General features: G+C 40.0%; 28 protein-coding genes, 1 long non-coding RNA gene and 6 pseudogenes across 55 annotated transcripts in view; 13 read left to right on the plus strand and 22 right to left on the minus strand.

Annotated features, from left to right (window-relative positions):
• The window catches only part of ttc7b (tetratricopeptide repeat domain 7B), a 28533-nt gene extending 12421 nt beyond the window's left edge, over positions 1–16112 (plus strand). Inside the window, exons 13-23 of one of the 5 annotated variants that reach the window (XM_086273846.1) lie at positions 219–276; positions 588–660; positions 834–994; positions 1088–1204; positions 2894–2995; positions 3692–3789; positions 6413–6463; positions 9077–9217; positions 10635–10837; positions 13815–13888; positions 14328–16112. In XM_086273846.1, the coding sequence (XP_086129972.1) occupies positions 219–276; positions 588–660; positions 834–994; positions 1088–1204; positions 2894–2995; positions 3692–3789; positions 6413–6463; positions 9077–9217; positions 10635–10837; positions 13815–13888; positions 14328–14475 (1226 nt within the window). In that variant the 3' untranslated portion in view covers positions 14476–16112. Of the gene's footprint in view, positions 1–218; positions 277–587; positions 661–833; positions 995–1087; positions 1205–2893; positions 2996–3691; positions 3790–4075; positions 4355–6412; positions 6464–9076; positions 9218–10634; positions 10838–13814; positions 13889–14327 lie in introns of all 5 variants that reach the window. The other 4 variants (XM_086273850.1, XM_086273847.1, XM_086273848.1 and 1 more) reach the window with 4 other exon arrangements.
• A 5605-nt stretch (positions 16113–21717) lies between these two features.
• On the minus strand, positions 21718–29904 carry calm1a (calmodulin 1a). 2 transcript variants are annotated; one of them, XM_086273869.1, is made up of 6 exons: positions 29683–29904; positions 24145–24175; positions 23907–24050; positions 23691–23797; positions 22878–23013; positions 21718–22765 (listed from the first exon to the last, which is right to left on the minus strand). In XM_086273869.1, the coding sequence occupies exons 1-6, from the start codon at positions 29887–29889 to the stop codon at positions 22737–22739; spliced, it is 654 nt and encodes a 217-aa protein (XP_086129995.1). In that variant the 5' UTR covers positions 29890–29904; the 3' UTR covers positions 21718–22736. The 2 variants fall into 2 exon arrangements, with proteins under 2 accessions (XP_086129995.1, XP_086129996.1); XM_086273870.1 differs by lacking the exon at positions 29683–29904 and adding an exon at positions 24697–25331.
• A 6778-nt stretch (positions 29905–36682) lies between these two features.
• Positions 36683–38101, minus strand: LOC147306731 (uncharacterized). The gene has a single exon (XM_086275895.1). The coding sequence runs from the start codon at positions 38099–38101 to the stop codon at positions 36683–36685; it is 1419 nt and encodes a 472-aa protein (XP_086132021.1).
• A 224-nt stretch (positions 38102–38325) lies between these two features.
• Positions 38326–39144, minus strand: LOC147306732 (uncharacterized). The gene has a single exon (XM_086275896.1). It carries the CDS (start codon positions 39136–39138, stop codon positions 38326–38328), a length of 813 nt encoding a protein of 270 aa, XP_086132022.1. The 5' UTR covers positions 39139–39144.
• A 2060-nt stretch (positions 39145–41204) lies between these two features.
• Positions 41205–53682, minus strand: nrde2 (NRDE-2, necessary for RNA interference, domain containing). The gene is made up of 19 exons (XM_086275054.1): positions 53582–53682; positions 52105–52210; positions 51739–51921; positions 51499–51639; positions 50058–50332; positions 48782–48999; positions 47701–47925; positions 47370–47559; positions 47144–47277; positions 46668–46788; positions 46231–46403; positions 45965–46136; positions 45659–45879; positions 45102–45570; positions 43791–44182; positions 43527–43666; positions 42921–43062; positions 42522–42593; positions 41205–42104 (listed from the first exon to the last, which is right to left on the minus strand). Exons 1-19 carry the CDS (start codon positions 53640–53642, stop codon positions 41979–41981), a joined length of 3561 nt encoding a protein of 1186 aa, XP_086131180.1. The 5' UTR covers positions 53643–53682; the 3' UTR covers positions 41205–41978.
• Positions 53683–55506: 1824 nt separating this feature from the next.
• LOC147306734 (tubulin beta-4B chain) lies at positions 55507–60824 on the plus strand. Its single transcript, XM_086275055.1, has 7 exons — positions 55507–55765; positions 55925–56033; positions 58117–58227; positions 58501–58745; positions 58827–59149; positions 59232–59576; positions 59658–60824. The coding sequence occupies exons 1-7, from the start codon at positions 55709–55711 to the stop codon at positions 59803–59805; spliced, it is 1338 nt and encodes a 445-aa protein (XP_086131181.1). The 5' UTR covers positions 55507–55708; the 3' UTR covers positions 59806–60824.
• A 4132-nt stretch (positions 60825–64956) lies between these two features.
• On the minus strand, positions 64957–92327 carry LOC147306735 (zinc finger MYM-type protein 4-like). 2 transcript variants are annotated; one of them, XM_086275053.1, is made up of 29 exons: positions 92055–92327; positions 86212–86836; positions 83910–83962; positions 83688–83837; positions 83121–83184; positions 82639–82835; positions 82384–82508; positions 81413–81647; positions 81089–81304; positions 80648–80798; positions 80355–80470; positions 79904–80257; positions 79669–79819; positions 79142–79317; positions 78873–79044; positions 78565–78684; positions 78202–78245; positions 77280–77412; positions 71646–71758; positions 71445–71556; positions 71107–71358; positions 70664–70740; positions 70102–70234; positions 69869–70020; positions 69658–69772; positions 69213–69470; positions 69007–69118; positions 68857–68925; positions 64957–68532 (listed from the first exon to the last, which is right to left on the minus strand). In XM_086275053.1, the coding sequence occupies exons 1-29, from the start codon at positions 92091–92093 to the stop codon at positions 68382–68384; spliced, it is 4665 nt and encodes a 1554-aa protein (XP_086131179.1). In that variant the 5' UTR covers positions 92094–92327; the 3' UTR covers positions 64957–68381. The 2 variants fall into 2 exon arrangements, with proteins under 2 accessions (XP_086131179.1, XP_086131178.1); XM_086275052.1 differs by having other exon boundaries at positions 71646–71761.
• A 3347-nt stretch (positions 92328–95674) lies between these two features.
• On the plus strand, positions 95675–101006 carry adprs (ADP-ribosylserine hydrolase). The gene is made up of 6 exons (XM_086273843.1): positions 95675–96029; positions 98024–98120; positions 98730–98937; positions 99027–99214; positions 99539–99639; positions 100315–101006. Exons 1-6 carry the CDS (start codon positions 95840–95842, stop codon positions 100692–100694), a joined length of 1164 nt encoding a protein of 387 aa, XP_086129969.1. The 5' UTR covers positions 95675–95839; the 3' UTR covers positions 100695–101006.
• A 317-nt stretch (positions 101007–101323) lies between these two features.
• On the minus strand, positions 101324–130061 carry LOC147306737 (b(0,+)-type amino acid transporter 1). Of its 3 annotated transcripts, none has more exons than XM_086273841.1 (6): positions 129254–130061; positions 104114–104247; positions 102471–102600; positions 102255–102379; positions 102052–102139; positions 101324–101975 (listed from the first exon to the last, which is right to left on the minus strand). In XM_086273841.1, the coding sequence occupies exons 1-6, from the start codon at positions 129953–129955 to the stop codon at positions 101745–101747; spliced, it is 1410 nt and encodes a 469-aa protein (XP_086129967.1). In that variant the 5' UTR covers positions 129956–130061; the 3' UTR covers positions 101324–101744. The 3 variants fall into 3 exon arrangements, with proteins under 3 accessions (XP_086129967.1, XP_086129968.1, XP_086129966.1); XM_086273842.1 differs by lacking the exon at positions 129254–130061 and adding an exon at positions 107537–109352; XM_086273840.1 differs by lacking the exon at positions 129254–130061 and adding an exon at positions 106202–107516.
• Positions 109416–110517, minus strand: LOC147306738 (b(0,+)-type amino acid transporter 1 pseudogene; annotated as a pseudogene).
• LOC147306739 (b(0,+)-type amino acid transporter 1 pseudogene) lies at positions 110531–111460 on the minus strand (annotated as a pseudogene).
• LOC147306740 (b(0,+)-type amino acid transporter 1 pseudogene) lies at positions 120043–120944 on the minus strand (annotated as a pseudogene).
• LOC147306741 (b(0,+)-type amino acid transporter 1 pseudogene) lies at positions 121050–121921 on the minus strand (annotated as a pseudogene).
• Positions 123346–124491, minus strand: LOC147306742 (b(0,+)-type amino acid transporter 1 pseudogene; annotated as a pseudogene).
• LOC147306743 (b(0,+)-type amino acid transporter 1 pseudogene) lies at positions 124616–125709 on the minus strand (annotated as a pseudogene).
• A 7419-nt stretch (positions 130062–137480) lies between the features above and the next one.
• On the minus strand, positions 137481–147981 carry utp25 (UTP25 small subunit processor component). 3 transcript variants are annotated; one of them, XM_086274259.1, is made up of 12 exons: positions 147809–147981; positions 146786–146825; positions 145289–145499; positions 144979–145206; positions 144730–144818; positions 143603–144013; positions 143272–143488; positions 142988–143190; positions 141753–141935; positions 141472–141581; positions 141098–141343; positions 137481–137958 (listed from the first exon to the last, which is right to left on the minus strand). In XM_086274259.1, exons 1-12 carry the CDS (start codon positions 147907–147909, stop codon positions 137703–137705), a joined length of 2295 nt encoding a protein of 764 aa, XP_086130385.1. In that variant the 5' UTR covers positions 147910–147981; the 3' UTR covers positions 137481–137702. The 3 variants fall into 3 exon arrangements, with proteins under 3 accessions (XP_086130385.1, XP_086130387.1, XP_086130386.1); XM_086274261.1 differs by lacking the exon at positions 147809–147981 and adding an exon at positions 147384–147781; XM_086274260.1 differs by lacking the exon at positions 147809–147981 and adding an exon at positions 147288–147781.
• Positions 147982–150115: 2134 nt separating this feature from the next.
• On the plus strand, positions 150116–150745 carry grxcr1b (glutaredoxin and cysteine rich domain containing 1 b). Its single transcript, XM_086274683.1, has 2 exons — positions 150116–150550; positions 150704–150745. The coding sequence occupies exons 1-2, from the start codon at positions 150116–150118 to the stop codon at positions 150743–150745; spliced, it is 477 nt and encodes a 158-aa protein (XP_086130809.1).
• Positions 150746–153487: 2742 nt separating this feature from the next.
• Positions 153488–158048, plus strand: LOC147306746 (transmembrane protein 151B-like). The gene is made up of 2 exons (XM_086275431.1): positions 153488–154120; positions 155615–158048. Exons 1-2 carry the CDS (start codon positions 154043–154045, stop codon positions 156743–156745), a joined length of 1209 nt encoding a protein of 402 aa, XP_086131557.1. The 5' UTR covers positions 153488–154042; the 3' UTR covers positions 156746–158048.
• A 2033-nt stretch (positions 158049–160081) lies between these two features.
• On the plus strand, positions 160082–167564 carry LOC147306747 (transmembrane protein 151B-like). The gene is made up of 2 exons (XM_086275307.1): positions 160082–160573; positions 163745–167564. The coding sequence occupies exons 1-2, from the start codon at positions 160496–160498 to the stop codon at positions 165152–165154; spliced, it is 1488 nt and encodes a 495-aa protein (XP_086131433.1). The 5' UTR covers positions 160082–160495; the 3' UTR covers positions 165155–167564.
• A 746-nt stretch (positions 167565–168310) lies between these two features.
• On the plus strand, positions 168311–171644 carry mtres1 (mitochondrial transcription rescue factor 1). 2 transcript variants are annotated; one of them, XM_086274888.1, is made up of 4 exons: positions 168311–168377; positions 170061–170505; positions 171113–171185; positions 171259–171644. In XM_086274888.1, exons 1-4 carry the CDS (start codon positions 168311–168313, stop codon positions 171439–171441), a joined length of 768 nt encoding a protein of 255 aa, XP_086131014.1. In that variant the 3' UTR covers positions 171442–171644. The 2 variants fall into 2 exon arrangements, with proteins under 2 accessions (XP_086131014.1, XP_086131013.1); XM_086274887.1 differs by lacking the exon at positions 168311–168377 and adding an exon at positions 169029–169147.
• Positions 171645–171902: 258 nt separating this feature from the next.
• On the minus strand, positions 171903–179478 carry bend3 (BEN domain containing 3). The gene is made up of 5 exons (XM_086274886.1): positions 179195–179478; positions 177916–178098; positions 175697–175751; positions 175400–175578; positions 171903–175320 (listed from the first exon to the last, which is right to left on the minus strand). The coding sequence occupies exons 1-5, from the start codon at positions 179378–179380 to the stop codon at positions 173095–173097; spliced, it is 2829 nt and encodes a 942-aa protein (XP_086131012.1). The 5' UTR covers positions 179381–179478; the 3' UTR covers positions 171903–173094.
• A 10873-nt stretch (positions 179479–190351) lies between these two features.
• Positions 190352–224638, minus strand: pdss2 (prenyl (decaprenyl) diphosphate synthase, subunit 2). Of its 2 annotated transcripts, XR_015126514.1 has the most exons (9): positions 224110–224638; positions 215094–215228; positions 207620–207818; positions 199675–199749; positions 196800–196973; positions 195029–195160; positions 193984–194019; positions 191366–191661; positions 190546–190680 (listed from the first exon to the last, which is right to left on the minus strand). XR_015126514.1 is itself a non-coding variant. In XM_086276008.1 (8 exons), exons 1-8 carry the CDS (start codon positions 224358–224360, stop codon positions 190525–190527), a joined length of 1158 nt encoding a protein of 385 aa, XP_086132134.1. In that variant the 5' UTR covers positions 224361–224636; the 3' UTR covers positions 190352–190524. The 2 variants fall into 2 exon arrangements, 1 of the variants encoding a protein (XP_086132134.1); XM_086276008.1 differs by lacking the exon at positions 191366–191661 and having other exon boundaries at positions 190352–190680; positions 224110–224636.
• sobpa (sine oculis binding protein homolog (Drosophila) a) lies at positions 224017–286024 on the plus strand. 5 transcript variants are annotated; one of them, XR_015126513.1, is made up of 10 exons: positions 224017–224350; positions 229749–230061; positions 247903–248023; positions 249484–249693; positions 254742–254893; positions 268931–269011; positions 269985–270080; positions 279056–281081; positions 283729–284226; positions 284322–286024. XR_015126513.1 is itself a non-coding variant. In XM_086276003.1 (9 exons), exons 2-8 carry the CDS (start codon positions 229966–229968, stop codon positions 281078–281080), a joined length of 2781 nt encoding a protein of 926 aa, XP_086132129.1. In that variant the 5' UTR covers positions 224017–224350; positions 229749–229965; the 3' UTR covers position 281081; positions 283729–286024. The 5 variants fall into 5 exon arrangements, 4 of the variants coding, with proteins under 4 accessions (XP_086132129.1, XP_086132132.1, XP_086132133.1 ...); XM_086276003.1 differs by having other exon boundaries at positions 283729–286024; XM_086276006.1 differs by lacking the exon at positions 229749–230061 and having other exon boundaries at positions 224025–224350; positions 283729–286024.
• Positions 286025–298927: 12903 nt separating this feature from the next.
• On the plus strand, positions 298928–343006 carry rock2a (rho-associated, coiled-coil containing protein kinase 2a). Of its 5 annotated transcripts, none has more exons than XR_015126375.1 (33): positions 298928–299811; positions 320433–320514; positions 321063–321163; positions 322236–322373; positions 322560–322820; positions 324063–324207; positions 324297–324435; positions 324895–324986; positions 326165–326324; positions 326456–326507; positions 327363–327451; positions 327571–327619; positions 328027–328162; positions 328958–329049; positions 329329–329575; positions 331349–331455; positions 332147–332306; positions 332506–332666; positions 332849–333033; positions 333131–333200; positions 334198–334301; positions 334486–334672; positions 334909–335002; positions 335086–335180; positions 335323–335514; positions 335624–335792; positions 336618–336688; positions 336773–336861; positions 336965–337043; positions 337151–337418; positions 337538–337751; positions 340205–340345; positions 341662–341797. XR_015126375.1 is itself a non-coding variant. In XM_086274668.1 (33 exons), the coding sequence occupies exons 1-33, from the start codon at positions 299713–299715 to the stop codon at positions 341925–341927; spliced, it is 4425 nt and encodes a 1474-aa protein (XP_086130794.1). In that variant the 5' UTR covers positions 298928–299712; the 3' UTR covers positions 341928–343006. The 5 variants fall into 5 exon arrangements, 4 of the variants coding, with proteins under 4 accessions (XP_086130794.1, XP_086130791.1, XP_086130792.1 ...); XM_086274668.1 differs by having other exon boundaries at positions 340314–340345; positions 341662–343006; XM_086274665.1 differs by having other exon boundaries at positions 340205–340258; positions 341662–341787.
• A 3865-nt stretch (positions 343007–346871) lies between these two features.
• slc66a3 (solute carrier family 66 member 3) lies at positions 346872–355721 on the minus strand. The gene is made up of 7 exons (XM_086274673.1): positions 355443–355721; positions 350610–350692; positions 350120–350189; positions 349958–350015; positions 349478–349598; positions 348261–348302; positions 346872–347333 (listed from the first exon to the last, which is right to left on the minus strand). The coding sequence occupies exons 1-7, from the start codon at positions 355589–355591 to the stop codon at positions 347233–347235; spliced, it is 624 nt and encodes a 207-aa protein (XP_086130799.1). The 5' UTR covers positions 355592–355721; the 3' UTR covers positions 346872–347232.
• A 2603-nt stretch (positions 355722–358324) lies between these two features.
• LOC147306754 (tripartite motif-containing protein 16-like) lies at positions 358325–359961 on the minus strand. The gene has a single exon (XM_086275897.1). It carries the CDS (start codon positions 359846–359848, stop codon positions 358325–358327), a length of 1524 nt encoding a protein of 507 aa, XP_086132023.1. The 5' UTR covers positions 359849–359961.
• A 738-nt stretch (positions 359962–360699) lies between these two features.
• On the minus strand, positions 360700–362183 carry cimip5 (ciliary microtubule inner protein 5). Its single transcript, XM_086274674.1, has 3 exons — positions 361901–362183; positions 361340–361376; positions 360700–360958 (listed from the first exon to the last, which is right to left on the minus strand). Exons 1-3 carry the CDS (start codon positions 362035–362037, stop codon positions 360779–360781), a joined length of 354 nt encoding a protein of 117 aa, XP_086130800.1. The 5' UTR covers positions 362038–362183; the 3' UTR covers positions 360700–360778.
• Positions 362184–364535: 2352 nt separating this feature from the next.
• On the plus strand, positions 364536–407543 carry LOC147306756 (CAP-Gly domain-containing linker protein 4). 3 transcript variants are annotated; one of them, XM_086274671.1, is made up of 16 exons: positions 364536–364753; positions 368821–368967; positions 369881–370020; positions 370511–370604; positions 370850–371011; positions 373696–373814; positions 382603–382851; positions 389461–389596; positions 390090–390221; positions 394751–394846; positions 396048–396230; positions 396348–396482; positions 398824–398947; positions 403802–403866; positions 403976–404054; positions 404380–407543. In XM_086274671.1, the coding sequence occupies exons 2-16, from the start codon at positions 368841–368843 to the stop codon at positions 404744–404746; spliced, it is 2208 nt and encodes a 735-aa protein (XP_086130797.1). In that variant the 5' UTR covers positions 364536–364753; positions 368821–368840; the 3' UTR covers positions 404747–407543. The 3 variants fall into 3 exon arrangements, with proteins under 3 accessions (XP_086130797.1, XP_086130796.1, XP_086130798.1); XM_086274670.1 differs by lacking the exon at positions 364536–364753 and adding an exon at positions 368196–368339; XM_086274672.1 differs by lacking the exons at positions 364536–364753; positions 394751–394846 and adding an exon at positions 368196–368339.
• Positions 407544–416372: 8829 nt separating this feature from the next.
• alk (ALK receptor tyrosine kinase) lies at positions 416373–842384 on the minus strand. Of its 2 annotated transcripts, none has more exons than XM_086273707.1 (29): positions 841111–842384; positions 691703–691813; positions 663394–663549; positions 595073–595277; positions 514889–515022; positions 486759–486890; positions 479587–479721; positions 478556–478659; positions 476286–476458; positions 473178–473272; positions 466705–466821; positions 454683–454848; positions 453142–453289; positions 449583–449693; positions 448225–448366; positions 445782–445949; positions 445260–445352; positions 439234–439392; positions 438035–438148; positions 435632–435818; positions 434837–434927; positions 433810–433874; positions 433591–433720; positions 431990–432087; positions 428834–428926; positions 424469–424570; positions 424087–424221; positions 419895–419985; positions 416373–419311 (listed from the first exon to the last, which is right to left on the minus strand). In XM_086273707.1, exons 1-29 carry the CDS (start codon positions 841853–841855, stop codon positions 418235–418237), a joined length of 5277 nt encoding a protein of 1758 aa, XP_086129833.1. In that variant the 5' UTR covers positions 841856–842384; the 3' UTR covers positions 416373–418234. The 2 variants fall into 2 exon arrangements, with proteins under 2 accessions (XP_086129833.1, XP_086129832.1); XM_086273706.1 differs by having other exon boundaries at positions 663382–663549.
• Positions 643577–646222, plus strand: LOC147306758 (E3 SUMO-protein ligase ZBED1-like). The gene is made up of 3 exons (XM_086273708.1): positions 643577–643788; positions 644051–644312; positions 644665–646222. The coding sequence occupies exons 1-3, from the start codon at positions 643607–643609 to the stop codon at positions 646066–646068; spliced, it is 1848 nt and encodes a 615-aa protein (XP_086129834.1). The 5' UTR covers positions 643577–643606; the 3' UTR covers positions 646069–646222.
• A 94681-nt stretch (positions 842385–937065) lies between the features above and the next one.
• wdr43 (WD repeat domain 43) lies at positions 937066–958785 on the minus strand. Its single transcript, XM_086274000.1, has 18 exons — positions 958508–958785; positions 957475–957609; positions 957157–957278; positions 953677–953797; positions 953364–953482; positions 953151–953253; positions 952796–952860; positions 948418–948577; positions 946264–946350; positions 945984–946109; positions 944261–944407; positions 943909–943995; positions 943500–943531; positions 942811–942874; positions 942229–942342; positions 940366–940435; positions 938337–938395; positions 937066–938077 (listed from the first exon to the last, which is right to left on the minus strand). Exons 1-18 carry the CDS (start codon positions 958712–958714, stop codon positions 937943–937945), a joined length of 1953 nt encoding a protein of 650 aa, XP_086130126.1. The 5' UTR covers positions 958715–958785; the 3' UTR covers positions 937066–937942.
• On the plus strand, positions 946277–964671 carry trmt61b (tRNA methyltransferase 61B). 4 transcript variants are annotated; one of them, XM_086274003.1, is made up of 8 exons: positions 946277–946381; positions 961169–962019; positions 962115–962217; positions 963148–963338; positions 963464–963555; positions 964108–964310; positions 964386–964457; positions 964550–964671. In XM_086274003.1, exons 2-8 carry the CDS (start codon positions 961267–961269, stop codon positions 964582–964584), a joined length of 1449 nt encoding a protein of 482 aa, XP_086130129.1. In that variant the 5' UTR covers positions 946277–946381; positions 961169–961266; the 3' UTR covers positions 964585–964671. The 4 variants fall into 4 exon arrangements, with proteins under 4 accessions (XP_086130129.1, XP_086130130.1, XP_086130128.1 ...); XM_086274004.1 differs by having other exon boundaries at positions 946302–946381; positions 961196–962019; XM_086274002.1 differs by lacking the exon at positions 946277–946381 and adding an exon at positions 960977–961112 and having other exon boundaries at positions 961196–962019.
• spdya (speedy/RINGO cell cycle regulator family member A) lies at positions 964652–967870 on the minus strand. Its single transcript, XM_086274006.1, has 7 exons — positions 967713–967870; positions 966837–967098; positions 966688–966746; positions 966522–966607; positions 966207–966378; positions 965775–965985; positions 964652–965165 (listed from the first exon to the last, which is right to left on the minus strand). The coding sequence occupies exons 2-7, from the start codon at positions 967048–967050 to the stop codon at positions 965107–965109; spliced, it is 801 nt and encodes a 266-aa protein (XP_086130132.1). The 5' UTR covers positions 967051–967098; positions 967713–967870; the 3' UTR covers positions 964652–965106.
• A 748-nt stretch (positions 967871–968618) lies between these two features.
• Positions 968619–973796, plus strand: pcare1 (photoreceptor cilium actin regulator 1). The gene is made up of 2 exons (XM_086275221.1): positions 968619–972311; positions 973258–973796. Exons 1-2 carry the CDS (start codon positions 968980–968982, stop codon positions 973379–973381), a joined length of 3456 nt encoding a protein of 1151 aa, XP_086131347.1. The 5' UTR covers positions 968619–968979; the 3' UTR covers positions 973382–973796.
• An 18921-nt stretch (positions 973797–992717) lies between these two features.
• On the minus strand, positions 992718–999115 carry LOC147306763 (uncharacterized). Its single transcript, XR_015126478.1, has 3 exons — positions 999058–999115; positions 992983–993146; positions 992718–992849 (listed from the first exon to the last, which is right to left on the minus strand). It is a non-coding gene; the product is annotated as an uncharacterized LOC147306763 (long non-coding RNA).
• Positions 999116–1110319: the final 111204 nt, after the last annotated feature.

Below are 1110319 nucleotides of genomic sequence, written 5' to 3' on the forward strand. Positions count from 1 at the left end.
TGGGTATGTGTGCTGTCAGGGGACTCTTTTTGTTTGTGATGAGTATGATGGCAGATCTCTATAGAGCGCTTGCTTACATGAGGCGATGCATCATCTGTTTCTGTTTCTGGCCCGGATGTTTTTGCAGTATGAAAAGAAGTGTGCAAAAAGCTGCAGTGATTCATAATCAGTGTTACTGTAAAACCCATCGGTGTGTTTGTGTCTCTGCATGTCTTTAGCGTCATTGCGGAGCACACAGGAGGAATACCAGAGGAAAGCTTTGGGAGCCTTCCAGAGGTTCGGACTGAGCTATGATGCTCTGTTTTCTTTTTTACACTTTAAACTTACCACCCTGCCAAACCATTACATTATGCTTTTGACTCATTTGAACCTTCGTGCTTGTGCTATGACTAATCTGTGCGCAGTGTTTGGCTTTGACATTATTTATTCCCATAAATATGGTCAGCATTTGCTTCCCTTTTCCATCCGTCTTGCTGCAGCGCTGACCTTATTTTTCCACTGGGATCTTTAAAGTTTTATCTAACCTTATTTAATTTTTTATTTGCTGCCTCTTGAACACAACATCTCCTTTCTCTTCTCATCTGTAGAGCTCAGAGTCTGTCTCCAACTGACCATTTGGCAGCCTTCTACTTGGCGCTGCAGCTTGCCGTGTCCAGACAGGTAATGCAATGTACAGTCGTAGCAAGAGAAAAGCAACACAAGTGTTTGTGACACTAAAGGCAGACGTCCAAAATCAAAACTCTAAGGAGTTGCACATATTTAACAAAGTGCTTTTTATCCCAAATGTTGTGAAAACCTGTAGTTTGTGTACATATGTGTGTGTATGTGTGTAGATCCCCGAGGCGCTAGGCTATGTTCGACAGGCACTGCAGCTTCAAGGAGATGACGTCCACTCCCTTCACCTGCTGGCCCTGCTTCTCTCTGCCCAGAAACACTACCACGATGCTCTCAATATCATAGAGATGGCTCTCTCCGAGTACCCTGAAAACTTCAAGTGAGCTCACAGACCTCACACTGAGGTTTTTTTTGTTTTGTTTTTTAATTTAGCTGGATCAGGCTGATTGTGAGTTTGTGTGTGTCTGTGTAGTCTGTTGTATACCAAGGTGAAGCTGGAGGCTATGTGTAGAGGACCCGAAGAAGCTCTGCTCACCTGTAAACACATGCTGCAGATCTGGAAGAGCTTTTACAACCTTACCAACCCAAGGTATGCACACACTCCCCCTCGATAAAAACACTACTATTTCTACTACTGATAGAAAGTGGTAGAAATATGGTAACAGTGATGATAGAATTTACAAAATGCAGACAGGCAAAACTAGTATACCATCAACACCAAGGTGCAAGATGGATGACAAACCAGACACCAGATGGTTAAAACCATCATGTAATAGAAGGTGGTCACAGATTTTTGTGAACGTCATCTCGTCAGGCAGGTGGTTTCAAATCCAACGGGCCTCAAACTAGCAGCAGATGTAAGTCTTAACTTTGGAAGTCGAGGATCTAAAGATCGATGAAATGTTCAAGTCATACATAAATATTACAAAACACGGAGCCTGTGGCTAGAAGGCAGGATTGGTGTCATGTGTTCTAGCAAAACCAGTAAATGTCCCCAAAAAACCCCTCTGCTCTATGTCAGCCCCTCCCAAACTTAAGAAAAACACTGCACATGGGAGTAAAGTCACAGCGGGAGGTACTCGCTTTCTGTGAGTCGTCCTTTTAATATTCAGTGTGTTCCAATTTTGATTTTTGATGATGATTATCCAGTAACGCCTCCACCAAAGTCAAGAGAAATAAAATAGTTATTATTTGGTCAGATAAATGAACAATAACACATGGTTCAAATCACATGGCTTTGTTTTATTGTTGTTTCCTTTTTATAGTCCCTTAAATTTTGAGAATCACTGCTTCTCTTGTTTCTGGTGCCGTAACAAAACAAAGAGTTTGATCTTTTTTATTTGTTTGCTTTTATTTTAAATAATTAAGATATGGTGCCAATAAAAAAACAATAACTATACCTGATTTAAATGTTACTGTCCCCTTTAAGGTAATATACTTCCAGATTATTACTTGTGATCAGCGGTTTAAAACCAAACAAAGTGCATCAGATGTTGAGCACCATGATGTCATCCCCCAGGGTAAAACTGGGCGTCTAATCTAATGTCTTGAGGAGTTGGAGGGAGAGCATTTGTAACCGAGGCAGGTGGCTGTGATTTCTCATTTCTCCTACTCTTGAGATTGAGCTCCCTGCGGCTTTGACCTCTATTCCAAAATAATATTAAGGTTGACGGGTCGCTGCTGTGAAGATCTGAAGATGCAGCCCTCGTCCTAAATAAGCACCTTCGTGTGGTCATAATGGGACCGGTGTGGAGCTCTGAGATAGGTGCAGAGGTGTGCAAGGAGACTACCTTGAAGGATCTGGCCACCAAATGTAACATTTTTAAGACTTTTAAAAAGAATTTAAGACTCTAACTTTGTGAAGACTGGATTACACTGAACTACCAACTGAGCACTTTCATGGAGAAGCATTTAATTCATTCTAATGGTCTTGGCATTTAAAAATGCTATAATTCCAGGCATGTTTGGTGATGTGTACTAAATAGCTTCTGTGGACAAATATTAGTTAATAACATAAACGGTCAATAAAGTTTACTGTTTATGTTAACCTGATGTTAGGTTTGTTTTTAATTTTAATCAAAACCTCACTATGTGAAAACATAAGCTGGTATTAGTTTATATTTATGATCCTGCAACTCTTGCCCTAATTAAATGTCCATTTAGTAAAAAATTTTTAAAAAAATGTTTTACACGCTTGTTTTTGCAAATTTTCTGAATGGATTATCACATAATTATGAAATATAAGACCTTCCCCGACTCTCTCTGTTGATTCTGACAGTCTGTGGAGTGACTTCTTTGTGAAGAACTTGGGAATTTTCTGCAAATATCCAAAGGATGTGGCATTTACGCCCGCTCCCGAGTGCCGCTCCCAGTGCCAACAGTGAGGAAGTTAACATTAGCTTATGAATGGTGTCCACTAATCACTAATGTCAACAAACAGGCACAACAGGAACACAAAAGAAAAAGGAAACACTGATGTGGCTTTACATATGGCATTTAATCCATAGTTTTCCAGACTACAGATCACTTTAAGCCATCTTTTTTTTCTGGCTAATGTTAGCCAATGCTAGTAATATGCCTAATTTCTTTGTTTTTTTTTGTCTGTGTGCATTTGTCCCATTTAAATGTTTCAATCATCAAACAGAATTTAATACAAGATAAACATAACCAGAGTAAATACAAAATGCACTTTTTAAATTATTTCATTTATTAAGTGGGGAAAAACCAACCCAAACCTGCCTGTTCCTGTGTGAAAAACTCTTCGCCCTCTAAATCTAATAACTGGTTGTGCCATCCTTGGCAGCAAGAGCTGCAATCAAGCATTTGAATAACTGGCAATGAGTCGTTGTCTCTTCATTAATAACACAGTTCCCTTGAAGCTTGATCTAACTAAGAAAACAAAAGGTAACCAAGGCACTAAAATGCTTTATCTCCTTGTTTTGGAGGTCATGTTTGCTCACCAGCTCAATCCCAGGCTCTGTGTGTGTGTGTGTGTGTGTGTGTGTGTGTGTGTGTACTTGCATGCGTGCGGATGTGCTTTTTCCCTTTGTTTACATCCACGTGTGTTTCGTGGCAGTGATTCGGGGCGTGGCAGCAGTCTGTTGGATAGAGCCATAGCAGACAGGCGACAGCTCAACGCTATGACCTTGCCTGACTTCAGTGACCCTGAGACTGGTAGGTACAGACACCTGAAATCTACGTGCTCAGCGTTCATCAGTAAACATGGAGTCAAACTTGTTTAATTATTCTCTCTCCTCTAATGGTCATCCTGATGTCTTTTTTACAGATAGCAGAGGGAAAAGTCTATAAAAGAATCTGATTTCTTTTAACTTAATGTATAAACTTTAAAAAATGGGAGCATTTTAAAAAATGTTGTTTGAGAAAAGGTCTTTTTGTTTCTATCCTTTCTTTAATCCTTCATTAATTTCACTCATTTCTGTTTTATTTCCTCCTTTTTAAGTCTCAGGTTCTTCCTCTTCGCTCTCTGGTTTCGAACCAGTCTCCCCTACCTCCCCCTCCACCATGTCCACCGTCTCCTCCCCGCTGTCTTCCCCTTCTTCCCCTGTCTTCATCTTCCAGCCTCCCCGTACTCCTCTGCCTCCACTCCGAAAACCATCTTTCCGCTCTCCTCTTCCTTCCCTTCCCCCTGCCCTTCCTCCTCCTCCTCCACCTCCACGCACAAAGACCAGGACTCACTCCTTCTGCAACCACGCCATAGTCCGCCAGCTGTCCTCCAACTGTAATCCTCCTCCACGTCCGCTCTGCCTGTAGCACGGTGTGGAGACTGACCACAAACAGATGTCATCACTAGTTACTTTTGCCTGTTTCTGTGATTTTTGAGCTACATATGTTGTGACTGCTGTTAGTTATAACATCATAAAAATTTATGTCCAGAAACACGAATAGAATTAAAGATCCAAACTATATTATGAAGCACTTCAGCCTCCTGAGAGACCAGTTGGATCTCTGTCATGCTCATGAAGTCATGAAATTTCCTGTACTGCAGAGTACTGTCAGGCCAAGCTGTATTACTTTAATAATGCTGAGAAATTCACTGATATTTAAAACTATTTAACTATTTAAAAAATATTTTAAAATGACAGGGGCAGCACCATTTCCTGACACATTTAAATCCTCCTGGATGTGGTTTTAAGGCAAAAGAAAAATCTTAAAAGTTAAAAAATGCTTCTGTATTTTTTGGAGAAGATATTAATTACCTGCTTTGCAATTATTTTCTTACTTAAAGGCATCACTTGTTAGTTCCTGGCTTAATATAATGTGCCCATAAACCACCAGCTATCTTTGAACTCTTCGATATCTAAGAAAGCTCCTCTTATGAGCAGCCACATCCTTCTTGTGCTTTCACCCGCACTGATGCTTGAGCGGATCGTGAATTAGAGAGATTTGTTTAAGCCTGGACAAAGAGACTAAAGAGACTAACCATTTTGGAGTTTTGGCAGAGACAAACTCCACAGAGCTGCTGTAAATCCTGGCATGTTTGCAGAAACTTTGATGTGGATTGAGTTGAGTTTTGATGCATTTGCTTTGCTTATTTTGTGACTTAAACATGCGCGCACACACACACACACACACTCATTTTATTTAGCTAAAATTTATTGATCAGATGGGGGGGAGGCAGTTTATGTTATAAAGGATTTTTTTTCCACAGATCGCAGCTGCACTTTCTCTGCACCTCTGTTTTTGTTTTTAATAATTTTCAGTGTTTCCATCTCAGCCAGCATTAATTTGTCGTGCTTCCCAGTTTCGATGTTGTCTGTCCTTGTTGCCATCTCTCTTACTAATGATAATAATAATGGTAATGGTTGTCTTTTAGATTATTTTTCCCCGCAGGCCACAGAACGGTGACAGCTAGTCGATCATCATGGTTACTGAAAATATGATACATTTACTTTCTTTAGGAGATTTTTGAATGATTAGTTCATTAAAAAGCTAATTCAAATATGCAGGCGCACCACATCATGAGGTGTAAAATATAATGTTCCTCACCAATTTTTGAAACAAAAAACCTGTCATGACTTGAAATATGGGCCTTCTCGACATTTTGGTATTTAAAAAACTTTATGGCACTAACTACTTAATAGGCCAGTGGGTGTGCATTTATGGAGGACTGACTCTGCCAAACGTTTAAAAAAAAAAAAAAAAACAGAAAAAAAAGAATGAATGACTCAGTAAAATGAAGTAATTTGCCAATAAGCAAACAAACTAGAACATAAATAGTGTTTTATAGCACATAAAAATTAGCTTTTACCTACAGTTATTTTAAGTATTCCTTTTAGTGCATTTATTCCTACAAATAATCGTTATTTACTGATTATTTTTTCTTGACCTAAATATTTCAGTATTTCCACACATACTGATTTTTTTTATTTTTTTATTTTCTATACATATTGTTTTTTTCCATCTATGCAAAGAAACAGCAGCGCTCTTATTTTGAAAGTTCAGTTACTGCTAATTCCATGAGAATTCTTTTTACTTTTTTTTTTTAATGTAGTTATTCACAGTTTGGTCTGTTTCGGTCCTCCATATTCACATGTTATTCACATCAAATTTCTGTCATTAGAAAGGGTGCATGAGTGGAAGCGGCTCGCCTGCTGTCATGTGGTCTAAAAGTGACTGTGTGAAGAATGAAAACCCCGCGGGGTGCTGCAGTCTACCCTCTGTGGATTCTTTTGTTTTTTTTCCTCATCGTGCTTTGGATATTTCTTCTGTCTCTTCCTCTCTTTCAATCATTAACAGTCGTCTTTCTGTTTCTTTCCATCCCTTCGTTTTATTCAAGGCGGCCTTCAGGACGCTAACACACTTGGTTTTTCCTCCATGTTTTCTGTTTGTAAGTAGCCATCTAACCTCCATCTTTTCTTTTCTTTTTTTCCCCCCCTCATCCATTCTTCCGTCATTGCTCCCCCTTTGTCCCAAGAGGTCCAGATATGTGCCATATTCATATGACGAGAGTATGTGCAAATATCTTCTGCTTTAAGGTGACATCTGCAAACAGTTTTATTTTGTTTTTTAAATCATGCTGGTGGCTGATCCAAATGCCCACAGTGAGTTAGAAGGAAGAGCTCAGGCATCTTTTGCATGTTGTCACATTAAAGCAGCATGAAGGTGTTCAGGAAACAACTTGTTTGGATTGTTTTAGAGCACAATCCAGATGAGGGTCTTATTTTCCAGCACACAGATGTTATTTCTGATGCGTTTATCCTTTTCGGTAACGTGAAAGAGAACAAAAACTCACCAGGAAGCAGTTTCCTTCTCACGAATGTGATGGTAGTTGTGACAGTAACTGTTACAACAAGCTCGAGGCAAATTGCTGACAGATGCTCAAGTGTTGTAATCAATTTACTTCCCACAGCGGTTTGTGGGAAGTTGCACAAATGAGGAAGTGGTGCAGTTTCTCATGAAAGGCATTATCAGCTCTGTACAGCTGATATCCTTCTCTGTATTCTGACACTTAGGCTAACGATCGCATCTTTCACATGATGTCAAAGTACCGCTTGTGTCAAATATGGGTCTTTGCAAATTTTTGCGTTATTTCAGTGAGTGCCTTCTGCCTGACGCCCTCAAAATCAACTTTGTACCATAACTTACAAGCTAAGTTTAACCTTCATACCATGGAATTTGGCACTATTTTGGTGTTTGTTTATTTTTTGATAACTGAAAAGCACATTTAAGTCCAGAAGGAAACACGGGTTGAAGGTGAGCCTGTTATCAAACTGAGGATAAAAAGAAGACCTCGTTTTGAGCAGCCACATATCCCACATGGTAATCTGACCCTTGCAAATTTAGCCAAGTTTGTTTTTTGGGGGTTTTAAAAAAAAAAATTTTTATATGGATCGAACAAGCTGTATCGAAATATTGACTTACACCGATCAGCCTGCCCCAGCCTACTACTCTACAAACCCTGATGACAAAACCTCAGTGACCAAGTAGGGCGTGGACTCTGCAGTGTTTTTTACCAGAGGAGTCATTAAAATACTTATTTAAAGAGGTGGCAGCAACACACCACTGGAAAACATTCAAACACACCCTGACATCTTCGTAGAATCACAACAAGCATAACGTGCAACAATAAACACTCCACGAATGATGTAAAGTCCAACACAAACAAAGAGCAGCACACACAAACAGTAAGACCTGCGGGTAGAAACAAAAAAGAAAACGGCAGCTGGAGGAGGATCGGAGGAAAGGAGGTGCACGGGAGCATAGTAAGCAACAGATAGATGATGGGGAGGTCACAGGGTGACAGATCTGAAGAATCTAGAGGCAGGGAACACTTTGGGCTTCATGTAATCTGTAGATCTATAATTCAGTGTAATTCTGGCGTATTTAATACATTCATTCGTGCAGACCTCCCTCTCACTGGCCACCTCCTCCAGCTCTCTAGGGATGGAGGTGTTCACTGGCCTTCCCTGGGCCTTATACATTTAAATCATCTTTATACACATCCAAATGTGGATTTGGGTAAAAATCCATATTTGCCATTTTGCAGTACAGAAACAGGCTTGCAGACAGACGATGTACAGAGAAAAGTGAAACAAAGTAAGACTAAAATAAATCAAATAAAGCTTCAAATTACCGAAACAAATTCCACCTGCAGGCTGAAGGTGTTTATTCGCCATCATCGGCTTAATTTAGGGAGCGCTACACGCCATCCTGCCCGTGTTGTGCTGCGTTCGGCTGGGCTGCTGCATGGTGGCGTCTAATAAATTACTCCACAGCAAACAGGATTCTCAGCTGAATCGAGACATCCTTTTGCCACGTAGTCCCCTCTTAGAAATCGTTAACATTCAAATCTTCTCCTTTTTTAAAATATTTTTTATTATTCCTTCAGTCAGTGAAGGGGACGGATCAGATTAAAGCAAGCTGTGTTCATTTTAAATTTAGAAAAAGACTCTAAGAGGCACGTTTTATTCATTTTTAATCCCTTTAGGTTGCAATGCATATGACAGTTTAGCGAAACAAAACAAGACAAAGATCAAATTTTGTGATGTGTAAGGGGGTCGTTCTGTGTAGCGTTGTGATACGTTTGGCTTTTGTGGACCTGCTTTTCCTCCCATGCTGACCCCTGTAATAGTCCGCGGATACGCAGACCATCACAGCGACGCTTCTTTTAGTTACTAATGAGCAGAGTGATGCAGTTTTATGCATGATGGTGACACTAATTCGTTGTAACTCAGGGCCCTAACACTGTGTGCCGCCGAGTGCTGAATGGCGTGGACTTATTTTAAGGCTTGAAAAACTGTGTGCCAGTGTGGACTCCAACTGTTTACTGCAACCAAACACTGCAGAACCACAGTAATCAGTGGCCTCTGCTGTTGTTTTGTTCAGTTAAAATCACCCTGCATTGTGGCACATGGCTGCCTAACACTGCTGTTGTAGTGGTTAGTCACAAAATTTGGAAGATGGTGTATTCGTCTGTGATGGTTTGATTTCCACCCTCCAGGTTCGGTGCACGCTACCTCAATAGCAGCCAGTCGTGTGGAGCAGGCTCTATCCGAAGTCGCCTCCTCTTTGCAGAGCAGTGCCCCCAAACATGGACCCCTGCACCCCTGGATGACCCTGGCTCAGATCTGGCTCCATGCAGGTATCCTCTTACTCATTCGCAGCGCATGCATGAAAGTTATTTTATGCCTTAATAATTAATCATTTTGTAACTGGCCGTCAAATACAGCAGGGCACTGTCTGCTCACCTCTTGTGGTCGATATTTGCTTCATCAGAGAATCAGATATGAGGTCAGAGTGAGTGCACTGGCATCAGCCTCCAGGACTTTATTGAAGAGCAGTTTGATTAGATATCTACTGGATATATTAGATTTCCCCTCACTTGAGCTCAGATTCTGATTTCAGCGACCAAGACAGACTGCGGTGTCCACACAAACAGACACACACACTCGGGCTGAGGTAGTTTGTCCGCCTGTTTATCTGTCCAGCTGCTTCCTGTCAGGGTTGGCCATGTCCAGCCCGGTGATATGGCTAATGTAATCAGCCAGTTCAGGCTCATTTCCTCCGTCTCTACTCGTATCATTCTGTCTTCATCACACCAGCGCAGTGAAAGCCTCAGCTGGGCATGAAGTGAAGAAGTCTTTTTTTTTTTTTTTTTTTTTTTTTTCTGCTCATGCAGCTTGAAGGGAAAAATGTTTTTATCCTTTCTTATTTTCTGCATCATGTTAAGAGTATCGCCGTGTCCGTGCAGCAAAAGCAGTCCAAAAGTCACATTTAATTAGTCGTTCAAACAAACAAACAAACGCACATATGTGCAGGACATATATGATGACGGCAGGCCAGTGGCGAGATATAGATTACACGTCAGGCATCAGCTCTGAGCCCCTTTTTGTTTGCAGTGGTGATGGACAGGCTAACAGATGAGGTCAGGCAGGAGTCTCTGTGGACGATGATGGACTTTGAGAGTAGGGAGCAGGTGGAGGAAAGTCTGGGGAGGTGGAGGTATGCTCTGGAGTGAGGAGGAATGGAAGTCAGTAGAAGAAAAACTGAATATATGTGTGAGAATGAGAGAGAGAGAGCAACGGGTGTAATAGTGAAGCTGCAAGGAGTGTAGGTAGAGAAGGTAGATGAGTTTGGAGACAAAGTTAGGCTGAGATCGTTTTTTGGACATGTGTGGAGGAGGAGTAGCGGATATACTGGACAAAGGGTATTGAATATGGAGCTACCAGGCAAGAGGAAAAGAGGAAGACCACAGAGGGTCAGTATGTCAGTAGAAGATGCTGGGATAGGGTGAGATGCAGGCAGACTGTAGCCAGCCCCATAGGGAGCAGAAAAAAGAAGAAGATGATGAAGAATGTCACATTACATCCACAAAAGATCAACAGATACGAGAGATCATATATCATCAATATGTGTAAACTTGCACCGAATGGGCTTCGGGTGCTTTGAGGAAAAACATGGAACAAAAATGATCACAGTTGGAGGAATTTGTTTTTTAGCCCTGGAGGTTCACAGTGTTTCTATCAGTTTGAAATTCTGCGTGTGTCTCTGTTGAACAGCTGAGGTGTACATCGGCATGTCAAAACCTGCTGAGGCCACGGCTTGCACGCAGGAAGCCGCCAACCTCTTCCCCACGTCCCACAACGTCCTCTACATGAGGGGGCAGATAGCCGAGCTGAGGGGCAACATGGACGAAGCCAAGCGCTGGTACGAGGAGGCCCTGTCCATCAACCCGACTCATGTCAAGACCATGCAGAGACTGGTAAGACACTCTGTCCTCCACCTGCCTGCCTGCAGTGCCCTCACACCCTGACGGGTTTTGTGTGTTTTTATGTAATTACCTACAGTCTGCCGGGACGGTTAAACCTCACCTGAGGAGAGCAAGTTTGTTTTTTGTTTTCAGTCTGCTCCGTCTGCCCTTGTCACTCATTCACTCATGTTGGCAGGCCAGAAACGAACAGACCTGCTGATGGAGAGAGTAACACACAGAAATTCTCTCCAGTGACAGCACGGCAATGGCACCTGAAGGCGGATCAGTACCTCAGTAGTCAGTGTGTCCATCTGACCCGAGTGCAGATTAAAATGTTTTCATGCATTTGGAGGCTTTTGACAATTTGTGTAGTTGGTATTTTAGCTTGAAAACTGGATTTTGTCTTGGTAATTGTGGGGAAAGTTTCGAGCTTGCATGTGTGTCTGCAGGAAAAAGATGGTGTAGTTGAACATGCCTATAAAGAAAATTGGCTTTTTCTCCAATTTATTCAGCTTAGTTAATGTTAAGTGATAATAGGGCTGCCACGATTAGTCGACTAGTCACGATTATGTCGACTATTAAAATCGTCGACGACTAATTTAATAGTCGACGCATCGTTTGAAGCTTTGTAAGATCACAAAGGACGCAGGAATGAGTAGTAGGATTTAAGAGTGTAATAACGGACTGAAACAGAAGATGGCAGCACTGCATGTACAAGGATGCCAACTGCCGTTAAACCCCGAAGAAGAAGAAGCTGTGTCCCAGAATTCATAGCGCAGCCCAGCGCAGTTGTCAACAATGGCGGCAGCTAGTTAGTTTTAACTTTACTCTTATTATTCTTTCTGGGTCACAAAATAAACGTTTAACATATTTTCAGGCGAGAATGTAGCTGTGTAAACCTCAAATATCTGCTCAGTTTATCAAGACACCACATATTTTCAAAAGCGCTCCGACGTTTTCGGAGACGTCTGTTACCCACTAGCTCGTTAGCTAGGCGGGGGCAAGGCTAACTAGAGCCGTGAGAACACCGGACTCCCGGCAAATCGTTTTCAAACCCACCGCCGTCTTTCGCTAGTCAGGTTAAACATATATATAAGTCACTTAGATAACTTAAAAATGTTATTGTTTGGCTTTCTTTAGTATTTTATTTGTTCCTGAGTAAATCTGTTTGGCTGAGATTAAAGTTATAGTTTTTGCACAGCTAAAACTGTCAAGCAGACAGCTGATTATCAGAAGTGTGAGACGCTGGAGAATATACTCCGGTGTCCTGTTATATTTTAGAAAGCAAGGAGTTTATTAAACTTCACCGAAACAATCTGCAAATTTCATTAAAATTAATAAACTACCATCTTGTCTTTATTTTTAGTTAGCACAAACACTTCAAGCTGTAAGCTAATGATAGTTATATAAGACCAGATGCTGCTGGTGCAATAAGCTGTACGCTGTACGTCCAGTGGATGATGATCTGATTAGTCGACTAATCGCAAAAATAATCGGTGACTAGTCGACTATCAAAATAATCGTTTGTGGCAGCCCTAAGTGATAATCTAGCAATAGATGAAAAGAGTGAAAATAATAAAAGTGAAATAAAGAACTGAGCTGACTGACCCACGGTGGACCATCAGTCTGCAAAAGTTAAATCAGGTAAATCAAAGGAAGTAAAAGCCGAGACTAAAACGAAAAGCACATGAAGAGTACTAAAAAGAAAAGGAGAAGAGATTAAAAGTCCAGTTATGGAACAAAGAGAAGAAAAAGAGTAGGTTGGAAAAAAATATGATGCAACCTTAAGTTAAGAGCAACTAAAAACAGGAGGAATTCATGTTTATTTATGAAAGTTAAAAACAACAGGAGTTCAGTCAGAGTGTTTTCCAGTCACGAATAAACAGAAATAATCCGGACAGGATTCTTGGTGTGCCTGGCATCGTTATTAGTTTAAAGGGTCTCCTTCCGGGCTACTCTGCTTATACTCACTTTTTGATAATCTGCGGAGGTCATGAGGCAGTGAAGCAACCCCAAACCAGATGATTTCATCACCTGCAATGACGCCAACTTACAAAGAAGAAGAAACACTTCCCTCATCATACTCACTCACACTACTGTAAAAAAATGGACGGCAACCTCTTTGTGACTGGAAGAAGTCGGAGATTGCCAGTTGTGGTGATCACTGGGACACCCTCGATCTTCGACCGCTTTCGATTGGGGTCGCCTTTTGGGAGGCAACCTGTCTCCAGACTTGCACCAACTGCAGTCATGTTCACAAATAATTTGGGTCACGCTGTGGTCTCCAGCCACTGTTTTCCATTGTTCTGTTTCCATGGGGTTAAAATTCTGTTAAGACACGTGGTTGACAATAAGACGCACAAAAAATGGTGGGTGGCACCGAAAAGCACAGGTGTCAAACGTAAGGCCCGAGGGCCAGAATCGGCCCGGCGGAGCCTGCAAGAGTTTTATTTTTAGTGGACAGTCTCAGGAATAAACTACCAAAAGATGAAAGTTGGCTGTACGTGGCCACCCGTGTAAAAGCAGTTTGATATTGCTGCTGTAAAGACCAAGTGGCCACTCGAGGAACTGCACATTTTGGCACATTAGCTGTGGAGGTGGCTGTCCCTCAATAATACCCTGTTGAAGATTACTTCCATTAGTTTTTCCCATTTGCTGAATTTGATCTCCATAGCTCTCATGCAAGGAAAAAAACGGAGTAGAGAGCTCAGACCCAATGAAAATCATCATCTTATAACTGGAAGTGTGTAAAATACGGCAGGTAGTTTGCGGTAGAAGATAAATGACACGGCGCACTGTGTAAATTTGAATCTCTGGTTTAAATTCTTCATGAATAATAAATGTTAAAAGTGAGAGGAGGGTGGCTGTTACCGATATTAAATGTAACTTTAGAGCTTCTTTTTAAATAAAGCCAACTGCTGAATCATTGATACACAGCATGATAAAAAAAGGGGGATGTTCTCTTCTTCTCTTGTTTTCTCTGTTGCAGGGTCTGATCCTGCACCAGCTGCAGCGTTACAGTCTTTCGGAAAAGGTGCTGAGAGACGCCGTGCAGGTGAACAGGTGAGTTTGTTTGTGTTTAAACAAGGTAATGTTTGTACGTTTTCTCCTTTAAGGCACCTGTGGTTCAACATTTTTCTATTTCCTCACTTCTTCCTCTTTCCTTCCCACTTCCTCTTACATCCCTTTAATTTCTCCTCTTCTTTTACTTCTCCTCCCTCTTTCTATGCTGCTGTTCTCCTCTCATCCTTTTTTCTTCCTCTTCTTTTTTCTTTGCTTTCCTCTCCTCGTATTTCCCATCTTCTCGCTTCCTCACTTCTCTCCTTGCCATCCCACTTTCCACCCATATCCCTCTACTCTCATCTCTTCTTCCTCCACTTCTTTCCTTCTCATCTTCCATGTTTTTCCTCTCCACTATACTCTTTCCTCTACTCTTCCTTCCCCCCTTAAATTTGTTTCTGTTCTTCCTCTTGTGACCTCTTCATCCCTCTGTCCTCCTCAGCACGGCTCACGATGTGTGGAACAGTCTTGGCGAGGTGTTGCAGGCTCAGGGAAACACCGCCGCCGCCACTGAGTGTTTTCTCACCGCCTTGGAGCTGGAAGCCAGCAGCCCCATCCTGCCCTTCACCATCATTCCCAGAGCGCTATGAGAAAAACACAACACAGAGCATGCCTGCATGCCACTTCACAAACACACACACACGCACAGACCTGTGAAAAGGTGTACTGCCAAACCCTCACACACACATAAACTCAGAGTGTATATAGAAATGCAAAGAGTACAAATAAACAGGCTTCCCTCTGTCTACCCGTGCTTCCCACAATGCCTTTCTTGTGGCCACGTCTACGTGAGTGTGCGTGTCTCTTTCCCGCGCTGCGTGTTGTCTCCTTCGTCAGATTCCGTTCAAATCATTATTCTCAGAAGCCTGAAAGTTGTGTTTACATGTTGTTTAGTCCAAATACACACATACACTCTGAGCAGTTTTAACATAAATGGATTAGATTTCCTTTAAAAGCCAAATATGCATTTACTTGGTACTGTTCACATCGATGCAGCAGAAAACACTCTTTCAAAAGTGGATGCAAGCGCCAAAACCTGTCCGTCCCACTCCCTTCCTGTTTTTTTGTTGTTGTTTTTTTTTTCTTATGATGATTTACGGAGTTCAGCAAGGTGAGAGAGCACCATACAATTTAGAGCCACCAGTGGACCCTGTTTTCAGTGGGTTCATGTCTTCATTGTTAATCCCTCTCCCTGCCCTGCATCTTTTCTGCTTTCTGATAATTCATCAGATAAAACTCTGTGTAGTCTCTGTGTTCTGCCCTCACCTGGTTTAGTCAGTGATAAATATTGCTGTATGTATATGCTTGTGTTTTTTTGTTTGTTTGTTTGTTTTTTAACACTACAAAAACTCAATCCCATTTTATATGCACGCACAAACACTATAGATCAGCAGCAGATCGAGCTGGGGGTCAAACCACTGAGTATTGCCTTCACTGTACTGTAGCCTTGCACCCGTGTTAGCATTGTTAAAATTTGAAGACAGGAACCCACTGTAGTAAATTCAGACTTCTGAGTGGTCAATGGTGTTTGACTCGACACTAAGATCATTTTCCAAAAGTATCTGTTACACTTTTTGGTGCTTGTATCCACTCAGGAAAGATGCTCGTGTAATGTTATCTGCATCTGCATGGAGGGGGATCGTTGTTACTGTATACCTGGCTCAGGATCAGCCAGGTCTTTAAGGTATCCAGCGGAGCATCGACGGACTTTCACTGAGAAATAAATCGGTGTAAATGCCAAACCTCGGGTTGCATTCGTCCTCACGGGAAATCTGATTTCCTGCAGCTGATTTTAAAGTGGTTTTGTGAAGTTTTTAAGTGAAAAATCAAAGTGCCACCTGGAGCAACTCAAACGGCAGCAACGTATAATCAGCGGGAAACTGTTGGAATCTGTGCCACATCTTTCCTCCAGAAATCAGATTTTCTTGTTGAGCGCAAATGCACCCGCAGTGATTGTGTTGTCTTTGTGTCCCATCACCAGATTAATATTTTTATTTCGTTTTTGATTATAAATACAAAGAATTATTGCTGTATATTTCATTGTTCCACTAGTGTATTATTATTTTAGAGAGTAAATTATAACTATTTTCTGGAGAATGATGTTGCTTAGAGAGAGTGAGGTATGAAAGGACATCCTCCTGAGCTCAGGCAGTGAGTCCTTTGTGCTGTAAATGAATGATTATGAAGACCAAGATAATAAAAGTGGATAAAAAGAAGATGTCCGATGCTCTCTGGTTCTCGTGTGTGTGTGTGTGGGGGGTACTCCTCCTGGCAGCGACCTTGGGGTCGGCGGTGTGTGTTACTTTCTCAGGTGTGTGTCTGTCAGCAAATCGACGCGTGCTCCTTTGTGTGGTTTTTATCAGAGGATTACAGCGCTGACAGGTTTTGTCCTGGAGTGCCAGGAAGCCCCCGCTCGGTCTCTCCCGCCCGCCCAGTCCTGAGGTCTCTGCTGGACTCTCAGGTGTCACTAGAGGTTAATCTCTCATAAAGGTCATCACCAGGGTCCAGGTGTAAACGTTTGCACAATTCCTGCAGTTACTGCCACAATTTCAGTTTAAAAATGACACAAAGTACTTGTTCACTAGGGTTTCTTATTATTGGCTAGTGCACAAAATGAAGCTGGTTGTAATTCGTTTCAATTGTCCAAAAATGAAACTGCAGTCCCTCTAATGGCCACGTGAGGCTGGCTCCAAATGTGAGTCCATCAACAGGAAAATAACTAAATAAAAGCGAATGCATGAGGGCATAACGCACTGATGCTTTCATCAATGAATAAAAGCAAGATGACAATATTCTCGAATGACGAAAACCAATCTAGAACTAATTAAGTTGTGTAGAAAGGCGGGACAAGTTTGGAAGTGGTCCAATCAGAAATAATCTCTATGTGCATTAAGGTTAGGCAGCAGCAGATTTGATCTGCTCCTGGGAAACAGTACAACAGGCCCAGTGTTTCTCATGAAAATACAACAAAATGAACATTTAAGGAAAATAAGACTCATTGTAAACCATGTGGAGCAATTGATAAAGACACAACAAACTTTACACTCACATTTAGTCTGCTATAAACTTATCATGTTTATTCGGCTAAAACTGAAAGAATTTAGATGCCTAAATTATAACTAAAACTAAATCAAAACCCCCCGGCAACCACAGGTCACTAAGAAAAAATGTGTACTCTTCGACCAGTTGCCAAGTGGTTGCTAGGTTGCTAGGTTGCCACGGTCACCTGCAGTCTGCGTGAGTGATGCGAACTTGTCTGCAAACACCGCTGCAGCAATCACATTTCTAAAGGAAGGGCGTTTACTTTGAAGGCGAATGATCTTTTTCCAAGGTTTGCTGCCACTCAGAGACTAGTTGGCAAGTGTTTGGAGGTAAAGTTAAGCCAATCTACTAGCAACCAAAGCAGTCACAAGGAAATAAGCCAGCAGCCACTCCCCAACCAGTCAGGGGAATACACATTTTTCCCTAGTGACCAGAAGTTGCCAGGAAGTTGTCATCCGGTTTGACTCGCTTCTGTAGTCAGCCTCTAGTGGCCACTAGAAGAAGTCCAGTTGCTGGAAGTTGCCGCAGCTAGTCTGAGGCTTTAGGAAGGGCTGAAGCAATGATGCTGAAACTCTGCACAAGATAGGAAGTGAAATGTGATGCTTTTTATTTTTTGCATGCAGCTGTGAACAAATAAAAACATGATTATGGTTCAGTGCATTGAGTTGTTGCTTTTACAAACATTTCTTGAATGCAAATGTGCAATGTGTGTGAGAGTGTGTGTGTGTAGGGTGTCAGAGGGACTTTTCCAGATCGCCCAGAATGTCTTGTCTGCAGATGAAGAGCTGTTGCTAGGCAACAGAGCCAGGGACAGGATGGGCAAAACAGAACAAGAGGAGGGAGCAGAAAACTGTGGGAGCTGGAGGAAAGAGTGGGAGAAGGAATTGGAGGGGGGAGGGGGGCAAGGCTGGACTGGGACAAAAAATCGGCCCGGGCATTTTGACTAGAGACCGGCCCACCAGGATAAAGATTGAAAATGTGACGTCATTCAGGGGTAAAACCGCAAAGGATTCTGGGAACTTGTGGCAAGAGGTACTGGCGCACGCAGGCTTTCAATTGAACTCAGTTACACAGCGATAAAAAGAAACCCAAAAAATGGCAAGAAGCTGTTGTATTATTAACTGCAATAGCCGGTCACATGACAGCCACGGGAAGCCGACGGGTAAAGAGATCTTTTTTTTTTATCGGATTAAGTCGTTGAAGAGAAATTTTTTAAGCCATGTTTCCGAAGTAAGAGCCAACGGATGGTCTGGATATACCAAATATAACGTCTCAGAACACTCCAGCTCACATGTTAGTCTGCTCCAAGCATTCCCACAAAGGTCAGAGTTTTGTAGTAGTTAATACGTCATTTTTCTTAACATAATTGGTGATATAGGTTACAAGCAAGTCTGGCGCTGAACAGAAATTGTTGCGCTATGCTCCTTTGTTTATTGTGTTTATTGTGCATTAATAGTGAATTGTCCTGACACAATATTGCGTTTCACTTCTGTTATTACCATGGTACATTGACAAAAATATATACTTTTATTCACAGGGTAAAACAGTTGTTTTGTATCACTAATTGTCCAGTGCGATTACAGCATACAATATTATTGTCACTGCTACATTTCTGTAATGCTACCAGAAATTATTTCCACTACTAATTAATTACCGTTGAGCTCAAAGGTTATATTAATAAACGGTTAACGAATGTGTATGTATGAGACGATTTGTGAGACTGGTAAACTTACCTTTGTTCCTACGATGGTCTTTCGTTCTACACGGTGCATTTCAAGGTCCTGTACCCATCCGTCGGTAAACTGTACCTGGGCTTGTTGCAGTGACCTGAAGTTACTAAACTTCATGCACTCACTCCAAGAACCGTATAATTATAAATATGAGCGTGGTGAAAGTTGGGCAGCACGCTAACGTCTTTTGTCCACTCTGTGTGCTCGTAAGGGTCTGACCCTTTCACTCCTTTGATTTTTTCCTCGAATCTTTTCTTTGTCTTTTCGTCGAGTCTGTCTTTGTACGGACCGCATTGTTCTCCTTTTGTTTTTGTACATTCCTTTTTGTGCGTCAAAGAAAAAACAAGAAGGCATTGGAACCGGAGAATGAACGTTTTGCTGCTTGCATTTGATGCGGTACTTGGATTGTTTTGCCACGAGTTCCCGGCATGCAATGCGCGAAAATCACGTGATTGCTAAACAAGGGAGAGGGTGCATCCGGCCTCCTCGGCTGTAATTGGTCCAGCCCAGAGTCGATCATGACCAATCCGGTTGTTCAGTGATGACGCGACGAATCCTACTTCCGGGTCTAAAGTTGTCTGCGTTTAATATGGCTTTTGTGCTGTTAACATGTTTAATGTTATGTATTTTCTTCTATTTGATCTCAAAAAGCTCCTAAAACAGTCAGTGATCACTGTTGACCTCCCTCGACTTTTATTACCGCTAATCATTTATTTAAGCTCAGTTTTTAAAACCTTAGGATGTAACTACAGCCCAGCCCATGCAGCAGTATATGAATGACTAACCTCGTATTGTGGATGGATTATCTCAGTTGTTCTCCTGGTTGAAGTTTGGTCCTTTTACAGCATCCTGCCATGCGATTACATTTGTTCCTGACCACCGAGAACACTCACGTTAACTTTTATCGAGTGGAAAAAAAGTTAGCTTGTTTATATTATGCTAACATACCTGTGTCGCTAGCGGTCACGTAGCACATCATTATATACCAGCTAGCCCAACTTCAGTAACCCTACAAACGTCACTGCTGTTTAGTTTTCTGTCTTCATTTATGCTGGAAGTGATAGCAGAGCTGTACGTTTTAATTTGTTTCCAAAACCCCGCAGTCAGGACATGCTATATTGTATTTAGATAGAAGCTAGCGAGCTAACTCCCTGCTAACTTCTAACTCCGTTAAATGTCATAAATTCCGTTTTCATGGATGCCTTGATGCCAAACTCAATTGTTACACCTGGTAGAGCAGAACGCTGATCATTTTATTAAAGATGAAAGACTTTAGACAGTTTTTCAACTCTCAGTAATGCCATAGTGATCGTTTGATATATGGACCTGCAGCGGAGTTTAGACCCAGACACGGCTAGTGACGTCAGACTGAACAACAGGATTGGCCAATCCAACACCTTTCATTATATATACCCTTCCTAAAAAAAAAAAATAAAATCCAAAAAATCGCCAGCGGCCCACCGGGCAAATGCCCGGTATGCCCGATGGCCAGTCCAGCTATGGAGGGGGGGGGCTTGAGCCATGATGAAGACGACTTGTATGAGGAGGTCAAAATGAAAAGCTTCATCTTGAATATTTAAGACTGAGGTGGCGATTGTGGGATTGCAGAGGAGCAGACAGGGGGACGGGGAAGTGTAGGAGGTGTTGGATGTATCCTCTGTCACACACAGAGTTAGTAGCTGGAGTTATGTAACAGTCTGAAGTGTATTAATACATCTTGCTGCTCTTTGCTTGCTATTAGTGAGCTGCCACTCCAGCATTAATAACGGGCTTTCCAGTGCAGAAGATTCTCCCCTCGCCTTCAGCTCTGCTGGCTCCAGATTGCTCTCATAAATATTTCAGCCTTTCACCTGACAGCCAGAAGAATGTAGTGAGGAGCGAGTGTCTGAGGGATTTACTTATATGGGGGTACTGCAGAAGACGAAGATTTTACTCACCTACCCCTCAGATGGAGGTTTAATCATTTAGTTCCCATTTTTGATTTTGTTTGTTTTCTTAAATTTCTGCTACATTTACAGGATTATCGTGGCCAGCTGATCACAACTACTCTGTCATTACCAAAAAAACAAAACACATTTTTGCCAGGCACATCAGGCGGTGCTGTGATTTGCTCATACATAGAGGTCAGAACTGTTATTTATATGATTATTTCTGCTCCTAAGTTGGGGATTTTAACATGAGTATCTATGGTCTTGCCTTGTGTTTTGCAGCCTAGTCTATAGCCTATGGTGCCATCTGCTAATCTGAGTTACTAAAAAGGAGTGACAGTGCCCTATGAAGCATTTAGATTGGAAATGGCAAATAAAATCTCCCTATAGTACCCAGAATTGATCAGTTATGGTAAAAATAAACACAAATGTTTTGGTCAGGGCTAATACCCTCCATCCCTTAGAGTGAGATGGAGGGTATTAGCCCTCAAACATTTGGTAGTCCTCATATCAGAGCTGGCACCGGGATGGACCCTGGACAAACTGGAGAGATAACATGTGTCAGCTAGCCTGGAAACACCTCTGTATTCCCCTGGATCAGCTGAGGGAAGTAGGACCTGGCCCAAAGAACTGGTAGATGACTGAATGGATGGTTCACTAGTGGATTTGTAAAATATACATTCATTAACAGTTGATTTTCTTAGACTTTATTTACCTTCAATGGTCTGGCAATAAATGAATGTGGGTTTACTAACGAGTCAGTGAAGTAAGACTGAAACAAAACATCACAAACTGAAGCCAACAGCTGACGTGACTTTCTAGCCAATAATGGAAGTGTAAGTTGATAAACCCACCCTGTTATCGATATATGGCTCCCAAACACCATCTTTTTTTATACAGTCCATGGTTGCATCCTTTTATCACAGTCTTGTGCTTTCGCAGAAAGTAGTTTTTGTTAATCTCATCCCAAAATATGTTAGGTGGGTTTCAGAGTCTGTGCTCACAGTAAGACATCACACCGATCACCAATGAGTCATTTTAAAGCAGTACGTCCCCCACAGAGTTGCAGGAAAACACACAAGTCAGCTTTTAAAAAAAACAAAACAAAAAAACCCACACACACAAAGTGGCATCTCAGTTCATGTTTGTGTTTTTATTGGAAAAACAAAATGTAAAGACGAGCATGTACATCTTGGAATGCAGATCAACTGAACCAAACAGAACAGCTGGACTGGGCCGGGCCTCGCCGCACCCATACACACACCCACACACACACGCACGCACACGCACGCACAAACAGAAGATAGAAACACCGCAAAGCACCGACCCCCGTCCCCACTAAAGTGAACTTGTGTACACACACAGCATTTGAGGCAATGACATTTTATTCTTTCATCACTTCCTGTTAATCTAAAACCATTTGTTTACTCAATGTTGCGTCAAAAGCTGCTTGTGTATGTCGATCATCTTTAACCAACCGCCCTGAAACCCTACGACACACTCGCCGCCCAACATGGCTCAAAATCGTCACCCTGCCTTGAACAAAAGGTGAACACACGAAGGAAAAGTGACATGCCCGAAACACAAGATCTAAAATGACTTCTTATTTATTCTATTTTTATGCTTTTCTTAAAAATATCTGACTTCACTCAGGTAAGCAAACTGTGAAAGCTTCTTCCTTCGCTCAGCTAACCAACACCTCCTAGGCCGACCTGAGGACCACCGACTGCTTTCTCCTGCTGTGCTCTCGACGCTAACCCACGAAAAGCCTCATGCATGAAGAACAGAAATGAAAGAAGACAGGAAGTCGAGGAAGAAAGGCGATCGGCCGTCCCGAAACATCGCAGTGACGTCAGGAAGCCAGCTGCGCGGCGACCGCTCGGCTGTTGAGTTGAGATCTGATTGGGCAGCTCGGCGCTGAGATGGGAGAGGGGAGTGGGACAGAGAGGTGGGGGTACAAGCCAGTACATGCAGATTCAGTTAGTTTTGTTTTTTTTTCCTTTTTGTGAACTTGTTTAATATGGACAGATCTGAGATTTTGAACATTCAGTTTAAGTTGTTGATACAGAACAGTATGATTAAATGTAGATTTTTGCAATAAGAGGTAAGTGAAACTTTTGACAGATTCTTTGTCTTTAACGCGAGCCCAGTTCACTTGGCGGTCATCATCTGGACAAATTCTGTGGAGAACGAAGAGGCGGAGAAAGAAAAGCCATCAGGAATTATAACACAGCAAGCCTCAGGACCAATCAGAGCTCTGGAGCTTCTAATAACACTCATGACCAAGCTCACCTTCGTAGTTGACCTGTCCGTCCCCGTCGATGTCTGCTTCCCTGATCATCTCGTCTACTTCCTCGTCTGTCAGCTTCTCTCCCAGGTTAGTCATCACATGACGCAGCTCTGCTGCACTGATGTAGCCATTTCCATCCTGACAAAGAGATGGGGAAAAGTGATCAGACCAACACGCGTGCCATTTCAGTGTTTCTCCGCATATCTACTCTGGATTTGTGAGGCAGGAGGTCAAATCCAAAAAAAGATCCCGTTTTACTCTTCACCACATCCTCCAACGAGGAGCACGCTGGATTAGTTAAGAGTCATTTACAGTGAGGAGCTGTGGCTTCATATCAGAAGTGTTGTTATGAAAAGGGAATTTTATTTTGAAAACTGACTGGCCACTTCCTTCATTCCTATTTCTGACTTCCTGCTTTGAATATGACATGAGGCGAGTCAGTTTCCCCACACAGACTTAAGTCGAGTCGTTTAAATGCTTCAAATGCATCGGGACGAGTGCTGAGAACACACCGAGGGCTCGTATGGAAGTTTTTTTTCCCACAAGAATTTACCAGCTCTTTTCTACTCTTCTTATCAACAGGACGTCTATAAAGACCTACGCAATTTCTCTTGTTTCCAGTGACTGGAAATGGCTAGGAAAAGCAGCATAGTATGCCATCTTTCATAAATTTCCAACCATCAGAAATTAGACCGCGAGTGCCACCGATTGTTGGAGTATTCTGATACCTTGCAAAGTGCCTTGACGCAGCTGTTATACTGACTGCAGCATTCATACGTCAAAATATGTATGAAAAACACTTAAACCAGGCCCACCTTATCAAAGACTCTGAATGCCTCCCTGATCTCCTCCTCACTGTCAGTGTCCTTCATCTTCCTCGCCATCATTGTCAGGAACTCGGGGAAGTCGATGGTCCCGTTGCCTAGGAGTAGGAGGTAAATATGACTCATCATCGATAAAAGGGTTATTTAAAAAAAGACAAGTTAGACAGATGAATCCTTCCCCCGTGTCGAGGGAGGACAGCAGCGTACCATCAGCATCCACCTCGTTGATCATATCCTGGAGTTCTGCCTCGGTCGGGTTTTGACCCAGTGACCTCATGACAGTGCCCAGCTCCTTCGTGGTAATGGTACCATCTCCGTCTTTATCGAACAGGGAGAAAGCCTCCTTGAACTCTGAACAGGCAAACGAAGAGAAGAAGAAAGGACATTTACACTGCAGCTGTAAAGACGCGAATAAAATTAGAAGTGTTTTATGGCATCACCTTACCAGCAATCTGCTCTTCTGTTAGTTGGTCAGCCTAAAAAAACAAAACAAAAACACCAAAGAGTGAATTAATATGCTATGTTATTACCAAGATTGATTAAGAAAAAAAAAAAAGAAATCCAATACAATCGTTTTGGTTCAACAAACTAAGCATTTTTTTTTTCTTTTAATGAGACTTGATTATCTTTTAAATTGAGATTAATCAGATCCTGCCTCATCAGGCATCACAAACAGTGGTGAGAACTGCTTCTGTAAGCACTTTGTTGTGGTCGACTTGTGACATGCAAGCTTTGCCTGACAGAACTCTTCATCTTCGGTCATCATCTTCACAGTTTACCATAGCTTACTGCTTTTACTGTCATTTAATGATCTAAAATTTCCTTATTTCGAAAGGCTCATTTTAAAACTCCAGGATTATGTTACTTTGAAAGAGAGAAAGAAAGACAAACTCCTCACAACATCAACAAAAACACTGACAAGGCTTCAAGGCTTTTGATAATGACATTAGGAAGCAAATGCGGGGATTAATCAGGGATCTCATTACTTGAATCCAACCTTTATATCATCAAAGTGGATATCTGTTAGGTCTGCCACCAGCTTTGCTGCTTTTGGTTCTGTTTTTTTCACATCCCTGCCTCCACCTCCTATTCCTCCATCCAGTCTTAACCCTCCAGGCCCTCTGCGCTGCTTCAGATCCACACCTCTTCCTGCTCCACCACCACCTCCTCCTCCAGTTTTTATGGTCAGCCCATCGAGCGCTCCCCGCACCATCACCAAGCCCTCAGCCAGGCACTCAGCCTGCTTGCTGGTCTGGACGCCCTGCTTTTTTACTTCAGCCAGCTCGGCTTTGGTTCTCTGCAGGCAGTTCCTCAGGTCCTGCATCTCTCTGACAAGGCCATCCATGCGGCTTGATGACGAGTCCATCAGCATCTGCAGGAAGGCCCTGTAGCTCCTCTCCTGCTGCTGGATCAGCTCTTTATAGTAGTGCTGCTGTTCGTCCAGGAGGTCATAAACGGTGGACAAGCTCACCAGCTCGTCTTCTGCTGGGTAGACGGCGATTTTCTTGGGCAGCATGACGAGTGGGTGATAGCAGGAAGGGCAGGAACTGGGAGGAATGGGTGGATGAAAAAAATGGTTAGACATCTATCCGTCGCTTCTGATTGGCAGAAAGGATGGAAGGAGGAGACTTTGCCATGTTTCTGAATAGTTACATATTCAGGAACATGGATTATAAGATGCTAAAAGATGTTTTTAGTTGTCCTGGATGGGCAGACGGATGCATCAGTCGTCTCGTCTTTCAGTCATTCCAGTGTAGGTGGATGACAGAAGTTTTCCCCAGAGCAGAAAGAGTCAGCAGATTGGCACTGACCAGCCAGGTTGATGGAAAAGTTGCTCCACCTGTTGACGTTTTCCTGTGTGTCAGTCTCTCAGCCAAGCTTTCTATCCAAGTGACCAGGCACTGTTCTACCCTGGCTTCAACTGCCTCCAACAACTTTGGAGAACCCCTCTCTTAGCAGTGTTTCAGCCTCCCCGACACATGGACATTCAAAACCTCCTGCGGAGGCTCAACACATGAAGAGCAGCGGAACAAAGAAATCGAGGCTGGAGGAGGTCAGTGAAACTTATCAGTAAAATTGACATTAGGTGTGTGAGAGTAACGGGGTCCAGACCAGGGGGGAGGTCATGAGAGTTCAGTGTGTGTGTGCGTCTCCACATGTATATGCTAATCTGTCACCTGTCATCTCACTGCTACATTTGCAGCTCCCAGGGAGGATCGGTTGGCTAGTCATCTGACCTCCTGCAAAGCATCATGGTTCACACCAGGTGGACCCCTCGGGAAGTTCCCCTTTCTCCACTTACTAATTTGTCCCCAAAGCAGGCCAAACTTACACCTTCTCCTCAATGCAGATGTTTGTTTTTTTTAATTTTCAGTTTGTTTCTAGATTAAACTTACTACAAAAACTGTCTAAGGTGCCAAAACTATCAAAATCTATGCAGCTTTAGGGAATTCAGTTGCACTTTTGAATCACAAGGGTCATAAATAATGATAAGAGTGCCTGTAATTGATTACTACGTCTTCTACAATGAACATGTAGCTTGCAAAGGGGGAACAACAATAGGACATGCATCCTGTTCATTTGTTTAGTTTTCCATTCCATTAATATGATACAGGTATTGGGTTAATAAGCTATAATCCTCACTGGGAAGACAATATCAAGCCTGACCTCATCATTGCTTTGCTCGTGAAAGATCTTATCATCTTTATATTTGTTTTTGGATGAACTTTATTGTGTTCATGGGAAGAAATGGTAGTTTAGATAAAAGCTATAGAAATACAAAAATATTATCATGATATTACGGCCCTAATTATTTAGCACAATTGCAGACTGGTTAACTAATTAGAAATCTATTTTTTAATAAAGTAGATTTCCTTGAACTTTGTGGATATGCTCAAAGGGAAAGCGAGAGGTCGGGCACATTAACAGCACTATCTACATGATCCTGTTTTAATAATAAAAACTGCCGGAAGCCAAACCTGAAACTGAAACTAAAATGGTAAAATGATCAATTACCTGATATCTGAATCAAAATATGCTGTGTACTCATGTGACCCAAGGGAAAGGCGGACACTAATGACGGCACTGATCTGTGTCAGGCCGAGCGATGGTTAACAAGCTGCTAACACCTCTAATATCCAGGCCAAATTCCTCTCAAGGCGCCTGGCAATAGAGCCGCGTCAAGTATGAGGGCTCTATGATTTCCTTCTACAGCACCCATGGGTATTATTCTGAAATGTAAAATTAAACTCCGTGCAGATGGCTTTGATTAAAGCCGAACACAACAGCTTCTGTTCCCTGTACTTTGACAGTTAAAGTGAACTCATGATGGACATGTCACGCAAGACAAGTCTGTCTGCTTTTAAACGAATCCTGCATATGTAAGGAAGTACAAGGAAGTACAGCTTCAGCCTACTTCCTGTGTCAACTTTCTCACGTACGTAGCTATAGCAACCACAAACTAACCACAGGGTAATTTCCCCCGCAGGAAATGGCCTTGTAAAGCAGCTTTTAGAGGTCATTATTAGGTTCGGGGACTAGATAATTAAAGTACAAACTCTGGAGCTTGAATTACATCAACCAATCAGAAGCAAGACTGAAACAAACATTAACAATGTCAAATCTAAGATAAAGCCAACAGTCTTCACTGGGGGTCATTCGACTAACTTGAACCATTCAGGACCTGAAGTGATTTCCCCCCTCAAATTCTTTCTTAGAGGGTTGATCAGCGCCAGGTGGGCAGCTTGAAATAACAGGTGTGCACCTTGAACCTGAAGGCTGTTGGTTTGTGTTCCTTTTCAGATGCAGGCATCTCTCAGATGACTAATTTTTTTGGACATGATCTCACAATGACAAAAATAAACATTATGAAGAACAGCCAGAGTAAACTATATTCTGATCTACAGGCTGAAGAACGCCAGTCAACATCTGCACGCTTGTTCTCTATATGTCTAATACAGTAAATACACACACAGATACAGAGCTTTACATCTCCTGTGTCAAAACACTTTTTTTTTTTAAAAACAAACACTACTAATTAATCCATTATGCAGCCCTAATAAAAACAAGCTGAAAAATCAAACGCTCCCCTTCTGTAAGGAGTTGTTTTTCTGCTTATTCCTACAGAAAAAAAAAAAAAAGCCAAGTTCAGAGCCCTGTAGCCAATCCAAAAAAATTCAAATAAGAGAAGCTCCAACAACAATTATCTAACACTAACTTTAAATGTGCTACTGCAGAACAAAAATATGAAACGTAAGGCCAAGAAACACTCAAAACCGGCCCACTCAAGTAGGGCATAAACCTCTCCCAGTCGATGTGCAATGAGTTTGACTTCCCTGCTGCAGTGCTAACCAGGACAAAAGCTGCTACAACAGGTAAAGTGGAACTTTAATTACCTGGGACTGCTGTTTGCACTACTGTTAAGAGTCTGGGGTTTTTTGTTTTTTGCCCCTCACATAATTATATCATGCATATTTATATTTTTAGGCAGCAGTTTATGGTTGCATGTATTTGACTTCCTCTCTTTGAAGCCTAGACACATGCTAGCTTTATTATAGACTTTACACTGGGAAGTTCCACACCTTAATCTTATTTGTAGACATAATTTTACCTGATCGGACCGATATGTAAAGATTCACACTAGAAACTACAGCCAGAGTCATAAAAGAAAGAAATGTTTACAGTTTTATTTTAAATATGTTATTAAGTATCATCAGACTACCTGGTTAGGTTAAGGTACTGTTTTAAGGTCAGGTAGTAGTACCTGGTTAGTTACCAGTTAGGTTATGGCACTCTTAAAAACCACCTGGTGAAGTTATGACACCAAAGAGAACTCTGTTAGGTTTAGGTAATAAGGGGTATTTGGTTAGGGTATGCAGTAAAAACATAACCAGGCAAGTTACAACACTAAAAGCCACGCAGAGAGGTTTAGGTGCATTTATGTGCTTTAACCAAAAATGTTTTTTCAGTAAATGTTTTTTAAAAACATGACATCAAATACACACTGAACAAAAATATGAACTACAAAAGGATCAAATTTTATACTTAACAATAGGGTCCTGAATGTGTAAACGCAAGCAACTCCCTCCACAAGCTATAAACGACAAACCTGGGTGGGATGCTACCACTCCCCTGGAGACTGGCACAGTGCATTCATGGACACACAACCCAGGAACAGTGGTGTATGTGCGTGTTTAAATAGTATAAATAGTGTAACATGGTGATTGCAGTGTGCATCCACTGCAGATCAGACTTTTCATCTAGGATCATCAATCTGTACTTAAAAATGTGACGTCAAAACAGGTCAAACACGTTTTATTCTACGCAAAGCGTATGCATGTATGTACACCATAACCTCTGGCCTAATTAGGACTATCAGCGGCTTTTACAATGGTTGCACGTTGGACTTTGACAGCTCTTATCTACAACTGTTAAGCTAACGCCTATGATAATATGCACCCTTACATAAATGGTCTGAACATGAAGGGCAGATGTGCACCTTTATTTTACAGCTCCATGTCTCAGAATAATCAGCAGAGAGAGGCAACTCTCCTCCTGAGAAAATTAGCCATCCTTACATCCTTACTAAAAAACAGAAGAAAAGAAACCACCGGAAAATCAGACTATCGGCGAGGGGATCACTGTTAGCTGTGATGCTAACCAGCCAAAAGCTCCACCACAACTACCAACTGTGGCCACCTGTAACGAGTACTACCTCTCAGTTCTCAGTTTGTGAAGGTGCTTACGGCACCAAAATCTGCTGCAATTTCACAGAGTGGGCTCTTAAAGAGGGGGGGGAGGAAAAAGCCGCGGTGGTAATAAACTGCTCCGCCCGCAGAGTCTCTGTCTAGTACCGCCACAGTATTAACATTCGTCCCTGAGCGCTCTAATACGGAGATATTTCAACCCCGCATCTGGCTTCCAGTCAAGTTCACACAGCTTAAATCCACACACATCTCAAGGCACGGCTGGTTAAAATACTCACCATGTCTGTGCGGAGTTCCAACAGCGGGTCTGCTAACGCTACGGGGGAACAGAGGGAAATGGACGGTCGCCACAGAGCAGGAGGGCTGGCTGCTGCTTGGGGGCGGGTACGCAGGACAAAGCACCGCCGCACAGCTCTCACGGTATTCCTCCGCAAAGACCAGTGAGTATGGCTCCCGCGCTCGCTGCACGCGTTCATACGCACCATCTTGTCATTTTTAATTTAAATCCAGAGAAGTTAGGAGTTGGAATAACCGCACTTAGTTAGAAATCAGGAAGGTAATCAAAGTGGAACTGTTTTTCAATTGAATGGTAAGGTCTATATTATTACAATGCTTGGGTAGGTTGGTGGTGTTGGGAGTACATATACTTTAGGAAAGGATGTGATACAAGAGGTCCAGGCTTCGTTTCTTTTTATTTTGCCAGGAAAATAGGAAACGGCTTCGGAAATTTAATGAAACATGTGCAAATATGCACAAAAATATAGTACACAAGTCTTGTCCTGTCTTCCTCCATTTGCCACTAGCCAGTCATGGCAGATGGCTGCCCCTCCCTGAGCGTGGTTCTGCTAGTGGTTTCTTCCTGTTGAAAGGGAGTTTTTCCTTCCCAAGGTCGCTAAATGTTTGCTGATGGGGGGTAGACACTCACTGTTGTACTCTCTATTCTGTATATATTGACAAACACTCCAAAAGACCAGTTGTGTAATTTTGTTCTGGTTCTCTTCATTAAGAATAACTTCTTGACAGCCAATCTTCCACAGAGACCGTTTCTGATAACGCTTTAATGAACAGGAGATGGATCTACTGAAGCTCCAGATGCATCTCTCAGGTCCTGTGTTAGGTCTTTACTGGATTTTTTGTTCCCCTGTTTCTTAAATACTTGACTCTTGGATATGGTTCATCTGCTGTAGATATTTTTTAAGGTCGGCACTTCTTCTCTTGTCTTTGACTTGTCCCATTCTCTCATTATTTTCTAAGGAACCACAATGCTGAGATGCCTAAAGATACAAATGATCTGTAGACACAACACTGGTCTGGTTCATCCTGTGAGTGAGGTGCCTTTTCATCCTTGAATGATTCACTGCTCAGTATTGAGTGGCTTGATAAACAAGTAAAATATGTTATTTTGAAAATGGTCGGGTACAAACAGCCAATGTCCAAAGAAAACAAGAAAGATCTTCAGAAACTCTGGAGAACTATAACTTCACTGTCAATGTAAATGTGCTTTTGCAGAACATTTGCTGCTTGAGTTTCAAAATTTAAATGTAGGAATAACATAAAATGTTGCTTTTTAAATGACTATAAGGACTTTTTTTATGTATTTAAAACATGAATGTGAATGACAAATATGCTGTAGGCTTTAAATTTTTTAAGTGGGACACCTGGTCACCCTAGTTGCAGGAAATGTTGAGCTTTAAGTATCCATCACCTGGACATGGTATGTTATTTCACCATTTTTGACAATGTGGTGGAGTCGGGGGATCATAGCACTGAGCTTACATCATGGTGGATGACCCACTCTACCTGTTAAACCACAACCACTCATATGCTGCTCTCACACCACATTTCTTATTGTGTGACAAAAGATCACGCTCCAGGAAATAGGGGGGGAAAAATGCTACAGCCTGAAAAGAAATGGTAAACATAGATAGATGTAGCTTCCGGCTCTGCAAAGTGGTGTTCTCATGAAGTCCCCCAAAACCATTCTTTCATTATACTGGCCACCAGGGCGGGATACCTGTGATTGACTTAATATCCCATTTCGGGTCATCACTAATAAAACGTTTGGTCAATTTTTGTAAAGTTTGGTTACTCTGAAAGGAGGATTATGCAGTACATTCTCATGGACATTAGCAAAGGCAGTGCCAAAATGCCTTAAACATTTTGCAATGGTCACCTACTGGAAAAGTTAGAAACATCTTCATGGCCTCAGTTGCTTTTTTCAGGTCACAATGAAAAAAAAAAAAAGATTTTGGAAACTTTAAAGATTACCAGGATGATTATCCACAACATGAGTTTGCAGTGTACCTGGTTTACACTCATATCTACCGCTCGGGTGTCACGTCTGATTTCAACACACTAACATGTTCAGATTACCAAGTTTAGAGGAGAAATAAACATATTTACCGCACAATACAGACCATCAAGTCTTAATTTGGGATCTAATTAATTAAATGTAATTAATTACACATGGTGAGGTTAATGTTAACTAGTGAAACCAGCAGGACTGGCCTCATGTGTCAGTCAAGCTTCACTTTCCTCCCATTAGTTATTGCTGTAATACTAAAAACATTTAAATCAGCATGTTACCTGCCCACTTTTTGCCATCGCCACCAAATACAGGTTAAGGTTTAATTATTATTTTTTTAATTGCAGTTAAAAAAAAATTACAAAATAACATTGCTCACAAGCATAGCATGGTATGTGTTTTGGTGTTGTTTATGGCCATTAATTATTTTCTGTATTTACTTTAGGGTTAGATGGAACAATGGCGCTTACTTAATTTTCCAACAGCTGGTTACGTGAATATGTGGATCTTATATCGTTTGGCTTTAAACATTAGTCTGCCCACTGCACAAAACTTGCAGTTTCACTCTGTACAATTTGACTGTTTAAGAGCATCGACAGTCCCATTAGGTTGAGGCATCAGTTGGTGAGTCAGCCCAGACATTTCAAATGTCATCTGTCGCGAGAATAATGAGAGGAGCTTTCTGAATATGGTTTGCTGTTTTCAAAATGTAAAAAAGGCTTAAAACATTAGTTTTTTCCTTTTATGCTGAAGCCACTGGAATGATTTCTACATATGGTTTTGGATTGCTCTGTATTTATTGGTCACATTAACACATATTAAAGTGATTAGGAATAGTACTGCAGGTTATGTATATGCAGAAATAATATACTTACATTTTCATCACATAATTTAGGAGCTGCCAGCCTACATTTTTGGCTTTGAGAAACTCTCTATTAAACCTTATCCAGTCTAAGTATCCATGATAAAGTATCATTTTAAATAGAGTGCTGTTACCTGTCAGCACCTGTCCACTCTCCAATTAAATAAAAACCTCTCTTTATGGCGTCCGTTCAATCTCAAGGTGGTTTCTCTTTTATATATATTTACATTTAAGGCTAAATTAATGTCATCTGGCGATCCATTGGCGTCATTATGTTTCATGACAATTAAAAATATTAAAAAATATATCAATATCAATAATTATTATGACCTCAATAACGCGACACTAACACGCTAGCGCGGCCGCGCAGAAACTGACGGACTACTTTGTGTAACGATCTTTTATACAGGCGGAAGGATACGCTCTAAACAGCGCGGCTGACGGCACTGGGTACAGTTGCAGTTTTGATTTTGAGAGCCGGATTCTGATTGGACAGCGCGGACCCGCAATGTGCTGCATGCTGTAAGGAGGCTGCTGATTGGCAGGAGGGGATCTGCAATGCGTCAAACCACAACGCGTCTCCACCGCAGTTGTAGACAGACCGGAAGGCGGGTAAGATCTGCCAGGTAGTTTACAGGTGTGTGGCAAGCAGAAATTAAGACGTGTTATCCTCTTTTTATTTAAAATTGCACTTTTAAATGTATTTGTAACAAAGTTTGTTGTACAATTGTTGAGTAATAGAATAAAACTGATATCCACCTGAAAGTTAAAACTGTCTGCATGAATGTTTTGTTTGTTTTCTGACTCTGTTTGAAAAACTAATTGCCCCCTGCTTTTAAATCATGAATTAACTGTGATTAACAACACAAGTTAAATTTTACGAACCACACTCAAGAGAAGTAGACTAAAGATGTCAAAAATATGTATTGGTGTCACTTTCCCATATATTTATCATCATGTCACATTTTAAAGAAACCAAGTAACATACATCTATCAGTCTGGAAATAGTTATAAAGTTTATAAAGTCTAAAAATTTTTGGACTCCAGCAAACGCCGGAACAAGTCTTCATAAGTTAGATAGTATCTTAGCCCCAATATCAGGGGCTAAGACTCTGCACAGGTGCGTTTACTGCTGCTGTTGGAGTCGTTTTAAAGGTAGAAATGCCATTAGAAATCAGAAGAGAGCAGTTAATACTGAACTACTGGGACATGGTCAAGATCTTTCAACAAAAACTATTCTCCAACCCTGCTGGGAAAAAGAGAAAAGAGAATTGAAGAGCTTTGGGTGAACAGTGAGGCAGGAAGCAGCTGAACTTAATCTGAACAACATCAGAATGAATCAATCTCTACCATTACCTGTAATACCACAATGGATACTCCCTGATGCTGTAGCAGATTTCAAACTATTGGACAAAAAGAACAAGAATAGGGGTTTTATATTAAACTCGCATACAATGCAGACATACAAGTTATGTCAAAATCTACACAGATGCATCAAGGAATTCATCCAACCAAAGCGGGACAGTATTTATTGTTCCTGAGTTTAATGTCAAAGTAAGGAAAAGGATCAGTGACGGACTATCAGTGTATAGTTTCAATACTGTTAGCTGTCCAGTGGATTGAAGATGCAAGACCACTAAGATCTGCGATATGCTCAGACTCGAATTCAAGACAGTCACTCAGCATATCGAGAAGAAGAAACAATAGAGCATGTTTTAATGCACTGTCAGAAACATGATGCCAAAAGAAGACAACTGATCAAAAACCTTGGTGATATGAAAGTGAAACTGGACTTAGTTGATTTATTTTGTAAGAAGTTGAAAAGTGAAAGTTATCAGGCCTTTTTTTTTTAAGGCAGACTAATTTGTTTGGGGGGGATTTGAATTATCGATTTTTTAAATGTTTTTTTTATATATATATTTTTATTATTTTTTTTACTTTTTCTTTCTTTTCTTTTTTTTTTACATTTTGGTCCACGCTCCACACCAAATGGTGGCGGTAATGCAACATTTTGCTGTTTGCCAACCCCCAATAAATAATATAGAGAAGAAGACTAGAAAACTTCAGTGGGATGTTTTTGTCCACAAATGGAGAAAACTTGGGACCGTGGTGAACCTTCCCAGAAGTGTCCAGTCCACCAAAATTACTCCAACATGGACAGCTAATCCAGGTGGTCACAGAAGAACCCATAGTAAAATCTGAAGAACATCTAATGGGGGAGTTTCATGGCAAAAAGCAGTGCTGACCAAAAAGAAGACAAAAATTCATCTCACATTTGCCCAAAAAGATCTTCAAAATGTACGAGACTTTGGGGAAGATATTTGGTAAAATCTGAGGTTTTTGGAATGGTTGAATCTCATTACATCAGACACAAATCTAACAAAACATTTTATCACAAGAACACAGCAACAGTCAAACATCGTGGGGATAGTTCAGTGGTCTGAGGCTACTTAAATGGTTCAGGACCTGAACAACTGAACAACTTAATTGATGGAGTCATGAATTCTGCTCTCTGCCAGAAAATCCTAAAGGAGATCATCATTTTGTTTCCTTATGCTCATAAACTGTGTTACCCTGCAAGAGTAGTAATGGGTAGATGACGTCTCATGGAGTGTATGAAACCTTACTGTGTCGACACTGTGTTAGTGTGCTGCTCAATAGCGACATCTGCTGGATATTAAAAACAATCCCATGCAGCTCGGATTCAAAGGAGCTTGCAAAGAAAGATCGGATAAAAAAGTATGGAGAGACTGAAACAGCTAACTGTAAAAGTATGTCAAATGTAGATTTTACAGAAATCTTTGTTGCAAAGAAATGTAAGTAAAAAAAAAAGTGAAATAAAAGTGAGTTTTGTTGGGAAAAATACATGCTTGTGACAGTGGGAGTGGTTGTGTACTTGTAAGTGAGGGGTAAAGGCACAGTTTACACAATTTTTATTAAAAATGTGACGTTTTTGTAATATGTTGGGACCAAGGTGAAAGTGGTTATACACACTTTACATCTCTTTCTCATACCTTTCTGAAAGGGAAGGTCAAGGAGGTGAAGCAGCTTCTGAACCCCTCATCTTCTATAAAGTTATGCGGCTGACAGTATTTAATGATCATGTTCAGCACAGCCTGCTTGCTTTCTAGAAATTTATACCCCAAAATGGAAATATATGTCTCCCAATCTACAGACTTTAAACACCATTTCTGCACACACCCTGTATCACACTCCTCTATACTCAGTTCTATGTATCAGTCCATTACAGGATAGTGGTCACCTCCTACAAACACCTGCAAGTGAATCTGACACTAATGTGTGATTGTCCTTCCAAAGAGACGCCAGATCTGCTTGACCACCTGAAGATTGATGATCTTATTAAAAAAGAAACACCAGGCATGTTGCCAAGGGACTGTAAAAGATGCCCTGGGCAACATTCAGACAATGCCTGCAGGTGCTGGGGTTAATGGCATCTTTATTGGCAATCATGCCACTAGGTGGACTGCATATGAGGGAGCGTCAGAGATGGGTTACATCACTGAACCTTTGCCAAAAGCGCCACATCAGAGTGACAACAGACTGCGCCGCAGCACTTACACCACTGGAGAAATCCCACAACCAGGAAGGTGGAGACTATGCCTGTCTCATGGGCTGGAGAGCCACACATGAGGGTAGTTAAAAACAGAAATTATCTGATATATGACGCTAAAATTTACAGCAATCATTATAAACGTTAAACTTTTCTACTGTGAACAGTTGAGCAGAAGGTTTGGTTTTGACACAGAATGATCACTATATCAAATTATACTGTAATACATTAAAATACAAGTACTGATGACCAGAGTACACATATGCTACACTTTTTTAATTTGTGGTTGACATCAAGAAAAGACAACAAAAGTCACCTTGTTTTTAATTTTGATTTCTTTTTTTTTTTATTTCATGATAGTGCAAATTAACTTGGATGAGTGACAAAACGTTTCTCCCACAAAACGCTACGTCCAGATGAACAGAATCAACTTTTGGAGATTTACTTTCCTGGATGATTGAAAATGCATCAAGACCAGTTTTTGGATAATTTCTGCTTCAAGATTTTGAGAGAAGCAAGGCAGTGGAAAAGTCAAGGTCTTTAGTCATCGCTGCCCTTAAAACAGCATCTGAAGGGATACATAATAGCTCTTCCCACTGCTCCAAAGAACCTGGCAATTTTGGACTTTTGTGGAGGACTTGTGAGGACACCCAAATTGATTTTCAAATGCTTCAAAATAGCCTCATCAAATGAACTATCACCTGCCCAAGCAGCATTCATGACCTGTTCTGTGGAGCCAAACTCCTTGATGAGTCCTTTAAACAATTTTTTGGTCAATTGACTCACATTCTTGTCCAGATTTGTTATAGATTCCTCAATGCTGATTTCAGGTTGCACCAAGTTCTTGACATGTTCAATAATGTCTTCTAAGTTTTTGTTAGCTAATGAAAGCAGAGGCTTTTTTAGGCTCTTTTTGTACTGAGCCATGAGTCTAGCTATTAGACACATGGCAAGGTACTCGGCTGCTGCCTGAGATGACACTGACAATTCTGAGAGTTTTTCCTCTAACTTTTCTGAGGGTTTCTCTTTAGACATTTCAGACAGTTTTTCCTCTAACTTTTCTGAGGTTTGCTCCTCAGACTTTTCCGAGGGTATGTCCTCTGAGAATCTGTCCTCTGACTTTCCAGACATTTCCTCCTCCATCCTCTCGAGAACTGGTGTTGAACTTGAACAAGAGGATGTTGAGCGTTTCTCTGGTGACTTGACCTGCTTTTCCAGAGACGCTGGTCTAGAAGGACAGGGTTTTTTAGATTCTCTGCCACTTTTCTGAGAATAGTCTGATTCTGTGTCTCTTGCCCGTTTCTGTCCCTTTGCAATGACCTTTTGGATCTCTTCAACAGCATCAGACACTTTTTCGCTCTGAACAATTTCATCTATTGTTTCATCATCAACCAAAAGCAGAATATTTTGCAAAAACTTTCCAACTGCGTCTTCTATGATTACATAGAGGACTTCAGGAGAAAAGAAAACTCTCGATTCAGCTACTTGCTGTGGTGTCCTGGAGATGACGGAGTCTGATAGACTTCTACCCATAACAATTGTGGGAATTTGGTATACACGACTTATCACTAAATGGTCGTACAGTTTCTCTGTCAATTCTCTCGAGAAATTCTTCACTTTCTCGCTTATGTTAATGTTTTCGAGCCTTTCTTGGATAATGCCATGTTCTTTCTCCTTTGTGAACTCGCTGTATATGTCACTAAGTTCAGATTTGATGACATTAAAGCTAGTTGGAGTAGCAGATTTTATCATGTTTCCCAGAGTAGATGAGCTTCTAGAAGGGGCACGGACAGACATGCTAGAATTTGAACGAGGAGTTTCGCATGCTGAACCTGGGAGGCTGACACTCATACTGTCATGGGAACCTATTCTCTCAGTTTCAGGGGAGTGGGTTACCTTTGACAGACTAATAAAATAGTCTTTGCTCTTCTTTGCTGTTGTTTTCAGCTCCCCTTTCATCTTTTCAAAATGTTTTCCTGCAATCTTGGAAAAATGCAGTTTGCGTGATTTTTGCGGTGCGGAAGGAGCACGTGAGGTAAAAAACTCTCTCACTTTATCAAAGATGATTCCCCCGTTGAATCCAGATTTGGGTGAGGTACATTTCTCACTGTGACAAGAATAATCAGTGTCAGTGCACTGGAGATTGTCAAGTACAATATTGACAATGTCAGCTGCAATTTTTTCTACTCAGGTGGAATACTTTCTGCCTGCCTTTCAGCTTCTGCACATTCCCCACTTTCTGAACTTTCTTTCTTTTCTGAAAGTTGCTCTATTTTAGCGGGTGGCTCACTTTCCATATCTCTGTCATCATCCGATAATTCATCATCTGTAAAATCTGAATCTTGACACCAATTGGTCAGAATCTCACTAACCTCCTGGGTGGCTGATTTGACTGAGATGCTGGACTCAATGCTATCTTTGCTGGACTCAGACTTACTTGAATCGCTTTCCTTTCCCATGCACGGGCATTTCAGTTTACTTGCATATCTTTTCAAGCATGAGAGAGCATGGGAAACCATGACACGCAGTTTTCTAATATTACGAATTGCCCCACTGACGTAAACAGCGGGGTCTGATGGTAAATTGAAGTGCTCTCTGACCAGGGTGACTATCAATTTGACCTTATTTGAAATCTCCTCCTCAACCATCTTTGTCAGCTTTTTAGCACTGTCACATATCTGCTTTGGGATGTTGAGCAGGTTTGCAATAGTGATTGAGATGGAGTCACAAAATGATGGATTTGTTTCTATTTCTGCAGATGCATCGCTCTGAATGACGGGAAGAGCACGTCTCAAAATGTTGGCTGAGGTGATCTGTATGATTTCAGAAATCATATCAGCCAAAACTGCTTGAATATCAGAATCCCAAGCTCCATTTTCTATTAAAGTCCACTGTGCATCAGAGAGCGTGTTGAAGGCGTTATTGATAATCGGTAACAGCTCATCTGGTGATACGACCAGTGGGGTTTGAGTATTATAATCTTGTGTTGCAGACATTGTTATTTCACACGGATTCTCTCTGTGAAAATCTTCCTGAAATGCTAAACTTTCTGAATTGAAAGAGCGTGGTAAGTTTGACATGTAACTACTGTCGAGGGGGTCTCTGGTAGTGATAACGTTTTGACTTGGCTCCTATTTAAGGACTCCCGGATCAAAGGAAAACCACATTAAAGGACTTCTTTGACGTAACACATCAAAATCTTCTATGACTTAAGTCGTTCAAATGCACGAGAATTCGCGCATGCGCAAACGCGTTAAGCTCTTTTTCTTTTTAACTTTATTTAACAAACAATGAGTATACAACATACGAACAGATGAAGTATACAAAACAACCGAACATGAACACAAAAAGCCAAGGGTAAAAGAAAAAGGTAACAATTATAAGAATACACGCAAAGATTCACATACATATATTGTTTTGAGAGCCTTTTCGTTGGTGGAGTCTGATATTGATTGTATGTACATTTCCACATCCTTAAAATAATGACAGAAATATGGTGTTTTGTTAGTAAATTTACATTTATGGATAAAAAATTTAGCTAAAAGTATTAACAACTTTATCATAAAAAACATTTATCATACTTCTTGGGGAACTTAAAGAAACAGAATAAAACATTTTCCCAATGTAAAGAAAACTTCCTTAAAATATGGACAATAACAAACCTGCTAAATTCCTTCCAGAATCTCTGTGTAAAAGAACAGTACCAAAAAAGATGTGTCACAGTTTCTGGATGATCCCCACAGAAAGTACAATTAGTAGTTATGTCCCTTTTAAATTTTACCATGTAGTGACTGGCTGGATAACATTTATGTAGAATTTTAAATGAGACTTCTTTCACCTTATTTACAATCAAATATTTATGGGGGACCATCCAGACTGTCTTCCACTTGATATCTGGAACATATCGGTTCCAATAAGATGTTATATATGGGAGAGAGACGATATCTTCTTGGAATAAACTACATATTCTCTTATTGCTGTTACCAAGTTCCTGTGAAAAGCAGATTTTTCCTATTGGTGACTCAGCTGGATCAGGGAGAGTGACTGAGGTAGATATTGAGCTGTCAGTGTTTTTATATAACATTAAAGACCCTGAGGGTATGGCACCAAGCACCATTGAGAATTCCTGAACACTGATTGGAAAATTATATAGTGCAATAAAGTCGTTGTAAGCAAGTAGTTTTCCCTCTTTACTAACCAGCTGAGCCACCAATAGGATCCCATTCTGGACCCAAGTTTCCAGGAAAAGTGATTTATTTTTATATAAAATATCTCTGTTGTTCCAGATAAGCTATTTGTGAGGTGAGAAGTTGTGTTTATAAATGAGGGTCCACGCTAAGAGGACCTGCTTATGGAAGGATGAAAGCTTTACAGGGAGTTTCTCAACATTGTAATTACAATTTAAAATAAAATTAAAGCCACCAAAACGAGAGAAAATATAATATAGTATAAAGTTCCAGATAGAGGTAGGGTTTTTAAGAAAATGTTTAGCCCAATTAATTTTGAAAGTGTTATTTAAAGTAGAAAAGTCTAAGACGTTAAGCCCACCTGATTCGTACTTATTCATCACAACAGTTTTTCTAATATAATGCGTACGGTTTTTCCATATACAATTAAAGAGCATACGGTCAATATCTTTACAAATTTTCTTATCCAGATGTAAGGAGAGAGCAGCATATGTTAATCGGGATATCCCTTCTGCTTTAGTAATTAACACTCTACCTTTCAAAGACAAGTCCCTTTGCAGCCACTGGTTGAACTTTTTTAGGGTTTTCTGTATAATTGGAGTGAAGTTTGAAGAGCATCTTGATTTTTGGTCTTTGGATATTAACAGTCCCAAGTATGTGACTTCTTGTTTAACAGAGATATTACAGATAGTATTTGCAAGGCAGTCTTGAATTGCTAGTAACTCATACTTTTTTAGATTTAGGCATAAACCAGAGGCCTCAGAGAAGCCCGCGTTAAGCTCGTAACTCGGATGCGCATGGCAGAAGAAATCGCACGGAAATCCATGTTCTGTCAATGAGAAACTGTTTTTTTTTCTCAAACCTTTACTTAAACATCAGTACAATACAAAATGGAATTAAACAGTACCACAATAATGGTGTTGTATTTACAAAAGAATTGTATGCATAATAATTGAGTTAAGATACTGTACAAGTTCAAAGGAGAATACATAAAAAGAGAGATGTCGTCCTAAACATTTGGACTTGTAAATCAATGAGAAACTGATCCAGTGAGCTCTCACGTGTTCGGCTGCGGTCATGTCGGCCGCACTTTGAATTTTGTTGCTCTTTTTCTCTCCATAATACGGTTACTCGGAAACACAGCAGAGTTCGTCTTTTTTTTATCCTGCAAGTTTGTCCCCATTTACTCCGCAGTGCAGTAGATGTTTGTTAACAAAGAAAATAAAATATAATCCTTACTTGATTTATTATGATTAAAAAAAATATATTAAAAACTCTTTAAGAGGTGGCAACATGGTAATATGCTGAGTGGCAGCGTTTTCCTTTCTCACTTCCACAGAGTTTTTCTTAATAAGTTGGAATGTAACAACTTCCGGTATAAATTTTACATGTTTTATTAAGGCATGTCACATAGATCAATCTTGTATTTATTGACAATATCAAGTAAAAGAAATACAGTTTTAGTGGTTTGTTGTGGCAATTAAAGCATTTTGTGTCACTTTATACAAAAAAACCAAACAAACAAAACCCAGCTCTTTTCTCAAATTACTGCAGCTGTATATGTGTCGAGTTTGCCTTTGTGCTTGTCCTTTTCTTCCCATCAAATTTGACAATTTGAACACACACTTGAATTAAGATTGTGTGTGTGCTCAGTCTTCCAGCAGTATGTCCAATTCTTCTAAAGGCAGTCGCACTCGCAGTTCTTTCTCTGTCAACAGGTCTACAAACTCCTGCAGGTGATCGGGGAACAGCTGCGCTGCGTCCATATACAAACCCTGATCTCTCACACACACACACACACACACACACACACACACACACACACACACACACACACACACACACACACACACACACACACACACACAGAGAAAGAAAAGGAGGGAGAATTTTATGTACTAGCAACATACATACAGCACTGATGTTGATTTAGTTTGCAATGATGACTACATGACACAACAACAGGGCGATAAGTTTAGTTTGGTAATAATATGCTGAGCAAGGCAGCATATTGATCAAGTGGCAACATCTTTAATGAAATCATATAACAAATAGTGTTGCCTACTGTGTGGCTAATTGTACTAACTTAGTTTCACTCGTACAACAACACCTGACGACTCTGCAGGGACTCAGCACAGAACTACAAATCAAGCTTTGGGAAATATCACTTTCACAGTATATGTGTGCCTCACCTTACACCAGGGGATATTCTGTAAGGCCTTGTAGAAGATTCCTGTGGCTTTATCCACTTTTCCTTCACACACCTACAAATTCACACGTACACACGTTACACGCACAATATAAGCATGGATGATATTGGTGTATCCACATGCACAGAAGCACTTCTACACTTTTGTTTCCATGTTTAATATTTTTTTTAAAAAGAGGACATTTTAGTCCTTATTCCTAAAATGCACATAATAATATTCCTAAAATGTTTTTTTTTTTCCTTTTTAAAAACGACACTAAAGCTTTCAGATACAAAATTTATTTTTCTCATTCAAGCAGGATCGGGTCTCTACAATCTTCCTAAAACTTTTAGTGCTCCAGGGCAGAACAGCATCAATGTGAGTTTGTATGACTGGTCTCACCAGGAAGTAGATGTACATTCTCCAAAGTAAAGGACAATGAGCCCCAGTTTCTGTTGCTATGGCGTTTTCAAACAGTCCACGGATGCGGTTGCTGAGGCCATTCTCCGGCAGGATGGATAAGGGATCATCATGTAAACACGATCTATAAATACCGCAGACATGTACAGTTTAATGTGCAGTAAGTGCTAATTATCAGTTGATAATGTGCAAACTGTTTCTGTTTCTATAAAAGCTGCATTAAGTAAAACTAAAAGCGAGACTGCAAATCACTTAAATCTGCATTTAAACAACATGAAACTTTTTGAGATGCTCTTTTTTCATCATGCTACTTATGAATCGCTTTTGTGTTGTGATGTTCCATCAGATGGATTTATTAACGTTTTTGAGCATTAAACAACTTTTATACTCTTTGTTGTCCTTCACTGGACTTTTTTGAAACGAGCAATTTAAATGTAGTTTTTGTAAATACTTTTGAAATCATCACCTTCTGTTTTTATTTGTAGTTTACATGGCATTTTGCTTTTTTGGACACAAGGATGTAAATGATATGTGAACTTTGATGTGATCCTGCTGTCTGATGTTTGTGATCATCTTTTGTCGTTTTACCTCTGAGCTGCATCTACCAGCTGCTTCCTTTGCTGTTCAGCAACAATGGCAAAGAGACGCGGCACCACGCTGCTGCAGTTTCTGGTTACAGAGTGAAAAAACCGGCGTGCACGGCCAGCGGTATGGTAACGGTTCTCCACCTGAAGCACACATCACATGGAAATGTCAGTCAGGCCAAAATAAACAAATAAGGTTAGGGCTCAAAAGGCTTTGGGAAACATATCTAGAGAAGAATGGGGGAAAATGTGCTTTTATTAGCCTGACCTGTACATAAATGCTCCAGAGAGGGACGCTGGTGGTCCAGACTGGGAGGGCCGATGTCAGCGTTTGCCTCAGTGTCACCAGAGGAAACACAGCGACGGTGTTGTGGTACTTGAGCAGTGCCGCCTGCTGCCAGGCCAACGCCTCACACTCAGCAGCTACTCTGCTGACACAGGGCCTGTTTGAGTCAGTGTCAGCTCTTGCGAGCTTACCCTCCTTGCTGCTGTTCAGCTGCTGTTCAGCTGTTAACGTGCGGTGTAGTTCCTCCATCTTCTCTCTAACCTGGGTGTAGACTGCGTTGGCTGCTTGCACGCTCACCGTGAGGTACTGGAAAAGAGCGTAGCAGCCAACCAGACCTCTCAACCTCAGCTTCTCTGCCATCAGGTCATCTTGGACTGGAGAAGACAGGATAAGACAAAAAGCTCAAGCACAAAAAGAGAAGGGGCTCATTTTTAACTACTCTTACATTTTCAACAAGATATATTAGTTTGGAAGATGGTTTCCACCAGAAAAGCTTGGTTCAGGTGTATCCAATAGGTAACAAGAGAGTTCACATACAGCAAAAAGCATGACCCAGTCAAGCACAACGCTCTCAGCTTTTAGGACAAGAGCAAGCTAAATGAATGAGTGAAAAAATATTTTGGTTAACTGATATGAAATAAATTAAAAAAAAAAAAACCCTGGATGTTTGTTTTCTGGATATTTTTTCTGGAAATAAAAATATCCAGAAAATCTCTGATCTAGTCAAATCTGTAAACAACCAGGCGGAGGAAGCTTTGTCTCAGATATTTAAGACTTCAATGTCCAATGGAATCAATGCATTTATAGCACATCGCTTTGTCCCTGACTACTGGTTGCTACAGGCTCTGGCTGCCTATGTAACCCTCTAATGTATTTACCATCCTTTCAAATTTAAAACAATTGTATCCTCCACTCTCATTGGCAGCTCCGATGTTGAGAAAAAGTTCAACTCGGGAGCCATTTCACATTTGTTGCTTTAACTCGCTGAACGCCATTATCTTTGGTTGCTACGTTGCTTCCTGTGTTTGTCATGTTTCATTTTATTATTATTATACTGTTCTGCCCTTCTTAAGTAATGATAAATCGTCTAATAAATATGCCAAGCACTTACTAAATTAAGCAAAATGAAACACAAAAAAAAATAAAGTGGAGTAAACTAAAAAGAGAAAAAATTAAAGAGAAAATACAAAATTACTACTACTCTGATTGTGCAGTGAGTGCGGATTTATAGTAAAAATGTTCACGGCAGGTCTCTGAGAAGTTAAACAGTTGGAAACGGGTCAGAAAACAAACCTTTACTGTTTTGGTCCAGTGCTGATAAACTGGCAGCCAGAGTCTGGTCGTACGATTTTCTGGCTTTCAGGATGGAAACCGTGGAGAGGGAGGATGAAGTGGACGATGCAGAGGTTCCTTCTGCTAGCCGGGTCAGTACAGACACAGCCGGGGATGCTGTTACATCAGCCGGTTGACCCCCTCGCTCTTTCGCTCCATCCTCCAACTCCAGCTGGGACCACAGCAGGCAGAGATCACACAGAGCGAGACTGCTCAGCCCTTTGGTTCCCCCAAGCGCTGTTGCAGTGGAGAACACTTTGCGGGCCTCATCTAGGTTGCCCAGTAGCCATTCCAGGTGGCCGTACTCCCGCCACAACACTAATGATGAGCGATTGTCTGGTTCTTTGAGCAGCCGCTTGGCAACTCGCTTGCTGCTCTTCCCCTGAGAACGAAGGCGCTTTTTATTTCCGCCGTGCAAGCAGCGCATGACCTGACGCAAACACCAAGAACCAGAAGAGTGTAAGGGTTAGTTTGACCTCACTTTGAGTTTGAATGTAGTCAAATGAACCAACTCCTACCTTGAGTTTCTCGTACTGGATCCAGCTGAGTGACAGGAAGGCTCGGTGGTGGGGCGGAAGCACAGGCTGAAGCATATTGAACAAGTTCGTGAGGAACTTCTCACCCTGTTTCCCAAGCCCCACCCACTTCCGTGTTCCTTGGAGAGTGGTCATGTGACCGACAGAGTTAATGCCACCATCAGCTAAATCATAGGAGGTCAGAGGACGCTGGGGAGCATTACCTAGGATGGAAAAAGTTGCTTTTTTTAAGACTCCTCTCACCTCAGTGAGATTTGAAAAAATTAAAGCTTGTTTAGACTGTTTTACCTTGAGTGAGCAGAGAAAGGTTCTCCAGCAGCAAGCCAGGCTGACCTGGGGAAACCGAGAGCACTGAGTCCACAGGCAAACCCAAAAAGCTCAAGAAACGGAGAAGCAGGCGGAGATGGAGCTCTGGCGAAGACAAACAAATCAGTGACGGGCCAATGTCATCAAACAACACCTGGAATTAGAGATAGAGGTCAGCAGAGAGGTCAACCTACATGGTAAAGTTCAACAAAAAGAATATTTTGTCTTAAAACAATCAAACACATCACCTGTCTGTCAGGATCCTCACAGTCCTCCTCTGACTGGCCCTTGGCTTTGTCGGGTCTCCAGGGCAACCAGTCTGTGGCTTCACGAGATGACTCCACATCCAGCCAGATGGTACCTCTGGGCTGGGTCCTGTCCTTCACCTCCTCTTCATCCTCTTCCTCTTCTTCCTCCTCTTCTGTGGAAACAAAAAGAAAGATTAGATTAATTACATCCCCATAAAGAGAGCTTGGATCACACAAACTGCAATAACTCTTCACAGACAGAATTTGTAGGTGCAGTCATATAGCAGAGTTTCATCTTCTTTGGTCTCAGAGAGAGAGGGAGGTCTGGGGATCTCTGCTTAAACTGTTGGCTCATGAGCCAAACCCAGATAGACAGTATAAAATTGATGGATAAATGAAATGGCACGTGCACTGTAAAGTGTGTGTGTTTTACCTACCTGCAGTGGGTTGTAGCCAACCTCCTCGCTCTTGTTGGAGCATCCAGGCTTTCCAGCCTCTGGCGTCCAGCTCCCCGATCCTTGCTTCGCCGCTGTCCCAGAACGGCTCAAAGAAGTCAACCTGTGGACACAGAGGCAGAAATGTAACTACACGAGGTTAGAATTTATTTTTTTTATTATTTAAATGACCAGCCAAGGCCACTTCACTGATCATCACATTCAACTCTGAGCAACAAATACAGTGGCTTGCAAAAGTATTCGGCCCCCTTTTACTTTCTGCCCACGTGTACACCACTTTGTGTTGGCCTTTCACGTGGAATTCCAATAAAATTGATTCATGTTTGTGGCTGTAATGTGACAAAATGTGGAAAAGTTCAAGGGGGCCGAATACTTTTGCAAGCCACTGTATAACTCCTGAAATGTCACACAAGTCCTCTAAGAGTAGATTACAACATTAAAACTCAGCGAGAACATACCTGCTGCTTAGTGGACAGCTCTCGCACGCTGTCAGGCTTGAAGAAAGTAAAGTCGATCATTGCCTGAAACATGGCAGTCGACTTCTCCGAATGACCACACTGACGCAGAAAGTGACACTGCTGCATGAAGATATCTGGGCAGAAAGTAAAAGGATGTGGGATTTGTAGTCATACAAAGCAAGCAGGACTGAATAATGAATGAATCTCATGCTGAAATGTCTGTTACCCAACATATCCTCCTCTATTCCTGGCAGAGCCGGGTGAGACACCATGCTGCCGTCTCGGACAGCACTGAGCGTGCTCAGACACTTGCCGTACGCAGCGTTGACCTTGGACACGGTGAAGCTGCTGAAATAGCTCTGGGTGAAGAGCAGATACTCCCTCCACAGGGGGGTGCTGTTTGGGTGGAGAAACACCTGAAACACAACAAATAAAGAGCAACTTTGTTACTTGTATGTGACATTTATTTTTTTTGATAGAAGCAGTAAGATTCCGACACTCTTGAGGGTTTCCTCTGCATTTTAGGGACTTGTTGTGACCTTCATACATAGACATACCAGTTTCTTCCACTCTTTAGCCAGAGCAGAGGGCTCCCAGAGCTCCTGGCAGATGCGGAGTCTCTCGAGTTGCAGAGCTATGCAGAGGGGGTTGGTGGCCACGGCGCGCTCTGCAATGCTTAGCTTTTTCTCCAGCACTGCCCTGTAGGAAGACTTGCGGCGCTCAGCAGCATCACTGCCCTGCTGCTCCTCCTCGCCTTTGAACACAGCTGCACTCGCCTCATCCTAGAGGATGAAGTAGGCGATGAAGTACCCAAACCTTATCTGATAAGCCAAAGAGCATGTTGGAGGAAACTCCGTGCTTCTTGCTTTTCTGTGACTGATTGAGGGCTTTATGCACACAAGAAGACTTTGTGAAACTTGCAATGAAAATGAAATGAAAGCATATCAATTAACTAATTATGTCTGTCCCCTGTTGTGTTGATTTCCTATTGCGGCTAGTAGTGACACTGAGTTAGACTCCTGGTTTGACTTATGTGTATGATTTAACCAGCGTAAGCCTTTACCAGCACATCTCTAAAACTTTAGAAGCATTTTGAACAGTTGCTGCAGGCAATTTAGATGAATGAGCCTCTGAGGAGTTCATCAAATCTACTTCTGAATTACCTAAATGGTTCTTCAGTGGATGAACGTTATTCAAGTAAATCAACCCTCTTGTACTTTCATTGCTGTTTTGGTAATAATAAAGAACGTCAAACACTAAATATTCAATCTTTGTGAGAGTGTTTTGGAGCACCAGTGTGAGGAGTGCAGTTTCAGAGATGCAGAAGGAGCCCACGCTGCAGGATTTCCTCTCGGTACAGTGAGTGATCACTTGCCTCAGAGAAACATTCCTCCTGAAAGTTCACTGGCACTTTCAGAGTCCAGGATAGGAGTAGAGGGAAGGTTCAGATGTCAGACAATAAAATGCTGTCAGTCAGAAAAAAAACATTTCCACTGTCTTGATGCATTTGATTACTGCTTCTTGTGATGTTCTCATGAGAGGTGAGCACACATCAGGAGTCCGTAAACTTTTGTTAAAAGAAAGCACGTTCTGAAGCCCTGACATTCCTGCAGCAGTATTATAAAGCAGCGTGTGTACCTGATATCGTATGAACTCTATCCACAGCTGTGTGTCTGCTGGCTGCTCTCTCAGCCGCCTGTTGAAATCTTCGGTCCTGCCACCCAAAAGTGCAGTGCCCTCCTCTGTGTGAGCGTCCTCCTTTTGCTGGTCTTGCTGTCCTTTCCCCTGCAGCCAGAGGGCCGTCGAGGAGTCATACACACCGAGGGGATTCACCGATGACGTCTGCCCTATGTGAGCTAAAAAGATAAATACATTTTTAAAAATCAGTTACATTTTAAGGAATAAATGTGGCACAGTGATGTTACATCTTTTTAAGCTTAGCACATTTTATACCAGCCCGTTTATACAGATGTCCCCTAAACACATCACAAGTTTTGAAAAGAAGAAAGCTATAACAATACACTCGCTGAATATGTGAGCTTGTTTTATCATACCAGCATGACAAACAAAGGCAATTACTGGCTTTTAACACACTTTGACCAAAACATTTTGGTTTTAACAGCCTTAGTTGTCGTTTTAGTTGTTTTTATTGAGTTATTTTATTTATTTTTTTCTATATTTTACTGCATCATTATTTTACATTTTATTTGTTTTAGTGGCATTTTACATTCTTAAGCATTTTGTGCAGCATGGACTGTTTGGAAATGGGCTATAGAAAGAAACTTGACCTACTGGTTTTAGTTCATCAGAGTCTCAAAGCTACATAAAATTGAGACCATTTAATGTTTCCACACCCATTAAAGGTCTGTTTGGGGGTTAAAGGATGAGTGTTAAGCGTTTTTTTGTTTTTTGGATGATTTAACTTGGGGGTAAGAAGATTGGGACATGGATGTGCATGCAGATAAAGATCCTAACAAAGCCACACAAAAAAACCCAAAAGCATAACTGTGTGACTACTAATACATATTCTAACAGAGAAAATTATTTTAGCCAAAAATATGAGAACTGACAACAGCCAAACAACCTCAAACTCACTGAGATCTCACTCACTCAGATCTCCAAAGTTTGAGGGAGATGAGATAAACAGAAAAGTCAAAGAAATGTCAAACAGACTCATAATTTTCTCAAATTAGTGGTTCCATGGCCCGTTAAAAATGTGAAGGTCTAATCTTGTTTTCTTTCCTTGAGACAATCATCAAACGCTGCTGACATTTTCTGGATTAATCTGCTTCTTCTTGGTCACTTGCGCAAGTCTAAATGAGACTTTCAGTTCAAAAAGGATCAGCACTATAATGGCACATTAAGCATGAAGTGGCTGAATTCTTTCTTTGCCACACCCAGCTAGACCCCGTACCTTTCTCCCCTTCTTTATTGTCTGCCTCATCATCACACAGAGGGAGGAAGATTGCAGAACTGGTGCCATCGCTACCATCAAAACTCGCTGGTAATGCAGGAAGAGCAGGCGCTGCCTTCAGCAGCTGTCGACTGACTGTAGAGTAGTATCTGTCCGCTGCCTTCTTCCCGTCGCCGCCTTTCTTCTTCTTCTTATTAGTCACCTCTGAGTCCTCCCAGCTGACCCCCTGCTTGTGAAAGTCCAAACCCAGAGCCGAGCTGCCTTTCCTTCTATACCTGGAACACAAAAATAGTGCAGCTCATCTCAGATTGTAGCTTTTATTCTGTACTCAACTATACAGTCCATGTAACTTTATAATTTGGTTCAAAATAAAACCTTCAGCCAGTCATTTATAAGTAAAAAACAAACAAACGGATGAATCCCAGGTTTTGGGAGCATGGTTTAACTACAGACATTACAGTCTCAGCTCTCCTTAAACTGTATGAGGATTCCTAAAAGACACATCTGATGGACAGAGGAGAAAGGAGAGAGGAGGCTTATAGGAAGAGCACAAGTGTATCCTTTGCAGAAGTGTTTTTACCTTCAGAGTATAAAAAAAGGCATCTCACATGGCTGGAAAATACAAACCACCCCTTGAACAAAACTCTTTAAACAACTCATCCTTTTTATTCTTACACTGCTTCATTTATTGAAAGTGATCAAACTTTTTCCCCTTTTTCTTTGTGAGATTAAAAAAATAAAGTATAATGTCCTGTCATATTGCACCATGTTGGGAAACTATTCAAACGCAGTCTTAAATGTGAGCATGGCTACACCTGAGATCAATTTAAGTTAAGTTTAAAGAGTTAAGCTTTTAAAGACCAACGTGGGAAAAATCAGAAGGTGCCAGGGATATTTCAGTCCACTTAAATCCTGGAATAAATGTGACACCGTGATGTTACATCCTTTTAAGCTTAGCACATTTTTTACCAGCCCGTTGATACAGACGTCCCTTAAACATGTCACAAGTTTTGAAAAGAAGAAAGCTATGACAATAAACTCGCCGAATATGTGTGCTTGTTTTTATCATACAAGCATTACAAACAAAGGCAATTACTGGCTTTTAACACACTTTTACCGAAACATTTTGGTTTTAACAGCATTAGTTGTTGTTTTGGTTGTTTTTATTCAGTTATATTGTTTATTTATTTATTTGTTTTTTTCTATATTTTACTGCATCATTATTTTTGAATTGTATTTGTTTTAGTGGGATTTTACATTGTTGAGCACTTTGTGCAGCATGGACTGTTTGGAAATGTAGACACAGTTGGGCTATAACGACACTGTTTATGATGTAATTGTGTCAAATGTTTGCATAAACGTCACTTTCTTTGTGTCTCTTCTTGTGTGCAAGTCTTTTCTGTGAAGGGCTAAAAAGAAAAAAGAGTCATGTGTCTTTTACCTGGCTACGTCTCCTCTGTACAGAGACTTGTAAGTCCAGTTGGCGGGGTCTGCTTTTCGGTCCACACAAAACAGCTGCTCTGTGGGCAACTGGAGGTCATCCAACCAAGAGAAATGGCTCGCTAACTGAGGAGCCTCCTGCCTGTTTCCCACAAACATAATTACAGAACAGAAGCGAGGTTATACTCAGTGTATAAAATTACAAGTGTATGCCTCAGTGATGTTAAAGATGTTTGTGTACCTTTTGGCTTCTTGCTCCTTTTTGAGATCACTCGGGTAGATGGTTTCAGAGTCAGATGCGCTGCTGTGCGAATACCTCCCACTCTTTTTTTTGTGCTTTTTCTTCTGTTTCTTCTTCCTTTTCTTCTTTCTGGGTGCCACACCATCCTCTCTGTCCTCTTCAGAGCTGACATCTCTGCTGACACTGGGAGTCAATGAGGAAGAGAGGAAGAGTTTGATTTGGCAGATTTTTAGAGCTGGATGCTCTTCCTGACATAACCCAAAGGAGGTTTGTGTCTCCTTCTGCGACTGAACTGGGCAGCGATGAATTTCTAAGGAAGAACCAACACATTTCACAGTTCAGTGATCAGAGTTGTGATTCTTTTACCTTGGTTCCTTCTTGTTTTGCTCCTCGCTGGTCTTCTCTAGAAATCGACCGTGAAGAGAGAGCGCATCTCCTGTCTGAAAACTCTTATTCTTCAGCCAATCAAACTCTGAAAATGAGAGCAGACAAGACATAATTACAAGATAATCAGGAGGACTTAGAAATCATGAACAATGCAATCTGTCTATCCCAAGTAGTGATACTGCACTGTGCGAAGGTTTTGGACCACAACACGTCTAACAGACATAACATGGCATTTTTGCGCCAACAACACGATTCTTCCCTAAGGGGCATTAGCTGAAAATATGGCATATCTCTGGATGTTGTGCAGGGAAAACTGAGGGCAAAACTGAGGAAACTGGACGAATGGAGAACAAAAGTAACAGGCCTAAAAAAAACTATCTGCAGATGAACTGCATTTTGCCCAGCAGTATTGAAGATCTTGTCAAAGCTGATGAAATTATGAACACAGAAGTACCATCAGATTCTCACCCACCATGTAATACAATCTGAAAAATGTATGACTGGCAACAGCTTTCTTTTTAAGCACGACAATCATCCCAAACTTACTGTGAATGCAGTTAAACTACAACTGGGTAGAAAAACACACAATGAAACACTATGAGTCATGGATTGGCTGCCCCAGAGCCAAGACCTCAATTATTGAAACAGTGTGGGGTCATCTAAACGTGGCCAACATTAAAAGAAGAGCTTTGAATGTCCTTCAAGAGGCCTGTAAAACTATTCCTAAAGGGTACTTAAAGAAATTACAAGAAAGCTACCTCAGAGACATGTTTTCTAAATGTGAACAAACTGAGTTTTTACCATATATACTGTACCTCCATGTATTTTCCCACATATTTCAAGAAATCACTCAGTCTATTTTCCATTTTTAAAGCAGAGAAATATCAAAAACCAAGGGTGGCTCAAGACTTTTATACAGTATTATAATTTTTTTTGAAATACCAACTCTGAAAATATTCATAGTAGTAAGTCAAAATTTCGTCCTCATTCATTTTTTATTCATTAAATAAAAAAAGTGAAATGAGACAAAAAAAAAATCCTCTAGAGAGGGGAGGGAGGGAGGCACTAAATGATTATTCATTAAATGAACCCCGAAGCTTCAATACGTCAATAAAACGTTAGTGTAATGACACGAGCAGGATGGGTAAAGAGTATCTAAAGATACTGACAAGTCGTTTAGATTATAAAGACGTAAAATCGTCGCTGTTTTAGCTAAAAGATAGCGAGTTTCTTGGACTTCCAAGAGGAACACGTATCGTGAAATGAGAGATAAAGCTAAAAGAGGTTAAGATGTTTTGTGTCATTCAGTTCCAGCGACGAGCGGCTGATCTGACATTGAATATCAGGTCGTTGTTTCGGTCAGATTTTAGTTTTCGGCAGACTGTCAGTCTAACAGAGCGTCCAGGTGACTGCTAACTGACATTAAAAACCGTGTATTACAGGAAGCCGGGATCACCTGTGGAAGAATCTCTAACTTTGTTGCTCGCCTCTTCTGCAAACGCTGGAAACAGCGCCATGATGCTGCGTCACTTAGAAACAGGGCGCAGGGATATGACGTCACAACGGCGTTTGGGCTCGCCAAAGTAAAACATAATGCTGTTTGGGGATTTTTCAAACGTTAAAAAATTAAAATCCCATTTCTGTTGAAGCGTATTATACTCACTTAATTTTTTTTGTCTTGTGTAAACATATAATACATTTGGAAATAAGAAGGAAAAACTTCGGATTTTATTTTAATGTATTATTTTCTCATTTAAAACGTTAAAAGAGCCCCTGTTGGCCTGAAAGCTCGAATTCATGACTGCGTTGGCAGCTTTGGCTATTAGTTCACAAATATAATCTCTCCTGCCCACGTGTACTTAATATAAAATAATCCAGTGGAAAATAATACTATTCAAACTGTACAGCACTGGCACAGATGGTTGGCAAGGGAGAGTTGATTTTTTCACTTCCTGTTACTAAATAATGTGGTAAATTATGGCTTCTCTGGCACTTCACTGAAATTGTTGCAAAGCTATTTGACAAATCATAGGCAGACTATCAATGATAAGGCATTTAACATGTGGAGTACCTAGCTGTTTGGGGAAATTATTATTTTCAGGTCGTTTTTATGAGCTTTCATTTGTTTTAAAAATTGGCTCAGATTCTTTTGTATACTGATGACTCACCAGTATATGGATCTGAAACCTCAACTGATCAATTAAGCTTATTAATGCTTAATGAGTGACTGAACGCTGTAAAAGATGCGTTTATAATATTCCTACTAAAAAAAGAGGAGGCAAAACTGTTATTATTATTAGTGTATTCGTTGCTTTTAAAATAAAATACGTATATTGATAATACTGTAAGTAAAATAGGTAAAGGTCTGTCAGTGATTAGAAGAAGTGTACAATTAATGACACCAGAGTTTATAAAGGAGGTTCTAAATGCATTAGTGTGATTATTGCTATGTAATCCGTTCCAGTGCTTCAGCAAAAGAAATTTTAAAAAATGAAATAGGTTGGCACTTTTTACAGTTTATATTGCACATCCGATAACTAAAGAAACATATTTGTTAAAATCGTATTAGCAAAATCAGTATGAACTTGGCTAAAAATTGTTTGGATAGTGAAGACAGCTGACAGGCAGTCTGTAAAAAAAAATATTTGCCCCTTTCCAGATTTTTAAGTTACCAGTTTTTTTTCTTTTATTTTTTGCATATTTGTCACATTTAAATGTTTCAAATGCTTATCCTATTTTTAATATTAGAAAAAGCTAAAACTCAGTAAATACAAAATGCAGTTTTTAAATGATCAGTTTCACTGACTCGTCTGAAACTGAGTGAAAAAAGAGCCAATGTCCAAATAAAATTTCCTCCAGAAAGCCTGGAAATGTAATGCTCAAGATGACTTTTAGAAACACACAAATGCCTGGCTCCTTGGAAGCAAAGTATAAAAAAATGAGGGATGACTCAACACCTTTCCACAGTACTGTCAAAAATAAAATTAGAAATGCTCCCACATCGTCATAAAACCTGGTATTTAAATTTGAATTACTTCCGATTGAATGACTGAATGCACATCGCACTGTAATTTTATATGTAAGCCAGAAGTTAGAAAGTGCTCTCGCTGACTCTAAAATATAACGACTATGTCACATGGTAACTACAAACGATCGCCTCGTTTGGCGTTAAGATTCAGTCTCCATATTAGGTTTCATGTCGTGAGCTCGTGTATCGGGTAGAAAATGAAGTTGATTCTGAAAAGTCTTTCCTGGGTTTGTTATTCAAACCTGAGTGACGCGCACGCAGAGCTTTTGCGCGTCTCCAAGAGACGCGTTGTGTGCTGAATGTGTGCGCCGTTCTCTCCGTGTTACCGAGGTAACGGACCTCCTGGGATCGCTATCCAATCAAAACCCGAAAGCAAGGTGTTTGGGCCAATCCGATTCCCAGTCTGTTTTGTTTGACACTTAGTTCCTCCAATTGCCTTCTCGGTGTCTCTATAGCTGGCAACGCTCCTACCTTCTCAGGTTAGTCCGTTGTTGGTTGAACGCTGGATCAGTGTCTACGCTTGGCTGTTCCGAAGTTTTTCATTTCGACCAAAAAATGAGGGAAATAGTTCATCTGCAGGCCGGCCAGTGCGGCAACCAGATCGGCGCGAAGGTGAGAGTGATAGTGGTTTTAAAGTTGAGTTTGAGTGTTTGAAGTTCGAGTACGCGGGCCACTAAATTAAATTAGCGCCAGAGCTAATCATAGCGCTGCTGAGTTTGACTGAGCCGACTGATTTAATCGTTTTATTCCGTCCCTGTGTGTGTGTTCTAGTTCTGGGAGGTTATAAGTGACGAACATGGCATCGATCCCACCGGGACTTACCACGGAGACAGCGACCTACAGCTGGAGCGAATCAACGTGTACTACAACGAGGCTACAGGTTAACTTCACACTGCACAGTCTGATCTAATTTCTGGGTGAGCTGAGGTAATTCAATAGCCAGCAGAAACCTGGTTAATACAGCCACCGTCCAGTAGGGGGGGCATTAATCAACCCCCCTTTCAGAGTCAGGGGGCTTTTTCTTGGCTCTCCTTCCTGGTTACCGTCACTCAGTTTCCAAGACAAAACAACAAAAACAAACCCTTGCCTAGCAATGGTGCCCACAAATTAGACTGTTCCCGCTTTAAGTCACACTTCGGACTGGGATAATATTATCACTAAGTTAAAGAGGCAAAGCATTGAGTATGTTCATGCAGTTTATGACAAAGTAAAGTTTTTATAGTTAAGTACAGTAAGTATGTGTATACTAGTTTCTGCAGTGGGTTTGCTCATGTCATAGTCTGGGTCATTCTACGGTGACGTCTGTCTCTGCCCCACCCCCGGCCTTTGCAGAAACATTTTAGGGTTACAGTTTGTTTCTGTGTTTAAAATAAACATGTTATTTAAACAGTTCCTGAGCTATCAGTTTGGCAGTGTTCGTTTTTAATCTGTCATAGAGTGGCCCAAGCACCACAGTCAGCTATAGCGGCTAAGCGCTGTGATTTCACATAGTTCAGAAGTGAATGAATGAATGAATGAATAAATAAATAAGTTATACAATAGACACAATACACACATAGAAATGTAAGATATGTAGAACAAATATAAAATGTATAAAGAAAGTAATGATCCTATGAAGTTGCCTCACCGGTGTTACTGTGGAAAAACGGCCTATTATGAGTTCACTTCCTATTACTAATTTCCTTAAGCTCTGTAAAGAATTCATCATACCACCTCCCAATTTTGTGAGCACAATATGACAACGTGGATTTTATGAAAGGGACTATTAAAAACAGCCATTACTTACTCAGTAACACCAGTGGCTCCTATGTTCAGAGGAACTTTTTGCATAAACTATTTGTATTTTATGCAAATGCTAAGTTTTTTTTATCATAATGAATCCTCTTTTTGTCTGGTATGGCTTAACTGAGTAGCATGATGATTAATACGTCACTGGTGTTACCGTATGGGGTTTATTATTTCTGTCACATCAAACTGATATGATAATAATTTCACATCAATTGAATTTTGTTACAAGTAAGAGTTAAGATATAAAGGATTACATCACTTCTCATTTTTAATTGTTCTTCAAATTATTTTTATTGTTATAGCAAATAAACAATTCCACGAATGGACAAATATTGGGTCACATTTTAACAAACAAAACTGATAATAATAATAATAATGACAATACTAAGAGATAATCCCCAGATCCATTATTATTGACATTCTTCTGTCTGAAGAGAATTGGGACCAAGTATTTAATTAAAGCGTTTTAAAGCAGTCCAAAGAAATGTTCACATACCTTCAGAAAACCTGGAAAATTGAAACCGCTTTTACCAAAGTTGCTCCTTTGGCAAACACCACTTACAAAAGAATTCAAGTAGATGTAGATAAAATATATATTTTTTAAATCAACAAACTGTCTTTTGATTTTTTTTAAATTCATAAATGAGCAAGTTCTATAATGTGGTTTAGGGTTAAATATTTTAAAATAAATCAATTTTAAGATCTTGCGCTATCTCAACATCAGACATTTCTGTAGAAGGACCCCTCTGTTTCTTTTTACTTTTTTCTTTTTTTATAAAGATTACACCAAAAGAAGCGTTTTCTGGGTTGAAGATTTGAGAAATTTAGATGGTTACTGGTAATTAAACATATCTGTCTTGATTTGAAAAAACAAATTAACAAATTGAAACTGAACATGTTTTGGTTTTTGTTAGTTTTTCTAAATCATAATATCTTCTGGTTGTTTTTGGTGTGATTTTCACCTCTTGTTAAAGTTTTTTTTCCTCTGTAGTTACCTGTGATAATTTGGGCTTTTTTAGTTTTTGTATTTATTTGCACTTCGCGTAGTTTGCTGATAGAGCTCGGAGGATTATTAAGGATTTATAACTGATATTAAACAGGTGCCCTATCCCTAAACTAATTATATAATCTTGAAGTTAAAAGTGTGGCTTTTTTTGGTCATCTGTCTTCACCAGGTGGGAAGTATGTCCCTCGTGCGGTCCTGGTGGACTTGGAGCCGGGAACAATGGACTCTGTGAGGTCCGGCCCCTTCGGTCAGGTGTTCAGACCTGACAACTTTGTCTTTGGTGAGCCTTTGAAAGCTGAACATTCATTCATTCATCATCCTGGCTTTAGAAAAGTAAAATGGAAAGTATTTTGACCAAAGGAAAAAAAAAAATCTGTGTTTGTTTGTTTTAATTTGTCTGTATGTACTTATTTGTTTGTTCAAAAAAAACCAGTGGAATAGTACGTTTTCAAGTGATGTTTCATGTTTGGCTGCTCACTGTAAGTAAATTGTATTTTAAATATGGAAATGGAGTCAGTGGTGTCAGATGCCTATATTTGCTTGTGACACACAGGTCAGAGCGGGGCAGGGAACAACTGGGCTAAAGGCCACTACACTGAGGGGGCGGAGCTGGTGGACTCAGTCCTGGATGTGGTGAGGAAGGAGGCAGAGAGCTGCGACTGCCTCCAGGGCTTCCAACTCACGCACTCCCTGGGCGGAGGTACGGGCTCCGGCATGGGCACGCTGCTCATCAGCAAGATCCGCGAGGAATACCCGGATCGCATCATGAACACTTTCAGCGTGGTTCCCTCCCCCAAGGTCCGTATTCGACATCCACATCATTCCAGATTAACTGTGTGGGGCCCTGCCCGCCCTTAATGGCGCCTTCTCCTTCTTCAGGTGTCCGACACGGTGGTGGAACCATACAACGCCACCCTCTCCGTCCACCAGCTGGTGGAGAACACGGACGAGACTTACTGCATCGATAACGAGGCCCTGTACGACATCTGCTTCCGCACGCTGAAGCTCACAACGCCCACCTACGGCGACCTTAACCATCTCGTCTCGGCCACGATGAGCGGCGTTACCACCTGCCTCCGCTTTCCAGGCCAGCTCAACGCAGACCTGAGAAAACTGGCCGTGAACATGGTGCCGTTTCCCAGGCTGCACTTCTTCATGCCGGGCTTCGCACCCCTGACCAGCCGTGGCAGCCAGCAGTACAGGTTAGAGCAGCCGAATGCTGTTAGCAATGCCTATTTCGAGTTTGAATTATATCTCAACTAAAATATCTGTTCATTTTCCTAGGGCGTTGACCGTTCCCGAGCTAACCCAGCAGATGTTCGACGCCAAGAACATGATGGCAGCATGCGACCCACGCCACGGGCGCTATCTCACAGTTGCTGCCATTTTCCGAGGCCGCATGTCCATGAAGGAGGTGGACGAGCAGATGCTGAACGTGCAGAACAAGAACAGCAGCTACTTCGTGGAGTGGATCCCCAACAACGTCAAGACGGCCGTCTGCGACATCCCGCCGCGCGGCCTCAAGATGGCTGCCACATTCATTGGCAACAGCACGGCCATCCAGGAGCTGTTCAAGCGCATCTCTGAGCAGTTCACCGCCATGTTCCGCCGCAAGGCCTTCCTTCACTGGTGAGAGACACCCCGGTCCGTTTGTAGCCTGAGTGCATGCCCTCATGCGACGTGTTAATCACCTCACCGCTTCTGTTTCAGGTACACGGGCGAGGGCATGGACGAGATGGAGTTCACGGAGGCCGAGAGCAACATGAACGACCTGGTGTCCGAGTACCAGCAGTACCAGGAGGCCACGGCCGAGGAGGAGGGAGAGTTCGAGGAGGAGGGTGAAGAGGACATGGCCTAAAAATCAGCACGGCTCTTCTTTTTCTCCCTTTTCTTCTTTCTATGCAACAGTTTCAGGTCAATGCGGTTCAGACGTCAAGAAGTTAAACAACTTTTTTCTTTTCTTTTCTTTTTTTTAAGAACAAAAGTTGTTATATATCACCAAGTTATTTAGAGCGTACAGGTGGTCTCCATGCTTTTATGTGTTACATGTTTGCTTTTGTTCCCCATCTTTAAATATGAATGTTTTCAGCCTGTTCTTTCTTTTCTGGTTAGTATCACCTCATCATTGCGCTGTTTCTAAATGGATGGTGTTATTAAAGGGAGCCTGACGCTTATTACAGGAGGTGTGATCAAAAAAACTCCATTAAAAAAAAGATGTAGCAGTAAATAGAACACTAAATAGAACACTAAGCCCACTAAGCCCCGGGCGCCTGCTTAGTGGGCTGCCCACTGCTTCACTGAGTGAATGGGTCAAATGCAGAGAAAAACAAGTAATTTCCCCATGGGGATCAATAAAGTATCCATTATTATTATTATTATTATTATTAAATGTCCTGTTTGTGTAGATCACTTACCCTTTGCACTGTTTGATGTCACCACAGATTTTGAACATGACCCAGCTCCAGCTTTAACATGTACTAATGAGAGAATGTAACACTGACTAATTCATGGCACTTTCTTGCGATTTTTAACACTTAACGTTTAATGTAGAATATAATTATTTTATTTTATTTTTAAGTGAAATTAAATATTTAAGATTTATTCTAAATGAAAGAAAACACTGAGAGCGTCAGGAACTCATCACTCCCACCTAACTTTGTGTGCTTGTTCTGATTTTGTAGAAGAATTTAAATAAAGTTTGTCTTTTTTTTTTTTTTTTTGTAGAGGGGTTCAGTACAGCCATGATATTTTTACATTATCATGAGCCATCTTTCTGCTCATATCCCTTCTATCCTAGCGTGTGACATCCAAAACTTCCTCAATCTGAAATTGCGAATTCCCTGTTGGGGTTAATAAAGTTTGGTGCTACATATGGTGGATTACTTCTACTTTTGTCTTTTTGTCTACTTAAAAACAAATGAGTCAGACGTGCTCTTGGCATGATGAGTGCAGGTGTTTGTGCAGTAGTACAGTGGGGGTAAAGATGAGCCATATTTGAGTTCACTTTTAGCAAAGAAAACATTTAATATTCCGATTTTTTTTATACACACATGGGTGCTGACTAAATTCCCCTTTTTTAAAAGGAAAAAGCTAAGTTAAATTTAAGGTCCAATGTGAAATATGTGTGTATTTGATTCTGACCTCTCTAATTACTGGTGGCTCGTTTTAAATCATAGAACTAAAAACAATGGATATATTTTACAGATAGATATATTTATGATTTAGCATTACCTTTCCCTAATTTTTAACAAATTTCATCATTTTCACAGAATGCTGGATAATTGTAGTTAAATGTTTATATCTGAATCACTGGTTAGCCTGATGTGGCCAAGTCTGCTCATCTCCTGCTGTCAAACTTAAGGGGTGGAGTGAGGAACAAAATGCAGACGGGGGAACAAAGTGGATGTAATTAAGAGGAGATGATAGCAGCAGTGAATGAGGAAAGAAGCAGAGAGCTTGGACATAACCAGAGAATGCAATGAGTTGAAAGCTCTCTATGTAACATCTTACTTAGCCTTTCCAAGGCAGAAACACCTTCCCGTCTGCTGTGCTCTGGGAGTTGGACACTCACACACATCCTGAGCTGCTATGTCAAGGCCCTTGGGGACGGTTGCTATGGGTCGCTCCCCAGCTGTGACAATAAACAGGCTCTGCTGTCCCCTTAGGAAATACGTAACATTTGTCAAAGTGGGAGAGCAACTGAAACTGCTGCAGGTCTACTTTCCATCATGAACACTGGCAGGTAATGGTAGACTTGAGCCAGGGACTTCAAAACAGATTTCTTTTGAAGCATTTCTGTCAGCAATCTGGGAAGATTGTACCGAGCAGGCGTTTCAAGAGGAAGCTGGCCAAGTACCAGGGGCTTCTGGAAGATCGCAGGAGACAGAACAACTAGAAAACCCACAGATCAAAACACCTGGTGCAGCAGGTGTAACTTAAATGAGACATTTCATCCTGTCTGTGTAAATGTGGTCAGAAGTTTATATCATGGGTGTTGAACAACTGCAGATTTTTGCATCATCAGTTCAACCAACTGTACATAATTTGATGTTATCCCTGCCATGAACTGGAAACTGCTGGAACTCCTGCATCTCTGTCCACAGAGAAGCGAGTTTAAAATCTCCATTGATGGAGAGGATGCTGGAGAAAGGTTTTATGATCAGGCGAGACAAACGGAGAGCTTTTTGGCCACTGTGCCAAGTGATATCTTTGGAGGCGTAAGTGAGGCTTTCAAATCTAAGAACACTGTGAACTGTCAGGCATGGTGGTGGTAGCATCATGCCAGTGGTACTGGTACATTACACAATAGGTATGGAATAATGAAGGAGGATTACCTTGTAATTCTTCTGTTTCACTTTAAATCAACAGCTAGAAATAAAATCTTGTTTTACATCATGTATGTTTTATAACATGTATGCTGCATAATCGTTACAGAAATCTATAAAATCCCCAAAATAACACGACATTCACGCTCATGACAAGTGGATGTAAACTTCAGACCACAGCTTTATATATGTCAGTCAGTTTTGGTGCAAAAGATTTCCCTGCAACATTCAGAGGTCTTTTTTTGTTCTAAACTACGGCTTGACCCATGTTTTTAGGTTCATACTCAGATATTTTACATCAGGGGGAATTTTGCATTTGGCGATAACCTCTGGTTCAGATCTGTTCATGCAAAATAAAAGCTGCTTATGTGAAATTTGTTTCCTCGTCCTGTCCGGACATGCCACAGATTTGATCTTTATCCACCTTCATCAGTATAATGGCTACTTTCCTTTAACCTTTGTCCAGCTGCACAGCCACACAGCTAACAATAGCATGTTTTTGTGCGTGTTTGAATAAAGCTCAGTGCAAACACTCATCCATGTCGGTATTTGACTTCATCTCTCAGTCTGCTTAACCTGCTATAATTATTATGGCCAGAATAATGCACCACTGTGAAAAGTTTACAGGAAATTTTGCAGTGTGTCGGGTAAATTAGAGTAAATATAATGAAAGACTGAAGAGAACAAGACAAAATTCAGATTTGCAAACTGTTTCTTTTGAAAACTGGGGAAATCTAACTGCATTTGATCATGAGAAGATTTTACATCTAACTAATTCAAAGGGATTTATCAGAAGCCATCGGAGAGAACAAGAACCTGCCGATTGCAGATGAAGGGAAATAATCCACCATTTCTCGCTTTTCCTCTCCAAAAAAATGAAATGTACACGCATGCAGAAGTTGCAGTAACAGCAGAGGGAGATATTTTATTTCAACCAACATGAAAATAATCATGAGAAAGTTTTTAAACAGACATTATTAACACATTTACATGTATATACATATTAGCCCCCGAGCTAAATCGATTCTAAAGATTAAGGATCCTGGTATGTACTTCATACTTTTCTTGCTCACTACCGACTTTGTGGATTTAAATACATTATCCTGAATATTTAAATGACAGATAACAAACAAATGTCATTATGATTGGACACTTCCTGGTCCCGTTTCTTTCCTTTACATGGAACTAAAAAAAAGAAAATCAGCAGCATGCACATCATTTACAAAGTTCTCAGCTCTCAGTCCACAAACTGCTCCCCTTTTTTCCTCTGGTGTGCCTGTAGTTTCTGCTTTTTATTCATATATACACAGGAATGATCATGAATGCTTTCAAACCTATATAAGATGATATAAAGATAAGTTAGAGCATTGTTTTTGAAGTCAAAGTAAAGCTGACTGTTTGTTATCTAATGCACTGAGTTTATTTGATCTTTTTCCTCTCGTCTGTTTTTTTTTAATCCAGTTTTGGGATTTATCAGCCGTTAAGGTGTCTGCCTCCTCTTGAATAACAGGAATGCCTGTTTTCCAGAAGTCATGAAACTGCGACTCCATTATGCAGCTGACCCATGACACAAGGATTTAGTAAACATTAATCGACCTTCTGTGCCTTACCTTATTTCCTGCCGTGTGTATACCAAACAAACTTGAAACAGCAGTTTCACATACAGACACTACTAGTCGTGCCTGTTTTGTTTTTCCATATAAACCACACTGATAAGCCACATATGTACGCTCACCACTCACTTTCTAGTACTTGCTTGGACACCGTTTTGCCAGGGCCACCTTAATTATTCGTGGCATAGATTCAACAACGTGCTTTTTGGTCCATGTTGGCACAACAGTGTCACACAGTTGCTGCAGACTTGTCAGCTGCTCGTCCATGATGGGAATCTCCTGTTCCACCACATTCCAAAGTTTCTCTATTAGATTGAGATCTGGTGACTGCGGATGAAATTTGAGTACAGTGAACTCATTGTCATGTTGAATGAACCAGTTTGAGAGGAGTTGAGCTTGAGTTTTCCCACCGGGTGCAGCCATCAGAAGATGTGTACACTGTGGTCATAAAGGGACGGTCATGTTCAGCAGCAATACTCGGGTAGGGTGTGGCGTTTGAATGATGCTCAGCTGATACACAGCGTGCCAAGAAAATAGCATTACACCAGGCAGGATGGATCCATGCTTTCATGTTGTTCACATCAAACTCTGACCCTACTGTCTGAATCCGTCCATCCATCCATCCAGCAGAAATCAAGACCCATCAGCTCCAGTAACATTTTTCTAATTTCCTAGAGTCCAATTTTGGTGAGGCCATGTGAAGTCTCACCTCAGCTTATATTTCTTAGCTGACAAGAGCACTGTAGCGTGGTCTTCTGCTGCTGTAGCTCATCTGCTTCAAGGTTGACGTGTTTTGTGCATCAGAGATTCTTCTGCATACTTAAGTTGAGTCGAGTTACTCCTCTGACCTCTGGCATCAACAAGAGATTTTCACCCAGAGAACCGCTTCTCACTGGGTATTTTCTCTTATACAGACCATAAAACCATGGAGACTGTAGAGCCAACACGTCCCAGCAGATCAGCTGTTTCTAAAATACTTAAATAAAAATAAAAATACTTGCATCCACCTGGGACCAACACCCAAGTCACATGTCCAAAGTCACTTAAAGAAATAAGAATAAGAAAGAAATGTGATGAAATATGATGGATTTTGTTTTATTTGTTGTCATTTTTTTTAAATACTTAATGGCAGTTCAGCATTTTGTGCATGACATAAAACATCACACCATCTTTGGGCCTCTTCTCACTGAAAAATCATGAAGAAATAAAAAGAAATAAAAAAGGAGGTTTCAGACAGCAGCTGTAATATTGAGACAGTAATATTTCATTTACACCAGCAATGGTGACAGTTATGCTCTGTGTGTGTTAATTCACCATCAGTAAACACTGTAAGTGCTGGAAAATGTCAGCGAGTGGCTAGTTTACACCGCAACATCCATCCATTAACAAAAACAATATGAGTAACAACGAAGGCTGTACGAATGCAACTGCTCCCCGACGTCCACAACGAGAACGAACAAATTCATATTTTCATTAGGTCAACAGAGCAACACACCCCAGTTTATCCCAGAGGTTTTCCCTAAGTTCCTGCTCAAACAGCAGAACTGTGAACTGCTCATGAAAGGAAGAAGCAAAATACAATCAAAACAATTGGGTTTAGGCCTAATAACGTCCAGCATGTGGGGACACGCCTGGGTGTGGCAACAAAGATAAAACAACCACAGAGTTCATTCCTCATCAAAAGTCTCTCACAGAAAACCGGAATGACTCCAAACAAAGAAAAGCACACATAGAGTTTAAAATACAGAAAACCTCTGGTTTAGGAGTTAGTAAGAGTATTGTTTTTATACTTTTGATTTGTCTGCTGCTCTTCTAAAATCTGCCAACTCCTTAAGTTGGGAACCAGCTGGTGGGAGTGAAAAACAAGAAGGACAGAGGGGATAAAGTGGAGAGGAAAGAAAGGAGACAAGGGAAAGTCAGCCTCGGGGTTTGAGAATTTAGCCGATTGTATACTCGTAGTGAGCCGTTCACTACAAGAAGGAGACAGAAAATATCAACGGATTCTCCTACAGCACGGAAAATGGAAAGTTCATAGCAGTGAAATAAGGCCACATGGGACATATATCTGAATAAATAAAGAAATGGGGGAACTATATCATATCTGATAATTCATTAAAAAAAGAAGAAAAGATGAGAGGCACTGTGCATTTTTTGCTGTTAACAGAAGGATTACACTGATCAATATTAAAGGGGACCTATTGTGCTCTTATAGGGTTTTACAGTAGCGGGTTATTATTTTAACGATGGCCAGTCTGTGTGTGCAAGATTACGAACCCAGTGAGAGCAGAAAGCTCTGACACAAGCTTCTGGCTGTGAAAACAGAAACTCCGCCCACTTTCTCTTTACAAGGAGCTGCCAATGAGAAGATAGCTGGGCTAAAGGGGGAGGAGCTACTTGAGCAAGAGATGGCTTATTTCAACCTGATATCACGGTCCACCATTTCTCGCTTTTCCTCTCCAAAAAATGAAATGTACACGCATGCAGAAGTTGCAGTAACAGCAGAGGGAGATATTTTATTTCAACCAACATGAAAATAATCATGAGAAAGTTTTTAAACAGACATTATTAACACATTTACATGTATATACATATTAGCCCCCGAGCTAAATCGATTCTAAAGATTAAGGATCCTGGTATGTACTTCATACTTTTCTTGCTCACTACCGACTTTGTGGATTTAAATACATTATCTCCCCCTGCTGGTAATGCAACTTCTGCAGGTGTGTCCATTTCACATTTTGGAGAGGCAAAGCGAGAAATGATCAAGGTGGTCCAGTGTCTCTATTACATGTTTTGCTTTGAAACTGGGTTGCTTACTTTGAACCACGAATCATGCAAAGCTATTTTAGTAAAGGAGCAGAATAGGTTCACTTTAAAGTTTTAATCAGATCTCAACCATTAAGAGTCATCCACATCCAAAGTGATGGGTATGATGCGGGATTTACACTCGACATGTAATGCAGTTTAACGGATTAAAATACAAGGTGTGAGTAGAAGGTCTGTCCATAAAATATATTAAAAAAACCACACCTGACATTTGGCCCATCTGCCCTTCAAAGTTTGAATTTTGGCTTTTCTTGGATCTCTCCCTGGAAGTCCCGTTACTAGCTTTGGGAGACCTCGAAACTTTTGTGTCAAAATGAGTTGTTGAGGAGAGCTCGGTGTTCAGGTACAGCCAATTTTCAGCTGAAAAATGAACGCATCAGGTCAGGAGCGAGTTGGACTTTTTAAGGCAGAGATATTCACTGTGAACTGCGAATAGTTCACACAGCCGCTGTAGACTTGTGGCGGTGTTTGCAATGGGCCTAAATTTCATTTATTTTCTCTAAATTTTGCTATTTTTAGTATAGCACATTTAGTACATTTCACAATTTCTTCTGGAAATTTTTCCATTTTTGGGACATTAGGGGCTGAAATAATGCATAAAATTAAATTTTAATCCTAATAATCACCTTTCTGTGAGTATTTGGGATGTCAAGGTAACACCTCCTAGGTGAGGTGCGCCAGGCATGTCCTATCGGGACGAGGCTGTGGGATGGACCCAGAACACGCCCCAACTCCAGTTAAGCTGGAGGAAGTGGCTGGAGAGAGGGAGGTCTGGGTTTCTCTGCTTAGGCTGTTCCCGCCACAACCCGGCCCTGGATAAGAAGAAGAACGACAGATGGCACTACAACCAGCTGCTTTGAATACGGCGAGTATGTTTTTTTTTTGTCTAGTAGCAGGTGTAAATAATTATTTTAGGGATTTAGCATGTGCACCTCCAACCAGTTTCTGTACAAATGGATAAACACTTTCCAGGTGGACTGGGACCATCTTTTTGCTGTAGATCTGTATCAGATGTGGTAAAAATATACCTCATAACGAGAAGAAACAGTTGCAGAAACTTCTGGATAAATCTGAAAGCGAGTGGCATCAATCACCAGTCACGCCAGCACAAGCTTTGCTCAGCATCCGCCCTTGTCGTCACACCCGGCGCTCTGTGACTTCATCATCTTCCTCAAAATTAAGTTGTAGGGTCACTGAGGGACAGAACGGGGCTTCCAGGGAATGATCTGGAAAAAGCAGCCCCTTTAACTGAGGGGCAGCAGTGCACAAACACACAACAGTATCTGCTCAAAATGCTGTTATCGATCATGTGACGTGTTGCCAGAAAGGCAACCTTCTGCGTCGGGTTCACTATTCTCCACAAAAAGGGTTGAAGCAAAAAAAGGTGACACTAATAAGACAACTCAGATGGGCGTCACCTTTCACCAGTCTGTATCTGAAATAAAAAGCACATCTGACGTCCCGGGCACTGAAAGCTGTGTGAGAGATTCCTGCCTAATAACATCAGATGTTTGTAAACTCGTTGTGCGTTTCTGTGACTGCTGCTGAGGTAACAAACCCGAAGCGTCCGTTCATCGCGTCTCTGTTCGCTCCGTTTCCCTGTCAGCCTCCGTCCGATGTGACCGATGAGCACAGTTTTAATTTAATTTTAATCCTGACGCCGCTTGGCATCACTGTAAGCCGCCACATTCGGCAGGCGCAGACGAGGACGCGAGAACCACTGCTTCCTCTTCCTGCTGAACCTCTCTGACAGCCAAGATGCGAGTGAGCATGCTCTGTAGAGTGGCAGCATCCAATGGCTGAGAAGTGTACCAGTGGGGACTGTTGAGGTTAAAATGGAAATGATAAAAAACATTATTTTCACTTTACAGTGTCAACATAAAGTTTTTTCTGTTTGCTGATCTTTGTGAAATTTTATGGACAGAAAATTTCACATTTTTTCACCTCAAAAAAATTATGGGAAATGACAAGGAAATTCTGTGTCGTTAGCTTGTGTTGATCACACAGCATTGAAATGCTTGCTGAAGTGTTACTTTTGTAGAAAATACAGAAACAAAAATAACAAGACACCCATAACCAATTCAAGAAGCAACGCCTACACGAATGGTTTCACAGCTAAGCTCGGGGTAATAACGACGCTCTGACCTGTGTGTGTGGACGTTCTGTTCGGGCTGCAGGTAAAACATGTTGGTCTTTTTCTTCACAGACTCCGGGCTGTGGTGCACAAAGAAAGTAATGCGCTCAGTTTTCATTCCTGCAGCAGTGATTGCAAGTTTGTCTGTGTGTGAGTCTCACCATCTGGAGAGGTAGAACTCATAGAGTCGGACAGGACAGTGCAGAGGGTTGGTGACGTTCTCCATCATCTCCAGGTCCCCCTCGTTCTCCGTCTGCCTTTTTCTGAGTCGTTCTGGACATAACGGGACACAAAAACCCAGCTGATCTCTACTTCTGTGCATACTTTAGTTAAAGTCATTCACATGATTTCAGTCAACGACGCCCACCTGTCTCTTCAGAGCTGGGCGCACTGGCACTGCTTCTCTGGAATTGGAGGTAGTAGACTTTGCCGGCTCGGCTGCAGGGTTTAGAGTGGCGGGTGAAGTTGGAAAAAGACAGGCGCTGGTGCTTCTCCACGGTGTTGAAGTGGAAGTATTTGGTGCAGAAGAAGAGCAACGTGTTGAGCAACACTATGGGTGAATAGGCGCCCAGCTGCTTACACTCCCACAGGTAGGACTCCTCGACACGGGAGGAAACAACGCCACCTGGAGGAAGAGAGATGTCTGGCTCTTTTTGTTTGCTGGTTGGTGCTTAAAGCAAGATAAACATACTGTAAATATGTATCAAGATAATACCCTAGAGTGAATTAATTCGTAGTTTTGCTACAATGCTATGTCCATTAAAGAAAATAGATGAGGAATAATTGAATAAAATCTATTTTATTCATCGTACCACTAGGTAGTAGTTTTGGTTTCCAGAGTTGAAGCATCCCAGAGATCTCGGAGGCAAACTGATTGTACAGCTGGTCGGTGAAGATGTTCTCTATGCGACCCATCATAAACAGATGCTGTCCAAACAGAGAGGGTGGGGGACGGAGAGGGTTGTTTTAGGAGAAAAATAAAGAAACATGATGGAAACCAGTTGTGCAGTTTTTTGTGGGCACCTGTTGTATCCCCAGACAGAGGTAGAAGATGCTGTCCGGGCTGTAGGGTGCTCCGTTGGGCCGTCGCACTTCTTTGATGAAGCAAGACAGACCGAAGCTCAGCTCAGCGGAGTTGCAGTCAAGGACGTCTTCTTTCACTTGAACTGGTTCGGCTGTTACGGGGAGAATGAAGGTAAAGCGCAGGCAGTGCAGATTAAACAGAAAATTAATCAAGAACGAGGAAAAAAACTCACATTTTTGTGGCTGCTTGTTGCGTTGCTGGACCCAGCTTCTCCAGGCTTTAACCCCATACAGGTGGTTCAGTTTGGAGGTAGCAGAAAGTGCCATGGTTGTGCCACGCTCCAGAGAACCAGTCCTCCTCCGACCCTGGATAGTTGATGGGAAAAAAGCTTTTTATGGCCAAATTAGGTGCATTTTAAACATCATAACAACATAACATGGAAGTACAGGGAAGCATTCTTTGTTTTGAGTCCTGGTTTTTGGATCAGTAGGAGTTTTCAGCAACATAATCAGACAGGGTATGGGGAAATAAACCCCGCCCCCATCCTGATGGGTTCTCTGCCCAGTGCCTCCACATTTAAAACAATTCCCTAAGCACCCTTGACTGGCAATAGTGGAAATAGAAGCATGGAAGATTTGTTATGCTCTTACAGTATAATTCAAAAGATAAATGATTAAACATAGCTTAGGTGATTTTTTGTTGTCTTTTAAAATATACAAGTAATAAAATAAGCTGGCAAATTCCAAAGTCCATCATAGGGGGAAAAAAGAGACTCGTGATCAATTATGTCGTACCCGTTTCCGGCCAGACGAGCCCTCTCTGGGTCTCTTCACTCCTCGCTGTGGAGCACATGACTTCTGATGCAGCGACTCTGCAAAAACAAACATTTCCAATTATCCTGCTTCTGTTGTTAGTGGATGATTTTCATCTTTCCTCTGTATTAATTCTATTCTTTTATTAATATCTATTAATCATCCACAATATCTAGTGGCTTAATGTTCACCTAACAAGCACAGGATTCCTGGTTTGAGTCTGGAAGGAGAAGCAGCTTAAAAAACACAAGAAAAAACCCTCCAAAATCAAACTTATGGAGCTATCATACTGAGAATTTCTGTTTTTATATTTTATCTTGTCTGTCTGGATTTCTTCTTGAACTTAGCATATACTGCTAAAGCAAATCTGAATCAAGTATATGTTATGCTTTCTTCAGCTGACTATCAGTGATGTCACATCTCACTAGAAGGGAAGTCATTTTCCAAGTCCATCATCGGGGAGGTTGGTGGTTGATCGTCAGCACAGCTGGCAGGAGGGTCGGTTGTCATTTGGCTCGTCTCTGGCTCTGGATCAGCTGCCTCTGGATTCTTCTCTGAAGTCTGAGTAAGTGGTAGGTCAGCTCGGTCTTCTTCTTCCCTCAGAGTTTCCCCGTGATGAGGGATTGTGGGAGCGACCACTTCAGACTTCATGTCTCCACTCTCAGAGGTGTTCTGGTCTAGAGCAGTCACATACAAACCCAGAGGATCATGAAAACACTGCTGGAAGTGTTACATCTATTAAACCCAGGATCAGAACGTTCACCTGCACCGGACTCATCTCTCTGCTTTTCTTCCTCCACCAAAGAAGCCTCTGACTGGACAGCTGCATCTTTCGTGTCCTTGTTCAGTGGTGGAACCATCATGGGTACTGGAACCTTAAAGAAAAAAATGGAAAGAAGTGTTTGATTTACTGAAACGATTATTTAAACCTTATAGATTGTGAATATAAAGTAAGAGGACCTACAGGCATGGGCATAGGCAGTGGAACAGGTGTGTGCTGGGAATACATGTTCATAGGCACTGGAATGAAGACCGGCACTGGGACTGGAACCATTAACACCTTCACGTTCTCCTCTCCTGCTGCCAGAGGAGGATGAAAGGGAGATAAAGAAAGAGTTAATCTTGTTTTTATGTGAAGAAAATGATTTGAAGAAGAGGAAAATTAAAGGTGAGACACAGGGGTGGGTCACTGTGACATCACAGGTCAATTAAACAAACTTTATAAGAGACCAAAAAGTGACAGTTTGGGGTTAGCCAAGAGGAATAAAAGTGGACCCCTTAATACTTCCCAGCTCCACGTTTTTATTCCTGCACTCTACTCGAGTAGTTTTCCCATGATTCAGGGTTTGTAATAATCATTTTTAATCTTAGTCGGGGCCTCATCTTAACCAGCTGTTTGTGCTCCTGTCTGATGAAATTGATAAAAAAAGCTACCATTAATTTTTACTGTTTCCCCATACGATACTCATTGCACAACTAATAAAAATTAATCCTCTGAGATTACTGAGCTTACAGTCACAGTCAGACTCTAAGGAGCAGCTGTTATTAATTCACTCCAGAAAGGGATCAGAAGTAGGTGTATGTGTACAAAAAGGTGGCATTTATTAATAAAAACATGTGAATGAAATAAAAGGAAATCCTGCTGGTGCCAACATTACTAGCTGCTCTGGACCTAACCAAACTGTCTTTGCTACCAGCTGATCATTAGGATTATAGGTGATCCACAGAAACCAACAGCAAAAACCACCCAACTGATGGAGTCGGCTACAAAAATAACAGAGAAAATCTGGGATGTGGACACAGGGAAAAGCGGAAAGAGAGATTCCTTTCACAGTCTTATGGTAAAAGGTAAAATGCTACCAATGTGACACCAAAAGATCTGCTGTTTGCACAGTCTTCTGATTTATTGGAACAGCAGTTTTTTGATTTTTGAACAAACATGTGGCCAGCAGATGTCGCCACTGAGATGTGACTAACTTTTCTGATGGAGTGTCAGGTCACTCCATCAGGAAAATTTGATTTCTCATCACTGCTCCTGCATTTTTGAACCATCAGGGATGGCAAATAAAGCCAGCTGCCTCATGTCAGGACTCAGCTGACATGCATTTATCATCAGACTGAAAAAAATCCCAGACAGCAATAAACCTTCACATAATCACAATAAATGTAAGACTTTAAAACCTTTCTTAATATCACTTCAATGATTAAATTGATTTGGAAATAAACCTCAAATGTTCAAATGATCGTTCTTTTGGTTTCATTTCAGAAAAATGTCCAAATGTTTATATTTTTATTAAGAAAATAAGACCATCGTGAAGTCCCACCGCTTATTAAAAAAACCTCTGGCGAGCATGGTTTGCTTCACTGACATTTATCATTATTTTGGCATCCTCACATATATGCAGACTGTACTTTTTAGATGTTTAAGATGCATATTTTATCAAGACACTGTTACTGCTGATTGTTTTATACCTGAAAAACAGCCGAGAGGACCCAAATGTGCCGAAAGGACGAAAACAAGAGACCTGTAAGTCACCTGCAGCCACCTCATTAGGTGGAGAGGAGTGTAGGTATTTCACCTGAGTCAAATATCAGATGCTTTGTGGCATTTGGGCCACAAAACACCTCCTGTAACACATGTCGATCCCAGCAGAAGACTTTGGGCTCTTAAAACTATTAACTGCCTTAACTGAGCCACAATGTTAAGAGTCTGAGCTCCATCCTGATCATTTTGTCAGCATTTGTTGGCAAGAGGCCGAGGTGAGGGTCAAATATGTCTGTTATCTTAAATTTGTACATGTCAATAAAAAAAATAATAAAATAAACCATCACAACTGGGCTTTTTTTTTCTTTTCGCAAATATAATTTATTTGCAGTCCTTGCTTTCAACCAAAACTTTCAAAAAACAGAGAAAATGAGGAGGAAATGAAACATGCAGATGCACATACAGCAAAGTGGAATAAATATTAAAAATAAAACAGTGTACAATGGGTCATTAAATAAAGTTCAGTAATGTTACACACAGCTGGAATCAGTTCGACTTCAACTCAAGTCAGAATTGAAACCAAACTTGGTTCGCGAGACTGCATCAGTAGTGAGGTAATTTTCATGAATCACACATTCATATCAAACAAAGTGTAACAGGATATAAAGTTAGACTGACATCAAATAAACGAATGAATGAGGTTTGCCAGACTCGAGACCGGTCAGACATTGAAGTGAGCGCAAGTTTTACCCTCAAAGATGAACGCCTACCTGAGGTTTCAGTTGGGGATTTACTAACCTTCAACTGCTCACATACTCCAGCTGGATTTTAATAGATTTCCTCACCTGTAAAAGGGGGATCTGTTGTTTTTATAATTCAAGTATTTAATGCCAATGCTTTAAAGCAGATGGTTGTAGATTTTTACTCCGAGACTCTACCAAAGTAGCTTTGCATGATTCACAGTTGAAAATAATCCCCATTTATCTTTTACTTGGCCTGGCTGCAGCCCCTCGCTCTAGCATCCCTCAGAATGTAGCCGCTTTAGCCCCTCCCCCTCCCCTGTGATCTTAACAACAGGTGGGTGGGGTCTGTACAGAGCTGAGAGTTACCAAAAAAAAAAAAAAAAAAAAAAAAAAGCCTGAAACTTAATGTTTCTTAAGAGCAGTCTGAAGCCGGATGTTTTACTTGCAAATAAACTGAAGTCACGGGCTGTTTTAATTGTGAGCATCCACAGTTGTTACAGTATATATAGAAAAGGGTAATAGGTCCTGTTTAATGCAGTCACCATCCTACACAATAAAACCACATGCCTCCAAATGGGGTATCATCTTCATGAGAAGCTTATTGAGAAGCTAGAAGACTTTTAAAAAAATGACCTTTCAGCTTATAAAGAAGAAAAAAAACCTCTCACATCACAGGAAATGGAGGAATAGTAGTATGGATGAGGGGCCATCATGAATAATAATTAAAAAAATGAAATTAAATTTAATAACAGGTTTTAATCATTTGACACAATTCTTCTTTCTTTTTCTTTTTCTTTAAACAAGTAAGGTCAGTGACTTGTCTTTTGTGGATCTCTTGCAAATACCCACCATACAAACTAAATACTCATAGCGGAAAGAAAATACTCAGCCATATGATTAGGTCATAAATATTGCTGTCTTTACTTCATATAAAAATACACAGAAAGCCCCTTTAAGTGCATCGTTTCTTTGTAGTGCCAGATTACAAGTATGAATTCACAAAAGTACTGAAATGAGGTTTTTTTGCCTTTGTTCTTAAGGCTCTGGAGGTAATCATAAACAACAAAACAATATATATATGAAGTAGTGTGGAAACATCAGTTAAACCCTGTAGTTTTCAATCTGTGTCCGAGCTCGGGGGGGAAAGGGGAGGAGGCGGAGGAAGAGGAGGAGAGCGTCTCACGTTGGCAGATCAGGAGGCTGTGGAGAGAGTAGATCACTCGGGTGACACACTCGACCCTCTCAAGAAGTCAGCTAGAAAATGCAAATTCATTTCAACAAATCACGCAAGCACAACATTAACAGGTTTAAAAAAAACAAACAAACAAACAAAAAGGGCTGTAAGTTGTTGTAAGACTCACAAACATTCACACATGCTGAATGCACAAGCTTTATTCTTTACATGTTATAAAGCAGAAGGGAATTTGTGTATGCTCGGAAAACTCACCTTCAGTTTCCAGTTCGGGAATCACTTTGTAGATCAGTCGGGTGTGATAGAGCTCGAAACAGGGCACGGGGCAGAGGCTGGGCTCTCCTGAACACGTCTTACAGTAATACGACGTCTGCCTGCCCGACAGCTCGCTCCTGCTCTCACAATCTGTCTTTTCAAGCTGCTCCTCCTCCTCTTCTTCTTCTTTTTTCTCCATCTCCTCATCCTCTGCCCTCTTCTGCTTCTTCTCCGCTCCCTCTTCTTCCTCCACCCTCTTCCTCTTGTGCTGTCTGCAAACCTTGCAGTCTGAGTAAGTCTCTCTCTTGCCCAGGAAATGGCGCCCGGTTAGACGCGCTGGCAAGCCATCACACAGTTGCGTTTCTTCCTGACATTTTGGGCACGGTTGCGGTGGCGTGGAAGCTTGAGCTGACGGTTGGTCAGACTGCGAGGAGCTATCTAGCAGAACTGGTGCAATTGTTAAAAACAGCTAATTGTGAGCAAAGATTGAAGAACAAAAAAAATATCAAAAAAGAAACACCAGCTGTGGACTGCGGGAACGCTGCTGCTGAGCATAGGATTCATTTTTATTTTAGGTGCATGGTGTTTAGATGGAGCAGTGACTGATACACATAAAATGTCAACTCTTAGTGAATGATGGCACAAATGGTAGCAAGTCTATCAGAATATTAGCCCACTGAGCTAAACTTTATATAAATCTAAATAAATTAAAAACAAAGAGGAAACTATAATAGTTTTAGTCTGTCTGATGATGCTTCAGGGAAAGTGTTTGTTGAGACTTGTCTCAACGTCTACAACACTTTGAGTTTAGTGTTTTTATTATAATGTCCGTGCCGCCTCTCATACACTGAAGGACTGAAACTGAAACAATAAAAACTAAACCCAAACTAAATATTTACAACAATAAAATCTATAAGAAAATCAGCCAACCTACAGTGGCCCTGAGAGGTCGAACAGGAACTTAAGAAAACACCAGCAAACAAAAATGTTGCAAAACAACACAATACACAGAAAAAAATAGAAAAAAAATTCACATTGGGTTTTTCTATTTCCATTGTGTTTTATGTGATTTTGTGCCATTTGCTGGTGTTTTCTTAACTTGCAGTGTATTTGACGCCTCAAAGCCACTGTACGGATCCACTATCGAAAACTTGCAGAAATGAAATAAAACTGAAAGCACAAAGTCAAAAACATAAGAGTAAAAACTAATTAGAAAAAACCTTGGTGCACTCACAGTAACAGCATTAAAAGAACATGATTATTTTTAATATTGTGAATAACTTTTATATTATTTATCTTGATTCCCTTTTTTAAGTTTCACTAGGGAAAACAATTTTATTGAGTCATACTGGTTTCTCTTTTTTGTTAACATTTCCATCTTACAAAGTTGAGAAAATTAAGCTGAGACCCTGATGTTGACTTATATAAAATATTCGTTTTATGTGAGGCAGACGTTTAATACATAAAATATTGATTCTCTGTCTGTTGTTGGCTGACAGGAGGAATAATGCTGATAAATTTAACACTGGTAATGCTAATGGAACAGTTTTCCAGTAAGAAGTAAGGACACTGGGATTCATAAATATTTAAATATATGGAAAAACATCTTTTAAATTATCTAATCATTGCTGTTGATACAAACATGCAAAGCTGTGACTTGTAAAACACCCAAAATAAACAAAGACAATGTAGTAGGTTTGTGTAAAAATCAACATATGTCCATTTAAAAACTTCCAGAAATTATAATTTTTTTTAAAGGTGCATTACCGGTACATGTTTGTTAGTGCACTGTGTATTCAGCAGGTGTTTGTAGCTGTGCTGTACTGAGTTTTACTGTCAGGAAGTTACTGAAAGTGGTGCAGCTCAGCTCCCAAATCTCACTAATCAACAGGCAAAACATGTTGAGGTGATTCCTGCAATTACCTCCTGATTCAGTGGAAGGCAGCTGGCACATGCTCTCTTGGTCCATGGTGAAGGGCCTGCAGAGAACGGACTTGTTCTTCATCTGACGCCGACGGGATGAAGGCACACGCATGGCATCGGTCTGGGTACTGGCCTGCATATTAAGTATCAAACAGTAACAATAAACGAGGCGGATCTGACTCATAATCATAAATTTGTTACAGTGGACAGTTTCTCCAACAGGAATCATTTGAATGTCAAAAAGGGTGCCATTTTTTTAGCAGTCTGTGCTGTTTGACATCAGAGATGTAAATCTTGAGGCCACCTTAATGTGAAACTGCTCTCTGCAAGTCCAAAGATCAGGTTTCAGCCTTTCTGAACTACAGCTCTATTAAGAATAACAATGGATACTGGGGCACCAGTTTAGCTCACAGGTTGAGCAGATGACCCTCTGCGTGTCTTCCCCACTCTCTCCCCCCTCTTCACTCACTGCATCATTAAGAATAGGAATGGATACTGGAGTCACTCGGATTGCATACTGACACTTAGTTGTACAGTGTGAATACATATTGTTTGATCTGTGGACTCTCTTTACACAGCATGCTTGGGTGAAGTATCTAAGATGCACCATTTGGAGAAAATCTTCAGGTAGTTTCAACAAAGCAGTTTTTATTTATTCTCTTTTAGATCTTTGAGGTCAATGAAAAATGCAAGTGACAGGTGATGTCGCCGTGGCTACGGCCATTTTTCATACAGAGTCTGCTGAGGTTAATTGCGATCTTTGCAACGTGCTCGTGAAGTTGACACTTGAGTACAGAATGCCACAGAGTAAAGAAAATAAATTAAAATGGACCCAGTAATATACACAATTGACCCTCTATAGTAATGTCAGGCAAAATCATCCAACCCTTTGAGAACAAATACACACAGAAACAGTACATACGTGGTCGAGATTCTTGCCGTCTACATTGGAGGTCGGTAGAGCTCCTAAAACAAACAAACAGACAAACAACAAAACCCCAATAATATGGTTATAATTAATAATATGATAATATGAGATCTGACATCACAAACACAAACCTAAATGACTAAATATTATCAGTTGCTTTAGCGGTAGCTATCTTTATTAAATATCTGTACTGTGTTTATTACAGAGAAAACATTTACATAAGAGAGCTTCTCACTTATTGCAAATACTCACTCTAGAAAGGATCAAATGTTTAAACACCAAATCTAAAGACACTAAATACACAAAAAATATTAGAATATTAGGACACTGGTTTTATGGATGTGTGCATGTACTAACCAGTCAGAGTGGTATCTGCTGACACGCTGGGCTGTGTGGCGGAGCCGTTGGCCAATGAAACGACGTCAGCTATGACTGGATTCATCTTTGAGGAGTGGTGGGGTTGGGTTGGAGCTGGAGCTGGAAGTAGAGAGTGAATGCAATCCCTTCACCCAGATGCTTCAGTGTTTACCACGCAGCCCTTACTTGGTTTGTTTTGATTTAAACACCATTTGAGAAGCAGCTCTGTAGCTTTCTAAATTTTTGCAGATTTGAAATAATTACTGCGCGTGTTCATGTGCAGCTTTACAGTTTTGAACACCGTTTACCATATGGTGTCTGTGGCGCCGTCCCATTACTGCTGCTGTGTTGGCTCGTCTCAAAGTGAAGGTGGCAGTACTGCTGTAGGCAGGGCAGGTTGCAGAAGTTACGCACCGAACCCAAACACTGCAGCTTCTCCGTCATGTAGCCCTGCTTCCTGCAACTGTCACACCGACCCATCTGCACCAAGACATAGGAAGACACGACCACATTCAATACGCTGCAAGAGGCATCGTGTGGTTCGGTGTATAGTGCAGTGGGGCAGCCGTATTCTCACCCCGTAGTAGAGTACAGTGTACTGGGACATGCAGTGGGGTCTGCAGAACTCCTCCAGCTTGCCTCCGTAGTGACTGTGCAGCATCTTCTGTGCAATGCCAGAGCAGTAGGTGCAGGGACGCCAGACATGCTCCTTGCTACGAGAAGTCAGGTCATGCTTGAAGAGCAGCTTACAGTCTGGAAAACACAGCAGGAGGGGTATTACCTCAGCACTACTGCAAACACAATTAAGCAATCAAATCTGGAAATTAAAACAGAGAGAAAAGCTAGAGAGAAAATTCAGATAGTTCCTAAGAGATAAGAATTATCTTGTACTTTCAAAATTACAAAAAAAATCCAAGTAGATTGTGAGTTAGAGTTTGAGGGTCAAAAATAATAACCGAGATGACCTCTGATGAGAAGGATTTGCAAAGGATCACAGCAATAGAGCGGCACATGGCTGAATTATGTTTAGTAACCAACACGACGAAACTTGACTAGCATCAACAGTGTAGAACAGGATGAAGGCCATCTTTGAGCATTACTCACTTTCACTGCAGAAGACCAGGTCCTGCTGGTTGTAGACGATGGTGTCAAAGATCACCTTATCCTGCTTACACCACTCGCACACAGCAAGGATATTTTTCTGGGTTTTATACTGCTCACAGCACATCTTACTGCAGAACACAGAAATTCGACCCTGCAGGCAAAAACAACAACTAGTATATTCCTTTTTTATGGTGCGGCACTGGTCATGCAGAAGGATATGAGTGAGTTTACTTACCTGGTGGCTGAATAATAGCGGCTTGGTGTTGAACTGTTTGCTGCACTGGTGACAGGTCAGTTTGGAGGTGTCACCTAGCCGGCCCTCTGCCAGTTTCATTGGCTGACCGGCCTGCGTTTGTCCTGGCACAGAAGGGGAGGAGGAGATGGCCGGATGGGGAGGCACTAGTGGGGGCACTGAGGTATGACTGGGATGATTGCCTGGATAGGGAACTGAGGATGGGTAATCCTGAGGGACGGGAGGGACTGAGCTGGCTCCGGCAGAAGGCCCCGGTTTGGGGGCATCTCTGACAGAGGGGTCCCTGAGAGAAGAGGCTCCATTGGTCAGGTCTGGCTGGGATATGTGGCCAGATTTCTATGAGACATTAAGGGAAAAGAAAAAAAAATTACAAGACGGCTTAGACCATCAATGTGTGCCATCTTTAAATTTATTAATGCCACTGTTGCTTTACCCTAAAGATAGTCACACAGGTGTAGGAGCAGAAGTTACGTATAGTGCCATCCACCATGGCAAGGTGATACTGAGGAACGGCGGTCACTTTACACAGGGAACATGGGAATGGAGTACCTGCAAAAAAATAAAACAGTCATTAAAAACAAAAACTTGAGATTCTTCCTCCAATGGAGCCAGGAGGCTAACTAATAATTTTCTATTCTGCATGGTATCTTAATTTGTAATAAATATACTGCTGTAAACCCTGTGCTTGTGACATGACCCTGACACATGTGGACGCGTGTGTCATACCAGTGAGATTATGCTGAGGTGGTCGACTCTGTTCCACGCAGACCACAGAACAGTAAAGCTGAACTTTTCCCTTCTGGTCTCGTTCCATGATGGTTGTGGACACGACCACTGTCTTGTGACAGTACGCGCACTCTGTTGTCTTTCTACAGGTCTGTGGAGGAAACGATACGAGGGTGCCGAGCATGATTTTTCTGACATAATGAATAATGAGAACAGATGCATGCATATATGCACACAGAAGCAGCTGTGCTTGCGAGGAGAGTCTGTGCTGCTCCCATTTTGCTCAAAGAGACTGACTATAAAACATTTTGTTATGAAAAACACTTTTTTAAAACTAAGAAGTTGGATCGATTATTGTAACTCCTGTAGAAAAAACTTCACACTGACTAATAAAGGTTATCTTATTTTATCTCATCTCAACTGATACAAGGATATTTATACCTGTTTGTAGGTGCTAATGCAGGTGGGACCACAGAAGTTGAGCTGAGACTTCTCGATCGTGAGCGTCTGACAGGAACCTGATTTGGTGTTACAGTAAAGACCGCAGCCTTCGCAGCAGTTCATAGCTAACTGACGTATCTTGCGCCAGGTTACAAAGCAAGCGTCGCTGCAGAGTCTGTGTAGGCGGCCTTGATGGGTGACCTCGTGCTCAATTGGCTGTAGAGATGATCACAATCAAAACGTGGAGAAGCAATAAATACAACCAAAATGAAGAGACGCTGACCTAAAATTGGATCTTTATGTTACACACGTGAAGTCTTTTACCTTGTTGGAGACTTTACAGACACTACAGAAGGGTCTGTCAGTCTGGAGCTCTGCCGGTTTCTCTGGCGGCTTCTCTGGCTTTCTCTCCACTTGTTTATCAGCCCATTTGTCAGGAACCTTGTCAGTCTGTTTCTTCTTGTGTCTAAAGACGGACAAACAGAACTGGCCGCAAAAGTGCATGAAGGTGCGGTCGTCTGCTGGGATTGTGATCATGTCCCTGGGCTGAACAATCTCCCTGCAAAGAGTAAAACAAGAACTAAAAACAACACAGACTCAAAATATCACCCATGCATGTACACTGTCATAGGGCCTGAGTAGTCCTGCCATTGTGGATTGCTAACAGAAAGTTTAAGCTGTTTTGAAGGTCAGTGCATGAGCTGGACAAAGCATACAAAATATACAAACAAATTGCATAAAATATAACAGCATTCATATGTAACCCTCAAAAACTACTGCTTATAATGCTGCAGAAAAATGAGGATTCAAAATTCTGACATGTGGATCCCTGTGCTGGTTTAAATGGAATAAATCAAATCTTTTGATTCACAGGTAGCACGGGAAGCCCTTTTTTTGCCGGCTTGCTGTCCAAATCAGAACAAGGACTATCACTGCCACCTAAAATCATAGATTGAGTTTTAAGTTTATCCGATAGCTGAATGACATCAAATGAAACTGGAGTAGCAGACCCACAATGACCAATGAGACTGGACGGCGCAACAACTGAAATTTTAAAATAAAAGTGAGGGGAAAACCAGCTGCTCCAAAGCAATGTGAAAATAGAGGCAAAGGGAGAAAGTTATGCTATGCACTAAAGGGTCTCACATTTCAGCGATATTTAAAAAATTTAAAAGTAGATCATGTAAAATAAAGTAGCATTTCGTTAAGACTCTCAAGTGACCATCCGTATACGGTTTTCATAGCACCACAAGGCAGCGAGTTCATATCGATGCCCAGTGGAAACAAGTGTGTACCTGTTGCACTGGAAACAGCATCGGTTTTTAGTGGGCAGAGGAAGATGGCCCGTCAGACATACAGTGGAGCAGAAGAGCTGCGTCGATCCTTTTCTCTGGAAAGCCGTTTGACCTTTCAGCAGAACCTGAAAATGTAAAGTCACATCATTGTACATATTCTCAGCAAATAACAGCATTAATAAGTTAAATACAGAGTTACGTGAAGCTTTTCAAATTGTAGTTTTCCTTTAACAATGTGCATTTTTGCATTAATACCTTAGAGCAACCGCTGCAGCGAACGCTACCAGGAACTGGGGGTTGTGGTGGGCGCGGCGGTATTGGTGTCAGAGCTGGTATTGAAGTTGGGACTGGAATTGGAGGTCTGACGGGGAGGGAAGCCATGGCTTGTATGACAGCTCCTCTACCAGGGATAAAAATGGCAGTCGGAGTCGGGGCTGAAACCGCTGCTGGCACTGAGGTGGACAAGAGGTTAACAAAGCTATCAGGCAGATTTATTAACCCTTAGATAATTCGCAGATTTTTCCTTTCTGCCACTAATCCGTGGTTTATCATTAGGTCCAATTTCAGGCCAATTTTCACACCAAGATCTTCTTTGGTTCACTGAAACTCTATGGTGCATTATTACCAGGACTAATAATAATAACACAATTTGAATTCTTGTTATTACAGTTAAAATCAAATAAACTACAACATAGTGTATAAGACATCACCACTAATGTTAAAACAAATGCACTCACTGGTAGGAGAGGTGAAGGTGTTGCCTCCACCTACGGAGAAGACAGAGCTGATCCTCAGCTCCTCCTGCAACAATAAAACAATAAGAAATCAGACTGCACATTTCTGTCTGTCTTTCACACTGCTATAAATCACATCAAAAAGGTCAAAAGATCATTTATTTAAAAAGACCCTCAGAATCAGCCATTTTTGGTACAATAACTTCAGTATATTTAATGAAGGCAGGTAAAATTTGATCTTCGTGCTGTGACTATATAAGAGGATGGCATATTGCTCCTATGCTCCAAAATGCTGAAAAACATGACTTAAATTTAAAAGCACACAAATTTTGAACCCACATCACTGCACTTCAAAGGCCTGCAACTGTGAAAATATTAACATGGTGTGAAAATAAAATTTGACATGTTATTGTGCAAAAGCAATCGGCTGATTCTGAGGGGACTGGGTGGGATATTTTTAAACTTGATGACCGAAATAATGAGTCTAAATTGTTTCATAACAATGCATAGTCTGTTAGCAGCTTCAATCCAAATACAGTGAGGTAATCTTTAACTTCTCTCTATACCAACCTCCTGGTGTTCGAGCTCCTCTTTGATCTGTCTGATGGAGCTCTGAGGCAATAACGCAGCATCGTAGCCTTCATCAATAGGCTCCTCTTTTATATTCACACTCGGAGAAATCGGGGGATTGCTGTCCTCCACCGGAGCTGCCTCTGACGTCTGAAATAATAGAAAGCGTCCATAACTACCCAAGCTGAAAAGGCAGTTAACTGAGTGTTTTCCAGCCCTCACCTCTCCCTGCTGACTGTCTTCTGTCTCCTCTGTTTGGTTCAGGACGCCTGCATCTGAACATGGATAGGGGAAAAAAGCAAAACAAAAAACGACATGTATTATTGTTTTCGTTATTTTTTTAGTAAACACTTTAAATAAGTTGGAACAAATATGATCTGCAGAGGAAATAGATGACAATCAAGATCCTTTCCAGATGGTATTACATCCCTTTCTGCTTTTGTAATCAGTCCCAACACCACTGTCTGACAAGCAGCCTGACGGAGCCTCCACTGTGTTTCACAGATGGCTGTAGACACTCTGCTGTACCTGTCTGATGATTTGAGCTAAAAACTTCAAATCTGGATTCATGACAGGTTCTTGTTTAACTTCTCTTCTTTCAGAATGGCTTGTTGACCGGCAGTACTTCCACTGAGCGCTTCTGTCAGTGCATTACCCGATACCAACAGATGCTAAATTCTAAGATTTTCTGAGGAAAAAAAACAAACAAAAAAACAAACAAAAACAAAAAGGGAAAAAAACAAAAACAAATTGAACAATAAAATGCATGCTTAGATTTTCATTAAACCCCTGGAACTTCACAAAAATAACAAATTCTGATTCATGTGGTATTAATATTGATATTACATTAAATCGATATGTTGTTGGTCACACACAGGAACTGACTGCCACTTATTCTAATTGTAGCATGGACATGCACTTGTTAAATTAATGTTTTAGCACTTTTTTACTCTCTATAAGGTTACATTTAATTCAACTGAATTATGGCACCAAATCACAACGAGTCAGCTCCCCGGGCGCTTTATATTGTAAGGTAAAGACACAATAACACAAAGAAACAAACTCTTTTTAACAGGAAGAAAAGTCTGGCAGAACCAGGCTCAGGGAGGGGCAGCCATCTGTTGCAACGGAGTGGGTTTGATTGGAAGAAGGAATTCAGTATTCATATTTTTCATATGTACGTATTTGCACTGTGTGTACTTCACGGGGTTTTTGTTTTTAAATCTGTGACACCTTTTGAAACCATTTTCACTTTTCTTTCAGGACATGTGCAGGTTACAACTTCTAATGGCTCAGTGGATCTTAAATGATGATCCAAGCAGATGGTAAACATATTTATTTTAGTCCTTTACCTCACTGCACAGATATTTCCCAAATTCTAAATCATTTAGTAGAATTAGAAAATAAAGTGAGTCTGAGCTAACCTCATTCCTGTCTTCACATTTCTGAGGTACATCTGCAGAGCAGCTCGCCGGGATTCAAATCATTTGTCTCTTGGACTAAAAGAAGTAGGCTTCAAGGAGAACATCCTGCACTTATAAGGCTTCTCTTCATTCTGTCCTCTTTAAAGAAATAGCTGGTGTTTCACTCCTGCTAGCTGCAGACCTGCAGGCTTAACAGACTTTTCTGTGCTGGTAACAGGTAACCTCTGTTGCTTTCACCACTTTTCGGCCTCAAAAGTCCCCAAATCACTCGAAGTTAGTGAAGGTTATGAAAGTTGGCTGCTTCTACACTTGAGAAGCCCCATCCATGTGCTGTTAAAACAGTCAGTCTGCAAGTAAAATGTTTTGATTTCAAATAGTCAATCTATTAAATTTCAAATGCTGCCATTCATTCTTGTTTAATTGTCAAGTTTTGTGACGTAATCAGACAGTGCTGCCAGATTGTGAGCTTTTCCCTCCCCTTGTTATTAGAAATGTGTGTGACATGACATGAGCCTACAAATCACTGTATTTTTATTTATGTCCTTTGCTTCGACTAATATTTATATTCTTCTAAAAAGTATTTATTTAGGACTACCTTTTTAAATTTGTAATGCAAATACTACAGCCTCACTTTAATGTTACTATTTTGCTTGTTTTTTTTTTTAGGTTTCTCGTTTTTACTAAGCATACTATTTATATGGTATTTTAAATTACTGAATATTTGTTTGCTTTTCTTACTTGTTCTTCTAATCATCTGCTTATAATTGCTTCACAGATGAAAGACATCTAAACTGACCTGCATATGCAGTAATAACATATTGTTATTGTACCTTACACTATAAAGTGCCTTGAGGCGACGATTGTTGTTATCTGGCGTTCCACAGATAAAGCGGAATTAAATTGACACCATTGTGACTTCATGAGGGTTGTTTTTACTTTTATTAAGCTCCACCCTCGACTCAAAGACTGTTTTATGAGCTGAATGGTACGCTCTGTGACTAACTGTATAAAAACAGTGGAGTAGAAATTAAAAAAAAAAAAAAAAAAAGCAAACAGATGAGTCACTAACTATCGTGTCCTTCAAAAATAAGCAGCGTTACCTCTGCTGTTGTCTTGTGACGAGTGGAAGGTGTTGGCAGAACCGGTGCTCCCTGCCCTCTCTTCTTGCTCCTCCTCCTCTTCCTCCTCCTCAGCCTCCCCTACTTTTGGCTCAGAACCAAAGGTATTGCTCGGAGCTTCGCTGTTCTCCTGCTGCCTACCTTTCCTGCCGGCCTTATCCACGTCTACATCCTCCAGGGTGCCCATGGGCAGGGCAAAGTGCCAGTCTTCATCATCTTCCTCCTGCCCAAATGAAGGAAGGCCATCCAGCGCATCATCAAAAGCCGCTGCCCCGCTTCCTCCTCGTCCACCTCCCCCTTCGCTGGTCCCCATTTTAAAAGAATCCTGTGGGTCAGAGGTGGGCGAGGCAATGCGAGGAGGTGATGACTCGCCCGCCCCTTTGTCTATCTTTTCTTCTTTCCTGCTGCTGTTGCTATCCTCCTCCTCTTCCTCCTCCTCCTCCTCCTCCTCCATTGGTTGTTGTTCCTCTTGTCCTGAGGTTTGGTCCACTCCCTTCGTCTCATCCTGTCCACCACTCTTGGAAGATGCATTGGAGTCCCTGGAGGAGTCGGCGAAGTCTCCCAACCCCATCACCTCGTCAAACACCCTGGACATGTGCTCCTCATGCTGCAGAGGAGAGAGATCATTATTATTTCTCATTTCACATCCATATACAACACAACTTTTGACAGATAAGGGCCAAATATGTTCAGTGGAAACATAAAATACATCCTGGATACAACCCCAAATTGGATAATTAGTTAAGAAACTTGATACACACAATCAAAGATATAATTAAGGCATCAAGTGCCATTTTAGTTTAACATACACCAGTTTTCTGACTAAAAACACATATTCTAGAGATAACCAAACACGTAGCATGACTGGCTGCTGGTGTCTTAGTCGAGTTAATGCATTTTTCTGTTATTTCTGCCAATCTTGAATAAAGCACAAAGATGTTTTTATAATTCATTAATCTAAAAACATCTAGCAGGGAGTCAGTCCCCAGAGACTCCCATGGTAAGAAAATAAACTCTTGATTATGACTTTAAAAAAGTATGAATTTCTGTACAATAGACAATAAAACATCCAAGCAAATAACAATCATTTTAAAGAAAAATACAAAAAAATCAACGAAAACCTGCCTAAGATGATAACACAGACACATAGGTCAAAATTAAGACCCAAAAAGCATATGGGCACCCAGTGGGACCCTCAGAAAACCTGGCCATGAAATCAAAAGTTATCAGACCCGTGGAGCTGTAGCCCAAATCTGATAATTTTACCTTGTAACTGGGACGAAATGTAAAGCTTGATTTTCAGACTTCGCTGGTTTTGTTGGTAAAGACCATAAGACACTTTACAGCACCCACTGAGCCAGCAACTTCTTGACAGCAGTATCTTACATTCACCACAACCAGTGGCCTTTGTGCGCACACACAGGAGCTTCTGTTGTAGTTTGACTATGCCTCAAAGAGCTACCTATTGTATGGAAACACACATCGTCAAGGCAGCATGTCCCATTTTTAACCGAGTGTTATGGGTTTGTGGGGGAAAAAACAAAACAGCCTTCCCTGCAAGACGAGCTTAAGGACACGTGCCGTTTTATTTCAATTACATATTATCAAAACTATTTTTCGTAAAAATTTACATTTCAACTTTTTAACTAGAATCAAGAGTAAATCATTATATTCTGGAATGAGGATTATGTTGAGCACACCCTCTGCTGGGCTCCAGGCTGAATTGTGGCACATTTCTGTAAATAAAATAACAGGAACTGAAATGGCTCCCCTACACTGGCAGAGACGTTTTATCTAATCACTCTTAAAAATGCAACCTTCTCATCACTCTTTCTCTCTGAGCAGAGATTTGACTCTCTGAGGGTTTTCTTGATGTTACTCACAGTTATGGACCTTGTCCTGGTCTTTCTGGGTCTGCCCGAGCGTCTTCTGTTCTCAATAATGAGGCCATCATTTTTGAACTTTCTGATAATATATTGAATTGTGGAGGACGGGACATTGATTTGTTTGCTAATCTGACAAACAGAGTTTCCCAGTGTGTGCAAATAAACAATGCTTATTCGTTTCTCTGCGCACACCTCACTCATTTTTACCATAATTTTCTTTTTGTTAAATGGGAGTTGCTGACCAGTTTCATGGTAGTTTATAATGGATGAACAAGGCCAATTAGCACAGGGTATAAACACCTGGCTCTTGCAGAACAACCACGGGTGAAGATGATCACACTGATGATGGACCACACAAACAAAACTTGTTCAAATACTTTTTCCAAACTGAGGTCATGTTTCTTTTGTTCCTAAAAGAGGAGGAAATGTCTTAACCTTACTTTAAAGGTATTATTTAAAAGCAGTCTTAAATATTCTAAAAAATAAGCCTTAACAGCAGCTTTTTGAAAAAACATTTAACTACAGTAGGGGAGTTTACATCCACTCATCATGGGTGTGACTATCATGGTAATTTGGGGGATATTAATGATTTCTTATTTTTGACAGGGTTGAATAATTGTACAGCATACATCTTTAATGACTTGAATGAACAAGAACACAGAGTGCACAGTTTTGAATGAATTTTTGATTTTTTTCTTAGATACACATCCACTGGAATGTGTTTAAACGTCTCTTGGCAAGCTGCAGTTCTAGTAGATGCTTTAGGTAGTCATCCACAAGCTTTTTTATCTGACCTCTCTTCTTAGCAGAATTGGTAGAGTTAATTTAAATGTGCTGATTTGCTGGCACAAAACCTGCTTTTTAAGTGTAGTCCACAAATTTCCAATAGGATTGAGCTCAGGGCTTTGGGAAGGCCATTCCAAAGTTTAATATTAGCCAGTTTTATCAATTCTAAAACCAGTTTTGATATGTTTAGGATTGTTGTCCTGTTGGAGTTTGAGCTGTCTAGCGGTTGAGTTGAGATGAAGTTGAAGACTTTGGAGATAGTTCTCCTCCTTCATCCACTGTTTATGTAATGTAGAAGTAACTATATAATTAATTGCCCAACAATGGTCATTATATACTGTATTTTGCAGACAGAGTTACAGGACTCTCTCCCAGACCACAGACTCATACTACAAGTCTAAGCTTTATAAAAAAAAAACAAAAAAACAACAACAACAAAGTGGTGTTTTCAAAATTGGAGTTAAAGTTATTTTTACTTACTTTTTACTTCCAATAGTGTTAACATACTACACAGGTCATGAACAAGATCTTTTTAAATTTTCATTGTAAGTGGGTTAAAGCACTTAAAAGTAGTCTAACATAAATGTAAATGCTGTAATTTGATTATTTTAATAAACCATGTAACTTGGTTAGATTAGATGCTGGCGTGACCAGAGTGCACACGTCTACTGTTGCTCACAGTGGTCCAAGGGACCGCTCAGGGAGTTTGTGTGTTCGCTCAGACACGTGAAAAATTAGAGGGAACATCGCACCGGAGTATATTCTCGAGCATCTCACACTTCTGATAATCAGTTGTCTGCTTAATGTTTATTCAGCTGTGTAAAAACTATAACTTTAATCTGAGCCAATTTACCGATTTACTCAGGAGCAAATAAAATACTGAGAAAGCCAAACAATAACATTTTTAAGTTATCTAAGTGACTTATATATCATGTTTAACCTGAGTAGCAAAAGACAGCGGTTGGTTTGAAAACGATTTGCCGGGAGTCCGGTGTTCTCACGGCTCTAGTGAGCCATCAAGCTGGTGGGTAACAGATGTCTCCGAAAATGTCGGGGGGCTTTTGAAAATATGTGGTGTCTTGATAAACTGAGCAGATATTTCAGGTTTACACAGCTACATTTTCACCTGAAAATATGTTAAAAGTTTATTTTGTGACCCAGAAAGTATAATAAGAGTAATATTAAAACTAACCAGCTGCCGCTATTGTTGGAAACTGAGCAGGGCTGCGCTATGAATTCTGGGACACTGCTTCTTCTTCTTCGGGGTTTAATGGCAGCTGGCATCCTTGTGCTTTTTATTTGTTTTTGTTTCTAATGTCTCTGTAAAGCACTTTGAATCACCTTGTTGTTGAATTGTGCTATACAAATAAACTTGCCTTGCCTTGTACATGCAGTGCTGCCATCTTCTGTTTTAGTCCGTTATTACACTCTTAAATCCTACTACTTATTCCTGCGTCTTTTTGGATCTTACAAAGCTTCAAACGACGTGTCGACTATTATATTAGTCGTCGACGATTTTGGTAGTCGGTGTAATCGACACACAGTTGTAGTCAATCACGTATACCAATGAGAAGTTAACAAACATTGGCCATGTCAAGATAAGAACCTTCATTTATAGAACCTTCAGCACCACTCACTTAAAAGATGGAAGTGAGTATATGTATAAATTTGACCCTGAATGGATTAGAAAAAAAATCCAAAACACATTAAGCTTGTGCACCCAATTCTTGGTTTTTAAAGTCATTAAAGATGTGTGCTGTACAGTCATTACATGCTGGAAAAAGAACAGTTCAAAGAAATACTTAAAAATCCCCAAAATATCATGAAATATATGCCCATGATGAGTCTATGAAAACTTGTGACCACAATTGTATATGTGGAGTTTACAGGTTGTAGGGCTAACTTAAGTCAGCTAACTTGGGCTACATCCACGTTGGAAGCCATTTGCTCTGTGTTTGTAGTTTTGAAGCCTACGCCTGGTTGCTTGTGGACCTCCCCCTAGAGTTTGACTGATTAGGCATCCATCAAATGTAACAACCAGGTCACTCTTCAAACAGGAGTATCTTGCACTCACTGGTTGTCACTTCAATCGCTCGCCGGGAAGTTGATTTAAGTCAGTTTTGGATTGTGCCTACAACGTATAGTCAGTGGTTATTTCTCCTGCAGTCATGAATGTCATTCAAATTCCTGCTGCAAACTTCTTCCAGTTTAGACATAGCTTTAGTTAACAAGCTGCATTTATGTCATATAACTGCTAATGACCAGTTCAATAACTCTGGTTAGCTAAACCTGTTGGGTGGCTATACCCTTAACTCCAGTATCCAGGTGGAAAAATACTCTCTGTAGCACTTTCTTTATTGAGAGGCAAACTATGTACAGATGCAAAAAAACATGGAGTTCATGGCTCTTTCGAAGGCGGCCTCAAGTGGCCATTAGCGGAACTACAATTTTTGTCATGTGGCAATCAAAAAAATGTACCAGAAAATCCCCGAAGAGTACCAATGCTATAACTCTGGTACCTGTATATAAATGTAATAATATTTCCCTGCTTCTAATCTTTTAATTATACAAATATCATTAAGACTAATATGAGTTAAACGTTAGCTTTCACGTTTTAGTGCCTTTTTAAAGGCTCCAGGCCTCATGTTGTATGAAAGAAGGGGGGGTCCCACCAAACTCCATTTAAAATTCAGCCATATTCTGAACTCACTCATACTTTTGAGTTCAGACACACCCCAAAAAATAATGTTGGTGATGGCTACACTCCTCACGCAAAAAACGGCTTTAATGTAGCCACAGATAATTTCAATACACCCCCCACTTCTCATTATTCTCAGCAGTCCTGGCCGATGCTACGTGGACACTGCTGCAACCCAAAAGTTGGTCTGCGGCTGGCTTAATAACAAGCTCCCGAGGTGCACATCAAAGGCTCGTGGACACAATGTTCTCAACATGTTCGTTTGCTGCTCCGCAAATTCTCGGCATGCATCAGCACTGAATAGCAAAGCAGCAAGCTAGCCGCTAACACTAGCCTGAATGTGCGAATCTCGACCGGCCCACAACAACTAAACACAGTGTGTAGCTGGATCAGCTAATCCGTTTAGCGTCCAGTTGAGTGCCGCTATAACTACAGCCTGGTTGTGAATGCCTTACCTTTAATCGTTTAAGTCTATATTCCTCCGAGTCCGCCATGTTTTAATTATGCTGCAGACGCCGCGCTTCGCACCCAGCCGCCTACCTCCTCTCGGGGTTATGGGTCATGTATGTATGCAGAGGATGCTGCAGTTCACCGAGGAAACGAGCGGACCGACAACAGACGCAGAGGAGTTCACTTCGTAGGGAAAAAACTTGTATATTAGGCTACTTTTAAAGTGAATCCAAAGACTACTACAGAAGAAACAAAAGTACTTTCATAGAAGAGATGTGGGTTAAGATTACCTTAATGACTAGATAAGCGTTCCCTTCTTTTTACTCCTGAAACTGTAAGCATCATAAATGTCAAGTAGCGCTGCGCAGCCTTTTCTTATAAGCACGTCTTGAACTTTAGTTTTTAATACTCAAACTCACACATCAAACACTTGCTTTTTAAAAAAGCAGTCTCCATGGCCAATTTTTGTATTGCTGCTATTTTGTGGTCATTACGGTAAACCCTGTTTGTAAGTCACTATGAAATGCTGCATTTCTTACTGAAGATAAATGACAAGCGTTTGTTTCATCATTCCTACGCATCCTCCATATTCCTTTCCCCCAGTTTGGTAACACAGTGGATATTTATGTGCATGTGTCAGTATACTGTCAGGTGGGTGACAAATTAAAGAACCTGATCCTTACAGTGCAAATCAGCGCAGAGCTGTTTTGATTGATCACCTATTATTAATGGAGAATCACTCCCAGGATTACATAAACATGATGTGAATGATGTGCCACGGCCTTCAGTCTCCAGCTGTCAACCCAGTTTTACATTAATAAGAGATTTTGTTAGAAAGCCCTTTCGACCACCATCATCAAAACACCAAAAATAAGGAGATATCTGTGGAGGAATGGCGTGAAATCACTCAGATAATTCTCCACAGACTTGGACAGTCAGTCCCCAAAGGAGCACCGAGGCTTATCTGGAGGTGCACACCTTACTATAACAGTTCTCTCCTTAAAGTTGCCCTCTGCAGTTCATCCTTTCAGAGGTTGCGTCTCCTGTCCGACAGGGTCGTGCTATTTAAATGTACGACCCTACCGTAAGTATTAGTGTGTTTGCGCAAAATATATATGTAAATATATATATTTACTGCAGTAAAAATAATAACGGTCCTTCCATCTGGTAAAGAACAGCTGAGATTGTGTAGGAGTGTGATATTTTAAAGTGTGGATGTGGAGTTGTACAGTCTAATAGCCACAAGTAGAAAAGATCTCATGGGCTAGAGTGAATTGTTCGTGATGCTGAGGAGATTCTTCAGCATCCTCCGCTCAGACACCTCTACCATCTCAGCAAGGCTGGACTGGGACAAAAAATCGGCCCGGGCATTTTGACTAGAGACCGGCCCACCAGGATAAAGATTGAAAATGTGACGTCATTCAGGGGTAAAACCGCAAAGGATTCTGGGAACTTGTGGCAAGCGGTACTAGCGAACGCAGGCTTTCAATTGAACTCAGTTACACAGCGATAAAAAGAAACCCAAAAAATGGCAAGAAGCTGTTGTATTATTAACTGCAATAGTCGGTCGCATGACAGCCACGGGAAGCCGACGGGTAAAGAGATCGTTTTTTTTTTTATCGGATTAAGTCGTTGAAGATAAAATTTTTAAGCCATGTTTCCAAAGTAAGAGCCGACGGATGGTCTGGATATACCAAATATAATGTCTCAGAACACTCCAGCTCACATGTTAGTCTGCTCCAAGCATTCCCACAAAGGTCAGAGTTTTGTAGTAGTTAATACGTCATTTTTCTTAACATAATTGGTGATATAGGTTACAAGCAAGTCTGAACAGAAATTGTTGCGCTATGCTCCTTTGTTTATTGTGTTTATTGTGCATAAATAGTGAATTGTCCTGACACAATATTGCGTTTCGCTTCTGTTATTACCATGGTACATTGACTTTTATTCACAGGATAAAACAGTTGTTTTGTATCACTGTCCAGTACGATTACAACATACAATATTATTGTCACTGCTACATTTCTGTAATGCTACCAGAAATTATTTCCACTACTAATTAATTACCGTTGAGCTCAAAGGTTATGCTAATAAACGGTTAACGAATGTGTATCTATGAGACGATTTGTGAGACTGGTAAACTTACCTTTGTTCGTACGATGGTCTTTCGTTCTACACGGTGCATTTCAAGGTCCTGTACCCATCCGTCGGTAAACTGTACCTGGGCTTGTTGCAGTGACCTGAAGTTACTAAACTTCATGAGTGCATGCACTCACTCCAAGAACCGTATAATTATAAATATGAGCGTGGTGAAAGTTGGGCAGTACGCTAACGTCTTTTGTCCACTCTGTGTGCTCGTAAGGGTCTAACCCTTTCACTCCTTTGATTTTTTCCTCGTATCTTTTCTTTGTCTTTTCGTCGAGTCTGTCTTTGTACGGACCGCATTGTTCTCCTTTTGTTTTTGTACATTCCTTTTTGTGCGTCAAAGAAAAAACAAGAAGGCATTGGAACCGGAGAATGAACGTTTTGCGGTGCTGCAAATGCTTGCATTTGATGCGGTACTTGGATTGTTTTGCCACGAGTTCCCGGCATGCAATGCGCGAAAATCACGTGATTGCTAAACAAGGGAGAGGGTGCATCCGGCCTCCTCGGCTGTAATTGGTCCAGCCCAGAGTCGATCATGACCAATTGGCCAATCCAACACCTTTCATTATATATACCCTTCCTAAAAATAAAAAAAAAAAATCCAAAAAATCGCCAGCGGCCCACCGGGCAAATGCCCGGTATGCCCGATGGCCAGTCCAGCTATGCATCTCAGGTACCACTCTCAGAACTAAACCAGAACTTTCCTAATCGTTTTGTCTATGTGTACTTCTAGATTTCAACCTCCATCAGTGATACAGCCAACAACAGCAGAGCTGTCCAGAAATCTCTGTAGGTGGCACAAGTCTGATCTGTACCTTGAGTCTGAGGTGTAGTAGGTGAAGGGAAAAGGTGATTAGACAATTCTCAGTGGTGCTCCTGTGCTGTTCAGTATGTTGCCTGAGCCTACTGATGCAATCTTATTATACAAATGCATTTTTAAAGCGGTATTTATCAGGAAAACTAATAAATAAAATAACTGTAATAAATTAAATGAAAAAGAAAAGTGAGCAGAGAAAATGTTGTTTTCTGTAGCTATAACTCATGGCAAAGCCTGTAAACTTTGAAAGCATTTTAATAATTAGATCTAGCTTTTATGTCCTGGTAAGCCCCAATAAGTATCTAGAAGTTTTATTTAAAATTTTGATTTGATTATGATTTTCACTGTTGTTAATTTCTGTATTTTTAAAAGGCCAGTTCTACTATTGTTAATGTCTCGCTCACGTGGCTGTTGTCGGTAGTGTCAGGTGTCTCTTCTGTGAAGTAAATTGCGAGCAAAAAGACACGGACCAATTCTTTGTGAACACATGCTTGGTCAATAAACCTGATGCCGATTAAGAAAAATATTGTATAAAGTTCATGCGCATTTATTATAGCAGTTTCGGTATACATTGCATAGAAATATGTGAACTAGATCAGGCTCAATGCTGTCGTTTAATGGAGGTCTTCTCTGCTTGGCTGCACTTCTATGTGCGAACTTTCACCGGGGGTCAAATGGTGATCTGAACGTTTTCCGGAAGCCGTGCAGAGAGAGCTTCAGGTCGACGTTTGTTGTTGTTGTGGATTGCTTTGGATCCGCTCGCCAGCTGTCTGGGAGTAGGGTCAGCGGAGAAACGAGCAGGCTGAAGTCATTTTCCCCGTCGGATGAATGGCAGTCACGGCGGTGAGAGCGGCGGCAGCCGCGGGAGGTCCCGCGTCTTTGTCCCGCTTCAGGGGAGCGCTGGTCGCGGGTGTGCTAGGAGACTGTATCGGAGGAGAGTTTGAAGGGGCGGAGGAGGTTCCCATGGAGAGTGTGCTGCAGCACCTCAGCAGCCTGGACGACGAAACTAAAGGAACAAGTCAGTGAGAGGAGGAGGTGGTTTCATAACAAGCCCACTGCACCGTGAAGCAAAGCTGGCATGCAGAGTAGCTTAAAGGGATCAAAATGGTTTGAAACTACTAAAGAAAGAAAGAAAGGGAAAAAAAGATCACGTCTGAAACCGGCAGGGGTCTCTCCAAGGGGGGGATGGGGAGGCACTAGCCCCCCGAAATGAAAGTTGCTCTATAAGACACATTTGCTCTTACATTGTTTTACCATGTTTCCTGTATGATTATGGTTCATAAAATAAATCCAACCTATTCTGGCTAACTTGTCAACCAATCAGCATTCAACTGATAAATAGGTCATCTGTGTCTACCAATGTGCAGTTGGAATTTTGGAGGACTGCATGAGGGCATGTTTGGGGAAGCTGTCCATGTAGAAATCTGTATGGAAACTCGCATACCCAATACCGTAAAATATGCATAAGGTACCACCAGAAGCAAGAGCCATTTCCCGCAACCTTCTATAGAATACGAAGTCTTTTGGAAACTCCAGGTATTGCCCCTGGTGGCTGTTAAATAGAGTGCAGGGTTAAGAATGGGTTAAGGTGTCTCTTTTTAGACATGGAACCTAATCTTTGTGCAGACAGATAGGTGGTTAACTGTCAATTGAATTAGCTTGCTATCCTATCTGCTGCTTCACCATTTCATCTGTCATTACTGTGAAGATAAGGTGAAGAATGAGACTTTGAGATATTCCTCAAGCTTCTGAAACCAATAATGCATAGCTTAATTATAACAATTTTCACAAAAATCAGATCTGGACTGGCTGGGATGAGCTGGGAACAAACAAACTACAAAAATAATAATAATAAAAAATTACAGGGTGTAAATTGTGCCGGCTAAATCTTCTTGTCCTTAGCGGGCGACCAGTGGCGGTGGTCTGCCGCGCAACCAGAATGCTGCTGTATGTAGGTGCCGCAGGTTCTCTTGCTTGACCAACGATTATCTTCCACGCTTTTCGATCTAAGGCGATGGTTCTTGCCTGCTCGAGGTCAAGTCGAAGGGCCTTCAAATCATCCTGGATTTGTTTCATCCATGTCTCTTTGGTGCATTTCGATGGGGCGGGTCAACCAGAGTAGGCCATGGGGGTAGCGGCTCGGCGGCTAAATAGTTACTTAAAAAAAAAACTTCAATGTTATACCGTGTAACATTCAGATGAATATGCTGCGGTTAGATTGGAAAAGAACACTTTAAATACCCCAGCTCCCTTCAGAAAAAGGCCTTAATGTTGGCAGACATGACTTTAAGTAATTAAATAATCTATATTTCCAGCAACAAGTGATATACACATTAATGAATCTATAATTATGATCCAGTAATATTAGATAATCAGGATCATGATGTCCACTGGATTATTTATCCTTCAGAAACTGGGGCTATTACTTTTTCTCATCATCTGTTTACAGGCACAAAAATCTTTACTACTTGATTAACGGGCTCAGCGAAGAGTGCTGAGTCCATCGACGTCTCTGCTCATCTCATCAGATCTCAGAACAAATGCTGTGTAAAGCCCCACTGATTGGGCCTTGTGATTCCTGTTTAGGCTGTTGATTGTCTCTTTAGGGAAGGAAGTGAGATGAGACCATGTTTTGCATTAAGGTATTCTCCTCAGTTTTTTTGTTGTAGTCAGGATTCTTTGAGAAAGTAGCAAAAATACATCCACACTGTATTTCTATAAATATGCTTGGTTATAGTTCATTTAAATCTTATATGAGTAACAGGGTAAATGAGTAAATTAAACTATTAATTTTTCCTGTGTAAACAATCACCATCTGTAGATATGTTCATTTTATTATCCGCAAATTATATTGGTGTCTTTGTTGGCTAAGGATTCCAGCCAGTCCACTAGATTAGGCGATAAAGTGATTACAATTTCAGGATGATTAAATTGGTGTTAGCTATTTATTTCCAGTGCGGAATTACTGTTATTATTTGTTAAAATGTGTGTATTTATGTTTTTGTGTTTTAGGTATCCTTGAATACAGTGATGACACAGCCATGGCACGCTGTGTGGCTCAGTCTCTACTCACCAGGACTGGCTTTGATGAGCACGACATGGCTCGCAGGTAGAGGAATCATCATCATCTTTATCTAAAATAAGCCTAAAATCACTTCACCATCATCTTCTTCCTTCCTTCTCCTGCATTAAGCCAACTTTCCTCTGATTGGTTGTTCCTTGTAAACCAGGGGTAGGCAACGCCAGGCCTCGACACCTGGTATCCTGCAGGTTTTAGATCTCACCCTGGGTCAACACACCTGAATCCAATGATTAGTTGATTACCAGGCCTCTGGAGAACTTTGAGAAATGTTGAGGAGGTAATTTAGCTATTTAAATCAGCTGTGTTGGATCAAGGATGCATCTAAAACCTGTAGGACACCGGCTCTCGAGGCCTGGAGTTCCCTACCCCTGTTGTAAACAAAAGGTTTAAACAGCAGAAGGGTGGGTCTTCTGTGTACACAGCCAAGAGTAGAAAAATAGTCTCACAGGCGTTATTTGTATTGCAACAAATTAATTTTTGGAAACTTTGCACATGTTTAATGTGAGGCTCCACATTTGGAGCAGTGTGTATATATGATAGAAAATAAGGAAAAGGATTTAAGGAGTTAAATATGGATCCAAAGGCTCTTTGGGTAAGCTGATGATGGTTCCTACCTCGGTGACTCACCATTTTTAGGTTTGCAAAGGAGTACAGTGCATCCCCACATCGTGGTTATGGTGCTGGAGTGATCCAGGTGTTGAAGAAGCTCTCATCCCCCCAGTTAAATGACGTGTATCAGCCAGCGAGGGACCAGTTTAACGGTCGGGGCTCCTTTGGAAATGGAGGGGCCATGAGAGCAGCTCCCTTTGCCCTGGCCTTTCCGGACTTGTCTGATGTTAAAGGGGTGAGCAGGGGTCTTTTGAATGTTGAGTTTTCTCTCTCCAATGGATCGGATAGAAACAACATCTTTAAATTTGCTCTTTTTCTCTGCAGTTTGCCCATCTGGGCGCCATGCTGACGCACTCCTGCTCGCTGGGTTATAATGGGGCGGTGCTGCAAGCGTTAGCTGTGCACCTGTCTCTGCAGGGGGCACTGGACTTGCCTCACCAGTTCATCAGCAGGCTAATTAAAGAGATGGAGGAAGTGGAAGGTGATGAGACTGCACGCAATGATGCAAGAATGTGAGTAGACTGGTCAGAGGCAGCGAAAGCGAACAGGGTTTTTCCTCCAAAGGAAAACATTGTAGTTTTTCTGTAACTTATGTTTTTTATTTGAGGTTTTATTCCCTGAAGCATAATAGACATTTATCTTACAAGTCTTTGTCATACAAGGTAACTCAGACTCAATTACTTTTTAAATTAAACTTTCACATCAAAAGGCTAATTCTGAGTCAGAAAAAACAACCGTAGGAGGGATTTATGTCTTTCAAAATGTGTTTTTAAAGGTTGAAACATCCCTTTTCATGCTGTGTGAGATGTATATATTTTTAATGTATGCTTTTGCAGTTTAAAAGAAGCAGAGAAGCCATTCTGTGAACGTCTCCACCGAATCAGAGACCTGATGGACAGGAGCAAAGTTAGCATAGAGGAAGTCATCTCTGAACTGGGTCAGTATGATTATTTATCGCTGATGAGGAGGGGTATGTGATCGAGTTTGTTTGTTTTCAGGATTACGGAAATGTTTATTTAAAGAATTCCATAAGAAAGGTTTATTGACAGATTTTGGGTTTGATCTAAAATTAGAGGTGACTTTAAGAGTCAATCTGAATCTGGATCTGGGTTTTTTTAGGAAGTGTACATGCAAAATTACATTTAGATTCATGAAGCCTGCCCAGTTTTGTTCATACCACCGTGCCCCTGTTACAGAATCAGTCATTCAAAACCACCACTCTGACTATTACTGCCATCTGCCACGCCCACAGTGAGACTGCGTTGGGAGCTGAATATCAGAGGGGGAGCAAAATTTAATACAGAGGGGTTATTACCAACTTGGTTGAATAAGCCATCATCAAATAAACACTGTAAAGACAAAGAACATGATAAAAAAAAAACCCCACCATTACTATATATTTTTAAAATTTTAGATATATTTCTCCTGATTTATTCTAAGTAAATTTCCCCATCTTATTTATCTTTTAGTATATGAGGAAGTATTAATGGGGGTTAGGGAGCAAGCCACATGTGCAATAAGGCCCCGATCCACTTCCTTTTTTACATGACATTTCCTGTTTCTCTTGACTGCCACCACAAAAACACGCCCCTCTCTTTGTGACTTTTACCAGGTAATGGCATTGCAGCTCTTCACTCCGTCCCCACTGCAATTTTCTGTGTGCTCCACTGCCTGCAACCCCGGGAATGTCTCCCAGAGAGCTACGGCGGCGTGGAGAGGACGATAGCGTACAGCCTGGCGCTGGGAGGGGACACTGATACCATAGCCTGCATGGCTGGGGCCATCGCGGGGGCCCACTACGGCATCGAGACCGTCCCTCAGTCCTGGATAAGGTGCTGTGAGGGGGTGGAGGATGCAGACCAGTATGCAGAGAGGCTTTACAAGCTGTACCACCAGTCACCACTGGGGGGCAAAGGCGAGACAGGCGAGCAGAGTGGCGAAAACAGGTCAACTGCTGCTAATGGCACAGAGAAGAAAACTGGAGTAGAGTGATGGATCAGTCAGATTGTCATTAAAAGACTTTCACACACATAAAGAACGCGTAAAAAAGACTTTAAATTTTGTTTTGTTTGGAAAAGCTTTTTTTTTTTTGGATCTTAATGGTATTAAATAATTTAAGCTTTGAGGAAGAAAGTGATTTTTCCAAACTGTCAACATGAAATTTATTAAGTATCTGAAAATTAGAGCTGAAGAAAATTTCCAGTCTTAATTTTGAGAATGTGGCTTTTACACAAACTGCCAAACTTCTCTGAACGCCAATCCAAAAGTGGTCTAAATATGAATAAACAGCATATTCATACACGCTCTCTTTTCCTTGCTTTCCCCTGATTTATGTCCTGTCTCGTGAAAGTTGCACTATAAATTGACAATGTCTTGTTTTAGCAATTTGGTGAAAAATATTTAATAAACTTTTTATTTTCTTTTTAATTCACACATCTGTACGAGTGTTCTCAGACCCAAAAAGCACATCTACTTCATGAAGATCTGCTCCATTCAGATGCTTTTGTGATGCTTATTCACGCAAACTTGTAGCGAGTACAGACGAATACAAACAGAATCTGAATATTGCAAGAAATCAGGAAATGTCAGGAGCACTAAGTTCGCTGATATGTTTGAAATACTTTATTTTTTTGTTGATTATAAAGTGACAGCAAGGTATGACTGACATGCAGTAAATGGCAGAGCTGTAAGGTCCCCTGCAATGCTGAATTATAGCGTGTTTTAGTGTTTATTGTATTAAAAAAAGATAATCAATGTTTTTCAATGACAAATATGGATTTGTGTCCCCCTGTAAATCTTAATGAATTTTGAACTTAAACATCTTGCAAACGATCTTTTACAATGAGCTTAAATGAAAGTTGTGAATTTACAATAACATCAATTTAAAAATGCAAGTAAAACACTTTAAATGCACCTTTAAATAAAACAGCAACACTGCATTATCAGATGTAATTTAACATGCAAGGATAATTCATGGAAAAAGGCTTATTTTATTGGTAGCTTTCAGTTATCTGCATGTTATCCATGTGTGTTCAGTAGAAATTACAGGTTTTTGTCTGCAGGGGCGACCTCTAAGAAGAGCTGCAAGAACACTGTTAACTTGTCCAGCACTCTTGGGCAGAGCTTGTAATGGATGAAGGGTATGTAGACTACAATGCCACTTGAGATAAATAAAACCACGTAGAGGTACTCAATCTGAGGATTGTCTATGATGGGTGCCAGCACGAGGAATATCGCTGCAATGAGGACCAGTATAGGAATTACAATGGGAACCTGTGGGGAGAGGAATAACCAGGCGTGAGGACAAGATGTTATTGTCATGTAATGTGAAAACAATGATGACACTAACCTTGTACGACCTTGGGAGGTCCTTCTTCTTGATTTTGAGATAGATGAGCCCAGACAGGACAATAGCATAGAAAAACCAGGCACTAAAACTGAAAACGGCAGAGGAAGAGAAATTAAAGACAAACAAAAAAAGCAATGTGTGCTAAAAAAAAAAAAAAACCCCAAACAAAGTAGAAATGGAGCAGAAACAGAGTCAGCCTTCACCTGAAGTAGTTGACGATACTCTGAAAGTCTCCAGGAATCAGCACCACCAGAGAGATTATTGTGGTGAAGATCAGCGCCGGAGATGGAGTCAGTCTGTGGACGTGGGCCATGGACAGAATATCTGGCTGCAAAACCAGCACTGGTCTGTGTAAAAATCTGTACGTAGCTTTATTTTAAACAGGTGTGTGTGTTCTTATAAGACAGAGAGACTGTTACCATGTGTCCTTCCCGGGCAGCAACAAAGCACACACGGCTGCCGCTGAAGAACGTCCCGTTTAGAGAACCGAAAGCTGACAAGGCTGCGGCCACAGACATGACCCAGCCCCAGCTGCCCAGCACCTTATTCCTGCATGAAAACCGTTTGTATTATAAAAAATCTTGTAGTGCATATCAATCAACCCTTTTCTATATACATTTCAGTAATTTAACAAATTAAATCAAAAACATCTTCTGTGGACATATTTAGGAATAAACCTTTTGGACAGGATGTGATGTCACCTCAATGTAATATTTGTCTTGAAAGGTGTTGAATGGGGCCTTTGCTGGTGTGACCAGGTTTAACACTACAAACATCTGTTCTGAGGCCCCTTCTGCCTATATAACAATAATATTAATAATAATGATGATAATACATTAGATTGTAAAGCGCCTTTCAAGAAACCCAAGGACGCTTTACAAAACAGAATAAATAAAAAAGGCTTAGAGATCGAAGGTTTTATTGAAGAGGTGAATTTTGAGAAGTTTCTTGAAGGACTCCAGTGACGGGTTGTTGAGAAGTTCATATGGGAGAGAGTTCCAAAATGACACCCAGATTGCAAACGTTGAAGGAAGGCCAGATGAGGAAACCATCTATATCAGGGGTAGGCAACTCCAGGCCTCGCGTGCCTGTGTCCTGCAGGTTTTAGATCTCACCCTGGGTCAGCACACCTGAATCAAATGATTAGTTGATTACCAGGCCTCTGGAGAACTTCAAGACATGTTTAGGAGGTAATGTAGCCATTTAAATCAGTTGTGCTGGGTCAAGGACAAATTTAAAACCTGCAGGAAACTGGCACGCGAGGCCTGCAGTTGCCTACCCCTGGTCTATATCAATAAGTAGATGGCCAGTCTTCTGGAGTAGGGCTTTAGGGGCCTCAACCAAGACCTCTGCGTTATTACTGTTGAGCTTGAGTAGGTTAATTGACATCCATATTTCTATTTCATGCAGACGGTTGAGAAGTGATCGTGGGGGAGCAGGGTAGAGGGTTTAGTACAGAGATAAAGTTGTGTATCATCAGCATAGGAATGGAAGCAGAGACCATGGCGGTGGATGATCTGACCAAGGAGGAACATAGAGACGGTGAAGAGAAGGGGTCCAATATCTCTTGGTATTTGTGTGACACCAGAAGTGAGCACCTAACTGTAGTGATGCTCTTTGCTGCCATTCCTTCTATGTTTGAAGTGTTTGGAGGCGACTCTTAAGTAATTTTCCTTACAGTGGATTGATGAGTCTTGCGAGAAATCACATCAACTGTGTAAGATAAGTTTCATAATTACTTGCACAGTGGGCAGATTTAAATTGCCTATTAATCACCTATTAATCCCACTGGATGATTTAATCTCTGGTATCAACATGGCAGGGAGCTAAAATGCTAATACAGAGGATTCAAAATGGAGACAGGATTGCAACATCCATCTTTAAATACAGTTTGTATTTTCAACTTACAAAAGCCCCATTTGTTTGACCATCAGTAATTTTAATGCACATATCAAATGATTGTACAGAGAAGAGGATTTCTTCAGGTTTGCTTCCTGTTCTATGGGAGAAGTAATAAAAAAAAAAAAAGATCTTATCAGGTTGAGAACAGGTGTTGTCTTACCCCCAGGTAACTGCTACCGCGCTTGAGGACACGAGCTCTTTAGGCGTCATTACTGCCAGATAGCTCACATTCACCAGCAGGTACAAAGTAGTCACAAGAGAAATGGCTATCAGCACCGCCCGAGGAAGATTCACCTGTACAAAAAAAGATATGACATGAAATAAAATGTCATGACATGACATGGTTGTAAAGTTTGGCTAAACCTTGATTACACATATTAACAAAGCAGTCTCTCATGACAAAACAAAGCCTCATTGAATATTTACTTTTTTAATACTTTGCCAAACCGTGGGGGGAAATGCTCCCCAAGCAACACCAAGCACCAAGTTTCATGCAGTCAGGACAAGCTGGAACTGCAATTACAACAATCCTAACAATGCCAACTCGTGTACCTCTTTAGTCACCTCAGACACTTTAAACACTGATTTAAGCATTGTAGGGGTATATGTTGGTACAAAGTCAATGAATTACCTGAAACACAAATTCAGAGTTTAGGGGGGAAAAAGGTAAGTGGTCATTTTTCTCAGGATAGCAGCAAGAAAACAATCATATTTCCCAGCAGAATCTTTATCAAAGATTATAAGCTGTATTTTAAAAAATTTAGAATTTAGTCTGCTTGTCCAGAGTTGGTTTTTTCTTAGGTTTCACATTAACAATGAGTTATTTTAGGTTCTGCTCTATAAAACACAGTTGGAGAAACGAAAAATTCAAAATGGAAATGAAAAATTCAAAATAGAGACTATTTTGAATATTTCCAGTCTCCTGGAAATGTCCCTGCAAGCCAAGTTGATTCTTCTGGTGTCCTCAATTCTTTCTCTGGTGTTTGTTCATATTATGTATACTTGTGTCTGGATCTACGTGACCTACATGAAGATTAAAAAAAAACCCTGTACTTTCAGTAAAAGATTAGACAGGGCCTCATCTGAGTGAAGAAAGTAACAGAGTATCTGCATAACAATGTTATCAGAGGAAGGACGTGACTTGACCTGGTTCTCCCTTGTGCCAGTTTAAGCAGTCCAACAGAATAACATAAAACTAAGTTGAATATTTACTTTCTTTAATACTTTGCTAAACCATTTAGTTGTATGGATGTAAGTCCCAAAAAAATGAATTTTGGAGCTGAATCTGAATGATGGAAGTGAAACTGAAATTATTCGAGAGCTACACTTTTAAAGGATAAAATACAGTTTCAAAGTAAATGAATTCATTTTCAAAATATAAAATTCAATTTCAATTTAGTGACGATAATTTTCAAAACTGTACATTGAATTTCAAATTAGACTGATTCAAATTCAGTTTTAAAAAGCATTTATTCAAGTTACAATTCAGGTTCAGTTTCTGATGGCACAAAGTTCTGCCCATACTCTTCTTTTAATTAAATTGGACTCCAGTATGATATAATAGAAAAGAACACCAAGCACCAAGCTGCAAAAAGCAGTCAGTGGAAATGGGTTAATTATTATGAACCGGCGTGAACAAAAAGGGACGATCACACTGAAGTTTCAGTCATTTAAGATAAGGATAAATTAAGTTTGTCATAAGTTGAGAAATTCTTTAAAAATATTAAATTCCTATTTAAACAGTAATATTATTATATAAAATGCTGTAAGGAGCTGCAACTAAAAACAAAGTATATGTTCTGGAAAAGCTGGAGATACAGAAAAATGTTGGTCAAAATGCTTCTTGTTGTCAAAATATATTCTGATACTTGATCCTCATATATTATATTCACCAAACATCTTTATATACAGTCTTTGAGATCTAGGAGTCACACCTCATTGGAGTTAGGACTGAAATGATAGCAAAGCAAACATACTCTACTCTCGTGTACATTTATTATCGCCATACAACACCTCAGACACTTTGATCACTGATTTACAGAGTGTTATATACATCCTGTGTTAGGACAAAGTCAATAAATTACCTGAGGTACAAATTCAGAGTTAAGGAAGAAAATATAGCAGCATATAGGCATCTTTTGCACTAATGCATCAAATCATTCTTGACAGGTTTTAAGCTGTATTTAAAAAAAAATTAGCATGAATAAATGCTACTATTTCAGGTCATTTCTGACCCTTTCAGCCTCACCTCTGGTTTGTTCAGCTCCTCAGTCACATAGTTTAAGTTGTACCAGCCAGCGTAAGACCAGAGGCCTTGATAGAAAGCCATTCCCAGAGTGCCCACAGAATACTCTGTGCCTTGAAAAGCATTCTCAACATTAAAATTTTCCTCGATCACAGTGCTGCTCTGTATGACTTTCACTAGCCCTCCAATTACAATGAAAGTGAGTGAAAACACTTTGGCCACCAAGAAGATCACCTGCACTCTCAGAGCAAATCGGACATTCAGGATGTTGGTAATGGCAACTACCAGAATACTAAAAGCTGCAAAGCATTTCACAGCCAGCTGAGGAGGTGGGCAGCCTGGGTAAAAGGGAGCCATGGCATACTGTGCAATGCCCATTGCCATTGCTGCAATGCCGAAGGGTTTTACAAGCAGGATGAAAGTGATTGCTGCAAAGAAGGCTGGGAATGAACCATAGATCCTCAGGATGTAAGTAAATTCCCCACCGGATTCAGGAATAATGGTCCCAAGCTCAGTGTAGGAGAGAGCTGCAAGCAAAGCTACAACACCTGAAAAAAACCAGATTAACATGCTGGCCCCAGGACTTCCCACATACGCCAGGACATACTGTGGGGACATGAAGATACCAGATCCAATCATGGTTCCAGAAACTATTGCTACTCCACCAATCAATCCAATTTCCCTCTTCAGTTGCAGGCCTTCGTTTTTTGGGGTTTTGTCCACCATGTTGAGAGAGAGCAGGGAGCACAAAACGACACGTCTACAGAGCAGACTGAGAAAGATCACAAAGAATTCAGATGCTACAAACTGCGTAGAAAAAACTTTCAGTGTTATCAAGGGATTGTAAAACCTAGTCGTTACCCTCATTTAAATATTAACTCTACCTTTTTTTTTTTTTGCTCTATAGCAAAAGTGCTAACCACTGAACCAAAGGGCCAACAGGCTTGGGTTATCATATCTAAAAGTAATATCAGTTTTCTTGTTACTTTGTCCAGTCCACTCATCACTCATAACAAGATAAATTATATACAATCCTGACTAAAAAGCCAAAGTCTTGGATCGATTTGTCTCCTTTTTTTGTATAATATTAAACACAAACAGTAAATGTTCAAATTCTGACTTTTTTGATGTCTTAAGAACATTTTACCTGTCATCCCTGAGGCTTCTAACGTTCTAAAAACAAAAGGTGAAGAGTTCCAGGTATTTAAACCACAGTTGTTGATCTACTATTAATCATGTGTGTCATCACATGAACCATATTGTTAAAAAAAAAGTACCAGTTTTTGAAGCTCTTAAGACTACCATGACTTAGATTACTGCAAACCCACGCAGACTTACTTCTGGATGTTTCACCTCCTCAGTTAAATAATTTAAAGTGTTCCAGCCATCATACGACCACAAGCCCTGATAGAAAGCAATGCCAATGGAGCTGATCCCTGCATTGGTTCCCTCAAATGAGTCCTCAAAGTTCTCAGTGCGGCCCTGGAAAAGCATCACAATGCCTCCCAGGATGATCACCACCAGGGCCACCACCTTCACTGCCATGGTGACCACCTGGATGCCTGTGGCCAAGCGGACGCTCAGACAGTTGATTATAGCCAGCACCAAGATTGATACAGCAGCCATTAACTTCACAGCCAGCTGTGGAGGAGTGCAGCCACTGTAAAAGGGGGCCACAGCATATTCAGCAAAGATGAGAGCGACTCCTGTGCCACTAGCCGGCCTCATGACCATGATGAAGCTGAAGACGAACATGAAGGCCACCACTTTCCCTGCAGTCCGCAGTATGTAAATGTACTCAGCTCCAGACTCTGGTATGATAGTGCCCAGTTCAGCATAGCACAGACCCCCCAGCATGGCTATCAGTCCACAGCAGGACCATATAATGAAGCTGGCCCCTGGGCTCCCAATAGTGGAAAGGACGTACTGGGGAGAAATGAAGATCCCAGATCCAATCATGGTTCCACCAATGAAGGAAACTGCTCCTATGAGCCCCACTTCCCTCTGCAGATTGAGTCCATGTGTGTCATGTCCCATGGTCAGAAAGCTTTTGTCTTCTCTGAAGCAGCAGCGAAGAACAGACGTGCAGTTACAAAACGCTGCCTGTTGCCCAATAGGAGGAGTGCACAAAATTAAACTGCTATGAAATTAAAATGAGGCTACTTTTAAGCAGATTTTAAGAATGTCTGCTTGTCCAGAGTTGGTTTTTCTTAGATTTCACGTTAACGATGATTTATTTTAGGTTCTGCTCTATAAAACACAGTTGGAGAAACGAAAAATTCAAAATAGAGACTATTTTGAATATTTCCAGTCTACTGGAAATGTCCCTGCAAGCCAAGTTGATTCTTCTGGTGTCCTCAATTCTTTCTCTGGTGTTTGTTCATTTTATGTATACTTGTGTCTGGATCTACGTGACCTACATGAAGATAAAAAACAAACAAAAAAACACTGAACTTCCAGTAAAAGATTAGACAGGGCCTCATCTGAGTGAAGAAAGTAACAGAGTATCTGCATAACAATGTTATCAGAGGAAAGCCATGACTTGACCTGGTTCTCCCTTGTGCCAGTTTAAGCAGTCCAACAGAATAACATAAAACTAAGTTGAATATTTACTTTCTTTAATGCTTTGCTAAACCATTTAGTTCTCCAAAGTTGAACTCTACTTTTAATTAAATAGGACTCGAGTCTAAAATAATAGAAAAAAACACCAAGCACCAAGTTGCAAAATGCAGTCAGTGGAAATGGGTTAATTATTATGAACTGGCATGAACAATAAGGACAATCACACTGAAGTTTTAACCATTTAAGATAAGGATAAATTAAGTTTGTCATAAGTTGAGGTATTTTTAAAGAATTCACCAAGTCTTTAAAAATATTAAATTCCTATTTAAACAGTCATATTATTATTGGTGCTGTCAGCGTTAATCTCGTTAAAATGACGTTAATGCCATAACTGCATTAACGCGGCAAATCTCCGTTACCGCCGTGTGCGTGGGGCTGCATGGTGTCAAACATTAACAAGCTAACTGCACTGATTTACAGAGTGTTATAGACATCCTGTGTTAGGACAAAGTCAATAAATTACCTGAAATACAAATTCAGAGTTAAGGAAGAAAATATAGCAGCATATAGGCATCTTTTACAGTAAAGAATCAAATCATTCTTGACAGGTTTTAAGCTGTATTTGAAAAATTTAGCATGAATAAATGCTACTATTTCAGGTCACTTCAGACCCTTTCAGCCTCACCTCTGGTTTGTTCAGCTCCTCAGTCACATAATTCAAGTTGCTCCAGCCACCGTAAGACCAGAGGCCTTGAAGTAAAGCCTTTCCCAGAGTGTTCAAAGAAAACTGAGTTCCTTGAAAAGCATTCTCAATGTTAAAATTTTCCTCGATCACAGTGCTGCTCTGTATGACTTTCACGAGCCCTCCAATTACAATGAAAGTGAGTGAAAACACTTTGGCCACCAAGAAGATCACCTGCACTCTCAGAGCAAATCGGACATTCAGGATGTTGGTAATGGCAACTACCAGAATACTAAAAGCTGCAAAGCATTTCACAGCCAGCTGAGGAGGTGGGCAGCCTGGGTAAAAGGGAGCCATGACATACTGTGCAATGGTCATTGATTTTGCTGCAATGCTGGAAGGTTTCAAAAGCAGGATGAAAGTGATTGCCGCAAAGAAGGCTGGGAATGAACCATAGATCCTCAGGATGTAAGTAAATTCCCCACCGGATTCAGGAATAATGGTCCCAAGCTCAGTGTAGGAGAGAGCTGCAAGCAAAGCTACAACACCTGAAAAAAACCAGATTAACATGCTGGCCCCAGGACTTCCCACATACGCCAGGACATACTGTGGGGACATGAAGATACCAGATCCAATCATGGTTCCAGAAACTATTGCGACACCACCAATCAATCCAATCTGCCTCTTCAGTTGCAGGCCTTCGTTTTTTGGGGTTTTGTCCGCCATGGTGAGAGAGAGCAGGGAGCACAAAACGACACGTCTACAGAGCAGACTGAGAAAGATCACAAAGAATTCAGATGCTACAAACTGCGTAGAAAAAGCTTTCAAAAGAAATCACGTGGTGTAAAATGTACTTGTTTTGCCTTCAATTAAATATTAACTCGTCAGCTTTCTAACTGTGGAAAAAGTGCTAACCACTGCACCAATGAGCCACCAGTTGGTTTGGATTATTATATCCTAAACCAATATCAGTTCTCAGGTTACTACAGTTTGTCCTGGCCTACTCATCTAAATCTGTAAGAAGATTAAAAAAAATGCACAATCATGAGTGGAGACGCACAGTGTTGGCATGCTTCATCTTTATTTTGACTTTCTATAAACTACTAATAGTAAATATTGAAAATCTCACTTCTGGATGTTTCACCTCCTCGGTTAAACAATTTAAAGTGTTCCAGCCATCATACGACCACAAGCCCTGATAGAAAGCAATGCCAATGGAGCTGACCCCTGCATTGGTTCCCTCAAATGAGTCCTCAAAGTTCTCAGTGCGGCCCTGGAAAAGCATCACAATGCCTCCCAGGATGATCACCACCAGGGCCACCACCTTCACTGCCATGGTGACCACCTGGATGCCTGTGGCCAAGCGGACGCTCAGACAGTTGATTATAGCCAGCACCAAGATTGATACAGCAGCCACGAACTTCACTGCCATCTGTGAAGGAGTGCAGCCGCTGTAAAAGGGGGCCACAGCATATTCAGCAAAGATGAGAGCGACTCCTGTGCCACTAGCCGGCCTCATGACCATGATGAAGCTGAAGACGAACATGAAGGCCACCACTTTCCCTGCAGTCCGCAGTATGTAAATGTACTCAGCTCCAGACTCTGGTATGATAGTGCCCAGCTCAGCATAGCACAGACCCCCCAGCATGGCTATCAGTCCACAGCAGGACCATATAATGAAGCTGGCCCCTGGGCTGTAACTAACAAAGGGGTGAAGATTTTGCAGAGGGACACACCGGCCTCGTCTTCCCTTCTAGAAGTGCATGCTTAAATGAAGATGAATAAAGATGAATAAAGATTTTGTGAAATAACTACTGAGTTCCGGTGCCGTCTCTGGATGCCTCGACGAATAAAAGAACCGGGGTCAAACTGATTTCGCAACAGCTCCCAATAGTGGAAAGGACGTACTGGGGAGAAATGAAGATCCCAGATCCAATCATGGTTCCACCAATGAAGGAAACTGCTCCTATGATCCCCACTTCCCTCTGCAGATTGAGTCCATGTGTATCATCTCCCATGTTCAGAAAGTTTTTGTCTTCCTAGAAGCAGCGGACAAGAACACCTGAAGTGTTGTTTGTTACATAAGAGGCGGAGCACACTTAATTATACAGCTACGAAATGAGGCTACTTTTAAGCAGATTTTAAGAATGTCTGCTTGTCCAGAGTTGGTTTTTTCTTAGGTTTCACATTAACAATGATTTATTTTAGGTTCTGCTCTATAAAACACAGTTGGAGAAACGAAAAATTCAAAATAGAGACTGTTTTGAATATTTCTAGTCTACTGGAAATGTCCCCGCAAGCCAAGTTGATTCTTCTGGTGTCCTCAATTCTTTCTCTGGTGTTTGTTCATATTATGTATACTTGTGTCTGGATCTGAGTGAAGAAATGGACAGAGTATCTGCATAACAATGTTATCAGAGGAAAGCCATGACTTGACCTGGTTCTCCCTTGTGCCAGTTTAAGCAGTCCAACAGAATAACATAAAACTAAGTTGAATATTTACTTTCTTTAATGCTTTGCTAAACCATTTAGTTAAAAATGCTCTCCAAAGTTGAACTCTAACTCTAGTTGAACTTTAATTAAATAGGACTCGAATCTAAAATAATAGAAAAGAACACCAAGCACCAAGTTGCAAAATGCAGTCAGTGGAAATGGGTTAATTATTATGAACTGGCATGAACAATAAGAACAATCACACTGAAGTTTTAACCATTTAAGATAAGGATAAATTAAGTTTGTCATAATTTGATGCCTCAAAGGCATTTATGTTATTTATCTTTAATGTTTGCTTTAAAATAATTCTTTTGTATGTATTTAAGTTAAAAAGAACAGTAAAAAGAGTTAAAAATGTTAAGAAGCTTTAATTTTGAAGGTGAACTTGCTAATAACCTCACTTCCTGGTGGTTTACCTGGTGGTTTACCTGTATTGCTTCATTTCCTGTTTAATTCCTCTTCCTGGGGAGAGGGACATGCGGTCTTGCTCTGAGGCTTATCCACAGCCATCCACTTGGGAACATTGTTCAGGCAACGCTGTAAGTGTATATATTTCATGATGAAGGTGTTAAAAAGGCATAAATAGCGGTATTTGTTAAAAATTATATTTTGTTTGTGATTCATGGAGGTTGATTTGTACATGTTAAGAAAGGCAGTTTTGATGATCATTACTGTTGCTAAAGCTAACACGAAGGTGTAAGGTCACATTTTGAGTTATTTCGTGATGCAATATTTATGTAAACGATCATTTTTTCTATTCTGTATTTCTTTTCAACTACAGTTTTCACCGCTTGTCAAATGAAGATTCTGAGTAAAAAGTCAACTCTACTCGGACTCGTGTATTCATTGACAGAGGTTTAGCTTGGTGTTTGATCAGAGTTGCTACACTCTGCAACAGAACACTACAGTGAAAAGGCGGCACTCGATGGTCCTACGTGTTCGTGATGGCAGCAAGCAACAAGTCATCGGTATCAAATACCAGGAGCAACGTGACATCAGCATCATCTGCAAGTGCGGCTCGCGCCAGAGCTAAAGCAGAAGCTGCTAAGGTACGAGCATCATATGCTAGCCAGGAGGCTAAATTAAAATTGGAAAAGGCTGCTAGAGAAGCAGAAAGGAAAACTAGAGAAGCTCAAAATCAGTTGGAAGCCGCTAGAATTGATACAGAGCTGGAAGTGCTAACATTAAATCGTGAAGCAGACGCAGCCATCGCTGAAGCACAGGTGTTAGAAGATGTAGCAGAAATGCATGGAAATGTAGAAAATGTGAAATCTGAGTCAGAAGACAGGCTTAGATTGCACCGTACTAGTGAATATGTTTGCTCTCAAAATGATCAGAATCAGTCTACCTTCGCACCAGTATCTGTCCCACCTGTTAAATCTGTAGACCGTGCAGAATCACAAGACAGTTTCAGAACATGGCATCCACCTGTAAGCTTAGCGGAATTCCAACATAGCAATAGCAAGCCCAAGCCTGAAGTGGATAATGGGACGTATCCACCCACAACAAACCTGTCTAAACTGACCAGAGCTGAATTGAAGACCGACGTCGAAAGAACAAACCCTCGCACGTATATAGGTGCTCAATCACAAACACCCCGGCATATGCGTCCAGTGAGCGTGTCACAACCACCTGACCCTCTGGCACAATATTTGGCGCGACGTGATCTCGTTACGTCAGGACTGTACCAATTTGATGATAAGCCAGAGAATTTCCGTGCATGGCGGTCCTCATTCACTAATGCTGTGGCTGAGGTTCAACTTACAGAAACACAAGAATTAGACCTCATGACCAAATGGTTAGGAAAAGAGTCTGGACAGCAAATAAGATGCATACACTCAGTGCATGTGAATAATGCTGGTTTGGCTCTGCGCAAGACATGGGAGAGGCTGAATGACTGCTATGGTGCTCCTGAGATGATCAAGCAGTCACTGTTTCAGAGACTTGACAGTTTTCCAAAAATTGCAGCCAAAGATCACATCAGATTACGTGAACTTGGGGATTTGCTTATGGAGATACAAGGCGCCAAGGAGGATGGATACCTCACTGGGCTGTCATATCTAGACACCTCCAGAGGTATTGGACCCATAGTAGACAAGCTCCCATATGGGCTCCAGGAGAAGTGGGTGTCATCTGGGTCGTGGTACAAAGAAGAGAATAACGGCTGCTTCCCTCCCTTTAGTTACTTTTGTAACTTTGTCTGTCATGAGGCAAAGAAGCGAAATGACCCCAGCTTTATTCGTCAAAGCAACGGCGCAAACCCCACAAAATCAGAAAGATTACCTATGAAGAGCTTTAACACCAACAAGTCTATCGCAGTTCACAAAACAGATGTCTCTACAATCAACAACGACCCTAACAAGAACTGCGCATTGCACAATAAACCTCACCCACTTAAAAAATGCAGGACATTCAGAAACAAGTCCATCGATGACAGGAAGGCCTTTCTAAAACAGAAAGGAATATGCTTCAAGTGTTGTTCTTCAACTTCACATGTTGCCAAAGACTGCAAATCTTCCGTGAAATGCTTAGAGTGTGAAAGCATCTATCATGATGCAGCTATGCACCCTGGCCCACAACCTCAACTCACCAAGGCTCCTCCACCACCACAAGAGAACGGCGGGGAGGGAGAAGATGACTCTAATGTAACTGATGTTAGAACCAGCTGCACAGAGGTTTGTGGCCCCGGCCAGTGGGGTCGTTCTTGCTCTAAGATCTGCCTTGCAAAGGTCTACCCCAAACATTCAAAACACAAAGCCATTAAAGCTTATGTAATTCTGGACGACCAGAGCAATCGCTCATTAGCCAGGCCAGAGTTCTTTGAGCCGTTTGGTGTGGAGAACAAACCACTCTTATACCATCTCAGAACATGCTCCAGCGTCATCGAAACGTATGGCAGGAAGGCAGAAGGATTCCAGATAGAGTCGTTGAACGGCAACGTTCTCATACCTCTTCCACCACTCCTTGAGTGCCCAGAAATCCCTAACAATCGAGCTGAAATCCCAACACCAGGTGCAGTTTTGCATCATCCTCATCTCCACCATATAGCCAAACACATCCCTGATCTAGACCCAGAAGCAGAGATACTCCTGCTGCTCGGGAGAGACGTGCTTAGAGCACACAAGGTCAGGCAGCAAATTAACGGGCCACACAATGCTCCCTTTGCACAACGTCTCGATCTAGGCTGGGTGGTGATAGGGGAGGTGTGCCTAGTTAATGTGCATAAGCCAACAGTTGACACATTCAAGACCCATGTGCTAGACAGCGGTCGCCATTCCATATTTCAGCCCTGTGCAAGTTTCATGCAGGTCAAAGAAACACAGCCAAGCTTCAACAAGTCTAACAAAATGCCAGAGAGGATGCTAGGACACACAGTGTTTAACCAATCTGAACATGATAACAAACCTGCCCCATCAATAGAAGACATCCTCTTCCTAGAGATCATGGATACAAATGTCTACAGAGATGACACTGGTAGTTGGGTTGCTCCATTGCCGTTCAAAGAACCACGGCAACGTTTGCCAAATAATAAAGACCATGCGGTTAAGAGGTTTGAATCCTTGCAACGCCAATTCAGGAAGAAACCCGAGATGCAGAAGCAATATGTGGCATTCATGGAGAAGATCATTGCCAACGGTCGCGCAGAGGTGGCACCACCCTTGAGGGAAGATGAAGAGTGCTGGTTTCTTCCATCATTTGGGGTATACCACCTACAAAAGCCCAACCAAATCAGGGTGGTTTTTGATTCCAGCGCTCAGTACTGCGGGGTCTCCCTCAATGACGTGCTTCTGACTGGTCCCGACCTCAACAATTCTCTCTTGGGTGTCCTTCTACGCTTTTGAAGGGAGAGAGTAGCTATCCTCGCCGACATCCAACAAATGTTTCACTGCTTTTTGGTCCATGAAAGGCACCGCAACTTCCTCTGGTTTTTGTGGTATGAGGACAACGACCTCACCAAGGCAGTTATTGACTATCGCATGAGGGTTCATGTCTTTGGCAACTCACCATCTCCGGCTGTGGCCATCTATGGTCTGCGAAGAGCCATTGCTGAAGGTGCCCAGAAGTACGGTGCCGACACAGTGAAATTTGTGGAAAGGCACTTTTACGTGGATGATGGCTTGGTGTCTCTCCCATCTGAAGCAGAAGCAATCAACCTTCTCCAACGGACTCAGGCTTCACTTGCTGAATCAAACCTCCGCTTGCACAAGTTTGTGTCGAACAGTCCAGCAGTCACTGGAGCTTTCCCGCCAGAAGATTGTGTCCCGCTCATCAAGGATCTGGATTTGAGCGGAGAGACAGCATCCATGCAGCGCAGCCTGGGTTTGCTTTGGGAGATCAGAAAAGACACATTCACATTCTCTGCATCAACTATTATCAAACCTTTCACCCGACGTGGAGTCCTCTCTACCGTCAATAGTGTTTTTGATCCAATGGGTATGCTGGCACCCGTCACAATCCAGGGACGAGCTCTTCTTAGGGAACTTAGTTCGGAACTGACTGACTGGGATGCACCTCTCCCAGAAGACAAGCTGAAGAAATGGGAAACCTGGAGAGATTCTCTTCGAGTCCTAAAGGAGCTTCATGTGCCACGTGCATACACATCAACCTCGCTCACCAAAGCTGTGCGCACAGAGTTGTTTGTATTCTCAGATGCCTCAACTATGGCCATTGGGGCTATCGCTTACTTGAGAGCCATCCAGGAGGATGGAAAAGTGGAAGTAGGATTTATTATGGGCAAAGCCAAATTAGCACCCCAGTCTGAACCAACAATCCCGAGGCTCGAACTCTGCGCTGCTGTCCTTGCAGTAGAAATGGCGGATCTCATCCGGGAGGAGCTGGATCTGAAATTGGATGCTGTCAGGTTCTACACGGACAGTAAGGTGGTACTCGGGTACATTTGTAACACGACAAAACGCTTCTACACATATGTCCATAACAGAGTCCAACGTATCCGACGATCTACCAGACCAGAACAATGGCATTATGTGTGCACGGAACCAAACCCTGCGGACCATGCATCCAGATCTTTGCCTGCATCCCATCTGACACAGAGTTCTTGGTTCACCGGACCTTCATTCCTGCATCAGTTATCTGCAGAAACAACACAAACCAGTGAGACGTTTGAGCTCATCGACCCGGGAAATGACTCAGAGATTCGACCACAGGTACGCACCTACACTACTCATCTGAAGGAACCTGTACTTACCCCTGATCGCTTTCGCCGTTTCTCCACCTTTACCTCTCTACTGCGAGCAGTGGCTTTCCTTATCCATGTGGCAAGATCTCACAAACATTCAAACCAAAACAGCAGGTGTACAGGATGGCACACATGTCGCTTACCTCGTACTGTGGATGAAATAGCTCAAGTAAAACATGTCATTCTGCAAGCAGCACAAATGCCAGCCTTTGCCAAGGAACTGTCAGCCCTCCAAGCAAACAAAGTGGTGCCCACAAACAGCCCGTTGCATAAACTCAGTCCAACTTTGGAGAGTAGTCTCATCTGCGTTGGAGGCAGACTGAAACATTCTCAACTAACGTGTGAAGAAAAGAACCCAGTAATCCTACCCAAGGACAGCTACGTTTCCTTACTGCTCGTACGACATCACCATGAGCAGGTGAGACATCAGGGTCGACATCTCACAGAAGGTGCAGTAAGGGCAGTGGATTTTGGGTGGGAAGCGACTAATCAATTCAGTCCTACACAAATGCGTAATCTGCCGGAAGCTGCGTGGGAGACCGGAAGAACAACGTATGGCTGACTTACTGCCGGAACGTCTCAAGGTTTGCCCTCCCTTCACATACGTGGGGCTTGACGTCTTTGGACCTTGGTCTGTTGTAACCAGACGCACCAGAGGAGGGCAGGCAGAGAGCAAACGGTGGGCCATGATGTTTAGTTGTTTGAGTTCAAGGGCCGTCCACATTGAGCTGATTGAGTCTATGGACACATCTAGCTGTATAAATGCTCTCAGGCGGTTCTTCGCTCTCAGAGGCCCTGCAAAAGGACTTCAGTCTGATTGTGGGACCAACTTCATTGGAGCTAGCAAGGAGTTGGAGATGGATAATACTGTACAGGGGTACCTCAGCAAGCAAGGATGTAGCTGGAACTTCAGACCTCCACATGCTTCCCACATGGGAGGCTCATGGGAACGGATGATAGTTCCCAAGATAGTTCTATATTGTGTATTTTGTTGTACAGTTATTTTATTTTCAACTTTAATTTATATATTTTATCTTATTCTCCCAGTTAAATTTACCCTTCATTCTAATTTGTGTTGTACAGTTATTTCATTTTTAACCTTAATTTATATTTTATTCCTTCCTAGTTAAATTTACCCTTTTTAATTTTTCATATTTATTTCCTATCTTATTCATAGCCTTTTCCTTTTTTGTTTTCTTTAGGTCACGAGCAGTTGTCCAAGCATTTCACTACATATCGTACTGTGTATGACTGTGTACGTGACAAATAAAATTTGAATTTGAATTTGAATTTGGATGATTGGTGTTGCCAGGAGAATCCTTGATTCAATGCTCTTGCAGCAAAAGAGTCGCCTGACCCATGAAGTGCTGTCAACGCTAATGGCAGAAATTACAGCCATCATCAATGCACGTCCACTCCTACCTGTGTCTACAGACCCACACCAACCTTTCATTCTTTCACCAGCCATGCTCCTCACACAGAAATCAGGAGTTCCACCTCCTCCAGGAGATTTCACAGAGAAGGACCTCTTCACAAAACAATGGAGGCAAGTTCAAGCACTCGCGAACCAGTTTTGGGCCCGTTGGAGCAAAGAATACTTACCAACCTTACAACAAAGACAAAAATGGACAGTGACACGCAGAAACCTTCAAGTTGGGGATCTGGTCCTCCTCAGGGACAAGCAGACCATCCGCAACTACTGGCCCATGGCCATAGTCACAGCAACCTTTCCTGGGAAGGATGGACATGTGAGAAAGGTTGAAGTAAAAACGACCGACCAAGGTGACACAAGAACCTTCCTTAGGCCAGTTGCAGAAGTAGTTCTTCTTCTGCCTAAGGACTGATTTAAGGACTGTTGTTTGGACTCATTCAAGTTCATAGTGGCCTCACATAGGCCAGGCGGGGAGTGTGATGCCTCAAAGGCATTTATGTTATTTATCTTTAATGTTTGCTTTAAAATAATTCTTTTGTATGTATTTAAGTTAAAAAGAACAGTAAAAAGAGTTAAAAATGTTAAGAAGGTTTAATTTTGAAGGTGAACTTGCTAATAACCTCATTTCCTGTTTAATTCCTCTTCCTGGGGAGAGGGACATGCGGTCTTGCTCTGAGGCTTATCCACAGCCATCCACTTGGGAACATTGTTCAGGCAACGCCGTAAGTGTATATATTTCATGATGAAGATGTTAAAAAGGCATAAATAGCGGTATTTGTTAAAAATTATATTTTGTTTGTGATTCATGGAGGTTAATTTGTACATGTTAAAAAAGGCAGTTTTGATGATCATTACTGTTGCTAAAGCTAACACGAAGGTGTAAGGTCACATTTTGAGTTATTTCGTGATGCAATATTTATGTAAACGATCATTTTTTCTATTCTGTATTTCTTTTCAACTACAGTTTTTACCGCTTGTCAAATGAAGATTCTGAGTAAAAAGTCAACTCTACTCGGACTCGTGTATTCATTGACAGAGGTTTAGCTTGGTGTTTGATCAGAGTTGCTACATTCTGCAACAGAACACTACACATAAGTTGAGGTATTTTTAAAGAATTTACCAAGTCTTTAAAAATATTAAATTCCTATTTAAACAGTCATATTATTATTGGTGCTGTCAGCGTTAATCTCGTTAAAATGACGTTAATGCCATAACTGCATTAACGCGGCAAATCTCCGTTACCGCCGTGTGCGTGGGGCTGCATGGTGTCAAACATTAACAAGCTAACTGCACTGATTTACAGAGTGTTATAGACATCCTGTGTTAGGACAAAGTCAATAAATTACCTGAAATACAAATTCAGAGTTAAGGAAGAAAATATAGCAGCATATAGGCATCTTTTACAGTAAAGAATCAAATCATTCTGGACAGGTTTTAAGCTGTATTTGAAAAATTTAGCATGAATAAATGCTACTATTTCAGGTCACTTCAGACCCTTTCAGCCTCACCTCTGGTTTGTTCAGCTCCTCAGTCACATAATTCAAGTTGCTCCAGCCAGAGTAAGACCAGAGGCCTTGAAGTAAAGCCTTTCCCAGAGTGTTCAAAGAAAACTGAGTTCCTTGAAAAGCATTCTCAATGTTAAAATTTTCCTCGATGACAGTGCTGCTCTGTATCACTTCCACTAGCCCTCCAATTACAATGAAAGTGAGTGAAAACACTTTGGCCACCAAGAAGATCACCTGCACTCTCAGAGCAAATCGGACATTCAGGATGTTGATAATGGCAACTACCAGAATACTAAAAGCTGCAAAGCATTTCACAGCCAGCTGAGGAGGTGGGCAGCCTGGGTAAAAGGGAGCCATGACATACTGTGCAATGGTCATTGACATTGCTGCAATGCTGGAAGGTTTCAAAAGCAGGATGAAAGTGATTGCCGCAAAGAAGGCTGGGAATGAACCATAGATCCTCAGGATGTAAGTAAATTCCCCACCGGATTCAGGAATAATGGTCCCAAGCTCAGTGTAGGAGAGAGCTGCAAGCAAAGCTACAACACCTGAAAAAAACCAGATTAACATGCTGGCCCCAGGACTTCCCACATACGCCAGGACATACTGTGGGGACATGAAGATACCAGATCCAATCATGGTTCCAGAAACTATTGCTACTCCACCAATCAATCCAATCTGCCTCTTCAGTTGCAGGCCTTCGTTTTTTGGGGTTTTGTCCGCCATGGTGAGAGAGAGCAGGGAGCACAAAACGACACGTCTACAGAGCAGACTGAGAAAGATCACAAAGAATTCAGATGCTACAAACTGCGTAGAAAAAGCTTTCAAAAGAAATCACGTGGTGTAAAATGTACTTGTTTTGCCTTCAATTAAATATTAACTCTTCAGTTTTCTAACTGTGGAAAAAGTGCTAACCACTGCACCAATGAGCCACCAGTTGGTTTGGATTATTATATCCTAAACCAATATCAGTTCTCAGGTTACTACAGTTTGTCCTGGCCTACTCATCTAAATCTGTAAGAAGATAAAAAAAAAAGCACAATCATGAGTGAAGACGCACAGTGTTGGCATGCTTCATCTTTATTTTGACTTTCTATAAACTACTAATAGTAAATATTGAAATTCTTACTTCTGGATGTTTCACCTCCTCAGTTAAATAATTTAAAGTGTTCCAGCCATCATACGACCACAAGCCCTGATAGAAAGCAATGCCAATGGAGCTGACCCCTGCATTGGTTCCCTCAAATGAGTCCTCAAAGTTCTCAGTGCGGCCCTGGAAAAGCATCACAATGCCTCCCAGGATGATCACCACCAGGGCCACCACCTTCACTGCCATGGTGACCACCTGGATGCCTGTGGCCAAGCGGACGCTCAGACAGTTGATTATAGCCAGCACCAAGATTGATACAGCAGCCATTAACTTCACAGCCAGCTGTGGAGGAGTGCAGCCGCTGTAAAAGGGGGCCACAGCATATTCAGCAAAGATGAGAGCGACTCCTGTGCCACTAGCCGGCCTCATGACCATGATGAAGCTGAAGACGAACATGAAGGCCACCACTTTCCCTGCAGTCCGCAGTATGTAAATGTACTCAGCTCCAGACTCTGGTATGATAGTGCCCAGTTCAGCATAGCACAGACCCCCCAGCATGGCTATCAGTCCACAGCAGGACCATATAATGAAGCTGGCCCCTGGGCTCCCAATAGTGGAAAGGACGTACTGGGGAGAAATGAAGATCCCAGATCCAATCATGGTTCCACCAATGAAGGAAACTGCTCCTATGAGCCCCACTTCCCTCTGCAGATTGAGTCCATGTGTGTCATGTCCCATGGTCAGAAAGCTTTTGTCTTCCTAGAAGCAGCAGCGAAGAACAGACGTGCAGTTACAAAACGCTGCCTGTTGCCCAATAGGAGGAGTGCACAAAATTAAACTGCTATGAAATTAAAATGAGGCTACTTTTAAGCAGATTTTAAGAATGTCTGCTTGTCCAGAGTTGGTTTTTTCTTAGATTTCACGTTAACAATGATTTATTTTAGGTTCTGCTCTATAAAACACAGTTGGAGAAACGAAAAATTCAAAATAGAGACTATTTTGAATATTTCCAGTCTACTGGAAATGTCCCTGCAAGCCAAGTTGATTCTTCTGGTGTCCTCAATTCTTTCTCTGGTGTTTGTTCGTTTTATGTATACTTGTGTCTGGATCTACGTGACCTACATGAAGATAAAAAACAAACAAAAAAACACTGAACTTCCAGTAAAAGATTAGACAGGGCCTCATCTGAGTGAAGAAAGTAACAGAGTATCTGCATAACAATGTTATCAGAGGAAGGACGTGACTTGACCTGGTTCTCCCTTGTGCCAGTTTAAGCAGTCCAACAGAATAACATAAAACTAAGTTGAATATTTACTTTCTTTAATACTTTGCTAAACCATTTAGTTGTATGGATGTAAGTCCCAAAAAAATGAATTTTGGAGCTGAATCTGAATGATGGAAGTGAAACTGAAATTATTCGAGAGCTACACTTTTAAAGGATAAAATACAGTTTCAAAGTAAATGAATTCATTTTCAAAATATAAAATTCAATTTCAATTTAGTGACGATAATTTTCAAAACTGTACATTGAATTTCAAATTAGACTGATTCAAATTCAGTTTTAAAAAGCATTTATTCAAGTTACAATTCAGGTTCAGTTTCTGATGGCACAAAGTTCTGCCCATACTCTTCTTTTAATTAAATTGGACTCCAGTATGATACAATAGAAAAGAACACCAAGCACCAAGCTGCAAAAAGCAGTCAGTGGAAATGGGTTAATTATTATGAACCGGCGTGAACAAAAAGGGACGATCACACTGAAGTTTCAGTCATTTAAGATAAGGATAAATTAAGTTTGTCATAAGTTGAGAAATTCTTTAAAAATATTAAATTCCTATTTAAACAGTAATATTATTATATAAAATGCTGTAAGGAGCTGCAACTAAAAACAAAGTATATGTTCTGGAAAAGCTGGAGATACAGAAAAATGTTGGTCAAAATGCTTCTTGTTGTCAAAATATATTCTGATACTTGATCCTCATATATTATATTCACCAAACATCTTTATATACAGTCTTTGAGATCTAGGAGTCACACCTCATTGGAGTTAGGACTGAAATGATAGCAAAGCAAACATACTCTACTCTCGTGTACATTTATTATCGCCATACAACACCTCAGACACTTTGATCACTGATTTACAGAGTGTTATATACATCCTGTGTTAGGACAAAGTCAATAAATTACCTGAGGTACAAATTCAGAGTTAAGGAAGAAAATATAGCAGCATATAGGCATCTTTTGCACTAATGCATCAAATCATTCTTGACAGGTTTTAAGCTGTATTTAAAAAAAAATTAGCATGAATAAATGCTACTATTTCAGGTCATTTCTGACCCTTTCAGCCTCACCTCTGGTTTGTTCAGCTCCTCAGTCACATAGTTTAAGTTGTACCAGCCAGCGTAAGACCAGAGGCCTTGATAGAAAGCCATTCCCAGAGTGCCCACAGAATACTCTGTGCCTTGAAAAGCATTCTCAACATTAAAAATTTCCTCGATCACAGTGCTGCTCTGTATGACTTTCACTAGCCCTCCAATTACAATGAAAGTGAGTGAAAACACTTGGGCCACCAAGAAGATCACCTGCACTCTCAGAGCAAATCGGACATTCAGGATGTTGGTAATGGCAACTACCAGAATACTAAAAGCTGCAAAGCATTTCACAGCCAGCTGAGGAGGTGGGCAGCCTGGGTAAAAGGGAGCCATGACATACTGTGCAATGGTCATTGACATTGCTGCAATGCTGGAAGGTTTCAAAAGCAGGATGAAAGTGATTGCCGCAAAGAAGGCTGGGAATGAACCATAGATCCTCAGGATGTAAGTAAATTCCCCACCGGATTCAGGAATAATGGTCCCAAGCTCAGTGTAGGAGAGAGCTGCAAGCAAAGCTACAACACCTGAAAAAAACCAGATTAACATGCTGGCCCCAGGACTTCCCACATACGCCAGGACATACTGTGGGGACATGAAGATACCGGATCCAATCATGGTTCCAGAAACTATTGCTACTCCACCAATCAATCCAATTTCCCTCTTCAGTTGCAGGCCTTCGTTTTTTGGGGTTTTGTCCACCATGTTGAGAGAGAGCAGGGAGCACAAAACGACACGTCTACAGAGCAGACTGAGAAAGATCACAAAGAATTCAGATGCTACAAACTGCGTAGAAAAAACTTTCAGTGTTATCAAGGGATTGATAACAGGGCAGCTGTGGCTACAACTGTAGCTGCCTCCACCAGTGTATGAATGTGAGAGTGAATGAATAGTGGTATTGTAAAGCGCTTTGGGTGCCTTGAAAAGCGCTATATAAATCCAATCCATTATTATTAAAACCTAGTCGTTACCCTCATTTAAATATTAACTCTACCTTTTTTTTTTTTGCTCTATAGCAAAAGTGCTAACCACTGAACCAAAGGGCCAACAGGCTTGGGTTATCATATCTAAAAGTAATATCAGTTTTCTTGTTACTTTGTCCAGTCCACTCATCACTCATAACAAGATAAATTATATACAATCCTGACTAAAAAGCCAAAGTCTTGGATCGATTTGTCTCCTTTTTTTGTATAATATTAAACACAAACAGTAAATGTTCAAATTCTGACTTTTTTGATGTCTTAAGAACATTTTACCTGTCATCCCTGAGGCTTCTAACGTTCTAAAAACAAAAGGTGAAGAGTTCCAGGTATTTAAACCACAGTTGTTGATCTACTATTAATCATGTGTGTCATCACATGAACCATATTGTTAAAAAAAAGTACCAGTTTTTGAAGCTCTTAAGACTACCATGACTTAGATTACTGCAAACCCACGCAGACTTACTTCTGGATGTTTCACCTCCTCAGTTAAATAATTTAAAGTGTTCCAGCCATCATACGACCACAAGCCCTGATAGAAAGCAATGCCAATGGAGCTGATCCCTGCATTGGTTCCCTCAAATGAGTCCTCAAAGTTCTCAGTGCGGCCCTGGAAAAGCATCACAATGCCTCCCAGGATGATCACCACCAGGGCCACCACCTTCACTGCCATGGTGACCACCTGGATGCCTGTGGCCAAGCGGACGCTCAGACAGTTGATTATAGCCAGCACCAAGATTGATACAGCAGCCATTAACTTCACAGCCAGCTGTGGAGGAGTGCAGCCACTGTAAAAGGGGGCCACAGCATATTCAGCAAAGATGAGAGCGACTCCTGTGCCACTAGCCGGCCTCATGACCATGATGAAGCTGAAGACGAACATGAAGGCCACCACTTTCCCTGCAGTCCGCAGTATGTAAATGTACTCAGCTCCAGACTCTGGTATGATAGTGCCCAGTTCAGCATAGCACAGACCCCCCAGCATGGCTATCAGTCCACAGCAGGACCATATAATGAAGCTGGCCCCTGGGCTCCCAATAGTGGAAAGGACGTACTGGGGAGAAATGAAGATCCCAGATCCAATCATGGTTCCACCAATGAAGGAAACTGCTCCTATGAGCCCCACTTCCCTCTGCAGATTGAGTCCATGTGTGTCATGTCCCATGGTCAGAAAGCTTTTGTCTTCCTAGAAGCAGCGGACAAGAAGACCTGTAGCTGTAAAGTGTTGTCTTTTACATAAGAGGCGGAGCACACTTAATTATACAGCTACGAAAGTAAGGCGAGGCTATCATCAGCATGGCTGTTTAAAGTTCTTCTTTTCTCTTAGGTTTCACGTAAGCAGTAATTTATTTTAGGTTTTTTATAAAACACTGACAGGGAAGTAAAGCATTAAAAATATACATGTTTTAAATCATTTCAGTCTTGCTTTTCTACAGTAAAAGTCCCTGCAAACCGAATGCATTCTACTAGTGTCCTCAAAGTCAGAGAAAGACTGTCTTCAGTCCTCAATATAATGTTTTCTTGTGTCTGGACCTACATGAATAGTTTGGAGAGCTGTACTGGCAGCAGAAAAATACCTAATCTGAGAGAAGACATGAACATCTGCTTAACAATGTTAACAATGTTATCATAGAAAGGACATGGCCAAGTAAAGACACCAAGTTATTCTTTGCCTCACAGCTCAGTCTGTCCTCAGTGTACTTTCAGAACTGATAAAACCTGGTCAATAAAAAGCAGAGTGCACATTTAACGATTAGATTAGATTAGATTAGATAGAACTTTATTAATCCCTCGGGTGGGTTCCTCTGGGAAATTCGATTTCCAAAAAAGCACAGCACCGACAGAAGTTACAGAGTTACAGAATATTATATATATATATATATATATATATATATATATATATATATATATATATATATATATATATATATATATATATATATATATAATACACACACACACATATATATATATATAAATACAGAGACAATATAAATAAAATATACGAAGGGGATAAATAGAATAAATAGGAATAAAAAATAAAAATACAAGTGAATTGCACATTTCAAGTATTGAGTCTATTGCACCGTTGACTATTTACAAAAGTATTGCACAAAAGGTATTGCACAGTGAGGTGAAGAGGCACTACAGCTTAGTTGTTCCCCCCTCCTTTGTCCTCCTGTTTCCCCTCCCTCTCCCCTCCAGGGAGGAGTTAAACAGTTTGATGGCGTGTGGGACAAAGGAGTTTTTAAGTCTGTTAGTTCTTGTCTTTGGGAGAAGCAACCTGTCACTGAACAGACTCTTCTGGTTGTTTATGGCCGTGTGCAGAGGATGTCTGGCATTGTCCATAATGTCCATCAGTTTCTTTAATGTCCTTTTCTCTGCCACTGTCACCACTCTGTGTTTTTTCTCTCATTACTCAACTACTTAAACATAAGCTTTTCAAAATAAAACAACTTATAAATAAAATACAGGCGGTCGGTATCACCATCTGTATATGAAGAAATGACTTCAATGTTCAGTTCTGAATTATAGGTGTTTAATTCACGTGTTTTACCTAGCTCCGCGTTATTAGGGCAGGGATAGCTCAGTAGGTAGCTTGGTGGCCCCATGATCGGAAGGTCGGGGGTTCAACTCCGCTGAACGGCTACCCTGAGGTACCCCTGAGCAAGGTACCGTCCCTACACACTGCTCCCCAGGCGCTGCATTGGTGGCTGCCCACTGCTTCACTGGGTGAATGGGTTAAATGCAGAGGAACTATTTCCCTATGGGGACTAACACATACACACATTAGTTATAGTTTCAAAAATATTTTAATAGTTACTATGTACTTTAGAAAAATATAAAAACTAACTAAATATTTTGGGGGTACAAAAATATATGTATATATACTAGAAATACCCATACATTTGTAATAAGACAGTAACATTAAATGGTAAAAATGGTAAATGGCCTGTATTTTTACAGCGCTTTACTTAGTCCCTAAGGACCCCAAAGCGCTTTACACTACATTCAGTCATTCACACACACACATTCACACACTGGTGATGGCAAGCTACACTGTAGCTTAACAAAAATAAATGTATAACTATGCAATGAATGAATAAGTGAGAATCTTAAATAACCACTCCCACTCCAGAAACTAAAAAGCTAAAAATAAAAATACGAGAAAAATAAAACTGCTTAGCAATATGCTCTCATGAACAGCACGAGCAGTTCTGCATGACTTAGCACAATCCTAACTACCAGGTTATAGCGCTGTAAAGCCTGCAAAACCACAAACTCTCCAGTGCAAACTGTGGGTTGAGATGAGATTTTTGCATTATGAACCGTTTAAAGGCACTCAATTTCTTGCTGCGAGATGCCCCAACTAACACACAAAACACCAGATTTAAAGTTGCCGTTGCACTCAAAAATATTTATTTGGGGATTTTAATCCTGAGCCACATCTTATCAGGAAACCTGATAAATATAAATATTTGTCTACTCTGGGATAAACTAGTGTGGACCAATAGATTAGGAAAATGAGTAACTATTATTCTGTTATATTCTGAAAGGGAAAAGAGATTTTCTTTTTATAGGGGAGAAATAATTATTTGATCCCCTGCTGAATGTTTAGAAAGAAAAGAACAGCCTCTAATATTGTTAGAGCAAGATTCTTGTTCATTGTCTGATGTTGTGTTAAATGTCTTTTCTATTGCTTTTGCTTGACTTGCTGTTTGGCTAACTCTGACATATTTACATAAAGATGCACTGTCCCGTTTAAATAAATACATTAAAAATATAATAGAGCCGAATAAACTAAATAGATAAATGCAAACGGATCTAAGCCTGAACACAGGAGCACAGAGTGAATCTGGACTTCAGGAGAAAAACCCAATAATCATTTAATGGGCTCATGTTACCAAATAAATGAATCTATCATTCAACATCTGGGCTACATCCATCTTTGTCAGACATTAAATCATTAAATTATTCTCAAGGTCAACTTAATAATTTATTGAAAAGCTGACTCTTAAAGGTACCAAGATTTAAAATGTGTCAGAAATGAGTAACAGCTTATAACCGTTTAAATACATAACAATGTGATACATGTACAATGTTCCTTAATAAGAGAAAAAAATATATAAAAGTGATCATATTCTTTTTCACTTGGTCTTTATTACTAAACAGAGATTAATTTGACCAAATCATTCAATCAACGCCTACTCCGACATCGTATTGCATTTACAAACTTGGGCGTCTACGTCGCCTGCCCGCCTGTGTGATGAATACCTCATCTGCATTTTATGGCTAAAAGGAAAAAAAAAAAGTAGTTATACTCAAATAATGTTGTTTATTAAAATGGGTTTCAACAGAACAAGTTTTATGATAAGAAACTATTGATTTAAGTTTAGGGTCTTATTATGCTGCCGGAAGATTAGAAATAGGAAGAATATCAACAGAAAAAAAAACGTTTTTCTTTATGTGATGTTATAATGCACACTAGTAACAGATAATCTTTCTGTTAGATCTAAAATTAAACCGTTTATTTATTTATTACCTCTGTCGCTACTGTACTTCTGTGGCCTCAACATAAAAGTCTCAGTCGGTTATAGCTCAAAGTTCACGTTAAACATTTGTAAATTTCTCAGCAATAAAAATAAATTATTTTCTCCCTGCAGAGAACCCATTACTTATTTATTCGGGGTGATTGTGTTTTACAGTCAGGGCATGGGTCAGCCTCTGAAGGCCCTCCCACTTACCTCGGGACGTTTTAACTCTTCAGTCACTGAGTTCAGATTGTTCCAGCCGTCGTATGACCACAGCCCCTGGTAGAAAGCAATTCCTATTGAATTGACGCCAACATTTGTGTTCTCAAAGGAGTTTTCAAAATTCTCAGTGTGGCCTTTGATAAGCATCACCACACCTCCTATGATAATCCCTGCCAGAGCCAAGACTTTGACTACAGTAAAGAAAACTTGGATTGACATTGCAAAGCGAACTTTCATGCAGTTCACGGTGGCGAGCGTGATAATTGCCGCTGCGGCCACGCACTTCACCACCAGCACCGGAGGGGGGCAGTCTCCGTAGAAAGGAGTCACAACATAGGCAGCAAAACTCAGTCCTATGCCAGCAATGCCTGCAGGTCTCACAAAGAGCACAGAGCTAAAGATGAACATGAAGGCAAGCGCTGGACATGAAGTCCTCAGAATGTAGATGTACTCGCCCCCTGATTCTTTTATAACTGTGCCGAGCTCGGCGTAGCAGAAAGACGCCAGAATCGCCAGCAGGCCGCAAGACGCCCATATAACCAGGCTGGCACCGGGGCTCCCGATGGAGCTGATCACCGTCTGTGGGGTCATGAAGATCCCAGATCCGACCGCCGTCCCCACGATGAGGGACACGGCTCCCAGCATCCCCAGCTCCCGCTTTAGTTTGAGCTTCTGCGGCTTTTCTTCCGTCATCACTGCAGTTAAACAGCTGCCTACAACCTGACACCTTTAACAGCGGAGAAAACACTATAATAGCGTGACCAAAGTCACTATTGCATCAACACAAGGAGTTAATAATTATGTGGGCGGCTCATACAACCACCTGTTTTGCTTGGTATTCTCACACGTTTGCTGGGCTTCACTGATTGGCTGCTTCAGGGACGACAGGGATGCCCAGCACCTAAGCAGCCCTGAGTCAGAAATATGTAAATCAGACCGCAAAGACTCTCTTGTACTCCTCCATTGGCCTTGAGATGTTATGTTACCCGCTAATAACATATTATCCCAATAGAGCATATCACGATGAGACTGCAAAATAGGAGGTAGAGCCTTCCGCTTTCAGTGTCCTCTAGACAAGGGCTGGTTTCACAAACACACTCTAGATCAATTTTTAGGGTAAGACTAGACGTCATTTTGTGCATTTGTTATTCGAATGGAAGTTAGACTGTTTTACAAAAAGACCAATTCAAAGCCCTAAAATAGTCTCCTTACCCGCAGGACAGCTTAAGCCTTGGACTTATCAGCGCTTTGATCAGCTGCATTTAATAAAAAGAGGAGAAAAATGCTCATAATCTATGGTTCACCAGTATTTTTACACATTTCTGCATGCATTATCTTTTGTGTTGTCTCTTTAATGTATTGTTTCAATTAATAGTGGCCTCTATATACTCCTCCAGCTCTCTTTGGTTCCCTCATGCCCCAAACCTGATGTAATAGATTGTTACCCCTCCACTAGCCTTACTTTGCTGGGGTTTCTTGATGCTTAAAGACGGTTATTATCTCCCCACCTTTGCTTGTTTAGTAGTCATAAAACAAGAGCAAAATGGAATTAAATAAACAACCTGTAAAAATAGTGTTCACCTTCAATGACCTGTCTGAAATGGGGGTCTTCTCCTAGCTTTGAACCCTCAACATCAACATTTACATGTTGAGTTTGTGAGTTTTAGTCTCTCCACATTTATATCCATGACGATCATGGTGACATTAAGGTTTTAATCTACACTGTCCTTGTTTGAGTTTTATGAGGATTAATCTGAACTATAAATCATGCAAAGCTACTCTCGCAGGTTGTTTTGGCTTGAAATTCTCATAAGATTACTGCATTATCACCTCATGAAAACTATTATGCAATTATTTTGGCACTTCATGGCCGTGTTAGGTCACATTTTGCTATGCATGAACTTTAATCAAGTAAAAGATAAGGAAAGTTTTTAATAATAAACATCCAACTCTTCTTATCAGTGACAAGTTAATAATCTCTTTACAAATGAAAGGAATGTTGTTGCAGGAGACCATAAAACAAAGCCAATAAACATGTTTTCTGGTGCATTTGGAAACTTTCCTGATTATTAAGCATGGTAAACACCTATGCTCAATTTACTCCAGTGGTCCTTTTCATATTCATCCAGTGTCATCACACATTTTTGTCTTCCCCTCCCGTGACAAAGAGGTGAACAGCCTTGTTGGAGTTCAGCATCTGTCCTGCTCGCTGTGCTCCGGTGATGGCAGCCAGTTTGTGAGCGTCGTAGCGCGAGTAGAGTGCCGTGCAGGTCCAGCTGGCCTCCTCCCCCTGAGTTGCTGTTGCCAGCATGTTACACACCTCGCTATAGAAGTGTGGGAAGGAGGGCAATCCATAAAATATCAGGTTCTGGATCCCTTTGATTGTGTACCTAAAAGAAGCATGTCCGCCATTAAATAATGAAGTTTATCCACTACTAACAAATAAACCCTCTGGGTTGCAGGACAACAACTTAACTTCAAAAAAAAAAAAAAAATCACAACCAGTGATAACACGACAAATTTAGTGGTTAATAAAAGTCAAATTGTGACATGTTTTCTTCTGATTGATTAATACAAGTGATTACTGAATGAAAGAAAATTCCATTTTTGTGCTTTAAACATGATCTTAAGAATTTTAACATGTACCTGTGTTGTCCTGTCAGCTTGGTGGGTTATGAGAGGATTATATGGTGAGAAAAAACAAAAAAAGGGGGAGAGAAGGCTGACACAGGGCCTGGTCCCGTTGTTTTTCCCCTCTCTGAGTAACACAGCCAATACAACATGATTTTCCTGTTCGTTTGTTTTTGTTTTTGTTTTGTTTTGTTTTTTCTCTTTATGCTTGATTACAGGCTGCTTTGTCGGCCCGGAAAAGCCGAGGCTGACCCTGGACTCCTGCTCTCCCCTCTACCATCGTTGCTCTCTCCTTTACCGTCTTCGATGTGACTCTGACCAAATGCTAAAGCAGCTGGACCCACAACAACTTGAAACTGTCAACAGTGCTGCAGGAAAACGATCTCAGGCAGCAGAGACGGAGAGAGTTAAATCCAAGGCCCGTTTCACTACACGGGAAGATTTCCGTCAGCGTCTTTTCTTTCTGAGAAGACTGAGAAAGGCCCGGCTCCCACCACCGATTCTGACCACCTTATATAAAGGAATTATTGAGAGCATCCTGAGCAGCTATATCACTGTCTGGTTCGGGAACAGCACCATGCCGGACAGACAAGCTCTACAGAGGGTTGTGCAATCAGCTGAGCGCACCATCCGCTCCGAGCACCCTGACCTGCACTCAATCTACAGCAGGCGGTGCTGGACCAAGACCAGGAAGATCGTGACCTCAGCCATCCCAACAACAGACTGTTCTCTCTGTTGCTGTGTACGTGACAAATAAACATCTGGATTTGGAAAACGAGGAACTCGCAAAGCCACCAGCATTGTGCCTGATCGGACACACCCCTCTCACACACTCTTCACACTCTTGCCATATGGAAAAAGACAGCTTCAGCTGACAGAGCTGTGACGAGACGCCCATTAAGCCCAGATGAAAAGTGAGGCCGAGCAAAACCATGCTGACCTTAACCACTCTGCATTAAAACTGTGCAGGACAGTGACGGACCAACAATGACCATCGGGCAGCAAAAAGGGCGTGCCAGAGACAGGAGGAGTAACTGAGGTCAGGAGGCACCTCAGAATGGACAAAACACCAGGAGAAAATAAGCTGAAGGCACAGGTGTCGGGGCTCGGCCAGGAGCTGACCTCTGAGAAGGGCCGAACAGCAGAGCCGCAAAAGGCCGTGGAGCAAAGCAAGGAAAACATCAATGGACTTTAATCTGATTTCTACGGAAAAGACTCTGAGGTTTCTGCCCTCAATAAGACCTCGAGGCATCAGAGCAGAAACTGAGCATGGCCCAGGAGGAGCTAGCTGAAAATCGAACCCATCAGGCTTGGAGTCCAAGACACCGGACTTGAAATCAGGCCGGAGCATCCTGGAGCTAGATGAGCAGTGTGATTTGTCCGGTCTGCTATGGAGCAAACGTTAGGGGGATGGCTTCCTGTCGCCTCTGCCGTCCTCCGATCGCTCAGCGTCCTGGGCTGCCCAGCTCCGGACTGAACGCTCGGGCCGAGACACCCAAACAACCATGGACTCCATTCCCCTGGAATGGGACCACGACTACGACCTGAGCCGTGGGCTTGAAAGTGCAAGCAGGGATCCCAGAGAGCCTTGAGGCCTGTGTTAAACTAACAGAACAAAGATTGAGGTCTTCCACTGGGGAGGTGGAAGCTGCAGACTCTCCTATACACCTTCTGGATGTCAGCCGTTCCACCTGCAAACAAACGGACAGCAGTCGCACTTCTGCAAGCAACAAACGGACATCCAGACAATTGAGCTGCGTATCAAAACCCTGAAGGAAGACCGAAGCAAAAGGGTCAAGTTAAGGAGGAGCGAAATAAGGAGAAGATGCTGGACACTGGAGAAAAGGACTGCCTCAATTGGGGCCAGAACCAGTATGGACAGAACTCTGAGCAGCAGCACCAATGGATGCAAACAGACTGAAAAGGAGGAGGGCAGGACCCAGGGCACGCTTCAGGCCGTGGTTTACCCAGAACACTACAACAGGAAAGTGATGAACACAAACACCCACACAAACACACACATCTACATGCACCGACTCAGAGTGAAAAGAAACATACATATGAACATATGCACTCGTTGATTGAGGGAGAAATGACACACACACACACACAAATTAAAATGTTGATTCAATGAACTGAGAAGTGATCCACACACACACACGCTGATGCAATGAAGAATGCTTTACTAACAAATGCTGCACACAAACATCCAAATACGGAGTTGGTTACAACAGCAAGAACTGATTGATTATTTATTGCTTAAATGTATTTCATGCCACGCAGAGGGCATTTGTGTAGATTTAGAGGACATGGTCTGAAGCACTTTGATAATGAAAACAATGTCTGTGCGTGATGTCTGTTTATGGCTCAAAGCCTCCACTGAATTGTTTACTGTGCTTCACACAGTCTAACAAGGAGCAGTGGTACAGAGCGAAAATGATGAATGAATGGTGTGAGTTTTATTTCGAAGAGATTATGAAAAGGTTGTGTTGATTCAACTTAGTTGTTTACGTTTTTGCCAAGGTAAAGAGTTGGTGTGTAACTAGTGTCCACTATTGAGTCAAGTAAATCCAACATGTTTTGTTGGTGCAAAAAGGGGTTGGTGTGACCAAGGTGTGGTTTGGCTTGTTGTATGTATATTTGAGATCATATGGCTCTGGATGGACCAGTTACCAGGGCATGGAAGGAGGACAGACTCATTAAAGGAGGAGAAGGCATTTCCTGGGATTGGAGATCCTCTGGGTGAGTGGTTGATTAAAAGCATGCATAAAATAGAAGTTATCTGTTGTTATTGATTGGTAATAGATTGATAATTGGCCACATTTACAGCTGTATTGACTTGTTGTGGACGTAGTCGACTTCAGGTTTAAACACTCTCATTAACAGGTTGAAAATAGTGACATTAAAGGAAGAGTATGCAGCGCCACCCTGTCAGACGCCAGTGATGGTGGAGCTCACTGATGAATCAGGTGAGCTGGATTCATGGCTGATTCAAAACTAAGATCCCCCTGCTGTGGTCAGTAAGGGGAGAAAAGGGGGAAATAAAATCAAGAATAAAAGAGGCATTTATAAACGTTTAGGTGTCAAGTGAAACGGGACAAAAGGGGGTGTTTTACTGTTATTTTAATGTCAGCATTATTATTGTATGAGAATCATGCAACAAGCATTGCATCGATGATCATTTATTGAAGCTTTTGACCTTATACTAACATCTGTGTTCCTGTGATTGTTATAACCTCTGATGAATCTTCTATTTACAGGTGTTAGGATAATGATATAATTTTTCATTGCAGGTGTAACCATGATCATTTTCATACATATTGCAACTTGTTGCTCATTGTAGAGTTGTGCTCAAGTTAATAAGGGTTAAAAGCTACAGTCAGCGCGAATGTCTGACTGATCTATTGAGGGGAAAGGCTTCGAGCATAGAAGGCCACACGCGCTTACATAACATTGATATCATGTTATTCTTTGTGATCTTTTCTTCAATTATGTCTTTAAGGTTAGTTTAAATAGTGGCAGTTAATTAAACGACATTTATTAAAATATTAAATACCTGAGTCAGAACGTTACACGCGGATCACCTTAAGAGTCTGGGAAACTTTGTAGCTGCCTAACTTTTTTTTTTGAATGTTCTAGCTCCGTTGATTTGACACATTGGAATGTGTCAAAAAAGGGGGGGAAGGTTGAGCTTTAACATCAAACAAGGATTATTTGAACAATTTATAACTTCATTTGTGTCTTTAATAATTTAGGAATGGTAAAACTTAAGCTAATAGCGGTCCGAGAAGACGGACCTTTTAGAGAATCAGTGAAAAAGCATAAACTATCACTTTCATGTTTAATCATTACTCATTGAAATGAACTGAATAGCGCTTAGAAGATTTGTTAATTTCTTTGTCTTTGTTAAAAAGAGGGGTTTCAATAATTTTCAGACACACCTTGCAAATGTGCTTATAACGAGTTGGCACTCGGCCTTTTGAAGGTCAGAAGCTTCGTTCGGCGTGACTGTCCGGACTGATAAAGTGTAGGAAACGCCTTGAGTGCAGAGGGCTAAATGCAAACACGCTTACACACACATAAGATATGATTAGAATAAGTCCCTGGGACATTCTGAATGTTTTAGACCAATTTTGAATCACTAGAAGGTCAGTAGATAACAACATTAGATTATTAGGGTTAGGAAGAGAGGTGTTTTGGTTTTCTGTCTCTTACAGAGAAAGGAACAGACACCAGACGAGGCCACAGAGATACGAGGGTCCTTCGCAGCAGAGACAGATACAGTGACTGCCGAGACACCAACTGGGTCCAAGGGTCATGGCGTTTGGGCTCCAGCTAGTCACTTCAAAAGGATGAATCCCATAAATACAGCAATAACCATGAAGGGGTTGACGGAAATCCGGAAACACCAGACCAACGAGGTTCGAGAGGCTCTTGGGCAAAAGGGGGACGCCTTCCTGTTCTTTTCTGGAGGATACACGGGAGACACAGGACCCGAGGATACACAGATCGTTGTTTGAAATAGGGGCAGAATAATCCCCTGATCTGTGTCACGACTGAAGGGTTGTCTAACCCCTGAGGTTGAAGTAAGAAGAACAGAGGATCACGCAACTGGACGACACTGGTAGCTGCAGCAATAAAATAAAGGTTAAGAGCTCTTCGGACAGAGGTTCTAGTCTACGTCTGAATGGTATAAGGGAACACCAAATAAAGCTGTGGGAGAACAGGGGAGTGTCATCTGGACCTGCTATCCTTGTAGTAATAGTTTGTCTTGCACCTGACTTGCGCAAACACAGAGGTCATCTTACATATGGTTTGCCCGTCAGGGGGACAAAGGACCTCAGGAGTGAGAAGAGATGAACCCGGCCACACTGGGCTACAGGGTGTTTGTGAGGTCATTATTCTAATGACCTCATCAGGGGGAATTGTTAGATTATGATATTATTTTATGCCATGTTAGACCCCTAATTAAAGATTGTGAATTATTATGTAGTTTTAGTTTGCATTATTCTCCTGAATTAGAAGAAGCTGATAACTATTGCACTAGTTAAACTGATTTGCATTACATTAAACTGCTGACTTGTTGTGAATGAATGATATTGTTTTATGATGCATTATACTGCTGAGTTATAAGAAATCTAATTTGTCTGAGTAGAAGAGAACAGAGTGTGCTGGAGTTTTCTGCCCCATTTCAGCAGGAGCAGATAAACAGGGAGCCAAGGTCGTAGCTTAGGCGCTGTGTGAGAGAAAGCATGTGAATGTTTAGGCTTTGTATGATAAGGTGGAGGCACCAGAGGCTATAAAAGTTTGAGCAATGCTCCACCATTTTGAGATTTTGAGGCTGTCTGCATCAGTGTCCATCTCCCACGCGTGTGTTCATTAAAATCATCGTTTGACTCAACCCGGCCGGACCAGTGTTGTTATTGTGGTTTTTTCTCTTGTCTCCATCCCCAATATTTTGAACCTTAACAGCTTGAAATTCTCATAAGATTACTGCATTATCACCTCATGAAAACTATTATGCAATTATTTTGGCACTTCATGGCCGTGTTAGGTCACATTTTGCTATGCATGAACTTTAATCAAGTAAAAGATAAGGAAAGTTTTTAATAATAAACATCCAACTCTTCTTATCAGTGACAAGTTAATAATCTCTTTACAAATGAAAGGAATGTTGTTGCAGGAGACCATAAAACAAAGCCAATAAACATGTTTTCTGGTGCATTTGGAAACTTTCCTGATTATTAAGCATGGTAAACACCTATGCTCAATTTACTCCAGTGGTCCTTTTCATATTCATCCAGTGTCATCACACATTTTTGTCTTCCCCTCCCGTGACAAAGAGGTGAACAGCCTTGTTGGAGTTCAGCATCTGTCCTGCTCGCTGTGCTCCGGTGATGGCAGCCAGTTTGTGAGCGTCGTAGCGCGAGTAGAGTGCCGTGCAGGTCCAGCTGGCCTCCTCCCCCTGAGTTGCTGTTGCCAGCATGTTACACACCTCGCTATAGAAGTGTGGGAAGGAGGGCAATCCATAAAATATCAGGTTCTGGATCCCTTTGATTGTGTACCTAAAAGAAGCATGTCAGAGATCAAACTCTTTTAAACCAAGGACAACATGGTCCATCATCTTCTCACGTTTTTTCCAGCTAAAAACCCTGGCTTTATACTTGGAGGAGCTGACTGTCATCCAATCTGCAAGCTGGATTTCTGATGCTGATGCAAACCAAGCTATGGTAATACAAGGACCAAATTCCCTGGAATAATAGGCCAGTTCCCTTAAAGTCCACAAAACACATGTAGACTGGTTGGATAAACTTCAACACACATTTGAATGCCCTTGAGAAGATAAAGGCCTCGTCCAGTGATGAAAAAAAAGCAGTGAAACAGTTTTACCTAGAAAGATGCCAAACTGAGGGCAACCTGGGTTAGACTAGTAAGATTTAGTAATAAGATTCTATTAAAATGAATAGTCAGCAGCTTGGATACCCAAGTTGGTGCTGATCTTTCAAAGGTTTAAAAAACAAAAAACCCGACTAACTACAGACGAGCAATTGAAGTGTTGCTAAAGGCAACGGAAAGTGCATTAAAGTAGGCCAGGTGCATTATAAAAGCATGACTAAGACATTCATTAAAAAAAAAAAAAAAAAAAAAGCTTAGAGCCACCAGCAGTGCTTTAAGGGAGCTGACATAGTTTCTTTTTATTGGCACATAAATTACGGTGTCATCTGCAATTAGTCCCATAGGGAAAAATAAAGAGAAGAGAATTGGCCCAAGAATTAAACCCATTGGACTCCACATGCAAGAGTGGCTGAGGAAGAAGTCTGTCACCAAAACGAGCCGAGAAGGTTCTCTGTGTTTAAACCACCCTCGATGCCTTAGTGTTCTACACGGGACAAGAAACTTGTGTGGTTCACAGCATCAGAAGCATCAGTAAGATTTAAAAGCACAATAATAGTGAAGTCATGCAATTCACAAAAACATGGATGATTTTCAGAACAGACTAGAAAACTTCCAAAATACTGTAAAAAGAACTGCCGTTTTAAAAGTACAGTTTTCTCTAAAACTTTAGGTATATATGGCAGTTTTTAAATAAGTCTAAAATTAGAGAAAACCAAAGCATTAGGATTTGTGTTTTCATCGGCAGGAGTACCACAGCTTATTAACATCAGTCTGAACGGCCTATTTATTTTAAACAGTGGTCTGAACGATTGGTCCAATAGTCTTCCAGAGCTCTTTAAAACGGATCAAGGGGAGCAAATTAATGGGACAAGACACTGGCTAAAGCCGAGTGATTATTCTCTTTAAGCGAGAGGATAGAACTGATATAAACTGTCCTTTATTATCTCCTACAGCAGAGGATATACTAAACCAGTTTCTATAACAAGAAACGTTATAAGTACATGCATTGCTGATGCGATTTGACTTTTCAACAGCCTGTTTAACCCGCAGCTGAACTATCACGCCGAACGATTACACTATCACGCTGGTGTAATAAAATCTTATCAAGGTGTTACCTTGAGAGCATAGATTTATATAAGCTTCCTAAATTGAGATCGTGAGCTGTATTAATTGATCAAAGTGCATTCAAGGATTTAATGTAACTTAATTTGCTTAGTAATAACTGTTGGAGTAGCTGCAACCTTTAATTTAAATAATTTTCATTTCGGATCGGCTGGAATAAGCCATGAATGCAAGGCTCTTTTTTTTTTTACGTTGCAGTAATTGTAAACAAGGAGGAAATTAGTTGGATAAATCTAGCAGAAAATGGCTTCATGTTTTCTTTTGAAATATTTAGGAGTTATTCCATGATTAGACATTTATGTGCTCTAAATTACAAAAAGAAAGAAAGAAAAGAAGCATCAAAGCAACAACAAGATGAAAACACCTGACAGTACTACAATTCTTCTTCTGACTGCTCCCCTAAGAGGTTACCACAGCAGATAATCTGGCTCCATTTCAGCCCAGCCCTCTGTTACACCAAACCTCTGCATGTCCTCCTTCACTTTATTCACAATTCTTCTCGAGGTCTTCCTCTTTGCCTCCTGCCTGGCTTCTCCATCCTTTGTCGAATATATCTCATATTCTTTCTCTTCACATTTCCAAACAAGCTCAGCATTGGCTCTCTAACGTTGTTTTCAAACTGAGCTGTCCCTCAGATTACTTATTTCCACTCTTGTCCAGGTCACTCCCAATGAAAATCCTACCATCTTCAGCTCAGCCTCCTGTCTTTTTGTCAGTACCACCACCTCACAAACCACACATCATAGCAGCTCTCACTACCATCTTGTAAAACTTCGCTTTCACTCTTTCTGCTATTCTTCTATCAGGTATTTAAAATCTGCCTGTTCACCTCTTCACCTGTTTCCCCCAGAACAGACTAGAAAACTTCCAAAATCTCCCCCTTATTCACACACACATTCTGTCCTGTCATCTGCAGAGACTCATGCTTGACCCCGTCTGTCAACCTGTTCATCGCCAATGCAAACAACAGGGGGCTCAGAGATGATCCCTGATGCAATCCCACCCCCACATTCATGCCCTGTACCAGGCTCACATACTTCTCTGCCACTTGTGACTTCATCATACAGTACCATAGTTTCTCTCTTGGCAACTTGTCATATGCAGCTATCAGGTGAGTGCAATAAAATGGATTACAAATATATATCAGTTATCTGGTGACGTTAACTCTAAAGATTTCTTTTGGCTTTACTAAACTTTAGAGATTCAACTGTAAGAGAACTTATATCCGTCGCTTCTGTCGGCTGTGAAGGCTTTAAAGGCACTAAAGTGTTACAAGCTGAACAGGTAATAAGCGACCAATTGGTAAAAGCTGGTACAGTCTTGTTATTGAAACTCCCACAACAGGGATGTTTTTTTGGCTTTAGATTGTGACACTTTGAGTGGGTATAAAATTTATTTGGTTGCTGTTTGAAAAAAACAAACAAACAAATTAAAAATCCAAACCAGATCTTAAATGTCTTTTTAAGGCCCCGAAAAACATTAAACATTAAACAAAGCTACATTTTGACCACCCTTTGCACCCTGAGGGTCTTTAACTTAGGAAATTCCCACCATATTTAACATACCAAAGTTATTGTACAAAATAAATCAGATGACTCAGAGGTGGTCAGGTGGGTTTTTTTTCTTCAGATTTGTTTGATTTACTATGGAAAAGGCCCACATGACAGGGCATTACAAAGAACTGACCTCTTGTAGAAGTGAAAGCGCTCCGTAAAGAGCATGAACTGTTTCTCCCCCTTTTGGAAAAAGTGGCGTGCTCGGGACACCTCGGATTTGCTGGAGTACTCGCAGACGCTGGCAAAGTTCATCTCCTCTTTCTTCATGTAGTTACGCAGCCGAACGTAGTCGAAGTAAGACGGGATGTAGATCAGAGTGTGTGACATAACCGAATCCTTGTACTGCGGCAGCACTTTGTCTATAAAGAACTGAAACCTATACACAAAATCGGAGAAAACAACCAATCAGCTGCCAGGACCTATATCGTAGAATGCTGTGAGAGAGAAAAAAAGAGCACTAATGTCAGGAGACAGTTTAGGGTGAAGGTACACGCTGGACTTTACCGAGCATCGTGGTCGATGAAGCTGGCGGAGGAAAACATCTGGAAGACATGAGGCAGCTGGACCAAGACCTGGCAGATGGAACCAGTTTTTGGTATGTTCTTTATGACAATCTGAGCCAAAAAACACACAAAGAAAACAAAAGAATTAACACCTTAGTTAAAACCAAATCAATATGAACCTGCAGATATTTCCGAGCCTTGTTCTGAAAATGTTACACGATAAAGGGTGTACATCCACCACCTCTCTCTCTCAGCAATAGTAAAGTGTGAAGTGTGGCCTACCTGTCCGCGGTAGTTGGCGCAGTGCTTGGAGAGGATGTTGTTGATCTGTGGGTCCTGAATGGAGCTGAAAACCAGCGTCTGCCTGTAGTGTCGGGCCCAGTTGTTCAGATTCCACATCCTCACTCTGGAAAAGTCGACACCGTGGGAGTCCAGCGGCTGCAGGTTCATGTGCTTCATCACATGCTGGTGACCATAACGGGGAAAAACAAAAGGAAGGAAATAATAACATTATGAGGAATTATGGAAGATAAAAGCTCAGAATTTTCCTGCTATTCATTTAAATCAGATCTGAAAAAATACATTTAGAGGAAAGATTTCCCTGATTTCGTCGTTTTTGCTTCTCCTATTAAAAACGATGTAATGTGGATTTTTAAATGTGCTACATAAATGAATGATTATTATTGTTATTACATCCAGAGTACTTTGTAAGTAGCATCTGCTAATAGCTGATCCAACATAGTTTTAATGGTACCAACTTGTTCAAATGTTAAATACTAAGGACAGTCACCATGTTTTTCAACCATTTCCGGGATTACTATGCTACTATGTGCCAGACACTAATAAACAGAAGTGAAGAACACATTAAAAGCATTAAAATGAAAATCAGGGCTTGTATAAAGCTAAAATGTCATAACTTTATAACAGCTATACATACTGATTTAAAGTGAGGGTGCAGGGGAAGTTATGCTTAAGAACGGGTGAAAAGGTCTTAGTAAATACTAAATAACGTTGACGCCTATCCCTACATAAAGGCTTAAAAGAAAGCTTAACTCAGCTCATGAATTATTCTACAGGTTGGCATTCTCGTAATGGCTTTTGTTTCCTTTATAATCACTCAATTAGGTCTGTAAGCTTTTTGTTTCCATCAAATTTGTAAAAAAACATAATGAACTTCCTCCATTATCACACTGAAGTTTAATTATTACACTGCGCAGATAAGAAACAGGATAAAGCAAGATAATTTTCCAACTAAGATTAAAAAGTACATTTCATCACTCTGGATGGGATTTAAATTGCAGCAGTAATAATAATAATAATAATAACTCAAATGCACTTTGGACTTTGATTGTGATAAATGAGTAGAGCAGGTAGCAGTAAAAGCATGAGTGAAGTAAATCTGGTCAGAATGAGTCTTAAATGAAGCTTTCATCTCATGTTTGCATTTAAAATGCAAACATGTTTGTTGTTTATGCCCAAAATTGCTTCCTAGACAGCAGAGGGCGCTACGTTCTTACCAGCACGTGCTCCCAGTTCTGCATGAGGAAGACGTCTGCCTGATCCACCACTAGCAGTTCGATAGAGGACAAGAAATCAAAGTCTCTCTTGCGTTCTCCTTCTGCTCCCAGCACAGTGCGAAGGCCCAGAGGAGACGTGATGATGATGTCGGATGAGTAGAAGGGGGCATAGAGGCGCATGCTGCCCTTCAAAATGGAGACACCTGGAGAGGACAGAGCAGGAGAAGGTCAAAGAGACAAACTCGGGTTTTTAAAGAAGCTAGGGTTCTTTTTTCAGAGCGTACCTATCCTGAAGTGATCGTCCACGTTGCCTGTAAAGATAGCGTTATAGTCGTCTGGTCTCTGCAAATTGGGCGGCTTCTCATCCTCGTCCTCTCCAAATTCTTCCTTGAACTTCTTCTTGTTGCTCACCATCACTTTCTTGCCTTTAGTCTCCAGCAGGCTGATGAGCGTATGGACGACCTGCAGCGCGCTTCCCCGAAATGGAACGAGGATCAGGACCTGACAGATTCATCAGGGCGATGACAGCAGGTTAGCAGATACTCAGCAATACTGATATGTAAGTAAAAAGAACAAGAACAAAAAGAAGAATAAATGAACATTTCTGTGGATTACTTTTGGCCTGGTGAGTCCTTGGTCTCGGAGTTCATCCTGTGGCTCGGCTCCGGCTTTAGTCCGACTCTTCTGCTCTTTCAACTGTGAGTTATGAGCCAGGACCTGAGAATTAGCCTTCAGTACATGGTTAAGCACATGGAGGCAATATGCACTGCGCACATGTGGTCCCTGCTTGACAGGGCATGTCTCCGGGTAGTACAGATCTTTATAGGAGCCCATTAGGGCCAGCAACTCCAGCTGGAGAGGGCTGATCTCTTCGGCCTGCCCTTTATGATTGAACGTCTGGTTCAGATCCCTCCAGCGTGTCTCCACAAGTTTATGGAAAACTGGGAGGTTTGTGTCTGTCTGGGGGCCGATAGGGCCAAACTTCTCCAGGGGATTGGTGCAAAGCAGAGTTCCCAGCTTTGGCCACTAAGAAAGAGAAAGGCAAAGGCTGAAACTTTACGTTTTGTAATATGATAAGAGCGGCACTTCAATTTCAACTTTTATATTCCAATTCTTGGGAATATTTCTGGATATTTATATATTAGAGTTATTTGTATTAGAGCTATTCTTTAACGTATTATTTGTATTTTAATTTGTTTGTTAATGTTCTTATTGTCATGGAGCAACTGAGACCACACAACTTCCTCTGGGATTAATAAAGCATTTCTGATTCAGATTTTATGACCTATCATGCTTTTACTTCTTTTATGTGATATATACACGTATACAATAATGGATGCCAATATTAAACATTCCCAGAACATGTGCAAGTTGCTCCCGTGAGCCAGAACCTCAGTTTTAGGCTTCATATTTTACTTATGGCTCCGTGTGATGTCACTGAGCACAAATACGCTTAACACAATCACCTCAGGCACATGGCTTGGGACTAAAAGCACATAAAGTCCACCCCTCCTTGCTAATCAAACCCTATGTTTTAGAGGTGGAACCAATCTGAAGAAAGTTTGGGGGGGGGCCTTAAAGGAGAAGGGGCTAACACGGTTTTTGTCAGGCAGAGGAATATAAAATGAGGGGCTGCACCAAGGATCAGCAACATAAAGCTACTCTACGACTAAAAAAATGCAGCTGTCGATGAGCATTAGAAGTCTCCTTTAATGAAGATGTATTTAATGAGACTGGTGTACCGTAATCTGAGTCTTTGATTTGCAGCCCGATGTTATCTTCTGCACGTCCTCTTCGTCAAGCTCTGTGTCCAAATGCTGGACAAACATGTCTGTAAACAAAGAGCAAAACTATAAGACACACCATACTCGTATCTAGAGCTGATAAAACAAATGTACAAGAAAACATTTAAAAATCTGTTTTTTAAGATACTAAATAATTCTGCTAAAGAATTCAGGAGATCTTTTTTTCCCCTCCAACCCTTTAAGTACCTTTACTATCTTCGTCCCGTGTTTCCTCCTGTTCTCCTTTTCCCGTGAAGTTGGTCTCCAGACAGAACTGGGACTCATGCTCTTTGTCTACAAACTCATCGCCCGGCTCCTTCCTGTCATCCTCCCCATCTCCTGCTTGCATCAAAGCTTCCTCTCCATCTGCAGGTTCTCCTTCTCCCTTTTCATCTTCATCACCACCCTCACTTCCCTCCTCAGCATCAATCTCATCTGAGATGGAAAAAACACAAACACATTCAGTGAAATCCAAAGTGGTTGTTGAAATAAAGAGCTCTGGAAACAAACAGCTCACCTTCACCAAGAAGCTCCTCCTCTTCTTCCTCCTCCTCCTCCTCCTCCTCCTCCTCATCTGTGCTGTCCTCCTCTTCGCTCTGAGCTTCACCTCTTGGTTGGCTGAGAGTTGAAAGAAGTTTCTGATAGGCTGTTTTCTGCTCTGGTTCCTCCTCTTCTTCTTCTGGTTCCAGCTCATCGGCCTCTGACTCAGATTGTTCTGGACTTGACGGCTAAAAATTAAAAAAGGTAGCTCATGAATCCATTTATTATCGCTGTGTTGATGCTGTTCACGATTATTGCTGTTCACTGAATGTGGCATCATCGCTTTGTGTATAATAGTGAATACTGAACCTAAATCTAACCTCAAAACTGGATCAAATGTGATGGTTTATGCAAGGATGGGGTGTCATAGATATTAAAAAAAGTATATTACAGATTAATTATTTTAAAAGTAACTATTTATTTACTCACTTTACTGTCTGAAGAAGGTAATTTGATACACGACATTACTTGTTCATTACTTCAGATGACCTGAGATGCTTGGAATGACAAATTAACAATGTAAACCTTAGGCTAAAGCAGCCACTCCCCAAGTCAAGAGTGTGCAGCCCACTTACTCTTGTTAAGAATGCAACAGAAATATTGTATTTCATTAAAACATGTACTCAGAACCCATAAACCACACAGGCTTTAGGTTATACAGTCATATGCGAACACTAACGCAAGTGACCCACCTGCCACTGGGACACAAACTTACTTACTTATTAAATTTAGCCTTAGGTCACAGTAATGTCACAAACTACCACCTCATACTACCAGTTTTGTTTCCCTTTTTATATAAATAAATACATTTATACAAGTCTGTAACTGAACATACTAGTAAGTAATTTCAAACTGAATTTCTGTTATTACTCTGGCCCACCTACAGTTCCTTAGGCAGCCCACCAGGGGGGCCCTAGCCCACCCTTTGGGGATCAGTACTAAAAAGCTTTGATTTTGTTCCGTGGTCTTTCCTGTTACACTTCTTTGAAGACCACCACCTGGAGCGCATGCATAGCTGATCACAAAAAACAGGCAGGCATGCAGCCGTCCGCACGGACCCTCGGGCTTGCCGTGTTACGATAAAACTTAAATCAGTCTAACCTGAGAGGACTCATCAATGTGGAAAGTATAATCAAGGCTTTTTTGGAAGACACTCACACAAGACATTAAGTTTTAAAACAAGTCTGACAGCAGCGTTGGTAAAAACGAGCCCAAACTGATAAAATAAGACATTTTTAAATTTCATGTATTAGAGGAGCCAAAACAATAAATACCACCTATTATTACATACTTTAAGTAAAGCATTACAGTGCAATACAATGTAAAAAAGGAAAAACAAAGGCACAAAATGAAACAGAATTTTTTTTCCAAACTGTATTTATAGAATCATATACAGGAAGTCGGGGAGGAAAAGTAGACTTTGACAAGCCACACACTTTTTACAGCACTAAACTGTTTAGGACTTTCTACTCACCAGTTCCATTACTTGAGTTTTTTCAGGTCTTTCATTAACTCTGTAAAAAAAAAAAAAAAAAGACAGAGAGAAAAAGAGAGAGAAAATTAAATGAAGCTGCTCAGAAAACATATTTGTAAAAATATTGAAATTATTAGGACAAAGTAAAGCTTTGTACTAGTTTTACAACAATGATTAATAATCTGCCACTTATTGTAACCAGTAAGTGCAGTTTATTATATATATATATATATATATATATATATATATTATCTGCATATGTAGATCAGAGATGGCACCAGAGCTGACCCACCAAAGGATAGAATTCAACCCACTGGATGGCTTTCAGAATTACATGTAAAAACAGCAGTCTGACAGCTCCCACAAGATGTGAGCTCCTCCTGCCGTCCGCATGGAGTCTTATTCACAGTTTAGGCAGAAAATAAACGAGGTCATCATTTAGAGCTTTAGCGGTGCTCCACCAGTTTCTAATCACACAGAGGAGCAGATAGCAGTGCTGCACCGGTGCCGATGCCTTTCTGCGGCTCTGTCCAGCTCTCCTTGTGTAACAGTCCATCTCCTGAGCTACCAGTAGAAAAAAGTACCACCAAATGCAAACCTATAGAACGATCAGCCAGGAGGTATTAGAAGCGACGTTGTGCTGTTGTTGCCTCTCCGGCGTACCTGCGTCACTTTCCCCAGGGTAGAAGAAACGGTTCTTACTGAAGTTAAAGTGTTAAAGTGTCCCCTTAAAATGCGCCATTCTTCTTCTCTTGTTTCGGCTTTACTAGGGGCTTAACTCACTGATAGTTTCTAATATTAAAAATCCATGTCATCAGGTAAACATCAGCACATTGCCCTCCTTAGAAAAAGTAAATTTAAGATGTTTGCTACATTTCTGTTTGTACTTTACACCGAGATAATACGGGAAAAACTACAGTTACATTTAAAAAATGGAATGAAAAACTAGAAATTAGCAGCCTTGCTAATATAAAGCAGCTTCTTCCTTTAAACCAGACCGGAAGTTGCTGTCGTTCTGCTTACACATCGTGAAAAGGATGTTCCTCTCCAAACTCCTTCAAGTGCTTCTTCTGTTTTTTGGATAAAGTAGTTAGAAACTGCTTATTTTGTTTTCTTTTGCCCATGTTGACACTCTGGTGCAGGAACACGTGTGAGGTCTGCTTCTTCCTCCTCTTGCTGTGCGCCAGCAGCGGGCGCTTCCTGCCATCTACAGGAGCGGGGTGGAATTACAGGCTGGGGACTTTATGATCCGTATATTTTATTTGGCCACGAATTTGCCCGATCCCTGCATTAGGATCAACATTAGGAAATGCACTCGCTAATGAGTTGCATGAGAAGAATGGAGAAGAACTTAACTAGTACATATTTTCCTTTGATCCTAGCAACACTTAAATGACTGGAAAGTTGTTTAGTACAATACAAAAAAAGCAAAACAAAAAACAAAACCCTCACAAACACCTGATTGATGAAAAACAAGGTTAGGTATAAAAACAACCTGCCAGAGAGGCTTTCAGAGGCAAAGATGAGAATTTTGTTACCATTGATAGTTTAAAGACAAGCAGCTACATTCTCAGAAAAAAATAAAAATAAAACTGCAGTTCCTGCTGTGGCCACTTGAGGCTGGCTCGAAAAGTCGATGAATCGCCACAGATTCTAATTCTAAAATAATCAACTTTGTAGTCGATATGAACATGATTACAGCCGAATAATAATAATAATAATAATAATAATAATAATAATAATAATAATAATAATAATAATAATAATAATAATAATAATAATAAAATAATCCTGGTCTCTGTGGATAGCTTCCCATCTTATTTAATAATAACATAACATAAAAAAAACTCACCATCTTCAAATCAAATCAGTTTATTTCTATAGCACATTTTAAAAGATTAGTGTAGATCAAAGTGCTTCACAATAATACCGCAATGCGGGCAGAAACAAGAAACAAATAGTACAATTTCAATTAAAATGTACAATTACATGGTGTAGTGCAGGCCAAGTGAAAGTCAAACTAATTTGCTTCAAAAGCTAAGTTGAACAGGTGGGCTTTTACAATTGAAACAATTGAATAGATTCCGATGTACGGATATCAACTAGGAGATTATTCCAGAGTCTAGATGCAGCAATAGCAAAGGCATGGTCACCTCTGGCTTTTAAACGAGACCTTGGTTGTATTAGGAGCAGTTGGCTGGAGGATCTTCGTGCTCTTTTTGGGTTATACAGGTCAAGGAGATCAGTTAAGTACCCACTAGCTAACTTGATGGTGGTAAGGCTTAAAGTTTTGCCTCTGGCTCTGTTCATTACTTTGTGTGACTTAACTGAACCTACTGTGTTTAGCCTGCTGCAAAGTGCAGAGGTTGCAAAAAGTTGGAAATAAAACTAGGACAAGACACAAAGGAAAAGTCAACCTTCAAAATAAAACATGAAGTAACTAAAAGGCAAACAACACTGAAACTGAAAACAAAGAAACACAACAAAACAAGCTATCACAACAAGAACCAAAATACAAAGCAATAACCTTCCACACTGACTGAAAGGACACACAGTGTATTTATGAGCATGTCATGATTTGTCATGACTCCCACTGCTGACTTGTATCAGTGGAAGCGTGAGTTACAATACAGTGGTCCTTTTCCAGGTGTAGGGAGAGAGATGAGACAGGGGTTAATCCTAGTGGTCCAGATTTTTCCAAGAAAATATTTATGAGATGAATTGAAAGAGTGAGCTTACTGAGGTTCCAGCGGAGAGGCTCTCTGGAGAACCACCATCCGTCATGCCATTTGTTCTTTCTTCATCTTGATCATGTCTACATGCCTAAATGCACTGAGCTGCTGCCATGTGATTAGCTGATTGGATATTTGTGATCAGTTGAACAGATGCATATAATAAAGTGGCCAACACAGAAAAGAATAATCTGCCTACTTTGGTTTTCGAGTCTGCGCTCTCGTGATAACCTCGGGGTCAGACAAACAAAACGGGGGCCACAGAAAAGGTCACCGGAGGTTGTCTGGTGTTTCCTGGGTAATTCATCCTTGTTGCTGGCCCAGTCGACCATAAAGGATCACACACTTCTGTAGCTGTTTGAAAACTAACCTTGATTAATTATTGAACATGGTAATATCAGTTTACTGTTTACCTGTTTTAGCGGTTACCATGGCAGAAGCTCATTAATTATTAACCATCTGGGTGTCTAGTTTTTGTACTCAGCTCATTTTGACACATCAATGAGGATATTATTGTTTGATAATTGCGCAGCACTGAGAGAGCGCGTCTGGCTTTTCTGAATGGGATGTAAAACATGTGAGACATTCTTGTATTTCAATGGAGAGGCCAAAACTGAAACAGGAGAACGAGAAGGCTGGGAAAACAGTCAGGTTTAGAGTAGCGTCTGCCAACAGTGGCCGGGTCTTGGCGGAGGTGTTCAAGGATGAGAGAGCCTGGTGCGGCTTGGTGGAGGACTCGGTGGAGGACTCGGTGGAGTCTGACTCGACCAGCAGCCCAGAGGCAGAGCAGCAGGGCGGCTCTCTCCCCACCAGCGAGACCAACCGCCACCTGAACGGTTTGGTGGTGGAAGCAGCCGTGGACGAGAACGGCTGTGAACCCGATGACCTACTTTTGTACGCCAGTGCCAAGAGAGAGATGCTGTTTAGCAACAAGCGGATCAATATATGCAGCAAGAATGGGACCGTGAGAGGAGTGAGGAACAAAGTGAGCGCAGGCCAAGTGCTTTTCAACAACCTCTCCAACATGTACTCCGTAAGTAGCTGAGTGCATCATCAGAAACAATTTTAAATAAAGCTTTATCCTCTTTTATTAACATGTATGAAGTCAGACTGAAAGGTTATGGAATATATCTGATCATGAAGAGATTTCCATGCACTCATAACCCTTATTTACTTTTCCTTTTAGGGTTCCCTTCGTCACCAGAAAAGGAGACCCTGGGAAAAGTAGTGAACAGCGTGGGATTTCACACCGTGGGCACATCAGGGAGGAGCAGTCCTGAGGAAGCTTTGCCTCCACCCTGAATCCCTTTCAGTGACTTCTGTTTCTTCACGTGACGTGGAGTCATTCACGATCCCAGCCTCATATTTACATGTGCCTTCAGGATATTTTTGACCACAAATATTTTTGATTTGACTTCTTGTACTACTTTTCACAGCTGTTTATGGGCAACTAGGAAACTAAACTGGATAGAGTTAATATTTGTACAGACATTGAACACTACAAACGTTTATTTTATTGCAATTTGGAATTTATTGGTGTTTATTTCATTACAACTTGTTGAAAGTAACAACCTGTCCACATATGATTCTATCAAACAAATCTTAAGTTTTAAAAGTTTTCTGGTTTACTGACAGAGAAAAAATGTTTTGTGTGAAGAAACAAAGAAGGATTGTCCAATTAAATGCGATTTTGTTCATACAATTTCATTTTAACTCCTTTTTGCATTGAAAATGGAAAAAGTGATTGTTGAGGATTAAAAGAAAGTTTTAGTAGAGATTGATGCTTTGTTTGAATCCACCCTGTGGCCTTTCTTTGCATGTTCTCCCCGAGTCTCTGTGGGTTATTGACTGTAGGCGTGATAGTGAGGATGGTTCTATGTCTCTGTGTTAGCCCTGCGGCAGACTGGCGACCTGTCCAGGGACCCCACATGCCTTCGAATCGAATATGAGCAGAATAAAATGGATGGATGAACAGCCCTTCAAAAATGTTCCACAATTTTCCGACATGTGCTTCATGTGTTTCAGTACAGATTTAAACCAAACAGCTGATAAACAATTTTACTCACTGCTCTGAGATTTAGAGAGTTTCTGAGAAGTAAATTGTATTTTTTAAATTGTGAGTTTATTTGTGCCCTAGAATCTGACACGATTTTGATATTTCATGGAGTCTTTCATGAATGAATAGGTCTTTTCTGTTTGTAAAGATTTTGCATTCATTTCTAGATTGAATGTGCTTCATATCATCTCTGAGACCAGATTCACACAAATACAGTGAACTGTAAATATAAAAGCCTTTATAATAATTGAATGCATTTTCATACTGCAGGTTTTATGCTTGACAGTTTCTGGAAACCCTTGTTAACTAGATTTATTTTGGACTTATCAAGATTTTTGAAAACATTTGACATAATATATCATTTGCAACATAACTGATGTTACTGGTGGAATTCATATTTAAAATTAAACAGGCAAATCAGTAAAAATGTATCTTTTACCAACTCTTTGTACTTCACTGCTCAGCAGGAAAACTTCTAGAGTTTCCAGACACAAGGAAACATGACTGTCAAAAATAACACAGGAGGTAACTAAACACAAAGGAAATGTTAAGAAAATTAAGAGTCTAAAATAAGTAACCTAAAGCAGAATCCTAAATGAAATAAGCTGAAAGTTTCAACCAAAAAATAAATATTAAATAAAATAATTAACAAAAATCCACAAACTGAAGAAACCCAAAACTTCTTTGCGGCTTTGTGTTTTCGTGGGTTTTAGACTTTTGCTGATGTAACAGACTCTTTAATAAAGATGAAAACATGACTATAAATATCCAGAGGGCTGATTAGGGAATAGAAACAGAAGAGGAGGAAATAAAACCCAAAAGAAGAGAGAAGAGGAAACTATCAATTAGAAAAAAGGAAATGACCAATCAAGGAGACATGAAACAAACATTCTAAATATTATTGAACTATTTCAGGAAGGAACATGGTAGGAAAACATCATACAGACCTACACAGGGAGAAGACAAAACAAGATTTGTTATAATTGTCACGGGTAATGGGAAAATACGGACTCAGTCGTGGAGGTCTGGATGCAAAGTACACAGTGCGTTTATTTACAGTGCCCAAAAACAGTTTCAAAACACAAAGTGAAGTGCAAAGTCCAACAGTGATCTTCTCCAAACTCGCAGTGGTGCGCAGGTGAGTTTCCAAAGTGATTATCCGAGTGTGTGTTCTCCTCCAATAGCTTAATCCCACGGGCTCCTTCTCTCCAACCTCCAGCTCTGCATCTCTTCCCCCTACAAACGAGCAAAAACAACAGGTGAGGAGGCTAGCCGGCTAAAGCTAAGCTGCAAGTCACAAAACACTCTTTACTACCGCGCTTCAAGTACAATCCAGCGTCGACTGCCATCTGGACACACAGTTAAATACCTCAGCCCACAACGAAGGATGATCAGTGACAGCTGGGTGGCAAATTAGGTGCAGGTGTGTCAGCCACTGGGTGGTGGAGGAGGAGAGAGAGAGAAACACACAAATACACACACAGGCAGGTCACCCCGGGAAGGACCGTCCGACCATGACAATAATGGTGGAAAACAAAAACACAGAAATCTGAAATTCACAGGATCAAAACCAAAAAACTCAATATAACAAAACTGGAAAATCATAAAGTTAAAAACAGGAAACAAAGACTTGATGATGTCTTAAACTCACTAGCAGAATGATAATAAAAAAAAAAAAAAAGAGTTTTAAAAATAAGAATTCAAATGTATTAAGAATGAAAAACTCTCAAAGAACACAAAAGCCCAAGACCGTGACTAAAAACCCCGAATCCATGAATGCAAAAACTTAAAAAAAATAAAAAAAATAAAAAAATCCTCCACAACAGCACTGAAGTCAAAAGTCATGAATATGGAACAAAACCCTGGGACCATGACACCTTGACCAAGCGGATGAGCCGGCATATCGACAAGGAACCTTTAAGTGTCACCGGATTACTCAGTTAAAGCGAAAATCTCTGTTTTTCCTTCCCTGCATTGAAAATCAGCGGAGCTGCACATTTTAAGACTCGCTTATGGTCGGACTTTCCCTTTAAGTGATTTATGCAACAGCATCTCCCGGTACCTCAGTCTACCTCAGTCAGCACCATGGACAGCGACCCCGCCAGCTCTCCGGCCGCCTCCTGCGCACCCAGCGGGCCCCGAGGGGCAGGGCACGCTCCTTCAGTAACGACGACCAGCTAATATCTCCCATCATGTTACTGCGGCACTGACAGCTGAACCGTAGAAAGCAGGATGCGGGATTTCCCATAGAAACACCCTCGCGTATTGTTTTTCTTGTCTTAACCCGTTTCCCAGCAGCTGGAAGGTACAGATGCTCTTTTTTGGCCGATCACCGGCTGTAAATGCCTCTAAACGACAGCAGATGTGACGAGTCTCATTTGAGGGTCGCTGTGGAGCAAAGGTGGTGAAATCTCTCGCTCTTCCTCCTCCTTCACGCCCTGTCATCACTACCAGTAGCTGCCCAGCACCATGTCTTCTCCACCATCGGCTGCGACAGCGAGTGAAAGCAGCACCACCACCGTTGTCGAGGAGGACACCAGAGAGGAGGTAGAATTTTCTGGCAATCCTTTTTTTTTCTTTTTCTTTTTTCTTACTCTCTCTGTGTTGTTGATTTTTATTGTGTCCGCGCGCGTGCTGTGCAGGCTGTGACACGCTGCAGGTGGATGATCTGACAGGTGTCATCGGTGTAAACTTGGACACGGGAGTGCGTGAGGCAGTGGCGATTCACTCTGCTTATCCTCCTGTTTATTTAGTTTTCCACTTAAGTTTCAATTTTATTTATTAATTTGTTCATTTTATTTAAAACATGTTTTAAGTAATGTTTTCTCACAGCTTCTCGTTTTTATGAATTATTTTTGAGATATAGAAATAAATGAAATGAGAGAAAATGTAGATCAAAAAGGGTAAACATAAATACTTTTAATTTCCTATTTTGTTTTTTACAAAAAGAATTACAAAACAAATGACAGCATATTAATGTCTGTTCTCTTCAACCAAATTAATGTCTGCTTTTATGTATGTTAACTTTAAATCATAGTTTTATTACTCAAATTGAGCCATTTTTGTCCTCCATACCATGAAACTTGTCTTTACAGCAAGTACATATAGAAATACTTGTCATGTTCCTCATTTGAAACATGAAGTTTAGAGTTTTTTTAACTTTGAATTCTTCATTATTAATCTCTGTTTTTTTTTCTTACATTGTAGGATTATTGTGTTTTACTGTAACACCTCTGTGGCCAATTTCATTCTTTTCGAGTTCGTGTTTAGAGTCATGTTTGAGTCTTTGCTTGTTCCAGACTTCCTCTTCATCCTCTTGTATATTTTTGCCAAGTCTATTCTTCTTGGCTTTTGTGCCTTGCTTTTTAGTTTTTCTTTACCTTTACTATTCACACAGGACCACGCTCAAGTTTGTTTTTTTGCTTAATTTTGATTGGCTTTAAAAAAAAATTATATCTCATTGTTTTCACTGCCTTAATGAATTGTAAACCTACAAGGATTTCTGTTTTTTTCCCCTGTATTTTCTGTGCTATATAAATAAAATCGCCTTTATTTTTCTTACCTCGTTATCTAGATTCTGTTAACATGTGCCCAGTTTCTGCCCAGCTGTGCTCACTCCCCCTGATTAGCCCTGATTAGTGTTTTTACCCTGTAAGATACCATTGCATTACTCTGGCCAGACTGTTGTTAAGTTTGTTTGAACTTTGGACTTTTGAAGTTTGCCTACCATGCCTGGAGTAAAAGTAGGTTTTACACCTGCCAGACTCATAATCCTGCATTTCAGTCCTAAACTCTGCAATGTTGTGCAGTCTGAATGAAAATACAAACTGTTCTCTAAAAAAGCAAACCTCTCCTTCCAAAGTTGCATAATGCAGGCTGGATTAGTATTTGCAAAATGCTGAATTTTGTCCACGGGACCTGAGGACTTGTACAATACACCATGAGATTGTGGATACTAAGAGTTTAGGTGGTTATAGGATTATAAATATGTCCTGATCAGTTTTTAAAATGTTTCTTCTTATGTGTGCTTTCACTCAACAGCAAAGACCGCTGAAGCAATCTCTAAGCAAGTCCTTATGTCGGGAGAGTTTCTGGAAATGCCTACTCCTGTCCGTTCTCATGTATGGCTGCATGGGAGCCATGGTTTGGTGTCACATCACCAAAGTGACTCGTTTCACCTTCGACAGTGCCTTAAAAGGAAAATCCAAGATGTACCATGACAGCCCCTGTTCTGATGGCTACATCTACATTCCCTTGGCCCTACTGGGCATCCTCTATTTAGTCTACCTGTTGGAGTGCTGGCACTGTCACGTGAAGAATGAGTTGCTGCACAAAATGGACGTGGAGGGCATCTATGAGCACATCAAGAAGATGCAGCAGGCTAAGCCCTGCATCTGGTGGAAGGCCTTCAGCTATCACTATGTGCGCCGAACTCGACAAGTCACGCGCTACCGCCGTTATACTTGCACCCAGGTTTACCATGAGCGCCTCGACTCCCACGTGGCAGAAGCAGAATTTGACTACAGCCACTGTGGTGTCAAAGATGTTTCCAAACAGCTGCTGGGCTTGGAGAAGTCTGTGCTTACAAAGATGCGCTTGACTAAGTGCTTCAGTTTTGCCAACGTGGAGTCCGAGAATTCTTATCTCACACAAAGGGCGAGGTTTTTCACCGACAACGAGGGCCTGGATGACTACATGGAAGCCAGAGAAGACATGAATCTAAAGAACAATGACCTGAAGGAGTATGTCTTGGTGCTCTGCAACCCAAAGCACCACCCTTGGTATCTGTCCCACTACGTCTTCTGGTTTGCCTCCTTCCTCACGTTCTCCTGGCCTCTCAGAGTCTTCACGGAGTATCGCACTGCATACGTCCACTATCGCGTTGAGAAGGTCTTCGGGCATGATTACCGACCTGTGTCGCCATGTGTTGATCGACGATACTGGTGTCGTATCCCTCGAGTTAAAAGCACTGATGTTACAGAACTGGAGTGGCACATTTGCTCCAACCAGCAGCTGCTTACCCAGAGGCTGACCTCATGGATCTGGCCCAGCGACCGTCCAACTTCAGCGAGATTCATCAGAACTGTGAGTGCTGCCACAGAGTCATCATCTGATCCTCAGTGTTCTTTAGAAGCCCCCTCAGCATCTGCACTTGTGCCAACATTCCTTTAAAGGATCCCAACATCGACTTTGTTGTAGTTTTGTCACCGTCAAGAATCCTTTTCTGTAATTTTATGTTTCTTTAGCCTTCAGGTGACCTGTGTGGAGTCATTTATGACCCCAGCCTTATATTTATATGTGCCTTTGTGATATTTTTGACCATAGAACTATTTCTTGCCAGGATTTTTTCCACCTTCTTCTTATTTTATCGTTATAGGCTTTGATTTTATTGTGGTTTGTGACTTGTTGGTAATAATGTCATATTTACGAGTCCAATTTTGACCATTATTATTTTTAGATATTTTAGTAATCTGGGAATTTTGAGTGTTTCTGCTAAAAGAATCATATAACACATTAACACGCAGATTGAGTTTGAGCCTGGGAGTAACAAAAGATGAAAAACAAACCTCCTGACTGTGATAACTTCACTGTAATTTGTCGGTGATCAAAGTATTATTGAGTCACCATTTCATAGTTCGGTGTTAAATGATACATAATCTGCTTAAAAGTATATTACATATACTTACATACATATTTTTCTAGTGTTATTGAAACAAAGAAAATTTGTTTTGTGAGAAAAATTATAGGATTGTCTAAATAAAGTGTCATTTTATTTGTGCAACTCCTCTTTGCAGTGAAAATAGTAATAGACGAGTTATTTGAGGGTTAAAATGAAGACTATTTTACTAAAGACTGATGCTCAGTTACATTTATACAGTATCAAGTAAAGAAATAATGTACTGAAATGCTGTTAAATGTGCTGTTACATTTTAATAGCACATTTAGTCATTTAGTAACACCACAACCCTTCCAAATGACCCATAAGATTTTCCAACATCCTGCTGAACTGATGTTCTCCTTGTTTCAGTAAAGAGAAATTAGAACCAAACAGCTGAACAGGCAGCTTTAGATCATACATAACACAAACATTACTTTTGTTGTGAGTTGTAAGTTTAATTGTGACCCAGAATGTGATATAATTTTGATGTTTCATGTATCCCAATTATGTGAAGAAATGTGCTTTTTGGTAATAATGCCAGCATTAAATGTGCTTCATATCATGTATGACACATGACTCGCACACAGGATGAGCTCTACTTACAAATATCTTTATTAGACTTAAAGAAATAAGAGTTTTCATGCAGTAGATTTGATGCTTGATGGTTTCTGGAAACTTTTGCTCCCGTGTTCACTACATTTCTTGAACGCTTATTGAGGTTCTTGAAAACATTTTACACATTGTATAACAGATGTAACATTAGTAATGTGACTGATGGTATTCATATTTAAATTTAAATATGTAAATCAATAATAAAAAGTATTTTATTTTTACCATTTCTCTTTGATGACTCCAGAATAGAACAAAGAAACAGAAGTGAAAATAAAAGTGGGGAAAACCACATCAAAAAGACATAAATTAGTTAAACAGAAAAAAGAAATGCCCAGTAAAGATAAATTTAATGAAGCTGAATATACAAAAGTTGAGAAAAGCTAGAAATGGAACTAATTTCTTTTCAAAGAATGTTTAATGTTTAGAGGGTCCTGGAAAAAAGTAGGTATACACTTATATACACTAGGTTATCTACAAAGAACAATGATTAAAAATGCACAGAATAATAGTGAAACATGACACAGAGGGAAACAATCACAAAGGAGGCAAAAGGCGGACACAACTACACACAGTAAAACAAGTAAAACAAGAAATAACCAAAGGAAAAATGAGACTGGACGAATAAACAGACACAGACACACTAAGGAAACAGAGGGTGTTTCAGTCTGTGTAATAAAATCTACCTCATAACCCAGAATTAGAAAACCAAGACAAGGACCCAAAACACAACATCAGAAAACATCAGGTTGAATGTAGAAGTTAGGAGCCAAATACAAACACAGAAAGCAGAATATTTGTTTAACAAAAAAAAAATCACTAATCCAAGCCAATTATAGGTTAGAAAGAGGAGGGGAACAAGACACAGGTGAGGATAATCAGACAGAGAGACACAGGGGAAAACGGTCAAAGTATAACAGGAAATGAAATAATTAGATATGAAGCATGTTGGAACTGTAATTAGGTCAAGTTGACAACTTCAAATACTGGAGTTTAATATCCCCAAACAACACAAAAACTAAAACACATCAACAGAATAACCATAAAAACAAAGCAGGAACCCAACTCAATTCAATTTTATTTATACAGAGACAAATCACAACAGGAGTTGCCTCAAGGCACTTTATATTGCAATGTTGACCATACAATAATACAACAGCGAAAACCCCAACAATCACATGACTCCCTATGAGCAAGCGCATTGGTGACAGTGGTAAGGAAAAACCCCCGTCTAACAGGAAGAAACCTCCAGCAGGACTAGGCAGAGGGGCGGCCATCTGACCGGTTTGGGTGAGGGGAGGAAGACAGGATAAAAGACATGCAGTGGAAGAGAGCCAGAGATTAATAACAAGTATGATTCAATGCAGAGAGGTCTGTTAACACATAGTGAGTGAGAAAGGTGACTAAAGAAGAAGCACTCACTGCATCATGGGACTCCCCCAGCAGCCTACACCTATTGCAGCATAACTAAGGGAGGAGTCAAGGTCACCTGATCCAGCCCCAAAAATTAAAGTTTTAAGCCTTTGGAGATTGTGTCTGTCTCCTGAATCCAAACTGGAAGCTGGTTCCACAAAAGAGGGGCGTGAAAGCTTAAGGCTCTGCCTCCAATTCTACTTTTAAATACTTTAGGAACAACAAGCAAGCCTGCAGTTTGGAGGTCAAGGCAATGCAAACCAGGGCAAGTATCTTGTTAGAGGGCATATTACTAAGATTTTCAGGGCCAAGTACAATAACCTCAGTTTTAACTGAATTTATAAGCAGAAAATTAGTGGTCACCCAGGTCTTAGTGTCTTTAAGACATTCCTGCAGTTTAACAATTTGGGGTGTGTTACTTGGCTTCATGGACAGATAAAGTCGGGTGTCATCTGCATAGCAGTGCAAATGTATACTGTCTTCTAATGATACTGCCTAAGGGAAGCATGTTTATGTGAACATAATTATACATGCTTCCCTTAGGCAGTATCATCAACAAACAACAAATCAACAAACAGGAGAATCCAAAACTTCAATAAAATCAAAAGTCATTCATAGTAAGTAACCAGAGATCACAACGTCACAACAACACTACGAACAATTAAGCCGTCCAAAGAAAACCGTTGGTTAAGCCTAAAGAGTGACCAGATTACTTTGTTAAAGTAAAAATAACTTTATTTTTGCTCCATATGTTGATAATCAGTGAGGCGGCACATTTTAGGTCGGACTTTCCCTTTAAGTGATTTATGCAACAGCATCTCCTGGTACCTCAGTCTACCTCAGTCAGCACCATGGACAGCGACCCCGCCAGCTCTGCGGCCGCCTCCTGCGCACCCAGCGGACCCCGAGGGGCAGGGCACGCTCCTTCAGTAACGACGACCAGCTAATATCTCCCATCATGTTACTGCGGCACTGACAGCTGAACCGTAGACAGCAGGAGGTGGGAGTTCCTGTAGAAACACCCTCGCGTATCGATTTTCGTTTCTTAAGGAAGGTACAGATGCTCTTATTTTGTCTTTCACCGATCAGCCGGTCCCCGTCGGCTCAGCTCTAAATGCCTCTAAATGACAGCAGATGTGACGAGTCTCATTTGAGGGTCGCTGTGGAGTAAAGGCGGTGAAATCTCTCGCTCTTCCTCCTCCTCCACGCCCTGTCATCACTACCAGTAGCTGCCCAGCACCATGTCTCCTCCAGCATCGGCTGCGACAGCGAGTGAAAGCAGCACCACCACCGTTTTCGAGGAGGACACCAGAGAGGAGGTAGAATTTTCTGGCAATCCTTTTTTTTTGGCACAGTAAATGCCTTTTGTTACGGTCTGTTTGTCAGAGCTTGTCGCGGAGCTTTAATTTGTCCATGTGCGTGCTGTGCAGGCTGTGACACGCTGCAGGTGGATAATCTGACGGGAATTTGGTGTTACAGATATGCCACTGTTCCACAGTCTGATATAGAAAGGAATTCAATAATCTTGTAGCATGCATTGATTGTTTTAGAGGAAAACTGCAGGATATGTGATTGGGAATCAGCCAGCCAGCGTCTGTACCTGTTTTTCACCTCCCGTGTGCCGCAGCGGGCCTGTGAACCTGACCACGGACGGAATATCCTGTTATTCTTATTGTTTGCGGATTGATTTTCTTTGCACAGAAATGTCTGATCCGTGTGTGTTTGACCGTTTTGGTGATACTTTTATGCAAAACATCCACAGACGTTGCAGTTATCAGTCAGCAGAGATGCAGGTCAGCTGCAAACGAGACAGTGACCTAATAACATCCATCAGTTTGGCTGGGATCCGTTTAGGGTTAGAGTTAACATCCATTCTTTCTTAAGGAATTTTCATCCAATGCAATAATTACATAATTGCAAGCCCAAATGCATGGACGCTCACAGAAATGAAAACACAAATTTCTGCCCCTAAAAGTATAATCAACACACATCTGCACCCATTAAGCTAATTATTAGACTTCAAGATAACTATATACCTTTTTAAGGATCAAAAGGGTGCAGTACTGTTTAGTGGTTGGCCCCTCAATGGTTTCTTTTTCTATTTTTGAATGTCTCAGCTCACCAAATACATTTTAATATTAGACAAAAATAACCTGGCTAAATGCAAAACGCAGTAGTTTATAGATGATGATTTTATTTATTAAGAAAAATAAGCTATCCAAACCTGCATAGCCTTGTGTGAAAACTAAATCTTATGGCTGGCTGTGCCAGCTTGGCAGAATCAAGCATTTGTGATAACTGGCAATGAGTTTTTCATATCACTGTGGAGAAATTTTGGCACTGTTGTTTTAATTCAGCCACATTGAAGGGTTGTTTGAGGTGGACTTGCTGGTCTGTTGCAAATCACTGTCATGCTGGATGACCCAACAGTGATGGAGTTTCAGGGCATGAAGTCATGGCCGGACATTCTCCTTCATCTTTTCTTGTTCCATCCATTACAACAAGTCTCGTTAGTCCAGAGAATAATTTTCCCCAAAGTCTTGGGGATCATTAATGGGTTTTTTTGTGAATGTGAAACAAGTCCTTGTGTTTTCTCAGTGCTTTTCTCCTTGGGCTCTCTCAATTTTTCCCAGTCTCTTTCTTATTGTTGATTCATGACCTCTGATCTTAACTGAGGAAAGTGAGACCTGCAGTTATTTCGATTTTCTTTTGGATTCTTTTGTGACCTCCTGGATGAGTCGTCACTGGACGCTGGAGGTTATTTTGGTATGCTGGCCACTCCTGGGAAGGTTCACCACTGTTCCAAATTCTCTCTATTTATCAATAATGGTCTTCACCGTGATTCACTGGAGTCCCAAAGCCTCAGAAATGACAATGTAACCATTTAAGACTCACACATGTCAATGATTTTTTTTCTCAGTTTCTTTAGATCGTGGCACAATGTGTTGCTTTTTGTCAACTTTTAGCCTACTTTACTTTGTTGGACAGGTTCTGTTTAAGTAAATTCTTGATGCGACAGGTTGGACAGTAATCAGGTCTGGGTGTGATGAATGAAATTTAACTCTTCTTTATGTCTTTTTTCTGTGTGTCTTACTTGGGTTATCTTTGTCTAATAATAAAATCAGATAATTTGAAACGTGCTAGTGTGACTGTTTCAGAACTAGGTGAAATATATAATTTACTCTTCCATTTTAAGATTTAAGGTTAAAGGTGCAGAATTGCAGAGGACTGTCACCTGTTCTCCCTGTTTCTGGGAGCCTTATGTGCACTTATTGACACCAGATGTGCAAAGGGTGTAAAGAAGTCTCCCCCGCACTCTGCACCTCAGAGGATAAAGCCTCAATGATAAACCTCTGTACCACTAAAAGTAAAAAGCAAAAAGGCACTTTTATTGTCAGAAAGTGTGTGGCAACATTTTCTATATCATGTAAGTGCTGCATACTTCATCTGACAATTTACATAATTATCTTGTTGTTCTTTTCAACCATAACCCCAGTGCTGCTTGCAAGGGTTTGCGACTCCTTTGTTTATTTTGGTCTAATTATGCGAAAGATTGAACAATGTTGCAGTTATTAATCAGCAGCTGCAATCAAAGCATGCAAAAACACTGTAAAGCAGATCAACTGACAGGGGGCTACACAAAGGACTGACTGGGGGATCAAGACACAATTAGGAAACACGAAGGAGGAAAGAAGTGGAAAGGAAGGAAGGAAAAGCCACAATAATACACATGAGATAACTGAAAAAAGCACAAGCTGGCTAAAAGAGAAATAACTCACAGTGGCAACATAATTTATTTGTTGCCACACAAACCAGAAACACAAACCCAGCAGATACGGACGACGCCAGTCAGGTTCACTGAGGAACACAGTTAGAAATGATAAAGGCCAGGCTTTTACTTTATTTACACATTTTAATTTAATCGGAAATTCCTCTTTTCTAAAGCTTTTCGCCTACGATTAAAAAATTATTAACGTTTCTGATATTTAACCTAACAAAATTAGTCAGATAGCAAACGACCAAAACACAATCCTGCATTTGACAGCTACTGGTAGTCTGTGGTGTTTACATGTGGAGGACTTAAACTTCAACATAATATTACCGTATTGTGTGTGTATAACCTCTTTTTAAGTTTTGTGGATATTATACATGGTTATGCTGAGGATATGTCGGCCAATTTCCACTGGAAATGCCTTTTGGTTAAACTGTCAGCAAGGAATTTGCATTTGCACTGTTAAATTTTTATATGACTTTAATGCACATAAAAAACAGCTGCTTGTTTAAGTGAAAATACATCGATGTTTTTTTTTTTTTGCACTAATAAAGTTATGGAGTTGTAAAGTATTTTGTCTAGTGTCAATTATATCGTCAGTTATATCGTTATTGCAAATTTTCAAATGTATATCGTGATAAATATTTTTGGTCATATTGCCCTGCTCTACTGATCAGTTTTTAAAACGTTTCTTCTTATGTGTGCTTTCACTCAACAGCAAAGACCGCTGAAGCAATCTCTAAGCAAGTCCTTATGTCGGGAGAGTTTCTGGAAATGCTTCCTCCTTTCCGTTCTCATGTATGGCTGCATGGGAACCATGGTTTGGTGTCACATCACCAAGGTGACCCGCCTCACCTTCGACAGCGACTTCAAAGGGAAATCCATGATGTACCATGACAGCCCCTGTTCTGATGGCTACATCTACATTCCCTTGGCCCTACTGGGCATGCTCTATTTAGTTTACCTAGTCGAGTGCTGGCACTGTCACGTGAAGAATGAGCTGCAGCACAAAGTGGACGTGGAGGGCATCTCCGAGCGCATCCAGAGGATGCAGCAGGCTAAGCCCTGCATCTGGTGGAAGGCCATCAGCTATCACTATGTGCGCCGAACTCGACAAGTCACGCGCTACCGCAATGGAGACGCCTACACGAGCACTCAGGTTTACCATGAGCGTGTCAACACCCACGTGGCAGAAGCAGAATTTGACTACAGCCACTGTGGTGTCAAAGATGTTTCCAAACAGCTGCTTGGCTTGGAGAAGTCTGCGTTGACAAAGATGCGCTTCACTAAGTGCTTCAGTTTTGCCAACGTGGAGTCCGAGAATTCTTATCTCACACAAAGGGCGAGGTTTTTCACCGACAACGAGGGCCTGGATGACTACATGGAAGCCAGAGAGGGCATGCACCTGAAGAACATTGAACTGAAGGAGTATGTCTTGGTGCTCTGTGACCCGGAGCACCACCCTTGGTATCTGTCCCACTACGTCTTTTGGTTTGCCTCCTTCCTCACGTTTTCTTGGCCTCTCAGAGTCTTCACAGAGTATCGCACTGCATACGTCCACTATCGTGTTGAAAAGCTCTTCGGTCACGATTACCTCCCTGTTACCCCTTGTGACGATCGGCCTTATTGGCGCCGTATCCCTCGAGTTAACACCATTGACAGCACAGAATTGGAGTGGCACATTCGCTCCAACCAGCAGCTGGTTCCCAGTTACTCAGAGGCTGGCCTCATGGACCTGGCCCAGTGCCCCTCCAGCTTCAGTGGGCTTCGTCAGAACTGCGAGCGCTGCCACAGAGCCATTAGCTGCTCCTCAGTGTTCTCCAGAAGCGCCCTCAGCATCTGCACCGGTGCCAGCTCCCGCATCCCCTTCAGCAGCAGCCGCTTCTCCTTGGCCCGGCGCTATGGCTCCCAGCGCAGCTGCTTCTGGAGGAGCGGCAGCCTAGACGACCAGGTGAGCCCCAGTGAAAATACCCGCTGCCTATCGGAACGCCTCACCACAGATGACGAGGAGCCCCCGGACTACGAGGATGCACTTTGTTACCCGGTGCTCATTGTCCACTGCAGTGAGAACTGCCACAACCACAGATCTTTCCACAGAAATGGCTCCTGCGTGGAGACCTCTTTATGATATGCAGTCACAGCGGCATTTCTGTAGCATTTCAAAAACAGGGCGTAGTGGATGCTGTAAGAAACAATTGCCTGAATCCTGAATGTGTGAATCACCAAAGCAATAACAGCGGTCAGTGAGTGGAGAACAAAGTGGCATCTCATGATAAGCTCACACACACAAACAAATCATATCTGCTTGGCTTCCAGGAAAAACCAAGAAGACGCAGACTGTTACAAAGCACACCATCGCTACAGCTTTTACAGTGCATGTGAAACTAAGGCTGCAGATACCTCATAGGAACTTTCTCAGAGGTCACACATGGACAGGTTTAAACATCTCACGTTCATTTAGTGAGTCATTATGGAGCAGCTTCTACAAATTTAACTTCTAACTACAGCAATAACTGTGAAAATAAATCTCAAATGGAGGATTGCCAGTTTGTGCTGGTGCACATCCCAAAGTGGAAACCTCTGACTTCAAGTGACAATTTAAATCTTGGACATTCTCACTTACTGTTAAACCATATCTGTAAATTCTTTTTAAATCATCTGTTTTTTCCTACATTATCCAGAATGCCTTTTATTAACTCCAGACAACAGGTATAAGCTTAATTTCAGCAGACAGTGACCTAAGGATGTTAGAAAGCGTGAGGCATTTGTTCAGACTGAGAGAAGTTCAGACTCATGCCCTACTAACAGCCGGTCCTGTGGTTTCGTTGCATCCTGGTGCATCTCTGCTTCTTTTTCTTCTTCTTTAGTGGATTTCTTTGTAATTGACTGTTGGGCGTTGGTGCTATGTGGCAGCTCCAGACTGTTGTGGATGTTGAGTGACTGACACATTAACATGATGTTTACAGTTGGTGCTTTCCTTCTAACCTCGGATGTAAATGTTGGAATTAACAGTTTGGCCATCTTGAAGAAAATAAGAGAGAAAACAGAATCAGGTGGACTTTTTTTTTTTTCCTTTAGTGGCTTTAACATGCGATTAATTTGTCTTGACTGACCCAGAAAATGAAAAAATGTGGGCGCACTAACACTGTCTAGTCCTATGAGCCTTTACCTTGACAGACTAAAACGCATCATGAAAACTCAATCAAGCATTACGCATAAAATTGGACTTTTCTGCTGCCTACTGCCATGATGAAACCTGCCGGCAACTGTGGTACAAATACACATCATTACATCCATCATTGGGACATAAAAGATAGAGACTGGTTTATCACAGTACATGTGAGCAGGTGAGTGTGGATTTAGCTGCAAAAAAAGATCATAAGATCATCAAATCCATGCCTGTTTTCGCATGATTTCCTCCTGCTGAGACACTGTGGTAAAACCATATCCATGAATGTAAACCACCAGCATATACGATATACTCTGTACCATTATGTGTTGATAGTAAAGGAATAATTCTCCATTTTTCATCTGTAAAATGGTGATCTCGCTGTCCAGCATGTACTGATATGCCACCATGTTACTGAAAGACTTTGGATGTTGTCATGTGGAGGATATGTGACTCTTCTGAGTTTACAGTTAGTATATGCAAGGATGTAAATGTGCTTATGTTTACACATTATACAAACTTTATAATACATGCTTTTTTTAAATATAAAAAATGTTGTATTCAATGTGCCACAATACAGCTTGTTCCCTATGGAGGACCAAAACAGCCAAAAATTTAAAATAAATTACTTTTTAAATAAATTCATATGCCATTAAATGCCTCTCAAATAGCACAAGTTACTTTAAGCATTAGTTGTGTTTTTTGTTTTTTTACCCAAACGACTGTATTGTTGTATTCTCTTTTCAAATTTCTTTCCACATTTCTGCTTTCTTTTGCAAATAAGTTGGCTATGAATTAAAACCAGTCATGAGGTGAACCTTTTACCTTTGTAAATAAATGTTTAAATAAGTCTTAGTCACTAAAGATTTAAAATAGGTCAGCTAAGCCCTCTTATATGTACAATGAAGCAGAAATGCATAAAAAAATGTAAAAACACAAAATGAATGTATTTGGGGGGAAATAAACATATTAATGCATAAATTATTTTAATAAAGAAAATGTAAAATTAACATAGGATCAAATAAAAAAAAAAAATCAAAAATATAAAAAAATTTTTTGTGGCATTTAGTGGCATATTTACTGATTTTTAAATTTATTTATAATTTTAATCCTGTCAGTTTTGGCCCTCCATATTCATACATTGTTTTCAATAATGTAGTGACATTCATATTATTATGCACTTGATGGAAGTGACACTATAGACATTATGAATTGTAGTGGAGCTGAATGTTGGTGTAAATTACCTTGTAGAAAAAAGTGTCATAAATGTCACTATAACCAAATGGGCTGAATAAATAACTTAATTACTTTTTAGAATATGTATTTCAACTTATCTTATGCTGGAAAAATAAAAGTTGCAATAAATGTCTGGGTCATACCCATGTACAGTTAAACAAAATGTTGCTTTCTTGTATCCTCAGATCCATTTAATCCTTTGCCTGCCCCCCCTCCTAGCTGTAGAGAGACAAAACTGTGAAAAATCAAGAAAAGAAATAAGGTTTTGTTTCAATAACTATAGTTATTGAAACAAAACAAATCCTTTTAAAAGCTCCAGAAATAACAAATAATGAAGCTATTAACTAATTCATAAAGTGTAACAAATTGCTACTTATGTTTATCCATCCTTGTGATAAAACCCCTGTTTATTTAAAGTTGCTTCAGTTTCAATTTTATTTAATAATGTGTGAATTGCTGGCAAAGCAGACTGGCTGATAACCAAAAGATGGGCAAATTGCCAAAATGCAAAAGTTGAATCTTCAAAAATCTGGTTAACTTTAGAGAGACTACATCCACCTTGTACATACAATCACTACTACACCTGTTCAACTGCTTGTTAATGCAAATATCCAATCAACCAACCACATGACAATACCTCAGTGCATTTAGGTATGAAGACATGAAAACGACCTGCTGAAGTTCACATTGAGCAACAAAATGGCGAAGAAAGCTGATTTCATTGATTTTTACAGTAATTAGTGCCGGACAGGCTGCTCTGAGTATTCCAGAAACTGCTTATCTTTCCGCACAGTCATCTCCTGGGTTACAGAGAATGGTCTGAAAAAGAGAAAACATGCAGGAAGAAAACGCTTTGTTGGTGCCAGAAGATGGAGGACAATGGCCAAACTGCTTCGAGTTGAGAGGATGGCAACAGTGACTCAAATAACCGCTCATTGCAATAAAGGTTTGTAGAAAAGTAACTCTAAATGAACAATACATCAAAACCGGATAGGCTACAGCACCATAAGACCACACTAGAAACTAAGACTAATTCACACAGAATCACCAGAACTGAACATCAAAGACGGGAAAACCTGCCTGCTCTGATGAGCCAACAACTGCAACATTATGACAATGCCTTCTATTTATAAGAGACATCTAAGTTGTTGTGGTAAATTACACATTACTGTTATATTTTAGGAGAAGCTGGAATGTCTTTTACTGTTATTATATCAAAAAAGCAACTGAGAGTGGCTTCAGGGTTGATTAAATGGAGCATAAATGTCTTCCAACATGCCCAAATTTGAGTTTTGCAAGCAGTGGTGCACAGTGTTTGGTGAGTAATCAAATCCTCATTGGCCGAATTTAGGACAGAGCTGTATGGTCTACTTTAAGAATGCCACATATCACAAAACGATGTCTATATTCTTTTTATTAAATGAATCAAACTTTAATATTTAATTAATTTCATGGTTACTCATCCCAGAGTTGTTTGCCTAAGTTTTTCATTTTTAAAATATAAATCTATAGATTCCTGAAAAAAAGGACACGTGATCTTTCCCAGATTGAACCATTTTGCGTTTAAATTCCTTCACTGCCATTTGCCTCGGCCATACATGTAATAATCCACCGGTGCCGTAGGAGGCAGTATATTTAAATCGGCGACCACACGTCTACTCCACGGCAGCGGAGACGACGAAGTACAGTAAGAAGCTATGAAAGGTTATTCCATAGGTGAGTGTCCTGCAGCGTGTTAGGAAACTCGTAGTTAAGTTTTCATTCGATAAAAACTGTTTGTGCCACGTTTGATGGTCACGAAGCTCGGGCTGGGTCACGCTTAGGTTGAAGTAATGAGTCCACGAGCTCAGCGGAGAAAAGTAAAGGGCTAACGGCCCGTATCTGCGTCCGCTTGGCTTCAACTTTAACCTCAACATTGAGCGGAGACAGCAACCGGTAACAATTATGACATAAAAGTGTGTGAAAAGCAGGAGATGTATATAAAATGTGCCCGCTTTAGTGAGAACGTAACACATCCGAGGTCAGCAACGACCAAAGAACGTCCTTACTGAGTACTTCCGGAATAAACAAACGCATGTCGACTAAAATAGTAAAGCTTAACCATTGCTTTTAATCCGGTCAGTTAGTTCAAGAAGAAGCATTTGATCCTTTTCTTGTATTTATTAAACTAAAATAATTGAAATTAGTTTTTTTTTTTTTTTAGCCGAGCCTGAAATAAATTGATGCTTTTATTCTGAAGATTACAGTAAATCCAGCTGATCTAAACTTATGTTCAGCAGTTTAAAAAAAGTGTGTGTAAAATTATGGATCAGGTGAGGAGGCAGATGTTCTGCTGTGTGAAGATGATAACACAACATATGCAGCCTGTCAGCCTCCCTAAACTTGTCATTATTCTAACTGAATTTGCAAAGATGATCCAAAACACACAAAAAATAAAGATGAATTCAAAGTGGTTCTATTTTTGTTTTCTAAATTTAATAGATGTTGTGATATCACATGATCATGAAGTAAAAAGACAGAAATCGTGAGTCCTGTTCTTGAACCGTGGCTCTTTATATTGAATCCATATTAATTAATTAACTGAACCTTTTTGTTGTTGTTGTTTTGACAATCTCCTCCTTCCTTTCAGTGACTGGGTGGAGCACAAACATGCAGAGTTTGGTGGTGCAAGCTCTTGCCATGAGGCAGCTTGGAAGGTTGAGCCCTCGCCACCTGCTAGCTACTGGATATGGTCTGAGGCAGACCGAATGGTGTCCCAGGACCATTCATACACGCCAGCTGTGCGGCTACTCGGTCTTCCCTGTGACACCTGGCTGTCACCGGCCTGCTTTCCGTGGAAGAGACGCTCTCAGGTGTTGGTCTGCTCATCATTTGAGGTTTAAAAGCAACAAGAAGAAAGGTGCTTCAAGTGCATATGATGAGGAAGAGGAAGATGAGGATGATAAAGATGCAGAGGACAGTGATTATGAAGATTCGGACCCAAATCTACCCAAGGACTATAAAGACATTGAGAAATATGTTCAGTCCTTCCGCTACGATGTCATTATAAAAGCTGGCCTGGATATGGCACGCAAGTGAGTCAGCATAAGAATCTAAGGCTGGGTGGGTGTTGATAAGTGATTAAGTTGCTGCTAAAGATAAACAGGATTTTGCCCTCTTTCCTCCATACTTCATAATCAAAACAGGAAATAAGGAAATGGCGTGGAGAATCAGTGCCAGGGTGCTCTCAGTGTGCCACAAGCTGTTCTAGTGGCACACTGTGAGCTCATCAAGAAACTTTGTTTTTCCCTTTAACCACTGTAGCAGGTTCCCCATAGTATCCACAAAGAGGGGACGACTTTAGTTCTACACAGTTAAATTTGCTTCATCGATTGCCCAGCAATTGAGCATTACTGCCACTGTGCTTCACTCTTTGTCTTCCTCCTTCTCCAGTCTCACAACTACTATATAAGAAAAGAGAATAATTGGCAGCCACACGCCAGGTGTGCCTCTCTCCCCAAACTGGTCCCCCAATCTCAACCATCCAGCTCCACCTTTCCCTCGTGCATCTGAGGCACAGACCATACCTCGATGCCACAATCGCATAGAAAGAAGGCACACGCACAAAACTGCAAACAGTAGGGACTTCACAACATTTGTCACCATTATACCAGAGTCTAACGTGCTTCTGTCTTGTCACAGTAAAATTGAAGATGCGTTCTACAACAACAAGCTCAGATTTAACGGACAGAAACTCATCAAGAAAAGTAAAACGGTGAGTGCTGCTTGCTTACGACAGTGCACGAATTAGGTAATCCAGTGTTCCTCATATTTTGTTCTTTTCTCAGGTAAAACTGGGGGACACCCTGGACCTGGTCCTGTCAGAGAACCCAGAAACAAACACTGTTACATTGATGAGAGTTATCCTCAGAAGGGTTTTTACTGACCCTGGTAACACTGAAAAGCACAAAGTTGCCATAAGGCGCTGGAAATGTCTTGAGCTTCCCAGGGAGGAGGCCTTTAAACCTTGAATCTGCCTAAGACCGTACTGACTGTAATGCCATTGGCCTGTGAGGTCAACAGCACTGAGTGGCTCTCCAATGAGGTGGATGTAGAATGGATTACAAAAATGTTGTGCAGAGCTCACAACTCTCACTGTGCTTAAATGTGTACTTCGCCCTTCTATAGTGTGACACTCCCCCAATAAAGGTGCACTGTGAGGGTTTAGACTTCACCATTTGTGTCCTGGTGGATTTTTTTTTTAAATTCTTTTGGAAAGCTGTGTGGTGTTTTTCATGGTTTCAGAACTGAAACTGCCAACACTTAATATACAGGAATAAATAAATAACTTTAAATTTCTATTAAATATCCCCAAATATTAATAAGGAAATGTTATTGTATATAATATACAATAGATATTTTTTTTTTATAAGCATGAGTAAGAAATATCCGGCTTTAATCCTGTTGGCTGGAAAAAAGCACTTTATATGATTCTTAAAACAGGACCCCTTATTTGTACTTTTGGAGCTCTAATTTATTCTCTCTAACCTGAAAAAATGAGAACTAAAACTGTCTCATGCACATCTCAACATTAATTTAATGGAATAAAAGTGCAATTCATCTGATTCTCTTATGTTAATGATGGAACTAAGAGCTGGATGCCTGTGGCTCAGGAGATGGAGCACCACCTGTCGCCCACCAGTCAGAAGGTTGGTGGGCGATAAGTGGGCTGCAAATCAGTGTCCTGGGGCAATGTTGTGAACCCAGTCCAAGACACTCAAGTCTATTAACTTATAAAGTTGACATTTTGCTAATGTTATTAATACAGCAAGTCTTTCTGACCAAAGCACTTAAAGTGCACACATTTAATAGCGCTCTCTCTCTCTCACACACACACACTGCTAATTTGTCTGCAGAACTTGTGTTGCTTTCAACCTTAAATCACATTTTTATCTATAAAAATCAGTCATCTGCTAACAGACTTAAACATGTCTCCAATGTCATGTGATTGGGTTGATTTTTCAAGTTGATAATCACCTTCAAGGGACCTCTTAGCCTAACGGGTAAGTGAAACCAGATAAAGAAAGGCTATGCTCTGTATGTTGAACTTGCTCTGGTGCGATTATGTAAAACATTGTGATTGTATGTCACATTTATAACTGTGGTTTTATTAGAAACTGGTTATCATGAGCCATTGTCATGTTAAATTATCTTTATAATATAAACTTCTATAAGAAGGCTTAACATAAGCACATAGTTATTAAAACAGTGGTGGCACGATGCTACATCAGTAACTGCGATGGAAATATATCACGTCCTTGTGATTTGATTTCTGTTCATAGAGCAAATGTGTGATCTATGCTGTTAGCTACTATCATTATTATTGTTATAAGGCTACAACATTTATCAACAGAGTATGTTAGAGAAGCTATGACATGTTTGGCTTATAAATAGGAGCGGTTGTAACTTTTATCGAACAATAATAAAGACTACATAAACTAGAACATGTACTGCTGTAGCCAAAAAGGTAAAATATGAGTAAGAATACTACTAAAGAAACTCGCAACAGCTTGGCTTCTTCCTACAGAGGACAGTGTGTAGAAGTTCAACAATGCGATTTCAGCTTATATACTGTGCAACTGTTTTTATGACAGAAAGTGTTGGGTAACTGCAGAGTACTATAACTAGGACACAGTGCTTGACCTCTTGGCCTTTTTAAGAATGTCACACTTCTTGCGATTGGGGCGCCGGCAGCGTTCGTCAATGCTTGGCACACATTCGTAGTGCCACACCTCCTCCATCTTATCCACAGGATACACGGCTTCCACGTAGTGACGGATCAGTCTCAGTCGAACAGGGTCAAGCTGCTTCTTATTGCAGGCGCCTGAATGGTTGTACTGCAGCCGCAGGTTCTCGTGGGTGAAGAGCTCGGGGAAGAGGCGCACCAGCAAGCGGGCAGCAAAGTTCCCAACAGAGAGACTCTGCTGGACAATTTCCCGTACCTCGGTATCAGAGAGTAGGTAGACGGAGGGAACAGGGAAATCTGGTTTGGACACAGTCAGCTCATCAAGGGGGATTTTGCAGAAGTCTTTGCTACTTTTCTCGGGAGGTAAAGAGGGAATATCTGGATCCTGTCTGCCGTTATCGGGATGGAGCTGGTTCAGCTGGCAGAGAAAGTCCTGCTCTGTCTCCTGACCGTACACTTTGCGCTGCTGCAGGTAGGATCTCCTCTGCTCCGTGTCACGTCTCCTGCACCGCTCGTCAAGTTTGCCAACAAATTCCAACATCCACACTCTGTCGTTCTTGGCCCGGGGGTAGACCAACTGCACGTAATGACGGATCAGGTTTACGCGAACGGGGTCGAGTTGCTTTTTCCCAAGAGAACCGCTACAGTTATACTGCTTTCTAGCGTTCTCGTAGGTAAAGAGCTCAGGAAACATGAGCACCAGCAGCCGAGAGGCAAAGTTCCCAACGGACAAGCTACATTCATAGTTGCTCTTGAGCTGTTCCCTGGACAGGATGTATTCCTGGGGAACAGTAAAGTCAGGCAGAGGAATCTCCAGATTGTCAAAATCTACAGGCGTGAGCAGCGACTTTTTAGACTTGCGACTGGGTCTTTCATATTCACTCACTTCTGGAACCTTGATAATTGAAACATCTTCAGGAAAACTGGCCAGTTCGTAGCCCTCCTCATTGATGTTGTCCGGTTCACTCCCGTTGCCATTACTGTGAGGACCCTCAAGTGCGTCTTCCATATGCTGAATGCACACCTGCAGCCAGCTGTCCTCAGGCACATCAGGGAAATTCGCTTCCATATACTTTCTAATTATGTCCATCTTGTCAGAGTCGAGAATTAGCTGTCCCACGCTACTAAAATTGCCACAGTCTTCTGGTATTTTCCCCTCTTCAAAAACTTCAGGGAAGAGACGGTGAATTAGGAAAACAACAAAGTCTTCTGGGGAGGAGAACTCATCCAACTCCTCTGTGGCTTGTGTACCAAACCCGACATCTGAACCAGCCAGGCTGCCCTGTTGGTGATCTAGAGATATGTGCTCCTCCTGACCCTGTTCATTAATGAAACGAAAGGTTTGAGGCTGCTCAGCTTTTACGCCACCAGCTGTGCCCGCCTGCTTCCTGAGCAGCCGGGCACTTTCCATGTCCCTCTGCGCCCAGAAGCGATTAAAAAAGTCATTAATCTGGAGGAGGCACTCTTCCTGCCACACGCTGTTGTTTTTAACCGTGGGGTAGCACACCTCGACATAGTTTCGAATAAGCTGCAGATGTAGAGACTCCAGCGTTCTCTTGCTCGCCATGCAGTCGTGAGAGCACTCCCTTGCTTTGAACAGCTCCGGGAACAGATGCACAAGCAGTCGACAGCCCAGTTCCCCAGCACTTGACGTCTGCTCCATCAGCTGATTCAATTCATCGCTGGTTAGCAAATACTCGGGGGGAGGCTGGAACTCTGTCACCATCTCAGCCGGTTTGATCTGCTTCTTTATCCTCATGACTTCCAGCGTCAGCAAGTCCACTTTACTGTGCAGCTGCGTCATGCTTGAATTCAGAGTGTTGAGAATGAAAAACATTTTCTCAATCAGTGGATAAAGGCTGGAGTCCGCTGTGGAAGCTTGGCCTAAAGTGTCTGTGGAGGGGATGGGCTCTGCTGGGCCATTTTGCTCTGGATTTTGGAGCTTGGATGAGAGCATATTGTTGAGCTGATTCAAGCTGCCAAGACTTGCCTGCTGCTCCAGATTCGGGGTGGTCCTCTTCTCCGAGATTCGGTGGGAGATGCTGAAGAGAGGCTTTCTGTAGGAGACTCTAGATTTCTCCTGGATGCAGTCTCTCTTCTCTCCGGTTGTGGTGAGGCAAAGAGGTTCAATCCTGCTGCTCTCGTCTATCAAGTGCCGCCTCATCTAGACACAATAAATGTCAGTCAAGGATGTGTAATAACATATAAGGTATTGTTTTAATCATGAGTTGATCTTCATTTACCTCACTAGACACCCTGACTCTCTTGCTGCTAGTGGACTGGTCTGTTTCAGGTCCCATCTCTGCAGATGACCGTTTCCCAGCCTCGGCAGCTCCAGAAGATCCCCCTCCATGTACCTGAGGTTGTTCACTAATAGCAATGTCCTCTGTCTCCTCCTTACAATCTTGGACATGCTTGTGTTCTGCAAAATAATGCAGAATTTATTTTACTGCATACACTACAAAAATAAACCAAAACATACTTTGTTAATCTGTGAATTTTTATTGCTGTAGCTGCAAAGACAACAATGCAGAACTTGCCTTTTTCAAGCATTGCTTCATCTGAGATTTCCCCATGCTCATGGGAATTCATAGCCTAGATAAAAAATTCAGAAAGTTACTTAATATGCACACACTTAATACATCAATGGGAACAATGTGACAGTAATGTGTGTAATACACATATTCTTAGGTTTGGATAAATTACATGGAAAGGTTATTAACGCTAAAATTAGCTAATGTACCTGTCCAACTGTTGTTCATATCTTCTCTTTACAATTAGCAACCAATCAGATAAAAGTGTACTAAAAGAGACAGGAAGATCTAAGGACAATTGTAGCTTTGCAGATGAGTAAATTGCACTGTACGATTGTTTAAACAATTTACTCATATGGGTTATCACTTTGCAAAGTCTGGAAGAAGGCCCAAACTGTCATCCACAGATGAGAGAAAATTGGTCTGGATGTTCAGGAACAACCCGGAAAACACTGATGCTTAAGCCTGCCATGAACTGCAAACACTAGCAACACTATCTACAGTGAAGCCACACGGACTGAGAGGGTGCTGAACAAGAAAGAAGCCCCTCCTCCAAAAACAGACACCTTCAAGCTTGACTGTAACTTGCAGCTGCCCAAAATATCTTCTGGAGAAAAAGTTTAATGATCCGACGAGACAAAGATTGAGCTATTTGGTCACAATGATAAGAGGTATGTTTGCAGGAGTAAAGGTGAGGCTTTCAAACCTAAGAGCACTGTACTAAATGTCAATTGGTGGTGATAGCATCATGCTGTGGGGCTGTTGTCCTGCCAGTGATACAGGTATTTCATTGAATTACAAAGTGGATAGAATAATGAAAGAGGAGGACCATCTTCCAAATTCTTCAACTTCACATTTGTGTAATGAAAATCTTTGGATTGTGCTTCAAAGCTCGGTCCATGCCAGGAAACCAGTCTAAATGACCTCTACCGATCCCGCCAAAAAGACCAGTCAAATATGCAAAACCAGAACAAAACTATGCCAGACGCATATTAGTAGTGGTGTTTTTATATATTAGAGTCTGTATATGTATACTTTTTTGTTTTGTGGGATACCATTCAAATAAATTCGAAGAGTTCAAAGAAATACTTGAAAGCCCAAAATTATCACGACATTCATGCCCATGACTGGCTCTAAACTAAAGAGCAAAACCACTAAACCACTGGCTCTGTCATTAATCTGCCCATTGCAGATCTTCAGTATGTTTTGTTAAATTTAAGAAAGCACCAGAAATGCTTTTGATGCACCTAAGCCATTTACAAGCTCCCTGAAAAGTTATCATCACAAAATTGTTTTAAATACTTCAAACTCTATCTGGATGGTAAAATCCTTTAAGCTCCCTGTGGAGAAAATTAAAACAGAGGTGGTCCACGTTGGAAGAGAGCAATATTAAATGTAGTCTACTACAATGGACACTTGGTTACCTCTGCGGTTTTCTTACATGTAAACACAATGCTCTATAACTGGAGTAATTAACTATCTGTAACCGTTCTTGCACATGCTTCTTTTTTAAAAATAAAAGATTTAATGATGATTTTTTTTTGAGCTGTGAATCATGCAAAGCTATGCTAGTGGAGTCAAAGACTACAAACATGACGCCTAAAATGAGCTTGATGATTACTACTTTGATAACTGCTTTATAAACTACTGCTTTTAGTTAAAATACATACATGTTGTGGCTGGCGTATCACCCTTATAGCAAACACCATGTGACCGGTTGCAGCCTCGTAGCTAATCACACACACACATACACACACACACCTCTGGGTTTGCCTGAGTATTTTATCCCAGGCTCGTGAGGCTGATATAAACGCGTAGTTAATGCCCGCACAGCTCTGACCCCCCTGTTACCTAAAGTCAGCCCGTTTTAGGTGCATGCCTCCATACAGAGTTCCCTCCCAGCTCCCCTCCAGCGTTCATAACCCGCTACTTCCTCATTCTTCCGCCCATGAACCCTTGAACCACAACACGAGCCGAAGCCGCCGTGTGGGCCGAACTCTTCTACAAACTTGGTGTTTTTCAGAAACACTGCGCGTCTTTACGCTTCGTTTCTATAACACCGCCACATTTTGTTTGTGAATTTTAATGACGCGGCAACGTTTGCGTGGACGACTGCCTGCCTTACTGCCCCCACCTTCCCTCCTACCCCCGTCCTATTCCTCCTCCTGTGTCCCGACTCTCGCTAAATTAACCGAAAACCCGCGTGACCAGCGGTTTGAGCTCACCTTCACTAGTCCATGCCTCCCCCCGGGACCGTCAGTGACATGTCCGCGGACTATCACGGCAGTTTGTTCCGCAGGTAATAAAAGAAGGTAATTCTTCTTGTTGGTGTTTTTTTCTCTCGCTCGGCTCCTGTGCTTTCTCGCGTGACGTGACGGGCGCGCGCCTGCTGTGTCACTTCCGCACAGCTGTGGAAGAAGAGACGGGTGAAAAAAAAAGAAAAAGGACCACAGTTACAGTTTTACATTGTAAATGCACAGGGCTGCCGTTACACTCTTTGACTTGTATTTAACTGAGAGTCCTCCAGCTAAAGAAGGGTTTGAATAAATAACCGAATAATAAAAAAATAATCCTCAACATGCTGAGCAGCTGTTAGCCCACGCGAAGGACACAATCACGAAACGTTATAAAACATATCCCATGAATTAACACACACACACACACACACACACACACACACACACACACACACACACACTGGACACTTTTATTCAACTGCTCTGAACTCATATTAGTTATAATAGTTTATAATATAATATTAGTTTTGCATTTTCTAATTAGTTGTTATTTTTCATTCATTTTAATTTTTTGTTTTTACTTCAGTATAGTTTCAGTTTTGTTTCAGTTTTATTATTATTTTTTATTATTATTACTGTACGGAGGACATATGGCAGAGGGAAGATTTAGGAAAATGAGTACATGCTTACAATAAAAACACAAGTTTTTAAAGGCAGTTGTCTTGTGGAAGAAATATGCTCATTTTGCAAAATTGTTTTTGCATCTAACTTAACTTTTTTAATTTAGTTTTAGTTAATTATAATAACCTTGCTAACCAGCTAATCACATAGCAGGAACTGAGTGCATTTAGCAGTGTTGGGAAGGTTACTTTTAAAATGTATTGCATTACAGAATACAGAATACATGCCCCAAAATGTATTCTGTAACGTATTCCGTTACGTTACTCAATGACAGTAACGTATTCTGAATACTTTGGATTACTTAATATATTATCATGCTTTTTACAACAACGTGAATGTACTATTGCTGTGTGATTTATTACTATTACTGAAGGTCCGCGACTCCGAACTGTAGTAAAGGGACCTCTGACTAATACGGCGGGGTCCTTGTCGGCTCGTAGCCGAAAAATAGCTTTACTTTGTTGTGTGGGTCAACTTTTCTTGCGAGAGACAGAGAGAGGCGTTGAAAGACTGCTCCAACGGAACTTATTGTTTTAGGAGGAAAACACGAACACGGTGTACAGTCGAGTCTTAATAGCTTACTTACAACTGGGCTCCTCAGGCACTCTTCTTGGCTGAAGTGGTTATTATTATATTTACATGCTTCCAGCTCCCGTTTTTCCTCGATGACAACTCCTACCTTTCCACTCCCCTTTTTCTCCCTCCTCGCGCTCACAGACCCATAACGTGTATGGCAGTCCATTCTCCCAGCAACACGGACTACACTGCCCATGATGCTACATTCTTTAGAGCTATGCTTGTAGCATTCTGCCTGTTAGCTTAGCACAACAACAACAACAACAACGAAAAGGCGCTCTCTCACCCAGGAAACACACAGTCGCAGAGAGAGAGAGAGAGAGCGTCGCCCTGTAACCATGGCAACCGTAACGCTTCCGCCTGGAACAACAGAACGTAGCTGTCAAACAAAACCCAAACAGTCCTGACCTCCGACAAAATGAAACGGGAAAGTACCGCAGTGTAATCCATTTATTTCAACAAAGTAACTGTATTCTGAATACCACCTTTTTAAACGGTAACTGTAACGGAATACAGTTACTCATATTTTGTATTTTAAATACGTAACGGCGGTACATGTATTCCGTTACTCCCCAACACTGGCATTTAGACATGTAAACATGCTCAAAATGACCTATTGGAGTTCAAGCAGAGCTTGAATATGACATGGACTAGTCTGAATACTGGGATCTTCATACACAAGCATCTCCAGGGTTTCAGGAGAATGGTCTGAAAAAAGAGAAAATTGGTGTATGAAAACAAGGGATCCATCCTGACTTATTTCAAAGGCCCAGGCTGTAAGCACATACAAGAGTAGAAATACAATTACAGAGTAGAAATAGAATCTATACAATAAATACATTAAGTCATATCAAAAAAGCCACACATACAGCAAAGTACAAGGCCGAGGCTGTAGTACAATGAAGCATGAGAAAAAAGCTGCAGATTATTAATGACAGCAGTACTGATTCTTCTTTTAAAGGGATTCAGTTTAATTAAGTAAGAAATACTACAAGTTGAGCTCCTATAGAAAGCTCTTGAGTTTTCTATTTCTCAAGAGGACAATGATCACCGAGAGAGACTAATTATATAAGCACTTATAAATACATTTAAGATGAGCAAATGTAATAAAATTATAGAACCTGGCACATGTAAATTCTGAAGTGCATGGAAACAATGTGTCTCATCAGCTTCCTCTCCAGAATGTTGATTGCATGATTGTATATCATCATAAGAGGCTTGATTGTTGTAGATGCAGCTTGTGACCGAGAGGTTAGACAATAACTTAAAATGTTTAAAAAAATAAAATAAATCACAGCATGCACACAACCCTTTCTTTTATTTAAAAAAATACTTGTGAAGGCATGATTTGAAATATCCAGTTTGTAATAGCAAAGAATCCTTCAAATAGATCCTGCATCCAGAGCTGGATCAATTTATTATACAAATCTTTTCATCCAGACCAAAAAAAAAAAAAAAAAACAAGACCGAAAGAGTAAATGAGGGGCTATTGTCAGCACCACTTTGGCCACTAACAGCATTATTTGTCTGTTTCATCTTAACATAGGCTGCTTGCTCTCAGGAACCCTTCTGTTAAAGTAGTTTATTTTACTTACTGAGATTTTTTTTTTTTGATTTTTTGTGTATTTTACACTTTTGCCAAACAACAATTTTTAATGCAGGACTTTTTTGAGTAATGTTTTTTTTTAAAGCCGACTGTTTCTCCTCATTAGAACAAATTATCAGCACGGCATCTCTGTGTCACTGTTAAATAACATGTGAGCACATTCTGTGATAAAGGCTGCAGCTAGCAAGAGAAGTCATGTTGTATTGAACTGTATGTTGTGGTGTCTCTTCAGTATTTTTATATTCTGTTCATAGATACATTTATTGTTCTATTCTATATTGTTCTATAGGTCAATACAAGATTTACTATTTTCATCTATCTATCTATCTATCTATCTATCTATCTATCTATCTATCTATCTATCTATCTATCTATCTATCTATCTATCTATCTATCCTTCCTAATGTAACTAATCCTATATTATACTAGGGAGGGATGGTTATAGGCCTAATACTTCCTGTGTATTTGCAGTTCCTTAAGTAGCTGCCATATTGTTTTGCTAGCTATCAAAATTACTTTATGTTTAGTTCTAAAAACCTTGCCACCCATGCAGGCAGGATCTCTGTGAAAATAAAACTACAGAGCCAACATCATGTGGACAAGATCGCCCTCAAGTGGAAAAAAGCAGCAAAACCACGTGAATCCGCTCTGTGTGTAAAACAGGGGGACAACGTCATTGTTTAACTTAACATTACATTGTGTCGATGATACGGCTGCTTTCTCCTCCAAATATACTGATTTGTCTTGATTAGTCCTCCAACTTTCTTTTAAACGATTGCTGACTGTCATCTTGTGTACTCATAAATACTCTGTTTAATACCCGTTGACCTCTGATGGCTGCCATCATTCTGCATGTGATATGCACTGTGGCTTAACAATGTATGCTGGGTACACTTATGATGTCATGGAGTATACATAATATTAAAGAAATAGTGCATTATGCTGTTATTGGTTGTAATTTCCAGACAGAAAATGAGAAAAGCAATATCAATCTCTATGGCTTCTAAAAGAGCAGCTGGTTACAAGAAACAACTAAAACCAAAGGGCCAGCCTACAATTTTCCACCACATGAAGTATAAATGTCCTCAGACAGAGAGTGAAAATGTAAGAAATGTGAAAGGTGAGGAGTATCAGATGCTCTCATGCCAGACAGAAAACCATCCCTCCCTAAAAGTGAACCACCTGTTAGATTGATGTAGGAAGCAATAATGTGCTCAGCGGTCTTTAAGCGTTCAGTGTTCTCTAAGTAAGATGATGAAGCTGCTCAGACCTATCAGATGCAGTCGTAGATGTGTGGCCAGCAGATCTGCACAGCGTGTAATTATGCACCATGTTTACGCGTGTGAACAGGAAATGTATTTGGACAAAAAGTGGAGTAGCACTACATGATTATAGTGGATGCTGAAACTACCGTTAGAGGAATATATTTACCCATGAAACGATAATTCGATCCACATGCTGAGCTCTTCACAACAAAGTCTCTGCTTCTCAGTTGGCACAGAGAAGAAGTCACGCCAACAAGTTTGCCCCACTTTTTGCCTCTGTGATCAGCTTCATTCTGAGCCACTGTTTGAAAAATGTCCCATGGTTTTTGTTTTTTCCCCCCTTGGTTTTGTTTCACTCAGATTCAAGCTGAAAATGGTGGAAATGCTCCCAGCCCATTGTATATAGTGTATTATCTTACTTTTTTCATTGATTGTACTTAATTGTATTTTTGTATTTCCTTCATATATCTGTACCTGAGCTGAGGTGACGCAAAATTTCCCCGTTGTGGGATCAATAAAGTCTTATCTTATCTCTTATCTTATCTTAAAAAGCTTGAGTGGGTGCGTCATTGCATTCATTTAGCATCACTATCCAGACTGAATTCAGTTATAACCAGAAACTCTTTTTGCACACAAGAGAAAGGGCAAATTTTATAAAAAACAAAAGCAATTCAATTCAGTTCAGTTTACATAATGCCAAATCACAAAAGTTGCCTCAAAGTACTTTTTATTGTAAGGTAAAGACCCTACAACAATACTGAGAAAACCCCAACAGTCAAATGATTCCCTCTGAGCAAGCACTTGGTGACAATGGGAAGGAAAACTCCCTTTTAACAGAAAAGAACCTCGGAGAAAGAAGAAACCAGGAACAGGGAGGCGGCAGTTATCTGCAGTTGAAAGTCGGGTGGTTATGTTACGGTTAGAGATCGCTAGGTCTACTGTAGAGCTAACACAGTGACAGACAGCCATTCACATTTACACCTATAACCAATTTAGGGTCACCACTTAACCCACTGTGCGTGTCTTTAGATTGTTGGCGGGAGACTGATAAACCCAGCCGAACTACACTGTAGAGATGGCCTACTTGAAAAGAGAACTGATGTATGAGAACAAAATGCTGTGGTATCTAAAATACCGTTTTGCCTCATTCACTCTGTCGACCAATGAAATTCCAACAACAGTTTGTCCATCAGTAATAACAGAATCAAATGAAGGCCTGGGTTTAAGATTGCAAGGTCAAAACTGCAGAGAAATATTTGTAACACACAGCTGGTGGCAGCAGAAAGAAACTGTGGGAAATGATTAATAAGAGAGGGAAGACAAATGGAGGTATGCCATATTGTTGCAATCAGGAGAAGATTTTGATTTGTAACGGGCAGAAGCTATTAAGCAGCACTGGCTTCCTCAGAAGTCACTCAGAGATGAACAGAAGACCTCACATAATTCACATAATTCTATCTTAATCATCGGCACACAATGTTCTGTCCTCAGCCACAAATATGTCGATACCGAGATGATATAACAAGACAACGTGTGGCTGGTGTGGTTCTCATTATTCGACTAATGAGCTGTCTCCTTGGCAGTCTGATCTGTCAGCCAATGAAGCGAGTAGGCCCTGTGCAGGGGGAAGAGCACAGCCCAGGGTCAGCCAGGCGGCGGCTTGCGACGAGGGGCCGGCGTGCGGCACTTAACACGGGGAAGAGCTCGTTAAAGTGTCATTTTTGGTCAATATGCTCGTCTGTGTGGAAGAGGCCAATCAGCCATACTGTTCCCATCTCAGGAGAATGACTTTCATCCATCACCGTCAGCTATATGATGATATTAGCAGGTGTTTACTGATAGCCCATTCAGAGGAAGACAAATGGAGATTCTAACATCCTTCCACGCTTACATTCACTCAGTCATTTTACATTCAGGCTCACTCGTAATAGGGTCACATAGAATCAATCCTGGTGTGGATAAAGAAGGGAGGCAGGGAAATATTAGGTCACAATCACTGGTGTGTAGCCAGAGACTCTGACATCTATGTCTGTGAAATTGAACCCCGTACTTAGAAACATGGAGACCAAATGAAGCCAAAAAGCTTGAAATATTTATGTCATTTTTATAGTGTAAACACCTACATTCATCAGCAGTATGAAGTGTGCACAAGTATTGGTTGTTATGTTACTCTCCTTAGCATCAGGCTACTTTTTCACTGTAACAAGTGTTAGTTTTCCATTTAAAGCAATTAGTTATTTCTTCCTTTTATGGTAAAAGAGAGAAACCCAGGAGATATTTATAGCGTTTCTGTCTCCAGCTTGCTTGCAGCCATGGACAACCTGTTGTTGTCAGTCAAGTTCAATTCAATTCAATTCAATTTTTTTTATATAGCGCCAAATCACAACAAAAGTTGCCTCAAGGCACTTCATAGATACAGAGAAAAACCCAACAATCATATGACCCCCTATGAGCAAGCACTTTGGCGACAGTGGGAAGGAAAAACTCCCTTTTAACAGGAAGAAACCTCCGGCAGAACCAGGCTCAGGGAGGGGCGGGGCCATCTGCTGCGACCGGTTGGGGTGAGAGAAGGAAGACAGGATAAAAGACATGCTGTGGAAGGTTGTTAAGGTTGTTAATTTTTGCTGTGAAGATTTTGAGGATTTTAACACCTGGGTTTATTGAGACTGATTCAATTTACAGTCAACATAAAATAGGCGTTTGAAGAACTGCAGTTTTGGGCACTTCTGCAATGGCTTCATGGCTTTTAGTTCATCTAAATCTGCTGATTTTAGGGCCACTTTTAATCCTTTTTGTGGCACCGATTTGAAAAGACGTCTGAACCCTTGCTCTGAGATTTCCATCTATATAGACCAGACAGTATTACATGTGTTACAGCTTTGTTGACAGGCTCTTCCTAAATGCACATCTCTGACTTCACGCCACCGTAAAGGTAACGGAGTCTTAATGTGCTATTAGATGATGGCTACACTGTGTTCATGACGGGATAGAGATGGTCAGTAACAATACTCAGGTAGGCTGTGGTGAAAACTGGCAAAAAAACAAAAACAAAAAAAACCCTTCGAAACATTCGTTTAAGTATTGAAATATAGTACATTTGGAAAAAAAACCCTGAGCTTATTGTACTGAAAACCTTTGAAACATGGTGTCTAAGCAGATATTTACTCTGGATGTCTTTAACCTGGCCTCTGGTAACACTGTCATTTATGACCAGGCTATGTCCTTCAACACTACATTAAACAAATGTGCTGGACTGCTTTCTTTCATCTGAGGAATAAAAATGAGAAACATCCTGTTTCAGTGTGAGGTTGGAAACTAGAAGCTTTTCAGGGAGATAATAAAGGATTGCAATAGTCCACACATTCGTTATTTCTAGGCTGGACTATTGCAATCCTTTATTATCTCCCTGAAAAGCTTCTAGTTGATTCAAAAATGGTGCAGCAAGAGTGCTAAGAGGCAAGTCGAGCAAATTATAGGACTTTATTTTAAAGATCATTTGATCCTTTGGATCGGCTTATTAGACATACATTTTAATAAACAGCTATCAGGTGTAATTATTAAATTTATGTATCAGAATTTAGAAACTAATTTCCACTTTAGGCCTAATGAAGATTTTTTTATGGTCAAACTCATGAATGTACAAAGCTTTTATCGTTTTTATTAATAGGCAATGAAGCTTGTGAATTCATGACAATCAAGAATTCATTATTGTTTAAAAATGAATTAACAAGAAATTAATGTATGTTATGTACAATAGCCCAAATCATTAAAATCCAACTGAGAACAACTAAGATCAAAGAAAGAATGACCAAACCTAAAACAGCTGCTACTACACTTCCCAAGATGCATTGTCGGCTGCATCTTTAAGTAGGCCCTCACTGGTAAATACCCTAATCTTCCAAACTCTCCAGACTTGGTTTGTCACACAAGGATTGCCTTAAATGTTTAAAGGCTCCCCCACAGCTATAGCTGATGTGTTTCCCCCCACAGGCTTGAATAATAATCCTCATTATAAGTAAACTGATCTTCACGTGTAAAGCAAACTCAGTTAAAAGTGTGGACGTGTGGATGTGAGAGTGTATGGTTCTCTGTATCTCTGTGATGAACTGGCAGGCTGTCCGGTCTGTGCCACGCCTCTCGTCCTGTGGTAAATGAGGCTCCAGCCTCCTGCAACCTTGAACTAAGTGATTAAGAAAATGGATGGATGGACGGTAAGAGGCAGGTTCTCTTCATCAAGTCAATGGAATTGCCTTCCCATTAAAAAAATACTGCATTTTTTTCCCCACAACAACAACTGGTTGTTGTTGTTGTAGTCTTTTAAAAATATATTTATTCTGTTATGTTTATATTTATTAAATATATTCTATCAAATTCTGACCCTACTATCTGAAAGTGGGTTTGGTTCATCTCCTGTTCTTCTAAAATGTGTAATAATGTATCCATCTACTCTTACTTTGGAGATATCAGCTATAGAAATATCTGCCATACTTTGAATATAATGGAAATATAACGAAAAGTGCTTTTGGAAATCAAAGCACAAGGACCAATCCATCACTTTTAATCTTTTATAAAGTACAGTGAATGCAGTAATGAATAATTAACCATTAATAAGGCATTTATATGTAATAGTAGGCCTCATAATTCAGTGTTGTAATTTGAAAGTTAATTTTCTCCTGTCTTCTTGTGGCTTTAAATACTTTCCCTTCTGTTAGATTGACTCCCTCCTCCTGTTTAATTTCAGCTGTTTGATCACTTTGATCTTTCCATCAGCCAATAAAGATGCTTATGTCAACGTGCTGCATTTGAGCCTTCGCTCCAGCAATTCCTAATACTCCTAGGAATCGAAAATAAAGTTGTATTTCTTTTAACACTGCAAATCAGGGAATTTCTAATTTAACATTTATATCATGTTTTAATTATTGAATTTGGCACTTAAAAAAATCCAGAAATATGTTTTCAGACAACCGTAGATCTAACAGTCACCGTTCCCAGCTTCCACAGCAGTGTTCCAGTGTTTGAGTGTGTAATGGAAATTTGTTGGGCTGCGCTGACCTGCTCTCTCCACTGGACTCTGCTGTAATTACACCACTCGTCGCCTGGGCTGGGCACACTAAGGCCTCTCTTTCACACTTCATGTTTTGGATGTAAACTTATAGCCTTGCCAAGTCTTCCTTTTCATGAAACCCAAGACTCCCAAACTGGAAACTGTAAGCAAACATAGCGTCAAGTTGCTGCAGTGCAGGATAGAAACTTGACAAAAGCCCCTCACCTTCCTCATTCTGCTCTTTGTTTGGGCTACGAGGTATCAGAAAGATTAATACTGGCAGCAACAATGTTGTCAGGGAAGGAAAAATGCTATGATTTCTGTTCGGCATTAAACATTCAGCTTTACCACTGAAAAAAAACTTCACCCATCAAGTCTTCTTCTGCTGTGCTTGGCTGATTTCTGCTGGGAATGTCTATGCAACAGTTTCATTGCTTAGGCCAGACCTCATCCTCTGAAATAAAGTTTTGTTTAGCAACTATATTTGTCATTCTGGCAGTGCCATGGCCTCTCTCCTTGTTTGGTCCTTTTAACTTTCCGTGTAACTTTCCTCATGTCTCCTCACGGCGAGGATAAATATTTCATGAAGTGCCTGAGGCTTTCCCTGGCACATGCAGTACCTCTCTGTACGCAGGAAGCCCAGGCAGCGGAAACCAAAACAGACGAGGAAGTGGACGAACAACCCAGCAACAGAAATGAGCTTGTTTTTCAAACAGTTCGCTCCACATCACCTCCTCTTGCACTTCAACCCCACCTTCTTCTTTTATATCCTATCATCTCCTATTCCCTGCTCCTCATCCACCACTCTGCTTCTTCTTCCTCACCTCAGGTCCCTTTCCCCACCAGTGCTACTCTGGTTTCAAAGCCGTTACTATCTGAAGTTTGGGATCAAATAATTACAACCAACATGTAAGCTCTAAAAAACAACACCACTCCCAGCAGGTAACCTTCGAATGTAGTTTTCTTCCCCCCACTCCAAATAGCTCACAGGTTTTTCAGATTAGACAGGACTAAATAACCATTTTCTCACTGATCACGCTGCTGTGTTGGAGTTTTTTTTCTTTTCTTTAGGGAACCATCAAAGACTTTAGACTAGAAGCTCAGTGAGACTGTGTTTAAACACACTGGCGTGATGTTACTATATTCATATCACCGGTACCAAAACTGAGGAGCTGAAGTGTAAAAGCCAAAGGGTCCTAAAGGACATTTACAAATTCATCCTCCACAGTTATTCCCACAAAAAAACAAAAAACAAAACAAAAACAAAACTATTTTGTCTAAATTATTCATTAATTAATTTGAATGTTTTAGTTTTTGTTAGCAGAAGTAGAAAATTTGCAACATCATTATAAAACTTTGTTACCTGTACGGAGGACCAAATCTGCCAATATAAAACAAATAAATACATGTAATTATATAAATAAAACAACAAAAATAAATATAGATTAATTTATACAATTTCATTTTTTTAAATTAATATCCCATTAGTTATTTAAAGTGACAATAGACATCATGTTTGCCATTCATTTTTATTACAAAAACTGCTGTGTGTGTGTGTGTTGTCTTTAAAATGTTTTATATTATTAAATTCCTCATATAAAACAACAGGCATACAGACAAAAATCAATGACACTAGAACAGGGATTTTTTTTTCTGTTTACTTCCACACCAACAAATACCTCTGCTGTGATCTTCATTTCACTATGTGAAAGCAACATAAATAATGGGAAAAACAACAGCGGTGCTTATTTCATAACACACTAAAAAACTGATGACATGGATAATGCTGGTGGTTGCTTAGTTATGAGGAAAACTACGGTTGTGATTACGGTATCATAACTGGTCTTTGCCATTTCTTTTTCCCTTTAATTTTTGAGGTTGTCAATATTGGGCCTTTTTAAAAATGAATATGAATCTCTCTCTCTCTCTCTCTCTCTGAGATTCATTTTACTAACTATCACTAATAGTAAAGTGATTTATCACCATTTCCATGACACGCGGGGTCCTCCATACAGGAATTTCACAATTTGTTTTAAATAAAATGATTTCTTGTTTAATATTTAATTAATTTAAAATATTTGTGACAGGTATATAATTCCATGTTGGGATTATTAAAATTCTCCTGATTCCTGAGAAGCAAAAAAGGTCCTGAAAAGATGCAGCTTACAGGCCACCATTAAATAACATCACCAACAGGACTAATAGAAAGTCTTTTATTAATGATCTTTCCTAAATATATTTTTTAATTTAAAAAATGTAAAGGATGTGACTATAATACTCCTCCCAGTGTCTTCGGGTCCTCTCACATGATACGAAATTAATTTTGAGGTGGTGTTTGCGTATTTGTTAGTTAATTTTCAATTCCTCCTCGTCACAATCTGTGTACCTTCAGCCCCCTTTCTTTCTCGTCCCGTCTTCGGCCGTCTGTCCTTCAGGTGTGGCCTCGATGTGACAGACAGCTGCCAGTGGTGGCCTGGTTTCACACCTTGGCTGCCCCCCCGCCGCCTCCCTCTGCAGACAGCAGCCTGGGAAACCACAGGCCACCAGGCTGGCGCCAGCCTGTACGGCTTAGAGCAGGGCAGCCGGCCCAATCAATACCTCTGCATTTCCTGTCCATTTGCTCAGGTCTCTTCATTAATAATTACTGCTTGGCGGAGCTTCAATGCGCTCGCTGGCTGGGCCAAGGGGAGAGGCTGGGTGACCTTTCCCCGCCCCTGGCTTGACTTGGATCACACAGACAAACACGGGGAGAGACATAATAAGGCAACACAGATGACATTACCCCTGATTCATGCCGGTTCCTCCTCTGTAGCGAAGAGCACGCCAAATGCTATTAAAAAAAATACATTTTTTTTGCAGCTGTGCTTATCAGCAGTGGTACACACCAGGTAGAACATGACTTTGAGACATTTTTACAACCAGTTTGGTGCCGCTTTTCAACTTGGCAAACACCCACTAAATCCAGCAGCTATGATTTCACCATCATCTGTGCCGTGCAGCGGCAACCAGGAGGAAGCTATTCTTAAAAGTAATTTTTGAAAAAATAAGTGCCGCTCGGTGTATCATTTCCTGTTCATGGTACATTTTCCAGATGACAATAACAATTCTTCAAAACATCTTAAATTACGTTCTGCCTGGGATGTGCTTTCGCTGATAAGCAAAGCAACAATAAATGCCAGGTTTGAAACTGCAGCAGCCCGGTGTGATTATTTTCTCCAGGCATGAGAGAAAACAAAACGCATGACATGATGCTGAAGTAATGTGGGGTTTTTAAAAAAAACTTTTTTATTTAATGATGACCAGAGAGCAGAACAGTTTCTCAGCATCTGGATCAAGTAAAACAAAGTTAATCTGTTCTCGTTCTTTGGCCTCTGCAGACAAAGACCCCTCCAGGCTGTACAGGAGTGTGTGTGTGTGTGTCCAGGTCAAAATTTGGTGACGGCAGAGGCGATGTTCTCCAAGGCGGATCGAGCCTCGGAGGAGGGGAAAGCCTGGATGGCCTCCAGAGCCTTGTTGCCATGGTAACAGCACAAGTCCATCGCCGTGCTCACGCCTTTCTCCGATTTAACCGCTGCCAAAAGCTGCAGACGGATGAAAACACGCATTAGTTTGTCATGTTTGTGTCACTCTCGTTACTATCCAGCTGTCAACACAATAAACTGTTAAGAGGCAGCGAAAGTTAGCTCGCTGTTAAAGCGGGCCCGAGGGGTAAAACGGGAGGAAAGATGCCTTTTAATAACCCCTCCCCAAAAAACCCCAATCACAATCACGTCTGTGCTGCCAGTGGTACCACTGAAGGCAGCTTCCCAAATTTAACTACAAGAGGAAATTTTCAGACTCATCACTGTGAGTTAGGCTTTAAAAATTTGGCATTTGACAATGAGAAAGGAAATGCCCTGAATCGTGTTTCTCTGCCAGTGCTAATTACGTAGCTCACAGCTTTTCTGTCTTTCCACTTTACTAATGAAGGCACCGGTTTTTCTGCACGCCAGGTAATGAACTGAACAAAGGATTTCCGTGAAGACTGTCCGTCACAAAGTCACGGATTGTTGGATTTTTTTTAACACATTGATTTCTGCTCCTATATTCCAGAGAGCACCTCATGCACCTTACACAACTTACACATTTCACGCATGAGGAAGCAGAGGCCATCAAATCAAATCAACTCTAACATCAGCTTTAAGTACACAGACTGAGTGAATTTGTGCACCTCCCTGTGCTTTACTGCTGCTGTGTTGGGACATCTTTTTGCTGGAGGCGTTTTACCTGATGAATTCTGGAGGTGGAAAACCCCGTAGGCCTTTCTTCTCTAAATCACCAGCCAGGGTGATGCTGAGTTCGACACCTGCAGTTCTTTATTATCATTTTTCTTCTTAAATTTAGAAAAGACTATATTTCCTGGAACATTTCGCGCCATCTTCTCCGTTAACCTTCTTTAATTCGGCATTAGTTTTTAACGTTTCCTCTCTCCCTCCTCTGTTTGCGCGTTATGTTTGGTTCCACATCCTGTTCTTTCTTCATGCTCCGAACAAGATTTGTCTGTCTTTGCCGCCTTGAGTCTCCTGATCTCATCAATATTCACATGCAGCACGTGAGAAAAAATTAAACAGGACAAGTGAGCATGATAGCTGACATAATTCAATAAAATATGATCAGGTTAATTCATTTTTCAAAAGTAATGTACACTGAATATATTAAACATCATTTAATAAAAGATGGAGTTAGTTTTTCATCTGAAAACGCCACTTTGTCAAGATTTAGTATGAAACGGTGAGTTACCCCCGTGTAATTAAATTAAAAGCCAATGAGAGACCCTGAGCAGCTCCTGAAGCACCTGTCCACGATATCAAGGCTTGCTCTGTGGCTCCTGATTACTGCTGCAACTTTCCACTGATTATAAGCCAGCCCATCTTCTAGAGTCCTTTTCTATGCTTTTCAGGTCCTGGTAAGTCTGTGGCACATAATGTAAATTGTGTAATGCCAAAAACATTACAATTGCTCTTGGCAACACAAAATAACTGCCCACAGGTGATACCAAGATGGCTGCTAAATGGCAAGACACTGAGGCCATGTCCACACTAATACGTTTTTGTTTGAAAACGCATCTTTTTCTCCCCGTTTTGACCTTCCGTTCACACTGAGACGGCGTTTTCGGTCAAGGAAAACGTGTTTTGAAAACACTCTCCAAAGCAGATACGTTTTCGCATCGCAGTGTGGACAGCGAACCCGGAGCCTTTTCGAAAACGATGACACAATTTAGTCATGTGATACAGTCATGTAACCAATGAAACTAAGATAGCGGAGGGCATTATACAGCAGTTGTTTTGTTTGCTCTCAATTTTGACAGCCCTATTAAAGACTAATATCAGTTTGTACATGCTCCAGATAGTTTTTCTTCAAATTTTTTAATTCTCACTCGCTTTTGCAACTTTGTACTTTTGTGTTACTCGCAGCAACAACTCCACCTCATTGTTAGTCCATTTAAAAAACTCAGTGCTTTTCCTCGACCTTGTGCCGCGACGTTTCAAAGAGCCGAAAAGTAAATAAACGGCAGACAAAAATGAGGCAGGTCGAATAGTCTTGCCTTTCACGCATCCGCAGTACTGGAACCTAAACGTTTTCGGCCGTTTCAGTGTGGACGCAGAGCGTTTTCAGACGAAAACGCCGTTTTCAAATTTATCCAGGCTAGTCTGGACGTAGCCTGAGAAACATTTAAATACTTGGAAAAATTGGAACTTACACAGAATAAAGTTGGTGTTTCTGCTTAATGTTTGTTTTTAATCTGGTCAAGATTTAACAACATAATAAACCCTGATCAATTTAGCAGACATGTTTAACTCTCCATATCTTCCTCCCTTGCTGCTCATCATCACTATTCAGCCAATCACACTCAAACTTTCTGCAGGGTCACCATCTAACAGCTACACAGCAATGACAAGTTATATAAAAAACAGACATTTCTTTTTATACAATCCACTGATTAAAACCTGACCATGCTTACTGAAGGTCACAATAAATTGTGCGTTGAATGGTGAGCACACATCCTGAGTAGCTGAAGCAGCTCCTCAGGCTACAGCGAGTCATCCTCACGTCTTTTCTGTACTCAGATTTTCTTAGATGATTAAAACCAAAACATAAGTGCCTACAAATAAAACTTCTGACTGATTTTGTGTGTGTAGAGCTACTGGGGAACAAAAGACTAACAGTCAACACGAAACTCTGCTTGTCATTTTTCAGTTAATTCATGCTGGTTTTAGCTATTACAGGTTCCTAACTTTGTGCTGAATCCAAACTTTAACGTTTTCTCACCCCCGTGTGCTGCTCTTAGTTTCCCTCCTTGTGTCTCCTCACCTCTCCTTCCCCTCAAACTTCTCTCCCCTTTTCAGCAGCCCTGCTGAAGGAGATTCTCTCACAATGCCACTGTCTCAGAGTCTCGGTGTCTCCTCCGCAAATAGGCCTCGGTAACTAATCCTTCCTGCTCTTGTTTCAGGCGAGACCAGATAACACCCCCCTCCTCCCCTCTTCCAACACCATCGGACCCCCCCTCCTCTGTAGCTTCGCTCTTTTTTTGCACCCCTATCGGTCCCCTTCTATGCCTCACACATTGACTTTGGAAAGCTTGTTTCCCAACTTTGATATAAGTTACAGTGAAAAGACATCCTGTTTCTCTTTGCCGTCTTTGAGGGCAGACAGTAAGGAGGTAAAAACTGTGAAATACGGCAAAGGAAAATTGTGGCCATCTAACAAACTTGTAACAAAAGTGCAACTCAAAGATAACAGAATAAAACTGAACTTTGTGTCACACTGTGAAATAACATTAAGAGTTCATATCTCACGGAACGGGCAGATTCTGGATAAAGGCATTCGTAAAGCTGTGTGCTTACCTTTGAGTAATCCAGCTGGTTTCTCAAAGTTTTTGCCTTGAAGAATAAAAGAAAAAGAGATAAAGCAGGCATGTATCTCTGGCTTCTAAGGGTAAGCTTTAGAAATTTCTCCAAGGCACAGGGAATATTTCACTGTCTATTTCCCCACCTACACCTACAATAGTCAGAGGACAAAGCGTGCTTCTTCGTTGTTACAATTTGCACAATAGCAAATACAAAATAAATGCATAAAACTAAAGCAAAGAGTCAAGCAAGCAAGTCAGATGCAATAACAACTGAAGCTGAATAGTGAAAAAGTGACACCTGGAGTAGTTGTTGCAGTATGTACTACAATAAAAACGACTTCCACTGATTCAGAGGGGGTCAGGGCAAAACTTTTTCAATAAGGAACAACCCTGAAGTCTTAACTTTCCCGATGATGCTCTGCCAGCCTCACTGCTATTGTTCCCTGCCTGTAGGGGAAGTTATTTTTACCTGAGGCCTGCAGAAGCACTAGAAGCACAGTGTTTTTAAATTATACTCAAAACAGCAGCAGTGTGAGGAGACGCTGGGGGTCTGCTTCTCTGGTTGCAAACCCTCTTTTGGCCAGGCCATCCAATCACAGTGGAGCAGGGGTGGGGTAAACACTATTCTGACCAACCATCAGGTCCTATTTGATAAGACTGCTGCGTATGGCTTTACCAAAACACATCCCCAAAACTTTTTCTGGACTCAGTGACTGAATTTGTTCATTCAGTCACTGAGTGAATGGAGGGCAGGTCAGTCGGACTGAGATCAGGTGAGTTTTGTTTCAGCAGTATGGAGAAATTTAACAGCTTTCTCTCTCACCTTTGTTTTAGACCTCAGTTTGATCTTCTTTACTCATCACAGTAACAGATACTGTGAATTATATTATAAAGTAAGATTCATTCAACTTTTCAAGTGGTTGCACGCAGCTCTTTCAGATCTGATGCAAACCTATTTAAATTAAAGCTGATACTCCTGCTAGAAACATAAAGGCAGTGAATCCAGCTGGCCCTGGTGTCATGGACCATCCTTAACGTACCTGCTGCAGCTGATGATGCCACGTCTCCCGGCCCATAATTTGACGGTGGAAAACGACCGGGGCGGCGCTCAGACTAAATGACAGCGGCTCTCCTACTCTGCTCTTCATAAACGGCTGCAGGTCAGAGTTCAGCTGCAGAAAGGCAGAGAACATTCGTCATTGCGGAGCTTCTACTTTGTAACTTTCAGCTTATCAATTAAACCAAGTCAGTGGTGAAAACAGTCAAGGTTGCATTTGCCTGCCTACACTCTGAGCTGACCCTGTTAATGAACAGACACAGCTAGCCTGATGAGGACGGTTCTCCTTCAAAGACCTCATTTTTGGTTCCTCCCATGCTGAGATTCCCTGTAGCCACTGAGGCCTGCAGGCAGGCAGCTACAGGGAGCCCCAGCAGGAGAGGACGCACTAAAGCAGCAATGAGAGTGGGATCATTATGAATGACTTCTACACCAGCGCCAATAATATTCAGCTGAAAATCTCTGAACCTTGGGAAAAATAACTGAGCAGCTGCATTATTTACATCTTAATGACATTCTAGCACATAACAAATCAACCTTCTTCCTGTTTCCACATTTTTATGCCCCTCTCTGATACAAGAATAATAAGACAGACAGGCACTTAAGTCTAATGTTTCCTATGTTTCGTTTGCACTTTTTGTAGTGCCGATAAATCACTCTGCTCCCTTTAACGTCACGCTTTTATGTATCAATTCAGCTACAGTGTGAAGTATTTGATAAATAGACATAAAAACACTTTTGAAAAGAAGGGCAATTATTCATACCGAGGATGAGAGAGAAAGAAGTCAGACATTACTAGAAGCCAGATTTTTTTCTTTACTTTGAATTAACTTGATCACAGAAAGTATGTCAGTCAGGAGGTCCAAAACTTTGGCATAAAAAAAGATCAAAGACTAAATTAGAACCGCCAGAAAACCTCCACATTTTTAATTTAAGTACTGACATAACTCTATTTTTTTTCACTGCACATAACAAAATGCAACAATCTATGTTGCCTCTTCTCTCTAAAAAGAACACGGCTGCACGGCTTAGGTTTGCAATGTTACATCTGAAAAAAGCGCAAGACTTCTGGAACGATGTCTGAACAAAATGCACAGCTCCACATTTGGCAATAACCAAACATATATCAGCACGGCGGTGGAGGAGTGACGATTTGGGCTTAGTTTGCAGCCACAGGACATGGGTACCTTGCAGTCATTCACTCAACCACAAACTCCTCTGTATACCAACATATTCTAGAATGAGTCCTTCTACCCGACAGTTAAAGTTTGGCTGAAATTGGGTCAAGCACCAGGACAGCGATCGACACATAGCATGGCTGACAAAGAAAAGAATCAAGCTGCTGCAGCAGCCCACTCGAAGTCTAGACCTCATGCCTAAAAACTTCAACATACTGACATCCTTAAGCTGCTGAATTATGGAGGACTGGGACTATGCTCCTGAACCATCCATATTCATAGAGACAAAAATCCCGGGAATTACAATATTTTTTCTGTTTCCATGGAACTAATGACAGGAGCGACTAGGATCCTTCTCTTGGCTTTTTTCTAAGACAGTCAGGCGTTTATTACATCTTTTTTTAAATCTCTTGTTTAAATTATCAAAAGAGTTTGTTCTTCTTGTATCTAATCCCTTGAAATCCAGTTGGTTTCCCGCTAAAAAAGGCATCGTGATGATACGCTGATCAACCATTATAGATTTATTGCTCAGACAACCTCCTTTCTTGTATATGTTACTTGCTGGATTCGCCTCACCTTGTGGCCCAGCGACAGGTGTTTGCCGTACTTGTAGGCCAGTCTTTGAGACTCTTTGTCGTGTTTGGCGAGCTCCATCGCAGCTTGACAGCTCTTGGCTAGCAGCGCCCCATGAGACAGGAACGTCTGCTCCTCCCACGCCGCCACGTCGATGCCGTCGGTGAGGCCGTTCTCCTGCAGAGCAAACAGAGGCAAAGAGCATGTGTGAGCAGGCCTGAGCTTCCTCCGCTTTTAAGTTCCCACAGAGCACCTCGCTGCTCCACCAAAACAAGCCTTCCTTGCTCTTTGACTTTATTTCTCAGTGTGTAATTCGTGAGGCCTCAGCGAGGAGCAGCACACAGTTATTTTCCACAAGTTCCTCAGTCATTTTAAAGGAAGAAGGAAACAGTAACAGCAGAAAAACAACTGAGAGTTTGCTTTTTTTAATTTGCAAATTTAAGTAAATCATAAGAAATATACACAAATGGAAACAGGTTGTTATTATTAGAAACTATTAAATAAATTCTAAATTTCTGGAAAATAGAGAATAAAAAGCCATTGAAACACATCAATTATGTGTATGACATTTTCTAAAATATATAAAAGTAATAAAATAAGTAAATTGTGTCAGAGTTGGAGATGTTTTTTTAAACTACCTCAAATTAACTAGTTATAAACTCAGCACATAACCCACAGATTTAGATGAGTTAAAGAAAATTGTTGCTCACTGGTACCTCTGATTACTGTGGACTATTTAGGAAAGAAAGCTGCTTATTACTATTATTAGTCTTATTCAGTTATTGTTGGCCACTTTCACACAGAAGCATTACTAACCTTTCTATGCTGCTCACAGTAGGTGTTAACTATTTAATCTAAAGGCAACCAAACATATTATCTTTGGTTTCTTGAAGGTTTTAACTGAATCTGAGTAAGCTTGTTTTTGCAATAGTATATTTCTTAAAATAAGGATGCTGGTGTTACTACATGAAAAAAGTACATAACCTAAAGCATTTTTCTCTGCCTCTCAGTACTTTCTGATTTTCTGACATTATACCCAAATTTTTTCTACGGATGATTCAGACATTTCAAAAGAGGCTATATGACGTTTTTCTTTGTTCCTAAAAAGGTCATTTCCATGAAGCAGTCAGGCACTAAAGCTGTAGCAGGCATTGTATTGGTGGAGGGAACCTACCCTTAAAAGGCTAAAGGTGGGGCATACCCTGGACAGTTTGCCACTATATCATCTAGAAACACCATTCACATAATGACATAATGACCAATTATAACCTTGTGCATGTCTTTGGACTCTGGCTGGAAATGTGGGTGTTTCATGAGAAGCTACTCAGGCACACGGAGAACATGCAAACTCCACTCAGAAAGGCCCCAGCCAGTGGATTCAAACCCTGGACCTTCTTGCTATTAGGCAAATGTGCTAACAACTACACAGCCACAGCAATAGTTTACATTACTGAGCACATGTTCACCATAAACAAATTGCCAATTAACCTCTTTATTAGTAGTAAATTAACTGTTTGTGAGCAATTACAAAACCTGACCATGCTCTACTTCAACTGAGAACTTTCTGCTCAATAACCTCATAATTACTGCTTATTAATAAAGGTAGTTGCACATAAATTATGAGCTTGATGTCCTCTGCTCAGTATAGTCCTAATAATGTGGCAGTAACATAAAAACGGACTTTAGTGAGGTCTACTAGAAGAGCTTTTACTGATTCACTGTTGAGATTCTGACCTTATTTATCATTTCCTGGGCCTTGATGCTGCCCCTCAGTTCATCCTCTGTCTGAAATAAACCGTTTTAGCTCTTCAGCTCAGGTCATCGTCACTTTAAGGCCAACTTTCTTCTGATTGGCTGCCCATTGTAACCACAAGGCTTGAACAGCAGGTAGGTGGGACTTCTGTGCTCACAGACGGAGCTGTGTGGCCAAGATGAGGATAGCAAGGATATCTTCTCTATTTTAAACTTTAACCTTGTTTAAATTGGCATAAATGATTGGAATGGTAGGTCTCCCGCTGTTGAATGGCCTTCTTATGTATCTCTGGACCATTCCTAGTGCGTCAGTGTACGTTGTTTCATGTATTTGTGCCTTGTGTCTTAGCACTATGCCTCCTCCAATGTGTCAGAATTCTTCAACTTGATCTTTACTTTTGGGAAGCAGATGAAATCGCAGTGATGTAAAGCGAGCCGGGCAGGTCAAAAAAAGGTGTCATAATAATGTAATGAACTGAATGTTCTCTCAGACAGCTTAGGATGTTACAGCACAGAGAAGTTCACCCTGTCAGCGCTTACAGCCATATATCCTTCTCATCTGATCTCAGAAGCTAAGCAGGGTTGTCCCTGGATAGGACTTGGATGGGAGACCACCTGGGAATACCGGGTGGTGCGAAAATAGAGCAGGTTGGCTATTAATCGGAAGATTCCTGGTTCACCCAGTGTGCATGCCGAAGTATAGGCAAGATGCATTCATCAGCGTGTGTTTATGTCATGCATAGACAAAAAAAACCCCAAACCTGTTTATGTGTGAGGAGTGCTCAAAGTGAGAAAAAAGCACCATCTAAGTACAGTCCATTTAAGCCTTGTGAACAGAGGTCTCTTCAGCAGAAAACTGCTCAGTCATCATAGCTGGAGACTCATCTCTCATCACTAGACTGAAATGGCACATGCAAGTTTCTACACTTTACAATTGCGAAATTGCAGAGCGCACAGTATGGCCAGAATGACGCTTCCACAGAGAGACCTAAACACTGCAGAGATACAGAGAAGATTACCTTGAACAGGAGATCAACCAAATTTAATTTGAGTAAGGCATTGGGATATTTCAAGGTCCAGAGAAAACGGATAAGTATGCATTGTATGGGAAGAAAAGATGTTTTACCTCTGTATTGTGGGAATTCTCATAATAGACTCCTTGAACCAAATCACCAATGGCACTGGAGATCAATTCAACGACCTGTCGAAGACAAAATGAAAGAAAAACACGTTGAAGATGTTTGTTTCAGATTAGGACCTGAAATTTTCGTATTCACGCTCATTTTACTTGATATCATTGACTCCAAAATATAATAACTGTATCAAAACAGGAATTAAAATCAACAATAAATCACTTAAAGACCGACAGGAATTTCATCAGAAAGCATGTTAAACTTTGCAAAAAAGATTTGTGATGACCAAGAAGAAAAGCACAAGAAATTCAACTGTGAAACCAAAGCTAGGACGCACAGGTGTCTGCATGCTTGGTCCCAACAGTGAAGCCTGAACCAGGAGCAGTGAAGACCTGCTTTATACTGAGTGGGATGACCTCAAATAAACCGCCAGCCGCTGTAAAGCCATCTCACCAAGAAGCAGAGTGCTGCATCAGTTTACTGGTCCCCCACAATCACCAAACCTAAACCCAGCTGAGTTGATTAGGGATGAGCTGGATCACACAGTGAGGGAAAAGCAGCCAACAATTCCTCAGCACATGTGGGAACTCCTTTCAGTCTGCTAAAAAAAAAAAAAAAAAAAGCTTCAGGTGACGACCTCATGAAGCCGCCTGAGAGGCCAAACAAAAAGCAAAAGGTGCCAAAAGGTGCATATCTGAGCCAGAGATTACAGGTTTGATTCACACAGCGGTCAACATGTGCAGCTACTTGACCTCTTCAAGTGTCCCCAGGTCAGGTACTGCACTTAGCCTCTCCCTCCTCATAAATCACTAACGCTAACAGCGCTGATTAAACTCCTAAAATGTCGATGTAAATGAGGCTGATCACAACCGACACGCTATTCGGTTCATCTGTGACATTTGTAATTAAAAACCACAATCCCCCCCCCCCACACCCCCTCCCCCTTGACTGAAGAGCGAGGAAACGGTATCTGAACAGCTGGTTTGGAGAATTAATCGGAGGTGAGATGTGCTGGAAGCCAGGTGAACTGCAACTCGGCTGCTCATTTTCGCTCCGTAGGGGAGCTCCTGGCGATTTCACGAAGCACATCCAGGCTCGCCTTCGTTCATTATACTTTGTATTTATAGAGGAGTCCGGTTTGAGAGAGCCGGCTCGGGTGTCTGTCTGGTCTGAGGGGCTGAAATGGAGCTAAAAGGCAGATGGTGAGACAAAATAAGGTGGTGTCCAGAGAGCAGAGGGGTTAACAAGGTTTTGAGAGTGATGATCTGACCTCCGGGTTCTCTTTTCTCATATTCCCTCATTATTCAAAGATTTCTTACGCTTTGTACCTCTGGGTTTGCCTCATTAGTATACAAGGTTAGGATTCTGCAAAAACATTGTGAGTCAAATGGAAAAGGAAAATGAGCCTTAAGTCTAAATAACCACTACATCTGCAATCAGTGAGCCATTAAATATGCTTTGTATACATTTTTAAAAACCAAACTAAGACAAAACTTAAAGATGAGGCTAAAATGGGCCTAAAATGGGTGTTTTGTTTGCTTAAGAGTGCAGTTGCCCATTTCCCCTTACAGGGGGCATGCATGCCTACATTTTAGCTTACAGAAACCCTACCAGCCTCTCATCAACCACCAGATAAGAGGCTGTATCTTTTAAAGTGGTTGTTTATGTCTGGATCTATTGAATGAGTAAAAGAAAAAAAAAAAAAAAGGCAGACCATGTCTCCGTCCTTCATTCACAGCCACAGAACAGCGTGGACAGTGGAGACGGGGCCACGCCTGTTACAGTTCAGATGAATGAGGTTAAATTTAGAGCTCCTTCAGCTCATCCCAGACATCCTTGGTTCATCAGAAAAGTCTGGTGACGCTGGCTGCTCCGTCAGCCTCGCAATGTCCTTTGGGTAACTGAATCCACTAGGGGAAAATATTGAGGAAACCTGAGCTTCGCCCACAGACCTGGAAGGACAATGTGCCTACAGTATTACCAGATGTGGTGTCTCTGCCTGGCCTGCGTTGGGAAGTGGGGGCCAGTGGGGGGCTTTTTTTGGAAAGTATCAGATCATCTCTCCCCCTGCCTCCCCCTTACTCCATTCCCAAATCTAGCCAGATCGTGTTTTGCCGACAGGTCTGCGAGGGGGAAGAAACCGGAGCTCCACGGGAAGATTATTTTACAGTTTATACAAGTAGTGGCATAGGTTTTCTCTCAAGGCCACGACATATAATCTCCATCGCTCTCAGTGCCTTAAAAGAAAAAGCTGGTTTATGAGAAAAACTTTAAAAGCTACAGGAAACACTCATCTGTTACCCTGCACCTTCAATATTTAACAACAGACTCAACTGCACAGTTTAGCTGTTAAAGGGCTGTAAATATCCGGCTGTTAACAGATTTTAACGGTGAAAAGCAAAATGTCTTATAGCCTTCACTGCATTAGCCTTGGAGTAATTATAAGTTTGAAAATGCAACAGCATATTTGTTAGTTTTTTTTTTCTTTCAGGTAAAACAAAGAGGATACAGGATTAAGAGTAAATCTTTACAAACTCTACAAAAAACAGGAAAAATATATGCAAAAATGAAAATGTTAGAGTGGCAATTCTCATGCCATTTTCTAGAAATACGATACTGCGTCTCTCCTGTACAACAGTTCCAACTGGGTTTTTTTTGCAAATTCCAAAAACTGCAGTTCCTCAAATGTCCTCTTGGGGCTGGCTCCAAAAGGGAGTCGATCCACATAGATTCCCATGTTAAACTGAGCACTTTGCAGCAGAAGTAGACATGATTAAAACCTGCAACAACCATAAAACAGTTTCAGCTAACTTACACTTTCATAACAAATTTATTTCATAATTCATCCATTTAAACTGTATCAGTGCTTAATGTTTGAAATTTTGGGTGTTGGGGTTACTTTAAGTGACAGGTTGGCACCGTTAGCTTTCTGCGAGGCTTTACCTCCACTCTCACCAATCTGAATTACTCAACAACGTTTGTTGCATTTGTGCCTTTTTGAGCATTTTAGTGCAGTTATCTGATAACAGCATAGCTTGCTGTCTGGTTAATTGCACTAACAGAGTGGCCAGGCAGATTAGTTCTAAAGCGTATAGTCAGATTTATATACGTGACATGAATGTTTCAGCTCCTATATGAACTCACAGCACCTGCTGCAGTTTTCCGTTAGGATTTAATGTATTATACTGTTCACGACAAGCAGTGCTGATGAACCTATTAAAAGTGGACTTGCATTTACTGTGCATCCTTCTAACTCACAGTTCTAATCATACGAATCATTTATATTATAATACAACAACTAATAACGCACAGCTGACACTAATCAACAGAGTAAATCCGCATTCATGGAATTACACAACCAAATGGTATAATGGGTATGCTAAATGGTCAAGTGATGCTCCAGAGTAACTTGCGACAAATAAAAGGAGCTGTTTCGGATTTAAAGAATGAGATTCATTTAGCTTCATTGCTTGTGCTCTCGTCCCCTCAGACTGAGGCAGCTCCTCACACACAGCGACAGGAAAGCAGGTGAGGTAAAGATAACACGTTACTCGAGGCTAACAGGTGTTTTTCCTGACAACAGAATAATTTGTGCAACAAATGCTTTAAGAATAAGTCAAAATTTTGTTTGTTTTAAAGCTGTAGCTCTGCTCTGGAAACATTAATGCTAACGAGACAGATGTTGGCTTTGTGCAACAGCTGCTGCACATCCAAATATAACAGGCAGCATTTTAAGTAATGCCTCTATAGGCCTGTGCCAAATATTTTATTTTTCTTAATAAAATTTGAGGGATTAGTTTTAGTTGAGTATTTTATTCATGTTTTATGTCTTTTTAAAGTATTTTGGGGGCTTTTTGTGCTTTAGGCTGACCCCGGATGTTGGATGGATTCAAACTTGGGCCTCTGCTAAAGCCTTACAGCACATGGATCACCTGCTCAACCCGATGAACTGAGCTGGCTTCTCGTTTTATGTATTTATTATGATATTAAATTACTATTTTTTAATTCTAGAGACTCTTGATACAGAAAAGTAAATGTAAACATATTTAAAGACCAATTTTGCAAAAGAAATATTTAATAATAATAATAATAATAATAATAATAATAATAATAATGTGATATATTGTGGAACAGGTTAGCAGGAAAGACCAGACCTCCCTCTCCCTAGCCACGTCCTTCAGCCTATCTGAGGAGACAGTGACGTGCGCCCAAGCCAGCTGTGAGATCTCATGGGCTCCACCAAGTAGGAAAACCCAGAACACCTTACCAAGGAGGCCCCAGTCAGATTCCTGAACCATGTGGAGGAGTAGCAGTGACTCAGTAGTAGTAGCTCCTCCCCCTATTGCTAAGGGAGAGTCCAACAACCCTTCATAGGAAGTTCATCTGTAATCATGCTCTTTAGGTCACTATGCAACTGAGCCCTGACCTGGACCTTATTCCTGCTGCTTCACTCTCAGGTGCAAAGCAGCAAAGTATGAGGGCGTCACATGGTGAGGGCAACAGAACCACATCATCCACAAAAATGAGAGACTCGATTCTGAGGTCACCAAAGTTTCAACTTTCTACACTTGGCTACATTTGAAATTCTGCCCATAAGAATTATGCACATGGAGCAGCAAAAACCATTAAAAAATACACAGATAACACAGATTTTTCTTTTTCACCAGTGCTGATTTAATTAAGTATAATTAGGTGGACTTGGAAGTCATTTGAGTAGTAGAAACCACTCAAATAAATGCATAAAACGATGTATAAACGTAGATGCACATATGTATAAAAGTAAAACAAACAAACAAACAACAACAATCTGATATAAAAACATCAGACTAAGGATGTAAAAATTTCTTCAGGTAAAAATTACAGTCAAAGAAATTAACTGTGCTTTACTTTTCCAATAAATTAAACAGAGCAGAGCTCAACACCAAAATCCAGCCCAAACTAAACCACATTTCTGTACCTTCAGCTCAGCATTATGGACTCATCTCTGCTGTTTACAATAATCTCATTTCCACTGTGTTCCAACCAGAGAAAAAGGCTGAAAATATGAGCATCAGTGCATGCTGTGGTGTGGTTTCCCCTTGGTTCATTTTGTTTTGCTAACCTTTTCAAACATGAGTAACTGTGAGCTATCAGATGTCCATCTCCTTATTACCTCTAAAAACTTCCACTACGGGGGATGCTTCCTGTGGTTGCTTCAGATTGCAGGCTTGTTTGGGAGAAAGAAAAAAAAAAAAAAAAAAAAAAAGGTTAATACTCTCCAGCATTGCTCTGTGGTAATTTAGTGCTAGCTGAGTATGAATGGCATTGTTCTCACCTTGAAAATGAACAATGCTAAAGGAAAATGTGCTGTAAGCGTTCAGTTTAATCAATGCCAATGTGCTTGGCTTGAATGCACGCTTAATAGGATTAAATCATCGTTAGTTTGAGTCATCAGCAGATCTGCCATCATTTCATTCTCACTGTGTTTTTCTTCATCTTCCAGGGAAACAACAATATCAGTTCCATTACTGTAATTTGTAGCTTAGCCACAGAGTGTCTATTATCTCTTAGTATTGTTACAGAGCCAATTAGCACTATTAAGGAAGCACCACACCTTTAGAATTATCTGTAACTGATCAAGGAAAGGTTGGTTTATAACTCCCTCTGTGTTTCTTATACAACAAGCACTACTGGGAACCTACAACATATGCCTGCGTGTGCTGAAAAAGAAGCATCAGGGTAGGCGGCAAGGGCTGGTCCGGTTGATGGCACGGGAGGGGGAGATGGTTATTTTGATCCACTCAGGCAACTGCATTCTGAGGCAGCAGCGTGGTGACAGCATCTGTCAACGAGGGGTTACCAGGCTACGCAGCAGATATGATCTCAGATGCTCTCACAAGGCTGCCCCCACACCAACGTCAAAAGATTAAAACTATAACTAGTTTATATGCTTGATAACCTCGTTACCAGCATGTAGCAAAGACTGACACTTGCACCTCAAATATGCTGCTAGGAAGATCCATGTTTGAAGGAGTTTGAGGATGAAAGCCCCTCCAGGTGGCCAGATGATTACCGTGTGAAACATGACGTTATTAGAATAACAGCTGAATTGTCAAGAAAAGGGACCACCTGCTGAGAATCTAGGAACCAGGAAAAGATCAGGTCTCACCTGTGTCTCATCACACATCCTTGAATTTCAAAACTTGTCATGCTTGCCAAGCAGTGTCTGCTCACTAAAACAATGCTATGAGAAAGTGTTACCATTAGCCAAGTTGTAGTTGTAATAGAAGTTATTCCTCCACTTAAACTGCTGGAGTGCACGCCCTCTTTCTTAGCCTGCAAAAACTGAGATGAATTTCTTGAAATTTGTTGGAAAGTTGAAGGATGTGTCAAAGAAAGACAATTAAGTCATTTAATTCTGTTTCAGATCTTCAAAATGACAAAAAAGCCCCCCCCCCCCCCAAATTAGCAGTGAAGAACCGTTCTATCCCACTATGTCTGAACCAAAGCTTTGGTTTTCTAGAACCATTTAACCCCAGGGTGCCAAAAACGGCCCGCCAAAGGATCCAGTCTGGGTTTGCAGCGCTGAAAATCACAGACGGAGGAAAAAAATGTGGAAGTTTTTCCAGTACTTTGCATCATCACTAGAACGACTGAAAGACCTCACATATAGTCTGCTACACTGCACACAAGTGATGTGGTTAAGCCAAGAACCAATGCCAGTGTATTTTATTTTTAAATAACTGGAATGACTCAAAGTGGAAAAAATGCATATTGTTCAAATTGCTCTTCGTGTTTTGCAAATAAAAAACAGTTCATTAAATGTGAACATTTTCACATGGACCTTTACATTTAAACAAAAGAGGAAAATCTGAAGAAGTCTGCGGGCCCTGAACTAAAATAAATTTGACAGCCCTGATTTAACTAAAAGGTGCCCGATGGGTAAACCACTGTCTTTACGATTATCGTTTGTGTCACGTCAAACAAACACATTGAACACATTTCATCTCACAGTTGCAAAGCTCTGATATTTAAAAATAGAACGTTCACTACACTATGCACATGTGTGCACACAAAAAAATCTAAATGAACAGTTGTTCATTTAAATGCTTGAAATCCTTAGGCATATGTCCTATGATGCAACTTGTGCTGTAGCTTGAAGTGAACTATAGAAATATAGCTTCGCATTTTGGCAACGCAACCATGACTGTGATGGATCCGCTTGCTAGTAATACGCCATGTGAGCAGTCTACTGAAAAGCAAAAGCAAAAAGCTTTTTTCCTCTCATTTCTTTTGCTCTAGCGATCTGGGTTAGATTCAATTGATTTTGAGTCGTTTCTCTCTCTCCAGCTCTTCAGTAAAAGGGAATATTCTGTAATATTTATTAGTTCCATGTCCAACATGATCTGCTCTGTTTTGTCAGCCCAGGTTCAACACAGGACTACAAATCAAGCTTTTTTCAGGACTTTTTTCCTTTCCCATTTTCTTTAGTTGACAAACTCTTCTCCGATTGGTATCTGATTCTTCAACTGATAATGCTGACATTAATCAAAAACAATATTAGGAGATGATTCAAAAGGTCTGGGATGAAGCTAGGCTTTCTAGGCTTTCAGGCCCTAACCCTGGGATAGGATGTAAAGGACTATAGGAAAGGAACTGGGAGCAGTAAGCAGGCAAAATGAAAAACGTGACATTAAAGCAGATTAACACAAATAAATGAATATCAGGATTGCATCACCTTGAATAAGAATTAGCAAAACTGCTAAAAATGTGTTTTATTGAATACATTTCATGTCTACAAAGAGATGACTGAGAGAAAAGATGTTGGTATGAAGTCTGGCACTGATACGTGAGGCTCTCGGGACCTCGAAGGGCTCATACTGAGCAGCCCTTCCCCCTGAAATCAGTCATGTCAGGTCAAATATTTCTCAGGAGAAGTGTTAGTGACGGACAGGATACCTTAGTGTTGTTGAGCTGGGCCAGTCCCGTGCAAGCATTGGCCAGCAGAAAGTCGCCGCTCAGAACAGCCATCTTATTCCCAAACTGCATGTCCTTCAGCGGGCCGTCTGAGTCCGTCCACTCCTTCAAGTTAACAATCCCACGATGCACCAGGAAGGCTGTGTGGATCAGCTCTGTGATTTCTGCCAGGTTCCTCTGACTGTGAGACAGAAATCCCCCCACCAAAAACAACAATAAATCTAAAAATCACAGCTTTGTCGTCAGCAGCTTTTAAAATAGGCGTTCCTGAGGTTTGACAGTTAGAGAGCTTTTTGACAGAAACATTTTTATTGTCTTCGAGTCGGCAAAGTTTGAAAACTCATTCAAGCATTACCGCAGAGGTATGCTGATCACAAAGAAATCGGTCAAAACAAAGGACTTATGGGTTTCTTGATCTTCCACGTTCAGAAAAGGAAAACCATCTATTCAACCAATAAAGCGCCAATATTCAGGAGCTGCAGTCCTTTCACTTCAATCAAACACTTATAAAAAGAGAGGGTCTCTAAAATGTGTCAAACCATTAAATGGGACGAATTTTTAAAATGTGCCATTACCCATTGATTTGGATGTGCTAAGTCCAAATAAGATGATTAAAACAACTGACTGCAGATGTTGCCCAGCACTTTCACATCTGTTGCATTTTTAATGTTATTTAAATAAAGCTGACTTGATTGGCTATTAGATGAGTTTTAATCATAAATTACAAGCATATGTTTTCTCATCTGTTCTTTATTATGTAACAAATTAAGACATTTGTGGAGAAAAATGAATAAAGCCCTATATTAGCAGTTTAGCTTAGCTTTAGATCCACTGATAAAAAACTGTACTGAATTTAATAAAGGATGTGTTTGCAGTCACCACAGTGATTGCATTGTCGGCTACGACTCTGAACTCCAATACAAAGTCAGACGGGCACCACGCAGATATTTGGTAAATTAAAAAGCCAATATACCGGCTCACATGTTTTTCCTTTCAGACACACAGAAGTTTGTTAATCATTAGTCTGTACTTAGACAAATTACACTAAGAAGGTCGAATCCAAGGTCTGCGTCTTTTCTGGTTGTAGTTATGAGCTTTTGGTCTTACACCCGACCTGGTAGCACATCATGAAAACCAGAGCCAGTGGTCCAATATTAGAAATGTTTTATTACGTATATTTCTGAAACATTTTGGCTGTAGACCACCAAGATTTGAAACCCACGAGGAACTGTGGGAGATACATTTTCCCATCGGCTTCTATATTAATGGACGTTTTGGAACCATAGGAGCCCCCCTCCCCGCGCTGGTCATCAAAAACAACGCAACTTTAAGTACTTCTTTTATATACAGTCTACGTCAGAAACGAGCCTTTTCAGCCTTCTTCCTTTTCCCTTTAAGCCACTATTACCCTGATTGGTTGCCCTTTCTGTTCAGTGTGCCAGAGACGAGCAACGATATTAGGTACATCTCCCGACTTCAACAGCCTACAGATCCAAATGCAGAAAAAAAAAAATGTCTGCATACGCTGATCTTATTATATGAATCTTTGGCCATGTTTAATACGAGCATCCACTGTTGTAGCTGTATAAATATATGACATAAATTATGGATAAGTATAATAGGTCCCCTTTAAAATCGGAGTCGGTATCCTCAAGGGCATAAAGCAGCAGATATGTCAGACATTTTGCTGCACAGCACGTCAGTGGTTGTGTTAAAAAAAGAAATTAGGCTTATCATTAGCAAATAACAGCCTTTCTTGATTATGAGAGAAAAGACATAAACGTGGTCTTTGAATAGAGCCTTTCAGCGCAGCCTTGGGGAGGATATAATCAAATGTTGATTCAGTCATTGGTGGGGGATAATTAGGCCCCTCTCCATATGGAAGGAGCTCGCCATGCTGTGACAGGAGGGATCCATCCAGACAGGGTCGGGTGCACTGATAGCCACTTACGACCTTCTTTCAGCCGCCATGAGGACCTGATGAGCCGGTCGTCGGCTTTGAGCTTCAACTCCTTCCTAAAGACACACTCACACACACACACACACACTTGTAGCCAGGTAATTGCCGTGTTCGACGACGGTGAAGGAAAAGATGTGATTAAAATTCAATAATGTCATCTATTTTGCCTCTCAATCACACCCATTGTCTGGTTGGTTTCTCTGCTCGGTGACGCAGAGCAACAACACAGAATGAGAAGTTAATAAGTTCAGGGTTTAAATAAGAGGAAATTAACAGATTGACAGGCTCGTGTTCTCAAGGTGCCTTGAAGTGATGGCTACGCTCGGTGGGCTGCACGAGGAAGACTCATTGTTTCAACAAGAGGAACAAGAAAAAGAGCCGGGGCTGATTCTGGATCGCAAAAACAACAGGCTAAAATTTATTCCAAGTCATCTTACGGTGACCCTTTTCTTTGCTTTTTCACTTGAACTAAGAGAGAGCCAAGAGACCGTCTACTCAAGCTCCACAGGGATACAGCAAAATAATATACAATACCCGACAAATGGTCATTGACACAGAAAAAAAAAAAGCAGCCCCTTTAGCCTTGGTTAAATCAATATACAAGAGTTTCTCTGCTGAAACCGGCTTTAAAAATGTCACTTTATGATTCTCACTTCAGAGCCTATTTGGCCAACCTTAAAGTGACTTTATTTAATGAAGCAGCTCATTTTATGCTTGTTTATGAATAAAAAATCCAGACAGCAATGTCAGTTTAAGTCTACTAAGTTAAAAAACAAACAAACAACAACTTAGCAATCGAGACACATTACAGTTTTTAAACAGAGTGACATTTTTGTCAGAGCCGTTCTTTATTTTGAAAACACTGAAACAAAACTATTTATGAATTTATCATTTATATTTCAGTGCATAATTGTTTCAAGTAAAGTAACAATCTGGGAAAAATTTATTTTATCAGATTTTCCGAAGTACACTACACAAGAAAAAAGAAAAAAAGGGGCAAAAAACAAAACAAAAAACTCCCATCATGTTAATACGTGAATAAAAATTTAAGTCTTAAGTTTTTCAGAAAAACATATTATGCTCATTTTATTTCCTAAACAGCCAGCAGGGGGCGACTCTCCTACCTAAAAAAACAGTAAAAGGATGTAGAGGTCTGCAGGCAAAACAACCCCACTTTTTATTTTACTTCCTGATTACTTGAAGTTTATGGTCTTAATTGCTTGTCTTGCAAATTTTTTCATGATAATGCTCATTTTGAAAATCGCTGCCCTATTTAGAGTAAAAGAGCTGATTTGGGTTGTTTTTTTATTCTTCAAAAATCCACAAATATTATATCAAGCTACGGCAACATTTTCAGTACTTACCTAGAAGTCCTTCAAGTTAAATCACCTGTCAGTGGAGACCCAGACCTGGGCATGGATTGGTCCCCCACTTTGTCTCACATCCCCGCAGCAGCATTTTTCATTTCTGCTACATTGACCGTTACAAAAGGCCTCCACCAGTGGACAAGTTGCATGATGGTGCAGGTGTGAGTTTAGTGAACAAAAAGAAAAAAAATAATGTCTATAAATCATGCAGTATTTATCCAACCCAGGTATTTTCTCCAAATATTCTTGATGTTTTATTCATGGAAGTAGAGCAGTTTTTTAGTTTGTGCTTTTTTGTATTGGTTTGTTTCTGGATGCTTATTTTGATTATATACATAAAAAGGTTGCTGGAAGAAAAAACTATCTATTTATATTTTAAGGCCAAACAAGAGATCTTTGAAAAGGTGAAGGGAGTCGCTAAAAAAAGAAAATATAAAAGATTTGAATCTGGCAGATGATCGATCAGATTGAATTAATGTAGATAATTAATTTCCCAATGTGGTTCAATGCAAAATGTTTAATTGGTGAGAATTCATTTTTTTCTTTTAGAGATAATATTATTATTATTATTTATCGTTTTAACTTCTAACAGCAGTGGAAGAAAATGAGGAAACCCAAAATGAAACTCCTGCACAAAGTACCAGAACCCCCCCTGTCAGTCGAACTCCGGTGCATACAAATTCCCACTCTCCACTCTGCCAGACCTGATCAGCAGCAGTAGAGCTTGGGGAGGAAAAAGGGGGACAAGGGGGCCGATGTATAAATAGCTTTGGTGCCCAGTTGCATAGCAACCGATGCCATCTTGCAGAGGTGTAACGCCCCTCACCACGCCCCTTGTCCTGACTGTTCTGTTCAATTTCCTCCCTCCGCAGTCTGCCTCGCCATCAAACACTGCCTTGCAGATCTGTGTGCGTCCCTGTGTGCGATTTAAAGAGGTGGCCTGTCCATCACACGGCCTGCATGATGCACAGTAGCATGGTTTTCATTTGTCACAAAAAATTAAGAGGTGTGGTGGGTACAAGTTGGACTGTACATGTATGTGCCTGTGTTTCTATCCATCTATCTATCTATCATGGTGGTGCTCTGGTGAATCATCAGTGTCAGGCAGCAGAGTGGGAAATGTTTTACAAATGCTGCCTGTCAGGAGGGAGGAGACCATCCCCCGGAGGTTTCAATCACCCCCCAAACCCGCCCCACCCTGACTCCCTCCATCCTTCCATCTCGCCATCAGCAGAGGTGCTAATGAGCTCATGAGAGGTGGGGGCAGAGAAAGAGAGAGAGAGAGAGAAGAGGCAAAATAGTGCAAATGAGGTGATCAAGTCATGCTCTGTGTGTGTGTGTGTGTTTGGGTTCGGACCATCTATCACGCAAGTGAGAGAATGCAGCATGTTGGATTCGGTGATCCGGTGTCACAGGGATGTAACACGAGGTGACTGTGTAGAAACTCGCGGCCTTGCAGACCAAACGGGGCTGGGCTCGAGCTCCTCCACAACGCCTGGCTTATTTCAATTAGTTCTAATATTAGGATGTTTCTGCACAGACGCGGCTCCACTGCACACATGTGCCTGGTGCCAGCTTGCAGTAAGAAAGGAGGCTTTCAGGCTCCCAGCACATAGCCACGCCAAACACAGCAGTCACTTCTGGAAACCACTTGGCACACACCCACACCCCTGTTCTGAGCTGCATGCTGCTAGTTGGATATGTGTGTGGAAGCCTGAGAGGACTGTGGAGCACTGCCTAAAGTATTTTAGCATCAGAGCATCAACACCACATTAAACACTTTTTATTTAAATATGTAAAATAAACTGCTGTGTTAAGTTTGTGATTTTGTTGAGCCATTTTATTGCATTTACACCATATTTAGACTTAACAGTCTGCAGCTGCTCCCTGAGGCTTTATTGCTCATTTTAAAGAACTCTAAACAACTGAGACTGAACACCTCCAGTCTGGAAACCAAGGCTGAAACTCCCTCCATCTCAAAGCAGTTTGCCAGAGTAATTGATGGCATTTTGTTGAGAACATGAATATGATGATTTCAGTTTAATACGTATTTGCGAAGATATGCCAGATTCATACTCTGGGGAGCAAATTTATACGAATCGTGTACCAATCTTAGTTTAATACTAAAATTTAACTTCTAATTAATGCCGGAATTATGGACGTCTGTAACATTTTTTAAAGCTATGACACTCAAATGGCTAACAGTGGCAAACCAACCCAATGGGGATGACTGGTTAGAGTGCATACAACCTGGGTGCAAGGTGGTAAACCCAGAAGCTCCAGCAGCCAAGAGGATGGAGGATTTGGTCCAAGCGCTACTGGAATATGATATTATTATATACTACCTGGGCTGTGGCATATATAAGCCTAAAAATATAATCTTCACCTCTCATGACCAGTGACAGCGGGGAGTTTCAGCCCAACTTAATAAGCAGACATAATAGAGCTAAAACAGTAATACTGAATAATCTTTGCACCTGTTCCCTTTCTTAAAAGCTTTAAAATTATTTATAGTATTAGCTGTTCTTCTAAATTTGTTAGTCAAGTCCGGTTGTGAAAGCCTCACACCGCAAGCTCATTGGCTATAAACTGGCATTTGCTATGTTGCTAGCCAGTAAGCATACCCATAATCCTCTTTTTCTATCGAGCAATGACGAGCTGGTCCTGGTGTTTCTTTCTGGGGTTTTTTTTCCCTGGTCCTGGTGTCTCTAAACCAGGAAAGGAAGAAATAGAGATTCTGGGTTCATCCGATTCTCAGGAAGCTGTATTACGAATGCTTTTGCAATATTTCAGGATGTGTGAGCTATTGTTTGCAGAGTCTAGCTGTGTGTCCGAGGTAAACCAGTAATATTTGACTATTTCCATGTCATTGTGTGTTCAGTACCAGTACGTCTGGTCCGATTGGACAGATCTGTTTATTTGGGTTTGAAAAATTTGAAATGAGCTTGGTTTTTTAGACACACCTATTCTTATCTTAATTAATCAGTTTTTACAAATAAATTTTTTAAATTAAATTAAAAAAAATAATATTTGCACGAATTTTACGTGGCCGGTGTGTAAAGACCTTAACAATGACCTTTGTTTACATAATGGGCTTCATGGCTTTTTTTCCCCAGTACACCGTGAAAAACAAACAAACAAGAGACTAAGCCTCAAATTTACTGAGGTCACAGTTTCTCCTCAGACTTCCATACAACCAGAAATCTTATTACAACTAGTGGAGTCTCCCCCTGTTGGGCATGAACAAGAATGCAGGTTTAAGGTATTTCAGCAGTGGCTTCACTTTTCAGTCCCAGGAGCTGCGTCTCTCTTTTACACCATCTATAGTTTCAACTGATGCCTGGGAGGCCGCTGAGCTCGTGATACACTGACTGAGAAGTGATCGTGAGCCTTTACAGAATTCCCCTTCCCTTCTTTGGCCACATTTCTTGTCTATCCCTAGACCAAAAAAAAAAAGTACTTTTTTTTTATTATCAAATTTTCATCAACAAAAGTTTTCACACCTCATGTACATTTTTCAGGCTAAAATTTCTCCCTAATGTATTTCCCCTCACAATTACCCGGAATCTAAATATAACCGAATACAATACAAAACACTTGATCTTGCAACTGCGCCTGTATTGTCTCCATATTTCATCATATTCACAGGATGATGTAGTGCTTCATTTACAGGAATTGATATGGAGGATAACCACAGAGGACGAGATAGAATTACCTGACACGAGGATTTTATTTCACTGTTTATCCTTCAGCAGCCATGTAGCAGGGACAAAAGTGGCATCGCCTTTCTCGCTCGGCTTGCCACGCACATTTATGGCTCTACGATCCATCGCTACAGATGTTCACACTGCCCACTGTTTTCCCCCCGAACAGCACATACATGAAAAGTGAAAGCCTGGCTGCCTGTGTGTGGTTACAGATTTGATTTAGCAGCCATGCAACTGCAAATGAAGGTGGAACATTTAACCTTCAATGAGAAAAACAACCAGCTGCAGTTTTCATGTTATGTATTATAAAGAAAAAAATAAAGCAGAGACGAGTGTTTTAATTGATATTTGCTAACCAAATCTAATTACTAATAAGCAGAGACATAATTATCACAACAGTATCACGATTTGAGGTGATTTACCTGGGGTAGATGCCACTGACCATGTCTTGGGCTAGGAGATCGGAGGCGGCGTGGCTTGGCCCTGCGGCTTTAGACAGCAGCAGGACAACCAGTCCCCTCATCTGAAGGTTGTTCTTACTGTCATAGACGAAGCCTCTGCAACGAAACAGCATCAGCATTAAAGCGCTGCCTCTCACATGCAGCACTCTTCATTGTGTGTAGTGACAACAAAAGCAGCAATGTTTTGGCAAAGACACAGAGTGTGAAGTCAGGACCAGCTGGAAGTCTATCACAGGGCAGACACAGCACAACCATTCACACCCATTTTTACACCTATGGCTAATCTAGAATCACCAATTAATACATGAATTTGGGATGAAGCCAGAGCGCTGGGAGGCCCCACGCAGGCAAAAGTACATCCAAAAAAGACCTCTGCCAACCAGCCGTGTTTAAACTCACAGGAAGATGTAGCAGGTACCACTTATGCTTACTCCACTTACTGATGTTTTGCAGACATGTGACCAATAACCACGTGATGTCAACTTGCCTTACATTTTCGACATGTGACAATGATGAGTGAAAAGCTCCGATCAGACAAGCCTAAAAACCTATCCTAAACCTAACCTATCTCTCTCTAATCCTAACCTCTGAGTTGGACACAAACCAGCTGCAGGCATGAGGCACAACTCCGCAGGTGAACCTGCTCCATTTTTGGTTTGCAACACAATTTTTCCACCTTGGATAGTAGTTAGTTTTTCTGCAAAATACTATGGGCAACTGTGGCAATCTGCTGGCAACCCAAAGCAATGACTTTTGGTGCAACACCTTTGAATTCGATGCCACCCAGAGGAATCTGGCAAAGTGCACGTGGCGCCATCTGAATGACCTCAATATCTGCTTCACCACCACCTCGGTTTAATTCTTAGAAGGCAGTGAAAGCTAAAGTTAGGGAATATAAAGCATCATGTTCCACTGGCATGGGATGGTAATACTTTTATAAAGTTACAGTTAATAAACTTTTAATTTAAACAGCTAAAACAGAGCAGTAATTGTCTTATTATCTACTGTAATAAAGCAGATGTGCATGAGTCAGAATAATCAACATTTATCTTGGTATTTCTCTCAGTTCATCATTTGTCTAAAATAAGATGTTTTAGCTCCTCCTCCTTCTAAGATCACACTTCTTCTGATTGGTTGCCCTGCAAAAACAGTAGGTCTGCTCTCACATTCAGAGATGACCATATTTTTGATATCCCTACTGTTAGACACCCATACATGCAGCATATTTGTTTCTCTGATCAGAAGTGTTATTTATCCAACAAAGGAGCTTTTCAAAATATTGCACATTGCATGCAGCAGTAGTATCGCACTTCTGCATATTCATTTAATGCCATGTTAATTTATAGTTACTGCTAAACTTTATTCCTGAACACAGAAAATAACAAGAAAAAAATGATAATTTTTTTACTGCAGGACTTTTTTTCTTTTGGATTTGAAGGGTTGTGGTGATGGAGGTGGTCGTGGTATTCCCACCCCCTTCACCAACAATCTTCTGAGGTGTTCACAGAGGCACACGCACACCCACGAAGACACACACACAAACACACAGAGGCCAGTGGTAGCTGCTTGTGTGGTGGGCAGATTAAATATCTTTTTAGTCTCTCTGGGGAGCGGTTAGACAGAGCACCTCTAATCCTGTCCCTATGGGAGCCCCTTGTGCCATGAATCACGCTCTCGTTAGGGGCTCCGAGGCAGACGAGCAGCCACGCCCCCCTCTGCTCGAAGCCCAGACAGCGGCCTTACCAACCTCGAGCCCCCACCCTCTCTGACCCACCCCTGCGCCACAGAGGGGGGGGGGGGGGGGGGGGGGGCGGTGGTGGCGGAGGAACCCTAGACAGATAGTGGATGTGAGAGACGGAGCATGAAGAGAGGGAGGGGACGGAGGGAGATGGAGGGAATAGAGGCCAGACAGAAATGGGAAAGCGTGAAAAGATGACAGAAGAAAGAAAGAGGAGTGATTCACAGTGTTGTGCTACCAGGAGGAAAAATGCCCCCGAGCTTTGCCCCCCCCTCCAAAAAAAAAAAGAAATAGAAAAAAAAACCCCAATCACATAAAACACCTCAGTTTCCAGAAATTTATGATGACACTGTGCAGGGCTGTCTTTCATCGCAGCTCAGAAGATTTATTTATGGCTACTTTAAATTTCTACCCAGTTGGAAAATAGTTGCTGAGACCGGGGCGCTGATGAACGCAGCAGCACGGCCCGTTGAGCTAAACCGACCAGAGAGCGAAAATTATGAAGCTGTGGAGTCCAGGGAAGCCTGTGGCCTGAGGGTGGCAGATGATTAATATTTATGTCACCATCCGCACCAGCATACATCAATCAATCACAAACGCCCTCCTGCAAAGGGTGCAAAGGGGGTGGGGCAAAAAGATGATGTGGTAGAAGAGAGCGGGAGCAGAAAGAGAGAAATGGGCTGCTGTCATTTTAAAAGGGTTGCGAACAGGTCACCACGCCTTCTGCTCTGCTACTGCAGCCCAGGAATTCGGGAACTTTAGCCACCGTCCAGTACCGGCAGGGATTAATGCATGCAAATGTATGACCTCACATGTGGCGTCGTATTGATCCCGTGTCTGCCTTATCCCCCCCAGTTTGCCAGGATTTAACAGATTTTATGCAATGCATCCGCCTCTACAGTGCACAGCAGATACATTAAGATGATGATATGTTTAGAGTATTGACTAACAGTTTAAACCGGTTTCCAGGATTTGACTCATATTTCCATAAAGTCAGGTGTACAGCAGGCAGTTCCTCACTGTAAAGCACAATGTGTAGCTGCTTTTAATAACACTGAAAGGATCCACTGATTCTTCGACTCTCTGTGATCCACGGTCCTTCTGCATTTAGTATTAAGAAAAAATTCTTTAAGACATAAAGTGGTTTGATCAATGTGACATTTTCAAACTATTGTGTGTATCATTTCAATCAATATGACCACCTATGCCACATGCTGAAACTACCATTTAAAGTTGAACCAAACCATAGCGTTTGAGGTTTTCTCCAATATTTTTTAAGAAAGAGTACCAATCCTTTTTCTGTTTCTTCACACCAATTTTGGCCCATCTTTATATACTTTTTAGGTCGGCACTTTTGTAAATACTCACAGTATGAAAGTGAAATATCCTAAAGCTATTGTGCAAAAACTAATAACAATACGTTTCTAAAGGGGCCAGGTAAGAGGCAGTTGTCGATGTTTTATTTTCTCTTCTCAGTAGTTTAAAATTATCATGTAGAGCAGAGAAGAATTAAAAACTGATTCTCTTGCCAAGTTATACACAACCAAACTTAATGGATAAAAATAATAAGGCAGATTTCAATGTTTTGTCACATTTCACAGCAACTAAGCGCACCATCTCATCTTCATTTTATTTGTCATTTTGCATTTATGTGTGTACATTTTAATTCATTTAATTAGTCCAAATTTGTAATTCTAAATTGACTATAGGTATGAATGTTAGTGTGAATGGTTCCCTGTGTCTATGTGTTAGGCCTGTGACAGATTGGCGACCTGTCCATGGTGTACACTTTGATAGCTGAGACAAGCTCCAGATCCCCTGTGATGCTGAATTGGATAAGTGGAAGAAAATAAATTAATTGCAGTGCTGGAACTGGATGCAGAGTGGTAACAGCATAGACTGTATATAAAAAATGGACAAAGCCTGCATAAATGCTAAAGTTGATTTTGGACTCAACGTTAGCATTTTGGGGGGTTTTAGAGTCAGAAATGATGGTATTTGGATGACAGAGTGAAGCTAGTGAAGCAAGTTATCAGCTAGTTTTATTAACACTATTCTTAGCCTTTCTGCTAATTTATCCCAGTGGGCACTTATGATACTGCAACAAACAGAACAGAACAGAAAAGAAAAGAAAAGAAAGTGCTGCTGCAAAACGATCAGTCACTAGTCCTTGTTTAACACATTATTCCATCGAAAATCTACAGCCTATGCAAAATGGAAACTAGCCTCTTTTTTCTAATTTAACACAAATTAAAGTCTTTTTTTATAACACATTTGAAGGTTAAACACTGGCAGCAGCTACTTGTTCACATATTTGCTATTGGGAGTGTTTTTGTCTCTTCAGCAGTTCTTGTCTTGCTCTGGACTATTCAAAAGACCTCCGCCTATCTCATCTATTCTTTTGTACACTATGTTATAACCCTTCAGTCATGCCCACTGTGGGGGCTGAAGATCACATGCAAAGAGTAGAAGCCAGTAGAAGGGAGTTCTAGTCGAAGTCAAACTCTCAAGGACTGTCCTTAAAGCAAATAAAGTTTCTTCTCTCTGGGCTGCAGGCCTCTCGCTGTAACTCCACACTTTGGGGTGAAGTTAGCTGAGCTGCAGTTTTTGAGAATGAAAGGAAAGGAAAAACCGAAACCCAACTCCACGAGGGTCTGCCTGTCTGCTATTGTGGATATTTTTATCTGCCGCGCGTCTATGGCGGAGACACAGAGGGAAATACGAACCAGCCAACCCAAGCTGACAGTGAGGAGTCAGACTGTCAAGAGGTCTGCTACACCCCTCCCCCCCCCACAGCCTCCCCACCCCCTGCTGCTACAACACCCAAATGGATTGTCATATCAGATTTAGGTGTATAGGTTATTACACCCTTGGGTTCCTGTTTCCAACACACCCGTCCGCATGGCAGGATTGAGTTCGAGGACTCTTCTTGTTTTCTTTCCTTAGTGCTGTTCCTGATTTCTTTTGATAAAGCAAAGTTCAGGTAACTCCCCGGATAAAGTTCAGGGATAATAATGAGTGCCGAGCATTTTTAGTCACTTCCTCTAAAATCTTTCACTGGACGTAAATGAAGGACAAACATATTTCTGAACTTGCTTTTGCACCATATAAACTGTTGCAAAAAATTAAAAAAAGCTTTTGGACTGTGAACTGAGAATATTGTCTGCAGTTCATCTACAATAAATCTTTATTATAGACAGACACATAAAGTTGCAAATCACACAGTTGTGATTTTTGTGTCTTTATTGAATTCACTGGTTGGAAAAACAGAGTCAGTGGGTCTGCATCAACGAGTGCCCAGTGGAGAGAGTGGACAGCTTCAAATACCTCGGAGTTCACATCACGCAGGACCTGTCATGGTCCTGTCACATCAACACCGTGGTGAAAAAGGCCCGACAGCGTCTCTACCACCTCAGACGCTTGAGAGACTTCCAACTGCCCTCCAAGGTGCTCAGGAACTTTTACTCGTGCACCATAGAGAGCATCCTGGCGGGAAACATCTTAACCTGGTTCGGGAACAGCACCATGCAGGACAGACGAGCTCTACAGAGGGTTGTGCGGTCAGCTGAGCGCACCATCCGCTCCGAGCTCCCTGACCTGCACTCAATCTACAGCAGGCGGTGCTGGACCAAGGCCAGGAAGATCGTGAAGGACCTCAGCCATCCCAACAACAGACTGTTCTCTCTGTTGAGGTCAGGAAAGCGATTCCGCTCCCTGAAGACCAACACAGAGAGACTGAGGAGGAGCTTCTTCCCGCAGGCGATACGGTCTCTCAATCACACCACCACACAGTACTGACCCACACATACAGTTCTTACACACACACTGGACTTTCTGGACTTTGGTTTTGCACAACACTGGTCACTATATTCTTCATTTCCGGTTAATACTTGTACAGCTGCTGTTATTGTGTATATATTTATTTATATTTAGATTTCTTCATACATTCTTATATAGTTCTATATTGTGTATTTTGTTGTACAGTTATTTTATTTTCAACTTTAATTTATATATTTTATCTTATTCTTCCCAGTTAAATTTACCCTTCATTCTAATTTGTGTTGTACAGTTATTTCATTTTTAACCTTAATTTATATTTTATTCCTTCCTAGTTAAATTTACCCTTTTTAATTTTTCATATTTATTTCCTATCTTATTCATAGCCTTTCCTTTTTTGTTTTCTTTAGGTCACGAGCAGTTGTCCAAGCATTTCACTGCATATCGTACTGTGTATGACTGTGTACGTGACAAATAAAATTTGAATTTGAATTTGAAATGTCTTGATTGAACAGCCCTCTTCAGAACAGGACTCTGATTCTTACTCTAAAAACAAGTTTCTTTTGAACTTTGGATCATTATCCTCTTTCCTCACTTAGACAACCTCTCCTAAGCTTCAGGTCATGGACCGCTTTCCTCTTCTCCTCCTTCAATAATTACAAAGCACAACACACATCAAGTAGCAAAGCTGACCCTAACCTGGATGGTTCCACCACCATGCTTCACAGTTTGGATTAAGCTTTTGTCCTGCAGTGGCATTTTTCCATCGATCCATTCGCTTCCGCTTATCCTTTTCAGGGTCACGGGGGGCCCTGGAGCCTAGATCAGCTGTCATAGGGCACGAGGAGGGGTACACCCTGGACAGGTTGCCAGTCTGTCGCAGGGCCACCACACAGAGACAGACAACCATTCGCACATTCACACCTATGGGGCAAACCCCCCCCCCAAACCCTCCTTTGAGCAAGTGTTTTAGCAACAGTGGAAAGGAGAAACTCCCTTTTAACAGGAAGAAACCTCCAGCACAACCAGGCTCAAGCAGGGTTTCAGTGCTGTAGTTCTGTCTGTAACCAGACTGAAATTAAGCAAAGATACTGTTTCCTTCAACAATCTGGAGCTGACGAGCAACAGCTTTGGCCAAGGAGTTTGGAAATAAACAAGAGTTTGGAAATTGGCCTCGAATTATTGTTTCCCTGGATGTTTTAAAGTAATCTGGACTACAGCCAGATGAAAGGGATTGATTGATAATAGTGTGAGAATATATCCAAAAGATCTGGGGAAGAAACTGATTTGAACTTGGACAACAGAACTGGGTGAGAGACTTGGAGTGGTTGAAGAGGTACAGACTCACAACACAAACTTCTTTCTTCCTGTCTATACTCTTAAAAGTTTTTATGGAGGTGTTTGTATATAAAAAAATCACTCTGAGCTTTATTTTTGAGCAATGTTATACCTAAAAACCTTGTAGTAATTGACTTTTTTTTGCATTTCTGATTCATGCGGTGATACATTTGTAAAAATCCTTGAATTAAACACGTTAAAAAACTGGAAAAACAACTTTTGCACCTGATTTATGTTCTACAAAATTATGTTGGTGCAATAGTTGCCCTTACAATTTTAGCAAATTTGTAATACAAAGATATATATCCTCTGTTTAGGTAACCAACCGGGGAGTTTCGGGGTGATTTCTATTAGTTTATATCTTTAACATGTTTAATTGTAGTGTTGCACCTTAAGTCATCAAAGAAATCCTGCTCATTCCAAATATTTCTTGCAACTAAATGAACCAAATTCAGCCCAAAAACACTTTTGTACAAGAACTCAATCTTTATTAAATCTCAGCCAGTGGCCCCATTCTCTTCACATACAGCAAATTTTCTGCTGAATTGTTATGAGGGTTAATTTGTTTCTTCCTGCAGAGAGCTCCACACTTCAGAGTCAAGGCTAGTGCCAAACTTCTTAGCAGAAGAGCCTACAGTTGCTATCATGTCACATGTAGCTAATACATGTTATTGTAAGACAGAACAGCAATCAGAGTAATGCATTTAGTATCGGTTTATACGTTTCCTCGCATCTGCCAGTCTTGCAGTCAAAGCTGGGAAATTAACAGGCTATTAGCTGGCTTTACTTATGATATTATAGTATTCACATCAAACTATGGACACTTTCAAACACTTGACCACAGACTAAAGTGAGTCCTCCCTGTACCCCTGCATCAAAATGTAAAGAATGAAGCACTGAAATTTACGTGTATGCACTTTTCCAAATACACATAATTAAACTCCACTCTCAACGCATCGGCTGTTGCTTGACTCAAAGAAAAAACAACAACAACAACAAAAAAAAACCCCAAACAATAACTGCTGGTTGTGGTCAGCTGTTCTGTAACCTGACGGTGACAGAGTAATGAAAGGATATACGAGGATAAATGAGGTCAAGTGCAGTTGTACAGTTGGCTTGGACTGTCCTATCATTATTTCATGGCAAACTAATGAAATAAAATAAAATCTCTGGATTAGATTTAATGTCTAAGACCACAGAAGAAAGTCGAAGAGGACAACTGATGAATTTCCTTGGTTCAGAAAAACATCTTCTCAACATCTGAGTCAAGAACACTCTGGAGGACATGTCACAGTCTACATTCAAGACTACATTCATGAATGAAAACAGAGGATTTACAGCAAGGTGCAAACCACCGGTTACACGCAAGAACAGGCAAGCCATTTTAGACCTTAACAGAGAACACCTAAAAGAACCTGCACCGAGATCTGAAGCATATCACATTTGTCAAACATGGTGTAGACGTGGGCATGTATGCCTGCCAGCACCACAGGTAGAGTTTACAGAAGAGAAGCATGACCTCAGAGGTGTACAGGGCTACACTCTCTGCTCAGATTCAGCCAAATGTTGCAGACAGAGCTCCACAGGGGAAATCAATAATCAGCCGACGCACACTGCAAAGGCAACCCAAGAATGGAATATTCTTCAATGACCAAGTCAGTCACCTGATCTCAACCCAAGAGAGTATGCCTGTACAGTTATTAAATACAAAACGGAGGGCAGTGAGACCCATAAACAGGCAGTAAAGCATCTAAAGGAAGGAAATGCTGTATATGGTGATTTCTATGGGTTCTAGACTCCAGCAGGTCATTGACTGCCAAAGATACGACAAGAAAATAAACAATGCTTTTATTTAAAGGTATGTTAGTTCGTCTAAATACATCTGAGGCTCTGAAATAGCTGTAACACCTAAAGTAGTAATGCAGAATTATTTTTAAACCCCTCAAGTTAAAACTGAAATTACGCACTTTATTCCCATATTTCCCTAAAAATCAAGTTTTTAACGTATTTTAGCTAGCTGCATTTTCTAGATGTTATTTTTTTATTTTTTGCAGTTATCTATAATAAACTCGCTATCTTTGTGTTTCTTTGTATTTATGGGGACCTGGTGAACCCGGTGTTTACCTGGCAGTGTTGAGGAGAGGGTGCTGAGTGCCGACCAACTTCCTCAGGTGCATGGCAACGTTACTGAGCTCGTCACTGAGGAAGCAGCGGAGGCTCATGAAGGAAGTCGGATATCCCACGATCTTCTCAGCATCGGAGACAACTTTGCTCCAGTTTGAGGATCCAGAGCTGGAGAACAGACTCAGCGTCCTCAGACATCCTCGGCTGGACAAAGCCACGCAGGACAGTCGTGACCAACAAGGTGAAAACATCTTCTCTCCTACTTAAAAACACTCGAGTAGCCCACAGCTGCTTCTGACAGCAGCTACTGCAAGTTTAAACCGCTCATTCAACCGCTAATGCTGCCACATGTCATTGAGCCGAACCGCGTTTAAAAATACGTAAAAAATAATCTCGAAACTAAACAAACAGAAAGTCAAAGTCAGAATATACAGTTGTATTTCACTACCCACGACCTGCCACTGCAAGCCGCCATTTTTACACACGTGATACGTTACGTCGAAATACGTAGTTAGGGCTGTTATCACATTCCGCCACGCCCCTGCTCCGGAGAGCACGCCCAACCAAACTCCTTTTTAAAAAAGGGGTATTTTAAAAGTTTGGGGCGGTGTTTTAATCGAAATATCACAAGGTGAGTATATATATCATAAAAAAAAATTTATTTTTTATTTTGACACAGTTTATTCAGCGGCAAGACCCTACATGTGACGACAGTAAAATATTAGTGACAGCGCCATATTAGAGTCACTGAATTTGTAGATATGTGAGATTTTCTTTCCCAACCTAACCGTACAAAATGAACTGTATAGAAGCTTCTGCCTCTGCCAGGCAAAGGTAACTCCAGTCAGTAATGTTTTACTTTTACGGAGTATGTTCAATTTTCAACTTCCTTTTGAGTAAGTTCAAATTCATAGAAATGTAACTCAAAATTTAGACCTAGTGAGTCAGAATTTTGAGATGCTCACCTGAAATTGGCTTATGGGCAGCAAATAAATAAATAAATAAATAATGAAAACACCAAAGGTCGGTTGCGGGAAAAAAATCCATATTGTTCATTGACTAAAAAATGTTTTAGTTTTTACTATACATGTGTTGAGATTATTTTCATTTAACACTTTTGTCTCACAAATTTGCTATTTTTTATGGTAAGTTTGTCATGGTTTTTCCTCCTAAATTTAATACTTTTATTTTATATAAGCATGCAGAGGTGAGCTATTATTATTATTTTTATTATTATTATTGTTATTGTTGTTATTGTTGTTGTTATAGTGTAATTAATAAGCTAATCTTTTTTTGGTCACTTGTTAAAAACTGCTGTCAGCACCAGCTTTTTAAGAGAAAATGTTTTATAATCCAGGATCAGAAAAGCAGGTGAGTAAACCAGTAAATACAGACCTTCAGAGTGTTGGTAGGAATCAAACTGGAATGTATGCTGGCGCCAGTGAAACTGACCGACGTAAATGAATATGTTATTTAGTGTCTTTCCACAAGTCTGAATGAAGACACTGAAGCAGAATGGAGTAAAATATAAATACTGACCAAATAAGGAAAAAAATGTGTTTTTGATTTAATCAAAACTAAACTTTAACACCTAAACTAAACATCTATCGTCACTCTCCACAATGATAGCTCAATATTTTGTGGGCTGTTTAACCATAAAAGCCTCCACACACATCAATGACAACAGCACTCACCAACAGCAACAGCCTCTCAGAGCAAGACTGCAAAACATGCTCATTAATGGCTTGATGAACATATCAAAGACCACGTGGTGTTGACCCATCCACCAGATCTCCCCAGATCACATCAAACAGATGGATTTTTCTATTTGGAGGAAATCAAGCTAGTACAACCATTCCTGTTTATCTCTGGATTTTTGAAATGAAAATCCAGAGGTTACAAATGACTTAATTAGTTGAGCCTGAAACAATGTAAGATAATTTACTAATATATAGAAACAATTATTTTAAAACAAGCAAAACTGTAAACTGTCAAAATGTTAAGTTATCATTAACATGTGTTATCCAGAAGTGAGCAAAGATCAAGAAAGGTCTCTGCATAGCAGAAAGAGAAGTGTCTGTGGTCTGCTAATGTGAGGGCCCATCTGCTTTCCATTTGAGTTGGATGTTATTACATACACATTTGTAAAGCTGCTGAATGAGGGCAGCACTGCTCTGTGATTTAATGTGTTTTATATGTAATGTGTGATCATTAGAGAACATCAGTTCTCCTCAGTTTTGTAAAAAAGCAGCCCTCTTTCTTTCTTTCTTTCTTTCTTTCTTTCTTTCTTTCTTTCTTTCTTTCTTTCTTTCTTTCTAACTGACAGTGACATTATTTTGCTCCTGCTTCAAACAGCTGTGAGTTTCATATTCAGTCAGATTACAGCAACTTAAAGACATACTTCCTGAGATTTTAGGCCACTATGCACTCACTTTTGGTTAAATTGTGGTTTAGGCCTTCCCTAACTTATTATGTGTTTGTATTCAGGCAAATGTCAGATAAGAAAACCATGAATTTTAATGTCATGTCACATACTTCAACTAAGGAAAACCCCTTGAAAATATCAACTGATTTCAAACTGTAATAATGAAAAGTGAGCGTCCTCATGTTGCAGTTCATGTAACCCAATCTTTGTGACTATATAACCGTTCCACAGTGTGATAAGGTAATGCCCTCACAGCCTCAGTGGTTTAACAAAGCTTTCATTGAATCCTCCTCCATCTGCTTATAACAGGACTGCAGAGAAGTCTGTCAAGGACAGCTTACACAACATAGAGCTGCATCCTCTTTTACTGTAGCCACTTACAAAACACACACAGATACAACGTTCTTGTGTTTAGGCAGTAGGAAAACTGCACTTTGTAACTGAGCCATGTATTCCTTTTGGTGATTTTGAGCAAAGAAGGTTAGGATCAAATTTAGTTTTAGCAAATTTGTACCAGAATTCTACTGATTCATGTAAGATTGCACACTCTGAGAAAATAAAGTACATTATTGTATCTTTAGAGATGCATTTGGGCTGTACCCTCTAAGGTACTTCTCTTTTACCCTAGACAGGACTTTAAAGGACCTTGAAAAATCTGGATAAGATACTTTATCTAAATAAAAGTCTAAATGAACTAAAAGAATATGATTTAAAAAGCTGAATCTAAGACACTATGAAGTCAGTAAGTCAGTGAGCTCAGATATGAGTGGACGGTTCAGACTGATAAAGAATTAAACTTGTCAGTTGTATTAAATGTTTTTATGCATCTTAAATAAAGGTATAATTTTAAAATCCAAGACTAGAAGTTTTACAGAATTTTGGTTTACATTAGGCCAAACACAGACCAGATGTTGAAAGACCTTAAAATTATACACATGTACCCTTAAGTCCAGTAATTTGCTTTAGGGTGTACACAGGTGTGGATTTTACATGTACGATCAAAAATTCACTTCGACTGTAGCCCTTTTTCAAAGTGTTAGATTTAAATTACACTAAACCAGACTGCTGTAAACCTGGGGGAGCACATTAAAGAAAGGGCTCCTGTCATGTAGCTGAGCTGCCACTTTGCAAGGCATGGCAAGAGCATGTAACACACAAGTCATCTCACCCTGACCCCACATCACGGTTCACAGCTCCTGTTCCTGCTGATTTTCCGGCTCAAATGGGTGTCACTATGCCACAAGCAGCCTCAGCAGCAGCAGCAGCAGCACTCTCAGCAGCTTCCCTTATTGTAATTCCACTTTAAGGCAGAGGGATGCATGAACCTCACGGCCTTGTATTCAAAGAAATATCACAGAGTAAAGGGCAGCTGGATCAGTTTTGTATGACACAAAGAAAATGATGCATTTTAGACATGAGGAAAAAACACAATTTATAAACATTCAGTCACATTGTCTTGTTTAAAGAGCTTTGCAAGACCAGCATGTACCGGCATGAATGTACAGTATATGCGATAATGTGTATACTGAGCTGATACATGTTTTCCTCCGGAACAATCAGACTCAATCAATATGGCCTACCATGATTTATTAGGACAGATTTTTTTTTTACTGTAGAATATTGGATGGTAATGGAACAACTGCAGTAAACAGGATTGATCAGTATAGTGGAAACCACATTGTATAGATCAGCTCTGGAATTGATTTACATTTAAACTGTTGGACTCGTGCTCACAGTTGTATTGGAAAGAGAAATGTCCTGTAGGACTTCTGTAGTATCACTCTCATGAATCTTTCAAGTCTCTGCAAACAGGTGTAATCAGAATAAACCTCAAACTAAGTAAAACTCTGTGCTCATCTTGTCTTTGAGTTGCAGCACATTTCCACACTTCCCCGAGCTGGCTTCTGGCTATACCACCACTATCGCCAAGCTCTGCTTGTAGACCATCTGACCATTGGGGGGGATAACTGCTGCTTTGCTTTGCTATATCCATGCATCTATCTATCTAATTTGAATTTGAATTTGAATATTCTGGAGCATATCCCAGCTGTCAGTTAATGAGGCAATTCAAGGATATCAAAGATATATTTTAAGAATTTCCCATAAGTGCAATGGGCATTGAACACTTCTTCAGCTACCGTGCAGCTCACAGTTTGGGTTCAGGAGACAGACACTCTTTCTTCTTTTAAGATTAGGCTCCAGTCTTTCCTTTTTGATAAAGCTTAATTAGGATTGGATTTGTTTACCCTGAACCAGCTCTAATTTATGCTGCTTAGGGTTCAAGTTGCTGGCATACTTCGCATGATGCACTGAAGATTTCTCGAGCTCTCCCCATCTTTTCTTTCTTTAAGTTTGTGTTTGTGTTTTGTCCTGTTTGTTGTTTGTGGCCTCTCTCTCTTTCTCCTCACACCCCAACCAGTCGTGGCATGTGACTTCCTCCTTTGTGAGCTTGGTTCTGTTAAAGAGGAAGGGAGATCTTAATATTATAGAGTCACATTATAAGGCCTCTTGAGATGGCCACTTTTGTGAACTGTTGCTATATAAATAAAAGTAAATGGAAATGACACAGTTCGTGGCCTCAGTTGGTCCTTTGCATGTTGAGAAATTAGTGAGAAAAAGCAACACTGTGAGGGCCAGATGGAAACTTAATTTCAGGCACGCTGCACTTCCCTTCTGTCTGCACACGCGCGCGCGCACACACACACACACACACACACACACACACACACACACACACACACTTTATTTATGCACCTGCTCCACACTTTTCTCTAAAATTCTCTTTGCAGGGAAAATCAAAAAGACATAGTTTCACTGAACCCCTGCAACACTGGCCGACCTACTGAAGCGCCACAGAGCTCTCCACCCACTGTACTTGCTCACTTCTTCCTACGCACTGAAACTTTGATTTCGTGGTGTTAAATGATTGAAGGAGAAGGGTTGGGAACTAACAGCATGATTAAATGTTGCTATGACCAACAGCAGGCTCCCCTGAAAAGGCTGGAGGACTGTGTGGGGGCACCTGTTTGCTGGTTACAGACTGTCACCATGAGGAAGCACCGCTAAGTGGATGTGACTGCTCTGATTGCACTCCATGGGAAAGCGAGAAGAAATAGCCTACCTCTGATCATCAACGCGTCATATAATGTTTCAGCGGACGCCCCTCCCCCTGTCTCGTTTTTTCCCCTCACTCAACCTCTCCTTTGACTCACAGAGGCGGCTCACCACTGGCGCACGGACCGTGGAGGATACGGGCAGAAGATGGCTGACTTAGCCGGGCACCGCAAGCCCTCGGCGGCATCACCAGCGTCACACGGGCCGCTGAAAAGCTGCAAGACACCCGCCGTCTGGCGACTGTAAACAGCTGCCTCTCTCAACCCCTCCTCTCCCCTCCTCACCGCAAATATTGACAGAAGTATCACAGAGAAAACATGGCAGAGATGGAAAAAGAGGGCAGACCTCCGGAAAATAAAAGAAGCCGAAAACCAGCTCACCCAGTGAAAAGGGAAATAAATGAAGAGATGAAGGTAAAGGGGGATCTGTGCCCAGCTGCATGTGATTACGCGTGGAGTGGCTGTGAGGAGCGTGCATGTGTGTTGAAGCACTAGCCAGGCAGTGAAAGAAAATACGATGCACTGAAGTGCAATTGGCTGCGTGATAGTGAAACTTTAATTTATGATGTTTTGATTTATCCAAGTTCTATTGTCACATCCACGCTGAACGCCAGGCTCTAAGCGCAGCCTGCCAATACCGCCTTGCACAATGGATGCGGCACCCATTCACAGCTACTCCTCTACTATTAAGTTTTGAGTCAGTGGAGGAATACTGTCGCTTCAATTCATGGCATAATCTATCCGTTTGTGTGCCCTGCCTTTCATGGCTCACCCAGAGTTAATGGAAAATCCAGTGCGTCAGTGAAGGCGTCAACAGAGCTTCTACTATTACTATTAATACTGCTACACTACAGCGCAGGGGAGAGCGGCCAATGTGCATAATTAGTGTAAATCAATGGGGGAACACTGGTTTCCCCGCGATGCTTTTGTGGGTTTGTCTCTGACTGGAGATGTTTTTGTATGCCTGCGTTTGTGTGTGTGCTTTTGCTAGTGTGTTGACCAGCTGCCCAGAGGCGTGTGATCCAGATGTGCGTCTGTGAGCTTTACGCACCCGACAAGAGCACATTGTCTCCCGGGATCGACCTGCACGATTCTCCCCCGTCGACATTCAAACACACGTTGTTTCTATTCCTGTGTTTTCTATTTTTTTCTTCGCTCGGTACACATTGTGATATTTGAGCCGCGAGCTCCGTGTGGTTCATTATGGAGCAAAAAAAAAAGAAAAGAAAAGAAAGTGCTCGTGGCGTCTGTGTGTGTGACAGAGGCAGGCTGCGTGTCCGCTTTGTCTACATCTCCTCATTGTTTGTACACATCTGGCCGGAGACGCAGAAGCACCCGGTGTTTTCACGGTTATGGGATGAATGTGCAGGTGATCACACCGAGAATAACTGCGGCAATTGTAAATTTTTATTCTTAGGTTGTCAGAGGAGATGCGAGGGTGCTGGCGTTGAGCGAGTCCTGAAACAACCCTGGAATAAAAATAAATAAATAAAAAAGAGCTTTTTTGTATGTAGACCCCTCCAAAATACCCCCGCGTTCACGTGTCACTGCTTCACTTATTTATTTGTTATTATTTTTAACTGTACAAAGAGGGTAATGTGCACTTTACTGATAACAAAGCAGCTGTCAAAGATGCATAAGAATGGAGCAGTAAACTGTAATAATTTTGCACAACTTCAAACCAGTGCAATCTACTGTTATTGCCAGCATTTGCTTGAACAGATGCATGCCTTCACTTTTAATTCTCAGAGTCCTTGTTTGTCAGATAAAATTCATTGTAAGCCTAGAGGAAGGAGAGTCCACGCTGTAACAGAATTTTAATTGAATGCACATTTTTTTGTGATGAAATGAGACCCATTTTCTCAGGAAGAATAAAGTTAACCCATCTTTCTCACTCACTCTCTCTCTCTCTCTCTCTCTCTCTCTCTCTCTCTCTTTCTTTCTCTCTGTCTGGTCCTGATGGCAGAAGGGAGGGATGCAGGGTTGTGGTGGTGGTGGAGGCGGGTGGGTGGGTGGGTGGGGTGTGTGTCAGGCAGGGTTTTCTCCATGGAGAAATTTCCCTAGTTCTAGTACTAAAGGTGTTCTCAGAGGAGCTTTTAAAATGTGCCCAATGTTTCCCAGCTGCCTTTTAGGCAGAAGGAGGTGTCTTCCTGTCAAATTCTGTAGCACAAGTCTAGGTTTGATTTTTGTCAGTTCTGTCATTATTTCAGACGTCAGCTATCAGGCTAAAAATCTATTCGCAAAAGACACAAATTAAAAAAAAAAATCACACTGAATGTCTCATCTGATAATTTATCACTTTGACCAAGTAATTATATGATGCCAGTCATCAGTCAGAAATGATGTTTTATTTGCAGGTCTGTGTTTTGCTGTTAGATGACAGATTTTGTGACACGGGTCATCATTCAGGATTCAGCAGAATTGACATCTCTTGTATGTTTTGGAGAGGTGTCATGCCCGTTAAACATCTCATTTGAATGGCAGCAGCTTAATTTGTCATCACTTTTATTTTTTAAATTTTGAATATGTGAGCAAATAAAGCTGTCAGCAGCTTGTGGATTTTAAGATATGACAATAAATGCGTACGGCAGTGCAGTGGATACACTGTAGAGCTGTGCCGATGGTGTGGAGGGAAAAGTGATGCCGCCTCGTGACAACTCCAATATCTCCATCAATACCAGGGGAAGCTACTAAAGGGAGTAGCAGATGTGGTTAAGGTGTCAAAACACCTTTAAAAGGCTAAACAAGTTCGATTGCAGCTCCTTACACAACCTTGGATTTCAACTCTCATTACATCACACAAGCTGTTGTCTATACACAATTAATTTAAGACACTGATCCAGTGGTAGAAAGTTCCACCTGCGTGCAGCCTTCACTTTAAATACCATGATTAATAAGTGTAATTTGGCATATGCAAAACCTGGATTCAGCTTTCTGATGCTCCCTGCAGAGCTGCAGTTAATTAATATTATGCTGCAGAGTTGCATGATGGTTGCCTCCTTCAGAACACCAAGTCCTGAGTTTAAAAGTATTGATTTTCTGCAGAAAACTTTTAGGTTCTTCTGTTCAGAACAAAAACAGACCTGATTTGTTCCCGTCTCCTCTTAAGATTCCCTCATCTTCAATAATACAAACCAAAGCTGGAGGAAAACACAGAAGGAGAGAGTGAGGCACACAATGTGCCCTTTTGAGGGATCATACTCCTCTGAAAAACTAAACAGTCTGACAGTGTTTCCTTCATCTGGCTGCTTAATGTGCGCCATGGTAAAATAAGCCTCGGTGAGTAATCTAGGAGAAGGAGGAGTGGGCTTGGAGGGGATATGAAACGCTGGAGAGTGGGGTAAGAAACAGGGGAGAAAGGAATGTATACAGCACTGGGCTGGCTGAGCTGTAAAAACTGTAACCCGAGCGTCTCCGCTGTATCACATATCAAGGAAAGTAAAGGGAAATGAAAGCAGAGGAGAGGGAGCATGGGAGTGGAAAAGTGGAGAGGAAGGAGGAGGCAAAGAGGAAACTTGGCGCGTGGATTCAGGAATTTTATCATGGTGTATTGTGTCCTGCTCTGGTTTCCACCCGCAAGGTATCCAGTTTCCACCATCATCATTACCACAAGCCCTACTGGCCATGTTTGGGTCTTACTGGAGGGGAAACAAGGGGGAAGACAGGCAGAAGCAGGGTCAGCTGCTGAACTTGTGACAGAGAAGTGTCAGCTTGTGAGGCGAAAGTATCAGGAGTAGGTCATCAATAAGCTGCTAATTATCCTGCAGATTTAAGTGAAAGCTTGTAAGAGTCCCTGTGAAAAGGGTATTTTACTGCAGATGGTTTCCAATTATTGACTGTGTCAATCTGGGGTAGGCAATTAATTTTCCCAAGGGGCCACATGAGAAACAATAGGCCACACCAGTAGGCTTCTAGAGAACTAAAATTAATATTGAGCAGAACTAAGTTCCGCTTATTGGTGGCCTTTGGAAAATGAATTGCCCACCTCTGGTATAGATAAATACACTTAAACATCATAAACATACTGTGTGACCCATAACCTGTAGAGCACAAAGAGGACATCAGAAATGGCAAGGATTTACAAAAACATTTGGAACTGCAACTCAGACAGTGAAACCATAAAAATCCATGACTATAGACTGTATATAAAAGATAGAAATAGCCGCCGTGTCACCAGTTTGTCACCATGTTATTCTTTAGTAACTATATTTGAACGAGAGGGTCGACTATTTGCTAATGCTGGCAAGCTTGGCGAGCAAGGTACCACCCGTATGCAATGCACACTTGCTAATAAGCACTACAATTTAACTTACTAAAAGCAGTTGCACTGACTCATTAGAGTGCCCATTGATACGTTTAATTGCACCTCTCTCAAATTAGCCTAGCATTTACCTGTTGGTCTTATCATCTGCATCAATTAAATTTTTAAACTGGGATTAAATGTTTGCTGTCCGTGAGTCCTCTTGGGTCTAAGTCAGCGGTTCCCAGCCTTTTTTGTACCACGGACCATTTTATGTCCAACAATATTTTCACGGACCGGCCTTTAGGGTGTCGCGGATAAATAAAACCAGTACCGGTACCAAACAGAAGAAGATTTATCCATAACACATGGGAAAAGACCCAAGGAAACCGAGTTAACGATAAAAACAATGAAAAATAACAATATAAACTGAGAAAAACCCTGAAAACCATAAATTTCGCACCCAAGCCTCAACTCTCACGGCCCGGTACCAACGACTCACGGACCAGAACTGGTCTATGGCCCGGGGGTTAGGGACCGCTGGTCTAAGTGACATAAAAGAGTAAGCATGAGGGTTGGTGCACGTGTCTGCATGACTTCTCAGACTCATCCGTGGAGAATTTACATTACAATGCACCAGCTAAGCATGAGCCCTAGGCAGTCCAGCGGTCCGTGTCTTGTCAGGAATTGAGTATAATCTAAGCCTCAATAAAATAAAATATTCAAGTCTAAGGGTGAGTCAACCTCAAGTGGGCATTTGAGGAACTTGAATTTTTCACACGTTTATTTTGGCTTCATTTTTTAAGCCCTCTATGTTGCAACTTGACGGGCATATAAGAAATAACCTTTAAAAACGCTCAAATCCACATCTACAGGGTCACAGTGACCCTGTAGATGCTTCAACACCTCTTTGATGGATTGTCAACTGCATATGATAAGCTTCATAAATACAGTCCTGAAGTATTAGATTGCACTGGATGAAGGTGTCTGCAGTAATGTAGTGGCCTCTCAGTGTTAGAGATGGCAAACAGTAGCATCTGCTCTGACAGCTCAGTAGAGGTGCTGTCGCTGTAAGTCACTGCGTTTACAAACAGTCTATGTTTATGTACTATTGTGCCTATTTGTGAGTTTTCATAATTTATCTTTAATGTTTCCTTAATACACTATATGGCTTTGTCTTTGTTTTATCACTCTCATGCTTCCTGCTCTCATCTGTGCTCAGAGGGTTTTGCATCTTCAGTTTTCTTTAATTGTCTATAAATGCCATCTACCTGCCTGTGACTGTAGGTGAAAATTGTCCTATATTTGCATAACCCGACTTCACTGCTCACATTAATTAACACGCACAGTACCTTTGAAATAAAATAAATGTAGACCATAAATAAACCATTTTAGGAGAAAAGTAAAGGCGAAGAGCTTGAATTAGAGAGGCAGTCAGCAAACACAAGCAATACTTACTTCTTAGAGTACTTAGTACTTGGAGTACTTAGTTCTCCACCCATCACATGTTAGCAGAGAAGGATAAAAAAAGCAAGCGTGCTTCATAGGTGTTGTATTTATACTGTATATACAAAGACGTTTAGTGTTATAATCCCCCCAATGAATCATGGAAGGCTGGCTGTATCCGTTTAAATCTATGTTTTTGTTACATTTCTCATTTCTTTGTTTACTTGAAAGCGACAGAGCTCATAGATTAACAGAAAAATACCTGTAAATGAGCCAGCTTTAGACTTATGGGGTAATTTTCATTTACTGCCCTTGGTCTGTTCCTACAAGAGCAACAAGAATATCAGTGATCATTCCAAACTGGATTTATCAGGTTTTCCAGTGACTTAGCTTCTAGAGGTTGCAAGTAGCCTAGAATGGCTGTTTCTGGATTATAAGGAGATAAAGTCCATAATAGTGGAGATACATTTTACATACATACATCATTTTTTCCGCAGCATTGCAGGCATTTTAAATCAGGATAATGATAAATGCTTAAATCTGAAAGCCTGCAAGTCAACAAACCGATTCAGTAAGTCAGCTTTAGCGTCTGTTCCTGTCCACAGTGGGCTGACATTAGCCACTCGTGTACTGGTCGTAGCAGACCAACTCAACTTTTTTTGGTATGAATTCAAGCCTCACTGTAAAAGAAGGGTTATTCTATTTCTTCTTTTGTTTTTAAATACAGCGTATAATTATCTTTGGTCATTTCATGGCTTTTTGAAACCGCAGTTCTAGAGCCAGCAGTCAGTCCCTGCTGTCGTTCTTTCTCTTTACTGCTTCACTGACAAAAGAGCACATGGGTAACAGCAAGTAAAGTTGTAGCTTTCACTTCACCTCTTCACCATTGCATGGAGAAACCAACACAGTGATGAATGTTCTGTCTTACCATCAGTCAGCATGAAAAAAAACATATTTCAAGGTCGATGTCGTGTGAAGGTCCCGAGACTCTGAGACATCCACGGGGCTTGTTAAGTCGGGCTGAAAGGGTGTGCTGAGGAAATTTAAAGGTACTTTTTGTCATTTCCATCACCAAATTTTGAGGAAAACTTTAACTACCAGAAGGTTAAAGGGAATAGATAATGCTACTTTCAGCTGCTCCATCATTCACGGAGGGTCGCCACAGTGGGTCACTCCACATCTTTGATTCGGCATAGTTGTTTTAATGCCACACGCCCTTAGTGAAGGCAAGACCAAACAGGGTTTGTGTCTCCTCCCGGGATCAAACCAGATGTGTTTTTCTTATTATGTGAATTTTCTCACTGCATCTTCTGCTTGTACAAATCGATATTACTTGAAAGTACCTGCTGGTCCTTGTTCAGCTTCGATTGATAGGTCTTCCGCACAATGTAAAAATAAAGTAATAGTGGTTGTTTTAGTATTGCTATAGTTTATTTAAACATTGGAATTTTAACAATAAGTTCCTTTAAACAGATAATCCACCTTATTCTTTTGCGTTTTCCCACGCAGTCAGAGGTAGTCTTCTAACTGATCAGAGGTAGTCTTCTAACTGGCTTTTACCTTCAGTTCTGCATTCATTATGTCGGGTTGCTGTGTTTGCTCTGTGGAGCTAGCCCAGTTTCACAGCACTGTTGCAGAACCTCCTGCTGCTTTCGTGTTTGATGATCCCATTGGAAAGATGCACGAAGTCCAGAAAACTTGTTCTTGACCAGGCTTTCCAGGGAGGCACCGTCCCCTCTGAATAACTCAAAACATGAGGCAAAACACATGCAGTTAGTCATTTTTTCCAGTGAAGAGCTTCTTTAAAATGAATCCATTGTTTTACTTCACCAGTGAGTAGTTTATAGTAATATCCCTCAGCAGGTTGTCTGCAAGGCATTATAAGTTATAAGTTTTTTTTAAAGGCTGTAAAAGAGAATCCACCTTAGAGAAACACCAATTTCCTCTGATTATGAGCAAAGACTTCAGCAATTGGTAACATCACAGGCATTCACAAAAGCTTTGGGAAAAAGATTTTGCAGGGACTTTAGGCTGAAGGTAGAATCGCCTTTATTTCTCTGTCTGCACTGCAAAAACTGGAGACCATCATGGTTCTTAGAGCCTCCTTTAAAAGTTCATTTTTTTACCTTTATCGTTTTACAGCATTGGCAACCACCATCAAAACCAAGTCCAAATGCTGGGTAAAGATAAGCCGTGTAAACAACATCTGTTGATGCAAAACTAGAGAAAATGAACTGACAGGGAAGTCCAAGATTTATGCAAGGGAGGGAGTAATGTGCAAGTTTGACTCCTCAGAATGAGATATGAACTTTCTTGAGATCAGCCAAAATCAGGAAATCAGCAGGAAACACACTTTGACCTCAGTTTTGTCCAAGGCTCTCGGAAGCCTTTGTGCTTATTACAGCAGATAAACAGAGATTTTGTCCATTATGAACCAGATAAAAAGGCTATACATCCAGTGTAACATACAGATACCTGCAGCTGCCCTTCTGCCTCTTGCTCTCCGGCACATGCGGAGCCAAAGTTGGTGCCGCTGCTTTGATGAGCCGCCAACAGGGATTAGGTTCCCCTCTTAATAACGCTCCCCCTTTCTCGAAGTAGTGGGGTGACTTAGAGGACAGGATGGTAGGAAGGAAAGGGAGACACAGAGAGATGCTGTGTTTTTGTCTTGGTGATGTGGTTATTTTACAGCTACATCCGTTTACTCAGGAGTACATTCAGCTTGGGTTATGCTCCATCTCGTTTGTTCAAAAGGAGGATTTTCTCCTGGGTGATTTTGTTCCTCCCGAGGTTTCATCCTTGCAGTTGGGCTAATTGCTGCACTTGTGCCTGCCAATTTGTGCGCTTCGAGTCTGTCAGCACTCTTCCTCTTTTCAGGTTATTGTTATGTAAGTTGCCCATAAATCTTCCTCTCCATTAAGGTTTTATTAATTATTCCCATAATTTTAAAGAGGCCATAGTGGGCTGGTTTACAGCTTTTTAATTTTATTTTTAGAATTTTACTGGAATATTATAGACTTCTTAATGTTCAAAAAAACAGACATTATTTTAAAAATAATACTCTGTCGTAGGCATGTTGTAGCACAGCTTTGAGTTTGTGTAGCTAATTTTTAAAAATTGTAATATTTAAAAAAAATATCACCCTTTTAAATTCTGTAAAGGTTTATTAAGACTTCACACTAGTAGGAGAATAGCTACTTTGACAGGTGGCTTGTATTTTATTTGTATTTTCTGTGTCTTAAAATTAACATTAGATTATTTTTATACGTATCTGAGGCATGCATCCATACATAGAATAGGTACATCTTGCTAGCCATGGTTGCTAGTGTTTGTCCCAAGTCACTCAGGACTGCTCAGCAACCCCCTGACAAACACCAGTTGCTTTAGAGAAATGTGTATTCCCCTATTAGTATGCAAGTGGTTGCTGGGAGTCACTAGGTGAAACTGGTCACTAAGAAGTATACGTTGGTATATGGTGTATATGTGTGTATAGGTGTATGGTCCTAAACTGAAACTGAAATCCTTGCGATTGCTTTGGTTGCTAGTAGGGCTGGGTATCGTCACTGATTTCTAGAATCGATTCAATTCCGATTCACAAGGTCCCGAATCGATTCGATCCACGATTCGATTTAATTCGATTTAATTCGATTCGATTCGATTTAAATCTGGGAAATTTTGACAGTCAGAAATATTATAATTCAGATCAGTACATTTACATATTTTTGTATCAATAAAAAGGAAGCTGACACACGCAAGACTTTATCACAGGTGTGAGCGTCACAGCAGATGCCTTTGTGTCAAAGTAGCTGAAGATAAAACACAGAAAAACATGAAGGTGATTTTCCTGTCCTGGGATTTTATAAAATATTCTGCAGTACATCAAAAACGAAAGAAAACCATTAATCAACATATGAACATTACCTCTGAAGTTACAGCGGTTTTATTAGAGACACAGCGTTTTGCATTTTGAATAATTTCAAAAAGTTTAAATTTGTTCAGTATTGAACAGCAGAAATTAGGTTTTCTTTTCGGAAGAATGTAAAAGGGAAAAAAACAGCGGCTGACAGCCTGTAAACAACAGTAGACTTGTGCGTAACAAGCAAGCGAATAATGAAGAAAGGGAAACTGTTCTTGAAGTACAGAGAGAGAGAGAGAGCTGTGCATCGCGGTGGAAGCAAAACAGCAAAAGTCAGAGTGAATACATGACGATGTTTATGTGAAGCGTTTGGATCTTCTTTTGCTGCTGGTTCGGTCAATATTGTTTGGAGAGAGATCAAACTAACAGCTTTAGAATCGGCTCATAAAGGGCGTGAACACAAAGCGTGGACCCGCCGACAGATCAGAATCAGCGAGCTGTCGGCTTTCAGCCCCGACCGTGAGAAAGGCGACATCTAACTGATTCTGATCCGCGGGTCGCGCTGTGTGTTTAAGTCTATGTGCAGAATCCGTGTACCTGCTCTCATTTACTGTCTTAACTGTTTGGTGGTTCTTGAAATTTTGTGAGATGTCACCAGAGATTCTGGCATTTCGGGCAAAATAAATTTATATTAAAAAAATCGATTCAGGATTTTAATGAATCGATTTTACGTTATCCAAGCCAGAATCGATTTTAATCGATGAATCGATTATAAAAACCCACCCCTAGTTGCTAGCAGATTACATGGAAGACAGATTTTTCTGCAAATATCTTCCAACTACTCACTAAGTGATAGTGAAACCGAAACGTATCACATGAAAATGCTTGCTTAAAGGAGCTGCTCCTTTTAAAATGTCTGTTGCAGCAGTAAGGTGAATATTCTGTGTTTCAGGATTGCGCCATACTCTTTCAGATTTCTTTCATCCAAACATGTGACCAATTTCACCTAGCTACAGCCAGCAACTTCTCACCAGCTGGTTGGGGAATACAAATTAAGAAATTAATAAAACATGTTTAGTTAAAACTTCAGGAGGCGAAATTGTGACTATTTAACGGATGTGGAATGTGTTCACAGTGTGTCTTAGTGGGTGACAACAAGGTTATGTATTTAGCTGTCAGCACCTAACTTTAGCTCTGCTCAGGACGCAGTACTAAATCTGACTCCCAGGAACCTTCAGGCAGAAAAAGCACTGCTGTCACTCATCATTGTTCAAGCATTAGCGTCGTTACATCTGCACACATGAGCTGTCCTCATTAACAGCCTTCACTGCTTTAACCACCATTTTTAAAAAGCTCTGTGGCAAAAAAAAAAAAAAAAAAATGCAGGCTGCGATTATGAATGTTTGGATTAGACTTTAATTACTGTAAATAATCACTGCAAATCCTTTCATTGTTGATGGTGATGCTGTCTAACCTTGATGCACACAGAGCTCCAGATGTGCGCTCACATGTGCTTGCATGCTAGGCCTGCAGGTATGTCATGCACATGGATGTTGTGCTTTGACTTCACCTGTTATTGATTTAAACTGTGCCCTGCACCTTTGTGCCACGCACTACCCACTGACCACCCCACCACAGCGGTATTTAATAACAGACAGATCGATAAATACTGTCATTCTTCATTAATAAAGCCATCCCTACATTTTGGCTTCTTTTAACTGCCACACAGGTCTTCTTGCACAGCACTGCAGAAAAACTATAGGCTCTGTGTGAACACAGCCAAACTGAGGTAAAACTGAGCCAAGAGTGGTGCTACTACTCTGTGGTACAAATACAACACATTATGAATTTCTCCATAAAATGCTTAGAAATGGCCCAAATGTGCTGATGAAGCAGGAGAAAATCTGCCTCTGTCACTCCTGTGTGTGCCACAGTGTCTCAAATATGCATGCTACAGTGAATGTTGTGTGTGTGAGAGCTCATTCCCACTTGTTTTTTTCCCATGATATAATACATATAACACCACTGTAAGCAGTATTCAAACTGCAGTTATCATTGGTGATTGAGTTTGTATTAAGTAATTAAGCCGATGCATCTACCTGTTTTCTGCAGCTCCATGCACACCAGGCCACACTGTGTCAGAAGCCATCAAAGCAGACTCTTTCTTTTCTTTTCAAGAGCTGTACAGGGTATTTTATTGTGAAAGTACACCACCCTGCCTCCACCGAGATCCTCCAAATTCATTTTCTTTCCCAAATTAAATTCTACCCTTGGATACGGTCACTTTATCACCCACAAAAAAACACAAATTGATGCTGCAGAGCTGCCTCCATGCTACTCTCTCCGGATAAATCTGGACTTGCCTAACTTTCTCTGTCTGATTACTTTGGTGTGAAACAACACAGGTCAGCATAGGCTGGTCAACACGAACCAATGAGCTGCAATGAGCTGATACCTCATCTTTCTACACCACCACAGGCTGTTGGAAGTCAGATGTTATTCAAGTGCATTTTTATTCCACGTGAGCCTTTCATGTACAGCTTTGTATCGAGTCTGAATGTGTTTTCCAGATCTGTGTGCGCCAAATCTTCCATATCAAAGCATTTCTTTTCTTGGTTTTGCACAGGTGGTTTAAAAAGCAACATAGTGACCTTAAAAAGGTCATTAAAATGAACTCAAGACAGACAAGTTTTATTACAAGTCACATGAACTTCAATAGTAGATGCCAACACTGCAGTATTGTTTGGCCTGTTGATATGATGCTTTTAAACCACAGCTGCATAAATGCAAAAGATTCAAGGCAGCACGATGATGCTAATTGGTAGCTGAGCTCCTGATCATGGAGGAGGACAAATAAACAAACTCACAAGACATTTCATGCATTATACTAAGATATATAATGTAGAAAAGACAGTTATTCATTTTAATATGAAGGTATACGTGGACAAAAACAGAGCTCAGGCTGTGACCCATACACCGCACAGTTAGTAGCCTAATTTTCCCATAAACTACATTCCCATCCAACAAACATCTAAACAAATGAACTAAAATAATGATTGCAACACTCCTTAGTTTAGACTTAAACTTTATCATTAATATTCTCATTACTCGAGAAGAAAACAAAGTACTGATTATTAAATCCTTAGCAGTGACCCTTATGACCTTTCCAAATCTAAAGGTGACCTTTCGCCATCACGCCCCTCAGCTTTTTGAACCACCTGCCTGAGGAGATAAAGCTCCATGACTTCCTTTATATCACTTATCAAAAAATTTTTTAAAGCTTTGTTTGACTTGTCTTTTATCAGCTCTTATTTTTAAATTATTTGAGCATTTTTCTGCTATAATTACTGTATTGCTTTTATTCTTTTAATGGTATTTATTAATTATTCTGGCATTATTCCACTTTTGCTTATCTGTCAGCCTCCCTATTTACACGTGCTTCTTAAATAATATTGTTATTATTAAAAGTAGAGTTACCTCATAAGAAAGTAATGTTAAGTTAAATGCACTAATCGCACTAGCTGCTGCATTTTTTTTTCATCCATGTTGGTAACAATTGTGCATAATGTGAATTAAGGCTGGCTGTGAATGTCAGATGTGCTGGGTGGCACTGATTCACCCTGACATGATCGCCCTTGCTGTGTCGTATCGATAGGAGCTGTTTGTAATTGACATTTAACTGCTTGTTGTAGTGATTAATGAGTGACGCCTGCTGCCATGATGAAATCATATACAGAAAAATTGCAACTGACCATTAAATAATGAACCAGCACCTCTGATTGAGCATGTGGCAGTGCACCTCACAGTACTTTAAACTTTGAACTTAAAGTTTTTATTGTTATGAGAACATATGAATGCATTACCCTCACTATTTGGAAATAATCCCTTCAAAGTGCCAGCGTTCCCTCTATGCTGATAGTTTAGTGACCTGTGACTAATATCTTATCGCCAAGTCCAAAGAATTATGGCGGCTTTATTCTCGGTCACTGCTGAAGTCTGTTTCTAAAGGAAGAACATTTTCATCCATGTTTAGAGTCAATTGAAAGCTGAACCATTTACAATAGTTTACGGTTCAGTGATCAGACGCTTCTGGGACCGTTCCAGCTGAGAGGTGCATGGTGATAATGGGCTGTATGCATTAGCGGGGTTATGATTTTGTTTTGAGTATAGTGCTTATTGACTGTGTTGTGAGAGGATGTTATGGAGGAAATACTTTTTAATGTTTCACCTGCATTGAGTTTTATATATTCATATTCACACTCTCCCTGAATTACATCACAATTTGCTATGTCTGCGGTGACTGTTAGAACTTTATTGCTATGCTCAAATCAAGTTGGGTGACACTATGTCACAAGATGCAACTTATATCATTTACTGGACTGGACATTAACTGTGAAGTGTTATTTTCTGCTGTATTAATTGACTTAGTTTGTGTTTGTCCAGCACTTGGGAATGCACAGAGAATCTCCTTTGTCTATGTTGTTTGTTGTTGTTCTTTGTCTATTGTTTCAGTCTTGGATTAGCCAAAGTTTCGAATACTGAAGTCAGTGCATTTTAAAGGAATCCATTTGCTCGTTTAACACAGCGTTTAACACAATAGTGCCCTGCAGACTGTTCACAAAGCTGAGGGATCTGGGACTTAACAGCCGTCTGTGTGCATGGGTGTTGGACTTCCTCACTGGCAGAACTCAGGTGGTGAGGGTGGGCAGGTGCTTCTCCAACAGCATCACCATCAACACAGGAGCACCTCAGGGATGTGTCCTCTCGCCACTGCTCTACTCCCTCTACACTTCAGACTGTGTGGCCACCCATGGCTCCAACACCATTGTGAAGTTTGCTGACGACACAGTGGTGTTGGGTGCCATCTCCAACAATGATGAGATGGCCTACATGGATGAAGTGAAGAATCTGGCATCGTGGTGCCAGGACAACCACCTCAAGCTGAACGTCAGCAAGACCAAGGAGCTGGTGGTGGACTTCAGAAGGGGTCAGCACAGAGACTACAAGCCCATCATCATCAATGGAGCTCCAGTGGAGAGGGTGCAGTCCTTCAAGTATCTTGGTGTCCACATCTCCTCAGACCTGACATGGGCTGCCCACATTCAGGTCCAGACCAAAAAGGCTAGGCAGCGCCTGTATCACCTACGACAACTGAGGAAGTTCAGGGTCTCTCCAAAGATCCTCAGGATTTTCTATACAGGCGCTGTGGAGAGCATCCTCACACAGAACATGACATCGTGGTTTGGGAACAGCTGTGTGAAGGACCAAAAAGCTCTCCAGAGAGCTTCAGGACACCTACACCAGGAGATGCCGGACTAGAGCAGCGCAGATACTGAAGGACCCGTCCCATCCTGGCAACAAACTGTTCCAACTTCTGCAATCTGGTAGAAGGTTCCGCATCTTCCGGGCAAGGACAGAGAGACTCAAGAGGAGCTTCTATCCCCAAGCCATCCGTGCCCTAAACACACACACCCGCCCTCTCACATCATCTATAATTGACTGAGACAGGACTCTTCCAGACACTAAACCAAGGCACAATGTACATTTCAATTCCTTTAATTTTAAATATGTTTATATTGTCTATCCTGTAAAATAGTCAGATGTCTATTCATATTAATGTACAGAATTCACCTGCTTCCTGCTACTACTGCACATTCACCCAGTGTATATACTACATATATATATACATATATATATATACATATATATATATATATATATATATATATATATATATATATACATATATATATATACATATATATATACATATATATATATATATATATATATATATATATATATACATATATATATATATATATATATATATATATATATATATATATACATATATATATATATATATATATATACATATATATATATATATATATATACATATATATATATATATATATATATATATATATATATATATATATATATCCATAGGTCCCTCATCCTATTCATATCAGCCACCTCCTCTATCTGCACGGTATGTACCACCGGCAGATAGAGGAGGTGGCTGATATCCAGAAATCCTACCAGTGGCTGGACAAAGCTGGACTGAAAGACAGCACAGAGGCACTAATCATGGCAGCACAAGAACAAGCTCTGAGCACAAGATCCATAGAGGCTGGGGTCTATCACACCAGGCAAGACCCCAGGTGCAGGCTGTGTAAAGATGCCCCAGAGACAATCCAGCACATAACAGCAGGGTGCAAGATGCTAGCAGGCAAGGCATACATGGAACGCCATAACCAAGTGGCCGGCATAGTGTACAGGAACATCTGTGCCGAGTATAACCTGGAAGTCCCGAGGTCAAAATGGGAGATGCCCCCAAGGGTGGTGGAGAATGACCGAGCTAAGATCCTGTGGGACTTCCAGATACAGACGGACAAAATGGTGGTGGCTAACCAACCGGACATAGTGGTGGTAGACAAACAGAAGAAGACGGCCGTAGTGATCGATGTAGCGGTTCCGAATGACAGCAATATCAGGAAGAAGGAACACGAGAAGCTGGAGAAATACCAAGGGCTCAGAGAAGAGCTCGAGAGGATGTGGAGGGTGAAGGTAACGGTGGTCCCCGTGGTAATCGGAGCACTAGGTGCGGTGACTCCCAAGCTAGGCGAGTGGCTCCAGCAGATCCCGGGAACAACATCGGAGATCTCTGTCCAGAAGAGCGCAGTCCTGGGAACAGCTAAGATACTGCGCAGGACCCTCAAGCTCCCAGGCCTCTGGTAGAGGACCCGAGCTTGAAGGATAAACCGCCCGCAGGGGCGTGCTGGGTGTTTTATATATATATATATATATATATATATATATATATATATATATATATAATGTTTTTCCTCTACACCCCCCCCCCCCCCCCCCACCTCTGTTTTCAAAGTAAATGGATCACAGATTTATATTAAAACAAGCCAGTATTGATCTTCTCATCTATCTCTTGACAGGAAAGAGGATGTTAAATGTGTCCTTTATCAGTCTTTATACTCTCATGCTAAGGACCAAAACAGTGTTCAAGGGCTATAAACTATCCATCCAGTCAATTTTGAGATATGGAGCCAGCTGTCATGGGTGAGGCAGGATACACTGTGGACAGGTCGTTAGCTTGTCGCAGGGCTAATACACAGAAACTGACCATTCAGTCTCACATTCACACATCCGGTCAGTTTAGAACAACCAATTAATAATCCAATGCATGTCTTTGGGCCGTGGGAGGAAGCCAGATTACCCAGAGAGAGCCCACACAAGCATTGGGAGAACATGCAACATGCACAAAAAAAAGGCCTAAGCCTGGATTTGGACCAGGGACCTTCTTTTTACAATAAGAAGATCCACTCGGCCACTGGCTGCCAATTCTAAAAGGCGGCCTTTTCCCTAAACCAATCAAAGAGCAAGTAAAACTGTGTCTGATAACAAAAACAAGGTGAAAAAATTTAATGAAAAGGGTACTACAGAGGGCACAAACCCCAGCTTCCTGGGTTAAAGTGTTGTGACTTTAACATTCATGCCATGGATGAATGCACAGAGGTAGGCCTCTGCTGCCTCAGTCTGGGTGATAGGTTAAAACTTTCCATCTGGCTACTGTCACTCCAAAAACCAATGAGTAAGAGTGCATTTGCATTCATATGTTTCTGCAGAGCCAAAAAGAAGGAGACACAGTGTTTTGGTACTTTTTGATTTGCAAATTAATTTACCGGGTTGAAAAGGGTCGACTAAATCACCACTGCAGATATGTTTGTTGAACCCAATCAGCCTCGTAGTGCAGCACCAACAGTGATCCAGGTAAATAGGTTAAAATAAGAGACCAAGAAAGAGCAAGGGAGGTTAACATTTTGATGTGAGACTGGGTTGTTTGAGTGTAAGTGAGGTTCCTATCTCCAAGGAAGACTTATTTTTGGGTTTCTTAGCATTGAATGACATAACTGAGGGAATCAAGAGCCATTTAAGTGATGCGGGGAAGCTGTTTTAGCTGATCAGAAAATCTCAAAGACCAGCAACAGCATAAAAAAACATTAGTCTGTCCCTTATCTGCACTGTTACTGTGTCTTTACTGTACTGTACTGTTCCAGTTACTGTAAATTGATACATTTTCTATGCTGGTTACCATTCTGTGATAGGGTTCCCATTCTCTTTATTACACTCTGATAAGATCCTCCTCTTTTATTGTGCAGTGATAGAGGCTATTAGTTCAGCTGGCTGCACACTGCAGCGTTTGGACAGGAGTTTGCCCCAATTAGGTTGACCTGTACTTATGAAGAGGACATGCAGTGAAAACTCCACATTGCGGTTTTCTCTTGACACAGAGTTAAAATTTTGAGTGGGATCACAATGTCTCTCCTTAATTAGCTGAAGAAATGTGGACAAATCTAAAGAGCGAGTCAAGGTCTCAAGAGAGGCGCAAAAAAATGCAACAAAATACCAGATTGCTGCATTAGCATTTGTAACAAATGACCTCAAACCTCATTTATCTTCTTCTTGTTCCAGCTTGGGTAACATTAATATTTCATGTGAAAATTTACTTTTTTTAAAAAAAGAAAAAAAAGAAGAAGTTTCTGACCTTTAACTTGCTATTATTTGACTTTTACTATATCGCTGCTCATTAGTATTGTATCACTGTGTATAATTAAAGCGGGCTGACAATTATTTTTTAAGCCCGACTGTCCCTATATAAAGAGCTTTGTTCCTTCTCTTTGTGTTGCAGAGTTTTGCAGAGAACACCATGAATGAGCTGCTGGGCTGGTACGGTTATGACAAGGTGGAGCTGAGAGACTCTGACAGCCTGGAAATAGGGGAGACACCACAGCACATCTCTGTCCTCAAAGGTATACAGCTTTAGTGGAAAATATGATCAGATCATGTTTCATGATCTGATCATACAGGCATGTTGTTTCTGTGTTAACAGGCAAGCCTTATTATGGAGCCATCAGCAGATTTCTGTACTTACTTTTGTCCTTACTGGATTTTGGTGCCATATAAATAAAACTGAATTGAATTCAACTGAAATCTAGTCAATATAACCAATATAGCCTGAATATAAATGATGGGTGTAATCTCTGGTTTCTGTGGTCCCTTTCTAAATACCTAACTTTACTTTATTTCCTGATTTTCTGGAGAGGTCCAGTTCAGTGAGCAAACAGCTGGTGAGCAAATCACCTTACACTCAAAGTGTCTTTGCCCCTAATTCAATTCAATTCAATTCACTGCCAAATTACAACAACAGTCGCCTCAAGGTGTTTTATATTTTAAGGTAGAGACTCTACAGTAATCCAGAGAAAACCCCCAACAATCCGCTCACTCTCTACGAGCAAGCATATGGCAACAGTGGGGAGGAAAAACTCCCTTTCTATAGGAAGACACCTCTAGCAGAACCAGGCTCAGGGAGGCGTGGCCATCTGCCACAACCAATTGGGGATGAGGGGAGGGAGACAGGACAAAATACTCTTCCCTGTGGAAGAGAGCCAGAGATTAATAATAAGTAATGATTCGAATTCTGTATAAGTGAGTGAAATAGTTGAGTGAAGAAGAAACACACAGTGCATTATGGGAAGTCTCCATTAACCTAGGGCTATAGCAGCATAACTAAAAGACGATTCACCCGTGATTTGATCCAGCATTAATTATATGCTTTATAAAAAAGGAAAGTTTTAAGCCTATATAGAGTTTTACAAGGCTGTAAACAGGTTTATTTTAGCTTTCAAATCATACTTTTAAGGATTTCATCCTATTGGAACTGAGTCGCCTTTGGAGCCAGCCTCAATTGGCCACTAGAGGAACTGCAGTTTTTGGCACTTCCACTTTGGCTGCTTTTTAATGGGTTGTCATATTTACAAGATGTTTAAACTCTTTTAATGTCTTCTGAATATCTACTTGCCAAATCTTTTGTGCAGCATAATCTTTTAATCTGCTACATGTGCTCAGAGCTGAATAACTTTGTAAACTTTTAACTGCTGTTTGGTGCTGTGCAGGTTGTGCACTTTAGGTTTAATGCAGCTTGTTCAACCTGCTGCAGCCTGAAAAGAGAAATCACACTAAAACAAACATTAAAGTTGTACGTTTACAACCAAAACAATGAGCTGAGTGATGCTACGTCAGTTGATTTCAGAGAGGTCTGGATTTAACTTAAAATCCAGTCATTTTTGAGTATTTTTGCTTCTACATTGGTGGAAAATATTGAGTCATAATTTAGGTGAATCCTGGGCATTTACACTCAGAGTATTTGCAGCAAATGCTGCTCATTAGTTGGTCAGTAAATGCTTTATTTTACTTAACTTTTCCCATCTAGAAAACTCGTTGCCAAAAATCCCAGCTTCAACAGAGAACAGTGAAGGCTCTCCGGATCGAGCCAACAGCTTTCATTCGTTGCCAGCCTCCAGGAACGGACTCACAGAGACCTCCACCACGCCGTCCACCTCCACGCCCAGCACCAAGGAGCATGGCAACCTGCCCATCATGGTCCCCATGATCCCTCCGCCACTGATCAAGCCCCCTGCAGGTACAGAGCACTAATGCCATTTTGGAGAGATTAATGCAGCAGATTAATTGATAAAGTAGTTTAGACTTGCATGTAAGTATGCATGCATGCATGTCCTTGATTTTTCAAGAGCAGTAAAACGTGATGCCTTCTAGAAATAGGAAAAAACAGTTTAAAAGTTGGCACACCAGCTACATCACAGCTTGTGTAGAAAGTTACAACTGTTTTCTGCTTTTATGTTATGAGGAAGGTTACTTATTAAATTTTCAAAAAGATCAAGGTCATTTTCAACCCATCGCTGATTGCTAATATATTCACTCAAATGCCTGAAAGCAAGCAAACACACACACACACACACACACACACACACACACACACAGAACAGTTGTGTCTCCAGTCTGAAAGAAGAAATGTCATAGACTTAAACCACACCTGCTTTCCAGACAGACCGGGTTGCAATGAAGATACCTAAATGCTGATTCTCCAGCACTTAGCATGGAAACTCAGGATTTATGCAGTTATGAAGGTTTCGGTTTGTGCAATGGTCTGAAAGCCTTCGTATCAGAGCAGAGGCAGGCGACTAATGAGCTAGCTACCTGCTGTACACCTTGTTTTTCTCCACCTGCCCAAGTGTCAATATTACCCCATCAAGTCTCTGAGGAAATGTCCACGTTACTCGGCCAGACAGAGGGCTTCATTATCCCTTGCGTCTGCTGTGGACAGGAGGCTGGTACGCCCCGGCGAAGGGAGCAAGCCTCCTTGGCATCGCCCAAGAGGAGTCCCCGCTGGCCCTGCCTAGGCGGGGAAACAGATGGTGCGGTCCCACTTAAAGCCCACCAGCACCAACTAACTACCCGGCCAACACCTCCCTCAACTCCCCCACCCTCCAGCTCCACACATACACTGAATTATTCATGTGCCCCCGCAAAATCCGACAAAGGACCTTTTGAGGTGCAGGTACGGCGAATGACGGTGGCATTTAGTACGGAGGCTGCATAATTACTGGCATGTTTTTTTTCCCTGCTCATGCAGATGTGAGTGTTTTCAGATGAGCTTGTAGGATGTGCCAGGATGTGGGAAGGCGAAAACAACTCCACCTCAAGATGTCTCTTTGTGTGAAAATGTTGAGATACTGTGAAAGATGTTGTGATTTCATATTGGCCTTCGATCCTGATCATTATGCTGCGGTGCATGCATTTTTTCGAGCAACGTACAAACCCTGATCCACCCACTCAGTCAGCTTAGAATTAAGATATTTTGTCTTTTTTCTCTAATCGCTGCAGTGGGCAGCTATTCAGATAGACACAAAAAGGCAGAGAGAGTATAGGAATGAGAGCAGAGGGGAAGCTAAGCCATAAAATATGCATGTTGGGTCTGCTATGCTGTCTTTAGTGCCCCAGGGAGTTATTCCTTTAATTGTGAGTTAGTCTTTACTTAAAATCTGATGGCCCTGTAGATCCATTAAGCTCCACAAGAGGTGAAAAGCCTGGCCAGCGTGCGATAGGGAGGTGAACAGAGGTGAAAGACTAATGGGCCTGCGTTTTTTCGCCCTCACACCCACGTATAGTCATAATGTGATAATTGGGAGATACTGGAGGGAATCTCGGAGGATCTCTCTCATTTCAGCAGCAGCGGCACTAAAAGCCCGCAGCTCATCATCAGCAGTCACAGTTTACCGCAGAAGAGGCATTTCGCTGTCACTGAGGGTCTGTTAAAATAATTTGTTGACCACACAGCAACGCGGCAGCTGCATGCAATACAATTACATTCACGGTTAAACAAGGGAATACATTTGTTGTTGTCATAAACATGATTTCGAGAATTAAAAGGGGAATGTGAGGGGGTCAGCTGCAGCTGTACTGTTTCATTTTCCTTATTTTCTGTCATATATACTGTAACAATGCTTGGTGCTCATATTAAACACGCCAAACAGCATATATCCTGGAGTCCTATGAGCCAAAAGCTCAGGCTTCAGAATATTCTTAACCCTCCTTTTTGTTCTCTATGCTTGCATCTAAATGATGTCATAGAGATGTGATTTTTCTAATATGATTGACTGATTATGATTGATTTCTAATGATAACTGTGAATGCAGTAGCTCTACTCACCAGCAGTTCAAGTCATCAGTTTGCGAGAGGCAGCCAATCAGTAGAAAGTTAGCCTTAATGGGAAAGGAGCTAAATCAGCTTCAGCCAGAGAATGAACTAATGTGCTGCTCCGAGGCTCTGTATGAGATAAACGAGAACTATTTTGAACTATGAATTATGCAAAGCTACTCTACTAGAGTCCAAGAATAACAATACCTAGAAATTACCATAACGGGTCCCCTTTACCAGACAGATGAGCCCTGGATACCTTTTAAAAATCCTTTTTTTTAAATCTTTTTTATCCCAGAATAAGCAGAAGTCAAGATCACTATATCTCACTGTAAACTGTGGTAGGCTGTTAAATGTGGCCTAAATCCACACACTTAAAATAATACTTTATTTTTATTTATGAGTCAGTCCCAGAACAGAAATTTTCATTATGTGCTAATATAATGTAAAAATGCTGCATACTACTGTAATTATCACTATGTAGCACCTTAATTCTGCCTGTTATTTTTTTATCCCCATGTGGCCTACATGTCCCTGCCTCTACTATTTGTTTTTTAGCCCCAATGGGGCTCAAACAAAACATCCTGAAACAGTCTACACTGCAAATAATAACAAAGTCAGAAAGTGAATTTCACTTGTAGCACTCAGGACAACTTACACAACTGCTATTTCAACATGAAAACTACCACTAACTAGATAAAAGGCAAATTCAATTCAGTCTCATTTATATGGCACCAAACCAGAAAAATGATCACCTCAGTGTGCTTTTTATTGTATGCTAAAGACCCTACAATATTAAAAAGGAAACCCCAACAATCACTTATGAGCAAGAACTTGTAACTAACGTCAGGCTCAGCTGGGGGAAGTCATCTGCCACAAACCGGTTGGGGGTGAGGAGAAAGTGAAGTGTCAAACACATGCCTGATCAAACTTCTCTACAAAGGTCAGATCTGCAGTTTATTATTTCAGCTTGTTGAATTGCAGTTATGCATCATATCTGCTGTCTGTGCAGTTAGAAAGCCTCGTCTCTAAATGAATTGTTACATGCAGTTTGTTTGCAATTGATATTGCAGTTGCTGTGATGGACGGATAGAGAAGATCCAGCCACACTCATATATGAAAAGATAAGCTCTAATCTGACCATGATTCACTGCATCGCTCACAGTTAGATCATGCGGCCTGTGGTGCAATAAAGCATTATACAAAGCTGATTTATTTTTACATGTTTATTGACTCTTATAAAAGTCTGCTGCTGATCTCAGTAAATGGAAATGGATGTCCCCTTCCCAGTGTGGATACAAGAGGGCGACACACTGCTGACAGTGCTCTGCAGGAAATGCAGAAAAAAAGTAACATCAAACAGATTGTTTTCTTCTACTAATCTACTGTGGTGTCATTTTCATTCATTCGTCCTTTAAACTGACAGTATTTTTGTGCTGTTGCATACTAGGAATATAGCGCATATTAATGTCATTTAAAAAAATATATATTACAATGTTATTGTAAACACTGTGGTTATATTTTTAAGGGCTGAACTCCATTAGTTAAAGTGTATAAATGTTACAATGAGAGCAGTAATAAATTCTAAGTATTCCATAAGGCTTCAGAGTATGTAGGATTTTTCTGGCTCCTGAATTATTTTTCTGAGGGGGGAGAAAAAATATCCCACACACCATCCAAATGTGAACGGTGAAAGGGTTCAAAGAAGCCAAACTAGTCTTTGTTACCAGGCTGTAAGCATGTTTATTTCTCTTGTAAGGTTCAAGATTGACTCACTTCTGTGAGACATTAGAGGAACTGCACTTCCATGTTGGCTTTGTTTCTTGCGTGTCCGCTTGGAGAGAGCGTAGTCGGCAACACACATAACCCAGAAGTGGTACCTTGAATAGCGCTTTTCTACTATAAGTGAGCACTCAAAGCAAACCTTATGCATCGAGTGACACACATTCACTTTTTTCCTGTACATAAGACCAACAACCTTCTGAATGGTACCGTACTGTACAAAGTCCCAGAAGTTCATTTCTTCCTGTCTAGATTTCAAATGCTACACATTTCAAAATGAAGACATATCAGTGTGGATACGGCCCAAAGTGTGCCTGTTTATTTAGCAGTTAACAGACATCCTATAGCTCCAGTCTTTGCTGAAACACCATAACCTTAATCTTGTTGTGAACCTGTAATGTGAATATATGTTTATCACAGCGACTGTCCTTGTGGGCTAAATTTGTATATGTATTCAGTTTTTCCCCTCATGTTTTTTAATTTTGTTCTTTTTCTTCCTTTCCTCTGCCCTAAAAGTGCTCTCGTCATGAATAATTTGGGAATTACAAAAATAAAAATAAAGTGTGGTTTCACATTAGGTTTTACTGTTTATATGGAGACGGTGGAAATCAGGCTTGTGTAACACGGAAAACTTTTAACTCATGTGTTCCATTTGTGTGAAACACGCCTCACCAAACTTACACCTTTGATGGCACAAACTATCAAGAGGACGCTACACCTCACAGAGACTCCTGCGTCATCTTCAGCAGCAGCAGAATACATGCTTTTGTCCCTTCAAGTTCTCTAATACCCACAGAGCACAGCCATAAACAAGCATTTTCCCATATCCCAGGCTCATCCGTTGTGGCTACATTTATCCATGGCAGGGCTTCATTATAAATCCTGCAGTGGTTTTGTGGCTTGAGTCTTGAAAAGTTTTATCCAGTTGAGCAGCTGGGCTTCATCAGTGGAATTAATGCCTTTATGGTTTGTGTGTTTAATACGTGTAGTTGCATACTTTGTCCCTGCTGTGCACTTTTTACCTTCCATATAGGATAGGTTGTAATCAGTATCAGGCTCACTTTGATTACAGAATTTGAGAATTGTACCACAAGGTTATTTTATTGGACATCGTATTAGAATATAGTAAAAGCCCTTGGTGTAAAGAGCACATCATAATGCTCATTTCATTACCTCTCCTTTTCTCTGTAGACGAGGATGCGTCCAATGTGCAGATCATGTGCGCCTGGTGCCAGAAGGTCGGCGTCAAGCGCTATTCTCTGAGCATGGGGAGTGAGCTGAAGAGCTTCTGCAGTGAGAAATGCTTCGCTGCCTGCCGCAGAGCCTATTTTAAGAGAAACAAGGTAACATCCCTTCCTTGTCAACAGCTTGACTCTTTAATATGATGTATTTTAGACACTTTTCAGAGACTTTGTGTTACAAATCTACTGGTGAGACCCAGAGAAGAAAGTGAAATCCCCTCCCCCCAACAAATATCGCGATAGGTCTGCAATTGTTAGTATGATAGGAATGGTTACTGGGTATAGTGTGAATTGGTTTAATAGTGGTCATCATCTCAGAATGTGTACATGTTCCACTCTGAACAATACTGATGCTTGGTCAGGGTACCAACCCCCCCTCCCCTTTAGCCTCATTTTCTCACAGTATCATTTCTCCTTAAAGTGAACTAAAATTTGAAGAAAATGTGTATTTCCTGGCCAAGTGGTTGCTAGAGGTTGCTAGCAGTCACCATGAAATCTTAGACTTACCCCTATTCCTGCAGGCTTAGAGTGACATCCTTAATAACTGTTAGTCGTTAGGAAAAACAGTGTTTTTCACAGCCATTTGGCAAGTGGTTGCTGGAGGTTGTTGGTGGTCACAAAGAGATTTACTGTGCTGCACTGAAAACCTCTTCAGTAGTTTTTGCAGGTTGCATGGTAAAAGATGCCAACTTGTTTGCAAGCACTAAACTACTTGCAAGCATTAATGAAACTGCAAACTTCTTCAAAGTAAAAGTTACCCTTTTAAATTAAAACATTTTACTTTGATAGAAAATCTTCTCCATTTCAGTTTTGGTGCAGCAGTTTTTGTTACTAATTTCCCCCAGCGACTGCCAGCAACATTTTGCCAACAGGCTGAGGAATAAACACTTTTCCCTAGCAACTGGAGGTTGCCAGAAGTTTACCAACCAGTCTCCTGGCCTGTATGACTTGCAACCTAACATCTTGATTCTATTCACACATTATGTATCTGTTTTACTGTTAGAAGCAGAGTATCAGCAATTAATATGGTTCCCAAAAACTAGAATATCACCCATCAAGCCTTTCATCTTATTAACACACCATATTCTGCCGTATGTGAAAAGCTTCATCTTATCAACCTAAATTGTGACTTGGTGCAACAAAAGGTTAAATCTTGTTTAAAAATGGCACATTTTTGGCTACAAACCACATTAGCAAATATCAAAGTTGTTATTGTGTTGCCATCCCTCCCCCTCCAGTTACTGTAGTTAAATACTCTCCTTTCTCTCTTGTACCAAAGCTTGGATTTATAAGGAATTATACCGTGAGTATGATGTTTTACTCTCCTGCTTGTCTGTCCTAAAATCATTCAAACATAATCACTCTTCAAGCACTGCACTGAAGCAGGAACCATAGGGGAGCACTTAGACTACGTCTCTTCATTTCAGTTAGTGAGATTCAAATTTTTTTTTATGACACTTTTTCCCCAAAGCATGACAATCAAATTGAGCCTTGCATCTACTGTACTGTTGTATGTTTTTAATTTTTTACCTTTGACACTTCAGCTCATTTGCTTTCATAGCGAGTTTGTAGTTTTCATTGTACTGAATGTTGATTCTGTTGATGTCAAGGAGTCTGACGTGGTGAATCCTCGCAGGGGAATATGTGACAGTTACAAAAAGCTATGAGTCTTTATATCAGATCAAAACGCTTCTTTTGAACTGGTTTTATTTTGATGTCTGAGCTCCAGAGGAGGCCAGAAAAAAAGCACGTACAGGTATGTGTCACGTGGTATGCAGCAAAGTAGGCGAGGCAGCTTCATATCTATCAGAGCTCAATCAGAGAGGCTGTAAACAGGACATCAAATACAAGATTCATCGCTGTGAAGGAAGCCCCCTGCTATGAATCAGTGGGAGGGGGCCTTGTGTGAAATTATCCAGAAATGAAAGGCAGTTTATGTAAAGTGTACATATACATCAAAGAAACAGAGTTAATAGAAAATATAGTTTGCACACGCCCCATATAATACATTTTGGAGGCCTCGGTAGGTTTTGTAATTCCGGAATATCTCCTCTGTCAGACTGCTCAAAAGAAAATGTCCAAAATACAAATTTAAATCTTACTTTACACTTTGGAGGTTTATGCAAATTAGTGCATGTTTAATGAGATTAGACCACATTTGCAAATGTAACCTTCAAGTGACCAAGTGGAGTCATTTATGATCCCGGTCGTATAGTTATATGTGCTGTTGTGAAACGATTCCTGACGTGACTTTGTCAGTCTATTGTCAGCTCACTGGTGTGGCAAAGATACCGGAAAGTCGTGTGAGGTCATTTATAGCCCAGGAAATACATGCACTAAAAAAAAACTATTGTAATACTCCACTTCTGATCACTACACTGTAATCTTTTGCAGTGAACTCTGGATAACAGACTGTGAGTAGAAATATCTACAGCTGCAGGAGGAGCAGTAGATCTCCCTTGAGGTAGATAATTAATAACCAAAGCGATGTTAAAAACTGCTTAATTTTATAAAGCCTTTGCATAAAAAAGGCTGAAAATCAAAATCATTGCATTAGAACATTTTAGAGCATGAGTCATGGATAAAGTAAACAAAGGCGTGAATGAAATATAATGAGACTGTAAAATCACTCACTAATACACACTCACTGGCTACTTTGTTAGGTTGAATTGATCGTTATTGCAAATCTCTAATCAACCAATCACATGCAAGTAATTCAGTTCATTTAGGTAAGCAGACATAATCAAGACGACCTTCTGAAGTTCAGGCTGAGCATCAGAATGGGGAAGAAAGGTGATTTAAGTTACTTTAAATGTGTTAAAGCCAGGTGGGCTGGTATGATCATTTCTCATATTGGTGACTTACTGGGATTTTCCCACATGAGCATCTCTATTGTTTACAGAGGATGGACCGACAGTTTTCTGATTAATGGAGTAATGAGAAGGGAAAGGTCTCAATTCAATTCTGTTAAAACCTTTAACTCTAGTATGTTTACAAAATTAAACAATTTGGACTTCATCCAAAATGTTGATATATGTTCTGGAAAAGTACACACATCAGGTAAATGTTGGCTGTTTACGTTTCCAATATACAATATACAAGACTAATGAGCTCTGCATTACATTCTGACCTTATCAATGACATTTTTGAACAAAGCGGAGCTGAAATGTATTGTGATGTGTGTTGAGAACAAATACAAAGAAGCAGCAGTAGTCTTTCCACTTCTCTGCCAGCTCTCCCCATTAACCTGCTCCAGACTTCTGACAGAAATTTTCAAAGCATGTCGTACGAGTGCGGTGACAGCTCCTCATGCAATTAATAGTTTTAGAAAAGTTCAGACTTTAAAACTCAAAGTGAGGGGAGGGATAATATTAGTCTTGGAAAAAATCTTTTACATTACGAGTTCTCACAGTCAGCCTCTTGTTCTGCTGATGCTTCAACATGCCCTTGATTATAATAACAATACTATTATACACTAATATTGTACATTTCTACCCCTCAGCTGCAAAATGATTCATCAGTGCAATCAGTCGGCTGCTTCTTCAAAAACACTTCATGAACTCGACTGCTTGATGCGATAACATTTAATTAAGTATTCCACTTTAGCCTAACAAAGCACACAAGCCTCTTCTGATATTTGGCCTGTTAAAAATTAAAGGCATGTTTTGTATGGAAGTCAATTTCTGCCAAATGAATAACAAAAGAGGCAATATCTCAACGTCCAACTTTGAGCTTAAAGTTTAAGTTCTGCATGACTTTTAAACCCAGACTCTGCATTATTTATTTATTGGTTTATTTTATATGATGTAACTCATATAATCAGGAACATTTAAAGCTCCCAATAATATGAAAAAACAGAATAAAAACCCCAAACAAAACAAATTTCCAAGATATTTCTCAAGAAATACCTCTGAAAGACCACAGCTTGGCCTCCTAGTTTACTACTTACAGTCCTACTTACAAGGCTATGAACTGATATTAAAGTAAAGGACAAACCAACATAAAGTGCTTTAGTAAGGTGCTGCAGCATTAAATGCTTGCAGAACAGCATCAATGCACATTGGCAATTATTATGTTTTGGGAACTCTACTACTGGAGTGCCAACCCAATATCTCTCACAGGTATTCGTTTAGATTGAGATCTTGTCTCTTCAAACTGTCCATTGAATCCTCGTGCTCTAAAGATGGGTGGCTTTGTAAGTTTGTAAGTGATGACTCAAATTGGGATAAAAATATATCATCGTAGGACAAAAGCAATGACTCAACACTACTTTATGACCTTTTCCTTTAACACGTACTCACCACCAACGCATGGAGAGTCAGTTCACTAGCGATGCCTTTTAAGGATGCTCAAATATCATTACAGACTGCATCTAAAGAGTGCTCCTCAATTTTTTATGGTAGCCAGTTCCATAGACACCAATGCTAGTGGTTCTAACTTTGGGGTGAGCGTTTCTGTGATGGAGATCCAAGTGTGGCACTAGGTCCAATAATATTCAGCTTTTTTGTTCAGTGGAAATGTATTGTATGTTGGAGGTTATAAGTGGACCCATCCAAAACAAAATCCACTACAAGATTAAGTTGTTTCCATGAGTACTTGAGTACTAATTAGCAAAACTGAAAGTACGTGCGATGCCTGGTTAGCCAGCCTGTTTCTATAGTTTTCCAGGTAGATAAACAATAAATGTGTAGCTGTCGTCTTTTGTTTGGCAGTTAAGTAGCCAAATCTAGAAAATAAATCTTGCAGCTGTCATAGTAAAATCCAACCTAATGTAGCACGCATTATTACTTTATAAATGCTGATTTATGGATATTTTTAAATCTTAAGCTGTGCATGTCACAGTTAAGGGTTTTTGCTGAGCACTTTTCTCTTATCTTTGCAGCAGCAGAGAAAAAAATATACAAACATAGTCAGTTATGTCATGTGTAGTTTAGTGCACATCATGCGTAGTTTATGGTAATATGTTCATTTATATACATACAGCGTGTTCTCAGCCAGTCAGACATGTTGGGAAAAGGCCTGCTCTACCACAGCAGCTCAGATTCTATATTTTGTCTGGCTCTTGCACATTCATGCAGGTCATTTGTGTAAATGATACCCATGTGTTTCTTTTCTCATGCACCCACAAGGTTGGCCACAACAACACAGCCTCCAGGCTTTTTTTTCCTGCTTAAAAAAAATGTCATGGCTTGAAAAAAAAGAGTATCTTATGTCTACGTGTGCTTTGGCTGGAGGAGCGGAGACATGGGGGAAGGAGAGGGGGGATGCAGGGGGTGGGCAGCGGCTCTGGCATTATGTTGCATGAAATATCTTCAGCTGCCTCATCCATGAAACCCAATCCCCTCCTAGGGTGACTATGGCTGCTGCTTTCTCACATCTCTACATAACTCCACATTCTGTAGTGCCTATTTGAGTGTGGCGAAAGATGATTGATAGTTTAACTCAGGCTAATCACTTATGTGCCTGTTTACTGTGCGCCTTAAGCTCCTGGATTAGTTTGTATGGAAGGTGCAGCTTCCTCCCCGCTCGCAGCACTCAATTATTCTGTCTGTCACCTCACACTGTCTGCTCACTTTCATTCTCTTTTTGACCATTCGCTATTGATTCAGAGGCACCACTTGGCTCTTTTTCTTGTTTGGTAATTCGCTGCAACCTAGTCCCTTCCCCGTGCGCACATTATGGCGGTTTGCGTGGTGTACGCTGCACAAACCAAATCTGAGTGGAAAGATGCCAACCAACGGAAAAGTTCACCGAGTTTTCAGCTCCAATCTTGGACAGTTTGGAGGATTAAACTAGAATTAAGGGTGGAGTTTCAGCTGGAGGTAAAAGCTGCTTAACTGTCACACTTTTACACGCAGCTGTATGTTTTCCTACTTTATCTGACACCCACACATACGCCGATAAACAAGCTTTCTCATTGGACACAGTGCCAAGATTAAGTTAGGCAATTAGCAGTGATGGATTACGCTCCGTGAGTGTGAAAAAAGGTGGAATGAGAGCAGGCTCTGCTTTGCATGTACGCGAAACACATTGTCTACAAATCATTTAGGGCTGGATTTTGAATGCAGGAAGCTGTAACAAATGCTTTGCTGTGGCATCAACTGTGATGAAATGTTGCTTGTTGCTGTTGCAATAGCTCCAACAATCTTTTTTTTTTCTTCCATCCTCAGCTGGCTTTGAGTTTCTCAGCTTGAGCTCCTCAAAACACAGTTGGGCTTTAGTTTGTAATTTTGCATCTACTTCTTATCTTTTAATTTTGCATTTGTACAAAATAAAGAAATATTGCTCGCATGCTTGAAAGAAAGCAGGATTTTTGCTTATATGCAGGTTTATTTAAAAAGTTTAACCTATTTTAAAGCAATGAAATCATTTGATTAAACCTTAAACTGCAATATTTGCAATTTCTGTGACATTATTGTACATTTTTGAGATAATTACACCAAATTTCTAAAATAGCTGGAATTATTTGATGGATTTGCTTTTACTGTACTTATTTCTTTTGTTTTCTCTATCTCAAAGCATCAAAGTAAAATCATCAGTGTTAGGTTTCCACTTTACTGTAATCATATTACACTTTACTGTTTGACTAATGTCATACATTACTAAGTTAAATTCAGTAAATTTCATTACACTTACTAATCACACTTATAGTTCTTGTTCTTGATTGCCATTAGAAAAAAATAACATCAAATGTGCACACATCCTGTCAAGAGCTGAATTTTCAAAGGTAACAAAAGCAAGTGACTCCATTTCTGCCCATTAATGTTATTGCAGTAGAATCACTGTGGTCACAGGCCACAGCATGTTTCTGTTACGTGCTCTTTGAGCTGGTTTTCTTCATCTCGGCATTTGGCTTTGTGTTGATACCCAAACACTGAGACAAAGATCTTGTGCATTTCCTTGTTAGAATAAGGATTTGTGCCAGTGTGTGGGACTGTAGCATAAGGTTTGTATTGTTAGCTGGCAGTTATGTGACAGTGTGACTCAGGCTACCCTGCTGAGTATTGCAAAAGTAATGTAGTGAGTGCTGTAATGAATTACTTTAATCAGAGAGAAACAAGAAGCGAGTTACGGCCCAACGCTGGCAGTCAAGTTTTAGGCATGATGAGGACATTTTTTATGCGAAATTCTTGGAAAACACTTTGCTACCTGTGAAGTAATCATTCTTAGTGTTTGCAAAGGTTGTAGGGTATTAGGGTAAATGCCTAAGATCAGATATTAATTGTGTATGTCTTTTTTAAGCCATCATATGCACAATACTCCATCTAATTATCAAAATCTGCCAAACCTACAGGTTTAAGTCATGAGATATATAAAACATTTATGCAAAGCAGTTATAAAAATTTGTGAATCTGTAAGAGACAGAATGCAGGAAGTCCAGTGCTTCCCAGCACTGTTTTGTTACTGAACTACTGCACTTAATAGGTCAATTTTTTGGTTTGTGTGAGGTATTTTAGTACAAATAGTCTACGTGTTTTGTTCTTGACAGTGCTTTGCGCATTCTTTCCTTTTTGTTTCTTCTGTCTAGTGCAGTTTACTGTGATGCATGAACATATTTCCCCCTCAATATACATATGAATGTTCTCTCTTCTTTAAAAAGTAGAATTTTCCTTCCAGGCTAGAAGTCAGCATCTAAAGAGTGTTCACTTTGGTACAGAACAGCAGTCAGGCATGCTTCCACAAATAATAATCTGGTAAATAGACACTGAAAACAAGACATTGTGGAAATTAGAAGATGAGGATCAGTGTCATCCATCCATTTTCTTAACTGTTAGGGCTGTGGGAGAGCTGCAGTCTATTCCAGTGTACGCCCTGGGTAGGTGACCATTCCCTCTTACAACCATTCACTCTAGAACGATCGGTTAACCCAACAAGCATGTCTTTGGACTGTGGGAGACCCATGCAAACACCAGGAAAACATGCAAACCGGCATGTTGCTCAGTGATCATTGCACCACCATGCTGCTGGAGTGGACCATTATTCTGGCAAAATACTATATCTAAACACTTTCACCCCTCTGGTTTGCAGAAAATGAACTTTTCACTTTGGTGTCACTGACATATTCAGGTTTGAAGGTGAATTATAGCCTTTTTCAGCTTATCTATATCGCTTTTTTGAACTTATGAACTGCTTTGCGAGTTTTATCTTTAGACGTGAGAACTACAAAACTATGCATGCTACACATGCTGCACATGTCTCAACTTCTAGCAAAAAGATCCTCAGCAGAACCAAATGCAGAACATTAGGAGTATGTGGTGTATATTTTAAGGATTTATGGAAACGTGACAAAAATGCACTGCAGGTCGTTTGAAGAGCTTTCTAAATTGAGACAATTAGAAAAATAACAAATTTCTGCCAAACAAATTGAACAGGAAAAGGTTTATGAGGTTTATGGCACAGAAAACCAGAACAGCACCACAAGCAGAGAAAAGTGCATGAAAAATAAATAATCAAATAAAGAAAAAACAATGAGTGAAAGCAGTCGATTACAAGGAGCATAACCTGACACAGGTGGGGAAAAAAAGAAGGAGAAAAAGGGAAAAACGGGACGTTGGGTACTGGAGATATGCAAAGAAAGGTAATTACCAAAATAAAACCGGAGTGGATGTAAGGGAGGAAGGATAGGACAGAGGAAGGCAAAGAGACGGAAGAGCTGGAGACACATGAACATAGAAATATCAAAAAGAATAGCAGTAAAATTAAACAGGGACCAAACTCAACTGATGCGTACACTGAAGACCACGACAGCATGACACATTGCATTGAAATGTATGTTACATTATCTTTGCGTTTGTGCTGGTTTGGTTGTTTTTATGAAGGCTTCAAGCATAGGAGTGTGCAGGGTGATGGTCTGTAGAACCTGTTACTGTGTGAGATTGCTTGTGAGGAATAGATCAACTAAAACTTATATTAGAAATATAAATATAAAATACAAGTTAACTTCTTTGGGTTTGCAGTGAATATTTCTTCAAGCAAAATTGAAATCATGCAGTCTTTCTTGTATATATAATTTCATTTTTTCTTTATAAGTCTTTATGAAGAAAACAGCAAAACTGCATGCACGTGAGCCACATAATTCGTAAAAGCATGAAGCGGCTAGGGAGGAAGCCTCCAGTTTGTGTCACACGGGTCGTTTCTGTTGCAGTGCGAGGCTTTTTGTTCACACCATGAAATGCCCCCCCTGGAGACCCCAGACCTCCATCAGTGTCTTTCCCTGGGAGCTCCCTCCAGGCGCGAGGGGGCAGAGTGCCGCTTCATGTCAGCCCAGAAATGTCACATCACCTCAAACACGCACACGTCTGCTTCCACACAGCCCCGTGGTTGCCTCCCCGCTCCGGCAATTTGCTTTTGCATCTCCACCGCCTGCCGAGGAGGGCACGCGCCCAGGAGAGACGCGTAGGGGGGGCGAGGGTGTGTGAGCATGCACGTGTGTGTATGTAACTGCTCCTTCTGCGTGTACGAATGCAGCTCCTTGTGGAAATTTTGAGTGCGCGATGAAGTGTGTAAAGTGTCTAGCAGTTACGAAGCCTTGAGGCCTGCCTGACACAGCTGCAGGGCACAAAGAGGAAGGTGATTATCTCATAGCTGCCAGCTATTCAGCTCAAATAAAGACAAAAGTAACTCCGACTAACTAGGAGACTAAAAGTGAAGCCACGTACATGAACTTAGAATGTGTTGGTGTCATTTCTAAAACTTGCACTCAACTCACATGAAAAGTGCAATAAAATGTACTTTGTGTTTTATTTGCAGGTACAGTGGCGATGTGCAATTTAGCATTGCACAGCTCACAGCAGATATATTAAGATGAGCATTTGCTGCATTAAAAAATAGAGATTTAGTAGAAGGAAACTGGCCTGCAACATTATATATGCAAAAGTTACATTTAGAGCCACATAAATGTTCAAGAGAGGAACATTGATGCATATGTTGCTGTAAAGAAAGTGACTGGAGGGTTTTTCTTGTTGTTTTTTTTTAACCACTTCCCACTTGCACACCCTTGTAAAAATGTAAGTGTAAAGATCAGAGCCTCATGCATGCATAAATCTCCAGTGATGCTTTGCAAACAAAATCGAATGGTTTGTCTTTCCAAGGTGCAGAGAGTAGAGGCAAACTTGTCTTTTGATTTGGGGGGGGGGGGGGTGCGCCCGTTCACTTCCTTGCCTGACATTTGCATAGTGCCAGGATTGCACCTTCATTTCAGGATTTGGGATGAGCTCTAGTGCGCGCGGCTGTGTTTGTGTTTGGATTTGGAAAAGCCTGCCTACGAGCGCCTTTCTTTGGGAGGTGATGGGCACACACACCTGGACGTGTATGCATGCCCAGATGGAGGCTTGCGTGGTGGCAGCTGGTGTGACGTCCCGTCAGGACAGTGGAGCCGGCAGAGAGGAAATCAACGTGCGATGTCCTGCACTAACTAACTAACTATCAATCTATTTATTCGTCTATCTATCTGTCTGTCCATCTAGCCATCTATCCATGTCTATCTGTCTGTCTAGCTATCTATCTCAGTCCCATCCCCTTTATCTGTGTGGCTCCCTGTGTGTGCCTCACGCCTCGTTCGCAGTGCCAACACCTCATTAGTACAATATGCAAATGAACTGGCGCTGGGCCAGAGGGTCAGAGCACAAACTGGAGGCAGAATAATAGCACAATGGTGCATCTTTTTGTGTATCAGAGAGAGAGAGAAAGAGTGTGTGTGTGTGTGTGTGTGTGTGTGTGTGTGTGTGTGTGTGTGTGTGTGTGTGTGTGTGTGTGTGTGTGTGTGTGTGTGTGTGTGTGTGTGTGTGTGTGTCCAAATGCCTGCCTAAAATGATGTGATTGTTTATGTGTGGTTACCTGACTTTGAGTCAGTGCGATGTGTCCGTACCCAAACTCTGGAGCCATATGTAGGTCAGCCTACACCTCACAGCTTCTAAATAACCATGACCTCATAAACCCTGTCATGAAAGGTTGGAGAAAACAAAATCAAAGTAAAAATACCCCCCCAAAAAATGTGCCTGTTATTTTGTAAATTCTCACAAAACAAGGTTTTCTGTCAAATCTGTACACTGTGTCGTTTCTGGTACAAACAACAGCATGCTTCGTGACTCAAGACAGCAGTATCTTTGCACCAGGCTTGGAATGGGAAACCCTACCTGGAGGTGATGAAAGCAGATGGGAGTGGAGGCAAACTCAATCAGTCTCTGGACTAAAAATGTAAAATATACGCCAGAGTTGCCCTTTGGTATCATCGAGAGATGAAGAGAGCTGGAGGCCAAATTACCCATGACAAATCAAAGGTTGCAGGGAGCAATTTAAAGGGAACATAATATGAAAGAGCGCTACTCAAATCAGCGGTTCTTCTGTCAGTGCACGGGCTCAATTTGAAATGTCAGCTTCGGGGCTGCAAACGGCATGATGTACATGTCTAATCGAGGTTAAATCTCAATTTCTGATAACAGTGTCTCAGCACCCCTTGGCTGTAAAATATGAACTAATTTGATCACACTGGGGTCTACATTATATAAAAGTGCATTTCATTTAATGAAACACAATGGAGCCATTGGGCACCGTGCCAGACAAAGCTTCTCCAATAACCTCTTTGTAACAGAATTGCCCACACCTGGCACAGCAGCACTGACTGCCTCAGTTTTCACACTGCACATAATGAATGACTCACAGGGTGCAGGAGAAGGTGGCTCCTTTTCCAGCTGGCGCAAACATGTAAAGGAAGTTTGTATTTTAAAAGCATTGCCATGGAAAGTAAAAGCACAATAGCTATTCGGGCAAATTAATCACATTATCGTTATTTGAGGTTGTATAACTAATAGATAGGTTACTGTAAATCCTACAGTTTAAGCCCCAGTATCTTTCTAATCAGCTTTAGCATATTTGGAGTCTGCAGCATGTTCAGATGCATTTAACCTGAGCTAATCTGATTCATGAAGAATGTGTGCCCATAAATATGGAGTAATTTGTGTATGCACTGAATGTTTAATGCACAAATCCCAGATTCATCATATTTTATTTACGTTTATAGCATCCTCAGCTCACACACGCTCACACACAAATGAATAGCTTAAGAAAATAAGCTAAACCGCCATCATTACCGAGGGAAAACATTAGAGGTTTGCCTTTTCTGGCGTCACATCTTTCCCCCGCCGTATCCTTCAAGGTAAACGTGTTTCCTTATATAGCAAAATGTAGCCGTGACAGTATTAAAATTACACATGGAGGTTATGCTCCTGATTCTGATGGTAAGAACAGACTTGGCAGGGACACCAGTTTTTCTAAATGTTTTTTATGCCTGTTGGGAACATCTCTTTGGTTTTGTTGTCCGGTTAGAGCGTTAGCTCGTTTTTGTCGAGGTATGTTTCCGCCTATTGAAACCCGAAGATCAACAAATTATATATTTTTTATGAACTCCTGTGTGAGTCTCTGTGTCATTTTCTTCCATTCTGAGATGATTACACTTAGCTAGATTAGGAATGCTGACACCATGAGTGAAGTGAGTAGGTGGATCGTCTGCTCGGTGAAAACAAAAATAAAACTTGTAAAGTTATTTTCCATCTTTCTCGTTAGACAATTTGCAAGATGGAGGTTATGCAGATCTTTTCGCAGTTTGACACTACTTATGTTATAATTAAATCAACAATGGTAGGACTAATAAATGCTAAGTTTAGCAAACATAAATACACACAAATCACATTTTCTCAGGTCAAGTTAGTTTCATTCAGTAAAACATCTTTTTGCCTTCTTTGTTGAGTTCTGTTAACTTTTTCTGGCTTAAGGTTTATAAAAAACTAACGAGCTTGCTTTCCGCCATTAAGATTATCAGCAGAAGAGGAAAGATTGATTTCAGCCACTTGCGGGAAAAAAAGCAAAAACATATTTTCATTGAAATGCATGAACTGATATCATTAGCTAGCATAATGGCTGTGTGGGTGTGAGCAGATTGTACTTGCACGACATCTCCCTCGCTCTTTGGGTTAGTTAGCTCGTGGCACCTGTTAAGGTGGACCACCCTCCACCTTCCAGTACAGTTACGCCAACCTCATGTTATGTCATTCAGTCATTACAGCAAGCAGAGTGGAGGGAGCTCTTTGAGGTTGTCTTTGTTATCATTCCAAGCCAAATATATCAGAAACTTTAGCAAACGGCCACACCGAAATTTAACTCCCTAATGACTCAAATTATTGACACTTATTGTTCTTGCTGCCTTGGAGCAAATGTGACCACATAGTTTTCCTTGGAGTAATAAAGTATTCTGATTCTAATAGCTGGTTTTGATTTTAAGCTAAAACACTGTATATGTGCCCTAAAACCAGTGACCACAACAAGGTCACAGACCACACCTTTACTATATTAAAGTCTGGACATTACAGCTAAATTTAAAAATGTTGGATAGAAGAGTAAACCTGGGAGGAGGCAAAGGATTATTCCAGGAAAATCCAAGTAGCTGACCTGCAAGGTGAAAACAATATCAGCCTCAGTGCTGCAGTTGGCAGTATATTCAAAGGGACAAGCTATTAAGCAAGTAATGGAAGCAAGTTATTCATGTAGAAAAAGTATTGGCTGAAATGTCTTTCAGACATTTTTGGTGTTGTTGTTTTTTTTTCTTAAATTAAAAATTGGGTTAAAATGAGGTGAAATGTATGGAAGCCCGTTTCCACCACTTAGGGACAAAAAAAGGATCCATAACTCGAAATTTTGAGAAAAGTAACTCGAAATTTTGAGTTAGCACTGCCAATCAGTAATCTACGTGAATGACCTCATTTCCTTGTTACCCAGAAGCTGAAGCCCTCAGCTACAAATGCTACAGCTAAGCTACCAGTATTACATCCAGTCATGAATGCACAGATTGCTGAGTATTTTCAGCGTGGCTTCAAAAATGATGAAATCCTTGTGTTATTAGCTGAATCACATGGCGTTACTATCAGCCAACATACTCGCGAAAGAGCCAATTTGTTGCGATCCTGTTTTTAGTGCGCGTTACTCTGCGCCATATGCTTCCGGGTAACAAGAAAGTGACCTCATTCTCGTAGATTACTGATTGGCAGAGCTAACTCGAAATTTCGAGTTAATAACTCGAAATTTCAAGAAAATAACTTGAAATTTTGAGTTATGGATACATTTTTTTTTGTTTTGTTGCTTTTTTAGTGGCGGAAACGGGCTTCCATAGAAATGAGACAACGCTTCAACCTTCAACAAGTCTCTGAATCTCCTGAATCATCCTTCAAGGTAGGATCAAAAGATTCTGAGAACTGAGCTCCATAAAATTTTAAAAGCTTGCCTGTTTTAAATTTGACTGATTTCCCATTCAAGGTCATCTTCTCGGGTATGTCCTGGCAGTTTTCAGCATGAGTGCTATTTCAGCATTTCTCAGTGTAAGTCCAATTTGGGCCCCTTGCAGGCTGAACAGTGTGAACATGAACTTGGGAATTTCATTTGGAAGATCATTGACAGAGCTGAAGAGTGCATAGTTTCAGATTCTAAAGGCAGAGCGTCAGGTGAGGAGCAAGACTGACGGCATGCACCCTGAATTCAAGTCCCCGGATTGAGACATCAACATGGGGTTTAGCTGTAATGTCCTGAGGTCTCAGGAAGACCAGGGAGTGAGTCCTTTTTGGCCACATGAGCACAATCCTTGCTCTCCACCTGGACATGTCACTATGATATTTGTTCACTGAAAATCAAGTTGAAGGATTACACACCAACTGGAACGGTACAGGTGTGAGGGGACACAATGGGAATAGCACTCACTGAGAGATCTAAACATAAAAGCTGAGGTGCACAAGAAGATGTTGTTGGAGGGGGGATCACCCAAAATTCAAATCAGATAAACCTTTTGATTTTCATTGACCTGTTCTCAGAACTTTTTGATCACACCTTGTATCTTAGATTGATGGGTGTTAAATAGGCACAATTGTTTGCAGCATTTTAACTGCCTAAACTAAATGTCTTGCACACGCGAACTGCACATACACACCTGCACACTCACTCGCTGTTTTGTTTCAGAGGATCCTTAACCCCTCACCCCTCGCCCGCCCATTGGTTTGATCACAAACCAATGGCTTTTCACCCATTTTACAGTCACCATTTCTGTTCATCTTTCTCATTGTTTTTTTTTTTCCCATTTCTGTTTCCTTGTTGCCTCTGTTCACGTGTTTATTTTGTCCATTCGTAAAAAGAAGCCATTATTTCTCCCCCCCAGGCAAGAGACGACGATGGCCTCGGTGGGAAATTACCCCTGCACAGCTTTGCTCAGGACACGCCCAGGCTTGTCTTCAAGACAAACAGCGATGTGCTTGTAAGGACCATACCCATTTAATGCCAGACAAGAGTTAAGCTTAATGGCTTCTGCACAAATATGTTTTGATGTTGTTCTTTGTTTAAAAATATGTAATTTTCAAGTCATGTCTGAAATGTGCCTGGGCTGGTTTGTGTTTGAGAATTACTGTCAAAGTAAAGCAGGCTCTTCCTCAAACCTCTCCAAACAAGATGCTGCACAAGATGCTTCACTTAAACGTTTCCATTTGTTATGTTCTGAACTTTTTTCATGCTTTACCATTTATTTTGCCCATTTTCATTTTTCATGTAGTGAGCTGTGTCAGTCTTTTTAGGAGCTGTCAGACACATGCAGTCTCACAGTTAAAGCAGGTGTATAATATTGCAATAATAGCAGTGAAGCTAAGTTGGCTTTACTGAATAATATTTATTGGAAATGTTGATATACCTGTACATTTTACAAGTACATGCCCATATCCTGCTCTGCCATAAAAGTGCCATTTCAGTCCATTGTTAGGTAATTGCCAGGCAATGTGATGGTGCCAAATATATCTTAGAGGAAGGATCATGGTCAGCAAGAACACTTAAGTTAGTTGTGACATTTAAACAATGCACAGCTAATGCTATAGAGACTCATGGGACCAGGCAACAGTTTTCCAGTCTTTTGTTGTGCCGTTGTGTTGAACCCATATGAATTGTAACTTCAGTTTCCTATTCTTGACTGACAGAAGTGGCATCAGGTGTGGTCTTCTGCTGCTGTAGCTCATCTGCTTCCTAGTTGGATGTCTTGTGCATTCAGAAATGCTATTCCTCATCCTTACCTAGATTGTAAACAGTGGTTTTTTGAGTTACTGTCACTTTCTTATCAGTTCAGGGCAACCATTCTTCCCTGACCTGGCTGGATCAGGTGACCCTGAATCCTCCCTTAGTTATGCTGCAGTAGTAGTTATGCTTCCCATGATGCACTGAGTGTTTCTTATTCACTCACAATCTGTTTATACACCTCTTTGCATTTAAACATGACTTGTTATCAATGTTCCCTCTAATTTTTCACGTGTCTGAGCGAACACACAAACTCCCTGAGAGGCCCCTTGGACCACTGTGAGCAACAGCAGACGTGTGCACTGTGGTCACGCCAGCATTGAATCCATCCACGGTTTATTAAAATAATCAAATTACAGCATTTACATTTATGTTGGACTACTTTTAATTAACTGCTTTAGCCCCACTTACAATGAAAATTTAAAAAAATCTTGCTCATGACCTGTGTAGTATTTTAACACTATTGGAAGTTAAAATAAGAGAGTCCTGTAACTCTCTTTCTCTGCAAAATACAGTATATAATGACCAATGTTGGGCAATTAATTCTTCAAAAAAAGTATGTTATGCAAAGTAGTTATGCAAACAACAAAGTTTTTTGCAGCTATTTACGTAAAAATGCAGCCAAGGCGTTTTTTAAAATAAACATTTCAAACTATTCACAGAACAATCAGCTGTTCTGCATCAAATCTGATGCCACACAAATGATTTGTGCCACTCCAAAAAATAATTTCTGTCCACTATGAGATAAAGGAGAACAACAGCCTGATACCTGCAGGCCTGACAACAGGAGATGTATCACTGCTGTAACATTCAGCAGTCATCTCATTGTTCTGACACACACAACAAAACTACTGACTACACTACACACTAACTACACAAGATTTGCGCTAAAAGTCTCAAATCTCTCATATCTCAAAACACCTCCGTCACTCCTGAAACTTCCTCCCTTCCTAAACAACTAAATGCGATGTTACCATATCATTTTTAATTGGTCGACATGGTACATTTTTCCACCAATAGGAAAGGGTGGGGTTTTTTGGTTTTGTTTTTGCTCACAGGCTTTCGAGTGTTTTCCTTATAAAATGCCGCTTTTACCGTTCCTTCCCACAGTAAATATAAACAACGACAGTATTCAGGAAGAAAACCAAACATTGCACATATTTTTATCATAACTCTGGTTTTATGTGGCCTATCAACACAATTTAAAAACTGGTATAAAGTCCGCACTTTTTCTGTCAATTGTTCCGTCTGTCCTTCATTACCGTGGCTTCACTCCACATCAGCCACGCCGCTTTGCTTGCTAAAACACCGGTGTCGGCACATAAGGACGCTGTCATAGCCTGTCAACGACATTGATTAGCTGCGTGTATACGAATGTGAATCACATCATTGGCTGGACTATGGGATAAGGTGGCATCGTTCTAATCCCATACGGAAGCAGCCAGTCACTTACTGACTAACACTGCAAAACAGAATTGTTAAAGTATTAATTTTAATTTCAATTCAGGTTAGATTTTTTTTTTTTTGTGCGCAACGCAGATTTTCTGTGCACAGAGACCGTGCCAGCAGTGCGCAATTGCGCACGTGCGCAGCTTAGAGGGAACATTGCTTGTTATTAGTCTTTGTCCCTCTTCAGCAGTGCATTTTTGTCCCCTCTTCCTCCCCTCACCTCCCAACCACAACAGCTGGCTGCCCCTTCCTGAGCCTGTATCTGCTGGAGGTTTCGTCCTGTTAAAAGGGAGTTTTTCCTTCCCACTGTCACCAAGTGCTCGCTCAAAGGGCATCATTTGATTGTTAGAGTTTGCTTTCTGTTATTGTAGGGTCTTTACCTTACAATACAAAGCGCCTTGAGACGACTACTGTTGTGATTTGGCGAAATAGCAGTAAAATTGAATTGAACTGATGTCTGACATCAACTTTGTTGATGACGCCCATACAATATATTTTTCTCTTTTTCGGACCATTCTCTGTAAACCCAAGAGATTGTTGCGCGGGAAAATCATAGTAGATCAGCTGTTTCTGAAATACACAAGTGTACCTAACAAAGTGGCTGGTGAGCATATGTTGCAATATTCAAGTTTTGTGGATATAAATGAGATGTTATTATCAAAAAAAAAAGTAAACAAAAACTGTATGTTGTCTTCTAAAATCTTCTAAAAAATTCTGCTAAATATAAATAAAAACTATTTGTAAACTTAGTGGGCTTTCAAATTTATCACAGCTTCTGTCACAGCTTCTATATATATCTATATGTCTGTTGATAACAGTAATGTTATGTTTCTAGGCAGCTAGAGTGTACCGAGTTTGAACCTATGTGTAGAACACTGGGAGCTCCAGCTTCTTCCACAATTGAAAAGTGTGTTAGGTTAATGCCCAGGACATTGTTGCAAAGGAGATTCTTTAATCTCGAGAATTTCACGTGTTTGTAATGCGAAACAGGTGTACTCATTCATAATATTTTATTGGACAATCTTCCAGTCTCCCATTCCAGACACGTGGAATCATTTTTTAACTTTTGTATGTTCAGGTTTTGTTTCCTAACGAATTTATTTTATGTTGACCAACTAAAGGCTATAACATTTACTTTAATACAACATGCTTTTGCCTACACGACATCAGCTACTCAGTACCAAAGTCTTTGCATAGTTTATAATCAACTAAAACCAAAGGATCCAGTTACATCAGAGCAAAGTGTCCATCTGCAAGATTCAGTCTAGCGCTGATCATACAGGACTTGGTCTTCAAGACACCAAATTTTCTCTTTAAACTCTTGTTTTATAGAAGCGCCAACTGTTTATGTATCTACAATGCTGTCTGACAGACTGTCTGGAAAATGCAATATTAAATATTACTGCATCTCCACTCTCCCTCTCTGTGACAGCTGGCTTTTCCCTCCACCCCTCAGTCATTCAAAACAACCATAAGAACTTCTGACTTCAGACATGGCCAGACGTATACCTCTGAAATTGGCTTTTTGATAGGCTGATCAGCACTACTTACGCTTGCTTACCTGACGAAGAAGCTATCCTGAGTAGCTTGTTAGTTAGGCTTGAAAATGGAGGTAACAGGCAAAATAAAAGTAACTTCTCCTCACTGAGAAGCAGTCTGATGCCAGTTCTTCAGATTAGGAAGATGTTGATGTTTAGCTGTTAGATTTCGAGATGTATGCAGGGTCACCTTAAATATTTCCACTGATTAGCATTCAGTGACTACACTACATATGACTGGTGTATAAGTGTGTAATTTTCTCATGACTGAGAGGCATTCACACACTCACCATGTCGCTTACTTGGATCTCACTGTCCATAGCTGACAAGGGAAGGACTTTGAAGACATGTTTGACAAAAAAGGAGATGAATGAATCTGTGCTTGTCCAGATCCAAATGAATTTATGTATTTAAGGGTGTGGAAATGTATCTCCTGTCGGTAAACGCCTCAAAGTTAAACCTTTCCCCTGAAGAGACTCTAGTGAACTGTTCACCAACAGCTTTTTCTCCAGTTTGTTGTCTCAGTTTGCTATGTGCAGGCTCTAGCCTCAAATTCATCACACAGATATTACAGCAGTATTGATTTTTCCCAAACCCTGCAAAAAAAAGAAGAAGCATATAACTGTGCTTTCTATGGAAAAGCACCGAGTAGATATCTCATCTCATAGATCTCCCGTCTGCTGCATTGACATTCAAACACAATCCGCCAGGTCTGCCTCGTCTCTCTTGCAGCTGAAGTTATTTTACTCGCCGTGCGTGCGTGAGCGTGCGCTGTGAAATATAGCACAATTGAGCTTCACCTGGCCAAGTGAGAATGGCCTTTGTGTGTCACATCTATAATGACTGATGGGATGGCTGGCTGTGAAAAGAGCCACCTCACAGAGAGTGCAGTTCTCCTGCGTCTTGGCTTTTAGCTGCAGTTTAAAACTTTTCATCCATTCAGGTTTTGATGGAGAAGTCAGGTACACTATGTAGTCAGTATAAAACACTGGGAGAGGATCTGTACCAGATATGTTTCCTCTTTTGTAAGCCAAGTAATTATAACCATTGCAACAATGAATGAGGCAACTGGAAACTGATAGTTTGGTTAATCATAGTAATAAGTCCACATGTTGCAGATGGTCTTTAAAGCCTTGCCAAAGTTTAATTTTCTTGTGTAAACATCAGTGTAAGCTTTACACTGTTTTCTTCTTCCAGTGGACCAGGTGCTTTAAGATGGCAGTCTGTTGCAACATGATCTAGTTTTTGGACTAAATCCACAGTACAGCCAGCTCAGTGTTTCTGTCCGCCTCTTCTCAGAATCTCTGATGAACCCAAGCCGTCACGGGTGGATACTTTGCTGCAGATTGTTTGGAGTGTAAAATAACAAAAAATCCAAGCCCTGCTTCAAGCACCTGGTTCATTTTCATGTGTTTAATCTTTGTGTTTTGCACTTTGTGATTGTGGAAGCAATGTGAGAAGTGTCAAAAGAATCGCATATCGACCTTAACAGGGCGGGATACCCAAGCCTGTCCCTTGATGCACTTTTCTTGCTTAAACCTCCTCATTTTCAGCGAACCTCTTCATCATACATATAAAACCACTTCAGGCACCACAACCTCTTATGAAACCTTACAATCTCTGCACCGTCTGAAACTCTCCAGCCTCTTAACCCGCTGCCACCTCCTCCTTCGCCTTCCTCTTCATCTCCTAAATCCTACGTATCCTTAGAAATCTGAAGCCCCTGCCTTATATGGAGAATCCAAACTGCCAAAATCAATAATAATTTTTTTAAAGCCCTGGCAAAATGAAAAATTTCACAAATTATCTTTAAAAAATGTGACGTAAGTGGATATTTTTTATTTAATTTGCCTCTGTATGTGTTTTTCTTTGTATTTATTCCTTTCGTTTTAAATTTTATACATATTTCTGTTTGATGAAAGGAAAACAAAGTCAAAACAAAACCGAAACATATACAGCAATAGAAAAATGTTAAAGAGTAAATGTTAATAGAGATTAATAAGTAAATAAGTCAATAAATAACATGGTAAACTAAACGAGGAAGCAAGTAAATATGAAGATTCTTACGTTAAAGATGATAATTCAATTATAAATATGTCACAGTTTATAAATTTGTGGATTTCTACATTTATTTCTAATATTTTGGTGCATTGCATAATTGCAATAAATTTCTATATTTTTAATATTTCGGCAGTTTTTGTCCTCCACAGAATTAACCTTTTCTATTGGGTCATTCTCTTTGAATGCAGCAAACTAAATGCTGTTTATTTATTGCTCTAACCTCTGAGAATGTCTCAAATCCCCTCACAAATCACCTCACCTTATGTGTTCATTTTTTTCTTATGCACTAAAACATGTCGCTGACTAATGTGGGAATTCCTAAAATTCCTAAAATTCCCTAGACTCTGGATTGGGTCAGAGAGTCAGAGGAGGGAGAACATGTCGACCACTGGGGTGCTTGTTTAGAAGCCGGATAATTGTTGTAATGCAAACGGTTAAACTACACCGCCGATGCTGGTTCGTTGGCCACGATGGAAATAAATGACCATAATTACATTCAACTGCAAACATCTGTGTGCAGGAGCCGGGAGAGAGCGAGAAAGAGAAAGCACAACTCCATTAGCGTAATGCGCAGTGAAATTTCACTCACGGTGCAGAAAGTCGTTAAGTGCTCTCCATCTGTCTTTCTGAGTCGAGGAAATTTTCAGCACATTTATTATTTAAAATATCCTGGGCATACCATTATCAAACTCAACTTGTGAGAGCACCTTTTTGACTTTTACTCAGTCGTGGCTCATTGAATTAGTGAGGACTAAATGGGAAGTTAAAGCATGTAGAATTCAAGGGACTGACATCCGAGCGCTTCCAGCGCCGTGTAGTTCAGTCTCTGATCTGTTTTTGCTGCTCTCCGGCTGCTTCTCTCAAACTCGGTTCAGTTTTTAAGTTAGAGTGACACTCTCTAATGACTGTCAAATGCAGACTTTTGCCCTTTTCGTGAATGCCTCTGCTTCAACCAGTTCACCTCTGATGTAAAGCACATAATCGAGGCAAGCAACCTGATGTTTTACACATGTTGCAGTTGAAGGACAGCACACTGTGTTTTCTTTTTGAAATCCTGGCCAGTGCTGCAGTGCATCTGCCCAAAAGCCCATGTGAGTCCACTGTCTTTCAGCTGCTGCCAGACACTTTCCTGCCAAATAATCCAATGTTGCTATGCAGCTTGCAAAAGGAGTTTATCCACCTTCCGGTTGCATCCCTCGACTTATTAACATTCAGCAGGGGGGCTTAAGGGTCTGTGTGATGGATGGATGTCGTTGAAGGGTCTGACAACTGATTAATGCCTTAATTATCTCCAGCGAGGACCTGCCACTCCTCCCAGAGCTGACAGAGTGAGCTGTGTGTGGCCTGACGAGTAACTCCGTGTTCAGGGCTCGCCCACTGCTATCTGCTCTACCAGGGTCACATTCATTTTCCTCCCCTCAAAAAATCTGCACGTTTTGCACTAAAAAAGGTGTATAACGTTGATGAAACAGTGCAGCAGTGCGTTTTGGGATCTTTGCCATTGCGGTGACTAAGAAAGACAACTTTTCAATTGAGCCTCCACATGTTTGGATCCAGCCCAGGTTTGCATTCTGCATACAGAAGCAATCTCTGAAGTCGAGTCCATTTTTTGAATGTAAAATGTTACTGTTGACTTACAAGGCTTTATGCAACCAATCCACCTACTATATCAAGGAACTATTAACCCCTTTATAGCCATGTTGCCATGTTACATCAGCTCTGCTTTAACCCTTGTGTGGTGTTCGTATTTTTGTTACTCAGCCAGTGTTCATGGGTCTGGTGGACCCGCTAGAGTTTTGGCTTTCCAAATTAACACTATCAAACAATTTTATGTTAAATTACTCAACAGATGTTTACTTCATCCCAATTACAAGACATATGAACAGCAAACATGGTTAATTTTTTCCCTTTACCTTTGTTAGATCACATTTATGAATTAATGTGCTTCTCGTTTTTCTTTTATATAAAATGTTATAAATAAATCAGTTATAATCAAGTGGAGTGAGTGGAAAGACACAACACATTTACACGTGAAAAAATAATTAATTGTTTAATTTTTCTTTTGAAAAAAACTGAACACGGGTCTCACAGACCCGAACACCATACAAGGGTTAATAGGTAGAAATCTCAAGTAGAGCCATTTTGGCATCTGATGCTGCTTTGTGTGAGTAAGAAAGGAGTCAAGAGAAAAGAAAAAAGAGGGGAAACAAACAATACAACATAAAACACCTGACAGGAACTGGTGGCAGAAATCACAGATCAGTTACATGCAGCTCTGGAGGTACAGCAGAAGGGTCCAGGGAGAGAGGAGGATGCAAAATTATGCAGTATATAAATATAAAAAAGGCATATGAATGCATGGGTCCCAAAAGAAATACACACTTTTCACGTGTAGCCGGCTTTACTTGATTAACTGATTTTAACTGCAATCTTACTAATATTGCAGTCACTTTAAGTAAATAGTTTTCAGCAAACAACTGTGGCTTTTAGCCAAAAACCTCAGAGCTCGACTGAGAAAAATAATGTTAGAAAATGTGAACGTTTTGCACCAAGCTTCAGCCATCACCTGCAACCTATAAAGATATTTAAAGTAAAACATTTCACCACCCAAAGAACAGCACAAAATTCTGTTATTCACCCATTTACCCATTACACCAATATACAGTGGTCCTTCTACCGTTTAACCTGATTTGACTTGTTGACCCACAATTCAATACCAGTGTGAGGGAAATCGTCTTTTTGTGTTGTGCTTCAGGCGCTGGTCTTTATAGCCAACAGAAGGTGTAAATGGGCATTTCTTGTTAAGACAGAAGGTTAAAGGCAAAGTCACTTCAGCAGCTGAACGCCATTATGCGAGCATAAGATAGAACACATAAATATGTCGAAAGCAGAACTTCAATGTTAAATGTTTCTTTTTTTTTCAGCAGATCTGTAAAAGTATTTACAATCTACATCAGCTTCCTTAAAAATAATCTTTCTCTAATGAGCTTCTCTACAGATGGTGTGGAGACTAAGCGTCTTCCCCACATTTTTCAGAGAATATTTTGTAGTGGATCATCAAAAACAGATCAGGAGTCCTTTGTATGCAGGCTGACAGGTGCTTATATATGTGTGTTCCTTTTTGCAGGTGTGTGACTGGTGCAAACATATTCGCCATACTAAGGAGTACCTGGACTTTGGTGCTGGTGAGCGGAGGCTGCAGTTCTGCAGTGCCAAATGCCTGAACCAATATAAGATGGACATTTTCTATAAAGAGACCCAGGCTGCCCTTCCTGGAGCACTGTGTAACCCAGGACACGGAGCTGGAGGGGAGGGTAAGCCGGAGTGCAGTTCAGGAGTGCAGCTGCTCACTCCTGAATCCTGGGGAACGCCGCTAACGGACCTTCGACGTAAAGCTCCCTCACCTGGAGGGCCTTCCGCCACCTCAGTTTTGGCCCCTTCCACATCTTCAGCTGCCTCACCCTCAGACACTGCAGCTGTCTGCTCCCCATCCTCCTCCTCTTCAGTCAAAATCCCCACACCCAGACCCCATGAGAGCCCCTCACTTCCCCCACCACCTGTTCCTGCTCTTCACCCACCAGTCGGGGTCCCCTCTGGCAGCCCTCCCATGGTGATGACACCCCGGGGACCCATGCCCCTGCCTCTGTTCATGGAGCATCAAATGATGCAGCACATCCGCCCCCCATTTCTTCGCACCTCTGCCCACCCAGGAGGACCCAACAGCCCGCTGTCAAACCCAATCATTCCTGGTATTGGTCCACCACCACCTCCTAGGACCCTTGGTCCTGCATCAAGCCCCATGCACAGGCCTCTGCTATCTCCACATGTCCACCCTTCATCTAATCCCAACCCTGGCATGATTCCCCCACACCCTGGAATCCCCATGCCGGGCCTACCGCCTTTTCCCCCAGTCAACATGATGCCCAATGGACACATCCCCCTGCCCCCAATGATGAACTTTGGCATGCCGTCCTTGGCTCCATTGGTACCTCCCCCAACTCTCTTGGTCCCTTATCCTGTCATTGTACCCCTCCCGGTCCCAATTCCTATTCCAATCCCTATCCCCTTCAACCCCAAATCCTCCAGGGACCGACCTGAGAGTACTGGTTCTGTCCGAAGTGCTCCAGAGTCCTCAGAAGCTTCAGCTTCTAGGCCCCACTCTCCAGGCTCCTCTGGAGGTGATAGAGGGAGCCAGAAGATAGAGCCAGCTGGAGGGCGTGTCTCTCCTGTGCGGTCAGAGAGAGGAAGGACAGTGGAATTGACCGTGAAGGCAGAGGACAACTCAGGCAACCTTTGTCTCAGCAGTGGCCCTGGATTGATGGATGGGGTTATTGATCTAACAGTGGGCCAAAGATCATGCCAGCAGCAGGTAATTCACAGGATTCTACCTGGTGTCCAGGTCAAAGTAGAGCCAGAGGCAGATTCAAGATCTCCACCAGCTGCTGAGCTGGGCAGGGAAGGGAAGAGCCATCGTGATGAAGGTGAAGGGGCTCTGCTCTCACAGGAATTCCTCAGTGCTGCGGAGCCAGAAGGGGCCACACACCCTAACACACTGGAATCATCAGCCCTACCTTCCAGTGCTCCCAGCAAAGCTTCAGTGAGCCAGAAGAGTCCCCACTATTCTAACCGTACAACACCACCCTCACCAAGTACAGTACGGACCCAGCCCCCATCTTTACCCCAGCACCAGACTAGCCCTGCTGCCCCATGTAATGTGATAGTCAATGGTACAGGATGGCATCCACTTCTCACGCCTGCGTTCGAATCTGACCGAAGGGGAGAGGCAGGAGAAGGAGAGGCAGAGAAGCACCCAGCTAACGGTGAGCTTGAGCGTGAGGCGCTTAAAGAGAACAATTGTTCCGTAGGTGAATGGGAGCCAGGGAAGCGGGTCTCAGCACAAGATGAGATGGGTAACACGGTGGAGGGTAAGCCAGATCCTGACTCCAACTTGGAGGAGGGTGAGCATGCCTACGCCCTACCGCTGCTGTCGACCGGAGGCTGTGTTGTCATACAGCCTGTGCCAAAGCCCGCCGCCGACAAGACAGCCATCCTCTCCTGCTCCATCAGCGCACCGCTATCAGCCGCTGGGAGTCCTGAGCTCGAGCCGCCGCTGAAGAGGAGGTGTCTGCGAATTCGCAATCAAAACAAATGAGGTGAGTGTTTTCCCACAACCGACTTGAAATATAAATTCAAACATATTTATTCAGTGACATTTCATAATTCACAGTCGGGGGTTTATCAAATTAAGAGTTGGTTTTAAAAGTCTCTTACTCCCGAGGGTGCATCTTTAAACTATTCAAAATGACTCCCTTCAGTTGAAAATGTTCTTTAACAAGCTGTTTCATATTTATAATCTTCACATCTGGAAATCTCTGGCAACCGGATTATTTTGTATTTTGTCATTTTGAAAAGACATAATAGGGTTGATCACTTAATCAGAATTTCAACAATGTGATGCTTGATTCAAGGGCAGACTCGGTGTGCCCTCGTGCAGTCACAGTGGAAAGGGTCAAACAAGCATTAGTTGAATTATTACCTCCAAAATAATGCCAGAGTGCAGGTTCCCTGGCATTAAATCCACTGTGACAGACGGACTGCAGGTGATGTATGAGATTGTCACCCGGAGGGGCACTCGCAGGGACTGGCACTGAAAAGACTCTAAAAGGGTTAGTGAAGCAGGAGGGAACCTGACACAAAGCCCATTTGTGAAAAGATTAAATGAACCAGCACACCTACAAGGTGGTGTTAGTACAAGCAGGCTGTGCACAAGGAGGGCCTTGTCCTCTTAATATACAGCCAAACCATTCTGAAATAAAACCTTAAGACTCAGCAACATCACATAAACAAATACATTTATCCTAGATGTTAGGAGCATTTGGAGTCATGTGATTAGCCAACACTCATTTACCAAACATACATTTCCACATGAGCTTGCGCCTTGATGTCATTTTACAAGAGGAATACCCGTCTTTGCTTTACTGTGACTGGCAGTATATGAGCTTCGGAGTTTGAATGAGGAGCCTTTTATGCCATTAATGCCAAATTTAATGATGCAATCCTCGAGTTATTAATTAAATGAAATTGTATTCAAGAGCAATTGAAGACCAATTCAGGTTGTGGTAACATGAGGCGAGTGCTCTGAATAAGATTAATTGGTAACGACAAAAGATGGAAATCAAGCCCCCTGCACACTCAGCGCTGCTAAACGCCAACCAGCAGCTGAAATAAACAGAAGTGATGCGCTGCAATCTGCAAGTACTGATACAGTAGCAAAAATATGGAGGATCAACAGTGCCTCCCCCGCTTGCTTTCTGGTAAATGGTTGCGCAAAATAATAACCAACAAAAAAATCATTTAAGTTTTTTTTTTTTGTTTTTTTTTTTTTTGTTTTTTTAAAGTTAGAAATTGATTTGTATTTAATCCCCGAGCAAAACATGACTTAGTACTTGGTGGAAAAACTCTTGTTGCTAAGTACAGTAGTAAGATGTTTATTGTAGTAGCTGATCACCAAGTTTGCACGTGTCTCAGTAAGGATTTTGTCTCACTCCCCAATTAAGGAAACTCTAAATCCTTTAGGTTTCTTGACTGCTGCTTGGCAACTTAAAGCTTCAGCCCCCTCCATAGATTTTCTGTAGGATAGTGGTCTGGAGACTGGAGACAAGTTCTCTTTCCTTTGCTGGAAGAACCATGACCCATCTTTAGTGTTCTGGATGAAGGAAGGGAGTTTTTGTCCAATATTTTATGGTACATGGCCCCATCCAGTGTGTTGGGGACCCTGTACCCTTAACAGAAAAAATAGCCCCAAAGTCCCAAACACAGCAGGCACATTTAATGCCTAAGAGATCGATTTTAGTTTCATCCGACCACAACACTTTCTCCCAAGCCTTGTCTAAATCACTCATTTAAGTTCTGAAGAAAAAATGCAATCAGGTAAATCCATTATGCCTACATTTATTTTAATACTCCTTTTTTTTTTGTTTTTAAAAAGAATAACAAAGTACCACAAAATCTATTTATTTTACTCAATATTTATTTTCCCATTTGGTTTATTATTTATATTACTTTGATTTTGATTATTTTGTCCGTTTAATTTATTGATTCTTTTTTGGGGGAATTTAATTTCACTTATTTTTAAAGTTCCATATTTATTTCTGCATTATTTTCCCTTAGAATTTATTCTCCTCTTGTTTCTCCCAACCTAAATGAATGACTCCGTAATTAAACAGAGAAATTCCAGCAAATAAAAAATAGAAGCTAATTAAATTCTAAATATTAATTCATATATTTCTCGAATTGATTTATGCCTACAATAGTTTTTTTTATATTATTTTAGTGCACCTGATTGCATATTATTTTTAATAAAGTCATGTATTTATTTTTTATATATATTTATTATTTATCTAGAGGGTTTTGGTCCTCCATAGTGTGCAAAATGTGGAATACCATATCTCACCTTGCCTGCAACATCACAAGGCATTCATTATGAAATATTTAACACATTATGTAAAATTTATTCCAATAGAGACGCAGAAGCTGAATGTTTTATTCTTTATTTGCCCAAAAGTGTCCTCAAGCTGATTCTGATTGCTGGGAGAATAAACCACAAATTAGGAAGTGCTGTTAAAAATCTGCATGTTCCTTAATTTGGCCCTCAGTAGTTTTAACACCAAAACTGTCTTTGCTCTGAGCATCCTCCACTCTCCCACTTACCTTCAAATGAAAATACCTTGAATTCATGCATCAGCTTTGCCCGAAAACAGCTCTGACTCCGTCTAATTCTCCTCCCACTCTGCTTCACAGATGGATGCTCTGAGGACCGCAGTGCCATCAACGACACTCACTTGTCCACCCCCCACCTCCAAATCACACACACACACACACACACACACACTGTCCTCATCCTTACCCATCGTCCAGTCTACCAGCACCACAAATCGCCTTTGATGACCGATGAGTCCAAACAAACATGATGATGTGTATCATAGCCAAGTGGACTACTGTTGTCTGTGCGACAGACACTCTGATGGCCACCAGGACCGTTTGATCCCTGAACTGAAGTCAGTATATTCCTGCAACAGGAGGAATTTACCCCACTGCTCCTCTCCTCATTTAGAGACTCTCAGCCACACTGCCCCTTTAGACTTCAACCCACCCTCCCCTATCGAACAAGTACTCTCTGTATTGTCTTTTTACTATGGAACGCACTGTAGTGTCCGATATTCAAATCTGCTGCTTGAAAATTACTGAAGGAGCCCCTAAAACTGAAACGCTTCAATCCAACTTTGTGCCACACCACAGGTATAAAATCTCTGCTCCTGTAAGTCTTATTTTTATCACTTGTCACTGAGCTGTAGAGGCATTAAAAATCAACTTGGCATTTGCTTGTTCACCAGAAATGTTTGCACATAGATGCCACACCGGTTGCTTCAGTTCATGGAATGATGAGTCAAAGCAGGCGCCATATTGCTGAGGAGGAGCCAGACTTTTTAATGCACGTATGTCTATGGAAGCAGTAGATACACAATTAAATACCAGGATGATTTAATGAAATTTCAAACTGATTTTCAAGCTATTTGATTTGTCATTTCCCCAGATTTTCTGTTGATAGTTCCAAAGTATCAGATATTAAGATTACAAATCTGCAGCTGCTTTTCTGTGATGTTCTGACTCTGAAATGTAAAAACTGATGGGATTATATCATTTTCAAGAGTTTACTGTCACCTTGAAATATGAGCTGGAGACGAGTCATTTGGCTCAAGTGCTGCTGTTCGTGAATGCCTTTTATCTTTTGGGAAGGCACACACACACAAAAAGTCATTCTGAATGCTCTGAATGCTTCTGGAATGACAATTCATGCACACTGTAAGTCAGTTTAAAAGAGAGTTGCACAAAGCAGCACAAAAGTTTTCACGTTACACAGGAATGGCTAAGAACACATAGTGAGTTCCCCCGAGCATGATGGTGGCTGCAGAGATGCATCTCTCAAGCCCAGATTTGGTATCTGTGTGTTAATGCACGTGCTTGTTCACAGCCAGCAAAAATGTCCTTGCCAACCTTGTCACAAAGTTCTGGGTGAATCCAATGGGATTAAGAAATCTGGGAAATCTTTTTTTTTTTTTTTTAATGGATGGGGGCATAAAACCACCTTCACATATGTTGAGAAATATTCTGGAGATAACCTTCACCAGCAAGTAAGTGTGTGGGTGGAATCGTGCATCTCTGCCATTTTCCGTTGGCATCTGTCTGTTTGCTCTCCACTGAATTCAGTTTTAGTGTTACACAAGGATAAGATGGAGCTGTCCTGATAATCATTCCTATTATTGACATTTTCTCTACCCTCTGGAATGCTGCCCGTGTGCTTAAACAGTAATCTTTGCTAGTAAGAGTAATAACAGAGAGCATTTCAAGGCTTACTTGCACCACCAAAAGAACTGAGATGGCATGGCAATGTGGAAGCATCCTCCAGCCTGCAGTGGGTACTCGCTTCCGCAGGCTAGTACTTAATCTTTTCTATAATACATTACCAGTGATGTTTCTGTCATGGGTTAGTTTGAGACTGACTGCACTGAATTTTGAGGGGGATGCAGGGGGAAGCCAGCTCTTTCATAAATTATTCTTGTGGGACTGAAGGGAAAACTGCTGAAGTAACACAACAGAAACATTTGAACAGTAAACACACAGAGGACAAATTCTTTATGGCAATATTTTGTCCACTAACTCTGCCAAGTTGGTTCTTTTTTTGCCAATTCTTTTTTGTTTTAAGAAAGTATTTTCAGCATTTGTAGATCCTACCGGGAAGATTGAGTAAATGCAACACAACTATCACCCATCCAGTTTGATCTGATCCAGTTACACATCGGCTGTGAGCTGGGACGCCATCAGACAAAGCCAGCATTTAGTTTACACTCCTATGGAGGAGGTGCACTGTACCAGTGTGAGACAAGGTATTATCACATGCCAAAGGCCTCTGGTGTGTTGAAACAAAACATGTCACCTAGTTTTTAGTGGAAATGGGATTTTAAACTGAACATTTGACTGGATAATTTATAGCTGCCAAAATAACAAGCACTTATTTTGAAAAAAGAAAAGAAAAGAAGACCCAAGAGAAGAGAAGTGGATGTCAAAAGCATCATTACTATTATACTCTTTTCGGTTTAGACCTGTGATATGTCACAGTAAGCGTGACATAGAATCTGTCTTAAAATGACAAAGTGATCTTCAATTATCGTTTGTCTTGCACCCTGATTTTCTTTAAACTATTAGTATAAAAGTAAAAAATTATTTTCTACACTGTAAAGACCAGACTGAGCTTTTCCTTACGCCCGTATTCACAAGCATACATACTCATGTGGCACAATGCACATAGTAAATTTAACTTTGTGTTTGTGTGTGTGGGGCAGGTGCAAGCAGAGAGCCCAGCTGAGATTACAGAGTGTTGACTCAGAATAAGCAGTGTGCAACTCTATCTGTCGCCTCTTAGTCAGGCATTTAGGCTTAGCTCGCCTCTTGCCAAGGCCCAGCTTTGGTGTCACTTTAAGCTTTTCCTCGTCTCTGCTTCAATTCTCTGCAAGCGGAGCCAGTCTTATGAAGCTCTTGTCTGCCTTTTGCTGTATTGCACTTAAAGAGACAGACTAAAATACGCATCTAGTGCTGTTATTTTTGGTGTGAGCTGCTGTAGTTTTGAATATAGTGATATAATGGAATTAAATCACATTGAGCTGCAGGAAATATAAAGGAATGCAGTTCCCGGATTGGCCACTTGAGGCTTTTTCCAAAAACAAAGAAGTTCAGTTAGCTTCCTTTGTCAAAATACATTAAAAAGAGCATACAACCATGTTTTACAGCCTGGCACAAAAACAGTTTTTGGAGTTTCCCCTTTCATAAGAACAACACTTGGTTTAGGTGTTGGTGTCTTTTACAACATTTTTAATTATATTTTCAGACAATTAATATGCCATCTATCAGCCCACTCAAGAGGTTTGTGCTTTAATTTTGGTGAATGAATTATAATATTTTATTAGTCTGTTACTTAAAGCTCATTAGCAGGCATGTATGTGTGGTGCTTGCTAACCAAACTCACAAGTGTTAGCACCCTTTCATCCAGATATAGTCACTTATGGCTCCAGCATGGAAACCAACGTTGCGCAAATGGCCCAAACAGCCCAAGCACAAATGGTCAGTGGGTGACGGCACGGTGGCTTAGTCCATCTTAAATACACAGTCTGTGAGTGACATTTGCATGTGTGTTTAAAGTGCTAAAACAGATTTGAAAAACTCAACAGTAATGCCCATTTCCAAAATCATGATCCATTTACTCTTCCTACAGAACTACACCCGTGACTGTGCAGAAGAAACCTTTCATTTTCCCATGACAAGAGCAGACATTATTTGGAAAATAGTACATTAAAGGTTTCTGAATTAAGTGGGCCCTGCTCTGCCGAGTTTTTCAAATCCTAACCCTAACCTGTTGCACACAAATATTTAAGAGACGTTTAGTTCCATTATACCGAAGAGACGAGAAGGCAAAAATCTTTACAGCCAATACACAAGATAGGAATGGAGTGAAAGCATGGCAGGCCACAGGGAAGATGTGCAAATGTGATTTTAGGGTGACTTATTCCTTTAAGTAGAGCTACTTCTTTCTGTAATACTTTCCCAAAAAATACAGTTTACATCAGAAGAATATAAATTGAAATTGATTTAATTTCTTCCCCAGAGAATAACTCTGTTTGTTTTATTGACCTTTCCCTGACCTTTCTTGTGGCGCCTTCAGGAAAATTTAACAAATTTATTCCTAGGATGGAAAACCCCAGATATCTTAACCAGTACTTTCATACTGATTTAAAATGTTGAGAGGGCTTGATTTGATGAGGAACTTACTGCAATCCGTTGTTATGTCTGTTTTCACTCCTGCTTACATAGAGACGCTTACATACAGAGACTACAGCAACATGCCCAATTGTGTCTGTTTCTAATCTGCACCATGCTGTGTTGGCGTCACAAGCAGTATACTATCTGTGCCTGAGACAGACACCGAACATGCGAAAGCCTGACTCTCGTGGGGAAAACCTGGACCACCGAGTCAGTCTTTGTGATGGCAACCCGACTCGTGACAAATATCCAGCATTCCTTTTTTGGCGATGGACTACAGGCCTGGTCAGCAGCCTTAATTATGCAATGACAACCAACTCCAAAACTGCTAAAAACAAGTGGTCCACAGGCAAAATAAAACATGATTCAACTTCATGTTACTTTTCAGAAACAACGGAGAAGTTGCCTTAACTCTTGCTTGTATAATCTCTCCAGTTAAGACAATGATGCTCGCTTGTAAAGAAGACTCTCCCTTCTTTGTACAAAATGAAATATACCAGAAACAACAACTTTGTTATCTTGCTAGTGTCAATGTATAGATGATCAGCTTTTTCTGTAGCTTGTATGGACCGTCACATTTTTGCTAAGAAGAGAACCCCCTCACCCCACCCCACCCCTTCCAGACTTTCTCGTTCCTAATCATCCAAACTGTTTTAACTCGTGGTGGACTGTCAATCTTTTTTGTGTACATTTTATAGTATTATTTATTGTTGACAAGTTTTGCATTTGCAAATAAAAAAGTAAAGGTGGTTTGACCTGAGCATTTGATTCCAATGTAAATGCTTGGTGAACAGTGACATGCTTTTTCTTTTCTTTTTTTTAATCATTAAAAAGGAGGACACAGTGATATGAGGAGGCCTTTTTATTATGTAGTAACATGTACATAACATGTGGCCAAAATTGCTTTTGGAGAATGGTCATTTTTTTGTGTTGTAACAGTATTTGTTTTATTCAGTGAATTGCCCATGAAGACAAATAAATAAGAGGCACACACAACTCTGTTTCACATGTGTTATATTTGTTCTTACACACATACAATGAACAAAAAAGTGACTCAACTAAAATGAGACAAATAAACAAATTACTAATAATGCTTATCATAAATTAAATAACAAAAACTGTGGCAAGAATTGACATTTCTAAAACAAAATTAATAAAATGAATCCGGAAATTAACAATGAACACATTAAAAAGCTACAGAAATAATTAGAAGGATGTATAAATGAATGAAAAAATTTACAAATAAATAAGGAAAGATGTAAATAAATTCATGCAAAGTCAAATGAATATTAATTCCTCCTGAGGTCTATGTGCAATGGTATAAAATAGTTAATCCCTACATTATTTTGAATAGCATTTTGGTGCATTCACAGGCATATACATTTATTGATTTTGGTAGTTTGTGTACTCTGTAGAACATTAACACTCAGAGAACTCACAACTGTGTTAATTCTTCATGACATGGATTCAACAAGGTGCTGAAAACTTGCACAGAGATTTTTGGTCCATGTCAGCTTGATAGCATCACACAGCTTTTGCAAATTTGCCAGCTGCACATCCTTGATAGTCATCGTGGAGATTGTCCGAGTACAGTGAAGCCATTGCCATGTCCAATAAACCAGTTTGAGATTATTTAAGCTTTGTGACATGGTGTGATGTCCCGCTGGAAGCAGCCATCAGGAGATGGGTGCACTGTGGTCATAAAGGGATGAACACGGTCAGGAGCAATGCTCGTGTAAGCTGTGATATTCGAACGATGCGCAGTTGATACTAAGGGACCCCAAATCTGGCAATCACACCAACTTGAACAACTTATATATATAGCAGGACAAATCAATGTTTTCATGTTGTTTACACCAAATTCTGACCCTACAATCCAAATGTTGCATCAGAAATTAAGAATCATCAAACCAGATTTTTCCAATCTTCTATTGTTCAATTTTGGTGAACCTGTGTAATCTGTAGCCTCAGTTTCCTGTTTTTCTTTGTTGACAGCTGTGGCACCTGGTGTGGTCTTCTGCTGCTGTAGCTCATCAGCATCCAGTTTTGACAAGCGGACATTCAAAAGTTCTCTCCTGTTTGGTTGTATCGAGTTGTGGTTGCCTTCCTATCAGCCTGCAGCAGCAACAGTAAGCGACAGTTCTCACAGAGACCTGCCACTCACTGGATATTTTGTCTTTTTTTGATTACTCTCTATAAAGGATATGTGGGATCAGTATTAGTAGACTAACAGTTTCTGAAATACACAGACCAGTACGTCTGGCACAAGCGACCATGCCACATTCAAAGTCACTTAAATCACCTTTCTTTCCCATTCTGATCCTCAGTTTGAACTTCAGCAGGTCGTGTTGACAAAGTTTACGTATCTAAAAGCACTGGGTGGTTGTCACATGATTGGCTGATTAGATATTCACTTTGATGAGTTGCAACTTGTTTTTGTGTATATATATATATATATATATATTTTTTTTTTTAATAGCCAATATTAAACCATAAAATCTGCATGAGTGGAACATTAATTAGCAGAAAATCCACTATACAGTGGGGCAAAAAAGTATTTAGTCAGCCACCGATTGTGCAAGTTCCCCCACCTAAAATGATGACAGAGGTCAGTAATTTGCACCAGAGGTACACTTCAACTGTGAGAGACAGAATGTGAAAAAAAAATCCATGAATCCACATGGTAGGATTTGTAAAGAATTTATTCGTAAATCAGGGTGGAAAATAAGTATTTGGTCAATAACAAAAATACAACTCAATACTTTGTAACATAACCTTTGTTGGCAATAACAGAGGTCAAACGTTTACTATAGGTCTTTACCAGGTTTGCACACACAGTAGCTGGTATTTTGGCCCATTCCTCCATGCAGATCTTCTCGAGAGCAGTGATGTTTTGGGGCTGTCGCCGAGCAACACGGACTTTCAACTCCCGCCACAGATTTTCTATGGGGTTGAGGTCTGGAGACTGGCTAGGCCACTCCAGGACTTTCAAATGCTTCTTACGGAGCCACTCCTTTGTTGCCCGGGCGGTGTGTTTTGGATCATTGTCATGTTGGAAGACCCAGCCTCGTTTCATCTTCAAAGTTCTCACTGATGGAAGGAGGTTTTGGCTCAAAATCTCACGATACATGGCCCCATTCATTCTGTCCTTAACACAGATCAGTCGTCCTGTCCCCTTGGCAGAAAAACAGCCCCATAGCATGATGTTTCCACCCCCATGCTTCACAGTAGGTATGGTGTTCTTGGGATGCAACTCCGTATTCTTCGTCCTCCAAACACGACAAGTTGAGTTTATACCAAAAAGTTCTACTTTGGTTTCATCTGACCACATGACATTCTCCCAATCCTCTGCTGTATCATCCATGTGCTCTCTGGCAAACTTCAGACGGGCCTGGACATGCACTGGCTTCAGCAGCGGAACACGTCTGGCACTGCGGGATTTGATTCCCTGCCGTTGTAGTGTGTTACTGATGGTGACCTTTGTTACTTTGGTCCCAGCTCTCTGCAGGTCATTCACCAGGTCCCCCCGTGTGGTTCTGGGATCTTTGCTCACCGTTCTCATGATCATTTTGACCCCACGGGATGAGATCTTGCGTGGAGCCCCAGATCGAGGGAGATTATCAGTGGTCTTGTATGTCTTCCATTTTCTGATGATTGCTCCCACAGTTGATTTTTTCACACCAAGCTGCTTGCCTATTGTAGATTCACTCTTCCCAGTCTGGTGCAGGTCTACAATACTTTTCCTGGTGTCCTTCGAAAGCTCTTTGGTCTTGGCCATGGCGGAGTTTGGAGTCTGACTGTTTGAGGCTGTGGACAGGTGTCTTTTATACAGATGATGAGTTCAAACAGGTGCCATTCATACAGGTAACGAGTGGGGGACAGAAAAGCTTCTTACAGAAGACGTTACAGGTCTGTGAGAGCCAGAGATCTTCCTTGTTTGAGGTGACCAAATACTTATTTTCCACCCTGATTTACGAATAAATTCTTTACAAATCATACCATGTGAATTCATGGATTTTTTTTTCACATTCTGTCTCTCACAGTTGAAGTGTACCTCTGGTGCAAATTACTGACCTCTGTCATCATTTTAAGTGGGGGAACTTGCACAATCGGTGGCTGACTAAATACTTTTTTGCCCCACTGTATGACTTTTCTTATAGAATGTCCCAAACCACATCTGAAACATATGAATTTAGCTATTATTCATAAACATAGCAACATGAACTGAGTTGCAGGTGAATTTTAAAGATTTCATATTTTTCATTGAAAGCTTTTTTTAATCAATACAACCTGAAGATAAACATTGGTGGGGAAAAAAGGTTTAAAACCCAAAAGAAATGAATGTTGTGCAAATTTAATGACGAATTCGTCTTCTTTGTTTTTATGGCCTTCAATTATACATAAAGAAAGATTAGTATTACTTTGAGTAATTGTTATTGCTCTTTATGGACATGATGTAGGCTCTGTCTCTCTCTCTTCTTTTTGCCCCCATTAAAAAACAGGAATGTCATAGGTCATACCAGTCAGATATATTTATACTGACAGTCATGCTAAACTGTTTTGAATAATTAATGCAAAAGCAATAAAGAGTTTAACCACATTTTAGAACACTGAATCATTCATAAATAGCTAGGCCTTGGTTATAGTATTTCAATATCCATGAGCAGTATATGGTTGATTTTAAAAAAGGAGAGTGCAACAAGAATTAGTTCAGTAAAGAGAACTTACAGGCAATTATCTAACAGATGATGCTTTAGTAATGATAATTATGACATCTATTCATAAAAGATAAAGTGTTGCTTCCTAAACTCTGCACATGTGATATTATATGTTAAAGAAATATACAGATTTTCTAAATACTCCAACTGTTTTTAAGTGGTTTCTTTATGTCTTTTAAATCAGTCTGGCTTCCTGATGCTCGCTGATGCGCGTGTGAATTGTAGATTCAGTGGTCTCTAGCGCCATCTTATGGTTTCTGTAAGTAATGACTGACTCACTAGGCCCGGAGGTACAATAAAATTGAATAAAATAAATAGAAAAATAAAAAGTTTGATTTTCCCATAGAAGTAAAAGTAAGCAAGCAGTGACAAGAATTTTAAAATGTATCATAATATTAACAATTGTAGTTTTTCTGTTTTTTGCTTAGTGATTGGGCATTGTTTATCATCCCCTGGACAAAATAACATGAACACCCCATATAAAATGATATTTTTGTTATAGACAATACATTGTTATACCTATATTATTCTCATCACTTATGTAATGATTACAGCTAAAATATTATTTATATAACTGTCTATATTCATTTAATAACTGGGGGCACAGATAAAGTGTGTCGTCCCCAAAATTTTGCTTTTGGGTGAAATTTTAAGCACCCATTTTGTTTTTTTCTACATTTCATGGTGGAAATATCTTAATTTATGGTAATGAAGATACAAATCTTAGCCACCCGGTGACTTTAATATCTAATCATAATCAGAGAAACTTCAAGAATCCCAGAGGGAAGTTAAGTTGTCATAGCAGCAAATATACAACAAACAACAAGCACTCGTATAAAATGAGTGTAGAAACAGAGTTATGATATCAATATAATATAAATATTATGTCACTGTGTAGGAGTTTTGGGATACTGAATTGTATATTTAAGATGTTCTCTGTTTGATTCTTTGTTCATTATTTACAGAAATGTTGAGCCTTTAATTCATAGTTCTAGTTTATGTTAGTTTATTTTGTATCTTTAGTGTTTTCTATCTCATCCTCCTCTGTCTTTTCTCCCCGATGTCGTGTTTATTCATGTTCCTGTTTTACTTTGTTAGCCTTTGTAGTCATCTTCTGTGTTTTGTGTGTCATTTTTGCTGTCTCATTGTCCTTGATTCTTATCATCTGTGTCTTGTTACCCTCCTGTGTGCTGTTCCTTGATTACCCTTTCATATATAAATAGTGGTATCTTCCCCTCCGCCTTCCTCTCAGGGTCTGTTCAGCCTCCCAGTGTGTTCCCTCCCTGCTTTGGATTCAGTTTGCCTTTTGCCTGTGGATTTTTGTGTTCTGACTTTGAATCAGCCAAAATAAAGGCTTGCTTTTTTTATTTTTCCTTCTGTCTTTGAGTCTGCATTTTGGTCCTAGTTCTGCAATTTTTATGACATCTGTCCTATTCTGTGTTTGCTTGGCTGCATATGGCGGAGTTTGTGTAACAAGTAAACAGCTATGCTGATACTAGGCCACTTTTGTGTCTTTGACTTTGAGAAGTAAACTCTTTAAGTGTGATTAAAGCACCTGTTCACATCAATGACTAAGTGAACTGTTTCTTTAAAACAAGTGACCTGTGTTGTGTGATCATTTGTATGTACTGTGTACTTCTTATCCAGTTGGAAATTGCATTGTCACTGAAGTCTACACCCACTTCAGTGGAAAGGGGAATATTTTTGTCATAGTCCAAATAATGCAATTGAGGATAATTTGAGAGTCATAACTCCACTCCAAGTTATCTTATGTGTGTAATAATAAATATACTAACCGCTGTCCCGTATCAATAGACCTTCATGCTTTAGTAGACTTTTTTGACCTGTGACAACAAGAAATAAATGTGTGTAAATAAAAAAATAAAAACATATAGCTGCTTCATTCTCGGGCAGCACACTGCCAATAACACAACACAAACCAATAGTGCCTAGTTCCTAGGAATTTAAAGCTCTTTATTAAGATGATGCAGCTGCAAAACAAAGAGGTAATCCTAGCAACCACAGGTAAAGTCTGGCCATCCCACACAGCTGATAACAAAGCTCATTTGATAGCTTTTTCCATATGTACACATTCATGTAACAACTACACATATATGTAGTGAAATTAGCCTCAGGATGTTTGCAGATGAGCATCATATGACATGTTACGTGATCTGTGCATTTAAGGGAATTTATGTATGCATTAAAAATTCTTGATTTGCCTTTTGAAAGCAAAGATGATTAGATATGTGAAGCTAAATGTGAAAATGTGTGCTTAAATTATCACTTTTCATTCCAGTTTTGATATGCATGTTTGTAAAATCTGTGTTCAAATTGCTTTGGATTTGTGTGTGGTTTTGAGCACACATTTGTGGGAATTCAGAATTTACAGACAAATCATTGTACACAGCTATCTACCTTTTCAGACTAATTTCACTCCATGCACATCTTTAATTGTTATTTTCCTGAATCCCAGGTTTCGAGTTCAATTCTGCCCTGATGAATATGTTTGCTAGTGTGAAATTTACTGAGAATCTTCTCAGAGATGAGTACAGCCAGCTTGAATGCAGCTTACGTCTGATTGCTGCTTTGGGAATATTTCAGTTTAGTGTGCATCATGTCTCTCACATCCTATCATCAAAATAACAGTAAGTGGTAATTCTTATTCAATTTATAACATTACTTGAAATATCCTTAAATAGTCTCCACCTTTACACATAAACACCACCTATATCAACTAAAAACTGCCCATGTGTTTATGACTGTCATATTCAGGTGAGTGTGAGCCTCTTAAAATGTGGTCAAAATAACTGAGATCTATGTTTAGTACAAGTGAAACGGCATGGAGTTATGATTCAATAACATTTACAAAGAAGCACAAGGGTCTCAGGATGGCACATCTTAGCCTAGTGCTTTACTGTGAGTGATGAGACAAGCTTATTAAAACAAGAAGTAGATCATTTTGAGCCTGTATCGTCGCTGTTATTTTGGACTGCATTTCCCAGACATCCCCTGTCAAACAGACAATAAATCTGCTGGTATGAGTGCTGTTTCCAAGAAACATTCCTGTTTCTGCAGGTGGCGTTTGTGTGTTTATCTGCTCGCCTGTCTGTGACACTCTCATGCAAACTGACTGTTCCAAATAAAGAAAATCTAAAAAGCATCACTTCCTGCTACTGTATGGGAAATTGCACACATACACATGCAAGAGAGAGTGGAAAAAACTTTATTGTGACATTTAGTTTGAGCAAAGTGAAGGTACATCGATGGTTCGATTGCCTCTTTATTTCTTTAAATATAATAACGCAAACACTGAGACTTATTATAATAACTGATATTGAAAAACTGATCATCAAATTAATTCTGCTATAAATAATATATTCAAGTGCTTGTTAAAGTTAAACTCTAATTAGAAGTGCTATTGTAATTTTAAGACCTGGTAAGGAGTACGTTTTTTATGTCCCGTTGAATTTTAAGGGTATACTTTCTTTCTTTTTTTTTTTTTACCAATATTTATTATTTATCTGTGTTTTTATATTATATTATACAGCATCTTTATTTAAGTAAAGCTCTGCCAAATTGCATAAGCAGTGTGTGACTAAACTAAGTACACCCCATGATTCAATAGCTCGTAGAAGCATGTTTAGGTAGGGCTGCTCGATTATGGCAAAAATGATAATCACGATTATCTTCACTGAAATTGAGATCACGATTATTTGACGATATTTATTTAACCCTTTAAGACCTACCATAGAACCAAGTCCACCAGAGCTTATATATATATTTTTTTTTACATGCTGTAGTGCCATTTGTGGGAGCATTTCAAGTTGCTATACATCAATACAACTGTTATAGCCCATATTTTAATAATATGTATGCATTAAGTCCATAGTAATTACATAAATTGCAAAAAAGTGCAATAAACTACAAAAAAATTGAAAATCGCTTTTGTTTTGTTTACATATATTTCTACTTGGAAAAATTTAAGAGGTTTATCCCTCAAAACTTTAAATACAATAAAGTTGCAAAAAAATAGTTTCCCACCACAGGAAATTTATTTTGAGTGTCTTCATAGTTTTATTTTGGAGATACAGCAATTTTTATATACTGCAGGAAAAACAAAAAACAATCCTATGATGCAAATTTGCAAAGAAAACAGCATGTGCATCATTTCACTGTGGGAAGTGTTACGAACAGCTGATAGGAACGGCAAAGCGTGTTTCTGGAATATTATGTTTTTGTTCCTGCAAGCGCTTTTTATGCAATTTTTGCAAAGCTATATGTGGAACGAAACCGTGACCGAGGACAAGCTGATGGCATCAGATGTAAGTACAACTCCTCCGGTTTCATATGCAAAACAAATTATTGCGCTAGCTTACACGGTTCAGGTTCTACAGGGATTTAAAAATAGTTACACAAAACGGAGCTGCTGCTCTGACCGGCTTTAAAGGGTTAACAATGACTTTAAAAAAAATAATATAAAATAGTGTGCAACACCACTGAAGTTTTTTTTTTTTTTTAAACTCTCTTTTCAACCAACGGCAGTCACTCTCCAAATAACTTCTGCTTAGCTTTCCGAGCTTCCCTCGGGTCCTCTTAATCAGCGGTCTCCACCCTTTTTTGCGCCACGGACGGTTTATGCCCGACAATATTTTCACGGACCGGCCTTTAAGGTGTCGCGGATAAATGAGGGAGGGGCTAATAATCGGCTCAGTCATTTTTAATGATCGTTGAAAGCCCAGATCGTAATCGTGATTAAAATTCGATTAATTGAGCAGCCCTATGTTTAGGGTCAATCTCACATCATTGTGGAGAAATTTTGGTCACTCTTTACATTTTTGTTTCAGTTCACTGAGCTTTGTTTAGTCACAGCTCTCTTAAGGCTCCACTTCAGCATTTCAGTCAGGCTGTGGTCTGGACTTTGACTGGCCCATTGCAACACCTTCATTCTTTTTGTGGTCAGTCACTCTCTTCTAGATTTGCTCGTGTGCTTGGGATCATTGACACAGTTTAAGCTAAAATTTAGCTGTCAGGCCTCACATTTGACTCTATACAGAGGAGATCATGGTTGACTCATGGCAAAGTGCCCAGATTCTGTGGCTGCAAAACAAGCCCAAATCACAAGCTCTCCACCACCATGCTGACAGTTGGTATGAGGTGTTTGTGCATTATGGCCAAACATCTCCACTTTGGTCTTGTCTGTCCAAAGGACATTGTTCCAGAGGTCTTGTGATTTGTTCATGAGCAACTCTGCAAACAAGGTACATTTGTTCAGTGTTTTTCTAATCGTGTTGTGAACTTTAACATTTAACATGGTAACTGAGTCCTGCAGAGTCCAAGATGTAGCTCTTGGGTAATTTCTTTGAGATGTGCATGCTCTGACCTTGGGGTGAATTTGCTGGGACATCCACTCCTGGGAAGACTGTCTCTATCACTGTAGAATGATGGACTTTAAATTTCTGGGAAATAGCCAGATAACCGTGCCCAGAATGATGAGCAGCAGCAACTGCTTGTCTAAGATCTGTGCAGATGTTGTATCTCTTTGATATTGTGTTTGCACACACCTGAATGGTGCAGACAAGGAAACTGCTAAAACTTCTGCTTTTATAGAGGTACTCAAAATAATCAAGTGGATTTGATTATCGGCATCAGGCATCGAATTATTTTTAATTTTTTTTTGTTATGCCAACTAACCGTGTTCGGTGCTTTCCAGAAAACAATGTATTGGAGTGCATCACGAAGTATGACATATCTGCGCGGCATGTCAATCTTTCTGTCGTGGCAAAATTAAAGTAAACTGAGGACCTCTCCATCCAATTCATTTATGAGAAACCTGTATCCTGCCAAACTTGTTACATATCCTCCATCTTGAGTGTGGACTGTCACCTTCAGATAGAAGATATAAAGTCCTAAAATGCAGACTGGATTACTTTAAAAAGGAATTTGTCATCTTATCTTATTCACTCTTTGCAAAGACAGCTTCTGTGACAGCACTAGGAATTCCCCTAAGTAGTATATTGTATTGTGTTTCAGCTTATTTTGTGCGAAATAAATAAAGACATGGTGTAATATGTCATGTTTCCCAGTTCATCTGAAGCTGTATTGCCAAATTCTAAAATCTCAGACGAGCTAGTTATTTTTATTATATAAAACCTTAGGATTTGAAAAGAGTGTACTTTCTTTTGATCATCTTTGTGGTTGTCTTGCTCGTACTTATTGTTAAAAATATAAACTTATTACAGTTATGAACTACACAAAGAATGGATACTTTTGACCTACTAAAGAGAAGAGTTAAAGTTTTTGATATTAAAAGATTACACGAGAAATTTATCTCAAGCTATATCCAGGTTGGAGGGCAGGACTGATGGATTATGGGTAATTGAGTCCTCGGTGTGTGTGTGTTGATGTCAGGGGGCGGAGAGTGCGAGAGTACAGCCTCCGTGTGTGTTGGTGTGTAGATGTGAGTGTACGGTGAGGAATTCAGCTGCTGGATGAGTTTTTTCTGCGAGAGAAACTTATTTTTTTTGGCGTCCACGTCTTGAAGCGAGGAGGACAAATGCGAAAATGCGAGAAGAAATCCAGGAAGAGGCGAGCGAGTGCTTATTAAAAATTCAGCGCGGGAGAACAGACGTTATTACCCGTTCGGAGGACTTGTGGCAGCACCGAGGATAAACTCCACTTCTAACGGGCTAAAGCGTTGTTGAATGGGGTGAAACGAAGCGGATTTTTTCCCTCCTAAAGATAGCAAGTCCAGGAAGAAAAAAAAATCCAAGCGGTCGAAACCCAGAAGGAAAGGGGAGTAAAAAGGGGGCAAAGAAAACGCCCTGCTTTGCTGCCTGTTGCTGGTAAATTCAAACTTTATCGCCAAGTTTAAAAAATGCATCTTCCACTTAACGAGAGGTGATAGTTCAAGTCGTCATTCCTAGCTTAAAGCCGGGCGGGTTTGCTAACTGACGGCCCCCTCTCACTTGGCAAGTTTTATGTTTTTGGAAGCATTGGGAATATTTTCTCCTCGTTGTGCACACCATTCCTGTTGGAAGCGATTTGGGTGGGCTGGGAGCCCAAAGGCTGCTCCGCCAGGCCTGCGGCCATTAGCCAGGAACAAAGAGGGTTCACATGTAAACTCAAACAGTTTGGAAAAGCCTCTTCATTAGTTTTTAAAACCCAACTTTTAACCACCAACGACGGCGCAGTCATGTCGCTGGGCGCCGAGAGGAGGATGGAAACCCGGCTGAAGAAGCTGGAGGACATGATCAGAGACCCCAGATCTGCCATAAACCTGGAAAGTTTACTGGTGAGTCAAGTGGGATCCACTTCATAGGTTATTAATGATGTTGTCTGATCGCTGAATGGCTAGGCACGCATGCACGCCCTCAGGTGAGCTAATTGCATTTAAACACCTTTTCATGTTAAAACGGTGCCGTTTATGATTTAAGTGTTATCGCCTGGTGGAGACACTGTAGACAAGCCTGATTAATAGTTAAATCTGGGTGCAGACAGAGCAGTTTGGGGCTCTTTGAGGCCTGTCTACAGATTAGGATTAACTACTTGAGATAGCTCCCCTGGGTGTTTTCATGGAGACTAATATTTTTAGATAACATATGGGCCCACCAAGCCACTGTAGTCCTATCAGTCCCAGATGTAACCACAGAACCATTGCAGTCTTCCTACACTGGTATGCAAATAGGATGTTGGCTATGGAGGACCCAGTCTGCCAAAAATCCAATAAACCATATTGGCAGCAATTAATATCAGAAAATATATATAATAACAGTGTTTAGAATTAAATTAAAAGTTAAAGTAGAAGAAAATATGAAAATTTGTCTCATACTCCTGTACCACCTAACATTTATCTATTTTAATGAGAAGAAAACAATTAGTATGAAGTTGTAAAACTGCGTATCTCCTACTGTTTCAACCACTCAGGTAAATGTGTAGATTTTTATCTGAAGTTCCACTTAATTATTATTTAAATTGTATTCATCTTCCATTTGTTTTTCCCCTTTGACCTCCCGAATATAAATAAGTGACAAGATAATAAACGAGCAATAGTATTAAGGAAAACAAATATATAAGTTATTGGAAGTGTTAGGTTATATCATGTCAGTGTCATGAACAATGTGAGAATGGCTTACTTTTTTGTTTCTGGATATTGTCTAAATCGGTTCTCTATATTTGCCCACCAGCTTAATTCATTAATTTAATTAATTAATTTTACAGTTAATTAATATAGTCTTCTGGAAACTGGAGTTTTGTCCCTTAGTAGTAGTAGTAGTAGTAATGATGAAAATCATTGAAGATTAGTTTCATGATATCTTTGTAGCTGAAGGAGAAAAACTAACTTTAAAGAGGTAAAACAGTGAGTATGTGTTTAGTCTATTGTACTCTCAGCAGCTGCTATTAGATTCTGACTGGAGATCATTTTGATTTGAATATTTCTGTTTTGTAGGGTGGGATTTTAGTACGCTCTGGTGCTTACATATAGCATTGCATTTGATTAGAATTGAGAGGCATGTAAAATCTATCATGTTTGTCTTTCTCTGACAGCTATCTTACCCCCCCATTTGAATATTGGCCTCAAATTTAAGATAGCCTCTGTGTGTGTGTTTATACATACATGAATGTAGCATGGGAAGAGTCATGTCTGGTCATTGTCCAAAAGAGCTTTTTCTCAGATGTAGCAAACAATGGGAGATTGTCCAAGCCAGATGTGTTCTTACTGCTGGAAATAATCTATGTAGTTTGACCATGACAACCACTCGCTTGCTGTTTTCTCTTTGGGATAATCAGACTTTTCTCGGACTTTGACCACTTGGGAGCTGACAGGGTAACCATCATTTGATGCCAACTGATTTGGGTATTTGTGGTTTAATATCTCCCTCGGGTGATATCTGCAAAAGTCTCCCTGTTCATTTCTAATAATGTGTCATTTGTCTGATCCCCTTTTCCCCCTTGCAAGCTTTTTTCTTTTTCTTCAAGTTGGGTGACTACTTCTTTATTTGCTTTAGCTTTGTTCTTTTAATAAGTGCCAAAGTGGCACCACAAGAGGAAGTGGCTGAGTAAGACCACATAAGTTGTTTTTGGATTTCAATGCCATCACAGCAAACACAGTTGCTTCGTGGTGGTCATATTGGTGCAAGTTTATGGAGATTTTTCCATTTGAAGAAAAGAAAAATGTAAATATCATAAACTTTCAATTTGCCACAGAGCTTATTTTCTGTGATAATCCAAAACCCTTGTGGTATAAATGTCAGTGCCTTTTTGTTGAGCGATCTGGGATGATGTTCCAGTTTGGCCATTGGTTCTTGAAGTTTTCCCAGCACACCCCACTTCAGAAGCCAGAAGAAGTTCACACCGCAGATTCCACATAACTAACAATAAAAAAAGGAAATTTGAACATGCTGTGTAATATCAGCACAGTAGCATCTGCATACTCTTGTTTATCTTCCCTTAAAAAAAAATCATACCAGTAATCTTTGTTTAATCTGGTTGTCCGTGTGCTGTTACATCAACACGCTGGTTCTTATTCACCTACAGCCTGGCAACCATTTCTATTTTGCTTTCCTCGGGAGAGGGGAGTGAGACGGTGCATTCCCTGAATTTTTTTCCTCAGAGGTAAAGTGGTCAGAAGTTATGAGATTGTGAACGATGTCTCAGGTCCCTGTGTTTACCCTGTGCGGGGATGAGTCAGACCTGTTTGTACAGCCGCTTATGTGACGTACAATTGAAAGATTTTTTTTTTTTTTTTTTTTTTTTTGGGCCAACAGACGATGGACTTGCCTGATTGCAGACCTTTCATTAACCACCCACATCTGGTGATTTCTTTAGCAGCTCAGTGATTGTCAGGGTATGGACGATGGCCCAGAAGTAATGGATGTTGAGCCAAATAAGGATAGCGTTTGCAATTATTGCCATTGATACAATCAAATAACTCTTGCTTTCTAAGTTGGCGAAGGACTGATGTATTAGAATTGAAACTGTTTAAATGTGTCTGTCTTTAAGTTTTGTGATGACCTAACGTTGCATAAGGCAGTGGAAAAATTCTTCCATTACACCAGTGTATATCACGACTTTGGGCTTAAATGGGAAAAGAGGTCTTCCGACAATTTAGATCAGCTCTGTTCTCCCAAAATAAATTTAGATCTCAGTTATTTTCTGGACCCTAGGAAAGCTGGAATCCCAAGCTATTTTCAGACCTATTAACTGTAACTTTTAGCCAACATTGTGTGATGTTGCCTACTTTAGCTTTAAAGTTAGAGGGTGGTGTTTGAATTTCTGGGGCCCCTAACTGGATGTGACAGAGTGCAAACACACTGTCAGCTCTATCTTAAAAAGCATCACCTCACCCCTTTTAATGGGCCCCTTCTGACTCAGCCCACCCCCCCTTTCCCATACATCCCTTCCCCTGGGGTTCTCCCGCCCCCCTCCATACAACTTGAGGCAATCCTGGTCAAGTCCTGAGGAAGAATTCGGCATAACTTGACCACCGGTGGTGTTTACTTCCTGCACATGAGCTGGGGAGAGAGAGGTGTTGAGTGTTTGAGACAAAAGTTGAGTGGGAAGCATGCGTAGGAGAGAACAGGCTGCGGTTTTCCATTTTTAGCAGCCTCGGTGCTGTCGCTGGGATCAAGAAGTTTTGCTGCTCGGTGTGTTCAGACACACGCATGCACACAAACAATAAATGCTAAGATATGTCTTGTTTTTGTTTGGGTTTTGGGGGTGGGGGTGGGGGGGGGGGTTGCAGGTGAAGGAAAAACATGCATACTTAAAGTGCCTAGATAATTGCTCACAGGCTCATATTTGGTAAATAATGAATCACAAATCCCCTGTTATTGTGGCATGGCAACGGTACCAGAGGGAGCCACATTGTGTGGACCCTTTATTTATTCTTCTCACTAACAGCTTAGTGAAGGAAACTCGGTAATTAATTTCAGGTTTGTGCTTTTTTTCCCCTTTCCTTTTCTTTTTTAAGTGATCATGAAGGTAATGCATTTAAGGAGCAGTGGGCAGGCTTCCCTTAGGATAAGGAAAACTGACGTGGAGGAATGTGCAGCATCTGTCAGGGAAACTCGGTCACCTTCCTTAGTCAATCTTCAACTCTTGTGATGAGATGGGGCAGAGCTGCTGCTATCTGTAAATCCAGCCACAGAACAGCCAGGGGAAAAAATAATACTTAAATGATGCGTTAATGCCGCCCCACTCTCTGGTTATATAAACTGTAGATCACTATATTGCCTCTATCAGCACTCGATCAAGCGTAACCTCAAGTCTCAGCAACCTTCCCCTTGTGCAAACGGTAGGGATCGTTATTTGGCAGGACACCACTGCTGACTGAAGTGCAGGACTTAACTTGGCAGCTCCAAGTACAGGCAGTGATTGTTAAGGAGCAAGCACAAGATGGGGCCTTTCCCGGAATTAAAGAAAAAGACAAAACTAAAATATGGACAGGTTATTTGCAAATCACTCAAGTTTCTGCTGTCCTAAAGGAAATGACCTCACTGAGTAAATAGTTGGCAGCCATACATGGGGCTCAAAGTTCCATAGACTTCTGTCCTGCCTGCACTTTCCCCGTTCGCTTTCTAGCCTTATCTCTTTTCCCTGGCCCTACTTTTCTCTCAGCCCCTCCCCTCAGGCTTGTTAAACACACTGCAGGTATGTTAACTGTGTTTTCATACTTTTGCAGGCCCAGGGCGTGCAGATAACTTAATGCACAGCACTTATGTGTGAATGATATGGGAAATAGAGCTAAAAGCTTGTATGATGCCTTCCAGTTTATCTCTGGGGGGCAATCCCTGTCCATTTCTTTTAAGATCATTTGGAGTGATGCTCTTTTTATTCAGCATTAGTTGGGAAAGCCTTTTAATACATATGCTGTCTCTTTTGCTTAGTACTGGTTATTCACGCCCTTTTTTTCTCTCCCTATTCCTACTCGTATATGCTTCATTTTGTTTTGTTTTTTTCCATTAATTTTTTTGTCTTCTCATCTCCCATTTTCTTCAGCTTTTTTCTTTCTTCCCCTCCCCTTTAACTTATTGTCACTCCACTTCTCACCTACACTAGACTTTCTTCCTCTGTAGCTATTGGGATAAATGATATCCCCTCTTTGTCAACCTGAGTTTTGGCTTCTTCTCTGGAGTGTAGTTGAGTTGCTCTCAGGCAAACAGCAGCAGCAGACCAGACCCGGCTTCAGTGTGCTAGCTGGATAGAAACACTGCCTTATAAGGCACTGGGGATGGTGGCCCCAGCCAATTTTTTTTTTTCCTTCAAAACAAGCCGGTCTCTCGGCTCCACACCACCTCTGGTGAGTCGGCCGGGCCTCTCCATGGTCTTTTTTTGGTTTTTCGCTCCACTCCAGTGAAGAAGACCCGGCGTCTTCTGGGTGTGCAAACCCTCAGCAGTCTCAAAATGTCAACCTTCACTTCAGTTATGCAGCTCCTGGTCTCCTTTAGTGGTCAGAGCTAGGAAACATGATAAGGGTTTTCCTTGTTTATTAAAGCCATACATGGCCCACCAGAGGCTTTTTTGGAAATAAAAAAACACTTAAGGCCTGTAAGAAAGAAAAAGAGTAGGGGAAATTTAAAAATGTATTTATTTAGGTCAGTATTTTAATTCTGATTATTTATTCATTGGCTTAGCAAACATCATCTAGTTGCTGAACTTAAAAGCATATGCCTTTACAGGGGATTTCCATAAACTTAAAAAATAACCCAGGAGTAGGACAAATATTGATGTAGGGAACTGGGTCGTCTGGTAGTTGAGTTCTGATTGTTAGGCGTGGTGTTTAACCGCAAAGCTCATCTTGCAAGGACACACTCTGGTCTCTGCTGGCTTTCTGCCACCGTGGGATGTCTGCAGGCGCAAATCGGGGAGTAGAGGGGTCCTCTACTTAATTATAATGTGTATGTCTTGCATTACAACACGGATGTTTGGCTGGTTGTCAATGTTGCATGTTTACCTGCAGAGATCATTAATACCATAGATCGTAGCTTAGCACAAAAGCAAAATAAGGGCAAAAACCAACACCTGCCTTTTTTACACTAATAAAGCTAACTAATTGACATGTTGCATCTCATTAATTTTGGTGATTAAAGTAATATTATGCTGGTTGTTAAAGATTTACGTGTCAGACAGGTGGTTTCCTGTCAGCTACACTCTGAGAACCCCAGGAAGTTACCCAACCTGGCCAAGAATGAACTTTTGTCCAAAATGAACCTCCTTGTTTCCTCATTTGCTGTTTCCTATACATTGGACACTCAATGGGTTGCTCTACATTTGGGAGCAAGTTTAGATTTTGGAAAAATTATTATTGTTTTGTGTTGCACAGCATGTATTTTGAATACAACTTTATACATCTTTGTGTTGATGTTCACTTCTCAGTGTTGCCCTATCACAGGTAAATTGTTTTTTGCTTATATAGTGTCCCATATACAATTTCAAACTGTTATTTTTTTTTTTCACTTGCAGTTCAGATATGATATGCCCAGTGTGACCATTTTGAAACCACTGTAAACAGCAGTTCATCAAAGCAGGCAGTGGGTTGAGTCAGACTGTGTTTTTAAGCTAAATTGCAACATTAGTGCAAGAAATACAACAGAGAGTTGATAAAAAGTGACACAGTCATTTCCCTTAACATCATAAGTCTATAACTATATATAATATGTTCTTTGCAGTTGATGCCAGATCATATTTGAAGATGGATCTTTGCCCTCAGTACTGTAGCTAATTAATGATCACATTTGTACCCCTGCTCTTGTTTTTCTCGTGTTACAGTTTGTTGGACACATTTTTGAGAAAATCTCTAGTGAAGCAGCTGCTCTCAAGTCGAAAAGATTAGAGCTAATCTTGGACAGCAATCACCTGTTTTTCTGTAACTACTTACAAAAATCAAAGTCCACACCTTAAAATACCCACACATTAATAAACACCTAATTCTCAGCACCTTGATTTTATGTTATATAATGCCTCAGACAAATGGAACAAGATATGAGTCAGGAGCTGTCCAACAGGGATGTGAGAAGAAAGTTTAGAATGAGGAAGAATGCAAGCACAAGAATTGACTTTCTCAAAATTTACATGGAGATTTTCCAATTGTGGCATTGGAATGACCCCCCTCTTTGCATCAAACATGAGGGCAGGAAACAGTACTAGTTTCCTGAGTTGTGTTGTGTTACAGGAACTTTGTGTTATTTTCCTGCGTTTCTGTCTTCCCTGTGTCATCATCCATGTGATTTGGCTCTTCTTCTGTGGACTTTGAGCCTACTCTAAACCAGAATTGGAAGGACTTTGACACTATGGCCACACTCAGTCAGCCTCACACACACACACATAACAAAAGACGCTGGTAGTGATTGGGCCAGCATGCCAGTTTTGTCATATTTTTTGAGTCCACATTTCCCTCAGTCACCACAACAGAGAATATAAAGTTAACATGACTCTTCCAGACACAATATTTAGAAGTCTGCCAGGTTGAAATAAACCAGACTTCTCCTTAATATGACACTTGGACTAGAAGCAAAGCTGAAATCTGAGATATTGATGTGTTTACGGTGGTGTAGGGTTCTCATGTATGCACACAGAGATTTCACCTTAATCTCTTTGCTGTTTTTGTCTAGACATAAAGACTGTGGTTGATATTTTAACTTAAAGTAGGATTTGGTTATAATGCAGCACTCAGGTTCTGTGACCTTCCTGCATAGTTTTTGAATCTTACTGCTCTGCAGGAAGACTTAACTTTTGAAGAACTTTCAGTTCCCACACCGATCAAAACTGTAAAGGTCATGAACTCAGTTATGCAAATGGCTTTGTGGTTAACAGTGACGGCAAAAATCCTGTTGTTGACTTTGTTGTCATGCTGTGCAAAATCTTCCCCCGGTGGCGCGAGCATTGAGGAGTTTAATACCTGAGTCTTGGTATATTTTTAGTTTCAACTGAGGGTGTGAGTGAGAAGAGCAGAGAAGAGAACAGGAGGCTCCCACGCATAACGCACAATCCATCTGGCCTCAGCCTTATCATTCCATCACAACCTGCTGGTGAAACACAGCCTCCTACACGCATACACAAACTTTCTGTCATGCACACATGCTTATGCACAGGCTCGGGCACTCATAGATACGCATTAGTGTCCATTTTCACAAGCAAACAACATTTATTCAGTTGATCTTAGCAACACACAGCCTGCATTGTGTGTAGCCAGCAGCAACAATAGAGCTATACAGCTCATTACCAAACAGCTACAGATTGTCAGTGAGTTCACTGCCTTTAGTAAACACAAACAAGGACATTCGTATGTTCGCACTCGAGTTTAGACCGGGAGTGTTTGTGTTGAAGCTGGCAGTTATAATTGAAATGGTTTGTGTCTATACTAAAAATATTTATATACAAATGTACTCATAGACATGCCAAAGGATCGAAACAAAATCTAAGCCTAATGATGTCATCTTAGTGCTATGTTTTTGTTTTGTTTGTGTGTGTGTGTGTTGTAATTTAAATTTGCCTCATATTGGGTGGTATGGTTGTGCAGTGGTTAGCACAGGCAACTCGCCTCATTTGAACCCTGCTTCCTTCTGCAGTCCAAACACATGTATGGTTTGGCTGTGGGTGTGTAGTAGATTAAGTACTTGAAATGTATAGAATAACACACTTTATGCACAGCTAGAATGTAACTTGTAGCCTAAAGAGGTTAGAAAAGGCCAGAAAAGCATTTTATAAATGTGAGAACATATGGAAATAGCCACCACGTTGTCACCGGTTAGCTTCTGAAGAGCATTTTTTTCACTGTTGCCATCCTGCTGTTTCCTGCTCAAACCAGATGTGCTGAATGCGTGGTGGCTTTGACTGTCGAAAGCTGTTAGCCAGAGAACATTTTACTCAGTATGGCACAAAACATTTACTACTTATAGATTTTTGTAAGTAATTTTTGCAACTGCAGGCATCACATCCTGCTGGCATTAAAAGGAATGCAGGTTAAGGAAACTTCTAAGTTGGCTTCACTTCTTAAACTAAGAAACTATGTCTGTCTTTTATACAGTCTGTGGCAATAGACTTAAAATAAAGGAATTTCTGAATTCTAAGGAAAGGGTTCGGTTTCCCTCTTGGATTGCTTAATTAGAGGAATTTTTTTCAGAGACTTGAGGCCCAACAGTTTGCTGGAAAATGGTAGCCATTAACCAGGGCAGGCTTGATGTAATCCTTGGGTTAATTGTCAGTAAAAACAACATTTTAGTATGAATTGTGACAGGTTGCCGCCAAAATGAAGTGTGCCTTGCACAAATGCAGTCTTTGTGCTCAATGGATAGAACATGACTTTAAATGTCAAACAGCAGAATGGCTGGTTGACAGAACATCGTTATTATAAGATTTGAGATTAAGTTTTTATGTGCAAGCAGTCTTCCCTTGCCCCTTTTTTCCTGGCACATTCCTCAGTGTACTTAATAATAAAGCGTGGGGAGGGCGCAGGAGCATGAGACAAAAATATGTCAAATTCAGGAGCAAGAAGTAATTGTTATTCCCAGTGGAGACATTAGCTGCGCTATTTGTGAACCCAGGATTCCTGCTGTTGTCTTTCTCGAAGAGTTTATGGGCTCTGCCTGGCAAGGTCCCCTCGCTCTGCCCGGCTGGCCAGCCCACCATTTATCCACACAACTATTTTTAAAACTGCTGGAATTCTATCAAAACATCAACTTTCTGCTCAATCCTTTTAAAGCTCAGAGCAGTGCTGCTTGTTTTCTGTTCCACATGCCTAGTGATGAGACGGTTATGAGGAGAGGAAGAGTGGTGGGGGGGAGTGGACTAAAAGTGGAGCAGAGGGAGGTTGTGACTTTTAATAGTTAGGGCTATTCCTTTTCTGCTTTTAGCTTCTTTCAGGTTAACATCATTGCATTCTTGACTGGTGGATCCACGTGGCTTTTTATAGGGTGATAAAGAATGGAAGCAGGCGAGGGGAGAACAACCGCTCTGTCAGCGGCAGGTTGGGTAAATAAAAAGGGAGAAGAATAGAATGTGCCGAAACAGCGCTCTTATAAAATGCCTGCCTCCTGCGACTTCAACCAGTCTCAGCTCTTTGTATTTTGCAGGAGTTGCTATGCGACGAGCCATAACCCACGGGCTGGATTACAGTATAGCAGAGATAAAGAGCCATCTAATAGATACATAGCAATTCATACTGATAAGCCTGACTGGGAAGATACTCCTATCAGCTCAAGGAGACTGTAAGGATGTTAATAACTATACAAGGAAGTGTAGCCCACTATATATCAAAGTGTGCTAAAGAAACTGACTGGATAATCTGTAATTATTCACATTCATTATTACAGAAATAAACATTCCCTTTAATTTAAGCGAAGCCAACACTACATTAGTTATCCGAAAGGGCTATATATACAGAGGACCAAAACGTCCAAAATCATGAATGTAAAAAATAAACATGTATGATTTTAAATGCAGTAAATTTCCACAGCATGTCTTTTATCCTGTCTTCCTTCTCTCACCCCAACCGGTCGCAGCAGATGGCCGCCCCTCCCTGAGCCGGAGGTTTCTTCCTGTTAAAAGGGAGTTTTTCCTTCCCACTGTTGCCAAAGTGCTTGCTCATAGGGGGTCATATGATTGTTGGGTTTTTCTCTGTATCTATGAAGTGCCTTGAGGCGACTTATGTTGTGATTTGGCGCTATATAAATAAAATTGAATTGAATTAAATTAAATATTAAAAATAACTTAGTGACTGCAAGGCATCAGTCACATAGCCCTAGAGGCCAGTCAATAACCCCATTGGCTACTAGATGTTGCTAGGAGAAATTGCTGGCAAAGAGGGTGCTGCACCAAAAACCTCTTTGTGATTACAATTGTTGCTAACAATTGTAATCACAACAACAAAAAAGACGTAACATAAACCAAATGGAGACTGTTCACCTTTACAGTAAAAGTTATGCTTTATTTCTATAACCGGGGGCTACTGTGGCAATCTCCTAGTGACCAAAGGAGTTGCAAGGATGTTTTTGGTGCATCACCCTCTTTGTGACCTTTTTTCTCAAGCAACCACTTGCCAGTCAGTCAGGATATACACATTGTGTTTTCAGGTGACCCTCCTGTGTGTGACTGAACCGTCTTCAGGACCCTTATCGGAGCTTTAGCAAATGATATTGCAGAGACAGTAACCATTTGCCAAAAAGTTGGGGAACAAACAAATTGCCTTTGTTATTGGTGGCTGGTAGGAGGTTGCTGACTGGTTTCTAGGCCTGTGTACTGGACTTAAAACACATTCCTGTTTTAAGGGGGGGGAGACGACTAAATGAAGACCAGAAATGGCAGTTTATGTCACATTTTAAAGGAATGAGGAACGAGTATTGTCAGTATTTTGTGGTTTTAGTGACTGTCATTATTAGTAAGGTTATATATTTACCTGTTTATTGTTTATTGTCTCAAATTCATTGAAGTTAAAACTATTGATGCAGCTTCGTTCCCCCAGAGACTTAACCACTTATTTAATATTCAAGAAATGCTGCTTCCACAGACTTCCAGTCGCCTTTGCATTTACATTTATTTTATTTTATTTTATTTTATTTTTTTTATAGTAATGGAAGTTAATTGAAAGAGCTATTTGCAGTCATTTCCCTTGTGTAACTCCAATGCACTAAATGGCTTATTATGCATGACCTTTGAGGTTACTGCTAATCCTGCAGTGTAAGAATTACTATAAATGTGGTTCAGGAAAGCATTTTGAAGTGGACTGGTGCAATTAGCAAACAAAATAAAATAAACCAAATGCGTGTCTACCAACATAATATCACTCTCGCTGTGGAGCCTCTCATCATCACCATGGTAACATTTATTTGTACCTCCCCCACACTTGATTCATCTTATTTAAAGGAGGGATACAGAAAGGACAAGGATAAGAAAAATATATCACCATGAGGTCCAGCTTGTAAATGGGGAATGTTTGCTATGTGCCTGCAGCCAGTCCAAGCGTTACCAGTGTTTACTTTGCATTTCTCGTGGCAACTGTCAGCAAACAGCTTTTGTCAACTTTTTCATGTCCAAAGTTGGAAATCTGCAAAACTGAATTCCTTCTCCATTCGATCTTTTACGGTGTGCTGGCTTGGGTGTAGAGCTTTCTCTCTCCAGTCTTCTGTTTGAGCCGTTTCACTTTGACAATATGTGACAGGTTACTGGCAGTTAATTTCTGAACTTGTGAATGACACTTACATTCTGCTTACTTTGAAGATGTATCGTGCATGTTTGCTTTCATTGCATGGACAGGAAAAAGGATGCATCTCACGTACATTTGCTGCATGTGTGGCCTTTTCAGGCGTGTGTCCGTCTCTGGTGGAAAATGCTGAGCAGTGCTGCTTGTTTTATCATAGATAGCCGGCAGGACTGATTGTAAGTCACTTCACGGAGCCTGTCGTGGTTTTGTGGGCTGTTCTTTCGCCTTTGAAAATGACTTAAGCTATGCACACAGTACCCTAAATGAATACACTTGATTTGTTAACAGACACTAACATATTCCAGCCTGCATGCTCAGGCAACTGCCGTTATCATAAAAGTATCGTATGCAAGAAAATTATGCTTTCTGACAGTTTTGTTGAAGAATTTAAATTTGTGACAAATCTATAATCGAACAATAGGCTCATCTCAAGTGAGGCTCTTGGGGTTTGACGCTGCAGACTAGTATTACTAATGTTTATCCGGTTAACAATGGTGTGAGCTTGTCGCATGTCTCCAGCAGTTTCAGATTCTGGTTAGAGTGGCCTGACAGAGAGAATCTATCGCCAGCTGCAGTCCAGAATACAGAGTCAGTCTGTACAGTGATCGAGAGAGACTGTGCAAAGCATCAACAGTGAAAGGTGAACAAGCTGGTAGGGAATATCTGCTATCTGCAATGGCAGCCATGACTTTTAAAATAAAATCAATGGGATTGTCTTCCTGTACATCAGCCACATATGGTGTCATATTTTGTTTTGTATTTAAAAATGGTAAAAGAATTCTACAAAGCCGAATTAAAATGGCCTCAGTGAACACTTACATCATGGGAATGAATCAGTGGCCGATGGTGCATTCCAGTTGAAGTTGGAAGTTGGAATTTCCGAGATGAAGTCGGAATTTTCAACTCGGAAAGTTGGAGCCGCTCCACAAACCCCAACTTAATGGGGGCTGTGCGGCTGTGAACACAAGCGGTAGTAAAAGTGCAAAATCCGTGCCACCACTGCAGTGTGTTTGTGACTCTAAATAAATAAGCCATTTGCAAAGCATTGACTGGGTTCTATCTGTGAACGTTGTGTAGCTGTGCAATAAACAAGCACTATGCTGTTGTGTTGCTAATAATGCATCAGTGGCTCCACCTTGCTAAGGGGCAAAATAAATCCTGCTTCTTTTATTTTTGTTTGTTTGTTTGCTACATCATGTTACTATTTAAACACACTCATCTCGATGGTAATGTCACTCCGACATCTGACTTCCAAGACAAATGGAACACATCAAAAGTGCCAAGAAATTATGTTTGGTTACTCTGAAAGTGTTTTTTCAAACAAATCAGGAGTGTAATGCACAAAACTCACTCTCACTCTCACGCACACACACACACACACACACACACACACACACACACACACACACACACACACACACCAGTACCTGCCAGGCACGATCCCTAATAAACCCCCACTAAACGGCAAAGACTAATCTGAGAGATTTACTTTAAAAACATCAATCAGCAGAATTTCGTGATCAAGACATGTACTCGGGCAGTGTCTGATTAACTTCTGATAAATATGTGTTATATTTAAAATACTTTTTGTTTCTTTTTTATTATACATACAATATGGACTAAATCAAATTTACAATGTGACACAAAGACGATTTATTATATGAAAATATGCTTGGTTGTTGGATTTTTGCTGTTGATTCATTGAGCTAATTTTGGACACTGCTACTATGCATCCATTATGTGTTTTTCATTGTCTCTCACCGCCTGACGAATATAGAGCTGCAGTAGCAGCAGTAACGGTGCCTCAGAGGAAATGACTTGCACACAGGGACTGGCTTCATGACACAGTGAAATTATCTGCCAGCCCTGGGGTGGGGTGGATCATTTCCTGTATTGCCATGCTCGCGCATGTGTGCATGTAGGTATATGTACACGCACGTGCACGCACACAAACACGCACCCGACAAACCCTCTCCACCCCCACACATGTGTGTATTTTTTTCCCTTAAATAGTAGTTTTGTGAGAGGTCGGTCCTTTAATGGGGAAGTTGAGTTGATGAAACAGAGTGCTCCGCTCGCTCGACGTAAGCCGATTTCATCCGAGCGGAGAACGATGGAGAGAGGAGGACGGGTAGATAAGTCTGAGAGGCTACAGAACAAAAAAGTGGAGAAGCCTAGAAAGGAAGTGATGAAACTGATTGTATCACAACGCCTAACAGCGCAATAATGAAAGAAAAAGAAAAGAAAAAGGAAAGTGACAAGTATGCAGCGTATGCACTGCGTCGTGTTCTCATGTTCTCATTTGGCTCGGTCCAGTGTTACGAACTGCTCCTTATTGACCGTTGAGGAATGCATAGCTGACAAAAGTTGATAGATGACTTCCTTACTGTTACACGCTGTAACGATTAGAGGTTAGCAACAGTCCGTCCTTTGCTTATTTAATGGTTTCCCTGCATTGCCCTGGGTCATACTTATGAAATGTCTGCGATACTGCAGTACAGTGCCCAGCTTTTCTTCCTGTCGGGGAAAAATAAGAATATAACAGGACAACACGCATCACAGAATTTTTTTTTGTTTTGTTTTGTTTGAGGTAATCAGATGTCACAAGAATAACTGAAATACATCTGTGAGTAATAATGTACTGGCCACTGTTTAGTTTGGGGTAAATACTCATCAGCTGCTTTGTTTGTTGCCTGCCACACATTTTTCAGGAATGTCCATGAATCAGACTGTGTGTGTCAGAGGAAGAACAAGAATGAGTGTGTCTAATGTTGGGTTTGTTTTATTCAGCTGTTCACACACTTTCTCAAATACCTGTAAGTGGTAGAGCTGCTACACAAGATAGGCGTGTAGTGCCAGCATGGGGTGACTCCTCTTGTTCCTATTTCCTCAGAAATTTGGTTGTATAGAAGCCTATTGGAGGGGGGGACAAACCCATGCCCCCCTTACTTTATGACATTGGTAAATACTTTCCTAATGGCCTCAGTCACTGAATATACCTCTCTTTAAATTAGTCTCTCTAATTTTCTCGAAGCAACTACTCTGAGATTCTCACAGCCTTTGTCCCAACCAGTATGAACAAGAGAATATGCATATACGAACATGCAGTTAGGAGGAAAGGAACCACTTGAGAGTGGACATCCAAACACTTATGTCCATGGAGTCTAGACTTAAGGAAGTCATCGGCCGCTAAGGACTTTTATCCAACTATTGGAAACGGTCCCCATATTTAAAATTGTAGTCAATTTTTTAATCACAGCTGAGACTCTGTAAACAGGTATGAATTTATATACTGTAGGTTGGGATGTGTCTTTGTGTGAATTTTCAAAAAGTTGTGAAGCACTTTGTATGCTATTTACATGCTGTATGTCTGTGAGGCGATTAGAGGATCATCAGGGGGTCCTTTTGTCCCTCTGTGGGGGGTTACTCCCACTAGGTTATATCTGGGACTCTCCACCATTTGACCTTAGAACTGAAGAAGCTTCTCGGATGAAAGGTGAAACGTCTTCAAGCAACTTAAAGAAGTCCAGACGCTTTTCTTTGCAAGCTCCTTTGACTTTACATGCTGTAATAATAATAATAATAATAATAATAATAATAATAATAATCACATGCCTATAAATACTATGAGGGTGTTCAGCACTATGAGTGTGGTAAATGCAGGTCTGAGCCTATGACTGTGGCGTGTATGTGGAGGTGACTTTATCTCTGGGACCGCCTCTTTTCCAAGGGTTATAGAAACAGCGTGTTCATCATTTATCAGAAGAATATCAGAGAATCAAGAAGGCAGCTGCTGATGGAAAAATGAGTCACTGCTCCACAGTCTGTCTCTCTCGAGGAACACAGCTTTCAGTTAAAACACTTTTCTTCTGTATGTAGTTGCTGTTTGTGTATCCAGTCAGTCAAGTTGAGCACTGTTGTGTTGAATGAAATGCTGAGGGGAAGTTGGCCCTTTTCATTCAGACTCGCTGGGTTGCATTGATGTGGAACTGTTTTCGTTCTGTGCAGTGGTGAGAAAATAGAACATAAACTGTCCTTAGAAAGGCGGTCAGTGGTCTGTAATGTTGAATTTGGATTTGCTTTAAGTTAGCATGTTGCCTTTATTGGAATGGAAGATGCTTGAAAAAAAAAATTATTTATTTATTTATTTTTAGAAGCTTTCCAAATAGGATGGATGCTCATTAGCTGCTTATTTAGGTCATGTGAGGTCCCTCTGAGGTCCCATCTCAGCCTAGCCTTTTGGTTTTGCTCCCTTAGGTTTAGTAAATGCTGTACAAATGATTTTCAGATTAATGTGCTGCTGGGAAACAAAACCATGGCTTTAAAGGGCTTACTGGACGGCCTGAAAGATACTAATATGGATCTCCTTAAAACCCTTTCCGAAGAACCTGGGAGTTATCTTTTAACACTTTTGAAGGCGAAGGAGTTTCTTTTCAGAAATTTAAAAAGTTGTTAATTAGTAGTCATCAGAGAACATGTGAACTATCCTGCAGTCAAGTTCGGTTATTATCTGTGCCGGTTAAACAAACAAATAAAAAGCCCATTGACCAAGAAAATTGTTGTTTTTGGATATTCTTTAAGTCTTTGAAAGGTCAAAAATAATTCACGAAATATGTGAAGTGGAACAAATACCCTCCTCTCTGAGAATTTCAAACAATAAAAACCAGAAAACATTGGGGAAATGGACATCCAACTTTGAGACTGTGGACTTTCACTTATTTTTATTATCTTATTTTTATTCATTTGTTTGTTGAACTCTGCTCACTATATTTACATATGCTTTTTTCTTTTTCTTTTTTTTATGGAACAAATCTCTGGAGTAATCTGCCCACAGATGTGACTCATAAGGTCTTTTTTTTTTTTTTTTTTTTAAAGTATAATGGACAATGGATGAAAGAACTGCTGACCTTTATGCTGTAATGTAATATATTCCTTTTAGTTTTTTCTACCTTTATTTTTATTTATTTATTTTTTTTACATTACTCATTCTTATTTTGGTTGTTTTATGCTCCTATTGTTTAAATGTTTGTTATTTACACACAAACTCAGATGCATTGTAGCATCTCTCTGTCACAAATTTAGATTCAAAATCCAAAACAATCAAAAATACAGTTGGCTTTTGGCTTGCAGGGGAAAAAAAACATTTTTAAAGCGATTGCTGATGAATATTTTCTATTTACTATCAGTGTGGGTTACTTTTAATTTGATACATGTGTGCAAAAGCAGTTAGGCAATACTAACAATGTATCATTTCATAATGCACCCAAAACAGCATATTATTGCTAAGGAAGTAAAAAATGTAAAGCACCAAATAAAGAAAACAAAAGATACTCCATACAGGTTTTTTGTTTGTTTGTTTGTTTGTTTAAATTGCTCAGGTCCAGATTCCCTCATGAATTTATGGTCTCCCCTACATTAGATACATTTTTATTTTTTAATTTTGAAACTAGATTTCATATTTTTAATTTTGTTTTATGGTTCATCTTTCGGATTAATTCATTACCAGTGGCTGTGTCGTGATGATAAGGGGATAAAAATAAGCTGGTATTGACTGATTATGACACATTTCTTTTATAGTTCATACTTCCTTAAAATAAGTGCAGCCAAATGACTTATATCTCAGTGAGGAAAAAGGAAAAAAAAAACTGGTAAATGGCAAATTATGGAAATTTTGAATGCACTTTTTGTTTTGACACCTAATCTGTGAGTGCTCACACGTCACATCATCTGCATCATGTGTGAAAAATCAGTGCTGATGCAAACAACAGACTTCCTGGCAGCTCATGACTACTTGTCTCATTTCATGCAAAAACACAGTGACTTGCTGTGTGACGCAGCCTTTTACCATCCATGCGCCGTTTATGATGGCTTGATTTGTTTTGCAACAGCACTGTGACTAATGTTTCCATAGAGGTGACAAGTTTGAAAATGCTGTTGCTGAGGGGAGGAAGGACAGACAGCATGCCACCATATCCTGAATCCTAGAGCTGGGCGATAGAACGATAACGATATGTATCGCGATATAACTTTTACTCGATAGAGAAATTAAGCTATCGCGATAGACTTCGCCGCTCTTGTCCTCAAAAAAAAAAAAAAAAAAAAAAGGTCAGCCAATCCAAATTAAGTAGCGCAGAGCCGAACCAATCACAGCCGCAGCGTCACGTCCGCGTGACTTGTTACGTACAGCACAAGTGCCAAGCCGCACGTGTGTTTGTTTGGGAAGCAGCCAGCGGGTAATGGAGCCAGCGGGTAATGGAGGAAATGAGTGTGCCGACTAGAAAAATCAACCGAGCGTGACCGAAGAGAAAACAGATGATGGTTCCAATGCCGGAGAGATTGTCGAACAGAAGAGCCATAGACGTTCCGTAGTGTGAAGGTATTTCGGCTATTTCAAGTCTGACAAAAAACAGAGTAGCATGCACTGTAAATTGTGCCGAAAGCAAGTCTGGAAATACAATAAACTGGTGCATGCGTCACACTGTGCGCCACGTTATTGTTTCGGTGAAATGGATTTCTACAATACTGTTACTGTTAATTCTACTCTCTGCAGTGTTTAAATGCTTACATATACACACAGTTACTGTCCCTCCACACATACGACTCTGTTCTGCTTCTATGCCCCAGCTTTGTTTACTTTTTCCCACCGAGGCTTCTAGACTTCTGATTGGCCAACATTTCGGCACGGTTAGGAATCTAGCTCCACCTGCTGCTTTGGCATGTTCATAGCAGCGTTTTCCTTCATTTCTGCCTTTATGTGTGGACGGGATTATTTTTTAAAACGAAAACGGAAAATCTCCGTTTTCAAAAATACCCGTGTACGTGTGGACGTAGCCTCAGTCTCTGACTGGAAGCGCTAATTCGTCATTCGGCTTTTGTCAGACTAAAGTAACTGTTAAAACTGTTTGAAAAGCTCAGCTATACAACAAGGAGAGATTGAGAATTTCCTTTTAGTTCTCAGTTTATTTGATATTGACAAAGGTTAGTCAGTTTTGTCTGTTCTTCTGTAAAACAAACTGAGATTTATTTTTAGAATTAATATTTTGTTTCTAAGTGGAATTGACAATTTAGTCTGTTTTGTTTGTTCTATTTTGAAACTTAAACGCTTTAGCGGCTGCCTTTTGTGTAGTTTGCAATATTTGCCTTTATTTATCTGAAAAAGTCTCATATTCCTTAAGTACATCTACCCTGTTGAACTTATTATGGGAAATAAATATTTAAATAAAAACAAGCTGCTGATTATTTCACATTTTACTTGTGAGCAACGGCACATTTAAATCTTACAAATATAGTTATTTGGCTTATATCGTGATAGATATCGTTATCGCCTGAAATGAAAAAAACATATCGTGATATAAAAAAATCTCATATCGCCCAGCTCTACTGAATCCCATCCGGTTGTTCAGTCTGACGTCACTAGCCGTGTCTGGGCCTAAACTCCGCTGCAGGTCCATATATCAAACGATCACTATGGCATTACTGAGAGTTGAAAAACTGTCTAAAGTCTTTCATCTTTAATAAAATGATCAGTGTCTGCTCTACCAGGTGTAACAATTGAGTTTAACATCCAGGCATCCATGAAAACGGAATTTATGACATTCAACGGAGTTAGAAGTTAGCAGGGAGTTAGCTCGCTAGCTTCTATCTAAATACAATATAGCATGTCCTGACTGCGGGGTTTTGGAAACAAATTAAAACGTACAGCTCTGCTATCACTTCTAACATAAATGAAGACAGAAAACTAAACAGCAGTGACGTTTGTAGGGTTACTGAAGTTGGGCTAGCTGGTATATAATGATGTGCTATGTGACCGCTAGCGACACAGCTATGTTAGCATAATATAAACAAGCGAACTTTTTTCCCACTCGATAAAAGTTAACGTGAGTGTTCTCGGTGGTCAGGAACAAATGTAATCGCATGGCAGGATGCTGTAAAAGGACCAAACTTCAGCCAGGAGAACAACTGAGATAATCCATCCACAATAGAGATTGACAGACCACGTGACTTTTGTGCATTGCATGCCGGGAACTCGTGGCAAAACAATCCAAGTACCGCATCAAATGCAAGCATTTGCAGCACCGCAAAACGTTCATTCTTCGGTTCCAATAAATTCTTGCTTTTTCTTTGCCCCCCAAAAAGGTATGTACAAAATGAAGGAGAACAATGCTGGTCCGTACAAAGACAGACTTGATGAAAAGCCAAAGAAAAGATACGAGGGAAAAAATCAAACCAGTGAGGTTAGTCATTCATATACTGCTGCATGGGCTGGGCTGTAGTTACATCCTAAGGTTTTAAAAACTGAGCTTAAACAAATGATTAGCGGTCATAAAAGCTGAGGGAGGTCAACAGGGATCACTGACTGTTTTAGGAGCTTTTTGAGATCAAATAGAAGAAAATACAAAACATTAAACATGTTAACAACACAAAAGCCATATTAAACGCAGACTACTTTAGGCCCGGAAGTAGGATTCGTCGCATCATCACTGAACAACCGAATTGTTAATCCTCTAGATAATCATGTGACCCCCTCGAACTGCTTCAAAGCACATTAGTGCCTTTGCTGTACATTTGTTGATTTTGATTTATTTAACAGTGCAGTGTCATTGTGGTTTCATAACACCTTCCTGCAAAGCATTTCCACTGTGTTGTGGAGGGTTTTTTTTATAGATCTCTTAGAGCTTATTATTAATGTTTTGGGGTTTTTTTCTCTTTTTTTGCAGGACTCCATGAATGCGCTGGTCTTAGACTTGGGCTACCCTGCACTACGAAAGAACAAAAACATTGAGACCTTCTTAAACAGATGTGAGTAGCTTAATGAGAGATGATTATCTAGAAGGTGAACAGCTCAATTATTCAGAAAAGGCTGATTATCAAAACCAGTCAAATCATCACTTTATGTAAAAGGTTCGGTATAAAATACTGCCTCTTTGCTGTATTAATCAATAAATGCCTTCCTAATGAGTTTGTTCTTGATTGCTACTTTCAAAGGTTATTTAACATAAGATTATGTTCATTTTGTAAATTCTAGTAGTCATTAGAGTACTATTGTCTATGAAACTCGTTAGACAGAGAATAGTAAAACTGGATATACTTCACAGGGTCTATCATTTTATGGATCAGTCATTATCATGTGAATCAATGGGTGATAAAACCGTGGCTATATCTATCTTTATATATGTCTTCTGGGAAGTCTGAGCATCTCAGCTTAAATTGTTGGAACATTACCTGGATGAGTAGTAAGAAAATGGATGGATAAATATATAGAGGATGTTCACTTAAATAATTGCGTTGTATTTACAACACTAATGCACGTTCATTTCCTCTGTCCTGTCAATAAACTTTTGCTTCAGATGAGAAAGTCATTGGCCAGATTCGAGATCTGCAGATGAAGTCTGAAGACTTTGACAGAGTTAAAGTGATTGGCCGAGGAGCATTTGGTGAAGTGCAACTGGTAAGTACTGATCATATGAACAGGTAACACTGTTTTTGTTTTTATAGTTGCTTTATAAAAGCAACTATAAAAAAAACAAGTGGTATAGTCGTCCATCAAGGATCCATCATACCATCAAAACGATTCTAACTTTGGAGAAGTGCATGTCAAAAGTATCTACTGCTTGTATTGCCACAGTCATGGTTAGCACTGTTACCTCATAGCATGAATGTTCATGGTTTGAATCTCCTGCATAGTTGAATAGTTCTGTGTGGAGTTTGAATGTTCTCCCTTAGCCTATTACCTCAAGTACCCTGGCTTCCTCCCACAGTCCAAAGAAGTACATGTTATGTTTATTTGTGATTCTACATTGTCTGTGGATGTGAGGCAGATACAAGTGCTCGAAGTGCATGAATGTGCGGTTAATTGTGGCTTGTATTCTAAAAGACTTTGAGTGGTTAGTAAGATCAGAAAAGAGCTTTTTAAATGCCTGTTCACTTCCATAATCCTTTTCTCTGCATGACGAGGTTTGCTGTGCAAACTGACACCGTAAACCAGTCATCTACCTCAGCTGCTTATGCTGAAGGGAGAGTGGACGGTGAAAAGATGAACACTTAGAACCAACAACCAAAAACACAAATTATGTTCTGTAGTGGTGTCATATGAATACACGGAGAGGCAATGGGTTCCCTCTACAGCTTGAGCCTATATCAGCATAACCAAAGGATGCAACCCTACACATAAGCTTTATCAAAAAGGAAAGCTGAGTCTTTAAAGTAGAGGGCATGCCTGTATCCTGAACTCACACACTGAGCCGGTTCCACAAGAGAAACCTGATACTTGAGGCCTCTGCCCCCATTTTACTTTTGAAAACTCTACAAACCACAACTAAGCATGCACTCTGGGAATAAAAAAAAAAAAAAAAAAAAAAGAGTCTACATTAATTGTATTGTAATCTGAAAGTGGCACATGTACTCATGAATTATCTGTTGTGATTGTAATTGTATCTTTTCTTGTACATTTCATCAAACTTTTCTCATAGAGTAAGATTAGACTTTGGAGAATCTCTAAACTTTATCTTCCTGTTGTTCAGGTCAGACATAAAGCCTCACAGAAGGTCTACGCAATGAAGCTGCTCAGCAAATTTGAGATGATAAAACGCTCAGACTCAGCATTCTTCTGGGAAGAGAGAGATATCATGGCTTTTTCCAACAGTCCCTGGGTTGTGCAGGTACAGCATTTAAGTTGCTGATCAGCTTTTAAAAAGCTTTCGTGTGCATTAATTGGAATATTCACTGGGAACGTGTTGCCAGTTGGATTACTTTGGATCCTTTGTTTTACTTAGAACAAAGAAATACATTTTCTGCAAAATATGTGTTTTATATGTTAATTTATTAAACCTCAAAATTGTTTTTAGTTGTGCTCTGCCTTCCAAGATGACCACTACCTCTACATGGTGATGGAGTACATGCCAGGAGGCGACCTGGTTAACCTCACCAGCACCTATGATGTACCGGAGAAGTGGGCCAAGTTCTACACAGCGGAGGTGGTGATGGCCCTGGACGCCATTCACTCCATGGGCTTCATTCACCGCGATGTGAAGCCAGACAACATGCTGCTGGACAGACTCGGACACCTGAAGCTGGCTGACTTTGGCACTTGCATGAAAATGGACTCGGTGAGTAAAAGTGTAAAACCTGAGTCTCTGCTGCCAGCAGAGTTTCCTACCAGGTTACAAACACAACAAATGCCAAACTAGAAATGCTTCAGTTTAGACAAGTAACCTCTAGATATGGCCTGAGGCTTATTGCATATGATGGAAACAAGTAACGATTCAGTAGTGTAACTACAAGGGTACCTGGATGGGGCGTGCGTCAGACAGCACAAATGAAGCTCACTTTCTGCTCCATCATACTATCACCTGCCCTTTTCTTAAGTGGAGACATTACAGCAGCTTTGCTCAGAGAGCTGGCAGGTTAAAGTCCGCTGCGACTGCATTGAACATTTTTGTTCTCACATGTGGCTCCGTGGGTGAAGCCGTGAAAGGCCCAGGGCTGCATTTGGTGCAGCTTTTTAATGATTCTGAGATGCTTATAATGATGTAGTGAAGCCCAGTTAATAAATGTTTTTTTTTGTGCATAAACCAGTATATTAGAGCAGACTATTTTGGCAAAGATAAGAGTTGGATTTATTTTGTTTTGTTTTGGTTTGGTTTTTTAGGCCCATACTTTATTTCAAAGAGGAGCTGTTGATGACTTCTCTTTTTAATGTGGTGTTGCAGTGGTAGATTATCATCATTAAAATGCTTGAAAATACTGATGTCAGTGTATGAGATGGATAGATGCTGTGCTGACACTTGGAGTAGGATAATGAATAATAATAATACAGTTTATAATAAAAAGACAGTCAAAGTGCTATAGACGCATAGTTGAGGGCTTTGTATTGTGAGAGTGCAAAAGCGTTATATATAAAACACTAATAAAAAATCCAAAGAGAAGAAATAAAGCTAAACCTCAGACTTTGGATTGCTATAAATGTTTAGCTTCAGCAGTTTTCTTTTCTTCTTCTCTCTACTCTCTATGATGTCTGTGAAAAACAATATTTTTATGTGATCATCTCAGGGACCCCCTGCTGTCCAAACTGTTTCTTTGGCTGAAGAAAGTTGGCTTAAAGAGAGAGGGGAAGGGGTTAAAATGGCTTGATTTAGCTACTCTAGTGTAGTCCAAGAATAAAAATATAACAAGTCCACTTTAATAACTAAGCTGTTACAGTGAGCTCTGCTTCTGCCTTCACCTGGAAGGATTAGTTTTTAGTAGTCTCTTAAGTTTGGATCAACACTCTGCTTTAGCTTATGCCCATATAAATCAAACCATACCTGTAGGGTACTAAACATATAATGATCTCTGGATTTATGTTGCAGACCGGCATGGTGCACTGTGACACAGCTGTTGGGACTCCAGACTACATCTCGCCAGAAGTGCTAAAATCCCAGGGAGGAGATGGCTATTATGGGAGAGAATGCGACTGGTGGTCCGTAGGGGTCTTCATTTACGAGTTGCTCGTCGGTCGGTGAACATTTCATAAAATAATTTAACTCGTATGTGTTGATGTTTATGTCTCTCAATTTATTTCAGTGTTGCTTGCTCACTTTTAGGTGACACGCCGTTCTACGCAGACTCTTTGGTGGGAACATACAGCAAAATCATGGACCACAAGAACTCCCTCAATTTTCCAGATGATGTGGAGATCTCCAACAATGCCAAGAATATCATCTGTGCCTTCCTGACTGACAGGTATGATCTTACAAGAAGAAGATGTCAGGGGGTTTGACATTTTGGAAAATGCACCTGTGTATTTTCTTGGAGAGAGTAACAGGGGGAACCTCAATAGCACTCTTATGTTATCTCTCAAACTCTTCCTCTTATACACAACTGTCCATCTCCATCTGTCTGTCAACCCACAAACCACTTTGTCCTTCATGGGGATGTTTTTTATATATATATATATATATCTAAGCTGTAGTTTCTTCATGCTGGTCCCAGACGTAAGCACAAGGTTTCTTTTTTTGTGTGGCAATACTTAGAGATTACATAATATGTTGATACAACAGCACACTTACGCTTATCTGTGTGTTTGTCTCTTAATATTTAAGGTTATAAAGGTTTGTATGACTTAGTTGATTTATTCCCAGTCACCTCTAACTAAGGACAAAGGTCCAATTCAATCAACTCATTGTCTGCTTTTGTTTTGAGGGAGGTGCGATTAGGCAGAAACGGCGTGGAGGAAATCAAGCGACATCCTTTCTTCAAAAATGACCAGTGGACCTTTGACACCATCAGAGACAGTTAGTATACAACCTTTGTTCTGCTACCTATGATCATTCATTATGATACATGTTTTAGTTTTTTCTCAATATGAAGTGTATTTCGTTTAGCACCATGTGTTTGGTGGTTGGGTAAGTGCATGCGCAGATCACATGGGTATTTTTATTTGCAAAGTACTTGTACAGAGCAGAACTAGACCTCCACCTCCTGCAGGTTCTGGCTTGCTGCAGATGTCCAGAGCAGGAGGACTGCTGTCACCAGCAGCAAGTCCAAGACTGTTGAGTTTGAGTCTGTCTGTCTGCAAGAAAAAGCAGCTTAATTGCATCAAAGGCTGCCATGACAATGAACTGCCCAGCGTGCCGGCCGTTGGGAAGTGAGAGGCTAGATGGTTAACAGCGACTGAACTTTTAAAATAAGAGCAAGTGGATTTTCCACTACTAAATTGAAGAACAGTAGAAATGAACGTAGAATATACTGTAGATGAGTGCTCAGCTTCCAGCAAAGCCCATTGTGCACTTTCCAAAACAATTTCAAAAACCATTACATTTAAATTCTGCACAATACTTTATTTTGTTCTCCTACATCTAAAATCAAATTTCACCTTTCCTTCCACTTTACTCTGTGTGCAGAGTAACACCTCTGAGTTGTTTACCTTGTGGATATCTCTTTTGGGCACAGCAGATTTTGTCTTTCTTTGGCCATACCTGCCAGAAATGCATCAAGCATACAAAATTATCATTCCTAAGTGTAATTCAGGAGAAAGTCAGAATTTGTGACCAAATATAGAACGCAGCTCCCGCAGATGAGTAATTTTTGTTGTTGTTGTTGTTGTTGTCCTGTGAGAGCTCTTAAATTTTATCAGATGTACTCCAATTTTTTTCTGGCATGCTCTACTTCAGAAGCCAAAAACGGTCACACCCTCAACTCACAATTTTTATCAATCAAACAACATTAAAAAATATCAAAATTAGATTTAAATGAAATATAATTCAGCATAACAGCACCTGCAAACCTTTTCTTTAATCTTGATCGTCTTTAATCTAAAACTTTAGCAGGAATTCCTTCAGAACAGCAGCTGGATCAGAGAGCACATTAAAATGATTTATTAGACTGACATATTTTTACACAGTGCTTCCTTTTTCCACCAATTCACTCTCACCTTTTTCCTGTCTCTCTCTTTATCTCTCTCTCGCCTCAGCGGTTGCCCCTGTGGTCCCAGAGCTGAGCAGTGACATAGACACCAGCAACTTTGATGAGATAGAAGACGACAAAGGCGATGTAGAAACCTTCCCCACACCTAAGGCATTTGTCGGCAATCAGTTACCCTTTGTTGGCTTCACCTACTTCAAAGAAGACCAGTAAATCATCCCATTCTCTTCATTTCCCATGATTTTAGGGACCTCCGTGGTTCCACGAAGACAATTTATAGATTTATTTTTGGCTCTAGTGTCCTTGACCTTGGGCTGATTTTATTCATTTCCTCCTTCAGGTTATTAAATGCTTCCAACAACTCAGTGGCTCATGAGAATTCAAAAGGGGAGGTAAGTACTTTGACTCCCACACGCAGTAACTGCCAGGTGCACCTTTAGCGACTGCATTAATACCGGACCGAGCTCCTCAGGAAATAAATAAGTCTGGTATCAGTTTACATGACCACACAGAAAAGGCCTGTTGACATTGTGATCAACTTCACATTGTAAGACATCAAGGATTATGATGGAAATGACTCACAGGGGGATTTCTTCCCTGATCCCATGATTTATTTGTACTTTGTTAGAATTTCAGTGTTCTCAGCCGCACACAGAGACTTAAGCAGCTTTCAGTATAAGTGGCTGAGCCGAACGCTAATCTGAAGAACTTTTATTGACTTCAGTCCTAAAAGACTGCCCCCATTACGAGGAACAAAACAAACCCTATGTTTTACTTTCGCTTTGTTTCTAATCAGTTGCCTAAATATAGGTGATTAAAGGTATAGTAAGCTGTATTTCAATACTGACCTTTAAGTGACTAATGTGGTGGTTTAAGGTTGTTGTGATACTTCTAATTGTAAGAATGTTTATAGTCCTAAAAGACTGCCCCTAAAAACTGTACACCATTAACCATGAAAATAGTTTCTGTGCTATTTTGACCAAGGACAACAACATTCAAAACATGGTTGAAGGGTGTTTCTGTCGTCTTTTCTTGACTTTTAAATTTATTTTAATTATCGGCCTTATAAAGGCCGATAGTTCCTATAAAGGAGCATCAGGCGTTCTGCCAGTGCTCAGACAGTGTGCGTGTCACTGCAAAGTCTAGCTAGCTATTGATGTTACATGTCTTCTTACCCTGTGTGTGTTAAATTATGACTTTAGTGTATAGCGCATAAATTGGAAGTCTTTCTTTCTTTCTCTCCTTAGTCAGCAGCACTGCAGAAGAAACTTCGCCACCTAGAGATGCAGATGAATAATGACAAGCAAGTCAAAGATGATCTAGAGCAAAAATACAGGTGGGTGATCTGTAGGGAACATTGTGTATGAGGAATAAGAGCCGCATCATGTTGCTCCACTTATTTGCTTATGCGCGGTGGCCAAATTATTATTTTTAAGCATTTGTATTTTTCTGCAGGGCCACCACCACTCGTCTGGAAAAGCTCTCCAAAGAACTTGAGGAAGAGGTCAGTTAATCACAGGGAACATCCAATTACCTGAATATTTCTGTGTCTGTCTGGCGTCAATATCTGCTGGTTCACGACCCCTCTGGGATTTTAGAAGTTCTTTCTTCCTCACACATTTTAATGGGCGTTTCCCAAAAACTCTATTATTTGAGCCAGAATAATGATTCTTATTATCCACACTTGTCCACTTTCCGGTTGAATACCAGCGTCTCGTATCCAGGGAGGTTCAGCTGGAGCGCCTGCTGAATTCTAACGGCCACATTAAAATGTCTATTGTGATTGAATTTGTGTTGAAGCCCATTTGGATTCTGGGGATAATTTCTCATAAAGTGAATTATGGAATCACAGTAGCATGAAACCATCCCCGCAGGAGATGTTAAACAAAGGCGTTTATGATTGATTTTTAGGTGAGCAGCAGAAAGAACCTGGAGTCGAGTCTGAGGCAGCTGGAGAGGGAGAAGGCTCTGCTGCAGCACAAAAGCCTGGAGAGCCACCGCAAGGCTGAGAGCGAGGCCGACAGGAAGCGCTGTCTGGAGAACGAAGGTGACACGAGACACACTGGATTCTGCAGCAGAGCTGAAAAGATTTACTTCTTTTGTACAGGAAGTTAAACACCAGTTATCAACTGGAAATGATTACATTTCACAGAAAAATATATTTTCTAGTAAGAGACGTTTCTCTTAAGAGACAACTTTTAAAGCTTTTTAACTAGCTTTTAAGTAAAAAAAAATACAGCGGCACACATTCTCGGTTTATTTGTGTAACATCCTTCATGCAGGTTAGCTTTGTTTAAGGTGATCGATTACATGAACTGAAAAGACAAAACATTATAATACTTCTATCATGAGTGAGAAAAATGAGGCTGATTAAATGCATTTGTTTTAAGAAACAGATTCAAACTCGACAGCAGTGATGCATTAAAGCAAGAGAATAAAATGAACACAGGAATCCAGTAAAAATCAACCCCCCTCTTCTTGTGTAAAGTCAGAAACTTCTTACGTTTTCTTTTGGCTTTGCAATGATATAAATTCATGGTGACTTTACTGAGATAAAGTGGGTAATACTGCCATCACCTGGACAAAGACACTGATACAAACACATCAGGTCTACTCTCTTCTGTGCTCTGGCTTTTTTTGTAATATTCATATTGTATAACTTTTGGTTCCAGCGTCTTTATTAAACCAAACTAAAGCTCTGTTTCCATATTTCATTTGCACAGTTTGTATATGAAGAACTTGGTGCATTTAAATAAACTTTATCAGTTTTAAATTGTGATTTCACTTCTTGAAACACACTTCATCATAATAATTGTTGTCTTGGTTCTTGGGATCTGTGCAGTCAACAGCCTCAGAGACCAGCTGGATGACATGAAGAAGCGAAACCAAAACTCTCACATTTCCAATGAGAAGAACATTCACCTCCAGAAACAGGTCGGTTACCTACCTTGATGTATGTTTGGTGAGGTTGGGGGGGTGGTCAGCATGGACGATGAGCTCTGTGACATCAGATTACAAGCATATAACATAAAAAGCCTTGAATAGACGTAAAACCAAATACATTAACAGTCACAACAGCTGAAAGTAAAAGCTAATATTTGATGTCCAGCCAGACTGAAAAGATCACTGTGATCTTGTCAAGTCACCTTGTTGGACTCGGAGTCCTTTAAAGGGAAAATATTGGTGTGATTTGTGTACGTGTTCTTCTCTTAGCTGGAAGAAGCCAACACGTTGTTGCGGGCCGAGACGGAGGCGGCGACGAGGCTCCGCAAAGCCCAAACTGAGAGCAGCAAGCAGCTGCAGCAGCTGGAGGCCAACGTGCGCGAGCTGCAGGACAAATGCTGCCTGCTGGAGCGCAGCAAGCTGAGTCTGGAGAAGGAATGCATCAGCCTGCAGGCTGCGCTAGAGACGGAGAGGAGGGAGCACAGCCAGGGCTCGGAAACCATCACTGACCTGATGGGTGGGTGAAACAGCACACGAAGATTTCTTTGTCAAGTCTGCAAACAGTTGTCATTTATGTGCGTTATTTGACTTAATAAAAGTGATACCAGGAATATTACATGTTGTATTCATCGGTGTATCTAAACAGATCTTACAGAATGGTGTTTGTAAAAAGTGAAACCTACTTCTTTACAAACCTATAAAATACTAAACCAATGAATAGGGAGTTGGAGCATCCTCAGTTTAGCAGTTTTACATGGAGCACCAAAATGTCTTGTATTAGTTTTTCGCTCATGCTCCACCAAATTTGACAAAATTCGTCTCGCAATCAGAAAAAGAAACTGCACCTCTGTTCTTGGTTCTCACCTTAGCATAAAGAAAACCAAAAGAATAGATTTGTGCAGAATTTCAGGTTGGATGTCAGTATAAGTCATAATTCTAGGCACATCTGTAGCTGCTGATATGTTTACCTGTATTTTTATGAGGTGGAAATGTAATTACATTCCTCTGAAAGAAGTTCAGTTTCTGTTTTCTTCCTGCTTGCCTTGGAGCTTATATGGCAGGTTTAATAAAGGGGCAGCTAGATGAGGAACAGCAATGTGCCACCCAAATGCTGAGGGCAGTCAAGAGGCTTTTCAGGACTAAATAACTCTGTGCTGTTTGCTGAATGGATTCTGACTCCAGTTCAGTCACACTGTGTGTGTTTGAGAAAGGCTGATGTGAATTAGTAAAAATAAGTTTGTCCAGAGGTGTCAGATAAAACCTTGAACAAATATAGCTGATGTTTTGAAGACAGAAGGGTCAAAGCGGCCTGTTTGCTCCAGTGCGCCTGGACAGTTTGTAATATTTGTGTAACTGTAGGGAGTGTGCTTACATAAAGGCTAACAATTCACCCATAATCTGATTAAAAGCAGCTCTCGGGCTACTTAAGCTGTCACATAAAACCTCTTATCTGACTGCGTTAATTAGGACGTGGGCATCACAAACCATGAGTTCTGCCTTATGAATGTTTGTAGGTCTTCGGATGCAGTGACTTGAGTGTTGCATTTACAAATAAAACACAGCGCAGTATAATGAGCTACTTCCTCTAGTTGGTCCAAGAGCTGAAATTCATTTGAACTATGTAAATATTTGTATTAATATAAATATTGCCCTCCGTTGCTTACTACAAGTAACTGGGGGATGTATATGTGTGTATAAATAACCCATTGTGGCACTGTTGGAACAACTAAACATACACTCTTGGTAGTTGCCCTGAACTGCCCCGAGCTTGCTGACCAGAGTCATTATATGAACAACAGGCAAGTAACTTGTATGTGTAAAGTACATTTAAATCAGAGGGAGTGCTTTTTAGTTGAGGTCAGGGGATTAATAATGCTAGTTTACAAGTAAACCTGGAATAAACAAACCAGACCTAAATTAGAAACTCAAAACATGAAAATAAATACACAAATTAAAGGACAAATAATAAAATAATAGTAACTAAAATTGAAATTACAATAGAAACAGCAGACGGACCTCAGACTGAGCTTTAATGAGGGGATAAAATTGACGTTAAGAAAGATTAAAGGACTTACGTATACAAGTTGAGACAGGAATAATGTATTGAAAATGGAAATAAAGATTCTTGACGACTGTGTACGTTTACAGGCTTTAGGGTCCTTAGGGACCAAGTAAATCACTATACAAATACAGGCCATTTACCGTTTGCCATAGTTTGCTGTTGGGTTAAGCTTTATGTGATCTGTACGTGAAATGTAACTCTGAGGATTCTCGCGGGCTTATCTTGCAGGACGCATTTCTGGCCTGGAAGAGGAGGCCCGTCAGCAGAAACAGGCTTTATCCAAAGCTGAGACTGAGAAGAGGCAGCTTCAAGAGAAACTCACTGATCTGGAGAAGGTAAATCACAAAATCCTGACTGGAAACATTTTTTGCTTTGAGATGCAGTTCCTGGAAATTTGACTTGAGCCTCACGTGTGATCCAAATTAAGTAAAAGTTATGTTAAAAGTAGTATCATAGTGTTTCTTGGAAACATCTGCATCAGGATTTGAGGACAGCATGATTGGACTGTTTGTTCCAGGTCATTTGACATCAGTGAGAAATTATTATTTTATTAAAGCAATCGTGAAAGTCTTTTGTTTTGATTAAAGTGACAAATAATTGATTTACAGCAGCTATTTTCAAACTCAAGCCCACTGTAGGCCAAATAATTATTTTAAAAGACTGCCAAACCTTTAATCACAACTCCAGTCGACACGGGAAGATTAATACAAAGTATTTGCTTTGTTTTGTTTTCATAGATTAATATTAAAAATTGCATAACTGCCTGCTTTTTGACTTTAAAATATCTTAGAGAAATTGAGAAGAAAGGCCTAATTTATTGCAGCACTGTAACTGACCTGTTTCAGAAACTGTGTACTTATTGATTTACTGAGTATTTCTAACTGCACTTCCTTAGAATATACATATAAATGTGAACCACCATGTAGTGACACGACTTTCTGGGCTTGGTCTCAAAGCGTTTGGTGTGAAATTTTCTGACTAGATTTTACTCTGGATGTGACATCTCTGTGTGTGTGTTTTCTACAGGAGAAGAGCAACAAGGAGATCGATTTGACCTACAAGCTGAAGGTGCTGCAGCAGGAGCTGGAACAGGAGGAGGCCTCTCATAAGGCCACCAGAGCAATGCAGGCAGACAAGAGCAAGATCAAGGTCACCATCGAGGGCGCCAAGTCAGAGTCCATGAAGGGTAAGGGCTCTGATCTTTTGTTTCCACAAGGTTGTTCTTTCACAGTTTGTACCGAGTTCAGGGTTCGAGCTATATAATTTGGGGCTGATCGACAGCTCTGAGTTCACAGATTGCGACAAGATGTACAGAATGAGAAATTTTATTGATTTAACTTTTCAGAAGGGAAATTAAATAATATAAGTGAATAACTCTCATTCAGAGTTGGAGCAGAAGCTGGCAGAGGAGCGAGCTGCCAAACTGCGGCTGGAGAACAGAATACTAGAGCTGGAGAAGCAGAGCAGCATGATGGACTGTGACAACAAACAGGCCCTGCAGAAGCTAGACGAGCTGCGCAGACACAAGGATCACCTTACTGAGGAGGTGAGCGTTTCTGTTCTGCACAGGAGACCAGTGAAGTTTGGGTTTAGCTGTCAAATGTCACCAACAGGAGCTACTTCAGCAGCTAATGTAAAGAGTGTCATATCTGAAATTGGATAGAAGGATAATGAAAAAAGAGCTGATGCGAGTAAAAAACTTTTATTAAATTCATTTTGTTCTTTCAGGTGAAGAACCTGACACTGAAGATCGAGCAGGAGACCCAGAAGCGTAACCTGACTCAGAACGACCTGAAGGCTCAAAACCAGCAGCTCAGTGCTCTGAAAACCTCCGAGAAGCAGCTCAAGCAGGAAACTAATCACCTGCTGGATATTAAGCGCAGCTTGGAGAAGCAGAACCAGGAGCTGCGCAAGTAAGTTTCATTTTGTTGTAACACTTTCCCAGCAGGCACACTGCAGGCTCCTTATGCGGTCAAATTATGAATCATCGACTCATTTTTCTTTTCACAGAGAAAGACAGGACACAGATGGACAAATGAAGGAGTTACAAGACCAGTTAGAGGCTGAGCAGTATTTCTCAGTAAGTCTGATATCTGATCACAGATGTGGATGGGAAAATGAAGACACTTTCATTTGGCATTTTAGGCTTTTTATAGTTTCATTCATCTGACTGAGCGGCCAAAAACTGCTGATTGATTTGCTACTGAATAGTCCCCTCTCTCCTTCTGGCTAAACAGCTTTTCCCTGCCGTGTCCACATTGTGTTTCACTCCTTTCAGCCTGATCAGGGCGCTGCTGTGGCAGTTTTTAAAATATTCAGCTGCCTGTGAGTCAGAGACTCATTCCAACTCTGCTGCCTATAACTGCAGGTGCTCTGAATTGTTTAGCGCTACAGTTGAAGTCCAAGCTGGAGCTTAACTCATTGTAAAGGCAACTCACTAAATGTTTCAGTTGTGTGTAGGGGTCTAGCAATTCTTACGTCCACAATATAGAGGTGCTTTGATATTTATAGAGTAGAGCTACAGGGGCTGCTCCAGACTATACTGTCAAATAACAGTCAGCTATATTACACTGGAGTGACATCTTCCCATATTGTAATGCATTGCTGTTATTTCCTAGTTCAAGCGTAATAATCCAGTAATGTTTAAAGATGATATAGGATAACAAGTAATGTATTTTCCATAATGCACTTAGAAAATAAAGTAAATAAACCGTAGCACAGTCTTATTCTACGGGAACGTAGGCTGTTAAAATCAGAGGGTTCCTTTTATTTCTGTAGCCAATGTATGTTATGCATTTCCAAGAGCTGAATGATGGTGAAGACTTCAATGGGCATCCATTAGCTAATGTTTTTGTACAATGTCAACAGTATGTATCAAAGTGTGTATGCAACATGAAGCCTGAGTGATTCTTTCCTTTACCATGTTCATTATCAGTCAGGAGGAGCAGCTTGTTGTTAGGAAACTTTCTCACCTCTCTGGCCCTCCCATTGGAGATTTCGGCATTAAAGAGTTATCTAGAGTTTTGTTGTTGATGTATTAAGTATGGGGCGTATTTGACCTGTTACCTTTTCTCCAGACTCTCTATAAGACCCAGGTTCGTGAGCTGAAGGAGGAATGTGAGGAGAGGAACAAACTCTACAAAGAAGTGCAGCAGTCTCTGCAGGAGCTGCAGGAGGAGAGGTGAGAGGTTTTTCAGTTTGAAGATACAATTTGAAATAAATTCATCCACTTTAATCTTCGAAAAATGATTAGCAGAAAAACGGTGATGATGAATGTAAGGCTCGGTTCATTTATCTCCAATAAGAGACTCGGGTGGTTTGTGTGGTGGGTTGCTCAGGCTTGCGTTTCTTTTTATTCCTCTCAGGGACTCTTTGGCAGCACAGCTGGAGATCACTCTGACAAAGGCTGACTCGGAGCAGCTGGCGCGCTCCATCGCTGAGGAGCAGTACTCCGACCTCGAGAAGGAGAAGATAATGAAGGAGCTGGAGCTGAAGGAGATGATGGCTCGCCATCGCCAGGAGCTCTCTGAGAAGGACATCACCATCAGCTCTGTGAGATTTTGAGTTTGCGTGAAATAAAGATGATCGAGTTGAGGTGAAAGTCTTTGTATCGTTAGACGTTTAAAGGCTGTTAAATAGAATAACTCGCCACAGTCCTGGAAGTATCACGACGTGTAAATGCAGTGCATCTCAAGCCCAATAAATATGCTCTGAAAATAGTGTGAGATTAGGTTGAGTTTATAGTTCCACAAAAGAGCAGATATGAAAGTATTTGCTGTCCATTGCAGCTGGAAGAAGCTAATAGGACCCTGACGAGTGATGTCGCCAATCTGGCCAATGAGAAGGAGGAACTGAACAACAAACTGAAGGAGGCAATAGAGGGTAATTAGAACATTTAAATGTTTATTACAAGAATTATATATTTTGGTGTGGGTACATAATTTATTTTTTTTTGTTCTCTTCAGAAACTGAGAAGTCGAAGGACTGGGAGCAGCAGATAAGCCAGATGAAGCAGGCATTTGAGAAGCAGCTGCAGTGCGAGAGGACGCTAAAAACCCAGGTCGGTGTTTTTAAAGCAATAACTCACAAGATGAAGAGACAGACTTTCAAGACTAATCCTCCCCTTCATTTACAAATTTTTTTTTTACATTTTTTCCCATCATTTTTCTTAAGTTAAGATTGAATCTTATCCCCATCCGCAGGCCGTCAATAAGCTGGCAGAGATCATGAACAGGAAGGAAGTGCGTGGCGGAGGCAGCCGCCGTGGTAACGACACAGACATGCGGCGAAAGGAGAAGGAGAACAGGAAGCTGCAGCTTGAGCTCAGGTCAGAGAAGGAAAAGCTGAACAGCACCATCATCAAATATCAGAAGGAGATCAACGAAATGCAAGCAGTAAGTGAACAGCTGAGTTTTCTTTCCCTTGCAGTGAAACGACACTCTGCTGCTGTATCTCTGACTACGACACTTACAATATGTTATTTCTTCTCATTTTAATCTATAGCAACTGGCAGATGAGAGCCAGATGCGCATTGAGATGCAGATGGCTCTGGACAGTAAGGACAGTGACATTGAGCAGTTGAGAAATCTCCTGCAGACGCTCAGTGTTCAGTCGATGGACTCCGCCAGCGTCAGCAGCGGGCCCGAGTTTGATGCTGATGATGCGTACACAGGTAAGAGCTCAGCCACTAAACAAAGAAAGTATTTCTGACAGTTTGTCTTCACCACAGCTTTAAGGTTTAAGGTCACTTACAAACATCTTCTTGTACAATGTTTACGTTCACTGGCTACGTCACAAAGTGCACCTGCTCAATTATGCCTTTAATCCTACAATCACAAGGCAACAGCTAAGTGCACTGAGGTATGTAGACACGGTTAAGACAACCTGCTGAAGTTCAAATGGAGCATCGGAAGAAAGGTCATTTGAGTGACGTGGCATGGTTGTTGGTTCCAGGTCTGCGTATTTCAGAAACTGTTGTTCTACTGGACTTTTCCCACACAAACATCTGGAAAAGAGAAAACATGCATTGTTTGTCCCTGTGTGAAAATGCCAGGTCAGAGTAATGGAATAACCCTAATTTCTGAAAGTTTCAGAAGAAAGACGCTATAATTCAGCTCAAATTAAGTACTTTCAATCCCAATACAGTCATTTTATCATTAGTGTGTTATGCACAGATTAATGACGATTGGTGATTTGATCCCTGGCTGCTCCAGCGCACATGCCAAAGCATCCTTTGGCAAGATTCTGAACCCTGAGTTGTTCTCGAATACTTTCATCAGAGTGTGAATGTGTGTGGAGGTTGGATGCAAATCACTTAGATGTAGAATAAAGAGAATGGGGGAATGAGGCGTGTTATATAAAGTGCTTAAATGCTCAAGTAGAGCATTTTTATAAAGGTGCATAATGTCTGACTAGAATATTTCACTTTAATGTGATGTGATTTTGTTGATTTCTTCAAACCAAACCATAATGATCTAAATTCTCTTTCTGCCCTCAGAAATGAGGCTCGAGGGCTGGCTGTCTCTCCCCGTCAGAAACAATACCAAGAAGTTTGGATGGGAGCGAAAGGTAGGACTAAACCATTGAGACTGCTTTGACCCTGCAAAACAGCGTGTGACCTTTTTTCTTACCACCTCTGTCCTGTCAATGCAGTACGTTGTAGTAAGCAGCAAGAAGATTCTTTTCTACAACAGCGAGCAAGACAAAGAGCAGTCCATCCCCAACATGGTGCTCGATATAGAGTGAGTATGACACCTGAAGGCACCTCTGCAAAGAAAACAGCTCAGTTTGTATTAACACGTTCTATGCTTTAAACAGAAAATAACACTCCTTTCTGTCACACAGTAAACTCTTCCATGTGAGACCTGTTACTCAGACAGATGTGTATCGAGCTGACTCCAAAGAAATTCCCAGGATATTCCAGGTCTGCCCTAGCTCTACTGAAAATGTTCTATTTCTTTGAGCATGTTGATTGTTTAAAGAGTTGTTGAAGGCTGAAAAAGTTAGATATGTCCTCTTTCCGCTCTCCAGATTCTTTATGCCAATGAAGGTGAAAGCAAAAAGGAGCCAGAGTTTCCCGTGGAGCCGCATCCCATTGGAGAAAAGTCCAATTACGTCTGCCACAAAGGCCACGAGTTCATTCCCACCCTCTACCACTTCCCCACCAACTGTGAGGCCTGCACAAAGCCACTGTGGAACATGTTCAAGCCGCCCCCTGCTCTGGAGTGCCGGCGTTGCCACATCAAGTGCCACAAGGACCACATGGACAAGAAGGAGGAGATCATCGCCCCCTGTAAAGGTAGGACGCTCCTGTTGTTTCTATGAAAGCTGTGTTTCGATCTTACTTACAATTGGTGGTTTTTTAAATGTTTGTGAATTGGAGTGTTACTGAACATTTCTCTTCTCTTCTACCACCAGTGAACTACGACATTTCTACAGCCAAGAACCTGCTCCTGCTCGCCGTGTCCCAGGAGGAGCAGCAGAAGTGGGTGAGCCGGTTGGTCAAGAAGATTCCCAAAAAGCCTCCACACCCAGAACAGTTCGCACGCTCCTCACCGCGGACCTCCATGAAGGTTCAGCCCAGCCAGTCCATGAGGAGGCCCAGTCGACAGCTCCCCACCAGCAAGAGCAGGTAGACTAAAAAGCTGATTTTATGTAATAGACACCTATAGGTGTGATTTTGGATTCATCTATGTTAGCTACGACAGTTAAAGTGGTGTGCAGGAGGTAAACAAATAACAGTTTATGGATCTCCAGGCTAGATTTCTAATGATTTGAGGTACATACAGTGTGAGTGGAGTGACCTATATAATGCAGGCTGACTAAAAAGCCTCAAAACTGAAATTTTTGTGTATTTGATTAACATACTACATCCAGAAAGTTTAATATTTATTTATAGTATTTAGTATATATTCTGCATTTTGAGTGTTGTGTGTAGGGCTGCTCGATTATGGCAAAAATGATAATCACGATTATTTTCACTGAAATTGAGATCTCGATTATTTGACGATATTTATTTAACCCTTTAAGACCTACTATAGAACCAAGCCCGTCAGAGCTTATATTATTTTTTTTTACATGTTGTAGTGCCATTTTTGGGAGCATTTCAAGTTGCTATATATCAATACAACTGTTATAGCCCATATTTTAATAATATGTATGCATTAAGTCCATAGTAACTACATTAATTGCAAAAAAGTGCAATAAACTACAAAAAAATTGAAAATCATTTTTGTTTTTTTTACATATATTTCTACTTGGGGAAATTTAAGAGGCTTATCCCTCAAAACCTTAAATACAAAAAAGTTGCAAAAAATAGTTTCCCACCACAGGAAATTTATTTTGAGTGTCTTCATAGTTTTGTTTTGGAGATACACCAATTTTTATATACTGCAGGAAAAACAAAAACAATCCTATGATGCAAATTTGCAAAGAAAACAGCATCAAAATAAACTATTTCCAGCTGTGCAGTTCGAGTTCTAAGCATCCCAGAAACTATTCAGAAAATTCAAACATGACTTATAAAAACACCAGTATAGGCTTTTAAGGCCTACAAGTAAAAAAAAAAACTACATTTTCCGTGAAAATGACGTCACTTCCTGTTTCGGGCAGGAAATGGCGGCCATGCGATAGTTCGCGCTGACGTCTGTTTCAATGTGGGAAGTGTTACGAACAGCTGATCGGATCGGCAAAGCGTGTTTCTGGAATATTATGTTTTTGTTGCTGCAAGCACTTTTTATGCAATTTTTGCAAAGCTTTATGTGGAAGGAAACCGTGACCGAGGACAAGCTGATGGCATAAGATGTAAGTTTCATATGCAAAAAAAATTATTGCGCTAGCTTACATGGTTCAGGTTCTACAGGGATTTAAAAATAGTTACACAAAACAGAGCGTGCTGCTCTGACTGGCTTTAAAGGGTTAACAATAACAATGTATTGAATAATGACTTTAAAAAATAATATAAAATAGTGTGCAAATACTGATAACCGTGCAAATGTTTGCAATATAAAAAATAAATAAAAAATGTAAACATCTATGTTTAGTGAACTTTGCAGTGTTGCTCTGTGGTGCAGCTATGACACCGTAGCAAAGTTTACACATTATGTCTACTTGATCCACGTCTGACTCCGCGAACCCATAATGTTTCCACACCACTGAAGTTTTTTTTACCTCTCTTTTCAACCAACAGCAGTCACTCTCCTCTCCAAATAACTTCTGCTTAGCTTTCCGAGCTTCCCTCGGGTCCTCTTAATTGTTGTGATGCGTGTTCGAAATGCAGAGAGGTGCGCTCGATTTGCCACACGGAGCAGCGCGAGAGTAAAGCACGAGGGAGGGGCTAATAATCGGCTCAGTCATTTTTAATGATCGTTGAAAGCCCAGATCGTAATCGTGATTAAAATTCGATTAATTGAGCAGCTCTAGTTGTGTGTCACAATTAATATGACTGTTTCTCCATAATGGCCTGCTGACTGACCACAAAAAAAACCTTTAGGCAACTCTTGCTTTAAAATCACTGACTGAAAGTCCCGTTCTGACCACTTATAATAAAGTGCCTTCAGTGCACTCTACATCTCATCCACTCTTGTCAAAACAGCACATCATGTGCACAGGCTACAAATGCAACTTCAACAAGCAATCTTAAAAAAGCGACTGATGATCTTGAAGGAGAAAAATTAGCGTATTGATTATTCAGCTTTGGTAAGAACTCTTTTTAAGGTGTATTGAGGTGTTGTGTTAACCTGTGAGGCTTTGTTCTTTATGTACAATGCGTGTCCTGCAGAAGTTGAGGAACTGTTGTCATTGTCTGTCCTGGTCCAGTCCAGTTCTATGTCTCAGGATTTGCCCTCATACAACCCCACAGAACAGACTTGAGTTGTGTGCAGTAACGATTACACGGCCATGAAAACTAATCTCCCCTTTCAGATTGGAGGACTCCAGTCTCCAGGACTGGCACTGGGCGTTGGATGATATAGATGATGACTGTTCCTCTATACATTTCTGATCACCACATTTGGTAACACTGTGTGCAATGTGTGCTGTGCAGTGCCTGCCATTTAAAAAAACCTTAAAAATGTCTGACCTCAGCCCTCGCAGGTCAAATGGCTTCAAAATAAAGCGAGAAGATTCCAGCAGTACCTGGTACAAATGACAGCTCCTTCCTTCTCCTCCTCCTCCTTGTTCTTCTTTTGACCAGATGTTTCCCTGTAAACATCTCAACTTCTCAGTGTGTGTATGTTTGTTTGTTTTGGGTGTCACTGAGGTGGTGCAGGTGGTGAATATACTCTGTATTATGGACCTTGAGCCACGTAGTTTGGGTGGATTTGCTCTTTTAAGAGTTGGGATCACTTGGGCACTGGGTGTTTTGAACTGGACAAAAATAAATTGACACATAAACTCAGGAGAATAAGTTCTCAGGTTTGTCTGAAGTTGCCCTTTCTCACACAACAAGAGATAAGACAGGACTTTTTCTCACGGCTGAAAAAATTCAAGTTTTAGCGAGGCAGCACTCTGCTGCGACTCGCTTGAACAATTCGCTGCTGTATTCCCGCGCAGACTTTCGATTATTTAATGTTGATCTGTCCTCAGACTGTGAATAAAATATGATGACCTGAGAAGCGAAGCCAATCTTGGAACCACATCAGCTAGTCTGCCGATTTGGCCTCTTGGAATTTTGGACAATTTGTTGGGATGTCTGGTTTAGTTAGAAGAAATCCAAGCCAAGATTTTTCATTTCTCATGTTCCAGGCAGTGTCTACAAATGCAGATAAACTGGAATGAACTGAAATTAATTTGGAGCAAACCTCTTTTGCTCTCCACACAGGCTGTGCAGTGGACGACAGTAAGAAACCAAAAGGTTTTCAGGACCAAAATCATGCAGATGCTCTTCATAGAAATTAATTCAGAATTGACTTGCCGTCTGTCTCATGGCCAGCAGAGAAAATTACTAAGGCTCACGCGAACACCTCAATCAGCACTTTTTTTTGGTGAACTTATGGATCAAATCAGTGGTTTCATTTATTACAGCATGTTCTCAATTTAGATAAATATACTGGTTTAGGGTAAGACCATCTTGTGACTGACAGTTCGTCACAGGATGAGTGTGGAGTGTCGTCACCCTTAAATCATAAAATGTATAAGGAAAATAATAATTGAAAAAAACAAGATGGCAATGGCTGAAATGTTCTGCTCGGTGGCTATTTCCATCTTTTATATACAGTCTGTGGACATAGGACTTGCTTAAAATCCAAATTAGGATCATTGTATATCTTGGTAGGACTAATGCATGCTTAGCCAGTTTGTTTACTACAAAGACTTTTAAATCATTTGAGTTTTTTGCTGAGATAAAATAAATGTAGGGTAACGATTAAAAATGCAGCTTCTTACATTCGGTCTGAAAATCAGCCAGGTCCTTGATTTGGTAATTGTATGAAATGATGCCTTCGCTGTTCCATTCAAATCACAGCCCAATCTTTTAATCTTCCTGACATCTCGCTGCATATTTGCTGAGATTAACTTGCATCTGTTTCTCTCTCTCCCTCCAGTTAACCTTGCCCGGGAGTGTGGTGCATCGACGAGGTGGTGGGAAGAGTTTCTTCCTAAATCAAAGACTCTATACAAAGCTCCGTTTGCAGATCAGCACACTGGACTGGTTTCTCCACTGCCCACTCCACCCTGTCCCGTTTCAGCCTGCGAGAGTTACCAAGTCTGGCATTTTCCATTTTTATTCAGCTTGTTTCCAAGCCACTTAGCAAGCTCACCTCAGCATCTGCCGTCTTTACAGCAAGCTGGGCGTCTCATAAACATATAACCCAAGTCCTCTCCTGGGTCCTTGGCGAGAGCACTTGTGCAGCTCTTGGATGCTGGAGTAGCTTGTTCGGCTCCCACACAATGGAGGATAGCTCTTATGAGCCTGACCAAGGCTGACAAGAACAGGGGAACACTTACCTTAACAGTTCTCTCCAGGACAGACAGTTCTGTCTGATTGAAGCAGCCAGCAGGAAACCACCTCCACACCACCTTTGAGGATTCTCATGGCCAAAAGAAAAAAAAGACAATCTTGTGTTTAATGATTGTGAACAATATGAAGGGTTTAATGGGGGAACACTACACTCAGAAGAGTCTGTATTTTTGTTGGCTTATGGTGTCTGTACTTTCAAACTCTTTAACATGATTGTAGCTTCTTGCTTTTCACAGCTCTGCTTTCAGGTGCGTGTCCATGGGGAATCTTGAATAAGGTACTTAGGAACCAAATGAGCTGTGACTTCATGGAAAGTCATTAAGGCAGCAAATGAAGCCCAGCTTCCTCTCGGATATGAGCAAATAATTCTCAGAGTGCCTCTTATTCAGATTTCTGACTCATGCACACGCTGAATCATGGGTTTGACGTCAAACGACTACAAAGGGAACAGAATCCTGCTTGAAATGGCATTAGATTAAGACATGAAGTCCTCACGATCCCATAATCTCTGCAAACCTGCACTGTCAGTTCTGAGGGTTAATGTTTACTGAATTCAAAGGGGTGCACCGTTAATGCTTTCTGATCCGAGCTCGGCTCCTTCTGTTGTTTTTGAATGTACATCTGGGCTTCACCAGAGACGACACACAGGCATTGTATTATCCAAGTATACTTGACTGAAGCCGCGCCTTTCATCACAAACTACTCTGAGTGAACTTGCATGCGTTTGCTTTTTCACCCACATGCCTAGTCATTTTTAGTCAGTACCAAAAGTGAAAATGAGGGAAGTTAACCAATAAGAAGCCGAAATAATGAAGGTATCCAATCATATCCTGAAACCATGAGTGGAAATACTGAGCAGCACTATTCCATTGAAGTTTTTTCTAAAAGTGTTTGTCCTTATTTTTGTATTAAAGGAAACCAAACTCTGAGTTTGGGCACATTGTCGTATGTATGTGACTTAGTTAGCAGGTGGAGAGTAAACTGAGTGTGTGTGTGTGTGTGTGTGTGTGTGTGTGTGTGTGTGTGTGTGTGTGTGTGTGTGTGTGTGTGTGTGTGTGTGTGTGTGTGTGTGTATGTGCACTCTCCTTTAACCAAGAAGCATGTTTTATACATATAAATATACACAGTATATATTTTACATGCCATACAGTGCACATTATATTATTTATACAGCCTTGTCAACTTTGTATTTAAGGGTTCTACATCCAGATTGCATGTTTGCTATCAAACAGCTCTATGATAATAACCACTTCAACAATAAAGACATGGATGTGCCTTCTGGTTTTGGATCGTTTTTCTGTTTTAAAAATGTTAGACGTTGTCATTCTGCAGAGGTGTACAACTATGGTGAACCAAAAGTGCCAAAATAAAAATGTGCCACAAAAAATATTAAATAGTAAGCAGTTTTGTATAATAAATATAAATTGTGACAAATTGATATTTTTGATTTTATTCCACTGTTTTTTGTTTTTGTTTTGTTTTTTTAGGCATATGGAATCCTCCGTATTCTGATATTGAGTCCAACACAAGCTGTCAGTCATACTCAAACTACTGAAACACGAAAGAGAAACACATTAAATAATACCGAAATCTAAAAAAGAAAATTCTTGGCCTTCAGACAATAATTCTGAGTGCTACAGTGACGGACTGGACAGGCAAAAAGAAAATTCTTTGTGGCCGAGCTGTCATTCCCAATCGCTTCTGCTTTGTCATGACGCCACTAACTGGAAATTTAGTAACAAGGAAATTTCACATCTGGACTTGTTCCACAGGTGGCATCCTGTCAAGGTACCACACCTAGGTACTTGATTTTATACACATGTAGAAGTGATAGGAACACCTGGATTCAATGATTTGGATGGCTGAGTGAATACTTTTGGCAGTAAGAAACAATTTTAAATGGCTCTACAAAGTATTATCACTTTAACCTTCCGATTACACTATTTTTCTTGAAGGATATGTCAGAGGTCAAATTTGATACTTTAAATCTTTACACAGTACTTTCTATATGTTGCAAAAATGACCACGGTAATAAGAATCATAAGTTCTAAGGGTTTTTTTTTTTTTTTAAATCAGTTTTCTAACAATGAAGCACTGAGTTGACCTCGGTGAGTATAGGCCAAATTTCAATGGATTAACATGACACCAGTGACCTGGTTCCTTACATTCTCGTACCATGACAGCTCATCTGTTCTTTCTCTTTTAAATGAGACATTGAGTCTCAATGTCTACCTGACTACCTGCATAAATGAAGGTTAAATCAAATCTGTCCAAATATTTTTTTCAGAACTCTGCAGGTTCTTGTAGATGTTATCCCTTAATGTTTACGCTGGCCTTTTGATTAAGTGTCGCTGAGCTGGCAAGTTTGTTCATTTTCCTTGTGTCTCTGGTTTAATTTGGTGTATCTGGGAAATGATGGCGTCCACTCATCTTTTACTGGCGCGCAATATAAATATTATATATACATATATATCCCCTGCAAGTTTAACAGTTGCAATCAACTCCAGGTGTTTTATCCTCTTAATCTGTCATGGAATAATGAGGGAACAAGTCTCACCTGGGCATGGAACTGCTCGTTAGCTAGCTGTCCAATTAATTTTGAGCCTCTGAGAGGACCTTGAATACAAATGGCCTGAATACCAAACAGTCTCTGCAATACTTTTGTTAAACCATATTGATTAAAACTGAAAGTCTGCACTTCAGTCAAATCCTGTTTGATTTGAAATCCACCGTGGTGGTGTCACAATCACAAGAACTGTGTCTTTGTCCAGAAACATGGTGAGTTACAATAAAGTAGTGATGGCCAAATGAAGCTTTCCGAAGCACTGAAGCTTGTATTGAAAAACGGTTCATTACTCGAAGCTTTTCAACACAGTCCTCTCCGGTGACATCTGGTGGTGAAAATTTTGAAGAGCAGCTTGAATCTGCAAAATAAAACGGACTGCTCAATCATCGCTGCTCACTCAAGAGTGGAGTTCTCTCTGATATTGGGCCACCGTTCCGTTGCTTTGAACATGTAATTGGTTTTGTTTTCTCGATTGGGGGGCTGAAAAAAATGTAATGCGTATTTGCGTAATACATTTTGATCAATAAACTTTCCCTATTTAAACATGCACTATGGTGTGGCCTTTCTTTGCTCATAACTCCTTGATGTTGGTAAATACAATAAGTGAGCAATATATATAATATACATATGAGAATGCACAGCACATTATGGAGTATGCCCCTGCTGTGAAGTCCTGCCTCCATCTACTTGTCGTTTAATCACTGGACAGCTGGACAGGTTCATACAAAATATTAGATGAGGCCAATTCCTATACATATTTTTGACCTAGGGGTGGGATTGATTGTGAACTGGAAAGGGAAAATGCTTAGGGAGCTGAGTAGGGCTGCATCGTCACTGATTTGTAGAATCATTTTTGATTCGATACAGGATCCGATTCAATTTGATTGGAATCTGGAAAGTTTTGCCTCAGTCAGAAATATTACAATTCTGGTCATGTATCAGTATATATCCATAATTTCGTATCTATTAAAAGAAAGCTGACACATGTGAGACTTAATTAGAGATGTAAACAGAGAGTTATGAAACCTGCAGCTGCAGAAGCCAGCGGAAAAAAAAAGAGGCAAACACAGCGCGGACCCGACGACACACCAAAATCTGACTCTGACGCGTCGGGTCCGCGCTCTGTGTTCACGTTTGTATGCAGAATCCGTAAACCTGCTCCCAGTTACTGTTTTAGCTGTATGGTGTTTGACGACATGTTGTGAGGTTTAACCTGAGATGCTGGCGTTTCAGGCATAATAACGTTAATTTACAAATCGACACGGGATTTTAATGAATCAATATCACTTTATTCAATTTAGCATGGATTGTAATCAGAAAGGCGATAATCAAAACCCACCCCTAATCAAGAACTTGCAAAGTAAAAACATGCTCTATGTCAGGTAGCCCTTTTGTTATTTACATTTAAAAAGAGGATTAGTGTTACTGTGCGCTGGCTGAGTCTGTTTCTTTTCTTAGAAATAGTTTCTCCTGCCCTGGAGAAAATCCACTTGCATGGAACAGAAGAGGCTGTGGAGTGCAGGAACTACACTGCAAGCTGGTAGATATGCAGGTATTCCTGGGTCCTGCAGACTATCACCTAAAAACAATAAACAAAATGATTTTCTAAACTGTGTAGCAATGTAATGTACGTATAGTGTCAAATACATTGTTGTAGTCTTCATTAGCTTTAATTCACATGGAAGTGTTCCTAAAGTCATATGCTGTAATGATATTTACATTATGAAAACATGATTTTGGACATTTCAAGTTTTTCACTTCGGCAGATAAAATGAATTGAGCAAAATCAACTCAAAATATTCCCACACGCCAGAACGTCCTCTCTTCCTCGCTGGCTCCATATCTGTCAGTGGAATGATCACCTCGTCGCTATCTGTCACCATCAACACACTCCACGAATCCCGTGGATGATTCACTTCCTTATATCCGTTTGAATCAGGTACCGAAGCAGTTACGTGCGTAATGAAGCTTCGGACGTCACTGGTCACGTGACTTTTGCCAAACGAAGCAAGCCTCGACACAGTGCTTCTGAACCAGTGTGTTGTTTTTTTCGACACACGCTCCGGAGCGTCAGCTTCAAGCGGGCCATCACTACTGTAAAGCAAATTAAATCACATCAATCTGAGATTGAATTTGTGGCATATTTCATGCAATGTTTTGTTTTGAATTTTGGCAGTGTTGAGCTCCCATACTCAACTTTCTATTTTAAATTAAATGACCTCACTGTAAAAAGGTAGAATTTGGTTTATTGAAACAGTTCAGAAAATAACTTTACATATACAAAAGCTTTTCCAAAACAATTTACCCGGAATAGGATCGTTTCACATATACGTGGGGTCGTGTCTAACAATAGATTTTTTTTTTTCACAGACTGTATGGCAAAGCATTGGTCTCTCTTCCTATCAACAGATTTTTACAAACTGGAATGTTATTCAAACAAATGTGTGGCTTTAACAGGGAAGACAGACTATATAAAAAATCATCTCTCTGCTGATAGACCTCTTGTTACCCGTCAGTTTCATTTTACAGTATTGGTTGTGCCTAAAGTGACCCAGCTGTCTTTGATCTGCAGAATCCAGTGTTAAACACTTAGTCTTTCTTCTTGGAGCTGCTGCCGCGTCTCTGATAGTGGAGCACAGTGAGCAACACCCACAGGTTCAGCAGGGTCATCGCTATGAACCGCACCAGAACTGTTGCAAAGAGAAAAGATGATCAGAAACACGGAAGCTGACAGCGACGTCTCTGAATCACACAAGGACAGCAGAGCTGGAGTTACAAATGGTGACTACTCGGAGATACTCCAGGTAAAAGATGCCTGAAATCCTTTGGTCTTATAAGAAACTGCAGGTTTCCGGTGATGTGTAAATTTGTATGACAGTCCTGTTACTGACGTTCATTATTGTAAAGAAGCAGCCCTTTAGACCTGCCAGTTTAATTAATTATGACTGAAAGTTAGCCATTAATACTAACCAGACTCCGGTTCTCCTCCTCCTATCCTTAGCATCCTCCTTGTGTCCTCCACTACATCCCCAAACCTTCTGTGTGGTCTTCCTTTTTCCCTCCTGCCTGGCAGCTCCACATTCAAAATCCTTTGTATAGTACATCCACAATCTCTGCTCTGCACACGTCCAAACCATCTCTCCCTGATATTCTCATTTCTAATCCTGTCCATTCTGGTCTCTGCCAATGAAAATCTTACCATCTCCAGCTTCACCTCCTGTCTTTTTGTCAGTGCCACCATCTTCAAACCATACATCATAGGAGGTCTCACTAATGCTTTGTAAACCCCACTTTTACTCTTGCTGAAATATAGAAGTATGATGCATTACTGATAGATTACTGAACGGGCCCGGGTGGCCTCATCCGCACTAACGTCCCTTTTTGTTTTAAAGCAGTCTAATCTAAACGAATTCGACCGCTAAGTATAAAACAAAGTCACTATTCACTTCCTTGTGGTTTTTATTTATTTAGGATATTTCCCAGAGAAGAGCACAAAAAATGCTCGTTTTAAATCTACGATGGTTATTTAGAAAACAAATCATTTTTCCTTGAAGTGTTCATTAAAAATTCTGGGATGCAACACCTCTCACAGTCATTAGTAATTCAGACAGACTTACCCTGCACGTCTCCAGTTGTCACTGTGGTGGTGTAAATCCGAGCTGAAACAAAGAGGAAGCAGAGTTAATGACATCCCTGTTACCCGACAGAGCGTCTGATCATTCATTAATGAAGCGTTGGATTGCTCATTTATTAAATTGGGGGCTGAATAAACACTACCGTGCATATTCATGAAATGAAAGAGTAGACTTGTTACTTTAGGGAGGGGGATTTATGTGAACTGATAAAAGTGCTTAACAGGATTCAGTTTGACAGCGATAGGACTGCAGTATGAAAAGTAGCAACAGTATCCTTGGCACGTTTTCATGCTGCAGTTTGTTACAATTTCTGATAATCACACCGTATTTGCTTTTTCTTTTTTTTTTTTTTTTAAGCTGAGTACAGAAACAAGTTTAAGTGATCTACTGAATATAGACTCAGGGCTCAGCTTTAATTTGAGGAGTTAAATTTAAAGTGATTCCAGTTGTTGTTTCTACCTTTAATTTTAAAATGCAACTCACTGGGTTTTGAATAGGTGATCGACTCGCCTACTATAGAATATTCCACTTAACTTTCAGATCCCCTTGAGGTGATTTTGCAGTAAGTCTTTGCTGCATTTGTATGAATCTGAGCAGTTTATCCCCATGAACAGCGGTTATGTAACATTTTTACAGAGTTGGATTATGAAACCTCCACATTTCTTTTCACAAGTTGATCTTTATCTATCAAAAGTCTTCTCTTGATGATGACCTTTGTGAATGGTTTCTTCTTAATCATGGAAAGGATCCTGGGATCATACACCAATATAAACTGTGTACATCCAGGTTGTAGGGCTCACTAGCTCAATTTTCCTCTCAAATCAGCATTAATGTGTTCTTGCTATCTTTTGCTTGTATTTGGCTTTCAAATAAAATTAGCAGTAGATCTTTTAATTCCTAAAGTTATTATAATTTTTGAAGAAATTGCTGAGACTTCTCCACAAAGACTACTGAATTACTTTTTAACGTATTATGAATGAATGGTAAAATCCTCAAACTTAACCTCAAAGTTTTTATTTTAAACTAAGTTATAATACTACAACTTCAATGTCGTTTGGTACACAGCTAAAAAAGAGAAATTTTTTTCAAAACTGTGCCAGTGACAGCTACGAACTTAAATGTATATCTAATCATACAGTGGGGAATGCAACAACAACAAAAAAAAAACACAGCGAACACTGTTGGCTGGTTAAACTCACCCATACACGTGTAGGTAGCTAGAGCCCAGGAGAGGGCACTAACCTGCCTGCCGTCCTTTGACCTCCACAGGCATTGCAGCTGGGCAAACTTACTGGCTGCACTAATAAATGTGCACAGGCTCTGAGAGGAGAAGGAGGTCAGATTTCATGTGATAACAAGCTGAACATGGAGCTGAATTTCAAAAAGTTTCAAACACCTTCTGCTGCTTCGGTCAAACTTTAAGAGGAAAGGATGTGGAGGGTTCGCTGCTCTCACCTATTTAAATGCAAAACGCCCTGAGACATGTTCATCTCATTAACCAACCGGGCCATTTGGCATTTATAAGGTCTGGGTGAGAAACACCGGGTGAAATGAGGTCTGTATAAGTTTCTTCTCAAAGCTCCACCTCATTGCCCCTGACTGATGACATGCCATCTCTTTGCTGACTCTGTCTCTCACGCACACACTGACTTATGATTGATTTTAAACAGGTTTATTACCATAGCCAAATCTATGATCCACTTCTCCAGAGTCAGGAGCCTCCAGCCTCCCACAAACCTGAGCACAAGTACGTTAAGGCAGGGACACAAAAGTCTAATGGGTCATTGATTTCTGCACAAATTGAACGAACACATCAATTGGTGCGATAAGTGAAAGGATACACCACGGCGTAGATGAGGCTCTGCCGCAGGCTGCCGTTGTAGTGAAGAATCAGGAGGAGGAGGATGACGTCTGAGGACACACGACGGGTTATAACTTGCACCATTTACAGCTCTGTTTGATTTCCATTTCAAGGGCTGCTGATATTTGCAGATGCTTCAGAGTGTATTCAGACTCCTTCTGTTTTTTCCAACTTTATTTTGCCCATCTCTCTACCCTTAATTACACTTAATGAAAAGTCTTAATTTCCTCCACCACTGCCACGGGCATGAAGTTGCCAATCATATGTGCAGCTTTACTAAACAAGATACGTTAATATGACTGAGCTCCTTTTGAATGATCTCAATAGACAGAGACTACAGAGAGCAACGCGAGGCATTTAAGACTGAATGATAAACTAATTAAGGAATCTGGATCTAAGGCAAGGTTGAAAAAAAGACACTTGCGGAGATAATTATAAGCAGAGGAAATTTATGTAACAGCATAACTTACCTTGAGCAATGAGGATGGGATATTCCAAGTAGGTTGGCGGTGGGTAGTCGTAGTACATCTGATATGTTACAAAAACAATGAACCTGTAAAGCATATGGTGTCAGGTTATTAAACTGGAGGTGTTTTGTTATATTCAGTACTGATTAAAATGAGAAACAATGCTCAGGGGCAAACGAGCCAAAGAATCAGTGGCTGCTTAAAACTTGATGTTGTGGGAAGGGATTCACACGGGGAGTCAACAAGCAGTTTCTGAGCCAAGCGGCGGCATGATGATCAGTTCATTCACTCTTTTATGAGAGCAGCTCGACTCGGTGTGCTCAGCAAACACGATGAATCAACAGTGGTAGCCTTCAGCAGGAGAAGGTCTCCTCTATAGAGGGCTGAACTGACTGCAATCAAACCGTAAAGAAATCAAGATGCCATTAAATGTGCCAATAGTTGGTTTTTTTGTTTGTTTTTTAAAATCAAATGAACTAATATACACTCAACAAAAATATAAACGCAACACCTTTGTTACTGCTCCCATTCCCCATGGGATGGACGTAGAGACTTAAAATTCATTCCAGATACACAATATAACCATCCCTCCCAAACAGTGGACACAAATCAGTCCAAATGTGTGGTAGTGGGCACATCTGCTATATTGAGATAATCCATCCCACCTCACAGGTGTGCCACATCAGGATGCTGATCTGACATCATGAGTAGTGCACAGGTGTACCTCAGACTGCCCACAACAAAAGGCCACCCTGGAATGTGCAGTTTTGTCTCACAGCAAAATGCCACAGATGCCACAAGCAATGAGGGAGCGTGCGATTGGCATGCTGACAGCAGGAATGTCAACCAGATCTGTCGCCCATGCATTGAATGTTCATTTCTCTACCATAAGCCGTCTCCACAGGCGTTTCAGAGAATATGGCAGCACATCCAACCGGCCTCACAACCGCAGACCTCGTGTAACCACACCAGCCCAGGACCTCCACATCCAGCAGGTTCACCTCCAAGATCGTCTGAGACCAGCCACCCAGACAGCTGCTGGAACAATTGGTTTGCACAACCAAACAATTTCTGCACAAACTGTCAGAAACCGTCTCAGGGACGCTCAACTGCATGCCCGTCGTCCTCATCGGGGTCTTGACCTGACTCCAGCTCGTCGCCGTAACAGACTTGTGTGGGCAAATGCTCACATTCGATGGCGTCTGGCACGTTGGAGAGGTGTGCGCTTCACGGATGAATCATGGTTCACATTGTTCAGGGCAGATGGCAGCTGAGAATGTCCCAGTTCTTGCATGGCCAGCATACTCACCGGACATGTCACCCATTGAGCATGTTCGGGATGTGCTTGACCGGCGTATACGACAGCGTGTACCAGTTCCCACGAATATCCAACAACCTCGCACAGCCATTGAAGTGGAGTGGACCAACATTCCACAGGCCACAATTGACAATCTGATAGACTCCATGCGACGATGTGTTGCACTGCATGAGGCAAATGGTGGTCACACCAGATACTGACCGGTTCTGGGTCCCCAGACCCCCAATAGCGCAAAAAACTGCACATTCCAGGGTGGCCTTTTGTTGTGGGCAGTCTGAGGTACACCTGTGCACTACTCATGATGTCAGATCAGCATCCTGATGTGGCACACCTGTGAGGTGGGATGGATTATCTCAATATGGCAGATGTGCCCACTACCACACATTTGGACTGATTTGTGACCACTGTTTGGGAGGGATGGTTATATTGTGTATCTGGAATGAATTTTAAGTCTCTACGTCCATCCCATGGGGAATGGGAGCAGTAACAAAGGTGTTGCGTTTATATTTTTGTTGAGTGTATAATTTTTTTATAATTTGCTTCTATATTTAGCTACCTTTATATCGATTAATTTTCCATTTTGTTTATCAGTGTATTATTTTTCCCATTCAAGTATTTTCCTTTGCTTTTCCCCCTAAACATCTATTATTCCATTTTCCTTTTTTTATTTTTCATCTCTGCTAAATTATGCAAATATGCTTGCAGATTGCAGTGGTTAGAAATGCATAAAGGAACGTAAAAAGACAAACAGAAATGTTTGCAGAGATAAATGAAGGGAAAATGAAATGGAAATAAATACAATGTCAGCGCTCATGAATGCAAAGATAGGGTGAGGAGCAAGTTAAGGCACTTTAGGAGTCTGACTTGGAAGACTTGGATTTTATAGATAAAGAAAGAGAGCTCTGTGTAGACCCAGGAACCAGGAGAGAGATTACAGCTGTCAGTTGGCTGAGGACCACACTGGCATCACCTCCTAACTAGGGAGAGGGAGGTTTGAACTCCTCTGCTTAGACTGTTGCTCTTACAGCCCAGACAGGCAGCACAAAAGCGGATGGATGGATGGATGGATGGATGTACTGAATACATCAAAAATTTAAAAAGAAAGCAAATGAACTGAGATATTCATGCAAAGACAAGTAAATAAAAAAAGCAAGTAAAAGCATCTCAATTCATGTCCCATTTTATAAAATACATTTATACATACAGTTTACATTTGGGGCATTTGATGACATAATCCATTTTTACTTCTGCACTAATGAGTTTGTTTTGATTCTGGCAGGTTTGAGCCTCCCAGCCCTGTTATGCAAGCCACCGTACAGATGCATACATGTGCACACAGAGAGATTCCCACAGTGTTAAATAAACAGTATAACACAATAACATCATATGGTGAAATCAATAGCAGATTAACCTATCCACTCTCAGATAGGCTTTATTGTGTTGGGACTTTTTTTTTTTGTTCCTAGGAAGAGGTAGTGATCAATAAAGCCAACTGCCAGTTAATATAATCTAGAATAGAGCTATTTAATATTGGCGTGTGTGGAAATGATTTTCCACTAGTGACAAAACCGTTCATGCCGAATGACAAGAGTGCTTTTCTTTGCTGCTTTGTAGCCATGCTGTGTAGATTACTACTAACTACATAAACGTCTTCACTGTTTCAGCGTGGCATGCACAGTGACAGCAAGCTAACGCTTACCAAAACAGTGGGGACATTTCAGACAGTGCAGCCACTACCAGGCACCAAGGAGAGAGAGAAATTACGCAGACTTACAGACACGGTCTTTATCCGTCCTGCTCCAACAGTGAAGGTAACCACAACACTTCCTGTTCAATGCATAAGAAGCACTTCAAGCTCTAATCTGCTGCACTGATTCAACAGCAGACTGCACAAAGCTTCACACAGAGCCAGCCGAGGCTGACTCTTACCCCGTTTTTAATCATTTAACCAAAATCTTCAGCTGTGCAAACAAAGCACAATTGTTCAGTGTTGAGCCTTCGCAGTAGGATTATATTTTTCATTTTAAGGTACTGTAGTTTTTCAGCTGTTAGGAACACAATCTCTTTGTGTCCTATTTAAGTTTTAATCTGTAAGAAATACTCATTTCTTTTATCAAAGTGAAAGTGGTATTTATGCCAAAATGTATTGCTATACATCAGCGATTCTGTAGGAGTTTTAGGATGGGGGTGTCAAACCTGTTCTCCATGAGCTGCCCAACGGATCCAGTCTGACCCCCTGGATGGCTTTAGTCACTCAACTTTTATAATGAAATGCACTGCTAATCCTGCAATCTGGATACTATACAGGAGTAATACATCTATATAAATGGAAATACAGAGTACTATTATATTGGAGTATAACTTGTGTGTTTGGTTCCAAAAGCTTATCATCTGAAGGCAGTTTTGGTCTTTAGCAGACTTACTGTGAACAGTACAGTTGATTTCACACAAAACAGAAATATTGTTAAAATGCTAAAATATGTCTTAAAAGCTCTCAGTCCGTCTCTCCATAGATAAAACATGGACAAAAGTACATAAAGCTTAACTATGGCAAAATGTGTTGACTGCAATGCTGAGGATGTTACATGATAACCATTTTCAGGATGCTACTGAGGCCTAATGTGACAGAATTTTTTATACTGTAATGTTAGCTAATGGAGAGCACTTTGTCTGCAACAGTTTGAGGGTGTGTTGGAGTAAGAAAAGAAATTTCTTTAGGGATGAAGTTTGCACTTTTTCTCTGTACCTGCATGGGTTCCTTCCACAGTCCAAAGAAATGCAAGTAAGATAGCACTGTGTTATACTGAAAATGCAGGATAGGTATTGCCGATACTGATACTTATGACGTATAAAGGCAGCTTGTGTTGGGGAGACCAGTGTCATGATTTATGATCAATCATCAATTTGAAAATTATGTACACATCTCAATGAGCAATAAAATCAAACGTTTCGGGTTTTCATGTATTTTGAAGCTGATTTTTTTCGGGGGAGGACACCTGAAACTTGCCTCTCTCTAAAGCACTTAGTCAACTTCTGTTGTATCAATATGCTGTAGAACTAAGTATCGGTCCTATCACGCTAGTATCGAGTCAATACCAATACCAGCGATTCTATCACCTGTACTGTAGGGTTACGCGGTGATTGTAACATTCTGACTTACTGGTAACATTCAACGTTGTTAGAATGTTACCAGTAAGGTGGTAACTTTTAAACATCGTTTATCCAGCCTTTAAGGAGTAAGAATTTTGGTAACAAAGACAACACCAGAGCTTTTAGTGTTGAGCGTCTCGCAGCGTTTTCAGAAGAAGCATTTGTAGCTGCTCTCTGACAGGATGAGTCCGCCTTTACTGCTGAACACCAACCACAAGTGAGGAAGAGGAAGACGTCCCATCATCACAGCAGCTTGAAGTTACTAAATTACATGGATACTCGCACACGTGAACAGATTATGTAACAAAATTTAAGAGCAAGAAACAACAACAAAAAAAAAACATCCCAGAAGCGGGACAGCAGCCTACCCGATCAGCTCCAGCAGAAGGCTGTTGAGGCTCACTCCGGTCGTAGATTTCGCTCGCATCAGTACAAAGATCTGCGGGAACTTGAGCACCATGCACACAAACAGTGTGCTGAAATTCGCGATGTGCAACAACGTGTCGACCTGCTGCATGTTGTAAAGAGAGGGATTACAAAATGTAAACTTTAGATTGACAGATCTATGCTAATTTCTATCAAAAAACGACCCGCAGGACCCTACTGCTCTGCCTCCACAATCAGACTGCTCGAATTTACAAAATACTTCCGCTTTGAACTTTCAAAATAAAGGTGACTGTGACTATGTGGAAAGCGTTAGAACTTTTAGGCTATAGTCTGAAACTTAAAGAAAATAAACAATTATATGAATGTGTGTAAAAAGTAAAAAAAAAACAAACGTCTAACACAAATCTATTCATAGAATGATAGAGACTTTCTTTTATTTTGAAAGTGCACCTGTTTCACCTCCTCTTCTTAGCCGTTAGCTTGGCAGGTTCCCGTCAGACGGCATCTTTTCTCACTTCCGTACATCCACTGAACGCTGATTGGACGGCACACAGCTTCGCCCGGAGTATTTGAAATCTGTACTTTCTGAGCACGGAAAATCATTTCCTCTCATGAGTCTGGGCCTGCGCTGTAGTTTTTGTTTTGTTTTTAATATTTTCATACTTTGCTTTTCTAAAAACATCACAGAAAGCACCAACGTAGGAACTGTTACCATGTTACAGGCAAACTCCTCAATTGTTGCCTTGAAATATTGAAGTTGGTGCCAAAGATTCACACCTGCACCTTGAAGCATCTTGATTCTTCAGACATTGGGGCCCCAAACAGAACAGGACGACATTAAAGAAAAGTTGAAACAGAACGTTTCCGTGCCCTTTAGGTGGGAAATCACTGTGAATCAGCTTGTCTCTGATAGCAAAAGGCATAAATTTAAGATGTTTTCAAAGGTTTACAACAGGGATGTATACAGGGTGCTTTGTTTTTAAGTGGGTGACTACAGTGATTGCATACATGATTACATTATTATAAAGATATAAATTTTTTGTCACGGTCTGTATGGTAGACCGTGGGGATGGGGGGAAGTAGGACCCAAAATGCAGGATTCCTCGCAGCAAACAGCGCGTTTATTTACAGTGCAATAAATGACAATAAATCCCCGTGCTCTCCCTTGACTGCCGCATCATGTCTTCCCCAAAAAGTAAGTGTCCGTGTGCTCTCCGCACACATCCACCAGGCCTGATGATGCCTGAAACTCAGTGATTTGCCACACCCACACACACAGCCACTGATACACACAAACAAGGAACAACAGCAACACATGTCCATGAATTATTCAAGAACCCTTTTTCCCCAGACCTTTAATTCAAAAGAGAATTTTTTTTTTCTGTGAAAAAAAAAATATTTCTTACGTAATTACTTTGGTGTAGTATTAATAAGGGGGATTTGTTATCAATAAGAAAAGCTGTAAAATCAATGTAAATACAGCTAAAAGTTAAAAATCTATCTGAGATTTTATGCTTGACACCCCTGGTTTAGAAAAATCTGGAGACGGTACAAAAGCAGTCAAATAGCAATCACAGGAGGATTATTGTTCATAAGATCTTAGCCAACAATTACAGAGGAATGCATTTCAGCTGTTTGGGGCTTTTGAAAGAGGCCTGCTAAACAGAAAAGACAAGTAAGTAAAAAGATAAAGAAAAAACTAACCAGTGTTTATTTAAACTAAGGGCAATGACTGATTTCTGTGAATGATATATTACCAAATGAATGCTTCAGTTGCGTGAATGTGTGCACTCACATATCCAATTTAAATTCATAATATTGTAGCGGGCTAGGGGGAAGGGCCACTGGCCCAAGGTCTTATGGGACTGTATACCTGATGTTAACGTGTTGTAAGTTGTAGGGTTATAACGGCAGTTACAGTTATCAGGTGTTGATTTGCCATTTTTGTGTTAGTGTGTAACATTAGTCCTGCTGTGTGTTCTGTGTTTGGTGTGGCTGGTGGAGCACAGTGAGTTAGACGGCTGTGTCCATTTACCACCTCTCACTGCTGTGTGTGTGTGAAGGGGTGTTCCTAATAAAAGATTGTGCTCCCTGTAGCTTAGTATAACAGCTAAGGCAGAAATAGCAAGTTAAAACAGAAGTTTCTGTCTCCTACTTGTCTGAGCTTGCCACAATGTTAAGATTCATCCAGAGAAAAAGAAGAGAAATCTTCTGTTCAAAACACAAAGCTTCTTTTTCAGGTGTAAGACTCTCAGTTATGCTTTCATGTTGCTTTTGTTTTTTGGCCATCAGGTTTGTACAGTAACCTGGATTTAAGACAGGAGACATTTGTTTATTTGTTCAACTTTAATAACTCTGTAAGGCTTCAGTTTATTAACATAATGAGTAAAGTGTGGACATCTCGCTTCTTTAGTCAAGAAAAATCTCACCAACTGATTCACAGTATCAGCTGTTTACAAGCAGATAATCACCAGTGATCAAAGAGGTTGTAATAATGATAATGTAAGTCTAGGTTCTTTGTCTGTACATTTATTTGAACAACTTCTGATCTATTAAAACAGAACCTAAAAAAACAAAAACAAAACTGACCCAAAAGGACAAAAGATTAAGTCAGGATAAAAAAAAGTTGTAGCAAAGACCATTAAAAAAGTATGCCTTAACATATTTCTTGAAAATATCATTAATCAAGACACTATTATAAGTCAGCATAGATAAATGCAGCACAAACATAGCAGTAAAATAGTTCTGAAATATACCCATACATGAAAACTGACTTCAAAATTAATTCTCTACTCAATAGAAAGTCTGCATTGGCATTCTGCGAACATGCATTTTAACTAACTGTCCCTTACATGACCTCTCTCTATTTGAGTTTCCTGAACTCAGCAGTATCTCCATAATCTGAAAGCCGAAATCCAGCATGAAGCGGGTGAGTGAACGTGGTCTGGACTCTGTGGAGGAGAGTCATGGTTTCAGAGACGTTATAAAAACACAGAATACCGGCACTGTGATCCAGGTACACTCCTACTCTCCCAAACTGAGGACCTGAGACAGCCTTGTGAGAATTGTTGTGCACAAATTTAAAACCATTTCGGTCACAACATAATGCCCACGATGTCCTATTGAATCCTAATCCGCATTCATCTGAGAGCAATGATCTGCTGGTACTCTTGTATGCGACTGCTATATAAACCTGTTTCCCGCTCCACTCCACCTCCCAGTAACAACGTCCAGTCAGACTCTCTCTACTCATGACTTGACACCATCCAGTGAATCTGTCTGGATGACTAGAATATGACTGCTGTTCTTTCACAGCTGTGGTTTTTCTACCCCCCTCACATAATAACACTGATGTGTTAGCTGTGTTCAGATCCATTCTGATTTCACGTGAATATCTTAGGAATCCAACTCTGGTCTTTGGCACTGGTTCTGACAGCAAAACATCCACCTCAGTGACTGTCAGTGAGATGTTTGTCCATTTCTCTTTCAGAACATCCTGCAGTTTATCACTGACCTCTTTCACAGCTGCTGTCAAATCCTCAAAGTACCTCAGAGGACGGATCTCGATGCTGGATGAGTCTGTAGACTCATTAAGTGCTGACAGTAAGGAGTAGCTGTGTAGAAATTGGTTGTGATCCTCTGTGCATGACAGCTGCTCCAGCTTGGCGTCATTTCTTCTCAGCTCAGCGATCTCCTGCTCCACCTTCTCCTGAAGCTCTTTGACTCGACCCACTTCAGTTTCCTGCTGGGATCTGATCTGCTGCTTCAGATCTGAGCTTCTATTCTGCATGAGACAGATGAGCTCAGCAAAGATCTTTTCATTTTCTTCCACTGCTTTATCAGCAGACTGATTGATGGACTCCACCTCCTGTTGAAGAATCGTCACGTCTTTCTCTCGGTCACGGAGTCTCTGCTTGAGTTTTTGTCGACTCATTTCCAGCTCCTTCTGCTTCTTGGTCCTTTCTGCTTCAACTGGGACTGTTTCGTGGTATTTATGGCCAATCAGTTTGCAGTGACTGCAGATATGCTGCTGATCAGTACGACAGAAAATCTTCATCGGCTCATCATGACTAGAGCAGATGTTTTCCTGGAGCTTCTTGCAGGGCTCGACAAGCTTGTGTTTCTTCAATGGAGCCGCATTATAATGATCCTGAAGGTGTTTCTCACAGTATGATGCCACACAGACTAAACAGGACTTGAAGGCTTTCAGTTTTCTCCCGGTGCATACATCACAGGGTACATCTTCAGGTCTAGCATAGCAGTGATCAGCAGGAGCAGCTTGGAGTCCAGTCTTCTTTATCTCCTTCACGAAATTTGCCAACATGGTGTTTTTCACCAGGGCAGGTCTCAGTGTGAAAGTCTTCCTACACTGTGGGCAGCTGTGCATTCTCCTCCCCTTTTCATCCCAGTGGGTTTTAATACAGTTAATGCAGTAATTGTGTCCACAGGGAATGGTCACTGGGTCCTCGAGATGATCCAGACAGATTGAACAAGAGAAGATTTCCCTGTTCAGCTGAGCTCCTTTTTGTGCCATTTCTCCTCTCACTGTCAGCCGCTGTGTGAGTTTTCACTTCTATAGAAATGAAACACGTCCAAGATCTAAACAGAAACTTAGGAACAGGTTAGAGCTTGTTGCATTTCATAGCTGGAGGAAGAGGGAGGGAGGAAGAGCTGGGCTTGAATTTCATTAATAGTCAGTGCTCTCCTGTTACTCTGTATAATGCCCCAGTTATCAGTTAATAAAACTTTTTGTTTAATCCACCTATCTTCTAGATCCTATTGCATCTTTGTACTGGGTGTAAACACATTTGGGTTTAATAGCTGATGATGTGTCCCAGCACATCCGTGAGATATACCCGTCATCTTTATGAATTTTTGCCTAGTGGTAATGAGAACCGTATCGGTACCAAAACAGAACCCTGTGGAACTCAATGAATAATTTTTATGTGTGAGGAGGATTCCTTACATTACACTTACATGAAAAAACGCGGAATCTATAGGAAAATTACAAGTGAACCTTATCAGTGAGTTTGATTAAAATATCAGGACTTTATAACAATACTGTTTCCAGAATTGTATTTTCTTTCAACAATGGCAATAGAAAAATATGAGTTAAAGTTGTATGACATCTGAAAACATGAAAATATAAAACAGACATTTAGGGGAAAAATACACAAAAAAAGCACAAAATTCTCAGCTCTTAAATTCTTTAAAAAATCCCTTTAAACATGTGCTACATTTTTTGGTTTAAGTAGCTTTATTCCTGCTTTGAAGTTGATTTGTGCTTGATTCTTCAACTCCGAGTGTCCAGAGTAGCCTAGAAAGGCAGCAGCTCTGGGTCTGGCTTTTGTTTGCGTTGGCCTGCTGGCCAGAGTGTCAGCCTTTCCTGTCTAAGAAGTTCATCTCCCAGTGGAGTGTTCAATCTGCTACCATACACTTGGTTGGTAGTGTTGGGAATGCAATCAGAGAAAACTGAAAGGTTGTTCGGAAAAGGTCCCTACAAACAAATGGGGGAGTAATGTAACAGAAGGTCACGATTCAAGCTGCTTTTTTCATAATACTGCAAAATCTTTCATACCTAGTTAATGTACCATTGTAAATGTTTCACATTTTAGTTTATCTCCGAAATTTCACAATGGTTTCGATACACTTTCTAGTTTGTTGCAGAAACATCTTTAAAATAAAAAAAAAGCAAAAATCTTTTATCAAAGTTAAATCTAACAACTTCATCTTCCATAAATCACAATCAGTGGTAGTTTTTATTTGACGACCTATTAGTCCTTGTGTTCATCACTTATAACTGGTTGTGTTCAAAGCGTAAAGGGGAGTACATCTGCACTTTTTTTATACAATGTTGCATTACATGCATTTTTCTTACCATGTGATGAATATCCTTGATATCCAAGGTTTCCTCCCTGTGGAACAGATTAAGTTTGTTTCACTGATTTTTGAATGAACATGATCTGCCACTACTTGTTACTGAACCAGTGGTGCAATGTAACTTAGTACTGCATATTTGTACTTTAAAAAAAATGACTTGTTATGCTACATTTTAGAAGATTCTGTGAGAACGTGTTGTGGAATATTACATAAAAGCTATGAAGCATGAATAAACGAATATGATACAATGATACAATATACATGTGACTGTATTTCTGACGTATCATTTCGAGTTTTTCTTATTTAATGCCTCTAAATACTTGTTTCAACACTTACAGAAATGATTTAACACAGTAAACTCCAGTGCAGTGCTGATTTTCATATCATGCTTTCTGTATGAAAGTCATCCTTAATGTTTTTCCGTACACTTTTATCAATTTATTATCAAATATTCTAATCAATTTCCTGTGCCATCCCCGCCTGCTTCTTCGTGGTTCTTATTAGAAAAATCCTGGCAAACTCGCCTGATAATTTAGACTACTTTTCAAACCATGCTCACCATTCCATTGCTGATTTCCTCTCTTTCCGTACCCTCTCTTTCCACAACTGGTCCTGTTTATCGGGATGGACCCGTGTCGTGTCGGCCAGTCGCTCAGCCCCAGCAGAGGACGCAGGCCTATTGGGATTCAAGCCCATCGTGGTAGCTAGATTAAATATAAATACTGTTTTGTTGCATAAAACTGCACACAGGCCACAAGCTAATGAGAGTTAAAGCACCAGTCAGCAGAGCTTGTGAAAGAACTGCCCGGATCTAAGCGATTGTTTTCATTTCCATGGAAACAGTCCTCAATACCGGCAGAATATGTCTGAACGAAATGAAATTATGTCAGTACCCCCCCCCCCCCCCCCCCCCCGAAAAAAAAACAAAAAAAATAAAAATAAAAATAACCTAACTTACTTACAATGACCAGTTCACCAGTTCAAACTGCAGCTGATCAGTGTCTGGACCTTCTCTTCATATTTTAAATAGACAGCTACTCACCTTCTTAACAAAAGCAAAACAAAAACAAAAATCTCCTACTATGCGCTCTGAAATAGCTCCTCTCGTTTCCAATGACATCTCATTGGTTAGGTTGCCCATAGATGTGGATATGAATGCTAGCTGTGTTAGCGCTGAGCCATACTGGCGATCTGCCCAGGGTGTACCCCACCCCAAGGTAGCTGAGATGGGCTCCTGGTGGTACCTCGGTCCAGGTTGAGGACCAAAGGAGAATTTGCTTTTGAGGCTGTTGTTCAACTGGCTTTTATTGGACTTAAGATTTGTGGACACTTTTGGTACCTTATCTTATTTGTAAAAACACGGTGTGGATGTTGTTCTCGATAAGCTCTATAAATAAGCTTACCTTATAGAAATTTATTGTTATAGATGTAGACAAACCTACACCTACACCTAAACCTTTCACCTGATTCACATGATACTTTGTGGTTTTCCAAGTAAGGTCAGACCTATGATTTGGTCACTCGCTCGCTGTTAGTCAGTCAGTCAGTCAGTCAATCTGCTGGATGTTTTCCCCAACATTTTTGGTTTCCTGTAGCTTTGTGGGAGCTGTTTAGGGAGAGCTGATTCCTGTCCTCATCATTTGAAGGAGGAAAAGCTTAATATTTTTCTGCAGCCAATCTTCCCTGCTTCCTATTGAGAACCAGTAGTTTAAAGTAAATAAAATCAAGACTAGCCTGTTTAAAAAATCTGCAGTAATGTTGCCTCACTATGCATTCATATTGTGCTTATAGTCGGTTTTTCCCATAATTCTATACTTTAAAGAGTTGGTATGACCATCAACGCAGAAAAAACATAAACACAAATTAAAAACCATTGTGTTCTAGTGCTTATACACACCATCTCATCAGCCTGTAGTTTAAGTCTCTTTTTAGTGTTACTTCCAAGTGAGTTCAGCTGTGTCTTGTTACCTTTACGTTTCCACTCTCCCTGATTGAAACCTGTGTGTATTTGAAGCCTCAGGTTGCTCATCATACTGTGTTCCAGCCTTGGTTTCTCCTGGCATGTTTCCCCTGCAGTGGTCTCTTTTGTTTTTGCCCTTCTCTATTTTATGCTCTGGATCTACAACAGCGACGATAAAGGCTTGCTTTTTTATTCCAAGTCTGTCTCAGCAGTCTGCAATTTGGTCCTCTTCTCCTTTATTTCATGACAGAGGCAGAAACACATGCAGAGTGCTCTTCAGGTTCAATAAACACCAGCACCCATCTCTGAGTCTTCACTAAAAGTGGCTTGTCAGTCTGAATGGACATTGGAGGAAAAGTGTCACCCTGAGAAATTACCTTCTCCTGAAAAGAAAGATGTTCAGACACAACTTCCCACACTGTGACTGCCAATGATAAGAGAGGCATTAGACTCAAAAGTGACCTCTTGCACCATCCATCTTTGTGGCAGCTTACTTTTTCTGTTTAAAAGTAAGAGGTTTGTTGTATTCGGAGGTTGGGTGCTTCAGAATAAAGCAGTGCATCAACAAAATGGGTATCCTTTTCCTATATAGCAGAATAGAGCATTTATTTTAGATGAGCAATTATGAATTCTGTAATGAAAACATGAAATGGACTTAACAGTCATGAAAGTGCTTCCGTAAGAAACTAAAGCACTGGGTTTAAACATTGCTATTTTAATTACATAAAGTAATCATAAGGTAATATAAAGTTGTTTCTCTTTTGTCGACTCTTCTACAGTTTTTTGCCCAACAAAAACAGAAAAACAAGACTCCAAATTTCTGCAACCAAAATAGTACAGTGCAATTTAGCTATTTCGAGGTATTTTCCTTCAGCAGGTTCTGGTATTCAGTTGTTGATTATTTTCATTAGTATGTGGCAAACAATCTCAGAATTGAAGGAACTTTCAGGGCAGCTAAAATAATGCCTTTTTGTAGGTTTGCCACTTTATATTATGTAACTGGATGGCAAAAACCCTCCTAACTTTATTAGTGAATTGTTGCTCAAACCCGAAAAGAATAAATGGAACATTTATTCATTCAATATATAAATGAATAATAAATACATAAAATGAACATGTGTCTTTAATGTCATGTTTATGTTGTCAAGATATTGCAGGTTAGTTTCTTTTATTTAAAAAAAAAGTGTCTTTGTTTGTTTTGGGTTTTTTTTAATTTTCAAAAACAATTCAAAAGTTATTTAGTTGTATTTATTTCTTATTTTATTTTTACGGGTCGTTGTAAGACTTTTATTTTAAAATCCGGAAGTGTACATTAACCGCCTTTATTCTGAAGCCTAGATGTTGAAACAGGAAGTATTTCAGCTGTGTAACATCCAATTAGAATGGACGGAAATTAAATCCGCTATCTGACATTTTCCCCATGGGCGGATCAAAACAAGGAGGGAGGTGAAGGTAACGCTAATATTAAGCAGCCTAACATGATGCTTGTTTCTCTCTCTGCTTGCTAAGTGCATTGTAAGTAGCGCAGATGTTTTTGGCCCAGTGTTCTTGTTGGGGAACATTAACGTCAGGGAGCTAAGGTGACTGAGAGGAGGGCTCTGAGTAACTTTCACGTCTGCACGGTGAAAGCAGGGACGGCTAGCTGCTTATAGGGACTGAGCAATGTCTGCAGTGTTAGTTATATAAGGTGTGCTTCATCTGTCGCTAAGCCCGAGCCGGTTTTTGAACATATGCTAGCGAGCTAACTGTTACTGTCAGCTTGTAGCTCGATTTAAAAACACTTTTAGCTGGCAAAGTTATTTGGAAATTAATTAAATCCACGTGTGGACGTTTGAAAAGATGGCATGCTATATTTACCTCTGCTAAAGGGCTACAAAAGTATGAGATGAGGAGAGAGTGTCTACTGCTAACCTCTTCGACTGTGAAGTGAGCTAACGATTTGGGGGATATAAATGAATCGGCCACACTTAAGTCACACAAACTGGTATAAACAACCACAAATAAGCCATCTCTCCAATAATTGGATGTTAGATAATAAGTTGCATAACTTTTCTCAAGCTGATTAAAGCTCAAGCGACCGAGTGTGGTCATTTAGGACTTATATTTTAGACAGGAATACTTTAACCTTTAATGGCTTTACTGTTGTTTGAGTGCATACCTGCGTCCGATTAGAGTAACAGGAACCTCTGTCTTCCATAATCAAGCTAATCCACACACCCCACCTCACATCAAACAAATGCAGGGGGTAATAGTTCATGATTTGGCCTGGTGCATGAGGCGCATAGGATGGATGGAGGTCAAGGATGCTGCCTGTGAACAAACGTTTTGGATATGTTGTTACCACTAAACATTTCATTACCACTAGACATTTAATCTTTATGGAAAAATCCAATTAAAGTTATTTATGCCACTTTTTTGTGTGTGTGAAATATCTAAATAAAAATACACATATAACACATATAATGTTTATTTCAATTTCAGCATCATAGCTGTAAAATTATTCTTTCTGCTTATGGCCTTCAAATATGCTAGTGCACGAAATGCTATCAACTTTCAAGAAAAATCAGGGTGTTTTTTGAAGCTCCATGCTCCTGAAGTTAAAGTTATTATGAGCTTAATGATGTAATTCAGATAGTTCTCTAGATATAGCATGGAACTTAAAAAGATCCACATACATTACAGTCAGCCAGAATGGGTAGCTTGCCAATGGGTGCTTAAATGGCCACAGTCATCAAAAATATGTGAGTGCTGTCTCTTCAGTAGCTGTGGGGATGGTGACATCATGTAGGTCAGGCAAACAAGAAGAGGCTTATTGCAGAAGTAGGCCATTGTCTCAAGTCATACTGCAAAGACCTAATCTCTACACAGCCAGTCAGTGACCTCAGAGAGGTTGGTAGTAGTTTTTCATCTCACTCTTTAGCAGCATGAACTATGGAAATCACAATCACTGCTAAAGCATACATCTATATACAAATGTTCTGTTTGCAACAATGAAATTACAGAATTACAAAAAATGGCGAAGAAATGATCAACAGTTACATGTTAAGACACACTCTTCTGTGGGGTGTGCTGTTGAGAAAGTTCAGCATAGTCATTGCTTTCTTTGCATCAGCTTGGCAAATCCTAAATTCTTTGTCAGAGATAATTTCAGTTTTTTTCTGTAACCCAGACTTTCTGACTCAGTTGAATGCTCACAAAAATAGAGTAATTAATAAGCCATTTCACTCTTCTTTTGGACAAAATGGGCCATTTAAGTGCTACCCACTTGAGTCGGAGCAATTATATGTAATAAAAAAGATTAAAGAAATGATCATCAAAAAAATTAAATGATAAAAAGCAACATTGTTTTTGCAAATATGGCAAGAGAGTAATGCTGCAGAAAATAATTTATTCTTTTGAGTTAATACATGAATGTTAGCACTCACTACAGGCTTTTATTTATTATTTCTCAAGTTTTCCTAAACATTAAATACCCCATAGACACAGTTAAACATTTTCTGCATTGCCTGCTGACTGTTTGAAACACACAGTTTGTCGCTATAATTTCACAGCTTCCTTTAATGGTAAAGTTAAAATGCAAATCAACAGGTTGTATGTATAAAACGCATTCCTTTCTTTTTAAAATTTTCTGCAAGTGCCACAATTTCATTGATTGTTTCAGTTTTCACTTTAATAGGAATACAGATTCTGTTCTGTTTGAAGAAAAATGTATTATACATTAAACCTGTTGAATCTTCTGGCACTGCCAAGTCTGCTTCACACTGCTGGAACTGCTGTGAATAAATTACTACAAAATTCAGTCAGTAAAATTAATTTTACTTAGCTCTGACTGCGCTAATGTGCACGTTAGAGAATTTTTAGACGTTATATTTTTTCTTTTTTTACTGACTTCTATCCTCTGTTCCTCTGACACTTTTTGACTGAAGTAGGTAGCACTTGATCTGTCAACTTTGTGCAGAAGATGTGTGAAATGACACATCAAACGCCCTCTTTTATAAATGTTGAGCACTCTGAGGCTGAAGCAGAAGTCTGGGATAACAGAGAATGTTGGTGACTCCTGTCTTGATGTGAGTTATCTGAATTTGCTTGTTAGTACATTGTTTCAGTTATGTGTAATTCATCCAGGTTAAAAGAAAACATCTTTGTGACTCGGAAAGTTGAGGCCAAAGTTTTCAAACTTCCTGAAAAATAATTAGTCTCTTGTCAGACCGTCACCTGAGCATGCTGTTGGAAAATCAGACTGTGAAGTGAAGTTCCACAAGCTAATCAAAAAAGGGTGCTTCAGTTTCAGGGCTCTAGAGTGGTTAATATTGTTAAGCCCCTTTTCTTATGAAATATGAGTTTTTTCTTAAAATATTTCTACAAATATCTTGCAAATTTGCTCAAATACTTTTTTTTTTTTTAAAGAAATTGCTTTTATTTGATAATACAACCCTATTGTGACAGTGAGTGTTTTTTTTCTTCTTCTCCTTTACACCAAATGGATGGAGGTCATGGTGTAAAGTCACCTACCCTCTCCCTGGGGCTGATAGGTATTCAGTGTCTGTCCTATGGTTGCTTCAATAGGGCTGATGTTTGCTGTCAGGGGGAACTGGATACTGGCCTTTATGGTGAACGACAGGCCTTCTAATCAAAGCCACCACTTTCCTACCGTTTGTTTGCAGCCTACAGGCCACATTCCCTCCACTAGGGGTTACGCTCGGCTACTCTATGTCATTGAGGTCAGAGGTACACAGGACTGGAAAGTGAGAGTGACATTCCAGCTGGGAGAGTCAGACATACAAGCTCCTTGGCTTGAAAGTGTACAGGCTGTAAATAGCTGCTGGACCTGGGAGTCAGGGGATCAACAGGGTATAATCAGAGAGAGTGGGGATGTTATTGGAGATTGAGGAGGGGGGCAGTCAATGAGCTTTGGAGTTATTTTGGGAAGGATTTTGGTTAGATGTTCTACTGGACCCAGTCTGTGTCTTTTGATTTTAGCTTAGCACGACTGCTCGTATGGAGATCAACAAGAAAGAGGATAAAGGAGAAGATGACAGTGAGTGAGGGTTGGTTGGGAAGATTTTAGGCTCAATGTTGCTTTCCCAGGCTTACACCTATGTGTGTGTGTGTATGCTTCTAGTTCAGCCTCCAAGGTTCCTCTGTGAAAGCTTCCTGTGTCCCCATTACAGTGTCACTTTTTTGAGATTAGGCTCGTAGTTTGGTGTGTTCACCTTTGTTTTCTAATCTGCAGGCAAAGTAATCTCTCAGAGGTGCTATGAGTCAAATGCTGACATTCTTTGAAAATCCCTGTCTTGTTGGGGTGATAGCTTGAATGCGCCTTTGCCCCATATTCTTCAGGCGACACCACAGATTAAAATACCATGTTTTTTAATATTATGTTAGTTCTGTGCTTACAAGTTGCATTTCCCTGTATTGCACTGCCAGATCAAATGAAGACATCGCTGTAGCCTGTGTGCTTTTATTGAGAGATTAGACCTACTTGTGTTCTCAGAATAGGCTTTCTAATATTGTTCCAGCCGCAGGCCCTGAGGGGGAGATGACAAAGGAGGATGTTTCAGAGCCCATTGAAGGCGACACGGTCCTGGGCTGCCGCGCTAGACTCTCTTCTCATCAGCGGCCAGTGATCCACCAGGTGGCCTCTGCACCCATGCCCAGTGACTGTGGTGAGTATTCACGCTTTCTCTTTGCAGCTATGTGACATTTCAAGCTAGTTAACGCGTTCTCTTTGCAGCATCGACAGGCTGTGAAATGCCACAAGATATGAGACTGAAGAAAGGTTGATGGCTTAAATTGACACAGAGAGATGATAGTGATGCAGAGTCTCCGGGTTCTAATAATGTAGCTGGATATGTTAGTTACAAATTGAGGTTGTTCTTTTGTAGTGATTAATTCTTAAACAAGAACATGGTGACTGTTATCGTCTATATCTTGATTTACCTAATTAATCAGTAAAGCCATTTCAGCAGGTTTGATGCTAATTTGCTCTAATGTCCTTAAATACTTGGATGTTTCATTTCTTTAAGAAACTACTGTGTTGATTTTGTGTAAGTTTTTTGAGGTGAATAGAAGTCAAGTAACACTTGACTGTTCAATTACTTCTGAGGTGAGTGATGTATTTTAAAGTCTAATTTTCATGTTTAATGCCTTTTTTCCCCAAAACCCTCTGAAAGTTGAATCTTTAATCAAAGTATTTCATTTCAGATTTGCTGTAGTTGCGTACAGAGACAAAATTATGAAAAAATGTCATGCCGACTACAGTTAGTGTTAACTTTTGGCCTTTCACAGTGCAATCCATTTGCCTTCAGCCTCAGCCAGGTCATCTAATGCCTCATTTGGTTCACGGCAGGCCATCTACATCTGTTTTCATTTGCCTCTGCAAGGGCAGCAAGGGCATTTCCCAAGATTAGTAATTTGCTGAATCGATTGAACAGTCAGTTGCAGAAACGTAGTAAACGTCTGTGCTGCAGAGTTTCACACATGCTCTCTTCGTGTCTGTACACGGGAGAGAAATATTTCCAGTCCCACTCCTCATTATACTTAACACGTGTTACTTTTGTTCCTCTTCATTGCTTCCAGAGTTCTCCTTCTTTGACCCCAGTGAGCCGCAATGCAGGGAGGTTCTGTTGGATCCCAGCACCACCATACCAGAGCTGTTTGCTGTCCTCAGGCAGTGGGTGCCCCAGGTTCAGAAGGACATTGACCTTATCGGCAATGAGGTGACATAAAAAAATGTCCAACTGCTGCGGAATCTCACAGCGGTCCCTTCTGTAGCTGTAACGCTTTTATTTTTGTCGTAATATAATCAACTGAAGCTTCAGAGGACTTCAGATTAATATAAGTTCTGATTTATTTTTTTTCATTGTTATGGACTCTGTTCAGATACACACCAAATCCCTTCTGCCTGTGTTACACAAAGTAGCTGCATTGCAGTAAACTGTGCAGAGAAGCACTCATCTCAAGGGTAAAAGAAGGCGATCATTTTCTCTGAGTAACTATCACCCTTGAGAAATAAATACCTTGTTTCAATGTCAGTTTACGTAATACCTGTTGTCCAGATTTAAGTAGAGTAGAGTTATGAAAGCCTTGAATTACTTGTCATTCATCACACAATTTCCCTCTAATTTCACTTTAACCTGTTATGGAAGATTTCTGCACGCCAACACCAAGTCCTTAGTGGCACATACTGCATATCTTCTCTTTGCACAGATACTAAAGAGAGGCTGTGGTGTGAATGATCGAGACGGTCTGACAGATATGAGCCTCCTGCACTACTGCTGCAAGGCCGGAGCCCCAGGCATTGGTAAGTATTGACAGAGATGTTGAATAAGCACTCTCAGCTGCAGGGTAGAACTAAACGGACATCTACTCTGACGTATGTGTGTGTGAATTTATGTGACCACTCTACTGCTGAACATTATTCTGTATACCTCAGTAAGTGCAGCTGTTCATCAACCACTTCTTAAATACACTCTCTAGAGCTGACTTACTGTCTGTTACTACAACTCCTCTCAACTCTAACACCTGTGTTTGTGACCTGTTCTTCAGGCGATGCAGACACGGCAGCGAGCTTTGCTCAGCAGCTCCTCGCCCTGGGCGCAGATCCAAACCTTCGTTCGCGGTGGACTAACATGAGGGCTTTGCACTACGCTGCGTACTTCGATGTGCCCCAGCTTATCCGTGTGGTGCTGCAGGCATCCCAGCCTGGAGGTGAGAGCAGAGCTGCAGCTGGAGCAGAGAGATGAAAGGTCACCCTAGTAGTAAAGCGCTATATAAATACAGGCCATTTACCATTTACCCTAGCTGTAAGGACAGGCAGAGACTGTATTTTCTCAAATAAACAGCCTGTCTCAGGGATTTTCTTGGCTCAGAATGGACCTATGGGGGTGACAACTCTTGGTGTGTAAAGTGAAGGCACTGAATGTGTTGATTTCTTACAGTAAACCTGGTGGAAGATCTAAGGCAGGGTAACGGCAACCTCTTTTAAATCTCTTAAAATCTTGCTTTTTAAAACACTAATGCCTCGTTGAGACTCTTACCTGTCTCTCATTGGGCAGGATTTTTTTTTGTAATTTATTTTTTCTGTTGTTTCTGTTAAATATGAAATTCCCCTGAATTCTGTGTAATTTCTTTTTATTTTAAGTTTATTTTTTAGCACTTTGTAACTACATAAATACAAATGAAGCTGGGAAAAATAAATACTACCATCCTGCTGTTCCAGGTATCAGAATAAAGAGCCTCCAGCCTTTGAAAAAGTAGGGTCTTCTTGAATATGAAATGGTTTCATGAAGTGTTGTTAGATGTTAATTTGGTTCTAAAAAGTTTACTAGGATGTTTCAAAATTTTATTTCTGTAAAAGAATCGAAGTTCTTTTGAAATGGAAACTGTACAGGAGCCCTGTCATTAGCTTTTCATACTGGCGGCTCATTGTCTGCTTGTACACTGGCAGCACGAGGATTGATCATCGCTCTTTTCATACGGCTGTGATGTCCAATTTATGAAAATCGTTACTCAGCAGATAAAACCTTGTTGACTGCGTTGGATCAAATGATAACGAGAGAAGTGTCGTTCACGGCAGTGTGTCTTGAAGAAGGTGCTCGATGAAACACTTGCCTCAGTAAATGACACAGACAGAAGTGTGGTTTTCTCATCATTACACACAAATACAAACTAATCAGTAAATGGTAAAACCAGCTAGCTTACCAACTTACCCTAGCCTCAGTTTCCTGTTTTTATTTAATAGGAGTGGGACCCCAGTGTGGTCTTCTGCTGCTATGGCCCATCTGCTTCAATGCTGGACGTATTGTGTGTTCAAAAATGCTCTTGAGTTACTGTGGTCTTGCTTTCACCTAATAACAGTCTTGCCATTCTCCTCTCACCCCTCACTGCACTCTTTCCAGACATTTTTGTAAACTTTAGAGGTAGTTGTGTGGGAAAATTCCAGCAGATCAGCTCTGTTATGCTCTATTCAGACGAGTGTGTCTGGCACTAACAACCATGCCACATTCAATGTTACTCAAGTCACCTTTCTTTCCTACTCTAATGCTCAGTTCAAATGTCATGTCTAACCCTAACTGCACTAATGTGCAGTAGACATCTGCATTAACAAGAAGTTAGCAGCAGTTGAATCTAGTTGAAAGTGTTAACAATCAGCTATAATTTGTTAATTCACTAGCAAAAATAATCTATATTCTGCTGTGGCACGTTGCACAATGTAAAAATATTCCACAAATACTTTGAGCAAAAACTGACATTCGATTATTTGACTTGTCAATGAGACACAAGGATCATATGGTCTTTGTGTGCAGTAAGCACAGTTTCCTCCTTCCTGTAAATGGTGCAGTATGTCTGACTGTTGCTGTCTGCTTTTTTTCCACCCTTAAAATACTTTATCTATTTGTTAGTCCAGAAAGATTTCTTTCTGCATACCTTACTCTTTTGGTGTAGGATGTCGGTGTAGCTGGGACCTAGATTTACCTAGATTCTCTATGAATATTAATTTTACGGCAGTTCAGAATCTCGTGTACTGTGAGAATCAACTAAGTCTTGATAGTGCTGTGCAGTTAATGAAATCAATTTTAGCTCCACATTTAGTTCCATATTTGGTTTCCACCTATTAATAAATCAAAATAATTGACAATTTCTTTTACTTTTTTCGTTCGGTAAAAAAGCCCACTGCCATGTGGTGGCAGTTTTGATTCAGTTTGAATGTTTTTAAGTTTTATTTTCAGTTGAATTGTAAATAAACTAAATGTAACAACTTCTGCTTTTTCCCAAAGACTGTAAGCAATCATGTTAAATAATCATGAGTCCTGAGAGCAGCTGCCAAACGCTTCAGAATCATGGATGTAGGCTCCGTTTCCAGATGTGGATTTCCGGAGTTATCTGGAGTTCTGAGGTTGATACAGCAAGTCTGATGACTCAGTAAACCACATTCTCAATTCCCCTTTGTTGTCCAAACTTCTTTCATGTTAACTTATTAAAGTTTCTGGAGTTCTGGTGCATTCATTATACATACTTTGAGATTTCTGCCTTCAAAAAGCTCAACAACTCTGCTGTGAAAGTGGTGCTTAATTTATTCAGACAAACCATGCAGCAGTTCTGCTCTCAGCAGTCTGCTCAAATACAAACGGTGAGGGCAATAGAACTGGTTTTACAAGAGCAGGTTAATTAGGAAATGACTTCAACAAAGGCAGGGTGTGTGTGTATGGGGCAGGTTTTCAGTTTGTCTTTTACACTTAGTTGCTTAAACAATGTTTAAACCCAGTGTTTGCATTTGAGACACCAGGTAGAAAATGATGCAAGTTAATAAAGTGTCAATTAATTCTTAACACACCCACACAAGCCATATAACTGTGTATTCCTAACCTCCCAATGGTCTTTTTATGTTGTAGATGTTGATGCCACCTGCAGTGACTTTGATTTTGGCACAGCTCTGCACATCGCCGCATCCAACCTGTGCACATCAGCTGTCAAGTGTCTCTTGGAACTGGGAGCCAATCCTGCGTTCAGAGTAAGTGCCATAGTTGTTCTGCGTATACGCACACAGCAGCAGACTCACAAGTCATCCTGTGAATTTGACAGATTGAATTCCTTCATCAAACCGACCAAAGAATTATTACATTTAATTAGGATTGCATATCGGTATTGATCTCCCTTTTCGATTTTAAGTCACAGAGACGAGAATCGATGCTTGACGAGTGAGTTGCGTTATATAAATGTTAAAAAATGAAGATCTCCTCAGAATATAGCTTGTATTATTTATTTATATATTTGTTGCTTCTACAGTCAGCAAATGATCCGCACTGTGCTTTTGTGGTTATAAATAATGATGCACTGATGGAAAATTAAAATTTCCAGTTGACTCATAGTGTTAAATTGATTTTTCTTTGCTATTGTTTTAATTATTTCCTCTTTTTACAAGTAAACAAAGAAGTCTTGTAGCTCTTGAGTGTGGGCCCGTGAACTTCTAGCTCGGGCCAAACTGATGTGACACACAGTAGTAAACGCCATCTTTGTTTTTTCTGTTTTTCTTTTTTTTTTTTGCCAGTATGCTGATATTGGTCAACATAAGGGGGAAAAAATGGAAACACGATAGGATTAGTAACCAAATTTGGTATTAACCATGTGTTCAGTGATTGCACTGATGTAATCTGACCATAAGCCCAACTAGTACTGGGTTATATAATAGTCATAATTTTATGCATGATATGAATTTTTAAAATATTGCTTTAACCTAGGATGAAACATCCACTTGGGCGTTCCCAGCGGTTTAAATGTATTAAATTATTGGCCACCTGATGTGCTGATGATTGTAGTGAGAGGTGACATGTAAGGGCTCTGCAGGCTTCTAATTTACAGCTGTAGTCATGTGACTGGCTTACATTTGTAAAATAGTTAACCCTAAAAAAGCAAAAAAATTAGTTTACATTATAATCCATGATGGTGGAACAACATCATGGATAGAAAGATTAGCTCTATGCAAGTTTTTCAGTTTTCAAAAATTAGGCTATCCTGCTCCTGGACTTCCTGAGCTCCTCCACAAAAAGTAATGGAGGCACAGTTTACATGCTCAAGGTTAAGAGGTGTTTTATTTGATGACAGAATCATTTGTTGTAGAAACATTAATGCTAACGAGCCACATGACTAAAAATAGCAGCCATTTAAAAAAAACGAAACAAACAAACAAAAACATTTAGCATCTAAGCTAAAAGTATAACAGCCAGTCTGTTAAGTACTGACCTTATAGTCTAGTATTGAAGTTTTGTTAGCAGACGGTAGGTTACTTATTGTATTGGTTGGTTTTCTGTTATGTTAGAGTGTTATCTTTAATGCTCCTGACAGAAGAATGACCCAAATATTAATAAGTCTTAATATGCTGAGCCCATCCTTGTAGCTGCCAAATTAACTGAACTATACATGGATACTTATGATTTGCTGGGGTTTTTTTTGTTTGTTTTTTGTTTGTTTGTTTTCCTATTCCATACTTATCCTTACTTTAAAATTTCAATGTTTTATGATGACCTCAGTGAAGGCCACAGGCTATAATCTGTCAGTCCAGCAAAGTTCTTTGAGATTCAAGTGTTGTTGGAGATTTGAGCTCTTCAGACTTTATCTGCCGTAAGGAGGTGAAAAATATGCCACATAACATGTGTAAAGCAGTTGTGCAGAATGGTTTAAATAATCTGCAGCACTTGCAAAGGTAACAATATTTAAGAGTCCTTTGCGGCTTGACTGTCAGTACCGGATGCGTCAGGTAATTGCATGGTTTTAAGATCAGTAAGACGGCTTTGTCATAGCTGAAAAAGCATATAAGTGGGTATGATGGTCATATTTCACTTAGTGCAGTCTTTTGTGCCTGTTGGCTCACTGACATACCTTAACTGCACTTAATGCAACTGACTCATCAGTAATGTTATTGATTTTTAGGTTATTTGCGCCACTTCTCCTGCTGTGACAAGTGAAAAGGTTTATTCATGTACATTCAGGTGAACATGGTGGGTTGTGGATGCATTTTTCGGGTAGCGCTTCCTGTGGATTTGGCTGACAAGGAGCGAGAGGACACATGGTCCAGATGTTTTTAATTTGAAATGTTTTTTTTTTCTCATTTCTTTTGACATGTTATTTTGACATAACATATTTAATTAGCCTTTTTTCCCCTCACTGGTAGAGGGAGGTGCCTTAGTCCCTTTGATTTAACCACCTAGCATCAGCTACCTAGCAGGAACAAATGTAATTTCTGTCAGTATTCTGACTTCTACATCTTCCTGTTTCATAGTCAGAACTAACATATTGTCAAGAAAATCCCAACTTGGCTTAAACTTTTTTTTTTTTTTTTTAGTTTGTCCCCACCTCTAAATTGAAGATGACCACAGAGGTCAGCACGCCCACCCCTCCACATCTTGGTGACTTGGGGCTCCAACAGGGTTCTGCAGTAGTCTTATGCACAGCCTACAGATCGCTGTTTACTGTCACCAGGGGGCAGCGTCACAAACAACCAGTCCGAGGGTTCCTCTTGCTTGTGCTGGTCTTGGTTCTTGTGAGCCACTGAGAGGAGCAAAGCTATATTTTATAAAGAGCTGATGTGAAACGAGTATTTAAAAAACATTCTCACTGTAGCCGCTATTTAAGGCTTCTCATTCTGTGGTTTTTGACCTTTGCACTTCTGGTGTTTGAGGTGAATGCCACTATGCCCTGTTTCGATTTATGTATAGCGTCATCCTTATGGACCGTGCTATTGGGTTCCACGTGAGCTGTATGCACAACTCTTTGTGCAGACAAATCCTTATTCAAACAGACACAAACTCATTAGCACAAAACAAGCTCTGACTTGTGGTATGAAACTTGTGATGATATAAATTCACAACCTGGAAGCTTTTTGTTTGCACACATTACCTGTTAGTGCCTTTATCTTAACTTCCACCAAAAATCCATTTACTATTTACAATATACATCAGATTCACAAAAGGAAAAAATGGGACAATATCTTAATGTTCAAAAAAACTTACATCTTTCTGGAACCTGGTGCCTGGTAAGTTTTCAAAAAAATATAAACACATTTAATATTTTTCACATCAGGTATAAAAAATTCTATAAGAAAATGGATCAAATCAGAAACAGCTGTTAATGATGCTAATGATAGATAATGGAAGTCATATTCCATATATAGAAATGAACCTTTGTTTTCAGATTTAAACGAGAGATATAGAATTTAGATGAGATTTAATTTAATGTCACTGGACGACATTAGCACATTAGTTTCCTTTAGTTGGTAAAGTAAAATAAACAAGCAGTTTATTCACCCGTTTTCAATCTTTTCTTAACAGACTAATTATTTTAGCGCACCACATTGACTTAAAGCAGCCCAGTGCACCACCACCACTGTGAACTGCTCTAAAAACAGCATGCGAGTGACCCTGCTATTCACTAATGTAATCTCAACAGACCGATTGTTGTTTCGTAGCTCTTGTATTGGATTTCATTAGATTGTAGGTGGTCATGACACTGTTTTTGCCCCATGCATTTTCTCAGATGTCAGCATTCAAAACTCCCGTTGAGATAGAAAATTGATTCCCACAATTTTCCCACTTTCACCTTTACAAACCTTCCTGATGCGATTCAATCTTTGCTCTTTTTGTTTACTGCTAGACCGAATTACTGCGATTTGATGGAGATCTTTGCAGAGGAAATCTGCCTGCTCAGTTTTTAAAAAAATAAAAAAATAAATGAATAAAAAAAAAAGGGACAGATCGCAATCTTTTTGGTATGAAAGTCCAGGTAATCTATCAGGTTTTTCCCCCCCCCAATTTTAGATATTCAGTGGGGGTTTTTTGTTTGTGCACATGGACATCTTCTGACTCAGCTGTCAGCTAACACCTGAGAAGGCAGCTGCTTAGACTACAGATTTCACAGACATTTTTGAATAGATTCACTACTTCGATGTCTTGTGCTTGCTCTGTTTGCTTTCAGAATGTTATATCTGTATTGGAACTTGCAGTGTGATTATCTTTAATATTGCACATTTTGGCTGCAGAAGTATTGAAGCTGTTTGTAAACAGGTCTAGTTCCTGGTCTTTGTAAGCACTAATTTTCCCACTGGAGGTCACCAAAGCACTGCACACCATAATTCAGTAATTTCCATTCTCAAATATGAGAGCAGAGGCTCTATATCTTACTGAGTGAATGCAATGCTTGCAAGATATATGGACTATGTGGTTAGAAATTACAAGGCTGGCTTTTTGAAACCCAAGAGGCTTTCTTGGTTTCTGTTTGGTCGTTATCTTGCCAAGCAAAAGTTAAAACGCCACAGAGGGAAAATTATTTTCTGTCTGCTTTATTATTTAAGGTTCATCACTGCTGCTGGCAGTTGGCTCTAGAGATATGCTGCATCGGCTTTTATAAGCTCCGATATTGCAATATTTTTTTCTTCTTGTAATCTTTATCACTATTTGAAAGGACCCGTGTGTTTGCCGTGACCCTGACGATGACAGTCCTTTTATTACGGAGGATTGAAATGAGATAAATAGATTCTATTAATAGTTTGTTTTTCATTTATTTTGTTGGGTTTTTATTTATTATTAGTTCTTTAGCTAGAACAGCTCAATTTACTAGCAGTGTGGTTCCAGTCACGGGGGTAGCAATCCAAGCAGAAATGCTCAGAACTACCTCTCACCAGTTCCTTGTGGGGTTCACCTAAGGATTCCCTACCCAACTGAGAGACGTAATGTCTCCAGCATCTCCTGGGTCTCGCCCGGGGCATCCTTCTGGTGAGAGATGCCTGGAACACTTCACCTAGGAGCCGTCCAGGAGGCATCCTACTCCAAACTAGGGTAGCAGCATGTTCCCGTCCTGGAATGGGCATTCCACCCTGTGTGACTGAGAAACATGGCCTCAGATTGCGAGCTGCCAGTTCTCATCCCCGCCACTTCACACTCTGCTTTAAACCACCTCAGTGGGTGAGGTTATTGCTCGATGAAGCCAACAAGAACACACCATCCACAGAAAGCAGAAACGAGATCTCGAGACCACCAAATCTGATACCCTCTCGTCCTCAGCTGCATCTAGAAATCTGTCCTAAAAAATTATGAACAGGATCAGTGACAAAGGGCAGCCCTGGTGGAGTCCAGTACCTACTGGGAGGGGATCCAGCTTTTTGCTGGCAATGTAGACCAAGCTCACAACAGGTATACAGAGACCACTGACTTATTTTAAAATAAAGAAATCAAAAATATAATGGAGAAATAAATAAGAATTTGAAATGGAGAGATTCAAAAATAAGCATCAGTTTATTAGTCATGTATTTTTTTCCCCCCATTTTTGATTTATGCAGCTTTGATCTTCTGTAAGGCGGTGCATTCGCTGTAATGTCGTCATGTTATCATTACTCAAAATTAAAGCACAACCTGGAAAAAACACACAGAGAAGGTAACATTAATTTATTACTCCCTTTAAAATGAAAAGTTGTAATAATGAGTAATTCATCACAATCAGCCACATCCTTCAGTACTATTCTTTTTTTTTCCTGCATTGACTTTTCATGTGTTTGACAAATTGTGAAATTCGCATTTGAAAAATGATGGTGTTGGCTGGCAGTGTGTTCGTGATATCAGAGCCAAGAAATTCAGTTTCTTTCTGAGTAAAGGTCAGGCATGGAAGTGGTTTAATTTGATATTTCTCTTCACTGGCACTGCAGAGATTAATCACAACAAACTGAGTATTGGAGCAATGGAAAGATTTTTTAAAAAGGATGGAAAAATAAAAATGTTGCTGGCCTTTCGTGCTTCCCTTGCTACATACCTTATGGATTGAGAGCTGTGGCAACTCATCATTTCTTGCATTAGTAAAAAAAAAAGGTTTCTGTGGTGAACTGCTCACTTATTTCTCTTTCAGTTTCAGATTAAATGTGAGCTGCTGTTGCAGATCTGTTTGGTATGTGGAGGATTTTGGGTGGGTGGATTGACATGTTTCCCTGCACATTCTGAATTTCAGCATACAGCTCATGGGAAGTTCAGCTGTTAACAATAACAGAAGGTGTTTACTTACTCAGCTTTATTTTACTTTCTCAGTAAATCTTGTTTTTGTGTTGGTTCCAGGATAAACTTTGCACAAAAATTAAAGAAATTTGTGTTTAGTCAATTATTTCTTTGTTGTAAAGATGCTTCTTGGCAATAAATCTCATACTGTTGAACAGCCTGTTCAACAGTTCCATAAAATGGGGATGTTAGAGACGGGCTACAATGACGCCACAAGGATTCGTTTCCTCACTCGGTCACACTGCATGGGGCTGCTGGGAGGTCAGGCCTAAGTGCGCTGGTGTCGGCAACATGCACACTGGAACCTGAACATACGGCAGTTGAATCACAGGGTCAAAGTGTGGAAAAGATGTGGAGAACGCTATGCTGATTCCTGCAACAGCGGTGGAATTGCAGTTATTAGCACTTTCATGTTCCTATCCCAGGATTGCAACAAAGAAAAAAGTCACTTAAATGCAATGATTCACAAATCATTTGCGAGAGTGTCAAATATGTTTCAGGTATTCTGCCTGTTGTGCATAAGCATTAAAAGCATCTTTCAAAGCTCTCATAATTTAACCGTAACAAATGAAGTATGGCTGTTGTGTAGTTGTGAAAGGCATTTGTCACATGTCAGTGGGTGAGTGTGTGACAGTGCTTAAAAAATGGTTCACCGTGGGAGCTTGGCATGGTATTACATTATGGTACTTAAGTGAAATACACTGGACTTGTCTAGAGGTGATTATTGTTCTGTTTATTACCCCATCAATCTAAAGTATACATGGGGAGTTGATTAGGGTTGCCCAGCTGTTTTTAAAAAAAAGAAAAAAGAGAGAGATTACATTCTTTAAATGCACTCCTTTAAATATAGATATCGCCACTGAGCTAAGCATTTCTTTCCTGGAGCTAGTCCTGTGGCATGCTGCCTTCACTCTAGGCACATGAAGACAGATTGATTGTTTGGTACTTTAGCTCAGTGTTACAACATGAGAGCGACAGGCCTCAGCAATAAAAGGCAAGCTGGGTTTTGATATTTATCAAAGACCACTTGTATTGTTGCCGGAGGGGCTGGCAAATGCAAGTGTGCCCCAATTAATCCTGCGCCGTAGTGCTGGATGAGCTCCTCTCGTCTGTCACGCCTCCACAGCCGTATCCTCCTACCTCCGCTGACACTTAAGCTTGCTTAGTCTCTCTAAGCTCTCCCTGACTGTAGTTTCTTTACGTGACTAAATGCTCATGTTGTGCGCCTCTTGCCCTGACAACATGAATAAGATGCGATTAGGTGCAGCATACAGAAATGATGGTGACCATTTTGGAGATGGACATAAAAAAAAAACCAAATGTTTTAAATAGTTTGTCTTTTGAAAGCAGTCTGTCATCAGTGATGCTTATGCTGCATTTGATTTAATTAGTATTGATCGATATTGCGAGAGCTGGCAAGCTGTCTCACTGTTGTTCTCAGCTAGTGGTATTTTTTTTTTTCTGCTTTATTTCACAGTTTTTACTTTTCAACGCACAAGCCTCCTCTTTCCTCCTCCAAATGTAAACATCTAACCCGCAGGGATTAGAGTTCCAGATATAAGCCTCAGTTTGTAGGTCGAGCACTGTTGGTTCTCATTCACTGCTATAAAAACGACTGGCTAAATTCTTTCTTTACTGAGCCGTACTTCAGCATGCAATACATCCTCATTCTCAGGTACTCTTGGCCCAACTGATATTGTTGAAATAAAAAAGCACCAGTTCAAGTTCAACCAATTATTTTCTGCTCAAGTGGACTGCAAGAATTCTGTGTTTTGTCAGAAGGTTCAGCGCTTCAGTGCTCCTACCAACATGACGTCCAGTCTTGTGCTTGCAGTTGGGCAGTTTCTAATATCATATCAGTGTTCTGGTAAGTGGGATCGGTTTATTGCACACATCTCCCAGCATTAATGAGACTGTCTGGGTCACACTGTTTGCACTTAATGGATTCATAACGCATTAGTAAGTTTACACTTTTCATTTGGGATAGAAGCTTTCACACTCGTGCGTTAAAGAAACTGGCTCTTTTATTTCCTCAGTGATATTAACTGAGGGTCCATTTCTGGGGCAGATGTAATTGGTGGTTTAGTTATTGCGGTTGCAGTGATTGGTTTAGTTGCATGTGTGTGATGTTGAGCTAAGAGGTTTGCAGGTGTTGCCTTGACGAATTTTGCTACAGTGTTGCTGTAGATGTCATTGTTGCTGTAATTATTATGTTTGCCATATTTAGTTAAGATGCAGTGTATTTTTACTTAAAAAAATGAAAGGGTCTGTAGCAACAAAAAAGTACAGTATGAAAAAAAACAAAACAATCAAGTAAGACTGATTTTACCTTGGCTCATTTAAATAGAAAGTAGAAAAAAAGGACATAAAATAACAGCTCAGTGAATAAATGCCTCATATATAAAAAGAGAATGTGCTGTGAGGTGGTAAGGGTTTTCTGTATCTGTCCTTGTGCCAGTGGAGCTGAAACAGATGTCAGAGAAAGTGTTCTGCTGTGTGTTCAGTTAGTGGAGCCGAGGGTGGTCCGGATTAACACCCCCTTCTTCTTCTTTTTTTTTTTCTTCCCTTTTTTAATTTAAAACCAATCGTTTGGATGACCTCTGCAATGCAGGTGTCTTTAGTGCTCTGCTTAGTTGCAGATATAATGATTTAAATGACTGTCCTTTTTCAAAATCTCTGCTTAAAACATTCTCTTACCTGATTGGTAAAACATTCCTCTTATCTGTGTTGTTTTTTTGTTTTGTTTTTTCTCCTTGTGTCCGGTTAAAGAATGAAAAAGGGCAGTGTCCAGCAGACGTGGTGCCTGATCCCCTCGACATGCCTCTGGACATGGCTGATGCAGCAGCCATGGCCAAAGAGCTCCGGACTTTGCTGAGACAAGCGTTACCCAGACCCAGCTCCCCTCTGCCCCTCACCCTGAAAGCCCAGTCCCTCCCTGCTCTCTCTGATAAGGCCAGGCTACAGCTCGCCTCCATGGGAATCCGTCTAGGTGACCGTGTGATTATAGCTGCACAGAAGGTGAGTTGTGGCTCTGAGCAGTGATCTTCACTTTTATACAGCAGTACTTTCAGTCTTACTTAAAGCTTTTTCATATCTCAGAATGGTACAATAGAGGGAAGTTTCACAGCCCTCTAATTATGACTCAGTGATTAGCTGAATTCAAATAAGTCCACACTTCTCCAGTTTAAAATGAGCTGTCTCTTAGCAGCAGCGAGTCAGTATATTTAAACAAAGCTCACTAATGCAGGGCTCTGTCTTTGCTTTTTCAGTTTTGTGCTGGAATATGATACTAACTTTGGTTTAGGGGCTTCAGTCAGCCTTTTTTCTACTGAAATCGAGCGTCTCTTTAACACTTACTGTAATTTTTTCCCCCCTTTATCACTTTGTGAAATTTGCAGGTCACGTCTTGCCAGTATTTCATATGCTTTCACAAACTGAAGCGAAGTTGTAGCAGAAGTAATAGCTAGCTAGATTTGGTTGTATCCATCTAAGTTTGCCTGAAAATGAATACCACCAGGAAACAATTTGGAGGCCACTTGCAAGTCCACTTGGTACAATGGAAATTAAAGCCCTTGATAAGGCTTGACAGTGGGATGCTGTTTAAAACGATACGGTGCCAGTGGAGCCTTTTGTGTGTGCTGCTATTAAATTATCAGCTCCTGCTGGTCCACAGACTGGAAACGCTGGAGTATCGATGATGCCGTGTGCTGTTTTCGTCTTAATGTTGCAATAGATTTTTCACCTGCTGTTACATTGAAGTCCAAGCTTTCTGCACATACCACAACGACACTCAAGACACTTTTTATCCTGATGGTTGTAAACACGGGACCTCTGGAGACACTTTAAGCAGAGATTAAACCGTCTGCATGGTTGTGCGTGAATCCTGTATACCGAGTGAGTTTCCTGTTCCACTGGAAAAGTCTGTGCTGGATGGAGTAGTATGAAGAAACTTTGAATGATATTTTGTTTAGAGTTGGGTTATGTCATAGTCTTAAAACCAGGCAAAGCAGAAGGATGGTATTTGTGTTTGTCATGTTGATTTTTAAATGAGAGTTTGATGTAACTGTATGCTTGAGAGATGCTTGTTTTCTTTCCTCTTTGCATCCTTTTTGTTTCACTTGGTTTTACTGTGTGGGGAGAGCGTCCTGAAGAGTGGAGGAGAGACAGGTGAGCCATTTCATGTGGAAATAGACTGAAGGAGCTGGTAAAACTATCGGCCTAAAAAAAGAAAAAGAGTAAATTTTGAGGAACTAACAGTCACTAATTGTTCATCAATGCTCTCCTGCTGATAAAGCTTCCGTCTTTCTTTTCATGCTAGAAGCGAACAGAGTTATTATCGTTTTATATTTTAAAAGTACTTTTTATCATCTTTGTGTTGTTTTTTTATGTTTTAAATTAAATTAAATTTAAATTAATTAGTTTTTTGAAAATTGTTAGAAAATGTTTTTTGGGTTTTTTTCTTCTTTTTTTTTTTTTTTAAATATTTTGAGTGGTAGTGTTAGTCCTTTTTGTTTATCATTATATGTAGGGTATTTGTTAGTTTAGGAATTTAATACAGCGCTTTTTGAAGGAAGTGATATGCGGCATTCCAAGTCTGAAACGGGTGCACGAAAGCCTAATCGAGCAGGTTTTGCTGACAGATTTTATCATATTGACAAAGACTAAAACTGAAAAGAATATTTGCTTTATGTTTTTATTTCCTTTTAGTTTTGTGGGTTTACAATATCATTTCAGTTAGTTCTGTATTTTTCCTCCAAAATTATAGTTTGTATTATTACTTTTTCCCCACATCTAGTTTTAGTTAGTGATGGCTATAGGGATTATGGTAAGGTTGGGCGATTTGCTCCGTAGTGCTCCATCATTTATCCAGCCCTCATAAGGTACCGTGTGTGGGTGAATGCTGAACAGCTGACGTCGTATTAAGACAAAATACTTGCTGCGTCTCTGCTTATTTACCTTTAATATATGATTCAACTATGTGATCCAGTTTTTTTCTTCCTCTGTAAAATCTCTCACTTTTCTCTCCTGCTCTCTCCACCTGTCAGTCCCACCCACAGTATTTCATGTCAAACACCTGGTAGAAAGAGGAGTTAAGGAGACCGTAACTGAGGCTACGCCAATTATCAGCGCCCGAGAAGACATCGTGAACGCTTCCTGCCCATCCCGTGTAGATGTTAGTGAAAATGTTGGGAAGACAATGTTGGAGAAACGTGAACATTTTATTTGTACTGTATAATCTGCAGATTCTGACAGAAATCTGCAAACATCCTTTGAAGCACCGCTCCTCTAAAACAGCAATACGGATAATTATTAGGCTATTTGTAAATAACAAAATTGGGAAACGTAAAGTCAGAAACAAGTCTTTATATTAACGGCCATCAGTCAAACAATAGTGTTTGGTCTGGGTAGAAACAGAGCGCGTCGTGTGTGACGTCTTCTTTTGTGCATGCGGGCTGCTTTGAGGGTTCACACTAGAGCGCGTTTACTGTCACATTTTATTTGTAGTGTGAACAAGCAGACAAAAAAATCAGATTTGATCAAAAAATCGGAATTGAGCATCAAGACCTGCAGTGTGAACGTAGCCTGAGTGTCTCTGCAAATGCACAGTTACATTAAGCCTTAGCTTTAAAAAATCAGTCCAGCAGTCAGAAATATCCTGCTATTTTATGATGGGTTGCTGTAGCCTCTCTACACACGCATTCATTTCAGAGCAGCACAGAAGTCGGGGTGTGAACCTGTGTGCGTACCCAGGCACACCTGTGTTGCTCGTGTGGTTTTGCAATATGTAATTATAATGAGGCAGATTCAATTTATTATAATACTCATATTAATTTAAAGCACAACTGGAGAAATTAGATTTTTAAAAATAGCCTTGACTGGCGTGCTATCGCCGCTCATTTTGAAATAAACGTCTGTCAGCAGAACCCAATTGGATGGTGCTGCTTAAGTGGATACACATTAACACAATACTACCACCACCACCCCAGTTAGTAATGGTATTGGTTATTGGAGATTTCTATGCCAATCAGAGAATAGAACAGATTGGCCAGGCCAAGGTTATTAATATCTGTGTACCAGTAATAAATGCACATATAGAATCTGTATTGCATTTACTAAGCAACATCTCCATCAATCCAACAGTCCAGGTCTTTATAGCATGGATCCTGCATCACATTAGTGCCATGCACCGGTGCCGTAGTCCATTGTAGCCAAAGTTAAGAAGCTTTGGTTACATTTTCAATCAAGACAAAATAATTTCCAGTTGCTAAGCAACACCATTTGGGAATCCATCAAGCACTCTCGGTTATGGCCATCAGATCACTCTGGCACATCATCAACATTCATCTGAGCACGTTCATCTCCGGTGCCTGGTATCAGTATTAGAAGTTTTACAAATGCATGTGCTCATGTTCTTTGTCTGTGAGTCATTCTTTTCTAATCACCGACTCTTACCCAGTCCAAGTTCACAGGCGGCAGTGTGAGCCGCACTGGCTGTTTCTTTGTAGAAGTGAGAATGTCTAATGAGTTCAACTGTAAACGTAGCAGCGCTGTAATTAAAAGCATTTATACAAAATCTGTTGACTAGTCACAGTGTAATTATACTTAGCATTTAAAAAATGCCCTGTCCTCTTTAGTTATTTTTTTGGTCATAATTCTAACACATACAGTGTAACTATAACGCAGCTATACAGCACACTGCATTAAGATAGAAAAGTATGGATGTTGAAGTGTGGGTGTGAGGAATGACAGATATATTGTGGGAAGGCATTAATTGGCAACAAATTGTCAAAGTACAGAAAAGAAAAGAAAAAAACCATTGTCTTCATGATATAAAGAATATGTGGTGAAGAGTACTGTACAAGTAATGTCTAAAGGAAGAGGGGAAAAAGTGCAACAAACCACCAGTTTAGGTGATTAATAATGGCAAAGCTGTAACAGTATGACACATAACATCACTGTATAATAAGTAAAAATAAATATACGGATGCAATTAATTCTTAACCAGTTAAGTAAGGCAGTATAGCAAAGATGCATGTACAGATTTTGGTCCTAAGGGAGAGGGCAAGAGAGTAATGGCATAAAAGCTCAGAATTTCCGTATTGTTGCCATTAGCTCTGCAGTGTTACTCATTAGCCTAATCAGTAACCTTGCAGTTTTGTAAAATAGGATTCATGGTACTGTGTTGGTTTCAGTTCTCATAGCTCTTTGGTTCCTCACAGGGAGAGTCCATGGGAATTCAACATCCAAAAAGCCAGTAGCACAGCCTGACAGTGATGATGCTGTGCATAGTTGAATGTTGATTGGTTAAAAAGATGGCTTGGCTTGACCAGGTAATGCTGAAATAAAGACATATGAAACATCAAAGACCGAAAAAAGCACTGATGGTTAAAAAGGACAGTTACAGCAGTTTCAAATTGCTACAAAGAAGTCGTTTTTTCTTTTTTTGTGTGTACGCGTTTTCATACTTTGGCTCGGTCGCGAGAACAAAGTACTAAAAAAAATCCACATTTCTTTTAACATTGTACAGTCTCCCAGTGACAGCATGTGAATACGTGTGCACAGCACCTACAGACTACCAATGCAGGACCATGCTGGGACCTTAAGCCATGTGCAATCCTTTTGAAATGAATCACACTTTTATAAGAAGGGTATTTAGCCCCATAGGTTAAATACAATTCATTTTTCTAATTGAGTTCATTGCACTGTTCAGCTCTGACAATTTGCTACATGGTGTCTCTGCTCTAAAATTAAATGAGGACCCCAGAAATCTTTCTCTTTGTGCTTTGTGTTTTAATTTGAAATCATCGGGCTGACAGCATGGGCCCAGTCCACCTTATGTGACCTAACAAAGCAGGTGAAAGACACTGAGTGCAGTGCCATGGGCACAAATTACCTTACTTTATGGCAGTCATAGGTAATTCAACATCACTAATACTTAACAGCTTTTCCATTTTTCTTCCCCGAAGACAATTTTTTTTGACAGTTATGGGGTCTGCTCTGTACTTCTGGAACTGCATCCATTTCTCACACAGAGTATTTACTAAGTTTCTTTGTCCTCATGCTGAAAGAGTGTCGCGTGAAGACGACCGGAGTAATGAAAAATGGCAAACAGTGATATATCTAATAGAAGGAATTAAATTGAGCTTTGTTAAATGGAATATCCTTTTTACTGCACTAAATCTCAGGAGATCTGTTTCACAAACCATCCGTGTAAGCCATGACATTATAGCTGATGTGAGTTGCACGATTTGTAAGTTAAAACTCTTCAATTACCTCTTGCTACCTATTACTCCTTTCAGTATTACCTCTCTGCAGACACCTAACATCCAACATGATTGAAAGTAATGAAATTTAAACAGTAATGAAATTTTTGCAGTGACACCTTTGCCCTTGCACAAATAATCTTAGACTTCATAAGTAAAGTCAGTTTTATTTAAATACCCCTATACTGAATAAATGTGCCCAGTCTGTAAGGCACACGATACCCTTTATGGCCCCTTCTCATAACCCTTCCTCATCGAAGATGGAGTAATTAGTGTGCTCAGACCTCAAACTCACTGAAAAACAAACTTTGTATTTAAAGTGGTGCTGTTGAACTTTTTAAAAAAAATAAATAAAAAAATGATGTAGGCCCCATTACATCAAAAAGATTTGTAGTCATTCTTTAAATAACTCCACTTTTATGAAAGATATCTTAAAAATTGACTCTTATTAGATTAGGGAGCACCTTTTCCACTCTAAGGGCTCATGAGTTAAAATTGTACAGTTTTATTAGGCCACAGGAGAGATCATGCTGAAAGAGTCGGTGTTACTGAAGTCCTAATACTTTTATGGAAGTGTGAATTTGTGAAAATAACCTGCAAACAGCCACTTGAGTCAAAGATGTCTGAATTTCTTGCATTTGTCTATGCAAGTAAACCCAAGCTTTAAGGTTTCTGACATTTACCATTTGATGAGTTAAAGTCGGTGAGTGTGGGAAGACCGTTAACATAAGTGATGTTGGCTGGCTTTAGTGCCCAGTGGTATTGATGGCAGTAGTTTATTGTGTAGTGGAGAAACATTAGAACAACGACCTCCAGCTCTTCAAACTCATGTCTCATATTTGCAAACTGTAAGTAACTCTACCATCCGGGATTTTACAATGGGCTTCAAAATGCATAATTTCATTTCAGTTTGCTGCTGATTTTCTGTCATGACCAGCTTCTCTGTGAACACCAGATTTATGGTTCTTCGGTCTATGATAATGCAGTGGATCTGGCAGTATACTTAATCACCTGTGGGAGCTTACTGTTTTAGGACTCAGAAGTAAAAGCATTTGATTAATCGCCTCTTCTGATATTCTTAATGTGTACACACTGATGTACACAACTAGCCACCTTCTATTGCCCCTGTTCTTCTTTTTGAAGGCTCCTACCACTATAGTGTGTGTGTTGTATGCTTTTCTCTAAGGCCGTACCAGGAAATACTTTGTGCCAAGTTGTGTGGTTTGCTAATCAAAACTCGTATCTTATCTTTAAGCCAGTGCTCAGAGCTGGTTCCAGTTCTTTTAGTGAATGTTTTGTTTCTTATTGATGTTTTCCATATTTTCTATTTGACCTCCTGTGGTACATACATTTATTAACACAGGTTGGAACTCTGCGGTTCTGCGGCAGCACCGAGTTCTCCGGTGGCCTGTGGGCCGGAGTGGAACTGGACAAACCAGAGGGAAAGAACGATGGCTCGGTAGCAGGTGTTCAGTATTTCAACTGTCGAAACAAACATGGTAGGTCGCGCCCGGTGCTTGAAAGCAAAAACAATGACACACAACTGCTCCCTTATTTAGATTAGAAACTTGGATTACCAACTGTTTAGGCTCTAAAAGTGTAGCTTTTATGTTTTGAGCCCATATTAAATAGTGTAATAGTACAAAGCAAACTTGAATGATCAAACAAGACTTTTTTTTATGTGTTCTCCTGCATTCAGACATGAGCAGCAACACACTGACTGCAGTTTACATAATAGCATAATCGTTTCCTGGACCTTTTAAATTGTCTGGTCAGTTTTTCAGTGGCGTCTGATCTAACCATAGGAAATAAGATTTGACCTTTTGGCCAAATGTCAGTAAATTCATTCTGTTTTCAGCACTTAAAATGTGTCCTGGCACAGAAAATCTCTTTCATGCTGCCCTTTTATGTATTTAAATTATCCTCATTCTGTGTCTCGTCAGTGATGATATTCTTACTTGGTTATGCTTAGAGCCTTTTCTACTTTTATAGGAATTTTTGCTCCACTGTCCAAGATAAGCAAACCTTTGGAAAGACATAAAACCAGCACTACAAAGAAGTCTACACCCGTGCGCCCCCCTCGTCGCATCGACCTGTCTCGGATTACTTCCAAGATTAACACAGGTGAGAAACAAGCGATAAAGTGTTACTGCTAAATTCAGATAATCAATGTTGGGTCTGCAGTGCGCTTGATCTTGTTTATACAACCTTCTAATTTGTAGATAGAAGTCACAGGAGTTGAATGACGTGTCTGTTGAGCGAGCTTTGGTTTGTTTGTATGTCGTTCTATGGTTATATGGTTTTGTTCCTACGACTGAAGTTGTGCTCAGGTCCTGACAGACCTCCTTAAACACTGCGACAAAGACAGTGATGGTAGCGTTGTTTTTGAAATTAAGTCTTACCTCAGGATTTCTGCCATAAAATACTCTAATAAAAAAGGCTTAAATTGATCAAAACCTGAACTACAAAGATGGGGAGTCTGACTAGCTGGGTGAGCCCTGGGGCAGGTGTGTGTGTGTGTGTGTGTGTGAATGTTTATTAGAGCAGGTGAAAAAGGTTTTACAAGGGCAGGCATTTCCTCATGCCACAGGTACTAATCTACAGTCCCCTGGATACTTTATTTCATATTAAAAAAATCAACAGAACAGTGCTAACTTCATAGAAAACAAATATTTTCAAATGACAGCATTAGTCATTTACACAGTTCCAAATACATTATTACTGCTGTTATATGACTAATATCATAAACATTTAAAAGTAAAATATATTTGCAAATGGGAGTTTAATTTTTCGAAACGTAGAGGTAATAACATTCAGCAGCAGCATAATATTGCTGCTGCATTGACACTAAGCATTTATTTATTGGCAGATTTTGATCTATTAAAGACTGAAGGCAAAAACTAAATTGAATTCAATAAAGGTGAAAGACTGAGGGTAGTCAAAAAAAAAAAAACTGCAATCAAGTCCAACAGCTCAGAGTGAAGTTTGGTTATTATAGTGTAGTTTCAGATGATGGTGCCCCTTTGTTGTGGGACCAGATGATTGCTGGTTCGTAGATGGAGCCCCTGGTTTAAATGATCCAAAAATCGAAGAAGTGAGCTTTAATGTTAGTTGTATTCATGGGTTGATTAGTCAGTTAAAGTATTTGAACATTATAGTTTTCATCACTTAAGAAAAGTCAGAGCAGAGTAGTAATAAAGAGGCACTGTCAAGTTGTCATAGTTGCCTCCATTAATATTTTCTTGCCAAAAAAGAAAAGCAATCCATATGTTTATTGGCTTTGCTTCTGTTTAGTCAAATATTTACTTGTTGTTTTGTAGATTTTGTAGTGACACACTCATTCAACATCCAAAATTGATGCCCCTACTGACGTGAGCACCTTTTAGCCTACTGTGGGAGAACTAACTCACCCCACAGTGTTCAGATGATGCCATCAGCTGCAGATATCACTTCAGCCTCTCTTTTGTGCTTAAAAAATAGTCCTTCTCAACGTTCCTACCTGGTATGAGCCATGCCACTACATGGATGGATTTATTGCATCTGTGCTTTCATAGTAATCTTATTAATCTTAATCTGAATAGCTTGAAAAATGGATTCGGAACCAGTGCCAAAGGATAAGGCAAAAATTGCTGACTGCTGACATAACTTGGTGCTCTCAGTCTTCGGATGGTTCCTTACCGTTGACATTTGCAGTAAATGCGCTACACCATTGTAAAAGCTGTGTTTTGGTATTTGGTTTTTGGGTTTTGCTACTCATGCGGCTTATAGCTGTATTGTTGTGGGTGGTGTAATACTCAGAGGTTTTGAAGGCCACTTGAACTGGACGTGATTGGAATTGCAGACCTGAGAGGCCTTTAGAATTCGGTGATTGATAGTCCAATTAAGCAGGATTTAATAACTATGGCATAGACAGGCTGGATAGGCTGGCAGCCATTCATCACAAAGTGCATGTGAGTGTTTTGTGTACCATGCAAGGCATGTGAGGCCATGTGTGTCTACAGCTTCATACAGCCCAGAGAACTAGACTAATTTATGACCACACACTTAGTTTTCAGGGCTTTGTCGAGCCACCTGTGTTACTGTCCCATTGGATCTGCAGTGCAGGCTGCTGGCTCGTGTTTATCTATAGATTGAACGGGTCTTTGTGGAACTGCCTTGTCTCGCTAACCTGGGGAGACAGACACGGCAGAATGCCAGGCTGGCCCCTCTTGGAGTGTGTCAACTGTAACTCAGGCCTCAAAGGGTGGTGAGAACATAGACAACTGCACAAAGCCACCTCCGCTTAATTCATAAAGCCTCAGTCTGTGCTGCAGTCTGCCACTTGAAGTGAATGCCACTATGTGTATGTGGAAGGGATAGATAGCTCTATCTACCAGGAGGTCCCCGCAAGCTAAAGGTCAAGTGACAAGAAATGTTTGGTATTCTGAGTTGGAATGTAGGCTCTTCTCTGCAGTTCAGAGGAAAGACACAAACTCTGTCTCTGAAGGGAGCATTTCCCAGCTCCCCCTAAATGTTAACTGAAATGGCAATCAATAAATACCAGGTTGATTTGAGATTTTTCTAATGACTTTTCAAAGAGCAATGTAAAACTTAAACACGGGCGTCCTGTTGGTGACTAGAAAGAAAAATGAGACAGTTTTATGTACCTGTTGAATCCTCATTAGAAATTAAATGTGTTTATGCACAGATGTTGGTTGATATTGTCTATTATAAACAAAGTCCCTCATGTTGGTAATATCCATACAGTCAGTTTTTAGTTTTAAAAGCCTGGAATTAGACTGTCAAGCCCCTGCCTTCGATTACTCCCTCATCCACAGTACACTGGATCCCTACTGTATGGCTCCTTATGCTCACAGGGGGGGTCGTCCCAAGTGGCTCATTTGAGCTGGGTTTGGCTGGGCTCAGGGGGGAAGGCCTGACCACCAGCCGGTCACCAACAAGCGCACCCTCCAGGTCTGACTCCCTGCTGGGGCTGGGGTGTGTTTCCCCTGCCCAAAGTGTCTAGTTGCCCTTTTTTTCTCCTGCATGCATGTTTATTCCTTCTGGAATCCCTAGACGAGGTTTTTCAGGTGTATCCAACTGGAAAGAGACCCCTGGACACACACAAGGACACACACAAGGACACACTAGAGGGATCATGTCTCTCAGCTGACTTAGGAATATGTTTGCATTCCCCTATCAGAGCTGAGGGTCTGGATGGGGAGGTCTGGAAATCTCTCCTTAGGCTGCCACTGTGACCCAGGCCTTGATAAGCAATAGAAAATGGATATGTGGACGGAGAGCGGTGTATTCATTATGATGATATTTTCTCAGACGGATACCACACCATAAAAATAACAAAGTGTTGAATAAAGAGCAGATATATTTAAAGTCAGCAAACGATATAAGAGGCTTAAAATTACAGTTTGTTGCTAAAAGGTTGTTAAAACACAATTACACGTACTTCTGCAGGAAATGCTGTTTTTCTGTGTTGAATCGGTCTAAGATTCCTTTTGAAGTTCTTTGGTGTTCACTGTCATTTAGGCCTTTGTGTGCACACAAGTGCTTGTCTCAGCATGTTTGTCTGTTTTTTGTTTGTTTTAAAAAAAAATAATTTGATTGTGTGTTGCAGTAAATGAAAAGTCAGCTTCAGTATTCATGTATCATTTATACTCTGCAATGTCATGCTGTCCCGTATTTGCATTTCTTCACTTCCCTCCGCGTGCCTTATCTTTTCAGTGTAGCATTTTTGGCTCTGCCTTTAACGCAGTGCTGCACTGTGTGTCTTCATAGACTCCTCATTTAAAATTCTCCTCATTTAAAATGCTCCTTATTTCCTGTAATTTGTTAGACTTCATAAACTGCCCTTCTAGGGCTCAAATCAACAAAACCAAATCTTGGTCGACTGAAATCTTACCTACTCTTCAACCACTTGATTTACCATCGGTGAGGGTGGGTGAGGAAAAGTTCACGCTTGACTTTTTGGTTATTTGTTTGAACAAAGTGCAGTCACACTAGCAACCAGCAAACTAATTGACAGCTGGTGTCAGTTTGTTTGGAGCGGACTCAGAGTACACGTTCAGTTCATTTAAACACTAATTAAGCAAGTTTTGGCAAGTTCACAGTTTCAACATTGCTGCCTTTTTTTTTTTTTTTTTTTTTTCTTCTCCCTTTTGCGACGGTAGATTATTCGCCCTGCTGCCAGAAGTAATGTGGGCTATTGATGCACCACTTTTCTCCACATGGAAGTAACACTGGCAGCCGAAAATGAGAATTTGGTTGGATAAGAGCATATCAACCGGTCGATCTTGAGACTACAACCCCATGTGTTTTGCACAGGGTTTGCACAAATTGACCCGACATTTGTCCATTTGGAGGGCTGCTTTACATGCAAAGAGCTCCGACTTTGTTGACAAAGTTCCACCTATGTTGTTTTCAGTATAAGTGCTTTTTTTGGCAATCAGGTTGCTGAGGCACGCCCTTAAACGGATACAGTGTGACACCAGTGCAGATTATTCAGTCAGATTGATGGGTTCCTTAGTTCAGCCAATTTAACCTGTCTGACTAGACAATCTTACTACAATTTCCAGCTGTCAATATGGCTTTTATTTACCAACCTTGCTATCTGATGAATAATGCTCTTGTGTCTCTTTTGTGTGTGTGTGGGTTGAAAGGTTTGTCTCCTTCTGTTAAAAACACACCTGATAATCAAAAAAGTGCATCTGGTCCTCATCAAGACACAGAGGGCGACACCTCAATCGTAAAGACAGGTACTGGAGTTATAGCTGAGCTGGCTTTAATGCACTTCCTATCTGAGAATGTAGTGTGGGGATGTATTTGAGCTTTAGCAGAAGCTGGGGGAATTGTTCAAATCCCGCTTCCTCATCTGTGTCTGTACACCTTAATACTTGAATCCAGCATCCTAATCCATCTGTGTCAGTGTCTCTTTAAACAAAGTACTGCCCATGTGAATTAAAGCGATGCTTTTAATAAACAATTGTGTATAATGCATAAGCAAGTGCTGCATAAATTCCTCCATACAGTGTTCTCTGTGCATGAAGCATGCACACAGAAATGACAGAAACAACAACTGTCTTTTCTTTTTCTTTTCTTTTTCTCTTTTTAAAATCAGTGCTGAGACAAACTACCCAAGGCTGACAATTGAAAACAAGTTTTGGGAAAGGCTGACAAGTTTCTCTAACATTTCTTTCCAGGTTTCAATTACTTTGTAGCTGAATCTTCCCTTCTTAAAGCATTCTGGCACTGATTTAATCAATTAGCTTCCAAGAGTCGGGCACTTAATGAACTAATGGCTTGTGAAGGTCTGTGAAAGTTAAAAGCTTAATGAGGTCCAGCGTCCAAATAGCTTCTTAAGAGCGAAATCCGGCATCCTCGTCTTCCATGTCATTCCCCAGTGTTGGGCGGGGTTTAGCATGTTGCCCTTTAGTTGGAGCTTGGTAATGGTACATGCAACTGCAGAAGACTGAGCTCATTTGATGTGTGCTACCTTAGATTGATGTGACGCAGCTGCTTAGTTTTTAGGCAAAAAAAAATAAAAAAATAAAGTGGTAATTGCCAAGATCCTGCTGCTGTAGGCACTGTCACACTTGAAAGAATAAAATGGAAAATGAATAATAGACTGAGCTTCATTATCTCAGTGGCATTAGAGTTACTGATATAGGTCCAAATGGAGGGATGGTGGATTCATTATTAAGAGGAGAAGCAGGCATTTGGTGCCGTGTGATTTTTAGATAAAGTGGATAATAATGTAGACAGCTAATGTCCCAGCTAAGCCTAGATGCAACAGTTGATAAGCCATTTTGATATATGAGTAGCGTGTGTGTGGCAGTATGGCTGTCTTGGTGTGAATTAATTATTAATGTGAGCTATTGAGTTTGCTTTGGCCATTTCATTAGATTTTTTTTGAGGGGTTCCTTCTCTTATTTTCTTGTTTCTGCATTGCACCCACAGGCATCCTCTCCCGCTCTCTCTCCTCTTCGTCGTCTTCCCTGGACTCTAGACAGGGACCGGGCGCTCGACCCCGTCCGCTGCCCAGGCAACGGCTTCCTGCCAGGCAACGAAGGGAGCGTGTTTCCCCGAGTCCCAGAATAACACCTTCACCAGCCCTCCGCTCTTCTGCTGGCACCACTGCAGGTCTAATAATCTCATAGTACTGTATTTCATGATTTCCCATCATTAAGCAGACTCAGCCGCGTGAAATTGAGAGAAATGATGATCAAAGCTAACAAATGGTTTTCCTCGTCCTCGCAGGTTTTCGAAGCCGAACCCCCTCAGGTAGCAGCTCCCTGTGTGATGGCTCTGAGGTGCGCCTCGGGGAGAGGGTGCTGGTGGTCGGTCAGAGAACTGGTGTGGTCCAGTTCTACGGAAAAACCAACTTTGCTCCAGGTCGAACACATTTTCTCAAACACATGTGCTCTACATAAAAGATGGGTTTAGTTTGTATTTTGTGAGATCGCAGTTCAGCAAAATTATTAAAGGTAGATATCATTTAATACAACATTCATTGTTCGTCTTCTAAATTATAAACCTGTTAGCGTCATAATAAATGATAAAGCAGATCATGATTTACAATGTGGCTAATTTGTAAGTGACAAGTCGCTGAGCATACAGTGTCCTTAGTTTCTCAGTCCAACCCATCCCTGGATGGAGGCTTCAAAGCAGGACTAACCAGTGGATGATGTTATGATGAGGCTATTATTCAGCGTTTGATGCTGGCATTTATCACATCAGCTGCAAAGCACATTAATCACATTCTGATATTATTAAACTACAATAACTTGGGTGTATTGGATATAGACAGGACAGTTGATAAAAGTCTCATTATTGTGGAATTTCCTTAAAAAAGTACCTTAAGTCAGTGGCAGTGGTATTGTGCTTTATGTTGTGCAGCTTTTCTTTTCTTTCAGGCGACAACAGTAAACATTGCTACACTGGAATCCATGTATATGAATGAATTATAGCATACTGAGGAAAACGTGTGCTTGGAATTAAATAATGGAATTAAGTAGAAAAAACTTTTTGGGTACATGACACCTTGAATTTGGAAAGAACTTTAACAAAGAAATCTTAAAAGCTTTAAATATTAATGATCCTTTTAATAAATCATGTCTGTCCTTACTTTGCTGTTTTCAGGGCAGTCATAAAGAATTAAAGTTACCACAGTTTTCTTTTGTTTAATGTGCCTGTCCTGTATAGAAGTGATATTCTGGTATTTTTAGTGAGTAGTTTGGGATAAACTCATTGAAACGCAACCAAAGAAAGGACAAGAGTTGAGTGTAAACCTAACATGATGGATAAAAGACCACCTGTTCAAAAATTAAAACCAGAGTTTTGGGGTTTCACAGTGAAATAACATGAATAAATGAACCCAATCAAGATGGAGCAGTTTTGCCTTGAATTGCTGAACTTTTGGGGATCTTTTGAGAACTCATTCTCTGCAGATGACTCACATGGACAAAGATGAAGATAAATTGAAGCTCTGTTATGCTCTTGTCTTTCACCTTGGATGAACTCAGCTGCATTCTCATTCCCAACTTATTGCAGAGGGAATCCTTGAGTGCAACTGAAGATACTTGGCGGACAAAAAAAATTAGATGTGAAGAAGCTGTTGCTGAGCAAAAAGCCATTGAAACCCAAACAGAAAACAGCTCACAGTATTCATTAATATTTAGGTAGTAGTTCTGGCCCAGCACTAGTCATGTATGAATAAATAGTGATGTATCTCACAGCACCGAGGATCACGTTTGAAGGGGTTTCAGTCTTAAGTTTCCTTTGATACTCTTAAATCAGTGTTAGCGATGCGTTGTTATCTCACTGCACTGAGCGCTGCGCTTCCATACTAAAAACAACAGCAGCTGCTGGATACTTCACAGCAGGTTGACTTATTTTTAGAATTCTGGCTATACCTTCATCTGGCACTTGCGAGGTGTCTTAAGGCCCTCGTAAAGAGAAAGGAGAAACACTGTCTGAACTTTCTGGCTCACATTGAGGAGTTGCATCATTTTACAGGACAGTGATTGAATGTTTAAGAGCTAAAAAGTTATTTATTTAGGAGCTGCCTGAGATGGAAGTGAAATATCGCCTCTGCCGAATGTCCTAATTTAGGGCAAACTCTCCTATTTAGAGTTTTCCAATATATTGTTCCCAAATGGTGTACTGTGAGCTAGGTGTAGTGATTTTGTCAGTTAAATATTATTATCATTATAGCTATTAAAATGAAATAACAAAATCTTATTTTATCACATTTGTACAAGTCGGACATCCTCAGGAAGATGGATTTGTGTGGAGATAAAATCACACAAAACCAGGAGGACTTACTGTAAAGCTCCCTGTTTTATGGCGTCAGCTGAGCCAAGAATGCCACTGGGCAGTAGACTGATGTTGGGTTGAGTTAAATAATGCTAAAAGCAAATTAAAGAAACACTTGGAAACCAAATATCCTTCTTGGAGAAACCTTGGCTACTGTAAATAATTGTATTTGAACCACAGGAAGCAAGAACATTTGATTTTTAGGAAAGCGTCTGTAACAGGAGCCGAGTAACCAACTCCAGCAGAAGCAGCCTCAGGGGCAGCCAGAGAGAGAAGCTTATATCTGGTAAAAGGTCATTCAGTCATTTTTTAAGAAGTCATTTGGTGTCGCCAGTCTAAAATTATGTTTTTATTGTAAGGTGTGTTGCTCATTTATTAATATGCCTCTTGACACTGTTGATTTCCGGTCTCTGTGCAGGACTCTGGTTGGGCATCGAACTGGACAAGCCGAGCGGTAAAAATGACGGGTCAGTGGGAGGAGTGAGGTACTTCACCTGCCCACCAAAACATGGAGTCTTTGCTCCTCCGTCTCGCGTTCAGAGGTGAGTCTGGAATCTTTAAGGTAGCTTTTCTTCTCAAGATTAACGGTCCCTTTTTGGTTTTTGCCAGTGGTCATTCGAGGACTAAAAACAGATTTGTCAAAGAAGAATGTTTTTCTAAATGATTAAAAACTTGAGAGCAGATTTGATGGTATGAATTTGGCAATAGACCCCAGAAACCCAGAGGTTGCATTTCATTTCTTTCATCAATACATTTGAGTGCACTAATGAGCTCCTTTGACAGTATCATTTGTGTAAGTACTGACATATTTGATTTTGCCCTCTGTGCAGCTAACAGGGCTTCTCTGAACTGGTGATTAACTCGAGTCTGAGTCGTCAAACGCGAAGCCCAAGGCCCTCTCCCTGCATGACTTCTCTGTTTAATGTTTCACCTAGTAATGAGCCAGATGCCATCATCGCTGCTTTGAAATATTGATTATGGATAATGGATATATAAAGGTGGTTATATTTACCCACCAGTTTGTTGAATGTACAAACGAGACATCGCTTTAAAATGCTGCATTTATTTAAATGCGAGGCAGGTTTTATTAGTGATGCGTTCTGACGCTAAATCCATATTTTACAGCTGAGTGGAACAAACAGAGATCACGAGTTATTTCTAAGTCATATTTAAGAATGCTGCTAAAGTGCAAATGGCCATATTGTCTGAATGTAGTTGTGGTGGAGTACATTGCATTGTTTTTACTGTCGGATAAGCAGCGTGACATGTTTAATCTTCACTTCAAAGTCAGTTGTTTTGTGACTACATGGTTTTATCCTAATGTTTGATGAGCTTTTGGAGTTGTTTGTTCTCGTACCCCTGATTGTCTTTAAAGTTATGGAACAAAGTGTGGGATTGCTGTTCAAATGATCTCACCCATCAGCTACCTCTCTGCACTGTGGGGATGGAAAAGAAAAGTTTTATGTTTTAACTTTAAATATTTGGCAGAGACGGAGAGCGTAAACGATAGAACTCAGTTTGACAGATGGGAGTCAAAACTGCTGCAAACTGTTTTCATTTAGATTCTCAGTTTATCTTTATTCATAAAAAATATTTTTTACAAATAACTTTTACACACAGAAAACAGGATAAAGGTCGATTATGAAAAAAAAGGTTGATGTTGAAATGATGAATTAGACGTGTATTGAGTGAGTTTGGGCTTCAGGGAGGGAGCGGCAAAGACTGCAGAATCTATCACTGTGTTGATATTTCCTATGATGTGATAATGAATGGCTTTTTGTCAGCAAGGCCACTATAACTCCAACTGTGTTGTTTTTTTCTCTCTTTTTTCATATGAAAGTAAGTCTGCTGTGTCTAAAAATATTGATTCTCTGGTTACTTTTTGTTTTACGAGGATCACAAACCACAGTCTCATTAGTTGAAGTCCTCTGCTTTTTGTTGCTGAGCTGTGTTTTAATTCTATATTATAATCTCCTCCCAGACCTGGATTAGGGTATCAGTGAGCTCCTGGACATTCTGTTATACTATTTATTGATTTATTGATACATGATGTTCCAGAGATTCTCATTGGGATTCAGGACTAGGGAATGTGAGGGCTGCTCAGTAGCTTGAGTCCCTTTATATTCCAGAAACTGCCTACAAGCTCTGAGGATTTCATCGTTAACAGCAGTCGGGGAACTGTTGGCTAATGTGGAAGTCTGTGTGACCATTGATGCCTCCCCGGACCATCACTGACCCAGTGTCAAATGATGAGCTTACCATATAGTCTCTTTCATGTGTGTGAAACATGTGCACAGTGTGAAGCTGCTCTCATCTATGAAAAGAGCGGGGTACTAGTGTTGGATCTGCCAGTTGTGCTGTCTCATAAGTGCTGTTTGAGCTGCAAGACGTGGGGCACAGTTCCCACTTAAGGAAATTGGTTTCTCATGCCGTGCTCACGGAGTCTGAGTGTGACAGTTTGGTCAGAAAACATGCAGGAGTCAACTGCAGGAGGTCAACTTCTCGGGCTTCCTCTGTTCCTCTTCGCACAGTGAGACTGTGCAGCGAGACACAGCAAACTGCCCGGAGCTGCACTATCTGTGCAACCTGAATGAGCTGCAGGTACTGTCTCACACCTGTAATAACAAGGACACTAGGAAAAATCAATCAGGAAAGATGAGAAGAGGACAATGGTCTGTAGTCACCACCTGCACAGCCATTCCTTTTTGGGCTATTGTCCTGTTGTTGCCTCCGCAGTCGCTTCTGTTTGCACCAAAGTAGGTGAAATTGATTCATTATGGGTTACGCTAACTGGACAGACTGATTTCCCTGAAGTGTAACTGACTCTGTGTTGTATTGTGATGATCAAGTGTTCCCTTAGTTTGTTTTGAGCAGTGATATATCTGGATCAACACATGCTCTAAAGAAAGGGAGTGCCCTGAGTTTATGATACGAGACAAAATAAGAGCATCCTTGTAAAAACAGAATATCGCACAATAATTGTTTCCTGAATCATCTTGGGAATCGTTAGGGAAAAAGTTTAATTACTCCCTCCTGAGAGCGTAAGTGTGTGTAAGGGAAAAATGTACAGCCCTTTGTGGAGCTGCTGTTGTTAAAAAGCAGCAGTGGAGTGCAGAACAAAGGCAAATGCCACTGGAGGCCTAATTATTATACACAAGATATGCTCCCTGGCATACATACACACAAACCACTGAGTTATTTACTGCGTGCATTGTTTTGTGTTTACTTCTTTTTCTTTCTTTTTTTGCAAATTGAATAAAAGCTGTTGACCTTTTTATTGGATGGCTCATTATTAGCACAGTGTGTCAAGTGTATTATGTGTGTCACAACTTGATAAAAGCCATTACACCCTAAAAAGCAGCTGGCATTGGAAATACTAAACATGTTTATTGTAAAGGAGCGGTGAGAACTCATGGACTGGTGATTAAATTAACACATTTAACCTTTCTTTCTGGGAGTAAATGCCACTTATGCTTCATCTCTATGCAGATCTACCATTCAGGATTTGATGGTTTTTTTTGCTTATTTCTTCCATTTAAAAGCTGTTTTTTGTTTTGTTTTTTTTGGGAGGGATTCCAGCTGCTGTTTTTTTTCCTTGTCATCTTTTATTAATTTTCTTTTCCTTTACTTTTTTCCTCCCTAATTAACTCCAGGGTACAAAGTGTGCTCAGCTAAGCACATGCTTTCCTGCTGTCAAATCAAGAATATCACTTTGTCTCCATCCAGGAAGTTGCTTCTCCTCCTCCTTTCTTTTTCCTGTCAGCAGCTATCACAATCCATTAGGAAGACACCCCCCCCATCCCTCCTCACACACTTTTCCATTTTCCTGTTTTGCTCATGTGCTGTTTGGCACACTGATGTTTAATAGCTTCCAATATTTGAATGCCTTTATAAGTGTTATTATGGCTGTTATTATATAGTTGCTTAAGACAATCTTAATAAGCAAGGTAGTTTATCGTGTCAGGCAGCCAAAGCCTGTTTTTATTTTTATTTTCTTTCCCCATTCAACTCGTTTTGACATCAAAAGCACACCCACTAAACTGAATGTGTGCTTACATCTGAATATAACCAGTTAGATCCTGATATTTTTTTTTCAAATTTGATGTAATTTATACACTGTTACAGTCGTGTATGCCCACAATAAACATTGCCAAGTTTCAAATAATGAGGTCAGCATGTACAATTAAACCCCAATTAGCCAAGTGTCTTGATCTGTCTGATGGCAACGAGAGCGAATATCCTTTTATACTAATTTCAGACACAAAAAGCCCCACCAAAGTCCTTCAAGAAGCAATTTTTACCACTTTTCTCTGTGTAGTTATATTGAAATCAGTATCTAAATGAATGTGGAGGAAGCCTCATCATTTTTCTTTGGCCACAGGGATATAGAAAACACATTTATGGAAATCAAACCTGATTTAGAAACACTTCAGAAGTTTGGTGACTTTCTCCCCAAAAAAGGTTAAAAAGCCATTTTGCCACCTGTAAGTTATACTTCTTCTACACACAAACAGTGTCAGCCAAGTGAGTTTTACACTTGACTATAGATTTACACGGAGCAGCAGTAGAGTACAACATATGGGCAGGTGTTTAAAATGAAGCACCTAGCCATACAGCTAGGAAAGAAAAGGTCGCCCTAAAGAGATCGCTGAATTTTTTAGCAACAATTCAGTTTGGGAAATTTCTTCCCTACTAGGTGTTCCAAAAAAATAGTAACACTGCAAAATGGAAGTTAAGGAACCACAACAACTGAGCCCTGAAGTGTTGGAAAACACAGCATTACAGTTGGGTTGCAGAGTGTGGAGGCGCATATTAGCTGCAGAGCTCCAAACATCCTCTGGCATTAACATCAGCACCAGAGCTGGGAGCTTCATGCCGTGGCTTTCCATGTAGCTGTAATGTATCAGTACTCAGTACTTTTGTCCACGTAGTGTATAAATGCTTCCCACCACACAGCTGAAACTCTACCATCTGTGTCAGTGCAACAACGTGGTTGCTAATTTGTTTCTGTTTCCGGATCTAGATTGGCTCTTTGTATGCTTTAGTGTTCCTGAATGATCACATCATTTAGTTTTCTGTCACTGGCTCCACCAGCCTGCTGTTTTTCTGTTTATGAGGGACAAAGTGGGCTTTAAAAGGATAGTGCCCTCAAAGGGAGAAGGGCTAAAACAGCATGTTTTAGACGGTGAATGAGCTCTGGGGGAAGGGGGCTACATCAAGCATCACTGCAAGATAAATAAGGAATGTTTTTAAATTGTGCCACCCTAGTAGGGTCCAAGAATAAAATTAAGGAGCTGGAAACAAGCAAATTGGGGCCCATTTAATGAAAATTGTTTTTATAAACTCCAAAGGTTGTCTCATTCTGGGAAAAATCAGTTGCCTGCTTCTTTTTGCAGAATCCATGGATCTGTTGATTGCCTTTCAGAGCTCACTTCCTCGCGCCTCAGTCATCCTCTAAGTGGTAAGAATTCTGCCTTCATTACAACCTTTGAACTACACTAAATGTGACTTTGCATTTATTATTCTGTGTGTTTGTGTTGAAGCAATTGACTCCTGTTTTTGCCGTGCAGGGACAATTCGTCGCAGTTTCAGCACATCATCGGCCATCGCCACTCCGAAGGAGACGAACAGAAGAAGCCCCGTTACCAGGTGTGTCTGCCTTTCCTGCATATTCCTCGTATTATTTCCTCCCCAAGCTTTCCAGCTTTATCCGAATGCAGCAATGACTGAATCAATACTGATAAGAAGCAGTGGTATTAGTCAGCAAAAGGTTCTTTTAAATGGCCAGTGCATGATTGTGGTTATAATGAGCAAGAGCAGGAAACTGAGAATCAATCCCTCAAACACAAAGCTCCCATGAATCTCCTGTTTGCTTATGATTTATTCTGTCACACTGCCTGACTTTTCTCATAAATCTTTCTTACTGTATTTTTTTTGCTGTTTCCACAAACAAAACAAAAATAAAATAAAATAGGAGTCGTTCCAATCCTCACCGCCGGCGTTGGAGCACCCTCAGTGGGGGCAGTGGAAGTATTCCTGGAAGCACCGCAGGCTCAAGTCCCTCTCCAAGCTCTGATGGGCAGGTCCACCTCCACGTGGGCATGCAGGTCCTGCTGAGCAGCGCCAATGAGATGGCAATCATCCGTTACCTGGGCACAGCAGACTTTGCCCCAGGCCTTTGGCTGGGTCTGGAGCTCCGAAGCCCCAAGGGCAAGAATGACGGCTCAGTGGGCGGCCGTCGCTACTTCAGCTGTCGACCCGGCCACGGTGTGCTGGTCCGCCCCAGCCGTGTCACTTATCGTGGCATCAATGGTTCACGCTTGGTGAATGAAACCAGCTGAGGTCTGTAGGACGCTTTCTGTTTATGATCCGCTCAAAGCAAAAAAATTTGGGTGTAAACTTCTCCCTCATTGCATTGTGCTCAATAATGTTTTCAGTCATGTGCTGTTGTAACAGGAATAAAACCAGTTAGTAAGTACTTATTTTTTAGGAATTAAAGGGGCCTTGAAAGCACTTTAAAAAGTTAACACTAAATTCTAAATAGAATTTGTTTTGCAAAATGGGTAGGTGGGTGAGGGGGTCTTAATAAGACATTAAACACTGCACTACTTTAAATGTAATTGCACTGACAAACATTACTAAGATAGATTAGAATAGGATAAAGTGGATGTTCCGCATGTCCGCGAGTAAAAAGGTTTTCTATACCCAAAGCTAATTTTGATCACATCAAATGAGATTTTTATCAGATAATTTAAGAGTCCACTATCTAACCAAAAGAGTGCATGCGTTTGTGTGTGTATGTGCGCATGTTAATTAAGAGCACTTTGAAACAAGAGAGAATGATTGATTTTTACCACGGTCGCTATATGGCTTACAGATAATTGGCGGATACCGAATCTAAACTGAATATTCGCTTTATGAATCAATGAGAATTAAAAAAGAGATTTAATTAAGCTCAGACCTCCATCAACCTCTGTTAAAATACAGCTGCATCAACAGGAAGTGTTTCCTCCTGTGTGCATCAGTGTCCCCCTCAGACTGTCTGTTAATTTGACGCAGACAAATGATGGTTGTATTATGCTATGGCACAGCAAAAATCTATACCCATCTGACTGTGATTCCATTATGGTTGGCATCATACTGATAACACTTTTAAAGAAGTGATGGTATTTGGATAGAATATGACATGGAATCAGAAGCTGTTCTTTTAAAAAGTGCATTAACTGCAGATGGGAACACACGAGATGAGTGAAAAGCAGATTTTAAAGAGACCTTTCACAATGAAGTTTTATGTATGGTTGCTCTGGACTGTAGTGCTATTTATTCATCTTCGACGTGTCTTTAATGCTTGTTGGCCAGTTTCACAGATAATGGCTGTAAAAGTGTCTCTTAAATAGGATGGAAGTAGATGGCACTTGCCCTGTGATGCTTAAAATGTCAAATAATGTACATCTGAAAAATGCTCTTTCCAGAAATCATTCCAGAAACTGTATAGTAAGAGTCATTCATTCACCTGTTACTAAAGGCTCTTATCTGTGACAGGATGTAAACATTAATGGTGCCCTCATCAGTTAAGCCTGTAATGTTGGCTATCTGCATGCTTTCAGTGACTGGCAAATGTAGAGAAAACATAAAGTACAGCATGAGATGACGGCGAGGGTAACGTCTGTCTGTATATCTATTCCTCCACATCGATATACTGCGAGTGCTTAAAATTATTGATGATTATTTGTAAGATGTAAGACCGCGCAGTGATACATGCATACTAAATATTATCCCAACCTTTTCTTTGTTCGGGGATGTAGATCTGTACTGCAAAGACACTGAGGTTTGAGTTGGAAACGCATAATTAAAAATGGTCTCGGATGCTGCTCAACTAATGGAAGAGAATAAGAGTTAATAATATTCATGAAACTGACCAGGTGTTTGCTCATAATTATTACCGAGTGTCCGTATTTTCTTCTTTATTGATGCAGAAAAATACTGTCACGAACAGTGTGCCTCGAGTCCATAATTATACATAATGTGGTATCGCAACAAGATTTGTGAATGTTTTTGACCTAAAAGGATATGCTTTCTGGAAAATGGTGCTGCAGATGCTTTTAGTATTAATTCCGTTGTGTTTAAGAGAACGTGGACATTTCCAAAAGAGACGCGTGCAAAAATGGCAAAAATATCACTACAGGCCACAGGAAAATGTACCTTTCTGTTCTCTCCTTCTCCTCAGCATTGTCTAGACTGGTTTTAGCTGCGCTGTGACAGATTCACATCTTTTATCCGTTGGAGGGAGCATTAAATCTGTCAGAGCTGTCACACTTTCAATTTGCATTATAACCCGAATGTGAAAAAGCTCATTGTGATTCTATACTTTGAGCTGACTCCTATCATTTTTGAACCGTGTAATCTGTTAATGCCAGGTGTTAAATGTGTGAGATTTAAAGAGTGTTAGCAAGTGATCTAAAAGCCCTCTTGAATGTTCCCACCTTTGGTATCTAACAGTAAAATATGATATCATTGCATTTGTAGAGTGATGAATGGAGCGTAATTGTATTTGATGCTTAATTAAAGCAGTGTGACACAGGAAATATGCAATCATCCAGAAGCTTCAAGCGCAGAGTTTACTATCTGATTAGAGCTGTGTGAGCAGAGGAGTCAGCGGAGAACAAGCCATTGATTGTGCATGTTGAAAAACAGGCCCAGTATTCAGTAAAACACTCGTGTACCATCCAATTAGGGCGTGTATGCCACAGCAGCAGTTGTTGAATCACCAGTGCCCTTCTCTCATTGATCTGTCTGGTCAGGCCCCGTCGTGATTGAGGAGCAGTGGTGGGTAGACACAAGGTTGTCTGAAATACCCACCACGGTGGAAAATATTCCCACTGAAACATTTTCAGCGCTTACAAAAAGCTTCTCATTTATATTAAGACCACCGCTGTGGTGGTTCCTGCAACATTTCAGATCTCATCTTCAGACTGTGGGTGTTTTCTTTAACTCACTTCCCTCTACAAATGTATTTGAAGTGTGTGGCTGTGTGACACGGGGCTTTGTTCTGATGCATTTACATGTTGTGGGTTAAAAAAAACAAACAAAACAAAAGTATTTGTAAAAATAAATAAAAGTTTCCAATTTGACCTCTTATCTCTTTCCTCTTCTGCTCTTTGCTTTTATTGAGTGTGTTTGCCTGACATTCTCAGATTGTTCACAAAGAGCTGCCTTTAGGGACCCAAAAAATGAAACTGCACAAGCACTTTGAAATGGTTACACGTCTGTTCACTTACCATCCGATTCCACCGGGGCTCATCTCCGTCAAAGCTGACGGAGATGAGCTTTGACGGTGTGGAGTGGCATTGTTTGCCAGCCTGGGCACACAAATTCAGGTTTGAATGGGAGTGACGTGCGCTATTATACTGTGATTGTGGAACAAATAGATGTTTGAATGGTTGCATGAAATTGTTTTCAGTGCTTATTGTTGCTTATTTTTATAGTCCGCACACAACAGGGGGGGGAAAAGAGGGCAAGGGAGAGGATCCAGTGAAGCAGCGTCTGCCTGTCCAAACCACTGACCGAGTGATGGTTTCAAAGGTGAGAATGAAACGAGACGCGCAGCCATTGTAACTAAATAAATAAATAAATATAGCCAAGTGGTATTGTCAGACATTTAAAAAAAAAATACAAACTGAGTGCCAGGAAGCCACTTTAGTAAAAAATGTCACGTTTCAAATTCAGTCGTTTGTATTTATTTGGACAAGCGTCTTCTATTGTGGAACTCCCATCGTGAAAAACAATCCCCTGATGACTTAATCTAATATTTATCTCACGCTAATTTAAAATAATCATCGTTGTGTCTGATTTGAGGTAAATGGAGAAGTTGTCAGGTGGGGAATGAACAGTGTGCTTGTGCTTAAGACTTCAGTGGGAGAATAAGGGCATTTTTATCTTATTTAATGTCCATGAAAATGAATTGGTGGATGCAATTTTAACACATTGAATAGTTATTTTTGTCTGAAACATTGTGATGCTTTTGAATCAAAACAATGTTTGTTTTTTAATGTCGGTAAGGTTAATGGAAAGTTGCTTTTTTTGTTTGTTTTTTTGCATTGAACCACGAATGACACGAACTTGAGTTGCAAGATGCAGAATCTGCAGAGGTAAATGGATCAGCTGACAGAGAGAAGCCTGGTTATATCTGGTCTGGTGTTTAATTGCATTAGAACAATTGTTGTTCATCTGTTACCAGACCAATATTTGTAATAGATAAAAGAAACTGTGTAGTAGAATAAACACAAATAGAGCCAAAGTAAATAGAACTCATGAAAAGAGCCTCCTTCGTCACCTTAGGTCTATGGAGGGTTAATGGTCTGACTGCACTGTATTAAGTAGTTACTTCTGATCTTAAGGTTATAACTTATAACTGGTTATAGCAAACACATAACCAAATAAAGGGAACCTTAAATGGAGATAGTGCCGTATTGCTGAACCTCAACTTTATATGCATCCTGAAGGTAGCCTGCGTGACAGGAGTCCTTACACCGAGGATGTCACTTTTACTAAATTCTTTATGGATTCTCTTCTGTTTTGAAAAAGGGGAACAAAGTGCACATACTGTGCTACATTATTGTTGCTATTAGTGCAAGTGCTTATGTAAATGACTTGTAAATGGAGGCACTGGAGGCAGCTTGCAGAGAGCTTCAGTTGATGGGCAAAGTTTTGAGAAATGCAGTGATGCTTCTGTTTCTAGCCTCTCTGCATGGTGATGTCTTTGTCGCCTAAAAACATTGCAGCACAAATGCTTTTCATCTTGAATATAGCCTTTTGAAATGATGAAAGGGCCTCCCTGGCGCACACAATGGCGCTGTTTAACTCATGCCCCACTGTGTGAAATACTTGGGCATTAAAGGTGCATGCTTATTTTCAGATAATGGAAAAGCATCAGAAGAATTTGATTTGACTCAGGTTATGTTTATGGAAAGGTTTACCGTTTTGGAGGGTTGTGTAAACCAGTGTAGGATGCTTTTGTTTTTTAGGATTTTGGCTGTTGTCATTTTATGTTAAGTGACATGAGAATGCAGGTTGCACAGATGCATGAGAGATTAAACTGCAGCACAAACTTCTGTGATTGGCTATTACCACAACTAATCATGCAACGAGTCATATTATTTCCCAGATAATTGCATTAAAATGCTCCACAAGACTCCAACACCACAAACACGCTTGATAGGTTGGGTTCAGAGAGTCAGATTAAGTGAGGTAGATCCCAGCAGGTAATAAATTCACTCACTTTACAGCAGTGCCAAAGGAGGAAATTACCTCCTGAGACTAAACTGTTTGCACCAGGGGGGAGGCTGGCTGCTGTAAAGTCATGCATCTTACCAATGTACACAAAAGATGGCCGGAACTACCATGATGTACCATGACATCATCCTATGTCCTTTGGGTCCTACATTTTAAGGGCTTAACATTAAGGGTTGCTTTTTTGTTTGTTTGTTTTTGTTTTGTTTTTAAACCCGTATCTGTTAATTAGTGCTTAGTAAAATTAAAATACTAGAATTTTCGTGAGACTATGAAGCGATACTTTCAAACATGATGGATCACACAACTGGCACAGCTGGCATGTAAGGAATATGATTTGCTATTACGAGCTAATGTACACTGTCAGCTGCACAGGCCTCTACAGTTGTAGGCATGTTTACACTGCAGGGATAATCCTGCTGCGGCCTCCGTGCACCCCGTCGGCTGGCTTACGTACAATAATGACCAGCTCTCTGTACATAATCCATGTTATTACACAGCTACTTTACCAATGAGTGGTAATGATTTGACACAATTTATTTTTATTATTATTTTATATTAATCACCCAACCATTAATGTAGTCGTAGAAACACTTAGAATTAAGCAGAAAGTGCATAGTGCTAGCCTCAAATCCATGGATCTTAGTCTCATATCTCTCCTGTCTACTGACCTCATTATATCCTGGTGTTTCCTCTTTTTCATGCATGCCACGCTGCTTTTCATGCTGATTACTGCAATGCTTGAGGCTTTTTGGAGAACAGCAGCTCTGTCCTTGTGTCAAACATGGAGAACGTTTCAAACAGCGAGGTCAACATTCTCCCAAGTAATCCCTGAGAGCAAAAGCTCAGTCTTCACACTGCTCTCAACACTCAGTTTCAGAAAAGTGTTTTCTACCCTTGGCTCTGTATGATATCAATAAGTGTGCATATTCCTTGTGTTATTATTGCAGACGCATAAACCCCACCCACCTGCAGCCAGTCAGACAAGCGATTGGTTAAAATGCAAGGAATGAAGCTGAAAGGGTAGCTTCAAGATAACAACCGATTACTACAGGAGCTTTAAAGGATTTACAGTTTAGTGTTCAAGAATTCAAATATGATGCTAAAAATTAGATTAACACCTCTCTGTGTGCAGGAAATCATAACGGCAGGCACAAATCACATGGCTGCCTAGTTGAATCACAGATTAGGAGCTTTGTTCACGCTTTATCTCATGTTTTGTCTCTCTCTACATCTGTCTACTGTCACATAAAGGAAAATAAAGGCTGCGCTCCAGATTGGCTGAGCTGTGGTAAATCAGAGTGCTGTTGGTCTTTGCCAGCTGTCTTTTTGTGCAACTTCTTGAAGTAAATGCTCAGCTAATTTCTTTTTCCGGAAAACCAACCACACAGGGTGCCAGGCCTGTCAGCTCGGACAAGGAAACTGAGGCTATACAGTTCACACAGTTTCACCAAAATTGGACAAACGGAGTCTTTACTTCTACAACATCGGGATGAGGGGGTCAGAATTTGTTGTAAATGCAAGCATGAAAGCATGGATCCATCATGATTTGTGTCAATGCTTCAAGGTCTGACTCACTATTAGCAAGATGTATCTAATGAAGTGGCCCATCGCTGTGTTTCCAGCATGTAAGAGATGCAGATTGGCCCTAGCCTCTTTGGCACGTTACTTCTGGCAATGCCTTAATTTCTAGTACTTGAGTTCAGTCTGACGTTTTTTTTTTAAACGACTATTCACACAGGTCCAATTTTATTTTGCTATAGTGGGCGAGAATAGCAGGAATCTGTTTTACAGGACACGTTTTACTTTTTATTTTCTTGTTCAGAATTTAAACCAAACCCGTTTCTGACACTTGTGTATGTAATTAAGATGTGTGTGATGTACTGGATAGAAATGTCACGTGTCATCTTGCAGCCATCTGTGGAGTTTGTTTCCAGGACATGTTGTTGACCTTTTTGCTTTGTGATAATATTAATTGCGACTTTGAGATATTAACATATTATTGAAAGAAAATTCAGAACAGAGAGTCCAAACTGTCTGTGCCGTTTGGCGTCTTTGTCTGCCTGATGTAAGAGCTCATGGCAGCTTGTAAAAGAGTCTGTTATCTCGAAGCAAAATTCTTAAGTTACAGCATTTGTTGGAACTAAGGTCAGACTGAATGTCAGTGAAAACCAGCCTGGCATCTTTATAAGCACCATTTCATTTTCTCATGAATTGTCTGTGGAGACTTGTCTTGCCCTTTTGTTCCTCCATTTTCAGTTCTCCGGTACTCCCAAAGAAGTCTGGTTTCTTTATCGAGCCATCGCACAGCTTTTGTATTAACACAGTGAACACATTTAAGATATTTCTTTTATACTGTTTGTATAGTCTGTTGATGACTTTTTAGTTGAAAGACTGTCTTTTTTTCATACCTCAAGAGCAGTAAAATCTATCCACCACTTATATGTAGCAAAATAAGTAATGTAGACCTGCCGAGTCAAAGTGGAGTCTCTGCCCTCGCTTATTAAATGTTAGTGAGAGAGACAAAAATCCATAGTCTGAAAATTTGACCACCAGCGGACTGATGGCATTGAGTTTGAGCTTTGCAGACCCACGTCTACATGTTATCACAAGAGGGAAGAGTCAAAAATATGTGAAACCACTGGTAATGTGGGCTACTGTTGTTCATGTTTCTGTTATTGTCTCTTTAGCTTAGCCTTTTTTGAACAGGAGATACAAATAAGGATATACAGCCTTGAGCCACCCTGCTTTTCTTTAGTTTTTGCTAGGAAAATGGGAAATAGTGCACTTATTTTATTGAAATGTATCCAAACATGCAGTATTCAAGGGAAAAAGTCAATGTTTGGGATGACCACCTTTAACTTTTAACACAGCCTGAAGTCTTTTGGGCAACTTTCTAGTAATTACTTTAAGGAATCTTCAAGAATAGTTCTCCAGGCTTCTTGAAGGACGTTCCAAACCTCTTTTTTTGAATGTTCTGCCTTTTGTTTCGTTTTCTTTCAAGATGATCCCACACTGCTTCAGCAATGTTGGGGTTTTCCCACACTTGGTTTGTTTCTGTCAATGGTACACTCCGCTGTGGCTGCCTTTCATGTTCAAGCCAAGTTTTTAACCAAACGGCAGTCGACGTACACCTGGTGTCATCACTGGTGAGAATTCAACCAACAAAGAGGCTACAGCTACAACAGTCCTTCTCTTTGCATAACCACAGTTCTGTGCAAACTCAGGACCGTGAATCTCAAACAAATCTTATCCCCATACAAGTCAGACGGGAGGCTTCATCACTAAGCTTAAATGGCTGAGGCCAGTGGTTAGTGCATAAATCAAGGAAACTGCAATCATTCTGCTACCCCACAGGCTGTGCAATCAGAGTAAAAATCAGATATCTAATCCATTATTTTAAAGACCTGAAATTTCAATACATTACCACTCTAATGTTTGGTGCATCATCCATAATGTGGATCATTTTAAAATATACTGCTGACTGTATTCATTCGTGAACAGTGTATTTCCACCGCGGACAGCTGACAGATTGGTGAACGCCAGGGTGAATTAATAACATTCAAATGTACCGTATAAGCAGGCTGTTTAGAGCCGATGGAAGGTATCAATAAAGATAAAAAATAAATATTTAACAAAGTCAGAAGATATTAAAATGCTGAGTCATAAACAGTTAACAACTTATTAATATTCTGTAAAGGTGGTTTTTTTTTTTTTTCATGCATCGATGCTTCTGAAAAACAGAACTTGCTTGTTCGATAGTTGCTGTGCCATAAAAGCCTTTTTTCAAATAAAAAATACCAGATTATGAGTAATCTAACCAGAAGATGGGACTGTTTCTAGTAACTAATAGTGGGTAAAATCACTTTTTTGTGCTGTCCTGCTTCATAATAGAGAACATTTCCTGCCTCATTAGTAACAAATACTTCATAGCTATGAATTTACCCTTAATTTAAGCTTTTGAAACGATGAAGAGATGAAATTTATTAGTTAATACACTTCGAAGTGTGTGAATGAGCCACTTTGAAGGCGCTGTGCAGATTGGTGACGGTTTATAGCGCTAACTAGAGATTTAAATCTGTGGTCTGCTGACTGTTTTTAATTGGCCTCTGCTCTCCAGCCCATTACTGCCAGCTTTTACCAATACTACTCAGTCAACACTTTTTCTTGTGCCAATGCCATTTACAGCTACTGCAGTCAAACTACAGGCTCTAAAGTGATAACGCTTATCTGCAAGTACATAGTGGACGTCACGTTTAATAGCCCTTGTTTTAAGCTTTACTTCATTTTTTTAATGAAGCACCATCTACTGTAAATATGAATAGAATAAAATGGTGTAAAATGGGAACTGTTGTTGGCTTTTTTTGGAGGTCATAGTTTGAAGGTCATGGGTTGTTCAGGGCCTTTCCGTGTGGATTTCCATGTTGTTTTTTGTGCCTTTGCCGGATTTTTACGCCACCTCTTCCCAAAGTCACTGTAGGTCAGAGGCTCTGAGGAAATGTCCACATTAGTCATTGTTTTCATTTTAAAATGTATACTTTTCACGTATGTGCATATTAACACTACTCTGGGGTTTCAGGACTCCATAATCAGAGACTTTTGAAAATGCTACTGAGACAGTCGGGCGATCGTGGCTCAAGAGTTGGGAGTTCGCCTTGTAATTGGAAGTCTTGGTCGTTGTGTCCTTGGGCAAGACACTTCACCCGTTGCCTACTGGTGGTGGTCAGAGGGCCCGGTGGAGCCAGTGTTCGGCAGCCTCGCCTCTGTCAGTGCGCCCCAGGGTGGCTGTGGCTACAGTGTAGCTTGCCATCACCAGTGTGTGAATGTGTGTGTGAATGGGTGGATGACTGGATGTGTAAAGTGCTTTGGGGTCCTTTACTGTATTTGTATAGTAAAGCGCTATACAAATACAGGCCATTTACCATTTACAGTCATAGTTTAACAACTCCAGGTTTGTGTGTTCGAAGCTTTGGTAATACCTTACCAGTCACAAAAACTGAGGCTGAAACATCACAGGGTCATTCCATGAGATGCCAATCAGGGCCTCCCACCTGAGCCACCTTCCCAGGGAAACTTTCAAGGGTCATTTCACCACGTGGGACAGGTAGAAGGCTCGCTATCGCACATAAAAGGTTTCATTTTTACTTGCATTTTGACACCAGGCTCCTAACCTAGCTTTGATGCAATCACTTCTATTTCTAATACAGTTGTTTTGTAAGACTTGTCGCTTTCAGCTGTGAAATTGAGGAAAAGCTTGGTGTTAACATGTTCGCCTTTCAGCCTTTTCCAAATTCTCACGTCGTTTGAGAGAAGGGTCTCAGGTGGCAACATTTCAGATTTTACTGATTTCATATGGACCATGTAGCCAGGCTGAGGTACAATTTCATGCATTGTGGAGTTTTTCAATGCTTTGATTTTTTGTAAATTCTATGAAGATCTTAGAATTCACGTTAGTTTTATGCATTTTTTTTCTGCAAATGACCAGTCATCTGCTTCCAGTTTACAGATTCTAGCTGGAGGTAATTTAGACTTTTGCTAAATGGCATTGGTGTGTATGTAGTGGACTATCTATTAGCGGAAAATGTACAGCAGCTGAACGGTGAAAGTCATGTCCTTGGAGAAATTTCAGCAAAGACCTGACACAGGACCTGAGAGATGCATCTGGCCCTTCAGCTGATCCATCTAGTGTTCACTGAAGCCTTATCAGAAACAGTCTCAGTGGAAGAGTGGCTGTCAAAAAGCCATTGTTAAGGAAGGGAAATGGGAAGAAGAGGCTGTGGTATGTCAAATTTACACAAGAAGTGGACTAAATATCCATCTGTGAAGGCTGCGTAAGCGATTGGCAAGATGACAGCCTAAACTTTCTTAAGCAGCTATGTTGACGAATAAGAGTGGTGATACCAAATCCAGCCTTTAAGCTTGTTGCACAAATTCTATTTTTGCTTTTTATCCTGTGCATCTATGTACGCATTCCCATATTTCAATTAATTGCTGCATGTATTTCAGTTTTTCCTTCCAAAACATGGCTCAAGATTTCTGCACAGTAGCGTACCTTATAAAAATTGGACAATACTGAGATCAAAATCCTGCAGGCTTCATGTCGAGGGAAACAACTGAGAAGCCTGGGAACAAAAAAGAATGCCTTTGTCCGGTGTTTGTTTCTAATATGAATCTAAGAGCAAACCGGATGATTTGTTTTAAATGCATTTATGCTTTTGCTTCTAACCTTGAGATAGGAAAACTGATCAAAATTCAGTTATCTAATAAAAACAAAACAAAAGCTGAAGTGATTAAGTTTTGATGAGACAAAGAAAAGATTAGTGCGAGCAGGAAAGCTTTTCCTCTGGGCAGAGCCAGTTAGAAAGTGGTTTTAAAATAGTGCTTCATGCACTGTTTGACGTGTGGCACGCTGATGAATTCTCGGCAAAATCTAATCATCATCATCATCAGAGAGTCATGATAATCAAAAACCTAACACAAAATCACTGGAGTACTGCACGTATGAGCACACAGCTGCAGAATGAGCTGCTCAATTTTAACGCCTGAATTATGTTTGCAGAGCAAACAAGCTGCCGGACGTCTAGTTAACGCTTTTTTCTTAGAGAGGTATCTTATTTGAGTGAATTTGATTAAGTTGGCTGGCAACTTCAAAGATGGAAACAGAGAGAAAATACGGCTGTTATATAGTAATTTATTAATTTTGCCGAATGTCTTCTGAAGGGCAATGTACAGCTTTTTGCCAGAGCCATAGTACAATACTTCATAATTACAACATTTACAGGTGCAGTTGGGTTTGTCTTTTTACATCAAACGACGGGGATGAGCAGTGAAGGGAGCACAGAATCAATAAAATGCAGTTTAACACAGACAAAGCAAAAACTGTTCATTAGCCAATACCGAGCTCGCCTGCAGGAACGCATTTATCACTGAGCATCATGACACTCACACGACGGCTCGTCGTCTCTTTACAGCAGCTGGACTGACAGCAGAGTAAGCAAAAAGCGTAAAAAAATATCGTCATTAATTCACCTAAATATCAACACACTCGTGGCATCGTTTGATAGATACGCCGAACTGAAAGGCAGATGGTAAACACAGACTATGCGGGTGAAAATGAGCGGTTCTGGGTTTCATTCACATGTGGAGCGAAAGCAGTTTGTACTTAAACTTTTCTCTCAGACTCATTTGTATTCCACAACAGCCATCTTATAATAGAAAAGATAAAATATGCAAATTTAAGAACGTGGAGTGCCTCGCGATGGCAAATTGAAGGTTAAGATTGATTCAGCAATATCCACTGTTTCTATAGCCAGACGAAACAAAAAAGTTTGGAAAAAAAGAAAAAAAAGAAAACCAAGATGTGAATTAATTAATAAAAGGTTACTCAAAGAAGCAATAAGTAAGGAAAAGCCGCGGCTTCTCTGTCTCAAAGCGCTCGTTCGACAGAATGGAGCTGTGAACAAAAGGAGAGTTCAAAGAGCAGCGATTTCAATGAGACCGGGGGCAACGAGTAATTTCACATCTTTAGCAACAACAAAAAAGCTCAACTCCCAAATGTTGCTGAGACGGCTCATCTTCAGTCACATAACACTCAGTGCTTCATTTATCCAACTATTCCGCTTAAAAAGAGTCACTGCTGTAACAAAGCTTTTAGAATATTTAGTTAACTTCTTTTTGTAAGGAGTTTCTTCAAATAAAAAAAAAAAACAAAAAAACTGAGAAATATCTGCTTCCAAAGGAATTTGTTTGGATCTGGAGAAGCAGTAATAATTTATAGAGCCACTTCCAAATAATAAATAAAGAGATGAATAAATAAACAAGCAGGCAAGCAAACATCAACAACCACATTTTTTCCCAGTATTATTATTATTATTATCATTTATTTTTTTATTTCCTTTGTAGAAATGTCTCTGGTAATCCAGCGTCAATCCTGTGATATTCTTGAAAAATAGTCTGATACAAGCAATTTACCACGCTGCATTTTTTTTTCTTTTCCCAAAGGGATGAGGAACAGTTTGAGGGCTCTGCAGAAGAATGACACATGTGGCTGGCAGCTACAGTCAAACTGATCACCAAAGGTTGAGAGTCAAAGTCTGGCAAAATATAGAGATTTATTCCTCCTCGTAGTCTGTTTCTGATAGTCGTGAAGCCTCCTCAGCAGAACATTAGTTGACCTCTCCTAGTCACAATCATGTGGAAAGTCTTCCAGGTGATTCTCAGTTTTCTCACTCAATCGCTCCAATGTTGAAAAAATACATTTTCTTTTTTTTTTTTTATATTCTTAAAACTATGTTTGACTCTACATTTTGCCTCCCAAAGCTTTTTAGTTCTCCGATGTGCTTTAGCATCCACTGGGGTTTGAACACACCTCAAAGGTTCTGGTGTAAAAAGCCAGTTTTAGAGAGATGGGTTCTTTCCAAAATGGTGGGACGGGAGTGGTGAAAAATAGTCTCTCTCACGGCACAGTGTTTCTTGCTGTGTGACTCACAGTCTCCAAAGACGGGGCCTGAAAAAGAAGACTTTCTGCGTAGGCCTGTGGGCTAAAGCACGGTGGCGTTGTGGCCCTCCATCCTGGGCAGCCGTGGGTCCTGAACCGTCCCCATCGTAACTAGCAGTGGGCGGCTATCCTCGGATATACCTGACTGAGCCATGGACACTGACGTAGGAATGGGTCCCCCCCTCTGGTGGGCTGCTGAGGAGGGCATGCTGCCCTGCTGGGGTGGAGGAGGTGGGTTGGTGTTACTGTGACTGGACTCTATGGGGAGGCCTTGCTCCTGGTAGCCGTATCCGATGGTGCCACAGGGGAAACGTCTCAGTCTGTAGAGGGGGACTGGGGGCAAGGCGGTTGAATCTAAAAGTAGGGGAGACTGGGCAGCGGGAGGAGGTGGAGGGGGTAGCAGAGGTCTGCAAAGACCCTGCTGCTGCTGATGGTGCAGCAGTTGGAGTTGGTGCTGCTGCTGGAGCTGCTGCTGGAATTGCTTGTGCTGGTGCTGGAGACCTAATGCCCCGGCCACCTCAGCCACTGTCCGGCTCACGTGATCCTGCCCCTCTCCAGGAACCCTGCCACTACTGCTTCCTGCTCCGCCCACCCCTCCTTGCCTTTGCTGTTGCTGCTGCTGTTGCTGCTTCCTCTGCTGCTGCTGCAGGAACCACGAGCCATACGTAGGGTTCCACAGACTGCTGCTTTTCCCAGTGTGGGCGTCCTTCTCTGAGGGGTGTCCCTGGGCGAAAGCCAGGTTGATGTGTCCTCCCTCTGAGCTGGGCTGGGTGGTGACATGAGGTCCCTTGGCAGTGAGTGTGGAGGGGGCAGCAGAGGTGACTGTGTTGGTGGTCTGTGTGTGAGGGTGCTGGTGCATGTGGAGGTATGGCTGGGGCTGAGCCGATGGTTGTGCTTTGGCCTCAGACGCTGTGCTCGTCACAACAACGTGCTCCCCTCCTCTCCGGTTCTCCTCTGTGGGGTAGGCGGGAGGTGGCTGTGGAGCCTCCCCATCGGGCACCTGGGGATTCACCAGCACAGTCGGAGCTGAGGGGTCATCGGGGCCCATGGGGGCATGTTCCTCCTCCTCGGGTACTGGCCCATACTCGATAGGCAGAGCCACGTTCACCACATCGGGGTCCTGAAAGATTCAAAGATCATGGCTGTGGATGAATGGTCATAACAGTTACTTCATTGGTCTAATACTTTTGCTTGGAAAATGTCATGAGGTCGAGCAGAGAATTAACGAGAAGGATATTACGGAGAACTGCAGTGCGCTGACAGTCTGGCTGCACTAACAGTAATAAAGGGCAACAACGTCCCAGCAAGCTGATTCTAACAAAGTTGTGGAATGTTCGCCTGTGGGTCCAGCAAACTGAAAGCTGCGCATCAACAACTTATGGCACAAGATGCAGCAGCAGTTTACATTATAATCTTAGCCACTTGTCAGCTGTACTGATTGATTCTATCGTCCTGCAGAGTGGTCGAATAGAGCAAGTAGTCCACTACTGCAGATTATGTCTTCCTCTCAGATGGAACACTCCTTTTCATGCACACATACGCTTTCTTATGCTCTGTACAAACTCGTGTTGTGTAATCAGTCTTTGCATGCCAAGAGCTTATAGTAAACAATGAGTCACAGTTAGGTTGTTTCCTCTGATTGCTCAGCCCTAATCAGTGCCTGCATGACAGTCAGGTTCCCATACGGTGCTCAGTTTAGTTACCTGTAAGCAGTAGTCGATTCTCTCCAGGATGGTTGAGAAGTTGGGCCTGTCTTCGGGCTGGTGCTGCCAACTCTGAGTCATTATACGGTACCTGAAATGCACATGAACGAGCAGAAAACACGGAGTCAAAACACTTTCTCCCACTCCATGCAGAGAAAGCAGAGACTCTCCAGCTGATTTAATGCATGCTGGGTAAATCTCCTTTGACTAAATATTCTTAATAGCTTCTTAGCTTTTTTAAAAATTTATTTATTTATTTTATTTTGATTTTATTAGGTTTTTGTAATGCAGATTTAAAGTGTAACCTCCCACCACTGAGAGCTATTGTTAAATGGGCGATGTAAATTACAGGAGCGAGTTTTAGTGATGTTAAATCCTGAGTTATGGTTTTAATTGGTGATTAAATTTCACTGTGGCTTTCAGAAAAACTTCAGTTTGATAGAGCACTTAAGGTATCTGCCTATTCTGAGAGAACAAAAAAAACCAACAACACGTTTACAGTGAACATGAATAACAAGATTTGGGGAGGGAACTTTTTTTTAATTCACGATTTCCTGCTATACCGATTACACTAATGCGCACATCAGTGCTACGTTGCTAGGAAGATACGTCGGATACCAATTTCATTTCAAAATACATTTGCACTTCAGGGAAATTTTCTTTTTTATTATTTTTATATAGAGATAGAGATATAGACAGATGGATATATAGCTGGATAGTGGTGTAGTGGTAAGACTCCACGCCTTTGGAGCGGGAGACGCATGTTCAAGTCCAGCCTGGGGAAAACAACTGCTTTCATGGCTAGAGGTACATAGATCATTAACAAGGAGGTGATAGACAGAAGTGGTAGGGTGAAGTGTACTTGTACTCTTCCTGTGAAGCATTGAGAGTCAGGATCACATGTTCAACCAGGGAGGTAAGGGGCAGAATAGAGGAGGGACTACTAATTGTCTAACTTCCTCTACTTGTAGGTTAACAAACAATTAGTAGTCATCGATGTTGACAAAGAGTATTATATCATAAAGTGGCTGAGAAATACAGTCTATAGTATAGACATGTAGTACAATCCCCGTGACTATATTTCAATCTGGGAGACTCTTTGTGACTTGTAAAACGTTTTATTTAGCAGTAACAGCCTTTATCAGACTTGATCGATGATAGAACTCTGAACTGTGCTTTCAGCCTTGTGAAGCTTCAGGTCACCGGCTGCTCCCTCCTGTTAAATTTCGTGTTCCATCTTTGATTAGTAGCTTCAGCAAGGTCCTGAGCGACCAAGCAGCCTTGAACCATGACGTTTCCTCTCAACTTGCTTCACAGCATACACAAGGCTTGTTTTTGTTGTGCAGTTCCTGTTTTTCTTCAAAACAAACAAACAAAACAACATCATTGAGCCAGAAAATGTAAATGCTACCTCATCTCTTTTCATTTTTGAAAACAGTGGCCTCCTTTGTGGTTTTGTTGCATTAACACAATTCTTACTTTGTGTTTTTCTCACAGTGAACACAGATTGTTGTAGAGATTTTGCTGACAATTTCATGTTACTTTTGGGTTGTTTTTACCCATTTTCAGGACTGAACAATGCCATCTTACTGTGTTGTTTGCATGATGCTCACTCCCAGCAGAAACAAACTCCCCATTTAATGGATAGTTTGTCTTATTATTGTAGAACTCAGGGGACCCAGGTCTTCAAAAACTCTTTTCAGCTTTGTGCACATTTAGAATTGTTTTTTCGAAAGTCCTTTGAAAGTTGCTGTGATCGAGACATGATTCACACCCACCAGTCTTACTTTAGAGGATCAGACTCTGTCAATAGAGACTCTATATGTCTTTATTTATCATGTGTGGCACCTTTCAACCTCCAATTCATCTCTCACGTCTTTAACTGGAACACCTGACTTAGAGTAGCTTTTAGAGAAGTCGTTAGCACAGAAGGTCATTTATCTTTTGCAGCCTTGATCCTGAATGGCTATAAAAACAGGAAAAGTACAATCTGCTGGTTGCTGTTTGATACGAACTATGGATAGTTTGAAGACAACTAGATCAGTTGTTCTTTCTCACAGACAGTGCAAAGCAAGATAGTCTGCTTCAGACTAGAGATGGCACGATACCACTTTTTTATGTCCGATACCGATATCATAAATTTGGATATCTGCCGATACCGATATGAATCCGATATAGTGTTTTTTAATCAACAAAACTGTTTTTTTAAAAATATCTTGCTGCATTTTGTATAAGTTCATACTCAAGTTTAAAACAACAACTACACTAAAGCTATTCTGTTATACCTGTATGCAAAAAAAAATATTTCATAGTTCAGCAATACTGATCAATCTAATAAACTTAGACCTACACCATCCTCCCTATTCTGGTATTTTAAAGAGTACTTAGCGTAAATATTAAGCAACCTAACTAATAGGGTTCCAACTCCCAGCAACAACAAAAATAAATAAATAAAAAATAGGGAACCACCCCTCACGCTCCACCTCATGATGCTTAATCGACGTAATCAACCTTAATTTGATGCAGTGTGAAAAAAATGCACAGAAATCAATTATTTTTCAAGAAATATTAAATAGATTCAACATCTTTCTTTAACAAAATTGCAGACAGCACAGATGGTACCTTCCCAAAGGAAAAAGTGCTATAGCTTACTAGGGTATATTAGACTTAATAGTCACTATATACAGTAATTGACTTTATTCATTTTACATCAAATTAAAACTTTGTGTGTAAGATTCGGATAATTATTTATTAAAAGCTCGACATTTTAAATGAGAATAAGAAAGAAAAGTATGTCTTTGTGCCCCCTTTTCCCTGTTAATGCCCTATCGGCCCCCCTGGCTAAACTTTGCTAGATCCGCCCCTGCACAGTTACCAGCGTCAGCTACGTAGAAAAAGATCCTCGAGTAGAAAGTAATATTAAATACATTCTAACAACAGCTGATCAAGCTTAAACGTGCTGCTGTTGTTCAGCCGCTGGTTTCCTCTTTCTGGTGCAAAGTGGGCCAAAAACAAACCAGAGACACGGACTCGCGACAGAAAAGCCGATCAGCTGATCATTAAGCAGTTTCATGATTGAAGTAGCAGCAAGAAGAGGCAGTTGCTTGTTAAGCTTAACGCAGGAATGCTTTACAAACATTCAGAGATGGACTTACACACTTGCTTTACTTCTCTCGGGGATAACTTTGTCGGAGATGAAATGCCAGGTTGCTAGCGAAGCTCCACATGCTATCCAGACCACCGACAGGTCCCGCATGCCACAGCCGCTCTATCACGTGATGCATACTGCTCCGACGTGCTAACGTTCTGAGGTGAGTTACGGCGTGTTGCAAGTTTTGTGAGGTGCTTTCGTGATATTTAATGGATCGGATTACATTTTTTATTTTTCTCCGATATCCGATCCAGTAATTTAGGTCAGTATCGGACCGATACCGATACGTAATATCGGATCGGTCCATCTCTACTTTAGACACATTCACACTGGAAATACTTTACGTGGCTAAGGTGAGTGCGCTGCATGGATAGTGTGTGCATGACACCTTCTCTCGAGTGGTAAATGCACTGGATTATCAGCTGTGATATTCCCATATCACTGCAGTCTGACTCGTATTATTATTAAAGTGGAAGGTTCAATTAAATTAAATTGTCTTTTTAAAGCACCAAATCATAAGAGCAGTTGCCTCAAGGCGACTGCTACATCCTAAGGTAGAGACCCTGAAATAATACAGAGCAATGAAAACAACCCATTTTGAGCACGCAGTTAGTGACAGCAGGAAGGAAAAACTCCCTTTTAACAGGAAGAATAATCGGGCTCAGGGAGGAGCAGCCATCTGCCTCAACCAATCGGGGTTGATGGGAGGAAAACCCGACAAAACTTTGTCTAATTTTGTATAAAACACCGAAATTCTTAAAACAGTCAGATTAGCCAAACTGTGAAAGAAGCAGAAGCTTCTAAACTAAATCTATAGTGCTGCTTTCTTACAGTGACAGTGAATTTACTGGGCTAGCTGGATAATCTGCATTTGTTTTCATATATGCCTATGTTGGGTTTAGCAGTTCAGTGCATGTGTGAAACTGGCCTGTGCAGCATTAGCTTAGTCTACAGTTGTGACTTGGATTAGATGCCATGAGCAATAAGTACAAAAAAGTTGATAAATTTAAGCTCTTTCTTGTCTGTGTGATCTGCACTTACACAGGTCCAGGACAGTTTTTAGGCGGGTCCATTCTTCCCCCATTTGTTACAAACTCCAGCACTTCTTGGTTACTGCGGCTCGGATATGGCATGTAGCCCAACGAGAAGATCTCCCACAGCAGGACCCCAAATGACCTTCGAGAGGCGATTGATGAGAAAAAAAAAAAAGATTAGTTGGAGGGAGAGAAAGAAAGCTAAGGACAATCAAGTCTTAAATTACAGGCATCATCACCGCTGAAGTGGTGAAGGATGAGAGCAGAGGACAAGTATGAGACGGAGAGAAATGCAGCGAGGGTTCAGCAGGAGGTGAAAAAAACAGACAGGTGTGAAACTCTGGAGGTGAAACCAGTGTCAGTCTGAGAGATGTGTGCAGGGTTCTCACCATGTGTCTGTTTTAGATGTGAAGATGCCCTCCATGAAAGCTTCAGGTGGCATCCATTTCACCGGCAACATGGCACGCCCACCCTTCCTGTAATAGCTCGCCCTGAACACACAAACACATTTGTGAGGGACGTGCTTGCATAACCGTGTGGTTAATAACAGATCAGACACAGTATTAAAAAAAAAAAAGGTGAAAACTTCTCAAATCCAGCAATTAATTCAGTGTTTTTCGGCAGCTTTATTGGCGCTCTGATCTGGTCGCTTTTTCAGCCTTCTTACATGTTGCTGTGTGAGACCTTCTAAGAACTCCTTATCTCGCAGAAAGGAACGACGCAGATTTCTCGCCCCGTCTGAGCCATTTTTAATGCTGCCTTGCCCTTTGCATTGCTAGAAAAATAATCAGATGCGTGCTGTATCTGATCTTTGGTGCTGATAGAGGTCGCCGCCTGGTTTATCTCGCCCTCCCCGAGATGCACAACAAGGACAGACGTGAAGTGGCTCCCATTCGGCTCCACGTCCGCCACGGTGTCCACAAAGAAAAACGGACATGTGTCAGGATCACAGTTAAGTGGTGTCAGCTGCTGTCAGACGGGAAAACTTTATTTTTGGCACCGTTTTCTGTTGCGGAGGAGTAAATCTGTTTGCCCCCAGTAATACTGTCATAAAAATATCAGCATATTCCCTAAGCACTTGTTCATAAACATGGCAATTCTTGATAATAAATGAGACTGTGTGACTGGCTGGGTGGTTGCCAGTTCAAATCCCTGGGGCCTAAGGAATAACGCTCTTCCTCTGCTGAAAACAGCAGCTGCTCCGCTGAAGCTGCACATGGCTGCACAGGAATGAATTGTAATTACAGTGGGCAGCTCCCAGGTGTAACTAGTGTTCCCTGGTCGAACACAAACATATAGAGAAAACAAACGCATCAAAAACAAGGTGATAAAGAATAAATAGACAGTTGTAGTTTGGATAAATTATGGGACCGTCTCAGGAGCCTGAGCTTTTTCAATGCACCATCTGATACCTGTGCACTTGGCTCTATGTCCTATATTTGTCTGGACAAGTGCTCATATCCAGCTCCATATCTTCATTTTTGAAGTCAACAACAGCAGCTTTGCATGATTTACTTCAAAGCACTGACAGTTCCAAATAGAGATACTGTATCTTATCCTGGGCTTCTGAAATAAGCTAGCTTCACTGCTCTGCCTTTAAGCCAACTTTTTTCTGATTGGCTTCTGCTTGAAAGCAGACGATTTAAACAGTGTGTGTGTGCTTTTTGTGTGCCGCTCGACTATATTAAAGCTATCCTCAAGAACTGAGAGAAGAAAAAATTTTTGAACCTGAGCATTTACAGCAGCTTGACGCCTTTTGGCTCATGGGAAATACTTTTACATCCACCAGCTTCATCATTTTGAACACTGGGCCATAATTAACACCCAACATTGGAACGGCATATAAATATGTGATGGAAAATAAGAAAAGGCATAATAGTCCCGCTTTCATTTCATGCTCTCCTGGGGCAAAAATGTCCAAACTTCAGTTAAAAGCCACTGCTCTGTACCTACTGTATAACCTGGAACTGACATTTAAATTAAATCCAAAAATAATATGAGATGAGTGCCAAGAGGCTAAAACAGAAGTAAAATGTGCAATATTTATGCAGTATTAACCATCTGCAGCCAAGGCCCGGCCTCAGTTATTAAATTTTGGTCATAAAGATGGCGTTTCCTTTAATTATAAATTCAGGTGAGAGCGTTAATAGACTGCTGCATTTCCTACAGTATGAACCCAGGGCAAACAGCAAGAGCCAGCACTCATCATTTACTTTAACTTAGCTGCAGCTGCGACTCTTCAGGGGATCCATGAGCAGAGATGAATATAAATGATATGCAGACAGATAATATGGTTAAAAGGGAAATATAAACTATTGGCATAAGAAGTTACCCTTGAGGGAAATTACACATAATCAATGAAGCAGAGAAAACAATCACTAGTGAAGTCTGTTTGCTTGACAGATTAGCTGAGAGCTACACTGCAGGGCAGACACTCAGATATGCGAACCGAACTCTAATTTTCTTCCGCCCTGTCGGTTGTCAGGCTGTTAGAGAACGGTGAATCATTCTGAGAAAGATTGAGGGACATGTAGAACACGAGACTGATAATCCCGCTATCGCTAGATCAACCTCCTTTTCAGCACAGGGTGTATGGACATATTTGTTACTCCTGCCAACACCTCCAACACTGACTGAAAGCTGAGCTGCAGATTAGGGAGGCTTAAATACAGTCTCAGGAAATCTATAGCTCAAATGGAGGTGTTTTATGTTTATGTGTGACTCTGTGTGCAAGATAGTTTTTCCCTCTAATACTGCTCTAACAGTAAGAGACAAAGGCACGGAGCGGGCTGTGCTGAATGGAAAGTAAGATAGTTGCATGCACCTAAGGACACAATGGTGGAGGCTAATGTTTGTGTCTGCGGAGCTGGATGTCTTTGTTCTGCTTTTATTGTGCGCCTGCATGTGTGCACGCCAGGCTGACTTTAATAAATACAGCCTAGAGTCGTGCTATACAGCTACTGTTATTAGACCCTATGAAAATATGGTCATTTAAGGCGAAACAGTAGATTTCTCTTCATACTGGCAGCTGTTCACCTTAGGATGACGGCTGTCTGCCAGCTATTGTCTACACAGCTTTTTATTTACCACCACATCACTGGTGCGCAGGCATGCGTGAAAGACTGTGTGAGTGAAATTCTGCAAGTGCAAGTATGTCTGTGGCTCTAGCGGAATATAAAAAGCTGACATTAAGCCATGTCCTGGTGCCTCACTGGGGGCACCTGTCCCCCTGTGATCGCCTCAAAAGAACCCCACGTCGCTTGTCACATAGCAGTATGGCCACATCGTGAAATGGCAAAAATAACGCACCAGCAGCCTGGTAGCCATGTGTGCAAAACAACCCGCCTCTCTCCGAATAATAAAAAGCCCCTGCACCAGAGCTTCAGGCTGAGAGATAACAAAATCGCAGTGAGGCACCTGAAAAACTGACATCAGCAATTAAATCAAGTGTTCCTAAAGTGGCTCCCCGGGGATATTGTGCAACAGCTTTTTCCAGATGCTCTGTGAGTGACTTTGCTCTCGTGTGACTTTTCATCGCATGATTCAAAAGCGCTGCGCTGATCTAACTGAATGTTGTGACATATTTTCCTTGCTCTAATTTCTTACCAGATGAAAGGCTTGGGAGATTTCCCTGCTGGATTGTGCGTTCATTTAAATGATGCCACGTGAAATAATGGTAGCTATATTAAAAAAAAAGGGGATGAGAACAATGACTAAAGGGGAGCTGGTCTAGATTAAAAGAAAGCTTCAGTCCAACAGTATAACAGAGGATAAAACAGCTGAGCTGCAGTATTTACTGGGTAAAAAGCCCAGGACAAAAACAGTTTCAACTCTTTTTTTGTTATAGTCACACAAGAAAGAAAAAACTTTCATGCATCTATGACCTGCATTGCACATATCAGTAAGCGAGAAGAGGTTTCTCCACCAGTGCATACAGTCTTGCTATTTGCCAATGGCATGCAGCAACTGCTTTTCCAAGCAAACGTATCCCTATTTCTAAGAGCAACGGGCATCTGAGAAGTCAGCGGCCAGTCTGCTCAATGGTAAATGGCCTGCATTTGTATAGCGCTTTTCTAGTCCATAGGACCCCAAAGCGCTTTACACTACATTCAGTCATCCACCCATTCACACAGACATTCACACACTGGCGATAGCAAGCTACATTGTAGCCACAGCTGCCCTGTCTTTGAGCCGTGGACACTGAACATTTACCAAATCTATAAACAAATTTTTAAAATTATCAATAACTTGCTTAAGAGGCGAGGCTGCCGGACACAGGCGCCACCGGGCCCTCTGACCACCACCAGTAGGCAAACATTGGGTTAGTATCTTGACCAAGGATATTTGGCATGCAGCGAGGATGCAGCCTGGGATCGAACCACCGACCTTCTGATTAGTGGCTGACCTGCTCTGCCACCTGAGCTACAGCCACCCCAATGATTTTCTGAAAAAAGCTACACGACTTCCTTCCAGTCCTGTCACCTGATGGAAGCAAAGCTGTGACAAGTGGTACTAGGTTAAAATCCAATGATTGCTGCTTAGGCCTTCCGGTCATCCTACTCTCTGATTTTACTTGCCATTAGGTCAGAGTCGTGGACTGTGTAAAAGAAAAGTATTCTGCCACATGTTTGTTTCTCTCTGTTTGGTGTGAGCTGCATCCCTTTGGACTTTATCTGGATTCCAGTTCAGCTATAGCTAGCCAACTGGACCAGAGTGTTCTTGCCCGCTGCCACTGAGCTGCGTTAGTATTGTACCTGTAAATGTCTCGAGCCATCCCAAAATCTCCGATCTTAGCCACTCGTCCCGGTCCTTTGCAGGTCAGAAGGCAATTCCGTGCTGCAATGTCCCTGGAAGAACAGAAAAAAAAACACTTTCAGGTTATGTTGCACACATGCATGGACTCATGCTATTAGAAATCTTTACCCACGAACTTCAGGAGGATCAGGTGAGGATAGCTTTCTCACATCTAACACACAGCAGGACGCTTTACATAGTTCTCACTGCTGAAATTCTCTGTGGTTTCAACGCAGGTGCTGCCTGACCCATTGTGAATTCATCACTCAATATACAGACGTTGTGCTTGGGGTACTGGCAGGTTATAGACTGTTTCATATCCAGTCCCACTGTATTGTACATTTGTGAAAATAGCTTAAGCCTGAATTATACAGCACGACACGGTGAATACTGATGCTCGCAAAGCTCTGCTCAGAGGTTTTCATACATTTGCATCTATAACATCTCCATGTATGAAACACCTACAGATGCTCCCTGTTGGATCTGAAGTTCACTGTAACTACCAAGCTGCTCCGGGCAAGCTGGCAAAGTGTATAGTTTCCTATGACTCTGCCCACATGGTGGATCCAAAGAAAAGATTGAAATGTATGTGCAGGCTGAGTGGGTTAGAGGAGAAAATTCATATTTGCACTGTTCTGGGCCGGTTATTCTTTGAGCAAAAATACAGTAGTTCTCACGGCGTGCTGTACCTGCTGTCTGGGGAAAAAGGAGCCGAGCTCACACACTTTTCTCTGCTCCCCAGGCATCTAACTTTCTCAACATCTTAAGAAGTGACGTAGCTCACTGCTCGTCTGCACACTGCAGACAAGCGAGCACCAAAGGCCAATAAACAGCCAGACAGAATAACATCATGTGGCGGCGCTGATCTCAGACTAGATCACGAGACAGGATACGGCTGGAAACCACCAGCGATAGAAACACACAGCACCGAGCTCTGTGTGTAGACACAAACGCACACACGTTTTGATGTTTGGCCTCCAAGCTCAGATGAGAAATGACACAATGAGGATGAAGTAATGGTTCAGACTGATTTAAACGGAGGGCTTTTTAACCACTGTACACAGCTGCCCCACTTTAGTCCACCGCAAGAGATGTAAGCTAACATTATAAAAGTATTTCATCGCGTTAGTATGAGAAACAATAAAATCCTCTCTAGGACATCAGTTCCACTTTCTCCAAGTTTCTTTTAAACTTTATATTAAAGTAGTTAAATAAGTGTCAGTGTCTATAAACTCGGTTATAAAAAACAGAGAAGAGAAACTTCCTCCATTTTCTTTTTCAGGAACAAGAGGTGAAACAATTAATCCATTTAAGGTCATCTAAGCCGCTTCAGGAAAGCTGCATAATTTCTACCGTAGCGCGACTCTAATCAGCGGGCGAGAGTGCACGTGCACACACACGTGCACACACAGAGTCGTGAGGTGCTATTACTAAATCCAACTTGCTGTGTTTAATGGCTTGGAAGAATTCATGGAAATGATTTGCTTTTGCTTGTAGGCGAGGAGGAGTCTTGAACTGCAGCATACTGCTGTGACAGACTGTGGTCTAAAAGCTTAAGGGAAAGACACAGATGTGTTGTACATGCAGCACAGTGATATGAGAGGAGACTGTTGTTAAAATATTATTAACCGGCCTTATAATGTGAACCTTATTTACAGTAAATTTTCACTGCAGCTTAAAGACCCATTTCATAGCAGCACTTACAGAACAATACGCGTTAGCCTATTTTAACACCTGCAGTTGCACGAAACTGCCCAACTCCTCAGTACAGTGATAATTTTCAGGTGGCTACAATTGCCAGGCCGCTTGTAAAATGAAATAACCAAAGAGCAACACTGCACCATCCACTAGCCATAAAATGGAAATAAGCAGAGAAACACACATAAGCTGGAGTAAGTCATTCTCAGATAACATCAACCCTGTGATTTAACCTCTTGGTGAACATAACAGCTCTTCATCCAACCCAGTAAGCCCCGAGAGAAAGCTGCTTTCTGTTTTTGGAGTAGCAGCCTACTTCACTCACATGCCCTTTACTCACCCCCAAGAAAACACGCTTCTATAAAAATGAAATTAGCCTCAAGGACAGCGTTGGGGGGGACTTTTAATACAGGTTTAAAGGCAGAGAATCAGGTTGAATAGAAGATCACGAGGCTCTGGAGAGGAGTCGGCCATTAGGTGGATTGATGGAGCTTTACTGTACCGCAGCGGGGCAAACAAGGTTTAATAGACCTCGTCTGTCATTGGCCAATCCCTGGGAAGTCAAAGGCAGATCTCAGGGAAGGTGGATGTGCTTTAATTGTCCTGATTTGATTGCAGAATCTATTTTGACCTTTTCTCGTATTAACACGTACTTGACTTTCCTCGTGCGCGTCCACGAAGGAGATTTTTGTAAGTCGGGTTCAAGAGAGGGCTTTTAAAAATTCTTTAGCCACATCATATGGTTCACCAGCCACTGCGAATATGAGCATAGAAGGGGCATACTCTTGACTTGCGCCTCGGATACAGAGCGTAAAAAGGCAAGCCGGCTAGCCCATCTGGCTGCTCCGATACTAAACTCATCACTTGTCCTTTCTGCTATCTCAGGGAAGGCAAAAGGCATACTCAGTCCATATGTTCTGCTTGGACAGATGCAGTCAGTTCATTATTCTGAGTAGATGCTAGATGAAGGCAGGGAACTCGGTTTGTTTGAATGCACATTTGCATTCCATATTTATACAGTGGCATGCATACCCATATGTTCTGCATATTGTTCATCTGCCAAGGCAAAAAGCCGAGGCGGGGGTTTGTGATAGGTGCTGTTTGTTTGGCTGTCAGCTAGATCACGCAAAAAAACCCCACCAAGACAAATTTCATGAAACTTGGTGGCCGGGGGAAAAGAGGGATACATTAAATTTTGATGTAGATCTGAAAACACTTTCTTTTAAATTGTGAAATACCGTACTGACCTCAGTGAATGAGCTCCCCGAATATGTCAGTCTGATCGGTTTTGCTAGGGAGACTAGAGAACCACTGAGTTCACTGTATTCGTTCATAATAATATGCTCCATTTATTTTTGCCAACGTAAATTTGTTTTTGCATAAGTGTATGCAAAATGTGCAGCCATCTGCTGAGGTACCTGTGTATAAACTGGTTCTCCTCAAGATACTGGCAGCCCTTAGCGATGTCTCTGGCCACGTTGAGGAGGTCCACCATGGTCAGGCTGGATGGTTGATCCTGATTAAACAGAGAAGAGACAGAGAAAAAACAAAAAACTGAATCTGGGGCTGAATCAGGAATAGTATCTTTAAGAGTTAATGAGCACTATATTTTATGATAACAATCCCCCTTTAGCTCGTTGCTACAAACTTACCATTCTGGTTCAACCTCACAGTAAAAAAAAACCCTCTAATAACACAGCAAAAGAGACTAACCAACACTGCCCATCACAGATTTATCTGTATTGGCATATGGATTGTCAAAAATGAGAGATTATATAAATTACTCATCAGCCACTTTGTTCGTTAGTTGTGGCAGACGGGCTGGCCTGAGTATTTCAGAAACAGCTGATCTGCTGGGATTAACCCTCACAGCCGTCTCTGGGGTTTATAGAGACTGCTCCGAAAAAGAGAAAATATCCAGTGAGCTGCAGTTCTCTAGGTGAAAATGTCTTGTTGATGCCAGAGGTCAGAGGAGAATGAGCACACTGCTTCGAGCTGATAGGACAGCAAGAATCTTCTCCAAAAACTATTTGTTACAACCAAGGTAGAAGAAGATGCAGAAGTAAATCTCTGAAAACACAACATGTCAAACCTTGAAGCAGATTGGCCACAGCAGAAAACCGTGCTGTGTGCCACTCCTGTCAGCTAAGGACAGAAAACTGAGCCTACAGTTTAATTACCATTGCTTTTTTTAGTCTGGAAATGTGTTCACACTGACAAGTACTCAGTTGCTGTACTTTAATAACTGCCAAAAACAGTAAAATACTTGCACAAATCAATGAAATTTTGGCCAACAGTGTAAAGTGAGGCTACATCAGCAGAGCTAATGGCAATGCTGACGCTAGCTAGCTTACAACAAAAGATTTTCTTCTTTCAGACGCTGAAATTACAGCTGTTGTGACATTGTTTGTTGTATACAGGTGTTACGTTTTCACTCAGTGTAGAAGAAATGTGTATTAGATGAGCGGTACCAAGTGCAGCGTTCACTATTGGACGTTGCAGTCATCATGTATAGCTAGGTGTGTTCGACTTAGCTACCCTGTCAAACTTCAAGCAGTACACATAAGTGTTTAGTTTATATGGAGTCCAAAGTGAGACATGATAACGATGTTAGAGTTAAGTGGCTGCAGAGCCAGTTTGGAGATTAAAACAAGAGAATAAATGCTGGATTTCATCAGGTCAGCATGAATATAAGACCAAATCAATGCACTGCGTCATGTGATATTTAGGCGCTTAACGCATACAGTAGTACATTTGTGCATCTTACTCTCCTGAGACCCCAATTCCTCACAAAGGAGCTTCATTCTGCTCAATAAAATGTTTTAGACTTTGTTAACAATTATGAACTTTTTGTATTATCCTTTAAAATAAACCCACATCCACTATTAAAAAAATACTGTCTGTTCACAGATGTTTAGTTTTTACTGTTATCAGGCCCAATCAATCCCAAACTGGGGGCTGGGTCTCAGGAGAATAAAGTGATATGTTCACTTGAGTGCCAAGCAGCAGTGTGTCTCACCAGCCGGGGTCTGGTCTCCCTCAGGAACGTCTTGAGGTCCCCTCCAGCCATCAGCTCGAGCAGGATGAACCGAGGCATAGCCTGCAGACTTACTCCTATACAGCGCACAATGTTCTGGTGGTTGAACTTGCTGCAGCGACACAGCAGAGAAACACAGGTCAGATTTCTGCTGGTGCTGTACGACAGACTGAATTTTCTTAATGCTTAAATAGCTCCTACCTGATGATTAGAGCCTCCATGAGGAAGTCCAATTCATCCTGCTCAGAACAAACTTCCGGAAGAGTCTAGTTTAAATGGAAACCAAATCTCAGTGCAACAAATGGTAATAAGCAAGCTGTAATTGGCTTCAAATGAAATTGCAGTTCTTTGTGTGGCACTTAAGGCTTCAAGCTTTACAGCTAAAAAAAACAAACAAAAAACTTTTTGCAGACGGGCACAAAAACTGCTTTGGTCTCTAGAGCCACTTCCCTCCCATCACGACGCCTGGGGAGAACTCCTTTTTTAAAATAACAAACCTGTTTTATCTGTATAAAGGCTAAAGGTTGGAATTATTAGTGGCCTGGACATTGTGAGTGACAAGCGGGTTCTGATTAAGCCACTAGCAGTTTGCTAGGCTTCACCTCAGCTAATTGGAGTCATTGAACTGGACCTCTCGACTGCGTTTGTGCCGTTGGTGCCTTATGGAGCATTTTTAATGTAATTATCACACAAATAATATGGCTCACTGTGCGGTTAAGAGACCATCCAAGAAGAATGTGCTCCAGCTTTGGCAAGTGAAATTCTAATATTTCATTAGTCTGTTAGCGCTAATTAGCAGCAATCTGTGTATGAGTATGCAACCATCTATTAATGCATATTGCTTACCAGGCTCACTGTGTCAGCTGACAATTTAGCACGACACCCTCTCGTCCAAAAATACTTTGTTTTGGTCCAAAACAAACTATAATGCTACAAATTGTCGCTTTAGAATGGAGCTTTATAAACCAGCTGGTGGTGTCCCAATGGGTACATCCATCTTTTATAAAAAGTCTGTGGTAATAAGTGTTGCATACAGTATTTATGATATTTTGTATCTTGAGCTGAATGATGCTGAATGTGGGGCAGAGAAAATAACTGTTACAGTCGTTCTGTTACAAAGCTTTTAACGGAGTTTCAAAACAAGTCTTCAACTCTGTGATTGCCGGAGAAACGCCGCACAAACATCCATCACATGTAACCCCACTATTACTCTTGCGTCATGACTCACCTTGACTGCAACTTGCAGTGGACTTGGTTCACCTGGTATCCCCACTGCAAGACCTTCGTAGACCTCACCAAAAGCACCGTGACCTAGACCCCTGCAAACAAACAAACACATAACTAGTTTTAGAGAGAACGATTTAAACAAGAACAGTGCTGACACCTCTAAACTAAAGACGCTTGAACAAGGCAGCAGAAAGACATCCTAAATAAACCTTTTGTCCAAACATCGATTACCCGAGGAGCTAAGCACGAGGTAAACGAGTGGGAGTCATGTAGTAAATCAAAAAGAGTGACTTCTTTCAAACACGGTGGTTGAGATGCTAGTCAGTATTCTAATTTAGTGGTCTGACAGCTTTTCAGCCCACAAAGAAAAATAACTCTTTAACCTGTTGCAGCAGTGAATTTTAAAATGAAAATATTTATAGTTTCCATTTTTCCCCCTTTTTTTAAAAAGTTGTTTCAGTTGACATGACTCTCGCATAACTAGATGAAATAGATGTGTCATGAAAGTAAAAAAAAAGAGAAAACTATTAATGATTTCAAATGTTTAAAAACCTCAAATGATGAACTGGCGAACTATAAACACAGAGACAAGATCATTCTGGAAAAAAATGATTTTTCAGAAGCGGTGAACACCGTGAGACGTCACACTACTAATGTTGTTTCCTCTCACGCCATTCTGCATTTTTGAGTCTAACATAAGTGGATTTCCACAACTATTTTGTAGGACTGACATCTTCAGTAATTGCACATCAGTCCATCCCTGCCCCACAGTAATGAGATTACTTGAATCTTTTACCTGGTGAGAGAAATGTTTCGCCTTGGCACTTCCTTCAGGTCGTTGACCGAGGCCGTTTTGCCAGCGAAGCAGTAGTTGGGGTTGTAGTCTGTCATGATGGTGGAGGCCCGCAGCTTACTGAGCTTGCAGTCTGGACTCTGCAGCTCCAGCTGAATGGACTGCAGCTCTGTGTGTTTACGCCGATACACTGGTGACATGAAAATAAAAGAGCAGTTTTGTTCCACTACTGAGATATCGACATACTAATAATATTAATAAAAAATAAATAAATAACAAAACATAAGTCCTTTTTGTAAAAAATTACTACTGGCAGCCAAAGCTCACAAAGCGGAAAGCTTTTCCAGTTATTACGTCTCCAAAGAACACAAAGCTGTACAGCACCAGTCACTTAGATAAAGCCCACTGTGTCCCTGAGCATCCATTCCTTTCCATCCGATCTGAGATTTGTCCAAAATATCACAAAGAGCATGTTTCAGATTTAAAGTTTTTCAACCACTGTACATGTGCACCTGTTAGATACATGAACACATATAAAGTGCATAAACAACAATGGGCCCAAAGCGTAAGACCCAAAGAGCTCACATCTTTTCCCTCAATATTGCAAATGCATGCACCTCATTGAGAACAGCATGAAGTATGAAAACTCAGCTCTTTGTTTCTCTCTCACACACCCACACACAGCAAACTTCACACTTTTTAGTGCTAGAAGCCTCAACCTGGACTGTGAACATAGTAGCTTCAGGGACAATCATTTGTGTGTGTGCTTATGTGTGTGTAGGGGAGTTATTTATTTACCAAGTGCTGTCTAATGTACGAGTGCTGTCAGCTGCTGGCTAAGCAGCCATCCATCATTAGCGTGTTTCATTCATCAGAGAGGTTGTCCCACACCACGTCTGCCCCTGCCTCGTCCACTAATGTGCGTTCAAAAGTGTAGGTGGGAGTCTGAAAATATGCGTCAGCCTGCAAGTGATGGCTCAATGAGCGTATACTGCATGTCTGGCGGTAATAGTCTGAAAGCAGGCGTGCAGAGGGATATTTGTGATGGCTACGAGGCTCACCTCCCATTCTGGAAACAGCCTGCTAAGGGCCATTTAAGATGGGCCAGGGACCACTGGAGAAGTTTCATGCAGAGTGAAAATGTGTTTTTTTCAAAATGTATAACAAACAAGAAAAAAGGGTGATCATAAAAACATCTCAAATGAAAAAAGAAATCATGTCGGGTTTACATTTGGCTTTAAGCTTGTATCCGTGAACCTCTGAACCGTATCCACCATGTAGTGAGAACAAATTCATGGCGTACAACCCTGTGGCTTGCTGACTTGAGGTGCCAACCTCAGGCTTAGACACTATAGAGGGAGGAACAATATGGCTTATTATCAGTGCTCACCAAACCGTGCATCTCAAATAGTACTAGGGTGCATTAGTGCCTATGGAATTGGCAGCTTGCTCATCTGGAAAGGCACAACCAATGCTGAAGGTATCAATGAGAGGAAAACACAAGTCTGCTCCCATCCAGACTTGATCAGGGAAGACCTTAATATTTCAGCAAGACAATGCTAAACAGCACAGTGCATCTATTCCAACAGCATGGGTTTATAGCACAATTGCCCAGTTGCTGAACTGGCTTTCCTGCAGCCCCTGAAAACATTTGGATCATCATGAAATAAAAAAAAATGCAACAAAGACGAACAGGACTATTGCACAGCTAGAATTCTCTATCAAAAGAATGGGAGAACATTTCTCTCCCAAATGTCCAACAGCTGCTCTCCTTAGTTCCCACATGTTTATGGCCTGTTGTTAAAAGAAGAGGGGATGTTACCATGGTAAACATGTCCCTGTGGCAACTTTTTAAGACATGTTGCTGCCATTAACTTTGTATGTTCTACTGTAAATAAAATTTGGGTTTATTAGATTTGCAGTTTGTTTTTATGCACATTTTGCACAGAGTCCCAGTGTTTTCTGGAACCCCAACCCTCTCTCACAATCTCCTAATAAAATCTGTAATATTTAATAGAGTATGTTGCGTTGTGGTACGACTGCGTATAACTTGTTCAGTGATTGGGAAGTAAAGTGTTAAAAATCACAGAGCAAAACACTTTATGTATAGCAGGAAGTACTGAATGAGTGAACAAAGGAATACACCTCCTGAAATTAGTCTCAAATTAATTATGTTGTGTCCTCCTCCACCTACAAACCCCAGCTGCAAAGCTGAGGAAGGGAGGAAAAAGTGCAATGAGAATAAAACGAGTGCAGACACTTGCTGATCCAGGCTTTTGCAGATCATGTCAATTTTCACTGTAAAAATTCTGTAAATTATCAAGCAGAATAATTTTGGCCGTTGCCGATACCAAATAATTCTTTCAAATTCATATTAGTTGCTGACAAAGATGTGTCAACACTTACTTATCATGACTCCGGACACAGCCAGCAGGAGGGCAGCAATGAGCGCCGAGGTGCCCACAGACAGACCCAGCGCCAGGTGCGAGAGAGATGGCTGCGGAGGCTGCTGGGACACTTCTGCAGGACAAGGGGAAACAACGGTGTCATACAGTTGTTATCTTCCCCCAGAGGAGTATTAACATTCACTTCACCACACTGATCCCAGACTTAATTAATGATGTGAAAGCGATGACACAACAGAGCTTAGGAGCGGCGACGGACGCTGCATGTCAATTCCTTTTTTCTGTGCGGAGGGGAGATCGTTTCGCTCGTCTAAGCCGAGGAACAAATCTGAACACCGAGAGACACCATATTGAGATTGTGACCTTTTTACGACCTAGCATCACAGAATTATCTACCGCTTGTCATTATAAAGAACAGATTTGCAAATCATCGGTTGAGGAGACAGTCTAGGTCATTAAGATATTATTGAGACGGTAAAAGCCCTGTTATTTTGCTTGAAATTATAAAGTGATACTCTGCCATATTAATTCATTTCAGATCTACATTCATAAACGTGTTATCTGCCTGAGATTACAAATCATAATTGAAGAGGCAATTCTGGGTCTGTAGGGGTTTGTCTACACCGGCTTGTTAGAGTTTAACCCAAGAAGAACGCAGTTTTCAGACATTTCTGAAAGCTGATTTTTAGTTGATGGGCCTAATGGGCAAAGCTAGCTCCATGAAGGCTCATTAAGCCCATTATGAAACACATTCACAATCCACAGTCTAATGTCACCACATCAGTACTAAGGTGAAACCTTTTATCCTTGACATCCTGAAATAAAGAGCTTTTATCTGACTGCAGCGCCAACAGTGAAACGACAGAACAGGAATCCACACGACTATTACTGCTATGGTTACATTCATTTTCAGTGAGAGGTTAGCTTATCCTACGTATTGATAATTATTACGAATGATTGCAGCGCTATTAAAAAACATTTTCCCTGATAAAGATTCAATAAAGTACAGAGCCTTCCAGGCTTAATTACTTTTGTGGATTAATTCATTATCTGTTCTCCGAGTCGCAGCCTATTACAGGTACAATTACATTCAGCTCATTTGTGTGTTCAGATCATTTCATACGTTTGCATGGAACAGATAGAATTAGTCTGTGGTTCTTCATTACTTGAGCTCCACTACTGTTATCTCCTGTGTCATACCTGTGGCGTTGATGCAGGAAACTTCATCCGGTGCCAGGGTGAGGCCTTCATCACAAAAGCAGATTGTGGAGTCTATGTCTATCTCGTGGCATTCATTGCTCTCACAGTGGCTGCAGTTCTGCACCGGGCTGATGATCACCTCGCCATCCCCCTCCATACCTGTAGGCATCCACGCACACACACAGACACAAAAACACGGCAGAGCAGAGGTTTCTAAAGCGAGCAGGATTTGATTAGATGGCTGTAGGATGTTCTCTGGTTAAATGAGCCAAAGTTCAATAACGCTCCTGATGTAATTTACAGGAAATAGTCCTGATTAAAGGATCTATGAAAAAAAAAAAAGAAAGAAAGAAAAACTTCCCAAGGTTTCACTCTCCACGCCATCGTGATCCAGCATATGGTATCCTCACTCACAGAAAGAAAGGAGACTGTGTAAGCGGTAAATAAAAACAGAAGACGGTGACCTGTAAATCAAATAACGCTTATATTAAAAGGTAAACATCAAATACTGAAAGAGAAATTTGATTGGGTCTGGAACATCATGGTGTAAATTTGAAAAACTCATATCTCATTCATGATTCCTTCAAGTTTCCCAATTTTTAGTTCTTTTTAATTAAACATATAGTTTAAATAGTTTCCAAATTGCTCTATTCTGTTTGTATTTACATCTTATAACATGAAACACGGTTGCATCTTTCTCCAGTTCTTCTGTTCACAAAGCCTTGAGGTCAAGGTCACTGAGATTCAAACTTGTATTAAATTTTTAGTAGATCAATACAATTTCAAAATCCTCAGTGACTTCCTTCTTGAGTTTCAGAAGATTTTCAGAAAACCTGACCTCTGACTTTGACCCCGAGTTCAATGTCGAACTTGAGAGCTTTAAGGATGAAAGTTTAAATTTATCTAAGCAGCTCAAAGACAGCCATCCACTTTGACTGTCAATGAAACAGCTTGTTGCGGAAATGCTCCAAACACACACACACTCCCCCGCAAAGACTAACATTACTTCGTTAAGGCTAACCCAGCGAGAGCTCATTATGTTAACTTGGTGCTCGTTGGTGGGCGGCTGTCGCTACGGAAATACATTTGTTTGATTGATTGAGTTGTTGTCTCTAATTTGGTAGCCAGAAATTTATATATATTTAAAAAGGTTTTCTGCAGAAAAATGATCATATTCATATTACTCTTATCTACGTGCATTTACTATCTGGCCAGTTCAAACTGCTGTAGAGCAGTTTATAGAGGCAGGTGGGTTGCTTTTGTTGCGTGGGGAACTGGGAGCTTGCAGATTTCCATTACAGCCCAGCCTTGCCTAAAATAGATGAATTCAGTGATTGTGAATGGAGGTTTGAATAATCAGAAAAAAAGATCTTCTGGCTAGAAGAAAAATCCGCAACCTCTCTGCCCTCCATAGCCCGAAAGCTTATAGCCACAAAGACCTTTAAAAGAGATTTTTTACAACGTTATTTATTTTATTTCAGATTTGGGGAAACCAGTTCTCTTGATTGTGAACTACAGCAAGCAGGGACAAGGCGGTGCAGCACAGTTATTGGTTGTGAAATTCTGTACTGTTTAGCAAGCAAAGCAAATGCATTCATCTGTAGAATCTATTTTCTCTCATCATTCTGTTATCAGCTTTATACGTACAAATACATAAATCTAACCCAAAAACACAGAGACGGCTCTGAGGAGGAATACAAATGTGTCGAGAACAGCTGCTGACTGCATACTAATATCAAGGCGTGTTGTGGCTCTTTAGACACAGGCGTGCTCAGTGCTCCTTCATGTTCGTGAAGTGAAGATGGTGATGATTATTGTTACAAACATTTCTAAGACATCCTGTTGGCACACCTGACTTAGATTCTAATAATATAATATTCTAATAAAAATACCTTTATGTGCTGTGCTGCAGTTGTTTCACTATCAACGCTAGACAAGAATCCTGATAAAGAGGAGTGATTTTTCTCCTCAAAAGCTTCTTGAATAATGATTTGCTTAGTCTCTTACCATACTCATGAAAAACCGGGCACTCTCTTACACACCGGTGCATCGACAGAGACTCATTTATATACTCCTGGCTTCTAATAACATTCACGCTCTCCTCGGTGCCTCCCTGCATCTAGTGGCCAGCTGTGCAACCCTATCTGTATTACAAAGGATTTGAAGCAGTATGCCGTATTCGGTGGATTAGGAATCCGTATTGCAAACTGTTGCCTCTGTCAATATTACCAAAATCATTTTTGATCCTTTTTAGGCCTGTCAGTGCACACAGCAGGGCGATCCTGCATTACCCACTGTTTTTGTTTGAGCTCAAGAATCTCCCAGTGCAGCTCAAAGGAAATTGATGCCGTAGAGATTTGTGATTACGACTTACAGCAATGCCCTTAAACCTGACCTTTACTTGGATGATATTCTTTTTAGTTATCACATTACAGATATTACAATAAGCCATTTGTGTATTTTGATAACAATTCATGCCTTTTGGGGGATTACCCAGCTGCAATTGTTGGAAAGCATTTAAGTAACAAAGTGTTGCAGGTTACCTTTGTGGTGGCCATCTTGTTTTCCCAGTAAAGAGGAAGCCTGCCTCAATTGCAGCTCTTTTATAGGCCAGTGTGTATTAAGAAGGTGTGTCTTTAGAGTATTTAAAGGGAGCAGGAAATGGATTGGGAGCCATTTTGAGAAGTTGCTGTCTGCATGTGCATGATGTTGGCAAGAGATAATAAAACAATTACTTTAATTAAGATAGAGTGAAGTCTGATGTTTCCCTCACCGCCCCTCACTGTGTAACAGCAATTTACATCACTTTCTCTCTGTGAATCCATACAACACTTCTGCTGCAGTGGTTTCAGGAAGTGAACAGTTTAAAACTCATATGGATGGCTATAAATGCCTGTTTAAATGCATTACCTGTCACATAGGGTAACATCTCATTTGTTATAATACTGCCAAAGTGCAGCTATAGCTATCTGGTACATCCTGAAAAATGTGGCAAGTAGACACTGAAGGACAAAATATGAAACAAAATGTGAAGATGCAGACAAAATGATGAGGATTAGAGGATTCTTCCAGCAACCTTTCTTGGACACTCAGTTGTAGCTTAGGTGTGTGTATATATATATATATATATATATATAAGGCTATAAAGTGTCAGAACACTTTAGCTAAACTTAAAGAAATCCAAAGTAGCATTTTGATATTTGACTTTTAGAGCCACAATGTTTGCTGTACAAACATGAAAGAAGTATAAATGTGTAGAGGTGAACTGCATAATAGTCTAGTGCAGCTGTCCCCAACCCCCGGGCCAAGGAGCGGTACAGGGCCACAAGTCGTTTGGTACCGGGACGCGAGAGTTGAAGCTCGGGTGTGAAATTTATGGTTTTCAGGGTTTTTATCGTTAACTCGGTTTCCCTGGGTCTTTTCCCATGTTGTAGTTGTGTGTCTTATTTTGAAAGAAATATTTATGCGTTACCATAGCGACCAGAGAGTATTAAGGAGCAGAGAGGAGGATGTTACTCTCAACGTTGTAGGCGCATTTCAGGGGGACGCTGCTAATAAAGTTACACAGTTACACAGTGAATTTGTGTTTATTATTATATTTACAAAATACCACAGTTTTTGTCGTGGTCGTATCATTTTGTTTTGTTGTATTTATCCTCCACATTTTAAAGGCCGGTCTGTGAAAATATTGTCTGCCATTAAACCGGTCCGTGGAGCAAAAAAGGCTGGGGACCGCTGGTCTAGTGCAAACTGGATATATAAAAGCCTATCAGCTGAGCCATAAGGGTTGATTCTGAGAGCAGCTGATGTGCGCTGGATTACGTCTCTAATGGTGCATTACAATTTGGAATTTTGCTGAAATTTCCTTCTGTACTTACAAAGCCAGAGTTAGAAATACAGAAGACTGAAAATGACAGATTTTTGGTTTTAAAACTGATGTTTTCTGTGCAGTTTAATGAAACAAAATTTAGCTTTTTTATTAAGGAAATTAATTTCCTTGAAAGGTTTTGACAAATTGAGACGCACCATTGTCACAAGTGACATTTCTGCAAAAGAAATAGATGAATCTGAGTCAAAACCTTTTTTTTTTTTTTCTAAATGGGAAACGCACCCTTGTTAACACTTGGTTTTAAAATGTGCCAGAATCTTGAATCTCCATTGAGACACAAAGTGATGCTGTCACTCAGACTTCACACTAAGGTGGTTTCCGGCACTTTGGACTGCATATCTTTTGTGGTGCAAAAGCAATCATGTATTGTTCCTCTTCAGGAAAACATGTCATTAATGCAGTACACGGTGTTTCTATTTACCTTTTTCCCCCCTTTTAGCAAAGACTTTTCCGCAGATGCCTCAGCTGCCCAACAAACACATAAATGGCGTATATCTCTATAAAACTGAGCAAAGATAAAGTCTTGGGTGATGTATACACATGTATAGATGTTTATTAGGGGTGCCACGATACACAAAATTCACGGTTCGGTTTGATACTTTGGTGTCATATTTTTTCATACATTTCATTCATATTTTTTCGATACAAAAAAAATGTTCATGCCTTTTTAATTTGTCATTTATTAAAATTATAAATATATATATTTTAACTCAAAAGTACAGTTTTTAAATTTAATGTTGCTGAAACAACAAAGTAATAATAAAAAAAAAAAATCTATCTGATCCAGAAATCACTCATGTTTGGAAAAGAGAGTTTATTACAGAGAAATGGCTCTTTCCAAAATAAAAGCTATACTATACGCTTCTTCTGGGCTATATTCTCAGCAGCATATTAAACATATCAGGTCCCCATGAGGAGAATCATGTGCTAACGGCTGGCTAAATAACTCTGGTACAGTTTGTAGCATCCGTGCTTGTTGTTTTTGTCTGCTTACACTTGTCTTTGCACTAGAATGATATCGGAGTAAATGTGCAGTCATATTCGTTGTGTTCCCACTATTGCTGTCAGCGTTAATCTCCTTGAAATGACGTTAACGCCACAACACGGCAAATCTCCGTTAACGAGCTACCACAGATCGCCCCATGCGTGTTAACGAGCTAACTGCGTTAACGAGCTAACTGCGCTAACGCACTAGTTCCCACCAATGTAATTGAGCATTGCATGGCACATCCGACATACTGTTTTACTTTTGTCCATGACGCGCTTACCTTCAGGGTCATACTCACATGAAAACCAAAATAGTTCCAAACGCCACATCTGAATTAGGGTGGGGGAGGTTCAATTTGCCATGTTGCAAGAAGAGCTTAACTTCTGTCTAGCTAGCTTGCCCTGGCTCAGTGAATCTGCGTTCGACTACTCCGCCTAGGCTGCACTGTCGAGCCTAGGCGGAGTAGTCGAACGCAGATCCACTGAGCGCTCAACACAGACAGCATCGTCAGAAGGAAAGTTGATAAAATAAATTAAAAATTTTGTATTGTTCATACATATGTGTACCGAACCGAAAGCACTGTATCGAACGGTTCAATATCGATACTAGTATTGTTGCACCCCTAATGTTTATACAGTCAGGCTGTACTTCACTTCATACCAGGTTCAAAAAAACAAGAAAAATCTAGCAGTGATGGATCAACAGGTTTCAACCAGATTAATTTACAGATCGGTTTATTGTCTCCATCTGGAGGCACGTTAATCAATAAAACAATATGTTTTGTTTAAAGTGAATGCTCCAGAGTGTCCCTTTATGGAACAGCTGTCCACATCTGCAGTGTTATTTTTTAGAGGCACCTTTTTTTTTTTTTTAAATTTCGCTGAGTGAAGCATCCCGATCTCCTCTTGCTCTACACACCTCTACAAGATTCTTCTGCTTATTCTGCTGAAAGCAATCTCAATGTACCATGAAAAAAAACTAATTTAAAATGTCAATTGCAAAAACAGTTTTCTCATCGTTCTGTGAAGTACAAACACATTAACTCTCACCTACAGACACTACAAAGGCATCAAATGCTGCATGCTAATATGCTGATGATAGGTGCTGACTACTGACTAGCCTGGCTGTATGTGAATCACCTGGCATTACCTTTAAGGGGGTGGATGAAGGGTTCTCCCTTGAAGAAGGACGAGCCATCCTCACCATCATGTTTAGGGTTGTTATCTGCGGAGGTGTTACCACCTGGAAAACACAGGAGGCAAAGAAATCATTGCAATCAACACATTTTGAATATCATCCATATAAAAACTAAAGGATGGGACAAAAACAAAGGTTTTCTGTTAGTCAGACTTCCTCTGAATTTTTAAATATCAGCTTAAAGTGCTTTAAAAACTATACTTAATACAAGACGATACATATGCTACATATATATTATATATGAGGAAACTCTGATCCAGATCAATTTGCAGTCGATTGAGCAGTAAGAGGAAGAGGACATGCAGCTGTCTCTGGGATTGGGTCTGATCCCTGATCTGTATGAACTCTGCCATCCTGTCACAGTCACTATAAAAACACAGATGGCCCTACAAGATTCACATTTGGCTCATACCTGACAGCTCAAGGCAATTTATTTATTAAAACTTTTTTTCTGTGAAATCTTCTCAAACTGACCTCTGTAGCCTCCGCCACCGCCGCCGGACATACAGCCACCTCCGCCACCTCCAAAGCCGCCACGGGTCTGCCAGAACTTTTGACAGGCTTGCCCTCCCTGTCCCCCGAGCACCAGTGGTTTGCCGCCCTGGCTGACAGGAGCGCTGTCATTCCAACCTCCTCCTCCACCTGTCGCCAAACATAACACACATTTGATAATGACAGGGAGAAAGTGCAGCGCGTGTAGAAGTGACATGTAGTGAATAAGACTGAGTTTGTGAAAGAGACAAATGATATTAAAGTACTTTTGCATGTCTACAGGCAAAGAAGACAAGATGCATACCAAGTAGAGACGGATACATTGATCAGCCACAAAACTAAAACCACTGACAAGTGAAGCGAGTAGCATTGATCATCTCGTTACAGTGCAGCGTTCTGCTAGGACACCTTGAGTCATGGATGTTAGTTTGACACGTGCAACCCAAATCTTGCATTGGCAGCTAACGAGATCAGCTGCTTTTGCCAGCAGGATATTGCATCACAAAAACTGCCCAAGGCGTTGACCCTGACTCCAACTTCAGCAGATCCCAAAATTCTCCAAGATTCAGTTGTAACACGACAGATCTACCAGGGTCCCACAAACAAGAGAAACCACTGTGAAGTAACTCTAGTTAACATGAGCATTTTGACACATTATTTAACAGGTAGATTTGACTGCAAAACCACGGACACAGCAAGATCATACTTAACTAGCCATGCCCCAAAGCAGTGGTGTCAAACTCAGTTTTGCTAAGGGTGATACTGGGAAGTTGCGATCATATTAAGTAAATGCAAAACCCTCCAAAATATCACAGATTATAATATTATTCTGTGTATTACACACGCGTATAGACTTTAGTAACTCAGCAGAAATGCACAAGGTTGTCTAGCCATCATATAGTTTATTCAAGCACTACTATTATTATTTCAGGTATTTCTTAAAGGTGATGACAATTCAATGGGCGTCTTTAAAATATAAAAGTTAAGAGCTTTGATCGTGTATGTCTGTGAAGGTTCTCAGTCATCCAGGTCATCGTAGTCAAAGGAGCTTGCAAAGAAAAGCGTCTGGACTTCTTTAAGTTGCTTGAAGACGTTTCACCTCTCATCCGAGAAGACCTTAGAACTGAAGAAGCTTCTCGGATGAGAGGTGAAACGTCTTCAAGCAACTTAAAGAAGTCCAGACGCTTTTCTTTGCAAGCTCCTTTGACTTTGATCGTGTAGTTTATATGTACAATAAAGCGTTTTCTTTGCGGTGTAGCAAATTAAACACCTTTTATTTGGGAAGCAAAGGTTGCTGGTTCAATTCTGGGCCGCATCAGGAATCAAATGTTCTGTAGGAATCATTTGTGACAAGGAAGCAGATAAAAGTTGCAATTTGCAACCAAAGGAGACACCCCCTGCTGGCCATTAGAAAAAGTGCCGGTTTATGGCAGTTCTGCATTGGTTTCATATACTGGATTCCAGTTTATGGCCCTAGCCTGCAATCCAAAGGACTCGAAAGACAGTCTGGACTTTATGAGTCAGGATACCCGCAGAGGTCGCATGTCTATATGCCAAAGAATCAGAGCTAATGCGAGCACTAGAGGGAGGATATAATTATGCAGGTGGCTTAAATGTTGGCCAATCGGCATACAGTATGTACATACACAGCAATCACTAACCCATTAGTTATAACAGCTGACAACAGACAATTTTATTTTTAATTTTTCCCCCAAAACCTGAGGTACAAAAAACCAACCCCAAAATCCCAGCGTCCCAGCAGCCTCCACACACAGCTAACATTTCATTTTTTTTATTCACAGAGTTTCCTCCAACTGAAACCTTGGGCTTTGAGTATTTGTAAAAATCAATACCTTATATGCTTTTCGGCTTCTCCTTGAAGCACATGATTAATGAAACCTGCAGCGAGTGTGGATGTGACGTTACACCAGCAGAGCGGAGCGTGCGGTTCTGCCCAGCAAACTCGGAGGCGAGTCGTGAGGAGGGCCGCGCCGGTTTGTTTTTGTTATAACACAGATGCTGGCACACAGAGGTGGGAAGTAAACACCTTCAGGATAAACTGGTGTGTTTCCGAGGACGGGCAGACATGCAAATAAACACTTCCACTGTCGAAGCCCAATTGTAAACTTTATTATTTTGCATGCACGCAGAAGAAAACAGAACAGACACAGCCTGGCTCATCCTAGAGCGAGGAAAGATAAGCCATACACACTGCATTACTCATCTACTCTCATTATTTCAACCATTTTTATCTTGTTCTCTATAACTCAAACTCACACAGTAGATTGTCTCTCCCTGTACCCAGCTCTGTAACTCACACACACACATAACTGCAGTCACAAAGAGTGCACTTTCCCACAGGGGAACAAAGCTGTGATACATACAAATACAACCAACACTTACATCAAAGCTGTGTGTAGCATACCTGCAGCGTGTGACTTCCCATTGCGTCCAGGTTGGCTAGGGTCATAGTCCATTTGCTCCTGCTGGGTCTCTGATTGGCTGCTGTATCCCCGGCCACCTCCCCCAGCAGCGATGATGAGAGGGATGTACACTTCTCTGTCCACCTGGGTCAGTATTGATAACAGTTACTTTATGTAGTGGCACAGGATTTGCTCTTCAAAGGTGTGGTTATGTTTTTTGGGAAATTCGCCTCATTCTAGTGTGTGTATGGTCCACAAACACGAGAATCGCAGCTGGTTGACCTGGGAAATCCACCGCAGTTTACGCTCACTGGACAAGGTACCTCTCATTTGTTTAATCTGTACAAACTGATGAGCCTCAAAGTGAGACTCAAGGAACCAGCAGCAAACCAAAAGAGTGTTTTTGTACAGAGTAAACTAATTAGAGTTCATTTAGTGAGCTTTAGCAGTGGAGGTTTTTGTTACCTCCTCTGTTCCCTCTGGTTCCAAGCTGTCGTTCACAAGAGCAAAGTCCATCATTATCATTATACAGCAACTGAAATATCTCCCCAAGCTGAATGCTAGACTTCCTTTCTCTTGTTTGCTTATTTATTTATTTTTATTGTCTGAAAGCGTTCTGATGTACCATTCAAAAACAAGGCTTCCGGTGCAATCATAATCCTTTCAGCAGCTTTGAGAGGTTTTTCTTCCTGACACTTTGTACAATAAATACACAATTCTAAATCCAACCTGAAGGTCTTTTGTGATTATATATCAATTTTTTTTCCTGAGTTGAAAACAGGCCTTCTCTTTGAGCTTAGACTACACACACATTTTTTGTCCACAAGACGCTTCGCTTTTGACTCTTGGCAAGAAAGCAAATAAGCGTATTTTGCCTGCTTGGTTTTAAGGAGACTGGCCTACTGGTCAAATCATCTGTTCAGTGATGAGAGTAAACACATGGATATGAAGACCTGTGTCCTAGATTGGGGTGCTGGCTCTTTAAAATTATAATCTTTCATATACTGAGCAGCAGGCCAATAAAAATACCTCAATGCCAGGAATCAGATGAATGCTGCAGTGCCCTGAATGTACTATTAAAATGATATTTATTGATTTTACTGGCCGATCAATTTTGCTGGCTAAATGTAAAAAAGACAGAATAACGTGAAGCTCAAGGACTTTAAAGTACACATTTCAACAAAAGCATGATAAACAAAGAGATAAACATCTATAATGGCTCAAAATGGTACAATCAGTAAATCCCTTTATTGCACATAGTTTTTACTGGACTATCAATGGAATCAACGTCCGTATAAATGAGCAGTTGCTAAAAATAAAATCTCTGAGCACATCATCATCCCCTTCAGCTCCTTCTTACTTTGAATACATACGTAGCCCCTCCACCGCCTCCTCCCCCTCCTTTCACTTGTGTTTTGTTCACCATTGGGCCGCTCTGTTCCAGACATATCTTATTCAGCATGCCGTTAGACTGCGGGGAGAGACGCAGAGAGAGAAACATGTCAGTTTGCCACAGAATTGCCTTCGTGGATGTCGGCCGCGTATGAAAAAGCCGAGCGGTTGCCAGACCGCAGCTGTTGTGAGTCTGAGGATTATAATGGTGTGCAAATACCAAGCAGAAATATTCATATGCACACAGGAACTGAAAAGCACCAATGCTCCCCTCGCAAGACTATCTGAAAGTGACTCACATGTTTACTTATCCCATGCTGACTGTATAAAAATAATCTTGTGACTCAGTTGATAATGGTGCCGGCTCTAGGGTTGTTATTAAAAAAATAATCACACAATACCAGTGTATTTATCATAATATTTTTTAATATTTTTGCTTGTGGTTTGTCATATTTGCTTTTAAGTATGATTTGGTCTTCTTCTTTCAACTGCTCCCTCTGGGGCTCGCCACAGCGGATCTCATCCTATCCTCAGCATCCTCCTCTGTCACACCAACCCTTTGCATGTCCTCCTTCACTACATCCACAGGTCTCCCTCTCTTCCTCCTACCTGGCAGCTCCATCTTTAACAGTCTTTGTCCGGTTTATCACATGTCCAAACCAGCCTTGCCTCTCTAACTTTGTCTCCAAACTGCTCACCCTGAGCTCTCCATTTCATTTATAATCCTTAATTTTCAATTCTGGTCACTTCCAGTTAAAATCTTGGCATCTTCCACTCAGCTCCAAGTGAGCTTAGTGCCAAGATCTCCAGACCATACATCATAGCAGGCCTCACTGTCATTTTGCAAGCCTTTCCCTTCACTCTTGCTCTGATTCTCCTGCAATTTTATTCACGTTTACTGCAGGCTGAGTAAGTTTGAATAATTAGACATTTCCTTTTAAAGGCGTGTGAAAAACTTTTAAAGAACAGCCCATTAATTATTTGGTTTACAGCCGATTTATCACGTTACCCATTAAAGACAGCCTCTCAGTCAGCATGGTGTTGTTTCACTCTTTCTCAGCTCCCTTGAAAAAAATGAACCTGGATGTTTTGTTGGCAAATAATGTCAGAGGCAGGGACTTTGCCCCGACCGAGACCCTGTGAATTGATGTGTCTGCATGGTGTGCGCTATGATGCTGAACTGCCTGGAGCGAGTCCCACTTTAAGAGTGAGAGGGCATAGGTTTACCTCAGTCGCTCTGTCTCATACAAACTCTCACAGTCGCTCATCGCTCTCTCTCAGCTCCCTCCATCTGTCTCAGGCAACACTCTTGAAAGCTGTCTGAAACGGAGGAAGGGGCGGGACTTTTGTGACTGTGACTGACAAGTAGACGGGGTCGAAAGGAGTGCATTCAAATGTTCTTGGGAAAGTCTTCCTCACTATTCCTTCCCTCTCAGCCATTTCTGCCTGTGCAGCTTCTCAATTTAAGTTAACTTTGTGTTTTAGAGAGAATGAGAACAGAAGGGTGTGTGTGTGTGTGTGTGTGTGTGTGTGTGTGTGTGTGTGTGTGTGTGTGGCGCAGCAAGAAAAAGACATAGTGAATAATTCTAAAGACGAGGGACATATCATCATTTCCGTCACATAAGGGAAAGCCAGGTGTGAGAAAACACTGTTCTGCAGCACAAATCACTTTCTGCACGACCCTTTGGAGAGAGCTGCTGCCTCTCGCTGTCAGAACTGGGGGAAAATAAGAGAAACCTTAAATGACTTCAGTTTCACTTTGGAACAGCCAAGTCTCTCTCAGTGCTGTCTGTACAGAGCACTTCAGAAAGCACTGTGTTAAAAACTAATAACTGGATGACAGTGGTGAGGACCTGCGGTTGAAAGGCTAGACAGGCTGCCTCGAGAGAGCAAAGCCACAAAACTCAAACAGGCACTTGGGCAGCCTCATGTCCAGCTAGTGTAAACTATCTGAGATACACGAGGTTCTCTTGCAACCCTGTTTCCAAGTTGCTTAATGCTTAAAAAAAAAAAGAAGAAAAAAAAAAAAAAGACTTGGTGGAAAATCTCACATTTAAAAAGATTATTAAGTAACATTATTGGGTAAAGCCTGTGGGGGAAAATACTAACAGTAAAAATAATGAAGAATATTGTTTAGTGACTTCTTCATTTATGGTGAAATTTGGAAAAAGCTCTGCAGGCAAAGATGAAACCCAGTACAGTCAAAATCAGTCTGTAGGGAATCATCAATGCTGCGTTCTGCAGGGCCCATCCACCTTGTTGTTTGCTCATAGTTCAAAAGCACCAACCCTTGGTCATATCAGACAGGGTGGCAAATTTATGCACGCTGCATGGGATAACTTAAACATCTTTGAAAGCCTCATTAATTAATGCTGAACAAAATATGACAGTTTTGGAGCAACGTATGCTGTAATGCTTTTAAGGGAAGGCCTGGTTTAATTCAACAACTACCAGAAAAAAACGACACATGTGCACTATTTTAGGTTTTATGGATTTGTGCAGGAGTCGTTTGTCTCTTAACTGTTTAAATCTTGTATTAAACAGCTGAATTTCTCAGTTAATGTCGGAAAATACTTTTGATCATCTCCCGGTCAAAGGGAGACAGATAGGATGCTGATGTGTTGTATTATGTAAACATTTTGAATGTAGTGTATCATCAATCATTAGAAAGTCATTTATTTTAGGGGTTTTTGTGACACGCTGGTTTTAAATGTGCTCTATAAATAAAGATTTGGGATCCTGACCTGCTGAATGGCTAAAATCCCATATCAATTAAGAATAGGAAGAAAAGCTACAAGACATTGTTACATGAAAAATAATGCAACACAGTAGCAAACCTTACCCTTTCCAAACTTTTAGAAGGCATGTTGCTTCCAATTAATCCAAAATGAGGGCATATTGAAAAAGAAAAACTCCGTAACATCACATTATTTCCTCCACTACTTTGGAAATGTGTATGCATGTCAAACACACCAGATTATGCAATGTTTTTAAACATTACTGGGTAGATGGGTGCATCTGAGTCTGGCTAAAGTGAGCCTGAGAGACACGGCGGGGCCATCACTGCAAGCTTGGAGCAGAAAGTTGAACAGTTTTTGGAGGCCATGAATTGTCTGGGTTTCCAAAGTCAGACCTCAGCGTACTTGAGGAAGGCTGCAGGGAGTTAATGATCTTGTTTTTTGGATAATGTGTAATGTGAGAATATGTTAGTCTCTCTACGGAGTGGACAGCAATATCATTCGAGCAAATTTAGAATCAACTTCAATCTTCTTACACTGACACAGTTTGGGCAATATTGGGGATTGTAGAAGGCTGCTGTATGTATTTGTGTGTCCATAAAAAAGAAATGTTGGGACTCCTCATTCATAAAGCTGATTCATTGCAGCATTTACAGCTATTTTACTCTCATTTTTTAAGTTTATCTTGCTTTTATGACACGCTGTAGACTACAGATGCAACAGTATTCCTATTTACTGCGCGATAGCTGACTTACGAAACTGCCGTGAATTATTGTAAAGACGACTCACATTGGGGCAGGCATCCTCTCCTCGTTGTCCTACAAGGATGTAAAGCAGTTCTCCTTTGTTCAGCAGGAGGTCTCCCGTCATGTAGGCACCGTGTGACCTGCTTGTTGTCAAGACACTTCTCCCGCCAGCGGCGCCATAGACGGTGACCCTGGAGTTTAATGAACATAAATGAATAACACAAAAAGTCATTAACAGGAAAATGACTCTAACGAGACAAGAAAGTGTTTTTTTTTTTTTTATTTCTATTTGTGTGAAACAAGCGGCATAAAAAATATTGTGAGGCCGAGTCCTCGTGCATTCCTCCTGCGAGTTGGTGAGTGCACAACAAGTAACAGCCAAAATTCATTTGGATACACTAAAACACACTCACTCTGGGTGTTTTTAATATAAACCATTTGACCTACTGTGGCACATTACACTGAGGGGAAAAACCATACAGAACCCAGAGTGCACGGGACACACAAGCACACATGCAAACACACACCTATGTATCGGAGAACACTCATTTCAAATGCTCCAGTTTTCTTGCCAGACAAATAAAAAACAACTTGATTGGTTTTTGGGAGCACTGCGATATTTTTCTTCCCTGGTGGTCGAGCTTGATCGGGAGACAGAACATTGCCCAGTGCTCAGTAGCAGCTACCTCAGCTGTTTGCCTAATGACTTGTGGGAGATGCAGAGCGCATATTCATCTCTGTGGCCGTCTGTCAACTTCATTTAAGCGCTTTGGCAGCTGGGCCAGGCCGCATCAAGAACAATTGTACAGTTTTGAGGAGACAGAAGGTGCTTTCTGAAACTCTGGACATGTGTTCAGGCCGTCCGGTCTGTGCTGTTAGTCAGGTATTTTAAGACATGGAGGTTTTGGCTGAGCTTAGCGGTGTGTGTGCGTTTGCTTTTGTGCTGATGTGGGAGGCTTGCAGCTTTCAGAGAAATTTTTGTTCCAAGTCAAATCTAAGTTAAACGGCTCATGTTGTCATGAATGCCCACCGGAGGGATATTGATCCCTGGAAAAAAAACAAAAAAAACAAACAGGCTTTGGATATTGCAGCATTAATCTTGGAGCAGTGTGCGGCAAGGGGTCAAGGTGCTAAAGCTGATTGCTGAGCTATTTTGAAGGCTTAAAGGCTACCAACGAAGAAGCGGAGGTGGGTATTTTTGGATTTTAGAGTCAGGTGTAAAGTGAATCACGCCATTTAGCTGCCATTACTCCAGCCTCTGCTCCTTCCTGCAAGAATCTGATAGCAATATTTCACTGCTTGCTCTGCTGCACTGAGGAGCAGAGGTGGGCGTGAGGAAGAGCCGGCATTGGAAAAATGTGAATTGCATAGAGTGCTGATGTCTAAGAAAGATAGGTTAAGTGTGTACTGTATACAGAATGTGTTGAGCTCTCAGAAGCACACATACCTAATGACTTCACAGTGAGACCCTTCAGAAAAAGATACAATTATTCCAGAGTGGGTGTTGAGTGGAAATTCAGTGTTCAAATGGCTAGCTCTGATGTTTGTGTGCTCTGAGGCTTTATAGGCTGGCAACTGTCCTACCTGTAGGAGCCGGTTTCTGGGACCCGCCACATTTGAATGCCTTTGAATGGCCCCCGGGTTCCAACTGTCACGTTGACATTGCTGTTCCTATAGGAGTTTAGGCACTGAGTGGGAGTTGGACCTTCAGGGCCCACAGCCCCACAGGTATGAAAAATCCATTTTTTGGCTGCACATGAAGAAAAGGGAATTAAAGGAAAACATTTAGTACTTTGCAGAGCTTAGCAGTAGAGGCACATACTGTGTTCAGTCAGGCATGCAGCTAAGCAAAGTTAAAGATGATGAAGAGGCTGAAATTACAGTTCTATTTGTCTAACATTCATTCCACTTCAACATTCCTCACTGCTCCACTTTCACTTCAGTAAATCCAAATATAAAGATATGTAAATTATTGGAGCTTCTCATATGAGATGCTACTATCGTCACATTCGCAACAGCAGCAGGGGACTTGGTTGACGGGATCACAGGTGACAAACATTTCTCCTCATTTTCCATGTAATCCCATGTGTCTGTGCTAATTGGAGATCTTCTCACTGTAATTAGCATGAGATTAGTCTTGTCAGATGGACAGAGAAGGACTTAACGCTGCAGGACTAAATCCTTACTTAAGGCTTGTGAACACAGAGCGGTGAGGTAGACACCAGGGAACCTTTCTCTCTCTCTCCCTGAGACTACTTCTAATTCATTTCACAGCAGGGTTGATTATTGAAAATGTGACACTGGCTAAAGTGGAAGTCATTTCTAAGGAAGGATGAGTTGCATGTTGGCTTTCATAACCTCAAAATGGATGCTCAGTGTGAATGTAATTAGGCTTGGGGGATATTACGTATACAGAAAGAGCGCTTTGAAGTCATTTATTATCTTGTGCTGGACACAAAGGCCACCAGAGGGCAGTCTCTACAGGCAGAAGATTAAATTGAGCTCAGTGAGCTGTGAAACAAACCAAATGCAAAGTTTTTTCCCCTTAATAGAGCTGTGTGGAATATTTGGCTCTCGCCATTTGAAACTCTTTGTATTGGATATCCACAGTTTTTCCAGTGTCTGCTGAAGGAACCATGAGGAACCACTTGTACACTCACCAGCCACTTTATTAGGTACACCTCTTCAACTATTTGTTAATACAATTATTTAAAATCAGCAAATCACATGGAAGCAGTTCCTTTTTTTTGCATGCAGACATGGTCAAGATGACACGCTGAAGTTCAAATCAGGCGTCAGGATGAGGAAAAAAGGTGATTTAAGTGACTTTGCTGAGGATTTTGAAAACAGCCGATCCAATGGGATGCTCATGAAACCATCTCTGGAGTTTATAGAGAATGGTCTGAAAAAGAGGAGCAGATGTCTGGGCGCAAATGCCTTGCAGATGTCAGGGGTAAGAAGAGAACGGCCAAACTGTTTTAAACTAGGAAGGCAACAGTAACTCAAATGACCACTAGTTAATAACAAAGCATGAGGAAGAGCATTCTGGTGTGAAGCAAATGGGCTATAGCAGCAAAAGACCACTTCTGTAAGCCAAGAATCTGAAACTAAGACTACAATTTGCACCTAAGCTTTGACAAGCTTGAATATCAAAATTTAAAAAGACGGTGAATGGTAAATGGCCTGCATTTGTATAGCGCTTTTCTAGTCCCAAAGGACCCCAAAGCGCTTCACACTACATTCAGTCATCCACCCATTCACACACACATTCACACACTGGTGATGGCAAGCTACATTGTAGCCACAGCTGCCCTGGGGCGCCCTGCCCTGCCGGACGGACACTGGCGCCACCGGGCCCTCTGGCCACCACCAGTAGGTGAAGTCAAAAACATTCACCTTTCAAATCCAGAGGGCCATGGTGGAGGGCTATATCCATTTTTAATAAATAGTCTATAGTTGGACATTAATACATTTACAATACATAAAACAAACTACTAACTCTGATGCCAGATAGTGACAGTAATGGTTAAGTCATTTAATCTCTCACAGCAGCAGATAATAACTTCTACTGCCACAAGGTCAGCTCTTTAAATAAAACTAAAACACAGATAGTGTCATATACCAAAAACCTAGAAGGAAGGAAGGTATGAAAACATGAATACCACCCAAGCCTAACTGGAATGCTGCTTATACTTGTCTATGAACGGTGTAAAATCAGATAACAGTAGCAAATTTATTAAATATCAAGAGGATAAACAGGAAAGAGAAGACAAGACAAGTTTCAGAAGTGTGACTTAAAGCCACGATACTCTCACTGTAACACCTTCTGCTGTTCAAGTTCCCTGCTGTGTACTACCTATTGCAGATGAAGCCCTAGAATTGACATTCCAATATTTACCAGCATCTCTCTCTAAACTCCAGTCTCTCTGACTGAGCAGAAACTGCAGGAAGCTGTTGTTATGAGCGACTGTGTACCTGTTTGTCTGTGAACAAGCAATGTGTGAGTACACACCGATTTCTGATCAGTTATTATAAAGTGTTACAGTAAGAAACAGAGTTCTTCCAGACATGATAATTTGACTTCGTCTTTAAAACATTAATCCAGATGACCTCTTTTTGCCCCTGCCACTTCAAACGGTGGCTATTTTTACTAATGAAACCTTGCCTAGACTGCATGGTGAGCATCACATTAGTCAGCCTGGTTCTCATGAGTGGTTCGGTCCAAGGCCAACGTCCAAGCTCTGCTCTGTCTCACCACAAACATCTCTTTCGAGTTTAGCAAAGTGTTGCCAGCAGAGACTATTTCAAGGAGGCCAACGCTTTCAAAAACACTTTAAAACATCACTTTGGTAAGAGAGCGATTTGGAGTTTAGCCCAGTCTTAGCAAATGCACTCCTACTGTAAAAAACACTTGCAGTGTGACTGCAGGTTTGTCTGACTCCAGTACGAAGTAAATTGACCCATCAGGCCAGTATTTTCAACACTGTTGGAAAATAGTTAAGACTACTGGGAATAAATCCATCACTGGAGCAGAACAGCCCCAAACCCTATCTTTAGATGTAAATCTTAATATACTTAACAGGTCACTTTGAGATGTTTTGGAAGGACATGCTCAAAGAAAAAAAAAAGGGTGAAAGTTAGATGGGCTGATTTGTTATTTTTTTCTCATTTGGAGAAATAAGCTGTTGGCTCATTGCCCACTTACAGTCAAATTTCCAAAGCCTCATTTGAAGAACACTAACTCAACCAAGGCTTTTGATGCAGAATTGGTTTATGCGCTGCACTGGCGGTTAACTGACGAGAGACGCTGGAATGTGCGCTGGAGTGATCCTCTTGTTAACAGCCATGTCTCTCCCTTCACATCCCCTTGTTGTGGGAAGTCTGTGACATGAGTGTGTGAGAGGCACGTCCCAGTTCATGCAGCATGTCCCAGTTCATGCTGTGTTACAGCGGTCGAAGGTTACCAGCTAATGAGCCAGGCGAGGGAAGAGACACGGCAAATTTAAAGGGAGTCAAATTCCAACTCTGTGAGCACGAACCAGCAGCAAACGCGGGCAAACTTCTTGAAAAGCTGCATAGAGACGAGAGAGATCAGTGAAAGGAATGCTGGGAATTTCACTTTATGTATTCCTTTGTTTATGTTCATGCATTTACATTTTGGTTCAGTTGCTGATTTGGGGGAAGCCCTTCAGATTTAAGATCCTTGTTATAGAAAACGAGCTTTTCACATGAGCACTGCTGGTACTGAACGCAGATTCCTCTCTTGTTTGTATTCTCTCTCCTGTCTCCCTTGGGTGCAGCTGGTTTCACACTTCAACCCAACTGATTGATCTTGTTGGTCCATCAACATGAATTCAGACGACCACATGTGCACATGGATTATACACCCAAACGCACTGCACAACTGGCCTAATGAGCCATTCACTGAACAAACAAAACAAGATGATAGCCTTCTCTAGTAAGTGGTTGTGCAAACTCTTCAGCCCCTTTGACTTACAAGACACACACACACACACACACACACACACACACCCCCCCTAGGGAGAGTCTGGCTCTGCCTGACTATTACATGAATCTCGTTTTCTGTGAACTTTGCCACTCGTGCTATGCCATCATCATAACAAACAGTGGCCTCCATCAAAGAAAGGGGCAAAGCTGCACACTTTCATCAGCGAGAAATTGTTCCAGACAAGTCGCATCAGAGGGGGAGAGAGAAACAGAGAGACCCAGCGTTGAGAAATACGTCTCTGATTGGGTTGCACCACTGACAGTAATTCCAACAGTTTTTATCCCCTCTGAACATTTTTCAAAACAACACAAACAACCTTAGGTGGTCCTGGGATATTTCACAGGGTGTTTCAGTACACACACAAAAGATTCCAGCTCCAGGAAACTCTCACCATCACTGGGAGACTTTCTGTGAGCATGCTTTCAAAGGTATAAATGCTCTAATTCTAGTATTTTTAACTTTAACTTCAGCCATAATTGGCTTATTAGGGTTCAGATCTGCTTTTTGTCCAAATGGAGAAAGGCCTTGTTCAGACCGACTGACCTTATTCTGGCTTCATTCAGACTCGCAGGTATGCTGTGAGAAAAACGAAAAAAAGCAGCCCTTTCATTTATTTGAATGGACCCAGGAGGTCAACGCAGAGTGGATGGCAACGCACAAAGAGGACTGCGTGTCAGAAAAGTTGAATACAGGTTAAGCTTTTGCTGCAAAGTAACATAACATCAACGGACAAAGTTGAAAAGTCCACGTTCGCCAACAGAAAAGCATATTTCAGCTGTTTATGGTGGCGTTTGTCGAGAAGGAAACACTTTTCCTGCATTACCCACCCACTGAGCGGAACAGCGGTGCAGTGACAGAAGAATGAACCTAACATGGCTTTGATTTCGGGAGAAAGCACTTTCTGTTTTTGTCCCCCGACCAATCATGGTGATTAAGTACAAACTCAACATAGTGAGGGCCCAGTGGCTCAAACCCAGGACCAATAAGCTTTAAGACAACAGTGCTGACCACCAGCCTGTCTGGTGTTCACTCGATCTTCATGCATCCTTTACTCAAGCCGGGCTTCCTGGATCACATTCTAAAATGCTGCCGCCTATTGTTTTTGTGCAGTTCTGTGTCAGGTCTGAGCATCGGCCTGAAAACAAGGATCTGCTTATTCCAGGGGGAAAAAAATTAACTCTGCTATCTCAGAGCTGATATTTTTGTTTTTCTTTGGGGTTCACAACGAAAAATAACTCCAGTTTTGTTATCAGTCCTCTAAAGTCAATGTTGGTTTAGCTTCATTTCCACTTCATTGCCGCGACAGCTACAATAAATTGTGAATAAACTATTTAATTTTTTTTGCAAGACTTGTTGAGCCAAATTAATCCAGCCCTGAATGGAAAAAATAAATTAAAAAACAACAACAATTGGGTCTGATTGTGAGCCTAATAGGCCATTTTTGGAACAGAACAGACCTTATTTCAGTTTTCTATTCAAAAGAAAGCTTTATCATGCTATTAAATGGCATTTTCTCCAGTACCTCCAGAAATATCCAGGCCAACAACTTTTGAAGCTACAGGAATCATCATAGACACACTGTAAGCAAAACGCAAGTACAAAGACTCTCCTCTCTTAGCATGTATCGTCCTTATCCAGTGACAGTTGTCCTCTCTGGGCCAACAATTAGAAAGATGGATCAAGGCTGGCAAGCTATGAACAAGATCTGAATGCTAAGCACAGAGCTTATGAAGTAAATGAGTCCAGTTAATTACAAGAGCCTGTTTTGCAGCCAAATTCAAATTCAAATTGTATTTGTCACACACACACACACACACACACACACACACACACACACACACACACACTGACATGGGGGTGAAATGCTTGTAGCTGTACAATGCCCGACCATTAAATGACAGAAGAAAAGTTTCACAATATTTACAATTTACAGTTTACTACAAAATTTACAAATTAACTTAGGAATTTACAGTAAAGAATGTGCAAATAGCAGAAGAGATTATAAAGATTATAAATTATAGGAATTATAGGATTATAGGAATACAGGAAATGTGTGGTGGTGCGTGTGGTGATGTGTGTGAGAGTCCAGTCTTATAGTGATGTGTGTGGGAGAGTCCAGTCCTACACCTGGTTCAGGCTCCGAACAGCCTGGGGGAAGAAGCTCCTCCTCATTCTCTCTGTTTTGGCCTTAAGGGAGCGGAAGCGCTTCCCAGACCTCAACAGTGAGTCCATTGTTGGGATGGGAGAGGTCCATCATAATCTTCCTAGCTTTGGACTTGCACCGCTTGGTGTAGATGGACAGCAGGTCAGGGAGCTCTGATTGAATGATGCGTTCGGCTGAGCGCACCACCCTTTGCAGATCTCGTCTGTCCTGCTTGGTGCTGTTCCCGAACCAGGTGGAGGTGTTTGCCGTCAGGACGCTCTCGATGGTGCAGGAGTAGAAGTTCTTGAGCACCTTCATCCTTATCAGTCTCAGATCTGTCTTAGTAACTAACCCCACCCTGCCAAAATATTAGCAACTAGTTAAGTGATTGCTGCAGGCTGGTGCTGATGAACAAGTAACCAATGAAGACTCCTTCTTCTCCTCTGTGCAGCTAATTAGTGAGCACAAACGGGCCAAAACTCCTTTCTGCATGAATCATTCAGGGACCAACAGCTGCTGTCAGTTACTCTCAAGAACCAATCGGGTTGCCTCAATCAGCATCCCGTCTGTCTTTGATTTAACGCCAGTTTTTTTTTTTTTTAAATCTACTACACAACTTGTTCTTGTTGTCTGCTGATGTGTGAATGAAAGTCGGACACCTAGCTCTTGAAAGGTACTGTGTTCAAAGAAGCTAATGCTTGTACACATGTATTGCAGCAGTGCATATTGTAAAGTTGTTTTATCATCTAAAGAAACCAATCTTTATCAAGCCAAACACCCACACACACACTCTCATAGAGCACATGGTCACAAAATAGGCCTGGAGCTCATTTTGAAGTTAGCGATGTACTTCTTTCCCATCGGACGAGGTAATCAGAGGAAGAAAGTGAAGAAAACTAATATAAGTTGACTTACTCAACCCTCATCCCCCAAAAGCAGCTGATGAGTCAGCAGTGAGTTGCGGGTGGCATACAGCACAATGGTGGTGGGAAATAAAAGTGTCTGTTGCCAGAATAGAGAGGAATCAACAGGGACCAGGGGAAAGAACAAGAAGACAGAAAAGAGTGAAGGTGAAGTCAGGGTGAAGGGGGGAGAGGGATCAGAAGGAAGAAGTGGGACAACACACAGAGATAAGAGTGAGCTCTGACAGAGAGTCAGGGCGGCTGGGTGAGAAGGCAATAATGTGAACTAACAGAGACTCAATAACGGCTTTTCCGTGGCAAAAATGGGAAGCAAATCTGAAAATAAACGGGGACAAAATGTCCTGGGAGCAGATATGGCGGGAGAGTGAAGGGAGAAATGAAGGAGAGAGTGAGAGGAGACAAGAGACGTTGATGTTCGGTGGGGTTAATCATTGAGCGTGTCGGAGGAAGAGGAGAGCCGTGTTGGAGTGACAGGTCTGCTGAGCTAAAACCCTCATCAGGCTTGCCGTCCTGCCCTGGAGACGTCAAAGCATCAGCTCCAGAAGGGGTGAAGAGAGACGCCCCACGAATGCTAAGCGCTCAAGGCTGTCTTTGGAATGACCGACATATAACCAAAGTTCAGCTTCTTTCCCCTGAGTTAATATCTATGATAATCACAAGGGCGAGAGCAGTGTGATCTCAAAGTCCCATCTTTCTCTGAGGAGATTTACTTCTGCTGCCATTTTTATTGTAACCATGCCGAGTATTACCTGTGTAAGCACATTAAAATGGCCTTTTTGTTGCTGCCTGTGCAACAAAATCCATGTAACAAACACTCTCATTTGTATAACGCTGCACTGAAATGCCATTTTTCTTGCTTAGCATTAAAGATCAACTTGATAGACTGAGTTGCTCTTGTTTGCTGACCAACCCATGCCCTCCAGTCTGCAAACATTAACAAATAATGTTAGCTGGTCAGCACTTATGTATGCAACCGTCCCTGTTTGACCCTTCAGAGATAAACAGCCTGCTCTGTGTTCACGACTGAAGAGAGACTCACATCACAGATCAGATAAGCTGCATGAAAAGTGCACAAATGAGCTCATTAGATCCTCTACACACCAATTTTTACTCAACACTGGGTCACTTTGGGCTAAGTGTTCTTGCATCTGATCACCAGCGAAACTTTATATGTAAAAATATTTACAGCATTTGCACTTCTGGGTTGGTGAGCATCAGCGGTTCTGGGCTGAGAGCAAAGTAGTTGCATTGACCAGCTGCTATTCAGTAGATCGAATGCTCTTTGTAAAATAAGCAGCCGTCTGATCAGCTAATCAGTGAGTGATGTCACCGAATTACAGAAGCTCTTTTTTTAATATATAGCACAATGCAATGGTCTGAAACTTAATAAAAAAGCTTTCCCCGTGGTATGTTTTTAATTAGACCTACAGTATGGTCAAATTAAGTGTAAAAAAAGATATGAAAACAGAACAATGCCGGCCAACTACTGCGTTTTCTGTCTTAGCACAGAAAACCCATAAAACGGATAAGATTAATTATTTTCCTTTTACAAGCTTAGAAAGTGTTGCAGTGTGGTTAGAATGTAACAGCTTTTCCCCCCAAACTACAACTAAGAAAAAAGTTGTATAAAACCAATCCACAAGTATAACAAGTGCTCATGCTTGCTCATATACGGTTTTGACAGTTATGACAAATTAAATGTTTTTGCTTTTGCAGTGCTGTGTAAAAGTCTTGAGCCACATATTCTCCTTCTAGGGAGACAGTTTTTTAAAGTGGCCTTGAGCAGTAGTTCTTGAAACTTTCTGAAGGTTTTTCAAGGTTTTTCAGTCCATTGCTTGTACCTGAATGTTTTCACAGAAACGTTTTTTCTTTGAGGTGGAGGGTTAGGCCATGTTGACCTGTGAATCATTCAAGCATAAAAAGAGGCTTGTGTATTTTTAGGCACTTTGTTACCAGAAGCCTCTCCAAACATCATTTTTTTCCTCTGTGAAAAAATGCCTAAAAAACATATGTTTGTACCAACAAGGTGATAACTAAAGAGCTATTAGCTAAAAACATGACAAACAGCAGATGAACAGAATCTGAAAGTCGTGTTCTTATGAAACAGATTAATAAAACCTAGCAAGACCTGACATGGGACCACAGTAATGCATCTGGCCCTTCACTTGATCCATCCACTGCTCACTGAAGCCTCATCAGAATTGGTCTGAGTGGAAATGTGGCTAAGAACTGGGCTGAAAATCAGTGGCAAAGGGTGTTCTGGAGTGATGAATCCAAATGTAAAATTTTGGTTGTAATCACCATTAATATGTACAACAAGTAATTGAGTGCCTACAGCCAATTGTAAAACTACTCAGTCATCCATGAAGACCATTTAAAGAAATAAGAAGAAAAGCTAAGAGCCTAAGAGCTCAGGCTGTACTGAAGAATAAAGCTGGCCGCACTAAATATTAACTTTCAAGCTTGTTAGCTTGTTAACAAAGTGGTGTACATGTGAGAAGTGGAACGAAAATCATACATGACTCCAAACATTTTTTTACAAATAAATAACTGTAAAGTGGGGTGTGCGTAATTATTCAGCCCCCTGAGTCAATACTTTGTAGAACCACCTTTTGCTGCAATTCCAGCTGCCAGTCTTTTAGGGTCTGTCTCTACCAGCTTTGCACATCTACAGACTGAAATCCTTGCCCATTCTTCTTTGCAAAACAGCTCCAGCTCAGTCAGATTAGATGGACAGCGTTTGTGAACAGCAGTTTTCAAATCTTGCTACGGATTCTCGATTGGATTTAGATCTGGACTTTGACTGATTGGATTTAGATCTGGACTTTGACTGGGCCATTCTAACACATGGATACGTTTTGTTTTAAACCATTCCATTGTTGCGCTGGCTTTATACTTAGGGTCGTTGTCCTGCTAGAAGGGGAACCTCTGCCCCAGTCTCAAGTCTTTTGCAGACTCCAAGAGGTTTTCTTCCAAGATTGCCCTGTATTTGGCTCCATCCATCTTCCCATCAACTCTGACCATCTTCCCTGTCCCTGCTGAAGAGAAGCACCCCCAGAGCATGATGCTGCCACCATCATATTTGACATTTGGGATGGTGTGTTCAGAGTGATGTGCAGTGTTAGTTTTCCACCACACATAGCGTTTTGCATTTTGGCAAAAGTTCCATTTTGGTCTCATCTGACCAGAGCACCTTCTTCCACATGTTTGCTGTGTCCCCCACATGGCTTGTGGCAAACTGCAAACGGAACTTCTTATCTCTGTATAAGGACTCTGTATCTCATTGTACAACTGTATAGTGACAATAAAGGCATTCTATTCTATTATGGTTTTCTGTTAACAATGGCTTTCTTCTTGCCACTCTTCCATAAAGGCCAACTTTGTGCAGTGCACAACTAATAGTTGTCCTATGGACAGATTCTCCCCACCTGAGCTGTAGATCTCTGCAGCTCGTCCAGAGTCACCATGGGCCTCTTGGCTGCATTTCTGATCAGCGCTCTCCTTGTTCGGCCTGTGAGTTTAGGTGGACGGCCTTGTCTTGGTAGGTTTACAGTTGTGCCATACTCCTTCCATTTCTGAATGATCGCTTGAACAGTGCTCCGTGGGATGTTCAAGGCCTGGGAAATCTTTTTTGTAGCCTAAGCCTGCTTTAAATTTCTCAATAACTTTATGCCTGACCAGTCTGGTGTGTTCTTTGGACTTCATGGTGTTGTTGCTCCCAATATTCTCTTAGACAACCTCTGAGGCCGTCACAGAGCAGCTGTATTTGTACTGACATTAGATTACACACAGGTGCACTCTATTTAGTCATTAGCACTCATCAGGCAATGTTACAAAGGTTACTCTTTTTTTCACCTCTGCGTTATTTGCTTCTAAACTGCTTTTCTTGAGAATCTATATAAAGAAATTATCATCGTGATTAAGGCTAGTGGAAAGTTTTCTAAATACAGTGCTCCACTTTTAAATCTGAAACATTCTTCCACAAACTTAAAGACATCTAATTTAAATGTATTTACATGAATAAAAAGAGGGTCAAAAAAGTATGTCACACTTATTATCCAAGCAAATGTCTGCCCACAGTGTTTTAGTGTGAGTTGTCTAACCGGTTTCAAATACAAGATGAGTCTATATACACTACAAAATTGATTTGCTGGCTTTAACTGCATATGAATGCTATAACAGCCTTTTATGCCTCATGGGAGAGAAAACAAGATATAGATGAATCCAATTACAGTCCTAGAGTGAGAGAATGCAGCTCATACCAATCGTGTTTGGACTGGAAAAACACCTCACATGTATTTAAAATTCATATGAAGTGTTTTGTATTCACGCTTGGTAGAAATAATTTCAGAATACAAAAGGTACCCATTCAAATAGAGGGAACATGTTCTTCACAAACAATTTTCCATCCTGTGTTTCTCCAAAGTCAAACTGCCTGATAACTTTCAGCAGAAAAACCTCAACTACTTCAGCGTGTCTCAAAGTACTTCAAAGCTTCTAGCTGAAGAAATGTGTTTCAGAACAGGTATGATATGAAAGTAACTCCAAGTTATGACTTTAAATATAGAAATTGAATCTCTTGCTTGTCTTTAACCTTTTGAAGCACAGAAGTGAGAGAGTGTGAGGTGGAAAATGTCAAGCCTGTGTAACCGACTCCATTGACATTCTCAGGAGACAAATTGGCGGATTTTACACTTCAAAACTGCCCGTCCTGCTCCATTTAATGCCAAAGGAGAGCTCTGCAGCACTCGCTCAAATGTGGATGTGGGACACACCAGTAGGGGGCACACTTACTTTGTTGCAGTCCATGCCTTGTGCCAGGCTGAGGCTTAGCACGTGTGGGGTAAGAGGGAATCAGTATTAAATGCGAGAAGCAGGGGTCTGTGTGAGTTTGATGTAGGAGGAAAAAGAAGAGAAGTGAAGAAAAAGAGACAGAAGGAGATGGAGACAGCTCTCCTGTACAGTGAAACTGCATCTGACCTGACCATCGCTCACTTTCAGCTGAATGGTAGCAATCAAACTTGCACTTACAGTAATCTGTGGTGGGGAAGATCATCGGTGGGCTCCTAATGGAAGGGGGCGGAGTCCTGATAGTTGGTCTAAACGGCAGCCCGGGTGTGGTTACCACCGGTGGAAACTCGCCATTGGCTGAAATAGAACACAATGGATTTATTGAGAAGGCTCTGTGTTGTCACACTTCATCTGCAGCAACAAAAAATAAATAAAAATCCTGTTGCTCTTATACTGAAGAAAAGTAAAAAAGAAAAGAAAAGAAAAAAAAGGCACAGTAACTGCAAACCTCTTGCTGGCACAGAAATGCAGACCCACCAGCAGGGGTCATTCTTTCATTTGTACCACCATTGGCCATACAGGAGGAGACGAATGCATAACAAGCGAGCCCCACTCCATCTCTGCCTGCCTCTGTCCTACTGTAGATGGGTAAGCACATTCAGTCTGGGTATTTTGTAGCAATCCATCAAGCCTCTGGCCTCACTGCATTCCCAGGACTGAGATCATAAACCTGTTGGTACCTTGATCTCTTCTGCCTCAAATTCAAACCCAGAATTAAGTCTTGAAGGCAAAACTCCCACAGATAAGGGCTCGAGACAGAGAGCAGGGACTGTTTTTTCTCCCAAAGATGTTAAAGTAAGGTAGAATTTTAACTACTAAAATGATTGGATGTTAACCTTAAAAAAAGCATGTACCCCCGTCCCCATTCTCGGGTTTTCAATAGAGGTGGAGCTCCTATTGTTGTTTGACTGAATCCATGTTTTCTGATTAGGTCCATTCACTGCAATCAGTGGTACAAAAGACTGGTGTTAAAGAAATCTGTGTAGGCACCAAGAACAATCGATGTAATGCTGTCAACCGAACGTAACGCAATTCATTTACGTAATGAGAAATTCCTGGAATGATTCAAACAAATAATGTCCAACAACATCCTGCAGGACAATGCAGTGAAATCTAAAATTCAAATAGTCATTACAGAAGAGACTGCAGAGCATGCACTGGCACGAGCAAAGGTTTCACTTTATTTCAAAAGCCAGCTACGTTTCAGCTCGTACATTTGTGGCTTGAGTTCCTTTTCCAAGGAGAGGCCATGCTTCTGTTGGAGAGTTCTGCCCAGCATCTCATTTCTTTGATATACCGTTGTGCAGAATAAAACCCTCAGAGGTTTGTTACTACATGACCCCTGTGGTTTGATGTGAATGCACAGGACTCTTGTACAACTGAGATTATTTTCCAAAAATGTCAGATAAGCTTTGCTGAGATCTGTTGCTCCGATAATGCTGCTGTCACGCAACTGTACGACAACAAATAAGGGGGCGGGTTCAGATCTCGACAGCCTGCTGTTGTGCTAGCCCTGCTTCGGATATGTCACTTTACAGCAAAGGTGCACACATGCCACACAGAGACGTCAGGCTTCCCACTCGGCTTTAAAACAAAAGAAACTGTTGCAGTTTGAGCTACACAGCCAAACACTGGCAGGTTTATTTTAACACTTTCAATGTGCTCAGTGTAGATACTTGAAGCATGCAAACAATAAATCATAAATGATGCTCTTCTGTGCATATGACCTGCATATGAAGTTCTATTTTTGGTTTGCATATCGAACAGAGAGGATGATTACATGGTTACAGGGTCTATTTGCATTTCATACAGCGAGAGAAAAGAGAAGGTTTGTAGCTGCAGACTGGCCTGTCTTGCTCACCAGCAGAATGGCACACAGTTTGTTTGTACTGTAGCTGCCTGATAGTCTCTATAGGGCTGCCCTGAATGGCAAACAGCAGCAAAGGATGATTTAGAGGTTCATGAGAATTTCTCTCTCCATCTTTGCTTTTCTGAGCCACGAGTAGTACTGGAGTAAAAGCCTGCAGCTCCATATAACACTGGAAACCCACCAATGAGTCAGTGCTGTTTTCAAGATGCTGGAAAAGACGTGAATAAGAAGCTCAAATCCAACTACAACTTCACTAATTGTGACGAGCCAATAAGCTCCCCACATCGTGTCGTTCGCCTCCATGGTGAAAACAAATCAGGCCTGCTCTCTTCGTTGTCATTATGTCAGTGTCGGGGGACAAAAACAACACTTTTCATCTTTATCTCTGTAATCATTTTACCACAACAACATTCCCTCTTCTCCTCTCTGGCTCCCCTGTCACTTCAGGCTGAAGGCTCACCATTTATGACAATATGGCAGGGGACTCCCTCAACAGCTGAAAGGTTTAGAAAGCTACTATGTGCCAGAGTTGCATCTGGTCAGGAAAAAAACCTGCTCGCTTTAACTCAGAGCAAACATCTTGACCTAAATGTTCTGTACACTTGAGCTCCACTTGACTTCCTCTGGGTAATATGTATTATTAAAAGTTGGGCTTTAAATATACACCAAAGCTCTGTACTGAATCAGATAGCTTTGGTCTTGACTGAAAATGCCTCGCGGTAAAAGAATCTTGTAATTTTTGTCTTCAAAGCTTAAAAACCCTCAACACTGCTTTCTTAAAATCAGCCAGCATAAAAATCAATAGCTCATTCCCTAGCCCTGTAATCCTCAAATTAATATGACTGTCCAACTCTTCGCTGCTTGGGAGCTTTGATACGGATAGAGTTTATGTGCAGATTTGATGGATCACAGCAAGCAAGTCACTGCAATGTGTTTGATTGTGAGGGTAAGAAAAAGAAAACCTACACACCAGTGAAAGATTCTTAGAAGTGTTGCGGCACACGAGCTCAGGAACTTCTTATATTTTCAACAAAGTTGCTAATAAAGCTCACAGCATTGTTATTCTCAGCATGGTAACATGCCGCTGCAGAACTAAGGAACACACGGAGCTGCTGCACACAGCATTGGTATGCCGCTGGAGCAAGAGAAAGACTCAGCAGGTCCACCACGGAGCAGCATGAACCACAGGGCAAGGCAACAGCCAGCGTGGCTGTCACTGTTCATTAGCAGGGTGCCGTAAGCTACCTGAAGCTCACCAGAGGCCAGCCACAGAGAGAGGGTGGGGGGGTTCACCTTGTTACCTCCCAAGCACAAGCTCAAAATATCTCCAGATTGTGATAGCTCTCAGAAGTATCCACACAGACTGATCATGTTGACAGTCAGTTTCTGACGATATGGAGACTAAATCTCGTACACGTTGTCTCAAATGCTGCCCAAAAATACAAATTTTTTTCCATTTATTTCTCTGTTTACTTGTGCATGCCATATCTAAACCTTTGCTGTGAATGTTGATTGATCCGCTGCTGCAAAAATAAGAGAATAAAGCTGCTGATAAACCCGGACCTGGCCACACATGGAATGAATAAACAACACATTCTCATCTGAACGTGTCAAATAGTGCCCTTCTGTTATGATTTTCTGCTGCCACAGAGATACGACAAGCACCGGTAATCCGTGTTTGGAAGGTGGAGTGAGTCACAAGCTATCTGCCAAAAGATTGAAGTTCATGTCCTGTAGCAGAGCTTTATTTTTTTTTATTATTCCACTGCTTCCTTATTTGCTTCTTACTTTCACTCTCACTTTCTGGTAAGGTTTAGGGTCAGTAGATTAAGGAAAAGATCAGGATTTGGGGTACTGTCACAACACGACTTCAAGTAAGCCTCCATATGTAAAAGTTGGAAGTGAGATCTACACCACTGATCAAATATGGCATATTTGATGTCTAGGGAATGAAAAAGGATTTCAACTGGCACCACATGCCGTCGCTCTGAATGCATCGGGAGACTGTAGAACGTTAGCACTTGCTGGTACATGCTGTGTCATGTTTATTAACACAGACATGTGCAAGTGATAATTGCTAAAATGAACAAATTTCTGTAGTCCCTTGATACCCAAGTTACATGACAGCTACAGCCAATAAAGACATCAGTACAAAACTGGTGATTCAGCTTTCAGAACAACAATTTAACTTCATCTTTTGCAGAGGTAAACGTTTGGAGAAGTGCTATTATGACTATTCAGTGAAGTCAAGGACCGGGTACTGAGGAGGCACACTCTAATGTTTGGGGATCTCTATAGAAGCAGCTGCTTCCTCCTGTTAATGCATCTGAGTGCGTGGGAAAAGAAATTATGGCACATGCCAGAGAGAAAAGGATGAACTTCCTGCGCTGTCTAACCCAATAAACTAATTTATTGATTCTGCTGAGGATAAAATGATAAAAATGACAGTCTGGTCCAACACCTGAAGGGCAATGGATGCATCATCAAGCGCACATGCTTGCCAAACTATACATCACACAAAAGCCTGTAGAAATGTAGGAAAGAGGCCACGGGTGGCTGATCCTCTGCATAATGTGTTCGCACTATGTTTTCTCACCGAAACACATTACAAGGCTAAGCCTTCCCGTTCAGGAATCCATCATGCTAATCAGTCACTGGGATCACTCCTGGAAATCACATCTTTTGCTGAGCTTCAGCATCTCCCATCAACCAGCCTGATTGATAGGCGATAAAAAGTGACTGTGTCAAGTATAGCAGTAGGTAATAGATACTGGGTCCAGATTAAGAACTTGCCATCTGAGAAGTGAGTGCAACAGGAATGAGTGATCCTTCAGCACTGCCACACCAGTGCCTCTGCTCTGGAGGACATAACACGCAAATTGTTGTGCAAATATCTGCTGGAAAACGTAATCTCTTTAAATAAAGAGTCCGTGATCCAGAAAGCCTGTACGGCACAGGGTGAAGGTGACAAAAGCTCCAGCCTGGATCAACAACAATTTCTCAATTATATACACCAGATAAAGCTACGCTATCTGAATACATTTCAGAGTAACGGCAGTAGTGTTGAGATTATATCTCAATTTGATGAAAAAAATTAATCATCTAACGGTGATACAGCACAGAGTCTGTGTGCCATTCACATTTATTTTTTCTTTTACATTTGGATGAAAAGTGCTCCTTAAATAACATGCTTCGGTAGCTCACGCAATAACTGAATAATTTTCAACATTTTATCTTTCATTGCGTTGTTGTAATTGTATCAAAGTCATAACACTTTTGCATTACTCGTTAATTTCATTTTTGTTTCCAATTCAGTTTAGTTTACAGAGTGGGTTTGCTTGTTTCATTTTGTTATTTTATTATTGTTGAATCAAGAACATTATTAGTTCAGGTGTGATCCCAGATCATCAGCTGTTCTCAAAACCTGATCGTCTGATACAGTTCTATTAACGGGGTATAAAGAGAAGGCTGTTTAAGTTTCTTTAGCCTGCTCTACCCTGCAAGCCGCTATGCAACCCACCTCCACTACAATTCCTCCTTTTAGGCAGTTTCACTAGATCAGTGGCATATCTGTTGTCCCTGATGCCTGCGCACTTCAGTGTTGCCCCCAGCTTTCCAGCCGTGCACGGAAGATCCCAGAGGCGAGCCATGCTGCCAAATATAAATTACTGCAGATGCTAACATCAATCTCTTGTTGACTTCAGTGGTCCTGAACTAAATGGTTTTTTTCCCCACACCTAGTTTTTGACTTTTCAGTGGCTATAGCAATCATGTGTGATGCCACAAAAAGCTTTAAATTGGCCAGTGTTATAATCCACCAACTATCACGAGATATCAAATTAAACTCAGGGAAAACAAACAACTGTCTGCCTGTGGGTACCACTCATGCCCTTGTCATTTTTGTTGTTGTTTTTTTGCCCAGGGTGAAGGCACTGTTATATTTAAATAAAGTTCACATCGTCAGAGCTATATTCAGGCAAAGGATGCTCTCACACATTACTATTCAAGTCACAGTTCAAACTGGTTCCTTCTGATAGGCACAGATGGAAGGAGGCACTGAACTCCTAACCTTTCATTCTCATTTTTACATGGTTGTCATCTCACTCGTGTTTTTATACTGATAAACCATCTCAATTATGACACAAAAATATCTGGAAAGGTGACGGAAAGCTTGACCTTTATAAGCGAGCAGTGTGACATTGGAACATAAGCCCTCATGAATCAGCAAGCACCAGTTCTGACATTTCAAGACACGTACGAGGTTCTCAAAGAAAGTGATTTAAGGAATTTACTATTACATATAATTTCCATAGAGATCTGTCAGTCTGTCTAAAGGGAAAGCAGCAGTACATTTAACGGAGAGAGCAACAGAGCAGGAATCTTTACTGAGAAGTCCAAAATAGGTCTCACGAAAAGTCTTATGCAAGCATATAGCGTGCCATATTATGGGTAGGAATGAATAAATAATGAAAAAGTAAATCCTTGATGAATTCTTCCAAAGGTTTAAATTGATGCTCACTTAAATCTCCTGTCTGTGAAACATGAACATGAGGCTGACCTGTATTGATTATTAATTGAATTGCCTTGGGTAACTTCAACTGTTTACTTAAGTTTCGCTGAAGTAGAAATTCTTTTTTAACTTTTTATCCTCCCCAGTGTTTCCTCTTTGTACATGTCATGGCCAATCAATCAAGCAATCAGTCAAACAATTTCTATAATCCAGCCACAGCCTGATACGTAATTACGAAAAAAGGAAGGAGTAATGCTTTTTAAAAACACTCACATGCCAAGAAGCAGTCCATGCTGAAAGAGACGTTGTCCACAGAAATGGCAGAACCGGGTCCAGGTCCATTTTCAGTGCTGAAATAGAGAAAGAACCTGTGGAGAGGCAGAGGATTTTTAACATCTCACAACCTGTGAATAGTGAGACAGCTTCTGTCTGAAACAATGAGAGAGATAATTTATTGTGTTTTAAGAAAACTCCCACTGAGAATTGGCCTTTGAGAGTGTGCATTGTGTGTCACAAGGTTTGCTATTTAACAGACGAAAAAAAAGGGCAGTTTGACTTTTACAAAGATTAAACTCATTGACATGGTTATAGTTAAACATATATAAGAGAAGCGCTTTAATCGCAAACCTTCAAAGTGACACTTTTTCAAGGCTTTTATTTTTCCAGATGTTAGGAGAAAAAACTGATCTCACATCTGTATGGTAAAGAGAAGAAGTTGGATCAAAGCCTGTATGTAACCACCATGATGTCACCCACTGACTCGGAAACTGTTGTTTATTGGAGTCAGAATCTACCATATTTTGATGAAATGATGGAGCGCTAATGTATGAGCTAAACTGAGAAAGCTTGAACCTCATACCCTCTTATTATCCCAACAGATCACTTCGCTTTCAGACCGAAGAGTTACTTATACTTCCAAGAGTTTTCAAAAGTAGAATGGGACGCTGAGTCTTCAGTCCGTAGGCCCTCTACTACAAAACCAGCTCCCAGTTTAGATTTTGAAGACAGACACTGACTCTACTTTAAAGTTAGGATTAAAACTTAAAATTTATAATTACGCCTGGATCAGGTGACCTTGAGTCACCCCTTAGTTGTGATACAACAGGCCTAGGCGTTGCTGAGCTTCCCATGATGCACTGAGTGATTCTTCTTTGCTCATCTCTTTTCACTCCCTGTGTTTATACACACACTTCTGCATTAATCATTACCAGTTATTGCATTTTAACTCTGTCTCTCCTTTAATTTGCCCGTTGTCTTGTTTCTCTCTGTCATCTCTCTTTTCTCTCATCTCCAGCCAGTCACAGGAGATGGCTGTCCCTCCCTGAGTGTGGTTCTGCTGAAGGTTTCTTGCTGTTAAATGGGAGGTTTTCCTTTTTACTGGCACCCGGAGTGCTCACTCATACAGGGTTTTGTGGCACATGCACAGACTGTATGGCTACATTTTAGAATTATCAGTTATCTATTCATTTATTTTTGTAACAGATAACTCAGAATAGTGCTAACTAACACCCATCCTCTCAACCTCTTATCAAATTTAGGGTCAAGGTGGCCAATTTATGATCACTTATGAACCTAAGATTCATATTGGACTGTTGTGAATAAGCTTGAGTCCCTGGAGAAAACCCACAGAACCCACAGAAAACCCATCCATATGTAAAGCCCACTTTGATCTTATATTGGCCAGACCAGTAAAACTCCCCTTCTGTTGGTGTAAAGAAGTTTATATACACACAAGAAAAAGAAGGGCAATTTCAACAGCATTTCTCAGTTTTTCAACATGATAAAGGAATGCTCGTTTACTAAATGAAAGAAATCTGTCAGCAAAACTCTCTGGACTTAAATAATAAGAGATCAATGTGTGTTTTGCAGAATATCCTTTAATTATAAAACAGAACGTTTTTGTTCTCTCGCAGAAAGATCCCTTTAAAATATAAACTTCTATAGTACAGTAAAAAACTAGAACTTATCTGCAATTTAATTGCTATGTTACCTAATTACTTTGGTGTAGTTTGAATGGCAATGGGAGAAGTCTTTTTCAGTAGAAAAAGCAATTAAACTTTTAAAAATACACTTAGAAGTCCAAAATTGGTGCCCTAAATCACATCTTCCAGTGGGCAAGATTGGAGTCTGCATCAGGCCAATTCTGGATCTCTGGCCTTATGTTTGATACCCCTGGTTTATAAGTTAAATATCAAATCGAGAAAATATTGACAGGGAACTAAGAGCCATTTCATAACATGTTTATCTGCGAGTATTAAAGAAGGTTTGATGGTGGATTTTGACCCCAGATCTACTGTTTCCTTCCTGAGTCTTCATGCCAAGTCAAACTAACCATATCCTGGCTCTGAGCAGAGCAATATCATTCCTGTGATCTAACTCTGCTGGAATATAGTGAATAAGTGCATTTGCTGATTGGTGCAGCAATGGCAGTTGCATAACCTGTAATAGGTAAGAGTTCTATAAATCAAGAAACAGTCACCGCTTGGTCCCGTTCAGTCAGCTGAGGTTTGTGTCACTGTGATTTATTTGGGGTTTTGTTCAGTACATTACACCATGCCAGCCCACATGTTCTGCATGTTCTTTACTTTCTGCTATACCCTGACTTCTGCCTGCACTTTAAGCTGTGTTTCTGATTCTATTTAAGCTCTACAAAGGTCAATGTGCAAAGTCTGGCAGGTTCACCTCGTGGTTACGGACATGACATTCTAATTAAGAGCACAAGCACAGCTGACTACATAACCCAGGAATCAAAAATTAATCACTCACATGGGAGCAGGATTATCCAAGCTTGAATGGCAAAGAAACCCCCAGTCAGGCAAACAGAGATGAAATACCGTATCTGGAGTTTCTTGTGTGTGTGATTTTTTTCTTACTTTTTTCTATTTTTTATTTATTTCTCTCTTCAGTGAGGGGAAATCAGGGCCGTAGCTAATTGGAAGGCATAGCGAGTGGAGAGAGCCTTGTGTATTGATTTATCTTTTTTTCATCACAGACAAGTGGAATAAAGAGTGGATATTTTGTACAAGCGTACACATGGCAGGTCCATTGTATAAGACTGGGGTCCCTATGGGATTCATTAGTTTTATGAAACTGAGAGGAAATGTTCCCAGAAAATGGAATGAAAATGCTGAAAATCTGCATTTATAAGGAAGAACTTCTCTATCATGTTTCTTAAGACTTCTTTTGCAGCGGGAGCGCTTTAGTATTTGCGGGAGCATGTCAGAGGTTTGTTGGGATCAGAGTCGGATGACTGACGATGACTGCTCTTAAACACTTCAAAGTGGAACTGTCAGTTTGATGCCTTCAGACAGTCCAAACACGTTGCCTCGATATAATCACAGCTGCCTGACATGCGGTGAAACAGGCAAGCACTTGTCATACCAGTCTGCCAGCCCGTAAAGGGGAAGTGCGACGAGTTTCCAGCCTCTTTCAGATTTGGATTGAGTGGCTGAATGCCAGAGTTGGCGCGGCTTGTCGGGGCCTGTGCTGTTCTCCACGATCCACAGAGACAGCGCCCCCTTCTGGAAGTTCGCGAAGCACAGCCAGAATCGCACCTGTGAAAGTAGGATGGGATTTGAAACTACAGGTTAAAACAGAGCTGCACTGATGATTTCTGAGACATATAGCGAGTGTTAGTATAAATATAACTATAAATACACCAGCAACTTTAACGTCCTTTGAGCATTTTAGAATTGAAGGAAACCAGCCAAATGTGTTATCAGTCAAGGGGGAATGCATTTAAAATTGCACTGAGATTAATCAGTAACAGCCATCTGTTCACTTCTAATTATTCTAAGATTAATAGAATTCAATCAGGATTATAATTTGAGTTATTTTGCAGCCTGCATGCTTCATCACATATCAGCCGAACATTGTCTTTTCCAGGAGGGATATGCTGGGTCTAAACCTGCTGAAAATTAAACAACACACAGGCTGTCACGAGAATTGAACAGCAAAAGCAAGTCTCAGGATGTGACCACGTCCCTCTCCAGCGTTTCTTGAAGCCAAGAACATAATTCTTGTTTCACCATTTAAGTGGAACAGATGCTGGCTTAAGCCTGATGACTAAATTCAACACTTTTAGGATGAATGCTTGGATTGTGCCAGTGGATGGCAGGTTTTGGTTCTTATCAACTGAGAGACCACATGGTGAACATTTAAACATCAAGATTACAGGCGCCGCACCGTGCACACTGGGAATAACATGAAAGTGAAAGCGGCCTATAGCTAATACCCAAAGCTAATATCCTCAACAAAGTTGTCCAAGAGCGGACAGGCCAGGCTGAACAGCACCGGTTCAGTGTAGAGAGACAGATTTAGAGCGTTAATCTGGAATCATTGCTAATCTTTGGCTGCGCGCCAAGAAGCTGTGAGCAGCGGCGCATCACGGCCTGCATTGCTCTCCACAAACCTAAGACACCTCTGATGTGCACCTTAAGAAGCAGCAACATCACTTTTGTTGTTTTGTTTTTCTTGTTTTCCTTCCCGTCTTTTTTTCTCCTCCATCGAGTTTTTCCTCTGTGTTTTTCTTCTAAAGTTGCGCTAACTTGTTCTCTTGTTTTACGACCTTTCTGACCTTTTAATCAGCTCAGCATATCCAACTTAACTTCCTCCATGTGCACAAAAGGTCAAAGGTCGCTGTGCTGAGAAATATTAATATCTGACTAATCAAAGATGCAGCAGCATCAATCAAGATGTCAAGTACAGAAGTTTTTTTTTTTTACCTGGAGACCTGCTCTGTGCATATCACGATCTTAATAATGCATCACTTGCGATATGTGTGAACCTGTGACTGACGAGGTCAGCCTCACTGTCTCTCAGGGTCTCACAGGAAATACAGATGGCTCAGTGCTAACCAGCTGTCGTGGCTGGTTACTGCTTGGTTTCTAAAGATGTTACTGGGATCATATTCAAGACATAAAGTAAGTCAAGGTTATATGCTGATTCAAAAACATAAAAATGCTATTTAAGTTGTGTGTATGTATCCATGACCGCTTATGTTAATGAGAGTGTGGGGAGTGAATTGGAGGGCGGGATGGGGTGGGGTGGGTTGCTTTTAACCATGTAAAGCACTTTGTGCTACATTTTTGTATGAAAAGTGCTTTATAAATAAAGATTGATTGATTGATTGAACTCATCTTACATTTTCAAAGTAAAAAGAGCCTTACATTGTGTAATATGTATTAGCTGGAATTAGCTGCCTAACAAATCCATAACAAGTGTACTGACCTGCTAAAACTTAAACTGCAAACATTAGCATATCTGCCGTGTATCATGCTTAAAGATAAAGTGTATATCATCAGGTAAGTATTGCATCATGGAGAGTTAAAGAGCTAACAATGACAGCATTCTTGTTCTCTTTTTAAAAAAAATTATTTTGGGGTTAAAATTCAGCTTTGCACTATTTCAAGCTGCTTTTAAAACAAATCAGGTGGACACACTCCAACCAAGTCCCGGGCTTTTACCTGCTGATAAAGTCTAGGGGCAGCTGTCCTTTCAGCTGAGATATGGATGATTATCAACTAGAAACAAAGCCACATTTTTTTAAAGAATCACAGCAGTTGTTGGTAGTTTGTAACATTTGCCCTTGGTTTGTTCTGAATGTGAGACTGGAAAGACAGACCGAGTGAGCAGTATGTGGAGGAACTCACGGTGCACGGAGAGTTTCTTAAAGGAGGAGGAAAGAGAGGACTCCTCAGTAATGCTGAGCCACGCTGACCTTTAGACTGGCCTCCCTCCACAGTGAATGTAGCACCTTTAACACACACACACACATCCATAACAAAGATAAGTGTCAGAAATGTAAAATCTTTTTTTATTTATTTATTTATTTATTTGCCATTTGTCTGCCAGCGAGGTTACTCAAAACCTACCTGGGTGAATTCAATAAAAAAAATAATGGAGAAGAGGAACAAAGGAAAAGCTCATAAAACTTTAGGCATTTTCTGGATCACGTTGTTTGTTAGTGCAGGGCAGAGCACTGGCTATACTTGAGATCATTTTAAAGCTCTAAGGGTGGGGATCACAGAGTATTACTTGATAGAATACTGTCATGAAACGTCAACCACAATACTCATGGTATAACAGTACATGTATTGCTAATATTATAACAAAAGGAAGATTGGAATACTGATATTTTGTCTTACAATATCTTAGTGAAAATTTAGAAAGGTGACAATAATAATCTAGTGACAGTTTTGATGGGTTTCCCCTGAATTTTCTCTATTCTGAACTATAACTGATTAAACTAAAGGCTTTAAACTCTCACCCCAAAGGTTACGATCACAGTGTAAAATTACAGTGCTCCATTTATAGTTCCCCCCACACTCTACTGAGAGATCTGCAAATAGTTGAGAACAAAAACAAGCCACAGCAAAGCAAGACTTTAAAATTGCATCATGAGACCCACTTGAGTCACTGCACTGATGATTAACTGGAGTCACAAGAGTCTACATGCTTGAGCTATATCGAGATGGGCTGTGTTTTCCTTCCACGCTCACAAATTCAAGACTCAAATATTCAAAATTAAGATCAAGTGAAAAAAAAAAAAGCCCCGATAACTCGTTTGAAGTCAGTTTCAATGAGGTCACACTGCTCAAACTTAAAAGAGCCTGCAAACGAGTCATCTCACAGTTGGATCGGAGCTGTGTTCGTGATGTGATAAAAGCCGTGTCTGAGCTACCTGATGATGGGCAGGTCTGTCTGGTTGCCTTGACTGGTGACTGGAGTCTTTTCCAGGAGAGACCGCGGCCTGTTATTGACTGCCAGCTACACTCGCCCTCTTCAAAAGAGCAGTAGCTGCCATTGAGAAAACGGCCTGGAGAGAGACAGGAAAGAATATATCAGGGGAGGAGAGGCAAAGAAGATAAGAAAAGAGGGGGGCACATAATGACTGGACAGGGCCAGCAGCAGGGTGAAAGAAGAAAGTGAAGTGAACACTGCCAGCCAAATTTTCAAGGAGAAAAAGGACAGGGCTAGGGTGGAGGCTGGCGATCAAGGAGATGAGCGACAGTGAAGGCAGGAAGGTTGAGAGGAGAGAAGCACAAGAGGTGCAGACTAATGGCTCACAGGACTTGATGTGTTGGAGGAAATTAAGACTGAGCTGTGGTGAAGGTGGGCTCTCAGACAGACACTAGAAACAGAAGCAGAAAATGGAAGAGCCCTGATGTGTCCAGAGGGGGAGATGGGAAATAGTCTGAGGCGAAATGAGAAAGCTGAGATGGTGACATTTCTTTTGGGATGCCAATCAGTTCGAAATTTCGCAGAATGGCACGAGCAAAGTGAGTCTGCACATCAATAATACAGTGAAAACGTTGGAATTATTGGATTGTGTAGTGGGTACAACACAAGCCAAGAGAGGAGTGTGTCTCCCTGTTACAGTTTCATAACCAGAGCTCTCAATACAGGTGCTTACCAATTACCCTTCTCTGACTGAAACATTTGTGCATACATGAAAGATAACAACTCAATTTACGATGCTATGCTGTGACATATGCTATAATAAATTCCATAATAAGTTAGTAATTTTAATAAAAAATAAATATTTAAGTAAGGCTGACACACCAGTAAGATGTTTACTGAATAAAATGTGTCAAACCCATTATGTAGTCCTGATTAACATAAATGACTGGGAGGCAACAATGTTTGGAGAAATAAATGAACTCTACTATACTGTCCTCAATTTGCATCTCCTGGGTCTTGGTGTTTCTCAAGTCATAGCTCACACTTGTTCGAGTGAGGCCAGACATTATTAGAGTTGGCATTTATCCGGTGCTGTGCAAATTTAAAGTTTGTAAAAGTACAAGCTACAAATGTGATGGTTACCCCACACAGAGAACATCATAACGTCAAGTGACTCGATTAATCTCCCCAAACATCGGTATTATTTAATCAGTATGGATTTTTTTCTCCCTCTCAGTTAATTTTAATTGAACCACGCACTCTATTATACAGATATTTCTGAAGCAAGTTTCCATGGGATTAATTACTTCTCTAAAACTTCCTCAGGCCAGTAAAATGTTTTGAGAAAAATGGTTAATTCTACAATTTTCCATGGTTTTCACTGGCACACGAATCCTTCATAACAAATAAGTGCAAAACTGTTGAGTTCCAAAAGCCATTTCTCGTCTTCTGCTAAAACTGACAGAAAAAATTCAAGTCAATCATACATGCTGTTATAACTTGGCCTTTTTGAGATTCTTGACCTGAAAAGTTTTACTTCTTGGCTAAACAAGGATTTTTTTAAAAAGCTACTCCGTTGGCTTTCAGACTGCATTAACTTACATCAATAAAACAAGCATACTCTGCCAATTTCACCCTTTCTACTTTAACGTTGGGCCGGCAGAAAACTGATTTGACTCTGGCACGTCAGTCTTTCACGAAATCACTCACTTCTTTCGGGTGCAACAAAATGCTCCCGGCTTAATAGACGAATCGCTCGCTGAGTCAGTTCACACCATCAAATGATGCTAAGCCCAAACAAGTCAAACTGAAGTTAGCACCGTCCTCCAAGAAGGACAATGAGATGTCCTTAGATACTTAAAGCACTGCTGAATTTTTAAACAACTTTAGCTCAAAGTTTCAAAGTTTCCTCTATAAGTTTTCTTTATGTTCCTTTCATCCCAAGTTCCTGTCTGCGAGCGCCTATTACCTGTTACAGACTGAGTGATGTAGCACCGCTATGCTTTTGGAAATAACCTCATCCAGATAATGGGAAGGAAAACTGGCTTGAGGAGAGATCATACAGCATGTATTTTTTAGGAAGCAAAACAAGGAGAAAAAATGTCTTTCTTCAAAAACATCAGCTCTGAAATGCTTTTTGTTATTGTAGAAAACACCAAAAGAGCAGTTTTACTTTTAAACACTAACAGCAACAGCAAATTCATGGGGATATTTCCTGTGATGTTTCTGAAGTAAACAAAAAGCTTCTCTGGACTTTGTGGGTAATAAGAATATTTCATGTTCTTGCCTGTCTTGTGATGAGTCAGTCCTTGTTACATAAACGCCTTAGACAGAAAGTCTGTTTATACAAAGGGAAGAGATTTAAACTCATATCATGCTTGCATAGAGGAATCTGTGATGATTTAATCTTTATCAATGTCATTCACTTTATAATGTCACTTTCATTCGAATGTCAACACGACTTCAGTGCTGTCTGTCATGGCAATTTGACAAGAAGACAGTTTATAACAATCTGCACTGATGTTTTTTGGGACACTTGTCAGGTTTTTTTTGTAGTATAGCAACAAAAGCAAGTGGAGTGCTTTTAAAGCAGCTAATCACTACAGACACAATGCCATGCGAAGGAGTTTTGACCTGGTTGGTGCTAAAAATGCCGCACAAAAAGAAGCACAAATAAAATCTTCCTGTGTCCTTCAGTATGTGAAGCAAAGATGTCTGTGAGTACGAGCAGCGAGAATTTCATCTTATTCCTCTGAGGTGAAACTAAAACTTGATTACTTGACTTCTCCCCATTACATGGAGCCTCTGCATATGCCCGTGAGCAAATTATGAAGGTAACCCGTTGCCAGTGTTGGGGAGTAACAGAATACATGTACCGCCGTTACGTATTTAAAATACAAAATATGAGTAACTGTATTCCGTTACAGTTACCGTTTAAAAAGGTGGTATTCAGAATACAGTTACTTTGTTGAAATAAATGGATTACACTGCGGTACTTTCCTGTTTCATTTTGTCGCGGGTCAGGACTGTTTGGGTTTTGTTTGACAGCTACGTTCTGTTGTTCCAGGCGGCAGCGTTACGGTGGCCATGGTTACAGGGCGACACTCTCTCTCTCTCTCTCTGCGACTGTGTGTTTCCTGGGTGAGAGAGCGCCTTTTCGTTGTTGTGCTAAGCTAACAGGCAGAATGCTACAAGCATAGCTCAAAAGAATGTAGCATCATGGGCAGTGTAGTCCGTGTTGCTGGGAGAATGGACTGCCATACACATTATGGGTCTGTGAGCGCGAGGAGGGAGAAAAAGGGGAGTGGAAAGGTAGGAGTTGTCATCGAGGAAAAACGGGAGCTGGAAGCATGTAAATATAATAATAACCACTTCAGCCAAGAAGAGTGCCTGACGAGCCCAGTTGTAAGTAAGCTATTAAGACTCGACTGTACACCGTGTTCGTGTTTTCCTCCTAAAACAATAAGTTCCGTTGGAGCAGCCTTTCAACGCCTCTCTCTGTCTCTCGCAAGAAAAGTTGACCCACACAACAAAGTAAAGCTATTTTTCGGCTACGAGCCGACAGGGACCCCGCCGTATTAGTCAGAGGTCCCTTTACTACAGTTCGGAGTCGCGGACCTTCAGTAATAGTAATAAATCACACAGCAATAGTACATTCACGTTGTTGTAAAAAGCATGATAATATATTAAGTAATCCAAAGTATTCAGAATACGTTACTGTCATTGAGTAACGTAACGGAATACGTTACAGAATACATTTTGGGGCATGTATTCTGTATTCTGTAATGGAATACATTTTAAAAGTAACCTTCCCAACACTGCCCGTTGCTCCTTATCTGACTTTGTGGGCTTCATCGAATTATTACAGGCTACAACATTTTGATTTAATGTCCATCAATGAAACCTCAACTACTGTTAACCAAGTATTTAGGGTTAAGCATCTATCTATCTATCTATATATATATATATATATATATATATATATATATATATATATATATATATATATATATATATATATATATATATATATGGTTGTCTAATATATCAGCAATGGTTGACTACTGACTCCAATCTTCTATTTTCAGTACGTTGTAGAGAAAGTCATAAAAAAAACCCCACACTTAACTTGAACTTGAGTTTCAATCTGGCTTTTGAGTCTCGACAGCCTGACTGAGATGAATATGATATGTCTAGAGGCCAACAAATGTTTTTAGTTACTTGATCAGAGGGCTGTTTCTGATACATTTGATCACCAAATTCTTTTAACTTTCACATTATATTGGTAAGGTTTTGAACCAGTTTGCCAATTAACTTTCTGGCAGATGGTTCTTTGTACCAACAGATGACTCGCTAAGCACCTTACAAAAATAAATTTTTGTGCCTTTATTTTTCTACCTCTGCCAAAGGAGGTGGGGCTTCTGTGTGTAGTTGCCATTTCTTTGTTTGCCCGTCGGCAGCATTAAGGAAAATACTGTCAGGTTGATTTGCTGTTAGAGAGGTGCAGCACAGGCAAAGGAAAAAATAAATAAATTTCAGAAATCAAAGTTTTGAGCTCTTTTGGGCTCTTCATTCTTAAATGACAGATTAGAGCAACTGTAAATGAAAGTCGAAACAAGATAAGTGATCAGATGTGTTACGGTGTAAGACTCTGGATTGAAATGTGGTGCAAGGTGGGTAGCATGGTACAAACTTCACTTTCTGGCGAGCCAGGGGACCTGAAACAGTTTACAAAATCATTAGGGTTTAGGTGAGAACAGACACCGTAACAAGCACATTAGTAGCTTCACCTCCATTTTTCTTGGTTACAGTCCCACCCTAATGCATTATTATTCCTTATGAAAAACAACTAGCACTTCACTACGATTATTCTGCCATAAGAATGTGTCTTGAACCCGTTTAAACGATCAACCAGTATTGTTGTTTCTCTTGCGGTGTCATCAACATACACGCTAGGAGAAGAAAAGAAAATTAAAAGAAATCTGTCTTCAATTTTGCAACTTTCTACCGCATCGTGATTGCACCAGACACCTGGTGGGAGGCAACCTGTCTCCAAACATTCACGGTGTGACTCGGACTGATTGGTGAAAGTCTGGAAATAACTGCTGCGTCATTAATAAACACAGAAAGGTTGCCAACATGTTCCAAACTAGCAGAGTCAGCCTGCGCCAGTGAGCGTAATGTATCTCTTTGCAGCAGGGGACTTAAATCAAGTGGTTGCATTCTGCTGAAATATTCTTATGGAAAAACAAAGTGATCGAGCTACGTCATACTGCAATAAAATTTTTGTCCTGCAGCAACTACGTCAACATTTTTAGTGGAATTTCTGTTTCAGATCTATGAGATTCTGGCTGGACTCTGATTTGATTTGTGATTTTTTTCCAGTTTATCATCACAAACAGACTCCATCTAATAGCAAACCTGACCCCATGCAGTCACCAACTGATAGCAGACTGACTCCCAAAAAGGCAATCAAAGCTATCACAGATAAACAAGCAAAGAAAACCATCAGCACTAGCAATACTGCAGCAGAGTCTCAAACATCAGTACTGTGAATTCCTACATGGATCCAGCTTTAACAGCATTTTGAGATGGTAAACTAGTGTTGGAAAGAAGTGGGGTGTCTGCAGAATTTCAGCAGACTCAGGCCAACCAGAGGAAGTTCTCTAACAAGGAGTGTAGGATGTGTTCATGTGTAATGATGCTGAAGTAGGATGGCGAGGAAGAGCCACAGGGACTTGGTTGTTCTTATATGTCAGGAATCTTTGTGATTGACACATGCTAAGTTTGTTCCTCCGGCCTTCTTTCTGCTTTTCCCCCCGTTAATGAACTTTGAACAGCTCATGAAGGATTTAAATAGATCAAATCCAGTGACGATAACTTGTGGATATCACAGACAATACCGTATCAGAGAGGGAATGCTGTGATTTAGCCAGCAGGGGTGATTATTACAAGTGGTAGTGATGTAAATGGAGCAAATATAGAACTTAAGCTACAGTAGTAGAAAAGTGCAAGGATAGACTGAGGAATGAACATATGGATAATTAGCCCTTGTCCTTAATTAAAAAGGATAAAGACTGTTACTTTTAAAAAAGCAGAGACGGAAACAGAACCTTAATTCAGAGCAAATGACAGCTGGCCTTCATGCCTTCATGCACTCTCAGCATTACAAAAGCACAAAGTGGAAAAGGTGTGCGGAAATGCACTCAGAACAATCAGCCTCTCTCTGCAGAACCCATTAGTTTGTGTCAAATATTACACATGAGTTTCCATGCTCTGTTTGTTACTGATGTACGAGTGTGCAGCCACCAGTCTGATTAATGTCTTGAAAACACAATTCAGGAATATTGCTACGACGTGTACAAACCGGCTTTGTGTTTTACTGATTGTTACTTATGCTCAGATGTCCAAGTAAATCTTATGAAATCAAAATGTTACACACACATTGTATTCAAATGGAGATTATACCCCTGAGTTAGCCCCTCAGGCCAATTAGGACTGATAAGTCCTCCTTCAGTAGAAAGAGAGACGGTGCCTGGCTGGGATTTTCACCCTCTTATCTTTCAGCTCTCATTGTTAGCAAACCTATACACACGAGGGAGCAGCCATCATTTTAATAAGCACCACATGGGAGGCTGACCTGCACTGTGGGCAAATTAATTTTGCTCAGTATAGTATGGATGAAGAACTCTGAAATCAAGCTACAACATATGTAGGGGTTAAAGATCTCAACGGCGTGGTTATAAGTCACAGAAACAACACAAATACATTCAGGTAGGACTAAAAAAAGATCCTCGGGACTCACACGCACATAGACACACACAAACAGCGAGGCCTGGGGGACTTCACTTGTGAATGAGATGTCAGCATAGTTTGGTAGTGTTCCTCCTAGGCCTCGAGAAAAGCACAAAACAAATGTGCAAAGAGATAGAAATAACAGCTACAGAATATGTCAAGGGTGAGAAATGCTCGCCAAGCTGGCTTTTTTTTTTATTGGCCTTTCCCTGTGCTTCTCTTTCAGGAAAAGCTCATGAAGACGCTCCGTTGCTGCTCTGCTGGGCAGGAAGCAACAGCTTCATTAAAGGAGGCTCACCACAGCTGACCGACTTCAAGTGCGCTGTTTTTATCCAAAAACACAGAAAGGGCAGCGGCCTGTGCGTAGGGTGTACTCACGACACACGTTGCCTTCGTCGTCGCCGAGCGGGCAGTCTGTACTGAAGTCACAGAGTTTGTCCAGTGGGATCTCAGGCCCGTTGTTACAGTGGTACTGGCCTTCCAGTGTGATGTTCATGCTGGGCGAGGATGCTAAACAGAGAAGAAAGAAATAGAAATTGACATAATGGTTTGCAGGAGATATTCTAGCACTTTGGCACTGTGTGTGAAAACAAAGCATTTTCACAGCTCAGGTAGAGTTTAGGAGATGTTTTGCTTGTTGGCAGCAGAATCAAAAGAATGCACTGCAAAAAACAACAAATGACAAAAACCCCTCATCTTTGGAGAGAAGGAAAAATGTCTCCCAATTTAGGTTTAAGTTCAGACTGATGTGTTATTTATATGTTATTTTCTTGCTGACTCAGATAAATATACGGTTACGACATAAGAGTTTATCAGTGAGTAATAACGGCTAATATAACCCCTGAGTGTAAACCTTGTGTTACATCAGCTGACTGCCAGCACCATCATGATCAACTTGGCTTACGCAGTATGAGCATCTGGCTTTGAATACAGTACACATCCATCAGACAAGGAACACAAACACCAAAGAGAAAAGAAAAAAAAACATGACCCAGATACAGTTAGCAGATACACATGGAGTGGGAGAACACACATAATAACAAAGGCACCAATTGATATCACCGGTCTCAGCAACTCAATTGTAACCAGGAGCATTTGCATATCTATGCAAATCAGAAAAGTGATATCTCACCTTCACCTTAATAATCAGAAACTGATCACAGCAAAGAGAACAAAACAGACAGGCGGAAAGAAAAAACAAAAAAACTGTACACTGATGGGAATCTTGTTTTTTTCCAACGTCTCTCATGGAGGAAAAAAAAATGGGAAGTGATTCTTATCATGACTGACTGGCTGCGCCTACTGTAGTCTGTCCTTGATCTGTAATATGCAGATTTGTTCTCTGCTCAGATGAACTTGGAGTTAAAGCCTGATAACGATTTCAAGGCAGGAGAGGCAGCGTGCAGCACAGGCTGGTAGCTGAGACAACTATTCGGGCAAAATTTCATCATGAAGTTTGTAATGAATTAACTTTTTGTTTTTCCATTTTGCATTATGTTCTGCGTGACATGATGATAAAACCTTTGGCACCATTTCTGCATCACAGGCTTGCAGAAAATATGCAAGACCAAGTTAAATTGCAGGATAAATCCACTTTTATAATCCCTTACTCTTTGTTCGAATTGATTTAGGTTTATTTAGATGGCACCGAGTGACAACAATAGTTATCTCAAGGCACATTTATATAATTTATATGATAAACACGCACCAGCATAACAGACTGAAACCAAATGACACCTTATAAGCAACCACTTAGCGACAGTAGGGAGATGGAAAAAAATAAGCATTCCGTTTAAGAGCAAGAAATCTTCAACAAAGGCAGTTTTTCAGAATGCTTTTTGGACACCCTGATAATAAAGAAATGCAACAGTCCATCCTCAAAGTTGGATTTAGTGTCTCAGGGTGATACTGACTAACTCTGAGACAGGATTTTCCTCAATTTTATGCTACACTTCACTATAGGTTGAAAGAAGCGGTCACAGAAACATGTTTTGTATGTGGAGTGAAAGACATAATCTTGGCTCATAATATTACAGGAGGTCAATATAAGTAGATACATTGCAATTATTACAATAAGCCAGTTTCATTCAGGTCCACAATAATCAAACGAATATTTGAGCATGCAGTTCTTTAAATTTAAAGATATGACTTATTTCTGGAACCTCCATCTCCTTCCATGCCCATATATGGAAATCCTGAGCAGCCATCAGTGAGGACAGAAGGAGGAGCTGGGGTGGAGATGGGTTGCAAAGCAGTATGCAGATGCGCACCAGGTATGGGTCAGCTAAAGGAGGCTAAATATTGAGCCTTATATGAGATTTACTAATTGGAAGTGTAGAAGGGCATCAGCTGGGTTGTCAGTTGATGTGGACTAGTATTGATCTGCCTGAACTTTGTGGCCAGCCATAACTAATGCAATGCGGGATTTTCATCTGAAGTGAGGAGCAAGTTAGAGGTGATCCAGGGCATTAAGTCTTTAGATTATCTTTATAGTTTAATTACTTTGTATCATCCAGCATCACAGATAAGTATAGGCGGGTAACTGCGCAGCACTGGTGAGAGCATTGTTTTAATATATCACTGGCTTAAACCAGTGAAAGCCACAAGTCAATATGTATGTCAAAAGGAAACAAAGCAAACAGCAAGAAAAATGCTAAAGCTCATTCATCCACAATATTAGTATCATATTTTAATGAACTTCTTGCTTTCAGTTCTTTCAGTGCACCTTACCAATAAAGGCTAATAAAAAAACATAATTACTATAAGTGGATGCAGGTGTTGACATAAAGAACATAAAGATGTGGTAATAGATTGAATATGTCTCAGATAACATTTGGATAAGCAAACATCTAATTAGTTGCACAGGAATTACTGTCTACTTAGTGTGCAACATTTCACACTTATGCCGTATTCTCACCTCTTTTTTTTTCTCCCACATTGTGGTGGAGAAAAACTTACGGCCCAGCAGGAAACTGGCACAGTGAAGTCTTTGGCTTAGAAAGAGAGGGTGCCATTTTTATTGGACAAAACACATTAGTCAGAGGCCTCCCACAGCACACCATTGTGGTAAGAAAGTCACATTAACATGTCAGTGAGTAATCCAGTTCAAACCCCTTTAAAGCCTGGCCTGATTAAATGACTGATAACGAGTCTGCTTAATGTCAGTGTTTGTGAAGTGCATTCCTGAGCTTTGTTTTGTTTTTTTACAAACTAAATGGAGCACATGCTTGCACACACGAAGCTGCAGACTCGCTAACATGTGAAATTCACGGAGGAACGGAGAAAAAGGCAAATACAGTATTTTATTCAAATGAGGGTAGGCGAAGTCTTGTTTGCCTAGCGCCCAGTGTGGGGGTATAGATGTGGTTTTGCTATGTGTATTCAGTCATGCTCAACACATGTATTATGCATTGCTTGTGCTCACTGGCTTCCTTTCTGTATAATGTTGACACCGCAAGCTGAGCGATTTATCAAGAAAGGGAAAAAAAGTTACCAAGAGTACAGTGAAGCCTTCGGGCGATGTATGTAAATTCATCGATTTATCTTAGTTTGATGACAGTGGAGTAAAAAGTATCAGTATAAAAGTGGCAGTGTCACTAACTTTAAGCTCCTGAAGCAGGTAAGAGCAGCCAGATGTGGCTGCCGCACTTCTGGCCTACCGCAGTTCTTAAATCACACACTTGGGAATGATGTATGGATGGCAAAAAGCTGGAGAGGTGACTGGAGAGGGCACAGCTGCTGCTGGTAAGTGACAAAACATACAGAAACCCACTTGTGGATTTTAACTGAAAATCCACAAGTGGGTTTAAGATGGTTGATCTCATAATTCAGGAAGCCACCAGCTACTGTCTGATGATCTAGCGTCTGACCCCAGAGGCTAAATGGTCAATAAGCCAGTATTTCAGGGCAGTGGAGTCGGGATATCCAGATAGCAGAAAATAATTGTCAGGTTCAAGCCTTACTATTCTGTGTGCCGGTCATTTATGAATGAATGTATTTTCTAAAAGTTAATTTTTAAAAAAGTCATTGGACACACTGACCTATGAATCATCATTCATAAAAAAAAGCCAGCATTGTGTTTACAATGTGCAGAATGTACAAAACAATAAAAAAAAAAAAACTGGAGAGGCCGAAAACACTACACAGGACCTAAGAGATGCATCTGGACCTTCAATTGATCCATCTAACGTTCACTGAAGCCTCATTAGTAATGGTCTCAATAGAAAGGCGGTTATCAAAGAAGGGGAAACAGGAGAAAAGGCCAAATTACACAGGAACTGGATTGAAAATAAGTCTTAAGGAGTGATCAGCCATCTATAAAACATGGTGAAGGTGCTGTGATGGTTTGGTGTGGAATTTCAGCCAGTGATGTTGGGGATCTTGTAAAAACTGAAATTAGAATTATAAGTGCAGAAAAGTACAGTCAGATTTTGATCCACCATGTAAAATTTGGCAAATATCTGATTGGTAGTGGCTTCATTTTTCAGTATAATGATCCCTTACCCACTGCCAGTGCAGTAAAAGCATACCTAGATAGAAAAACACACAAAGTAACACTATCAATTATGAATTGACCTCCTCAAGCCCAGACCTCAACATTATTGAAGCAGTGTGGGATCATCTGAAGGCTGCCAACATCCAAAAGGAAGCTTTGAATGGCCTTCAATAAGCCCGGAGAACTCTTCCTGTGGTCTATTTAAATAAATTACAAGAAAGCTACCTCAGAGACTTCAGGCTGTGTTGAAGAATAAAGCTCTTCATACCAAATATTGACCTTAAAGCTCACTAAAACTGTACAAACTCTATTGTATGTGTATATGCTGTATTTTCATATATGTTTGGACATTTCAATAAATTGATGCACCTGTTTCCCATAGTCCTATGAAAATATAAAGAAACAGGGGGAGTCTTGGGACTCTGGCACAGTATTGTAGCAAAAACAAAAACAAATTAAACCCCTTAAGTCTGATTGCAACAAGTGCAAATCCCTTTAAGGCTGGGTGCAACATTTGCAAGCCTCTCAACTACGACGTTTTTGAAATGTAAGCATATAAAACTTTCTTAAATCGCGTACGGCTCTGAAAGGAAAAACACGCCGCCGTCACAGCGGGTCCTAAAGGGATATTCACTTTTATCCAGTGACAAAGCAAACCATTTCGGAGTTCAACAAAGATGCTGGATTTCTGTCACAGGAGGGGAAAAGAGCTATGGGATAAGTTTCCATAAAATTACACAAATATTCTCAAGACAGACTCATCGTCTCGAGACAATTCAGCCTTTGCTTTTTTATATCTGCACATTATATTTTCAGTGAAATTATGTAGAACATAAATGTGCAACTTCTTTTTCCAAAATAATGCTAGCGGCATCACTGACTTGTTTTCCAAGCTCGACTAGATTTCAGAGTCAGAGTCGGAGGATTGTACTGACACTGGTATCCAGAAACAGGAGAGACCGTTAGAGAACACTTTGCTGTTATATTACTTCTCAGCTATGGTGCTTTTGTGTAAGGGGAGTGTGCTGAACCCATTCTTCACAATCTAAAGCATTCAGGTTATCACAGCTGACTGTTAACAACTATTAATGGATGACTGGTGAACAATTAACAAGTAACTAGACAAGAGTCATTTAGAAAGTACAATCAATAGGCAGCGGGAGTCACTTCACTAGTCCATCATAGTTAAAAGCTGCTTCCAGAGAGAGTGTGCAGGCCTCAGTGTGTCACTATTATTTAATTACTGCTACGTGACTTGTTGGATATCCTGGAAGACCTTCTGTATCCTCTGAGGACATAGTAAACAGGGGGAACAATATTTTGTTTTTGTATGCCAATGTAAAGTCTCATTAAAACCTTTTTGATAACAGCTCTGCAATACTTTGGATCTGAGTGCTTTATCATTTCTCTAAACAGAATTAAATTAATTTCAATTTAATTAAAAATGGGGAAAAAGAGCAGCTTTTAAGTTAAATATGGTTTTTGTGCATTTCACTGCCAGTTGATCATGTTTGAGTTCAGACGTGTGCTCAGTGGAGTTTAGCGTTTCGTGTTTGTCATCTAATTATAAGCCAAGTTGTTCTATTTCTTTTAAAAAAACAACCTTTTATTCGTGCCATCTGCTTACAGGATGAAAATCGAAGAGGCTTCATCTACAAGATCAAAAGCAAAATTAATTTAGAGCACAAATTTTGAAAAAATGACTTAGATGTCCAAACATGTCTTAAATGCAGTTTCCTAAAAACCTGTTGAGGTCACTGACTGCAAAAATGTGCAATTTCTATTTATTTCTTTTAATGGTTTAAACATTGTTTGAATGTGCTGTTTGTCTCCCGACAAATGTAGACTGAATGTAGCAAAAATTTCATGAAAATGAAAAATATAGAACTTGATTAATAATGTGTAAACAAATGAATACACAAACATCTCCGGCCAACCAAAAGATGAGAAGAATAATACTTAGACAAAGTTTTAAAGTCAGAGAAAACATTTATTTGCATTGGCTCGTGCCAAAGCCAAACAATGGCTTAGGATGGGTTTTCTGGTTCAAGCATTTCCCTCATGGCAGAAACTGAAGCACCAGTGAGCTCAGCTGAAATCAATTCAACAATAGTACTTAACATCTTAGTGTTTTTGCATAACCCCAATAAAGATATCGCGTTTAGATTCCACTGATAGAGACATTACACTTGGCGAGATATCAAAAGATCTTGCAAACCAGTTTGCCTTGCCATTTGAATAAAACTTCTGACATGGTTTGGTGGATATCGCTTGTAGATTTGAATACAAACAGACGCATCCTTGTTGAAGACAAGCTGCAAAAAACACAATCTGGAGTCATAGAGAGGGTAGACTGATCCAGAAATTAATATGGTTTTTGTTTTCCTACAGATGAGCAAGCACGTCAGTCACATCGTAAAATCCCTCTGTGTGCTCTAAAACAACAACAACAACAAAACCAGTCTGAAGAACCGCCTGGCTTGAGATCTGCTTGTGCTTCGTGTGGATAGAATGCCAATAAGCAGAAAAGGAAACACAACAGAAACAATATCTTTGCAGACTTGATTGAGTCTAGCAGATGATTCAGCAGTAGTTAGAAGTCATTTATCCAATTTTGGTCATTCATTACTTCGCAATCTTCCATCTTAAGTGCCATAATGGTGGCCTGTCCTCTGTCACAGGGGACAAAAATCTAAAGGAGCCCGAGCACGGGTGGTGCAACTATCTTGCCACCCCATTAAAGGCAAAATTTAACGATATTTATGGAGATTTACAGTGGCTGCAATACTCAAGATGGATGCAGCTGGGTTTCCCGCTGGACAGTCGACAGGACAAGAAGTATTCGCTCATGAATTCAATTAACTGCACACAGCCACGCTCGATTGGTCCGAGCTCTGCCCAATCACTATCACTATCTGTCATGCTCCCTGCTGGAGAGAGCCGCACACACTCGAGCAAAGACGGAGAGGGAAAAACATCTATTCTACACTCCTAAGATTTTTTTTCTTTTTTTACTGCAGAAAAATGACAGATATTGTACTGAGTGTAAAATAATACATGTGTACAATATTGTTGGATTACCCATCTGTTTTTCTTTTTTTTAATCTTATATACACACCGGACTCAAACATTGTCCATACATCTCTACTTTTTAGGTTTATTGATATTTTTACTCTGTCTGATCTAAACTATAAATGACAGACGAGATAACAGCCTCAAAACAACGAGCAAGGAAACACCGACGTTATTGAACTGGTTCTAAGAATTCTCAACTACAGCTACACAACAGAGGCCACATTGCGTTTAAGGCAATGTCACAATGTAAAACACTTGGCAACTCTTGAAAAAGTTGAAAGACAGACACAGCACTCTTGATCCGAAAAGCCAAGCATTTTGGCCTCTACCATCTTGGGTCTTTGAAGTGACTGACAAACTGGGGGACACACATATGGCAGCAAGTTCACCAGTCTCAAGATTGCATTACTGCTCTATTGTCTATTTGACTCTACACTGGGACAAATTTACAAAATGATTAACCAAATTAACATTATTATATACTCAGTCTTCAAAATCACAGATAGTAGATAGATAGATAGATAGAGGTAGAAGGATTCTTTTTCACCCTATACACTCAATCTTTATGCAACCTTTGAAGGTTGAAGCGACTTTTGAACTGGCATGCTCTATAGTAATTATTTGCGTTATTGCAGTAAATACACACTGGACCTGGTACAGGTGCAAGGTGTGTTTTGTGTGTCACACACTGTGTCCGCTAGCTAAAGTTACAGTATTTCCCACGGAGAGAAAAGAGTGAACACTAACTTTACAGACAGAAAAAGATGTCCTCATTTCTAATCACATACTGGATCTGTATATGTCTTTTCATAAATTTTGTAATTTAATATTGTAAAACGTCTGCAAAACAAACATAAGTTATACTTAATTTCTGTAATTCAAATGTTGCATGAAAATACTGGAGTTTCTAGCAGGATAAAAAGGTTAGTTTTCTGTACTGTGACGGATTTAGAGTGAAGAACAGTGTGTTGGACTGGTGCACAATGGCTGTGGTGCTTATGGTCTGTACTCAGTTATGTAGCAGAGATTAATTTGCATTTAAGCTTATGAAGATTAGATTCATTCACTGAATTCAACCTTTATACGTTTGGTACAAAGGTAGTATAAACAGAAGGCCCGGGATCCTGAATCGGCCCAGCAAAGACTCCAGTCAGACTCACTGGACGTCTTTGGAAAATGTTAGGGAGGCAAAGATTTTAGACTTTTAATCATATTTTCTTGTATTTTACAGCTTGCCCTACTAACAAAGAGCTCGACCATGCCCATTCACACTGCACCAAAGTAATGAAGTACAAGATATACCTGTACAATTAAATGATAAACAATTAAGGTGCCTGTTTTTTTCACTACTAAAGGTCCACAGTATACAGTATATTAAAAATGCAACATTTTCTGTGGATTAACAAAAACGTTCTGCTTTATAATTCCAGTACGGTTTGGGCAGGAGGCTACCAGAAGATTTTACATCATTTTACACAGCAACTTCTTAAATTTAAACCCAGAGTGCTGACAGATTTCTCTCATTAACTACAGCAGCATTTCTTTATCATGTAGAGAAAACTGAGACTTACTATTGAAATTGCACTTCTTTTTCTTATACTGAGATATCTCAGATTGATTAAATGTGCTGTTATACTCACCCTCTACAATGAAGGCAACAGATAATAGTTATTTTTTTGAAATTCTCTTTCACTGCTTGTGTTCTTCACAACAGATTCAAGCTGAGTACATTTATTAGAACTAGAATTTAGACAGGAATAACATTTATCTTCTCGTACTAATAGTAAGGTTCATTTAACTTTACACAATGCATGGCAGAGCTGTCCGCCAATGCATTACAAAGGCTGTACTTTTTCACTTTTACTCGAGTAAGAAGTTGCTTTAGTACTTTAACATTTACTGGAGTATTTTTTAAACACAGTGTCTGGACTTCTACTTAAGTAAAGAATGTCTGTACTTTTGCCATCTCTGTAATACTTGACCTTAAAAAATGGAATATTAAAGTTTGGTTTCTGTGTAAGTACTATAAAATAAATTCTACTTGATTTGACACTCTCTATACACAAAAATGAGCGGAAAAGGTTCCTCTTGTGGTGGAACAACAGCTATACTAAACAAGCCCATTCTAAGAGCTGTCATTGAACGTAGTTCTTGCACTGTGGGCACAAAAGATAGAAGTACTTTCTACAAGTTAGTAGAAATCTCAGAAAGTTCCGGTGTGCACTGCACACGGTTGAAAAACAGGTATTTAAATATAAAACTATAATTTGCATATGTGTAACTTTGTTTTGTTGTTGACTTTCACACAGTTATAATGATGCTGTATAATTCTTAGCATTGTTTCCTCTGGTTATTTTTCTCAGTTTGGTTGCCCGTGGTCTGACTTCATAAGACATTTTATACCACCAGAAAGCTTTCAGGAAAATAATATCAACATTAGAGCCAGTGGAAAATTTCTCTCAATGTGTTTTTTTTTCTTTTATCTGCAATGTTGTGGTCATTTCCTTAAAGTATACAAAAGAGTGAAATTCACAAAGTGCATCATTGTATGACATGCTGGCTGTTCCAACTTTTGTTTCTTGCATTACCACGACTCTGCATCTACAAAGCTAAGTAAACATTGTTACCAACCAATAATACAGATCAGCTTTGACATCAAAGCGTCTTTCCCACAGTCAGGGCGACTGTGGTGAGACTGTAGCCTTTGTTTTGTTTAAAATGATCAGCATTATGCCACGGGGCTTTGATTCCACAGCACTGGCCTTGATGTTTCATATCTTTTTCAGTCTGATGAGCAGGTTTGGGTTTATTTCACGGGAGAAATCATCTCAGTGCACTAACTTTAAGGTAAAAAGTCATAACCACTATTTTTACTCCACTACAGGAAAAATGTTTGCTACCCATTGCTGACACACTGACTTCTTCAGAAGGTGATGCAATATATCAGAGGCTTTTTTAAGGACGTAAATTTTTGTTAATGCTGTTGAAATTTGTACCAGCAATAGATCAAAGTCATAAAACATCATAGAGCAATACTTTTTAGTGCACTGAACAGGATCAGTGAAATTGCTTAAAAACATAGAGCTTCCTCAAGAGTTTGAAGACATTTCAAACAGATAACCATTTAAAAATGAAATATATTGTAGGTTAGGGTTAGGTCATTGGTAGAATGAATATATATATATATATATATATATATATATATATATATATATATATATATATATATATATATATATATATATATATATATATATATATATACAAGACTAACAAGACTAGTTAACAAGACTGGCTACGGATACCGACTACGGAACGGAGCAGTTGTCAGCCACCTCCTGTACATGGATGACATCAAGCTGTATGCCAAGAGTGAACGAGACATCGATTCACTGATCCACACTACCAGGATATACAGCAATGACATTGGAATGTCGTTCGGACTGGAGAAGTGTAGCCGGATGGTAACAAAGAGAGGGAAGGTAGTCAGAACTGAGGGGATTGAACTACCAGAAGGCAACATTGCAGACATAGAGGACAGTTACAAGTACCTGGGGATCCCGCAGACGAATGGGAACCATGAAGAGGCCGCCAGAAAAGCTGCAACCACCAAGTACCTGCAGAGGGTCAGGCAAGTCCTGAGGAGTCAGCTGAATGGTAAGAACAAGATCCGGGCCATCAACACGTACGCCCTGCCCGTGATCAGGTACCCTGCTGGGGTAATAGGCTGGCCAAAGAAGGAGATAGAAGCCACTGACATAAAGACAAGAAAGCTCCTTACCATGCATGGAGGGTTTCACCCCAAGTCCAGCACCCTGAGGCTGTACACTAAGCGGAAGGAAGGGGGCCGGGGACTGGTGAGTGTCAGCACCACAGTCCAGGATGAGACAACGAACATCCAAGAATACATTGGGAAGATGGCCCCAACTGACCAAGTGCTCAGTGAATACCTCAGGCAGCAGAAACCCAAGAAAGAGGAGGGAGACGAGGAACCATCATGGAAGGACAGGCCCCTGCACGGTATGTACCACCGGCAGATAGAGGAGGTGGCTGATATCCAGAAATCCTACCAGTGGCTGGACAAAGCTGGACTGAAAGACAGCACAGAGGCACTAATCATGGCAGCACAAGAACAAGCTCTGAGCACAAGATCCATAGAGGCTGGGGTCTATCACACCAGGCAAGACCCCAGGTGCAGGCTGTGTAAAGATGCCCCAGAGACAATCCAGGGTGCAAGATGCTAGCAGGCAAGGCATACATGGAACGCCATAACCAAGTGGCCGGCATAGTGTACAGCAGGGGTGCTCAATACGTCGATCGCGATCGACCAGTCGATCGCAAAGGTAGTATTGGTAGATCGCATGGCATTAAAAAAATAGATGCCAGCCTATCATCCATCCCGTCACTTGATTGATACAGGGAAGCCAGTCAGATGACATCGGATTTTTTCTGACGCTTAGGTCGCTGCGCAAACAGCGGCGCGAAGTGTAGTAAAACTGACAAGCTAGTCAGCGAGTTAACCCCAATTTTTAGCTCTCGGTTTTTTCTAAACCTAAGAAAGGGTTAAAAATGAGTGAGGGAGCTGGACCAAGTAAGAAGACAAAAACGTATCACTTTCATACGGAATGGGAGGAGGACTTTTTTTTCACGATGTCATTTTCGAAGTGCGTTTGCCTCATCTGCCAGGCTGCCATCGCAATGCCAAAGAAGGGAAATGTGGAGCGGCATTTTCGAACTGTTCACGGAAAATACGACACTACATTCCCGCCGAAAAGCGAGCTAAGAAAGAAAAAGGTGAAGGAACTAAAATCCCAGTTGTCCGGACAGCAGTCATTTTTCACACAACAAACTTCAAAAGCGAAAGCCGCCACCGAAGCATCGTTCCGGGTGAGTCACATCATCGTTAAAAACAAGAAGTCTTTTCAAGATGGAGAGATGGTAAAAGAGGCATTCGTTGAAGCAGCTGACTCATTGTTCCGAGACTTTAAAAATAAGGCAGAAATAACATCTTCGATCAAAGCTCTCCAGCTGTCAAGAAGTACAGTTACACGGCGCTGTGAAGCCATGGCGGAGGATTTAACCCAGCAACTTTGGAAGGACATCGGAGATTGCCAGTGTTTCTCACTGCAGTTGGACGAATCTACGGACGTGAGTGACACAGCCCAGGTGTGCATTTTCATTCGTATGGTGTTTACTGATATCACTGCAAAAGAAGAGCTATTAACAGTCCTGCCCATGAAAGAACAGACGCGAGGAGAGGACATATTTCAGTCGTTCAAAAACTTTATCGAGAAAACCCAGCTCCCAGTGTACAAATTGGTGTCTATTACCACAGATGGAGCACCCGCAATGGTTGGCCGCTTGAATGGATTTATTGCCAAGTGCAGGCAGGACGATGCTTTCCCGGACTTCCTAAATTACCATTGCATAATCCACCAACAAGCGTTATGCGCTAAAATGCTCAACATGAAGGAGATCATGAATGTTGCAACGAAGATCGCCTGTTCTATTCGCGCCAGATCTCTTCAAAGACGGTTATTTCGTGCACATCTGGAGAAGGCTGACTGCGACCACTCTGAGTTGTTGCTACACACTGACGTGAGGTGGCTTAGTCGAGGGAAATTCCTGCAAAGATTTCGAGAGCTCTGTCCGGAGATTAAGGAGTTTTTCCGTGTAGCTGGACAAGCAGAATACATGCAACTTAATGACGGTCAGTGGCTATTAGACTTGGCATTTTTAACACTGGAATTCCCAGCTTCTACCGTTCTACCTTTAAAAGCCGGAGAGCAGTCAAGTCAAGAAGGCTTCTACCTGAGACCCCCGCGGAGTCATCATTTTGCGTTTCTACCTTTAAAAGCCGGAGAGCAGTCAAATGCTGGAAGTGGAAGCTAAATTGGCTAGTCATTCATATGTATATTGGGTCGTTACCTAGGAATTCTGGAGGGAGGGGATTGGGGGAGAAATCAACACACATGAGTCTAGGTCCTTTGTTGCTGACATTTATTGATAAAAACAGTAGTTTCATTTCATGTTATTTCCTTTTTCATTTCAAGCAAGGAAGTGGATGTAGTTAGTAAGTAAGATATTTCAGACATTATTCTGACACAGAGGAGGAGATACTGGAATTATAATTAGTATCTATGCATGCATTTGTGATTTTGTTTGACCTTCCCATTGCTCACAATTTGAATTTGTTCACACTGCAGATGAGTGTCTCAGTCCCCAAACAAGCTCTCTTTTTCGGTGGAGAAGCAGTCTCCTCATCCGCAGTGAGTGTGGAGAAATCAACACACATGAGTCTAGGTCCTTTGTTGCTGACATTTATTGATAAAAACAGTAGTTTCATTTCATGTTATTTCCTTTTTCATTTCAAGCAAGGAAGTGGATGTAGTTAGTAAGTAAGATATTTCAGACATTATTCTGACACAGAGGAGGAGATACTGGAATTATAATTAGTATCTATGCATGCATTTGTGATTTTGTTTGACCTTCCCATTGCTTACAGTACAAAAAACCAACCATTTGTACACATATGTACTAATAATAATAAAAAGTGAGTGCAACACTGCAACCCATCACCCCGTCGTTCAGTGGTCGTTGATCAGTGGTCCATTGTGGCACCATTCAGAGCACTGGTACAATAGTACCAGCAAGATATGGGAAGACATTGCAAATGTACTTGGATTTTAGGTTGCAAGCCACCCAAAACTTGATCCCAAACTTGTCAGGTTTACTTGCAATATACTGCAGGAAACCCGTCACCCCGTCGTTCTGTGGTCCATTGTGGCACCACTGATCAACGACCACTGAACGACGGGGTGACGGGTTGCATTGTTATGTGGTCACACCCCCGTCGTTGATCAGTGGTCCATTGTGGCACCATTCAGAGCACTGGTACAATAGTACCAGCAAGATATGGGAAGACATTGCAAATGTACTTGGATTTTAGGTTGCAAGCCACCCAAAACTTGATCCCAAACTTGTCAGGTTTACTTGCAATATACTGCAGGAAACCCGTCACCCCGTCGTTCTGTGGTCCATTGTGGCACCACTGATCAACGACCACTGAACGACGGGGTGACGGGTTGCATTGTTATGTGGTCACACCCCCGTCGTTGATCAGTGGTCCATTGTGGCACCATTCAGAGCACTGGTACAATAGTACCAGCAAGATATGGGAAGACATTGCAAATGTACTTGGATTTTAGGTTGCAAGCCACCCAAAACTTGATCCCAAACTTGTCAGGTTTACTTGCAATATACTGCAGGAAACCCGTCACCCCGTCGTTCTGTGGTCCATTGTGGCACCACTGATCAACGACCACTGAACGACGGGGGTGTGACCCCGCTGATCAGTGTGACCTGACCCCACTGATCAATTGTGATCAAGGGTATATATATGATACAATCTCACTGCACTTAGCCTAACCCTTCATTGCCCTGAAGAATCCTGTGGTGTACGGACCTCCTCTCCAAGGAAAGAAAATGCAGAGAAGACTCACCACCCAGCAGGCGTTGGAAATGATCCTGGCGGAAGTCGACCCTTGTGACTCGGATGGAGAAGACCTAGAAGTTCAGCCGGATTCGGACTCAGAGCTGTCTGATCAGTCTTCCGGTTAGTTTCATTTCATGTTATTTCCTTTTTCATTTCAAGCAAGGAAGTGGATGTAGTTAGTAAGTAAGATATTTCAGACATTATTCTGACACAGAGGAGGAGATACTGGAATTATAATTAGTATCTATGCATGCATTTGTGATTTTGTTTGACCTTCCCATTGCTCACAATTTGAATTTGTTCACACTGCAGATGAGGAGACTGCTTCTCCACCGAAAAAGAGAGCTTGTTTGGGGACTGAGACAGCGAAAGATGGCACAGTGTGGCGTGAAGAACATGTGGGGACCCGTCTCCCTTTCACCCCTATAGAACCGTACGCTGCAGATGGAGAGCCAACGGCTAAGGCCAGGAGAAGTATCTTGAGTCGCCTTCAGAGCTTCCTGTGTTTCATCACTCTTGACATGCTTCGTAGCATTCAAGAATGGACTATTCAACATGCACAGCAAACGGAGCATGTTTGTTGGTTCATGGACCTCCCTGAACTAATGGCATTTATTGCTATTGTCATCTTGCGGGGGGTTTACAGGGTTCCATCTGTAAATGACTGCTGGTCAGCAAACCTGGGAAACCCACAGATAATTGGAACTATGGCACGAAACCGCTTCCAAGACATCATGCAACACCTACGCTTTGATGACAAGTCCACCCGCTGTGATCGAGCAAAGACTGATAAGTTCGCAGCAATTTCCAGTGTGTGGGGATCATTTGTCACCAACTGCATCACGTGCTACAACCCTGGTCTACATATCACCGTTGATGAACAGCTTTTCCCATCAAAAACTCGGTGCAGTTTCCTGCAGTATATTGCCAGTAAACCGGACAAGTTTGGGATCAAGTTTTGGGTGGCTTGCGACCTAAAATCCAAGTACATTTGCAATGTCTTCCCATATCTTGGCAAGGACCCCAATCGTCCCACTGGGGAGAGACTTTCCGAAAATGTAGTTATGAGGCTGATGGAACCATTCCTGGACAAGGGCAGAAATGTTACCACTGACAATTTTTTCACATCGCTTTCACTTGCGCAAAAACTTCTTAGACGGAAAACCACCATCCTCGGCACAGTCAACAAGATTCGCAGGGAAATTCCTCAATCCACTAGACAGACAGATCGCAATGAATTCACCACTCAGGTATGTTGCAGGTCTTTTGTGGTTCTATGTTTATGTGTTTCATTGTGTGTAAAAGGGCTATGGAATTAACAATTTATCTTATTTCTTAGGTGTTTTCAACCTCTGCTGCCACGCTGACGGCGTATGCGGCCAAACGGAAGAAGACAGTATATATTCTTAGCAGCATGCACAGCGTGGTTCAGACCGAAAACACTACCAAAAGGAAGCCAAACACTGTCACCCTTTACAACAAGACAAAGTGTGGCGTGGATGTGATGGACCAGATGGTTCGGGAGTACACTGTCCGCAAAGGAACACGGCGCTGGCCAGTTGCCGTGTTTTATAACATGATTGACATGGCAGCACTGAATGCACATGTGCTGTATCAAGAATGCACCGGGACGAAGGAAAGACGGGTGGACTTCCTGGTAGCCCTTGCAACCGAATTGGCTCACTCTCATGTAGCTGCGAAGAAGGAAAGAAAAGAACAGTTGCTTCGGACACAACCCTCCACACCGAGCCCTGGAAAAAGGGCCACGTGTCAGGTCAAACACAGATGCAAAAAAAATCAGGCCACTGTGCGATGTGTTCACTGCTACAGGTACACATGTGGTAAATGCAGGCGACAGATACCGTGGCAGTGCCAGGATTGTGAGTGATTGCTGAAAATGTTGTAATGTACTCACTCAATTTTTGTTATTATTTGTAAACATGTGTACAAACGGTTGGTTTTTTTTCTATTTTCATCAATAAATGTCAGCAACAAAGGACCTACATGTGTGTTGAGTTCTCCCTAAGATGGCATACTGAAACACTCCAAGTGTTTGCAAGTAAACCTGACAAGTTTGGGATCAAGTTTTGGGTGGCTTGCAACCTAAAATCCAAGTACATTTGCAATGTCTTCCCATATCTTGCTGGTACTATTGTACCAGTGCTCTGAATGGTGCCACAATGGACCACTGATCAACGACCACTGAACGACGGGGTGACGGGTTGCAGTGTTGCACTCACTTTTTATTATTATTAGTACATATGTGTACAAATGGTTGGTTTTTTGTACTGTAAGCAATGGGAAGGTCAAACAAAATCACAAATGCATGCATAGATACTAATTATAATTCCAGTATCTCCTCCTCTGTGTCAGAATAATGTCTGAAATATCTTACTTACTAACTACATCCACTTCCTTGCTTGAAATGAAAAAGGAAATAACATGAAATGAAACTACTGTTTTTATCAATAAATGTCAGCAACAAAGGACCTAGACTCATGTGTGTTGATTTCTCCACACTCACTGCGGATGAGGAGACTGCTTCTCCACCGAAAAAGAGAGCTTGTTTGGGGACTGAGACACTCATCTGCAGTGTGAACAAATTCAAATTGTGAGCAATGGGAAGGTCAAACAAAATCACAAATGCATGCATAGATACTAATTATAATTCCAGTATCTCCTCCTCTGTGTCAGAATAATGTCTGAAATATCTTACTTACTAACTACATCCACTTCCTTGCTTGAAATGAAAAAGGAAATAACATGAAATGAAACTACTGTTTTTATCAATAAATGTCAGCAACAAAGGACCTAGACTCATGTGTGTTGATTTCTCCCCCAATCCCCTCCCTCCAGAATTCCTAGGTAACGACCCAATATACATATGAATGACTAGCCAATTTAGCTTCCACTTCCAGCATTTGACTGCTCTCCGGCTTTTAAAGGTAGAAACGCAAAATGATGACTCCGCGGGGGTCTAAGGTACTACCCCGAAATGACTGCTCTCCGGGGGTGTAAGTGTTAACCGATCTGACAAACATGTTGAATGACCTTAATCTACAGCTGCAAGGAAAAGACAAAACAGTGATCAACATGATCAGCTCAGTTAATGCTTTCAAACGAAAGATGCAACATCTCTCTTTAAAGCTGCAGCGCCATGATTTGATAAACTTTCAAAACCTGGCGTCAGAGCTGGAGATGCAAGGGATGGCCTGTTTGCAACTTGACAGTGCACGCTACACAGAGCAGATTGACAATTGTCTGTCAGAGTTTGACAAACGCTTTCAAGACTTTTCTTTGCTCGAGCCAGTCGCTACCTTCATGTGCTATCCTTTTCGGGAAGATGCTGATGTCGATTCACTCACATCAAAAATTGCAAAACTATTTCACCTGAACTCTTCTGGAGTGGAAGATGAGATTTTGACACTACAAGCCGACATTGAGCTGAAGTCCAGAGATCATGGACAGTTCTGGAACTTACTCACAGAAGTAAAGTACCCCAACATGAGGAAATGTGCTGCCTCTTTGACTGCATTATTCGGCTCCACTTATTTATGTGAGTCATCATTTTCCCACATGAACATCATTAAGTCCAAGTAACGTTCCACCATGACTGATGAACATTTGGAAGTGTGTTTGAGGCTGGCCGTCAGCAGCTACTCTCCGGACTATGCATCCCTGGCTGATTCAATTCAGTGCAAGTCATCAGAGGAAACTCAGGTAATGACAAAAAATTTACATTGTTAATTGTGTTGTGAAATATTGGATATTGCAGTTATGCATGTATATACATTGTAGATATAAAGAATCCTCAATATATTTATAAATAAGTATATGTTTTGGATTTTTGTAGTGGGTAGATCATTTTGACTTGGTCATTTTATAAGTATCTCACATGCGGAAAAAGTGTGAGCACCCCTGGTGTACAGGAACATCTGTGCCGAGTATAACCTGGAAGTCCCAAGGTCAAAATGGGAGATGCCCCCAAGGGTGGTGGAGAATGACCGAGCTAAGATCCTGTGGGACTTCCAGATACAGACGGACAAAATGGTGGTGGCTAACCAACCGGACATAGTGGTGGTAGACAAACAGAAGAAGACGGCCGTAGTGATCGATGTAGCGGTTCCGAATGACAGCAATATCAGGAAGAAGGAACACGAGAAGCTGGAGAAATACCAAGGACTCAGAGAAGAGCTCGAGAGGATGTGGAGGGTGAAGGTAACGGTGGTCCCCGTGGTAATCGAAGCACTAGGTGCGGTGACTCCCAAGCTAGGCGAGTGGCTCCAGCAGATCCCGGGAATAACATCGGAGATCTCTGTCCAGAAGAGCGCAGTCCTGGGAACAGCTAAGATACTGCGCAGGACCCTCAAGCTCCCAGGCCTCTGGTAGAGGACCCGAGCTTGAAGGATAAACCGCCCGCAGGGGCGTGCTGGGTGTTTTTCCATCAGGGTTTGCCAGTTACTGAAAGTGTGTGTGTGGATCTGCCTTAACTTAGTCAATATAAAACTTATAAAGTCTGATTGCTAAAGCCTCAGTCACACACACCTGGAAACTTGCAGGGAACTCCTCGCCAACCTCTTGTCGCTAGGGAAAAATATCTATTCGCCGACTCGTTTGTGAGTGGTTGCTGGCGCCAAAAGGAGCTGCACCAAAAATCTCCTTGTGATTGTTTTCATCACTAGCAGATTACCACTGTCACCCGCATGAAAGTCACAGGCTGTATCCCTCTTTGCACCCAGTTTCACCTAGCATCTGCTAGCAATCTATAGCAACCATTCACCAACTGGTTGGAGAATACAAATTTATTCCCAGTGACATGAGTTTGCTGAGTGGTTTCCTAATGGTCTCTTGGCCTGCGTGACGAGAGCCTTAGCAGTTGATTTTACAGCATCTACCACCAACCTCAAGCAACCACTTGTGTATCCCTCAACCGGTTGACATTTTTCCATAGTGACTGAAGGTTGCCAAGGGGTTGCCAACCAATCCCTAAGCCTGTTTCACTGGGGCCTGAATTCCTCACAAATTCCCTTCTGTTATGTTAAGATAATACTAAGAACTGTACACATTATAGACCAATAAAAGATTTCTGTTGCTATAATCAACAACTGGTTAAGCTACTTCCCAACCCTTCTGTACCTACATAAAAATGATTACATAAAATGTGCTGTTTGATATTAAACGGATAGGAGAAACTCAATAAACAGATTCACCCCAGAAGTCTTCATCCATAAATATGCTTTACAGACTGTAATTAGATTTAATGTTGCTTTAACTTGATTGACTTGTCAATACTAGTTTAAGTCCATAACATCCAGAAATTTCCTCCTCTTTGCCAGGTTTGTGCTGATTCAGACATCTGTTCCATTTGGCGTATGCATGTTGTGAACACTCTACTTGGTGCCCTGGGCCATTTAACACTTGCTCAATATCTTAAAATGAAACTGCCTGTATAGATTGCCTTGGAAAGGTGCCTGCAACAGAAACACAGTTTGGGTTGAGGGGATGCTGCTTGCAGAAAGGCCTAAGGCAAGAGATTAGAGGTAGAATGTGATAAAGCTTAGTACTGCCAGAAAGGCTCTTGTCTTGGCAAGTTGTATCTTATGTTAATTGATGAGCTTTGTTTTCCTGTTTTTAACTTTCTCGTAGTTTTTTGTCCTCGTATATTCTCTCAGTGATCCTAACATGTTTTCAAAAGACTTCAAAGTATCCTCAACAAAATACAAGATCAACAGAAATATCCATATAATTAGCTCCAGGTAAATCTCACAAATAGATGGACTTCTGATTGCCTTCAAGGCTCCTAAAGGCTTTGAACGCAAAGTAAATGATAACTTCTTTTTAATATAAGCTTAATTTATTTATGAAGTAGAGATCTGTGATCAAAAGCTGTATTTTTATAGTGCTCTTTTAAGCCAGACCGTGAGGCACAGTATAACAAGTACTCTGCTAGTAAACTCTGATACAACCAGGAGTTGAACAACCAAAACTAATTACAGGTTCATCGTATGCTTCTGAAAGTTCCTTATTAATACCAGACAATATATCATCATGTTGCCTAGCAGCCACATAACAATGGACTAAAATCTGCAGACAGGACAGTGGACCAGTGATTGCAAAATATAAAGATCACCTTATAAATATACGTTAAAGGAACTACACTGAATATTTGGGTTTTTTCATCCCTTTTAAGTGGTGTTGCCCAATCTCTCTCTCTCTCTCTCTCTCTCTCTCTCTCACACACAAACAGACACACACAAACACAGTACATTATGAAGAACACTGGTATTAGATGAGCAGCTTGTGTCCTATATTTAATTAAATGTTAAACTGGAATTATGTACAAACTATATTAAATGCAGCAGACATTTTGTCTTTTCTCGTGGCCCAACAACATTATTTGACTTGATTTTATTATTTAATTTTATTTGACTTTTAGAGTGAAATTAGACACTCATTGAATCAGGAAAAAAATTATATGTCCACACGCCTAGCTAATTTGTGTCAGCCAATAAACAACCTGTATCAATCAACAAGATGGTAACATAATTACATTAATGGGAATTCCATATACTATCAACATAAGATAAAAAGAATAACTACCAAATGTTTTTTCCTGTACAAAAAATGTACTACATTTAATGTATGTAACTGACACCAAACATACTGTTTAACTGCCACTGAACAACATGAACTCTATGTGGGTTAAATATCTAATCCATAGAGCATTAAATACATGTTATTTATGCTTCTTCATATTACAGTTTATGAACTGCAAGCAGACAGTATAGACATCCAACTAAATTGGTTTATTACATTAGGCATGATTAGATTGATATTAAAACAGATTAGCTGTGATTTTTGAAGCTCAGCCTGAAAGAGTTACGCATGTGGATGTGTACATTTTGTGGTTTTGTCCTTGTTAGAGGTATGGCAATATGGCAATGCATGTTGGTTGGCTGGTTAGTCGGTCTAACTCTTAATTTCCTAATCAGAGTTAAAGTAAAGTAATCAAACAAATATGAAATTCTGTAGAGACATTCATGGCCCTAACAGGTTGAAATTGTGTTTCATATCTTATTAAATAGAACACTTGATGCTTGTTTTGACTGAAAAAGGAGTATCAAGCAGAGTAGCTACTTTGTTGTTGTTGTGACCATACGGTCATGTGAAAGTTTCCACAGGACCCAAAACTAAGTACTCTCACTGCTTGCATAGAAATTATAAGGGTATTATAATTTCTATGCAAGCAGTGAGAGTACTTATTCATTTGATCATCAACAAGTATGAAAAAATACACACACAATTACTGCTTCCATAGGAATAGGAAGTAAGGATAAGCAGCAGTAAGTGCATTTGACCAACACAAGATTTGGCAGTTTGATGGTCTGGGGCATTCAAGGGTCTATTAATACAATGCAATAACCTTCCAAGAAACGGACATCATAAAATGTTAAAATAAAACAGTGACAGTAGAGTTAGAGAAAGACTGAACAAGTATGGCTTACTCGGGAATACTCCCAGGAGAAATCTCTTTACATTTTCAAAGTTGCTGCTAAAGAAAAATGAATTGTGGAATAATAACCTCATACCAACTGTTATGCACGGTGGTGGAGGGGTAATGACTTAGGTTTGTTTTGGAGCGAAAGCTTGGCTGAAATTTGGTTATGCGACAAGACAGTGATGTATCATCGAATGGCCCACCCAAATGTTCAGAGCTCAACCTGACTGACATGCTGTCATGGTACCTTAAGAAAGCTGTGCATGAATGAATGCCTGCAAACCTTAATGAACTGAAGAAACATTATAAAAAAAAAAGCATGAACCACCACATCAATCTAAAAGGCTGATAAAACTAAATTTGCACCAGACAATATGCTCAGCTTGAGGCTGCAAGAGTGAGATTCACACAACAATAGAGGATACTGTGTCTACATCATACTGGCTCCAGCAAGAGGTTAATGTTAATGAAGAATCTTAGCAACTGCATTGGAGGTTGTGAAATTTGGTATACATATTGTTTTAGAAGGAGATGACACATGTGGCATCATCAGCAGCCTAATTTTTATTTAATCCCTTTAAGGCTTAAAAACACTTTTGAAACAATAGTATTGATATTATTTGGAGCTGTGGCCTGAAAGCTGCCTAGTGCAACATTAGGGGTGTAATATACACGTATTGACACTATGTGGACTAAAATATTGGGCCACACCGCTGAGTCTTTTAATTCAGGTATTTTTAGTCCTGCTAGAGTTACATAAAATCAAGGACCTAGCCAAATGGTCTACATGGAACAAGTAGGTTTGTGAAATTTCTTACCCTGTAGATATTCAAAGAGCAACAGCAAGTGGTATTATTGCAAAGTGGAAGTCTTTAGGAACTACAGCAACTTATCTTACTGTAACTTAAGTGGCAGACAACAGAAAGTTACAGATCAGTTGCTGTTTGCTGAGGCGCCAACGCTCTGCTGACTCAATAACTGTAAAGCTCCAAACCTCTTTTGACATCGACGTTAACACAAAAACTCTCCATCAGGAGCTTCATGGCATGGGTTTCTGCGGCCGAGCAGCTCTTGTAGGTGTATTGTGTAGGTGGCCCAGTACTGTAGTCCATACGGTGCAGATATATGGCTGAGAGTTTATTTCATGCACTCAAAGAGCCAAAGTGAAATAGAAATCTAAATTAAAGCCTGATGTCCTGCTATAAAGTGAATGGTTTTTTCCATTACAAAATACCATCAACCATCCTTCCACATGTCCACACTCTGTCCACTACAGTAGCTTTCTCCAAACCCATTTCCCTCATAGCATTCTCCACAGGGCCATGTTTGATTGATGGGCCTAGGGACACTTCATGGTGCTGTGTACCTAATCGTGAAGTATAGACTTGCTGTAACGCTCCATTAATGCCCCGCGGCAGCATGGTGTAGTGGTTAAGGAAATGGACCAAGGAAGAGGAGGTCAGTGGTTCAGATTCCCTAAGGGTTCGCTGCTGCCTTCACTCTGCTCATTGTCCAATTGGAAAAATGAATTGTGACAGTTTGTGGGGTAATTCATGAGCACAAACACAGAATTATGCACTTGAGCAGATAAACGTTGTTATAGACGTTAAGGCAAACGTGACCCTCTGGCTTGTCACAGAGGAAAAAGTCAAATCTGCTATTGACACAATCTGTTAATGAGCTTGTCAGTCATCACAGAAGTGTCTATTTACTCTCAGGTTAAGAGTGTTGCTGACATGTTTGCTGAGTTTGAATGATTACGTTCTCTGGACAGATATGCGACAACCATAAAGAGAAATACTGGCAGAAGGTAGGATTCTAACTTCCTGTCAGAAGGATGAGCACTGGAGATAGGCATACAGCCACACAAGTCACTTTAAGGGCACCAAATTGGATTGCTTGTTGGTCCAGTGACTGATGAGTTAATTAAAGTGGAAGGGTATGGAGAAAGAAGTCAGACACTGCTCCATTTATTTATTCTCTATTGACTATCTCCATGCACTTCACTAGCTAGAGTAATCGCTGCCTTTCTGCCCATGAAAACAACTAAAGAGGAGGAAATGGACTTTGTCAAAATTACAAATCAGGTGCAAAAGATGAAAAGGAGACGTAATTTCAACTGAATGCATCGTATTTAGATGAATTATTAGCTAAATGATTATAAATAATACATCCATTCTGCTAATACAGAATATCTCAAGGCAGACCTGCTAAAAAATCAAATAATGAGTGAATCAGTGAATTAAAACCGTCAGACTGAATCATGCGTTTCTTAAAAAAAGTCTTCCAAGTCTAAAGGAAATTGTTACGCAACCATAACAGTACCAACAGTCTGTGTCCACAGCCTCCTGTCTGCTGAAATTAAAACTTCAAACCTTTGGGACCAAATTAAACACAATTAATCACCGAAGTCTGGATCAGTCTTACAGCTATTCACCCCAAAAGCTTGATAATGGAGGTCATTAATAGTAGTAATTAGCAACTTTTCAGTGCAAGGGACTAGAACAAATAAAGCAAACGAGTGTATTTGTCAGGGATTTAGTGTGAGAGCCTTAATGGAGCACTCTGGCTTCATGTTCTGAGAAGAGAGGTAATTTGAGCTCAGGTTTGTGACAGGTGCTGGAGGAAAAAGTGGGGGAGGTTGAGAACACCACGAAACGTGGTGAGGCCACACGGCGAGCGTGCCGAGACGGATTAGGACTTTAGAAGTGGGATGTGTGTCGTGGGTGTTGCACTAGGGACCCAGGTGGTGCCCGAAGAGAGCGTGGCACGTCTGCATGCTTTTTTCTCTCTGTCTATCAGCCAGAGCTTATGCACTGTCAGGGAAGAGGAACAGGGTGAACCCAAAACAAAGAACAATTAGATACTGTTCAACTAAAGCTGGATTTGCATGAGCAGCATCATACTCTTTGTAACAGTTACACAAAGACCCACTGGAGAATCACTTCTGTTTTAAGTGAGATGGAAATTGTTTTGATTGATGTGAAGTTAGGCTAATTATATGTTTTTAAAATTTTGCACTTTCATTAGCAGCATTTGATTGAATGATTCAGTTTACAAAGAGAATTTTGGGGTAAGGGAAGACTTACCCCTAGTGAAGACTAGATATGCACTGAACTGAACTGCATTTCCTCTCCTTCTCTTTCTTCCTCTCTTGTCACACTCATATACACAAATGTATTTACATAGCTGATAACCAAATACACCTTTGAACCAAACTCAAGTTTAAACACCTTATTTAAACCAAATCTGAAGACATCCACAAGACAAGTCTTTCCTGCGGTTCAATCTTCCTCTTTCACCTGGAGCTAAATATTGACCAAGCATAAAAGCCATTTCATTGTTGCAGAGTGCAAAGAGACTCTCCCTCCATAAAAGCAGAAGGGATTACATTTGCTGGACTGTGAGCATCTCTCTGAATTTAAAAAAAGGCCCCTGGGAATGATCACCATTTTTCTTTTTTTTTTTTAAAGATGTGCTGTATTTTTTAATACAAAACTACAAGGTAAAGGATCACTTGACTGCATTCCAGTGCTCAGCATAACAAGCAGTCAAATATAAAGTGCAGTGCAGGTCTTTGTTCAAGTGATCCACCCAGAATCAGTGGCCAGAAATCACTACGACACAAACGTGGGAAGAACTGTTTACGTGCAGCTAAAGGTAAAATGCACATGTGTTGATTTTTTGAAGTGGAATGAAGTAAAAACAACCAGTTCAATAATGCAACAATCGTCAAATGTAAATTCACGTTACTTATAAAAACATGGCATATAATTGTAGCATGTAGAAAAGTTCAGTCAGCCTTTCACTTGTTAAATTTCAGAGCCTTCTGACTCATGACCTTAATTAGGTCCAAACTGACTTGTTTGGAGCTGTAAGATCAGATCATCTGTCAGCTGCTGACAATGAGCTTCATAAATTTTCTGACTGTTTAGGCTCCCGGGAGTAAACACTGAAGAAACTGAAGATAACTGATGCCTCGAAAGCAGAAAAAGGCATCTGAAAGATATGAGAAAGCTGCCAGCTTTTTTCCACTTTGCAAAATGTCCTTAAACGAAAATGTGAAAGTCGGGCACAATATATGGAAGACTGACTTCCCTACAAAATTCAGCACAAAAACAAAATCTTAATCATTTTAAAATCATATGCTGCAGACATTATGAATTCAAAATCTTAATCCACATTTCTGGAGGAAAGAATGACTGGAGTTTGATTAAAATAACACCTTGCATGCTGTCAAGTGTGGGTGTGGATATATTCAGATTTGGCATGTATGATAACCAATGGCACATGAAGGATTGCATGAATAGAGCCCAGATTGAATTCCTCTAATTAAAAGCAAATTATGAGTGCTATGTCATGCAGTCAGTTGAGAAGTGTGAAAGGAGGCTGGCTTTAACAATATGACAAAGCTCCAATGTAGACCTCAAAGTCCAACTTAAAGTACTTGAAGAAATTCAAGCTGAAGCTTTCAGAATGGCACTCCAGCTAAAGATCTGTGGGCAGATATTTAACATGCTGTGCCTGAAAGAATATCTCAGAGCTTGAAATGATTGGCAGAAAAACAGTGTGTGGAAAAAGTAAAAATGGAAAGCTACTACAGCTGCCAAACGATGACACCGAGTCTTAGAAAGAAGCCCAAATTTTATAAATGCAAATTCGATTTTTTTCTTCTTTTTGTAAATTTGTTGTCTTTTAAATAAAAAAAGGTAACACTGCAGTTTGTTGCAGGGGCTCTAGTTATCACGTAATATGTGCATAAAAAGGTAACAAGAAAACGTTTTTAAAGCATCACTTGTAACAAGACCAAAGACTAGAAAAACATCAAGGGGATAAAATGGCCAGAACAGCAGTTTAAACACGAGTTTAAATAACGTGAACAAAGGTAACGTGACTCAACGAGAAAGTATAATGCTGGATTCTCATTATAAATATAATGTTGTAATACATAAATTGGCAGTGTGTTGCTGCCAATTTCAAGATTTAATTTATTTGATTACAAGAAGCTAATGGTGAACCATTTCTCTTGGTCATTCTTAACTTGATTATTGCTTTTTATGTGGGTTCTGTGGTCTCTGAGCTGGTTGGGTAAACAAGTTTTCCTAAATAAGCCTGAAACGAACCCTTGCTTTTTAAAAACTTATACTAGGAAAAATCCCACAGCTTTTGACAAAAAATGTGATTTCTTTTTTTAAATAGAGACATTTTATACATGCAGATTAAGGCATTCTCTTCCAGTAAATCAGCACCGGGTTGGTGTGACAAACAGGTGCTGATTTGCACTTTTCTGCCCGTCAAACATCTGCCAGTTAGAGGAAACAAGGAGTTTATCTGTGTTTCTACATGTTACATGTTTGAGGAAAGTCTGCTGTGCTTCTGCATCTAGTTCAGAGGAAATTGAATCAGTTTTATTAACTCAATTTTGAGGAGCTTTCGAGGTTGACAGAGAAGGATATTATTCCAGTCTAGACCAGCCTACGCATTTCATTCAACAACATGCTATAATGAAGTTAAAAATGACTGAGTGTAACTATGCAATTTCCATTTTGACATGTTTAAGAACTCAGTCACTCTGCAGACATGTGAGACACATTTGTCCACATACGCATCTGAAAACAAGGGAACGACTGAAAACGTAAGAATCCCAAAATTTTGTTATGAGATATATTGATTTCTATCAGTTTGGAGCCATTTGTAATTAATCTTGCAGCAAATAACTTTCATTATATATTAATTTTATTACTCAGTTACTGATATAAAATGATTTACCTTCCTCACAGTATTTAATTTGTAGAGAAGTAACAGCAACTATTTTGTGATTGTTGGAAATCTCTTTTGGAATTACTGAGTGACGAAAGCCACTCTTAAAAGTCTTTAACTTTAATTAATTAACTTTTACAACAGCAACGAAACACATCACACACACATCAGTGGCAGCTACTTACCCATGGTGCAGTTGGTGGTGAAGTGGGGCTCAATGGTGGCCGTATCATCCTGCGGGATCCGCTGATCGTAGCTGGCTGAGATCCGAAAAGGTGATCCTCCGTTTGTCCCCAGCGTCAGGTGGACCACTGCCCAGCTGCCAAGAAGAGAAAGCAGGAGCAGGATCAGTGCGAAGAGCAGACACCATGGCTGACAGAAAAACCTACACCGGCTGCGGTTGAGAGGAGTGAGTGTAGCTTGGGCCTGCTCAGCCTGGACGACGGAGGTGGGACTGTCCAGGGCTGCACTGGAGGCTGACATGGTAGCTGCCTCATTCCCTTCCATTTTGGGAGGGTCCCTTTCTTCCTTTGCATGGTGATGCATGGCCCACCCTTTGAGGCCACCCAGACTCTGCAGGTGTAGAGGAGGTTTTAGAGGTGGCCAGGTGTCAGGTGGCGCCCTTGTTGAAAGATTACAATAAGCGGTGTGAAGCCGGCACACGCTTACGGATTGAAGCCACAAATACAGAAAGTGTGTGGTCAAGAATCGCCAACACACTGAGGCCAAGTTCTAGTGTGTTAGTGAGCTGAAAGTCCTGCACCAAATGCTGTTTTCCCTCAAACGCCCAGCTGGCTTTGTGCAGTTCAACTGTCCCTAATTTTATTAAGCAAATTGTGCTGATTTCTCTTTGGCTCCCAGCTCATCAACAATCTCTCTCTCTCCCTCTCTCTCCCCTCCTCCTGTCTCCTGCCCATCCCTACATACAAATCATGACAACATGTATAGTTAATGTCCTGTGAACAGCTACTTCCCTGATGAGATCGTAAATTCAAGTATGCCACACCTGCACATAGACACACCAGCACAAAGGCTACAGAAAGCTACAAAAGTTCTATATGTTGTATTATTAATACAATAGTAACAGGTGGAAAAACTACACCATGCATAGACCATACATATTTTATTAACTACATCTTTGACATGTTGCATCGACTGCAGCACATTACAATGCTCATGCTCTCACATAATGGTACATATATTTAGCTGTTATTTAATAGACTTCTGTGAATTATATACTATAGATAACATTTTTAATTAATCTTTTGTGCATCTTAATCTGCATCTAAAAAAAACTCCTGAAATAACAGAAAATACAAGTGAAAACAAAAGCAAATATGTTGTGTTTAGACTGAACTAAATTGTAATAATGTTTTTGTGATTCAAGTTTATGTCACACATAAGCCACACGCTGCCAATCCACCGACAAACACAGGATCGTGACGGCGAAAGTCAGGAGTTAATAACATTACTGAAATAATAAAACTAACACTGAAGCTAAAAAATAAGTAGAGAGGCATCCACCAACCAGGGACCGGAAATGGCGAATTGTTGGAATTCTTGGCCCTGATTTGGTAGCTGGCCGGTCAGTTTCACAAACGTCTGATTATGAGCCGGTCCCTTTCATGCATGCATAACATGCAGAGAGGGGTGCAGGCAGATAATCGCTTATATTTTACACCAAAACAGCTGATCCGAATCTTAAATCACCCTTCATCCAGTTGAACATGGACATTTTGAAGAGGCAAAACAAAGGCAGCCAGGCACAAGCCAGCAGCCTCGGTATGAGCGAAAAGAACAAAACAGTTATAAAGAATTATAAGAGAATGTCCTGCTATCACATGGCTCTGGTGAAGATATAAAAACACCGGAAAATGATGTAAGCAAATCAAAATAAATTTGTTTTGTTATATAAATCTTGCTTTTCTTTGATAAGGTCAGATGTGCCAAGTAAAGGCAGGTGTACAGAAACTCATTTTCAGCTAATTATTTGCACATCTTTGCAGCACTTTATTCGGTCAGAGAAGATGTAACTTACTGCAGTTTGGGAGGAACTGTAAAGTTTAATTATTACTTTTGTTATGAAAACAAAACAAACATTTTCAGACTCCACTGCTCGCCAATGCATTACATGTTAACTACCATGTGGTCGTGTCCTGGTGTTTTATATGGATTGCCAGCCGATAAAACCTTTTTCCCCTCCTGGATCCTCGTTCTTTGTTTTTGTCAAACACTTTTGTCCCTCTAGTTTTTCCACTTCAGCGTACATCCCCTCACATCCATTCCAATAGTTTCAGCAATCTCCTTCCAGGAATTTGATGACATTTGTGACATAACATTGTTATCCTCCCACTGATAAATTCGAAAACTGTGGGGAAACAGTACCCAGAAACGCCAAAGGGGACAGTGCTGAACATAAATCAGGTGTTAGTTGGAGGAACTACTAAAGTAAAAAGTATATCTTTATTGTAAAAATACTAAAGTTTATGCTTTTGACTATTGCATTGAGAGTCCAAGCCTAGTTTCTGTATTGTAGGTGTTTTTAGCCTCCCCAGAGCCAGAGATTGTATTTATTGACCATTTTTAAAAGGTACCCAAAGACATGGATCTGGAAAAATTATATATTTTTTCTTTTTTTTCCCTGGAAGTTTGGCTGTCCATGAAGTCTTTCATTAAATAGAAATCCGAGTCTTGTGATTTCAACTCATTGATATGAGTCTTGAGACATTTTCAGTGACCACACAAAGATTTCCTTCTTAAGACTGCTCGTTTCTAACAACTTTGAAAAATAGTTTGGTAGGTTGTGGTCAAATCTTGAGTGGTTGTGAAGAAAGTAAATGAAATACTATAGAAAATAATGCACACCTCCGGGCTAAAAAAGTAGATTTCCACCATAATAGAAGACCTTGGAGTCAATGGGAATGCATTGGTAGGAAGCCTTGTGTTTCTTTTCACAGATTTATTTCCCCACACCTAGGTAACTTAGATCTATTTCCACACAAGGATTAAGAAAACCAAACACTTTCTCTGCTTTATAAAGGTTTTAAGCCTTAGACCATTAGTGATGTTATTTTGAGAGATCTCAGCAGGTCTCTAGCTTTCAATTATGACAAGTGCACTGGGTAAAAGGGAGCTGTCTGTGTTTATTTTGGGGTTTATTTTGTGCTTTGTTTGGGTAGAATCGTGCTAGTAAGAGTACAGCAAATATGAATGCGCACACAAGCCCCCACTACACAAACAGGCTCTGAGCTTTTCTGATTTCCCCAATGTCTGCGCTCGAACTCAGCAGGCTTTGCGTTGCTACTTTCACCAGCTTTCCTTCTTATGTTTTCCCCCCCTTCTTTTTTATGTTGCATTGCCTCTCCTCTGTCCTCCCTCTTTCTGGTGCTTTCACCTCTTTCCATTTACTTTTCGCTAAACCGTCTCCGCACCATCTCTCTGCCCCTCTTTTCACCCAGACACTGCTCACAGTGGAGGGAAGATGGGAAGTGATGTTACAGCACCATAGTACACCATTAGAGAACAGCTCTGCGGTATGGGACCTGCTACCTGTCATTCCCCTTAATAAGAAGGAAATGAAACCCTAGATAAGAGCTGCCACTGTCTCCTTGATAACCTTGAAATGATTTGCCAACTAAGTAATATACACATGATCTTGCTAAATTCACCACCAGCTCAGCTAAATATAGAAATGGTTTGGCTACATGATAACAATAGGTTTGTTATTGTGCAGGGATGTTTAAAATAGATCAATTCAACACTACTCAAGGCAACCTCATGTCCAGTTAGATTCATATATTCAAAGACAAAATTAGTAAAACCTATAATTTAGCATGGACGTATACTGCACCATTTCCAATGTGATCATAAGCAATTTAAGTTTTCAGCTGTTTTGCTAAGTTCTTAGTGTTTTTGGTGTTCTTGGCTAGTTAGCTAGTGGAGGACTTGACCCACTTACTTAGTTTGGCTGGTTGGACAGATTTAGGAAGACTTCTACTGGTTCCGAAGTTAGTTTATTTAAGAATGACGGACCCTATTATGTTCTTCAGTAGTAGCAAAAAGTGTCCTCAATAATGCTCAAAAGAAACACGATGGACCAGAACTCAACAGCTACAGTGATAACAAAGATCTGACTATGAATGATGATATGAATTTTCAGGGTTTTTCAGCCTTTTCACTTTAATAAAAAGGAACAAAACACTCCTAAAACAAAACTGCTTTATCAATATAGAGCACTGTCTCGAGACTGATGAGGAATTAGCTTTAAGATGTGTCTGGAAATTGCAAACTTGATTTCTGTCCAGTAACAGGATAAAATCCTGTGCAAGTCTTAGTGTACTCAATTATTTTCATGTTTTTCATGCTATGTCTGTGCTGGCACTCACGGGACTCATTAACAAACCGGTGGATACGAAAAGAGCTGCCAGAATACATCAGTCAAACATTTACATCTAATTAATAGTATACCATACGAGGCACAGTAGCCCTAAATAAAAATACAAAAAAAGATAATGGATGATAAACACCCCTCATGTGGGAAATAGATATACATGACTAATCTGAGTGCAGATGCTAATAATTATCATCATGGTCCTCTGTGTCATAAAGGCCTGCTGGTTATTTAAAATCACCTGACCTTTGTGCAGACTGCTGTTTTTTCAAAGACTCTCTCATGATGGGAATGTTTTCTTCACCACAGGAAAACAGAACAAAACAGCTCAGACTGACTAATCTTTGCTGCCAATTGACAATTCTCATTTCATAATGCTTTTCATTTATGCTCCCTTAGTGCTCTGCTCTGGCTAACGTAGCTCTTTTAATTTTCATTTGTTGTGAGTGTGTGCATGTGTGTGTTCGTAGGCTGCTTATGTCCTAACCACATTACGACTTATTTGTTATGGGTTCTGTTTTGCATTATCTGTGACTGTCATCTATCAGGACAAACAATAGACAAAGACGTGAGTTATGTTGTATGTTCTTTCAGTGTGGTAATGCTTCCCTAATGCTGTGAGGTGGACACTGCCAGAGTGAGCATACTGCACAGAGACAAGCTTTATAATTGCCTCATATACAGGACTATTGTCCATGTGTGTGGGTGATCCCGAGTTGGACTGAAGATACGGTCTAGATTAGATTTTGTTTGGTCATATGATTAAATTCAGTTGATAAAAATATAGAAAAATGATTTAAGTAGCAATATCAAGGCCTGGCAAATACTCCATTCCCTCAAATGGCCACTAGAGGCCAGCTCCAAAAGTGACAGGGGTGCCAAGACAGGAAGCTGTAGACCCAAACTGTCTGCTTGGGCCTTATTTCAGCTAACCTCTGACCCTATTAGAGCACATGTGTATACTGTTTTTACATAATTGTCCTTACAGCTTTATCCTAGATAATTAAAACACTTGGTGCAGGTGAAAAAGTTTTAAACTTTGTAACCCATAGAACTTTCTTTAAACCTAAATGTTTCATATAGTTGCTTATAAGACGTAGATGAGGGAGGATTTCGTTTTGTTTTCTTACAAATATAGGACAGACGTCCAACGCTTACAGCAATTTGGTGATGTTTTCATTAAGTATTTTTACTCCTTTATGATGAAATGCTACATATCTGTTGTCAAAAGTGGAACGAAAGAAACACAGCTAAGCTGCATAAATATGCCAGAGAGGAGAAATTACTGCACTTTTGTCTTTTACATCAGAAATATGCTCATTCAGTAAACTAGTAAACTCAACAATATCTCCTGTTGCTTGAGCGGCTCTCTGTAGAAACCAAACGAGTCATTCTATGGCAGAAAAAATGAAACTATAATATGCCGGTAATAACAAAATGCAGCCTATAGTATTGGCAAAGCCATTTAACTTGGGTCCTCAAGTCTGAGTGCAAAGAATGGAAAAGGTTTTTCAGAGTCCAAGTACCCTGTTGAATGTATCTGCAGTAAAACCAAAGGAAGGGGAACAGAAATGGAAACTGCTTTACATGGTAATGGAATTTTTACCCCCTAAGAGACATAGGCAGTGATTTTGATCATTCTGGCTATTTTAGATCGAAGTGGTATTTTTTTTTCATGGTGGAAAGATGAGATTGATTGAAAATGATGCTCGTACAAAATAGGTAAGCATGGAGGCAACTGGGTTTAAGGACTTCAGAGGTGGGTGGGGGGGGATCTCTACTTAAGCCACATTGATTTTGACTGTCAAATGGCATAGTGCACAACAAGCTTAAGCCAATATGTCAAGAAAAGATTAGACTGAATGGCCTGACATAGCCGAGCTGAATGAATGCCACTTCTCCACGCTATGCAGGACGCTTTTGAATGGTATCTGTTATGCTGTAATGCCACTAGACTGATAGGGTGGATGAGATAAGTAGGGTTGTTTCATATTAGGGACATGTTTTTAATCTCTCTCTCAAAGATGTCTCCAAGATTTAAAAAAATAAAAAATTTGTTATGTGGGAAAAATAACTCCGTATACACCTCATTCTAGGAAGCCAAACTTTGGTATCAACAAATATATACCTTTTAGACAGTGAATAACAAAATTGCTTGATTTTGGCAGTTTGTGAACACTTTGGAAGAATGGCTTAGACGACAGTAATCACGAGGCTTTCACATAATTTGCAGACTAAAACTTGGGATCGCACTCAAAGCAAGCATTAGCCATTGTACATTCAGATGAGTCACACCTGAATACAGCTATCTTGCATTTACAGTGCAGAGCAAATTATTCAGTGACTGAAAAACGAACAATCTGCCCCAAGCAAATTACAGAGGATGAAAGCAAACCCAAGCAAACAAACAACCCCAGATTAAAAGGGAAAAAAAAGAAACAGGATGCAAGTGAGTCCACCAGGGATTCATGTCAGTGTGATATTTTCAGATGGCCTAAAAACAGAGACAAAAAAAAAATCCAAAGGCAGACCAAGTGGGTAATCAATGGCCACACCTCTTACTGCAATGTGACTACTTCAGAAAGGTTTGTTTACAGTAATTACAGGATATGTGAATTGCAGAAGTTTTTGAAAACACATGTGCCTTTTCCCAGAAGCTCATGAATACTCAAAGATAGAGCTGATGTGTTGATAACTGCACACTGACTTCTCTTTTGACCTGGCAGTTTCATTTCCATTTTGAAACCTGGATCTATGATGGATTTTCCAATAAGTTATACTCCATGAGCAATAATTAATTGTCCTCTTATCCCTTCTGTTTGGAGTCATGAAAGGTCAGAAGCAGGGAGAGCAGGACCAAGACCAAGGATAAACCACATTAGTGACAAAATATATGAAAATAATTTAGTCACAAACAGCATGAAATGGTGAAGCTGGAGTTGAGGTAAGCTGCAAAGTGGTTTGCTGGTGCTCAGCGGCTGTGGGCAGGCTAATTCGGTTTAAATAGCAAGGTGTAAAAGATATAACTGGTTGGATATGTAGCAGGGTGTTGGTTGAGCTGCTGTGCTCAGCCTGAGTTCATGGCCATGCCTGAATAAAGTATACTCAAGGTATACTCCACCTTGATTACACACAACCTAGCCAATGGGGCAAGAAGTCAAACAGTGAAGTGAAATGTAATTTTTTTAACTAAAATGTTCTTTTTTATGATGATCATTTTCAAAAAACGCGATAAAGTCTATATTGATACACACGTAAGACAAAATATGATAACTTTCAACTCTAAATTGAAGACTGAGAATGATGAACCTAATCACATTCTTCACTTTCACACACACTTTATTCCCCGTTGTCGCAACTTTACACTCTCGGCTGCAGCTTTTCAGCTGCCAGCCGCGCACATCAACAACAACAGCAACCCAGTCAGGACCGAGTTTAGTCCTTTTATATGCAGGGTAGGTGTGACGAGCCGATGCAGCTCAGGTGTGTCCACCTCCCCCCGCAGTCATGCCGCCGTCCACGCCCCGCTGCAAAGACGCATTAGCGGAGTTGGTGTTTCTATTTGGTGAAGTCGCTATTTTAGGTTCGACTCAAAGGGTCGAATTCAATTGAGCTGTTTTCAAGCACAGCAGCCAGAAAACAGCCCGGCTACTTCCTGCACCGTTTGGGAAATATTACAGATCATTTATGTAAAGATAACTCTAAGAGAAAGGACAAGCTTAAAAAATACTTGCAGTAATGCACGCTTATCTTTCTTGTATCTGCATTTCCACAACACAAAACTAAAATAAAATTTGCTACAATTAATGGTGAAACTGTACATGGAATTTTTGCTGACCATAAGTACTTTGATCTGAAATGATTTAATAGAGAACTTTAGAAAGGAACGGTGAAGGGTATGATGTGATTAAAAGATGACTGGGATATTTCTCTATTAGATGTACATGACGGCTATATATCAAAAGAATGGCAGGCCTACAGTCACCCCCATTTTCATTTTCTGAGCTTCCTTCTTCAGCTCTGTAGAGAACACATTTTGCTAATGTCCTGAGCAAGTGTTAAATCAGATCTGATAATGATTACAGTCTTGTAATGAAATGTTATCTTTGGCATCCCCTGTCGAAGATCCCGTCATCAGTAAATTGTTTTAGCACACAGGGTGGACGTTAGCTTGGAAATCATAATCCAAATGAAATGAGTTCAAACCATTGAGCACGCTGCATAAAATACACAAGATTAAAAAAGAAAACACAGTGAACCTCACGTTTTGCTGACCTTATGAACATGTTACTTAACAGTTAGAGTTAAATGATGATCTAAAAGGCTGAGCATCAGTGAGTTATGATTGAAGCCCAACTGATGTTTAGCTATTTGCTATTTGTCCATTGGTTACTGTTCTTATAATATTAAATCTCCTGGGGTTCCAGCAGACAAAGCAACACAAAAAGAATGACTTTGGTGTTATGAAGAAGAAGGTTGTGGACCCAAAAAAAAGAAAAAAAAGCTTATGAAACAGGATTATGTATCTTGTTATTCAATGGTGATAGGCAGGTTTCGTCAGTTAACTGCCCATCTGCACTCTGATATCTCTTGCCAATTTTCGCAGGCTTCAGAATTTATTTGAAAAGTATCTGAGCTTTGCAAAAAAGAGGCACCAGTTCATTTTGTCACCATGACAGAAGAGCCTCAATAACCAGGGGCAGCCTGTCCATCTGGAGGAGCAAGAAACTCTCCCAATGGCCCAACGGTGTGTGGGATCATACCAATGAAACACACAAAAAAGTCACATTCAGTTTGATTCTCCACTGCAGTGACCAGCTGGCTTTGTACAAGTATGTTTATGTGTGTGACTTGTTCTCTGTTTTTATGTTGCAGCTATAAATTCATCATATTTTTCTCAACACACAGTTCTTTCATTACCTTTACTTTGGCACTTGATTTACATATCAGGCTGCTAAATAAATGGCCTTTATCAGATGTAATCAGCTACTCATAATTGGTCAGTAGGCGCCCTCCTCCACCTAATACTAGGCTCAACAGGCAGATAAAATACAATGCAATCAGTGACAAACATTAAAAAACAACTCCTGTCAGAGCAGGAACTCTGACAAAACCAAACTCTTTCTGCCTGTTTTTCCCAGGTAAATAGCAGTCTTCTAACTCAAATGCCAACGGATCAAAAACTATACAACTGTTGGCTTTTGAGAAAGACTTGAGGCAAATCTTCCTACAATTTAGTGGTAAAATGGTGATTGTAGAGTGAAAATTGTGAATTTACCCATCAGTTGCAGAGAAACTTTTCAGATGAAGATTTCAAGGCTCTTCATCCTAACTTTCAACATTCTGCCTGTTTAAATGAATGTTAAAGTGTTTTGTTGGTCAAGTTGGTCATTTCAGTGGTTGAATGGTGTTTCAACAACAAACAGTGCAGGGAGATTAGGTAAAAAGCTTGTATTTCTTTTGCATAGAAAAACAATCCCATCATTATCATGCAATACCGGCTACTTAAAATGTTAAAATGAACTGCACCATTAAATCATGTGTTAATGAGCCTATTAATAGCAGGAGGAGACGACCTACGGGCAATCTGTCTGGTAATAACTTATAAACTATCAGCGTCTGATAATCTGTTTCAAATGTTACCAGGTCACACGCTGGTATATTGTTTGTGTTTCATTTTAGGCATTATGGGCCAAAATTAAATGTATTCTTTAAATAAATTATGTATAAATAAATTGCTGCTGTGCGGTGGTTGTTTACGCTGATGTAGTGGACTGCAGTAAGGTAATTGTCTTGAATAATAAGCAGTGAGCAATGGCAAGGATAAAAGTGACACCAAAAAGCAGCAGCAGTCCAGTTGACTCAACATTTTCCACATCTGCTGACGCCATTATTCATAGCTACTTACACAGAGTGCAGCAGTAGCATCTTTATATTTCGCCAGCGTACAAAGAACCAACAATGCAAGTGTTAAGCCAAACCAAACCACAGTGTTGAGTTGATGCACGTGTCATATAATATTCTATTCAGTATATTGTTGAGAGGCACGACATGTCAGAAGCTAGCCCAGCTGCTTTCTGTCTCTGTCTTTTCCCATGTGTTATAATTTAATTTCCTATAGTTTCCTCTCTATCCGTGCAACCATTAGTTACATTGCCTCTCTCCCATTGATTTTTTTTTTTGAGCTGGTTTCTTCGTGCGGTTCTATAATCAGATGTGTTATTCCACCTACACCCTCCTGTTCAGAATAACTCAGAGGTTACAACTCAACAGCCACAGTAATGATATTGTGCTGATTGAAATATCACAGCAGTTGTAAAAGTTGGAAATATCAGAGTTGGAGGCTAAAGGAACCGCAGAGACACATTAAAATAGCTTGTAGAGAAAAAATGGAAATCACCTTCTCTTTGCGAATATAATGTAAAGTACTTTTTTGTTCAATTCAAGGAAATGCTCATGGATATTATCATGGCAAACTGATATCAGCCTTGTCATTTATTTTGCTTTTGCTGCCCATTCTCCTCTGTACATGGCTGAACCTCAGCTCATTGGTGGGTTTTTTTCTTGTCAATGTCAAATTAAACTGCATATCCAATTTAATAAGGCTGTTGCTCTACCCTGCATGGCACATAAAGCATGCAAGACCTCAATAAATTACTAATTTCTGTGATGAAAACTTGGCCTCTCAATGTAAACTGCTGCGCTATTACGAAGATGAAAGGCGTGGGGGAGAGATCACATGGCTCCTTGTACTTTTTAATTATGACCAAAATTCAATTACACTGCACCCTCGTCCTTTACAGAGCCACAGGAAATTGCTCCAATCGAGTGACAGCACTTGTGATTAAAACATGTTCACTTTGTAACATAAAAATGCTGTTAAGTTCACAGGAAATGGATGATGGCTTAAGACAAAAGAACAAAGTCACCCTCTCCTAATTGAATAATTTGTCTGTCATCAGAATTGCACGTTACCTTGCATGTTAGAACAATTTTCCCCTCACATGCACGTGCAAAGAACACATCTGCTATCTGCTATTCTCCCTGTTATCAGCACATGGGACAGATGTGCAGAAAGTTTGCCCTGGAAACTGCTCATCCAGATTCTGCTTTGTACTCCTTGGTGGAACATAAACAAGGACATGAGAGGCTTGAAGATTTTTATTCTTCAAACATTTTACTTGCATTTTTTTCACTAAGAAAGTAGCCACTTCACTAGTATCTTGTATTCATTTATAGTAGAAACCTCTGGAGGTTCCAACGAACTACCGATCAACCCAGAAGGACATGAATACAAAGACATGTGCCGCTCTTAGGGCCACGCAGTTCCAAGACGTTATCTAGAAGGACTCACTCAAAGCAAAGACCTGTATGTGACTAAACCGTGACTAAGAATGGGAATTGTGACAGAGTTTGGCGAAAACGCCGCCACATCATATTTTGCTCATTTCTTCCATTTTAGATGACAACTGACAGACTGCTGTTCGTGAAAAGCTACAACCAGTTAGAGCTGCCTGACTTGGCCATCAGCGCCCAGCCAGCGTAAGCTTTTCACGCTCACACAGGGAGGAAAATGATTGAAGAAAGAGGGAAAGAGTGTCCCTGGGCAGTCACAAAATTTTTAGTGAAAGGTTTGCCACCTTTTCTCTATGTAGAAGAACTAGATTTTCAGTAGTTTAATGCATTAGTAGATATTTGATGTATATACGAACCTGAAATTAAATCAGTTTTTAAATTCCATCTATCCATCCAGCCCTTCATTTAGCTCCAACCTTAAGTTGGTAAAGTATAACATGAACAGCTTGAGCAGTGAGCGGGGCAGCCGCATCACCTTGTGTTAACCCGTTTATGAAGAGCAACCATTTCTTTGAACCGTTTGCCATTTTAGACAGTTGATGAACTGTGGGGCACGATGGCCCAATATGAGATCAATAAGGATTATTTTTAACTATGAATGATGCAACGTTACTCCAAGACATTAGCATGAAGTCCACATTTATGGCTACAAACACAAGATCATCTGTGAGATTCCCCCGAGCTAGAAAAACTTGAGATCGTTTGTAAACTGCACAAACCAAAATAATTTATTTCAATGGCCTTTAATGGCCAGTTAACCAACAGTTTACAAGCAATCTGTCAAGGAATTACAGAAAGAATTAAAAAGCAAACAACAAACAAAACAAACTCAGTTTTAATGGTTGTCTGCATAAAGATGCGTACACAGATGGGATCTGTATGGATGCTATTTTAGGGAGGAACGCATTCCAATATCCATATGGCAAACATACTTGTCTTGTTGATTAGGATTTCAAAATAACTGAATAAATTAGGTGAGAATCAAGTCAGAAATAAATGGAACGGACCTTAGGATACTATTGCACCAGATGGCACCTGAAATATATACAGTTCATTATTTTTCTGATAATAACCTCAGTTAAGTATGTTTACCAGCTTTAAAGCTGTACGTTCTTTTGTATACACAAAACATTAATGAATAAACAATGAAAAGGGGCTACAGTACATGATGATGAATGCACTGGATTTCTATTTCATGTTTTCTTCAATGCTCAGGCTCAAATCAGGCTGCCTATATATTGTAAACTAAAAGGGAATATTTAAGTGGTGTTTACTTGTAAACCTTAGGCCCTGGGTTCTATGAAAGGAATGTTTTTTTTATGTTTAAATAGGAAGCGCAAGGGAGTGAATGCTGGGCTGTGAGCTTGGAAAGCATAAATCAATGTGAATGCGATATGATTTGCTTTTCGTGTGGAATGCTGGCTAAACCAAAAACAAGTAGTAGACGGGACTTCAAGGAACAGTACTTCCTCTATTTTCTTTCCTTTAATGCAACGTGGCCAGAGTTGACTTCCAGCACGATTCACAACGAGACGAAATGGTTTAAGCAATTGAAATTTGAAAACTCCTTTAAAAGGCTACATGGAATTAGTTGAACTAAATATGTTTTTCTTTTACTTTACTGTAAAAGTGACAAACAAAAAAATGTTACATTTTTATACAGTTAGTGTGCTTTTACATTTCTTTAAAGATAACGCTTTTGCATAAACAAGCACTCGGTTTTTGTCTAAAAGTAATTTTGGGTATGTTTTATAGGTTAGGATGATCAAACATTGGTAAAGCTATGAGAACGAGGGCGTGCATACATGATATAGATATCATATTTCAATAAACATTTAATCCCGAATGTGTCACGTCGCTATTATTAAACCTTTTTGCACAGATGACTAATGTGCTATTCTAGTCCATGCGACGGTGTCACATTTCTCTTACCTGCAACGTGAAAAGCCTATTTTGTCAAATAAAACATGTCATTCATTAAAATGGAAATTTTTTCCACTCTTAGAAAAGCCATTAAAACACACACACACCCTTCAACGATAGCTGGCACACATTACAAAGTAATTTACAAAACTTTAAGAGAAAGAAAGCAACTACATTTTCTGAGGAGAGACAAAGTGATGCACCACGTATTGGAGCCTCAGTTGCTGCGTGGTTGAGCATTGTTTGTTGTAAATATGACTGTATTCTGCATGAATAATCACATAAGCTGCACTCATGTAGAACAAATCCATGATCAAATTTCTGCTTGCTCCTGTGAGAAAAACTCTATGTTTTATGCACAAATCCCTATTAATGTTACATCTTTCATTTTCAGTCATGAAAATGACTGAACGGTTCTATCAACATCCTTTTATGCATTTCATGAAAAATACAGTTAATTACAGTGAGTAAAGGCTGAGTCCCAGAGCTCAACTAGTTTGCAGTTATTAATAAATAACTGAATTTAGAGCTCAGAATTTGTGCTACACAGATGAGACTCACCGAGCGTGGGCCTATGAAGTGACAGTGCCTGCTTTGCCTGTGACCATTCAAGCTTGGCGTGACTGGGAGTGCCTATTTAATTCGGACAGCGCAGTGCAATTTTTGTGTTCCAAAATATTCGTGCATCACTGCCTACACAGATTACATCTTAGCACAGGGGTTAGGTGTATGTATTTGGGTTTCTCAATATGACTGCGCTCATCACAAACTCCCTGCTCCAAAATCCCATGAATACATATATTGTATGAAATGTTTTCTAAGATGTTTGGAAAAAATTTCAGCCTTTGCATGTGCATTAAAACGTATGAGCACTGTGTGTAGCAAATCATACTAACGTGTTATTCTTCTGCCTTACACAGCATCTCTTTGGATTGATAAGTCCGAGTCTTTCACTTGATTAAATCTTCGCAGCCAATCTGAAGCAAGCAGGACCAGTATGTTTGTTCCAATTACAGCGCCTAATTTGAAGGATGCACTGCATATTACCAAAGCACCAAAACAGTGCCCAATTACGTCCACCTCGTGTGGGTTGCATGATTAAATTTTGTGCATTGAGGAGCTGCTGCTCGATGACGCATATAACAACTTCACGACTCGTCTGTCTTATTAAAAAATATGAAAAGGGGAAACTGAGGTAACTTACAGAAGAGACAGAAATGTGGCCGTGATGTGGCACAGCAGCCAAAACAGTCAACTTTTAGGTGAACGCTGATTATTGTGTTAGAATGCATGTGTGTGTGTAACTTTGACCTGTACCATTTACGGATGTGGATAATTAGTTGACTAGGCAGTTAATAGCTACTGCGCTCTCTACTGTCTTTGTAGTTGGCAGGTACCAGCATGCTCTCTGTCACTGGAAGTTATAAACAAGCAAGATGGAAAGCAACACAGGCAACATCCCACTGAATCAGCGTGGTTCTGCTGTATTTTGATCTGGAAAACAGACAGTTGTCCATCTATCGTGGCTGGAGCCTACCCGAGCTGACGATAAACAAAATATGTATGTAGAACAAAACTGCACATAACTGAAGCACTGCATAAGCAACATGAGCGACTGGAAAGTGAGGCAAATCAACATGTGAAAAAAGACAAACAAAGAGCAAAACAAAAAGTTCTCGACAAGATGAAAACCAGGATCTCCTGGCTAACAAAGTAATAATTAATACCACTGCCATGACAGAATTTTGTTAGTCTCAAAACGGGGACCATTATTGTGTGGTAGCTGATACTGCTGGAGCTGGCACATTGGGACAATGGTGTCACAGGATGTGTGAGATGCTGGCGGCTTCTGAGAAAACCTCATTCAATTACAGCCACACCACAAAAACTGCCTCAGAATAACCCAAGGAAGACAGCAAAGAGCTGCAGGCACTGACTCTGGTGTCCAAACACACTACTTCATAATCGAATTAAGCATCCATGGGATGTGCAGGAACATGGCTGATCCAGGGAGGGACCTACACATTATTAGGTCGCTGATTTATATGACACAGACACTGGTGTGGTGTAGAGGCACTGCTGTTTGAGAATACTGTCTAATAGCTCAAACTAAAGCTCTGTCCTAGCTGCTCCCTGGAGTGTGCAATAAAGGTCAGCAGAGTGGTCATAGAGTGATATGTCCAATCTTGCCTCATGGAAACATGGATATAGAATCACACAGTATGTGAAGGCCCTAAATATTTTAAAAATAGATTGATTTTTCTTTTCAATGTTAAAAAAAAAACCCTTTAAAAGTTAAAAAATAATAATATTAGAGCTGCTTTTTGGTAAAGAAGAAATATCATCAATTTTCAAAGAAAAAAAAAGCAATAAAGGAAGACGAGTTAATCTAATGAGCTCGGAAAGAAAAGCATCTGGTTACAGTCGGGCTGCATTTGGCATCGGTGTCTGTTCTTTAAGTTTCCTTAAAGATGTTTCACCTCTCATCTGAGAAGCTTCTTCAGACCAATTGGTGGAGAGTTCCAGATTTTAATCCCTATTGCAGTGTTCGCAAGAGGGTCGTGGACACCTATTGATCCTCTACCTAATCACACAAGCCAAGGTGTGAAAACAGGTTGTGGGTTCACCCGTAACCTGTGATATACTGAGGTCAAATGGCCCAGGGTGTGAGTGGGCATTAAGACATCTGGGAAGGGATCTCAAAACTGGATTATAGATGGCAGACAGTTGGTGTCATAAGCCACCGCCTCTGTTCAAAGATGGTCATTCACAGTGGACATAGATGGCTTCTTTCACTCCTCTTTCAAACTATCTGTCTTCTTTATCCAAAATATGAACACTGGCGTCCTCGAAAGAGTGACCTTGTTCATTTAGATGCAGATAGACACCCGAGTCTTGTCCCGTAGAGGTGGCTTTTCTATGTTAATAATAATAATAATAATAATAATTATAGTTCTACAACTGTTTACAACTTGTATAGTTTCATACTTCATATTTCTGTATAGTGTTTCATATTTATATCCTGTTCATAGCCTGTACATACTTATTACGTTATAGCATATTCATAACATACCTTCATACAGTGTACACTGTAACATACCCATAACAGACCCATATTTTTGTACCCTCATACCTATAATAGACCCATTTGTGTAATATATCTATATATCTATACTATTGCTAATATATATTTTGTAATATATCTATAATATTGCTAAAGCACTTTCTGAATGGATGCAAACTGCATTTCGTTGCCTTGTACTTTTGACATGTGCAATGAAAATAAAGTTGAATTCTATTCTATTCTATGTTGTTCCATGCTTTTACGAAGTGGCTGTTTGGTCTCTCCGATGTATAGGTCTGAGCACTCCTCGCTGCACTGTACAGCATATACTACCTTGTTAAGTATGTGTTTGGGAGTTTTTTTCTTTTGGATGAGCAAGTTTGTGTCTGAGTGCGTTGCTGATTCTGAAAAACACTGGGATGTTGTGCTTGGAGAAGACTCTCCTGAGTTTCTCTGATAAACCTGCTACATAAGGGATAACAATATTGTTCTGTTTGCCCTTCTGATCCATTTGATTCACCTTTTATTGTTTATTTTATTTTCACTTACTGAATACGGGACAGACTTGACTGGGGGAAAGAAGGGGAGAAAGAAAGAGGGAAAGAGAAACAGCTGAGAAGAGGGACGGGGGAGAAGGGCAAAAGACAAAAACCAACAGAACGGGCAGAGAAAAAAAAAATGCATATATCAATCACCTGGATCACCTGCTGAGAAAGAAAAAAGAAAGCAAGCAGAAGAGAACAAGAGTAATAGAATAAACAACATCACAATGATATATGGGAATATGACAGTAAATACTAAATGTTAAACATTATTGTGCAGCACATAAGATCAACAGAACACAGTGTGCTTTGAGGTAGGAGCCAAAAAGGGTGTAGTTTGTGGGTGTGATCACCCGTGTGTACACCTGTGAGCATGGACGCGCTTGTTTTTTGTTTTTTAAAAGGTTCCTTCATGTAATAATCTGCTAGAGGGTGTGGGGGGGCCACAGCCCCGTCCTCCAGGGCGTGAAGCAGGTGTGGAGGAGATCAAAACTCCAGACATCCAGAGGCCCCCAGAACACAAGAGACCAAGGAAGACCAACAGAGGGGCAGCTGCGCCACTGTCCCGGAAAGAGCTGAGGAGAGTCCCAGATGAGGGCTCACTCAGCAGCCGCGGAGCAGAAGCCAGGGGGAGTTGCAGTGACGCGCCCGTGAGCTCCGCCGGCAGCCAGCTGCGCCTGAGTGACCGAGCCCCAGGCCGAGAGGCCGGGGGCACCCCACCTCCGAAGTGGCCCGAGCGAGCCCCAGGCTCCAGGCCCCGATAAGCGGCCGCCAAGGAGTGAGCCGGTGTGTACCTGGACGCCCATCCCCGGACACAAAGAACCACCAACGCACCGATGTCTGAGGGGGTCCGCCACTGGCAGGGGAAGTGGTGGTAGGGGGAGACAGGCCTCCAAACCTTGGAGGGCCTGAGATGTCCCCAGAGAGGTGGCGCCTGACACCCAACCTGACATATAGACACAGACATACAGGCACACACAGATACAAACATCCATTCCCACCCTCATGCTCTCATATGCACTTACTCCACACTCAACCAACGTGGAGACAGACATAAAGAGACGTTGTACACACGATCACACTCCCCAAGCGTACTCTACAAACCGGGTCTAGGTGCCCCCGCCCCTGGGGGGGGGAACTGCACCCAGACCCAGGTGGTGTTTCCCTTTTCCCTGCGGTGGGGGGAGGCAGACCGCCCCGACTCCGCAGCAGCAGGAAGGCTCCACACTCCAGACCGCAGTCGGACGGCCAACTCCTCCTCCTAGTCCTAGCCCCCCTGCTCCAGCAGGTCGCAGAGAATGGGGGTGAGAGAAGACTCCAAACCTCCCTCCACCCGCTCATTGTAATGTTGATGCATGTGTGTTCTAAGGTGCATTTAAAACCCAGGAGGGCTTGGAGCTACCTGCCAGAGAGCAGCAGGTAAGCGCATGGTCCCTCCTGCTAGCCCTCAATGTCTACGTGTATTTAAAATTGAGAGGTGGGCAACGATGCCAGGGGTGGGGTGTACACCCTGATGGTACTTTGGACTCCGTGTATCGTGCCCACCCCCAAGATCCTATATGTATGTGTAATGAGAGTGTGAGTAATGTGAATGTCTAAGTTGTGGGATAAAATTGAGGCAGAGGCAGCCAGAAGGGGACAGAGGGGGGGGGTAGCCTCCTCTGCACCCTGGTGACATACCCCTACTCCAAGGCCCTGCATGTGTGGGTGGTTGTGGTGGAGCGGGAAGAGGGAGGCAGCTGGAGATGGGGAGGGAAGGAAGGGAGGGGCAAGTGACCCCTCCCTGGGGCCAGCTCCCCCGCTGACCCCAGTAGGCACCCCCATACTCCGCGACCCGCCAGGGAAAGGGGGCCCAGGCCCATCCAGACCGGGCCCAGTGCAGCAGCGCCGCCCGGCCCCACAGAGCCCGGGACAGTCCACCCAACCCCACCACAGAGAAAATTGCACCCACCCCACCATCCACTCATCTTCCAGACTACATAAGACAATAAACACCCAGGCTGAGATCTTCCTCCACCTCTCCTGTATCTCCCCCTCCTGCAGAGGGAGCTCCTGAGGAGAGGAAAGCTCCTGCAAGATGTGACAATCTCCCCCACCAGTTGAAGAGCCCCCCAGGTGGCTCGACGCACCGGCGGCACCCTGCTCCAGGGCTGGGCCCCCATGCACCCACCCGCCCACAACCCCGGCAACACACCAACCAGGACCCAAGCCCCCGAGGCCCGGTCCGGGTCCCAGCCCAGAGACGGAGCGCCCCCAGAACCTCACGCCCATCCCGGACCCACCCAGGGGCAGCCAGGCTACCAGGTCAGTAACCCACGTCCGTCAGCACAGACCCTCCCCTAGCCCCGCTGCACGCAGCCGCGAGTAAACAGTCACCTGAGAGCCAACAGAGCCCCTAACCGGACATGACCGCTACCCCGGGTTGAGCCCCCCAAGGAAGATGCCTCCGGGGAACCCCCCGACGCCCTAAGCCTGTCCCTACCCCCACACCAATCACAACAGTGAAGGCGGGACCAAACTATGACCCCCCACCCCCACTAGGTGATGGAGCTGATCAAAGGAGCCCAGAGCAATTGATCTGATGTGGTGGCAGAGGCTGTATCAAGACTAATGTAATCGAATAGATAATTTCTATATTGGTTAGAATTAAGATTATTTTTATTTTTCCAGTTCATGAGGACTGTTTTCTTGGCTATGCATAGGGCAGTGAAAACCATATGGGCGATATTCTTTTCTGAAGTGACATTATCTAAGCTGCCCAACAAACACACTAAGGGGGAAGTTGGAATGTTACATTTCAGACACTTCGATAAGTCTTCACATATCTCGCGCCAAAACTTCTGAACTGGTGGACAGAACCAAAGAGCGTGGATATAATTGTCCGGTGAATTGGTTTGGCAGTGTGAGCAGTTGTTGGTAGACGAAAAGCCCATCTTGAACATCCGATGACCTGTATAGTGCACTCTATGTAATATTTTGTATTGAATTAATTGAAGACTGGGATTTCTAATTAGATGAAAGGTTTTTAAGCAAATCTGAGACCAGAAGTTTAGGTCTAAGTTAACTGATAAATCCGCTTCCCATTTTGCAATAGGAAGTGATATTGATTCATCTGTTTTAGAAAGCATTCTGTATATTTTGGATAGTAATTTGGGGGGTTTAAGAGTAAGAAATTGAACCACACTTGGTGGTGTTTGTAGTTCAACTTGACCCGGTTTAAATTTCTTTTTTACTATGGATTTAATTTGTTGATATTCTAAAAATCTTTTCTTGTTGATCCCATATTGTGTAACTGTATCCTAAATGACACTTAAAGCGCTGCTCACTGTACCAATCATCCTAATGTTCCTAACTTTGAATAACCAATAAAGAGACTTTGAACTACTACATAAAAATGCTCATCACATTTTTTCTTATTAAAGAATATAAACTAAAATTACAGATTGACATTTGTTTAGTCCTATTACAGTTATTGCCTTAAAATTGGGCCAAGTTGCTGTTTTCCTCCCTAATCTAACTTTGGGTTGTGGTAAGAAATGTGTGATCAGCTGGCATTAAGCAACGTCACCAGTAACAATGTCAACATTTTGGTGGCCATAATAGCAAAACTCTATATCCCAAGGTTTTTAAAGAATGATGTAAGTGTTATTATTGTAGCTTCATATTTTGTGTGGGTGTAGAAAGAGCTAAAAGTAAACATATTTGAAATTAACTTTATCATATGTTTTTTTACAGCTAACCAAACAAAATAATTAGATATACACACACAGTGTACAAATAAATATTCTGTGTATCTTTATCTCTCAAATTAAAATTGTTGGCGCATATCACTGCACACAAAGAACGTGCTGAGGGGGTTTCTAAAACATACATTCATTTAAAAACAGACTTATCTCTTGTTGACAATGTGTTTTTTGTGTTATGTATTTACATTCATGAACTAAACCTCTGTGCACATCTATGTAGATTTGTTCAAACTAAACTGGCAGCTTCTTCTCACTTCAGAATCTGCCTATTACATGAAAAAAAAAGTTTAAAGCCTGAAAGACTTTAAACAAAAATGATGACATGCTCAGTGAAATGGTTTATGTATCGTTTGCTCTGCCAACAGTTCTGGGGAGCTTTGTGCAAAATGGCTTGCAATGTGGAATGAATTGTGTGGTTTGGGGATTTGGGTTTTTATTACCTTGCATCATAAAGTTCTCCGTGGCTAAAAAATTTTAGAGTAGAATTTTTATATTTTGGTAGGAGCTGTGTGCTAAGGAAGGCTTCACCAATGGTACACACTGGGGCTGATTACTGTCTACGCAAGGCAGTCAGCTTACATGAAAGGATCTGGTAAATGTTTACTTAACATTTCAAAGTCAGATTCCTAATTATCGGGCAGAATGTAGCAGCTGCTTTTTAAGGCGTAATATGAGAAGCACCCGACAGAAATGTTTCAACACCTCTATTTTGGGCAGGCAGAGTAACGGCACTAAAGGTAGCTGAGACCTACTCTGCATTTTTAAAGAATTAATTTTGCAAGTTAAGTTAACTGATTTAAATTAGGTGTTGAGCCATTATTGAATAAGCTAAAATGAATGGATGGATGGATGAAGGTAATGAAACTAGGGCAAACATTATTTGATTCCCAAACCAATGTAATATGTAAGAATTCTATGACATAAACATGAAAACTGTTAATCATTACTCTGCAATATGGTAAAATTCATTAATCAGAGAAAAGGAAGTCCAGTTGCATATTTGCAGAGAATGATTTGGCTCATTTCTGTTAACATATGCTGGATGATTTTTTCATGACTAACATAGACACTGTAAATAAAACCATGAATGCCAAACTCTGCCGTGTTCCTTCAAATCATTTAGCGTGTTTGCACTACATATCACTCAAAACGAATGAAACTGCTGTCATTCAAATGCAATGAAACTGGGCCAGGGTGACTGACATGTAGCACAGTGGAAAAGAAAACCTTGTTGTGAATAGGCAGTCGGAATCCTTTCCCATGAAAACTTTATGTAACTAGGAGGGAAGATGAACACGGTTTTGCCATATCCTTTGTCATTACAAACAACTGCTTGACAGTTTGTCTCCCTAATTTGCCTGGTGTGTTTGTAAGATTGCAGAGAGGTTTAACCCCTGCATCTCAGGAAGGCCACAGTATAGACCTTGTTATTTTTTCTCATCATCAAAGTGTGAGAAGCGTGTGTACACACTCATATGCAGGTCTATGATTCGTGATAAGAAATGTCAACCTTTGCAGTCCTTAAAAGCTTGAAAGAAATTACTTAAAGGGTGTAAAAGAAAAAGACAGTGACGATTTATCTGTGAAATAACTTCCCCCCCCCCACACAGTTTAGACAGACTTGTTTAGATTTTACCATTTAAAGAGGGTATGTTGGCTACAGTTAAGAATTTTAAAGAAAACACATTTCTTTACTAGCAATTTAGAACCGTCTCTGCCATCTTCTGTGAGCATCTTTGAACCACAATTAATTGTTGTGGCCCAGATAGGAATTAAAAATTTGCCAGTTCTTAACCCTTTAAGACCTACCATAGAACCAAGTCTGCCAGAGCTTACTTTATATTTTTACATGCTGTAGTGCCATTTTTGGGAGCATTTCAAGTTGCTATACATCAATACAACTGTTATAGCCCATATTATAATAATATGTATGCATTAAGTCCATAGTAACTACATTAATTGCAAAAAAGTGCAATAAACTACCAAAAAATTGAAAATTGTTTTTGGTTTTTTTTACATATATTTCTACTTGGGGAAATTTAGGAGGCTTATCCCCCAAACTTTAAATACAAAAAAGTTGCAAAAATAGTTTACAACAACAGGAAATTTATTTTGAGTGTCTTCATAGTTTTATTTTTGAGATACAGCAATTTTTATATACTGCAGGAAAAACGAAAAACAATCCTATGATGCAAATTTGCAAAGAAAACAGCAGGTGCATCAAAATAAACTATTTCCAGCAGTGCAATTCGAGTTCTAAGCATCCCAACAACTATTCAGAAAAGCATAAAGTCAAACATGACTTATAAAAACACCAGTATAGGCTCTTAAGGCCTACAAGTAAAAAACTACATTTTCCGCGAAAATGACGTCACTTCCGGTTTAGGGCAGGAAATGGCGGACATGCGATCGTTCGCACTGACGTCTGTTTCAATGTGGGAAGTGTTTTGAACAGCTGATCAGATCGACAAAGCGTGTTTCTGGAATATTATGTTTTTGTTCCTGCAAGGGCTTTTTATGCAATTTTTGCAAAGCTCTATGTGGAAGGAAACCGTGACTTAGGACAAGCTGAGGGCATAAGATGTAAGTACAACTCCTCCGGTTTCATATGCAAAAAAAATTATTGCGCTAGCTTACGCGGTTGCAGTGCTACCGGAATTTAAAAATAGTTAAGCAAAAAAGAGCGTGCCCGCTCCGACCGGCTTCAAAGGGTTAAAACTGAAACCCTATGGTAGCATTAAAACATATGTGTAATGTGCCTATAAATGTTTTTGATTTATATGTCTAAAAACAACGTAGGTTCATGACCCGGCCTCGATAATGTGGTTTCTATATACAAATGCACAGAAAAAGAAGCAGCGCTTTTTATTTGCAGTAAATGTTTTAGTTATTCAGCATATAGATGTTACAAATCCTGGCACCCTAGGTAGTTCCAAGGCTATCCCACTATTATACACCTCTCTGCATTGAATCATTACTTATTAATAATCTCTGGCTCTGCTCCACAGTATGTCCTTTGTCCTGTCTGACTCCCCTCATCCCCAACCGGTCGCGGCAGATTGCTACCTCTCACTGACCCTGGTTTTGCTGGCGGTTTCTTCCTGTTAAAAGGGAGTTTTTCCTCCCCACTTTTGCCAAAGTGCTTGCTCGTAGGGGGTCATATGATTGTTGAATTTTTCTCTGTATGTATTATTGTAGGGTCTACCTTACAATATATAGCGCCTTGACCATGACCGTTGTTGTGATTTGGCGCCGTACAAATAAAATTGAAATGAATTGAAATAAATTAAATTTCATCAAGATTGGACCAGGAGGAGTTTGGGAATAAATATAAGCTATGATCATTATAGCATGATGGCTCAAAAATGAAAACATTTGAAACTTGTTTACTAAAATTTTGTGATATTAAAGAGCAGACAAGAGCTGCTTGCACAGCTTTCCTCCATAGTGTAAAACAGATCCTGCAGAGTTTTCATTGCCTCCTTCATGGTGCTGAAATTCAGTTGCATTTCATCAAACTTTTTTTTTCATCCCTTTTATCCCCGTTTCTACTCTGTACAACAGAAGGTAGGCTGACTGACATTGGGTAACAAAGTTGTGTTGTACAATTTTATACATAAATGGCAGTAATTTCACGCGTTAAAACCAATGGGAGTGCGAGTGCTTTTAGGTCAAAAAACTGTCTGAAGCCAGCGGCAGGTTAGGTTTTTGAAAAATACTGAGTTGCCTTTATTAAGGCAAAATGAAACAAAAAAATGTTCACTTTAAGGGACAAAAGGCCAAAGTGGCCAAAGTTCACGGACTGTTGTGATATCAATGGATATGTCTTTCATATACAGTATATTGATTGTTTTTGTTAAGAAAGACTTATTGATAAACTGAAGAAGACTTTAAACTAGCAACACTGACCATAAAACTACAGTGGTCCCTCGCCATAACGCGGTTCACCTTTCGCAGCCTCGATGTTTCGCTAATTTTTGTGTGTGCCATTTTCCATGCTTTTTTATTTTTTATATAGCGCATTGTGTTCTGCAACCTGATTGGCTGTAGACCATTGTCAATCAATCTTGCGCCGTGTCTTCTGTACAGTACAGAATGGGTTGAGCGTTTCTAATTTACAGAAATCTTCGATCGCTAGCGTGTGACTCTGAAGTGCTGTACTGTATGTTTGCAAGTTTTCTCCCCAACAAACAAAAATGTCGACAAAGTGTTTTTTTTTTACCATCAAAGGCACCTGCGGGTGAAAACACTGAAGTATGACCATGTGTTAATGTTCACTCACATACATATAGTGAAAGGACTGACACACTCTGTAGCATGAGTTTCCCGGCCGGGCTCAAGAGGGCTGGATTCAGTCAGTCAGTGGGTGCCAGAAAACACGAGGCTCTCTTCAGATACTGCTCCCCATACTCAGCTGTTTTACATTCAGCTCCAGTACTACGGGAACATTCAAGCATAGTTTAGCAGTAAGAATGTGAAACCCATAAAACATGCTCAGTCTGAGAGAAGATATATGATCGCGTTCCCTCGCTGCTGCTGCCAGCAGTAGATTACATGTCGAAAGTGGCACAGCGAGCAGATATTTCAGCCAATAAGCATTGGCGGAGAGAGAGGAGGACTCGTCTCGAGAGTGATATTGCTCGGCCGCGCAGCGAGAAGGGCTCAGGCTGACCCTTGATCCTATTGTTCTTAAGAGTGATGGCTAACCATAAACCTGCCTGGCATCAGTGAGGTGAAATGTAGCAACAGGAGACGCAAAACAGATTACAGGCTTCAGGTATAAAATACTCTGAATGGAATCTTCTCAGAGCACACACAGGACTGCCAGGTAGTTTCCAACCTGTACAGTTGCATGGATTTTATCAGCCAATTGTAAGAAAAATCTGAAAGTCACACAAATCACTGCAGACAACGTTTGATTTAATGGAAAACCATTGCTCCCCAAGGCCTTGAATAAAAGTTAAAACTGGACTAACACAAACAATTTAGTCACTATTGAAACAAATGATTTTCCTCAGTGACAGACGAGCATAACCTACAGTTTAAAGGCCTTGAACTAGCAGACCAATCATGACTGTCAGGGGACACAAAGAAATCCTTTTAAAAATCAACCTCCGAATCAAACTTACACAAGAGGTACACACATTAAAAGTTTTAATCATTATAATAAAATGATTACTTTATCCATATTTGAAGCACAAAATGTATAATGTGATCTACAGTAGTGTATACTTTTAGATAATACATTTAAATACATATTTTACATATGTCATAACACATTCAAAAACGCAGTGAACATGTTCTCCAGCCTCTATGTACCAAGATATCAAGCTATTAAGTGAATATATTATTATGTATTGTGTAGTGCATTTGGACTCAAAGAATTACACTGACTGTGAATTACGTGCTGGTTATAATAATACACTTTAGTACTTGCAGGTATTAAGTGGATTCAAAGAATTATTTTTACCTTACAGACACACAAAGCCTGTTTCTTTAAACATCCGGATCTTATGAGGTACTTAAAAATGATAAAACACAGCACAGGAGCAGTGCTCACAACACTTCAGTTGGCTGAGCTTTGGGAGCAGTGACAAGGCTGCTGTTGTTTATTGTCTTCACCTGTGCAAATCCTTTGGCTTGTCACTTATCATCAAAGGTAGAGGGCTCCTCGCACAAGTGATCTTTGAGGAGCTGTGCTGACTCATGCGTTGGATGTGTAGTGACAAGGCTGCAGTTATAGTTTTTCTTCTGCACGGGAGGCTCTCGTGGATATCTAAAACCTGTCAGTTCACATCGAGGAAGGAAGGACCCATGACCAAATGATCTACATGAACGACTGCTGAACCTTGTTTCTGTTGTCATAACACTGAAAATGTTGAGTCTTTCCAGCCATGCATTTTCTACTGGGAAACATAATCTCTACAACATTCCCCGGGTCTTCCCCAGCAGTCTCCCCCCAGTTGGATATGCCTGAAATAGCTCACCTAGGAGGTGACCTAATCAGATGCCAAAACCATCTCGACTGGCTCCTAGATCAAGCAGTATTGGCATTTTTCCTTCATGCACAGGTCTTGATTCACCCTAACAGACCAATCTTTCAGTGAGTTTCCTGCTATATTCACTAGGGGTGCAACGATACACAAAATTCACGGTTCGGTTCGGTTCGATACTTTGGTGTCACGGTTCGATATTTTTTCGATACAAAAAAAATGTTCATGCCTTTTTAATTTGTCATTTATTAAAATTATAAATATATATTTTAACTCAAAAGTACAGTTTTTAAATTTAACCCTAACCCTTGTGCGTGTTTTTTATTTTGACAGCAAATGCGCACCTGCGGACCACTTATGTGCAGCCCTGGTTATTTAGCTCGTCATATTGCAGCCACAGAAATTATTTTGTCCATGAAACCATAAAGCTGCACTTTCTTTTTGCCTTATAGTCTGATTTGTCATAACTTCTCCTGCTGCTTTTACACGCGCACTCACATAAGCTCAGCGATTCTCTGCGCGATCAACCTCTCACATGTTTAAGCTTGCTGCAGGAGATTTCACTTGTCATGTTTTCATAGTAAGCTAACGATTAATAAGACGATGTCAGAGGAATTGGTGCACAAATTATCATCACTCACAGATCAGTACTGTCGCTCTCTATACACAGTTCACACAATTGCAAAGTGAAAGCAAAAAAACAAGCGCAAATTCAAACACGACTTCAATATGTCACATATTGACAGTGGCTCACCGATGCCAATGACATAATTACCCAGCTACATTTCTGAAAGAATGCAAAAGCATTGACATATATTTTTCCTACAATAGCCCAACGGGCAGGGAAGAGATAGATTTTGGTAGCCCGACTGAAAAAATCGCTAGCTCCGGGACGTCGGGCTAGCGATATTGCAAGCCCTGTATCTGATTGAGGAATCACTCATCTTTGGAAAAGAGAGTTTATTACAGAGAAATGGCTCTTTCCAAAATAAAAGCCATACTATCCGCTTCTTCTGGGCTATATTCTCAGCAGCATAAGGAGAATCATGTGCTAACAGCTGTCTAAATGACTCGGCTAAAGTTAGTAGCATGCTTGTTGTTTTTGTCTTTGCACTAGGATGATGTCGGGGTAAATGTGCAGTCATATTCGTTGTGTTCCCACTAGTGCTTTCAGGTTAATCTCGTTGAAATGACCTTAACGCCACAACATGGCAAATCTCCGTTAACGAGCTACCGCCGATTGCTCCGTGCATGGGGCTAGACGGCCAACACGTTAACGAGCTAACTGCGCTAACACACTAGTTCACACCAATGTAATTGAGCATTGCATGGCACATTCAACATACTGTTTTACTTTAGTCCATGACTCGCTTACCTTCAGGGTCATACGTCACATGAAAACCAAAATAATTCCAAATGCCAGATCTGAATGAGAGTGGGGGAGGTCCATCTTGCAAGGAGAGCTTAACTTCTGTCTCGCTAGCTTGCCCTGCGCTCTTCCTTCTGACTATGCTGTCTGTGTGGAGCGCTCAGTGGATCTGCACTCGACAGTGCAGCCTAGGCGGAGTAGTCGAACACAGATTCACTGAGCGCTCAACACAGACAGCATCGTCAGAAGGAAAATTGATAAAATAAATTACAAATGTTGTATTGTTCATACATATGCGTACCAACCGAAAGCACTGTATCGAACGGTTCAATATCGATACGAATATCGTTGCACCCCTAATATTCACCCCCCTTGGTTTTCTTTTTCCCATAAATCCAAAGCTAAGAGCCCCTCAACAAGTGCCAGCTTTCATTGTGCATTCAGATTTAAAAGCATTCTTATGCCAACCCAAGAATACGGCTTTCTTTCTTTTCTTTTCTTTTTTAAAATAATCACCCAACACAAACACAAATCATCCATATAATGAATACATCTTCTGTCACTGGGTGTTAGAGATTTTTGACATCAACAGTGTGCACAGAAATATAAAAATACCCTCCCATACACATTAGACACTTTTCAAACAGCAGGGAAAAAAGCAAACTATTTTAAATGCAGTTGCAGTGCTCTGTGCTTCTTAAACTACAACAGTTCAAACATCTTCGTACAGGTAAAAATATAAAGATCAAAGCGATCATCCCATGCCCATGAGGTAAAGTTAACACTGATAAAACATTTCTCAAACTAAAACCAAGACTTTACAAACATAGACACCCATTAGAGACTTACACCTATATGCTGTCTAACACTTCATTTAATTCAAGTCTTAATTAAAATACACTAAGAGGGAGTGAAGCTTTGAAAGCATTTTCTTAAGGAGGGAGCTTTAAGGATTTATTACAATAATACCTCGATTTATTTTGGTGTAAACTCACATCTTGATGAAAGCTGTTGATTTGACTGAAGAGATTTGCCAGACCCTAAACGTGTTGGTTTAATTTTAACATGTCATAAATGCCATGAGCTTATCATTTTATCAATTTAGTTAATTATATTTTGTTGTATGTCTGGATTCAACACCTGTCTCTAGCAGTATGTTAAAGAAAAACTGATTATTATTAAGTTTTCTTCAGTATGTTTTATGTTAACGTGTTATGTGAATAATTCTAAAAATGTCTGGTCCTTGGTTTTAAAAGGAAATGCAAGCAGTTTAACTGCATCAAAAGCTGAAGTTATGACTTTGCCATATTCCTAAGAATCATTAAATATGATTTTATAGTCGACATTAATCTGCAAATTGCTTTGCTGTGCAATCGTTAAAACCTTTCTTGAAAAAACTGCACTTTTTGTGTTACTACATTTGAAATATTAGCTTTTAAAAATGTTTAATTAATTGCAATTTGTATGTTCTTCCAAACATCCCATTAAAAACAGTATGATAATGTCACTTGAAATGACCTGAAAAATATGGCAATAATTTGTCACTTTAATCCATATATTTATGAACCCATCATACTAATGTGTTTCAGCATAAGTCCCCATTCAGACGGCTAATGAAGCCCGTTTGTTGTTTTTGGCAGAACACCAGGCCGCAAGGTCATCCGGGGGGCATATACCCACCATAAATTCTTCATCTCATTAATGTGGACGATCCCACTTCCTATTTAGCATTACGTAGGCTAAAGCAGGATTTAACTTTGTGCTGGCAACAAAAGAAGTGATACACAGAGAGAAAAAACAATTTGTCAGTTTCAATCATGCCCCAACAGGTCCCAGGTATAATTTTATCAGTGATGGCAGGAAACACTCTGAATGCGACAATCTCTAATTCCAATGCCTGGCATTCAATCAAATGGGCTTGCTATTGTGAGAAATGGTGCATATAAAAACTTGGTTTCATGTCACTAATTTTCATTCCAGGTCCTGGACAAGATTTGATTTCACTAATGAATACAGAGCTTTCGTTTTTTGTTACATTTAAAACGAAACAAACAAAAAACTATTATATAAAGTGTCAGATGTTAAATTATATTTGAAAGTGGTTGCATGAGATTTTGAGAATAATCTCTTATGAATGAAGAGTGCCTTCACCCAGCACCGAGCTCGAGCAAGCATTGCGCTCATCTTGTTCTACTACAATAAAGCTGAGTTGTTGTTTTCTCCAAGGACAACCAACAAGTTTTTGGTTTTACACATAGCATATATTTAAGGTCAAACCTACTTGATGCTCAAGGATTCTTTCAGTGAGTTTAAGTGTCTCTCCTACCTTCTACATACTCTCCTGCATCATTATTGAAACACTGACATGCGACTTCTTCACGGCTGACTGATCTGCCTGGATTCACTACTGACCCTCAGTCTCACTCCTTACATCTTTCTCCTTCTCTTTCCAACTTTCTCACATTTTTTAAATGTACTTCTGCCTATTAGACACCTGCACAGCAGCAGCAGCAGCAGCAGCGATGTAATCCAGCACAAGTTACATCAGGATGGGACTCAGTCACTCAACATGTCCAGCTGCCATTTGTCTCCTGTATAGTGAGGGACATGTGAGCCATCATCTCACATTAATTTGCAGAAACTTTACAGAGATGAAGGTCTGAGTGCTTAGTCAGCACTTGAGAACAACGCTGCATTCTCATAAACTCCAACAGTTATCTCAGAAATTAAAAAACCATTTAGGCAGATTTTTTTTTCCTGATTAGCCACTAAGATCATGGATAATAACATTAGGCTTAAAATGGGCTATTAAATGTGGGTATTGATGAAAAAGAGAGTCAAACTGAGAAGAAAATGAACCAATTGTGATGGTGTTATTTGGTGTTTAAAGCATCTCTAATGCCTTCAATTATCCAGTCAATCTAGGCAGGAAGGTGAAATTTCAGCCAAGCTACATAATGCTGTCCTGATAACCAGCTATAAGGATGTTACATAAGACAACATTCTGAGTCTGCTTGGTGCATTATTGATTAGAAAAGTTTGCTTTCTAAATTCAAGCCCAACAGCTATGTAGCTAAGTATAAATGGAAAAACAACTAGCTCTGGAAACGTGCTTAACAATACAGTACTTTCATATAAATTAAACACTGGTAGAAATCAAAGCAGATTCTGTTTTCAGTTAACAGAATAGTACATAATTGCTCAAGAATGAATTAAGTGCATAACGCAACTATGACCTTGACTAAGGCTTTGGTAAAGGCTTTAAATGCTGCATTTTTATGATTCATGATGAAATTCAGCTGCAAAGAGGTGTTATGTTTAGTATCATCATTGGGACAACAAAGAAAAATGAGTTTACTTTTCAGCTGGACATCCAACAATAATTTAAGCTTTATAAACTAAAACTGTTCTTCTAGCAGTATTACATTTCTATACTTTAATATTTATATATAGACAATGCACAATTGATGGAATGAAGATAAATTAACACATTTAGACAGTAATGCAATATGGAACTATTAAAAATTTGATTCAAAATAGTGGAGCAAGACTGCTACCAGTGATTATCTCTACTTCCACTCTCCAGAAATAGAGAAAGCATTCCCATATTGTGTTCTCTTAACCAATCAGCTCCAAGACTGGGTCTCTACTTTTAAAATTAGGCATTGAACTTTAATTTTTGATAAAGGTGTAGTTAAGACTGGATCAGGTGACCTTGAACTATACATCAATGATGCTATCATAAGTAGTCTGACCATAGGATCCAGCTGCTGGAGGACATGATGCACTGGATCTTGAATGTCTAGTCCACTCTCTCTTTTCACTCCTATTGCATGCATATGGTACTACTACACTAACTATCACTAACTTACATGACTCCCATATTTTGTGTTTTGTCCTCGTGTCTCTATGCTCTCCTCTTTTCCCCTCATCTCCAGCTGGTCAATGGAGATACATGAGGCCTCACTGGGCCTGGTTCTGTGGGAGATCTCTTTCTGATAAAAGGGAGTTTTTCCTTTCCACTTTTGCCAAATGCAGCTTCAAAGGGGATTGTTTGATTGGCGGGGGTTCTCTCTCTAATATTGAAGGGCTCTGATGTGTCTGTTGCTGTGAACTGGAAGTGTATAAATCAAATTTAATTGTACTGAAATGAAAATTAAACTGGAAAATGGCAATGAAATAAAAATGGTCAGCATGGGAAGTGAATTGCTTGGTGCAATCTCCATATAATATAGATAATTCATACGCAAACGAGTAAGATTAAACATAACCAAAAACCCCTATAAGAATTACTGGGTGTTTGATCCATTTACACACTTGAAAGACTTTTCAAGATCTATAATGGAACTAATATGTACATGTATGGCATTTAATTTAATTTTACTCCTTCAACAAAGCTCTCAAACTGTACTGGTATTAATTTTGTACAGTTTTGTGGTATGCAAATGTTTATTTTGAAACAAATAACTGGTTATTGGTAATTGGGATGGATGTGGCTCACGTGATGGAGCGGACTGTGCAACAAATGGAAGGTTGGTGGATTGATCACCAACCCTTCCAGCTGGGATACTGAAGTATACTTTGTATAGACAAAAACGCCATATGAATGTGTGTGACTGGGTGAATGAATAGAAAGTGCTGCAAGTGCTCAATTGAGCATAATTATACAACATAAATACCAGCCCATTTACCATTTAATTGACAAAAATTAAATGGTAAATGTCCTATTCCTCAAGTGTTCTTTGATAGCTTCATGTATATATGGTGCAGAATGCACAAATTTGTACATGCTATTAGATAATGTGGTTTTATTTTTCAGAAAAAAAATGTTGTTTTTGAATAAGATATGTACAATAGCCACTCTGATTTAACAGGTACTTAATATTCTTACATTTCACAAGGTAATTGGATTCAATAATGGTCCACATTATATTAAAATATGTGGCAGCCTGTTCGTTACTGTGGGCACTCATCTTTTATTTAGCAGCAAATGAATACACCAGTAGTTCTTAGTTTATTCGGGGACACCTTATTAACAGATCTGCAGTAAGGGTAAGGGTAAAAATAAGGGTTAAAAAATTTGGCAAATTGATTCGATTGAATTGACCCATTAAAAAATGACCATGATGAAGCCACAGGTCATATGAAGCGAACCAGAACCTGTTGCCAAGTGATTATTTATAGGTTATTGAGAATTTACACGGTTTCTCTGCATATTATTTTAAGGTCTTTACCTTATAACAAAGTCCTGTTATTAAAGTCCTGTTTTTTAAAATTTGCGTAAGAATACAAACAGTAAACCAACTGAAAGCTAAAGAATACACTTGCTGGAAAAAGCTCATTGTTAACACTGAGTCAGTTCAGATCAATCAACCTGAATGTTGTGACAATACATACTAAGCTGGAACACAATTCCAAGAACTGAAACAGTCCGACTGATGCACATGGTAATTTAAGGTAATCTATCTAACTGCAAATAGAAAAAAAATATGACGTCATTAATGACATTAATGACGCCTTTGATGCACAAGGCAGTACCCAGAAAGGTTCTCCCCCAAGGTATTCATGGCCTAAAAAAATCTTGAGAATCCCTGCTACACACATAAATGTCATTTATCAACACAATGCATAGCGCAGAACAGTTGGTGCCCTTAAATTAGAAAGATACAGATAACAGGTGCAGAATACATGTTTCACATATGTTGAAAAATACTTTTTCAAGCCCCCTGGGGTGCACCAGATGAGTTGTGGTTTTTGTACTGACCCAAAGTTTTTGCATCCCACTTAAGTATTCAGAAGCAGTATCTGTTGCCCAATTCATTAGGGCACACTGCTCTTCATAGCTCATTTAGAGAAAATAAATTACACGCAGTGTACCCGTTGAATCATGGTACAGATACAGCACACCTATTTTAACTAGTGTCAGAGGGATGTCTGAATGGCAGCATGGGAAAAAATATGTTTCTGATGTTAATATTACTGTTAATATTGTAGTTCCATATCATGACTTAATTATGCCGTGGCTTCCCACAGTGTAAACAAATGACCCGTGTTCCCTGTTAAAACATGTAGAAACAATGAAAGCGGAACTGATTTTATTTCTTTGCTATACTGTCAAACACATTTTGCATACACAGGTGCAAAAATCATGAATAAAGAAGACTGAACAATACGCTGTGCTTTTATACTACAAGAAGTATAAAAGGGCAGAAGTAGCCACCATGGCACGCATTAGATAGGACAACATTGGTGTTTTGGCCACTGCCATGCTTGAGTTTTTGAAGCTCATCTTACAGATGAGGGAGAGCTATAGGTAGAAGGTACAGCCATATATTCCATTGACTAATTAGTGCCAAGTAACAGACCAATAAACACTTGAATTTCACTGAAGGACAAACTTCTTGGATGGTGTGTAACACACAAGGTATAATATCAACCAAATAATCAATTAAAAATGCTCCAAAACCACACAGGCCCACATCAAGGACACAACGAAGTAGATGCAAAGCATCCACTCAGATTTCTGAGGAGGAAAACTATCCATACAAAACAGTTTTTCATACCAGGCTTTTAATGCTGTGAATCTGGGGTTTAAACATGGGAGTCTATGGGACTGGCTCCTTTTTGGAAGTTTTTTGCCACTTCCATGTTGGCTTAATTTTGCAGCTCTGGAAGAAATGCGCTGTGTTTTAGGAGCCCCAGAAAATTTCACATTATTCCAAAGGTTCTTATAGAGTAAGTATTTTTTTCTATGGAGTTCCCTTAAGATGTGAAAAGAGCCTATGCATTCAGAAGAAAAGAAAGATTAAGCTTTCTTCTATAAGCTATAATGAGTTCATTCATTCACAAAAATCACTGGCATATAAACTCACCCAGGATTATTATACATCTGGGACTGTTACATTTCCAGTACTGTTTATTTGTAAGAAATAGGAGCATCCTGATGATAAAAATGATAAAGTTTATTTGCTACTTTCAGGGCATTTATTGTTGTCTTGGTGGAGGTTGGGGAAGGCTAGTAATCTGAGGCTGTATGATGCTGCTGTCTTTTGTTAATACCAGCAGGAAGTTTATTGTCTTTGTTATCATCCTCGCAGCAGCATATGCAACCATAAATATGCTGGCACACAGAGTGCTTTTGGTGTAATTTTGGCTGATCAGTTCCCTCCCTGAAAAGCGTTTTAACTTGTTGCACAGCTGGGTTGAAGGTATGATCTGCAAACACACTGGTCACTGCAGACATGCCTATGACCTATCAGGAGGAATAACAAGATAGTAGAGTTTCTACTGAAAACTGACTGCTCTGCTTCCTTTTTCCACTTCTTGTAATCCTACATCTATTGTGCTTTTGAAGCGCCTGACTTGCCGGAGTCTTCTTTTAAACAAGCAAGTATAAATGTTTATGGCAATCTGCTGATGAACAGTTCCTGTACGAGATGGCTACTGCGTCAGTCGTAACTGTGGCTTAGAAGTTGCCAAAGCCAGAAATGTGACAATTTGAAATCAAATACATTTAAGCTCTAGCAATCAAATCTAATAAAAGCAGTAGTACAATGGGAATTGATGAAGTTGGAGTTATAGCTCTTTCTTTGAGTGTTAAAGTGGATGTAATACATTATTGAGTGGGTCCAATTGTTCAGCATAGTCAGGCTGAACTCAAGGCAGGGGTTCTCAATATCAGCGTAGTACAATCTGTCATTATGAGACATGGTGAACAGGTGCAAAAAGCATCTCTACAGCACTCATATAAAATGACAGATGTTAAACACTTTTATATATCTCACGATAAAGGTAAAAAGTTAAATAAAAGTGCAGAGAAAAAAAGGCAATAAATAGTAATGAACTAAAGCAAAAATAATTTACTACTTTCATGATTTATGTTCACTTCAATAAACAGAAATCATTAAAGATTGAAGAAATGACCTTCCATATGAGCTAGCTTTAGTGTATTTAAATTATTTGATTAATACTACAATCAAAATAAAACTATCTCAGGCTAGTAAATGTTATATAGTGCAGACTTCAAAGTTTCTTATTACAAACTAGTCCCCTCTACAGCTCACCTATCGTTTAACTTTAAGAATAGCGAACATCTAAGCAGTGATGTGAGAAATCGATGCAACTTTTTACTTCTAAATGGTATTTGTATAGCGCTTTACTAGTCCCTAAGGACTCTAAAGCGCTTTACACTGCATTCATCATCCACCCATTCACACACACTGGTGATGGCAAGCTACATTGTAGGCACACACACTGGCGCCACCAGGCCCTCTGACCACCACCAGTAGGCAACGGGTGAAGTGTCTTGCCCAAGGACACGACGACCGAGACTGTCCAAGCCGGGGCTTGAACCGGCAACCTTCCGATTACAAGGCGAACTCCCAACTCTTGAGCCACGATCGCCCCTAAGATTATATGAACAACACAGGAGAGAAATTAAATTCTCTTGCAGACTCACCTTGACAAGAAAGCAATCCTTTCGCATAGTGACACATACGGCCATGCACCAATACACAAACCTGTCTGCGAGTCTCAAGTGACAGAATACAGCAGGAAGATGTTAATAATGGGTGACATCAAAGGCCCATTTGTTCTTATACAATGAAACTAAAGTTAAAGCTACAGCAGAGCTTTGACCTCTGAGAACAATGTTCAGACAGGTATTGCAGATCTACCTCAGGTCGTGCACAAGTCAATGCAATGACAATTCCCTCTGTGTTGTGTTATTGAATAGATTATCAAGGTGACCCATAACTGTCTCACAGAAGCATTAATGTCAGCTCATGATGCCTGGACAATATTTCTACTTAATAAAAAGGCTTACGCACAGTTTTTTTTTTGGGGGGTGGGGGTGGGGGGTCACACACATAACAAGTCTTTTGCTGCACAATAATGTTTAATATTTAGTATTTGCTGTCATATTCCCATATATCATTGTGATGTTGTTTATTCTATTACTCTTGTTCTCTTCTGCTTGTTTTCTTTTTTCTTTCTCAGCTGGTGATCCAGGTGATTGATATATGCATTTTTTTTTTCTGCTCATTCTGTTGGTTTTTGTTTTTTGCCCTTCTCCCCCATCCCTCTTCTCAGCTGTTTCTCTTTCCCTCTTTCTTTCTCCCCTTCTTTCCCCCAGTCAAGTCTGTCCCGTATTCAGTAAGTGAAAATAAAATAAACAATAAAAGGTGAATCAAATGGACCATTACAGGCTGGGATGGTAAATTTGGTAAAGTAAATCCGTTGGGCATCTTTCTTTGCCTTTAGACAATAATTCTGATGGCAAAAGAGCCAAACGAGACAGGCAAAAAAACCAAAACAAAACAAGTCTTTTGTTATTTATAGTGATTAGTCTCATAACTGAAACCACTGACACATGAAATGTCAGATCACTGATGATCTTATTCCAATGCGATGGTTCTGATGGCCAGTTCATTCAGAGCATAAAGAAGGAAGAGCCATGTGACAATTTTAACTAGGTCAAAACTGAATTCTGAGAAACAGAAACATGGGTTTGTTTGTTTAATTAAAATCTCCATTCACAGTGACTACGCTTTTCTGCCTGGGGTCCTTAAAAGCTTCACACATACACACACAAGTGTTAACCAAAAAGCTGAAATAAGCTGAAATAAAGAATAGTGGCAATAAAACGAAGAAAGAATTTACTAAAATGAAAACCAAGTTGAATGCTTGAAATGCATACTTTAGGCCCTGGCTACTTTGAAACGGATCACCTGCTTTACTACACAAAGCAAACCCAGCCAGGTGACACTACTGGACACAGCAGTAGCCTCCACAAAAAGGATGGCTGGTCCCACTGCGACACAATAACTGCTCAGGCACAGGCTAATACATGTGAAACATGTAACAAGTCTCTCCAAACTCTCAAAATGCCAGTCTAATGGAGCATCTGCAAGATGCATCAGAACAAGGCTGCTGCTCTGGCACTTTCTTTCTTTGTCATGCACACGACACAGCTCATGGTTATTTATGTAACAACATTTTTTTCTCTTTTTCAATACCATGACAACATCTCTACATACTGGTCACCAATATCAGTAACATATCATAGCGCTGCATAGCTCTGATACAGAGACAACAGAGAACCAGAATGGCATTTAGAGTACTCCCACTCACTTCTACAAATAACTCAGACTGATGTGACATCTATCAAGCAAAACAGAAAGTCGACATTTTGGTGGGGAATCTGCCAGTAACGCACTCTGATAAAGAAAAAAACAACAAACTCTAGGTACTGTAGATATGATTACAGGAAGGATTCCAAACAACAGTGATCAGTTACTCCAGCAATGTCAGTCTGACGTTTTTAAGAAAGAGCAGAACAAAGTGTAGTTGTCATTACTGAATATTGTGAGTAAGACCGCAAAATATGTGATAAGTAACTGTGAGCAAACTTTTTTTTTTTTAAAAACTGTTGGGAATAATATCTCAGATTAATAAAAAGAGAATAAAAATAAATAAGTTACTCTTTCCTCCTGACCTGTAGCTTACAAATCATTAGTACAGATTTTTTATTTTTTTGTTTGTTTTAAATTACTGTAACTTTCTACACAATGGGGAAAAATATGACACAGCCATGCTGGAGAATATCTATTTATGGCAAAGGAAAAAAACGTTTTCTTAAAGTTTATTTATATTTGAGCTAATGGGCAGCAAGGTGGCGCGTAGGATGATTAGCACTGGTCCCTCACAGCAAGAAGGTCCCAAGTTCAACTCCACCATCTGGCCTTTCTGTTTGTGTGGGCTTCCTCCCACAGTCCACAGTTAGTGGGGTTAGGTTAATTGATGATTCTGAGTGGTTGACTGTATAGAGCGGCAACCTGTCCAGGGTGTACACACCACAATCCTATCGCGACTAAACAACAACACCTGTTCTAAATATACAATGCATCCCTTGCAATCTATAGAAAATTTCTAACATGGAGTAGTGGGATATCAAATCAAATCACTTTTATTGTCACATCACATGTGCAGGTACATTGGTACAGTACATATGAGTGAAATTCTTGTGTGCGAGCTTCACAAGCAACAGAGTTGTGCAAAATACAATAACGTAAACAAGCAAAATATAAGAATGGCTACATCTTAAACTAATAAATATATGTACAATATATAATAGTATATGCATTTCTGGATGTGTATACTAAATGGATACTAAAGCTTCATACTTTATGAATAACACAGTTATTATGAATGCAGCAGAAATTATTCAGATGTGACTGGACATGTTAAATTTACACATCAAATAATAAAGCTGAGCTAAGCTTCCATCTGCTGCTTGATGATGCAGACGCCGTGCAGGAAGAACTTTTTTTCCCCCTGTTTAAACATAGTTAACTAGTAAAAGTGCTTGTGGCAGCTTGACCTTTTGAATCAGCCTGACGCTTGAAACGGTTTCACCTGTGATGATCCCTGGCATGCATCACTGCTTGAATACTGAGCAAGCTTCAAAAGAGCATTTGATGAGTTACAAAGGCATCCGCCAAGGGAGATATCCAGATGCCAAATATTGCTCTGAGGACAGGTGCATTTGCTTCGGTGAGGCACTGTGTAAGTAAACAAAGCAATGACAAAGAGTGTGGGAGGAGGGAGGAAACACCAGGAAGGAAGACAGTGGGTAGAAATGGGGGACAGAGAAACAGCAGGGTTGTGTGTGGCATCCTGAGGCTCTATAGAATGAAAGGCTCACTGGGGAAAGAAAATTGTATGCTCATTGAGGTGCAGCTGTTTCTAAGGTTTCAGAAGTTGAGCAGACAGGTCCTTGGCCATTTCACACAACACTGGACTTTCTTTAGCCAGCCCTGACAAGTGAGCAATGGCCAAAGGGCAGGGAGCAGCATGGCTTTAAAAGAGGTCAGCGTGCGAGAACTCCAACAAGATGACTCTAAGATGGCAGGCCACTGGGGTACTGAATGAAAAATATGGCTGGAACAATTTAGTGAATAGTGCATCATTTGTAACCCCGAAGGAATCTCTGAGTCTCTGGACTACACAAATGAACAGTGAAAGGTCTCTTGGTTCAGTAATGAATGAGGAGAGGGAGATTCCCTTGCCAGTGTCTTCGGCCAAGGCTTTTGGCCAGCCAGACCAGTCGGCGGCTAATGATAAAAAAGGTGGCAGGTATGTTCGGACAAATTGCACGTGATGAGGTTTCCGTCTCATGAAACATCTCCGTCAGAGGAATTACGCACGTAGGTAACCTAATTGAGGTAGAAACGAAGCCAACTCTGACAAAAAACAGTATTTACTGCAGGAGTCATTATGTGTCAGAGGCTGCTGAGAGGTCCATTTTTCTCAGGGCTAGGAAGCACCTTGCACTGATATCCTCCTGCTGTTTCAAATCAGCTTAATCGTATTTTGGATCCAGTGATTGGAGACAAAGCTGGTTATTCCACCATGTTTATACCGAGCTGCTGGAAGGAAGATTCACATCCCTGACCTGATGTTAACAAAAGAAAAAATATATGTGTGCTGGGTTCAAGTTCCTTCTAAGGATTGATCCCGCTAGCCTAGGGCACACTGTGTTTTGAGACCAGTAATTTTAAAGGCAGTATGCATCCGACAGCCAAAGGTAAACACCACTGTGACTAAGGTATTTTGAGAAGGAAAGCAGTGATGAAAGCTCGTTTCTGCAGGGTTGCTGTTGCTGAGGCACCTTAGCCTCAAGGCTCATTCATTGCCTGCATTTCATTCTAGGAGGAAATAACACACAGTGCAATTTTTCAGTTAAACATTTAGAGCTGTGCTTTGGATCTGTTTTTTCATATTTATATATTGTTTTTAAATCCGCTGATAGAAAAAAAATAATGCAATATATACAAAATGCACTGCTTCCTCTTTTAGAAAGCTTTAAAGATTAATCTGGTTTCATCAAAATACTTGCTTTGTTATTGTGCTTCATCTTATTCGAGAGAACAAGTAAAACCAGCCATATCATACACTGTAAGAAATGTACATAAAAATTACCATTAAATTAAAAAAGAGTAATTGATTGTAATATGGACATTACATTTCTGTAAATTGAAAAACGTTGATTTGCTTTTATTTTTACACTGTTGAAAATATATTAATGTACTGTAATATGGCACATTGTCTTGTAACATTATTTACAATTAATCACCCTACAATTTACATAATAACTCTGTATAAATGACAATCTTTCCTCCTTTTTTCATTTGAATTTATGATTTACAACTGTATATTATGAGTTTGCATATTAGGAGTTTGCATGTTCTCCCCACGTTTGCGTGGGTTCCCTCCGGGTACTCCGGCTTCCTCCCACCGTCCAAAGACATGCAGCTTGTGGGGATAGGTTAATTGGAGAATCCAAATTGCCACTAGGTGTGAATGTGCGAGTGAATGTGAGTGTGAATGGTTGTCTGTCCCTATGTGTTAGCCCTGCGACAGACTGGCGACCTGTCCAGGGTGTACCCCGCCTTTCGCCCTATGACAGCTGGGATAGGCTCCAGCGCCCCCCGTGACCCTGAAAAGGATAAGCGGAAGCGAATGGATGGATGGATGGATGGATGGATGGAACTGTATATTAATTACCTAAAACATACCGTACTTTTAATTTTAACAAAATGTCAAAACATTGTTAGAATTATTGTGAAAATTACGGTAAATGTTTTTAATATTAACAAGCTCAGGCTGTTTGATAAAACAGTATATGTTAACAGTACATACAAACAATTACTAATAATAAAAAAATATGTATATTTCTTTAAGTTCTAGAGTCTCACCAAGTATAGCACAGCTATTTACAATGAAAAAAAAAGTTTTGTGGTATAAGGAGGTTTAAATCATGGATTTACCACTGTTCAGTCCGTGTTCAATCTGTTTGAGTGTGATACCACCTGCTGAAATTAAAATTAATTGATCAAAATGAAATACAAAAAAATAATGAAATAATGTTTATAAACTGGTGTAGTTTGCAAGGTCAATAGCAGTCAACGAATGTATTATAAAAGCTGTAACAATCAGTTTCCTTAAAGTCCATGCATGTTTGGGAGACGTTTGCATCACGTGTCTAAACCGTCATCTATATGTATATATGTATGTATATATATAATTATACATAAAACTTAGACGAGGAGGGTACTATGTTGTAGACTTGAAACGTATACCAGCTGTAACCGTAGTTTGCTTAGTCAGTTTTATTGTTGCATTGAAAGGGTTCCTCTGTCACAGGCTTCGCCTTCAGTCCTGTTTCGTTTTCTGGAAAGTTCATGCTAATGCAGCAGGTTGAAGATTTTAGCTAGCTTTACTGTGAAACAAACACTAGTTTAATTTACCAGGAGCAGCTAAAGACAATGTTCCTTTTTAATTTCTGTGCCAAGTCAGTGAAGTCACTGAGGGTCCAAAGACATGCAGTTTGTGGGGATAGGTTAATTGATTAATCCAAATTGCCCATAGGTGTAAATGTGAGTGCGAATGGTTGTCTGTCCCTGTGTGTTAGCCCTGTGACAGACTGGTGACTTGTCCGAATGGATGGATGGATGTTAACTGTTTAATTTAATCATTGTCTCTACTGGTTTTTATTAATGTTTCTAGCAAATTATGACAAAAAGTCAAAGAATGTAAGTTTTATGCCAGTTAGCCCTATTATGTTTATTACCTCATTTGTTGGACCTTATTTTTTTTAGACAACATTCTGGCTGCAACAGCTGCCAATAATTTTGTGTAAATATGAACTTTTGAATAAAAAGCCATGTTTTGTATAATACAGCTCTTCTGTGCTTTGTCAATAGGAGACGGTAAACAAGCTTATTAAAATGCATTTTAACTGGTTTACTTTATATTAGTTTTTTATTTCAATGTAATAATTGTACAAAAACCAAAGTTCACTGTGAATTTTACATTTATCAACAAGTATACCGTTATGTATTCTGCATTATCACTATATTTTCCACCGTGAAATTCTGGCAACCACAGCTGACAGTATTTTACCGTAATATTCAACTTTTTTAATATTTATTTTATACAGTTTTACTGTATTTTACAATGCAAAACTGTAATCAGGTTAATGGAGTGTTTGTTGCTTTTACATGCGTTGTGCCAGCCTCTCTCTTCACATGGCGCTGTTGCCTCCTGTGAGATTCCTGACACCCCTCCCCCACCCATCACCTTCACTCAATACCAGGTTGAGATGCAAATGAGGAGACTTCACTCAGGCAAGTCTGCTGGACCAGACGGAGTGAGTCCCCTTGTCCTCAAGACCTGTGCCCCCCAGCTGTGTGGAGTCTTTCATAAACTGTTTATGCTGAGTCTGAGTCTGCAGAGGGTCCCGGTGATGTGGAAGACATCATGCCTCGTCCCTGTACCAAAGACGCCACGTCCCAGTGGCCCCCAGGATTACAGGCCCGTGGCATTGACCTCCCACATCATGAAGACCCTGGAAAGGCTCATCCTGGACCAGCTGCGACCCATAGTAAGACCACACCTGGATCCCCTTCAGTTCGCTTATCAGCCTCGTCTCGGAACTGAGGACGCCATCATCTACCTGTTCAATCGTGTCTACATCCATCTGGACCAGCCAGCGAGCACTGTGAGGGTCATGTTTTTTGACTTTTCCAGTGCTTTCAACACCATCAGGCCGACCCTCCTGGGTGATAAGTTAGCAGCGATGCAGGTGGATGCTTCTCTGGTGTCCTGGATTGTTGATTACCTGACAGGAAGACCACAATATGTACGTCTCCCACAGTGTGTGTCTGACAAGGTGATTAGCAACACAGGGGCACCACAGGGGACTGTCCTCTCCCCCTTCCTCTTCACCCTCTACACCACAGACTTCAGCCACTGCACAGAGACATGCCATCTTCAGAAGTTTTCTGATGACTCTGCGGTGGTTGGATGCATCAGCAGGGATGATGAGACAGAGTACCGGGCTGTGGTCGACTCCTTTGTCACGTGGTGTGAGCAGAATCATCTGCAGCTCAACGTGGCAAAGACCAAGGAACTGATCGTGGACTTCAGGAAGACCAGGAAACACTTGACCCCTGTTTCAATTCAGGGGGTCAGTGTTGACATTGTGGAGGACTATAAATACCTTGGAGTACACATTGACAATAAACTGGACTGGGCTAAAAACACCACAGCACTTTACAGGAAGGGCCAGAGTCGTCTCTATTTTTTGAGGCGACTGAGGTCCTTCAACATCTGCCAGAAAATGCTGAGGATTTTCTATGAGTCTGTGGTGGCCAGTGCGATCCTCTATGCTGTTGCATGCTGGGGGAGCAGGCTGAGGGTCGCAGATGCCAACAGACTTAATAAACTAATCCGTAAGGCCAGCAATGTTGTGGGGATGGAGCTGGACTCCCTCAAGGTGGTGTCGGAGAGGCGGATGCTGTCCAAGATAAAGACAATGTTGGATAACACCTCCCACCCACTCCATGACATGCTGGTCAGTCACAGGAGCTCGTTCAGTGAGAGACTGAGATTACCGAAAAGCACCACTGAACGACACAGGAAATCATTCCTGCCTGTGGCCATCTCCCTGTACAACGCATCCACTTAACACACTGTTTGCTGCTACAGCTACACATGTTTCTTTTCCAACTATTTATTTATGAGTGACTTATGTATGTATGTATGTATATATATGTATATATTGTACTATTCTTAGTTAGTGTATTGTCTGTCTTGTCTTAATGTTGGTTTAAAATGGAGCACTGTAACAAAAAATAATTTCCCCCAGGGATCAATAAAGTATTCTGATTCTGATATAACGGTATACTTTGTTGATAAATGTAAAATTCACAATAAAGAATCATAAACCTGTTCATAGTAACCAGAATCATCAATCAGAATCAGAATACTTTATTGATCCCTGGGGGAAATTATTTTTTGTTACAGTGCTCCATTTTAAACCAACATTAAGACAAGACAGACAATACACTAACTAAGAATAGTACAATATATACATATATATACATACATACATACATAAGTCACTCATAAATAAATAGTTGGAAAAGAAACATGTGTAGCTGTAGCAGCAAACAGTGTGTTAAGTGGATGCGTTGTACAGGGAGATGGCCACAGGCAGGAATGATTTCCTGTGTCGTTCAGTGGTGCTTTTCGGTAATCTCAGTCTCTCACTGAACGAGCTCCTGTGACTGACCAGCATGTCATGGAGTGGGTGGGAGGTGTTATCCAACATTGTCTTTATCTTGGACAGCATCCGCCTCTCCGACACCACCTTGAGGGAGTCCAGCTCCATCCCCACAACATTGCTGGCCTTACGGATTAGTTTATTAAGTCTGTTGGCATCTGCGACCCTCAGCCTGCTCCCCCAGCATGCAACAGCATAGAGGATCGCACTGGCCACAACAGACTCATAGAAAATCCTTAGCATTTTCTGGCAGATGTTGAAGGACCTCAGTCGCCTCAAAAAATAGAGACGACTCTGGCCCTTCCTGTAAAGTGCTGTGGTGTTTTTAGCCCAGTCCAGTTTATTGTCAATGTGTACTCCAAGGTATTTATAGTCCTCCACAATGTCAACACTGACCCCCTGGATTGAAACACGGGTCAAGTGTTTCCTGGTCTTCCTGAAGTCCACGATCAGTTCCTTGGTCTTTGCCACGTTGAGCTGCAGATGATTCTGCTCACACCACGTGACAAAGGAGTCGACCACAGCCCGGTACTCTGTCTCATCATCCCTGCTGATGCATCCAACCACCGCAGAGTCATCAGAAAACTTCTGAAGATGGCAGGTCTCTGTGCAGTGGCTGAAGTCTGTGGTGTAGAGGGTGAAGAGGAAGGGGGAGAGGACAGTCCCCTGTGGTGCCCCTGTGTTGCTGATCACCTTGTCAGACACACACTGTGGGAGACGTACATATTGTGGTCTTCCTGTCAGGTAATCAACAATCCAGGACACCAGAGAATCATCCACCTGCATCGCTGCTAACTTATCACCCAGGAGGGTCAGCCTGATGGTGTTGAAAGCACTGGAAAAGTCAAAAAACATGACCCTCACAGTGCTCGCCGGCTGGTCCAGATGGGTGTAGACACGATTGAGCAGGTAGATGATGGCGTCCTCAGTTCCGAGACGAGGCTGATAAGCGAACTGAAGGGGATCCAGGTGTGGTCTTACTATGGGTCGCAGCTGGTCCAGGATGAGCCTTTCCAGGGTCTTCATGATGTGGGAGGTCAGTGCCACGGGCCTGTAATCCTGGGGGCCACTGGGACGTGGCGTCTTTGGTACAGGGACGAGGCATGATGTCTTCCACATCACCGGGACCCTCTGCAGACTCAGACTCAGCATAAACAGTTTATGAAAGACTCCACACAGCTGGGGGGCACAGGTCTTGAGGACAAGGGGACTCACTCCGTCTGGTCCAGCAGACTTGCCTGAGTGAAGTCTCCTCATTTGCATCTCAACCTGGTATTGAGTGAAGGTGATGGGTGGGGGAGGGGTGTCAGGAATCTCACAGGAGGCAACATGTGAAGAGAGAGGCTGGCACAGTGGTGTGGCTCTGGATTCCAGGCTGACTGCAGGTGAGGTTGTGGGGGTGGGAGCAGACACTGTGGTGTCGAATCTATTGAAAAACAGATTCAACTCATTGGCTCTATTCTCACCTCCCTCAGCTCCCCTGCTGTTGGTTGGCCTGAATCCAGTGATGGTCTTCATGCCCCTCCACACCTCTCTCATGCTGTTCTGCTGGAGTTTCCACTCCAGCTTCCTCCTGTAATTGTCCTTAGCCTCTCTGATCTTGTCCTTTAGTAACACCTGGATCTTCCTCACCTCCTCTTTGTTGCCCCCTCTGAAAGCCCTCTTCTTGTTGTTGAGGAGGGCTTTGATGTCCTTAGTCACCCACGGCTTGTTATTTGGGTAACAATGAACAGTCTGAGCTGGAACAATGGAGTCGGTGCAGAAAGTTATGTAGTCTGTGATACACTCAGTAAGCCCATTGATGTCCTCGGCGTGAGGCTCACAGAGTGTTTCCCAGTCGGTCACCTCGAAACAGCCCTGTAGTTCTGCTAAGGCCTCCTCTGACCACCTCCTGACAGTCCTGGTGGTCACAGGTTCCCTCCTCACAATTGGCACATAGCGGGGGGTGAGGTGAATCAGGTTATGATCTGACCTACCAAGTGGGGGGAGGGAGGAGGAGCTGTATGCATCCTTGACGTTAGCATACAGTAAGTCTAAAGTTTTCTCTCCCCTGGTGGGACAGTCCACATATTGTTTGAATGTTGGTAGTGTATTGTCCAGTGATACATGGTTGAAGTTACCCGAGATCACAATAAAGGCACTCGGGTGCTGAGTCTGTAGCCGAGCTATGGCAGAGTGGATAGTGTCACATGCAGCTGTGGGGTTAGCAGAGGGGGGTACATAAACAGCCACCAAGATGACGTGAGAGAATTCCCTGGGTAAATAATACGGCCTGAGTCCAACAGCACACAGTTCAGTGTCCGGGCAACAAATCCTTTCTTTGATTGTTATGTTGGCAGGGTTACACCACCGGTTGTTAACTAAAACAGCAAGCCCACCTCCTTTCCGCTTACCGCTAGCGATGCTGTCCCTGTCCGCCCGAACAGTGTGGAAGCCTTCCAAAGCCTTCCAAAGCCTTCCAAATATATTCTACATTACCACAATATGTATGTTATACTTCTTCCTACTCCATTTCAGACCTAATAATTGTCATTTCATGTCATTTAGACTCTGAGCACATACGTGTGTGTATTTACATATATATTCGTATTTGTAAATACAAGTATGTGTACTTGTGTATATATTGTTTTTTTTTTCTGTATATGTCTGAAATAAAGATACAATACAAATGCAAATATTTTCCACGGTGAAATTCTGGCAACCACAGCTGCCAGTAATTTACCGTAATATTCAACTTTTTAGGTATGATACTGTATTATTTTATACAGTTTCACTATATTTAACAAAGTAAGACTGTAATCAGGTTAACGGAATGTCTGTTTTCACATGAATTTATGTTTAAATTCATTCATTTACTGTAAAAATTTTTTTATTTAAGGTTACCAAAATAGCATACCATTTACAATTTATTTTTCACGGTGAAATTCTGGCAACAACAGCTGCCAGTAATTCACCGTAAATTCTACAATATTTTTTTTACAGTGTAGGAGACGTTATCAGCTAACTCCAGCCGCTACACAAATGCAAACAGAATTGAGTTTCACATTGACAGCAGGTGAGATTTAACAGCAAATGCAGTGTTGTTTTCATCTATTCCTTTCCCTGTAGCTTACCAAGGGAAATTCATGTAATAAATTGTGCTATCAAAGGAGTTGCCATGCTTTCATCTTCACTAAAATAGGCCCTTGGGGCTGATAGGTGATGGAGGGTTAACATAGTACAGAGGGAGGTCTCAAAAGGTACATCGTGGGATGCGTAATTGTGGTGAAGAGGGCAGCAGGATACTGAGGTGATGATTCAGCATGGAAGGAGACAGAGGCTTATGTAAAGGCCACATGGGAAGAAGCAGCCGCATGGCTCCTTCTAGAACCAGTATGTGTTTCTAAAGTTATCACTACTTTTACAAACTTTTCTACTTCTGGAAACACAGAAATAAGCCATGTTTTCTATCAACAGAAAAAAACATTGAAAAACCCAACAACAAATACTGACATGCTGTTCTGCAGACCTTTGGATCCAAAATATGACTCCTCATACACATTTTTCAACAAGAATCCTGTTGCTGGTTTACATTTGATTACAAAAAAGTGAACTAGTTAGGCAAAATGTTTTGTTCAATGTCTAAATTAAAAACTGTGGAGTGGATTAACCCATTTTATGTAAGATTAAAATTTCCACTTTATAACATTTCACTTTCTGAGTAGTCCTTACCTTTGAAAGTAATGTCATCTTTCTCACATTACTCCCACTAACTGTTAAACATTTTTCCCTCCTTTAGAAAAACAGAGACTGTACATTTAGCTAGCTGACAGCACTTTACAACAGTTTGTATGTTTGCTAACATCTGTTGAGCTGTTTAAAGTCATTCTGTCTATACTCTGTAGTCCTGGCTAGATACGGAATTACCAGAGCTTTACTTACATCTGCACCATGAATGTAAGAGGACATGGATTATCATTAATTTCTCATTGCTGAGCAAGTGTCTGCCATCACCCTAAGTAACATCAGGGTGGATCACAGAAAAAAAACCCATTCTTTCCTCAGTACTATGCATTAAGATGCCTGCCAGATTTCAGATTTAATTGCTCATTAAATGAAGGCACCGGAATTTTGCACCAGACTGTTTTTGTCCACTTTCTTTCATCCCTGCTTAAAACTCAATGAACTGCTGTATAGTTATGGCAATTACACCGCATTATATCTATCTATCTATCAATATATATCTATATCTATCTATCTATCTATCTATCTATCTATATATATATATATATATATATATATATATATATATATATATATATATATATATATCTCACTAGTAAAAATCCTAGAAAGCCGTTTAAGAAAAAATATTTGTTTAAAGACACTGCCCCTTTAAATCTCTGGTCTCCCCTTTTTTTCTCTCTCTAACTTGTAGTTATATATATATATATATATATGTGGTAATCAAAATATGCAGATGCGACATGTTTGTAATTTTAATCATTTCAATCTAACCTGAAGATTTTTTTTTTTCTAAGGGATAATATTGTGAACAATGATTTCTATTAGCCTAGGGAGACTGTATGGATTCAAAATATATTTCACATACAATTATTAAATACAATGACTTATGATGAATTATGCCTCGATATTGTGCTCTTAGCCATTAGAGGCAAACCTTTCACAAACATCAATGCTGCATCCTTCAATGGAAGCAACTTGATCTAAAAGTAATTAACATTCCCAAAACCCCGACCTCAACCCTATTGAAAATGTGTGGACTATGCTTAAAAGTTATGTCTGTGCGACTAATTTAAATGAACTCAAATGTTGCCAAAAGGAGTCGTCAGATATCCTGACAGAATTATGTCAGAAACGTGTTGGTAGCTATGAAAAGCATTTGGTGGAGGAAATCCAAAATAAGTTTGCAATTCTTGTTTTTTAAAATGATTAAAGATTCAATTAAATTTTATTTATATAGTGCCAATCACAACAACAGTTGCCTGAAAGCGCTTTTTACTGTAAGGTAAAGACTCTACAGTAACACGGAGAAAAGAGAGAGAACCCCAACAATCATTTGACCCCCTTTGAGCCGCGGCCGGTTATGGTGAGGACAGAAAGACAGGAAAAAGACAGCCAGAGATGAATAATAACGAATAATTGAATAACTAATAATTGAATGCAGACAGTACTCTCAGTGAAAAGGGGGACTGAAGATGTATGCTGTACGATCATTGCACTCTGGAATATAACAGCTAAATCAGTAAAAGCCACAAATTACCATTGCATTCATGTCCATGTTGAGTACATATACATTTTTGACCACAACGGTAGTATTTATTTATGATACTATCTGGATTTAAATTATTCTATATTACCATTATAATTGTTACCACCTGATACGATTTTTATCTACTGACTGTGAATAAATGTTAGCTCACTCAGCCCCACAGTCAACTCATTAACGTATGGTTTTGCTCCAGTATGCCTACAGTGTGCCCACAGGATACCTGCCCCAGTATCCCTATCTACAGGTGGGAGACATACTTTCGTTGGGGCCTCTACACGTCATCTTTACCCACTGTAGGCCTCCAGCAGACCACTAGGAGTGTTGGTACCGTTACGCAATCTGAACTAATGACCACTATAACCCCCTAGTATCAATTAGAAGGAAATTTTGATCTGAAGGAACCAAGTACTATCAAAGCGTACCTTATAAAGTGACCACTGAATGTATATGACTTTTCCAGAGAAGCCAAATGGAGCCTTATGTTGGACCAGAGCGTGAACAAACGCCCGAGCATGAGCTTTTCGTCATCTGCCTTGGAGCATGATTCATTTGACAGTTTGGTTTTACAAAGCAACTGACATCAAAGAAACACAGAAGGAGAATGATCTTTCTTCACTCTGCAATTTTATTGATTCTTATGAACTCAAGCTGAAGGGTAATATAATGACAGCTCTTGACTCAGGAAAGCTGCTGTAATTACTAGGAAATTACAGCACCTTTCTGGGCTGGAAGTTCTTTCTTGTTAACATGAAGCAAAAGACTAAATGTAAGTTGAGCGTGTTCTCAGATAGGGAGTAATGTTTAGACAAGGAAACACTAAAAACATATCAAACTGACTCGCAGGCTGAAAATGAACGACTGAGGGAAAACATGGTGCTTCATTGTGTACTTAATCTTTCAAGTAAATAGGGTGAGCTATGCAAAACGATGCTTGTTTTCCAGCAGTGACATCAGATCGACTGTTATGATTGGTCGTGCACTTCTATTCTATTTCCTGCTTGGATTCCAGGGAATAATTTCTAAACTATCGATATTTGTAATGATTTATCTGAGTGGTGAAAAAATAAACAAATAAAATAAACTTGGGATGACCACCCGTTTCAAGCTTGTCCACTTCTGTAACTCTGGATCACTAGATTCTTCTCTCCAAGCTTCATTTTGACGCACATCTGTAATGCACGCACTTTCTCCACCTTTGTGGCAAACAGGCAACCCATTAACTTGAAGCCAATTTTTGGAGAGAGACCAGAACTGCAACAGTTTGTTGGGTGGTCACACAAAAACATCTGGTCATTGCACTGTTAGCATGCACGCAGTCACAGAATGACATGCATCGCCACATTTCCTGTTGGCAGGAAATATTATTGCTCAGATACCTAAGGGGTACAAATAAACAAATGTGAACGAACAGCTTTCATAATCAGTGATTAACTTTAAAAGCCATGTCAGTCTGTCACAGAGACGCAAGTTTAGAAACAGCAGCATTTCACAAGCAGAGGCAAACCCCCCCTGGAAGAGCTTTTGGCCAAATTTATATCAGATAGTTGATACAAGAGATACAAAACATTTTGTTTGTGCCTCACACGGTAGAAAAATCTATCAAAAAAATTTACTATTTTTAGATTAATAATTAATAAGTAAATTATTACACCACATTAATCATTTTTATCATTAACACTTCTAATCATAAAACACATGTCCAAGCGAAGCCAGAAACCTGGAGCTGCTTCCAGTGGTTCTGGCTGCATTTTAAATGGCATTAGGCTGAGCTGGGCTCATCCCTGTTTGTTTTTTGGAATACATGTTCCATCATTTTTTTTTACAAAGAAGTGGAAGGCTGTAATTTTGAGGAATAAATTGTATTTGTCTGCCTTTTAAATACTAGTCAAGCTCGATCGTGCTTAGCTTCTGAAATCAGATGAGACCAGGTGCACTCAGGCTTGCATGGATGTAAAACTTACTTGCTTTACTAATTTTGCAGAATGGCATTAGTTCCTGTTCCCTTCACTTCCCTTCCATTTCTGTAATTTTAGGCTTCTCTTGGTTATACTGCAAAAAATTATTGTTTCCCTGTGCATGGTGATGGTGTGTTTTTCTTCATTTCAATTTCATTTTTCATTATTAAAAAATTTCCATGACTGAAATAGCATAGTCATCTGCGATAAACAATTTTACTCAGTTCGATGATTGCCACAGATGCACATTACTTCTGCGGTGTCTCCAGTGGAAAAAAAAGCTCTGAATATGCACATCAATATAAACCTCAGGCCGTGTCATAAAGCCACTGTGTTGGAGAAGCAGAACCAGCAAAGCTCCTCAGCATGTCACCCAATTGCATCACTTCATTCAGTGCTTCCTTCCATCTGGTTTCTCTCTGAAAGCAAATCCAGTTTCCTCTCATCATGCCTGTGTTCCATTATCAGCCTTGTGCCTGAAAATGTGCCACAGCAATGCAGCATGCGCCACGTCAGAAGTGAAAGCTGCTTCTGCTGCTTTCAGGTAGCCAAACCAGGCCACGCTCTAATGTGTCAAAAAGGAGTTACAGACAGCTCAGCACTGAGTGAGGGTAATTCTTGCAGGGGAGCACTGATGAGCATCTGGATGTTTTTATGCACTATTAATTACCGAAGGGCTATTATGCATCAGGGCCTTGTCTCCAATTGCCAATTTCAAGTGCTAATTAAAAGAGCTGCAATTTCAAAACCCTAAAACTGTTGAAAATACTTTTGAGAAAAGAGCCCATGGTAATACTTTAGAAATTAAATGTTTACTCCACAGGACTGTCAAGCAAATGTATAACTATTTTTACTGGTAGATAAATGCCAAAGCAAGAAACTGTTTAGACAGGCTCTTATATTAGCTTATTTGAATGATGTGAGGTATTACATTACTGTTTCTTTCAAATATACAACTGTGTCTGATTGAAGAATAGTCTTATCTATCTCATAGTGCCCAAGACAGCCATGTGACAGCCAAGTAAACAAAAAGCTTGCCAGTTCTCAAACCACAAAGCCAAAAACTACAAGACTATCCACCCCAATTCCCAATACCAAACCTCTACAGGATGCTTTATAATAAACAAGCCCAATAGCCCCAGAGCACGTTGAAACAGCCAAGCTTAGATTTATGGTTTTAGTGAAGAGGAGAAAAAACAAACAAACAAGCAAAGCAATATGTGTCTAACTGCGAGAAAATTCTATAAGGCTGTATCAATTACCATTTCTAATTAACCACGGATTCATTTTCTACTGTTAAGGGAATTATTTATTGGAATTTAGATGATGGCAGTAATTGTATTGCCTTGTTTTATCCCTGACCACGATGATAGAAAAAAATAAAGCAATTTAAAAGTAATACACAATGGCAACATAACACTGCATATACTGTATATTACTTTATATGTAGAACCTGTCTTAGTTTGACAAATGGAAAACTAGCAGTGTGTCTCTAACACATTTAACCTCACGAATTCAGAGCGATTCATTATTTTCTACATTTTCACTTTGTTGATACAAACTACGGTGCAACTGTTTTTGAATGGCCAGACTGAGCATTAGAGACAATAATAGCTAATAAAGAAGACTGACTGCTGATATCTTTGGGCTTCAGAGAGAGCTCATTAAAGTCGCCGAGCCTCTGTGAGGATGAGTTGTCTGAACTTTGCTTTGATTTTGTGAGCACCAGAAGCTCTGAAACCATGTTTAATAATCACAAGTCCCCTTTAAGATTTTCTGCCTGTGAAATATTAAAACAGGATGTACTCCTTAAGTTTATGCCCTAGCCACATTCTTCTCTTCTTCTGTTTGTACACAGTGTCAACACAGCCGCAGAGGCAGCAAGAGATCCTTGAGAAAAACATGTTTTCTGTTGGTGGCATCATTTTCTGCAGAAAGACCAGCAAACATTTCCACCACAGCATCATCTTCCATATAAAGGTCTCTAGATTAGCTTCTGCATTGTTTCTACAGAGGGAAGTTGCAGTCTTTACTCGAATGGCTGGAAAACTACTTGAAGTCTTACAAGAACAAGGTCAGCTCGGTCAAGATAGCTACATGAGACTGATCAGTCATGACTTATCTTACTAATCTTAATTACATGCGTTTTGATCATTGTGGTATTCTTGGCTTTGTCTTTTCCATGCACGGTTCCATCTTTGTTGATCTGATGAATGGAACAAAATCCCCATTATCAGCAGCTTCAAACACATTTTAGTGCTTTAAACGGTCACTTATGGATGGCTGTAAAAGTGAGCCGCGCCCCACAGACAGATGTTTAAATGACCACAGTAAAAATGTACAAAAAGATACACAAATGGCAGAAAGAAGATTTTGTTTCCTTATGACTGTATGGGGGACAATGGGAGAGTCGTGTGAAACAAGGTTTTGACAGGAATGTCAAACTCTGATCAAAAGTCCGGATAACCAAATTCCCTTGGCCACCTCTATAAAAGCAGAGCAGTGTGCTTTGCATTCATGTGTTTTACCACAATGCCACAATCTTCCTAGGAGTTCACATCCCAGTAATTTCTCCCCAAGGTCAGATTGGGCAATGCTCAGAGAAACAGCAAAAAAAACCCCAGAGAGCTATAGCTCAGACTCTTCAGACCTCACTTACCATGTTAAATGTTACCATTCATGACAGTACTATTAGAAAAAGACTGAAAAAGTAAGGCTTGTTTGGAAGGGCTGCCAGGACTAAGCCTCTTTTCTCTAAAAAGAACATGGCAGCGCTGCTTTGGTTTGCAAAGTTGCGTCTGAACAACTCACAAGACTTCTGAAATAATGTCCTTTGGACAGACAAGACCAAAGGGGAGATAATTGGCCATAATTCATATTACTAAATTTGAAACTGCACAAACACGGGCACCAGTTTAGCTCGGTGCACGTCTGCCCCTTCTCTTTCCGTCTGTCTTAACTGTTTCATTATGTCCAGCTCAAAAAGTACTGTCAAGCAGGGTGATGATTTGGGCTTGTTTGCCAGCAAAGTATTCTAGAGCCAGACATATGAATATCTGCTTGACAGTTAAAAGCTGGCCTAAATTTGGTCATAGAACAGGACAATGGATCCTGAGCACAGCAGCAAATCTGCAAAAGAAAAAAAAATCCAGGGTGTTGCACTGTTTTGCAGATATTTGTGACTTTGCAGTGCACCATTAGTCTATGGGTACAGTTTGCTGACCTAAACACCAAGCTGATAAGTTACCCTTGATCTAAAATACACTAAATTTTGGCTTCCACATAGTGACTGATAACAATCTAAATGCTAAAAATGAGACTGCAACACATTAGGTTACATCACAATGAATATGTTCATCTTTTATATACAGCTCCTTCTGATGAATGTGAACGGTGTGGCCATATCGTTGGTGAATGAAAAAAGGCTTCTGTTCTTGCCGCTCTGATTTATTCCCGTCTGCACTAATGGTGAAAGAACTATCAGAGGTAACGATAGCATCCAGGCATTTTTTTTGTAGTGACATCTCTGTGAAACACAGCAGTCTGCACTCACAGAAGCCCCTTTGATTTCTCAGTAGGTATGTTAGCTTGTCCACCACATTGTCCAGCAATCTGATATCAACCTGGAATAGGGCTAATCTCTGTTTATTTCTCTTATCTGAACTTTTTTTTTACATCTTCCTGGGATGTCTGTTAGTTGTTCTTTGCTCCTGTGCCATCCTCAGTAAGACCAGTTGGTTCCATGCTGCAAACAAAAATGAGCAAAGGACCCCAACCAGCATATTTAGAGATGGCACAACTCTGAAAAGTGACATGCAAAAATACCCAAAAGGAAAGTTTGAGAAAAACAACGTTAAAACCCTGAATAAATTAGAGAAGGCTCAAAAGAAACTGTAATAAGATGCATGCACAGCTGGCAGAAAAAAATTAAAGGGGGAAAGAAAAAGAAGTTTATCTGCTTCCCAGCACTATTCCATGGCCATAAACTGAATTAACTATTTTCCATAATGCATTATATATATGATAAGGAACATTATATGACACCAAATGTCATTTTCAAAGCTCCACATGAAAGAGAATGACATGAAAAATATTACATACACAGCACCCCATCATCCCAACTAACTGCCTTTCTCCCCCAACTCAAACGTAATCAATGACTGATAATCAGTGAATGTTATAACCCAATGACATAGTATCTATTCCCTTTCCCTTAGAGACTGTGTCACTTCATTTACACACTAACTGGGACATTTCATCAATATGCTGGAAAAAAAGAACCACTTCATGCTCAAAGAATAATTAGTTGACACTCATCACTTTGATCCATTTGTACAGATCTAATCTGGCCCAGAAACGAATATCCTCATGCAAGGATGGCTGACGTCTGTATCTCACTTGCATCTACTGTAATAACCTCGGATGCTGGAATATCAGATTAAATCGCTCTTTGATCCCCTCACTTTGTTCCGAGTCAGTTGGAGGCAAACTGAGCTAGTGTGCGCAGATATGCAGAAGTAAAGCATTAGTCTCATCAAGGATGACACTTAAAGGGAGAAGCAAGAACCGCAGAGACGAAAACTCCAGCTCACGAGTCCTTAATGGAAAAGAAATAACGAACGTGCGGCGAAAGGTTTGGTGATTATTTCATAAAATTGCAATCTTGCAATTTCTCATATCATAATGAAAGGATGAGTAAAACACCAAATCAGACGAGTTGCTCAGTAAAACAGATTAAGGCACACCAGTTTGTACTTTTTCATTCAAAAAGGCTTAGTGGGATATGGGATGTAAAGTATACTGGCAACGCTGCAGTTTCAAACCGAGTTTAAAGCTTCTATTGCATGTTATACACTTTTATACCCTTATTTCCTTTCAATTTCCGCCGTACAAAAACAGGCATGGCAATCTCGAGTCCCTGATATTACTTTTTAAAAAACTGAAGATAAGATATTGCCCTTCCACTGCATATCTCCAAACAAATGGAACCGTTACCTGAAAAATGCTTAAATGCTTCTTGAAGTTTTGCATGTGTAATATCCTGCCCTATCCTATTACCCATGGCTCCCTGAAGGATTACAATGGCCCACAGTGCTGTCGGTTTCTTTCTTGCTATCTTTCTTTCTCTGCTACCATATCCCTGTGTAAAAAAAAAAAACAAGGTAACACAGCAACGTATAACAAAATAAAGCTTTTAAGAGTGAGAAAAACTGCAAATGTCTCTCATCTATAAATAAATAAAGACCTCCCAGATGTGCAGTATTTAACTTGTGGTTTCAGTTTAAAGTCTACAGTTAACCTTGATTGTTTTTTTTTTTTTGTTCAACTTGTGCTGCTCTATTTTATAGTATGTAGCAATCTGAGGCAGCTTTTGTTTGGTTGGGTATTTCTTTTATGTAGAGATCTGAGAAGAACAACACTGAAAATATCTAAATACACCACTGTAGATGACTGACTTAAAGTGTTAACTGCTATGGTTGAACTGGCTCCTCCAGTTGGTATTCATCACTATTTCCACAGATGGGCAGGTTCACTAACCTTTAGCAGTGGCACACAAGAGCTTCGGTGTGTGTAACCTACTTGTGGATGTTGTAGCACTGTATGGCACTCATAAATGTTAAATCCTCCATTCTATGTATAGTCACAACTAACCGGTAGGCAATTAAGTTTCAGTGTTTCTCACAGATTCCATTTGTAGTGTATGCATGAAAGTACCAGGAAGCACACACACAATTTTTAAAAGTCATTATTAAATGACACTGTATCTCTGCTACAAATATTTCAAAAAAATCCCATACACTGGATAACACTGGAGTATGACATAGTTCGTTTCATGGAGTCCTTTCTTTGGTGGACAGCAGGTGATATTAACCCTGCTTTTTCTCTGCAGAATTGCTTATATTAGTGCAGAGATACAAAAACCAGTTCACTAGCCAACGCAAGTCCTGATTAGAGTCTCTTGATTGCAACACATCCCTAGAGTATAGAGTATGTCCCATCATAGGATGAGATCCTCTCCAGAGAAGGAGTTGAATCTTACTGTGGACCCACAGCCTGCCAGCAAGCTAGCTGATCGGTATACAAAAAATAGGAAGGAAGAGGGCTAGCTGAAGTAGCGAGTCCATAAATCAGACTGTTCTCTCAGATGGATATTCTTTGGTTGCTGTTACTGCAGCAGCACAACACACCTACCAAAAAAAAAAAAAGCCTACGTGTAGAAATCACTCAGTTTAATTTCAATTGATCTTTCTGCTGAATAAGAGACACTAAACGAGTCAACTGCTTCATGTGCATGTGCTTCTGCAGGTGTTGGAGAAGTGCAGGCAGCATGGCTTCCAGAGGCCATGTAGTAGAGGAGCAACTGAGAGCTGGGTGATAATGAACATATGTGTGAGTGCAGCTCAAGTGGCAGCTACTTGTGGGGAAGTAACCCTCAGGAAGAGGGGGCCATAACAACCATCTGTTTCTCTTCTAAATATGAGTTGGTGTGAGAATATCAATGGAAACACCCTAAAACACGAGCACTAAGAGCTGCTTACCGAACAACAAGAACAATTTAAACTGCAAGAACAAAGCAAACAAGAAGTGTACTTGTTTGAGCATTTCATATAAAAATCACATTTTACACGACAAATTTTACACACTAGAAAAAAAGGCGGATAAATGCTGGTCAATTAAGAAACTGACAACCTGCCAACATTATTAGTGTAGATCTATAAGAAGTTAATGTTTTGTTCTCAAAAAACCCTTTAAATTTCAGCAATATAGGTTTTAAGCTAACAAACATAACCCAAATGAATCTAAATAACTTTCGTCTTCTTTTGTTATTCAATCAGATATGGTGCATCATTTATATTTATAGAAGAAATGCTAAAAAACACCATAAGCAGTAAATTACCACCTTTATTACATCTGAACTACTGCAGTTAGGCTGGATGAATGATCTGATTGACCTGAAAAGGCCTGTCTCTCTTGGGACTCCAGTCCCATTGTGAAAATGCAGGTTTTCAACCTTTTGGAAAAAAGCCTCTAATCTTGGCTGTAGCAGCCCTCTGAGGCACTTCAATAACCAAAGTGCCATTCAACCAGATGGTAATGTTGACTGGAGGATGGCCTGATTGGAGGTGATTATACATCTGGAATGGGCCAACAAACCTGGATATCAGGCTCCCAGTGGCAGCTGTAGAGAAAAAAAAACCATTTTTTCTGAAGTGCAAAACAAAAACCTGCATGAACCATGTGTCCCCCCCTGCTGTCCTCTGATGCTTAATGGCCTTTGCAGTTATGAGAATCAAACTGGTCATCCTGAAGCAGCCGGAGCCATTGTCAAAAGTGATTGTTTTCTGTGCATCCTGTCACTACATGTCAAATATGACGTTTTAGAGCAAAATTGGCCTTCTGCTGCTCCGGCTGTGGCACAGGACGTTCGTTCTCAAAGTTTTGTGTTTAATAGTGGGGTGAAAATGTGAAAGGATGCAGATTTTCAGTTCTGCTGAGATCTAACTATCCTGAATGTCTTTTTCTTGGCACAATCCAGACTGTAAGTATTTGGGCAGTTAAACATCTTTGCACTTTAGAATTGTCAATTTCAAACGAATCCCTACGATTTACTATTTCATACTGAATGGAATAAAGTGCTAATGCTCGGCTTCAATTTAAGTCGGTATTGAAAGAAGCACTGAAGGAACTGCGTGGAAGATATAGCCTTTTTAACATAATGTATAGTGCCCAAATTGGAAGTTTCAGCTGCAATTGAACACTTATCCAAGATTTCTCCTGGTAAAGAATTGGGGGTGACTAAAACTAGACATTTTCTTCTTATGTCTGTCAAAAATGTCTGTTATGGTATGATAAATAAAAACTCAGATTACAGAACCTTCAGTCACAAGTACATGTTTCAGTTAAATAGAGTGGTGTCATTTGTCTTTTCTTCTGGCTAAAAATTCCTTTGTAAAAGAAAAGAAAAAGCAGCTAGCTAGCTAATAAATATTTCAGAGCTAAGTGTTCCTTTAAAGTATTAAACTGAAGTTGTCTACCAATGTAAAGAAAAAATGTAAGGAGAAAAATGAGGCTTAGCAATGCAGAAAAATGAATCATAGGTTCACCATAACCTGCCGTTCTCAAAGAGCATGCACAAAGAAAAGCTGGGAGAAAGCACTGGACCGTGGTGTAAAATCCTTGTGGATGACCAGAAAATAATTTGTATGGTAAAGAAAATCCCCTTCATGACTACAGAGTATGCCAGCAGGGGAATCATCACACGGTGCAAATCCCTTGAGAAAACAGAAGGTTGAAGTTTGCAAAAACATTGTGGAAGAACATTTTATGGACTGGTGCAACAAAAATGAAAAAAATCAGCCTGAAGTAAAACTGATGGAAAGACGAGGAACAGTTCATGACCCAAGGTAACAACTCATCTGTCAAACATGGCGGTGCTGCTCTTATGGGTTTCTGAGTGAGTCATCTGATTGAGCTGCATTCTACCTGATGAAGACCAGACTATAGGGAGAGACTCCAAAAAGAAAAAGAAAAGAAAGCAAGAGGCCAGAGAAACGTTGAAAGCAATTTAGTCTGGACCCTGTCAGTTTGGTTAGGGTTTCCAAGGGGCATTATTGACAGGCACACACCGAAATCCTGGACAGAGTAACAGAGCAACATAGCACTGAGCGTAAAAATGTAAACACAAGACGGAGTTCAGAGATGTCCGATATCATACAAAAACCCCAGTGTATTAGATAAACGTCTCTGATTGGCCCAGTGCAAAAAAGGCCAGGTGGGAAACTGTTTAAATGGGACAAGGAGCCAGATGGATTTGGCCAGAGCAAATGAAACATGAACTCTCAGATGCATCTGCTTCTCAGGTTAGAAGGCAGCAGCAGTGAAAGCTGCTTCAACAGTTTAATGTGCCAGAGCACAGAGCCTGACGATAAAGTGTAATTCTCCAGACACTTACGTCATTTGTGAGTATTACTAATATCTATTTCTGCTCTCTGAGGACCACAAATGAGTCAGCTAATTAACTTAAAACACAGACACAAGGTGGAGACTTTGGATCTGTGCTTAAGACTCCACTTATCAGACATACATACCCAGTGCTGACTGCTGAGTGGATTTGTTTTTTTTAATCTGGCACCAAAAAAAGAAAAGAAAAAAACAGCAGGTATAAAGTTATAATTGTTATACTGCACAGCACATGTTTAACATTTCATCTTACTCATTAAGTGGTGAATACATATGCATCAGGACATTTTAAAGTTTTATTAAAAGTCATACAGGTTTGCAAAGTTAACAATGGTGAATTTATGGTCAGGACTGCACATAAATGGTCCGCAGGTGCGCTGTCAAAATAAAAGACGCGCACCAGATAAGAAGTTGCAAAGTGCGCTTGCGTACATAAGATTTTCTGGAGGAGGACAGACAGCTGGCTTCAAACAAATGATGAACGTACAGAGATGTGGCATATTCTGCACCACATCTCTGTGCGTTCATCATTTGTTTGAAGCCAGCTCACCTCCTGCAACCACTTTTCCGAGAATACGCGCTTCATTTGCGGTTCGGACTCCTTCTGACATTTCTGTGGAGGTGGAGGAACACCAAAGTAATTGCTTAAAGGATCTTGCTTCTTCGACATCTTTAAGAGTTCTAAACAAATGTCTGTCCTCCTCCAGAAAATCTTATGTACACAAACGCGCGTCGCAACTTCTTATCTGGTGCGCGTCTTTTATTTTGACAGCACAAGCGCACCTGCGGACCACTTATGTGCAGCCCTGTTTATGGTATTACTGAACTTCAAAAGAAGAAAATACTCGAAGTTTTAAATAAAGAATGTTTTAATTGAAAAGGAAGTGAGCTAATCAGCTGAATTTCAGAGGAGCCAGTCTTGGTGAACTAACAAAAGGCCCATCACTCAGCTCTGCATGATGTGGCTGTTCTCTCTCTGTCAACATTAGCTGCACTCCTCTATAATAGCTAGCTTTTGCAGGCTGTAAACAGATTAAATGCATCATTGTGCTGAGATGAAGTGATGCAAAACGTTAAGCTGGGAGAGAAGTCAGTTAACTGTTGATAAAAAAATGACCTGTGAACGACCGAGAAGAATAAAATAGTTTAGAAGTTGTATTAAGAACTTTTTTCAATACTTGAGGATGTTTTACATTAAGTGTTATGAGTTAGATAAGACCTGTATTGATATCTACATGTTAATGGGAAATTTAGTGGATATATATGAGCTGTCTATAGGTCAGGGTTTTGGTACCAAAACTATTCAGAGATCAGTCCAGACATAGAGTACAGATCCGAGGTCTGAAAAAGACTGCACAATATTTTAATCATCTATATAACTCATCCTCACAAAGCTTATCTAAGGACAGCTGCAGTTTGTCTGATGACAAAAAGAAATGTCTTTCAAAGTCTCTAAAGGGAAAAAAAATACTGAGATACTTAAGTGATGGCGTGACCCTGCTTTAGACAGGCCCAAGCCACTGCTTCAGTCTTCCACTTGTCTGGGACACAACAAGAGACAAGCTTATATTCTGTCATTAGCCAGTGAGCATACACTGTTGCCCTGCTTTCTGACTCTAACAAGGACCATAATATACAGAATGATCTTAACATTTTACTCAGTGTGTCATGAAAGTAATCAGCTAAAGTTATCAGCAACATGTTTTTTGAGCAACAGACCTTTTCTATATCAACAGTCTTCTTTTTGCAACCAGATCAGTCTCCCCCTGCCGGTCATAGCATTCAGTATATGGTGTGAGCCAGGCGTGACACTTGGGTTTATCCTTTATAAAGTTACGATGTGATGGATGGATCTCTATTCTGTATATAAAAGAATATTAAGAGTACCATGAGTCCTGGCACTCCATGGCATAAAACTATAGTCCAAGTGTCTCAAGTTGGGCTAGAGGACAGCTGACATGCTACTGTAGTTTTAAACCTTTGCATTATTAGCAATGCTGTTTCTGCAACACTAACCAACACATACATATACAACACATACAAACATATCAAATCATATCATCACTTTTCCATGCTGTTAAATACCTACAATTCAGCAAAGAAGGGCAAAATTTTGTGGGCTGTAGAGAAAAACAGACTTTTTAACAGTAACGCTGACAGTTCGAGTTCTGTGTCAGATCTTTAAGTTTTCTGATAGACACGTGTACAGACGCAAACACGCCAATGTATCCAGCACCCTTGAACAAGCTACAAGCGCAAATGTCACACACGCTGCCGCTCTACGTAACACAAAAGTGGAAACAAATTCAGCCTATTCAGAGAGTATATTTTCACCCTTTTTATATTTGACATTTTATATTTGGCTGACTTCCCACCTTCATCTGACCTACCTGATAACCCCAAAATGGCATCAACTGGCTCTAAGAACATTTTCTGAAATTACTACAGCAGGTTTGTTTTTCCAATAGAGTGACACTTGAGTGTGGCACTTGACACATGGTTGCCTGGTACCAAGGCTAGAAGCTTCAGATAAACTATTCAATAGTTCTAAAGCAAATGAATTTAAATTCTCGCACATTTAGTAGGTGTCAAAAAAGATTTGAAAATGACACCAGTTATACATTTACATTAGTAGATAAGAACATTCACAAGTGTCTCTCTACAGTTATGGTTATATTTGCCGCTCTTTGTGACTATTCACACTGAAACAATACAAATATAAGCTATTACCTGCTGAATGGAACAAATATTGTTTTTGAACAACTAGGTGTCAAATTTTGTACAAATACACCGGGGACAAAGCCAGGAAATCATTGGTGATCCCTTGCCTCCACCACAATGTTGACATTTTTTGTCAGATGTTTGGACAATTACTAAATGGACTGTCACAAATTTTTGGCAAAAGTATTTATGGGCTCTAAGGTTAGAATCCTAGAGATGTTAATGAAACCATTACTTTTTCCCAGAAAAAATTATGAGGTTGTTTTTGTGGCTCAACACAAAATGCTTGGCAACTCTTTTTAATCGTTATTCACATTGGGTGAAGACTTTCATCGGTTACTTAATTCAAGTAAAGCAAAAGGATCCAAAAGGGCATTCACACAGGAAATGACATGAGTCCTTTGCCAGATACTTTATTAGCAGGAATTACAGCAACATTTTAAAATTGATGATTTATTGGTTTTTAAATCTTGAATTTTTAAATAAGGTTACACATGACATTTTCTGTCTGAGTAGTTGACATTTTTCACCTGAGTTAACACTGTATGCACACAATACACCTGAAAAAAGTGCTCTTCTCAAAACAAGCCCACAAGGAGATGAGGGCAAACAAGGAGAAGACACACTATCTCTATCTCAGCATTTTCTTTGATGCAAAACAGGAAGAGGCTTTCGTGATTTAGGTGCTAAGCTTTAGTTAATGTCTGGGCTTGAAATTTCCTTGTGCTGTTGCCAAAGGTAAAACGGAAATTCAGTATTGGCATGAAAACTAGGCCACTTATCCTTTCTTTTTCCTTTTTCCACCAAATATCACCTTCTCCTGCTATTATGAAAGGGTGTCAGAAATGTACAAGACAACTTTGGGAAAATATGATTAGAGATTCTTAGATAAGACAGAAGGTCTGTGAGCACAGTGGGAAGAGCTGGGAATAAAACCTATAGCTCCTTATGTAACCTGCCTGCAGAGAAGAAGGGGAAAATACAAAGAGTGCGCATGAGAGCGAGAAAATTGTAAAGTATGCAGGCTGATGATGACAAGATATAACTCATCTGTGGATAGACTCCTTTTTTTTTCTTTTCACAAGTGCATATATGAGCCTGAAATGTTTCATTTCTAAAGCTTTTGATGAAGTCCCACCAGAAACTGCCAAGAAAACACTACAAAGGCTCCATGATGAAATTTGTTGAGACGGAGAAAAAGTGTGTAGATGACACTAGAAGATACAAATCGCAAAAACTGTGTAGCAAAATGTTTTAAAGATCCCTCAATAAATTCCCCCCAATTTAGTTGGATATTTATATAAACCTGACTTTACTTTATTACTGTATTCTTTTATTTTCCTAGGTACAACACTGGCACCGTGTGTGTTCACAGGTCATGCTCAACATTCAAACTCAAGGAATAATATAAAAGTGGCCGCAAATATCTATAGAAAAAATTATATATTGTATTTTTATTTTTTATAATCCCTTTTCTTTGTCAAATCCACTGAAAGGACATTTTAGTATGAAGTTAAAGGAGTGGTGGAAATGGCAGACACAGAGAGGTAGAATGTTTTAGTCGGTGAAAATAATTCCACCACCTCCTTTTTTGGGAAATTCGTATAAAAGCCACCAAGAACAGTTGTGTGGCTGTTGCTATAACATGTCTCATTTACATTTGAAACAGGAGAAAAAAGCAAAGAAGGCTATCAGGAAGACAGAGAAAGACAGGGAAAGAGTATGTCAAGACACAAAAATGTATTCCTTTCAATTCCCTCTTAGTGCTGCTGCCTGAGAACTCACTCACAATGCAAAGCTTCTCCTCTTTTCTTTGATTTGGTAGTGTTCACGGCTCCATTTATCAAGGCTTCTATGGCTAAAAACTGCAGAACTAATACACATCCACTTTGCCAACTGCGTTGATGTGACATAGAGAAGTGTATCATGAAAAAATCTTGCATAATGTAATGGTCTTTGCAGCCACTGAAAGTAATTTTGTTTTTGTGTAGCATCCTTTTTTTTAAAATAGGTCAATTTTGTCTGTAAATTAGCTGCTGAATAGACCTGGGGTTCTCAAACATTTTGGCACTGGGCACCCATTACAAGGAAGACAATTTTTCAACTTCTAATAGTCCTAATGATTTAGCTAGTTTTGGATCAGCTATCCTTTGACTGATTCAAATATTTGTCCTTGCTTACTACCCAACTAGCTGGCTAATAATCCACATGGTCCAAGAGCATGAGCATGTTATTATCTAAGGGAAATGGGAGATTTAAAAAAAAGGATGGAATGAAAGATGTGATGTGTCACAATCATACAGTACAGTCACACCAGGTAAAACAATGTTTTAAGACTGCAATGTGACCAACTGTGTTGCCTTTGAAATGGTTGCTTCAAAAATGGGGACCAGGTACACAATTACTTATAGCCAGCTGCTTTTGCAAAGTGACTTTGGTGCATCAAGGTGGTGATAAAATTGCATTAAGTGTCAGTCTGCTGCTAGTCGCTACCAGTTTGGTAATAAATGGGGTCAAGTCAGCAACGGCAAGCAGTCTGTAATAATTGAATTAAAAACACAATTAACGTACAGAAATTCTCATTAGGCACTTAAATTCCTGACAAAATTTAAAGCAGAAATTCACATAGTAACATTGTTTCTGGAAGATGTATTTGGTATAGGAATATAACCTGATAAAACTAGTGGTGCACGAGTTGAATCAAGTCCAGTACTGCAAAGAGACACTCATAGTTGAGTTTCACTCATCAGTGCAGACTGAGTCAGACAGATTGCAATCTGCTGGAAGCTTGACTGACTTTGTAAATTAGATAGCAATTATTTGCAAACTTTCAACAGTTTAAGTTGGACCACAGCTATTCTGAGACAGACTGTCTCCCACCAGGCGACCTGTGGAAACATCCTGCGATCAGCCATAGGTTGAGGGTGTTGTACGCTCAACCTCTTGGTGACCAGTTGCTGGAGTACTACATAGTGTTTCACCAGTTCCAAATAAACTTGAAGCATCCCAGCAAAACCCGATTGATTGCCAGCAGTATTAGTCAGTAAAATTTTAATTAATTTGAGCTGTAACCCTTAGAAAAGAACCACTGACACTAATAGCTGAACTTAGATTTTAAAATGAAGTAGTTCACGTCAGGTATTGTGAAAATGATCACTCTTAAAAGGCATCAAGAACTCGGACTAAAACAGTCTAATTTGTACTTTGTTGGCTTTTTAATAACACTATAATAATAATAATAATAATAATAATAATGATAATAATAATAATAATGGATTGGATTTATATAGCGCTTTTCAAGGCACCCAAAGCGCTTTACAATGCCACTATTCAGTCACTCTCACATTCACACACTGGTGGAGGCAAGCTACGGTTGTAGCCACAGCTGCCCTGGGGCAGACTGACAGAAGCGAGGCTGCCATATCGCGCCATCTGGCCAACACCAGTAGGCAGTAGGTGAAGTGTCCTTCCGGTTACAGATGCGCTTCCCAACCCCCTGAGCCACGGTCACCCCTATTACTAACGACCATTGCCATTATTTAATCTACAGTTTACCTGTGTATAATTATACCAGACCTGTTTACAACTACCAAGTTTATCAGGTGTATAAAACTGCTTCATGATAATTTTATATGCTGTTTACAAACGTCCATGTATAGTTGTAAACCTGCCGTCATTCAGCTGCACTGTAAACTGCTGCTTACTGATGGAAGTTCCACTGTTCATCATATGGATTGTATGGCATCATGTGGATCACTATACACTGTCGGATGCTAAGATCAAAGTTACTTCAAAGCCAGTGATTTTACATATAGAGGCAGTCCACCGGCTGGAAAACAGTAGATTTTTATGTTGCAGTACACATGTCCAGCAGGATATCACAAACCATATGGCAGATTATGGCTCCATTGATGACCTTGAGACATTATGTACAATTGGTGCATAATGTCTCGAGGTACATATTAGTCCAAAAGTTCAAAATCACAGCTCTAAGCTGCCTTCTCCTCTTCTCCAAACAATTTTTAACAATTGTAACCTTCCCACTGGCAGAACTCCCAGATCCACAGCTATGAAGATCCCATCAGCTGTGGCCCTGCGGCAACTACAGTCCGGGACCTGGAGATTAGCATTTGGTGATCACTAAGTGGAGGAGTGGAGATTCCTGCCAGGCACGGATACACTGCTTTGCCAGAGAGAGGGCTTCGAGGTTACCCATCTCTCCCACTCTAGTTTAGCTTCACTCATTGAAGGACCCAGAAACATGGCTGTAAGAGACTCTTTGTGGGGTGGATGTGTCACGATTGCAGTACAGAGTTTTTACTGTACAGCAGAAACACGACACTGTAAAATATAAATATAAAAGGGTACCAAGATCATTGCATAAAAACACTGTGAGGCTACAGAGGAGAACTGATGATACGCAATTACTTTTCTATATTATTTATTTGTTTTGAAACCACTGGTAATAAGTGAGCTGAGATAAAACCTAAAAGCTTGAAAAATCGAAACATTAATTATTCACCAAAGTGTCTTTATTAAATCAAAAGGGTATTAATCTATCAAACTCAAATGAAACCTGCTTAATGCACTTTGGACAACAATCCATGCCCCTTTGAAAATTATGATTAAAAAAGCAGTACAGGTTACTATACACTAACAGTTGTCATGACTACGCTTTTGTATTATCACTACTGGGAGTTAAAATATATTTTCTTCATTCTAACTTAATATGCAGTTCATATTGATTTCTTTACTTTACAAGTTAAGTAATGCAGCAGTTGGCAATAATTCAACTCGCTAAGTGTATCCACTGCAAAGACAGACACATATGATGTCAGTGTTGTGGCTGCTTCTTATTTCATTTATGGGAATGTAAATTGAATAATTAAGTTAGTCGCAAGAATAATCCCTTTCACTTACAGGGATTTAAGCTGGTTCAATTTGACATAAAAATACAGCTATTCCTTTGATTCCAGCCAGCTGTCTCTGCTGTGTGGGAACACTTTGATCAATTATAACCATGGAAACTCTTAATTGTACAAACAGATTGCATCAACTGGTAATGCTCACATTGTGTCTACAGTTTGAGCAACATGGCAGCAGTGCAGCAACAGCAGCCTCTGCATTCAATGTCTCTATAGATGATGTGTTTAAAGACAGTACTGCATGTACTAGTGAATGAAATCCTGCCACTCTGTTTGATGCTGATGGCTTCGTAGAGATATGGACAAGGTGATATCCCCCGACATCCACAGCAACATTAGACAGATAGTGATAAAGTCCACATCAGGAGAAGGACTGTAGTAAGTCACATGTTTGTCAGCCTGGAGTCTGTGGTTTGTGTCATGTTTGAGCACTTTCTGTTTAACACCTTTGGTTTGTTTTCATTCAATTTATCATTCTTTTAAATGGTAAGTACAGGGTTGGCAGGAAATAACTCTTTTTGAGTAAAAAACCCCAAAACAAAACCCTTTGGATTCAGAAAAGGGCACTGATATTGCTGCATGGAGTAAAGCTTGCTTTCCAGCAGTGACAATATCAAAATGTTCAATGCATAACCTCACACAATTTCAACAGCCTTTAGAGGACTTCTCTGCTTTATTGTCCAGTTTAAATAGTTATCAGAACTCAAATATAACACACTAAATATCTGCATCTTCATCTTATTGATGTAGAAACCGAAGCTGTTCCATTACTGATGACATTCAGTAATCTGTAGATTTTTCAGTTTCAAAATGTGCAACATTACTTGCCTATAACATGACTGAAGTGTGGTCATGACTGACGTACAGTACTATTCTGCAAAAGTATTGAGTGATTTCTTATTTCTATTCATTTTGTTATGAAAATGGACCAGCTTATTGAAAATGTTTGCAAACATACACGGAAATGAATATCTATAAGGCAAAAACTGAGTTTGTACAATTCTAATAACCTTGAAAATCAATATGTAGTATATCGAGGTCTGGGCCATGTGGAAGGCTAATCCATGGACGATAGTGTTCCATTGTGACTTTTTCTCTCCTGGTATGCTTTTACTGCATTGGCAATGTGTTTAGGATCATTTTCATGCTTCATCAATTTGACTAAATCCCCTACACCACTGGATGAAATGCAGCCCCAAACCATGACAGACCCTCCACTGTGTTTTACAGATGGCTGTAGACACTAACTGAACTAAAACTTTTCATCATTTCTTAAGACATTTCATCGCTTCTTTGCAACAGCCTCCCTTCCATTGAGACTCTTTGTGATAAGGCCTTTCAGTAATTTGCATCTCTCAGGTCCCATGCCAGGTATTTGCTGGATTTGTTCGTATTTCTCAAGGAGATGACTTTTAGTACTTTTAGATTTAGATAAGCCTCCTTTGTCCTAAATTTGTCCAGTTCCATCAGAGTTTTTAAATGACACAATGCACACCATAAGACAACTTTTCAATAGTTCTTTGGGAATCAGCTTATTGGTGCATAGATTCAACTAAAGAAATGGGAATAAATGATGTTTTTTTAAATCAGATACCTAACCATACTAATAAATCAAATTTGAAATCAGTTCTTTGCTGACTTGTCTTTTACATGCAGACTCAACACTGTTCAGCCATCAGAATTAGGGGCCTTTTTTATGTTTGAATGATAAAAAAATCCTCTAAATACAGCCAGAGTGGACTGGACTGAAAATGAGTGAAAAAGAAGCCAATGTCCGAAGGAAAACTTTGAATACCCTTCAGAAAACCTGGAGAACAACTGCTCAAGACCGCTTTAAAAACAGGTCAGTCTCCTTGGAAACAAAATATAAAGAAATGAGGGGTAGCTCAAGACTTTTGTCCAGATCAATGTGTAGACCAAAAAGGATTTTTTCAAACGCTACTGCTGTAATAAACGTTAACATCCTACCTTATGTATTAGGAATGATTATATTATATAGCACTCCCCATAATATTCCTATTGTACATCAAAATTACCATTAACATTTGCCTCCTTTGATGCTTCCTTCCCCCACATTACATTACCTATCAATCACTTTTATGATGATCCTACTTTACTGCGGTGATTTAACCTATATCAACCATTTTTCCACACTGTCCTGCCCTATCCTCCTTTCATTAAGCAAGATATTAATGCACTTACAATTGAGGCCACTGGGTACTTGTAGTGATAATGCAGTGTAAGAGATTGGTATACACACGGCCCTTTTCTTGCAGGCATGTGCAAAGACTGTACTTCTACAGAGTTCATGTGGAGAAACACATCAACATGAGGACATTACAGTCTGAATAAATATTGGCCAGAAAACACACATCCTGTAGCTCTCATATACATGAAGACAGCTGTTCTGGAACTGGTGCTGTGAAAATACAATGTTAAGAAATCTGAGGCAGGAGGTTGATGGAAACCATAAAAAACTATAACTTTATAATTCCACTTACATACTAGTGAGAAAAAAAATCTTCCCGAGCTACGAGTCACTCAGAAAACTGCCACCTATGTTCTGTTCTGTGTGCTTTGTTCCTTCATCATTGTTTTATTTTATGTCCTTTCAGTTAGCCAAATGTTCACTTTATTCAATTAATCAGAAAAAGGACCTATTTTCACACTGCGTCACCATTGGTGCACAGTGTCAACATGATGTTGGCAACCTTGTTTTTGTATAAGAATATAACCAGAATACAGCCAGATAGCAGCCATTTAAGTGGATTCCTCTCTTGCAAAGACAATCATTGCAATGAATTGGGCTCATCAGTGCAGGCTGACTCAGATTTATTGCAATGTCTTAGAAATCTATCTGCATTTATAAAGTAGACAGCAATTATTTGCAAACCTTCATCAATCTGTTTGGTAAGTTTAGGCTGTCTCTTTCCCTTACTTTGTTGTCACTCAGTGTTTGCAAAAATACACCTCAGTCAACAATGCTGTGCTGTTCCATCAGTGTTTCACAATTAGCGCTAAACTGGATAGAGAGTGCTACAGTAATTACGTGCAAAAAGCCCTCCGACCCACGGTAACGACTTATTTGGCTCTTTCTCTTAAGGTGGTTAATTTTTCATTCTTCCATAATTGGTATACTTTTTTCATTTTTTCTACAAAAAAATGTCCATACATTTATTTTTACACTGCGAAACACACTTGAAGTGGATAAAGTATTATACAAAAAGATTTCATTTTCAAAGATTTCATGTACTTGGACAACACCATCAGATGTGATGCAACATTAATGAAACTCAGACGGTCAAGCAGCTTGCAGGACTTTCAAAGCAAGCACTCTCTCCTTGGGTGAAGGCTGGAGCAAAACTTGTGTGATTGTGTTGGAGTTTGTCACAGCAACAAAATATTGCTACATGCAGAAGTTGCATAAGCTTAAAAATGTATTCTTTTATCCTTTAGTTTGACACTTCAAACGACTAATTAATTGAGAAAAATTCTGACTGCACAGTGTAAGGACTATCTACTTGTTATGTGTGATATTATTAATTTCTAGGTCCCAATTTTTCAGAAATAAAAGTGTAGTTTTGGACGGTCAGTGAAGTTATGTTATGTTATTTTAATGATTTGGCCTTTTGTGGCATTTGTGAAGCTCTAAACAATGGATAAGGGTTTAATTGTTCTTTAAAGAAGTACACAGGAAGGATCAGTTAATCACATGACAAGAATAAGATACTGGATACAGATCAAAGTCACAGCCAGTGTCTCAAGTGACACCGTGCATAACACATGGGTATTCATTATGATGTTGCTGCATGGCCTGATTTTGTTTTTCCTCCCCAAAAAGCACGATCCTGAGCACAATCTCCACAATCAAATTTTAGTTGTTCTGAAGCATTAATACTAATGTGTAAAACACTATGAACCCCAGGGGTTTGAATATACACTGAAAACTGAAACTAAGTTTAGAGACAAGAAACTAGCATGGACATGGACAGTGACATTTTTTGCCTCAGTCCTTGAACACTTATTTTGAAATCAAACAATGGAGGTTAAAGTCTATATAAAGTCCTGGCTTCAGTATGAGCATGTTAATATAGTTAATAATATATAGAAAGTTCATGGGCAGGACAGAGCAGGCACACTTTGCTCCCCCTCCCCCTCTTGTGTTTAGATGTTGCACCGTCATGTGACGTGACTTAGACGCTTTGGGCATTGTTAAGTTGTTTACATATTATTTATATTCTCACCAGTTTTTTTTTTGTTGTTGAGAATTTTAATTGTCATGTTTTTATTATAGCTTCTCAACAGTACTTGTTTGTTTTAATTTGTTTACTGGTTTGCGTGCACTCTTTATTTAAGATTTTTCAAAAAAAAAAAAAAATAATAAAGCATTTTCTATTCAATGATAAACTTTATCCTATTTATGTCCTGGTTTTAATTATTTAATAATAAAAAAAGGAAACATCACAAAGAACACATAAGGTCATGAAAAGTAATTGAGATTTAGCAATACAATGACGCATCCACCTTATTTATTGAAAAGTATTAGTATCGGTATCGGCGATACTGGCCCGTATTTACTTGATATCAGATAGATACCAAAATATGCAGTATCGCACACCACTACCTTCAGATCTTGTTTGCTGTATCTTTGTTTGACTGGGTCAGCCAAACAAAGATATTGGCTGAAAAGCGCTATCACTGCTTTCACTGTATGTTTACAATCACTCATTCTGCTGAATATCTCTCTCTCTCTCTCTCTCTCTCTCTCTCACTATATATACATATACATATATATACACACACACATATATATATATATATATATGCTGAGACAATCCAGCACATAACAGCAGGGTGCAAGATGCTAGCAGGCAAGGCATACATGGAATGGGACACGCCCTCAAGGGTGGTGGAGAATGACCGAGCTAAGATCCTGTGGGACTTCCAGATACAGACAGACAAAATGGTGGTGGCTAACCAACCGGACATAGTGGTGGCAGAAAAAACAACAGAAGAAGACGGCCATAGTGATAGATGTAGTGGTTCCCAATGACAGCAACATCAGAAAGATGGAACACGAGAAGCTATATATACATACATACATACATACATACATACATACATACGCTACCGCTGATCCTTTTCAGGGTCGCGGGGGGTGCTGGAGCCAATCCCAGCTGTCATAGGGCGAGAAGCGGGGTACACCATGGACAGGTCGCCAGTCTGTCGCAGGGCTAACACACAAGGACAGACAACCATTCATACTCACATTCACACCTAGTGGCAATTTGGATTTTCCAATTAACCTATCCCCACAAACTGCATGTCTTTGGACGGTGGGAGGAAGCCGGAGTACCCGGAGGGAACCCACGCAGACACGGGGAGAACATGCAAACTCCACACAGAAAGACCCCGGCCTGATGGTGGAATTGAACTCAGGACCTTCTTGCTGTGCGGCAACAGTGCTAACCACCGTGCCGCACATTGTGTCTACAGTGTATATATATATATATATATATATATATACACCGCGTCAGGTGTTGAGGAACCAAGGCACCCTGACGAAAAGTGGGCTACTGGAACAAGAAGGCATCGGTGGGCAAGAGACGAAAACAGGGCGTTGTTGGAATGCTACTACGCAAGTAACCCCGGCGGGAGGGGCTACATGAATAGGATGAGGGACCTATGGATTCTTCGATACCCAACATCCACAATGACGGCGAAACAACTAGTAGCTCAGTGTTCCAACATTCGAAAGAAGGGACTGCTCTCACAGCTAGAGATTGACGAGGTACAACACAAATGCTACGGCAAGGAGGAGTCAGGACGCCAGGTCAGGGGGGCGATATCATCACCCCCACCTGAGATTGGGTACATAGCCCCAAGTGCGATAGGAGAAGGATTGTTGAGTGCGAGAGGAACTGACCTGAAAAATAGGATCATGGCCAAGCTTGAAACCTGGATCCCCCGTAGCCGGTTACCAAGATTACGTGAAGTACCCTCAGAAGGTCTGCTAGATGATGTTAATGCAGCACTACAGGCAATACCTACAACCACGATTACCGACACTAACAAGCTGATCTACAATACGGCAGCAGTGATCAGTGAGATGCTTGGCTACAAGTTGAACAGCGACAAGGGGCAGTACCCTCCATGGAGAAGGAGGCTAGAGGGCAAGATCAAAGTAGCACGGAGGGAGGTTAGCCAACTAACGGAGTTGCAGAAAGGTAAGACAAATAAGGTGCCTAAGAAATACAGCAAGCTGCCCATACCTGAGGCCTTGGAAACTGCCAAGCAAAGACTCACAGCCTTGGCCAGCTGCTTGAGGAGGTACACCAGAGAGATAGAAGGCAGGAGAATAAACCAGCTGTTCTCCACAGAACCAGCAAAGGTGTACTCTCAGTGGCAAGGGAACAATAAGAGAACAGCACCACCAAGGCTGGAGACGGAGCAATACTGGAAGAGCATATGGGAGAAGGATGCAACCCATAACGGCAATGCTCAGTGGCTAGAGGATCTGAGGGCAGACCACAGCGACCTCCCTGAACAGGGTCCAGTAACCATCACAGTGGCAGATATCCAAGAAAGGGTCTCCAGTATGAAGAGTTGGACAGCACCAGGGCCCGACATGGTTCACACCTACTGGCTGAAGAAGCTGACTGCACTCCACGAGCGTCTGGCAGCACAAATGAACCAGCTGCTAGTTAACGAGAGACACCCGGAATGGCTAACTGAAGGCCGGACGGTCCTGATCCCCAAGGACCCCAAGAAGGGACTGGTCCCCTCCAACTACCGACCAATAACCTGCCTCAGTACTACATGGAAGCTCCTGTCAGGCATCATATCGGCTAAGATGAACAGGCACATGGGTCAATACATGAGCGGGACACAGAAAGGAATTGGCAAGAATACCAGAGGCGCAAAACACCAGCTACTGGTAGACAGAACAATCAGCCGAGACTGCAAGACCAGACTGACCAACCTGTGCACTGCGTGGATTGATTACAAGAAGGCCTATGACTCAATGCCCCACAGCTGGATACTGGAATGCCTAGAATTGTACAAGATCAATGGGACCCTAAGAGCCTTCATCAGGAACTCAATGGGGATGTGGCGTACAACACTAGAGGCCAACTCCAAGCCCATAGCACAAGTCACCATCAAGTGCGGGATCTACCAAGGAGATGCTCTGTCCCCACTGCTGTTCTGCATAGGCCTGAACCCCCTCAGTGAGATCATTAACAAGACTGGCTACGGATACCGACTACGGAACGGAGCAGTTGTCAGCCACCTCCTGTACATGGATGACATCAAGCTGTATGCCAAGAGTGAACGAGACATCGATTCACTGATCCACACTACCAGGCTATACAGCAATGACATTGGAATGTCGTTCGGACTGGAGAAGTGTAGCCGGATGGTAACAAAGAGAGGGAAGGTAGTCAGAACTGAGGGGATTGAACTACCAGAAGGCAACATTGCAGACATAGAGGACAGTTACAAGTACTTGGGGATCCCGCAGGCGAATGGGAACCATGAAGAGGCCGCTAGAAAAGCTGCAACCACCAAGTACCTGCAGAGGGTCAGGCAAGTCCTGAGGAGTCAGCTGAATGGTAAGAACAAGATCCGGGCCATCAACACGTACGCCCTACCCGTGATCAGGTACCCTGCTGGGGTAATAGGCTGGCCAAAGGAGGAGATAGAAGCCACTGACATAAAGACAAGAAAGCTCCTTACCATGCATGGAGGGTTTCACCCCAAGTCCAGCACCCTGAGGCTGTACGCTAAGCGGAAGGAAGGGGGCCGGGGACTGGTGAGTGTCAGCACCACAGTCCAGGATGAGACAACGAACATCCAAGAATACATTGGGAAGATGGCCCCAACTGACCGAGTGCTCAGTGAATACCTCAGGCAGCAGAAACCCAAGAAAGAGGAGGGAGACGAGGAACCACCATGGAAGGACAGGCCCCTGCACGGTATGTACCACCGGCAGATAGAGGAGGTGGCTGATATCCAGAAATCCTACCAGTGGCTGGACAAAGCTGGACTGAAAGACAGCACAGAGGCACTAATCATGGCAGCACAAGAACAAGCTCTGAGTACAAGATCCATAGAGGCTGGGGTCTATCACACCAGGCAAGACCCCAGGTGCAGGCTGTGTAAAGATGCCCCAGAGACAATCCAGCACATAACAGCAGGGTGCAAGATGCTAGCAGGCAAGGCATACATGGAACGCCATAACCAAGTGGCCGGCATAGTGTACAGGAACATCTGTGCCGAGTATAACCTGGAAGTCCCGAGGTCAAAATGGGAGATGCCCCCAAGGGTGGTGGAGAATGACCGAGCTAAGATCCTGTGGGACTTCCAGATACAGACGGACAAAATGGTGGTGGCTAACCAACCAGACATAGTGGTGGTAGACAAACAGAAGAAGACGGCCGTAGTGATCGATGTAGCGGTTCCAAATGACAGCAATATCAGGAAGAAGGAACACGAGAAGCTGGAGAAATACCAAGGGCTCAGAGAAGAGCTCGAGAGGATGTGGAGGGTGAAGGTAACGGTGGTCCCCGTGGTAATCGGAGCACTAGGTGCGGTGACTCCCAAGCTAGGCGAGTGGCTCCAGCAGATCCCAGGAACAACATCGGAGATCTCTGTCCAGAAGAGCGCAGTCCTGGGAACAGCTAAGATACTGCGCAGGACCCTCAAGCTCCCAGGCCTCTGGTAGAGGACCCGAGCTTGAAGGATAAACCGCCCGCAGGGGCGTGCTGGGTGTTTTTATATATATATATATATATGCATGCTACTTCATGCCCAAATTAGCATGGAAATAATTACTTTTGAAGCCTTGGAATTTAGGATGAGATGTACATTAGTGCATTCATTTTTGTTTCTTTTTTCCCTGTATGTTAAACCTGCATTTTAATGTAGAATCCATTATTGTATTCTGAGCTGAATGTCTCCAGCTTCAGGGAAATGTAAAAAATGAATAAAAAATGAATAATGAAGCCTAATAAGATTCAAGCTACCTTGCAGTTAGAAAGACCCTGGTAAATGACTAATGTGTACAGGGATTTTTTTTTTGTTTCCTACTTGACTAACCTTGTGCTAAATGCCCAGACAACCAAATTGGGCAAACATGTCAAAACACAGCATTAAAATTCAAAGGCAAAGGCACAGATTTGCAATTAGTAACCTGACTGACTCTTCCGATGTTTGTGGGTGGCTCTTCTTGCTTTGTTTTAACCCTCTCTTTTTTTTTTTTATAATAAGAGTCTTCCCATCAGAGCAGAAATGTGGGGAGTTTAGCTGAGCGAGTCTACAATGGCAGGGATGGTGTGGGAGGATGGCAGTCTCTGACTACAAATGAGAGTGCACACAATGCACAGCCTAATCTGTCACACATGTAATGAGCACATCCCTGCTTTGCTCCCTTAAGGACACACACACACGTTAATGCACACTCCCATTCACGTGCAGCCAAAGCTGGAGGGATGCATATAGCATGATATTCATATGATCCCAGTCCCCTTAAGAGATTAGACACACAAGCACCAAGAAACCACTTCATAGAGGCAAGGTGAGCTCAGCTCTTTGTATTACCACATCCTACAGACACTTTCCCTAAAAAGAACAGATATGTTAATAAAGCCACCCATGGATATGACCACACATACCAAGTATTAAGTGGTGAAGCGGGTATTGTTATGGCCTCTGTCGCCCTGTTGCTCTCAGTGTGAAACGCAGATCTCAGAAAAGCCTTCATTGAAAAGGCAGCGTGAGGGGGCCACAGACCTGGTGTTAATTAAGGATTACTCGCACCATAAGATAATACTAACGCATTAACTTTGACTGCTGCAAAAGTAAATTACACATGGTAGTAACAAACTGCACTGCAAAAAACAGGTCTTAAAAACTAGAAGAAGAAGAAAAGAAGGAAGAAAATGATCTGTGACAGGAAAAATCCAAGTCGTGATCTCTTGACCAGAGTGATCACTGTGTACCATGCTTTCTCACAGTTATACGCAATGTTGCCAGGCCCATTTGAAAATGTGGGCCTGTGATGGTTCACTTACACTCATCCATTGTTTACAATGTATTTGAAGAAATGTTAATATTACATGGCATTTGTGCCTACTATGAGTACAAATGTGTGCTGTGAAATATACCCAGCATTCATCGCGGTTATGATACCTGTGAAAAATGTAATGAAGACAAACTCTGAATGGTTTCCATTCACAAATCTTTAGTTTTACAAAGATCATAAAGTCACTCTAAACATCACTATGTACTGTCACTGTAGCAGTAACCCACTGCACTAATGGTGTCACATCTTTACTAGGCCTACATGCAGATAAATAAAATGCAGCATTAACCATGCAACTGTAAATATAATGGAACAAACTCAAGGTTAACACAGCATAAAATCAAATTTAAAACTCTTGCTGTTATACATAAACCTGGTAAATATATCCCTCTCGCCTGCTCTAACATTGTGCTTAAAACAAAGAAATGCAGTTGTACTGCCTAACCTTCCTTTGATAAAATGGACCAATATTCAGTTTAAATACACTAAAGTACCAGGGGGAATTTCACTTTTCTATATAACTGGCCAGATTATCACATTTGTTTTTTTTCCATTAAGGTGTGTCTTGTTTACATGTGAAAGGGTAATATGCTAGAAAAGAGAAAAACATCAACAAAGCAGTTTTGTACCTGTCAGTGTTGAAACAGCAAGCGCAACAAGTTCTAAATCTTATGAATGAATAAACACAGATGCAAAAATAAATCTTTAAAATAAGTAAATGCTCCAAAATAAAATGTCCTGATAAGAAGAGATGTCAGACAAAAAACAAGCACACATTGTCTTGAATGAAGATATTTCATCTCAGCTTTTTTGAACTCCACAGTAAAACACATTTTGGTGGTTTCTAATTCCCTCAAATCATCAACAAAAATTTAATTAACCACAGAGAAAAGAATCCTAACACTTCTGCCCAATTGTAGTTGTATAGAAATGGGCTTACCCTGTGATGCGCGGGAGAGTGTCGGTTGAGAAGAGGGAGAGAGGGGACTTGTCTCGCATTATAAGCCAAACAGTGTACTGCCCACGTTGCCTGGGGTGGAAGAACACAGCCATGTCCAGGCTACAAGGACCTTGTCCCCCCCATAGCCAAGGACTGAGCACCCAGGGGCCTCCAAACGCTGAACCGTTCACCCAGAGAAACTCACCTGAGGGAGAGAGGAAAAGCAAACAAGTGTAAAACCAAGACTAGAGATTGACTAAATGCATGAGTACAAAAGCTTGAAAACGATATGGAATCTTGCATGCATGATATGATGTTGTAGCATGTATTGAGATGATTTATGGGAAGTAGAACGAGATAGTTTTAAGGCCACATCTGAGTCTAGCCCTTGAAGAAAATTAATAAAATAAAGCTGCTTTGAAAATAAGCTGTCAGTGACACCCTGTGCACAAAAAAGTCAAGCAGGGGGGAAAAGGAAAAAAAAAATCAAAGAGATTTTTTTTATAGCTTTGATATTCCATTTCACTTTCTATTAAGCTCACTCAAGGAAGAAGTTGATCAGAAGCACAAAGTTTGGTATCTGTGTGTTTGTGGCAAAGTGGCACAAAGAAACTCAACTTAAAAGGAAGAAAATCCATTTTTAACAGGCTCAGTTAAGTAAAGTATTGTTAATGAGGAGATTATTAAGAAAATTCAAACCAAAAATTTTAAATAAGAAGGAATAACTGATTTTCTGTTATTCAAGGTCAATTTTCAAAAGCACACCATTGTTTTTCTTGTGACATTACCAATAAGTTTGATGTGTCACATGGCCCTCTTCCTATTGAAAAAACAAAAGTTGTATCCAAGATGGCCGACTTCTAACTGGCCACCATGGTCACCACCCATCTTGAGGAGTTTGCCCCCTCACATATACTAATGTGCCACAAACAGGACTTTAATATCACCAACCATCCCCATTTTATTATGGTGTATCCATATAAATGGCCCACCCTGTACACAGCTTTTGTATTGGAACACATTAACAGAACAGATGTTTCTTAAAATCTTTAAAAGTGATTTCAAAGCCTAAATCTAGCTTATTTAGTCTTAACTAAGTGCCAAATGGTACAAACTGTATGAATCTGCAATTAGGTGGCACCCAAACATCTGACGCCACAAGTCAAGATGTTTCTAGTTTGCTTTTGTTTGTCTGGAAGTGCACCGACGCCACTTTCGTTCAAACCTGAAAACGAAAGTTATCGCTGCACTATTCACAAGCATTCTGTAGTCGTGTGAGGATGTTTAGGTTTCTCAGTTATTATAAGTGTTCAGTGGCATTTGAGGTGACTGTGGAAGAAAGTAATTGTCAGTTGGTACTTGTTGATCTTTGAGGTGTGTCTTGGCTCATTATCGTGCTGCAGTATGACTCCTTGTCCATAAAGAGGCACAGCAGAAGGTGGAGCATGCCTTTCAAAAATGCAGTACTGCTTCTTCTGAGTCATAGTGTAGTACATGATTGACTATGGATAAGAAAGGTATCATCCCCTCTCTTATCTTTGTCTCCTTACATTCACCGTTCTGTTAATGCCTATAATTTCTAATATGGATTCAACAATAAATATGATCTCCTTCCATCATCTACTCATGTATCCATCCAAAGCATTTCCCTTTGTAAATCTGGTGTGATGTCTTACTCTAAAAAAGGTTTTTAAAAAACCTTGGAAAACTTCATTTCACACGGAGAGAGTCTATCTTCACTACAAGCTTTTACTTAATAATTTATCCTCACTAAAACAATGCTGCTTAGCCAGCAATGTTCTGCTGGAACCTTGAGGCACAGCCACATTTATAGCAGGTGAACAATGGCTGTAGTTGAATAAGTCTCTGGTGAGTCAGTCAAATCGACCCCAGTGCCATCCAAACGCTGCTTTATTGGAAGGATGCAAGTCAAGGGAATCAAACGTTTTGCAGAAAGCAGGGGAAATGGGCACAAACATGCTACAATTTGGCTGCTGACATAGAAATAGTGGAGAAAGCGAAATACACTTTTAAATATTTCTAAACCCTCAAACTTTGTATTTCTGGTATTAATGGCAGATACTTTTTCAAAGCTTTTTCTGTCCTTGTCAGCAAGGGAATAATTCTACTTTATGTTTATTAGAGAGGTCATAGTGGGTGGTGGTAGTGCCAACAGAATTATCCTTCTCTGATAACAAATGCCTTCCCCTATCCCATGGGGCTGTTGAAAAAAACTGGATAATTTGAAGGCCTTCACATTGGAGTGCTCCAGTTAAGCCTCATTTGCTCTGCTTTCCACATTTGAATGCTTCTTACACAGAGGGTCCAGACAATTTGGCAAGGACAGTATGAATGCTTACAACAAGTTTCAGGCAGGGACTGAATGCATTTTCTACACACCCAACAGCAATCTGATATAAAGTTTTTAAGACTTAGCCTGGAAGGGTTTTGGGCCCGAAGGCAGAAAACTATTAACTCTTCTTTCCCAGTTCTAATAAGATGGAGAAATACCTGCTTGGGAGCAATTACTGGCAGGGCACAAATTATAATGGCAAAGTGCAAAGCAAAGACTGTAATTCGGTTAGTAGAGTTCAGCTTTAGCTTTACCCCTAAATACTGCTGCCTAACAGAGTTTGATAGTCTTATTTAATGCATCACAATATTGGCTTCCTCTGACTGTCTTCCCAAATTTGCATAGTGCAACATCATCATTGACAGGGTATTAAGCAGATGGGATCCCTCAACTGCTTATATTGAGAAAAAAAAACATTAAAACATCACAACACAAAGCATTAGGCAAGATTTGTGTTTGTTTGTTACATATGTTGTTCCACTGTTGGATGCTAATATTTAAAATGAGCAGGGTGAAAAAAATGCCTGGATCCATGAATATAAATCATGCAAAGCTAATCTAGTATGTCCAAGACTAGAAATTCTGTGTTTGTAAATTAGCATAATAAGCATTATATGCTCTTTAAATCAGCAGCAATTGCATGTTTAAACATGGAGCAGTGAACACAGCTCTTATTTGGCCTGACAATGTTAAATCATAACAAAGATAAAGTTAGTTCTCTTGAAAGATAACCTGCAATTATAAGATAAGAACTGTGATCCAACAGTCCTTTTACTCTGTTTGTTTTTCTTTCAGTATATTTCATAATTAAATTGCGTACTGACTGCCCGAGAGCTGCTTGAGTCTTCATAAACAAAGATACTGATGTGATTGTTGTGCATTCAATGTTGTCAGCGTCGGGGTAGAAAACTTGTTATCAAGTCTTTTTAAAAACACTAATTATCAACTGCAGCATGTATGCTTTTATCTGTTAGTAGCTAATAGGTATAGGAATATAACCAAGATCAAGCTATGACACTAGAAACTTGCTTTTTTTATTTTTTAATCAAAGTTGTACTTTTTGTACTGTTTTCTTATCCATGATCGTAATAACTTTGCATGTAAACACGCTTTTAAAATGTAAACTATTCCTCATTAGAATTTTATTCATCTAGAGTCCAAGAATAAAATATACAGGGAGTGCAGAATTATTAGGCAAATGAGTATTTTGTCCACATCATCCTCTTCTTGCATGTTGTCTTACTCCAAGCTGTATAGGCTCGAAAGCCTACTACCAATTAAGCATATTAGGTGATGTGCATCTCTGTAATGAGAAGGGGTGTGGTCTAATGACATCAACACCCTATATCAGGTGTGCATAATTATTAGGCAACGTCCTTTCCTTTGGCAAAATGGGTCAAAAGAAGGACTTGGCAGGCTCAGAAAAGTCAAAAATAGTGAGCTATCTTGCAGAGGGATGCAGCAGTCTCAAAATTGCAAAGCTTCTGAAGCGTGATCATCGAACAATCAAGCGTTTCATTCAAAATAGTCAACAGGGTCGCAAGAAGCGTGTGGAAAAACCAAGGAGCAAAATAACTGCCCATGAACTGAGAAAAGTCAAGCGTGCAGCTGCCAAGATGCCACTTGCCACCAGTTTGGCCATATTTCAGAGCTGCAACATCACTGGAGTGCCCAAAAGCACAAGGTGTGCAATACTCAGAGACATGGCCAAGGTAAGAAAGGCTGAAAGACGACCACCACTGAACAAGACACACAAGCTGAAACGTCAAGACTGGGCCAAGAAATATCTCAAGACTGATTTTTCTAAGGCTGTGGTTGCTGCTGCACGCAATGTTGATGGTGAACAGATCAAAACACTGACAGAATCCATGGATGGCAGGCTTTTGAGTGTCCTTGCAAAGAAAGGTGGCTATATTGGTCGCTGATTTGTTTTTGTTTTGTTTTTGAATGTCAGAAATGTATATTTGTGAATGTGGAGATGTTATATTGGTTTCACTGGTAAAAATAAATAATTGAAATGGGTATAAATTTGTTTTTTGTTGAGTTGCCTAATAATTATGCACAGTAATAGTCACCTGCACACACAGATATCCCCCTAAAATAGCTAAAACCAAAAACAAACTAAAAACTACTTCCAAAAACATTCAGCTTTGATATTAATGAGTTTTTTGGGTTCATTGAGAACATGGTTGTTGTTCAATAATAAAATTATTCCTCAAAAATACAACTTGCCTAATAATTCTGCACTCCCTGTATATGTCAAAATCTAACATTTAAGACTTCATGAAAATGAAAATTATAATAACTTTATGAAAATTACAACTTTTCTCAAGAGCTATTCATAATGGAAAAACAACCCTCATTCCTAAAACAACTGAAAGACTCTATAACTAGAAAGAACTCTTCAGTAACCACCAATCTATACACTTTGATTTTAACCCACACTACCACTAGTGCTCTACTTGCCCTATTATTCTTTGCAAACGGAGTTTCTTGTAGGCTATTTCTTATTTATCCGTGAAGCTCAACCTCAGTGACACCAGCTTAATCTGCAGTGCCTCTAAACTGGTACTTGATTGCTGCCCCTGCGATGAGGAAGACAAGCCCCAAAACACAGAAGCAAGAAACATTTCAATCCAAAGTGAAAGTTCTATTCTGTATCATTGAATCAAGCTGGTAAACAATTTTCTCCCTCTCTCTCTCTGTGCAGTTACCGATTCAATCAACGGAGGCTCTTGTTGACATAGCATACCAAATCCAACTGTTGGAGAGAACAGAATTCCCTCAGATAATAAAATTGCAGCTAAAGGCCTGAGAGAAGGAGGAAAACAAACAATTCAGATTGTATTCTCTGCCAAATCCTCTTATAACATAATGCATTTACCCAGGGCCAGCACAGGATTTCTGGGGTCCCAACAATTTGACTGACAAACATTTTAATTTACAACCCATTCATCTGATCAACACGGTGACACAGCTTCCACAGTAGCAAAATGGTGTTAAAGTATGTTCTGCATGCTGATAAAAAGCTATCTTGTGATAGTGTATTGTTGGTGGTTTCTTCAATAAAACTGTTTACTGCAGCAGTGATTTCAAATTGAAATCTGGTGTGCTGTTATGGTGAAAGGGGACGACATCAGTAAAATTGCAATCAGGGACTGCGATTCACTGGCAGGGCTGAAAATTCCCTCTACATTACACAAAAATTACTTACTTGACCAAGATAGCATGTGTATTGTGTTGGGTTTCTGAGAACATCAAGACAATATCTTCTCATTTTTCTACCGTATTATTATCTTTAAATGTACTATAAGGCAATATCCTGCAGTCCAGTGCCACAAACATTCCAGTCTTGTAATGGTGAAGAACCTGTTTAAAAACTTCAGCATCCAAATCTGGATCTGGATGAAACGCAGGAATACAAAAGTTAATCTTTCTAAGTTGGGCCAAGCCCCACTTCTAGTATAATGACATGTAAATCCACTCAAACAGCCTGAGTAATCTAGCTACCAAGCAAACCAGACTAATCACATAACCTCCTCCTTCCCCCAGGCAAAACTGCTTTTTAGTAATCATCATGAACCACTATAGAAAGTGTAAAAAGATGAATCACTCTGTTTTTCTTCAGGGATTCGGAAGAAGAAGCAAGAAAAAGAAGATTTTTAAACATTATTTTGGGACAAATGCGAAAAACAAACCCCACTCATACTGTGATTTCCATTGATTTTTAATTTCACCATTAAAGTTGACTTTGTTTGGTGGTCGAATAAAAGTGTACTCTACAGCATTTTCTGGTTATAGCGTGAAAGAGTTATTAAACATGTGAGTGGAATTATATGTCTATACAGTGTCTGTTTGTCTTTGTCAACTAAATGTTAATCATACTGATTTTATTGTAGGTTACCTTATAGTGCACATAACACCAATAGCTCTCTGCTCTCTTATGCAGAAACATCCCAATTGCACTTAAAGCTTTCACTGTCTTTAAAAAAAAATGCTGTTTCTGGACTGCACAGAGCTCGCATGTATGACAGACAGATTTGAATGCAAAACTGGACCAAAAATATTCAATAATGAATGATTAATAATACGACTAACCGGATGAAGACCTAATGCTTTGAAACACCAAGTGTAAACATGGTACACACACGATGTGTCCTCTCCTTTTAATAAGAATGAAAATAATGTGAGTAAAAAATAACACAAATCTGAATAAGTGAACATGAAATGTTCACAGGCATGCTGCCCATTCTGGGTGCAACTCAGTGTGAAGTTCAATGTGTGTAAAAGAACAAAAAAAAAAAAAACATCATGCGTGGGAGTACAAAGCAAACCACAGTTTTGTTTTGATTTTTTTTCCCTGGGCTACATGGTTTAAAAAGGAAATGGCTTATTCTGACTATGCAACAGGGGCTGATATGGAGGGGGTGTACAGGGGCATGCAGAAAAGATGCCAATGGAATAACACGGATAGAAAACACTTGCAATTCAATTTGAGTGACTTTATTCTTATTTCAAAATGTGCGTTTGTGTGTTTTTCTTGAACAAAGTTAAAGAAAAACATTGCATTTGTTCATTACTCCAGTTTGCTGTGTGGCAAACACTAACTCCTCTGCCCTCTAAGCTACAACTAAAACATAAAAACAGTTCAGATAAGCAGTATTTATAAAGATCATCATGAGAGTGTGAAAAGGTAGATGGGATGTGAGACAGGACACAGTTTTTTTAAAATGTAAATTTTGTTAACTGTATTAGCTTCTCATTTTCTTTAGGCTTCCTTCCTTTTTGTAAAACAGGGTTATGTGTAATAACAATTTGTATAAAACAATTTGTGTTGTAACAGGATCACTACAGTCGAAAGAACGCTGCTGTTTCTCCAGACCCAGACCAAGCACAGTAGACTCCAGTGACAACTGGTATGACATTGATTTAGTCAGAAACAGCATTAAAGAAGGAGGTGAGGTGGAAGTGGGTTGCAAAGCAGCTAACAAATGTGCAGACAGGCTCGAGTAGCTTAAAAATAGCACAAACTGGATGTGTAAAGTGTTGGCTGAGCCATTAGCTGATGTGAGCTGACACTCAGATGAGCTGATCTGCCAAGATTGCAGCTGAGCTTGATTTGTTGCCTGCTGGAACAGTGTGTTGAATTATTGGTGAAAGCTATCAGAAGTGCAGGACAATTAAACACACACACACACACACACACACACACACACACACACACACACACACACACACACACACACACACACACACACACAAAAATCAATATGGACAAAGTGATTTATTTCTACACCAGAACTGACTTTTCTGTTGACCAGCTGATCTTATTTGTTGGAACCAGTTTGTACTAGAATGCAGTGCATTCACAAAATACCTCAATTTCATAGGCAGAACAAAATATTATATTTAAACATATAAATATTAAAATATTGCATATTGAATCCTCAAAGATATTGTAATGCTTTTGAGAAGTAAAAAGCATTTATTTATTTAAAAAATGTATTTTCTAAAATACATCTTATTATATTATATATATTAGTAATCATAATAACACAACATAATAATCACAGTCACCGTCTAACTCTGCAGAATGTCAGTGAAATTGTTATTTTGGCATCAAAAGCAATCAAGAAGATAACAGCTGATCACCTTTAATTTATAACAACAAAATTAGTCAGTGGAGAATTAATGGGGAAAAACAGCCCTCAAACGTTTGACAGAACACAGAAACTGGAAGAAGACCTCATTAACCACTGGAAACAAACATCCTTTGATCATCATAGTCAAGTGCCATGGTTTTGTCTTTTACTTTGTCATGCATATTTCAACATGATTTCCCTATAAAAATGACATAGAGAGTAAAATGTAAGAAGGAAATTATCAAGCACATGTGGCTTTTTCTCCCATAAATCTTTAATACCCTTTAAATAATCCAATATTTACTTGCAAACACGATACATATTTAACAAGTTTAATACAGTATTTTCTGTGTGTTCTGTTCACTCTTTTAAGCCCACCTCACGTATGTTTCTGTTTTAATCATCTTTGATTGAATGCAGCAATTTAATTTTGGTAAGGATTTTCACAGCATTCGAACGTGATATTTTACCTAAGCAGAGGTTATTAGGCTCCAGTTTTTGGAGTGCTATAGTTATTACCAGGAACTCTGACTTCTTTATTATTTCAAGTTGATTTGGTGTTTGGCAGAGTTTTGGTACTGGAAACGAGGATTATCAATCTAAAATTTTAGGATTCACCACTATGGACGAAAAGGCCTCTAAAAATAATCAAGAAAAGCAAGATTAAAAAAGTTAATTCTGAATATGAAATTGTTATTCTTAAGAGGGATCACTCTATAACCTGATAGTGCTGTGATGGAGACATTTTAGGGTTTTGTCTAGTGCAAAGGCTCATTTTATTCTTGATTGCATTTTAGTTACCATAATGTCTGCTGTCCAAGTAAAAGTCAATCTTTAAGGAGTGTTTGATTTAACGAGACTAATACATTAAACAGAACAATAAAATGGCCTCATAAATCTTAACAACACTGGTGTCAGAGTTGCCGCTATCCTCTAAATGTTCATTTATAATTACATCAATTCATTTATTGTTATTAATACCAGCAAACCTTCAATGTCTATAAATCCGTGTACTAATCATTGCACTAGTCATTGTCACTACTCCACTTAAAAGGTATTTGCTATTGTAGCAGGTCCACTAATCATTTAAAACTGTATTTCATATTTTTAAATATCCACAAAGCATTTAATGACAGTAAGATGTACACGTATACAAAAAAAGAAACATAGTTGACGTGGTGCATGATAAATAACCTTTGCTAAGGCAAAAAGTAGACAGCCAGACATCATCTTAATTTTTATCTAAAGCAAATCTGTCTAAACACTGAAATTTGAAGGAAATTAAGAAATGCAACAGCTCAACCTCAAAGACACACCTGTTTAAAAGTAATTTTCACAGCAGGGACTTTTAAATGGCCCATTAGTTGAGATAAAAAAAAACTTTCTACTTGCAAGTATTCAGAAGTACAGCATAAACATCTTTCTGTTCCTTAAAAACAAACAAACCAAACAAACAAACCAAAAAACTCAACAAAAAACATGAAGCAGGATTTTTTAATTTTTTTTTTTGCAGTGGGGAAGGATTTTATTTGAAGAAAAACACTTAAAAGGAAAGTCAAAAGCATACGTGGGGAAACCAATCAAAGCACAGTGTGTTACCAAATGATAGCCTTAATGCTTCTGTTTTATTTTTTAATTTTTAAAAATTTTTTTATGATTTGCAAGCATGTTTTATTAACAGTAGAACATAAACAAATATCAAATGTTTGAACTGAGACAATGTCTCATTTTAAAACAAAAATAAGCTAATTTTGAATATGACTGGCAACAACATATATATTTTTTTACTTTTTTAATTTCACCTGTTGAGAATGAAAAAAGAAAACAAGCAGAAGAAAACGGGCGCAATAGAATTAACAACATCACAATGATATATGGGAATATAGCTGTAAATACTAAATGTTAAACATTATTGTGCAGCACGTAAGATCGACAGCGCACAGTGTGCTTTGAGGTAAGAGCCAAAAAGGGTGTCGTCTGTGTGTGTGAACACCCGTGTGTACACCTGTGAGCATGGACGCACTTGTTTTTAAAAGGTTCCTTCATTTAATGATCTGCTAGAGGGTGTGGGGGGGCCACAGCCCAGTCCACCAGGGCATGAAGCAGGTATGGAGGAGATCAAAACTCCAGACATCCAGAGGCCCTCAGAACACAAGAGACCAAGGAAGACCAACAGAGGGGCAATCGTGCCACTATCCCAGAAAGAGCTGACGAGAGTCCCAGATGAGGGGTCACTCAGCAGCCGCGGAGCAGGAGCCAAGGGGAGTTGCAGTGACGTGGCCCGAGCAAGCCCCAGGCCCCGATAATCAGCCACCAAGGAGTGAGCCGGTGTGTACCTGGACGCCCATCCCCGGACACAAAGAACCACCAACACACCGATGTCTGAGGGCGTCTGCCACTGGCAGGGGAAGTGGTGGGGGAGATAGGCCTCAATACCTACATAGGCCTATATAGCAGGATTTTTAATGTAGGTAGTCCAAAATGAAAGATGTGTCTCATTAACGATAGCATGAAATGCTGTGAATGTAAACCTTTGATTAAAACAATGCATAGTTCAGGTGTCAAACACTAATCTTGGGCACCTCGCTGCATTAAAATAAGAACCGTGTAGACTTCAGTAAGTAAATAAATACAAATACAATAAATACAAATATATTTATGTATCTTTGAACCCACAAATTGATATAACGCTGCAATACTTCGGTTAGAAATGTGATATTTGTGATACCTCAGCATCAAAGAAAAAGTACCTCAACGTAGAGCAAACCCCAGCCTCTTACACTGATAAAATTTGATTAACACCTGCCACGTCACTTTTCACATCACCTTTGTTGATGACACCTCCAGCAGCCAGTACAAAACACATTAATCACAAAACTTGGAAGATTCGGCAGGTGAAGATTTGATCAATTAAATCAGAAATGTGCAAAATCAGTTTCCCCTTGGGCAAGTCAAATTCTATAACACCTGCATTACACTACTTTTATATACATTTTATATCTCTGATGATATGCTGAAGGTTCTTATACTGATAAAGCCACTCATACAATCCTTAGCAATGACTTCTGGAAGATAATCATGCTAAGTAATGAAACTGTATATCACTGACAAAAGTACATGCTCTCTACAACCACACTAAACAACAAGTAAATGCAATTAGTTGGGTAGGGAGCTACTATTGAATACACCACTATTTGGCGTATAACCATTTAACTGTGCTTAATGCAAATAGAAGGTAAAAGTGAATGTTAAGGCAACAAATAACTTTAAAGAGACAGTAAATAATCCCAATAAAATAGATGTCTGTTAACTGATTGCATAATTCAATCTCCAAACCTTTGACCGTTTTACTTTGCGTTACCAAGGATAACATGTTACCACCCAGTGAGAGAGCAGAGCTGAATCTTCCACAAGAGCTTTAACCACAGTCACAGGTTTTAGTATTTTTTTAGGCAAGACTTCCGGGCACAAAGCAGGTTCTCAAAGCTAATTTGAAAATGCAGGATGCAATTCCAAAAATGCATCTTCATGTAATAACACTGAACTTTTCATAGATTGTAGAAGTTGAGAGAATAGAATTGACGGTTATGATCTTCTGAGATTTGAAGTTTTCTGAGCAAAACAGCAAACATCTTACAGCTGCCTTAATAATATTTGCGGTGAATTATTACCAGTGTTGCTAATAATGGAATGAGCACCACAGAGACAATGAAACTGAAATAACAGCTTATTTGCAAACCACCTCAGTTCAATTGGATACACATCACAATGTTACCTTCAAAAGCAATGTAATTAGCTGGTTGAGCTATTGTAGTGTCTAAGAATAATTCAGAGTGAATGATTTCAATCATTTTAGGGTGGAGCCTTTAGTTATCAAACCCAAAGCAAAGGCTCGGTCATTAAAGAAGCAAACAACTATTTGTAGCAAAACAGATAAGATGAGAAACATGCATAACATTATTTTAGTCTCTTAACCACACAGAGGCAGTTCACCCAATGTTCAAGCACTTAAAGTAGTGTTATTCAGCACAGACACAGGAAAATCAGACCTGTACATACAGTACAAACCTTCCCTTTATTATGCAGATTTAGCACAGAGCAACATGTACCCCTCTTTTGCGAGTGGAGAACAGGTTTGTAGTCCATCACTTTCATATTTAGAGCGGTATGAATTGTGTAAAATGCTACCATTCATATCAATAGAGTAGTGGGAGGTTTATATAGCTAATAATCTCTAGTGATTAAGGCGACATTAGCTAACGTTTGCAACGTCCCTGCATTATCAGAACAGTTTGAACTTTTGCTGTATTTCAGTTAAAGGGTGTTTTAAATATGCATCACTGATTTCTGTCAAATCACCTCCTTATCTTCTTTCTGCTGCAGCAACGGAAGTCTTAATAGGCTGTGCAAGCACATTGTACCGTCACAACATTGACAACACTGGACATAAGACCAGTTTTCATTCTATCCTGTACTGCTGTCAATAGAAAAGTTAGGAAAATATAACACTGCAGTGCTCTGATGTCTAAATTTGCCTCTGACGCCAACCAAAATAAACAAGGAAGTCAACAGAAAGCCTAAGTCATGATTTAAAGAGGCTTAGCAGGGACTGCAACCTGAGGGGCTTTATATCTAGGCCCAGTGAGCTGACTGATTAAGTGGCCTTGTTTATAGATTGAGCTGATACAAACACTACCAATGGGGCTTTGCCAAATGAGTAAAGGATGCAACAGGATATTCCACGTTCCGTCAGCCACTGCTGAGCAGTGTCATTTGATACAGGTGACCAAGAAATCAGAATGACAGCACTTCACATGACAACACAGCATAAATACAGGGAGTGCAGAATTATTAGGCAAATGAGTATTTTGTCCACATCATCCTCTTCATGCATGTTGTCTTACTCCAAGCTGTATAGGCTCGAAAGCCTACTACCAATTAAGCATATTAGGTGATGTGCATCTCTGTAATGAGAAGGGGTGTGGTCTTCTTTTTTTTTTTTTTGCCTGTCCCGTTTGGCTCTTTTGCCATCAGAATTGTTGTCTAAAGGCAAAGAAAGATGCCCAACGGATTTACTTTACCAAATTGACCATCCCAGCCTTGCCGTAATGGTCCATTTGATTCACCTTTTATTGTTTATTTTATTTTCACTTGCTGAATACGGGACAGATTTGACTGGGGGAAAGAAGGGGAGAAAGAAAGAGGGAAAGAAAAACAGCTGAGAAGAGGGACGGGGGAGAAGGGCAAAAAACAAAAACCAACAGAACGGGCAGAAAAAAAAATGCATATATCGATCACCTGGATCACCTGTTGAGAAAGAAAAAAGAAAACAAGCAGAAGAGAACAAGAATAATAGAATAAACAACATCACAATGATATATGGGAATATGACAGTAAATACTAAATGTTAAACATTATTGTGCAGCACATAAGATCAACAGAACACAGTGTGCTTTGAGGTAGGAGCCAAAAAGGGTGTAGTTTGTGGGTGTGATCACCCGTGTGTACACCTGTGAGCATGGACGCGCTTGTTTTTTTAAAAGGTTCCTTCATGTTATAATCTGCTAGAGGGTGTGGGGGGGCCACAGCCCCGTCCTCCAGGGCATGAAGCAGGTATGGAGGAGATCAAAACTCCAGACATCCAGAGGCCCCCAGAACACAAGAGACCAAGGAAGACCAACAGAGGGGCAGCCGCGCCACTGTCCCAGAAAGAGCTGAGGAGAGTCCCAGATGAGGGTTCACTCAGCAGCCGCGGAGCAGAAGCCAGGGGGAGTTGCAGTGACGCGCCCGTGACCGAGCCCCAGGCCGAGAGGCCGGGGGCACCCCACCTCCGAAGTGACCCGAGCGAGCCCCAGGCTCCAGGCCCCGATAAGCGGCCGCCAAGGAGTGAGCCGGTGTGTACCTGGATGCCCATCCCCGGACACAAAGAACCACCAACGCACCGATGTCCGAGGGAGTCCGCCACTGGCAGGGGAAGTGGTGGTGGGGGGAGATAGGCCTCCAAACCTTGGAGGGCCTGAGATGTCCCCAGAGAGGTGGCGCCTGACACCCAACCTGACATATAGACACAGACATACAGGCACACACAGACACAAACATCCATTCCCACCCTCATGCTCTCATATGTACTTACTCCACACTCAACCAACGTGGAGACAGACATAAAGAGACGCTGTACACACGATCACACTCCCCAAGCGTACTCTACGAACCGGGTCTAGGGGTGTGGTCTAATGACATCAACACCCTATATCAGGTGTGCATAATTATTAGGCAACGTCCTTTCCTTTGGCAAAATGGGTCAATAGAAGGACTTGACAGGCTCAGAAAAGTCAAAAATAGTGAGATATCTTGCAGAGGGATGCAGCAGTCTCAAAATTGCAAAGCTTCTGAAGCGTGATCATCGAACAATCAAGCGTTTCATTCAAAATAGTCAACAGGGTCGCAAGAAGCGTGTAGAAAAACCAAGGCGCAAAATAACTGCCCATGAACTGAGAAAAGTCAAGCGTGCAGCTGCCAAGATGCCACTTGCCACCAGTTTGGCCATATTTCAGAGCTGCAACATCACTGGAGTGCCCAAAAGCACAAGGTGTGCAATACTCAGAGACATGGCCAAGGTAAGAAAGGCTGAAAGACGACCACCACTGAACAAGACACACAAGCTGAAACGTCAAGACTGGGCCAAGAAATATCTCAAGGCTGGTTTTTCTAAGGTTTTATGGACTGATGAAATGAGAGTGAGTCTTGATGGGCCAGATGGATGGGCCCGTGGCTGGATTGGTAAAGAGCAGAGAGCTCCAGTCCGACTCAGACGCCAGCAAGGTGGAGGTGGAGTACTGGTTTGGGCTGGTATCATCAAAGATGAGCTTGTGGGGCCTTTTTGGGTTGAGGATGGAGTCAAGCTCAACTCCCAGTCCTACTGCCAGTTTCTGGAAGACACCTTCTTCAAGCAGTGGTACAGGAAGAAGTCTGCATCCTTCAAGAAAAACATGATTTTCATGCAGGACAATGCTCCATCACACACGTCCAAGTACTCCACAGCGTGGCTGGCAAGAAAGGGTATAAAAGAAGAAAAACTAATGACATGGCCTCCTTGTTCACCTGATCTGAACCCCATTGAGAACCTGTGGTCCATCATCAAATGTGAGATTTACAAGGAGGGAAAACAGTACACCTCTCTGAACAGTGTCTGGGAGGCTGTGGTTGCTGCTGCACGCAATGTTGATGGTGAACAGATCAAAACACTGACAGGATCCATGGATGGCAGGCTTTTGAGTGTCCTTGCAAAGAAAGGTGGCTATATTGGTCGCTGATTTGTTTTTGTTTTGTTTTTGAATGTCAGAAATGTATATTTGTGAATGTGGAGATGTTATATTGGTTTCACTGGTAAAAATAAATAATTGAAATGGGTATATATTTGTTTTTTGTTAAGTTGCCTAATAATTATGCACAGTAATAGTCACCTGCACACACAGATATCCCCCTAAAATAGCTAAAACCAAAAACAAACTAAAAACTACTTCCAAAAACATTCAGCTTTGATATTAATGAGTTTTTTGGGTTCATTGAGAACATGGTTGTTGTTCAATAATAAAATTATTCCTCAAAAATACAACTTGCCTAATAATTCTGCACTCCCTGTAGTTCCACTCGTGCAATAAGTAACTTTGATGACTCTATCATTTCATTTAGTTTCCTTTCCCCATCAGAGCTTGAAATTGAATACATATATATTTACCACAATCAGATGTCCCTACGTCACTTCAATACTGTAAGTTTGTTATACCTGGAATAACAGTTGCTTAATGTTACTTCTTATTTTTTTCATTTGTACAAATCAATTGATTGGTTTTCAACTAATAAAGGATGAAAAGCAACCAGCCAATCACACTTGGGCGTATCCAATTCTTAAGCTATAGACTGGGACACTGCCTAATGTGAATAGAAGAATGCAAAAATAGTGACATATGTCAACACATGTTTGAAATAATTTAATACAGCACCTATGTTATATATAAAAAAACATATAAAAACAACATAAAGTTGTTTATGATTTATTTTCCTCAAAATTACTTCATCAGTTTCAGTGTCCAACCTTTACATTACATAAAGAAGTGGAATACAGTAATATAGAACTTCACTGCCAGCATTTTGGAAACATAATTACAGATTAATACATACATTTGAAATCATGTAAGATAACCTAGGATATAATGCACTTCCTTTAAGATGGAGCCTTAGTTGAGCATTCACTTTGACAGTAAGTTCTGCAACCTGGTGTAAATTTTGAAGAAAATATGTAGAGTTAAATATATGTCGAGTTAACGTGGTTAAAAAACATCAAGCCAAACGTGTTTAATCATGAACATAAAGTGAATTTCTCATAAAGAAAATCATTTTTCTTTTAAGAGAAAAAAAATGAATTTGATAATTTTTTAATCAACCAGGATACCCAGTGCCGCTGAAATGGTTTTTCACAGTAATTTCTGTCCCACTGTAAAATAACAAATCCTGGAGAAAAGCAGTATGCACTCCACAATCACAGATACCTGAGTGGAAATCCTGGCAGCAACTGAGTAATGCATTCACACCAGTATTGACAGGTTGGTAGCCACTGGTGTTCAGACAAAAACTGAACTGCCGTTTCCTCACATTCATTTATGTAAATGTAGACTAAGCAGGAGGAGGTGATGACCGATTAAAAACACCTCAATCTACTCCACCCCTTCCATATTTTCAAAAATAAACCAATGGCCAATCCTATAAAAAGGCTCTACCTCTATACTGCATAATCCTCAGCCTTTTCATCTGACCACTTTAATCAGGACTTTAAACTTAGATTGTTTTTCTAGTAGCCGAGCGCAATAAAAGGGACTGTTTTATTAATGAAAAGGTATGAGTGCATCTTTCTGTAAACACATAAAAATGGAAATAGTGAAAAATTTGTGGTAAATATAAACACTACAGATGAGCAGAATCAACCTTTTAGGAGTGGTAAATGGCCTGTATTTATATAGCGCTTTACTAGTCCCTAAGGACCCCAAAGCGCTTTACATATCCAGTCATCCACCCATTCACACACTGGTGATGGCAAGCTACATTGTAGCCACAGCCACCCTGGGGCGAACTGACAGAGGCGAGGCTGCCGGACACTGGCGCCACCGGGCCCTCTGACCACCACCAGTAGGCAACGGGTGAAGTGTCTTGCCCAAGGACACAACGGCCAAGACTGTCCAAGCCGGGGCTCGAACCAGCAACCTTCCGATTACAAGGCGAACTCCCAACTCTTGAGCCACGATCGCCCCTATACACTAAGCATAAGACAGGAGAAAACAGGAAAATTAAAAACATGGAATACTGTAAATACAGGACCTGGAAAGGACATCAAGGCACTGTGCTAATGCGTCCCGTTTTCATTAACACTGTTGGTTGAGACTTTCTGCCAAATCTGAATCAATTTAATCGTGTAATTTGTTTTCTGCTTAGTACAAATCCTTTGCAGACTCTTAATTGAACCTATTTATATTTACGTTTCATCAATAATATTATGAATAAGTGAAACTCAAAGGATCCAGTTGAGAGCTATAATTTAAGAAGACAGAAACACTTTAGAGTGGCAGCCTAAATAATGTTCCAACCTGTAAAAATGAGATAAGAGAACTTAAGTCATCCTTTGAGGCATTTTTGTGCAAAAGGTATACAAAGTAAACAGCAGGAGTTAGCAAATGTTGATTCAGTATGTACTGCAATCGTTTATTAACAGGAGCGTGCTGATGTTGGCACACTGACTTACCAACTTAACATTTTTAACCGGAGATTCGGAGCCCTGAAACTAGAAGACACGATGAGCAATGGATTTACCAGAGAACAGGCACTCCGTTAGGACCGCAGCTAAAAAAACAGAGTACCACATGAATGAATATCTGCTAATGTGTTGTAAACTGAGCCTGAATAACAGTGCAAGACGTCAGAAGTCATTCACGTGTGACTGCAGTAATCAGAAAAGCTGTAGAGTCAGTCACAAGTCAACAGAACTGATTTTTGATTAAATGTAAACTTTGTTCCTTTGCCTGACTTTCTGTACAACACAGAACTTCATAGCTAATACTGAAACACAAGGCCCAAAGAGATCTAACGGCAATACAGATCCAACTGTTGCTTTAAACATTATCCTTGTTTGTCTGACTGTTGAAAAAACTAATAATTCTTTAGTCCATGATTGCTGATTATACTAACAAAATCATCAATAGATATTAAGACAGCAATTGCTGATAATCTACCCTTAGGTAAAAGTGAAAGCACTGAAATGAAGTACCTAATAAGAGCAAATCTCATTTGAATGTTTTTGTTTTTGTAGCATGAAGATAATTAGAACCTGCAAACGCAACTAATCAGCATTACAAATTTTTTGTAAACTTCAATTACTAAAAACTCATCAACTGAAAAGAAATATCTCACAGTATTTAACGGTTTCAACAGTAGAAGCCTAGAGTATTCACACAGACAAGCCGTGAACAGAAGGGTTCCTCTGGCAAGATAATCCCCGATAAGCACCAGCAGCTTCACAGACAATCTACAAATATAAAATATTTTAAGGCTTTAAATATCTTCATCTATTCTTCTGTTTGGATACTCTAAAACTTTTATTTAAACGTTGTCAGAGGCCACCCTTTAATGTTAAAAAGTCCACTGAGAATATATGCTGCTTTTGGTTTTTGACATACATCAGTCTTTTCTCAAACATTAAAAAAAAATCAACACTAAGTTCATTAAAGCCCTTAAAATAATCTCCCAGATCTGCCAATCTGCCCAGAAATGATGAATTTTTAAATTTCGTGGCCAAAAACGGACATGCGGCAAAGCTCACGTACTGACTAGACACTGACAGAAGAAAAAGAAAACTTCAGACGCACGTTGAGAGTGCAGGCAGGATTGGTTTACGGAAGTTACACGGCTTTGCCTGGGAAGTGGGCCCAACAGCTGAAAGAAAAACTGTATATAAAGAACTGGGACACGTTCTGCCTTTGTAGTCAAGACAAAAAGGAATGAATACATAAATTAGAAGTTCTTCTAAGCAGAAAAGGCACAAGAGTGTTCATTATAAAACCTTAGGCAACAGATCTCCACCCAGTGAAACTGGCTATCATGAAGTCTGGTGGAAGGTAGAAAGCTTGTTGATTACTCTCCAAGAGAACGCTGCTAGTATCTCCTGGAGTGAATCCTGAGGGCCAGGATATTATGTGACTATAAATCATTAGAGGGAGCTGGTTGTAATAACTCTATTAAAGACTTACGCCACTGTTTGTTTGCCCTTGTCTTACTTAGCCCTGTTTACACCTTCACTCTGTGAGGGAGAAGCAGAAAAGTCTCTAATGTGTATGCATACATGCTGATGTGAAAAAAGTGTACAGTCTGCATTTTGTAAGCATGTTTAATTAATTTACCTAGATTGAAATAAATGCCTTTGTGTTAGCATACACACAAAGGCACAAGGGTGGCATAGTGCCACTTAAAACAAGTTTTGCTGCTCATTGTTGGTTCAAGAGTGTGTGTTGTGGTGTGTGATACCTGATTAGGGATCGGCTTTAGACTGAGGGCCAGCCAGCTAGCTTCATCTCAGTGAGGTAAAGGGAGATGATGGATCACAATCCACTAGGGAAAGTCAACACTTCCACCCCCTGCCAACACCTTCTGCCTGGCTTTGCTGCACGGAGAAATCCCAAAGCTGCTCTCAACAAGAGAGCTGGAAGCCTTGAACAGCGTTGCGGCCAAGAACCACAAACAGGGCAAAGCAGGTAGAGTATCTATGATGTTGCACTGCTGTATGTTGCAGGCTGTTTGGATTCCATTCAGCTGTCAGAATGTGTGTCTACTACCTGTTTGTTCCGGTGGAGATATGCAAGGAAATGAAGTTAATATTAAAGTACAAAAAATACGTGATACCATTAAATTACTGAAATCCAAAACTGCCCTAATCTGAGCTTAACATAAAGCATGGGCATTATGCAAAACTACACACCTATGTGATGTCTTCAGTGTTAGCACCTTGAATCATTATAAAGTCAAGGTTTTTGACAGAAACATGCTCACTTCTGAAGGCAGTATGCTGGTCTATTAAGGAAGAGCAGCCTCTCGCTGAGTAATAAGACCTGTTTCATTCACCTGCTTTGTTGATGTTCTTGTTTGGGCATCATGATCTGAGTACTAAGTGCAATAACACATGCAACAAAAGGATTTCTCTGTACACAGCATTATCACTTCAATCAGTTTCATTCTGTGGAAACCAACTATATTTTAAGAAAACCTCATTTGCCTCACTGTCAACATTACTCATTGCCTTTAGTGTGAGTTGTCTTCCTTGTGTATCATTGTTGCTAACAAGCATGCCAACACTAAGCTCTACTTGTGAGAAAAAGCAGACTGGCTCGTACTGGAGTTCTGGTGCTGAAGCCGATTTTGAGGGAATAAACATTTTTCATATATTGATACAGCAGTGACTGTGAACACTGCACGAAATGCTCATTTCTGATTCTGCAGACAGCACTGAGCACATTGTAACAAGACACTGCTGGACAAACTATGAGGTAACAACTTCTGAAGTATCCTAAGTATCTTTTTCTTTGTGTTCTGTGAAAATAATACAAGAAAGGCTCTCTCATATTGGCGTATACTGGACAACATGTACTGCAGTACTGATGTCTCTGATAGACCAGCACGTACGGTCAGACTAAGTCACCCTGTACCTATTATAAATAAATAAATAAATAAATAAGACTCTTAGTTACAGCTGTTCAATACTTTGTAGGACAAGATATGGTTACAAGAAAATTAAATACTAACAAGAGCAGCAGCTTAGTTTTTCAAACCTGAGAAAACCGCAAACTTTATTTCAGAATTAGCTGATATTCTTTCTTCTTCTTCTTCTTCTTCTTTTTTTTACATCAGTCAGAATATCTAATGAAGTCATGCAAAATCTTCTCCTTCAATGCTGCAAAGTATTTCCTTCTTTCGATTTTCTTATACAAAAACAAAGAAAACCATAGTATACACAAAATGTTGTTTTTAAATGATGATTTTATTTCTTTAAAGAAAAATGCTATGCAAAAATCCCTAACCATATGTGAAAAATAACTGTCACCCCAAAACCTTCATTTGAAATAAAAGCATCATTTTACAAACTTGTTTCAGATCATCAATGTTAAGTTTAAGTGTGACAAAATGAAAAAGAAAGAAAGAAATTGGGAAGGGGGCAAATACTTTTTTCACAACACTGTACGTCTTACACTCTGTCTCAGCCCAGTTAGACTGAGTGAAACTCTGTTGCCAGGCGAGTAGGTGAGAGGAAACACACACTGATAAATCCAAGAACTTCCCTTCATCTCAGTACCTTTTTTGTTGTTGTGATATTTCTAAAATATTTTATTTTTAGTTGCCAAAGGAGCAATGATACACTAAAAAGGAGTGCTAGAGGGTGTCATGAAAGTAACAGTGCTTAAGTTGGAACAGCAAAAGAAAAACAAAGAAGAGCTCATTTCTCTTGATTAACTTGCAGTTATAGTTCAATAGTTCAATAAAGATTCACATTACTTTAAGTTGTTTTCATATATGAAAAAAATGTCAGTTGAAAATCAGGTCAGGTTGTCCGAAGTTGCACTTTAGGCTAAGCCAGCAGGAGAGAAACCAGTTCTTGTATCAGTTGTTGCCAAGCAGCAGGACACTGTTCATAGTTTTTTTTTTTTTTAATATAGCTAGTTTGGAAAAAAAAATAAAATGTCAAACCCTAGTAACTAAGTCGCCAAGTTAGAATCAGTGACATGAGGTGAAGCAGACTGCCACTGCTCTGAGTGATAGGGATGCCCGGCAGATACGCTGAGATGGTATTTTCACATTAAAAAAAAAAAAAAAAAGGCAAAACTGAAAAAACTGACAATCACACACCTTCATCATCTAATGCCTAGAAGAGCGTAGGGCTGCTGCTCATGCTTGAAAGCACCTTTGGCCATATTTGATAGCCTATGTCTGGTATTTGTGAGGAAATTATGGTTTTTGCAACAGTTTCACTTAAAGGCTTTTATTGCTTCACAGCTTACATCTTGATGAAAGCCTACCAAGACCATCCCAGGGGGTGTGAGGGTGCTGATAATGTGTGGTGTCCTGCAGGCACGTTATGGTGCTGAGAAAGACAGCAAGGAGGCTGTGTTAATTTAGTGCTAGCTTCTGTCACAGACTGAAATCATGTGCAAGAGCGCTCAGTCATGCTCAGCGAGTCCCTCTGTTTACTATCAGATGGCAGTCATCACTTCACGCTATGGGTGACAAAGTCTTGGCCACATATAAACACATGAGGTGGCCTGCTGAGAGAGAAATGTGGGCTTCTTGCACATTAACACCCATTTTTTTCCCTTACATTTGATTTATAGTCAATCCCTCTTTTTTTCCTCAAATACATACATTCAGAACTCTAGTAGGATTAAACAGTGAACACATCCCCAGCACAGTTCTTCAGAGCATGCCAGACCAGATGAGAGGTCATATATCTGAGCTTGTGTTGCACATACAGTACAGATTGGCTATGGTGTCTTCTAAATATGCAGTGTTGAGATTATTTCAAGACTCACAAGAACACCATTGATCATGCAGATTCTCTGCCTGATTTCAATTAAAGTACAATAAAAGGCTATTAAAAACATACACAAATTAAAGGATTTAGTCCACCCGCCCATTTGTGAATGCACAGACCTCAAAGCACCCTCACAGACACACATACATATATTAGCGCACACAGCAAAAGCTAATTTAATTAGCTATCCTGCCAAACAGGCGCTTCTTTTAATTACTTGTGGCTGCACCCTGCAAAGTCTCTCGCAGCTTGCAGAATAAGAAACTCACCATGGATTTCATTAACTAATGACTGTGCCATATACGTCGACATTAATGGAACGTTGAAGAAGAAGACGAGTCAAAAGCAGCCTACATTGTCCCAGACAATGTGGTTCCAGAGATGTATGAGGTGAAAAACAGCAAACTAATTCACCATTCCCTCCGAGTGAAGCCATGTTATTTGAACATACTTTGTTAGTGTGATGAAGAGGAGCACAATGCTTTTAGCGAGCTGGCTTTTGTGTAAATAGATCGTAAAAACATGCAGATATGAAAAATGAAGCAGTCAGGCTTGAGGCAAGAGAATGAATATATATATATATATATATATATATATATATGTATGTATATATGTATATATATATATGTGTGTGTGCATGTGTGTGCTTGTGCGCACGCATGTGTGCCAGTGTGTGTAGTTCCTCATTGTTTGTAACACGAGTTGGTCCAATTACAGACACAAACAGGTTTCACATGATATGGCAGAATGAACAATGATTACAGGTCGACTGCCCTCAATGACGGTTACACGAGTGAAAAATATCGATTCCTCCTTATCCTTGTCAGGGCCAGTCACTGCTGCACTTAGTGCGACACAGTTGCTGCAGGCTGCACCCGAAACCCACCAAACTTTTTACAGTAATCTGTGACTTTGATTATAAAACTATGGAAGCCCAGAGAGGAGAGAAAGGAGAAAAAACATTCTGGTAAACTATTTTCTGAGCTCTATTTCTTTATTCTTGGACTTCTCTGGAGTAGGTGGAGCTTAGTGAAGCTCCTCAGTTCATCTGTCTAAAATGGGCCAACATAGCTCTCTTCAGCCTCCCTTTGAGCCAACACTCTTCTGAAACAGAAGGTTTGAACAGCAGGTTGATGGGGCTTCTGTGATCACAGCCAGAGCGATACATCTGAGGAGAACACATTAATGATATCGCTCTCCATGACATCATATAGATAGTCCGAAACAAGAATCTCCACAACAGTTCAACACAAAGACAAAGAAGTGTAAAAAAATATAAAAAATAAAAGAAACATGGATGAGAAGCACACACTATGATTATAGTGAACGGGTTTAATTTTTTATTTAAATTTGGGTTTATCATACTACACAGAAAAATGAACACAGGTAGTCAGCATTTCTGAGTGATGCACACATTTCCAACTGTGAACCAGAGTCACCACAGACAGCCACAACATTGTGGCATCATGCAGGACCCTTTACTCCCATGATAAAAACCATGAAGACTTCAACAGTGCACACTGCAGTTCAAATCTGGTTTTACCAAAAATACAAAAAGTTTCATTGCACTGATCAACTGGATGCGATGAAGCATCGTGATGAATTTGCCATACATTCAGGGTGAAGAAGTACTTTCCAGAAGTACAAAGAGTTCCTTAACATGGGTCATAAACAAGGCACTGTATGTTTTTGCATTATATCCTGTCTTTACAGGAGGCGGTATATTTCTTGATACATTAGTCGTGAGCCAAACCCAACCCTGGAGGCCTAAATCCATCTGTGTTGTACTCCGTTTTAATGTGCTCCTCAGAGAGCCACTCATCCTGCTCTCCCTCTCTGCATCTTCGCTGCAGTTGGTCCATTTCTGTTTGTGGCAAAGAGAAAGCCTGCTTCCACTGACATGGACATTGCTGGGTTGCAACCTGTGAGAACAATTCACCGTTGACAAAGCCCAGAATGTATTCAAGGGCAAAGTTCAGATTATAGGAACAAGCATCCAGCTGTCTACAATCTCTGCTGCCGTCCAATATATGCATGTAATAATTTTACTGTGATCGCTCTTCTAGAAAAAGTTATTTGACCTAAAAGTCTTAAATAACCAAGACAAAAATGCTGCTTGTAAGTACCAGGAAATGCAATGTATTACTTTCTCCAGAGACTGAAGTGCAACCTTTGTTTTAAGAACCACAAATGCTTTTTTCAGCCGCAGAATAATACCACAGCTGAGCAATTTCTGGCAAATAGAGAAAGATGTTAATTTGTTAGAATTATTCAAGCTTAGCAAAAGTCAGAGCAGGACTTGTTTAGATGTTTGTTGACATAGTAAAGAAAGACAGCTACACAAACAGAGGTCTCTAACAGAGATCTGTAGGTACTTGGTATTTTGTTAATTTTGCTCTCATGCTCACAATTCAGGAAATCCGAATGCAAAAAACTCTGTTTGTTGTACTATCCGCCATGCAGTTACATATACATGTATATGTAATGTAACTAATGACCTGCAGTTTCACATTGCAGTTTTACCTATTTCCAGTGGGTCAAGACAACTTTGGACCACCAGTGCCAACCATAAAACCAAAGCTACTTAAAAACAGCAATTTAGTTCATAGGGTTGCATTTTGCAAAAGGCAACTGGCTTGATTTTACATCAAATGTCTTCTGGCTCTCCTGCCTGCCATTTTTTGGAATGATTCTGTATTCTTGACTGTGTGTGCTATTACACCTTTGGCTCGGAGCAGCATCTCAGCTTGGCTTCAGACACAGACTGGCAGAGGCAATGTAACTAACAGGGTATAGAAGTCTCCTCTTCCTCTGGCATCCAGGCCTGTGGTATTTCCAAACAGTTACACTGTCAGTCTGGCATTTAGCACAACAGTTGATGGACACTAATAGGGGCTTGGCTGCTCCACTATTACCCTAAAGAGAATCCTTGTCAGCAAGTACGTGATCAGTTACGTGATCAAGGGTGTGCAACTATGTGCCTGATTGATCCACGATGTCTTACAAGAGCTCTGTAACACAGCTGTTTATCTGGAAAGCCACGGTTCAGATTGGCATGGACTTTAGAACATTTAGTTCAATTAAACTGAAAAATGCCCATAAAAATGCTGTAAATGGCCATAGCAGATGTTATTGCTGCAAATATAATTTTGTCTGTATTGCAATGAAGAAACATTACATCACTAAATTCAGCTTTAGCAATGGCATTTAATGCATTTCTATGTGTTAGTGAATTGATGTCCTAAGTAGTGTGGCAACTGGAGAACAGAGAAGCACATCAGTGATGGATGTGGGGTTGATCAAGGTAAAATCTATGGAAACACATTCAGAAGAATGCTATGAAATTTATAGTATATTGCATGTTTAAACTGGTTTAAAATGGTGTAGAAAGGATCAGACGTTAGAGGGAAAGCAGCACTTCACCCATGGAGTTCAACTGAAAATAGTTACTGTAATCAGGATCATAAAAACTTCACTGTATTTTCACTGTTTAGAATCAAATTCTGACTTCCTTACTGTTGGAATGATTTACAGCAGCTTCTGGTTACAGCATGACTTCCTCAGCCAGAGCACACTGAATTCAGATTTTTCAGCGACTTCAACATCTTGAAATTCTGTTCGTTACTCTCAGTGTAGAGTGTCAACTGTGTCATTATGTCAAATTGCCCTAATTTTGAGCATCAATTCAAATGGAAAGAAGAATCTGATCAGTGAAATTCTCAACTGCTTGCTGGAATGAAATCCTAAAGCTTTGTGGAGAGTCAGTGTCTCAAGGCTTGGAGGCTGACTGAGCATTCTGAGTTTGAATGATCATTATCATTTTTTATTTTTTTTTAACTGAGGGTCCAGTAATCCACAAAGAAGTGGTTCTACGTTGAAATTCATAAATTCATTGTTTGAATGAGCTTTTTTTGTAAGCTTGATAAATTCACACACACAGAAAGTAAAACATCCATCCATCTTCTGCCATTTATCTAGGGCCGTGTCACAATGGCTCGGGGGAGGGGAGGTCCCCACCTTCAGCTCATCTGGCAACACCAAGATGAGCAGGGCAGGGCAGCTGAGAGGTGCAGTCTCAGTCTTCCCAGCGTGTCCTTGGTTAGCTCTGGGGCCTCCTCTCAGTAGGGTATGCCCAGATCACCTCTCCCCGGAGCATTAAGGAGGCATCTTAGTTACATGCCCAAACCAGCTCAGCTGGAGCTAGTTTGAAAAGGAGACATGAACGCACCTTCATGTGGGCCTACCACCCGCTGCAGGCTCCACAGGGGATAGATGAAATGTGTGTCAGGTGGAAGTCAAGGGCACAGGCCCTGGGGGTTCTGATCACCAGCTACTAAGGCTGGCTAAGATAAGATAAGATAGAACTTTATTAATCCCTCGGGTGGGTTCCTCTGGGAAATTCGACTTCCAAAAAGCACAGCAACGACCGAAGTTACAGTTACAGAATTGTTATATAATATATATATACACACACACACACACACACACACACACACACACACACACACACACACACACACACACACACACACACACACACACACACACACACACACACACACACACATATATAAATACAGAGACAAATAAATGAAATAAAATATACAAAGGGGATAAATAGAATAAATAGGAATAAAAAATAAAAATACAAGTGAATTGCACATTTCAAGTATTGAGTCTATTGCACTGTTGACTATTTACAAAAAGTATTGCACAAGGTATTGTACAGTGAGGTGAAGAGGCACTACAGCTTAGTTGTTCCCCCCTCCTTTGTCCTCCTGTTTCCCCTCCCTCTCCCCTCCAGAGAGGAGTTAAACAGTTTGATGGCGTGTGGGACAAAGGAGTTTTTAAGTCTGTTAGTTCTTGTCTTGGGGAGAAGCAACCTGTCACTGAACAGACTCTTCTGATTGTTTATGGCCGTGTGCAGAGGATGCCCAGCATTGTTCATAATGTCCATCAGTTTCTTTAATGTCCTTTTCTCTGCCACTGTCACCAGAGTGTCCAGCTTCATGCCGACCACAGAGCTAGCCTTCCTGATCAGTTTCTCTAGCCTGGATGAGTCCCTCTCTACTAGGAGTAAAACAAAAATAACTGTCAGTAATTTAATTTTCTTGGTGGGATTGTTTTGGTGGTTTAAAAAAAAAAAGAAGAAAAGTCGGGTCTCTACCTTACAAAATAAAGCACCATGAGGTGACTACTGTTGTGATTTGGGGATATATAAATAAAATCAGTTGAATTTCCTTTTTATTCTATTTTATTATTGTATTTTCATGTATTTTGTTATTGTCAATTAATAATTTTATGACTGTTAATTTATTGAAAACATCTTCTCTGTCTTTGTTCTAAAGTGACCTCTATTACTCCTTTAAGCCTAGTTAAAATGGGATCTGGCATTACGGAAACCAGCAACATACGACCACAATGTGTGATCTGTCTTCATTTGTAAGAAAACAATGAAGCTAAAATGCCATCTGACAATGCAACACCCAGAGCGTGTGAATAAATCCAAAGACCTTTTCCATACCAAGCAAAGGTGATTCACTTGCCAAAAACAGCTAATGACTAACCTTGTAACAGATTCAGAAAAAGCTCTGAAGGGTACACAAGTGGAAAAAGCTCGTACTACAAATTGGGATTGGATTTGATGAGTCATCTAACTGCATACTGACTAGAGTCATCAATAAGCACATGGCACGTGGAGAAATTACATTAGAATCTGTCTGTGAACTTTAATATATTATACTGACAGCCCCACACATTTGGCTAGTTTCACACAAACTATATACTGTCAGTGCAAAACAGAAAGAAAAAACAGTGTGCATTTAAATATTTAGTTTAATGTCTTTAAAATGAGAGTTTAAAAACCACAATGTGTTGGTATGGTTATGGTAAATTTCCCTCTAACAAACTTGCTAACAAGCTTGAGAACCCGCTTCTCCAAAAGCTTTCATACTAAACCAGTCTCGATGTACAGATCCTATTTGAAAATCCCTATAATCCCTGATTTGTCCTCAGATCAAAGCCTTTTTTGTACTTCCCCTGTTTAGGCCTACAATTATAGGTAACTCTACAGAGTAAGGCAAGTAACAGCAGCATAAAAATCTAGACACATTTGACACAGGCACAGGGTATGGAAAGGTGACTGGACAACAACGTATGCTAGTTCTCAGACCCTGTGAGTAATCAACTCAAAAATATTAACTTGTGCCACAAAGTAGAGCAGATTTCCTTTTGGTTGCCTTAAGATATAGCTAAATAAATGCTTAGGAATGCATTTATTAATTCTAGGCTGGACTGTTGTGTTTCTATACTATCAGGATGTTCTAAAAGCTTCCTGAAAAAAGCCTTCAGTGGATCCAGATCTTGCAGCAAGAGTACTAACTGGGATTAGAAAAATTCATACTCAGTTTTACTGTCACATCACACGTTTACAAAAGTAAAAAGTGGGTGAAAACGTTTGGTTATGGAGCTCCAGGATAGGAGAACAAGTTACACAGCAACACAAGAAACGAGAACTGAATTAAAACTGAACTGAAGTGAAACCAAAGAGAGGCAATATTTCTCCCATGTTGGCTTCTCCTCGCTGGCTCCCTGTTAAATTCAGAATTGAATTTAAAACCCTTCAATAAAATCTTTGATATTCAGGCCCTGTCAAATCTTCAAGCCCTCATTACTACGTCATTATACTAACAAAGCATTGTGCTGTCAGACTTCAGGCTAACTTGGTGTTCCTAAAGTTCCAAAGTAGACTGTAAAGCAGAGCCTTCAGCTGTCAAGGCCCTCTATGGAAACAGCTCCTAGTTTGGGTTTGGGAGACAAACACCCTCTCCACTTTTAAGTTTAGGCTTAAAACCTCCCTTTTAGATCAAGCTTATAGTTAGGGCTAGATCAGGTGACCCTGAACCCTCCTTTAGTTAGACTGCAATAGGCTCAGGCTGCTGTGGGGCTTCCCATGATGCAGCTTAACTATAGCATTTAATCTCCGTCTCCCATAGCGCGCCTTTTGTTCTGTCACTCTTTCCTCCTTTTCCCTTCGCCCCCAACCGGTTGTGATTGATGGCTGACCCTCCCTGAGCCTGGTTCTGACAGAAGTTTCTTCCTGTTCAAAAGGAATTTTTTTCTTCCCATTGTCGCCAAAGTGCTTGCTCAATGGAGGCCGGGTGACTGTTGGGGTTTCTTTCTAATAGTGTACAGTCTTTACTTTACAATATAAAGCTTGTTGTGGTAATTGTTGTTGTGAATTGCCACTATACAAACAAAACAGAACTTTGTTTGTTCAAAGTCTGCAAGGGATCCATCAACTGCTTCAATTAGGTCATTTTGTCTGGTCTGAATATATACCAGCAATTACAAATGCCCAGAAAATATTAAAATGTCACAACCCCTTAGTGTACCTTAGGGTTGGTACATCTGGTATCTACTACTTGCACAGAATATTGAAGACCCCCTGTCTATAGATTTGAAGCGTATGCCTTTTCTTGTAAATAAGTACAACCATTGAGTTATTGCTGCTCAAAGGCTGTCAAGTCTCTTGTCTTTTCCCAAAAATGTATCTTTTATTGATCTTACTGAAAACCAAAGATTTTTTCTCCTACCGACTGTGTATCTTACCACCATCTCTCAGAAACTGCTTCTAGCTAAGGCTCTGCTAAATTCTGGCCCAGGTAGAAGACAACACTTCCGTTAAGGCTGTATTTTGAAATAGTCTCTTTGTCAAAAATGCTTCACTTCTTGTTTAGTGAGGACTCATTTCCACCTCTGAAATGCTGGAAAACAAACAGGTCCACACTGTCAGAGCTAATTCAGTATCCCCCGAAAGAGTATTGCTTATTGCTTGCTTGATTTTCTTTTCTTTCTACATATAATGTGCATAGGAGCCTTTCAATTTTTCTCAAATATCAGATGTAAGTAGGGCACTGACTGTTACCTGTCAAAGATGTCTTCACTTTCTATCACTGTCTTATACACTCTATACACCTCTTATTTCTGGCATCCATCTTTTCGATGCCACATATTCTCTCCCTCTAATCTCTTGTTACTCTATCAGTGCCTGTGACAATTTCTCTTACTTTCTTTTCTCATCTTTTGTCTATGAGTCTCATCCGTCTCTTACGCTCTCCTATTTCAACACATCTTTGCACCATCTCCCAGAGCCACCAATCTTTCTTTGTGTCCAATCTCTTTTTGCATCATTACTAGCTCTGCTTTTCTCCCTCTCCTCCCATCTCGCTTCTCTTCCTGTCCCACACAACTTTTATATTTGTCACTACTGGCCATCCTGTCGATCTCTACTTCGCTTTAACACCGTCTCACTTCCATTTCTCTCCCTTCTCTGCTGTTAACCAACCCGGCACGGCAGATAGCTCTTGCTGTGTCTTTGCCTTTGAAGACGGAAAGAAGAAGAAAAAAAGAAAGACCTTACTGGTACTGAAGAGATTTCTGTATTCTGTTAAGAGCGGCACAACACCAGAGGCACTTTATATTACTTCAAAGACCGAAGTAACACAATCATAAGCAGCACAGGAAAGCAAGGCAGTTTGATGCATGCAGACAGTGACACAAGGGGGAAAAGGTGCTCACGAGTAAAACTGTTTGACATATTTGCATGGTTGCCCATTAGACTGGTTGACAGCACCTTCAGATGGATGTTTAGGCCTGCTGTCCTTGAAGTCTGCCATTTTTAGAGCTTCCTGTGTTGGCTTGGTCTGCAGCATACTGAGGTACAAGGAAGTATGAATATTTAGCCAACTCAAAGGGCTTTCTTGTTTTTTTTTTTTATTTTCCTCTGAATAACTCTGTTTTCCATCAGTTCACTTTTATGTGGGGTACACACCCATTCAACAAATTCTACATCATGTTCTTCTGCCTTAAGGCATAGACCCCCGAGCACAGGAAACAGTTGCTCATACCTCATCATCATCTTAGCACCCAGGCACCCTAGCAGACATGGACCTCTCACCCTGTGTATGCTTTCAGCTGAGGCATTACACCAGGTGCATTCATGATACATTCCACAACTTTGAACTCACCTCCTGCTTGTGCCTTCAACTTTCCGACCCCATCCTGACTATAAACAATTCTGTTTCACAATACTGCCTGTAGTGTTGAGAAGTTGCCTTTTTTTTCTACTTGCTCTCCATCTAATTAGTGTCAATGTTCAATTCCTCTTCTCCTCAACATGGCACTCGTTCTCTTCCCACCCACCATCTAAGCTCTCAGCACAATTAAGCATGTAAAGCAAGGCGAGGAGGAAAGAGAAGGGGAAAATAAAAGGCGGACGTGCAATCTTTGAAGTGCAAAGTGAGATGGGGCAGGTAACCCTCTTGCGAGAGATTAGTCAGGTTTACAGCACTGCTGGTGAGCAGAGAACAGGTACAAAGCCTGAGTCTTAACACATTTATTTGTATGGTTTTTATTTTTTGCTTTACCATACATACGAGTAACGATTAGGTGAAAAGGGCACAGAGCAGTGATTGCAAAAGTCCAGGCTACAGTGCTGGCTACTGAGTCCAAAAGATGTGATTTGAGAAGAACTGATCATTCATTCACTCCACCATCACCCTCCTGCCAGCAAAGGCCCTTTGATTAGAGGCGGCGATGTGTGTAAATGCACATTTATTCTAGTTTCCTCTAGTACTTTTCCTAGCCAAGAAAGATGGATAAAACTAGCTGCTATCAATCGGTTATCGTGATAAAGATTAGCAGATTTTAAACAGATCTGTGTGAGTTGTGCTATTTTACAGGCGTACTTTAATTTTAAATTCATTTCACTTTCACCCTTTTTTCCTTCAGAACATGCGATATTTGCATGCGCCCCTGTCTCCTTTCTCACACCAGAATGCTTTCACACCTTTCCCTCTCTCTTTGATGTAGGCAGCTCTGAATCATTTGTCAAGACAGATGTAAAATACAATAATGCCAAGCCAACCAATAGGGTCAACTCCTAAAGGGAGCAGATGAAAGAAGAAGAAAAAGTGTGGTTTCATAATCATCTGATTATTACAAAACCCTGAAATATACAGAAGTGTGTTGTGAAAACCTGAAGTATCTACACCAAGAATAGGCTTCAAGTATATCTCATGCCATATCCATTACAATATTTACAGATTCTACATATTTGATTTATGGACAGCAATGTGGAAAACTGTAAAATATAGAGCAATACTGCAATTTATGAGTTAAAGAAATCATACTAGACTAGTTATTCAGAGTACTCTATTATGACCTGAACCCCGATCCATTACACTTATTTATTAGCTCTACAGTCTTCACATTTAAAAGGTTAATAACCCCTGGCACACAGTGGAAACGCTTGAATCCGGGCTGTGTGAGTTTATCATGTAGCTGCAGATCTTGTGGTAATAATGACTGTAAACAGTAGCAAAGCATTTCAAAGACATATCTGCTTTTTGGTGTTTTTTAAAATGACGGGCTCATTTCTTCAAATTATAAGCAACTTTTCTGTCGACAGGCACCCCACCATCGAAAAAATTCTTTTTTGGGTCTGGTTCAGAATTTACAGAAATTTATACCTTGATTTGCATCTTTTGTCTCTACAAGCGACCAATCCAGATGTTATAGATATAAATACTTTCTTAAGAAAAAAACACCTAAAGTACATCCTAATTTGAGAGAGAAGAACTCCTTGGACAGTTCTATAAAATTCAATACACAATTGGCCTGAACTTGAGTTCTCAACTGAGGTGAAGGTAACAACATGAAAACCAGGAGGTCAGTGTCAGAGGAGAGAAACTAGATGAGAAAGGAAGCACAAAAAAATAACAGTGGTGATCAAGGTTGAGGAAACCCAGTGATTTTCGAAACCGTATACACAAAAATGACCAGCTAAGAGGTGATCTGAATCGCAGGAAGAGTAAACACTGCTGAGCAAGAAAGAGAAGAATGGAGAATGAATGTGGGATTAATACATTACATGAGGTTATTATACAAAGTTTTTTGTATGTACACACATGCATGTCAATGCCATAAAAATGCCATAAAAATCAATCCTTAGGAGAGGCAGGCTCGGTACGAAAAAAGCACCTATTCACCCAGAAAAATGGCCACAATTCAAAAAGGCTGACTTTTTGAATTCACCACAAGGAATCAAACACTTAACAACAGAATTTAACAACAAAGACTTGTCATGTAGCGCACAAATGCAAAATTGTTTACTTCATTTCAGAGCAGTTAAGTGGATGAGTACTACAGGGTTGATTAGGAGCAACAAATTAGCTTAAACGATCTAAATTGTTCTCTAACAGGTTAGCACATACATACTCTGTTATCAAGTATGCTTCACAGCATTGATTATGTAATTAATGAAAGCTCTCTCTTCTGGAGCACAATTTTCTTTTAAAAGGCGGTAAACTATGATAAATAACACAAGGAAAATATCTTAAATTCCATTCAATTCAATTCAATTTTATTTATATAGCGCCAAATCACAACAAAAGTCGCCTCAAGGCGCTTCATAGATACAGAGAAAAACCCAACAATCATATGACCCCCTATGAGCAAGCACTTTGGCGACAGTGGGAAGGAAAAACTCCCTTTTAACAGGAAGAAACCTCCGACAGAACCAGGCTTAGGGAGGGGCGGGGCCATCTGCTGCGACCGGTTGGGGTGAGAGAAGGAAGACAGTATAACTGTCTTAAACTGACACAATGAACTAAAGATTAATTATTGAAGGTTTGTCTTTGTTTAAGCTGCTTCAGTTGTGGCGTGTTCAACCAAACCACGCATTGCTGCGTCTTGACTTTAGTCAAGTAATGTCTTGGACTAAAGTGATTAGCTTCAACACATGTTTGGTGATCATAGCAAAAGCAAAAGTTGTCATTTTTAGTTAATCGGGCCTTCAGACAAGTACATTTCTGTGCCTAAAATGTGTTTGAGGGGAGGAAGGGCAAGCCAACAAGCCAGATGGATGGCGGCTGGGGCGCATATGGTGGCCTGTTTGACAAAAACAACCCAGTGTGATGGTTTCTAAATGTCAATCGTCACATTAAATTAAAAAAAGAAAAGAAAAACATCAATCTACTGAGTATGTAATTGCCATGGTTTTGGATGTTGTTGGCAAGTTTAGGTTCAGGTCGTTTATTTTCTTCTTTTTTTTTTTTGGCATCCTGTCCTCATTGAGTTATTCAGTCATTTCCTCAATCAGAAACTGTAGCCTAATTGAATCTAACTGTAGTCCCAACATAGCTCTCCTGTCTGTCCATATAGAACCATATTTATTGTACAGAACAATTAAAGAAAAGGACGAATACTTACCAAACACATGAATATCCATTGTCAAAACTAAAATGGGCACATGCCAGAAGTGTTAGAGACTCCTACCTATCGGGCTTTATTAACACATTATGGAGTTCCAAGCTTCTTTTTACTCTTTCATCTACCTCACTTTACCATACCACTGATGTGTTTTACTATTGTATTAAAGTGTTATTAAATTACTGTTTGCACAAATGCAACATTTCTGCTGCTGCTTAAAATTAAAACAATCTGCAGACCAGTGAAGAGCTTTTTGTGTGATACAGGCGTCACTTTGGATCCACCAGCTTTTGGAAGTGATGCGTTTTTTTAACGCACGCCTGTACTGAGAAACAGAAAATGAGCCGCAGATGACTGGCCCTAAATGTGCTTTCAGACAGTGAGTAGATGCCGTTGTCACCTCCATTGTTTTCACTGTAAATAAACACTACGTCTGCCGTCTGAATTTATGACGGTTGAGCTTTTTCATCTTGCTGCTATGGCTCGCTGTGTCACCATGGCGACCACAGAAACTCCAAAGAGAAAAACAATGCAGGAAGCAATTTTGCAGGTACTAAGTTCTTATCTTAATGACTCACTTCTTCACAGAGACGGATTAAATGATGGAAAATTGTATGTTTAGTAAAATCTTCTGTTTTGAGGGAGTTATATTTATGACTTATATTCACGACTATGTATCCCAGTTTGGCTTCATGGTGTAATTACACTGACAGGATATCAACAGGATGTGGTGTACAGGTTGGGAGAATCAGAAGTATTGAAACAATGCCACTGTGCTCTGCTGCCTACATTATTCAGAAGACAAAGCTTTCCAAAGTGTCAAATAATTCACAAAAGAAAAAGTCGATGTAGTAAATCAAATCAGACACCGGTGAAGCTGTTAATCATGTTCAGACGTCCAAGAGTTTTGAACAGAAGTTCACCTTCCTTTACCTTAGTTGTTTTCTAAAGGAGAGCACAAACATAAAAACTGCAGGACAATTAGCTCTAACACAAAAAGAATTATCTGTATGGCTTATCAAACAGAAATATGTGCATCAATCAAAATGTTTACTGATAAACAATCTTTAATAAATACATATATAAAGCAAGAAGGCAAGCATGACATTAAACAAACTAAACAAATTAAATTCCACTGCAGATGACCAGTGCTTGGAGAAATTAAACAGATTTATAATAGACTCCTAAAAGTTATTTACAGTTATTTAACCTGCAGCAAAGTTTGTCCCTGGAGAAATCAGTTTCTGTGATTATTATCAAATTGGCAATGTACATTACATGAAAATTTACAGGAAAATACAAAAAGTATCACAAAAACTGCCTATGTAGTCACAAACTAAACATTAGGCAATAAATAAATAAACAAAATTCAGAACGATAGTCTAGGTAGGGAATCATACCAAGTAGGTTAGCCAGATAAAGCAGAGGATCTCATCTATTGTGATTTGGTGCTATATAAATAAAACTGAATTAAATGGATTTCAACTAAAGTCTCACATTTGCCATTTCGATGATCCAAGACTTTTGGGAAAGTATTCTTAAGAGACAAAAGTCAAGCACTTTATGAGATAAACGTGATAGCAACATCAAGCAAAGTGGTAATAGTGTGATGGTCTGGGGATGCTTTGCTGCTACCAGAAACTCCTGAATATCAGGATTGCTCCCTGAAGCTTGAGTGCATTTTCATTATGCAGCAGGACAATGATCCTGTAAGTCCACCTTTAAATTGTTCCAAAAAAACCCCCCCAAACAAACAAACAAACAAACAAAAAAAGGTTTTTTAAGAATGACCTACTCTGGAGATGCTTTGGCATAACCTTAAACAGGCCATTCATGCTCGAAAACCCTCTAATACATTTGAATTCTGCAAAGAAGAGTAGGCCCAAATTCCTCTACAGCGAAATGTAAGACTTACTACCAGTTACCACTGCTGATTGCAGTTCTTGGTGCCAAGGCTGGCACAACCAGTTACTAGGGGGCAATTACTTTTTCACACAGGGTCAGGTAGGCTTGGATAACTTTTTTGCCCTAGTATGTGGAATTATTTAAAAACTGCATTTTGCATTTATTTGGGTTATCTATGTGTATTATGGAAATTTGTTTTATGACCTTAATCTTGTAAGTGTGAGAAATGAGCGAAACCCTGAGAAATCTGAGAGGGGCAAATACTTTTTCAAAGCACTGTAGCTTGTGGATTCGAACTTACCTAGAACGGTATTGTTGTAAGACTACAGAGACGCAAATCCCTGCGTTGGCTTTCATATAAAAATGAACAAGTTTATTGGAAAATCATGAAACCATAGTGGACACATTAAAAGTGTTATCACACATGACATCAAAAGTAGTTAATATAGATTTATTTCATGGCATACTGAGAAAACTAGTACTTGCTGACAAATGAAAATAAAGATTAGACAAAAGTGTAACATTCCAATTGCTCTGATACAGTATATGGTTTCCTGAGCCCCAGGGCAATCAATTTGCAGCAGGGAGAATTTGCTACTGTATACAACAGCCATAAATGACTGAGCCCTCCCCCACCCCCTTGATCATTGTCACACATCAGCACTCGGGTCCATAGGGAATAAAGACAGATTGAAACAATGATTCTGAGATTACCCAGGGGATTTATCTGGGAAAATTGATACATTCTGAAACTAACATTGGCTAGGAACTCTGCAACCACAACCAAAAACCACGAAAAGTTAAAACAAACATGCTGAGTCCACAAATCAAGACTTTAGCTCCACACAGTTTTGTCTCATTGATGAGATGAGATGCTATGACTTAGAAATACGAATGGCCCACAGACATTTGCACTGAGATGTGTTTTTTATTTTTTATTTTCTCCATTCTATGAATCTAATACAGTGAGGATTAAACAGGTCATGACAATTTTACAAGTTATTGTTTTTGCTTAGGGCACAACATAATGTAAAAATCACACAATGCGAAAAATTAATAACAGCAGCATGTAAGGAACAAAATGACACAGGTCAAAAACTAAATGGAAATGCAGTAATTCTTCTAGTTTCCAACTACATAATGTAATTATTGGATAATAACACAATTCACATTACTATCTATTATTAGCCAAGGAAGGCCCCTGGTGTTATGGCTGAAGGTTGAATCACAGCAGCAGAATTTCAAACAAACACAGCTCTGGGGACTTTTAATATTACTTCAGTGCTATCGCAGTTCTTCTGAACGAGTTTTAAAGTTAAAAAAACAATGCAAACCAAAGACAAAATATTAGAAAAGTATTTTCACAGTAAATCAAACAATCTGTAATGTAGAAGGGGTCCAGATTCATCTTTTAAACCCTTTCCTCCTACACTAATGACATAATGACATAAATGCAGTGGTAAGAAAAAGTGTTTGCCCTTTTCCTGATTTCCTAGTATTTTGCATATTTGTCACAATTAAGAGTTTCAGATCATCAAACACATTTTAATGTTAGACAAAGATAACCCGAGAAAATACAAAATGCAGTTTTTTTAAATGATTTCATTGATTAAGGGAGAAAGGGAGAAACCAAGCCTACCTGGACATGTATGAAAAAATAATTGCCCCTCTTGTTAAATCATGAATTAACTGTGATAAACCACATTTTTTGGAGAGCTGAGTTCGGTTTCACCAAACACAATCAGGCCTGATTATACACAGACCTGTTGAATCACTTAAATAGACCCTGTCTGACAAAGTGAAGCAGGCTAAAGGATCTCAAGAAGCAACACATCATGCCATGATCTAAAGAAACAGCTGAGAAACAAAGTCACTGACATCGATCAGTCTGAAAAGGGTTACAAAGCCATTTCCAAGTCTATGGGACTCCAGTGAACCACAGTGAGAGCCATTATTCACAAATGGAGAAAACATGGAACAGTGGTAAACCTTCCCAGAAGGGACTGGACAACCAAAATTACTTTAAGAGTACATCGAATACTCATCCAGGAGGTCACAAAGGAACACAGAACAACATTAAAGAACCACAGGCTTCACGTCTCAGATAAGAGTTCATGATTCAACAATAAGAAAGAGACAGGGCAAAAATGACATCTATTGGAGAGTTCCAGGAGAAAATTCTAACAAAAATTAATTAAGTATAAGTGAAAAACTGAAAGAAAAATTCAATGTCTTTGATAGTAAGATGGCTTTAAACTAATACTGACAGTACAAGCAGTGACCTGATCCATTTATAACAACTTGCAATTGCTACCGAATGAAAAGCCTGATAATTTTTCCTCTCCTGCTGTGCAGTTTTCACCAAACTTCACCAACAAAGGCCCCCTTTACAAACCTGATTTGGTCATTGGGACACATTTAATTATGCTGATCAAGTATCTGAGATTTTAAGGCTAATTGTATGTAGAAAAAAGTTATTTGCTCTTCTTTGTTAATGCAGTTTAAGTATAATCATTGTTTTTGGATGATAAAGCAGATGGAGGTGAATATTAAACATCAGTAGCTTGCTGGCCATGTCATGTTATTTTCTTTGAGTCAGCTGCAGCTCACTAAACTGCAGACTGAAAATCAGAGCAAGCCATGAAGGCAAAAGTTATGAATGCTAAGTGTGTACAACTAGAGTTTATCAACTGATTGTAAATAACTGCAAATAACTGCAAACTAGGTGATGAAATGTAATAAAGCACGAGTATAATAAAAGAACATAATATTTCTAAATCAAAGGAGAAATCAAATCAAGCATGTAAAAAGTCTCTGTTCAGGAATGCACGCTTTCTAACTTGAGATATTTCCACATTTGCCGCGTGTCTTTCATCAAGAAAAAAGAAAAGAAAAGTCACATTTTATGACTTTGGCAGAGGATGAAAGAGTCAATAGTAAGTCTGAAAGAATCACCAAGACTGAGCTGAGAGAAACAACCTTCAAAGAGAAAAAATCCAAGGACAAAGACAACATAATGTTTCACTGCAAAAATCACAAATTTTATACAGACCTGAAAGCTGTACTGATAAAGTCTACAAAGACACTAACTTTATAATGTAACAGTTACACATATTTGATTTGGTGAAATTAATGGAAAATGAGAAAAAGAAAACCTATCAGGACAGCTAGAGACTCGCTATGAAGAAAAGCATAGAATGTCAGTGCTGTAAAATGTATGCAAACAGTAACAATGTGGGTAGTGCATAGTAATAACAACTTTATTGCAGGAAAAGCCAATAACTATGAAGGTCACAGCAGTAAAATATGGCATTTACCGTGGTATTTGACTGCAGCTGCCTCTCACTGTATCTTCCTTTCTCTATTCTTCTGCACCAGGTGATTTTAGTCCTTCTGTCCTTTCACAGAACAACCACTGTGTGTATTGCAGTAGAGGGAGCAACGGTTAGAGCTAATCAAGTAGGAGGTCACCCATCTTTATCAAACCATCTGACACTAATGTCATTAGGTGAGATGCATAGCTATGTGAGTTCATAAAATTAAGGTTGAGCTAGTGCAGACGCTAAGGCTCCTATGCACAAGCAGTGTTATGAGATTAGCTTGATGCGCTAAGCGCTGACAGCCCTCGTCAGTTCACATCATGAGCAGCAGGACGAGCCCTCTGTGAGAAAAACCATACCACTCTTACTGGGCTTACCTTGGGGGAGGAGGGGAGGAAGGAGTTACTGAGGATGCATGTGCAATGAAAGGAGAGAGCGAGAGCGACATCCCGGCAATGCTTGCGTTCAACAATCGACATGACTCAACCTCTGCCTGGGAAGCCCAGATGTTCCACAGGCCCCTGTGCCAATGCCATTATAAGTCGAGCCAAACACACTTGCAGATTCATGTTACTGATGGCGAAGCTGATAGGTCAAATTGAGTGTTGCAATTTCCAGCAACAAACGGATGACCTGCCTCGAACACTGATTACAGCAGACAGGCATTGGAACGTGTTCTGAGGAGAGCAGACGTTTGGACTGAGCTCTGTGTTCAGGCCAACTCTGTCATTCTGGGACAGTGTGACCTTGTACAAGAAAAGCGCATTAGCGCTTGTCAAAGGGAAGGAAAAGTGCTGCTGCTAGCCAAGGCCAAGGAAGGGCCCTGGTTCTACAGTTGAAGGCTGAATCACAGCAACAGAATTTCAAACAGACACAGCTCTGGGGACTCTTAATATTACTTCAGTGCCACTGCAGTTCTTCTGCATAAGTTTTAAAGTTTAAAAAATATTGCAAACCAAAGACAAAATATTAGAAAAGTATAGAAAAGTAACAATCAGTACTGTAGTTAGGGGTCCAGATTCATGTCTTCTACACGTTTACCCCGGCTACATACAGTGGTGAGAAAAAGTGTTTGCCCTTTTCCTGATTTCCTAGTGTTTTGCATATTTGTCACAATTAAGAGTTTCAGATCATCAAACACATTTTAATATCCGACAAAGAGTAAAGACTAAACCAGATAAAATACAAAATGCAGTTTTTAAATTATGATTTCATTGATTAAAGGAGAAACGTTTTCCAAGCCTTGTCCTGTATGAAAAAATAATTGCCCCTCTTGTTAAATCATGAATTAACTATGATTAAGCACATTTTTTGGAAAGCTGAGTTCAGTTTCACTAAACACAGTCAGGCCTGATTACTCGCAGACCTGTTGAATCACTTAAATAGACCCTGTCTGACAAAGTGAAGCAGGCTAAAGGACTTTGGGACTCGAGTGAACCACAGTGAGAGCCATTATTCACAAATGGAGAAAACATGGAACAGTGGTAAACCATCCCAGGAGCGTCTAAATGACCAAAATTAATTCAAGCGTACATCGAATACTCATCCAGGAGGTCACAAAGGAACACAGAACAACATTAAAGAACCACAGGCTTCACATGTCTCAGTTAAGGTCAGAGTTTATGATTCAACAAAGAAAGAGATTGGGCAAAAATGACATCCATTGGAGAGTTCAAGTAGCAAACCATTACGACAAAAAAGGTTTGTCTCACATTGGCCGAGAAACATCTTAATGATCCTCAAGACTTTTGGGAAAACACTGAGCTGAAGAAACAAAAGCTGAAAAATTTGGAAGGTTTGAGTCCCGTACATTTGGCATAAAACTAAAATAGCATTTCAGAAAAGGAACATCATACAAACAGTAAAAATATGGTGGTGGCAGAGTGATAATCTGGAGCTCTTTAGCCGCCTGTGGACCTGGAAGACTTCCAGTGGTCAGTGGAACCATGAATTCTGGTGTCTACCAAAGCATCCTGAAGGACAATGTTCAGATATCTGTTTGTGACATCAAGTTGAAGCGCACTTGGGTTCTGCAACAGGACAATGATCCAAAACACACCAGCAAGTCCGCCTCTGAAAAACAAAATGAAGACTTTGGAGTGGCCTAGTCAAAGTCCTGACCTGAAATCGAGTATGATGCTGTGGCGTGACCTTAAAAGGGTGTTTCATGCTCAAAAACCCACCAGTGTGGCTGAATTACGACAATTCTGCAAAGATGAGTGGCCAAATTCCTCCTTGTTGCTGCTAAGGGTGACCCAAATAGTTATTAGGTTTAGGGGGCCAACCACTTTTTCACACAGGACCATGTAGCTTTAGATTTTGTCCCTTTAATAATAAAACCCTTCATATAAAAACTGCATTTTGTGTTTACTTGTATTATCTTTGTCTATCATTTGCATTTGTTTGATGATCTGAAACATTTCAGTGTGAAAAACACAACAAAACAGGGGCAAACACTATTTCACACTATTGTACAGCCTCACTGGTCATTCTTGTAAATGTAAATCATCATGTTGATTATGATAAAACTGAAATATGGTACTTCTCATTTCCATAACCACTGTACCAACAGTGACTTACAGATATAAATATGCACACATCCTTGCCTGAAAAGAAAAGCAGAAAGGTTCAAGCGCTGAAATTTCCATCTCCCTGAAGAGATTTAGCCCAAGACTGAAACTTATTACAATTTTCACCATGTAAATCCCTGAAAGATCCACAGGATTGCTGTTCAAGTTGAAAGCAGCAGCAAGAAGATTTGTATTCACCCATAAGATTCCCCTTAGGTTCCTCCTTTATTTGGACCACCTCCAGAACTGAGAGAAATCACTGGCAGAGCAAGAAGAATTTTAACCCTGACTGCTAGTGTCACTGTCTCCCTGTGGCAATTTAGACTTTTTAATTATGGGCTTATTAATGTTTAATCACTGGACAGGTAAGCTGTAGGGAAGCATCCGCCCTGAGAGGGACGATGCAAATAGACTTTTTTATAATTCAAGCTCAAATGAATGGGACCGTATGATTGTCTCACTCCTGGGTACAAAGAGCATTTTGAGGAGACAATCACTAATCAGAGTTACATTACTAACAAACCTGACTGTGCTTAAGATGGGTAGTATTTGTTGCTGAGGTTTAAGAAAACAATACCATTATTATTAGCCCGATTTAAGAAAAAACGACTTTTTGACAACACTTAATATCTATTAACTTTATAGTTTGAGAGGCACTGCTTTCAGTTAGAAGATGGGAAGGCAAACTGCTTGTGTTTGCAAAGGCCTCATTAACTCAGTAACCTTTCACACATATCTTTGGGAACCATTCGTTCTTCCAGCCAATCTAAAGACTGACTGAACTACCAAAAAACTGTGCGCCACAGTCTCTTTATCTCTCTGTCAAATGATACATGGTTGTTTCAGTAAACATGTAAACAAAGCACCCAAATCTGCCACCTCAAAGAACAACTGCAAACTAATTTTTTTTTTTTTGCATCACTCTAAAGCAATGGCGTTAACTGCAGAGCTTGTGCTTCCTTTATTCTCTAACAAAATACATGCAATTTGCGAGTCCTGTCCCAATCCCTCTGTCTTAACAGCATTTGTTTTGAGCTTGGGATTTCCATCTAGAGAACAGAAAATTACATTAGGTTTTATAAGGAAAAGCAGAAGAAATGCCATTAAGCTCACATAGGAAGGGGAAAAAAGCCTCCATATCCATCTTTTTTCATTAATTCATTCCAAGCATCTTAGTTAGATTTCCTCATCTCTTCCACATATGCATCTTCACAGACAAGGATATGTGAATGAGGCTCTTCTGCACAGCCTGAAGCTGCTAATGACTTTCTGAGCAACAGATGTATCCCACCTCTTCCTCTCTCAACACTGAAGGAACACTGTGAACAAATGAAGACAAACTAAAGTCCTCAGAATGAGGACTCAGCAATATGAGTGATGTTTCAGTCCACTTGTTTTGTTAGGTCAGCAGCTTGTTTTGGAGTAGGATGGTGCTGAGCAAAGCCATTGCGTTTAACTAGGTTTAGACCTGCGAGACAGGTGTGGAGCTGGTCGATAAGCCTGTAACAGGTTGACTTCTTCCTGTTGGTGCAAAAGCAGGAAGTAGAACTGAATTACCAGGATATAAATGAGACTTGTTAAATCCCAGCCACATTTTTTTGTCATTTCTTCAGTCTATCAGCATTAGAGACAATCTCTTCTATCTCCATTTCTCTTCTGCTTCCCATCTGCTCTATGTGGTCCTCTGAAGCAACTCAGGCCTGTCATATCTCTTTCCTCGACTACTCCCTACTCTATCCCTAATCCTTCTTCCAGACTTATCTCACTCAGTCTTTGACAGTGTCTCTCTTACTTTAATATTATTTTATTATCTTTTTAGCATTCTTGCTCCTCCGCTACATTCTTGGTGCCCTTTACTGATCCATCATTTTCCATCGCTATGCTGGCAGTGCTATCATGAATAATGGGGAAAAAAATCTTAGCACTGAAAAAGACCCTGATTTTGAGCTGAGTCAGCTCCCTCAGTTGGGATGGAATTTCCTCCAGTGACTACAGAGACTTGTAGGGATGTAGATGTACATTTATTCGAACATTAATAAAGATAACGCTTATAGTAATAAAAATACATTAAAGCTGATATGACTTCACTGCATGGATATTTTAACAGGTTATATCGGTGATTATATTTGTGTGGATGCACATAAAGTATTTCCCAGTTATCACTCCCAGCTTGTGTCTTCCTACTACAGTCTCTCTGCAGTGGGAGTATATTTAGAACAAATACAAATACATCACAGTAAGACTGATACTGCGATACCGATCTTTGGTCTTCAAAGTTTTATGGAGCTTTTTTTCTGTATTGCGGGACTTTTTTGAAGGATTTAATTTATTTCCACATTATGTTTATGAAATGTGCAGAAATAATAATCTGTGAAACAAAATAACACAGTGCTGTCTTTACAGTTTGCTTAACAAATGTTATACATACACTGTGCAAAAGTCTTGAATCTTCTTTATTTTTTGCTTCCAAGGATCCATACTTTTTCAGGGTTTTTCTTAATGACTGATTCACACTGACCTATGAATCATTCAAGCATAAAAAGGGATCTAACTCAAGGGATGAACCAATTTTACATCTACACATTACAGAAAACCTAACAAAAAAACTATTTTAAGTCACTTTATTAGTGGTTTGGTAACAACAAGGTGATTCCCAAAGAAATATTAGTTGGAAACTCAGCATGTTGTACAATGTGTTCCTATAATAATTGAGGAAAATGGATGAGTGGAGGTCGAAAAAGGCCTAAAAACAATTTACAACAGATAACGGTATCTGAAAGTCATATTCTTAAGAAATAGGAAAGAAATCACGCAAAGAACTGACAGGACCTGAGAGATGCATCTGATCCTTCAACTGATCTATCTAATGTTCACTGAAGACTCATCAGAAATGATTCTCAGTGGAAGGGTGGCTGTCAAGAAATCACTCTTAAGGAGGTATGCCACATTACACAAGAACAGGACTGGGAAAAAACAGAGATTATGGACTGATGAAGCCAAATCTGAAATTCGCAGCACAACAGCCATCTTTAAAACAGAGTGGAGGCTCTGTCATGGTTTGGAGCTGCATTTTTATGTATTACAAACATAAAAAAGCCACCTTGCGATAGTATCTGGAAAGCATCTGACTGACAACTGCTTCATTTCTTATGTACGATAACGATCCCAAGCACATTGCCAATGTAATAATAGCATACCTGGACAATGTGACGGTCAAGAAAGCTCGTCAAAGAGTTCAGGTTCAGGTGGTCATGTCAAATAGTGTCACTGGAATTATACAAACTTTGTGTTTGCCTTATAAACAGTATTTCCATGTATGTTTGCATATTTTTAATAAATCAGTGCATCTATTTGAAATTTAACTAACAAAGAAAAAATAAACGTGACATGTTTTAGGATTTTTCCACAGTACTGTATGTAGTCACGTTGTGATACATGAAAAAAATGTTTTTTGAGTAACTTGTTTTGTGTTTCTTTACATGTTTTACTTTTGCCGGTGGATGTAAATGCAAATCTGGACGAAACTGTGAATATTTGTCATTATCAAAAGCAGATTATGACAGATGCTCAAAATGAGCAACCAAAAAAAATGTTGTTCAATGGTTTCATGTATTGGCGTTAGAATCCCAAATACAAACATGTAGTCATGTTTTTCTGTGCATTTGTGTGTGTGTAAGCTTGGCAGGGGGAGTCGGAATGTTCACACTCCCTGTCACTGTGGACCGTGGTCTGTTCCACCCAGATTAGCTGTGATCTTAACGAATCCTGTCTGATCCATGCTGCCGTGGTCTCTAAACACGCTCTCATCAGGTTTTTAGAACCAATGCGAAGGATTGCATTGACAGCAGCTGACACAATCCTGATGAATAATGTAACACAGTTCACGAAAAAACATTAACACAGTATAATCTTTAGAAAACAAAATGCATAAGAGCCATCCCTGTAAGTTTGTTGTTCCTGGTAGTAAAATTACTACCAGTGTTATTGAAAATCCACATAATTTTATTTAGTTTTAAATCTGAATTTTGTACTGACAATGCATCTATCCTGGGTCTCAATCAGAGCAGTATAAAAAATAAATAAAACCTCCTAGTCAAAATTAATTAATTGAAAAAGTTGTAATGTTAAAGAACTCAGCTGACAAGAATTGACAGTTTATATGGATCTAATTTAGGTTTCTGTTATTAAACACACTTTGAGTTCATGATTTCATTTATTAAGTTATTAAAAAGGTTATCCAAGCTTACATGACCCTATGTGAAAAAGTAATTGCCCCTTAAACCTAGTAAGTGGTTGCACTAACCCTGGTAACAAGAACTGCGATGTGAAAGACAATGAGTCTTTCACATCGCTGTGGAGTCATTATGGCCCTCTCTTCTTTAAAGAACTGTTTTATTTCAGCCAAATTGCACGTTTTTTCAAAAATGACTGGCCTGTTTAAGATTTTTTCAAAGTATCTTAACACAATTTAAAACCTAGATTTAAACTGACTAGGCCACTTCAAAAACTTATTTGTTTTGAGCCATTCAGAAGTGGACTAGCTGGTGCATTTTGGGTCATTGCCTTGTTGGATAAACTAATTTTGCTTTTCAGGCATGAACAGATAACTGGACTTTCTCTGGAGCAGAATTCATGCTTCCCTATCATCAGTGTTGGGGAGTAACGGAATACATGTACCGCCGTTACGTATTTAAAATACAAAATATGAGTAACTGTATTCCGTTACAGTTACCGTTTAAAAAGGTGGTATTCAGAATACAGTTACTTTGTTGAAATAAATGGATTACACTGCGGTACTTTCCCGTTTGTGTAGTCCGTGTTGCAGGGAGAATGGACTGCCATACACGTTATGGGTCTGTGAGCGCGAGGAGGGAGAAAAAGGGGAGTGGAAAGGTAGGAGTTGTCATCGAGGAAAAACGGGAGCTGGAAGCATGTAAATATAATAATAACCACTTCAGCCAAGAAGAGTGCCTGACGAGCCCAGTTGTAAGTAAGCTATTAAGACTCGACTGTACACCGTGTTCGTGTTTTCCTCCGAAACAATAAGTTCCGTTGGAGCAGTCTTTCAACGCCTCTCTCTGTCTCTCGCAAGAAAAGTTGACCCACACAACAAAGTAAAGCTATTTTTCGGCTACGAGCTGACAGGGACCCCGCCGTATTAGTCAGAGGTCCCTTTACTACAGTTCGGAGTCGCGGACCTTCAGTAATAGTAATAAATCACACAGCAATAGTACATTCACGTTGTTGTAAAAAGCATGATAATATATTAAGTAATCCAAAGTATTCAGAATACGTTACTGTCATTGAGTAATGTAACGGAATACGTTACAGAATACATTTTGGGGCATGTATTCTGTATTCTGTAATGCAATACATTTTAAAAGTAACCTTCCCAACACTGCCTATCATACCAACATTTGTTTGACTGTTGGTATGATGCTCTTTGTATGAAATGTTGGGTTAGTTAGACGCCAGATATAACAAGACAGAAACCTTCAAAAAGGTTCTACTTTTGTCTCACCAGTCTACAGATCTTGGGGATCATTAACATGTTTCTTAGGTTAATGTGAGATGATCCCATTGATCAGCAGTGGTTTTCTCTTCTTGGAACTAGGGCTGCCACGATTAGTCGACTAGTCACGATTACGTCGACTATCAAAATCGTCGACGCCTAATTTAATAGTCGACACATCGTTTAAATGCCGTAAAATCCTGAAAGGTGCAGGAATAACAGTAAGATTTAAGAGTGTAATAACGGACTGAAACAGAAGATGGCGGAAATGCACATACAAGGATACCGTTAAACGGCAAAGATGAAGAAGAAGAAGAAGAAGCAGCAGTCTCCGTTATCATGGCTACTCGGCAACGGAACTCGAAAGTCTGGGAGCATTTTGACCAAACAAAAGAAAAGAAGGTCCAATGCAAAATCTGCAAAATGGAACTTGCCTTCCATGGCAGTACAACGGCGGTGCACGAGCATCTAAAAAGGAAGCACGTCGTGGCATCCGACGACGAAGTGGTACAGTCGTCTCGGTAAGCTAATTGGCTAGTTAGCTGCTAACATTATTGTAAACAGCAAGCTGCTAATTATTTGTGCTGTCAGTGTTAATCTCGTTAGTATGATGTTAACGCCATAACCGCATTAACGCGGCAAATCCCCGTTAGTCAGTGCCATGCAGCCCTCGCACCGCGTTTTCGCGCTAACGGGGATTTGCCGCGTTAACATCGTATTGACGAGATTAACGCTGAGAGCACTACTTATTATTGCTTATATTAATAGCTGTTAACATTACAGGACTGCTAAAAAAATACGTTCGTCTTCAATGGACGACTTTGTCACCAAGCCAACAACATGTACACCTCGGCAAGCAGATGTCCTGACTGAATCAATCTTGAACATGTTGGTGACGGACATGAGACCCCTGTCTATGGTTGATGATCAAGGTTTCAAAGAGATGATCAAGCAGTTCAACCCACATTACCATGATAACTACCTACCAGGCCGATCCCACTTCACCAAATTGATGGAAAAGAAATATGATGCTACCTTTGAGAAGGTTGGTCTCTCTTTCTCTCCACTCTCTCACACCACAAAACAAAATAGCAATTTGTATTAGAATTTAATACATTTCATGATGAAATAATATAGAGCTTGCTGACTGAGGAACCAATAAATTAATCTTGGTTAAAGCATGTAATGGAAAGTTGTTGTTGTTTTTTTTTTTTTTTACTGATATGTTGAATGTTTACTGTTTAACATACGTAAGTGTATTTGATGTAACTGAATTATTCAATTGGTAAATTCAAATCTTAATGCATAAACTGACAAGCATTATTAATAATGAAAAAATATACTGTAATATATTTCCCTAATGCTTACTATTGTTCCAAATCATCTCATATCTTTAGGTAAAGCAGACCCTTGGTGGTGTCAAAGGTTTCTTCACCCTGACTGCTGATGTCTGGACCAGTCGTGCAACAGAGGCCTACCTTGGTGTGTCTTGCCATTTCCTGAGTGAAGATTGGAAGATGAAGAGCTTCATCCTTGATACCATGCCTCTTGAGGAGAGGCATACTGGTGCCAATATAATGACATGGATGGAAGAGGTGCTAACAAAGTTTGACATCTTGCCTGCCAAAATAAAAGCAGTAGTACATGACAGTGGTTCCAATATGGTGGCAGCAATGCGACTTCTTGAAGAAAAACATGGATGGGCCTCTATCCGCTGTGCTGGACACACACTCCAGCTCATAGTCAATACTGCTCTCAAAGAAACCACCATCAGCAGAGCACTAGGTGCTGCTAGGCAGCTAGTGGAGCACTTTAAGAGAAGCGAGCTGGCTAGTACAAGACTAAAAATGAAACAGGAGCAAATGAATGTGAAGAAAAATACACTGATCCAAGATGTCAGTACAAGATGGAATAGTACATTCCACATGATAGAAAGACTCCTCGAACAGCGCTGGCCTCTCACTGCCACTCTTTCAGATCCCGAGGTAACGCCAAGGGGGAAACACTACTTCGACTTGAAGCCAGAGCAGTGGGTGCTGCTTGAAGAACTGAAGCAAGGTTTGGCACCTTTTGAGACTGCTACTGTTTACCTTAGTGGACAGAAGTACACAACGGTTTCAGGTCTTCCACAGGTGGTCAAAGGGCTGACACGGGCTGTACACCAAAGCCAACTGGAGACGAGCTCAGGAAAATCTTTCATTGCCAGGGCAGAAAAAGGCATAACACAGAGATGGGGGAGTATATGTACTTTCTCAGCAGACAAAGAAAACTCTGTTATTCTCGCAGCTGCCTTGGACCCCAGATACAGAAAGTTGACGTTTTTGGCTCCTGAAGATGTCATCAGAGTGCAAGGGACTGTTGAAGTGCTTGCTGTCAAAGAAGCAAATGCTGGGACACATGAGCATGCAAAAGTGCAGACAGCCAATGGTTCAGGTAGAACTGAAAAGACTGCTCTGGACAACCTCCTTGAGTCTGACACAGACAGTCAGGGTGACAATGAGGAAGAAGCATCTAAGGAGGACCAAGATGTCCAAGTTGTGAGAAGTGAAGTTCAGCTGTACTTTAAAGAAGCCACAGTTTCTAAAAAGGATGATCCTCTTAAATGGTGGAGCGAAAATGAGGGACGTTTCCCCACACTATCAAAGCTAGCTAAATCTTTTCTGTGCATTCCTGCAACCTCCACCCCATCGGAGCGGATCTTCTCCACAGCAGGGAACATCTGCTCTCAAAGGAGAGCAAGCCTTTCTGCAGAACATGTAGAAAAGCTAACTTTCCTGGCTATGAACAATAATCTCGTGTAGATTGCTATACTGACTATATAGTCCCAAAGTTCAATATAGTTGTGAGGACTGAGCACAAAATGCTATTTTGTTATATTTGTTTTCGGGTGGCTTCAAACTTGAAATTTCATTAAAAGTTTAATAAACTATCATCTTGTCTTTATTTTTAGTTTCACATACCTTAAACACTTAAAGCTGTAAGCTAATGATAGTTGTATAAGAGCAGATGCATGCTGCTGCAATAATCTGTACGTTTTACGTCCAATGGATGCATAATCTGATTAGTCGACTAATCGCAAGAATAATCGGTGACTAGTCGACTATCAAAATAATCGTTTGTGGCAGCCCTACTTGGAACTCTCTCACAGATGCCACTGCTGAACCATGAACTCTGACCTTAACTGAGGCAAGTGAGCCCTGCAGTTCTTCAGATTGTATTCTAGGTTCATATGTGACCTCCAGGATGAGCCATTAATGTGCTCTTGGAGTAGTTCTAATAGACTGGCTACCAATGTTCCAAGTTTTCTCCATTTCTGAACACCGATCACCGTAGTTCGCTGGAGCCGCAAAATCTTAGAAATTTATTTTTAACCCTTTCCAGACTCATGAATGTCAATCAAAGCAGTTTCTTTAGATGGAATCATGAAGTGTTGCTTTTTAATATCTTTCAGCTGATTTCACTTTGTCAGGCAGGTTCACTAATCAGTCCTGGGTGTGTCTAGTTAAACTCAATTCAGCTTTCAAAAATATGTGATTGATCACAATTAATTCAAGATTTTAGCAGAGGATCGAATTACTTTTTCACACAGAACCAGAAAGGTTTGGATAACTTTTTTTTGAAAACTGAATTTTGTACTTGAGTTGTCTTCTTCTTATAATCAGGTTTGATTGATGATCTGAAACAATTAAGTGTGAGAAATGTGCAAAAACCTAAAAGATCAGAGAGGGCGTAAATACTTGTTCAGGGGACTGTGCTATAAGGTTGTGAGTACAGCAATCTACGGCTGGCCTTCATGTCCTTTCACAAGACCTCCCTTTCAGTTCTGTGTCCTTCAATAGATTTTTCATCCCTGAATGCCTCTGACTGAACTAAATGGCCCATATCCATTTCAGTATCTTCTTTTTTTACTTATTGTGGGAGCCTCCATCTCTGCGTCTGCTGGCTTTTCTCTCGCAGACAAAATGCTGGATAGTTAAATACAATGAAGACGAAGCACCAAGTCTATTGGGGATGTAATCATTATATCAAAGGAACATGATGTTCAAGCATGTTCAAACCAAAACACACATTTCCTTTTTTGTACCAGCAGAGTGATTACTGAGCCTGTGGCATTTTCAAATGTGCTTAAGGAAGAACACCAAACATGATTCCAGCAGCCAAGCTACAAATACTGTTTAATAATGGAAAAAATCATTGTACATTTGGATGCAATTTGTGTTTACAACATCACAATCGAGCAACACAGTTTTTATCTTCCATCTGCTTTATATTATAGTGTTTCAGGCTGCTTCACTCACCACTCAAAAAATATAAGAATCATGAAATCACTGTGTGAAGTATCCCTCACTGTTATAACCATTTTGACATAAAGTCACAAAGAAAGTATTTATATGATTTCTTTATCTAAATATCTGATTAATCTCTGCCATTAAATAACATGATTTAATACATCAAAGTAATGTGTATATTACAAGGCTCCCTCTTGCACTAAAAGATAACAACAATGGAAACAAAAAGGCTAAATACTGAATGTTCTTCCTACTGTGGGTTAGGGTTAGCAGGGATTTGTTTCACTGTCAGCTGATATTATTAATCACTTCATGCCACAATCATCGCATCAAATTGGATGATTAAACCATTTGGATCACTTTACTTTTCATTATCAGCTTGGTTGTCTCTCTTTGTCTCCTTTAGAAGTGAGGAAAGAAAATCTGTTAAGACTGCAATTAAAAGCTGACCTGATCAGACCCTACATACTACGGAAACGTGATTGTAATTTTGCTACATTGTGGGGGATTGTTAAGAATCTTATCTTAGTAATAGTACAGGGAAAAGAAGAACTATGAATTTTAATCAATACTAATGAAAAAGAAAGATTTTTGTAATAACAGTGCTGAATGGAAAGAAAGTAAAAACTTCCCTTGAGAATCCCAGTGCAGAAACAGAACAGCGTATAGCGAGCTCATGCCACAGTTTGCAGCTCATCTTCAAAAAAGGCTTGGAAAAAAAGCATTTTTTCTAAATAATTTCCTGTAACACCATCACAGCAGAGTGGCTTAAACAATTAGCAATAACATAGTGGCTCACAGTTCCAGTAAATTAAGGTCAATCATAATTATCATGCAGGAAGATTAAAATCCTTCTGAATTAATGCAGTTAAGTTTCCAGAGATTTTCTTTCAGCTCTTTTCCCTGTTAGTCATGTGATAACCATCAGTAAAACCAGTTAGCCTGACAGTGAGTTGTTTCATTTTCATTGCAGTGGACAAAAAAAAAAATGGATTTAGTATTTTGGGAGAAAGTGAAAGACATAGTGGCCATGTTTGTATTTACTGATCATGAATAAATGAGAATTGATTCCAAATTCAATCATCGCTTAGCTAAAGATTCCTGACAGCTAATAAAAAAATAATAGCTTTTGAAATGTGTAATATATGATTTCCTCCCCTTCCTGGAAAGATGCGTGCAGCCTACAAACTGACTGTAAAGCACCCTAAAACTCAACATTTAATAAATGGAGACTAAAATAACTTTACAAAGTCCAAAATTAGACAGTCCAGTTTCCTTATTTTAGTTTCATTTTTAAGAGTTTAGTATGAAATTAATAAAACTCTCTCTAAAACTCTCTTCTAGCTAGATACGGTTTATCTAATACTGACAATTTAAAAAACAAATATATGTATAGTTAGACGGATTGCAGCATGATGACTGAGTGAGTAGTGAGTGTCAGCCTAGTTTGAATGTAATTATTTGTTTAAAAGGTTTTATTTAGTGTCAGCACTCTATAAAGAAGTGTTTAAACCCCCTATTTAAAGCTATTGAGGAAAGCAAAGGATTACATATCCACAGATGAATGCTTTAACCCTGAAGTGCAGCAAAAGACAAAAAGCCCATGAGCCTTGGCTCAATCACAGCCACAGGCAATGGAGCCCTGTTGTCTTCCATACAGTAGAAAAAGCGTTCAAAGTACAGAAAATTAGAAATGGATTGTGAAACTTGCACAGCACAGAGGCTGCAAGGGAGACCATACTGAGAGTGGACAAGTGTTAGAGCTGGAGTTCCCTTCAAAATGTAACCTTCCACTAGTGCTGAAATGCCAGTGGCATCTTTCTTCCAGGGTTTCCTGTAATCATTGTACAGAGGGGTGCAGGTTAGTGTGATTAGCAGCACACATTTACAGTCAGTACAGTGTACAGAGTACCACTGTGCTCCAGTTGGGAACCTTGGTTTGAGGTATAGATCATTAGAGCTCTGCAGTAAAATAGGCACAGTTTACAATATAGTGCAGTGGCCTAATATTCGATCGTTCACTTGAAGCCTTAAATATTTGCTGCTACCAAATACAACCAAATTTCGGAGCCCCACCCAAAACAATGATATTCAAAATAGTACCTTTAACCCTGCTCCAGATATTCTATATCCAAATATTTTACTACTTATTTATGTTACTATACAAACATCAATTGCTGGATTCGTTTATCATCTATTAGCGTAATTTTGAGGCACTTGAGTAATGCCATCTTGTACGGCTTTTACTTGGTGGTAAGAGGAATTATGTTTTACTTTTACTGCACTGTCATAGCCATGACCTAAAGCTCTCTTTTTAATACATTCTATTTCCCTGCATTGTAAGCATTAAAGTACAGTGATTGTGTGGTTCAACCTACACCTCAATACTGCACCTGAGTACCTCCTGTTTCTAGACAGAGGGAGCTCAAGGTGCTCCTGTTGCTGTGTTAACACTAAGCCTTTTGTATTGATGTGGGGTATGATTACATTAGAATCTTCTTTCTCCACCTCTCTAATGTGTTTGTCAAGCTTGTGAAGCATCAGAAACATGGCCTTGTTCGAAAATCTCAAGAGAGGGAAAGGCACTCAGTCATGAGGTGGCAAGCTCGTCTATGATGTATCGAACTACAGTGTCCTTAGACCATTTTACTGTCACTACTGACTGGCAAAGAACAGGGTCATCTCTTTCAATTTTTTTTCCATGAGTTTATTTCAGAGTTTCATATTTCAGAATAACGTATCAACTCTGTTTGACCAATCTCCCCTTACAGCCTTTAGATCCTTAGAAGTTTAGTTCTGAGCACTTGTTTGTGAGTATTTGCAATTTCACCACTGACCTCAAACTTGGGCAACATCTGTGTAAAACTCCTCAGACACTAATGTCAAAGATCATCACTAGTGATAAGAACAGTGGAAAAGGCCACAGCACCTAAGCCCTAAGGCATGCATCAGGTCAGGACTGTGGCCAGTAGCAAGCTCATCCTTTTTTGACATTCATAGGACTGCGAACAGTAAATACTATCAACTCCGTTTGACTGGAATGTCCTGAGGCATCATAGGAGGAACACTTGGTGCAAAGGATATTAACTATGGCTTGTGCCAGCTTTGCATTGTGTGTCTTTTTCACAGGACACCGAAAAGGCAGTAGACACCAATATAACCATTGCTTACCACTGCATGTCCTACTTGCTAGATTTGGCTCCCTGCAACCTGCATCACTTTGCCTTTAAGCAGCAGAACAAGACTTGCAGATCCAAAAGTAGCAAGAGAGACGAGAGAGGCTTTTCAAGGCAAATTGTGAACACCTTCTATCTTCTATATAAGCAACATTAACTGAAAATACACCATGGTCAAATAAACCAGAAGGCTCCTTTAAAGAATGCGGCATGTGCTTTAAATCATCGGTTGAGTATGTAAATTAACAAGGTTTTACTGCAGGTGGGATTATTATAACTTCTAAGAGACTGATCAATGAACACAGAAAAACTAGAGAACTTATCAAGCTCGACTTCAGTATACTTTACAAATAGTGTTCCTCTGAGCTTGTGACTGCAGAGAATGGCCCCTTTAACACAAACAATGCGTCATAGCTTGCTTTGATTTAGGTGTTTAATACATAATCTGCAGAGGAGCTCAGAGGCTGGAAAAGCTGTCTCTAAGTAGCATTTGACTTTTTCTAGCGAAGTTGATGACAGTAAATAACAAACCAGTGAAGTATAACAAATGAGATGAGTTTCTGTACACATACACAAACAAAGGCGCATGCACACAAACTCATGATTTTAATTAATTCAACCATGACAAAGTAATTCGTCAGAGGAGGGAAGCACAGTTTTAATGCATTTTTAAAGTCAAGAGTTGTTCTTTTGTCTGTTAACTAATTTTAATCCCCTCTTTGCTTAGGCTAACACAAACAAGTAAAAAAAAAAATCCATTATAACGGTGACTCTGATTCACACAAATATAATACCTTTTAAAAACAAGCAAGAAATACTAACTGAAGAATCAAATAAAGAAACTAGTCATTGTACACTAGGAAATTAAAATCATTATGAGTTGCAGTTCATAGTCTGTGGAGCCAGAAAGGGCCATATTTAGCTGAGCGGGTTGAGTGCTAAGTAGTTAAAAAATGAATAGCATACAAACAAAATGCTGCTGTGCAATTTTACTCATCTAAACTGGAGCACAGTGCAACTGACCACACAGCAACCATTTGTCAGATAATTCCTGAAAACAAAAATCCTCCAAAAGACTTTGTGACCCCAATTAGATGAGATAAGACATTAGGTCTTAATCTCAGAGGCAGCTGCTTCAACCTGTTTTGCCAACCACCTGTTAGTCACAAGAATCCTAATTATAAAAATTATAAGTTAGTATAAAAGACCATCCAACTGCAGTTGTTGGTGGTGAGGGTGGTTATTTCTCAAAGAAACCTGGCTGTAACCGTATCTATTTTGATCTTTTAACAAGGGTGTGTATGGGTGTTAATTTTGTTAATGACAAAAATGTTTGAAATGTTAAAACTGGAGCCCTTTAAACAACAGATTTTTTTTATATTATTATTAAAACAATTACTTTCTGCCCGGCTGGTGTCACAAAGGCATTCGTTATGCTGAAACTGATAGTACAATGTTTAATTATTCCGTCTATGGGTCACTTCACCAGCACATTTATTTCTTCGCTTCTGGACTGATTCTTATATGTGATAAACTCAACAGTAGTCAAAATCACTTTCTTTCATTTTTCCAGTCTTTGCATTTAATCTTACCTTCTTTACAAGCTTGATCACTTATAAAATCTGCTCTTAGTTTTGAAACATTTGTCTGTGGGGCTGTTATCTGTCTTCCCCTGCATTCCTTATCAGTGGTGTTATTACACTGTTTTCTGCACCGCGAAGGGAAAGAGAAAAGTCAGTGAATTCAAACAGTTTCAAATCACACTGCCGTGCTGCCTAAAAACAGACCATAATTTATCGGCACATTCAGTATGTGAAAAAAAAAAACCAAAAAAACCTTTGGACCAGATTGTAATATCATGAAACGATGACATCCAAACAAGGCAGCATCTTTTCTTCTTTTCCCGTTTTTCTATATACAGTTTGTGACACACAAGTAGAGATAGTGAATTTTCACTCTAGTTTATAATTTTTTTTTTAAAGCTTTATTGCGATTTTTAGAGTAAGACGAGTGCAACATTTTGCTGTTGAAGATAGTAAACCAGGGATGAATAAGCTAGGCCAAGGGGTAACATTTGTCACTGAGCTTATGTGTCTTAATCTTTGCTTCGAAATGAGAAGGGAAAATATGTGAAAAGCACGAGACCTGCAAGCAAGTTTGGAAACGTAGAAAGGTCTCTGATGTGAGATGCTTCAAAAGAAACAGCAGGAGAACTAGAGCAAAGTTAGAACACTGTTCAGCGAGACACCTGTGAAGCCTTCGGGGAGTCACCATCAAGAAAGCTCAATTAATCAAAGGTAATACAGCTGCGGTGCAGGTGGAAGACTAAATTAATTCTGGCAATAACCCTACAGCCATCTAACACCCCAACATGATTTCAGCACAGACCTCCAGGAAGTTTTCTCATCTGCTGCTCACACAGTTTACCTCAACAGTATAAACTGGCAAAGCTCTAGTGCACATTTTATGTAAGTCCAGGTAATTCAATGGATGAATGAGAGACTGAGCCAGCTTTCCCCGTGTTCAGGTCAGGATCAATAAGCAGACTGATTGAGTAAGCGCAGATATCTTGGCAGCAGGCAGGATATGGGTATGGGATTGAGTATGGAAGCCATCGGCCTTCAAGAAACCAATCAATCTGACTTTTAAGAATCGATGATCCACTCAATGGTAAATGAGGAGCATCTGCCAGTTAAAATAAGTAAGCCTAATATCATAGAACCTCTCTGACTTTATAGCAAATAAATAGAGGACTTACTGATTTAACGGGGCTCTGATTTTTACTTCTACTGGAAAAATGGGGGGTTCTCTAATGCTCATTAAACATGCTACCATTAATCACAGTGTTCTGAATGTTGTGGTATTAAAATAACTGCCGCCAATGTACTGACTTAACGGTCAAAGCAACCATATTATCACAAGTTTATAATGCGTATCACAAGGGGCAGTAAAGATAGATTGGCTGGATAATTTGAGGCTTCTGGTCCCTTAAGGCATTTATAATAAGAATCACAGGAGACAGGCTCAGTTACAAAACAACATACCTATAAATACGTACACAACACAACACACGTCAGGATGTCAGCCACACAACATAAGTATGCTAATTGGATAGTCCATGGACTGTATCCTAATTACATAAAAATGAATGCTGAGATAATGAGACTTTTTTTTTGTCTTTGAAAGGTACGCTGTACTTGTAATTGCTTTCTTGTGTTTTATTTGTCTTTTAACTGTAGTTCATTAAACGTGCAGGAGTGAAAGAATAGAGAATGGCAGCATCTTCTTAGCTTATGCAGGTAATTATTATCCAGGGAGATAGTTTGCCAGGAGTGCCAGCCTATGATTAAGTGAGGAACTGATGAAGTCAACAGAAGTCAACAAAGAGTGCATGAATGTTTCAACGTTTAAGGTTTCTTTTCCTTTTTCTGCCTCACAGTACTAACACGTAATAAGGCCTATTACTCTACGAATTGTTTTGCAAAAAATATCAGCTTCCCACATGGCAGCCAAGCAATTTTAAAGCCATGAAGAGGTGATGAGGTAATTTTGATGTTATAGTGGGCCAAGGTAATTAACTTGGCCAGAGCAAGAATATTCTATTGAAACAACATGTCAAGGAAAAAAATTGGTGAGCTTAATCTAGCACCGATACACTCTGTTGACCTTGCTTTTATAGAGCAGGGCAGTTCATTATAGAAGCAGGGTCGAAGGTGGGTCATTTGCTGCCATATTGACAATGACTGGAACGATTGTTGGGTTGGACATATTTGAACGTAAAGATAGAAGGGAAACGGCATACTCAGTGAACCAGGACTTCAAGGTTAACACTTAAAAAGTGGTATTTCAATGCCTCTCTGGGCTTGATGACGCAGTAAATTCTAGGTCCATAAAAGCCCTCAAGGTGTACTCATTGATGAAAACAGAAACACAACCTTGTCTAATCTTTAGCAGCTCATTAGCAGTGAGTTATCAAATAGAAAAACATGGTGGTTAAAAATGAAGCAGGCAGAAAGGACTGGAGGGGCTGGGAGGAAGACCTCTCTCCAACTTAACAGAGTTCTCTAGCCAATCCTAAGGACTGTGACATCACGGCAAAGTGGAAAAACAAAATACAGACATATAATGACAATACAAACGAAACTTCTTTCAGCTGCTTCCATTTTCGCAGCAGATGGCTCCACATCTTTGATTTGGCAGATTCCCATTTTGCACTCACATACAGAGCCAGTATCTCACACTTATTGTATGTTTCATTGTGTTTACCCTCCTATATCCAAAAAAGCCTTCTACATTTCACACATTGCCTTTCTTGTTTTGCTCAGTTAGCCATCTAGCCTGTACTCCTGAGCACAATGAGTACTGAACAACTGAACCAACAGCACAGTCCTGCCTGTACCTCACAGCTGATAGTGTTTTCACACTTGGATCTTCATGCTGTAATCATCTCTCTCCAAATTTAGACCAGCATGTCTATTATGTTTGGTATGTTTATACCAAACGATCCAGATTCAGTTATTAGGCAGTGAAAGCTACCTGTACAAAACCCTGGAAGTGTACTACTGCTAAAGATAAAACATCCATTATTCAACATTCTGCCGTTTATCACACTTTAAAGTGGTTTTCTACTGTTCCAGTCACCTTAGAAAATTGTATTTAAATCTTAAAACATGCATCTGCTTTCGTGACAGGTGAGGTGTGAATACAGAGAAGAGTGTTGAGTGTCTTCGTTATCTCATATCAAATACAAAAGAAGCATTAACACACATTAACTCTCTCTCTGTATATACACACACACTGTCTGACTCTCCCTTTCACTTTATACATTTATAAATAAGAAAAGGTAATCTGCTCCTTCTGACATTAGCCTGCTACAGTGTGCTTTGTGCTCTTTTTTGACTGCCTATTTATTCTCCATTTATTCATTAATGTTTATGTGCACAACATGAAGCATAGAGTCTAAAGAATAAAGCAAGCTGGGTTCATATATTTCATTTGATGTCACCAAGGTCCCTCTGGAAATGAGTAAGTGGCCTTGTATTGCTTTTAACTTAAACTGTTTATATCTATAGATGCTCTTGGCTCCCCAGGTGTTAGTTGCATTTTAATAGCATGCCCTGATTTTGTGAGATTAGTGGGAGTTTGGAAGTTGGAGGAAAAAAAAGCTCTCTTTAATGAAGTTTTTATTAAAATTAATGAATACCATTCCAAAACTAAACTAGATGTCGAAAGATAAAGAGCCATAGAAAGGGAAAAAATGTAGTTTCCTTTCTATGCTCTTGCAAAAATGTCATTTTCCTTAAGTATTTAAAGTTCTTATAGTTACTACCTCAGTTTTGAAATGCAACAATAAACCGTCCACCAGTTTGAGGTGTGTATATTCCAGATGAAGTTAAGAGCCAAGAGATTGCCATTGTGTCACGAATCAGAGCACAGGTCAAGATCATTTCCATGGTACTACACAAAACCCAGACACATCCTTTCTGCACTTCTTTGACTTTCAGAAGGCAGGATGTGTCTTTTCATACATGCATTAAAGGAGGGTTTATTAAGAACAGAAGGTCATGGGTCAGAAATGTCAGTGTCTAACAAACAGCATTCCCACTATTGATTTAATCTGCAAACTATGTGATCTAAGTTTCCTGGTCACGCGAACTTTTACTGGCAAGAAAACCGTTAAATTCTTAACACCGAGCTCTTCTTTAATTTTAGATAGAACCACACAAAAGTCTGATAGACCAAGTGTCTCGTCACAGAGGCAGACATTTTTTCATGTGCCCTGGTTTTTGCTATACTTAACAGGTCAAGCTGCAGATGGAGGGGCCAAACCCAAAGCACAGTCTTGCTTCAAATGCCAGGGCTATTACATTTCAGCTACAAAATGGATAAGTAGAACAAATTGCCTCTCATCCAAAGTAATGGTTCATAATTATTTGCTCAGAAAAGAAGGGCTCTGGGTGCAGAAAAAAAGGCATTGGGTGGCTTTCCTATGTGCCTGGCAAGTGGACCATTGATGTGTATAGATGCAATCTCACTGGATAGAGGTGAAAGCAACTGTGCAATAACAAGTTTTTTCTGGCTCAATTTAAATCAAACTTTAAGAAAGTTTATATGGAGTTTCTAATAAAAAAGATCACACACACCATTCTTTACTATTTCTTATCTGGTAGACTGTGCAAGGAGCAGAGTCAACCCAGAGCTTTCGGTCTTTATGAAGAGGCTCAGGAAGGTATTCCCAGTAGGCCTCACTGAGTCATTGCAAAAAGCACTTTAAAGTTTGCGGTCAGTTATGTTCAAATGTCCTCAAGCTGCTGTCTTTCCTTTGCCACATTGCTTACGGACATTTAGCAACTAAACCAAAAGAGCTTGTTGCTAAAATGTGAATAAGGACTCAATTGCAAGCCAACCATTGGGTTATCCAGGATCACCAAAACAAAACTTCAACTAGGCAGCAATACAGAAGGATTTCAATCTTATTGTAAAAAGAAAAGGTATATTGCTACTTATGTTCCCCCTTCTCATGTCTATGGAGTTGCCTTGTGGTGTCAGGCACCAACATTTTAGCCACTATAAAGATACAGCCACTCAAAATTGCCGCTTTCACCCAAAGGTCAGCCAGTATTAGTTCTCAGTATTATTGTGAGGTCTTTACCTTATAATATAAAGCACATTAAGGCCACTGATTTAATTTGGTGCTATACAAATATAACTGAATTGAATTCCACAGTCTTTTGATAGCTTTCATTGTACACCTCTTTAGCCATTAAAATTAAAAAACTTATAGGTAAGCTTTGAAAACATAAATGAAATGGATAAAACTTTACAGTGAGTTTTACCATTCAGACTTTTTGCACAGCAAATCACCAAAATTATTTCCAGTACTTCATTCATCCATTTCAGTCTAATGTAATAAACAGACACAATTTCAAGGAAAATGAAATACAGAAAAACAATACTCTTGCACACAAGCTTCCTTAAAGATCCTACACCCACTGTGGAGGTTATGTCTGAGATGGGCAGAACCTTTTTGCTGTTTGCTACGTTGTTACTTCTTCAGACCTCTGTTTGAATTATGAGCATGTTCTTCATTTTTTCTGTTAGTTTTCAACCGAATGTTTTGATTTATTCTTTAGATTTCTTAAATCTTAGAGGTCTTAAATTGTGCAAAAGTATTGAGCGACCCATAATTTCTCTATATTTTACATAAGATAGGCCAGACTTTCACCTAGTTTTTATTCCAAGTGTTTTTCAGGCTTTATGAAGGTATTTCAAGTTGTTCTTTGGACATTGGCTGCTTTTTAAGTCATTTTCAGTCCCATCCTCGTACCTTAGAGGGGAATGTTTTTTCAAGCTCTTTTTTAATTTAAGTTAACCCGCCAGTGTTAACTTGATAGATGTGGGTGGGTGTGTAACTTATCAGCTGTTTGGGCTTTAGAAATGTAAGACAGAACCAAGCAAGCAGAAGCAAACTCGTGTTGTCTTCATCAAAACTGGACATTAGAGGACTACCAAAGAATGCAGTCTATACTACTATGTGAACTCCATAAATCTAAGGGTTTCCTACTTCATTTTTTTGTTGCTTCTGTTGAAACCTTCAATTTGTTTCAAGGAAGGAGTACATGCTCTCACAGTTACCCTAAGATAAAAAAAAAAAGACAGATATTCTGATGTTGGAGTTTTCAAGCTGAAAAGTGTTTCTCTGACTGAGCAGACCTAAATAAACTAAACAGGTATATTCTGGCTTGTCCATCCATTAAGTAAAATTACTTCTGCATATTTTTAAGTTATAGTTTGGAGATGTATTAACAACAGTTTTAGTAAATTACTCTTAACTACTTTTAAAAACAAGGTTTTAACAGTATTCAGATAAATCTTTTGTGATTAATTGTGTTAAAGCAGAAAACACATCAATGGCATTCACTAAGAGAGTTTTCCAGACAGTTTGATATGGAGGGGTTGCTGCTTGAAGGCTCGTATTTCAAAATCATTAAGAGTTTCAGTGTAATGCAAATGAAGCGCGGCAGCTGAACACCAAGCACTAAAATGAGAAAAGCAAAAAACCCTCATTTGAACTTTATAATAAAGTTGCTTGAGGGTGGTCAAAGGTGGTAGGAAATGTTTTTTTGTTCCTCTATGGCACAGCTTTGATGATTACTAGAAACTATTGTGGACAGAGGTCAGTGTGGGTACGCTGACAGGTAAGACGCAACAAAGCCCCACTACTACTATTAACTGCTACACCTGCCATTTTGGAGTTGCCAAGTCATCTAACCGTGGAAATTTTGCCCTTGTCAAAGTCAGGGAAAATAGGCAAGCTTAAGGATATGACTGCTTCCAACACACTGACGTCAAAGCACGACACTTTCTGCCCACCTCTTGACAGCTGCCATTGTCAAATAATAATCAATGTTATTCACTTCACCTGTAGGTGGTTTTAGTGTTGTGGGTGATCAGTGTACACTGACAGCGTTTCCCTTTACCTTTATATAAGATTAGGACATTGGCTTCTCTAAGCCAGAGCCAAGCTCCCACTACATTTTTGCCCATTTATCCAGAACCTTATAATGCCGAGCCCAGCTAAGGAAATTCAGATGACTTCTAGAGTTGGCAAATGGCAGACAGCCTCAGGGCCACTCTATTACAAACAAACAAATCAGCTGCTCCAGCAAACAGCGTCCTACCAGATATTTCCTCCTGCCAGTCAGCTCACAGCTCCAACTCATGTTTCTCTATTCTGTGTGAGAGAGCGAGAAATCAATGTGTAATCATATTCACACTTTCTTTGGCAGGAGACATTGGGAGCAGACATGGAATTGAGACGAGCCACTCTGCACAGAAAGGGGAGGCATTCAAATCATTTTTGTCTTCGTTTCGCCTCTTCTAAAAGGGTCTCGATTTAAAATCTGTATAGTGCGCTAGAGAGGTGACTCATTTTCAATCAACCCAATTAGCGTCACAGAAGAAGCATTTGGTGGAGAGAATTCTGTATGGTTTGACTGAGTGGATGTAAATACCTGTGGCTTTACCTCTCTCCACAGTTGCTGCTGCATGTCAGGACTTGTTAACCATCCACTGTGCAAAAACACAACCTTCTCACAACAGAAAGAGCTAATGTGTCAAACCAATCCATGATTAGTGCAGATTTTTCTTGATCTGTATTTGAAGGATTGTCTTTTATCTCGACTGCCCTGCCAAGTGTGCTATTGCCTCATAATGCTGTTATGTGGCCCACACTGACGCCTCAGGGGAGGAGCAGGGTGCACTGTGTTCTTGACTCACATCCCACTGATGGTGAGTAACATAATGATAATGACTATTTGCGCATTTAAGCCACGTTTCGTTTCACAAATTTACCAAAATGGAAAAAGGGGCCACTCTCCACCGAAGCCCAGCACAAACTACAATGCAAAGCAAGATTCAGACACCCATCACACTGGCCTCTCCACAGAACTGAGACACAGAGCTGTCAGTTTTTCATTTGTTTCAAGTCAAAAATATTTAGATCACCTCTCAAAAGCAGAAAAAGAAAGACAAGTGAACAAACCACAAGTTTTGGGCACTTGCCATTTACACAACGCCCACCAGAGTATTTCTATAACTAAAAGCCAGAGATGTTCCTGTCAGAGCAACACACCAGCAATGTTTTCCAATACTATCTTGTGAACAATTTTACCATTAAACTGTCACCAGGATAAAAAAAAAAAAAAAGGGCAGACAGATCTATGTATTCTGAACTGAATGTGTCAATAATTCTGTTTTTTGGGAGGTAAATTAAATGTATCTGCATTGTCAAATAAACAAAGAATTCTAGTTAGTTAGCCTGAAAGGCTAACTCATTAGTTAGCCTTTAATGGTCAGTTTCACAGTGGTGTGGTGGTTAGCATCAATGCCTTACAGCAAGAAAATTCCCAACTGGACATCCTGACCAGCTGTGGTCTTTAGTTGCACAGAGCGTATCCTGCACAGGGTTACCCTCTGGCTATTCAAGTATCCTTCCACATTCCAAATTGGAATTGGGTTAATTTGTCATTTTAAATTGACAGAAAGCATCATGTGAGTGTGAGTGGACATCCGTTTCTCTGTGTTAGTAATGTCATGTACTGGCGATGTGCTCAGGGTGTACCCCACCTCTCACCCCATGACAGCTGGGTTAGGCTCAAACCCCAACACTCCCCTCCTAAACCCTAAATTGGATAAGTGCTTATGAAAATAACGCATAGGCCAGGTTCAAAAATGTACTTCACATTGATATTGGAGTCAGTTTTAAATATGTAGGTATATATAAAATTCACTTGATAGTTTGGCTAAACAAATGTGTAAGATGTAGGAAAGGCTCATTTCGTCCTCCATGTGGGCATTCCTGTAATGATGTGATGTAAAGTGAAGTCTGCAGTCACAGTAGGAATGTTCTAGCAGTATTATCATTTTTTTTATTCTATTTTATTCTTTGCACAACAAACAACATTAATTATTTATCACTGTATACAGCACATTGGAATATACATAGAAAAGTATTATTAACCATATTTTCAGGGTTGCTGGCCTTGGCTGCTTATAACCTCAGTGGTTCCTCATCTCGTCTCTTAACAACTTAAAGCTAAATACTAGCATCACTGGATAAAAGGCTGTGCGTTTACAAGCTTCGAAGTTTAACATCTTACAGTGGATGAATGAGGTACTGTAGAAAACAGCTCTTGCAATTCCACAGATCATAGCCATTAAGTATTCATCCCTTATTTCCATCTCTTTTAAAAAGTGCCAGTGAAATATGTGGAGACAGCAGCTCACCCAGCTCAATTATTCACAATACGCCAACTGCATTGTGGCTAACTGAGGGGTTGAACATGATTATGCACATATATTTCCTTTGTACTCTGCATTGCCTTCCTTCAATCACGATCAGCTTTGTTTACCGTTTTCTTTTGGTACATGCAAGCACAACTTAGCTTTGGATGCTAAATGGGTCATGAAGACCACTACAACGATCTGATGTCCCATTAATTATACTAAGGCGTATCATATACATTTTTAATTTAATCCCACTGATCTTTAAAGTTAACTTAAAAAGAATCATTCCAGGAAGGATGAAAACCATGTTTTGGTGATATGTTTTATAATCTAGGCCTATTAAAAATCTATTAAAGAAAATCCTGGTTGGTGAACGTTAACAGGGCTTCACCTGCTGTATTGCAAGTATCAAAAATAAACAGTAAATTAGTATCACAGTGACAGCACACATTTTGAACTGAAAAACTGGAATTCCTAAATTCTGTGTGTAAATTTAGTTTTGATTCCTTCTTTCTTTTAAAGTACTTTCAGTTTGTATGTTGGTCAAATATTTATTTCAAAGTTGAGTAAAGAAATATTTTAGAAAAGATTATTTAACCTAAAAATCACAGTTTCTATATTCTATATTTCTATATTTTATCTGTAAATAAGTTTGTAATTCTAAAAATATGAAATCAAAGATCCAATTATTGAAATTACCATCATTTTTTACAAGCGTTATTAATGTGAATAAAAATGTGACCATCATCTCACAACATCACTATCCCTTTAAAAGCATTGAATGTTTGCAAACACTCGAAAAACTAAATTCTAAACCCTGTTTATATGCATTCAGTAATGAATGATATATGAATATATAATTTTTGTAATGTCAAAGAAATAAAAATAGTAAAGTAATATGTATGTTAATAAACTATATCCTACTCTCATTTGACAAACTTTGTTTAAGTGTCTTCTGATTAGTTGAGTAAGGTGAAAAGGATTTGCAGAGCCGGTTGCTGGTTTTTACAGTATTAGTAATTAATTAATTAGTATTGTTCCATTAACCTGTGCAAAAAACTGTAACTCAGGCATGCATCTAGATAAATATGCATCAAACCACTGACAGTATTAATGATTTATTTGCCAAATGATACGCAGTAATTAGTCCTGGTTTACCAGTAACAGATATCAAAGAACCCAGTGTTATTTTTATTCACCGTCTTGTCCCGTTTCTACTATACCAACTCTAGCTTTAACCAACACATGCACTCATGCACCCTCTGCCTTCATTTACAGCTTAAGCTAGATGTACAAGACAGACATCAATCATTTCTATAGTCCACTCACTCTTACTGCTTCCTTTTATGAGTCAATACATTTCACTTTTCCAATTTCATCCAACGGTCCACCCATCTGGTCTCAGACTTGTAGCTCATCATAGAAAAAAAAAACATTTAAGGAAATAAATAGACACTTCTGCCTCCCTCCATTTCACCATCACCTCAGGAGATAAGATGAAAGAAACTGTTTTCTCATCTTCCAAGGTATGAAAATGAATGATGCCGGAGGATATGGAAGATTTGAAGGCAAGAGCCTACAAGATGTCGCTGAATACAGGCTCAGTGAAGTGTACTCTGCTTTTTGCACCACTTATTTGTTGGGTTTAAAATATAAGATTCAAAGTGAGATCGTTTAGGTACCCGTTTAAAGGAAGATTCCAGTAAAAATCTAAGGATACATGTCATTCATAACAAACAAAACCCATAATTAAAGGTGGATAATTACATGTAGTTTATGATGTTAAACATGAGCCAAAAGTAGACAGCTAGATAAAGTTTGTTGAAAAATGAAATTCCCCTGCAACGGGGGAAGGTGATACCTTCGTTCTTACCTTCCTCCCAACCCTGGGGACTTCCTGACTTCTTAACACTTTTCTCATTTCTCTCGTCACGCAGGTCCCCTGCAGCCACAATACTCCACGTAAACTCTGGGATAGCCTCCAAGTGCTGGTCACATGCTTTGCTATGGCCAGAGCACTGGCGATCTGCTGAAATAAGAGACATTCACATTAACATATTGGCCCTAGTAACCTGTGTCATTGTTAATATCTACAAAATAGATATGAAAACATTCATGTTAATGGCGAATCTTGATGCTCGCTCTAATGTAATGTTATTAATCTAAACTCTCAAGGAAAGGAAACTGATGGACCCAGCAAAAATATTTGTGCGAGTGCTCAAATAATGAGTGGTTTGGAATATAAAACACATCAAAACACCTTATTTAGTCCGATAAGCAAATGGAACATTTAATTACACAAACCGCCAGGGGAAAAAAAACCCTTCAATGAAATAAACAGAATGTTCCTCGCTCCTCCTATATTTGTCCTTTTGTGATTTAAAATATGCACAGTTCTTAAAACCACGGTGCTGCTGCTTTACAGTAACTCGTGCATAGCCTCTAACCCTCACCCATCTCCCTGTAAAACCATTTTTAAACCAGTTTTGTTAAGGTTTAAGGTTTCTAGGTAAGATAGAGATTTTTTTGTAATAAATGAGCAAATCTTTATTTATTTTTTTCAAACCAAAAAGTAACATCCTCAATGACAGCCTCTCTTTTGGTGTAAATAGCCTTTGTCTGGCATAGAGTTGAGTGTAGTAGTACTTAAGATGCTATTGTTGTAATATCACAGAAGTCTTCTTAAAGAAATTACTCACATAGAATATTAAGGGTCAGCTCCTCTCCCACTCATCTTTCCTCTGTCTCTATCTGTCCTTCACTGCCTGTGGACAGACCACATGCGGGCTCATCCCCGTGGTTTCGAAAATCGCTTTTTCAGAGGACTTGGTCACATTCAGATGACTTTTCATACACAGTACTGGGAGATGGGAGGTAAAGTGTTGCATAACCGTTTTTGATGTTGGTTTTTTTTATTTATTATTATTCCTACACGTTTCTACCATATTTGCTTTAAAAAAAAAACACAAAAACATAAGAGTGGAAGATTGAGTCAGTCAGTACATGAAATTCATAAATTTTTATAACAATCACATCAATCCTCAGAATATCTTGTGCTTGTTTAAGACATCTAGAGCTTTTTTACCAAAACAAATAGAAAGAGAAGAGAAAAACTATGGTGCAGAGAATTGCAAAAAAAACCTAAACAAAAAAAACCCAAACACCTCGGGTAGCTGACAAGGTGTGCTAAGAAAATGGCTTCATTTAGGGAGCTTGTGGGCGATGAGAAGGCTGTAATGGATTTTTGGAGGTAACCCACTTATTTGGTGAGGTTCTACCATTTTGGGGAGGTCTGGAAAAGGTCAATCCTGTTAGAACCTGGATCATAATGAGCTGTCATGTTTCTGGTGCTGTTTGTTTTGGCTCTACAAGAAGGCTTAAGGAGAGCCTTTTGCTTGTTGACAACACAAAAAACATACTGTTTCCTTATCTGGAGTGCAGACGTAGAGGAAGATATATGATATATGTCCATGCCTGCTGTAACATATACTCACTTGTTCTTCTTGACATCAGGTAATATTTCATAATGCATTTATCTCAATTTCATAGCATACATCTGCATCTCTTGAAAAATTATTTCTGCACAAGGGCAAACCTGGTGTCATCTTCATTTCCATAACAATGAGAAAAAGGCAAAAAAATAAATGAGGAGTGAGCAGAGAGCAGGGGCTCTGTCATGTGTAGTGAACTATCTAAATTAACTGACTAAATGACAAAATACGTTTGTTAACAGTGTACTTTTAGTGCCCGAGTCCTACAGCAGGTTAGAGCATTTGTGGTTTAAGTTAAAAATATTAGTTTCAGCCTTTAAAAGGTAATTTTGGTAATATAATAAAAAAAAATACAACCTTTCACTACAAAGTGGCAGTACTTCAGCAGAAGGTTTTTGTGAAGTCTCCACTTGCTTCTGACATTCAAAATCAAGTTAAAACCATATTCTGTGCTCTTCTGTCAAAATAGTAGTTTGGCTGCGTTGTTTACAACATGAATTCTGCACAAATGTTCACGTAACACCAGCTCGAGTTACCTTGGAATGTGTCATGTCACTGAGTGCAGACTGCATGCTAAATTGACTTGCTACAATTCGTGATTGAAAGCGGCATTATGCAATTTGGCTTTATTTCAGCTTCATTAGAAAGTACTCTGTAACACAGTACATAGATTTATTTGATATGGATTCAGAGCTGTTCTCTTAGAATGTTTTAGAAAGTCATTTTTTATTAAGGGGAGCTTTAAAAAAAGTCAAGAAAGGAGCAAAGAGTTCATGGTCAATTTCTACCAAATATATATTTTAATTGGTCATCAGCTTTGCCTGCCAGGGGTGAAATATGCATAAATCCCTGCACTCCTTTTCTTTCTTTTTTACACTAAAAGTCATGTGATCTTTGACACTCAATCCAGCAATCAAGTGATTACTTATACCATAAAATCTGAAACAGTATGGAACTCACATGCATCAAATGGACTAGTTCTTCTACGACACTTTTCTATTCTCCTTGAGGACTCAAAGCGCTTTATACTACAAGCCTCATTCACACATGCACTTAATTTCTATGCCTAAGTGCTTTCTATCTAACAGCCACACTCTGAAGAACACGTCAAGAGCAACTCGACGTTCTGTATCTTGCCCAAGGGTACTTTGGCATGCAAACTGGAGCAGCCAGGGATTGAACCAAGATGCTCTATAGGAGGTCATCTACTGTGTCAACACTAGTTGAACACTAGTAACACTAGTAACACTTTACAATTTTGAGGTCTGGAGCAAATCCAAGACTGGTATTTTTTATCCACTCTATCAGTAAAAAGCTGCACAAAAAATAATAAAATAAAATAGAAAAAACACTAAATAAAAATTAAAATACTTGACTTGTTAAAGAAAAAATGCAGTCGAATACAAATGACACAATCCCTTTTAACTTCTATATTTTTGTAACATTGTCATGATTGCAATTTTATATTTTGCTTTGGGCTATTTTTTTCTATTTGCAAACTGACTAAACTGAGCATGATGATGTCATGCTGAGGTCACTTCAGCGGCTGTAACTACAAGGTTGTTCAGAGATGCAGTTACACGCCTACAATGAAGACTGGCACAAGTGAAAACACTTACTTTTCCAAAGTTATTGTATTTTTTGTAGCCTTACTGTGCTGATATGTTGGAAACTTTCCCATTTTATGCCTGTCTGTCAGATATAAGGTATACTACACATTGACCCTAGAGCAACAACATTTACTTTTTCTCTTTAAGCATTTTTGTTCAGCTAATAAAACTTAGATTCCACCTCTTTCACAGCAAAGCCTCGGTGTTAGCATCACTGCTACTTTCTGTCCAAGCCTAACAGAGTCTGTGTCACACAGAACAGCTGTATTTGTTCTTTTAGTTATACATATACAAATGAAACTAAAGCACTTCTAACGTTTCTGCATCTGCATCAGGTAGGTTGGTGGTGGCCTTTTCTTTAATGAAAACCCAACAAGCATACTCAGTCTTTGTAAGCCAGCCAGTCATGCTCAGTGGAGAGCATTTTAAAACTGCTGACAATCCACAACCTGGAAACAATGCTGAATAGCTTTTCCGAGCTTCTCTGTAAACACATTTTCATTTGGTTTTATACAGCGTTATATGACTGTGATAAGTGATGTGAAATACTGACTGTATATATGACTCTGGATGTAAAGGGAAGGTTAAAAAAATCCAAATGGCAGAAAAAATACTTCAACAACAGAGTGAAACTACACAATAGAAAGTCAAAATGCTCGACACAGTACAGAAACTGTTAATGGTGGTTGAGTGGCTAGTGCAGTACTCAACACACAGTTTGACTTTCAGCAACGACTTTTAACAATGCTGATGTTTTTCTGTGGTCAAGATCATAAATACCTTACCAACAAAAATACATTTCAATGACATCTGTTTTTTTTCTCCAAACCATGACAAAACAATAAAGCAGAATTATTTCTGGTGCCATTCTATCCATTATTTGTACGAATAATCAACAATGATTAAAATGACTGATCTGCTCATTTTCTTCCACAGTCATGTGAAAAAGAGTTTCCACAGGACTCTATGCAGCCCTGTGAAACATGAAGTACATCTCATGTTTAAGCAGCTTATAGAAGCAGCAATAACTTTCAGTAATCATTTTTCTGAGACTTGCACATTGTTCGAGAGGAATTGTGTCCACTTCTGTTCACTGAGGTTTGCTGGCATTCATTTATGCACAGCTCTCTAAAGGTCCTGCCACAGCATTTTGTTCGGGTTAAGGTCTGTAGTTTGACTGGATAATTGCAACACTTTGATTTTTTTTCTCTTCTTTTCTATCCGTTCTGTTGTAGATTTGCTGCTGTGTTTGGGATCATTGCCCTGTGGCAAGACCCAATTTCAACCAAGCTATAGCTGTCGGACAAATGGCCTCACATTTGATTCTCAAACCCTTTGGTATATAGAGGAGTTCATATTCAACTCAATAACCGCAAAGTTCCCAGGTCTCGTTCCTGAAAATAAATAAATAAGATCGGTTTCGTCTTGTCCAAAGGGCAATGTTCCTGAATTCTTTTAGACAACTCCGTAAACCTTGCTGCCTTCTTGTTCAATGCTACCTGAAACCTGAGCCAAGGATTTCTGCATTGCACAGCCAACCTCTGACCTTGGATCGAATGTTCTGGGACATATGCTGCTGAGAAGACTCTGACATTGTGTTATTATGTAACCTGGACGTGTGTCCCTCTATCTATAAAGAGATGATCTATACTGCTCGCCCAAGTGCAATGTCTACAATATCCGAATCTAGGTTTGGGAAGGAGATTGGCGGTAGCAACTCTGTAAGAGCAATGAGACTTCCAACCCACATAACACGCACGACCACAGGTTTATGAAACAAAGTTTGCTTTATATATTTCCTTTTGGATCAGTTCCCTTTGCTCATCCTCAATGTAGGGATATCTTCAAATGCAGTAACCATCTCAAATGCATCACAAAAATAATTGAAACAATCAAAATAGATGTAAGACAAGAAACACAATATTTCAACACCCCAAAGAAAAGGAAAAAGAAAAGAAAATAGCACGTGAGTGTCCAGTTCCTTATGGTGTCAGTTTATTCAGTTACCCACTGTCCTGGGTTAAGAACTGAAAACGACCTGAATCTCAGGCGGAGAAAAAGTAGCAAAAGAAAATGATAAGGTATCTCTCAGGTGGGCTTCCTTTTGTTTTTTTCCCTACCGCCCTCCTGGTACGGCAGGCATCAACGTGTCGGCGTCCTGACACAGAGAAGGCCTCCACAGCAGCAACAGTGTCTTAGACCCACGATACCAGCTCCTCACTTGGCACCCATGGAACTGTACCTCAAAAAAAAACCAGTCTGCACACAAATATGCAGAATGTTAGATGTCCACATTCCTTAAATGTCCTTGTTCCTAATGTCCTTGGTTCTTTTGAAATATTAAAATAAATTTGCATCTTGTGACACATTAAAAGTAAATACACCGTATTACTGTGCATCACCCGCAGTTACAGTAACAGCACAGCTATTGCACGTGAACTGCGCATAACCACTTAGCTGGCCGCGGCTGAACTAGCAGACCCAAGAAAGTAAAAACATTAGACACTCATAATAAACAAAACTGTCACAACATTGCAATACTATGAAAACACATCTTAAACATCATTAAACACATTTACTACTATTCTGACTGGTTAGTTATTTTTTCCAGTGCATTGAACTGCAATAGCGGTGCTAAGTGAGCTAGGCTAACTCACCAGAATAGTTCAAAAAGTTCAAAGAAATACTCCGGCTCCTTTCAGGTAGGTACCCGTCTGTGGTTCACCGCTAACGACAGCTCTCTCACAAATGTTAATTAAACCTCTTTCCTCTCTTTCAACTGGAAAAAACCGTGCTCCGCGGCAGCATGGAGTTTTTCCTTGCCGTCCTTTTTCCTCTACACCACACCTTCACGTGCACGGAGCCGCAGATGGTGCCTTCAGGGCAAGCCCGGAAATTAAACTATCAGACAAGGACTACGATGCATTCAAAGAACCCTGTACTTCTGATTGCTGTAAATCTTACCAGGGTTACAATTACACCCCTGAATGCTCTAGACCAGCAAACAGCTAAAAATTTCTGCTAGTCAAATGTGCCTGGCTACTACTTATCTGAATTCCTATTAATCAGTAATGGTGTGCTTTTTTCCACTAGGGTTCATAGAGTCCTGTGAAAGCTCTCTTCTCACATGAATGTTTATACTGTAAGGTCTAAATATGTTATGTGTATGCAGTGAATTTGTTGTAACTGCCTGAGGCATTTTCTGTGTTTCTCCAGATGCTCCGGTTTCTTGTCACAGTCCAAAGATAGGCAAGTTAGGTTAAATCCTGAATTGAAATAGGCTGTAGGGGTGAAAGTGAATAGTTGCCTTCAGTGGTCATGATTCACCTTGAATGACCCACCCTTTGTGACCCTGGATAGTGGGTTAAGCTAGTAGGTGGATGGATGCATAGATGGCTGGATCATTTACTTTGTGGACATCACTTTAATACAAAAAATGAATGTGGCACTCCGTGGCACACCTGAATAGCAAAGGCATGCCTCTACATGGACCTAATGCTGTTTATGTAATTTACAATGAGAAAACTGACTAGGCTAGGCTATAAAGCTATAAAGCACAACTAAACAGTGTGTGAACTGTGCTTCTTTCAGCCACCTGTCTGAAGATAGCAGGATGAAAAACTCAAACAGCAGAAACAAATGCACAAACAGATATTAGCTATGAGAAAATTGTCTATGTTAAATTGTGGTGGCTTTGAAATTCTCTTAATATTCCTCCTCTTGGACAAGTCGACCTAGGTGTGACAGTGTTATTATTTCTATTTAAACGAGAAGAAAAATGTTGGGAAACCACTTTTATAACTGAGATATCCGAGAAAACAACACCTCCCTTATTAAATGTAGTTATAGAAGAAATATCATGAGATATGATGCAGATATGAGAAAATGTTACCAAAGTGGAATGATTTTGGACCTTGATAATGAAAACCATACAGAATGAAGAGGTTGGTGCCAATATTTACATTTTGTTCAATATCCAATGCGAGTCTACTTGTATATCTCTTCATATCTCACTCTTTACATGTTTTAATCTACAATCCTAACATTCAGAACACAATTGGAAGTTATAAAAGCCTTGAAATCTTAGACTGAGGACCTAAAAGGAGTTTTACCTAATGAACTGATATCAATTCATTAGGTAAGCTGAGGTGGCTGCATTAGGCTGGTCAATGCTGTCAATTAAAAGGGCAGTTGCCTGTAGAGAAATCGTGGCAGCAGTCCTTTCCAACCACTTAATGCCAGAAAGGGTAACTGCTCCCATACCTAAAATGTATAATTTGGCAAAAAACCCCACAAAACTTTGATTTTTGTACCTCACTACCTCTAGCGACCTTAAGGCCTGATGAGATGTGGAGAAAACTTCAACTTCAAGGTTGTAGTGAAAACTAATTTCCTTTTCTTCAATAAATGTCTCAGTGCTAGAGTGGAGTGATGCAATGTGATCAGTAGTACCGGGCTTCACACTGATCAGCACTGTTGTTCTGACTCACATGGATCCAAACTTAAAATTCAGTGATTGGGCCATTCTCTAGAGTTTAACAAAATGATTATCAGAATATACAAATCTGCAAATGCCAGTGTGACAAAGGTGAGGTTCAGAAAGTACAAGAGCAGCGCATTACTTTCAGCATGTGACTGCTGCCACTGGGCCAAAAGAAGATGGGACATTTACACAGTGTAACCTTTTACCTTTATGTATATTTGGACCACTAGTTGCACACATCTAAGAGCACTGATAAAAGAAATAACAATACCATACACAAAACGAAACACTACTCATAGCTGCAAAGGCAGCTCCTCTTTTTCGAGAGGGACTAAAACACTCTCATAATAACTAGTTCAGAACATTTCAGGGCCTTTTGGAAATTATTCCAGGAAAACTGGCAGCATATGCAAAAGCCTTTTTTCCTAACTCTGTCCTGATTCTGGGGACAAACATTTGCAAAAACATTCATACTGAATAGAACACCAAGTCCACTTTTGGATTATGGATTATCTGAATGGCAAATAAGGGTAAATCATTAGAATTTTAAAAGTGAGCTTTCTTTTTAGCTGGTCCATAACTACATTCTCTCAAATAAGCGTACTGTGGCAACAGACAGTAAATCGCAGTCTATTTATATAACAGTCATCCTTCTGTAAGTTCATGCTTCATGCAATATATTAAACATATCATCTGCTATGCAGTATGACTCAGTAATGCACAGAATTAAACCAATAGGGACACTTAATGATTGTGGGTATAACTGAAATGCAAACTTTTTTTAAAAAAATTGCATTTTTTTTAAAGTCCTCACTTATTTTGGTTGAGCAGTCCCTTTAATTCTTATTTTAAGCTCATAAGGCGTAAGGAGTCAAAAGAAAATAGTGTATAAAAATGTGTTTTTGTGTCATATTTTGAGTACAACCCAATCAATGTGGACACACACAACTTGAAGAACTCATATTGCCTATTTTTGTGAATTGAAATATAGGTCATAATACTATTAATAATGGTGTCTGTAGCTATTTTATAAATACTGTTTATAAATACTGGATTGTACATTGGAAATGTACTATGAAACTGCAGTATGTTCTGATGAAAAATATTGAAATATATTCAGGCTTACATAAAATATATATAAAAATCAAAATAAAATAGAAAAACCTTTTCAGGAAAACATTTTGAACACTCAAAGTTTCAGAGCTGTCTGCTCATATCTTTTGACCATTGGATATCATACTAATATTCATGTATGCAGAAATGGATGGATGGATGGATGGATGGATGGATGCAGAAATACGCTTGGCACATTGACAAGCCAAGCAGCGTGTGCTGCCAATTGGGGATGAAAGATTTGATTCACCTGTGGTGAGCAAGATCTGGACCTGTCATCCAATTCCGCCCACCTCCTGCATGAGCAAAGTGATTAAGAACCGATGACTTGCCAAATCACTGTGGACGTGGCTTTAATGGTTCACTCATTCTTTGGTTTAACCAACCAACCCGCCCGTAACTATTTGAAGTTACGGCAAAGGTTATTATAAAACAAGAGCTATTTATAGAAAAGCTAAGCATCATTCACAAAATCCCTTCTCCTCCTTTCTCCCAGAGAAAAATATCTATTGTTACTTAGGAGCAGATTTGTGAGGAAAAATCTTTGTGTTAAAAAGTTCATTTTAATACTTGATTTGTCCCAGAGCACAGCATAATTGCTAGAAGTGCGGACTGAATTTGAATCAGGTGTTCAATATTAAACAGTAATATCTCAGAATTTATCTCAAGAATTTATGTGCTTAATCAGTATTTCCATTTTGGGAAAAAAAGAAAAAGAAAAAGGAAAATAACAGCTTCTCAGTCATGACTTCAAAGAGGCACAGGTTTTAAATAACTCAGGTGAAATGTATCTCTATTTCTGAAGATCACAGAAAACGTGGTAGAAGAGTGGATGCATCATAAAGGCTCGCTATCCTTAAAATATAAAAATAAATAAATAATAATAACAAATGGCCCAATATGGCAAGGCTGTGATGATCCACTTGGTAAAGTAAATCCGTTGGGCATCTTTCTTGGCCCTCGGACAATAATTCTGAAAGCTAAAGAACCAAACGTGACAGGCAAAAATAAAAAAAATTAAATTTTGGAGCCCATTTTCAATAAAAGTCATCTTGCGCATCTATAAGTGCTTAAAACAAACAGAATTAACCATCTTTATAAGTGATTATTCAGTGTGATCAAGGAATCTGTAAAGCATTTACAAATTTTGTTATGGAACAATTAAAGAATGAATTCATTCTAGCTGTCATATGTAGTGACTCAGTGAAAATACCCATAGTGCTTTATGGCATGATTAAGTAATCCAATAGTTCAGGTTGTTTTGAAGTAGAATGGAAGTTCAATCAAAACAGCTCCCATGTGCCACCACAGTTATTCCATTTCAAAAGGTTTAATTTCTATTCTCTCTGATCTACACTCCATTAAGTTCAACTTAACTGAATGTAATTAAATCGGTCATGTATCCCAGTCACAATCACAATATTATTGTCTTTTTTGTTCTTGGTTACTCAAACCTTGTATTTTGAAGATCAGGAAGGGCTCAGGAACAAACAGGCTTTGTTGATAATTAAAGACAATCTATGAATAGCAATACCCCCGAGATTATGGGGGGATGCTTTGGATACAACAGCGTGAAGCGATAAAGCATCATGGGCTTTAAAGATGTAAATCTACAGAGAATGTTTAAAGACCGTAAATCTGTGATGCCTAAATGACCAATTAGTGCTTCTTGCATCCCACTTCTTTTTAAGAAAGATTATCAAGTTCATTCAAAGGCAGAACCAAACTACCTTGATAACCTTGAAATCCTTGAAACCACCGACTGCCATGCAAAAAAAAAAAAAAAAGGGGGGGGGGACGTAGCACGCTGCAATTAGTTTGTGGAAACTTGTGTGTTTAATGCATAAAAATCTATTGTAAGTGCAGTGAGGATTTGTTGCTATCCTCACTAGCCTGCAGTTGATTTTTTTGTGGTGTATAATATTCACATTTTGCAAATAAACAAAGCAGTCCTGCTGTTGTCTAGGAAATTACTGCTCTCCCTTCCTGTTGGAAAATGAATTTGTCCAAGCAAGATTCAAATTAAGACAAATGACAGCTACATGTTAGTGTAGTAATTGACGTATGCTATATGCACCAAATTACTGGGGCACCTATAACTCACACCTAAAGCCATAGAAATCCATCCCATGACGCTCCCAGCTTACAGTTTTTGTGCTGATATTAATCTCAGAGAAGGAACTCCCTGTACTGTGGTTACTGAGTCAACAGAGCATTGGTGACTTTTACATTAGATGTCTCAGCATTTGGTGACCCTGCTCTGTAACTTTACTTGGGCCACGTCACCACTAGCCGGATAAATTTGAAAACGGTGTTTTCATTTTCAGCCGTTTTCACAGAGTTGTGCATCCAAATTGAAACGGCCGAAAACGCTTACTGCGCATGCGTGAGACGCAAGACGATTCAAACTACCTCATTTCTGTCTGCCATTTATTTACTTTCCGTCTCTTTGAAACATCGCAGCAAAATGTAGAGGAAAAGCACCGAGTTTTTTAAATGGACTAACAATGAGGTGGAGTTGTTGCTGCGAGTAACACACAAGTACAAAGTTGCAAAAGCGAGTGAGAATTAAAGAAATTGAAGAAAAGTTATCTGGAGCATGTACAAACTGATATTAATCATTGATAGATTGAGAGCAAACAAAACAACTGCTGTATAATGCCCTCCGCTATCTTAGTTTAATTGGTCACATGACTGCATCACATGACTAAAATGTGTCATCATTTTCAAAAAGGCTCCGGGTTCACTGTCCACACTGCAATGCGAAAACGGCATTGTCAAATGTATCTGCTTTGTAGAGCGTTTTCAGAACGCTGCGTTTTCCTTGACCAAAAACGGCGTCTCTTTGTGGACAGAAGGCCAAAACGAAGAGAAAAAGACGCGCTTTCAAACAAAAACATATTAGTGTGGACATGGCCTTGGTCTGCCACTTCATGGCTGAATTGCTATGGTTCATAAACATGTTCACTTTGCAATGATATCACATTTTATCGTGGAGTATTTCAAGTATAAAATAAATTTCACAAATCATGCTTTTTAGAACAGGTCACTCTTTTACAAATATTTGTGAAGGCAGACTGCATGGCTCGGTGCTAGATTTTATACACTTTTATTTTATTTTACAATTATGAGGTGTGGCCCAAACTTTTTTCCACATGCTTTTTGGTAGCACTGCCAACGTTAACCACACTCAGCAAACTAATTTGCCTTTAAAATGTCAATCACCATGCAGACTTGAAAACATGATCTTTTGATTAGTCAACTGATGATTAATTTTAAATAGCTTCTAAATACACACAAGACATTTGCATTAAAATGTTATTAACCTGGAACAGTGGTTTCAGTTTTACACAGTACAAAGGGGAGTCAATTTTTTTTCCTCCTGTTTAATCATTGAATAAATGAACTTGCACCTTTGAATGATAGGTGTAAAAAAATGAGATGCTGATGAATGACTCTAGTAAGTCACTAGTTACCCATTGTAAATTTACCTATGAGAAAGTTAAATCTTTTACGCAATGATGGCTTGACAGTGTCAAAAGAATCAATATCACTTCCTGTAATTTATTTACCCTGTAAAGGAAGTTGAGGTTATCAGAGCAAATTATGCAAGCTGGTTATAAAATCCCATACATATATAATTTAGTTTAATCAAAGTTAGGAGATCCTTGTAAACAAGGCCAGAAATTGATCTTAATGAATTTAATATGTGTGTGCTTGAATGTACTAAAGATATTTAATTAATTAAAAAAAAAAATCTAAACAGACAAGAGTGAATCTTAGGGCTACTGGTAATCAAGCAGAGCATTCCCAGAGTTGCCAGCGGTACTGAATCTGTTAACAATGTTGTGTGACTGCTTAATGAGCCTGTCACAAAATTATGACCCTGACCTTACTTATCAAACAAAGCATGGATTCAGTGATGCTTTGTGGTACACAGCTCAAGGTCAGAGAGATGTGAGCCAACTCCGGCCTTCTTAATTTTCTATACAGATTAACTACTGAATTCCCAGCAGCGCAGCGCTATTTGATCAAATACTGGGAAAAAATATGAGATGCTGTATTTGCACAGAAGTGCAGACATCAAGCAAATTACATCTAACAATGGATGTTTCTTTGTGGCTAGAGAGCTGTAACTGTGCTGACAAATCTCCCCATGAAACCCTTTAATTGACATGATGGATATGTTTATTTCCTGATTACAATGAGATTCTGTCCGGCTGAGCTTATTTATGTATCCATTTGACTGTTTAATGGCATTTGCATTTGAAGCAAATTAATTTCCTATCAAGCAAGCAGGAGCCTTTTGTAAAATATATACATATGAATGGATGTGTGGCAAGTGATTTTTGACAAACAGAAGGTGCAACAGGGACTAGAAATAAATTAAAAATCTGTAACCCATATTGTTTATTTTTTTTCTATTTCCTAATCTGACTTGAAAACGACAAGTGCTGGTCCCAAAACAAATGAGTATTTTTCAAAGTTCTTTTTTTAACAGTAACATTTTTGATGTGACTTGCTAGGAATATGAAGGTAAAAGTGGTTAACTCATCTGTATTTCTTCGCTCAACTGCATGCGACAGTTACTGATCCCGGATTAGAAGGGATCAAAGTCAAATGTCAGTAAACCCATTCCTTGTGAACTTATTCCCTTGCTTCATCCATAGCATCCACTTTTCAAAACTACAAAGGTGACAAGCTGGCAGGGGGTCAAGAGAGGTTCTTCACAATAAACTCTCTGCAGATAGAGAAAAAAAATAGCAAAACCCAAACCCATAAAAAACCCTTTGCTTTACAGTAGATTTTTAAAATCATAACAGTTTGTGAGTTTCTCTTTTTTTTTTTTTTTTGGCCTGTCCCGTTTGGCTCTTTTGCCATCAGAATTGTTGTCTAAAGGCAAAGAAAGATGCCCAACGGATTTACTTTACCAAACTGACCATCCCAGCCTTGCCGTAATGGTCCATTTGATTCACCTTTTATTGTTTATTTTATTTTCACTTACTGAATACGGGACAGACTTGACTGGGGGAAAGAAGGGGAGAAAGAAAGAGGGAAAGAGAAACAGCTGAGAAGAGGGACGGGGGAGAAGGGCAAAAGACAAAAACCAACAGAACGGGCAGAGAAAAAAAAATGCATATATCAATCACCTGGATCACCTGCTGAGAAAGAAAAAAGAAAACAAGCAGAAGAGAACAAGAGTAATAGAATTAACAACATCACAATGATATATGGGAATATGACAGTAAATACTAAATGTTAAACATTATTGTGCAGCACATAAGATCAACAGAACACAGTGTGCTTTGAGGTAGGAGCCAAAAAGGGTGTAGTTTGTGGGTGTGATCACCCGTGTGTACACCTGTGAGCATGGACGCGCTTGTATTTTGTTTTTTTAAAAGGTTCCTTCATGTAATAATCTGCTAGAGGGTGTGGGGGGGCCACAGCCCCGTCCTCCAGGGCGTGAAGCAGGTGTGGAGGAGATCAAAACTCCAGACATCCAGAGGCCCCCAGAACACAAGAGACCAAGGAAGACCAACAGAGGGGCAGCCGCGCCACTGTCCCGGAAAGAGCTGAGGAGAGTCCCAGATGAGGGCTCACTCAGCAGCCGTGGAGCAGAAGCCAGGGGGAGTTGCAGTGACGCGCCCGTGAGCTCCGCCGGCAGCCAGCTGCGCCTGAGTGACCGAGCCCCAGGCCGAGAGGCCGGGGGCACCCCACCTCCGAAGTGGCCCGAGCGAGCCCCAGGCTCCAGGCCCCGATAAGCGGCCGCCAAGGAGTGAGCCGGTGTGTACCTGGACGCCCATCCCCGGACACAAAGAACCACCAACGCACCGATGTCTGAGGGGGTCCGCCACTGGCAGGGGAAGTGGTGGTAGGGGGAGATAGGCCTCCAAACCTTGGAGGGCCTGAGGTGTCCCCAGAGAGGTGGCGCCTGACACCCAACCTGACATATAGACACAGACATACAGGCACACACAGACACAAACATCCATTCCCACCCTCATGCTCTCATATGCACTTACTCCACACTCAACCAACGTGGAGACAGACATAAAGAGACGTTGTACACACGATCACACTCTCCAAGCGTACTCTACAAACCGGGTCTAGGTACCCCCGCCCCTGGAGGGGGGAACTGCACCCAGACCCAGGTGGTGTTTCCCTTTTCCCTGCGGTGGGGGGAGGCAGACCGCCCCGACTCCGCAGCAGCAGGTAGGCTCCACACTCCAGACCGCAGTCGGACGGCCAACTCCTCCTCCTAGTCCTAGCCCCCCTGCTCCAGCAGGTCGCAGAGAACGGGGGTGAGTTTGTGAGTTTCTCATAATTCAATAGCAAGCCAAAGCAATTGTAAACAACAGCAGCACATCCGCCAGCAAACCCTGTTAATTTGGTCATTGCATTTCCACCCATGACAGACTCCTTGTTTTTATCCACTCCAATTTTAAAATTGGTCCCATTATTTAGAGCAGCCCACAAATGACCAACCAAAAATAAAGCTGCAACAGAAGCATAGACTGCGGTCAGATGCCAGATGTGAAATACAATTTATAGCTACACATACTCATCCTTCAGAGACACAACAAGTCAATTGCCACTGACTCCCAAAAACAATACCGTAGTAACCATTTGCATATTTGCTGGTTTCTACACAACAGATGCTGAAAAGTCTTTCTGCCACAAAGCATTTAGAAATCAAGTCAGGTAAAAGGCTGCATAAAGAGTGACGGTCTTTAAGTGGATGTAACCAGCAGCATACTGTCTTAGTTGGTGGGTGTCTTTTTTTAGAAAAAAAATATTCCCCACATAAAATTGTTTTTTTTTAGTATATGTGAGAGATACACATATCGACGGGGCCGGGTTATGTTAAAAAGTATAAATGGTTATACTTTGTTCATTGGTTCAAAGGTACCCCACACTTCTTTTTTTGGTTGCTTGTTTGTTCTGGTATATTTTTCATTTGAACTGTTATTCTGCCAGAGTACTCATATTAACCAGATGGCATTGAACGCCCCATTGGTGTGTTAGGAAAACTCTTTTGTACATATGTTCCTTGAAGGGGTTTTGGAGTGGTTCTTTTTCCACCGCAGCAAAGGGCTAGGAGTCGGAGAGGAGCTGCTGTATGTTTTTGTTATGATCGAATTGTGAAATAAAGCATATGCAGTGAGAAAGCAACTCCAGGAGTCATCCCTGCCTTAAAGCTGCAACATATCATGGCGAGCCAGCCAGGAGGAAGGTTTGAAGAACTTCCCGCATGAGAGTGAAGCAGAAGCCTGGTTAGCGCCATTAGCGGCTAACGTTAGCGCTACCGCACGGCTGAAGAAAAACCTTTCTCCAAGCACCGGACCTGAAATCTGACGGACTAAAGACAAGCTTGTGAGTACCCACAATGGAGATAGAAGCCCGACGAGATAAGATCACCGCCACACTCTGCCAGCTAAGTCGTGATCAGCTCATAGAAGTGGGTTATAAGGTGAAAGGCTTTGCTACACCGCTAAATGAGCCTACAAAAGACACTTCCAGACGCCAACTGATGAAAGTTATAGAACATAAACTGGACGAGGTGGAAAACAGTTATACACCAGACGATGCTGTACAGTTTGTGAAAGAACTTTTATCGTTTTTGGGCGAATATAAAGCTAAAGACAATACGGCCGAGAGTGATTTTTCCCGCCCTTCAGACGCAAGAGACAAGTATGACGAGCTGCAGGAAGAAATTAGAGCGATAGGGCAGAAACTCAAGATGGCGGACGCTGCCCCGAACCTGCTGTCTTCTAAAGTACCAGAGGTGACAATTCGCAGGGAGTTTCGCATCTGTGGCCAAATAGGTGAGGGAGGGCAGCGCGATCGGCTGTCCTATACCAACCTGCTGCATCAGATGGAAAATGGACTCCGCAAAGGCCACAGTGAGTCAGAAGTTATTGAAGCAGTGATAAGAGCCATCAATCCAGGTCTCAAACTGCGTGATATGCTTGAAATAAAGACTGATTTGACACTCACACAGTTAAAGACAATATTAAAAGGACATTACCGAGAAGATGACACATCTGATTTGTACCAAAAACTGATAAATATTTCCCAAGATCCAAAAGAGTCAGCTCAAGACTTTTTATTCAGAGCCATTGAGCTTAAAGATCGCCTCCTGTACGCATCCAAGGACAAAGAAGCAGAACACTACAGTCGGGACCTGGTAAAAAGGAAGTTTTTGAGATCAGTGGGTACTGGGCTGCAAAATGACAACATAAAGTTCCAGATTAAAGCCCTTCTTGACAACCCAGATGTGACTGATGAAATGCTGATTGAGAAACTAAATGAAGCTGCCAATCTCGAGACAGAAAGACTGAACAAGTTAAAGAGGAACAATACAAAACCACCAAGAATCAATGAGCTACATACTAGGGATGAACCACGCAGCAGCTCACAGATCCCCGCCACCAAGGAAGACAAGAAAAATCATCCTCCACCCGAAATGCACGACCTGGTGAAAGAGCTGAGGAACGAGGTTGCAGAGGTGAGGCAGATGGTTCTTGCTTCCCTGAACGCTGGCAAGTCGCAGACTACAAAGAGGACATCAGATGCTGCCGCGGGTACCTGGAGGAAGAAAGGCTGCAGGACCTGCCAGAGCAACGGAGAGGGAGACAACTGCACCCACTGCTTTAAGTGTGGCCAGCCTGGCCACATCTCCAGAGGATGCCGAGCTCCACTTCAGCTGCAGGGAAACGCCAGAGGGCCACTGCCACGGGACCAGCAGTGACCCCACCGCCACATCAGGAGTCCCGCCGCTGTGGTTGCTGCCACCAGAGAGAGTCGGTCAGCACCCCACTCCAGAGGTGTGCAGGCTGCTCATCTGTCAGTTACTGTTCTAAAGCCTGTCAGGGACAACACTGGCACCATCACAAACATGTATGTAAAGCGGTGAGGCTAGTTGAACAACATTTGAGGGAAAGAGAGAAAAAGGGGTGGTTGTCATACATGGGATATTCTGACCTTCTATCAGATAAGCAAGGACAAAAATTAGTGAAGCTGATTGGTAGACGAAAAATGGTGAGATGCACCTTTGACAATGTACCAGTCACCGCATTGTGGGACACGGGTGCACAGGCTACCGTAATAAATGAGAACTGGAGAGTCGAGCACTTACCTCACACCACTATCAGGGGGATAGATGAACTCTTAGGTTCAGAACCATTAAATGGGCTCGCAGCTAATCAGACAGAGATACCATTTATGGGGTGGGTCCCTGTAGAGTTTAGACTGACGGGGGTGGAGACGACCAGCTCTAGTCTCCTAGTGCCCGTATTGGTCTCTAGTGACCCAAATGTAGCTCAGGATCCCATTATTGGATACAATGTTATAGAAGAAATCATCAACGAGCAACTTAAACAACAGGGTGTTAAAAACAGTGACTGTGCTGCAAATATTGTGAGTAGTGCTTTTGGTATTGACGTCGGATCTGCTAAGACTTTTATCCAGTTGATAGAGACACATCGAACAGCTGCGGAAGAGATCCAAGTCAAGACAGGGCGGAGTAAAGTTGTTTTAGGCCCTAGTGAAGCTACTACCATTCGCTGTCGCACACGCATACAGGCTGACGAGGACACTGTAATGTTATTTTGTCCTGTTCTGAACCCCAGCCTGCCTGAGGGGCTTCATTTGCAGGAAGTATTGTTTAAAGTAAAAAGGGGCAACTCAGCCATGGTCCCAGTATCTGTCACAAATACCACATGCCATAATATTACTGTAGATCCGCGTGTGGTCCTGGGGCACATTGAGGGCGTAAAAGCAATATACCCAGCTGCCCTAAAACCTGTAGAAACTCCAACAACTAAAACAGCAGACGATGCAGGTGTCGAAGTCCCATTAGCCCCCACAGGTGAGACAAGTGGTGTTTGGGATCCCCCTGTAGTTCTAGACCATCTAACGAGTGGCCAACAGTCGGCGGTGAGGATGATGCTTAGGGAGGAATGCAAAGCTTTTGCAAAAGACGAAAATGATGTAGGCTGCATTCCTAGCCTTCGGATGCACATCACCCTCAACGACCAAACACCAGTTCAAAAGACTTACAACAGTGTGCCTAAACCTCTGCATCAGGAAGTAAAAGCTTACCTGCAAGACTTGATCAATAGGGGGTGGGTTACAAAATCCAAGTCGCCTTATTCGTCACCGATAGTCTGTGTTAGGAAAAAGTCCGGTGACCTCAGACTTTGTGTGGATTATCGAGAACTTAATCGCAAATCGGTGCCTGATAGACATCCTATTCCCAGGATACAGGACATGTTGGACAGCCTTACTGGTAGCTCCTGGTTTACAGTACTAGACCAGGGAAAGGCTTATCATCAAGGATTCCTAGACGAAGACAGTCAGCCACTCACTGCATTCATCACCCCCTGGGGTTTATACCAGTGGGTTAGAATCCCATTTGGACTCAGCTCCGCCCCAGCAGAGTTCCAGAGGAGCATGGAGGAGTGTCTTTGGGGTCTGCGTGATGATATCTGTCTACCGTACCTTGATGACAATTTGGTCCACAGTAAATCTTTTGAGGACCATGTTGAGCATGTAAGAGCCGTGCTACAAAGGTATCAGAGACATGGGGTCAAACTTACTGCTAAGAAATGTGAACTGTTCAAGCCTAAGGTCAGGTTTTTGGGTAGAGTGGTGTCAAAAGATGGCCATAGTATGGATCCAGCAGAAGTCGCCTCCGTGATGTCACTTAAAGAGAAACACCCTAGTACAGTGGGGGAAGTGAGACAGATTTTGGGCTTCCTATCTTATTATAGAGCCTATATACAGGACTTTTCACGTATCGCCAAACCTTTGTATGAACTGCTAGCAGCCCAAACAAATGCTAAAAGTAGCCCACAGGACTTAAAAACACAGAACAAGAGAAGGAAGGAGAAAAACAAACAGGCTAAAGGACAGTTGCCTTCATCAGCCCCTGTGAAATGGACAGAGTCACACCATCAGGTTTTGTCTTACTTAGTCAATAAACTGGCCAGTCCTCCGATCCTAGGCTACCCTGATCTAGACCAACCATTTGTGCTTCATACTGATGCTTCTCAAGCAGGGTTAGGAGCAGTGCTCTACCAGCGCAGTAATGGCAAGTTAAGAGTCATAGCTTATGGATCTAGAACGTTAACGCCGCCAGAAAAAAATTACCATATGCATGCTGGCAAACTGGAGTTTTTAGCTCTCAAATGGGCTGTCTGTGAGCGCTTCAGAGATTATTTGCTGCATGCGCCATCGTTTGTGGTTTATACAGATAATAATCCACTCACCTATGTGTTAACGACAGCAAAGTTGAATGCATCAGGTCAGCGTTGGGTGGCTGAGCTCGCAGATTTCAACTTTACGATAAAATACAGGCCAGGAAAAACAAATGCAGATGCAGATTTTTTATCCAGGATGCCCCTCGATTTTGAGGACTATATGAACTGCTGTACACAGACGGTTAGCCAGGACGTGGTTGTAGCCTCACAGCAGGGCATATTAGTGCAGCAAACAGAAGCTCTAATGTTTAACGCTGTCTCCTTCCACACCCTTCAGCATCAAACACAAGCAGAGGAACTGCTGGACATGATTCAGCCAATACCGAGAGAGGAAATCTGTGCAGCACAGCGGCAAGACCCCGTGATAGGTAAAATGTACGAGTCTGTAGTGCAAAACAAAAGGCCCACCACACAGGAAATTAAGACTGAGAGCACTGAGTTTAAAGCATTGGCTAGAGAGTGGAGCAAACTGAAAATCAGAGAGGATGGAACTATGTTCAGAGAGACTCGACACAAAAAACAACTAGTTCTCCCCTCAGTTTACCACCCACTAGTGCTCAAAGAACTACACCAACAGATGGGCCACTTGGGATCAGAAAGGACCCTAAATTTAATTAGGGATCGTTTCTTCTGGCCTAAGATGCAAAGAGACATTGAACACTTTGTCAGTAATGTTTGTGAGTGTCTCAAACAGAGGAAGCCAAACAGACAGGCACGGGCACCTATGTTGAGCATAGAGACCACTCATCCATTTCAGTTGGTTTCAGTTGACTTTTTGCACCTGGAGCAATGCAAGGGGGGGTGTGAATACATACTTGTAGTTATGGACCACTACACCCGCTTCGCTCAGGCCTACGCAACTACAAATAAGACAGCTAAGACTGTAGCAGAAAAACTATTCAATGATTATTGTCTCAGGTTTGGTTTTCCAGAAAAACTACACCACGATTTGGGGCGAGAGTTTGAGAATAGACTATTGCACCATTTAAAAGAACTGGCTGGTGTTAAAGGGTCACACACTACTCCTTATCACCCACAAGGAAATGGGCAGACCGAAAGATTCAACAGGACCTTGCTCTCGATGTTAAGAACACTAACAGAGGAACAGAAAAGAGACTGGAAAAGCCACCTCCATAAAGTTGTACATGCCTACAATTGTACTGTTAATGAGGCCACTGGCTACCCTCCTTTTCTCCTAATGTTTGGTAGGTCACCACGGTTACCAGTTGACCTTCTCTTTGGCATTGAGCAGGAGGACAGTTCAGGCTCCTACCAGGACTATGTGGACAGATGGAGAAGGAGAATGGCTGAAGCTTACACTGTCGCCTCCAAAAATGCAGCTAAGTCAGCTGACCGAGGTAAAAGGCAGTACAACAAAAGTGTGCATGGTCCACCACTTCAAATAGGGAGTCGTGTCCTTGTTAGAAATGTTGTGGAGAGGGGTGGGCCAGGTAAAATCCGCTCCTATTGGGAAGACAACATCTACATCATTAAAAGACAAAAGGGAGAGGACAGTCCTGTGTTTGAGTTAGAGCCAGAGAATGGTAAAGGCAGGACAAGGATTTTGCACAGGAATATGTTGTTGCCTTGCGATTTTCTTCCGCTCCCAGCAGATAAGGAGGCAACTGTAACTAGTACTAAAACAAGGAAAAGACATTATAACAAACGGAAACAAACATGCATGACTCCGACACAAGTGGGGAGTGAGGAGGAGGAGGACACAGATGAGTTTTCTGATGCGGTTTTCACCTGGCCTTATCCTGAGCCTCAGTGTTCACCTACATTGGACCCCACAGCGGCAGAGTTTATGCCACTAAGGGACGGGGGTGAGCCAGATGAGCTTCCTCACATGTCAGGAGATGGCCAGGGGGACCCCAGCCAAGCTGATGAGGAGAAAATGGACAATAGGGAACCAGAGGATGTGGCTATTGTGGGGGCAGGGGAGGTGGACAGCAGCTCTGATGTCGAAGAGGCTTTGGAAACAGACCAGCCAAGTCCATACCCAAAGAGAGAAAGGAGGAGACCACAGACTTTGACCTATAGTAAACTTGGACAACCAAGTCTTGAAGAAAGAATAGTGGCCACCAAATGTGTGAATATTCAAGGTTACTGGCGACCTTGGTAAAAGGGGAAGATATAATGTTTACACTTGGTACCCCTATTTCAGATTGTAACAAATGTACCTATGTTGATTGAGATATTGTGACACATGGATTGCAGGCTGAACATGTGTATGAGTAAAGGGAAGATGCTTAGTGTTCAGATGAGATGTGGACAAAGTTAATGCCTTTACAGGAGAGTACAAATAGCATGGTAATTTGATAGATTGAATTGTGGACAAAAAAAAAAAAAAAAAAAAAGCTGAACTGATTATATCAGGAGTATACACAACTACAGTGCACGGTAGTTTGGGTAACTTAAAAAAAAAAAAAAAAGGGTGTAATGTAACCTGGTACATAGTCCATGCCATTCTATTGTTCTCTATGGATTGTCGATTATAAGGTACATTTATGTCGGGACGACATTTCTCGAGTGGGGGAGAGTGTGAGAGATACACATATCGACGGGGCCGGGTTATGTTAAAAAGTATAAATGGTTATACTTTGTTCATTGGTTCAAAGGTACCCCACACTTCTTTTTTTGGTTGCTTGTTTGTTCTGGTATATTTTTCATTTGAACTGTTATTCTGCCAGAGTACTCATATTAACCAGATGGCATTGAACGCCCCATTGGTGTGTTAGGAAAACTCTTTTGTACATATGTTCCTTGAAGGGGTTTTGGAGTGGTTCTTTTTCCACCGCAGCAAAGGGCTAGGAGTCGGAGAGGAGCTGCTGTATGTTTTTGTTATGATCGAATTGTGAAATAAAGCATATGCAGTGAGAAAGCAACTCCAGGAGTCATCCCTGCCTTAAAGCTGCAACATATAGCTAATACATAAAAAAACAGTAGTGCTTCAAATGTTTTTTGTTTTTGTTTTGTTTGTTTGTTTGTTTTTTTTACCACAAATGGTAAATGGTAAATGGCCTGTATTTATATAGCGCTTTACTAGTCCCTAAGGACCCCAAAGCGCTTTACATATCCAGTCATCCACCCATTCACACACACATTCACACACTGGTACAAGCTATGTACCAGTTTAATATCACATAATAAATGAATCAAATAATAAATCACACTAAAACATTCTGGAGAAGGCAGCACCACAGACCACGAGGATAAATAATTTGGCAATCCCACTTGAAGTTAAAGTGTTTGAAATTTTCACCACTAAAGTCAGTAGATTCCAGTGAACTGAGTTCTGTTTTATTATCCCTCACTATTCAAGTGCCTAATCCCAGCTATGGTGGCTGCTATCTTTACCTCAGCTATTAATCCTGGGTGAGAAGACCCTAACCCTAACCCATCAGCCTTTATTTAATTTGGAAGAGGCTGTAAACCTGTGTGAACGGAGTCCAATATGGCTCAGTGCCATACTGAGGCAGGTTGTTCATCATATGCTGAGCTAACAGTAGCGCACTGTTTTTGCCGCTGTTAACTACTGTTAGCCTCTGTTAGCTTCTATTCACTGGCATAAGTGAAATGTTTTTATAAGTGCATTTATTGCTTCTGGTCTTTGATGCTGAGTAAATAAAGATGTCATAGCTCATATGTGACATATTAATTAACCATTGTGCAATATAATAATAATAATAATGCATTTTATTTGAGGGCGCCTTTCAGAAACCCAAGGTCACCTTACAAAAAACAAAATTAATAAAAAGAACAGTAGTCATAAAATACATAAAATAAGTTAAAATTACAAAACAGAGCTTGTAAACAGAGCTTAATATCAAACTGTTCGCCACAGGGAAAGTATGGTTTTTACAATACTCATGCATAACATTAGCTAGCATAAGGTTAGCATATAACCAATGTTGTTTAGCTGGCTCTTGTTAGTTATCCGGATATGGGAGGGTCACATTTCTAATCTGATGACATAAAAGTAATTGTAAAGATATTGAGAATAAATGAGCATGTTTGTGCATGTTTTTGTGTGACTTTTGTTCAGGAGATGAGGCATGAGGTGAGAAGTGGACACTTTTCCCTCTCATGAGTCTGAAGGTGCAGCCACAATATTAAATGGTTTTCTGGCTCTAATATAAACAGCATCCTGGTAGGTTCACTACTTCCTAGCTATTAGACACAATATCCACTTTAATAATAATAATAATAATAATAATAATAATAATACATTTTATTTAAGAAACCGCCTTCCAAAACACTCAAGGACACTGTACACAAGCAATAACAACAACAAACATAACCATTTACAAAATAATAAGGATAAAACATTGAGCAAATAAATAAAATAAATTAAAGTAGCAGGATGGAAAAATTTATGTGGAATAGGCTAATGTGAATAGGTGAGTTTTGAGTCTGGGCTTAAAAAGAGGGAGGAAAGTGTTCAGAAAACAATGTGTGTGAGACTAATGAGGTTTTAGTCTCGTGAGGAACGTGATACTAAGAGCTGGTATTAAAGATTTGATGTGATTTTTGTATTACCTCAGTAAAACAAATTTCTAATGGGTCTTGAATGTGATACTAAACTATAGTTTTGCCTCATCCTGGAATCTACAATGTATCTAGATATCCCTTGCATGAACACTGGAGGAACTTTTTTTTTTTTAATTTGTTTGAATGACTTCTACACCTAAACGAATGCTCAGAGGAGCCTAACTCCATGCACTTCACCACTTTAAATAGCTGTGGAAATAAAACAGCGCACCAACTAGTAGGGGTTGGAAAGGCTAAATGATATGACTCCAAGAGGCAGCCACATTTAAGCACCTGCTCCAGTGTTCTATCCTTTATAACCCTCTGCCTTTGCAAATGTGTTTTATTCCAGCGCTGTGTCTCATTACACAAGAACAGCACTACCAGCTGAGTGAGGCAGATGTTCCATTGTGGAGCACAGCAACTCCTCAAGTGGCTAGCATCCATCTGAATGCCTGTGTTACAGCTGGCAGGCACAGCTGATGCAGGACAATCCATCTCCATGAAGAGAACAGGTCTAAAGTGATAAAGACGGCATATGGGAAGGTTTTAGCAAAAGAGAATATGGCTATGGTCAGTTCCTGCTGCCATTTTTCAAAGAAGGACATAAATGTTGATGGGAAGCAGGAAAGACTTCAAGACTGAGGGCTGTGACGTTATTGACATCACTGACACAGTGGGGCAATAAAATCAGTTTACCAGCACTGAAATTCAAACAAGGAAGATGAGTTGCCCTGTATCTTCGCAGCTAAAGCTGCTAATCGAAGCAGCGATGCAGAGAGAGCGAGAGAGGGAGAGTATGGTGGCGTAGGTCCAGTCGGTCTGTGCTTTTGGCTTTTGTGGTAGGTAATAAATGCCAGCGGACAGCAGATGCTGTAGGGAGAGCAGAGATCTATCGCTGCAGCCTACAGCCAAGTTCACCGTGCCATGTTGTTGTGACTTGTCCTCTCTCAAACCTTTTCTCAGCACCCTCTGATGCTATGTTACACAATATAAAACCAGCCAATCTTTAAAAGTCCCTTGGAGATTTATCAGAAGAACCAAAGAGTCATGACTCCTTTTGGCTTTTAAAAATGTAATCTCTCCAAGAAATGAAATACAAAGAACAAATAGGAAGGAAAGAATGCCTATATACTGACAGAATACAATGCATTATAACGAGTACTAGTAAAAGTGTACATTTGTTCTTGTCTGTTCAATCAACATTTAATTTGTTTCACTGAAGCTCACCATTACTCTACATCAGCATTTGTAATCATCAAGCTTTTACTGTCCAGATGTAAGCCTTCCTGCTCCAGCCAAACTCACTTCACTAATCACCATACAGAAAAATAAAAATAAACCCTCTCTGGGCTTGTTAACATACTAGAGACAATAGGTCAGAGCTGTCATTGCATGAAATAGCAGAAAAATGTACTTGGCTGTGTCCATGACAGGCTGATTGATTCAAAAACAGTATGGCAATCTGTTGTGTAACTGACACCAGTTCAGTCAGGTTCACTGTGGACTGTCAGAGCCACGAGCAGCTGAAGCATGGTCCCAGAGATCCACTGTCAAAGATGTGTTTCATAAACAGCTGGGTGACAGTTTGGTGCTATTGGGAGTTTGAATCATCACTTACAGGATGACCTCCAACCCTCCAGGATGGCTGGAAATGGGCAAAAAAAAATCTTGCTGGAGCCGTCACCTCCGAGTGATGCGAATGGGTTGATGTGACAAAGATGCACGACAAGCGCCTAAAGGGTTACACAGATGCTCACACCAAGTGATGTAATACTGAACTCTGACATCTTTAGATCACTTTTCAAAGTCACTTTTGGGTTTGCTGTCTCAGCATCAGCTTTGACTGATGCTCTAAGACAACAGCTGCAAGAAACTGTGTTTTTATTCATTCAAACATTTTACATTTAGAATGGCTTCAGCACAGAAAACCGACCTTTGAGGCCAGTGTCATTGACATGGTCTTGAAAATGACTCTTTTCTTCTTCCTCTCTTGCCATCTCTTCAGATTTGATTGGCCCACTAAAAGCTTGCTTTTGAACTATGATTAGCTAATTTTAAACATAATGCCAAAATCAACCCACTTAATTTCTTCTTGTTTACAAAACATGACTAATTAAAGTCATTAACAAGGGTCCTGAAGGATCCTTGAGAACGAATAGTGGAGTGGGTAAACCTCTTAGCCTTTTTCACACACAGAATATGTACAAATAAAGGAATGGTTAATCAATTATGGCCCTTAAGCAGATTTACATGACATTATATTTGAGATGATTTTAAAATGTGTGTCAGGAGTTACAAAATAGTGATTGCAATTGTGTCTGTGAAATTAATTTCAAATTATCAGCTCTGAGTATATCCAATCCAGCAGCAAAGCAGTAAACTGCTTCATATGCAAGTACAATGATGTGAAAAGAGATGTTTTTGCCTTAAAACTAGTATAGAGTACACAAAGTATACTCTGTGATCAAGTGGATTGTAGAGCAACCTTCTCAACAATTTGAAGAATGGTTTTCTGTAGGACTTCACATCATCTTAGTGATGTCTATGAAAAGATTGAATGTTTAATGCTGCTAATGACTTTTTAAGACATGTTCCACATCAAAAGACAAAAAAGAAAAATAGATAAAGCCATGCATTATAATATCCCATGTAAGCATATCCGTTTTATTGCATACACTATCTTAGTTGTAAGTACATAAGACTATGTCTCCTTGACTGTGTACTTGTCTTTTAAAGTTCATTTCACATGCAGCATCTGTTTTTATGTTTATTAAAGCTTCAAAGGTCTCAACAGTTTTGTCATTTTAAATAAATCTGAAAAAAAAAGTAATTCTTTACGCCTTGCTGCTTTCAGGATTCAAAGAGAAAGAAATTGATTTTCATTATTTGACATTGCTGTTTTATATTCAGAGCAAACTTTTTCAAAGTTCTAATTGATTTCTACACATCGAGTTCACTTATTAATAAAAACACTTTTTGGCCATTTTATGGATGGATTATTTAAAATTAAGCCTTCTTCAAAGACTCATGCTAGATATTTTAGTCCCATTTCTCTTCCATTACATTTATATGGAAGATAATTTTACATTTTATTTTATACCAAAAAACAACCTGGCTACATGTACATTTTTACTAGAGACACACTGATTAACCAGCCAGGGTCTGGAATTAGCTTATTTCTAGTGTGCTTTTGACAAAAAAGTTTACTTTTGCTCATATATGCTATAAGATATAGTTGTTAGAAAGACAATAAGAACTGGCAAAAAATTTGAATCTGTAGGTCACACTTAGAAAAAACAAACCAAGATATTGTATCAGCCAACTGAAATTAGCACATCTCAAATAAAAAAAACAACTCTTTCCAGCTTTTTCTAGGTTTTGAACTGTCTTAATTAAACTGCTTATGTAGAACTGTATCTTTTTATATGCATTGTTTCATTTCATCTCTGCTGTAATTTCACCTGTAAGAAATGTAACACCTTACAGGTGATGCGTGTGTCTGAGTGTGTGAATTCAAGAATAAATACGTGTCTATCTTCAACAAAATCTCAATTTTGTGCCTTGTAGAGAGCAGACAAGACAGAGATTTACTGTGTGCTGAGGGAAAGCTGACGCCAGGTGTTGAGGACAACTGGGAACAGAGATCTGTGGTCTGTTTGAGGAGGGCTGACAAAACCTCACTTACCGGAAATAGGAACTGAGTCACTGGGAAAACTGAGGTTGTCCTCAGCTATCCAGGAGAAGCTCCAGTATCCTTTAGGAATCCCAGGAGCAGTCCTACCATTCAGTGGCTCACCTGCAAAAATAGCAAATCCTCATTTTACTTTCAGAGTACATGTTGCAAAGAATGACTATGTTAAGAAATTCAGTAAAATACACTTCATTGCTTTGTTTATTTAATTTCTGGCACTGATTTAGCATCCACGTTGCACTCCCTTTTCTTTATTAGTCCAGCTTAGTCATAAGTCTGCTTCCTTCATTAAAATTTGTAAACGCTGTATGATCTTGCCTTTTTAGACTAAAAAGTATTTTGATGAACCGTTTGTACAGGCTGAGTCTTTTTTTTCTAGCAGACAAGCTGAAAAGGAAAGTGAAAGTCTTATAGTTGAATCACCAACTATTACTGGAGTTTCTGCAGCAATAATAAAGTACACTGAGGCATTTCACTAAATAAATAACCATTGTAAACTTCACCACTTTTATGTCAACAAAGCATCTGCAGTTTTGGTACAGAGTGAACTGGAGTGATAGTATGAAAGTCCAAGGAGCCATATGAATTGGTTATTGGATATCAATAGACTGCATAATTACCTGTAGGCAGATTTGTCTACTTTTGTTTGACTCTGTCTTCACCTTCTAAACTCAAAGACTAATTATTGCAAGATCGAATAGAAGCATGATACTGTAAAGTAGATGCAAAAACTTTCTCTCTCACTTTATGTACCCCCTATCTTCCAACGATGCCATCACACTCACAAACACACACACACGTACGCTCTCCCTCTTTCACTTTGTCCTTAGTCCATGGATAATTACTACAAAGTCACAGACCAATACACTGCTGCCTAAAAAGGAGACCCCTGCATAAATCCTGCAGTCATTTCAAATGAGCCTTAAAGAGCGATTGATTGTATATGCTGACTTTCATTGCACTAAACAGTTTACAGTTGGCTTCAGCCAAAATGAGACCAGGAGAATATTAAACATGTTTTCTTACTCAGAAAGATTTCTACTAACATTTAAAGCAGACTGCATTAATATGACTATTGTTTAGATTTTTTGATGAGTGATGAGTGATGAGTGGTAAACTATAAAGTATCTCTGTATTTGGCTGCAGTTCACCCTTAATTCTGACTAGTCAACACACCTCTGCTACAGAGAACAATTACTGTAAGTTTAGTAGCTGCCACCACTATGCTTCATTGCAAGGACAATGATCAGAGATGATTTACAGACTCTGTTGTTCACACTACACAGTGTTCAGAATTTTGATCAGAGATGTCAATATCTTTCTCATCAGAACATAAAGTTGCTGTCATTGTGGGCTCAATGTTCTTTTAGCATTTATTGGTTCATTCCATGTGAGTTTTTATTTGCTTTTTACTCAAAAGTGTCTTCTATCTAGCCACGTAACAGAGGCCTGATAATTGACGTGATGCTTAAGTGATCCTTCTAGCATGACTCCCCACTGTGCAGAGGACTTCTGAAGTATGGGTTTATCGCTCAAAACTATATGAATATACCTTAAAACATGAAATGAAAATGATTATTGCTGAACTTTCAACAACAACAACTTTTCAAAAATCAATATACAGTAACAATTGTACTGCAAGAAGGCAACAATTTATTTCCAGTGGAGCTCAAGGTAATTTTCACTTGCAAACATGCCCTGTGTTTATTCTTTATTGCAGTCAGCATGTAGAACCACGACTCACTCTAGTCCATTTTATGAAAGGGGATTTTCTCTTTCAAAAGATTGTGCAACTGTGCATGGCACACCCGTGTCCAGTCACATAACTCAGCTGCTATAATGCCTTACCTATGCTTTATGAGCAGTAGATGTTGGTTTTTTTCCCTCCTCGCTGTGTCCTTTGATTACATGCCTCTGCTTCCAGCTTAACCTCAAACAATTCAGCAGGTGCTGACTTCCGCAATTCTGTTTTTCTTTCTTTTTATCATCCACAGAGCCACCAAAGATGCATAATTTCCCTTTTTCCCCTTCTTGTAACACTATTCCTAGGCTATATATCCTCTTTTTCCTCTATGCATGTAGTCTTTGCCCTTTTGTCAAAGCAAGTCCTTGGTTGTACTTCTAAGCGCGAAGACATTTCTGCTCTCAATAAATTCACCCTCGCTATCGTCATATTGACTGTCAATTGATTTTTGTTTCCAGAGCTAACTAGTAGCTACAGTAGCATCATGGTATAGATGGAATGAAGTGATATAATATAATAAACACTGGCTGTAATATAAAGTCAGTTCTAAAATGATCTTTTGGCCAAATTGTTATTGAGATCTACACAGACATGAAGAACAAATGTGCATGCTTTCTAAACTATGTTCAATTAATCAATAAATTTTTCTACCAGCAAAGCTCAGAAATGTTCTTTTACAGCTGAAGGCTCTGTGAAATAAAACCTCATACATAAGAAATAAGGGGTCAGAATACATTTTGAACTCACTGTAAATGAACAGAGTCATACTCTCAATTTCCAACAGAATGTCATTAAGTAAAAAAAAAAAAGAGAGCTTGCTGAAGCATTCTGAAAGTTTCATACGTTAGTCAGAACAAGGGTACAACTGTATGTCTGGCAGCTGAGTGAGTCTATGCTCTTTTTATGATTTTTTGTACATCTTTAAATAATATATCAGTTTTATAAATCTGTTTGGTCCATTTCAATTAAAATAAATTAAAATGACTGTAACGATACTATTACAAATTCCCAGAGAAAATTATTTTTGTAACCCACAAAATCAGGTGCATAACAAACACATGAACTGCTGTGCACACAGTTGGAGAACAGAACAGAGAAGAGAGATCTCAGCTCAGTGAGCAATCCAACTCTATCCCACCCACACTCTAAAATCCTTTAAATGCTTAGTGGATTTATCAATGAGGCTTGACTCAAGCTGTCAGTGAGACATGCCTATGCATAAACATACATCTCTCTTAGTTGTGTACACCCATGTTATTTCTTTTACTATTAAAATTGCAAATATCCAGAACCTTTTGTTTAACTTAACTTTTGTTTTAATGAGATTAAAGTGGGGATTCTGAAATACCTTCAAAATCCATTAATGATGGGGAACTAAAACATAGTAGAGAAACATATGGAACAGCAAACTGTTTTGAGTGAACAGTCCTGTACATGAGGTATGTGCCGCTTGTGGCCTTTGTTTCAGAGGAGTGCACGGGTCCATAAAGGCAGCCAATTACCCATGAAAAGTGGAAGCAGGGTAAGCATACAGACAGTAGATCTTTGGCTCAGCCAGACCTGCAAATTGGTGTGGCCTTCACTAAAATCATCATGGTTGTGAAATGTTTGCACTCAGAAAAAATTGACAATTCCAATACGTCAGTCACACAAGGTTTTAGAGGGCTAATGTGGTCTTTGGGCGTAGTGGCAGTGCTGCTGGTGGTTCAGTCAAGTGTGATTAGTGAAACTATGTCTTAATCATCCCAAGTTTCAATGCAATTGTCCGAATGTTTGGTAATTAGGAACTTCTACAATCTTCTTGTTCTTTCAGCTGCTCACTTTAGAGGCCGTCCTATGCCTAGTATCCTCCTCTGTCACACAAACCCCCTTCTTCTTTTACTACATACAAGAAGAGACCATTTAAACATTAAACACTAAAATTGTGTAGCTCTCTGCATCTCACCACTATAGCAAAGTTAGTTTGAACAGTAAAGGCTATTATCCAGCCAGCAGGCACTGAAGACTCATAAATCAGACACACCCCTTCCACATACCAATTAAAACATTCCTCCACAGATTATTAATAAGCAGAAAGTTCATGTTGCCAACTTTTTTTTGCATTGGCGATCAAGCCACTTCTTTTTTTCTCCACATCAGAATATAAGAATATAGAATTTTAATACTCTGAAATAAGTTGCGCAAAGGATTTTATGCCTATCTTTTAACTGCAAAACAAAAACAATAGCAGTTAAACTCCTGGCCATGGAAGATCTTGTCTAGAGAAGATCAAGCTAAACAAAGACATATCTAAACGTAATGCAAAACAGCTGGAGTATGAAGCACTAACAGCTAATTGAAAGGGAAATGAGAAAGCCACCCTTCTACCTTGTTGGAATTTCATGCTCTTTGGCCTTCTGCATCACAATTGTCCTCATCTTTTTGCCCATTAATTAAAGATTTACCTAGGGATACATACATTACTGCCTAAATAAATCGATTACCTGTCCAGCCCAGTGACGCGTCATTAAATGTTCGTCAAAGTCTGCCAACACCACATCAGGCAGCTGAGGCCTGGAATTGGCTGCTCTCCCTGCTACAAAAGACCACATTGATTTCCATCAGAGGAGCCCTCATGTCCACTAAGCACTCTGACTTTCATTAAGACCTTCACCGAATTCCACACACGTTTCTCGCCAATCCCAAAACGCTGTGTGTGTATACACAGTCATTCACAGACCTCTACCAACAGAGGCAAGGCAAATACTACATCCCTAATTAAACGGTCTTTAAACAGGAGTATGGCGACACTTAATTATTCTCAAATGTTTCAGCTACATTAATACAGGTGTCATGTTTTCCTAAGGCTTAAGTCTCATTCTAACAACGAGCGACAAAGGTTAAACAGGGTTAAAAAAGGAGAGACAGCTAAGTGTTCTTGTGAAAATGCCACCCACCCTGCTTGCTGTAAGCTTTAAGTGGGAGATGAGTTGTTTCTAAGAGGCTTTTTGCATTTGTCATAAGATGCTGGTACATTAATATGTTTTTGCATAAACCCTGACTTGTAAACAAGCAAGGATTTTGGTTCAACTGTTTGATCCAGCTTATTAACTTAAAGTGCTGCCAATGAAACCGACCCTTAAGACCTCCAAAAATGCAACCTCTTCTCTGGAGAGAGATCCAATCTAAATCAACTCACTTCTCCCTCTCGTCAGCTATTACTGAAAGCCAAACAGCAGCATGAATTATTACCTGCAGAGCAGAAACGACTGACATAATGACAGGCAAATCTTATAGTTAAGATTTGCCTAACTGCATTTGAAACTGAGCAGTTTAACAGATTTTTCTTAGTCTAGCTGACTGAGATCATGTGACTACAGAAATATCAAAGGTTATCTCCATTAAAAACTTGCTTTGTTCGTGTAACAAATTTAGCATTGAGCTGAGACGCTTTCACAATATGTGACGAGATACTAGCAATGCCAGACACCAAACACTGATGTACCATCAGAGGGATGCCTTCTGATGAAGATGCTCCACTCACTTGACATGTATACCGTGAATTGCGAGTAAGGTAAAGCACTGTTTTGTCTCTCAACGTGAACTTTAAAAGATTTTATCAAAGAAATGGATCACAAGCCTTCAGTGTGAAACCATTATCCCAGGGATTAAAGAGCTGCTCAATGACAATGAAGGTGTCAACTGGGCTTCCCTGATGCTCATTAAAGAAAGTGATTTTGCTGTTGTACACTGAGCCCCTTTTTTTCTTTTGAAGCTTTGCTACACTAGTCAAACATACAGCAACACCTCTGAACAGGCAGCCCAGTATTCACAAATAATGCATGAAAATGGTTTGTTCAGTCACAGAGTGGTATCTGAAGTTGGAGAAAAAGTTCTCCCCTCTCATTTGCTATGCTGGAACAGTTTGTGGCCATGAGATGAGTACTTTAATGATGAAAAGCACAAGTTTAATTATATAGACCTCTTTCCTTTATGCACATTTTACTGTACATGTAGCATTTTGCATTGAAGAAGTAAAAAAAAATGCCAGCTGTTGATTTTCAACATCAATTTGAGACATCTGGTGACACTCAGAGACATCTCAACCTTATTCTGAGAATGATTTCTTTCACACATCCCACGAGGGCTTTTCTTCTTTGTTGGTATAGCTCAAGTAGTGAGTAAATATGCCAATGTGAGGAGATGTTCCAGTGCATTAATAATTGTTTAGAACAGAAGCTTCTAAGAGAAATGTTAATGACATTATCCTGTGTGCATGGCAGAATTTGTAAAACAACATTAGGTTTAATATTGTAGTTTAGCCTGCTAATTTGGCTGCTCATAAGCACCGCAGCACAGTGGTGCAGTGGCTAGCACCTGATGATGGGTTATCCTTTACTTTACTTTATTATTCATAAAAATTCAGTGTCATTTATATCTGCCATTCTAATTTTCATTTTTTTATGTAACAAGGCAGATTTAACAGGGTTATAATTTCAAGAACAACTTGATCAAAATGTGAACATAATTTTCATTTATCAGGGCATGGAGAGAAAAGATAAACAGAAATTCTAAAGCTTACTTCTCAAAACCCAAAAAAGCAGATAAAAGATTTTTTTTCCCTACAGTTACATCCGAGGCACTAAAACACTACAGCCATTGTACCTAAACAGGCGAATGTGAACTCAGTGGACTTAACGGGATAGCTTGCTTGAGCATAATTAAATGTACCGAGGGAGGTTGCTGCAGAGGCAACATTTGTTCTGCTGACAGACAACTTTTCAAATCAGATCTCATTTTATTCTTAAGGCTGAAGCCAATTTCTGCTGCCACAATGGATACTGAAGCTACGGGCATCCTTTCAACCAGAGTTTGATAGCTGGGATGTTGTCTCGAGGAAGCAATCAGAAATTACCAAATGTGAGAGTTTCTGATTCTGCAAGCACTAGCATCCTTAGTCCTTCTGCATGAGGAGGCTAGTGCACTTCTGACCATGTGGTGGTCACAGATGGGCTCTAAGACCTTGTCAACATAGTTGCAGTATTGATAGTAGGCATAAAAAATAAAAATAATCAAAACTGCCTTTTATTTAGCTCAGACTGATAGCTGTTTCCTCCTCAGAGTACTCTTCTCCCACAGTCCAAACCCAAGTCCGTTAGGTTTACTGGTAATGATGAACTGGACACAGGTGGAGAAGTGTGAGTGCGAGATTGTATGCCTCTCGGTGTTAGCCCTGGGATACCACCTGCACCATGGGAAGCATGATATTGCACTGGTTAGCATTGTTCCCTCACAGCAAGACCGGAACCTTCATGTATACCACTGTGCCTCCCTGTGCTGCCTCTCACAGTCCAAAGGCATTAGGTTAATGGATAAAGGCCTTAGTTGAAGGTAGATAAAGTGCATAAAATACTGTATGATTGCATGGTGATTTGTGCCTTGTGGTTTTTGTAGCACTTTGAGTGGTAAATAAGACTAGAAAAACACTATACAAGTGCCAGTCCATTTCCATGTCCAGTATGTAACCTGCCTCTCACATCCTTCCAGCTCTAGCCTGTATAATACCTTTGAGTGTTTTACCACGATGTCAGGGTTCCTATTTTGTTACATCATCAAAGCACCCAGAAAGCAAGATCTGAGTTGTTCTTATTGAGTGACACATTGATTAGTTTGTGGCTTCTCTCTTGCAGACAACTAACATGTTGAGCTGTATGATTATAATGAAATTGCTAGTTTGGTATTTCGTGTGCATATGAATCATTCATCAAAGAGCAGGTTTCAAAGCCCACTCTGAACAAGATGTGATTATCATAAAGCAGAAATTACTGTAGTTTCCCATGGATTGCACTGACTGAGCTGATTACCACTTTGTAGGGCACAAGATCAGAGACCCTCGAGAAAAAACAATATAAAGTTAAAATTAGCACAGGACGTGGAAATTTTTACTTTTAGCTAGTGCTTTATGCACACTGAAGTACTTTAACAGTACAAGAGAACAATGCACAGTGCTCTCCTGTTGTATCTGAGCTAGCCCACAGTGGCTCTCATTCTTCACTACAAAGGGTTTTCAGCAAATCTCCCAGCAGCCAAATGTAGGGATGAACTATGTAAAAAACACAGGCTGACACACAAACACAGCCACAAACAAAATATGGCCAAGAATGCTAAACTGAAATATGTTCTACATATTCTCCCTAACCGTTAACATGTACGGAGACAACTCTCTTTTCCTCTCTGTGGAGAAGTCTGCTACTGCAAACAGTTGACAGGCAATGTTTTAAGATAAGATAAGATAAGATAACCTTTATTAGTCCCACACTTGGGCAATTTGTTTTGTCACAGCAGGAAGTGGACAGTGCAAAAGTTATGAGGCAAAAATTAGAATACAATAAGAATAAATACAGTACACAACTGTACAGAATAGAATAAAATAAAATACTATATACAGTAGAATAAAATAAAATAAATATACAATAAGATAAAAATAGAATACAAATACAAATACTATATACAACTGAGTAAAAATACAACGATGACAGAAAGGATTATTGCACTTAGTATTATTGCATATGTATGGATGTGTGTGCTTGATCAGTTAAAGTCTTTATTATGGAGTCTGACAGCAGTGGGGAGGAAAGACCTGCGAAATCTCTCCGTCCCACACCGTGGGTGCCGCAGTCTCCCACTGAAGGAGCTGCTCAGTGCTGTCACAGTCTGCTGCATGGGGTGGGAGATGTTGTCCATCAGGGATGACAGCTTAGCCGCCATTCTCCTGTCACTCACCACCTCCACTGGGTCCAGAGGGCATCCTAGAACAGAGCTGGCCCTTCGGATCACCCTGTTCAGTCTCTTCCTGTCCCCAGCAGAGATGCTGCCGCCCCAGCAGACCACGCCATAAAAGATAGCAGAAGCCACAACAGAGTCATAGAATTTCTTCAGGAGTGGGCCCTCCACTCCAAACGACCTGAGTCTCCGCAGCAGGTACAGCCTGCTCTGCCCTTTCCTGTAGAGGGCGTCTGAGTTATGAGTCCAGTCCAGTCTATTGTTCAGATGAACACCAAGGTACCTGTAGCTGTCCACAGCCTCAATGTCCATACCTTGGATGTTCAGTGGTTGCAGTGGAGAATGCTTGTGCCTGCGGAAGTCTACCACCAGTTCCTTGGTTTTACTGGCGTTGATCTGGAGGTAGTTCAGCTGGCACCAGTCCACAAAGTCTTGGGTCAGACCTCTGTACTCCTTGTCGTCCCCATCAGTGATGAGGCCGACTATTGCAGAGTCATCAGAGAACTTCTGCAGGAAGCACTGGGTGGAATTGTGGGAGAAGTCTGCAGTGTAGATGGTGAAGAGGAACGGAGCCAGAACCGTTCCCTGTGGGGCCCCCGTACTGCAGACGACCCTGTCCGACACACAGCCCTGAGTCCTCACATACTGTGGTCGGTCGGTGAGGTAGTCCAGGATCCAGGTAGTGAGGTGATGGTCCACTCCAGAGTTCACCAGCCATTCTTCCCTCGGTTCTAAAGGACAACCTTTAGAACCGAGGGAAGAATGGTGTTGAAGGCACTGGAGAAATCAAAGAACATGATTCTCACAGTGCTTCCAGCGGTCTCCAGGCGAGGGAACGATGTAGGAGGTGAATGACGGCATCATCCGCTCCAATGCCAGGCTGGTAGGCAAACTGAAGTGGGTCCAGTGATGAGCTTATTAGGCGCCGAAGCTGAGCCAGGACCAACCGGGAATGTAAAACTACATTAAACAATAGTCACAGTCACCAATCAGTGTTAAACATTTATCGTAGTAATGAATCCTTCTGATCGTAACAAAAATATCACATCTTTATCTCATTAACCTCTTAAGCTGAAAATGGCCTTTGTGGGGGATACAGGTAAATATGTAGTTAAGGCAACAAGTCTGTGTTAACCTTACTTAACAACTGTTTAGAGCCACACAATTAATCAAATTTTAATCACGATCACACTTTGGTACTACGGATGAGGATCAGGGCCACTGGAAAAAAAACTGTGCATGTCTTTTTTTTTTGTTCCTTTTCCAGAATTCTAAGAAAAAAGTCTTGCACTAATCCTACAACTAAATGAGCATGATCAAACACTATTAAAATCACATCCTCCACCAAACAGAATGCACAGCAAAAGCTAATCAAGCACTCCATAATCAACGACTGATCATATGCCCACATGTGCCAGTCATTGCTGTTCTCTTAACCCTTCAGCTTGAAGTTTCCTGGATGTAGTATGGATGGTAACACTACATTAAAAGGCCGGTATGAAACATGAATCAAATGTCTGGCACATGAAAAGGTGAAGCCCTTGTCCCTTTTAGCGGATCATCATTTGCTGTTTTGAAGTACTTTGAATTTAAGACAAGTGATGTTAACCAATAATGACTCATGGGCAGAGCGCTGTAGAGTTGTGTCTGTGTTGCAACTAACTTATTCAACCGCTTAAAAATACCCCAAACTACAGTATAAATAATGCATGAAGGCCAAGAAAAACAATGCAGTGGTTGCTAATGTGACTCATCCAATATCATCTTAGACGTGCTGCTGCACAGCGTGTCTACATATCCATCCAGCTCACAAGGGCGCAACTGCTTTCTGTTTGGCCAAAGATATGCATGCAGTAAACACAGTGAGTAATGAAGGATTCAAAAACACTATATGAATAACAGACTAAAGATATGTTATCCCTTTATGCAGTTTTTCTAAAGTGGCAATACCATCAAAGTATGCAAAAGCACACAGGGGAAAATGGCGAGGGATCTCACAGCTGTCAAGTATTGTGCTTCCAGTTTAATTCACATCCATCATGCAGGTACAATGAATGGAATGAAAGACTATATTTCGCTTCCAAGAGATGCACTTGGGTCAGGTGAATAAACACATCATTTGTCTGCAAAGAAGTGTTAATTAACAGAAATGTAGCACAATATAAACACAGTAAATGGTAAATGGACTGGTTCTTACATAGCGCTTTTCTACTCTACTGTAGCACTCAAAGACCTTTACATGAAAGCAGGCCGCTATTGTTTTAATTTTGTGTTAGATTTTGGTGCATTCATTGCAGATCCTGTGAATTCAGGTGGACCAAATTTTATTTTGATGCAAATAATGGTTTAAAAATGGTTACAAATTCCTTTAATTTTCCTTTATAATGGAAAGCAAAGACCTTTGTGTGCAGGAAAAAAATCCTGTTAAGACATTGACCAAATCTCTAAAACAATTACTACCTACAAAAGTAAAATGTATGGCAGAATATACTATGATACAATACAGTATACCATGTAAAAGTACCCTAATCACTGTACTACGAATCCTTGAGGCCAAGTCCATAACATGCAGCTGTTTCAATTAGATTGATTGTCATTTTAACTGATTTATTTATTTATTTATTTATTTTTATTTGAATTTTATTGAATTTTATTTTATTTTATTTGTATTCTTTCCCTTATTGTTGCATGTGTGTTGTTGCTGCCTGTGTTTGAGTAATTTCTGTAACTGTGAGACACCTGCTGCTGCCTATCTTGGCCAGGTCTCCCTTGAAAAAGAGGTTTTTAATCTCAATGGGATTTTCCTGGTTAAATAAAGGTTAATAAATAACATCACACGCTGTGCAGTATCTTAGTACTCAGTCCCAATGTAGCAGATTTGTTTCAAAAAGTAATTAACAACAAATCTAGCAACCTTCTGAACAACCCCGTTAGCTACTTTCATGATACTTTCAGCACTACTATAATGCAAGCACAACATCCTGCTTTACGCGCACATCCTGGATTGTGATTAGGAAAGAGGAATTTAACACTACTACAGACCAGCAGTTCATAAGTGGGTTGAAAATGACCACTGGATTGTTCTTTTATTTCAGTCAATACTTCTTACCCGTTTCATTTTTGAGAAAACAGAAAGATTAAAATCAGAGTGGCTCCATTGGCAGTTTAGCTTTATTAGAGAGTGGAAAATATCTATAGAAACAGACCATAGTACATAAGCCAAATCATGCCATAACTGATTTTCATTTAACAGCTCTTTGACGCCTGGTTTGTATAAAAGCTGCTTTGTTAAATTTAACTGGGTTGGAACTCACACATTTCTGCTTTTTATTTTTCTTTCTATTTCTCCCCTATAGAAACTACGACTGCATATAAACTAGAATGTTTTAACTCAGGTCCACATTGCAGGGACTACTCAAATCACCAAATCACTTATGGGATGGAATGCATTAGAGTAAAACAAGCATTTATAAAGAACAATAACTGCTTTTAGGCCACTTTGCTCAGAACTAGTTTGAACCAGTCAACTCGTGAATCATGAAAAGTAGGCAGTAGATTGAGTTGCTGGTACCTTCCTGTGTTCTTGTCCCTAACTGCTCACTAATCAATCAACTGTAGCGACAGCAGCCGATGCAACACACGTTGCAACAGAGTAAGCAGGCACACTGAACAAAGACAGAGATGCTGGTTTGCTCTTCCTCCAGTAGACACTACTAGTTATCTGATCATATTTTTTAAATGTACAGTGTTGTGAAAAAGTATTTGCTCCCTCCCTGATTTCTTATTTTTTTGCATATCTGTCACACTTAAATGTTTGAGATCATCATCATAACCAGAGTAAATGGAGAAGGCAATCTTTAAACGATAGCTTCATTTACTCAATTCAATTTCAATCACTAGCCGCACCCAGGCCTGATTACTGCCAGAGCTGTGAATCAAGAAACCACTTAAAAACAACTTGGCAAAGACTGAAAGATCTCAAAAACACATGCTGCAATCTTAGGAAACAGCTTAGAAAGGGTTACAAAGCCTTTTCTAAGGCTTTGAGACTCCATCAAACCACAGTGCGAGCCATTATCCACAAATGGAGAAAACGTCCAACAGTGGTGAACCTTCCCACCAAAATTATCTCAAGACTGCATCAACGAGTCATCCAGGAGGTCACAAGAAAACCCAGAATAACATCTAAAGAACTGCAGGCCTTACTTACCTCAGTTAAGGTCACTGTTTCTGACAATAATAATATAGAAAAAGGGCAAAAATGGTGTCCATCGGACAGTTCTAAAGAGAAAACCACTGCTGACCAAAAACAACACAAAGGCTAATTTTACATATGCCAAACAAAAATCTTGATGTTCACCAAAACTTTTGAGAAAATACTCTGTGGACGGACAAGACAGAAGTTTAACTTTTTGCAAGGTTTGTGTCCTGTTACATCTGGCGTACAGTATTATTTTAAAACTGCATTGTGTAGTTACTCTAGTTTTCTTTGCCTAACATTAAAATCAGCTTGATGAGTGTAACAAATATGCAAAACAAAGCAATCTCGAAGGAGCAAAAACTTTTTCACAGTTGTTAAAAATTTAATTCAGCGGATTCATATATAAAAACAGTTGCTCTACTGCATTATAATATACATTCATCACACTAAACACCAGGCATGGGAAATGACCACTGATTTAAAATGGCCAGTGTGATTCCTCAGTATATCTTTAAGTCTGGTATATGAAAAGATGAGAAGTCTCTTTTAAGGGCTTCTGCTTTTTCCAAAAACATGCCATTTCATTTTAATAGCTCTCCTGTCTTTTGTTTTGCAAATAAGAAATAGTGTCACAACAGCGAGGTAAGGAAACATGGGAAAAACAGCATCTCTCATGTTTTTACTGGCACTGTGTTAGACCATAATCATAGCAGCACTGACTCAATAACATGTGGGTGCAACTCTGTTAGTCCATCTGGGACATTGAACCAGTGGCAACTAATTGAAACGCAGCAACCACATATTATAATTTTCATTTTGGTAAATTATTTATGGCATTAACTTGTCATGACACATTTGATTTGTGCTGCAGCGGACGTACTTGACAATCTGGGAGCAATTTTTTTTCTTTCCTTTCCCCAGTTTCAATGAAATTCCTGATATTTTTGTTGGCATTTCTGTAAGGGTTATCTTTTCTTTAGTTTTGTGAGTTACCGGTTTAAAAATGTGAAATCACCCAATGAACAATTGCTCTTCTTTCATTGGGTAAAGCAGGAAATCATTTTAGGTGATCACTGATTTCATCAGACTTTCACATAATTTAACAAACATTTACATGTGTCCAACATGATAGCAGGCATAAGGAGGATCAGAGCAACGTTTTACGAACTGAAATGAGCTGACAGACTAATTTCATTTTAACAGCAAGTTCCAGTGGGAAATACAGCAGAAGCTATAAACATTATATGGCTGAAGGTACATGCGGGAAATATGAACTTGTCTTTATTATAGTGCCATTTTGTCAAAGCTGTTGACATCAGGGTATTTCTGAGGCTCCTCTGAACTACCACTGCTAGTGCACCAACACACTTTGTGTGCAATGCCAGCTGCAGAATTTGACACTGATTGACAATAAACTGGAAAATTCATACCTCTAATTTCTAAAACTTGGTGTAATGGAGGCATACAAAAATACCTGCAATTTAAATTAATGCAAGGTCCTACTGCTACACTAGTCTAACAAGACCTCAAAATAATTGAGTATTACTTTGATTATGTACATTATGTAAAAGTTAAAAGTTTTCTTTGTACATAAAGATGCTGAAACTCATGTATTGGAGCTCTCTGTTGTCACAAAACAAATGAGATAAGGAAATATCTATGATGAAAAGATAATATGCTACACTTTTAAACTCCGTCCTTGAAACAACTCCTGCGTTATCCCAATAATTGAGATATTTAATCTGACATTCCTGCATATTTTCATACTTTACGACATATTGTGTCAATAAAACTCAATTATAGCAAATTAAAAAAAATAAAATAATGTGCTGCCAAGCAAGACTGTCAATCTCTATACTGCAAGCTATGCATCAAGTGGAAAAAACAAACAAAAAAATACATTTTTTTAATCCCTCAGCTGACTGGCCAGGCATTAGCAGTGCCTCTAACTGCAGCAGTGTGAAGCTGCAAATCAAATCCTGCCACACAATTATAACAGACATACAGTCCATCTCTTTTTACCCACTGAAATTTAGCAATATCTTGACTATTTCAAGTGCATTCAACACAAGGCTCCACTAACAAACACAATCCATCAAGAGCAGCCACTGTATAAAAGTGGACATGATTTACCACAGCACCTCCCCACTACCCCCATAATCACTGGAGTTAATGTATTGCGGGCAGGCTTTTAAAAACTGAGACAGGACTCAATAAATTTGGTCGAACTCTTAACCTTTCTCACGTTTTAACCAGTTTTTGTTTGCCCTTTCTTTTACCCAAACTCACATGCACACACATATACCATCTCACTTTTTTCAGCTTCCTCTTAACACCAGCAGTCTCTCACTTTCTACATGAAATCTGACTATTACCTGCTCTTTACTCTGAGTGACTCTCCACCACTACAGGACAGCTACAACCAGTAAATCATCTCTGCTGTCTCTGAACAGTTTGTCACCTTGACATTTCTTCAGTGGACCTTTGTCTAAGTGGGTGTCCCACACACCCTCCTAACCACTTTAAAACATGCTTACTCTGTGCTGAGTCTTGTTTCCCACCTTTAAAACACGTTAACCTTTTTCAAAGAAACCATCCAGCCCTTTTGCAATATTTGCATGCTGAGTCGCACTGATAGTGTAGACTACTACAGTTTTCAGTGCAATATACAACATGTAACAACTGATAAAAAGACAGCCCCAACAATTAGTCTGTTTGCTCCACAATTTGAGTTCAAACTCTGAATCCATTAGCATTAGCAACGAAGTTCAACTGTGTGTTTTATAAGGTACTCTCCCACTCATAGCAACTTATATCTACATATCTATATTTGTGATCACGTCCATTTTTAAAATAAAAATAGTGATCAGTTAAATTAGGATACAAGACTGAAAAGGTTAAGATAAGCAAAGGAACATTTTCTACATATAGACTAACTGGGTGAGCCATCCTGGTATTATGATGGGATGGCTGCCCTCGTATATTTTGTGATTCATTTTTATTTTTTTGAACTATCCGAGAGAATATGGTAATAATATGAGCCAATGGCCTCTGTATAAGTTTAAATCTAGCTCTGGTCTTTCTGACTGTCATTTCACTATTGGCAAGCTGGTCAGTTTCCTTTTGTTTCAGTCCTCTATATCAGCCATCTCCAGTTCTTGAACTACAACTGGCAATGATGATGCTTGTTCTGTATTGGAGATGAGCTGCAAACTTGACTGGCACTCTAACCAAAAGCTGCAACAGGTGGAGAGCTACTGCTGCTAAAATGCTGAACTCACCGAGGCTTCAGAACAGCGACGACAGTCACCAGCTGCAGAATTATCCAAACACAGGATGAGAAAGTTCCTGGAGAGGCAGCTGATTACTGTCAATTACATGTATCCTGAAGCAAAAAAGTACAAACAGGTAGAGAAGAATATGTGTTTTTCATTCCGACTTTGCCTAGAAGGCGTACACCCTGCAGTTGCCTCTTCAGCTATGTTTCAGGAGTGCTATAATGAAGGTGCCAGCAGGGGGACTCTAAGGGTTCTGTTTAACAAACAAGATTGCTGATGTACCCATCTTTTTGCTCTGTTTACCACTGGGGCCTCCCACCTTTCTTTGTTCTCCTTGCCAGTTAATATTGTTTTGAAAAAACAGTAATGTATACTTGTATAAAAATAAATTCAGTCATTTCTAAGAAGTACAAAAATCAAAAGAAAGTTATTTTCAGGGGGTCAATTTGTGACTTTAATCAAACGTTCCAGACACTCAACAAGTCTTTTCATTAATTACTTAATTAGCACAAATATTTTAGCTGTGCTTAAATGACTGGTAAAAGTTTTTTTTTTCTAATGATAAATTAGCCTTTTAATATGAAAAGTGAGAATGAGCCTCTGGACATCTGCAAAGATATTGAATCGAAATTTATGAATTATTTGGAGAGAATTAATTGAAACTCCTCTAATCAGTCTTTTACTGGAAATATTTTAATCTAAAACAAATGTACTCTCCTTTAAAAAAACACGGACATTTCAAGGAGATGCCAAACTTTTGAGTAGTGGTGTATTTACACAATACTAAATGGAATAATTAGCAATGGCATTTCTTTTAACCCTCTCAGGCTCAAATTAAATTTTTTGTTGCTAATGCACAACCGAGTCCTGCAGTGGTGCTTCTGAGTAAAAAAAACTCATAAAATATGTATGTGGGGTAATCAGGTTGTTAGTTTTTAACTGTTGCAAATCTGCAACGCCTGCCTTGAGAGGGTTAAATACAAAGCTTGCGTGAGTAATGCACTTATGATCCATATAGTCATTTGAACTGATTGCAGGCTCACAACGGCCTTTGCTTGCTACTGAATTTATGCAGCAAATCCACATTCTATTCGTATTTTGTGTTTATTTGTTTAATGTACATTATGCAGCTGCAAGCCCTACATCGTGGTTTATCTCATACTATAACAGGCAGCATAATGTAGAATAGCAGGAAGTGGTACACTACATTTCCTTGCAGCATGCTGTAAGTGATATTTAATGGAGAGTTTTTGAGTTAGTGCAATCATTTAATAGGTAGGTTGACCGTTGGAGCAGTCTCTCTAGAGTCTCTTTTATTCTTTTCACAGTGTGACTGCTCTGTTGCTGCACCTGTTTAAACTTGCAGCATGCCTTCACTCTGTATCAAATATTAATGCAAACATTCGTTTCACATGGTGACATTCTCACGGTCTGGGTCTGTCATTTGGTCTGGTTTGTGCTGCATTCTTGCTGAGCTGAGTGGGGAGTATGTCTGACGTCTATCAGGGGAGAAGAGGTTCTGCTAAAGCAGCTGAAGGGATTTGGGAGACACAGCAAACGTGATTGTGTGGGAGAATATGTGTGTTTGTTGTTGACATACTCTGATGTTATTGGATCCTTTTGCAAATTTGCATGTCGCCGTATTTGCATGTATGAAAGCCATTTCTGGAAACTGTTTTTGTGATATGTGATATTTGTGGGCAGGACTTCAAAACACCAACTAAGATCTTCAACTCCAATAAGTTCTATATTTAGTTAGCTTATAATTAAGGAGCTGCAAGGCAGAGAAAGAGCATGCAAAACTTAAATCAGGGCTTGGAGTGCAGGATTGCAGGTATTGTACACAATTTAAAACATTCCCGCAAATCTAGCCCTATAATACGGGAAATTCCCAAACACAATTACACAGATCTAATAATGTTCAGCCTAATGTTTTCACTGGTGTAGAATGACTGTCCAGAAGTGCTGCAGAGGTGGGCTGACATCTGACCTACACAACCACGGCATGCTCTCTCTCCATCTCTCTCTCTACAAGACTTCACAAAATCTTTGTGGCACTCACAGACAGTCTTCAAAGACGGGAACTTAAAGGCATTAAAAACGGGTTGGTAGCCAAAATGTAAATCTACATCAACTAAATAGAAAATCGCTCAGAAAAACTATATGCACCAGCCACTAGAAGGACCAGGAGTGCAAGTGGTTAACATTAAAAATGTTAATCCTGTGACAGGTAATGCTAATGTTTGTGAAGGTGAAACAACAGGCCAAAAGCCCAAAGACATGTTTGAAAAAGTCAGTCTCTAAAAATAATGCACTTTCACAGTTTACACTGAATGCTCGCAGACAAACACGTACCATAAATCTTGAGCAGAATTTCAGGAAAATGTTGACAAAGTTTAGTTTCACCAATATGGTAACATTTTTCGCTTGTGGCCTTCATCTGAGCATCCAAGGACAGTAATATCTATGGTAACTAGCTCTCACTATATCTTTAGCTTGAACTAAGCAGTGAAGTGAGCTGCTCATTTTGTTAGGTACACCGTGCTAGAGCAGATGAGACAGAGGGCAGTGAAAGAACAGAGTGTACAGTGGGGAAAAGCTAGTCAGGGCAGAAATTACAGCAATCTTTTAGTTTGGAAAAAAAAGTCAATCTAGGGCACAATTAACGCTACGCAAGACCTGTAGTTAAGCTCACAACTATTATCTGTCCCTAAAGTGTAAAAATCCTTCCATGTGGAAAACATTTAGAGGAGAATTCCCCCAATATTAAAGTATAAATTTCAAATTAAATTTAATAAAAAAGCAGCCTCTGGCAATTATCTTCTAATCTAATTGACATAATATAATAACAACATCTTGTGAAATTTGAATCAGCACAAAGACAAGTGTCACTGTGTGTTTATACAGACACAGAGCACATGCTCAGCCTTGACCTGTGTGTTTTTACTTACCAGCCACTTTATTAGGTGAATCTCGCTAATACTGACTTGGTGTCTCTTCAGAACACCTTAATTCTTCGTGGCACGGAAGATTTTTGCACATATTTACATTATAGCATGACCACCAAATGCTGAAGGTGCTCTACTAAATTGAGATCAAGTGACGGTGAGGTGACTGAACATGACATGTGACAAGTGTCATGTTCCAGAAACCAGTTTCAGGTGATCTTGGCTTTGTGAAATGACGCCTTATCCTGCTGAAACAGTCGAAACAGTCATCAGAAGATGGGTACGCAGTGGTCATAAAGGGACTGGCATGGTCAGCAATTACACTCAGGGTAGGGTGTGGTGTTGTGGTATACCGATGAGTATACACAATAGCATCTTATCCAACGCAGCTGTAAAAGGAAGAGTTTTGTGCTTTGTCTGTGCCTTCTTCAGAAACGAGGTGTATTACCTTTAGGAGGAAAAGATTCAAAAACTGATGCGTATTCCTGCTGTCATTCCATAACCTGAAAATTCACTGGGGGTGTCAAATAGAGCTCTATAATTCATATATAGGCCAGCATTTTCTACATTTTTCCTACAATCAACAAGTCAAGTCCACATGAAAGTAAACAGATATTTGGATGGATGGATGGATGGATGGATGGATGGATGGATGCCAAAACACAATTTAATGCTTCTATGCCTTAGTGCTATTGCCTTCTCTGTCTCCTTCTCTACTTCCTCTCCTGAACCGTCTGGCTGATACAAATACATATATAACACATACACCACCACACATGTGAATGGAACACACACCACACCCATAAACCCTAAACTCACTGGACACAATATTAGGTCCTACTTGCTAGTACTGGGCTGGCCCCCCTTTTTACTTTCAGAACTGTCTCAGTTCTTAATGGCATAGATTCAACAAGGTGCTGAAAACATTCCTCCTAGATTGTAGTACATTTTGACATAACAGCACATAATTGCTGCAGATTTGTTGGCTGAGCATCTGTGATTTGAACCTCCTGTTCCGCCATACCCCAAAGATGCTCTGATGGCCTGATATCACAGGGCATTTGAGTACAGTGAACTCATTGTCAGCAGCAATCAGAAAAAAGTTACACTGTGGAGATAAAGGGATGGACAAGGCATTTAAATGATGCTCAGATGCTACTATGGGAAAGTGTGCCAAAAGATATCTCCCACTCTATCACACCACCTGAACAGCTGGTACAAGGCACATCCATGCTTTCATGCTGATGACCCTAACAAATGTCCGAGCAGGAACTGAAACTCATCAAACCAGGCAGAATTTCCACACCATTTTGATCCCTGCTCTGATATGGTGTACTTAAAGTGCTCATTGACTGTGTTATGTTTGTAGACGAAAAAGAAAGAATACATTTAATCAAGAAGTTAAGGATGATTCCTACCAACCAAGACATGACGATTTAGGAGGTATTAGCTAAAGCCACAAGTCACCAACATGAGTATGGCAAAAGTATGGGCACAGCAGGGGATTCTCAATGTCACAGAAACAACTACCATGACAGGTAGCTCATATGTCCAACTGCAAAAAGAAGGGCATAGACAGCAGAGCAGTGTTTTGTTTTGTTGTTGTTTTTACCAGTGACGTAAGCTGGTGGCGCCTCATGTTTCCAGACGAAGAGAAAAAAAACTAGAAGAAAACTTTTTATACTTGATTCTATTTTCTATGGAACTCTAGTGCTTCTGAGCACCTTATATCAGAAAAACAAGCGCCATGCTTTTAGCTCGCTTTAGCAGCCACAGGGCCTGATGAGACGCTTTGAGTCAAGTGACTGCGCAGAGCTCCAGTATCCATACCAAGAGAATTTAGGCAGCCTTAATTTTACCTTATTATTACTGTAACTTTGGTTTATCGTTACATTCTTGCCTGTAGCGCTATTTTATTTGCATTTTTTATTTCTGAATTTTTAAATTCTGAATTACTTTTTTTAGCTTAATTGTTTTTGCGTTCTGGCCTCCACAGTGTGTTTGTCTTGCTCCTTTCATACTTTCATAAGAAATTATTACAGATGTTAAAGTGCAAACATTAACTGTATTTATTTCATATATACAGTTAAAGGTGAAAATGCCAGTTTGCATGAAGATCATGGCCATTTTTTTCAGTTTATTGAATTTTTGAAAATAATTAAATAATTTCTTCTCTGCTAATGAGCTGCTCAGAGGCTTTTAGTGCAGCTTCCACAACCACACGAAAAGATTTGGATTGGTGACATTTGCGGGTTTTTTTGAGTTTTCAGTCCTCATTTGTATGTGGCATGTTGTTGATATCATGCAGAGCAAGCCAGGCAGACTTAAAACCTCCCCTGGTTGTCAGTGAAGGTGGGAATGACACATGTCTTTACTTCTGATCATAAAGAAAACAAACTAATAAAAACATAATAGAAATTAATTCTGGATATAGCAATCATGTAAGTTAAATTGGTGTCCCTTGTGTCCCTGACATCATCAGGGGAAGTTAAGCTGATGTGGAGCTTTCAGCCCATATCTCTGTGTCGGCATGTCTGGCTAATCTAGCTGAATAGTGCATCTCTTGGTCTGCCTGTGCCTTGCTTGTTTGCCAGCCACTTCAAATGCTGTGTTCTGTGACTTTGTGCCTGATTAAAGTGAGACTGGAATACAGCTACTTATTACATTTCATAAACCCCAAAAAGCAATGTTGTTTTCTGAGCTGCAGCTCGCAAAAAGATAATTGCATTGTGTGCAGATGTGCATTCATATAAGCATGCATGGCATAAAACTGCAGCTTTCCATGCATGTAAGCGGAGTCATGTGTACAGTTTTGTCTTGAGTCTGCACAGACATTAAGTGAATACCTGATTATCAAAGTGCCTTCTCTGAAGGGAAAATAGTATAATTAGCGTTTCATGATTAATACAGACCTTGTATCACACCTCGCTGGTGGAAGTAACTAAAAATATTAGCTGTGTCACAATCTAGGAAATGCTCCCTTTGTTAGATCAGAGGGTTATTTCAGTCTTTACAATTCTCTATTGATCTATAATTCCATTACCTTCTCCAAGAACTCTAGAAGAGTTGTGTGTTGTGTAAAAAGGCCTTTTCATATGTGCATGTGTGTGCGTGTCTCTGTTTGTTAATCTCTTCCACAGCCTCCTTGCTATTGATCAGTCCTGCGGCCTACGGCACTGTGCCTCTCATATTAACACTAAGTGAATACTGAGCTAAAATGATGTGGCTGCCATGGTTGTCAGGGCACAGCTGCCCCTGTATAAACTCCCCCATTAATGTCAACTGCTGTCTAAAAAACAGACATTCCAATTTTTCTGAAGGAAAAAAAAAAAGAATTGAAAAGCAAAAGGCTTATCTGTCAGTGGTAACAACAGAATTACTTTCAATCATCATTAAATTATAAGTGTGGTTTGGTATCTGCATAGCAAAGCTGCTAGCTGAAGATCTTTGGGGTTCTCACAGACGGCCAATGCCAATGCTCAAATGAAACAGAAAGAGTAGAGCTTTGTGCATGCATAGCAATTATGATTGATGAAAACTATGCATTTGTGTGTACACAAAGGAAAAACGCATGCTGTGTCCAGAAAATAGCAAAATCAGAACTTGCAATCCACACAAACAACAGGAGGCGTAAACCATGCAGTCCTGTCCAGACACACTGTGTTGTTTAAATGGTGTCCTGCTATTTCTCTAATTCCTGTGGTTCCCCTCCACCCACCTGCTGGTTAGGCGCCATGTGCAGTAACTCATCACTGAAGAGACGAGGTGGGGTGAAACACAATTACCTTGCCTCCATCTGTCTGCACGTGAGATTCTCTCTCTGTAGCTGCACACAAACACAAAGAGCAGCCACTGTCCCTATTATAACATACACAGCTACACACACACATATCATCACACATGAAGATACAACTGCCTTTCAATATTTGTCTCTTTTCTCTCTGCCTCTTGTCACTCTGCAAATTCAGGGTGTCCCATGCCATTGCCATCATGCTGACCCCACTCGAAGCAATCTGCACCACGTCCCACATCTCTCTCTCTCTTCCTCTAAAACCCCATCACCAACATCAGACAAATCACTGCACCTGGCTGCTGATAGAGTACGGACTGAGGCTGTAATCCAGGTGTCACCAAGGGTGAACATGTTTGTTTAACTTGATTTAAGGGTGTATTCGGGTGAAGGGTGGCGACCCTATCAAACACCTGTGGCTGTAGTTGATTTCTGCTTGTTTTCCACAGATTCGCATGCAAATTTGCACTATATAAAAAAAACCCAAACTGACAGTTTTCCAAGTGTTACACAGAGTAAATTGAATCAAGGCTGTGTTAAAATGGTCCATAAACAGCATAGCACTAAAGAAACAGTTTTTGTGATTATGCTTGCAGCAGTTATCACCTCATTAAGCAGGCTAGAGGTTTGTGTTGCTGTTTTTTTCTTCTTTTTTTAGCTGCAAATCAATAAGAAACTCTTGCGTTAAGAATAATATCCTCTCTTTCAATGAGAGGCTTATTTGATTTACAGAATGTGTAAAGTTTTTGCTGTTTAACCCTTTATTGACCAACCCTTCTTATTTACCTGTAAAATGGGCCCGCCGATGGGCCCATGGTCAATAAACGAGGACATGGTTGAATTAAATCCTTTCCTCCTTCATTATTCATTACGACTTGTTATCAGTTTGTTGGTCATTATATGTACATGTAATTATTTTATTACAAATGAAAAGTCACTACAAAGACTGACATAGATCATTTTTACTTTTGAAAAGTTCCCTTGAGCTGTTTAAAAAAAATGAATTATTTGCATTCCTTTAGGAATTGATTATAAAATGAGTCAGCATATTAGCACCATGAATTCTTTTTTATAACATCATATTTCCTACTCTTGGCACTCTGTAAAATGTGTGCCTGTGCATTTTGCTCCTCTCTCTCGTTTCGCTATATGCTAACTGCATTACACAAATGCTGCAGTAATGAGCAGTTTCACAGCTACCTCTATAAAAGCCACTTTTTCATACAGGTTTAAAGTCACATGAAAGCATGGAATTACATTGTAAACCCAAATTTGAACCCAGTGCTCAGCAGTTTCAATATGACTGCTTTGTACGAGGGATAATTGTATTCTTTTGTGAAATATTTGGGTACATTTAAACAGTTTCTTTTTTAATAATAAGAGAACACTGGGTTTGTAAAATGCCACAAAAGGTCCATGTGTTTGATCAATATCCCTCAGCTTTAGAGCTGTTAACATGGCAAAGGGTTAAATGAGCCTTGAATATAACATTTCTACTCATGCTGGTACATGAGGCGTCACACCAGAGGTTCTCTTAAACAGGGCTTTAGTGAATAAAACAAAGGCGTCACGGGCATCCTTTGATCAATTTCTTCACATGTGCCCTGAATGGGGATATTTCCAGAAGAAGACTGCCTATGATTAAATGTCTATCTACAGTATATGGCAGCATTTGTGTGTCTAAGAGAAAGATTAAGCCTGCATATTTGTGTCTTTGATGTGGATGCTTATATACAAGTGACCTAATACATCAATCAGATGCTGACATTAGCAATACTGACAAGCTGTCAGAGACAAATCCAACGGACACCTCTCGTTCCCCAAAGCACAGTGAATGTGACACTGGGATGAGACTGGAGAGTGGGGGGGGGGGAATCTCCTTGCCCAAGGGTACAACCTCCAAAGATCAATATCTGTGAAAATTGATGACAAATAGTTGTGAAAAGGAACAGTGTGTGTGTGTATGTGAGTGTAGTGGCCTTGAGAAAACAGTCAGGTGGAAGATGAACAGCAGCTCCCCCTGATGGATAATAATCACTGCTGAATTTCAAAACATTAAATCCATATGAATTCAGTTAGACCTGAAAATCAAACCTCCAAATAAATGTAAGCAGTCTCTTAATAGTACTTAAGCTATAAAATTAATCAGACAAAAATACCCACATATTAGTTCTTCAACATATATATTTTTAAAAATATTCTATTTCACTATGATTCAACTTATTGAATCAAACATTTCTCTAAACACATACATATCCAAGCAGACTCTTAAGCACTGATGGTAAAACGTATTCTATTCCTTTACTCAAGCAGAAATAGCAAACTTCAATATAAAGCTGTTTAGTAATGAGTACAGGGAATTTTCTGAGGGTTATAGGATTATTATGAATGATGCGTTAATGTGGGAGGCTAGCGCCATTTTTCAGTCCAGAAATTCTAAAACCAAATTTTGCAACACATAAAAAAGACTCCATACAGTAATAAAAGTTACAGTAATAGTACTTCTAATATACAATACTATTGATTACTGGTCTTGAGCAAAAGTTCTACAAGCTTTCTTAAAGGTTTTTTTTTTTTTTTTTTTTTAAACACTGGCTGCTTTTTCACTCATTTTCAGTCCAGTCCTTGCACCTGATCATTTCCCCAGTATTTCTAGTTGATTAAGCAGTTTAAGACTGACAGAAAATTTATCAAAGAACCAATTTTAATGATCTTAGGTACCTTGTTACTAGCAGCCTGTCACAAAAAGCAGACCATTTATTGCAATTTCTAGTCTATGAAAAGCCTCATCAGATGTTGTCTCAGTGGAAGGATTGCAGTTAAGAAACAGCTCTTCAGGGAAACAGTTAATACCAACTAGAAAGCATCTGATTGCCAATTAAATTTTCAACATGATGATGAACCTGTATGTAGAGTCAATAGAGTAAAAGCATACCTGGAACAGACCTCAGCATTATTGAAGCAGAGTGGGATCATCTTTGCAGAGAATGGAACAAAAGCCAACCAAAATCCAAACAAAAGATTTGAATGTCCTTCAGGAATCCTGGAGAACTATTCCTGAAAACCACTTAAAGAAATTACAAGAAAGCTGCCCAAGAGAGTTCCACCTGTCTTGAAGGATGATGGTGGTCATGACAAATATTGGCTTTCAAGCTTGTTAGAATTATACTATTTTTTTCTTATCTAATTTATTTCAATAAATCAATGCACCTTTTATCATTTTTCCTAACAAAATCTAAAGATTGAGGGGGTAACTCAAGACTCTTGCACAATACTGTAATCATTTACATTAAAAAGATTGTTTGTTTACAACTTCACCATTCACATAAAAGTTTGCCTCATCACTGAACAAAATCTTCCGCGTGAACTGGGGGTCCTGAGGGTGTCTTGCATTGAAATCGGCTGCAATGACCCGGTTACTGCGTTCATCAGATATCAACACAATTTCAATCCGGTCCTCACGTGTTAACCTCTTCGACATGTCAATGGCTGTGAACAAAGAGAAACTTGTAAATAACTCGTGAAAGAATAAAGTTACGTTGAAACCAAGCACACCATTGTTTTTCTTGTGACATTACCAATAAGTTTGATGTGTCACATGGCCCTCTTCCTATTGAAAAAACAAAAGTTATATCCAAGATGGCCGACTTCTAAATGGCCACCATGGTCACCACCCATCTTGAGGAGTTTGCCCCCTCACATACATTAAAGTTCATCACTTTTGCAGTTGAATTTTTGCAGGTGAATTTTTGCAGGTGAATTTTTTTCAGGTGAATTTTTTGCAGGTGAATTTTTTGCAGGTGAATTTTTGGCAGGTGAATTTTTGCAGGTGAATTTTTTTCAGGTGAATATTTTTGCAGGGAAATTTGGAGGATAAAAATTCAGTGTCATAAATTCAATGTCTAAAAATACTTGAATTCTGATGATACTATATTTCTTCCATAACATATACTAATGTGCCACAAACAGGACTTTAATATCACCAACCATTCCCATGTTATTACGGTGTATCCATATAAATGGCCCACCCTGTAGAATACATTTGCTATGGCTTTGCTATTTTTTTTGTTTCAGTACAGAACAATACTTGCGCTAAATAATATGCACTACATAAAAATAAGCCCTCTTCTAATATTTTAAAATAAAGGATTCTGTTTTTTTTTCTTGTGTAGAATAATATTTAAGTGTTGGATGTGAAAAATGCTAACTTAGATTTGTAGATCGCATTAAATTACATGTTTATACGTTTTTGATTTACTATTGGAGGAAATGGAAGATTCATAGTCTTTATTGTCTCAGTTGTTTTTACTACTGTTTTTTTTCTTCATTTTCTTTAGCTTTTGAAATGTTGCACAGAGAGACTGGCTTGTGCAGGAGGTACTAACCAGAAACAGGTAATTCAGCTGTTTGTGTGTGTGACAGTTGGTCTTGTATATAGCAAAATGGATACTGCCTGAAGAATGCTATTCACTGACAGTTTAGATGAAAACCTGATAGAACCCAGTCTGAATTTTCTTCAAAGCATTAGCATTCAATTTCTGCAAAATGTGCAATCCCCCCCCCCTTTTTTTTTTGACCACAGACATCTTTTCCACTACAGACTTCCAGCTTGTATTTATGTTCGGGCAGCAGCCATAAAACCTCCACCCCGTCCTTGCACACCTTGGACCCAGTGATGCGTTTGATGGGTGCTGCCTTCAGTCTGACATTATTTGGCTCATTCTTCATCTTTTTCTGCTCTCCTTCTGCTCATAGCAAACACAGCTTGAGTACGTGCGAATATTTGAGAGACTGTGTAGGACTAAGAAAAGTGGAGTAAAGAACCATGTGTGTAAGCATGCATGTGTGAATGTCAGTCAAAGTCAGGGGGAGTTTAAGTATGTGAAAGCATATTTGTACATTTATCTCTGTGTAAATAAAGTATCAGAGATATTTTTCACCCAATGCAAACTGACCTAAAGTGTGACAAGTGCCCTTCTCTGCTTTCTCTAGACTGAGGGGACAGTTAAAATAACCAAGACATACTCTGACAGCACACATAAACTATCAGCTCTTACCTTAAAAAAGCAAAACAATACTGAAACCATCCACAGCTGAGAATCTAATTCTGAATGGCACTCCTGATCAAGCGCCACATTCTTAGTTCTTCTCCTCAGGTGGCAATTTTCATTGGATTGCTGTCAACAAAAGAAAAGATGCTCTGTGTGTTTGAGTGATGGACCAGTGCATCTGCAGCACAATGGGAAGGACAGCAAATTGAAATCAGGTAATCACAGACATTGGTAGTCTGTTCTATGACTCATACCCGAGAGACCAAAGTGGACAAATGGAGTGGAGGACAAGGGAAATAATAATCAAAGTCATTGTCCCTCCCTTTGCTATTAATCTGAAATGGACCTGTTCCAGAGAGGAGTCTATCAGATCAACTGCTTTATTTGTTGCAGTGGGTTGCCCTCCTCAATTCCTTTATTCATGTAGCAATCACTTTGAACTCCACACTCCTCGTCTGTCCTTATTTTTCTGTCATTGTGTGACCACTGCACCAAATTTGACCAATTTTTACCTTTTCTTTCCAATCATACACTATGATGTTGTTTCATTCGTAATTTTTTTGAGGTATTTATTTTTTCTTTTAAGAACAGAAAAGTGAACCAGACCCAAGTGCAGTGATTAAGGCCATATTAACAACTGAATTACATCCTGATTGAATGGCACGGGGGTTGGCCTTGGTTATGCTGCCTCTCAGAGTGAAAGCAATTCCCCTTAAAGATTTTTCCTGCCCATTATTTTCTCACTTCTTCTCTTTCACCAATGAATTGCAGCTTTCTTTTTTTTTTTAAGACATCAGTCTCCAGGCATGAGGCCATTTCCCCAACTAAAGGGCATTGAAGGTTGAGTCATATAATTGTAGATTTGTCTTAGAAACAGAGGGAGACAGCATATGAATCACTTTTATGGCCCCTGGTGTGCATGAACCATTGTCGCTACAGCTGCTATAATATCTTGTCATTCACACAACGGTGAATGCCACTGCACTGCTGCCATTTTGCTGGGAGTGCTTCCATGTTCCAAGGGGAGAAAATGATGACATCCCTCCTTGCAGTAATGATAACATTTAGAACCCAGAACACGACGAAGTTGGGTGAAAGACTGTCAGCCTGGTAGCCATTGACAGTCAGCGGCTGTCACAGAGAGAGGGCAAAATGCCAGGACGTCTGATGCCCTGCTATATGCCACTCTCGGCCTGACAGCTGCCAGCCGGCCCCACAAGCCAGGCAATAGCGAGGAGGGAAAAACGATGGGGAAACGTCGTCTTTGAGGTGAACTGCCATGTCAGGGCCCAGGATGGTGACAAGGTAGGTGTGAACGAATACTCATCAACACAATATCCACTGGAAAGGGATGCTCATTGGGAGGAAAATGCTATGGAACAGCCTCAGCGCATCTCATACTGTGCCATACATATATTTTTCATCTGAAGAGAGCAACCACACAGATACATAAATAAAAGGCATTCTATTAAAGTGTAATCACTGATCTTTTATAATATGACTCAACATGCCTGGCTGTAGGGCAAGAAGCTTTCGTTTAAAGCAGCAATCAAAGTTTTTCATTTGAATACATTTTTCTTAGGTCATAATCAAATGAGGTACACAGCGTTGATTTGTTCTGTGGTTCACTAATGTAAGAACGATTTATTCAGAAATGTGTTTGCGGCAATATTCCATAAAAAAAAGCTGCATTAAGTTACTGGAACACACCACAATGGGTTAACATTTTGAATTAAGATCACTTTAGTTCAGACAACTTTAAAATGTAACTTATTGCCTGATAGTAGCTTGGTGCCCCAGAAATCTTCCACAGGATTTATTAGCTAAAGTTGACAGTTACCCTAACTAGACATGTTTCTAAATCAACCAGGAGTGAAATCTTTGAGACTGCTGCTTTAAACTCCTTCAGTTGTTGGATTGACAGAGGGTAAATGGTTTCGCTATTAGCACTCTGAGAACATTGAAGACCCTAATGCTCAGAATGAGAAAGGGTAAACAGTTGGACCTGGGTGTCAAAGAGTCTCTAAGGGATGCTTTCAGACTCACTAGACCATCTCTGAAAGCAATCAAAATCAATATTCTCTCACAAGCTCTTGTGAAGGCATGACTTTAAAGAGGAAACAGAAAAACAAAAGATCTTCTCTTCTGTGTGCTTCACACAATAAAAATATCTCCATAAACCCCATAAACAGCACAGACTGTCAACAGTTACTTTGCAAAACCATGTGTGATCTATTTTCATAATTTGTCAAGAATGGTCTCTGACAATAAAACACACATTTTTCAAAGTAGTGGATGAGGGACTATTAGATTCTGTATTCCTCTAAGTGCAATGTAGAGATTACATTATGGAAATAAATTACATTATGGCAAATGAAAGAAACCACTTTTACTGCATTATATGTGAGACAGCACATAATACAGAAAACTGAAAATATAAATTGCCCTTCCTTTGTTGAATCCCACTATCCTCATTTACTAATCCACGTGCCATCTACCTTTTGAACACATTTGTCCTGCAGCAGCTCTGAGCCTCCATCGGGTCAGCTGAAGCATAATAAAACACACGGATGTCCTTCTGTGCGGCCGTGCTTATTTTTCTCCCTTTGCCCGATTCATCATTTTATCTCACTGTGTTTTCAGGGCACATCTATTCCAAAATCTGTGCATGTCAAGGTTTCACTGCAATGTCTTCTCAAGAGTGTGTGGATTCACTGAATGCATTATAATGAGGCAAGAAGAGCATTTAAACCAGAGCAAGAGCACGTTGAGCATGCAACAACATACAACTATTTAATGGTTACACAGCTATGTTATTTTCCTCCACATGATGAACAACAAGGTTTTAAACACTTGTTAAAGTTTATGATGGCTAAAAATGATATTAATAACCATCAGTATTGATATTTCTAGCTTTTGTCACCTAGCTGTAATCATGCATGGCATGTAAATTTATTAGATTTTCCCTTATGATTTGGTTAAAAAAATGTACAGTAACATAATCACGATATTCATTTAAAATCAAAACTGAATAAATACATAAATAATAGGATATGATAGGATAGTCATTTGTTGTCATTGTATGTGTACAACAAAATTATGGGTGCTCCACGACAACTGTGCAGGACTAGAGTATAAATAGCAAGATAGCAGGAATACATATATATATATATATATATATATATATATATATAAAACACCCAGCACGCCCCTGCGGGCGGTTTATCCTTCAAGCTCGGGTCCTCTACCAGAGGCCTGGGAGCTTGAGGGTCCTGCGCAGTATCTTAGCTGTTCCCAGGACTGCGCTCTTCTGGACAGAGATCTCCGATGTTGTTCCCGGGATCTGCTGGAGCCACTCGCCTAGCTTGGGAGTCACCGCACCTAGTGCTCCGATTACCACGGGGACCACCGTTACCTTCACCCTCCACATCCTCTCGAGCTCTTCTCTGAGCCCTTGGTATTTCTCCAGCTTCTCGTGTTCCTTCTTCCTGATATTGCTGTCATTGGGAACCGCTACATCGATCACTACGGCCGTCTTCTTCTGTTTGTCTACCACCACTATGTCCGGTTGGTTAGCCACCACCATTTTGTCCGTCTGTATCTGGAAGTCCCACAGGATCTTAGCTCGGTCATTCTCCACCACCCTTGGGGGCATCTCCCATTTTGACCTCGGGACTTCCAGGTTATACTCGGCACAGATGTTCCTGTACACTATGCCGGCCACTTGGTTATGGCGTTCCATGTATGCCTTGCCTGCTAGCATCTTGCACCCTGCTGTTATGTGCTGGATTGTCTCTGGGGCATCTTTACACAGCCTGCACCTGGGGTCTTGCCTGGTGTGATAGACCCCAGCCTCTATGGATCTTGTGCTCAGAGCTTGTTCTTGTGCTGCCATGATTAGTGCCTCTGTGCTGTCTTTCAGTCCAGCTTTGTCCAGCCACTGGTAGGATTTCTGGATATCAGCCACCCCCTCTATCTGCCGGTGGTACATACCGTGCAGGGGCCTGTCCTTCCATGATGGTTCCTTGTCTCCCTCCTCTTTCTTGGGTTTCTGCTGCCTGAGGTATTCACTGAGCACTCGGTCAGTTGGGGCCATCTTCCCAATGTATTCTTGGATGTTCGTTGTCTCATCCTGGACTGTGGTGCTGACACTCACCAGTCCCCGGCCCCCTTCCTTCCGCTTAGCGTACAGCCTCAGGGTGCTGGACTTGGGGTGAAACCCTCCATGCATGGTAAGGAGCTTTCTTGTCTTTATGTCAGTGGCTTCTATCTCCTCCTTTGGCCAGCCTATTACCCCAGCAGGGTACCTGATCACGGGCAGGGCGTACGTGTTGATGGCCCGGATCTTGTTCTTACCATTCAGCTGACTCCTCAGGACTTGCCTGACCCTCTGCAGGTACTTGGTGGTTGCAGCTTTTCTAGCGGCCTCTTCATGGTTCCCATTCGCCTGTGGGATCCCCAAGTACTTGTAACTGTCCTCTATGTCTGCAATGTTGCCTTCTGGTAGTTCAATCCCCTCAGTTCTGACTACCTTCCCTCTCTTTGTTACCATCCGACTACACTTCTCCAGTCCGAACGACATTCCAATGTCATTGCTGTATAGCCTGGTAGTGTGGATCAGTGAATCGATGTCTCGTTCACTCTTGGCATACAGCTTGATGTCATCCATGTACAGGAGGTGGCTGACAACTGCTCCGTTCTGTAGTCGGTATCCGTAGCCAGTCTTGTTAATGATCTCACTGAGGGGGTTCAGGCCTATGCAGAACAGCAGTGGGGACAGAGCATCTCCTTGGTAGATCCCGCACTTGATGGTGACTTGTGCTATGGGCTTGGAGTTGGCCTCTAGTGTTGTACGCCACATCCCCATTGAGTTCCTGATGAAGGCTCTTAGGGTCCCATTGATCTTGTACAATTCTAGGCATTCCAGTATCCAGCTGTGGGGCATTGAGTCATAGGCCTTCTTGTAATCAATCCAGGCAGTGCACAGGTTGGTCAGTCTGGTCTTGCAGTCTCGGCTGATTGTTCTGTCTACCAGTAGCTGGTGTTTTGCGCCTCTGGTATTCTTGCCAATTCCTTTCTGTGTCCCGCTCATGTATATATATGTATATATATATATATATATATATATATATATGTATATATATATATATATATATATATATATATATGTGTGTGTGTGTGTGTGTGTGTGTGTGTGTGTGTGTGTATATAAACATGAGAAAGGCACACAATGGAGACCAAAGTTGTTGCATTTAAGGGTATCGGCCAAATTCATCTGTAACTTTGTTTATCTTGTTATTTTTTTTGAAAACACAAAATGCATCTCCATGGAGATGGTCTGTGACCATGCAAATGTAAACAGAACAACTGCAAATTATTTCCAATCTGCCCCTATTTTGAATTGTATATTTCTACTTTAAGTGTCATGATGCAAGTTGTCATTACACCCACAATTCTGAGGCATCGACAGAGAAGAAGTTGTTCGTATTCTGTGGGAAAAGAGAAAAATGCCAGCAGCCGACTATAATTTGCTGGCAAACACAATGCATTGTCTGCTTCACATGTTGCAAAATCTGTTTGGGCGCATGATTTCTATCCACTGTGCTTGCAAAGCTGGCTGTTAAAACAACATGCAGATGCAGAGCTTTCACAATTTTCTAAATGGATAATTTACAAGCTCACATACTTTCTCATGAACCAACTATCGTCTGTAATTCACACATGTAAATTATGTACTGCACATACAAAAAGCTGGCAAATATCCATGTACTACTGTGGCACCAAATGCTTATCCAGCAGCAAGAATCGCTCACGATAAGAGCATAGAACATTTATCCCACCAGTGACACATTAAAACAATCATAGATTCTGTTTGAAGAAAACTCCTCCAGGACAACTCGCAACATTCCTCCCTTTGTGTATTTAAATCAAGCTAAGTGTTTATTGAAGCATGCCCAACTAACTTCCTGCTGCCCTTGGCAGCTGCAGTACTATCCCTTGGCGAGAAGTGAGCACACAATCCAGCACTCCCGATACTGCTATGCCACATCCCCAGCCGCCAGCTTCTCAGCTAGTCCTAGCTCCCACTATCTGGATGTCTTTTGAAGCAGAGACAGAGTCCACAGGCTCCATGGCGGAGACCAAATCCCAAGTTAGAATCAGAAGGTAAAGAGGTCCTGCTGTCCTTCTCTCCAGCCTCAACAATCTGACTTGTGAAACAAATTGCTCCAAGCAGCTGTTCCCCAATCTGCCTGCTGAGTTGAGTGTTGTGCGCTGCTGCCACCGCCATGCCCTAGTTCCCCCCACTGCTGTGTTTCTGCTCAGACACCATAAGGAAGGGCATACGTGTTGCACCCATCAGCAGCGAGTCACCCAGACACCAATTGACCACATTTGCAATGAAGGACCTCTATTGTTGTTCCCAAGTGCTGATGATGTGACAAAATAGGCTGCAATTCGTATGAAAATATATACCACACAGGCATTCTGTACTGTAATTTATATTGGAAAATGATACACTTCAGCTGCAGCAATTTGTGTAAATTGTACACAACGATACTGCTTTGTTTTATGATGGCAAATTGCCTGTTGCAACACAAATGAGGGGTTGTTTTGAAGATTGGAAATTGTGCATTTCAGATAATCCACCAACAAGATCAAGAACGAGAGTTAAAAGACAAATGACTATGCTGCTGCTTACCCCTTCGGACCAAAATGTTTAAACAGGGTCACGAAGTACTGCCAATAGGCAAGCAGAAGAGTCAATATTTATTCAAGCTAGACAAAGTTGTTTTTCTTTGGGGCCACACTGTCAACAACAATCATTTTCTTTACTTCTGTGGATGGATTGTGCATAAACAAAGTGATCGAGGACCTCAAAGCAAGACAGCTGCTCGGTCTCTTTCTGTCCTGGCGTGCTGAATCTAATGTATTGTCCAAATGAGTCTCAATCTGCATTTGTTGATACATTTTAATGAAGTCCCTGAAGGCTGCTATAGATGGATGACATTCCATTATACTACTCCAAAACCCCAAAGCAAATTTGCTCCTCTTAATGAACACTTTCTGTAGTTTCATGTTTTCCATTTGTATTCTGTTTTAATTGTCCTGTGTCTTATCCAACCTGACTATCGAGGCTTCGGTCTATTGTTTGTGCCCGTTTCTCATTGACCTCTTCCTCTCCACAGTACCTCTTTCCCCTCATTCATACCTTCTCTGATAACAATCCTCCACTTTCCTCTGCCCTTTCCTATATCCATTCGGTCTTTCCCTCTTTCCTGCCATTCTCTTTAGTTGTAAACTGGCAACCTTTTTTCAGGAGAGTTTGTTCCTAATTGTGATGGTTTTTGGCACATAGTGGTGACTGTAAGAAGCAGATGTTTAATGCTTAGTGGTGTTTCATCTGGCAGGCTGTGGACAGAGGGGAGAAATCCACCCAGCTGATTTACTGCACCTTAGCCAGGGCTGAATAATGATGCACCAAAGAATTTCTGGCAAGGTGATCCACTATGCAGAATACTGTACCTATTTTTCTACTGAATATTTTTTGGGGACTTCTAATATCTAGAATGCAGTTGAATATTTTAATAAAATGAAATGACAATGAATGGAGGAAGGTAACAAATACATCATGCAGTGCAGTCCAGCTGATTCCAATTCTGTAGAAAAAATGGCAAGAAAAAAAGGCTCCGAGTTGAAAAGAGGGTTCTTGTTGGAGCACAAACGGTTGGACCCCATAAAGTTGTTTTACACTGACTTAAGTGACATCAGCATTTATACGTAATGCCTGTGATGAAGATGTGTGAGAAATTCAGCAACCAACTCTACAAAAACCCCACTAGAAGCCCTAGAAACTGATACTATTCTGCCCCTGAGATATGGCCTTGATGAATGAATGAACCGTGGATGATAACTAAACAAAAAAAGAGATGCATTCACTAGTAGCTATTGCTTGCATGGAGTTGTATTAAGCAGTAGATGGGTGATAAGGTACTGTGGTAAAGTTATTTTTCTATTACTCCTAGGATTTGTTGGCGAACCTTCTCAACATGTTCCAAAGTGTCTTTGGGCTTTGGTGTGTGAGTCCGTGTGTGAATAAGAAACATTGTAAACGTCTTTGTAGAACCACTGAGATTAAAAGCCACTATACAAGTAACAGAACTTTTGCTGTTTTTTGGATCATAATGACCTGGCACACAGTACATGTTCTGATCCATGATTGGTTCTTCCGAGTACCTGTGGTGATGTTGTTGCTGAACATTCTGTATTTTATTCTGTTTGCCAGCTAGTTTTCCCTTAAAATGGAATAAGTAAAGTAGACTGACTGAAAATATTTTCACACAAGGCTTTCTCTGAAACCATTTTCACATTTTCAGTAATGGATATGAAAAAAATAAATAAATAAAAAAAGGCAGAACACTAATTATGACTCAACCCATCAGGGGCAGCAATTGCCAGCAGTTTACAGCCCATGATGTCCTACCACATTAAGTGGTTTAAAAGATCACATTGCTGTACTGAAGCAGTAGCACTTAGGCATCTTTTGCGGAGTAGCTATCCAAGAAAAAAAAGAAGCTTCCTGCACAAATTTTCAGATATTTTATTTTACTCTTTCATATATTTTTCACCTCTGGAGGGAAGAGTTCTCACTAATATCACAACGTTGTTATGAAATATTTTGGAATTGTAGTACACGCGTCAGTGATGCTATTGTCCTGATGAAAAAATAAGCTTTTTCATGGAATTTCCCTTCCTTTCTTTTAGACCATGGATCAAAAGTATTCCAGCCTGTCATTAGTTTTTAAAATGCTCAGTTTGTGTCAGGTCTGTTTTCATTCATTGCTATGTAGAGATGGTATGGCAGCAGCTTCTTTGTGGCAGAAATGATGGGCTCTGTCACAATAGCTTTAAAAAGAAAAAAGTTTGACTCAGCCATTGTGTTTCTCATCATTTCTTTCTTCATGCTTGTCACGCCTAACTTACCATTGGACTGTTTACTATGAGCTGCTGTTTCTTTTTAATGACAATCTACCACACTTTACTATCTACTATCTTCTATTTAAAATTGGGAGTGACAACCACAAAGTGGGCCAAAGGGAAAAGGATTAGATTAAAGACTGACAAGACAAGTTCAAACAAGCAGCTGAGAAACCACTTTGGACCTGAACTGTGCTCATCTAACAGCAAGCACAGTTCACACAGGAACAACCAGTCTATTACATCCATTTGATTTTTATTTGACTGCTCTAAATTCCCCCAGTAAATCAAGGATATTAAGATCAATTTAAAAAAAAAAGGAAAAAAAAGTTAAAATATCTATTTATGTGTGTGAACTGTCAGTCTTTGATGTAAGGAGTCCTGGGGAAGAGTAATCTGTGCTGTCATTCATGAATTTTATAGACTTGCCAATGTTAGCTGTAAACAGGAGGGATTCAGTGATGAAAATTACAACCTGGGATGCAAATAATGAATACATCAGCTGAGTGAGTGCCTTTGTAGGTCATTTATTTGTACTGTAAAATACTTCCACAATATGAATAATTCTGCAGTGTCAAATAAAACATGAACACAGACACGCAACATTTTTACATTGGTGCCTCAACAGAAGATATGCTTTGTGTTTTGAGATTTTTAAGCCCCAAACGCAATTTCATTGTTCTTGACAATGACAATAAATAAATAAATACTAATACTAAATACTTTACAGTTTCTCGGTTGAAATATAGGACTTTTCAAAGCCAATTCCAGAGTGGAACATTAGTAAAGAACTTCCAACTTGGAAGAAAAAGAAGGCAAAAAGAAAAAGAAAAAAGAAGACAAGGAAAAGAAGATTCGTGTCAGCAAAAAGCCCAAAGTCCACTTTTATTTCAGCTGTTTTAGGTTCAGTTGTTTGGTGAAAGCCGATGCTACAGCACAGTAATCCAGAAGTGTTTATAGAACTCAGCAGGGAAGCCATCAGGCAGTGAAGCTTTCTCGGACGTGTGATTAAGTGCAGCAGAGAGTTCATCTGGGTGTTTGCTTGTTCTTTAGTGAGATGTTGTACATCAATACTGTTGAGAAAGAAGCTGATGTCTTCTTGATGTGGGTGATGTCCTGCTGAATTGAGGTCAGTGAAGAACCATGGATAAAAAAGTGCCTGTATTCCTTACTTTAATAACTAAAATAGTTTATCTGTTATCTAATCTAACATGGATTTTCATTTCTGTACAATATTTCCACTATGTCTAAAAGTGCTCATCCTATAGTTTTTCTGCTGGTCTGCCGGTCTCCTTGCATTGATGTTATCTACAAGTGCTTGTTTTTACTTCCTCTCATTACAGTTTTAGTACTCCATCAGTGTATTGTTGCCAGGATTTCCAGACAATTCTTTATGTCTAAATCTCTTTTATTACAACAGCCAAATTTGTGACATTTAAGAAGTGCTGTGTTTAAGCAGCATCTGGTAGTGGGTTTATATGGATTGTTTCTATTCCAAAATGACCAACTGGGGAGTGTAAGTAATGATGCTAGCAGGGTTTATCGGAGCTCTTCGATATAAGAAAGAGAAAAAGAGACAGGCTCGCGGTCTTTTCAATGTACACTGAAAACATAATGCCAGCAAACTGATGGCTGAGATTTATTGAGTGAAGCTCAAACCCATCATATATTTTAAAGTTTGCACTCATGCCCCTATAGATGAAGTCAACAAGTTCTTAAGCAACATGTTGCTAGTGACCTCAGCAATAAAAGAGTTAGCTTGGTTATCTTTGTGGCTCTGTATTAATGCAGAATAAGTTGTCTGATATGGTGATATAACGTTGTGCATGTTCCATCCTCCACAGCAGCAGTTTGTGTTTGTTCTGTTGTGCCTTACTGGTCAGAGGCCTATACTACAAAGCAGAACTTGGAGCTTATTGAGGTGAAAACATAACCTGCTCCATATCAGGTTACGTTTGGCATAAGAGATCAACGGGTACAAAACCACTGCCGCCCACCAGACAATCAATTCTCTGAAATTCTCCAAGGAGCCTTGCCTTTCCCTGATGAGCATCAATAAGAAATATAGATTCTCAGGACCAACTTTATTTCTTTACTTTTTTCCTGTTGGCTGCAAGGAATCCATCTCAATCCATTTCATTGTTCAATAACGCTAAATATAGTGATTTTATTCCCAAATTATGAGATTCTTTCTTTCTTTCAGATGGTTTAACAGGGCACACAGCACCCCATTGGTGAAATGCTGCCAATGTCACCATTTTCATCAAGAAGGAGGTGGCACACCTTGGGGAGCCCTGGATTGTCTTATTGAATGAATAACTACCTTCACATGACTCCCTAGTTGGATTACCAACGTTACTGTGCATAAAGCCAGATAAGGAAAGGCTTCCTGCGTATCCTGAATTTTCTTCATAGATCAGGCCCCAGAGAGCTAGTTTTGTATTTTTTCTTTCTTATGTTTAGTTCTGCTCTTTGTTTTTATTCAAGGGAGTACACCTGCTCCTTTGTGGGGATGTTATAGATTGGTTCTTATATATCACCTTTCTAATCCATCCAAGCACTCAAAGCACTTTATACAACTTACCTCATTCACTCATTCATACAAGCATCTATCTAATTTTCACACACATTCATACTCTGATGGATCAGAGAGCAGTTTGGGGTTCGTGTCTTGCCCAGACTACAGCAGCCAGGGATCATACCACCAACCTTCCTATTAGTCGACTGCCTGCTCTATCTGCTGAGCTACAGCCATCCCATTATGTTCTGTTCTTAGTGCTAATACGGCTGTATTTTTTAATTCTCAAATGTTAACCTCTGAACAGCCAGCAGATCACCAGTGAACAAATTAGGGGCAGTGTTAGGGTGAGGATGTGTCTTAGTTTCAGAAACAAGGAGATGTTACAGGTCAGTCTGGCCTTTTGCAGCAGAGGTGAAAATTCCATGAAAAGCGATGGATGTGAACCTAACCCTAAACAGGTTAATGGGGACCTGGTAAAGGGGTAAATAAATGTAAAACATGTTTGTAATGTTGAACCTCTTTTGTAGCAAGCCTTTGATTGAAACAGAAGTTGAAACATTCATATTTTCAGAAACTTTGAAGTGGACTCTGTTAAAGTGTTGCCGCAATTGGTTATTGTGAAACTTTGTTCCTGGTAGTGTGAACTTAATGTTAGGGAAAGTCATTTAACAATCTAAACTTTCTACAAGTAATGCCAAGCTCATTTAATGATATCCAGAGAGATAAAAAGTTGACACTAAAACAATTATGAATAGATGGATAAACGGTTGGTGGATCCATGTGTCTTACTCTCATTTAGCTCTTTGAACTGAATACTCTTCCATCATTGTAATGATTATTCATCATGTTATTCCATATTCCTCATCTTTCCATCAGAAGCAATAATTTTGAATCCACTGTCAAACCAGCACAGTAAAATGAAAAAAAAAATCATACAAATGTACTGTATCTCTGTCCTTTGTGTTCACATCTACCTGCACACCTTGACATGTCTGGTAATTATTTTGGCGTTATTTTTGTCCCTGCAAGGTGAGAAGATTGTGCAGTATATGCAGTAAGTAGTGTGTCATGTACAAACCAAATGAAGTTTGACCACTGTCACCCTCTATGCCTCTCAAGGAGGGCGACAGGGGCTAATGGGAAACTGAGCTACAGTGCCAGAGAGCCTCTTGTCCAGGTTTCTAGGCTAGATAATAAGGCTGCCTGCCATAAGTAATTACTGTCATCAAATCCATAAATATGGTTTTTCACACTGCAATGATGGATTATTAAAGAAATCTGTACATATAGCCAACACAAGAATAAGATTGTCATCATAGGAGTTTTTGCACTTCTTTCTTTTTCAACAAATGCCATGGCTAACAACATACTATTATTACCAATCACAACTCTGGTCACAGCAGTTCAAACACCCTACTTTTATTTTATTCATGTATGTGTTGCAAATGGATGCACAAATATTACACCTATGGTAAGGTTTCCTAAGGCAATAGAGGTTAATCTACCAAAGACACCGAAAAAGATCACAGATGTTATGATAGTTTAAAGGTAGATTCACTAGCAAGAACCAACCGAAAATGCAAATAGACAAGGTTTAATGATAGAGAGTGACGGACGGCTAGCAATGAACTAGGCTTGAAACTGTAGGCCTTACTGTAAATCCCGGGGTGAGGGTGAAAATCAAGGATTAGAAAAGGAGGGTGAGGAATGGAAATGTGAACAAGCAGGCATTTGGAGCACAAAAGCATTTATAGACGTATGACTGGAAGTATACGGAGTGGTCCTGCGCCTAAACTTCAGATAAATTATCTCCAGTTAATGTGTAAGAAAGAAATGAAAATAATTAAGATAATTACTCTGTGTAATAGAGAGGCAAATCTAATGCATTGTGAATGCGAGAGTGAATGAATAGTGGCATTGTAAAGCGCTTTGGGTGCCTTGAAAAGCGCTATATAAATCCAATCCATTAATTTAGACTCTATTGACTATATGCTGGGTATGAAAGACAGTCTGTTCATGTGTTTTATTTTGTTTTGTTGGATAGGTGTGTGCTGTGCTGGCTTCTCTTTATTAGTTCCATGCTGGTAGGAAAAGCTAGTTGTGTATGAATTCATCACCTCGTGCCACTGACTCTAGCTGCACCTCTGTTTAATCCCCATATTTAATAATGCATTTATTTGCAATGGATCAAAAGACTACATGTTCAAAAACGGTTATTCTCTATGACAAAGTCATCCTCTATGGAGTTAGCACCTGTTATTAATGCTATAATTTCACTGCTCCCACTGAACTGGTACAGTAGAAAGCTGATTTTTACAAAATAGTCTAACAAATTCTACCTGCCTGGTGTAATACATGTTGCTTTAAAGCATAAATAATACTTCTGTTTTTCTGAAGCTGGTTAGCTACGGTGATTAATATTTATGTTCGTATATTTATGTTTATACTTGTCAAATATAATTCTTCATAGTATAACAGAATAAGTTATTTCTTGTCAGACAGATAGTCTAAGTATACACACAGATAAATCTGCCAGCTACAATAATAAACTATGCATTGACATTATTTAGAAGGGGAAAAAAAATGCTTGGACACTGCTAGCTCTTTGTCGGGAGCACGCGCTGGGCTGTTCAAATCACGGACCAACAGTATCCCACATTCTTGATTTTTAGTTCACAAACACTTCTCATAATGACTAACTACTCCTGACATTTTGGAGATGTTAGCTCTTTGAGCAGTAAAGTTACAGTGGGATCCAAATAATATCAGGCTGATCCTACCACGATTTGTCCCTGGTTCAAATCATGGACATACAGTATCCCACAGTTGTTTATGTTTTTGAACCCATTTTGCACAGAGAGGCATTTTTTGAAAAATGTATTGATAGCAATGTTGAATAGTATTACACAGGAAAAAAAACAACTACATGTAAAATATCACACTGTGACGCCTCTGCCTTTCTAAATGGAGGGACCGTAACTGCGTGTGTATATGTAAGCGTTTAAAAACTGAAGATAGTCAGATTAACAGTAACAGTATTTTGTCTCTATCTGCCATTCTGCAATTCATCTCATGTAAACAATAACGTGGTGCACAGCGTGACGTGAAAAAAAGGCACATGCCTTTGACGTTGCGTGACGAACTCTGTATTCTTCGTCCACACCTAAACGGAAAAAAGGAGTTTAAAAAAAACCCCTCCTTTTTCGGTGATTCGAAACCCCGTTTATGTGTGGACGAAACAGCTGCGTTTTCAAAAATACCCGTGTAGGTGTGGACGTAGCGTAACAGAGTTAGTAGTTTATTTCATTACTACCTGTAATTTATTGCAGTTTACTTGTATTAATTAATTGTCTTAATTGTTTACTAAATGTTTGAGGTGTGAAATAAACCGCAATGGAGCAAAATAGGGGCGTGTGTGGTTGGAGGATGTGTTCGCGCGCGCACGGGGAGGGGGGGCATTTTTCTTGTAAAACAAAGGGGGACCTAGCAAAAAAAACCGAAACATTATTTGCTCCAAATAAGGTCAAGTTATAATGCCAACCATAAAGGTAACAAATAAAATGAAAATCCAGCCCCAACAGTGTTATGTTCTTTTAAATTAAATGACTAAAGTTTGCTTTTTAGTCTATGTTGGATTGGGGAATAAAGTGTAGTGAGAGCAAGGAGCAATAGCACACAGTAAATAGTCTGGGGCAGAACTGAACCCAGACCATGTGGACATATGGGTTTCTTGCTCAACCAGGTGAGCTATAGCAGTGCCCCAGTCTTTCATTTTTAAAGCACACTCTGTAGTTTTTAAAGGCAGCTGTGTACCACCTCTTATGGCAAATATCACATTTACAGTAACAGTGAATTTGTGGGGAACCCTTTACAATAATGGATACAAATTAGATTTCCTGATTCAATTACACACGTGTGTAATATATATATATATATATATATATATATACACACACATACACACACACTTTCATATAACCTGTGTATGAAAGTTTAAAGTCTTTATAAACCCTACTCCAAAAATGTCAGGATGCTGTGTAAAGTGTGTATAAAAACAGAAAGCAATAATTTGCAAACCTCATAAACTGCCATGGCCTCGGGCAGCGCAGCATTAAAAACAGGCATGACTCTTTCTTGGAAATCACTGCATGCACTCACAACACTTTCAGCAGAACACAATTCAACGTGCCATTCACAAATACAGGTATGCGATCCAGAAACACTGCCACCTTCTGTGGGCTAAAGTTCATTTAAAATGGAGGCAAAAGAAAAACTGTTCTCTGGTTTGATGAATTGAAATTTGAAATTTCTTTTGGAAAACGTGGAGAGGGAGAGTCAACCCTTTTACGAGTACTCAGTGCAAGAGCCTGCATCTCTGATGGCATAGGGGTACATTTGTGCCTGTGGAATGAAAGGCACCATCAATGCTTAAAAGTCTACACAGCTTTGAGAGAGACATATGATCGCATCCAGATGATGTCTTTTAGGCCTTGGATATTTCAGCAAGCCAATACTAAACTTCATACTGCATCTATTACAACAGCATGAATTTGTAGTGGACTGGCCTGGCGGTGGTCCAGACCTCTTACCAATGAACATGTGGAACATCACGAAACAAAAAATTAAACAAAGAAAACTTTGGACTGGTGGGGATCAAAGAAGAATGGGACAACATTCCTTACCCAAACATCCAGCAGCTGGTCTCCTCATTCCCCAGACATTTATGCACTGTTGTTTACAAAAGAAGGGATGCTATCCACTGGTAAAAATGGCCCTGTGCCAACTTTTTTGAGACGTGTTCCTGTGATAAAATCGAGTTGTTTTCCTATATTCTCTTGTGAATAAAATATGGACTTATGAGATTGCATTCTGTTTTTAGTTACATTTTACACTCTATTATTGTCGTAATAAAACAGCATCGAATGTACATTTTTAAATGCTAGTCTTGTTTTAAGGATAGCAATAATAGCATCATAAAAGTCTGTTTTAAAAGGAAATTACAGAAAGAGATGTGCTGTGTTCTAAATATAAATATTTAAATTTAAACATTTATTCTGTTTGTATTTATTGGACTTGTATTCTCTATTCTCTTTTACCATTTATAGAATGGTCACATATTAGATTTAAGCTGATGTAACTTTGCTTAATTTAATCCCAAAATGGTGTATTTAAAACACCAAGAAGACTCAATATATGATGTAGCAGTGTGATTATCTGCCCCTTTATTTTTTATTTTTCTCATGGTATTTTCATTGGAGTTGAAATGTTTTGAACCTGTAGCATTAAGACCAACAGGACAGTGTAGTAAATCCAGTGATTGGTGCCATGCCGCTCTGCCTTCAGTGTACTCTGCCTCGATGTTATGACAGTACTGACAGCAAAGCATTGCACAATTTACTTGGGTGTCATCTGGAGGGACATCTTGTAAACTGTTTACTCCCTTTTGACATTTCTTGCTTTGGCACACTACATGTACATGCATTAACATATCCACTACCATATGCACTACCATATGTAAAGGCAGCATTACTCTAATATTGCTTTGCAGCAGTATGGACATTTTGAAATAATATCAATCTCTTGGTCACTCTCATTACCCTCTTCTTCCTGAGCTCGCTAAAAAGCAGTGCATTTCTTGTGTTGCTTCCCCTCATCCTAAAACCTCTGGGTTTTTTTTTTGTCATGAGAGATTTTGTCTCACTCGACTCTTTGTTTTAACTCAGAAAAACAAGTTCCTTCTCATTTGTCAGTGTTCCCTTATCTGCAGCCACACCGTGTTCTCCAAGACCTTTCTACAACTCAGGTTACTCAGGGGGGTGTGGGTAGTGAGCAAGGACTCCAATATCAATGACGCTCCTTGCATGCTACCACTTCAGAAAGCTCACACCACAGAAAATAATAGTCTTACCAGGCAGAGATGATTGAAGAGTTTCTGTGAGATATCTGTTCCTAAACAAACCTACCTAGCTGTGATCTGAAAATTGAAAACAGTTAAGCTCCTTGATACAGTTCTGTGTGAACATGCTTTACATAACTTATAAACACTTTGTCCTTGGACTTTGTTAAAGAATGACATCACAGAAGGCGCTACCTGAGCTTGATTCACTTGGCTTTCAAATCTAAGACACAGAGGCATTTCTTTCAGCTGAAACCACAATAGCATAGAGCGATGAATTAAATGTGAATTTTAAAAAAAATGCTACTTGCAGGTTTTTGCCATATTGACCATGGAAGTGCTTCTCAATTCCTCCACAGTGGGCAGACCAATATCAATATTGTACCTGCAAACCTCTGTGTGGGATGCTATTGATTACTTTACATTAATTTTACGTCATGGTTTTTACTAGATAGAGGATATTAATAGTGTCAAAGAATTAAATGCTGAAATCCAATATTTAAATTTAGAAAGGGCTTTGTGTACTCAAAAGATTGCTATAGGGCTCAATATAGCTAAGAACATACTGTCATGTCATGAAATATGTTGGTATGGGGCATGTTAACTACTTTTATTTTCTGAGTTTGCTGAGCACTGAAAATGAAAGGCACATTTTGCTTTTAGTGTCACTTTTATTGTTACTACTCAGTGGGCATTGCTAGAAGCACATGGCTAAAGGGGACAGAAGAAAAGATGACCTGAAAAACACATATTTTTATCCATGCTAGCGGCACTGGATAAAAGGATGGCAATCACTGTAATGCTACCAGGGTTGTCAGCTCTCATGCTTCTCACATGTGGCACACTCGGTCACATTCAGCTGCTCAAATCTCAGTTCAAGTATGGGGAAGTCTCACCTTTTTTCCTGTAGTTGGTGTGACAGAGGAGGATGCTAGGGAGGGTAAGACGGCCAGATGATCTATTATCGTGGCCGATAAAGGGTGCAGTCTAAAGGAGAAGTACCAACACTGGTACATAAAGATCACAGACAACACAAAATATTTTATTAAGCAGCTACAGGCCAAGAGTAACAGTTAATGGAACTGAAACCAACCAAGCAACCATTTATTTTCTTATTTCAGCTTATATTTAAATTCATTATTTGCAGTATTGGCTATTTGTCTTTAATATATACCTTCAACCTTCAACCCACTACCTGGGTGGTGGTCCCCATCTTTAAGAAGGGGGACCGGAGGGTGTGTTCCAACTACAGGGGGATCACACTCCTCAGCCTCCCTGGGAAAGTCTATGCCAGGGTGCTGGAAAGGAGAGTTTGTCCGTTAGTCGAACCTCGGATACAGGAGGAACAATGCGGTTTTCGTCCTGGTCGCGGAACACTGGACCAGCTCTTTATCCTCTCCAGGATACTTGAGGGTGCATGGGAGTTTGCCCAACCAGTCTACATGTGTTTTGTGGACTTGGAGAAGGCATTCGACCGTGTCCCTCGGGGTGTCCTGTGGGAGGTGTTGCGGGAATATGGGGTGTCTGGCCCATTGCTACGGGCTATTCGATCCCTATACAACCGTTGCAAGAGCTTGGTTCGCATTGCCGGCAATAAGTCGGACTCATTCCCGGTGGGTGATGGGCTCCGCCAGGGCTGCCCTTTGTCTCCGGTTCTGTTCATAATTTTTATGGACAGGATTTCTAGGCGCAGCCAAGTGGCGGAGGGCTTTCGCTTTGGTGGCCTCAGAATCTAATCTCTGATTTTTGCAGATGATGTGGTTCTGTTGGCTTCATCGGGTGAGGGCCTCCAGCTCGCACTGGAACGGTTCGCAGCCGAGTGTGAAGCAGCGGGAATGAGGATCAGCACCTCCAAATCTGAGGCCATGGTTCTCAGCCGGAAAAGGGTGTAGTGCCCACTCCGGGTCGGGGATGAGTTCCTGCCCCAAGTGGAGGAGTTCAAGTATCTCGGGGTCTTGTTCGCGAGTGATGGGAGAAGGGAGCCGGAGATCGACAGATGGATTGGGGCTGCAGCTGCAGTAATGCGGACGCTGCACCGGTCCGTCGTGGTGAAGAGGGAGCTGAGTGTAAAAGCGAAGCTCTCAATTTACCGGTCGATCTACGTCCCTACCCTCACCTATGGCCACGAGCTGTGGGTAGTGACCGAAAGAACGAGATCGCGGATACAAGCGGCAGAAATGAGCTTCCTCCGAAGGGTGGCTGGCCTCTCCCTTAGAGATAGGGTGAGAAGTTCGGCCATCCGGGAGGGGCTCAGAGTAGAGCAGCTGCTGCTCCACATCGAAAGGAGCCAGCTGAGGTGGTTCGAGCATCTGACAAGGATGCCCCCTGGGCGCCTCCTGGGTGAGGTGTTCCAGGCATGTCCCACCGGGAGGAAGCCCCGGGGCAGACCCAGGACACGCTGGAGAGATTATATCTCTCGGCTGGCCTGGGAACGCCTTGGTATTCCCCCGGATAAGCTGGAGGAGGTGGCTGGGGAGAGGGAGGTCTGGGCCTCTTTGCTTAGGCTGCTGCCCCCGCGACCCGGCCCCGGACAAAGCGGATGAAAATGGATGGATGGATATATACCTTCATTTCTACCATAACTGCCATGATCTGTAATCAGCATCATCTTTGAGATGTCACAAACCATTGTGCTCCTTTTGTTGGTCCCAAGACTGCATCAACAGAGATTTGCATCAGGAAAGGCATCTGGTGTAAACTCTTGGCAAATCAAACCTTCGGATCTTATTTTACATATGGCAGACCCTTATTTTACCAGGTTTGTTGCTTTACTTGTCTATATCTGTGTGAAGCAATTAATCTGAATTAACATTTAATATTTATGCCACTCCCTTGACTTATTTAAAATGCTAATTACAGGGTAGATTTTGTGCATTCTTTACTTACAGTAACATGAAATATCTGGCAACAAAGAGTGCCAGTTGCAACTCTTATCTGACAAGTATGGAAAGTTTTATATACAGACAAGAAACTAACATAAGCTCCATGTCAACTCTTTTGGGTTCATGCTAATTTTGAAAGGGAAAAAAAAAGGAACTCTTTAATTTTTTATGTTGTCTTGTTGGGTGAAGTATCCTTTAATACTCAAAATAAACTTAAATGACAAGCTATTTCCTAATGGCATGACAGTTTCTAATCCTGTACTGACCTTTCCTTGGTTCTTATTTTGAGTGAGCATTTTAGTTCAGCTTTAGTCTCACAGAGATTTTTCTAAGTTGTCATTTGAACAAGCCCAAAAGCTCCTCTGGCCCAGTGGGTAATTATTCTACGACAGGCATAACCAGAAAGTCTTGCTGGTATGAAGCTGAAATCATTTTCAGTAGGACTAACACCGTCAACACATGGAAGAATAAACAGAAAGATACTGCAAAAACAAACACACACACAAAAAAGACTTTAACAAAGGGAGACTGGATTATGAAATGTGCCACTTGTGCTAACATGAACATAGAGTGTGCGGTATGCATGCCAAGCTCACAGCCATCACAAATCATCAGGTGCTGGGAGGAGTGAGAAAATAGGGAGGTGAAGAAATTGACAGAGGAGTGAGTCAGAGCAGGGGAAATGTGAGGAAAAGCTCTCGTGGCAGTCTTCACTCCATCAATACAAGAGCCACATCCAGCAGTCAGAGTATTATCAGCATAATCCAGCTATCGTTTACACCCACACATTCGCGGCTGGCCGGTAGACACATTATGGATTTACATGGAGGATTAGGTGATGATAGTTTGTGTCAGATAGTAATGACAATGGAAATTATGACAAATGCAGCAACTGTGGTTACACTATGTTAATGGTGATAAGAAATATGTGCAGTAAATATGTGTACAGATTTGATACATGGTAATCATTACACAACAATGGAACAGGAACAAAAAGCCATCATAAAAGGAAGTTTGGGCATGTAATAAAAAAAAAATACATATACATATATATTTTTTTCCTTTTGGACAATTATAGCCCCTGAGACAAATATAAATCTCCAAAATAAACCTTGTTATGCTTGTCATTTTAAAATGAAGTTAATAATGGTTGTGGTCAAAAGTTTTTGTACTATTGTAACCTGTAAAACACTTTGTTACCTCAAATAACCTACCAAGCAAGCCAGAAATACCCAGATGCAGAACTTGATAAAATGTTTTTCATTAAACCAGAGAAGAAACTTCAAACAACCATGGGATCCCCCAGCCAAGTAACTGGTTATCTAAAAATCTAGCTTAGGCCTATAAAGTTGTGAATATTTGTAAAAAGGCATGAAAGCACCTTCAGCTTGCACGATGTAATTAAGAAACGACAGTTAAGGCAAACTGTCAAAATCAGGATGCGAACTCTTAAAACTAAAGAATATTTCAGATAAAACTAATGCTTGGAAGAAAAAAACATTTATATGCGAAGCATCTACATCTGATTCAGAAATGAGGGTAAAAAAACAAACAAGTGTTTTGCACAGATTAAGTTACAAGGGAGAGACGGGCGTATGGATATAGGGGAAATGAGGAAATTCACTAAATATCAGGATCCAAATGTCAGGAAAGTGAAAAATCTGACTGCTAAAACAGGACAGTGATTAAAAGCATTCCTCAAAATCAAACCGTAATCTATGCTTACATGCTGTGCTCACTACATCATACAGAATTTAATAGGTAAGTCCAGCTGTTCTGAAGGTAGGGGTCATGGCTCTTCAAAGGTAAGATCGATTAATCCTGACATGATTAATGGGGCAGAAAAGAATGAAAAATTGAGGCTCTGCAACATAAACTAGCATAATTTGCTTACATTTTAGATTCTGTTGACATTTACTACTAACACTCACAGGCATCTGAACTATGCCTAGCGAACACTGCTTTTTACAAGGGGTAACAATCCAGAAAAGGTGGCACACTTTAATGATGTACTGTATTTGATACATTTATTTTGTCAATCCATTGTCTTCGGGTTGCCCAATTTAGAGCCTATTCCAGCTATCATAGCACAAAAGGTACACTCTGGGTCAGTCACTAGTTTATCGCAGGGCTAGCAGACAGAGACAGACAACCAGTCACACTCAAATTCACACACAGAGTTTAAAATCACCAATTAACCTAACCTCATGCATGCATATCTTTGGATTATGAGCAGAAACTGGAATACCTGGAAGAACCCTTCCCCTTATTGTTGTTTTTCAACCTTTTTCTTTTCCTGGCATGTCTCCTGATATAACAGAGGGGATTATTGTTTGGGTTCAAAAATAAACCCAAACAATGATCGTTTCTATCCTCGACCAAATAGTTTTGGTGAAAAGTGGAAATGCTCATACATGTTCGGGAATTCTTACATGTGTTGCATTGTACCGAAGGTGTTCTACAAAGTGTTAACATAAAGTACAAAATGTATACAATCAAATGCCAAAAAAACAATACTTTTTTGCTTGTATTGCACATATTTTTTAAAATGCAGGTAAATTAAAAAGTTGTGAATTATTGGTTTCATAATAAGTGAAAAGAACTGATGAGGCATGTGTAATTTGCCCAATCAATTATGTAATATGGTTGGGGAATTAAAAGTTCAAACGCAATTTCAGAACATGGAGTTTTGGACATTTGGGAAATTGAATTAGTGCTGCTCAGATTATTCCCTCTGCATCTTTCTTAATGGAAAATAAAATATTAAGAAATTATACAGCAGCTATCTACAGTCTTTTTGAACACTATCTTTCATCTACTTCCACGCATTGTGAGGGGGCAACAGCTTGCAATTGTAACCAGAAAAAGACGCTTGTTTTTTCTAAGACAGGAATTGTCAACAGAGGATTGGATTAAAAAAAAGGAAACATTGTTATGTCGCACACACACTGGCTGCTGCCGTGATGACGGCATGGAAGTAACATCGTTAACCTTCTGCAGAGTGTTGGGAACCAAGAAAATGCCACAGGAAGGCAGTTCAGCAGGCACCCACATCACAGCTGCAGTCTCTTCTTCCACTTACTGCTCAAGAAGGGCCCATTGTGAGCTCCGGAAGAAGAACTGAGTGGGTAATGGTGTGTCATTAAACAACTAGGACACAAACACACACTCATAGACAGATTACTATACTTGTAAGGACCTTCATTGAAACCATTCATCCACTTACATCTAAACCACAATATCATGTTCTCACTGGAGGATTTTCTTCATATTTCTGTTCTTGTGATAAAAGAAGAAAACACTAATCTTTTGCTCCACTCCAAGATAAAGGTACACACACACACACACACACACACACACACACACACACACACACACACACACACACACACGGCCCCAGCTGTCTAAGCGTGCAACCATTTTCGCTTGACCTTCTTTTAGTAGTTGGTCCAGTTGGGAGCAGCATATGCACAGCTGATTTACTGCTCATACCTGCAGAGACACACATAGCTGTTCATGTATACATATGTTATAATATGTATGCAGGTGCAGATAGAAGTGAGGGGACAAGCGAGTTAATGAATACAGGGTAGAGAGGTGAAAAGAAGAGCATAATGTGGATTTGGAGTGGCATGCGGCGCCACAGTGTCATACCAAGAGTGATTAAAACAACGCCTCAGGTCAGCAGTGGAATGGGACGATGGAAGGAATGGAGACAACCAATCACTGTCTGCTAAGAGTGTGCTGACTTTGCCCGCCCCAGTGGTTAAGGAGACACTCCTACAGCCCCCCGGGGTATGTGGCAGCATGTGGCCGATATTTTTAGACCTTTTACACACACGTCTGTGCGCACATTTTCAAAACACACACCTCATCAAGCGGGAGTGTGCTATTTGACGAGTGAGCTTCTTTGCTCATCAGTGTATTTGTAAGGCAGTAATTATATCAGTGTGAATGCATACATGTATGCCTGCTGTGTGGCTCTTTGCTAATTTCTACCAAGTAGGAGAAGATGGGGACACTACAGCTCATTAAAGGTTTGGAAACGAGTCCAGCTTATTTTAAAAAGATGATGAAAGGCCAATCATGTGTGTGTATAAGTGGTATGTGTATTCTAATTGAATAAATTAGGCCAAGTGTGGTCACAGTGCTGTATTTGCGGTGGACAAAATCAAATAGCAATCACTGAGTTAACATGGTAAATGGTGGCACTTCAAATGACACGGATATGGAAAGCCGCAGTCAGTTACCACATTTAGGCAGTGTCGTCCTATAAGTGGGAGGTAGGAAGTATAAAGTTTCAACTTACATTGAGGTGTGCACCACGAAAACCTGAGAGCACAGTGGGAGTTCTGTCTGAGTTGTTGTTTCAGATGAAGCAAAATCTGATTAATAATCCATTAGTAGAAGACGTGCTAGCAGAGACAAATGGCAGATGAGCAACACTTAGGTTAGGCCGAACATACTGAGGTTAGAAAAGCCTGCATGCACAATGTGTTTGTTCCAGCGGATTTGATCTTAGGCAGCCCCTCAGTGAAGAGATATTAAAAAACAGCAGGAGATGTACTTGAAAAATGTCTGTTTTTGTGATAGAAAATATCTCTGCAGAAAGCTGCAGAACTTGTGTTTGTCTGCATCAATTTATTGATTGACTGTTGATTTAATAAAGAGTTATTGTTAAAGGTAATGGATCAATTTTGATTCAATCAAAACAACAGAATAGAGGATAAATTAGATAGTTATTAATTATTGCAAATTTAACACAGTGTCATTTCTACGGTCAGCAGTGAATAGAATACCCACTGACTGTTGACAACTGTTTGATTTATAGTTATGACCTGTAATAAAGCAGAGTGAACATGCCAACACGAGCATGTACTCAGCATGAGACAATGGCAGGTTCCCCGTCCTGCACTGAACAAACAGAAATAAACAGCCAACCATGCACTCTTACATAATTTAATAGCTCCAATTAGCATGACATTACGTGACAAGCAGACACAAGTCAACACAGAAAAAGGCACTGCCACAAATAACAACACTTTACTGAATGATTAAAAAAAGGAATCTCCAAGTAAGTGTGACAGCTAACTTTTGAAGAGAAATCAACAAGGTTGAAAGGGAATTTCAGGACCATGGACAGTTCATTAGTCGGATCAACTGCTGATCCAGCACCATGGACAGCTGCGCTGAACTCCTGCCTGCAGGACCACAGGAGGCAGTGTGTACTCACCAGTCACAACATCACAGTCGACTTCCAGCTGGCTCGTTACCAGTAAATCTCACTATTCTTGCATCACAACATGTCTTCACATCCCAGCACCACTTTAGTCAAAAATGTCTATTTCCAAACATTTTGAATTACATTTCAAAGGAAACTATTGTATCCCTAAACAAAACGTCACATTAGTTTGTACAGTTATTGATGTGTAACTTTTGTTTTCATTCAGCATTTAGTTGCATTGTCACTGTCAGTCTGGTTAACCTTTTACGATTATGATTTGAGGTTGAAGCCCATGACCTTCTTACTCTACTTAACCAGTTTCCCTCCTCTAATGGCACGTAAATAAATAGTCAAGATGTGCTGAAATATTTAAAAGAAAGTTTCCTAAAAAAATATTGTATGGGAATAAAACTTTTAAGTGATAAGCCTGATACCTGATAACTACAGTTGCTGCCAGAGATTAAAAGAACAAACCACAAGTTCTTCTTTTTGCTGCAGCCTTTGCTTGTGTTGAAAACGCTTTTAGATGGATTAAACACTAAAATCTGTAAGTTGCAGGCTGTGATAAAGGTGGTCCATTGTAAAGACTAGCCAGAGGACAAAGCTAGATAGTGTCTTTTAGCGTTTTGGTACACTAATGGACCATTTACCTGTGCCCAGTTGTCTTTTACAAAAAATTGCCAACTGAGGCTCAGGGGTTGATTCAAGATCAGCTTGAATCAGCTTGGGATTGTTCGGTCTGCTTGTCAAGCAAAAGAAAGGTGTGCAGAGATGTGTGTTCATGCACCTGTTAACATGAGGACTACATGGAATGCATGCAGGCAGTTTTTTTTTTTTTTTTTTTTTGCTGTACAGTGGATGACAACTGTTTTTTCTTTGAAAGGGAAGAGGGATATGGCTGTAGTTGCTGTCTCTTTTTAACCAGGCTGCTCTCTGATCTGTAGAGTGCTTGGGCTGCAGTATTTTTGGGGGGCAGAGCATGAGGCCCGTCTGAATTCTGTCCACAAAGAAGCCCAGGTCTGTGAGACCTGGGTGCACTATTGATTGAACTTCTGAGACACCATTTTTAAACGTGAGCAACATACTAAAAGCTGTCAGGTAAGGGAGCTATGCGAAATGAGAGAGAGAGAGAGAGAGGAGCAAATAGGTGTGGTGCAAGATGAGATGTAGCTCTGCATGCATATTGCTCAATTGCGAGCAAATGTGTGGTAGAGTTAGAGAGCAGGGGGCGGACAGAGAAAATGGGAGCTTTGTGTGTATGGGTTTTAAAAAAAAACAAATGGGTGTAGTGTGAGGGAAATGAAACTTAGGAGGTAGTATAAAGCAGATCATATAATGTATCACACATGCCAGTGGTCCATGAAACAAGAATCCCATTGCAGTGTGAACCACAATGCACAACATGCATGTAAACAGACTGAAGGCTGGCCTGGGTATTTAAAAAGAAATGTAACTGTTTTCAAGACATTTCCTCTTAAAACTCACACGTCAATGTTATTAAGGACTACAAAATCAAAACTGAGAACTGGAAGAGACAACTTTACTGAGCCAAGGTAAACAGATCCCTTTTCTGAAGGCTAGGGAAGGTAACTAAGGGGTCTCCTACTTTGCTGCACTTTACCAGATCAAGTGGAACAAAGAAGAAGAGGGCAGGGCACAGGAGGAAAGGGGAGTCAACGAGCAATAAAATTGAGAATAAAGAGTCGAGTTTTTTGCGGTGGAAAAATATGAAAGTGTTCTTTCCTGAGAAATCAATTTCACTTCATTGATTTTCTTCCTTTGACAGTTTTTTTTACTGTCTTTCAGTCAATGACCTCCATACCTTACAAAGGAGAACAAACCTTTACCCTGGGGTGTGTGCTATTCTCCAGATACAAAGTTTAGTGGTTGCAAAAGTGAACACGAGATATGCAGTGCTTTCTAATTAATATGCTATTAACTATTTATTTCCAAGTAGATGTCTTCCTGTTGTGGTGCCCTATTTCTTTGACTTATCACGTGTGTCATGTGCCAACAGCGTTAGTGTGCAATGTGAGCAATAAAGACAACCCTTTTATCTCTCCTTGGGACGGCTTTGCTCAAGTCTTCAGTCAGCCAAGCAGCCAAGTGCGTCAAAGAGCAAGAACATGGTAACCTAGAATGGATTTTTTTTTCTTCAAGAAGAGCAGCAGGTTGCAAAATAAGTGGCTGCAAAATTTATAGAGGCTTACGAATATGTCTTTAACCTTGTATGTTACATATCCATCCTAAAGGATTATAAGTATCTTCAGATATTCGGATTCACATTTCAAAAACACAGAGTCAGGATTCAGTGCAACATTAACTTTAAACATAAACATCCAGCATTTACGGTTAGGTTAGGGTTATATTTTAGCCACAGGCAAAAAAATAAAAGACATTACGTTTTTCTGTTATAATACTTCAATTTGGAAATGCCAAATGAGTAAAATGGGAATGCAAAGGTGTAGATATGAACCTAACACTGGCCCTAACCCCTGACAGATTGTATGCTAAGAAAAGGAAAACATATGCAGAAGGAAAGCTTTGTTTCCCATGTATCTGCTGTTGTTCTTTCACATACTGTATGCATTCACTACACACTGAGTAATGGTCTCACATAGAAAAGTGTTATTTATTCTCTATGCTGGACTGAACAGTATTGAGTTTTGTTATCATTTTGCATGATGGTTCAAATTGTACTCCTTTGTGCTTACTCTCTGGCTTCAGTCTTTTGCTGTAAACACATTTTAAAACAACGCCATTTAAACTAGTGAGATAAAGAAAAACATCTTCTCCCATCTACACTTTAGTTGCTCAGTTGAAATATAAAACACTTTGAAAAGTTTGTTCTAAAAAGAAACATAAGAGGGTTTTTACACAGTAATCAGAAAAATCCTTCATCAGATAATTTATAGTGCAAATTTAAAACATCTGTACTGTGTTTTTTTTTTTACAGTGCTGTGAAAAACTATTTGCACCCCTCCCGATGCCTTCATTTTTTTGCATATTTGGGACACTTAAATGTTTCAGATCAAACAGGTTTTCATATTACATTGAGACAACTGAAGTAAATATAAAATGTAGGTTTAAATTAGTTCATTTAAGGGGAGAAAGCTACTTGATCTTATGTGAGAATGTATGCAAAAAAGTAATAATTAAGAAGGGGCAAACACTTTTTTCACTGCACTAGATCTCACGTTGTACTGTGCACCACATTTACATTTGAGAAACGTCACATTTGATTGACACATTTACATTTTAGAAAAGTCCTTGCAACTCAGCAGTCATCTTGATGAAGCTCCAGGATTTCATTTCAGGTCAACAAGAAGAAACAGGCATAAATACACGATTAATCTTGCAGGCATATATATATAGAACCATCATTCAACTCAGATGAAAAAAACAAACAAAGAGAAAAAAAAAGTAGATTGAAGGCCATGTTGGTAGGAATGGAATTCTTTCTAGACTTTCTTTCTAGGATTATCCGCGTAACAACTTTTCCTGTTATGATAGTTGTTTTAATTACAAGAGCTTCTTATGTAACGATCCCAGAAGATACAGCATGACTTTACCTACTGTACCAAACAATAGTGGGATTACACAGGCCAGTTAACAAAGTCAAGACATTTTTGAAAGTTGAAATATATTTTCTGTAAGATGATAATGCCTTTACATACTGGAGGGAAGTCAGAATAGAAAAGGCAAGTATCTTTTGCATTTTTATAAAGCAGTGTCTTTGGCTTGCTTTGGACTTTGTTTGTTGTTGCCTGCGGCAAAAAGTACCGCAGGTCTGACACTGGAATTAATGACTCCACTTTCTAATGTTTCCCCCTCTCAAAGTGCTGTTTTTATTTTTTGCTTCCAATAGGTTCATAGAACCTTGAATTTGACAATATGAAAGCCTGATAAGCTGCTCCACTTCGGTTGACTTATCTTTCTTTTTTTACTAATGTTTTTTTTTCTCAATAGTGTGTGTTGAGGAAAGAGGACATTTGGAAATTAAAGACATTCAAAATCTGAATAACTTGCTTTCGGCTTCACTGACTTATGAGTTTCCATCCCTTTTATATGCACTGGAGAAGAATCCATGTATAGAAATGTAACATGTCTGACGGAGTGACAAGTCATCAGTGAACTGTGAGCTCAGGTTCTCATTGATTGATCATCTAATTTCTAGTTGCTTGGTTTGACCCACTTTGAAATATGCACTCAGCAGTATATTTATGCAGGAGTGTGACAGACAGAAAAACTGTCCCACTGGCTTGATTTTGAGGCCCTCGGATTTCATTCTCAAGGATCGATTAAGCTTCCTTTTTACCTCTCACCACCTGGTGGGACGCTAAGAATGAATGCTTAGCTTATCATCCAGTTTTCTGAGCCAAACCTTTGCTTGGAAGCAGTGAAGGTTCTCATTCGCATCCTGACTGAGGTAAATAAGCAGGTCGCTCTGTTTTGCACAGAATTTCTGATTTCCTCAGGAAGGAACTGCCAGCGCTCCGGCTCGCTCGCTGTTGCACTGATAAAAGGGAATAAAATGCATAGAAATGCACAGAATGAGGAATCTGGATTACAAGAGTTGTTCAGATCTGTTTGCCCTAGGCAGGAGATGTTTGGACAGAAGTGAATGTAAGCAACAAGGACAGATGGAGAAGATTTGAGCAGCAAAACAGAAATATGATGTAAACATTAGATATATATACATACATATTTACATGTGCTTATGTGATATTATCAGGTATTATGGCTCGAATGTCCTGGGAGGTGGTTGATAGCAAACATTTTGAGTTTGCAGAGGTGAGTAGTTTACAGTGCTCTCCGTGACATGTTAAAAAACCCCAACAACAATGTTCTGCCCTCGCACTTAACTAGGCAGACAGACAACCATCATCCCATGTAGAAAAACCACACCGTTGTTCCTTTCTGGTGGATTTATTTGATTGGATGCATAGCATGGCTTTGTCGAAATACATGAATGGATGAATGGTAAAACTGTAAACAAACACAAAATATCCCATGTGAGCTAATATAAGCAAACATTCTTACAATTAGAAGATGCTATGACCTGTTACTATGCAAAGCAAAGCAGAACGAAACAAGCTAACAAGCTAACGTTAGCGGTTAACTAGCGCTAATTAGCGTTTAGGCTAATGACTAATAAAGCACATCATTGAGTCAATTTACTTTCTCAAAATATCACAAACAACACATGGCAGTTAGTGCTAAACATTCACCGGTAAAACACAACATTACTGCCAACTTACAGACTGTGCTGGCTTAAGAGGCAGCATAGGCAGGCACAGGAGTAGCAAACTGTCCTTCTGCCGTTAGACAGGAAGTAATGAGAAGTAGCACTTCCGGTAGAATGTCAAAATAAAATGAACAGTTTGCCAGAAACGAATAAAGATTGCATGAACTTGTATAACACTACATAACATGAGTGGTGACTCTTAAGGAGCCAGAACAAACAATATGCAGCAAACAATATTTAAACCTTCAAATTAATAAAAGAAACTGGGGCAAACTATGCCTGTGTATTTGCCTTAACCTGCTAAATTGCTTTGATGTTAACTGTAACATAATGCTAACAATGTTACCTCAGGCAGACCAAATCACAGAAAATAAGCATGTAAAAAAAGTATTGTAATATTAAGGGACAAGTGCAAAAGTGCACACTGACATTGTCACAGATATTGGTTAATTCTGAAATGTATAATTAAAGGTTCTTTTAAGGTTAGATATGCAGATGCGTAAGAGACCCACACACATCCATAATTCAGTTTAGGAATTAGCAACTGTTAGCACATTAACATGAAACTTTAAAGGCTGTGGCAAATGTGCATGCAAATGTTAGCTGTGCTATTTTGCTCAAGGTATAACTGCACATAAATTATTAGCTGTAAAATCAAAAAAATAATAACTACGGGTGAAGGCGTATAGTAGCTTTAATAGCTTTGTAAAAAAAAAGGTGCAATTTAGGCTAAAAGCAAAAGTCAGCAAGCTTATATTTTGAAAGGGGATTACACATATAAAAGCATGGTAATCTTTAACAGGAAGAATATTCAATATTCATGTAATGTTCAAATTCTTAAATTCTAGTGTCCTAAATATCACCACAATGGAATGAGAAAAAGCCGCATGTATAAAATGTGTCTGCAGAAATCCCGACTGGATCTCAGCAGGTTGTTATTTCAAGTCAGCAAGACAAAACAGGCACAATATTTGCTTAGTCTCCCGAGCATATATAGAACCATGACTCAAATTTGATTTAATAAACAAACAAATAAAAGTTTGGTAACTGAAGGCTTAAATCTCTTTTCCACCACAAAGTTACATTGAGAATGCTCATGTTTGTGCAAAAATTTATAGGTTGGTCCAGAGTGCCAGCAGCTGTCTGTGTGATCACATGACTGGTTCATTTGGCTGGCTCGTGCTCAGATTCTTAAACTCTAGTGCCCCAATCACTACAATGGAGTGGAAAAAGCAGCATGTATTTGTCTGAAGAATTTCCTACAGCGCCTAATGCAGAGGGTCTCAGTGCATGGCATTTACAGTTAGCATAAGTAATCAAACCCCTCTTAACGTACAGGGTATTGACTATTTCCTATATAAGGAAGAGTTTTTATAAGTGGACATAAATTGGGTTTTTCAGTTGATGCAAAAACCAAAGACTTGTAACTGAATGTGTTCCAGTGCATTGTTATTTTTGTTTTACCTACTTACTGCCTATTGTGTGTTGTGTTATGACTGTCACTAATAAATACTTAACTGCCCACTCTCCCAGAAATCTTTCTCTCTAGGGCACTGCTTTTGATTATTGCATAAAACCCCAAAAGAAACTTGAGTCAATCAAACACGGAATGTTTTCTTCTTAGCCAGAACTAAATCTATAAATTATAGACAGCACAATAAAAACATTGAGGTCATGCATTTCAAGAAACAGCCCTCTCAATGACAGTGAAGCCACTGAATTTCTGCTCTAAAATCTCAATTACCATTTATAAAACTGGGGTCACATGCCAGGCACTTTGAAAAAAATCTAATTTGTGTAGGCCTCCTCATGTCAGAATCTGCTGTATCAATGTCAAACTGCCAATATTACCGTGTGCTCGCAGTGGTGCTACAGAGAAGAAAACACATGCACAGTTGGTGGAGGCATGCCTATTAAATCCAACTCCTTCCTATACTGACTTCCTTGTTTGAAGTAGTAGCCAGCCAGAGGAAAGATGTGCTGGGAGGAAAAGGCTCCCCGTGGTAGATCTTGGCTAAGTTGATTACAGCTCAACCTACTTCTGTACATAAAAACACAGACTCAAGTTTGGAGCAAGCAACAGTAAGACGGAAAATGTTCATGTGCAATTGTGGAAGTAAACGATGGCCTCATTCATGTCTTGTGATGGACCCAGGGGCACTCTCTCTTCACACACCACTACATTTTTTTGGTGGATAACATCAACGCGTATGTGCCAACGCAGACAGATGGAGGAGGAACGAGAGGACGATGGGTAGAGGAAAAAGAAACAGAGAGAGAGAGAGAAGCTAATCGTAGGAGGCTGGCTCATGGGGTTGCTGCTGTCTGCCTTTGCTGGCAAACACATTTGTCCTGATGGGAAGGTAAAAGACTGGCAAAAGAAGGCAGAACGAAGCCTGTTGGTTGTGGTTACCAGGCAGCAGTGATTTGATTTCATGGGCATTCAACAAATGGTAAGAGGGGTGTTTCAAAAGAGGCTGTGGAGTTTTACAGGCTTTGGAAAACAAAGGAGGAATTGCTCATCGATGCTCATAACCAAAGCTCAAACTTTGTTTTCTTAATGATTGAGGATCCTTTTGTAACAGTACAACAAAAACACAGTCATAAAATGTCTCATTTTAGTGTATTTCCAGGCAGCACCTGACCGAGATCTGTTTGTGCAATTGCTTGCTGCAATAAATCCCTGAGAAACAAGCTAATTATTTGCTAGCTTTTATTGTGCAGTAGTGATGCCATAATAGAAATATAATTTCTGGAAGATGATGCAGATAAACAATAAACTTCTTGTAGCGACACTAAAGATAAACTATTGATTATTGCAGACAGCCGTGGTTTGCATTTCACAGTTAATTTTCTTTCCCATCATGTTCTTGAATAATTTACTGAACAAACGGACCATATGTTTGTAAAACTCTTAAGCCAATAAAATGTGAAACACTGCTTAGGAAACAATCTCTCCCTACATAAAGTTTATGCTGTGCCAGTAATGAGCTGGTCCAACTTTTTCACCTTTGACCCAGTGGACTGGGATACTGTTTAGACACATCAAACAATCTAATTACTCGAGAAGCTTTATCAGGGCTGAACACAACTGCAATATGTTCTCTCGGCTTCCCACTTGTCCATAACTCATGTTAAATTATCTCAGATTGAGATGAAGTATTTCCCTGACAGATGTCAGTCTAATTGAGTGTTGCAGCTCCAGTTGGTGGGATTGCTGCTTGGCCCTGTGCCTATCTCTGCTTCGATGCCTTGTGTGACGCTGCAAAGTGCTCGACTCAGATACACACAATGTCTTTGTCTTTGTCTTATTTGGTTTCTTCTAGATGCATCAGCCTCTAACAGTTTCTCACAACAGTTAATGGTTGAGCATCTCCTGGATGCTCTGTGTTGCACATATTTTGTATGGATGCGACTACAGTGCATCTGCTGTCACCACACTCATCACTGTCCACTGATCCGATTACTGTGTTGAACTCCACAAATGCCAGTATTGCTGGTGTATCTATTAGATCCTATCAGGAACCATTTTCATCACACACACTAGAGTTCCACAGAGTGATGCCATTCATAGCATAGCATTTGTTGCATTTTCATGATACACACATGGCTGATTCCTCTTTTTTGTTTATTATGACCAACTGACTGAACATCTGACATTGATCCAAGGTGATTTGTAGCCAAGTTTTCCAGGAATGTCTTGAACATGTGTTGTTGATCTTGAGTCTAACCTGATGCTTAAAAACATCTTTATCAGAAATGTTTGAAAATTGCCATTATAGCACATAATTACTTTTCATGCAAATTTAGCTGAGGCATAAAATGGCATCCTTAGCACTCCCTTTGTTCTATGTTTTGGTCGCTCATCTTGCTGAGCATGCATGGTAATGCATTTCTTTATTGGACTGGGCTGCATTTATTAGGCACTTTCTCCGCTTTCTCAATGAGTTGGAATTTGTGTGTGAGCGTTTTTTTCTCAACAATTTGGCTATTCACATATACACTCAAAGTACTTTAAGCATGATGTAGCTTCCTCTGCAGCAAAGTCTGGTTTCCAGTGTTGCAAAATATGATTAAAAAGAAAATTACATCTTTTGTCTATACAAAGACCATGGCTGATAAACAGCACAAGTGTCCTACTGAAAATGTTATTGAACAATATAATTGAACCTTTCTTTAATATTACTAAAAACTGTTCCCAGCTCTTGCTGAAAATATGTAGCGACCCATTTTTAAGGATTCTCACTGATCAACCGTAGCATTGTTTTAAACCAAGCCCACACCCTGAGGAAGTGGCCTATTCCAGCAGGACGATGTGCCCAGAAAAACTGCACAGCAATAACTCAATCAACTCATTATAGAGCACCAGCTCAAATCCAAATGAGTATCTGTGGGATGCACTGGAATACTGACAGTGGGTACTTTGGGTCCTCTGGATTGTGGAGCAGGGCCACTGTGGATTAAACCCTAGAGGACACTGCCAGAGTTTATGTGTCAGAACTGTGATGGAAGTTAACTGTTGCATGAAGAGGCTCTACAGGAAAATAGGCAAGTGGTTATGATGTGACCAAACTATTCCATCTCCAAAATGAATAAAATAACTGGACAACATGAATGTCACTAATAGGAACAAACATATGTGTCCTTCACCAGATGTTGTTGATAAATCTCTTTTGATTGATATACAGTAAATGTTTATAATTTTAATTCATGGCCAGATTTCAGAAACAGTTCTTTCAGGTTTGTCTGAACATGTCAAAATAGTTTTCACACATTTGGACTTGTCACTGCAGATGGATAATAACAATGACTGTGTGCGAGTCTGTTCCAGGGTCATGATGTTGTGCATGCTGGCTCACCATCATTTTTCTTGTACAGTTTTAATAATAATAAATTTGTTTTAGCTGTGCTTCTTGTTCAACGAGAAGCACACCTATTTTTCATCAAAGTGATGCATTCATGGATATATTTTTCTCTAATTATAGGAGTCTAAATTGCTGAAAAGAGGTCCCAGGGGGCACACACAGCAAACAGCCAGACAATCAGGCAGGTTGTAAACAAACCTTATTTAGCAAGAAGGACAATTACCACTTATTCATCCATTGCCTGTTTACAGGCCTGTTTACAGGCCAACTTTCTGACTCAAACTTGACTTATTTTATGTATTCACGTGCAATTTTTTCTGTGCAATGAGGGCCTATTATCGTATGCTGGAAATGATTATAAAGAAACCTAATAAAGCTGCTGGAGCCTATTTTGCCTCAGTCACAGCACAATTCTGCAGTTTCAGGAATCGATAATCATCTCCACTCTGTATGTAATATCATATATATTTGTTGTTTTGATGAGCTGATCTCATCATTGGACTCTGTTCATCATAGAATCCCATTCTTCAAACCACAATTACAACGTCTAGACGAAGACATTGTAGATGTCTCGATTGGTTTAACCCCTCAGCATTCACTCCCAAGATTACAACCCTAATATTTGGCTGCTGTGTTTTAATCTTGTGACTCCGAATCAAATTTGTCAAACAATGCATCACCGAAAGCACAAAACCACATGGTTTAAATGGTGTAAATCATTCGGAGACTAAAGCAACAACAGTGCATATGCAGCAAAACAGTATTTTGTAACTTTCTCATCTCTAGGGAGATATACTTGTTGAATCATCATGCTCTGTATAGTATATTCCTGTGTGCATTTGCTTCTAAGCTTCATTAAAAAAAAGTTTTTAGTGAAAAAATGGGGGGGGAATGCTGAGCAGTGGTTCTCTCCTTTCTGGGAAAACTCAGACTGTTTGTTGCTGATGGCATTCAGACTTACCATCATTAGTGGATTGCCACAGGACAATAAAAACTCTTTCCTATTCAGTATTTCAGTATCCTTTATTTTCCCCTTTTTTGGCATATGACACAATTTTTTTATGCCCCCGGCTCCACCTTAGGCCTGTCTCTGAATTGTCTTCAGTCTGCATTGGATGATTTCCATTTATCACTAAATAACCACAGGCTTGCTTCCTCCAACTCCACCAGTGATTCTGGCTATCCAACCATCAAAGCACTGCTCATGCTGAGACTGTCATTCAAGATCTGAGTCTAACTTTTTATTAAATAATTCAAGCCAGATTTTTTAGTTTCCTATAGATTCTTTTTTAAAAAACTTAAAATGACCCAATCCAGCATCTACCTTACCTCAGATGTCATTATCCCCCTCCACTCACCACCCTAACCTTGGCAGAAGTGGATTCAGTTCACAGTTGGAAGCCTACTGAGAATCCCTAGAACTGGCATTCTGTACTATTTGTGGATTTATCTCCCATGTCCCTGGACATGCGCTACCGGATATAGTCAACAATAAGAAAGAATGGTGACTCAGCCTGGCTAATGCCTCAGGGCATCAGAGACAGCAGATTTTAGCCATCTATGATCTCCTCCTTCTGTAACACCAGGCTAACAACTACCTGCACCAGCCTCTCACAGACAACTGTCAGTCCCGTACAAAGTATAATTTGATTTGAATAGGCACCTGCTTTGAAATGAGATAATAAAAGAATATGTCTTAATGCATTTGAGGTGAAAAAAATTGAGTTGCCACATCAGATACAATTTAAATGCTAGGTGACAGGTGGCTCTGGGATAAATGGTGAAGGTTTCTATTCTCCTGTGGACGTCTGGACAGCGCACATTTGACAGGTAGCAAAAGGCTCTCATTATTTTTGGTCTAGTAATCTTTGCCTGCTGGTCGGACACAAATTCAAGTCTACCATTTATGACAGGAAATGAAAACTGCAGCAGAGTTGGAATTGCACTTGAGAATATCCTTCTGATTGAAGCATGAAAATGTAACTGCATTTTATAAGACACAGTAAGAGGAGGCGGGGTGTGTATGGTGGTGGTGGTGGTTGGGGGGGGGGGGGGGGGGTCAATTTTCTTTGGAAAATAAGCATATAACCTTTACTGTGAGAGAAAACTACCATATTGCTTTTTTTCAGACCAGTTCGATGTGAGCAATGTCCTGATCTTTTACACTCCATGAGGAATATAGGAAAATGCTCATTTTACTAAACTTTTGAATCTGACATGGAAATAATTTCTTTTTGATTTCATGTCTTGACTTCACTTGTCTGGTCACTGGAAGCATTGCAAACATGACACAAGATGATAAAATGTATCTTTTTTGGTGCAAACAGAAATAAATTGCACTTTCCTGTGTAGCAGTGGACTGACCGCTTAGAGGATGTATTTCCTTTTCTTTTGCAGTACAGACCTGCAGGTTACAACCCAAACAAGCTTCCTCACCTATGATCTGCTACTATAGGTCAAATAAATGCATTGCTAGTCCAGCGGTAACAATGTGGTACCATTCAAAATTATGTAGTTAGTAATGCAAGGGAAACAAAGCTCAGTAGTCAAATTTGGAGCCATATTGATCCATTTGAGGTGCAGCAATTTAGGTGCTTCCATGTTGGCTTAATATTTTACCCTCATGGGTTGTCGCTTGATCACAACATGACTTAATGAATAACATCATTATGTATAATGTTTCATGAAGCAATATACATTACTTATTATGTAGAGAGTACTTAAAACATTTGCCAGTGTTGTGTCCAAATAAAGCAGAAATTAGTATTAAGAGGCTCATTGAGATACAGTTGGTGGTGTCATTTATCCAGTTTGGTGCCATTAAACTATTCAAGAAGTTGGCAGAAAATGATTAAAGAACACCATTCAAGCCTGAAATGGTGAAAACTCATAAATAAAAAAAGAACAATGAGGAGGTTCTCCTCATTGCTTTACACAGATCGGATTTGCGCCAAACTTTGGCACATTTTGCATTTATCAGCTTTGGATTTTACACCTCATACCGGTAGGTTTTTATAGTTTGGAGTCTTCTATTGACTTTCACTTCTCTTCCCAAATTGAAAATGCCCTGTGTGTCAGCTCTTGAGTTGTGTAATTGCTTGTGACACCATAACCACAGCGCCCAGTGGCAACGACATTGCACCAATCAAATTAACACAGTAAGCAGAGGGGACACTAAACTTGAAATTCTTGTTTTTGGCAATCAGGTTAGCGAACAACTCAAAACTCAAGTGCATTTGAATAAATGGAGTGACACAACTGATTAATACATCTGCATGACAGTAGTAGTTTTTGTATTTTACGCCTCCCTGTGGTATATCAATCTAATTCTTAATACAATCATAGCTATTGTTTTATTCGGTCCAACTTTTACACTGCATGCTGTGTTTAATAGCTACGGACAGAAACAACCAACTAGTGCCACAATATCTCAGCTACACAACAATCTGTTGGGATATAAAAGTAATACAATCATGTGGGTGGCTGCACAGCACTCAAAGTCTTATCTACAATACTGAGAATCCATTTGGTATATTGCCCCGTCCCTCCCTCTGCTGCCCTGTCTTTGACCTTGTCATATAATTGAGTGGTGCCGTCTTGTCATTTAGAATTGGACAACATCTGTCCTTTATGGTGCCGCTGCCTGCCTATGTTGAGTAATCTCACGCCTTTGAGTGCTTGTGTCATCCACCTGACTGCCTTTGGTAACATCACAGTGGGACAGTGGAAAAAATGATCTTACAGCAGCAGTGACTCCCACACTAGCATGAAAACAAAGGATCTCCATCCAAGTCAAGTGCAGAGGAGGAAGCTTCCTCCTAATATTATTCAATAATTGTTATTTAAAGGCATTAGGAGCAGTGGTGTAAATTCAGTCAATTTTTCATGTAACTGTTTTGTGAGTAGGTGATAAAAACCAACCATCCACACAACTGAGCTGATAATAGCCCAAGTAATTTGCAAACACTGAGACAAAATTCTCCTATTTTACAAGATTTTTTTTTCAGGACAAAATGTGTACATAGATTATCTGATGCTTCTCTTCAGTAGAGACTTTAAGACATCTTTGGAACTTTTTACATGTCTCAAAAGCCAGAAAGCCAACTGTGCAATGACTCAGTGATGGCTGAATCCAGAGGCCAGGGTAAGACAAAAAAGAAAACCCAAACAAGTTTCTTACAACAGCCCATCTCTTGCCCAGAAAATCTGCTTCTGCCCTTGACTTTTGCACAACAATTAGTCTTTAATAAATATAAATGACTTTGGCTCGCCTCAGGAAATAACCATCCCTAAAATTAACCTCAGTGTAGTAAAATCAGACAGACCCAGCCTGTCACATCTTTGCTCTGCTTTAGAGTCAAAAGCTCTGAAGGATTTTCACTCTGCTGCCTTGAATTGAAAATTTTGGAAGCAAGCCATAAGAGCAACATGACATGTAAGATTAAATTTGTTTGATTATTTTGTAAGCAGCAAATGGTTTGTGTGGAGAGGGAAAAGAGGTTAAAAGATGCGTATTCCTAAAAATGAGCAGCTGTAACATTAAAACTCATCTAAAAGCCCTGAAATAATTTCAAAATAATACAAAATGTGATGAAGAGGAAATTTCTTATGTCTTTGTGATTGTGCACGCCACCATAAGTTCCATGTGCACGTATACACAGCAAGACATCAAAAGGAAACAATAGTTTGTAGGTATCTTTTGAAAAATCATACTGCACTTCTTTTCCCCGAGCTTCAAGGACCCCCAACAGCTCAAGCTCTGACCTCTATTTCTTGCAGACTAGTTTCTCTGAAGCATAAAAAGTAATTTTCTCAATCATGGAATGAGTTTCGTCCTAACTGTCAAAATCTTTTTGACTTTGTATTAGGCAATATATGGAGCATTATATTAATACACGCTTTTCTGGACAGGACAAAAGAAATGGATGATTGTGAAAAGTGGGGCAATTAGACTGATCTTGCGCACTAGCCCATGCTAAGAGATGTTGGCTGCAGAGAGAACACTTCTGGAATTTGACAGTGTATGCCAAATGAATTGAGAATTTAAGGACTTTTAATTACAGAAGAAGGGGACCATTCGACAGGAAACAGTTTGATATTTTTCTAGCCTTTTGAATGAAACACAAAGACCAGATTTTAAATGGATGGAAATATGCAATTTGTGAGGGGGGGGGGGGGGGGGTGAAGTTTTTTAATAACTCAGGCTCACTTAAGTATGGTCACTGTGACTGACAGGAGTGCTGATGCAAGCCAATGTACCTGCTAGCTGCCTGCTTGGACTCCCCCACCCTAAATAGATTCACAGAACTAGACCTCTCCACCTCTGCTTATGGTGCCTTTTAGATTTTTCTTTTTTAAAATGATCATTATTTTACAGTTACTTGATAAAATGGGTTGCTGTGTGGTACAGACCATCCAAGAAGGTTACGCTTCAATTTCAGTCATTTTGTTAACATGCCTAAAATTAAATTGCAGGTTGTTGCACTCAGGTTGTGAATGCAGCTTACAAACCAGGTTTGCTAGCCTACAGTGAAAATTAACACTGGCGTAGTTTAGGGATTCAAATAAATGTAAACTAAACGGAAATAGCGAAAGTGCTAAAGAGGAGGTTTCAAAATGCAGTGTTGACCAAAAAAAACAAAAAACGCTAATGGCATGGTGGCCATGTCCATCCTTTATATACAGTATATTGTTATTTTACTCTGCTAACCTGGCAAAGCTAACTTTGCACTGTAATTGCAGAGTATATAGAAAATATGGTCATAGGTACATTTTTTCTGTAGTTCTGTCTTAATGGTATTGGTTTCATTTCAGTGGCATAAAATCAAATAAAGCATCTTTAACAGCATTGGGGAAGTTTTAATCAATAACCATTTTAAGTGGATGAATTTATCCCATAATGCTTTATCCTTAATAAGAGCACATTTTTCTTTTGATTGACAGATGCAAAGCTTCCATAATCTAAATCATCATTTTATACCGACCTTGTCAACGATTCAAATGCAAAAGTGGAGTCCATATTAGTTCTGTTGTTGCTGTTGCTGCTGATACTCAGAAATAAGTGCATTGGTATCTGATAAATAACAGCTGCTGAGTAGTATGAGTCCTGCAGCAATTAGATTATTTTTGGCCTCATGGTTGTTATGTAAGTGGCGTTCTGACGTCTCCTGTAAATGGTGAAAATATCTTCTAAAAGCATCTTCCAGGTTATTAATGTAAAGTTCCTACGTTGCAATATTTTTGTCTGAAACTGAATGCAGCAGCATGAATAAATGCAACTTTATCACCTTAAACTTAGATTAAAATACAGTCTCTGACAGCAAAATCAATAAATTAATGAAGTTCCCACTCTGTATCAGAAAACATATTCTGTGGTCTTCTGCTTAGTGTATGGAAATCAACCAGATATATTACAGAAAGGATGTCTTTGGATTGTAATGAGCAGTGCAGTGAGCAACTTATAAAACCTAAGAGGGATTTTACCAGCTCCCTACAACGGAGCACACATTTGGCAAGAAAACAAAGCCTTTTTGGTGTGAAAATAATTAGTCTGGTCTCACATTTTTATAAGGATAGAAACACATTGCTTCCTAACATTCTCCCACACGGTGTGTTTCTAAATCATTTTTAATTCATTTTGTCTTTATGCTGCTGCTGGAAATTTAATGTCCAAGTCTTTCAGAGGATTCTTTGCCTGAAAAACAAACCAGACATTAAGAATTTAGAGCAAAGGTTAAAAGTACTATTTAGCTACAATCTACTGTACTGTATATATGGCAACAAAAAAAGCTTTTATCACTTAAACATTTGAATATTGAGAAGGTATGCCAACATCAACTATAATAGTCACTTTTTATTGGAGCTTTTTTTTTTGCTTTGTTTACTCTCCAATATTGACCATTATTTTTGAAAAGCTCCAGCTGACTCTGCTACCAGCCCGTCCTTCATCCAGCTGGGGAAATTCCACAAGTCCCCATGCACTCAGAAGTGTCACAGTCAGTCTGTTGTAAAAAAAAAAAAAAAAAAAAAGAAAATCTAAGAGAAGAATGAAATGAAGAATGTTTTGAAGACATTTGCAGTATCCTGTTCCCAATTACAGCACAATTTAAATCAGCTTCTGAATAATTTTTCGCAGACAGCGCAGAGCTCTTGGTGATAAAATATGCATCGTCTTCCCACGGCCCAGTCTCTGGGAAAGCCTGAGATGGGTCGAGTAACCTCCACAAAACTGTGTGTGACATCAGGCCGAGTCTGACTCTGTGCCAGAACTACAACTCTCAAGGGAAATCATTTAGTCGAGAACTTGGGCCCAAGCGCCGCCTGCTCAATGCTGATAAAGGGGTCATCCCGTGCTTGGGTCCTGTCCTGCACCCTCCCCACATCCTGTTTCTAAAAGCCATCAGCCATATGATGATTAACTCCGAGGGAAAAAAAGATTAAAGAAGAAGAATATGAAATAGTGAGAGGCAGGGGTGTGCAGTGTCTATGTAATCACACAAAATGCCACAATCTTACTGACTGGGATATAATGGCTGCCTTTGAAGGCGCAGCAACAGGCTGCCGCTTTGATGTAGGACCTCCATATAGTGTCACTTTTCGGTTTTTAAGCTATTTTCCTTATAGTCATGGTTATACCTATCACAAGTCATTTCTGCCTGGCAGAGAGTACGTTCATTATATTTATTCTGGAGGATGGAAATAATAAGCCTATCCTGTTAAAGCGTGTGATGCCAGGCAGCATGTCAGTTTGCGCCATGTTGAAACTAATTAAGCTTTAAACATTGTCATGCTAAAGATAGCCTCCTCCATTTGGTCATTTATTAAAAATATGTTGCAATTAAGATGATCCATTATGAGCTTAATTACAGCATTAATGCTGACAAATCCACCCTCTGCAGCAGGATAAAAAATGGAGCCTCTTCAAAATCATAGCAAAAGCAGAGGCGACGCTATGACCACTTTGATGTGAGACAGCTGCTAATCAGCTGTGTCACACTCGTGCTGAAGCAGGCATGGTAAAACACGCCTACGATGTATCCAGGGAGCGATGATACATCGATTACTATTGTGAGGAAGTGAAACAGCACCGGTTTTCAGCGTTATTTGTTTTGCAGTCAGTGATAATAAAAAAACCCCATCAATTAAATGATAACCTGTCATTTTTTGTATGACAGAAGAAAAGCAACCTGCAGGGTTAAAATAAATGAATTCACCACGGAAGTGACAAAAACTGCACTTCCTCTAAAGGCCACTTGAGAGTGGCTCTAAAACCTGGTCAGTCCCCATAGACTCAAAGGTTCAAATGCCCAACTTCAGCCACAAATGTAACACATTTTCTTAATGTAATTATCCTCTTAACCACAACTTTATGTAATTATTTTCTCAATAACTCATCAATTTGGATATGTTTTATAAATTGGGGCTGATTTTGTTGTTGTTGCATATCTGCTAAGTTCAAAACCCATCAGCGATGTCACAGTGGCTATATCCTTCCTCTACATACAGTCTATGGGTAGACTGACATGAGACACAAGCCCGGGTTAATGATCTAATTCCATGATGGAAAGAGAGGAGCACAGACACACAACTAATTAAAAAGGATAATGTAATGCTGGTGAGGCGAACAAGATGGGTTAAACCTGTGGAGCAAAATCAAGAAGTGGTAAAGTGCTTAAACAGATTGTTTATTGTTTACATCCATTTGCAGCTGCCTCTATTTATGCTGTTAACCCCCACACAGAAATAATGAGCCTCCTCCGGGTTTATTCCACGGCATGCTTTTGTTCTCGCAGCAGAGAAGTCATTTCTGTCCCCAAGTTTGCTTCACTTGTTTGGATCATTACAGAAAGGTAGCCTTGACATTAGTAAGAATGCATAAAAAGAAAAATATGTAAAAATACAATTATATATCAGTGGAGAAATCAGTTTGATTGTAGCTAAGGCTAGTTTGAAGAAAAATTAGGATTTCCTGAAGTGTCTGGCTACAATGAGTTCTCACTAAGTGAACAGCATTTAATAGGGTAAAATTGGTGTTTTTGATTTTGAACAGGACAGACATGCAAAGGCCCTCAGATTAAAAAAAAAATTGCTTTTCAAATTATCCAACAAAAGAATTAACAACATTTATTTTACTTGCTGCTTAACCCTCTGACCCATTATTACAACTGCACTTTGAATCTTTTAGTCAAGGTTACAGCAAAAACAAAAAAGGAAATCAAAATAAAATAAAACAAAACAAAAGATAAAATAAACAGATCTAGTCATGGTTTTTCATTCAAGGCAAATTTATGTAACTTAACAAGGAGGTGATTTTTGGGTCAGAGGTGACAAACAAATTAAATAATGTTTGAACTAGACAATGTGGGAAATGTTGTGAATTCTGAGAGATGGTCTGGAATTTTACTGTATTCAACTTCAAAATAAACCACATAAATTGTGCAGGTTAGAAGTTTTGCATTTAGCAAATATATTCCATTTCAAGGCCATATTTTATTTATTACTTGCTTCACATATTTCATTCTCTTGCTAAGCAAATACGATAAACACAAAAGGAAGCTGAAGTTTGTTCTTATGCTCTTATGCGATAGTCTTCTTACACACACATTCTCTTTTTTATCCCAATAACTGTTAAATTTGTTATTTCAGCTGCTGTTCTCTCTGGTTTCATCTTCGACACATTTCTTTTTGAGCCACATCCTTCTTGTGAGACTTGAGCACTGTGTCACGTCACATCATTTTTCTTCCCAAGGAACATAGTTTCCCAGTCTGCTGTACTGGTGCATACCAATTTTGGCCAAATACAGTATGATGCATTTTTTTTCACATTCCACCTAAATCTCCATGGTAACTTGTGATGTAATGATGGAAATTGTGTCCCTGATGGGGTAGCGTGGGGTTGTAAAAGACAGTGACAGATTAACCTGATTGATCCTTGATGGCAGTGTTTCCTGCTTTAGTTTTTTTTTTTTTTTAAGACCAATAGACCAAAGAAAACAGTATTTCCTGCAGTGTTGACTTTTGAAAACTAGAATCAGGCAAAATGTGGGATGAGGGCAAGGGATAAAAGTGGTGTGCGGTCACATAAATTGGAGACACTGCTTACACCACCCGGTGTGGTAGGACTGGTAGCTTATAGTGGCCATTGCTAATTTTAGCAAACTGTTTTACAAAAGTTACAGGGGATACATTAATCACAATTATTGCCCAAGACCCCTGTCTTGTAGTCTCATTTTACTTGATAGTGGAATGACTTTGAATGGATTGATTGAACACTTTAATAAATGAATAATGCAAAACTATTACCCTTAAGAAAATTTCACTAATAGATGAGGTGATTTGTTAGGCTGTTCTTCCTCTTTCTCAACAACCGTTCTTCTGATCTACTTTGCACTTGGCAGGTTTATTGTTGGAGACTGGGTGCTATGTTTTGGTCATTCAGATGCGCAGCCTTCTCCCTGTTGCAAAGCAAGATAATCAAAGGTATTGTGGCGTTATCTCCGTCCCAAAAGAGGACATTGAAATGTAGGAAAATGAAACGTGTCCTTATCAGGTAGCAAAAGTGTGTGGAAAAAATAGCTGTCTAGCATTATATAGGGCTCATCCCGAGGATGTTGGATTTTGCTGGTTGTTTTGGTGGGTCTGCTCTGGTGCACAGTGCAGATGCTCAATTGAATTAGGATACATGAATGCCAGTGCCCAAGGTGTCCTAGCAGAACATTGCACTGTAACAGGATCATTCATCAGTTATTTCATTCCTCTTTAATGTTTTATATATTTTTTAAGGCTTTTAATTTTTTTTAAACCCCTAATTTCTGCATCCATTCGTTTTATATTGTCATTCAAGTTTAAAAGTTCCCAAGGAAACATTTTTTAAATAGTTTTTAATATACAATTATAGACAAATGTTTATGAAAATATTTAATAGCTCTTAAATAAACATCAACTACATTCTATCAGAATGTAAAAGTACCAAGTGGGGCTAAAGCATGTCCTCTCTGTAAACTCATGTTGTCATTGTCCACAACATAAAGTAGCTGTGACTAAACAATTATCATTGTGTTACAGTTAGAACAGTGTTATGCTGTATTAATGTCAGAATAACTTTCATTACAATTAATTATTCACTAATTAAAATAATTTTACACCATGGACTAGTGACACAAGGATTAGCTGCTTGTGTTGTCACGGTTCATGAATTTGCTACTCAGGTGGCAGATTACAGAGTTTGCAAAAACATCCTCTACTTGTTATTACCTCTTGACAGTCTCCCCAGTCAGCAGCTTGTATTTACGGAATACAAGGCGTGCAGTGAATGCAGCATTAGAAGACTTGAGCAGTTCAGCTAGTGCTTGTTAAAATGACATATCCAATACTGGAATGTGCTCCGGCTTCAGGCAATGGATAATTGAAAATCGGTTGAAGCCAGGTCTTATTCTTCTGTGATTATTATTTTGTTGGAAGGACGCATTTTTAGGGTCTGAGTGCTGAAAAGGCTCTGTAAAGGTGTATCAAACTCTACGGTGATGTATTGATTATTTTTTTAAAAGATCAATTTGGCGTGATCGCAAAAAGTTACAAAAAATCCCATTGAGGTAAAAATAACCTTCAAGGATGAAATCGCCAACTAAAGAAAGCTACACAATGCTGAAAGGAGTTAGAACTGAAACTTGGTTTCAGTTCACCAATAGTTCTGAGCAGTTTCAATTAAACAGATCATTGTCACAGCATTTCATTTGGGCTAAGGTCAGGTCTCTCACTTGGCCTTTCCCCAGTAATAATTCCTTTCTTTGTCTTTGTCATTCTGTTGTTGACTTTCCTGTATGCTTATTGTCTGGTTCCATCAGTTCTGTGGTCTTCAAATTCTACTGTAAAATTTCTTTATGTAGTATTGATTAATAATTCCTTCAAAGAAACCAGAAACTGGGGTAACAACGCAGCCCCAAACCATGATACTCTCTCCAATATCCTGCACATTTTGATGTGGAGTGCTCCTTTTTTCCCCAACCACTTTTTAGTTCATGTTATGATCCATGATCATGTGCCTTGATCACATGGTGTTGCTCCTTTTATTTGAGTCTGTCTTGCAGTGTGCAGCCGACAGTCACCTCACCCTTCTGCTTGCCTGCTCTGCAATCAACAATTAGTTTGCTAGTAACATTGAATGTTTGTGTGAGAAACTTGATTAGAGGCTAAGAGTTGAATCTCAAATATATTCCGATGTCTGTCTTATTAGCCGAGGGCCCTGTGTAAACAGTCTTTATAAATAGTGAATTGCAAGTACTTTTACACTGTGCATATAGAGCACCAGGTTTCAGTTAGCTGGAGTAAGAAGACCATTTTTGTTGCTATCCTCGTTCTCTTGTTTATTTGTGATGAGTATAGATTAGAGAATTGTCTTCTGTTTGCCTTTTACGTATGATAAGATAGATTAGGGGTCATTACAAATATTTGTTTGTTGCTCTGGCTTTGTGCCGAAGGCTTCTTCTCGAGAGCGATAAGAGTGGGGAGTCAGACATCATGTTATGTCTAGGCCACTTCTGTAATGTATTTCCACCACGGTCTTTTCCATTAACACCATTCTTATTCTGTGTCTTCCTATATTGGACACAAAGAAAGATTATGACAGGTTGCAGAGAAGGCTTTAGAAATGCTTCACAGCCTTATGCAGCACTTTACATCTCTATAATGCTTTCTCTGAGGTCTTGTGAATGCTGTGATCAAGGCAAGGTTCATACAAGCCAGTCTTTAGAAGAGCAGACTTCAGTCAGTAAACAGACTTTGTATGCCTTTAATTATAGGAAAAGGCTCCTTTATGACCCACCCTTTTAGTCCAATAACCTAAGCTCCTGACTCCAAGTAGACGTCATTATTATAAAAAAAAAAAAAAAAGTTCACATCCTTTTTCCAGACTTGACAATGACAACTCAGCTGGTTGTGTGTTCTTAGCCTAGTCTGATTTAGTCGTCTGTAATGTGACTTTGATAAAAATAGTCCCACCTGCAAGTGTATGATGTTATTAATAAGCATTTTATGATTAATCAATGCTGAAATCCTACTTACTCCAAAACAAACTTCTTCTTTTGATCATGATTGTTCTGCGTACACCTTCCTGTGATATACAGTTTGAGTTTCACCTCATTGCTTCCTGTTGTGCATGTATGAATTCTATGTAATTATGAGGCCGCTGTTTTGTTTAATCAAGAACCAGTGAAGCAATAAGGTGGAAAAAGTGGTCTTGTTTACATGACCTTACTCTTGGCTGCTTTGGCCCCTATCTGCCCCTGGCAGATATCCTAATCATGGCAACCTGGGAGTGTGTTAATGTCATCAGATCATGGCAAGAAGACATAATAAGAACATAAAGCCTCAAACGTCTTGCCTGACAAAGGCTTCCTCCTTGGGATGCTGGCAGCCTTCATTTGTTGCTATAATGTTCCAGCTTTTATGTTAAGTGTCTGTATGAACAAAGACTAGTTATTTGAGAAGGAGAAGAAAAAGATGAGGTATGGAAACCCATAAAAGCTGATGGTGTGATGAGGCAAGACTTGCACTGCAGTAAATAACACTACTCCATATCTACAGCTACTTATTTTCCACTCTCACATTTGAACTCCATCTGGTCTCTTTCTGTTTACTCCTGAATCATCCATGAACTTGTGTACAATCAGTCAATTTAAAATCCTTTCATTTGCGAACCCCCTTATGCAAACTGACAGGCTAATGCATTACTGCTATTCACCAGCGGGAGGAGGCAGGTAGGGATCCGACAACACAGGTCTGCAACCAAAAAACCTCATACGATTTTTTGACTGTTTCTTATTTAGATTTTTACTCACTTAAACTGGAAAATATATTTTAAAAATTCTGTCTCGTCAGGTTTTGGTTTTTTTGTGTGCAAAACTCCTGTTTTTAGTTTATTAAGTGTACAATTTCCCCTTTCCCAGTTTCCCGAAACAACATATCCAATAATGATCTCTTACCTTAATTGTAAGGGTAATAAAATGTAAAACATCGCTGCTGTGCCTTTTTCAACATAAACTCTTCATGTTTTGCAAAAAAACTGTACGTGATGGAGGGAAATTGAGATCGTTTTTAGATTCAGCATCCTAAAAAATATAAAATTTACCAAAAACATCACATGCGGCTTTTTTTTTTTTTTTTTTTTTTTTGCAGACCTACGTATGTGCATTTTGAGAATGAGAATTTAAACTAATGCGTCCTGTATGCATTTATATCAGTACTCAGAGCTCTCCACTTCTAGTATTGACATCTGAAAATGTATTTTAATACAAAATGAAACTAAATTCAACCAAAATTATTCTTCAGTTGTAAAGATATGGGCATATTTGTCTGTAAAATACCGGCATGTTAATCGACTGTGAAAATAAATAATAAGTGATCATAACCTTCTTTCTCAACTAGGAAATTCCCATTTCTCCTGCCAAAAAGCACAATGGAATGGGGCAACCTTTCCACCTTTTCAATTCAGATAATCAAACTGATTGCAAAAGATTTCTCTAGAAGCCCGCTATGTTTCATGCACAATATTTGTATTTAGTGTCCCACAGCAAACCGCTTGTGAAAAAAAATGCATCAACTTCTAAAGATGAATTAAAATATTGGACCAACAATTTAAAACACCAGATGTGCTCTAACATTTTGTTCTACAGTGTGCTGATTTAATCAGCACTAACTGTGGTTTGTAACCTGTTTATTATCCTGCAGAAGCACCTTACATTCATGTGACCTGTTTGCTGCCACAGAGGAGATGTATTTATAATAATTGATAACAAGTCTGTCCTGCAGAAATGAACCATGAGCTGAGAAAGTCTTTCAAACAGTCAAATTACTGCTGTCACAGATGATGAACACAAAAAGACATCTTGAAAAAAATGACAGGGGGAGAGTGTGAGCCTGTAACTGATAGACAAGCCACAATATTGGGGGGTTGACAAAATATTTCATGTTCCACTTTAATGACGATGACTGGTATTTTAGATCAAATGATTTTAGGTAAACTTTTAACAAGATGAGTGTAAAAATATCTAAAAAAGAGGTACCCTACTCAGCATGACCTATCATCCCATTCAAGGCTTTATTGTATTTAGCCATTAACTATTTAAACTAAAATTGATGCAGTCTGGCTGATTACGCAGTCACTTTCCATGTTTATTGCATCAAGCTAAGTTGTACTATCAATCATCCTTTTGGATTTATCAATAATGTCTTATGTCCAGACACTTTTCAAAGAGAAAAAGGTCTGCCTTTAATAATTTTACTACACTGACTCTACGATGCTGTTGTTCAGCAGTTTATAGTCAGCTAAATACCTCATTTATGTACCAATTTACACACCTCCTCCTTTGGTTGTTGCTGATTAAATAATTAAAGAAGTGAGAACAATATTTAATGGCTACAAGGCTATATATAAACTCCACTGGCACTGGATATTCAATAACATTAATAAAACATACTGACAGCTGTTATAAACTAAGATTAGAGTTCTTAGAGAACAGAGATGATTCAGAGAAGGCTGAGTAAAAACATTACTGTCACACCTCAGGCACTGTGATGCACAGAGAAGATGTGCAGATGGAAATATATTACAGTATCCAGGAGAAATACAGTTAAAACAAAACGGGGAGTCACCAGTGCAGCAGCAATTAGAGGCAGCCTGCAGAATCATGCGTCCTCATGTAAGGATTGACAGACAGATAAACAGAAACATTAAGAGACAAACTGATCTTTTTACACAATTAATATTTAATCTTACAAGGTATGGCTTATTTTGTTGCAAAAGAGTTATGGTGTGCTGTAACTGTGCATGTTAAAAACTCTGTATTAATAGATAAGTTAAAGATGCACAAACTTAAATAGAGGTGAATGGAGCATTTACACTCGAAATTCCAGGTTATTTTGTAGACAGCATACTTTTGGTTTAATGCCTAAAGCTCACCCAACCATGTGAGAACATACAACGTGCAAGTCTGCAAACAGAAACGGCAGCTCCGCGGCTTTAACCTGAGTCCTTAATGCTTGAAGTCAACACTGCTAAACTCCCTGACCGCCGCCAGGCATTAATGATTCAGTTTTCCAGATTTTCCCAGCTGGTCCAGAGCGTATAGCTTGACTGATATGCATTTCATGCAAAAGAAAAAAAAGGAGTGCTGTTCTCCAGCCTGTGTAGAAGGTGAAAAGTCTCTAAAAAAAACTCCAAAGAAGCCCACTCTAATGAAACTCTATGAGACTACATACCCTTCTTCATCTATTTGACAGAAAGAGGAACTCTGGGAATCATTAAACCTTTAAATAAAGAATTAAAGCACTAAAAACATTATTAAGCGCTATATTGAAATGAATAAATCAGGAGTAGGATAAGAGAAGATGCAGTCTAAGACATTGCACATTAGGTAGCTTTGGGGAAAGACTGTCAAAGCTGGACAATAAAATTGATCAATAGTCAATAACAAATGTAATCAAGGATTCAAAGTGTGACATTTAGGCTACACACCTAGTAATCCAACCTTTAGGATCTAGGCAAAAATTGCATTGGCCGTGATTCAAAGTTAAAGCGACGAAATTTATTTAATCAAAACGGCAATAAATAAATAAAAGGATCCATGTGATTTTACTCTGTTGCTTGTTGAGCCGATTCAAAGGTCAACTCAATTTTCTGTCTATAGCCGATGAAGAGATGAACATTGTAGGAATCATCATAATCTCATGAATATTATTAATGTTATTTTTGTACTGTTTGCATAATCGGATCTGCAGAGCGTTTGCTGTGCTGTAGTTTCACAAGAACAGATATTTGACCCCCAAATTGATTTCCTCCACAATATTAAAAAGATATTAAAATCAGCAATGCACACATGCACACGCTCGCACACCCGTAGATGGATAAACAAAGAACCAGAAATAACGACAAAATCAATGTGACTTGATTCCTAGCTAATATCCCACAAGAGAGATATAATGAGACATTTAATGGAAATCCTTAGGATGACGCTTGTTTTGGAGCCCTAATGAAATGAAATAACATCCGTAAGGTAAGCAGCAAAAACTCACACAAGGAATGAAAAGAACGATGTTATTAAAAGATAGCAAGCTGAAGAATTCCCTCCATCTTCAGCTTCAATGAAAATAATGTTGCTGGAGCAATAAGGATGATGAGGTTTTAATGCTTCTAGATATTTCCCCGTGCCTGTTTTCTGCTGACTTGCACACTAATTTTGTGTATTTATGAATCTGTGATTACAGTAATACCACTGTAGGCCATTGTGTACACTGCACTAAAATATTGTATATTGTATTGCATCTTCCAGTACCTGATGCATAAAAAATTAGTATGTTTAGTAGCAGGCTGAAGCCACTGGATAATCAGTAGCGCAAAGGTTAACATCAACCAAAACCAAGCTGCCAGACCTTATTGTCTCAGCTTTCTTGACCCTTAAGTACACTGAAGATGTAAACTTTGCCGCAGAGTGTTCTCCAAGTGTGATTAATGACACTTGATGAGGAAACATTAGCAGCCTATCAGAGCCCATGAAGTTTTTTTTTCTTGAGTAGATGAGACTGCAATTTAATGAGCAGTGAGGAAGAAACACAACAACAGGGACATGATCGAGATGGAGCCAATTTGCCCGTCGATGGCAGCGTGTGCCCCTGTAACGAGAACCAAAACGGACATAGATGAAGGGAGGGGGAGAGGAGCAGGAAGCCGGAACAATATCCATGTTTAATTAAACTGACCCTTAACAAACAGTAGCTCATGGATAAGTTGGCTAATTGAGTGACTTATTGATCAGCAAATGGAACTATTATGCTGTGGTAGCTGGTGAAAACACACACTCCAGCTGCTCATTATCTTTGCGGGGGCTGTTTTGCCCGACTTGCTGAGCGTGCGGTCCCAAATTCTTTTTGACAGGGATTTCAGGGCTATCCTCAAAAGGCCAGTGCATATCTGTTCTGCATGCGGCTACCTGCGCTCTCATGCTTCAGTAACATAGTTAATAGGAGCTTTAGCTTCACCAGATGAGAAGTGATGTGTAAAAGACTGTGTGGTCATGGTGGTGCAAACAGACCATACTCATCACTGGGCCGACTGCTGAGTAAATCCCTCTACCGTCGATATTTGACTTTTTTTTCCACACCGTGTGGAGCCTGTTTTTAAGGAATTCTTGGGTAGTATGTGCATTACACAGTATATGGAATAGCACACATACATACTGTACATAATTATATATGGATTTACAATTAGGTAAGTCTACTGTGGTGATAAAACAGCAAATGCGATTTTTTTAATTTTCTTTTGCTCTCTGAATGCTTTTTCACTTATATTTAAGTTCATAGTTTATAACCTAGATGAGGAAACTATAGCTTCATGGTCTGCTGGATGTACAACTGACTGGAAAATTTTGTTCAGGCTAAAGCATCTAATACTGGTTATGGCATCTAATATCTGCAGCTATCAATCAAACTGAAATCAAACTCAGTGTCTGAATAAAGAGGTGCCCATTAGTACTGAAATAATGAGATGGTCTTAGGAGTGGATTTACTAAGGGAACACTTCAAATACAAGTTTATCAAAACTGGATTTTGACAGCTTTTCACTCGCTTTCCCTAACTGACCTTGAGACATGTAGAACGTATAGATCCTCGAACAACAAAGGCATATTACTTAGTGCAAGATCTATTGATTTAATAGATGTTTATGACCATCATCCAGTGGCTAAATACATCCCCGTTTCTTTTAACAGCAACTGTAAATCTAGTTTTGCAAGGCCACCAAGTTATTGGATTTACTCGACAAACATTCTGACACTGAATGGCTATTGTTTGAAGGACCATTGAAAATACTGAGTTGAGGCCGGAAAATGTTTCCAAAATTGTATTTGTGCTTGATGTGTGCTGGGTAGTATTAGTAGCAGTTGGTGCATTGAACCAGCATAAAAAACACACCTTGTGCATAATAGTGAGATACAGTTGGCATTAACACAATAACCTTATTTGCATTGGAATATTGCTTCTATCATTTTTCTGGAATGGTAGATGTCACGGGTAGGGAGAGGACTCAGGTCCAGAGTGGAATTCAAAGTTCAACACAGCACTTTATTTACACAACACTACGTGGAATATATATATACACATGTGGGAGGAAAGATCCAGATGATTTTTGTATCACTTTTCTTCTTTGCAACACTGAAAATGGCTTCAAGAAGAATTCACACATTATTCATCAGTAGACCAAAGATCATGGCATACCCACCAGCTTTAATGTAACAGCAGGCTTTTTACTCTGCCTTAGTGTGTAATCTTTTTAGGTTTAGATGTGGTGAAATGAAATGTTTAAAATTTTGTTTCAGTGGGTCTCAGCTTCAAGTGCAGCATCCCACCATCAGAACAGCTTAAAAAAATAGAAGCAAAGCAAGTCCTCTTAAGATTTCATTGCCTTAGGCAATTGCATGTGTCTATATATTCTGGATCATTTATTAAAAAGTATTAAGCGCTATTCTTAAACATAATATGCAAAAGGTTTCAGTTACTGTCAGAAGAAACCTTTTTCTAGTCACACTAAACATTTTTAAAAAGTTCTCTCCCTTGTTACTCTGAATGATTTCAGGTACATGATGAACCTTACGAATCCTTTCATGAGAGGGGAAAGAAAGACAGCAAAGAGAAGAACACCAAAGGATGCTGAAGTGAGACAATGTTGCTCATAAACCATTCAGTTCCTCAAAATCTCACCTCAAATTAGCTCACCGGGGACAAAGCTGGATAAATCCTACAGCAACCCGCTTGGCTCATGTTTCTTGCACCCTTCACTCCACTGGCACAACTTTCTGGACAGTGAATACACCTGACACACATACACTCGACTGCCAAAAGACAGAGTGAAGGGAGGAATACAGGAGGGGTAAAAGGAATCTGACAGGGACAGGAAATGCTGAAAGCAATCTATCTGTCATCAGAGATGTTAAAAAAATGGCAAGGAGATGATTGCGTGGAGTAGTGAGGAAGAAAGAATGCAAACTAATCGGCCTCTGTCTATTCATCCTTGACATGCTGCTTAACCAGACTTGACAAGTTTGAAGAGGAGAAGGCGAGTGAGAATGCCTCAAAAACATGCCTAGTTTGCATAAAGGTTTTTTGGTTTTTTGCATAGATTGTGAGAATGCACTTGGCTGCGTCTGTGTTTGTGTATTCTGAGCTCAGGTGTGCTGTAGCTCTCTATCTGCCCTGAGGCCCTTAGCCACATTGCAAAACCAGGAGCTCATAAATGAGAGCCTCTAACAAGACTGGTGTCTATCGCAAAATGTAGAGCATGTACAATCCAGAGCATTGCTCCCAACCCCCAGGACATCACAGATTCAGCCAGAAGGTCTGGCTATTCTAACATCCCTCTCTCTTGTAGTTTTGTTCATTTGTAGAATATTCACACTACAAAAAGATGCATGAAGCAAAACTATAATTTTCCCAGTAAAGAAAAAACTCACAGCACATGAGAAGGGACACGTAAAAGGAACGACACATTCGCAGATGGTCATTAGGCTGAATGGAATACAGCTCTGTGCAAGCAGTCAAAGAAAAACATTGAGAAAATGGCAAGTCTATGTCAAGAAGCGCAGTCCCTAAAATGGAGATCAGGGAAGCAAGGGAATGCTTTGAATTCTGACACCATCTGTATGTGCACTGTGGGTTTCCAGCATCCATCAGATGGGAAAGTTTGTGCCTATGATTGATTGGCAAGTATTTCAGATAAGGGCTGTATCTGGCTAGAGTGTTGGCTGGCAGTGATGAGGCAATCACGGCTCTCGCCTTGAAGCAGACAGAAAATGCTTTGGCATAATTTAGTTGCTGGACCGACTGAAGATGAGAAGAGCTTCAGAGGCCAAAAGGTTTGGTCGTTTATTGACACGAGCAACGGTCAGCACAAATTAACACGGAGAGCCTCGCTGTTACCACTGCGCTTTAAGAATCACTTTCACTGACTTTATTAGGGAAAGTGCTTATTTAGTTGATTTCAGAAAACAATAGACAACACTATTAAGTTACAATCAAAAGAAAAAAACAATGACGAGAGGTATTTATTATCGTGCATTAAGACTAGTTTCTATCTATCATATATAATGTTTTCCACAAGGATCTAGTTTTTGGTTTTTGGGCATATATATATTAATATATTTTGCTTTTCTTTTTTTCTGATAGCTACAGATGACACAGCAGTTATGAAAAATGGGACACTGACAACTGTAAAAACTGCAAAAATAAATAAATGAAAACAGAGTGCAATGATTTTGACATGACTAAAAACACAAAAAATATTGGATGTAGTCCATAAATAATATATCTTACTAGTTGAAACAGGGAAAATGCATTATTTCTGGAAAGTACGCTCATTTTGACTTTGATTCAGGTAACAAAATTTTGCTGTTGTTGTTGTTTTGGTTTGTTTTTATATATAGTGTATGAGGTGCTCAGTAGTTAAACGCCCATGTTTCCATATTGAAAAGGCACTAATGGCACCTCCATACCATCACAAAAGCTGGTGTTTGAACTGTGCACTGCGGTGGATGGTCCCTCTTCTCTTTTGCAGAAATCATATTTTGACAAAGCAATTTATATTTTGATTAGTCAGAACACAGTGCATTCCCCCCCCCCCCCCCCCCCCATCAAAACGTAGCTGAGGCCCAGAGAAGACAAGGTTGTTTTAGCATGTTATTTATGTGTTTTTTGCATGTAGAATTGCAGAGTTTTAACTTAACTGCAAAGATTAACTGTGCTCACACACAGTGGTTGTCAGAAGTGCTCTTCAGTCTGGGCAGTTATTTCCACCACAGAATTAGGTTGTGTTTTTGACACAGTGCTGCTTGAGGACCTGGAAATCACCACCAGTTAATTGGTTTTCTAGCCTCATATAATGAGACTTCTCTGATTACCTGAATCTTTTAATTATATGTACCAAAGATGAAAGCTGTAATTTCCTTTACAATTTCAGTCTTTTACAGAGAGGTGAAGCCCTCTATCTTTTTTTCTAAAAGACATGATGCTCTTTATACCCAGTTATGTTACTGACCTGTGGGCAGTTATTAGCTGTGCGATGATGAAGCTTGTGTGGAAATTCAAATTTCTCACTTTTGGCATTTGATTTGTTTTTTTTTTTTCCTTTTTTCTATTTTCAATTAAATATGGAGTTAAATGGTTTGCAAATCATAGCATTCGTGTTTTCTTTTGTACAAAGCATACCAACATTTCCAGAGAGACAGTTGTACAAATTATATAAGAATAAACAAGATGAAAATGTTTCCCTCACCAACTACATTTCAGAGCCTCATGCTGTACTAGCAGCATGCTGTAACTAATGACAGCTCATGGATTTTTGCACCAGTGGCCAGCTGAGGTATATTCATTTTCCACAGAAAATAAGATTATTCTGTAAAATGTCAAGGCAAGACTGAACCAGCTATTCTGCAGTTCTTAAAATAAAGAATGCGATTTTATAAAAGCAAATACGTGATTTCACCAAGGAAAATAAAATAACTTTTCCACCCCAATCAGCGTGTGTGAAGGAGGAAAGTATATCCAATAACTTCTCTTTAACTTTGACTACGCTGGCTTTTTAAAAACCTGAACCAAGGTGCTTTCACTTACAGAAAAACGTGATTGCTTCATTTAAACACTGATAGCTTTAATTCATGCTATTGTTGCACAATTCAATTACGGGTTGCAAAATAAACAACGCTGAATTGCATTTGATTTTGCACTCATTTAATGGAACTTAATGGGCTGTGTTCAGTCTTCAGGAAGCAATATCAGCAGCATGCTGAATTGAGCTTTGCTTTGTGCATGAGTGTGTGTTTGTATAGGTGTGTGTGTGTGTGTGTGTGTGTGTGTGTGTGTGTGTGTGTGTGTGTGTGTGAAAGTTAGCTAGACAATTTCTGCAGAATTTGGAGGTTTGTGATGTTTATCTCAGAATAACGCACTATGAGCAGGACAAAGATCACTCCAGGAAATTAAACTTTTGTGCGTTGTTCAAATACCAGAAGAGACATTAAAAATAGATTTCTCTTCAGATATCTGTTCCTCAAAGAAAAAAACAAATCAATTAAAGGTGAAGGCTTTCTACCAACTTACTTCTTGGACTTCAACTCTTCATTCTTTTTGGTGTAACACGTCGAATTTAGGTCACAGATGTTTTTGTAGCCAAAACCAGCCCAGCTAATCTGCACGGGCACAGGAGAGACAAATCCACAAAAAAGAAGAAAAAAGACGGTTATGGCTGTGCACAGAATTCGATTTGGGCTTCCTCACTTGCCCCGATGCCATGCTGCTTTTTATAACTCCGACTTATGTTCAGCCAATGTTCAAATAGCCTTTTTGTCAGCGATTCCCTGTGTCTAAACATTCAAACCTGAGCGGTCACAACATGAGCATGACTGTGGGGCTGATCTGCAAAGACATCACTTTGTGTCACTGACAGCAACATGTCAGCTCCCGCTTTCCCCATGCACCTTTCAAAGCAAGGTACAACAGTGCGGATGGCAGATTTCGTACGCTTCACGTCCTATTCTGCCATCATCAATGTTTCCAGAAAGCAGTAAAGACATGCCAACCTAACCCAAAAAAATCTAAAAGTCAAAGTTATAAACAGAAAACAGACAGATGAGGGCATGCCAGTGAAGTGTTTATTTAAATAAAAGAGGATGGCGATGCTGTGAAACAGAATTGGTATGGATGAAAGCACGACTTTGGCTGACAAGCCTGCCTGGGTCCTCATCATTAAAAATATACAGTAGATGCCTTTGCAACCTAGTTCTGCAAACTAGGCTGTACCTTGCGCAGAATGACATACAGAACAAGAAGAGGGTAAAAGGGAAATGGGGGAAGGGGAAGAACCAGTAGTACTAAGCTGGATTTTAATTGGCTGTATGCTTTTCATCAGTCCCAGAAGAGACAATATTTATGAGTTTGATCTTTCTACGTTGCTCCAAAGTAACAAGACTGTGGGGTATAATGTGACATGCAATGAATCCTCTTCTTTTTTCTTGCAGTGCATGATATTTTGCATGCTCTGCTGGATTTATTCTGAAGTCTTTTTTCTTTAAATTATTTCAAGGTTAGCCTGGATTCCATAAGACGTGTGATGAGTGATGTATTATCAGCTGTCGTTGCAGCATCACAGATCTGAACAGCGATGGTATCTGTTAGAGAAATGGCTGTTGTCAATAAAAAGTTAGAAAACATTTAATAATCTGCGGTGAGGAGCGCTGTGTCCCGACTTGCTGGTATTTGCTAAGTTTTGATCTCACAACCGTACTTTAGAAGAAAATAGAAGCACTCAGCTGCAGTTATTTGGAACTGAACAAAAAGGAAAGCGCTATCCTGCCTAAACTATCATCATTTGCATTCATTTAACTGTATAATGAGCAGCAGGGCCAGGTGGAGACAGACAGAAATGTTTAACCAAACAATGGGAATCAGATTAAGATATCTGTGGAAATAACTTGCATAATAGAAAACCCAGACAGATAAGCCATGCTATGGAATTATTGATGAGGTTTTGCAGCCCTGATGCAAATGTTTGCTTAACCTGACCTTGGGTTAATCAAAATTTGAGAGATGCCACTGTGAGGGATAAGTCACTGTGCTTACCTCTCAGTGTAAAGCTGATGATTCCCACAGTAGCATACCTGAAATACATCCAATACAACCTTAGTGCTAAGAATATATGCAGCTGCTATTAAAATACCAATAAGAATCTGTCTGAGGCAATGTTGAAATGCCATCTGTTTATAAAGAAAACCTAATATTTTCTAATATATAAAGACAAAAAAAAACAAAAAACGGTGAGCGGCGTTTACTTGATAGTTAATCACATCTTCTTGTAAATGCAAAATTATTCTTACTTATAAAAAAATACTCAGACGTTCTGTCTCAACTATCCTTTAAGCAGATAACTTTGGACAAAAAAAATCAGGTAGTTTTTCTTACTATTGATGTTAAAAAAAAAAAAAAAAGACTCACAGAATGAAAGAACTGGCAAATATCCTCCCACACATCTACCCACTTGAGCACCTTAAGATGCCCACGAACACCGTGATGCATGGTCTTCAGCAGACTCTCTGATTTAACTCAATAACACTTGACCTGCACAGAGGGTTCAGCTCACATGTGCAAAACAAAAAGTTGGACTTGGCAGCATGTGGTCATTAAGATGTGCATTGCCAATAATGCGAGGGAATGAGGGAAATCACAAGCCGATATATACGCCCACTTCCTAAACACTTAGCTGCCCAAAAGCACACATGCACGTGCACCCAGAAGAACCTAGGTAATTCTAAATGGTTTGACTTTTATAAAGTAACAGCTGAATTTGCGCTGTCCAAGAGAAGGGCCTTGATGCAAGCCCAGAGGAAGCGCAGATAGTTCGGTTAATCTTGCATGCTCCCACTCGGCCACGGCATAAAAGACTTTTCCTCTGGGCAACTTTACCTGAATTTCCCCTTCCCACACAGCAGAACAGCAGCAGCCCCTCCAGTGCCTGATTCCAGCCTCCCTACATCCATACAAACAGGGCAGCACTTCAGGCAGGACTCTGGCTTTACTTCCAAGTTTATACATCAGTCTCACAAACGTTTCAATCCACTTCCCTGAGGCAGCATGAGAGTGAATATGATATGCTTTAAAAAATAAAAATAAAAAAATGGGCCACACACTGTGAGAGACCAGACAGAATGAGTTGTAGTGTTCATGTGTAGCACTGGAAGCATTTTATGTGATTTGAGCGAGAGAAGCAGTAACTGTGGGAAGTTTTAAAATGAAACTGCTGCAACTGAATGGAAAAGAAGCTCCTTTGATTATGAGCTCAACCAGTTTGCATGCAATGTGACAAAAATTCCCCAACCTTTCTTTTCCAAGCCACTGACTATATGCTTAGACATTTCTCAGGCCAGATACCTTGAACAGTTACCTCAGTTAAAGTATTTAGGGTATTGTTGTTAGAACCTCGTCAGCTTTATGTTAATATTAGATTGCGGTCTCAATCTGATGCAAAGCCAAAGTAAATTATGCAATATAGACTACTGCAGGATGAACACAGTCTGGATGCTACAAAGTAGGTCCACACAACTAATTTTGATAACCTGGTGTCTCCAACCTCTAATCCTATTGAGGCCTTAGGAAAAAATCTCAAGCAGAAAATACCAACAAGAGTGGAGTTACAGAATTGTGGGAATTCAGATACCCACAAAATTAAGTTGTCCACTATCGTTCTCCACTCCAACTTCCACTTTCCATCACTGCCACAATCCCATTGGACACAAGTTGTTGAGGTCAACACATATTTGGGTCAAAAATGTAATTTATTTTAAGTTGTGCTTCACAGCCTGTCAGAAAATCAGTGTAGTGTTCACAACTATGAATGTTGCCTCTGCCCCAAGTGGAAATATTGGATTTGCTGTGCTCAGTGTTGAACTTGTGATTGTTGTGTGTTCGCTGCCGTGCCTGGTTGTAGTTTCAAATAACACCAGTTCTGAAGCAACGACGCGAGGAACAGCTGTGAGCTGTGAGGTGAGGGTCACATGGTGGGGAGAGCTGAGGCAGCAGCAGCACCGGAACAGTAGCACCTGAAGTAAGTTGGTGGTTTTAGAGACGTATTACAGGCCATTAAGGTGTGTTTCTTTTTTGGGAGGGCAGGTTTTGGGCAGTTGGCAAGCTAGCAAAAAAGTTTGGATGATCAAATTGCATGCTGGTCCAGTGCTGAGATCATGTTTATACGCAACGTACAGAAGGAAATCAAGAAGGATTATCTTGTGTTATACTTTCACATTTTAATATAGATAAGTATAGATAAATTATACTTAAATGATATTTTTGACAATGCTTAGTGCAGTCAGTGCTCCATTAAAGCATTAGTGTTTGTGCTCTGGCGTTGTCTAATGAGAGATACTTCTCAATAAAAAATGAATCTAATAAAGCCCAATTACATAATGAGTTCCAAGATTGAACTCTAAATTTTCTATCAGTTATAGCTATGCCAAAGTTGCCTAAGGTGTCATATTATGTTGAATTCCTCAGTCGTACCCAAGTAATTGCCATTCTGAATATGAATCTTGATATCAAACATATGTTAAACGCTGTCCACACACATTCTGCGAGGACACAGGTGGAGGTGCTAATGACATCTGTAAAAGCTGTGATGGCGCGATAGTCTTCAATGCAGCTTTCAATCATCAAAGACATGTTACTGAAACTGCTGAGCAGCCTGAGATCAACACTGAGCTTGTTGCACTCCCAGAGAGCTCCAGGGCACCTGTGTGCTGTCCTGCTCTCCGTCAGGTGTGATCACACACGCCGGTATCTTCTACCACAGCATGCTGGGAGCATGAGAGTCGGGTGAACAGGGGTGATTGTGGCAATAAAAGAGACTCACATTGAGGCCTCTGTGTGCACTGCCTCTCTAAGCCGCTTTGGTCTGCAGCTTTGCACTTTTTCAAAGTGCTGGCTTGTGCCATGGATTCTAAGCTTGCCACTCTGGGGCCAGCAGGCAGTCAAGGGATATACAGAGTCAGAAAGAGATGGAGAGAGACAGATGGACAGACGCACAGAGACGTAGGTATGAAGGGGTGATAGAAGGGAGATAACAAGTACCTCAGATAGCCAAGGGGCATGTGTGCGTTTATGAAACACTCAGGTTCACATAAACAAATGGAACACACACACACACGCTCCTCATCTCCCAGATCCCCTCTGGCAAAATCTCCCTAGTGTTCTTAATTTGATTTCAGATCCGTGCCACAGCATTCACTGTGCATATGGGTGAGGAGAACGAGCAGCAGTTCTTGCTCTTTCCCATGTTCTGGCTGTCCAGATCGCTCACATTATTCCAAACTTTGCTCTCTCCTGATGCTGATGAGATTGAAAGTGCAGGCCTATTCTTATTTTGTCATGGAGCCTCTCAGTTCTTCCTCTTTATCGTCTCTGTTTGCAGCATACAAGGCTACGCTCTCATCCTCTTTTCTCAAAGGATTAGACATGCTGAGTGTTGAGGGCCACTGCATACAGAACAGCTGGGGATAAGAAGAAAGCAACCTTAGTGTGGACTCCAGGATGCTGATTGGGTACCAAATTTAACAGGAAGTGAAAGACAACAGATAGAAGAGGGGGGGGGGGGGGGGGGGCATTTAGCTGCTCATTGGTTGAATATTGGCATATAAGGGGATTTTTCAAAACTGTAGGTAACATTCCATTGCAATTAATGAACAGTGTGTACTCTGCAGTTTCAACAGCTGCTCATTAAAGGACACTAAAATCTCATCCCCTGTAATGTGTATTAATCATTACAAAGCTGCTAATGCAGGACTAGGTAGAAATAATTCCCCTCGTTCATTGATCTCTGCACAAACATTTCATATGGAAATTAAGCAGCAGCTAAAACACCCTGAGGGTGAAACTTATGCAGGAGACGATGGTGTGGAACTCCACTGACCACTACTAGATGCAAACTCCAACTAAGTGCCATTCAAAAAGGCTCATCTACTTTTCAACAAGACATTAAGTATTCATCCTAGAGTTACTTATTGTTCCTCAGGTATTTAAAAGTAAAATGGAAGGCAAAATCTTCAGCTTTCAGGCCCCTCTTCCGTGGAAGCAGTTCCCCTTTTGGGAAGTTCTTTTAATATTAGGTTTAAAACTTTCCTTTCTGAAAAACTTGTTCATAGGATTGCCATCTGATTGTTGGGGCTTTCTCTATATTATCTGTATACTCTGTATTGTAATTACCTTACAATATAAGCACCATGAGGTAAGAATCGAATTGAACAGAATTGAATTGGCCTCTTATTATGGATGCAGATTTATAGGCTCGTGAAGTATAAAGTATGAATGTATGATATAAATCTGCTGCTCCTTGACCTTTATCCTAAGTTTGTTATTAGGCATTCACAGGATGTCTACAAAATTGCTAGCTCTTGTTTTACACAAGTAAGATGAGGGGTTTATAGAAAATGAACATTCTCCATTTCTTAGATGAAAGGTCCTGTCTCCAAATGTGAAGCCATTTCATATAATAATGCATGAGTAAACTTGAATCATATACTCCTCTGTGGACCCACAACAGTGCTGAAATATTGCCAGCTCGCATTTAGACTACATCAAAGACAACATATTAAGATACTTTACACATAACTTAATTTCCTCTATGTCTTTGCCACCTGCAGCGAATGCCAGAAAATGTGACAGAAGACGCTTTAGCTATTCCATTTCTCTGGGGTTGTTGCCACAACAACCCCAGAGGTTTTTGAATGACTGCTACCCTGTAGCCTTAGCATTGTCAGTAATGAAAGTGTTTGGGAAAACAATTTATAAAGCTATCCTCTGGAAGACTGAAAACACCTTGGCTTCCTTGCTGTTGGCAACACGGAGGTGGAGAGTGGCACTTTAAACCCTTTGAGCTACCACTGCAAAAACCCAGAGGGACTGAAGACTTATGCAAACCTGTTGCGTATACGCATTATTTTCATATTATACCAACTTTAGCATCTCTGATGGGCACTAAGCTCATCATTCAGATTTCAGCACATCTGTAGGCGGTCTCTTTACTGTGTAGTTCTCACATGAATGACTGCATAGGCATTTCAAGGACAGCTGTATTATTAAGATCACAGATGAACCAGTTACCCTGATAATCATGTAAGCCTATAGAAAAGGATTTTCTTAACTGGTGTGGGAATTCTTTTCAGCTGGAGAACCTAAACATGGATAGTTAAGCAAATGACTTTAGGAGTGTTTGACCTCACCCAGCTGTCAGCACAGTCAAGAGACAGCCACCATATACTGCTCAGGAATTACTACTGGAATTACTGATTCCTCTTTGGAGTTATTATACTTATTCTGTACTACACATACACATATTATCCACCTCCCCATTTTTTTCCACTGTATTTTTATATTTTAAAGTATAAATTTGCATACAGGGACTGCACTGTCGGGCAATTTTGTGGTGTGGTCTTAATAAGTTAATGGTTAGAATGTCAAGTACAGGACATCGTTAACACAAGTCTGAGTGAGTGCGAGTGACTGAGTGTGGAAAGAGATACAGAAAGAGCTGATGGAGTCATTAAAATGCAACGTTAATAGCACACTCTTCGTGTGATATAGGTTAAGTCTTTTATGAGAGCAAATTAGTTGTAACAAATTTGAAATATTATAGCAAGCCAAAAAAGCAGACTGTGGGAGAAAGAGGTTAAACATTACATTCTTTTTTTTTCTGTTGGTAATGTATGAATATTGATGAGCTTTGATATGATTGGCAGGTGTTTTTTTGTGTGTTAGTGTTAAAACACCACACCATGCCAATGACTGCTTAGCGCCTAATGCACGTCCAAAAAACATGAAGCAGCATTTGAATTTGGAGATAAGATTAGATGTCATCAAGCGCAAACATGTTTATATATGGAGATATATGACATGCTGTGTCAGTGCACAGTTCTTTTGCTTTTTAACCCTTGTGTGGTGTTCGTATTTTTGTTACTCAGCCAGTGTTCATGGGTCTGGTGGACCCGCTAGAGTTTTGGCTTTCCAAATTAACACTATCAAACAATTTTATGTTAAATTACTCAACAGATGTTTACTTCATCCCAATTACAAGCCATATGAACAGCAAACATGGTTAATTTTTTTCCCTTTACCTTTGTTAGATCACATTTATGAATTAATGTGCTTCTCGTTTTTTGTTTTTTTTTATAAAATGTTATAAAAAAATAAATCAGTTATAATCAAGTGGAGTGAGTGGAAAGACAACACATTTACACATGAAGCAATATGTTTCACAACTAAATGGGATCAGCTGCTCATCAATGGTGACATTAGGCCCAGGGTTGTAAAACAGGGGAGGTGGTGCACACACTTATCCCACACTGTCCTGATGGCAGCTAGCTTGTCTCTCTGCCGTCGAGCTGGTCTGTCGTCTCGGTTATCAAAACGGATAATCCTGGAAATTTTGTGGAAGTTTTCCAGAGACACTGATGCACGGAAAGCTTCGTGCCGGTTTCTGCATCCCACAGGGATTCTGTGGATTCCCCTTTGGACCTGAAAACTCCTGCAAGGATAAGAACCCCAAAGTAGGCCTTTGGGGTTCTTAGATGAATTTGGTCCATCTCCTTCCACCTCTCTCCAAAAACACACCTTCCTTCTAGATTACTGCAATCCAGAATAATTTTCTGGATGGAATCTGGGATGAAAAGCTCAAATGAAGCCTTGATGTCCTGCACATGAGTAACTGTCAGCCGTGTTAGCCCTGGCTTATCACAGTAGCAGCTCTGCAGGGTGGCTCATTTCTTGGGCAAGAAGACCATTCAATTTCACCAGTTATTGACGTCCATATTTCTTCACCTGCTGTCTGGTGGGCTTGTTCTGGTCCTGGAGCTGGCTGCAGATGGGGTACTCGTCTTCGTTTTGTTACTAAATGGTGCTCAACCTCATCCTCTTCTTCAAAGTCACTGTCAGACTCTGAATTTTCAGAAATGTGAAATATTCTGAAACCTCTTTGTCAACATCGTCATCCGAAGCTCCTCTCTCTTCCAAAATCAATTGGATGGCCCTTGCAGCAGATAATCTTTTGCCATCTTGATCAGTTGTGGTAAAGAACCACAAGTCTTATTTATAGTATTATGCCCCTAATTTGCAGGTGGGACAGGGTATGAGAAAATAAAATTTGGATCCCTCAAGAAAGAGGGTAAAATGTGTGGGAATGTCAGAGCAGACGGTGTTGATAGTTGAATTTTCAACAATGTTGCAACTTTGTGCAGGAGGGGAAGAAAACACTATCAGCAGCACCAGAAAGGAGGAGGACAGAGTGTGGGAACACAGGACCTACACTTTCAACACTTTTATTAGGCCTGGATCCAGTGGACCCGAACACCTTGTATGTAATGTAAATGCGTGGGGGGAGGTACAGTATGAGGTCATTGAAAATTAGTTCGGATTTATGTTCTTCACAGAAAATAAGCCAAAGCCAATGAATTTCAGGTTGAAAAAAATAATTAATTGTTTAATTTTTCTTTTGAGAAAACCTGAAAACGGGTCTCACAGACCCGAACACCATACAAGGGTTAAATTACTCACTTCTTTTTCTTATACTATTGAGTTATCTTGAGTATTAGTCTTGTCATTCTCATGAACACACTACCAGTACTTGGATGGTACTCGTTACATACGAAAAACCAAGTGTGTAACACTATACTAGTGATCTTGGCTTGAAAAAGAGGGACAGTCAGCCAATTTTCTGCCAACACAAGAAGAATAAATCTTCAGCACCAATGGTGATATCAGTGTTAGGTAGCTAGTTAGCAGTGGCACCTTTTGTTTGAGGCATTGCAGTGTTTTGTGTTTATGCATGGTGCAGTGTCATTTTCAGTACAGACGTGTGGAATTTTGGTACGTGCTTGATGTGTTCTATATAAAAGTATCTACATTACTATGTATATTGCCTCCAATAACATATAACTTGAGTAAATGTGTTGTCTCCTACTACTGGCATGAGCACAGTGAAAAGTGTTTAATTTGGTGTAACAGGTTAAATTAAAACACACAAATTGGCTGCTGAAGATTTCGCACACACAAACAGTTGTTGTGTATGCCGGGCCAAGGCTCCAGGCTAAAGCATGCTTCTCTAGGCAGTACAAAAGTAAAAAAAGTAAGCAGGTGTTTCAAATGTTAATACAGTTCTTCTCTGTTTCAAGCTCTCCACCTGAATTGAGTTGGATCAACAACAGGGAAGCTTGGCATGCAGATCTGCAATCCACGTTGCCGGTTTTGTGTGGTGTGCAAGTCAGCTGCCCCATGTATTTTGTGAGAGGAACGAAGCTACACCAGCTGGCTGTGAACTAAGACACATACAACATAACCTATACAAATTAGTTCATTCTCAGAGATCATACAATTAGCAAATCAAACCTTCCTGTGCACCTGTGAGTCTTTTCCCCCCAACCTTTTCCTCACCAGGTGCTTTTGAACACCTGTAAGAGCAGTATCTGAAGCCCTACTGGATTAACATAAATAAATAAGAAGCAGGCATTTATAAAACGTTTTGTGTTAACTAACAGATGCAGCTGGCGTGACTTGAAATTTAGAGTGTGATCAGTAAACAGTAGTACATGTGATATTCATCAAATCTCTTCTCCTCCTGAATATTTTCATATTTTTAAAAAAATGGCTGAATTATTGTGCTGAAATAATGAGAACGAGAGGAGAACGGAAGCTGGTTTGCAATGCATGCATGATTCTGACATCAGAATATTGGGATGACTATTTTTGCATCCTCTAATTTCATCATGCTCCACTTTTGTCTTCCATTATGTATTTATTTGGAAGTTCAAAGGGCCAGTTTTATACTTAATGCATTCTTTTTCCTTTGGACATTTAATGGCTCCTGAAATGCCAAAATGAATTAACTTCTTTGTCTAAACGTACAGTGCATTTTCTCATACCCATCTGTTTTTTCCCCCCATAGACAGTTTCCAATTATCTCTGCTTAATGCATCATAACATCTTTCTATTGGTTGGTGCTCCAGCCCCCGATGCTTAAATCACTCAATTCAGCTCTGGTTTCAGCTTTTTAAATGACAGCACTCTGTTTAATGCCTCTTTTCAGGAATAAAAAGTCAAAATGGGGAAAAGCGTAGGTGGAAAAGAATTCTATTTCTTAAATTTCATCTGTATTGTTATAATATTTGTAATGCTGCAAATATTTCCTATGTGCTACACCTCATGTACTACTGCTGTTTTTTTCTTGGTCCAGTATCTTGTGTGTCAAAGGCTGAAAAGCGGCTAAAGAGATTATAGAACACGCTGCCTTGAGCCTGCAGTCTAAAGCTCAGTCTATATTCACAGAAAGCATCCAGACAAAGACACTGCCGCTCTAATGATATCACAACACTGAGGGATATGTTAGATCTGAATCAGCAAACAGTGGGAAGAGTGGCAATAAATTACAGTATGTGCTCTCTGTGCTTCATATGTATGGCTAGACTTACTGAACATATCAGCCAAGAAAAATGCTTTGGTGATAGCAGAAGATTAAGTCATGCATAAATCACGGTGTGGCCAGAATGGATCCATATAATCCAAATAATTGGTCTGATTTTGACACTGAGGTAATCATCTTACCGTTGCTACAGTACAATCAGAGGCATCAGTGTTAATGCATGAATGATGGCATGGGTTGCTTGGCTTAATCAGCGTCACTTTAAAAATCTGAAATGTGAGATCCATCATTCGAGATCATGACTACGGCAATATAACATCCCGCTATCAGATGAATGAATGAACTGACAGAAACTGGTCCATAGCACAGCACCAATGAAATCAGGTAACACATGATGACAAGTACATAAACGGAAGAACAAGACCTACACTCCACGGCATTTCCACCTTGACCTTTTTATTCCCTCTCAGCCTCCAAGCTGCTGCCAGTGTAGAGTAAGTACTCAGGCACTGATCCCAGTGTTGTAGGGCACAGCCTGTGAGCATTTCTGAGTAGCAGTACACAATTCCCCTTCAAAGGGATATTCCTACCATAAAAATGTTGAAAACTTGTGAGTGCAACTGCTTTTTATTCCTGTAGGCACCATTTACAAGCCATCCAAGCAGCATCAAACAAAGAACTGTAATGAGCTCGTGCAGAAGAAATGGAAGAAGGTAATGGCTGTGCAGCCAAGACGGCATACATTTAAAAATTATCCTATTTAACGGGAGATGAATTGTTATTTTTATGGAATCTGGAAACTAATGTTGTTTGTAATTGAACTTCACCATGTTTACAAAGGGCTGTACGACAGGTTAGAGTAAAGAGAAGTTGTGTTACACCAGCAAACACATCCTTCCAAATTTCGTGCAAACAACAACGAAGCTTGCGGCAAAGGAGCATAATTGTGTGATCTGATCTGTGACTCAGTATTCTGGGAGAAGTTGTCCCTTACCCTTGAAACCAAAGCAGACATTTCTGGCTCAACTTTTACCCTTTCTCTGTCTTTAGAAAGCATTGATCTGCTGACCTTCTCTCATAATGCAATTGCAAAAAGAGACTCCATACACAGCCAGATCGTAATACTACTACAATCACAACTAGCTCTTCAGAGAACAACTTTAGAAACACAAGACTGAGTAATGCCTTTAAATACTGCTGTCACATTAGCTGAAACCATATATTACACCAATGCCATGCTGCGACTTCCGTAAAACATCACACTTTGTTTCGCAGCTGGAAAATCTGTGAGTTTTTAATGGTTTGCAGGGAAACCATGGATTATCAGCTTTGCAGGTTGGCTGTTAATTCCAGAGCAACAGATGTAGGAAATTAGGAAATCTGATTCAAATCAGCTCAGGGGTTTTTATAGCAAAATGAAAAATGGAAGTGTAATAGAATTAAAATGAGTTGTTGGTGTTGCATATGCCCCAAAAATGTAATGAATGTTTTGTTGTACTGTGAACCATTGCCTCTGTAAATCAATTAAGACAGGTCATTTTTCCTCTCATAGTGTCTCATTTGGGGCTAAATATAGATATAGATGGTAATAAGAAATTATCTCTTTCACCCACAATCGCAGGATGCCCTTCAAAAACTATCTCTCAACAACTCCACTTTGCAATCAGACAGCTGTCAAAATCATCTTCCAGCGAGCATCAAATGATCGGCCCTCAGTGAAGCTTTGCCAGCACCAACAATAAAGTGGCTTTTAATTTCAAAGAAAGCAAATGCTTTGTGACTCTATGATTGTTTTCCCTCACACAGCCAATCACTGTTTTTTTCTTCTCACCTCTCAGCTCCTCTGAATACAAATCACTTAGGACTTTTGAGACTGATTTGTTTACTCAGAATAAGTGAAGGGCGACATCTGCAAAGCAGGATCATCATAATTTTAGCACCTCTTTTCTGCAAAAGGTTCTTTTTGGAAAAAAGACTTGTTTTAAGAGAACATCAGTTGTTTTTTCTTCTTAGCAATGCTAATAAGAATTGCTTGCATTTGTTTAGTGCCTATCACTTATTAAAATTATCAGTATTACCACTACTTTGGGGTGTAATGTAGATGCTTATGTCTAAACTGGCATAATCAAGTGCTAAATATAATGCTTTTCGTCCGTTTTGTGTTGTGATTATATATTCTTATGCGATACAAAATAAATAAATAAAATAAAGCAGTGTTTCTTTAGTGAAATTAAAACAGTAAGAAGAGGTAAGTGGTAACAGAATTAGACACTGATTGGCAGATAGCACCTTACCCCACTCTTACACTGGAACTGATGAAAGCACGATTTGTTTGGATGACATTCAGCTTGTTGAACTGAACACCTCAACAGCATTAAATCTGACAGTTGCATTTCTGTACCACTGGAGAGAAATGGGCCAATTTAATCACATCCTGTTGACAGCATCACCCATCCAAAACTAAGTGATTGATCCCGAGAAAATTTAGGTCAGTAATTAATTTTTTCTCAGAGACTGTCACTAAATTAGGAATCCTCAACAACACATTCAGCACTAAACCATACCTTAGGCAATTTCTTTGAAGAATAAAATTTCGATTTTACTATCTATATGCCATTTTACTCAAACAAAGCACAGTTATGAGATTATGCGTGACTGACAAAGGCTATAATTGAGGCCACGATGGCTGACTGTGAAACCAAGTCAGACTCAAAAAGACTTCCAGAGGCTTTTTGTGCTCAGGGGAATGTGGCCACAGTGATTGGAAACAAGGGGAGAGCTTCTATTGTCTGTTGACTGCTGGACAGGAAATTAAGCTTGGCATCAAAATCTGCATGTTAGGATGTTAATTGTCTCCCTCTACACTCAGAATAAAAAGTGATTTTCAGAGAATTAGTAGCCTTGTTACAGATCATATATCCATCCTCGTATTAAATGAGGATTGGTTGCAGTGGCAGGGTTCCCAGCCTGCATTGAACATGACAGGATTGTCTAGGCACTGAGCCAGCAGTGTAATATTGTTTGGTATGGACATAGGGAGGTCATGTCTTACCTGTAACATTCAATTTAATTAAATCACCAGCCCCATTTCCATCGGACAAACTGATGTTTATGAGTACTGTTGCGCTTGTTCTCACACTTTACGGAGCAGATAAGTCAAAATGAGGTTGCTAGTTGCCAAGAAATTCCCCAAAGGTGCTCGTGCCACTCTCTAATCGTGTCTGTGCAATCTGTTCCATTTACTGAGGGATTGAAAGTTAGAGCTCAGTTTTTTTCCCCTTGGCTTTTATTTGGACTAAATGTGTGCACTAACAAGTCAGAGGCACATCTAATGGTCAGGCTTAGCTTATATTTGTATAATATACAAATATTGCTTTGTGTATCAAACTGGCTTACGGTTTGCTAATTCAGAGCCAAATGAGTGTTTCACTGTGTTACATGTCTATTGCTGCACCATGTGAAATAAATTAAAAAGAAAAAAAAAGCAGACAATGCCAACTGTTTGATAATAATAACTGAATTGTGTGCTATCCATTTGTGCATTTATGTGCCTATAAACGGTAAATGTTCCTCCGCTGAGGCTTCTGCTGTCACAACTTAGTTAGCTGGAAACTGATCATATGCAGCTTGATTGTGGCAAAAATCATAATGTGGATGCCCTTGAATTTTAATTAGAACTTTACTAAAAACGAATAAAAATAAATAAATTGATCCAAACACAAAATCAAAGCACTGTGAATACAGCAATCGGAATTGCTTCAATTGTTTTAGTAAAAATTATTGGAAGCCAGAGCTGTAATTATAATTAAAATTCAATAAGTGCCCATCTCCAGCTGATCAAGGTGTAATTTCATACTATATTCCCATTAGTTGTTTAGTAGATAAAGGTCATAGCAGTCACAATGTGAAATGGTAATCCAAAACTCCTGACCCAAAATTTTGGTCTATCTATAAATCTCTTTTACTGTGTGATGTACAACAGTTATGCCTTTGGGATAGTCCAGAAGGCATATACCCAGTCATGTCATGTTTTCTTTCTTTCTTTCTTTCTTCCTTCTTATCCTAATGACCTTAAGTATTTTTTCCCCCAAAAATCTATCTTTTGCAAATGAGGCAGTTGAAATTCTCTGGAATATCTTCTCTAACATTTGCCAGTGGTTCTAGGTCAGCTTGACCTGGGGCAAGAGGACACTTGGTGAAAATGTTAAGTGTATACAAGTGTTCCACCATTGTTGTCTCATTGCCAAATTAGTCTGGGTCTCCTCAGGCGGACGGGAGTTACTTTTGTGATTACTGGAGAGGTCCTCCTAAAATAGGCTTGGGCTGCGGATCATCTATCATCCAACCTTTGACCTTTTGGCTGTTTTTTTTTTAATCAAGTATTGCTTTCCTCCTCTTTCCCCAAATTAGACTTTCTGAAGGACTCATTATCATCTTTGTAATCAGGTGACTCCTTTCCTTACTGAAGGAGCATATTAGTGGTAGTGATGGCTTGCTCAACTCAAGAAACTTGAACTCACTAGATGGGAAATCTATGATCTGTGATCTTAAACCACTTGATGCTAACAGAGGATCTGAATTACACTTCAGGAAGTCCAGGGTGGCACAACTTATCTAGTAACGTGAGTTGATAACAAGGTTTGGACTTGTGTTTAAAGTTCCAAGTTGTATTACTTAACCCCTATTTTTTGTTACAGCGTTACAATCCCAATAAAAAGCTTTAAACAGTTCTATTTATTTGCACTGATATGAAGCACTGCAGTACTGTCCTCTTGGTGCTACTACTAGGCCAAAAGGTGCATAATCATTCTAAACACTGACAAACTTAAGGTAACCCACATTCCATTGCTTAATGCTTTAATGCTAATATGGTTTCTAAAATCTGTTTGCATAAAGAACTGATAATATTCTAAACCTGTCCTTACAGCAGAAATGCTTGCTGTCTTCCCAGCATGCACATCACCGATTCACTCAGCAAATGTACTAGTTTTTTCTTTTTCTCCTTTTCAGCTAGAGGCCCATAACAGCAGTAGAAACCTGGGGTTGTTTGCGTCTGTGTTCACACATGTAAAGAAATTCTTGGGTGACTGCCGACAGCCTGGATGTTGTCTCTTCAAGGCACAGTATCTCTTTTCACTGAGAAAGGGACACTAATAGTAATGACAGAGCAGGAAGCATGCCGGGGAGGAAGGGACATAAGCTGCACAAGAACAGATTTCTGTTCTACCAATGTTCTCTACCATATAATTCCTATGTGTACTGTCAGTGAGTCACATAGTATCTCCCAAAGATCAAGGTCTGATAAAGGGAATATAACATAACATGATATTATTAAGGTATTCAAAAAACAAAAAAATAAATAAATAAAAAAAATAAAACAGACCAACTGGGAAACTTAATTATCTGTCGTGTGACATTTGGCCAGCCTGATTTTAAAGCCTTCGAGGCAAAACCACTAATCAGTCCTCTCTCTTCAGACGGTTTAGGTATGTCTTCAAAAGGCTGTACTTATGCTATCACATTACAATCTAGGGCTCTAAAACTAAAACAACTGCAGTGCAGTTCCACATATGATACATATTAGACTTAATGAAGCCAAGTGGGAATATGTCAGTAACTCCAAAACCCCTTCTAGGAACATGAAGGAAGTAGCAGAGATTTCATAATAGCTATGATTACAAATGTCGCTGAGAATTATTCAAATTCTATCTGGGGGTACCTTAAGATTTGCATGACTATTAGATGACACACACCTCTGGGCCTCATGATTGTTGATCTATTCTAAGCCAAAGTCAAGTGATGTTTCTCCTGTACAGGCAAGATAAAATCTTATTGAATTCCACAGATGAACGTCACTTATCTGCTTTGGAGAAGAAACACTAATGTTTTGCCCTATGTTTCCAGATGACCCTGACCAAATACATCCAAAATACTTCGAGGGTTGACGGGTGTGCTGGGATTTTGTGATGGGATTTCATGCCCCAGTGGGAATATTTCCATAAGCTTCAAGAAATGCATATGGAAAGCACAAGGGCTGATCAATTCGTGTTCCCCGGTGACTCAGCACAGAGGTGGAGATAAACACAAGGGTTCATTTGGAGGAGCTTCCAGATGAGAACAGCCACTGCAGAACAGGTCAGCCGAGTGGCCTTGCCTTTAGCTAACAGAGTGATTGTCAGTGCTTTTGAAACACACACACACACACACACACACACACACACACACACACACACACACACACACACACACACACACACACACACACACACACAGGCAGGCAGGCAGACATTCTGAGGTTACTTTGCACAAAAAAGGAACATGAGTGCATGTTTGTGAAAACCAAAATTGATTATTCACTGCACTTAGCTCTACCATTACGCGGCACAAATACTTTCTCCGTCCTGCAAGCTTATTACATATAAATCAATAAAAGAGACATCTCATTCCAGTTTTGCCAGGAATCTTTTGGATTTCCACACTACACCATGACCCAGATACCAGAAATCTTACATCATTACCCGTGACAAATGATTCTGTTGCACTTACTGAAACTGTTGGATTTTTCTCCATTCGACTGTTTATCACTAGCCACCAGCTTGAGGTGCCACCTATTAGAAATCTTTACTCACCTGCCACAGGCAGTAAGTAAGACGGAGCAACCAACAGGAACCATATCATAGTATCTGTATTGATAATCAGGCCATGTGGGGTTTATTGATATGTATTGTTTTCCTACTTTCTAGAGTGTGATACTGAAAGCTAATTCCCTTGCCTGAATAGAGCTGATAGAAAACACTTAATGCATTTGCTTTCCTAATTAGGAAACAGATAAGTGAGTGGCCACTGATGATTCGGGTATTCTGCGAGCACCTGTCTATCTGCAGATCTCCAGACGGCACCGGTACAATGGCTGGTTTAACAGCCATTTAACGTTGCAATCACTACACACCCTAGACGATAATAAAAGGCACTGTGCATTTACTTTGAAATCGACTGAAATCATCTGCTTTTGAAGATGGTGAAAGAGGAACGAGGAAACCAGGGGAAATAACATTAAGGAGAATGGGCATCAGACTCCTCCTCTGTCATTTTATAACCTTTTGAGAGAGATGCAGTGATGAAAGACAAAGAAGGGGCACAGCAGGTGAGGGCATTTCAACCTGTGCAGCTGTCATCAAGTAAACAAAGTATGAAGATTGTTTTTTTCTTTCCCTGAATGTATTGATCTAAATGTCAACAATATTTAATATATTACTGCTATTGTTGAGTCCTCATATTTTACAAACTGCACCACTACCCCATAACGGCAATTTTATTATGAATTATGAGGTAAGAAATTGGCAAAAATTAATTGAAACAATATACCCGATAGCATAATGAGTGTAAAATCATTGTAAGTGCAGTGAAAAACAACGTTTTAATAAATGCACGGTGAGATTGAAAGCTCTGCGCAATCCTGAGCACACTTTGATTTTATACAACTACGGGTGAGGCTAAATATCCAGGTCACTCTCACTGTAGGGAAGACTATTACAAATAAACAAAACTGAGTGGATCTTCTTATTTAGTTGGTATATGAAAATATTTGATTTGCGATCAATGGCCAAAGCTTTTGAGCCATTAGATCTGGGGTCAAAAATGGGGAGGGGGAAGTAGGGGATGAATGTTGCATGAGGCGTTCATTTATTAGAGCCATTTGTCTGTGCAACAGGAGACAACTGTGACTTTCTGGAAGAGTGAGACTATTTACAGCTATTGGCAGTCTGCTGCAAACACCCTCTCTCTCTCCCGCAGGGCGTCTGTCTGGTAATCCTCCCAATGCATCGCCTTACCTGTGACAAAAGGAGACTGACTGCATCAAGCTGCAGAACAGTGTGCGCCTGCCAAATGCTAATTTACATGCATTTCTTCATTACCTGAACACATGCGTGTCACAATCACACAGAATTATGTTCTCTAAATACTCTGTTACATTTTGAGGAAAGTGTTTTCCCCAACAAAATACCATGAAATTTAACAGGCTAATAAATTATGGTTTAAGAAGGCATAATCCAGGAGAATAGGGATTCATTTCACTATGGGTTTTACATTATTATTATTTTTTTTTTTTGTTTCATTTTCACTGACTGCTTACCATGAATACACTTAGGCACAAATGCAACTGTTACTGGTTAGTTTCATAAAAAGATCATAGTTTGTGTTTTAACATGACAGAGGGTTCCCTGCTATTTTCTGTGGTCACAAACTGGCTCAAAGTGGGTTACAAGGAGGGAGTCCACACAAGACATTTACTTAAATACAAATTGATTTATTAAACATAACCCGACAAAGGCAAAAAGGTCACCAATAGGTTGACGTCAGGTCGAGTGGAAGAAAAAGGATGAAAAAGGCTTTTATAGCCTGCAACACACTGCATTAACTGACAAACCTCTCATGCAAGCCAATCAAGAACAGCAAGTGTGGGTGTGGCTTGGCTGTAACACTATGTTACTTCCATATCTAATATATGCCTGATAAGGAGCAATAGCTGAGCACGAAGAAAATCAACAAAAAAACCCACAACAAATCAATGCAATTCTGAAAAAAAAACCCCACCCTAAATATAAATGGTGATAGATTTTAGTTGTATGGGAATATCAAATAAATGTAAATATGTAGACAAAATGACATTCATTCACAATTTAAAGGCCACCTCAAATGCAAGGCATTACTTTGATGTAGAATCTCTTCTACAAGCAGCAGCAATTGCAATGTGCAAATGGAGCCCTGATGAACCAATGAAAGTGAGTAAGCAAATCAGAAACGCATTGCTTACACCTTCTGAGTTGATTTTATGGGCTATACTTTACGGGGCCAGCCACAATTTGCTTTGTTTTATTATCATCGTTGCCAGAAAGCAGTGTCCTGTCAGTCCATCACATCAGTCGCCCCCTCCCACCTGTTGTATGCCATCATTATCAGTCTGGATCGCCTCTTTTTCACAGCAACTAACAGCACCGTTTTGATTTAGTGCTGTTGTTTATTCCCGTGTAATTAGATACTGCCATATTTGGCAGTAGGATTTACTGTTTGAGCCCACACATGTCTGAGATGTTATACTATAATTATGTAGGCTTCTAAGCTGTTGATCCTCTATGCATTTAAGTGCAGCTTAAGAATTACATATTACACATATAAGCATAGAAGCAACGTGTAAACACTGCTGTTTTTGTTATATTGTTAAAATGAAGATCATTATCTTTGTTTCCAGGAGACTGAACATCTTTCACTTCCTGTGTATAGCCATATTTGAATGCTGTGCTTGACTTTAGCCTTGCATCTTTGTGGACTCTCTTCTCTTTGCAGTTCTTTGTGGTGGAGAGTAGGTTAAGTGGCATCTGGATGTCCTGCTAGATCTACTCTTCATCTACATTGCAACCATCTTCAAACTGAGCATGTCATTGTTACATTATAAACTGATTTTTTTAAATGCCTTTCCGCACTGGAAAAGTGAGCTCTGTTTAGTTTTTTTAAAGCTGAGTACGTAAAACTAATGCAAGTGTTATCAAACTAAAACTGGCATTATTTTGTCATGTATTTGTCATGTGTTTTTACTTACTGCTTTTACTTTTTTTTATCAGCATTCTTCTCATGCTACAAGCAGGGTGAGAGAGCACAGTAGACACTTTCTTTTTGTCAAATCACTGTGATGAATGCTCACATTAAACAGATCGATATTGTGCCCGATGGGATTTTCTGAGAAGTGACATTTGGGAGCAGCACTACTACTTATCACTAATGTTTTCTTGTGGATCACTGTTACTAATACATGCATACACAGTTGGTGATGGACACCAGACATGGTGTTGGTACACAGCGTGTCTCCTGATCAGTAGGCCATGGAGATCCCACAGCTCCCACATAAAAAAAAAAAACATACAAACATTGAGGCTATACTATAACAATTTAATATGAGTCACAAGCTTATCATAGTGTATAGTTGCCCCATTATCATGTATTAATGGTGGAAAGTAAACGAAGCAGTGCATCTGTTTTCAGGATTAGCGTATCTCTTGATAACACGTGAAGATGAAGAGATGAAACCTGCCGGTGACTGTCCACAGCTTACAGCAGCAACATAATGGACTAATCACTGCCTACAGCTGGTTTTTTTTTTTGCTTTTTTGGTTTGTGTCTTGAAAACTCTTCTTGAAGAAAGCCGGGCATCCTCCCAAATGCGCCTGCCTCACTTTTGTTGCTGTTGATGTGATCTAGCTCAAAAAAACCAGAGGGAATGAAGGAAAAGGTCTCTTATCGTAAACTAATTAAAAACTAGCTCAGGACACAGGGAGCGCCTGACAGAGTGCCATCCGTTTTAATCAGACACGCAGCTCCACTATAAAGACATCACCTCAACAGATGCCCCACTTTCTGAAGGAGAAGGAGGGTGTCTGCAGAGACGACAGGTGTTATTTATTTTTCTGTTTCAAATAGATTTCTGCTTTCGCAATTCGCTGAGATAACAAGGGAAGAGGGTAGTTTTGCATGGGTATGCAAGTGTCTGTGAAAAGGATAACTTTTGTCTTTCCTTTTTTTCCCAGTTGAACAGGAGGCAAATAAGAGTAACTGGCAGCGTGATAAGGAGTACACCTTCAGTGCTAGCTTGCAAACAAAGCTGATGTGCTTTTGGAAGAAAGCTGTGTTAATATTACTAAGTGTAAATACATGCATCATGAGCTGCCAGGACGCCTAATATTTTTGGATGGCTCAACTGCTATTTCTTTACTGCTGCGCGGTTCTGGCTGCTACCAATGACGAGAATGTTTTGAATAAATTCAATTTAGCGAGTGGAAAAGCACAGATGAATTAGACCTTTTAATTTATGAGTGGTTTTGTGGTCTAGCATTACAGGGCCATAACACTGCATTTAATTGAATTAAGCTAACTTCAGGTCACATCATGAAGCATCGCTAGACTGATGTGGCACCAGCAGGGATAGGAAAAACTGCAGCATCGACTCAAATGTACAGCAGAGCAAACAGCAGCCACAAACACATTCGTCATCTGCTTTTATCCCACAGTGGTTGCCTACATTATCATAAAATTTCATTGTGTTTGTAGTGGTCCATCAAACGGCAGAGAACGTTTCTGCTCATGAAACCTGGCTTTTGGTACAATTCTAGATCAAACCTTTGGCCTGAAAATGTTCACATTTTTCAAACTTATTGTCTCTCTCTCTCACTCACACACTTCTTTTCAATGGCACATTTCTCACTTTAACCTATTCTGTTTAGCAGATAAAATGCTACTGCTTTCAGTCTTTGAGACAGCCTCTCTCAGTCCTCTGACATGTTCACATTCACATTTTCTGTGCTTTCACCACTATGAATAGACTTTTAAAGTACTTCCAAACACATATTTCCATATGTCCATAACATAATTTAAGTTTACAGGCTTGAAATGGTGTATTGCTGCTGCACATGAAAGCTGCTAATGAGCCTAAAATACACACACTACCATGCTAATCCTCCATATTTTTTTTTAGGTGGCACCAGTGACTCAGTGTCAGCATATATTCACCTGGTGGTATTTGCACAGCTCTTGGTCTCCAGACTGCTTTTATTGGTGCAAGGACAGGTCTCACTTTACCAATATTCATGTCTTTGAAAATGTATGGGTTACTGCTGAAATATGGGCAGTTTGACGAACACACATTTACCACTAATGCCATTCCCCTTATTAGATCTGGAGGTCTGTCTTCTTTTTTTTCATTTAGATATTTTTTTTTCTCCCCCCCCATCAATTTACTGGTGCGGCAGAGGACAGCTGTGCAAGCCAGTGATGCATGGGTCCCGCTTACAGTCCGAAAAAAACAGTAGCAAGCATGAGTGTGTACATCTGATAGAGTGGATGTTGCCTCCCCAGAGAGGGAGCCCAACAACCACATTTCTACAATGATCATGATTATCAGTATAACTTCATTAAGTTATTTACATACATTACAGGAACTGCAATTAATATTTTGATTTTCATGAAGTCTTGCTGCAGTTGTTGCTGATAGAGCAGATTGTCATGACTCTTCTTCACCACCGGTTTGGCGGCAACATAAATCATTTCCTGTCTGTCACCTGCTGTGGTCACATTGCGCATCCTGTATCCCCCTTATTCCCCCTTCAGATTTGTACAATCTTTCTACAAGCAAGACTAGAGGCATATACAAACTATTTTCAGAGTGTGCTGCATACCATAATGGCAATGCTAACACTCTTCCAGTGAATTTCATTTTCATGAAATAGTTGAATCAGTGTGTTCTCCAAAACTGGATAAAACTTTCTGGACATACTAACACTAGACTTAAGGATAGCACTTTTGTTTATGACTTCAGCAATCTAATCAGCTATATGACTGATCCATCAATCAGTTATATTGCTTCTGCATGTAGCACTTTTTATTATTCCCCATAACTAATGTGTAATTCCCCTGAATTAAAGTGGAATTTGTATGTATTTTTCTGATACTAAGGCACAATGTGATTTACTTGCAAATAGTTATCAAAAGGTACAGTAGAAAAACAATGTAGCAACGGAGTAACAAAAGAGGATTAACAATTTAGGTTTTTACAGGAAAGGAAGAAAGTTATACTGTAAGTAATTGTAAGTTGTATGTAACTTCAGGTATGCTACAGGAAAGCAGATAAAAATTACACTGTAAGATTTTTTAAGTATGTTAGTGGAAAAAATAAACAATATTTCTGTGCACTTTAGGTTTAGGAGCTGTCTTATGTGTAACTTAGTATGGATGGATGGCTGTTTCACGATTCAACGGCCGTCTTATATAACAAATACAAATGTGACAAGGACTGTTCTACAATTCCCGCTTACAAAAAATAAAATAAAATAAAATAAAATATAGCTTTAAACTTTTTAGGCATGCCAATGTGATCTTATAATGATGGAGCTAAGTCTACTTTTTCTTTGACAAACACTGTTCAAAGAGAAGTTTCAAAAGGACTAAGAAAGCTGTACTGACCAAATTGTAGAAAGACTCCAAATAGAATAATTAGTTTTTTAAAATATGCAAAACCAAAAGTGAACACAATAGAACTAACAAGAAACCCTTCTTATCACATATGAATACAGAAGAAAATAAAAAATATATATTTGTATGGTTTAATTATTTATTTGATTTCTTCTTTTTTTCCCCCATTTGTGAGGAAGATTAATGTGAGGAACAATTTTCCAAGCTGAGTAATAAGTGGATCCTTATGCCTAATTACAAGTACAGAGCTGTTTAAAACATACAGTTAAAACATTTTGGAATGACACATCACATGCATACAATGCTGTACTCATAAACATCGAAACAATGAGATTTTGATCTCTGCAGGTTTAAGGCTCCAGCTTCATTTTTTAGAGCTGAAGGTTATGTTCATCTCTTATAACATTCTATAGCTGACATGAAGAAAATATGTTTTTGCTGTCTAAGATGTTCTAAATCCTTAAGGCTCCCCAACAAATCTTATGCACGAGTCGGCCCCAACATTTAAACCCTTGCTCATGACATTCGTGTGGTTGGTACTTTATTTATTAGTCAATAAAGTATTGTTTAGTCCAGACGATATTGATGAGTCGAGATGATTTATTAAGCTTGTTGACTGTTTAGACATCAAATGAGATTAGCTTGACTGTGCGCTCTGAAAATAAAATTAATGAACTGCCATGAACTCAGTGTTATTGCTCATTGTGAAAAACATTGGTACTTATTAAGTAATAATGACACATAGCACACACCAAACTGTTTTCCCTGCACAGATAATTGCTCTTGTGGACAGACTTTACACTATGTTGAATGACTAATGTGAAAAAATGAGAATTTGTGGCAGCTCTAATGCTAAATGGCGAGTTGTTTTAAATGATATATGGCCCAGTCTGGCAGTTTTTCTGTGGGAGGTAGAATTCATGCATTTTATAGAACGTGAATGACTGAGGAAAAAAAGGAGGAGAGAAAAAGTCACAGCACAGCTTGGTACCTACCATTATTCCAAACATTATTAGCTGCAATAATACATCTCAGCCTTTGGACTTTGAACAAGCAAGAAGACACTTAAATGCTCTCATCATTGTTTTTTCTCTTATTCAGATAAGAACTAGTTTTCTTTTGAGGAGGAAGTTGATCAATAGATGGATTCCTTTTGAGAAACTAAATTCTTCACCATACATACATATGCGGACATATGGCCAGTAGCCATATGTCCGCCTAATGTGCCCCAAAGAAAAACAAATCCACCTTGATGGCATTTTCACAGAACATGCATGCAGAAAACAGCCACCAGCACCACTTTTTGTCATCTCAATTACCTTGTGTTGTGCAGGATCAAATGTCACGCCTGGTTCTTTTCACCCCCCTCTAGTCAGACAGAGCAGGAAATGAGGGAATTGAAGATAAATGCTATCAAAAATTATTACATCCTACTTCACTGCATATGCTCAACCTGTGTGAGTACTGATAACATTTAATAGCCCCGCCTTGCTGCTAATCTGAGTTGAAATGGTGTATGAATGTTCCAAAAGGTCAAAATGATCAAAAACCCAAAAGTCGTCCAGAGTGTTTGAAAGAGCTTGCTAAAAGAGAAGTGCCATGAAAGTTGGAAGTAGAAATGGCTTTACATTTATGGCAAAATTTGATCTACTCATTTTGAATATACTGGCACAGTTCAGTACCTCAAACATAATTAACTTTGGTCTTACTGTTAAGGAAAAATTATGTATTCAGCATCCCAAATGGAAAAGAAAAGGAACTTCAGACACTGTCAAAACACAAATGCCTTTTTTACCCTTTATTGAGGAGAAGTAACTGGTGCCTAAAATACATTTAGATTCCCTGAACTCAAGCTGCTGAGGCCTCCTAAGCTTTCATCTAAGTATATTCTCTCTTTGCACTCACATCAGGGTGCTCACCTAACCACCTCCCCGCCTACACAGATAGAGGCTGTCAAAACTAAAATCATCATGCCTGCTCATTGTTTCCTCTCCACACCACTGAGCAACTCTGTGATGTTAACAAAGTTAGCACTTTCCTTTCTCTCATCCACGTATTTATTCTTTGGCAAGAAGAAATTATTTTCACACGCAGCAGTGGATAATAAACATGTGCAAATGATTTGTACCTAAATATTACTGCATCAGTGTGCATGCCAAGCAAATATCAAGGTCGCCAAGTCTCATGCTACTGGCTGATGACACACGTTTTCAAGGCAAATATAGAAGCCCCCGGCTATAAAAAAACAAAACAGGATAAATGGGCAGAACATCCCTTTTTTCAGCATCCACACATTTCTATAAACTTTACAGAGAACACAAGAGACAGTTTATGTGTTTAAGTTGCTAGAAATGCACACAGAGACTTATCAGAGATTATAAATGAGGCACTGTGTCATTAGATCCCTTCTTCGTAGGTTCAAGTTCCAGTGACGTGAAAGAGCAGCATGTGTTTTCTTACATGGTCACAACTTCATTAACTATTCTTCTGCTTTTGGCTGCCCCTCTCTACAGTGGGACACAGGTGGAGGCAAGCATCCTCCTCTGCTACATCAGCAATCTGCATATATCCTCTCACTAACTCCCATTCTCTGTGGTCTTCCTGTTTGTCTCCTGCATGCCAGCTCCATCTTCAATATTCTTCAATGCCATCCATCCGTCCGTCCATCCGCCAATCCGATTCAGGGTTGAAAGGGGTCAGGAGCTTTTGCCAGCTGTTATAGGTAAGGTGAGGTACACCCTCGACAAGTTGCGAGTCTGTCACAGGATTACCACACATAGAAAAACATTCATGCTCACATTCACAGTTGTGGCTTATTTAGAATGACCAGTTAAACTCATGCATGTTTGGTCTGTGGGGAGAAGCTGGAGTACTCAGAGAGAATCCATGCAAGCACAGGGAGAGCATGAAAACTCCACACAAAAAGGCTCCACCCAGCTGGTGGATTCAAACCCAGGACCTTCATCTGTGAGGCAACAGTGCAAACCACTGTACCACCATACTGCTATCTTTCTGTCCAAAACTACCTCAGACACTTGTCTACATCCAGTCCACCCTGTCTCCATCCTCTTCTTCACCTCTGTTGTGCACTGTTTGTTACATTGGAAGGCTGACCCGAGGCTTTTAACTCAAATAGCTTCATTACCTCTGCCCCATGCATCTTCACCTTTCTACGTGTCTCTCTCTCACACACATTTTCTGTCAAGGTTCTACCGATTGTCATCTCTCTCCTCTCCAGTGCATACCTCCACCTCTCCAGATGCTTCTGTTTCCTACTCTCACTCCAAATTATAAAATCATCTGCAAACATCTTAGTCCATGGAGACCCCTGCCTGACCTCATCTGTCAGCTTGTAAATCACTATTGCAAACAAAAAGAGGCTCAGAGCTTATCCCTGTAATTGCACTGTTATAAATTATTCTGGACAGAGAGAATCAGAATTTAAGGTATGTATTTTGTATTTAATATTTATAATAAATTCTTATTATTCTATTATGCATAGATTTACAGCATTAGAGCTACATTTGTTGCTAAGCAGCTATTGTTTAATTATCTGCCATTTAGGAAAGTTGCAAAATCTGCAAGTATATTAAAACTGTTTTTTTTTTTTTTTGTTCTATGACGTTCCTGTGAAATGTTACCCTTTTCACATTCTATTTATTGGAAAGATTTCAAACTGTTATGAACCCAGTGAACAGAAACAGCTACAGGGAAGTATTTTCAGATATTTTGTTGTTCACCTTGGTGGAGAATACTGCTGAGCTGTGGCTGATGGTGAAACATTTGGTGAAACATTTGGAGCGACTACATGCTGAACAATATGCTGTGTTTCAGCAGTGGGCTTTGTGCACTCTCTGGAGTCCCTGCACTGTGCTTGCTAAAGCTAGCATGACCTTTAAACATCATTAACGTTAACTTGGGGTTATGTTGTACCTGCATTTGTAATGAAGAGCTGTGTGCGCAGACTCACCTTAATGCTCTGCAAAAGACAGGGAAATGGGGACGCAGCTTATAAACAAAGACACACACGGACACACAAATCTTTTTCTCAGTGAGGAGCCAAATCGATACCAAACACACCACACTGATTCTATTTGCATGGCTTTGATGTCAGACCGAAGGTCTCCGGAGAGCCTCCTTTCCCTCTGTAATGCTTGAACCCGCACACAAACACACATTTGTAAATTATGGAATCTCACAAAATGCTGCGCACAAGTGCACACACTCATGAAACCTGGGATGGTGAATTAATAGGTTTGCATTTATTCCCAACAGTCAATACAAAGCAGATTGTCCTGAGGTAAAACAGCCAGTCAGTGAAGCTATGAAGGTGTTTCAGTTTAACAGCGGCAATACTTTCTAGCAAGTAGGTGTTGGAAATGTCTGTGTATCCCTCTCTCTCTCTCTCTCTCTGTGTGTGTGTGTGTGTGTGTGTGGGGGGGGGGGGGGGGGGGGGGGAGATCTAGAAGACAAATCCTCAAAGACAAGAACCAATAAACAACAGAAATAATGGTGCCCCAGAGTATTTTTGAAAGCTGCTCTATGTTGCACTTTAGTATAAGTAAACCAGTACCAGATAACTCACAATTAATACACAGAAGGTATCACTGACAAGACCAATATACAACATGGGGAATTTCTTGGACTGAATGTCAGAGTACATCATATGATTTAAGATACTTTAGCTTGCTTATTCTCTTACTATCTATTATTGTCTATTACTTCTTGCTACTGTGGGACATTTAAAAAAAACTACTTCACGGGTTTAAAATTTGTTAAAGAAAAATTATTCATGTGGCTATTTCCTGTGACCACCCCCTCCTCCTCCTCCTCCATAGTCTAAATGTGTTCCAGATAATTCATCAATGTCTCACCTTATGGTTGAGAAGCATTTAAAAAATGTCTACACCAGCTGTAGATGAAGACCATGTGAAATGACTTAAAGCTAATAGCAGCTCAGTGGCCCATGAGACGAAATTGTTTTGTCAGCTGTCGTTTCAAAGGTCAAGAAGTAACTTTAAACCTTCAATTCCTGCCACTGTGTGCCAAATTCTCCCATACGGTTTATCTGGCATTTGAAGTTGTACTGTTGCACCTAAAATCACCGAGTATATCAGTTTATCCAAATCAGAGGTTTGTTTTATACATCTACTTAAAATTATTTTTAAAGGTCAGGATTTACGAAACCATACACACTTTAGCTTATTTAAGATTATTGCTATCTGGCTCTTTATTTTGGTTTTGTTTCATATGTTCTATGCGTTTGTATATCTACACCTATTTTAATAGGAGATGTTTTTTTCTTTGCACTTTTTAACTGTGCACTTAAAAAGTAATAAATAAGAGAAGGCAGACAAAAAAATAACAATAAATCAATTAAAAAAAGGTCTTCAAGGTCAAATGACCTTGAATATCAAAATTATGTGTGACCAAAATATGGATGCTTCTGATAGTTAATGTCTTGACTATCTTTACTTATTTTTGCTTCCATTTCATTAATAAATAATTCTTAAACAAACTGCCCAGATGGTCAGTATCAGAATTCACAGATATTCTTCAAAACACATGTCAGAAAAACTGCATAATAATGGCATAATTATAAACCGAATACATTTCTTTGAAATTCTCCACATTTTCTGTTTGTAAAAACCAGTGGGAGGATTGTGATGCCTGTGAGTAGATGCAAGCTCCCCCAGTGCCTCCTGGTTATTGTTGAGTTTTAAAGCAGTGCTTGAAGCACAAACAAAACACCCCAGGTGTTTTTAAGGGCACTCCCCTCATTCTGTTTATAAAGGCTTTAGAACCTAATGGCTTTGTGAAGTTTTGCCTGTGTAGTTATGGCAGCTGTAACCTAAAGACAATTTGGCTGTGTAGATGACTTCATTTTTATGATCACATTTTCAAAGACTGCATGTTATGCTTTGCTTCTTAAATCTTTCCACCAATATGCCCTGTGTCATAAAAAGGTGCGCCTCTCCACTCCCATGTCATAAAAACATAGAGACTTTACTTTTATGTCTTGAAGGACAATTATTGGGTTCGAGGAGAGAAGGGTGAGGATAACTGCTGCTAATCATAGACGAGCTTTCTTTCAAACAACTAATCTTTAATCATAAACTGACTTCTTAAATATGGTGTCATGCTTGTTTGCAGAATAAATAATAAGAATAATTCAATAAATATATTAATTTATTGCAGAGAAATTAGGTTTGTTGACATGACAAACAGCAAAAAGGGTGCAAATTACAGGCAAGTGAGAGTTATACATTCATTTATTTCCTCAAAACAATTTACTCATAAACTGGTGATCAGCCCAGTTTTGCATTAAAAAATAGGGATAAGAAATATTTTCATAGAGGAAGAATCAATAGACCGCATGACAATGTATTTTATAGTGTCATATTTCCAGAAAATCCTCTGTGGGATGCTTCGGAACCCCCTTTGAGTTGCAAAAGTAAACTGGTCAGGAAATTGATTGTGTTCTTGATTCTTGCAACACGTTAGAGAAATCATTTCCTTAAAATACAGCAAATTAGTTTAAAATGCTCTTTTGGTGGTCCTGGGGCAACATTTAACAACTACAGCAGTTCCTGTTCCTCCCGACTCTTAAATTGAGCTGATGCCCCTCAAACATTGCTCTGTTTTTCAATCTAACACTAACAGTTGGTGTTCATAGTCTCCTACATGCAGACAGCCTTTGAAATCATATTTCTTATGGTTTGAAAAGAATCTCTAAAATGTTCAATAGCATCTCAATAGTTTTTCTCTGGCACTGAAATCTGTTTTTAACGCAACACATGTCTTCATATTTAGAAACTGCACCAAGTGTGTGAAACTGTGAGAGTACGTCAAAGACCACAGCATGTAATCAGCATAACTGGCAAAAGCGTTGCATAAAAATAGTTCACAGAGTTAAAAGCCACGAAATATGCTGACTGATTTTTTTATGCTGTCAAACATCAAAGTTTAAACGACTGCAAATGAAATGAATCTCTGCCCACATGTGTAGTGTTCGACCCCAAACACTCTTGCAATTATTCACCTGTGCACTGACATGTCTGCGTGTGCATGAAAGACTTTTGCACACAGAGCATGGACTCACTTGGCCATGTTCAGCTATCTGCCAGGTGACAAAATGTATCTGCCCCAATGTGCATGCGTGTCCATTCTCCGTCTTAGATCAATTAGACCCCGTGTGCCAGGAAGCAGAGGAAATTGTAATTATGCTTGCAGATGTCTGTGGCATGGTACAGCGGCTGTCAGTTGGCTGAGAAAGCTCTAGAGACACGCACTATATTTAAGAAGACTCTCTTAGTCCATGATACAGGCATTAGGCTGTGTGGTGTCAGGACAGGAGAGAGAGAGAGAGGCTGGAGCTGCAATCAAGCCACAGAGATGTTAATGGAGCATCACACTGACACAGAAAAGACTAAATATCACCTGACTTTTAGATTTTAGAAATTAAAAAGTGAAAATGTTACGCAAAATGCTTTCTGACAGCTATAAATCATAACAAAAATTTGCAATATTGGGACTAAGCATTAACATTGGCTGTTTTCTGATTATTATAATAGGCCTAATTAAGTCATCATTAGTAAAGTGTCCCCATTTTACATTTGTAAATACCATAGATTGGGAATTTTACAGCAACATGATGCACTTTGCATTTTCTTGTAACAAACCATTTATTTTATACTAATTAGCATTTGCACTGTACTAATTTTAATTGCCCACTAAATAAATAAAAGGAAAAGCATAATATAAATTGAGAAATTTGCTTTGAATCATTAAAAATTGAAAATGAAAATCTGGTAAAGTTCACGTTGCGAGAGTTGTGTGAAAGGATGATGCAGGTTGTTGTGGTTTGGGTATGTGCTTTGCCTTTTGAAGCAGTACTTACTGATTCACAGCTGCCCTATTTGGATAGAGGATCTCCCCAGAGGAAGGCAAAATTAGCAAAATAACGCTTGCCTTATTATCGTGGTTGGATACAAGGTACGCTGAGGTACTGCCAAGAATGTCTGGCAAGCCTCATTGTGCAAAGATATAAAAGCGTTCACTTAAAACTGAGGATGCATAAGTGGCTGGAAAGTTTTAATTCCACCAGTCTGTGGAGAATTGCTGTGTTTGTGGCTTTTGTTTATAATGGCCAGAGGGAATAAGGCTAGCTTAGCTTCCCAGACACGCCACACACACATACATTCACACAGTGAATGCACACAGCCTGACTGAACAAAAACAATCTAGGTCATCTTTCATCATCTGGTTCTCCTGCTCAGGCAGAGGGATGAGCTTGGAGTTAAGTGGACACAAAGCATGTGCAGAAAGTCAGTGTGTAGTCTGAAAATGTGAAATCCAACTAGTGGGTCTAGCTAATGACAGTGCTTGGCAATGATTCCAATTATCTGCCATATTTTAGCATGGGAAAAGAGACACAGCTGGGAAAGACACAATTCAATATCTATGCAAGATGCAGGTGATTTGTTTTTAACATTTATGTTATGGCAACTGGCAAAATGGCAGCTTTTTCTGACTTGAGCAGAAAAACAGCCCATTGCCCATCATGTCCACCTCCCTGTTTTATTTTGCACTCCCCACTCGCTCATAATCTTATGTATTTCTTATTTTCTAATATAAATCTATTAGTAATTAGTATATATTCCTTTTATGTGTATTTTTTTTCAATATTTTATTATGTTTTCTGAATGCATTATTGCATTATTGCTGACAATATTGTAACACTGATGTGGCAACAAATTTGGTATCAAACCTACTGATTTGTGTTTTTGAGCTATAGAGTTTCAATGTTTCATGGAAAAGATATTGATAATGTTAGTATTGGCTGAGTTTTGACTTTTCTCACTCTTTGGCTTAAAACTTATGACTTAATAAACATTTTATGAGAATGTGGAACAATGTGCATGAGGTCAATTTTAACTGTTTTTACAAAGATTTTTCCTGCATCACACCTTTCACAATCAGGTGAGGAGCTGCTGAGATGCTTTTTGGTGCAAGCAATGTATTTTAACAGAGGATAAAGGCATGTTTACCACTATGTTGCATCACCACTAACAACACTATACATTTGGGAACTGAAGAGACCGGTACTGTAGTTTTAAAAACGTACTGATTCTGAGACCTGACATTTTTTCGTGTGAGTCTGAGACCTGACAACTTTTTTCCTGAGACCTGACGATGTCCTAAAATGTACACCGTACAGCTGGTTGTATCTGTTTATACTACCAAGCGTCTATTCATGTTTGCAGTTAAATCACCTGCACCATCATCCTGCACCAACTATGGGACTTTCTGTTTCACGTCTATGAAGTTCAGGCTGAACCTTGAGTGTAAGTAGTTAATTGCAGTAAACTGGTATACAAACATCTTTTTGCTATTTGATCATCATCTTGACTCAAAGTAACTCTTAAGATGAAGTAAAGAACTTGAAAAGTCCAGTAAGTATATATATGCAAGTCCAGTCACTTTCTTTTCAAGCGACTTAGACTACCATGATCTGGATAACTGGAAGCATACACAGACACTCTGAGGATGGCAGCTGATTGTGGTCACTGATCTTGTTCCCATCTTTAAAGTAACCATTTCAAAGGTAAGGAAATTCATTACACTTAGTTGCAATAATTTTGGTAGTACAACCGTTATTATTAGGTCATTAGTTTTCATGCTACGACACAGCTTAAATACAATTAGTCAACAGGTCAATGTATCATAATATAGCATACTTATAGTTTCTGCCATTGAAGTAGAGACACAGTGTTGGAAAAAAGACTTGGGTCTGTCTGTCACCATCTTTCACTTTCCACTGGTTTCTAATATAGAAATAGTTACAGAACTGAATGCTGATCTTGGACTACATGTTCTTTGCTCACATATACAGCAGTGAGGGAAGCCAAACACAATCTGTAACCTTGTCACAGTGAAGGCACAGTAATCCAATATAGTAAATTAAACATTTGATACAAAATTTCACAGTGCAAATAAGTTTTCAGGGGAAAAAAAAAATCTCCTGGCATCTGCACTGTACATTTCTGATGAAATCTCTAGTTATATAAATTCACAGTTTAATTCATTCTGTTCCCATCAGAAAATGGTGAACAGAAAATATGAGGGTTTATATTAACTAAATTAGTGTGATATTCAAGAATTTTAATTCACAATAAAGACATGACAGGTACTATATCTTCACATTTTACCAAAAAACAAACAAACAGACAAACAAAAAAAACCAAATAAATCGTCGAAATGTTTAATATAATTAAGGTAAAATCTTAGATTTCTTTTTAAGTTCAACCATTAAGTGTCTGAAGGAGATTTTTTCTCAGTTTCCAGCTATAGCTCAGCCAGTTCATTTAAAAGTGACTTTTTCCAGCAACAGCAATAAATACATGGCATGATAAACACTTTGTAAAAAAAGTTTCAAGTAAATTGAAAACCACTGCAACAAGGATGAATTCTATTAAAATTCTTGCCAGTTATCAGCATTTGTCACACTCCCATGTGCCCTACATACTTCATGATATTTTATGTTGTGACTACAGCTAGACTTTGTTAGTGAAGCGTGTCTGTTTGTCGGGCTATTTTTTGTGATTACCCAGACAGTTCCACGTGTCAGATTATATAAATCAGCAGTTTTATTTTAGACTGTTGCACCTGCAGTGTAGACACAGCTGATCTTGCCTTGTTCAAACTGTGGTTCTTTGTTGCTCGTATGAAAAATCATCTGTTTTTCAGACCTGACACATGTGGCAAAGTGGCATTCAATCTTATGTGACCCACATTCTGAGCTTTGTTTGTATGCCATGAATACTACAGAACAAATATGTTGTTTGAATTCTTTCCCTACTCCCTCACTTTGTTATACACTACAGTCTTAGTAAAGCATTGCAATATTCTCACAGTTACATGTACCAAGAGCCACTGGTGCAGAGAAACAGATACTTTAAAGCTTCAGCGTGCATAGCGTCTGTCTGAGAAAGCAGCACGGCTGCCACACTCGTGGTTTTCAGTTGAATGACTATTACATGAATGCTGCGCTCTCCTGGGTGCAAACAGACGAAGGCCCAGGGAGTGTCTGGGGGGAAATTACATATTGGTTTTTCTGTGCAATGGTGCCTCATTGATTCAATACTCAGAGACACATTGAGGCAAGCAACGAGCTATATCAAAGCCTGGACACTTTCTTGCCATGCCTCCCCAGACACTGCGTCTCCAGCATGTTTGTTTCTAAAGTTCTGGGTTTTCCTTTGAGTATAACTAACTTAAAACACTATGGGGTATATAGGAAGATTGAGACCTTTATCATTGATTTCCTAATGATTTCAAGGCTTCTGTTATGCTTGCTGTGACACTACCTTTATTTTTTATTAATTTTCTTTTAGGATTTATTTATGATCTACTTGATTAATTTACAGTTAATTAAACTCATGAGACCTTGGATCCAGGAGAAAGTGTAAACCTGGGAATTTTCCCCTGAACGCCTTGCATTTTTTCCCCATCTGCTCAGCTGTTGCAGTTACAGTAGCGAAATGACAAGTGTGTCTTTTATTGTGCTTAATGTACTGCAGAGGAAGACAAATTGACTAAAATTATTCTAGCCTCTGATGAAATTACTTACATGAACTCATAGGTCACACAGTCTATAACCTACAGAAGAGTATGCTTTTATCTGTCTCTGCTGTGGCTGAAAAAGCACGGACAAAAAAAGCTTCCACACTTGACAGTAGTGGATTATAAAAGCACAAAAGACCATCCAATTGTTAATTTCATGCTAAAGCACTAAATGATCATTTACTGCCATGGCTGGGGCCTCACTACCCCTCTATGCCTTTTGATTTTTTAAATTTTTTTTTTACAAACAAATGGCATAGAGGGGTAGTTTGAGCCTAATCCTAATTTTGTCAAAGCCAGTGTATGCAATCACATAATTTGTACAACTATAAGATATGCAGGATAAAAAAAAATAAATTTGTTAAGATTTGTGGGGTGTATTTGAAATATAATAAATTAACATTTGGTTTTAGTATGCTGATGACTTTAAATGATCGATTAAGAACAACATGTTAACTTGATTTCTTCTAATCTTCTACTTGAAGCATTTAGAGCTTATCATAAATATTGAAAATAGCTGAAAAAGGTAATAAATTCTATCTAACAGCACATAAAAAAAAAATCTAACTAGCACAATATAAAATGTATATATTTAAAAAAAAATGTATTCCCAAGAAAGCTTTGGATATTTTTTTATACTAAAACAAAGCAAATTTGTTTATACTGGTCAGAGACTGTGTCCAGTTTCTCTGCTAAAGGCCCACATTATATCAGGATGACTGTCTCTGCAGAATGAATGTGGCTTTATTGAGGTCCAACTTAAAAATTAGCTGGTTCAAGTTGTTTCTCTGTGTTTTCAAAAGGAGTCAGTAAAATGGATTTTCAAGTAGCAGAGCTTCATTTGAGACTTTTTAAAACTGTTGTTTCATTGTGATTTCTGCCTTTTACCCTTCAAGTATGAGGGTTCATGCAGCATTGTGACGCTTCATAATATAATCAAAGCAATAATTCAAGTAGCTTCAAACACTTGTCACGCTTATGAAAGAAACTGGTGGAATCTTTTTTGATAGTGGTCTGTTGGATTGATCAGTCCTGTTAATTTTTGCATCAACATTTTCCTTTAACAAAAAAGAGAGTAATGTTCACCGAAAGGTACGAAAAAGCAAAAGTTAAACAATTAATGAACCTGAAAATGTGCGCTCTTAACAGGCACCTCACCGGTCTGGTCTGAGATTTACATTCTGCTTTTCTCTCAGCAAACACAAAAGAAAAGGAAGATGAGCGATGTATATTTTCTCACAGTTTTTGAAGTTTTGCTTTGAGGCCACATGAATAACTCAACAGTGTTCGTTCAACTAAGGATCAAATATCTCCTTCTACTCTCTCTTCTCCCTCTCTCTTCATCCTCCAATCTCACGCTCTTTCTTTTATCTCCCTCTTCTTCAGCACCTGTTTATTTAACTATCGTCTACAGCTCACTGCTCGTTTAGAGACCATCTTCTCTCAATTCTCATTAAACAAGACTGCCACTGCAGCTGAGAAGAGGGCATGTGAGTGTTTACATTGGTATATAGTGTGTACTTTGAAGCAGCATCAAACTGAAGCATGCCAAACACAGCATGTGTTGTATCGAGCGACAGCGCACACAGGGGCAGTTTGGACGAGTTTTCATCTGACGTGCGGTTAAATGAAGTGACAGTTTGTCACACGAGAGACAACTTGAGGTGAAACAGAGTATCAGGTACAGCATTTACAGCTTCTTTCCTCCAGCCTTTCATCCTTAAAGGGGGACCATTTTCTAAGAAATATATCCGTCCTCTTTCAATACACCACTATGCAAAAGTCTTTTGTTGCCACTCATTTTGTTATATTTTGCTTCCAAGGAGCAAATTCTTTTAAAGTGGTTTTGAGCAGTCGTTCTCCAGGCTTTCTGAAGGTCTTTTAAAGTTTTTCTTTGGACATTTTCAGAGGAATATTCATATTTGTTTGTTTTTGTTTGTGAAACCAGTGAACAATGACCTATATTTGGAGTATAAAAACAACAAACAACTCAAGAATTGAACCAGCGTTGTTTCTATACATTACAGACAACTTTGCAAAGAAACTATTTTAACTTTTATCTTTGGACAGCCCTTGAGAAAAGTACAATTTGTTCCCATTTCATTTCAAATACCAAAAATAACTAATAATAGTATTTTTGTACCAGTGAGGTGATTTCTAAAGACCTATTAGCTGAAAACAAGTGGAGGATAAAAGAAGAAGCGGCAGGCCTGAAAACTATTTCCAGCAAATGAAAAGTATCTGAAAGTTACATCCCAAGGAAATAGAAACACAGGACCTGAGAGTTGCATCTGGTCCTTCATTTCTGATGAGACCTTTCACTGAAGCCTCATCAGAAAGTGTTTCAGTGGCTGTCAAGAAGCTATTGCTATAGAAGAGGAAAAAGGCAGAAAAGGCTCAGCTATACTGAATTATGTAACAACTGGCCTGAAACACACTGAAAACAGGTCTGATGGAGTAATGAAACGTTCTGAAAGTTCTGGTTTAAATCATTATCAATATGATATGGTAAAACTGTGCCTTTTAGCCTGTGGCATTGAGGATCTTGTCAACATATACAGAATTATGAACACTGAAAGGTACAGTCAGATTTCGATCCACCATGCAATAACATCTGGAAAGTGTCTGCCAACAACTTTGTTTGTCAGCACAGCAGTTATCTTAAACATACTGTCAATATAGCAAAAGCATACCTGGATAGAAAAACACACAGTGAAACATTATCAGTCATGAAGCCCAGATCTCAACATTACTGAAGTATGAGAATTAAAAATGGAACAAAACGCTGCAAACAACCAAAGGAGAGCTTTAAAATGTCCTTCAAGAAATCTGGAGAACAATTCCTGAAGACTGAAAGAAATTTAAAAAAAAAAAAAGTAGAGAGTGCAGGCCGTGTTGTTGCTTTTCTGCACAATATCAAGAAGTTATAGGTGACCTGAGACTTTTGCACAGTGCTGTACAAGTTTTTTCATAGTTCAATACACTCAAGGCTAAGCATTGAGTCCCTATCAGATGACTGAAAAGTAGAGCAGCTTCCCACCCCAGTTGGGGTGGTTTGGGAATGTGACAAGCATTCCTCCTGGCGAGGTGTTTCAGGCTTGTCCCATTGGGAGCAGGCCCCAGGGTGGACCAAGGACACGCTGGATAGATTACATCTCTCTGCTGGCCTGGGAATGCCTCGGTGTTCCCCTGGATGAGCTGAAAGAGGTGGGTGGGGAGAGGGAGGTCTGGGTGTCCTTGTTTAGGCAGCTGCCCTCACAACCCAGCCACGAATAAGCAGATGGAAATCGATGGATGGAAAACACTCAGTAGCTTTGCTGCTGTAGTCCTGGTCTGTAATGAGCAGAAACTTAAACTTAAATAATGCCGATAAACTCATGTTAGTGACTGCTGTGTAAATGATGATTTGATTTGATTTGCTAACTTTATGAAAGATTGTTTTGTGAGAAGTGTTACAGTTAGGGCTTGATCAGGTGACCCTGAACCATTGCTTAGTTATGCTGCATTAGGCCTAGGCTGCTGACTATACATAAAAAAGTGAATGGCATTCTCAGTGATGTCGTTCAGTGTTTTACAGAATTTGGCAAGATTGTGGAGTTCTAAATTTTCAGCTAAAGCTTGTTTAGCAAACTGTATCCACAGACTGTATGAGTGCATAGCACAGACACAAAAAAATGGTCATTAGTGCTAGGTAACAAACAAAAAAGCAATACCAGAAAAATGAAACCTGTAACTCTACTCATATTATTCTTTGTCAGATAACATATGCCTGCTCTAAATTGGAGCATTTTAACATGAGACAGTTGTGACTGACTTGCTTTTACAGCCACCCTCAAGTGGCCATTAGAGGAATTTCACTGTTTTGATTTTTCAGCCACAATTGGTATAGCTTATTAAACATAACTTAACTGTTTCTTCCCAGCAAAGTGAAAAAGTCTTAAATAAATTTTTCAAGTTCAAAGCTCAAGTCAAACAGTCCATAAACTGTTTGTCTTAACTCAATTCTAAGAATACCCTGAGGTCTAATAGCTTTGCTGTCTATGCAGATGGGGAAATGCACTGCTAATGTATGTGTTAATAAGAAAATCATTTCAGTTATTGCAGAAAATGGCTCAAATTATTGCACTTTTAGTAGCAAAAGACCCTACTACAGAAATGGTAGCAGTTTGAATAGTCATTCATCCTGGGGAGATAAGTAACCCTGCCAGATGGAAGACAATGCATGAAGATGTAATTAATCACTGTGTTCCCGCTGGGTCAAAAAAAAGAAGAAAAAGGACTAGATTAGCACTTTTACTGCTCAGTGTTCAAAAAGGGTAGAGGAAGACACAAGATGTGAGGCTGTAACTCATTTAAACGAGGCTGTGAAGTGTTTGAATCTTCCTATACATCGATTTCTCATCATTTTTGCTTGGACATACTTTGACCGTTTGTGCGTTGTTAAAGATTTTTGTTTCTTCAGGATTCAAGTGTTCATCATCATTAGCAGGATCCCCACCCAAACCTGTTTCTTTTGTCGTGGCTCTGTTCCCATATCGCTGATGGAACATGTGAGTCCCAATGATTTGACTCCTATCCTGCACTAAATGTGCTGGCATGGCAGTGAAGCTGGAGTGAGAGAGAGAGCCAGAGGACACGCTTAACAGCCCCCTCAAGAGGGTTTATGACCTTTTAGTGATAAGAGGCTTGTCTTAGTGCCCAGGAAATTTATGAGTGGAAAGAAAAAGCATTTTCAAATATTACCTGGATTCTGTTTCTTTATCCACTACATCTATGTAATAGAGGTACCACATCAACTGAAGAGGGATTGTATGTTAATTAAGTCTCATCTGACTTATTTGAACACTGATCGGTCCAATGTGATAATTAAGCTGAAATTACTGGTAAGGGCCAGGAATATTCACATTGCTGATCTAAAATCAAGGTTAGTGGTTAACTGTTTCAGCAGGGGTCAAGTTTTAAAAGGACATACGCAAAAGTGTATAGACTGCTTTAAATAACTCGTCTAAATTATACAGCACCGAAATACTGCATGCTTTATGTCTTTTGTCTCGAGTTATCTTTCATGTCCTATTGAATGAGACTATGTCATTCAAAGTAAAAAATTATACCTCATTCCTCTAGTTAGCTCTTGATTACATCCCATTTCCTTCCTTCCAATCATCTCCCATTTGCCTTCTTCCTCATTAGTAATTCAAACTGCCTCTTCATTCTCCTACAGATGTCCCTTGTGGATCACGACCCCCGGTCTATTCTTCATGGAGACATACTGACTCTGTTGATGGTCTCATGCCACTGCAAAAATATTCCCTCCATTTTTATTCAAATGACAGAGTCTGTGGGGAGGGCCAGAGTGTGGATCAATGTGCAAATCTCAACAATCTCTCCCCAGCTGCACATGTGTCAAACAGTGTGTCGTGGGGAGATTACACTGCTCTCGAAAGCCCAGTCTGTCTTTTTTTTTTTTTTTTAAGCTTGCCAAGACTGCAGGATGCATGGTGAAAATCGATCATTACACTTTGGTTGGTGGCAGGGACCTCAGCATCCCGCCTTTGGCTTAAAAATTGCTGGCATCCAGAGAGATGAACCAGATGGCAGGTACTTAGGGCAGTGAGCTTTGAAACCAAACAGACATGGCATGCATTTTACAATGAAGAGCGAAATCTTTCAAAGTGACACAACTTTCTAAGTGCATCACATTAATGCTGAATAAATGATTGTTTGTGTTTCACAGTTGGAAATCTTTGCAAATATGTTACGATTATTCTTTCTCTCTAATGTTTTTCCAATTTTTCAATACTTTAGTTACTTATGGAGACTACAGAATAATTAAACATTAAGCAGTCACTTGATAAGGTTACAGAAAGAATGCAGTCTCCTGTAATATTTAATATTGTTTACTCTTAAAACATCATTATGATATTTTCCTAACCCTAACCCGAAATACTTTTGCTGCCTTATCCTTAGCACATACAGGTAAATGTTATCCGCCCCTTCTGAAAATTTTGTTTTGCCGAGCCACCATCCACCCTAGTCATCTTCACCTTCAGGATGACTGCATGCCCAGCTTTATGTGGGACTGCACATAGCTCCAGCTTTCAAAGTTTCACACTATAAACAGCCACCGGATAAAAGTCTGGCTTGTATCCAGAGGCTATCCAAGAAAGCAGGGAAGGCTTTCAATATGGCTCAGATGCATTTTTTTTTGCCAAAATTAACTAAAAGTTATAAGCGATGGGGAAACAATAGAAACAACCATCAAGAAAAGGAAACCTGAGCTACAATACAGACTGAGAAATGCCTTCACTTTGACACAAGGAGTTAATCAGAGGAGCTTTCTGTCAGAGACATTTTCCAATCTCACACAGGGGAGAATGTGACATGAAGTGGCAGTACATGAGTCTCACAAGACATGTGTTGCTAAAAAAAGAAATGTGCAGATCTTTGGATGTAACCCTGCTGGAATCCAAAGGTGATAACCAGACAGAACAGCAGTTGAAATAACAGTTCTAAGTTAGGATAGAAAATTGGAAGTGTGTGAAGGCTTTTGCACAAGACTGTGAGAACAAACTTTAACTTCTTTTAGTGCTTATTGTATTTACTTGGTGAGGGAGTGACATTTATCAGAAAGTCCCACTGTGCACCATATGAACATACTCTTCCAGTGTGTATATATAACTATGCAGTACTTTACTGATTAATAAATGTTGTATCTGAGTGTCAATGACTCTATTGCACAACAGTTTAACTGATGAAACCACCATGAACATGTATAGAAAATTACTTCTGAGTTATATTAACAAAGCCGTGTCATCAAAAACACCCTGACCAATAACACAGTGTCTGTGCTGTGCCGTGGTTTTTTTTGCCTTTAGCTGTTTGTATGCAGCTTCTCTCACAATTCTTCTTTTGTACAGACTGAATAGAAACTCAATACATATTTGAAAGCTATTCTCCTTTCACTCAGCTTGACCAAACATATCCTCTGTGCAGGTCAAGAGACCAAAACCTCTCCGCACTGACATGCCTTTCTTTAGAGAAAGAAACACAGATTGCAACAAAGCCAATACAATCTATCTCTAATGGCTTCCTTTCCTCTGATGGCCCTGATGTTTAATCAGAGTAAGAGCTGGGTTTTGCCTCCCCTCTGCTGGCATCCATTAATTTGGCTTCTCTTTTTCATTTGTTTGTGTTTTTCTTTTAATGCTCCAACAGCCAGCTGGCATTCATCGGTGCCCTGATTGAGTCCTGTTCAATACGAAAGCAGTAACTGGGTTGAAGACAAATGACTCACAGCCACAACTGCACAACTGGTCAATGCTGACACTCGTTGGTCCAAACACACAGGCGGGGCTTGCCATCTTATTTCCAAGTGCTTTATCAGAAGGTTGATTCTGCTCCACCCACTTTTTCATTTTTAAATTAACTATCATTTTTTCCCCATAGCTTAGTCATGCATGAGTTTATTTGTTTTCACTACAGCGTCTTCAATCTTTGCTGTCACTGCAAAGTCATTACAGACCTTTCACTCTGGATATATTTCAACCCGGTGGAGAAGCCAGGACAATTTCTTTACACAAACCACATTACAGTGATGTCAAAAGTTAAAAAGATATTAGGTTGGCTTTTCTACCCCAAACAAGGTGTCCATTAATTTAGCAAATGTACTAGTAATTTTCATCATCATGTTTGGCACTGTTCCCAAATATGTTTGCCGTATATGATTCCAAGGAACTATCCAGATTTGACTTGTTTACTACAAGATACAATGGCATATGCGACATAAATCATTGGGATTTTTTGTTTACTTTATTTTTTTTTAAGTGCTTGTACTGCTATAACAGACCAAGAAGGAAAGAGATTAATCTTGTGTGAGCAGGCAAAGAACAGAAAATTGGCCAGTGTCACTCCATTCTTTAATTCAATAATAGCTACATGCTGTGTAGACTTTAATGTATTGTACTGTCTATGAAAAATGTACTTCAGCTTTGTCATGAGAGTGCAGACAGCCGTCATGAAAGATGAATGAAATGATAAATTTACAGTGGTAAATGGAGAAGGAAATGAGGAAGAATCACAGATGGACAGCAACACGCTTGGGTATTTGATGATTTGCTATGACAAACATTACAATAATTTTTATATAGACTAATCAGCATTAAATTTGTTGTTTACAAGTGGCAACATTTGGGGTTAGCATGCCAAAAGTTCCTGGAGCAGCCACTTGATACTGTTTAAAGAGCAAGTTAATAGCCTGGTATCATCCCCTTACCACGAGGAAAGCTATACAAGCTAAAACTCAAGGAATTAAATATACACTATAACTCTAGCCACAACACAAACTAGACTGCAGACAGCAGCTGTGTGTGCACTGTACCAGTTCAGTTTAAGGATGAACTCTATGAAATAATCTCCTTTCCCTGAATATGCCAGTTCCGCATATTATATTTTGATATGTCACAGTAGAAAAAGTATGTGACAACTGAACCCAATGACAGTTAGCAGTGTTAATACTTTGGCAGGAGGTTTAATTATAAATTCTATATAAAACATACTTAAGGTTGCATGAGTCACAAGGCAATATGCAAAACTGCACAGATTTCCATTTAGATACATTAAACTTGTTTCAAGACAGGACCTGCAGACCCTCCACCCCAAATGTTTCCACCGTCTCTATAATGAAAATCATGCCCTCCCTGATAAATCAGAGCACAGACATTTGTGGTGCTGCAGAGAAATGTGAACTTTTTTCATCATCATTTCAACTCTTTTTAGTTGCAAATATGTTTGTTCCTGCAGAGCCATTAATGAGCACTCTGCAGTAAATATTGCATAGCTAAATGAGGATGGCTCCTCATCAGTGAATACAGTGTCTGGGGCAAAAGGAAAATGAGTTAGACTGCGTTTCAAGATACGCCAAATCAAGAAGCTGCCAACCTCTACTCGCCGAGGAAAAACACTCTGCCTTTCTCTCTAGGTCATTAGCTCCTGCTGGTCTCCCCTCCACACCGGCCTTTTCTAAATGGGCCAGTGCCCTGACCACATGAACGCTGCTCTGGGACCATGTCGAAGCCGTCACACTACACAGAGCCACGCCATCAGATCCAAGGCTGAGTCAACGGAGCTAGTCCATTACGTGACTTGTCATTGCTGTGAAAAGCTAGACCCAGTCACTTGTGTTATTTCACGGCACCCCATGGTATTTCTGCTCAGAAAAAAGAAGAGTTGTGAAAACTATACCAACGCCTTTGTACAAAGCCAAATCTCTGGTGTTCCATTTTATTCTTCTTTGATATGTTGGAGCTTGATCCATGTCACATTATGGCTACAAGATCCACAAGTCTGAAAGATAAAGGAGAGACAAAAATGACTGTGTCCAAGTTCACTTTTGTATCTCTTACATAATGTGTCCTAAAGCTTGTATTATTTACCCAGGCAGGCTCAAGGCAGCTGCATTCACCATCATTCCTGTGATAGTGCAGTAGCCAAGCATTTTTATAATGAAATGCCTGTAAGGTGACAGATAAGGCCCCTCTCATACTTGTCAGTCAGTGGCTTTGCCCCGTGGAAACTTAAAGCATGAATCTAGAGAACATGACAGTTGAGTCAGGCTTTTCTTTAGAACAGCAGGAGAGAATGAAAGATGGAATCGTAAGTTTCTCAAAGTGCTTGTGTCACTATAGTAGGATTATTTATTGGCCAACTCACGAACCCTGACATCCACACACGTTGCATCTAACATCACTTCATGTTGTATTTGACATTAACATTCTAACAGTCTTCGCTAGAGGATGGCGGAAGGAAATATGACGGCTACAGTCAAAAGTCTGACCCCGACTTCTTTGCCTATACAGTATGATACCAAACTGACTATGTAGATGTCTGTATAGTTTAAAGAAAAAATAGTAAACTCATAATGTAACTCTGCACTTGGCTAATCACAGTTACTTTGTGTCTAATTTAGAGATGCACACCAAAAGGCAAACAACAGAAGGGGCATTTTAGACATAATTGGACTGACAAACCGATGCTATTTTAGCTCACAATTTACTGTGGCACCTTCGTGATGAGCCTCCATGCAGACTTACACAGCTTCACCAATGCCGACTCACAGTAACTGCTTGCATCATGGTTAATTATTTCCAAATAAGAGAGGGGTCTTATCTCCAATGTATTTGCAGGTCAGCAAAACCTTCACATTTGCGATAAGCAAGCTCCTGCACTGCAATTGACAGCAGTACCACCCAGAGTGTGAAGCATTCCCCTCACTTGGCCAAACTGCCAGCAGCGCTACTTTGTTTTGCGCAACTTTATGTTGTCTTTTTACTTAACAGCACAAAAAACAACTGCCAAGGTCAGGCTGCAGTTGTACTATGTGGTTGAAAAAGTGTGTGCAAGTAGAGAGGAAATGTGTGTTGGAGTTGAGGGTTTTGAGGCCAGGGATGTGGTTTGATTTCGTGGACTCTGTGCAAGCATGGCAAGGTCAACCTGATGTCATCCAGTTGGCACCAAGCAAAAAAATCTGAGGTGCTGATCTTTTTTTTTTTTCCTCCCATGTTGCACTGCGGATGGGGCTGCTAGCTGCTGGCTCCAGCTCACTGTCCTATCAGGATCAGACAGAGGAGGAGGAGAGTTTGTGTTGTCTGAAAGCACCCCAGTGCTCCCTAGTGGACATGCACACATGGATGAATGCACACACACAAACACATATGCGCACGCATGTGAACATGGCATACATCAAGCACATGCAAGATGAACCTCACACACATATTCAAACAGTGGCGAGTTGCACGTGTGCGAGTACAAACGCAATTGAAATGCTGATGCCTGAAGACAAGAGAGATGGGAAATCTGCCAGACCTTTCAACCTTGCACAATTCATACACAAAAGAGGAAGTACAGTGCAAAGCTCAACGTCCGCCATCAGTCTTTCATCTGAAATTAGCTGTTGTGTTTAAATGCAGACACAGTATTCGCCAATGCTGGTTACACAACAAGGTTAATATACAATGGACACAATGGCAAAAAAAAAAAAAAGGCTACAGGAAAACAGCACGGTTCTGGTGAAGGTCAGGATCCCTTAGGTAACGAGAGCCCCCTGACATGCCATTATATGTACAGGGAAAATGGGGAAGGAAAATAGATTAAATCAACCACATCAAAGGTCCTTGAACATTTAGGTGAAAGGATTAAACCAAAAGTTGTAATAAAGACTAAAAAGGTGTTTGAGAGGAAACTGTCAGAATGGAAAGTTACACAAAACTCATATTATTTCAATAGTTTAAAGCTATCATGGACCCATTTATACTTGATTCCCAGCAGAAGAAGCTACTTTTGGACGCTCCCTTGTTTACAAGGGGTCAGGCGCGTTGCTTTGACGTAATCGGTCTACAAATGCGGCCTCAGGAGGATGCAGCCCATGAATTTGGAACCAGACCCTAAAGGGAGTTGTAGCTCCTCCTGGTCTCAAACCAAGGATCTGCTGCATATTAGGCAAATGTGTGAATTACCATTCTGTGGAGCCACTGACTCACAGCAACAACTTGTTAAAAGGATAGGTTTACAAGCCATGTGTACTACAACAAGAGAGCTATTGGGCACTGTTGTTATGTACAGCCATGAATAGTAAACCAAGGATGCACTGAGAGAAATGGGGGGGGGGGGGGGGGGGGGGGGGTGTTCCACACCACCTAACAGAAGCTTACTATTTAAGTAAGTTAGAACTTTCTATTCATGCTTTCTATACCAAAACACCAGCTGATTTCCACTGACTATTTTTTGGATGATCAATACATTTTAACAAATTAAACAGATATGGATTCTGATAGAGCAGACTCTATGATACCCCAACCTTTAAATGAACAAATATATTTTAAAAATACAGATTCCTACATTTCCTACAATGCAATTAAATTATAAAACAACTTGTCAGAGTCTAACAACTTTAAAATGTAGAGTATCCCCTTGAGATTTAATATTAATAATAAATGGTTTACATAATTATTATTTCTAAATGCAAGTTTTTTGATGGTTAGCATGCGAGAGGCTTGTTTTAAAAAGCTAAATCAGATGATTTTTTGAAAGCTGAGATATCTTGTGCACTCAAGCTGAGAAGATAAGCCATCTTGAGACACTGGTGAGCTCTAAAAAAGTTCCAGCACATCGCTGTATTCATTTCAGCAGCTAAGCAAGTTGCAATTCCATCTTTTGAGCTGCTCCAGGCCTCTGAGCATGCTCTGGATTTGATAAGCCACAAACACTGTGTCTCATGGCACTGATGCTCTGACTCTTTGTCTGTACAACACCCAAACATAAAATCTGTATGTGTCACGAGAATAGGAGTACTGATGTCAGAATTTGGGTGCCAGCCTCCTACGGGAGAAATAGATGTGGAGGTGGGGATATGGACGTTTTAAGGGATAAGTGGGTTCAGTGAGAAACTGCTCTTCCTCGCCCTTTCATGGCGAATCATATCCCATTAGGTGGGTTTTGTCCTGTGATGAGGATGCTGCTGGCGCTCCTCAACAATCCCATTAGAGATCATAAAGGGAGCTGGGGATGTGGCCTGAGAGCACTCAGGCTGCTCCTCTCAAACTGACTGACTTCTTGTGTATGGCAACTGCACCATATCTGGTAATGGCTTTTTTACTCCTGGTGAATGTTGGGTTTTTCCCTCTTCAAAGTGTCCATGTTCCTCTCTGATGCTTCATAGTTCACTGCTTAGTGTCACACAGATTGGTTTGATTTAGTTCAAATATAAGTCTGACTTAAGATGTGTGAACACCCAAGGACAATCTGACAACAGAGAAAAGCTTAGTGGCAGGGCTTCACTAGACTGGAAAGACCATGGATGTATTAGACTATTCTTAACATGTAACCTTCCTACCTCCTTTATACATCCACTTTTCCTTTGCCACCCTGTCATATGCCCGAACATTTTAATGATTTAAAAACCTTTTCTGGGACATACAACAATATCACATGTATATATATTTTAATCATACCATTAAAGCTGCTCTAATCAATATGTTTATATTATATTCCATTAATCTATGAAAGGGGCCACTTGTAGTGAGGGGCCTTCTTCTATATTGTAGCCATTTCATTGAAGACACCAGCTTATTGGTGAGGACCAATACAGAGCTACAAGAAAGTGAAATATTGCACTTGTTTTCCCAGAAGACTAGAAATACAACTCCAAGTGGTTATTAATTCAAAACTTAAAACAAAGTACTAATGTATGATTATATACATCTGTCTTCAATTCAGTCTTCATATTCATTTCCTTCAGGTTAAGTAATGGCAGGAAACAAGTGAGGAAAGACAGGAAATAAGCCATGAGAAACATGTCCATCAATGAAACATAGTTTATCTGGTATATATGAACATAGTTCTTCTTTGTCAGAATCACAAAAGCATAAAAGCAAGGATGCAATTTAAAGACAAAATGAGATGAACACTTTCTTTCAACAGTACATTTCCTTGTTGTTCTCACTGTAAAAAAATACACAGCTAAACTGGTAGTGAATTGTAGGGATTCCTTTTTTGCAATAATTAGTTTAGTTATTTTTAATTAGTTTGTAATAAGAATATCAATACTGTAGTTTTAAGTGGAAGTCAAGAGTGTGTAATGCATAATGTATTATGCATAATGCATGTCAGGAAAGTGTAAATTTACAATAAATCCTTTTAAAAGGACTTCATATATACAGTCATACATTCAATCCTAGACTTTGACCATTTAATTACCAACACTGGCGGATTTTTAATTCGACTCACATTTGTAGGAATTTGATTAAACTCTGACTGTTTTAAACAAATCAATGCTCAGTGCAGAATATAAAAGTTGGAGCGTGACCTAGTGCACCTCTACTTCTCTGGACCTACTTATGCAAGTGTGATCTTAGTCAAGCACCCCCAACTGGCTGTTAATATTAATTTAAGCCCTTTGAAGAATCATTTTACTGCTGATGGTTAGTGAGACTAACAAAGTACCCATCTTATCATGTTTTCTGTATACATAAGCATAACAAGCAGCATTTTTCACAAGTGAGAGACGTTTGGTTTCAGGCCTTTCTAAGAGAAAGGCTTCTGGAAGTCTGGAGACGAATGCAGAAGGGTGAACAACAAAGTCCACATCCTCCTTTAAACTTTTGACTCCTTTTTTTTATATTCTTCAGGAATAGGCACTAAAAAGACTTGGTTAGGTTTAGGAAAAGGTTATTTACACTTTACAGCGTACACTTTACTTAGTTTGGAAGGATTTTGGTCGGAAAGCCTTTACTGATAACTTTTTGCATGTTTTCCAGCCATTGGCTTGTTTTAATAGTAAAATTAATTTAATGTAAATTTAATGTAAAATATATTCTGTCTAATAAATGGCAAGGACAAATATAAAATGAGCTATACACATAAGGTAGTATACAGTGCACAATTTCAAGAACAGTATGACCACTGATTATGCACATTATTTACATTTCCCATTATGAAAGTGGAGCATCTCAGGATGTGAGCTTCACATGCAGCTCGTGTACAGTATGTGTTCAACTCTACAGCAGCTCTAAGCTAAACTCTAGTGCTGAGGCCTCTTGCAAGCATAACCATTAATCAAACAGGCAGCTTTTTTGAAGAAAAAAGAGGAAAAAACTGAAAAACACAAGTGGCATAAATAAGTAAAACATCAGGGGAAAGAAGAAAAGAGACAGTGCTGCTGAATAAGGAATGAAAAAGGTATCACAGCCAAAGTCACCTTGAGCCCAGCTAATTTACAAAACTGACATAACCATTAACTACAATCAGGGTGATTAATATCATAAAGGGCATTAGCTGCTGTTTACACTGTCAAGGTGTTTATCTGTAGCTACCAATTTGGCAAGCTTGCCATTTTCATATTTTATTTGAAGTATGGCTGCCTACAGAATGCTAACAGCTTGTGTTTTGGGCAACAGTTGCGGTCTGTGAGCTTTTGAGATGGAGCCAACTAATGTGAGGGCCGCTTCACAGGCCGTACAAGTCACCAGCTCAGGCAGCTAAATTAATGATTTCTTCACTTTCTTTAAGCCCAGAAAAATCAGCCGTCTCATTACGCTGACAGCAGACCTGTTCAATGTGTGACTGTCATAAATGAATCTGAGCAGATTCAAGGGCTATCTCATTAAAATGCATTAAGTTTTCACTGGGCATAGTGACACAGAACTGGTGTTTTCTTAAATCAGAACAGAAACTACTATGTTTGCAATACTTCAAATGGGTTTACATGGAAATGCGCACGTGTTGACAGTGTATAGTGCTAATGATATCCCTGCACTTAGTTCAGTCAAGCTACACAGACATTTGAGCACCAAGTTTGTATTGCCAGTGCTCTGAATCAGAGGACTCAGTCAATGTATTACACTAACACAGACTGGCGAACTACGGCAGGGCAAGCTCTTCTATTTATGTTGAATTCTTTGCTTTGTCCTATATAGTGACACTATATCTGCAAGCACGCCATCACCAAATGAAGACTAGTTTGAAGCCAACACTGAGACACATGCACTTGATCATGCTCATTGTGATGTGCAGTATCGATCAAGTGTACAGGGTGTCATGGGTCCACTGGGGTGTCACAACACTGCTGACTTTTTGAGTGAATTGATCATAGAAATGTATAAATAATAAAGTGGCCTGTCATTCTGACTTCCTATTGATTTTACCATTAGCAGTTGATTGATACAAGTTTAAATGTCAGGAGTCCCATTGATTACCATGAATCCACACTTGCAATGTCATGTCACTTTTCCTGTGGCACTGCGGGTTTCCACCTGGAAGGACTAAATTAAAGGTCAACAGGTGCAGTGTGCCATCGAGCTCCATTTAAACTGCAGTCCCACCAAAGTATTTACATTTTAAATTCAGCTTAAGAATGACGCCACTTCACTTTTTCCATAGAAAATGTCCATAGACTGTACATAAAAGATGACAGCTGCTATTTCAAAATGTTTCAAGTCAAATGATGTGCATTTTTTTCAGTAATGCATATAGTTTTTGATATTCTTTTCAATTACATTACAGCTACTAGCCTGCAACTTTTTTTCCCCCCACTTCCTTTTCCCGTATTTTGCGGTGATTCAAACAAAATTCATTCACAGATACAAATTCTGGTGAACGTTAAGTAACTTGTCACGAATGGACAATGTACATTGAATGTGATATTTTAAACAAACAAAAGGAGAACATAACATCACATTTACAGATTATAATTAATTAATATAATATGTACAAAAATCAAAAGAATTGGGGTTAATAATTAAATCTTTTTTAAAAAAAAAAAACATACAGATGTCAGTAATTGCTGTATGTGCAGTGATATTTGTGCAAAGTTTAGCCGACTCATTAAGTAGGCGAATATATGGGGTATATACAGACATATATACAGATGCATACTATGATTGTTATAATGATATTAATCCCAGTAATCCAGTTGGAGGTTCAACTTTCTCTCTTACTTGGAGTTTGCCATCACTTTTCATCTGTATACTGATGTGGAAAATGGTGGCTGCTTGTAGTGTATGCCTGTGTGTAGATTCAGGAGTCACTTCTTTTTAGGTGGTGGTTGGGTAACTGCACCTGTGAAGTCAGGACTTGTGCATTTGTGTGCAGGCAGGTAAACAAAGCTGGCGACGGGATGTTCAGCAAATCGTTTCAAATTGTAGGACTGCCTGCTGCTTGAACTGCAAATCTTGTTTTCTTCTTCTACATGTATAAAAAGGTGCAGCCTGTATGTGTGAAGAATTTGGATTTTTTTAAAAAGCTCATCTGGCTGAGCTGTGCTGGGTAACAAAAGTAAATGAACATATTTTTTGCCACAAGGTAATTAGTAGTAAATGGTCTCTTTTTAATGTGGTAATTAGTCAAACTTATACTGTACATTATATGATTCAGCATGATTTGTTTCCAGTGTTGAGGCTGTTCCTTTATTTAGATTTTTTGAATGAATCTCTTTTGGTAAAGTTTGCAATTAGAAGATATTTTCATTAGGCACATTTGGAATTTTTTCATGTAACTTTTGGAGCAAGTCCGATCATTTTGAAATGTCTGCAGTGGGAATTATCACAGTTCTGCTCTGCTCCTACTAAAGAGTAAGCGATTCAAACATACACTTGGCAGCAACTGTATTAAAACAACAAACATATGAACACTAGCAGAGACGATACACATGTTGAATGACGTCGGCCTAACACAACACAATAAAACAGCATGCAGAGAAATTAAGCGATGATAAATTCCAGGCTTTACTAAGCATATATGCGGTGGTGGAAACGTACTCTGAGAATGCTGACGCATTCTTTTTTTTTTAAAAGAAAGCAAGAGACCTCAAAACAGCCAAAGCAAGTCTGAATTGGTGTGGTTTAATTAACATTATCAGTGACCACAAAACAACAAGCTGGTTATGCAGGCAAAGAAAAACATTTGACACTCTGGCTTTTGGAGTATATCATCAGTGGTTCGAGGCGCTGAAGTCTGCCAGAGGAACCTTCTGTCAGAGACTGATGGCTTGTTTCAAATTTCATGACATATAACAAAAACAGCCACCGGTCTTTTTTTGATATAGACCGGTGCATTGTATTAATATCACAGTGCAAATTCACGCATGCACTTTTTAGCATAAAACCAGTGTCACACAACAACAGCTTCACTAACAGCATCTTCCAACTTAAAATTCATGTAGGTGGAGTGAATGTAATCAGGAAAAATGGTTCTTGGAGGTTTATGGTTCTCATAGGAGCACCCTTGTGCACCCTCAGGCAGTCCCCAGAAATGTTCGTTCTTAACTTACCTAGTGTTTATTAGTCTGCCATATAATTGTGTATTACATACACTAATCTATCATGCAGTAGCTCATGCTGGGCAACGGGAAATGGCGTGTCACAGGATGAACAAAAACTTATTCATCCGCATCCTTATTTCCTGTGTTTCTGTATCTTCTGCAAACTACAATGCCATCTCTTTAATCAGAAGTTAACATAAAACAAATGAAACTTTAGTCCACACAAAATACAAGTTTTAAGTTGTAACTCTTGAAGCAAAAAGGTCACCCATTTCTTCTTGTTGCTTAATAGTTTGCTTTGAAATCTGCCACAACAACCAAACACTTCCAGTATCGAGAAATCAGGCTTTCACATTACTGTGGTGGAATATTTTTTGAGAAATTTAGAGGTTTGGGATTTCTCAAATTCTTGGGATCATTATGTTTCACATTAGTGTTTCAGTTACAGCTAACAGACTAATAACTGATTTTCTGTCCAAGAGCTGAACTTATGATTCACTCAATAATTGCAAGTCACCCTAAAGCAGTAAATCACTGACATATTGACATCTTCATGCTTGGCTGTAGCTATTATTTTTCTTTTAGTGAATGTCTATATTTGGTTTAAGCCAAATTAAAGGGATATAAATGGATCTCTTGACTTCTGAACAGTACAACTTTCTTCTCATCTGTTTCCCCAGAAGCTTCATCAAAGAGTGAAAGGTTTGAGCCAGATTCAACCAGGAAGGTGAACATTATTATATTTTGCAGTGCCAGCTTGTCTTCAAATCAGGAAGGTTACAAAGTAACGTGTTTCAGTAATGCGGTAATACATACTGTGCTAAACTCAGTAATTACTGATTAAGTAATTATTAGTAAAAAAACAAATATTTTAAAAAAAACATGCTTTTTCTACCTGTGCTACAATTAACTGATTTCAGTAAGTCCGCGGGAGGACAAAAATGTTGGCACAAAACAGCTTTTGAGGAGATAAGTTGTCGACATTACTTTTATTTTTATTGCACAAAAGAAAAAACTGCAATGGTAATGAGGAAACTGCATCTAAGACAGAAACAACCAGATTATACTGCATACAGAACTTTGCAAGCATCTGCACAGACAGCATGCTGACAGAAAGCTAGCCAAGAGACCAGAGTGATTTTCAAGCTGAGTGAGCAGTCAGACTTGCAGCCTTTATTTCTACCTGTTCATGTTTCTAAAGTAGAATAACTGTGGAAATGGCTTTGAAGTCTCTTTGGGCTGGTTTTCATCTTTGATCTGTAGTATTGACTTTGTGTTCATATGTAAAAACTAAAAGAAAGAGTGTATGTGTGTCCTCATTAGGATAGAGATTTGTTGCTGTGCGGCTCTGTTGCCTATATTGTTAACTGATAATTATGTAACAATTTGTTCAAGACATTTTATGGAGTAATGGGAAAGTAATGTAACAAGTGGTGTATCAGTTACTTTCTCCGGTGAGTAATTACGTAACGTACTCCATTACTTTAAAAAAAACAAATAACGAGTTATGTGTAATATATTACTTTTCTTGAGACACTGCTTATGAATAAATTGACATGGATGAGGTGAGTGATCCATGCTTTCCATGGATCCTTTGTGACTTTCTGAAGGATCCATCCCCATGATCTTAAAGGAATTTTTAAAATTCTGCAAAGGTTAACTATCATTCTGAGCCTTCAGTGTATTTGTTCTGTTCCTTTTTATTATTTATAGAGTTTAACTTCTTATGTTTTCACTATCTTTGGTTAGAAAAGTGTTTATAAACACCCTTATCAGAGGGCTATGTACTTCCTAGGTGATATCCTTAAAGGCTAGAGAAATGTGCTTGCCATTGCCCCTAGAAGCTAAAGAAAATGATGCATTTAATTAGCGTAGTACATCTGTGGTGAGTGAAGCTATAATTGCTCTGTTTGGTGTCTTAGTATCTCTACACCCTGAAGAAGGTGCAAGCCGATACGTGTCAGTGTATTTTTTAAGGTCTTTAGCCCTGCAAAATGAAGACTTTTTACTACTTTTTTAAACCCACCCTGAATGCCTGCAACCCTTCAGAGGCCTGCGCGCTTGAAAACAGTTATCAGTGTACTATGGCCATTTTTTAAATTTTCATTTTCTGGAGATCAAGATGGTATTAGATAATCTTTTAGCTTTTATACAGATCATTATTTTGAAAACTTACATTTTTTATTGTCACAGGCTGTGTGTTTGTGTTATATTAGAGTTTGTTCTAGGTTAAGCTCAGTTTGGTATCAGATACATTTTCACAACACATCCAGTGAGCTTCTGAATGCTCACTTGAAGGTGTATTTTGAACATTTCTGTGTCATGCTATCATTTCACCATTAACGGCAAACTTGTGTAAAAAAACAAACATTAACAGGTATATAAGAAATACTAAGGATCGTCGCTGGTAAGTAGAGCAGTTTTCAGTAACAAAAAAAAAATCAACTATTTCCAATCCCAAATGCAGGGATTTCTCTTGTTTAATTCGGGAGATTCTGCACATGAATTTGCCTCCTTGGGCGAGACTGTCAATGCAAAGTTCTGCTGCAGCATCTTGAGGCATCTGAGAGAGAATACTCAGCAGCAGTGATCTGAATTGTGGAGCATGTCGACACAGAACACATTAATAACATCTTTTGGCCACACTAACACAGTCTGCTCACCATCTGGACCACTTACCAGATTTGCCTCCCCATGACTTTGTCCACTTACTGAAAATGAAAATCAAGTTGAAGGATCACCGTTTTGACACATTTGAGATCCAGCACACACTGCAGATGCACACGTGCAATTAGACCAAACAGGACTATCGAGCGATTCAAAAGTAGGAGTCCTGCTGAAAATAATCTAGAGGTCCACAAGAAAATTGCCTTGAACAGAAAATAAGCCAAAATTACTACAAGTGAGGTTTTTGATTCTTATAGGCCCAATCTCAGAACATCTTCATTTTGGTCTTAAATAAACACAAAAAAGTGCCGGAACTAGTAAATAACTTTTAAATTACCTGTTTATTTATTCTCATATTTGTCCTAACAACCATCTGAAATGTCTGAAACTCAAAGCTGTTCTATTGTAACACAGAAGAAAGGCAACGACAAATGTGCTAGAAGCTAGAGCCTGGCAATGTTTGGCATATTGTGGAAATAATTGTGACTCATAAATTAAAAGACTAATCTTCTCAGCTCGAGTGGTGATTGGGCCTGTGAGTTGGCGGGATCGTAATCACAGAAATCCTGCCTTCAAATTCACATTAGCATGTTTTTCATTGGCATGAATACACATAATTATTACTGCAAAAACAAGTCAATCACGTTTAGCTATGAAGTTAATGACAATGCAACAAAACAATTCAAATGACAATAATTACTTAAAAAATGAAGACGAATAATGATAAAATTAATTGAGTGCGTCTGTGAACGCTTGTTTACAAATGACTGTAATTATGCTGGGTGAACAGTAACTTTTGTCGGACCGACTACACTCTCTAGCGCCATAGATTAAACTTCTCTCGAGGCTACTACACCATCTACTTCGTCAGGAGACAAAGGAAAAGCTTTTGAAAATTACGTTGTTTTTCCATCTTCCAAAGAGGAATCCCTTCCAGAAGGGCCACAGACAACACAAGGTAAACAAAGTGCTGAGTATGTAATGTACTGTTTGCTTCCTTTAACGCGTAAAACATCCACACACTAGGATTCAATTTTGAGGCTCTCCAAGGAAATGGCATACTGGTGACGCTCAATAGAAAATCATGTGTTTGGATTTGAGGCTGAGCTGAATGGCAAATATGGCAAGAAATGCTCTAACATGCACAGCTGCTCCTTTCAAGCATGATGGTAGCAGTCTTTTACTTTAGGGCTTCAATCAAATTCTGTTAAGTGTGTTCATGAAGACACTCTTTGCTAATGGAGCGACGAGAAACATCAGCTTCCCAACGAGCTCTGAGGAAGGTATATGCAGCTTAATGAGGCGGAAGCTCGACTTCTTCCAGCTTCCAACGCTGAAATCATTTAAAGATTCTTTTGCAACCTATTTATGGCACCACTTGGTAAACATAACAAAGGTTAATAAAGTGGAGGCCATATCTTTATCACACCTGCAGAGCATTGTTTCCCTTCTCTTATATTGTAACTGGTAGAAGTATTTCTTATTAATGGTGTCCCCCATAGAGCGCACAAGGCGAGTAAGTATAAATGCACTGTGCAGAGTTTAATGCCTTGATTCCCGCAGGCACGCTTCCCTGATTGTCAAATTATTCTGGGTGCCATGGCGGGTATTTATTTCATGCTAATAGCCAGCGTCTTTCTGGAGGCTGGAAAAACAAGTGTAGCACGTACATTACACAGAAAAATGCCAAACATTGGTGAGTCAGGGGCGTAAAAATGCTGAAAAAGTGAGACAATACTCATTGGAGCCTAGTGTTGAGGCATTTTGTACGGAGGAGGGAGTTCGTGACAACAGAAAGACACGGAGGGAGGACAGGTGTGTGCGTGTGTGTGTGAAATGTTCAGAGCTCATGTCTTTCTGTGGATCAGCAGCAAGTAAACACAGTTTTGTTTTGCAGAAACACACAATGTAATCATCACTTATGACAATAACTGTGGCTCTGCAAACAGGCAACAGAGTAATCAAGTCGAAGGCACTGAGCATACAATGTGAGGCTTATAGTGTCAGTGGAGTCCACCCATGTTGTGAATACTTCTGTCATTTCTTACCCATGATCATTCATGATAATTCCCTTTTGTTTAGAAGTGAATTTAACCAGCATCACATAAACTGTGATTTGGCAAATCTATTCAAAATCCCATACAAAATATTCAGTCTCACAATGTATGATCTGGCAAGGGTTATGTGACGATAACCAGAGGTAGAGGTAAACCACATGCAATCATGGGAAAAAGGGTTTTCACAGTACTCTGTATAGTCCTGTAAAAAAAAAAAACATAATGCCAATATTTCCAGAGCCACCTTTAGCAGAAATAGCTTGAAGTAACTTTCTGACTTTAATTTTATCAGTTTGAGACAAAATTTAAACACAACAATATGACACTCTTCTTTACAGTGTTGACCTTAGCCTCCTTGGGTTCCCATTTCAGTTGGGTTGAGGTGTGATCTTTGAATGGGCCCTTCCAACACTTTGATTATTTTCTTTTTCAATCATTCTGTGTTGATCTGATTTGCTGCTGTTGACCCAGTTTGGGCCAAGCTTTAGCTGTCTGATAGATGGCCTCGGATTAGTCTCTAAAACACTTTGATATAGACTTTAATGGTTTGACTCAATGACACCAAGGTGCTCGGGTCCTGTGGCTGCAAAACGAGCCCAAATCATCACTCTTCACCACTGTGCTAAGGAGTTCATGGGAGGTGTTCGTGCTCATATGCTGTGTTTAGTTTCTATCAAACATGAGCGCTGTGCATTACTGCAAATGTATCCACTTTGGTCTCATCTGTCCACAGGACATTGTTTTGGACGTCCTGTGAATGGCACGTTTCCAAGCCATTGTTCCAGTTTATCTGATTGTACTATCATGAACTTTAACATTCAACATGCAACACCTCTGCTTTTATAGAGATACTCGTCCTTGATGATTAGTTAATGAAGTCGACAGTGGTTGGCCAGCATTTGTTGAGCTAATCTGCAACCACATAGTTGAGGCTGGATAGTTTTCATTTGGCCTGTAGCCACATCTCCCTGTCTTCATGGTAAAGGTGTTGATGAGTACACTACATCCACAGCATGAATTAGCATGCAGTTTGTTCAGTGCTCTGGTGGGAGGAGCCTGTCATGTAAAGTTTCACATGTGTAGTAGAAGTGTAATGTGTGGGTGATTCGGTTGGTACTGAGATCTGCTCTAAAATTAAGAAAAAAATGTTAATGAAAACAAAAAGGTGTTGTTTGACAGTATAGTATCAAGGTCAGCAAGAACCACGCCAGACTATATTATCTGCAGGAATTGTCATATTCTGACACCAGGCAAACAGCAGCACACTCCTTTTATAGGTCAGTGCCCTTTCCCAGGTGAACTTATTCATACCGACAACACATTCACACCCAGACTGACACCTACATCTAATTATACAGTTGGCAGTTCACCTGACCTGTATCATAATGTGCTGTGTGAGGTGAGATCGTTAACCCTAATCAGTATACCTTGAAGATCAGGTTAAAATATGTCACAAAAAGGTAGCTTCATGTTTTTATGACTTTGAAGCTAATAGATTTTAACTGGAATTTACCTTTTGTCGGTGCTGGGTGAATTCAGTGGGATGAGCTGGTGAATTTTGAGCATTCTCTGACAAATGCTAAAGAAATATTACGCGTGTTGTTGTTGTTTGTTTTGGTTTTTTTGAAGACAACACATGATTTATTGTTTTAACAACCCAACGCAAAAACCTAAAACACTAAAATAGGCTAACTTCATTACCTCCTTGTAGCATATGCAGACCAAAACTGGCCACTGTGTAACACTATGTGCAGTCCCACTTGTATACAGTAGGTAGAAAAATGAAAGCACTGAGATCAGAGGCAAAATCTCCTTAGAGGGCTTAGCTAGTTATCTATGGTAACTTTATATTGTTGTTCTTGGATTTCTTATACTAGGCCTTGGTGCCTCTTATTTGATAAGAATGTGTTTTAGCTCCCTTCTACTCCACTTTCAGTGTTGTTGCGACTAGTAGTGACCAGGAGGGCTGCTGTGCTCACAGCTAGAACTTTGGGCATCAGGGAGATTTCCACAATCACTGACATCACACAGAGGCAACAGTAGAACACTCTTAAACTACAGTGTATGGTTTCATAGTCAGACCCACCCCTTTCTTCACATCCAGTTTCAAAACAAGACAATGGTGACGGAGAAAATACTCCTCAAGCCTTCTAAGTAGGACTTCAGGAACCGCTGGGTGATGTCACGGCATCTATGCTCCTCTTTCATGCTGTCTATGGTCTGTCAACTTGAATCATAAAAAGTGTGTACTTTTACTGGCAACACATCCAGTTTTCTATTAGTGTAAGGAAAATAGGTTTCAGCATGCCTCTAAGATGTGTATATATATATGTGTGTGTGTGTGTTTGAGAGAGAAAACAATAATATTATTTGTTCTGTCATACGTTGACATTGTGCTTAGATTCCTGCTTTCTTATTTCATACAGTAGGAGAAAAATGAGCTAGTGTGTGAAAGAACAGTCCTTTTACTATTTTCCTTTTCTACTTTGATGCTTAGCTCTCACTGCATCCCCCTACCAACAGATTTGAAATGAAAGGATACGCCTATATCTTCTCGCCGAAGCTTCGTATACGAAGCGCCTCTGAGCAGCACTCTTCCTGAATGATTAAATATGTGATCAATTTTAGGGTTATGTAAGGATGCGGCATAGAGGCGAAATGAGAAATGATCATGGAGGTAATAAACAATGGACAGTAGTCTATTTATTCCAATCAAATCCTGTAAGTGCTCATTGAAGTCTATATTTCCAGTTTTTTGCTGTTCTTTGGTTTTACATAAGTGCAGCACACATAAACCTAGTTTGCTGAAGTGTGAATGTCATCTTCTCCTCAAAATTAAACGAATAAATAATAAATGTATTGCTTAAAGATGTCATGGTCCCCCAGAATGATACATAGGAGGAGCTTCAGCTGATTTAAATCCCTGTCAGCTGGACAAATATGTCAGAGAGAGTGTTGGGCAAATAAAACAATTTTGATATGACACAGTTGTGGTTAAGGTTTGGCTTCACATGTACGAAAATGGCCTCTTGGTGGTTTTTAAAGTGAAAGAAAGTGGTGCTCTCAAAAAAATCCAGCTGAGTCCCCCAGGGGAAAGAAAAAACATCCCCTGCTGGCTTCCCACCTGCGAACACTCAAAACTGTTTTGGGCAGAAAGCCTGCCGGGAGCCGACATATTACCTCCATTTCAATTAAAAAGAAGCTGGGTGTTAAAAATGCTTATATAAGCACACCGCTGATGTGAGCATTTTTATGACTTTTGGGTTTGTTTTGGTACACAAGCTGGTTTGGGAAAATCATAGTTTCTGCAACAGACCATGGTTATCATGAAGGCGTGTCAAAAGCATAATGACAAGTGAAAGGAAACATCCTTTGCCAAAGTCCAAAATTTTGCTGACCCATCCAGGTGCTCTGACTTCCTCCCTGTGCAGATGTCACATTGTTTCTGTACCTGTTGTTTTTTTACAGTCACACAATAGCAACCATCCTGATCTGCAACAGAGCTGCTGGAAGTTGTAGGCTTCAGTGTTTTTCTCAAGTATCGCTTAAATGTCACAATGTGAAAGGGGTGCTTTTAAAAAATAAACTAAAAATGATGTGTTTACTGCAAAAACCATATCATAGCATCAACGCAAGATGGGTTCCCACCTGTTAACACCACCAGCTGTGTTGCTGGAATCCCTGCCGGGAGCTGCACGGATAGTCCACTCAGATGCCTCTCTACTACAGTCTCAGATGTGTGCGTGTGACATACTGAAGTGTTTCATCTCTACTTGTAATAACAGCATATGTCAAATGAAATCCTAACGTGGCAACCAGCACTGACAATAACTTACTGCATATTGTACAGTCATGGCTTTCTTAGTTTCACTGTGTATTTTGCATACATTTCTATGTGTACACAGTCCTTGAGGGGAAAAGGTGGTCGAGGTGGTGATGGGTGTCTTCTTTCCAGCCTAGCCAGCCTCTTCTTTTGTCTGATGGATTCCCTTGCATTTTTCTGGGCCAGCCTCCCTCATCAAAGTGATTAAGCAATTACACTGATTGTGCCGATGCTCAGAAGAACAGGGGAAGGACCCTTGAGTATTGAGTGCTAAAGCTTTCTTAGAGATAATGGCTTAATTTGTGCCTAATCAAAATAAAACCTGTTTTCTCAAATCTCCACCCTACCTGTAGTACAGGTTAGCTTGGGGAATTGAGAAGGTGTCTTTAAGAAGAAGCCAGTGGAGTTAAAAAATAAATCCCTGATGGGGCCTTTCCAACTTAAGCATCATTGCATACCCTATAGTCATCCTTATGCAGTATAGATGTGTTATTATAAAGCAATGAGGCCTCTCTTCAAATGAAATAATAATTATCATCTCAGAACTGATTACATAGAATCCTCTAAAGATGCTGCATATACATATCATGGATACCAAGTGGAAATAATCAAAGTGTTTGGAAATTAAATCAGCATTCAGTTCATCTCTCAGAGCTGCTCTGGGCATCAATAATAAAACAGGGGTCTGGTGAGCCCTCTGAATCAGAGCAACAGAACTAAATGTATGAAATCCTCCTGTATTTTCTTCTCGCGCACACACACGCACACACGTAGTTATACCTCAGTCATCATTTTCCCATCAGAGCAGTCCAAATAACAGATCTTCCTCCGTGTGCTATCATTTCTTTACCACAATTGAAGCCAGCCAAAGCACACCCAGCGCGCAACTTCAAGCGCGCTGGATTCGGCATCAAAAATTAATCACATCAGAACTTAAATCACAACCGTGAGCGAGTTGCATCTGGGGGTGTGGGGGAACCGCATGGCAAAAGAGTGAGAGCAAAACGCGAAGGGAGGGTGGAAGAGAGGGACTCACCCGCGGAGGATATCTGGAGGTAGAGGCGGGGGTCTGAAGCTCGAATGGCCGCTGTGTACCGATCCTCAATCCCTGGCACCTGCGCCTTTTTCTCGGGCATAAGCCGGACCCTGAGCCGCCCCCCCTCAGCGCCGAGCCACCACTCCAGAATAGTTGTGAGGTCCATTTCCAGGATGTACACCGGGGCCTCCTCGTACACAGACAGCCCCCCGCATCCCGTCCTGACTAAATCCTCTCCTATTTCCACCACAACTTGGTTAGATTTCCTGCTCGCCTTCGTCAAGCCCAATTTCAGAACTTTGGTCAGCGGTCGCTTGTAGAAGGAGGGGAACTGTCCATCAGCAGACGCGTTCCTCAGTGCTGATTCCGCTGCAGACTTAAGGTCCACAAAAGTAGAAATGGTTTTCTGTAAAGGTATGCATTGCATTTTTAAGTTTGCGCGCACCGTGTAACATCCGCTAAAAGTCTGGCAGTCGCCGTTTAAGGGTCTCTTTATGAACTCCGCCAGATAATAGCGCAACAGAGAGGGGACCGCAAAATCCACGGCCAGTGTTTTCCTCTTGTTCCTGGAGATTTGGGTTTGGTTCGAGTCTTTTTTGCCGCCGCTTTCCCCGCTGATGTTGCTGATGTTGCTGAAGCCGATAGCGGGCAGATCCGTCCTCGATGTGGTCCTTGGCGAGGCGCAGTGCAGCTCAGCGAGAAATGCCGCAGAAGAAACAAGCAAAAATAATATCCTGGCGTCCATGGTTTGAGAATTTGAGTGTTTAGTTTAGGAGACGCACGCCTTAATCCCACCGTTCACCGTTTCCTCTCCGCTCTTGTCACATAGGTTACGCAGCGCAAAAATCACAAAGTGCGAATCGATGATCCTGCGTGTCCTGCGCCTCTTTGCCGGTGCGCACCCGTGGCAAGACGACGGGGAACTGGCTTTTACATTCGTTTGCCACCTACTATTGCTATCCTCCGGTTTGCAAGCGGGAAAAGTGCCATATCCCCTCTCTGTTCCCGGCACACAGACCTCTGAGACAATACCTTTTATTACCAGTGCGAACCTAGCGAGTCGCTCTCCGGGACGCTGATTGATATGCCGGTCGGGTCCGCTCCGGTGGCTTTCAAAGACTCCCTGTCTCTTGGCACAGTTGTGACGGCGGTACAAGTGGTCTCTCTGTCAGAAGCGGGATGCAGCGTCCCTCTCTCCCCTCACAACTAAATGAATTCACAATGAGTTTGGAGGAGTCGAGCCGCCATTAAAGTTTCAAATAAAATCTCACAGTCCTGGCTAATTGGAAACCTCTTGGACAGCCTCACTGGTTTACAGTCTACTGAAGATCTCGGTGCTCCTTTGGTCAGAACTGGCAGCTCTGATCGCTGCTGTCATGCCTGCACATGCGGTAAAGTCATTCACACATCCATTTGACGTCAATAAAAACCGTTTTCTCTGAACACGACTCCCTTGTGCGAAAAGCGTCGTTATGGACACATGTGATGCGCTCTCAGCGCAGCCGTAACTCTGCCTATTTCTTTATTGAAATTAGAAACGCCAGGAGGTGTAGCTGCACAGCTCGGCACATTATCTTTGGTGATTTTTTTCAATGAATCACCGAGCCTTTTACGTGTCCGGAAATTGGATTGGATTAGTCGCACTCTCCCGGACCGGTTGTGTGCAAATCAAATAGTTTCAGAGGGAGGCTATTTGGGCTGTAGCCCATGCGGTTCTGTTATGTCTCACGTGCAGAGGCTAATAGCCTTCTTCTTTAAAAGATCAGGGAGCTGTGTTGCCATCTTGCCAGTTCATTTGCCACACAGGCTGTGTCCTTAATTGGGAATTAAGGGGTAGGTGATTGGAGCAGGAGATTAAAAAATACCAGAAGATACTCAGTCACCTCTCTTCTTCTCCCTCCCTCACACTAACAGTTTCTTCGCTGACTTTAAAAGTTGATCAGAGAAGACACCCACTAGATGGCGTCATCACATGCTGCAGATCATTTGCACTCTTCAGTTTCACTGACAAATCCATTAAGGCTCTAATTGCTCTGGAATTTTTACAGTCTGATTAGAGTGTTATCTGTGGAAGAGGATTAGGGCAATATGTGAAAATTTTATGAGTCGAGGAATCACAGTCTCCAAAGTCAGAACTGTGAAGTCTTTTTTTTTTTAAGTATAAAATTCTGGCTCAACTTTTTAACATTAATCTATCAGGTAGATATGGTACTCCAAAATAAAGTTTTTTTGATTTTTTCATATAATAAAAAATAAAATGACGTTGTTACATGTTACATTTGTGTGAACAATGAGGGCTGGAGTGGATATTTTTATTAAACTGACTGTTTAATTTCTTTTAATTTCTGAAGACATATGCTATAAGCTGTTCTGGGTTGGAAATGCAAATCTTTAATATTACCTTTTGTTAGAAATAAATATTATTTGCAGTATGTTTTAGTTTATATCTTTGGTAATTTAGACAATGGAGACATGCACATAATTAAACTAGGCCATGCTATTGAAATGCATAACAGGAAGCAGATGAGAAGGAAACTATGTACTAATGGAATTGTCTTTGTATATGAGTTGTGTTTAGCATTGTAGCTGTTGTCATGTTTGTTTTCCATGCTCCCAAACTGACCATACTTGGTCAAGAAAGCGAAATGCTATGTTATCTGCTTAATCCAATTCACCAAGACTTTAGTCTTTTATTACAGTTGCATTTCCATGAACCGGATGAGTCTGATAACTACATCTTTCAAAGGAACACCAAAACCTAGGTCCAGAGATCCATTTCAGTGACTAATTGGCCAAACTGACACCGACAGACATCTAGGAGCACAAACCTATCACTTAAATTGCCCACACCCCTTATAATCAGTGTTGGGCAAGTTACTTTGACAAAGTAATTAATTTTAGTTTCTAGTTACTTCTTCAAAAAAGTAACTGAGTTAGTAATGAGTTACAATATTCTAAAAGTAATTAATTACTTGAAAAGTAACTATTGCATTACTTTAAAAAAAATGTTTAACCCTCTGGGGTCCAGGGTATAATTGGCCATTTTTGACTACTTTTGATTTGACCTCTACATTTCACCTTTAAAAACTATTTACTTTGCCTTGTTTGGTATCATTCTTTTCAGCACAACCTCACGTGTCTGAATTTACAGTTATGTTTTCATTTTGACATACTGTATTAACACACTGATCTAAAATCAGACAAAAAACATGAAATCCGAGTAGAAAGTTATGTTTTTTACTGTAACAACCACAAACATGTTCACTGAATCATATTTTATAACTGCAAATGCAAATATAAATTGTGAATTTTAAAATCATATCCACAAGTTTTGCAAACAAAAGTTATTTGCAGCCATTTACCTTTTAGTATAACCATTTCAAACTATTTACAAAACAATCAGCTGTTCTGCATTCAATAAGATGCCACACAAATTATTTGTGCCACTCCAAAAAAATAATTTCTGTCCAGGCCTGACAGCAGCAGGTGTATCACTCATGTTTTCATTCAGCAGTTGCCTCATTGTTTTGACACACAACACAAAACTATCCACAACACTACACACTAACTACACAAGACAACACATTAACTACACACTCCAAACACGCTAAAAGTCACAAATCTCTCACATCTCAAAACTCACTCTCTCTCTCTCTCTTTTTCTGCTGTCTTTCTTTCTCTCTCTCTCGCCGTCACTCCTCAAACTTCCCCCTCTTCTTAAACAACCAAATGCCATGTTGTCATATCATTTTTGATTGGTCGACATGGTGCATTTTTCCACGAACGGGCTGTTTTTTGTTTTGTTTTTTGCTCATAAGCAGAGAGATCTTGCTAGTGCTGTCCTTAGACAGTAAACGTGACAACACTATTGAGGGAAAAACGCCTCGTTTAAATATTGTTTATCATGACTCTGGTTTTACGTGGCCTATCGACACAATTTAAAAACTGGTAAAAGCTGTAGCGCCCAGATTACTTACCTAGACAGCTACTTGCGTGCAACTGAAATAAGATGCGGTAAACTGAACACAGCTTTAGCCGTCTGTTTGTTGAAAAATAGTAACGCCACCGCACTGCATTTTCTTGTTAGTAACGGTAAAGGCGTTGTAACGATAGGAATAGTAATTAGATTACTCGTTACTGAAAAAAGTAACGCCGTTATTCCCATCACTGCTTATAATGCATAACTTTAAATTTGCATAGCTACAGAGACCGACCAAAAACAAACAAGCAAAAAAAACCATTTATAAATCCAGCTGATTATATTGTTCTAAAGTTTAAAATTTTGATTGTCTTTTTGTTGGAAGCGTACCTCACGTGGCACAGGTTTTCTCATGTTGGGCTGGAGACTGGTCAGTAATACCCTGCCAAAAACTGTTTGGCAGGAAAAACTATTTCAAGACTGGTTGTTGAGTAGATTTGGGAGATTACTTGCTGTAGCTAGGAGAATTTGGTTGCAGAAGGGTATATACAGTAGTGTTATACCAAGAACTGCATTGTGACTGCTTTGGTTGCTACCAGGCCATTGTGGTCCCTATATTTTGCAGGCAAGACGCAGACTTTTCTGCAAACAAAAACAAAGCAAACACAAGCTGGTTTTTGGTGCAGAACCCTCTTTGCCATTGATTTCTCTCTGAGAAAGCCAGCAGTCACTCACCAGCTGGTCGGGGAATACACATTTTTCCCTAGCGACAGAGTTTGCCAGTGGGTCACTGACTGGTCTCAAGGCTTGTGTGGCTGAGGCCTTAATTATCGAAACCCAGAGCTTTGTTTCATTATGACTGGAGTGTCCTGGTTATAATGTTAAAGTTTATAAACTTCCAGGTTTTATAAACCTAAATAATGCCCAAGTTCAGTTTGGAGAACTTCAGTTCTGTACTACAGAGCAGGCTTATAGGCTTAGCAGGATAACTTCACTTTTAACCTTAGGTTTTCAGTAATAAGAAAATGGTTTACTTATTACGGATCTACATCAATATGGCAACTTCTGCTGCAGCCCTAACCTGGTTCAGAGTGCTTTTGTCCTACCTGATGAACATCAATAGGAAATACAGCTGCTTCCTTGCTTTTTATTTTTTTCTGCTGGCTGGCTTTAAAAAGTATTTTATTTTTCTACAACCCTTAATATAATGATGCAATCAAAAAAAGATCACCAAAGCATTGTACCTAATGACCTTGTATAAAATTTGTACATGGCTGAGCTCACTTATATAATAAAGTATTTTTATTTGCTCCCTGACCATTTAACACTGCTGGGACTGCAGCTGAAAGAATAGGGCTACAACTGTCATGCAAATTAAACAACATATCTTACATATGCAATTGTAATAACTGTCTTAATTGTTCAGCTGTGATATCGATACACTGATAATTCTATTAACTTCCTAAATCATAATTTTAAAGCTTTTATAATTAGATGATCTTTGTCAAAAATATCTTTGTCTGTTGCCAGAACACCTATCCATGTTTGCATTTAGTTATATGCTGCCACTCTTCCCTCTTTTATCTGAATGAACACATAGCTAGAGTTGAAGTATCCAATTCATAGCCATATTTTTGTAACTACTAAGTAGGATTCCCATAGGGTAAGTGAATGCCATATAGCAGAAAGCTATATATGCCCATGTTGAACTTGCTCTGTCGTAATGATAGAAACAGTGATTTGTAGGTGGAGATGGATTTGTATACAATGTATCCAGGTTTTGGAATCTTTATTGTTCAAAGAAAAAATGATGACAAATGAAGACAACTGCACAAAGATACTGTTAAGCTCATGTATACATCAATGTGGTTAATGAGATTTCTCATGTGTCCACTAAATGCCATAGATCAAATGTTCAGTGACTTTGGGGGCACTTGGAAAAACACAGGCAAAAAAAAGTTGGTGCAAATCTCACTACATAGTGACCACTGATGTTTTCCTCCATTTATTCCAAACAAACAACTACTGCTGCTTTAAGTATAAAACACTAACACTTCCAAGGCATCGGGGGATTTCTCAGAGGAAGGCAGTCCAGACCAGAGTTGCGTGCAGTAAATGCACAAGCATCAATGAACTGATTGCAGCAGAGAGGAAGGGAAAAAAATCACTGCTGTGTTATAAACAACAGACAGTAGAAACATTTGTATGACAAGACAGATTATTACATGCCTGCTACATTTACTCCCATCATACCACAGTTGAGCAGTCTGCACTGCAGCTGTGCTTTTACCCACTTTATTTCTGCCACTCCATTGATACACAGTGTTAGTGTGTGATATAATCCCATATTCAGTGTTACGTCTGATTTTTCCCTGCTTAATGCAGCGGTCTGCTGATTGCACAACTGCAACCTGTGTTTAATTCACAAGGTATATACACACACCCATTGTGATTAATTAATAACATTAAAAAAAATTAACTCTGTTGTATTAGCAAGCAAGCAAGCAAGCAATTTATTTATATAGCGCTTTCAGATCAGCCACGAGCTGAACACAAAGTGCTGTACACTTGACATGCCAAACATGATACATTGAGCATGTTAAAAAAATGAGAAAAATAGTAATAATAATATAAGTAATATATATATAAACACATTTAAAACAATAAAATCAGCACATTAGATTAAAACAATAAAATCAGGGTCAGACTGTGTCATAAGCCAAAGAGTAAAAATGAGTTTTAAGACGTGTTTTAAAAGTGGACAGTGAAGGGGCCTCTCTAATGTGCTGGGAAAGATTGTTCCACAGATTAGGAGCAGCAATAGAGAAGGCCCTGTCCCCTCTGAGCTTCCTCTTGGACCTGGGTACCTCCAGGAGCAGCTTGTCAGCTGACCTGAGAGACCTGGGGGGTGAGTAAGGATGCAGAAGCTCAGAGAGGTAAGTTGGAGCAAGACCATTTAAACATTTAAACACAAACATGAGAATTTTAAAGTGAACTCTAAGATATACAGGCAGCCAATGGAGCATTGCCTACAAGTACTTTCTTCTCCCGTTTGAGAAACAACTTGTTCTCCTTCTTAGGGGTTAATTGAGGTGCACTTGTGGTAAGTGAATTATAAATATATTTCTTATTGATCGATCATTGCCTTGTGTCTGTATAATTGCTTCCCAATAATGGAGGTGTCCTTTTGAAAGGCTCTTCTTTACCATTCTTCTTTTTCCTTTTTCCTTAATTTGCACTGTATTGGACAAGGAAGTATTAACTTATTTGTGATGGGTTTGGACACATGCATAAATTTGTGATTAACTGTGGTAACAAACTTAAAATTCAAGGTTTGTGAGCCAAACCTGAAGCAGAGGCTGTACTATCATCAGCTCCTTCTCTTGTTTTACAAATTTCCATTTTCCCTTTCCACGCCATACACATCTCTCATGTAAATTTATACGAACAACTTAAAATAGATGAGTACGATCTTCAGTCAGTTTGGATCTCCCGCCCTAACCTCGTGGAAGAGAAGAGAAAGTCGGAGGCACATTGGTGAGAAACTTTCTTTATTCATCGTACATTCTACCTCATACCTGAAGACATTATTCAAGACAAGTTGTTTTATTCATATTCAGACAAGGTGAGGAATCATAAATGGTGTGGGAGGAAGTGAATAAGGCTGGGACGGTGCGAGAGACGAAAAAGGATAAAGTAGACACTGAAAATTCATTCAATATCTAATCTGCATTGCTGTACTCGCAAGCGTCACGGTGCTCTTACAGCGTTACACTGGTCGCTCAATTTCTATGCATAATATTGTACATCAATACTAGAGAATTTGCCTGGTAATTGCTTCAGTCAAGGTGAGCTTGTGCGACCAGCTAAAGCAAGGCTAAATGCAAGTTTGATCATTTGAGTGCAGAGGCGAATGGACTGTGGAAACAGCAGAAGCATTCACTGAAACAAGATGCTATTTGGGGTTATTAATAATAGATTAAACACATTGGTTATGTTAGCCAAATTGATTTTTAACTAGCAAATCTCTGAATGAGGAATTTTGGTTGAAGTTCCATTTTTCACTTTAAAATTATTTCGATGAACAGTTATTTACGTGCATAATTGTGATCTATATTTATTCATCTGGAGCACTACAGGCTAAAGTAAGAGAAGAGTGAAGCGTGTATGGGCTGAGATGAACGGCTCTTTGTTATTGCTGTATTCTTGCACTTTGAAAGCCATTTACCAGACCGCCAATGTGAGCTTAATTACTTTCTGAGTGATCACTCTTTCCACTTTTTGGTCGTTATTGAGTAAAATGAAACAAATACTAGATATCCATTACCCACGAGCTCTAGTGTACTCACCAGCTACATTGTCCATTATGTTTGCACCATGGCTTGTATCCAGCTCACAAACGAGTCAATGGAAGAAGGTCGGTGGGGGAGTGGTAGTGTGATAAATTACAGAAAAATAAGTTTCTACAAAGACCCTTCCCCCCTTGCCTGCCACTTTTCACAGCATGCAGTAAACCTCATAAATCAGCACCAGAGTCTCCACTGCTGGAGACTGTTTCAGCCAGAATCATCAGACTTCATGGCCCGATCCATTCACTTCCTGCATCTCTCAGTGTTGCAAAGTTGGTCACAGTAGAGGCAGAGGAGAATGTTTGATCACAGAGAGGAGAAAAGATCCCAATGCACTCCTCTGGAGTTGTCAATCAGCATATTTTCCTCCTTTCTCGTAGCTTCAAAGTCATTTTTATCTTTGTCAGTTTTTGCTTTCGTGTATTCACAACACGCAGCCGCGATGATTGAGGAAGGATGTGCAGAGTCTCACGCAGCAAAGCTGTGCATTCTACAACGTGGAGGCAACAGTCCTGCTTCCTTTAGCATTCCAACCTCATGACATTTTTCATTTTAGTTCCATAAATCAAACACCAGAGACCTGCCGCGTTGAAGAAAAGCAATAAGTCTTCTTTTCTTTTTTTTTAAATGAAGAAAAAAGATGATTTTGCACAGAAAGTGTTCAAGATTTGGAGTTTCCCTTTGACAGCTGTAAAAAGAGTTTGGGGGTGGTCATCTCTTACATTCCATGCTCACAGGTGCAGAGGGTGAACATTTGATAAAAGGCAATTCTGTGTGTAGTGAACTTGAAAAATGTCATCCTTTTAGCTGTGGTCCACAGAGCACCGAGCATGACCAACGCTCACATTAATCACTGCACTGGAGGGGTTTAGCCCTGACTTTAGCTAGTTAGCATGTCAGAAGCAATGCTGATTTAGACTCCTGTATCCTAAAAGCGTGACTTTTAATCAGATTCAGATGACAAAAACAAAAACAGCAAAAAACATCTAGAACATTTTGCCAAGGCAGTGTTAATTGCAATAATGGGACAAATGACTGAAGCCTGCCTCGCCTTTGCACAAACAGTTTAACCTGCCAAGCATCTGATAATAAAATCTACGATTCCCTGTGTAACCGGAAATTTAATTCAGACAGTTATGAAAAGTGGCTACAGTTAGTTAGTCTAATGGGACCCATTAGACTCTATAAAAGCTGTGTTCATGTGCCACCTTTTATTTGATCAAGGTGTGAAAAAATGATTTCAGATTAACACAAAGTGGATACTAAATAAAGTTTGCAAGAGGACACGCGCTTCAGTGTGGGCGCAGTTCAGTATTCAGCTGGATTCTTCTGACCTGAACTCAGCTCTAGACTTTTCTGAAACAAGTCGACTTGTTTGAAAATTGTCTTTAATTTGAAGTGCGCTCATGTCTGCCAAATTCTCTCTTCTAAGCAACACATAAGGCAGACTGCTCTTCTGTCTGCCTCTAACCATATGGTAATGCATACATGCAGATCCCAAGATAATTTCTAATTACCGTTTGTGTATAAAGAAAGATTTTTAACCTGAATTCTATTATTGTATAAAACGAAGCATTCAAATAGACATTTATCGGATTTTACATGTCGAAGTCAATACACTGATCATGTGTGAGATATATTACATGTGTAAACAGGTAAACAAATGGAACCTGCCAGAGCTGAGGGAGTTACAAACGCGATCACTTTGGGATGCAGAACGAACATTTCATTGATGCATGTTGCCAAATTATAAATGTGTCTTATTTTAGCATTTTTTGGAAAACTGAGTGAGGTTTTTGATGAAAAATGCATACATTATATAATTAAATGTTTCAAGACATCTATACGTTTTACATCTTAAGAAATGCATAACACATAACAAAATACATCACTTTCAGTGAAAAATATAGAGCACATATGCTGGGTTTTCCTTATTTTCTCTCAAATATGTACATTGCTTTAAATAATAATAATAATAATAATAATAATAATAATAAGAGATTGCATTTATATAGCACTTTTCTAGACACTCAAAGCGCTTTACAATTCCACTATTCATTCAATCACTGGTAGAGACAAACCACAGTTGTAGCCACAGCTGCCCTGGGGCAGACTGACAGAAGCGAGGCTGCCATATTGCGCCATCAGCCCCTCTGACCAACACCAGTAGGCGGTGGGGTGAAGTGTCTCACCTAAAGACACAACAACCAGGACCGACATAGCTGGGGAACGAACTGGCAACCTTCCGGTTACAAGATGAGCTTCCCAACCCCCTGGAACACGGTCGCCCAAGCAATTGTGACTGAGCTAATTGTGAACCTGACCAAACTTTAAAATGATGAGGTGATTTTTTTGTTCTACTCTTGGATCTGTATGATTTCATGCAGACTGGATGTACTTAATATGGTTTTCTCTTCACTTGACCACATCACCAGGATCCAACTGCCTTGGAAAGTTTCTATTACGCTCTGTTCCTGACGACTCTTCATGTTTTGAGGTTTACAAGGATATCGCTTTTATCGTGACACTTTTAATGCCACACACACACACTGCCCAGTAAAAAGCAGACTTTTAATTAGACTAACGCTAAAAATCTTTGGGTTCCATCTAGTCAGTCTTTTATAAGAAATCTTGTTCTGTTGGAACTGCAAATTTTAAGCAGCTTGATATCGCTGAAATGTTTGGCTTGTATTGATAATTGGGCTGAGTGGCTTATGATTAAGGTTTCAGTAAAGACAGTGGCTAAGCTGTTCTAATATAATTTTACTTTACATGTGTGTTGAGTAATAAGCGATAGCACCTCACAGTGCAGCATGTGCAATCCCTTATTACTGAATATAAAGGATGGGAGCCACAGCAGTTTGTGTCAGACAGTGGATGAACTTTCTTGAACTGTGAGTCACACACAGCTATTCTTGTAGAGGCTGAGAAGTAGTCATGCCCATATATACTTGTGCCTTTTTACTTGCCATTATCATTAACATGACAAAAAAAAGCTGCTGTCTAGACAGTTTTAAATGCCCCTTCACTATGTACAGGAAGAAGGATTAACGGATACTAAGGCTAGATTGAACGTGCTATTAGAGTCAGGTTTTATCAAATGTTAACAGTTCAATCAGATTATAGTTTTATATCATTATGTACATACTAATAACAGTTTTAGTGATATTCCTGTGTGTGGCAATTAAAATATTAACATTTAGAAGCAATCTGATCTTCATAAGAGCATTAATGGTTTAAGCTACATATAACAATTATTCTACATGAAAATATGGATTCTACTAGGTTTGCTAGTTCAGCTGAGTTTGGGGCATGGGTGATTTTTTTGTGTAATTCAGTGGCACAGTAGTGACTTAAAACCCTTAACATGGGAGCCTGATACACAAATACACACCAAACACACTAGTGATTAAATAAATAAAATCTTAAAAAGGAATGAGACGGGGGGGCAAATGGGATGTACATGTAGCATTACTCTTACGGACAACTTGACCACTTTTATTCAGAAATGTGGTGCTCCTTCTATATTAATTGCCAATAAACTATTTTTGCAGATTGCCTGATTATTAACTAAGTAGACTGAAATTGATACAGTTAAGCTTTTCATTATTTCAGCGTAATTCCCCATTTCTTTACACAAACCATCTCCCTTGAAGCTCAGAGGGAGGGAAGCTGGAATAAGTTTGTGTTTGCCTTATCATTTTATCCTGTTGGCTGGGAAGCTCATAATGAATTCATTGCCTTAGTTCGTTCCACTACTTTCAGGCGTTATCAAAAATGTTTAAAAATTGACAAGCTGACCACTTGCAAAGAAATCAATCTTTTCCTGAAAATGAATTTCTACAACCACAGGCTTTTTGAAATAATGAAAAGCATGTAGGTTAAAATGGGAAGTAGCACGGGCACTTGGAGGCTCTTAAGAAAAAAAGAAAAAAGCAAGCAAATACACATGTATGTGCACACACAAATGCACACAACCCAGGGTCCTTATCATCAGGTGTATGATTAGATCTCTATGGTTTAATATGCTTAAAGCTTTCAAATGCAGTTTTCTTCATCTTAAGGCTTATCCTTCGATCAAAAGAAAACACACACAAAAACAACAAAAAAAACAAGAACCCACATTTCTCAAAGGACTCTAACTTCTACAGTATTCTAATATCAGTGAGTACAGTCTTGCCTGTATACACTGGAATGTGCACAGCTCCAGGATCATTCATCACCTTTCTGGAAACTGCTGATGTGTGACTGTGCTCACCTGGAGATCACCTGAAATCCTTTAAGCTACCAGAAGACAGGTGTTTCTTTTACTCACCCTTATCAAAGGTGCAGCCACAGTAAAAGACTTATCCATCATGATTCATTACATCAATACCAAACACATTCAATGCATCAGTCATTCAGGTCAGTTGAGGGAGCACGAACAGAGTCTGGGTTTTTGACTGATCATTCTATCTCACTTATGGATTGGATGGATTGGCGAAGAAGTTGCTGTTGGAGCTCCTCTCAATTAGTTAAGCATCGACCTGCTGGAGCCTAATGGGCCATTGCTGGTCAACTTTAGTGCCACATCTGAATAATTTCAACTCTGGGACCAGAGACAGGGCAATTCGGTGGCCAGATGGTGAGCACAGTGTCAACCACCTTCCCAGATCCCGCTTCTTGAGAAAAAGATAGGACCAGAGGAGGTGCTAACCGGGGTCGCTGGGTGATTTTTCACTGGTCTCTTGTCAATATTAGCCAGTGCTGTGCTGCAGGACGTTAAGGTTTAAGATGATATATTGCCCAGAGGGACCAGGGTGCAGGGCATGCCCAGTACTTGACTCTGTGACATACATCACAGGGGAGAGGTTAGAGGTGCATTAATAGTGAATTATCTGGTGTCACGGGAGCAGTGGAAGGGCCTTCGCAAGCGAGAATACAGCAAGAAGCATCCAAGCACAACACAGAGTCTGCTCAATTGTTATGCCTTTGGAAAGAACAAACCTTGCATCAGTGACTCAAGTTGTAAGAAAAAGAAAATCTCAGAACAGGGTGGCATAAAAGCCAAAAATAGACCACAGCAGTGGTACTTGACTGTGTATCTTCAATGCACAGTCTTCCTTCTCATTTTGGGAGAAGCATCAGTTTCTTTTCCCTCTTCCCCTCCTTTTTATCTGTCTCTCTCACCCGTTTCCTGGTAACAGACGTGCATGTGAAGCACCTTGGTCGTCCATAGGAATATAAAATCACAGAATTTGTTCAGTATGAATATCTAGGAGTTTGCATTTCTCCCCCTACCCAAAAACAACAGCAGCTCATCAACAGGAACACACACACACACACACACACACACACACACACACACACACACACACACACACACGCAATATTTTAAAATGCAGTTACAGTTGGTCTTGCGCTGAAACAGGGACAAGCAGGCACATACAGGATGTGTTGACCATTGAGAGCTAGCCAAAAAGGAATTGCCCACATCTCAGTATCTTGTTTTCTCCAAATTGCTACTAGTAAAAGCAGATGTGGCCCCCAAATCAACTTGCCGTGTGTTCCAATGTTTCAATTTCTTTTAGGTTTATAATCATCTTGGCTCCTACAACTCCCTTCCTCTGCGCTTTCCTCAATCTCGCTCTCTGTGTCCTTAACCTGCTGGGTAGAGTACGCATTTGGCTCTGACCTACATGTAGGAGTTTTTCTCCGACAACTCTTTGAGCAAAAATATACACGTGCTTTTATTTCACACAAAAACATGTAAGAGGCATTGGTTTTCTCATTTTTTGGCAATACTAACATTTCTCAAATAATCATCCTTCTTTACTATAATAAAATATCAGTATTCTGAAAAAAAAAATGCTATAATATTGTGATCCATGGCTTCTCATTAGAGAAAAATCATTTGCAAACAGGCACAGCTGCGGGAATTTCTCTAAAAGTCTAATTAAATGTTCTTTGGTCCAAAGTCTGGGCAAGGTATTGTTCTGACAAGGAGCATCTTTTCCTCAGCTTTGCCTCAAGCTGACCACCTGGTTGGCATATCGCATTACTTGCCATTTTCTTTAGTTGTGTGCATGAGCCATTCAAAATAAAAGAAATAAAAATAAAAAAATCCAGCAAATCTTCTGTTAATACACCACAAATCCTATCATTACTTTACAAATTAAGCAAAGTACCGCAAGTCTTAATGAACCAATGATCCGGCTGTCTTCTCTGAAATAATTAGCAAAGGGATTACAATTCAACTGACATTGCATTAAGCTGCTTAGTCGACATCATGTTCCGATGCATTTTTTTTTTTTTTTTTTTTTTAATTTGGTAATATTATCACAGGTATTTCTTTCTGTTTTGTGCATAATGTGCCTGTGTTTAAGAGCATATCAGCTTAGTGCAGCAAAGCCTCTGAATGAGGTCTGGCTTAATGAAAGGCTAAAAAACGCAAATGATTTGCGTTTACGTTAACATTAATATCCTTAAAATTTGTGTTTTTTGGGGGGGTTTTTTAATGATGTGATTTGGTCATAAAATTTACCATGTAGCTGAAAAAGAAATTTAACCTGAAACTCCTTTTAAAGTTTACTCAGATCATGGGATATTGCTCAACAAGATTAAAAATGCTATGGAAGAACAGTGTTTTCGTGTGGGCATTTTATTAGGAAGCATAATGCGCGCATACGTCATTCGTCTCAGTTGCTCCTGCTTTTTCCCCCATAACTTTGACTTACTTTTCATACTTGTTTCTTTGTCTTTTACTTACTATTAGTGTTATTTTTTTTTTAAAACATAATTTCCTTAGGGATTAATAAAGATTCTGATGATTCAGATAATGCAAGGAAAACAATGAAAGAGTTCACAAATTTTTTCAAAATTATTGTGTGAAAAAGAGGAAAGCATTCATGAAGTATTTAGGATCACTAACGTCTTCGTGTTTATGATGGTTTTCCCAATGGAAGAGACAACATGGGGAATTAAATTCAGCAACTGCTAATTCATTTGCATAAATTATATTTTACTTTCACCTCATTCTGGCACCTGTTCTTTAAACCCACTGTAATCAAGAACTTAGCACTGACTATGGATCAAATGACTGTGTGATGTAAAAGTGTTAAAGTCTCTGCACACAGTTGCGATCCCACAGAGAGAATTCTTGCTCTCCCGGCTTTATTATGCATTGTTTTGAAGAAAACAAAACCCTCATAGTTTAAGTAAGTAAGTAAAAGTAAGTAAATAAAATTTTATTTATATAGCACCTTTCAAGATAAAAATCACAAAGTGCTTCACAGAGACTAAAACCTAAAAATAAAAATCAACCAAAAGCAAGTTTAAAAAGATGTTTTTAGCTGTTTTTTTTGTTTTGTTTTTTTTAAAGCGACCACAGAGTCCACAGATCTCAGGCTCAAAGGGAGAGAGTTCCACAATCTGGGGGCACAGTCACAAAAGCTTTGTCGCCTTTTGTTTTCAGCCTTGTGTTTTGGACAACCAGCAAGCCCTGGTCACATGACCTCAGGGACCTGCTGGGAATGTATGGATGTAAAACTTCACTTATATATGTTGGTGCTTGTCCATGCAGAGCCCTGAAAGTCAAGGTCAAAACCTTAAAGTGGATTCTGAATTTAATGGGGAGCCAGTGCAGCTGAATCAGCGGGGGTGTGACATGGGAGTACTTGGAGGACTTGGTCAGAAGCTTTGCAGCAGCGTTCTGAACAACTTGCAGATGCTCCAAAGAGGCTTTACAAAAACAAGTAAACAAAGAATTACAATAATCCAGACAAGATGAAACAAATGCATGAATGACAATTTCTAATTCGGAGCCCGATACAATGGGACACAGCTTAGCAATGTTTCTCAAGTGATAAAAACAGGAGCGAACCAGAGATTTTACATGGGCATCCAAAGTCAGAGATGAGTCAATAATAACACCAAGGTTCCTGATAGACTGTTTGGCAAATGTAGCAAGTGGACCCAAGTTTTCCATAACACTAGGTACAAAATTTTTAGGCTTCAGTCTTCTCCTCATTTAGTTGAAGAAAGTTTCCAGCCATCCAGTTTATCACAGGGTGTGACTTTGTAGTATAACCTAAGCCTAACGCGCACACATGCACAATTTCCATTTTCTTCAAGTGCCAAAAAACAATTGTTATTAAATTTTGGAAGCAACTTATAAGCTAACTAATTTCAATTTCCAAAAATTTACTGAAGCAGATCTACATATGCATATTTTTTTCTGTAGTCGATGACTCATCATGAAATACTCATCCGTTTTTAAGGCAATGAAATAAAGTTACCACTTGACATAATGACAGTGGATTGGTAGAGATACAGACACAATATAGATGAACTGTACAGATTCAATTTGTAATTTAGACTCGCATGTGATATATATTCTCATTTTTTTCTCACTTTTGATGATATAAATGTTCTTGGCATGAAACAGATGGCTATATGTTGGAGCAGTGTTTTGCCCTCCAGTTCTCTAGACAAGTCACGCAGTATTCTGTACTTGCACACATCAAGTTTATTTTTGTGTAGATTGTGAACAATTATTTCGTTCCACTTCTTTGGGTAAAATTTCAATATTTCTGCCTTTCCTCTGTGTTTTCTGACCATATGTTGTCAAGCTGTTCTGTAATAATAACAACGAAGAAGATACCCAGTGTCTGTAAGATAAAATAGAATGGGTGTTCCAGCAGGCAAGAAGCAGATTTCTGCTGCTGTCACACAAATGAAATACACTCTTTACTGTAATCATGACAAATCTAGCAGACAACGCATTTCTGTTGTTTAGCATAGCAGATTTATTGAGTGGAAAGCCAAGCAGCACTGGGCCCATCATAAGACACTGAAACACTAGAACTACTGCAAGTAATAACATTACAGGTCAAGGATTTCATCTCAAAAACTAGCCTAGTATTGATTTTTCATCCATCTGTCCACTTTTAATCGTGCATTGTGACACATTGGACTAGAGATACTTTTAGCTTACAGTGGGTCACAGCTTTTCACAGACTGCCAATTACACAAAGGCACACATCACACTTGCATATAGATGCAGTTGTGACAGTGGATAATACAACCAGTTACAGTTGTGCATTTTACTCTATAATATAGGTAAAATTTTTAGTCAATCTATATGAAATAATCACCCTCACACTCAAACTTGTTATCACGGAGGCAGATCACTGTGACTGAAGACAGAAGGTTTGCCAAAGTAACAGATTTCTGCATTTTTCTCTTATTACAGCTTGAAAATTGTGACGTTAGATGATTTCTTTAATTATGGAAAAAGAAATTGCATTGAAGAAAATTGACTTTTGTTCATAAACGCTGTCAATTATATCTCTCAGAAAAATGTACTGACATTTATATACTTCTTGTCTACTCTTACTGAACTTTTATACTTTACAGGAGAAACACCTTACACGACAAGCAACATTCATCTATTCATACATTCATGAATATATCGGGGGCAATTTGGAGTTCAGCGTTTTTGTCGAAGGACACTTTGACATGCAGAACAAATCGCCAAGCCCCTGCTTAGTGGACAACAAGGTCTTCCTCCTGAGCCACAGCCAAATGCTGTTTCCTAACAGACAAAGGCACTGCTGTGCTGTGTACATGTCCCTGTTACAAAGAAATAAGTAATGGTGTTTGGTACAGTAACATTTTAATTATAAATCTTTAAGTAACACTTCTGAATTTTCTCCAACAAATGAATGACCTATACTAAGCATTAAGCATAGAGTATGTACTGTGAATTCTAAAAAATATACACAGTACTAATTACTGTCATCGTATTAACTACAACTAAATGTCATAACAGTCAGTCTCACTGTGGTATACTTAGCATACTAAATAGCAGGCAAATAGCAAGCAGCATCTCTGAAAGCATTACATCTTCCCACCTACCCGAGTAAAAAATAAAACTGGTCTGTAGCCACTCCACTTTTGGAATTAGCTTTGCTGTTACTTGATCTGTTGACAGTGAAGAAAGAGGGATGAAATGTAACAGAGGTCCAAGGCCAGATTCAAGGGCATTGTGCTTACATGGTGTATATATCTATGCTGGACGCTCCCCTCCCACCACCACTCCACCCACCCTCACACCCACACATCCTGAGAAAAATTGCCTCATAAAACTGCCACAACACATAGCACAACACAACTACAGCATAAATACTACTGCAGGAATTTCTTATAAGTACAAGAGGACAATAAAAAGATAGCCGTGGCGCTGCAGAGCTGCTGGATTGTTTGTGTGCTTCACCAAAGAAGGCACCCTAGCTGGGTTACTAATTGCCCTCTTTTCCTCGCCTGCTCTTCCAATCCTTCTAATCCTCACCTCACCCGGTCAATCTAATGAAGCTTTCCAGTCAGGAGATATAGTGGTTAAAGTGTCTTGTGCTCCTTGTTAGCTCCTGGCAAGCACACACTTACATCAAGAGGGGAGTAAACGGGGAAAACACCACTCCTGCTTAACCCCTCTGTGCCATCACTATTCCTTTGTGTACTTGGAACTGCCAACGGAAGTAAATCACAAGAGGCCAGCATGAGATTTAAATGAGCCGATTAATCCCTGTGCTAATAATCGCTCTATAAAGAACGGTGGAGAAATGAATAAAGCGTGTGGAAGGCTCTCTGCACCATGTTTCATCATACTGGGTTTCAGTGAAACACCCATGGGAGCATGTGATATAATATACAGTGAAAGAGTAACTGTTTCATGATGGATGATGAGGCCATACTTTAGAAGCTAAGGAAAAACTGAAGAGAATATGATGGATTTTTTTTAACATGTAAAAGTAAGGAGCTTTAGTGCCTCGTTTTTAAGTTGTGGGTTTTCACTCTGGAGGAAGTTGATTCATCTTTGTTTGCAGTGATATACCTCTCAGTGATATTCGTTTGCCTCGGGGTCTGTGCCATAATCCTGTTTACTTGTGTTTCCCTCTCAGCATCTAATTTTTGGCCCTCTAACGTGACTCATGGTTTTCTTCGCGAGTTAGTCTGCTCCTCTCTGTCCCACCGCTGTAATTCTTACTTTGTGGGACTTAATATGCAAAATCAGATCATTCATAGAGTCATATGTTTTATTTCCTTTAATGCTAAATATAAACCAAGCCAGAGGTCAGAGCTCCACACGGCGCTGCATTTATTCCGACTCCTTTGCCATTAATTCTGCTCTTCGGCTGCTGTTACATCTTCAAAAGCAGTCTGATACAACAACGCTCATGCGGAGAATTGAAGAAGGTTACAGACTCCATTAGAGACTCTTACATAATTTGGTTATGTCATCATTTAATTATATTTACATGCTACTTTGCAAATGGACGGCAGAGCACTTGGCAGACATCTCGCCCGAGTTGTTCGTGATAAATAGCAAACATGGAAAGCTGCCACCATAAGAAGTGCTCGGCCACACTCGCAGCGTTGTTGGCTTTATAATTGGCCTCGAATGAATCATGCTCATAGAAGTTTAGCAGACTGGGTGGTGGCTGTTGCATGCCTTTCAGTGTATGAAGTAGATTTATTGTGGGTTTAAATCTCTAACAGTGACTTAAAGCATGTCCTTGGATGCACATTAAACTGAATTATTAATGGTTTGCTAATAACTACTTTCCCCTCTTCCTTAAAAACTGTCATGTGTGACTTGAGTGAGGGGAGATGGGGTGACGAGTGAGCCAGCACAAAGGAGGTTTATCAACTAGCAGTTCACACAAATAATGCACACCATGTTTAATGGAGCATCAAAGGTTTGACACTAATTTTCAGAGCTTTAAGAAGTATTTAGGTTGCTTACTTAAAGGGGCACGCAATTTATTTTTTGAAGGTGAGTTTACAGAACAAATTCTCATTTCCAGCTCTTCAAAAACACAAACTGATTTGGAAACTTGCATTGCATTTGAATGCATTGAGCGCTTCTTTTATCAATACATATTCCAGGGACCTGGTACAGAATAAAAATTTGCTGGATGAGGGGAAACAAATGTCCACAAGGGACCTGACTGGGTCTCGTATACAAGTTAGGTTTACTTTTGATTTGGATTTTTCCCCTGCACTCTGTTCGGCTAGGTTTAGGATCCATTGATCCATCTAGGTTAAGGAGAGATGCCCAGAACTACCTCTTTACAACTACGCCCTCCAGCTCCCTGGAGAGACATACTTAGGCATTCAACAGCAAACAGAGAAATGTAGTCCCTCCATCTTTTACTGGGTCGTCCTAGTTGGACACACCTAAAACTGGTTCTAGTTAGATACCAGAACGACCTCAACTGTATACTTTTAAGCAGAGCAGCGGCTCTATTCAGAGATCATCCTGAATTACAAGTCTTCTCACCCCCATCTCCAAGGGTGACTCCAGACACCTTCTCTTCCCCGTTTATAAGAAGAGTACACCATCACTTCAGTTTGCCAATCCAAAAGGCACCGTCCCAAGCCCCACCAAGTGTTTGAGAGGTCCATCAACCAGGACAGCCCAAAAACATCCTGAGCTGAGAGATTTTCACTAATGCACTGACCTCAACCTTAGTGATGGATCATTCCTTTTAGTTGAATTCAGGAGATCCTTAAAGAAGTCCTCCCACTCCCTGACCTATTTCCAGTTGAGTTCAGCAGCACCACATTCTCATTGTGCAAGCTTATGTTCAATAACCTTGCTGAGGCTGATCTACAGTCTTGCTTCATGGCTTCACTGAACTCCTGTTATAAGTTTTTGCTTTGGCAACCACCAAAGCCAAAGACTGTACCACAAACTACCAAGTTCAATAAATCTGTTTGACCACATTTAAAGCGAGCTTGACAGTTCCCTTTAACAGTGGTGTGCAGCATGTGATTTTAGGCTTTCTGCTGTGGCAGACACCAGCAACATTATGGTTGGCTAAAACCCTGTATAGCCACCTTAACAATGGAGACGTGGAACATGCCCCACTCTGGCCTCTGGTTTCTTTCAGAATACTGTGGAGGCTGTGCCAGAGGGAGGAGTTTGAGATCTTCCACTGTGGGAACTCTCCCAGATACTTCCAATACAACCTGATCATGTGTCAGGGTTCGCCAGGCCTATCAGCCATCCACTCCCAGAATCTTATCCAACTCACTATCAGGTGGTAATCAGCTGACAGTTTAGCTGCTCTCTTTATAATGGTTCAAAGTATGAACTCACAGGTCATATAATATGATTACAAAATCAGTCATTGACTCATGATCTAGGGTATCTAGAGAGACCCCAAACTAGGGACCGTCTAGCTTGCTATCCAGGGATTTCAAGACTGCCATTTAGTGTTGGCTGTAACAAGACCAGTGTTCAGTGCATAGGCACAAGCAGTGACAGTGAGTAACCAATTCATGAAATTGAATTGCACTCAGTAATGTTGAAATTGTTCATTTTGAAGAACACAGAATAAAGCAGATATAAATCGGAACATAAAATCAGCATATTTAGGTGAATAAAATTAATGAAATGATAGGATTGCTTTCATTTTATGTCCAAATATATCACATACACGTTCCATATGTCCTGTCTTCAAATGTTATTCACAAATGTCAAGCTGTGCTGAGAATGCACAAATAACATGGCTACATTCATACAGTTTCTAGAGCAATTAACCATCAGTCTAGCTCATGGAAATAGCTTCAATATTTAGGGGAGAAATGAACTATCATCATTAAGTGCCAACCAGTGGTGGAACTGGACATCTCTGAGAATCTTGCCATTTTTCCCCCCTACACGGCTGAAAGTGAGCATCATATACTCAGAACTTAAAACTGTCCTTTGACTGTTATTTCTGTATTGGATCATAGGTACACAACAGAAAAAGACTGCAAAAACACAAGGTTACCTGTTAAATCAAATCGCTCCATGACAAAACACTCAATCTTTAGTACATTTTGATCCACAATATGCACAGTGGTGAAATAAATTAAATTGTTTAGAAATTCATTGTGTTTTGATGTACTCTGTTTAACTGTCAAGCTTATTTCCCACTTTAGATTGTATTATTATGCAGGGCCACTCTTCCTTTCAAAGCCTCACCACAAAGGATTTGAAATCTTTGAAGAATACATCAGCACACTGCTTTTACAGGGATTTAAAAAAAAAAAAAAAAAAAAATCAAAAACATTCTATGCTTCCATTGTCATATTTGTATGATAAATGCTTAATATTACAAGGTGAATGTATCGAATGTTTTAGTGCAGGGAATAGAACATTTGTAGTCCTTGTAGACATTGTACCAGGAAAAATGTCTGCTTTGTATATCAACCTTAAAATGTTCATTTATAAGGAAAGTATGAATAACTGTTTGGGGTCTAAACTTAATTTTACTCTTTATCCTTCAGGCTCTTATCCCACAATGGTGACTTTCCATGGTCAGAGAGATTTTATAGCCGAGCAGAAAGGAGAACTTTTCATTTTAACTGATACCGATGTCACCAATGTACAGTACAATGAATTTAGATAGCAGATGGTCACTCGCTTAGTTTTAAATCATTTGGTTTTCCCCCAAGACCCTCCACTTAAGCTTCCCTATGGGCTGCTGTACATACAAACCAACACTGCGTAGTGAGAGCAAGATCTACAGACTTTACAAGGCTCCGACGCCGAGTCTGCACTTCTCCCCTGTGCTTTCAACTACAGAGCAGTCACATTGTAGCATGATCTTCCCTAGTCCTAACACCTCAGCCACCTCCTAATTCACATCATGCCCTCCATCCCATGGGGTGTCTGTAAACAAGCCTTCAGCATCACTCCATGCATTGCAAAAAAGGAAGACAGCTGCCATTTACCAAGGGAAGAAAAGGAAAAATGACAGACTGTAGATACACCACCATCTCCAGCAACCTTTCACAAGCTGCCGTTTGTAGATCAAAGATAAGACCTTTACACGGGCATGGACTCTACACAGTGGCAATGAAGGCACACCTCTCACATTATGAAGATGCAAAAAGGAACAAGTGATTTGCTTGATCCTATTTATGCAAGCCCGTCACTTTGAAGTCAATCAGTCACTAACCTTTTTGTGGAGAGGTGTTTGTGTTGAAAGTCTTCCAGGTCCCCCACAATGTGACTAGAAAAATAAGAAACTATGAAATCAGTGTCCACACCAAATGTTCATTTTAATCTGCTCCAAAACAAGTTCAGCTTTGAAAATTTTCAGCTATTGGGAGAGGGCAATGGTAGATTTGTACATCTGGGAGCAATTTGTCTTGACATGTTACCTCACTAGCATACATGCCTCTCACCTCCATCACACTAGTCCTTTCAGTCTGCTTCATTACAGCTACCTTACCTTGTATTCCACAAAGGGACACTGATTGATTCTTGTAGAAGAGCAGGTCTTAGCTTTCAAAGCCTTTTTGTGGCACGTTATCATTTATTTTTATGCTTTCTGTATCTTCTCAGTGATTCAAAAAGGTTATTTTTAATATTAACCAAATCATTATCACAAACTATTACAAAAGCCTTTCAAAATGTAGAAGTCAAGACAGACGCATATGTGTTAGGCTCAAATACAAAAAACAACATGAGGCCTGACCCCTTAGATCTTTGTGCTGCCCTACTTTAGACATGAGCCCAAGGTTCTTAGCTTTATAAAAATGGCACACCTTCTGTCCCATTTTCTCCTGTTTGTTATTATTAATGACATGTCAGGTGCAGTTGCAACTTAAACTCTGATGCAGAATTTCATGTAACTAACAACCATAACCATCAAAGAAGATACAAGGAGCTCCAAGATGGACTTCTCATATAAAAGCATAACAAACTCTGTCATCAGTACCAGTCCAGATATGGCCTTAGCTAACCTCTAGGATGAAGTCTTGGACCACATTGGAATTAAAATTTAATTAAGTTGTCAAAGGAGCTTGCAAAGAAAAGCGTCTGCACTTCTTTAAGTTTCACATCCTGGGCCATCTGACCTCAGGAATTCGCATGATAAGGTGGGGCCAGGTTTCACAATGAACACACCCGAAACTCTGGCTGATTGGGACCCACACCCAGTTTCACACCTTGGCTCAGGCGATTAGAGGATCATCAGGGGGTCCTTTTGTCCTTCTGTGGGGGGAAACTCCCACTAGGTTTATATCTGGGACTCTCCACCATTTGACCTTAGAACTGAAGAAGCTTCTCGGATGAGAGGTGAAACGTCTTCAAGCAACTTAAAGAAGTCCAGACGCTTTTCTTTGGAAGCTCCTTTGACTACGATGACCTGGATGACTGAGAACCTTCATAGACTTAATTAAGTTGTATTTATATTATACTGAAACACAACAACAGTCACCTCAAGATACATAACATTGTATCCTACAATAATACAAACATGCGGATGTCCTGGGTACTCAATCTGCCCATCTTAAGGAATGTAACAAGTCATCAAACTGGAAATTATATTACCAGATTCTCATGTTACGTCTTATTTAAAACATTAATATTTGGATAATCAAATACAAGTTCACTTGAAGTTAAACATTAAAATTGCATTTTTTGCTGTTAATAGTCTTATTACCAGCAGTAAGACAATGCCTCCCTTTGTGTGTTATTTGCATGTTTTTTCCAAGACAAACAGGGGCTTTCATATTTCCTCACATAAACAACAAAGAAAAACAGGGCTTCTATAAATGAATGACAATCGTTTTATTTTTGTGAATATAACCTTCCTTTGATGGAAGCTAAATATTTAATCAAAAGCATTTCTTGTGGTCACTCATATACACTAAGTATACATGCGAAAAATAAATGCAGTCCTATGCAAAACTGAAGATACCCCATAACTTTGTTACTCCAGTTCAGGTTATTGCTGCTAAATGTGGTTCTAAAAGTGACTGTTTTCTGTATGATTTTATCAGTCACATACATTCTCTGATTAAATATCTTTTGTCCATTTTTCTTCTTTACAATGTTGTTCAACTCTTGAGATTTATAGGCATTTGTTGATGTACAGCTTCCCATCACAGCATTTCAATTAGGCTGAGGTCTGGGTTTTAACTTGGGCCATTACAACACCTTGATTCTATTCTTTTCAGACATTTTGTTATTGATTTGCTGCTCAGTTCCCACCAGTGGAACTGATCACAGCCACAGAAACAGCAATTCAGAACAACAACATTGAAGATGTGAAAGCAGAGCAATTGCGAAGAAGAGTTTCAGCCTGCCTCAGTAATGCCAACCCCCCAACATCCAACATCAGCATGGAGAAGAGGAAGGCACTCACACAGCTTAGTAATGACAACAACATTATCATCGGGCAGACAAGGGTAGGTGCACAGTTTTGCAAAACAAGAAAGACTAACATGAGAAAATTATTTCACTGCTCAATGACAAAAATATTTATGAGCCCCTGAAACAAGACCCAGGAAGTGGTTGCACGAAGAGAGTGTAAGAGATTACATGACTTATTTACACCTACAGGCCAGTGGCCATTCCTTATACTATGAGGATATTCTGGACAGGGATGAGCACTGGTTTGAGCGGGAGAGATGCCATTTATGTGAAAAGGGACAGACCGTCTCTGAATCGAGGAGGGGGCCTAAGGGTCCATCTTTCACCATCTTACAATGCCGTGATTGCAGCCATTCCCCAACTCTCTGTGAATGGTACTCATGGCCACTGAGCAATTGCCATTGATGGTTTATGATCAGTGGTTGTTGATCAATAGTAATGACAATTTGAATATTAATCATCAAGAAACTGACCTCACAGCCCATTGTTCATCAGTGGTCCTGCTTTCAGTCGTTATGCAAATGTACTGTTTATAGGATTGGGGAAAGCTGCAGTCAGCTGAAACTGAAGTCACCTGGATGAGTGACTAAACATTTCTCCCTATAAAAATGCTACGTCCAGATGAACAGAATCAACTATTTGTGATTTGCTGCTGTGCTTAGGAGTGTTTTTATGTCCTTGCATGACCCATTTCTGTCCAAGTGTTGTCCGTCTCAGAAACAGCCATACATTTCAGTCCAGAATACTTTGTATCATTTAGACCATGAACTCCTCAGTATAACAATGACAGCAAGGTGCCCAATTCCTGTGGCTGTAAAACAAGCCTAAATCATCATACCACCACCACTGTGCTGGGTAGTTGGTATAAGATGCTCCTACTGATCAGCTGATCCTCCAAATAGGATTCAGTGTGTTGGGGAAAAAACATCTCATCTGTCCAAAGGACATTGTTCCAGAAGTCTTCACTTGTAATTTTACAAACCTAAGCTGTGCTGCCATGTTCCTTTTTAAGAAAGAGGTTTTTCCTTGTCTTCTTCTACTTTTACTGTTATGAACTTTAATATTTTACATGCCAATTGTGGCCTACAGAGATGTAGGTATTGGATGTTTTGGAATTGCTAATGTCTTTCCTTCTTGGTATTAGTTTAACACACACCTAAATGCTCCAGACAAGTGCGTTTATTCGAAAACACAAATGTGTTAATAGTTATGGTTATCCTGTTTGTGTTTAGCCTTTAGTTTGTTTGTTTTTTGGCAAAACTGAATTTCTCCAAAATTCCACATTTAGCTTTTCATGTTACTGGCTGCTTCAGGTAACTTTCCCCACTTCATTAAACTCGATACATAACTCAGCGCATATTGCTCTCCAACATTGTGTTTTCATCTCTGAACATTTCTGGTTTCACAGAAGGCAGCAGAAACAAAGACCACATTAAAACATACCTTTCCATGATTTTGTGCTGCTCTTCTTTTATTCTTTTATACAACTTGATGGCCTTGTGTATCTGTCTGCATTCTGCATGGACATTTTCACCTTTTTGCACTGCTTCCTCACTGAAGAAATGCCCAGATGAACAGAATCAACTATTTGTGACTATTTGTAAAAGAACTGCAAAAAAGAACTGAAATACAGAAAAACGCTAGAGAAAACTCAGGCACTTAAAGAACTTAGGAAGTCACAAACACAAGAGACTAAACCCACGGAAACACTAAATCAAAGCCTATTGAATAATCACAACATAAACACCTGGTCACCAGACGCACAACCGTGACAAGTGGTATATTAACAAAATGCTAGCTGAAACTGTACTTGTTCAGCATCTGTTTATCAAATCAGACATGGGAAGAAATTATTATAAACGTCTATAAAGTAAATTCTAATTCTGGTGGTAACTAAGAGAAAGCTTATCTGTTAAGATGACAGATTTCAAAGTGGGAGTTTACTTGCTGATGCTACCTCCGTTTCCATAAACATGCAGAAAGGTAACTGATCTAAGAGCAGTGAAACCAGAGCCAATGGCAGCTTGTCTTCTATGCTTATCTCCCATCAGCCTTGACAAGCTCAAGTCATTGTTAATAGAACATGGACATGCACAGGGTAAACAACAAACACTACGGATTCCAATAGAATCTGAGTGAAATGAAGCCACAAGATAGCAGAAATTTAAAAGATGGATGCAAACAGGAGATATTTTATGACAGAATGTTATTTGATATGTACAGAGACAGATCACTTTACTTTGAATGAATTAAAACAGTTTTCAATTGATGTGTCATTTCAGATTACATTGGACAAATACTGGTGCTTTGCTTGCCCTGATGGAACTAGTTCGTTTTCATGTTTTAATGTGTGTATGTTTGTTAATATAATTTAAAAAAAAGGGCAGCACGGTGGTCAGCACTGTTGCCGCACAGCAAGAAGGTCCTGAGTTCAATTCCAACATCAGGCCGGGGTCTTTCTGTGTGGAGTTTGCATGTTCCCCCCGTGTTTGCATGGGTTCCCCCCGGGTACTCCAGCTTCCTCCCACCGTCCAGAGACATGCAGTTTGTGGGGATAGGTTAATTGATTAATTCAAAATTGCCCGTAGGTGTGAATGCATGAGTGAATGTGAGCGCGAATGGTTGTCTGTCTCTATGTGTTAGCCCTGTGACGGACTGGCGACCTGTCCAGGGTGTACCCCGCCTTTCGCCCTATGACAGCTGGGATAGGCTCCAGCACCCCTTGCAACCCTGAAAATGGATGGATGTTTGTAAATATTATAGTATTGTGTTGTTGTTAGTTTAGTTAACAAATGTTAGAGTGCGTGTTTTAAGTTCAGCAGCGCTGTTGTTTGTTCACTACATATAACTTGTACTCTTTGGATCACTGCTACCTAGCTCTCATGATAATTTCCCCCCCTTCAGTGTCACTTTAAAACTCTTCTTGACTGCCTATCAAGGAAAGTAATTACAAGTCATTACTATAACCATATGAAACTATCTCAGAGGGCAAATAGCCAAGTTATGATTTCTAATAATAGCATCTAATCAGTTTAGAAAATACTTAATACAACATAATTTCCCCGCACCGACTTCCCCCTTGTGGATCCAAATCAATCTGATAATGAAGGATAGCTGTCACTTTAACCTCCCTGTCAAAAGCTGCCTGTAGAGCCACATTATGTTACCCTGATTGGATTGTTTGTATTACCGTGCATATCAGAATAATCAAAAAGATAACTAAAGAGATTGCACTCGCATTTTCAGATACTATGTCAAGATGCTTTATGAAGACATTTTGGTTCTTCAAATGATTTGCAGTTTAGGTGTGTTCTGCACTAATCACCCTGTCTGTTGTGTGTTGTAAACTGCTGACTACCCTCATAGGTGTTGCCGTTTGGGACAGTTATTAGTATCTGTAGAATGAGATCTCAGAATATGTAGCATCAACATTTCTGTCCTCTGCTCACTCTGTAAAACAACAGCTGCTTTGTCCTGTTTGACAAGCAGAGCGCTGATTAGCTTTTATCTCTCCCATATATTGCAAGAGTGGAAAGGTAATGACTAACTCATCTGTTTTTCTCCCTTTTTTACACCACAGATGCTGCTGTTATACCGTACCTGACAGAGGAACAGTAGAATGTAAGGTTTGATTTTATTTCTATACATAATCCATCTGTAGCTAGACATGAAAGGCTTTCTCTTGTGTGGTTGTGAACTTTTGATTTTGTGATCTTTGCCCTCGTTTCTGATTCTGTTGTTTATTTCCCCCCCAATAATTCTTCATTTTTTCCCACAACATCAAAATATCTGGCCAGTGAGTTTTGACTACATTTCTTCACCCAATCAGACCTTTAAAAATAACCTTTTTTCCTATTATTTTTGCCTTTAAGACTAGAATTTGCTCAACCAACATTCTTCCAATTACCTGTTAATCCTTAAGGTATCTACGGCACTCCCATACCTTCACTGGCCTACTCAAGTTTCACATACCCACATAATTACCCAATTCTTCTTTTTCTGTCAATCTTGAAATGTTTATGAACTTTCTGATGTTTCTCCTGTTCCAGCAACACAATAATAACTTAGCTTTCTTATTTCTTCTATACACTTAATTCAGCATGTAGACAGCAAACACAGATTTACTACTTCAATATAGTCAATGAACTGAACTACCTGCTCAACGTCTAGTCATTTTCTTCATTCTCTCAATAGAGCAAATACTTTTTATTCACGCTGCATAACATTTTGGGTTTGTCTCATTATGCCAAACAGTGTTTTGCAGCACTTTTGAACTAGATGTTCAAACAATACTAATTTTGAAAATATATCAAGTCATTCCAAATAGAAATTTTATCCTATAGGTTTTAATGCCTCACTTTCTTCACCGGGGGTTAATACCTTCTTTCTTCTATAGTGGATTGCAGGAAGATGATAGATGGTATACTGCAGCAGCAGCTGAACAGCACTGTTGAAGATTTTCTTTTGAACAGACACCTAAATCCTTGTTTCGATATACTGCTGTGTGCTTGTCAAGAGTAAAGGTGGAAGCCAGTCTCACTATTGTGGCCTCTACTTGTGCATTACACGGAATTTCTTGTAATCATTGCTTTTAAAGGAAAAATAATTTGTTTTGTTTCTTTCCATTTCTTCAGGATCAACAATATTGGAATTCCTAAGATTAGCCTTTATCTTCTGCATATGCACGTCATGTATGAACACTGGGTTCCACTATCCAATGCTTTAATTGGTATGTGAGGAGGAGTATTGTAGCTGAGAGATATTCTTGCCACTGAAGTGAGTGAGCCAACAATTCAGAACCTTACTATAATTTCCCCAGCCTATTCCCTAGGATTGCAGAATGAATCCCACCGTCCTTCACTCTCCTTACTGAAACATGCAGAATTCAGCCCTGCCCTGTCTGACCAAGCTGTAATTGTTCACACTTCCTACTTCCATTAATCGATGCCCCTTTCTCCACAGACTGACAAGCCCACCCACGCAACCTCCCATTTCAGGATTTCACCCCATCTCGCCAGCACCATATACTAGATATGAAAAATTCATTAACCACCTGGCAAGAAGCAAGGTGAGTCTATATTGCAAGTTGTTATAAAGAGAAAAGAGTGGGAGCAAAGGAGGCGATGGAAGAGATCTAGAACCAGATCAACATAGTTGGCCTGGATTAGAGACGGGTAATGGCCGTCTGACAGTGAATCTTACAGGGCAACAGGGACTTTCCCCCATCTTTATAACAAGTGAAACCAGTGGGTCTTGTGAGGCTTTTTATAGCAATAAATCACTGCAAAGTGGACCAGCATGCAGTGTCGCTCCTAAAATACCTGAAAGAAAAAAAAAAAAAAGAGCCTTTTAAAAATAAAAATAAAAAAGTCTGCCTGTGCAATCCACTTTAGTGCATTTTATGTTTTATTCTTCAATGCTATGACTCAAAAAGTATAATAACAGATCTGCCAGCTTTTATTTCCTAAAAGACAGTTTTCTTTGGATTATGTCATTCATCCTCCAAGAGTAAACACTGTCACTGTGCAAGTGAACAACTGTCTAGGACTTTAAACATTGACATTTAGAAATAAACCAAAACTATTTTTGGCTGATTGTTGGTTGTGTTCTCTTTCAAGGCGATCCCACAGTGTTTCAATAATGCTGAGTTCTGGGCTCTGAGAGGGCCATTCCATGACTGAGTGTTTCATTGTTTTCCTATCCAGGCATGCTTTTATTGCATTGGCAATGTTTTATCATCATTGTCATGCTGATAAATGAAAACCGATGCTTTGTATTTCATGGCAGATCAAAATCTTGTCTGTGCTCTTCATTCCATCAGTTTTGCCCAATACCACTGGCTGAAATGCAGCTACAAACGATAGAGCTCTCACTATGTTTTACAGATGCCTGTAGACACTCAGTTGTTTCTCTCTCCTCTCTTCCATACATAATGACATTTACCAAAATCACCCCATAAAACTGATTTCAATTCAGGTCTTGTGAACTTTGTGTTACGGCTGCCGTCGTGGCTTGGGATTATGACATGCAAATGTGAGTGTGCAGGTGTGCCTCTAGGAGTGGTGGATCCTGAAGATGGTACGCCAGGACTGGATGCTGCTCTGGAGGCGGAGTATAGGACGGCAATCATCCATCCTCTGTTTTAACCCAACCGGCTGGGGCTGTGACATGCTCGGTGTTGCTTTGCTGGTCCAGGAGGAAGTAGGGGTGGCTCGCCTTTTCAGTTGGGTACAGTTTTCTCATGTTTAGTTAGTCAGGGAGGTACAGTAAGTGATTGTTGTTTGGTAATGTTTCTTTGGGGCTAGGTAAGCAATTGCTCCGAGTTAGTTTCCCTTTTTGTTTGTTATTTTGGCGTGGGTCCACCCCGAAGCCTGAGTGATTCCTGTGAACATATTTTTCGTTTCGTGTTTGTAAATAAACCATTTCATGTTTTAACTTATGGTGTGATGTGCTGCTTGGGGTGAAGCAGGGGATGGATTACTCTTGTTGCGATCAGGTTTTCCTAGACCGGCCATAACATTTGGCATTTCTCACCCTTTCGCCTCTGTAAGAATGGCTCTTGACAGCCACCCTTCTACTGGGACCATTTCTGATGAAGCTTCAGTGAACAGTAGATCAGGGATCTCAAACTCGTGGGCCAGGCGTCACTTGCGGACCATCTCAACCCTACTTGCGGCCCATATATTGACTTGACGAAATGTAATACAATTTGGATCAACTGAAGGTCCAGTGTCAGGTTTTTGTGTCTTAAGGTCATTACTTTCTGATACTGTTGACACTTATTTTGTTTTTGCAGTTTCCTCAGATTTTTTTTTTTTCAGGAGACACTGCACACCATGCTGATATTTACTAAGTTTTCAGACAATAGCTCTTTGAGAATCATCTTCTTGGTGCAAAAATACTACTTTATCAAATCAAATCACTTTTATTGTCACATCACATGTGCAGGTACATTGGTACAGCACATGTGAGTGAAATTCTTGTGTGCGAGCTTCACAAGCAACAGAGTTGTGCAAAATACAATAATGTAAACAAGCAAAATACAAGAATGGCTACATCTGAAACTAATATATGCACAATATATAATAGTATATGCATTTCTGGATGTGCATACTAAATATTTTTCTGTGTGTGTGTGTGTGTGTGTGTGTGTGTGTGTGTGTGTGTACATATTTTACAAATTAAATAGAGTAAACAATAAATAAAATATATAAAATAAAATATACAGAGTGAGACATGTGCAAAACAGTGGCGTTACTGTACAGTATGGAGTGCATAATGTTAAAGTTCCAGTAGTGAAGCTGAGGTGTCTATGACGTGTTCAGCAGTCTGATGGTCTGATGGAAAAAGCTGTCTCTCAGTCTGCTGGTTCGGGACCGGATGCTACAGAACCTCCTTCCTGATGGAAGTAGTCTGAACAGTTTATGGCTGGGGTGACTGGAGTCCTTGATGATCCTCCCCGCTTTCCTCAGGCACCGCTTCCTGTAGATGTCTTGGAGGGAGGGAAGCTCACCTCCAATTATCCGTTCAGAGCACCGCACTACTCGCTGGAGAGCTTTGCAGTTGTAGGCGGTGCTGTTGCCATACCAGGTGGTGATGCATCCAGTGAGGATGCTCTCAATGGCACAGTGATAGAAGGTCCTGAGGATGCGGGGGCTCATGCCGAATCTTTTCAGTCTCCTGAGAAAGAAGAGGTGCTGCTGCGCCTTCTTCACTGTTTTGTTTGTGTGTACTGACCACGTAAGATCCTCAGCCAGATGTACACCAAGGAACCGGAAGCTGCTCACTCTCTCCACAGCAGCGCCGTTGATGGTGATGGGGGTGTGCACTTCTCTGCACCTCCGGAAGTCCACTATCAACTCCTTTGTCTTTGCGACATTGAGGGTGAGATGGTTGTCTTGACACCAGTGGGTCAGGGCGCTGACCTCCTCCCTGTAAGCCGTCTCATCACTGTTGGTGATAAGAACCACCACTGTAGTGTCGTCCGCAAACTTCACAATGATGTTGGAGTTGTTAGTGGCTGTGCAGTCGTAGGTGTAGAGTGAGTACAGGAGAGGGCTCAGTACACACCCCTGTGGAGCACCAGTGTTCAGTGTGACGGGGGATGAGGTGATGCTGCCCAGTCTGACCACTTGGCGTCTGTCAGACAGGAAGCTAAGGATCCAGCTGCAGAGGGAGCTGCTCAGTCCTAGATCCTGCAGTTTCCTGTCCAGCTTCGAGGGAACGATGGTATTGAATGCTGAGCTGTAATCTACAAACAGCATTCTCACATACGTGTCTCTCTTCTCCAGGTGTGACAGGGCAGTGTGTAGTGTCAGGGCTATGGCATCATCAGTGGACCTGTTGTGGCGGTATGCAAACTGTAGAGGGTCCAGTGAGTCGGGTAGTGCAGAGCAGATGAAGTCCCTGACCAGCTTCTCGAAGCATTTGCTTACGATGGGGGTCAGGGCTACAGGTCGCCAGTCGTTCAATGAGGAGATGGTGGAGGATTTGGGTACAGGGACGATGGTGGCCATTTTGAAGCAGGCTGGGACTACAGACAGAGAGAGGGAAAGGTTGAAGATGTGCGTGAACACTCCAGCCAGCTGAGCCGCGCATGACTTGAGGACGCGGCCGGGAATCCCGTCCGGACCAGTAGCTTTGCGTGCGTTCACCTTCCTGAAGCACCTCCGCACATCCTCCTCAGACACAGTGTGCGCACTGACGTCATCCGCGGTGCGCACACTGTCCGGTCTCATGGTGTTCACTGTGTCGAATCTAGCGTAGAATACATTTAGATCCTCACACAGAGAGGCCGTGGTCTGCGGTGTGCTGGTTTTCCCTCTAAAGTCTGTGATCGTGTTTAGTCCCTGCCACATACTCCGAGGGTTGTCAAACTGTTGCTCCACCCTGTCCCTGTACTCCCGTTTGGCTGCTTTGATCGTCTTCCGGAGTTGGTAATGTGCGTGTTTGTAGTCCGATGTGTTCGCGGAGGCAAAGGCGGTGCTCCGTGCCGCCAGTGCCGCGCGAACATCTCCGTTAATCCAGGGTTTTTGATTTGGGAAGGATTTAACTGTTCTGGATGGGACGACATCTTCACGCATTTCCTGATAAATCCGCAGACTGAGTCTGTGTATTCATCAATGTCCCTAGCAGCCACGTGAAACATTTCCCAGTCCGCGTGATCAAAACAGTCCCGCAGCGCAGACTCCGATTGGTCTGTCCAACAGTGCACCGCCCTCCGGGTTGGAGCTTCCTGTTTCAGCTTCTGCCTGTAGGCGGGCAGGAGCAGGATGGAGCGGTGATCTGATTGGCCGAATGGGGCGCGGGGGAGGGCTTTGTACGCATCCTGGAAAGAGGTGTAGCAGTGGTCGAGTAGCCGATCTCCACGAGTGTTAAAATGGATGTGTTGTTGGAGTTTGGGTGAGACTTTCTTCAGGTTTCCCTTATTAAAGTCTCCGGCTGTGATAAACGCTGCCTCTGGGTGTGTGGTTTCCTCGCTGCTGATCGCGCTGTACAGTTCCCTGAGTGCTCGGTCAGTGTCGGCTTGTGGGGGAATGTAAACAGCCGTAATAATCACTGCTGTAAATTCCCTCGGTAGCCAGAATGGCCGGCACTTAATCATCAGGTACTCCAGGTCCGGTGAGCAGAAGGATTTGACCGGGTGCACGTTCGCATAATCACACCAGCTGTTGTTGATCATGAAACACACACCACCGCCTCTGCTTTTCCCAGTAAGATCCTGTGACCTGTCCGCGCGATGCACGGAGAACCCCGGTAGTTGTATTGCGGAGTCCGGTACCTTGTCCGATAGCCAGGTTTCTGTGAGGCAGATCACGCAGCAGTCCCGCATCTCTCGCTGGAATGAGATCCGTGCCCGAAGCTCGCACAGCTTGTTCTCCAGAGAGTGCACATTAGCCAGTAATAAACTGGGTAACGGTGGTCTGTTAGTGCGCCGTCTCAGTCGAACCAGAATGCCAGATCTTCTCCCTCTGCGTCGGCGTTTGCGGCCTCCAGGGCCAGAGAACAAAGGCGTCTCAGGTGAGATGAATGGGGGGTCTGCAAACGGAGCGTCCGTGTTGCAAACTTGAACTCCGGAAAGTTATAAGAAAGACCGTCTTTTATGTCCAGTAAGGTTTGTCGGTCGTACACAAGGAGACATGTGCTACTCGCGAAAAAATGAAGGAAAAGTAAAATTAAACACAGAAAAAGCTGTTGCTTGGGGGAGCTCGCGACAAGGCTGCCATACTCGGCGCCTCAAACTGTTATCGTTGGCACTTTTTCATAGACTCAGCAAAAGAAATGTGAACAATTCTTTTGTGACCAGTAACCACATTAATGTACAATCAAAACTGCTCCCAACAATCATAGATGTTTACATCTGTGCTGGAACTGCAATAATTTAATCAACCGATTCACACTACAACCTGGGTTTGCCTCTTATCTGTAGTTAATTGTATTTTATTTAATAACTGTACAGTACTCTTTTTATAGTAACCATTGTCCTTGATGTAAATATGTAAGAAAAATGTGTATGTTTCTGTTCTGTGTACTGTTTGTTTGTACATGTGTCTTTCTGGCTGCTGTTACAACCAAATTTCCCTTTGTGGGACAATTAAAGGATTATTCTATTCTATTATCTTTGGACAAATAGCAAATTTATCAGGTAAGTAACATAACAAGCACAGAGACCTGAGAGATACTACTTCTCACTGCAGCTTAACATCCAAACAAAGTGTAGAGTAGAGAACAGGGGGTTATGTAGTGCTATCTAATGTTGTTTTGATGCCTGGCAAAGTCATCTTTCAGATGTTTTCAGAGACTTTCTGCCTTTGTGAGTTATCGTGACTCTGATTTGTTTTATATCAACTTAATGTGCAAATCAATTTATTTGCTGTTAACCATGTTCACTGAGAAAGTGCAATACAACATTTACTTATACCCACAACATCAATATTCTGCTTTTTATGGTCATGTTCAGGCATTTGCTGCACTTCATTAAGGTTATGAAAAAGTTGTGATCTGCCTTAATATAAAAAATAAAATAAAAATAAAAAACTTAAAATACAATGTCTTCATTTGCATTTTAACAATACTACAATCTTTCTCATTTCACCCCCAAGACATTTGCCTTTGTTGCCTAAACCAAGGCACAGATGGAAGTCTACACGCAACTCCCAGTTTCTGGTGTGAGAGCTTTGCCTTTTGTGTGACTACTGCCTACCCCAACCACCTGCCAACTCTGATGCTGTTGATGGATGTACTACTTTATTGAGAGAGGGTTGGTTCTGAATCTAATCCAGCTAGTTTTATCTTGTAAAAGAGAGAACAAATAAGCAACACAGGAACAAAATTTCTTGGCAATGCTACTGGACCAAAGGGCCTATGTATGAAGTGCCCTTTTTTTTTTAAGAAGATAACAAAAACTTCAAAAGGGTCTCACAAGACAATAGAAAATACCAAACTGAGAAAATGAAATTGGATTGTAAAAACTGAAAGATTTGGTCTCAAGTTGTTGGGACAGAGCCGTGTTTGTGACAGTGTAGGATCCAGTCTTCTTTAAACAGTCCAGAAACTGGGAACTGAGGAAATCAGTTGCTGGACTTTTGGGAGACTGCTATAGATCCATTTGTTTCTGATAAAGGATTTACCTGCTCAGCACTCCTGGGTCTCCTTTGTTGCGCACAGAACAGTTAGCCACTTTGCCAGTGCATTTTAAATTAGCTTAGGCCAAGAAAAGATGGCTGTGTTTGTGGATTATGTTTACATATGGATATGGCATCTTCTTTGCATGATAGAGCTTTAGCCTGCATTTGTAGACAGTGGTGTGTTCACAAACCCATGCTGTGATTTTTATTATACACTGAACGAAAATATAAACGCAGCACTTTTGTTTTTGCTCCCATTTTTCATGAGGTGAACTTAAAGATCTGAAACATTTTCTACATACACAAATGACCCATTACCATCAAATAATGTTCACAAATCTGTCTAAATCTTATTTGCTGAGATAATCCATCCCACCTCACAGGTGTGGCATGTCAAGGTGCTGATTAGACAGCATGGATATTGCACAGGTGTGCCTTAGACTGGGGCGGTCGTGGCTCAAGAGTTGGGAGGTCGCCTTGTAATCGGAAGGTTGCCGGTTCGAGCCCCGGCTTGGACAGTCTCGGTCGTTGTGTCCTTGGGCAAGACACTTCACCCGTTGCCTACTGGTGGTTGTCAGAGGGCCTGGTGGCGCCAGTGTCCGGCAGCCTCGCCTCTGTCAGTGCGCCCCAGGGTGGCTGTGGCTACAATGTAGCTTGCCATCACCAGTGTATGAATGTGTGCGTGAATGGGTGGATGACTGGATATGTAAAGCGCTTTGGGGTCCTTAGGGACTAGTAAAGCGCTATATAAATACAGGCCATTTACCATTTACCATAGACTGCCCACAATAAAAGACCACTCTGAAATATGCAGTTTGATCAGACAGCACAATGCTACAGATGCTTTTGAGCGAGTGTGCAATTGGCATGCTGACTGCAGGAATGTCTACCAGAACTGTTGCCGGTGAAATGAATGTTAATTTCTCTGCCATAAGCCATCTTCAAAGGCGTTTCAGAGAATTTGGCAGTACATCCAACTGGCCTCTCAATCGCAGACCACATGTAACCACACCAGCCCAGGACCTCCACATCCAGCATGTTCACCTCCAGGATGGTCGACTAGGTGGAGACCAGCCACCCGGACAGCTGCAGCAACAATCGGTTTGCATAACCAAAGAATTTCTGCAAAAACTGTCAGAAACCGTCTCAGGGAAGCTCATCTGCATGCTCGTGGTCCTCATCGGGGTCTGGACCTGACTGCAGTTCGTCACTTTAACCAACTTGAGTGGGCAAATGCTCACATTCGATGGCGTCTGGCACGTTGGAGAGGTGTTCTGATGACAGATGTTTTTACTGTTCAGGGCAGACGGAAGACAGCTTTTGTTGCGTCATGTAGATGAGCAGTTTGCTAACGTCCACATTGTGGATTGAGTAGCTGCCATCAAATTCAAAATGAGCTAATGTTGTTCTCAAAATGGTCCATTTTCTCAGTTTAAACATTTGATACATTTTAAATGCTCTATGAATAAAATATGGGTCTATTCCAAATCACATTCGGTTATTATTTACATTTTATACATACCAATTTTTGTTGTTTTTGGTCTTGGAGTTGTATTTATTAAAGATTAATTTTAATTTGAAGCACACAAACTCTTCTTCCCATTCCACATACATAATATTACATATTTCCGCAAACAGACAAAACTGCATGGGCTAGAATAAACTATTTTTTGGCCAGACTGTAAGAGATTCAAATATTCCACAAGGGCTTCAAACAAAGACACTTTCAAAAACCAGACAGACAGACAGATATAGATAGTGTCTGGATGTCCTGCTCTTATGTTGTGTCTGTACATGTATATACATATAAATATATTTTGCCTGGCTCCTGAGAAAACTCCTTCAGACCTGTTACTTAATCTGCCGCGGCATGAGTGGAGGAGAGTACAGCACTGAAACAATAACGCTAATAGCAGCATATGAATCATACCTTTGAAAAGTTTTTCTTTCAGTAAAACAGTGAGTTTTATCTCTAGCGTGAAAAACATATAGCTTGAGTAAAGTTTTATGTGGGATGTCATCCATGTTACATCAACATGTAAGATCCAAAAGTGAATCAGAGTGCTAGAAAGCCCTGTCACGTCTCTTTTTCATAGTTCATATTGGCAATATCAGCTTGAGTCAAAACTGAAGACCTTGAATTGTCTTTGTTGCATTTATTGGTACATTTATTAGTACAATGTTTGATTAAATGCATTCCAAGTGCCTGTAAGGAAGGTCAAGAAATTTACAGGATGTTTTAGCTGCTGCACGGTGCTGTAGGTACCACATAGGCAACAAGTCTGAAACAATCAAGAAATCTGGACAAAGATAAGTGACTTAGTGACAAGAACACGCACGCACGAGTTTAGGCCAGGAGATTAAAGTTGCTTGGTTAGACTTAGGAAAGATAATAAATCCACCCTTTTATATGGCAGATTATTATATTATAAGCCTACCAGAAAGATGTGACAATGTGTCTGAGGGTCAGGAACAATGAAAAACAGATTACTCTAATTTCTGATCCGTTTTTGCTTAAAATGTAAATGTATAGCAAGGTGGTCCTAAAACCTCTGAAAAAGAAAAAAAAAATTATATGCAATTAAACTCAGCCTTGAACATTTCAGCATGCTTGTGGAAGTTAAAATATTTTCTCAAGTTTGTCATTAATGTGCAAAGCTGTCATCAAGTCAATGTTTCAAATCAATTAATAAAATTGTTTTTTTTACCTGGTAGGTGAACTTCTCTAAAAAGTTTATTTGTAGAGTTTCGTTCCATGTTCATTTGTAAAGAGACTGCAAATAATTCAGTTCAAGCAAGAGCTGAAAGAAACAGCAGTTTATCATTACTTCAGAGTTACTACATCAAAAGTACTAACCTCAGAAATAAATGAGAAAGAGAGCCTCAAACTAAAACTCAGATCAGTGCTATTGCTATCTCATCCCTGGTCATGAAATACTAATTTTCTGAATCTGCTGATTTTCCGCAAATAGTATATGCGGTGGCTCAGGAGGTAGAGCATGTCGTCCACTAAGTGGAAGGTTGGTGGTTCAGTCCCTGGATACCTCAGCCTGGATGTTGAAATATCCTTGGGCAAGATACTAAACCCCAGGTTTTCTCTGAAGCAAATGTGTGATTCAATCCCCAACTAGCCTTATATCATATATCCATAAGCTCAGCCTGTCACGGTTCGTGAGGTGAGCCATATGGAATTATTAAAAGACCCAAGATGCGGCACAACTGAGGTGAGGAAGCTTTATCGATGGAGTGTGCTCATACAACAAAGGCGAGGGTGATGAAAAACAGAACTGAGTAAACCTAAACTGGGAAAACTAAACATAGAAAACAAACCTGAAACCTAGAGACGCAAACTGAGATGCAGGGAAACCACTGTTTGCCGGAGGGGAAAAACACAGACGAACCAGCCACTAACAGAGGCAGACACAAGGCTTAAATACATAGAGAGATAACGAGGGAATGAGGCAAAGAAGGAGGGCACAGCTGGGAGTTTTCAGACAAGACAAGGCAGAGGAAATGCAAACTAAATACACTGACATGAGACAGATCTCCATAACAAAACAGGAAACGCAAAACACACGCGAAGACAGACTCAGAGACGCGGGCTTAACAGAGGGACCTGACTACACTAGAGGGGATACACAGGTAGGGAAGACACCGAACAGATGGAGCACAGAATAAACACTGCGAAACCCAATAACAAAACCTAAAAACTAGAACTTAGGAAGTACTACAAAACTAGGGCGCTAGAAATACTAGGACAGAAACCAAAACAAACAGTCATAATTCATAATAAAATCAAACGTGAAAGTACAGAAACCAAAAACATTGGGTCACTGACCCAGGACCGTGACACAGCCCTTCTTTGCTGGCCCTCCACTTGTCCACATCCAATATATTTATCCACACAGATTTTTTCTATATCTTTTTTCCGTGCAATAACACAACTGATTAAATTGATGGGTAGGTACTATTGGGTATACTGGACAAATGACTGGTTGCATTGAATTTTTCCTATTAGGAGTTCTTTTTCCTACTCAACCAGGTATGCTTTTAAAATGCTTTCTGTATTACAGTTCTTGATGGGCCCAATGAAGGCCACAGACTGAAATACAGTGATCAGGTAATTAAGCTATTCTTTGTACTACAAGTATTGTTGGAGCTTTGAACCCTTTAAACCAGCAGTTCCCAACCCCCGGGCCATGGACCAGTACTGGTCCGTGAGTCGTTTGGTACCAGCCTGCGAGAGTTGAAGCTCGGGTGAGAAATTTATGGTTTTCAGGGTTTTTAGTAACTTTTTATCGTTATTTTTGTAATCGTTTTTATTGTTAACTCAGTTTCCCTGGGTCTTTTCCCGTTTGTTATGAATAAATCTTCTTTGTTTTGGTACCGGTACTGTTTTTATTTTGTTGTATTTATCCGTGACACCTTAAAGGCCAATCCGAAAATATTGTCAGACATAAACCGGTCCGTGGCGCAAAGAAGGTTGGGGACCGCTACTTTAAACTACTGTTCTTCTCTGAGCACCTTGAAAGTAGGTGAAGTTGTGCCACAGAATTCCATTTTATATTTAAATGTAAAGAACCCTTTTGGTGTTACAAGTACACATATGAGAGAATGGAATACTTATGATTTGGAAACCCCTCTCAGTATTGACATAATCAGGTGCATCATAGCACCAAGGTCGAATCTGCATTGGTGAACTGGCAGTGTCTGATCCCCTGGGAATGAAAATGGACTATAAAAAGCTTTTTAAGACTTCAACAGATCATACCAGGCACTGCTGGGAAAAGACTGTGGCCACATAGCCCTGATTCCCAAACTACAGCAAAGAAATTGCTATCCGGTTGTTCAGTCTGACATCACTAGCCGTGTCTGGTCCTAAACTCCGCTGCAGGTCAATGTATCAAACAATCACTATGGCATTACTGAGAGTTGAAAAAACTGTCTAAAGTCTTTCATCTTTAATAAAATGATCAGCGTTCTGCTCTACCAGGTGTAACAACTGAGTTTAACATCCAGGCATCCATGAAAACTGAATTTATGACTAGAGATGGGCCGATCCGATATTACGTATCGGTCCGATACTGACCTAAATTACTGGATCGGATATCGGAGAAAAATAAAAAATGTAATCCGATCCATTAAATATCACGAAAGCAGCTCACAAAACTTGCAACACGCCGTAACTCGCCTCAGAACGTTAGCACGTCGGAGCAGTATGCATCACGTGATAGAGCGGCTGTGGCATGCGGGACCTGTCGGTGGTCTGGATAGCATTTGGAGCTTCGCTAGCAACCCGGCATTTCATCTCCAACAAAGTTATCCCCGAGAGAAGTAAAGCAAGTGTGTAAGTCCATCTCTGAATGTTTGTAAGGCATTCCTGCGTTAAGCTTAACAAGCGATATATGGAGCGACTGCCTCTTCTTGCTGCTACTTCAATCATGAAACTGCTTAATGATCAGCTGATCGGCTTTTCTGTCGCGAGTCCGTCTCTCTTGTTTGTTTTTGGCCCACTTTGCACCAGAAAGAGGAAACCAGCAGCTGAACAACAGCAGCACGTTTAAGCTTGATCAGCTGTTGTTAGAATTTATTTAATATTACTTTCTACTCGAGGATCTTTTTCTACGTAGCTGACGCCGGTCACTGTGCAGGGGCGGATCTAGCAAAGTTTAGCCAGGGGGGCCGATAGGGCATTAACAGGGAAAAGGGGGGCACAAAGACATACTTTTCTTTCTTATTCTCATTTAAAATGTCAAGCTTTTAATAAATAATTATCTGACACCCAAAGTTTTAATTTGATGTAAAATGAATAGAAGTCAATTACTGTATATAGTAACTATTAAGTCTAATATATATACCCTAGTAAGCTATAGTATTTTTTCCTTTGGGAAGGTACCATCTGTGCAGTCTGCAATTTTGTTGAAGAAAGATGTTGAATCTAATATTTCTTGAAAAATAATTGATTTCTGTGCATTTTTTTCCCCCCCCCCACTGCATCAAATTAAGGTTGATTACGTCGATTAAGCATCATGAGGTGGAGCGTGAGGGGTGGGTCCCTATTTTTTATTTATTTATTTTTGTTGATGCTGGGAGTTGGAACCCTATTAGTTAGGTTGCTTAATATTTACGCTAAGTACTCTTTAAAATACCAGAATAGGGAGGATGGTGTAGTTGTTTTTTTTTTATGACTCAAACTCTATTAGATTTAAATATACACAAAAAAAAAAAAAAAAAAAAACCCCAGACCCCCCCCCCAAAAAAACCACCCAAAAAAATAGCAGAATGGACATTCAACAACAACAGAACAAACTGAGCATCAATGCATATTTCCATCCCAAAAAAAAAAAAAAGAAAGAAAAAAAAAAAAAAAAAAAAAAAAAAAAAGGTGATGCCAACATTTCACATAGACCAGATTACAGCTATCCTATTTAGTCCGAACTTAACTACTTTAGCCGGATACGTCACTGAACTGTATGTAAAAAGTAATTAGCCCACTTATCATTATAGTCGTCCAGTCTATTTAGCAGTCTATATGATAATCTTTCGTAAGCTGCCACTTGTCCCAAAGAGATATACCACTGAGAGAAGGTAGGAGTCGAAGAGGCCTTCCACTCTTTCACCAGCAGCTTCCTCCCCAGCATAATCGCCCTTTGTACCCAATGAGCAAGAGAAGTGGATAAGTGACTCAAAGCTGAAGGGTCTCCTAATACATAAAGACTGTTCATAAATGGGACCCCTTGATCTACAACCTTCTCTACTACAGTGTGAATATGAATCCAATAATCTTGGACTTTGGAGCAACCCCAAAGCAAATGTAAAAGTGAGCCACTTCCTTGCTGGCTTTTCCAGCATGCATCATCAGTCGCTAGACCCACCCTATGCAACCGTGAGGGTGTCCAGTATACTCTATTTAAAATCTTAAATTGAACCAATCTTGAACGTAATTCGCGTGACATTTTTTTCAGATTCCTGAGGATGCCATTCCATTCCTCCACTGTAAAGTTGAGATTTAAGTCCATTTTCCACGTTCTTTTGAGGGACAGTGTGTTAGGATCAGAAGCTAATAAAAGCATTTTGTAATAAGCTGATGCCTCTTGTCCACGCCCAAAGATTTTTTTTTTTTTTTTTTTTTTTTTTTTTTATTTCCTCTAGAAAGTCGCAGCTTAAAGGGAACTTTGCGAATGAACCACATGTATTGGTCATCAAATGTCTTAGTTGCAGATATTTCCAAAATTCCTGTCTAGGTAAATCGAATTCTTCTGCAAGTTTTCCATATGATTTAAATATACTATTTTCATAAAGATCCCCCAACACTGTTATACCTCTCTGAAACCAGAGCTTCCAAAAGAAGGGTAGTTTAGCAATAGAAAGTTTGAGGTTATACCAAATACCAGCAGATTGGTTTAGATATGGATCAAATTTGAATAATTTGGACAATCTTTTCCATACTTCTTTCAAATGAGAAAATACTGGATGTGATTGGATACGGGGGGACAAATTAGTTGATAAGCTATATAATGGTGTAAATGGCGAGCAAGCAGTACTTTCAATGGAAAACCAAGGAGGCGCTTTCTCAGGGGGTAAGAACCAATGTGCCAAATGCCGAAGAGAAAAAGCATAATGATATAAAAGTAGATTAGGCATCCCTAACCTACCTCTGTCCACTGGTTTCTGCAGTTTTCTCAGATTCAATCTAGGCTTTTTATTATTCCATATAAATGACTTACAGAGCTGGTCAAACTGTCAAACAAAGGATGGTGTAGGTTTAAGTTTATTAGATTGATCAGTATTGCTGAACTATGAAAATTTTATTTTATTTTTTTTGCATACAGGTATAACAGAATAGCTTTAGTGTAGTTGTCGTTTTAAACTTGAGTATGAACTTACACAAAATGCAGCAAGATATTTAAAAAAAAAAAACAGTTTTGTTGATTAAAAAACACTATATCGGATTCATATCGGTATCGGCAGATATCCAAATTTATGATATCGGACATAAAAAAGTGGTATTGTGCCATCTCTATTTATGACATTTAACAGAGTTAGAAGTTAGCAGGGAGTTAGCTCGCTAGCTTCTATCTAAATACAATATAGCATGTCCTGACTGCGGGGTTTTGGAAACAAATTAAAACGTACAGCTCTGTTATCACTTCCAGCATAAATGAAGACAGAAAACTAAAAAGCAGTGACGTTTATAGGGTTACTGAAGTTTGGCTAGCTGATATATAATGATGTGCTACGTGACCGCTAGCGACACAGCTATGTTAGCATAATATAAACAAGCTAACTTTTTTTCCACTTGATAAAAGTTAACTGAGTGTTCTCGGTGGTCAGGAACAAATGTAATCGCATGGCAGGATACTGTAAAAGGACCAAACTTCAGCCAGGAGAACAACTGAGATAATCCATCCACAATACGAGGTTAGTCATTCATATGCTGCTGCATGGGCTGGGCTGTAGTTGCATCCTAAGGTTTTAAAAACTGAGCTTAAATAAATGATTAGCGGTAATAAAAGCCGAGTGAGGTCAACAGTGATTACTGACTGTTTTAGGAGCTTTTTGAGATCAAATAGAAGAAAATACATAACATTAAACATGTTAACAACACAAAAGCCATATTAAACGCAGACTACTTTAGGCCCGGAAGTAGGATTCGTCGTGTCATCACTGAACAACCGGATAGAGGTTGACTGAGAAGAAAAACTGTGGGGAGCATTAAAAATTTGGACTTTGGTTTGAACAGATGGTACCTTCATGTGTGGCTCCCACCACGGAGCATGGAGGAGGTGCGATAGTGTTTTGGGGGCTTTGCTGGTGACACTGCTGGTGATTTATGCAGAAAATAAATCTCCAACATCCTGTAGCGACACACCATCCACTCCCGGCTGAGCTTCGTGGGACAATCATTTGTTTATCAGCAGGACAATGAGCCTGAACACCCCCCCCCCCCAAAAAAGCTCTGTAAGGGCTATTTGACTGAGAAGAACAGTGATCACCTAACTGAGATCATTTGGCACGAGCGGGACCACACAGCAAAAGAGAAAGAGCCAACAAGTGTTCAGCAATCAGATATCTTTTCATTGTTTTAGCAGAGAGAAAAAAAAAAAAAAAAAAAAAGGGGGGGGGAAATTTTGAATTGAAGATATTTCCAAATGTTTGACTAGTGCTAAATGTAATAGGTGAAGTATGTTGGATGCAATCATAAGATTCTTGCTTGAGACTTGTGTAAAATATCAGAATTCTACATTGTTTGCTGTAACGAGGCACTTTAAACTGCAGCATTGGCTGCAGTTTATAGTTTTTCCTTCAGCTTATCCTTAAAATCAATTCTGCACACATTTCAAATTTTGCTTAGGTCAGTTACTCATTTAAAAATATTGATTAGCATTAGTCATACTTTAAAGTGCTTCTTTTGATATGAACAGCAATTGTCCGGCTGAATAGATAAGAGGTGGCATACATTATTTATCTGATCTCACCATCTACAGTCATCCTTTTCAAAGAGGATTTTTGTTACATTTCTCAAGTCTAGCAGAGGGAAATGGGTTTTTTTTGTTGTTTTTGTTAAACAATAAGTGAAGCAAACTAGCACCCAGAGCCTCTGGCTCATCCAGTTTGGGAACATTTCAGTCTCTTCTCACAGCCCAGACAGCACCGATGTCAAAATCTGCCATTGGGACCTTGGTGGAAATTCAGTCTGTGTTTGCTGTGAGATCACACTAATCCAACGTCTGCTATCCATGTCAGTGTGAGTGTGTGAGTCGTGAGTTGCAGTTACATGCCCCACTGCCTCAAAATCAGGGCACCGCTTCTTTCTGTTCTTTTCGATGTGTGTGCGCTGCCTCCTACTTAAAGCTGATGTGCTTGCTGCTTGTGAATATGTGTGTCCTGAATCACATCCCCATCACAGCGCCTCTTCCTGACAATAACACTCAGAGAAGGTGGCACTGGCCAAAATCCTGTCTGCCCTATTTAAGAATATGAGGCTGTGAAATCATGTCCAGCAAGGATTTTCTGCCATGTTGATGCAATAATTTATACTTCTTGTATTTCATAACTCCTTTGTCTACTTAAAGACCTTTGGGGAATGCTTGTGACAAAATAAAAAAAATGAATAATAGTATTTCTGTAAAATTGTCACATCTGTGTAGTGTGGAAAATTCAAGCACAGCAATTAGTTAGAAAGTGATTTTTAAGAGCTACCCCTCTATCCCAAACTGCTTGAGGTCTGAAGAAAACCAAGAAGCTGATAACAAATTAAAAGTTGGATTTATTAGAGCAGACTGAAGAAAACTCTGGAGAATTTCTGCCAGGTATTGAATCATCTAATTATAAGCTGAAATTGTTGACATGTATCATATAGGATTGAGCATGCACACACACACACACACACACACACACCCCTGATGTTGGTATTCTCCAGCAGTAGGAGCTCTGATGTTCGCTCAGTGCGGAAAACAAAAATTGATGCCCATACCGTATCAGGTAATGATGCAATTTCTTCTGATACATTTATATAACTGCTCTTGCACCCTCTCGAGCCAGGTAGTTCATGGTACACTTTTCTGCTGTACATCTATACTGCTCGTCTAACACTGTGTTGTTATATGTCAACTATGTGATTTGATTGTTATTTTTTGATTCTTAAGTAGTGTGACATAAACTGGGATAGTGATTTTTTTTAATCTTCAATGTTTTTTACTTTACAGACCACAGTTTGGCAGAAATGTGCTTTTATAATCAAAATAATGTATCATCATTAACCATTATACTCTTTTTTTTTTTTGTGTATATTTAGTCCCATTTTTAGCCCCACTAGTTACATGGCTGTAGTGATGGCCATGTTGGCCTGAAAATTGCTTGACTGCACAGGCGTGCTGTTATCTACAGAAATTCAAAGTCTGCAAGATGATAAATTCTAATCACTTTACTTTCTGCTCCTCCAGGAGGTTAAAATCTGTGGTATCAAGTAAATATGTGATCAACTGTTGGATGGTTTGCCTGTAATTTGGTCAGATATTCAGGTCCTTGTGTTATGCCGTTACTTTCATCCGACACCATTTAATGACATTCCCGACAGCATCAGCTGTGCTTTATGTTTATGCTTATCACTTCTGCGTGTCCATTAGGGTCAGCATTATGGAAATTATCCACCCATGTGTGTATGAAGGCAGCTTGGTGGACATCTATTACAGTCCAACAGCTGAGACTGCATCGAATGTTTGCACAGCATTCGTGCTGACTTTACATGTGCCAGAAAAGTATTGTTGTGTAAAGTGTACATGTCGTTATGTGTGCACTGTACTTGCACGTCCTTGTCTCTATTCTACTATTTCTAGAACAAAAACAAAGCAACTCTTCTTGCTGTGGGGGTCGCTATCATGTTCTCTAACAGGGGCATCAGGATTGTTCTGTATTGACAATAACAGATTTTAAAAAATAAAATATCAGTATTGTGTCTAATTCACATGACGTATGATAATACTGTAAATTGCATTTTGGTGTGAATAATGTGCCAAATAGGCAAAAATGTTTTAGAGGGATTGGACTGATATTTAAGATCACAAACTGTTGTCGTTTTGATTTCTTTCTTCCTTCTTTCTTTGTCGACTTACCACAAGAATCATGAAATGAAAATCTCTTATGCTCTCTTATAGAAATACAAAAATCACAGTACAAGTATACAATTGCACTGGGAAAAAGTTTCCCCTTTAGCATGCTGATACACTAGATGGAGGAAACCAAACTGACTTTTTTAAACTTTTTAAAGCCCAATGACACATCTTCTAAAATCCAAATCTGTGTCTTTCACATTAAGGTAAGCTAATAAACATCCTGAGGCTGCTTGCATTACTGCTGACTTCAACATAGCAAATTTTATTGCAATGTTACCTGATTAAATACCAGTTATGTAGCTTTAGATTGCACTGCTAAATGAACCAATAAATAATCTATGGATACTTAAATAATCTCATAGATAATATGAATGTATGCAAATCTCTGTATAATATAGACCCAGCAGGTCTTTTAAATGCATTTATATTGTAAATTAAAGTCAATAGTGTCATTGTCTCCTATATCTATCCATCTCTTTATCTATATCAATGCAGACCCACACATTGCTCCTGAATGATAAACTATTAATGTACTCAGGTGTCATTTCTTATTAAGCAAAATGAGGTTATCATCTGTGGAGAGACTCTAGTCATCAAATAATGACACAACCCTTGATGAATGCTTAAGAAACACCACTAGTCTGTAAATCAGTGCCTTATTTAAACACAGCTGCATCAGTATAAGGAGGAGTCTGGACTATAACGAATGAGAAAACAAGCCAACCTCTCTCACCCCTGGTGGAGTTTAGGTATACTGCGGCAGAACCAGGGTTGCACATCTACATGTGTTATGATAAAATTCAAACCCAGTGAGAACTGCTTTATTGTGTTGTGGTACATTTCATTCAAGCCCTGTGTAATGATAAAATATGCAAGAACTGCATGGTCTTTTCACAAAGGATTTATTAAGTCCCACTCTTTACAGAGACTACAATACAAAAGCTGCATATAAAGAAAAACTTGGGGGTTTTAGCTCTGCTCCTTTCCCCCCTTCCTCCTCCTCCTCTCAGCAGCACTGTGCAAGCATCGTTTGCGTGATGAAGACTTTTTGCAGATGATAAAAGGACACCAGCATCAAAGAGGTATTCACTTATAAAGCTTGGTATAGGAAATGGCACATCATTTGACTTTGTGGTAGGTTGTCTGTGTGAGCTGTATTAACTTGTTTCTATAAACAGTGGAAGTCGGGACTCATGCCCAGGAAGATAAAGCTGCAGTAAACACGTAGTTCAGTAATTCAGCAAAAAGAATAAAGGAAAATTTAACAGGTGGCTGTTCTGTATCTAGTGACTGCAGCTCACTGTGTTTTAAAGGAAGGACAAGACCAGAGGGTCTAAAGATAACACACTTTGCCGAGTCCACTACCTCATCAGCCTTCTGTTTTTTCTGAAAGAGCCTGAAGCCACACAATGCTCCTTATTGAGGTCTCTTAGTCTATGCTTGGCCCAGTTGCTATATATTTAGATATTATTTGCAAATCTCCAGTGGACCTCCATATGACACGCGCAGATATGGCCAGGAGACTTTATGCTGAATTAGGCATTAGAGGCTACTTTGTGTTTTCCAGCTTGCTTGTGGCTCACTGGTGACATCAATGCTTAAAAGATGATGGATACATCTTCGTAGTCAAATTTATTGAGCAGTTACTGCTGGAATTTTTTTATGACATAGTTTAGTCTAAAATAAAAACTCTGAATGGTTATATCATGCCTCTGCAAACTGCAATATTACTGAGTGACAGCCGTTTCAGAGTAATATTTCTTCTTTTATCACGCTAAGTATTCCTCTCAACAGGCAAATCAATGAAGACCTTGCTGTATGCTGATCATCTTTTTTTTTTGGGGGGGGGATTCTAATAATGTTCCCCGGGAAGTCCTTACGTGACAGTGGGATGCCATTTTATTGACAGCATGACCCAAATACTGCAATTATTGCACAAGTGTGAAATCGGAGGGAAGAGAGGCAGTGAGAGGCGATGAAAAAGAAACAATATTCAGTAATGTGAAGTCGGGTTGACACATTTGGAAAGTCTAGCAAATTAACAGCTGTGGCACCAGATCAGAGAATTTTTCAGATGAATCAAGCATTAGATAGACGATCACATTACCCAGTAGAACTGTGACATAGTTCAGGCTATAATCTATATGCTAATACTCTACAGCTTTTTTCGCTGCAGCCTTTATGGGTCAGTTAGAATGTTAGCAAAGGACAGCTCTAACATTTCTCACAGGGGTGAGTTCGCCAACCTTCATGCATTTAATATTGGTCTCCTTTACATTATTGACAATGCAGGCCGCTTTTCTGTGTTCCAAATCATCACTGCTGCAGTTTGATCTCCTCGCTGCACTTCCTTGAGCTCTGCCTAATAAATGTTAATGTAAAACCAAATGAATAGGTAGGCGGCTTTTTCTTTTTGCTCTGTCAAACTTTGTGTCGATAAGTAAAAGTTACGCTACTGCAGTGTCAAGGATGACACTATCGCACTGTCTCTTGAAAATGTAAATGTTTGAGACACTTTGAGCAAGAAGTAGGAAATCAAGCAGTATTAATGATTCATGGTTTACAAGTTATCCTCATTTTGGATAAGCATTTCAGTGAAGAGGCTTTGTTTGGTGCACCAAGTACAGCCATAAATGAGGTCAACATAAGTGACTCGCATGCAAAAAGAAATGAATTGCTAGGCCGCTACAATTACTGCTACTACCACATAGGACTACTACAATTACAGTATTGTAGGATCCAAGGTCATAGTAAGTTTCCATACTCAGTATTAATTTAGTGTTCCCAGTCTGAGGAATATGTCAAAGACCATGCTATAACCACATCCCATTGGACCAATATGTGGGACCATAGAATTTTATGAGGTGTTATTTTATGTTAGGTTTTACTTTGCACATGATAGGTAGAAGAGATTACATGAAAATGCATACAGAATATAGAATAAACCAGAAATCAAATCACCCATGCTCCAATTACTGAGCCACCTGCGCTGTCGCTGTGGTGCTGCCAACAAAGCAAACACTATACTTATTTCCTAAAGGTGTAATACTTGGTTTACTGTTTTTGCATGACTATTTCCATCCTTGTCTTTTCTCCACCTGTGATGTCCTCTATTTTCTCTGTGCATATCACTATGGGTAGCTGGGTTTTAGCAGTGACTACATCCTTATAAATGACCAAGTCCCAATTCTCATAGACTGTGGAGTTGCAGGCAATAAGGCATGTGTGTCTCCAGTTCAAGGGACAAACAGATTTCTGCAAAATCCAGAAAAGAAAAAAAAAAATTACACAAAAGTTATAAATTGATTTTCATGTCACTGAGTGAAACAAATATTCGATCCACTACAACGCAGTCACAGCACAGTGTGGTGGTAGTTAACACTGTTGCCTCACAGCAACAAGGTCCTTATTTCGACTCCACCATTTGGCCAGTGTGGAGTTTGCACATTTTCCCTGTGTTTGTGTGGGTTCTCTGTGTTTGGACTTGCTCCTACAGTCCAAGACCTAAATGATGATTCCAAGTTGCCCATAGGTGTAAATGTGCAAATGTGAATGGTTGTCTGTCTCTCATAGGCCCTCTGACAGGCCCCAGGCCACCCACAACCCTGACAAGGATAAGTAGAAGAGAATGCATGGATGGATGGACAGCCCAGTCATAATTTTGGCTCTGACACACTAGCTGTAGGATCATAGCACACAGATTACAAGCAATCATACCTGTCCACTTAATCAATTTCTTCCATTCCAACCTGCCCACCACAGTAGCTAAGCTGTCAAAGGATGTCAGGGTCAAGACTATAGACCTGCACAAGGCAGGAAAAGGCTACAAGACCATAAAGCAAGGTAACACAATATGCTGTAGTGGGTTGAAATCTTACAGTGCTCACATGGCTCCCCTGCTCAAGCAGGAACATGTACAGGGCCATCCTTAGTTTGCCAGTGAACATCTAAAGGATTCAGAGAAGGCTTTGGAGAAAGTGCTGTGGTCAGATAAAACAAAAATCAAGCTCATTGCCATCAACTTGACCTCCTGGGTTTGGAGGAAGAGAAATGCTGAGTTTGACCCAAAGAACATCTCTACAGTCCAACACAGTGGTGGAAACATGTTTGGGGCAGTTTTTCTGCTAAGACTACAGGACGATGTCACTGCATTAAAGGGTCAATGGATGGAGCCATGTATCATATATGAGAATCTGCTTCCCTTGGCCAGAATACTGAAGATGGGTCATACATAGGTCTTCCAGCTCAGAGATTCCACAAAAGCAAAAAGTAGCTAAAGATGAAGCACATTAGGTTCATAGTGATCTAGCCAGTCTCCAGGCCTCAAGGCTATAGAAAGTGATTTATGAGCAAACTTACAAATTCAACAGGGGAAGTTTTTCTGGGGTGATTATCGTGCGGGTGATTTTAGCCATAAAAACTGGGTGGTGTTGCTCATATTCAGAAGTGATCATTTTATCAGGAACAGGAGTCAATCTGGACCCGCTTTGTGTGAACAACGGGAAGTAAATAACACAGCACAATCAGTAATAGTTTAAATAAAGTGCCATGTGGATCTTACATCACTCATGACATTATTTGCTTTACTCCATACAAGGTCTCTATAAATGCTTTCAAAGCTTGGTAATGCAAGCTTAGAGGTAACAAGATAAAATACAATGATGAGAGTATAATGAGTGGCAAGAAATGGCAGCCACTGCCAAGCTAATTCAAGCATGTCCTTAACCACACTTTCAGGTGTGAACAATTAGCAGTTAAGCCTATGTACCACCAGAACATTATTATTGCCACTGCAGGGTCAGTTGGGGGTGCAATGGGCCAAAAATAAACACCTAAGCATGTTACACTACTGAAGTGCAAAACGCACACTTCATGGAAAAGCAGATTTTCAGCACTATAAACACATGCAGACTTGAATGATCCCTGATTACTCAAGTTAACAGACGTTTACAAACTGTGAAGCCACCATTTACAGATGCCAGAAATTATTGGAAACAAACCCATAGTTACCCATGGGAGGGAGGAGTGAGCAGGGAGGGTGAATCCACAGTCTGGCACAGGTGTTGATGGCTCTAATTAGAATATGAATAGGAGCAGGTTCTTCCAGCATTGTTGGAAACCAGCTTTAAAAATAAAAAATAAAAAACCACCAACATTTTTTTTGGTTAGTAGATCCGTCTGTAAATCCTGCCCTTCTATGTAATGAGCTTAAATATTAGGAAAAAAAACTTCTTAAAACTACATACGTCATCAGTTTATATGATATTTTTATATGCAACTCATCTTTTGGGTTAAACTATAATAATTATTATTGTAGTTTTTATTATAGGAGCGAGAGCCCCGTTTCCACCACTTAAAAAAAAAAAAAAAAAGAAAAAAAAAAAAAAAGTATCCAGTATCCATAACTCAAAATTTTGAGAAAAGTAGCTTGAAATTTCAAGTGAATGATGTCATTTCCTTGTTACCCAGAAGCTGAAGCCCTCAGCTACAAATGCTATAGCTAAGCTACCAGTATTACAGCCAGTCACGAATGCACAAATTGCTGATTATTTTCAGTGTGGCTGAAGTCACACTGTGCTATGGAAATGCCACTATAAGTTGGGTAACACCCTGTGCATCCACTGATTGATCGATGGATTGATTTGCTTTGTCTTTGCAATGCATGCCAGCAAAACAATGAAACTATTTGACAAATAACCATTAATATTAAGTTTTAAATGCTGATTTCAATAATAATAGTAATAATGATGATGATTAATTTGGTTGTTTTTTTTGATTGGAGGCATCTTATTTATCTCCAGGACACCTTTGTGTAAAGCAATCAGTCAGTACTTTTCACAAATATGGTGCACATGGGTTTATTCTAATAAATTCTAATTTGTTCAAAGAATATGAAGTTTACTGATGCATGCTCAATCACCCAGGTAAGGAAATCCCTAAAAATAGATTCTGTTCATCTAGATGTGCCGTTTTCAGTGGAAGAAACCTTTCGTCACTCATTCAAATGGCTTCTTGAGTCTGACAAATTCACTTGGGTGGCACTTGTACGACTTCAACATCCAGCTACAGTGGTTGCCGTTTGAAACAACATATCAATTTTAGTTTTTTCTGTCTCCAGTAAGACCCCAACTCTCCAATTAGAATCCAACTTGCACAATAGTTCCCTTGATAGAATGAAAATGTGTGTTTCTTTGAAACCTCAGGCAAAGCAATGATAACAGTGACTCATTGGAAAAGTAGAAATGGTAATTTCCTCTGTTGCACTGAACTCATTGACGTTGGTCCCCATCTAATTATCACCTAGGCTCCGGCACGTACAGATATACCTAATTTAATTTTTCAGTTTCTGTAATTGTGTCCTTTGTGTTTGCTCTTAGCGTCACTTATTTTCACAAAGCTTGCTATCTCTATGGCCATGGGAAAAATCAATGAAATATAACCAAAGATTAATTCTTATGTTATGTTCATTAGTTCCTTAGTCATTTTCAAATCGTTGCTGTGTTGCAACGCAATTGTTCCTAAGTGCAAGGTAATTATGGCAGGATATTAACATGACGATGACTCAAATTGGAAAAAGTTAAGTCTTTCCTTTATTAAAAATGAGCCAGGTTTAGTTTCATAAGAACAACGAAGCATAAAGGCCATTTGCAGAGCTTCAGGGTGCTTATCTAGAGCGTTCATACTTTCATGCTAAAAGAAGTGTTTAAACTGTGACACGGACCAGCCAGTCACCCGTGGCTGGATTTGACGCGGTGTCAGTCCAAACTGTAAATTACACTAATAATAAAAGTATCAGGCAGCATGTCAGGGGAGCAACATATTCTGAATTAATCCTCTTTCCTTTCTGTGTCTCCAGAGTGCTATTTGTTATGTTTCCGCCTCCTTTAACAGGCCTCCACTTTCAGCCGTCACTCTCTCACTAAAAACAGAAACCGGGGAACCAAGTTGGACCAATCACAGCAGATAATGCGCTTAAATCAGCAAGTGGGTGTGAAAGCTGACCACTTGGGTTTCAGCTCCTCACTTCAAAGCTTCCAAATTTGCCCGACTCTCCTCATTAACTCTGAAGTATATACTACAAATACTGCTTTCAGTGGTTAATCAATCGCATAATGAAAGCCTTAATGCCTTCTTGTGCCTCTGGGCAGCCTGGTACTTGTTTGACGTGGGTGCCAGAGAAAAAAATAAATAAATAAAAGAAATGGGGGGGGGGGGGCACCAAAACGTCAGCTTTGTAAAATGCATTTATGCTTTTCCCTTCACTCTGAAAGCAGATAATGGAGTGGCTTCACCAGAAATGTACTCTAGGTGTTGTCACAGTATTCTCATTTCCATCTGATACACATCATGGGGATATCACACATTATATTAGTTTTACGCCTCCAAGCCGGCAACAGCTGTGGCCAGAGGCATTATATTTTTTGTCTGTCCTCCCTCTCTGGCCCTTTCTTGTGAAACGTATCAGGAACACAACAGATCTGCCAAAAGACCACTTGAATTCAAGGATGACCCAGTTACAATTTGGTGGTCAAAGGTCACTGTAATCTCACAAAACACATTAAATGGTATATTTTGTAAAGTCTGACAAACAGACAAAAATTATCAGCTAATCTGTGACAAAATGATGTTCTGAAAAACAAGAAAACACAAAAGCTTCTGAGCTTTTTTCAAGTCCAGTACTCAAAAACATAACGGTGGGCTATGATTGTAGTTCATATTGGACTTTTCATGAAACCAGCAACACTACGGTTGCATTTTCACCTAAACTGTGGTGATTTATAGCTCTTCAGGGCTGTCATGTTGCACAAGTATGTGACAGCTATATTGAATAATTGGTGCTTCTAAATTAGCAATCATCATGGATGCAAGTCTGAATGGTTGTCTTTGTGTGTTAAAGACTGGCAACCTGTCTAGTCTGCAGAGCGAAAGTTGGGATAAGCTGCAGTCAAGCCACATGAAATGGATAAGCAGTTAAGTGGATGGATGGAAGTGGATATTGTGGTTTAATGTGTTAAGTATGAACCTTTTAAGCCTATATGACCGAGGCCTTATTCACTTGACCCTACGTTGTCACCATTAGTTAACAAGTTAGCACCACACGATTATTAGTCAGGTGTCTTACTTAGTGCCTGCAAGATATAGGTCTTTGGCCTCAGGTCTTTGGATAAAAAGAAACATGTGGGACTTTTGAAATACAATAAATTATTAGTCCCAGTTATAATTCTCTTAATAAAATTTTTAAATTAAATAACACAGTTATTGCTGCTCAGTGAACAATAATGTTATTTAACCTGGTCCAGAAATTCTCAGCAGCTGCTGATGCAAAAGAAATGAAACATATTAAAAAAAAAAAAAAAAAAGCTGCATTTATTTTAGTTGTGCCAGATCTCATTACGGTTGCATGTCTTCTGACATTGCTGGAAGGTTTGCATTTAACCATCAGGTTGATCCTGGCTTAACTTCCTACTTTTGGTTTTCAACCTGCAGCTGTTTTAATTTAGCCTTTCCAAAGAGAGGAGGAGAAAAAAAAACAAAAAAAACCCCACAACACACACACACACACACACACACACACACACACACACACACACACACCTCTATAAACTAGAGAATGGTGCCTGCCAAGAACAGAACAGAGCCTTTCTCATGAGTTCTGTTGTCATGTGCAGGCTTGTGTGGTATCCCAGAATGCATTTTGCAACTCTACAGGGATTTTGAACCAGAAACTATTAGATGCTTTGTCCTAGTGCTGTTTTTAGGTCACTTTTTTTAAATCAGTGCTATCACTATATAGCCAGCAGCTCATCCAAATGACAACTATTGGACATCTGGAATAAAACAATAAAAAAAAAAACAACCAAAAAAACAACTGAATAACGGTGTTACAACATACTAAGAAATATTATATGACATAAGCAATATTAGACTTGGACACAGACCATCAGTAATACATTTAACTCAGTGCTGCTGTTTGTCCAAAACTTTAGGACGCAAAAATAAAGTTCTGAATTAAAGATATGTCCAAAATGAAAAAAAAAAAAAAACACTATTAAAACATTGTTTATCATATTTTAAAGATCCTACAAGCATCAGACTTCATAATATATACACTTGTAATATTTTAACTGGGCTGATGTGTGATGATTTTATGTGTAATGTTGATGTTAATATGTGTTAAATGTATAAAGTGAGATATGCCACTGTTTAAAAGCTTCACTAAGAAATTATTATTTAAATCAAAACGAAATGGATCAAAATTATAAACTTACATTTCTCCTGTGTGAGATTATGTTAAAAGGCTGATTGTTATTCTAGCAATGCATTTGGCTCATTGACCTGCCACATCAGCCTTTCTTGGTCTGATTATAGTCTATGATCAAAAGAATCTTTCTGAAGTTTTTATGTGCCATAAATATGAGGGCTTTTTCCATTCAGAAAATTCACAAAAAATAGGAGACTTCACAAAACTACTCACTTTACAGAACAGCACCAACTGGCTTTAACCAGAATAGAAAGAGAAGTGGGAGGCACTGGTGCACAACTGAGCAAGAGAACAGTTTGTGAAAGCAGTGCTTGAAGTCCTTAACTGGCATTAAATAGTACATATAAAAGCCACTTTGTGCTAGTTAAAAAAGCTATTTTAAAATAAATAAATAAAATAATAATAATAATAATAATTATTATTATTATTATTATTTTTAAAAAAAAAGGTATAAAATCTTCAGTTTTCTGGAATTCTTCCAATAACACAGGATTTATTTCTTGAAACATAAATACTAATTGGCTACACAATAAGATTATAGAGAGCAGTTTAGAGATTATGAAACCTAAGAGGCCCTTCTTTAACTAGCAAAAGAGTTTCTTTGGCTGGTAACATTACTGGTTAACCACTGACATTATAGGTAACAGGATGTGAGATTGAAACATTGGTTGGTCAAAACAGTTGTCATACACCTTCATTAGAATGTCATTAAAAATCAGTATTTATAATGAAATATCCCATTAAACTTACTATTTTTTTAAACAACATTTTTATCATTATTTTTGTTTCAAGGCCTTTTCTAGGCACACCAAACATTTAAGCAGTTTCTGCCAATACTAACTTTTTAACATAAACAATCTTGATGGACGTCCCTTGAATTTGTGATGGTTTCATTACCACATTTTACACCTGAAAGGCGTTGCTGATTTATTGTTTTAGTTTTAAAATTTAAATAAACAAAATATGCATCAAATATATATTGTTTGCCTATATCTTCAGACCAGACCTGCAAATTCAATATAATAGAAAAGCAATTGGCTCCGAGACCAATTGCTTGGATGAATGGATGGCTTGTTTCTTGCCACTTGTATAGACTTTTAGAATTGCTGGCAATGATTTAGTGCAATAGACACTGATTGTTTGAAACAGGACTCGGGACAGAAGAAGCACATTTAACATAAACACCAAAGGGTGCAAGGACTTTGGCTGGCATTTTATATCATATCATTTCAGACGTTCATATGCTCCCATACAAAATAAAATTAGGGTGAACTTTGCTTCCCCACTGTGTTCTGTGGGTTTTTACCATGAATGAAGACAGCTGTAATATGTGGTTAACTCAGTGATGTGCGGTGACTTTTACAGCACAGGATGCTACCCACCCCCATGCACACACAAAAGAAATACAAAACACTATTTCTCCACTATGTAGAAACTCAACATAAACATGATGAGATTAACACATACTATTTTGGACTGTCTGCCTGCACTTTGCATGGTGCACCTTTATGACCAAAATTAATTACCGTTAGTTGACAGTGACAAGTTAATTGGGGGGTGGGGGGGGGGGGGGGGTTTACAAAATATTTCTTTTGGAAAAGAATCAAGAAAACACGTCAGTACACATGCAACTGTATTTCAGGAAAAAAAAAAAATCTGTGTAAAGTATCAAAAGTAAAAATTCTGCAGAAGATGTTCCCCATAAGTGTTAAACAGGTAACATTGATATAATAGATAATATTACTGCAGCATATGTTAAAGTTTGAGCTCATTTGAAATACTTTACATTCTGTCTACCTTACAATATAAAGCTCCTTGAGGTGACTGTTGTTGTGATTTGGCGCTATATAAATAAAATTGAATTGAACTGTTTAATGTCCAGCATCATAGTCTATAGATTTGTAGTGCCTGTCCTGTGAGGATCACATATCTCTGAAGCAAACAAACAAAAAAAGGTGTTAATGAGTTCCAAAACTTTAAAATGTGTAGAAAATTTCCAGTCAACCAGTCAAAGATGTATTTTGATTAGTGCTAACTAACAGTTATCCGTGACCACATCTCCCTATCTAGGTTTTCTAGAATTAGTTGATAACTTAGTGCTTCCTCGTAGCAAACACAGCTACCTCTGGATGATATGATGACAGCAACCTGACTGGCCACTTGCAAAGATAAAGGTTGCAAGTAGATTATAAACCATGACCAATCAGCAATAACTCCATATTGAGTATTCACTCTTAATGTTATGAAAAGTTCTCTTCCATTAAAAATAATTTATTAAATCTATAAAAACTTGAGACTTCACCGAGCTTTCTAACGCCACCAAAGGAGCCTTCAGATGACTCTCATCGGGATTAGAAAAACTAAATGACTGAACTTCTTACAGTAAATGTGTAAGACCCCCAATTAGTATTCAAAGCAGAGTATTTATAGGGCAAGACAGCAACATTTCACTGATATGGTTTTATGATTTGCCACACTAACTGCTTAGAATAGCTGGAGATGAAGAAAATCAATGACACATTTGTGCCTTTAGAATAGATTTGCCTCTGAGACTTGTTTGTGTAGCTAAAACTCCAATCTGCTAACAAACTGGCACGATTACAATTCACTACAAAATGACACACTGCCACATAGAGAGAAGCATGTTTCAAGGCATGTCTGGTTGGCAAAACAAAGGTTCTTGGCCAAAATGCCGCAAGTCATTTTGAATATCCGAGAAAACTGACACTGGATTAAGTGTTGTGGATATTTCACTTGCTAACTAGAAGCAGTGTGACTTAAGGTATAAACTGTAATAAAAGCAATGAACAGCAAGACTGTGCGCTCGTCTTTATGAGAACTCTTTGTTTTACTGTTTGTCTTTTTTTATGTGCGGCAGCTAGGGGATTCCCTATTGTTATAGCTACAGTTGCCTAATTTGTTAGCATTAACGACTGTCATTTAAAATGTAAATTGGGATCACAGGAAGGCTACGCCGCTGTAGTGAATGAATTAAAGATGAGTTTGCATGTTAAAGACGAGTCAGTGCTTCAAAAGAATGCAGCGTGGAAGGCTGTGATATTCTATTACTATGACATTTGTTTCATTGCATTTTCATGGAAATGACTTTTCTGTCGTTTTTCACTTGATAGCAAAATAGCAAGAAATACTGAGCTTCTTGCCAACGGAGGAAATATTTTGGCACAGAATCAAAAGGTGCCATCTGCCTGAGAGCCTTGTGTCAGCAGTTTAGCTATATCACACTATCTACTGCATCTCTCTGATCAAGACATGGCTGCACCTCAAATGTTCTCCCAGAGTGATGGCTGGGACAGAAACAGTGGGCGGAGAAAGATGCAATCTCAGTTTAGCGAGGGCTTTGATGTGAGCCAAGGCGTATGCCGATTACATCGGACCGTCCCTTTGTGGTTGGAATGGTTTAGTGCCATTGGGGATACACCCTGCAGAAACCAGCTGCTGAAGAAAAATATGCATATTTTGTAGGACAATAGGGCTAGACATATTTCTGCCCATGTATTTGATGGCATGTTTGTGGAAGTGGGAGTCAATATTCTGAATACACAGTATAAATCACGTACCTTCTCTGTAACTGATGGCGCTCTAGGCCGTCTGCCATTTCACTGCCTGTATTATTACTGTGAGTGGGCATAATGAGAAATTTGCATACGAACAAACAAAAGATAATTATTTATATCTATATAGTCGGTTTGGTAAGTCTGAGAAAAATGTGTCATATGGGTCTGCAATGAGCAAATACATCACCACATATTAGTGACATTGAACATGTTAATTCCTTTGTGTAAAACGACAGATTTCCTTCAGCTGGATCCTTTAATTGAAGCATCATTCAGCTGGCATTCATTAGAGATTAACCAACCAAGTGTTTGGTCTCTGATCCTTGAAAGGAATACACATGCAAGATCCAGAAGTGTTTGGATTTACAAGGATCTGTACACAGCAGGAACTAGAATGCATTTTTTTTAATGTATAAAAGTCATCATTAAATTAGTGTTTAAGCTAACCTATTTGGGTAATAAAGAAAGGGTAGTCTTAGAGGTACTGACGCGTTGAGATTGCTTCAGATTAACTTCAGCATCCCAGTAACACCATCTCCTATCATGAAGCATCTGTAGTTTGTATACTAGATCAAGACTTGCTAAATAAAGAACAAGAATCCAATCAGCATAAAGAATAGTAGCAACGTCAGAACCTCCTCATCTCAGAGATTGAGTAGTGCCTCGAAACCACTTCTCAGGAGGGGAAAACACTCCCAGGCTGGCCTCACATATACCAGCATTTCACAGTGGATGATGGAAAAAACTAAAGTGCTGAGAATGATGACTGATAAATCCCAGCAAGCAATTATTGATAAGAGCAGAAGGGTGAATGATACACAGTGGGTAGACCCCACATTGAAACATGGTAGTAGGAATACCTCAAGTGGTGTCCAAGCAATGTAAATTTTGTCACTCACTGGAGGGCAAACACAAGGTTCCCTGCAAGTATCCATGTGCCTGCACAATTTCCAAAAACAGTGCAGCAACTACTCATGCTTCCTACAAACAGACTTAACACAGGCTAGAAGGAAGTATAATAAGACTACGTAATTGGCCTTGATGTCTGCAGCTGTCCATGTCTATATAATTTTGGGCTTAAAGATTTTTTTCATATTTTTCGAAGGTTCACTTTTTTACTCTAAGCTGATATTTGCATTCGTTATGAAACATTTTGAATTGGATTTATAATTCATCTAAAACAAGTACCTACACCATCTTCACTTCTGTTTGTTATATTAAATATTTCCTGTCACCTTGTCACAATACCCTTGCACACTGACAGAAATGAGATGGCCTGAGAAGAAAACTATGTTACAGGCACACTTCATATTTACCACCAACAGTGACAGCACCGCCTGGGGAAAACATTTGTCCCCGTTAAATACAGTTAGTCGTCTAGAAAAGCAACATAGAGCATGTTATTACATTTTCCTTCAGAGCCAACACACGACACTGACAAAGACTACAGTTTTTCCCCCCCACACGTAACGGCCGACTCAAGTGAACATAAATTATGCTTTGAATGAGTAAGTTGCTGCTGTGTTCTCCAGCTTTTACCACCCCAACCAAGTCAATTACTGCACCAACGACGGGTGTTTGTGTGTGCGCGAGCATGCGGTGTGTGTGTCGAGGGGTGGTTTTGTGCAGAATTCCCAGGGGGGAAACCTTAAATCATTGCGGTTAATCCTGTCAGAGGCATTTGGGATAAGCACATTATATTTCATTTCACTATGTGAAAAGAGATGCCACACTGCCTTCACATCTTCATATCTGCTTCAGCTCATGTTCAATTCAACTTTATTAATCCCCATGGAGGAAATTGATTTAAAGGCAAGAAGAGTGCCTCAGACAACAAGATAAGGACATAAAAAACTGAGTCATGGTGGGAGAGTGGGTAGGAGAGAGTGCAGCATGTGCATTTTACAAAACTTTGTATCTTCATTAAGAGGGCTATTTTCAAGGATGCAAAAATGCTTTCTGGCATAAACAAAGGTTCATTTCAGTTACATCTAGACAGAGATATAGAATGTGCATGTGTGTTCTATTGAATTACTAGAATATGGTGAATTCAGTGTGTTGATGGGGTGGAGGATTTAAAAAAAAAAACAAAACAAAAAAAAAAAACCACCCCACACGTTAAACAACAGATTTGTTTCACTTCAAGTTGTGTTTTCTGCCTTTTGCTTTCTTTCCCAGTCCTGAAATCATAGCTCTTAATAGAAGCTCTTGTCTCCTACTTTCTTCACCACTTTTCACTCTTGTGTAAACTAGGAAGAAGAAGGGGGAAAAAAAAAATAAAAATGACACTACGTGTTAGAGAGCATTATTGTGGGAGTGAAGTGTGCCCTCGATAAGTACTCCTTTAGATAACGTAGTGTCCAAAATAAAATTAAGTGTACAGAGAGAAAATCAAGGTTTATGTATTATTACTGTACTTAAACATTCTGACTGCAGATAATTAACTTTTGAACTTTGACAAAAAAAAAAGAAAAAAAAAAAAAAAAAAAAAAGGAAATTGTAGCCCACTTGCTAAATTGTTTGTAATTTGTTGCTTAAGAGTGTATTGTGCAATTTTTAATTTTGTTTATTTATTCATCTACTTTTTTGGGGGGGGGGGGGGGGAAGGGGGGGTCAAACTGATGATCTAGAAGGAGAATAAAACAGGAAAGCATTTTCTGTGTTGGGTATATGAAAACTTTAATTTAATTTATTTTGTTTTATTTTTGAACAACTTTATTATAGAGAGATGTTTTGAGATAAAAGGACAAACAAGAAATCAAAAACAAATGAATTCATATGAGTCGGCGCACTGGAGAAGTCAGCATAACATTTTAACCCTTAAAAACTATTTTTTCTGTTCAGGAGTGTGTGATTTGCCACCTTAATCTAAAAATATTACTGCGTTTTGCTATTTTTTTTCCTCCTTTTTAAAAAAAAAAAAAAAAAAAAAAAAAGGTCATTGATAACAATAACAATGAAGCTTGTGCATAAATAAGTTCTGTAAGGAAGATCAGTAGTCACACATCTGTCTGCTTCTCAGGTGTTAAAGTGATGTTAATCTAAACTTTACATCACATCCAATTTCTCACGCTGTCAAGCTCGCTGTGACTTCATTGGTCTCATCCAATCATCTTTCTGCACAATTTTTTCAGGCAAATCAGCCTACACTCCCCGTACTGTAAAATCTCAAGCTCATATGTCATTCATCCTTACAGATGCCTTTGTGCAACCCACTGCCTTCCCATCTCAACCGCTCCCCTTTTTACTCATGTTCCATTCATCTCCACCATCAGCACCTAGACTCCCGGGGGGGGGGCTGCCCTAATCCCTATCACTACTGGGATTCTTTTCAGCTGTGATGGCCCACTGCAGTCTAATCGCCAAATACCTCAATTGAATTCTGCATATCAATGAATCATGTTCAATTCCTTTTAATGATCGCTCCTTTATAGGCTTGGAGAAACTTTTGCACAAACCAACAGTTTTAATTTAAGACAGTAATGGCATAAACCTTAGTGGTCTAATACATTTGACAAGCACTGTAAACATAATTTTTCACCACTTTGGGAGTTCAATGACCTAAATCTATTCATTTCTGCTCCCTAAGGGTGAAAGAAAAATTTTAAAAATTTTAAAAAAATAATAATAATAAAAAAAAAAAAAAAAAAAAAAAAAAACAACATACAAAACTTTATCTGAAAACACTGGCAAACAACCAGATTCTTCTGCACATCACTATAAGAAATGTGGATTTACTTTCACAAAGAGCCAAATCTGGCCTTGATATATTTTGCTTGTTGACTGTAGTCATAACACACAAACATGAGCCCATATTTTTGGTTATTTAAATAAAGCAAGCTTTGATTTTCTTTTTCAAAGAAAAAGAGACAGTTTAGATGTATTGAAGGAATTATATTCTTTATTCATTTGAAAATTAATATTTCCTGTAACAAAGCTACCAAATTTACACACTTGAAGCTTATCTGGAAGATTTCTCAGATTTTGTTGTTGTTTTTTTTCCTGTTCAGTGTCTTTCATCACTTTACTTTTGCCCCAGTCTAAATAATTGAATTTTTAGTTTAAATGGTACTACAATGGTCTCCTCAAGCTATTCAGTCCTTAGTTTTCTATTCTTTAAATTCATTCATTAAAATTCATTCACTGTGACTCTGCTTTAAATGTCTCCTCCTCCCTATATCTATTTCAGCCATGCTGTATTAAACTCTTCAAGTCAACATTAAAACATTATGCTTATGCAGTGAATTTAAATGTGATGCCAAGGGCTCCTTTACAAGGATCCATATTTGGTGAGCTAGGAATGACTTACCCATCTTATTATTCCCCAAGTCCAGTGCATTATAGAACAGACAACTAAAGACACCGGCCCTCATTCATATACAGTGTGCAAATGTGCAGATCTGTGCTTAAACTGTGTGCGTATATTGCATAGCAAGAACTATTTAAAAGAAACAGAAAAAAATAAAAAAAAATAAATAAAAACACAAAACAAAAGGGGGGGGGGGGCACACAGTTGTGCTACCGTCAATCCCACTTTTCTGATAAGCATTTGGAATCTTTGGATATCAGTGCCTTGATGCCTCATGTAAACAAAACAAAACAGTGAAAAACACACTTTTTTGGGGGGGGGAACCCACCCCGAAACAAAAACCAGACAAACTTGCGTTAAAACTCAGGAACCAACTTTTAAGAAATAAGACCTGCAGCTTTGACAGAGGTACAAGCACTGCTGCAGTTAGCATCAACTGTTACGTTTTACAGCTTCATTCAAAAGCAGGCCCAATGCTGACACAAAGCAATGCCAGCTGGCAGGTGGAAAACTGAAGCAATTACTTTAATGGGACTTATGAAAGAATGCTGAAAGCAGGATAAATCCAAGCCAAGTTCAACAGCCAGTTAAACAAGCAAACAAGGTAAATATAAAACGGGAATTAAAACAAAAAACAAAACGAACAAAGATTTAGTGAAGACACACAAACTAAATACATATCAGGAAAAGAACAAAGAACAGATCCAGAAAAACAAAACACATGAGTACCTGACCTTCAAAATAAAACAGGAAGTAACCTAACCGAAAGACAGACATGGAACAAACACATTGAGGTAGACTAACATATATTACATGTGGCAACTGCAATAATTTAAAGTTTTAACTGGTCTGTGGTGGAAAACAATGTAACAGAAAGACATTTTCTACATTTCCGTGTTTTCTATTTCTACTGTAATTTTTGATAAAACAGGTTTGTGGATTCACTCGAAATTCTCCACTGGTCGTCCTTTTTTTTTTTTTTTTCTCCATCTTTTTGACTTGCTTCTGACTTCTTTATTCACCGTCAAATGTCAAAAAACAAGAAACCCTTACTGCCGCCATAGGAGGGCAAGTAGCAGCCAGCTGCTGCTTTGATTTAATCACATTGATCATAACCAAGTGTGAGGACTTCTATAAAAGCAGAGGTTTTGGTAGTTTGCTAATCTGAAGCATTCAGGTGCATGTTAACACAATGCCAAGGAGGGAAGACTTATTATAGAGCTGCAATGGTTAGTGCAGCTTGGTAAGGTTTAGAAGACCATTTCCAAAACAACTTTAAGTCCATCATTCTGCATTGAAAATGATTATTCATAAGTGGAAAACATTCAAGACAATGCCAATCTTCCTAGGAGTAGATGTCCCAGCAAATCCATCCCAAGGTCAGACCTTTCAATGCTCAGAAATTGAAAAGAAAAATTCAAGAGCTACACTTGAGACTCTGTGGGCCTCAGTTAGCATGTTAAATGTGAATGTTCATGACAGAAAATTAGAAAGAGTCTGAAAAAGTATGGCTTGTGTGGAATGGTTGTGAGGAGAAAGTCTATTCTCTATAAAAAGAACATGTCAGTGCAACTTGAGTTAGAAAAGTTGTATCTGCAAAAAGAACAAGAGTTGAGGGATAATGTGCTTTGGCTAGACAAGACCAAAGTTAGATGTTTTGCATTAATGCATAACAGGTTTGGTGAACCTCTGCCACTAGGTTGACCAAGAATTCCTTTGCATACCAAAATCTAGAGTCAAATGCGAGGAAACACAAAAAAAAAAAAAAAAAAAAAAGCATGAAAAAGCAAGCTGGGTCATAAAATAGGACAATGATTTCAAGCACATCAGTACATCTACATTTACAGGGAGCAGGGAGAGAAAAAAAAAGGGGGGGGGGGGATTCAAGGTGCTGCAATGGCCTAGTTCAAATCTGACTGAAATACTGTGGTAGTACATTCAGAGAGCTGTGCATAAACAAATGCCCATGAGCATCAATAAATTAAGGCAACACTGTAAATAAAAGTCAGAGACATAAGAATTTATTCAAGGTATTGCTGCAAAATCTTGTTCTACAAGTGGTTGAATTGTGGGGTAAACTTTCTTTTTTCCTCTCACATTCACTTGTTTTCAGTAAATAGATAAAGATGAGGTACAATATATAATGTGTTATTGTTCATCTGAGGTTGTATTTACCCACTTTTAACACCTGGCAAGCATAAGGGGATTTTTTTTTTTTGGTGTGTAAAAACCTAAAGTAGGTGTGCTTTCTTTGACACATGCGAGTACAGAGTGTCACAGTTTTTCCTTGCAGCAATGAATCGCTAACATTTCACTTGCAGTCAGTCCCTGTGTTACTTCCAAATAAAACTGCCTGAACCTTTGGCCTCTTTCAGCTCTGTCAGGTTGTCTGATTTCTTGTTTTGTCAGACTCCAGTGCAACAATATTGCAATGTCTCCAAATATCAGCAGTTCCTTTGTTGAGTACACTAAAAGAAAGGGTGGATAAAGCAAAAGCCAAATTGCAGTAAAAGTATACGGTTTGTCTTTTTTTTTTTTTAAGCTGAAAATCCTTGTTTGCAAGCAGAAGCATATCAAATATACAATGTGACACGATGAAGCACTTTCTGATTTATTAACTGGCTTTAATGACAGCTTACTGGCACATGACCCGTGTCGGAGTCCTCGGTGTGACGCACCAGTGGCTGTGTGGTTTTTAGCCTCAGTCCTGTGGAGATCTCCGACCTATCTGCTCCCTCTGGATAGCTGCTGTCTGTTCTTTTATGTGACTTCATCAATCTTTGGTGTTAAGCTCAAAGCTGTGTCCACTTTCACAATGAGGAAAGGTCTTTGTCTGGGATGATGTTTATCATCATCATGGTAGGCAATTATTCACACAGACATGTGCTTCTGAATACGCTCAGAGCAAGACCGACCCATGGCACTGTATCGGGGATTAAAAGGCCTGACCCACTGCTGCACTGACTGTCACCACCTGGAGACACAAATTTGCTACCTGAAGTCTACTTCAGGTCTTAGAAATCAGAAATGCACTGGCTCAATGCAGCAACTGTAAAAGCATTTTACTGTTTGTCACTGGGGCAGATATAAAAGCAGCAGCTGTGTCCCATTTCAGGAAGCTCCTCATTAGAAGGACTGAAAGCTTGTAGACTGAACCCTCACAGAGATCATCAATCAGATCATTTAGATTGATGACGGCAGCTCTAAGGGCTTTTCTGTCAGCAGCTACAGTTGTTTGCCGGGGAAAACGTGTCCTGCGTTTACTGTGAAGCCCACCAGTGATTTCTTTTTTCTTAAGAACCTTCCAAACTGCCTTACTTGACATTTTCATTTCCTGTGGTCTTTAATTACTCTTATCCCCTCCTCTAACAGATTAGCATTTTATGTCATGGTCATATTCCCTTTATTCAAATTTGTTTCCTATGGCTCCGGTTCCAATCAAATTAACTAAAAATGAAGACTAAACAGCTAGTGCACTTTTAGAGAAGTTACTTCCATCATTCAGTAGTTGTGCATAAAATCATCATTAATTTCAAGATAAGATCTTTTATTTAAAATACAAAGGCATTATGTCAATAGAAAGACCAAATATTACTCTATACTTAAGATATTTTTGAGGCATTAACCCCAGGTACTGAAAGCTGTCACCATAGTGGAACAAGTAATGTATCACTAATTATACTCTGCTCTGAATTTGGGAACATACAGTGTGAATACAGTACTAGAGCCTGCTTTTGTGAAAATGGAGGCAGTGACTGCACCTGTCGCTGACTGTTGCGACAGACGATGAGGAGGATTCTCCTGCTGTGCCTGGCCCTGCAGTTTTGTTTGGGAGGATTTGACTGCGTCATGCATATTCAAGATCACCTGTTTGCATTGCAGTGATAAACATTCACACAAGTGAGATGATCTATTATTCTTTCATGCCACATTAAAGAGCAAAATGTAACGTTAAAAGCAGCTATCATCTAAGCGACAGTTTTTCTTTGGAGCACCGTGAAAGTGGAGTTTTTTCTGCTCTGCCAGGATTTTACCACAGCTGCCCTCGGCCTTCAGTTGTCTTCAGGAACTGAAAAGCATTCACTTCACAATTGAAGCATATTTCATTTCTTTGCCCTGAACTCTAAGGTTGCTTTTGCAGAATGTTTTTGGTTATTTTCAATGTGAAGGGCTGTCCAATCAGTTTTGCAGCAGTTAGCTGAACCTGAGCAAAAGTACAGTCCCGCATGTTTGAATTCATCCTGCTACATTCATTCTCCTGTTTATCGTCAATAAACAGTAGTGGTCCAATTCCACTGCCAGCCATTCATAATGTTGCTTCCACCATATTTCACCAAATTTAACAGATGATGCGGTATGCCCCCGATCACAAGCTGTTCCCTTCCTTTCTCCATACACAACACAGCATTGTGTTAGGTGTAAAAATTCTGTGGACCCAAATGCACTGAATAAAGCAAGCTTTTTCTTAATTGCCGATTTAAAACTCCAAAGGTAAAATTCCAAGATAACAATTTACTTTGTCCTGTGATTATGTCTCTGAATAACGATTAGCTAATTTTGTGCTGAAACTATGTTAAGAGTTTCATCAAAAGCCCCTTTTTATGTTTAAAAGAAATGCATCCGGATCTGAGCCTAAAACAAAAAACCACCACGCATTGAAATAATCAATAGCTTGCACACTGCAGTTTTCTCCACTGTAATACATCGTGGCAGTTATTATAGTTTCGTATTTTCTAATTTGTTTATTTTAATTTCACTTTGACTTTTTGATTTTTAAATTACTTTGTTTCCTGGGTGGATTTACTTGTTTCAGTTTAATTTTTATTGTTTAAAAATGTTTAGTTGAAGTTTTTATAAGGTAGTTTTAGTCTTAAATTATTTTGGTCTGGAGGGCATATGTCAGAGGCAAGATTTAGGAAACTCAATACAGATATTACAACAAAAGCAAAGCAGTTAACATACAGTCTCAAAGATTCCAGAGTTTAAAAAAAAAAAATACCTTCACCAAATACTTCACAAGCTCTAATCGCATTTTTACCCAACTAACAATTACTAAAACATATTAAACATACTAAAGTACTGCTGTGCACTATAGCTTCACTAAATTTGTGATAAATTAAACAGCACCTTTATTAAAAAAGGTATCACAATTACAACTAATTTCTGAGATTTGAAATGTCTTTATAAGCAGGACTTGGGGATTAGCTGATCCATCAGGAAGTGTGCACACACACACACACACACACACACACAATACCAAACAAAGACTGCCATTCTTCCCCCAGTTCTTTTGTATTCACACAATGGCATGACATCATTGCAACAACAAATAGTCCTCCTCAGGAAATGTCATTTGTAAATTGAGTTATAAACAATATACAGTGCATGTTGGGACAATATGTCCACATCTGTTGCTACAAGACGTAGTGACATTTGCTTGAGTATTGAGCAACAGTAATTTGTATATTTTGCTACACGTCTCCATTGTGTGTGATATCTATATTGTGTGATATTTATGCAGTTATTGACACACTTACATAGGTGCTGTCAGTTTATGAAATCTCTTGCCTACCTTAAAAGCTAATTTCTCCAGACAGAGAGAAATATTCTTTATTGTATCTATAAAATGATGAGCAACAGTAACCCCGGGTTTATATTGTGTAGGCCCTCCTCATTCTGACAAAACAGCTCAGTGGATGGGCACAGGGGGTGTCTAGTGGCGTTTGGCACCAGGGAATAGCAGCAGATTGCTTGGGTCATGTGGATGCAGGGTGAAGCCTCCATAGACTACATGATGATCTTAGAAATGGAAAAAATAGCATGCTGCTTCAAGCACAGTTTGACATTTTAACAGTTTAACATTTATGTTTGTACTTTTTATGCCATGACTGGTAGTATTAAATTACTTGCCAAGTGGTAAGGGTTAGGCTAAGCTCAGCTTTACGCAGTGTTAAAAGGTGTATAATGATGCATTAAAGTAAAAAGAAAATTGTGTTGACATGAGTGAAATCACTTAAAGAAATTGTGTTACTTGTGCCTTTTCAAGATCCATCAGTCTATAAAATTACACTTTTATGGACTGGTTTTGAAATGTCGTCATCTTTTAATATCCTTTTTGCTGGTCTTGTATTTTTGTTATAATAGTGTTTTTACTTTTATTTTTATTATTCATTAATGATATTGACAGTTTGTGGTTTGTGTTTTTGTGCTATGTTTTCTTATATTGTTTATCATGAAACCCCTGGTCAGCAAATTACAGTGAGGTTCAAACAATCAAATTGCCAAACCCAATGTTTTCCAGCCAAGCATTACACTTTAACAATACAATTAGTGTTAGCATAAGCCCGTTGAAAAATAAATTCTTATATTTGTAACTTATATTTTGATATTGCACAGTGGAGGTTATGACCTCTAATGCGCCATGTGCATTTAGTATTCAAGTATAAGCTTTTACAAAACTGTTTAAAGCCCTGCTTTAGAGTTTGGAGGAGAACGTTTTATCTTTCATGTCATGTTTAATGCACCAAACTCAGTTCCAGTCATGCATTTATTGAATCATTATTTTTATAATTTCTGATATGAAATGAAGCTCAGTAGAAATGCTTCTTTCCTAAATCTACACAGTATGCCTCACAGTCATTGTCAGTTCAGGTTTTGTCTCCTGACACAGCTGTCAACATCACCCGGTCCTGAGAGGCTTGTTCATGTTTTAAAAATACTGACAAAACCTTTACACATTCCACTTCCAGTAGGATTTCCCCTCTTCAAAGTCATATTTTGTTCCAAATCATGAATGCAGAGCAGTGGATGTGGTTCCCCACCCTGCTTAACCTCGCTGGGAGCTGATCTCCATATCAGCTCCTTCATGTTCTGCTTGCTGTTGTGATCCAGAAGTTTTCAGGCTGTAAAGGAGGGATGAGCAGTGAGAGGCTTATTCCCCATTCCTGTTGCTCTACATGGGGGCCTGTCAAACTTAGTTTACAGGCTTGGCAATGAGGTTTAGCCTAAAGCCAATAAAGCATCTACAAAACCTTCATGAATTTATAATTTGCCTCCCGACTCCCAGTGCTTAAACCCATCACCTTGTTTGGTTAAATGAGAACTTCTTCTGTTGTCCAGTGGAGTTTTGTTTAATAGTTTCACTTGTCAAGTGTTGCACAGAGGCCTCTTCTTAAATTAAACATGGATGTGCTGAGCTGTTCACTGCTGGGCAAATATGAGTGACCTTAAGGTTGATGCCATTTTGTTGAAGTGCACTTTAAAATGTAGCAGACTGTTTTTCTCTTCTATAAATACCAATGTGGCTTCACACGCCTCTCCTTGTTCGCATCCACCATCATACATCTCAAAATAATGAAGCTATAATTAAATTAGTGGATGAATCGACTAATTATCTCACTCAATATGTGAATATTATGTTGGACCTGATGTTAAATTGAACCATTGAACGCAAACTATATGTTCCCTAAAAAAAAAAAAAACCTTTTAAAAGAATTTCATATATATCAGTATCAAGTTAACTTTACGCTAAAGGTGGTGTTAATGAAGGATTTTACACCTGAATTAAGTTCATTTCTTGATTTATTGACTGGCATTGAACTGAAAAGTAATCAGCATCTAGTAATCAACAAATTTTCCACAGGGACCAGGGAATTATCCTTGTTTTTGGTGATTGAATGCCTAATATTCTTAGGGTTTGTGCCGCTGGCTGGAGAACAAAAGCAAACAAAAATCTATAGATTACCTGAGTGTGTCTGATTTTAAAAGATCTTTTGATTTTGAAGCTCCAAGATGCATCAAATAAACAAGAAAAAAAAATTTCTAATCATGAACCTAAAAACATAATTTAGAAGTACACAGCATGCCTTGAAAGTAACGCCTGTTCCCATATCTTCTCAATACATACACAAATAGAAATGATAAATTAAACAAGAAACAGGGAAAAAGAATACAGCAAATGCTTCTACAGTAGCCCCAAGAAAGATACAGACAACCGAGGAAATCACTCTGCATTTGCTTCTGCTGTATCCTAGAGCTTAAATACTGCTGCCTTCTGTAAATCTGTCTGATGGGACAAAAAAAATCCCTTCTTTAGACTGTCTTTTACCATATGGACTTAATCATGTTTTCAGTGAAGCACCAGTTACCCTGCTTCAAAAATCCAGCTCAATACCCATAAAAAAAAAAAAAAAAAAAAATTGCTGCCATTTAAGTTTTTATATATACACTTTGCTTCATAAATGCTAACACTGAGGCTTCACAACAAGAGTTCACAAACCTCTTAGTAACATCACTGCACCTATCCAACACATGCAGTCTGTACGTGCGAAAAATGTTTGTGTCATGGTCTCACCTGTATTCCAGGTGCTGGCCTGAATTCTGTCTGCCTCTCCTTCTACGGTTTGCTCTGTCTCTCCTCTGTTTGTGTGAATGGGTGTGAAAAACTAACTACTGTTTTTCAGGAGCGGGTGTGGCCCAGGAGGCTCAAGTAGGTGCACCTGTTCTCCATTTTGCAATCACTGAGAGTACTCGAACCCAGCACTCACCAATACCCACTGCCAGACTGTTAACCTCTTTCATGTGATAATGTTGTGCAGCTGACAGCAATGGGCAAAGCAACGTTTTGGAAAACACTGAAATGTTTGAAGCAGTTTTGCTGGGATTACATTGACAACAATCTCCACAGTGACACCTATTGGCCACATTTTGCTATCATCACTACTGTAGATACTGTAGACGCTATTCTGTGAAACAGTTATACTGTCAACTATTGTACAGTTCTAACAAGGTTACATATTATACCAGAAAATCAGACATGATCATCACTGAAATAATTTGGTGAATTCTTCAAACAATACTGCAAGAAAAACTCTGAGGCTGTTTAAGAAGCAGCAAGTAGCCCACCTATCGCAAGTGGGATGAAACGCACCAGAACCAAAATTAGCTGCATGTGCTCACATGATGTGGGTGTTTTGAACCACTCTTGGGTATTCCATAAACTCAGTGCCAAAATATCATTATGGAGTATTCCTTCTCTACATACTGATTGCAATTGTTTCATGATCTGCTCACCTATTTGACATCCTTCCTGTTTTGGTTTTGGTGTACCTGCCTGAGCCATTCTCCCACACACTCCCAGGGAGACAAACCTGCCTCGGAAACTTGGAAACAAAGAGTTGAGCCTCTATCAAGGAAGTGCAATGAAAGACTCCCCAGGCTAAGTAATAAGCTACTAACCTGAACATTCTACATTAAAGAAAGACACAGCTGTTCAAGTAGTGAATTGCTCAGCTGTATTAAATATCTCTCCCTGAGAAAACTATAAAAGACTTGCAAGCTTTTGTGATAAGCAACTCACCCGAGTATCCCAATCTTCAAAATGAACCAGATTTTGGCACACAACTATCTGGTAGATTCAAGGAAAGACAAAGGTAAGTTCGCTTAGCAAGAAGCACATGGACCTTGCAGAACAGTGCTCCTGTTGAAAGACTGTCAGACTCAGTTCCAATCTGGTGACATTCAGAGTCATACTGTATAATTTATATACTTTTCAAACTCATCAGACTTTTCAACCCTTCATGTCTGCATTTGTCATGTTTGTCCTGTCACTCTGGTTTTTCTCTTGTAGTTTGTCACCAAGGTGAAATTTTTTGGTCCAGAAAGAGACAAAAGAAAGAACTGATGCATGCCAAACCCATCTCGAGGCTATAGTGCCACTTTTCGCTCTTATTTATTTTTTAACATTTTGTTCTCTGGTATCTGTCCCAATCCTGAGTACTTCTGACATCCATCACTTCTGTGGCACATTACAACATCAAAGTGGGAGGTTACTGTCTTTATTTATGCAATTCATTCATTCCCACTCAGCACCCCCAGCCTTCGCCACCCTGTAAAAGCCGAGCATGATAGCTGCCAGCAGCTCTCCTCAGAAGTAATTTTGTTTGAACTAATGAGCGAAGAGAGAGGATCCCGCTCTGCGTTTGCTTTTAAACACCTTTGATGAATGACTCCTGTCCCAGTGGCTTGTGCTGTCATTAGCTTGACACCAGATAGAAGTGAAGTCCTAAAAGAAAATGGAAAATTGATTTACCTCAATTTTCATCCGGAGCAAACAGTTCATCCCCGTAATCCCACGCGACGGTGCGCAGAGCGATTAGAAAACTGCCGGCGTGTGCTTCCTGTCGTACTCATGTGGAAAAGCACCATTCTAATCAGCAGTTATGCCATCGTTTCACTGTGCTGCACCACTATTAATGTGATATAAAAGACAGTCACCCAAGCTGGAGTTTAATTTCAGCAACAATTCAATGGGACTTATTTTGAAAGCTCGTTCTACTCTAATTGTATTATATTTGAGCATGTGTTCTGGGCCTCGGTTAGAGAAACATTTGGGGATTCATGAAAAGGCTGAATATTTGATTGAACCTAGACAAAATACCTGTATGAATACATGACTGTTTCACTTATGCAAAGTCTTGCTCATGTAATTAAATTATAGAAAACAGCAGTATGAGTTTCTGTTACAATCAGTGATAGAACTCGGGTCTTTTATCCTGGGTGCCTTGCTCAGAGAAAAATGCAACTTTCAAACCAATTCAAAGTGCCATGCATGCACGGTGCAATAAAACAAAAAATAGCCCATCTATCCATCCATCACCCACCTTACTCCGATGTTTTTTTCTACAACTACAGCACCCTTTTTGATGTTGTAGATGTCTGTAGACTCTGGAACAGTCTTCACATTGATAAGCTCATGGACTAAAGAGGCTCAGGAAAAGACTCTGGCTTTCCCTTCCTGTTGCTTTAAATTTCAGACATCAGAGAATTAAATGTCTGAATCATTGTGTGAGGAAGTGTTCTACAATTGGTGTCTTTATATTTGTATGATTGTATAAAAAAATGCTGGAACAAATCAGTTTATGTAGGTTTTAAACAACGCCCAATTTTAATAAGAAACATTATGAGCAGGGGCATAAAGGGGCCTGGAATAATCTAGAAAATGAATCCACCTCCATCAGGTAATCAGTAAATAAATCTGATAATATAAACTACTATTACTACTATGAACTACTATTAAATAAGATCTTTCTCTTATTTATGAAAGTTCATTTAGACAGCTCTTTAAATAACTGCCAATATAAGTGACCGTGTGTGTTTAAATATAGCTTCAGAGTAACAGGACTTGCTTCTGTTAACCTGGGAAATGTCACCTTTGTATTAGTTTTTTACTGGTTGGCGGCTGGAAAGCAGGTATAATGTCAAGCACATGTGAATGTTTTCTACAGTCGTCGGTTTATAAATTGCAGAATGTTGTGACTAAATCTGTAGAGAGCACCAGCACAGCTCAGCTGACCATGGCCTGTTCACAAGAAAACAAATCTACTGGAGCTCACAGCAGAAATTATTACGTGACTTATTTCTGAGTGAGTTATTTTCCCCTGCTGCACTGCTACAAAGAAACTTAGGGATCCTCCACCAGCCAAATCCCACTTTAACCCCTGGCTCTATCCCTATCAAAGACACTGTCACAAACAGCAGCTCTGAAGCTTATAGGTTCACTACACACCTAAACAGGCAGAGCGAAACAGCCACAGTTATTCTGTATAAAACTGTTTGATTTGGCCAGTTGCAAAAGTTTTCTATGAAGTGGGGTATGTATATGGACAGCAGAACACGAAAACAAAACCGTTGGAAACACAAAAACAGTGACGCTAAATGAACAGGGGATAAGAGCTATCCAAAATATGGCAAACATCACCATTGTTTCTTTCTTTATTGCAAATTGACTGTTTTCACCATCTGCTTCTTCTTCTCTGCTATGACTTTATGGATTATTGTTAGTGCAGCCTGAGGCCAAATGCCATTTCAATTCAGACAGCTCATCAAGACAAGTGACAAGAGTTGAGGTGTGAATGTGTTGCAATGTGAAGTTGTTGAACTCTCACTTTAAAGAGCAGCCATGCCCCTATATAGCATTTTAGGGATTGTTATCCTGTAGCCCTCCAAATTTTAACATCTCCAGTCCATCCTCATCCCCGTCAGTGTCATTCTTACAGTCTTCTTTTTGAACAGAATCAAGCCAAACCAGTAAAAATCAGTAATTCCCTTTTGAAAGCCTGAAAAGTTTAAAGCAAGAAGTTTCTATCGTCAAGAATAAATAGCTGGTCCATTCATTAAGCTCCCATTCATTTAGGCTGCCCACTCTTCTGTTTCATGTCTTTTCTTAAGCAGAAATTGTCTCAGGCACTGTTTTGTCACAAAAACAGCCACCATAAAAAGCTTAAAATGTGGCAGTGGGGTGTGGTTTTTGGCACACCTGTAGGATAGAGAGGCAAGCGAGGAGGAGAGTGGCATCTTGCATGCATCTATTGACTAACTTCTTCTTTTATATGATAAGTACAGGGTTGGACACACACACACACACACACACACACAAACACGCACAGACTAGGCTACAGCACAGCAGGCACTGAAAGAAGGTCTGGAAAGAGTTGCAACATTAAGTGGATAGCAAAACGTGTGCTACAAGGCATAAAGGCAAATGTTTATTGCTTATGCTACCATATATAAAGGTTCCCACAACTAAGCCGTGTGTTCAGTTCTTCATAATGATAAAATGAATCCCTTGCTCATATATCCTCCTGCCTCCAGCCAGCCATCAGTTATAGCACACATCATCACATTATCATTGTGTTTGTTGGTTTATCAGGGCTAAAATAGAGAATCCATTATCATACACTCTCTGAGTTTACGACGAGCTCGGATTCTGTTCTTATGGATTTGTTTTTCAATGAGCAATTTAAAATAGCAACTTAACACATGCTTATGTGTGGGATCACGTACAAAGCAATTTTTTTTTCTGATCTTTTTCATTAAATTGCCTCATTTTTGACAGCAGAGGTGATGAAACACGAGGCAATTTGTTCCGTGCATAAACAGGAATGTGAAAATAGTCTAAAATGCTAATAATTACCTATCAAAATATAGAGCTACAGGTTTTATTGACTTACCTTACTACAAATTGATATCTACAGTCAGATGCTCTATAACATGGCACTTGTATCCATTTGTGGCTGGTGACACAAGTAGACCTACCCACAGAATTTCCAGCTAATGAGCTGCTGGGCAGACGAAGAAGAAAAAGCATATTGAAGAGAAAGCAAGCACAAGGAATTTTCAGTCACATATGGCGAACAATAATATTTTGAAGTACAAAAATATTATTATTATTGAAGTACAAATTTTATGTGTAACATATTTAAGCATATTTAAGCACCCGGCATTAGACAGCCTCTGATTTTTTTTTTTTAACGATACACTACAGTTAACACGAAGTACCAGGAAACATCATTCGAAGGAGATGTAATGTCTTTCACCAGGTATGGATGTTGGGTGAAATGTAGGGGTGAAGACCCAGATGCAGTATGGAAGAGGTTGTCTTACAATTAAAAAGGTGAGCTTTTAAGGTGGACATCTCATTCTTAATCCATAAGGTTTAATATGATGTCAGCCTACCCAAACTTAAAATCAACCGAACACATTTGAAACTTAAAGGGGTTTTTATGTCACAGGACGATAGTGTCAGGGAGATTTAATGTGTGATAGCTTAGTAAAGTTAGTAATATATTAATTGATCGGCTAGTGAGAGACCGTATTAATTGAGTTTATGAGAAACAGACTGTGATAGTTACATTATATTGCAGTGCATTTCACTGAATTACCAATGAAATGTTAATACAACAGAGGAAAATTTGCATTTTAAACACATTACATTCACAGCTTGCCATCTTTAACAATCTCACAGTTTTTTCTTGCTTTGTTGTTTGGGGGTTTCTCCAAATCATGTTGATGATCATAATTACTGTTTCACAAAACCTCACTTTGCCCATCTCTAACTGCGACAAGGACTGAGGGAAAAACTGAACTATTTATATACAGGGAACTGCTTAGGGAATAAGACACAGGAGAAAGTAACCACACACATGTTAAGATAATCAGGATAATTAGAGGTAGAGAGACATGAGACAGAACTAAGGCATGCCATGACAATCCATCCATCCATCCTCAGGGTTGCAGAGGAGGGACCTATTCCACCTGCCAGAGGGTAAGGGGCGAGGTGCTCCCTGGACAGGTTTGTTTCAGAGAAAAGAAACCTACAAGAAAAATATTAAAGTGTCACGGTGACGGAGGGAGCGCGGACGGCAGAGGTGAATGTTTAACAAAAGGTGAGCCTTTACTGTTGATTGCAAAAACACTACAAAACACAAGGGAAACAGGGAACTGAGGAATACAAAGAAAACCCTAAACTGGAAATGACTAAACATGAAACTGGAAACAGAACTGCAAAAAACCTGGAAAAGCAGGGGGGGGAGCTACACGGGGCTGATGACCAGAAGTAACACAGGGGAAACCACAGATGATCCGACGCAGGACAGGGGGAAACACACGCTATATATACATACACAAGGCAACGAGGGAAATGCACAACAGGAGGGAGACACAGCAGAACCTAATTAGACATGACGAGACACGGAGGAAGCAAAACAGAATACAATGACATAAGACACAGACTGTCAAAGTAAAACAGGAAACAACAGAGACGCAGATACCCGACAATTCTACTTAAGTACAGTAACAAAGTATTTTTTCTTCATTACCTCCCACCTCTGACCTTAGCACACAAGAACATCAAAAGATAAACATAAAGAACAAAATAAAACAGAACAAAATAATATACCTATCACCTGTCTATCAAATTTCCCTGTTTCATTTATAGTGTATGAGTTCACCACAAGTGCTCTCGAGGCACTTTATATTGCAAATTAAACCCCTTCAGCCTTAAAGAGAGAAATCCAGCAATTAGACATTTCCCTAAGAATAGCACTAGGCAATGGTGGGAACAGGAAGAGACTTCTGGCATAACGAGGCTCAGGAAACGGCAGTCAACGGCTGTGACTTGTTGGGGGGATACTGGGAAAAGATAGAAAAAAAGAGAACCTACAGAGTTAAAAAAAAAAACAAAAAAAAACAAATGAGCACAAAATACACAAGAGAGGAGATAAAAGTTAATGGCATTCAATAGCAGCATATAAACACAATTATAATGAAAATAGCTAAATGAAAAAAGTAATGTTCACTGCACTTTGGGAACTAGCAGATTGTTCAGGTTCACTAGATGCAGTCTTATCAAAAATTAAGGTTGTTTTCAAATTTTCAAAGTAGAGAGAGTCTGTGTCCTAAACCCAAACTAGGAGGTGGTGCAAAAGGAGAGGGGCTTGAAATCTTTGGAACCACCAGTAGGCCTGAAGTCTGATGGCTGAGTTCTCTATTAGGATAATATGGTACTATGAGGTCTTAAAGGTAAGGCTTCCTTGAGAAGGGCTTAAAAATTAGTTTCAAATTTAGCAGGGAGCCAGTGAAGAGACAGTGATATAGAATATGATGTCTCTTTCTAGTCCCTGTTAGTACTCTGTGATGTGAAATCTTAGGACAGTCTGTTAATAAGGAATTACAATATCCTAACATAGAAGTAGCAAACTGATGAACTAATTTTTCAGCATCACTCTAAAACAGAGTGTTTGTTTGAAAAGTAGCTTCAGGTTTCCACACACTAATGCTAAAAGCAAAGCCATTCAGAGTGTCTATCTAGTTAGTTTCTGATCCAATTACCTCACTTTTGTCAGAATTTAGAGGTAGAACATTTTAGGTCATTTAGGAATGGCTTTAAGACATTTCTGTAGTTTATCTAATTGATTTGTATCTTGCTTCATAGATAAATATTACTGAGCATCATCTGTATAGCAATGGAAATATATTCTGGGGTGTTTTTTTAGCAATACTGCATCAGGGAAGCAGGTATAAAGAGGAATATTGGTCATAGAACCTTGTGGAAATCTTTTGTGTGTCAGGAAGCAGAAATTAAACACAACCAAAATGAGTAATGGATTCAATATCGAATTATTAAGAGATTTAGTTTCCATCAAACCTATATATCAGCAGCTGCTGATTAAGAATTAGGCTATTGATTAAGATTATGAAAACAGGGCTTGTTATTTTTAATGCATCAGGACACTCTTTCTTGAACATTCAAATTGGAAAACGTAAAAACTGGATCTCAGCCGAATGAGGTTTTTACTGAAAGAATTTCTGACACCTGACAGTTCTGCCTTCAAGAAATATTTCTACAAGCTGTTTGTTTTCCTGGATGACACAATCGGCCCATCCTGTCTGTAAGAGCAAGTGAGATGGCAGTTCTTCTGTGTGGCATTTATCACACATACACATATTATAGTTCATATACACACACACACAAATACATACTGATGCAGTTCACTGAGTCTCTGTACATTTATTTGCACTCCTCCCTTCTCTGTCTTCTGTCCCTGTTCTCCTGTGGCAAGTTGAAGGGATCAACAAACAAATCAGACTACAAGATCGCACAGACCTTCAACCCATCCTCCTCTTTCCACCTGCATGCTACTAATTTGTTTTTGTTTTGTTTTTTTGCTTTACTCTTAGGACACAGTATTTTACACCAGTAAGTTTTCACTATGACTATGGCCACCTTAGCTAGTCAGCCAGGCAGCTAGCTAACCAACTTTTGTAGAGCAAGCTTCCATGTCAGTACAACGCAGTTGCAGTGTTTGAACTACACAGAGTTCAAAGTGTATGTAGCTGACATCAGTATTGTGACTTTGCCTGGCAGTTAGCGTTTCCACAATATAAAAGTTTTGGTTTGGGAACTGTCAAAATGAGATAACACTGCCACCACAAGCCCAAATTGTTAATTGCAACATTTAACTTTAACTTTGAGCACTCGTTTTTCAAGCATTCATTATAAAAATAAATAAATCAAAAGAAGCTCTTAAATATGAATTTCATGTCTACATACATCATGTTAAGACTGAAACAAGAGTTAAATGTTCGGGGTATGCAGAAAGCAAATTAAAGAAACTGCACTGGTTTTGCAATGCAGTGCAGACTAATTAGTCTTACTTTTTTTTTAAGCTTGTATAATAAGCTTGGTGAGCTCAGACTCTTTCATTTTAATGTAACCTTGTGTGCATGTGGTTTCAGTATTATGTTTCTCTTCAGAAACAACTTGTATACACAAAATTCTCTTGTGTAACTTTGGCTTGAGGGCAAATTTCAATAAATTCAGTATAGTGCACTTTGTACACTACACCTAAACTTTTATACTAAACTAACGAGCGAGTGTTCTTGAGAGGACTGAAGAAATGGTGAACTAGTCTGTCCTTTAAATATGTCAAAGTAAAAATCGCCTGCAGGTGCAATAGAATAAATCCATTATCTGACAAAAATAACAAAGTAAAAGTCATATCAGCATTTTCTGCTTAATTTCCACTCTATTGTTATTTTCCCATTAGCCTGACAAAGCACTGGAACTGAAAATTCTCTTTTCCTTTAACAAGAAAACAAGTCTTTTGCCCTCATTCGTCTCTCTGTGTGCATTTCACCCAGGTATCTGCACTAATTGGGATAAGACAAACATGAATTTGACATAATGAATATATTCATTTTGGTGACCCTGAGACTTTTAATGTAGTCCCATCATCTGTCCAAATGTACATGTCTTCATGCATTATTCATTCATCCCTGACCCATTCCTTTTAAATGAACAAAATTCTATGCACAGTCATGGCTGCAGAAAGACGTTTTAAAAAGAAACATCAAACATTTCTGTCTCTTTGCAGGAATCAAAGATGATAAAGTCTGTTTTTTAGATTATTTACTTTTGAAAAATCCTTGGGGCATGAACAAGGACTTGTTGATGTACTTTTGATGGAGGTTCCTTACTATATTTAATGTGTGATATTACAGTGGTTTGGACTAATTATTTCTATTTTTGTATTATAGTTAACTCATTTTCCTTCTCTTCTTCTAATGTATATTTTGTAGTTTATTTTATATATATTTATTATATACATTTATTAAGGATGTGCATGACTAGTTGATTAGATGTTTAAACATTAACTCACTAAAATGTGTTGCAGCCATCCTCCATTAGGCAGGGCTGCAGTGCTGGCACACGCCCGCACCCCTGCAGCGTTCTCTCTCTCTGTGTGATGGAAAGTTGAACACAAAGACAAAGTGGAAAGTAAGACAGATTACAGCAGTAATGAACGATTGTATTTAGCCTTTGTCAGAGCAAACTGTTACATAGCCAGGCATGTGGACATGAACCTGCATAGGAAGAAGGGTGCTGGGACTAGCATTGCTGTTGCAGCTCTGAAATATGGCCAAACTGGTGGCAAGTGGCATCTTGGCAGCTGCACGCTTGACTTTTCTCAGTTCATGGGCAGTTATTTTGCGCCTTGGTTTTTTCACACGCTTCTTGCGACCCTGTTGACTATTTTGAATGAAACGCTTGATTGTTCGATGATCACGCTTCAGAAGCTTTGCAATTTTGAGACTGCTGCATCCCTCTGCAAGATATCTCACTATTTTTGACTTTTCTGAGCCTGCCAAGTCCTTCTTTTGACCCATTTTGCCAAAGGAAAGGACGTTGCCTAATAATTCTGCACACCTGATATAGGGTGTTGATGTCATTAGACCACACCCCTTCTCATTACAGAGATGCACATCACCTAATATGCTTAATTGGTAGTAGGCTTTCGAGCCTATACAGCTTGGAGTAAGACAACATGCATGAAGAGGATGATGTGGACAAAATACTCATTTGCTTAATAATTCTGCACTCCCTGTATTTAGTGTTCAGTGATAACCGCTGTCACCGGCCAAATAGAGGGCTACACCAAGAAAAGGCAAGGTTACTTAGCTCCAACAACTGACTCAAAAAAAAAAGACATGTGCGCACTCATCACACACATCAAAATACTGACGGTAGAGACATGTTGCTGTAGCTATCCTCGGGCAGCTCATGCAGAGAATCTTTCAATTCTGGTCACTCTGTAACTTGACCTTCTGCATTGTGGCAGCTGGCTTTATTTGAATGAAATGGCCCTGGGTATTCCAGTGCGACTGTCACATAATGCTGCAAACAATTCAAATTAATAAACAATATTCATTAAAACTGAGTAAAGTTCCAATCCCAGGGAATTATGCACATTAAAAAACGAAACAATATTGACATCTAGTGGTTTAATTTTAATTAATTTACTGTCAATTGCAATTTAGAAAAGTCATTTATAATATAATTAGCACACAGTTTGGCCTGGATGTGATTGGAGAAAATTTAGGCAGGAAAAAAAACAAAAATATGATGTGTCAGAATAAAACCTTCATCCATCCATTTTCTTAATCACTTATTCAACCAGGGTTCAGTGGGACTGGAACACAGCTGACATTGGGCAAGTAGTGGAGCGCCCTTTGGACAAGTTGACAGCCCATGAAAAGGCTAACACAAGTATTTCTATTCATCCCAAATAGAGCTGTTTAAATATATGACAACTAAACAACAATTACTATTACACATAATTAAAATCTTCTACAGTAAAAATTACAGAAATTATGTTAGCTGACATCTGGCAGCATATCCTCCTTCTACTCATGTGATGTAAATGCATTTCTGCACACACATATCAAGTCTTTTACAGGAATGTAACTAACAGCTGAGGCTGATAGTAATACCACCAATTAAGTAAGAAAGCAATAAGTAAAGTTATTTTTGATAGTGTTTTTACACAGTAGTCACAAGGTGCTGTATAATCAAAAGATAAAAATGTAGGAATAATTACAATGCAATTAATAGAGAATTTAAATTCAGTTAGTAGCAATACAAAAAAAAAGTTAAAATACAGAACAATACAGAATATAATAAACCTGAAAACAGTTAACATCAGCAACAATCTAACAATCAATTTAACTGATTTTTAAATGAGTCAGCTAAGCGAGTGCTGGAGTGGGAAACTGTTGGTGCCACTGACTGAAAGGCTCTGCATCCCCAGTTCTCACTCTTGCATGAGGAACAACCAAATCAGAGGAGATAAATAGTCTGAAACTTTTCCATTTAGTGCTCTATATTTAAGTACAATAATTTTAAAACCAATTCCAAAATCTACTAAAAGAAAAGGAGTAATGTGAGCGTGCTTAGTATCATGTGTATGGGTCTTGCACCAGCATATTTTTATAGCTTGGAAACATAAGAGACGATCTAACTACACTGGTATATAGAGCATTACAGTAATCTAGGCGTGATGACACAAATGCATAAACAATTGTCTTCCGTTCAGCTGACTATAGCTGGCTGCTTAGAAATGTTCCAGAAGTTTGACTAATTCTAGATTGTAGTTCAGGAGGAACTACAAGACCAAGACAATACCAAGACCAGAGGGTATTGAGACCAAGACCAAGACAGACTGAGTCAAGACCAAGACAAAGTCGAGGCGAGACCAAGACTGAGACAAAAAAGTCTTTAAACTGCAGCCAGATGGCTGTCAGGCATATTTATGTGTTTTTGAATTATGTGTTTTCAAATTCGATACAACCTGAGTTGTTGACATTGTATCAAATTTGCATATAGACCAAGCCTACATTTGAATTCTGTTTTTATATTTCATCTTTACTTGCTATAGATTGTTTAAAACCACAGATGCTGCAGCTGAAAGATCGAAAAATCTTAATGAAATACTCGATTATAATCCATCCGAATCTCCCATGTCTTAATAATAGATTTGTGATATTGATCAGTCTGTTAACTCACACAATCTACATTTTGCCATTTCTTTTGTGCCTTCAAATAGACTAGACTTTATTATTACTCTGATTCTTGGCCATTCCAACAAGTTGATCCTGTTCATCTGGACGTAGTATTTTCAGTGGCAGAAATGTTTCTTCGCTCATCCAAGTCACTTCTTCACTCTCAGCTTATTGCCAGTTCGAGATCTTGGCCAGTTTTACTGACCAAAAGCGCTTAAAGTGCACACGCTTTCTTCCCATACACACTCATGCTGCTGATTTCTCTGTAGCAGTTGTCTTACTTTTAGCCTGTATTATGCATTTATCCTAATACTTTCTAATATTATAAGTCAGTACACTTACCATTATTTGTGATTGCTCAGATCCTGTCATTGCCATCACATTCACAAGAACTGGAGGAAATCCGAGACTTTTGAAGTTGATTCAGCCACTGAAAAAATAAAATAAAAGTAAAAATTTTTGTTAGTACCGCTGCATGCTCCTCTAACCAATAGAATAAAACCTGAATCTTCTGGTTGAAGTAGTAATCACTGTTCCACCATGTTGCCCAAGCATGTGGGAACAACAGTTTTTACTGCCCAGAACTGCCTGAGTGAAAAGGCTCACCAAGCAACACACAATGAAAAATAACCTCACCAATACATTCATCCAATCACCAGCATGAGTTCCATTAATTCATTTAAAATGCTAAGTATGCACAGCACCTGCAAAAGGCTTACCAGACTGCAGCCATCGTTAGTGTTCAGTTAATCAGCTGTTCCTTTTCTTCTTTGACCTTGAAAAGGAATTCCCATTAGTTGACAGCTTCAGTTTAAATCTTAATAAATAAAGTTGATGATTTAAGGCACAGCTAATAAAATGCTTAGTTTGATTACCTTCTTTCTTTAAATATGAGATGATACATAATATGAACTGAAGTAAATAAGAGCAAAGGTCTCGATGTGAAGCGGGAAATGTATTATTTTTAGATATACAGCTTTATTAACATGACAGCACTTCCTCAACAGTGTTAGATTACTTTAAAAAGTAGTGTTAAATTCTACTATGGTATCTCAGTGTACAAATTAAGGCCTTGCACTGTACTAATTAATGGATTTTTAAAATGTCACTGTGACAAATACTGAAAAAGGATCGTGCCTTCAGAGTGGTTTGAAGTGTAAAATCACAGTAATTTCTGTGTCACCAAAATGCTCCAGCTCAAGCTGCCATCGCTGAAGATTTCCTTTAACATGCACAAACCTGCTGTGCGATGCTGTAAACACTTCTAAAAGCTAAGAAAGTGTTTACTGTTGCAGGAAATGACTTCGGGTGACATTTAGCACCTATAAAAAAAGCTAATAAATTGGACAGTTCTGAGTGAAAACCCAGAAGTACAGCATATTTGTAGGGATTTCAGACTAAAATGTAAAATATGGAATTAAAGGAGGACAATTATTCCTGCCCCTGACAGCGTAGAGTGATGTAAATAATAAGTGGGATGTTGAGATGTCAGACTGAAAGTAAATAATGTAACACCTTTCCTGTTTATGACTCTTGATGTTGACTGAATTACCTGAGAGATGCAATGAAATATGTAATATACTCTTGTCAAAATGTCTTCAAGCACTAGATGAGACATTTCTCAGGTAGCAGGAGGCTCTTTCTCACGTCACGCATAATTCCCTATGGATGGGGGTGGGGTAAGTTTGCTGCAGCCGCCATCGCTTGTCAAGACACTCAAGAGGCTATTTATTATTCCTTGTCTGTGAGAGGGACTGACATTTCCCATTGGCAGTTGGAGCACATCTAGCAGCGCCCTCTGCCCCCTTCATCTCTTGTGGTTTGCTCAGCTGAAATGGGACGAAGCTTGCAGGGGCTTATAGAAATTCACCGGGGAACTCTGGCAGGACCACATCCATGGATTTCATGACAGATGTGCTTTGGTATTGTTGTGCTATGATCGCCTCCGGACACTAGTGGATCACCTTATTACATACATTTACACAGGAAATGGAAGCATGAAGATAATATTTGAGCCCAGCGAGCAAGTTAAAACTTCTCCATGCTTCCATTCCATGCATGGACAGAAGCTGGGAAAAAAGAGCAGTAGGTACAGTTTGGATATTGCTGTATGGATTGATGCTTTTCTGGGCTTTATTATTGAATGGGAACGTTCTCTAGTGGCATGATGTATTTCTTTTTTATTGTGTTACTGAATACCTATTTTACCTGTGTTACTTCAACAGATGTGTTAAGACTGATAGACCAAAAATAGAAAACATCAGGTAGAGCTAATCAGAATAAGCATAATGTATACATGCTAAGTGCACAAATGTACTTTTATGATTTTTTTAGTGGTTGCACTTGGCTCTCTCTCATTACAGTTATATTTTAGAAATTGTATCTGCTGTGGCAAAAAGTACATGAAGTGAAGTAGACCATGCATTCACATACAGACCAGGGGTTAGTAATACAGGAACCTACTGCAAAGATATGTGGGCTGCAGTTTTTGTATAGATGGAAGAAAGACCACTCAAGGCTACCAGAAAGCACCACTCTGCCAAACAGAAATTGAACAAATCACTACATTCATAAACAGCCTTCGAGTCAGTCGAAAGTTGTTGCGGTCACCGGAGGGAGTTTAGACATGCAGAGCGAGATATACAGCCTGATCTGCTAGATGCAAAATAAGAAGTTGCATGAATCTGACACACTTCAAGCATTAGCGTATGAGAACTGCAAGTTTAGTTTCCAGATAGGCACCGGGTGTGGTCTTCTGCTTCAAGGTCTTTGTCACACTTTCAGAGATCCTATAGCATGTAAATAAGGGAGCTAACAAAAACCTGTTGGCAACATTTTAATGATGTAATAGTTCTTCAGCCAGAGCAGGCAGAGTCAAAAGTAGTTAGAAGTGGGGTCACAGGCTAAAATTTAATTGATCCATTTTCTTTTAAAGTTTTAAAATTCCTCAAATCTGGTCAATCCCAATTCTCAGCAGACACCTCATACCTAACACAAACAATTTCATTATTTTCATGATATGAATTTCTTTAACAGACCAAATCTATGTTTTCCCACCGAGTTCTATTCAAAACCTTCTCCACATATTTCTACATAACATACAGGTCAGTTCAAGTGGTTGACCAACCTCTCTTCTCTTACCTTGGTGGAGCAGATGCAACACAGTGGGTGGACTGGTACTTTTGCTCTTTGATTCCTGCATACCATTTGCATCATGTCAAGAGCCCTGACTCCAGGTCAGCGCCCACGGTGCCTGTAAAAGCAGGTTTGTCAGTACACCTTTCCCAAAGTCTGTAACAGTGGGAGATAATGAGATGACAAAACACTGGCTGCCTGGTTTTCATTGCTTAAAATGTTGCTGTGCTGTTAAAAAGTTTGAACTATTGTAGCTATGAATTATGCATGTTATTCATTATTAATGCACACTCATAAATACATTATTCAGTGTGCAGAAAGCCTAGTGTTCATTCACACAATTAAAGCATTAGTGGAACAATGACATTTTATATAACATTTCATGAATGGTTAACCACTAGTACTGATGACTCCGGGTAACCAGCAATCAACGATCACTGAGAGGAGGACGGGGTTTTCTCTTTCCCCAGCTGCAACCATCTACAGTTCAACCACAAGCTCTGTTAATGAGCTAACATCTCCTCTCTGAATTATCTACACTCTTATAGGCCTGAAGTGGTGTCAATACCACGACAGGAAGACGTCTCTCTTGGGAGCTTTTAATGAACAGACTGAACAGCTCTCCCACATCTTAGAGACCCTGCGGATAAAGCAGTGTGGCTACTAACCAGTAAATCTGGGAAAAAAAAGAATCACATGAACCCATGGTGACTTCCACCAAGATGGATTTTGCTTTAATGAGTTCTAAAACAGTTCTCTCTAATAATGGCTGACAATGTTTTCAGTTTTAAATACACACATATTTTATAGGTTAATATTTTTGCTGTCAATATTTTTGTATTACTGTACACTTCTTGTGTTGATTTGTTTTTGTTTTCTAATTTATTTGGTTTTTTCTTTTCAAAATTCATTTTCAAACTGGAAATTTGCCCAATTACGCATGATGAGCCTAAGTGTAGAATGATGAATATAATGTTATTATTATACTATTATAACTACTGTATACACTCGCCAGACACTTCATTAGGTACATGCATTTAGTCACTCATTAACACAATTATCTGATCATGTTGCAACTACTTACTGCTGAAATACAAACTGAGATGAATGAGAAAGAAACACAACTAAGTCTTGATGCTTTCATGCTCAATCATCCAGGTTCATCTGTTCATCTGAATGTGGCGTTTTCAGTCGGAGAAACACTATGTTCTGATGAACAGCATCAGGTTTTTGGGAAATGCAACTAAAGATCTGTGTTTTATTCTCATTCTGCTGAGAATAAAAATTATCTGACATTCGCGATTTTATGCAGTTAAAACAATTCTGTACAGATAAAACTTTAGAAACACACTGAGATTTAAAGATAGTGATATAAAGCTGAATATCATCAGCATAACAATGATTTTTTTTAAAAGCCAGCAAATTCTTTTAACAACAGAAGACTGACACAATGTTGCATTTCACACAGGCTGACAAAAACTGGACAACAGAAGAAAGGAAGAAAATCGCCTGGTTTTGGTGAGTCTCGATTTCATTGTGACATTTGGATGCCAGGCTCAGAATTTCGTGTAAACAACACTCAACATAGTGTGATGGTTTGGGGAATATTTTCTCGGCATACTTTGGGTCCATTAATATAAACTGAGCATTGTTTTAATTCTACAGCCTACTTAAGCAGGCTGACCAGTCACAAGTTGGTCACCAGTATAGCAACCAGTTGCTGACCATATCCAACCCTTTATGACCAGAATGTACCCATCTTTTAATGGCTATTTCGAGCAGGATAACACACCATGACACAAAACTCAGATGATCTAAAACTGGTTTCTTGAACACAAAAATGAATAAACTGTTATCAAATAGCCTCCACTGTCCTCAGATCTCAATTCAGTTTGAGGGGACCAGAAATTCCCATCATGGATGTGCAGCCAAAAAATAAGGAGCAACTGCAGGATGCTATCATGTCAGTACATACAAACATCTGTTGTTTCCAGCACCTTGAATTTGTGTCAAAAAGAATTAGAGCAGTTCAGATGGCAAAAGCAGACCCAACCTTGTACTTGTACTAATGAAGTCACTGGTGAGTATAAATAAAAGTGTCTACCTGTAGTAAACATGCTATTCCATCTTTCCTTAGCTGGAAAGGTCATTTGCGGCAACAGAAAACACACATCTCAATAAATGAAAGAGCCCAAATAAATAAATGTGAAGGAGAAGGTGAATTTTTATTTTTTAGAGGACTCTGGTAGATGGTCCATTGAGTTTTAAGATACATTTAATAATGTGATAAATCCAAATGTAATAATTCCAGACTAACAAGCACAAACCACCACCATGGCAGCTGACTCTCACTCAGTCTTTACTTTTAAGGGAAAAATATGATATTTTCTAAATATACATTTTGTTTTCTTTGTTCCTTTCAGACGTACTTTACGAGGTCTGTAGTGCAATAAAATAACACATTTTGGGATCAACTTTAACAAAAGGCATATTTTAAATGTCAAAGTGAGATCAGGTCAAATGTGACATAATATTTGGATGTAAATTATAGTGTGATATTTAGAATCCCATCTACCAGTATCATTCTTAAATGTTACCAGTACAAATAAAAGCAACAGAAGTCTGAGCAGAGTTTTAAAAACAAAAGACATTTTATGAAAGTTTGACCTTTTATTCTGAAAGACTTGATGCTGTTTCCCACAACCACTAGAAGCTGCTTAAAAATTAAGCATAATGGTGGATTATGGATTGTTAATGAGCTGCTAGTTTAAACAATCTAATGGTGCCTTTTTCTTTTTTTTATTGAGAGGAGTCTTTACAACAGCAAGATTCTCTCTGCCTAATCAAAGGCTCCTTCACTGAAAGGATAAGACCTGACCTGTATCCAACAAAAGACATGGCTGCACTTTCTCATATTCGGTTTTGTGCTTATACAGGCTATATACAGTACAGTATGCAGCTCAAAGCCTGTTCACAGAAGAACTAAAAACACCAGGTGAATTTATGATGGATAGTCCTCCCGTGGTGTACAATATGACCAAGACAAAAGAGGCACTTTGGGGGACTTTCAGAGCATCCCACCTGTCTTGTCGGCTTAAATCACAAAGTGACTGCGGCAATAGAGAGCGTCCTCCACTTCAGACATCATAAATTCACTCCATTTTCCAAATTAAACTCTGATATTGTACACAGTCTCTAAAAGGGAGGTACATTTAGAAGAAACAGAGAGATAAAACTTAGGAATAAAAAAGAAATAAGAGCAAAATGAAGGCCAACAAAAATGCAAAACAGGTACACGTATCCAAACCATGTGATCTGTCGGCTTATAAATATTTAAGATACCACTTTTTATTTCACCGTTGATTTATTTGATGTTATAATACAACCACGACAATAATCGGAAGGTTTTTATGAGATTAAACCACTTCCTTCTTGCTTTCCCTGAAACTTCTTTGGACAACTGTTGTTCCTCCAGGCCTAATTTAATGAAACTTGCTGGAAAGGTAGAGCATGAGTAGGCCAAAGGAAGAAGCGGTTAAAGTCTGGCACAATCAGATGGCTCACTCTCTTTATTGTACCTTAGGGCCACAAGAGAAGACCACAGAGACCTCTTTCTGGTTGTTACTGTAAACCAATATAGCCAAACAAATAACAGACGTGCTTCTCAGCTGTCTCACTTTTACCAGAAGTAATCAGGAGGAACACTAACAGGTGGAGTAAATAATAATAATAGTAATGACAAATTAGTAATCTGAAATGAGTAAATGAGATTCTGTTTTTAAAAAATGCAGATTTACTCTTGAGTTTAAGTCAAACCTATTTTGAGTACACTATACATTATTTCCAGTGTTTTAAAGCAATAAGACACTTTGTTTAAGCCAACCTTTTTCCAGCTCCCCTCACAAACAGAAGTGCTTTGTGGCTAAAAGCACCATATTAATGATATCCTTAATATGGTGAGATCCCTATGACGTCATACAGACTGACGAGAAGAAAAATTGGAAGTTGAGCACTCACAGTAGTTAGAAGTTTCCAGAGGTGAAAGTTATCCATTCTCATAAGGTTAGTCATGCTGTAGTAGTTTGGTTTTACCTGTCCAAATAGAGGAGAACCAGGATATCTTTATAGCCCTGATATTCCTTATTCCATTCATACTGCAAGGGGCCATGGTGATATGAACAGTACACTGTAAGTGTAAACATGTGACCCACTAAAACATCTCTATCTTTATAACACCTCAGGTTATATTAGGCCACTGTGAACAGGGCGGTGGAACTACCTCGGGGCAACTGTCAACTGTCATTCTTTCTTGAGAGAAGTAAAGATCTCCTTCAGATATTCACTTCAATGGATTAGCCAAAAAATATACCAGATCATGAAATTTTTTAAATATTTATAAAAGTATAAATACATCAATTTTGAAATTTTAGACAGGATAGGATGTTTCTCAACATCACATACTCCAACTGCGAACCACCGAGCTAAGGACTGGACATAAAGAGGATGTAGCCAGTGTGATGTCATTTGTTTGTGAAGTCTTGTTTTGTGGCCTCAAGCTCAGTATTATAGCCATCCTGTTGCTTTGAAAGCAGACCTCATAGGTCAGTTAGATGTGACTGAGGTGCTAAGAACACTAAACACACAGTAGTGTCTGTTCACAAAGTAACCACAGCATCTTGCTGATCATGATCTTAATGATCATAGTGTATGTATATATGCATTCTATCTCCTCTGTAATGGGTGGAGGGAGCTCAACAAAAATTAGCATCGTCACACATACTACAACTATTAACATTTTTTTTTTTAAACAAATCCCAAATCTTTAGATTTTCAGATGTATAGTAAATTGCATCATGCCTCTGCAAATGTGATGTTCTGCATTTGTTTCAGGTGTCATATTCATTGTCAGTCATCCACATGTACCTTTAGCACCACAAAAATTTCTATCCGCAAGAAGATCTTGAAAAAAAAACACCACAGCCCTGCCAGTACAGACAAAACACACAAGAGCAGTAGTGGGGCAGGAGGTAGGGTACACCCTGGACAATCCACCAGCCTGTAGCACTTCCAAATCATTTATACTTTGTGACCATAAATAAAGGCATATCAACTTTCTCCAGTAAGTTTCTCATTACGTGGAAAAGCTTGAACTCCGCTGTCTATAATTGTGGTTTGCATTGTCAGACCTTGTTCTGCAGCATCTGTGAGCTACACATGAAACAGTTCTCCACCTGCTGCAGGTTCTGGAGTCACCCTCCAGTTCACAGTAGATCTCTCCACAACAGAAGAAACACCGTCATCAGCTGTAGGCCAGTGGTGTAGCTGAACTCTGTTACACGGCAGGGTAAGAGCCTTTGGGGATTTCTACGATATTGACATAATCAGGATACCAGTAGTGAAATAGAGAAGGGGGAGGGGTTACTAGGTAATTAGTTGTGGGTGAGATTTTAAAATAAGGGCACAGGAATTTTCCAGTGGGAATTAAAATCTATCATGTACCATAGCTTTTAATGATGTAGGTTTGTAGTGATGGTATCACGTGTGATAGTTACTCTCACTGAGCGAAACCGATCTCAGGTGATTCATGATCCAGGCCTTTTTTTCCTTTTTCTTTTGAAGCACTTTTTTGGCAATCAAAATTAATTGCTTTGTCTTGTTTCTGCAGTCTGTGTCATGTTTCTATTTATTCAATGTGTAGCTCTTCATTTACTTTCTGGTCCTCTTAAAAAAAAAAAGAAAAAAAAACTGTCTATAACCCTGGCCTAACACATACTTGTGAATTCTTCTTTAAACTGGGAGAGTAAGCATGTACTGATGGTTTAAGTCTTTTCTGTAGCTGCTCTGGTTTGTGCGCCCCGGGCCATTTGCTGCTCGTCATTCCCTCACTTTCTTCCCACTTTCAAATAAATGTCAAACAAATGCCTTAAAAGGCAAAAATAAATTATGTTGTATTCAATAAGACTTGAAACTAGCGACTGAGACCGTAAACCCATCAGAAAATTTTTACTTGGGTCATAAATCAAGTGAGCTGTAGGACCGTTTTCTCTTAGACTTTTATAGAATCAGACAATTTTCTGTAACCGGAGCTGCTGCCCCCCCCTCTAGGCTGGCCATTAGAAAAAAAATAAATAAATAAATGCAAGTTTAAGGCACTTCCATATTTGCTTCATTTTACAGAAATAGAGGCTACATCAATCTTTTCTTAATGAGTGTCTATAAAAGATACCCATCTCAACTCTGAAGCTGCCTACATTTCTAAAATATGTCCATGACCCTGGAAACCACAAGCCACTTTGAAAACCCATTTATTCACCCACTCGAGCAAAGTTCACAATTTCTTGTCCTCTGTTGCCCCTGTCACTATGGGTGGTAGGCAGTGGACATAAAGACATGTCCTGATATTAAACACAAAAAGAACACATTTAAAAACGAGAAGGCTGCAAATCTGAAACAAATCTGAAGGCGGTAAAAAAACAAAAAAGAAAAAATAAACAGCATTTAGGAGACTTTACAGGAGTTCATTTAATCCCAAGGTTTTCTGGGGGTGGCTGTAGAGGGAAGAGCTCATACAAACACTTCACTGTACATACAGATTTACATTGCGGGGGACATGATGTATGGTCCTGCCTGGCAATGCCACCTCTGGTATGCTGCACAAACACAGACCCCGGGATGGGGGGAGCTACATCCAAACTCCACTCCTGCTCCGTGTTTGCATTTCTGCAGGTGTTTCAAATAGCCTACAGAGTTGAGTTAAAATAAACCGATCGCACAGTGCTGTAAATGAAAAGTTGAACATGCATACTTATACCATTTTAACATTATGACATCAAATTTGGAATGCAGGTTCAAGAACGTAGGTCAACTAAACACAACCAAATTAGCCTGGCAGTCAATGCAAACACATCGGGGTGTAAAGTCGGAGTGCAGATGGACGAAATCAGTCGAGGAACTTTCAGTTTTTAGAGACAAGCTCGACAATTCCAAACCCACGGCTGAATCGAGCTGCAGCGAGGCAGGGGGGCCATCTGGCCTCGTTTCAATGTGTCCCTTGATTCTGCAAAACTGCATTCTATTCCAATAATAAAATCAAATGCATGAAAATAAAATGAAAGTATATGTAACTCTTTCAGGTCCGTTTTATGTTTGATTGGTGTTTGTGTTCTCATTCTTCTTCACTCTCGTTTTCATGCTCCATATCCTCCTCGCCGTTTGCTTTGGATTCTGTTCTGCTGCCGGGATCCTCGTCTTCCGATTCCTCCTGGTTGTCTTCTGTCATCGCCTCATCCTCCTCCCAGTGCTGAGGACACAAATATAAGACTTCAGCTTAACTCAGAAATGGACAGCCTGACAGCATGAGGGGTACTAATCTACTTGTTTTCCTTCCCAGCACCAGTGTTGCCTAATATCTGCAAAGCTTCTACAAAGTCATAGATGGCACTGGCTGATATTTGTTTGCTGTGTCTCATCAAATTTACACTGCCTTAATGTGCAAAAATAGCACGAGGAAGAGCTGGAAAAACAGTTCATTAAGAATGTAAATTTCTAGTCTAACTTACATCAGAGTCTTCATCGGGAAGACCTTCATCACCAGATGCCTCATCTTCATCAGATGACTCTGAAAAGCGCAGGCAAAGGAAAACAAATCATTCAGCTGACAAAGCCAAACAAGTTTTTATTCCACACAAACACAAACCTTCCACAAAGGTAATAAAGAAAGAAAGGAAGGAAGGAAAGAAGGAAGGAAGTGTTTCATGCTTCAGTTCTTTACATTTCATACAGAGTGAAGGAAGGTATTTGCATTTCAACACTACAGCAGGGCCATTTAGTTGTGACAACAATATGAACTTTATGATGCAGGAGTGTTGGAGGTCATTATGATTTGATGGTTCTATCTGTCCCATTATATCAGCCAGCCACTGTCTGCTGCCTGCACACTGACCAGCCAGGCTTGGTTACAGACCTCGCTAAACACTCTGCTGCTATATGTCATAACTGTAAATATGCTTACATGCTGTCCAACAGTAAAACCAGGCAGGAGTAATCACCGTGAATATATGGGACACTGCGAGGGCGACATCATAAAGAGGGTTGCTGCCTCATTTTAAAAAACAAAAATCGATGCTTTTTAAAGCCTCGGTAAGTAAAAATTACAACAGCACAATGTCAACATGGTTACATCAAGTTATATTCAGGATTTTATAAAATAAGCCATTAAATGCTTTTACAGTATGTAGGTGTTCAACAGCGCAAGACAGCATCTGACACTCTCCTGCAATTCACAATGCGATGAGATGAGATGCTGCACAGTTACACAGCAAAGTCTGCATTATTGAAGAATTTGATTAATGGTTTCAAATACCTTTGTTTAGCCGTCCATCAAAGGGTTCTCAAATGGGCAGCATACCCGACTTTATCCTCCTATTTGACTCAATTACCATATTTTAAAAGATAAACATTCCGTTTCATGAACTGAAATGAACAACTCAGACCATAAACTGGTCAGAAAAGATATCACTGAGGTCAGATTAAGTAAGATAAAGTTCAAGAGCCATTGTCCCCAGCTGCCCAGAACAAAGGGTTAAGGCAATTCAGTACTGCAGCATTTTTCTTAGCTTCATCCATCTTTTATGTACAGTCTAAAAGGCCAAGTAGTGAGAGAAGCTGGTCAGTTCTTCGGTAATGACGCCAGCTGACATTAAAGAAAGCTCCATTTTACAAACCATGTAAAGAAAAGTGGACACAAATTGAAGTGCACGATCATCCTTGTAAGATGCTCTTAGCCAACGGTCTCCAACCCCTGGGCCGTTTGGTACCGGGCCGCGAGAGTTGAGGCTCGGGTGTGAAATGTATGGTTTTCAGGGTTTTTATTGGTTTTTAGCGTTACTTTGTTATCGTTTTTTATCGTTAACTCTGTTTTCCTGGGTCTTTTCACGTGTGTTATGAATAAATCTTATTTTTTTCTGCACCAGTACTAGTTTTATTTTGTTGTATTTATCCGCGACACCTAAAGCGTTTTATACAGTACGGTAATGAGAAATGAGAGCGAACAGAGCGGGGCCTTGTTGTTCCCTCAAAGGGGAGGATCTGAACGCTGCCGGTCAGGTTGCCAGGCAACAGGAGTCATGTTTCCGTGCAATGCATTGCCAAGAGTGGCTGCATGATGGCCAACGCTGTTTTCATAAATCTTAACCGATTCAGCGCAGTCTTCAGCCAGAGTCCCAGATGAGTTGAGGTGAAATGACAAGATAATGAATGCCAGTCAAAATAATGAGAAGACAATAGTGTAGCAGTGCGGAGACTCAAGCAGGGCATCGATGTGACCTGTTGCACTCCATCACCTTCAAGAAGTCAATCCAGTCAATCACCCATTGAAAATGTACAAGAGATAGAGTACAGGCTGAAAAAACAATGGTTATTTTAATACAGCTAGCTACCACACCCTCTGCTCGATGGACTGCATTATTCACAGGTAACAATGATCTGAATGAAATCTGAAGGAACTGATGCCACAAGAGAGGTAAGTTTGAGAGGAGAAAGGTGGGATTGGGGAGGTTAGTGAAACTAAACAGAAGAACAAACACTTACCGTCTTCATAGACCAGCTTAGCTGTGTGGTCAACATCTGAAACCACGTTGCTGCTGTCACTTGTCGCCATCTGGTGGTGAAAGGGAAAACAGTTTTAGATACAGCACAAGACTTTTTTTTTTCAACTCAACATTAAAAACATGACTAAAAATACATGGTTGAAACATGTTTTCTTGTTCTATCTGCAAGAAAAATGTTTTTTCACTTAAACAGTTTTCAATATCACATACTTATACAGCATTACTATGTGTGCAGTTTGTAATTACAACTAGACAAAAAAAAGGGGGAGGAGGGGGGGGGGGGGTTATTGGTTTTACTAAAGAAACAAAACTAAAAGAACCAAACACACCCAGCACCAGAAACCTACAAACTAAACTCAAATCAGTGTGTGCACATGTTTTTGCCACATTGGGATTTATACCCTTCCATTTCAGCTCATAAAGAAACTGCCATAATGAGCAAACGCCATCTTATTACTGAAAGTGTACACTGCCAGAGTGCTCATTATATACTTTCAGGAGCTATTATGGATACAAATAGCATAAACTGTTCTGGTGTATCCAAGATCAGACTGCTTGATTGGCTGTGTCTGAGAGAAATGTCACACTGCTATGGATATATTTATCTCAACTATATGCAACCTATTCTTATACTACCTTACAGTTGGCTGATTATTTACTAGACTGTGAAAAATAGCCTTAAAGGATGCAATTTTTTCATATCTGCATAAAATTGTACATGCATAGTGTGACATCTGTTTGTTACAGTGTAGTTACACAGTCTAATCTGTCTGCTTTCTTATCTTGTTTGGGTAATTTAAGTTCCGGGATTTTTGGTTTGCATTTAAGGCTGCTGTGGCAAAATAATTTCTCCTGAGGGATAAATAGAGCATCTTTCACGATCAAACGCTGAACAATACAAAGCCGAGTTCAGTTTTACAAAACCGATCACCTGGAGCTCTCAAAGCAGTCACCAAATGTTTAGAAACAACATTCAAACTTTTCTGCCTGCGTCTTCACAGCCTCACAGCTCCCAGGTGTGTACGAGCAGAAGTGGGGAGAAGACAATGACATGCGTTCTTTGTGTGATAAAGAAAGCTCCTGTGAAGTCAGACTGTCGTCCTCAAACACTGATTTGAATGATGCGTCGCATTTCTAATGTATGTATAAGGAAAGACCCTTTGTTTTGGACAGCCTAGTCTCCATTTTATCATGTCATTTTTGTTACTACAGTTACATGTTTCCAATGTTTAAAGCTTCTTTACAAATCTACACACAAATGTTGTGCAGCTACTCAATAATAGGTTGAAACATAACACAATCATTCTGCATACATCGGCACATTTGTTATTTATACACAGCCTATTTAAAGAAGTCTTTCCCTCAAGGAGTAAGCTGTAATATTTACTAGTAAAATGGATCTTCATTATGTACACATTACTGGAAGAACATAATGTAAAACTGACATTGCCTACAGGAGCATAACTGCAGGAAAGGGGGAAAAAAAAACCCCACTCCATTCAAACTTTCCTCTCTAAATAAATCTAAACAGAAAAGCATTAGGCTTTTATTGTTTTGACACAATTCACTATATTCATCCTTTACTTGTCCTCAAATACAAACCATGCCTCTATCTCACACCGGATCCTGGATTTGATGTATTTCACAGTTAAACGTCAAACAAGAGTGAGCGGGGAGGACATTCTGCATTTTAAGGGTGCCGCTAAACACAGCAGCTTCGTGAGGGAAGCCATCCAAGTCGTCCCTGACACACGACTCACCCCTCGAACACTCAAAATCCAGTCATTTGAAAATACTTAAAGCTAATGATACTGTGCACAACACTGCATATGTTGGCACTTACCTGTGTCATTAGGAGATAAAGCTTCCCATCCAGCTTTGTTAGCTTGTGGAACATCTTCACTCTGCTCTCAATCATGTGATAAAGGACTCCCAGCTGGGTAACAAGGTCTGGCAGCTGTTGGATACACAGATAGATCAGCTGAAGGTAAAAACATTTCAGCAGACAACAAGAAAGCACCCAAAGTGGCTTCTGCCAAAGCTTTGTCTCCTCTGCTAACCATTCCTTTCAGGTGATATTTACATGAAGCAAGCCAGGCTTCAGCTTACATTTAAAATTATAATGACATTCCAGCTGTTTTGTGGAAGCAGAAGGGTCAACAAAAAGCTAGTTTTCCTCTTGTTTAGAGTGGTATGAACAGCAGGTTGGAAAGCTGAATGTCAATCAAAGCACCTCCTGCTTGTGAGGATATTTTTAGTCAGAGCCACACTGATGGTCAGACAACACGAATCTACATCCCAATATGCATTCATTAAATATGAATGGCTGCTTTCTGGCCTTATGCATCAATAAGCACTGTTGGCGTGTGTCACTACACAAATGACAGTGCAGGAATTAAAGCGAGTGCAGGCAGAGTGAACTCACCGATGCTAGGTATGATGTGTGGTGCATAAGTACAGCCTTGAGCCACCGTACCATTAAGGCTGCCCTGTAAGAAAGAACAAATGTATATGCTGTCAAGCAAAGGGAGCAGGCCAGCTTCATACTCGGAGTGAGGCAGGGACAGTGATTTTTGTTCACCTTTCAGTTAGTTAGCAATTCTTCCACAAGCTCTGTGGGATACTAAGGTTTCACTTGAATATTTTGTTCAGCAGGATAATCTACAAACATTTTTGAAGCATAAATGTAAAATGCCAATGTTATGCTATAATCAAAATACTTCAACCTCCATATAACTCTCCCAACAGTTTTCCATAGTTTCATTTAGATGTTTGATAGCAAACACCTTTAATGTATTACACCTTAACTTTAAAATTCACATGGGAGGAATTACTTGTGCATTCTGTGTATTGTAGCACAAAAGCAAAAATGTCTTAAGCTTGTGTTGATCATCTAATGAAATGTTTAATGAGACCAACACAGTTCCAAGATGTTAGCTCACTTCTTAGTTTTGGCCTCATTCTTGCAGCACTCACTATGATGCCATATGCCAGAGGCACGCAGAATAAAAAGCAGCGGTACAAATAACTGCATCAGTGACTAATGTCTGATGTGGACAAACACTGAACTCAAGCTAATTAAATGCCGAGCTGATCCGTCAAGCTTTCACTTACGTAAACGGGTGCCCTTGGAGCCTCTTCGTGAGCTGCAGAGGAGATACGGGGTTTATTAAAAACTCCAGTTAACATGAGTTTACTTACAAATCCTGACAACAGGACAAAACATAGATGCAGGTTAATGTAGCTTTGTAGTAGGAATGGGAAGTTCAAGACTCTTAGCTCTTAGATGCTACGGCACAAAGATTAAAAAAAAAAAAAAAAACTGAGAGCCAAAAACTTCTAATATGCCACACAGGTTGTGCAACATTTGTCTAGTTTTTGTATTTTGATTGTGGAGCCTAATATGTACTACCAGGTGCTGATATAAATGTTAAAAAGTTGATGAAAGCTGAAAAATCCTGACCATCCCATCCCTTCACAGGAACACAAAATGTTGCTTTTTGACCATAAAGGGGACACTTACTTCTTCCACTAATGGTAGAACTGCAGAGAGGGGTAACCGAGCCACCGTCTTCTTTATTACCATCTCTTTGCGAGTCTGGAAAACTTTCTTTAGGAGCAAAGGGGGGAAAAGAAGTTTGCACAGAACAAGTTAATGTAAAACCCAAGACGTGCCAGAAGAATTGGCTCCATTTATTTTCACCTCGCATTACTGTGGGAAGTTGATCAAAGTCAACACTTTCACAGATGGTTTCAAAGATTTTTTTGAAAGATGTTTTGGGGATTGATATTGAATTTTATCACCGGAATCAACTGAGATTGTTTTCAACCTCAAAGTTTTAAGCCTTTCATCAGACTCTGTAAGGAGAACTTACGTTCAGGATGCTAGCATCATTGCTCTCCAGGCCCTGCACCAGCAGAACTGCAAAATTGTCTGTCGTTAACGAAGCCGTCCCTTTAGATGCTCCTTTCTCAGAGACTGTAGACAGATCAATTTCACCAAGTCGCTCTGCTATTGACATCTGCAGAGAAGCAGAGTTATCTTTTAGCCAGGGGGGTTGCAAACTTCAAAACAGAGTTTAGTACCAAAACTACATCAAAAACAGAAACATCTATAACACTTAAAATACCACATATGCATAAATTTTAGTGTGATTAATCTTTGAGAGAGTTTCTGAACCTTTCAAATGAATGAACAATGTCGAATGAGGAAGCAAAACTTTAAGAAAAAACAAAGAAACCCTCTACTGCAGAATGATAAATGATCAGATGCAAACAGGCTTTTGAGTGGGTTGGATGAGGATGTATGCACTTTCACTGTAACAATGTCCTTCTCATAATAAATCACCTGTTAACATATGGGCTCAAATTGTGGTCATAAATATTTTGTACTTGTGAATCAGGATTTGTATGTGTAAAAAGAATTTGTGTGTGCGTAAAAAAAAAGATTTGTGTGTGGACTTAGCCAAAAAATACGTGTGAAACGTTGTTTCAAGTACAAATTTTGACACTATTTTTCTTCCTTTCTTCTGATTGGCCAATGTCATGTCAATCACAAATTTAACAATCCAATCAGAGAACAGATGGGTTTGGCTATTGGAGGGGTGCTTTATGGAGCTTCAGGTCCTGAGGGAATAAATGCCCTTTTACATCCCAGCCCAGCGTTTTCCTTCATCACCACGAAGGAAAACAGTCTGTGGTGGTCCGAGTTTTTATTTTTATTGAACATTTGAAGGTTAAAAAAAAAAAAAACAAACAAAAAAAAAAAAAAACACTCCCACAAACTCTTGTAGAGGACATAAAGTCAGAGATAGAAACGACAAGGAGCAGGTGCATGTAGTACAGGTAGCGCTGCCGCAAAAACCCACAGAGCCCAGCAGCCAGCGCAACAAATTCTGGATCCTTGGCTTTTAGTTAGCAGTTAGCATTAGCAGCACATGCTGCGTCCGATGTGAAAGTACCTTTATGCTGCGCACTGTGACTCACAGCAATGGTCGCGGGTCAGCCCTGACTTTGTGTTAAACTAATCCTAAAGTAATAATGGTATTTCTAACCACTGATATACCACAACTTTATCCTTTCAACAGCTACTGAAAGTTAGGGGACCTAGCTGCTATCGGATATTTATACAGAGATCATCCAGCTTCAAACTGTATTACCCTTCAAGGACCTGCAGTTCAAAAAAGCGCCCCATCGACAGCCAAACCCATCTGTTCTCTGATTGGACAGTTAAATTTGTGATTGACATGACATTGACCAATGTCAAAATTTGTACTTGTAACTTGAAACTTGAGAGCAGAGTTTCACACGTATGTTTTGGCTAAGTCCACACACAAATCTTTTTTATGCACACAAATTCTTTTTACACATACAAATCCTGATTCACAAGTACAAAACTGATTTACAAGTACAAAATATTTATGACCACAATTTGAGCCCATATTAACAGCCTCTCTTGACTGATTGGTGTGTGACTAATCACTGAGCCAACAATGTGGTGGAGACATTAATGCTCATTTAGTCGTTTTGGGGCCGAAGCCAAAAAGCTGTCAGAATCAGAGAGACTGACAGATGCACTCATCCGGAGGCTGAGCCTACCTCTTTGGTGTCTGTGTCTTTTTTCCTCTTCTCTGATCCCTGTGAGGTTCCTTTAAGTGGGGCTTTGTGACCAGGAAGTCCTGGGACCAGCACTTTGCTCTTGGCATTCACAATTGGAGTTTTCACCTGGAAGAAGCAATTTCATAATTTTTTTTTTTTCACCCTCCACTTCTGTGGCTCGAACTGTTGGGAGTTTATCTAGAGTGCACATGGACTGGCAAATAACCTGTCCAGACCAGTCTTCTTGACATAGTGAAGAAAATGAAGACTTGATTATTACCTTGGAGACTGTGGTTTCCATGGAAAGGGACAAAGTGGTCTGAACATCCCGGGTCAAACACACATGTCTCTCTGCTGTGTTGATCTCCTGCACAGATGAGAGGAAAGAAGGTTGACAGGTAAGTGTGAGCAAACCTGATGAATATTACGGACAAAAACAACACTGTATTATTTATCAGCTGTACACTGTCAGGCGCTCATCACCTCCAAGTCCTTTTTTCAGACGTGAGATATGCAGTAATCTGTTAAATCAGTGGTCTGTCATTTATATGTTATCTCTTAATTAACAAAATGTGCCAGTGTATGAGGTACATGCTACCGGCAGCCTTATCAGCCTAAAGGACTTATAAACAAAGATAAAAGGCAATTACTTGGATTGTATTAAATCATTTGAACATCACATTTTAGAATGAAATGATAACCAGAGACATGTGTGCACCCGCCTATAATTACATCAAATGGTGATAGCAGCACATGAAATATTAATGAATAACTTATGGACTTCATGTCATGAACAAAAATAAACAATTCTAATCAATAAATCATTTTTTTATTTTAAATGAGAGAACACTGATCATCCAGCTTAATGTTGCCATAACTAATACTTTCATTGGACCCTAGAGCCGGACGAGATGTGCCTTGCTGCCTTTTTGCAAAGTTTACTCCAGCCTTTTTAAGAGAACGCAGCCACACAGATGTTCTCTTTGAAGATGACGGCGTTTGTAATTTGAGCTCACTACTTAAGAATTAACATTCTCTATTTGTAGAAAGACGCAATGAAATTCTGTTTGGAGAGGATCAACCAACAGCAAAGGATAAAAGTAGTTCTAAAAGAAACTAAAAATGGTAATAAGAAAAGCAACTATAAAATCACGACAAAAAGCTCTCTACTGTGCTCCTAAAGAAATTCACCCGGTGAGTGCACAGCCTGATGCAGCTTCCTCAGAGAGAACAGTTGGATGTAAACACACAAATATTTGATAAATGATGAAGAGGTGAAAATCGTGTTATGTAAAGTGTGGATTTTGTGGCCTTTGCAGATCTTAAGGGCACAATGACATATTTAGTCTTAGGGCTATTCAGCATAAGTTTATCTTTCACTACACTACTCTGTGAGACATTTAACCTCCTCGTCGTTGGACAAATGTGTAGTAAATGTTCAAATGAACCAAATCAGCCCTAGCAGTCTCCTGTTGATGGACAAAGCCCAAATCTGTTTCCACAGGTGCTCCGTTCTTGCGCTGCCAAAGAATTATTGACCAACCCTGTAAGGCTAATGATGCCATGCTTTTCTTCTTCTGAAACTAATCCTAGTGATTGTCTGACCAATGAGAATTTGGCCAATCTTGAGACTACGGCTTTAGAAGGTATAGACACCAAGCTTGACCTACCCATGTCCCTCACATACACTTTATGAAAGTGAAGGACCAAACTTGGAATTAATGAAATGCATCACAGTGCAAATTAGAAACAGAGCTGTCAACATATAATGGTATTTGTAGAGGTTATTGGTCTTAATGGCCCTATTCAAAACAAGCACCGTTTTTAGTGTTAAAGAAACTTTGTTGTAGAGACACTAGGCAGGTACTGACATGTGTGTATCTGTTAATTCTAGTACATGTATTCATACTGATGTAGTCTTTAAAGTAATATTTTAATATAGTTTAATGGGGTCCAATAAGAATGCTACCATGACTCTTGTTCAAGTGATCAAGGTGCTCATTAAAACATGCAGCTCGTATCAGGTTACTGGTAGCCACGCATGACTGTGGTGTTAATGTGAGTTTCTGTATAGTGGTTTACGTGTTTGCCTAATAAACGAGAGATCCCCAACTTGATCCTTAGAGGAGACACAAATCTCTTTGGGGCTGTGCCAGGAAGGGCACCCAGTGTAGATTTAAAAAAAAAAAAAAAGTATCTTTTATTAATTATACTGTACAAGATGATATACCAGGACATCAACTTACTTCATTAAATTTCCCAGATTAAATAAAGACTGTAAATTAGTTGAAATTTTTCCTGTATAAGAGGAAAGAACTGTCCTATTGGCTATTAAAACAAACAAACAAAAAACACACACAAAAAGAAAACACATGACTGTCCAGGTTACTTATTATATAACATTGTGTATTTCGGTTTCCTTCAGAAGACTCACCACTTTCTCCATTACTGGCTGTAGGTGGTTGCCGTACGCCAGCATCACAGTTCGAGTATCCGCTCCAAGCACCGCTGCTAGCAGTGGGATTGGGATCGGGGACTCCTTTGTGTCTGACATCTGCACCGTACATGATGGTGACAAGGGCTTCTTACAGGGGCTGAGGGGACAAACCAACCATTAGCATAGACAGCATTAGGGCTGAACGATATATCGCATTTGCGATAATATCGCGACATGATCAAGTGCAATTTTCTAACCGCAAAGGCTGCGATTATACTCTGGACATGTCCAAATTCATGGGCTGCATCCTCCTGAGGCCGCATTTGTAGACCGATTACGTCACAGCGACGCGCCGAAGGCTGTCCAAATTACTACCATATCCCAGAATTCATAGCGCGGCCCAGCCAAACTCCAGTTTCCAGCAATGGCGGCCGCTACTAAGTTTTAAAATTACTCATACTAATCTTTCTGGGTCACAAAATAAACTTTTAACATATTTTCAGGCGAGAAAGTAGTTGTGTAAACATCAAATATCTGCTCGGTTTATCAAGATATCCCATATTTGCAAAAGTGCTTCGACGTTTTCAGAGGCGTCTGCTACCCACCAGCTCGACAGCTAGCCGGGAGCTCGAGGGTTACTGATGCGGCCGAGAACGGCACAACTCCCGGCACATCATTTTCAGATCACCGCGGAGTTTCGCTGCTCGGGTTAAACGTAATATATAAGTCACTTAGACAACCTAAAAATGTTATTGTTGGGCTTTTTTCAGTGTTTTGTTTGTTCGTGAGTAAATCGGTTTGGCTGAGATTAAAGTTATTAGATTAGATAAAATAAAACTTTATTAATCCCCCGGGTGGGTTCCTCCTTGGTTTTCACACAGCTGACTAAACGTCAAACAGAAAACTTATTAAACAGAAGTATGAGACAGTCGAGAATTTACACCAGTGTCTGGTTATATTTTAGATAGCAAGAAGCAGACGGCCGAGTTTATTAAACTCCACCGAGACAGCGGTGACGCTAATCAGAACTAGACCGTCCAATTTCACGCCTTTAAATTTTAAAGGCGTGTTTGTGTGTGTGTTTATACAATTGCTATTATGTTTGCACTTTATGTGTAATGTTACTGACTGCAGAGATCAGTAAGATGTGTGTATTTTTTATTTATTAGTTTTATTTATTTAATATTATTTTTTAATTGAATGACTGTCTAGTAGTTCACAGATGTCGAAAAACTGAGTGTGGTAAAGCCACTGATTTTTTTTATGTATATTTCTGCAATCTGCACATTGTACTGACTTTCATTTTAATGTTTACACCAGGGTTCCTTGTCAGCACTTTATGCTCAGATGTTTGTAAGCTAAAAATAAACTATTGTGTATGTTCAAATATACTGTTGTGATTGAAGAAGTTAAATAAAAATGTCAGTCATCAATTCATGCATCACCTCATGTCATCATAACAGAGGTCTGTCTTCCAGGAAAGAACAGTTTAAAATTAATGTAATATAGTATTGGCCATACTATATGATGTATTGCTTGTCTTTGTTTAATAATACAGAAGACAAAGACCTTAAAAAATAATCGCATATCGCATCGCAATCGCAATATTGGGGCAAAAAAATCGCAATTAGATTATTTTCCATAATCGTTCAGCCCTAGACAGCATACAAAATTGCTGAACATGTACTTGGTGGTATTTAATATATACAACCTGAAATCCATGTGACATACATTTTAAATTTTGTAGTACTGCGATTAGATTTTTTTGTGAAGTCTCCCGACTCATTGAGCGGTGCCAATGACCAACCAATCGGTGGCGTGCTGTCTGACGACGTCACATTTTAGTACCTGCTCAGGTCACTTGGAACCCTGGCCGAGCAGGTACTATTTTAGTACCTGGTACAGGTATTATGACCTAATGGAAAACCCTGAAAACCTTGGCAAGTAGGTACTAATGGAAAAGGGGCTCCTCAGCTACAAATGCACCAATTTTCAGGATTCTAGACTAATTTTTCAAAAGGATGGCACTGGTGCCACAAAGTCTAGATAAAGTGGAACAGCAGTCTGTTTTCTATTGAAAGGGCCATTTAGGCAGTCTGGCTTGCTTGCTGTAGGATCTCTTTTAGATGTGGTCCTTTTGAGGGACCTTGAAAAACTGCAGGGTGGAGATTGACGCCGACGGGTGTAACTGAACAATTAGCAACAGAAGTTACACAAAGTCCTCTGTGAGCCAGTCTTCTCTCAAACATCACAACCAATGACTTGGACAAAAACAAGCTGCAAGAAAGCAACCGGCTTTTGGAGGGTTACTTGGACACTTAATGTTGAGATTACAGTAAATCCATTCATTGTTGTGCTCGTTTTAGTGAACAATAAAAGCTCTTGTAAAACTGACACCTTGTGGGCTGGTGGATCCTTGATAGATCCTTGAAAGTAAAAGTCAAGTTCATCCACCACGGAGTGACTAACTGCTTTTTTGATGACTATTAGCAGAAAGGGGGCCGAGACAATGTGAGCTCTCCTGTGATGGCCAGAAGGAAAAACTGAACAAATGTATGTATTGTATCGTTTAAGAATTTCTGATCGGAAACATTTAAAACACATCTTTCTAAAGAGTAGAATTTAATGTTTTTTATGCTTAAATTTTGCTTGGCAGCTCTCCAGTTTGCACTATTTGTGCAGTGCAACTCATTCTTCTCTTTATTGCTTTCAGCCAAGGACACTCTGCTACCTGCTCGTGTCAAAACACACATTTATTTATTAATTTTTCATGCTGCCCTTCCGTTTCACCCTGTTCTCTCTTGCTTTCTCTGCATCATTTTGGATCATTTTATTTTTGGCTGTCTCACTTTTACTAGCTTTTTAATCTCAGTGCTAGTGGACCAGCCGGCGAGCACTGTGAGGGTCATGTTTTTTGACTTTTCCAGTGCTTTCAACACCATCAGGCCGACCCTCCTGGGTGATAAGTTAGCAGCGATGCAGGTGGATGCTTCTCTGGTGTCCTGGATTGTTGATTACCTGACAGGAAGACCACAATATGTACGTCTCCCACAGTGTGTGTCTGACAAGGTGATTAGCAACACAGGGGCACCACAGGGGACTGTCCTCTCCCCCTTCCTCTTCACCCTCTACACCACAGACTTCAGCCACTGCACAGAGATATGCCATCTTCAGAAGTTTTCTGATGACTCTGCGGTGGTTGGATGCATCAGCAGGGATGATGAGACAGAGTACCGGGCTGTGGTCGACTCCTTTGTCACGTGGTGTGAGCAGAATCATCTGCAGCTCAACGTGGCAAAGACCAAGGAACTGATCGTGGACTTCAGGAAGACCAGGAAACACTTGACCCCTGTTTCAATTCAGGGGGTCAGTGTTGACATTGTGGAGGACTATAAATACCTTGGAGTACACATTGACAATAAACTGGACTGGGCTAAAAACACCACAGCACTTTACAGGAAGGGCCAGAGTCGTCTCTATTTTTTGAGGCGACTGAGGTCCTTCAACATCTGCCAGAAAATGCTGAGGATTTTCTATGAGTCTGTGGTGGCCAGTGCGATCCTCTATGCTGTTGCATGCTGGGGGAGCAGGCTGAGGGTCGCAGATGCCAACAGACTTAATAAACTGATCCGTAAGGCCAGCAATGTTGTGGGGATGGAGCTGGGCTCCCTCAAGGTGGTGTCGGAGAGGCGGATGCTGTCCAAGATAAAGACAATGTTGGATAACACCTCCCACCCACTCCATGACATGTTGGTCAGTCACAGGAGCTCGTTCAGTGAGAGACTGAGATTACCGAAAAGCACCATTCCTGCCTGTGGCCATCTCCCTGTACAACGCATCCACTTAACACACTGTTTGCTGCTACAGCTACACATGTTTCTTTTCCAAATATTTATTTATAAGTGACTTATGTATGTATGTATGTATATATATGTATATATTGTACTATTCTTAGTTAGCATATTGTCTGTCTTGTCTTAATGTTGGTTTAAAATGGAGCACTGTAACAAAAAATAATTTCCCCCAGGGATCAATAAAGGATTCTGATTCTGATTTGAGTGTTAATGCACATGCAAATGTTGGTCTTATTACGCTGCAGTCAGTCCATACTTTCCTGCCTACCCATGGCTCTACTGCAGTCTATGGTTTGATAAATGCAGTCAGGATTTTTTTTTTAACCTGTCCACTTTGCATTTGTATAAGATCAAAAATTGTAGGAAGCCACTTGGATGTAATAAACAATGTTATAAACAATGAAAAGTGCAACACAGCCTCTCTTGAGCAGAAGATGAATGCTTATTGCCGAAATATTTCATCCCATTACCCTGCACTGCCGTACATTGTCTTGTATAAAACTAGTGTTTTAGAAACCTACCCATTTAAAAAGTGCTCAAAGAGGTGCAACTGCCCATCCTTACACACCACTGCCAGCCTCACTGCCTGTAAAACACACAAAAAAGCCCAAAATGTTCACACACGAGAACTAACATGAAAAAATATTTAAGAACAAAAGTTCTAACAGAAACGCAGTACAGAAGACACGTTTTAGCAAATGCTTTGAATCATTAAATTCTAAGCGTTTGCTAAAAAAAAACGTATGAATATTTTCTCATTTCCTAATTAAGAAAATTATCAACATAGAGCCTACGACTCTGTTTCAAGTTATTATCTTTTACCCTGTTAAAGACCGACTGCAAGTAATTTAACATACAGGAGAAGTAATGCATTACCTCTTCCTTGCTGTTGGATGTAACGAGGTCAATGTGCTGTGGCTCATCCGTCAGTGTGAAGGACACCACTGAGTTCTTGTCTTTTCCATCTTCTCGTACTTGCCTTCAGTAAGATAGCTTTGAATTAAGTCATGCAAATCTGACTGCAGTGCATTTTCATACATGCACTTAATTACACAACATCAAACATACTAAAATCAACTCTGCACTTACCATACACTGAGCAGTCGATCATGGGCAGCACCTGACAGAAAGTAGAGGCCATTGCTGTCAGGGGGTCGTGTGGTGGCAAAGCGCAGGGTCGTCACAGCCGTGGAGTGGCCTGTGAACTTCTGCAAGGAAAAAGACAAAAACAAAAAAAACAGCTGAGTTCAGGTCTAAGTAAAGCACTATTATAACACTATAATACAATACTGACTCTTCTGGAGTGTGACTAACATATCTGCATTAAAACCAAGTTTATTAGGTGACTTATGTCTAATAATAATTTTTTTTTTTTTTTTAAAGAATCTGGAATTTAGCTCACCCTGTAAACTTCCTTGGTGTCCAAGTCCCACATCTTTATTATGTGTCCAGCTGACAGCAGCAGTTTACCATCAGGGCTCACACACAAACTGGTCACCGCTGCATGGTCTGCCTTCCACTTACTGTGAGAGAGACGATGACAATTTTAGGTTCACTACTAGCTTTTCCCATAAAACAACTTAATCGGGGCAGGCTTCCATGATATATTAACATCTACCACACACATCTAGTGGCTCATTTTGGCACTCCCCCCTCCATTTCTTAGACTTTTTGTTTTGTAGCTGTCCTCATTCAGCTGCTTCTCCAGAGAGAATCTTGTCCTGCAGTCATACATATTTCAAGTCCCGTATTTAGGACTACATCTTCTAGTTCTCAATCCACTCTGGAGAGCCACTGTGAGCAAGGCCACTAACCAGAACCTGCATGAGGCAGAGTACTGTCATGTGTGAGTATGTGAAGCTCGCTGAAGAGAAGAACAAGACCAACTGCAGTCCAAGGCAGTGAAGCTTGAGCTCATCTGCAGGGTGAAAGACTCATTGGAGAGGCAGCTGACTACATCTCCTAAGTTTAAGTTTTTTTCATGCTTTCTTTTTGATGTCATAGAAACCACATTAAAGCACTTTCCTCTCCTCTTTCCTCGTGATCAGCTTTAAATATCAGCAGCCCATTCAACCTTTTAAAAACAGCAAGAAAAAAACAACAACACCCTTTTCTTATCCCTTAAATCACAAACTGCTCTAGTGAGCACAGAGTGAAAAACCATTTAAGTCTGAATGAAATTGAAGTCTTTTTAAGGTTAGCAAAGATCGATGTGGAAAGCTGGACCTGAATGGCACTTGCACCACTTTGACAACCTTCAGACAGCTGGCCACACAACAACCAAAGTAGAGATGGCACGATACCACTTTTTTATGTCCGATACCGATACCGATATCATAAATTTGGATATCTGCCGATACCGATATGAATCCGATATAGTGTTTTTTAATCAACAAAACTGTTTTTTAAAATATCTTGCTGCATTTTGCAAGTCTGCAAGTTCATACTCAAGTTTAAAACAACAACTACACTAAAGCTATTCTGTTATACCTGTATACAAAAAAAATATTTCATAGTTCAGCAATACTGATCAATCTAATAAACTTAGACCTACACCATCCTCCCTATTCTGGTATTTTAAAGAGTACTTAGCGTAAATATTAAGCAACCTAACCAATAGGGTTCCAACTCCCAGCAACAACAAAAATAAATAAATAAAAAAAATAGGGAACCACCCCTCACGCTCCACCTCATGATGCTTAATCAACGTAATCAACCTTAATTTGATGCAGTGTGAAAAAAAATGCACAGAAATCAATTATTTTTCAAGAAATATTAAATAGATTCAACATCTTTCTTCAACAAAATTGCAGACTGCACAGATGGTACCTTCCCAAAGGAAAATGTACTATAGCTTACTAGGGTATATATATTAGACTTAATAGTCACTATATACAGTAATTGACTTCTATTCATTTTACATCAAATTAAAACTTTGGGTGTCAGATAATTATTTATTAAAAGCTAGACATTTTAAATGAGAATAAGAAAGAAAAGTATGTCTTTGTGCCCCCTTTTCCCTGTTAATGCCCTATCGGCCCCCCTGGCTAAACTTTGCTAGATCCGCCCCTGCACAGTTACCAGCCGTCAGCTACGTAGAAAAAGATCCTGGTGTAGAAAGTAATATTAAATAAATTGTAACAACAGCTTATCAAGCTTAAACGTGCTGCTGTTGTTCAGCCGCTGGTTTGCTCTTTCTGGCGCAAAGTGGACCAAAAACAAACGAGAGACAGACTCGCGACAGAAAAGCCGATCAGCTGATCATTAAGCAGTTTCACGATTGAAGTAGCAGCCGGAGAGCGAGAGGCAGTCGCTCGTTAAGCTTAACGTGGGAATGCTTTACAAACATTCAGAGATGGACTTACACACTTGCTTTACTTCTCTCGGGGATAACTTTGTCGGAGATGAAATGCCAGGTTGCTAGCGAAGCTCCAAATGCTATCCAGACCACCGACAGGTCCCGCATGCCACAGCTGCTCTATCACGTGATGCATACTGCTCCGACGTTCTGAGGCGAGTTACGGCGTGTTGCAAGTTTTGTGAGGTGCTTTCGTGATATTTAATGGATCGGATTACATTTTTTATTTTTCTCCGATATCCGATCCAGTAATTTAGGTCAGTATCGGACCGATACCGATACGTAATATCGGATCGGTCCATCTCTAAACCAAAGTAGAACTCGTTTGGTTGATGCAAGCAGTTAAACGAAATGCTCCACTAACTGCACCAACAAAAAGAAGATAATGACTTGTGAAGTGTGATGTGTGAGAAACACCTTGGTGTTTTCTATCACTGCATTATTCTTTCTCCTACTGAAGTGATGAACCTAAAAAGTTTATGGCCAACAGCATACTATTTACTGGTGCTCTCTCCTAATAACAGCAAGAAACAAACACTCTCCAACCCACTTTGTGCACCTCGAATGGGCTTTACTGAGCATCAAGTGAAGATTCATGGTGGCATTAGTGCTCATGATTGTTGCTGCTGACTGTGCCTGTGTAGCTAATATATCTGTCACCAGACAAGAGGCTTTCATGATGAAATATAGTGATAGTAAATGTCTGATGGTATAACGTTCAATGATGCTGGTGTATTTTAGGCCTTGATGGGTCTGTGAAAGACAGGCATGCTTAAGCTGGAACCACATTCTTACTTTTCTCACCACCAGTGTTGTTTCTACAGGTAGAAAAACAAGAAAACAATGTCCTTTTGGAAAGAGTGCAATTTTAAGAGGTATATTACAATATACGCTCTATGTGAAGGATAGTTTAGTGTCAAAAATATAAACACTTTAAGAAGGACATGATTTATACCCAGAATGTGACATCCTTTTTGAAAAACAGATTTTCAGGTGTGAACTCTTCAAGTGTTTCTCACAAACAAACTTGCAATGTCACATAGATGTATTTAGAACTTCTCTTAACATTCAAGTGTTTAGAGATGTCTTTTTATGCTTCTAAAGTACTGTCTTGTTTAAATGTAGGAAGCACTTCAAGTCCAAATGTGTTAAAGAAGCCTGTGACAGTGAGCATGACACCGTCCACCACCGTGTTGGACTGTTCTTTTCTAACAGTTCTGGCTGCACAAAGACAATTTCTGACAAATACATTACTAGATAACATTGTGTGACTTTAAAGGGATATCTATTAAACAACCTAAAACAGGTTTTTATAAAACAATGGCAACTAATTGTATTATAGCTGAAAAAACTGTGTTGCAGCATGAACAAATAAAGAGAGCCTAAATAGCAAATATCAGAAATAATTTTCAGGCTAACAAACCAGTTTTTAACCAGTTATCATTACAGGAAATGTATTGATCAGTGATTGGTCATTTGTTCTTGGTTTAAACAAACTATCCCAAAGAGAAAGTAGTTACTGACCTTCTTGTCTTGCCAGTCTGCAAGTCCCACTCTACAATGTTTGTGTCATCTGAACCACTGTATAATAAGCTTTCTTCAGGGTGCCACTGGACACAGTTCACTCCTCCACTGTGGGCTCCATCCTGGCACACAAATTGCACAGTTAGCAACTGTAAACAACTAGTCCTATTATATTGGGGAAAAAAAGTGAGTGTAACACTAAAAAAAATATTAACTCTGACAAAAGACAAAAATACAAAGAAAAACATAACATTTTTCATCCTGCATAAGGTTGCAAAGAAGCGATTCTTTGCAAACCATGTAAGGTCCCAAACTTACCAGGGTGCAATGCAATGCTCCCTTTGCTGTACTATAGATGAGCACAGTTCCAGCTGCTGTGCCCATGGCCAACAGGTCTGCCTTCTCCTCCACCTGCACCGCCTCCGATTTCCTCTTCTTCCTCTGAGGCCCCTCCTGACACAAAGCATATTTAAGGTGATGATATTATACATAATGTAAAGCAATTAGAATTAATAGAATTTCTTTCAGGTCCTGGTATCAAGTCAACACTAACATATAATCAAAGCCAGGAATCTGTATGGGGACTGAAAACAGGACCAGTGCATCACTGAATACGGCGGCATTAGTGCCTAGTACTAACGTTCCACATATTAAACCAATTCTACGGCAGCACAGTGACTGCTAAAAGAATAACTGCAAACAATTTCTCGTCTTAATGACATTTAAAAGAATCATAAAACTGAATCCGAGAACAGAAAACTAGTTTTCTAATCTCAGTTATCATCCGTGGATTTAAAACTGCAGTACTTTCAGCGCCCAATTTATGTTTACTTTGGCCTCGTAACAAACTTTTAACAAACTACCCCTCGATAAACTGAGGTACAGCTAGCGGACCCTGCTTCTAGAAGTGTCATGGTGGCACGCTCCGCTGAGCTGATGCTAACTTCAATAACTCGTTAATTCACCATAATAACCATTTAAAAACAAAGAAAAACATCTTTTTTAGTTAAAGTCGCCACTTTCAGAGTTTTTCAGACTAACTTCGCCATAATATACGAAATTAAGACATGTTCGTCATTTGCTTGGACCACCATGTGGGACTAACATGTGCGTTCTTCGCAGCTGTGGAAAACTAGCGAGCTGCTAACGTGGCTCCGCCGCTAACCACGTCTGTCAGCTCCGTAAAGCATTTCAAACGGCAAACGCCAGGGCCTTCCGCGCTGAGTAAAAACTTCACTCTTTGAAAAGTAACACTTCTCTCGATTTAACAACTGCTCCTTTATATCACGTTGTCAAATGCGGCTTTATTCGGGCCTCGCTAGCTGCTGACGCTAACAACAGCCTCACGTACCTTGACTGTCCGGCATGGTCCCCAGGCTATGCACGTACAGGTGGCACTCAGATGAGCTGAAGGCACGTATTCCTGGTGAAGTGTTTTACTATCTGTGTTCCAAATTCGAAGTCTGCCATCCTGGGCACACAGCGCTAAGAACTGTCGTGATTTAGGTGAAAAAACGCAGGGTAGCTGCAGCGAAGAACTGCCACCGTCAGCCGCCATTTCTGAAGCGCTACTTGCGTCTGCGTGCGTGCGCCGTGGTGTACACAACCCACGTGTGGCCCTCTGAGCACATGCGCACTTTGTCCCAGCACCTCCCACTCGCTTCGTATTACGTTCTTCTTTGGGTTTTCCCGGCAGCAGGTAACATTTCAGGTTGCGTTACTGCCTCCTAGTCGTCAATAACTAACTGTTCACACTTTATGATTTCTTACAGTGCAGCAATTAGCCCGAAAAAACACTTCTCATCAGCCGAGTCTCCACAGTCAAGTAGACCTTTAACCCTGTTCTTATCGACCTAATCTTTGCAGCTAACCACTGCTCTGTTCAACAGTCATTTCTCTTGCCAAATATCAGTGCAAGAGCCAGCAATAGTCAGGATCTATCCGCTAGAATTCCTTGCTGTTTCGTGTCGGTTTCCTGTTTCCTCTTACTACTCTTTATTTTGTATTTCATGTGTCTTAGTGGTACTAACCAAGTATTTTTTTCGATTTCGTGCGTATAAAATGATCAAAGATAAAACAGAAATGTTGCTGTGAGACAAACCACGGTAGCATTGTGCTGTATTATTAATACAGCATGTTCAACATTAAAAAAAGTGACATATATACATATATACATATATACATATATACACTGGGATAACTATTTTGTTTCAGTTTATAATTAAAAAAAGAATATATCTCTTCCTTTTTTAATCAATGGTAAATAGAATAAAAATGAATTAAATGTATGATTTTAAATAATAGCTCTTTCTTTTTTTTTAGCCACCACATATCTGTAGGGCAGCGTAAATACAGAAATCTTGTTCCTTCCAGACAACAAGCAGGTTGATTTATGCTGTGTTCATGTTTCCCTCCAAAGCAAGCATATCCTTAGTTGTAAATATCAGCCTTTACAATCGGTCAATGCATTTACTTGTACTGACAAAATAGGTCGTAACTTGGGTGTTCCCATTTATTTTACAACTACCTATAAATAACACAATTTGTAGGGTACTTATCTCTGTATCATCCTATAGGATCCTCATATCCCCACACTGTAAATTTCTCCCAAGGCTCTTGAATGCATCACCAACAAATGAACTCATCCAGTGTACATGTCCACATTCAGGTTTATATATGCAAGTTCATAAATAATAATAATGATACAGCTTTTTTGCTGTAAATAACATAAACTCAACACAAATTTTCAAAATATTAATGTCATATGAAATTAAATGTCAAGAAGACAGAAATTTTCCTTTTAGACGTGTTACTGTTTGAAGTTATTTTCACCTTAAAAGTTGTTCCAAATTTGCAAATTCTACAACTGACAGCTCTCAAGCACTCAGTTTTATATTCTCAGCTGTAGAACAGGCTGTCCAATGATGTTAATGTTTTAGGTTATTACTTAAAACATTAAATTACTAACTTACGTCTTTTAATTTTTTCTTATGAGTACTAAAATACTAAAGTCAAGCGTTGTATTTTCATTAAATAATTATTTTAAGTTTCATTGTTTGCCCATTTTTCCTCCTTTTATTGTGCTGAACATCATGTGTATTCAAAAATTAACAACAAATGGCAGATTATTTCGCACCGACCAATAACACAGGCTAATATATAATAAGTAAATTCAAAGATAAAAACCCAAAATAGATTCAACTTGTACAAAGCAATAAACCAGTAAAAGGGGTCAGAGCTAAACTAAAAATACATTTTTAATTCGTTTTTAAGAGAATAATTTGTGGGATGCTTCGTTTTAGACTAAACAGCTTTAAATAACTTATCAAGTAGTGCTGATCACGCATCTGTGTGACTTATAAACTTGAAATTTTGAGATACCCAACTCCAAATATCAAGTTATGGATTGCATCCCCTCGTGGCAGAAACAAATTTCCATACTATACACATCATTGACAAACCTACATTTGTGAATTATTTTTTTTTCCAAATAAAACAAAATTGTTAACGTAAGTTCAACTTTTCTATTCATTAAAATGATTCTCGTTCTCCATTTAAATAAATCTCCTGTTGTTGAAAACATTTTTATTGTGAAATTTAGTGTGAAATTAATTATGCTTGTAAAGTAGAGCGAAAACTGTCGATGGAAACGGTTTGAAAGATAATCCAAAGAGTTCAAAGTCACACCGTAATAAAAAGTCTATTCATCGAAAAGTTTGGAATATTAAATTAGGCGTGATGATACAAAATTACATTTTATTTTACATTTTTAAATCATAGTTGAATGAGGCATATAAGTTACAACATCGCCCTCTGCCGGTAGATTTTAATCATTACAGCAGTCGCCTAATTGTGACGTTGTACACATGTCAGTGTCCAGCATGGTGTCCTCCTTGAGTCTGTAAACAGCCTGGTTATCGAGAAACGGATGTAAACTGATTGAAAGCTTTTACAGCGTAAGTTCCATTTAAGCAGCCTTTAATGTTTCTTTGCTCTGGCTTTTAATCCGCAGGTCTACACGCTGTTTGTGTCATTCTAGGTTTTTCTGCTTTCTTTACTGGATGGGATCGACACCACAGCTTCCACCTTGTCACTTTTTTGAATGTCGCAATGGCTTTGAAAGTCGCGCTCCACAGACTTGTGTTTACGCACAGAACGCTGACAATTTGGGCATCCAGTCAGAGACACAGCCGGCACAGGGATTTACTTGTGAATCTCAGTGAAAGTGTCAGAGACACAAGAACTTTTTCAGGTGCTGCTGTGAAGCGTAACGATAATAAGGAGGGCACCTCCGACTATTCACGCCTGAGTACCAAGGTGACATCCAGGAAGAGGAGACCTCTGTCCCCGCTGGAGAGGATCAGTGGCCTGCTGCCCCAGGACGCATTGAGCCCTGAGGTGATGCAGCTGAGAGAGCAGGAGTCAGATAAGGGGGCAGAGATCCAAGGATCAGTCCCAAATCGCACGCAGGTAGAAGTTGGGGATGAGGATATCGTTAAAAAGTCTGAACATGAGGCTCACAGTCCACCTGTTGGAGCAGAAGAGTTGGACACCGGCTCAGTTCATCACCGGGAAAAGCAGGTGTGGGCGGCTCTGCCCGGGGAAAGGTTGCTTACCTGTGGAGAGCTGCTTGTTGCAGAGTATCGCAGAAAGAAGCGCGTGGAATTCAGGAAGATGTTCCAGCTGCAGACAGGGGCCCGTCTGGAGAGCAGCTGGGGGGTCATACTGCACAATGACATTGCAGGGCAGCCAGCAGGGCTGTTTCTGAAGACCCACCGGGGGGTCCCCATCTTTATAAGGCGAGCTAGTTTGGAGGATTATGTGCTGTGTATGAAGCGGGGACCTGCAATTGCCTACCCTAAGGTAGAGAGCAGTAAATGAATGATATATGTACACAGTTGCCTTTCAGCTTCAGAGTTTTCTGACAGATAATCTATTGAATGTTTTTCTTTCCTCAGGATGCAGCTTCTATGTTAATGATGATGGACGTCACAGAGGGAGACTGTGTCCTGGAGTCAGGATCTGGATCGGGGGCCATGTCTCTATTCCTGTCAAAAGCAGGTTTGAACTCGTATATGGAAGCACGATCACCAGTTTCGCTACACACAGAAGTTGATAGCAGATTGTTTTTCTCTTCCATTTGACATATCTGGATATGCAGGCAGGTGATAAAATGAAAGAATTTCACTCAATTTCACTAGCCGGGACCACACCCTCAAATATGATTGGGCAAAATTTTTTGAAAGAGAATGGAAGTTGGAGTGAGCAAAGAACTCAGTGAGGGTCTGGTTCCGATAAGAGAAGGTGAAAACTAAGAAAGGCGTGGGGAGGGTGGGATTTGGAAATGAAAGCAAACCGGAATGTGAATTAATGATCTCCCAAAAGTGTCTGTTTTTATAAATTCAAAGTGGCTTTACTTAAAATAAATCAACAACATAAGCTACAGTTATTATTCGAATTCTTTTATCCCCCCACATAAACAGACTAAATGTTCAAATGGTTAAATAATTTAGCTACATCTCAAATTTAAGCAAAATAAGCCCATTCATTACACTAATCACAAGAGGATATAAACTGTACATTTCTGCTCAAAACCCCAAAATAAAAAAAATTAAAAAAAAGTAGAAAAAAAGTAAACACAATGGCCTTGTGCTTCCATAAGGTAAAAATTAATAGAAGATTTACAGCAGACTGACACATTAAATGAACACAAAGCACATATTAAATGAACAGTTTTATGTGAACTGATTTTATAATAAGGCAAAGATGAAGGGTGACAGCGTGGATCAAATTTCCATTTGAACTGCTGTCCAGGGAACGACTCAACTTCTCAAGTGCTGACTGTCCTCATTAATCTTTATGAAAACCAATAAAAGTCAAATCTGTGATGTGAAGGAAAGTGGTGGATGTCACATTTCCTCAGGGAAAAAATCATTTAGACAAAGTGTAACTGCTTGCTGTGGAGCCTGATTATGTTTTTGTTTTCCCCAGTCGGCTCTAAGGGCAGCGTGCTGAGCGTAGAAGTCAGGGAGGATCATCACAGGAGAGCTGTGCTTAACTACAACCGCTGGAGGACATCATGGAGTCTGCGACGAGGGGAGGAGTGGCCCGATAACGTCCAGTTTCACAAGGCTGACCTCTGCACAGCCTCTTCGCTCCTTGCTGGTCGGGGATTTCATGCGGTCAGTGTCGGGTTGAAATGTTCCTCATTTGTAACATTTTTTGTCCTTCTATCAGTACAACACCACCTGAACACATCATTGGTTAGACGTAGATCTGATTATCAAGTGGATAATTTCTACTGCAGGTTGCTCTTGATCTGATCAACCCTCACCTGGTTTTACCCACTGTGATTCCACATCTCCACCCCGGAGCTGTGTGTGCCGTCTACCTCGCCAAGTATGAAGCTCGACCGTGTCATTTTCTACTTATAAACTAAATGTAGTTTATTCCTCTCACCCCAGCAGATTTAGACATTTTTTTTCGTCACTATGTAATATTACCTGCTTGGTTACATTTTCTAGAGAAGTGGAAAACTTGCAAAAGAAGAAAAATTTGTTGTAGATCCAGATTTCTATAGTTTAGCTGTGAAACTGGCCTTAGCACAAGAAGGGCCCATTGGAAACAGCTATTTGCTTTCTGAAGCGAAACACTTTTCTCTTGGCTGAAATTAGATGAAGACAATACTACTATTGTTATATCGGTATGTTTCATATCAAGTCAGAACCAGGAGAATGTTAGCTTGGCACAAAGAATAGACACAGGAGAAAACAGCCCGCCTTGATCTGTCTGAAGGTACCAAAGCTAACCTGCTAGTATTTCCAGCACACATTAGCTAATTTATTGGAGACCAAATACGCTACAGCTTCTGTGCCATGAGGAAAAAATAACCTTTCAGAAATTAAAAATATTGGTCTTTTCTGCTCTGTTAACTGTGTCTATATACCACAGCATAACTCAAGTCACCGACCTGCTGGAAGGAGTTCGATGTTCAACACTCCCTTTACTGTGTGAACGCGTCATAGAGCTTCCACTCCGGGAATGGGTGGTGGCTCCAGCCCTTCAGAAGGATGGACGATACTGCAACAAGAAAGCCCAAATCCTGGATGAAAACCTAAGTCAGGACGGCGAGGCATCGGAGGAGAGTGACAAAGGTGATTAAAAGTAACACGGCAGAGTCTCACAGAGTCCCCTTGAGTATTTCCACTCAAGTTTGATTGTCATTTCAGAAGACCCCGAACCACCTTTTGGGAGTATCCCTTACATTGCTCGACCTCACCCTGAACAAATGAGCCACACAGGTCAGATGTTACCACGCATCTAGTCCCAGTATCAGTTATTGTATGATGATATAATTAAAAATATTAAATGTGTAATTTTTGCCTTTTTTCAGCTTTCCTGGTGAAACTGAGGAAGTGTGTGCAGTAACATTTCTACCTGTGGGGAAACCCTGAACACAGATTGTTACACATCAAATAAACTGTCTTAAAGAAGATAATAAAAAGTCAAAACTGATTTGTCCTTTAATGCAAAATTTGCCTTCTTAGTGAAAATGGCTCTGTGGCATAGTGAATATACAGAATCTGTGTGTGAGTAAAGAGCAACAGAACAGTTTAGTGTACTGAAGCAGGTTGCAATGAAGACTATGAAAATTCAAAAGTCTTGGATCATCAAACAGCACACTGGCAACACAACACCAATACAAACTACAAACAAACCCTTCTGTGTAACTGACAGCATCCAGTGCTTAACTCATTTACATCTGTGAAAAATAGTATGTGACAGAGTCCACAAATAAGTTAAATAAATAAATAAATACCAACACAGGGCGACTTTTGAGGCGACTGACAAACTGGGGATTCAGACTTTTACTTCAGAGTAAAGTGCTATTAAATCCAGTAAAGGAAGCATTAACTGCTTGGTTGATTTAAACAGGAAGTCGCTGATGCTCTACTCATTAATCCAGTCCATGAAGGTGTTCAATGTCGACTTGCAGGAAGAGTCATTCCCTAAGAAAAAAAGATGGAAACATGTAGTTAGGTATGAGTTTAAATCTTAACTGCAGAGCTTTATCTGTATACATACGAGCACTGTAAATACGTGTCCTGTGTTCCTTATATTGTGGCTGAGTTGCTGTCGTTCCCAGTCGTTTCCACTTTGTTATAAAGCCACTAAAAGTTGACTATATAATATTTAGTAGCGAGGAAACTTCACAGCTGGACTTGTTGCACAGGTGGCATCCTATCACAGTACTACTTCACTGAGCTCCTGAGAGTGACCCATTCTTTCACAAATGTTTATAGAAGCAGTCTGCATGCCTGGGGCTATTGATTTTATGCAGCTGTAGCAATAGAAGTGATTGGAACATCTGAATTCAGTTATTTGGATGAGTGAGTGAATGATCCCACTAATCCACTTAGTGGGACAATAGGTTCAAGTGCAAAAAATACTAACATTATGCGTTTTTGTTGAAGAGGAAATTATTTCTGCAGTTTGGATTGCAGGGCTTCTTGAACGTTGGTTTTAAACTTAACTGGGCATCCTATACTGACCAGCTCTTTACACTATAAACCACACAGTAAACAGAGACACCAGCATTAGTTATATATACTTGGTACCTCCTTTGGGATTTGCACAGCTGAGCCTCTGGAGGGAGGAGGTGTGGCCTATTCTGGTGTCACGCTTACATAGGGAACAGGACACAGGTGAGGCATAGGGCCCACGGGGAAAACGGACACGGTCGCCATCATTATACTGCCGCTGGGCACCGCCATGGTGATCGGAACGCTGCCGCTGCCACACGAAATGAGAGGACACAATGGCCATCACCTGGAAGACAGGTCGAAGAAATAAATACAGCTCAAACAGAAAAAAATAACAAAATAAATAAATCACATCACTGCAAAACACACTCACAGACACTAGAGATGGAATGTCTGGCATTAAACCCAAGCAATAAAAATGGCACTGCGCAGCAAAAACAAGACCCTTAAAAATTCCCAGAGAAGCACCATTTATCAGTCTCCTCAGGCAATTATACTTGTGTGTACCTCTTCACAGCAGCGTCTGCTGACAGCAGCTCTGTACTCTATGCGAGCCCACAGCTTGTCTCGCTGCTCAAGGAAGCGGGGAAACAGTTTTTTCCAGTTCTTGCCCAGTGCCCACGGAAAAATTTCATACTTGCTCTCCTCCTCATCCTCCTCCATGGTGTTGGCAAGATACCTACAGGAGGAGAGCGAAAGCCGAGTTCAGGGCTGTAGGTTTGCCAAGAAATATCACATATAAAAGCAGAAGCAAACAAAGTTTCCTTTTCATGACAGAATATAATACAGAAGCAGGATTTTCAGGCTTTTCTCTGAACTTACAGTGCAATGAAAAAATTCTTTCTGGTGTATTCAGTACTAGTGAAGCAGGCCCTTTTGAAGTACACAAAGGTCATGGCTAGGAGGTACTGATGAAATAGAGGGAAAAGATGGTGTCACTTTAAAGCATAACAAAGTTTTGTAGCTTTCATCAAAGTAATAACTTTACCTTGTCTGTCAATTTATAGCAACCATCCACCCTTAGAAAGTCTTTTATCAGGTCATCCTCTGTAGACAAAGAGATGTTAATATATGAGAATTTAAACCAAATTTCACATTTTCTTGAGCGCATCCTGCTTTCTTGTTAGATCTACCTACCAAAAAGATGGAAATATGCTGCCATTTCCTGCCGCTGGACAACAGTTGACTGAGGCACTTTGGTAAAATACAGGTCACCCTGGTTTGACTGGATACTCCACACCACACCCCGGGTGTTCTGACCACGGTGTCTGCTGAGGCTGAGGTTTCTTCTGATTGGGCGAACATTTTTGCGTTTGACCCGAAGGGTAACAGAGGGAGGAGTTTTCATCATGCTTCAGCTTGAATCATCTGCAGAAAGGAGTCCTCTGGTATGTTATCACTGCAAATGAGAGAAAAAGTATGAGCAGTGAGCATCATCACTATAGACTGTCACTTTTTTTGGAGGGGGGGGTCAAAGGGTTGTGCCAAATTCGAGTTTCTTACCATCATTTGCCCTCAAGACACATTTAAAGAGCTAAATGTTTCTCTCTTTTCAGACATTTTTCAAGAGGCAATGTAAAAATTAAATTATCTCAAAAATTACTTTAACTAAGGCCTTGGGGAGGGGTCTGCTATAGTGTCTCTATCAATACGAACTTTCACGAGCGTGACTAAAGCAAAACTAGAATGACACGTATGCTTAATTTCCCTAAATGATTTGGATTACCGCGTAGAAAAATGGGAACATTATTTAATAATGAATTTTTCCGAATAAGTTTAAAGAGTTTAAAGTGTTTAAAGTTAGGCAGGTTATCTGTACGTCATTAACAATAGGCAGTAAAAGGAAGAGAAAGCCCGCAGCTCTTCAGCAACACGAGCTATCAGCTAGCTAGAAAACTGACTAAAAAAAAAAAAATCACTCAATTTAAGTGACGACTGTTTTTAGCGGCACAAAGAGACGCTAAAAAATTAAATAAGTATTGTTCTTATGAGAAGCTTAACTCTCATACTAACCAGCAACACGTTTTATAGGATGAAAGTGAGTATAAAGCAGTCGCTTCAGGACGCTGACCAGACGAGATAGTAGTTTGCTGTTGGCAGCTCTGGCAGTTTCTGGAGCGCGCTTCGAGATCTGTGCCAGCGGTGCACCTGCGCGCGAGGACGAGCACGCACTGGCGCCACGTTTTCTTTGCTTATGGCGATCTCTGTGTGGAGTACGTGGAGTTATTATTAACAAGCCAAACAATTTAAATATGAAGAATACTATATTAAAAACACACCAAGCACTTAGAGTGTAAAAATCACATATCAGTTTCTAATGACTTTTTCTCTTAATGAGATATTTGTTTTGTTATATTTCATTTTATTTTGTTGAAATAGACAACAAAGGCTACCAATCTACTTATTTATGCTATTTTTCTGTGTATTGTGGTTGTTTATTGTGTTTGAGTTACATTCAAGGTGCTGTAACAAATGATTATTTTACATTGGGGATAACTGATCTTATATAAGGGAAACTTTTGCAAGTTAATTTGTAGGAGGCAAAATCACAAAGGAGTAAATCATGAACTTTATTTACTCTTACTTTATTTATTTAGTGTAGTAGTTAGTTTTGGTGGTTTGTTCTCACGTCATTTGATTGTTTAAGAAAGTGGCTGAAGGAAAGATGTGTAATACGCAACTATATTTGATTTAATGTTGTCAAATGTGGATAAAATAGAATCAGTGTAGCACATTTTCTAATTCTGATGAAAACAAAATGCTGTGTTTTTCTTTCTGTTTTTTTCTATTGGCTAAGTTAGGATGTATTGTTTTGCAGGCTATAAAAAACCCACCTGAAGCCAGCCTTCATTACCCAAATGAGCTTAAGTTCTTAGAAGTAGGTGAGTTTTATATGACTTAACGTGACATATGTGCAGGCTGAGGAGTTCACTGAAAGACTCACTAATCCTTTCAGCTGCTTGTCCTTCATAAGGTGCAGAGGGATGTTTTTTTTCCGAACATGCTCCAAGGAAATTTTATTAAACATGGCCACCAAACTGTGGATTTATTCTGTCTGTCTGTGACAGTTGGAAGCAATTCGTAAAATGGATTTATCCACGTTTTGTTTTGGCAGTCTACTTGCGGAAAGGGATCTTACTCAACGAGTCAACGACATTAGCCATCTGAAAATGACAGCTGGTGGCTAAGAATCTTTGCTATTTTTTTACACAATTGACTGCACTGTCTGTATTAGTGTTATCTAGGGAGAAGAGAGAAAAAAACACCCTGTACAGCAGAAATGGGTTGCTCACCATCTAAAGGTAACAATTTTGGCACTCTGGGTGCTATGAGGAAGGGGAGAATGCTACCCCCTGCACCTCAAGACAACCCCAGAGATCCACAGTTTGAAGATGAGGAAAATCATGTTTCATCTGGAGCTACAAATGGAGCTACAAAGGAAAAGAAGACAGGTGGACAAACCCAGGTACTTCAGAAAGAGTCACACATGACACCACAGAAAAAGAGGCTTGATACTGAGCAAGTGAATATGGAAGCAGTTAACATAGATAAGCTGGGGAATCAAGCAACAGAAAAAAGCACAGTATCACAGAGGAAAGAGAAACACAATGACAAACAGGATGTGGCAGACAAAAGGCTTAACAGGAAACCAAAGAAAAATGCCAAAGGTGCAAAAGTTCTTAAAAAGAAGGACAAAGACAAGCTATCTGAAGAGCACAAAGTGGACTTTCCAGAACCCTTGGTAAAAGCTCACCAAGCTGCGTATGCCTTTTTGAATCCTAGCATAAACAAATATGATGTTTTGCTTGGACTCTTAGAACAAGCAGCTGAAACTCAGGTTTCTGTTCAGCCTATGGTTGCCTTCATGGCTCTACGTTACGAGGAAATAATTCAGGGACTAGAAGACATGGTGGAGGAGGGAGAAAAAATTTTAAAAGAAAATGGCGAACATCTTGCTTGGCCAAGCCAAATGAAAAATCTCTCATCCTCTACCCCTCTGAAGTCTGGCTCTCCCAATATCGAACCCCCACCGGATTTGTTGCAGCAGCTGCTTCAGTACACCACACAGAGAATGAGAAATGTGAGCCAGACTGTTGGAAGAATTGGGGACTGTGCTTTAGAAGAGGCAGTGGAGTATTTTGCCTCCGTTTCAGAGCTTTTAGAGGAGAAACTTAAAGTCAAACGTGCAACAGAGAGTAGGTTAATGCAACTCTTATCCCGCATTGAAATGGCCTCTCTGCACAAGCCTGGCCCAGAGGATTCAGCTCTCTTTAGTGAGGACAGTGGAATTGGGGCTGAGAATGAATCCCTTGCTGGATCTGAGAGACGCCAAAGACGAGAGAGTTGTGAGTCTACCGGGACAAATAGAGCTACTCCTGTCAGTCCTCTGCGAAGAGTGTCAAGGAGAAAGCTTCGGGGTCAAATAAGTCCTAGTGTGTCCCTTACCTCACTCAACTCACTAGGTTCTACATGTACCATAATGGCTAATGACCAAAGAGACTCATTGCTCGGATCTGTCTCCACAGAGTACGGGGAAGAGGATGTCAATGATTATGATGAGGTGGACAGAGATATAGGAGATATCCAAGAAGCAGTTCAAAAGCAATTTAATTGTTCTCCTGTAGACTGTAAGCTACAAGAACCTCGACGTTTACCCCCAAAGAGGATAGAAAATCCTCAAAATCTAGAAATGACTATGAAAATGAAAAATGCAATAAGTGGTAGGATACAGTTTGTATCGTCACAAAACCCTAGTTCTAAAACAAAGGCATCAACGAGCACAAAAACTAGCACACAGGATTGGACAGATGATGAGGTACGATCTCCAAGGAGGCCTCAAACAGCAGCAGCTGTACGAAAGGCACAAGTGAAAAAGACCCCGGTGAACAGGGGTCAGCGTTCCCGGTCAGCAGATTCCCTTCGGAGCAAAGGGGAAGATCCTACTCTTCTTGAACTAGAAAGGACCCAGAAAGATTTAAACCGGAGATTGCAGAGCATAAATAAAAGCAAAGAAGAAAGAAAAACAAGGACTGATCCTTTAAAACGAAACCAAGGAAACTCACCAGCACAATCTCCAGCAATAAATCAGAGACAGCCTTCATTAGAAAAGAAAAACAACCCCCAACCACCTAAAGACAAGGCAAGTCCTACAAAGTCCAATAGTAAAAAACAGGAGGCAACCAGTGAAGTTGATGATGATAAACAAAAAGACAAGAATATACCCAAGGGTCTTATAAAAGCCACTCCACCTCCTAGCCCCCCTTTATCACCCCAACCATCTTCTGGCCTTCACAGAGGTAGGAATTCAGTCAAAAAACTGATTGATACATTCAGTCAAGGAATAGAGGAACTAGAAGGTCCCAAAGTCCTGGGGCCTCTCAAAGGTGTGCGAAAATGTGGTGTTCCAGTGTTACCCGGTTTAGGAAATGTAGAAGCTGTGCTGACTGCTGGGATAACTAGCTGTAGGTCTGAATCTACAACATGTGAGAAAACAGATTTAGACCTGGATAGTCTTCCTCCACCAGCAATGGAAGTATTATTGGACAATTCCTTTGAAAGCGCTCAGAGTACATCAACTAGTGTAGCAGCAGATGGTGCAACAAAAGTAGGAAGATCACCTTTGTTGAAAAGGGGTTTAATATCACAACGATTGAAGGCCTCAGTTCAGTCAGTGACGGTACTGCCAAGCAAAGGAGGCTTACCACAAACCTCCAAACACATTTCCCCTGTTAGAGTGGAACAACAAGAGACATTTCCTCTGTCTAAGGTCAATCAACCAGATTCGGAAATCAAAAAGGATTCCTTATATCAGCAACTCAGAAAGAACATACAACTAAAACCCTCTTCAAACTCTCAGTCAGAGAAATTGTCAACAAGTTACGTAGGACCGTGTGTCACTCAAACAGAATTGAGAGACATACAAGATGGTGGTAACATTTCAGTGCCTGGATTCAACACCACAGCATCTTCTGTGCCTGCTTCGGTAGAGACTAGCCAAACACCTGCCACCCCACCTGTGTCTAGAGGGCGAATGTTGCCTTCCACACCTTCTACTCCAAGCAGCTTACATCGAAGACTTCCCAGTCCCCACAATTTCAAAAATCAGCCTACTCCACCCTCTTCATCTAGCCCCTCTCTTAACAGAACACTTCCTACACCACCTGCTCTTCAGAGGAGACTCCCCAGCCCACCCGTATCAAAGCAGAACATTTCGAGCTCAAACTCAGTCGCTTCATACCCTTTCAAAGCACCATCTCCCCCAGCTTCGCCAAAAGTACAAAGATGGTCAAGGGAAAATAGCAGTGAAGACTCATCAAGTGCTAGGACAATTAGTAATGCACGTTCAGTCTTCTGTCCCGTTTCTCTGTCCATGTTTGAAGCCCAGCCTTGTTCAGTAAGCAAGCCCCCGCAAGCATGGACCTCAACCAAAGTTTCATTCCTCTTACATACTTTTGAGACACGTGGGAGGACTCCTGCATCTGTCCATGGGCCACGACCCTTTATCAGACGTAGCCATTCAGACCGGAGGCAGAGTCTAAGTCTACCACAACAATCACAACGCATCTCAGTGGCTGAGACTTGTGGGAGTGAACCAGCGATATATTCACAGGGGTGAGATTTTACCACATTTGTACTTCTCTTAAATGATTATTCATGACTTTTGTTTGTTTTTTTGTTTGTTTTTTTACCTTAAATTTATATAACGTTCTGAGAGAAATTCTGGACAAATGCCCCTCTTTGGTAGGAGCTACCCTATTTTATTTTAAAAACACCTACTTGGTTATGGTTTTGGAAAGAAAACAGTATTAATAACATACATAACAATTAAGTGGCATGGGGTCCACTTGGGAAGCAATTAAAAGATTTTTGAATATCACAATATAATAAAAGCAGGGTGACAAGATTTCCTTGCACAGGATTTCTTTTCTTTGTCCTCCTCTCCCACACCTTGAAACAATGTTCCCTATTTTGAATGTTTTTGGAGGATATGCACTTTTCTAAATCATGGCTTTTACCTAATCCATGTAAAGGGACAGCTTTTTATTCAAGTTAAATGATGGTCTGTCTAATTCTGTAACCGTCAGGAAAAGTTAGACATGACCAAAGATTCACAAGCGTTGCAGATTTTGGTGATTCAGATAGAAACTGCTACAAAGAAAATTAAGCAGCAACATATATAATGACAGAGTTTTTGTCTTTTTTGGTAGACTTATTTTTCAGTTCATAGAGATTTTCTGATATGAAGTGATGCCACTCTTAGGCCACATTATCACTTAAAGAGTAATTATATTAAATATAAAAAATGCTTACATTGTAGGTGTCTCTCAAACAGAAGCTCATTCTCACAATACATTATGCAACAAATAACTCTCTGTACTTAATGCTACGCTCCAACCTCCCACTGATTTTTCCCTGCTGTTATTACTGTATTACGTTAGATTTATATAAAACATTTAATCTCTCGTACTTCACGAGTCAGTATTGCACCAAGTGACTCGGACTCACCTGGCCCAGTTACCTAATTGCTAATGACAACATTTTCTGTTCTTTCTTTTAGGCTAAACTATGAACCAACCAGAGATGATGACTCATGGGGTAGCCAATCAGACCTCAGAACGACAACACGCTCTGCATCACACCCAGACCTGTGTGTTGTTGGACGTGCCTTGCACAAGGACTAAAGGGGCCAATGCAGAGCCAGGAGGATTATGGATTAGCAGGCCTTACTGAGGATTTAAGTCGATGCTGTTTATTCCACTTGGAAGAGAGGAAGAGCTAATTCTATCCACTCTTCTGCTGTAACACACCTCCACAGTGTTTATAATTATATGTATTTCAGGTTTTATTAGTTGTAATTCTTTCATTGGTGTTTTTCACTGCATTCATGTCTGCACTGTATCTGAAAAAAAAAAAACCATGCTCCTGAGCTTCATGTTTACATCACAATTTAGTCTTCCTCTTTTTTTATAGATTGTCTTCCCACTAATGACTAAGTTTTTGGTATTTAATCACAAAGTATTCACAAATTTACCTTAAGTTCATTTCGGCATCAAAATTCATAAATAAAAAGTATGTTCATGTTTTTTTTAAACTGTAGTATTATTATTCTGTCTTTTATTTTTTATTGTTTTGTAATAAAAATAATTCCATCCCAACTTTGCATGTACTATCAATAACAACTGTCATAATGCTGCATTTAGGTGTTTCATGATCCCTGAAAATGACTTAGGATACTGTATTTCTTGCTAACATCATTATGCTATTATGCTCACAGTGGTGATGCCAGCATTTTATCTTTAGGGGGCAAATTATGTTTATGTGTAATTTGAAATTAATGTCCTGTAATTAATGGAAAAGTAGAAGTTGCGACCTGGTGAACTTAATGGGAATGCAACTAAGAATAAGAGAAATGGTTGGACCTAACGTTACAGCGTCTTACACTCTCGGCATCTATTACATTAATCCTCACTGTATTCAGAAAAGATCAACAAGTTACAAATCTTTTCTTATAGTTATGAATTACTTTCTAATTATAAGGAGATTTCAAGGTTCCAGTTTCATATTTTTATTATTAAAGAATGTTAAATCAAGTTCTCAAAATAATGAGAAAAAAGATAAATCGAATGCTACATATTTCTTCCCCAGTAACTATATACTAAATATACATTGTAGTTACATTGTAACTACAATGTATATTTAGTTTTTCTTCTATGTATGTTAACACTTTAGAAAACTAAAAATGCCAAATTAGCTATTAAAAATGTCCTATTTTCCCCTACACGTTTTTCTCTTTTTCCATAATCCTGGCTAGAAATGGAACATATACCTTTACTAAAAAAAATCCTCTGTTTTCTTAACTGATAATTAAGTAAAGCTTTCATGTAAGGATAAAAGAAAAGAGAATAGGGAAAGAATACGTTTTGTATACTTTTGTAATCATATCTCATCAGGAAAAAAACAGCCTATTTTAATGTTGAGGGAAAAAACACAGATGGGAACCACAAGAAAAAAAGTATAGACATTTATTTTTCCATCCATGAGTCAGAAGGGTTTTTTTGTTGTTTTTTCTTTCATTGCAACACGTTCATTTCATTTACATTTAGCATACAAGCATCCTGTAGAAATGGTCTTTTAATGATCTTTTAAGAAAATATTGTCCATGTCGTATTTGTGTGCTTCATCCAGCCTCCACAATCTAACTGGACTGAAACAAGCATGAGCAAAGTGCAACAAGGGAAAGTAATCCAGGTAATGACCTCATGAATCTGGTTAAAATAATGTCACGATTTTCTTAAAACCAACCTCAAGTGAAACTGTGACTTCTTTCAGAAATCTTTCTTTTTTTCAATATGTTTTCTTATTTAGGCTTTGTTATCTTCAGTGTTGATTTGCAATGCTATACACAGTAAACAGGCTTGACTTGTACAGCACAGCATAAAATTGCTAAAATGTAAGTAGAGATGGTATAAAAGTTACATACTGTATATGTATGTAATGTATATGTATATATGTCAGTATATACCCAAGAAAACTGATCTTGCTTTGAGTTCAGCGAGGGGGAGAAATGCCTTGTAAATTAAAGTAGAGGAGGCAGTAGTTCAAATAACCACTCACTGCAATCAAGGTATATGGAAGAGCATCTCTGAATGCACAATACATCGAACAGCTTAGAACAGAAAATTGAGGTTGAGATGTTTTCTTTATTATATTATATTATATTATATTATATTATATTATATTATATTATATTATATTATATTATATTATATCCTTAGTACCAACTGAGCATTGTTTAAACACCATAGCTTTCCCAAGTATTGTTGTTGCACATCCGATCATGATTACCACAGTGATGGGTGTTTATAGCAGGATATTGCAGCATGTCACAAAGCTCAGATATTCTCAAGCTGTTTTCTTCAACATGACAATGAGCTCACTGTACTCAAATGGCCTCACCAGATCTCAATATAACAGAGCAACCTTAGAATGTGGTGGAAACTCATGGATGTGCAGCCAGCAAATCAGCAGAATGTCTCCGGTCTCTTGGTGATTTTATGCCACAAAGAACTGAGACCAAAAAAGGGTTTAATCAGGACTTAACTAATGAAATGGCTGTTGAGTGCAATTCCATGTATGTTTTTTTTTCATGATTGAAGCATTTTAAGATTTTTACAATTTTCTGATAAGACTTTGAAGGGGTGTAACGTGGGGTCATGTCAACAATCCATTAATATTCATCTTACATCCACGAAGGTCTTCAAGGCTAACGTAATGACTTGTTTGTTTGAAAATTGGCAAAAAGCGTAAACGAATGGTTACAGGGTGAGTGGGGAATATACATTAGAGACGTTTGATTTTACAGCACAGTATAAAATAGAATATCTATAAAATTGAATTACTGTATTATAATATATTGCTATATTACTAAGATCAATTATTCTCAAACATTGTTATAGGATGTACATTTTTTTTACTGTTTTATAAAATCTTGGGCAGTAACACAAAATCTACAATTCTGTTTTTTCTTTAGTAGATATAGAAAATAACTGATGTAAAATATCCAAATTAAAGTTATGTTTAAACAGTACAAAGGGCCACTGCATATGTCTGTGTAATAATCATTTTCTTTACACTTTACTAAAGGAAATGTTCTCTTTAACGAGCTGCAGTAATCTGATTGGTGGATTAGTAGCTCTCTGTCCTCTCACTTGCTATCAAGGACAGGCTACATGAAGTCATACCTGCAATGACATCTGTTCTCCACCAGAGGAGCATCTCGCCTCACAATCTGTCTCCCATCAGGCTGCACTTCCTGTGCAATCAAGTGGAAACTGGTTATGATTCAAAGACACAGATGGAAGCATAATCTCCCCATTGTTTGTTTTGCTTAGATTATGAGTTATCAGTGAATGCTCTAATGTGTTAGACAATACAATGAATGACTTATACAGTCTCTGAAGCATAATTTCCCAGTAGAGAAAATATACAGAGAACACAGAGGACTGTGATAAATGTGCTACATCCAATTCATTCCCGCCTCTCTGAAGGAACTTGAATACAAACTTGCAGATTATACCAAAGGATATAGACTAAATAAAACAATCTTCATGTTGATAAGCAAACACTGACATAAGAATAGTTGATTTATTCATAATGGTGTTGTTTATATCCTCTTAGTCTTCATTGTCCTACTCCAATGAATCTTTCAGTAATCCCTCAGAAAGTGAGACACAGTGCTTTTAGATATATGCTGTGTTACTCTTTTATGTAAGATTTATTTCAAATAATGTAGCAATGCACCCACCAGCTTTGTGTATAAATGATGCCTAATAATACAAATAAACTAATATCCGATAAGAAAATAGGGATCAGTGAAAATATGGTATAGTTTAATACTGCTGTTGATTTGATGTATACTATTGTGTATTCCCTGGCTTTTACATTTTACATGGCTTTTACAGTGAAGCATTGTCATAAAACGACCTCATGTGGCCTTGACTTATTGCTTATTGCCAAAAAATAATGCTGAAGGAGGATGATATAAAACAAGTGGTGGGAGTCTAACTGTCCTAATGTCTGTGTGAATTATGAATAATAATCCCACTCTGATTTTTCTTTCTTTAAAGACAGCTTTTGAAATCAACATGCAAAATGAATAAATCTCCTCATGCAACCAAGACACCCACTTTCCTTAAAACTACTATCAGGAACTCTGTGAACATACTCTGTATATAAAAAAAATCTAAAATACCATTCAGTGGTTTGTAGATCCACTCTGTACACCTTGTGTTGAATGTTTTTGCTGTCTTGGGTGAATCTGGCTGAGAAACACTGAACGCTCAGTCAGTAGGGCTTTGGGGCGTGATGTCACGGGGGGTGGGCGTGGAAAGGATTTTGGCCCGATCCGCCATTTTGGGGGTCTAGCGCAAGTGAAAAGGGAGCGAAGTCACACACAACACCGGCAAGAGAATAAGGTTGAAAATGGTTTATCTTTTCATTCTTTCCCAACCTGGAAGCAACATGAGGCAGCTCGTGTATTGATGTTACCAAACGAAGGCGTCTAGCCTGGATAGCAGCTGTGAGACGAGCTGATATCCAGTTCTCTTCCATCTCCAAACAGTGGCGTGTCTAGAAAATTTTTGTTGGGGGGGCCAGGTAGGGGCACAGATTTGGAGAAGGGTGGCAGATTTAATTGGCAGATAATGTTTTAAAAAAAAAAAATTCTACCAACCATTAACCATAATTCAATAATCTTATAAACCTAATAACCAAATGCACTTTTAACTCTTATTAGAATGAGATTTTAACCACTACGGTGCAAAGTTTTTAGATACTGCGTTGATAAAGTACAAGAGATACAATCAGTGCTTTGTCAGTGTTTACTCAGCATTCAAGGACATCAATATTTGCATAGTATTTTTACTGACATATAGTGCACATATGTTTTGGGCAAAAACATTTTTGAATATTAAAATACGAACATTTGTAACAAACAATTGACAAATTAGCCAGTTCCAATGCAAAACTTTATCTGCCTGTTAAAAAAAGAAGATAATCTTCTCACAAACTGGTGTTTGATTTTGAAACAGGAAAAAAGTGGGGAAACAACTGAAAAGACTAACATTTGAATAAAACCTGAAAGCAAGTAAATACTTTCTATGCTGCCTTATCGTAAACTTTGGTAATATTGATAAAGAACAGCACTGGCTGATGATGAAATACAGTCAGCTGGCATGGTGACACTGCCAGTATAACCTGCAGGGCTGGACTGGGACAGAAAATCGGGCATTTTGACTACTGACCGGCCCACCAGGTAGTAAAGCCATAAAGACTTTGACTGAAAACAAACGCTGTTGTGACAGTGATGTACAGTCTTTTTGGTATATGTATGATTTCTATACATTTTACGTCAGATAAAAACTTTGGTTGTAAGATTTAGATAATTATTTAATAAAAGCGAGATATTTTAAATGAGAATAAGAAAGAAAAGTATGTCTTTGTGCCCCCTTTCCCTGTTAATGCCCTACCTGGCCCCCTGGCAAAACTTTGCTAGACCCGCCCCTGCACAGTTACCAGCTGTCAGCTACTTAGAAAAGGATCCTGGTGTTATTTGTCTCTCAGAAACAGTTCATAACTTCCCTTCAACTCATTCATGTCACCTAAAAGGTAAACCTGTTTCTCCATCACCTGTTCAGCTCTGATGATTCAGTAAGGACATCTCCTGGTTTCATGTTTCCCTCTCACCACATATACAAACAGACATCATGACCAGCAGCTTTACAGCTGTGGCTCCAGCAAACATCAGCTGATACTAGAAATTAATATTAAATACATTCTAACAACAGCTGATCAAGCTTAAACGTGCTGCTGTTGTTTAGCGCAACATCTGCTGGTTTCCTGTTTCTGGCGCAAAGTGGGCGATAAACAAACAAGAGAGAAAAGCTGATCAGCTGATCATTGATCAGTTTCATGATTGAAGTAGCAACAGGAGAGGGAGGGGAGAGAATGAGAGAAGAGGCAGCTGTGCAGCGTAAAGACAGAATAACTCCAGCTTTGTGCCTTTTTCCATCCTAGCTGAAGTTCGGGACAAACTGCGTCTCTTCTCAATACGAAACGTGTAATATTTTCTCTGAATGAGGGACCATTCCATTTTTTTAAGGAGCCGTTGGCAATAGGGCTGGGTATCGTCACTGATTTCTAGAATCGATTCAATTCCGATTCACAAGGTCCCGAATCGATTCGATCCACGATTCGATTTAATTCGATTCGATTCGATTTAAATCTGGGAAATTTTGACAGTCAGAGATATAATTCAGATCAGGACATTTACATATTTTTGTATCTATAAAAAGGAAGCTGACACTCTCAAGACTTTATCCAAGGTGTGAGCATCACAGCAGATGCCTTTGTGTCAAAGTAGCTGAAGATAAAACACAGAAAAACATGTAGGTGATTTTCCTGGCCTGGGATTTTATAAAAATATTCTGCAGTACATCAAAAACGAAAGAAAACCATTAATTAATCAACATTACCTCTGACGTTACAGCGGTTTTATTAGAGACATGGCTAAGCATTTTGCATTTTGAATAATTTTAAAAAGTTTCAATTTGTTCAGTATTGAACAGCAGAAATGAGGTTTTCTTTTCGGAAGAATGTAAAAGGGGAAAAAACAGCGGCCGACAGCGCTGTAAGCAACAGTAGACTTGTGTAACAAGCAAGCGAATAATGAAGAAAGCGAAACTGTTCGAGAGAGAGGGGGGGGGGGGAGAGAGGGGGAGGGAGAGAGGGAGAGAGAGAGAGCTGCGCATCGCAATGGAAGCAAAACAGTAAAAGAGTGAATTCATGACAATGTTTATGTGAAGCGTTTGGATCTTCTTTTGCTGCTGATTCGGTCAATATTGTTTGGAGAGAGATCAAACTAACAGCTTTAGAATCAGCGCATAAAGGGCGTGAACACAAAGCGCGGACCCGGATCAGCGAGCTGTCGGCTTTCAGCCCCGACTGTGAGAAAGGCGACATCTAACTGATTCTGATCCGCGGGTCGCGCTGTGTGTTTAAGTCTATGTGCAGAATCCCTGTACCTGCTCTCATTTACTGTTTGGTGGTTCTTGAAATTTTGTGAGATGTCACCAGAGATTCTGGCATTTCGGACAAAATAAATTTATATTAAAAAATCGATTCAGGATTTTAATGAATCGATTTTACGTTATCCAAGCCAGAATCGATTTTAATCGATGAATCGATTATAAAAACCCACCCCTAGTTGGCAACTCTACTAACTAACCTTATGAATAAAATAAAGTTCACTATCAGTAACATCATAGCAACCGAACAGCTGTATAAAAACTCCGTCAAGCTGGCTAGAACGCAGTATGAGTTATTGCAACTGACAGTAAAAAGTCAGCACAACGAAAATAAACTCCACCTAAACTTAGTTTATATCTGACCCAGATAGACTGCAGGTCATGACTTCTTACCTGAAGTTCAGTTCACCTGACACTCGGACTGGTGGCTGCCTCGGGGCTCTCCTCCTGCCTCCCCTTCCCTCATCCACCTGCTGCCTCTGTGGAAGCCCCGCCATGGCCACCACCAAACAACGGAGTTATTTCTACACATCGACCTGCATCTGGCCAATCCACCACCTCTCATTGTTCATGCCGTTACAAAAAAAATAAAAAAGTCAAATAAGCCCGATGGCCAGTCCAGCTATGTTAACCTGCAACCAAATCTGCAGCTCCATACAGCAATGTTATGACTTAGATTACATCTTATAACTAGAAAGTGCATTTTCTGAAGAAACTGCAGTGTGAATGCTTGAATCTGAATGTATGCACTGAAATGAATTAATTGCTGAATTTTGAGTTAAAAATATTGAATGAGATTAAAAAAAAACAAAAAAAAAAACGAATTTAACCTGAAAACAAAGGTGCTGAACTGCTAAAAGCTGAAGGTTACACAGAAGAAGGAGTTGGAAAAAAACTGAAAATGTTTTAATTGTAAATTAGAAAAACCTAAGAAATGAGAAAAGAACATTTAGAGTCAGAAAACATCTGAAAGAATATTAAAAGGTCATATTCTTTGAATCACTGAATGACTCAAATGTGATCCCTCCACTTTGATCCACACAGTTTAAAAAGTTTACATCTCTGAGCTTTGAAAGACAAGATGTTGGAAAAAGAACAACGATGGCGACGTTTTGAGGGTAAAATGATGGCTGTGACACTGTGGACACAGCAGCAGTTGAAAGAGAAGTGTTTAATATGAATCTTGGCACAGTGGCAGGCAGAGCTCGTTAAGCAGGCAGGTGTGAGCCTGGTTGCTATAGTGACTGCACCCAATGGCTCCATACACACGACACAGACATGCACCTCACTTTTGCTGCTTAAAATGAACAGAAAAGTCAGGCCGAAACAAATCGTTCCCAAATTAAAAGTACAAGTCGTATTGACAAAATTCTTTCACCGTGAGCGACAGCAGCTTCTAGTCTACCGAATTCTCAGTTTTCATGCCTGTGGAGTTTATTATATGGACGTGGTGACAGTGGAAAGACACCATGCTCTTCTGATTTTCAAACGAACCTTCTGAGCCATTTTAACATTAGAGTCTATGGAAGAGTTGGAGGGAGGAGGCTGTGCATTGGTGACATTTATGAAAGAACCATAACACCTAGTACAATAGTAAACACATTGGATGAAAGAGGACCGCCATGGCTACGTTTTGAGGGTAAAATCATACCTGTAGAGCAAACGCTGTGGACACAGCAGCAGTTTTAAAAAAGATTTTAAGATTAATTTTTTTGCTCCTCTCACTCTAGCAGTTGAGCTGTCTCACTCTAGCCCCAACATTCCGTCCCATACACACCCATTATAAACTCTGAAACGGGTGAAAAAACATCATGAAACTTAAACTGGAACTGAAGAAAAAGTATAATAGATATTGAAAAGATAAATGCAAGTTGAATAGTTGAATGTCTTGTCTTCGTTTTAAAGTTTGAATGGTGGCTCTATGTCAATGTATGTGGAAGTAGTAAGAGTTTAAAAATGAGTAAGTTGAATGAGGATTTGAAGGGTCTCCCCATTGAAATACATTATAAATTTTTGTTGAATAAAGTTGAATAAAATTAAAAATATAAATGTTAAAAATATGAAAAATGGAAGCAGTGTTGTCCAAAAGAATAGGAATCTAACGGTGTTGGAATGGTTTTTCTAAGTTGAACGGTTTTGAAGGAGTAGGATTACAAAAAACGTACGGAATACAGAATAAAATATAATAATAATAATAATAATAAAGATTACAACAACAATACTGTGAATGCTTTTCAAGCATTCACACTAACTAGGGTTGCCAACCGTCCCTTAAAATACGGAATCGTCCCGTATTTCAAAACAAAAGCACACGTCCCGTATTGAGCTAATAAGGGACGCACTTTGTCCCGTAATACAGTGAGAATCAAAAGTAGTCTATAACTTTTAATGGAATTAACGCTTTGTTTGAAAACATAATTCCCAGCCCCTCTCCTGCTTTGTGACCAATGAGCTGACAGCACACTTATGACAATTCGAGTATGACAATTCAGATTACCGCTCATCTCATTGGTCGAGGAAAGGTCGCTTGCGGAGAAAATACCGGAAGACAACAGATGACCACAACAAGAAGCATGGCCAACAGGGGAACAAACGCCGTCACTGCGGTGCAAGTCTCGGACGACAGTACACCTAAAGCTGGACATACACTGTGCGATTTTTTTCAGTCACGTTATTCAGCTCCTGCTCAAACTGCACGATTGACTCGCAGGGGTTAGAAGTTCGTATGTCACGATGTACTCTCACACTATACGGTCCGATGCTCTGATGCGACCTGAGTCACACTGTGCCTCCATAAAATGAAGGTTATAACAGAAAATCTGTCGCTCGCTCTCTCTGTCTTTCACTCACACAGACACACCACCACCATCAACTTTGCTAAATTGCTAATGAAAAACATTGATCAGGCAGCTGTGACTGAGCAGCAATGTAAATCCAACTATTTTCACGGTTGTTGTGGTCGTGATAATTTTGTGATGCCACATCGAAAAGGCTCGGATGAGCTTTCCAAAGTTCTACAAGTTGTGCCTCCATCGCTTGTGTCCAGATCACACGCTGCACAGCCGTGCTGCTCCGTCTTTTTCACCAACGTTTACGTTTGCGCGTGAGCAGTGTGAGCGCCTGTGGTGACACCCTCACGAGCGATTGATGATCGGGAGCTGGTCGTGAGGTGTTAATCACTTCTCGTTACCCCACGTATACTACACGATGCACGATGAAGGCCAAAATCGGTCCGATCACTCAAAAATCGGCTCAAAATGGGCCAAAAATCGCACAGTGTGAGCCCAGCATTAGAGCAGCAATGTTTGTTCCCCTCAGAGAAAGGGAAGAATGGGAAAAGGAAAACACCTGGCTGGAAAACGTTAATATGGGCATGTGCAGTGAATATCAGCGCTATGTGGCCAGAAGTGTGATAATATAATTTATTTTGTGTAATAAACAACTGCAAGGATAGATGATTACAACAAATTGATGACTAATACATAAGTAATACATAGATGAATAATGATGATGAGTTATGATGCGTAATCATGGGAACAAGCGGGTTTACAAACAGGAGCAGCTGATTAGCATTAGAAAAGCTGAAATAATACCTCAACTGAAGCCAATTGTACTAAATGCACTAAATGTGCACTGTTACAAGAATGTTTTTCTTTCTATTGTTTTCTATTATTTTAAGTTAAGCAGGACAGAGTGCTTTTAAAGAAAGATTTACTTATATTTTCAAAAGTTAAGCATGACAGGCTTCTGTTTAAGAAGGAGACCTGTTTTACTGTGTTAATGTTGTCATTTTGAGCTAAAAATAAATGGCTAAATGATCATTTGTTTCACATGTGTTCATATCACAAAGAATAGAATATGCATCTACTTAAATCAACTTCAAGTCAAATGGTTAAAAAAATAATTTCACACACAAAAAAAGAGCTAGAAAATTCACCACACTGGGAAGGGTGAAGACAACTGGGTCGCCCGGCCCTGGCCACGAGGTGTCCCTTATTTATTTTTCAGGGAGTTGGCAACCCTACTTATAACTCATAACTCTTATGTTAGCTCCCCTCAGTAGCATACTGTCTGAAATATTCCACGGCTGCAATAATTCTTTAAGTGTTATTTTTTTCCTTGGTATTCTAATTTCACCGAAGTTTACTAAACTCAACAAACTTAATATTACTTACCGGGACATTTATTCTGTCCTCATTTTCTTTCACCGAAAAATTGTTTCCTGTAGTGCCGTCTTTCGTGCTTGGCTCTCCTACCTTTGCTAACGTGATGCACATAGCGCAGAAGCCGATGCTGCATTCACTTACACTCGGATATCTGAGCGTCACCGTGAAAACATAATCGGACATTTGATATTTGATTGAATTTTATTGTTTTGCCTTTGGGGTGGCACCTGGGGTGGCCAGTCTGGTTGGGGGGGTGGCCTGTGCCCCCCCAGGCCACCCCGCTGGACACGCCATTGTCTCCAAATATCTGTTGGTGCTCCAGACATTTTCATTCCGGTAAGTTCTAAATATGTTCATATCACTCTTTATAGCCTATTAGTTTTATTTTCGATGCGCTCTGAGGTCATAGCAAATTAGAACAAACATCCTACTGAGTGATTTTGCAGAACTACCTTCTATCTATACAGATGCTAATTATTTGGCATTATTGCAGCAAACCAGCCTATGAAATGGATGAAACATCGTGACTGGGTTCCAGCGCTACACAAGGGACCTGCTGCAAACATACCACCATGCCAATCAGATTACTTCTTCCATGTGAGGGGGAAGAGGTGACCCTTCTGGATAAGATGGTGAAGGTTTGCTGCGTTTTGGTGAATAGTGTGATAATAAAACCAGAGAAGAATGAAACCTGCTCCTGTTAAATATTCTTAAGTATTGTGCTGTTATTTTTTCAAAAGATACAGTAAATAATGTTAGTAGTGGGTGATGTCATGTAAACACTCATGATTTTGTGTAAACATTTTGGCATTTGTAAACTATAAATGACATGGATTCTACATTGTAACTGATGTGATGTTCTATAAGGTGGTTTCAATAAAAAAAAAAAAAGAGGCAAAAATTAGTTTGTTTCTTTATTCAACTTTTGAACAGCGGGACTCAGTCAGTATATATTCAGTAAATGCAAATTATTTACATGACAGTGCACTACAGGCATAAATCTAGACCCCTAGATAAAACATTATGGGTCATTCCCACAACCCACAGCTTTACTGTGTTCCAGCAAAGTATCCAATAGCAGTGACAACTCCTCCACAGTAGCAGGTGGGATTTTTCTGTTTTGAGGACCCCTCCTTTTACCTGTCACTACAGATGGTCTGTTTATGTTTTGATCAAGAGCCTTTTTTTTGGGCAGCTGAAGAGAAGTCGTCTATCTTATGGCCAACCTCTGGCTGTATCTTGGTAATATTACCCAGCAAAACCCAGTATGCAGGTTCATCTGTAACAGTCCTTGTGCCACGGATCAACACTGTTGCTTCTACATTAAACAGAAGAGCAGCGACATGGCTGCAGGTCTCTGCGACTCCGGCCATACAGGTGCAGTGGGCGGCTTCAACCTTCCCTGTGATGCTCACAGTGACCCATGGCTGCAATGCTGGTTCATTCAGTCTTTGAGAGTGCAGGACCTGAAACACACACAGACAAAGTTCATTTATAGACAAGAACTAATGAGCCAAGGCCGACGTAAATGTGTTTTATCTACTTTATCATAAATGTAACAAAGTGTTTAGAAAGTTAGCACATACATGTAATTTTTCATTTTTTTTATGTATCCATCTATAGAACGCTGCATGTTATATTCTAAATCTGCCAGTTCTCTGTCAGAAACCTGCCTGCAGAAAATGAACCTAAAGGATGTAATGCAAGGATGTCATCACTTTAGAGATGGAGAAAGCATAAAGTGACAATTATGAATCACTTAATATGATAAGGAGATTCTGCAGGTCATTGATCAATATATAAAATTAAAATAAAATGTATTTTTAGTGACACAAGATACAAACATGGAAGCAAGATGTATAATAAGGATTATTTATAATAAACATTAATAAATTAGTGCAATTTCTTTAACCATAAAGAATAACAATCCTTCAGGACAGTGTCACATCAGTGCACTGAACTCATTATGTTATCCACCTAACAGCCTCCACATGTTCTCACTGTCATTTCCCCTCATGAATGAATTTATGCTGCACTAATCTGAATGTTTGCAGGGAAATCAAACGCATTTCACTCGCAGTACTCGAGCTGACTTACCTTTGCTTGAATGACGACTTGTACGCGCTGACTCCACAGACAAGGTACGAGAATATGTCAGGCTACGTCAATAGCGGTTGGTCTTCAGGGTTTCTACTCCACGGCCTTATTTCATACGGGTCCACATTTCCAATGCACGCTATTTTCTGCAAGTACCGCCGCTTCGCCTCTGAATGAAATCGGTCTCTATACAGTTCATTCTCTTTTGAGCTGCTTTTAAGCATCTTTCTTGTAGTCGTCGTTCCAACACAGTGTGTTTGGTTTGATTCGTAGACCCCGAAAATGGCGCTGCGCTCCCATAATGCATTGCGGTGTGACGTCAACTCCAAAGCCCTGTAGTTACTCCTTTAGATTCTAAAAGAAATCAGAATTTACATAATAAACACCATTTTGCATTCAATAAGATTTAAAACTAGTGACTAAAAATATAAACTAACCAGATGTTTCTGCTAAGGTCTTTAGGTCATTTTGTCATCCAGCGGCTTCTTTTCGCAGAGTCATTGCCTTCTGCTGCGCATAAAAATGAATGTAGATTTAAGGAAATGGCAACGCAGTGGTGCAGTGGTTAGCACTTTTAGCTCACAGCAAGGTCCTTAGTTTGACTGCACTACTTGTCCAGAGCCTTTCTATGTGGAATTTGCATGTTCTTCCAGTGTCTGCCCAGGTTGTCTTCACGTACTCTAGCTTCCTCCCACAGTCCACAGTGCACTTAATGGGGATATGTTAATTGGTGATTCCAAAATGCCCATAGGTGTGAATGGTTGTCTGTCTCTCGCCCTATAATAGCTGGGATAAGCTTCAGGCTATACCTGATTAGCTGGTTCCAGACTCTCAGGATGGTGTTATATCAGTTGATATGATACATTTTAACAATTCCTAAATAGTATCTCAAAGTCAAGAGATGAAGAATACACTAGACCTTTAAGAAACCCTGGTAAATTTTCTTTAAACACAGTAAATTTACCATTTAAGTTCATGTCAGGGATACAAAATGAAGTTTATTAATTTCCTTATAGCTTTTGAACAGTATAAATGTAAATAATGAAGCCGTAGCTAAACAGCATCCATTAAAAGCATAATTATTAGTTATGGAAAAATAACAAATGCTGCCATTGTGTAAGAACACAACTTAGGAAAACTCACAAGTTTGGAGTCTTCACACACCCCCGTTCTCTGCGGCCTGCTGGAGCGCGGGGGGGGGGGGGGCTGGGAGGAGAAGTTGGCCGAATGGGGTCTGGAATGTGGGGCCTCCCTGCTGCTGCCGAGTCGGGGCGGTCTGCTTCTCTCTTAGAGTACGCTTGGGGAGTGTGATTGTGTGTACAGTGTCTCTTTATGTCTGTCTCCGCGTTGGGAGAGTGTTGAGTAATTGCATATGAGAGCACGAGGGTGGGAATGGATGTTTGTATCTGTGTGTGCTTGTATGTCTGTGTCTATATGTCAGTTTGGGTGTCAGACGCCACCTCTCTAGGGACATCTCAGGCCCTCCAAGGTTTGGAGGCCTATCTCCCCCTACCACCACTTCCCCTGCCAGTGGCGGACCCCCTCAGACATCGGTGCGTTGGTGGTTCTTTGTGTCCGGGGATGGGCGTCCAGGTACACACCGGCTCACTCCTTGGTGGCTGCTTATCGGGGCCTGGAGCCTGGGGCTCGCTTGGGCCACTTTGGGGGTGGGATGCCCTCGGCCTCTCGGCCTGGGGCTCGGTCACTCTGGCACAGCTGGCTGCCAGAGTGACCGAGCCGGCAGAGCTCACTGGCCTCTGCTCCGCGGCCACTGAGTGACCCCTCATCTGGGGCTCTCCTGAGCTCTTCCTGGGACAGTGGCGCGGCTGCCCCTCTGTTGGTCTTCCTTGGTCTCTTGTGTTCTGGGGGCCTCTGGATGTCTGGAGTTTTGATCTCCTCCATACCTGCTTCATGCCCTGGAGGACGGGGCAGTGGCCCCCCCATACCCTCTAGCAGATCATTACATGAAGGAACCTTTTAAATACAAGTGCGCTCATGCTCACAGGTGTACACACGGGGACTCACACACACAAACTACACCCTTTTTGGCTCCTACCTCAAACCACACTGCGCTGTCGATCTTACGTGCTGCACAATAATGTTTAATATTTAGCATTTACTGTTACATTCCCATAGATCATCGTGATGTTGTTTATTATCTTGCTCTTTTTTTTCTTTCGTCTGCTTGTTTTCTTTTTTCTTTCTCAACAGGTGATCCAGGTGATTGATATATGTATTTTTTGTCTGCTTATTTTGCTGTTTTTTTTTGTTTTTTGCCCTTTATCCCCGTCCCTCTTCTCCGCTGTTTTTCTTTCCCTCTTTCTTTCTCCCCTTTCTTTTCCACAGTCTGTCCCGTATTTAACAAGTAAAAATTTGGTAAAGCAAATACGTTGGGCATCTTTCTTCGCCTTTAGACAATAATTCTGATGTCAAAAGAGCCAAACGGGACAGGCAAAAAAACCAAAAAACTCACAAGAGAACTAACAATATCTAGACCAGTACAATGTGAACATCAAGAATCCATAAGTTGATTGAAAGGAGTATCCATTTTGTTTCATGGCTTATGAATACAGAAGAAGGGAAGTTACTTACTGGGACAGTGGGCCTATATGCAAGAACCTGAAATGACAGGTCAAAGTAAAAGTGCAACACTTTCTTTAACAACAAGTCTTAAAGAACATGTTGACTCACCATAGTTACAGTCATGGGACAGATTTTCATGTAGAAATACAGTTAACAATGGGAGAACTATTTTGTTTGTTTCCACTCAGCTGGCTTATATTAGTTACAGTTCAGCAGCATAATTCAAACTCATGTCTCTCTCACTCGTTAGCTTAGATTCTGAGTTTTACAATACAACAACAGACATTGCAAATTTGCTTAGAGCACAAATGATTTGGTGTGTGCCATGATTCATGTTTCAGGGATTTCCATATAGAAGTGAACATAAAGATAGAAGGGACTAGCATAGCTTTGTTACAGAAAGTTCAATAATCTTGCACACGTTCAGCAACATTAAGTTTGCCAAGCAATTGTTGTAAAATAACTAGCAAAAAAATAGCATTTGGTAATAGTAAAAAAATAAGTACGGTAAATATTATAAAATGTGTTAGCTCTTGTACACTGTGGTATAATGATAACAGTATTTGTCACTGTGTTATAGATCTAGATATTGAGACGAGTTGAGAATTCATACCATAGAACTACTGTGATGCTGTAGTAAACATGTGTCTATGAAGTAAGCTGTCCTCAGTATAGTTACAGGAGTAGTAGCTCATGTGTGGTAGTTTGTTGACTGATTAAGAGCAGTCACTGCACTGGGAAAAAACTATTGTCAGTCTGGAGGTGCATGCAAAGAAGGCTTTACACTTATGCCTTCCTGCTGCAGTGCAAGACATAGATGAACTAACTGAGCTGAACCCAACTGTTTTCCTTTTGCAGGACAAGACTGTAAAAAGCTTTCTTATCAGGTGCTGTGTGGCTCACTTGTTAGGATGCACTCTACAGTGCTGAATTCAGAATCAGAATCAGAATCAGAATACTTTATTGATCCCTGGGGGAAATTATTTTTTGTTACAGTGCTCCATTTTAAACCAACATTAAGACAAGACAGACAATACGCTAACTAAGAATAGTACAATATATACATATATATACATACATACATACATAAGTCACTTATAAATAAATATTTGGAAAAGAAACATGTGTAGTTGTAGCAGCAAACAGTGTGTTAAGTGGATGCGTTGTACAGGGAGATGGCCACAGGCAGGAATGATTTCCTGTGTCGTTCAGTGGTGCTTTTCGGTAATCTCAGTCTCTCACTGAACGAGCTCCTGTGACTGACCAACATGTCATGGAGTGGGTGGGAGGTGTTATCCAACATTGTCTTTATCTTGGACAGCATCCGCCTCTCCGACACCACCTTGAGGGAGTCCAGCTCCATCCCCACAACATTGCTGGCCTTACGGTTCAGTTTATTAAGTCTGTTGGCATCTGCGACCCTCAGCCTGCTCCCCCAGCATGCAACAGCATAGAGGATCGCACTGGCCACCACAGACTCATAGAAAATCCTCAGCATTTTCTGGCAGATGTTGAAGGACCTCAGTCGCCTCAAAAAATAGAGACGACTCTGGCCCTTCCTGTAAAGTGCTGTGGTGTTTTTAGCCCAGTCCAGTTTATTGTCAATGTGTACTCCAAGGTATTTATAGTCCTCCACAATGTCAACACTGACCCCCTGAATTGAAACAGGGGTCAAGTGTTTCCTGGTCTTCCTGAAGTCCACGATCAGTTCCTTGGTCTTTGCCACGTTGAGCTGCAGATGATTCTGCTCACACCACGTGACAAAGGAGTCGACCACAGCCCGGTACTCTGTCTCATCATCCCTGCTGATGCATCCAACCACCGCAGAGTCATCAGAAAACTTCTGAAGATGGCAGGTCTCTGTGCAGTGGCTGAAGTCTGTGGTGTAGAGGGTGAAGAGGAAGGGGGAGAGGACAGTCCCCTGTGGTGCCCCTGTGTTGCTGATCACCTTGTCAGACACACACTGTGGGAGACGTACATATTGTGGTCTTCCTGTCAGGTAATCAACAATCCAGGACACCAGAGAAGCATCCACCTGCATCGCTGCTAACTTATCACCCAGGAGGGTCGGCCTGATGGTGTTGAAAGCACTGGAAAAGTCAAAAAACATGACCCTCACAGTGCTCGCCGGCTGGTCCAGATGGGTGAATTGTGCCAGACATGGTTTCTTCAGCTACCTCAAGAAAAGCTGCTCTTCTTTCTAGACTGAAACAGTGTTGGTAGACTGCGTGAGACCCTGTGAGATGTGTTAGGCATTCTCTTTACACTGTCTCTTCTGACGAAAAGGCCTTCTCTGACATTCTATAGTTAATATAAGCCACTTGGCATTTGTTTTAATAAAGAACATGTTGTTCTCCAAGCACCAGCTCTTCATGTTCTGTACCTCCGCTCTGTAGGCTGACTCATTTATGTTGGACATAAGCCCAGTTACTGTTGCATCACCTGCAAAGTTAACAATGGTTAATGTAAATGTAGGGACAAAAACAACTGTTCTGCGAAGAAGCCAGGCATAGAGTAGGAATTTGTCAAAATCAAATACACTCACTGGCCACTTTGTTAGTTACACCTCGCTTGTAGTCCCTCTTTTGCCTTCACAAGTGCCTTAAGTCTTCATGGCATAGATTCAACAAGACGCTGGAGATGGTGTTCAGAAGCCCCAATGCAGGTCTTCTGTTGCTTTCAAGGTTAAGCATGCTGTGTTTCAAGAGACTCCTTTCTTCATACCTTAGTTATAATGAGTGGTTATTTCAGTTGCCATTGGCTTCCTATCAGCTCAAAACAGTCTGGCTATTCTCCTCTAATCAACAAGACATTTTTAATCACTGGCTTTAATTTGTGCTATGAATTTTTTATTTTAACTGATTTTAACTTTTTATTAGAGAAAATTACCTCCCCCCAACAATCGATGAAGGCATGGGTTGATGTATAATTTTCACCAGCATCAAATTGATTGCTTCATGCACATAGATTTACAGTAAGAGTACAGTAAGTACATTCCACCTGCATGCAGTGAAACTTGTTTTAAATAACATATTGTATACACAATGAGCTCCAGTGTTGTAACTATAAATTAAAGTTATATAGAATATTAGAAATCCATCCATCCATTCGCTTCCGCTTATCCTTTTCAGGGTCGCGGGGGGCGCTGGAGCCTATCCCAGCTGTCATAGGGCGAGAGGCAGGGTACACCCTGGACAGGTCGCCAGTCTGTCGCAGGGCTAACACATAGGGACAGACAACCATTCACACTCACATTCACTCGCACATTCACACCTAGTGGCAATTTGGATTATCCAATTAACCTATCCCCACAAGTTTAGAAATCATATATAAATAAATATACTGTAGACAAAGTGGATTTGCATTCTGTTCACGTGCTATCACACGTAATGAGAAAATCCATGACAACAAATGTCACAGCAGTATATTTAGCAAATAGGCAATGCGCTGTTACAAAGCTGTTCTTTTTAGCTAGCCTGGAAGACTCAAATGAGCACCTGAATGTTTAACAGTTCTTATCTCTTGTGGGCGATGACAGAGAGGGGATGTTAAACACACACTGCCAGTGCACCCGGTGTTTTCTAGATCTGAAAATAAATGTGTGGGCAGCTTTCCTCTGCTGAGAAAACCAGGTACAGACAGTACCTTTTGTTGCTGAAGCTGCTGTGTTGAAAGACCGACACGCCGGTTCTCCTTCCAGCGCAAAAACAATGTGGAATCTGGCAAGTTAAGCACTGGAGGTTAATGATGAGTTAAACAATCTATTAATATTGTTCAACATTGTGGTTTATTCCTCTGTTAATGAGATGGAGCTAAAGTGATATTTACTGAATGAGTTCCCATCATAATTACCTACTCCATATTGTTATTGCATGTTTGCTCAGCCCGTCAGGAAGGGAAATCAACATTTGCCCTGCTCTCCAGCTCTTCAGTGGGTGTCACGGTTCCAGCAATGGCATTTGATGTCTTCATCTGACTGGCTCACATCACCTCACATAGGGCTGCACCCACGCTGGCTAAACAAGTAGAGGACAGACAGTAAGTAGACACACTCAGAAATATCCATTAATGATGTCATCTAGCTGAAAATTAATTCTGATAGTTGTAGAACTAAACAGTTATACAATTAATATGTAAAACAAGAAAGCTGTTGGGGGATTAAATGCCTTCTGGCAACCATTGTGTAAGATGGTTCATGAATGTAAATGGCTAATAAGGTGCAGTTCTACTGAATCCATCATGAGAATGAGCCCTCCAACCTAAACAATAAGTCTATTACTACTTTGCAAAATGACCTCTATGACCTCTTCCAGTGCTATTCTTCATTCTTCAACTGATTGAATTTCAAATGACTGCTTTTAGCAAAAGTTTAGAAAAATAAATTGTATCTTTAATGTTTGATGTATCTCTGAACAGCACATACACAGCTTTGATTAAGATAATCAATTATTAACACCATTAACATGCTGTAGTTGGTTCATTTTAAATTAGCATGCGATGCAGCTCAAAGCACCTTTCCAGGCCTATAAGTATTAGAACACATTATATGCAAGCACAGTTTTTTCTTATCATCTCTGTTATGCATACAGCACCCAGATCTATGTCCCACTGGAAAACAGTGATTAAAGCAACCTCCAGGAGCTAATGTCTGCTCTTTCAGAAATCAAGTACTAGATGTCCCACAGCTCCCTCCAGCAAAATGGAAATAAATCTGACACAATTATTTCCTGCCCTCTGCCCATATCCTCTCTGCAAAACAACTCGGGTCCCTGTCTATAAAATCTCAGCCCAGCAGCCAAAAGGCTAGGTGTGTTTGAGGACAGCGATGTCTCTTTTAGCTAGAGGTGAGCAGGCTTTTTTCAGTCAGTGCCCATCAGCTCTGAAACTTTCTTCTTCATCATTTGCAACTTCTTAAAATATAACATAAAACTTATGTTTAAAATGAGGCACATTACTTTTCTTTGCTCTCCAATATGCTGCATCTTTTCTAATTGATTATTTAACCATCTGTCTGTGAACTTTACAATCTATGCTGAGTTTTATTTCCCCTCCTTACGTTCAGGTACCTGAATTAAAAATCACTTCATATTAAAGATAATTGGTGGGTGCAGCTTCATAGTTCCCCTAAGATGGAAAAGTACAACCTTGCCTGAGGTTATTCTTGGTTAATTACTTTACATACAGGCACCACACAATTAAAGTAGTTTTATAAAACATATCCATCCATCCATCCATCCCCTTAGCTGTTTATTCAATTCAGGGTCACTAGGTGATGGAGAAGCTTTATATCTTTATAAAATGTACATTTCGATAAATAAACTCAGTATAATTATGGACAAGTTTTTCAGAGAGGTTTTTGCACATGCAGATATCTGGAAGTCCTGCCCTCTTTATCAGTTGGCAATCCAAGTCTTTTCATGGCGGCTGTGTTCTAGGAGGTTGAATGTGTTGTCTAATATTAACAACAACAACAACAACAACAACAACAACAATAATAATAATAATAATAATAATAATAATAATAATAATGACAAAGTAACAAGTCAAAGCCCCAAAGCTTGAATAACTATTATTTCAACTACTTTTTGGAAAATGTCCACAGATCGAGTTCTGGTGATCTCAGAGGAAAGCCTTTTCTAGAGAGTCAGGACAACAGCACTGACATCTTTGTCCCCCAAAATTTAATGTGAGGGATGGAGAGTCAGTCTTTATCTGTGGAATAGAGAATCTGGGATGGGGATTAGGGAGGAGAACAGTAAAAAATACTGGAGAGCAAGAGAATGAAGGAACTGTGAGAAGATGAGACCGTCAGTATTTTGATCCCTGTTTCCTCCTCTGCCAGAGGTCTGGGAGTTTGCAGTGTCTTAGCTGTTCCTAGGACTGCACTCTTCTGGACAGAGTTCTCGGATGTCGTTCCTGGAACCTGCTGGAGTCACTCTACCAGTTCAGCCCCGAGGGCTCCAATTATTACTGTTGGCTTCCCCTTTCGTATCCTTTCTAGCTCCTCCACCCACCCTTGGTATTTCTAATTTTACATCACTTAATGGCTTGATGCCTAAAAATATTAGATTAAATATTAAATATCAAATATTATACATGATTAAAATATTAGTCTTTAGTTTATATAATAGGTTTTTTTTTTTTTTTTTTGGTAGTTTTTATATCAGTTAACAGTTTTTGCAATAGTGAAAATAGCCACGAGTGTTATAAGACAGGACTTGCAGTATCCGTCGAATGTCTGGTCACATGGGCGAGCAGGTCCATTTTCTGACTGTTACAGTAGTTGTAGTTTCAACCTGAATATTTACAGACTGCACATTTTTTTAATATCGTTTGCTTGCTTTCAGCAGCTTTGATCGAGCATAAAAGTTCTAAAAAAAACCCATCAGTGCCAGTTGCCAAACAAAGCAACAGACACACACTGTTATGTGACGGCTGTGTGCAGGCAGGAAAAGGACCCAAGGTGCAGACTCCAGAAACAAAACTTGAACTCAAAACAGCTTTAATGCTCAACTTAAAAAGGGTAACAAAACTGAGACTACAAAATAACCTTACACAGAACACACAACAAGATAAGGGTAGATCACGACAATGACAAACTGCAACACAGGGCTTAAATACATAGAGGGAGCAATCAGGGAATGGACAACAGGAGGGAAACACAGCTGGGGAAAATCAGAACTGACGAGACAAGGAAGCATAACCTGAACACACTGAGATAAGACAGAGACCTTCAAAGTAAAACAGGAAACACATAACACAGACTGAACAAAGACACAGACTCACATGCAGGCACTACAACAGAGGGAACAGAGACGTGGGACCAGGGCAGACACAAACACTGACTGGACACGGGGATATAACGGACAGGGGAGACAGCAACTAAGGATTACACAGAGACAAACCATAAGACATGACTCTAACAAAAACCCAAAGACTAGAAATTATAAATAATATAATAAACTCAAAAACCCTGGGTCAACGACCCAGGCATCCTAACACACACAGCTATACATCTGCTAGCTAGTGAACAACGAGGAATTTAGCACGGATAGAGCTGAACTTTCGGAGTCGGAGCTATATCAATTTAGTAGCTTGAAACATGGGTTGAAATGAATACTAATGGAAATGAATGCTCGCACACAAGCAAAATTTGCCAACTGCTACAAAATCATAGCTCAGATATAGGCTAAAGAATGAGAACCTTCCAGATTGTGGGACCAATACAATACAGTGTGGTACAAAAACAGTCAAAACAGGAATTTTTAAAACAATTATAACTGTAAAATATTTGAAACTACAAGTATTTCTGTAATCCATCTGCTATTGGAGGTTTGTTGAACGAATAACAAACAAAAATGAATGGTATTTTTACTTTTAATTTAGTTTTAATGTCACATACAGTCCTGCCAGGCAACTCTACACTCATGACACATTAGTACTCCAAGATGGCACCAGCTGTTGTACCAGCAAACCCACTATCATGATTTAAAGCTCTTACTATCTTGCTGAACTGGCCTCAGAGCCTAATCATTATACAAAATTCTAGACCAAAGCAAATACATAGGTCAACAGAGTTTCTCTTTATCCAGTTTACACAGGCTGCCTCCTCCACCTGGCTTACAACTACAGAACACTCTGGTCCGGTGGGGCTCAAGAAAAAACACGACCCACCAACTGCCATGGATGCCTCTTATCAGACCTTGTATGTGCTCAGTGCTCGTCTGGACATGGCAATTCCATGATAATACTATCTGATAACCGTCTGTGTCAAACGGCCTTAACCTGAAGGTTAGATCAAGCTGCGACGCACCGATGCAGATGCAGAGATGTAGAAAACATGGTCTAATGGGAGAGCATGAGCGTGACAAGCGTGCAGAGATTTGTGGCAAGACGGCTCACTGAGACATCTCATCTGCATGCCTGAATCACTGACTAATAGCAGGCACAGGCAATGTTGCTGCTGTTATTGGCATTTTAAGAAAGATGAATGTGGTTTCTCACATTTTAGGCAAACGGATGCAAATATACGTTCTGCAAAAATGCAGCTACAGCTGAAAAATAACTCCTATATATACTTGAGTATCTGCACTTGCTGCACAATGCAACTAGTCAGACTATGATATATGGTTGTATATGATGTCATCTCCAGCCTATTTCACGGATATGTTATTGCATAAAAATGTTGCTGTATGATAAATAATAGCTGTTAACCTCCTAAAATAAAAATCACCTTACCTTTACACTTTGTTTTTTTGAACTGCTTGGAAGTGCAAGTGAACTAATTAAGAGGTTTTGAACAGATTAAATATTTTTCTAAATCTTTTGAGATTTCTTTACAAGCCCGTGTAGCACCACCTGACTGACATGGATGTAGCATTGTTATGTTAGGCATTGTAATTACTAAACCATTTATAATTTGATTAAGCAGATGAGACATGTTAGTTTAAATTTTCTTTCTTCTAAATTTCACTCTTGCTAAACTGTAGTTACATAATCATATGATTATTAGGGCCTGTTACACTGCTAAAAGCCACTATAGTACTGCATTTATCCTTAGATTATTCCTCAAAGTTGGAGGAAACCATATGTACGCTCAAGATTAGTGGTATAAGCCATATATATATACACATTATTAGAGTTACCTGAATGGGTATCTATTTGAACATGAGCATTACATTGTTGACATATTGGCTGCTGTTAGCTTTGCAATGTAAAAAAGACACAAGAGAGAAGCTACTGTAGCTACTGTACATCAGCTGCTCCTTCCTATCTAATCTGTGTCGCCTCAGACTGATTCTTTTTCACTGATCAACAGTGGCACTTACAGCAAGTCTCGCAATGTTCATTTCTTCATCATCAGTTTCCACATGTTGACATTTATGTAAATACCTTCATTATCAGATTTATTTCTTGCAAGGACCAGGTGTCAGAAAAAGGCAGAGCAAATGAGAGTTTTAATAGTGTTGGAAAGCAAAAACAAGTTATTAGACTGACTGGAATATGCATAACTTTTCAGTGTTGACCATATATTTGGACATTTCTAATCTTACTAATGTACATATTGGTGCCTAGGGTGCAAACATTAACTTGATTAACTTATTACTGTTTATATTAGAGAATATTGTGGTAAACAGTAGCTAGATTTGGAGACATAAGGCATTTGCAATTAAAATTTGGAACTATGTTACTTATATACCCTGTAATCTGGGTTTGGGATATTAGTTGACAGAATACAGAAAAAAATCTTAATGTCTTAATTAGCTTTCTCTTTCTGTACCAGATACAACATTAAAATGTCTTATACTTGACTCCACTCAAATGAGTTTGTACAGTCCCTTAACTGCACTGGGCCACTTTAGAGTTTTCATTCTGAACAATTTATCCTCAAGTCCATTAAGAAAGCTCCATCACTGTAAAGCCAAAATGAACAAATCTGGGCTGTATGGATAAGGAAAAGTCAGAAAACAAACAAACAAGCAAAAGCAACAAAACAAAATAAAAAAAACCCCACGTTTCCTTTCCTTGTCCACATCATCAGAGCACCAGGATGAGGGTTGCTGTTTTACTTCTGAAGCTGTAATATACTACACTACTACTACTTAATCTGATCCTCTAGAATAACTGAAGCTGGTATAATCACACCAGCGCTAGACAATCACTCTATTAAATCAAAGTAGTCTTCTAAAAATAGCTTGGTTTGCATTTTAATAAAGATACATCCTGGTTCCAAATACACAAATCTCAAACATGATGATGACACTAAACCATTTTGAATTAAGTCTATGTGAGCACATGTTATCCTGTTATATGAATTTGATTCTCTTGAATCTTCTGCATTTGTATCCGACATCTAACATAATTGCTTTTATGAAGCCTCATGAAAGTTTGAAATCAGAACACTAAACTCCATTAAACGTTACTTACCTCATTCCTATTTGAGAGTTGATCATGTGGAAGATTTGCATGCTGTTCTGCTATGTGCTGTATAAGAAAATCGATAGCCTTGGGAAACACGCAGCTGCTGGGAGAGAACGCGAGGCTGTGCACATTCAGCAACTAGGCAACTGTAAACACACATACACACTATGTGTTGAATGGATTGGTGCTGAAAATTGTTATTACAGTTATCCAAGGCTGCTGCAAATAAATACCCCCCCCTACAAAGCTTCTTTATAACTTACCGAATATGTGACTTGGTTTTTTAATAGATGATATTGAGTTACACAGGTTCCCAACAAAAGCCTGCAAAATACGAGCTGTGGTCGAATTTCACACATGATTTGCATATAGATAGCGCAATCAAAGATCTGCAACAATGTGAGAGTTAGAATTTTCAGATTGCTTAAGTGTCTGAGCGATGATTGGATGAAAACTGATGATTAACAGGAACAGGTTCAATCAGATGTCGTTGTAATAACAAGCAATAATGAAAATAAAATAATAAAAATAAGACATAGAGGAGAAAGAGAAGGGCAAACAGGTCACTGTTATAGGGATTGGGTGAGCAAAGAAGGAAATATAGATCTTTAAGCTTCAAGATGCCCAAGCATCTCTTAAGACAAATAGTGGGTTTATATGTTATAGAAAGAACTATGAGTTCAGCGCGTGTGTATACATGTCAGGGCTTTGCTCACTGCAAGAAGGCTGGAGTCCCTGCACAGTGCGGACATGCACTGCATTCTAATAGTACCATTAGCATTCAAGGTCTGTAAACTCTGCTGGACTGAGAATATCAACAAACTAGGAGCAGACTTGATTAGATAAATGCAGTTAAAAGTCTTTTATTGTGTAATGTTTGCAGTAGCTCTCATATAAGGAATGAATAAAGTCACTTCAGTTTGGCACTATGAAGGAGCTGCATTAGCATTTAGGCACTGATACTGAGAAAAATAGCAGTAAATAGCTGCAGCTGTTCTTCTGCACACTGGGTGGCAGTGTTACCAAAGGCATTCTTGTCGCGATACCTTACGTCTCATAAAGGTTTGCAATTATTTACAGGAAGCTCAAATTTACCATCGCTGTTGTTATGCTGCAATAAGAGGCACAATTTAATCTAATGCTAGAGATGTGAAGATGGATATTTTGCTTGTTTATATATAATACCTTCACTCATCCATGTTTATAGTTGAAGATTAGAATGCACCTGTCTGCAAGTGGAGAATTAAAGAAGCACATCTCTTAGACCTGCAAAATCATTACACCCTTTAGCAAGAGCGCAAATTGAGTTCAGGATTGTGTCGGCCACAAATGCAGTCGAGGGCAACTCCTGTGACACAGTGTTGCTGAAGCCTTTGTGAAAGGTCAGCAAAAAAGCGGCGGCACTGTTCGTCTCGCCAAATGTCACAATGTCGCACAGGTTGATGCGACTGACAGAGGACCTTATCTGGTGGGATAATGCCACTAGTGGTGGAGGACTGGGCAAGGGTCATTGGTCCTGGAGTGAGAGATAACAGGATCTAGAGAAGTATGGACTAAACATAGCCTCAAGTTGGTGGCATACTTCTTTAGTAAATTTGAACTGCAGTCTAAGAGATATTGATGGAAAGCTCCTACTTTGTAGGAGATGTCTACGAGTTAGACAGAAACACTAATACATTACCATTTTTCCAGCGAGCTCAATGTGGGGAACATTAAAGCCCATGCAGAGTATATGCTAACTAGCTTCTAGTCTTTGCAGAGTGACAAGTGATGTTAATATGGAAGTATGAAGGAGGAATATATGTTGTTGTGAGAGATACACATATTGACGGGGCCGGGTTATGTTAAAAAGTATAAATTGTTATACTTTGTTCATTGGTTCAAAGGTACCCCACACTTCTTTTTTGTTTGCTTGTTTGTTCTGGTGTATTTTTCATTTGAACTGTTATTCTGCCAGAGTACTCATATTTACAAGATGGCATTGAACGCCCCATTGGTGTGTCAGGAAAACTCTTTTGTACGTATGTTCCCTGAAGGGGATTGGAGTCGTTCTTTTTCCACCGCAGCGAAGGGCTAGGAGTTGGAGAGGAGCTGCTGTATGTTTTTGTTATGATCTGATTGTGAAATAAAGCATATGCAGTGAGAAAGCAACTCTAGGAGTCATCCCTGCCTAAAAGCTGCAACATTGTTAATGTCTGACTCGTTGTGTCTGTCTGACAGAAGCAGCACAAAGAGTCAGTGGGCTATTCAGCTATTTTTGGACATATATAAAGGATGGACATAACTCCATGGATCTGGGATTTAAAGCCACCTTCTAAACTATGCTTCAGGGCCTGGCTGTTAATGACAAATTGCAGTATCCTTAGTCTGTCAGTCAAAACCACAACACATTTTCATTCTTGTCTGAGTGTTATAGAAACAAGATGATGATGTCTACAATACGTCTACAATTTCCATCCACCTATTTCCTTCTGCTTATCAAATTCAGTTTTGCGGGAGGGCTGGAGCTTATCTCTGTGGGTGCGAAACAACGTACAGCCTGGACGGGCTGGCATTCTGTCACAGGGCTAACACAGAGACAGACCACCATTCATACAGCCTTCTTACAGACCTGCTTGCTGTGAGGCAACAGTGCACCACTGTGCCTCCTGCAGTATTCAACGTATAGCTTGAAATTGGAACTTTACGATTATACGAACCCAATCAGGTTATTCAGGTTAACTTTCACTCACACTTTTGGTACAGATCTTCATTTTGACCCGTGCTGTGCAGCTATCTTTAGAAGATCCCATTAAAACATCTATAAAGCTCAACAACTCACCCTCAAATACAAATTCATCATTTCAAAAATACCCTGACAGGAAACAGGAGTTTAGAAAGTGACTTTTTCATTCATCAGCTAAACTCTTTTGTTGTTCCAGTCTTCTAGGCTCAGTTACTTTAATTCTGTACCTGTCAGTGTTGAAGCATTTACATTCTTATTTCTTCACAGAAAGCTCAGAATAAGACCAGGAGTCTTTGTGATGATAACTGGAAATGGTTGTCTTGTATTATCCCAGGATTACAAGGTCTGGTATTAACTACTTTTCTCCTCCTCCTCTACTTTGGGTTTTGGCAGCAGAAACAGTCTGACATGACATTTTTTTCTTTTCAGTAAATCACATTTGTTCATTATTAGCCTTTTCTAATAACTCTAGCACTCTATTTATATCCTAAATATTCGGAAATTAGGTCTCCGGTTTCTGCATCTTCTTCTGTTCTCATTATGTGAAATTTGCAACAAACTTGCTCAAAGAAAGTGACAAAAAGGAGCTGACCCAAAAGATTTATTTAAATAAAACAGACTTTATTAAACAAAATAACTAACAAGAAAGACTACTGTCTGAGCCAACAGCTCTCCTCCTGGAGTATCACTTTCAATATAACTAAAGTCAAGCTTAATTAACCTGTACTATCACTCATGGTTCTGATGTTGACTCTTCATGCTTTCCAACAACTCCTCCACATTAACATGAAAATGCTCAAAACCCAATCAATACACCCAGAGTTTACAAGCAGCTTCACAAGAATCAGTGAAGCCAGATAATCTCAGACTTAAAGATGGAATGAGTGAATATCTGTTCATGTTAACAGCGTCTCCTAATACACATTTTTGTGAATACATCAGGTTTGACCAAGTACATACTAAAATCAAACGAGATATGTTAATTACATTAAAAACTAAACATTTAAGCAGAATTGCAAATGAAATTCAACATGTAGCAAAACACAAAAGCTTAAATCTGCATATCTGTAAGCTTACATTTTCCCCATGTAATCCAGAGAGTTACCCACTGAAAGACCTGATGCTACAAAGAATTTCATTATTATAGATTCGAATAGAGTTTCAATGGCCTCTGGTGTACATTTGCAGATTGCGTTAATGAAGTCAGCATATCCTATTTTTCCCTCCTCCTCCTCCTTCAGCTTGTCTTTTTTTAGCCTTGCTGTAGCTCTTGACCCTTTGTGCTTCTTTTGCTTCCTCTTGTCTGTAGTGGCTCTATTAAAACAATGTTCCACTACATGACTTCGCTTCTCTGTCCCCCCTGCATTCCCTAGGCAGATTCGATGGTATCCATTTAAACCAAGTCTACTTTAAGGACTGGATATCTCTAGGTAGGTGAAAGAGAGATAAAAATGTGTAAGTAGGAAAATAAAAAGGAATAACACTGTGGTGGTACCTACCCTCAGGGCATTTAATTAATACAAATCTGTTGGGAGGTATACAGCCTTCATTGTCAAGTGTGCACTCTGTGTGGTAATAATTGACGATAGCTGCAAGGCATACACTGTCAGTTGCTTTCACTACATACAGTTAATCTGGATGGAAAGCAACCTACTGTCATGGACAAGAGAGCCTAGTTACCACAGGCAGCATAAATGATGGACACAGTCATTGTGACATCACCCACTGGTTTCTGAAGCTGCTGAAGGCTCAAGATTTTTTTTGCAATCGTTGCCATTTAGTTAAAAAAAAAAAGATGTGATGAGAGATGAGCAGGTCTGACTGTGAAACCACGCGCTTATTGGCTAAAGGCGCGTGATTAACACGTCGTTATCCAATGAGCATGCAGTTTCATACCAAAAATAAATGAGTCAGTATGACCCATAATGTGTGAGTGAGCCCATGAACTCAGCAGGAAGAGAGAAAGCCATTTTCCTATAGACTTTGAAATGACTGGAAGGGTTTTTGTATTTATGCTTAAAAAATAAAATTAATATCCTATAGCTGCTTTTCAGTTATGTTACCATTATGCTCATGACTTCAACATATTTAAGAAAAGGATTAACTTCACATTCTCTTTCCACTCCCAAAGCTTTGTTTCTATCCAGAGGTCAGTGATTTGACCCCACCGCACCTTCAAACCTTTCTCTGACTGAACCAAAACTTTTAATTAGAATTGGATTACTGTATAATACACTGCAGTGAAGTACTAAGTGCTGTGCCTTAAATACATTCCATGGTGTTGTTTTTCTTTATTTTTCATCAATCATTTTGGCAACATTGCAATTTCCCCAGAGATTGATATTTGCCTGGAAAACAGCCCTTTCTTTGTTCTACGTATGCAAGCGCAAGTCTGAAACAATACGTCCCTGTAGACCCCAAAATAAAAAGGGAAAAAAAGTGTTTTAAGAAAACTTTAAAGAACATGTTTGCAGATGAACATTGACAGAATAAACAATTCCCTGTAGGCAAGCCTATCATATTTCTAACCAGTGTCAAGAACTACTATTGGCATCGACATCAAATATTGTTGAGATTATTGGATGAATGGAAAAATGTAGAATTGTCAGATTTTAATAATCAAACTATTAAATGTTGGATGTTGAAGATCACATGAAAGAAAAAGTAAAACATGATAAGGGAACAAGTTACAGTCCATTTCTTGATATTTTTGGTAATTCTGCAGCCAAATAACTTCAGGAAACACAAAAAGTCAGCCAAAAATCAATATAAAAATGAATTTAAATACCTCCCTGTTTTACACAGTCTGGTGAGGTATGTTTGGTGAGATTCCCTCTTATGCATATGGGTGTAAACACCATGATATGAGTATAAAGCACCATTTAAGCTGCAGTGAGAATTGCATTGTGACGTCCAGGGTGAGAAACTGGTAGCACTCCACCCTGTAGGTTGCCTCCCCAAGTGGCCTGTCTTTAACTGTATTAACTAATTATTGTGTTGAACTGCTATTTTAGCTAGAGCAACATGGTGGCAGTGAATCATGCTGTTTGTAAACCAGTGTCTGGTAATAAAGTGTTTTAATTACATGTATTGTGGTATTGTAAATCCTGCCATCATCTTCATCTTTGTTCCCAGATCCTTAAGAATTATCTCCTTTCAAATATCTCTTCAATTATAACGTCTTGGAAGGTCTTTATATAAAACATGATCTGTCAAGCATACAAATGTTTTCAAAACAAACAGGAGTGGAGCTACTTAAAAGTAAAAAGTAAAAAATGGCCTTAACTGCATATCATGCATTATCTTAGAATATTTTGTAAATAAAAGAATTCATTAAATCGAAAACTTAAACGTAAAGTAAGATTAACAGCAGCAAATTAAATCAGAATATTGATTATACAATAATTATGCAGATTGTGCTTATGGAATTTAAAAAGTATGCCACGCATTTAATCAGTGTTTAAATGTGATTTTTATTTGGTTTGTTTTTGGCAGTAAACTGCTCAAATGACCCAACTCCTGGTGTGTATTCACAAGAGATTATTGTTTGGATATTTGCATCACAATACAAGCAGATTTGTTTTCAGTTCAGTTGATGTGCAGTTTATCAGCGTCAAGCAAACGATTCTGTTTTAATTTTAGGTCATAGTTGTTTTGGGTTTTTTTTTTTCCATGAGTTGCAAAGAATTTTAAAGCATAATACTGTGAAAGTAGACCATCTTTAGTGCGTTCTTCTCAGCTTGTCTTCAGCTCTGAAAGAGCCACCATATAAGCAGGAATGACAGAGGGCGGTGTAGCCTTCCCCAGGGCACAGCGTTGTGGAACACACACGTCAACACACTGGAAGTTTTGAAGCTCTATTTGACTCGAAGCTTAACTTAGATGTGTTTGGTCAATGAATTGACACCTACTGTTCTGCAGTTTTGTCAACTACATGCCTGGAAGATATAAGCATTTGCTGTTTGTTTGCTGTCCATAGGGATATTACTTGTGTTGGTGCAGCCGCCTGTGAGTAAGTGGTAGTTTGCAGATGAAAGAAGGCTTGAAATCTTAGATGAAAATTGGAATCAAAGAGTAAGTGAGAACAAACACTGGGATTAATATTTGTATTCATTTACATTTTAAATATGACATTTAGAACACACTTTGACAGAAGCAAAAATACCTGGGATCTCTCCTCGAGCTGCTGTCATCAAAAAGCATTGTCTTGCATGTACTAGCTTTGACGTTATTCCTCTTGCAGTGCTGTTTCAGGTCCAAATGTTTTAACATCCACACTTAAGTTAGTTACACCACTATAACAAACGCAGCCTGTAACAACTTGTGACCCCCTGCACAGTCTTTTTGTAACTCTATAAATTCAAATAATTTGTAAAAACATTTGAAATGTGCCTCATTTTTACTCGGGCAGGATTTTGTCATACCTCTCACTGTACACTACAAGCAGGGGCATTTTACGTTACATGACCTCAAATCATGTACAAATGTAACTGCTGAGCACAGTGCTGTCAGTGTAGGTTAATTTCCTCACTCATATGCTGCTGTTGCTTCACTCCCAGCTAACACTGGGATGCTTTGTGGTTCAGTAATGCAGATTACTGACAGCCACGGCACAAAAGGATTTGCAGTATACTGTGCGTAAATGTGTGTGTAGTTGTGTGTGTTTGAAACAGAGGGGAGGGCAGGGTGAAGGTGGACTAGTAGTCACAGCCTAGAGTATTCCAATGTTTTCTGTTTTTTATAACCCATAACCCTTGAGACCTGCAAGTTATGGGCTGACCCACGCATCACTAATGAGCAGAGTTTCACCCTGCCTGTGGATGCAATACAGCAGAAAGCCCAGTCATAGATGTCAGATAATCCCATAGCTGAGATGGACTGTATTAGTTACAGATAACATGCTTCATTTCTCAGTTTGGCACCATGTACCGATGGCTGAGAGAAAAGGACTGGCACGCTCTGATGGCAGGAGCTGCCAAAATGACTTCCCATGTGACCTCACTATGTGAGACAAACAACTGCTGCCAAACCCAAGGCTCAAGAAGGGTAGTGGAGGCAGCAATAGCAATAGAGGCATCAGCAGATACAGGCTAATAACACAGTTACATAGCTCTAAATGTTCGCTTTAAATGTTATTTATTCAAGATTCAGCAGTTTGCTTTGGCTTCAGTTAAATATCAAAAACATATATGCATACAAAAGATGGTTGCAGCCACTGTGATGTCACCCAAAGATTTCTATGGAGTTCATCATGAAACCTTGATTTTTGCAATATGCCAATGCCAGCTAGCAAGCACGCTAGAGTTGTTATGAATTAGCTATACACAGCAAACTATTTTCTGTACCAGGCTGTTTATTCTTTAATAAGCTGGGCACTGTAAGATGTGAGTCCAAGAGGAATGACTTTTTGGCCCCAGCCTTAAGGTGCTAGTATTTGACACTAGCTCCAAGTGGAAACCTAGATGTTGCCAATGAATTGAGGGCAAAATAAACTTAAACATTACATATTATGTTAATAAATAGTAATGAATCACAAATGAGTAAGTTATTTATAATGAGGGCTTGACCCTTGATGCTCTTTATATGTGTAAAATTGCTGACACATGTTGACTTTATTAAAACCTCTAAAAACCTGTTTGAACTTTACTTTTTCTCTACTTTTTTTTCTTACCAGAATAACAATAATAATAATAACAGATACATGCAGAGCAAACAGTAAATGTTCTCAATTTGAAGCCCTGGTTGAATGATCGATTAAGCATGAAGCAGATTAACACAGAATTATAAACGACATGCTGCCCCTTAATGTTTTGTCTTTCCTCAGTGCGATCCCAGTTAAGATGAACTCTGTATTCTTCCAATCAACTGTGGAGAGATCCGACTCAGAGGGTGGCATACAGCATTGAAATGCATTTGGAATGCATAAAAGCTGACTGAGACAAACACCAAAATGGCACAACAGTGCTATATGTAGTATCAGTTAAAAAAAAACAACCAAAAACTAAATCCACGTGCAATTTCAAAACTATAGGGACAAATTACATTTAAAAAGAAAAATGTATATAATGAGGACGTAGACATTATAGCAGAGCTCCAGTCAGCTTTTTCTCTGTGCTGCCAAAGCTGTCAAGCTAGTGTGTCCCTCCCTTTTCTGCACCCACAGCCCATGGCCATCAGTGGACTAATGAACAGAACGCAGGAGCACAAAAAATCTTCTTAGAGGCTTGATAAGTTATGGCAACTCTGCAGCAGCATCGCAAATGTCCAAGTACCCATGGCTGTCTTTATCATTGAGGTCCAGGGGAAAAGTAGATGTGTTTGAATAAAGGGTAAATATGTCAGTGTAGCCAGTTCTACATAAGATACCGACTGTACTGACCTGCAGCTAGGAATTCCATCCATATTGGGGATTTTCACACCTCACAGTCCAAAATCAATTTTCAGTGCCAGTGGAGGAAGTAGAGCACTCTTTATGTAGCCAGAAGGAAAGTGAGAGTGTTCACTTTGGGGATGTTTTGCCAGTTGATGATGATGCTAAGGTTGTAGTGTCGTAGTTTTTCGATTTTACTGGATGGACAGATTTGTATATACTCACGGATGGATAGCTTAAGAAAATAAACCTCAAGTAATTTAGAACAATACAGACACACACTGCATTAACAAAAGAAAAAAATATTGTGTCGAAAAAAACAAACACCTAATATTTAATTTAAGCTTATATTCGTTGCAGTAAATCATGCAGCAACACCACCCACCCATTGGCAACTACCTCAACCTTTTCTTATAATTACAAGCCCTTCCACTTGTGAAATATTTTCTAGTAATTAAAGTCATAATGATGATGAGATAAGCTCTCCTGATTTCTTTGTCAACGCAAAGCACTTTAATCCAAAAAATCCTCAGTTAAAAGGTTTTTTGAGAAGAGTCTTAAAAGAAGACTGATTCAGAAACTTTATCTTCTTGAGCACTTTAGGCATCAGGGCCCAGGCAACATAACCTCCAACTTTTTTAGTTTTCAGCCAGGACTTTTAGAAGAAACACAGATTTCTACCAGAGCAGCAAATATCATCCAATATCAATCACGCTTCAGTACATGACCCTGCTGCCAGACAAGAACATTAGAGCAGACATCTCTATGAGAACGCAGATCTCTTCCAAGAAACTCAGAACACCCATCCACAAGCCTGACCTCCACAGACAGCCTTACTTTCTGACTGAACACAAAAAAGGCATATTGCTGCTTCAACAATGCATCCCGGATGCCACCCGCTAGTTCGTAAAGCCTCAATTTGAGCAATTTGGCAGTTGCCATCTCAGTTTCTGCAACCCAGACAAGCACAGGGTGTTTCTGACTGAGAAACCACTGAAGCTGCAGGCTTATACAATCACAAAAAAAGCCACACCCTTTATCACTCACTGCTTTATTGTTTATTATACTGTAAATAAGTTCATAATTTACAAAATGAGAGAGTTTCCATTTGAAAGAATGCATGTTCCAGGCATTAACATCAATTTTCAGATTAAATGGCAAAATCATTTCTAATTGTCTATTGCTATTAGCAAAGCATATGAGCAAAACGATTACAAATTAATTACTAAGGATGTTCAGGATCTTGTTCACAAGTGCGTGTATAATGAAGTGATCTTAACACCCACACCTGCTCTCATGAGCTCAGAGACAGAGACTCCCTATTATAAAAAAGACACATTTTCAGGCTTGTGCAGCTGACTAGGATACCTTGGATCCTCCTATACAGTATGCATCTGAAAGATATTGGGTAGATATTTATAATATCAGAGAGTCAAAGCAGCTGAGAAAGCATTTTCCATCTGACCTAGAAATATTTTAAGGAGATCCAGGATGCTTGGGGACTAAGATGAGGACAAACACACTTGGACTACCAATAGCATCATAGGTGGTGAGAAAGGATGATGTTCACCACATTTCCCCTTACAAACACATCACCAATACTGATATCAGACACTTTGTTACTTCACTGGAATAAGCCCTCCACTGTATATCCTTTTCTTATGCACTGTTACACTCAGAAGGATTTGGGAATTGAACCAATGACCTGACATGCCTAAAGACCATGATCATTGAAACACTGGAAAGGATGTTCATCATTTTTCCTTTAGAACGGTCTTAACTCTTCAAGGCATAGATTCAACAGGGTTCTGGAAACATTCCTGACTTTTCTGACATGGCGTGTTATCTTGCTGGAAGATGTTTACACATCTTCTGATAGTTCTAAAGCTGGGCATCATCAGCAACAATACAGAGGAAGGCTGTGGTATTTAAACAATGCTAATTTCGTATTAATGGTTGCAAGATGCGCCAAGAAAATATCTTCCACATCATTACACCTCCACCAACAGGTTTGACTATTGAGACACCACATTTTGACCCTAACATCTGAATGTAGCAGCACAAATCGAAACTGATTGGACAAGGTAACGAGGTTGAATTACTTTTGCCTTCCTAACAGCTCGAACCTCGATATCAGCTAAATATTTTTTTTGTCCAGAGAGCTGTTGTTCATTTTTCTCTTCTTCAGGCAGTTTTCTACAAACCCTCACGATGGTTTTGTGGGAAAATCCCAGTAGACCAGTTTTTTAAAAACACCGTCCTGTCCTGGCACCAACAACCATGCCACTTTCAAAGTCACTCAAATGACCTTTCTTCCCCATTTTGATGATCAGTTTGAACTTCAGCAGGTGCTCTTGGCCATGTCTACATGCCGAAATGCATTTTAAGTAACTGCTTTATTATGAGCTGAGTATTAGCAGAAGGGATGTACACTGAACAAAAATATAAACGCAACACTTTTGTTTTTGCTCCCATTCCCCATGGGATGGATGTAGAGACCTAAAATTCATTCCAGATACACAATATAACCATCCCTCCCAAACAGTGGTCACAAATCAGTCCAAATGTGTGGTAGTGGGCACATCTGCTATATTGAGATAATCCATCCCACCTCACAGGTGTGCCACATCAGGATGCTGATCTGACATCATGAGTAGTGCACAGGTGTACCTCAGACTGCCCACAACAAAAGGCCACCCTGGAATGTGCAGTTTTTTGCGCTATTGGGGGTCTGGGGACCCAGAACCGGTCAGTATCTGGTGTGACCACCATTTGCCTCATGCAGTGCAACACATCGTCGCATGGAGTCTATCAGATTGTCAATTGTGGCCTGTGGAATGTTGGTCCACTCCACTTCAATGGCTGTGCGAGGTTGTTGGATATTCGTGGGAACTGGTACACGCTGTCGTATACGCCGGTCAAGCACATCCCGAACATGCTCAATGGGTGACATGTCCGGTGAGTATGCTGGCCATGCAAGAACTGGGACATTCTCAGCTGCCATCTGCCCTGAACAATGTGAACCATGATTCATCCGTGAAGCGCACACCTCTCCAACGTGCCAGACGCCATCGAATGTGAGCATTTGCCCACACAAGTCTGTTACGGCGACGAGCTGGAGTCAGGTCAAGACCCCGATGAGGACGACGGGCATGCAGTTGAGCGTCCCTGAGACGGTTTCTGACAGTTTGTGCAGAAATTGTTTGGTTGTGCAAACCAATTGTTCCAGCAGCTGTCTGGGTGGCTGGTCTCAGACGATCTTGGAGGTGAACCTGCTGGATGTGGAGGTCCTGGGCTGGTGTGGTTACACGAGGTCTGCGGTTGTGAGGCCGGTTGGATGTGCTGCCATATTCTCTGAAACGCCTGTGGAGACGGCTTATGGTTGAGAAATGAACATTCAATGCACGGGCGACAGATCTGGTTGACATTCCTGCTGTCAGCATGCCAATTGCACGCTCCCTCATTGCTTGTGGCATCTGTGGCATTTTGCTGTGAGACAAAACTGCACATTCCAGGGTGGCCTTTTGTTGTGGGCAGTCTGAGGTACACCTGTGCACTACTCATGATGTCAGATCAGCATCCTGATGTGGCACACCTGTGAGGTGGGATGGATTATCTCAATATAGCAGATGTGCCCACTACCACACATTTGGACTGATTTGTGACCACTGTTTGGGAGGGATGGTTATATTGTGTATCTGGAATGAATTTTAGGTCTCTACGTCCATCCCATGGGGAATGGGAGCAAAAACAAAAGTGTTGCGTTTATATTTTTGTTCAGTGTATATAACAACATGGCCAGTGAGGATATTTTACTTTAATAACTCAAACTTAAGACATTTGCTTTTTAGCTCAACACTGATGCATTGTTGATCCATTGTGGGCACCTGGAGACAACTTGATTGTGCTGACTTATTCTGTGTGTGCAGATGTTTTGTATTCTGTTTAAGTACGGAAGTAAGTCACTACTTCAGGGTTGTCACGGTTTTGCAAGCATGCAGTTTTTGTTGTGCTTATTCTTTGCTTTGCTAGTGGTGAATCAATAAATCCACTCCTATTGCTTGAACAAGTCACCAGATAAATACAGATTTTAAATGTATGTTTGGCCCTGTTTGTTTGACAGACCTGTCGGGTTGTATCCAGTGGCCTGTAAAACTGATCTAGAATACACCAGAATATTGTTAAACTCATTCAAGTCTTGGTGAATTACTGTGTATTACGGAAATCTACTGTGTATTAACTTCAGCATATTACATATATACAGTTTTTTACATATATACTCGAAATGTCTTGACATTTTGCGGCTTCTGAAACTTTGAAATGTCATTGTATTGAAGTAATAACTAAAGATGGAACCATAAGGGAAATAAAGTTGAACCATCAACACTTCCACTCTGAAAGTCATTAAGTGGCAGCTCATCCATCAAAGGAGAAGAAATATTGACGTTTTCCTTTATCATTTTGGGTGTCAGTAAAGCATAGGTTTTGTTCATCCATGTATTACAGTAATAATAAACTTCACAGCCTTCTATAAGCTATAAAACTCGAAGGCAAAGCGAAAATGCTAAAAGCAGTGAAGGTTCAAGTGAAAACATGAAACACTGAAAGAATTGTAATGGTTGAATTTCTGTAGGTAGTTGGTTTTAGGTTAAGAATGACTGTGTCTGAAGTTTCTGGAACTAAAATGACAGCTAATTATATGCACTGAAAGTAGCCGAGGTGCTACATTTGATCTGGCACAACTATAACAGCTGAATGGAGAGTAATTTGGTAGTCAAAGCTGTTAACGCTTCTAAAAGGTGTTAGTTTCTCTAAACTGTGTCTACTCTGTTTTCAAATTCTTCTACACACTCAATCACTAGCAAAATGTAGGATTAAAAAAAAAAAATCATCAAATCAATAATATTTGTCCTTGTAGGCATGCTACAGTATGTAGTACAGTACAGTATATATGTTATATTTGAAATGCTACTGGAATATTAAATGTTAATGATTGATTTAAAATCCACTGTTGTGGTGTGCACAAATGGACCTAATAACTATATGTAGCATAGGTAAATTAAGTAAAGTCTACTTGAGTCCAGAAAGTGGAGACTTCTGCACTTCTCACCTCCAGTTCTCCTGCTTACCCAGTGAGAGCTGACTTCTAGCTATATTGGAACTAAATTGGCACCTGGAATTAAAGACCTGTCACTTGGCGTGGGCCTCTAAAGAAAGCTGGAAGCATCCAAATCACTGGTAGACAAGCGGGGGATTAAGAATCCCTGCAGGGTTAAAAGATAAGCCCGAGGGGTCATGAGATGAGTAACGGAAGAGAAATTATCATATTTTAGCTTCACCGAATTATCATGTATCAGCTTTGCTTTTTCTCTGGTACTGAGTCACTTTGAGCCTCCAGGTCTAATTAATCAAATGAAACATTCTTAGGAGAGTGAATCATTCCTCACCACTCGCTGCCACTTTCAGGGTGTCATGTGAGGTTGTGTGTGGAGATTTTCTTTAGGAAGTTATAGCATCTACAAAGACACATCTCATTTTGTCACAGGAAGTTATAGCGCTATTATATTGGAATCCTGTTAGCTCACTTTTTTATTATTTTCATCTACAGAGCAGCTGAAGTAAGCTCAAAATTAATTCATCTCTGATTTATGAGCCTTCTCGTATAATGTGATTTTGAAACCTATTAGAAAAAGATTTGCTTGGTTAATGCACATTTTTCCAATTCATTCCAATGCCCAATTCGTCACTTAAGCTACTGACAACGGGTTAGGACCTTCTTGTCACATTTTAATGCATTGGTCACCTCCTTGGCTTTGAGCTGCAAGATAGTGCTCCACTAATGTATTTTGCATTGAGTGACAACAGACATAACTCTGACCAAAGAGGGTGGCAGGATGGAAATGATATACAGGAGCACTTCCAATTAGAAAGGCAGTGTGTTCAAACTTGACACCTTGGGGTCTTGACCAAACATCAATAAGTAACAAGGTGGGAGAGAGAATAGGTTAATCTTTTCTCCTTGGTTTGTATGCTAACAAAGGGAAGATTTACAAGATACTAGTGAGGCTGACTATGAGATTTGGAGTCAGTGACACTAACAAAGAGACACGCCAGAAGAGCAGGAGGTGGCAGTGATGAAGATGCTGACATTTTCATTGAGAGTGACCAGATGGGGCAGGATTAGAAATGAGTGAGAGAGACACCTTGGGCTGAGTTTGGAGACAAAGTTAGAGGTAAAACAGTTTTAAAATAATGGTCACTCCTGGACCTTTCAAGCACGACCATCATCATCATAGTTTCATGTATGAGCATCCTGACTTGAACATTTTCACAAGGTTATCCCTAAGTACAGCCCTGCTGAGCTGCTAGGATGGCTTGAACTTGTTGAATGAATATCACAGGAGTGGACCGGCTACATATTTGACAAAGAGTGAAATAAATCCTGAGTGTGGAGGTGCACTTGAAAACTGAGGAAAATATTAGAGACTATATGCCAAATCTCCAGAGTGCTAAAACTCATTGTCATTTAAGAGGGCATGGAAGTAAATATAACTACAATCATGAGTCACACTCCTAAGATGGCGGCGCACACAGTTGCAGCAGCTCGATGTACCACTGGTCAGTGTGGTGTTTGGTTATCTTTGTACGTTTTGTGTTTTGTTTTGTGCGCGATCAGTCAAGCGAATAACATCTTCAGCAGACATGATCTTCTTAAGATCGGAGTGAGTTATCGTGTGAGCGTGACCATGGAATTTATCCACTCACACAAAATACCAGAGGAAGTAGCGAGGAGACCGGGCGCTCCTTGGATTACTATTCCGGCGGGAGGGAGACGCAGACGGCGACGAGAGAGAAGGAGGAAGCGAGGCTGCCGGGCTGGCGTGCTAACCAGGCTAAGGAGGAAGCCTTTCAAACCACCGCTCCCGAGTTTATATCTCTCGAATGTCAGATCCTTGGCGAACAAGATGGACGAACTAAGGTTACAAATAACAACGGACAATCACATCAAAAACTCATGTATTCTTCTAATCACTGAGTCCTGGCTGCATCAGTCCATCCCGGACTCTGCTATTGAGCTAGCAGGCTACACCGCACAGCGCCAGGATAGAACAAACAATTCCGGTAAGAGAAAAGGAGGGGGAATCTGCATATACGTGAATAACAGCTGGTGTACAAACACAGTGATCATAGACCGTCACTGTTCTCCGGACATAGAATATCTGACTGTCAAATGCAGGCCCATCTATCTTCCACGGGAGTTCACTGTTGTGGTAATAACAACTGTTTACATACCGCCAGATGCAAATACTAACGTGGCACTAGCGCTTTTGCACACGAACATCAACAATAAACTCAATAAATATCCTGACGCAGTGCACATTATAGCGGGTGATTTTAATCAGGTGGATTTAAAAACAGCTATCCCTAATTTCCACCAGCATGTGAAGTGTGCCACGAGAGGGGCTAACACCTTAGATAAAGTCTATTCCAACATCAAGAAGGGCTACAGGGCAAGACCCTTACCACATCTGGGCCAATCTGACCATTTATCCCTGCTCCTAATTCCTGCATATGCCCCAATCAGGAAAACTGCGTCGACCATCACTAAAACTATAACAACATGGCCAGAGGGCGCTTCTCAACAGCTACAGGACTGCTTTGACAGAACCAACTGGAATATCTTCCAACATCAAGACCTGGAAATGTTCACAAACAGTGTCCTCTGTTACATCAAACACTGTATAGACACTGTCACAGTAGACAAGCAGATCCGGGTTTACACCAACCAAAAGCCATGGATGACCCGGGAAGTCCAGCAGCTGTTAAAAGAGAGGAACAGCGCCTTCAGGTCCGGAAGCAGGGAGAGCTACAGCAGGGCTAGAGCCAACCTGAAAAAAGGCATTAAGAAGGCCAAGGCGGACTATAGGAAGAAGATCGAGAACCACCTGGAGAGTAAGAACAGCCGGCTGGTGTGGCAGGGTGTCCAGCAGCTGACAAACTACAAGTCCAAATCAGGTATGGCTGAAGGTGACCCAGCATTGGCGGAGGAGCTGAACATCTTCTTCACACGCTTTGAGGTCACTGCACCCTATGCCTCAGAGGAACAGCTACACCATACAGCCCACAGCAGCAGTACCATCATCACTCTGGAGGAGCATGAAGTGAGGCGCACCCTGCGGGCTGTTAACCCGAGGAAGGCAGCCGGCCCAGATGGCGTACCAGGACGTGTGCTGAGAGACTGCGCAGACCAGCTTGCCTATATTTTCACCAGGATTTTTAACCAATCCCTTGAACAGTCAAACGTCCCACCCTGCCTCAAGACCTCCACCATAATACCCTTGCCCAAGAAATCTCATATCTCTAGCCTAAATGACTATAGACCAGTGGCACTAACCCCGGTGGTGATGAAGTGCTTTGAGAAACTTGTGCGTTACCACATTACAGCAGCCCTACCCAGCAGCCTTGACCCACACCAGTTTGCCTACAGAGCAAACCGATCGACAGAGGACGCCATAGCAACAGCACTCAATGTAGCATTAACACATCTGGAGAGGCAAGGAAGCTATGTGCGTATGCTCTTTGTGGATTATAGCTCGGCATTTAACACCATTCTTCCATACAAACTGGACGCCAAGCTAAAAGACCTAGGGCTTCCTCACAGCACCTGTAAGTGGATCAATAGCTTCCTCACCGACCGCAGACAGAGAGTGAGAGTGGGATGTTACACATCTCCAGCCCTAAATCTAAGCACTGGGTCGCCACAGGGCTGCGTGCTTAGTCCACTGCTCTACTCGCTTTATACACACGACTGCACCCCCGCCCACCAGAGCAACGCCATTGTAAAGTTCGCAGATGACACTACTGTGGTGGGGCTCATATCTGGGGGAGATGAGTCTGCCTACAGAGATGAGGTGGAGCGGCTGTCTTCATGGTGCAAGGATAACAACCTTCTCCTAAACACGAAAAAGACCAAAGAACTCATAATTGACTACAGAAGACACAAGACAGAAATCCAACCACTAATCATCAGCGACGACTGTGTGGAGAGGGTGGCAGACTTCCGCTTCTTGGGAGTCAGCATAGAGGGAAACCTATCCTGGAGTGTGAATACCTCTGAGCTACTGAAAAAGACACAACAGAGACTGTACTTTCTGAGAGTGCTTAGGAAGAACAACATCACACAGAGACTGCTGGTGTCTTTCTACAGAGCCTCCATCGAAAGCATACTAACGTACTGCATAGGCATATGGTACGCTAGCTGCACAGTGGCTCAGAGGAAAGCACTCCAGGGAGTAATCAACGCTGCCCAAAGGACAATCGGCTGCCCTCTCCTCAAACTGAAAGACCTACACAGTTCCCGCTGCCTCAAAAGAGCCCATAACATCATAAAGGACACCTCACACCCTGGACACTCCATGTTCGAACTGCTGCCTTCAGGTAAACGGTATAGAACAACATACACAAGGACTAACAGACTCAAACACAGTTTCTACCCAATTGCAATATCATGTCTCAATGCTACTAAAAGTAGATGACTTTCATTGCCCCTGTTGTCATTTGTGCCCTTGATGTTGGAATGCTTTCAGACATGTTTTGTTGGATGCGCTAACAAATTGATTGAGTGATTGATTGTTTGAGTGATATATCAACTAGGTCGTATGTTGAGTGTCTGTATGGGGCCTTAGGCCTGGATTGCTTGGGTGTATCTACGGTATGAGAATACTGTATTTTATATGTATTTCTATCTTTTATATCCTATCATTATAGTTTTTAAGTATTTAATTATAGTTTTTAAGTATTTATCTTTTGTGATGTTGCACTGACCAGAGACATCTTTCAATTTCATTGTACCTGTGACAATGACAATAAAGAATATTCATTCATTCATATTCATTCATTCACATTTAAAAAAGATGCTTTCAACTATTGGTGTTGGCACTGTGCTTGTTGTGAAAGATTTAAAAAAAAAAAAAAAGAAGCCTTTTCTGCTTTCAAATGCAGCGAGTATCTTGACAGAACTTTTTTTGGACTGGAAGTTTCTAAACAAGCTGTCTACAATTAAAGTTGAGAGAAATGTCATGGCTGGAGGCAAATGACTTCATATCAAATCTAACATTTCCTCAAAAACTTTAAAAGAGTCTGGATTTGTAACAAATTCCAAGTGCAGGTAAGAAGAACATATCTCTGACTCACTTATAGCAGCTTCATTATTTTGGGATATTTTCAGAAATAACTAATCTAATAGTTTCATCTTACTTCTGTTTCCAGAAGTTTGGGCTGTGACTTGAAGACTGAATGCACAGTCTGCGTATGTGAGACTGTTTGAGGTATTTCAGGAAAGGGACGTCTGAAACATCGACGGATGTCACACAATCCTCCTTTATTCTGGCGCCATCAAAGCACAGCTTGCTTCACACTGTCTTACCACATAGGAAGATGTGCATGTGGAAAAAGTAAAAAAACAAACAAACAAACCAGATCTTGGTCAAAAAAGTGAAAAAAAAAAAACCCACCTGTTTTTTTAAAGCCTCTTTGTTGTTGTGATGCTCTTGACTTGTCCTTCATATAATATTTGATATGTGGGAAGAGTACACGTCCCCTTCAGAAAATGAAATATTGTTTTACTGGAGGGTTTTCGAGCATGAATGGAATGTTAGATGTCATGCCAAGCATCTCAATTACATTCATTTAGAGGTAGACCGACTGGTGTGTTCCGGATAACTACCCTTCTGCATAACCCAAGTTACGCGGCAGGGCATAACTTGGTTTAAAAGAGGCGTAAGTAAGCCCTGCCATGTCATTACAACTACATGTGGAATAGCTACTCTCCTTACATGTGCATTGCAACTCACACTAATATCCTTATTTATACAGTAATACTATAGACAGGAGGCACGTGTTGTATTCGTTCAGCAATATCCTTCCCATCTGAGGTATGGGAGCTTTGCGGCAGCCTATCGCACTCATAACCCCAATTAAAAATCAAATACTCAAAGCAAAATACAATTCTGACCATACATTTGTCACAACAGCAATATAGAACTCAAGGAGAGTGGGTGGTAAAAGGTGTACATAACTTCAGTTAAACTCATATTTTTGACAACAACAAAAGGCTCGGGTAACTGGTAAAAAACAAAAGAGACGAACAAAAGAACATAAAAAAATTAAATGCACAAAACAGACACACAAGGAAAGAAAATAGATTGGAAACAATCAACGAGACAAAACCTAAACCCCCAGATAATAGATATCACCACAGTGCTTATCAACTTTCTTTATTAAGACAGGCTTTCATCTTCAGCTGTGCATGCTCACATGAAAGATGATATTTGGGTACTGTTATTTAACTCCTATTCTGCACAAAAACAAATCAGCCACACCTAGTCCAATCAGGACATTAGAACAACAGATGATACAGCTCTACAAAGAATGACAAATGATATGAAAGTAAAATACAACACGTTTGCTGCAAATAAGACGAGAAAGTAATGTTGGAGAAAATCAGTTGTGTATTTTAAACTTACAGAACGATAAAATAAATGTACTCAAGTCATTATATTTATTTTAGCACTCAGTGCGCTCTCAGATCTGCTACTTAATTCGAATGTGATTGCAGGCCAGAGTTGTAAAACCTTAAACTGCACACATAGAAAAATTACAGGTTCCTCAGTGTGTTCAGGTTGGACTGCAGCATCAGCATTAAAGAGGAGCTCCAGGAGTTCTGGCCCATGCAAAAAGCTTACTGTGCCTCCTCAGCTGAATTCTTCTGAAATACTTTACAACTTTAAGTACAATTAAAATAACACAATTTAGTCATGAAAAACTTAAACACGCACACAGATTACTGCAGTAACAACAAAGCTCATTATTGTTAATGATTCTCTTAACAGCAGCATAGCACATCTGCAGCACCTGCTGTAGTTTGACTTGATTTAGACTTTCAGAAGTACTGTTCATACATCTCGTTGGAAGTAAAAGGAGGTCATTCATCAATTCACACAACAGCATGATCTCACTTAAAAATGACCAAAGAAGTTATTATTAGCAATTTCATTCTCTCAGCATTTTTTTCCAAGGCTACACCTGCATTAAGAAAAAAAAGCATGCATAATATTAGAATGTATTTGACGCTCGCAGTGGGTGATAAATAAAGTAGGATGTTTATGCTTGAATGTGTTGTTTAGCTTGTAAAGGAGGCACGGTATATAGGGTTAGAATTATGGTACTCTTGTGGTACCATTTTACATTTACATTTAAGGTTTGTTTTTTAATGATATCACAAATGAGTTGAGCCAAACGTCCACTGTCAAAGCTGGTTGACCATCAAGTCAAAAAGCCCAGGCAATTTAAAACCAAAACTTTGAACACAACCTGTGTTCAGCATAAATTACCGCAGTGCTTTAGATGGGTAAAAAGAAAGCCCCCTTCATGACACTGATAACTCTAACTCAATAATCCTGCTTTGTAGTGCATTACCCAGCAAGCATAAAACAGACACAAACAAGCTGATAAAGGAAAGAGGAGAACACAGGCTCAGTACACTGGGATGGGAAAAGAAATGAGGTGCAGTGAAAACAATGGTTGTAAAACAAACTGAGACAACGAGTGAAGCAACCAAAGACGCACAAAGAAAATTCACTTTAACAAAGCAGAAAAAACCCACGAATAAATACACCAAAATTTAAGAAATACTTTTGCAAGAACTGGACACCAGAGTGGTCGCCTTCACCACAACATGTGATGTAGTTTTTTAAAGTAGCCTGAAAAACCATTGAAGTTATTGAAATTTCTCTTTTTGTTCCATGACGCCTTGAGTGGTTGGTGGACTGCTGTTCCTCCATAATTAGTAGTTTAGTTACACAGGTGTAGCAACAGAACATACCTGGTTCAAATGCATTAAGAAGGCAGAATATCCCATCAACAAACTTGTAACAGTGGTTTTCTGCTAAAATGTATTTCAAGTTACCGCCTCATGAAGCTGATGAAGATGTTATAGACCAGGGGTCGGCAACCCTGGGCACGCGTCCCACAGCTGGCACACGAAGGGTTAACTGATGGCACGACCATAGCTGGACTGGCCATCGGGCATACTGGGCATGTGCCTGATGGCCGATGGCGATTTTTCGTTTTTATGGGCCGATGATTTTTTTTTTTTTTGTAACGGTATAAACAGTGAAGGGTGGTGGATTGGCCAGATGCTGACAGATGTTAAAAATAACTCAGTTGTTTGGTCGTGGCAATGGCGGAGCTTCCACAGAGGCCAGCAGGTGGATGAGGGAAAGGAGAGGCAGTAGGACGAGTATCAGGTGAACTGAACTTCAGGTAAGAAGTTATGACCTGCAGTCTATCTGGTCAGATATAAACCAAGTTTAGGTGGAGTTTATTTTTGTAGTGCTGACTTTTTACAGTCAGTTACAATAACTCATACTGTGTACTAGCTAGCATGACGGAGTTTCTATACAGCTGGGCGGGTGCTTTGAAGTTACTGATAGTGAACTTTATTTTATTCATAAGGTTAGTTAGTAGAGTTGCCAACCGTCCCGTAAAAAGACGGAATTGTCCCGTATTCAGAGAAAATATTACGCGTTTCGAAGTGAGAAGGAACGGAATCTTACAACCAAAGTTTTTGTCTGATGTAAAATGAATAGATATCATACATATACCAACAAGACAGAGTACATCACTGTCACAACAGTGTTTGTTTTCATTCAAAGGCTTTATGGCTTTAATACCTGGTGGGCCGGTCTCTAGTCAAAATGCCCGGGCCGATTTTTTTGTCCCAGTCCAGCCCTGGGCACGACACGCAGTGAATTCATCTGAGAAGGTGCATTAAAAATTAAATGGCCGGGCCAGCGGTGCACATCGCAAATTAGCTCACATAGACACAATAGTTACTGTATGACGCTTCTTAATGACGGTATCTTAGCTAACAACCCCAAATACCAGATTCAACTTGTAATTGGCTAAAAATCACTTAGCCTACCGGTGAGAGGGACGTTGCTAGCTGGAAGTTTTTTCAAGCGATGTTGAAATTTCGACATTCCGACAATTCAAATGCTTCAGGAGCTGTCCGCTCAGCGCAGCATCAGCACCACGGAAATACACGGATACATCCGTAGACTCGAGACAGAATTCACAATGCATTTTCAGGACTTTCAGGTGTATGGACCAATGTTTTCTTTTCTGATCAAACCAGAAAGCTTTAATGAGCAGCTGGGTTTGTCTCGCATTAACTGGCTGGACACAGAGGACATTGGAATGCAGCTGAATGAACTGAAAAGCTCGAGTCTGTGGGGGTCAAAGTTTGCAGAACTACAGACGCAGCTGGAATCCACAGCTGTGTGTGTTCATGGAGCTTACATTTTCACCTGCTGGACATCACTACCTGACAAGGTTAACTGTCTTCAGAACATTGCAGAGGCCTTATTTACAGTTACATTTGGCTCTACATGTCTGTGTGAGCAGATTTTCTGTCACATGAGTGTCCTCAGGTAGCCGTCCAAATGCTGGACACTTGGAGACCTGTGTCTCTGAGTGGGAGACCAGAGATCAGATTAACCTGTGTATTAACAAACATGCCATATTGGCCCAGTTTATTTTTCTTATCATTGATGTGAGGAGACCATAGATAGCATTTACATTTTCTGTTGTACAGTTCATTTGCTGTTATGGAGTTCTTGTTATGGATAAAAAGTGTATTTTTTTTGTTTTGTTTCAAAATAGCTGATAACTATTCGCTGATAGCTGCCGACATCTGCGAACACATATAATTCTATAAAGTTGTTCTATATAGTGTGTAACTGTTAATATAGAGCGTTATTAAATTTACTGCTAATGCAATCATATGGCACATTGACTTCTGAGGAGATTTTAGATGGCACTCATCATCAGAAAGGTTGCCGACCTCTGTTATAGACAATGTGAAAAAATTGTTGGTAAGATTTAGATTAAAGTTTTTACAACAGTAATTCATATGTGTTATTCAAACACCGAATGAGCAGAGGCGTCTCAGCCTTTGACTGGTACTATAGTACATGTACCAGAAAGCGATGCATTATTCTAATGTACCACTTTGAATAGAATAAGGTCAGGTATGTTAAGGGACAGCTTTTCTGAGTCTGGCATACTCTGCGAAGGTCATAATGAGATCAGAAGATCATCAAGAGGGAGGGAAACCCACTGCCCGGTGTCACATAGCTCAGGTGTGGGTCATTGTTCCTCCTACAAGGTAATGGCTGGAAACATGCATTTAAAAGCAGTGGGAATGGAAAGACATGGCTGGAGAAATCCTGAAAATTAAAAATAAAGCAGCATGTCTGTTCTATTGAATCATAAAATGTAAAATGGTGAATGACAGCTACCTCAGTTTTAGCTTAATTCAAGGAAAATATTCTTGTTTTGGAAGCATGTCTACTCAACCAAAATCTAAATCCTACTTAAGCCGCCTTCTGAAGACATTATTGGAATATCCAATCGAGGAATAATGGCAGTGAACATTCAGGTAATGGATCATGCAAAATTTCTGCATAATGAATTATGCCAATGCTCACTCTGCCTGTCACACAAATCAGCGCTCACTCTGAGCTGGAGTCAGTTACTGAATTCACAACAGTCCATGGCATAATGCTCTCCGCTGCAGAGCGACATGGCTTTCATTTCTGTCAGGTGGCATCTGCCTAGCTGTGCTACTTTCAAGCCAACATGTGCATCTGCTTCTCTGTTTTGCTTTTCCTCACTGCACTCTGGGTCATAAAATGTGCTTTGACTCACACAACATGATGCAAAATAAAAAATAATTCTCACTGTCCTCTGGCCACATATACTTGGAGTCGTTTTAGCTTCACCCACACTGCCTCCTCTAGATCATGAAAGTTGAGTAGGAAACAGTTTTCTCTTGCATCAGTCTGCCAGAGGTTTCGTGCATTTACCGACATCAAATCAAATAAGCACGACAGAACTCAACTGGATCACACATAATCTATTTCCCTACTGTAATAGACACAAAACTGAAACTCCATAAAGATTTTGAGAAACTCCATTCCTTGTTTAAATTCTACTTTTATTCCCCCTGTGCAACACAGCATCAGATTGTCAGTTGGAGTTTACCACTTAAAAACACTGACGACTGTAAATATAGAACGCTGGGATCTCTGCCAACTCTCAACAGGGACTCCAGCTCATTGCTGTGTTGCTACAAGCCCCTAGCTATGTAGGCGCTGCACACAAGTGTAGGTATACAATCTTTATGATGTCAGCTGGGTATATTTGGTCAGTTAGAGTGAAAAATTGATTGCTGATATTTCTTGGTTATTTGATATTTCTTCAACACACTAAAAGGATTTCATGTTTAAAAGTAAAAGAGAGAAACATACACGTACAGTACACAAAATGTACATGAAAAGGCTGGTTGTCCTCCTACAGAGGACTTTGATGAAGGTAACTTTCTTGCAGTCTTATAGAACAAATCTCTTTTAAGTTGCATATCATTGTTTTATATATATTTGTGTTTCTTCAGTATATGTATGTTATATGTAATACATTACTTATATTGTTATACTGGCCCTCACCGGATTCGCTACCAGTCATAGTTTAACTCAAAGGTTGTTTGCTAAACATATAAAACCATTGCAGAAATGCACAAGTATCTGTGCAAAAATCATTGCAACTCTGTGCAATAAACATGTGACTGGTGCTTTTGGAATCTGTCCTTCAAATACTGAGACTGGGTCTGCAACCAGTTGTAGTCAGTTGCCATCTTCAACATGAAACAAGACTGAATTAGCTTGTGATTGAATCGGGTTAAGTTGGCAATTATGCCTACTCTTTGTGTGGTAACTGTGATATTTGCAAACATTGGCTAGTGTGTCTGAGAGTGACTGCAGTCTGTCTTAATTGGACTGTGATTGTTTGGAGAAAGAAACTATAAAACCGCCTTGAGATCAAGTTTGTTGATATATCACACTTGTCTTATAAGATAGTCATTTACTACAAATACTTGCAACTGCTTACCGACATAATAATAAACAAATACATGAAAATCAATGCAATCCAGGCAATGATCTATTTTTTCCTACCTGAAAGAAGGTTGCTGTCCTATTTAAGGTTAAGGTTAAGGTTCTTTATTTGTCACATGCATAGTTATACAAGTATAACACACAGTGAAATGTAGCCTGACACGCTTTTTACTCTAGTATAACTGAGTCACAAAAGAGCAGTTGAAAAGCTCAATCGTATACATTTTGAATAACTATCTAATCTAGTTTAGATAGTTATTCAATCTGCCCCTGTGTTTTCTTCCTTTCTGTTTCTATGCTCATCTCTCTGTGTTTCATTCATTTGTGTTTATTCCCAGTCCTTGTCTCAAGTTCCCGTGTCACAGTCTGCGTCTCAGTGTGTGTGTTACTTCCTCTTTTATTTTGATATTCTCATCTCGTGTGTGTTTTGTTGAGGTTTGTTTCCTTTATCTTATTAGCTATGATTGAGTTCAGCTGTGTTCCCATGTGTCTCCGCTCTCCTTAATCACCCGCATGTGTGTACATTGTCTGTATGTGAGCTATGTCAGTAAGTTCTGTCAGTTCTTACCCTGCCTAGTCACTGTTTGCTGTCATTTTCTCTGCTGTTTTTACAAGCGTTAATAAAGCTGCGATTTTGAGTCTGTCTAATGAGTTCTGCATCTGGTTCCACTCCCTGCTTGCCACTTGCCCATATGTGACAGTTAAACGGCAACTCGAACTAGATTAGCAACAAACTCTGCCACTGTCACTCTGGTGACAGTGGCAGAGAAAAGGACACTAAAGAAACTGCTGGACATTATGAACAATGCTGGGCATCCTCTGCACACGGCCATAAACAACCAGAAGAGTCTGTTCAGTGACAGGTTGCTTCTCCCCAAGACAAGAACTAACAGACTTAAAAACTCCTTTGTCCCACACGCCATCAAACTGTTTAACTCCTCTCTGGAGGGGAGAGGGAGGGGAAACAGGAGGACAAAGGAGGGGGGAACAACTAAGCTGTAGTGCCTCTTCACCTCACTGTACAATACCTTGTGCAATACTTTTTGTAAATAGTCAACGGTGCAATAGACTCAATACTTGAAATGTGCAATTCACTTGTATTTTTATTTTTTATTCCTATTTATTCTATTTATCCCCTTTGTATATTTTATTTATATTTGTTTCTGTATTTATATGTGTGTGTGTGTGTGTGTGTGTGTGTGTGTGTGTGTGTGTGTGTGTGTGTATATATATATATATATATATATATATAACAATTCTGTAACTGTAACTTCGGTCGTTGCTGTGCTTTTTTTGGAAATCGAATTTCCCAGAGGAACCCACCCGAGGGATTAATAAAGTTCTATCTTATCTTATCTTATCTTAAACCAATTAATCAAAAAGATTTTCTCACCAAAAATCTCGTCTCTTGCATACATATTCTGTACAAAGATTTGTTTATAGAATAAAATTTTGGGTAACAATAGTAGCTGTCTTTTCAAACTCAGCCCACTTATACTGATCATATTAAGTTAATTTCACCTTTATATCATCCTGATAACTCACTGTGTATTTTTACTGGTTGGCTGGTTTTACATCTTCGTTGGTTGTAGGACTAGCCTTACTCAGGGCAGATACTCATGGAGACACAACCAGGTCCTCAGGTGTCTAGCCAAGACAGTTGAGTGCAAAAGAAAATCCATCAACGCTCAACCTTTCACGAACCAAGAGGAGCGTCAGCTTTCATCAACATTTGTCCGGGAGGGAGACAAGTCGAGGACAAGCCCCTCAACCCCGTACCTGGGCCTGCTGAAGGTTGCCAGTGATTGTCAGATGCAAGTGCACTTGGATCAGAGGCTAATTTTTCCCACAGAGATCGTAACAACTACTACAGACCTCGTCCTTTGGTCTAACTCCCCAAAACTTGCGTACGCCGTTGAGCTGACGGTACCATGGAAGGAAGCAATTGAGGAAGCATTTGAGCGTAAGAAGCTGTTGTATGCCAACTTGGCAGCTGAGGCAGAGGACAGAGACTGGAAGATCAAGGTGCGCCCGGTGGAATTGGGGTGCAGGGGCTTTGTTGCCAGTACAACAGCAAAACTGCTTAGAGAGGTTGGGATCAGAGGACAGGCGCAACGGCAGGCTATAAGAGAATTAGCTAACACTGCTGAGAGGACCAGTCACTGGCTATGGTTAAAAAGGGCTGACATCACTTGGGCAGCTAAGACAGTCAGCTAACCACACGAGAAAAGAAAATATTCCTCTTCTTCCCTCTGCTCTTCTTCCCTTTTCTGGGAGGCAGTGGGAGGTAGAGTGTACAGCCCGATCTGACGGGGAGGTGTGGGAAGCTCAGATCGGGCTCCCCCCTTCCGGCTCTCCTCTCTGCTCTCTCCTATCTTGTCCCTTTTGTCTTACTTCTCTGAAGAAGCGAGGCTCCATAAATGCTAAAGAGGTAAGTACTATATCTCAGTTGCAGTGAATAGATAGGAGAAAATAAACTGTAGAAAACTGAACAGAAGAAAGTTGTTATTTCTCTTCTTCTTAAGATAAACCAGTGACACACTCCGGGGCCTGATCAACCCTGGGAGGGCCTCCTTGGATGAGGGTGTCTAGTGATCCAAAATCTTGATATGGTAATCTAGATCAGATCTCTAATCCCAAAAAATGGCAGATTATCTTGGGTAAAAGATCGAAAGTTGAGGCACACAACGATGTGTGCTGCTGGTAAAGTTTCTGGGCTGCCTTTCCTCATAACAGCCATCCCTCAAGATTCTCTCCATTTAAAGCAATGCAAATTAGGGAATATACCATCTAGTCCTTTTACTGAATTTACTGGAAGGATACTGGTTATTACACTGTAATTTTTTCCATCAATTTTTCATCAATTTTTGCATCTGAGAGAATATGAGAACAGCACTACTATTTTAATTCATGTTTGCTAGCATGCTTGTTTTATTCGCTAGCGTACATTTTCACTAGTGTCATGCTAGGTGTCTTTTCAGTCTGATTAATGCAGATTGAAAATGAGAAGTCCAGTTTCACGTTTTAATTCAAATATCATTACATCCAAAGAAAACTGCAGGAATATTCAATATTTTCACATTAAAATTGTTGAAAGAGGAATTCCTTCTTGTTACAGCCAAGTACTACTTGCTGCTGGACAGCTGACAACATTTATCCCCAATATGATTTTAAGCAAACTCTATCAATCAAAAAAGCTAATTACAGCACAATAGATTTATTTTTGTATCAAAATGCAGCCGTTGCTATGGTAGACCAGTTCAAGCAGCAGTTGTTTGCTATTATTACTTCACCACCGCCTTCCATTGCAAACCGAATGTGTAATCATATTTTGTGTGACAACTATAGCAGCAAAGCCATTCCACACTCATAACTGCACAGGACTGCAAAGTTCAAAGTCATGGTGTCCTTACCATTTTCTGTGAGCACTGAACTGCTGCATAAGTGAAACTACCAGGAAAAGGAAATAAGAGCAACGGTAAGAGCAGAAAAAGATATTTTTGAGAGGGATTAGAGTGTGCAGAGGTGAGATGAATGGACCGAGTGAGACTGATGTGTGGTACTTGTTGAAAAAAGATTTCTTAACCTAAAATGGGTGAGAGGGGCTAACGCCACTGTTCTGACTGAAAAGGACAGAGTTAGTTCAACACTGGGCAGCCAATATGTCACAGAGTGATGATGTAAAGGCAGGTGTGCAGGAAGAGAGGAGCTAAATCTCTAGTGGTGGCAGAACATTTGAGGATCAAAAGTGAAATGTTCTTTACTTTAGTCTTTTTTTTAAATGCTGAGAAACTTGAAAAAATAGATAGAAAAGCAGCTTGACAGTAAATGTGTATATGTGTGTGTGTGTGTGTGTCTGTGTGTGTACACATGTCAGTATTGCTGCCCTTGGTATCCTTTGAATGAGTGACTGAGGATATTGAGATCAAGGTTTATCTAATATAGTAGTTTTCGAACTGCTGGGCAAACCCTGTTGGTGGGGTGTGTGAATGTAGAGCAGAAAAGCAACAAAGGAGACTACTATGATTTGGATTTTTAAAGGGAAAACAGACAATTTGTGCTAAAAATTATTTTACTGAATTTAGTTTAAATTTTTTTAAATACTGATACAAATCATGGAATGTTGAACAGATACTCTTTCCCTCCGTTGTTCTGATTGATTGGCCGTCATAGTCAAAAGATTTGAACAGCAGGTTGATCGGGGCTTCCGTCCTCCCAGCTTGGACTGTGTTAGTCAGCGCAGATATCAGTGATGTCATACAGAGCCAAATGTAGAAAAAAACTAGTGCCACAAGTCTTTTTTGAGTCACATAGAGAAAGGAATTTGAAGAAAATGACAACTGATGTACAGAGTCTGAAGTAGAAGCTACAGTGTTACGAAAAGGTGTTCATCCCCTTTCCCGATTTCTTCTTCTTATTTTTATAATACTTATACGTTTCAGATCAAACAAATTCTATTAATAGACAAAATTAACCAGAGTAAAACCAAAATATAGTTTTGTTTTTACTCAGGGGGAAAAGCTATCTAAACCTATCATGACAGAGCTGTGATTAATTCATGGTAGTTCCTAAAAAACTTTTCTGGAGTTTTAGTGTTCTGTGTATTGCAGTAGTAAAGTTATATGTGATCAAGCTAACAGCTGACAGGAAAGGAGTTTTGATGCTCATGGTGGCAGAGGTGAAGCAAGTGGAGGGTGATTCTTTAAGTAATCAGGATGCAGTGTAGATGGGGAGGAGGCAGGTCAGTCTGAAAGGGAGGACGGCAATAGGTACTAGGATTTAAAACTAATGGAACAGAGACTGACTGGCACACAGAAGGTGGTTGAGAAAGTGACTTAGAGAGGTGGCTACAGAACTGACAGCTTAGGGACGAGGAAGTGGTGATAACGAACCGAGCCCAAATGCTCATGAATGCAAGCAGACAGGTGCAGATGTTCCTTATCAAATTGCCACTAAGCTGCATTATTTGAAACTTTGGCATATTATATCCCTAATTTTCTTCGGGATTAATAAAGTATTCTGGTTCTGATATTAAAAATCAGCATCACCAATGTAATAAACACACACATACACATACAAACTTTTCAGGGAATTCTGGATTTGCATGAATAATAGGCCAGTGAAAAAGAAAAACAGTAACTCTTGTTTTCAGCTGCCTGGAATGCCATTTTGACAAAGACATTAGGGATCTTAATATAGGATGTCTCCCAAAACCTAAATGCGGCCCCTGGAGTCCCCATGAACAGTATTTTACAGCTGGCAAATATGCTATATGGCCAGGGTAGTACAAAACTTGTTTTTAACCCAAACTTGTGATCAGAGCTTGTCCAACATGCTGTTAGCCTGAAGAGAGAGTGTCAAAGCTAAAATATAAAGTGGAGATCTGAAGGTGTAAATCCTCTCAAAGCCTTTAACATCACTGAGGTTTAGACTGAGCAGCCACAGGCCATCATAGAAGGAGCTTTAAATGTAAGAGTGAGATAAGATAATTCATGAAGGAAGGAGGGAATGTGACCTGCAAAGGTCTCAATGAGCCGCAGGTGAGCATTTCAGGTGGCAATTGCACTTTAGATTGAAGATGACCAAAGCTAGAGGTGCAGGGCCAAGTGTTTGATGATTAGATTTTGTCTGCACTCTACCTCATAACAAACACTTGCCTGTGGGAGCATCAGTCATTGTAGAGTGATGCCATGCATCCCAACATTGTTTGAACTCACAAAACAAGTTTCCAAATATGTCAGGCCTATAAAATATATATTAAATGATGTATTGTGTATTTAGAAATTTCCAGTGTGTGAAATTACTTATTTCTTCTTCTTTTTTTGTTGTTGTCCCGTTTGGATCTTTAGCTATCAGAATTGTTGTCTTGACGATAAAAATGATAACAAAATAACGCTGAAAACCGATAAAAACCCTGAAAACCACACATTTCACACTTGAGCCTCAACTCTCGCGGCCCAGTACCAAACGACTCACGGACCGGTACCGGTCCGAGGCCCGGGGGTTGGGGACCGCTGAGATAGAGGATGGTTTAAAACAAATTACAGGGAAGTGAAATGGGAAAGATGCGCAGGATTAGTCAAAAGATTGGTCGCTCTTGCTGACAAAAATGAAGACATCAAAAGTATAAAGTAACAAATAGGAGAGTATTAATAATTAGGAATCAAAATACTATAAACAAAGAACAAACATTTTATGTTATGTTTGTTCACTCCTCATCCTTCCAGTCAGCTTTATGTCATGTATAAGGTGGGCTTTTCCAACAGTCCTGAAGGTGTTTCCACATCCTGTACACAGAGAACTTGTTGGCTGCTTTTCTTTTAATGAGATGACACTGAAATTTGTGGTAGCTATGGATTATGACTAAATCACTGAAACACATTTAATACTTAACCAAAAACACACTAAAATTATAACTGGGCATGCTAATTTTCACTCCCTATAATGACCGCCGCAGTTGTTGCCTCTACTAACGTCTTTAAAAAGACAATCTGTTCCAGGTAACCATTGCTCAAACATCATTCAGTCAGTACTGGGTTTGAAAAGACTGAAATAAAAACTGTTGGCCTTTGCAGTAGGTTTAAAATGTGAGGCTGTAACCCAAATGGCTACCATCTTTATCTGTATTTAAAGCTGTTTATTTGGGTCATGAAGTCCAATTAACGTCTGATTTCTGATGCTTGTAACTAGTACAAACATGTTCTGAAACAATAGAAACTCGTCTTCCAGTCTTCAGTCATCATTGTTTTTCAAACTGTCCTACTTTCATGTTCTAAAGTACTGCAGTGGGAACCTGTATATTGTACATCTTGTCCAATGCCAGCTGCAATAGGCTCCAACTATCCTCCACCAAAATGGTTGGATGAGTGTTATAGAAAAGTAACAGACACATTTCTTTTTACTTGACTTTTCTGAGACATTCTTGTCATATTCTCGCAACTGTGTCAGTCTCGCAGCTGTGCAAGTCTCTGAGCACTGTGTGAGTTGCTACAATTCATATGTCAATAGAATAATTTACTAACCCACAGAGGTGACAGTAGAGACACTTGGGATTCGCCATCATCAATCTGTACAACCATTAAACAGGAAGACCGTTCAGCGGTCTCAGAGTGAAGAGTGTGAGTGGATGCTGCTATGTCACAGGGGTCTTCACAGATGTTTTATTGAATTAGACCCTTGACACTTCTACTATGGGCTCAACTGTGATTTCTGGTACTCCAGAAAGACAGCAACGATGCAATGAAATAGAGTGAAGCTGTTTGAGACTAGAGACGATATGGGGGTAGCTATGATATTGTCAGAGCTGATCAAAGGAGTTTGGTTTCAAAGAGAAAGGAATAATATGATGGGATAGATGTAAAGCCTTGTTTCAGAAGTTTTAGCACGGTCCTCGATATATAGTTTTCGTAATATATATTTTTTTAATACATTTAGGTAATACATTACCTACATTTTGTACAGACAAACACTAAGATAGACCACACAGAAGGACAAGTTTTACTATTCTTTTTGCACCTATGGTAACACAGCAGTTGGGTTCGGAAAACCATAGAAAAGGCCTTCATGTTGAAGGTACTAAAGTGTGTGTGTGTGTGTGTGTGTGTGTGTGTGTGTGTGTGTGTGACAAGACAGGAATAAATAGCTTGAACTTGACTGAACTATGCAATCCAATCAGCTGAGAAAAATAGTGAGAAATAGTGAGACTGTATTAAATACAATATTTTAACACAGACATTACGATAACTGGGCAGGAGGGTGGCATGGTGGTTTCAACTGTTGCCTCACAGCGAGAATAGTGGAGTTCAAATCCACCATCTGGCCTGGTCTTTCTGTGTGGAGTTTGCATGTTCTCTCTGTGTTTGCGTGGGTTCACTCCAGATACTTCGACTTCCTCCCAAAGTCCAAACACTGTGCTAAATTAGCCTAACAAAGTGGGGTTAGGGTAACTGGAAATTCCAAATTGCCATTAGGTGTGAGTGTGAATATTTGTCTGTCTTTATGTATTAGCCCTGTGACAGACTGGTGACCTGTGCAGAGTGTACCATGCCTCTCGGCCTGTGGTGGCTGGAAAAGGCTCCAGCCCCTCCATGACTCTGATAAGGAAAAGTGGAAGTGGAGGAATGGATTACAATAACTAAAATGCCAGTTCTGCAATGACAAAGTTCTCTAAGACACAGCAGTCAAAATTACAATAAGCTTATCTGTAGTTATCACAGCTAACTAGAATCTATCCAAGCATACAGATTTTACTCAGCCTGAGGGCCAATTTTGCACAGTGTATAACATAGTCATGTACCCCTTTGCAGCAAAGATAGACTGTGAAATTTCTGCTTAATGATAATAATAGGCCAAAGCATTACCTTCATTTTATTTCAACAATACAATACTCCAAATGTGATTTGGCACTCAGAGGTTTAGATGATAAATTTCCTCAAGAGGTGCACTGAGAAAATTGTTCCAAGTGTTCAAAATGTCTGTGAGGGCATTCATCAGGGATAGGTGTACAAGTGTATTTTCCTTCACTGGGGTGCTGTAACCACTTTTTAATGGAGGATGATCATTCAGAGGAGGCCAGTGCAGGGACGACTGGCAGCAATGAATTCATAGTTTGAGAATAAAACACTACAAAGTGTTAGTATTATTCAGAAATCAGAAAGTGCATTTCTGTAAGAGATGGCAACGGTGTTTAAATGCATAGATATTATTTGTTGGACAAGCTGCTTCAGTGTCCATTAAACTCAAAATAACATACAACATCATCATTTTGCTAAATGAAGAGTGCCCTTCATATTGTATGTTTGCTCCAACAGTTAAAACTCACTCAGTTCACTAAAAGGTAATCAGGAGGTGCTGTCTAAGGGAACAGCAAAACCCTTTCAAAGTAAATGTAATTCCAGTTAGGAAAGCTGTGTGCTGCTGAGTTGGATCATTTGAGATGACCAGCTGGATAGTGCAGTATGCCAAGTGGGATGCATGGCGTGTCCAGCTGGATGAGTGGTGTTGTGTTTGGTCAAGCTTTTGAACTGTTTTGCCTCCCATACAAATCAACAGAGCAAAGCCATGTTGGCCAATCAGAAGCTTGAAAAAGGACAAAATTAAATGATTTTAAAATTCGCTTTTCCTATTTCTAAGTTACACAAACATATTTCTAATGTTCATATTGCTCTTGCCAAAACGCATTAAAATAAACCAAGGTGTCACCATAAAATGCAGAAGAGAGGCTGACAGGAGCAAAAACTGGCACTACAAAGTGGGCCCAGCCTCTTTGGGCAGTTCTGGCACAGTTATAACTACCGTGATGTCACCCACTCTTTTTCAGACAAAACCATGTTCTTTTTGTAGCATCAGAGTTTAACATATTTACGTGGGAAGCTGGAGCTGTTAGTTGTGAGCTACCACTTGCAGGCTTGTTAGCAAGGTGCGTATGGGTGCATCACACAGACATAGATGTCTACTGTTGTACAATCAACCACACAACAAGCACATTTGCATTAACATGATCCAAAAGGCATAAAAACAACTCCAAAGGCAGCTTTATTTCTGCTCTAAAGTTTCTCATTTTAACATTGGTAAGTGAAGCCAACGCTATTGGATTCACATTTCAGCCTCAGGAACTGCCACGTGATATTACCTGACTGGCAATTAGACCACCTCTGTAGGTCTTACTTTGGCAGACTTCTTTGATTAAATCATCAGTTTAAAAGATTAATAATTGCATTAAACATAAATGCATTTCAGCAAGGATCACAGTCTGTGAGAAAGCTGCAGCTTAAATCAGTTGACTCTGATGACGAGTCTACAAAGTGATTCACTTTGTAATATCCAGCCCTGCAGAAATATGACAACGTCAAAATATTATACCGCTTTCTAAATATTTTAATTAACAATGTTTCATTAATACATAAATAGAAAAGATAATCTAGCTGCAATTATGTTTTCTTCAAAAAATAGTTTGCTCCAATTTCATTGCAAAGCTTTATCAGCTTCCAGTCATTGTTTTCTCTTAATGATGTGATATGCGCTAAATGCAGGTGCTTTGAAATATTCTAGATGAAACAAGTAGCAGAAGCAACAAAGTTAAAGGTTAACAGCTTTAATGTCAACAACCTTCTTCTCGAAAAAAAAAAAAATAATCAAAGTGACAAAGAGAGAAAAGGGTCCAGGTTAGATGCACTAGATAGAGTGGAAAAACAGCACCAATACCAAGAGAGAAGAGCAGAACAGACCAAGAGAAAGAGGTCAGCTGACAAGCCAGGCTTGTGTCACTTTCTTTTAACTGTTTTCAACCTTGTGTTACAGACTCCCAGGGAAGGTGTGGAGACAGATGGAAAGGTCTACATGAACACAGAGAGGAGAGGGTGGGGAAGAGGGAGACCAAATGTTATGCCCTGTGGTGATGGCATGAAGGTAGACAGTCAAGAACGCTTATTAGCGAGGGGATTGGGGAAGAAAATCAGCTGCGTGCAAAGAAAACTAAAATGGTACAGCTGCAGAGAAGCCCAGGAAGAAGTGGCCCTCATTTAAACTGTTTTAACAGAACTAACACACACACACACACGCCAGGAGACATCACTGCTTCAGAGCTGTGCACATTCATTATTTTGTTTATTTTAGGATTTCATAATAGCTGTGTTTTCACTCAGACATGACATAAATTGGTTTTTTCTCCCGAACAAAATAATGTGCTCATTATTTGTTTTTGCTTGCTTTCCTGAGATGAAAAATCACATCTCTTTGTGAGATGCTTCTTGATTGTTTGGGGAATTACTTCATTTGTGCAACGGATTTGATTTGAACCCCCACCTTTCTTTTGGTAATCTGAATTGAGACTCAATGCAAAAAAGGCATCATAGTGTAGAGAAAGTATTCCTTTAACATTGATACAGATTGGATCCATCTTTATTAAGCAGCCTTCTTGTGATCTCACTGAAGCAAGCAGTTAACAAATCAGAAGTGTAGGTAAGAACTGCTTTGACTAAATTTCATGGTATAAATCAGTCCTTAGGAAAAAACATTACTTTGCATGAAGGTGAAAAGGATTAAAAGGTAATCTCAAGGAGTTTAGATATTAAGTACTTTTTGTAGATGTGGAAACCAGATTCAAAAGAAAACATCTCTGTTCTTGAGTCTACCATGAATCGTGGATCTTGCATAAACATCATGCATCATGAGCAATGGTTGCATCATGGTTTTCCAAATACCACCTTGCCACTTGGGAAATACTGCGTCACATTTATATCGCATGTAGGAGCCTAGATGCAGTTTATGGAATTTATATCTCGCCTCTGTCAGTGCGCCCCAGGGTGGCTGTGGCTACAATGTAGCTTGCCATCACCAGTGTGTGAATGGGTGGATGACTGGATATGTAAAGCGCTTTGGGGTCCTTAGGGACTAGTAAAGCGCTATATAAATACAGGCCATATGATTAACACAATTTGGGTTAATTATTAAAACTATAAAGTTATGACTTAATTGCTTAGAGTTGTATTATATTGGAAGGAATGCTTGCAGATTGACATATTAAGAATAATGGAATATGTTCATAGTTTGATTGCTTGTACTTGAAATGTATGCTTTTATTTTGATGGTCTGGGAGAGAAAAGAAGTTAGGTGAGAGGGGAGTGGAGCTACACAGTTTTTTGACCTCTCAATTACTCTGCATCCGTTTGAACTTTCTAAGTCTTTGATAATTCTGGATTCAGTTATCCTGTACCAATCTTTGGACATTTGTAAGTAACTTAAAACTATATCAAAGACGTCCGCGGATTTTTGGAAAAGGAAAAGACAGACAAAGTGGAGCATCAAGCTAAGCCTTCATTCACTGGAAAGGTACTTTACACTTCTCTAGTCTTACTGATCAGTCAAAATGCTTTTAACTACAAGATGCACCTGTACATATGACAGTACATAAGCACTTTATCTACTGCACATCCATGGCCAATAACAAACCATTAACCAATCATGTATGTCTCTGGAAAAACTCCACTTTACATACTCTAGACCTGGTTAGACATTCAAACTCCACACAGAAAGACCCCAGCCAGGATACAAACAGAATCCTTCTATCATTCATATGTCACTTCTATGCTTTATTTGGGAATTTGCAGGAACCTCGCAGTTACGTGACAGGAACACAAACAGTTCTCTTAACAGTGTCAAGAGCCACTGGAAAGGATAACAAACATTACAACAAAGCGAAGAGAGCACTATTTATACACACTTGGGTAATCACATAATTGAACGCAGCTGAACAAAAAACAGGTGAAAGCAATCAGGGAAAAGGAAAAATAGGAAGTGAAACTAGAGACTAGTCAGAAGAAAAACCCTAACAAAGTAAAACAGGAAGTTACAAATAAACAGTGAGGCAAAGTAAGACATGCACTAAGAAGTACTGGGGAAGGTTAGGGAAATAACTCAAAATACCAAAAAATACAGATCATGAATCACTAAATCATTTTTTCAGGGATTTTCAGTGGTTTTATAGAGCATGATAAGGATTTTCAGCAATCTATGCAATATCTGAGGATATGTTTTCAAGTTCAATGTATGACTGAAAAAATTTATTTATGCACCAAGTCTTTCCCCTATAATTTAGCATTGTACCAAATGATTTGGCCACTTAAGACTCATTCTGAAATTCTCAAAGAATGCAAACCATGATTAATCCTATAGTGGAAACTTCCAGGAATACCACTGCATTTTATAATTCAAAATTAAAGCTATTGCTCGAGATTTAAGTTGTGTTGTCATCCCATATTTGAAAATCAGCATTTTACAAAGCAACATGTTACTCATGTGGATGTGATATGCAAGCGTGGCTACTATACATTTTATACCCTCCTCAATGACAGCTGAAGCCTCTGTTCAGCAATTTCCAACCAGAGAATATTCAGCCATCACATTCTGTTTTCCATATGAGAGAAAGTTTTAAAAAAAAGCACAGAGCGATTTTAAGGCTTTAAGACTGGATCAGCACCATGACAAGATAAAGAAATCCTTGTACAAAAGTGCTGAATTATGTACATGCTCAGATTTTGAACGGCGCTCATCAGAACTTTTGAGCCCTACCACAGCGCATCCATGACAGATCCACATGAGACGCAACAAGCCCCCTGGGTGGCAGGGAGTGGGTGGGGGAATAGGGGAGCTTAGAGGAACCGTTGAGTCATGAGGGATGTACTCGTCTCTCACCTGCTATTAGCATGCAGAGAGACTGCCTAGTCGAGGCAGAGGTTTGTGGGTGATGTGGGAGGATGTGTGAGGGGACAGCAGGCCATTTGACCCTTTGCCTCAAAAGGATCTGTGCTTTTCACATCCTGCTGGGTGAAGGGAAGGAAATATACATCATGATGCTGCTCTGGGCCCTGTGGGGAATACAAGCTCTTGAAATACCAGCTCATGGCTTGAAACTGTGTGTGTGCGGATGTGTATGGGTGATTTCTTGTGTCCCTTGGCGTGAGTCTCCCGAAGCATCATGGAATACAAATGGCAGTCATCATTCCACCAACCACAGAGACCACACAGACACAAGCACACCACCACAGCTACACTTGCTGCCTCCCTGCCCCTGAACTGCTCTGCTGCTTTCCCACACATACACACAATGGGATTAACTAACACTTCGTCTGGCCTGAGGGCTTGTCACCAGAGGGGAATCATGAGCTCAGCCCCCAATTTACTGTGCTGCTTTTCCACAGCTGCCACATGCTGCCTCTAGTAAATGACTAAGGAAGGTCTTGAGGAAAGAGCGGGAGAAAAATAAGCCTCCTGCTTCTATTCTTGTGTTCTCCAGCTGAATACCTGAACATGGACAAATCTGCGCTCTGTCACATGTGCAGATATCAGTCTCTGTCACTCAGTGTCCCCAGTTCAGCTTACTGACAAAGGGAAAAATAAACACCTGAGGGCTGTTGAACAGTTTGTAGAATGCTAACTGCAGGTGGTTGGAGTCATAGGGGATCCAGAAATGAATGGATACACAGGTGCCAAACAGGTGTCTGTGCGCTTGGGGGGAAACACAGATTTTAAATTATTTTTCTTTACCAAATCCACTGTGTTTTGAAAAACCATGCCTTGTGAAGGATGTAGAAATGGCGGAGAAACTGTCACAAGTGTGTGATTAAAAATGACTCACATTTTAGCGAGTGGGCATATAGAAACAGCAAATCCAAAACTTGTAAACAAGCAAAGAAATTGCAGATAAATGACAATAAGAAAGGGAAAAACCCCTGAGAACATAGGAACATCTATATAGAGAGAGACCACATGATAAATAAGAAGCAGGGGAGGACCATGCAGTTTACATTTCCTCCACATCATGCATAATTCAAGCTACTTGCTTGCCGAGATTCCTGGCTCCAGTAAATATAAATACATTTCTGGCCTAGGAAATGTATTTTCTAGGTGAGATTTCAGTCAACAGTTTCCTGCGCTCTCATTGGTAGTCACTTAAAAAAAAAAAAAAAAAGCTGCTGGGAAGTTGAAAAAGATTTAGTTTGGATCACCGTCACCAGCAGTTCACCTGTGGTCTCTCTATGCTCTCCGGTCGTCATGTCACAGTAAGTCGCTTTCAGTGTAAATGCAGCTTTACCTACATTTTTACATGTTTTCAATTAAACAGGTACCAACATCTATAGGGCTCCTGGTTGATGTCAAAGAATTCCCCTTTTTGTTGACAGATTTGATGGAAGGTAAGCCAGTTCATCATCTTGGTTCCAATTATCTAAATAAGCTGCTTGAAAAATAAAAATAATGTTTCTTGCTGCTTGTTTACCACATGGTGATCACAGGTTAGATTCTTGTGAGTGACATTGCATTTCACAAATACCAGATTGCAGCCCTTTCCCTTTCACTCAGGGTCCATTTACACATACGTTGACATTCCACAAGCTGCTTTTAATACAGGTTCAGATACAAATCATGGCACAAGAAAAATGAATAAGTTTGCCATTAAAGGAGCAGAAGGAAACGGATTTGCTATTCTCAAAACACATACCTGCTCCTGCACCAGTTTCACCTCAGCAAGTATTTCTGTCAAGTTGTGCTGACACATACGTGATTTATCTGACTAAGTGAGCCCTTTATCTTCAACCCGAACTTCATTTTATGAAAAGGAATAGTTTTGGTCAAAAGTCATTAATTCAACCCAGTAGCACTAGCAAACTTTTCCATCCCTGTAGGCAATTTGTGACACAGAAGTGGATGTGCAGCAGCTGAAGAGAGGTGACAGCAGACAGAACCTTTACATCTGTTGTTGAGATGCCTCACACATGACCTAATGACATGTTTCCTAAAATGACTCTACAGGGCCTTCACACTGCTGAAAGACTGCACTCAAACATAAGGCAACTTACAATTTTAAACTGAAGGAGACTCTTGCCTACTTAAATTTTGGTATTGTATATAGTATTAAAGTGCAGTTACACTTGTATGTGACGCTGAATTGCTGAATTGAGTCTCACTGCCTTTAAAAATAGTTCTCGGGATGTGCTTATAGTGCAGATAGGCAAGAATAATAATAGTAATGGCTTTTTCTTTTTCTAACATGTGCATTGATCAGTGTTGGTGGGCGTGGCTTCCCTGACTTTCTTTTTGCCCACGGCTCAGATTAGTCAACAAATATTGTCCACACTTATTGAGCGTTTCAGACAGATTGTAGAGCCTATGACACAACCAACACAAAGGTTGAACAGAATTGATCTGTTACTCCGTTTTAAACACATGAAGATGAAGCTAAATTAGCTGATCTCCTGGTTCTAAAAAGATATCCTATCTGCTTAATGATTCAGCAAAACATTTAAAAAAAAATCTGATGTTTATACGTTTTGTTTTTTGATGTCATACAAGCATGCATTCTCCTCTTGGGACTAATTGGAAAGTTCAGTTCAGTTTGGTTCAGCTTTGGCACAACTAACAACTTTTAAGTCAGCCTCATATGCGTTTTGTTGCCTGCTGTGTCTAAATCAGCATCACAGAGCCTCAAGCAAGACTGTAAACTCCGATAGGAATTTGCAGCCTTTCTACACTTTTGACAGTCAATCAGCATTTTTCCTTATTTGTTGACAGTGTTGGGATTTTATGCATATCAAATAAATTGCCACCACTAAACAATCCTTGTCTGTTCTTCTGCAGTAAGTATTTTCATGCACAAAATGTGTGAGGGAGGGCTGAACATTTATTCAAACAGTTGTCTGATTCATTACTCCAGACTGACCACTGTGGCAGGAACAGAGAGAAACACAAATCCGCATTATAAAGTTGACAAGGGTTCACTCGAGGATACAATTAAACACAGCAGAACAAAAATCTAACAAGCTGCTACCTTTTACACACCTTTAAGTTTTTGTTTCTATCAGCCACCTCCTGCCAGAACATGCTTTTTATTTTTAACAGAGGCTCACAGGAGGTTCCAGTTTAGTGAAGCATAACTGGAGTCACTTATATCTGCTTACTTTTTACAATTTTAATATAGCACTTTACATTTAATTATTTATTTATATTTATATCTTAAGTTATTCATTCATTTTCTTGGTGAGTTTATGGCATCAGTGTACTTAACAAAAAAAAGTCATTTTCTTTTTGTGGCATGTGTGCAGCTCTATCCACCAGTGCTCAGTATTCAAGTTGAACAGCAGAAAACATTAGTCATGCACTTTTTGACACTTTATGCAAATCAAATGAGCTGCGGTTGGTTTCATTTACATTTTCAGCCTAAGTAAAATCACTCTAAATTGAAAAAAAGTCTTGTTAATGAAAAATTCTGCTTCTGTTTTCACTCGCCTTCATGCACATTGGAAAAAACTTACAACCCCCCCCAACACTGTAATATGCTATATTCATAAAAAAAAATAAAAAAATAAAAAAATAAAAAATAGAAAGAATTACTTCCTAATTTAAGAGGAATGGTTGTTTTTGAATATTTACATAGTCATTAAGTTTATGTGACCATGTCTGCTCTTAAAATATATATTATAAATCGGTCCCCAGAGAGGGACAGTCATCTTTTTCAACTGTTTGGAGGTTGGTGAAAGAAAAGAGAATTATACCAAGCCAGGAAGCGAAAACAAATAAAATGTTACAGAAAGCAACACAAAACTCCCACATGTAATAAAATAGTAGTTTCCTTGCTGCCAAACTTGACTTATTCCGGCCATCCTTCCAGGTTTCCAAATGCCAGATCTTTAAAACATGGCCACTATTCCACTGTTACAGGTAGTACACATCAGAAGCACCAGCTTCGAATTACATCTAACAAAAACGGACTATATGATTCCCTAAGAACGTGTTGGTCTTAACCAGAATAATGTGGAAAAATGCAGGAGTTTGCCTAACAGGAGACCTGTGTGACATTTAGAATGTAGGCTGACACACTATGCAATGTAATTTCCTTTGATTTAGTCCATGACTGCTTTTTGAGAACATGAACATTATTGGCTGAAAGAACTTTCATTCTATTAAATTATTATTTCTTAAAAGACAAACTTGTGAGAGAACTGAGATCCAAAAAAAGAGAAAAAAGCCGAATGCCTGTGGAGACCGGAATAAAAATCCCAGATGAAGAGGAGATCAGCAGCTCTCATAAAAGACTCAGGACTGAAGGCCACTGAGATCATTATTTCTGTAAGAACAGCAAGTTTTCTCATCAAAGCCATTTTCAATCCAAAAGTGATGAAAAAGCATGTAATTACAATTATGCCATCCACAGTGAGACTTCACTAATCAGACTGAGAAGTGCCCTGAGTGGACTTCTCCTGTCCATCAACAACAGCAGCTCAGTGAGCCAGAGGTTTCCCCCCGAAGAAGCACATCTGTCTGCTTGTTATGGATGAACTAAGAGGCTCTCACTCATGTTTCTCATGTTTCACGACTTCAATAACACAAATACAGGCAAATAAAATGACAGATTTAGAGCAGATGAGAAAACGGCAGCAAATCTATTAAGACAGATGCATTCTAAGGGTACAGTTTTTCATTAAAAAATTATTATTTAAAGTGACAGTTTAAATGTAAACATACTTAACTGTACACCATTGAAGATTTTGATGGATATTTGGCAATTAGGCATGTGATGACTTCATCCGCTGCCGAACCCCGAGAATTCACAGGGTCCATGGGATGGCTTTTCACATTTGGTGTTGTTCCACCCTTTGCACAACTTCAAGTTAGACCAAGCCCTTCCAATGTGAAGTTTATAGACTGCGTCAATTTCTTGAATTAAAAATTGACTAGATTCCTGCATCTGTTCTACTCTTACACAACCACATTTTGTGCCAAACTCACAGTAGTTTGTCTTTGTGTTTGTTATTATCAATGAATTATGTTTAATAGTCTCATAGACCTTCCATTTGCAATTAAGACTCCTGCAAAATACTTCACATCTGTGAAAGAAAAAAAATGCACCAGGTCAAATGTGCAAAAGAAAACATTCTTAATTATATAAAATGAATAATTTTAAATGACAAGTGCCCTGAAAAACGTCTAAAAAAAATAACCCAACTAAAGGCCTGAACATATGGCAAGAAGAAGGAATATACCATGGAAAAAGTCTACCAAATGATAACCACTGAGGGAAGCTTCCAAAAACAATATCATCTGAAATGATATCAACAATACCCAGAAATGAAAGATTGCTTTCTAAGAATTTCAAACACAACTGTCAATCTCTTCCATTTTTCTTTTTCCCCTGCTCAAAGCACTCTTTTCCTGCCATCAAGTCTTTTACCAGAGGAGCTGTGCAGGAGAACAAGGGTAAACAAAAGTAAGCAAAATGGAAACTGCTGTGAGTGATCCAGGAACATAAGGCCGACTTTAAAAACTAGATAAAGCCATTTGTGAGATGACATAACCATGTATAACCAGCTGCTTCTACTGAAACAGTACTGTTGAAGTTAATTCAGGCTGGCGTTGACAATATATGTTTTGAAAAGATAAAAACAAATTTTTGTTTTATTTCATGAAAATCAGAGGTTTCATTTAAAACTCTCTGGCAGTCCAGGCTGCTGAGTGGACCAGCAGTTGGGGCACACAGTTAATGGTAAAGACTGAGGAGAAAGGCACTACCACATGAAGTTAAACTGTGAAAGAAACAAATAAACAAAAAACTGATACAGTACCAACATTAAATCACATTACCCAGAGTGCAGAGAACTGCAGAAAATGTGCCTTCCAGCCATATTGTACATTACTTTTACAATACATATTTAATTAGTATCATCTATTGAAAGGTTTTACACATTTAAACAGGTGCAGAGGATGGTGCCCTACTTTCCCATATTAACCTACGTTCACTGATTTGTATGTGTGAAATATTAGGACTCTTCATGCGACTACCTTTACAAAATGAATGGGTGGTGGAACCTGCGTGGTGGGGCTGACAAACAGGTTGCCCGAGATAGTCGTACCAAATGCCCTGCAAACACTAATGTGAAACTGAGCATTTCCTCGTCTTCTGCGTGGCTGCTTAACCACAACCCCAACTGTGACCATTTTATCACTGTTAATTATAATTTGAAGGGGCCAAAGAACTGAAGCAAGACAACAGTTGTCGGTTAGGATGAAATAGTTGTAAGATTCTATAGAACTATAGAACTGATTATAAGCAATGGATTGGACAAAATGCATCTTCTGGCCAGCCTGTGAATTTCAAGTTTTACATTTAATTCTAAATAAGGAAGAAAAAGGGAAACAAAATGTGAAGGCACTAAAGGAAAAATTAGGGTATCAATAATTTTCTGTAAGTCCATCTCACCTTCACCTGCCTCCCTAAGCCTCTGTATAAACCATAGAAAGAAAGGAAATCAAAGTGTAAGCAGCAGCTACTAGCAGCTTGTAATGTCGGGTGTTTTCTGACTTTGTTGTTACTCATTATCTGAGCAAATTTGAATTAGTTAACACACCCTAAATATCAATACACAACGCTGTTCAACCAATTTGTTTTTATTAGCTGCCTTGCATAGGGTATGCTATACTGAAGATTTGATTATACAAAGTGTGGATGTTCCATTTCCTCACTTGGAGGGTAAAAAGGGGGCAGAACTTGATTCCAGCCCATAAGCAGCCCATATGCCAACTTTGTGATGTTTTTCTTGAGAAATTCTTAGCCCTCTTATAAGTACCACTCACCACTCCTAGTAGTAGCCTACCGTATGAGCATAAATTTTCATATTAGTTCTAACTTTGAGGTAAAATTCTTAGAAAATGTAATTATTATTGAAAAATTGTGAAGAATGTAATTTCTAGCAGCAATTCTTAATAATAGGAAACCTAGGTCTGTTATTGTGGTCCTTGAACCCTTTCTGAACATTTTTTCAGAGTAACAAGGAGCACTGACAAATCCTGTTGCCACAGTTGGGTGTGCAACAATATTTAGGTAGCTGATATGTGTCAAATATCAACAACTATAAAACACTGACCAGTGTTACTCACTTCACCTGTGAGTGGTTTTGATGCTGGGACTAATGGGTGTACATCAAGCAGCATCAAAGCCATGGCAAATGGATGTCATTCCTAAATCTGCAAACCTTTGTGGGCAAAACACAAAAGATTTTAGCAGTGGAAGAAGAGAAATCATGTAGTGTAGTTGGCTCTTTGTTACTAGTTGAAATGAAATTATGTCTTTTTTTGGACATGTAAAACAGCTCCCACCTCCATTAATTTATCTGTTAATTTTTCATTTACTTTAAACCACAATGAATAACTCAGTTATGGCACTTTACCTGTAATGCTTAGAATAAATGCAGGAACAGAACTTGCACTAACCAAGTAACAAACCCACAGCTTGCATGTGTGAAATTTTTCCAAACAATGGAATCCTGTCTTAACTCAGTGATTTATTGATTTGTTTATGTTGCCCACAGAGTTACCAGTTGTGTAAAGAAAGTTTTTACTGTCATAGTTGCAAATTGCACAAGAAAGAGCATGCATCAAGACATGCACAAGAAAGCTGCTTTGTAAGGGGTAGAAGGCAAAGCCACAGAGAGATGGAGAATGCAAAAGACATTTTTCATACTGCTCCAGGTTGTTGTACACATACAGCTACCAGCATTGTACTGTGTATGTAAAGGTTGGCATGTCGGAGCAATGGAGAATTCATAAGCACTTATTTTTAAAAGAGATCTTAATCTGCAGTGACTCCCAAAAACAAGAACTTTGGATGCAGTATTCTAAGTGTTACCCACAACATAAGGCCAGCAGACACTGATCTAGCTATGTTGTGGACAGGAATTAGCCTACTGTGCGCAGCTTGAAATACCAAATGCCACCATACAGTGACTGAGAAGAGAGAAGAAGAACAAAAACATTTTTAGTGTGCAGATGGTTTACCTTTGAACTGCCTGTGAGCTGAAGTGCAGCATGAGATCCTTGAACACTGAGTGAAAGTCTACATTTAAGTATTTATTCTGCTGTTGTCACACCCTGCTGAAGGAGGTATGAAAAACTTCCAGTTTGATGGTACAGAGAATCCACTCTATAAAATGCTTTAAATGCTTACACATTGATATAATTCATACAGAGTAAGTAGTACAGAACATATCCAATATCAGCAAACCAGAGTTTGACTAATCAACTACTTGGACACCCCTGGTGATGGCGATGTAGCTGGTCTTGGATGAGTATCTGAGTAAATAGGATGAGGTGAAAATGGGGAGGAGGGAGGTCCCACTATTAAGAATCTGAAAGGCAGAATGACAGAATGTTACTGACACTGTAGCACAGGTAACTAAGACTGACTGGGTTGGAGAAGGCAGGCAAGAAAACTATTGGACCGGTGTGATGACCACAGAATTGAGTTTGACAGTGCGATAAAGCGGAAGTGACAAAAAGAATAGACTAGGAAGAATAAGCAGCCCATATGCCAAGGAATGCAGGCAGGGAAGTGAATACTGGTATTCCTAAAGGAAAAGCTTAATTTAAACGTAGTATTTCCACCTTAGGATAACATAAACTTGAGCACAGCACTAACTGAATGAATGCGATGACTTGAAGCTTGAATAATAATTTAGGTGCCTTGAAAAATTATAGGCTAAATTATTGTTTTCTTGTAATTTTGAAAAAATTGGTGGCTGCCCAGTGATCACATTGAGTTTTTTTTTTTCCACAATTGGGGACTGACTGCAAGTAGCTGCAACAACCAGTTGGTCACCCAGAGACTGAGCACGCAACACCATCAACTTCAAGCTTGTTTTACAGATGCATTTCTTGAACAGTACAGAAATTTGCATGCATGTAAAACCACAACATGATAATAACAATTTCAAAAATCAGTCTGTCAGAATGCATTTATATACACTAGAAGCAAAACAGCTTTTTACAACCAAGCAACCTACAACTTGAAACTTCTAAAGAAACCCAACTCTGCATAAAAGCGATTTCTTTTTGAAAGTTCCATGTTTCACACGCGTGTTAACAGAAAGGAAGCTATAGACTTCACAGTCTCCAAGGTAAAAACAAGAAACAAAAACACCTAACCACAGATTTACTCAGACACTGGGTATGCAGGGGAAAAAAGCATTGCCCTGGATGAGTGTGGCTTTTATGCAGTTTACTAATGAGGAAGTGACTTCAGCTGTGCATCAAGGCGTGGCAGCAGGCCTGCAAACAAACAGAAGAAAAGAAAAAACCTTCTTGTAGTAAATAGAGCCCCTAGAGGACAAATGGATGTAATACAGCTTGACAAAAAAAAAAGAAACAAAAAACCCTTAAAAATAAAAAAGAACAACCACAAAAGCAAGCACTTCACAGTTATTAAAAAGAATAAAACCTTTGCAGAAAATTAATAAGCCACATGATTTTTAATGTACACCACTGACTTGGTCTGTTCGATAACGATTCTTTCACAGGTCATAGCATATGAGCAACGACTACATCTTCACTATCTTTAGGAGCGGTGGGGAAGGAGCAGCTGGTATTTGAAGACCTCAGGGCTTGTACAAAAAATGTGTGGATATAAAGTTAAAGCCAAGCATTGATTTTAAAGTTCTGAAAACCAAAGAATGGATTTTAAAATCAATGTTAAATGCTGTAAGGAGCTAATGTAATGAAAAATGAATGCTTCAATGCTTTTCTGCTTTGTAATTTATATGATAGGAAGATGTGCTAACGGGGCTCCACAGAGTGTGTCTGACTGTATCATGATAAAATGTAGTTTGGTGATCTTAAGGACAGTTATAATTTCAAATGCAACATTCTGCTGTAAAACCTTGGGTCCTGGCATATCCATCCACCTGAACAGAAGAAGATCCACACCAGTACTCCCTGATGGAATCATCTTCACCCAGTGGAAGTGGAAGTACTCACAAAATTCCACTTGACAAAGTATTCAGGAATGACTTCACACAATAAAGAGCTAAGTGCAACTGTGAGGCTGTTACTTGGGGTTGCCATGTTATCGCTACTTACCGTACTGTAGATACACTTCATTGGGGGTTTAGCTTCACTTGTGACCTTGGCAATTCTGCTCCACTTTTCAGCTGTTAAAAATAACTAAAAAACCCCAAAGGCAGCAGGCTGCACTGGAAATTATGGCTTCTTAAAACTGCCCTTATGAATGGCCATAAACATAACCTCCGTCTGAACAAATAAGCCTTGCTGAGGGCTACAGCAGAGCTGCCATTAAACAGGAGTCCCCTGTAGCTCAGATTAGTTTTTGCGCGGTCAGCCTGCCAAGAATAAAACTCAGTCTATATAGTGAAGGGTTGTAACGACCATGAACCAGACGACTCCCCTCGGTCTTTAACGGTGCCCTCAGTGAATGGAGTATGAATCAGGAGACTAACATGCAAGTCAAGAGGAACGGTGCGGACAGGGATATCACAAGGCCCAGCTCAGACAGCAGCAATAATGCAGCCCTCCAAATCCTATTATCATTGTAATGGTACGGATGGCGTGGGAGGACAGAAGATGGGTGTGTGGGAGGGGGAGAGAGACGAGGTGTAAGGGTGCTCCATCTCTCCGTCTTTCTTTGTCTCAAGAAAATGTGTGTGCTTGTACATACACGTAGACAGAGACACACATAGTCTTCTATCTTATTGCCAGTCTAGCGGAAAGCTCCAGGGTGACACCTGCGTGTCAAATAAATTCCTCCCTAAAGAAGAAAAATATCAAGAGATGTGGAGATTTCTGACGTATTTCCGGACTTTAACTGAAAACATCTTATAGGATTCCGGCAGGAACAAGACAGCCAGAAAAACCTGAAAGCAGATGAGGAATGCGTAACATAAAAGAGGCTGTGATATAAGGCAGAATACATACAGGCAAAAATAGACAAATGATAAACAATGCAATGAACCCTTATCACATTTCACTCAATTCATCATAAGAAGACTGCACAGAAAAGGTGTCTAAGCTGATGATTATCTCCAAAAACTCGAGTCCTAACAGCCATGTGAAATAATGAATAAGAAAAGCAATGAACCCCATCTGGATTTAATACTCATTAAGTCTTCAAATAAAAGCACAGCATTTTTCAAAAGTAATTGAGATGGTCCAGAGGGCAATAAATGGCTGTCTGGCACTGGTATATGGATTATGGATACCTTAATGAGACCCGTGCCATTTGCAGAGATAAAACCCTGTGACCCATTTGGACAGGTATAAAAACAGCCGAGAGACCGCCAACTCACAGGAGTTCATATAATGATGCATCTTTGTACAGTAGGTATTACTCCATGTGCTAATTACTCGTTCTATTTACTATGAAAAACATAGCCCCATAGCTTCCTTTGATCTGTGTATATATACAGTATATGTTAAAGCTTTCATGAGAAGTAATTCATGTTATTGTGATGATAAAACCATTACGTGCATAAATAAACCTCCTTTTATGTAGCTCGGGATAGCTGTTTTCTTGCTTGTAGTTTCAGGGTTTATTCTGCATCTTACATTTAATGAAAACCTGGAATTGGGGTCTAAGAATAGAGAATAAGGTCAAAAACACAAATGTAGATGTTTACACTATGTTATTAAGCGACACATCTTCACACACGGTTGCTTCAAACACACAAACAGGCAGCAAGCTTGAATTTTCTGAAGAGTTAAATTGGAAAAAAATTAACATATCAGATATTTATGTGAAATTTTGCCATATCATATGAATCCTTGACGTTTGGTTAAAACCATCCTTGGTGAGGTCCAGCTTGCATATACATCCATCACCTGTTTATTACCTGATTTAAAAAGTCTTATTCCTTCAGTTTCTTGACTTTGTTCTGTCGTCCCCTCTCCTAGTCATTCTTTTAGTTTGATCCCCACCTGGACTCAGAAAGAACCTGCAAGACCTGAATACTTTGAGGTGTTTTCCTCTGCAAAGGAAAACTCACCTTGTTATTCCAAGACAGTCATCTCTTCTAAAAAGAGAAACTTTTCACCACCAGGGGTCATGCATTGTACTCCTTTTATTTCGGCATTATAACAAGTGCAGATGGAAAAAACTGCTGCTGGTGCATAGGCAAGGTTACCTGGCTCATGAAAACCCCCCAAAACTCACTAATCAGGAAAGGCAGTAAAAGAAAAGCATATTGACCCAAGAGGTTTGGTCACTTGGACTATGGACTATATTCCATCAGAAACTCATGTGTCTGTGTCTTACTGTCTTTTGTTATATGTGCATATGTGATGTTAATGTTAGGTTTAGCAAGCAGTGGGCCATCATCAAGGCTGTTGTAACCATTATGTTTACAAGTATTGATCCTGAAGCTACAGTATGTAGCGTATGAGGGACAAGGTTTGCAACTAAGAATTAGGATTTCTGTCTTCTAAGCCCATCTTCCCTACACAGTATTCAACAAATAACTTTATGGCTTTGGATGATTTATTAATATTATTTATTCTCAATTTCCTCCTTAATGCACTTAAGATTTCAGTCTATGTGGGGCAATGGGCATGAATAAAGTTTCTGGTGCTACAGCACTGAGGCACTTAGAAAAGTGAATGGGCGCCAGTGCATTTATGAATGTATGGATGAAGCTGGTTGCACCTTATCCAAGATAAGTATCCAAGATCCTGATGTTAGGACCTTTGGATATAAAAGTATTAGAACTGCATTGGAAGACAGAGAACAGGACCTGCCATGAACAACCATTGTTCTCTATTTATGTTGTCAGCATCTCCAAATGCTGGCCTCAGTGCAAACCATTCTACACTAACAGACTTTTTTTTGCTGCTATTCCATTAACCCAGACAAATCAGTGCTCATTTCTAAAGCTTCTCGAGACCTCACAATAGACTGGATTGCACTGGAATTTTTCTGCCATCTTTTGAGCCAGCATGGATGTAAAATAGGCCTTAAATTGTATTCATAATTGTCATAAAAGTCTTAAATTCAAATTGTTAAAAGTTGAAGCAACTCTAAAATAGCAAATTTTCCAGAGGTAAAATTCGGTTTGCTCTACTGCCAGCAAATAAGCCACAAAAGAATAATGTGCTTCCTTGTGCCACATGTTTTTTTCTATAACTGAAAATGACGACGACGCTTTCAACACCTCATTTCCTTGTGATAATGTGGATGCTGACATAGTGTTTACTCTTGAACCAGCAAAATGCTCCTCACACGTTTGTACAATGGAAGAGACTTTCATTATGCAGCCATAGCAGAGCGCATGCAGCATTTCACAGATAAAATACAGAACATACTGTGTTGTGGAAAACAGACCATCAATTTAGCAGTGCAATTTTCAGTGAAAACATGCAATACACACAGATCTGATTGCAATGACAAATAGTGTTGGAAAGGGGTATGAATAGAGGATAAAGAAGACTCATGGGCTTAATGTAGTGAATGCATAAATAAAAGACAAGACTGCAAGTGGCAAAGGGTGGATACTGAGACATTTGTTTTATTTGACAAAGGACACAAGCTGGGCAATGATAGAACTGGAAAGGTTAGCAGACACTGGGTGCAGAAAGTGGAGGAATTTAGATTTGCTATAAGTGGAAACACTAAATTTTGCAGTGACAAGAACCAGCTGCAGTCTGGCCAAGTGACATTTATATTCATGGTTAAGTTAGTGTTGTAAACAACCTATTCCTCCTACATATTCAGTCGCAAAGTTATGAGAAGGAATCGTGTAAGGAGATGGAGAAAACCATGTAAAAGCATCACATAACCTCCCAGAGCAGTTGTCAAAGCTTTAGCTGGGCATCAGAGCATGCACTGGATCGCTTCAATATCTTCTCATCCTGTGCAGAATCAAAAATCCCAGTGAGAATGTAAAGCTGTGTTCTAGCCATTAAGTACTGCATGAAAGTAGTGAGTGCAAGTAAAACAAGTAAGACAGAGATGTACATTGATGATCCCCATAGGATACACAATGCAAAGAGACATTGCGGAGTCTAGATTTCAGCACTGTGATTTCAGGAATTTATTTTAAGGCGCTCCTACATTAATGAATTTAAAAACATGTAACATTTAATATATAACATATGTTAAGCACAGGGCACAAGGGCAACTGACTTAACTGGAAGATTACTGAAGAATAATGGATGATCTAAGATGTACTTGGGACCTTGGATTCATTTATGCCGTCTGAAGCCTTTCAAGCCTCTTACTGAATCTATTTATGGTGAACTTCTGAACATTGCTAAAAATATAAGCAAAATTCATGAGATACATCTGAAATCTGTTGGTTTACAGCGTTTTAAAATTTCTCTTTAGTTTTTGAGACATTCGCTCTCTTCTTTTACCTACCATACTGGCTGTTTGTGACAAAATAATGTATGTCAGTATAATAACTGCAAATATGGTCAAGTCACGAATAAACAGACAGATGTTTTGCAGTGATTTCATGATCAGGCAATGGAAGACAAATTCAGAGCAAGGGGCATGTTGAATTAAAAATGTTATTACAAAACAAGTTGGACAAGTTAGAGATCTTGAGCTTGTGAAGAGAGAAGGGAAGTCAGCGAAAGGTACTGAAGTATATGTTGGAAAATGGGCAAGCAGGCAAATTAGATGATTTGAAGCTGGAAAAGAAAAATATGAGGCTGGCAGGGAGACAGCTGAGTTACAATAAGGAAAATCCTAACACAGAAGCAGAAACACAAGCCTAAGATGATCGGATTAGTTGATAGAGTCAAGGTGTCTGATAAGGGACCAGTAGAAACTGGTGGATGCATCATGCATCCTGAGGTCAGACAAAAACAACAAGCCAGTTCCACATTTGCACTGCATCCTGACAGAGGTTATCACATCCAATACACCCCCAGAAATGTTTAGGTTAAATTCCATTTGGTTACAGAGCACCTTTGATCAGATGTCTCTAGCAAGCATATTTAAATTAAGAATAATTCCACCTTCTTGAAGGACAATCCACATTAAACTTTAATATCACGAGATCCCTCAACCTGTGATATGAGTAATCCAGATGACACTGGTAGGATAGTAAATCAAACTGTGCACAATTTAATTCTGTGAGGAAATCCTATCATAGATGGAAGAGTTCAGTGACAAATCTGAATGGTGTTAAGATGCAGAGATCCTCCTGCATGAAACAGATACCTGCCAGCCAATGTTTACTGCAAGGCAATGTTTTAAACTGGCTGCTTTGCATTTGCATGGCTGCACAGAGGAAAGGAGACAGATGCAAGGTTCCGGGATGAGGTCATTAAGATAGAAGACAACATGGATAGGTAGGAAATATAAGAAGGCTGGATTGAGAAGAAAGCAGAGGAGCTGCTGAAAAATCCTGAAGGCCCCATTTACAAAACTGGTTCTCGATGATGACCGCTGATACTTAGAAAAGCCTACTGATGTGGACACTGAGCACCAGGATGTGAAAGGTTAGTTTCTACACCCTTATGGTTCAAATGTTCACATGAAGGGATGTCCGTTTCTGTCCACTCTGTTGAATCTAGCAGGGAGGTTGTCTCCACTCACATCAAGCTGGAAAAAAGGGAGCTCTGAAGCATGGCCCCCGATGTAATTGACTTCATAGAGAGCACTCACTTCTGCAGCCTGCTTCCCAGTGGTCATACAGGTCAGATGGAAATTAACTGTTAAGAAATTCATCTTAATTCAAACAGGGCTGCAGAACAGACTGAGCAAAACCACAGGCAGAGAAGAGTCAAACAGACTGAAACCAGAGGTGGTAAAAACCAAACCAAACAAACGAGCTGAAAACATAGGCACCAAAATAGACCATAGACACAACAAAACAGAAAAAATAGGAACATCAAGATGCTGGTGAAACCAAGAAGGTTGGGCCCACCTTTGGAAAAAATATTACTTTGCTAATTTACTGAGAAATATCTTTAGGTAATTAAAAACTTTACTCTCATGCTGGATTTGCCAACATGATATTAGTGTTTAATAGAAATGAAACAAAGTGGAACTGATAATTCAATTCAAGTAATTCAATTTTCAAAAAGTGTTATTAAAAAATTTATTTCATAAATGCTATTTTTATGACATCTTTGTCTTCAAATACACTCATGTGTGACTTTACGCCTGTTTATCTGCTTATTATTTTTCAGTTGCAGTGAATAGAAAATAAACTGTAGGAAACTAAACAGAACAAAGAAGAAGAGAAATAAGTTAACATAAACCAGTGACACACTCCAGGGCCTGATCAACCCTGGCAGGGCCTCCTTGGATGAGGGTGTCTAGTGATAATGGCTGAAACACCCGATGAATCCAAGGTCCACTACTGACAATGTGTCCCAAACTGGTAGAGTGTCTGGGCTGCCTTTCCTCATAACAGCCATCCCTCAAGATATTCTCCATTTAAAGCAATGCATTATAAGTGACTGTAACATCTAGTCCTTTTTATTGAATCAGCCAGTCATATAACAGCACCCCAGTGCAGTTAGACATGTAGACATGGTCTAGATGACCTGCTGAAGTTCAAACCGAGCATCAGAAGGGGGACAAAGGTGATTTAAGTGACTAGTTTCATGAATTGCTGACCATTCCCTCGCTTTATTACCAGAGTGTACCCATCTACTGATGGCTGTTTCCAGCAGGATCATGTGTCATGTCACAAAGCTCAAAACATCTCAGTGTGGGTTTTTGAACCACAGTCACTAGATTTCAGTCTTACAGAGCACCTTCGGGAAGTGATGGAATGAACGACTTGCATCGATGATGTACAGTTGACAAAAGTGCAGCAGCTGCATGATGCTGTGCTGTAAATATAGACCAAAATCTCAGAGGAATGTTTCCAGGATCTTGTTGAATCTATGCCACGTAGCATTAATGCAACTCTGGAAGGGGTGTAACCCTGGACTAGCAAGGTGTACCTAATAAAGCGACTTTGAGTGTGTTATCTCAAATACAATAAATTAAAAGGTTCATAATTGCATTTTTACAAACACTAATGTAGTTTTTCGGACTAATCTAGTCATTGTTCAGATTAAAACATATGGAGTGATTTATGTAATGCATTTTTAATTCTTAAAAGACACTTAGTACTTTAAATTGGATATTTACACACACCTGGAAACGACTGCCTTCAAACTGACTCCAAAGTAATTAGAGCAATTGGATTTACAAACTGTTTATTTAATGGTGTGTAATTAACTGCATACTTTATATAGTTTATATATTACACGTACAAGAAAGTCCTCTGATGAGACTACATTTGCTTCTACATGCCGCCGATTAATGAAGTGAACAGCAAACAGCAAACAGCAGCTCTGCCAATATGTTTCTTGTCATTATGTCATCCAGGCAAAAAATTACTCCCATTTGTACAAATATCTTGTCAAAGCAGTTTAGAGGAGATAAAACACTGCAGAAAGTAAATCTGTTGGTTTGGAACAGTGGGGCGAAGGGTCATAACCAAGGGCAAGTCTAGCAGTGCGTGAAATTGCAGCACTGAAAATAAAAATATCTGTTGTGGTAATAACAGGTTTGGAGTAGCTCCAGTATATTTTATTGAACAGTTAATGAATCCCTGCTGTATTAATTTTGACACTTAAGATGGCATGAAATTAAGCCTTTTGTGGCAGGTGTTACATTACTGCTAACACTCTAAAGGGACTTTTACATAAGTAAATGACATATCATACTAAATAACATTGAGCATTTAGTGAAAAGTAAGCAAATATTTACAGCTGCTGAAGCATTTCACCTAGACACACAATTCATATTACAACTAAACCAAGAAACCCACATCCTCGATCACCACTTACCACCAACCATTAAGACCGTTCTCTAGATCTATAAATCATAGTCCCAGACTAGCGAGTCCAACTCAAAGCTAATTAAAGGATTTCAGCCTTCTTACTTCTGCCTTGAAATCTACAATCTTAAGCCTGTCCCTTTCGAGAGGTTGTCTATTGATCACTGCTCCCTTTGTCGAGTGTAGAGCTGTACGGCCGATGCAATCAGTTTTGATATAATGGGCCCATGCGTTTAATTGGGCTTGGCCTCGGCATTCTTCTCTATTGATTAAAATCTCCAGACTAAACCCCTAATCAAGCTCCAACATCGGTCAGACAATCGCTTCCTGACAATAACCATGCAAGAGGATTTGTACAAGAATCCTGTCACATTAAGTTGAAGCTCTATAGTATTTAAAGGACACATTATTTCTCGACACAGTGCTAAACTTTGTACGATGACATGTTTGAAACTTAATGCACTGTAGTTTGGTCATAGGATGGGCAAAATGAAATATGCATGATATGAGGGATGGACATGATAATGTGGATAATTTCTGCCAGGAAAGTCTGACAGCACACCAGAAACGATATATATTAAAGAAAAAAAAAGATAGCTACCACAGGAAACTGTATGAAAACCGATCCAGCCAAAACAAGCATAAGAATAAAGACACCAGTGCAGAGTGACAACAAATTGACCTGCTAGTGTCCAGAAACTTGGCATTAGTGATTACTCAGCAGAGTACTGGTGAACTGCTGACTGTGAATAGTTCTCAACATTTACTGAGTGTATAGACACCTAACTGGCTCAGCAATTTCATAGTTGTGTGGAGAAAAACAAAAAACAAAAAAAAAAGTTTGGTATTACTTTTACAAAACTAATACTTTAATATTATGTGATGAGGCTTCACTGGGCAGTAGATGGATCAACTGAATGACCAGATGCATAGATTTTGACTAATTACTCTTTGGGAATCATCTTGCTGGTATGAAAATACTTTTCATGCTTACCAAACTGTGTTCTCTTTGCCATTTTTGTATTTTAACAAAAGAAATGGGAAGAAATTACATGTTTTTGCAGTGCATCCAATTCAACTGATGCCTCACTGGCTGAGGATCTAAACCGTTTCTTCGCCCGCTTTGAGACGACCAAGCCCTCAGCTGCCACACCACTTCCACCCGCCCCCAGCACTGGCACACTAACACTTAGGGAGCACCAAGTGAGGTGTGTTCTAAGGTCAGTGAATCCCAGGAAGGCGGCAGGTCCTGATGGAATACATGGAAAGGTTCTCAGAGCATGTGCTGACGAACTGACCGGAGTCTTCACTAAAATCTTCAACCTTTCCTTGTCATCAAACACCGTCCCGCCCTGCCTCAAAACCTCCACCATCATCCCCATCGCCAAGAAGACAGCTGTGGCCAGCCCAAATGACTACAGGCCTGTTGCACTTACGCCTGTAGTGATGAAGTGCTTTGAGAGACTGGTCTGTCAGCACATCAGGGCCGGTCTGCCTCCCACTCTGGACCCCCACCAATTTGCCTACAGGACAAATCGTTCCACCGAGGACGCTATCACCATAGCGCTCCACACTGCGCTGAGTCACCTGGAGCACCGAGGAAGCTATGTGAGAATGCTCTTTCTGGACTTCAGCTCAGCATTCAATCATATCATCCCGGAGATCCTTGTCCAGAAACTGTCTCACCCGGGACTCTCCACCCCCATCTGCCTCTGGATCAAGGACTTCCTGACAAATAGACCACAGTCTGTCAGACTCGGCCCCCACCGGTCCAGCACCATCACACTCAGCACCGGGTCTCCACAAGGATGTGTTTTGAGTCCCCTCCTGTTTACGCTCTACACATCCGACTGCTCCCCTACCCATCTCTCAAACACCATCATAAAGTTCGCGGATGACACCACAGTGGTTGGACTCATCTCAAGGGGGGATGAGTCGGACTACAGAGATGAGGTCAACAAACTGACTGAGTGGTGTTCAGTTAACAACCTCCAACTGAACACCACGAAAACTAAAGAACTTATCTTGGACTTCAGGAAGGGCAGAGCAGACCCGGCCCCACTTTACATTCACGGGAGCTGTTTGGAGAGGGTACACTCCATGAGGTTTCTGGGCGTGCAGATATCTGATGACCTCTCCTGGACTGCAAATACTACAGCGGTGGTTAAAAAGGCCCAGCAGCGTCTCCACTTTCTGAGAGTGCTCAGGAGGAACAACCTGGAGGAGAGGCTGCTGGTGACATTTTACAGAGCCACCATAGAGAGCATCCTAACGTACGGCATAACAACATGGTATGCAGGGTGCTCAGCTGCAGACAGGAAAGTACTGCAGAGGGTCATCAACACAGCCCAGAAGATCACTGGCTGCTCTCTGCCCAGCCTGGAGGTCACTGCAAACTCTCGGTACCTCAGCAGAGCTGGCAATATCATCAAGGACCACTCTCACCCCAGCAACCAACTGTTTGAACTATTACCGTCAGGCCGACGGTACAGGTCACATAAAACCAGGACAAACAGATTCAGGGATAGCTTCTTTCCCAGAGCTATCACCGTAGTAAATAAGCACAAAAACAATTGAACCTATTCCATACCGTCACTGTCATTATATTATGCTGCTATTCATACTGTCATTATATTAATGCTGCTATCCTGTATATATTGTACATACTATTGTTTGAGTACTTACGATTGTTTTTTTTGTACTTTTTATATTTTACATTTATATTTATTATTGAAACTTGCACCAAGGGAGTGGCACTCCAATTTCGTTGTACTCTGTACAATGACAATAAAGGCTATTCTATTCTATTCTATTCTATTCAACGTTCCAGGGAGATTGGATACACCCTGGTCAGTTCGCCAGCCTGTCGTGGCTAACACATGGACATACAGATTCACACCTATGGGAAAACCTAAGAAAAGAGAAAAAACAAAAAAACAAAACAAAACAAAAAAAAGAAACAAAAAACAAAAAACAAAACAAAAAAAAAAAAAAACACGGATGTGTTGGTATGGGGTGATCCTATAAATATATATACACATACATCATAATTATTGGTTTGTAATAGTAAAATCTGGCCTATGAGGCGTGATATATTTAACCCAGTTTTCCCAATATGATGTAAATTTCTCCAGCTTGTGGTTAACAGAAGCTGTTATCTTTTCCATGTTATAAATTTCCATTGTGATTTCCATCCATGTACTTATGTTTGGGCTCTCTGGGGATAACCATTTTCTGGTGATATTCTTTTTACAGGCCACCAATAAAATATTTATTAAATGTTTATCATATTTAGGCCATTCCTGAGGTATATATCCAAAGAACATAGTCTTACTCTCGAGAGGTATTTCACGTTTAAAGATATCCTGTAAGGCATTATGTATTTCTCTCCAATAATCCCTCAAGATTGAACAGTCCCAGAAAATATGGTAATGATTTGCACTTTGATTTCCACAGTTCCTCCAACAAGCAGGGGGGTTATCATCATAATGAGACTTCTGAGAAGGTGTTATAAAGTATCTAATTAGGCACTTCCAGCCAAATTCCCTCCACTTTTGTGAGCTGGTACACATCCACTGATATCTCCATATTGCCGTCCATTCTTCCTCTAATATTTTTATCCCTCCTTCCTTCTCCCATTTTGTTCTAATATATGAAGTCGAATGTGGTTTCAAATCCATTAGACCCTTATAGAGACATGATACAATTCTATCAATAGTTTCTGAGTTATAGCTTTTTATAAACAGTTCCATCAAGCGTGTGTTTATCATTGTTACGTTTCTCATCTTCGTGTCGGCATAGTGCCTTAACTGCAGATATCGATAGAAGTCTTCTTTTTCTAATGAAAATGTTTTTCTAAGCATGTCAAAGCTGAACAATTTTCCATCCTTCATTATACTGCACAGGGCTGTTATGCCCTTACCTGTCCAGTCCTTGAATCTAGAATCCAGTTCATTAGGTTTGAACTCTGAGTCGTAAGCACACCATTTAAGAACTGTAATATTGGTCTCGAGTTTATATTCCTTTATAATAGTTCTCCATGTTTTAAGGGTCCTTTTCACCCACATGTTATCAGTATTTTTTATATAGGTTTGTAAGTTATTGTCAGCTAGAGTTGCCTGAATAGGTATAGACAGCATTTGTTCCTCAGTGGTTTTCCATTGGGCAGTGTATGATTGGTTACACCAGCATATTATTGCTCTCATCTGCGCTGCAAAATAATAATATCTGAGGTCAGGGAGGCCCCATCCTCCCTTTTGCTTAGCCAGCTGTAGTGTTTTAAGGCGAACCCTTGGTCTTTTACCTTGCCATATATATCTAGATAACATTTTATCCCACTCATTAAATTGACTTTGGTTAATCTCTATTGGTAGGGTTTGAAATAGATACAAAAATCTTGGCAATACATTCATTTTAATAGAATCAATTCTTGAATTAAAACTAAAGAAAGGAATTAAATTCCATCTTACTATATCTTCCTTTATTTTTTTGTATAAGGGTAGGTAGTTCTGTTCGAATAGTTTTGTAAGGTCTTTCGGTAAATTTATGCCTAAATATTTAAAACACTCCGTTTGCCATACCAGAGAGTAGCTACATTTTATTTATATCTTTTGCCATTTCCAAAGTATTTTTATCTTGATTGTTCAGTTTACTACCATGGGGACACATCATTGTCCAGTCTGAACATAACTGCCACCAGTGCACAAGCTAATAATGAAAAAAACAAAAGCAAAACACACGACTCACAAAACCTGCTTGTTTATCGAGCATAGAAGGCAATTACCACACCGCTTGCAACTAGGTAGCCATATGCTCGGCGTAGGCTTTGTACAGAAAGTGTATCTAGCTTTCATTAAATACATGCTTTTACTAGTTTATATATTCATTACTCCGTGTAAGCTCTTTTTGCCTGGAGTACCCTAATGGAACATTTTAATGGTCTTAGTAAATCACGATGAAATTCTTGTAAATGTTTGCTTGGTATATATGCTTGTATTATCAGAGAATGCAGAATGAGACTTACCATTGGGAACGTAACAAGTGAAAAACAAACAAGACGTAATATGAAAAAAATATGACAGTCTGCATGATTTAGAGGCAGAACAAACAAGCAGTAATATTGTTTTATTCCACTCTGGACACTCACATCAAACAGAAGTAGCTGTGTTGCACTTCCACGTCAATTATTCATCAGTACATTGGAGTATATAATCATAAATGGCTTTGCTGAAGAGGAATTCAAAGAATGTAGCATTTGTATGTTTGATGAGCCACCCACTACATATTTATTTTTTAGACCTTGTGACTTAATGTTGGGTATTGCAAAGAATTAAGCATGATAAATAAGCAGCTGATGAAAGGAGTAAATCAAAGTTACTACTACTATTATGTTTGCTTTTATAACATTTATCTTCCATCTCCAGCCCCATATGTCACCAAGACCCCATTTTAAAATTGAGTAACAAAATCAATACTTCAATAAATCAAGAGATATGGCTTGGTGCACCTGGTAATTATTTCTTTCATTCAGGTGGACACATCTCAGGTCAGCGTTTTATGAGCTGTCATGGACTTTGAGGGCTTCTAAGAGCAATTTCTTATCATAAGGTTGCATCTCAAAAATACATTAAGGCTGGCATTTTTTCCTCATTAACTATGTTGACACTTTCCATCAGACATCTTTACATAAATCAACTTGGGAAGCTGTCCTAGCCTGTCGAGCTTGTGAAACATTTTTGTGTTGTGCAAGACCTTGAAACCTGCATACAGCCAACAAACATCAGAAGCCTTTTGTACAGCAATGAGAATAATGAGAGTTTTAAAAAAATGAAATTCGGGATGAAATAGTGTGGAGCAAAGAAAATGCAACAGAGGCATGTTTTATCAAAGTGTAAGAGACATTACTTTGAAGTCACCCTTGAACTTGAACTAAGGAGTGTACTTCTCAGACAGACCACTTCTGTGATTTTCTTTGGAAATTCTGCTGTCAGATCAAGTACAGGAAGGACAAAGAGTGAAAGAGAGAAAGCTACTGGTCAAGGAGAGGTCTCTGTATTCAGGGATTCAAATTATCTCCTAGAGCTGCTCTCTGACAGCGCTTTGACTGCAGCAGTGAAGTCAGTCTGGACATATTGTCATGATATAGTTTTCTGCTGCCATGCTAGAGAGAAAAGCTTTCTGACTGCAGCCATCATTTCAATTTTTGATTGGTTTACTACAGCTTACACTTTTTGGCTGTGCTGTGCCATTCTATTGCTGTTTTGGGCACCAAATGAAATTGTGAGTAATAGTTTTCTTAGGCCACCATAATTATATATTCAGGAAATTCTACATGTCTGTAGCTGGGAGCAGCACAGAAACAGAGATTGCTTCAATATCCAAAAGTTCCTTCCTTGAAGTTTAATCTTTTTCTTGATTTAAGACTGTTGGTGTATGATGCATAGACCATATATATTGTAACAGGAGGGGAGTCATCCACATTATAGCATCCATGAGTATTACTTTGTGACCTCCAGCTCCAAAGCAATATCAAACTAATGTTTTTAACATAAGTGAACAGCTTTTACCAACTTCTATTTTGATATCAGTGAATATACAGTGACTTCCAAAGGTCTTGAGCCATCCCTCATTTCTTTATACATTGGACAGAGACTTTTTTTTAAAGTGGTTTTTGAACAGTTATTCCCCAGGCTTTCTGAAAGTCTTCCAAAGTGTTTCTTTGGACACCGGGTGCTTTCTCACCCATTTTAATCCAGTCCTGTACCTGTACCATTGTCAAATAAAAAACATGTAAGAAACCAGCGTATCAGTCTACACATAACAGACAACGGGCATTAGCTTGTTGCAAAAACACACAAATTTTTCAGATTCATGTAGCTGAATCTATGAAAAATATCAGAGACAACACATGCAGATAGGTATTAAACAGTCATGTTTGTGCCAGCAAGGTGATACCCAAAGGGCTATTAGCGGAAAAACTTGCCAGGATAGCTCAGCATGGTGTGCAGTGTGTTCTTAAAAAAACTGAGGATACTTAAAACAGGTGGAGGACAAAAGAAAAGGTAGCAGACAGAGAAAGATATCTAAAGCAGTTAAATAGTAATTGAAAGTCATGTCCTTAAGAAATAGGCAAAAAAAAATCCAGATCTGACAGAGGACCTGAAAGATGCGTCTGGTGGCTGGCAAGAAGCCATTCTTTAGAAAGGGAGGAAGGGGGAGAAGGCTGACATTGGCCAAATCGCACTAGAACTGGACTGAAAATCAGGGGCAACACAAACCTTGTGGAGAAATGAATCCAAATTTGAAGTTTTTGTTTCAAATTGTTGTCATTTTTTATTGAGGAGATCAAGAGAGGTACAGCAGTGAGTGTCTACAGCATCTATAAAACATGGTGGAGGCATGATGTTGGAGATCTTGTCCGAAGTGGTGGATCTGCAAAAATACACTATCAGATTTTGTTCCATCATTCAATGCCATCATATTTTATCATGAAATTGATTGAAAACACATTGCAAATAAAGTAAAATCAAGAAACCTGGGGAACTATTCTCCTACTGGAGACTGCTTAAAGAAGTTACATGCCAGACAGCAGTGTTATTAGAAATTCTGAGAAAGCTTGCTTTGAAAAATAAAAGTGGTCAAACCAAATATATCTTGTTAGAACTGTGCAAAAACAAATAAATCGCTGCACCTATTTCCCATTTAACGAGAAAAATAAAAGAACTGAAAAGTAGCGGCAGCCTTTTACACATTACTGTTCACTACCACCCATTCACCTTACAAATCTAACGCTTGAACTCAAAACACTAAAGCAAAATTTTCTTCTGGTCTAGTGTCTATTCCTCGTGTATCTTCTAATTGGTCTCCCTTAGTACTGTTTTTACCCACCATGAAGGCCTGATTTATGCAGTCTGCCCTGAACATTTGCTCTTGAGATCTATCGGCTCCTTGAAATCTGGAAAACATTGATGGGGGTTCTGTGCTGAGGGGCCAGCTCTGAGGTTGGTTTATATTTAATAAACTTTTAGAAAACACTTTCCTTTCCTAAGGCATTTTTCCTAGAAAACATGTTTGACGATTTTTTCTACGACACTTAAAGTTATTGAAATGTTTTTGACTGGCTGACCTTCATGCCTAAAGGACTGCTGTTGAGGTGCTCAGATCATTATTTAGATATTTACTAGATTTTAATGGCACAGGTGAATACATTATCAAGGTAATAATTTCTTTGAACAAGGCTTATCTATGAAAATATCATCAACAGTGTTCCTGTGGATGAAGCATGAAGCTAAGAAACCAGTGTATATTACTTCCTTCTGTTGCCAAATAATTCCATATTGACCAGTATGCTCTACAATATAGTAGATGGTAAAAAAAATAAAATAAAGAACAAACCTTGAAAAAATATCAAATGTTTGACTGGTACTGTGCATGTAATGATCGTGTTCTATACTGACAGTTCCAACCTCCCATATTCACAAGTACATGCCTCAACCATCTCTGCATAATCTGTTGACACATTGTCTGTAGCTTAACACGGCCTCAGAGATGGAGGTCACAATAAAGGCCGTAGAGTTGTCTCTTTGATGTGTGACAAAAAACTGATTCTTTATACTTTTTTATTCAGCTCAATGTGCTTTAAATAGTGCCTTTTCTGTTTGATGACCCATCCTGTGGACTACTAGCAGGAAAAGAAGAGAACCTGCTTGTTGGACAGGTTACAACAGTTATTCAGTGACAACATTAAAAGGTGGAATATAGATATGCCTTTGATTAAACCATATAACACTTTAAATGATTCATCTCTTTGTTAATAACTTGTACAATGGAAGAATTTAAACATCAATCATGTTCTTTAAGAGCTAAAATGTAATTTTAACAATAACGCTATGGATTGGCATAAATTACTCAATAGCTCTACCACACAGTATTCCTTTAATGCTCATTACGCCCCAACCATTTGTGCTCTAATCTGTTCTTCTTCTTGATATCTGTGTCTTTTTCTCATAGCTGCACTTAATCAGAGAAGACAGGTTAATAGTCAGTGGCCTGTAGTAGCCGTAATAGCTTCACATACATGAAGAGCCATTGTAATGACTACATCTTCATGCCTATTAGGTTTAGACATTTTACTAATAACCTTCCACTTTAAGCTTCCTGATTCTTTAAGGTTGATGCTTTAGGGTTGCAGTGGTTCCAGCGTACATAAAGAGTGACAAAGGAGAATGCAAAGAGCATTCATGAGCATCGGCTGTAATGTAATTAATAAATAAATATATATAAGTTTAAAAATTCAATTAGAAGAGGTCAGGCTTTCGCATATCAGCAGGCACTGAGCTCATCTACTGTTAATTGGGGTGCTAAAAGGTAGATCTGGCTCAAGAAGACTTTGATTTTCATTATATTGTATTTATTGTGGACTCTCCAGTTTAAAATATCTTTACATATATTTCCTAAACTGAATGAAAACATATTTCTCAGTGCAGAAACTGCAAATGTATTTTTTCTCATTAAGATTAAATTAATAGTATTTGGTTTTGAGTTATACACCGAAGCATGCTCTTTTCATGTAGACTATTCAAAATAAAAGGCCTGTTCTGGCCAATTGCTATGAAATTGCACCCTTAAATCAGATGTGAACAACAGGACGACCTGAACTTGAACAATAAATGCTTCCAAAGCATACACTTCTGGAAGGAGGGTGTGACGAATAAGCACAAGTGGAATCTCATTTTTTCTGACTCTGTTATGTCAGAGTGTAGGCACAGCATAGAAATTAGACCTATATAAAGACAAATGACCCGGTGCTTTTAATCTACATTATTACAGCTCAGTCCTAACTATGATAGAGGAGGTTTGGGCAGAGGTGCAGCCAATGTGGTTTACAGTAGCAATTTCTTCTTTAAACGTCCGACTCCCGTTTCATGTTATAATTTTCATGCTTTCTGTCAGAAAGCATCACATTTGGCACATTCGAGCTAAAAGGAAGGGAGGGTTGGAGGTGAGGTGTTTATGTGTATGTATGTATGTGTGTGTGTACCATATCTATCAAACCGTATTTTGTTCTTTGAGGCCTTTGCTTCAGCACTTTGAACACTCTGAAACCAATAATGGACACCACATGAAAGTACCTAATGGGTAGGTGTTCTCTTTCTATGAAGGTATTATTTACTTATTTATATATTGTATCCTGAAGAGTATTCAATTCAAACAGTGATTTTTAAACTAATCAGTTAAATAAAACATTTATTGGGAAATACTTTGCAGTTGATGGCTGGCATCTTTTACTGAGCAGCTGATTGAAATAAGAGCTCACTGAGAATACTCCCCCTATTAGTTATAGGCTAGCTTTAGTTATTGCATGTACCCAATGGGTCTGAAGCATTAAGCTAATGGCTCCAAAGTAAAAACTCCTTTAAATCTGTATTCATCAGCAACATTTTTTAATTAGTGTTGTCGAGTTGTGCCCATTCCAGCAGCAGCCATAGACATTCAAAAAAGAGAGTGATTGTTGTACCTGACAGTGGTCGGTACCTTGGGTCATGAGCTTCTAGGCCATACTCTTCTACACTTCTCATCAGTGCCATTGTGCAGGTTGATTTTATTTGATCAAGTCCATAAAAGTTTTTCCAGAACTTTTGTAAACTGCAGTCTGCCCTCTCAGCTGTTCAGCTGTTCGTACCATGGCTTGGAAATTGTGCTGAATTCTCTGAGCTTCTCTTTCATATGCAGTCGTGATTTCCCACATCCTCACATTTTTAAGCAGTTTTTAACTCATCATGCAAATGAAAAAACAAAACAAAAAAATAAATGAATAAATTAAAAAATAGAAAGTATCAGAAGTAACTCGGGTTATTAAAAGAAAATGCCACGATATGTTGTTAATTAATCAGTGATTTTGGCATGCACTTTGTGCATGAGTGCTAGCATGGTGAGTTAGGTACTGTTTAATAGAAAAGCAAAAAATAGATCCCAGCACCATGCAGATTAGGAGGAGAGTTGTAATTTCTAAATTCCTGTGGGAGTGGAGTGTGCTTTTATACTGGGAACTCTAGGCCCAGGTGTTTAAAATCACTGACAACCTGAGCACACTCACAGGGCATCGGCAATACAGATAATTTGTGCTTCCTCATCTACTCTCTTTTCAGTTAATAGTACACCATGTTGAAGGATATCTTAATTCCTGGAAAGCATCTGGGGAACAAAGGAATGAGGTGGCTTACCTAAGGAACTGCAATTGGCATGCACATGTATGTGTACTTCAGAAGTATTTTTATGCTTAACAACTGAAGAAATAAATAAAGGTGTGGCAACAAAACCAAGGCAGGATTAAGTTAAGTTGTATCAAGTATTCAAGATGATCAAATTTCTGCTTACATCTGATTAAGTGAGGTATGAGATATTATCACAACTTTTTAAAAGATGCCATTCAAAAGAAAGTGCCATGTTATAAATTTAACACACATCATGTCTTGTTACATCTGAGAGCACGAAGATAAAATAAAGCAGTAGTCGGGCTATAACAAAACAGTTTATGATGCACTTATGCCACAAATCATTTTTGGTTGACTCTACTTCAAAATGAGGCTACGAGGCGAAGATATCTCATTTTGTCAAGATGCTTGCTGTCTGTCTGCTCTCTCTTCCTCGCCTATGAAAGAGGCAATCTTCCTCTCCTCTTTCACTTGCGTCACTGGTTAACAGACTAAAAAGGAAGGAGAATTTGAGAATTAAGATAAGGGGGAAAAAGACAACCTGCCAGCCCAGCAGCCAAAAAAGAGGCAGGTTGTCACAGATTTTAGCTTTAATAAAATCTGTGCTGACATATATTTTTGTCTATTGTCTGAGTCTCATTATTACATCCTTCCCTTGCATAGTTCCCCTTTACTCTTCATACTGACAGTCAGCTCAGCCTCAATCTAGAAGGGAATCCTCAGTCACTTATGTGCCACATGAGAGGTTGTTTGGATACTGAATGAAAGTTTTTGCTTGTTTAAGTTGAAGTCGTGTCTTGTTTTTCTAATACTTTGGATTTCCTTCCCATGATTTACTATATTGTCTCCTATATCGATGAAAAGTGAGTATTTTATTAATTATAATTTCATAGATTTTTATCAGCAGAATAAAGCCGTATCTGCTGGTATCTCATGCACTCTTTCTACATCACATCAGATACAATATTAGCTTGTTTTCCTGCAGCATGGGGCTGCACTAAAAACCTCACTGGGAATATTCATTAAGTCATACAGTGTATAGGGTCAAGGTCATCCTTGGTTTAGCAGTGGGGGAAGAAATAAAAGGGAAGTGAGATACACTACAAGAGAGCAGTATCGATTCATCCTCTGCTGCCTCGCTCTTTCTGTTCATATATCTATTCAGCATGGAGGTTTAGTATTTTAAATGTCAGCCTTTACACAGCCAACTACACGTATAGCTCATTTAGAATTAACAGGAGAAAACAGGCACAGGAACTGAGGTAGCATTGAAATGACTGTATAAAATTAGAAACATTGTTCAAAACGACTTCAAATTAAATGTACGTGAATATTGTCAAGCTGTTGACTTGAAGTTGTCTTAGCTACCGAAGGCAAGAAAAAGAAAGAAAAAATAAAAAATTAAATTATTTAATCATTTTTCCTTGTTTCCTGTTTTGTCAATCTTGGGGAATGACAGACCTGTATAGCAAATGTTGAGCAGGAATCCCACAAAAATTGAATAATCTAAGGGTTCTCTCACTTTCGTAGCAGGTGGTGATGACAAAAAAGAAAAACCTTCATTGCTGCACTGGAAAAATGCATTATGCAAATGTTACCATTTTTACTGCCTACATGTGTGGCAAAAAATAAGACATAGACAGATCAGGCTATCCGTATCACCTTTGGCTCCTCAGTGAACAATATCCTCGGGTAGAGGAAAACAAATGAGCCCCCATCATAGAGTGTGGCGGTAGGCCCGTAACAGCAGGTGGAGATAAGGAGGATGTTGAGGGTGGATGGCTGAGACGCATTGTCTGAGAAAACAACCAAGTAAACGCTCAATACCCAGAGCCCAGATTCTCAGAGAGTGCCTATTAATGAATGTTCTCCTGATAATATTCTGCAGTGGATACACTCATTTTATGAGAGCGCAGAGGTTTCACCAAATTACACTGGCCTGTATTATGCATGCGAAGCAACAAAGGCCAGATGACTAAAAATGAACTCTAGTGTGGAGTCTCTCTATCTCTCTAACCTGCAGTGGTTCCCATGTAGAAATAACGTATACAGATACAGGGAGTGCAGAATTATTAGGAAAGTTGTATTTTTGAGGAATAATTTTATTATTGAACAACAACCATGTTCGCAATGAACCCAAAAAACTCATTAATATCAAAGCTGAATGTTTTTGGAAGTAGTTTTTAGTTTGTTTTTAGTTTTAGCTATTTTAGGGGGATATCTGTGTGTGCAGGTGACTATTACTGTGCATAATAATTAGGCAACTTAACAAAAAACAAATATATACCCATTTCAATTATTTATTTTTACCAGTGAAACCAATATAACATCTCCACATTCACAAATATACATTTCTGACATTCAAAAACAAAACAAACAAATCAGCGACCAATATAGCCACCTTTCTTTGCAAGGACACTCAAAAGCCTGCCATCCATGGATTCTGTCAGTGTTTTGATCTGTTCACCATCAACATTGCGTGCAGCAGCAACCACAGCCTCCCAGACACTGTTCAGAGAGGTGTACTGTTTTCCCTCCTTGTAAATCTCACATTTGATGATGGACCACAGGTTCTCAATGGGGTTCAGATCAGGTGAACAAGGTGGCCATGTCATTAGTTTTTCTTCTTTTATAGCCTTTCTTGCCAGCCACGCTGTGGAGTACTTGGACGCGTGTGATGGAGCATTGTCCTGCATGAAAATCATGTTTTTCTTGAAGGATGTAGACTTCTTCCTGTACCACTGCTTGAAGAAGGTGTCTTCCAGAAACTGGCAGTAGGACTGGGAGTTGAGCTTGACTCCATCCTCAACCCGAAAAGGCCCCACAAGCTCATCTTTGATGATACCAGCCCAAACCAGTACTCCACCTCCACCTTGCTGGCGTCTGAGTCGGACTGGAGCTCTCTGCCCTTTACCAATCCAGCCACGGGCCCATCCATCTGGCCCATCAAGACTCACTCTCATTTCATCAGTCCATAAAACCTTAGAAAAACCAGTCTTGAGATATTTCTTGGCCCAGTCTTGACGTTTCAGCTTGTGTGTCTTGTTCAGTGGTGGTCGTCTTTCAGCCTTTCTTACCTTGGCCATGTCTCTGAGTATTGCACACCTTGTGTTTTTGGGCACTCCAGTGATGTTGCAGCTCTGAAATATGGCCAAACTGGTGGCAAGTGGCAGCTTGGCAGCTGCACGCTTGACTTTTCTCAGTTCATGGGCAGTTATTTTGCGCCTTGGTTTTTCCACACGCTTCTTGCGACCCTGTTGACTATTTTGAATGAAACGCTTGATTGTTCGATGATCACGCTTCAGAAGCTTTGCAATTTTGAGACTGCTGCATCCCTCTGCAAGATATCTCACTATTTTTGACTTTTCTGAGCCTGTCAAGTCCTTCTTTTGACCCATTTTGCCAAAGGAAAGGACGTTGCCTAATAATTATGCACACCTGATATAGGGTGTTGATGTCATTAGACCACACCCCTTCTCATTACAGAGATGCACATCACCTAATATGCTTAATTGGTAGTAGGCTTTTGAGCCTATACAGCTTGGAGTAAGACAACATGCATGAAGAGGATGATGTGGACAAAATACTCATTTGCCTAATAATTCTGCACTCCCTGTATGGACTCCCCATATTTATAGCATTTGTTCCCTCAGCTACACTGTGCCATGTATATATATATATATATACACACACACATATACACACACACATATACATACATACTATGTGTTTCTTCTTCTTTTTGCTGGTTCATCACAGCCAGGGCAGATACAGTGGGGCAAAAAAGTATTTAGTCAGCCACCGATTGTGCAAGTTCCCCCACTTAAAATGATGACAGAGGTCAGTAATTTGCACCAGAGGTACACTTAAACTGTGAGAGACAGAATGTGAAAAAAAAATCCATGAATTCACATGGTAGGATTTGTAAAGAATTTATTCGTAAATCAGGGTGGCAAATAAGTATTTGGTCAATAACAAAAATACAACTCAATACTTTGTAACATAACCTTTGTTGGCAATAACAGAGGTCAAACGTTTACTATAGGTCTTTACCAGGTTTGCACACACAGTAGCTGGTATTTTGGCCCATTCCTCCATGCAGATCTTCTCGAGAGCAGTGATGTTTTGGGGCTGTCGCCGAGCAACACGGACTTTCAACTCCCGCCACAGATTTTCTATGGGGTTGAGGTCTGGAGACTGGCTAGGCCACTCCAGGACTTTCAAATGCTTCTTACGGAGCCACTCCTTTGTTGCCCGGGCGGTGTGTTTTGGACCATTGTCATGTTGGAAGACCCAGCCTCGTTTCATCTTCAAAGTTCTCACTGATGGAAGGAGGTTTTGGCTCAAAATCTCACGATACATGGCCCCATTCATTCTGTCCTTAACACGGATCAGTCGTCCTGTCCCCTTGGCAGAAAAACAGCCCCATAGCATGATGTTTCCACCCCCATGCTTCACAGTAGGTATGGTGTTCTTGGGATGCAACTCAGTATTCTTCTTCCTCCAAACACGACGAGTTGAGTTTATACCAAAAGGTCTACTTTGGTTTCATCTGACCACATGACATTCTCCCAATCCTCTGCTGTATCATCCATGTGTTCTCTGGCAAACTTCAGACGGGCCTGGACATGCACTGGCTTCAGCAGCGGAACACGTCTGGCACTGCGGGATTTGATTCCCTGCCGTTGTAGTGTGTTACTGATGGTGACCTTTGTTACTTTGGTCCCAGCTCTCTGCAGGTCATTCACCAGGTCCCCCCGTGTGGTTCTGGGATCTTTGCTCACCGTTCTCATGATCATTTTGACCCCACGGGATGAGATCTTGCGTGGAGCCCCAGATCGAGGGAGATTATCAGTGGTCTTGTATGTCTTCCATTTTCTGATGATTGCTCCCACAGTTGATTTCTTCACACCAAGCTGCTTGCCTATTGTAGATTCACTCTTCCCAGTCTGGTGCAGGTCTACAATACTTTTCCTGGTGTCCTTCGAGAGCTCTTTGGTCTTGGCCATGGCGGAGTTTGGAGTCTGACTGTTTGAGGCTGTGGACAGGTGTCTTTATACAGATGATGAGTTCAAACAGGTGCCATTCATACAGGTAACGAGTGGGGGACAGAAAAGCGTCTTACAGAAGACGTTACAGGTCTGTGAGAGCCAGAGATTTTCCATGTTTGAGGTGACCAAATACTTATTTTCCACCCTAATTTACAAATAAATTCTTTACAAATCCTACCATGTGGATTCATGGATTTTTTCTTCACATTCTGTCTCTCACAGTTGACGTGTACCTCTGGTGCAAATTACTGACCTCTGTCATCATTTTAGGTGGGGGAACTTGCACAATCGGTGGCTGACTAAATACTTTTTTGCCCCACTGTATGTTTGTGGAGCACAGGTGTTTTTAACTAGGCCACTAACTTAATCAAAGTCAAAGCTTTCTAGGTTGTTTGAGACTAAAAATGATATGTGGTCAACTTTGTCCAACAGTGAGGAATATGGACAGGGTGTCAGTAAAAACCAATGGAAGCTGGTTCATAGAAGCAGAAGATACTACTATTCAATGAATGTAAGAGTTCTGAATATTTTTTTAATGCTACTGATTGATGTAAAGTATTATTAAAACTCAATTTTAAGTAAATATTGATTAAATATATAAAATAAGAACAATATTTCAAGGACTAATCTAACACGTCTGTCACACAGGCTTAGAGACAAGTGGGTGAACCCGGTCAGTGGGGGTTGCTGGCTTTTGCTGGGTGAAAACTGTCACGAATAAGGTGCTGCAACATAAACTTCCTGGTTTTGGTCACACTGTACAGTTTAGTACTTAATGAGTGTTTGCAGATTGGTTGAGGTCTTCTATGCAAAACATGGGTGATTGTGGCAATTTGCTAGCAACCAAAGCAACTGGAAGCAGGTTTTTGGTGCAGCATCATATCATTCTTTGCTTAGCAAGAGCACGAAACACGAAGTAGAACAGCAACCCAATGCTGTTGCATTTACTGTCAGATTTTACAGCAGTGCATTTTCTTACTATGAATTCCCAAATCTTTCAGTGTTGTTCATGAAATGTTTCATTTCATTGTAAAGAATCAACAAATGGCATATCTTCTTTCATCCCGCTGTTTTATGAGGTATCTTTAGATTCTCTGGCAGCCAGAGAACACTTGCCCTAGACATAGGACAACCTTTTACACCAGTTCAAAGCTTGATTTTTGCTTTTTAATTTGAAGTAATATTGGCTTGTTTTCTACTTTCTCTTTTTACAGTTAGTTAAAACTGGTGTAGACAACATTGTCCAGGAATCCAACCTGAAAGGTCTGACAAATTTTTCACAGAGAAATTGCTAAATTTATTAACTTCTTTAATTTCTCTTAAGAACTTAATAAACTTAATAAAAAATACACAGAATACACTGTAGAGGGAGAGCTGACTGTAAACTCTGTGGGTCAGCATTTTGGTGTAAACCTACTAGTATATTTTAATTGTAGCTGGCATCTTCACTGCAAGGAAAACACTGGTGTGCACAAATGGGCTGCTGACCTGTCACATTACTACCACATCTGTGTGGAGAAGATACTAATCCCCTTAAGGTGGGTAAGTCTTATCTGCCTACTGGTCACAGTAGTGGCTCTTCATTACAGCCACCTGAAGCAAATAGGTATCTGCTGAGCAGCCTCTAAGTCTTGTTTGGTTGTAAAATATCTAGCAGCTACAGCTATAAGACAAATGTATTTACATAAAAGAAATACAATATCATCCTCTGAAATGTAGCTCTGCTTAGAGAGAAAGATGCATGATATTAAAATAGGCTAGTAAAGTACAAATAGCTCTAACTGTAGGATTGCAAGTACATTAATTTTGTTATTTCATGTGTTACAGATCACTAATTTACTCATTTGCATCACACTGTGAAATAAAAGTCTCGCATGTTAAAGAAGCAGGCTGAGTCTAAAGGCAAAGATAAATTAGTGACGAGTAGCTTCACTCCAAACACCTTGACCTTACCTGTACTCAACATCTATTAGTACAACAGTCTACTCATCTATGGAACTTTGCATTTACACTTAAGCTTACACCTACTTAACAGTCAAACACAAATGGCAGTGAGTCAGAACCTCTCCATAATGATTAAGTGAAAACACTTTTACTCCACAGGAGGACCTTTACATGCAATTGCTACAAATCCAGCCCAGTACTAGAAACTGCAAGTGTACTAATTCACAACAACTTCTCACATCATTGTCCGAACAATCTGTTTTACCTACTCTTCTCACCTGCAGCATAAATATACACAAATGCATCAGTTTGCAACAAAGTGAAGTTATCCTTTAACACATTTTATTTTTATTAACAACTAAGATCTTGGTTACAGTTCCTCAAAAACACTGTTAAGGCAAACTACCTGCAATTAAAAATAGGAATGTTGCCATGCTATGATTTCCTTATCCAACCTACAGGGAGTGCAGAATTATTAGGCAAATGAGTATTTTGTCCACATCATCCTCTTCTTGCATGTTGTCTTACTCCAAGCTGTATAGGCTCGAAAGCCTACTACCAATTAAGCATATTAGGTGATGTGCATCTCTGTAATGAGAAGGGGTGTGGTCTAATGACATCAACACCCTATATCAGGTGTGCATAATTATTAGGCAACTTCCTTTCCTTTGGCAAAATGGGTCAAAAGAAGGACTTGACAGGCTCAGAAAAGTCAAAAATAGTGAGATATCTTGCAGAGGGATGCAGCAGTCTCAAAATTGCAAAGCTTCTGAAGCGTGATCATCGAACAATCAAGCGTTTCATTCAAAATAGTCAACAGGGTCGCAAGAAGCGTGTGGAAAAACCAAGGCGCAAAATAACTGCCCATGAACTGAGAAAAGTCAAGCGTGCAGCTGCCAAGATGCCACTTGCCACCAGTTTGGCCATATTTCAGAGCTGCAACATCACTGGAGTGCCCAAAAGCACAAGGTGTGCAATACTCAGAGACATGGCCAAGGTAAGAAAGGCTGAAAGACGACCACCACTGAACAAGACACACAAGCTGAAACATCAAGACTGGGCCAAGAAATATCTCAAGACTGGTTTTTCTAAGGTTTTATGGACTGATGAAATGAGAGTGAGTCTTGATGGGCCAGATGGATGGGCCCGTGGCTGGATTGGTAAAGGGCAGAGAGCTCCAGTCCGACTCAGACGCCAGCAAGGTGGAGGTGGAGTATTGGTTTGGGCTGGTATCATCAAAGATGAGCTTGTGGGGCCTTTTCGGGTTGAGGATGGAGTCAAGCTCAACTCCCAGTCCTACTGCCAGTTTCTGGAAGACACCTTCTTCAAGCAGTGGTACAGGAAGAAGTCTGCATCCTTCAAGAAAAACATGATTTTCATGCAGGACAATGCTCCATCACACACGTCCAAGTACTCCACAGCGTGGCTGGCAAGAAAGGGTATAAAAGAAGAAAAACTAATGACATGGCCACCTTGTTCACCTGATCTGAACCCCATTGAGAACCTGTGGTCCATCATCAAATGTGAGATTTACAAGGAGGGAAAACAGTACACCTCTCTGAACAGTGTCTGGGAGGCTGTGGTTGCTGCTGCACGCAATGTTGATGGTGAACAGATCAAAACACTGACAGAATCCATGGATGGCAGGCTTTTGAGTGTCCTTGCAAAGAAAGGTGGCTATATTGGTCGCTGATTTGTTTTTGTTTTGTTTTTGAATGTCAGAAATGTATATTTGTGAATGTGGAGATGTTATATTGGTTTCACTGGTAAAAATAAATAATTGAAAAGGGTATATATTTGTTTTTTGTTAAGTTGCCTAATAATTATGCACAGTAATAGTCACCTGCACACACAGATATCCCCCTAAAATAGCTAAAACTAAAAACTACTTCCAAAAACATTCAGCTTTGATATTAATGAGTTTTTTGGGTTCATTGCGAACATGGTTGTTGTTCAATAATAAAATTATTCCTCAAAAATACAACTTGCCGAATAATTCTGCACTCCCTGTATTCCTTATCCTATTAAGGATTTTGACACTTTCCTCTGAAATGCTGCTGGGATGAGTTTATACTGTTAACTCTTTACATTTTAGCTGCCTCTCCACCCTGTTAAGGCATATTTAGAATGTTACTTCTAGAGTAAAAGCACAGCTGTCCAAAAGTGGGTGATTGTGCTTCTCTCCTGTTCCAAATTATAGACAGAGCTTACAGTTCAGAAACTGTAAATGAACAGTCAGAAAGAGTGCGACATCAATGTGCACTCAACCTCCAACGATTTCACCTTAAACACTGTGATGCCTTCGTCTTGCACCACTTTTCAAACCTGCTTTCTAAAAGTTTGCAAATGTATTTCTACTGTTGAATTCAATAGAGAAATGTGTCTGCTGATTAAGATTGATGTGTTAGAGGTTGAGGGAGAAAACTAATAACCACCTAACCGAGGACACTCAGTGAGAATTATTGATCCTATCATGGATTTTTTTTGCCCCCAAAAGTCACTTCCACATGTCAAACATTTTCTTTCATTTATTAAACTCCTAAAAATCTACCCATGATCATCAAAACTACATCTTTGATGGTTTTGTTGTCTTTGACTGGAGACGTATCAATGTATCGTTGTACCATTGCCTATGATTTATATGGCGCCAATTCACAACAATCAGTCGTTACAAGGGATTTTATATTTTTAAATGCGGTAATATGCACAGAGCTGTGAACATGTAGATAAGTTACTGTTGGTTTTGTTAAACAGAGGAGGAAAATCCATTGGAAGCCTTTAAATGAATTACAACATATTGGGGCCAGCATTGGGTCTTTTATTGCCCTTATAGTAACATAACATAATATGAAAAACATTGTAAAATGCTTCGTCAGAAGACAATATACATGTGAGAATTACTGGATAATTTGCCACTAGTTCATCTCAGCTAAAGTAAGCTGCCTTTCTATTTAGCTGTCTTTAAACTGGTCCAACAAAGACACCTTATGTGGGGGTACAGGTGCAAAGGGCCAAAGCACTTTCTTTAAGGTAACGCCATTTTAAAGGTTTATTATATGTTGCAAATGTCATTCACTGACATTTGAGTCTTTAAATGACTCTTCATCTTCCTCGGCTCCTGCTAAGCATGAACACTTACATGAAGAAAAAAAAGTATAATTTTAAAAAAAAGTTACACTTTTAGCAAATTTTAGAATCACTGCAGTAAAGGGTACTTTCATGAATGTGTGTGGCAATGGGCTTGCCATGTCTGCATTCACTGAAAAAGATGGAAGACCTGTCATCTGACAGAACAGCTGCATTTCTATTTTTATCACTCCAGCTGTTTAGTATCTTTCACTGCATCTTACAGCTTGTTGGCCTGTGCGTGCTCCACAAACTCAGGTGACCTACTGCTGACCCAAACGTCACCTTTTTAGACACTGATAAGCACCAAGACTGCTGCTCTGGTTCTCGCACTACTGCCTCTGCAGTAAGGAAATACAGCTTAAAAGCCTACCACTTTGTATTTGGGATATAATTAGTTTTGTTCATAACCAAAGTATTAAAGGGTGATGATGATATATTGAGAGATCAGGAAATCCTTGGTGTTATTTTAACATTATGTTGGGAGCATGAATGTTCAAATAACATGACAATTACTGTTCATATATTTCCTTCTGAGCTAAAATAACAGCCTGCTGGTTGTGCTGGATGAAAAGCCTGAAGCTAGTTGCACCAGCTGTTTATTAGTTCAAACTATGCTATATGTAACTATAGATGATGTATCACTGCTTCAGTGCAAATCCATTTGGTGCTATTACCTTTGAATAATTTTATACGAAATAAACAGACGAAACATTACCTGGCAAAACGTTGTGTATCTATTTCTATTATGTGATTATTTTTAAGAAAATTGTGAGAAAATTGGACATTTTATGCAATATTTTTTTTAAATAACATTAAATTGTAACTAAAAAAAAAAAAAATTGGGAGACATTGTTGACATGTTTTGTTTCCAAGAAAATTATCTAGACTGAATTATCCCCCTGTATATAGGGACTCAAATTATGTTCATGATGGCATATGACATAGGCAACGTCATTTCCTTTGGCAAAATGGGTCAATAGAAGGACTTGACAGGCTCAGAAAAGTCAAAAATAGTGAGATATCTTGCAGAGGGATGCAGCAGTCTCAAAATTGCAAAGCTTCTGAAGCGTGATCATCGAACAATTTCATTCAAAGTAGTCAACAGGGTCGCAAGAAGCGTGTGGAAAAACCAAGGCGCAAAATAACTGCCCATGAACTGAGAAAAGTCAAGCGTGCAGCTGCCAAAATGCCACTTGCCACCAGTTTGGCCATATTTCAGAGCTGCAACATCACTGGAGTGCCCAAAAGCACAAGGTGTGCAATACTCAGAGACATGGACAAGGTAAGAAAGGCTGAAAGACGACCACCACTGAACAAGACACACAAGCTGAAACGTCAAGACTGGGCCAAGAAATATCTCAAGACTGGTTTTTCTAAGGTTTTATGGACTGATGAAATGAGAGTGAGTCTTGATGGGCCAGATGGATGGGCCCGTGGCTGGATTGGTAAAGGGCAGAGAGCTCCAGTCCGACTCAGACGCCAGCAAGGTGGAGGTGGAGTACTGGTTTGGGCTGGTATCATCAAAGATGAGCTTGTGGGGCCTTTTCGGGTTGAGGATGGAGTCAAGCTCAACTCCCAGTCCTACTGCCAGTTTCTGGAAGACACCTTCTTCAAGCAGTGGTACAGGAAGAAGTCTGCATCCTTCAAGAAAAACATGATTTTCATGCAGGACAATGCTCCATCACACGCGTCCAAGTACTCCACAGCGTGGCTGGCAAGAAAGGCTATAAAAGAAGAAAAACTAATGACATGGCCACCTTGTTCACCTGATCTGAACCCCATTGAGAACCTGTGGTCCATCATCAAATGTGAGATTTACAAGGAGGGAAAACAGTACACCTCTCTGAACAGTGTCTGGGAGGCTGTGGTTGCTGCTGCACGCAATGTTGATGGTGAACAGATCAAAACACTGACAGAATCCATGGATGGCAGGCTTTTGAGTGTCCTTGCAAAGAAAGGTGGCTATATTGGTCGCTGATTTGTTTTTGTTTTGTTTTTGAATGTCAGAAATGTATATTTGTGAATGTGGAGATGTTATATTGGTGTCACTGGTAAAAATAAATAATTGAAATGGGTATATATTTGTTTTTTGTTAAGTTGCCTAATAATTATGCACAGTAATAGTCACCTGCACACACAGATATCCCCCTAAAATAGCTAAAACTAAAAACTACTTCCAAAAATATTCAGCTTTGATATTAATGAGTTTTTTTGGGTTCATTGAGAACATGGTTGTTGTTCAATAATAAAATTATTCCTCAAAAATACAACTTGCCTAATAATTCTGCACTCCCAGTATGTTATGTGTAAATTTTTTTTATACATATATGTTTCTATCCATACATACGTATATACACATACGCACATATACACATTTACAATAACCCCATTAACACCTCAAGGATACACAACATATACATACATGTATGTATGTATGTATGTATGTATGTATGTATGTATGTATATATATGTGTATATGTATATATAAAACAAACAACACCCAGCACGCCCCTGCGGGCGGTTTATCCTTCAAGCTCGGGTCCTCTACCAGAGGCCTGGGAGCTTGAGGGTCCTGCGCAGTATCTTAGCTGTTCCCAGGACTGCGCTCTTCTGGACAGAGATCTCCGATGTTATTCCCGGGATCTGCTGGAGCCACTCGCCTAGCTTGGGAGTCACCGCACCTAGTGCTCCGATTACCACGGGGACCACCGTTACCTTCACCCTCCACATCCTCTCGAGCTCTTCTCTGAGCCCTTGGTATTTCTCCAGCTGAATATATATATATATATATATATATAGACTATATATACAGTGGGGCAAAAAAGTATTTAGTCAGCCACTGATTGTGCAAGTTCCCCCACCTAAAATGATGACAGAGGTCAGTAATTTGCACCAGAGGTACACTTCAACTGTGAGAGACAGAATGTGAAAAAAAAATCCATGAATCCACATGGTAGGATTTGTAAAGAATTTATTCGTAAATCAGGGTGGAAAATAAGTATTTGGTCAATAACAAAAATACAACTCAATACTTTGTAACATAACCTTTGTTGGCAATAACAGAGGTCAAACGTTTACTATAGGTCTTTACCAGGTTTGCACACACAGTAGCTGGTATTTTGGCCCATTCCTCCATGCAGATCTTCTCGAGAGCAGTGATGTTTTGGGGCTGTCGCCGAGCAACACGGACTTTCAACTCCCGCCACAGATTTTCTATGGGGTTGAGGTCTGGAGACTGGCTAGGCCACTCCAGGACTTTCAAATGCTTCTTACGGAGCCACTCCTTTGTTGCCCGGGCGGTGTGTTTTGGATCATTGTCATGTTGCAAGACCCAGCCTCGTTTCATCTTCAAAGTTCTCACTGATGGAAGGAGGTTTTGGCTCAAAATCTCACGATACATGGCCCCATTCATTCTGTCCTTAACACAGATCAGTCGTCCTGTCCCCTTGGCAGAAAAACAGCCCCATAGCATGATGTTTCCACCCCCATGCTTCACAGTAGGTATGGTGTTCTTGGGATGCAACTCAGTATTCGTCTTCCTCCAAACACGACGAGTTGAGTTTATACCAAAAAGTTCTACTTTGGTTTCATCTGACCACATGACATTCTCCCAATCCTCTGCTGTATCATCCATGTGCTCTCTGGCAAACTTCAGATGGGCCTGGACATGCACTGGCTTCAGCAGCGGAACACGTCTGGCACTGCGGGATTTGATTCCCTGCCGTTGTAGTGTGTTACTGATGGTGACCTTTGTTACTTTGGTCCCAGCTCTCTGCAGGTCATTCACCAGGTCCCCCCGTGTGGTCCTGGGATCTTTGCTCACCGTTCTCATGATCATTTTGACCCCACGGGATGAGATCTTGCGTGGAGCCCCAGATCGAGGGAAATTATCAGTGGTCTTGTATGTCTTCCATTTTCTGATGATTGCTCCCACAGTTGATTTTTTCACACCAAGCTGCTTGCCTATTGTAGATTCACTCTTCCCAGTCTGGTGCAGGTCTACAATACTTTTCCTGGTGTCCTTCGAAAGCTCTTTGGTCTTGGCCATGGCGGAGTTTGGAGTCTGACTGTTTGAGGCTGTGGACAGGTGTCTTTTATACAGATGATGAGTTCAAACAGGTGCCATTCATACAGGTAACGAGTGGGGGACAGAAAAGCTTCTTACAGAAGACGTTACAGGTCTGTGAGAGCCAGAGATTTTCCTTGTTTGAGGTGACCAAATACTTATTTTCCACCCTAATTTACAAATAAATTCTTTACAAATCCTACCATGTGAATTCATGGATTTTTTTTTCACATTCTGTCTCTCACAGTTGAAGTGTACCTCTGGTGCAAATTACTGACCTCTGTCATCATTTTAAGTGGGGGAACTTGCACAATCGGTGGCTGACTAAATACTTTTTTGCCCCACTGTATATATATATATATATATATATATATATATATATATATATATATAGACTATATATTCTATATATCCAACATTCGAAAGAAGGGACTGCTCTCACAGCTAGAGATTGACGAGGTACAACACAAATGCTACGGCAAGGAGGAGTCAGGACGCCAGGTCAGGGGGGAGATATCATCACCCCCACCCGAGATTGGGTACATAGCCCCAAGTGCGATAGGAGAAGGATCGTTGAGTGCGAGAGGAACTGACCTGAAAAATAGGATCATGGCCAAGCTTGAAACCTGGATCCCCCGTAGCCGGTTACCAAGATTACGTGAAGTACCCTCAGAAGGTCTGCTAGATGATGTTGATGAGGAGGGAGACGAGGAACCATCATGGAAGGACAGGCCCCTGCACGGTATGTACCACCGGCAGATAGAGGAGGTGGCTGATATCCAGAAATCCTACCAGTGGCTGGACAAAGCTGGACTGAAAGACAGCACAGAGGCACTAATCATGGCAGCACAAGAACAAGCTCTGAGCACAAGATCCATAGAGGCTGGGGTCTATCACACCAGGCAAGACCCCAGGTGCAGGCTGTGTAAAGATGCCCCAGAGACAATCCAGCACATAACAGCAGGGTGCAAGATGCTCGCAGGCAAGGCATACATGGAACGCCATAACCAAGTGGCCGGCATAGTGTACAGGAACATCTGTGCCGAGTATAACCTGGAAGTCCCGAGGTCAAAATGGGAGATGCCCCCAAAGGTGGTGGAGAATGACCGAGCTAAGATTCTGTGGGACTTCCAGATACAGACGGACAAAATGGTGGTGGCTAACCAACCGGACATAGTGGTGGTAGACAAACAGAAGAAGACGGCCGTAGTGATCGATGTAGCGGTTCCGAATGACAGCAATATCAGGAAGAAGGAACACGAGAAGCTGGAGAAATACCAAGGGCTCAGAGAAGAGCTCGAGAGGATGTGGAGGGTGAAGGTAACGGTGGTCCCCGTGGTAATCGGAGCACTAGGTGCGGTGACTCCCAAGCTAGGCGAGTGGCTCCAGCAGATCCCGGGAATAACATCGGAGATCTCTGTCCAGAAGAGCGCAGTCCTGGGAACAGCTAAGATACTGCGCAGGACCCTCAAGCTCCCAGGCCTCTGGTAGAGGACCCGAGCTTGAAGGATAAACCGCCCGCAGGGGCGTGCTGGGTGTTTATATATACATACATACATACATACATACATACATACATACATGTATGTACATATATGTATGTACATATATGTATGTATATACACACCCATACCAATATACCCGTTCACCCGCACACACATGGAAATATTACACATATTATTAACTCGTAGCCCACTGGCATTGCCCTTGCCCAGCAGCACAATGGGCCCCACCTTACTGCATAAACTGCTCAGGAAGTCATCAGTGCCTGAGGCACTGACCCAGCCACGAAAAATCCTAAAATCCCAGTATACCAGAGCAACAGCAAAATGTGTTGGAACAAGCCCAAGGTCTCACTTTGAAATACACAGTACCCAAAGGTGGCAGACACCCCAATTACCACAGTTCCATGTCCATATCCTGGTAGGTCAGAGTTGTTACCCAGGTGTTTTAGTGGCTGAGCAATTGTAAATACAAAAGCCAGCAAATATTTGTAATCCCCATTTGCGCATAACCCCCACTCAACAAACCTCTTTTCACAGTTCCCATTCTGTTTCTTCTTTAATCGTCAAAATGCAGTCAAAGTAGTAGTCATAAATAATTTAATTAGGTTTTGTGGAGGTAAATCAGATATTTTTTTCCATCTAGAAATTAAAAACAGAACTATAATTAAAATGACTGACAGTGGAAAAGATGTATAATTACAGGGCGTCTCAAAGAGGAGCAGGTACAGGACTGTACCTGGTAAAAAAAAAAAAAAAAAAAAAAAAACATTCCTGGAAAGAATCTAAGTAGTACATATTAAGTAATTATTCCTCAGCAGTTTATGAAGAACACCACTCCTTTCATCTGTACGTTCACATTCAGGACTGATTTTGAGCAATTGCCTGTCAAAAGAAGTAGTTTCTGCATAAAGAGACTGTGTACTGTCAGCAGCTACAGTGAATGTTCACTGGGAGCTGTGGGAAGAATGTATGCTTCCTAAACTAGATATGACAGGAAAGAACAACTCTTCTTTCCCTGAATTGTTTGAGTGAAGTTCAAATAGCAAATCTGTGTCTGTATATATGAATGTGAATTTCACCAGGCGCTTTCATGCCTCAGGACGTCAGTGAACCAATTAATCTAGCCCATAATAGAGTGAATGCGTGTGGATTATTTTACTGATTGGAAGTTTCAGACGGCAGCAGTTAATTAGGTTTAAAGGGTTTGACTGACGTCTGCGTCTCTCTTAACTCCCTAATTTAATTGTCAGTCCTAATATAATAATCATACGGACCCAATTATTGATTGGCTGCAGGTATGCTGACATTTAATTGGGGGACAGCTACGTCATTCCTGCCACTAATTTTGCACTTGAAAACATGAATAATTCAAAGGGTTAAAACAGCTGTGCCAAATACTGGTCAAGTTTTTAAAATTATTATCATAATTCAAAATGCAGTGAACTATGTATGCATACCACACATACAGGACATTGCTCTTTGAAATTGTGTTGTAAACTTTAAGTCTGAAGGATGGTGCATAATCCCTATAGCTGGCTATGGGAGGATGCATTACAGGATATATTCCTAAACAAAAAAGAATAAATTAAAAAATATGAAATATGATAAAGGCCTACTGTGGCATGCAATATTATATTCTAGTTGCAGAATTCATTTCAGGTGCCTTTCATTAATGCTTAAATGTTCAGTATTATGAAGAAACCTGAGTGTCATTCCCATCCCGCTATATTAATCCTAAATCTTATTCAGTACAACAAAGATATTACAAAGGCACAGAGGAAATGTAATTTTAAATGTAAATGTAAAAGACTTTCTATCCTCTTGTGCTGCATTGTTGAATGCGATTTAGGTAAACAACTCGGAACAGGACACAAAGCAGTGAGGGATGAGGTTGGACTGTAAATGACCTGCTGATAGCGACTGTTGCTAACAGATGAAAACAAGCTCATTACATTTCCCATGGCAAAGTGTGCTGTGATTAAAAGGATTACACAATGAATTCAGGGCACCTCAAACACTTAGGCAGAAAATAAATGGGCACATATGATGACGCCTCAGACTGCCTACAGTGGCTTGTCTGTCACATATGAGCAACACCCTCACATGATGGGAATTACCATGCATCTAGAAGGGTTTGCCCTGAACAAATTGCATTTTTCCAGTCAAGACCTTTCTCCGTCTTCACTCCCAGTGAGGTCACCAGTTGTTGCATTCAGCCGTTTCCTCTCGAGGACCCACAGTGATCCTATTTCATTCGTTGGATGCCTCGTTATTAATCCAGGAACACAACTAGTGGTATTTTCACCTCTCTGTCCAAGTATTTTCTCTCCTCTGCTGCTGTGCTGAGGTAGTCTTTATCTAATAACTGCTCTACATTCTCATATCTCAGACTGGGATGTACAGTTTCAGAAACAATAACCTGAAGAAATGTTTTAACCCTTACTCAATTCCCCCTCTTTCTTGCTGTGATAATCGTTTCAACCATGGTGGCCCTTCATAGCTTTTATGACATCTCCATGATTTTTTCTCTCTCTGCTGTGCTGTGTTCTCTTCATTTTCAAAGATTCTATTACATGATTTTGGTATGTGCTGGGAGGTCTTGAGTGGTTATCTCCTCTTTTTCGTGCTAAAGTCATGTGATTCTACCCAGTGTAATATGCTCAATTGATATTAAACTCCATCCTCTTTTTTTCTCTTTTCTTGGGAGTAAATCTACCCAAACCACACAGCTCAGCTAAAGTTCTGTGTGCCACAATGACCCTACAACCTGTGCCACAGCATCCTTCTCTTTCAGTGGGTGGCTACAGCTGAAGCTCTGGCCAAAAACTGAAAGCTGGAAAACCACTTTGGGCTGCTCCCCTTAAGGCACAATTACAAACGAGAAGAAGAAAAGTAGCTGTGGGTAGAAGGGCCTTGGGTTATGCTCAGCTTGGACCATCTGTTCCCTCTACAGGAGATTCTTGATCTATTATATCAGAGGGGAAAAATAATGGAGCCGGGGGGGGGGTCAGTGGCCCTATCAGAGAGTAGCTCTAATACAATGGGAAGAATGTTTGCGTTACACTGCTGTCTCCTGACTCTGCAGGTTTCAGCTGACCTCTGCATGACATAGTGTAAGACTGCAGTCTTAAGCAAGAAGCACAAGGTCTTCTTGGGAGAATGCTTAGTATTGCTGGTGAGATGAATAATGTGGACAAAATAAAGTCAGCACATTATGTTCTTGTGAGGGCAACATAATCTTCATCAGACACAATTTCATCCCAGAAGATGAAAACACAGTGAACAGCTTGATCGAGACGTGGCTTTCTCCCAACTCAGCTTTACTCAAACCTAACCAAGTAGATTTGCTGTCTTGAAACCATGAAAACCAATCGAGGCTAAGTGATGAAACAAAACTTCCGCTTCTTAAAGTGTAAGCACAAATATCAAAGAAATTTGATTTAATTCATTTCAATTCAATTTTATTTGTACAGCACCAAACTCCCAGGAAGAAACCTCCGGCAGAACCAGGCTCAGGGAGGAGCGGCCATCTGCCACAACCGGTTGGGGAGGGAGAAGGAATAATTAAGAGTTAATTAAGAGAAGAGATGGAAAAATGAAGGTACTCTAATTCAGTAAGAACCAAGGGGTGGAGCCTCTTCTTTCCCACACATTCAATGGTGAATCCCATTTGACTGCAAGCACATACTCTTAGAACTAGAGTTACATGTATGAACTGACATGAAAAAGCTGAAGCCCCCTCATCACCTGGGAAGCCACACAGAAGGCGAAAGAATTAGGCTTTCTGAAGTCCTCTCAAAACATGCGTTAGATTTTTTAATTACAGCAAAGCACAAATCTAAACTAAATATAATTTAAATAAGAATAGAACATATTTTGATGAAAGACTTTCGCAGACAAACCTTGAAATAAGACAAAAAATGTCTCTAATTTTGTATATACAGCTACAGCCATCTTGATTCTCCACCAGACATGTGTCTGAATGGAAGCAAAAGCAGAGTTGTACTATCTTAAAAATTAATATTTGGTATGATCATCTTTATTTCTCACCTCAAGTCTGAACTTTATTAGGCAAGTTTTTGTCCATAGCAGATGACCATCAAAATTAATCTCACGAGCTGATGTCATCAGTGGCAAATTTGAGTATTTTAAAGGGGTTTAAAAGCTTTTGGAAAATTAGTCGTATTAGTAGTTACTATTATTTTATAATGCTTTATAGGACTGTGTTGGAGACTGCTCCCTTATGTGAATATAAGCTTAATGCTCCCTGGTCGATCCAGTGGGATAGTACGGGACTATTCCCTTTCTCTTGTCCCTTTCATATTTATGTCCCAGGAGACTAATTGATTAACTCCTGATTTCTTCGTGCATGGCCAACCTGATAATAAAAATAGATCCATTACAGACACACTGGGGGGAAAAAAGAACAGAGAAAAAAAATACACTTGTGATATTGTCTAACTTTCCAATCAGCTAGAGAAGATTTACCATTAATGGAATTCAATCCTGTTATTAATAAAACTATATCACTGTAGGGATTACAGTCCACCTTCACATTTGTGGAATCTAGAATCCATATAAGCAATGATTTTCCTGTATATTCTACAGTACCACCTTTTTATGTACAGCAGATGTAAAACAGTATGCTGTATATTTTTGGATCTACATTAGCCTATGTCTATAGCAGTCTTTTTCCATTTTCCTCCTGCTTGCCAACAAAGATAAAACTATCAGGGCTGCATCAGTTTCCAGCAATATGGAATAATGTTTTTTTTCAGGTGCAATAAACAAATTCTCACCACAGGACAGCAGGCTGAAACAAGGTTGTTCAAAAATGTACCTGCCACAGCAGGGCGGTCCTGGGATCTGGTAATACTGTATGCCAGACTAAGACAGCATCATGCACTTCTATAATACATCTGGGGTTGTCACAAGAGATGCATTCTGTCTACGTGAATGTCATGCATGAGCTCTCAGGGTGAAATTAAGAGATAGCAATGCAGGAAAATAATGTCTGAATGATGTTTAATAGATGTAGTCAAACTTGATCTCCTAAGGTGCGGTTCACCACGAAGAGTTCCACCAACTGCTTGACAAACAGCAGGGAGCCTTCGTCAGTGCACTACTTAATTACGTCAACACCACCCAGATTCCACTCTTGTCTGCACACTCCCACCCTTTTTGCAAACAAAGCATGTTCTGTAGTCAAGGTGAGTCCTTCAGAGGTGGTATATTTGCATCTGGTGCTACAGCAAATTAACATGATCCTCTCTTATCCTCAATGCTGTGTCACCTGGTCCATTCCCTGTCATTATGACAGCTATGAGCTGTGGCCTCCTTGTAATGGGATTATCCCACATGTTCACTATAGAAGATGTGTAGGCTGCTTGGAATGTTATCTTCTGTGTACTCTGTGACTGCATCTGTGTGCACCGTCATTTCACAGACCTCCTTTCCAGTGAAAGACTGTCTATGTTCTAGCATAACAGGCTAGTATGACTCGAACATTCTGTGCCTCATGATTCCACCAAGCTAGAAAAGAAGTTTTGTGCATGCACCTGAACTACTGTCTAGCTTTGCATGGATGGAGTGGAAGTGAATAAATGATGATGGAGGTATCATAAGTTTTACTGAACTTTTTATATGAAGAAAAAAATAAATGAAAATAAATGTTAACTGTGTAGTTAATTTAGGTTTTAGCCTTAATTCGGGGCTGGTTAAAAGTTTTGATAATATAGGCAAAGACTTTGTCCAATATTGCAGTCACCAAATGAATTGACGGAGTAATTTTTTTATTTTTTATTTTTATTAAGTCAACAGTCTGTTATAAAGATAGAAAATATAGAGCTTTACTAACTCTGCCAATGTAAATAGTGGCACAAATTAAATGGAACGCTAGTCCCCATATATTTAATGATCCTACCACAGTTAAGGAGGTCAAAATGGTGGATATATGCAGTTTTTTAGGGTTCCGATTTCAAAGATTTGCATTTAATATTCAACTTCTGGACAGCCATTATTACAATTTCTTTGTGATCCTAATTAAAAAATAATAATCTTTGCTTATTTCATTTATTCCTGCTTCTCATTAATGTGGCTACCATGTGGGATTAGGGTTAGAGTCATGTTAACACCAACTCTATGGGTCATATTAACTTTGCGCACTCCACTGTCTTTTTGCAGAGATTCTGGGAATTGATGAGATGCACAAAATGCTGCATAGCTCCTGTTTCATGTAATTAAATTTATACTCAGGTCATTTTAAATAGAAACTGGCAGACACAAATTTATTTTCACAAAGGAAAGAAACCCATCATTAATGACGTGATCACATTTGGAGATTAATATGAAATGGGATTACATAATATAACTACAGAAACTAGCTAAATTTATATACTTACTTACTTCAATGTACATGTACACTGTTTTCCCAAGTCATGACCAATAGAATTACAATGGGAAACACAATAGGTTCCAACAGAATATTCTTAAACAGTGCGTTTAGGAAATATTTCAGTTCTGTTTTTACAGTGCATCCAGAACGTATTCACAGCACTTCACTTCTCATGTTGCACTCATAAAAGTGCCCACAAATAAGTGTGCATCATACTCAAAAAGACTTGACTATGTAATTACTGCCAAAGGTGTTCCCATAAACTGCCCAGCAAAGTATGTATATACTTATGTGCGTATTGTATTTCAATTTTTTATTTAAAAACAAAAACAAAAAACAACTGTAAGAATTTCAAGCTTTTTTCCCCCACTTTTTGGGGCAGTCTGTGTAGAATTCTGTGTGGGTGAAAAATTAATTTAATCACTTTGGAATAAAGGTGTAATCTGACAAAACACAAGTGAAGTGCTGTAAGTATGTTCTGGATGCGTTGTAAGTAACAGCTTGCATTTCACTTGTGTTTCACACTTGTTTATCACAAGTGAAATACACATATTTTATGTGTGTATGCATTCCTTAGTAGAATGTGGCAGAAAACTGAAGCTTCTGATCTACTGAATTTAAGTAGAAAGTCTCAGCTCACAGCAGTACTGCATATTTTTGACAGTTGATGGTATATAGGAATAAATGTAGAGGAATAAGTGATCAGTGGCAGCATCATTTTATCATTTTTTCCAAATGTTTGGGACCATTTTCAGCCGTGGGTTTACTCACAATATGTACTGTGGTAAAGATTTAGGACAACAGGATGACAAATGTGTTTTGAATGGGACTAAACTACAGTGTGTGCGTGTGCACGTTCATTGTTTTGTCTGTGTAATGGTGGGGCTATATTTTAATAGTTTTTATACATCAGTGAAGCTCTATGGGTAATAAAAAATGTATATCAGGGATGGAAACAGATGTTATGACCCTGCTTAAACTTCTGAAACACAATTCTGTTAAACCACAGGTGAGAAATGGAAAACTCTGAACCACTAACACTGGTACACTGGTATCAGTCAACAACATAGCAAACCTTTGCAGATAGTTTACAGTCATTTTCTGGAAAACTTGTATTCATAGCCTTCTTTATACACAATTCACCAAGCAGCTTGTCACAGAAAAATAATCTGACAGCCACACAAGTGTTTTCTGAATATTTGAAGGACTTGTTGCTTGTATTCTTGTCACACCATGTTGAACTTGGTCTGTCTTGCAGGTGCAAAGTGGCCCTGCTGTCTCACTTCACTTTTATTTAGTATTCCAGCGGTCATGCGGGCAACTTGAGCTCATCTGCAACATTCTTGTCTCTGGCTGCAACAAAGGAGGTTTTAATGTCAGGGGATGGAACAGGCAGTGACAGAATCTCCCCAATGACTCTTTATGGAGTCTTCCTGAAAAACAAAGTCAATAAGACTTGGAACGCCGAGCCACGGGTATTGATTATCTGTCTCTGACTATGAGGCATGAGGGGTGATATAGTGAGGATGAAGGGAAAGGGGAGTGAGAGTAAGGCGCGGTCAGGGATATGAATAGAGAGTGAGAAATGGGAAAAAAATAAGGATGGGGATGCTTTTGGGATTTGTAGACATCAGTGAGATGCAGGGGGAGGCTGGTGAGTTGAATGAAGTATAAATGAGATATGCTCTTACAAATTAAAGCAAAAGTGCAGAAAGTGCAAAGAAGGTGCAAAGTGCCATTAAAAACAAAAATAATGAGACAGTAATCCACTACATCGCTACATGTTGTGTAGATATCAGAGATGAATATAATAGCTGGAAGATGTGAGAAGTACATTTAGTAATTCAAATTGAAAATCTGAGCTGAAAAATTCTGCTAATTAAATTCATATACATGCTTACGTTTATCTGCAAAAACCAAACAAAATAAAAACTTTTCTCCCTTTTTTTTTTTTTTTTGCTGAATAAAAATAACTGCACTGTTAGCACAAGTTGTAGTTACCTTGTTGCCAAGGGGGTCAAAATGATCCCCTTCGTGGTTCTAATGCTAACTATTAATATGAATAAATTAAAGCCATTTATTCTGATTAGATAATAATCTAACGTAATATCCACTAACACATCAGGCACATCATTGTATTTACGGGCTCAAGAGTGGTTCCGAGTATTAAAAAAAAAATAAATTAAAAAATATTTTTAAAAAAAGTTTGTTTGCAGCACTTAAACCACTAACTAGTGTATCTGAACTGCTGCTGAGGGCAGTGTCCAAGAGACCCACACTGTTTGCCTGATAAATCATCTCATGAAGTGCAATAACAAAATATGATCGCTCAGCACAGCAGAGGTCAGCACTAAACAGCACAGCATCATGCCGTTTCTTCCTAAGATCCAACCTTGGAGACAGAAACAGGCTCTGAAGCTCCTCCGCCACATCGGGGTCACCACAGCAGGTAGCTCCACATATTTGATTTTTACATCGGGTGCCCTTCCCAGTGCAACCCCCAGTGGATTTATCTCTCCACCTAAACCAGAGACTTTTCACTTGTTTTGAAACCTTACAAGCTTTAAGTTAGCATTTTCCCTAGAATTAGAAGTAGATTAATTGGACGATAATGTACTATAAAAAGTCATTATGCCTGTTTCTAGGCACATGTTTTACTTAAATTACTTAAGTAGCACTAGTAGTTAACAATCAATCAGTCAGTATTGGTACTTATCAGGATTTGTCTTCTACATTTTCTCCTACTGTGCTAGAAGTGTTCATCAGCAGCATCCACCAGAACAGCTGACAGCATGGGTTTCTCCATAAGAAAGGATAAAATCAGTTTTATCTGTTTAGTAATAACATGCAAAGTTTTTTTTGTTTTTTTTTCATGCTTATAAAGTTGTTAACATTTTTATATCGGCCACTGCTCTGTCTTACTGTAATTCCAGACAGTCAGCTGAAACTGACAGGAACAAATAAGAGTGTAAGAGAGGGGGGAAAACTGTTACCCTAGAAAATGTGAGATCAAATAAATAAATGACAAGTCCTCCTACATTCATGTACTGCAGAATGACTGGAAAGAAGCATTAAGGCAGTAGAAAAAAAGAAAACAAGCCTGTCATGTGGTTTTTATCTAAACCTAGATGACCTACTAAACCTATTGTCTCCCCTTTTGACAATATATCACAGTTGAGAGTGGCTGCTTGAGAGGTCAGGCTCCAATAACATAACTCAGAAAATAATAGGTAAGGGTGTGACAAGCAAAAGCTCGACATAACTCCAGTCCACTGGGAGGGTTACAAAGCTCTGATTAAAAAGCAGACTTCCTCTCATCTCTGGAAATGCAGTGCTAAAAAAAGAAGAAGAAGGAGGAGGAGGAGGTGTGAAACAAGAGTCAGGTGAGATCGAAAAAGTGAACTGATGAGGACAGAGAGGGCAGGAGGGTGAGATAGATCCTGCTCACTGACTCCTTGCATTATTAACCTGTAAAGCCCAGATATGATAAATTTACATGCTGTAGCATGACTTAGTGGTAGACATCTCACAGTACAAGATAATAAAAGGGTACTCAAAAACCAACAATGCATTTCATATTTTATGTGATAAGAAAATAGTACTGCAAGCTTATCTAAATAAAAGATATTGAAAAACTTGACCTGACCTGGGAGTGAGAGTTATTTATTTGTTCAGATGTATCTGCTGCTCCAAGGAAATCTTTATTTCTGATTGGAAGATACTGACATGACTAATACTGTTATATGAATTAACAAATTAAACTGTGTGTTAAACAAGTGTAAAGAGTGACAAGTAACAAATGGCAATGGGGATCAGGAAACACTACAAAAAAAGAAAAAAAAACATTAGTGGTGAACACCAAGTCTTGCTCTTGGTAGAGCAAGACTACCAAGAGCAAGAGGGCAATTTAAAACCTGACACAGGTGTGAAAAAGGGCACAGGTGAGGACAATGAAACACAGGGAAAAACAAAGATGTGGCGCAACGGAGGGAAGACAAAGACAAGAACAAAAACAAAACACATGAGAAACCAATGTAAAACAGGATGTGGAGGACATTTAAAGACAGAAAAATCAAAATGAGCACAGACCACAATGAAAAATACTTCTTTGCCTACTCCAATCAGAGACATTATCAGACACTGGTGATAACGAAGAGAAAATGGTGATTGAAAGTCTCTACAGAACGTAATATAACAATAAAAATGCAATACAGCTACAAATGAGACAAATTATTATATCTGCAGAAAGTGGTTAACCGAGGGATTTATCACACAGAGAAGCAAAATAAACATTTTAATTTTAATTAATTACATTATTGCTGATCACTCTCAGTCCTGCTGTTTAATTTTCAGTTGTGGCTGCACATCAGAGCTCTGAAACTTTAAAGTGGATCCATTTAGATAATAAATGCTACTGCCCCACAGCCTAACAAAGCATTCATGGAAATCCCTTTAGTTTGTCAGCAGATCAAAGTGAAGCTCTTTATTAATTGAACAGGTATCATTGGTGTGTTTTCTGCATTCTAGCAGCTACAACTCAAGCTTTGTAAAAAAAAGACTTAGCAGCAGATTCAGAATACACTTCATTCAGTTGTTTTAGTAAAGTATAGCTTAACAGCGTGCATATAAAAAGCGTATTCGCCCAAGATGGTCTCTGCATGTAAAACATGCACTTCTACAAATCCGCTGGGTGAATGTTAGCTCATTTAAAAATCTATGCAAAGGTTATTTCAGGATTTTGTTGTACTATTTTACTAAGTATGACTGTGCACAGACAATAAAGAGTTATTTTAATGTGAAGAGACATCAGCAAGGAAAGAGGATGCAGAACTTTGGAGGATGGTCACTGCTATTGAAGGACCCTGCGACCATTTGGGATTTTTTTTTTAAAATTAAGTCTGCTATTTTGACGGTATCTCATCCTCCTTTTATCTTGTCTTTACATGCTTTCAGTGAATCATTGCAAGATGGACTGAAGAAGATTATCTTAGTTTGGTTCTTTGGTTTTTTAAGACAGAAAACTGCAGCTGCGTACTGTGGCCTCAGTTTGTTTCTCTGCTGCATTTATATAAATTATCAAAAATATTTCTTGGGCTAAATCAAATTTGTAATGAACAAAGTCTCTAACAGATTAAGATTTTTTTTTTCTTTCCATCTTATAAGGATATTTCATATTTTTTATTTACAAACCTTTCTTTTATTTTTTATGAGATCCAATTTATGTGAAATATGCAGAAGCCACAATAATTCTACCTCATTGTCCTTTCTTACCTCTTTGTTTGCAATGGTAAGCATTTCCTTGTTGACATTCAATAAAAACCTTCACTCTGTGCTGTCCTTGCATTTCTGCACCTGTGTGACTTGACCTTTTCTTAACAAGTTAAGTAACACACCTGGGAGATATGGAAAAAGCAATATATTTTCCCCTACTGAACCATTACTAGGCATAGCTTAGAGAAAGCTTTAGCCTGCAGTTCAATTTATTCTTACTTCATAAAAAGAAGTGGTGGGGGAGCGCGCCTTGGAGGATGAAAAAACACTCAGCGCTGGTTGATCTGGGGGGTTCAGCGCTGCGGGGATCATAAACAGATGCTAAGACACTCAGAGGGAAGGTTTTCTTCTCTTTTGTTTGACGCCCTGTGTCGCTCCTTCAACAGCAAGTAGCTCTGTCGATGGACTTCTGTAAACATTCACCCTCAGTTGCTTAGTGCATTTCATCTTTTCTATATCCCTTAAAACAATAAAATGTTCACTATTCAGCTCAGTAACTGCTGAGAACCCATGGAGAAATCATTTGAAATAAAACAGCAATATAGTTTATCTGCTGCCATGTAGAACAAAGTTCAATATATCTTTTTGCAATGTAACAAAACCCCCCATTTTGATGCTTAGCTTACATAAATGCACAAGTAACACACACGCTTTTGCTGTATTTTCAAAATGTACGTTTTACTTGCAATAAGAGAGACTTTTATGAGTTCTGCATTTGACCAGTTAATACCCTCTCCCATTAAGAGTCAGGCAGATGGTTTGAAATAATGACAAACTAATTTAACATGCATACATTAGATTACATCCATCTATAGGTAGATGGACATTGTCCATAAAAAATGTCAGTGCAGTGAAAGTGTTCCAGACACATTTGTTTTGTTTCTTCAGTCTTTAATCCGTCTCTTTATGAAAAGGCAACTTAAGCACCACGGTAAAACTGCACCAAGTGTGAGGATAAACTCTGCCTTAAATACTAACTCTTTATATAAGCCCACGCAGCTTCATCACTCACATAGATACAAAAAAATATGAAGTCAACACATTAGTGCACTTTTAAACTTTGTCAAGAGAAGAGAACAAGAAAATACTGCCAAGATTACAGATAGTTGTTTCAAGAGACAAATCTCCAGAAGGAGACAGTAATAGACATGACATGCTGGTAAGTGGTGGAGCAATTATTCAGGCTTAGGAAACAGTGACATTGCATCATGATCGTATATATGCTAATATATAAAAAGTCAGCAGTTTTCCCTTGTGAGTGCTTTGCTATATGATTGGGTCTTTACTGCTGTTGAATAAAAGTGCAGACAGCATTTTACTGCTGTACTTTATCAAAGGAGATCTGGTTTAAACTCATTTATATGGATTTTGGCAGTAAAATCTGGGTGAGTGCTTATATATCATCAGCTTATATGTGTAAAAGCTTAATTGAAAAAAGGAAATGGCTGAAAAATAAATGCAGTGGACTATGTAGTGCTACATCTCCCTTTGGACTGTTGTAAAGTATAAAGTTGATCAAAAGTGGAAATACTCAATGCATTCCAGTCTGTCTTTAGTGACTGATTACCTGCTGACTTTTAAATTTGTTACTTACTTAGACCACTCTAGCTGCTCTGTTGAAGAATTGACTGTTTTGTTTAACAAACCCAAAATATATGCTAATTTGACATTGATTGTATTAAGCACCCCTCAGATGAATGTTTCGATTGACCTTTTCATAAATGACTTAGCTCACAGAGGTAAGTGGAATAATTTAGAACTGAGATTTGTCACTTTTTCACAATTTATTTTCCTGTGTCGCTCGTCATATACCAAAATATCACTTTTCTCTCCATTCGTCCTAGTTCTGTCAGCATGTGCTGAACTTTAACTTGAGAGCATAATGCCTGAGCAAAGATTTTAAACTTCAGAATGTGACCTGCTCCTTTTTCGTTTGGAGAAAAGTTGACTCAGTTATTTGAAATAACCTACTATTTTATGCATCACTGAAAATTGGCGGAGGGAAAAATGTTGCTTTTCAGTTGCTTTGTAAAACGTAGATACCACAAGCACATTCGCAGGGAAAAAAAGAAAAAAAAAAGCACATTAGAGTGCTGTGTGACAAAGCTTCACAATAAAGGCACTCAATATCCCGCAGCCCCCTGTCATTCCAGCCTTTCACAATTTTGCCAGCATGGACCATTAATGCTTGGTCGCCTGGGACTGGTTCCAGAGGAAAAGGGGAATGAAGAGATGATGCGTACATGTGAGTGATACACATTCTAATGCTGCCATTAGTGCTGTCAGTAAGTAATTTAACATTTGAATTTTGGAATGGAAAGCTTGTAAGACATTTTCATCACACTTTGTTTTTTGGCATTCTAGCACTTAGATATTGCGAAACAGAAAACTGGCAACAGCAGCTGACTTATTTGAAATTGCTGCCAGCAGGACATCATTTTTGTTTTCTTTTTCTGTGTAGTGGTAGGTCAGCTGATGTTAGCAAGCTTCCCTGCATACTATTGGTGAATTCCCGGGGCACAGATATATGGTGGTAACACAGAAATAAACCATTTTACTCACTGGGGTACATATTTCTTGGGCTGTCTTTTGTTGCAATTAACGACACTTTGTCAGAAAATGATAAATTAAAAATGTTCCAAATGTCAACAACACCACAAACATAGTCAGGTGGTCCACAGCTTTATCAAACAAACTGCTGTACTACATGTGGATAAGCCATATCTGTGCTGTCCAGTTGATTATATAGTTGTGAAAATGTAAGCTATAACATTGATTCACTTGCTAATTCTAACTCCTCACATTACTCTTCAGATCTTTAGAGCAGTAGTTCTAGTTTAAACATAGCATATCTCGTGTTAATATGTTTGCTTTCAATCAATATATTCTATCCATCCATCTTCTTTCACTTGTCCGGAGTCAGGTAGCAGGGGCAGCAGCCTAAGCAGTGAAGCCAAGATCTCCCAGTAACCTCAGGCAGGGAACATTGGGGCATTCCCAGGCCATCTGAGAGGTATAATATCTCCAGCGTGTCATGGGTCTACGCCGGGGCCTCCTCACCTCACCGGGAGGCATCTTTTTTAGATGCCGGAAACCACCTCAGCTGGCTCCTTTCGATGTGGAGCAGTAGTGGCTAAGCCTGTCCAGGATGGCTGAGCTCCTCACCCTATTTCCAAGGGAGAGGCCAGCCACCCTTTGGAGAAAGCTCACTTCCACCGCTTGTATCCTGATCTCATTCTTTCGGTCACTACCCAGAGCTTGCGACCACTGGTGAGGGTAAAGACAAATATCGACTGGTAAATCAAGAGTTTCACTTCTATGCTAAGCTCACTCTTCACCACAACAGACTTGTACAGCGACCATATCACTGGAGCCGTAGCCCTAATCTGTCTGTCGAATCCCCGGTCCACTCTCCCCTCACTCATGAACTAGACCCAGAGAAACTCCTCTACTTGGAGGGCAGCACCTCATCCCTCACCCAGAGGGGCACTCCAACCTTTTCCAGCTGAAGACTGTGGCCTCAGACTTGGAGGTCCTTATTATAATTCCCGCTACTTCACACTCAGTTGCGAACCAATCCAATGTGACCTGGAGGCCAGTACCTACTGGTGCCATCAGAACCACATCATCTGCGAAAAGCAGAGATGAGATTCTAAGACCACAATTTTAATTTATTCAGCATGACCAGAGGGTATGCTTTCAGGACATAGTAGAGCAAGCTTTTCTCAAACCCCTAGTTTGAGAAAATTACATAAATTACTTATTACTTATAAAATACTTCACTAAAATATAACACAGACATCTTTTTTACATCAGATTTTTTCCATCCAGGCAGTTACTTGAGTCATTGTTGTTGATTAGCACATCTCAGCTCAAACAAAGGTGAATCATTGTTATTTTGTTCCTGGAGCAGAAATGATTTTTGTTATTGTCCCTTTTAAAGAGATAAAGATCGTACAGAAAACAATTCAAACATGACCTGGATGCACTACTTTAAAAAAAACTTGCCTTTTTAAATAAACTCCATCCTTCTTAGGTCCAGTGCTATTCACGTATAGAACAACCTGAAAAGGGGCCACATTTTGTAAAAGCACAAATATGCATGTTTGGCATCAGTAATGAGAAATTATATGCAAAAACCTTTCCTCAGAGGATCTCTGTAGACCTTGTGTACTGTTTCCCTGACTTATGTGTTTGTTAGCAGATTCCTAAGGTAGTCCAGGGGGATTTCAGGCATGACCGGAGGGTATGCTTTCAGGACATAGCTAGTGGAGCCAGCTTTTCTCAAACCCTAGTTGCACAGATGTCTAGGACACACTGTTCTAAGCCCTGCTACTGTCTCAGGGGAACAGAAAATCTGAGTTGATAAAGGATATACACTGGCTGGTAAGTCTTTGCTCATTCAATCTTTAAAAATTCAAGCATCCGTTTTCTTTTAGATTAATAATTTTTTGCTTCAGAAAAATTGCCCCATTGGTGTTCTGAAGAAATCACCAGCTTTTTCAACCTAAGAAGTTAATGTGCTTAATGCACGCACATAAGTATCACAGCGCCAATCACCTATATGTACTGGATAGATGCTTGCTTCAGATAAATGCTAAAGGTTAATGATGTGAAAAACAGCACTAAGCAACAACCAGATGGAGCTGCTGCGTGTGTTAATCTCCTTCTGTCTTTATTTCTTTGCCACACAGAGAACAACACATTATTGCACCTTGAAAGATTTTTCATGAGCGTTCATGGTGTTGTGTAAAGAAATGGATCATTAGTTATTGTTTGGGTTTATATCATTACCTCTCAGCACTGTTAGCATAAATTATGCATTATTGGGAAATGCAGATGCAACATATAAACAGTTTATACTTTTTTGTCAATATTCATTTATTGTGCCTGGTTTGAAAGAGAAAAGCAAGGGTCACAGTGTTCTCTGATGTATTCAGCTCAATGAAAAGAAGTAGTAATTATGTCAAGAGGAAATTAAAAGGGTTTAGATTTGAAAACTTTTACACGGGTACAAGGGTAACCTGACAAAACTTTAGTTTCTTCCTTTCGTGCTTTTTTTCAGGAAGAGTTTAGGCTAATTAAAACAGAATAATGGCTTGCAGAGAGTCAACAGAAATAGAGGACAGACAAAACAGTGCATGTACAAAGCAATGCAATGCAACAGACTGATAATTTAACAAATAGAAGAAGAAAAAGGTGCAAAGTTACAAACAAGTGTTGTGACAGGCTGGGAAATTGGAAACAGGTGGAGTGGGAAGGTGGGTGTGTGAGTCAGGTCACTTCAAACATTAAGAAACATGCAGCACTGATGATATGTGATAAAAGGTTTTCTAATATATCACACGAACCACTGAATAAACTTAATTGACCTATTCTTAAATATCTGTGTAACATATTAAACCATATAATTTTTGAAAAGTTGTAATGCCATGTAACAATTTAAAATTTAAATCAATATTTTATTCAAAATAGAACTGGGAAAGTCTATCAAATGTTAAACTGTGACAGCAACATGTATTATCAAAGTTGGGATCAGGGCAACAAAAAGGCTGCAAAAGTGGAACTTGAAGGGAAACAGCTGGAGGAACACTTTGCAACTAATTAGGCTAATTGGCAACAGGTCATGATGATGTCTGTGAAGGTTCTCAGTCATCCAGGTCATCGTAGTCAAAGGAGCTTGCAAAGAAAAGCGTCTGGACTTCTTTAAGTTACTTGAAGACGTTTCACCTCTCATCCGAGAAGCTTCTTCAGTTCTTCTTCGTGCTTGGAGAAAACTCTCCAAGCACGACATCCCAGTGTATTTCAGACCCAGCAACACGCTCAGACAAAAACTGGTTCACCTGAAAGACAAAACACCAAAACACAGACTTAACAATGTGGTGTATGCTGTACAGTGCAGCGAGGAATGCTCAGACCTCTACATTGGAGAGACCAAACAGCCACTTCACAAGCGCATGGCACAACACAGAAGAGCCACCTCCACAGGAAAAGACTCAGCAGTCCATCTGCATCTTAAGGGTAAAGGACACTCTTTCGAGGATGCCAATGTTCACATTTTGGACAGAGAGGACAGATGGTTTGAAAGAGGAGTGAAAGAAGCCATCTATGTCCACTGTGAGCGACCATCTTTGAACAGAGGCGGGGGTTTACGACACCAACTCTCTGCCATCTATAATCCAGTTTTGAGATCCCTTTCCAGACGCCTTAACGCCCACTCACATCCTGGGCCATCTGATCTCAGGAATTCGCATGATAAGGTGGGGCCAGGTTTCACAATGAACTCACCCGAAACTCTGGCTGATTGGGACCCACACCCAGTTTCACACCTTGGCTCAGGGGATTAGAGGATCATCAGGGGGTCCTTTTGTCCCTCTGTGGGGGGTTACTCCCACTAGGTTTATATCTGGGACTCTCCACCATTTGACCTTAGAACTGAAGAAGCTTCTCGGATGAGAGGTGAAACGTCTTCAAGCAACTTAAAGAAGTCCAGACGCTTTTCTTTGCAAGCTCCTTTGACTAGGTCATGATGATGTAGCCCTCATTTACTCAATACCATTAAATAAATGGGCTTTGGGTTCTTTTTCTAGTGTACTCTCGTACGATGTTTTAAATTAACTTCTCTTTTGTTTCTGGGATCAATGAACCTTATTCCTTAACAGTAGCACTACACGCGAAAATTAACACTAGTGTCTATAGTGCAGTAAATCATGTCATACACCATGTAAAGTAGAGCATTGCAACCCTCCTTTAATTTACCAAACAATGAAAACAAGAAAATAATAAAATGGCAGATTTCAGTATTCAGGCAAACCAAAAACACACACAGCAATTTACCCACTGTACACAGAATCTCCACACATACAGTGTAAACCACCAGTGATAAAACAATTATAGTCCCAAACTAAACCTAAAGCCAGCAGAGATAAACCCTACGTTGCAGGCCTGTATTGCTCCAGTATAAATCCAAAACGATCTCCCAACCGGAAGTTCTTCACTCAACGAGCAAAAAATAAATAAATAAACTCAGTACCTTGTGAAACGTGCAATTCCCACCAGCTTAATCCAGGTAACAAGTTGTCTTCAGCTCCGTCAGAAACACTCCGCTCTGAATGCAGTAGCACAAAGATGAGGAAGGTCCGTGATCTCCACGTGCTCCACAAGCTACCTGTTTTAGCTTCCCACGTTGCCAGAGGTACTCTGAGTGACGCGGGCACTCAGAGTGACTATCTGGGGTGTGTCCGTCGTTATCCAGTTCGGTAACGATCCTCTGCAGCTTGTTACGTTCCACAACTATAGCGAAACGGCAGCCTACAGTAGTCCTTATTAGCGAACGGCTGGGTTAGCCTCACTTTAACTTAATGCGTGCACAGCCGCAAGAAACAAAGCACACAGTCCAGCAGACTCACGCTGAAACTTTACGTGTTATGTCACTAGCTTACCGACACTGTGACTTATCTGTCCGAAAAGTCAAAACACACTTACTCTTAGTACATAAAAAAACAAGCTAACTTCTCCGGATGCTCCGTGTAACTCACGCACCACCTCTTCTCGCGCTCTCGTCTCTTTTTCCCTTTTCCTTCTCCACCCTGTGTTACCTTCACCGACCTTATCCCCCGTAGGAAATTACAGTTCTCACAAACAATTCACAAGAAAAGAAAGATAACTTATTTTAAACAATGCAAACATGTTTTTAATAATTTTACATGAACTTTTACCTTTTTAATAAACAAGAAAATTTAAATAAATGAACTCTTTGATATTTATATTCTCAGACTTCACTTATCTTTTACTATTTATGCATCTTTTAAACCCGGGTTACAATGATGTAAATGGTTTAAACAGAGCGTCTTATAGAGTTTCTCAGAAGTAAAGGTGGGCAGAGGTTCACAGATTTTTACATAACTGAGGCTAAAGGTAATGGAACAATTTCAAAACATGTTTGTCAAAGTAAAATTACGAAGACTTTCAAAAGATTCCTTAATCTTTTGATGATATTGAAGCCTGGTTCCAAAGCCTGAATCTCTGATGAAGTATGGTGTGTATGAGTCTTTCTAAAAGTGGCAGCTTTTCCACATGGTAAGACATTATCAGTGCTCTGATGTACATAGGTTTAGTAGCATATGTTCCTATCAAAATGATGAATTTTCAGGGATGGTCTTGCATATTTACACATGCTAAGCTATATACAGCATCTCTTATAACAGCATGGCTTTATAGTAGAAAAGTCTGGATGCTAAACATGCCTGCCTGACTGCATGTTTGTATTGCTGCCATCAAATTCCAAATGAGCTAATATTTTTTAAGTAATCATACATTTTCTCAGCTTAAACATTTGGTATTCTTTCTGTGTTTTATTGTGAATACAATAAGAGTTTGAGATCTGCAAATTATTATTCTGTTAGTCACATTTTACAGTGTCACAACTTTTTTTAAAAGCAGGTTTAGATAAAATTGTCATCAATGTAGGACTCAAACGCAGGACTCGTACATAGAATGAAACTTACAGTCTTCTTGCTGGGAAGACTTCCCTATAAAAATAAACTTAATAAAAAACAAACCAAAACCTCGAGCATGAAATCCAGAAACTAAAAACACAACCTAGGAAACCAAACCAGGGACTGAGAACTAGAATTTCATCAGGCCCACGCAGGGAGAAACACAGCACAGTGAGAGTACGACGCAACAAAGGGAAACACGGGGCTTAAATGCACTGGGAAGACAACGAGAGGATGGAGAAGAGGTGGGAACACAGCTGGGACAAATCAGACTAACGAGATATAGAAAACAAAGCAGAATACATTGACAATGATTCAGACTGCCAAAATAAAACAGGAATCATAACACAGAGACACGGACTTGACACAGAGACAGACTCTGAAACAGCGGGAATATGAAGCAGAGAGACAAGAGTCAAAGGATGTGGGACAATGGGAAGACATAAAGACAGAAAACTAAGACTAAACATACAACACACGGAGAACAGAATTAGACCTTCACCAGGAACACAGAGGCTGCTTCCGACCCCCACCAGTAGGCAACGGGTGAAGTGTCTTGCCCAAGGACACGACGACCGAGACTGTCGGAGCCAGGGCTCGAACCGGCAACCTTCCGATTACAAGACGAACTGCCAGCTCTTGAGCCATGATCGCCCCAAGTTAATCTTTCATATCCCTGTCCAGATAAAGAACTCAGAAACCTTATTTGAAACAAAGCAAACAGCCTGAAAATCAATGGTAAATTAAGTTTCCTGCTATGGCAGACAAATGAATAGGGACGATTGATGTATTTAAATCTAATCCACTTGGTCCCATAACTCTACACTGTAACAGTACTACATAATTTGAATTACTTTATTTTAGCACATTCATGCAAGTGCCAACCAGAGGTCAGTTTGTCCATGCTGTTTGTGTGCTGGACTTAGAAGGATAATGAGCATGCTCTCTAGGTCACTGTACACTTAACATTTGGATTCTTCATGAAGTGGCATATGTACAACTCGCCAGCTTTCACTGGAAGGAGATCAACTATAGATTTTGGCTTTACAGGACACAAGCCCAACAAATCCTGATAATCTACTGTGAAAAAGGCAATGACTCAACAGTGAAACACTCAACAAGAGTTTAAAATGAGCTGCATAGTGTACACAGTCATAATGTGTTTGAACCGAGCACACATCTAACACGCTGCTTCAAATGAATTCTTCCTGCACATTTTAATCTTTAGGAAATATATGAAAACACCAGAATGAAAGTGAAAGTGCCACTGGTGTCCATGTAATCTCCACACTGGTGAAAGCAAACAAAATAGATATAACCAGAAAAGACTCACCTGGCAGATGGGCCTGAGAAAATAGCATTTCAGTTAATATGATTTGTGGATGGAACTTATTTCCGGGACCATTTGCACACTTGAAAGTGTGCCATAAAATATTCATAATGCTTGTAGCAGAGAAAGAAAATCTGTCTCTTCAATTACAGAGGCAATTTTTATGCATGAGATTTGCAAACAAGTTTACCACATACCTGCTACAGTTGGATACAATGATTTAGTCCCATTCATCATCCCAACCATCTGGATGACATGGGGGTGGAGGACGTAGCACCGGGGACGGGAGCCGCCAAGAGGAAGGGTTTGAGGTTATACACACTTCTATGCTCTATTTACTGAGTGACATTTACACAATGTTTTACAAAAGGGTGAGCTGAGGTGAGCTACTGAGATGTATCATGCTGTGCTTCAGATGTCATGCAGAGCTTCGTTATGTGGTGCTCACTGTTTGAGCATAAACTCAAACATGAATCAATAGGTAGAACTAGCTTTTTCTTTCAAATGAAACTTTGGACCATTTATTAGTGGACCAACTTGTGATTTTTTGGTATATGTTCCAGTGATCAGATGGGTACAAAATTATGATTATATGAGCATAATCCTGTTATGAGACGTGACACATTTCATATGTCATGCCTTAAGACATGGCATGGGAAAAACAGGCTAAAGACACAGACCTAGAACGGATCTCCATCCATTATCCATCCAGCTCAGGGATGTGGGGTCTATCCTAATGTCACTGGGTAAGAAACAAATACTGTATATAGTTTAGTTTGCACATTTCCTCATCCCTCTCCTCATGTCTTAGTCCATCTACAAAGGAGGAGGAGACAAAAAGGAGAGAGAGGAGGCAACTAATATTTAACAAAATGAGACAGCCTTGCTTTGAAACCTAGTTTTAAAGAGGCGTCAAATCAATATGAAATTTGGCACAGATGCTTCATAAACTGTTTTGTCATAGCCAAAAAATGTTCTGTTTTATCATCTCAGATGTAACAGTTTTTACCATCCTAACAGTGACACTTTTTGCCCTATATTTAAGGCTGGTTTTATTAAATTCACAGCATTTGCCATTTGACAGCAAATCTTACAGTTTTGGTCATCTTATAAAACAGATGTAAGTAATGGATACAAAGTTTAAGGGAATATAAGGCAATATACAAACTCCCATCACAGTTTGTATATTGCTGATGTGTGCTATGACTCTTTTACACAATGAAGGTAAAAAACTTTTCCACAAAGGATAAGTCTATGAATCCTTGATTATAGCTCCTCTGTCAAGCCTTTTCTCTCTTTTTCTGATGCATTTTAGGAAGTCAGACACCTATCAGCAGAGCGTATTGAGACTGATTTCCAGGACATAGACAGGAAGACAGAGAACAGAGGAAAAAAGAAGGCACACATTCAAGAAATTCCTATCGAGACAACCATTCACACTCACATTCACATCTACAGTCGATTTAGAATCAGCAATTAACTGAACAGGCACAGCCTTTAAGGGGAAGCTCGAATACCTGGAGAGAACCCACAGAGTAAAGAACACGCTGCACACAGGAAGCCCCAAAACCAGGACATTCTTGCTGTGAGGCAACAGTGAGCACTGTTATGATGTTAGTACTTTGTGCATGGTTCATTTTAGTCAACAGAACATATTCATGTTACATTTATTAAGGTTATATCTTATATTTGATATTTTACATAATATAATCACAGGTTATTATACATCTTTTATGTCTTTTAAACATTTTGACACAACTCCTGCCATCTTTGTGCACAGTTGCCATTGTTCCTACTGTTATTTTTTTATCTTTTGCAAGGTTAGTGGAAACTCTGCAGTGTTACCACAGACTATCACCAGTAAGAGTCTGTAAATTCCAGTTAAATCATCAGTAAATCCAGGTAAGTCACTTCTAAACTCTGACTAAATTCTCTGGTATTACCTACCCGATCTTACCACTGAATTGTAACTCATTCAGGAGAGGCTTCTATTACTTGTTCGCTGAAGTATTTTCTGTCTGGTTTCAGCTTTAGTAGCGACACTAAATCTTTAGATAACATTAATAAAGTGATGTTTCTTCAGCCAGCAGTCAAAGGATGATTTAGACCGCCACCATTAATGGAGCTTATTTGCTTCTCCTGACAGCAAAACAAAAGCTGTCCATCTGAAAGTCGCATGTGCTTTTGTGTAATTTGTCTCCTTTGTTTCCACCTCATCTCTGGCAAATGTGTAGATAACTCCAATTATCTTATTTTTCTTCCAATAACCTACAATGTCATACATTACTGACAAACATATATTGTTAATTAATGCTGCTGGCACTTCTTGTTATCACTGATACAACAGCAGTGAGACACAATATAGGCCTGTTAAGGAAAGGCAGACGAACATTATTGATCATGAGCTGCAGTATGTAATTCTACTGATGCTGCGGGTCACTAAATTAGATTTTGCATTATTGCAGTGATAGCTACAGTCAGCAGTAATCTTAACTTATCTTATATACTGACATTAATTCTCACCTCGAGTTGTTATTTAATTTGGTTGCAATTTATTTTTTTGTTTTGTTTTTTTGGGCGCGAGCCTACTAAAAAAGGAACCAGTTGGTCAGAAACATTTAGAGTTTGCTGTTGGGCAGATTTGACAAGAAGCCATAATTGCTATTATGCTATAGAAGACACAACATTAGTTTGAATCACCTGATGATTTTGGGGTCAGTGTGTGCCTCCTGAAACACTTGGGGGAACAACTGTCTGTTATGCTTGCTAGCTCTGCTGTGTTCACTGGCTAGCTGGCACTGCAGTTTGGTGAAGGGCATAGAAATTGTAAGATGACTGCATCCATAGCATTTTATTGTTTTATCAACCACTCATCTTGATTAACACAAAGTTATATTCACCCCTTCAAACATACATTCACACAAAGCCTGTATTTTGTATGTTTGTACATCACATTTTCTTGTGCCTAGTCTATGATTCAGTTTCTTGCTTAAACACACTTTGAAATGTGGAGTGGAGGAGCCTGGGAGCGAACCCCTTTCACCTTCCAATTAGTGGATTCCACACTCTACCTCCGGATCTGTCGCCCACATGCTGTGAGATTTTATTTAATTTAATTTTTTCCCACCAAACAGTTCCATCCAATCCATTAGCCGAGACACGCAAAAACAAAATAGACCTTAAAGTGCACATCAAAATCAGATGACTGTTTCCTATAGGTTCATTATACCAACAGTCATTTAATCATTTACCAAATATAAAAAGAGATTAACTGGTGCAGCTAAGACATTTAACAGCAAACAGTTGCTTCTTCTTTTTTTTTTTTTTTTTGTTAGCGATTTTTCTCCCGTGTCGATGTTCTGGGTTATTAAATCTTACTTTTTTTTTTTTTTTTTTTTTTTTTTTTTGGCCTGTCCCGTTTGGCTCTTTTGCCATCAGAATTGTTGTCTAAAGGCAAAGAAAGATGCCCAACGGATTTACTTTACCAAACTGACCATCCCAGCCTTGCCGTAATGGTCCATTTGATTCACCTTTTATTGTTTATTTTATTTTCACTTACTGAATACGGGACAGACTTGACTGGGGGAAAGAAGGGGAGAAAGAAAGAGGGAAAGAGAAACAGCTGAGAAGAGGGACGGGGGAGAAGGGCAAAAGACAAAAACCAACAGAATGGGCAGAGAAAAAAAAATGCATATATCAATCACCTGGATCACCTGCTGAGAAAGAAAAAAGAAAGCAAGCAGAAGAGAACAAGAGTAATAGAATAAACAACATCACAATGATATATGGGAATATGACAGTAAATACTAAATGTTAAACATTATTGTGCAGCACATAAGATCAACAGAACACAGTGTGCTTTGAGGTAGGAGCCAAAAAGGGTGTAGTTTGTGGGTGTGATCACCCGTGTGTACACCTGTGAGCATGGACGCGCTTGTTTTTTGTTTTTTTAAAAGGTTCCTTCATGTAATAATCTGCTAGAGGGTGTGGGGGTGTGAAGCAGGTGTGAAGCAGGTGTGGAGGAGATCAAAACTCCAGACATCCAGAGGCCCCCAGAACACAAGTTGCTTCTTCTGTCATTAGACAAAATGTATTAAACTTCTGCTCAGATCATCGCAGATTTTTGAATAATAAAAAAATCAGTCTGTCAACCAACTGATTCGAGCTGTCAAACTGCTGCATCGCTTCTAACAGTCAGTTAGAAATTCCATCATGACAGATTTTACATTTCTGTTCCAGAGCTTTTTTTCAGTCTGCAAGGCAGCAATTACATTTTAGAGCTCAAAGTTTTATTCTCCTGGGTACATTCAGTAAACACAACTTTATCTAAGCTTTTCTTTAGTAAGTTTGTGATTAACTGTCAGCTGAATGAAGCATTGCTTAAGCGCTTATAGGTTGAGTTTGCACAGATAAGGTTGAAAAGCCTTCATAGACTTACTTTAATTTATAGAAATGTGTGTCTGTTGATAACACTATTTGACAGGGGAGATTTAGTTCGTTTTTCTCTCTCTTTTTTTTTTTTTTAATTGATGATTGAGGTTTACCCCTTTTTTGCTTGTGACCTTCACGCGTTAGTATTGACATGCTCACTTAACAGGGCTATCGACAGCATACAGGGGTGATTTCAGTGCCAAATCTCACATCGCATATTACATCATACTCTGAATAGCACATGAGTTCTTGAGCTGAAAGATGAAAAAATGGAGGTGTTGAAAAAATAATCAGTGGAGGTGGAGAAGTACTGATGCAACGCAGGGCACGCATTGACTGGTTATTTGGAAACTTAGCGCAGCTCCCATGCAGGGAAAGTTTAGGGGAACACAGACATTGTGTAGGTGCATCACAGGAGGCCAGCTCCGGTTGATTGTGAAAACTCACAAAAAACTTAAATGTAAAATAAATAGAAAAAAAATATTTCAATATGTAAAGGAGTGAAGTTATTCTTTTTATTATTCTCCCATTTGCGTAGGTATTTGCCTACACAGAAGAATGCTGAGCCCTTAATACAACACCTTACTCTCTACCTACTAGCTGTCTGCTGTGTATAGAGTTATGTGAAGCCTGCATGCCTGCTGTATTGGGAAATTAATGTAAATGAACGGACTGAATCTTTTACATCTTCTTTCAGATGCTTCCTTTGGGGCCACCACAGAGGATTATCTCCCCCATGCTTCTTGTGTCAGACCAGCCCTCTGCATGTTCTCCTTCACTATAGCCATAAAACTTCTCTTTAGTCTTCCTCTTTTCCTCTGCTGCTCAGAGGTCCAATTGTTCAATTTATTCATTATCCCACCTCAGGTATCTCAGCCTTATTTCTCTAACTTTGTCTCCAAACTGCTGAATCTGAATAAATTATATAGATTAGTGAAGTTTTACTCTACAATTGTTAATGATTTTCTTCAGCCAGTCATTACTACATCTGCTGAAATAACTAGACGTTGGTAAAATTATTCAAGGAATAAATACTTCATAAAATCATGTTAGGTATGGCAGACATGAAAATATCAAGACTGGAATTAATAGAAATATGAGCCCATCATGAAGAAACTGTAGAAATGACAGTTAATGTAATAATGGGGTGATGTAATTGCATTTTCTATCCATCCAGAGAAGCATTTTATTGCAGTTTGACTATTATTACA

This window comes from Aulonocara sp. 'chitande type north' Nkhata Bay, linkage group LG19 (assembly GCF_057382095.1).
Source record: "Aulonocara sp. 'chitande type north' Nkhata Bay isolate Kocher_YH1m ecotype deep benthic linkage group LG19, A_spYH_male_GT1.1, whole genome shotgun sequence".
Classification (NCBI taxonomy): Eukaryota; Metazoa; Chordata; class Actinopteri; order Cichliformes; family Cichlidae; genus Aulonocara; species Aulonocara sp. 'chitande type north' Nkhata Bay.

Bases quoted from the DNA above. Each gene is read 5' to 3' on its own strand.
- calm1a (XM_086273870.1), bottom strand. From the start codon at position 25,284: ATGTCTAACCATTTTTTTCATCCACCCATTCCTCCCAGTTCCTGCCCT. The intron at 24,176-24,696 runs GTTGGATTCAAG...TTGTTTTTTTAG, and splicing joins TCCACTTTGATGATATAAAG to GCTGACCAACTAACAGAAGA. The intron at 24,051-24,144 runs GTAAGGTGATGC...TTGCCTGTTCAG, and splicing joins AACAGAAGAGCAGATTGCTG to AGTTCAAGGAGGCTTTCTCC.
- LOC147306731 (XM_086275895.1), bottom strand. From the start codon at position 38,101: ATGAAAGGGGAGCTGAAAACAACAGCAAAGAAGAGCAAAGACTATTTT.
- LOC147306732 (XM_086275896.1), bottom strand. From the start codon at position 39,138: ATGTCTGCAACACAAGATTATAATACTCAAACCCCACTGGTCGTATCA.
- nrde2 (XM_086275054.1), bottom strand. From the start codon at position 53,642: ATGGCGCTGTTTCCAGCGTTTGCAGAAGAGGCGAGCAACAAAGTTAGA. The intron at 50,333-51,498 runs GTAAAAGACACA...TTTGTGTTCCAG, and splicing joins TACAGAGGAGACGTAGCCAG to GTATAGAAGGAAAGGCAGCT. The intron at 42,105-42,521 runs GTGAGGCACACA...GTGAGAGATCAG, and splicing joins AGAATATCCCCTGGTGTAAG to GGTTTGTATATGGACGCAGC.
- LOC147306734 (XM_086275055.1), top strand. From the start codon at position 55,709: ATGAGGGAAATAGTTCATCTGCAGGCCGGCCAGTGCGGCAACCAGATC. The intron at 56,034-58,116 runs GTTAACTTCACA...TGTCTTCACCAG, and splicing joins GTACTACAACGAGGCTACAG to GTGGGAAGTATGTCCCTCGT. The intron at 58,228-58,500 runs GTGAGCCTTTGA...TGTGACACACAG, and splicing joins ACCTGACAACTTTGTCTTTG to GTCAGAGCGGGGCAGGGAAC.
- LOC147306735 (XM_086275052.1), bottom strand. From the start codon at position 92,093: ATGGCGGACTCGGAGGAATATAGACTTAAACGATTAAAG. The intron at 82,836-83,120 runs GTGAGTGCATTT...TGTCCACCTCAG, and splicing joins CACCTTCACCTCTCCTACCA to TGCCAGCAGCGGTTTCAGCC. The intron at 71,762-77,279 runs GTAATTGCAGGA...CTCCTCTGGCAG, and splicing joins GCCTTCCACTGAATCAGGAG to CAGGAGAGGAGAACGTGAAG.
- adprs (XM_086273843.1), top strand. From the start codon at position 95,840: ATGGCAGTCACGGCGGTGAGAGCGGCGGCAGCCGCGGGAGGTCCCGCG. The intron at 99,215-99,538 runs GTGAGTAGACTG...ATGCTTTTGCAG, and splicing joins GCACGCAATGATGCAAGAAT to TTTAAAAGAAGCAGAGAAGC. The intron at 99,640-100,314 runs GTCAGTATGATT...GACTTTTACCAG, and splicing joins GGAAGTCATCTCTGAACTGG to GTAATGGCATTGCAGCTCTT.
- LOC147306737 (XM_086273840.1), bottom strand. From the start codon at position 107,065: ATGAGGGTAACGACTAGGTTTTACAATCCCTTGATAACACTGAAAGTT. The intron at 104,248-106,201 runs GTGAGGCTGAAA...TTTTTTGTACAG, and splicing joins AGGAGCTGAACAAACCAGAG to GTGAATCTTCCTCGGGCGGT. The intron at 102,380-102,470 runs GTAACAGTCTCT...CTGGTTTTGCAG, and splicing joins CTGCCCGGGAAGGACACATG to CCAGATATTCTGTCCATGGC.
- utp25 (XM_086274259.1), bottom strand. From the start codon at position 147,909: ATGGGCAAAAGAAAACAAAATAAGCAGTTTCTAACTACTTTATCCAAA. The intron at 145,207-145,288 runs GTGAGCTGTTTG...TTTCCATCTCAG, and splicing joins GGAGGAGCTTCTTGGTGAAG to ATGAGATTGATGCTGAGGAG. The intron at 141,582-141,752 runs GTAGGCCACACT...TTTTTGGCTCAG, and splicing joins GCGCCAACTACCGCGGACAG to ATTGTCATAAAGAACATACC.
- grxcr1b (XM_086274683.1), top strand. From the start codon at position 150,116: ATGGAGAGGCCAAAACTGAAACAGGAGAACGAGAAGGCTGGGAAAACA. The intron at 150,551-150,703 runs GTAAGTAGCTGA...TTTTCCTTTTAG, and splicing joins ACCTCTCCAACATGTACTCC to GGTTCCCTTCGTCACCAGAA.
- LOC147306746 (XM_086275431.1), top strand. From the start codon at position 154,043: ATGTCTTCTCCACCATCGGCTGCGACAGCGAGTGAAAGCAGCACCACC. The intron at 154,121-155,614 runs GTAGAATTTTCT...TTCACTCAACAG, and splicing joins AGGAGGACACCAGAGAGGAG to CAAAGACCGCTGAAGCAATC.
- LOC147306747 (XM_086275307.1), top strand. From the start codon at position 160,496: ATGTCTCCTCCAGCATCGGCTGCGACAGCGAGTGAAAGCAGCACCACC. The intron at 160,574-163,744 runs GTAGAATTTTCT...TTCACTCAACAG, and splicing joins AGGAGGACACCAGAGAGGAG to CAAAGACCGCTGAAGCAATC.
- mtres1 (XM_086274888.1), top strand. From the start codon at position 168,311: ATGGCCAAACTGCTTCGAGTTGAGAGGATGGCAACAGTGACTCAAATA. The intron at 168,378-170,060 runs GTTTGTAGAAAA...CCTTCCTTTCAG, and splicing joins AACCGCTCATTGCAATAAAG to TGACTGGGTGGAGCACAAAC. The intron at 170,506-171,112 runs GTGAGTCAGCAT...GTCTTGTCACAG, and splicing joins GGCCTGGATATGGCACGCAA to TAAAATTGAAGATGCGTTCT.
- bend3 (XM_086274886.1), bottom strand. From the start codon at position 179,380: ATGGGCAGTGTAGTCCGTGTTGCTGGGAGAATGGACTGCCATACACGT. The intron at 178,099-179,194 runs GTAAGTAAGCTA...CTTCTTCCACAG, and splicing joins AGTGCCTGAGGAGCCCAGTT to CTGTGCGGAAGTGACACAGC. The intron at 175,321-175,399 runs GTAAATGAAGAT...TATTGTGTCTAG, and splicing joins GAGTCAGGGTGTCTAGTGAG to ATGAGGCGGCACTTGATAGA.
- pdss2 (XM_086276008.1), bottom strand. From the start codon at position 224,360: ATGTTTTCACCTTGTTGGTCACGACTGTCCTGCGTGGCTTTGTCCAGC. The intron at 195,161-196,799 runs GTGAGGCGAATC...GCCTTTCTGCAG, and splicing joins ACCTGTCGCTGGGCCACAAG to CTGAACTCTGACCTGCAGCC. The intron at 190,681-193,983 runs GTAAGCACACAG...ATCCGTCTGCAG, and splicing joins ACCAGCTGGATTACTCAAAG to CTTTTGGCAGCGGTTAAATC.
- sobpa (XM_086276003.1), top strand. From the start codon at position 229,966: ATGGCAGAGATGGAAAAAGAGGGCAGACCTCCGGAAAATAAAAGAAGC. The intron at 249,694-254,741 runs GTACAGAGCACT...TTTTCTCTGTAG, and splicing joins ACTGATCAAGCCCCCTGCAG to ACGAGGATGCGTCCAATGTG. The intron at 254,894-268,930 runs GTAACATCCCTT...TTGCTTTTTTAG, and splicing joins CCTATTTTAAGAGAAACAAG to TGGCGGAAACGGGCTTCCAT.
- rock2a (XM_086274668.1), top strand. From the start codon at position 299,713: ATGTCGCTGGGCGCCGAGAGGAGGATGGAAACCCGGCTGAAGAAGCTG. The intron at 327,620-328,026 runs GTCAGTTAATCA...ATTGATTTTTAG, and splicing joins CCAAAGAACTTGAGGAAGAG to GTGAGCAGCAGAAAGAACCT. The intron at 332,307-332,505 runs GTAAGGGCTCTG...ACTCTCATTCAG, and splicing joins CAAGTCAGAGTCCATGAAGG to AGTTGGAGCAGAAGCTGGCA.
- slc66a3 (XM_086274673.1), bottom strand. From the start codon at position 355,591: ATGCAGCAGGTCGACACGTTGTTGCACATCGCGAATTTCAGCACACTG. The intron at 350,693-355,442 runs GTAGGCTGCTGT...TATGCTTTACAG, and splicing joins CTTCTGCTGGAGCTGATCGG to GTTCATTGTTTTTGTAACAT. The intron at 348,303-349,477 runs GTGAGTTTAACC...TCTTTGTTTCAG, and splicing joins AGCTACCTACACGTGTATGG to CTCGGATTTACACCACCACA.
- LOC147306754 (XM_086275897.1), bottom strand. From the start codon at position 359,848: ATGCACAGCTGCCCACAGTGTAGGAAGACTTTCACACTGAGACCTGCC.
- cimip5 (XM_086274674.1), bottom strand. From the start codon at position 362,037: ATGGGCTTGAATCCCAATAGGCCTGCGTCCTCTGCTGGGGCTGAGCGA. The intron at 361,377-361,900 runs GTGAGCATGGTT...TCTGTTCCACAG, and splicing joins AGGAAATCAGCAATGGAATG to GGAGGAAACCTTGGATATCA. The intron at 360,959-361,339 runs GTAAGAAAAATG...ATTTGTTTGTAG, and splicing joins TCAAGGATATTCATCACATG to GGACCTTTTCCGAACAACCT.
- LOC147306756 (XM_086274670.1), top strand. From the start codon at position 368,300: ATGGAGATCAACAAGAAAGAGGATAAAGGAGAAGATGACA. The intron at 368,340-368,820 runs GTGAGTGAGGGT...ATATTGTTCCAG, and splicing joins GGATAAAGGAGAAGATGACA to CCGCAGGCCCTGAGGGGGAG. The intron at 371,012-373,695 runs GTGAGAGCAGAG...TTTATGTTGTAG, and splicing joins GCAGGCATCCCAGCCTGGAG to ATGTTGATGCCACCTGCAGT.
- LOC147306758 (XM_086273708.1), top strand. From the start codon at position 643,607: ATGGCTACTCGGCAACGGAACTCGAAAGTCTGGGAGCATTTTGACCAA. The intron at 643,789-644,050 runs GTAAGCTAATTG...TTAACATTACAG, and splicing joins GAAGTGGTACAGTCGTCTCG to GACTGCTAAAAAAATACGTT. The intron at 644,313-644,664 runs GTTGGTCTCTCT...TCATATCTTTAG, and splicing joins ATGATGCTACCTTTGAGAAG to GTAAAGCAGACCCTTGGTGG.
- alk (XM_086273706.1), bottom strand. From the start codon at position 841,855: ATGGACGCCAGGATATTATTTTTGCTTGTTTCTTCTGCGGCATTTCTC. The intron at 476,459-478,555 runs GTGAGTTCCTCC...CTACTTTCACAG, and splicing joins TAAGAAACTCTCCGTGCACC to GTGCGATTCTGGCTGTGCTT. The intron at 432,088-433,590 runs GTGAGACACACT...CTGTTTAATCAG, and splicing joins GGGAGACCAGACCCCGGCTG to GATCAACCATCCAGCCTGAC.
- wdr43 (XM_086274000.1), bottom strand. From the start codon at position 958,714: ATGGCGGCTGACGGTGGCAGTTCTTCGCTGCAGCTACCCTGCGTTTTT. The intron at 946,351-948,417 runs GTGAGTCTTCTG...TCATCTGTGCAG, and splicing joins AGCCAGTAATGGAGAAAGTG to GAGATCAACACAGCAGAGAG. The intron at 940,436-942,228 runs GTAAGTGCCAAC...TTTCACCACCAG, and splicing joins TTTATCTCCTAATGACACAG to ATGGCGACAAGTGACAGCAG.
- trmt61b (XM_086274003.1), top strand. From the start codon at position 961,267: ATGGCTTTGAAAGTCGCGCTCCACAGACTTGTGTTTACGCACAGAACG. The intron at 962,020-962,114 runs GTAGAGAGCAGT...TTCTTTCCTCAG, and splicing joins CTGCAATTGCCTACCCTAAG to GATGCAGCTTCTATGTTAAT. The intron at 963,339-963,463 runs GTCAGTGTCGGG...TTTCTACTGCAG, and splicing joins CTGGTCGGGGATTTCATGCG to GTTGCTCTTGATCTGATCAA.
- spdya (XM_086274006.1), bottom strand. From the start codon at position 967,050: ATGATGAAAACTCCTCCCTCTGTTACCCTTCGGGTCAAACGCAAAAAT. The intron at 966,608-966,687 runs GTAAAGTTATTA...CTATTTCATCAG, and splicing joins GCTATAAATTGACAGACAAG to TACCTCCTAGCCATGACCTT. The intron at 966,379-966,521 runs GTAAGTTCAGAG...CTCCTCCTGTAG, and splicing joins AAGAATTTTTTCATTGCACT to GTATCTTGCCAACACCATGG.
- pcare1 (XM_086275221.1), top strand. From the start codon at position 968,980: ATGGGTTGCTCACCATCTAAAGGTAACAATTTTGGCACTCTGGGTGCT. The intron at 972,312-973,257 runs GTGAGATTTTAC...TCTTTCTTTTAG, and splicing joins CCAGCGATATATTCACAGGG to GCTAAACTATGAACCAACCA.